Here is an 882194-nt window from a genome sequence, read left to right on the forward strand (position 1 = left end):
CAGCTACATCTAACCAGCAAAAGAAAATAATTTAGGCCTTCTGTTGCAGACAGGTACTGATTTTCTCCATTGTAAACCACATGATTTGCCTGCTTTTCTATTTAAGGAATGATGTTATGTCACGCATAACAACAGTGGTACTACATCAAGGATTCGCTCTCAAACAAGGATCTACAGCAATTCCAGTGCTTGTGTTGGCTTTGGGGCTCTGTTAACACCGGAACTACTTCTGCAAATAATGTGAAATGAGTTCGCCATATACTCTCCAGCATAGGGAATTGCACTCAATAGCGAAGTAGAATCAGAGTGGCAGTAGAAGCGCTATCTGCAAATAAACTTTACAACATTAGAGCGTAAACAGGAGATCGGATGAGTCGTGTGTGCATAGTTGTTCTGGAGGAGGTGGAAGATGATTCTCCCATTGTTGCTTCTAAAAAGCTTCAGGAAAAGTACGAGGATGTGCCACTATCCCTGTCAAAGTCATTTTTACTTCAAGAGGAAAGGGTGAGAACATTTTGGCTTGTCTAAATCTATCTGTATCATTCCTGCAAAAAATATCAATACAATCTGTCCCTGTATTCTGATATTTTGATAGAAAAAGCAAACTTGTTAAGGAAGGTTTTCAAAAACTCATTCATTAATCATTAACATCTTCAGAAATTTCGTTTGAAGATAATAGGCTGGATAAATTATGTGTTTATATTTCTAATTAATTGTTTGTCACCAATATCTAAGTTCATATGCGAAAATCTGCATTGTGTATTACATCTCATTGCCATTTGGGTGTTCAACAATCAAGTATGTAGTCTATTTTAATTTAATCACTCAGATGTCCAACCACATGGCGAGTTATTTCGCATGTGTCTAATTGTGACAAATGTCTTTCAATATTGCAGCCACCACTGGTTCAAGCTATTTTCAATGGAGACCCAGATGAGGTCCGCAGCCTAATTTTCAAAAAAGAGGATGTAAATGTGCAGGTAAGAGATGGTTTTCTCGAAGTAATATTAGTGATTTTTTTTAGTTTGTACATCAATTACACCCAGAATTTATTTTGTGTCCATCAGCAAAATTATGACAATCTACAGCTGATTAACTAAAACAGTCCACTGATTCCAACGGAGATAATGTTTCTCAGCACTTACAGTATTTTATATCTGAAATTGCCACTTTTCACTTCCTGTTTACTTTTTTCATTACATTCATTTGGACTCATCTGGAAAGTTGACAGTGAATATTGTTGATTTCTTTAAGCAGTTTGTGATCTTGATCGAATGTAGCCAGACAACTTATCTTTCTCCCTCAGTTCCCCCTTACCAGATAAGAAAACTTCCATACTAAGTCACATGAAATTGCTCTCAAGAACCTTGCTGTTGCTTGATAAAGAATTATTGCGTTTCCTAAGAATTGGAATATGATATAGTAGGCCACATAACAAAAAAATACGGACGCATGGCTCAAGTAATCTCCATGGTGCCGTAGGGATTCTATGATTTTGATCATGGAAAGCAGTGACATTAAGTGATTTTTTTTTTGTTTTGTATCTTGTGTATATATTTTTGGAAAAATGCATGTAGAAATTCTATATTTTAAAAAAATGTGCAGAAAAAGTGATGAAACTAATCTCCAATTAATTCCAGAGGCCCTGATCCTTCATCCCAGAGTTTTAAAAGAGGTGGCTGTAGAGATGGTGAATCTTTGGTTATCATCTTGCAAAATGTTTTAGATTCTGGAATGGAGTGTGGCAAACTTGATCCCACTATTTGAGAAAAGGAGAGGAAAACAGGGAAATGCAACCTGAAAATAGAAAATGCGGGAAACATTAAGCAGATCAGGCAGACTTTAATATTTTAGGTTGAAGATTTTTTATCAGAACTACTGTCCTGCATATCATATATCATATATATCATATCATATCATCATATATATACAGCCGGAAACAGGCCTTTTCGGCCCACCAAGTCCGTGCCGCCCAGTGATCCCCGCACATTAACACTATCCTACACCCACTAGGGACAATTTTTACAGCCAATTAACCTACATACCTGTACGTCTTTGGAGTGTGGGAGGAAACCGAAGATCTCGGAGAAAACCCACGCAGGTCACGGGGAGAACGTACAAACTCCTTACAGTGCAGCACCCGTAGTCAGGATCGAACCTGAGTAGGGAAAATGCCGGAATGCACAATGAAGCATCTAATTGCAATTTACAAGGGCTGAGCAAAGTCAGCATATCTTTCTGAAAGGGAAGTCATGTTTGGTGGTGTGACCAGTGTATTGGATAAGGGGAAAGTAGTAGGTGTGGTGTATTTTGACTTTCAGCTGGCTATTGATAAGGTTTCTCTCAAGAGGTTTGTCAACAAGGTTTGAGCACATTGCAGATGATATCCTGACGTGGACTGAGAATTAGTTATTAGACAGAAAGCAAAGGATAGAAAGAAATTGACTTTCTCATGTTGTCACACTGTGGGATAATATGGGGTTGGGACCCAGCTATTTATAATCTACATTAAGGATTAAGAGGAGGGACCAAATGTCATATTTCCTAGATAATTAAAAACTAGGTGGGATAGTGCAGGAGGAAAAGATTAGAATCTTCAAGGGGGCATGGACACGCTGGATAGAGTGGGCAGAAAGATACCTGAGGCAATATAATGTGGAAAATGTGAAATGATCCTCCTCGGTGTCCTTTGCGATTGGATACAGTTGATGTCAACATGAAGGTACAAGAAATTTGGAAAACAAAATGAAATTTGTGCACAAGAATGAAAATATTGACAATGGAGTATTGTGTATAGTTTTGATTTCCTTATCTTTTAAAAAAAAAGCACTCACCTTGCCTTGGAGAAAGTATAGTAAAGATTTCTAAGGATGTCAGGTTTTCTGCACGAGAAGTGTGTGTGCGTGTGTGTGTGCGTCCCTTCGTAAATCCATGCTGACTCGGAACGATCCTGTTACTACTATCCAAATGCTCCGCAATTTCGCCTTTTATAATTGACTCCAGCATCTTCCACACCACTGATGTCAGACTAACTGGTCTATAATTTCCCGTTTTCTCTCTCCCTCCTTTCTTAAAAAGTGGGACAACATTAGCTACCCGCCAATCCACAGGAACTGATCCTGAATCTATAGAACATTGGAAAATGATCACCAATGCGTCCATAATTTCTAGCGCCACCTCCTTAAGTACTCTGGGATGCAGACCATCAGGCCCTGGGGATTTATCAGCCTTCAGTCCCATCAGTCTACCCAACACCATTTCCTGCCTAATGTGGATTTCCTTCAGTTCCTCCGTCACCCTAGGATCTCTGACCACTAGAACATCTGGGAGATTGCTTGTATCTTCCTTAGTGAAGACAGATCCAAAGTACCGGTTCAACTCGTCTGCCATTTCCCTTGTTCCCCATAATAAATTCCCCCGCTTCTGTCTTCAAAGGACCCACATTTGCCTTGACTATTTTTTTCCTCTTTACATACCTAAAAAAGCTTTTACTATCCTCCTTTATATTATTGGCTAGTTTACCCTCGTACCTCATCTTTTCTCCCTGTATTGCCTTCTAAGTCATCTTCTGTTGCTCTTTAAAAGAGTCCCAATCCTCTGGCTTCCCACTTTTCTTTGCTTTGTTGTACTTCTTCTCTTTTAATTTTATGCTGTCCTTGACTTCCCTTGTCAGCCACGGGTGCCTCTTACTCCCCTTGGAATCTTTCCTCCTCTTTGGGAGAAATTGATCCTGTAACTTCTGCATTATTCCTAGGAATACCTGCCATTGCTGTTCCACCGTCTTCCCTGCTAGGGCCTCCTTCCAGTCAATTCTGGCCAGCTCCTGCCTCATGCTTCTGTAATCCCCTTTGCTATACTGTAATACTGACACTTCCGATTTTCCCTTCTCCCTCTCAATTTGTAGAGTAAAACTTATCATATTGTGATCACTGCATCCTAATGGCTCTCTTACCGCGAGTCCTCTTATCAGATCAGGTTCATTACACAACACTAAATCCAGAATTGCCTTCTCCCTAGTAGGCGCCAGTCCAAGCTGTTCTAAGAATCCATCTCGGAGACACTCCACAAACTCTCTTTCCTAGGGTCCATTACCAACCTGATTTTCCCAGTCTACCGGCATGTTGAAATCTCCCATAACCACCGTAGCATTACATTTGCGACATGCCAATTTTAGCTCCTGATTCAACTTGCACCCTATGTCGAGGCTACTGTTTGGGGGCCTGTAGATAACTCCGATTAGGGTCTTTTTACCCTTACAATTCCTCATTTTTATCCATACTGATTCTACGTCACCCCTTGCAAGGGAGTGAATATCATTCCTCACCAACAGAGCGACGACCCCACCCCCTCTGCCCACCTGTCTGTCTTTTCTATATGTTGTGTACCCCTGAATATTCAGTTCCCAGCCCTGGTCCTCTTGTAGTCATGTCTCAGTGATTCCCACAACATCATACTTGCCAATGTCTAACTGAGCCTCAAGCTCATCCATTTTATTTCTTATAGTTCGCGCATTTAAATACAATACTTTAATTTCGGTATTCACCTCCCCTCTCACGCCGGTCACAATTGGCCCTGACCTTACTCTCTTATCCCTTCTAGAACTTCCCTCCCCATTCATTCGAGAGTCCTTTGCAATTTCTCCTGTATTCGCTTCCCCTTTAACTCCATCTCCATATTCCCAGTTTGTCAACCCCTCCCCCCCACTACTTAGTTTAAAGCCACACTTGTAGCACTAGCAAACCTACCTGCCAGAATGTTGGTCCCGCTGCTGTTAAGGTGTAACCCGTCCCTTTTGTACAGGTCACCCCTACCCCAGAAGAGATCCCAGTGGTCTAGAAATCTAAATCCCTGCTCCCTGCACCAGCCACACATTCATATTCCCGATCTCTCTATTCCTGCCCTCACCAGCACGAGGTACAGGTAGCAGTCCAGAGACAACCACCTTCGACGTCCTACTTCTCAGTCTTCTTCCTAACTCTCTAAACTTACGTCGCAGTATCTCCTTCCTCTTCCTCCCGACGTCGTTCGTGCCCATGTGCACAACTACTTCATGTTGATCGCCTTCCCTCGCTAGGATGTTCTGAAGCCGCTCTGTGATGTCTTGAACCCTGGCACCAGGGAGGCAACAGACCATCCTCGAGTCCCGCCTGCCGCCACAGAATCTACTGTCCGTACCTTGGACAATGGAGTCACCCACCTCTATGGCTCTTCCTGACTTCGGTCTCCCCTGTCGAGTTTCCTTGACTGGGTTAGATCTGCCAACACGTCCGCCGCTCGGACTGGAAGCGTCTTCTGCCCCGACAGTTCCCAAGAGGGTGTACCTGTTTGCAATAGGCACAGCCACCGGGGTCTCCTGTAGTCCACGTTCGCTCCCCCCTGAAACGGTCTCCCACCTTCGCTTGACCTCGACCCTTGGCGTGACAGCCTCGCAGTAGGTCCTGTCCAGGAAACTCTCGTATTCCCGGATTGCCCTGAGGTCTTCCAGCTGCCTTTCCAACTCCGCCACACGTCCATTCAGGAGCCTCACCTGGACACAGTTCTTGCAGGTGTAGCTCCCAGAAGCTCCAGCGGTGCCCCTATCTTCCCACATCCTGCAGGAAACACACTGCACCAACTTGTCCGCCATTACTTTAGTGAAGTCAAAAACAATTCAGGCGCAAAAACAAGTGTAACCTCCTCACCTTAGCCTCTTCGCCGAAGACTCGCAGCCAAAGACTCGCACTTTACTCACAGGGCGCTTTACTCAACAGGGCGCTGCACCCCTTGTGCAAGTCTTGCTTATATCAGTCACAAAATTACTTAAATGGCCAATTTACCAAACCTCTACTTTAATTGATCAACCAATCCAGGTACTCACTTCTATCCTGCCTTTTTAATTTTTTTTATCAAAAAATACTTTATTCAAGTAATAAATATCATTTACAAAACATCTTTTTAAACAAGCCCATCCGACATTTCCGGAGGTTACACATTCAATACAGGCATTTACTTCCAAATTTACATACATTTTCTTACATTTACAGACATTAACCCAGTATTCCTTATTTGGAGGGGCGTCTCTCTCCACCACACCCTGCCCCCCATGTCCAGCAGCGGTAGGACCCTAGACTGTGGTCCTCCCCCACAGGGCCTTGGCGTTGGCTTCACCAAGCTTCAGTGCGTCCCTCAGCACGTACTCCTGCAGTCTGCAGCGGGCCATTCGGCAACATTCCTTGATGGACATCTCACTCTGCCGGGAGGCCAACAAAGCTCGGGCAGACCAAAGAGCGTCTTTCACCGAGTTGATGACCTTCCAGCAGCACTCGATGTCAGTCTCCGAATGTGTCCCTGGGCTCAGTCCGTAGATCACAGAGTCCTCTGTGACGGAGCTGCTCGGAATGAATCGTGACAGGGACCCCTGCAGACTTCTCCAGACTCTCTTTGCAAATCCACACTCTGTGAAGATGTGGGCCACCGTCTCCTCTCCGTAGCAGCCGTCCCGAAGGCAGCATGCGCCGGTAATAAGGTTCCGGCGGTGCAGGAAGGATCTGACTGAGAGGGCTCCCCTCACCGCCAGCCAAGCCAGGTCTTGGTGCTTGTTGGTGAGTTCTGGCGATGAGGCATTTTGCCAGACAAGCTGGGCAGTCTGCTCTGGGAACCACGCCACAGGATCCATGGAGTCATTCCCCTGCAGTGCCTGCAGGACGTTCCGTGCTGACCACTGCCCGATGGACTTGTGGTCAAAGGTGTTGGTCCGGAAGAACCTTTCCACGAACGACAGATGGTTCGGCAATGTCCAGCTGACTGGCACATTGCGTGGCATCTGCGCCAGGCCCATCCTTCGCAACACCGGGGACAGGTAGAACCTCAGCAGGTAGTGGCACTTGGTGCCCACGTGCCTTGGCTCTATGCTCCGCCTGATGCAGCCACACACGAAAGTGGCCATCAGAATGAGGGCGACGTTGGGCACGCTTTTACCCCCGTTGTCTGGCGAGCTTGGAGTTATGCACTTTTCTGACTGACTACCAACGGCCTCTTGGCGCTCTTTTTAAACTGCCTTTTCACACAGCAATTACCACTTACTTTGCTCCCAGCCAATGGTCGTCCTTGCTCTGTTCCCGACCTTTTCTGACTTTGTAAATGGTGGAGCAGGTGGGAAGGACCAGATGGCCAATTCCTGCTATTTTCATGTGTTCATGTGACTTCCAGTGAAGTACAATAAGACTCCTGTATGTTTGGAACTGTTATCTTTTAATTGGGACACAAGGTCATTAGAGGTAGACAAAAGAGAGATGCAAATTGCTGCAGATGTCGGAATCTGGAGCAAAAAAAAACAGCTAGAAGAACTCAGCAGGTCAAGCAGCAGCTGTGAAGCCAAAGGGATAATCGACATTTTGGGTCGAGACCCTGCATCAGGATTGAGAGTGCAGAGAGAGGGTTGGCAGTTTATAGAAGCAAGAGCAGGATGATTGAGAGGCTGTAAGGCAATAGCTGGAAATGTAAGCGAAGAAGAAGATAAATAAACAGGTGGGAGAGAGGAAGAGGAATATAGAACCAGGGGCTCATGGGTAGTAGGTAGACCCAGATAATGTTCTATAGATTCAGGATCAGTTCCTGTGGATTGGAGGGTAGCTAATGTTATCCCACTTTTTAAGAAAGGAGGGAAAGAGAAAATGGGGAAATTATAGACCAGTTAGCCTGACATCAGTGGTGAGGAAGATGCTGGAGTCAATTATTAAAGAGGAAATTGTGGAATATTTGGATAGCGGTAACAGGATCGTTCTGGATTTACGAAGGGTAAATCATGCTTGACTAATCTTCTGGGATTTTTTAAGGATGTAACTAGGAAAATGGACAAGGGAGAGCCAGTGGATGTAGTGTAACTGGACTTTCTAAAGCCTTTGATAAGGTCCCACATAGGAGATTAGTGGGCAAGATTAGAGCACATGGTATTGGGGGTAGGGTGCTGACATGGATAGAAAATTGGTTGGCAGACAGGAAACAAAGAGTGGGGATAAACGGGTCCCTTTCAGAATGGCAGGCATTGACGAGTGGGGTACCGCAAGGCTCGGTGCTGGGACCGCAACTATTTACAATATACATGAAGGGATTAAAAGTAACATTAGCAAATTTGTGGATGACACAAAGCTGGGTGGCAGTGTGAACTGTGAGGAGGATGCTATGGGGATGCAGGGTGACATAGACATAGAAAAATAGGTGCAGGAGGAGGCCATTCGACCCTTCGAGCCAGCACCACCATTCATTGTGATCATGGCTGATCGTCCCCAATCAATAACCCGTGCCTGCCTTCTCCCCATATCCCTTGATTCCACTAGCCCCTAGAGCTCTATCTAACTCTCTCTTAAATCCATCCAGTGATTTGGCTTCCAATGTCCCCTGTGGCAGAGAATTCCACAAATTCACAACTCTCTGGGTGAAAAAGTTTTTTCTCACCTCAGTTTTAAATGGCCTTCCCTTTATTCCAAGACTGTAGCCCCTGGTTTTGGACTCACCCAACATTGGGAACATTTTTCCTGCATCTAGCTTGTCCAGTCCTTTTATAATTTTATATTTTTCTATAAGATCCCCTCTCATCCTTCTAAACTTGGACAGGTTGTGTGAGTGGGCAGATGCATGGCAGATGCAGTTTAATGTGGATAAATGTGAGGTTATCCACTTTGGTGGAAAGACCAGGAAGGCAGATTATTATCTGAATGGTGTCAAGTTAGGAAATGGGGAAGTACAAAGAGATCTGGGTGTCCTTGTTCATCAGTTACTTAAAGTTAGCATGCAGGTACAGCAGGCAGCGAAAAAAGCTAATGGCATGTTGGCCTTTATGACAAGAGAAGTTGAGTTTAGGAGCAAAGAGGTCCTTCTGCAGTTGTACAGGGCCTTAGTGAGACCGCACCTGGAGTACTGTGTGCAGTTTTGGTCTCCAAATTTAAGGAAGGATATTCTTGCTATTGAGGGCGTGCAGCGTAGGTTCACTAGGTTAATTCCTGGAATGGCGGGACTGTCGTATGTTGAAAGACTGCAGTGACTAGGCTTGTATACGCTGGAATTTAGGATGAGAGGGGATCTTATTGAAACATATAATATTATTAAGGGATTGGACACATTAGAGGCAGGAAACATGTTCCCAATGTTCGGGGACTTCATAACCAGGGTCCTCAGTTTAAGAATAAGGGGTAGGCCATTTAGAACGGAGATGAGGAAAAACCTTTTCAGTCAGAGAGTTGTAAATCTGTGGAATTCTCTGCCTCAGAAGGCAGTGGAGGCCAAATCTCTGGATGCCTTCAAGAGAGAGCTAGATAGGGCTCTTAAAGATAGCGGAATCAGGGGATACGGGGAGAAGGTAGGAACGGGGTACTGATTGTGAATGATCAGCCATGATCACATTAAATGGCGGTGCTGGCTCGAAGGGCCGAATGGCCTCCTCCTGCAACTATTGTCTTTTGTGTATAATGTGGGATGATGTACAGATGGAACCAGATGAGGGAGGGGATAGAAAAAGTGAATCAAGGGAGAAGAAACCCAGATAGATAGTTACGTGGGTGATGGGCAGATAGAACCCGGAGGGGGAGGGGAATGGAGATGAATACAAGGGGGGTGGGGAAAGGAGGGGGGTGGAAGAAAGAGAAAGAGAGCAGAAAACCTGGGAAGATTGGTTGAAGTGGGAAAGGAAAACTGAACAAGTGGGTTCCCTGAAATTGGAAAATTCAACATTTATGTCATTGGGCTATAGGCTAACCAAGCAGAATAAGAGGTGCGTTTGTCTGGTTTCACCGTGGCAGTGGAGAGGGCTATACCAGATAGGTTGGGTTTGAGAATGGGAAAGAGAATACAATACAACTAGTTGGGGACCCACTTAAGTACCCATTCCCACTCCAATCTGTCTGACCTCCAACTTCTGCCCTTCCACAATGAAGCCAAACGCAAACTAGAGGGACTCTTGTTCCGTTTGGGTATCTTACAGCCCGGTGGCATGTTCATGCTTTGTGACTAAATCTGGCAACACATCTTGAGCAAAAACCAGGACTTCCACACACGAATAAACAATGTCCCAACTGGCATCCCATAGTTACTTGCTGAGAATGAGATGTTACCTTGAATATTGCAGAGGCCTTTATAATATAGACATAAGTGTGGCGCGTCGATAAGCCCGAAATGAAGGCGAGGAGCCATGTATTTCGGGAGGGATTTTATTAGCTGTTATTCTCTTGTCCAGTCGGGTCTGCAAGAGAGCGATCGCGCCTAAACTCCTGCCCTTTATCCCTGTAGCTAAGGGCCGCCCCCGGACTGATCCATTCCCGTGCCGAGGGGTTCGATAGTGATATGGCCCGACCCTTGGGAGCCGCCACAGGACCTCCCCCCCCCCCCCCCCCCCAGAACAGGAGGCACGTAAAGCACCGGCGGGTGTACTCCGAAATGTACGCCAACTGGTGCTGCTGTCGTGCGGACCATGGGTCGGAAACCTTTGCCATGGTGAAGGTGAGTGGCGTGTGGTCCGTGTAAGCGGTGGACAGGTGGCCCTCCAGGAAGTGGCGGAAGTGGCGCACCGCCAGGTCCAGAGCAATGAGCTCGCGGTCAAATGCGCTGTACTTCCTCTGGGCGTTGTTGAAGTGCTGGCTGAAGAAGGCCAGGGGCCGCCAAACCCCGTCCGTCAGTCATTCCAGCACGGCACCAACCGCCGACTCCGAGGCGTCCACCGTTAGGGCGGCCGGGGCATCCTCCAGCGGGTGAACCAGCAGCGCAGCCCGAGCAAGGGCCTCCTTCGCGCCGTCAAATGCTGTTACCGCCTCGTCGGTCTACTCGACGTCTTTACGCCTACCCACCAGAAGATGATACAACGGCCGCATAATGTGGGCCGCAAATGGCACAAAACGGTGATAAAAGGCCAACTCCTTCAGGCCACGCATTGATGGACGGTGAACCCGGCGGAAGGCGTCGACCTTGTTCGGCAGGGGAACCGCGCCTTGTGAAGTCACGCGGTGGCCGAGAAAGTCAATTGTGGTCACTCCAAACCGGCACTTGGCGAGGTTGATAGCCAAACCATGCTCGCTGAGCCGCTGACAGAGCTGCCGGAGGTGGGCACAGTGCTCCTGCCGCGTGCAGCTGGCCACCAAGATGTCGTCGAGGTAGATGAACAAAAAATCAAGACTGCGACACACCCTGTCCATTAACCGTTGAAATGTCTGTGCGGCGTTCTTAAGGCCGAACGGCATCCGCACAAACTCGTACAATCCAAACGGCGTAATGATTGCTGTCTTAGGCACATCCTCCTGGTGGACCGGGATCTGGTTATAGCCCCGCACCAAATCCACTTTTGAGAAGATAGTAGCCCCGGCCAAATGGGCGTTGAAGTCCTGGATGTGGGGCATGGGGTATCGGTCTGCGGCGGTAGCGGCATTCAGACGCCGATAATCCCCGCAAGGTCTCCAGCCCCCGCTTGCCTTGGGGACCATGTGGAGTGGGGATGCCCATGGGCTGTTGGAAGGGCGGACGATCCCCAAGGACTCCATTGTGCGGATCTCCTGCCGTGCCAGACGTAGCTTATCAGGCGGCAGTCGACGTACTTGTGCGTGGAGGGGTGGGCCGGTAGTTGATATGTAATGCACCACCCCGTGCCTGGGGGTCGACGACCGGAATTGCGGGGTCAGGATGTCCGGGAACTCGGCCAAGACCCGAGCAAAACAGGAACCCACGGTCGACGTCCACCATGAGGGAGTGAGCCCGGAGGAAGTCGGCTCCAAGCAACGGCTGGGAGACGTCGGCGATGGTAAACTGCCATGAGAAATGACAGGAGCCATAAACGATCTGTACCGTGCGAACCCCATATGTACGGATGGGGCTGCCCTTCGCCGCGGTGAGCACGGGCCCCCACTTACCAGAACGAATGTACGCCAGGGAAGGGGGGTGGGCGCTCAGCTCCGCCCCGGTATCCACAATGAAGCGACTCCCGGAGCGCCGACCCCAGGCAAAGAGGTGGTGAATCTGGCCGGCCGCCGCGGGGACTATTGGCAGCCGGCCCCGGTGCTTCCCGGGAACGGCTGGCGGCATTGTCGGGCTGCAGCACCCCAGCGCTGGTGGTAACAGCACCAGTGCCTCCTGCCGGTGCTGCTTGGAGCCTGCTGGTGCGGGACTGCAGGTGCGGGACCCGCAACGGCCGCGGGGGGGCGTTCGCACCGGCCTCCAGGGCACAGCTGTCGCCCCTTCCACAGCTCCCCCGCCCAACCGGAGGAAATCGAGCGCTGGAATTTAGAAGGATGAGAGGGGATCTTATCGAAACGTATAAGATTATTAAGGGGTTGGACATGTTAGAGGCAGGAAACATGTTCCCAATGTTGGGGGAGTCCAGAACCAGGGGCCACAGTTTAAGAATAAGGGGTAGGCTATTTAGAACAGAGATGAGGAAAAACTTTTTTAGTCAGAGAGTTGTGAATCTGGAATTCTCTGCCTCAGAGGGCAGTGGAGGCCAATTCTCTGAATACATTCAAGAGAGAGCTAGATAGAGCTCTTAAGGATAGCGGAGTCAGGGGGTATGGGGAGAAGGCAGGAACGGGGTACTGATTGAGAATGATCAGCCATGATCACATTGAATGGCGGTGCTGGCTCGAAGGGCCGAATGGCCTACTCCTACACCTATTGTCTATTGTCATCCAGCAGCGCGACCATCTCGTTAAGGAGGCTTGATCGTCGCCGGTCGCCTAGGCCCTCCATATGAAGGAGCCTGGCAGCCTGTAAATTTGGATCAGCAGCTCCTTAAGGTCGAGGCATTTATCGTTGGCCGGGGGGTCTTCGAGGAACTCGGTGACCTCTTCAGCCGTGTCCTGGTCGAGGGCCCCCACCGGGTAGAAATAGCGGGTGTCGTCCACCGTAATGCCCTGCAGCTGAAATTGAGCCTCTGCCTGCTGAAACCAAACGCGAGGGCAGGTGGTCCAGAACGTCGGTAGTTTGACGGAGACCGCGTCGAGAAACAGGGCCTGATCGGCCTGTGAGGTGGACGGACAGGCGGCTCTGTGTTTTGACTCCATGACGACACCAATGGAACGTCAGGGTCACCAATGCGGCGCGTCGATAAGCCCGAAATGAAGGTGAGGAGCCAGGTATTTCGGGAGGGATTTTATTAGCTGTTGTTCTCTTGTCTAGTCGGGTCTGCAAGAGAGCGATCGCGCCTAAACTCCTGCCCTTTATCCCTGTAGCTAAGGGCCGCCCCCGGACTGGTCCATTCCCGTGCCGAGGGGTTCGATAGTGATATGGCCCGACCCTTGGGAGCCGCCACATAAGCATAGTTTTATTTGAGCATTTTCAGTATTTATAGCAGTTTTTTACTTCAAATCTCGTATTCGGAGGATCTTTTGTCAATATGTTGTTTTGAAATGCAAGCTGCTATTCATGATAACCAGATCTAATGATTTGGTTTTGTGACTCAAGTCTTTATATCTACTTTTTCCCATATTTCGAATGAACTTTATTTACAAAAGTCAATTTGGGATAGAAAATGCAGCGGATAACCAGATCTAATGATTTTGAAGTCTTTTTTTTGCTTATTTGTCTGATGGGCTAGTTCAACTGCAAAATTGCTAAAACCATATGCCAGTGAGGGAGACATTCTTTGCAAACATCAGTGCCCATTGGATTTTCTCCAGGCATTTTATGAGTCTGACTCACGCTGTAAAGTTCATGCTTGTATTAATATGTCTCCACGTGGTATTGATTTTCACCTTTTTACTGACTGTACACTCTTACACAGTTTCAAACTGCAAACAACATTACAAACATGTTTGAGATAATTTGTGAATTAGGAAGCTTATTTCCAGTGTTAGATGATTTTTTTAAATTTTGGAATTAATTTACATAGGGGGAGTAGAAGACCATTTCCCTCCTTGAATATGTGATCCCATCTTAAACTGGATCACAGTTTATGACGTTTAAGCTGTGATCCAGTTTAAAATGGGTCACATCTTAGGCTCGATAAATTCTAAGAATGCTGTTAAAAATCCCAGTAATTATCCAATTGAAAGTCCAAATGTCCCATTTTTCCTCGCCACTAGCTTCCTATTACAGTATCCTAGTAAATTGATGTTGTATGAATTTAATGTTTTTTTTGTGATTGGATGCTCAAATTCAAACATGATCCCCAAATGGCCAAATAAATGTATCCAAAGCTTGGTTCTAAACCTCAAAATGCTTGTTTTAATTAGTTGTGCCGTCACTTTGATATAATTATGTATTGATCTAGTTAGTTCTTTCGATTTATTTTCATGTTGTGTTGAATTATCTCTTATGAACTAATAACTTTTTTGTTATTGCAAGAAAGTACATTTTATTTTTGCAGCTGTTTGATTTTTGCAATCTTGTGCACCAGTATTTTGAAAGGTACTTTTGCAAACAATTGCTAATCTAAAATAATTTTGATAGTTGTGCATTGAGTTAGCAAGAGATGGGAATTGATATCTTGAGGAATGTGCCTATATCCAAACAGAATTTTTAAAATAATATTTACATATTTTGCTCTTCAAAAATTGAATTAAAAATTTTAAAATCTGTCTTAATTGATCACTAAGCTCCAACTTCTTCAGCACTTTGCTTAAATCATGTCACTGAACATTAAACATTTTAAAGCAGTCTCAACTTGTGTTGCAAGAGCTAGATTATTTTATATTTATTTTGGAGCTTGTAAAGTAGTTGAAGCAATGAAAAAGGAGGCATATATTAGAGTAGGTAGTCGGGATCAAGCACATCCCTACCAGCATATAAGTAGAGGAGTACACTTTATAAGGCATTCAGAAGGGCAAAAAAAAAGTACATAAAATGGATTTTGCGGGCAAGGTAAAGAAAATCCTAAGAGATTCTACAGGCATATTAAGAATGGAAGAGTGGTTTTAGAAAGAAGGGGTCCCCTTAAATATCAGCATGTCTTTGTAGAGCCAAGACAGATGGGGGAAGATAATAAACAAATAATTCTTATCCAGTTTGACCAAGAAGATGATATTAGAAGTGAATTAATTGAGGTGTACAAGTTGTGATGTCTTGGATCATATACAAATTACTAGAGGAGATATGGTGGATAATCCCCAAGGCCTGCTCCTTGTGGGAAGCTAGGAAGGAAATTGTGGAGGCCCTTGAAGAGATATTTGCATCCTTTTCAGCTTCAGGTAAAGTCCCGGAAGACTAGAGTGTGGCAGATGTACCATTATCTAAAAAGGGCAGCAAGAATGACCTAGGGAACTATAGGCCAGTCAGCTTGACATCAGGTGGTAGGAAAGTTGTTGGAGGAGATTCTGAGAGACTGGATCCATCAGCATTTGGAGAGGCATGGACTGATTAGAGTTAGTCAGCATGGCTTTGGAAAATTTATTCACATCCTTAATCGAGTTTTTTTGAAAGGGTCACCAAGAGGATTAATGAGGCTAGGGCAATGGATCTTGCCTAAATGACATTAGCAAGGTCCCACATGGAAGGATTGTGTGGAAGGCAGGGAGCATGGAATCCAGCGTGAGCTCACAGATTCGATTCAAATTTGGCTTGGAGGAAAGAAGTGAAAGATGGTTGTCAAGCGTTATTTTTCTGATAGGAAGCCTGTGACCAGTAGATTTCTGCAAGAGTCTGTGCTTGGACCACTGTTGTTTGTCATCCAGGTTATTAACTAATATAACAATGTAGTTAACATTGTTACCACACTTGCAGACAACACCAAAATTGATGGTACAATAGGAAGGATATTATGTTTACAACTGGATCTAGATTATTTGGGAAGGTGGACCAAGGAAAGGCAAATGTAATGTAACACTGACAAGGATGAGGTGTTGCGTTTTGGTATGTCAAATCAGGGTAAGACCTAGATCGTATCGTATGGTATCGTAAATTAGGGTAAGACCTACACGTTAAATGGTAGAGCCTTGAGAGTATTACAGGACAGATATATCTTATATGGTTGATATATGGTTCCTAGAAAGTTGGAATTTCAGGGGACAATGTAGTGAAGAAGGCATTTGGCACATTTGCCTTCAATGGGAATGGTATCACATACAAATGTTGGGATATCATGATGTAATTTGTTTGAAGAAGGGTCCTGACTCGAAATGTCACCTGTCTAGGTTTCACCTGATAAGTGAAATGTCACCTGTCACTAGATTTTTCTATAGAGAGGCTGCTTGATCCGTTGAGTTACTCCAGCATCTTTGGTATAAACGAGCATCTGCCCATCTTTGTTTCTGCATGATGCATTGTTTGTAAGTTAATTAACTTTTATTGCCTCTATTATGTCGGAAGTGGATGCAAAAGTGGGACAACGTGGAACAAATTTGAATAGGTAATTGATGGTTGGCATGGACTCAGTGGGCTGAAAGACCTATTTCCCTAAGGTTTCTTTCAATCAGTCTTTCAAATTTTTCAGTCATAGGGTAGTTGGTGCCTGGAAGGAGCTATCAGAGAAAGTTATGGAACCAGATATTATTACGAAAATATATTCGGATACATATATAGATAGGAGGGGTTGAGAGGGCAATGGACCAAGTGCAGGCAAATGGGACTAGCCCAGAACACCAATTTGGTTGGCATGGGCAAGGTCGGATCAAGGACCTGTTCTGTGCTGTATAGCTCAATGACTAGAGATCAGATGACACCAAGCTTGGGTTTTAAAGTCATGAACATGTTTAAATTATTAAGAATCGTTTTTAAAATAAATAGTTTACATTATTTGAATGTCAGAAGGAAAATAGTTAATGAAGGATATTGCAAAGGTAGGGATCAAATAATGGATTCAGAATCAGCTGAGATAACAGGCTTTTTATGATCCCTTCTCAGAATTGCAAGAGAATCCCCCAAGAAATAGAAATATCAATCACTGCATAAGACCATTGAGTTATCAAGAGTTTAACATTGCTTTGGATTGAGTTTGTATGGCCGAGCACTTTGGAGGCAACAAATACAATGTTTTCTTCTTCAGTAACTGACAATGTGCTTGTATCCCTTAAAATGCAGTAACCACTGAATCTAGCTTGTGCAATTGCGTTCAAAATGACTGTGGCAGCATAGGTACTGGACTGGACTGGACATCCTGATTCACTGATACATATCTCAAACCATCATTGATGTTGTACATAGACACAAAATGCTCCAGTAACAGCGAGCCAGGCAGCATCTCTGGAGAGAAGGAATGGGTGACGTTTCGGGTGGAGACCCTTCTTCAGACTGATGTCAGGGAGTGGAAGGGATAAAATGTAGTTGGAGACAGTAAGACTGATAGGAGAACTGGGAAGGGGGAGGGGATGGAGAGAGAGAGAGGGAAAGCAAGCGTTACTTGAAGCTAGAGAAGTCAATGTTCATACCACTGGGGTGTAAGCTACCCAAGCAAAATATGAGGTGCTGTTCCTCCAATTTGCACTGGGCCTCATTCTGACAATGAAGGAGGCCCAGGACAGAAAGGTCAGTGTGGGAATGGGACGGTGAGTTAAAGTGTTGAGCAACCGGGAGATACCTTCTGCCACTCTTTTTTAAATTCCCTCTTTTTAAAATTCCATTTGCTAACCTGTGCCTTGCTCTCCCCCTCTCCCATGTGACATCTACTTAAGGACTACGATGAAACAGTTCCCGTTTACCTCTGCTGCTTTGGCTTGGTTCATGTTATCATATCCTAATGCAGAAAGACAATGTGTCAATCATTTTATATACATCCCGTTTCACAGGACTGGATTATGATGATGATCAAGTCATTTATTTGAACAATGGTGATTGAAGGCCCTGCTGCCAAGATCTCATTTTCCTTTGGATGATGCAGTTGCCTCCATCTCCACTTTAATATCCGAGTTGATAAAATTAAAACAAAGTTGACAATTTGTTCTTTGACTGGAGTGAAAAATCATCTTGTGAATTAAATCTTTGTGTCATACAATTTGAAGATGTAAAAACTGTTGGTTGTGTTTCACAAATGGAGCTAACTGTGCTGTAGACAATGAATGTGGTATTAAATACTTCACCGAAATTGCGCTCTTTTTGTACTGCTTTCTGAAAGACTGTTTTTGTGAGTATGGAAAGTTCTGTGGTAGCAGAACAGTAAGCTGTTTTTTTGGCAAGCAGTATATCTTGAGTTAGTATTGTATGCAAGGCAGGCTATAAACCTAAATTTAGTCACTGATTGTTTTGTAGTGCTTACCTTTCGGTCAGCTGGATGAAGATGCAATTAGCTGCCCTAGTGGGGTTGTGGAGAAATTAGTATATTGGTGATTCTTATTCCGCATTTCATTTTGTAATTGAATAATAATAATTCACAAACAATTGAATTTAAAAATCTAACAGTTTAATCTTATAGGATTTAGGCCAAAACATGGGAGGAATATAATACCGTTGATAAGAAATATATATTAAATTAATAAATATACCTTTGATTTATTCTTCTATAGTCGGTTGAACGGCACAGAAATGGCCTTTATTGTGTATGCAAGCCATTGCACTCATCTATATCAATTCCACTTACCTGCATTTGAATCGTAAGCCTTATAAGCCTGAGTGAATCGTGTGCTTGCCCAGATGCTTCTTAAATGCAGTTGAGAGGACGCTGTGTGTGGTGGCGGGGCAAAATCCCCCTCTGATCTTTTAATTTCCTACTTCTTCCTTTGTACCTATCCTCTCTTTTAGACTACCGCATCAAGGGTAAAAGATTCTCACTGTCTACCGTGTCATTGCCCCACATAATTGTATTATTGATGTATAAGGAAGTGGCGGTGATGCGCAGCAGCTGCGGCTCACCTGCAGTCCGTTTGTCTTTTGTGTTTTTTGTTGGTTTTTGTCTTAATTGTAGTGTTTAGATATGATGTAGTGTTTTTTGTGGTTGTGTGCTATGTGTTGGGGGGGGGGGGAGAATGTAAAAATTGTCTCTTCCGTACGGAGACGCGACTCTTTTTTCTGGGTCGTGTCTCCGTTCCCGCTGCGGCCTACCATCGGCCAAACACCTGGACCTGGCGGCCTCCCACGACCGTCCGGCGCGGCCTGGAATAGGCCACGGGATTTTCTCCTCCCGGCGGGGGCTTCAATGTTGGGAGCCCTGACCGCCCCGACGTGGCAATTTCAACAGCTTGACCGCGGGAGAAGACGACAGGGAAGAGAAAGACATTCTGGCCTTCCATCACAGTGAGGAGGTGACTGGAGGAGACTCACTGTGATGGATATTTTTTTTGGTTTTGTGTTGGTTTTGTGATTGTGTGTGTTATTGCTTTATTTTTATTGCTTCTTATTGTTGGACTGTGGGTAACGGAATTTCGTCCAAAAGACATGTTTTTTGGATGACAATAAAGGCTATTCTGATTCTGATTCTGAAGAATATGGAAAATTAGGTCTCCAACACTGTACTAAGAATATATGGGACACATTATGGGAGGGGCTCAAGGGCATACATCCACTTCTTCAGCTGTGGCTGGAGATGTTCACTGGGATTATTCGGATGCCATCAATAAGTTTATCTCCTCCCGTACTGACTTCAATGGTTTTCCTATTTTTCTATTTAAGTTCCATCGAACATAAATACAAACTCATCAAAAATGATGGCATCGCTTCTGGGTATATGGAATGAGCTGCCTGAGGAGGTATTTGAGGCAGAAACTATTGCAACATTTAAAAGACATTTGGACAAGTACATGGAGAGGAGAGGTGTAGAACGATATGGCCAAACACAGGCAGGTTGGATTAGTGGAGATGGGGCACCTTGGTCAGTATGAGCAAACTGGGCCAAAGAGTGTTTCTGTGTGGTACAACTCCATGACTATCTTGTGTAGGAAAGAACTGCAGATGCTGGTTTAAATCGAAGGTGGACACAAAATGCTGGAGTAACTCAGCAGTACAGGCGGCAGAAGGGGAGAAAGAATGGGTGACATTTCGGGTCGAGACCCTTCTTCAGACTGAAGGGTCTCGACCCGAAAAGTCACCCATTCCTTCTCTTCAGAGATGCTGCCTGACCTGCTGTTACTCCAGCATTTTGTGTCTACCTTCTATGACTATCTTATTATCTCCCCAGTCGGTTGATGTTCAACAAAATTGTCCCTGTTTTTACCACAAATATCTCCATCACGTATTTTTCCCACTTCATCGTCCTCATCTTTGTCATGTCTTGCATTACTGGCCTCCTCATTTATAGACTAATCACAATTAACACTTTATGGCACCGCCCATAAACATACTGGCAGTGCATTATAGAATCAGACAGCACAGAAATAGACCCTGTCAGCCTGTTTCATCCACACTGACCATGTTTGCTTTCTATGCTGATCCCATTTTCCTGTATTAGGCCTGTATCCCTTTTCTTTCCTCCTAGTACCTTTCCAAATGCCTTTTCAATGCTGTAATTGTATCTGCGTCTGCAAACTCCTCTGGCAGCTTGTTCCAGGTAACCGTCCTGTAATTATCATTTCCAAACTCCTGCCTTGCCATAATTTCTAGCGCATATCCTGATTTCATCTGCCTCATGTCAAATGTTTCATCAAATTGCTTTCCTTGTCATCAAAGATCACACCCTCATTTATAATTGGAAGTCACTGCCCAAAAATAGGTTGTTGCCCAATAAATTGAAAGTAAAATCTCTTGCATTCGTGAATATCTCTGGATTAAAATGCTACATCAAAATAGACGCAATATTAAACTACTCTGTTCGTTGTTTTAAATCATTCTGCGCAGTACCCTGCATCATCCTTCTTGGGATTCAGTTATTTTCTGTCTGTGACTCATTATGGTTTTCCTGTGTGCTTTTGTCTTTTGACATCATGAGTCATTTTAGAATCTGCAAAAATCTCCCCTGGAGTGCTGGAAATAATCATTGAATTGAGCATTTTGGCTCCTTGTGAGTGAGCTCTGCCCCACTGCCCCCTCCCTGCGCCCCCCCCCCTCTCATTTGGAGTTGAATAAAAAGCACAATCACAAACAACTTATTAACTATTCAAAATAAACAAGTAACCGCCGATGCTAGTTTACAGAATTTCTGGAGAACATGGATAGGTGACATTTTGGGACCCTTCTGCAGACTGAAATCCAAAATCCATCTGTATATCAATGCTGCTACGGGTCTTGCCATTAACAGTATATTTTTCCCTTGTATTCAATCTCCCAAAGTGCAATCCCTTACATTTCCCCAGATTTAACTTCTGCAAGTGCTGCATACTTTGATAGCCTTCCTCACTGTCTGCAAATCCACTCTCGCACAAGTACTTTCTGTTTTAATTGTAATTTGGTGTCATCTGCAAACTTATTTATCAAAACCCATCTACATTTATGTACAGGTTGTATATATACAAACACCAGCCAGAATAACACCCTTCCCACACACCCCTCACTAAGCCAGCTCTGAATCCAGATGACCCAGTTACCGCAAATCCTATGCATCTTAATCTTTTGGGTCAGTCTATCATGATGGACCTTTTCAAATGAGTAAAATCCATGTAGATAGATATAAAATGTTAGAGTAACACAGTGGGTCAGGTAGCATCTGCTGAGAAAATAGACTGAAACACAGTCCCGACACAAAATGTCTAGTCTATTTTCTCCAGAGATGCTGCCTGACCCGCTGAGTTACTCAAACATTTTGTGTCTATCTTTGGTATAAACTAGCATCAATGGTCCCTTGTTATTACATATCCACTGCTCCAACCACATTGATCACTTTTGTCACCTCCTCAAAAATACTCATTCTTTAGTAAGCCATGACGTACCGTTACAACGCCATGGTGGCTAACCCTAATTCCATTCTCTTCAATATGCTTATACATTCTATCCTGAAAAATGCAAAATCTTCCCTTCCACTGACGCAAGGCTTGCCGGCCTCTAATTTCCTGCATTCTTTATACTTCCGTTTCATTCTTAAACAAAGGGACAACATTGGTCACTCTTCTGTGCTGTGGAACCTCACCTGCAGTGAAAGAAGATAGAAAGATCTTCATCAAGGTCCCTGCATTTTCCTCTCTTGCCTCCCAATAACCTGGGATAGATCCAATCAAACCCTGGAGATTTATCCACCTTAATCCTCTTCAAGAGCCCTTACACTTCCTCCTTCGTTTAGTTTAGAAATACAGCGTGGAAACGAGCCCTTCAGCCAACTGAGTCCTCGCCGACCAGCAATCCCCGTACACTAGCACTATTCTACACACTAAGGCCAATTTACAATTTTTACTGAAGCCAATTAACCTACAAACCTGTATGTCTTTGGAATGTGGGAGGTAACCAGAGCACCCAGAGAAAACCCAGGCGGTCATGAGGAGAACGTACAAACCATACAGACAGCACATGTAGTCTGTTTCGAACCAGGGTCTTTTGCGCTGTGAAGCAGAAACTCTATCACTGTCACCGTGCCGCCCCCTCCTTGATCTCAAACTGCCCTCGCAGTCTGTTTCCCGCAGCTGTCCTTCTCCTTGGTGAATACAGATGCAAAGTACTTGTTTAGTACCTTGTCAACATCCTCTGACTCCAAGCATATATTTCTGCCTTTACTCTTGAGCAGTCCTACCTTCTCCCTTGTTACCCTCTTGTTGTTAACATATGTGTAAAAAGCCCTAGGATTTTCTTTAAACCGACTTGCCAATGACATTTCATGGCCCCTTTAAGTTTTTGCCTGTTTGCTTTATATTCCTCAAAGGTCCAGTCAGATTTAATCTTTCTACACCTTGCATACCCTTCCTTTTAACCATATTTACAACCTCTATGGTCATCAAGATTCCTTTACCTTGACATCCTTATCCTTCCTACTCAGTGGAACATGCCAGTCCTGAACTCTGATCAACTGGCGACTCCCACATGTCTGATGTGGACTTAATCAATAACAATTGCTCCCAAATTAATCTCCCGAGCTCCTGCTTTATAATGTTGTGATCTACCTTACCCCAATTTAGTCTGTGAAGGAGAGATTCAGGAAGTGGTGGCGCTGCGCAGTAGCTGTGGCTCACCTGCAGTCCGTTTGTCTTTTGTGTTTTTTGTTATTTTTCGTCTTAATTGTAGTGTTTAGACGTGATGTAGTGTTTTTTGTGGATGTGTGGGGAGGGGAGGGGGGGGAAACTAAGAATTGTCTCTTCCGAACGGAGACGCGACCTTTTTTCTGGGTTGTGTCTCCGTTCCTGCTGCGGCCAAACACCTGGAGCTGGCGGCCTTCAGCTGGGACCACCTGGGGCTCTGGTTCGCAGAGCCCATGGACCGGACTTACCATCAGCGGAGCTGGCTGCCTTTGGAGGCTGTGGTGGCGCTGCGAGTGCGGCTGCGACTCACCTTCGGCCGTGTGGACGTCGGAAGTTCGTAGGCCCCTGGGTGGGGGCCGTCTTCGGGAGCTCCGGCAGCGGCAGCGTCTTCGCCCGCCGCGGGGCTTGGGTCGGCCCGCTGGGGATCTTTCACTGTCCGGCGCGGCCTGGAATAGGCCGCAGGATTTTCTCCCACCCGGAGGGGGCCTCAATGTCGGGAGCCCCGACCGCCCCGACGTGGCAAGTTCAACAGCCTGACCGCGGGAGAAGACGGCAGGGAAGAGAAAAGACATTCTGGCCTTCCATCACAGTGAGGAGGTGACTGGAGACTCACTGTGATGGATGGTTTTTTTTGTTTTGTGTTGGTTTTATGATTGTGTGTGTTATTGCTTTATTTTTTATTGCTTCTTATAGTTGGACTGTGGGTAATGGAATTTCGTCCAAAATATGTTTTTGGATGACAATAAAGGCTATTCTGATTCTGATTCTGTTTCTTTATTACCTTCCCCCAATGCCCTACACATATTTTTGTTCATAACTTCTTAAAACGTAAGAAGTTGCAATCACTGTTCCCGAAGTACTGTTCCACTGAAACACGAGTCACCTGGGCTGTCTCCGTTCCCAGTACAAGGTCCAGTATAGTCGAGTTGGACTATCCATGTACTATTTCAGGAAACCCACTTGGATACACCTAACAAATTCTGCCCTGTCTAACTAAGCAGCCAGTTTGCATAATGCAAGATCCCCACAAATTGATCAAATAACTTTTATGTATAGAACAATATTAGTCTGAATACCCAGTGAACAAGTTGCAATTTAAAAAAAATACGCAACCTCAGTATCACATCTGCTAAACAATTCCTTCAATGCTGCATCACCTGAATAAAATAAGTGAATGCTCAAGACCCAAGGTGAGGATCTTAATTCTGTTGCTGCCCAGTATATCACGGACAGTTTCGTCTTTATAGGATAGGAACGGTTTAAAGAGATATGGGTTAAATGGGACTAGCCTAGTATGCCAACTTAGTATTTGGCACTGAATCTTTGTTTCTATATGTGGTGTTACAAGGAGAATCTTTATATTTTCCCCACTGCTAGGCAATTTGCCTAAAGTCAGCCAATTGCTGTGATATTAGGTTAATAGATGAGTGCCAACTGTACTGTGGAAAAATTCAAACAGAACCAGCTACAATGAAGTGTTTTGATTGAATAAGTAAAATAAAACTGTTTCCACTGGCAGGAGGAATAAAACCCACAGGAGAAAGACTTATGGCAATTGGCAAAAGCTTCAGGGAAAGTTTGGAAGTTTTTGGAAATGGGAAGGATTGATTTGGAATGCTTGCCTGTATGATTTAGTAATTTTCAAACACACAATTTTGAAATTCAACATTTGCAAGTGTAGGGAAAAAAGAGGAATTTAAAAAACAGGAATTTATTGCATAGTTAGTTCTTCCAGTGCACAGTGGACAAAATGGCCTTTAGCGCTGTAAAAATCTGCAAATCTGCATAGGACTTTGGAATTGGAATAGAATACTGCATACTGCGATTTTGGAAGTCATCAGTGTTTCTCTTAAAACAGTGAATGATGTGGTAAAAATTATTTGGTAACGTCACCAAGATACAATAGACATTTCTTTAAATTATTTTTCCTCTCATTTTAGGATGCAGAGAAGAGAACTCCTTTGCATGCTGCTGCTTATCTAGGAGATGCTGAAATTATTGAACTACTTATTTTATCAGGTATTTTTGGACTTTACCATTTACTCCAGTGTTTTGTTAAGATCTTTTACTGATATTGCAGCAGGAGAACATAAGAGCTTCAGATCACCGTCCCTCTGAGCTTGAAATCTGAAGACCATGGCATCTTAAAAAGTTATCTATGAATTTCATGCCAGGTCTGAGCTGGCTCAAGCCTCATTGAGGCCTTAAAGGACTGTTATGGGCAAAATTCCTAGCTAGACTCAGAACTACACTTCTGCCAATGGAGCAACAAGTGGCAGAAGATGGAGCAATGTGAAGATGGAGCACATGCCAATGGAGCATGTTGGTTGGGGACGCAGATAAATATATGACCTAATTCTAAAGTTTGCTCGAAGCTAGAAAATGGTTCTCTAAACAAGAGGGTAGAATCTTGGGTTCAACCAATTTCTGACTTGTGTATTTGTGCTACATTATGGACTCTAATTGGCACTTGGTACTAAAATATTGCTGACTGGTTACTAAGTGAAACATGTTTTATTTTTGGCCTATTGGTAATTTTTTGTATATGGAAGTTTGCAATACTAAATTTCCTTCAAAGTATTTTTTTTCAACTGTTTATCAAAAGGGGAATGAGGTTTGTAACTTTTAAGTAGGCCTGTCAACAACTGCACTGGCATCCTGCTTTCAGCCATGATCACATTGAATAGTTGAATAGTGGTGCTGGCTCGAAGGGCCGAATGGCCTACTTCTGCACCTATTGTCTATTGTCATGGAGGCCAGGAGAAATATATTTTTAGTTTTTAAAAAAAGAGTAGAGAACAAATCATCTCACTTACTAGACTGCTAACTTGTCAGGTAGCTAGCAAAATGCAAACACATTCTTTAGGTTCATTCAGGCAAAGGGCACATTAGTGCTTCCCCAAGTAAAACACAGTACATAACTACCTCTTTTAGAGCTGATTCACTCAGTACTTTAATTTCCAAGAAAGCATCCTGAGTTCTTGGAGACTCCTCTTCTTGTTAGCTATGTAATTGTTCATTGCTTTTCACAAAAGGGTGTGGCAGGACTGAAGGTACGTCCCCTGGCTTGACATTAGTGGTAGGGTGAGGATTGTGTCAGGCCTCTGGATTAAGGGTTGTCTTGAGATACAGTTTTGCTGTTACTGATGACCCATTCCACACGTATTCCCACTACTAGGCTTGTTCAGAATCTTTCTTAAACACAATGATGATGAATATGATGGGTATCGATGATGAAGGTTGTCCCTTTTTTGAAGATTGAGATTTTGACTCCACAGATACTATGCAGTGGTCGCTTCCACATATGCTGCAGCAGATGAATATTTCTGGAGAGGATAGTATCTTTATCATCGATTCATTTGCCATCTGATGCAAATTCGGAGTCTGGCAGCTATATTCTTAGGCAAATGTTTCACTTGTTTCCCAGGTCAAATGCTGATTTCAAGGTGCAGGCCATCCCCAAGTTATGGACACCCGTACATACAAACAAACTCCCATAATATTATTAAAATTTAGAAGTTCGATTTACACACATACATTCATTCCTGCAAGCGGTAGAACTAGTTTCTTCTCTATCTCTCAACTTTTAGTATTTGTTCTTTCTTGTCAGTTTGTGCATTTGATGCTATTCATTACCATACAATGGAGGAATGGTTATTATATCGACTGATATTAGTGTATTTTCTGATTCGTTGACAAAATCGACTAATGGATGTCTATAAAAATTAAACCCATTAACTACATTGGGAGCGGCCTGTATTCTTGAGGAGAAGCAAGATTTACCCATGAGAGAAACTGGTTTTGATGTGTTCAAATATGGTGTCAGCAGTTTCCATCTTTGAAGGGTAGTAGTAACCCCAGCAGTTTGCAATTTTATTGGCGCCCTGAGAAACTAGCTTTCTTTCAAATTCCAGATCAACCTCTGAGTGGAAAGATGGATTTTGAATGCAGTTCCCAGATTATTTTGTTTACTGCATTTTTATTTCATCGTGGATTATCTGGAGAATTAAATCGTTAGAATACTTGCAGTTATTTAGAATTGCTGGGAAGTTCTCCGCAGACCGTTATTAGTTATTATTTATATAATTTTGTACTTTTAGGCGCTAGAGTTAATGCCAAAGACAACAAATGGTTGACTCCCCTACATCGTGCTGTCGCCTCTTGCAGTGAGGTAAGTTCACATAGCATTTCTCTTATTTGTCAGAATTAGAGATTGTCTTGAGGTGCACTTTTATCAACAAGCCATCAACGTTTTGTATATTTACTCGGGTTACAAGAGCGCAGAAAATAGGAGCAGGATTTGGCCACTTAGCCCCTCAAGACTACCCCACATTTCAATATGTTCATGATTGTTCTTTGCTGGTCTCAACTGCTCTGTATGCCAGTACCCCATGACCCTTTATTCCTTAAGCTTTAAAGTATTTATCCATCTCAGCCGTAAACATATCCAACGGATAAGATATATATGCATTTGGATAGACTGGGGCTGATGAGAGATGGTCAGCATGGTTTTGTATGTGGGAGATCGTTTCTTACGAATTTGATTTTTGAAGAAGTAACCAAGATGGTTGACGAGGGCAAGGCCGAAGGTGTTATCTGTATGGACTTCAGCAGGAATTTGACAAGATGCTGCATGGTAGGCTCCTTTGGAATGTTGGATCGTATGGGATACAAGGAGAGCCAGCTAACTGGATACAGAATTGGCATAATGGAAGGAAGCAGAGGGTGTGGTGGAAGGCTGGTTTTTGCAGTGGAGGCCTGTGGTAATTGGTGTGCCTCAGCGATTACGGCTAGGCCCATTGCTGTTTGTCGATTATATCAATGATTTAGATGAGAAGGCACCAAGCATGATTGGTAAGTTTGCAGATGACACTGAAAGTAGGTGGTATTGGAGATGGTGAAGGTAACAGCAGGATCTTGATCAGCTAGGCAAGTCATCTGAGGAATGGCTAATGGAGTTTAATACAGATAAGTGCGAGGTGTTGTATTTTGGGAAGTCAAACTAAGGTACGACCTTCACAATGAATGGTAGGGCCATGGGGAGTATTGTACAGCAGAGGGATCGAGGAGTACAGATACATATTTCCCTTTAAAGTGGCGTCACTAAAAGATAAGCTGGTAAAGAAGGCTTTTGGTACATTGGGTTTCATCAGTCAGGGCATTGAGTATAGAAATTGGGACGTAATGCTACAGTTGTGCAAGACGTTGGTGAGGCTGTATTTGTAGCATTGTGCTCTCTTTTGGTCACCCTGCTAATGGAAGGATTCCATTAATCTGGAAAGAGTGCAGAGGAGATTTATGAGGTTGTTGCCAGGACTCGAGGGCCTGAGCTATATGGAAAGGTTGGGCATCATAGAACTTTATCCCTATAAGACCAGAAGGTTCAGTGGGGATCTTATGGAGGTATATAAAGTCGAGAGGGGGACAGATAGGATGAATGCTCAGTCTTTTGCCCAAGGTAGGGAATTAAGAACCAGAGGACATGAGTTTAAGGTGAGAAGGGCAAGATTTAATAGGAACCTGATGGGTAACTTGTACAGTAAGAGGGTGATGGGTACTTGGATTGGGCTGCCAGATGAGGTAATTGAGGTGTATGGTATAAACAGCATTTAAAAGACACTTGGACAGGTAAGGTTCAAGGTTTAGAGGGGTATTGGCCAAATTCGGGCAAATGGGACAAGCTTAGATCGGCTTCTTGTTCAGCACTGTTGTATTGGGCCGAATGACCTGTTTCTGTGCTGTATGATTCCATGATTCTGTGACTCTATCCAATGATCTGAACTCCACCACTGAATTCCACAGATTCACTGGCCTCTGAGTGAAAAAATTGCTATGCATCTTAGTTTTGCTATGCATCCCTATTTCGTTGGCAGGTTCCCTTCTTCGTGACTTTCTCACTAGTGTAAACTTCTCAACCTTAACCTTGTCAAGCCCTCTTAGTACATCATATGTTTGAATAATTTATTCACAAAATGCTGGAGTAACTCAGCAGGTCAGGCAGCATCTCAGGAGAGAATGAATGGGTGACGTTTCGGGTTGAGACCCTTCTTCAGACTGACCAGTCTGAAGAAGGGTCTCGACCCGAAATGTCACCCATTCCTCTCCTGAGATGCTGCCTGACCTGCTGAGTTACTCCAGCATTTTGTGAATAAATACCTTCTATTTGTACCAGCATCTGCAGTTATTTTCTTACACTATATGTTTGAATAATGTCACCCCTCATTCTTTTAAACTCCAAGGAATACCAACTCAAACCATTTACCTATGTCCCTTTGCAGATTCACAAAGTGCTCATCACAACACAACATGGCCTTCCACCTATTTTCATATCATTGGCAAACATGGAAACCTTATTTTTCTTCCTTCTCCAGGTCATTGGTCTAAATAATAAATAAACAATGAAGCAATAATGGCATGAACCTATCCGTGTGATACTCAATCTGAAAAGGACCCATTTATTCCAACTATTTTCCATGTGACAGCCAGTTTCTAATTCATTCTAATACCTTTTCTTTAAATACTCTGGACACTAAATTTATGCACCAGCCTCTTTTGTGGCAAATTGTCGAATACATTTCGAACATTGAAAAACACATTATCAATAGTTGCCCCTCCATCAACTCTGTCACATTCATGTATCAGTTGAGTGAATTTATCATACAGGATTCAGCTTTCTTAAAATTATGTTGGCACGGTTTGATTATTTCCAGCTTTTCCAAATGATTAGTATCTTTTGATACCCTACCTGAATTCTGAAACTTTCAATGAGTCCATTATCTCTACAGCCACATCTTTAAAACCCCTTGGTGCAAGCCATCGGATAACAGCAATTTGTCTGCCTTTAACCAAGTAATTTTCTCAAAATCCTTTATCCCTTGTGATTGGAATTTTTACAGGTTCCTTCCTGTTATTTGAAATTCAAGATTCAAGATTCAAGATAGCTTTATTGTCATCCAAATTGGACGAAATTCAGTCACCCACAGTCCAACAACAAAAGCATCAAAATAGGCATTAAAATTACACAACCCCCAAAACTCACAAAAGAAACATCCATCAAGAAAACATCCATCACAGTGAGTCTCCTCCAGTCCTCTCCTCACTGTGATGGAAGGCCACATTGTCTTTTCCCTTCTCCTGCTGTCCTCTCCCGCGGTCAGGTTGTTGTGGTTGCAGGCCCCTCTCTATCTTAGGAATATTTATATGGTGAAGACTGCTGCAATCACTTGATTGAACATATCTGCTTCTGCTTTGTTTCCTTTCAACTAACTCTTGCTGTTTGTTTTGATATTACACACATTATTTCGCTCAAAATCAAATTTCTCCCCTTTTTTATAGTTATTTGCCTTTTAATTCCATTTGAATTGATTTATCATGCTTGGAGTAAAATTTAATTGAAGATTAGCTCAGTGGTTATTGGCGGTGCAGAGTTGTAAGCATGAATCATCTTTGAAGAAAATAAAAGACTCACTTTTATTATGCTAAAGACTTGAGGGCATCACATTAAGGTGAAAGGAGAAAGGTTAAAGGAGATGTGCAAGGAAAGTTTAGTTTTGCAGAGTGATGGATGCTTGGAACATGGTGCCAGGGGTGGTGGTGAAAGCAGATACAATAGTGGTGTTTAAGAAGTTTTTAGCTAGGCGCATGGATACATAGGGACGAGAGCGATATGGATCATGTGCAGGCAGGTGTGATTAGTTTATCCTGACATCGTGTCGGCATAGACATTGTGGACTGAAGGGCCTATTCATGTGCTGCACTTTTCTATGTTCTGTGTTCTAATAGGCCAAGATTTTATGTATTGGACAGCTATTGTGAGTTAGGTGTAAGTTCTTCTATTGATAAATGCACAATTGATGAGAAGCTCTCAGTAGTTACTGCAGCTGAATGGAAACTGTCTTGTTTTACTGTTGCTTTCATTTCTGTGCAATGTCATTTAGTCTATTTTTCACATCAGGTTTCCTCAGCATTTATGTTTTTGGGTTGGCAACCTTAAATTACTTCCAGATCAAACTTAAATAATGATTCATTCCCCAATTGAAGCCATTAAAGATATAATGACATGCATTTGAAATGTTCATATGCATTTCTGTCATTATACGTGGAAGTGCTTAATTAATGCAGGCAAGAAGACGAGCTCTCTTAAAGGTCAAATAGTGTTTGCAAAATGATGTGTCATTTCGAGTTGATTCTTTATGCACCCAGTCTGTCAGCATCTAATTATTGAGACATTAAGCATTGTTTTCAAAGAATTTGTTGATTATTTTATGTATTTGGACATACATAAATGTCTAAATTATAAATCCTTAGTCTGAAATTTCATTTGTAGAACCGACTAATATTACAAAATAGACTGTGAGTAGTGCAAATTACTTAAAAATGAAAATCATTTTCCATTGTTGAATCATGGGGTAGTGCAGAAGGAAGTTTACAAAATAAATTTGTCATATTTTTCTAGCTTATTCACAAAGCATGTAGACCAAAATGCACAAGATATGGCTTTGAGGGGAGCGAGTTTGTGTTTCTCTGCCATCATGAAACATGTTTACCAATCTCTATTTGTGTGCCAGCCTCTATAGTACTGCTTGTGATTTTGTCTTTTGCCTGAAAAAGGCTAAATGAATTGTTTGCTGCACATGTTCTGGGATGGTGAATTTGTAGAAGTGGCAAATTGTTGTACATAATGGAACAGCAGTAAGCCTGATGCTGAGTTGCTATTTGCTTTGCAACTGGGAGCAGTTGATAAATGATATAGCTAGTCTTTACAAATAATGGATTGGGACACCCTATATCAGAACTTCAAGCTTGTAGTAGTAGATTATAACTGACTCGAGTAATATTTCAACAATTTATGTTGAAAAGGGAGGGAAAATGACGTAGCTCTCCACGATTTCATAATTTCCCAACATGTCCTCCTGCTTTGACCTTGTGAAGTGGTCTTCCTGTCTTAGACTCCAGACAGAAGGCAGGAATGACTTAAAACATTCCTGCAATCATGTTCTCAGGGAAGCTCATTCTTCCATTGCTGCATCATCCCCACATAGGATGTACGTCAGTCATATCTATAATCCAGGTTCATGTTTTTGAATTGAAAATGGAATCATTTGAATTTGTATGAAATTCTTGTGGAATTATTGACATTGATTACCGACATTTTCCATTATTATTCAAAGAAACTGAAGGCAGTTTTGGGATCCTCGCACAGTAAGAGTTCAAATGGAGAATTCTAGTGGTTGCTGCCAGGAAATTGGCATGAGTCACTGTGCCAATCTGCAATATTTAACTCAATGCAGAATTTACAAACTTGAACAACTTGCATGAGACTTCAAACAAGAACTCTCACAAAGATCCTGTGCGAAATCTGAGGAGCTGCAAAAATTATTTCCATATTGATTTTAATGGCAGGGAATGGCGACGAGAGGCATGAAATATCAACAAAATCTTTTCAAAGCATATTTTATTTTTATTAGGTTGTTAATTTGGATTTTTGTAAGGAATTTAGATTACAAGTTTTTGCAACTTATTGAAAAATGTTATGTCTGCAATAATGAAAATTGTATGAAATTGAGACTGCATAAAGTTGAAAGGAAGGCATTTGCAGGTGCTATGATCAACCTTATTGTTGGCATTTGGAAAATTTAGCTGATGTGGGAAACAGTTCAGCAGTTTCTTTGTATACAGTTTTGATGCAATTTGCAATAAAAGTAGACAAATTCAAATTTCTGTTATTTCTGAACAACAATGCCCATGTGCAAACCATCTCAACATTGCAAAAATATTTTTTTGTTTCACAGGATCTTTATCAAATTGACTCGATCACGAGGGCACATTAGGACAGACGATCAATAGCTTAGTCCTCTTCAGAGAGGATTTTTTTGAATACCTAAAGGAGTCTCAGCAGCCAAGGAAATCAGTTATCATAGCTATGGTGATTCAATTCAGGAATTAATCCAGAATAGCAGAATTCCCAGAGAGAGATGGGACTAGGAAAGATTATGAAAAGGGAGAGGGGTTATACTCAGGAATGATCTGAGAAGAATTTGAATATTAAAATCGATTTATGGTTTAACTGGAAGCCATTGTCATCAGCAACCATGTAGGTGGTCAGTAAACGGGACTTGGTGAAATGTAGGACAGGTGGCAGAATTTTAGACAATCTCAACTTTATTGAGTGTGCAATGAGAAAGACTAGTGAAAGTTTATTTTAATAATTGTGTCTGAAGGTTATAAAGATGTGGATGCATTTTTCAGTAAGAGATGAACTGAGGTAAAGTTGGAGTCGGGAAATGCCACTGAGATGGATGTGTAGTCTGAAACTAAACCAGGAATCAAATTATCCTGGAATCGAAAAAGATATTGAGCTAGTCAATGGATTGGCTCGGTTTAAGGCAGGTGCTACTGAGGTGGATGGATTTGGTGGTTTGACAAGATGTTTGAGAGAATGATCAAAGAATTTGGCTTTTCTCTTTCTAATATTTAGATAGTCAGGGCACTACAGCACAGAAATAAGCCCTTCCTTCATCCACACATGCATGCTGACCATTTTTCCCATCTATATTAATTCAATTTTTCACCATTCGGTCTGTATTCTTCTATGCTTGTCTATTCAGCTACCAGTCTGAATGCCTATTGAACATTGTCGATTACATCCAATTCCACAACCTCCTCTGGCAGCATGTTTCAGATATCAGTCACTCTATAAAATAAACTTTTTCTCTCAGATCCCCTTTAGAACTCCTTCCTGTCACATTAAACCTGTCCCCTCTTGATTTTGCCACTCCTACCAGAGGGAAAAGATTCTCACTATTCTTTATACGACACATAATTTTATGTACCTCTTTCCAGTCGCCCACTGCTGCAGGGAAAACAAACCCAGTCTATCAATCACTCCCAATACCTAAAGCCCTCCAACCCAGGCAATGTCCTGGTGAATCTCCTCTGTACTCTACAATGCAATAATTTCCAACCAATTTTAGGGCGACTAGAACTGCGCACAATACACCAAGCATGGCCTAACCATTGTTTTGTAAAGTTGTAACATGACATCCTAGCTCTATTCTATGCTCCAGACTATGAAATCAAGAGTTGAGAGTCAAGAGTGTTTTATTGTCAAATATCCCAAAGCAGAACAATAAGATTATAACTTGAAGTAGCACAACAGTTTGTAGACACAGTATTCAGTAGATCGACAATGGAAAGAAGTTTAATAGATTATAAAGTGCAAAACAAAAACAGCTCGAAGTCCCGAGGGCAGCCATGAAAATACATTGTCTGCTACGTCACTGTAAGACAGTGCAGCCAAGACAGACAGAGAAAGCGCCTCCTATAGATCCCTTCGATGGTGGGTCCAGGACAGTTCTTAAGAGAGATGCATGCCCATGAATTGGAAATTGTTGTCTCTTTCCACTGCTGACTTGTTGATGAAGACAGGTTTGTGATTCTAAGCCTTCCTCTTCTAAAGTCAGCAATCAGTTCCTTGGTTTTACTGACATTGAGAGCAACGTTGTTGTTCTTACACCATTCAATCAGATGATTGATCTCTCTCCTATGCTCTGACACATCATTATCTGTAATCCGTCCAACAATGGTGTTGTTAAAGAAGGAGTTGGAACTGTGCCCAGTTACGCAGTCATGGTTATAAAGTGAGTAGACCTGGGGCATTCAGGTACCCCTATGCTGATGGTTATCGAGGAGGAAATATTGTTGCGTATTTGTGCCAATTGTGTTCTGTTGATGAGGAAGTCAAGGAACTAATTGCAAGAGAATTTGCAGAGATCCAGCTCACCTGACTTAGTAACAAGTTTAGGAGGGAATGATGGTGATGAATGTTGAGCTGTAGTCTATGACCAACAACCTGACATATGTGTTTTTATTGTCCAAGAGGTCCAGTGCAGAGTGGAAAGCCAGCGAGCATGCATCCCCTGTTGATCTATTGTGGCAGTAGGCAAATTATAGTGGGTCCTGGATCTTGCTGAGGTCGTAGTTGATTTGCGCCACAACCAACCCCTCAAAACACTTAATCACCACGGACATTTAGGACGGCACGGTGGCGTAACGGTAGAGCCACTGCCTTGCAGCGGCAGAGACCCATGTTCGATCCTGACTACGGGTGCTTGTCTGTATGAAGTTTGTACGTTCTCCACGTGATCTACGTGGATTTTCTTTGAGATCTTCGGTTTCCTCCCACACTCAAAAGATGTAGAGGTTTGTAGGTTAATTGGCTTGGTATAAATGTAAAATTGTGCCTAGTGTGTGTAGGGTAGTGTTTATGTGCGGGGATCGCTGGTCAGTGTGGACTCAGTGGGCCGAAGGGCCTGTTTTCGCGCTGTATCTCTAAACTAAATTAGTGCCTCCGAATGGTAGTCATTGAGGCATGTCACCTTATTCTTCTTGAGCACCAATGTTATTGATGTCATTTTGAAGCTGGTGGGAACCTTAGACCTCAGTAATGAGAGGTTGAAGATGTCTGCAAAAACTCCAGCCAGTTGGTCCATGCAGGTTTTGAGAATGTGACCAAGTACACAGAGACAACAAGCATGCCATATACCTTCTTCATCGCTCTATCTACCTGTGTTGCCATTTTAAGGGAACTATGAATTTGAAACCCAAGTTATCTCTGTTCACTGACATTCCTTGGGGCCTTTACGTTTACTATACACATCCTGCCTTATTTAACTTCCCAAAATGCATGATATCACATTTGTCGGGATTAACTTCCATTGGCCAATGCTCCGCCCAACTTTCCATCCGGTCTATATTCTGCAGTAGCCTTGGTTAACCTTACTCGCTATCCAATCACCTCCAATTTCCATGCCATCCCTGAACTCATTAATTGCACCTCTACTTGAATGTAGAATGCCAATTCAGAGAGACAGATCATCAAGAGATGTAATAGTATGGGTGCAGATGAAAAGCCATTACCAATGATTCTGTGACAGACTAAATGAATAAAAATGGGTTGATAGTTTAGAGATACAGCACGGAAACAGGCTCTTCAGCCCACCGAGTTTGCACCGACCAGCAATCCCCGCACATTAACGCTATCCTACACACACTAGAGACAATTTACATTTATACCAAGCCAATTAACCTACAAACCTGTACGTCTTTGGAATGTGGGAGGAAACCGAAGATCTCTGAGGAAACCGAGAGTACAAACTCCGTACAGGCAGCACCCGTAGTCGGGTTCGAACCCGGGCCTCCAGCTCTGCAAGTGCTGTAGGCATCAGCTCTGCCACTGTGCCACTGTGCTGCCCCAAGTATGCAGAAATTTATGTATCTTTTCACTATATGTCGGTACACATGCCAATAATATGCCAATACCAATGTCAAACTAGTGTTTCAAGTAGTACAAGATAGGTTTAATCTGATTACCCATCAGCTACTATTTATGGGAAACTTCCCTTCCTCTTACTTGAAGTGACTCAATGAATATTTTTAGAAATCTGTTTGTTTCCTGTCTGATCTAGTTGGATTATTAATTTTAAAGCTCCATTCCAGGCTGTTTTAGTCAGCTGGGACATCTGTTCCTGCAAAATAAATTGTATACTTTGCGTACTGGAGAGAAATGAATTATGTTTACGTAAGTTCCTTAAATTCAGTCCAGATGGCCATTGCGTGTTCTATTGTTTATTCAACTTATGACGTATTATAACCTATCCAACTGTTTATTTCAATGTAGGATGCAGTTCAGGTGCTTTTGAAACATTCTGCGGATGTGAATGCTCGTGACAAAAACTGGCAGACTCCATTACATATTGCTGCTGCAAACAAGGCTGTGAAATGTGCAGAAGCTCTCGTTCCTCTTTTAAGTAACGTAAATGTCTCCGACCGAGCTGGGAGAACAGCTTTACACCATGCTGCCTTCAGTGGACATGTAGAGGTATTCTATTTTAAAATCGTCTAACATTGAAGATTTTGGAATACAATGTTTTAATTAAAGACAACTTTCTTTGTATGATTTAGAGAGTGAACAGTTATCATATTTTGCTTTCCTAACTTTTGCACATCTTTTAATGTTTTATAATTTGCATGCAAAAAAATCCCAACTGCTTGGATGAACAAGCATCTGAAGGAATAAATGTTTTGAAAGAGAAAGATCCTATAAATTGGCTCTGCAAGCACAACAACAGAGTTCAAATATGATTTAAAAACTATTCATTTAAATGCAACAATTATAGACTGAAAAGTTTTGCATTCCCAACTATTGAATCTATAACCTGATATATGATTTGATAAAATACTATAATTTTAGTGCCAGTTTTTCCAAAAAATAACTAATCAACTAAATAAATTATACTTGCCTACTTTTAGAAATAAATTCATTCCCCCACCTCCATTAATTTAGAAACTTCTTTGAAATTAACTTCACAACAAAACAAAATTATCACCAAGATGAATTGAGCAGTGCCTTAGCTTTGATGAAATCTCTGGATTCACAACTTTAATTAGGGAATTGCATTCAACTTTTTAGGTCCAATTTAAATTTGAGGACACGGGAAAATGCAGATGCCAGTTTACAAAAAAGACACAAAGTGCTGGAGTAACCCAGTGGGTCAGGCAGCATCGCTGGAGAACATTGATAGGAGACTGAAGAAGGATCCAAATTAGATACATCACCTATCCATGTTATCCAGAGATTCTGCCTGCCCTGCTGAGATATTCCAACACTGCCAATTTCATTTTGGTTGCTTTATACAACATCATAATTGTTTATCCTTTTACTGTGAACATTAACATTTTTCTGGAAGAATCAACAGCCTCTTTACTTACAGAAGTGGTGTTTAATCATGAAATACAAGTACAATGTAATCCTAAACTGAATTTAGTTAAACTATATTTTTTTCCAGATGGTTAGTTTGCTTCTATCCAGAGGTGCTAACATCAATGCCTTTGATAAGAAGGACCGACGAGCTATTCACTGGGCTGCCTACATGGGTATGTTGTTACAAAGATTCTTCAAGTCCTGCGCTTTACATTTTGACAAGAGGTCTTGGGGTGGGTTTAAAAAATATTAAATCAGGCATAAAATGGAATGGTGGGCTGAAAGGTATGCACAGTTTCATTAGGAGTGTGTGCTTTAGTTAATGTAAGGCAACAGGGAAACCAGCTAAGATGGCAATTAAGCCCTTTTGCAGAATATGTTCTATATTAAATGCAATTTTGGGAATCCAAATTGTGTGTTAAGCTTTCAGTTTATTTGCACATTATATGTTTAAAAAAAACAATGGTTTCAGTGTGTTATGATGTAGTTGTTCCTTTGTGTTTTAACTGTAATTACGTAAAAGTCACTGTACAGAAGCAGCCAATTCAGCAGGCTGGACAATGCTGTGTTTTATGTTCTTAATGAATATTCTGCCACTGTCCACTGCAATCCTATTTCATCTTGCTTTTTCAAAACATTTTTTTCCTATCTCATGGATATGTCTGGTTCTGCTAAAGTGCCACTTGTTTGAGCATTTCCTTATGGCAGAGTATTCCAGATGTAATTACTTCAGGGTAACGAGGTTGCACCAGAATTCCTTATTAGATTGACTGATGATGATTTATCATTTGGCCCTTGTTCTGGATTTGTGCAAGTGGAATTCTTTCTGTTTACCCCTTTCAATCTCCTTCATGTAGGACATATGAATTAGGAACAAAAATCAGCCATTTCGTCCTGTTCTGTTGTTTTATGAGATTGGTTGATTTGATTGTAACTTCATCTTTGCATTTTCAACATCTTCACCTTGTTTATCAGAAGTCATCTGCTTCTGGCTTAAACATAGGCAAAGACTTTGAACTGCACTTTAAAGGCTGATGGCTCATGAGAAGGCTACAAAGGCTCCTAAGAACATTTTTAGTTCCCTTATTTCTGTTATAAATGGTCAATCCTTTATGTGGAAACAGTCACTCCTTATTTTTACATTCCCTCATAAGAGGAAGCATTCTCTCCATATCCACCCAGTTAAGAACCCTCGGTCATGTACGTATCAATGAAATTCCCCTTCTCTCTTAACCCCTTCTCCTAGCCTGTCTGACCTTTCCACAAAAGAAAACTTGCCCGTTACTCTATTAGTTTAAATGAATCTGTTGAGTTCCTTCTGACATATTTCCTTACAGGAGAAAAATGCCATAAACTGTACTCAGGAAGTGATTTCACCAATACTCTATATTAATGACGCATAAACTCCTATGTTGAATTCTTCTAGCAATAACAATAATGTTCTGTCAGCATTCCTAACTGCTTTCTGTAACTATATACAATACTTCTGTAAATCATGCACAAGGATAATCAGATCCCTGTGCATTTTAGAGCTCTACAATCTCTCAGCAGTTTCTCAAAAGTTTCTTTTTTTAATTTTGGTTGCTAAATTTTTTTGAAAAAGGAGTTGTATTTGTAATTTTTTAATCTAATGGAACCTTGCCAAAAACTAGGGAATTTTAGAAAACTAAAAGCAATCTATCTGCTATCTCACTAAACACTTTTAAGACAGCTGATGTCCACCAACACTCAGAGATTTGTCTGATTACAGGTGAAATAGTTTGTTCAGTACCAGTTTCCTGGATACTGATTTTTTTTTACTTCCTCCCTCTGAAATCGATAGCTCTGAAATCGATATGCAGCAGGATCTTGATCAATTGGCCAGGTGGGCTGAGGAATGGTTGATGGAATTTAATACAGAGAAATGTGAGGTGTTGGATTTTGGAAAGTCTTAACAAGGGAGAAATATTTTATAGGAGACTGAGGGGTAACTTTTTCATGCAAAGGCTGATGCTGAGCTGCCGGAGTTGGTAGTTGAGGCAGGGACTATTGGAATGTTAAAGAAGCAATTAGAGAGGTACATGGATAGGACAGGTTTAGAGGAATATGGGCAAAACACAGGCTAGTTTAGATGGGACATGTTGGTTGGTGAGGGCAAGTTGGGCCGAAGGGCCTGTTTCTACATTACGAGTCTATGACTAATAGACAATAGGTGCAGGAGTAGGCCATTTGGCCCTTCGAGCCAGCACCGCCATTCACTGTGATCATGGCTGATCGTCCACAATCAGTATCCCGTTCCTGCCTTCTCCCCATATCCCTTGACTCCGTTATCTTTAAGAACTTTTGAAAGCACCCTGAGAATCGGCCTCCAATGCCTTCTGAGGCAGAGAATTCCACAGGTTCGCAACTCTCTGGGTGAAAAAGTTTTTCCTCATCTCCGTTCTAAATGGCCTACCCCTTATTCTTAAACTGTGGCCCGGTTTTGGACTCCCCCAACATCGGGAACATGTTTCCTGCCTCTAGCATGTTCAATCCCTTAATAATCTTATATGTTTCAATAAGATGCCCTTTCATCCTTCTAAATTCCAGTATATACAAGCCCAGTCGCTCCATTCTTTCAACATATGACAGTCCCGCCTCCCGGGAATTAACCTCATGAACCTACGCTGCACTCCCTCAATAACAAGACTGTCCTACCTCAAATTTGGAGATCAAAACTGCACACAATACTCCAGGTGTGGTCTCACCAGGGCCCTGTACAACTGCAGAAGGACCTCTTTGCTCCTATACCCAACTCCTCTTGTTATGAAGGTCAACATGCCATTAGCTTTCTTCACTGACTGCTGTACCTGCATGCTTCTGAAATGTTTCTGAAATGTTGCTCGTGTCTTCTATGGTGCAAAATTGCTGTTTAATTCACTTGCCTTAATTGCTGTTCAATTCACTTACCTAATCATTATTTTTCATTATTAATTCCCCAGACCTGTTTTCTATAGAACTACCATCACTTTGGTAACTCTTTTACAAATGATTTTGTAACTATACTAAATCTTGTATAGGTTGCTTTCTGCTTGACCCCAGAATCTTTACATTTATTTAACATAAACTCCTCATCCAATCTTCCTTTGCTCAACAGATATTTACAGGCTAAATGTAGATTGAAATCTGCCATGATTGTTGGCCTCCTTTGAAGCTTTTCTATATGTTATGTCCTACAATCTGAAAGCTTTGAAGATTATCTGTCGGACAAATAGATAGAAAGAAAGAACAATACTGCACTGGAACAGGCACTTTGGTCCATGATGCCTGTGCCAACCATGATGCCAAATTAAATTTGCGCTGCCCTCGCAGCTGCGGCTTGCCTGCAGTCCGTTTGTCTTTTGTGTTTTTTGTTTTTGTCTTAATTGTAGTTTAAATATGATGTAGTGTTTGTGGTTGTGTGTTATGGGGTGGGGGTGGGAACTGTAAAAGTGTCTCTCCCGAACGGAGACCCGACCGTTGTTTTCTGTGACGTGTCTCCGTTCCCGCTGCGGCCTACCATCGGCCACGCACCTGGAGCTGGCGGCCTCCGGCTGGGACCACCTGGGCTCAGGTTCGCAGAGCCCGCGGCCCGGACTCACCACCTGCGGCGCTGGCTGCCTTCGGATGCTGCGGGAGTGGCTGCGACTCGTCTCCGGAGGCTTCGGCTGGACGTCGGAAGCCCGCAGGCCCCTGGAATGGGGCCGACATCGGGAGCTCCGGCAGCGGCAGCGTCTTCGCCCGCCCCGAATCGCGGGGCTTGGGCGGCCCGCCGCGGACCTTTCACCGTCCGGCACGGCGCTTCAATGTCGGGAGCCCCGACTGCCCCGATGTGGCAACTCCAACAGCCTGACCGTGGGAGAAGACAGCAGGGGAAGAGAAAAAGACATTCTGGCCTTCCATCACAGTGAGGAGGTGACTGGAGGAGACTCACTGTGATGGATATTTCTTTTGTTTGGTGTTGGTTTATGATTGTATGTGTTATTGCATATTTTTATTGCTTATTTTTAATGGTCTTATTGTTGAACTGCGGGTAATTTTTCATTTCACTGCACATTTATGTGTATGTGACAAATAAATTGACTATTGACTATTGACTAATCACTTCAGCATGCATATGATCCATATACGTAAATTTCTTGCATTTCTTACACAAAGGATGGTTGTTATATGGAACGAGCTGCCAGAGGAGGTAGTTGAGGCAGGTACAATCACAATGTTTAAAAGACATTCGACCAAGTGGACCCGTTGGGCCCAAACCTCTCCTGCATTGGTCAGAGGGTAGTTGGTGTCTGGAAGCAGCTACCAGAGAAAGTTATGGAACCAGATACTATTTCGAAAATATATTCGGATACATATATAGATAGGAGGGGTTTAGAGGGCAATGACCAAGTGGACCCGTTGGGCCCAAACCTCTCCTGCCACCTCCTCCCCCCACCTCCTCCCCCCTCCTCCTCCCTCCTCCCCCCTCCTCCCTCCTCCCCCCTCCTCCTCCCCCCCCCTCCTCCCCCCTCCTCCTCCCTCCCCCCTCCTCCTCCCTCCCCCCTCCTCCCTACATGGACAGGATAGATTTAGAAAGATATGGGTCAAAAGCAGGCAGGTGGGACTAGTGCAAATGAGGCAGGTTGGTTGGTGTGGGCAGGTTGGGTGAAGGGCCTGTTTCCACGCGAGATTACTTTATGACTCTCCCCAATCTGCCTCCTCCAATTATATTGATACAGTATATTAATGTTAATACTGCAACACTTGCATCTTCCTTTCACCACTTAGTTTCTTTTTGAATGTTCAAAGAAGCAGTGCAGTGATTTGCTTGTATTAATGGCATATGATAAATCACCTAGAAACTATTGTTACCGAGATTGAGCATAGCCTTTTCAATTTGTATTTTGCACTTGACAGAGTTCGAGTGAAATTTCATTGCCAAATAGCTACTGAGATGAAGCTATAGTTTTAATAGATTAGTTGCATCAAAATGGATTTGGTCGAAATTATGAATATTTTGTAATGTCAATGTCTGCATATCTTTTTTTTCTGCTTTAATAGGTCACATTGAAGTGATTAAGCTGTTGGTAGCACATGGAGCTGAAGTAACATGTAAGGATAAGAAAGCTTATACTCCACTTCATGCTGCAGCTTCCAGTGGAATGCTAAGTGTCGTCAAGTACCTGCTGGACCTTGGAGTTGATGTAAGTCAATATATTTCTACACATTCTATTACATGTGACAATAATTCAGCCACACTTTATTTATGTAACTCATAGGTAATAATTTGTTATGATGGCCAAATGTTACCATATTTTTACCATAGTTTCTTATTCAAGGCACAGATTTTAATTTTTAAAAAGTGACACATGATGCTACTTGCTAACTTTAGTTTGTACCTTTTGCATGTTTTGTAACACAAGTTACAATATATTTGCTATCAATTACTATTTAAATTCTTGCAATGAAACGTGATAATGCATGTCTCATTATATTCTTATTGAAGTTCTACCTCAGTAGTGCCAGCATAATAAATACCAGCAAAATATTAGTTCTAGTTATGTATTTTTGAAATAAAGATGTCGATTTCCACAGCATTCTCTTATCCCATGTGAGCAATGACACAATTGATACTTACTCAAGTACATTAAAAAATCTTGCAAATAGTAACAGCCGAAAATCAAAATTAATTGAATGCTGAAAATAGTACCCAGCAAATTGGGAAGCATCTGTAAAGTTGATAGTTTGGTAATTTTTCTCGCTCTGGAGATTATTCCAAAATCAAGTAATTGTAGATACAAGGACCCTGCGGATACAGTTTTTAGTTTTTATTGTAACAAAATGCTTACTTTTGTCCTGATACTAATAAAATCATATTTGAACCATTACTTTGGATGGCTCCATTTCCGTTGCTATTTAACACAAGAGCAATTTTGCATCTTCAGCCTCTCCTTGCTGAAAAATTTCATCTCTGATACATTCATTTTTTGCTCTTAGTAATTCATAAGATTCTGCACAACCTCCAACAAGTACTACCATCTTATTTGCAATTCATTTCCAATTTTGCTGTCGTAATTTAGTTTAAAATAGTAAACAAAATCATTGATAATGCAACAAAACAAAATGAGAACATTTAAAAAAAGATAAGCATTTCATAACTCAACACATTTGAATTGCGAAGCATCCTTTTGCTGATGACATGGAATGTTGACATTTTAAAACTCGTCATGTTCCTTGGTTTTGAGACTTGTGGAATTCTTAAATTTTGTGAACAATGCAAGGTTTTTTGTGTGAAGTGCTGTGACCATTTACTGTTACATACTTCAACAGATTAATGAACCAAATGCATATGGAAATACCCCTCTTCATGTGGCCTGTTATAATGGCCAGGATGTAGTTGTGAATGAACTCATTGACTGTGGAGCAAATGTCAACCAAGTGAATGAGAAGGGCTTCACCCCATTGCATTTTGCTGCTGCTTCAACACATGGTGCATTGTGTTTAGAACTATTGGTCAGTAATGGGGCAGAAGTGAATATCAAGGTAAGGAATACTACAGGTCTATTGTCGGTACATGGAAATTAAATTCTTCACATTTGCTATGCTTAAGAACTAGGCTGAATGAGAAGTTGAGTGATTTTATTCTTGGTGTCGGTAGCTTCCTATGAAATGTGGGTTTTTCATTTTAATGTAATGGTGATTTCCCTTGCAGATTGTCCAAACTAAATTATTAGCTTCCATAAACCAGAGTAAACACGTGCAGAAATTAACTACATGTTTAGAACTCAGGTTTGGCTAAGATTTTGGCAGTTGAAAGATTATTTCATACAATTGCCATTCAAAAGTAATCTTTACTTTTTTCTGTTCATGATATAAATCATGCTTCATTTGTGCCCTCAGCAGTAGATTACCTTAAAATTGAATAATATTTGCTGGTCTTCTATTTTCTTTACATTCTTTTCTTCCGGCCTGTGCCCCTTTTCCTTTATATACTTGCATCACCCAATTCGAACAACTTGTCCACTTCTATCAAAGGCATGCACTTTAACCGCTCCAAAGTGAGTTTTATCCTACATTCTTGATGGTATTGTCCCTGGCTGCCATTATATCTGCAACAATTGCAGAATATCCTCTCTTCATTCTGATAGCTCTTGGCATAATGGCTACATTCTATCCTGTCCTAACTTTTACTAAAATTGAATCCAACCTATTTGGTAGTTAACTAATCTTGAAAACTCATGTGCCGTCTATCATCTGTTTTCCATTTCTAAGATAATCTAGTTGCATCACAGCCATTGCTGCGTCAAGACGGAAGTTTAGTATCGCAAATTCAAATTTTGTTCTCTCAATTCTGCTGCAGGTCTTGCATCTTAAAGGAAAGTTATTCCATCTGTCCTGCCTATCATTAATTCCACTTCACTATAAATCTACCTGTACAATTGTGTGAGAAGTTTCCAGTTTAGATTGTTTTAGGTAGATTTAGAGATACGGCGCGGAGTCCGCGCCCCCCAGCGATCCCCGCACATTATCACTAGCCTACACACACTAGGGACAATTTTTACATTTACCCAGTCAATTAACCTACATGCCTGTACGTCTTTGGAATGTGGGAGGAAACCGAAGATCTCGGAGAAAACCCACGCAGGTCACGGGGAGAACGTACAAACTCCGTACAGACAGCGCCCGTAGTCAGGATCGAACCTGAGTCTCCGGCGCTGCATTCGCTGTAAGGCAGTAGCTCTACCGCTGCGCCACCGTGCCACCCTGGTTTACTGGTTAAGTTTCAATTTGAAAATGCTGCACATTTGCTAAAGTTGATAGCCATTTCAGTGAAGGCTGTGCATGTTTTAGGAAATGCAGTATTTTATTCAATTTTAGCAATAATGTTGTGCTGAATGTGGTGAAGATGTGATGATGCCAAAAGACGTTTCTGCCATAGCAGTTTCTATACTCAAACCTTGAAAGACACCTTTATGCCATCGGTATAATTTCTGTTTTGCCCATTAGCAAAACCTGCACATAGAGTCATAGAGTCACATCATCGAAACAGGCCCTTCGGCCCAACTTACCCATGCTGACCACCATGCCCCACCTACACTAGTCCCATCTTCCTGTGTTTGACCCATGTCCTTCTAAACCTAATCGATCCATGTACCTGTCCAAATGTTTTTAAATGTTATGATGGTACTTGCCTCAACTATCTCCTCTGGCAGCTCGTTTCACATACCTATCACCCTTTGTGTGTAAAAAAAAAAGTTGGCCCTCGGGTTCTTATTAAATCGTACCCCCTCCTCACCTTAAATCTATGTCGTCTGGTTCTTGATTCCCCTACTTTGGGTAAAAGAAAGCATTTACCCTATCTTTTCCTCTCATGATCTTATACGCCTCCATTAGATCACCCCTTATCCTCCTGCGATCCAAGGAATAAAGTCCTAGCCTGTTCAATCTCTCCCTATAGCTCATATTCTCGAGGTTCTGAGGCACAGCTGAAAAGGGAAAAGTCAGACAGAGCCATAGTGACAGGAGACTTGGTAGCTAGGGGGGACAGACAGGAGAATCTGTGGCAGATGATGTATTACCTCCCTACTTCCAGCATTCAGGGTGTCTCCGCGCGGCTGCAGAACATTCTCAAGGTGGAGGCGAGCAGTCAGAAGTGATTATGTACATTGACACAAATGACATGGGTAGGAAAAGGGATAAGGTCCTGCTAAATGAATATAGGGAGTTAGACAGAAGATTTAAAAGCGGGACCCCGAGGGTAGTAATCTCAGAATTACTCCTGGTGCCACGTGCTAGTGAGGATAGGTAGAGGAAAATAGGACAGATGAATGCGTGGTTCAGGAGTTGGTGCAGGGACAGAGATTCAGATTTTTGGACCATTGGAGCAAGGCGACCAATACAAGAGAGACTGGTTGCATCTGAACTGGCAGGGGACCAATAACCTTGCAAACAGGTTCACTCGTGCTACCTGGGAGGGTTTACACAAGTAAGGGGGTGGGTAAAAGAGTGCTAGGTCAGAAATTGGAAGGAGTGGTGAGAAGGTAGAGGTTAGGACCAGCAAGTCTCAAACTAAGGACAGGCAAGGAGAGGTGAAGGAACAGGGTGATGGACTGAATTGTGTTTATTTCAATGCAAGGAGTATTGTGAAGAAAGCAGATGAATGTAGAGCCTGGATCAGTGTTTGGGACTATGAAGTTGTGGTCATTGCGGAAACTTGGTTGTGAGAGGGACACAACTAGTCGCCTCAATGTTCTGGTGTTTCAGATGTGATCAAGAGAGAGGCAAAAGAGGTGGAAGAATTGCATTACCAATCAGCGAGACTGTCACAGCAGCAATCAGAGGACATTCTGGAGCGTTCGTCCACTGGGACGATATGGGTAGAGCTTAGAAATAAGAAAGTTACAGGCACTCTATTGGAATTGTACCATAGGCCTCTCAATAGCAAGCGGGAGGAATAAATTTGTGGACAGATTTCCAAAGGATGCCGGAGCAATCAGGTTGTCTCAGTGGGTGACTTTAACTTCCCCAATGTTAACTGGGACTGGCTCAGTGCCAAAGGCTGAGACAGGGCAGATTTTGCTAAGTGTATTCATGGGTTTCTTGAAACAGTATGTGGATAGTACTGGACCTTGTGTTGGGAAATGAGCTTGATGAGTGGTGTTTCAGCGGAAGAGCATTTTGGGGATATGATCACATTTCCATATGTTTTAAGATTGTTTTGAATAGGGAGAATGCCGGCCCTTGTGGGATGGTACTAAATTGGAGTAAGGCAGACTGCAATGTTATCAGGCAATAGCTTGAGGCAAGAATTAATAACAGTTGTTATTGGGCAAGTACACATCTGACATATAGGAGTTATTTAAAAGCTTGGTGTTCTATATTCCTATAAGGAGGAGGGATAAGGATGGCAAAATAAAGGAACCTTGGATGACCAAAGAGGTTGTAAATTTGGTCAAAAAGTAAAAGGAAGTGCATGCAAGGTCCAGCCGATTAAGGTGCACAGGATTAACAATGATTTGGTCATATGTATTTAGAACGGCCTTACTGATAGAAGGCAGAGGGTTGTGGCGGAAGGACAATATTCAGTCTGTCACCAGTGATATACAGGACGTGTTCTATCAGTGCTGGGACCGCTGCTGTTCATAAGTTATAGGATCAGAATTAGCTGATTTGCTGCCCATGTCAAAACCCTTTCGTAGCAAACTTCCACAAATGTTCAGCAGGATGGTTCATAAATTCATAGGTCATAGGAGCAGAATTAGGCCATTCGGCCCATTGAGTTTACTCTGCCATTCAATCATGGCTGATCTATCTTTCCCTCTCAACCCCATTCTCCTGCCTTCTCCCCTGACACCTGTACTAATCAAGAATCTATCAATCCCCACAGACACATCCATTGACTTGGCCTCCACAACCTTTGGGGCAATGAATTCCACAGATTCACCACCTGCTGTTTGTGATATATATATAAATTTAAATGACTGGGACGTAAACGTAGACAGGTTGGTTAATAAATTTGCAGATGACACATTGCTGCATTCGCGCACTGTGGGGAAGCCTGTCGAGGTATAAAGCTGGACATAGATCAGCTACTGAAATGGACGGAGAAATGGCAGATGGAATTTAATCTGAGCACGTGTGAGGTATTGCACTTTGGAAGGTCAAATATGTGGGGAAGATATAATGGTATGACCCATAACAGCACAGATGTAGGGGGAGCTTGGGATCTGTCCATCATTGCCTGAAAGTGGCAAAACGAGTAGCGTAGTAAAGAAGTCAAGAGTGTTTTATTGTCATGTGTCCCAGATAGAACAATGACATTCTTACTTGCTGCGGCACAACAGGATATGTAAACATAGTACACTGTAAACAATATTAGTTTTCTTAAACAGTATGTGGAGGCCCCCACACGTGAGAGGGCAACGCTGGATCTAGTATTGGGGAAATTGGGAAGGGCAAGTTAATGAAGTGTGTGTGGAGGAGCCTTTTGGGCCAAGTGTCCACAGTTCGATTAGGTTTAAGATAGTTATGGATCGGGATGGAGTGGGTCCACGTGTTAAAATGCTCAACTGGGGTAAGGCCAACTTTGAGGGTATGGGAGAAGGTTTCGCTCAAGTTGACTGGAGCAGATTATTTGAGGGGAAAGGAACATTGGCGAAGTGGGATGTTTATAAAAGTGTACTGAAGAAAGCTCAGGGTGTGTACGTCACCATTAGAGTGAAAGGCAAAGCAGGCAAACGTAAGGAAGCTTGGCTAAAGAGGGAAATTGAGACGTTGGTCAAAAACAAGAAGGATGCATGGGACAGGTATGGGCAGCTGGGATCAAGTGCATCCCTGGAGGAGTTTCGGGAACTAAGGAGCAAACTAAAAAAGGAGATCAGAAGGGCAAAAAGGGGCCAGGAGATAGCTCTGGCGAGTAGCATAAAAGACAATCCCAAAAGATGTTATAAATACATAAGGGGGAAAGGGGTAACTGGAGAGTGAGTGGGGCTTCTCAGGAATAAAAGCGGTCACCTTTGTGTGGAGCCACAGGAGATGGGCAAGGTCTGAGTATTTCTCTGTATTTACCGAGGAGAAAGATAGTAGGACGGAGGAAATTGGAGCAGTCACTGGAAGTGTCATGAGAGCAGTCAGGGTTACCGTCGAGGAAGTATTGAAGGTACTGTCGTGTTTGAAGGTAGACAAATCTCCGGGGCCTGATCAGATATATCCGAGGACATTGCGGGAAACTAGAGAGGAAATTGCGGGAGCCCTGGTTGAAATTTATGAGTCGTCCTTAAATACAGGAGAGGTGCCAGAGGATCGGAGGGTGGAAAATGTTGTGCCTCTTTTCAAGAGGGGTTGCAGGGAAAATGCTGGGAACTATAGGCCGGTGAGCTTAACATCTGCAGTTGGTAAGTTACTGGAGAATATTTTGAGGGATAGGATATACAGGCTTTTGTATGGGCAAGAGCTGATTAGGGACAGTCAGCATGGTTTTGTACGTGGGAGGTCGTGTCATAAATCTGTTTTTTTTTTTAAAGATGTGAGCAAAAAGGTTGATGAGGGCAGACCTGTGGATGTTGGACTTTAGTAAGGCGTTCGACAAGGTGCCGCATGGTAGGCTGCTTTGGAAGGGTAGATCTCATGGAGTCCAAGGAGAGACAGCTGAATGGATAGCAAATTGGCTCCATGGAAGGAAATAGAGGGTGATGATGGAAGGTTGCTTCTCAGAATGGTGGCCTGTGACTAGTGGTGCTCCTCGGTTCGATGCTGGGCCCATTACTGTTTGTCATCTACATCAATGATTTGGATGAGAACATACAGGGCAAGCTTAGCAAGTTTGCAGATGATAGCAAAGTTAGTGGTTTTGCAGATAGCGAAGATGGTTGTGAACGATTGCAGCAGGATCTGGATCGATTGGCCAGGTGGGCGGAGGAATGGTTGATGGAATTTAATACAGAGACGTGCGAGGTGTTGCAGCTTGGGACGTCGAACAAGGGCAGGACCTACACAGTAAATGGTAGGCCTCTGAGTGGTGCTGTAGAGCAGAGTGATCTACGAGTACCGGTGCATGGTTCCTTGAACGTCAAGTCGCAGGTAGATAAGGTGGTCAAAAAAGTTTTTGGCTCTTTGGCCTTCATCAGTCAGAGTATTGAGTATAGATGTTGGGAGGTCATGTTGCAGTTGTATAAGACGTTGGTGAGACCGCTTTTGGAATATTGTGTTCAGTTCTGGGCACCATGTTATCGGAAAGATATTGTCAAGCTTGAAAAGGTTCAGAAAAGATTCATGGATAGGACAGGTTTGGAGGGTTATGGACCAAGTGCAGGCAAGTGGGACGAGGGTAGCTGGGACATTGTTGGCCGGTGTGGCTGAGTTGGGCCGAAGGGCCTGTTTCCACACTGTATCACTCTATGACTAATATGATAAACGAGAGAGAAACAAAAAGTTCAGTGTGTATATCACTGAGGAAGATACACACAATCTCCCAAATGTTCTAGGGGCTGGAGAACCTAGGGTGATGGAGGAACTGAAGGAAATCCACATTAGGCAGGAAATGGTTTTGGGTAGACTGATGGGACTGAAGGCTGATAAATCCCCAGGGCCTGATGGTCTGCATCCCAGAGTACTTAAGGAGGTGGCTCTAGAAATAGTGGAAGCATTGGAGATCATTTTTCAATGTTCTATAGATTCAGGATCAGTTCCTGTGGATTGGAGAATAGCAAATGTTATCCCACTTTTTAAGAAAGGAGGGAGAGAGAAAACGGGTAATTATAGACCAGTTAGTCTGACATCAGTGGTGGGGAAAATGCTGGAGTCAATTATAAAAGACGAAATTGCTGAGCATTTGGATAGCAGTAACGGGATCATTCCGAGTCAGCATGGATTTACGAAGGGGAAATCATGCTTGACAAATCTACTGGAATTTTTTGAGGATGTAACTAGGAAAATTGACAAGGGAGAGTCAGTGGATGTGGTGTACCTCGACTTTCAGAAAGCCTTCGACAAGGTCCCACATAGGAGATTAGTGGGCAAAATTAGGGCACATGGTATTGGGGGTAGGGTACTGACATGGATAGAAAATTGGTTAACAGACAGAAAGCAAAGAGTGGGGATAAATGGGTCCCTTTCGGAATGGCAGGCAGTGACCAGTGGGGTACCGCAAGGTTCGGTGCTGGGACCCCAGCTATTTACGATATACATTAATGACTTAGACGAAGGGATTAAAAGTACCATTAGCAAATTTGCAGATGATACTAAGTTGGGGGGTAGTGTGAATTGTGAGGAAGATGCAATAAGGCTGCAGGGTGACCTGGACAGGTTGTGTGAGTGGGCGGATACATGGCAGATGCAGTTTAATGTAGATAAGTGTGAGGTTATTCACTTTGGAAGTAAGAATAGAAAGGCAGATTATTATCTGAATGGTGTCAAGTTAGGAGGAGGGGGAGTTCAACGAGATCTGGGTGTCCTAGTGCATCAGTCAATGAAAGGAAGCATGCAGGTTCAGCAGGCAGTGAAGAAAGCCAATGGAATGTTGGCCTTCGTAACAAGAGGAGTTGAGTATAGGAGCAAAGAGGTCCTTCTACAGTTGTACCGGGCCCTGGTGAGACCGCACCTGGAGTACTGTGTGCAGTTTTGGTCTCCAAATTTGAGGAAGGATATTCTTGCTATGGAGGGCGTGCAGCGTAGGTTCACTAGATTAATTCCCGGAATGGCGGGACTATCGTATGTTGAAAGGCTGGAGCGATTGGGCTTGTATACACTGGAGTTTAGAAGGATGAGGGGAGATCTTATTGAAACATATAAGATAATTAGGGGATTGGACACATTAGAGGCAGATAACATGTTCCCAATGTTGGGGGAGTCCAGAACAAGGGGCCACAGTTTGAGAATAAGGGGTAGGCCATTTAGAACGGAAATGAGGAAGAACTTTTTCAGTCAGAGGGTGGTGAAGGTGTGGAATTCTCTGCCTCAGAAGGCAGTGGAGGCCAGTTCGTTGGATGCTTTCAAGAGAGAGCTGGATAGAGCTCTTAAGGATAGCGGAGTGAGGGGGTATGGGGAGAAGGCAGGAACGGGGTACTGATTGATAGTGATCAGCCATGATCGCATTGAATGGCGGTGCTGGCTCGAAGGGCTGAATGGCCTACTCCTGCACCTATTGTCTATTGTCTATTGTCTATATATGCACATACCCACAAGTACGTACGCACGCACACACACACACACACACATATATATTGGAGAGAAGGAATGGGTGACGTTTCGGGTCGAGACCCTTCTTCAGACTGATGTCAGGGGGGCGGGACAAAGGAAGGATATAGGTGGAGACAGGAAGATAGAGGGAGATCTGGGAAGGAGGAGGAGAAGGGGGGGACAGAGAAACATCACCCATTCCTTTTATCCCGAGATGCTGCCTGACCTGCTGAGTTACTCCAGCATTTTGTGAATAAATTGATTTTTACCAGCATCTGCAGTTATTTTCTTACACACACATATATATATATATATCCACATACATACAGGTGCAGCAGGCAGTGAAGAAAGCGAATGGTATGTTGGCATTCATAGCAAGAGGATTTGAGTTTAGGAGCAGGGAGGTTCTGCTGCAGTTGTACAGGGCCTTGGTGAGACCGCATCTGGAGTATTGTGTGCAGTTTTGGTCTCCTAACCTGAGGAAAGACGTTCTTGCCTTAGAGGGAGTACAGAGAAAGTTCACCAGATTGATCCCTGGGATGGCGGGACTTACATATGAGGAAAGACTAGATAGACTGGGCTTGTACTCGCTGGAATTTAGAAGACTGAGGGGGGATCTTATAGAAACATATAAAATTCTTAAGGGGTTGGAGAGGCTAGATGCGGGAAAATTGTTCCCGATGTTGGGGGAGTCCAGAACCAGGGGTCACAGCTTAAGGATAAGGGGGAAGTCTTTTAGGACCGAGATGAGAAAACATTTCTTCACACAGAGAGTGGTGAGTCTGTGGAATTCTCTGCCACAGAAGGTAGTTGAGGCCAGTTCATTGGCTATATTTAAGAGGGAGTTAGACGTGGCCCTTTTTGCTAAAGGGATCAGGGGGTATGGAGAGAAGGCAGGTACAGGCTACTGAGCTGAATGATCAGCCATGATCATATTGAATGGCGGTGCAGGCTCGAAGGGCCGAATGGCCTACTCCTGCACCTATTTTCTATGTTTCTATGACCCCTGAAGGTGTCCTGTGGTACCAAAACATGCAGCAGATCGTTGAAGTCCTGTAAGTTGCGAGGTGGAGCCACTGTGGATTGGACTTGTCGATCCAGGACATCCCACAGATGCTCAATCGGATTGAGATCTGGAGAATTTGGAGGCCAGGGCAACACCGTGAACACTTCATCATGTTCCTCAAACCTTTCCTGAACAATGTGTGCAGTGTGGCAGGGCGCATTATCCTGCTGAAAGAGGCCTCTGCCATCAGGGAATACCATTGCCATGAAAGGGTGTACCTGGTCTGCAACGATGTTTATGTAGGTGACACATGTTAAATTGACGTCCACATAAATGGCCGGACCCAGGGTTTCCCAGCAGAACATTGTCCAGAGCATCACACTCCCTGCATCCAAAACATCACCACGAACTGACTGTTCACTTAAAGCCTAATATATCCCAACCCTTGACAGGTGCCATTGTAACAAGATAATCAATGTTGTTCACTTCACCTGTCAGTGGTCATAATGTTTTGGCTCATCGGTGTGTATATATATATATATATATATATATTTATATGTATACACACATACTCAAAAAACAAACAATAGTAGTGCAATAATAATAATAATAGTCTATTGAAGTTCAGAGCTTATTTGAGGTTGTAGTGTTTTATAGCCTGATGGCTGTAGGGGAGAAGCTGTTCCTGAACCTGGACGTTACAGTTTTCAGACTCCTGTACCTTCTTCCCGATAGCAGGCATGGCCAGGATGGTGTGGGTCTCTGATGATGCTGGCTGCCTTTTTGAGGCAGCGACTCTGATAAATCCCTCCGATGGTGGGGTGGTCAGAGCTGATGATGGACTGGGTAGTGTTCACAACTTTTTGCAGGCTTTTCCGCTCCCGGGCGTTCAAGTTGTCGAACCAGGCTATGATGCAACCAGTCAATGTACACCTGTTCAAGAGAATCCTCTCCGACATACTGAATCTCCGTAACCGTCTCAGGAAGTAGAGGTGTTGATGTGCTTTATTTATAATTGCATCAGTGTGCTGGGTCCAGGAAAGGGGGGGGGAGTGGGTCAGGGGAGGGGAGGGGAGTGTGGGTGGGGGGTCGGAGGAAGGGAGTGGGGGTGGGGAGAGGGGAGTGGGGGTCGGAGGAAGGGAGTGGGAGGGGAGGGGGTGGGTGGAGGTGGGAAGAAAGGGGAGGGGAGTAGGGGGGAGGGAAGGGGGAGTGGAGGTGGGGGGAACGGGGAGGGGAGGGGAGGGGAAGGGAGTGGGTCGGGGGGACAGGAAGGGAGGGGGAGGAGGGGAGTGGAGGTGGGGGAAAGGGGAGGGTAGTGGGGAGAGGGTGGGGAGGGGAGGGAGGGGAGTGGGAGGGGGGAGTGGAGGTGGAGGGGGAGGAGTGGGGGGAGAGGGGGGTGGGGGGAGGGGAGTAGGGGTAGAGGGGGGTGGGGGGAGGGGAATGGGGGTGGGTGGATGAAGTGAGAGGGAGGGGAGTGGGAGGGGGGAGTGGAGGTGGAGGGGGAGGAGTGGGGGTAGAAGGGGGTGGGGGGAGGTGAGTAGGGGTAGAGGGGGGGTGGGGGGAGGGGAATGGGGGTGGGTGGGAGGGTAGTGGGGAGGGGGGGTGGGGTGACATGAACCGTTGTGATTTGCTGTTGAAGACCACTGGAGCAAGTATGTCTTCAATGAAATTAGGAATGTGCAGTTTTAAATGAAACTCTTTCTTCATAACTTAGTCATACATTTTATGACCATTGTTCTTTTCAATACTGAGAATTGGGATGGGTAAGGAAAAAGTGAATAGAAAAAACAAAACAAAACAAAAAAATGTGTTGTAAAAAGTATATCTGTTCAATAACCTTTCTATAAATAGCAGAATATACTCATGATAGGCCTAACATTGTACATGTAGTCCAAGAACTACAAATTGTTGGAAATAATAGTCATTTTTCACACATAAATGTAGCGCAAGGCATATGTATGCATACCTTCTTTTGGTGAAAAGTTGCATTACGTGCCATATTAAGAATTTTGATGTAAAATTCTGAATTTTGGACATCAAAATTCTGAATTTTGGACATCAAAATTCTGAATTTGTAAAATCAAATGTTGGGAGGTCTGCTTGTTGGCTTTACGAAGGCCAGGTGTAGATTTCTTGTATGGCAAGGGATTTGACTTGAATGCTGCAGAATTGGACTTCACCTACCACATCTACACCAAACCCAATCTATCAGGAGCAGACGAGGGCATTCAATTCAATTTGAGATACCAGCTATCAAGACATATAGCAATTCATTCTTCCCTCGCACAATTAAAGCATGGAATAGTCTTCACCCTACTATAGTTATTCAACCAGACGCAACTAAATTTAAGGCAGCTCTTCTCCAAGAAGCCCTTCTTGCTTAAGTCCATACTCCGCCACCTCCAGTTTAAATTCCATTTGAAATATCTTGGAGGACCAAGAACCAAAAACCACCTGGGAGTTCATCCCACAGTTCATCTGTAGGTTCCTAGTTGGGGATTATTTGTATTGTCAGCTTTCCACGCATTGCCCTGAACACTTACCAATGACGTCTGTAATGGCAGTTGCATACTCATTTAGGAAAGCTGCAGAATCCTTGGTAGTACATGTAGTGGAACTTAGTTTCTCACGGACGCCCAGCAACTCCCCTTTAATTATTTTTATCATCAATCTCCACTAGTGATCATTTCCAGCAGACAAGTGAATGGTTTGTACATCTTTGAGATGTAGCAGGAAATAGAGCACTGAGGAAAACCCTATGGTCACGGAGAGAATTTGTCAACTCCACACTACCCAAGGTCAAGATAAAACTTGGATCCCAAGTGCGCTGTGGCAACATTACCAACTATTGTGTAACCATGCTGCCCTACTGATCTTGGACCAAAGAAATTATCCTTTATCTTGGGATTATGACCCAAGGGTTTTGAAGTCTGGCCAAAGAAATAAGCCCCTTGGTCATCTCTGCTATGAATGTTACAATGAGATCACCTCTTAAACGTCCGAGAATGTAGGAAGTCCAATTAATCATTCCTTATTTTAACAATCAAACCAGTGAATTTTAATTGTGCTACCATCAAGGTAGGTTTCTTCATCCGGAAGCAAGGATACCAATTCACATTACTCTAAGCATGATTTCCTCTAATATCGTACACTTCCCTGATCTTGTAGAATAATATCCTTGCATTAAAGGCGAATTTGCAATACCTGCATGCACACTATGCATGAATAATGTTTGAAGATATATAAATACCTCAGAATGCCCTCTCTCTCAGGCTCTCGTGCACTCTCCTTTAACTGATTGCCATTAGGGTTAACTTTGTTACCTAGAATTCTGGACCTCAACGAGACAGTAAAGTGACTATTGTCTTCACTAAGACTATCAAAGCAGCAGGAAAGATGGGAGTGAACACAAGCTTTGATTCAGATAGACAAGGAGTATTCCTGTGGGGGTTCTGACAGCAGAGGTGGATGGAATGTTGTCTGAGAATCTGATACAGTGGTAGTTTGTAGAGTCTCGGCTGTGAGATGGGGTTGCCAGGTTGGCATGATGAATGGAATTTATCGTAAAACTATTTCTGAAAACTTTTGATTTGTATTTTAGCATGCGCACTTAAAAACATAAATCAAGAAAACTGGAAATTCTACAACTGTGTTCAAAGTGTATGATAAACAATTATCTTTGTATATTTAGTCAAATTCCATTCATAAAGTGCATGTTTCTAAAGTGTACCCCTCTCTTCAACAGTAAAGATTTTATCTGTATTTTGTCTTTCTGCATCTCAATTTTATCATTGATTGCATTATTAATTTTATCAAAATCAGTCTGTTCAGTGTACTGTTTTCTTCTGGGTTTACATGAGTGAACATTTTGACTTACAAGAAATCTGGAATATGCTCTGCAAATGGATTGTGAGAGATTCCAACATTGTATTCAAAAGAAAACTGCAGATACAAAGGGGAAATTGTAGAACCACGAGTAAAGGACAAGAGAATGGATTGAATAGAGATCTGTAGTGCAGAGCAGGCATAAGAACAATGAGCAAATGGCCTCCTTCAAGGCAGTATCATTTTAAATCCTGACAGTACTTCTCCAGTTAGGAGCAGATCTGTTTCATCTTAAAATGTTGATATATGATTTGTTCTGAAGTCCAGTTTATTTTTATATATGCATCAAGTGGAAATGAGAATTTGATGAAACCTCTATTACCCACTTTCCAGGTTTGGCTCTAATCACTTCCGTGTTCCATGTTCCCACATTACTTCATACTACAAATCTTAATTTTAGCCAGAAATGATCTGGACAACCTGTTTTCAAATTTGTTTTGAAAATCCATGTAAATAATAACCACAGTATTTCCTGTGAACAGCAAACTCCAGTTTATTTTTTCTTGGTCAATGGATTACCGTTTTAATTCCACATTGACTAATCAAAATTAAATCTCATCTTTCAAAGAGTTTTTTTTTACTGTGATTGGTGGAACCTTGGACACAATTGTGATGGTGAAATAGAGCTATACTATAAGTTGCTAATAACTGTATATGATTTAATCTGTTTTAGAGTAAAGACGGGAAGACTCCATTGCACATGACAGCAATTCATGGAAGATTCTCAAGGTCACAGACCATCATCCAAAATGGTAACTAATATTTTGCTAAAGCAGTTACTAAACTTTTCAATAATTTATTTATGAGTTTAATACTCTTTGTATGGTTTATATCTTATTTTTGAGTAGCTGTAACCATTTGAATGATAAAATTAGGAAATTTAGCTTCTTGATGTACTGGTATGTGATGACAGCACGACAATTTTAGGCCCACTCTACTCACCATTCCCCCGTGGTTTGAATAAACTCACTTTTGTTACTTTTTACAAACAATTTACCTAATAAACTTTACTAAATGTGCTCCCCCCTAACCACCGGGAGGACCGGCGCCTGTCCCGGCGTGCCCCGCGGCTGACCTTCCTCCCGTGGTGCAGCGCGGCGGCAAAGGATCCTGCAGGAGACGCTTCGGCTCCACGCCCGACACGCAGGAGAGGCTCGCGGGAGAAACGGGGCCGAGGTCAGTGCCTTTTCCCTTTCCCTCCTTGCCCGTCCACGGCCACGGGGGCACTCCCTGCCCGGCAAAGGATCCACGGTTGGGCCAAGGAGGGAGAGGGAATGGGGAGGGGGGGAAGGGAAGGGAGGGGGGGAGAGGGGATGGGGGGAGGAGGAAGAGGGGATGGGAGGGATGGGGGGGAGACGGGGGAGGGGTGAAGGGGATGGAGGAGGGTGTAGGGGGAGGGGAGGGGGGAGAGGAATGGAGGGTGTGGGATGGGAAAGGGGTTATGGGGTGGGGGGATGGGAAGGGGAGGGGTGGGGGGATGAGAGGGGAGGAGGGGGTTCTGCACCAATGCAGGAGAGGTTTGGACCCAACGGGTCCACTTGGTCTAGTTAGGTTATAAAAATGTTGCTCCAATTTAACCATTTCAATCACCAGTGCAGAAACTCATTCCTTCTGTATGCAATTTATATGCTGTTTTAAAAAATACTATGTATGACATATCTGAATGAATGGATAATTATTTTAATCCTAAATTACAAATTATGAGCAAAATCTAAATTTTAGTCTGTAAATCTCTCTTGTGTTCCGACTGGTTATTTAAGGCACGATTCATGACCACAAGAAACTGTAGATGCTGGACTCTTGAGCAAATGCAATATTCTGGAGGAGCTCAATGGGTCAGGCAACATTTGTAGGGGGAATGACAGATGAAGCTTCAGGTCAAGACCCTTCAGACTTTTGCTTTATTCTTGGTGGCATTAGTGTGGATGGAGACCAGATAGAGAAGAGACATAAGGTTGATAGGTTAAAAGTGGTAACATTACAAGTTAAGATTGTAGGACTGAGGTGTGATTAAGTTGGAATCAGGACAGGCTACTTGAACATAATATCTGAGTAGACAAACATCTTCTTGAACCTGCTTTGCTATTCATTTTGGATCACAACTGATCTCCTCTTTGGTCTTGATACTTTCCTTCCCAGCAGCACTTTTCCTATAAGTCACCTCTCTGTCTATCTTTACTATACCGATTATATGCAGGTCCACCACTGATTTTTCCAGCAACTTATGGTCCGGCACCTACTTTAATCCGACTAAAATGACGACAGTGCACTTGAAATCACCCCTGTAAGTCCCCCCTGAAAATGTGGTGCCTCGGCAGAGTTTGGTGGCCAATCTCGACCTCATCGGGAGCTTCCACGCCGATCAGTGGCTTGAATTTTCCCCCTTCAGCCGGAGCCAGCAGATCCATTCCCATAGTCGGCTTCCGTGGCCGATCAGAGGATCCAATTTGCACCCTCCAGCGGGGCTCTGGAGCTCTGACCCGGCCGGAGCGTGCAGATCTGTTCCCTCAGCCAATTTCTGAGGTCAACTTTGTGGGCTGATATCTTGGCTGACTCGGCGGACCATTCTGGTACCGTTGGACTCTTCTCAGAGTGCCGTGACGCGGTGACCTCTGCTGGCCCAGAAAAACGGGAAGTCTCTGGAACCATGGATGATAGAAAATCTGTTTTGAGTAGAGAACAAATATTTACAACCCACTGTGGGAAGAATTTCCTTTTCATTTCTGAGAGTACACACTGATTTTAGTTCTCCTACGAGGAGAATCATAGCATGTAGCCCCTCAAACTGTTCGGAATCTGATAATCTAGTTATGTTACTTCTCATTCTTTTCAGCTCCAGTCACTACAGGCCCAGTTTCTTTTTTCTTTTGTTATAATGCAATTCCTCACCCAGAAATATATCTAATGGGCCTTTGCTTCACTACCTTCAAAGCATATATATACTTCCTTTGAATAAAGAGAGCAAATCTGCATAGAGTACTTCAGGTGTAGTACCAAAAGAATTATATAGTCATAGCAAGTCTACCTTGCTCTTCCCTTCCATTTCCTTACATTAGCAGCCAATATTCCATTTGCCTTCCCAATTACTTGCTGTATGTCTGTTAATATTCTCCAACTGTCTTTTACTGGTTCAATTCATGTACCTGTATGTCATGAAGGAGGTGTCTATAATCAGAGGGCTTTTGTGGTAACTAACAGTAGATTTACAGGGGACTTGAAAAACTCTTTCATCCAGAGTGTGGTTGAAATGTAGAACACGTTACCTGAGGAAATGGTGAAGCCAGGAATTCTCACAATATTTTATGAGTAATTGAAGTGCTATGGCATAGTAAGCAATGGGCCAAGTGCTGGAAAATGCATGACCATAATTCTGTTTATTTTAAAGTAATTATTATGGAAAAAGATAGACCACAAGTTGATCATAAATTAGAGTCATGGAATCACACATCGCGGAGCCAGGCCTTTCAGCCCAACTAATTTAAGCTGGCCAGGATGCCCCATCTAAGCTCGTCTTGTTTGCCCCATAGTCTTCTAAATTTTTCCGGTCCATGTATCATCAAATGACTTTTAAATGTTGTTATTGTACCTTCCTCGACTACTTCTGGCTGCTTGTTCCACTTTGGGCAACGTTATTTTTTAAGGCATTAGACAGAAACTTGCAAAGGTTAGTTGAGAGAGGTTATTTTCGGGTAAAGGGATGTTTGGCAAGTGGGAGGCTTTTAAAAATGAGATTGAGAGAGTGCAGTAACAAGATGTTTCTGTCAACAGAAACAGTTAGGGAACCCTGGTTCACAAATAATATTGAAACACTGGTTGGAAAAAGAAGGATATTTATGCCACGTTATAGGCAGCTGGAATCAAGAGAATCATATTTGAAACAACTATTGTTTCAAAACTACTAATTTAAGAAGTTATCAGATAATATTTGTATCACATTCATATTAATATATTAATAATAATAATAATAATCCATTTATTTTATATAGCGCCTTATCACATGCTCAAAGCGCTTTACAAAAACAATTAACATAGAAACAAACAGACAAACTATCCTGACGGAAAAGCGGCGAATAAACAACGCCAGCGTCCTCTCACGTCAGGGTCCGGCAGTAGACATTAAAAAGCACAAGACACGCAGATATAATTTTTTACACAAAACAGCCATCACAGTGATTGCTCTAGCCACACCCTCACTGTGATGGAAGGCAAAGTCTTATCTCCTCCTCATTCTTCTCCCGTGGTGCCACGAGGTGATCGAGGCTCCCAACCTTTTGAAGCCCCCACCGGGCGATGGAAAGTCCCAGGGCCGAGCCGAGCAGGCCGATGAAAGTCCTGAGCCCCCACCGGGCGATGGAAAGTCCCAGGGCCAAGCCGAGCAGGCCGATGAAAGTCCTGAGCCCCCACCGGGCGATGGAAAGTGCTGCGGCCGAGCCACGCAGGGCGATGAAGGGCCTGCGGGCGGGTCGATCGTACCTCGCGCTTCGGGGCGGTCGAAGCTGCTACGGCTGGAGCTCCCAAAAGGCGGTCGCCAACCAGGGACCTGCGAACTCCCGATGTTGCGGTCTGCAGGGCCCACGGCCGAAGCCTCCGAGTTGGTAAGTCCAGGCCCTGCGACCGGAGTCTTTGAGGTCGATCCCAGCTGGAGGCCGCCGACTCCACGATGTTAGGCCGTAGCGCGAACGGAGATACGACACGGTAAAGGTCGCATCTCCGTTGAGGAGGAGATTTGAAAAAAGGTTTCCCCCAACCCCCCCACCACCCCCCTACATACACAGAATTAAAAATAAAACAAAACGTACATTTAACAACGACAATGACAAAAAAACACAAAAAAAAACAGAGAGACTGCCGGTGAGCCGCAGCTGCAGAACACAGCCACGCCCCCCCATAGTAATTCATATTACTATGAATTTTACACTTGTGCCTTTTTGAAAATGTGTGTAATACTGTTTAATACTACATATTCTTTGATGTGTGTTGTGAATTTACAAAATATTAAGGATTCTTTGAACTTCCTGCCCATTTTACCCATAAGGTCATAAGTGATAGGAGCAGAATTAGGCCACTCGGCCCATCAAGTCTGCTCGGCCATTCAATCATAACTGATCTATCTCTCCCTCCTAACCCCATTCTCCTGCCTTCTCCCCATAACTCCTCCTGTACAAATCAAGAATCTGTCCATCCCTGCCGTAAAATATCCATTGACGGCCTCCACAGCCTTCTGTGGCGAAGAATTCCACAGATTCACCACCCTCTGACTAAAGAAATTCCCCATCATCTTCCTAAAGGAATGTCCTTTAATTCTGAGGCTATGACCTCTAGTCCTAGACTCTCCCACTAGTGGAAACATCCTCTCCACACGCACTCGATCCAAGCCTTTCACTTTTCGGTATGTTTCAATGAGGTCCCCCCTATCCTTGTAAACTCCAACGAGTACAGGCCCAGTGCTGTCAAATGCTCATCATATGTGAACCCACACATTTCTGGGATCATTCTTGCAAACCACCTCTGGACCCTCTCCAGAGCCAGAACATTCTTCCTCAGGTATGATGTCCAAATTTGCTCACAATACTCCAACAGTGGCCTGACCAGTGTCTTATAGAGCCTCAGCATTACATCCCTGTTTTTGAATTCTATCCCTCTTGAAATAAATGTGAGCATTACGTTTGCCTTCCTTACTACGATTCGACTTGCAAATTAACTTTTTGGGTATCCTGCACCAGTACTCCCAAGTCTCTTTGCACCTCCCATTTCTGGATTCTCTCCCCATTTAGAAAATAGTCTACGTCTTTTATTCCTACTACCTACTACTCCACACTTTGCTACACTATATTCCATCTGCCACTTCTTTGCCTACTCATCCAACCTGTCCAAGTCCTTTTGCCGAGCCCCTGCTTTCCCTACATTACCTGCCCCTCCACCTAATTTTGTATTATCTGCAAACTTGGCCACAAAGCCTTTAATCCCCTCATCCAAATCATTAATAGACAATAGACAATAGACAATAGACAATAGGTGCAGGAGTAGGCCATTCAGCCCTTCGAGCCAGCACCGCCATTCAATGCGATCATGGCTGATCACTCTCAATCAGTACCCCGTTCCTGCCTTCTCCCCATACCCCCTCACTCCGCTATCCTTAAGAGCTCTATCTAGCTCTCTCTTGAAAGCATCCAACGAACTGGCCTCCACTGCCTTCTGAGGCAGAGAATTCCACACCTTCACCACCCTCTGACTGAAAAAGTTCTTCCTCATCTCCGGTCTAAATGGCCTACCCCTTATTCTCAAACTGTGGCCCCTTGTTCTGGACTCCCCCAACATTGGGAACATGTTATCTGCCTCTAATGTGTCCAATCCCCTAATTATCTTATATGTTTCAATAAGATCCCCCCTCATCCTTCTAAATTCCAGTGTATACAAGCCCAATCGCTCCAGCCTTTCAACATACGACAGTCCCGCCATTCCGGGAATTAACCTAGTGAACCTAGTGAACCTACGCTGCACGCCCTCCATTAATATACGACATGAAGAGTAGCGGCCCTAGCACCAACCCATGTGGAACTCTGCTAGTCACCATGCAATAAAGTTCCATTTATCTTGAAGATAAACAGTTTGATATTCCTAGGTGTGATCATTTCTATCTTGAAATAGAAATTTTACAATGTATAGCAGCATCGATTGGAAACCTTTCATCTGCTTGAATATTTAATTTAACCATTACCTGCATCTCTTGCTTTTGTTCCCGCTCTCTTTTGCCAACAAGCTGTTTAAAAATGAAATGTTTGATCCAGTTTTAGATTTTTAACTGGTAGTCAAACAAGAAATTTGATTAAATGTCTACAAATTATTTGCAAGAAAGAAATTTATTATAGGAATGTGGCCTGGTAGAATGTAGCCCATAGGTGAAGGTTGAGAGAATAGAACAACCTCGTGAGAAATAGAATCCTGACATGTTTTTAACAATGCTAAGAAATGTATGTAACAAAATATATTTGCTTCAATAAATGTATTAATATAATAAAAATGTATTATACTTCATAATATATGCATTCTGCTTTATTTTCTGTAGGTGCAGAAATAGATTGTGAAGATAAGAATGGTAATACTCCATTGCATATAGCTGCTCGATATGGACATGAGCTACTTATAAACACACTAATCACCAGTGGAGCTGACACTGCAAAGTGAGTAACAGCTATTGACAAAAATTAATGCCTTGTTTGGATATTGAGTAGTCTTGGAATATAATTTGACTCTCGAAATCATTGCTGCTGAACTCAAGTCTATTCTCAAGTGATATTTTAATCTGCATATACACGAGGAATAAATAGTTAGATGGTGATGAAGATTAGGGATTATTCTTGCTCTCACTCTCCCTCTCCGACATTTTTTTCTTCTCTCTTATCCAAAGGGGTCACTCATCACTAAATCACATTGGGAGAACTATCAATCATTCACCCCACAACTACAATTGCCATGGTCAACTAACTCAACCCATGCTAAGGATGCCATTTGACCATACAGTCAAATGTATAGTCATTTGATTTGTTCCCCATTAAAAGTGCTAGAATGTAATGTAAGGGTTAAACAGGATTTTCAGCTAAGATGGACATAGAAGAACTAATAAATCATTGGGTCACCTGCAAGGATATTCAGCAAAAGCATGAGATTTTTTTCTTTCTAAGAGACATCGAAAACCTGCCTGTGTGCCTGATGGAATAAATAACCCTTGTTTTCAGAACTAATAAGAACATTTAGGATTAGGATAGCAGTGTGAGCTTATTGATTATATGTGCATACTTCGAGCAAGCTCACAGGACTTCACCTAGGGGGGAAGAGAGAGAGAGAGACTTCATCTTAGACTGTGATCCAGAACGGTGCCAGGACCCTCGAGTTCTCCAGACCAGACATCGCAAACAGGAGTCTCCAATGGGCAGAAGGCAGAGGCTTGTTGCTACCAGTCACCACTCATATTGTGAAGACTTAATGGCAGAACAGTGTGAGATTTATTGCTTATTTAATGCTTTCCCCTGTATTTTGCTATAATAAAGATGGTTGTTTGTAACCCTGATATGTCCTTTCTCCATTCATTGAACCAAATCCTGGAAACCTGCTTTTATATGTCATTACACAGACTCATGCTTTCTCCTGAACATTCCCTCAGAAATGAATTTCAATTAATCTAACTTCAAAACATGAGATTCTAAATCTTGGAATTATTCAATTTTTTTTATTTGCAACTCTTGTTGTATTGATGATCCTGAAAACAGTTGACCAAAATTACGCACACTTTTATTAAACATTCCCTTTAAGGATTAAACAAATGATTAAAAATCCGTGGAAGATGGAATATGCTTGGGCAATGGGAATGTTCTAAACCAAAAATGTGATTGCTACTAATCTACATGAAAATAAAACAATGTTATTTAACATGGTCAACGGCTAAGAGCTCTCTGACATTTAGGAGGTTTCTTAATTAACTTTTACTTATTACACTGAAATTATTTCATATTTTTACATTTCAAATAGGAATACTGGAAAAAAAAAACTTTAGGTCAGCTTTTTTATGCTCAGAACACATAAAAGGAAACAAAGGATAAAGAACAGGAATATTGGGAGAATAAAAGGAAATAATGAGAAACTAGCACAGGGCTAGACTATAGAAAAGCTTTTTCAGAATAGCTTGGGAAAGAGAGCTGAGAGGTTAGGGGAAGGAATCCATGGAAGTGGGAGTGATAGTTGAAAGTTCTGCCAAGCAGCGATGACAGTGCAGACTGCAAAAACACCCATTTCTCAATCTTAATATTTTTAGACTATTGGTTTGTCAAACTGATGCAGTAATCTAAATACTCTTTTTATATTTCTAGCTTTGCATGAATAACTCTTCCCACAGATCAATTTTCACTTTTATTTTTTATCTTCTTAAAATTATTTCCAGTTTACCTTTTTTATTAATAATTCTGCACTGTTACTTTTTCAAGGGATTCCAAATGGAGCTTTTTCTTTATCATATTTCTGGGTATATTTTTCAGTAGCCATAGATCACTCTTCTGCTGATCCATAAACTTCTTTGTATCCATGGACTTTGGGTATAGTACTAAATCTCATTTAGGATATGTTCATGGTTAGGAAACAAAAACTGCAGATGCTGGTTTAAATCAAAGGTAGACACAAAATGCTGGAGTAACTCAGCGGGTCAGGCAGCATCTCGGGAGAGAAGGAATGGGTGATGTTTCGGGTCGAGACCCTTCTTCAGACTGATGTCAGGGGAGGGGACGGAACAAAGATAAAATGTCGTCGGAGACAGAAAGACTAGTGGGAGAACTGGGAAGGGGGAGGGGATAGAGAGGGAAAGCAAGGGCTATCTGGAGTAGGATATGTTAATTATGGCCCCTCCCCAAAATGTAACGGTGAAGGTGTGTTAATTGTGCATGCTTCTTCAGCAGAACATTAATGTTTAGAATGAATTACCACATTACACATTTTGTGGCTGATTGCTCCATCTTCCTATCTAGGTGACCATAAAGTTTGCATGCATCTTTTTGCCTTCAAACCAGGTCTGACCATTTGTGTCAAAAATATTGAGAACATGATATATCAAAATGTTTATTCAATGAAGTATCTGATTCTTGACTGAAAGGATGAATGATATTTTGCATGAATTAATTCTGATTTTTAAATATGCAAACTTAAACGATTAATAATTAATCATATGTGACAATTGTAATGTGCATTAATATACAAAATGTTGTAGGAAGGAACTGTCTGAAGAGGTGTCTCAACCCGAAACGTCACCCATACCTTCTATCCAGAGATGCTGCCTGTCCCACTGAGTTACTCCAGCATTTTGTGTCTATCTTTGTGTATTAATATAATTAGATTCCAATATCCTGAGCAGTATTTTAACACAAGATCTTATATATGTTTATACAATATGGAGGACTGTTCACAGCTATTTCGCTAATGGTGACTTTAGCTTCTTTATGGTAGTTCATTAAAAAACTGAAGCTTGGTAGTAAAGCACATGCCAGCAAATACCATTTTGCAATATTAACTTCCTGCTCTAGAAAACCTGAAGAATGCATAATAAACACATGAAAATAACAAGCTGATCATAAGAAATTGTAGAACCAAAAATATTGTGCAGTCCATCTGGCAAATCCTTTGTAATGAAGAAAGTATCTAGTTTGTTCCTCCTTAGAACATCTAAATTATTCCCTTTTTTATGTGGTGGGGATTCTATTCTACAGGCTTATCGTCACCTTAAGGTGCAGCGTAATGTGAATAGTGGATTTATTACGGTGCTTCCAAATTTTAGTCTGTCCCTGGATTTCTGAAGTTCCTGGCTACCACAACACACAAAGTTAAGTTTAAGACACATAGTGCAGGAGTAACCAGGCAGCACAGTGGCACAGTGGTAGATTTGCTGCCTTACATGGCCAGAGATCCGGATTCGATCCTGCCTAGCTAGTCTGTACGCAGTTTCTCTGTTCTGTGACTGCATGGGTATTCTCCGGGTGCTCCGGTTTCCCCCCACATTCCAAAGACATACAGGTTTGCAGGTTAATTGGCTTTGGTAAAATTGTTATTTGTCCCTAGTGTGTAGGATACTGTTAGTGTACGGGGTGAACACTGGCCGCTGCGGGCTCAGTGAGCCGTGGGGCCTGTTTCAGCGTTGTATCTCTGAAGTGTAAAGTCTGAACTCAGCAGGTCGGGTAGCATCTCTGGAGAATATGGATAGGTGACATTTCGGGTCGAGGCTGAAGAAGGCTCAGGACCTGAAAAATCATTTATCCATGTTCTCCAATGATGCTGCCTGACCTGTTGAGTTTCCCCAGCACTTTGTGTCTTTTTTTCCTAAACCAGCATCTGCAGTTGCTTGTTTCTGCAAGGTTCAGTTTACTCCGTTTTGGGTCTGAATTTTTAAATATACTGAATATTTAAATATATGTCTGAATCATCTTTCCAAAGTAAACAAATTAAGATTCTTTTAACCATTTATCACAGTTCAAATACATTCAATTAATAGTTAGTTTGGTTGCCCTTTTCTTTGTTACCCTCGTTTAAAAAAAATAGTTTCTCCAGCACAACAAGCAGTTTTAAATATTGTGTTCCAAGAGCAGGGGAAATGGTGCTTCGAGTATGCTCATTATTTCCTGAAATTTGTGTTTCATCCTCAACTAATAAGTTTGACGGTATGGTGAATTTTACACACCATCGCCACAAACTGCCGCATCAGTGATTTAACCACATTATTCTGAATCTATTTGTAGACCAGCTTCAGTTTATTTCATAAATAGGCTTTTATTAGTCTACTTATTAAACTTTTTTGCCATGCATATGCCTTTTTTTATATGTGTGTCATTTGTGTAGAAATGTAAATGTGTTAAATTGGCAAATGTATGTGTGTCCTGTTTTAAATAGGCCAGATTATTTATTAATTATTTTTGCTAATGTAAACCTATATTTCATAGGATGAACAATATTTGGAGCAACTGAGGATTGTTTACGAGATGCATAGATAATATATAAATGCATTGTACAAATGCAGTACCAAAACACATTGCTCAAAAAAATCCACATCCTGTCACAATCAAATCTATGAAATACAGTTGCCATGTATCGGGTTCTGAAGATAAAAATCTGAATACAGTATAATGGAATGTTATTATTCATTTATTCACAAGATTGATTTACAATTGATTATTAATGTCCAACTCAGTGCATTGTATTTAATTAGTCTATATCTTGCATTTTAATTGATACAGTTCCTATAATCTCATTAGTGGGGTAGAGTGAAGATTGGTATACAATAAGTTAAATAAGCTGATTGTGATGACCCTTTAATGTTGGAAGTAATTCTGCTTCACAATTGGTTGCAAAAGTTTTTAATTAAGAAAAGGAAATGTTTATGCTATCTAATATTTTGAATATCTTAAAACTTTGTTTCTTCCACTCCAGTCGGGGTATTCATGGAATGTTCCCACTCCATTTAGCCGCCTTAAGTGGTTTTTCCGATTGCTGTCGCAAGCTGTTATCCTCAGGTATTGTAATACACTTAATATCTTGGTTACAGTTTCATGTTTGGATCCCAATCGTCTAAATTTGGTCTTATCAGTGTATTTTTCCAGTTCTTTTAAGGGTGAATTCTAATATATTTTCCACCTAAACTTTGATTAATGGTACATACAGATTCCCTGATGCTGTTTGCTTCATTACTTAGAATTTGAATCCTGGGTGATCAGATGGCTATTTTAACGTTGAATTAGGGAATAACCAAAATAGATCACATCTACTCTTATTATCTAGTTTCCTTTAGTATCGATTGCCACTCCACAAAATCTCTTTCTTTTAATAATATTATCATCAGGTAAGATATAAATATGCTCATATCTGAGGGAAAATATATACATGTGCATACACACAATGCTGGAGTACCTCAACAGGTCAGGTTGTATCTGTGGAGGAAATGAATTGGTGACTTTTTGGGTCGGAACCCTTCCTCAGTCCATTCCCTCCACAGATGCTGCCTGACCTGCTGAGATACTCAAGCACTTTGTATTCTGCTCAAAATTCCAGCATCGGCAGTTTCTTGTGTCTACATGTACATGTCCAGGTTCTATGCAGCATGATTGAAAATATTTAAGGTCAGCTTCTCTGGGCTGTGTTTGTTTTTGCACTGCTGGAACCTTGGCTCTTGTTAACTAAAATAACTTGAAAGGCTGAAAATAATTTTTCACTTTTAACCTTTGAGATTATTATTTACTGATCTCTTTGTCTTCCAAAAGTAAAATAGATGCTGAAATCTCTGCTATTGGCCATCTATTAAAAATGGTTTTAATTTTTTTTACCATATTAAAAATCAGTCTAAAGAAGGGTCTCGACCCAAAACGTCACCCATTCCTTCTCTCCAGAGATGTTGCCTGTCCCACAGAGTTATTCCAGCACTTTGTGTCTATCTTTGATTTAAACCAGCATCTGCAGTTCTTTCCAACACATCTTAAAAATTGCTGTTTTATTTTTAATTCTGTGGCGCAATAGACAGTATGGATGGGAATGTCAGTTAATTATTTTAAATGTGCGATAGTATCTTCATGTATTTTATCTTCTAATTTTTGTAACAAAATAAACCAGATGCTTGTCATTTGTTACTGATTTAATAAAGAAATTACTGCCAATCAGCATTAAAACTTGCTATAGTGATTTTAAATAGCTCTTTTTTGTGAATTTAACTACGATTTCACAAAAAACGTGTTTTATTTTACAGGCTTTGATATAGACACTCCAGATGAATTTGGCAGGACCTGTCTTCATGCGGCTGCTGCTGGAGGGTGAGCAATGACTTTGTACTTCTTTTGAGTGAATATCACCGAGCCATTGAGCAGCAGTGTTGTATTAGTAATTGTATCCCTGTGGCTCACAGAGCAGCAGTTACATCGAGTCAATGACATGCAAATAGCAAATGACAATAGTTGTGTGAACGCTGAACTAATTACAATGTGAATGCAGAGAATTACTGCAGTCAAACGTGACCTTGATTGAGATCCTTTCAGGAGAGTTTAGATTTAGGCATTTTCTGTGACTCTTACTCCTATCTTTTAATGAAAGCATTAGGAGTTTATATTCAGGGTTATACGCCCTATAGAAAGGACAGGCAGGTGGGCAGAGGAGGTGGGGATGGGATGGAATTCAGTCCCTTGGAAGGGGTGACATTGAGACTGACGATGTAGAGTAGTGAGGGATGGAATTCAGTCCCTTGTGAGGGGTGACATTGGGACTGACGATGTCGAGTCACTGTGGATAGAGTTGAGGAATTGTAAAGGTAAGAAGACACTAATGGGAGTTATCTACAGACCCCCAAACAGTAGCCTGGATATAGGGTGTACGTTGCAGCACGAGTTAAAATTGGCATGTAACAAAGGTAATGCCATTGTGGTTATGGGGGATTTCAATATGCAGGTAGACTGGGAAAATCAGGTTGGTTCTGGACCCCAAGAAAGGAAGTTTGTAGAGTGCCTCCGAGATGGATTCTTAGAGCAGCTTGTACTAGAGCCTACCAGAGAGAAGGCAAATCTGGATTTAGTGTTGTCTAATGAACCAGATTTAATAAGGGAACTCAAGGTAAAAGAACCGCTTGGAGGTAGTGACCATAATATGATTATAGTTTTAATCTGCAATTTGAGAGGGAGAAGGTTAAATCAGGAATGTCAGTGTGGCAGTTGAACAAAGGGGACTATGAAGGAATGAGAGAGGAGCTGGCCAAGGTTGAATGGAAAAGGATCCTAGCAGGAATGACGGTGGAACAGCAATGGCAGGAATTTCTGGGCCTAATCCAGAAGATGCAGGATCATTTCATTCCAAAGAAGAAGAAAGATTCTAAGGGGCGTAAAAGGCAACCGAGGCTGACAAGGGAAGTTAGAGATGGAATAAAACTAAAAGAAAAGATATATAAGATAGCAAAGAGTAGCAGGAAGCCAGAGGATTAGGCAACTTTCAAAGGACAACAGAAGATAGCAAAAAGGCCAATATGGGCTGAAAAGATGAGGTACGAAGCGAAGCTGGCCAAGTATATAAAGAAGTATATAGCTTCTTTAGCTATGTTAAGAGAAAAAGATTAGTAAAGACAAATGTGGGTCCCTTGAAGGCAGAAACGGGTGAGATTATTATGGGTAACAAGGAAATAGCAGGAGTTGAACAAGTACTTCGGATCTGTCTTCACTAAGGAAGACACAAACAATCTCCCAGATGTACGAGTGGACAGAGGATCAAACGAGACAGGAACTGAAAGAAATTTGCATTAGGCGACAAATAGTATTGGGTAAACTGATGGGACTGAAGGCTGATAAATCCCCAGGGCCTGATGGTCTGCATCCCAGGGTACTCAAGGAGGTGGCTCAAGAAATCGTGGACGCATTGGTGATAATTTTCCAATGTTCAATAGATTCATGATCAGTTCCTGTGGATTGGAGGATAGCTAATGCTATCATCCTTTTCAAGAAAGGATCGAGAGAGAAAATGGGGAATTATAGACCAGTTAGCCTGGCATCAGTGGTGGGGAAGATGCTGGAGTCAATTATTAAAGCGGTAATAACGGCGCATTTGGATAGCGGTAAAAGGATTAGTCCGAGTCAGCATGGATTTATGAAGGGGAAATCCTGCTTGACTAACCTTTTGGGATTTTTTAGGATGTGACAAGTAAAAAGGATTAAGGAGCGCATGTGGATGTAGTGTAACTAGACTTTCAGAAAGCCTTTGGTAAGGTCCCACATGGGAGGTTGGTGAGCAAAGTTAGAGCACATGGTATTGGGGTAGGGTATTGACATGGATAGAGAATTGGTTGGCAGACAGGAAGCAAAGAGCAGGAATAAACGAGTCATTTTCAGAATGGCAGGCAGTGGAGAGTGGAATGCCGCAAGGTTCGGTGCTGAGGCCGCAACTATTTACAAGATATATTAATGATTTGGATGATGGAATTAGAAATAACACTAGCAGTTTGCAGATGACACAAAGCTGGGTGGCAGTGTGAACTGCGAAGAGGATGTTAGGAGGTTGCAGGGTGACTTGGACAGGTTGAGTGAGTGGGCAGATGCATGGCAGATGCAGCATAATGTAGATAAATGTGAGGTTATCCACTTTGGCGGCAAAAATAAGGAGGCAGATTATTATCTCAGATTAGGTAAAGGGGAAGTGCAACGAGACCTTGCTGTCCTTGTACACCAGTCACTGAAAGTAAGTGTGCAGGTACAGCAGGCAGTGAAGAAAGCTAATGGCATGTTGGCCTTCATAACGAGAGGATTTGAGTACAGAAGCAAAGAAGTTCTTCTGCATGTGTATAGGGCCCTGGTGAGATCACATCTGGAGTATTGTGTGCAGTTTTGGTCTCCTAATTTGAGGAAGGGCGTCCTTGATATTGAGGCAGTGCAGCTTAGGTTCACGAGGTTAATCCCTGGGATGGAGGGACTGTCATATGAGGAAAGATTGGAAAGATTGGGCTTGTATTCACTGGAGTTTAGAAGGATGAGAGGAATCTTATTTATACGTGTAAAATTATAAAAGGACTAGACAAACAAGATACAGGAAAAATGTTCCCAATTTTGGGGGAGTCCAGCACCAGGAGTCACAGTCTAAGAATTAAGGGGAGGTAATTGAAAACTGAGGTGAGAAGAAACTTTTTCACCCAGAGAGTTGTGAATTTGTGGAATTCTCTGCCACAGAAACCAATTTACTGGATGAATTTGAGAGTTAGATAGAGCTTCAGGGGTTTGTGGAGTCAGAGGATATGGAGAGAAGGCAGGCACAGGTTACTGATTGTAGATGATCAGCCATGTTCACAATGAATGGCGGTGCTGGCTTGAAAGGCCAATTGGCTTCCTCCTGCATCTATTTACTATGTTTCTATTAGTGCACAGGCTTAGAATGTCCTGACTTTATTAATGATGTGATTAAAGACATTTGATCAGTTGATTTATTATGGATAACATTTAGATTACCCTTCAGTGGCTGTAATTTTTTTTAAATCTCATGCATTTTCAAGTTACTAATAGTTTGTTGACATTTAAATTAAATGTCAAGAATCTGGTAGAATGTAATGATTACATTGTGAAGATGGTTGGAATACATTGCTAAAAGGTTTGCATGTTTTTGTAAAACAAGAAGGTCCCAGGTCATTTCTTTTTGATTTCAGGCCTGTACTGCATTAGCTTTTCTTAGCAGTGTTGTATTCCTTTTGAGCCTTCTACTTAGTTCCTTGTTTGAAAATATTCCTGATCTAAGTGATTTGATTCCTTGTACTTGTCCAGTCTTAATTAATGTTGTTTAGAGAGAGTGCAAAATAGAATACTGGTGACACATGCAAAGAAAATGATCAAACTCACATGGGTCACTCAACACAGCCACTCCATGACAATATTCATCTTCCATGTGAGCAAACACACTTCTGACCCCTGAAGTGGGCATGTCCCTGTGAACTCAGTTTTTGTTTCCACCATAAGGAATAACAGGCACAGTGTGTGAATTGTATATTGATAACCTAGTACTGGCAACCTTAATAACTAACTCTATAATCGGCAGTAGGGCCTTAGTTTCACTCCTTCACGCGCACATTTTTATCTCTTGACCTATTGCAGTTAATCAGTTAAGGCATTTTCTGTAGAACATGTAGAACATTCTGCAGGATGGTGAACCTGTGGAATTCATTGCCACTGTCGGCTTTGGAGGCTAAGTCATTGGGTATTTTTAAGGCAGAGATTGGCAGATTCTTTATTAGGAAGGGTGTTAAGGGTTATGGGGAGAAGGCAGGAGAATGGGGTTGAGAGGGAAAGATAGATCAGCGATGATTGAATGGCAGAGTGCACTCGATGGGCTGAAAGGCCTAATTCTGCTCCGATGACTGGTGAATTTATAAACCATCCTGCTGCACACTTTGTCGAAGTTTGCTCAGAAAGGGTTTTGACATGGGCAGCGAATCACAAGAGAAATAAAAAAGGATCTCCATTATATAATGCTCTAATGTGTCCAGCAGCATTTCCCAAAGAACCATTTAAAAGCCAATAATTATCTGTGAATTTGTGTTAGACTTTTGTTTTTTAACTTATATATTTGTGCACTTTACACACAAATAAGCATAGTTGTTTCTGACACAGAGGTTGATTTGAATCACTGTATGCAGCAATTTTCTGATGTAGGTATGCGTGCAATGCTAGTGATTCTCTAATCCTATTAAAATTAACAACCTTTTAAAAAAAATGGGCATTCTAAAATTGGATCTTATAGAGATGTATAAAATCATGAGAGGAATAGATAAGATGAATGCACAATCTTTTACCTAGTGTAGGGATATTAAAAACCAGAGCACATAGGTTTAACGTGAGAGGGACAAGATTTACAGTAATAGGAACCTAGTGGCAATTTTTTCACTCAGTGGGTCATAGATATATGGAACAGGCAGCCAGAAAAGGTAGTTGAGCAGGTACTACAGCAGCATTTAAAAGACACTGGGCAGGTACATGGATACGAAAGGTTTAGAGAGATTTAGACTTTAGAGATACAGCCTGGAAACAGGCCCTTCGGCCCATCGGGTCTGCGCCAACCAGTGATCATCCCAAACACTAGTACTATCCTACACACGATGGACAATTTACAAAAGCCATTTAACCTACAAACCTGTACGTCTTTGGAATGTGGGAGGAAACCGGAGCACCTAGAGAAAACCCACATGGTCACAGTGTACAAGCTCTGTGCAGCCAGCACCCAGAGTCAGGTTTGAACCCGGGTCTCTGGTGCTGTAAGACTGCAACTCTATGCTGCTCCACTGTGCCGCCCCGCCCCGCCAAACGTGGGTAAATGGGACTAGCTTAGATGGGGCACCTCAGATTGGTTGTGTTGTGACAAAGAGCCTGTTTCTGTGCTGTATGACTCCGACTCTAAGTGCAGGCGACCCTATCACACAAACATGCGCAATTACTTGCTGATGATTAACTCTTTCTGTCTCCATCTATCCAATCTAATTTTGAAAAAGGTACTGTTTTTGACTCAATTACTAACCCGGGAAGTACGTTTTCTTGTTTTTTTATTCCGGTGTTTCATTTTTTATATATTAATGGTATGTATTAATCTTGTATTCAGCATTGTTGCCAATAATGTGTCCTCCTGACCTATTCGACACTTAAAGCAGAGTTTTCTGTAAATTCGCTTTGTACAGGAAGTACTTTGTACGGGAAGTACGTTTTCTTGTTTTTTTATTCCTATGTTTCATTTTTTATATATTAATGGTATGTGGATGTCACTGAAACAGCCAACATTTTTTTTAAACTCTGAATACATTTGGGAAAGTTGATACCTGCTGTACCAGAAACTAAACATGCAGGTACAGCAGGCAGTGAAGAAAGCTAATGGCATGTTGGCCTTCATAGATATATGGAACAGGCAGCCAGAAGGTGTGGGGAGAAGGCAGGAACGGGGTACTGATTGAGAATGATCAGCCATGATCACATTGAATGGCGGTGCTGGCTCGAAGGGCCGAATGGCCTCCTCCTGCACCTATTGTCTATTGTCATAACGAGAGGATTTGAGTACAGGAGTAAAGAGGTCCTTCAGCAGTTGTACAGGGCCCTGGTGAGACCACGTCTGGAGTATTGTGTGCAGTTTTGGTCTCCTAATTTGAGGAAGGACATCCTTGCTATTGAGGGAGTGCAGCGTAGGTTCACGAGGTTAATCCCCGGAATGGCGGGACTGTCATATGAGAAAAGATTGGAAAGACTGGGCTTGTATTCACTGGAATTTAGAAGGATGAAAGGGGATCTTATAGAAACCTATAAAATTATAAAAGGACAAACTAGATGCAGGAAAAATGGTCCCAATGTTGGGGGAGTCCAGAACCAGGGGCCACAGTGTCAGAATAAAGGGGTGGCCATTTAAAACTGAGATGAGAAAAAACCTTTTTCACCCAGAGAGTTGTGAATTTGTGATTCTCTGCCACAAAGGCAGTAGAGGCCAATTCACTGATGAATTTAAAAGAGAGTTAGATAGAGCTCTTGGGGCTAGTGGAATCAAGGGATATAGGAAGAAGGTAGGCACAGGTTACTGATTGTTGATGATCAGCCATGATCACAATGAATGGTGGTGCTGGCTAGAAGGGCCGAATGGCCGCCTCCTGCACCTATTTTCTATGTATCTATGCGTTGTCCCGCTGCAGCCCATGTGGTTGTATTTGCTTGTGTCTATCTTAGGTACAACCCTCTACAGTAATGCCTACAACCACATGGAGTCTTGTCAATATATTTTGAGAACAGACTGGTGATACTGTTCCCATGTGCCAGCTGTGTTTCTGCTTCCAGGTGGCAGAAGTTACAGGTTTCTTAGAGCTGTTGAGGGAGCCTTGGCAAATTGCTACGGTGTATCTTATTGAGGTCAGCATTGCAACCAAAATGGTGGAGGGAGTAAATGTTAGGTCGATAAGGACCTAGCAAGCTCTTTGCTTTTCCAGCTTGTTTTCAGCTTTTCACTTGTCCAGAGAAATTGTTTTCTCTTGCATATCATTACCCAGAATTGTTTAATTCCCAACCATGTATATACGTCAGACCATCTAAATTTGCTTCATAGGCCTCGAATTAATTGATATTGTTAATGATCTCATCATATACAATTTGCCAAACACACGTAGTTTCCTCACAGCTCTCAAAAATATCCACCATTGACCCCACGTTTGCAAATCCAACCTCGTGGTTCTAGATATTCTGGTAAATATATATTTTTTAAATCAATGCTTCTGCATTGCTCGCTGCAGATTGAAGGGTAGCAAATGTGTCCCGATTAAATAATAAAGGAGGAGGTTTAGAGAACGCATGGAATTACTGGCGTGTTGCAGGAATCATAATAAAGGATGTCTTACTATAATCTATATAGCGTCTTGAGCCTTCTCCAGAAATGGATAGTCTTACTGTAGAGGGTTGTAACTAAGATAGACACAAAATGCTGAAGCAACAGCGGGACAGGCAGCATCTCTGGAGAGAAGGAATGGGTGATGTTTTGGGTCAAGACCCTTCTTCAGACTGATGTCAGGGGAGGGGGTGGTACAGAGAAAAAATGTAGTCAGAGACAGTTAACACTGGTAGGAGAAATGGGAAGGGGAGGGGATGGAGGGAGATGGAAAGCAAGAGCTATTTGAAGTTAGAGAAGTCAATGTTCATGCTGCTGGGGTGTAAACCCAAGCTCTGACAATGGAAGAGGCCCAGGACAGAAAGGTAAGTGTGGGAATAGGTGGGATGTAACTAAGACTCACCAGAAGTGTGGCGACATAAGAAACTGCAGATGCTGGAATCTTGAGCAAAAAACAAAGTGTTGGAGAAGGATTCCAACACGTAATGTTGGCTATCTATCCCCCCCCACAGCTGCTTCCTGACTCGCTGAGTTCATCCGGCACTTGTTTTTTTTTCCTAACCAGGCTGGTCCTTGGTATTGGTAGGTCTGATACCAGGAAAAATTGAGTAGTCTGAACCTTTGCTTTCGAAATTTGAGGAATGAGAGATTAACTTTGTGTAGCAAATTCTTAGAGTAGTTTCCCTGACTAAGAAGTCTAAAGCCAAGGATCAAATGAAAATCAAACATTTGTAGATGCTGGAAATCTAAAATAAAAATAGAAAATGCTGCAAAATCAGTGTTTCAACAGATGGAATGAGGAGAAATTCTGTCGCCTTGAAGATGGTGAATCTTATGAATTCTTTACCCTGGATGGCTGTGGAGACTCAGTTATTGATTGCATTCATTGCTATAGATATCTGCTTTAATAGTTTCTGGATAATTAAGGAACCAGCGATGTGGGGATTGGGAAAGACAATGATCTTTCAGTTGCTTCTCTGGACCACCACATCTCAGATTCATCACAACATTAAGCTGAATCTGTAGAAATTCCCTGCAACTAATGAATGAATGAATAAGTTTATTGGCCAGGTATGTGCATATACAAGGAATGTGCCTTGAATAATTATAGGGACACCTCAAGACATTTCCTTTAGCTTTGTCACAGCCTCTACTCCCTTGCTATCATTATTATCTTAGAAATTTGTCAGAAGTTGAGTCACTTAGTTTGAAATCTCTGTGTTTTTGGGCACAGCAAAGTTTTCATCCATATATCTGTTCTGGTGCAAAATCTCTAAATTCGCCCCTTTCCCTTCTATTTTAGATGATCACTGTTGATACATTCTTTGTTTCCTCCAGATATGATTAATTCAGTGATCTCCAGCAGGCCTCAAATCTTCTACTCATGAACATATTCATCAGCATCATTGCTACCCATATCTGAACTGTTTCATTCTGCAGCCTCTTACAGCCCTGAGTTTTCTAGTTCTCTGGGCTCCATCAGTTCTAGTCTCTTCAACTCTTATTTTAATTGCTTCATTGTTGGTGATAGTACTTTAAGCTGAAAAAAGCCACAACTACTGGCTTTGTCTCCATAAAACTCTGCACTTCTCCTCCGTGCTCTTTCAAAGTGCACTTTTTGGACAATTCCTTTATAATTTGTTTTTGTATCTTTCTATGACTCAATGTATTTTCTTTCTTTGATAATGAAAGTGTTTAGTTGCTTTCAACATGTTGGAAACACTACATAAGTGCATGTTATCTTTGATAATGTTGGGACCGGGAGGTTCTGCAGCATACAGTGAAGTCTCCTATTTCATATTCACTGTTGTGAATCAATTTGACAGACGATTGCGTTCTGTTTTGGTGGAGACCTTGGGATGAAGCCAAGGCTGATCTACTCAGGACGGAAGATGGTTATAAATGCTTCAACTTTGTATTTTTGCATTTGTGCTCAAATCTTCCATCTTTAAGGATGCTGGTGTTCATGAAGCCGCCATTTCATGTGACTGAATTGTCCATCATCATATGTGATAACATTTGTGAGGACCATGACTCCTCGGTCAATTATACCTATGACAGCAGCTTTTTCTGTTTTATTTAATTCATTTATCAGGATCTGGATGATAACAGTGAGGCCAGCATTTATTATGCTCACCTAATTGCTGTTGGGAAGATTGTGGTGAATCACCTCCATGAAAGGGCTACAGACAGGCCTTCTGGTGAAGGTAGTCCTGTCATACAGTTGGGTAATGTGATGCAGGGATTTAGGCTCGACAACAATGAATGAATAGCGATTTCCAAGCCAGGAAGACAGCAACTCAAGAGGGAATATAAAGACTGGTATTCCCATGTGTTATTTTTTCCCCTTGTCCCTCTTAGTTATGATTGTTGCAAATTAGGGAAGTGAGGGGTGAGGGGGAATTAATAATTAGAGTGGTTGACGGGGCACTACCAAAGCTGAAGGATTTGTCCTAGGTGGTACTAAGGTTCTTAGATGGTACTAAGGTTCTTAACCAGGGCAAAACATGCACAGTAAATGGTAGGGCCCAGAAGTGTGTTGTACAGTAAAGAAACTGAGGGGTACAAATGCACAGTTCCCTGAAAGTGTTTGCCAGGGTACAGGAGTCCAGAACTGGAGGACATAGGTTTAAGTTGAGAGGGGAAAGATTTAAAAGAGACCCGAGAGGCAATTTCTTTATGCAGCGATTGGTGTGTGTATATGGAATGAGCTACCAGACAAAGCTGCAGAGGGAAGTGTAATGGTGACATTTAAAAGATGTCATTTAAACAGATAGAGAAGGTTCAGAGTGTTATAGGTGAAATGCAGGCAAATGGGACTAGGTCAGCTATAAAACCAGGTTGGCATTGACTTGTTGGGCCAAAGGGCCTGTTTCTGTGTGGCTTCGCAAGATATTCTGATTTCTCAGAAACATTGGAGGTTACGGGAAGACCTGATAGAAGTATATCAAGATTTGCGAGGCACAGGTAGACAATCAGAAGTCTTGTCCCAGAATGGAAATATCAAAAGCTAGAGGGCATAGCTTTAAGGTGAGAGCGGCAAACTTTACAAAGATGTGCGGGGCAAGTTTTTTTTTACACAGAGGGTGATGTGTGCCTGGAACATATTGCCAGGAATCGTTGTGGAGGAAGATGTTTGGCGCATTGTTGGCTGAAGTGTCTGTTCTTGTGCTGCATTATTTATGTTCTATAGCTAGTATAGCCGTCACAATTTAGATACCAGTCGCAATCCACAAATCTTTGAGGAAGAGTTTATTAGGTTGAGTGGGTTGGGAACATTTTTCTCGCCTCCTTTTTTCTATTCCTGCTTTAATGTAGCGCTTTATGATTTGCCAAGCTATTTCAAGATGTAAGGTCTGGAGTCGCCTATTGGCCAGATAGATTAAGGATGGCAGTGTTCCTCCACTGAAAGGCATTCATGAATCAACTGACCAGTTTTTATGTTAAATTGCCAGACTGTTGATCTGGAATAAATTCCACAGCCTCCACGGTGCAATTTGATTTTGTGTGTCATGATTGTTAGCCCGTTCCTCTGGTCTACTCATCCTGCACCTTACCTGCTACACCACACATTATTATGTTTAGTCTGCATAAATCCAGTGTTGGACCTTCATGTTAAAAGTTCAGATATTGGCACTGCTCATGCATTGTTCGAAATTTCAATATGTGTTATTTGTACCTTGATCAATTATTGAAAACTGCTACTAACTGAATACGGTGGGTGCTTACCCTCTAATTAGCAATAATTATCATGTTTTCCAACATCAATTTATATATAATCATCAATACTTTTCCTTTACTCACCCTATTATATTTTTCCATCAAATCAATATGACCAATTATTTCTATCTTTGTATTCCATCATAGTGACAGCATCCTCTGAATCTGCTCACTGAATCTGCTCACTGAAATTTCAAGAATTATTATCGTGTGGCCCCCAATGTTGCTCACTGTGTACTAACTTATACCGATTTAACATAGGCTTGTCATTGCATCTTGATTTATAATCCATTCTTCCTGTGATTTAAAAATTAATATCTTCTGTAGTTGTTTTTAGTCTTCTTATCCTGATATTGTGATGACCTCTATGCCAACATTTATAATCCTACAGTGGTCTTGCATCACAGATACTATTTCCGTTTGAAAATTGCCAATTATCTTGTGGAGTAATTGAGTTATACTGCACTGAAAAGGCCCTTCGATCCAACTTTTCTATGCAGACCAAGTTGCTGAACTGAGCTGGGACCAGTTAACTGCACCTAGCCCATATTCCTCCAAATCTTCCTACCCATGTAGCTATCCAAGTGTCTTCTAAATGTAGTAATTGTACCCGCCTCTGCAGCTTCCTCTGGCAGTTCCTGCCATATATCTACCACCCTCAGTGTGAGAAAAGTTATCTGTCCGTTCCCTTTTAAAGCTTTCCCTTCTCCAATGGAAAAGACCATAGTTATTCGCTTGATCTATGACCTTCAGCCTCCAATGTTCCAGAGGGAAAATAGTCCTTGCCAATCCAGCCTTCCCTTGTACCTCAAACACTCCAGACCCCATACATACTCATAAATCTTTTTTGCACCCTTTTCCAGTTTATTCACATTCTTCCTGTAGCAGAGTGACTAGAACTCTATGCAGATTCCAAATGTGGTCGTACTGACATCTTGTACAGCCGTAATTAAACATCCCAACTCCTGTATCAAATGTATTCTTCAAGACCCTTTCTACCTGTGTCACCATTTCCATGGAACTATGTATCTGCACCCCTATGTCTCTTTGTTCTGCAACACTTCATAGGGCCCTACCATTTATTGTGCAATTCCTGCCCTGGTTTGCCTAAGCAACACCTTGTATTTATCTGAATTAAATTCATCAGCAACTCCTCTTCCCATTGGCTCAACTGACCAAGATCCCATTGTACTCTTAGATGATCTTCTGTTCACTGTACAAACAATTTTAGTGCCATCTTATTAACCATCCCACCTAAGTCACATCCAAATTGTTAACATAGATAACAAACAATCCCTGTGATATACCACCTGTTGCAGAGCTCCAGTCTAAAAAACAACCATCAACCACCACCCTCCATCTCCTACTTTCAAGCCATTTGGATAGCTTGCTCTGGATTCCATGTGGACTAACCTCCAAGACCAGCCTAGCGCAGCGGTGAAGTTGCTGCCTTACAGTAAATGCAGTGCCAGAGACCCAGGTTTGATCCCGACTACGGGTGCTGTCTACGGAGTTTGTACGTTCTCCCTGTGACCTGCGTGGGTTTTCTTCGAGGTCTTCGGTTTCCTCCCACACTCCAAAGACATACAGGTTAATTGGCTTGGTAAATGTAAAAATTGTCCCTAGTGTGTGTAGGGGATCGCTGGTCAGCGAGGACCCAGTGGGCTGAAGGGCCTGTTTCCGCGCTGTATCTCCAAACTAAACTAACCTGGCATGCAATATCTTACCAGAGGGCTTGCTAAGGGCCAAGTTGATAATGTCTCCCATACTGCACCAGTGGTCTTAGTCACCTCTTCAAAAAAACTCAGTCAAATTCGTGAGACACAATTCCCCACACACAAAGCCATGCTGACTATCTGCAATTTGTCCTTGTCTTTCCAAATGCATGTAGATCCTCTCCCTTCCAGTGATTCCAGTGAATGGGACTAGCATCTATTTGAGTTGCCACTTTTTTTGCTGATGCTGTATCTCTTGAGCTCTTCTTAAGCATAACTGCTCATTTGTTTTCTAACATCTGCAAATTAGAGTAAATGAATGGGGGAACCACAAGAAGGTAAAAATGGATAAAGAAAAATGTACACTGGCATTCTAATTTTTTGAAAAATTGTGTTTCAGTACCAATGTTTTTGCTGAAACTGTTGATCTTGCTACAAATAGTAGCAGTTGTGACATTTTTATCAGCCTAACAAAATACTGTCTGAATCTTTGAATTTCAGTTTTAACTTGTACCTTATAGCTTTGTTGTACATTTTCTTTTTATTTTAGAAATCTTGAATGCTTAAATTTGTTGCTTAACAGCGGAGCTGATTTCAACAAAAAAGATAAATTTGGCAGGTAAGAAATTAAACTGACGTTTTGCAAAATTCACTGCAATGAAGTAAAATTTTGGAATATTCTTCGTATTGGTGAAATTAAATATACACATTATATTGTTCATTCCAGTTTTACTTAATGTGTATCCTACATGCTCATGTTATTCCCTATCAGCATTGTTTCTGCATATCTGCTGTCCATGCTTATGATCTTTTGGCACATTGACTCCTTTGTTTCTGTTTATTTTGCCCGATTAAATAACCTCTTGAGTCAGCTCAAAGCAAAGTACAGAACATTATCTTTTAAACCAGGTTTTTTTGCTCGATTCAGGGCAGTCAAAATTTCCCTAGTATTTAAGTTCAAAGTACGTTGATATTACTTTCAATATCGCAAAGAGAGAGCCTCTGAATTGACATTCTCCAAGAAGCATCGTTGAAGGAAATGTTATGGATTCAGGATGTCAGAACTAATCTCATTAAACCTAAAACATGAGATTCTCTGATCCAATGGAATTTTCCCAGATATCTATTACATCTGCTGTTGGGTAGTTGATCACAAAAACATAATTCTGTCATAATGCAATATGCTGACCCTTCTATTGTTATTGCTTAGTTATTTGAATGCATTCTTTACAAGGATGTCACAGAATGACGTGACAGACATCTACTACAAACCTACTGACTCCCATAGCTGTCTTGACTACACTTCTTCCCACCCTGTTTCTTGTAAAAACTCTATCCCGTACTCCCAATTCCTCTGTCTATGCCGCATCTGCGCCCAGGATGAGGTGTTTCATACCAGGGCATCAAAGATGTCCTCATTCTTTAGGAAACGGGGGTTCCCCTCTTCCATTATAGATGAGGCTCTCACTAGGGTCTCCTCTATATCCTGCAGCTCCGCCTTTGCTTCCCCCTCTCCCCATTCGTAACAAGGATAGAGTCCCCATTGTCCTCACCTTCCACCCCATCAGCCGTCGTATACAACAAATTATCCTCCAACAGTTCCGTCATCTCCAACGGGATCCCACCACTGGCCACATCTTCCCATCTCCACTCCTTTCAGCTTTCCGCAGAGACCGTTCCCTCCGTAACTCCCTGGTCCACTCGTCCCTTCCCACCCAAACCACCCCCTCCCCAGGTACTTTGCCCTGCAACCGCAGGAGATGCAACACCTGTCCCTTTACCTCCCCCCTCGATTCCATCCAAGGACCCAAACAGTCTTTCCAGATGAGGCAGAGGTTCACCTGCACCTCCTCCAACCTCATCTATTGTATCTACTGTTCCAGATGTCAACTTCTCTACATCGGTGAGACCAAACGCAGGCTCGGCGATCGTTTCGCTCAACACCTTCGCGCAGTCCGCCTTAACCAACCAGATCTCCCAGTGGCTCAGCACTCCATCTCCTCCTCCCATACCCAGCCTGACCTTTCTGTCATCGGCCTCCTCCATTGTCATAGTGAGGCCCAGCGCAAATTGGAGGAACAGCAACTCATATTTTGCTTGGGCAGATTACACCCCAGCGGTATGAACATTGACTTCTCTAAATTCAGATAGTTCCTCTGTCCTTCTCTTTCCCCTCTCCCTTCCCAGTTCTCCCACTGTCTTCCTGTCTCCTACTACATCCTATCTTTGTCCCGTCCCCTCCCCTGACATCAGTCTGAAGAAGGGTCTCGACCCAAAACGTCACCCATTCCTTCTCTCCCGAGATGCTGCCTGACCCATTGAGTTACTCCAGCATTTTGTGTCTACCTTCAGATAATGAACCGATAGATTCTGGAAGCAAGTTGAGGTTTGTCCCATCAAGTGGAAGATAAAGGATTATGGCAATATTTGACGAGAATTCTCCCTTTGTCCTGGCTGATATAATTAAAGACTGATTATTTGTTAATTTATTTAATTGCATTTGGTAAATCCAAAAGATCAAGAGGCACAGAATTTTGAAAAAGCCTCCAAATTCAGGAACAGTTTCATCCCAGCTGTTATCAAGCAACTGAAATGGCCTCCTACCCGCTGGAGTGTGGTCCTGACCTCCCATCTACCTCATTGGAGACCTTTGAACTATCTTTATTCAGACTTTATCTTGCACTAAATATTGTACCCTTTATCTGTACACTGGACGACTTGATTGTAATTATGTGTAGTCTTTGACTGGATAGCAGCAAACAAAAGGTTGTCACTGCACCTCGGTACATGTGACAATAATAAACAAAACGAAACTAAATGTCAAATTTATCAACCAGATTGATGAATGCAAGGAGTTATCAGCTACCTTGGACTGTATCTTACTCAATCTGAGGACAGGATTGTTCACCAATTTAAGCCCAGATATCTTGGTGTATTTAAAACATAGCTTAGTTAGTTGAGAATCCCACCTATTATTTATATGAATGATTTTTGCCATAAATATGCGGGTGATACAAATGAGAAAGAACATGACATTACCTGCCTTCCTCTTTCTAATGAACATGGTTATAAACTTAACTAAAATAAAATATATCCTCATTTAATTTGGTTTTGGTGTCTTTTCAAATTATCCAATATTGCTGAAAGTTTAAAAATGTCATTTTTGTGTAAAAGAGGGGCTTGCCTTCTCCCTTCATCTATCTTGTTTCTTGCTTCTTGGCTTGTGGACTGATTTATACATAATCATAGGTTTCCCAATGAAGTTTATAATCAATGACCCAGAGATTGACTCTTTAAATTTATTATTTAATTGCTGACATTGTGCGCTGATGCCCAGCTCCTTCATCCCAGAGTCGAGACTGTTTAATTGTGATATGTCCCAAAGAGGACAATGAAATTCTTGTACTTGTCAGCCGCAAGGGCAGTGTGATATTTGGACCATTTTTGCACTTCTTGTCACTCCAAAGACATAAAGGTTTGAAGGTTAATTGGCTTGGTGTAATTGTAAATTATCCCTCGTGTGTATGATACTGTTAGTGTGCGAGGGTCGCTGGGCCGAAGGGCTTGTTTCCGTGTTGTAGTTCAAAACTAAGGTGCGGCATGGTGGCGTAGCGGTAGAGTTGCTGGCTTGCAGTGACGGAGACCCGGGTTCGATCTCGACTACGGGTGCTGTGTGTACGGTGTTTATACGTTCTCCCCGTGACAGCATGGTTTTCTCCAAGATCTTCGGTTTCCTCCCACACTACAAAGACGTACAAGTATATAGGTTAATTGGCTTGGTGTATGTGTAAATTGTCTCCCGTGTGTGTGTAGGATAGTGTTAATTTGCGGGGATCGATGGTCGGCCTGGACTCGGTGGGCCGAAGGGCCTGTTTCTGTGCTATATTTCTAAACTAAACTAAACTAAAAATTAAATATTCCCATATGATTCCCAGAAGATATTCTTCCTGCTAATTCCCTATTTCCTAGTATGCTGGATGAATTCTTTTGTAAATGAATGATATTATAGTAATGTTTGTGCTGCGCTCACATTTTGTTCACTCTACCAATATAGAATTACATTAATGTGCATTATTTTTTTGCCTTGAGCCTATTTGGAGGAAAAATAATTGGGAAGGATTGAGATGAGGTTTTTCAAAAAAGCATCCCTGATTTATAAAATAATCTCATTAGTTTTTTAGTAACTATTTAGCAACTATTTTCATTTTTTATTTATTATGTTCACTCTCACATTCTTTATGAGCTGCTTTTATGATGGCCAAAGTGAAATTATTAAGAGTTGTGAGATCAGGAATTCAACTGATGATTTAATGGAGTTTAATCTAGTCAGAAAAAGAAGGGTGAACTTAAACATTTTACAGGTGATAGGGAATTATATCCAGGAATTGGATTCTGCTTGGCATAACTTTGATGATTTGTTCTTATCTTTGTTCAAAGTTCCCAGTCATAGAGGACTATATTCCTTCTGTTGGGAAATGTTGGCCTGAGCCACTGAGTCATGTTCCCGCATAAAGTTACAGAAGTTAAAATACAGAAGTTAAAGTGTTGTACTTAAATGCGCGTAGTATAAAAAATAAAGTGGATGAGCTTGAGGCTCAGTTAGTCATGGGCAAGTATGATGTTGTAGGGATCACTGAGACATGGCTACAAGAGGACCAGGGCTGGGAACTGAATATTCAGGGGTACACAACGTATAGAAAAGACAGACAGGTGGGCAGAGGGGGTGGGGTTGCTCTGATGGTAAGGAATTATATTCATTCCCTTGCAAGGGGTGACATAGAATCAGGAGATGTTGAATCAGTATGGATAGAAATGAGAAATTGTAATGGTAAAAAGACCCTAATGGGAGTTATCTATAGGCCCCCAAACAGTAGCCTCGACATAGGGTGCAAGTTGAATCAGGAGATAAAATTGGCGTGTCAAAAATGTAATGCTACGGTGGTTATGGGAGATTTCAACATGCAGGTAGACTGGGAAAATCAGGTTGGAAATGGACCCCAGGAAAGAGATTTTGTAGAGTGCCTTCGAGATGGATTCTTAGAACAGCTTGTACTGGAGCCTACCAGGGAGAAGGCAATTCTGGATTTAGTGTTGTGTAATGATCCTGATCTGATAAGGGGACTAGAGGTAAAGAGCCATTAGGAGGCAGTGATCACAACATGATAAGTTTTACTCTGCAAATGGAAAGGCAGAAGGTAAAATCGGAAGTGTCAGTATTACAGTATAGCAAAGGGGATTACAGAGGCATGAGGCGGGAGCTGGCCAAAATTGACTGGAAGGAGGCCCTAGCAGGGAAGACGGTAGAACAGCAATGGCAGGTATTCCTGGGAATAATGCAGAGGTTGCAGGATCAATTTATTCCAAAGAGGTGGAAAGACTCTAAGGGGAGTAAGAGACACCTGTGGCTGACGAGGGAAGTCAGGGACAGCATAAAAATTAAGGAGAGGAAGTATAACATAGCAAAGAAGAGTGGGAAGACAGAGGATTGGGACTCTTTTAAAGAACAACAAAAGTTAACTAAAAAGGCAATACGGGGAGAAAAGATGAGATACGAGGGTAAACTAGCCAATAATATAAAGGAGGATAGCAAAAGTTTTTTTAGGTACGTGAAGAGGAAAAAAATAGTCAAGGCAAATGTGGGTCCCTTGAAGACAGAAACAGGGGAATTTATTATGGGGAACAAAGAAATGGCAGACGAGTTAAACCGTTACTTTGGATCTGTCTTCACTGAGGAAGATACACACAATCTCCCAAATGTTCTAGGGGCCGGAGAACCTAGGGTGATGGAGGAACTGAAGGAAATCCACATTAGGCAGGAAATGGTTTTGGGTAGACTGATGGGACTGAAGGCTGATAAATCCCCAGGGCCTGATGGTCTGCATCCCAGGGTACTTAAGGAGGTGGCTCTAGAAATAGTGGAAGCATTGGAGATCATTTTTCAATGTTCTATAGATTCAGGATCAGTTCCTGTGGATTGGAGGATAGCAAATGTTATCCCACTTTTTAAGAAAGGAGGGAGAGAGAAAACGGGTAATTATAGACCAGTTAGTCTGACATCAGTGGTGGGGAAGATGCTGGAGTCAATTATAAAAGACGAAATTGCTGAGCATTTGGATAGCAGTAACGGGATCATTCCGAGTCAGCATGGATTTACGAAGGGGAAATCATGCTTGACAAATCTACTGGAATTTTTTGAGGATGTAACTAGGAAAATTGACAGGGGAGAGTCAGTGGATGTGGTGTACCTCGACTTTCAGAAAGCCTTCGACAAGGTCCCACATAGGAGATTAGTGGGCAAAATTAGGACACATGGTACTGGGGGTAGGGTACTGACATGGATAGAAAATTGGTTGACAGACAGAAAGCAAAGAGTGGGGATAAATGGGGCCCTTTCGGAATGGCAGGCAGTGACCAGTGGGGTACCGCAAGGTTCGGTGCTGGGACCCCAGCTATTTACAATATACATTAATGACTTAGACGAAGGGATTAAAAGTACCATTAGCAAATTTGCAGATGATACTAAGCTGGGGGGTAGTGTGAATTGTGAGGAAGATGCAATAAGGCTGCAGGGTGACTTGGACAGGTTGTGTGAGTGGGCGGATACATGGCAGATGCAGTTTAATGTAGATAAGTGTGAGGTTATTCACTTTGGAAGTAAGAATAGAAAGGCAGATTATTATCTGAATGGTGTCAAGTTAGGAGGAGGGGGAGTTCAACGAGATCTGGGTGTCCTAGTGCATCAGTCAATGAAAGGAAGCATGCAGGTACAGCAGGCAGTGAAGAAAGCCAATGGAATGTTGGCCTTCATAACAAGAGGAGTTGAGGATAGGAGCAAAGAGGTCCTTCTACAGTTGTACCGGGCCCTGGTGAGACCGCACCTGGAGTACTGTGTGCAGTTTTGGTCTCCAAATTTGAGGAAGGATATTCTTGCTATGGAGGGCGTGCAACGTAGGTTCACTAGGTTAATTCCCGGAATGGCGGGACTGTCGTATGTTGAAAGGCTGGAGCGATTGGGCTTGTATACACTGGAATTTAGAAGGATGAGGGGGGATCTTATTGAAACATATAAGATAATTAGGGGATTGGACACATTAGAGGCAGGAAACATGTTCCCAATGTTGGGGGAGTCCAGAACAAGGGGCCACAGTTTAAGAATAAGGGGTAGGCCATTTAGAACGGAGATGAGGAAGAAATTTTTCAGTCAGAGAGTGGTGAAGGTGTGGAATTCTCTGCCTCAGAAGGCAGTGGAGGCCAGTTCGTTGGATGCTTTCAAGAGAGAGCTGGATAGAGCTCTTAAGGATAGCGGAGTGAGGGGGTATGGGGAGAAGGCAGGAACGGGGTACTGATTGAGAGTGATCAGCCATGATCGCATTGAATGGCGGTGCTGGCTCGAAGGGCTGAATGGCCTACTCCTGCACCTATTGTCTATTGTCTATTGTCTAAACTGCAATGTTAGCAAGAATTAATGTGCTTGATTGCTGACCACTTCTGTAGGCCGATGTTAACATAAAACTGAGTGAGGATGAAATTGACATTAGATTCCCAGACCTCCCAACTCTTCCGAATTTGGCGGAAAGTTTTCGCTTTCTTATTTCATTTCCGCCACTCCGATTTCACCTCACATTTTACCGCAAAACACATGCTTCGCCGCTCGCCCTGCCTCTTCAGACGCTCGCCTCACGCCACTGGCCTCACCGTTAACCTCGCCTCGCCGCTGACCTCACCTTGCCGCTGGCCTCGCCTCACCTCGCCGCTGGTCTCGCCTCACCTCGCCGCTGGCATCGCCTCACCTCGCCGCTGGCCTCGCCGCTCGCCTCACCTCGCTGCTAGCCTCGCCGCTGACCTCACCTCGCCGTGGCCTCACCTCGCCGCGGGCCACGCCTCACCTCACCGCTGGCCACGCCTCACCTCGCCGCTGGCCATGCCTCACCTTGCCGCTGGCCACGCCTCACCTCGCCGCTGGCCACGCCTCACCTCGCCGCTGGGCTTGTCTGACCGATAAGCTCGCCTCGCCTCGCCGCTGGGCTCGCCTGACCGATAAGCTCGCCTCGCCTCGCCGCTGGGCTCGCCTGACCGATAAGCTCGCCTCGCCTCGCCGCTCGGCTCGGCTCGCCTCACCTTGCCGCTGGGCTCACCTCACTTTACCGCTGACCTCACCTCGCCACTGAGCTCGCCTCGCCTCGCCGCTGGCCTCGCCTCGCCATTCACCTCACTGCGTAGCGCGAGGCCCGTTGATGTTGAGATGGGGTGCGGGGGAGGGGGGCAGGGGAGTGGGGTTCGGGGGGGGTGGGAGGGGGTGGGGGGAGGAGGAAAAAGGTGGAGAGGGGAGGGTGGGAGTGGGGGGAAAGAGGGGAGGGAATAGGGGGGAGGCGGGAATCGGGGGTGGGGGGGACATGGTGATTTGTGTTTTGACATTGTGATTTGCTGTTGATGACCACTGGAGCAAGTATGTCTTCAATGAAATTAGGTATGTGCAGTTTTAAATGAAACTCTTCATAACTTAGTCATACATTTTGTGTAAGGAAAAAGCAAAATAGAGAAAACAAAACAAAACAATTTTTTCTTTGTGTTGTGAAAAGTATTTCTATTCAATAACCTTTCTATAAATAGCAGAATATACTCATGATAGGCCTGACATTGTACATGTAGTCCAAGAACTACAGACTTTTGGAAATAATAGTCGTTTTTCACACATGAATGTAGCACAACGTGTTACGCACCATATTATGAATTTTGATGTACAATTCTGAATTTTGGACATCAAAATTCTGAATTTGTATAATCAAATGTTGGTAGGTCTGGATTCCATGCTCTGTCGCTGATTCTGTCGAGACTATTATACTCTTTTGAGGCTAGTTGTCTAATAGTGTCTGCAGAATGTAATTCTGCAAGAACTACTCTCTTGAGGAGACAGGGTTGATTCATGGTGTGGTTTAGAAAAATTAATTAGCCTGGCGAGTATGATATGCATTGGAGAATGTTTACTCAGCTCACCTTATTCCTTTCAGAACACCACTGCATTACGCTGCAGCCAACTGCAACTATCAGTGCCTGTTTGCTCTTGTGGGATCTGGAGCCAGTGTAAATGATCTGGATGAAAGAGGTTGCACGCCACTTCACTATGCAGCAGCATCAGACACAGATGGAAAGTAAGTGATATATAATTATTTGCAAATAGTCATAGTGATACAGTGTGGAAAGAGGCCCTTCGGCCCAACGCCCACACAGGCCAACAATGTCCCAGCTACCCTAGTCCCACTTGCCTGCGCTTGATCCATAACCCTCCAAACCTGTTCTATCCATGTACCTGTCCAACTGAAATGATGGTAGATTAGTAATGGTGTGGCTCATTATGGTTTGATCTTAATTTAACTGCTATTTTTTTCAGTCAGCAGATATGGGTGTTTATTGCCCGTTCCTCATTACCCATAAACTGGGTGGCATTTCAATACTCAGTTAAGAATTAACCACATTGTGGTGGGTCTTGATTATGCATAAACCTGAACAGATGAGAGCAGCTAATCTCTATATCTAATGGGCATTGATTACTTTGATTGATTTTGTATCAATCTATGTGTTTCACTGCTGATCCAACTTTTGATTGCAGATTTATTTACCCATTGAATTTAAACACCCCAGTTTCCTTGATAGGTTTTGAACATTTCCAATCCTATCCTGAATTGTTGATTTAGTGCTCTGCTCCAATAGAACATTCATTATGCTTCTGTACTCTGCAATAGGATTTATATTTACAAACATGATAAATTAAATCATCTGTAGCTTTTACCCAGAGCAGCAGTTTGAGGATTACTTTACAAGATTGACTGGTTCATAACTTGCTTATTTGTTCTCTCATTGAATCTATTGAAATAGTAAATTTCATTTAAATTACTCTTTCTTATCATTGATTTTTGTCCACCAAAGAGCTTTGAATTTATTCTCTTTATTCAATTTTGGCTTAAAGGTCCATCCATTGTTTTTTGCAGCATTGATATCTGAGAAGCATATAAATTGTTACATTTTTCAACATGTCATTCAGGCATTTTGTGTACAACGGTATACAAAAATGGTGTACAAAAATGTCCTCATCTATGATCTCCATCCCCTTTAATTGTCAGTGTTAGTTACCGTGGAGGTACCGGGTTTTTTTTCTCTTTGTGACTATTATTCCTTCATTTTTTGCCACCTTTGTAAAGGAGCTATCCACTTTCCCACTTTTCATCTACCTCTTCCAGTCAATATTTTACCAACAATATTTACTTGTCACTTTAAACTTCTTCAACCATGGTTTTCAACTGCTGATAATTCCTTAAAACAAACTTCTAATTGCTAATGAAAACAAAATATGCTAGAAATACACACTGGTCAGGCAACATCTGTGAAGAAGGAAACTGTTCACACTTCAGATCAATAATATTTTATCTGATAAAAGGTCAAACACCTGAAATGTTAACTGTTTATGCACACATGCATAGCCTGCTACATATTTCCATCAATAGGCACAAAAAGCTGAATAACAGCGGGACAGACAGCATCTCTGGAGAGAAGGAATGGGTGATGTTTCAGGTCGAGACCCTTCCTACACATTTCCATCATTTTAATTACTATTTTCAATTTACACCATCAATGGCTTTTTGCCTTGCACCTAATGGTCTGTTTTGGTGGCTGACTTATTTCTTTTACTCTATTTTCTGATTAATGGAAATAGTTTTACATTTTCAAAATACCTCACCATATTAAAACAGGTCATCTTCAATCAAGCACAGTATTCCAATTGTTCTAAACCAAGACGTACGAAGATTTAGCATGACCTCTTTGTTCTTGTATTAGGTCCTTTGGTCCTATTAACCTTCCCCCTCTTTTGGATGTTTGTGTATGAGAACTAAATTATCCTTACCTGACATTTTGTTTTAAGTTTTTGCTGTTTACTGCATGTTACTTTTAATCTACCCAGAATGCATTCCCCTCTCTTTTACTGAATCTGATCCCTCCCAAATTTAAGATTTCCATATCTTGTTTTTCTCTACAGTCCTTCTCACAAATAATCACACTCTATTTTTGAGTATTATGCAAATTCAGTTATGCTCCTCACATATGTCTAAAGCCTTTAAGCAGGGCACCTGATCAAAGATAATAGAGCAGAGCAAGATAGACCACTCAACCCTAAAAACCGTAGTATGTCATGGCGCCATTTTAGTAGGCAGAAACTTGCAGAAACATTTAAAAAGAAAAATAACAAAAATCTGTGAATTGATAGATGAGATATATTCTGCATTTTTATGGTATCATCACACATACTGTTCCCCCAAAACACTGATTACACTACGAGAGGCATAGCGAACGGCGGGTTTTGCCTACTAAAATGGCGGACGTTACGCTCCTTTGCATACTGCACTTCAGTATAGGCGATTTCGATAGAGTGGTTCATCTTGCTCCTCTAGTATCTTTGTCTGATAGCAACTGGCCACGGTGACGCAGCGGTAGTGTTGCTGCCTTGAAGTGCCGGAGACCCAGGTTCGATCCCGACTATTGGTGCTGTCCGAACGGAGTTTGTACTTTCCCCCCCGTGACCGCATGGGTTTTCTCCGACATCTTCGGTTTTCTCCCACACTCCAAAGACGTACGGGTATGTAGGTTAATTGGCTTGGTGTATGTGTCAATTGTCCCTAGTGTGTGTAGGATAGTGTTAATGTGCATGGATCGCTGGTCGGTACGGACTTGGTGGGCCAAAGGGCCTGTATCCGCGCTGTATCTCTAAGCTAAAACTAAATTAAATTCTTGGAGCTCACAACATTTTAAATTATTTTAAACATCTAGTATTCACTTTTTTACCTTATCCATAGTGTTTAATAATGTCATTTTAAGTTAATGGAAAATTTTCCCGTAGTAATTTGTCATGCGTGCTAAAAATCCACGTGAACAACCTTTGCGTTTCCTTGATCAGTACACAGCTTCGTAGAAAAATATCCTTTTTGTCAGGCTGAACTGGATTTTGATAATGTGTTAATTCCACTGAATTTAACTAGTTTTCCTCTAAGCGAGTCATTTTGTGCTGCATTTTGGTCTCCCAAAAGACACATACTGTAATAGGCTAAACTTACCTGTCTTATCCCTTGAACAGAAGTAGTAGTTGACAGTTTTCTGGGGCCATGATATAATATTATTACGTCAATTAATATTTAAATATGCTATCTGCACATGCATGAAAAATGTACCTTTGCTTCACTTGTTAACGTCATTGAACCTGAATGAAATATTGTTTACTTGTACTTAATTATTAACTCGTGAGTTTATAATGTGAGGCATAACTTTTAGGTTTACTTATCATACGATGATGTGATAGGAGTGGAATTAGGCCATTCTACCCATCAAGTCTACTCTGCCATTCTATCATAAGGTCTGAAGTAAATAAGGGTAGAATTATGCCATTCGGCTCATCAAGTCCTCTCCACCATTCAATCATGGCTGATTTTTCTTTCCCTCCTAACCCCATTTCCTGCCTTCTCCCCATAATCTCTGACACCTGTATTAATCAAAAATCTATCTATCTGTCTTAAAAATATCCACTGATTTAGCCTCTACAGCCTTCTGTTGCAAAGAATTCCACAGAATCACCACTCTCACTAGACTAAAGAAATTTCTCCTCATCTCTTTCCTAAAAGAGCATCCTTTAATTCTGAGGCTATAACCTCTAGTCCTACAGTTATTTTCTTACACCTCTAGTCCTAGACTCTCCCACTAGTGGAAACATCCTCTCGATGTTCACTCGATCCAAGCCTTTCACTATTCTGTACGTTTCAATGAGGCCCCCCCTCATTCTCCAGCGAGTATAGGCCCAGTGCCGACAAACGCTCATCTTAGGTTAAGCTACTCATTCCTGGGATAATTGTTGAAAACCTCCTCTGGAACCTCTCCAGAGCCAGCATATCCTTCCTCAGATATGGTGCCTAAAATTGCTCACAGTATTCCAAATGCGGTCTCAATCATGACTGATCTATCTCTCCCTCCTAACCCGTTTCTCTTGCCTTCTCTCCATAACCTCTGAAACCTGTACTAATCAAGAATCTTTATCTCTGCCTTAAGTATATCCACAGACTTAGCCTTCTGTGGCAAAGAATTCCACAAATTCACCACCCTCTGACTAAAGAAATATCCTCCTTATCTCCTTCCTAACGGAACGTCCTTTAATTCTGAGGCTATGACTCTAATCCTAGACTCCCCCACTAGTGGAAATCCACATCTACTCTATCCAAGCCTTTCGCTATTAAGGTTTGGTTTTCTGTGTTTTGAAACGTGACCAGCCATACATAAGGTTAATTAATTTAAAACTGGCCAATAAATGAAGATAATATACTACCATGCTCTCACAATCTTTTCTGTTTTTGAGTTTTCTCGCACTTTTAAAGAATTTCTAGTCTGAAGAAGGGTCTTGACCCGAAACGTCACCCATTCCTTCTCTCCTGAGATGCTGCCTGACCTGCTGAGTTACTCCAGCATTTTGTGAAATAAATACCTTCGATTTGTATCAGCATCTGCAGTTATTTTCTTACTCTAAAGAATTTCTAGTATGATTCTCAGAATTTCATTTATGTATGCAGCCTGAACCAAAAAAAAGTTCATAATTTCACAGATTGCTACTGCTTGGTAGCCAAATGCTGTTCTTTTAGCTAACAAATTGTATCTGCGTTAGTTAACACAAAATGGTCAATTGAATATTTCCAAGTCAGCTACTGCTGAAAATGATTAATTTTTTTAAATTGTAAATTAATTTCATTTTATCGTAACACGTGGTCATAAGAATAGAAGAAGGTGTTGCCCCCTTCTGCTTGCTCTGCCTTTCCTTAATTTTGTAGCTGGTCTTTTACATCCTTTTCTTTCCTGGGCTAACCCCCATAAATTGTCTCCCCTTGTATTTAAAAATCTATCAATCACTGTCTTGAATATATTTAATGACTTGGCTTTCATTGCCATCTTGGCGAGAGAATACTAAAGATTCATTGTCTTGTTGAAGAGATTTTCGTCTTTATCTTTGTCCTGAATAGCACATCCTTATTTTGAGATTGTGATCCTAGGTTATGGACACCCCTAACAAGGGAAACATGAACCCCTCTATCCATTCTGTCAGTTTTGTATGTTTAGATATGATTACCACACTTCTTCAGTTTGGAAATAACTTAACGTTTCATTGCTTGACTTGGTATCTTAAAAACTCTTTTACATGATCATTAATTATTTGGGATATGCTATCAATGTAGCATTATATATTTTCATTTTTGTACATTTCCTGTAGATTGGTAAGAAGTTTGATTTGGCTTACTTAATCAATTACTTCCTAACTTAATATCCCTTTTGCATGCAATTTAGTTATGTTTGTAAAAAGCTTTTCAATAATGCATTTTGGTACTTTTACAAATCTTAACTTCAATCTATGGCAGCTCTTGCTTTTCCTTTTCCACAGTAATGTTCAAACTACAAGTTAGAAAAATTGAGTAGACATTTGCTTTAACTTGAAAATAGACACAAAATGCTGGACTAACAGCAGGACAGGCGGCATCTCTGGAGAGAAGGAATGGGTGACTTTTCGGGTCGTGGCCTTTCAGACTGATGTCAGGGGAGAGGGAGATACAGGATGTGTAAGGTGTGAAAATAGGACAATTTAAATTGTTCTCTGATATCAAATTATATTTTGAATTGCTATTTAATTGCTGTATGACAGCTGTAGTCTTGATTCTCAATGACATCTCAAAGGTAAATGTATAAAGTGATGTGAATTACTCAGTAATAGCAAAGAGAATTTTTAGTTTGTGCACTCCTCTTGTTAGTTTGTGCTCCATCCTGTTGCAGTATCTGCAGTTCCTTCCTACAGATTTCCTTTGGTGTGGATGGGGGGGGGGAGGTTACAATTTGAAGATTATTATGGCATAGTAAAGGCAGAGATATATCAGAGATTCTTTGTAATGCTTGCCAAAATGTGGTGCTTATTTATCTTTCAAGAAATCAAGGTTTTAAAACTAGGGAACAAAATGATATTGCATGTTAATATTGAGCTTTCCCTGGTAAATGTGGTGTGTGATGAGCTGCAGATTTAAGTTTCCTGAAACTGCTGCTTCTCATACGACTTCATTATTTTGTAGAAACAAGAAACTGAAGATGCTGGTTTACTAAAGAAGGGACACAGTGCTAGAGTAACTCAGTGGGTCAGGTAGCCTCCCTGGAGAACATGAATAGGTGACGTTTTGGTTGGGACTGTCACTTATTTATATTCTTTAGGGATACTGCCTGACCCACTGATTTACTCCAGCATTTTGTCTCATCTTCATTATTTCCTTTTTGTCAGCTGATAGCCTTTTGGCCTCATGAGTTAATAAGTTCAGAAGTAATAGGAGCAGAATTAGGCCATTCGGCCCATCAGATCACTCCGTCATTCAATCATGGCTGATCTATTCTCCCTCCTAACCCCATTCTCCTGCCTTCTCCCCATAACCCCTGACAGTTGGTCGTACTAATCAAAGCCTAACCTGCTTAGTATTTCTAGTATTTTTTTAATTTTTATTTTAGCTTTTATGCTTCTGTAGTTTTGATTTTCAAATATTTAGCTTTGTTCTTTTCTTCAAATTCATTATCCCAAAACAAATAACTTAATCAAACGTAATGGGTTGCTGATACCAATTTCTGGATGCTCATGTGTTACTGTGGTCTCTCCTACATTTTGTCTTATGGGTTTTGAGGTGCACTACATATCCCATATTGGAAATTTCCATTTGTTACTGACAAATGTTTTGTGGGAAATTTTCAATCTCCATCTCTGGAACACACAAGGATAACTGGTGTAATGCTGAGTTTGATACTATAGCCCCATCGTGTGGAGGTCAAAAGGGATTGCAAATAATGAGTCAGAAGATTTAATGTTCAAGTAAGGTCAAGTCAAGATTATTGTCATATGCATAAGTATGGTGGGTGCAGGTACAATGAAAATCTTGCCTGCAGCAACATCAGTAATAGCAATTATAAGTAATAATAATTACATGTTGTCAGCAAAAAAGTCACAGGGAATATTTTCAGCAAGCAACAAGAATATTATTGAATGGCCTGGCTCATGTCAAGAGTGATGTCACATGGTCAACTGAATAAAACAGGCATTAATCATTCTTACAGAGTCTGTGTGATCTGCATTACATTCATCATTGATTGTAGAATGGATTGACTGTATGGAGAGACATTGCAAATAGATAGTGGCCTGATTTCTAGCTCATATTATGCATTTATTCTAATTGTTGCAGTTGTTCTCCCATCGATATGATCGATGAACAGCACCTGTCGTCATTGCCGTTCATCGTCAAGAGGGTGAATGCATTCTGTGGGGGAAAACATGGTGTAGACATAAAAAGGGAGAGGTTAAAAATATTTGGGACTAACAGAGCTGGTTAAACTTGATCCATCTTTCTATATGGGTATTCTCCCCTTGCCGTTTTGGGATATGGCTTGTTTGGCTTTGCACTGTTTTCTGCATTCTTTCTCATGTTTACCTCCTCCCCTCCCTCTGCCACAGCACATGTTCTCACTCGCTTTGTCCTTCCAAACAATCTCTCATCTTTCTCCCGGCCCTTACACTCTCCGTAGGCTCATACCTCTTATTAATGATTCCATTGTATCTCTTTGAATAAAAAGTTTGCCTTGTGACTTGATGTGCAGCCAGTACATGTAGAGTCTTGTCGGCTGCAAATTGGGTCCCGAGAGGATTAGAGTTGTGCCTCTTCCCCCCCCCCCCCCCCGTCACTGGATCTGCTTTCATGCTGGCGACAGCCCGTCTGCTCTGAGGGCACAGATCTTTTCAAAAGATGCCCGTGGTTAAGAACTTTCAAAACTTCAAAGAAAGAAATGTATCAAACCGCATTTTTAAAGGTAAGTAATGGCTAGGGAGTTAGTCAAACAATATTATATCCTAATCTTTCCTTTGCAGTCAAGATCCTATAGTTTTAAAGAAGTTGGATTATTATTTACTTTATATAAACCATGGGATTGGTGTCTAAGTGAGAAACCTGTCAAACTGATATATAATGCAACGGCAGAATGGGAAATATCTGAAAGTTGTAAAATTTAGTGCAAAAGATAATTATTTTTCACAAAGGAGGAGCAGGAGGCTCCATGTTCCAGCTTTGGTAAGGTAATTTGTATTTGATCAAATGCCACATCTCAATATTCCTGACTGTTTTCAGTAACATCTGACTCCACTTTGTTTTTTTAATTATGAGAGGCATGGATAGGGCAGACAGTCAGAACATTTTTCCCCAGGATGGAAATATCAAATACTAGCTTTACTGGCTTATATAAAATAATAGCTTTATGGTGAGAGGGTCAAAATATAACATATGTGTGAGGGAAGTTTTTTTTACATAGAGGGTGGAAAGTACCTGGATGGTGGTGGAGGCAATTTAAGTAACTTTTGAATAGACATGGATATGCAGGGAATGGAGGGTTATGGATTATGTGCAGGCAGGTAAGAGTTGGCCTGAGCATCATGTGTAGCAAAGAACTCCAGATGCTGGTTTAAATCGAAGGTAGATCCAAAATGCTGGAGTAACTCAGCAGGACAGACAGCATCTCTGGAGAGAAGGAATGGGTGATGTTTCGGGTCGAGACACTTCTTCATCATGTTCGGCGCAGACATTATTGGCCGAAGGGACTGTTCCTGTGCTGGATAATGTTCAATGCAGATATTCATGCAGACTTGTGACCAATACATGTTTACAAATTTATTGGGATATTAGAATTGAAAGCAAAATTACATTCTGAGGTGCAGTTAATGCATTTGGATTTGAAGCAGCTCACTTGAGCTGTTCTCTACAATACACAAGTTCGGCTGTCATTGACAGCAGATTTACAGAATAAATTGGAATCAAACCTGATTCTGTCTTCAGCAGTCAATCATTTGTGCAAATTTCAGTCAATTTCAGAATGGCAGTCAAAATTGACAATTGACTGATTATCACTCCATAAATTAAAGGGATAGACATTGAATCCATCAATGCAGTAATGTAACTTTGAAAATACATTCTGGATGGAGGAAAAGATGACTGTCTAGTATGGCACAAAATATGCAGCTCAAATCTTTTTCTCTCATTTACAGCATTTTATTCCTCAATAATCAAACGTAGTTAAACCATTTTTGCCAGCAGTGGTTATCAGAATGCTTACATGAGCTATTTGTCTGAATTGTATAAATGCTTACGTAAGCATTCTGACTTCTGACATCACTTTCCTAATGCATTTAATATTGTTAATACAAAAATCTACTTAAAGGTTATCAGTCTGAAACTTTATCTGTTTCCACTATTGCCTCAGTATTTTCTGCAATTTCCTATTTCTAGATCTGATTTCCAACACCTGTACTATTTTGCTTTTCAACTAAAAATATACTTGTTTGAATATTCTTGCTGGTCATTCAAAGGTATTTCAAATTGCTGCTGCTCTTAACTATCTGCAGGTGCTTGGAATATCTACTTCGAAATGATGCCAATCCTGGAATTCGAGATAAACAGGGCTACAATGCGGTCCATTATGCTGCTGCCTATGGACATCGATTATGTCTTGAACTTGTAAGTACATTTAATTTTATATATTTTTGTGCCTTGTTAAATGATTTTAATAGTTGTAATAGAAGCAATAATAAATTAATTTTGAACTCCATTTATTGGGTTAGATTCCATAAAAGCATAGGCTACAGCAGTGGAGAGATTCTTCAGCCGAGATTTAATGGGGACCATTACTCTCTTCCCTTTCTGTAGAAATCCTTCCTGGTTTTCAATACCTCAATCATACCCTCTCTAGGCCTGTTCTGAATAGATCGGCCGATCCTCTCTGGTCTATACACATAACAAGGTCACTCATTTCTGGAATTATTCTAGAAACGCTTGGAACAACCATTGAAGCTTTATATCTTCCCTAAAGAATGCTGAGAATTGAACATAATACTTTTAAGTATAACTGACAGCTTCATCATGACTACTTTGTTCTCGTACTCTTTGCCTCGATTTATAATGCCCAGGAACTCTTGTGCTTTTTAAAAACTGCCTTTGCAATCTGCCTTGTCAATTGTGATGATATATGTAAATATCTTTTTGATCCCTCTGCTCTGCATCAGTGTGCTCTGTAGTTTATACTGCTACTTCTTGTTCTTCCCACTGGAATGTGATAATTTGTAACTTAGAGATCTTAAAGATATGTAACTTCTGATTTATATTTTGCCTGTCTGTTTACCTTCTCACCAGACTGTTTAAATTCTTACGCTATACTATGCGTAAATGTTTACTATACTGTGTGTTGCTATGCTTGAGGATTTTGCGTGATTTATAAATTTGGAAATTTGTACTTATTTATTCAAGTTATTGATATACGTTAAGAAATACTGTGATTCCCACTCGATCCCTGGGGTACATCACTGCAGAATTCACTTCTAAAAAAACTGCTTTCAGTACTGCTTTGTTTTCTATCACTTTACCAGTTTTCTACCACTGCTTCTAATGCTATTCCAGTTCCCCAGTATATTTGATAAGCTGATTATGCAGTATTGAATGTCTTTTGAAAATCGATATACATCATGTCAACCTCATTGACCTCTCTGTTACTTCATTTAAAAATTTGGTCAAGTTTGTCAAACATGATTTACCTTTAACAAATCTGTGCTAATTTTCCCTAGTCAAACTACAATTGACCAATTATATTACTTTGTTTTGATGTTAAACTGATCTACAGTTGTTGAGTTTATTCTTTCAATCTTGTTTACAATATACATTAATGACATGGATGAAGGGATTAAAAGTAACATTAGCAAATTTGCAGATGACACAAAGCTGGGTGGCAGTGTGAACTGTGAGGAAGATGCTATGAGGTTGCAGGGTGACTTGGGCAGGCTGTGTGAGTGGGCGGATGCAGTTTAATGTGGATAAGTGTGAGGTTATCCACTTTGGTGGCAAGAATAGGAAGGCAGATTATTATCTGAATGGTGTCAAGTTAGGAAAAGGGGACGTACAACGAGATCTGGGTGTCCTAGTGCATCAGGCACTGAAAGGAAGCATGCAGGTACAGCAGGCAGTGAAGAAAGCCAATGGAATGTTGGCCTTCATAACAAGAGGAGTTTGAGTATAGGAGCAAAGAGGTCCTTCTGCAGTTGTACAGGGCCCTAGTGAGACCGCACCAGGAGTACTGTATGCAGTTTTGGTCTCCAAATTTGAGGAAGGATATTCTTGCTATTGAGGGCGTGCAACGTAGGTTTACTAGGTTAATTCCCGGAATGGCAGGACTGTCATATGTTGAAAGACTGGAGCGACTAGGCTTGTATACACTGGAATTTAGAAGGATGAGAGGGGATCTTATTGAAACACATGATTATTATGGGGTTGGACATGTTAGAGGCAGGAAACATGCTCCCAATGTTGAGGGAGTCCAGAACCAGGGGCCACAGTTTAAGAATAAGGGGTAGGCCATTTAGAACAGAGACGAGAAAAAACTTTTTCAGTCAGTGAATTGTAAATCTGTGGAATTCTCTGCCTCAGAAGGCAGTGGAGGCCAGATCTCTAAATGCTTTCAAGAGAGAGCTAGATAGAGCTCTTACGGGTAGTGGAGTCAGGGGGTATGGGGAGAAGGCAGGAATCTGATTGAGAATGATCAGCCATGATCACATTGAATGGTGGTGCTGGCTCGAAGGGCCGAATGGCCTACTCCTGCACCTATTGTCTATTGTCTATTAATATTGGATGTAACATTTTAAATTTTCTGACCCTTGTGCGTCACCTCCTTTTTACAGATGTTTGAAAAATTATGACTTGATTAGTCAATTTCTTTTTGATTTTGCAAGTTGAGTATGGAACAGTGGCCAAGAGGTCAGAAGAATTCTTGCCAATAATCACCAGGACCTTTTTTAACATCTATTTGCAAGTTGGGGTTTTGGCTTAAAGATTCATCCAGTAATATTCTGCACCGCAGGCAGTAAAGGCCTTTCCAGATTATGCTTTTGAATCTTTAATAGTGCAAGAAGCCATATTCTTGTTACCCAATAATGGGAGAGAGACCAAGCTGTGGCCACATTCACAACAAAGTTTATAATCAAATGATCTGGAGCTTGGGCAATTAATTTGTCATTCTATTTATTTTAAATGTCTTGTAAATAATTAAGGGCCTAACAGATTAGTAGTGTTTTCAAACAATTCCATGAAAGCAGATTTTGCAGTAGGATTGATGAATAAATTACTGGAAGCTTGATATTTCTATATTATCTGCATGTGGGAAGTTGCATCCCAGTGAATTGAACAGTATAGCATAGGAGAAGGCATTTCGGCCTACTGTCTGTGCCGACCATGATGTCAAGCTAAACTAAATTAATCCCATCTGCCTACATGGTCTGTTGCCCTCTATCCCTTTCCTACCTGTTCATGTGTCCATCTAAATGCCCTTTAAATATTGATTACTGTTGAACAAGTTATGTTGTCCTGAAAACTCTTTTGTCTGCATTGATATTCGAATTCATTTTTAAAGTGCAAAGAATTGATTTGAGTCGATATTTGAGCTGCGCTGTATTATACATTTGATTTCCTTTTAAATTTTTCCAGATTGCAAATGAAACTCCTTTGGATGTGGTATGTTATTCATTTTGCACTTTGTATTGTAATAATATCAATTTATATGCTATACCTTTTAAAACTTAGCAAAATTAAATGTACAAGTCTCCACTGGGCAGCAAACCTTCACTCAACCTTTCATTGTAGCAAAGATTTGTTATTTAATTTGACATTTAACAACGGTGTTATGCATCACATTGAAGGATAGGAAGATATTTGGAGCCTGCTTTTCAAATGCAAGTCAAAGAAAATCAGTAATATTTTGTAAAAAAACTTTTGATCATGTTAATAAGATGGAGTCTGTGAAGTAAAGTTATTTAAAATGTGGGGTGGAGGGGTGGGGTGAGGGGACTTGGAGTCACCTGCACTCAACCACCTGCCAACAATGGCCAGTGGATCATGACTGAAAATTCTGGCTTGAATTCCGGCAGTTTGAGTTGGATTTGCTGCATCTTTACTGGGAGGAGATTCAGTAGTTTACTGAATGGTAACCGGTCAATGGCAATCGGTATGCATTCATGAAAGCTATGGGTTTACTATACCTCTTTCTATGTGAATTTTTGCATAGTGAAGAGGAGCCTAATCCCTTCAATACCTGAGGAAGATCTATATTATTTTCTTTTAAAATCTGCTGTCAATAGTTTACTGAGTTAGTTATTCTTGTTAATACATTAAATTTCTGTTGGTCCGTCCATTCCTTTTTATTTATAGAATGATAAAGGCAACATATTTATCTTGCATTTTTCACCAAATGTTGTAATACATACTTTACATTGGTACCTCCATTCAGCCAAGAGGTAGAATAGAATGGAAAGGCATTGTTTTCAAAAATAGTTTATTATAAGCATTATTGTTCTGCTTTGCCATATATAAACTACTTCAGTGGTCTGTGTGAACAGCAGTGTGTTCACAGCAGCTACCAGTAGAGTAGATAGTAATCTTTATTGATTGATGTTCTTACTTATTAAAAATATATTTTTTAACTTTATCTCTGCCCTTTAACATTAGGAATTGTTCATTACAGTAAAATTATTGGTATATGTAGAATGTGTGCCCCAATTGCATTGTAATGGAAACTTGTAAATTGAACATTAATAAATTGAACATTAATAAATCGCAGGACAAGTATAAGCTTGGACATTTTTATGTCTGACTACACCAAGTGGACCTGTTGGGTCTCCTGCATTCGTGCAGCACCCTCTCCTCCCCCACTCCTCCCCCTGCCCCCCTCCCTCCACCCCCCTTCCCCACCCCCTATCTCCCACCCACCCCATCCACCACTCTCTCCCCCCCAACCTCAACAGCCCCACCCCACTCACCGCTGCAGATCCGTGGAAACGTTGGTGGCAAAAGCCACTCACCCGTGCCCCATCCATTTAGTGCTGATGGACGGCGAGTGGCCATCTTGTTAAACCGAGAGGGGAGTGCCCCCGTAGCCGTGGGCGGGCAAGCACTGACCTCGGCCCCGTTTCTCCTGCGGATCCAAAGCGTCTCTTGCAGCTCGGCTCCAATCTGCGGCGGGGAACGGTGGCGATGGCATGGACCCGTTGCTGGGCAGGGAGCGTCTCCCGGGGCCGTGGGTGGGCGAGACTGGACAGGGAGAAGGCACTGACCTTGGCCCTATTTCTCGTGCGGTCCGGGCGTGAAGCCGAAGCATCTCCTGCAGCTTGGCTGCGAGCGGCGGGAGACGGCCATCTTGTTATCTTGTTGGACCCTCTGCCACAGCCTCTGCCGCGCGCTGCTCCATGGGAGGAAGGTCAGGCGCGGGGCACGCCGGGACGGGCTCCAGTCCTCCCGCTGGTCCTTCGGGTGGAGCGTATTTATTAAAGTTTATAAAGTAAATCGTTTTTAAAAAATAACAAAAGTGTGTTTATTCCATCCACGGGGAATGGTGAGTAAGGTGGGCCGAAAATTGTCACACTTTAGTGTACCATTTTGGCTGTGTCAAGCCCCAAACTATTTTCATGCACAAATGACCAGAGCGTTTTAGTTATATAATATATATATATAGATATTAAAAATGTTATTCGAGCTTGCGTCAGCCGCATTAATGCTATAATTTTCTGAAGTATCTTTCCTATTTTGTCAGTTGATGGAAACTTCAGGTACAGATATGCTAAATGATTCTGATAACAGAGCGCCGATCAGTCCATTACATTTGGCAGTAAGTAGGAAATATTTATGAATGTATCTGGATCTTATATACAGTGCCCTCCATAATGTTTGGGACAAAGACCCATCATTTATTTATTTGCCTCTGTACTCCACAACTTGAGATTTGTAATAGAAAAAAATCACATGTAGCTAAAGTGAACATTGTCAGATTTTAATAAAAGCCATTTTTATATATTTTGGTTTCATCATGTAGTGTTTATACATAGTCCCCCCCATTTCAGGGCACCATAATATTTGGGACACAGCAATATTATGTCAATGAAAGTAGTCATGTTTAGTATTTTGTTGTATATCCTTTGCATGCAATGACTGCTTGAAGTCTGCGATTCATGGACATCACCAGTTGCTGAGTGTCTTCTCTGGTGATGCTCTGCCAGGCCCGTATTGCAGCCATCTTTGGCTTATTCTTGTTTTGGGGCCTAATCTCCTTCAGTTTTCTCTTCAGCATATAAAAGGCACGTGCAATTAGGTTCAGATCGGGTGATTGACTTGGCCATTCAAGAATTGACCATTTTTTAGCTTTGAAAAACTCCTTTGTTGCTTTAGCAGTATGTTTGGGATCATTCTCTTGCTGTAGAATGAACCGCCGGCCAATGAGTTTTGAGGCATTTGTTTGAACTTGAGCAGATAGGATGTGTCTAACACGTCAGAATTCATTATGCTACTACCTTCAGGGGTTGTACCATCAATGAAGACAAGGGAGCCAGTTCCTTCAGCAGCCATAACCTGCCCAGGCCATAACACCCCCACCACCGTGTTTCACAGATGAGGTGGTATGCTTTGGATCTTCGGCAGTTCCTTCTCTCCTCCATTCTCTCCTCCATCATTCTGATATAAGTTAATCTTCGGTCTCATCTGTCCACAAAACCTTTTTCCAGAATTGTGGTTGCTCTTTTAAGTACTTCTTGGCAAACTGTAACCCGGTCATCCTATTTTTGCAGCTAACCAGTGGTTTGCATCTTGCAGTGAAGCCTCTGTATTTCTGTTCATGAAGTCTTCTGCAGATAGTGGTCATTGACAAATCCACACCTGACTCCTGAAGAGTGTTTCTGATCTGTCGGACAGGTGTCTGGGGATTTTTCTTTATTATAGAGAGAATTCTTCTGTCATCAGCTGTGGAGGTCTTCCTTGGCCTGCCAGTCCCTTTATGATTAGTAAGCTCACCAGTGCTCTCTTCTTAATGATTTTGGTATGCCTGAGGATTGACTGATATCTCTAACAGTTTTATTCTTAGTTTCTTAGTCTCATACTGGCTTCTTTGACTTTCATTGGCACAACTTTGGTCCTCATGTTGATAAACAGCAATAAAAGTTTCCAAAGGTGATGGAAAGACCAGGTGCTGAGAGCTCTCTTATACCTGCATTAAGGAGGCAATTAAACACACCTGAGCAATGACAAACACCTGTGAAGCCATGTGTCCCAAACATTATGGTGCCCTGAAATGGGGGGACGATGTATAAACACAGCTGTAATTTCTACAAGGTGAAACCAAAATATATAAAAATGGCCTTTATTAAAATCTGACAATGTGCACTTTAACCACATGTGATTTTTTTCTATTACAAATCTCAAATTGTGGAAGTACAAAGGCAAATAAATCAATGATGGGTCTTTGTCCCAAGCATTATGGAGGGCACTGTAAATACTCTTAACTTAAATCATCGTAACTACTGATGCTCAGTGGCTACAAATCTGTGCTGCACCTAATCTAAGTTTATAATATTGCTTTCAGAATACACCTTCACACTTTGTGAGCTGTAATTGCTTTCATCACCCTGAGTTTTTGTTATATTGGATGTGAAAAGTGCTGTCAATGTGTATTACTCTCTAATTCAGAGTAATTATAAAACCACCTTTCGTATGTCATAAGTAAATTAAAATTGATCTGCTACTGTGTAGGAATGTAGTAAGAATCAACTATTATATTGTTTGAAGAAGCTTTACTGTTTTTTAGCTGCAAAATATCTATGCAATTGTAATAATTTTTCATCTTTGATTTGTTATATAATGTTTTTAGGTGCAGGTTTGATATTGAAGATTTTTAAAAATCTGTCGAAAATTTACTTTTTACCAAAAAACAACTATTATACGGTTTGCAGGCTTATCATGGTCACCATCAAGCTTTAGAGGTACTGGTACAGTCCCTCTTAGATTTGGATGTGAGAAATAATAACGGACGGACACCATTGGACCTAGCAGCTTTCAAAGGACATGTGGAGTGTGTGGATGTATTGATCAATCAGGGAGCATCTATTCTTGTTAAAGATTTTGTGACAAAAAGAACTCCAATTCATGCTGCAGGTTTGTTATTATTTAATGATCGATGTATTTATATTGAGTAAAGTCAACGTCCTAGATTTTTAATCATTCATGCAAAGTCGACACTTGTGGGATAATATTGCAAGTTCCCAGTAAATAGGACATGAAAGAGATGTTTATATCATATAAAGTAAATTTCATATAGATCTGCTGCATCATCTAAATATAACAGGTCATCGGGGTTGAGAGCTTCCTCACCAACCACAGCCTTCATTGCATGGACATCTTTGCCAATAGCATAGCAAGCAATATAGCTGATTAGACAGTTATGAGACTGAGGGGTGATGCTATAGAGGTTTATAAAATCATGAGGGGCATAGGTAAGTTAAATGTTTACAGACCAAGGGTATGGAAGTCAAAAGGGAATGTTTTAAAAGCAGCCCAAGGGGCATGTTTTTCCAAACAAAGGGTGGTGGGTATATGGAACGAGATGCCAGAGGAAGTAGTTAAGGAAGTACAATAACAGCATTTAAAAGACATTTGGGCACGTTCATGGATAGAAAGGAATTAGATGAGTATGGGCCAAAAAGGGCCAGTTCTTGTAGACACCGAGTCGGCATGAACGAGTTGGGCGGAAGGGACTGCTTCAGAGGGTCTTGATCCACAACATCACCTATCCACGTTCTCCAAAGATGCTGCCTGACCTGCTGAGTTACTCCAGCATTTTGTGTCCTTTTGTATATTAACCAGCATCTGCAATTTTTTGTTTCTACTCAACACTCTTTTCTGAGGCTTAGGTTTATTATTGTCATGTTACCGAAGTACAATGAAAAGTTTTGTTTTTGTAAGCTATCCGTTCAGATCAGGTAAATCTATACTTAAATACAATCAAATCAAACTCAAGTACAATAGGCAGAGCAAAGTGGAAGATACAGAATGCAGAATATAGTTCTCAGCATTGTAGCACAGAAGTTCCATAGACAAAGTTCAATGTCTACAATGGACAGTGCCGTAGCTTATGGAAGGACCGTTCAGAAGGCTCATAACAGAGGGGATGAAGCAGTTCCTGAGATTGGTGGTATGCTTTCAGCCCTGCACCTTTTGCCCAATGAGTGCAAAGCGAAGGAATAATCAGGGTTGGATCATTTGATTATGTTAGCTGCTGCTTTTTCAAGGCAGCATGAAGTGTAGACAGAGTCAGTGGTGGGGAGTCTGGTCTTTGTGATTGGCTGGGCTACATCTGCAACTTTTTTTGCAATTTCTTGTGGTCGTGGGCAGAGCTGTTCCCAAACCAAACTCTGGTGCAACACGACAGTATAAAGCTCTAGGGGCTAACAAAATCAAGGGATATGGGGAGAAAGCAGGCACGGGTTACTGATTGTGGATGATCAGCCATGATCACAATGAATGGCGCTGCTGACTTGAAGGGCCAAATGGCCTCCTCCTGCACCTATTTTCTATGTTTCTATGTAAGTATGCTTTCTATGGTGCATCTGTCAGAAGTTTGTAAGAGTCACTGAAGACATGTCAAATTTCCTCAGTCTCCTAAAGAAGTAGAGACACTGGTGCATCTTCTTGGTTGGTCCATGAAAGAGCATTGGAAATATTACAGCCAAGGAAGTTGAAGCTCTTGGCCATTACTACCACGGCACCATTGAAGCTCATTGGGAGTGAGCTGAAACGCCACCACACTTCCTGAAGTCGGTATTAGCTCCTTGGTCTGAAATTGAGGGAGAGGTTGTTCTCCTAACACCACATTACTAATTGTCTGTCACATTCATGTACTCCACCTCTTGTAGATGGAGTTAAAGCAGAATTTGGCCACATAATCGTGAGTGTATAGGGAGTATAGTAGGGGACTGAGTATGCATCCTCTGTGTTGAAAATTATTGTGGAAGAGGTATTGTCATCTATCCTCACTGATTGTTTAAAATCTAGTTTAAGAGGCAAAGTGTAATTTTTTTGTTGGAATAGAGATACAAAACAATTAAGTTCTTTAATTGGTCTATTTGAGGAAACCATTGACCTTTCTATTTTGGGCAATTCAATATAATTGCCATTGTGAATGGTAATATATAATTGACAAATCTCCATCATTATTTTAGGGGGGTTTCTGTAGCTGTTTTCATCACAGAACTTTTAAATGAGGATTGGGGGGTTTTCAGAAAATAGCAACTTGTATGACTTCCCTACAATTTGATTAAGGAGATTTGAATTCTTACCAATGTAATCAGAAACCTGTTTTATTTAAATGAAGCAACCTTTTAAGATGGGAGTGAGGGTGCTCGGAGTATTATTTCAGAATGTTCCCTTTTTTTCATGTAGCAGATTAGCTCAGTTAGAATTAACAGGGCTGGTAATTGTGGCAATATACCACAATACTACAGATAATGTGCTCCAGCCAGATTGTGATGGCGATGCTTGAAAATCCGGTCAAGCTAGTCTTGTACTTGGTGCTGGTAAGCTGCTTCTGCTTGCAGCTTTGCTCATCAAGGCAAGTGGCAAATGGACCAGAATCTTTATGTTACCCATTGAGCCACCTGATATAGATTACAAGCCACTGCTTCTGCTCAGTGTTTAGATGGTTGTCGACCTCGGGATAATATTTGTTGGCCATCAAAGGTTTCGGGAAATAATTGGACCTTTTTCTGTTATTGCCTCTGGCCACTGCCAGTGAGGGACATGGCTCAAGCCAAGATAATACTCTAGTTTTATTATACCATATTTCATTAACAGAGTTGTGAAATTAGTTGGGCATTATTGAAAATAATGTGATATTTTGTGCATTTGGTATTCTGTTGAGCTTTTTGTTTTGATTATTTTTCAGCAACAAATGGCCACTCAGAGTGCCTACGGCTCCTAATAGGTAATACTGATCTCTACACCGCAGTGGATATCCAAGATGGAAATGGACAGTGAGTAAAATACGTTAGTTAAAAGGGTACATTTTTGTACATCTAAATATAAAATTACTTTGTTGAAGTGAATTGTAGGCAGAATGTTATATAAAGAGATTGCTATTGTGGTAGTGAAAGGGAGAAACTGATACCTTTAATATAAATTACTTTCTCTTCATCACTATTAATTAGACAATAGACAATAGGTGCAGGAGTAAGCCATTCGGCCCTTCGAGCCAGCACCGCCATTCAATGTGATCATGGCTGATCATTCACAATCAGTACCCCGTTCCTGCCTTCTCCCCACTCCGCTATCTTTAAGAGCTCTATTTAGCTCTCTCTTGAAAGCATCCAGAGAATTGGCCTCCACTGCCTTCTGAGGCAGATAATTCCACAGTATTGTTCCAATTGTATTTATCTGGTGCACGTTTGCTTTGTACACTGGTGGCAGAACATGATTGTCATCAATGTCCTTTAGTGAATAGCCAAGCAACGATCATAGTCTGAAGAAGGGTCTCGACCCGAAACGTCACCCATTCCTTCTCACCAGAGATGCTGCTTGCCTCGCTGAGTTACTCCAGCATTTTGTGTCTATCTTCGGTTTAAACAAGCATCTGCAGTTCCTTCCTATACATCACAGTTATAAATTGTATCTAAGCTATGGTCCATGTTGAGATCCCATGGGGTGAGTACAGGGAATATTATAATCCCAATGAAAGAAAGTAAAACATCATTAAGTCCTATTGGAACTACTTCTACTTGGATAATGAGAGGGTGATTTTTATATTCAATTACATCCTCCGCAATGTTTCTCTATTTTGACTCTGGCGTAAGGAATGACCATTTGGACATAATGCTATGTGGACATAATGCTAAGCTGGTGCTCTGTGCTGAATTGTGCTAAATTAACAAACTGAGGTGGATGATAAGAATAAAAAGAAAAATAAGTAGCAGTAAATTGTAGATAGGAATGTATAGAAACAAGAAACTGCAGAGTCTGGCTGACAAAAAAAAAAGGCTGGAGTAACTCAGCGGATAAGGTAGCATCTCTGCAGAAAATGGATAGGCGACATTTTGGGTTGGGACCCTTTTTCAGACTGATTGCGGTTGGGGGAGGGGGAAGAAAGCTGGAAGAGTGGAGGGACGGGGTAAGCCTGGCAAGTGATAGGTGCATACAGGGTAGGAGGATTTTGGACAGGAAGAAGGTTGGACAAAGACGAGATGGAAAGACTAATGGTGTGAGGTAAGGATAGAAGAGTTCTAAAGAAGGGGATGGGGTGGTAAATTACTTGAAATTACAGAATTGAGTGTTCATGCCATGAGATTGTAAACTGCACATGCAAAATATGAGTTGATGTTCCTCCGGTTTACGTGTGGCCTAACTGACAATGGAGGAGGTCGAGGATGGAGAGGTCAGTGTGGAAAGGAGAAGAGGAGTTAAATTGGTTAGCAATTGAGAGATTTAGTAGGCTTTGACAGACCGAGTGCAAGAGTTCAGTGAAACAGTCACCGAGACTACCCTTGGTCTCATAAGGAGGTAACATCAGGAACACGGGATGCCGTCTATAAGGACTGAGAAGGGGCATGTGAACCTCTGTCTCACGTGCAAGGACTGCTGGGGTTTCCTGGATGGATGTGAGGGAGGAGGTATAGTGACAGGTGTTAAATCTCCTGTGGTTGCAGAGGAAAGTACCTGGCTTCCTGTTCACTTTCTGACATTTCTGGCCTGGGCTGCCTGCATTGCCAGAGTAACATAAACTGGTGGAACAGCACCTCGTATTCCGCGAGTATTTTATAACCCAACTGTATAAACATGGAATTCTGAAATTGTAGGAAATACCTAAAATTTTAGATCCCCCCCCCCCCCCCCCCCTCCCTTCCCTGGACTTGCATCCATTTCTACCCTCCATCTCCTTTTCCATCTACATTCCTTCCTTTGGCTTCACAATTTGAAACTCTTCTCGCTTTATCACACACCTGTCTTTTCATCTTTAGGCCTTTTTCCAACCGTTCCCCTATCCAATCCCCCCCCCCCCCCCTCCCCTTACCTGTATCCACTTATTACTTTCCAGGCTTAGTCCTGCCCCTCCTCTTTTCATGCTTTCTCTATTGACTTGAAAACTGCTTAATTTGTCGATGGCAGAGGAATACTTGAAAATTGACACTGGCAACACATTACAACGTAGTAACTTCTTAAATTTTATTTTTGGAGATGAGAGTGTATTTTGGGGGGGGGGGGGCATTTAATGGCCATTGCTAATGATCTGCATTGTATGTAGTGATGAACAACCTTCTTCTTTTTCCAAAGTCCTTCTATGAAAATGCTCCAACAATGTGGTTGGACAGGAAGTTCCAATATATAGATTTGGTGACGTTGAAAGAATAGGGATGTATTCCCCATGTCAGGATGATCTGTGACTTGGAGGGGAAAAATGGTAGCATTCCCATGCACCAGATGCCCTTGATCTTCGTTGTGACGAAGGTCATATTTTTGGGAGGTAATGTTGGTGTAACTTGAGTAACTGCAGTTCATTTTGTGACTGATATGTATTGTAGCCACAGTGCACCAGTGTGGAGAGAGTAAGGTGGTGGATGTGGTTTGAATCAAGCAGGCTGCTACCTCCTGGATGATATTCAACCTCTTGAATGTTTATGGAGCTGCATTCATGCAGGCAAGTGAAGAGTATTCCATCACACTCTTTGTTCAATGTCAGCCTTGGTAAGGCTTTGTGGATAGAGCAGCATGTCCAGCCTCTGATCTGCTTTCATAGCTACAATATTTGTATGTCTAGTTCATTTATGGTTCTGGTCAAGGATGGCACCAAGGATATGGTAGCCTGGGGATGGTAATGAATTTAAATTTAATGGTAGGTGGTTAGATTTGCTGCTTTAATAAATGGTCAGTACCTGGCTCTGTTATATTGTGAATGTTAAGTGCCACTTATCAGCCATGCCTGATGGTTGTAGAAACAAGGAACGGCAGATGCTGGTTTACATAAAAAGACACAAGTGCTGGTGTAAGTCAGTGGGTCAGAGAGCATCCCTGGAGTTGTCTGGCGTTTGTCTTGGTCTTGCTGCATACAAACGTGGGCTGCTTCATTTGCTGAACCATTACATATGGAACTGAATATTGTGCAATTGTAAATAAATATCCTCACTCCCAATCTTGTGATCGAAGGAAGGTCATTGATGAATCAACCCATTACAGAGACGTAATTGGAATGCAACTAAAATTAAAATTACAGGACTTTTTTGGGAAGAGAGACAAAAAGGAAAGCAAGGGGCCTTAGCCCTGCTAAAAGAATGGGATAGAGACAATAGAGAAAAAGGATCATTGCTAAAATCAACCAGTTTACTTTACATTCTGAATATATATTCAGAATATATGACTGAATTTAATGGAGGACAATCAGATGTTTTTAATTTTAGTGTTAATGTAATGTAAATATTGGTTGTATTGTTTTCTGTTGCAGAACTCCTTTAATGCTGTCAGTTTTGAATGGACATACAGATTGTGTGTACTCACTTCTTAATAAGGGAGCAAACGTAGATGCCAAAGACAAATGGGCCCGAACCGCATTACACAGAGGGGTGAGACGTTATATTTCTGCTCTGTTTATTGAGTCTAAGATAATCTGTAAAGAACAATTGCTATTGCATTCTACATGCAGATAGTAATAGTATCCAGGCTGTTAGTTCAAACTAGATTTTAGATGTTGACAGGTTTATATAAATTAAGAGTAATAATGTAGACAAATATACATTGTAAAGTAAATAGTTTTAGTGTATTAGCATTGCAAATAGCTGTTTATGAATTATGATTAATTATATAATTAAGTTATGGAAGTTTAGAAAAGACTATCACCCCTTTGGAGGAAATGTGTGCCATATGATTTTTGAGAAAATCTAAATTATTTTGGATAAGAAAAGCACAGAAAACATTTTATCTTATCTCAAACAAAGGTCCACCAGAAAGTGGGCAGACTTTAAGTTGTCAGATTTGAGAAAAAATTCAGATTATATTTTGCTAAGTATTTTATTTTCAGTTAAGAAGACATCATCAGTTTAAAGTGGTAGGAGTTGGCTGCGCCTAACGGCTGCGGCTCTCTGGCAGTCTGTTTGTCTTTTTTTCTTTTTTTTGTTTGTGTCGGTGTTGGGATGGTTTTTGTTTCTGTTTTTGGCTGTCTGTGTATGTGTGGTGGGGGGGGTGTGGGGGTGTGGGGTGGGGTGGGGCGGGGGAAACCTTTCTTTTATTAGGTCTCGCCTGCGGGGCCTTCCATCGCCCGGCGCGGCTCGGCCGCTGGACTTAACATCGTCGGCGCGGCTCGGCCGCAGGACCTAACAGTGCCCGGCGCGGCTCGGCCGCGGGACCTTCCACCGCCCGATACGGCCGCGGGACGGTTCAGCGCTCGGTGCGGCTCAGCCGCGGGGCCTTCCATCGCCCGGTGCGGCTCGACCGCGGAACGGTTCAGAGCCCTGCGCGGCCGCGGGGCCTTCCATCGCCCGGCACGGCTCGGCTGCGGGACTTAACATCGCCAGCGCGGCTCGGCCGCGGGAAGTTTCAGTGCCTGGTGCAGCTCGGCCGCGGGACGTTTCAGTGCGCAGCTCGGCCGCGGGACGTTTCAGTGCCCGGTGCGGCTCGGCCGCGGGACGTTTCAGTGCCCGGTGCGGCTCGGCCGCGGGACTTAGCAGCGGCCGCGGGGCCTTCCATCGCCCGGCGCGGCTTGGCCGCTGGACTTAACATCGCCAGCGCAGCTCGGCTGCGGGACGTTTCGGTGCCCGGTGCGGCTCGGCCGCGGGGCCTTCCATCCTCTTGCGGGGGCTGTGCGTGTCGTTTGCCTCGGTAGGGGTCGAGCTGCCTGTCCGTGGGTGCGGGAGGAAGAGAGTGGAAGTTTTGTTGCCTCCAACACAGTGAGGGGGTGTTTGGAGTCACTGTGATGGATGTTTGTGTTGGGATCGTGTGTCCTGTGTTCTTTTCTTTTTTGCTGTGTCTTGTGACTGCTGAAATTTCGTTCGGTATTTATACCGAATGACAATAAAGTTTTGTTATACTGTTATAAAAGTAACACTGAAAATGTAAATTCAGGATGCTGAGAAACTTAGCACAGCTAATGAGTTTCATAAACTCTGTTTAATATTGTTTTCAGCTGCGCATTTAATCACAACGCAGGCATATTGTAAGGTTATCACTTGTTCTTGGCTTCAGAAGCAACACTATTTAAACTATTTTGCATGTAGCAATTCTTTCTAATGGGAAATTCTTTAAAAAATTTCGTTTTGTAGGCAGTTACCGGTCATGAAGAGTGCGTCGAAACTTTACTTCAACACAATGCTAACTTTTTAATTCGGGACTGTAAAGGCCGCACTTCTCTGCACTTGGCAGCAGCCTGTGGACATGTAGGAGTACTTGGAGCCCTCCTTCAAGCTGCATCCTCCATGGATATTATTCCTACGGTTTCAGACAATCATGGGTACACACCTCTGCACTGGGCTTGTTATAATGGTAAATAAGTTTAACTTGTATCTATGCAGCAAAATAAATGTTTTATTAAACAAATTACATTCAAACCCAATAAATAAAAATGTTCCTTATTTGCTGCATCACACATTTCTGATGACTGAATGAATAGTACTGAAATTATCCAGAAAATAATAGAAAATAATGTGTTTTTGTGATATCTCATTTAAGGTTTGTCCTTTTTGGTGACGAGAAATGAAATACTCAAGCACTTACTGTTCTTAGAGCAAAGATTCTTCATTAGAAGTGGGTATGGAAGAAAAACAAATTAGTTTTAAGTTGCAGAGAAGATAGAGGAGGAATCTATGGGACAAATGGAAACACCTGTGGCAAAGTGAGGCCAGGATTGCCGTGGGGATAAAATCCTTCATTCAAAGGGGTTAATGGGGGTGTTGGTGGGAGGGGCATGGGATGTGGAGAATAGTTAGAGGTTGATAATACAAAGTATAACATGTTGCAAGTATCAGCGTTGCGAGTCATGCCCAACAGGTCTGACTGTATTACTGAATCAAGGAAAACTAGCCAAGATCACCAATTGATAACTTGCTTGACAGTAAGTGGAAAATGGCAAAAAAAAAACTATTTTCAAATTCTGCAGAAGTGCATGAAACTGCACCAATGCCGTAATTGACCCTGTCTCGCCTTCGTCTCTGACTCTTCCCTTAACTTTCTTCATCTCTATCTCCACAGACAGGCTAGCTACCCCACCCACGTCATCCCAGTAGTTCCACTGTTCGCATCCCGATATCCTTTTGTTATCACCTCTTCCCTAGCCAACAATGGGCCATTCTGGGCTCTACCCTTCCTTGGTCATCTGTTGCCAGCACTGATTTGTTGTGGCCTTTTCCGACATCCAGTTCCCCCCCTCCCTACTTTCAGTCTGAACAAGGGTTCCAACCCAAAAATCACCCATCCTTTTTCTCCAGAGATGCTGCCTGACCTGCTGAGTTACTCCAGCACTTTGTATCTATCTTCAGTATTAATCAGCATCTGTAATTCCTTCCTACACATTTTGGCTAGCTATAAAATCTATTACAAGCCGATTGACCCCCACGTATATCTTGACTCTACTTCCACCTACCCTGAGACTTATGAGAACTCTGTTCCATTCTCTCAATTCCTTTGGCTCTGTTGTATTTGCTCTGATGGTGAGACATCAAGTAGTGTCCCGCAAATGTCTGTCTTCCTGAAGCACAGCTTCCCCTCTATTATAATAGACAGCACCCATGATAACATCACATTATGTTCCGCACCTCTGCTCTTATCCCCTCCCCTAGTTGACCAAACATAGAGTTTTCCTTGATCTCACTTTCCGCTTCATCAGCCTTTCCTCCAACTCCAATACTGGATGCATCTTCTTCTTCGTTCCATTACATCCTTTCAAAGGGACTGTCCCTTCCTGCATTATAATTATATAACTAGAAGAATAGCTTGTCTTAACCTGGAAATTGCCCCAGGTCTTTTTTGGCACATATTTTCTTTTTGGTGTGTTTGTACCTTAAATGTACAAGTTCAAACTGTTGAATCTTTTTTTAATGTCCTCAGGTCATGATACCTGTGTAGAACTTCTGCTGGAACAGGAGGTTTTTCAAAAACTGGAAGGCAATTCTTTTAGTCCTTTGCACTGTGCTGTGTGAGTATATTTTCATACCTATTAAAATCTCAGTAACTGTATCTGAGTTTAAATTAGCTTTTAAATAGAACTTTTTATTTCCATTCAGGATAAATGACAATGAAGGTTCAGCAGAAATGTTAATAGATGTTCTGGGTGCTGGCATTGTAAATTCTGCAGATGGAAAAGGAAGGTAATCAAATTATAACTTTTTTTGTCACTTTTAATCTATATTGTTTCAATGGAAGTTGTGAATTTTTCTATTTATCATGTAGGATAACACGTCATCTACTTGTTAAGGCTTGAAATTCTCTTGCTTTTTTAATATTTAGTTACATAGAACATAGAGCAATAAAGCACAGGAACAGACTGTAATCCTTGCACTTCTCTAGCATGACTATTTTTGTGATTAAACCAGTGGAATCTGAAAAAAATGAATTGCCTCTCCCCTACCTCTGTCTGAAGAAGGATCTAGACCCGAAACATCACCCATTCCTTCTCTCTGGAGATGCTGCTTGTCTCGCTGAGTTACTCTAGCATTTAGTGTCTATCTTTGGTGTAAACCAGCATCTGCAGTTCCTTCCTGCACATCATATATCTTATGCTTGGAATAAGGTAGCTTCTAAAGGCAGTGGATGCATGGAACATGCTGCCAAAGGATGTGGAAGCGGCTGGTACATTTAGAAGGTTTAAGAAATTTGGATAAGTACATGGCAAGGGTCCCTTTGATAACTGGTAGTTAAATGGGACTAGCTCAGGAAGACTGCTTGGTTGGCATGGACAATTAAGGCCGAGGGCCTCTGTCAATGCTGTATGTCTATCAATGATTGGGGAGCACTTTGAGACCAGTGACCAATATTCTGTTCATTTTAACATGGTTATGGAGAAGGATTGGTGTGGCTTACAGGTTAAGGTCCAGACCACAATCAGTGAGGATAGGGGACAAATTATATTCTATGATAATCCTCAACACTGGTGCACCACAAGGATGCATTCTCAGCCCCGTTCCTTACTCCTTATACACCCACCACTGTGCAGCTAAGTACAAATCCAACTCAATTTACATATTCGTGGACAACACCATCGTTGTGGGCTGGATATCAAATAATGATGAGACGGAGTACTCAAGACAACAACCTTTCTCTCATTGTCAGCAAGACAAAGGAGATAATGATCTACTTCAGGAAGCGAAGTGGTACACATATCCCAGTATGCATTGACGACCCCACGGTAAAAATGAAACGGTCGCCAAGAAGATTGGCAACATGGTCCATTTGATAAGGTCCCACATGGTAGATTTGTCTGAAAGGTTAGATCCTAAGAATTCAAATTGGTTTGGAGGAAGGATTCAAAGGGTAGTTGTCGAAGTCTGCATTTCAGTTGGAGGTCTGTGACCAGTGGCGTGCCACAGGAGTTAGTACTGGGTCTACTGCTGTATGTTATATACATTAACAATTTAGATGACAATTTAGTTAACATTATTAGTAAATTTGAAGATGACACTAAAATTGGTGGTATGGTAGATAGTGAGGAAGGGTTTCTAACTACAAGATGATTTAGATCAGTTTAGAAAGTTGGCCAAGGAATGGCAAATGGAATTTAACTCTGTCAAGTGTGAGGTATTGCACTTTGGTATTTCAAGCCAGGGCAGGAGATACACAGTAAATTATAGAGTCTTGGATGGTGTTACGGAACAGGGAGGTCTGGGAATGCAGGTGCATGATTTTGTATAAATGGCGTCAGGTGGAGAATGTGGTGAAGAAGGCCTTTGGCATGTTTGCCTTCATTGGGAAGGGTATTGAATTCAAAAGTTGTAAAATCATGATGCAGTTGTGCAAGTCGTTGGTGGGACCACACTTGCACAGTTCTGGTTGCACAGCAAAGAAAGAATATCATTAAGTTGGAAAGAGTGCAGAAGGGATTCACCAAGATGTTAGCCAAGTTTGTGTTCTTGAGCTGTAAGAAGTTAAATAGGCTGGGACTTTTCTCTTAGGAACATAAGAGGCTGAGGGGTGTCCTTATTGAGGTGTATAAGGTCATGAACGCTCTGTGTTATTCTCCAGAGGATGTGAGATGGAAGATATTTAAGAGTGACCACAGGACAACCTATTAATTCGGAGAGTATCCTGTATCTGGAATCGCCTGCTAGGAGAAGCTGTAGAAGTGGATACAACTATGACTTTTTAAAACCCATTTGGACAGATATATGGATAGGAAGGGTTTTTAAAAGGCAACGGTTCAAATGCTGGCAAATGGGACTAACCCAATATATCAATTTGGTTGGCATGGACAAGGTGGGCTGAAGGGTCTGTTTCCTTGCTGTACAACTCTATGGCTAGCTCTGCAAGTAGTCTATCCTTTGTAAAGTTGAAGGACATAGTAAGCAAGCACCATTCAACAACTGTAACTTAATATATTTACCACAGATCCCCACTTCATGCTGCAGCTTTTACAGATCACGTTGAATGTTTACAGCTTCTTCTCAGCCATAATGCCCAAGTAAATACTGCAGATTCAACTGGAAAAACATCAATAATGATGGCCGCAGAGAATGGGCAGACTAATGCAGTTGGTAAATATATTACTTGTCCTTTACTGCTTTTACTGAACAAATAAAGCATTAAATGCTGAGTCGTAAGGTTGTGTGGTTTATACATATTAACATTATGTTTCATGGTTATTGAAGTGGTAGTGTGTTATTGAATATGTAACGTTTTTGGCCAGAGAGGATAAAAATGTGTTTAATAAATCAAACATTTTAGTTAATAGATTGTTTATTTTAATGCAAACCTTCTGCTGAAATTTTAAATGTCTCTGCACATATTTGTTTATTTTAGAGGTGTTAGTTAGCAGCGCAAAGGCAAATCTTACCCTGCAGGATGTGAGTAAGAATACAGCCCTCCATTTGGCCTGTAGTAAGGTGAGTGCCAAACTTTTAAAAATTCATAAATGTAATAAAATGTTAGTTTTACAGTGTATATTGGCAGCTGTTTAGCATTTCCTTATACTAATGCAACAACCGGAAGACTGCAGTATATCTCAACTCCAGAATATTTGCAATATTGGCATTCTGCTTCCTATGTCCTCTCCCTAAAGGTTGGCTTCTTGTATCTCTACCATTTATTTATTCTCGCGTTAATTACTTGTTGCTGAAAGGCAAAGAGCTTGGATGCAGATTAAATTTACACTGGTGAGTAGTGGCTTGCAGTTACGACATCAGAGTACTGAATTCCCTCATGGTTCACTTGCTCAACTGGAATCAATTCAACTTAAAATTGAGCGATTGTCTTAAAATTGCTAGGTTGATGCAGAAGTACAGATGACAGTCCAATTAAATAGCATCTTTCACAATTACGGATTCAGTGCTTTCATACCAGTTGTTATAGTGCAGGATGTCATTGTCGTGCTGAACCTTTGGTTGATTGCTGAATGTTGTTCAAAGGACAGCAAAAACCCGTCATCTCTTCAAAATGGTACCCTGGGATCCTTTGTGCCCACTCGAGAGAGAGAGAGAGTTGGCTTTGTTCTCATCCAATGTTAGCTCAGATAGTCTAATGCTGCATAGGAATGGAACCTGTAGAATACTAGTCTATTTTGATACAGTCACTGAAGAGCAAGATAGAAAACCTGAGAGCAAGACTCTTACATCAGGGGGACATGAGGGACTGCTGTGTACTCACATAGCAGATTTTGTATTATTCTTGTGTTATTCTTGTAGTGTATATTCTTGGAAAATGCTGTTGTCTGTGCAGAAGGAACAAGATTTTTGCATTTTGATACATAGAAACATAGAAAATAGGTTCTTCGAGCCTGCACCACCATTCAATATGATCATGGCTGATCATCCAGCTCAGTAACCTGTACCTGCCTTCTCTCCATACCCCCTGATCCCTTTAGCCACAAGGGCCACATCTTACTCCCTCTTAAATATAGCCAATGAACTGGCCTCAACTACCTTCTGTGGCAGAGAATTCCACAGACTCACCACTCTCTGTGTGAAGAAATGTTTTCTCATCTCGGTCCTAAAAGACTTCCCCCTTATCCTTAAGCTGTGACCCCTGGTTCTGGACTTCCCCAACATCGGGAACAATCTTCCCGCATCTAGCCTCTCCAACCCCTTAAGAATTTTATATGTTTCAATAAGATCCCCCCTCAGTCTTCTAAATTCCAGCGAGTATAAGCCTAGTCTATCCAGTCTTTCTTCATATGAAAGTCCTGCCATCCCAGCGATCAATCTGGTGAACCTTCTCTGTACTCCCTCTAAGGCTAGAATGTCTTTCCTCAGATTAGGAGACCAAAACTGTACACAATACTCCAGGTGCGGTCTCACCAAGGCCCTGTACAACTGCAGCAGAACCTCCCTGCTCCTATACTCAAATCCTCTTGCTATGAATGCTAACATACCATTCGCTTTCTTCACTGCCTGCTGCACCTGCATGCCTTCTTTCAATGACTGGTGCACCATGACACCCAGGTCACGTTGCATCTCCCCTTTTCCTAATTGGCCACCATTCAGGTAATACTCTGCTTTCCTGTTCTTGCCGCCAAAGTGGATAACCTCATATTTATCCACATTATATTGCATCTGCCATGCATTTGCCCACCCTCCTAATCTATCCAAGTCACTCTGCAGCCTCCTAGCATCCTCCTCGCAGCTAACACTGCCACCCAGCTTCGTGTCATCTGCAAACTTTTGTACTCTGGAAGATGTTGTGACCAAAGCCTGTTATACATCATTGCAGCTTTGTAGGGGTGTATTTTTTTCACCCTTCTCGTTCTTCTCACTCTCCCTTCTCTGAGACAACCGGTATTTTTCGGTTATAGAAGTTGAACAACTTTTTTTTAAATTTAGATCCAGTAACCACATTAACAGTTAACCATAAATGACTCTAAACTGTGCATGAAATTCCATGATTTTTAATTGTTTCTTGGGTGTGTTGAGCATTGGATTTCTTTTTAACTTCTGATGAATTGATCTTTCCACTTTTAGGAGTAGGCAATGCAAATACGGAAAGTAGAACTTTTTTAGCAACAAAAAATAGACAATTCGGCCCTTCGAGCCAGCACCGCCATTCAATGTGATCATGGCTGATCATTCTCAATCAGTACCCTGTTCCTGCCTTCTCCCCATACCCCCTGACTCCGCTATCTTTAAGAGCTCTATTTAGCTCTTATTCCCAATTTTGATCCTATCCCCAATGTTTTTGCAGTTTAGTATTGGAATGGAAGTAATTAATTAAGCACAAGGAACTACAGATGCTGGTTTACAAAACAAAGCATAAAGTATGAGCATAACTCAGCTGGTCGGGCAGCATTTCTGGAAGACATGGATGGGTGACTTTTTGGCTTGGGCCCCTCAGATTTAATTAGTTAATGAATTAGCCTTGTTCAGAATTGGAAAATAATGGAATTTAACACAAATGAACAAATAAATTGCAGAACCAATGACCACAACTGATGGAATAAAGTTATAAACAGAATTGTGGAGAACCTATGACACAGGAGGCCATTCGGCACTTCATGCCTGTGCCTGTTGAAAAACAGCTAACCCATCTAATCTCAGTTTCCTATATTTGATCCGTAGCCATACCAGTCACTGCTCTTCAAGTACACATTTAAGTAATTTTTGTATGAGATAAGGGTTAAATTTTGGGCCTGCCATTTTTAATGAATTTGCTTAGCAATGCTGAGTAACATCAGTTATTTTCAACAATGTGGGTTGAATTATGTGACAATGTGAATGAAACAGTTAGTGCTTGGCGGGCCAGCATATGTTTTTTTTTTAAACGGGACTCTGATTGCAAAGTCCTATCACACACATAATCCAAGGCTAGGAACTGGTGTGAGCTGGGAGATCAGGATCTCGAGGATTAGATTGGACTAGGCCAAGAAGTAAGTGTCTCCAACAGGTGTTGTGGAGTTGAGGCGATAAGAATAGGCCTTGGAAGCACAGTTAGGGTTAGGTGTTTAAGTTAAGCCCCCCCCCCCAGCATAAACTGGAATCTGCTCAGGTGGATTTACTTAGGTCGAGGATATAGGACAAAGCGGGCCGTGTTTTGTAAAGGATTGCTCCTGCATGAATCATTTGTAAGGTAGACATGTGAATGAAAATTATAGAAGCAATATCTGCACATGGCTCGATATACTGGGTGAATACCAATACATGTTGGCGTAACCTCTGTGCATTGGCACATCAGCTAAATGGGACACCTGCACCTGAAGGAAAATAGCAGACTTTCAGCTACACAACGCGAGTCTCAATGTTATTTAATTTGCAGGTGGCACAGCAATTAGTGCTGCTGACTCAGCTCCAGAAACCTGGATTTGGCATAAAGATCAAATTTTGTACAATTGGTGAGAAAGGATTCCAATTTTAAAAGCAACGTTATAAGTAAATTCTTTGTATGTCTTTTAATGTAACACCTGGGCAATTGAATAGAGTCCAAAGAGAAGTTTATATTTAAGATGAAGATCGACACAAAATGCTGGAGTAACTCAGCGGGACAGGCAGCATCTCTGGAAAGAATTATTCCTTCTCTCTAGAGACGCTGCCTGTCCCGCTGAGTTACTCCAGCATTTTGTGCCTATCTTCGGTTTAAACCAGCATCTGCAGTTCCTTCCTACAGAAGTTTATATTTGTCAGTTTCTTTTGTTTTTGCAAGTAAGATTTACAATGTTAAAATCAATATTTATTTTGCACTTTAGGGCCACGAAACTAGTGCCTTGTTAATATTAGAGAAGATCAGTGACAGAAGCCTCATAAACTCTACAAATACTTCATTACAAACGTATGTACTCTTGATTGTTTTTCTAAGAGAAATTTGATGTACATTTGCAGGGCCTTATGTTGAAATATTCTGTTGTCTTTTTAAAGCTTTGTACCCTCAATGAATATTCCAAATCTATTAATGTCAGTTTGAAAAACAGAAATCTAGTATTATCCAATGATGGTGGTCAGAGAGCAGTTAGTTTTGGTATTTTGGATGTAAACAGATTTCTCAAACTAAGGAAAAGTATTTGCATTGATGAGCTGGTTTATTAGAATTGTTAATTATCTACTACCTCACATAACTTAATGATTTTTTTTAGCTGGGACAGCACAGAAGCACAGCAGGTAGAGCAGCCGTCTCATAGCACCAGAAACCCGGGTTCCATCCTGACCTCGGGTGCTGTCTGTGTGGAGTTTGCACATTCTCACAATGACCACGTGGGTTTCCTCAGTGTGCTCCAGTTTCCTCCCACATCCCAAAGTTATACAAGGTTGTAGATTAGTTGACCTTTATAAATTGTCCCTAGTGTGCAGGGAGTGGGGTAACAGAGAACTAATGTGTATTGATGGTCGGTGTGGACTCCGTGGGGCAAAGGGTCTGTTTCCATGCTGTGTCTCTAAATTAAACTAAACTGAATATAGTCATTGCAAAATAACAGGATTAGATAGATAGCAAGTACTGCTTAATCTTCAAATATTGAGGTTTTTAGGTCAATATGAACAGAATATGGTGAAAATGTATGTGGAAAACTATTAAAAGAATGAAATGCTCATGTAAACTTTCTGTCAGTTTCTTAAATCATAAATTCTACATTGGCCCATTCTGGTTGTCGTTCTAATTGGCAAAAATGTTGGAGAAAATAATCGAAGCAACACAATTTTTGAACTGGTCATTCCTCTTTCTCCATGCTCCCATCGGGCAGAAGATACAGCCTCAGGAACAGTTTCTTCCACTCTGTTATCAAGCTTCTGAGTAGTCCTTCCATTAGCTAGAATACTGTCTGATTCACCACTACCCCAGACATTGGACTTTGTTTATGGAACTGTTCCACTACAATGCTGAGATCAACACTGCATTTTCCCCTTTGTTCTGCCTATTTTAATTGAGTTTCACTCGATTGTGTTTATGTAAAGTATTAACTGATCCGATTATGCATCAACTTTATGTTCATCAGTTATAGGAACGGAATTAGTCCATTTGGCCCATCATATCATCATATCATATCATATATATACAGCCGGAAACAGGCCTTTTCGGCCCTCCAAGTCCGTGCCGCCCAGCGATCCCCGTACATTAACACTATCCTACACCCACTAGGGACAATTTTTACATTTACCCAGCCAATTAACCTACATACCTGTACGTCTTTGGAGTGTGGGAGGAAACCGAAGATCTCGGAGAAAACCCACGCAGGTCACGGGGAGAACGTACAAACTCCTTACAGTGCAGCACCCGTAGTCAGGATCGAACCTGAGTCTCCGGCGCTGCCTTCGTTGTAAAGCAGCAACTCTACCGCTGCGCTACCGTGCTGGCATTCTTTCTGTCACTCATTTCGCTTTTCCGCTACCCTTCTTTCTCCTCGTCCTTCTTATTACAGCTTCTGGAAAAAAAATCAAGTGTACCTGTATCCTTCAAGGTGCTGCTTATAAGGAATTGCAAAGAAGTTTTTCATTGAAAGGGCAACTATCTTTCCCTCTTAACCTAATTCTCCTGCCTTCTCTCCATAACCCCTGACATCTTGGCCTGATCTCAACTGGTATACCACGTGCAGTTCTGGTCACCATGCTGCAGGAAGGTTGTGATAGCACTGGAGTAAATACAGAGGAAATTCACCAAGATGTTTCCTGGGATGGAGTAGTTCATGAGGAGAGTGGGGAGAAGCTAGGACTGCTCACCCTGGAGCAGAGAAGTTAAGATGACATGATTGAGGTATATAAAGTTATGGATAGGGAAGGCTGCAGGAAACCTTCCACATATCCGTAGGTGGATAAAATTTGAGGACATGTTTAGGTTAAAGGGGAAATCATTCAGAGAGGATATGAGGGGGGGGACTTTTCCCAGAGAGTGGTAAACAATTGGAGTGCACTGCCTGAGAGAGGGTTGTAGCTAATCACTGACAGCATTTAAAACGTGTGCAGGTTAATACTTGTATTGCTTGCACATAGAAGGCTATTAATCAAGGGTTGGGAGATGGGATTCATACAAAATGGTGCCCATTGTTTGGTGTGTAAGAGTTGAGCCAACTGGCTGTTTCCATGCTTTACAATTCTCCAATAAATGCAAATGTTCTGTATCCACAGACCACTACACGTTGCAGCACGCAATGGACTTACTGTGGTTGTGCAAGAGCTTCTTAGCAAAGGAGCCAGTGTACTAGCTGTAGACGAAAATGGTAAGCTTGCATTATAAATTTGTCCTTCAGAAACTTTAGGTGGTGTTAATACCTGATGATAAATGAATTTAATAAACTTTGGAAGCTACTGCCTCAGGTCAGTTAGTGATGCTGTGGATATTTATGGGGAAATTTTTAATTATATGCTCAATTATTCTAATTTAGTGTTTACTAAAATTAATTTAGCATTAATTCATAATACTCGACCTTATAGACAATAGATAATAGGTGCAGGAGTAGGCCATTCGGCCCCTTGAGCCAGCACCTCCATTCACCGTGATCATGGCTGATCATCCAAATCAGTACCCCGTTCCTGCCTTCTCCCCATATCCCTTGACACTTTAAGAGCTCTTTAAGAGTTCTATCTAACTCTCTCTTGAAAGCATCCAGAGAATTGGCCTCCACGTCCTTCTGAGGCAGAGAATTCCACAGATTCACAACACACTGGGTGAAAAAGATTTTCCTCATTTCCGTTCTAAATGGCCAACCACTTAATCTTAAACTTTGGCGCCTGGTTCTGGACTCCCCCAACATCGGGATCATGTTTCCTGCCTTTCGCATGTCCAATTCCTTAATAATCTTATACGTTTCAATAAGATCCCCTCTCATCCTTCTAAATTCCAGTATATAAGCCCAGTCGCTCCATTCTTTTAACATGTGACATCCCGCCATCCGCGGAATTAACCTCATGAACCTACGCTGCACTCCCTCAATAGCAAGAATGTCCTTCCTCATATTTGGAGACCAAAACTGCACACAATACTCCAGGTGTGGTCTCCAGAGCTCTGTACAACTGCAGAAGGACCTCTTTGCTCCTACACTCAACTCCTCTTGTTATGAAGGCCAACATGCCATGAGCTTTCTTCACTGCCTGCTGTAGAGAATGGTCATTACTGCCTTTAAACTCATTACTGTTCATTACTGCCTTTAAACTTTTTCAACAACTTTCTTGATCTTGTCGAAGACACTGGATCAACATCAGTGTTCAGCACATGATATAACTTAAATTGAGATATTAAATATTGCAAATAACCTTTAGTTGATTAAATCCATAAAACTGCAACAATATTCAAATGTGGCTCCAAGGAGATGACTTCTTGAAATATAGATGACTGCTCCCACATACTAAAATCAATTTTCTTGCCATATTAAAAGAAGTGAGGACGATCTTAATTGCACATTAGACTTTTTCATTTGGAACTGTAGCTGCCCATTATTGAAATTATTTGCTTTAATCTTGCTTTAATCTTGTTTGCTGGCAAAAATCACCCTTAACAATTTGCACAATGATCATCCAAGATCTTAATTGTCCCTTTTGCTATATTTGCACTAATCTTTAATGAGTTGTAATGAAATGTCATATATTTTGCATATACTAATTAAAAAAATGAAGAATGTTTTGGACTCAAAATGGATTGAATTGTTTGTTGGTAAATGGATAGCGTAAGCTTTTACAGTTTCTCTTTTAAAATTTTCTGTTTTAGGTTACACGCCTGCATTGGCCTGTGCTCCAAATAAAGATGTGGCAGACTGTTTAGCCCTCATTCTAGCCACCATGATGCCTGTTTCATCCGGTAGCACTTTACCTACTCTAAGTTTTAATACCATTAATCACTACAGCAATCCTTCAAAGACTGTGTCCTTTGATTCTCTACCAATAATGAGAAGCGATCATAGTTCTTTCTGCAGTTTGAACAGTATAGGCAGAGAAGATGGCTATCCTTATGCTGAAGATGATGAACTAAATGATTCTGATTCAGAGACCTACTGAATGCACTGATTTCAGTTTTCACAATGAAAGTCCTAGAGCATGCCCATAAATGGATGGGTATTTTTAAAACGAGCGCCTTCTAAACTCTGTCAGCCAAGTGGAAAAATAACATTATAGGTTTAAAGTTGAATTTATCAGAAAACACAGAAGACTGCAGGTCCACGGAACAAAAAAAGCAAGTGGCTCAAAGTGTGTAAACAATATAAGAAACTACAGGCTCTTTCGATAAATGCCAATGTTATGTTATTTTAATGCTTTTTATTTCTAGTGCCAGGATCCATTTCAACAGTCTACACTGGTTAATGGTTTGAAGAAGAAGATTTTATAAGCTGGGTGGAATAGCACTATCTAAATTTGGGCAATCAAATATTCCTGAATCCAGGGCATTACTGTATTTAGTGAAGAAAATGGCATTTAAAGAATAAAGCTGGTATACATCACATTATTCATTTGCATGGTGATTTGCCAAAGGGACCAAATAAACTGATTTTTCAAAATATATTATGTAAAAAAATTTAAAGATTTATCTGTATCTGAAGAACTCTCAAGCTGCAACTTTTAGAACTTTGCTTTGACAGTATTAAAGTGAAAGTGTTCAGGATTTTGATGTACATTTGTTGAGCAGTTCTAGATCTTGCTGGTTTTGCATGTCTGTGGTAGAGGCGTTGTGAGAGGGAGGGAAGAGAAAATTGAAAACTGTTGTTAGCCAACACGTCTTTTTCCGACTATCCTAGTTTGACTTAAGACCAATGAATGTGGTGCAGCCAGAGGAATGGATAATTTAATGTAGAAATCTGCTATATTTATTGCAGAAGCCTGTCCATTCTATTTCACTTCTTAATTCTTAATTTTACAGGTGTATTTTAAGTATAATTGGTATTTTAAAATTCAGATTTGTTGATACTGGAGGTCAAATATGCCACAAGATGTTGGAGTCTTGGAAAGGAAGATTGCCTGGAATTGCAGAGTAGAACATTTTAGTTTTGACTGCTCTTCACCTTTTAGATAATAAACTATTTTGCAGTTATTGAAGTCATGTTTGTACAACTGTGTTTGATTTCCACTTACTTCAGTGCCTTCATTATTGTCTGTTTTTATTGTTCTAGCATCTGAACATTAAGGGAGAGTGAATGTATGAAAATGGACCATTTTCTCTGAGATATTTCTTCTTCCCAACACCCCATGTGAAATAGGCAACAATTAGTTGCCTGTTGATGATTTACTTCTATTTGGGAAGAATTAATCTAGAATGTAATGACTGGCAGTGAGGCAGGCAACATTTCCATCCAGTTAGCGCAGCTTTAGCATAATAGTACTGCTTTTACTTCAGTTCTGACTGAAAAGACTGTGTGAAGGACATTTACCAGTTAGCTGCCCAATGGATATATTAATATAAAAATACTACTTGGTACAAATTAGTTTAATTAAAATAGTGCTCCTGAAGTGTATTGTATGTAGTTCATTCCATTCCAAACAGCAGGCCTGGAGAGCACAATTAATGACTGGATTCAGTTCAGTTTAATCCTTTTAAATCACTACATTCTTAAAAGTTTACTGTTGCATTTCATTCAGCAGTTCTTTATTTGGTTGTCAACCACAATATGAATTTTATTTGTTATTCCACTTTTTTTTAGTTTTGGCGTGACTTTTCAGCAGTCTTGGGCAATAGCCCTTAAAAATCTTCCATCAAACCATGGTATTTTAATAACTGGAAACCTGTAAAGTATAAACTAATTTCTCAATGATAAAGTGTGAAACAGGATAAAATTTATGATTTAATGTACTTCTGGTTTGTTTTATTTCCTTGAAGTTAAGAATATAGCATGTATATAGATATTGAGACTGCTTGGTTATCTACCTGCATTCTTTAAATACATTGCTGAGATTACTGTATATTTTATGGATAATAAAACAAATGTGAGTTGTATGTAATTAAGCATGTGGTTTAGTGTATATTTTACAAGTATTTTGGAATTGCACTAGAATTGCGTTCTAAAGTTCTCAATGCTCCATCTAAGCTTATAATATCCCCTGACAACTTTGACTGAATGCCGGTAGCTATGCTACACAATTTTCTTTTTGATATCGTTATGCACTTTCACTTTCTCAGAACAATTCAGCAGCTCCCCATAAGTTTAACCCATATCCCAGCCTTTTCAAGTTACGGGGTCCTGAATAATAGAAAATGTAACCTGTTCTAAGTTGATGTGTGCGTGCTTTCAAGCTCATCTACCTTCTGCCAGATGGGAGTAACAGAAAGAGGAATGAAACAAGTTTTTGATTATGTTGGCTGTGGTAGAAATCTGGTCTGTGTGATGTAGGCTACATCTCCAATTCCTCGTGGTTTTGAGCTGTTCACAAACCAAGTTTTGATGCAATCTAATAGTATGCTTTCTAGGTTGCATCTGTAGACGAAAGACTCTAACAGAGTCATTGGAGACCTGCCAAATTTCCTCAGTCTAGTCACGAAGCAGAGGCTTCGGTGTGCCTTCTTGGCTGTTGCATCAATGTGGTTGAGAGATCGTTGGTGATATTATTGGCAATAAATTTGAAGCACTCAACCATTTCCACAACGGCACAATTGATGCTGATTGGGACAGGTACCCCATCATACTTCCTCAAGTTGATAACTAGGTCCTTCATTTTGCTGACATTGAGGGGGAGGTTGTTATCCTGACACCATGTTACTAATTTCTCTATCTCCTTCATGTACTTTGTATTGCCATTGTTTGTGATTTGGCCCACCACAGTGGTGTTATCTGAAAACTCCAGTGATTGATGGGATTTAATACAGAGAAATGTGAGGGGTTGCATTTTGGGATGTCTACATGGGCAGGACCTACACATTGAATGGTAGGGAAGTGGGAAGTGTTATAAAGCAGAGGGGTTTAGGTGTGCGGATTCTTGAAGGAGGAGTCGCAGGTAGACTGGGTGGTCAAAAAGGCTTTTGGCATATTGGCCTTCATCAGTCAAAGTATTGAGTATAGAAGTTTGGAGGTCGTTGCAGTTCTATGACATTGGTGAGGCAGCATTTAGAGTATTGTAGACACAAAATGCTGGAGTAACTCAGTGGGACAGGCAGCATCTCTGGAAAGAAGGAATGAAAAGATAAAGAAGTCTGAAGAAGGGTCTCGACCCGAAACGTCACCCATTCCTTCTGTCCAGAGATGCTGCCTGTCCCACTGAGTTACTCCAACATTTTGTGTCTTACGTTCGATTTAAACCAGCATCTGCAGTTCTTTCCTACACATTTAGAGTATTGTGTTCAGTTCTGTGCATCATGTTATAGGAAAGATGTTGTAAAGCTAGAAAGGGTACAGTGAAAATTTATGGGGATGTTGCCAGGACTCAAGGGTGTGAGCTACAGGGCGAGGTTGAGTAGGCTACGACTCTATTCCTTGGAGCACAGGAGGATGAGGGGTTATCTTATAAAGGTGTATAAAATCATGGGAGGAATAGATTGGGTAGACGCACAGAATCTCTTGTTCAGATTAGGGGAATCGAGGACCAGAGGACATAGGTTTGAGGTGAAGGGGAAAAATTTAATAGGAATCTGAGGTTTAACTTTTTCACACAAAGGATAGTGGGTGTAGGGAAAGAGCTGCCAGAGGAGGTAGTTGAGGCAGGGACAGTTGCAAAGGTTAAGAAACAATTAGACAGATGGATAGGACAGGTTTAGAGGGATATTGGCCAAATACAAGGTAGACACAAAATGCTGGAGTAACTCAGCGGGTCAGGCAGCATCTCGGGAGAGAAAGAATGGGTGACGTTTCGGATCGAGACCCTTCTTCAGACTGACAGGCATGTGGGGCTAGTTATGCTGGGACATGTTGGCCAGTGTGGGCAAGTTGGGCGGAAGGGCCTGTTTCCATGTTGTATGACTGTAGACAGAATTGAATTAGAACAGAATTTGTCCATAGTCATGAGTGTATAGGGAGTTTAGTAGGAGATTGAGAATACTTCCTTGTGGAGTATCAGTGTTGAGAATTATTGTGAGTCAAAGTCGAGGATCCAGTGGCAGAGGTTTGCTGATTCCTATGTCCCCGGAGTTTGCAACTGAGTAAAGTGCAGTGGCTCAAGGCTGGCTGGGAGGGTGGAGTTAATGTGTACCATCACTAGTCTCTAAAAGCACTTAATGATGGTAAATGACAGAACCACTGGACAGTAGTAATTCAGATGCGCTACCTTGCTTTTCTTTGGCACTGGGATGATAGTGGTCTTGAAGCAGGTGGCATCCTCAAAATGGAGTATTGAGAAGATAAAGATGTCTGTGAATATCTCTGCTGGCTGAATTGCACAAGTCCTGAGGACTTGTGTCCCGCGACTCCATCTAGACCAGTTGCTTTCTGTGGATTTGCGCTCAGGAAGGCAATCTTTGCGACTGTAACCATTGCACCCGAGACTGGCGGGGCGAGTGATGTTCCTCCACCGATATTCAATTCAAGGCAGGCATAAAATGCATTGAGTTCATCGGGAAGGGGCTCATTGCTGTTAGTGATTCTGCCCGCTTTTGCCCATTATAATGTGCAAGCCTTAACACAATCTACAGGTGTCATTGTCTTGGAACTCCAACTTGGTCTGGAATTCCCTCTTGGTATTATTAACGATTCTGCGAAGGTTAAAGATAGATTTCTTGTACTGTTCAGGATTGTTTGACTTAAATGCCGCAGACCTGGACTTATGAATTCACTCATGAATTCTCTTTGGTGCACAGGCCTCCGCACATTTGCTGAACTCTGTGACAGCAGTGACATATTCGTTTAGGTTGGCTGTAGATTCCTTGAATATGGACCAGTTCACCGACTCAAAGCAGTCGCGAAGTACCTCATCTGTGTCCTCAGACCCACTGATGTATTGGTGGAATAGGCTGCTGGACACTGCAGCAGCCCGAGTCTCGATTGGATGGCGTGCAGCTCCAAGAGGCGTGCAACAGTGGAGGACATCGCCCCACGAGGCTGACCCCTGCAACTCCAACCTAGTGCTACTGCCAGGACATTGGGCCTTCAAGGCCAAGTTAAGACTCTATATTTTTAAGAACTTTGAAAGATCAAGATGGTGCCAGAAACGTGGCAACTCTTGTGTGCTGCTTCAGTATAATCTTACACTCTTGTACTTAAGTATGATTATGCTTGCAAAAATTGAATTTCATTGCACCTAGATACATGTGACAACAAAGTACTGTTGAACATCTATTCACAGATGTGCTATCTTTTGGATGAGACTTTCAAAAAATATCAAGTAAGCATTAAAGATTTCAAAGCACTCTTGAAACACAAAGCAAGAGATCTTCTCCGGGTGCCCAGCTAACCATTTATCCCTCAATCTTTTTTTAAATCTCTTTGCTGTTTATGTGATGATTATGTGGAAATTGACTGCAGCTATTTCAATGTTACAAGTGACCACGTTTCAAATAGGTTTTTTTGTTGGTAAGTGCTTAAGGATATCCTAAGCCATGAAGGAAACTCCTTTTGCTTCACACTTCTTATTCTGCTAAAACATTATAAGATTGATTAGTAGACTGGATGTTACAATCCCTAAGGTATGCACTACAATTGTGTTTCAATGCATTACAATTTGTGTGTTAATCAATGAGGAACACGACTTACAAGATGCGTTCCTCACGGTAGCTTACATGGAGATTAACTGCAGAAAGTTATGTTACATGTTGGTTTGTCAAATTAAAATAAAAGAATTCCTTCCTCAATGTGAAGCTCTAGAAATCTAATTACGTATTAGTTTAAAATATAGTTGCCATTGTCAAAAACTAAAGAATGGGAAATATTTCTGTTGCATGAATAAATGTGTTTAGATGTTGCCCAAACTTGAACATTCCCCATACCACCTGATATTGGCAATTCATGCCTTTAATTTCATACACCATTAATATTATTGGAGTTTTATAATTGAACCATTAAGCGTTGCTTGTGTTTCAAATTATTCTTTCAAAAGCAAACAAAAAACAGATGAAGTAAATATGAAATTTAAACATAAAATGCGGGCAAAATTCAGGAGGTCGGGCAGCATATATGATGAGAGAAAGAGTTAATTTGTCAGGTCAACGATCTTTCATTGTTGAACATTGCTCCTTTTCTGACTCGTTCCTACTAAATAAATCCTGTATGTTTCCCCACTAGGAAAATTGAAAATCTGTCAGATTAAAAATGTATATTTGGGTAAATGTTTCTGCCAGATCATGGAATTATCTTGAAATTGTAGGAAAAAAAGACACGTGCTGAAGTAACTCATCGGGTCAGGCAGCATCGCTGGAAAACATGGATAGGTGACATTTCGGGTCAGGACACTTCTTCAAACTACTGGTGGAATTTGTTTACTCTCTAGAAGTGGAATGCAGGAGGAGGAAATCGAGAACAATTATTTAATATGTTGATGCTTTGTTCTGGTGTGACTCAAAATAATGCATTTAAATTTCATTTCTTTGAACTGTAAGCTCTGAATTGAAGACTTCTGCTTTTCATAAGTGGGAGGACAGGAAGTTTAAATAATCGTACAAAGGCAGAGATTGCTATAATAGACAATTAAGGGCCATAACATAGAAGAGGATTGTTTGCCCTATTCTGTCAGTGAAATACTGCACCCATTCATATGCAATCAAGCCGTTAAACTTTTATGTAACAAGAGCTGTGATGTTGTATTTGAAAACCAAGTAATCCACATTAATCAATGGCTAAGATAGTTAATGTTTGATGCCTCTCAGATGTTTTTTGAACAATTTTGCTTTGGTTTTTTCCTGGCTGCAGGTGCTGCTTCACATTTTAGCTTTGTCTCATGTTTACTCTACCTTTCCCTCGGCAAAGAATTACTTTTAAAAATCGGGCTCGGTGGGCCGAAGGGCATGTTTCTGCGCTGTACCTCTAAACTCAACTAAACTAAAGCTAAAAATTGATTACAAATCCATGTTTACTAAGCTCATTATATTTCCTTATCCATTACTGGAGATGCTGCCTGCCCGTCACCAGTGTCAGGAAAGTAAGGCAGATTCCAGATGTTTTTTAGTGCACCCTTTGGACTGTTCATAAAAAAAGTAATTCCTCCAAAATACATTTCCTCTACCATTTATAACTGTAGTTTTGCTCTCTGTAGTGCCAGTCCACATGATTTCAAAATTAACAGCATTTTCTCATAAATTATTAATCATAGGCTAAATTTAAAATGTTTCTGCACTATTTTTAACATTCTGCTGCCATTTTTACAAACTTTGTTTTTATCAGTGGGTATCATTATGTTACACCAGAGACTTGGGGACCAAAGTACAAATTCCACCAACACTGCTGAAGATTTTGAATTTAATTAATTAATGTGGAAGTAGAAGGGTTGTACCAGTATGCTAATCATTATTAACAGTGAAATGTTATAAAATGCAGCCTTGTTCTCTAAAATCTTTGACATTATGATGTTGTCCTCATAGATTGTGACCTATATTAGAGTACAGATTCTAGCAATCCAATTGAAGTGCTTATTGAAATGTCCCAGAAAACTGCTCAAGGGAATTAAAGCACTGATGAAGACCAAAATTAAATGGATCACTTGATATGAACTCAGACATAGATATGGATGGAACAAAGATATACCTAATCCAATTGATCCTTGTGGTTCTCTTCACAAACTCCTGAAAACTTGGGGAAAAATTGAAGGAGCACTCCTGCAAAGTAGCCAAGTCGATAACGGGAGAAGCTGACCAAGGAACAATAGCTGCTAGATTCCTTTCCCACTGATCTTTTTTGCAAATACATTTTCCTTACAGAGGAGACGCAAGGAACTGCAGATGTTAGTTTACCAGTAAAAACAAAGTAACTCAGCAGGTCAGGCAGCATTTCCAGAGAACATGGATAGGCAATGTTTCAGGTCGGCACTTCTTACAAGCCTTCCTTTTCAGATCCAGCAAAAAGCTGTGCTAATCCATCAGGACAGTATCCCTAACAATCATTTACTGTGAGCTTTTCAGAATGTTTGCTAATGATTGTACAATGATCAGATCCATTTACCACTCGGGTAGTGAAGCAGTCTGTGTCAAGACCTAGACTGATCAGTGACAGATTTATTTTCATAGCATTTTACTTTCAAGGCTGTCTCCTACAAGATGAAACCTAACCAATTACCCTTGAAATATTTTTAGAATTGCCATAATCAAATGCGTCCCAGCATAAATACTGCACCTCCAATTCTGGGTTCAAAGTTGGGTGTTTTGCAGTGACCTGACTCCTGATTTCTCAAAGCCATTTCATCATCTACAAGTATCTCAACTTAGTCATACATCATCATGAAAAAATATCAGAAGGCAGTTCTCATGAAAAGATTGACATCTATTATAAACCTACTGACTCCCACAGCTTTCTAGAATACACATCTTCCCACCTTGCCTCCGGCAAAGACTCTATCCCCCTACTCCCAACTCCTCTGTCTATGCCACATCTGCGCCCGAGATGAGGTATTGCATACCAGGACATCTGAAACATCTGACTCTTTAAGGAACAGGGGTTCCCCACTTCCATCATAGATGAGGCCCTTGCAAAGGTCTCCTCTGTATCTTGCAGCTCCGCTCTTGCACCCCCAGTCCTGGCCTTTCACCCTATCAGCCATCGCATGCAACATGTAATCCCCTGAAATTTTCGCCACCCCCAATGGGATTCAACCACCAGCCACATCTTCCCATCTCCACCCCTTATCACTTTCCGTGGAGACAGTTCCCTCTATAATTCCCCGGTTAACTCATCTCTTCCCATCTAAACTACCCCCTTACCAGGTACTTTTCCCTGCAACTGCAGGAGATGCAACACCTGTCCCTATACCTCCTCCCTCAACTCCGTTCAAGGACCCTGAAAGTCCTCTCTATCTAGCTCTCTCTTGAATGCATTCAGAGAATTGGCCTCCACTGCCTTCTGAGGCAGTGCCTTCAGTCAGAGAGTAACTTTTTCAGTCAGAGAGTTGTAAATCTGTGGAATTCTCTGCCTCTGAATGCTTTCAAGAGAGAGCTAGATAGAGCTCTTAAGGATAGCGGAGTCAGGGGGTATGGGGGGAAGGCAGGAACAGGGTACTGATTGAGAATGATCAGCCATGATCACATTGAACGGTGGTGCTGGCTCGAAGGGCCGAATGGCCTACTCCTGCACCTATTTATTGTCTATAATATTTTATGTGCCGTAGTAAAGTTATAAGATTCTGTAGTCTGTGTATTTCCCTAACTGCATTAACTTCTCTTTAAAATTTACAGGTGATTTATTTGAAAATGTTAAGAACATCTTCCAGTGTTTGTACTGATTGTCATTTCATTTTGTCAGCATATCTTCCCGTATTTTGTTCCATGAAATATAGGCAGCTCAATCCTTTTCAAACTGAACTAAACGTCAACCAGTTAAATGTTCATCATTCCAAGTTTTCATATCTCAATTGACCTTGGCATGAGTTTCAGATTTCCAATCCCGTTTGTGAAGAATAGTGCTTCACATCATAATCATCGTTTTATTTTTAAGCTTATATCAAATTGTGCTTGACTCCCCCACAAGAATAGCTTCTCTTTCAACTCCTTTATTCAGCTAAATTAAATCGCAGTAAATCTACTTTACATAAGGGAATACAAACCAGTCCATGCAAACTTTGTACGTCCATAGTTTTAATCATTTACCTTTGGAGCCCCCCTTCAAATAAAATCTGAAGTTTGATGGCCTCCACTGCGAGATTCCTGAATGGGTTGAACCTTAAAAGTCTAAAGAGTCAAGAGTGTTTAATTGTCATATGTATCAGCAATGAAACCCTTACTTGCTGCAGCTTAACAAGCCCATAAAAACAATAACACAAAGATATTATAATCCAAAATACAATAAATGAAAAACTAGGTTACCATAATAATGCAAATACGAATGTCCATAGTGCAGCCAAATGCACAGTCCTGAACTGGACTTTGCAGATGAGTTTGTTTTCCAAGACCAATTACAACATATCCCTTCTCAATACATTCAGCTGTAAAATCAGACCTCGAGAATTAATGGCTGCAAAACAGATATTAACACTCCCTCCCCATTGGCAGTGGAGGATCACATTCTCACCTATGAAGGAATAGTCAGTACTGGAACTAAATTTGCATAATGTGATTGTTTCCCTTCAGTTTGACTCTCAAATCTACAACTGATGGGCTCCCAGTCAACCAAAGACCACCCACTCCCAGTCCATGAACCAACATCACCCCTTCTCCCCTTTTCTGAGCACACCCACCCTTGTCACCCCCAAACACCTTCCATTACCCCCTTCTCCCCCCTCTGACTCCAAACCTTGCCCGTGTTCCCACTGGGTCTTCAATATCCACATCTCCCAACCCCCTCCTCTCTGACGCTGAGCGGTCAGTCCACAGCAGAGAGCTTGCCTTTGTACCTCAGCACCCATAGCTCAACGAGTTCCAGGCTTGTTGCAATATCGAGCTCCTGTTCATTTGCCTCCACAACCATGCTTATTTATTTGGCAAGGAGTCCTTGTCTCCCACTGATGACCCCTTCTTGTGTCTCCAACACTCCCCTTCCTCTTACACATGGAACATAGAAGAGTACAGCACAGGCAAAGGCCCCTCACCCACAATATGCTGAACATGATGCCAAGTTAAATTAATCTCATCTGCCTGCACGTGATGCATATCCTTCCATTTCCTGCTTATCCAGGTGTTGTTGGACACCCCTTGTGGGCTTTTAGCCTCCAATGACCTTTTCATTTCCAATTGCTGTCACCATCTCCACTCCCCTCAACTGCCTAATCTTCCCCTCCCTCCCTCCCTTCCCCACCCCCCTCCCCCACAATGCACAGCATACATTCACTTCACACCAACCCCAATCACAAGTAGAGTGATGGCATTGTGATCTGCGAGTGACTTCTATCTTACAGATGTCAAATGACAGTCTTGGGTACATCCTCATACCCGCTGTCCTCTCCACAGCCCCTGGTCAGTTGCTGGAATGAGTGTCACAGGAAACTACAGAAGCAAATACAATTACGACTTTCAAAACATTCAAAAAGATATTTGGACAGATATGTGGATAGGAAGGGTTTGAAGGATAAGGGCCAAATGCAGGCAAATGGGACTGGCCCAGAATGCCAACATAGCATGGATAAGCTGGGCTGAAAGACCTGATTCCATGCTCTATGACTATGCACAAGCTGTTTTGCCTCATTTCTGATATGAGCTGCGCTAGCTTTTCACATGTCGCTCTTAATTTCAGAGAAGCAACGCAAAGAGAGTGGTGACTGTACTGCACTTTAAGCAAAATGGGCAGCAAATGACATGAGTAGACAGATGGACGTTCTGTTGGCAAGGACACAATTGTTTCATTCAAGACAGCAGTACCGTGAGAACTTGTGGAGTGAAGTGGCACCATGTCACCATTTACTCATCGGCAAATGACAAATTAATTATCAATACAGATCTAATTGTACAGTCTGGTATGTAGATGGTGACGCGACAAAATAAATGTGTATTGTATCCAACAAGTTGTGTGTTCTATGAAATTGCAGGATTTTCTCATCGCAAGAGGCAGCAAATAAAGTTTTGTCTGGAGTGAAACATAATGAGGATTAGTAGCAGTATAGGGGCTCAAATGTAATGAAAGAATCTATAGAAATGATTTGATAAAATTATAATGGATATTGTTAAGATGCACTTGGAGAGGTAGGAATTGATCAGTATCCTTAAACTAAACTGAAAACTAAACTGATCGGGGATAGTCAGCAATATTTTAAGCGAAGGTCCTGTTTTTTTCAAGGATGTGATTAAGTGTGTCAGTGCAGATACTGCATTTGATGTATTCTGCATGGACCATCAGTAAACCCAATGGCAAGATCGCAGATGGGGATTGTTCCAAAAGATAAGAGCCCATGAGATCCGGAGCAATTTGGAAAGTAGGATCTGTGATTGAAGGCAGAGAGCGACAGTAGAGGTTTGTTTTTGGGGTTGGAAGCTTGAGGCCAGTGCTGTGCCACAGGGAGGCCGGTGCTGGGGGGCTGCTGGTTGTTATGAATGATCTGGATATGTTAGAAATATGACTAGTAAGTTCACAGTGGACACAACATCGGATAGTCTTAGGTTACAAAACAATATTGATGAGTTGGTAAGATGGGCAGAGAAATGACTTATGGAATTTGATCTTGGAAAAACATGAGCTGTTGTATTTTGGAAGAACTAATAAGACGCGATACATACTACGAAGCACCCTGTGGACGGAGGGATCATGGTGCATTTGCCCATGGATCTGTGAAGGCAGCAGCATAGGTAGATAAGGTGATTAAGAATGGTTAGGATATTTGCCATCATTAGCCAGGGCATACAGCACAGTAGCAAGGAGGATATTGTGCAACTGGAGTACAATATGTAGTTCCATTTTTGAAATGTTATAGGAAAGAGGTGATTACATTGAAGAGGGTATTGAGGATATTTACCAAGATATTCATTGACGAGAAGAGACTGACTAGGCAAAATTTGTTTTGCTTGTATAGAGGAAGCTGGCTAGGGGACTAATTGAGGCTTACAAAACAATTAGGTGCACAGATGGGGCCGACAGTGAGAAACCCTTGCCCTTAGCTGAGGTGAATACAACCAGAGGGCATCGTTTAAAGGTAACGGATAGCAGTTTTTGAAGGGATTTGAGGAAGAATAATTTAATAGAGCAAGGAGAAGCAGGCCCTTTGGTACAATGTGTCTGACTGAGATGCCCATCTAAGCTATTCCCATTTGCCTGTGTTTGAGCCATGTTCCTCTAAACCTTTCTGATCCATTCACTATTCCAAATGTCTTTCAAATGTTGTTATCGTATCAGTCTCAACAACTACTTCTAGCAGCACATTCCAAATAGATATGTAGAAAAAGTTGCCCCTCAGGTTCCTGTCAAATCTATCCCCTTTCGCAAGCCTGGGTTCTCCAGCTCTCCCTAACTCTGCGATAAAAGATTTGTGCATTCACCTTATCTTTAGAAACATAGAAAATAGGTGCAGGAGGAGGCCATTTGGCCCTATGAGCCAGCACTGCCATTCATTGTGATCATGGCTGATCATCCACAATCAGTAACCTGTGCCTGGCTTCTCCCCATATCCCTTGATTCCACCAGCCCCGAGAGCTCTATCTAACTTTCTTTTAAATTCATCCAGTGAATTGGCCTCCACTGCCTTCTGTGGCAGAGAATTCCACAAATTCACAACTCTCTGGGTGAAAAGGTTTCTTCTCACCTCAGTTTTCAGGCATGTGAATTTTCCGCGGATTTCCGAGTTTTTAAAATCCATTTTTCGTGCTTTTTCCATGATTTTCACATATACCAGCGGAGAAATCGGATCGGCAAAAAAAAGAAAATAAACGATGTATAGACTTGTAATGAACACTAGGGTTCCACTAGAGATCGTTAGGGGTGCCACGAGAAATCCCCCGCGCCCGGGAAGTCCCTAAAAATGTGGCACCTAGGCTGGGCAAGGCAGCCAATCTCGACCTCATTGGGACTTCCACGGCCGATCGGCGGGTTGAATTTGCAACCTGCGGCCGGGGCTCTGGAACTCCAGCCCAGCTGGAGCCAGCACATCTATCCCCATAGTCGACTTCCTTGGCCAGCTGGATAAACCAGCAAAGCTCTGGAACCAAGAGTGCCAGAAAATCAGAGGTGGAACTAATGAGTAAATATTAAATTTAAGTGCTAGATTATACAACTAAATTAATTAATACGGGGTTAAAATATAAAACACAGTGGAAAAGCCAATTACCACCTTTTTGGGCTGATTACCAATTAATGTGCGAATTTACTTCAATGTTATTAGTATACAGTGACATATTCACATTATTTTGTAATGTCCGTTTTTACTTTGAAATGCACTAAAAGTGGCTTGACACTGGTAATTTTGTGTATACATTTTTTTTTAAATTCAAATATTTTGACCCCCGCTGTACGCCTCACGCAAGCGCTCGGCTCGTTTCCTCTTTTGTACCTCACTCACATGCCTGAGTTTTAAATAGCCTCCCCTTTATTCTTAGACTGGCCTTGTTCTGGGCTCCCCCAACATTGGAAACATTTTTCCTGCAACTAGCTTGTCCAGTCCTTTTACAATTTTATACGTCTCTATAAGATCCCCTCTCATCCTTCTAAACTCCAGTGAATACAAGCCCAGTCTTTCCGATCTTTCCTCATATGATAGTCCCTCCATCCCAGGGATTAACCTTGTGAACCTTTGCTGCACTGCCTCAATAGCAAGGACGTCCTTCCTCAAATTAGGAGACCAAAACTGCACACAATACTCCAGATGTGGTCTCACCAGGGCCCAATACAACTGCAGAAGGACCTCTTTGCTCCTATACTCAAATCCTCTTGTTATGAAGACCAACATGCCATTAGCTTTCTTCACTGCCTGCTGTACCTGCACGCTTACTTTCAGTGACTGGTGTACAAGGACACCAAGGTCTCATTGCACTTCCCCTTTACCTAATCTGACACCATTAAGATAATAATCTGCCTCCTTGTTTTTGCCACCAAAGTGGATAACCTCACATTTAATTACATTATACTGCATCTGCCATGTATCTGCCCAGTCACTCAACCTGTCCAAGTCACCCTGCAACCTCCTAACATCCTCTTCACAGTTCACACTGCCACCCAGCTTTGTGTCATCTGCAAACTTGCTAGTGTTACTTCTAATTCCATCATCCAAATCATTAACATATATTGTAAATAGTTGCGGCCCCAGCACCGAGCCTTGCGGCAATCCACTCTGCACTGCCAGCCGTTCTGAAAAGGACCCGTTTATTCCTACTCTTTGTTTCCTGTCTGCCAACCAATTCTCTATTCATGTCAATACCCTACCCCCAATACCATGTGCTCTAATTTTGCTCACCAGCCAATCTTTGCCCCTCATGATTTTATACCCTCTGTAAAATCACCCCTCAGGCTCCGACACCCTAAGGAATAATCTCACTGCCTGCTCAACTACTCCCTGTAACTCAGTCCTTCGGGTACTTGCAATTGCAACATCCTCGTAAATATTCTCTGCCCCCTTTCCAGCTTAATGACATCTTTCCTATCACAATGTGATCCAAACTGAACACAATACTCCAAGTGCAGCCTCACCAACGTCTTATATACTGCATCATAACATCGCAAAATTCCAGTGTGACCAAGTAGTTGCAGAAGATAATCATCTCTGCAGTGCACAAAAGATCATACTGAAGACCCACAGCTGAATGTTTCAGTAGCCAAAACCTTCTGATGTTACTCAGAGGGTTTTGGATTTATTTATAGTCAAAAGTGTGCTACTTGGGGTGTGCAGTTTCAGGAGAGGGGTGCAGGAAACCTCGGACAGGAAGGGAGAGCTTGTGGCAATAGGTCAAGGATTGAGTCCGAGGTTAGGTAGGGGAAGCAGATGCAATGAGGTAAGTTGTGGTAAGTCACATGGTTGGACAATGGATGTCGTGGCTTCAGTGTGGGTGCAGCCATGAGCTAAGGATTTGACAGATTAGGCTGGGTTTAGGTACCATCAATGGCGGCAGAGTGTTGCAGCTGCTAGAGCTCCACACCCACACTGAGGCCCGGGTTTGATCCTAACCTCGGGTCCTGTCTGTGTGGAGTTTGCATGTTCTCCCTGCATTGGTTTGTTCCAGGTGCTGTGATTTCCTCCCAAGGACCTGCTGTTTGTAGGTTAGAAACATAGTGCTGAAGTATCTCATTGGGTCAGGCACCATCGCTGGAGCACATGGATAGGTGACATTTTGTGTTTGGACTCTGTATGTTAATTGGCCTCTGTTAATTGCCCTTAGCGTGTAGGGAATGGATACATAAATGGGTTAACATGGAACTCGTGTGAAGCTGTGATTGATAGTCAGTGTGGCCTCAAATGTGTGATATCTCCTGCACAATACCACATTACAGGAAGCAGATTTGAAAATGCTGGACAGTATAAAGTGATCCTACTCAGTGTTAAGAATTTTTAACAGAATTATTTCTGATAAGGAATTGCCTGATAAGGAGTGAGTTCAATGCCATATTGGACACTGGACTATTGCAGGCGGCCTCTTGTAGTGTACAGATATCTATCTGCCTGCAGTGGTACACTTGCTGATGCTAAAGCTGATGGCTGTAATGATTAAACGTGAAAAGAGCAGGGTCTAAAGGTTGTCACCAGACTAGTCTCGGCCACATCCAAGACCAGCTTCCATGATGGTCACGCCTTCTGCGTTAGTACTTAATTAGTACAGGTGTCAGAAGTTATGGGGAGAAGGCAGGAGAAATGGGGTTAGGAGGGAGAGATAGATCAGCCATGATTGAAGGCGGAGTAGACTTGATGGGCTGAATAGCCAAATTCAACTCCTCTTCCTCATGACTTGGTTCCAGTCCACATTTCCACATTTATTGTCTTACATTTACGGGGATGGGACCAGGACAGGAAGGCTTGAGTTATAAGGCTTGAGTTATAAGGAGAGAAATGATAGCCTTGGAATTTCTTCTCTGGAGCTTACGAGGCTGAGGGTGGCCTTACATAGGTGTATAAAATCATGAGGGGCATGGATAAGGTGCACACAGATGAGGTACCCCTTACATCCCTCCCAACCCTACCGAATTTGACGGAAAGTTTCCACTTTCTTATTTCATATCCGCCATTCCAATTTCGCCTCACATTTTTCCGCAAAACAGTCAGTAATTTTTGGGCTGATTATCAATTAATGTGCGAATTTACTTCAACAAGTACTTCTGTATGCTTAGTCAAGTCAACTCTTTCTTCATAACTTAGTCATTGTTCTTTTATTCAATACCAAGAGAATTGGGATGTGTAAGGAAAAAGCAAAATAGAAAAAACAAGACAACAATTTCATCTTTGTATTGCATAAAGTATCTCTGTTCAATAACCTTTCTATAAATAGAATATACTCATGATAGGCCTGACATTATACATCTAGTCCAAGAACTACAAACTGTTGGAAATAATAGTCTTTTTTCACAGATGAGTGGAGCACAACGCGTCTGCATTTGGTGTGCATACTTTTGTTTTGCTGAAAAGTTGCATTACGCGCCATATAATGAATTTTGATGTAAAATTCTGAATTTTGGACATCAAAATTATGAATTTGTAAAATTAAATGTTGGGAGGTCTGCCCTCGGGTGCTGTACGATTCTGTGACATGAATAGGAAAGTTTTAGAGGGATCTGGGCCAAATGTGAGCCGGTGGGACGAGCATTGATGGGGCATCTAGATCGGCATAGACATGTTGGGCCGAAGGACCTTTTTTTGCACTGTATAACTCTATGACTGTTTCTTAAAGAGAAGCCTTCTTGGAGAAAACAAGTAGCACATTATCTGTCTTTATTTTCCAAGATATTTCTGATGGCAGTAACTGGCCAAAATTAAGATTTCTACCAAAATATGTGAAATGTTCTCAGTGATGCTGTTTTATTTAAGAACTGTCACACTCAGAAAATAATTTACATTTCATCCAGTTAGTCTCTTTTGTACCATCTTCCATAGAGTGCTGCAGTTACAAGTCCTGATGACATCCCTTGCTTAGTCATGTAAAAATTATCGTCCAGCCATTCGTTGGTATCTGCACGATAAAGTTTCATCTCAGTAGCAAGTATCTCTATGTAAATATGGTAAGTGCTGAAATTTCCCCACAACTTGAAGTCAATGATGTCAGAAGCAATTGTAGTACTTTGTCCACAGGTGTCAAAAGTGGAGCCTGCACATTTCACCAAAGCACACACTTGCAGGTAAAAGGTGCCATGTACTGTGTGAAGACCATCAAAGGCTCCGAATGCATACAGATTACTGGCCTTGTGGCTATGTCGGTAAGCCAAATGGCAGCAAAGCGTGTTGGAACAGACTTGCAAATTACCTTCCTGGCCAGTCATAAGGACAAAGGTATAATTATCGTACATCATTGGTGCATGAAAGGTACCACCAGGACCATCGACTTGGGACAGCATTGTGCTTGATAAAGGCTGTAATTGTTCCATCATTACTTTTCTTTCCTGCAGCTGAGAAACAGAAGGTGCAATATAGTTGTACCTTTCAAGAAGTTCAGATGTCACCTGAGACATGGACAGCTCCCGACTGTGGATTATTGGAACTTCTGCCACCAGGAGTTTCCCCTCACTGCTTTCCACGTTGTAGTAATAGTGAGAAACGGAAGGAGTATAAATCCCACTTCCTGACATTTGCCATTCTGGGTGATGCTGATTAGCTGCAAGAAGATTGATCCTAAATGCTGTTGCAAAAGCTTGCTGGAACTCAATTGCAGATAAGAGTGGAAGTTGGTTCATCCAGGCTGTGGGAAATATAATCTGTTTCACACCATAATTCTCAATTAAACTCACTGCTGGCTCATAAAACAATATGTCAAAACATGTAAAAATACCAAACCTTCCGGCAAAAGAAGTATTAAAGGTGACGTGCTCTACTTTCTTGGGTGTGTTGAAAGCATCTTCGAAGTAAAGGTTCTGTTTATGGTATTTAGCAATTAATGAACCTTCTGCATCAAAAATTACATCAGTGTTAAACTGGTATCTTCCATCTGAGGGGCACCAAGGATCACTGTGTTCGCAGGTCTGCCTTTCTCCCATGTTTGCTACCAAGTACATCTTGTTGTTTCTTGCCAGACAACTCAGTTGATAAAGAACCTAGAAAAAATATATGAATATAGTTATGATATATTTTGTGATTTTTTTTCAGTTGATTAAAGAACAAACACCATTTTTACATTAAACTTTCTAAAGTCTCATCTCCTAAAGTATATTTATTGCAGTTATATGCTTAGCTTACAACTGTGTGGCATACTGCTCAGACATTGATTTGTTGGTCCAACTGGGATTGTTTTCTCTGGAACACTGGGAGTTGAGGGGAGACCTGATAGAAGTATATATATTATGAGATGCATAGATAGGGAAAACAGTTAAACCTTTGTCCTCGGGTGGAAATGTCAAAGATTAGAGGGCATCGGTCTAAGGTGAGTGGGACAAAGTTTAAAGGAGATACCCGAGTCAAGTTTTTAAGCATAGAGTGGTGGGTGCCTAGAGCACGCTGCTAGAGGTGGAGGTGGAGGCAGATAAGACAGTGGCATTTAAGAAACCTTCGGGTCATTATTTGAATATGCAGGGAATGTAGGAATATGGCTTGTGTGCAGGCAGATGAGATTAGTTTGCGGCATCATGTTCGGCACAGACATTGTAAGCTGAAGGGCCTGTTCTTGTGCTGTATTGTTCTAGGTTCCAGCTCAGAAAGCAGATACAGAGTTGTTTCACGAGGAAAGACAGAAAAAAGGTGCAGACATGGTTCCCAGTTTTAACTGATTAATATTGACACTAAGCAAGATTTTTCCAGTTGATAATGTATTGTGGAAGAGTTATGGAAAAAATTCACTCGGGTCATAATTCCACTTCATATTATGTCTAAGTTACCAACATGTTTATGATATTTTGTTCTGCCCATACTCTAAAATTCCGTGGAATGACACTGGACGACAGTAGCCTAGATACAATTGTTTAATTGTATTAAACAAAATTGCATCTGCACCCAGGAAGAAGCTTTCTACCTACTCCAGGAGATCCAAGATGTTTTTTCCTTCAGTAAATGTGGTTTCTCGCTGCTGTTGTGGAAGCAGCCCTCACTTGCGTTCTCTCTGTGTCCCGCAGATCTACTCACACTCTCGCTCCACCAAGATGGAACGGCAATAGTGTTTCCCTGGACTTTATCTTTCACCCCACCCAGCCTCCGCATCCAATACATAATCATATCATATCATATCATATATATACAGCCGGAAACAGGCCTTTTCGGCCCACCAAGTCCGTGCCGCCCAGTGATCCCCACACATTAACACTATCCTACACCCACTAGGGACAATTTTTACATTTACCCAGCCAATTAACCTACATACCTGTACGTCTTTGGACATTTCTGACATTTGGACGTCTGACATTTCTGCCACTTTCAAAGTGATCCTACCATCAGTCACATCTTCCCGTCCCCAGCCCTTTCCGCTTTCCATAGAGATTGCTCCTTTTGCAACTCCCTGGTTTGCTCATCCCTTCCCACCCAAATCACCCCCTCCCCAGGTACTTTCTCCTGCAACTGCATGTAATACCTGTCCATACACCACCCCCCTCATATCCAAACAGAGACACCAGCAGGCCTTCCAGTTGAGACAGAGGTTCGCATACACTTCTGCAAATCTCATCTACTGTACTCAATGCACACGATGTGGCCTCCTATACATAGGTGAGACCAAGCGAAACTTGCGTTCTGTCTGCCAAAACCTGCTGGATCTCCCAGGTGCTATCCATTTTAATTCCTCTTCCCATTCCTATACCAACGCAGATTGGAAAACCACATTGCTGAACACATGGGTTTAGTCTGCAGAGGTGATTTTGAGCTCCCCATTGCTCTGCCACGTATATTCTCCATCCCACTTCCACTCTGACCTATGATACCCACGTATGCTTGAGGAACAACCCTTCGTCTCCCACCTGGCTATGCTGCAGCCCTCAGGATGGCAGCTTCTTAAGATTTCTCTGTCACGATCAGTTACCAATCTTTGGTATTTGCTCAGCTTGTTTTTGATTTTTTGTCCTCTCGTGTCTTCCTGCTCTACTTGCTGCTTGTAACTCTTCTGCCTATATTCTCAGTCCAACTGCTTCCATTCGCTCATTAACCAGATGACCTTGTTTACTGCTGATCCGCACGGTCACCCTATGGGGGCCATCACCCTCCCGCACTATTCCTGCACTTTAGTGAGCTTCTTTTGTCTCCTTCCCAGTTCTGATGGAGTTTTCTTCCTGAAATGTTAACGATAAACCATTGAAAAAGCCTGACCTACTGGGCCTGTCCAGTATTTCCTGCTTTATTTCATATTTTAAGCAATTCTTTCCTAAAAGAGCCAGTTGAATATTTTTTTTCAATTTCTCAGGTCATTACAAGGTTTTACTGTATACAGATACACGTAACAATGATGAACCAATATCAATGCTGGCAAGTTCAGCATTTACTGCTTGTCCCTAATTTCCAGTGAAAGGTGGGGGCAACCTTGAATTGCTGCCGTCCTTCTGGTCATGGTACTCTTGTGATGCTGTTGACGCGGCAGTTCGAGGACTATGCTGGAAAGAGTGCAGAGAAGATTTAGGAGCTTGTTGCCAGGACTCGAGGGCCTAAGGTTTATGGAAAGGTTGGGCAGGCTTGAACTTTATTCCTTAAAGTGCAAAAGGCTGAGGGATGATCTTATAGAGGTATACAAAATCACGAGGGGATTAGATGGTGAATACACAGAGTTGCTACAGAGTCTTCTACCCAGAGTAGAGGAATCAAGAACCAGAGGACATAGGTTTGAGGTGAAAGGGGAAAGATTTAATAGGAACACGAGGGGCAACTTTTTCAGTCAGAGGGTGGCGGATATTATTAACAAATTAAATACAAGGTAATATTTACAAATTTCTACTCGCTGAAAGTTTTAATTGCCAGGAGCATATAGAATGACTTTCTGAAAGTTTGGATGAAAAATTATGTAAAGTGCCCAATTAAATGTCCAACTTCCTTCCCTGTGGTAGTTTTGAATCCAGAAATGCGATTTTCTAAGCTCAAGGAAGTAATTGAGTCGGGAACAATAACACCATTTAAAAGACATTTGGACAGGTACATGGATACGAAATGTTCAGAGGGATGTGGGCCAAGCGCGGGGAAATGGGACTAGCTTAGGTGAGGTATCTTGGTCGGCATGGTCGAGTTGGGCCAAAGGGCTTGTTTCTGTGCTGATTGCTCTATGACCATGATTCAAAGCCACCATATCAAACTCAAAACCAGTTTTTAAATCAAATGGTAGTACTTAACTAATACAATATACACAAAATTTCCAATGCGAACCAAATACGATCATTAAATATTGTGATATCATGAGAGGTAGAGTCATAGAGGGGAGATACATTTCCTCCCGGTGGATGCAACAAGGACTACAAACCATCATGGCTGGCAGCAAAAGACTACAAAAGCCTGCCCTGCTGACACTGATTGCTGCTGACACTGATTGCTGCTGATTGCTGCTGACACTGATTGCTGCCCAGCTGAACCAGATGAGCTGATTGCCTCAGTGAGAGAGCCAAAAGGGAAGGGAAGCAGTATATTTAAAGAGAGAGACAACGACTGGAGCAGAGAGGGAGAGAAGCAGTGTTTGAGTTATATTTTGTAAGAAGGCAGCAAGCTACAGTTTTGATTTAACTACCTGTTTTGGTTTTGTGTACCTGTCTGCAAACAATTAAGTTTACCTGTTTTTGGAAAAGACTAAATATATGGAATTTAAGTTTGAAAACAAGAACTTTTCTGTCTTCATTTCCGGCACCCACACCTTCCAACCTTCAAGAGAAAAGCTCCCGACCTCTCAAGACATCACAATATCTTTCTCCAAATTACTCTGCAAAAGCTTGTGTTAGGTTTGCTGAAGTGCTTATAATTAAGATCACAAAAGAGGTACATTACTTTATTTAGCTTCTACCTCTGTATTACTCATTTTCCTTGGATGCAAACATGGATTCCATATAACAAGCGTAGGATCTGACATGGGCTCCAAATATGGAAAAATAGAATCTCTGGTGAAATTAAATCCATAGAGACCATCCTCTGGAAAGACAATTATCTTAGCTCCCTATAATATGGATTAAACAGAATAAATTGATTCGTTAAACAATTATAAACAAAGTTCAACATTGAAATAGTACCACTATAGAGATAACAAGCAAATATTACTGTAGTGGCAAGATAGTATTAGAGTGCAAATGCTGTATTTACTTAAATGAAATAGTTACTGGTAGAACAGCTCTACTCCACTTTCAAAGGACACGACAAACTACTAATTAACTAACATTTTTGCGGCTTTGACTTATTAAGCTATATGTCAGAATGAGGCAGCTAAGACATAATGCATGCAGATGAGGAATAGATCCATGTTAATTTTAAATTGGAAGTAAGCACAAGAACAGATGAACAGAATGAAAAGGACCAGAAGTAGCTCACAGGGCTCCAGAAACCTGCTCTACCAGTGAATATGGCAGCACTTGTAGACGTCAAGCACTTTATGAGTAAAACAAAAGCTTCAGTGTAGGAAAGAACTGCCGATGCTGGTTTAAATCAAAGGTAGGCACAAAATGCTGGAGTAACTCAGTGGGATAGGCAGCACCTCTGGAGAGAAGGATTGGGTGATGTTTCGGGTCAACACCCTTCTTCAGACTAATGTCAGGGGAGTGGGCGGGACAGAGATAGAATGTAGTAGGAGAAAGTAAGACTGGTGGGAGAACTGGGATGGGGAAGGGGATGGAGAAAGAGGGAAAGCAAGGGCTATTTGAAGTTAGAGAAGTCAATGTTCATACGGCTGGGGTGTAAGCTACCCAAGCGAAATATGAGGTGCTGTTCCTCCAATTTGTGCTGGGCCTCATGCTGACAATGGAGGAGGCCCAGGACAGAAAGGGCAGATTGGGAATGGGAGGGGGAGTTAAAGTGCTGAGCAACCGGGAGATCAGGTAGGTTAAGGCGGACTGAGCGGAGGTGTTCAATGAAATGATCGCCGAGCCTGTGCTTGGTCTTGCCGATATACAGGAGTTGACACCTGGAACAGCAGATACAGTAGATGAGGTTGGAAGAGGTGCAAGTGAACCTCTGTCTCACCTGAAAAGACTGTCGGGGTCCTTGGATCGAGTCGAGGAGGGGGGAGGTAAAGGGACAGGTGTTGCATCTGCTGCAGTTGCAGGGGAAGGTACCTGGGGAGGGGGTGGTTTGGGTGGGAAAGGACGAGTTGACCAGGGAGTTGCGGAGGGAACGGTCTCTGCAGAAAGGGGAGGAGATGGGAGGATGTGGCCAGTAGTGGGATCCCGTTGGAGGTGGCGAAAGTGTTGGAGGATTATATGCTGTAAGCGACGGCTGATGGGGTGGAAGGTGAGGACAAGGAGGACTCTGTCCTTGTTACGAATGGGGGCGAGGGGGAGCAAGAGTGGAGCTGCGGGATATCGAGGAGACCCTAGTGAGAGCCTCATCTATAATGGAAGCGGGGAACCCCCTTTTTCCTAAAGAATGAGAACATCTCCGATGATCTGGTATGGAAAACCTCATCCTGCGCACAGATGCAGCGTAGACGGAGGAATTGGGAGTAGGGAATAGAGTCTTTACAGGAAACAGGGTGGGAAGAAGTGTAGATATGTTTAAAAACCCACTGATTCCCATAGCTATCTAGACTATACTTCCCACCCCTTTCTGCTTTCCGCAGAGACTGTTCCCTCCGCAACTCCCTGGTCAACTCGTCCCTTCCCACCCAAACCACCCCCTCCCCAGGTACTTTCCCCTGCAACCGCAGGAGATGCAACACCTGTCCCTTTACCGCCTCCCTCGACTCCACCCAAGGACACTGACAGTCTTTTCAGGTGAGGCAGAGGTTCACTTGTACCTCCTCCAACCTCATCTACTGTATCCACTGCTCTAGGTGACAACTCCTGTATATCAGCGAGACCAAGCGCAGTCTCGGCGATTGTTTCGCTGAACACCTCCGCTCAGTCCGCCTTAATATACCTGAGCTCCCAATTGCTCAGCACTTTAACTCCCCCTCACATTTCTAATCTGCTCTTTCTGTTCTGGTCCTCTCTGCATTGTCAGATTGAGGCCCAGCGCAAATTGGAGGAACAGCACCTCATATTTCGCTTGGGTAGCTTACACCCCAGCAGTATGAACATTAATTTCAAATATCCCTTGCTTTCCCTTTCTCTCCATCCCCTCCCCCTTCCCAGTTTTCCCACCAGTCTTATTGTCTCCGACGACATTCTATCTCTGTCGTGCCCACTCCCGACATAAATCTGAAGAAGGGTCTCAACCCGATACGTCACCCATTCCTTCTCTCCAGAGATGCTGCCTGTCCCCCTGAGTTACTCCAGCATTTTGTGTCTACCTTCGAACACAAACTTTAGTTTATTATTGCCATATGTGCCGAAGTACAGTGAAAAGCTTTTGTTTGTGTGCTATGCAGTCAAATAAAAGACTATACATTGAATGCAATCAAACTATCTACAGTGCCCAGGTAAAGGATAAAATCTGATAAAAGATGGTTCAAAGGTCTTCAATGAGGTGGATGGGAGGTCAAGACCACACTCCAGCTGATGAGAGGACCATTCAGTTGCCTGATAACTGGGGAAAAAACTGTCCCTGAATCGGGAGGGATTCATTTTTAAACTTCTGTACCTCTTGCATGATGGAAGAGGGGAGAAGAGGGAGTGACTGGTCCTTGATTATGTTGGCATGTGTGAGATGAAATCAACAGAAGGGAGGTTGGTTTGCGTGGTTCACAATTCTCTGCAATTTCAAATGGTAGGAATCTTGTCTCTGTGATGGACTGGGCTACATCTACAATTTCTTGCGGTTTTGGATAAAGCAATTCCCAAACCAGGCTGTGATGCATCCTAATAAATGCTTTCTACAGCACATCTGTAGAAGTTGGTGAAGGTTGTTGTGGACATACCAAACTTCCTCAGCCTTCTTTGGAAGTAGAGATGTTTGTGTGCTTTCTTGGCCATAGCTTCAATGTGGCTGGTCCTGGACAAGTTGCTGGTTATATTTATTTCCAGGAACCTGAAGCTTTCGACCATCTCTACTTTAGTGATGTCAATATATATCACGTATACATATGTGTATACTTATCCCTCAGAACCCCTTTAAAACTCTTTTCTCTCACTTTAAATCAATGGCATCTTGATTTTGATACCCCGACCATGGAAAAAAAGGTTCTGATTATCTACCCTATCATAATCATACAGCATATTCTTCTCTTAGGTCGCCTCCTCAGTTTTAGGGAAAACAAGCCTAGCATGTCTAATCTCTCCCCATATCTAAAATCCTCCAGCTTAGACAGCATCCTGATCTATTCTGCATTTTCTTTCATTTTTCTAAATGAGAGATGCAGTCGAAATCCAACTGACACAACTTTCCTTTTATCCCACGAATCAACCTTCTGTTTTTATATTATTTAATTTACATTTAAGCTCATTATACAAGCAAAGAAAGCTCTGTATGTCATTTCTAAAGTTCTTGCATACATAAAAAAGAAAATCTATGCAGTATGAATATTAACCTTGATTTATTATCAAAAGGTCCAAAAAATGTTCTTTCCTCCACACTAATCTTAGACTCTCCTTCCTGACAGTAATGTATCGCCATTTGTCATTGCTGGTAACCCCCTTATTCTTTCAAATGACCCTTAATGTGTCACTCTTTATGACAAACGTTGTTGCAATGCTCATTCATGGAAGCGGAGAGAACTGTCGTAGTTACAAACAGTGCCGCAGTTGGTCGAGAATCCGCCGTCGAGAATATAGATGGACCCGCCGAGAGAATAAAGGTTCCCGGCGGGGCGTCGAGACCACAGAGGGTTCAATTTGTTTCCGTCCCCCCCGCATGAGGCAACGGCGAGAAGGAAGAGGGATCATCGGGACTCTATAGCGAAGACTTTTAGACAATAGACAATAAACAATAGGTGCAGGAGTAGACCATTCGGCCCTTCGAGCCAGCACCGCCATTCAATGTGATCATGGCTGATCAGTCTCAATCAGTACCCCGTTCCTGCCTTCTCCCCATACCCCCTGACTCCGCTATCCTTAAGAACTCTATTTGGCTCTCTCTTAAATGCATTCAGAGAATTGGCCTCCACTGCCTTCTGAGGCAGAGAATTCCACAGATTTGTAACTTTGTTGGCACTCTAATACATGGCGACTCTGAATACTTGTGTAAAGTATGTAAAACAGGGGATTTCACTGTACCGTACATGATTTGGATGAGGGGATTGAATTCTTTGTGGCCAAGTTTGCAGATGATACGAAAATAGGTAGAAGGACAGCTAGTGCAGAAAGACGGACAGGTTGGGAGAGTGGGCAGAGAAGTGGGAGATGGAATATAGTGTAGCAAAGTGTGGAGTCATGCATTTTGGTAATAGGAATAAAGGATTAGACTATTTCCTAAATTGGGAGAGAATCCAGAAATCAGAAGTGCAAAGGGACTTGGGAGTGGTGGTGCAGGATTTCCAAAAAGTTAATCTGCAAGTCGAATCAGTAGTCAAGAAGGCAAGAGCAATGCTAGCAATAATTTCAAGAGGGCGAGAATCCAAAAACAGGGATGTAATACTGAGGCTCTATTAAGGTGCTGGTTAGGCCGCATTGGGAGTATTGTGAGCAATTTTGGATGCCACATTTGAGGAAGGATGTGCTGGCCCTGGAGAGGGTCTAGAGGAGGTTTACAAGAATGATGCCAGGAATGACTGGGTTAACTTATGATGAGCATTTGATGGCACTAGGCCTGTACTCACTGAAGTTTGGAAGAATGAGAGGGGACCTCGTTGAAACGTACCGAATCGTGAAAGGCTTGGATAGAGTGGATGTGGAGAGGATGTTTCCACTAGTGGGAGAGTCTAGGACTAGAGGTCATAGCCTCAGAATTAAAGGACGTTCCTTTGGGAAGAAGGAAGTTCTTTAGTCAGAGGGTGGTGAATCTGTGGAATTCTTTGCCGTAGAAGGCTGTGAAGGCCATCAATGGATATTTTTAAAGCAGAGATAGATAGCTTCTTGATTAGTACAGGAGTTAGGGGTTAGAAACAGAAAATTGGTGCAGAGGCCATTTGGCCCTTCGAGCCAGCACCGCCATTCAATATGATCATGGCTGATCATCCAGAATCAGTACCCTGTTCCTGCTTTCTCCCCATATCGCTTGATTCCGTTAGCCCAAAGAGCTACATCTAACTCCCTCTTGAATACATCCAGTGAATTGGCCTCCACTGCGTTCTGTGGCAGAGAATTCCACAGAATCACAACTCTCTGGCTAAAAAAGTTTTTCCTCATCTCAGTCCTAATGAAAAAGTTCTTCCTCAACTCAGTCCTAAATGGGATTATGGGGAGAAGGCAGGAGAATGGGGTTAGGAGGGAGATATAGTTTACCTCAGTGAGGTGTTTACCTCAATAATAAATTGGACTGGACCGAAAACACCGATGCGCTATACAAAAAGGGCCAGAGCAGACTTTATCTGCTAAGGTGACTCGGGTCCTTTGGAGTGCAGGGGGCACTCCTAAAGACCTTATACAACATGGTGGTTGCATCAGCCATTTTCTATGGAGTGGTCTGCTGGAGCAGCAGCATCTCAGCGGCGGAAAGGAAGATACTTGACAAGCTGGTCAGGAAGGCCAGCTCTGTCCTGGGTTGCCCCCTTGACTCAGTGCAGGCGGTGGGAGAGAGGAGGATGATGGCAAAGTTAACATTGCTGCTGGACGACTCCCACCCCATGCAGGACACTGTCACTGCACTGAGTAGCTTCTTCAGTGACAGACTCCTTCACCCCAAGTGCGTGAAGGAGAGATATAGGAGGTCCTTCCTTCCCGCTGCTGTGAGACTGCACAACCAGCACTGCTCCCAGCGGACGAGTCAACAGTAACAGCTAAGAAATACAATTTATCCTTGTCTTTACTTTTATTTATAATGAATGATCTCTTGCTATCCACTTTGCTGCTGTAACGCTGTAGATTTCCCCGGTGTGGGACGAATAAAGGAATATATCATATTATTATTATAGATCAGCCATGATTGAATGGTGGAGTAGGCTTGATGGGCTGAATGGCCTAATTCTGCTCCTTTTACTTATGACATGTGACAATAAACTATCAATCAATCAACTCTCTCCAATGCAAGCATATCCTGTTAGAACTGGGCAGACTATTCACGGCGTGACTTCACCTGGTTGCAGCATTTCGCATGCAAACCAATTTCTTCCCCAATCTTCAGCGCTCATAAGCTGCTCCTCTTACTTTTGAGAAAGAGTTTTTCTGCAAACCGCTGAATTTATTTGTCTAGTCCCTGATTTTGCACCAATCGGGCTTTACGCCAGAGGGAGTTTATTGGTGTACTACCTGCTTGCCCGCTTCATGCACTTGCACTTGGTAGATAGCCAGGTTTTTCGTCATGTGCCGGAGAGCCTCCTGACGTGTGGGACGGATCCACGGACTTGAATTCAACACCGACTTGTGTTCGTAGACCGCTGCAATGTAAACATCGAGCCCGCACACAGGTGCACATTGCCACACCAGGAGCAGCCACTTCACTCCATGCATCCCCGTGATTAATGCTAAATGCAGTATTGCACCAACAGAGTAAGTCTTTCCGGGTTTTGCAGGAGCTCCACTTCATTCCCCGGCGTTGGACGTTGTGAATGGTCTTTTCCCGTCTCCCTGGACACGCCTGTTGTTTTCATTGGCTTGCAGTGTTCATGGATTATACTGACCAATCACTGACCTTTTGCAACGTTGCAATTCCACGTGGATTGCAAAGTGTCCAAGTCTCACGCTGGTGAAATTAATGGTGTTTTATTTTCATTGCTCTTTGCACCAAAGATAATAGAGCTCTATTATCTTGCTTTGCACCAATGTTTAGGTCATGCTTAAGTGTACAATACAAATAACACAAAGTGCTGGAATAACTCTGCGGGTCAGGTAACATCTCCGGAGAACATGGATAGCTGACATTTCAGATCGGGCCCTTTCGTCGAATGCTCTGAGTTATACATTGCTCTTTGCACCAACGTTTAGGTCATGGAAATTTTCCAATAAAAACAACACAAAGTGCTGGAGCAGTCTGAAGAAGAGTCTCGACCCAAAACGTCATCTATGCATGTTATCCAGACTTGCTGCCTGGCACGCAGAGTTACTCCAATACTTTGTGGTTTTTGCTCAGGTTTCCACCATCTGCAGTTCCTTGTGCCTATGCAATACAAATAAGCAACACTCACCACATCTCTTAAACCTGCATATTTTTCAGAGCCAAATTACGTTTGCTCCATACCCTTCAACCCCTCCACCCTGCATATTCATGTGTCTGACATCCTCTTAAACGCCACTATCATATCTGCGTATTAAAGCTGATGATCAACACTAAGCCTCCATGCATCCTGATTTTCTTCCTGAAGTATAAAAAAATACAGATGTTGGAAGTCTAAAACTAAAAAACAGAAAATGTTGTAAATACTCAGCAGTTCAGGCTATATTTGTGGGAAGAGAAACAGAGTTCAGGTCAGTGTGTTAGACTCTGGAGAAGTATTTTTGGCCTGAAGCATTGACTTAGGGTCATAGAGTGATACAGTGTGGAAACAGGCCCTTCGGCCCAACTTGCCCACACCGGCCAACATGTTGCACCTGTCAGCATTTCGTCCATATTCCTCCAAACCTGTCCTGACCATGTACCTGTCAAACTGCATATTAAGCGGTGGGATAGTTCCCGCCTCAACTGCCTCCTCTGGCTTGTTCCCTTTGTGTGAAAAAGTAACCCTTCAGATTCCTATTAAATCTTTTTCCCTTCACCTTGAACCTATGTCCTCTGGTCCTCGATTCATCTACTCTGGGCAAGGGACTCTGTGCATCTACCTGATCTATTCCTCTCATGTTCTTATACACCTTATTCTCCTGCACTCCAAGGAATAGAGTCCCAGCCTATTCAACCTCTGCCTATAGCTCAGACCCTCTAGTCCTGGCAACATCCTCGTAAATCTTCTCTGTACCCTTTCCAGCTTGCCTTATTTAGGTTTTGGTTGTTTTAGGTTTATTATTCTCAGGTGTCATGAGATACAGTGGAAAACTTTGTTTTGCATTCTATCCAAACAGATCAGATAATACCATACATAAATACAATCAAGTCAAACTAAAGTACAATAGATAGAGCAAAGGGGGAGATGCTGAGTTTAGAATATAGTTCTCAGCATTGCAGTGCATCAGTTCCATAGACAAAGTCCAATGTCACTTTCACTTCACACAGATGCAGCCTGACCTGCTGATAATTTTCCAACTTTTTCTAACATTCTAGCTCATGTTTCTCAACTAGTCTGTTTTAATTGGAATATCCTGATCTCAAATTGTACAGCTGAAGCTCCCAAGTTATTATTGTTTTGACTGAAAATTTCCAGCTTGAATTCTAACCTAGTGACATATTAAAGGGCGTGAAGTATGCTTTCATATTTTGATCCACTGTTTGAAGTGGCAGCTATAAATCTACTTCCCATCGAACCAGATTGTATTTGTTGCTTCAAAGGAAATAAGACAGAATTGCATAAAATAAAGCATATGCCTTATGTTTAATAAAAAATATATTGTAGATGCACACTTTTAAAAATTATTAATTTTTTTGCTGAATTTAAGGGATCTCATTCTTTTTCAAAAGATTTGCGAACAAATTTGTAACCCGTAACTTGACTATAAATTAAAAAATTCTTAAAGATTTATTTCAATCGTGCAGTATAAAAGATGTTCCAAGCTTTATTATGATGTTTTCATAGGAAAGATATAAAATGAGCTAGCTTGAATTTCATTATTTTAATGTAGTTCCAAATCCATAAATTATCCTTTCAGTTAACCACAGTTTTCCATAAAATCATTATGTTCCAGATACAATACTTGTCTAAAAAAGGCAGGTAGAATAAATTATTTTCAAAATCTTACTTTGTTGTCTGGTCTGGGCTTCTGAAAATGTCATATTATTTATGCTCAGTGAGTCATGCATTTGTCAGTGAATTTCTGAGTGGGCTGGAGAGATCGAATAAATTGTAGTATTTTGACAGATTGGAGATCTGAGGCAGAAGCAGGGCCCTTGCTGATGCTCGACTTTCAATCTCCGAGATAGGTAAGAACAAAGGGTGTAAATCCACTACGTCTATTTTTTTTTCTCTTTCATTCATTAATTATTCTGCTGCATTTTACTTGGTTCAGTTTTATTTGGAGCAAAAAACAGACAATAGTGGAAATCCAAAATGATAAGAGAACATACTGGAGGCACTCAGTAGGCCAGGCAGCGTCAAAGAACCCTCATCAGAACCAGAGAATTGATTAAAGATATCTCCTCTCTTCTCTCCACCTTCTTTTCTCTACAAATCAAAGCACTTTTCCCTGTTCTGATAAAAGGCCCAAATACTCAGCCCGTTTGGCAGCCTCTGTGAAGTCAGCAACAGAGTTAATGTTTTGGGTTAGTGACCTTTCATTGAAAACTTTTTTAGCATACTTCATCAATTGCACTGCTGTTTTAAAATTGTACTTGAAATGTACTTGAAAATGTAATCTCTTTGTTTATGCCTACAGCACAGTTAGTAAGATTAGAGGCAGTGATTGTTGTATATTGTTTTCTTAAGCAGTCCCTCAGGATAGAGGAGAACTTACAAGTTACGAGACAGTCTGCTCCTTCCATCACCCGTGCATTGCCCCAGGACCCTCAATACCACCCTGAAAGTTCCTTCTCCACTGAGTGGTCACCTTGAGAGGTTTCCACAACTCAGTGGAGGTTGTTGTTGCTTCAGAGCCCCTGGTCAAATCATCAACAAAGGGGGGTTTGGCCAATGGTTTTTGTGCTGATCTGTGCAAGTTATTCAGGACTTTTACATTGTCTATCTCAGACTGCTTTATGCCAGTCATCTTCACACTGCTTTATGCCATTCATGGGAAGACGTACAACCTGAAACTCTTTAATTTTCAAGATGTCTTTAAAACTGTGAGGGGATCTGTAATTGTTTATATCTATCCAAAAGGTTTTTCCACCAAAGGTAAGTGCAAAACCAAGGCACCAAAGGAAATCAAGTCAATAACTGGCTTTATCTTGCATTACACGTTATTCCCTTATCATGTATCTGTACACTGTGAATGGCTCGATGGCTAATCGTGTATTGTCTTTCCGCTAACTGGTTAGCACGCAACAAAAGCTTTTCACTGCACCTCGGTACACGTGACAATAAATTAAACTGATCATCCAGTCTCTGAGAGTGGCAAGAATTAAGTTGAAGGAAATTGCAGACCTGCAATTATCAGGAAGTCAGATATGCACATTGCTTAGAAAGGACAAGAATTAGATTCTGTTGGGATGAGGTAAAATTGGTCGTCATTTATATGCTTTGGGATTCCATGTTTTTAACGCTGTAAAAATGTTCGTTATCATATAGGATGAAAAGTATACCACTCTTCTTTACCTTTGCATCCACCTTCCTACTGGTATGTGTAACCTCTGAGCCAATCATCAATGAAGATAAATGGAAATCTTTCAGGAAACAACAAAACAGGGACCTGGTAAGTGGTGGGGGTGTTATGGCCTGGGCATGTATGGCTGCTGAAGGTACTGGCTCACTTATCTTCATTGATGATACGACTTCTGATGGTAGTAGCGTAACGAATTCTGAAGTGTATAGAAACATCCTATCTGCTCAGGTTCAAACAAATGCCTCAAAACACATTGGCCGGTGGTTCATTCAACAGCAAGGCAATAATCCCAACATACTGCTAAAGCAACAAAGGAGTTTTTCAAAGCTAAAAAATGGTAAATTCTTGAGTGGCCAAGTCAATCACCCGATCTGAACCCAATTGAGCATGCCTTTTATATGCTGAAGAGAAAGCTGAAGGGGACTAGCCCCCAAAATAAGCATAATCTAAAAATGACTGTCCTGGCAGAGCATCACCAGAGAAGACACCCAGCAACTGGTGATATCCATGAAACGCAGACTTCAAGCAGTCATTGCATACAAAGGATATGCAGCAAAATATTAAACATGACTACTGTCATTTGCATGTCATTGCTGTGTCCCAAACATTATGGTGCCCTGAAATTGGGGGACTATATATAAACACTGCTGTAATTTCTATATGGTGAAACCAAAATGTATAAAAATGGCCTTTATCAAGATCTGACAATGTGCACTTTAACCACATGTGATTTTTTCTATTACAAATCTCAAATTGTGGAGTACAGAGGCAAATAAATAAATGATGGGTCTTTGTCCCAAACATTATGGAGGGCACTGTATGTTAGTTCACTCATTCCTGGGATCATTCTTGTAAACCTCTTCTGGACCCTCTCCAGCGCCAGCACATCCTTCTTCAGATATGGGGCCCAAAATTCCTCAGAATACTCCAAATGCAGCCTGACCAGCACCTTATAGAGCATCAGCATTACATTCCTGTTTTTGTATTCTAGTCCTCTTGAAATAAATGCGAGCAGTTCGTTTGCCTTCCCTATTACGAATTTGACTTGTGAATCCTGCACAGCACTCCCAAGTCACTTTGTACCTCCGATTTCTGGATTCTCTCCCCCTTCAGAAAATAGTCTATGCATTTTTTCCTACTACCAAAATACATGACTCCACATTTTGCGACACTGTATTCCATCTGCCACTTCTCTGCCCACTCTCCCAACCTGCCAAGTCCTTCGGTAGAGTCCTTGCTTTCTCTACAATACAAGCCCCTTGGTCACCTTGATTCCCATGTGCATGGACCTCTGGACCAGTCTATCAAGCAGGACCTTGTTAAATGCTTTATTAAAGTACATGTAGACAACATCTAACACCCTGTCTTCATCATTCCTCTTTTTAACCTCTTCAGAAAACTCAATCTATTTGATTAGACCATGTTGACCTTACCTAAAGTGCCCCTATCGTGCCTCAGCTGCTCTCCAAAATGGCCAAGCAAATCATTCAGCTGTCAAAAACAACCACAAAGATAATGACATTTAAACTAATCAGATAATATCTGATAACATAATATATTTATGATTTATTCTTGCTGCAGGTAAAAAGCTGAAATTGGTACACTTTGTTGCAATTGAAAACAAAATAAGATTTTACTTATGTGCTGACCCATCTGTTTCTATGTTTCTATGTCTGTGGAGTATAATTCCCTCATTAAATTATTATTTCAAAATTATGTGTTTTAATTTTTATTGCTTTTAATTTTACATTTAAGGTGTGATTTTGATCATTCAGCCTCGACTTTTACTCGCAAATATCAATCTTTAGTACACTCTTTGTAAAATGTTTAAAAGGCATTTAAAATATGTACTTTCTATTTCCCGATTTGCTGCCTGGGTGAAATTCATTAATGCCTTTGCTTCATCTTCCCAATGATATTGTTGTTGGACAAGAGACACTTTGAATCCATGGATTCACCTGCAAGCCATGGATGTCAGGGAAAGGGAAGTCATTGGCATGGCCTTAAAATCAGAGGCACTGAGATTTCTTTTGATATATCTTTTGAGATATCACCGAAATAATGTAGAAAAATTATGTTAAAATTTAGTATCAGCTTCAAGAACAGACAAAATGTAAACAATTTGCTGCTGGTACAACTGATTAGCATCATCTAATTTACTTGTCAACTTTAAGTGAACAAAGAGTTTATTCTAATTTGTGCTGTTAAAATGCAAGTGATTTTTTGACAACTAATTCCTATAAAACACAAACATACTGTGTTATAATTTAAATGTTTAGCTTATTTATTTGTTTAAATATACTATTCTTTTTCTCCTACTGAACAGTTTTTTCCAAACCCTTCAGTCCTTTACACCGATAGAGGGATGAATTTGGGTCGTGGCAGAAAAGAAAAACATCATGGCGGATATGGAAGCAAAATCGGGTCATTTAACAACGATCTGGAAACTAAAGACATGGTGGTTAATTATCTCCACCATGGGTAATTAATAGGCACGCATTAAATAAATGATCAGAATTGCCCGATGTAATCACAGTAGGTGCCAGAGAAGCAACTGCAGCGGTGGAAAACCAATTAATTGTGACTGTATCTGCAAACACTTATGGCGCAGTACATATTGCTTTCTTGTGGAATTGTACAGCAACATTTGCAAAAGACTTTAGTCAAGTAAGTAATTTTCTGTAGCATTTAAACAATCATATGAAATAAATATATATGTCCATTTCAACATGGGACGTATGCTGATGTGTGAAAATTACAATTTGATGCTTTGAATTCAGTTCAACAGGTAAACAGAATATAAAAACATAAAGATAAAAGCACTGGGCTAATCAACCCTTCTGTCTGCAGTACATTACTGTTCACTTGTGCCAGCATCCTCTGATTCTCTACACATATATAAAAATCCATTGATTTCTGTCATGAATATACTCAGTGCCTCAATCTTGGATTGAGAATCTCCTAAAGATTTCCCAGTCTCTTGGAGAAGAAATTTCTTCTCATCTCTTATAAATGGTACAACCCTCATTTCTCAGACTGCGATTACCAGTTCCAGGCACCTCTGCCAGGAGAGATACCAATTCTGCACCCATTCTTTCAAGCCCTGTAAGAAGTTTGCACATTTCCATGAGATCACCTCTCATTCTTCTAAACCTATGCAGCTTACACACAGACTGCTGGCAAACCTGCATTCCGTCTCTCGCAAGATTCTTCTTCTTCAGGTAAGGAGAACAGATCTGTACACAATACCTCAGATTCACTCTCATCAGGCCCTTACATAATTGGAGCAAGTCATCTCTTTTGAATTCAAACCCTCTTGCCATGAAGACCATTGCACCATTTACGTTGCAATCCTTTCAATGACTCATCTACAAGGACCATCCAGGTGCCTCTAAGCACCAACACTTCAATTTCTCACAAGCTGGTAAAGCTGCTGTCTCACAGCACCAGAGACCCAGGTTTGATCCTGGCTTTGGTGTTGTCTCTGTCGACTTTCCACATTTTCCCTAACACCACGTTGATTTTATCTGGGTGCTTTGGTTTCCTCCCACATTCCAATGATGTGTGGGTTGTAGGTTAATTGGTCTCTATGAAATTGCACCTAAATATGTAGAGAGTGGATGAGGAACTGGGACAATATAGAACCAGTGTGAATGGGTGATGGATGGTCAGTGTGGAATCTTTGGACCGGAGAGCCTGTTTTCATGCTATATATTTTAATCAATCATTCAATCAATTTAACAAATACTCTGGCTTTCCATTTTTCTACCAAAGTTAATGATCTCATATTTTATCCCACCTGCCATTGTTAGCCCATTCACTTATTCTCGCCGAAGCCTCTATATCATTCTTACAAATTCACTTTGCCATCTCATCTTGTAGCATCTGCAAACTTGGATACATTATCCCTCATCCATCCATTGATACAGATTGTGAACAACTGCAGCAAAAGCACCAATCCCTACAGTGTTGTGATATTGCAGGGACTACTTTGTTGTATCACAAGGACTACTTTGTTTGCCTGTGTAGTAACGTGTATATTAGAATGAGGTGATTAGGTGGTCACTGGTTCCAGGTGGCCATGGAATAAACAGCCTGGATTTAAGCTCCAGCATTATAACCTTTTAAACACGTGTACTTGTGGTCCGTCCAGAGTCATAACAAAGGTATAACCGATACCGGACCACAAAGTACAACATACAGTTTCTTGGTAGTCACAGCCTTCCAAATCAAAAATCACCATTTTTTCCCCCTATGTTATGTTTTTTTAACTGTTACCTTAAGCCTATTCTTTGTTCCCAGATACAATACAATTCACAGGTTGTCTCGTTTATTCTGAAACTATTGGGATTTTAAAACCTAATTTATCTAACAAGGAAATTATTACAATAATTATAGTTTGTTAGAATGGTTTCTTACACCTGATAACATCCATATCCTGTGACCTTTGATGCAAGTTGATCATTGCCAAATCCCACCTTCAGTCATGACCAAATTGACGCAAGTTTAATGGGGTCCATGAGGAGCCCTAACATTGCAGTAAATACAAACATAAGAATTAGAAACAGAAATAGGCCTTTCAGTGTATTGGTCCTGTTCCATCATTCAATTAGATTGTGAATGATCTTTTACCTCAATGCCATTTTCTCACACTAACCCCATGTCCCTTAATTCCATTAGAATATAAAAATGTATCCTTCTCTGTCTTAACTATACTCAGCAACTGACACCCTATTTGTCATCATGGGAAGCGATCTCAATAAGTTTGCTACCCCAAGTGAAGAAGTGGAAGAAGTTTTAACATGATTGCGAAAATAGTCATGGCCAGATGATGGCAGCTTTGGGATATCTGTGTTCACTTTTGCATGCAAGGAAATTGGGGTATTGCTCCCTGTTACAGCTCTAACGTTGGTAACACCAGCAGTTTTACTGAAGTTTCCCTGCAAAAATCTAGGCCATGTTAACCACAATGTGTGGCTTATATGCAGGTGCTCTCACCGTCATTGAATGACATTTTTTTTTCTACGTCCATTTAATTAAAAGGATTACAATCCCACAGTATGTGGTCGGGTTTCAATTTGCATTCCAGAATTTATATTTTTCCAAGAGGGACACTGTGCAATAAAATCTAAATTACTGCACAAATTACACCTCGCAAAAAAACAAACAAACTTCCAACTCTCACACGTATCGTCAGCTCCCCTTTTCCAGATTGCCTCTGCTCTCTCTCTCTTGTTGGTCCCTTGTCCTGCCAGTCAAGGCGTTTGCTGCTGCAGGCGCCTCCTCCTCCTCCCCTTCCTTGGCTTCCGAGTAGCGATGGAAGAGCCTGGGGTGGACAGTGAACTGCAGGAGCTCAGCGGAGCGGAGGTTATTGCAGCCGCCCTGAAAGAACAGGTGAGTGGCGGCGCCGCCAACGACAAACATATATAATCAGCAAGGACACGAAAGCTGCAAAACCGCTGCAATCTGCCGTATTTTTAAACAATGGACTTTGGAATTAACTTTTGTCAACACCAATGCTCTTGTATTAATCAGGAAAGCGCTGCAGATGTTATCTGCTGCCATCGTTTTGCTTCTTAGCTCAAGTAATCTTTAACACACACTGCTCACCACTGTGTCCTCCATGTAAACACAAAACATGTTATTGCTCTCGTCCAAACAAGGCCCATAGGTGGAATTTAATGGTGTTCTAAAGAATCATAGACATTTGCTACACAGAAGTAAACCAGTGGATCCACACTCCAGAAATAGTTAGCTTACACCTGTTTCTCAGCTGTTGGCTGGTACCTCTGTAGTTCACCCTGGTACCTATTAGGGTACATTGGTTTGTGCGGCTGTATCACTGATCCGGGGTTGCCTCACTCTGAGGGGTTTCAGTGATCTGGCTTCTTTACACCAGGAAGATTAATGGTGTGGGTAAGTAGGAAAAGAAGGCTCAAAGGAGAATTGATGGCCATGTAAGATACACTTGTTGCAAGGCTACGTGAGATACACTTGTTGTAAAAGGGAAGGGGAATAGGACTGATGAGACTGCCCTCCTGGGAGCTGAGGTGTGCCTTCTCCAGCACAGTCATATCCTTCCTATATGTAGTGACCAGAACTGTGCACAACTTCCAAATGTAGTCTAACCATGTTTGGTAAAATTGCAACATCAGATGCCAAATTTTATATCCTGTCTATGAAGGCAAACATACCGTCTTCACCATCCTATTGACCCATATTGCTACTTTCAAGAAATTAAGGACTTGAACCCACAGTCTCCTCAATCCTTTGTGTTCAACAAGTAGTATAAGAAGATAACTGCAGATGCTGGTACAAATCGAAGGTTTTTATTCACAAAATGCTGGAGTAACTCAGCAGGTCAGGCAGCATCTCGGGAGAGAAGGAATGGGTGACGTTTCGGGTCGAGACCATTCTTCAGACTGAAGAAGGGTCTCGACCCGAAACATCACCCATTACTTTGTGTTCAACCATTTATTGTATATGATCCCCCCCCCCAAAAGACTTCTCAAAATGCATCACTGTGCACTTGTTGAGATTCAATTCCATCTTTTAATACTCCACTCAACTTTCCATCTGATCGATATCCTGCTGTAGCATTCCTTGCTATCTCCCCTTGCAATACTAACCATTTTCGTGCCATCAGTGAACATAGAACACAGATCAACACAGCACAGGAACAAGTCCATCATCTGTGTGAAACACGATGCCAAGACCAATTAGCCTCTGTCTTTACATATATTGTATCCATTCCCTGTACATCCTCGTGCCCATCCAAAGTCTCACAAGTGTCACTATTGTATCAGCCTCAACTACCCTCCGGCAGGGCATTCCAAGCACTTGCCACCCTCTGTGTTAAAAATAAAACTCTCCCCTATATCTCCTTCCAACTTTGCTCCTTTCACCTTAAAGTTAAGCCCTCCAATATTTGATGCCCTGGGAAAAAGATCTTGACTGTCTACCCTTTTTATGCCTCTCATGATATTATTTTATCAGGTCTCCCCACAACCTCTGGCATTCCTGAGAAAACAATCCGAGACTGTCCAACCTTTTCCTGTAGCTAATACCCCCCAATCCATCCAGCATTTGGGTAAACCCCCTTTGCACCCTTTCCAAACTCCCCATATCCTTCCAGTAATGGGGCAACCAGACCTGCAAATCATTCTTCTACATTCACATATCATTTTGCAGGCCACAAAGGTCCCAGCACTGATTCTTGGGGTACACCACTGGTCACAGACTTGCATCAAGAAAATCATTCTTCCACCTCCAATCACCAAGCCAATTTGGGTCAATTTAGCCAGCTTGAGTTCATTTAGCCACTCTTTAAATTGTGTGAATATTTTTTGTGGTGATTGTTCTGATTATCCATAACTTTATCTTGATGTTCATCAGAAATTTGAAGATTTTGTGATCAAAACAAAATATTTGATTCTTGAATTCAGGCTGAGAATATTTAATAAGACTTCAGTAATTAGAGGGTCAGGCTTTATTTTTTTCTTTCTGCAGGATGTCCGGTACATGTTTGGTGTTGTTGGTATCCCAGTCATTGAAATCGCAATGGCCGCCCAAGCTGCCGGAATTAAGTACATTGGAATGAGAAATGAGCAAGCTGTAAGTAGAATGGGTTACTTTCTCTTTCCCCCGAATGCAGAATTCTCAAAGCCAGGAATTAGGATGTTTTACTGGCCCTTTGTTTTCTCATCTAACCAGGCTTGTTATGCGGCTTCTGTGGTGGGATATCTAACAGGGAGGTTAGTTTCTTGATGCTTCACTTTTAATTTTGTGGCCGTGTTGCGGTCTGCACATTAATTTACATTTTTTTCTGTGAGTCCCTGCCGTTGAAAGGTGATTGTAATTCATGTTTTGTTTCAGGCCAGGAGTTTGTCTTGCGGTCTCCGGGCCAGGCCTTATTCATGCTCTTGGAGGAATGGCAAATGCAAACGTGAACTGCTGGTAACTTTAGTACATTGTTGTAGCACAAGTGTATATTTCAGTTTGTTCTGCATACCGCGGGAAAGTTTAAAGGATTTATGTGGCAAGTATTTTTACACTGAGAGTACCTGAGTCAGGGGAGGTGGTGGAAGCAGATACGATAGCAGTGTTCAAGAGGCATCTTGACAAATACATGAGTAGGTTGGGAATTGAGGAATTCAGACCATATGCAGGCAGATGTGCAGATCAAATTGGCATCACTCAACACAGTCATGGTGGGACAAAGGGCCAGTTCCTGTGAAAGGACCCTTTCCTGTGCTGCACTGTCCAAAGATCCAAACCACAAAAGTAGGTTGCAAAACGGTCATCTTTAATTTGATTGTGCTTGTATCTTTAGTTGACATTGTTTTTGCTCCGGTAACCCTGCACGGGTTAGAGAATAAACCTGCATTCATTCGGGGGTCTCCATAAATCACCTTCATAGTAGTCGGTTTATTACCGAATGAGCAGTTTTGGAAAAGAATGTTTGATGGAATTATCCTGATTTAGGTCCCTTTTTTGTGTGTTGTTATAATGACCATGAAACACGAAGCTTCAGTTTTTGAGCTGTGATAGACGATGCTTCTGGTTGACCCTCAATACAGTAGAAAATAGTACTTGTGAGTTGTGCTATCATGTAACATTGGCCTGCATGAATAGCTAGTACACTTTTGGTGCTTTCACCATTGTGAGTGTGAAGGAAAATCACAAAGACAGAAAGTCTGTTACCGGAGTAGAATTTAGGAGGAAGTTATTCACCCCATTGTGTGAGTCTGTTTGTTGAACTTCAACTTCGAATCACTTGATTGTGTTTCCAACTATTTTAATTTATTTAAAATAAATTAAAATTAAAATTAATGCCCCCCTAACTTCACTCTCACAAAGTACACCATGCATTAACTCGTGCATAAAACAGGAATGTTAATGTTACGTGGAGTGTCCTGGTACAAAAACACCACTCTTGAAATGGAACGGAAATGGGCTGGAGTTCACCACGTCCTCGGTGAAAGAATGGCAATTCACTGTTATCCTGTCCAGACCTATTTCCTATCCACATACATTCAGTATTGCAATAACATATGTTTCTACCTAGAATGAAAACCTGTTCACCTATGGAATCTGGCATCGTAAATACAGACTGACTTTGTTTCTCTGGCTCTTTGAGTCAGTCATACAACAGGAATAGGTTTTTCAGCCCAAATCATGAAGACCAAGATGCCCCATCTTGCGTTCCATTTTCCTGCGTTTGGCCCATGTCCCTCTAAATCTTTCCAGTCTACTAGTCAGACAGTTCATGTCCAAGTGTCTTTTAAATGCTGTGATAATATCTGCCTCAACTACCTCCTCTGGCAGCTCATTTCATATCCCACCACCCTCAGAGTGTAAAAGTAGTCCCTCAAGTAGGTATTAAATCTTGCCCCTCTCACCTTAAATACATCTCTTCTTTTTGATTCCCCACCCCTGGGTGAAAGACTCTGTCCATTCATCCCATCTATTCCCCTCATGATTTTATACACAATTTCTATAAGATCACCTCTCATATGATCCTGCACTCCATGGCAAAAAGTCCTAGCCTGCTCAACCTCTCCTGATAGCTCATCCTCCTAAATCTTCTCTGCACTCTTTTCAGCTTCAACACTCGTAGTCGGGATTGAACCTGGGTCTCTGGTGCTGTGAGGCTCGAAGTTTCTACACTCTAATTGCTAACTAGAAAATGGTTTATTATCTTTAATTTGTGTCACAGCTTGTACATATTTTAATTTGAAGAAATATCTTAGAAAATGGAGTGATGAATTGAATTGATGTTACCTAAAACCATTACATATTAATTCTTTTGAAGATTACATGATTTGGAAGAGCACTCTGCAGACGGCATGATTAGGTACCAATAGTTGATATCTGGTTATTTTTTAAAACACAATTTAATGTCTTTCAGGCCTGTAATTGTCCTAGCAGGATCATCTGACAAAAATCAGGAAACAATGGGTGCTTTTCAGGAGTTTCCACAGGTTTGTAAAACCTCCCTTCTATTATCAGCTACTGAATGGTCCTTCTGATTCGCTTCTGCCCCACTGAGGACATTGAACATTGTCCATGGAATCGATGCACTACAATGCTGAGAATTATATTCTGTACCCTTTGCTTTATTTTGAGTTTGATTTGATTATATTTATGTATGTTATTATCTGATCTGTTTGGCTAGCATGCAAAACAGATCTCCTTTGGTACATGTGACAATATTAAACTTAAACCGAAACACAAATTCTGAAATCAGATGGAGGTCAATCCCCACAATATATCTGCGTCGCGATGTGTGCTCTTTGGTGACACCTGGTGGCCTACAGAGGAGCTGCAGGTTGTCCAAAAAAATCAAATTACTGCTCAAATAGTGGATAGAGTTAATTATTTTCATTCTGAGTACCACCTGCACATATTTTGGGATAATTAATCCTGCAGGAGCCATTTTGCAAAGTGCCTTTAAGACCATAAGACATAGGAGCAGAATTGGGCCATTCAACCCATTGTGTCTACTCAGCCATTCAATCATGGCTGATATATTGCAAGGCGAGTTTATTGTCATATGTACAAATTAAGGTACAGTGAAGTTCAGATTGCCATACAGTCATACCAATAAAGAGCAACAAGACACACAACTTTTTAACATGAACATCCAAAACAGCGACTCTGCTGAGATTTAAAAAAAGGTTCCCCGATTCTCCCACCCCCCACATAAAACAAACCAAAGAACATTAACACATACTTTTTAAAACATACTAAAAATAACAAAAAAGATAGACTGTAGGCGAGGCTGCCCTGCCATCACTGATGGTGCCTCCCTCAAACCCATTCCTCTGCTTTCTCACCATAACCTTAGTCATTCCTAATCAAGAACCTATCAATCCCTGCATTAAACATACCCAAAGAATTGCTCCCCACAGCCATCTGTGGCAATGAATCCCACAGATTCACCACCCTCTGATGAGTTGACATCCTTCATTCTGGGCCCTCTGGTTCTAAACTACAATTACATGAAACATCCTTTCCATGTCCACTCTAACTAGCCTTTCATTACATGGTAGGTTTCAATGAGATCCTTCCTCATCCTTGTAAACTCCAGTGAGTACAGGCCCAGAGGCTTTAAACGCTCCTCATACGTTAACCAAAATATCCTCGGGATCATTCTCAATGTATTCTGAAATGATCTATTTACAACTTTTAAGATGTGATAGATATTTTGTGAATGTAGGGAGGAGGCATGTAGGTGGTATTGGTTCTTGAAAAGGACATCATTCTATTGGCATTAACCATCCTTAAAGACATCAGCAAATTATTATGAGCACTGTGGACTTGTACATACAGTGCATTCAGAAAGTATTCAGACCCCTTCACTTTTCCACATTTTGTTACGTTACAGCCTTATTTTAAAATGGATTAAATTCTTTTTTTTAAAATCGTCAATCTACACACAATACCCCATAACAAAAAAGCAAAAACAGGCGTTTTGAAATTTTTGCAAAGTAATTAAAAATAAATAACTGAAATATCACATTTACATAAGTATTCACACCGTTTACTTAGTGTTGAGGCACCTTTGGCAGTGATTACAGCCTCAAGTCTTCTTGGGTATGACGCTAGAAGCTTGGCACACCTGTATTTGGGTAATTTCTCCCATTCTTCTCTGCAGATCCTCTCAAGCTCTGTCAGGTTGGATGGGGAGCGTTGATGCACAGCAATTTTCAGGTTCCTCCAGAGATGTTCGATCGGGTTCAAGTCCGGGTTCTGGCTGGGCCACTCAAGGACATTCGCAGACATGACACGAAGCCACTCCTGCGTTGTCTTGACTGTGTGCATAGGGTCGTTGTATTGTTGGAAGGTGAACCTCCGCCCCAGTCTAAGGTCCAGAATGCTCTGTAGCAGGTTTTCATCAAGGATCTCTCTGTACTTTGCTCCGTTCATCTTTCCCTCGATCCTCTCTAGTCTCACAGTTCCTGCCGCTGAAAGACATCCCCACAGCATGATGCTGCCACCAACATGCTTCACCGTAGGTATGGTTTGGCCAGGTGATGAGTGGTGCCGCTTGGCATTTAGGCCAAAGAGTTCAACCTTGGTTTCGTCAGACCACAGAATCTTGTTTCTCATGGTCAGATAGTCCTTTAGGTGCCTTTTGGAAAACTCCAAGCAGGCTGTCATGTGCCTTTTACTGAGGCGTGGCTTCTGTCTGGCCACTCTACCATAAATGCCTGATTGGTGGAATGCTGCAGATACAGTTGTCCTTCTGGAAGGTTCTCCCATCTTCACATCTGGAGCTCTGTCAGAGAGACCATCGGGTTCTTGGTCACCTCCCTGACCAAGGCCCTTCTCAATTGCTCAGTTTGGCTGGGCACCCAGCTCTATGAAGAGTCCCGGTGGTTCCAAAGTTCTTCTATTTAAGAATAACGGAGGCCACTGTGCTCTTCGGGCCCTGCAATGCTGCAGAAATTGTTTTATACCCTTCCCCAGATCTGTGTCTCGACACAATCCTGTCTCGGAGGTCTACAGACAGTTCCTTCGTCTTCATGGCTTGGTTTTTGCTCTGACATGCACTGTCAACTGTGGGACCTAATATAGACAGGTGTATGTCTTTCCAAATCATGTCCAATCAATTTAATTTACCACTGGTGGACTCCAAAAAAGTTGTAGAAACATCTCAACGACAATGGAAGCAGGATGAACATTAGCTCAATTTTGAGTGTCATAGCAAAGGGTCTGAATACTTATGTAAATGTGATATTTCAGTTCTTTTTAATAACTTTGCAAAAATTTCTAAACACCTGTTTTTGCTTTTTTATTATGGGGTACTGTGTGTAGATTGATGAATTAAAGAAATGAATTTAATCCATTTTAAAATAGGGCTGCAATGTTGCAAAATGTGGAAAAAAGTGAAGGGGTCTGAATACCTTCTGAATGCACTGTACTTCCCCCTTTTTCCATGTGTACATTGCAGACTGCAGGATTCAAACCGTTTTGTTGATGTACAGGTCCTGAAAGTCAGGGCATTCTGTAGTCTAAGTAATTGGAGAAAAATCTTCTTCCATGTACCTATGACATGTATTATCTATCTTCAAACTCTGAAACCTGCATCATGACAAGGTTTTGCTCTACCTTTGCAAACCACTCTTTATTAACTGGCTTCACATTTATTTTGGCAGGTTGAGGCATGCAGACTTTACAGCAAATTCTCAGCTAGACCAAGCAGCTTGGAAGTTGTGCCTGTCATTATTGAAAAGGTAATTTGGAATTCAAAGGTGATGGTAGGTAAGATATTCTGTTCATTGAACAATCTGCCGTTTAAAAAAAATTGCAGTAATACCAACAACGGAAGGTATTAGAGGTGAGTGGGAAAACGAACTAAGCATAAAAATTTCCACTGAAAGGTGGAAACAATACTTATTAAATGTGCATAAATGCTCAATTAACGTAAGACATACTTTAATACAATTTAAAATCATACATAGATTACATACATAGATTATACTACTCAAAAACTAAATTAAATAAATTTTTCCCTAACGTTTCACCAATTTGTGATAAATGCCATTGTCAAGAAGCTACTATAGCGCATTCATTCATCTTTTGTACAAAAATTCAAAAGTTTTGGACTGAAATTTTTGAAATTTTCACAAAAGTGTTTAAAATAAAAATGACACCAAAGCCAGAATGGATTATTTTCGGAATGACAGAAGGTAGTTCGGAATTAAATGCGTATCAAAAGAATTTATTTGATTACGGTTTAATAATAGGAAAAAAATTAATCTTAAAATTCTGGAAAAATGCTCCTATACCAACATTAAATATGTGGATTTCAACTATGTTTGAAACACTACATCTGGAAGATATGAGACTCCGCCTGGAAGGAAAATCAGAACGCTTCTATCAGACGTGGTCTGCATTTATAGAATTATTACAAAGATAGGGTGGAGGAGTACCTCGGGCCTTGGTAGGGGGGGGACGGAAAACTATCGAGTTGGTGGATTCCTTTTGCGTGATAAAAATATATATATATTTTTTTTCTTTTTATTTTATTTTTTATTTTATTATTATTTTTTTTTTTTTTTCTCTCTCTTTCTCTCTTTTTTTCTACTATTTTTCTTTAAAAGCCATAAAATTATGGGGTACAATGACTGTAACAAGATATATGTGAAGTACATTGATGTATTTAACCTCTAATAAAAAAATTATTAAAAAAAAAAAAAAAAAAAAAAATTGTTGGAATGGGTGTTCAACCTTCTGTTATGTGTGGAACAGGAAGAAAATTGTTGTGGTAATGTCCATGTTCTCCAGAGATGCTGCCTGACCTGCTGAGTTACTCCAGCATTTTGTGTCTTTGTTTGTCGACCGGCATCTGCAGTTCCTTGTGTCCACTTTTTTACTGTTACTTGTGTAATATTCTACCTTGCATATGAAGCTTGTGAGGGTATGGACACGGGTTTGAGGCCAGCTTTAACAAGCTCTAACCTATATGGGTTGAGGCCAGAGATTTTACTAGTCCCTTTCCCTCCAAGTAGCTGCCACCTTTCATTTTTATTGTTATTCATTGCCTCCACTTCAGACCTGTTTTTCCCATTGTAACGGCAACTTTAGTCTTCCCAATAAAGTCCCATAGCTTACAGTGGACGAAGGAGGTGGAGCGATGGTTCTTGATGCAAATAACAACAACAGAGAGATCTTCACGACGTTGCAGTCTAATTAGTTGTTTATTGAAGTAATAATACAAAACAGATGAATATATCTCCCGTCGTTAACTTGTTTGTTTGTTTATCTGACTGTCATCTATCTGTTTGGTAAGAACTTAATATATCACCGTCACTCCTTCGTATCCTGTTACTGGCTTACTAAAACCCTATTATCTCAGCAAGCTCCTGGTGTTACATGTATGGTCCGCCAAATCCCTTTGTTCAGCAGACTCCTGTTGTCACACTGAAGTATTACGTCAGTGCTGGGCAAATTATACTCATAATTCTGACTCCTACCATGGCTCCTCCCAGTACATATACGTAAGACTCCAACATTCATCTCAGGACAATCCCCCTGGTGTTCAAAAATAATACAACAGGATACAAAGTAATATAATGTGCTAAAATAGCTAATAAACACACATGGCTTCTACACCCATCATTTTCTATCACTCATATGATCATCTTGCTGACCCCTCCGGAACAATATCCTTCCTCAGTCCTGACCATCACGCCCACATCCTCTCTTCACCACGTGATCTTCTCCCTAATGCATTTGTCAGCAGATCACGAAGGAAAGGCATAACTTGCAACAACCTTGGGCCTAGTGTATGGTGGATATTGGAGGTCTTTATATGGACCAGTGAAAGAATAACCATTCTGGCTAGTATTTGAGCATCTGATAGTAATGGACATAATTGAATGAATGCTTGCACAAAAAAAGTTGATACTTTGAGCAGAACGTTATTAATCGTCTAAAGTAAAATTGTCTAAGAAAATATTTCAAATGCTATTCTTAAAGGTCATCTCCTATGATTATTAATCATTTTTATTAAAGTAAGAGGGGGGAAGATGTTCCTTTTCCCACATTTACCAGCGGAGGAATTCCTGCAATTCTTGCTTGCGAACAAGAATTTTGCTTTGTGGTGGATATTTTGATACTGTCCTGAGCAAAAGAAATATGTGTTTATGTGGTCCGAAACAAGCTGGGTATGTATCTCGGTAATGATAAGCAATTTTATCAGGGTTTTTCATTAAACACACACAATGTCTTCAGCTACAGGAAGCAGAATTCATTACGCTTTGAGTCATAGTGTCATACTGCATGGAAACAGGGCTCTCGGCCCAACTTGTCCATGCTGACCAAGATGCTCCATCTAAGATAGTCCCATTTGGCCCATATCCCTCCAAACCTTTCCTATCCACGTACCTGTCCAAATAACATATAAATGTTATTATTGTACCTGCCTCAACTTGTAAAAAAACATGCACAAATTAAACATAACCATCTATGTGCGAAAATGCTGTGCTAATATGTACAATGACTTTAGTGCAGTACTGAGGGAATTCTGTGGCTGAGGGCATAGCACCTTTCAAAAGATGCGCTGTGCCCCTGTCATGTGGGTTTATTAGAAAGACTATATCAAGACCGCATAGTGGAGTTAATGTCCACACGTTAACACATAGACATCCTGACCTAGTCGCCCTCCCCCTTCAATATTTTTTAATCAGCAGATTATCTGCTTCGTGCTGCTTGTGGGAAATTGCTTTATACAAATTAACTACCACATTTTCCACGTTAAAGCAGTGGCTGCAGTTCAGAAGTAATTCATTGTCTGTAAAGTGTTTCATGGCATTCCGTGGTCATGATCTGTGCTATGTATATGCGCATCATTATTTTTTTCTCTTTACCATCAAATGTCATTGCAATTTATTAAAGGCAGTTAGAAGTAGCATATATGGACGTCCTGGAGCTTGTTATGTTGATATCCCTGGAGATATGGTGACTTCAAAAATCCACACTGCATCACTGAGGTAAGTGTGCGTACCAAGATGACTCATCATTGGTCATTGATTTTCGAAATTTAATTTAATCAGTGATTCTGTTTGTTGAACAGAAATTGTTGGAGATACTGAGCAAGTCGGGCAGCCTCTGCATGAAAAGGAAAACAGTTAACAATTCTGGTTGCTAATTTTTTATCACAACTGGAAAAGTAGAAGATCAGTCTGATAAAGGGTCCCGACCCAAAGCTTCACCTATCTATGTTCTCCAGAGATGCTGCTTGACCTGCTGACTTACTCCAGCACTTTGTGTCCTTTCGTATAAGCGAGCATCTGCAGATCCTTGATTCTATAAAGTAGAAAACAAACTTATTTTAATTTGCAGAAGGTAATGCAGACACAATGCATTATGCCCACCTGGAGGAAGATCGATTCTATTAAAATTGATTCTATCTTCTAATGGATGGGGCCAGGGCAGGATGGAACATCAGCAGGACAAAGTGCCGATTTAGGACTGTGCTTTGTAATGTTTGCTCTTGTTAACTGGTTCTCTGGCTGTGATTTTTCATCCAATACAGAGGAAATCGTTGAACATTGATTTGGTTTTCATGATGCAGTGGATTGATAATTTCTGGTCCTGTGGGCAAGGATGCCACGATGAGTCACATTAACACTCGAGGAGATTGCAGAGCCACATCAGCGTCTTTCACTGCAGCAGTTTTTAAAGCTTCTGAGAATCAGAAAAACGGACAGGGCTTGAGTAGCAGCAAAGAACAATCATTTAACGGCCTATCATCTTCTGGGAATTTGCAAATAAAGCTCAACTACTTAAGTCAAAATGAATATCTGCAGATTTCCAGTATAATATTGACTTCAACCTTTTACTCTTCTTCATCATTTTGTTATAGTAAACTTGCCAGCCGTGAGATATCAGGAATTATTAGCTGCTGAAGGTGCAGTTCCCATTGGAGCATGTTTTGCAGTTTTAAAATGTATTTTTCCAAGTTAGAGTTACCTACATTTATTTAATCCACTGTTTTACAAAGCAGTCCTGAACATAAGAAGTTTTATTTTGGCTTTTACGGAAAAGTAGATTGACTCTAGTTAATCACATGGATGTAAATGATTATTAGTTATGTTGGTGAATGTAATTGATTTTACGATAAACCGTGCATCAATGAAACTATTGTATAGTGAATGCAGTATTGATATTGAAGCATATCACATGTTTCCAGATGATCAGAGACAGAATAATCCATCAAATTGTCTTTCTCTCTTAGAACAGTTCCATGTTGTTCCATTCCTCCATTGGGCACAGCGGATCCCTCAGCAGTGACGGAGGCAGCTTTGATCATAAAAAATGCCAAGAGGCCTCTTGTTGTTGTTGGAAAAGGTATGGATGGCTATCAAAGAAGTAGTCTTTAAATGACAAGATTTGGAGTCCTCTAGCTGACATTTCACAATGTTGAAGCATATCACATGAGAGAAATCAGATTTGTTGGTATTTGGGAAGAATTTGTATGAAACTAATACCTTCCTGTTATGAACCTTGAGAAAGTTCAAAACGCCCAGCAAAATTGGTGTAAGGTAACTACCCTTCTGAGCAGTAGGTGGCAGCAGCATTCTGGGTTGTACACTGCAGTGTGCAGAGACTTGCAGCAAGGACTATGAAATCAACAACATTATTTCTGTTGCTCTGTGCATATATGTTTAAAGACATGGGGGATTCCAGGCACGTGCTGGAAGTTAGAGGCATACAGAACACAAACAGGCCCTTCGACCCAACTTGCCCACACCGGCCACCATGTTCCGTCTACACTAATACCACCTATCTGCATTTGGCCCATATTCCCTCTAACCTGGTCTAACCATGTACCTGTCTAATTGTTTCTTCAACACTGCAAGAGTATTTGCCTCAACTACCTCCTCTGGCAGCTTGTTCCTTACACCCACCACCCTTTTTGTGAAAAATCTACCACTCAGATTGATATGTCAAACGATGGCAGAACACGGATAGATCTAGATAAACATATCCATTTTCTTTGATTTGTTGGAATTTGTGGATGATATCAGCATGTTGTAGATGGATGGTGGAGTTGTCTACATGCCTTTTCTGCAATGGCAAGGTGATGACTGAATGTTGCTAGCAACAGCCCAGTCTTGCAGAGCTAAATAATACTTGACCCCATACTAGAAGGTTAGGGCTTACAGAAGCAGATATGTCGGCAAACCACAGATAGGTGTAGGAATATTAGGGTTGTGATAGCAATTGATTTTAATGTCCCCAATATTGTGCTAAGGGATTAGATGGGGCAGAATTTGTTAAATGTGTCCAGGTACGTTTTTGGTATTAGAGAGAGACCTCCTCTTGGGAAATGAGGCAGGGCAAGTGACTGAGGTTTCAGTGGATGAGCACCTTAGGACCAGGAAGTCGACTGGCATAAGGAAAAGACGTTAGGTAAAAAGGTTCCTTGCACCGTTCTCCTTCAAGCTCCTCTAATCCCCACCTTCCTGGTCATGCCTCCCTAGACATCCCACTCCCCATTACATCTCCAGCACGCTACCTCATAATTGTGAGCTAGATGCTCGCCAGTCACTTCCTTAAGCCTGATCCTGGCCCCACCTCACCCATCAAGGGGTTGGTGTAGAACTGCAGATGCAGGTTTAAATCGAAGGTAGACACAACATGCTGGAGTAACTCAGCGGGTCAGGCAGCATCTTGGGAGAGAAGGAATGGGTGACATAGACATAGAAAATAGAAAATAGGTGCAGGAGGAGGCCATTCGGCCCTTCGAGCCAGCACCGCCATTCATTGTGATCATGGCTGATCATCCACAATCAGTAACCTGTGCCCAACTTCTCCCCATATCCCTTGATTCCACAAGCCCTCAGAGCTCTATCTAACTCTCTCTTAAATTCATCCAGTGATTTGGCCTTCACTGCCCTCTGTGGCAGAGAATTCCACAAATTCACAACTCTCTGGGTGAAAAAGAGAGAAGGAATTTCTCACCTCAGTTTTAAATGAGCTCCCCTTTATTCTAAGGCTGTGGCCCCTGGTTCTGGACTCGCCCAACATTGATTGCAGATCTGCTTCTGGGACCAGCACGCAAGGAATCGTCCGGTTTAGGTGCCGTCATTGTTCCCTATCTAACTCCAACATCCCTTCTCACAGACCCTCACGGTTCTCATCCCATGTTCTCATTCCCTGAAACCCCTGAACATGCAAGCTGCCCCACCTTTTCCTGTGTCCTGCAGGGCATGCAAAGGAAAGATTCAGTTTTTGTGCATAAAATCTATGATCTACTGTGAACCATGATTTTGTGCCTAATGCTGTTTTTGCAGCTTTTGATGCACAAACAACAATCTGCACCACCAGTGAGCTATCCACAGCCTTCCAGAGCACAGAAGAATTGCATAGCTCCAGTTTTTCTTACCTTGGTTATATTGGTAGCATTTGCTCACGGATGCAACAATTTCTTTAATTTCTTAAAGGTGCAGCCTACTCTCGTGCTGAGGAATGTATTAGGAAGCTTGTTGATGACTGTGGATTGCCATTTCTGCCCACTCCAATGGGGAAAGGTGTGGTGCCTGATGACCATCTACACTGTGTCTCTGCAGCCAGATCCAGGTCAGTATCTGAAACAAAGCTGATATGTTTATGACTTTCAAAAGCAACTCGAGGCACATTCTGAACATTGAGCAAAGCATAAAACCTCTAATTTAGGCTTCAGTTCAATTTCCATTTGCTGTGCATAGAAGGTCTCATCCAAATTGCACACTTTATACACTAATATTTGCCATCTTGTGCCTTTGCTACCAGGCTCGTTGCCATTAAATTACTTTAGCCTTAATTGATCCATTCATATCACATTCACTGAACATATGCCCTTGCCATATGCCCACACCAAGCATGCCAGACTATTGCTATCTTTTGTAGAGGCTGTGAATTTGAGTCTGCAATTTCCCTCTGCCACATTTCAGAATTACAGTAGGGAGACTTCAGCTGCTCCCAAGGCTTGCTTCTCAGTTAACTTTGCCAGATGGCGGGAATGCAGCAGATAGTTTGCTGTTGCACAAAGTCAAAAGTGCTAATGTTAAGAATAACATCATGGTTCAGCGATTCTTCAAACTTCTCATCGAGTCACAGAGTTACACAGGCACTTCGGCCCAACCCGTCCATGTTGACCAAGTTGTCTAACTTGTCCTGTTCTGAGTATTGATATCTCTATCTTCAATTAACCCTTGCATACCCTCTCTCTCCGTCCCTCCCCCACCCTAGTTACCATACTAGTTTCACTGTCGTCCTGTTGAGTTTCACTGTTTGTATAAGTAGTTAGCATCTATCTCACAGCCAACAATGGACCATTGTGGGGTCCACCTTCCCTTGATCATCGTTGCTTTTTGCATATCTTTCATACATTTGTTCTATTTACCTTCAATATCTCTCGATTCCCATTTCCCTGACTCTCAATCTGAAGAAAGGGTCTCCACCCGAAACATCACCTATTCCTTTTCTCCAGAGATGCTGCCTGACCCGCTGAGTTTTTCTAGCTTTTTGTGTCTTTCTAAGTTCTCTAATAGAGCTGGTTTCACTTGCCTGCATCTCACCCATATTCCTCCAAGCCTTTCCTATCCCTCATTTTCTGTTTTTAAATGTCGTAATTGCCTCTATCACTTCCTCTGTCAGCTTGTTCTAGGGCCCTACCATTTACTGTGCAAGTCCTGCCCTGGTTTGTCTTTCTTAGGGCGGCACAGTGGCGCAGCAGTAGAGTTGCTGCCTTACAGTGCCCGAGATCGAGGTTCAATCCTGACTACGAGTGTTGTCTGTATGGAGTTTGTATGTCCTCCCTGTAACCACATGGGTTTTCTCCAGATGCTCCGATTTCTTCCCACATTCCAAAGACGTGCATGTTTGTAGGTTAGTTGGCTTCTGTAAATTGTCCCTTGTGTGTAGAATTGAATTAGCATACAGGTGATTGTTGGTTGGCGAGGACTCAGTGGGCCGAAGGGCCTGTTTCCACATTGTATCACTAAACTAAAAAAAACTGCAACACCCTGCATTTGTCAGAATTAAACTATTATCTGCCATTTCACGGTCCATTGGCATGCTTAATCAATATTCCATTATAATTGTAGATAACCATCTTCACTGTTCATCATACCACCAATGTTAGTCATCCTGTAACTTGCCAACTATGCCACCTACATTGACATCCAAATTGATAATATAAATTTCCAACCTTCAAGCCAATTTCTACCCAATTGACTTACTCACCCAGGTGGCTAAATGACCTTGTACTGGCTATATCCATTCTATAATTCGCCTCCGTGTGTTTGCTGTTGATAAGTAATAGTTGCTGTAATAATATTCACAATATTCACCTGGTTAGTCAATTTGAATTTTGAATATTGGACTCTTGAAGAGAAAATGTTGCGGTTTTTTGTGGAAATATCAATATTTGAATTTTCTAAAATGGATTTTACAATCTTGAGTTCTCATGGATTTTTATTCATCAAACTTTGATCTTCGGTCAGGCCCCCTGGGCTGATTTTGCTGTAAACTGAAGTTTTCACAAATGTTAAAATGTTTCTAATGTTAAAATGTTGGTTGCTTTATTTTGTGTTAAAAGAAATTTTGAATTTGTAATACATCAGAACCTTAGATTTGATTGTTGGCATTAATAAGGGAAAGTGTAATATTTGTATGGTAACACGACTTGTTCAGAGTAATAATCATTGTTGTACTGAGCAAAGTGCAATGCATGCCTCGCACGCATTCTCACATCCAGAGTATGATCATTACTTAATTTCATAAAAGCACTTTTTAGCGGGGCAGCTCTGCAGTCAAGGTTGTCTTTTGAAAAATATATGCATTGATATTCCTTGGCAATAATTCATTTTAAGTACTGAAGATGTAACTATTTACCATATCACTATCTGTAGACTCTCACATTGATATATGTGTACGGACAGCTATCATCAGGACTAGATGGTGTAGCCTCCTGAGCATTTGCATTAGCTTTTAAAAAAAATGTCTGTTCCCTAATAGTCATTTAGTGGAGAAGATGGCAGTTCTTGATTAACTGCCTGAAGTCAAGGCTACAGCAATTCATCTGATCTAATTATATACTCCCCTGTTTGTCAAACATAGAACATTAAGGCACAAACATAACTCGCATTAGCTTTGCGCATGAGGGAACAGGCTATGTGTGATTTGGTATTGTGAAATAAGAAAGGGTTATTTAACGGTCTGGTAGTTAAGGGGCCTTAAGGAAAGGTGAATCATAGTTTGATAGAATTTCGTATGTCTTGAAAGTGATTTAATCCAATTTGAAACAATTCCCTTAAATCTAAATAAAGAAAACCTCAATGAATGAGGTGCGAACTGCCTCTGGTAGATTGTGAAATTTACTTTGCATTAAGATGTAAATAAACAAGCAATGGGTAAGAGTTAATGTTTTGTATGTAGTTTAGACAAAATATATAACCCTTCTAGGAGAAAACAAACCCAAGCATGAAAACTGTTGTAGCCACAAAAGAACAAGTTTAAAATGTTGCCACAAAAGGTAGCAAGCAAGAGGATTGGGAACATTTCCGAATGTAGAATATGAGGGCGAAGATATTGATTGGAAAAGGAAGTTGTAATGCAAGAATAGGCTTGCAGAAACCATTAAAAACTAATTGCAAGGAGATGTAAGAAGGCAAGATCAGCAAAGGTTAAGATTCTGATAGTTCGGAGTCTGAAGAAGGGTCTCGACCTATCCATGTTATCCATAGATGCTGCCTGACCTGCTGAGTTACTCCAGCACTTTGTGTCTTTCCTTTGCAACTGTTAACATGGGTTCCTTACAGACAGGACAAATTGTATTGGGAAATAAGGAAATAGCAAAGAAATGAAACAAATATTTTAAACAAATCTGTCTTTGCCAAAATTACCCTGAGTATTGTGTTGGTGAAATTAATGGGGCCATTAGGCAATAAATCCCCAGGACCAGTGGTGGCACAGTGGCCATTGAGTCACACAGTGTGGAAACAAGCCCTTTGACCCAACTTGCCCACACTGACCAACATGTCCCATCTACACTGGTCCCACCCTCCTACTTTTAGCCCATATCCTTCCAAACCTATTCTATTCATGCACCTCTCTAATTGTTTCTTAAACATTGCAAATAGTCCCTGTCTCAACAACCTCCTCTGGCAGCTCGTTCCATACACCCGCCACCTTTTGTGTGAAAAAGCTACCCCTCAGATTCTTATTAAATCTTTCTCCCTTCACCTTAAACCTATGTCCTCTGGTTCTTGAATCCCCTACTCTGGGCAAGAGACTGTGTGTCCACCTGATCTAACCCTCTCATGATTTTATACACCTCTATAAGATTTTCCCTCATCCTCCTGCGCTCCAATGAGTCCCAGCCTGCTCAACCTCTCCCTATAGCTAAGACCCTCAAGCTCTGGCAACATCCTCGTAAATTTTCTCTGTACCTTTTCCAACTTAACAACCTCTTTCCTGTAACATGGTGCCCAGAACTGAACACAATACTTTAAATGCGACCTCACCAACATCCTGCAACATGATCTCCCAGCACCTATACACATTCTGATCGATGAAGGCCAATGTGCTAAAAGCCTTTTTAACCACCCTATCTATCTGTGATGCCACCTTCAAGGAACTATGTAACTGCACTCCTAGATCCGTCTGCTTTACAACACTCCGCAGTGCCCCACCATTCACTGTGCAACACTTCACATTTCTCTGTATAAAATTCCATCAACCATTCCAAAGCCCACCTGGCCAACTGATCAAGATCCTGCTGCAATTTTTGACATCCATCTTCACTATCAGCAATAACACCCACTTTTGTATCATCTGCGAACTTGCTAATCTTGCCATGCACGTTCTCATCCAAATCATTGATATAGATGACAAACAGTAATGGACCCAGCACCGAACCCTGAGGTACCTCACTAGTCACATGTCTCCTGTCCCCTTCCACCATCACCCTCTGCTTCCTTCCATGAAGCCAACTTTCTATCTATTCAGCTATCTGTCCTTGGATCCCTTGCGATCCAACCTTCCAGAGCAGCCTACCATGTGGAACCTTGTCAAATGCTTTGCTTGAAGATACAACATCTGTACAAGCTCTGCCCTCATCAATCTTTTTGGTCACATCTTCAAAAAAATCAATCAAGTTTGTGAGACACATTCTCCCATGTACAAAACCATGATGACTATCCCTACTCAGCCCTTGCCCATTTAAATGCATGCATATCTTAACCCTTATCTTCCGATAGCTCAGTCCCTCAAGTCCTGGCAACATCCTTGTAATTCTTCTCTGCACTCTTTCCAGCTTCTTGACATCCTTCCTATAGCAGGGTGACCAAAACTGAGCACAGTACTCTAAATGTGACCTCACCAACATCTTGTACACTGTAACAGCGTGTCCCAACTTCTCTACTCAGTGCACTGAATGATGAAGACCAATGTACCAAAGACCTTTATTACCACCCCATCTACCTGTGACGCAATTTTTGGGGGAACTATGTACTTGTACTCCAAGATCCCCCTGCTCAACAACACTCCTACCATTCACTCTAAAGGTCCTGCCCTGGTTTGAGTTTCCAAAATGCAACACCTCACACTATCTGCATTAAACTCCATTAGCCATTCCTCAGCCCACTTGCTCAACTGATCAAGATCCTGCTGTAATTTTTGTTAACCAGCTTCACTGTCTGTGATACCACCTACTTTAATGCCATCTGCAAACTTACTTATCATGCCTTGCACATTGGACCTCCACCAATCCGTGAGACACACCACTTGGAGGCAGGCCTCCAGTTCGAAAAACACCCTTCCACCATTACCCTCTGCTTTTTATCATGAAGCCAATTCTGTATCCAGCTGGCTAGCTCTCCCTGCATCCCACATGATCGAACCTTCCACAGCATCCTACCCTATGGAAATTTATCAACAGCTGCCATAAGATCTCCCAACATTTTGTGCTCAATGTTTCAAATGATGAAGGCAAATGTGTTGTATGCTCTCTTTATCACCCTCTCCACTTGTGTTACCATTTTCAGGGAGCAATGGACTTGCACTCCAAAATCCCTCTGATGGTATAATGTATTGTCTTTCTGCTGACTGGTTGGCATGCAACAAAAGCTTTTCACTGTACCTCGGTACACTTGACAGTAAACTAAACTAATATATTGTATACTTTGCTTTTGCATTTGAACTTCCCAAATCCAACAACTCACACTTAGATGTGGATAAGACTGGCCCATAAATTAAGGTCCTAATGTGTAGAAAGGAACTGCAGATGCTGGTTTATACTGAAGATAGGCACAAAGTGCTGGAATAACTCAGAAAGTCACGAAACTAAGATAAACAGTAGAGGTTCAAGAGAGTATTCATTGACATACTGAATCTCCTTAATCTTCTAAGGAAGAAAAGGTGTTGATGGGCTTCCTTATGTTTGCATCAATGTGTTAAACCCAGGAGAGATCTTCAAAGATATGCACACCCAAGAACTTGAAGTTATTGATCCTCTCCATTGGCAACTTGTCAATGAAGACAGGTTTGTGGATCCTTGGCTTTACCATTCTAATGTCAACAATCAGCTCCTTGGTCTTGCTAACAATGGGAGCAAGATTGCTGTTCTGGCATCATTCAATTAGATTTGCATTCTTCCTCCTATACTCTAACTCATCATTAACTGTAATTCGTCCAACAATGGTGGTGTCTTCAGCAGAGTTAAAGATGGAGTTGGAACTGCTACACAACCATAGGTATAGAGTGAGTGGTTTAGTTTATTGTCACGTGTACCAAGGTATAATGAAAAGCTTTTTGTTGTATGCTATCCAGACAGTGGAAAGACTGTACATGATAACAATCGAGCCATTCATAGTGTGCAGATATAGGATAAAGGGAATAACGTTTAGTGCAAGATAAAGTCCAGTAAAGTCTGATTAAAAATCATCCAGTCTCCAATGAAATAGATGGACTCAGGACTGCTCTCTAGTTGTTGATAGGGTTTTTCAGTTGCCTGATAACAGCTGGGAAGAAACTGTCCCTGAATCTGAAAGTTTGTGTTTTCACTTCTGTACCTCTTGCCGGATGGGAGAGGAGAGGAGGTAGTGGCCGGGGTGAGACTTGGTCTTGATTATGCTCGTGGCCTTGTCGTGGCAGCATGAAGAGAAAGATGGAGTCAATGGAAGGGACATCGGTTTGTGTGATGGTCTGGGCTGCGTCCACAATTCGTTGCAGTTTTTGGGGGTCTTGGATGGAGCTGTTCCCAAACCATGCTGTGATGCATCCCGATAAAATGCTTTCTACAGTCGAGCAGTACAGTAGAGTAGGGCAGGGGACTGAGCACGCAGCCTTGCTTTGCTGCTGTGCTGATGGTTATCGAGGAGGACTGATGTGCATCTCTAAAGTCTAAACGAGAAGAAATTTCTCCAACAAAAGGGAGGTGAATCTGTGGAATTCTGTACTGAAAAGGGGTGTTGAGTCTCAGTTCATGAATATATTCAGGACCGAGATTGATTAATTTTTAGATATGAAGGCCATCAAAGAATAAAGAAATAATGCCAGGTCGTGAGACTGAGCTAAAAGATCAGTCATAATCTTATCGAACAGCAAAGGAGTCATGAGGCACGGATATACCCAGTAATATGACTTGATCTGCAGCTTGGGCAAAAACACTACCCAAACCACATCATCATTCAGATTTGTTCATTCTTTGAGCAACATTGCAAATTCCAAAGATGGACTGCGGTGATTCCAAGGATATTTAAAAAGACAACATTTCTCAGCACTTAGCTTTTAGTTTGAATGATCACTTGTGTGTGCTGGAATTACAGATGTCAATGCAGAACCTGATTCCGAGACTGGTCTTGATCTCTGTGGCAGTCAGTGAATCAAGATTTATGTCCTGGTCCAGGTTTCTGTTTCCCTCCATGGCCGGAGGTGGTGAGGGTAATTGTATATTCTCATCACTGACTCATTCTGAACAGACCTGAAGCCTTTATATTCTGTGCCACATCATACAATATATTGGGCCACAGAGGGGTCGACTGTTGCTGTGTAGGATTCACTGATCAGACCATGTGCAGCAATTGATTATGGATGAATCGTACTTTCAGCAGCACATCACTGTTCATCTTTTGTTCCCCTATTGAATCCATGTTAAATTAGTTGCTTTATGATGCTGAGCTCAGTTCAGTCCGTCCAAACCATCCTCCTGATGTTAGCAATTATCGGCACAGTTTTTATTTAGAAAGACAATTTAGATTAAATTCTTCAACATTTATAAGATTCTGATGGTGAAATTGCATTTTAAGTAAGGTTATTTTGTGTTTCCAAATGATTATTGTGGCACACCATGTCTTTTTGTATATTATTAATCTGGAAAAATTTGAATTGTTTTGTCCATATATGTTAAATTTAGATCACCATTAACAGCAAGTCTCTGACGTCAGCTTGAGTAATTCCCTCATTCCACTTCCCCTGCCTTCTCTCTGGTGCCCATCCATTTCCTTATTAAAATCCTTCAGTGATTCTGTTGCCACCATCCCTACAGGCAAAGAATTCCAGATCTAAGCAATAAATAAAGTAATGTAATTGATGCTTTGGCCAATATTTAAAATCTATGGCAGCCTTTGTGTTCTTGCTTATCTCCCTTCAGCAGCTGACTGCACCCTCGACCTCTCCTCCCCGCCACCATTTGCCTTTTTTCCTTTGTCTGTCTACATCTATCACCCACCAGCCTCTATCTCCCAACTCCTCCCCTCCCTCCTCCACCTGGCTTCATTGTCCATCAACCTTCACCTCATCCTCGGTCCACCAGTCACCATTGGCTCCTGTCTCACCACACCAATTCTCTTTATACTGGCTATCTCCCTTCTCTCTGTCTTGATGGAGGGTTTCGACTCAAAATATCTTCAATTACTTTTGCCCCCCTCCCCCCCCCCCCCCCACCACAGTTGCTGCTCAACCTGCTGAGTTCCTCCAGCAGATTGTTTGTTGAATCCATGCTCCCTGGTCGCTGAACTGTACACTAATGGGAACATCTTCACTCTCTTTACATTGTTTAAACCACTCAGATCTTGTACACCTCGATTTAAATCTTCTCGAACCTTCTTTGCAATAGAAGAACTACAACTGTTCCAGTCAAACCTTATATCTGAAATTCCACATCCCCAGATCCATTCTAGGGTAAATGGGTCTATAATAAATCTTGTGTATAATTTCTTTTAATTGTTTCCCTTTCTATATTTTATTTATGAGAAAGAAATGATCTAATTTATTAGATGGAAGCGATTGCTGCCTCAGACTGTCATGTAGTGATGGCTTGTTTTTTTTCTTTCATAAATCTGGATCAGGTTGTGTTCGGAAATGTAATTCATACCTCACTTACTGACTCAGCATTTTAAAAACTGGAGTATGGCCAGTTTGTTTGCTTCTCATAGGATGACTGTTCTTTAAAGGAAAACCACATCCAACGTATAACTGCAGTGCTTCTGAACCTTTTCTGAAGCATGACTCCAGTTAAATGTTGGAAATAGTTTGTGACTCCCAAATCATGCTGGTAGTAAAACAGTCATCCTGCTAAGTGGAAAAAAGTCAAATGATGATTAGACTCTCAAAAGTCTCTGAGATCCCATTTTTCAAATCTTTGTGACTCCAGAGTTGGGACCCTTTTGAAGGTTCTCTCTCTGCCTGTTTTCTTTCCCAGAATATAATAATAATTAAGGAAGATATCATAATTTGGTCTACAACCTGAAGTTCTTTACTGAACCTTCCTCAGAGCCTTGTTGAATGCGGATGTGGTTCTGCTGCTGGGTGCCAGGTTAAACTGGATGTTGCATTTTGGCCTCCCACCACGCTTTCGATCGGACGTGAAAATCATACAGGTATTGAGAGATTCGCATGATTTATTTAAGCTGCTATATGTTGAAAAATTGAAAAGCACCAGAAGTAATTGGTCAATGTCAATGTTAATGCTGCTTTTATTTTGCCATCAACTGTATATCTTTGTTGTGTTTGCATCTAGTATGTTTATTTACATTAAGTATTAGGGTAATTATTTCTAAGAGTTTAATTTCACTTTCTGACTGATGTATTCATAGTTTTTTGCTGTTTGAGTGTTGATCTTCAAGTAAGTTCATATAGTAAATATCACAAGCTGTCACTGTGTCATTCATATCATATCATATATATACAGCCGGAAACAGGCCTTTTCGGCCCTCCAAGTCCGTGCCGCCCAGTGATCCCCGTACATTAACACTATCCTACACCCACTAGGGACAAAAAATTTTTTTAACATTTACCCAGCCAATTAACCTACATACCTGTACGTCTTTGGAGTGTGGGAGGAAACCGAAGATCTCGGAGAAAACCCACGCAGGTCACGGGGAAAACGTACAAACTCCTTACAGTGCAGCACCCGTAGTCAGGATCGAACCTGAGTCTCCGGCGCTGCATTCGCTGTAAAGCAGCAACTCTACCGCTGCACTACCGTGTGGAGGAATTTCCCTCCAGGTGGCCATAATGAATCATTGCATATGTGAAATCTTCTCCTTGACAAGATCACTGTCCAACCTTCCCAGTTTCATCTTGCTGGGGCCTTTTGCCAGATTCCTGACTGCTTGTGACCTGATGACCAATGTGAGGACGTGTGGGAATTTGATCCACATGAATGGAAATGGCCCTGAGTACTAAAATATCTCTGGGTCTCAAGCATGATAATTCTTAGCTCACCTTTGTACCTCCAAGCATGGATTCCATTTCCTATTAAAATTTTCTTATTTAGGTCAGCTAGGCTGCTGATGAACAGGAGAAACTCTGTTATTTTATATAATACCGAGCAACAGAGCTGCCAGAGAGAGAGCAAATTGGAGCTTCTTTTCCCTATCATGGTTAAAATACCAGGCGACTGGTAATGCAACATGAGGCAGCCAAAATTATGACTGAGCTGCTACTGTGTGCACCACATTGAGGAGAAACTTAATTTACTGAATGTTTGTGGATAAAGAGAGTGCTTGGCTTTATAGGATGCACAGTTTATGTCATCATATTGCCTCATAGCAGTTCTGATGCCAAGTCCAATTAGAAGAGATGGGAACTGCCAAAGCTAAAATTGGTTATTAAAAACAAAGGAATTAGACTTTAAGTTAACCATCATACTTTGTTTATCGTGGGACAAAAGCTTCAATTTATTTTTGAAGAATTGGAAAATAAGCATCACCGTTTCCAGCAGCTTTATATAATGCTTTGTATCTGACCTTGTTCGCAAGCCTGACTTCCACCCCCCCCCCCCCCCTATTAACTGAAACTTGATGTTGGAATGTTACCATGCGTGTAACTAGGGAATTATGAATCAGCGGGTAATATTGCTATTTTAACTGAAAGCAAAATAATGTTGAAAGTGCAATGCAATTCCCGAGAGAAATAAAAGCCTAACTTTCAAAAGTGTAATCCATCACTTCCTAAAATATTTATTGCTTTTGATTCTTTCAGATATTTATTGACCTGGTGTATATATTTCAAGCAGTTTTTTAGATTTTTAAGATTTGTTTTTTTTCCCTCTCATCTCATGTTTCCAAATACACAGGACAAGATGTTAGAAATCTAAAGTGCCAAATGTCAACTTGCTCCCGGTGGTGATGGGAGGCTTATGCTCTCACCTATGCTCCTCCGTTGTTGAGAAAGGCTAGGCAGACACGTTATTGGGGTTATCAAGTGGGCATCTACTTTCATCGACATCAGATTTCCCTAATGTCTTTTAAATATATATTACACATTATGATGAATCCTGAGTATTTAATCAGTTTTTGCTTTGTTTAGGTTGATATTTGTGCTGAAGAATTGGGAAATAATGTGATGCCTGTTACTGCCTTACTTGGAGATGTGAAAACTGTTGTTCGGCAGGTAATGTGTTTTACCTTTTCATAACTACTTGGGTTTTCCACTTTGAGGTTGTTTTAGCTGTGGGGAATTATGTTTTTAGTCAATTGCCAGATCTGGCTGGGCTGCGTAAAGCATTATAAGCCTGCTGCTCTCTGCCAAACTCCACCTTATTCCAAAATGCTCCGGGATAGCAAGGAAATCTCCGGATTCTTTTCTGCACTGCAAATCATTACCTTCAACCTGTTTCTTGATCCCTCACCTCTCTTAACAAATCCAAAGAACTCATGGACTTTGAGATCATCTAGTTGCTACTGATCCCACCCCCCCCCTTCCTCAGTGTATCAAGCCAGTTGATCATTTTATCCTAGCCTAGAACCTGCATCTGCCATTAATTTCACTTAACTCTTCCCTCGTCTCCTGCGCCCTTAACCTTTTCCCCTTGAAACTGCGGTTTATCCAACTTTCCTTTCTGACTAAAATCTGTAAATGCTGAAAGCACTCATCATGTCCAGGCACCACCCATGGATACTGAAACAGATTTTCTCTTGTGAAAAGACATTAAATCAACACTCCTTATTTATTTTCTACTTGTGTTCCCTGACACAGTGATGTCTCCAACTTTTATTTCAGGTTTCCAGTATCTGCAGTTTTGGCTTCTGATTTTATTGTTAAACAGTTTGTCTTCTTTCCTTTGGTATTGTTTCTTTCTGCTTTAAAATGGCTCTTAAAATGGCTCTTACTAAGCCAGAAATGAAAATTGTGACTCTTCCTCATCCTTTTCAATATATTTGAAACTCTTGACATGTTTGATTATACCATTCTCCTCCAATCTTTCCCCACCACAATTCATGTAGCTGAAATGTCAGTTTTATTTGTTCAGTCATAGCTATAAACTAGCCAATAATAACTTCTCACCAACACCTGTATAATTACCATTTGCTTTCCTTGCATCAAAGCTTGGCCTAAATCTCATTAACATACTATATGTACCATCATCTGGGAAAGTGGCATCAGTTTCATAGTCATAGAGTGATACAGTGTGGAAACAGGCCCAACTCGCTCACACCGCCAACAATGTCCCAGCTACACTAGTAGCCTACACTAGCCTGCACTTGGTCTATTTCCCTCCAAACCTGTCCTTTCCATGTACCTGTCTAACTGTTTCTTAAACGATGGGATAGTCCCAGCCTTAACTACCTCCTCTGGCAGCTTATTCCATACACCCACCACCCTTTGTGTGAAAAAGTTATCCCTTGGATCCCTATTAAATCTTTTCCCCTTCACCTTGAACCCATGTCCTCCGGTCCTCGATTCCTCTACTCTGGGCAAAAGACTGTGCATCTACCCGATCTATTCCTCTCATGATTTTGTATACCTTAATAAGATCTCCCTTCATCCTCCTGCGCTCCATGGAATGGAGACCCAGCCTACTCAACCTCTCCTTATAGCTCACCCCCTCTAGTCCTGGCAACATCCTTGTAAATCTTTTCTGAACCCTTTCAAACTTGACAATATCTTTCCTATAACATGGTGCCCAGAGGTGAACACAATGCGATCTCACCAACGTCTTATACAACTGCAACATGACCTCCCAACGTCTATACTCAATACTCTGTCTGATGAAGGCCAAAGTGCTAAAAGCCTTTTTACCTCCTTATCCACCTGCAATCCGACCTTCAAGGAACCGTGCACCTGTATCCTAGATCCCTCTGCCCAACAACACTACCCAGAGGCCTACCATTTACTGTGTAGGTCCTGCCCTTGTTCGACGTCCCAAAATGCAACACCTCACACTTCTCTATATTAAATTCCATCAGCCATTCTTCCGCCCATCTGGCCAATTGATCCAGATCCTGCTGCAATCTTTCACAACCAACTTCACTATCTGCAAAACCACTAACTTTTGTATCATCAGCAAACTTGCTAATCTTGCCCTGTATGTTCTCATCCAAATCATTGATGTAGATGACAAACAGTAACGGGCCCAGCACCGAACCCTGAGGCACATCACTAGTCCCAGGCCTTGAATCTGAGAAGCACCCTCTGCTTCCTTCCATGGAGCCAATTTGCTATCCATTCAGCTATCTCTCCTTGGATCCCATGCGATCTAACCTTCCAGAGCAGCCTACTATATGGAACCTTGTCGAACGCCTTACTGAAGTCCATCTACACAACATCTACAGCTCTGCCCTCATCAACCTTTTGGTCACGTCTTCAAAAAAATCAATCAGATTTGTGAGACACGACCTTCCACGTAAAAAACCATGCTGACTATCCCTAATCAGCCCTTGCCCATCCAAATGCCTGTATATCCTATCCCTCAGAATACTCTCCAGTAACTTATTAACTACAGATGTTAAGCTCACCGGCCTGTAGTTCCCAGCATTTTCCCTGCAGCCTTTCTTGAAAAGACGCACAATATTTGCCACCAGTCTTCCGGCACCTCTCCTGTATTTAAGGACGACTCGTAAATTTCAACCAGAGCTCCCGCAATTTCCACTCTAGTTTCCCGCAATGTCCTCGGATATATCTGATCGGGTCCTGGATATTTGTCTACCTTCAAACACGACAGTACCTTCAGTACTTCTTTGACGGTAACCCTGACTGCTCTCAAGCCACTTCCAGTGACTGCTCCAATTTCCTCTGTCCTACTGTCTTTCTCCTTGGTAAATACAGAGGAGAAATACTCATTTCGTACCTTGCCCATCTCCTGTAGCTCCACACAGAGGTGACCGCTTTGATTCCTGTTAAAATCCCCTGCTACAACAACCTTATTTGACCTGCAGCTGTCTGCAATCACCTGGCACATTTGTTCTTCTAATTCCCGTTGACTATTCGGGGGTCTGTAGTACACCCCCAACAAGGTGATCATCCCATTCTTGTTCCTCAGCTCCACCCATGTAGCCTCACTAGACGAACCGTCCGTAACGTCCCTGAACACAGCCGTGACATCCTTCTTAACCAACAATGCAACCCCCCCTCCTCTTTTTCTCTCACCCCTGTCTCTCCTGAAGCTCCTGTACCCTGGAACATTGAACTGCCAGTCCTGCCCCTCCCTTAACCAGATTTCAGTCATGGCTACAATATCCCAGTTGCTCATACCTATCCATGCCCTAAGCTCTTCTGCCTTACCCGTCAGGTCCCTTGCATTAAAATAGGTGCAGTTTGAACCAACCCTCCTTTCAAGCTCTCGGCCTTTCACCTGCCTATTCTGTCCACTAACCTATCCCTCACCAACCTCTATACCAACTTCTAGCCTCTCACCTGCCTCTGTCCTGCATGAGATTCCATCCCCCCTGCCAATCTAGTTTAAACCCTCCCGTGTAGCATTAGCAAACCTTCCCGCAAGGATGTTGGTCCCCCTACAGTTTAGGTGCAACTCGTTCCTTTTATACAGGTCACCCCTGCCCCAGAAGAGACCCCAATGATCCAGAAATCTAAATTCCTGCCTCCGTCACCAACTCCTCAGCCACACATTCATTTCCCCTATCTTCCTACTTTTACCTTCACTAGCACAAGGTACTGGAAGCAATCCTGAGATCACTACCCTGCAGGTCCTGCTTTTCAGTTTTCTGCCCAATTCTGTAAATTCTTGTTGCAGAACCTCCTTCCTCTTCCTACCTGTATTATTTGTGCCAACATGCACAACCGTGCACTCTTGAGGATGCCTTGCAGCCGCTCCGAGACGTTCTGGACCCTGGCACCAGGGAGGCAACACACCATCCTGGAGTCTCGCCCGCTGCTACAGAATCTCCTGTCCGCACCTCTGACAATGGAGTCTCCCACCACTATGGCTCTGCCTGACGTCACTCTTCCCCATTGAGCCTCGGCACCAGGGCTGGGATCACAGCCGTGTCTACCACTCAACCTTGTGTCGTCCGCTCCCAAGACGGTGTACCTTTATTCATTAGGTTCAGCCACCGGGGTCTGCTGCACACCACGTTTACTCCGCTTTCTCACAGTCACCCACCTTCGATCTTCCTGTATCCTTGCTCCGACAACCTCACTGTAGACAATAGTCAATAGGTGCAGGAGGAGCCCATTCGGCCCTTCGAGCCAGCACCGCCATTCAATGTGATCATGGCTGATCATTCTCAATTAGTATCCCGTTCCTGCCTTCTCCCCATACCCCCGACTCCGCTATTCTTAAGAGCTCTATCTAACTCTCTCTTGAATGCATTCAGAGAATTGGCCTCCACTTCTGGTCCAGTGGTCCAGTCCAGGAAACTCTCGTTTTCCCGGATGACCCTGAGGTCATCCAACTGCTGCTCCAGTTCCCCAACACGTTAATTCAGGAGCTGCACCTGCACACAATTTCTGCAGGTGTAGTTGTCAGAAGCTCCAGCGTTGTCCCTGACTTCCCACATCCTGCAGGAAACACACCGTACCAACTTGCCTGCCATTTCTTCAGTGGACAAAAAAATCACAAATTTCAAATTGAGTGTATGTGGCCTCCTTGCTGAAAACTCTTGAGCCAAAGACTCGCACTTTATTCACCAAGGCACTTCACCCCAACAGGCCGCTCCCCCTAGAGCAAGCCCTACTTTTATTTGCTGTTCAATTAAATAATTAGCTAATTTACAAATTTAGTTACCGGTTTTTAAATGACCCGCTCTGGAAAAACTCACCAAGGCTTTAACTTCTGCAGCCAATCCCTGCACTCGCTCCTTCACCTGCCGCTCCTCTGCCGATCTTGTGTACATTGATGACACTTAGCCCCGCCTTTCCATTCCTTTCTTGTCCCTTTTGATTGTCTCTTAACTCTTTATCGAATGTCTGATAATGGATTAACAGAACTTTGTTGCAACTAAATATGGTGAAGATCAACATCATTGTCTTTGGCCCCTGCAAAAAAGTTCCAATCCCTAACCTCTGAATTCATCCCTGTTCCTGGCCAAGGTGGGAGGCTGAATCACACTCCACTACATTGATGCTGCATTGACCTCAAGTTGATCTTCCAGCATTACTTCGAAGACTGCCTCATTTCCACCACTGTGATATCACCCAACTCTTCCCAAACGTGGCTCATTACTGCTGAATCTCTAGTTCATGCCTTTTTCATTCTTCATGAATGGTTCTGATAAGGATTTATCAACCTGTTTCTTACTCCACAGATGCCACCTGACCTCTTGGGTATTTAAGTAAATATGTTTTGTATTTGTTACCTTTCATCTGTTTCTTCAGATTGCTTTTGTTACTATCTACCGTGCTTCAAAACTGTACAGTTGCATTCGGAAACTTCTTGAAACTGGTCAATCACATCTGTTAAGGAGACATTTTCTTACCATTTTATGTACTTGATGCACGGAGACATTAAATGATTCTTAAATGAGCTCTAAGTGACCATAAATCATTACTAGCCTGTAAGGCACTTCATATGTTTAGTTGCCTTGCATTTGCAATAGCTTTTAAAAATAACTTTTAGTTTCCTGGACTACTCTGTGGAGACCTAGATGTTCTCTATTTTGTTCAGTAAAGAACAGACTAACTCCACGAGGAATAATGTTAGCCCAGAATAGGCCTGTTTATTTTTAAATGCTGCATTGGATCATGTGTAGTCTGCAATATTTGAGGAAATGGGTCTGACAGTGGGTGAGTTTCTTCAAGTGGCGCAGCTAAGCGAAGAATGTAAATGCATTTTCTCAAAGAAAAGGTCCTAATTCTGGAAACAGTGACCACATCAAGCATTCTGTGAGAGAAGTGGCACATTTTGTACAGAAGATAATGAATGATGGGTGGCTGTTGGAGATTGGTTCATGTCAGAGAATAAGGGGGCATTGTGGAAGGAGGCTGATGGTTGGCAATAACCAGGGGAGGCAGTGAAAATGAAGAGGGGGAACTATATCTGACAGCATGAAGAACATAAGCAGTGAGGAGAGTAGCAATCTGGGAAAGATAGGAGTAGGACTATGTAGAAACAAGGAACTGCAGATGACGGTTTACAAAAACAGGACCCGAAGTGCTAGATTGACTCAGTGGATCAGGCAGCATCCCTGGAGAACATGGAGAGGAGACATTTTGGATTGGGACCCTTCCTCAGACTGATTTTGAGGGGAGGGGGGGAAGAAATACAGCTGGAAGAGAAGAGGGGCAGGACAAAGCTTGGCAGATAACAGGTGAACACAGGCAAGGGGGGGGGGGGGGGTTGATAGGTAGATGTTGGACAAAGGCTAGAGTTGAAAAAAACCTGGTGTGAACCAAAGGATTGAAGAGATGCGAACTGTGAATCCAGAGAAAGGAATAGGTGGAGGGGGGAGGTGGAGTGGAGAAATGGGTATGTCCGGGGGGGAGGTGAGGTGGGGATGGGGGTTAGTAGAGGTTACCTAAAATTGTAGAATTCGGTGTTCATACCGTTGGGTTGTAAGCTACCCAAGCAGAATATGAGGTGCTGGTCCTCCAGTATGTGGCCTCACTCTGGCAATGGAGGAGACACAGGACAGAAAGGTCAGTGTGGAACTGGGATGGCGAGTTACATTGGTTAGCAACGGAAGAATCGGTAGGCCTTGGCAGACCGAACGTAAGTGTTCAGTGAAACGGTCATGAGTCTACACTTAGGACTGTGTAGGTTGGACACACAAATAAAATAGATCCAGACTTGGGGGGGGGGGGGGGGGGGGCGTTGGGAGGAGGGTGGGGAGGGAAAGATCTGGTTTGCATTAAAAGTGCACTTCAGGTAATGCAACAGTGGGTAGACAAGAGGTAGCACAATAAAATCAAATATGCCCAAGGCACAGGAATGTGAGAATACCAGCAGGCCACAATGTTGAAGTAGTGGCAGCTGGGTAAGGGTGGGACCCCAGAGTTAAATCATAGACACTAATACATTTGTACATTTGTTCTGAGCAGAGCTTCAAATCCACTCTGTCATCAACACCCAAAAAGTATCTTCTATCTTCACAACATTTTAAAATTTATTTTGAGCTTTGTTTTGCATGCTATCCTTTCAAATCAAATAATACCATGCATAAATATAATCATGCCAACCAATAGGTAGAGCAAAGGGAAAGATATAGAGTGCAGACTGTAGTTCTCAGCATTGTGGTGTAACAGTTCCAGAGACAAAGTCCAATGTTCATTGTCCAGCTGTACCCGACACTGCAGTCCTGTCTAAGCTCATCTGTTACTGCAGCTCATCTCATCTGTTACTCATCTGTGGTTTTGTTGAATCTGGACCTGCCTCTTCCAATGCTGTCTTGACAGTTAAGCGTCCCATATATCTGAGCTCATCCTAAACTCAGCTACCGTCTCAATGTGCACCAATTTCTCATTTACTCCTTACCCTTGTGCTCCGAGGAAGATTGTCTCTCATTTTGGTAATTCTCGTCTGTTTTTAAATACCTACATGACATTCACTTGGTCTATTTCTGTAACTTCCGGCATCCTCCCAATCGTCTGAGATCAGTCTGATAAAGGATCCTGATCCGAAGCATCGTCTGTTCTTTACCTTCCCCAGTTGTTGCCTTACCTGCTGAGTTCCTCCAGCACTTTGTGTTTTGCTCAGAATTCCAGCAGCTGCAGTTCCTTGTGTTGAAGATCTCCCATTCTGACCTCATGCAGAGTCCTGATTATAATCAGTTGTCGTTGGTCATTCAGCTGCCCTGGGGTTTAAAACTCAGAATTCCCTCCCCCAATCTCACCAATCCTCAAATTATCTTTCCTCCTCTCTAAGGAGAATCTGAAAGCTCAACTCTTTGAGCAAGCTGTTCATCTTTTCTAATATATTTATGTGGCTCAGAGCTGTTGTGTTTGATAACTCATCTATGAAGCACCTTGTGATCTTTTAAAAGAAAAGAAATACTTGTGTTTGTTACATTTCCTTCTGGCATAGAAGGCCCAACAGTGTCTATGCCAACTCTCTGAGTAACCTCAGTAAACATATTTCACCATTCATTCTCCTGTAATCTATTATTAACCCTAATCGCCTTGGACTTTATTACCCATTTTGTTGCTAGGGAAGATGTTGGGTCGACAATGACTACACTGATGCACTCCTGGTAGGATAAACTCACGAGAAGAGGTTTATTTACAGATAAAATGAAGGGATGGTTAGGAAAAGTACTGAATCCATATGGGATGCGGTCTCTCGTCACCTGTCGGCAGGTGAGGGATCACTGGCTGTCTCAAGGTTGTGCTGGTGGCTCAGTCTTGCTTAGTAGGGAGCCCCATCTTCTTTTCCCCCCCTCCAGACTGGAAGGCTGATTTTAAGGAGTAGAGTGGACGAGGTGCAGGTGCTGCTTCTTTAACTGTGGCTTCAGCTCAGTACAGAGCTCTGTCCAGGGTTCTGGTGTTTTCCGTCAGCCAGGCGCTGTTTGTTGTGCTGGTCATTGGGTCACCGTGGCCTGTCTGCTGGTGCCGGGGATTAGGTAGTACATGTTGTCACGCCATCTTCATTCAAGGTGATTCTAGACTCCTCAGTTAATGTATCAGCATGTTCTTGGGAAGCGGGGAAAAAATAACTAACTGGTGGAAAACAACGCAGTCAAATGAAGAAAATGCAAACTGAAACAGATGGTGCTGGGAGTCAGACGTGAACCTGGCTCACTGGAATCAATCAATGAGACGGCCGCACTGCTGCGTTTTTCATAACTTCCATCTTTTAAAATGGTATTTTACCTGTGACATGAGGGAGGAAAACGTGAAAAATTCTATTTGTTTGGCAGAATTTGCAATTAATAAACATGCACACCTGTTACTTGAGAATTTCAAAATAATAGAGTTTGATAACAAGCTCTTCGACCCAACTTCGATCCACGCTGACCAAGGTGCCCATCTAAACTAGTCCCATTTGCCTGTGTTAGGCCCATATCCTTCTTAATCTTTCCTATCCATACCCATTTTTTCTGAAGGCCGTTCTGCTCTCCTCACAGTGCCCTGGTGTTAACGCATGTGATATAACTGTCAATATGGTGCAAAAATGAGTTTGTCTGATAAAGGGTCCTGACCCGAAACTCCACCTTCGAGCAGCTTGTATTGGAGCCTACCAGAGAGAAGGCAATTCTGGATTTAGTGTTGTCTAATGAACCAGATTTAATAAGGGAACTCAAGGTAAAGGAACCGCTAGGAGGTCGTGACCATAATATGATATGTTTTAATCTGCAATTTGAGAGGGAGAAGGTTAAATCAGCAATGTCAGTGTTGCAGTTGAATAAAGGGGACTATGAAGGCATGAGAGAGGAGCTGGCCAAAGTCGACTGGAAAACTATCCTTGCATGAATGATGGTGGAACAGCAATGGCAGGAATTTCTGGGCATAACCCAGAAGATGCAGGATCATTCTATTCCAGAGGAACAAAGATTCTAAGGGGAGTAAGAGGCAACTGTGGCTGACAAGGGAAGTTAGGGACGGTATAAAACTAAAAGAAAAGATGAGCAACATAGCAAAGAGTAGCGGGAAGCCAGAAGATTGGGTAATTTTCAAAGGACATCAGAAGGTAACAAAAAGGGCAATACGGGGTGAAAAGACGAAGTACGAAGGTAAGCTTGCCAAGAATATAAAGAAAGATAGTAAAAGCTTCTTTAGGTATGTTAAGAGAAAAAGGTTAGTAAAGACAAATGAAGGCAGAAACAGGTGAAATTATAATGGGGAACAAGGAAATGGCAGAAGAGTTGAACAGGTACTTTGGTTCTGTCTTCCTCAGTGAAGACAGAACCAATCTCCCAAATGTACTAGAAAACAGACGATCTAGGGAGGCAGAGGAACTGACAGAAATTTGCATTAGGCGAGAAATAGTATTGGGTAGACTGATGGGACTGAAGGCTGATAAATCCCCAGGGCCTGATGGTCTGCATCCCAAGATACTCAAGGAGGTGGCTCGTGGAAGTATTGGTGATCATTTTTCAATGTCTTATAGATTCAGGATCAGTTCCTTTGGATTGGAGGGTAGCTAATATTATCCCACTTTTCAAGAAAGGAGGGGGAGAGAAAATGGGGAATTATAGACCAGTTAGCCTGACATCGGTGGTGGGGAGATGCTGGAGTGAATTATTAAAGAAGTAATAATGGCGCATTTGGAGAGCAGTAGGATTGGTCCAAGTCAGCATGGATTTATGAAGGGAAAATCCTGATTGAATTTTTTTCTGAAATTATTTGAGGATGTGACAAGTAAAATGGATGAAGGAGAGCCAGTGGATGTAGTGTATCTAGAATTTCAGAAAGCCATCGATAAGGTCCCACACGAGAGATTGGTGAGCAAAATTAGAACACATGGTATTGGGGGTAGGGTATTGACATGGATAGAGAATTGGTTGGCAGACAGGAAGCAACGAATAGGAATAAACAGGTCTTGGCACCCTGTAACTATTGATCCCAGACTGATTCGTGGAATAACTGCAGCCTTATAAATGTAGATTAACTGCAAGCCAATAACTGGTTTGGAGCCAATTAAATTCAGTTTTAAGTGATGTATAAATTGCACTTCTTAGTTGTGTCCTGTGATGCTAGCCAGCCTTCAACAATACCTAAAATATAAGCTCTAATTTTCTTGGTGGTAAGCATAGTGATTTTCAGTAAATGGGGTGAACCATCACAATTTTTGTTGGTGTTATTTCTCTTGCAGCCAAATAAAATAACAAATCGAGACTCTAGGCTATGAAAGTGTCGCATGCAGATTATAAAATGGAAACTGAATAGGACATTGGAGAGAGCTGCATAAATAGCGAGCACTGTGACTAAGAATGAGCACTTTAATAAATCATTGGTGGAGGCTTATTATTGCAATGCTTGTATTAAGACTCAACAGATTCTAGACTTGCTTTCAGCACGGATGTTGTTTTACCCAAAACAAATTGAACAAGAGGTATTTAATATATACTAGACCAAGTGGACCCATTGGGCCCAAACCTCTCCTGCATTGGTGCAGCACCCTCTCCTCCCCCTCCCCCCCACCCCTCTCCCCCTCCCTCCCTCCCTCCACTACCCCCTCCCTCCCCCTCCCCATCCCTCCACCCCCCTCCTCCTCCCCTTTCCCCACTCCATCCCCCTCAACCCCCCTTATCCTCCTTCCTCCCCCCTCCCTCCCGAGGAGATAGATTTAAACTTTAAAATGTTAATAACTTTAAAAATATAACACCGATTTCAATGAAACCTCTTCCATTAGCACCAAAGGGACGACGGCGATTAACGTGGGCCTAAAATTGTCACGCTATCGTGTACCGTTTTGGCTGTAGATCAGGAACAAACAAATGAGAGTTTTAGTATATAGATTATAATACTGGTAACACCTTGTCAGCACCCGGAAGGCCCAGCCCGCCCACTGCAGACCGGGGACTCGCCCACCATGGATGGTGGACCGGAACCCGTCCGGAAGGCCCGGCTCACCCGGTGCGGATCGAGGAACCGCGGGAACCGACCTGGAGGGCCGATAAGCAGACCGGCTGCGGGAAGGAGTGCACAGCCTTGATGGGGGACCGGGCCGCTGGAGGCCCTGCAACAGCCTGGGGCTCGGCTTGACCAGGCATCGCTCCCAGAGGCCGAGGATGTGGACCAGACGCAGCCTACAGCGGTGTAGCAGAGACGGAGGACACCACGGCTATGCTTGGCATGGCCAACCCTGCAACGTTGCCAGGACAACGGGTCTTCATGGTCGGATCACGATCTCTGCACATACAACAAATGGGACTTAAAAATGACGCCAAACTGGTGACTGTATATTCTCTCAGCGTACTACTGCTATACACTTTTACTGTATCTGAGATGCTAATCTAATATGTATCCAAGTGCTTATGTATAGTGATACTTGTACTGAATTGTATGCAAAAATGAATTTCACTGTACCTCGGTACATGTGACAAATAAAGTACCATACCATACCGTAATTAGTGGTACCGTAATTAGTGGCGATCTTAATTGGAAGGTTATTAGTTCAAGTCACTCCAGAGAATTGATCTTAAACATGAAAATGTTTAAGATGGATTATACAGGAATAATCAAAAAACGAAGACCAGCAAAGAAGAGCATATACCTTGAAAATTGTGGAGATTTCATGGATGGAGAGGAAAAAGTGGCGATTTGAAAGGAATTTTATAATTGTGTTAAAAGCTGGAGTAACTCAGCGGGACCGGCAGCATCTCTGGAGAGAAGCAATGGGTGACGTTTCGGGTCGAGACCCGTCTACAGACGGGTTAGGGACAAGGGAAACGAGCGATATAGACGATGTAGAGAGATAAAGAACTGTGAATGCAAAAAAACGAGAAGCTGGTGCGACTTGGGTGGGGGATGGAATGTGAGGGGCTACCTAAAGTTAGAGAAATCAATATTCATACCACTGGGTTGTAAGCTGCCCAAGTGAAAGTTCCTCCAATTTTCATTTAGCCTCACTCTGACAATGGAGGAGACCTAGGACAAAAAGGTCTGTGTGAGAATGAGAAGGAGAATTAAAGTGTTTAGCAACCAGGAGATCAGGTGGTATCAGGCGGACCGAGCGAAGGTGTTCAGCGAAACAATCGCCCAGTCTACGATTGGTCTCGCCGATGTACAAGAGTCCACATCTTGAACAACGGGTACAGTTGATGAGGTTGGAGGAGATGCAAGTGAACCTCTGCCTAACATGAAAGGACTGTCTGGGTCCCTGGACAGAGTCGAAGGGGGAGGTATAGGGACAGATGTTGCATCTTCTGCTGTGGAAGGTTGCAGGGGAAGGTACCTGAGTATTGAATTGAATTGAATTTCTTTATTTGTCATTCAAAAACAGGTTTGAACAAAATTTAGTTGCCATGCAGTCACAAGCAACAAAAACACACAACTACATAATTCAACACAAACATTCATCACAGTGACTCTTCTCCAGACACCTCCTCACTGTGATGGAAGGTAAGAAGAAAGTCTTATCTCTTTCTTGCTTCTTCATCCGCGGTCAGGCAGTCAAAACTGCTATGTCGAGGCGATCAAGGCTCCCGACTCTGAAGCCCCCGCCGGGCGATGGAAGATCCTGCGGCCGATTTTAAGCCGCGCCGGACGATGAAAGGTCCTGCAATGGGCCGACCCAAGCCCCACGATTCTGGGTGGATGAGATGCTGTTGCTGAAGCCCCCGAAATCGGTCGCCAACTAGGGATCTGCGAGCTCCCGATGTCACAGTCCACAGAGCCCGCGGCCGAAGCCTCCGAAGTCCAGTCACAGCCGCCATCGCAGCGCCACCACAGCCTCCGAAGTCAGCCAGCTCTGCGATGGTAAATAAGTTCATGGGCTCTGTGACTGGAGCTCTCGAGGTCGATTCCAGTTGGAGACCGCCAGCTCCCTGATGCTAGGCCACAACGTGAACGGAGATACGACCCAAAAAATTTTGCACCTCCATTGATGAAAGAGATAAGAAAAACGTTTCCCCCCCCCCCACATAATACACAACTAAAAGTAAACTATAACATACATTTAACATTTGGAATAAGACAAGAAAGAAAAAGACAAACTGACTGCAGGCGAGCCGCAGCTGCTAGGACAGCGCCGCCAGGGTGTGGTTTGGGTGGGAAGGGATGAGTTAACCAGGGATTTGCGGAGGGAACGGTCTCTGCGGAAGGCGGAAAAGGGTGGAGATGGGAAGATGTGATTCGTGTTGGGATCCAATTGGAGGTGGCAAAAATTATGGAGGATTATGTGTCGACTGTTGCGACTTGGGGGAGGGGGAGCAAGGGCAGAGCTGTGGGGTACTGAGGAGACACGACTGAGGGCCTCATCTATGATGGGAGGGGGGAACCCCTGTTCCCGAAAGAATGAGGATATCTCAGATGTATTGATCATTTTTCAAATACCCCAGTTAAACACTCCTGGATGGCAGTTTTTGGAGTATCTGGTTCCATTTTAAAATAATGACTAGTCTTGTAAAAATATTTTTAATATATAATACAATGATAAGGGAGGCAATGCTATGTTTACATTGGTTGCAGGGCACCTATATACATGAAAAAAACCTCCTTGTAGATATTGGGATTTCCATGAACTATGCTACAGGATCCAAAAAGGAAAGATTTGCATTTGCATGTCACCTATCATGACCTCTGATGTTATAACATTTCTATGATGTACTTTGAAGAGCAGTTACTGTTGCAATGTAAAAACCATAATGGATGATAGTCTAGTTTAATTATTATGATAAGCTGCATCTATTAATATATATTAGTTTTTTTTAAAAAAGTGCCAAACAACAATGGCATAAAATGTTATCCAATTTAATTTTCACATATTATACCATTTACTAATACAGCTTCGAAGAAAATAAAGCTCATGAGATCTGACTGCTGAACCATAGTAGTTTGTATAGAATGTATACAACAAAGTATTATAAGAAAATAACTGCAGATGCTGGTACAAATCGAAGGTATTTAATCACAAAATGCTGGAGTAACTCAGCAGGTCAGTCTGAAGAAGGGTCTCGATCCGAAACGTCACCCATTCCTTCTCTCCTGAGATGCTGCCTGACCTGCTGAGTTACTCCAGCATTTTGTGAATAAATATCTTCAACAGAAAGTATTCAACAGTATGATGGAACTTAATAAGTTACGGAATTTACACGTAACTATCTTGCAATTGGTGTGTATTTTGTGATTTCAGTCTTCCTTGACACAAATTTTGATCAAGCTTTTGCAATCAATATTTACCATTGTTGGGTTGCCATGTGTACATTTCTCATTCACTGTTAGGTTGTCACAGTTGTGATGTTATTGCAGTCTGTGGCAACTCGATGTACTTGTGGAACCAGGTTTTTTACCATCTCACGCATCAGAAAATATATAAGAGATGATGCCATGATCAATTTATTTACCTTGTTTATTTTCCATTCAAGAATGTGATTACGTTTGTTTTTCAGTTACTAGATTTCTTCAGGATTAAACCATGGATTTTCCCGTCCAACTCTGAATGGTGGTTATTCCTGAAGGAGAAAATAAAAGCCAATGAGGAATTATCTCAGGTATTTAATTGAAACCATTGAATAACATTTGAAGGGCATTTCAGTGTCTTAAGTTATTCAGATCTCTGGACTTACATACATCATTTATATCTTTCTTTGGGGGTTAATTTGTTTAAAATGTGACTCATTTATTTTCCATGGCGGTATTGTAGGCCATGATTTGAAGTGTCAGTTTTGACTGACATTTGAGATGTCATTTATTTTGTTCTGCTCGATCATTAGGTGAATTGTTCCAAAGTGTTGCATTTCCCAGAAAAGGAAGATTGATGAGATAATCCTTTCAGAAGATTATGATCAATTGAAATTGGATCCACACTTTAAATTGAGAGCTGCGCTTTGGGTATTTTAGCTATTTTTAATTAGTGTGTTTGATTGACAACTTTTTCATTTGTTGAAGGCAGAATTTAAAAGCAATTGGAAATTTAGCTTATTAGTTTCAGGCAAGGACGTTTGTGATGTTTATGTGTATTTACCAAGAGGAAAATTGGCAGTTTGCATAAATAAATGAAATTCAAAAAACATTTAAAATTATATTTGGAATAGTAATTTCATTTAAACAAATAATTCCATGTTAAAATTCTTATAAACCAACCAGAAAATGTTAAAATTACATTTAATCTGAAAAACATTGTAGGTTTTCTATCATAACAGTTCAGAAATAAGTAATGATATAGGATTAAGTCTGAAGTAATGACCTCCTTTCATTTAATCAGCCTGCTGCATTGTTCTATATAATTCAGTAATCCAGATGGGAGCTGCTTTGTGATAGCTTTTGATTTCCACTGGTGGGTCGTTGGAGCAGTCATCAATCTGAACTGTGTAATGTCCCACGTGGTTACTGTTTATAATAAAACAAAATTATTTGTACTCCTAATTACCAAAGCCAAAATAAGGCATTGTGAATCTATATTCTTTATCATCTCTCTCAGAAATATTTACAAGGTTAACTGTGGCAACCATGATATAGGTTGCAAGGTCACATAATGTGCACTGATTATAGAGCATAGAACAGTACAGCACAGGAACAGACCTACAATGTCCGTGCTGTATATGATGCCATGTTAAACCAATCTCCCTTGCCTTCTTTTGCTCGATATCCCTCCATTCCCTGCATATCCATGTGCCTATTGAAACGTATGAAATGCCACCATTGTATCTGCCTCCACCACCATCTTTGACAGCACGTTCCAGGCATCCACTATTCTCTATGTAGGAAGAAAATAAACTTGCCCCGCACATGTCCTTTTAATTTTGCCCATTTCACCTTAAATGGGTAATTAATACCAAGTTTGGTTCTGTGAATGAAACATAGAAACATAGAAAAAATAAGTGCAGGAGTAGGCCATTCAGCCCTTTGAGCCAGCACCGCCATTCAATATGATCATGGCTGATCATCTAAAATCAGTAAGCCGTTCCTGCTTTTTCCCCATATCCATTGATTCCTTTAGCCCCAAGAGCTAAATCTAACTCTCTCTTGAAAACATCCAATGAATTAGCCTTCACTGCCTTCTGTGGCAGAGAATTCCACAGATTCACAACTCTCTGGGTGAAGAAGTTTTTCCACATCTCAGTCCTAAATGGTTTACCCTTATTCTTCAACTGTGTTCCTTGGCTCTGGACTCCCCCAACATCGGGAACATTTTTCCTGCATCTAGCCTGTCAAATCCTTTAAGAATTTTATATGTTTTTATAAGATCCCCTCTCATCCTTCTAAATTCCTGTGAATACAAGCCCAGTCGACCCATTCTTTCATCAAATGGCAGTCCCGCCATCCCGGGAATTAACCTGGTGAACCTATGCTGCCCTCCCTCAATAGCACTAATGTCCTTCCTCAAATTAGGAGACCAAAATTGCACACAATACTCCAGGTGCGGTCTCAACAGGGCACTGTACAACTGCAGTAGGACATCCTTGCTTCTAAACTCAAATCCTCTCGCAATGAAGACCAACATGCCATTAGCTTTCTTCACTGCCTGCTGTACCTGCATGCTTACTTTCAGTGACTGATATACAAGCACACCCAGGTCTTGTTGCACCTCCCCTTTTCCTAATCTGACACCATTCAATTAATAATCTGCCTTCCTGTTCTTGCCACCAAAGTGGATAACCTCACATTTATCCACATTATACTGCATCTGCCATGCATCTGCCCACTCACACAACCTATCCAAGTCAATGTGCAGCCTCATAGCATCCTCATCGCAGCTCACACTGCCACCCAGCTTTGTCTCATCTGCAAACTTGGAAATGTCACATATAATTCCCTCGTCTAAATCGTTCATAGAAACATAGAAAAATAGGTGCAGGAGTAGGGCCTTCGAGCCAGCACTGCCATTCTATATGATCATGGCTGATCATCTAAAATCAGTACCGCGTTGAGATGCAGCACTCATAAAAATCAAACTTAATGTCATGGAGTTTTAAATGTGTTTTTTACATATTGTTTTGGAATGTGAGGACCCACCAACAAAGTAAGTTGTATTGCCCAATCTAAAGTGATGTCAGGACATTACTGACATTACCTGCCAGAGTTGACAGTGTACAGATCAGGCCCTGTGGCGTTGTCTAACCTTTTACTGAAGGTCATAAATGGACCAATTGCATTTCAACAATATCCATCATTGTCCACGGTCACTCAGTTTTTTTTAGTTCAATTTCACTTGCCATTATGAGACTTAAACTCATAATAGACAATAGGTGCAGGAGGAGGCCATTCGGCCCTTCGAGCCAGCACCGCCATTCAATGTGATCATGGCTGATCATTCTCAATCCGTACCCCGTTCCTGCCTTCTCCCCATACCCCCTGACGCCACTATCCTTAAGAGCTCTATCTAGCTCTCTCTTGAATGAATTCAGAGAATTGGCCTCCACTGCCTTCTGAGGCAGAGAATTCCACAGATTCACAACTCTCTGACTGAAAAAGTTTTTCCTCATCTCAGTTTTAAATGGCCTACCCCTTATTCTTAAACTGTGGCCCCTTGTTCTGGACTCCCCCAACATTGGGAACATGTTTCCTGCCTCTAACGTGTCCAACCCCTTAATAATCTTATACGTTTCGATAAGATCTATAATCTCCCATACTCCCATATAATAGATTCTAGTTTATTTCCTCATTGGGTTTACTCGTCTGTAATCTCTACCTTGTCCACTATTGTGAATGGTAGGAGTTCTAAAACCAACTCCTATGTCACCCCACTATCATTGTAAAAACACCAGTTTCCTATCTGTCAACCAATTCTCAGTCCATACTCAGATTATCCTCATTCGTATGTTCTTAAATTTTGCACACCAATCTCTCGTGTGGGCCCTAATTAAAAGACTTCTTAAAATCAGAATACACCACATCCACTGGCATTCCTTTATCTATTATATTTATTGTATTGTCAAATAAACTCGTGTAGATTTGTTGAGCAAGATTTTCCTTTCATAGACATGCGTGAAAGCTTTCCAATAGTGCGATATGGACACCCTTTACAATATCTTCCTGATAGATCTGCCAATGTGCAATTCACCATACTTTTTCTAGCTCCTTTTTTAAAAATAGCAGCTTTACACTGATCACCTCCAATCAATAGGAAACACATCAGGATTAAAATAGTTTTTTAGGATGACCATCAATGCATCTACTATTTCCAGGGCCATGTCCTTTCATGCTCTGGGATGTAGATTATCAAGGCTTGGGAATTGGTCAGTCAAGAGTGTTTTATTGTCATATGTCCCAGATAGAACAATGACATTCGTACTTGCTGCAGCACAACACAATATGTAAACATCTTTGGCTCCATTAGCTTCTGTAGCACTTTCCGAATACTGATTTCCCTAAATCCTCCCTCAAGATTCCTTGTTCCTTACATATTGGACAGAACCAAAGTGTTTAATTGTTCTGCCACTTGTTTGTTCTCAATCATAAATTCCACCATCTCTGACTGCAGACCATATCATCACTGACCTTCACATATTCAGAGAAGCCCGAACAGTCAGTTTTTATGTTTTGTGCAAGCTTACTCATGTTCCCATTCTCCTCCCTAGTCAAGCTGTTTGTTCCTCTTTGATGAATTATAAACTGCTCCCAATATTCAGGCCTGCTGCTTTTTCTGCCAATTTTCATTACCTGCCCATTGGTTCCGACACTATCCCTAATTTTCTTTATAAGCTACCACAAAGTCTACTTCCCTATACATACTTCCCTATACATTCCCAGATGGGAATGAATAATTGAAAATTGCAAAACTGCAAAAGCTGAAAATCTGAAATAATAACATGTTCTGGTATGCCAGACCATACAAAATTGCACAGACAAAGACGTTCAATCTGATTTTAACGACCCCTTAATTGCCACATTATTTTGCCAGTTCAGTGAAATTCCCATTGTTCCGCCAGGTCTCCACCTTCATTTTAATCAAGTGACCTCTGTGGTAAGATGAAAAGTTACAGCTTCTCCATTCTGAGCATGTAACTCATCCCTGGGATTATTCTAACCAATCCTTCCTGCTTCCTCTCCAAAACACATTTTCTAAATTGCCTTCTCTAGAAATGGACACAATAGTTGTGGTCGAAATCATGGTTTCATAGGCATTCAGGAAACCCTGGAATCTCTTGTGCCTTTTTAAATGTTTCTCTGCCTATTCTTTCATCTTCATAAATTTGTTCACCTATCTGCCTTAAACCCGATTTTAAATTGTATGGGTTTTAACATGTTATCTCTCTTTATTCTGTATCAGTTCATATTTGCCTTTTAACTTTTATCTGCTCATTTTTGCCAATTTATCTATGCTCTCTTGAAATCTATCACTCCCCTTCTCTTTGTTCACCAAACTTTTTTAATGCTTTGATGAAATTTGGCATATTTTTTCAAATCTCACATCTGATGTATTTCTTACTTAATAAATCTGTTTTTTTTTAATTTTCTAGGCAATGGCAGCACAAAAATCTCTGCCCATGAACTACTATACGGTTTTCCACACCATTCAACCACTGCTGCCAAAAGATTGTATTATCGTCAGTGAGGGTGCTAACACCATGGACATTGGCCGTACCATGCTACATAACTACTTGCCGAGACATAGGTAATCATTATAATTTCAAGATTGCAACTAATGGAAGACTTCAGAAGGTTGTAGAATTTTTAATCACTGACTTTTGCACCTCTACAAAACCTGTATTTTGTCTCAATGGTTCATGTTACTTTAGTAAAATGCAACTGACTGTATCAGGGTAAATTGTCTATCTTTCTGTGGTGGTGTATAATATGCAACAACAAAAAAAAAGTAACACAGAATAGTACAAAATAATTTTTTTAATTATATGTTCACTGTATGTGGATTTTGCTGAAAGGCCTGCATTTATTATCCATCCCGAATTACCTTTGAACTGAGGACACCACATCAACTAGGCATGCAGTTACTTGTAGACTGTTTGGGGAAGGATTGAGGATTTTCTTTCTTCAAGAACATTTGTGAAATAACTGGATTTTACAACAATCTGGTAGTATCTTACTTACTGTTATTAAAACTACTGCTTTTTTTAAAGAATCCTCATTTAATTGTTTAGATTTTTTCTCCCGCAAGCTGACACTAATCCAGTGATTTAACCACCACGACCCCATGAACAAGAAGCACAGCACAATTTAAAATACAGTTGCCTCTCACCAATGAAGCCAATCTGTGGAGGTGTGGGGAGTGGAAAATATTGAGGAATATTGCAGTGTAATACAAGATACAGAAGGCATGCAAGCCGGGAATTAGATGCCATTTCATTTGGCAAAGATGATTTAGAGATGATGCATGACAGTTGAAAAAAAGTAAAACCACACTCAGCATCTTGGAAACCGATCAAGGGAGCAAAGCAATGGGATTGTGGGAAATAGATGAACAAATCACAAAAATAAACTCTCAAAAGGTGATAGGAGAACCACAGAAAATGCTAGGGCATAACTCAAACAGCAATTGGAAATTTAAGGTCAACAATTTTTGCTGGGTGTGAAGGTAAACTAATGTGGAACTAAGGCAGGTGGATGGAATAATGATGCAAGGAGTCAATAATCTGATTGAAAAGGAAAAATGATTTGAGATGCTGGTTACAATACTTGTTTCATATCATATCATATCATATATATACAGCCGGAAACAGGCCTTTTCGGCCCTCCAAGTCCGTGCCGCCCAGCGATCCCCGCACATTAACACTATCCTACACCCACTAGGGACAATTTTTACATTTACCCAGCCAATTAACCTACATACCTTTTTCAATTCCACTACTGCTGGACAGTATCTTTGTGAAGTTGATATTTTTTCAACACATTTAATTTGTGTCGCCACTAAAAACTGTAGCAAATTCCATCTGATGTTTTTACTTTTAGATTGGATGCTGGCACCTTTGGCACCATGGGGGTCGGACTGGGCTTTGCCATCGCTGCAGCATTGATTGCCAATGATCAGACCCCGTATCAGCGGGTTATCTGTATTGAAGGAGACAGTGCGTTTGGATTTTCTGGGATGGAAGTGGAGACCATGTGCAGGTGATGTGATTAAATCCCAGTGTATGAAAGAAAGGACATATGTACATATCTGTGCTGAAACTGAGAAAGTGACTGTTTCCATGGAGTCAGACAGTGTGAAAACAGGCCCTTCGGCCCAACTTCCCCGCACCAACGAACAGACCTCATCTACTCTAGTCCCACCTGCCTGCGCTTGGCCCACAACATTCTAACCCTAGCCTATCCATGTACCTGCCTACATATCTCTTAAATGGTATGATAGTACCTGCCTCAACTATGACCTCAGCAAGTTATTCCATATTCCCTCCTCTCTTTGTGAAAAACGTTACCCCTCGGGGTTCCATTAAATCTTTCCCCCCTCATCGTAAAACAATGCCTTCTGGTTCTTGATTCCCCTCGTCTGGGTGAAAGACTCTGTGCCTATCATGATCTTGTACATCTCTATAAGATCACTTCTCATCCTCCTGCGCTCCAAGGAATAAAGTCTTAGGCTGCTCAACCTCTCCCTATAGCTCAGGCCCTCGAGTCCTGGCAACATCCTTGTAAATCATCTATTCACCCTTTCCAGCTTGACAACATCTTTCCTATAACATGGTGACAAAAACTGAACACAATACTCTAAATGTGGCCTCACCAATATCTTATCCAACTGTAACATGACCTCCCACCTTCTATACTCAATACTCTGACTGATGAAGGCCAATGTGGCAAAAGCTGACTTGACTTGAGAGTCTATTCGTGACTCTCTGTGCCTTTTCCACGAACATTGAGAAGATCAGGTTGTGTGAAATTTACTTCACTGGAGGTTCAATTGAATGTCTACTCTATATAGTTTGCACATGTACACGTGATCAGTACAAATGTGAACCAACTAATAAAGAAAAACATTTAATAGTGCCCCCCTCAAAAAATTTCGTAATCAATGAAGTGTTACTGGAGGGAAGGAGCATCAGTGGACTTTATCTTGGTCATGTAGCTGGTCAAACAGAGGGATTAGCTGTGGGTGGTGCATTTTGGAGATAATGAGCATAATTCTGTACATGTCCATGTAGTTATGGAAGAAGATGGGTATAGAAATAGACCAGAAATAAAGGTCTTTAGTTGATGGAAAGTTGTTTTCATGAAAATAAGACAAGACCTGGTGAAGGTAGAGTGCGAGTGTCTATTGACATGTAGGTTTACATCTGCACAGCGGGAAGCATCCCGAGGAGAAATAGCAAACGTTCGGAGCCATCACATTCCCATGAGGATAAAAACCAGGATGGCGAGGGAACCCTTGGTGTCGAGTGATATCACGGATTAGACAAGGTTGGGATAAATGGGTATGTTAAGGGTCGAAGAATAGCCTGGGAAAGAGTAGAGATCATTTGGGACAGATGCAATCTGCGTGAGACGAGAAGGTATTAGGTGAGGTTCAAAATCAATATTTTTCATTGATATTCACAAAGGAAACAGACTTTGAGGATTCAGTGAAGGTGAAATTTTACTGCAAAATTAAGAAAGTCGGGTACTTGATGCCTTAACTGGCTTAAAGTTGGACAACGGTGGACTTTTAAATCTTTGCTGCCCGCTGGTGACTGAAGGATGGCAAATGCGGGCACCGTTTTCAAGAGGGCAGCAGAGCAAAGCCTGGAAATTACATATCTGTCATCGTGACATCAGTCGTGGGGAAGATATGGGAAAAGGAATCTGAGGGGAGGATTAATGAGAATTTGGAAAGACAGGGACTAATCTGAGATGCCAGCATAGCTTTGTCAAGGGCAGATCCCATCTGACCAATTTGACTGAATCACTGAAGATGCAAAAAAGTGACGAGGACAGTGTAGCAGATGTGGTTACATGGACTTCATTGAGACCTTTGCCAAGATTTAAGTCAACAGTGTGTTATTGTCGTGTGTCCCAAAACAGAACAATAAAATTCTTACTGGCAGCAGCTGAATAGATAGGTAAGCATAGTGTTCTGTAAAGATAAAAACAATGCCCCCAAGTCTATGTAGTTGAGAGCTTGTCTGGAGGTTGTAATGTTTAATAGCCTGATGGTAGCCTGATGAACCCTCATGAGCGATTAATCTAAAATGTTACTGCCCATCGGATCCAGAACACATTGATTAACTGGATTTGTAATAGGAGACAGAGGTTAATAGTAGAATGTTGTTTTTATGATTGGGTGTCTGTGACTAGACTACAGGGATCGATGTGGGACTCCTGCTGTTTGTAATTTACTGGAACAATTGGGGTGTGGATATAGGAGACACAATCAGTAACTTTGCAGCTGGCATGAAGATTGGCAGAGGTGTTCATGGTGTCTCCGCACTTGGTGGATAGCCTTGGGCAACAGGATGATGTCAATATGGAGGTGAAATGTATTCAGACATGGCTGATGGAGTTTAATCCTGATAAATGTGAGGTGATGTATTTTTAGAGTATGAATGAGTTGAGGAATGCATCAATAATGGATGGGTTTTGGGTAGTTTTAAGGAACAGAAGGACCTAAGTGTAACAGTGCCAAAGATCCTTGAAGGTGGCAGCACAGGAAGGTAACATGGTAAAGAAGTCACATGTGATACTGGGCTTCATCAGTGGGGGCACAGTTTTCGAGAGCAAGGAGATTAAGCTTCATATTTGGAAAACCTTATCAAAACTCGGCTAGAGTACTGCATGGGGTTCTGGTCACCGAGGGGTAGGTTCCAGATATGTGATGGTAACAGAGAGGGTACAGAGGAAATTCACTAAGTTGTTGTCTGGAATGGACTGTTTCATTTATGAGGAAAAACTAAGTCTGTCTTTCCTGGAGGGAAGGAGGTTAAGAGGGAACAAAATTGACGGATATAAAATCATGCGGGATGTAGATAAGTAGACCACCAGAAATGTTTCCAAATCAGAATATGATAAGACTGGACAACATTTATCTAGGGAAAAGAGAGAAGAGATTTAGAGGCAATCTGAGAGAGTGGTGAGTACCTGGAGTACATTGCTGGAAAGAGTGGTGGAAGCAGAGTCATTGATAACATTTAAGTGACTGGATGAGTGATTGAATCGCCTTGGCATAAAAGGCTATGGGAGACGTGTTGGGTGATTGAATTAAATAAGATAGGTGCCCACTGGTCATTATGACGTTATAAGGTCATTAGTGATAGCAGAATTAGGCCATTCGGCCCATCAAGTCTACTAATCAAGAATCCATCTATCTCTGCCTTAAAAATATCCATTGACTTGGCCTCTGTGGCAAAGAATTCCAGAGATTCATCCTCTCCCCATCTACTCCAACATCCTCTCCACATCTACTCTATCCAAACCTTTCACCATTCGGTAAGTCTCAATGAGGTACTCCCTCATCCTTCTAAACTCCTGCGAGTACAGGCACAGTGCTGTCAAATGCTCATCATATGTTCATCCACTTATTTCTGGGATCATTCTTGTAAACCTTCCTATGGACCCTCTCCAGAGCCAGATCATCCTTCCTCAGATATGGTGGCCAAAATTGCTCACAATACTCCAAATGCGGCCTGACCAGCACCTTAGAGAGCTTCAACATTACATCCCTGTTTTTGTATACAAGCCCACTTGAAATAAATGCTAGCATTTTGTTTGGCATCCTTACTACCGATTCAGCTTGTAAATTAATTCTTTGCGAATACTGCACCAGCACTCCCAAGTCCCTTTGCACCTTTGATTTCTGGATTCTCTCCCCATTTAGAAAATAGTCTACGCCTTTATTCCTACTACCAAAATGCATGACTTCACACTTTACCACACTATATTCAATCTACCACTTCTCTGCCCACTCTCCCAACTCTCCCAAAGTCCTCCTGCAGAGTCCCTGCATTCTCTACACTACCTGACCCTCCACCTATTTTCGTATCATCCGCAAACTTAAAGCCTTCAATCCCTCATCCAAATCATTAATATACAACGTGAAGAGCAGTGGCCCCAGCACCGGCCCCAGCGGAACTCCACTAGTCATTGGCAGCCAACCAGAAAAAGCCCCCATTATTGCCACTCTTTACCTTCTGCCATCAGGTCAACCTGCTATCCATACTAGTATCTGCCCTTTGATATCATTGGCTCTCACCTTCCTTAGCAGCCTCCTGTGTGGCACCTTATCAAAAGCATTCTGAAAATCTAGGTAAACAACATCCACTGACTCCTTTGTCTGTCCTGCTATTTACTTTTTCAAAGAATTTCAACAGATTCATCAGGCAAGATCTCCCCTTCACAAAACCATGCTGACATCGGTCTATTTTTATCATGAACTAAATATTCTGTAACCTCATCCACTCTAAAATCTTACCAACCACTGAAGTCAGGCTAACCGACCTATTGTTTCATTAACTTGCTTTGCTCCCTTCTTGTGCAGCGGGGTAATATTGATAATTTTCCAATCATCTGGAACCATTCCTGACTAGTGATTCCTGAAATATCACTAATGTCTCCACAATCTCTAAAGCCACCTCTTATAGAACCGTAGGGTGCAGTCCACCTGGTCCAGGTGACTTATCCAGCTTCAGCCCTTTCAACTTCTCAAGCACCTTCTCCTTAGTAATACTACTCCACTAACTTCCACCCCCTGACTCTCTTGAATTTCAGGCATGTTGCTGGTGTCTTCCACTTTGAAGACTGATGCAAAAAAGTTATTGAATTCCTCTGCCATTTCTTTATTCCCCATTATCACTTCTCCTGCGTTATTTTCCAGCAGTCCAACATCCATTCTTGCCTCGTTCTTACTCTTTATATATCTGAAGAAATTCTTGCCATCCTCTTTTATATTATTTTCCAGCTTACCTTCATATTTCATTTTTTCTCCCAGTGTTGCCTTTTTAGTTACCCTCTGTTTTTCTTTAAAAGCATCCCACTAATCTTTGCAATGTTATATGCCTTCACTTTTAATTGTATGCTGTCGTGGCTTGCTTTGTCAGCCATGGTCACCTCTTTCTCCCCCTAGAATCTTATTTCCTCTTTGGAATGAAAAGATGCTGCATCTTCCGTATTATTCCTAGAAATTCCTGCCATTGCTGTTCCACCATCATTTCTGCTAGGGTCCCTTTCCAGTCAACTTTAGCCAGCTCCTCCCTCATGCCTCTGTAGTTCCCTTTGCTCAGCTGTGATACCGACATATCCGATTTTACCTTCTCCCTCTCAAATTGCAGGTTAAATCTTATCATACTGTGGTTGCTACCTCCTAATGGTTCCTTTACCTTGAGTATCCTTATCAAATCCGGTTCATTACACAACACTAAATCCAGAATTGCCTTTTCCCTGGTCGGCTCCACTACAAACTGCTCTAAGAAACCATCTCAGAGGCACTCCACAAATTCCTTTTCGTGGGGTCCAGTACCAACCTGAATTTCCCAGTCTACCTGCATATTGAAACCTCCCATGACCACCGTAACATTGCCTTTCTTACATGCTGATTGTACCTCCTGGTGTAACCTATGGGGTGATTGGCCTGTTTCCATGCTGTATGACTGCTTGTCTCTATAAAGTACTTTGTGAGAAACTGTTTTAATATATTGCAGTTTATCGATCGCAGTATAATCCAATAGTTATCAACATTAGGGGAATCGAGGATTATGGGGTTAGTGCTGAAAAGTGATGTTGAGGTAAATGGCCAACTGTGATCTTACTGTGAATATTAGTACTTGCATAATGTATGTGCAAATAATATAGTGCAGACAGACTTGTTGCAAGCTGAATTCATCTTCTTGAACAACTATAGGACAGATTTCTATTTGTAAGAAAGACAACTGAGTTGTCTGGAGGTCAGATGCCATTGTATTTCTCATCTGGAGGCTGTATTTTGACCTATGACAGTTAATCGTTGTAGAGAACTGTAGGCTTTGCTTTTTGTACCCATCCACTCTGCACTAAAAGGCTTGGCGTGGATGCATTCATTTGAATGAGGTCACTGGCCTACATGGTAAGAGTTTATTGTAATGCGTATTTTAATTGTGATTTGGCAGGTCATATAATATCAGACTTCAACTGCAATTGGAGGATTGTCTAACTTACAATCCTTTTCATCTGCTTTTTACTCTGAAGACTTCAATCTTCTCTCGAAGCTGCTACTGAGTCTTAGGACCGTCCACTTTTCATCTCTCCCACCTGCCCATCCAACTATCACCCCACCACCTGGATAGTCTCTGGCCTTAAGGTCCATCTACACAACCTCAGATCATCTGTTCCTGCAGAATAGTTTGCAATGTTTTTTTCCACAATTTTCTCTGTCCCATCTAGAACTGTTTTTTTATAATTTGGGTAGGCCTTTTTAATTATGTCTTTGAATATAGATTTCAAAATAAAATATTTTTAAACACTTTTTAATATTTTAATTGTTCGAATATATTCAACTATTTCTGACCTCTGTGAGAACTCCTATTCCACATTGTCCACATTCTCCTTCCCATTCCTGCACAGACCTTTCTGTCCTCGGTCTGCTCAATTGTCAGAGTGAGGCTAAATGCAAATTAGAGGAACAGCATCTCATATTTTGCTTGGGCAGCTAACAGCCCAGTGGTATGAATATTGATTTCTCAGATAGACATGAAATGCTGGAGTAACTCGGCCTTTTCCACAGGCAGCATCTCCGGAGAGAAGGAATGGGTGACGTTTCGGGTCGAGACCCTTCTTCAGACTGAAAAAGTCTACCTTCGATTTAAACCAGCATCTGCAGTTCTTTCCTACACATACTTGATTTCTCTCACTTCAGGTAGCCCGGGGCATTCCCTCTCTCTCTCTCTCTCTCTCTATCCCTCCCCCACCAAAGTTGCACTCGCTTCTCATTTTCACCCCACAAACAGCTTACAATGGCCTGTTTCCTTTATCATCGTTACTTTTTTGCATATCTTTCATTTCATTGTTCTTTATCTCTCCACATTACCGTCTATATCTCTCGTTTCCCTTATCCCTAACCAGTCTGAAGAAGGGTCTCGATCCAAAACGTCACCCATTCCTTCTCTCCAGAGATGCTCCCTGTTCCGCTGAGTTACTCCAGCTTTTTGTGTCTAAAGCATCTTCTTGTCCACATTGACTATCCCCCAGCATTTTTTGAGCAGAATCATGAGGTATCTTGTTAGTTCAAACTTTCTTGGAAACAGAAACAAAAATGCAGGAGTAGGTTATTCAGCCTTTTGACTTTTATCAGCCATTCAGTACAAACGTGTTTGATCCTCTGTACTCAACACCAATTTCCTGCTCTCTCCAAGTGCCTTGATATGTTTTGTGTCCAAAATCCAATTTCCTGCTCACTCCAATTGCCTTGATATGTTTTGTGTCCATATAAACCCCCTTCTTTTATTTATCTTTCTTTTGTGATGTGGGCTCCACCACTTGATATTGATGGGAGTATTCTACAGGCTTGCTACCGTTAAATGAAGAAACTTCAGTTCTAAATGCCTGACTTAAAATCCTGCCACTGGCCCTGTTTCCAGACCCCAAAATTTTAGCCACAGGAAGCTTCGTCCCTATATCCATTCTATCAATCCCTGACAGAGGTCGATATATTTCAATGAGGTCTCCTCTTGTTTTTTTCTAAATTGCGATGAATGCAGGCCTAGTGAAACTAGTCTCTTTCCATATGACTGTCCTGTATTCCAGGAGTCACATTGATGAAACTTTGTTGCACATCTTGTTGCTTCGTTTCCTTGTCCTAGTGTGCTGGAGCAATTCAAATTCTGCTTCTTGCCTGTTTCCTTTGCAAATCCGTATGAAATGAGCTGCTTCTCGATGTAGCAGGAATTGAACGGAATGGTAATGCGTTATGTAAAATACTAATTCACAGTAAGTTTATGAAGCTTCTTGGAGAAAAAATACAGTGAATTACTTGATTATTTTCTTGTGGATAATTTTAAAGCTAGTGAATGTAAAACCTATTAAGCAGCTGTGATGCATTAGCTGTGTACAAAAAGCAATTTGCTGGAGGAATTTAGAAGGTCAGACAGCATCAGTGGAGGCAGAATTTCATGTTGAGACCCTCCATCTCATTTACTGCATCGCCAGTATGGGAATTGAGCTAGTGCGGGGCCTGTAGCTAGGGTTGCCAACTTCCTCACTCCCAAATACGGAACAAGTTGACGTCACCGCCCCACGTCCAACGTGACCTCACCCAGCCAGTGGCCACGTGACCCACCCCATCTCACCCAGCAACTCTGCGACATACCCTCACCCCCACACACACCCCGCAGCCTGGCAACACTGACCCTCAGCCCCCCCACACACACCCGGCAACACTGACCCTCACACCCCAGCAACACTGCCCCTCACCCCCTCCCCCACACACACACACACATGGCAACACTGACCCTCACCCTCCCCACACACACACACACACGGCAACACTGACCCTCACACCCCGGCAACACTGCCCCTCACCCCTTCACACACACACACGACAACACTGACCCTCTCACCCCGGCAACACTGACCCTCTCACCCCGGCAACACTGACCCTTACCCCCCCCCCCAACCCCGACAACACTGACGCTCACACCCTGGCAACACTGGCCCTCACCCCCCCCCCTCCCCCCTCCCCCCAACAACACTGTCCCTCTGGGTGTGTGTAAGGGGGGGGTGAGGGTCTGGGTCTCGGGGTTGGCGGTTGGGCATTGACGTGCCTGCTGCCCACTGGTCCATGCAGCCCCACCAACACATTCAACCACGGCGGTTGGGAGGCGGCGTGCGCAACACAGCGCCCCCCAGTGGGATGCCGATTTCAAGCATTTAGCTTGCAAGCATTTAGTGCGGGGCCCTAGAAAGTGCGGGGCCCGTAGCAAATGCTACTTTTGCTACTATGTTAATCCGGCACTGGAAATAATTGTAACCCAAAGTACCATTCCGGGTTATGATATCAAGAAATCTTTCAACATGTAACTTTTATCGATGGCGATGTGGTTTGGAATGAACTTTGGAGACATTAGTAGTGAAGTCAAACAGTGTTTCCAAGGCAATTTTATTTCTGAGTTACTGAATATATGTAATATATACAATCCATCTTCAGAAAGTCTTTATCTGGCATGCTGCCAATAAAGAGGCCCTCAGGCAAGCATTAGTAACATTTGGAGTTACCAAGGTTAATTGCTTTCTAAAGTTATACCTTACTGCACTGTTGAAGGGGGAATCCCACGCTTCAGAGAAAGCAGTTTGGAGCAGGGGAAAGTGAGGCAGAAATAGTGCGCTAATGATGAACGGATGTTTGGAAATCTATCAAACAATTGCAAAATATATCCGCATTCTGTGCAGTTATCCAGGGCAATCTCGATATTCAGGAAGTTTATTTACAATATGTATTCGGAGCGGAACAAAATGCAGAACATTGGTGATTTTATGTAAATTGAAGATCCCATGGCACATTTAAAAGAAGTGTAGTCACGTCGAATCAGGTTCATTGTCGTATGCGGAAGCATGGTGGGGTATAGGATAAGAACCATGAAAATCATGCTCGCAGCAGCATTACAGGCACATAGACTCAGTCAGCACGCAAATACATAAATCATACATAAATTACATATAAATTCAGCAAGATAGTAAGGGGTAGGACCAACTTTCCATCCTCCATGCAGTAAATTTTGAATCATCTATTAAAGGCTGAGTGTAGCTTTAAGATGATTACCTCGCTAGATACTGAGTCTGTGGCAGACTGCAGTCTGGGGCACGGCTATTGTCTGCAGGCCTCCTGAGCCATTCAGGAAAGGCCCCTGAAATAAAGAGTTGCTGAAGCACTGAGTCTTCTGTTCAGAATTCTCTCTCTTGAAGTTGCATAGAGAAACCAGGTACTATAGGAATAGGAATTCTTTATTGTCACATGTGACGAGGCAAAATGAGATTCTTTGCTTGCATACACAAATAGCAGCCCCCTACGGCGCTGACAAAGTTACAAAGCACGCTGGCTCCTCCTTTTGCCCCCCCCCCCCAACTGGTCCCCCATGCTGGGTCCCCATTGCCCCCCCCCCCCAACAGTTCCCCCATGCTTGGTCCCCATTGTCCATTGTTCTCCCTCCACCTCCCTCACGGCGGTCCCCCCACGCCGGGTCCTCCATTGTTCTTCCTCTCTCCCCTCATGATCGTCGTCCCACGCCGGGTCCTCCATTGTTCTCCTCCCTCACTCACGGTGGTCCTCCACGCTCTCATCGACTGTCGACCACGGGTCGACCCGCGAGGCATTGCCGCCGCTGCGAGGCTTCACCACTGCCATATGAGTATGATTAATACTCATCAAACCCAAGGGAGGTGCCGTGGTAGTCTGGCTGTGCTGACCTCCACCGCACTGAGGCCAGGCGCCAGCTCCCCTACTTATCCTTGGACCATGATCCAAACCATTTCTGATTTTATCACTTCTGGCTGTCTGCCCTCCACAGCCTCCAACATCGTTTCCCAGCCCTGCAAGGACCGGTTTTACCTTCTCCCCAAAATCCATAACCACAACTGCTCCATTGTTTCTGCCTGCTCCTGTCCCACTGAAATGGTTTCCACGTACCTCGACTCCATCCTGTCCCCCCAGTCCAATCTCTCCTGACCTATGTCCAAGATACCTTACACACACTTCATCTCTTTAATGACTTCCACTTTCCGAGCCCCACTCCCTCATCTTTGCTATGGACATTCAGTCACTCAACACCTCCATCCCCCACCACAAAAGGCTGTTCCTTCCTCGACCGCAGAACTAGCCAATTTGCCTCTACTAACACTCTCTCCACCTAGTGGAGCTGGTCCTCACCCTTGACAACTTCTCCTTCGACTCCTCTCACTTCCTCCAAGTCAAAGGCGCAGCTATGGGCACTTGTATGGGCCCAGCTATGCCTGCCTCTTTGTAGGGTATGTTGTCCAATCCCTGTTCCAGGCGTACACTGGGCCTATCTCTGAGCTCCATCTCCGTTACTTTGACAACTGCATCAGTGTTACCTCCTGCACCCATGCAGAACTCATGGACTTCATTAACTTCACCACCAATTTCCATCCTGCACTCAAATTCACTTGGACCATCTCCGACACCTCCTTCCCCTTTCTTGATCTCACAATCTCCATCACAGGAGATAGGCTATTGACTGACGTCTATTACAAACCCACTGACTCCCACAACTATCTCGACTACACCTTTTCCCACCCTGCTTCCTGCAAAGACTCTATCCCCTACTCCCAATTCCTCTGTCTACGCTGCATCTGCGCCCAAGATGGGGTGTTCCATACCAGGACATCCGAGATGTCCTTCTCCTTTAGGGAATGGGGCTTCCCCTCTTTCATCATAGATTATAAATTATGCACCTCGCAAGTGTCTCCTCGGTACCCTGCAGCTCTGCCCTTGCTCCCCCTCCCCCTAGTCACAACAGGGCCAGAGCCCCCTAGCCCCTACCTTTCACCCCATCAGCCATCACATGCAACACATAATCCTCCGACATTTTCGCCACCATCAACAGGATCCCACCATTAGCCACATCTTCCCATCCCTACCCTTTTCCACCTTCCGCAGACAGTTCCCTCTGCAACATCCTGGTTAACTCATCCCTTCCCACCCCTTCCCCAGGTACTTTCCCCTGCAACCGCAGGAAATGCAACACCTGTTCCTATACGTCGTCCCTCGATTCTGTCTTGAGGTCCTTTCTCGTTAGGCTGAGGTTCATGCACCTCATCCAACCTCATCTACTGTATCCTTTGTTCAAGATGTGGACTCTTATACATCGGCAAGACCAAACGTAGACCGGGCGATTGTTTTGCTGAACATCCTCGCTCAGCCCCCCTGTACCCACCTGATCTCCCAGTTGCCAATCACTTTAATTCCCCTTCCCATTCCCACACTGACCCTTCTGTCCTAGGGCTCCGTCAGTGTCATAATGAGGCTAAACGCAAATTGGAGGAACAGCATCTCATATTTCGCTTGGGCAGCTTACACCCCAGTAGTATCAATTTTGATTTCTCTAACTTCAAGTAACCCCTGCATTCCCTCTCTCTCCATCCCTCCCTCACCCAAGTCGCACCAGCTTCTCGTTCTCACCTAGCAAACAGCTAGCAATGGCCTGTTTCCTTTATAATTGTTACTTCTTTGCATATCTTTCATTCATTTGTTCCTTATCTTTCTACATCGTCATCTATATCTCTCATTTCCCTTTCCCCCGACTCTCAGTCTGAGGAAGGATCTTGACCCGAAATGTCACCCATTCCTTCTCTCCAGAGATGCTGTCTGTCCCACTGAGTTACTCCAGCAATTTGTGTCTATCTTCGGTTTAAACCAGCATTTGCATTTCCCTCCTACACTATAATACTCTGTTAGAATAAAAGAAAAACAATCTGGTGATATAAAATCAAAATAAGTTAGAGACTAGAACTCAGGCAGCATCTGTGAAAAACATGGATAGGCAGATTTCAAACAGAAATGGATGGAAATATATGCAGTAAGTCAGGCTGCATCTGTGGAAAGAGAAACTGGTTTGACATTTATGGTCATTGACTTTTCATCTGCTGCATGGCCACGACCTGAAATGTTAACTCTCCACAGATTCCTCCTGCCCTGTTACGTGTTTCTCGCATCTTCTGATAATTTAAAATAAAAACAGAAAATGTTGGAAATAGTGAGTCAGGCTGCATCTGTGGGAAAAGAGATAAACTGACGTGCCTTCAACTTGAAATGTTAACATGGCCCCTCTCCTCAAACATGCCGTCTGAGCTCCTGAGTATTTCCAGCATCTCCCACCATTTCTTGTTTTTATTTTTTATTTTCAGCTAATTTTGGGGGATTTTTATCTTCTGTTAATTTGTTTTATTGGCGTTTGTGGGCTTTCAGCTTATCCCTTCTTCAGACTGATTGGAGTAGTGGGGAGTGGGACAAAGCCTGACGACTGTGTTCCTGCATTCGACACCAACACCATTGTCAAGTTTGCAGACGACACAACGGTGATCGGGCTTATCACCAACGGGGATGAAACAAACTATAGAGCGGAGGTGCAGAACCTGGCGGACTGGTGCTCGGATAACAACCTGTCCCTAAATACCACCAAGACCAAGGAGTTGATCATCAACTTCCGTAGGTCACATAACGGGGAATATGCCCCGATCTCTATCAACGGGGACAGTGTGGAGAGAGAGTCCAGCTTCAAGTTTCTGGGCACTCACATTTCGGAGGACCTAACATGGTCCAATAACACTGCTGCGCTGGTCAAGAAGGCACAACAAAGACTGTTCTACTTAAAAGCACTGAAAAAGTCTGGTCTACCCCAACAGCTGCTGACGACCTTCTACCGCTGCACCATAGAGAGCATCCTAACACATGGCATCCCTGTGTGGTACCTCAGCTGCACGGAGGCAGAAAGGAAAGCTCTACAGCGGGTAGTCCATAGAGCTCAGAGGGCCATCGGAACACAGCTACCAGACTTGGAGGGCATCTACAACACACGATGCCTCAGAAAAGCCACCAGCATCCACAAAGACTCTTCACACCCCTGCAACAGTCTGTTCGAACTCCTTCCATCGGGCAGACGATACAAGGCCTTCTACGCCCGCACCTCCAGACTCAGGAACAGCTTCATCCCCAGGGCCATAGCTGCTATGAACCGGCCCTGCTGAGCCGGATGGTCACAACGCATAGATCAACTTGCACTTTACCCTGTCTAAAACTGTTACATTTGTTTCGTTGGGTTGCTGTTGTCTAAATTACTTAAATTATTGCATCGTATGGGAGGCGCATTCCCAATCTCGTTGTACCCCTGGGTACAATGACAATAAAGATATATTGTATTGTATTGTATTGTATTGGTAGATGAAGTTAGACACAAAATACTGGAGTAACTCAGCAGGTCAGGCAGCATCTCTAGATGAAAGGAATAGGTAAGGTTTTGGGTCAGACCCTTTTTCAGACTCAGATAGATGATTACAGGGAGAGGGTGGGGAGATGATTGGAAGATGGGTGGCATGTTACAAAGGCTAGAGATGGAAAGGCAGCAAAAGGGTACCAGATATGGAAAGAAGAGGGGTGATATGTAAAGCCTGACAGGGATTGGGATTGGATAAAAGGGAAATGTGTGTGCACCAAGGGATGGTAGATGAGCGTGTAGAGGAGGGGAAAGGAGCAGGGTGAATGTGATGGTGGGGAAAGTCTCTGTGTGTGTGTGTGTGTGTGTGTGTGTGTGTGTGTGTGTGTGTGTGGGGGGGGGGGGGGGGGATGGGGGGTGTAAGGGAGGGATGGTGGGGAGTGGCGGTTTACTTGGAATTGGAGAATTCAATGTTCGTACCGTTGAGCTGTAAGCTTCCCAAGCGATATACGAGGTGCTGTAGCTACTCTAGCAGAATGTCATGTGCCAGTAGTCTCTTCATTTCCGTAGTTAAATACGGAATATAAATAGTCGAGCCCTATTTGCCTCGATCAGTTTTGTAAATTAATAAGCTCCCTGTTGCATTGTTCAATTGTGTTCTTCGTACCTTAATTGTGTTTATTTACTTTTGTGTACATTTACAGCTAACAAAAAACAATTCATCTCGCCATGGACAAACTGGGCAGAAGGGCCTGTTTCGACACTTAAAACTATCGGTTTCGGTCTTAAAACCCCGCCTGTTAATTTTAAATCTTTCTGAACAGTGTTCCCTTTTCCCATTGCCTACTATGTAGTTTCTGATTTAATTCTGGAATCATGATTATTTTTGGTTTCTCCAGTTGAGGAAATAATTTCTCTCCGTCTACATTATTGAATCGAATAGCTCTGTTAAACCTCAGCTTATCTTTTTAAACTCGAGGGTGTGCAAGACATCTTGATGCAATCTGCCACCTTTAAGCCTTGAAGCCCTGCTGTTACTCTGATGAAATTGTGCTATAATTGCAATACCTATCTTGACCATTTAAAAAACTGCTTTGTAGAAACATAGGAGGGTCTGAAGAGTGCCTCGACCTGAAACTTCACGTATCTATGCCCTCAAGTTGTTGCCTGATCTGCTGAGTTACTCCAGCACTTTGTGACCTTTTAAAAACTGCTTTGTTATCTTATGGTTCACATTTACAAGGTTGGGACGCTGTACTAACTATTTGCTTTATTTCAGGTATAATCTGCCAGTAGTGATCATTGTAGTAAACAATAATGGAATTTACAGTGGACTGGATGAGGACTCTTGGAAAACGATGGCAGAATTAGGGGAGCCTTCAATTGTGTGAGTAATGAGGATTTTTTCTGGGTTAATACATTTCTTGCCTCATGTAATAAAGTGTAAAACCTGAGAGCTTCCTTTTGAAAGCATAAAACTATATCTGGAACTGATACATTTCTGCCAATACATACAACTGGCTCCTGCACAAGCCCTTCTCGACACACTTGATTTAATTGACTAGACTGTCAAACTTAATGAAACAGAAGTACATCTGCTTGCTTTATGCTGATTGTAACACATTTCTTAAGTTAATTAGAAACTGGTATCATGTGGATTCTTGGTAATGAAATCTGATCAACCTTGCACAGTTTCACCCAAAGCGCAGGGGGGGCGTTTTAGCCGAGGGGAAGAATTGTTCCCTTCTTTTGATATTTTTCCCCTTATTTTTCCTTATTATTGTATTTTAGTTCCACCCAATACAACAGGGTATGAATGTGGTCCATTTGAAATATTAATCAAACAAGTTAATGTTCTTGGTTTGGGTTTGGATAGCCCCTGCCAGTTGCTTGCATGTTACGATTATACAAACATACTGGCACTGCGGCACAGTGAGCAAAATGCTGCCTCACATCTCCAGCGATCATCCCTTGACATTCACCATCATGAAGTGCTTTGAGAGGCTGGTTATGGAATGCATTAAATGCAGTCTACCAAGCAACTGTGACACATTGTAGTTCACAACAGGTCCATGGCTGATGCCATCTCCCTGGCCCTACATTCATCCCTGGAAGACCTGGATAAGACTTCTACTTCCCCCAGATCCAAGGCGTAGCTTTGGGCACTCGCATGGGCCCCAGCTATGCCTGCCTCTTTGTAGGGTACGTCGAACAATCACTGTTCCAGGCGTACGCTGGCCATATTGCCGAACTCTACCTCCGCTACATTGACGACTGCATTGGTGCTGCCTCCTGCATCCATGCAGAACTCACTGACTTCATCAACTTCACGACTAATTTCCATCCTCCACTCAAATTCACTTGGACCATCTCTGACATCTCCCTATCATTTCTCGATCTCACCATCTCCATCACAGGAATCAGAGTATTGACTGACAACTACTACAAACCTACTGACTCCCATAGCTATCTTGACTACACTTCTTCCCACCCAGCTTCCTGTAAAGACTCTATCCCCTACTCCCAATTCCCCCGTCTACGCTGCATCTGCGCCCAGGATGAGGTTTTTCATACTAGGTCATCGGAGATGTCCTCATTCTTTAGGAAATGGGGGTTCCCCGCTTCCATATTGGATGAGGCTCCCACTAGGGTCTCCTCTATATCCCGCAGCTCCGCTCTTGCTCCCCTCCCCTTATTCGCAACAAGGACAGAGTCCTCCTTGTCCTCACCTTCTGCCTCATCAACTGTCGCATACGGCATATAATCCTCCAACACTTTCGCCACCTCCAACGGGATCCCACTACTGGTCACATCTTCTCATCTCCATCCTTTTCTGCTTTCTGCAGAGACCATTCCCTCCGCAACTCCCTGGTCAACTCGTCCCTTCCCACCCAAACCACTCCCTCCCCAGGTACTTTCCCCTGCAACTGCAGGAGATGCAACACCTGTCCCTTTACCTCCCTCCTTGCCTCCATCCAAGGACCCCAACAGTCTTTCCAGGTGAGGCAGAGGTTCACTTGCACCTCCTCCAACCTCACCTACTGTATCCGCTGTTCCAGGTATCAACTTCTGTACATCGGCGAGACCAAGCACAGGCTCGGCGATCATTTCGCTGAACACCTCCACTCAGTCCGCTTTAACCAATCTGATCTCCCGGTTGCTCCGCACTTCAACTCCCCCTCCCATTCCCAATCTGACCTTTCTGTCCTGGACGTCCTCCACTGTCAGAGTTAGGCCCACCGTAAATTGGAGGAACAGCACCTCATATTTCGCTTGGGTAGCTTACACCCCAGCGGTGTGAACATTGACTTCTCTAACTTCAAATAGCCCTTGCTTTCCCTCTCTCTCCATCCCCTCCCCTTCCCAGTTCTCCTTCCAGTCTTACTGTATCTGACTACATTCTATCTTTGTCCCGTCCACTCCCCTGACATCAGTCTGAGGAAGGGTCTCGACCCAAAATGTTGCCCATTCCTTCTCTCCAGAGATAGAAACATAGAAAATAGGTGCAGGAGGAGGCCATTCGGCCCTTCGAGCCAGCACCACCATTCATTGTGATCATGGCTGATCATTCACAATCAATAACCCGTGCGTGCCTTCTCCCCATATCCCTTAATTCCACTAGCCCCTTAAATCCATCCAGTGATTTGGCCTCCACTGCCCTCTGTGGCAGAGAATTCCACAAATTCACAACTCTCTGGGTGAAAAAGTTCCTTCTCACCTCAGTTTTAAATGGCCTCCCCTTTATTCTAAGTCTGTGGCCCCTGGTTCTGGACTCGCCCAACATTGGGAACATTTTTCCTGCATCTAGTTTGTCCAGTCCTTTTATAATTTTATATATCAGCCTGTCCCGCTGAGTTACTCCAGCATTTTGAGTCTACCTAGAGATGCACCTGCGTCAGACTACAGGTCTGCTTTTAAGACCATTATCCCATCCAAGCTCTTCTCCAAACTTGTGGAACTTGGAGTCAGTACTCATTTCTGCAACTGGATCCATGACTTCCTGACCAACAGACTACAATTAGTGAGGATAAAGAGCAGATCATCCTCTACGATAATCCGCAACACGGGGGCTCCGCAAGGATGCGTTCTCAGCCTCTTTCTTCACTCCTCATACACCCACGACTGCATAGCCAAGTATAAATCCAACTAAATGTACAAATTCACGGACTACACCACCATAGTAGGCCAGAGATCAAATAGTAACGAGACAGAGTACAGGAAGGAGATTGAGAACCTCATAACCTGGTGTCAAGACAACAACCTTTCTCTCAGTGTCAGCAAGACAAAGGAGATAGGATCGACTTCAGGAAAGGAAGCAGAACACGTACCTCGCACACGTACATTGCAGCGCTGAAGTAGATATGGTTGAAAGCTTCAAGTTCCTAGGAGTAAATATCACCAGCAACTTGCAATTGGATCCTCGTCTTCCGCATCAGCAGATCTCTGTCAGTACGAATTGGCAGCACTACTTCTCCCTCGATGGTCAGCACAGGAGCACCTTAAGACTGTGTGCTCAGTCCCTTGCTCTACTTTCTCTATACCTATGACTATGTAGTCAGACATAGCACCAATGCCATCTTTAAATTACTGAACTACTATCTACCTCATTGGTGATCCTTGGACTATCTTTGATCGAACTTTACTGGCTTTACCTTGCACTAAACGTTATTCCCTTATCATATATCTGTGCACTGTGATTGGCTCTATTGTAAGTTCAGACCAACCTGAAGAAGGGTCTCAACCCGAAACGTCACCCATTCCTTCTCTCCAGAAATGCTGAGTTACTCCAGCTATTTGTGTCTATCTTTGGCTCTATTATCATGTACTGTCTTTCTGCTGACTGGTGAGCACACAACAAAAGCTTTGCCCTGTCCCTCGGTAAACGTGACAATAAACTAACAATGAAAGTGCACTGATGATACCACAATTGTTGGATGTATAACACGTAACAATGAGTCACAGGCAGGAGGAAGATTTAAACGATGCCAGAACAGCAACCTTGCTCTCAACATTAGAAAGATCAAGGGGCTTGACTTCAGGAAGGAAAACCCTGGAGCCATGAACCTGTTTTCATTGATGAGACTGAGGTGGAGAGAGTCAGCAGCCTCGAGTTCCTGGCATTCATATTTCTGAAGGTCTATCCTGGGCTCCGTACATTGATGCATTCACATAGAAAGCTCATCAATGCTTCTACTTCCTCAGAAGATTGAAAAGATTTGGTCCGTAGTCAAATAGTTAATCAAATATCTACAGCAGTACGCTAAAGAGTATACTGATTGGTTGCATCATGGCAGAATTCAGTAACTCAAAGGCCCAGTTAGTGACCTCTTCGCCATCAAAGGGATATCAATCAGATGAAAAGTTGAATGGAGAATTGGTGGATGGAATTTAACCCGAACAAGGTGATGCATTTTTTAAAATCAAATAGGTCTAAGACACACAATACTTGGTAGAAAGAATGTTGATGAACAAGGACGACTAGGGAGTTCAAGTCTATGAAAGCATAGAACAGAGATAGGGTTGCGAAGCAGGCATATGGCATGCTTGCCTTTGTAGTTCGGGCATAGAATATAAAAATTGGGTGGCATGTTGCAACTTTACTAAACATTGATTAGACTGTGCTTGTGGTATTGTGTGCAGTTCTGATTGCCACACTGTAGGAAGTATATGGACTTGCTGGAATGAGTACAGAAGCAATTCACTGTGATTTGCTTAGATTGGAAGACTTTAATTATAGGGAGAGATCAGACTTTCCCCAGAGCGAAAGAGGATGAGGGGTGACCTGAAACAGGTGAATTAAATTCGAAGAGACAGAGATAAGATAGATAGTCAGGATCTATTTCCCATGGGAGGGATATCATAAAGTAGAGGCATTGGCTCAGGGGAGAGAAAGGAGGTTTAAAGGGAATTTGAGAGGAGAGATTTTACATACAAAGTGGTTAATAGGGGAATTTTCTGCTATAGGAAGTGGTGGAATCAGATACAGGCACTATTAGTCATTTAGTCAGGCAAATGCAGTAATGTGGGTGGGCAACGGTCAGCATGGACTTGATGGGCCAAAGGGCCCATTTCTGTGCTGTACAACCGAAGCCTAAATATAAAGCTGGCAAAAATCGGAAAAATGCATCTTGTTTGTTCTGTGGATACTCAAAAGACTGTTGATGCAGTTGTTAAGCAAATCTGTCATTGTTCCACACCATAGCTATTTGGGCGGAGAGCTAATTAAATCTGCATGCCAGTGTTTTGTGCCTGAGTAGAAACCTGACTGCCATACTGCAGTTCAAGTGGGGAAACCACATATTGTGGACACATGCCACACATTGCCTTGCCACTCTCCTCAAAAGGACCAATGATGGTTGATTAGAGGCAGCATCTGTTCTTGGAGGTGGGGGTTGTGAGTGAGAATCAAGAACTTTATTCATTTTCACCCCTCCCTATTTGCAAAATCTTCTTCCACACTGCATTCCAATAATAACTGACTTCCTGTGTTGGTCCCTTCCTTGGACCAATATTTTCTTTAGCTCACTGAGTCAGACACCCTATAGTCTACTCCATTAAACTCATTGTCTACCTCTGTCCCCTTAAAAATTGTACTGAAAGCCCCACACTATGACTAAACTTCAACTTGCTCCTTCAAGTATCTCCATACTGTTATCCCACTTTCACATCCACTTCCTACACCCTGAGGACAATTTATTGAGGTCAATTAACCTTTAATTTGCAAGTCCTGGGGTTGTGGGAGGAAACCGGAACACCCAGGGAAAACTCACACAGCAACAGAGAGAACATGCAAACTCTACACCGACAGCACCCGAGATCAGATTCGAAGCCAGGTCTATGACACTGCAATGCAGCAGCTCAACCATTTTAAACCAATCTATGCAAAGATACAATTTTGGTCAATCAAAATGACAGAAGGTAGCAAGGCATGACTTTCACTCGGTAGAAATGGAGCTGCAGCTATGTTACAAAAACAGCAGGTGTTGGAGAAAAGTGAAGGAGTTCACATTGAATGTTGAGTGGCTGAGTGGGTTCTGCAAAAACACCCATGTGATCAAAGGGAGAATGTACAATCTCTGTACAGACAGCACCCGTAGTCAGGATCGAATCCGGGTCACTGGTGCTCTACTGCTGCCCACAGTGCTGCCCAAGATAGAGGAGCAGATATGTAGACAGGTCACAGAGAAATGTGAGACTAACAGAGGATTCACTTAGGGATTCTGCATTCACGAAGGAGGAGGATGTTATAGTTGCTGAATGCAAGCGGACCGCCAGTGAAATTCTAGAGTATGTTGTTGTAAAAAGGAGGAGGCATTAGGGGATTTAAAGGTGGATAAATCCCCAGGTTTCATGAGGTGTTTTCCAGGCTACTATGAGAGGCGATTGTTGGTGCTCTCACAGATTTTTAAATAATTGCTGGTCACGGGTGACATCCCAGATGTCTGGAAGACAGCACGTATGAAGGCTTTAATCAAAATGGGCTGCAGGCATAAACCAGGTAATTACAGGCCTGTGAGTCTAATGTCAGTGGAAGTTATTGGAAAAAACCTGAAGTACAGGATTAACGTACACTTGGAAAGGTAGGAATTAATCAAAGATAATCACCATGACTGTTAGAGATAGGGCATGTCTGAACAATTTGATAGATTTTTTTCAAAGAGTTAACACAATGTATTGATGAAGACAGCATGTTTTATATTGTCTGCATGGACTCAGTATGGTTTTTGACATGGTCCACATGGGGATTTTCTTCAAAAAGTTAGAATCTATGAATCCAAGATAAATTGGTATTTTTTGGATCTAAAGTTGAATAGGAGGCAGAGGGTGATAGTGAAGATTATTCTGTTTTTATTGATCATTACCTGTGATGTATGACAGGGATTGGTACTGGGACCTTTATTGATTGTTATGCACATTAAGAACCTGGATATGAAGTAGACGGAGAAATATCAAGTTTGCAGGTGACTCGAAAATCAGCAGTGTTGTTGAGAGTTAGAATAGCCAAAGTTTTTGGCCCACCATGCCCACGTCGATCTATCTGTATTTATCAGTACTTGGTCCGTAGTCTTCAGCACCTTGGGAATTCAAGTGCTTGCCTCCATACTTGTTAAGTATTAGGTTTCTCCCTCCATCACCTACTCAAGCATTCCATTCCAGATTCCAACTAGCCTTTGGGATGAAAGGTTCAACCTCGGATCCCCTCCTCTTAAGCACCTACTCTTTAGTCTAAGCGCTGGTAAATAACATTACCATTGATGGCCGACATGGACATGATGGTCAAAAAGGCCTCTTTCAGTGCTGTTTGACAATTGTTCTGTGATTATTGATACTTTTCCCCTCCTGTTTATGAATTGTGATTATGCTCAGGTTCCTTCCCCCCTCCCCCTAAAGTGCAGTTGTTTTCCAATTTAAATTGTGGAGCTAATATTACAAGGGTGTAATTTGTAATATTTGTTATTCATCTGCCATTCTTGGTAAAATTTAAACCTAGATAGAAATTAATTTTGGCTGCACATATAATTTCTTCACCTGTGCAATAAATATAAAGTTTGGTAAACCTTCAAGAAGAAATCTGTAACCCAGGTTTAGACCATAGAAAACTACAGCACTGGAACAGGCCCTTCAGCCCACAATGTCTGTGCTGAACATGATGCCAAGATAAACTAACCTGCTGCCTCCACATGATCCATATGCCTCCATTCCATGGATATCCATGTGCCTATCTAAATGCCACTTTCCTGAGACGTGATGTCAGTTTCATGTGTAGATGCAGCATCCACCCTCAAAACCCTCAGGAAATTCAGGACATTTGCTAAAATGTGTGCAAACTCTGTTCTCTCAAACTTCCTGACATCCTTGCCATTATCATTTTGACTGCACTATGGTATTGGTTCCTGCAGGAAGTTGGTATTCCCTGAGTTTTCCAGCAGTTGCACTGGAAAATCTGCTTGCCGAACACTGTTTCAATGACTCCCTTCAATTTCAGGTTGTTTGCATGTTTTTGATTTAAATGAGTTAATTTACATTTGTTTCTTACATTTTTAAGGGTTTTGATTTTATTTAATCAAAAGAGCACATGAATATCTGTGATTAACAGATCACAGAGATCTGTGACATTGACATTCATCTTCACAATTAAATCTGACAGTCTGACGGTTGTTCAGCTCGTGGGCGCAGTTATATCGAGACATGTGACTGCAGATGCTGGTATCTGGAGCAAGTAACAAGAGACTGGAAAACCTCAGCTGGTCAGGCAGCATCTGTGGAGAGAAATGGGCGGTCGAAGTTTTGGGTCAGAACTTTTCATTTGGACAGAAAATGTAGATGGGGATAGCTTGTAGTGAGGAAGTGGGGTGGGCAGGAGGATGGATCTAGTCAAGGAGGGGTTGATTAGCAGATTGAGTCAGATGGGGAGAGAAGGGTTAGTGACAGGCTGTGGGATGCAAAGAGCTGATGGAATCACAGATGAAAGTACTGTGAAGCATGGAACCAAATAAGGGAGGCAGTGGGAGGAGTGTGTGGGTGATTGACAGACGTTTGAGTGGGGAGGGGAGGATAAAGAAACTGGGTGATAGGAGGCTGAGGGAATGTGGAAAAACGGATGTACGTGAGAGGACCTGGGTAGACCAGATGGAGAGAGAAAGGTGGAGAGGAGGTGCAGTTCATCTGAAACTGGAGCATTCAGTATTCATGAACTCAGGGTGTGGATGGGTGTGATTGGGATGTTGTAGCCTTTACAGAAACCTGGCTAAGAAAACAACTGGACTGGCAGCTTAACGTTCCTGAATACAGGTGATACAGGAGATAGAGGTGGGCAAAAAAGAGGAGGGTGTGTTGCTTTGTTGATTAAGGAAAATGTTATGGCAGTAAAATGATATGATGGTTCACCCTGTGAAGTTGTATAGGTGGAGCTAAAAGGAGGATGATCACATTGTTGTTTTGCTTCATAGTGACTATCTCCCCTCTACACTTTCAGTCCAGATGAAGAGTCCCGATGCATAATGGAGACTGTCCATTCCCCTCTACGGATGGTGTCTGACCTGTGTTCCTCAGTAGCTTACTTTTTGGCACAACTGATCACTGTCAAAAGTGTTTCTGGGTGCGCTACTAGACCCATTGTAGCATGGAACTTGACCAATCAAACTAGGACTGGCTAAGTTCAGGCAGTTCTTGTTGGAGGATAGGCTGAAGTTGTGAGTGATGAGGATAACTCGCTGTTCCCATGAATTTTTGGACTGTATTCTTTTACTTGTGCACCCCTTGGGAAAATACAGTGTTATCAGGTCAGCTTTGGACATTATAGCCTTGAGATAGAACATTTGGAACAATTAGGTATTGGTTAGGTCATGCTAGAGTTAGCACATGGATAAGTGACAAATGGTTATATGGTTCCTTGCCTTTTGTTTGACTACTTTAAATATAAAATTGACAGGGCAGAATCTTGTGTTCTGGAAGGAGTGCTGGACCCCCCCGATTTATGTCTAAGTGGTTACTTAAAACACATCACATGATAATCTTAAACCATATTACCGAGTGATGACGTCAAGCTGAAGGACCATCAGTTACCAGTTTCTCCTTTTTAACTCCTTTTTAAAAGAAAAATTGATGCCTTCGCCTCCTGAGACAATGAAAGGTTTTACCCAATTGCGTGAATTTTGAGATTGACTATTTTGCTGGATCCTTCTGTTTAAACATAATTAACCGGCTGTGTTTCTTTGTTGGTAAACACATTAAGTGACCTCCTTCTCTGTCTTCTTCAGGGTTCCTCCCACCACCCTCCTACCTAATGCTCATTATGAGCAAGTCATGACTGCTTTTGGGGGCAAAGGTTACTTTGTACGGACACCAGAAGAACTAAGAAAGGCACTAGTTTCATGTTTGGCTCAGGAGAAAATGCCGTCCCTTATTAATGTGATGATTGATCCATCATCTGGCAGAAAGAAACAAGTAAGTACATCTCGAAGGTATTTATTCACAAAATGCTGGAGTAACTCAGCAGGTCAGGTAGCATCTCAGGAGAGAAGGAATGGGCGACCTTTCGGGTCGAGACCCTTCTTCAGAGTGATGTCAGGGGGGCGGTACAAAGGAAGGATATAGGTGGAGACAGGAAGACAGTGGGAGATCTGGGAAGGGGAGGGGAGGAAAGGAACAGAGGAACTATCTAAAGTTGGAGGTCAATGTTCATACCACTGGGCTGCAAGCTGCCCAGGCGAAATATGAGGTGCTGTTTCTCCAATTTCCGGTGGGACTCACTATGGCACTGGAGGAGGCCCATGGCAGAAAGGTCAGACTGGGAATGGGAGGGGGAGTTGAAGTGCTCAGCCACCGGGAGCATCTGGAGGGGTGCATTTTGTGTCCATTAAGATGGACACAGCAGCAATCCTTGCGAGTGGGAGATGATGATGGAAGAGTTTCTGCCTCAGAGTAGATGCATTTCGCAGAACAGATGTTTTTCCACCTTGAGGAAGTTAACAATCCCGTGAATCATTTGAAACAAGCTGTTGCAAGAGTATTATCATAGTATTGACAGGAACTCAAGAAAGGATTGTCCTTTGACTGTTACCTTTGTCTGTTTGATGAAAGTTGAGGGGGGAAAACAAGAGCAGAGTGAAATGCATAAAATGTAAAAGACATTTGGACATGGATAGGACAGATTTAGAAGGATATTGGGCAAACGCAGGCAGGTGAGACTGGTGAGATGGTGCATCTTGGTTGGCATATGCAAGTTGGGCCGAAGGGGCTGTTTCCATGCTGTATGACTCTGGGCCGATGACTCTAAAGGAATAGGGTGGCACAGCGATAGAGTTGCTGTCTTACAGCGCCGGAGATCCGGGTTCGATCCCGACTACAGGTTCTGTTTGTATGCTCTCCCTATGACTGCGTGGGTTTTCTCTGGGTGCTTCAGTTTACTTCCATATTCCAAAAACTTGCAGGTTAATTGGCTTCTGTAAATTGTCCCTAATGTGCAGGATAGAACTGGTGTTAATGGGTGATCGTTGGTCAGCACGGACTCGGTGGGCCAAAGAGCCTGTTTCCACTCTCTATCTCTAAATTAAACAAGTTAATAATTCAGTGTGTGAACCATTGTTCTATTCAAGTTTGGGGATTTAAACAAACAGGTATTATATGTTCATGAACATGTCTGTGTTTCGTGGTGAAGGAAGTATTGTTCATTTTGTTTAAATGTTATTTCATTTATTTTATGTGCACAAGTGAATATTGGGAGAAGGTCACAGCATTTCAGTTTGGACATGGCCGATTATTTAGATTTTTATTCAAATGCTAAGATTTGCATATGAGCAGTAACAGTGATGGAATACTGCACTTTCATGATTCATTGATAACAGTTAAATAATATCTCACATTTTCATCATTAAGCATTTTGTCTCTCTCCTATTTGGTCTTTCAGACGTAATGTTATTGAATCATACAAAACCGAAATGGGCTGTTTGGCGCAGCTTGTCCATGCTGACCAAGATACTTCGTCTAAGTTAGTCCCATTTGCCCGTGTTTGGTCCTATCCCTCTGTACCTTTTGTATCCATGTACCTCTCAAAGTGCTTTTTAAATATTGTTATTGTACCTGCCTCAACTTCCTTTGGCAGCTTGTTCCATATATTCACCACCCTCTGTGTGAGAATGATGTCCTGCCATCTATCTATCTATATCTAAAACTCAGATCTTGTGTATATATTTTTTTGTGGTTTGGCCTGATATATTCGTAACAGCGATTGCAGCAAAACGGCGGACCGTAGCGCGACGGTTTTCTCACCGCCTCAATCGCCAATCTCGCGCTCGCTCGGCCGTGATATTTTCATTTAATTTGGTCGCGTGTTTTTTAAGTTACAGAGGTTTTAAAGCGCTGCCCCCCCCCTTTTTCAGGGGGGCGCTGCGGTGCAGATTTAGTTTTCAGCTTGTGACGGCTACATTGTTTCGAAAAGTTTCCAGAAAAGCACTGATTGTTTTGTTATTGCAAGTCAAGTCAAGTCAAGTCAAGTCAATTATATTTGTATAGCATATTTAAAGACAACCCATGTTGACCAAAGTGCTGCGCATCTGATTAGGAAAAAAAAAAAAAGAGAGTTATAGTGGTCACTTGACATACACAGATCAGGAGGACGGGCCCAACGGGCACACTTGGAGAGTAAGAGTGGGGCTGGGGGAGGAGAGAATGGGGGGTGTGGGGACGGGCCCAACGGGCCCGCTTTGCTAGTTTCTTATTAAAACTTTCCCCTCTCACCTGACACCTATGCCCTTGATTCCTCTTGATTCTTAATTCCCCTACCCTGGGAAAAATACTCTGTGCATTCTCCCTATCATGATATTGTAAACTTTTGTAAGATCAGCCCTCATCCTCCTGCGCTCCAAAGAATAAAGTCCGCACATGCCCAACATCTCCCTGTAGCTCTGGCCTCGAGTCCTGGCAACATCCTCGTAAATCTTCTCTGCACTCTCCCCAGCCTAATGACATCCTTCATGTAGCAGGGTGACTAACGATCCAAAGACACAATACTCCTAGTGTGGTTTCACCAATGTCTTGCATCTTACTTTGAGTATTTCCAGTATTTTATTAATCATGCATTACTTGAACTTCTACTTCAAAAAAAAGCCCAGTTGGAGGTGTGAAGAGAAATGTGTCTAGAGTTATATTATTTAATGGTCCTTGGATGTGTTGAAATTGATGGGACAAATACTTTTTTATCATTCTCAACTTTCTGTTATTTACTTTCAGGATTTCACCTGGCTGACTCTCTCCAAAATGTGACTGGATTACTTATAAAGAGATGTTGCAAATGTATCGCAAGCAAAATACCCAGATTAAAACAGGCTAACAGTCTTTTTTTGGTGAGGTTCAGCAAATCCAAAGAATTTCATTAAAATAGTATATATTACAAATTTTGAATATGAAACCTTGAGGATATTGAATGCTAATTTTCTTTATTGATTTTAGCTTCAAATTGATTTTTGTGTTCGGTAATTAGGGCTTTATTACTGAGATAAAATTAATTTATTGGTGCTATTTTAAATCTATACCAGTCATGTGAACCAAATTTTGCATTCAGTCTCATTGACCATATGCAAGTATCAGTAATCAATATATCAAGAAATAGAGAGAATACAATTATTAAGTTGTATGAGTAACTAAATATCACTATCACTAACATGAATTACAAATGTTTTACTTTGTTAATCTCCAATACAGAATGAAACATAAATTTATTTCTACTACTTATACAATATCCTGGGATAATTCAGTTGAGAAATTGTATTTCATTGTGGTAAATAAAAATAATTGTTAGCTTTTTTTATTCAGCTTCCTTTGTAATATAATTTGAAATATTTAGAGATAAGTTATCTGATGCCTGCTCAAAATTAAATGTAATAGTTGTGTAAGTAGTGAAGTTATATTAACATATTTTGCAATTGAAAGCTTTTATAATTGTTTAATATTTATTTCATTGTCTAATTTAACCAAGTTTTTCCTCAGCTCATAAGAAGAGGAAAGAATCAAGTTTTGGTTTTCTTAGTTATAGGTATAATGGCTGCATCAGTCATAAGAAAACAAACAATAACAAATCCAAGATAGACACAAAAAGCTGGAGTAACTCAGAGGGTCAGGCAGCATATCTGGAGAAAAGGAATAGGTGCCGTTTCGGGTTGAGGCCCTTCTTCAGACTGAGAGTCAGCGGAAAGGGGAATGTGAGATATAGACAGTACACAGGGCAAATGAATGAAAGATATGCAAAAAAAAAACAATGATCAAGGGAAGGCGGACCCCACAATGGTCCATTGTTGGCTGTGGGGTAGGTGATAACGAGTTATACAGACAGTGAAACTCAACAGGATGACAGTGAAACTAGTACAACTATAGTGGGGAGGGACATAGAGAGAGGGGATGCAAGGGTTATTTGAAGTTTGAGAAATCAATATTCATACCGCTAGGTTATAAGCTGCCAAGCAAAATATGAGTTGGTTCCTCCAATTTGTATTTGGCCTCACTCTGACAATGGAGGAGGTCCAGGACAGAAAGGTCAGTATGGGAATGTAAAGAGGAGTTAAAGTGTTTGGCAACTGGGAGATCACATAGGCCAAGGCGGACTGAGTGAAGGTGTTCAGCGAAACGAACGGCCAGTTTGCGCTTGGTCTCGCCGACATATAGGAGTCCACACCTGGAACAGCGGATACAGCAGATGAGGTTGGAGGAGATGCAAGTGAACCTCTAAGTTTAGAGCAGGTCTGCTTCTCTTTTTTATTACCTCTTTTAAAAAAAAACACTTTTTGAATTGTTTCTGGATGTTATGGACATTAATATGGGTCCTTTAATTAAATTTAAAAGTAGGATTCTAGATGATTGGAGTGAGTAAAAAGAGATGTAAATTACCCAAGAGTGGGGGAAGGTGGTTCACTTGTCACTTTAACATCTTAAACCTTGCTGATGGTGCTGATTAGTGAAATGTAAAGTTAAAATGAGGCTACGCAAGCAGTGAAAAGATATGAGGATAAAAATTAATTATTTGATATTTCGAGTGTATCGCATGCTACACATCAAGTACGCATTGGCGGAGTTAAAGGCTGTTATTTGCATTTCATTTGATCTTTTGTGATTCATTTTGTAGATCAAGTAAAGGAGATTGAAATTGTAACTGGCAGAAATAGCAGAGGCTGGAGCAGAAGTTCTACTAATCCTATTGATATTATTCATTATATGAAGGACAATACCCGGGCACCTTTGGACTGATTAAGTCCTTGAAATTGATTACAAATTAACTAAGATAGAGTTAAGTAATGGCTCTGGAAGTTTATTGAAGTAATTTTCACTTGCTTAAATCCACATATTACTGATATCCCATGAGCACTAAATCACCATTCGTAAGCAAAAACTATGAAGGATTTTTTTAAAGTTTAAAAAAATTAATTGTTCTGAGAAGCTGTGTGATTGCACAGATTAGTGACAGATCTGGTGCATTGTGATGCACAAATAGAACATTAAACTTCAAGCATAGAAAAGTACAGCACAGGAACAGGCCTTTTGGCCAACAATGTCTGTGCTGAACACAAAGCCAAGCTAAACTAATCTCATCTGCCTGCGTGTGATCCATACCCATCCATTCCTGCATATCCATGTGCCTATCTCAAAGCCTCTTAAACGCCACTGTCACATCTGCCTGCGCCACCACCCCTGGCAGCACTATGTATAAACACGAGCTCTCTATTGTTTTGCAGGCCATCGATTTTATGTTCATTGGTTACCATATGACTTGAAATACAAATGTAATTAGTAAGTTAACATGTGAAATTAAGATCCAACCTCCATCAAAGGGGAGCTTGCTGAGTGATGTACATTGGAACACAATATACCTTTGGCAATGCTGCTCTGACATTGGAGCCTGTGTATCTGTTGAAGAAACTACCTAGGTCTTAACTACTGAACGACAATAACATAAGATGAAAGGCCAACCGGTATCTGAGGTCCTTTCAGCTTGACTGCCACTGAGGCCAGCAAAAGCACTGGGGCCACAACAATGAAATTCTTAATGTTCATTGCTTTACAGTCACATGAACACAAAACAAATAATATACTATAAACACCAATGCAAGAAATTAATAATCAGTAATACTAAGTAACGCATAATAATGCAAACCAAAGTATGTAATGCAACCTAAACAAAATCCATTGTAGATAGTTCTGAGGTAGAGTCGATGTTAGGGTTGTGCAGTGTGGTTTAAGAGCCTTATTGATTGTAACCGGACCATAAATAGTACAAGCTAAAGTATGGAATGTAACCTTATACAAAGTCCATACTAGGGCTGAGATAGGGTTGTGCAATGTGCTTCACTTCAGTGTTGTCCCTCAGTGTTTACCTGTCTTATTGGTCCCTGGTTATCCCACGGTTACGTCTAACTATGCATATCACTCACACAATGAAATTCTGCTCTTATGGATTTGATGGTGGAGTCCAATACACAGCTTCATTTTAATGTCATTTCCACAGGCAATGCTTTATCAACATATTCACTTTGAAATCAAAACTACAGACACAATTTCTTGTGGATTTCTGTAACATTAAAAGCCTCACCAGCCGCACTTGTTAGCTGAACTTTTAAACATTTCATTATGATATTTAGACCTGTGAAGTAGTGATGTTAATTAATAATAAAATGAGTAAGTTCTAATAATAAAGTAAATGTTAACTTTAATCGATTAAGTTAAAGCATAATGATGCTTTTCGTTCGAAGCTAGTTTGATGCCTCGGATAGTTTGAATCTTGTATGACCCACATAAATGTTTGTTGGGTGGCAAAATGGCACAGCTGGTAGAACTACTTACATACTGCCAAAGGTCCTTCTGCAGTTGTACAGGGCCCTAGTGAGACTGCATCTGGAGTACCGTGTGCAGTTTTGGTCACCAAATTTGAGGAAGGACATTCTTGCTATTGAGGGAGTGCAGCTTGGGTTCACTAGGTTAATTCCCGGAATGGCGGGATTGTCGTATGTTGAAAGACTGGAGCGACTAGGCTTGTATACACTGGAATTTAGAAGGATGAGAGGGGATCTTATTGAAACATATAAGATTATTAAGGGATTGGACACGCTAGAGGCAGGAAACATGTTCCCTAAATATTGGGGGAGTCCAGAACCAGGGGCCACAGTTTAAGAATAAGGGGTAGGCCATTTAGAATGGAGATGAGGAAAAACTTTTTCACTCAGAGAGTTGTAAATCTGTGGAATTCTCTGCCTCAGAAGGCAGTGGAGGCCAATTCTGTGGATGCTTTCAAGAGAGAATTAGATAGAGCTCTTAATGATAGCGGAGTCAGGAGGTATGGGGAGAGGGCAGGAACAGGGTACTGATTGTGAATGATCAGCCATGATCACATTGAATGACGGTGCTGGGTCGAAGGGCCGAATGGCATACTCCTGCACCTATTGTCTATTGACCCGGGCTCGATCCTGATCTGGGGTGTTGCCTGTGTGGAGTTTGCAAATTCTCCTTGTGATTGCGTGGGTTTCATCCGGGTGCTATAGTTTTCTCTCACATCCCAAAATACTGTATCTTTCAATCAAACTTGGATGTTCCCTCAGATAAATGTAGATTTACAACAGTTCACTATTAAAGATGCAGAATTACTTGGTATTCTGCGGAGGCCATTAAAATAAGATGGTTTTATATCTTGGAAACACTCTGATTGACAATGCACATAAATGGAAAATAATTTCCAGTTGTAAATGGCAATCGTAATGAGCATTAAAATGGCTCATTAGTTGTGGATCAGGTTCTGCTGAGATTCCCATTATGAGACCTAGCAATTGACTAGTTGTATACAGAATGGGCTTTAACAGACTTGCTACTGGTTCTTGCATTTCCAACTTGCTACTGATTAATTTTTTTAAACTTTTTTATAGATTTTGATAAATTCAATTTTTTTAAAATCACAAATGCAATTTAAATCAGTTTGACTCCTGTAAATGAAACATATAGTTGTCCAGCTCATGATGTGGAGCATTGAGTCTGTTTACAGTGGAGAAATGCGAAGAAGATTTGGCAGGTTTGATTTATGAGTTACATTGCAACACTAAACATGCTTGTATTAAATTACCAGAACCACAGGAAAGGCTAAGAATTGTCATCAGGTGTTGGTGAGGCCAAGACTGGGAAGATTGATGCCAAGTCACTGAAAATAGTTTAATGTACTCTTGTATCAGAGAGAAATTTAGAGCTTAATAAAATACAAGTCTCTCTATGGAAAACGAATATGGCTGGTTTAGTAGTTCAAAGAGTCATTAAGCTTTCATAAGGAAATTATTGGAACTCAAAACTGAAGACTAATATAGAAACACAGAAAATAGGTGCTGGAGTAAGCCATTCGGCCCTTTGAGCCAGCACTGCCATTCAATATGATCATGGCTGATCATCCAAAATCAGTGCCTCATTCCTGCTTTCTCCCCATATCCTTTGATTCCGTTAGCCTTAAGAGCTATATCTAACTCTCTCTTGAAAACATTCAGTGAATTGACCTCCACTGCCTTCTGTGGCAGAGAATTCCACAGATTCACAACTCTCCGGGTGAAAAAGTTTATCCTTATCTCAATCCTAAATGCCTACCCTTATTCTTAAACTGTGACCCCTGGTTCTGGACTCTCCCAACATGGGGAACAATTTTCCTGCATCTAGCCTGTCCAATCCCTTAAGAATTTTAAATGTTTCTATAAGATCCCCTCTTATCCTTCTAAATTCCAGTGAATATAAGCCCAGTCGATCCATTCTTTCATCATATGTCAGTCCCGCCATCCCGAGAATTAACCTGGTGACCCTACGTTGCACTCCCTCAAGAGCAAGAATGTCCTTCCTGAAATTAGGAGACCAAAACTGCACACAATACTCCAGACGTGGTCTCACCAGGGCCCTGTACAACTGCAGTAGGACCTCCTTGGTCCTATACGCAAATCCTCTCGCTATGAAGGCCAACATGCCATTATCTTTCTTCACTGCCTGCTGTACCTGCATGCTTACTTTCAGTGACTGATGTACAAGGGCACCTTGGTCTCGTTGCACCTCCCTTTTTCCTAATCTGACACCATTCAGATAATAATCTGCCTTCTTGTGTTTGCCTGATTGTTGTGACTGATTCAAGTGTACCCCCACCCCAACATGTCACCCGTTCTGTGGATTCTGCTTCTGAATATTCGCAGTTTGTTGAAAGACAGTGGAACAAATTGCATTTAGTCTTTACACACTCTTTATCTTCTTCACTTTTCCCTGAAGGTTCTGACCCCCTTGTACTGATTCCTCAGGCACTATTTCATTGAAGTGGAGTCGGTCCAACAATTCAACAGGCACAGAAACAGGCCCTTTGGCCCTTTTTGCAAATACTGACCATCAAGTATCCATCAATATTAACCCCATTTATCAGCACTTGGTCCCTGGCCTTAACTACCCTTGCAGTTTAAGTGTTCATGTGGATTCTTTGTCAATGTCTTTAATCCATCACTCTCAGCCAGTGCATTCCAAACTCCAACCTTCCTCTGGGTGAAAAAAAATCCTCCTTATTCCCCCGTAAACCTCCTACTCCATACCTTAAACCCATGCCTTCAGGTTAAAGATAGTAATGGGGAAACATTTACTATTGTCTACCCTATTAAAAAAACATTTGAACTGGTACATTGATAGGATAGGTTTAGAGGGATGTGGGCCAAACGCAGGTAGGTGGAACTAGTGTAGTTGGGGCATGTTGGTTGGCATGGGCAGGTTGGGCCGAAGGGCCTGTTTCCACGCTGTATGATTGATTCTATAACTATGACTCATCCGTGCCTCTCATAATCTTGTATATCTCTTATCAGATCTCACTTCTCACTAATTTAGCATTCTTGACATTTTCCAGTAATTACCCTAGTTTCCTGTAACCCAGGCTACCTGTTGATGCCAATTACAGTCTGTTAATGAGTTGACTTAGTATGGCTAAAGGGTGAGACACGGGTTCATATGTCTGTGTGGACTTGCTGCTTGTTATATTAATGAATTGAGTTCACTGAATACTGAAATGTATTTTTAAATCGTAATTTCAGTCACAGCAAAGCAGCACCTTAGTGATAGTGAGCAGCACATGGCGTGAAGACCAGAAGACTGACAAGCTTGACTACAATTAATTGGACGAGTTTAATTATGTAGGGTATTGCAGAGATATGCAGATGATAGGGTATGGGTGTACATTTGACCTGATAAGATAATCTAATTATAAAGTCATTAGAAGAGACCTGGATTGGAGCACTGGAGGGTTGGTATAGTGTACAAATCTGATGAGCAACTTTTAAACTTAAAATCAGGAGCAGGATATTGAAGTTAGCTGGCAAACTCAAAATTGGTGGAGTTAGAGGAGCTTAAAATTGACCTATTATCTCTGAGTTTTATATGAAAAAAACAACCAGTTTTCCCAGCCTTGCCTCTGATGTGGATATGTGACAGAGCCAGGTTGTTGCTGTTGGATCACACACCCTGCAGAACTAGCTCCTTTCACACTTTGATTATTTCACGAATAAACGTGATTCAGAATAAAAATTATATACAAAACAAATACCCTGCAAAACTCGTAATAAATTCTTATTGTCCATACATTCAATATTGTTGGTGTTATATGCAGTCGTGTTAGCACCTCCCATTTTTACACATAACACGCCACTTGCATGGCTCCTGGGGTGATATCCCTTCCCTTATTTGAGGGGTGTTCTCACCAGACTCAGCCCTCCGCTCACTGGCCTCTCTTTGCTGTCTCCATTCTTGTTACATTAGGGTGAAGTTCTTCTAAAGGTTGCATTTGACCAACGTTAGATTTCAAGCATGCTGCTTGAAAATCATTAGCCTACTTAAAATAATTCATCTTTGTTGAAGTAATAAGATAGAAACATAGAAAATAGGTGCAGGATGAGGCCATTCGGCCCTTTGAGCCAGCACCGCCATTCATTGTGATCATGGCTGATCATCCACAATCAATAACCCGTGCCTGCCTTCTCCCCTTATCCCTTGATTCCACTAGCCCCTAGAGCTCTATCTAACTCTCTTAAATCCATCCAGTGATTTGGCCTCCACTGCCCTCTGTAGCAGAGAATTCCACAAATTCACAACTCTCTGGGTGAAAAAGTTCCTTCTCACCTCAGTTTAAAATGGCCTCCCCTTTATTCTAAGACTGTGGCCCCTGGTTCTGGACTCGCCCAACATTGGGAACATTTTTCCTGCATCTAGCTTGTCCAGTCCTTTTATAATTTTATATGTCTCTATAAGATCCCCTCTCATCCTTCTAAACTCCAGTGAATACAAGCCTAGTCCATTCAATCTTTCCTCAGATGACAGTCCCGCCATCCCAGGGATCAATCTCGTGAACCTGCACTGCCTCAATTACAAGGATGTCCTTCCTCAAATTAGGAGACCAAAACTGTACACAATACGCCAGATGTGGTCTTACCAGGGCCCTATACAACTGCAGAAGAACCTCTTTACTCCTATACTGAAATCCTCTCGTTATGAAGGCCAACATGCCATTAGCTTTCTTCACTGCCTGCTGTACCTGCACGCCAACTTTCAGTGACTGGTGTACAAGGACACCCAGAACTCGCTGCACTTCCCCCTTACCTAACCTGGCACCATTGTGATGATAATCTGCCTCCTTGTTTTTGCCGACAAAGAGCTGATGACTAGTTATATATAAATAACTAAATAGTTACTTAAAATTAATAGGACTATTATTTCTCATCTGGTCCGGTGATGTTCAATAAGGTTTGCAAATGGCCATGAAAGTGGGCGCACAAAACTCTGAAGTTTGAAGTGTAGTTTATTGTCACGTGTGCCGAGGTATAGTGAAAAGCTTTTGTTGTGTACTAACAAAGTTGTGAGCCGTCCACAGTGTACAGATACATGATAAAGGAAAGAACGTTTTGCAAGAATGCAAGATAAAGTCCAGTAAAGTCAGATTGAAGACAGTCTGAGGGTCTCTACGGAGGTAGCACAGGACACTGATGCAAAGTGCACGTGATGCCACGTTGATCAAGGGTTTCCACATACCTACCCAATGGCTGACAGAAGTACACGGCTGACAGACATAAATGCTGGCACTGGCATTGTGGGGTCCTGTACTGCACCTGCATCTTCTATCTATATACTAAAACTCGTTTGTTCTCTTGTTCCTGAACTACAGCCAAAACGGTACACGATAGCGTGACTCATCGTCGTCCCATAGTCCTATGGAAGACGTTTCATTGAAATCGGTATTATATTTTATAAGATATTCACATTTTAAAGTTGAAAAAACAACGCATGTGCATTTGGGGCTCCCTTGATCTGGTATTTACGTAAGATGGCCGCCGCATCCGCACGTGCGCAGAACAAATGCGTCCGTGCCTGCGCAGTTGGGGCCCGTTGAGCAGGGCTCGGCCGCCTGTCTCTTGGGGGCAGGAGAGCCAGGTCTGGTGCCGGGGGAAGCAGCTGGAGCCTGGGCCTGGACATAACTGGGTAACCGCGGCGGTGAGGCCAGGTGGTGGAGGCCTGGGAGTGGCGCTGGGCCTGCCCTTGGCTCCCCCGTCCCCTCTCCTCTCCCTGGCCCACTCAGGGCCTTCCCTACGCCGCCCGGAGTCCAACGGCTCAGCAACAGTGGGAGAGCTGTCGCTGTCTACCAGTGAACATCCCCGCACCGGGATGGGACAGGACTCTTTCCCCCCCTCCCTCTCCACCAATGGAGGCCGCCCGGGCCAGGAGGCAGGTTGCTACGGCAACCGTGGATTGGGGGAGGGTGGGGGAGGGAAGGGGGGTGGAGGGGGGAAGGGGGAGAGGGGAGGGATGGAGGGGGTAGAGGGGAGGGTGGGAGGAGACGGTGCTGTGCCAATGCAGGAGTGGTTTGGCCCCAACGTGTCCACTTGGTCTAGTCTCTCAATGTTTGACAATTCAATGTGCCATAACCTTAATTGTTATGTAAAATGGATTTGGAACTGCTTGCAGGCTGCTTGCTATAATACTTCTTTTGTCTGTTTTCTTGGCTTGTGTTCAATGTGCTTTTCTATATGTTAATATCTTCAGCACTCTACATGAAGTTCTCTCGTTAGTGCTAAAGCACGTATGTGAAGATTCAAAGCTTGTGAAACTATTTGCTAACAAACCCGGCTGGCTTGGTAGGGCTTCTGCGGGGCATTTAGAACGGCAGAGAGAAAGAGTAAAGTCTGTGCCAAGCTGGATATTCATAGATAGGTTACAACACTGGATTAGTAAATTCGTAGGTGACACTAAAGTGGGTGATACAAAAGTTAATGGTTCTGCAGATAGTGAAGATGGTTGTGAACAATTGCAGCAGGATCTGGATTGATTGGCTAGGTGGGCTGAGGAATGGTTGATGGAATTTAATACAGAGAAGTGTGAGGTGTTGCATTTTTGGACGTCGAACAAGGGCAGGACGTACACGGTAAATAGTAGGCCTCTGGGTAGAGTTGTAGAGCAGAGGGATCTAGGAGTACATGTGCATTGTTCCTTGAAGGTCGAGTTGCAGGTAGATAAGGTGGTCAAAAAGGTTGGCATCCTGGCCTTCATCAGTCAGAGTATTGAGTATAGAAGTTGGGAGCTCATGGGTGCAGTTGTATAGACATTGGTGAGACCGCATTTAGAATATTGTGTTCAGTACTGGGCACCATGTATAGGAAAGATATTGTCAAGCTTGAAAGGGTTCAGAAAAGATTTACGAGGATGTTGCCAGGATTAGAGGTTGTGAGCTGTAGAGAGAGGTTGAGTAGACTGGGTCTCTATTCCATGGAGCACAGAAGGAGACGGGAGATCGTGAAGAGGTATATAAAATCATGAGAGGAATAGATCGGGTAGATGCACAGAGTCTCTTGCCCAGAGTAGGGAAATCGAGGACCAGAGGACATAGATTCAAGGTGAAGGGGAAAAGATTTAATTGGAATCCGAGGGGTAACCATTTCACACAAAGGGTGGTGGGTGTACGGAACAAGCTGCCAGAGGAGGTAGTTGAGGCTGGGACGATCCCATCTTTTAAGAAACAGTTAGACAGGTACATGGATAGAGTGGATATGGAGAGAATGTTTTCACTAGTGGGCGAGACTAGGACAAGAGGTCATAGCTTCAGAATTAAAGGACGTTCTTTTAGGAAGGAGATGAGGAGGAATTTCTTTAGTCAGAGGGTGGTGAATCTGTGGAATTCTTTGCCACAGGCGGGTCTGGAGGCCAAGTCAGTGGATATTTTTAAGGCAGAGGTAGATTCTTGATTAGTATGGGTGTCGGAGATTATGGGGAGAAGGCAGGAGAATAGGGTCAGGAGGGAGATATATATATAATAATAATAATAATGTATTACATTTATATAGCGCTTTTCATACACTCAAAGACGCTTTACAGGGATTTAAAGAACATAGGGAAGTGAATAAATAGATAAATAAGTAAACAAACAGAGAAAGGAGACAGAAGGTGAGGTGACCTTCAGTGGTTGAAGGCAGTACTGAACAGGTGAGACTTCAGTGATGTTTTGAATGTGGTGAGTGAGGAGGAGTCTCTGACGGTTTGGGGTAGTGAGTTCCATAGGGTGGGAGCAGCGATGGAGAAAGCCCTGTCCCCCCAGGATCTGAGTTTGGTCCGGATGGGGGGGGATAGGGGATTGGCAGCAGCAGAGCGGAGGGTGCAGGTGGGAGTGTGCCTGTGGAGGAGGTCAGTCAGGTAGGATGGGGCCAGGTTATGGAGGGCTTTGTAGGTCATGAGGAGGATTTTGTACTGGATTCTCTGGGGGATGGGGAGCCAGTGGAGTTTGTAAAGGACGGGGGTGATATGGTCACGGATCGGGGTGTGGGTGAGTAGACGGGCAGCGGAGTTTTGAATGTATTGAAGTTTACTGATGATTTTTGAGGGTGCGCCATAGAGGAGGCTGTTGCAGTAGTCCAGACTGCATATATCAGCCATGATTGAATGGTGGAGTAGACTTGCTGGGCCGAATGACCTAATTCTGCTCCTATCACTTATGATCTTACAATCGTAAACAGTTTTTTGTAAGCAAAATATATACAGGTTGAATACCGATTTTATGGCAACTGATGGTCCGCCCACCCCTATAACCCAGACAAAATTATGAGAGGGGGCGGCGACCTGAAGAAAGCACTGTCCCCAGGGGCTACAACATGAGCCACAACAAAGCCGTGTCACTGGAATGTGCGGAGAGTGAAGAAAGTCTCGCAGGTGCACTTTGCGAGTCGGGAGTGGGGTCGGAAGCCAAGGTTCAAAACGGCCGAGCGACGGTGGGAGCCGGGGATGGGTTGGCAAATCATTTCATTCACATTCAGTTTACATTTTATATTTGTTTTATTTAAGTATCCAGCATCCATGGTGCTTTAGAGACATTAGACGGGTGCCATTAGTGGGCCAGGCATGTATTAGTTTAGTTTAGTTTAGAGATACAGCGCGGAAACAGGTCCTTTGGCCCTCCGAGTCTGCACCGACCAGCGATCCCCGCACAGTAACACTACCCTACATACACTAGGGTCAATTTACATTTATACCGAGCCAATTAACCTACACACCTGTATGTCTTTGGAGTTACATAGAAACATAGAAAATAGGTGCAGGAGGAGGCCATTCGGCCCTTCGAGCCATCACCGCCATTCAATGTGATCATGGCTGATCATCCACAATCAGTAACCCGTGCCAGCCTTCTCCCCATACCTCTTGATTCCGCTAGCCCCAAGAGCTCTGTCTACCTCTCTTTTAAATTCATCCAGTGAATTGGCCTCCACTGCCTTCTGTGGCAGAGAATTGCACAAATTCACAACTCTGGGTGAAAATGTCTTTTCTCATCTCAGTTTTAAATGGCCTCCCCTTAATTCTTAGACTGTGGCCCCTGGTTCTGGACTTCCCCAACATTGGGTACATTTTTCTGGCATCTAGCTTGTCCAGTCCTTTTATAATTTTATATGTTTCTATAAGATCCACTCTCATCCTTCTAAATTGCCAGAGAATGAAAGCCCAGTCTTTCCAATCTTTCCTCATATGACAGTTCTGCCATCGCAGGGATTAACCTCGTGAACCTACGCTGCACTCCGTCAATAGCAAGGATGTCCTTCGTCAAATTCGGAGACCAAAACTGCACACAATACCTCAGATGTGGTCTCACCAGGGCCCTGTACAAACAACTGCAGAAGGACCTCTTCACTCCTATACTCAAATCCTCTTGTTATGAAGGCAAACATGCCATTAGCTTTTTTCACTGCCAGCTGTACCTGCATGTTTACTTTGTGGGAGGAAACCAAAGATCTCGAAAACCCACGCGGTCACGGGGAAAACGTACAAACTCCGTACAGACAGCACCCATAGTCGGGATCGAACCCGCTCCTCTGGCGCTGAAAGCGCTGTAAGGCAGCGCTGTTAGGGCGGCACGGTAGCGCAGCGGTAGAGTTGCTGCTTTACAGCGAATGCAGCGCCGGAGACTCAGGTTCGATCCTGACTACGGGTGCTGCACTGTAAGGAGTTTGTACGTTCTCCCCGTGACCTGCGTGGGCTTTCTCCGAGATCTTCGGTTTCCTCCCACACTCCAAAGACGTACAGGTATGTAGGTTAATTGGCTGGGTAAATGTAAAAATTGTCCCTAGTGGGTGTAGGATAGTGTTAATGTACGGGGATCACTGGGCGGCACGGACTTGGAGGGCCGAAAAGGCCTGTTTCCGGCTGTAGATATATGATATGATATGATGATAACACTGCCGCTGCCCAACCGTGCCACCCCAGTTTTATTGTTTCATTATCATGTGACCTCTGTTGATAAAACGGATAAACCACAAAGGCTCTGTAACCGAGGGTGCTGGAAAACCGTTCAACCTGTATACAGAATAAAAATGGTTAAAACTCTTCATACATTCATAGTGTGATAACACTACCACCAGTAGTGTTAGCACTCTCTTTATCCTTGCACATAGCACCAGTGCCACTCATGTGGCTCCACGGACTTCCTTAATATCTACCACCATTTCTTCCTTGAAAGTTGAAAAGTGCAGGTGTGTTGTGCCCTCTTTGGTTTGTTCCAACTGCCATTAGTTGTGCAACACTTTGTCCTGAAGGAGAGAGGAGAGTATCATAGTCATAGAACATAGAATCGTACAGCGCAGGAACAGGCCCTTTGGCCCACAATGTCTGTGCCGATATGATGCCAAGACCGTCTCTTATCTGGCTGCACGTGATCCATTTCACTCCATTCCCTGCATATCCATGTCCTTTTCCAAAAGTCTGTTAAATGCCACTCGTAACTAATCAGCCTTCACCACTATCGCCGGCAGTGTGTTCCAGCCACTCACCGCCCTCTGTGTAGAAATAAACTTGCACATTCAGTTTACATTTTCTATTTGTTTTATTTAAGTTTCTGGAATCCATGGGGCTTCAGAGACATAAGAGGGGTGTCATCATCTCCTTTGAACTTTGCTCCTCTCACCTTAAAGCTATATCCTCTGATATTTGATATTTCCACCTTGGGAAATAAGTTCTAACTGTCTACTTTATGAGTGAATTTGCTGCAGTTTGTTGGGATTATGTAGTTGAATAGTTGCAGTGCGTGCAGCCTGTGAGATGAGCGTGTGCGTGATGCATGCAACAGATGTAAAGAGATATGCATTCAATGAAAGTCCTATCTAATTGGGTCCATTTTTAATTGAGTGTTGGGAGTGTGTCGAATTGAGCACTGGCTAAGTTTGTTGATGGCTGTTGGTTGAGATATGGCATTTGAAGATACATCCATTTTCACATGGGTTTATTAAATAAAGACACTGGATCCAGTGTAAGGCATTGCAACCAGATAGAAACATAGACATAGAAAATAGGTGCAGGAGTAGGCCATTCGGCCCTTCGAGCCTGCACCGCCATTCAATATGATCATGGCTGATCATCCAACTCAGTATCCTGTACTTGCCTTCTCTCCATACCCCCTGCTCCCTTTAGCCACAAGGGCCACATCTAACTCCCTCTTAAATATAGCCAATGAACTGGCCTCAACTACCTTCTGTGGCAGAGAATTCCACAGATTCACCACTCTCTATGCGAAAAAAAACTTTCTCATCTCAGTCCTAAAAGACTTCCCCCTTATCCTTAAATTGTGACCCCTTGTTCTGGACTTCCCCAACATCGGGAACAATCTTCCTGCATCTAGCCTGTCCAACCGCTTAAGAATTTTGTAAGTTTCTATAAGATCCCCCCATAATCTTCTAAATTCCAGCGAGTATAAGCCGAGTCTATCCAGTCTTTCTTCATATGAAAGTCCTGCCATCCCAGGAATCATTCTGGTGAACCTTCTCTGTACTCCCTCTATGGCAAGAATGTCTTTCCTCAGATTAGGAGACCAAAACTGTATGCAATACTCCGGGTGTGGTCTCACCAATGCCCTGTACAACTGCAGCAGAACCTCTCTGCTCCTATACTCAAATCCCCTCGCTATGAATGCCAACATACCATTCGCTTTCTTCATTACCTGCTGCACCTGCATGCCTACTTTCAATGACTGGTGCACCACGACACCCAGGTCTCGCTGCATCTCCCCTTCTCCTAATCAGCCACCACTCAGATAATAGTCTGCTTTCCTGTTCTTGCCACCAAAGTGGATAACCTCACATTTATCCACATTATACTGCATCTGCCATGCATTTGCCCACTCACCTAACCTATCCAAGTCATGTTGCAGCCTCCTAGCATCCTCCTCACAGCTAACACTGCCCCCCAGCTTCGTGTCATCCGCAAACTTGGAGATGTTGCATTCAATTCCCTCGTCCAAATCATTAATATATATTGTAAATAGCTGGGGTCCCAGCACTGAGCCTTGCGGTACCCCACTAGTCACTGCCTGCCATTCTGAAAAGGACCCGTTTATTCCTACTCTTTGCTCTCCAACATTAAGTTACCTCTGTTATTCATAAACTGTCTGGAGGGTTGTCTGACCCAGATTTCTCTTCACTACCAAGACGTCTTGTGAAGCATCTGGAAATTGAGGGCTGGAGCTCTTTTACAGTCATGCATTGCAGCTCCTTTCCCAGGTCAGATTTGGGTTCTGCATTCTTATATCTTCTCTTATTTCCAATTGACATAAAAGGCAGCCATTCAGCCTACCCAGTCCATACTGACCGTCGGAGCAATGATTCTTGGCATCTGCTGCAGCTCCAATGTACCTCCCCTTTAAGAAGTGCAGACTCTCTTTAATGATAACACTCGCCCTGATTAATCCATACAGACTTTGGGCAGTCTAGGTAGAATTGGCTGCTCACAGCAATCATTATAATTATCGGGCAGCAAGAAATTAACATGCTGCCTGCTTCCAGCCCCTGGAGTTAGATATGCATTGCAATCCCTCATCTGTTTGAGATCTAATGATGTTATAGTTTGCTCTTCATTTGTTGCTACAGTCGTGACGATTTTAACAGCAGACATATCACTGCTATTTAATAATTTAATAGGTAATATCCTTCACGTTTTGTACTGATTTTTCAGTTTTTAAAAAGTCCCTTTTCAGATACTTCATAAAGTTCACCTCCACCTTACCGCTTGGATGATGTATTTTTTAAAGAATGGTTATTTCTTTCAAATTTTCAATTAAAAGACTCTTGGACAGGTAAACGAATAGGAATAGTTTGGAGAGATATGGGCCAGGCACTGATAATTGGGTCCAGTTTGGATAGATTACTTGGTTGACGTGGATGAGTTGGGCCAAAGGACCTCTTTCTGTGCTGCATAGCTCTGGCTCTTTGACAATCCTATTAAGAAAAATATTTTTTCTACACCTATTTTTTTTTTAAACTTTTTTTCTGAACAATTTTGTCATTTAAGTTTTCTTCTGTTATTTATGATGCTCTTTGTATTGAAATAGGTACTTAAGCACTTTTTCCAACAAGTTCTGATGGTATGGCTGAATGTACTATAAATATTGGTATGGCTCTAACAATAGATCTTTTAAAGATAGGAAATGCACAGATGATGTTTTGGGTCAGGACCCTTCTTCAGTCTGTCTGTCCACTCCCTCCACAGATGCAGTTTCTTATGACTCGATCTTTTGAAACTGGTTTGCTGTGTTGCTAAAATGAGCCATGTATTACAGCACGTACACAGGTTCCTACCTGGATTGGGGTGGAAACTACAAGTGTAGTTGTGAGATTATCATGAGTTGTATCTGATGATCCCTACCTTTGCTGCACCGTTGTAGATGATGAGTGGTGATGGGATTGATCTTGACTCTGACTCTCACTTGATTAATAACCTGCCAGAAAGGTTCGGTGACATGTGGAGGGAAAACCCTATTAGGTAAGTTTCAACACAGATAGAAATGTGTTCCAGCCTTTATCATAATTTAATTGCTTTCTGATTTTCATTATTGAGATGTGTATTTTTTTTACTGATTAAGATTTAAATCTGAAATGTGTCATCTTATCCTTTATGGTCAATTTGTGACACTGATGTAAATATGCAGGTACATTAGAGTATACTGCGTGAGGGGAAAAGGGTATGTAAATATATGTAAATCAAGAGGAATAGTTGCATATTATAAAATATCCACACCACAAACAGCAATTTGACTGGCTAGTGTTGATAAAGCAACTGACCGAAAGATTAGTGGTGAAAATTATTAAAGTATTCATCCTATGTTTTGTTTTCATATGGTTCTTTACAAATTATAAGTAATATCATGGTATTCTTTGATTTAAATGTGAATCATGATGACAGCAGTGATGGGATCCAAGATCTGTCAACATGTATCTACCTGTATAAGCCCAGAACCACATAAAATGGGAGTGTGACTTCACAACTTTAATTAAGCAAATGCTTTGAGCATTGTAAAATGTCAAAGGAGCTCAATCAGTCAAAAAGACAGCAAACTAAGTAAAATTACATCAACTAAATAAAGTGACAAAAGCTTGGTCAGATACATAATCAAATTAGTCCCAGTCTCTACAACCATGTGAATTTTCTCCCTTCATATAAGTATCCATTTCAATTTTGGAAGTTAGTACACTTTCCCTACTGATTCAAGCGGTGCATTCCAGATCATAGACCACTAGATAAAAATCCTTTCCTTGTATTCTCTCTGCGTCTTCTAACAATTACCTGACATTTATGTTCTCTTGCTACTACCCTTCTGCCACTTCCTGAAGCACTCATTAGGCCCGTGCGTGCTGTGCACCGAAAGGTTGCCCCTGTGTGCTGTGACCATGCCAGACCGGGCCTGGCTCTCTCGCCGTGTGGCTGGGAACCCGCTCGGAGAGGGAGGCCGCCGAGCCCGGTCCCTGCTTGCCCCGTGGGAGGGAAGGGAGTTGGACAGAGGACCGGTGGACGGACTGATAAGGGGAGGCTGTGCAGCGCCTCAACGATGGAGGGAGCCATTGTAGGCCCTACAACAGCCTGGGGCTTGACTGGACCGAGCGCTGCACCAAGGACTAACACGTAGACTGGATATGGCCTGCAGCTGCACAGAACGTTGGAGCAGTGGTGGAGGACACAAATGGCCACGCTTAGCCAGGCCGACCCTGGAAAGCTGCCAGGGCAACGGGCCTTCATTAAGGTTTGTTGAGATGTATCCTGCCACATGATTTAGTTTAGTTTAGTTTAGAGATACAGCATGAAAACAGGTCAAATGGCCAACCGAGTCTGCACCAACCAGTGATCACCTGTACGTTAGTTCTTCCCGACAAACTTGGGAAAATTTACAGAAGCCAATTAACCTACAAACCTACACGACTTTGGAATGCGGAAGGATGGTTCAATGGTTCTTTGTTATCACTTGTGCAGACGTACGGTGAAAGTCTTTTTTTGCATACGGTTCAGATCAGTGTTGTCATACCGAAGCACAATCCCCGATAGTACAAAATGCATAGAAATAGTCCACTGAGCCACCATGCAAGAAGCACCACGTTTTGGCGCCATTGTCAAAGTCCAGCACAGTTTGCGCGCACATTTGTCTGGAGCGGCTCCGATCCAAGTGAACCTTAGGCTGCTGCACGGCCTCCAGCCGTCGCCTCCATCCAGATCAACCAGCGAACCCTCATCCCTCTTCTTGCTCGGCCACCTTCGTCCATAGTGCCCTAGGGGTGCTTCCTGCAGCCGATCTTGGGGGCACAAATGGTAAGACCCTGGTTCACTTTTGTCGCCCTCTGTCCCCTCCGTTCCCCTCTCTGATGCTCTAGTCCTCACGGGACGGGCAGGGGCTGGCACACCGGCTTCCTTCTACAGGCCGTGACCCACGGGTCCCTTCTGGCCGCGCAGAGTTCCCAGAGAAAACCCATGAAAAGCATATGAATGATCGAAGTCTATTCAATTAGCAGTTTAAAATGGATGTTACCTGAACAAATTTCCAGGCATTGGTCTTGGCCAACATTCATCAGACTTTCTGATTGAAAAATGCAGCATGGAAACAAACCCTTCGGCATACCGTATCCATGCTGATCATCTGTTCACATTAGTTAGAAACATAGAAAATAGGTGTAGGAGTAGGCCATTCGGCCCTTCGAACCAGCACCGCCATTCAATATCAGGGCTGATCATCCAGAATCAGTACCCTGTTCCTGCTTTCTCCCCATATCCCTTGATTCCATTAGCCCTAAGAGCTACATCTAATATAAGTTCTATATTATCCCACTTTTGTATCTGCTCCCTGCACACTTGGGACAATTTACAGAGGCCAATTAATCTACAAATCTGCGCATCTTCCGGATGTGGGAAGAAACCGGAGCACCCAGATGAAACCCACGTGGTCACAGGGAGAACATGCAAACTCCACACCAACAGTACCAGAGGTCCGGATCAAACATGTGTCTCTGGCTCTGTGAGGCAGCAGCGCTACCAGTTGTCCCACTGTCCTGCCTGGTTAACTCCAGTCATCAAGATAGGAAAGCTGTCAATTACTTGTACGTGTTATTTTTATGTTGGTTCATGGTCAAATCATGCAGATTCTTTTCATTTGAACTTTTCCTGTCTAACCCAATTATTGCATATCTTAGTTGGCTGATTAGCATGACAGTCAAAAGACAGCTCCCCAACTAAGGCGAATGATTGTCACACACTGATCTGTATATTGTTAATGGCACATTGTCATTGCCTCTAATGTCATGCTCCGTAGCATCTTAAAAGTCTGATTTTCCAATAATCACACACATCTTTAATATTTGTCTGGATGGTAGTAATCTGAGTGATGCTAGGAATACTGGTGAGAAGTATAGAAACTACTTTCAACTTTGAGACAAGATCTGGGGAACTAATGAGTTAGTAAAAATGGTAATCTTTGCAAGTTTGCTGCCTATATTTTCGAACAGATCAAGTTATATTAGATTCATGATGTCTAATAAGCACCTCTTGTGATTTGTATGCAAAATGACCAAGTCACTCACTCGGAAGGATTATATCAGAGTGATGTTGGAATTCATCAATTTTGAATATATTATATTCCAGTTTTAAAATCATCTTGATTGAATCTAATGAGACACTACTAAAACTGATATATATGGGATAAAGGATCCAGAAGATTAAGATGCACAGTAGTAACTCGGTTGTATGGATTCGGATCTGGCTTACTGATAGAAGATGGAGTATTGTGATGTTGGGACAATATTCAAGCTGGAGGTCTATGACCAGTGGAGTTCCACAAGGATCTGTGCTGGGAACTCTGTTGTGTGTGTGTATGTATGTTTGCATGTAAGTATGTATGTATGTCAGTATATATATAAACTGTCATGTACAAAATCATGCTGACTGTCCCTAATCAACCCATTCTCGACCAAATGGAAGTATATCCTACCCTGAGAAATCCTCTCCGATAGTTTGGCTACCACTAACAGGAGGCTCAACAGCCTACAATTCCCTGGATGCTCTCAACTTCCCTTTTAAAACAAAGAAACAACATTGGCTACTCTTCTGTCCTCCAGAACCTCCGCTATGGCTATATTTATTTATGTGTATGTATATATATATGACTTGGACAGAAAACAGCTGAGTTGGTTAGTAAGTTTGCAGATGATACCAAGATTACTGGGATCAGTGACTGTGAGGAAGGCAGCCAAAGGATACAGTGGGATATATATCAGCTACACAACTGGGTGGAGAAATGGTAGATGGCGTTTAATCCAAACAAGTGTGAGACGTTGTACAAGGGGAGGTCAGATGTAAGAGGAAAATATACAATTCAGGCATGACCCGTAACATCATTGATATGCAGTGGGATCTTGGGCTCCACGTGCATTATTCCCTGAAAGTGGCAACACTAGTAGATAGAATGGTAAAGAAGGCATATGGTTTGCTTAATTTCGTAGGTTGAGGCATTGAGTATAAGAGTCAGGAAGTCATGATGCAGCTTTATAAGATTTTGGATAGGCTGCATTTGGAGTATTGTGTGCAGTTCTGATTATCCTATTACAGGAAGGATGCAGAGGCTTTGGAAAGGGTGTTGTGGAGGTTTACCAGAATGATAGGTAGACACAAAATGTTGGAGTAACTCAGCGGGTTAGGCAGCATCTCTGGAGAGAAGGAATGATGCCTGGAATTGGGGGTATTAGCTACAGGGAGAGTTTAGACAGACTTAGAATGTTGTCTTTGCAACACTGAAGGTTGCGGGGAGATCTGATTGAAGTACATAAAATAATGAGATATACATTGGGTAGACACAGAATCTTTTTCACAGGATGCAAAAATCGAATACTGCAGGGCATTGCATTGAGATGGGAGGGGCAATTGAGAAGGAGTGAGAAGTGCAGGGCAATTTTTTACACAGAGGGTGGTGAGTGCCTGGAACATGTTGCTGGTGGTGGTGGCTGATGCAGATATGTTAGTGGCATTGAAAAGATTTTTGGATAGGCATTTGGCTATGCAGGGAATGGAGGGATATGGGTTATTTGCAAGTGGATAAGTGATGGACTTGGCAGCATGTTTGACACAGACATTGTGGTGTATTATCCTATGTTTTCCCACATAGATAGATTAACAACATAAGACTGGGCTGTGACTCAGTGGCCCTATATAGAAACCAAATGGAAGCCTCGTGCAAGTTGGCATCAAATTTAGTAAAGAGAAAAAGCTGGTAATAGTTGCTAATATTGTGAATACTTAACCAAATACACCTCAGAATTTTTGAACTGGAGTCATTGTCAGCACTTGGTGTTATATAAAACACATTATCATTAAATGACACTGAAATCAGGAGATAATTAGAGACTATGTATTAGGGTTATGGATAAATGATAATTGTTATGCCGGATACTGAGAGAATTCCACTACTCCTTTATAAATTATATCTGGTATTAGACACAGAAATATTGGACAGGCTAGGCTTAAATCTGCTGGGGTTTAGAGGGATTAGAGGCGATTTGATTGCTACACATAATACCCTAAGGGGTCTTAACAGTGTAGATGTGGAGAGGATCTTTCCTCTTGTGGGAGAGTCGAGAAATAAGAGTCAATATGAGATGATACAATACCACTTTATTTATCCCAGAGGGAAATTGGTCTGCTGCCAATCAAAAGATAGTTACAAAGCATTGAAACTGTCATGTGCATTATAATAATAATGACATTTAAATGACCAGTTATTGCACAGCACATATGTAATATTGCACAAACATGAAATTAAATTATCGAATGGAAAAGTCCAGGATGAGGGATGTGCAAGGATGGGCGGGGCGAGATGGAGGGGTATTCAGTCTTTCAGTCTACCCCAAGACAGAAGTGGGAAGAATTGTACAATCTAATAACCACGGGGAAACAGGATCTCCTGTGGCGTCTGTGCGGCACCTTGGTGGGACCAGTCTGTTGCTGAAGGTACTCCTCAGGTTGATCAGTGTGTCATGGAGGGGGTGAGATTTATTGTCCAAGATGCTCCGCAGTTTGAGGACCATCCTCCTTTCTAAGACCACCTCCAATGAATCCAGGATGGAGCCAGCCTTCCTGATGAGCTTGTTGTTCTGTTGGCGTATGCGGCCTTCGACCTGCTACCCCAGCACACGACTGCATAGAAGATGGCACTGGCCACCACCGATTGATAAAACATCTGCAGCATCTTACTGCAGATGTTGAAAGAGCGAAGCCTCCTCAGAAAGTGCAGACGGCTATGTCCCTTCTTATACAGTGCCTCAGCGTTCCTGGACCAGTCCAGTTTACTGACCAGGTAAAATCCAAGGTACTTGTACTGCTGGGTAACATGCACATCCATACCCTTGATGGAGACAGGGGACAGGGGTGTTCCTCTCCTAAAGTCCACCACGAAATCCTTGGTCTTGTCGGTGTTGAGCTGCAGGTGATTCAGCCAACACCATTCAACAAAGTCGTTGACTACATCTCTGTATTCAGCTTCCCTCCCCTCACTGATGCAGACCACAATTGCAGGGTCATCCGAAAACTTCTGCAGATGGCCGTAGTCCGAGTTATATCTGAAGTCCGAGGTGTAGATGGTGAAGGAAGGGAGAAAAGACGTCCCTTGCGGGGCCCCTGTGTTGCTCACCACCATGTCAGAGACACAGTTCTGTAGCCTGACACACTGCGGCCATCCAGTCAAATTGTTGGTGATCCAGGACACCAGCGGAGCATCCACCAACATCTTTGTTAGTTTGCTCCCTAGCAGTGTAGGCCAGATTGTGTTAAAAGCACAGGAGAAGTAAAAAAAACATGCTTCCCAGCTTATCCAGGTGAGCATAAGGAACGATGGAGCAGGTGGATGATGGCATCCTCCCCCCTCACATCTGTTTGGTAAACAAACTGCAGGGGGTCCAGGAAAGGTTTAACCAGGAGTCACATGTGAGTGAGCACCAGCCTCTCCAGGGACTTCATGACTATGCGAGGTCAGCTCCACTGGTCTGTAGTCATTGGAGGGGCTGGGACACGTCCTCTTTGGTACAGGAACCAAGCAGGATATCTATCGCATCACAGGATCCCTCTCCAGGTTCAGGCTCAGGTTGAAGATATGCTGGAGTACTCCACACAACTGGCTGGCACACGTCTTGAGTACCCGAAGGCTGACATCATTGGGACCCACGGCTTTGCTTGGGCGGTGTCTGCTCAGCTCCTTCCTCACCTGCTCAGATTTGGTGGTCAGGTGCGACACAGGTGAAGTGGACCAGGGGTATTGAGGGGGAGAGTCTGTCGGGGAGCAGGGGGAAGGGTGGGCAGAGGCCCCTCCAACAAATCTGTTAAAACAACGGTTTCATTTGTGAAACCAATCAGCCCATTCCTGATTGCTTTCCCTCCCCTGGCCACTGGTCATCTTGTAGCCTGTAATGTTCTTCATACTGCTCCACAAATCCCTCATGTTGTTTTGCTGAAGTTTCAGCTCCAGCTTCCCCCTGTAGTTGTCCTTGCCCTGCCTCAGTTTCACCTTCAGATCTTTCTGTACCTGTTTCCCCTCCTCCCTGTCAGCATTCCTGAAGGCCCTCTTCTTCTGGTTGAGAAGGGCCTTTATGTCACTGGTGACCCAGGGCTTGTTGTTGGGGAAAATAGTGTACAGTCTCCTCAGGAGCAACGTTATCCACGCAGAAGTTTATGTAGTTACTTTTGCAGTAAGCGAGTCCATCAATGTCATCTCCATGAGGACTACAGAGTGTGTCCCAGTCTATAACATCAAAACAGTCCTGTCGAGTGTCATAAGCCTCCTGTGACCACCTCCTCAATGGCCTTGTGGGCACAGGCAGCTTCTGGATCATTGGCTTATACTTGGGTAGAAGGTGAACCAGATTGTAATCCGATCATCCCAGTGGCACAAGGGCTATGGAGCTGTAAGCCTCTTTAACATTGGCAGGCAGTAGGTCCGATGTTTTCATATCTCTGCAGGTACAGTCAACAAACTGAGTGAAAATGGGTAGGGCCGCGCCCAAAGTCACGTGGTTGAAATCCCGCGAGACAGTGATGAAAACACTCGGGTGTTGCGTCTGAAGTCTCGCGGTGACTTTGTGGATGGTGTCACTCGTGCGCAGTGGTTTGGCGGACGGAGGAATGTAAACAGCAACAACAATAGCGTGTGTAAATTCTCTAGGCGTGTAGTATGGACAGAGACCCACAGCCATCAGTTCAATATCCGGGCTACACACACGCTCCTTTACTGTGATGTGACCAGGGTTGCATCATTTGTTGTTAATGAGAATAGCAAGTCCTCCATCTTTACACTTGCCACTCTCTCTACAGTCCCTGTCCGCCCGAACAGTCTGAAAGCCGTCCACACTCGCGTTGGAGTCAGGGATGGCCTCGTGAAACCATGTCTCCGTGAAACACATCACACTGCTCTCACGGTACTCCCTCTGGGTCCTCACTAGTGCAGCTAGCTCGTCCACCTTGTTAGCCAGCTATCTCACATTCCCCATTGTGATGGAAAGCAAGTATGGCTTGCACCACCTTTTCTCTGCATGTTGTTTTACCCTCCACTGGCATCCCCTGTATTTTCTCCTCAGTTCCGCGGGGATTTCTGATGTGACCCTGGCGGGGTGGTCGGGGCAGTCGGAGCTCCAGCAGTCGATCTCTGGTGTAGACAACAAAGATACCACCAGCTCCTCGTTGTTGAAGCAACAGTGCAGAGACAGAGACACGGTGAGAAATTATCCTAACGACGAGGGAAAAGATAAAAAGTTTCCCCCACCACAACATGCTACGAAAACTAACTAACTAACCTAAAAACAGACAAAAATAGACAAAATAAAAAGGAACTAAATATATAAGGAAAAAGACGAGGAGTGATTGTTGGCTGGATGCCGTGTGCATAGTGCCAGAACTGGAAATTTTTTGTGTTTACACATAAAAGGTCATCCCAGAAGTCGGGGATGCAAATCCTTTAAATATCTTTGTGCAGAGTTGGATTCTTAATAAGCAAGGAGATGTCATATCATGAAGGGTAGGGGGGGGGGATTGTGGAGTTGTTTAAGGTCATACCAGTCATGTTCTTATTGATAAGTGTGACAGCACCCCCTCTCTCGGGTGCCGCTCTGATCACCATCACTGGCTGACGGGCCAGGAGAGGCCAATCAGCAGCATCACTGGCGACAGCTGGGTCCAATTAACTGATACTAGTTTGGCCACCTGAACCTCGTCAGAGTACTCCCGATAAAACCCAGGCATTCCAGCCAGGTGGGGGGGGGGGGGGGGGGGAGAAGGGAGAGTGAGAGGAGAGACAGGTGAGAAAGACGGAAGGAAACTCAAGTCAAGTCAATTTTATTTGTATAGCACATCTAAAAACAACCCACGTTGACCAAAGTGCTGTACATCAGTTCAGGTACTAAGAACGAACATACAATGGCACATAAACATAACAGCACATACATAAACAATAATACAATACACTACAATATATCTTTATTATCATTGTTTAGGAGGACAACGAGATTGGGAATGCGCCTCCCATACGCTGCAATAAATTAATTAGCTAGTCAGTATTAATCTAAACAACCCAATGAAACAAATTAGAACAGTTTTAAAACAGAATAAAGTGCAAGTAGGTCTGTGCCGGTTCACTATGTGATGTGACCATCCGGCTCAGCAGGACCTGTTCATAGCAGCTATGGCCCTGGGGATGAAGCTGTTCCTGAGTCTGGAGGTGTGGGCGTAGAAGGCCTTGTATCGTCTGCCCGATGGTAGAAGTTCGAACAGACTGTTGCAGGGCTGTTGCAGTTCACAGCTCAGAGGGCCTCAAACGCTAGGGAGTAGAAATAGGTTTTAAGCCTGGACTTAAAGGAGTCGATGGAGGGGGCAGTTCTGATGGGGAGAGGGATGCTGTTCCACAGTCTAGGAGCTGCAACCGCAAAAGGGCGGTCACCCTGAGCTTAAGCCTAGACCGCGGGATAGTCAGTAGCCCCAAGTCGGCCAACCTGAGGGACCTGGAGATAGAGTGGTGGGTTAGAAGATTTTTGATATGGGGGGGGCAAGCCCGCCAGGAGTCTCGCTGCGGCGTTTTGGACCAATTGCAGGCGGGACAGAGATGATTGGCTGATCCCAGTGTATAGGGAGTTGCAGTAGTCTGGGTGGGAGGAAATGAATGCGTGGATGATTTTTTCAATGTCAAATTGGAGGAATGTTTGATTTTAGCTATGGTACGAAGCTGGAAGAAGCTGGCTTTTACCACAGCGTTGACTTGCTTGTCAAACTTTAATGCAGAGTCAAATATCACGCCAAGGTTTTTGACATTCGGTTTGACTAGGGAGGATAGGCTTCCAAGGCTGCCTGTTCTCGTTTTGATGGAGTCGGGGAGGCCGAATAGGATGACCTCAGACTTGCTCTCGTTTAGTTGAAGAAAGTTCTGTGCCATCCAACATTTTATGTCCTCAAGGCCGTGCATGAGGCTGATTAAATTTGATTGGTTGTTGGGTTTCAGGGGGAGATAAAGCTGTGTGTCAACCGCATAGCAGTGGAAAGAAATGCCGTGCCTTTGAATGATTTGACCGAGGGGAAGCATGTACAGAGAGAAGAGAATGGGGCCTAGGATGGAGCCTTGTGGAACCCCACAGGAGAGGCTAGATGGGGAAGAGGAGAAATTGCCCATGTTGATGGAGAAACTCCTATTTTTGAGGTAGGAAACGAACCAGCTCAGGGCAGTGCCATCAACGCCAACCCCGTACCGGAGACGGTCAATTAGGATGGTGTAGTCCCCTGTATGGAACGCTGTGCTAAGGTCGAAAAGGAGCAAGATTTCACAGTTGCCTGTGTCAATGGCGAGAAGCAGGTCGTTGTATACCTTCAACAAGGCAGACTCTGTGCTGTGGTGGGCCTTGAAACCTGACTGGAAACTTTCCAGGATGGTATTTTGGTGTAGGTAAGGCAGTAGTTGATTTAGAATTACCTTTTCAAGGACTTTTGACAGGAATGGCAGTTTGGAAATGGGTCTGTAGTTGCTAGGCAAGGTGGGGTCTAGGTTAGGATTTTTCAGGATGGGTTGGACCACCAGGTGCTTGAAGCAGGTTGGAACGGTGCCAGTGGCCAGAGAACTGTTGATAATAGAGAGGATGCTGGGACCGGCTACTGCAATGACATCCTTCAGAAGGGCAGTGGGGACAGTGGCAAAGGGGCAGGTTGCAGGTTTCATAGTGGAGACAAGCTTTGCAAGGGAGGATAGGGTGATGGGTTGAAAGGGGGAAGGGAGGGAGGGAGGGAGGGAGAGAGAGAGGAAGAGAGGAAAGGAAGTGATGAGAAAGTGGTGAACCTCCCTGCTAGTTGTGACAAGTTCCACTGTTGGCAGGTTTGAGGATTACTGAGCCACTGGGACAGACCCGAGATCACTGACGTCACTGTGTGGTCAAGACTGGGCTGCTGGGAAGAACCCTTAGTCAGCCAGTGATTCTACTGAGGCTAAGATTGAGTGGCCAGGGCAAGCCTGAGATGCCAGTGCCTCTTCCTGCCTACGGAAAATGAGAGACAGTGCCTACACACAGAGGCAAACACTGAGTCCCCAAGAAAATCCAGAGACTGCTGACGCAGCCTCTTCAAGTCCCAAAGCTGAGCTGCCAGGATAAGCCTGGGAATGCCAGCGCCTCTTCGAGGCAAGGATGGATGAACTGCAGGGAAAATACTGAGATCACCACACCTTCTCCTGTGACACCACGACTGAACTGCTGGGACAAGCCCGTGATAGCCAGCACCACCGAACACATGCCATGATGACAAGGGGCAGCTTCCCCATGAAGTCCTGGACTTTCTTGTCGCTGTAAATAAAAGGTATCACATGAGTTCACCTTGCTGTGAGTGTCGGTACGGTCACTGCCAAACCCGTATCACCCCCACACCACACAGGCATGTAAACAAAAAAAAGTTAGTGGGAAGTACATGGGGAAATGGAACTTATGTGACTGCTATGAGAACCGGCATAGAGTTGATGGGCTGAATAGCCTCCTTTATGCTACTGTGGAATATGACTGATCGAAAATAGTGTGGACTGAAAGTAATGTCAGTAGAAAGAAACGGAAAGGTGGAGTACTTTTTAAGTGATGAGAGATTGAAAAGTAACTGGTGTCTCTGTGCATGGATCAATTAAAATTAAACTGCAGGTCGAACAGGCAATAAGGAAGGCAAATTCCCTTGAAAACAGGGCCAACAAAATATTTGAATGCAAGAGTAGCAATGTCGTTCCAATTGTGTAATGCTCTGGTGAGATCACATTTGGAATAATGTATAGATTTGGTCTCTCTAATTAAAGAAGCAACTACTTGTGTCAGAGAAAGTGCAGCAATTATTCAACTGATAAACTCCTGGGATGGTGAGTTTGTTCTTATGAGAAGAAATTAAGAATACTGGCCCCATGTTGTCTTGCATTTAAACATGCTAGGGATGATCCCATTAAGACAAAGTCCTTGGAGTCTGTGATAAGGTGGATGTGGGATTGATCTACCCTGAAGCTCCAAAAGGGCCACATGCCGCTGCCATTCCCCGCCCTGGCCCGCCAGCAGCGGAAACGGGAACCTACTGCGAACTGGGGGAGGGGGGTCTTGCCTTCCGCGCCCACAAAGTTGGCTTCGAGAGGCGCCCCTGGAGCACGAAGGCTGAAGGTGGCCCGACGAGGAGAGGGATGACAGTTTGCTAAATGACCCGGATCATGGAGACATCTCAACAGACCTTCATGGCCAGCTGCAGCTGCGACTTTGAAAATGGTGCCAAAACCTGGCGATTCTTGCACATGGACTCAGCGGGTCATTTCTATGCACTCTGTACTTAATCTGGGATTATACCTATGTATGGCAATAATCTTGCTGATCTGAATACAAAAAGCAAATCGCTGTACCTTAATAGACATGATGATAAAGATCCATTGAACCCCCAATGGAGCGCGTGGAAGTCGTGATTACAATATCAAAACAGGTGAGCCATTAGGCAGGTTTTTCCACACAGAGGATGGTACACTTGTGGAACAAGCTACCCAGAGGAGGTGGTAGAGGCAGGTACAATCATCATGTTTCAAACAGCATTTGGAAAGCTGCACGGATGAGAAAGGCACTGTGTGATATGAGTCATATGCAGGAAAATGGGATTGGCATAGATTGGCATCTCAGTCAGCATGGACAAATAGGACCGAAGGACCACAGTTTTTGTGCTATAACTCTCTATGACTGAGATGAGAAGGCATTTCTTCACCACAAGGGCGGGGGAGTCTTTGGACCTCTCCAACCAAGAGGATGTGCTGGCTCAGTTATTGAGTTTGTTTAGGAGAGAGATCAATGAAGCTTTAAATATTAATGAATTTCCATTTCCTTCTGATGCAGATACAATAACAATGCTTAACTGGTATTTAGCCAGATGAACAGGCAGGGAATGAAGAGATAGTGTCCATGTGCAGGCAGATATGATAGCTAAAAATGGCGTAGTTATCGGCACAAACATTGTGGGCTGAGGGCTTATTCTTCAGCTGCACTTTTGCATGTTTCACGTATGTTCAAGGCATTTGGAGTTATTGGAGAAGAGTGGACCTGGAATAAGTCTTGATCAAAGCATGATCTTATTAATGGTGGAAGAAGCACCATTCAATAGTATATTTTTATATATTTGTGAAATTCAACGACTATTTGCTAATGGAATTGCATGCAGTTTCGTCCAATATGCTATTATATTTCTTAAAGTTAACAAATCTGAACTGATAAATCAAATGTTTCCAAATACACAGGACAAGATGTTAGAAATCCAAAGTGCCAAATGTCAACTTGCTCCCTCCCGGTGGTGATGGGAGGCTTATGCACTCACCTATGCTCCTCCGATGTTGAGAAAGGCTGGGCAGACACGTCATTGGGGTTATCAAGTGGGCACCTACTTTCATCGACGTTTCACTGATTGGACCCACGACGTCTCCAGTAGGCTCAGCAGTGCATTCTGGCGTCCCAGAACCACCCCCCTCTGCATCTGCCTAGCCGGCTTATTTGGGAGAAGTATAGAGACTATGAAAGATAAGGTTGATAACTATGGGTTTTATAGAATCACGTTTCATTTTAAAATGGAACAGTAATTGACACTGAAGATAGACACAAAATGCTGGAGGATCTCAATAGGTCAGGCAGCATCTCTGGAGAAAGGAATAGGTGACGTTTTGGGTCGAGACCCTTCCTCAAGCTCAGAGTCAGGTAAAGGGAAACTAGAGGTATAAAAAATAGTACAGAACAAATCAGAGCAGGCACCGATAGCCAAAGAGCCCACAATGGTCCATTGTTGGCTGCAGAGGAGGTGATAACAAGGGGATACGAACAGTAAAACTAGCAGGACGACTAGGGTGGGGGAGAGACAGAGAGAGAGGGAATGCCGGAGTTATTTAAAATTAGAGAACTCAATAATCATACTGCTGGGTTTAAACTGCCCAAGCTAAATATGAGACGCTGTTCCTCCAATTTGCGTGTGGCTTCACTCTGACAGTGGAGGAAGCCTCACTTGACACTGTACTCTTAGTGTCTGAGTAATAAACTTGCATAAACTAGCCTAAATTATTTAATTAAATTCAGATTAAATTTCTTGCAGTATAATCTGCTATGGTTATAAAGGGCAGCACTTGCGAAACAAAGTGGTCTTGGTTGCAAGCTATGTTGAGCAGGGCACTGTATATACATAGGCTGCACATAAATTTAACCCTTGTCCCCAATAGTAATAGTTGGGCGATCATTTGTCTATTTCCATAAATGTAATCCTGGTCTTGAAGTTTTCAAATTAAACAATATCCAGAAAATCAGAAGAACATTTCAGATTATAATATACAGTATTTATGATTTGCATTGTATTTGTGATTTTGTGTGAGTGCAGCTGTACTGATGCTATCAAATCTCTTGATCATTTGAAATGGAAAATGTTTTGGATTCCTTCGGGATGGAGACTGTTGGGCTCAGTTCAGTTTATTGTCAGGTGTGACGCAGGTACAGTGTTATAGGTACAGTGAGGCTTTTGTTGTGTGCTAACCAGTCAGCGGAAAGGCCATACATGATTACAATCGAGCCATTTACAGTGTACAGATACATGATAAGGGAATGATGTTTAGTGCAAGGTAAAGCCAGTAAAGTCTGATCAAAGATAGTCCAAGGGTCCCTGATGAGGTAGATAGTAGTTCAAGACTGCTCTCTGGTTGTGCTAGGATGGTTCGTTGCCTGATAAAGCTGAGAAGAAACAGTCCCTGAATCTGAAGGTGTGCGTTTTCACACTTCTATACCTTTTGCCTGATGGGAGAGGGGAAAAGAGGATTGGCAAGGGTGTGACTCATCCTAGATGATTGCCGAGGCAGCTTGAGGTATAAATGGAGTCAGTGGAAGGGAGGTTGGTTTGTGTGACGGTCTGGGCTGTGTCCACAATTTGCTGCAATTTCTTGCAGTCTTGGATGGAGCTGTTCCCAAACCAGGCTGTGATGCACCCCGATAAAATGCTGTCTACAGAGTATCTTTAGATGCATCTTCCATCATGTGAGAAGGCAATTCATGGCGACATAATTCAGTTATTTGAATGGTTGATTTAAATGCTCTCATTTAACTACATTGGTTGGCCTGTTTTTATTTAAATATTAGACCAAGTGGACCCATTGGGCCCAAACCTCTCCTGCATTGGTGCAGCACCCTCTCCCCCCTCCCCTCTCTCTCTCTCCCTCTCCTCCCTCTCCCCCTCCCCTCTCCCCCCCTCCCACCCCCCTTCCCACCCCCCACACCCTCCCTCCTCCCACCCCCCCACACCCACCCTCCTCCCCTACCCTCCTCCCCTACCCTCTCCCCTCCCCCTCTCCCCTCCCCCTCCCCCTCTCCCCTCCCCCTCTCCCCTCCCCTTCTCCCCCTCCCCTTCCCTTCCTCCCCTTCTCTTCCCCTCCCCCTCTCTTCCCCTCCCCCTCTCTTCCCCTCCCCCTCTCTTCCCCTCCCCCCTCCCATTCCCTCTCCCCACTTCCCCTCCCCACTTCCCCTCCCCACTTCCCCTCCCCACTTCCCCTCCCCCACTTCCCCTCCCCCACTTCCCCTCCCCCACTTCCCCTCCCCCACTTCCCCTCCCCCACTTCCCCTCCCCCACTTCCCCTCCCCCACTTCCCCTCCCCCACTTCCCCTCCCCCACTTCCCCTCCCCCACTTCCCCTCCCCCACTTCCCCTCCCCCACTTCTCCTCCCCCATTTCCCCTCCCCCTCTTCCCCTCCCCCTCTTCCCCTCCCCCTCTTCCCCTCCCCCTCTTCCCCTCCCCCTCTTCCCCCCTCTCCCCTCCCCCTCTTCCCCCCTCTCCCCTCCCCCTCTTCCCCTCCCCCTCTTCCCCTCTTCCCCTCCCCCTCTTCCCCTCTTCCCCTCTTCCCCTCCCCCTCTTCCCCTCCCCCTCTTCCCCTCCCCCTCTTCCCCTCTTCCTCTCCCCCTCTTCCCCTCTTCCCTTCCCCCTCTTCCCCTCCCCCTCTTCCCCTCTTCCCCTCCCCCTCTTCCCCTCTCCCCTCCCCCTCTTCCCCTCCCCCTCTTCCCCTCTTCCCCTCCCCCTCTTCCCCATTTCCCCTTCCCCTCTTCCCCTCCCCCTCTTCCCCTCCCCCTCTTCCCCTCCCCCTCTTCCCCTCCCCCCTTTCCAGACTGAAGGGTCTCGACCCGAAACGTCACCTATTCCCTCTCTCCTAGATGCTGCCTGACCTGCTATTTTACTCCAGCATTTTGTGATACCTTCAATTTGCACCAGCATCTGCAGTTATTTTCCTACAATAAAAAGAACGTGCAATATTTCAAAGAACAAATCCTCGTGATAACCTATTTATCCCTCAATCAGTATTTTGAAACAAAAGACTGAATCACTGAATACAGGTTAACTGCTATGTTTCCTATATTGCATGAGTGGCTGCACTTTAAAAGCTATGAAGTATTATGGAATGTCCCAAATAGAACATGAAAAGCATAATGTTAAATTGGAGTTTTTCTTTGCAATCAAGCAGCTACCATGATAGCCCTGTGAAGAAGTCAAAGTCATATGTCAGTAGTCATATTGGTTTGCAACTGTGTGCTGCATCACAAATAAAAGAAGAGCACATACATCGGTACTGGGTAATAATTGGGCGACCAGTTGATAATGGAATTTTGCATTCAGTGCATTAGTCCATGACTCCCAAGTAAATGCCTAACCTCATAATCCAGAAATTGAGTGATTTTCATCCCAAGAAACAAATTATAGTGATAAACATTTAATTCACGATAATGCATGCTTCATCACTCCTACAGCTTTGTATTTTTAAATGTTGTGGTTACAGATGTTAGAATTGCAGTTTTTCTAAGTCCGTATTGCATTTATTGCAACATTTGATTATGGAAAGGAAACTTGAAATAGGATTCCTTTCTAAAAAAAAATAAAAATGAAACATAATTTTGGGAGGGAATTACTAGCTGGCTTAACATAATGGGATGTGGGCACTCAGATTATATATGCAGTCCGATATTTGGAAGGGCTAACTGAATCGGAATAAATGACACGTATCATGCATTTGCTCAATTGCTTCTGCTTCCTCTGCAGTTTCTGTGAAAGTGTTGCATTCTGGCAGCCACCACATGGAATGCAGAGAACTGTCTTACTAAATGGATTTAACGTTGTACTCTGACAAGACGAGTTAATACAAAAATAATATGCTGCTAAGTGATGCTCCCTCATCAAATTTAGGTGCATTAAAAACAGGTAGGAAATTATCTTTCTTTATGAAATTCAGAATACTTAATCTCAAGTGTATATTTGGACATTTCTAGTCATGTTTTAGTTATTTCTACTTGGATACCTAAAATGCTTACTAATTTATTGTTGTCATTTGAAAAGGCTAATGCAGGATAAATTTCCGAAGCGATGCAGCAAATTGCATCTGCTGCTTATATTTAAATATCACATAACATCAGCATCACATATATAAATGTCAAATGATGCTGTTTCCCAGCCTTGAGGAGACTCAGAGCTGCAGCAATAAGTGCGGAAATCATCAGGCTTGTATAGGGACAGCCCCCTGGGACAGGGAGGTACAGCTGCAGAATTGACAACGCTTTGCTGAGCACTTTGCTTGATATGTGTGGTAGTAGTGTGTTTTGTGTGTACGTGGGGAGGATGGGGAAAGAAAGAGGTTGGGTTAATAGCCCAAGTAGCAGGGAGACTAAAGCTGGTTGGCTGCAGCTGTCTGGTGCCCAGAGAGAGGCAGAGGGTGGAACGGAAATGAAGTGTGCAGTATCTCACTGTAGCAACTGTTGTTTGTGCTGGGATATGGTGAATCAGTGATTGGCTTACGGACTGTTACTACAAACCTAATCATGAGGGGTTTGCACTCGATTTAGTCAGCTTGTGAAGTATGATTCTCGTCCAGACCATTATTGTACAGGTAACGTACTGAGATGCTCTTTCTGTTGCTAAGCAAATAGTGTATCCTTGGTATAATTTATGTTTAAAATTACAATGAAAAACTGATTTTACTGCCTTCTAATACAGCTCCAGGCAATGCATCAGTGTTGACGTTATGCATTGGCAAGCAATAGCTCTTAAACAATGAATAACAGTATGAGATTGGTATATGTTTCGATCTAGGATAGCCAGGACGACTTTGCAGGTGAAAAGCTAGCTGAGCACTTTTGTTCCAGCAATTCCGTGAATGATATGATAAATGCACTAGAAAAACCATTGCACCACGAACAAGAAATTGACACTCGAGTGTAATCTAATTGAAACATGTGTAATGTGGCGATGAAGAGGATTTGTACAAGGAGATGATTACAATATTTTAGAGATGGAAATAATAACAGAAGACCTGGTTTCCTCTTGCCAGTGAGGTATGATCTGCATAAATAACACAACCACTGAACAGAACACTGCCAGGTTATGTTGCGGCAGGTCTATTTTTCCAGACTTGATGGCTTATTGAAAAGGCAAACAATGCTCCCTACAGGCTTTTACATTGTAAATCCTGACAGCATAAGAAAGTAATGGCAGTGTATAATTAGGAGAGACGCAAGTCGCATTTACTACGAGCATTATGTGTGCTACGGATCAGGGTTGATGTAATATGTTTTCTGTAGTGTTCAGCAGAAGTAAGGACTGACAGCAGTATCATTCAGTGACAGGGACTACCAATCCTTCAGTGCAGGGTGGAAACCTCTTTTGTTGTCAACTGCTGTGCTTAATTGGCAAGGTTAGGACACCACGAATACAACCTTAGCTTGAATAGGGTTGTGATTAGCAGGGACCGTCATGCAGTCCCAAAAAAGTCAAAACAGACGTGCAACTATGTTTCTATGATTAATATTGACTGCAGTTAATATAATGGCACACTAAGTAAGATTCTGTTTGTGCCCAATGTTAATTACATTTTATTTGCTTATATTTCAAAGCAATATATGAATCTTGTATGTAAATTTCATTTTTGTTCAGGTGTTTGATAAATATGACATTTGAAAGAACATATATTGATGCATTTTATGCTGGAAAATGTATGCATTCACAAACATTGGAAATTATTACAACGGGATTATGTGAAATACACATTGGCTGTAATTCAAGAACCCATGTTGTTAAACCGGTGCCCGACTCTTCCATATCCTCCGAGTGTCAGTCATTGTGATTGTCTTGGAGTCAGATTAGTCGTCTAAATCTTCTACATGACCGGAAGATAAAGATGATGATCAATGATTTCATGTCACTTGGTCCACATTCAGTAGAATTTCAAATAAAGTAATTGATATTTTTTACAGTGATGATACTTTGTAATTTCTAAGAATTACGATTGCAGGCTGGAAAAATATGTATATTTGAGAACAATTTAAAATTATTCAAAAGAATTTGGATGACTCTTTTTGTACAAGAAACAGAAATGACTTCTGTTAACTTTTAATATTCTGCTTCTCTTTGACATTGTTATTTAATAATCTTCAAAAAAATAAGCACATACTGAAAGTTTTATGTTTAAAAATGTGACAGGCAGTATTACACTTTTTTGTGATACTTTTGAAATGGCAGTGATTTTCCTGTGAGGAAATGGAAAATAATGACAGCTTCTAACTTTTATAAGATTAATTTTGTAAGATTGATTTTACATTTATTCACAATGTTCCTGTGTTGTATCTAACATTGATAGTGTGAAATGGGTATAGGATGTTGCCGGCTTTCTGTTAACTGCAGTATTTTGTGGACCTGTGGAAATAATAGCTTTGGTCTTACTATTTGGAAAGAAGCATGCTGCATGGGACAAAGAACAGCTATACCTCACTATGCAAAGGAAGCCCAAGCAAGCACATTCTCAAATATTCCACGTTAGAATATTAGATGATATCAAATGGCTGCTTATAAAAGCATTACTTTGAGTGGATTAAATGATTGCAATAATGACCAATTTTACTCTTTTACAATGCATGTAGTGTGCATTGTTATATGTAAAATTTGGCAACATCTGTTGTTAAAATGAAAATTGCAATATATGCTTATTATTTGGACTGATAAATTCCTGCTTGTCAAAAGAATAATTCTGAGTGCTGCTTTTTCTTTGTGTTTTAATGGTGCACAAGATGCAATCTAACTTTGTATTCAGACCATGAAGTCTCTCAAATTAAGAATGTAACCTGTGCAGATTTATTTATTGTCATTCAATAGCAGCACTGGGTACATTGTTACCAAGATCCCTTGGTACATCTTGGCCAGTTGTTGGCTAGTTATCTGATTTTACTTATTCCACATTTCTTGAAACAAAATGGAGTAAAAAATAAAATTAGATTCAACATTTCTCTCTCTTTGCTCTTCCCCAATGAAGGTAGGGTTTAAAAACATTATTTTCCATCTCTTTCCCCCCTCTCCCCACTTTTCCCTCCCTTGGTCTGTCTGTGGCAGAGGCAGTTTATAGATATTTCCTATACCTATCACTCATCTACCCATTTGGACATATTCTTCGGCAGGTTGGCAGTTGCTTGCTGGCCACTGGGCTGCATTTGTTCCACACACCAAATCAAAACATCATGGCAAAGTTTGTTCTGTTGGAAAAGCAGTGAAAATATTCCTCTTGCCTGAAATTTAACTGGGATTAATAGCTGAACATGCAACATCTTATTGTTCTAGTTTAGAAATGGTCTCTTTGGCCTTGCATTACAGAATGCAACTAAATGTGCAAGACATCCTTCAGTGCACATCATGTAATGATTGAATGAATAAGAGAGAAATGCTGCCTGTTATGTGCAATTTAGTGGAGTAACCTGATAGAAACTCGTATTAATGAACGTTTCAGGAAAGAATGAATGATATCCTGTGTTATCTAAAATCTGGACTACATTTAACAGCTGGCTTGATTTTTCATTTAGAGGGCAGTGCTTTAAATTTGTACTGTCTAGTCGCTTAGCTACTAGCCATTGGCCTACATGGATGCTTTCAAGAGAGAGCTGGATAGAGCTCTTAAGGATAGCGGAGTGAGGGGGTATGGGGAGAAGGCAGGAACGGGGTACTGATTGAGAGTGATCAGCCATGATCGCATTGAATGGCGGTGCTGGCTCGAAGGGCTGAATGGCCTACTCCTGCACCTATTGTCTATTGTCTATTGTCTATTAAATAGAGTAAACAAAATCAGTGACTCTATAAAATTCAAGGATAATGTGAAAGAATGACTTTCTTGTGAGAGATATTTTTATACATAAAGTATAATGCTGAAGTTTTATCTACATTATGATAAACATGCAATAGAAACAAAATCAAATTATCTGAACATTCAGTGGATCATCCTCCATACATAAAGTTGATGCTACAGTTTGGCACATCTTCCCCTTCCCTTCCCTATTCAGTATTACAAAGGGATTGTTCCCTTCATGACTCCCTAGTTTACTTTTCCATTGCTACCAACAGTCATTCCCTTTCTCATGATACCATCCCAACAACGCTCCTATTTTTTACCTCTTCCCTTCCCACAGGCACAAACTTGGACAACATGCAAAAACATAAATCACATAAATTCTACAAGGCAGTAAAAAGAAAAAGGCTGCAAAAAAAACATGATGTTAATGCAAAGCATAGTTAGAAAACGAGTCCATGTGGTGCAAGAGGTGGTTCATAGTGTTCTGTTGTTGAGGTGGGATTAGGGTGGTGCAAATTGGATATCAGAATCAGATAGTTATAGGGACATAGCTATTCCTAAACCTGGAGTGTGCAGTCTCTGGTTACTGTAACTCCTGCCCTAAGGTAGCAGCGAGAAAAAAGCAAAGCAGGGATGGTGGGGATCCTTGATGATAGATGCTGCTTTCTTGAGGCAACATCTTAAGTACATGGCTTTGATGGTGGGGAGGGCTGTCTCCATGATGGACTGGGCTGCATCCGCCATTCTGTGCAGCCCCTTGCATTCCTGTGTCGTACCAGATCATGATGCCATTTGCCAGGATACTTTCTACAATGGATCTCTGAATATTGCCAGTGATGTACACATCTCATTAAATGCCCAAGAAAGTAAAGATACTAGCACATCTTCTTCATGATAAAATCTATGTGCTTGGCCCAGGACAGGTCGTTGAGATGTCAATGCCTAGGAATTTGAATCTGCTAACTCTCTTCACTGCTGACCCACCTATTTGAAAACTGGCACGTGGTCTCTTGAATTCCTCTTTCTGAAGTCAACAATTAGTTGCTTGGTTTTCTTGACTTTGATGGAGTGGTTATTGTTGTGACACCACTCAGTCAGGTCTTCTATCTCTCTCCTGTTCTCTCCTGTACTCTCCTTCCAGGTGAAGCAGCAATTCATTTTCCATGTCACAACTTGGTGTACTGCATTCACTGATCACGATGTGGTCTTCTCTACAGAAGAAGAACCAAATGCAGATATGGTGACCTTTTTGCAGAACACCTCTACTCAGTCAGCAAGAATAACCTGAAGCTTCCATTTGTTTAACATGTTAATTCCCCATTTCAATCTTATTCTGAACTCTTATTCTGAAGAAGGATCTCAACCCAAAACATCACCCATTCCTTTTCTCCAGAGATGCTGCCTTTCTCACTGAGTTACTCCAGCATTTTGTGTCTACCTTCGATTTAAACCCGCATCTGCAGTTATTTCCTACACACTTATTCTGAACTATGTATGTTTGGCCTCTGACACTTACCTAACCCCAGCCAATGTAGGCTTGATGTACAGTATCTTGTGTTATCACTGGACTGGTCATAGGCCTCAGCACTCAATTTTGAACACATCATTTTCAGATAACCAGCCTTTCCAGTGTTCATCATATTTGATGAAATGCGATTAACGTGACATTAAGTTAGTTCCATACAAACTGCCTGATCTGCTAGGTATCTCTGGCATATCTTAGATTTTCAACAGCTGTAGTGTTCAATGTATCACAGTTCTAACCTTAATTCGTCTGTGTCCTCCTTGCTCTCTTTCTCTTCTCCCCGCTCTCTTTCCTCCCCCCACCCCGCTCTCATTCCTCCCCCCACCCCGCTCTCTTTCCTCCCCCCACCCCGCACTCTTTCCTCCCCCCACCCCGCTCTCTTTCCTCCCCCCACCCCGCTCTCATTCCTCCCCCCACCCCGCTCTCTTTCCTCCCCCCACCCCGCTCTCATTCCTCCCCCCACCCCGCTCTTTCTCTTCTCCCCGCTCTCTTTCCTCCCCCCACCCCGCTCTCATTCCTCCCCCCACCCCGCTCTCTTTCCTCCCCCCACCCCGCTCTCTTTCCTCCCCCCACCCCGCTCTCTTTCCTCCCCCCACCCCGCTCTCTTTCCTCCCCCCACCCCGCTCTCTTTCCTCCCCCCACCCCGCTCTCTTTCCTCCCCCCACCCCGCTCTCTTTCCTCCCCCCACCCCGCTCTCATTCCTCCCCCCACCCCGCTCTCATTCCTCCCCCCACCCCGCTCTCTTTCCTCCCCCCACCCCGCTCTCTTTCCTCCCCCCACCCCGCTCTTTCTCTTCTCCCCGCTCTCATTCCTCCACCACCACACCCTCATTTTCATTTGACTCATTAGATTTCCTCCTGAGAGATTATCTGTAATTCACAAGCTTCTCGACAAACACAATCTTTGCTTCACAGTCTTTCTTGATCTCCAACCTATCAAATTTCCCTTTATTCTTTCCACCACCTCCACCTGTTCCATCTCTGTAACATAAAAATATGGTCTTAACTTTGCCTGATTCTGGAGAAAGGTCATCAAAGTGAAACGATAGCTCTTGTTTCTTTCTCTACAGATGTCTCTGTTTTTATTTCAGGTTTTCAGCATCTAATCTTTTTAGTTAGATTGTTAGCCTGCTGATTTGGGCAGTAAATGGTACATGAAAACATAAATAGAGACACAATTGCATTATTATGACTGATGTTGTTCTAGTGGAATAGTTCATTGGCAGACAATGTGGCAAAGCTCCAGCTGAAATTTTATTTTTCAGTTTGTTTATTCTCCTGACTGCAGGGATAGCTTGCTACTCTGCTTCCCTCTTAATAATTCTAATAGCTATTTGTGATTTTTATTTTACTTATGCAAATGTGACCTGCTTAAAAAATCAGAGGCTTTTGTGTAAGGAACAGGCATGTGAATTTTCCGCGTATTTCCGCGTTTTAAAAATCCATTTTCCGTGCTTTTTGCATGATTTCCGCATTTTTCACTTTGCCAAAATTGCGTTTACCAGTGGAGAAATCGGATCGGAAAAAAAAGAAAATAAACGATGTGTAGACTTGTAATGAACACTAGGGTTCCGCTAGAGGTCGCTAGGGGTTCCGCAAGAAATCCCCCGCGCCCTAGAAGTCTCCCCGAAAATGTAGCACCTAGGCTGGGCAAGGCAGCCAATCTCAACCTCATCGGGACTTCCACGGCCGATCGGTGGGTTGAATTTGCAACCTGCGGCCGGGGCTCTGGAACTCCAGCCCAGCTGGAGCCAGCACATCTATCCCCATAGTCGACTTCCTTGGTCGGCTGGATAAACCAGCAAAGCTCTGGAACCAAGAGTGCCAGAAAATCAGTGGTGGAACTGTAATGAGTAAATATTGAATTTAAATGCAAGAATATATAACTAAATTAATTAAGACGGGATTAATATATAAACACAGCAGAAAAGCCAATTACCGCCTTTTTGGGCTGATTATCAATTAATGTGCGAATTACTTCAAAATGTTATTAGTATACAGTGACATATTCACATTATTTTGTAATGTCCGTTTTTACTTTGAGGCACTAAAAGAGGCTTGAAACTGATAATTTTGTGTGTACATTTTCAAAACATTTCCACATTTTTGACCCCCGTTGTACGCCTCACACAAGCGCTCGGCTCTTTTCCTCTATTTGTGACCTCACATGCCTGAAGGAAGTCCACACTGACATATGATTCTTTAGCTTAGAAGTATGTCCTCTTCACTTTGAACTTAATCTTTGTTACTTAATAATCTAATTTTGAAAGTAAAGATGAAAATAGATATTCCAAATCTATAATTCTTAAAGAAAAGTAAGCTGATACCTTTGGTACATGACGTTGGTTTTCTCGAACTTTGCAGTAACCCTCGGTATTTGGGGAGCTGTATCTCATTCCCAGAGGAAGGATAGAGTTGGGTCCTATGCAACACCAGTTCTCGCCTTTTCTGTGATTTGCAACAAAATCTACAGACATGGATTTATGCTTGTCAGCTGAAACTGCAACAGAATACAAAGGGGAAAAACTGCAGGCTATTTTGATTGTTTAATCTTGAGTTTAATGTTTCAACATTAATAGTGCCAGCTATCTTTCATTCTACTGAGGATATAGTGGCCTGCAGCAATAGGTATTGGCATTGCATTTCCATTCCTGTGTGGTGGCAGTGGGAGAGCAACATTTCATGTAAAGAAAGATATGTCAAGAGAGGGAGATCATTTAAATTGTTGGGGATATTTAGGACGTGTTTGCTTAAAAACAAGGGAGACTCAAAGATTCTTTCCCACTGTGAAAAGGCAACTACCTGTAAATTAATTGCCAGTTAGTAGCACTGCATTGTACCGCTAGTACTGTACAACCCCCTCTTTTCAAAATTCTATACCTCTTTCATTGTTTCCCAAGTTACAGTTTAACAACTGTGCTGCACTTATATTTTCCCGGGAATGCATATATTCATCATTTCCAACACTAATATGGTTGATTACTGATACCTAGGATGCCTGTTCACTAAACATATGATGGTCATCAATGTTCCCTTGTACATTTGGAGAAGCATCAGTATGATTATTGGAAACTGCTGTGATGGGAGGCAAATGCACGCCTGATTTATTCAACACACATGACTGACACATCGACATGGATTTAATTCAATCCCCAATTGCTCTTACGAAGGTGGTGGTGAGGCTCTTCTTGAACTGCTGCAGTCCTTGTGGTGAAGGTGTTCCCACAGTAGTGTTTCAGTAGGGAGATCCAGGACTTTGAGGCAGCGATACTGAAAGATGGGCAAGAAATGTCAAATTCAGGGTGGTGTGTGTCTCGGAGAAGTAATACGTTATAGCATTCCTATTTCTCTGTTGTCTTTGTCCTAGATGTTAGAAGGATCAGGTTTGAGAGATGTTAAAGAATACCTGTGAAATAATTATTGTGCACTTTTTAGAGTGAGCATCAGTGAGAAGGTAAACAGTATGTTCTGGTTTATAGCATTATCATTAACACCTGTGGTAATAATGTTATTCTTAATTGTTAACTGTATGTTTGTGTTGTCATTTGTGAGTGGAGCACCAAGGCACATTCCCTGTATATGCCCATACTTGGCCAATAAACTTATTCATTCATTCATTCATTCATTCATTCATTCATTCATTCATTCATTCATTCGTTCGTAGGATGCTGTCGGGCCAGTTGTTGGTAGAATTGGATTTGTCCTGAATTTTATGGCGTTTGTTTGTAACAAATAGTTTATATGATGTGTACTAACTTTCATAAAAAGTCAGTTCTTCATGTGTACATATCTGTCAACTTGGAGCACTAATGGATGTCATCACTGTCCAGTTGTAATCCTTGATGTACAGCTATGTAGTTGTAGCTGTATGACTAGCACTTAAATCTTTGTCAAGTCAGGTTAAGTTGAGTTGATTGTCATATACACAAACAGTGAGTTATAGGAACAATGAAAATCTTCCTTGCATCATCGTCATAGGCACACAGGCTCAGACAAGTCACAAATGAATACTGCACATAAATTATAGATAAACACAAGGCAGTAAAAAGGATTGTGCAAAAACAGGACATTAGTGCAAAACACAATTAGAAAAGAAGTCCCATGAATGCAAGTGGTGGTGCGCAGTATTCTGTTGCTGAGGTAGGATAAGAATTAGAGTTATGCAGGTTGGTTAAATACCTTGATAGTTGTAGGAAAGCAGTTGCTCCTGAACCTGATGGTGCAGCACTTTAGCCTGCTGTATCTCTTGCCCAATGCTAGCAGCAGGGCGAAGACCTTATCCGGATAGTGGGGATCCTTGATGATAGATGTAATTATTAGTTGTTAGTTTAGTTTATTGTCATGTGTACCGAGGTGCAGTGAAATACGTTTTTGTTGCATGCTTGTTATAATCAGGCTGTCTTCAGTGTGTAAAAATGAACTATAGATGCTGGTTTATACAGAAGATAGACATGAATACTGGAGTAACTACTATCTAGAACCTCAGACTATCTTTGATTGGACTTTATTGGCTTTATCTTGCATTACACGTTATTCACATTATTCCCTTTATCATGTATCTGTACACTGTAGATGGTTCGATTGTAATCATGTATTGCCTTTCCACTGATTAGTTAGCATGCAACAAAAGCTCTTTACTGTACCTTGGTACACATGACAATAAACTAAACTCAACTAATCTCAATGCTGGATCAGGCAGCATCTCTAGAGATAAAGAGGTGACGTTTTGGGGCGGTGTCTGAAGAAGTTGTTCGACCCAAAACATCACCTATTCTTTTTCACCAGAGATGCTGCCTGACCCGCTGAGTGACTTCAACATTGTGCAGCTAAGCTGCCCACAGTGGTGCATTCTTGAAGAATGTTGCATGCATGCATTCTTGATGCAGCACCTCACATGGATGTGCCTATGATGGACCAGACTGAGTATGATGGGAAAATAAGTCAACTTTGTGAATTCTGAGAAGTTAAGTCAACTTTACATGAACTCTCTCACCTAATACGGAGAGTAAATGGATTCAGATAGATGCAGCCAATAGTAAAAGGTTGCTTAACCTCAATGCTAATATTAAAGATGGAGAAAGGAACAATGGAGCAGATGCATCCCAGTTGTCTATCTGGATGATTTTGGAACCATCAGTATTTTGGGTAGAAGTACATCACTGAACCTTCTGGAAGGGCAGAAGAAACCGTATAAAAGAGGGGCATGAGGCGTATAAAAGAGGGCATGAGAGGAATAAATCGGGTAGATGCACAGAATCTCTTGCCCAGAGTAGGGGAATCGAGGACCAGAGGTCTTAGGTTCAAGGTGAAGGGGAAAAGATTTAATAGGAATATGAGGGGTAACATTTTCACACAAATATGGACCAAGCTGCCAGAGGAGGTAGTTGAGGCAGGGACGATCCCAACGTTTAAGAAACCATTAGAAAGGTACATGGATAGGACAAGTTTGGAGGTATATGGATCAAACGCAGGCAGGTGGGATTAGTGTAGGGGGGACATGTTAACCAGTGTGGGCAAGTTGGGCCGAAGGGCCTGCTTCCACAGTGTATCAATCTATGACTCTATGATAGCATCAACCCTGGGGAAAATTGTCACAGAAGAAGAGGATCCATGCTGCAGACTAAGTATATAACCTGTTGGAGTAAACCTGACCTGTTTCACATGCGTAGCATTTAAGTTCAAACAGTGAGTCTTATGATTTAGTATAAGAAATGACAAGTTGGGACAGTAAATCAAATATGAAGTTGTTAGAAGTCAGTGTTACATATTCATGTTTAAGTAACTTCTTTGCTAATAAAGATTAAGTTGTACTAAAGCTTGATTTAGTGTCTCTTGGTTCAGTATGTTAGTTGATATCCTTACAGGTACGGACGGGCTCAACATAGCAAAAATTTATCCAATGTATAAAAATTGTACTAAAGCAAAATCAAGTATTGAATTAGAACCTGCCTGTCATAATTCGGCCTCAGCTTTTATTTTATTTGTATGGGCTAGACTACTGAGCATGTTGTTAACAACCTTGTTATTTTATAAAAAAAACATTACATGGCCAGAGAAGCATATTGTGTTTGTAACTTCCTCCATTAACCCATTTGAAATCTCCTTTCAAGGATAGTTTCTTTTGTTCTACCCATTCCTCCAGCTCTTTCTCTTGTTCTCACAACCAACTTGGTTTTCTTTCTTTAACAGTTTTGACAAGAGGCCCCAGACCTGAAACAATAACTTTTTCACTTTCCACAGATACTCTCTAGCTTGCTGAGTGTTTCCAGTATTCTCTGTTTTTAATTTCAATTTTTTGATTTTCTTTTACTGTTGAATAGAAATCAGTTCAATTTTCAAGAAAAGAGATAATAAAAGAAACAGAAACCAACTTTGCCAAAACAACAAAGGAGATTTAAGAAGGAGATGTATGATGTCTTTGCATTAAACATGAGTACAGTTGAAAATGAAAGTGCAGAAATTATGTTATTTGAAGATTGCTAAAATAACCTTGTACATGTTTTTAATAAGATTCTTCTGCCTTTTTTTAAGCAGGTTAAAAGCCTGCATCAAAATAGCAACACTATGGGAATTTAATTGACCATAGGAAAGGAGGATGCTGCTTGGGTGGAAGTAGTGGGTTCCCTGGTTGAAGACTACTTTTGCTTTCCAAATACATCCTTTATTTGCATTTGAGCATAATAAGGACACAACTCAATCTTTGCTTAGGACACAACGGGATGTGTTTTGATAATCACAGTGGCAGTGCAGTGAAAGAGTTGCTGCCTTATAGCGCCAGAGACCCAGGTTCGATCCTGAGTGCAGGTGCTGTCTGTATGGACCGCATGGGTTTTCTCCGGGTGCTCCAGTTTCCTTCCACATCCTAAAGACGTGCTGGTTTGTTGGTTAATTGTAAATTGTCCCCAGTGACGATCTCGCATCTCCAACATACTCCATTTTTAACTTCCCTCTGTGGCAAACCAATATTTCACCCAGTCCTCTTGAAACCACTAAAAAGCACAACACAGACTGCAGTGGTGTAACAAGTCCCATCATCACCTCCCAAACCATGTTCACCTTCCAAGAATAGGAGTAGGGAAGCTATGTCCAGCATTAATCCAGTTTAGTTTAGGGATACAATGCAGAAACAGACCCTTTGGCCCACCAAGACCACGCCGACCAGCAATCCCCGTGCACTGGCACTAACCTACAACCCTGTACATCTTCGGAATGTGGGAGGAAACCAGAGCACACAGAGAAAAACCCAGGTAGGTCACGGGGAGAACGTACAAACTCCGTACAGACAGCACCCATAGATAGGACTGAACCCGGGTCTCTGGTGATATAAGGTCATGTGATAGGAGTAGAATTAGGCCATTCGGCCCATCAAGTCTACTCCGCCATTCAATCGTGGCTGATTTATCTCTCCCTCCTAACACCATTCTCCTGCCTTCTCCCCATAACCTCTGACACCTGTACTAATCAAGAATCCTTCTATCTCTGCCTTAAAAATATTCACTGACTTGGCCTCCACTGCCTTCTGTGGTAAAGAATTCCACAGATTCACCACCCTCTGGCTAAAGAAGGCAACAACTCTAGCACTGCGCCACCGTGTTGGCCATCTCTGATGCGGAAAAAAAAGGCTAGCACCAAGGTATTGCTTAGGTGACATTGTCAGCGTAGGTAGAAAATTAGTTTGCACTAAAGAACTAAAAAATATCAGATTTTACATAAATAAGCATCTACAAATTCACTTACTCCTCGTAATTTACAAATTTAATGTGGAGCACTTTGAAAACATGAAAATATGACAGAGAATATGTAAAATAATTGCATGATTAGATCCAGCAATGAAAAGCTATGAAGTGTGATTTTAGATCAATTGGCTAATTAACTAGAGTCACTTTGGCCCACCACGTCCATATGGCCCCATTGTACCTACCGAGATTAATCCCATTTGCCCACATTAGGTTCGTATCTTTCAATGCCTTTGGATTTCAAATACTCGTTGAGATGCTTCTTAAATGTTATGAGAGTATCTGGCTTCACCGCCTCTTCAGACAGGACATTCGAGACTCGAATCATCCTTTGAATGAAAAGAATTACCACTCCAGATCCCATCTAAACCTTAAATCTTCACCTTAATCTATGGTCTCTCATCTTTGACACCCCCACGGTGAGAAAAGATTTTACTATCTATCCCCTTCATAATTTTATAGCCGTTTCTCAGATAACTCCTTAATCTCCTCAACACCAGGGAAAACAAAGGCTATCCAGCCTCCCATTATAGGAATGCGCCAATCCAGACAGTGAATGTTTTCATCGGAAGGAACCGTAGATGCTAGCTTACACCACGATTAACGCAAAATGCTGGGGTAACTCAGCGGGACAGGCAGCATCTCTGGATAGAAGGAATGGGTGATGTTTCGGGTCGAGAACCTTCTTCAGATTGAGAGTCAGGGGAGAGGGAGACACAGAGATATGGAAGGGTAAGGTATGAAAATTAGACATAAGAGGACGAGGTTCAAGGAAAATGTAGAATAGATCATTGTTAGCTAGGGGAAGATGACAATGAAGCATACAAAGATAAAAATGTAATCAGGAGGGCAGTCAGACTGGTCAGAGATCTAGAAAGGGGGAGGGATGGAGAGAGAGGGAAAGCAAGGGTTACTTGAAACATAGAAACATAGAAAATAGGTGCAGGAGGAGGCCATTAGGCCCTACGCGCCAGCACCACCATTCATTGTGATCATGGCTGACCATCCACAATCAGTAACCCGTGCTTGCCTTCTCCCCATATCCCTTGATTCCTCCAGAGCTCTATCTGACTCTCTTTTAAATTCATCCAGTGAATTGGCCTCCATTGCCTTCTGTGGCAGAGAATATCACAAATTCACAACTCTATGGGTGAAAAAGTTTCTTGTCACCTCAGTTTTAAATGGCCTCCCCTTTATTCTTAGACTGTGACCCCTGGTTCTGGACCCCCGAACATTGGGAACATTTTTCCTGCATCTAGCTTGTCCAGTCCTTTTATAATTTTATACGTCTCCACACGACCGCCCCGACGTGCAGCAACAGCAACAGCGGCAGCATGTTCGCCCGCCCCGGATCGGACTTATCATCGGCGGAGCCGGTCTTCGGAGGCTGCGGGAGCGGCTGCGTCTCGCCTTAGGCTCGGCCCGCTGCGGACCGTCCGGCGCGGCCTGCAACCACAACAACCTGACCGCGGGAGAAGACAGCAGGAGAAGGGAAAGACATTGTGGCCTTCCATCACAGTGAGGAGAGGACTGGAGGAGACTCACTGTGATGGATGTTTCTTTGATGGATGTTTCTTTTTTTGTGTGTTTGTGGGGTTGTGTAATTTTAATGCCTATTTAATGCTTTTATTGTTGGACTGTGGGTGACTGAATTTCGTCCAATATTGGATGACAAATAAAGCTATCTTGAATCTTAAATCTTGAAGATCCCCTCTCATCCTCCTGAACTCCAGTGAATACAAGCCCAGTCTTTCCAATCTTCCTCATATGACAGTCCTGGCAACCCTGGGATTAACCTCGTGAACCTATGCTGCACTGCCTCAATAGCAAGGGTATCCTTCTTCAAATTAGGAGATTAAAACTGCACCCATTACCAAATGTGGTCTCATCAGGGCCTTATACAACTGCAGAAGGACCTCTTTGTTCCTGTACTCAAATCCTCTCGTTATGAAGGCCTTTAGCTTTCTTCCACTGCCTGCTGCACCTGCACGCTTACTTTCAGTGACTGGTGTACAAGGCCACCCAGGTCTCGTTGCACTTCCCCTTTACCTAATCTGACACCATTGAGATAATAATCTGCCTCTTTGTTTTTGTGGATAACCTCACATTTATCTACATTATACTGCATCTGCCATGCATCTGCCCAGTCACTCAACCTGTCCAAGTCACCCTGCAACCTCCCAACATCCTCTTTGCAGTTCATACTGCCACCCAGCTTTGTGTCATCTGCAAAATTGCTAGTGTTACTTCTAATTCCATCATCCAAATCATTAATATATATTGTAAATAGTTGCGGCCCCAGCACCGAGCCTTGCCGCACTCCACTCGCCACTGCCTGCCATTCTGAAAAGGACCCGTTTATTCCTACTCTTTGCTTCCTGTCTGCCAACCAATTCTCTGTCCATGTCAAATCCCTACCCTATGTGTGCTAATTTTCCTCACCAATCACCCATTTAGGACCTTATCAAAGGCTTTCTGAAAGTTTAGATACACTACATCCACTGGCTCTCCGTCATCCATTTTACTTGTCATATCCTCAAAAAATTGCAGAAAATGAGTCAAGCAGGATTTCCCCTTCATAAATCCATGCTGACTTGGACCAATCCTTTTACTGCTATCCAAATGCGCCGTTATTACCTCTTTAATAATTGACTCCAGCATCTTCCCCACCACCGATGTCAGGCTAACTGGTCTATAATTCCCCGTTTTCTCTCTCGCTCCTTTCTTGAAAAGTGGGATAACATTAGCTACCCTCTAATACACAGGAACTGATCCTGAATCTATTGAACATTGGAAAATGTTCACCAATGCGTCCACGATTTCTAAAGCCACCTCCTTGAGTACCCTGGGATGCAGGCCATTAGGCCCTGGGGATTTATCAGCCTTCAGTCCCATCAGTCTACCCAATACTATTTCTTGCCTAATGCAAATTGCTTTCAGTTCCTCTGTCTCCCTAGATCCTCCGTCCTCTAGTAAATCTGGGAGATTTTTTGTGTCTTCCTTAGTGAAGACAGATCCGAAGTACCTATTCAACTCTTCTGCCATTTCCTTGTTACCCATGATAATTTCACCCCTTTCTGCCTTCAAGGGATCCACATTTGTCTTTACTAATCTTTTTCTCTTAACATACCTAAAGAAACTTTTACTGTCCTTCTTAATATTCTTGGCCAGCTTCCCCTTGTACTTCATCTTTTCAGCCCATATTGCCCATTTTGTTACCTTCTGTTGTCCTTTGAAAGTTACCCAATCCTCTGGCTTCCTGCTACCCTTTGCTATGTTATACATCTTTTCTTTTTGTTTTATTCCATCCCTAACTTCCCTTGTCAGCCACGGTTGGCTCTTACTCCCCTTAGAATCTTTCTTCCTCTTTGGAATGAAATGATCCTGCATCTTCAGGATTATGTTCAGAAATTCCTGCCATTGCTGTTCCACTGTCATTCCTGCTAGGATCCTTTTCCAGTCGACCTTGGCCAGCTCCTCTCTCGTGCCGTCATAGTCCCCTTTGTTCAACTGCAACACTGACACTTCTGATTTAACCTTCTCCCTCTCAAATTGCAGATTAAAACTAATCATATTATGGTCACTACCTCCAAGCGGTTCCTTTACCTTGAGTTCCCTTATTAAATCTGGTTCATTGGATAACACTAAATCCAGAATTGCCTTCTCTCTGGTAAGCTCTAGTACAAGCTGCTCTAAGAATCCATCTCGGAGGCACTCTACAAACTCCCTGTCCTGGGGTCCAGAACCAACCTGATTTTCCCAGTCTACCTGCATATTGAAATCCCCCATAACCACAGTGGCATTAGCTTTGTTACATGCCAGTTTTAACTCCTCCTGTAACTTCCACCCTATATCCGAGCTACTGTTTGGGGGTCTGTAGATAACTCCCATTAGTGTCTTCTTACCTTTACAATTCCTCAACTCTATCCACAGTGACTCTACATCATCAGTCGCTATGTCACCCCTCACAAGGGACTGAATTTCATCCCTCACCAACAGAGCTACCCGACCTCCTCTGCCAACCTGCCTGTCCTTTCTATAGGACATATAACCCTGAATATTCAGATCTCGATCCTCCTGCAGCCACGTCTCTGTAATCCCCACAATGTCATATCTACCAATCTCTAACTGAGCCTCAAGCTCATCCACTTTACTGCTTATACTTCACGCATTCAGAAATAATACTTTTAATCCATTATTCATCTCACCTTTCACATCGATTCCTATTACACTTGGCCATACTCTCCTATCTCTTTGTGAGCTTTCTGTCCCGTTAATTCTGGGGTGTTTCTTAATTATTCCTATACTCTCTATCCCTTTAACTCCATCATTGTCTATCCCATTTGAAACACACCCCCTACTATTTAGTTTAAACCCACCCGTGTAGCAGTGGCAAACCTGCCTGCCAGAATGCTGGTCCCCCGCCTGTTGAGGTGCAACCTGTCCCTTTTGTACAATTCACCCATACCCCAAAACAGATCCCAGTGGTCTAAGAATCTAAATCCCTGCCCCCTGCACCAGCTCCTCAGCCACACATTCAGATCCCCTATCTCCCTGTTCCTGCCCTCACCAGCACGAGGAACTGGAAGCAAACCAGAGATAACCATCCTGGAGGCCCTTTTCAGCCTTCCGAGCTCTCTAAAGTCACGCTGCAGAATCTCTTTCCTCTTCTTCCCGATGTCGTTTGTGCCGACATGCACTACCACTTCCGGCTGCTCACTTTCACCCTTGAAGATGCTCTGCACTCGGTCCGTGACGTCCTGGATCCTGGCACCAGGGAGGCAACACACCATCCTTGAATCCAGCCTGTTGCCACAGAAACCCCTGTCTGTACCTCTCAAGATGGAGTCCCCTACTACCACGGCATTCCACTCTGCCTGACGTCGGTCTCTTCGGTTTTGCCTTAGCGCCATGTTTTGCCTCGCAGACCTGTCCACCGCTCAGACTGGCAGTGTCTTCTGTCCCGACAGCTTCCAAGAGGGTGAACCTGTTTTCAAGAGGTACAACCCCCGGAGTCTCTTGTACTCCAAGGGTTCCTTCCTCACCGTCACCCACTTTCTCTCTTCCGGTACCTTCGGTGTAACAATCTCACTGAAGGTCTTGTCCAGCAACATCTCGTATTCTCTGGTGATCCTGAGGTCATCCAGTTGCCTCTCCAGTTCCCCAACACGGTCCTTCAGACGCTGAACCTGGACACACTTTCCACATTTGTAGCAGCCAGAGGCACCAACGGTGTCCCTGACCTCCCACATCCTGCAAACATCACACTGAGTCAGCTTACCTGTCATTTCCTTACAGCGTCTCACCCTCTCCAACTTTTGGCGTAGTCTCCTCCCTCATCCTTCTCGCTGAAGACCTGCACGCCAAAGACTCGCACTTTTCTCACAAGGCCACTCCCCGACAGGCCGCTCCCCTACTTCCATCCAATACTAGCACTCACTGCTGCTTCTCTCCGACCTTCACGGAAAAGTTACAGAAGTCAATGTTCATACCACTGGGTTGTCAGCTACTCACTCTGACAGTCGAGGAGGCCCAAGACAGAAAGGTCAGTATCAGAATGGGAGGGGGAGTTAAAGTATTTAGCAACTGAGAGATCATGTGGCTTCAGGCGGACTGAGTTGAGGTGTTCAGTGAAATGAGCACCGAGCCTGCACTTGATCTAGGAGTCCAACCTTTGCAGCACCTTCTCCAACACAATCACAACCTTCCTACAGTATGATGACCAGACCGGCACAAAACACTCCAAATGATGCCCAACCAATATTTTACAAATGTAACATTATGTTGTAGGGACATACATTTTGGACTCACTACAATGTCCTGGCTCCTGTGTTCTATGCCACCACTGATGGAGTCAAGCACCCCAGTATCCTCCTCCAGTACTTAATCATGTAGAGCTGCTACTTTCATCGATCTATAATAATAATAATATATTCCTTTATTTGTTCCACACCGGGGAAATTTGCATAATTTGGTTTTGGGTTTGTACTCTCTGTTAATCAGCAGTTCCAAGGTCCCTGTGTACTGTGTACATCCTATCCTTGTTTGTTCTCCCAAACTGCATCACCACACACTTGTCAGGATTGAATTTCATTTGCCATTGCTCTTGCCAAATTTCCAGCATCATTCTGCAGATTTAAACTGTCTTCTTTGCTACTTATGATGTTAACAATTTACATATGATCTTGTGTCTTATTGATCATACCTCCTGCATTCATTTCCAAAGATGAGGAAAAGCAACCTTTCCTAATCCCTTTAGACCAAAAGAAAAAGAGCTCACAGAGTTGCCTGGAAGAATAACGTGTTAAAGACTGAACAGAGGAGGAAAGAAAAATCTATAAATAATGAGTTGAGAAAACAAAACGTAAGAGGAGAAAATTTACGCAGCAGATTATCATTGCTTTGTCAGGTCTTTGTCATTACTTTAGACTTTCACTTACGTCTGTTTAAACTATTTGAGTCCACAAAGTTCCAACAGTGAAAGCTAATAAATGTGCAGCAAAGGATTGAATGTGGTTGCCAACAGAATATCACCTTCACTACAGGGATTTAACAAGTGGGGACTGAGCAGTGGAAAGATTGAGAGGGAGAGTGAAACAATATAATTATATTCAAAGTTAAGTCAGATACTGACAAAGAAACAGACAAAAGGAAATTTGGGAATGAAAAGAAAAGATGACGAAAGTGAGATTTTATTTCCACCAAAACGGAAAAACTCAAGATGGTTGAGATACTTCTTAAATGTTATGAGAGTATCTGCCGTCACCACGTCCGTCTTCAGACAGGACATTCTAGACTCCAACCATCCTTTGAATAATTATTACACTGTTCAAATGGTACTTATGTCGTTAAATTCCAGACTTAAGGATCTGTGCTGGCTTCAAATCAAATGCAAATACATCAAAGTCATGCCATGTACATCAATATTAAGGAAATCAGCAAAAAGCTAATGTTGGAGAAATGCTCGGAGAGCAAATTTGGGATGTTTGCAATTTTCAGCTGAAACTGCAATAGAATTTACTCATTAATACCAAGGAATCACATTAACCTCATAATTATTTTGACTGAAAAGTCTGGGCCAACAGTAATTTATCCAGTGGTTCAACAGCAAGAGGGCAATAGGAATAGAAAAATGATGTATCTATCTGTATGAAACGAAGATAAATATAAAACACTTAATTTTTTTTCCTGTGTTCAAAAGAACCAGAAGTTGAGTCCATTAAATAATGCAAATGAAGGGAATTCTAATCAATGATGTCGGTTAAATTATATTGCAGCTTCAGATGGAAATTGGGCATTTCTTTATCACGCACAGCCAAAAGTTGCTTGTCAGGTTCATACCTCCCCTAGCTTTAACATAGAGACACTGCTGATTTCTTGGCTTTAAGTTTTATTGGGACTTGCAGGTAACACTTAGAAATGTGACACAGCTGGAAGAGCTGCTGCCTGACAGCACCAGAAACCCGGGTTCAATCCTGGCCTTGGGTGCTGTCTGTGTGGCGTTTGCCTGTTCTCCCTGTGAACGTGTGGGTTGCCTGCGGGTGGTTCGGGTTCCATCCACATCACAAAGACATGCGAGTTTGTAGGTTAATTGGCCTCTAAAATTGCCCCAAACGTGTAGGAAGTGGGTGAGAAATAAAATGATATTGAACATGTGAGCTCAATGGGCCGAAGGGCCTATTTCATTTTGTATCAGTCAATGATTCAAATGTGTCCATTCGAATTATAGTATGCAATTTTTAGAAACTTCAATCATGTCAATAAATCTTATAATAGAAACGCATTGCTAGTTTGGGTGCCGCACATTGTTTGCAGTCTCCGATATCTACCTGTTAGAGTTCAAAATTATGTTGTAATTGTTGGAGCATAAATTTTGTTTTGGAGGTTCATAGAACAGTACAAGGACAGGCACTTTGGCCCACAATGTTTGTGCTATACATGATGCCAAAGCTAACTCTTACCTACCTGCACATTATCCATATCCCTCTATTCCTTGCATATCTATTTGCCAATCCAAAAGTTTATTTAATACCATTATCATATTTGCCTTAGCCACCACCACATGGCAGCTCATCCCAGACATACCCCTCTGTGTAAAAAAAAGTTGTCCCGCTTATCTCCTTTAAACTTTGCTCTTCTCACCATAAAGCTATGCCTTCTAGTATTTGATATTTCCATCCTGGACAAAAGGTTCTGACTGCCTACCCTAACTATGCCTCTCATAATTTTAGAAACTTCTACTTGGACTCCCTGAAACCTCCGGTTTTCCAGGGTAAATAGTCAAAGTCTGTCCAAACGCTCCCACATAACTAATACCCCGTAATCCAAGCATCATTCTGATAAACCTCCTCTGCACCTTTTCCCAAGCCTCCTACATTCTTTCTGTAATGGGGTGACCGGAACTGCACTTAATAACCCAAATGTGGCTTAACCAAAGTCTTATAAAGCTTCTTCATGACCGCCTGACTCTTATACTCAATGCTCCAACCAATGAAAGCAGGCATGTCATATGCCATCTTTACCACTCTATCAACTTGTGTGGCACTTTCAGGGAGTTATGGACTCGAACCCTAAGATCCCTCTGTACATCATTTGCTATTAAGGGTCATGATTATATATTTTCCCCTTGCATTTGACATCCCAAAGTGCAAAACCTCACATTTGCTCAGGTTGAACTCCCATCTGCCATTTCTCCACCCATTTCTGTAGCTGATCTATGTCCTTCTGTATATTTTTCAACCTTTCTCATAGTCCACGACCCCGGCAATCAGAGTCATCTGCAAACTTACCAACCAATCCGTCTACATTTACATCCAAGTCATTTATATAAAATGTTATTTGGAAATGGTGCAAAGGCAGTAAATAGAGTCTAAAGAACAGGTGAATCGTAATCCAATTAAATTCTGCATAGGCAACAGGAACTGAACGGCCTACCTTTGTTTCTTTGTTTTGTTTTTATTTAACTTTGGTGTGAGGATTTCACTAGCAAGGGAGCATTTGTTGCCAATATTTATCACACTTGATAATATGGTGGGGATCCAACTTCTTGGGCTATCGGAGGTTTTCTGGTGAAGGTGTTGTGCAGGCAGTTCCAGGATTTAGACCGTGTGATCATAAGGGAGCTCTGGTATATTGCCATGTTGTGATGTTATCCAAATATCTCTTCATTATCATCTCTTTCACAACCAACAATGGACCATTGTGGGCTCCACATTTCTTTAGTCATCGGGGCCAGCTCTGATTTGCCCTGAACCTCTAGTTTCCCTCCCCTCGATTCTTAGTCTGAAGAAAGGTTTCTACCTGAAATGTCACCTATTGCTTTTCTCCAGAGATGCTGCCTGACCTGCTAAGTTACTCCAAGCATTTTGTGTCCGACTTTCCTACAACTATTAGATTCTTGAACCAACTGACACAATCATAATTCTCACTCGACACTGCAGCCCACCTTTTGCACCTGTATGGACTTGATTTCTTTCTAATATGTTTTGCACTAATGCCTTGTGCTTTGCATAATTCTTTCTTTTAGAGTTTTAGGTGTAATTTATGTATAACTTATTTTTCTGTGGTTCTCTGAGTCTTTGTGCCTATGATGCCACTGCAAACAAGACTTTTCATTCTACCTGCACCTCACTGTACTTGTGCATATGATAAAAAACATGAACGTGAAGATTATGGGAAAGCTCAGTGGTGTCAGGAGATGGTGACTCATTACACAATACTTCTCTGTCTCTGGTCTGCTGTTGTAGCCAGAATAATTATATGGCACGTTAAGTTGAATGTCTGGTCAATGTTTATACCAGGAGATCTGCCATTGAAGCTCAAAGGTAGTTGTTTTGATTCCCTCTTTTTGGGGATGATATGGTTTAAATTCTACATGCTCCTATTGGCCCATACCTCAATGTGGACTGGGTCTTGCTGCTGACATGTTTGTATTTATTAGAGTCATAGAGTGATACTGTGTGGAAACAGGCCCTTCGGCCCAACTTGCCCACACCGGCTATCAATGTCCCAGCCACACAAGTCCCACTTGGCTGCACTTGGTCCATATCGCTCAAAACTGGTCCTATCCATGTACCTGTCTAACTGTTTCTTAAACTATGGGATAGTCCCAGCCTCAACTACCTCCTCTGGCAGCTTGTTCCATACACCCACCACCCTTTGTGTGAAAATGTTACCCCTCAGATCCCTGTTAAATCTTTTCCCCTTCATCTTGAACCTATGTCCTCTGGTCCTCGATTCCCCTACTCTGGGCAAGAGACTGTCCATCTACCCGATCTATTTCTCTCATGATTTTGTACACCTCTATAAGATCTCCCCTCATCCTCCTGCGCTCTATGGAATAGAGACCCAGCCTACTCAACCTCTCCCTATAGCTCACACCCTCTAGTCCTGGCAACAGCCTCGAAAATCTTTTCTGAATCCTTTCAAGCTTTCCTATAACATGGTGCCCAGAACTGAACACAATATTCGAAATGCGGTCTCACCAACATCTTATACAACTGCAACATGACCTCCCTACTTCTAAACTCAATACTCTGACTGATGAAGACCAAAATGCCAAAAGCCTTTTTGACCACCTTATCTACCTGCGACTTGATCTTCAAGGAACCATGCACCTGCACTCGTAGATCACTCTGCTCTACAACACTACCAAGAGGCCTATCATTTACTGTGTAGGTCCTGCCCTTGTTCGACGTCCCAAAATGCAACGCCTCACACTTCTCTGTATTAAATTCCATCAACCATTCCTCTGCCCACCTGGTCAATCGATCCAGATCCTGCTGCAATCTTTCACAACCATCTTCACTATCTGCAAAACCACTCACTTTTGTATCATCAGCAAACTTGCTAATCTTGCCCTGTATGTTCTCATCCAAATAATTGATGTAGATAACAAACAGTAATGAGCCCAGCACTGAACCCTGACGCACACCACTAGTCACAGGCATCCAGTCAGAGAAGCAACCTTCCACCATCACCCTCTGCTTCCTTCCATGGAGCCAATTTGCTATCCATTCAGCTACCTCTCCTTGGATCCCATGCGATCTAACCTTCCAGAGCAGCCTACCATGCGGAACCTGGTCAAATGCCTTACCGAAATCCATGTACACAATGTCTACAGCTCAGCCCTCATCGACCTTTTTGGTCATGTCTTCAAAAAAATCAATTAGATTTGTGAGACACGACCTCCCATGTACAAAACCATGCTAACTATCCCTAATCAGCCCTTGCCCATCTGAATGCCTGTAAAACCATTCCTTCAGAATACTCTCTCGTAACTTTACAGATGTTAAGCTCACCGGCCTATAGTTCCCAGCATTTTCTCTGCAGCCCTTCTTGAAAAGAGGCACAACATTTGTCACCGTCCAATCTTCCGACACCTTTCTTGTATTTAAGGATAACTCGTAAATTTCAACCAGGGCTCCCGCAATTTCCTCTAGTTTCCCCGCAATGTCCTTGGATATATCTGATCAGGCCCCGGAGATTTGTCTACCTTCATACACAACAGTACCTTCAGTACTCCTTCGACAGTAACACTGACTGCTCCCAAGCCACTTCCATTGACTGCCCCAAGTTCCTCCATTCTACTGTCTTTCTCCTTGGTAAGTACAGAGGAGAAATAGGCATTGAGGACCTTGCCCATCTCCTGTGGCTCCACACAGAGGAAACCGCTTTGATTCATGAGAGGTCCCACTCTCTCTCTAGTTCCCCTTTTCCCCTTATGTATTTATAAAATCTTTTGGGGTTGTCCTTGATGCTACCCGCCAGAGCTATCTGAGCTATTACTTTCTGAGGAGATGTGAATGGAATTGAACAATGTCCATTCATTAGCAATTGCCCAGGATGGAAAGAAGGCCTTTGATGAAGTAGCTGAAGATGGTCGGGACATGGACTCCACCTCTTCTGTGTTAATCTGATGCTGGGATGTCAGACCTGCACCAATGGCAACCATCTTTGTTTGTGCAAGCAGTAACATCAACTATTGGAGTGTTTCCCCTTTTGTTGCCCATTGACTTCATAGCTCCTTGATTCCACAGTGGATCATATCAAGGGCAGTTCCTTTCACCTCAGCCTTTGCATTTAGCTCTTTGGATCCAGTTTGGCCCAAGAATATAATGTGGGCTGCATGCTCCTGGTGGAACTGAAACTGACGGGATATTGGTGAGTGAGTGCTGCTACATACCACTCACTGTTGATTACATCTGCCATCACTTTTCTTATGATTGAGAGTAGACTGATTGAGTGGTAATGAGCTAGATAGAAATCCCCGTTTTATTTTAACAATATTAAAATGAATTGTTGTGAAAAAATATTTGGAGACTTGCCAAAGTTGCAGTGCAGTACACATTCCCTCAACTGTGTAAAGAAACAAAAGATCAGATTATTTTAATTCTTTTAAAACCTGAGCGAGGCTTTCAGTGGACTGATGCCCTCCTATTGATTGTATTTTAGAGAAAGAAATGTCTTTAGAATTATTTCACAACAGTCTAACCAGTCACTGATTTGGCTCATGTTTTATAGATTTCATCTTTTCTGCATTGTGAACTATTGGTCAGGTTTGCAGAAAATATGCCTTTCCTTTCTCCTGTGATTGAATTTTCTTCACAGGTATTGTTCTTCACCGCAGAGTGAATTCTGGTACAGCTCAAAAGTTAAAGTGGAATCACTGAAGTAACCAAGCCTCAGTATCTGGGTACTTAGGGCTTAGATTTTGGTAGTATAGTCTTCATGTGTCCTTAATCTTGCAGAGCAAATCATCCACACATTGCAGCAGCTGTATGTCTTCTAATTTAGTTTGGGGATTAATGAATTGAGGTATTTGAAAAGGATGGGAGATTTTGCAGAGGTGAAACAGACAAATTGTTCCTGAATCAGTGCAAGAGGACATGATCTTAATGTTTCTTAAAATTGGAGCCAGGCCTTTTAGAAATCAAGAAACATTTCTCCACAGAAGGGTTAGTGACAACTTGCAAATCCTGTCTCAAAAGCCTATGGATGCAGGGTTCTTTAATTTTTTATGACTAAGATGAATACATTTTTAATAAGCAAGGATAGTAATGGTTATGGTGGTTAATTTTAATCAAAGCACGATTTCTCTGCATTCTGAAATCATCTGATGGTGGAAGTATTTTTAAACATTATTTACATTATATTGGTTTCTGCTGAGAGTTTCTCTTTTTTTGTGACAATTTTACAATTCTCATTGCCTTTTTTTTTGTACTTTAGCTGCAATATTAATTCTGAGCCACAGCCTTGGGCACTGCAGGCAGGAATATAATGACGCATACTGCTAGGCAAGGCAGTCTAACATTTCAGGCACTGTGCCAGCTGCAGATGCATTTTATTTCTAAGCTAGGTAATGGATTTTTTGTTTCTCGAGGTATAATATTCATGCTTCCTGTATCCGAAAATCAAAAGTCATATGCAATGGGAAGCAAATTTTCTTTCAAATGTTATGAGTTATAAGCCTAAGATATTCGCTGACTACTGAATTCACCCAGAATTAGGCAAGATTAAATTAATTAATTGAATCTACAAATTAGTTTCAATATATATATATATAATTTGCATTGACCTAATTTTTAAAAAGAAATTATATGCCGTCACTCAAATTCTTTGGCACCCTGGGGTGTTGTATCGTATTAAAAGTAAATTGTTTTTGATTGGGAACAGATTGAGAAGATGACAATTGGACTTGAGAGAAGGGCAATTTTCCACTATGTAAGGCAGATGCGGATTTGACAGCTGTTCTGGACTATGATTTGGCAAGAGAGGTGATATTACATTAGAAAGGTGTATGTACTCTTAACAATCACTCTCTCTAATCAGCCTGCCAGGAATTTATAGGCCATCTTGAAATTCCTAGCACTGTATTCATCCACTATTACTGTACAAAATCAATTTAATACCAGGACTACAATCTATAGCTTCTAAATACTATTCCTCTGGGCCAAACATTTAGTGAATCCACAATACAGGGTGCTTATAAGCCACCCATTTTACTTGAATATCTATGCCAGTGTTCAAAGCCTTAATGGAAGCCAGTAATAAAATCAATATTTTGAAAAACAATATATTCTTAGTCCAATTGCCCTACTTTGCCCTTCATCGGTGTGGATGGAATAAATAGAGATATTGGAAGCTATCACTGTTCTTGAATAAGTATGAAAACTCTACATCGTGCCCAGCAGTGGAACACTACGGACCACTTATTGCATTATGGACTTGGACATATTTTTAAAATTGTGTTTTGTACTAATGCCTTGATTTTGCAGTCTTTTTATGTTCAGTATCTTGTACAATTTATGTGAAATTTTTGTTTATGTGTGTTTAAGTCTGTGTGCGAGCGATGGTGCTGCTGCAAGCAACATTTTTATTGTACCTGTACCTCACCGGACTTATGCATATGATAGTACACACTTGCTCTATAGAGGTAATCATCACAATTTTAACAACATTAGATAACATCTTAGAAACCTATTCTAAATTTGTAGGATAGGACAAAATAATGGATATATAGATCCACCACCGAAATTCCGACAACTGGTGGTCTGACACCTCCTTTAATCTGGACAAAATCTGGACTAGAACGCACTTGAAATTCCCCCCCCAGAAGTCCCCCCGAATAGGTGGCCAGGTGAGACTGCCGATCTCGACCTCACTGGGACTTCCACAGCCGATCGGCGGGTCGAATTTACCCCTGTGGCTCTGGAGATGGCAGATCGGTTCCCATAGCCAACTTCCGTGGCCAACTGGCGGGTTGAATTTGCCCCCTGCGGCCAGGGCTCTGGAACTCCTGCCTAGCCAGAGCCGGCAGATCCGTTCCCATAGCTGACTTCTGAGGCCAATTTTGCGGGCCAGTATCTAGGCAGACCGTTCTTGTTCCGTTCGACGCGTTCGGAGACTGTGACCTCTGCTGATCCAACAAAAATGATAACCCAGCAAGGCTCTTGAAGCAAGGTTGCTGGAAAATTGATGGTGGACCTGTACTTCAGAAATATTCTTTAGGGTTGCTGATAAAAGTCCACATTCCCAGCTTCAGCAGAAAGTAAAGCAATTTGAATTAGCAACAGATTCGATTGTGATGTTGAAGGTGGCCTCAACAGCAGAAATCAGAAAATGACAATAAGTGGACATGGCTCTAGCATTGTAGCATTGGGTGGAGAAATACCAATAGACCTGTCCCCTTGCACCTCATACCATTTATAAACAACAGGATGGAGGATTCCTTTGGCATCATTTGAAGTTCTGTATATGAAAGCCAGTCACATGGGCCGGGAATCAAATTTTGTGGAGATCTGTGTCAGTTAAGGAGATTTGAACAAATTATGAAGGTGAGCTAAGGGAGAATCTTGCTCTGAACTTAGTCTTCACATAACAACTCCAAACCAATGGATGTACTCTCCCAACTCCTCTGGTAAGAACAAGCATTGCAAATAGCTACAACGATGGAAACTTTGAAGAAATCTGCATACAATCTATATGCTAAAACTCTCGTTTGTTTGTTTGTTTGTTCCGAAACTACAACCAAAACGGTACACGGCAGCGTGACAATTTTAGGCCCACCTTACTCACCGTCATCCCTTTGGTGTTAATGGAAGAAGTTTCTTTGAAATCGTTTTTATATATTTATAAGGTTATTCACATTTTAAAGTTTAAATCTATCTCCTAGGGAGGGAGGGAGGAGGGGGAGGGAAGATAAGGGGGTTGAGGGTGATGGAGGGGGGGAGGGCGGTGGGGGGAGGGGTGGGGGAGGGGAGGGGGATGGGGGAGGAGTGGAGGGAGGGGGGAGAGGGAGGTGGGTGGAGGGTGGGGGAGGGGAGGGGGTGGAGGGAGGGGGTGGAGGGAGGGGGAGGGGAGGGGGTGGAGGGAGGGGGTGGGGAGTGGAGGAGGGGAGGAGGAGAGGGTGCTGCACCAATGCAGGAGAGGTTTGGGCCCAACGGGTCCACTTGGTCTTGTAAGCAATAAATTCAAGAATTTTCTAGGCTTTGGACATAAATTTAAGAATATAGAGATTGATGTGGAAATGTTCATTTGCAATAGAAACATTGGAAAAACAAATGGGCTGAATTTACTTGATGATTTCAGTATATTTCTGTTGCTGATAAACACATTTGTGAAACAGAAAATCGGGCAGAGTCCACATCAGCTGATTTTTCAACATTTCTGTTCTCTTTGTCTCTTTGGCAATCAATCCTCTACCAAGTCCTGGGCCCTTTAATTTGAATAGTAAATATGTTAATAAGTGGTGGTGGCCATTTGGCTTCAAATCTATGATTTTCACATTTTCACTGCACTGAGTAATTCAATTTGAGATTTGTAAGTGTGGCATCTATGGGTTTCTTTAGAGTAGCTGCAAGTACGATAACTCAGATGTGGCAGAGTTACCAACAGAATAATCTACATTGAAGGCACCTATTTCAAATTAAACAATAATGTCTAATATAACAATGTATGAGGGTTACGTCTCATTTTATGTTCAGTTCTTAAAGGTACGCACTGATATTGTTACATTGCCCCCTTTTAATAAACATGCAATATCCCCCTTGCAAACAACTATTTCCTCCACCTGCAATCCTGCAGTGTTGGGGCTGCACCACACTGACAGAGCCCATGATCCATTGTTGCCCAGTGTTTGATCTAAACTTTCATGCACTGTCAAAATGTTTTGGACAACATGGTTTCAATCTGAAGTTCCCTGAGCAACACTGATCAAATCTGGGCGACAGTGAGCAAGAATGATGGGAGTCATGCCCCATCTTCTCTTTAACGTTTCTCATTACATGTCTCTTGTTTGCACTAGCATCCACCCTCAAATTCTTTCACATCCTGGCTTTAGAGTTAGTCTTCTCAGTTCTGAGTCTACTGTATTGCTTCCATTCCTGGAGGCACTGCCTCTATTCCTTTAGACTACACACACCTTACTTATATTCCTGACCGGTACTATGTACATTCATATCAATCATCCATTTTATCAGATCTTGCCATCTTCAGTGCAATCGCTATCTTTTAATTTTTGGAACATTCACTTTGGATATGTTGACGTCGAAAACCATGGACCAGCCCTTTATTTCTGTATCTCAGCTTTATTCCAGTGCTGGTGCAGCAGTCACTTCATTGTCAAAAACACAACACTCAGGTTTTTAGCACAACTCAAGAGCCAGCAAATCTAATATCTACGGACATCCTTGAAGGTTTCTTTGAAATCAGCCAACCAGCATCATTTTCTGCGGAAGATTCCTGACAAGCAATGTTCTGCAGCTTATCTCTGTGCCGTCATCCCTGCTCCAGTGTTATCAGTTTCTCTTTGGTTAGCAGGAATTTCCTGAGCAGTTTTTTTTTCACTCCCAATTGTGGTCGTTTTTGAACTCCCCGCTGTGAAGCACTGCTTGTGCTAGTGTCACCTGACTGTGTTGGAAATTCTCTCCTGAAATGTTGGTCAGATGACGACTGCTCTGGCTTTTCTTGGCAATTAGCCACCTGCCTTTGTGAACCCTGCAACTTCACCTGATGATTTAGTTTAATTTTCCCAAGCGGTTCACAGCAGAAAGGCTTTTCTTTTTCCAAAGACATTAAGTTGTCTGTCAGATTTCAAGTAGTTTCCGAAATTTTGCGTCCTTTAATTTTCAATTTGTTTTTGAAATCCTCACTCTTTTCTTTTTTCCTCAGCTAATTTAATAGTAGTCATTGGCTCCCTGCCTCAATCTACATCTACAGTAGGTTGTTCAAGGCTGTAATCCTTGCCAGCAAATAACTGCTGGCTGAAGTTGATTGGAATGCGGGGACAATGAAACGGGATGGGATAGGACTGATGTAAAACCAGTTGCTTGATGATTAGCACAGACTTGTCGGCTGAAGGACTTGTTTCGGTGCTGTTTCCCTTTCTGGCTCTGCAACTCTAACTAATATCTCCCAGTTGTACCATGTAGCACACTCTGTTCTCAAAGATACATTTGCAACTATATATGATGCAAATGGGATCCCGGAATGGTAACAGCCAGGAAAGAAGCTAGACACAAAGTGCTGGAGTAACTCAGTGTGTCAGGCATCATCTCTGGAGGAAAAGAATGGGTGACGTTTTGGGTCGGATCCTTCCTCAGACTCTGCAACTCTGACGCTGTTCATTCTTCTAGTCTACACCAGATTTTTGTGACAGCAATGCATCTAGTCTCATGTTTTGCAGCTGTAACACTATATTCTGCATCCTCTTTCCTTTCTCTCTTTGCACTGCTTGTAGTACTCGCATGTGCTTTGATTGTCATCTGTGGTATGATTTGCCTGAATAGCATGTGAAGCAAAATTTTCACTGCAGCTCTGTTCAAGTGACAATAATAAACCAACCTTAATCAATCATTGGTTACCCAATCTGAAGAAGGGCTCTGACCCGAAACGTCACCCACCCTTTTTCTCCAGAGATGCTGCCCAACCCACAGAGTTACTCCAGCACTCTGTGTCTATCTTAACCATCCATTCTTCTACATTTTTCATGAAGCCTTGCATATTTTCCCTTCAAGTACCTATGCAATTCCCTTTCAAAACCCAAGATAGAAACTTTCTCTAGCACTAATCTTCATTGTATTCCTGATGCTAAACACCCATTACAAAGATGCCAACTTGGGTAATTGGTGAGGATTGTCTTTTCTCTTTCTTCCTGCATATGGGACATACACTTATCACTCCTGAAATGTCAGACCACCGCTACCAATTATTTCAGAATCGGGTATGTTAGCCTGCATCCACTGTCACACAGGAGGGTGGATTTAGGAGGTCAGGCCGCAGGAGACTATCATCATAGACTTGGAGCAATGTATACTTTAGTAGCTGCCAAACGGTTTGGAAAGGCCTTGTAGTTGGTGCAGTGGGGATGATGGGACATAGAAAGCCTGAACAGGAGTTATCATCCAAGTGTCAAACCGCCTTTGCCTTTTTGAGTCTTTTCTGATGCTGCCTCCTTTTACCCACTGGTTTGACCTCATGGGAAGGCCTCCATGCCACAGTCTAAATCATGGTTAGAGCCATTGGGAGCAGACACTGATATTTAAAGAAGGAACAGGTTTTTCTTGAGTAAATTTGGGGACATAAAGACAGAGTTACCAAAATAAGTGAGTGACATAAGTGATCATTAATGCAATGTTGGCTATACAGCTCTCTTGTGATTCAGCTCCTGTCTAAACAATGGGAATGGTGATTCCTAGTTTGGATTTGAATAATGGGTCAAATGACGGCTGGATATCAGCTGCTCAGGCCACTGCATGACTAGACATGAGTGTATGCCAGCCAAGCGCAGAAAGCCCACGAGCTGGAACTCAAATACTGGCGCATCTGACCATCTGCTGCTGGACATTATCCATCAGTTCTTTAATGTGCTTTATTATTATTTTCAGAATTTCAATAACTTGAATAATTTCTGAATGCTTCTGATTGTCAGACAGGTGCCAAGCTGCTAAAAGTGGCCAAGATGTTCCAGGGCATGCCAGAAGACTGGAGGGTGGCTAACTTTGTGCTTTTATGTAAGGACTGCAAGGAAAAGTCTGGGAACTGCAGACCCGTGAACCTAACACCTGTGGCAAGAAAGGCAAGGATAGACAGCATGGCTTTGTGTGTGGGAAATCATGTCGTACTTATTTGATAAAGATTTTGAAGTGATGGTCAAGAAGATGTATTGCAATAGTCATTGTCTACGTAGATAGACACAAAATGCTGGAGTAACTCAGCGGGTCAGGCAGCATCTCTGGAGAGAAGGAATGGGTGATGTTTCGGGTCGAGACCCTTCTTCAGTCTGACCCGCTGAGCTACTCCAGCATTTTGTGTCTACCTTCGATTTAAACCAGCATCTGCAATTAATTTTCCTATTGTCTACATGGACTTTAGCAAGGCCTTTGACAAGGTACCACATGGTTCACCTTCCACCCCACCAGCCAGCGGATCCAACAAATCATCCGCCAACATTTCCGTCACCTACAACGGGACCCCACCACTGGCCATATCTTCCCATCCCCTCCCCTTTCTGCGTTCCGCAGAGACCGTTCCCTCCGTAACTCCCTGTTCCACTCGTCCCTTCTATCCAAACCACCCCATCCCCGGGCACTTTCCCCTGCAACCGCACGAGATGCAACACCTGTCCCTTTACCACCCCCCTCAACTCCATCCAAGGACCCAAACAGTCTTTCCAGGTGAGACAGAGGTTCACCTGCTCCTCCTCCAACCTCATCTATTGCATCCGCTGCTCCAGATGTCAACTTATTAACGTCGGCGAAACCAAGCGCAGGCTCGGCGATCGCTTCGCTCAACACCTGCGCTCGGTCCGCGTTGGCCAAACTGATCTCCCGGTGGCCGAGCACTTCAACTCCCCCTCCCATTCTCAGTCTGACCTTTCTGTCATGTGCCTCCTCCAGTGCCATAGTGAGGCCCACTGGAAATTAGAGGAACAGCACCTCATATTTCGCCTGGGCAGCTTGCAGCCCAGTGGTATGAACATCGACTTCTCCAACTTTAGATAGTTCCTCTGTCCCTCTCTTCCCCCCCCTCCCCCTTCCCAGATCTCCCTCTATCTTCCTGTCTCCACCAATATTCTTCCTTAGTCTGAAGAAGGGTCTTGACCCGAAACGTCACCCATTCCTTCTCTCCTGAGATGCTGCCTGACCTGCTGAGTTACTCCAGCATTTTGTGAATAAATACCTTTGATTTGTACCAGCATCTGCAGTTATTTTCTTATCGGTACCACATGGTAGCCTGGGGAAGGTTAGATCACATTGGATCAGTACTGGGTCCACTGCTGTTTGTTTTTTATATTATCAATTTAGATGCAAATGTAGTTGGTATGGTTCGTACGTTTGTGGATAACACTATAATTGGTGGTATGGTGGGCAGAGAGGAAGGTTATGTAAGATTACAATGGGATCTTAATCAACTGGGCCAATGGAGTGAGGAATGGCAGAGAGAGTTCAATTCAAATAAATGTGAGGTGGTGTATTTTAGTAAGACAAACCAAGACAGGACTTCCACAGTAAATGGTAGGGCCCTGTGGAGTGTTTTTAAACAGAGATTTAGTGGTCTGGGTACATAATTCCTTGAAATTGACAATACAGTAGACTGGGATGAAGAAGGCTTTTGGCTTTCTTGCCTTCATTGGACAGGGCATTCAGTATAGGAATTGTGATGTCATGTTACAGCTGTACAAGACGTAAGAGTGGAGTATGGTGGTGTTATGTTGTTGGAAAAATGTCATTAAACTGGAAAGAGTGCAGAGGAGATTTAAGGCGACAGAATCACATATCCACGTTTTTTCCCGACTTGAATCGTCACGTGTCCATGTTCTCCAGAGATGCTGCCTGACCCATTGAGTTACTCCAGCACTTTGTCTTTTTTTGTAAACCAGCATCTGCAGTTCCTTGTTTCTCCATTTTACTGCTCCTCATTATCAGGGATCTATGGGAGGCACTGTCTCAAAATGTAGGGCGGAACATATATGGAAGGAGCTGCCAGAGGAAGTGGTAGAGACGGGTACAATCACCACATATAAAAGGTACTTGGACAGGTACAGATAGGAAAGATTTGGAAGGATACAGGCAGGTGGGACTAGCTCAGACAGGCTACTTGATCCGCTTGAACAAATTGGGCTGAATGACCCATTTCCGTGCTGCATAGCTCTATGACTCTTATGACCTGAGTCCAACTTACCTCTTGGACCCCACTCTGCCTCTCAAGAGGTGCCTTGGATTCAAGGTTAGAGGAGTCAGTTCATTCATTCTTTTCATCCAAAGAAAGTACGTGCAGGATGTTGGGACCTAAGGGTATTGGGCGTGGACAATGGATGGTCACTGGGTGGCCATTGTGATCTTGACCAGTGTGCTGATATCCTGTCCTGGAGTATTTCTTCAGTGACTTTCAGAAATCAGGAGAGGCTGCCTGGAAATTACTAACATTCATGTTCTCTTTTTAAAAATAATAATTCTGTACTAGGAATTGCAGATAATCTGATAGTGTTATCACGATACAAATTGTAGGTGGTTTGATCGGAGAAACCTGCTCCATCGACTCCTTTGTTTCAGATTGCAGATGACACTAAAATAGTGCATAGACATTGTAGGCAAATAGATATTGTAGACAGTGAAGAGCTGTGCAAGGTTACAACAGGATATAGATCAACTGGAACAGTGGGCAAGGGAATGGCAGATGGAGTTTAACTCGGGCAAGTGGAAAGTGATGTATTTTGGGAAGTTAAACCAGGGCAGTAACACGTGCAAAGTTAGATCACAGTTGGATATAGTGTGCACTTCTAGTAGTCACACAACAGGAAAACTGCGATTAAGCTAGAGAGGGTGCAGACAAGATTCACAAGGATATTGCCTGCATTGAAAGTCTTGATTTAGGAGGAGAGATTGGACAGGCTGGGTCTTTCCCTGAAGTATAGTTCAGTTCAGTTTAGTTCGTCACATGTACCGAGGTACAGTGCAAAGCTTTTGTTGTGTGCTAACCAGTCAGCGGAAAGACAATACATGATTATAATCGAGCCATTTACAGTGTACAGATACATAAGGGAATAACGTTTAATGCAAGGTAAAGCCAGTAAAGTCCGATCAAAGATAATCCTACGGTCACCAATGAGATAGATAGAATAGTTAGATAGATCAGGGACTGCTCTCTGGTTGTGGTAGGATCATTCAGTTGTCTGATAACAGCTGGGAAGAAACTGTCCCTGAGCGAAAGGTTGTTGTCTCGACACCAGGACACGACGTTCTTGATCTTCCTGTACTCCGTCTCATCATTATTTGACATCAGGCCCACAATGGTGGTGTCATCTACAAATTTGAAAATTGTATTAGATTTATACATGGCTGCACAGTCGTGGGTGTCCAAGGAGTAAAGAAGGAAGCTGAGAACGCAGCCTTGCGGGGCATCAATATTGAGGATTATCATAGAGGATGATTTATCCCCTATCCTCACTGATTGGGGTGTGTTGGTCAGGAAGTGGAGGATCCAGTTGCAGAGATGAGTACTCACTCCAATCCTGTGAGTTTGGTGATAAGCTTGGATGGTATAATGGTGTTAAAGGCAGAGCTGTCGTCTATGAATAGGAGTCTGACAAAGGTGTCTCCCTTATCAAGTGTTCCAGGGATGAGTGGCATGATCCCTGGAATGACTGATCCCTGAGTGCCAGGGACAAGAGGTGACATGATAGTGGGATATCAAATCATTGGAGATAGCCAGAGTCCCATGGTAGGCATATCCAAAACTAGGGTGCAAAGGTTTAAGGTGAGTGGAAGGAGATTTAAAAGGGATTTGTGAGTATTTTTTTCACACAAAGAATAGTTGGTATCTAGAACAAGCCACAAAGGTGATGGTGGAGGCAAGAACACTCATAACTTTTAAGATGCATCTGGCTAGATACTTGTATGAGCAAGGCTGGAAGGATATGGAATTAATAAAGACAGGTTGGATTAATGTAAATTGATGTGATGGTTGACTTGGATGTGTTGGGCTGAAGGGCCTGTTTCTTTGTTGTACAATTCTATGACCGTATTTCTTAAGTACAAGTAATGTTCAGTTAAACATTTTAAAAAAAGTTATTTTCTTAATGTGGCATAATCACAATAAAGCCCATCCACCCAAACCCACAGAAAAGTGTGGTATTATCTGAGAGGAGGGTAGTTGGGAAGAGCTGCAGTGGGTACAGTAAAGGGTAATTACATACTAGATGTTCATTGTTCCAAATAAATAACACGTTAAAAATAAATCTGCTTTTGATCAGTTTCTCTTCGGCACCTTCTGACGTACACTGTGCAGTGTGTGCTGAGGAAATAGGGCATGCCGAAGGAATCCCCTTGGAGTGAACAAAATAGCAGAAGAATGAGCACATTGACTCCAGTGACAATCACAGGATTCCCGTGCCTAGTGTCACGTTGCCTTTGCTTTTAACATAGTACGTGGGTAAATCTCCACAAAGTTTTGCCTGAGGTGAAAATTTAAAATATATTTCATTAATAGATTTTATTAAAAGTATTTGATACCAATGGTCCCTAGGTACATCACCCTGGTTATCACTAGATTGTAATGGAAACTGGCACACTGGCCATCATCGTCAGGGAATTGAGTACAGAAGTTGGGACATTTTGTGGTAGGTGTTGTACAGGAGGTTGGTGAGGCCACATTAGGAATAGTGTGTTCAGTGTCGATCACCCTGCTGTGAGACAGATGCTATTGAACTGGAAAGAGAAAAGAGAATATTTACAAGGACTTGAGGGCCTGAGCTGTAGGGATAGGTGGAGCAGGCTTGGACTTTATTCCTTGGAGTGAAGGAGCCTGAGGTGTCATCGTATGGAGGTGTATAAAATAATGTGAGGAATAGTTAGGGTGAATGCACAGTCTTTTTTAGGGGAAATCAAGAGCTACAGGGTATAGGTTTAAGGTGAGAGGTAAAAGATTTTGTAGGAACCGGAAGGGTGACATTTTCACCCAGAGGGTGGTGAATGTATTGAACAAGGTGCCAGAGGAGGTAGTTGAGGCAGATACAATAACAACATTTAAAAGGCATTTCCACAGGACACGGATAGGAAGGTTTTGAGGGATATTGGTCAAATGCAGGCAAATGAGACAAGCTTCAATGGGGCACATTGGTCGGCATGGACAAGATGGGGCAAAGTACCTGTTTCTGTGCTGAATGACTCTTCAAAGGTTTATCATTTAGAACTTCGCTTCCCTAATTGACACAGTGATGCTGGTTATGGTCTAACGAAATAAACTAATATTCTCTGCTATGCTGGATTTCAGATTATAGAAAAGTTTTTGCTTATTGTGTATTCTGGTTCATCCTTTTTAGATTCTCAGGATGTTTGATTTCTACCCCTTTCCAAAACTATTACAAACTCCCATATCGCATTGTTGCTTGTTTATTCTTGGAACTTATCTTGATTGTTTTAGTTTATGTGGCCTCTCGTTTGAACTATTTCTGATTCCCGATGTCACACTCATGTAACTTTAGTAGCAATTCCCCACAGCTGGTTTTATGACCTAGCACTGCACATACAGCAACCTCTGGCAAATATTTCAATGGGTTCTGGGTTTCTTTGATATTTAATGAACCTCCATTAACAAAATTTGTATCTTTGCAGTGCATCTTGCGATTACGTGAAAATTACTATGGCAGTTTAAGCCTGTTGTAAAATAACTATCTATTAAATGTGTACAAACCACAACAGAAAAAACATGGACATGTCTGAGTCTCTTCTGGCTGAATATCTTACCTCAGCAGACATTCTTTGTATTAATAATCATAGAAGCATAGAATGGTTGAAGCATAGAATGGTTGCAGCACAGAATGAGGACTTTCAGGCCATCAAGTTTGCATGTGTTCTCCAATCTCACCAACCTCAGGACATTTTCCATGCAAATTTTGCTCCACCATATAGTTATTCCCTTCTGCAGGCAACACCACATCCGCAAGAGGATTCTAACCACAGGCTGTGAAAGAATAGTCTTTTCTCGTGTTACTCTCAATCCATTCTCTTCAATTCTATACTTAGCCCTCAACACATTCCCCCAATGCTGACAGACTTCCCACAATCCTCTCTCTCCAGACCTTTTACTTCCATTAAACTTCCCTTCAGCATCTCTATTCCAGAGAAAACTGACCCATCTTAATTTACCTGTGCAACTGTGGTCCCTCATCGCTGGAAACATTTGGGTAAATATTTTCTGGATCACTCTACTGCTCCTTTATCATGCCCCCCTTTTGCCCCACTAATACTTTTCTTATGTTTCCTCCTACATCCTCTGTAAACATCAAGTGACCCCTTGGATAACAATCTCCCATACCTACCATACACTTTCTTCTGTACCCTGATCAAACCTTCAATATTTTTTGGTAGCTAGTGTTCTCTAAACATCAATCTTACTTGCAGCAGCATATTCATAGGCCTCTAAATGCAATACACACAGATAAATATAATAATCAAAATTTAAATAAATTAATAACTAATACCAGTGCCAAAAAACCCAAAGTCTATAGTGCAACCAAAGACACAATCCATCGGGGTTCATAGTACCGATTCGTATTATGTATGTTCAAGAGCCTGATGGTTGCTGGGAAGAAGTTATTCTTGAACCCAGTAGCCACAGTTTTCAGACTCCTGTAACTTCTTTCCTATGGAAGGAGTAAATGAGAATGTGGCCAGGGCGGTGGGGTCTTTGATGTCACTGGCTGCCTTTTTGAGGCAACATATTCTTTGGATCCCTTTGATGGTGGGGCAGTCAGGACCTGTGATGGACTAGGCAGTATCTATCACTGCCTATATTCTCCTTCGTTCATTTCTACTATGCAAATGAATATATATTCCAAGGGCTAGTAAAAATATAACCTGACTATTTTCAAATATAGGACATGCTAAAAATCAATGTTAAACAAGAGAAAGTGTACTAATCCATAAGTAATTTTAAAGAGAACAATGTCTTGGTTTATGCTGCCTGGGAAATTTAAAAAAAAGTGTTAAGGGCTTGAAAGCATATATTTGACCTTTCACAAAACTGCATGCTTTTAGTTTTAGCAGAGGTGTGTGAGTGTCTCTTTGCATGGGGTGTGGTACAGACCTACAAATGATCAATGACAGATAGAGGAGCAGATATGTTGGCAAGCGTCAGTAAGTGTAAAAATAACACTACAATGTTAGTGTCTGCTAATCTGACATTAAAAAGTGGAGTGAAGGGTTCCAAGCCTGCCAACTCAGTTGCCTTCTAAGTGGGAACCCAGGGGAAAATATTTTTTATGCCTTAAACTTGTAACTCAGCATTTCACAAGGGAGAGTGCACTGATCATATACTTCTCACCCACACTTTAGATGCATGTACCAACTTGGGGACTGTACTTTCCCTTGGAATTCCTGTACGATTTCTTAAGTAAATATTATTAAATATTTAAGGAATTATTTTAGACATTAAACCTGGTTTAAGGCACTCAATGAATTAGGCAAAAATATGCAGTGCTTCAAAGGTTAATGTGTATGTAACAAATGTAGGAAATAAATGTGACCAACTGTAATTAACTACTTTATCCAAATATCTGGACGTAATGGAAGAAGCACAGATGTAGCTACAAACTGGACAAACGGGAAATGGCTGTGTTGGGATTAAATGGATTTCAAATTCAGTGGAATGAAAACCAAACTAGTGCCACAATGGCTAGCTATTCAATGTGGCAGGTTAGGACAAGTAAAGTTTATTGTTGCTTCAATAAACCTGGAAACATTAGGAAACAAATAAAGGAGATACCATTGGTTTGAAGAAGTGTAATTGTGCCATACAATTGCTTGAGAGAATTATCTTTGAGAGGAATAAGCACGTAATCACTACACTTGGAGCCAGGAAATATAAAAATCTAGATGATATTATAATCTTTCAAATAGTTTAAAGGAAATTGAGGGGACATCTCAGATCTGATCCGAGAATTGATTATCTAATAACATTGATATTGTTCTGGAAGATGTTTCTATTTTTTGGGGGATTATGGTCATTACTGGCATGGCCAGCATTCGTTGCTCATCTGTGATTGAATTTGGTGATCTACCACATAAACTAGAACAACTCATCTGGTGAAATTTGCAAATGCTTTGCTGGCCTTCATTGTGATAGGCGCAGGGATGCCTTGCTGCAATTATACAAGGCCTTGGTGAGACTGCACTGTGAGTATTGTGTGCAGTAAATGCTACGGCACTCAAGAAAGTTGATGAACCGAAGGACCTAAGGGTCTGAGTCCATCGTTCCTTGAAAGTAGCAACACATATCAATAGGGTGGGGAAGAAAACTTATGGCATATTTACCTTCACAGGGCAAAGAATATAAAAGCTGGGAAGTTTGTTGCCACTTTACAAAATACTGATCAGTCCAGTAGTGATGTTCTGGTTGCTATATTATACGAAGTTTGTGAATGTGCAGAGGAGATTCACCAGGATGATGAGCAAAAAAATACCGCTGGAGGAACTCAATGGGTCAGGCAGCAACATTGGAAGAAAATGAACAGACAATGTTTTTCTTTGGTATACTTGTTCAGACCTTGTGCTCAAGATTCCAGCATCTGCAGTCTCTTGCGTCTTCACCAGGATATTCCCTGAATTGGGAAACACTAGTTATGGGGAAAGAGTAGGCAGGGTGGGTTTGCTTTCCCCAGAGCAAGGGAGGCACATACACTTCTCTCAGGTCACACCCCCCCCCCCCCCCCCCAGATCCAGGCAAGAATCAAACTGGACATCAGTGAGGTTGTTATTGGTGAATAACTTCCACTTAAAGGCATATCATGAAACCCTCCATCACTTTACTGATGATAGAGAGTAGGCTGATTGGGTGGTGATTTGCTGGATAGGATTTCTCCTTGAGAAGGTTCTCAGCAGTTTCTTGATAAAATATAGAATGAATCAAATTGGTTGGAAACTGATTTCCAATAAGGTAGGAATCTTGGACAGAATCCTGGGAATGCTGCAGGTGAATTATGCTCTCTGGTCTTGACGTTAAAATTGTCTACACCCACTGTTTTCTCATCCATCTTATTAAAGCGTAATTAACTCCACGGCGAGTGTTGTTTGAGACATTGTTGCTTAATTTCTTGGAATTCCAGAATAGGTCCCCTACACTTCATCGTCTCTTGCAAACATGCTCCATCTTCTCACAACTTTGCATTTTAAATTAAGAATGTGGTTGATGTTACACCTTATATGCATTAAGGAAGTTCCAAATAAAAGATGAAGGTTTAGCAATCAGATCTGTTTGCGCAACAGTTTTTTCAAGTCATTCAGTTGGACAGATTTGTCAGGAATAATGAAAGCCTAATAGAAATTAGTTTGATGAAAGCATTCCCACAGAAGAATCTGAGTTTATTAAGAGAAAGGAATTCTTTCAGCAGCTTGCTTATCAAGAGATAGAAGACTTTTTCTCAATGTCTTGGTCTTGAACAGGTCACGGCGAATGTAGAAACATAGAAACATAGAAAATAGGTGCAGGAGTAGGCCATTTGGCCCTTCGAGCCTGCACCACCATTCAATATGATCATGGCTGATCATCCAGCTCAGTAACCTGTACCTGCCTTCTCTCCATACCCCCTGATCCCTTTAGCCACAAGGGCCACATCTAACTCCCTCTTAAATATAGCCAATGAACTGGCCTCAACTACCTTCTGTGGCAGAGAATTCCACAGACTCACCACTCTCTGTGTGAAGAAATGTTTTCTCATCTAGGTCCTAAAAGACTTCCCCCTTATCCTTAAGCTGTGACCCCTGGTTCTGGACTTCCCCAACATCGGGAACAATCTTCCTGCATCTAGCCTCTCCAACCCCTTAAGAATTTTATATGTTTCAATAAGATCCCCCCTCAGTCTTCTAAATTCCAGCGAATATAAGCCGAGTCTATCCAGTCTTTCTTCATATGAAAGTCCTGCCATCCCAGGGATCAATCTGGTGAACCTTCTCTGTACTCCCTCTAAGGCTAGAATGTGACAATGAGTAGTCTCTAAATTTCTTCCAGCTCCTTAGTCTTCCTATTGTGTGTTGCAGAAGAACTTTGCTAGCATTACATTGTTTAGTCCATGACTGGGAAGTCTTTAAGCAACCAAGAACTCCGAAGGTTGAGCTTTATATTCATGGTACAACACCATTCTAGACACAGCAATGAAAGCAAGTATTCCCCATGAGTGATAGAAATACAATTTCATCTTTCTTGTCCTTGATTTATTGATGTCAGACAGGAAAATCTTAAAACATAAGGAGCACACGCAGGAGGAAGCAAATTGCCCAACCACCCCCTGCACATACTTGATCATTCTACAAGATCATGGCTCCCCCCTCATCACCACTTACCTGTATTATTTCTGTATTCCTTGATTTAATTAATATTTTAAAATCAACCTTCACCTTGATTATACTCTGCAAAGGAACCTCCTTTTTTGAATACAATATCCAAAGATACCACTCCCGAGGTGAAGATATTTCATCTCCTCTGTCTTCTGACTGGGCAATGCCATATTTTGAGACTGCTTTTGGGCACCCCCAGTCAAGGTATGTATCAACCTTGCATACACTCTTTCAAGTCCAGTAAGTATTTATGGTACAACACCATTCTAGACACAGTGCGAATTAGTGATCGGCATGGGCCAAAGAGCCTGTTTCCATGCTGTATCTGTAAAGTAAACTAATTTGTACATTTCAGTGAGATTTCCTCTCATAAGTCCTGCTTCATAATTCTATTTGGTATACATTTGCTGCACACCCTCTTGCAAGTGCATTGTTCCATTGGTTCTCTTGTACTCAAATCCTCTTGCAATAAAGGCCATTATGTTATGGCATCCTAATTGCTTGCCCTAATCCATGTCAAGAACAGTTTACCAGGATGTTGCCAAGACTTGTGCCTGAACTAAAGGGAGAGGTTGAGCAGGCTTGGACTCTATTCTTCGGAGTGCAGGAGGATGAGGGGTGATCTTTTAGAGGTGTTAAAGGTCATGAGAGGAATAGATAGAGTAAATGCACAGAATCTTTTCCCCAGTATAGGGGAATCAAGAACCAGGGGACATAGATTTATGAGGGGGGGAAAGATTCAATAGGAACCCAAGGTGGTAGGTGTATGGAATGACCTGTCAGAGAAGGTAGTTGAGGCAGTTGCCTTCTCAACATTTAAACACATGTGGGCAAGTACATGGATAGGATAGGTTTAGAGAGATATGGCGCTGGTAAGGCCGCATTTGGAGCACTGTGAGCAAATCTGGGCCCCTTATCTGAGGAATGATGTGCTGGGTCTGGAGAGGTCCCAGAAGAGGTTTACACGAAAGATTCCAGGAATGAGTGGGTTAGCATATGATGGGCATTTGACAGCACTGGGCTTCTACTCGTTGGAGTTTAGAAGGTTGAGAGGGGACCTCATTGAAACTTACAGAATAATGAAAGGCATAGATGCAGTGGATGTGGAAAGGATGCTTCCACTGGTGGGAGAGTCTAGGACCAGAGGTCATAGCCTCAGAATTAAAGGGCACTCTTTTGGAAAGGAGGTGAGGAGGAACTTCTTTAGTCAGAGGGTAGTTAATCTGTGGAATTTCTTGCTACAGAGGGCTGTGGAGGCCAAGTCAGTGGATATTTTTAAGACAGAGATAGACAAATTCTTGGTTAGAAAGGGTGTCAAGGGTTATGGGGGGAAGGCAGGAAAATGGGGTTAGGGGGCAGAGATCAGCCATGATTAATGGAGGAATAAAGTCGATGGGCCGAATGGCCTAAGTCTACTCCTATAACTTGTGAACTTGTGAAGTATCACAATGTAACTTGGAATTTATAGAACGTACCAGTGACTTGCCTGTGACATTGTGTTAATTGATGATTAGCGGTTGAATCAGACCTTCGACAGATGGTGCTCTTATCCAAGATGGGTCTTGTGCTCGCCTGATCCCCTATGGTAAAGCTCTGCCCTTCCCTTCAGCCTTCAGTGACATAGTGGTAAATGTGGAGGGGGAAAGGGGGTTGGGCTGCAGAACAAGTTCCATGTACATGAAAGCCCGAAGAAAACTCTTAACAGTTAAATATTTCTGACATTCAATAATATTCAAAAAACATTAAAGGCTGTGAGAACAAATTCTAAACAAATTCAATTTTCAAAAAAAAAGAAATTTAAATACGCCACAACAATTTTAAGTAACATTCAAATGAGGTCATATTTATCCATACACATTTCAGCCCTGTATTAAAGTGAATGGAAAGGCTGATTGTACTCCAGGATCTCTATGCAGATTCCCCACTATAGCTGGTGGGGAATTATTACAACGTCCCACTGGCTCACTAGATTGTAGAGCATGTTCAGGAATACCATCCTGAGGATTGCACCGTGGTAGTGGCAGAGTGATTATATTACTGGACCAACAGTCCCAAAACCAACATACCCTCCAGAGAGGACAAATCTCACGGAAACTGTGGAATTTAAATTTGGCTAATGATTTTTTTTAATTAGTTATTGGTGACTACAAAATTACCAGGTCGTCATAATTAAAATATGGTTCACTCGTGCACTGATAGTGTTAAAGGAGCAGAGTTGCTAAAAGCATTTGGGACCAAGTGCAAAAAGATGGGATTGATATGTATGGATCTTCAATGCATGGATGTGGTGGGCCAAATGCCTGTTCCCATGCTGCATGAATCTTTCACTTTATGACTGTAAATTCTTATTGAGGAGATTATTTGCTGACTTTACTTGGTCTGGCATATTTGTGACTCCAAACTCACAACAATTCTCAGGAGCAATTGGAGATAGGAATAAATGCTGAGCTTGCCAGCATGCCCACTTCCTGAAAGGTAAAAAAGAAAAAGCTGATTGCAGTTTTGGGACTTGTGCATTTGCTTGGAAATTGCAAACTTGCTGAACACTGAATGGAGAAATATCCTCAAAATTTGAGCCTTTGGCTTCAACAGATGAATGCACAGATTGGTATTGTACCAAGTTATTTTTAAGTCAGTTGTAGTGTGGCATTAAACAGATAAGATACCAGAATCATTTTTAGTGAGTGAATGATCCAAATTAAAAAGCGTCTATGTAGGTGCAATGTTTTATTTATCAATGTAATTTAAAATCAAATAATCCACTGAGACTTGATGTTTATGTTGCTTGTATTGAATCAATGAAATGCATGAAAGCTGTAGGTTTCCATGGAATAAATTATGGGTACACAATCAGATTTTGCATGTTGCTAATGAAAGGTATAGGGTGTTAAAGAACATTTGCCAATTTTTGTACAGTACAAGCTTTCCAGGTTTATTTTCAGGTTTTAAAATTTCTCAACCATTTACTGCTGCATATATGGTGTGTTAAAAATATAATTTAGTACTTCAGGATTAAGTTTTAAAATATAACTGATCCCCAGGCATAGAGACTAATGTTAATATGAATATTGCAATGCAAATTTTACAGAGGCATTGGAGTTTTGATTGATGGATGAGAAGTAACACAAAACAGTTGTCAAGGAAAAGATAGATTCTTGACTCTTTTTCCATCAAAATCGTGACACCTCAGTAAATTATCATTCTGGTGGCGATATAATCGGAATTCTTCTCATGTATTTCGATATTTATTCACTTCACTATGTGATCCAAAACCTTTGAGTTGCTTCTTCTGTTATTCCTTCATTGTGACAGAAAATCTTCAAAGAACTAAAAAAAACCTTTGCAGCTACAATTCTTGATTTCAAATGAAAGTAATCGGATTTTGAATTTGGTGCATGCACAAACACGTGACCCAAAATGCTCACAAGAGATATATATATGTAAGCAGGACTGCAACCACTGAACACCTGTCCACCAAGGTGAGCCACTTTGATGCACATTAAAACCAATGTTGGCCCCTTCAGTATTCAGAAAACCAGACAGGTTGCATGAAGACCACAGAGCTCAAAGCATTAGGCTTCAGAGCTCGTCATAAAGATTTGCCTGAACATGACCTTAGTGGAGAGAGAGGGTAATTTCCCACCAAAACCATTAATTCAAAAGTCACCTTAAATTTTCTCTAATTTAAATTTTTACACCATCAACATTGAGTCTGATCTTTAGTCCATAAGTTTTGATGTAATGCAACATTAACTTACAACCGTCTTTGTCATCTTAACATTGATGAAGCTACTATAATATAAAATATTTATATACTTAAAGGTTTTGTGTTGAACATCCCTCAGTCGGGGAGTCTTGCATTCAACTATCATTCTGGCCAATGAATAATTGCTCTCTATTGAGATTAGGTAAATAGAAAACCCACCACCTAAACCTTTAGCCCACTTGATTCTCCTGATTTATTTTGAATATAATTGTGCAAATTAAAGAGATGGAAATAAATACGGTGAAAAGTAATAAAGCACCATGATTATATTTACTGGTATGTTTGAATAAGCTGGTGGGAACAAATTCTTGCATTCCCATTCAATTTATTTATGGTTCTTCACTTGACTTGTATATACAGTACTTGTTCTTTGATTTACTCTCATTTGAATCATTGCTTCGCCACCTAAGAAACAAGGTTGGGTGATGGTACTTGAACTGTGTTTGAAGTGAGTTTTGAATAAAATCTTCACAAGATGACAGACAAAAGACCTTTTGAATGCAGTTTCAAAAGAGCCTTTTAAAGACGGCTTCATAAACCCAAGTTTAGCATGAACATCGCTCCATCTTGGTCTAATGCTGAAACAGAACTTGCCACTCATCCATGCTCTTTATTCTTTTCACGTATCTGCACAGGGGGTTGAAAATCAGGCATAAAACTGGCATTAATTTCTGTGCAGAAATAGCTTTGAGTATTCAATATACTTGCTGAACTTAGGGCAGGCACACTGTGTAAAAGATAGTAATACGCCCTACAGTGAATTTCCTGTAATTTGCACCTTGTTAATACTGGATAAAGGGAAAACTATTTGTTCCTATCGAAAGCACGCCACCCCCAACTTCCTCCACAGCCCCTGGGATTTGTGGCATCATTAACAACGTCGATATTTACTCACTGCCCAATAGTGAAACTAACCTCTATTTCTTACCAGTACGATAATATAAATTTCTTACTACGATACGATACGATAGAACTTTATTTATCCCAGGAAGGAAATTGGTCTGCCAACAGTCATGAAACAAAACAAGATACATGAAATTAAAGTGACGAGTGGAAAGACCAGGATTGGGGACTATTAGTTTGATAGCCACAGGGAAAAGGGATCTCCTGTGGCGTTCTGTACTGCATCTTGGTGAAACCAGTCTGTTGCTGAAAGTGTGTCATGTGTGTCATGGAGGGGGTGAGCTGTATTGTCCAAGATGCTCTGCAGTTTGAGGAGCATCCTCCCCTCCAAGACCATCTCTAGTGAATCCAACTCCACGCCCAGGACAGAGCCAACCTTCCTGACGAGCTTGTTCATTCTGTTGGCATTCGCGCCGCGGCCTTCGCCCTGCTATCCCTGCACAGGACAGCGAAGAAGATGGCACTGGCCACCACTGATTGATAGATCATCTGCAGCATCTTACTGCAGACGTTGAAAGAGCAGAGTCTCCTCAGAAAGTACAGACTGGTCTGTCCCTTCATAGACAATGCCTCAACGTTCCTGGACCAGTCCAGTTTACTGTCCAGGTAAACTCCAAGGTACTTGTACTCTTTGGTAAACTGCACATCTGCACTCTTGATGGAAACAGGGGACAGGGATGCTCTCTCCTCCTAAAGTCCACCACTAACTCCTTAGTCTTGTCCAAAAACCTCTGCAGGAGTCTGACTTATATCTGAAGTCTGAGGTGTAGATGGTGAATAGGAAGGGATAGAAGACCATCTCCTGCGGAGCCCCTGTGTTGCTCACTATCATGTCTGAGACAGTTCTGTAGCCTGACATACTGTGGTCATCCAGTCAGGTGGTTGGTGATCCAGAACACCAATGGAGCATCAACCTGCATCTTCATCAGTTTGCTCCCTAGCAGTGCATGGTGTTAAAAGCACTGGAGAAGTCAAAAATAGGACTTTAGGATCTTATCACAAACATAGGTTCGGCTACTTTCATGCAGATGCTTCATCAGCCTGCTCTTGAGAAGGTGATGGTGGTTGTAAATCAACATCTTGAAGCACTGCAGAGGTTTCTGGTGAAGATAGTCCCACATTGCTGTTGGCAGGGAGTTCCAGGATTTAGACCCAGCGACAATGAAGGAACAATAATATGTTTCTATGTCATGATGGTGTGAAACCTGTAGGAAAACCTGCAGATGGTGATGATTCCATGTCTCTGCTGCTAACCATCTTGGTGTTGTTGGAGTAGCCTAGGTGAGGCACTGTGGGCATTTTGCAGATAGTTTATACTGCAGCCAGCTATGCATCAGCATCACAGAAAATGACACTCTTGAATGTTTGGAGCTGCACCCATCCAGGCAAGTGAAAAACATTCAATCGCACACTTTACCCCGTTGATGTTAGAAAGGCTTGTAGTTGTCCGGAGCAGAATACCCAATCTCTGACCTCCAAAATTCTGACAACAGTACAGCCATTTAATATCAATAGGAGATGGTTAAACTCCCATTCATTAGATCATCATTATTTTGCACATTTGTAGCGTGAATGTTAAGAATCAGCCATCGGCCCATGACTGAACATGGTCCAGACCCAAAATATTAACAGCTTCTCCTTTCAGTGATGCAGATGTAATTTGAAAGCACCGTGGATGACACACTCTGTCACTTTGTTGATTAATGATAGAAAACTGATTGCTTAGTGATTAGCTGGATTCATTTGTTCGGTCTTTTTGTGAAGGGGGGATACCCAGGTATTGTTCTACCCTGTGTGTAGATGCCAGTGTTGGAAGTGTACTGGGGCCGAGAGGTATGGCTTACTCTGGCATATAGTACTACAACTGGGAGGTTGTCTGGTCCATTGCCTTTGATGAATCCAGTGCTCTCAACTGTGTCTTAAATGTTGTGAGTTGACTTCTCCGGTGGTGGAAGCTGAGACAAATCTTCCATTCGATGCTTCTTTTCGTTTATTAATTTAGAGATGCAGCGTGGAAACAGGCCCTTTGGCCCACTGAATCTGCGCCAACCAGCAATCCCTGCACATTAACACCATGCTACACAGACTAGGTACAATTTACATTTATACCAAGCCAATTAGCCTACAAACCTGTACGTCTTTGGAGTGTGGGAGGAAACCGAAGATCTCGGAGAAAACCTACATGGTCAAGGGGAGAACATACAAACTCCGTACAGACAAGCAGCCGTAGTCGGGATCGAACCCGGGTCTCTGGCGCTGTAAACGCCCTAAAGCAGCAACACTACCACTGCGCCAATGTGACGCCCTTGATGAACATGAATGTAAATATTTCAGAGTGTTTTTAATGCTCACAAGCTGGTCCCACCTGCATAATCATCATATTTTCTTACAACGTAGAAGTAGGCCATTCAGCTATAAAGTCTTTGCTGGCTCTCATTTCAATTCCATTCCTCTATTTATTACCCTCCCAGGTGCCATTAACGTTCCTCTGACACTCCCATCTTTCATCTTGTTTTTTAAATATATTGCTGTCGATATTTTTGAAAGAGAATACGAAAGTTGATGGCACAATGTTGATGACATCGCCATTGTTTGATTTATAAATACTAGCTTCAAAACGCCTTTACCGAAATGTTTTATGAGAATTATTCAAGTTTGTGGACAGCGCAAATTGTCCTCAAAATCTACAGAAGAGAAACACAATTGAAAGTTTGCAAGTCAGTTTTCATTGATTTTTATGCACAGTAATTCTGTGTTTCAGGTGCACAAAGAATCTTAATATATATTTGCCGAAGTAACCAATATTAAATTAACAAAGGATGTCAAGTGTGAATGTAATGAGGGGAAGAGTTTCAAAAGAAAACAAAATTAAAAGAAGTAAGATTTCAAATTTGAATAAACTGCAGCATGAGCAGTTAATGGTTTTTTGGTAGTAATACTGTACCTTGCTTCGAGTTTAACAAAGTCCAAATCTTATTCAAGAGTAACCGCTATGATTAATTTGATTTGAAATGTGAAAGAAACCGGAACCTGCCTGGTGTGCTATTCCAGACTATATTGTTATCGTGTCCTTGTAGACTTTTACAAACCCTGTCAGCCTTCTTTGCCACTGCTGATGAAGACCATGATAACATGCATTAGTGCCTGATTCTGAGTGCTGGTGCTATGCAAATTCCCCAGGTTCACTCAGTTTTTAAGTTAAGAGGATCTGGGTAACTGTTAGAAATAATTAATGAAAAACCAAGATGATAACAATAAAGAAGCCCTTTGAAAAATATTTTTAAATGTATCTATTGAGCTGGAGCCTATTTGCAGTGTGTCTGCCTGAATACTTGTAATCAGTACATACAACGGATGGCCATTCATTCCTTTCATTTAATGTAGATGTGAGTTTATTAGCACCTGATTCATAAATTCTGATGGTTCCACGGTAATCTGATTATCATGCCCTTATAATGTAATTTTTCTGCCCTGTCAATAGAAATGTACAATGGTTATTTAATAGAACATGTTTTGAGATTTGTTGGGGCAATTTTCTAAAAACATCAAAAGCGTCCAGAGTTCAAACATAATGAAATGCAATTTCTCTATGCTGTTATTACAACTTTATGTTAAAAAAATAATGAAATAGCTGGGCGGCACAGTGACGCAGCTGGTAGAGCTGCTGCTCCACAGCACCAGAGACCTGGGTTTGATCCTAACCTTGGGTTCTGTCTGTGTTCTCCCTGTGGGATTTCTCCGGGTACTCCAGTTTCCTCCCACATCCGAAAGACATGTGGGTGTGTAGATTGATCGGACTCTGTATATTGCCCCTAGTGTGTAGGTAGAGGATGATAAGTGGGATAACAGAGAGCTAATGTGAATGGGTGATCGATGGTTGGCACGGACTTGTTGAACTGAAGGGCACTTTCCATGCTGTCTCTCTAAATTAAACTAAACAACACTAGGGGCAATTTACAGAAGCTAAATAATCTACCAACCACATCTGAAAGATATGCGGGGAACCTAGTGCACCTGGGAAAACCTACACGATTCCAAGAACACCATGCAAATTCCACACTGACAGCAGAGTAGGTCGGAATCAAACCAGGACATTGGAGTTGTGAGACTGCAGCACTATTTATAGCACCATCATGCTATTCTGATTCCCACCATCATTCATGGATTAGATATGACAGGACTGTCAATATCTCATTCGATTACATGGGATTGTCTAATTTTGTCCATTGCATGTTGTTTTTGTGGTACAGCATATGTGAGCCTGTCTTGTCACTTCACTGGGTTGGCACCTCATCTTTAGATATGCTTGATGTTGTTCCTGGCACGTCCTCACTGAATGAATTGGCTTGATTATACAGGCAGAGTGAGGGATGTTGCAGGCCATGAGGTTACCGATTGTGGTATATATTCTGCTATGCCTCATGATTGTCCAATTTTGAACTGTCAGATCTGTTCTGACTCTGCCCTATTTAACACAATTATGATGCCACACAACATGATGGACAGTGTCCTCAGGATGAAGATAGGATTTTCTCCCCACAAGGATTGTAGAGTGGTGACTTCTACCAATGATATCATGGGCAGATTCACCTGCTGCTTATTGGTTGGTGAATATGAGGTCAAGTAGGTTTATTAAGAGTCAAGAGTGTTAATTGTTTTTTGTACTAAAAACAGAACAATGAAATTCAGCTGGGCAGTGTAAACACAGTACTCATAGAAAACGTATTAAACAAAAGAAAAGTTCCTTTTTAAAAATCATATTATTACAAAATGCCCCCAAGTCCTTACTGCAACCAAGGCAATTCATAGTTTAGTTGGTGTTTGTAGTATTCTCGAGCCTGATTGTTGTTGGGAAGAAGTTGTTCTTGAATCAGGAGGTCACGGTTTTCAGACCACTTCTGGGAGTGAAATGAAAGTGTGGCCAGTGTGGTGTGGGTCTCTGATGAAGCTGGCTGCCTCTTTAAGGCAGGCACCCTGTAGATCCCTTCAATGGTGGGGAGGTCAGTATCCATGACAGACCGGGCAGCGTCCACCACCTTTTGTAATCTCCTCAGTTGCCGGGCGTTCGAAACAGGCCATGCAACCAGTCAATATGCTCTCCACCATACACCTGTAGAAATTAAAGAAAATATTTGTCAACATACCAAATTTTCCCATTATTCTAAGGAAGTAAAGGCGTTGCTGAGCTTTCTTTATAATTGCATCAATGTGCTAGGCTCAGGACAGATCTTCAGAGATATGCGCACCCAGGAATTTGTAGTTGTTGACTCTCTCCACCATTGGCCCGTCAATGAACTCAAGTTCGTGGATCCTCGTCCTCTCTCTCCCAAAGTCAACAATCAGCTCCTTGGTCTTGTTGACATTGAGAACAAGGTTGTGCTGGTATCATTCAATCAGGCTCCTATATTCTGATTCATCATTATCTTTAATTCATCCAACAATAGTGGTGTCGTGGCAGCTACAGGAGGGGTTTTCATCAAGATGGATCACTCATGTCCATAACTTCATACTGACCTCCCCAAATTTGAACTGATCTTTTGCTGCCTCAAAAAGGTAACCAGTTTCATCAAGGACCTACAACACCCAGGCAGAAAAGTCCTTCATGATTTGGTCAGCTTAATCCATAATGGTGCTGCCAACTCCTTTTGGTGATAGAAGTGGAAGTCTCCCAGTGCCACCTCAGGGTCTTGTGCAACATGGATGAGTACTGATTTATTAAATCAGCTGATTGGGGCAATAGTGTTAATGAGAAACATAGAAAATAGTTGCAGGAGTAGGCCATTCGGCAATTCAAGCCAGCACCGCCATTCAATGTGATCATGGCTGATCATCCAAAATCAGTACCTCGTTCCGGCTTTTTCCCCATATCCCTTGATTCCCTTAGCCATAAGAGCTAAATCTAACTCTCTCTTGAAAAGATCCAGTGAATTGGCCTCCACTGCCTTCTGTGGTAGAAAATTTCACAGATTCTCAACTCTCTAGGTGAAAAAGTTTTTCCTCATCTCAGTCCTAAATGGCCTACCCCTTATTCTTAAACTGTGACCCCTGGTTCTGGACTCCCCCAACATCTGGAACATTTTTCCTGCATCTACCCTGTCCAATTCTCTAAGAATTTTACATGTTTCTATAAGATCCCCTTTCATCCTTCTAAATTCCAGTGAATACAAGCCCAGTCAACCCATTCTTTCATCAGTCTGAAGAAGGGTCTCGACCCGAAATGTCACCCATTCCTTCTCTCCTGAGATGCTGCCTGACCCGTTGAGTTACTCCAGCATTTTGTGATATATTCTTTCATCATATGTCAGTCCCGCCATCCCGGGAATTAACCTGGTGAACCTATGCTGCACTCCCTCAATAGCAATAATGTCCTTCCTCAAATTAGGAGACCAAAATTGCACACAATACTCCAGGTGCGGTCTCACCAGGGCCCTGAACAACTGCAGTAGGACCTCCTTGCTCTTAAACTCAAATCCTCTCGCAATGAAGGCCAACATGCCATTAGCTTTCTTCACTGCCTGCTGTACCTGCATGCTCACTTTTAGTGACTGAAGTACAAGCACCCAGGTCTTGTTGCACCTCCCCATCTCCTAATCTGACACTATTCAACAAATAACAATCTATCTTCCCGTTCTTGCCACCAAAGTGAATAACCTCACATTTATCCACATTATACTGCATCTGCCATGCATCAGCCCACTCACCCAGCCTACCAAGTCACCCTGCAGCCTCATAGCATCCTCCTCGCAAAGACGGTTTCCTTTTCCATGTTTGACTTGATGCCATGAAAAATCGTGGAGTCATAAAGCAATACAACATGAAGATAGCTATTCGGTTAATCCAGTCCATGCCAACGATCAAGCACCCATTAACATTAATCGTAACACAGATCTTAATCCACACAGACGGCACTTGGAATCAGGAATGAAGCAGGGACACTGAGCTCCATGAGCTGTGCTTCTGGACAACCCACACTCTGGAAACAGTGTAGAGGACTCCCAGGCATATACTCTCCTATTGGATACCACTGAACTATACTACCACCTCTGGTAGTACAGGATGTATCAGATTGTGACAGAGGAGACTGGCACATTTTGTGTAATGTTAGATTGTGTGAGTAAGACTGGCTGTTATCTGTGGGATACCTTTCCCAATTTAGTCACTAGCCTCCAGATTTTTTTTGGAAAAACTTGATTGCACTGGTGAGAATGCAGAGAAGATTGTGCTTGGGATGGATCGAGGAGCTGAGGGGATAGGGGTACACAAGATTGTGAAAGACATACATGGGGCAAATAAAGGGAAACATTTGACCATAGGCAGAGATATCAAAAAACTAGAGGACAATAGACAATAGACAATAGACAATAGGTGCAGGAGTAGGCCATTCAGCCCTTCGAGCCAGCACCGCCATTCAATGCGATCATGGCTGATCACTCTCAATCAGTACCCCGTTCCTGCCTTCTCCCCATACCCCCTCACTCCGCTATCCTTAAGAGCTCTATCCAGCTCTCTCTTGAAAGCATCCAACGAACTGGCCTCCACTGCCTTCTGAGGCAGAGAATTCCACACCTTCACCACCCTCTGACTGAAAAAGTTCTTCCTCATCTCCGTTCTAAATGGCCTACCCCTTATTCTCAAACTGTGGCCCCTTGTTCTGGACTCCCCCAACATTGGGAACATGTTATCTGCCTCTAATGTGTCCAATCCCCTAATTATCTTATATGTTTCAATAAGATCCCCCCTCATCCTTCTAAATTCCAGTGTATACAAGCCCAATCGCTCCAGCCTTTCAACATACGACAGTCCCGCCATTCCGGGAATTAACCTAGTGAACCTACGCTGCACGCCCTCCATAGCAAGAATATCCTTCCTCAAATTTGGAGACCAAAACTGCACACAGTACTCCAGGACATAGGTTTATGCTAAGGGGAAGACTTCTGGCGGGAATTTGAAGAAATTTCACTCCAGAGAATGGTTGGACTCTGGAAAGCACTGCCTGTGAGTGTTGGAGGCAGGTATTCTCACATCATTTAAAAACTATTTAGACAAATATTTGAATCACCTTGATGTAAAAAGCTGTAGATCAAGTGGTAGTAAATTGAATTGGTGGAGATGGATACGATGCTTGATATAGTCATGATGGGCCAAAAGGCCTGTTTCTATGCTGTATGACTCCTTGATTCTGGTCTGTAGCTTAATGGCCCCATCACCACTATTCATAGTGTGTGTAGAATAGGGTTAATTTTGCAGCTATTTTGTGCATCAGGGAATACTGCAATTATGTTGTCTGCAATAGAACTATGTTACTCAGGAAACATATTTTTTTACCAACAGAATTCTGTAACTGTTATAACTGTGTGGTTGTTATTTGTCTATATCTGTGTCATTTTCTTGACTGCAAGCCAAACTATTTAAAAAAATTGCTAATTGTGTTCTGGGTGACAAATTAATACTGTGGTTATGAAGTAATTGTATAAGACCATCTCCTCGTCTGTAAAGGAGATTCCTTGGTTATGGGAATCATATGAGAGTTTCATGATGATTCATTACTAGGTTGGTTTCATACCATTGTGGTCAATAACTCTTCTGCCAGTTACTGACCATGTTTAGGGATGATGGCCATTTGGGTTAGGTTGTGTTTCCCAGCAGGAGGGTGTTTTCTTCAAGAAAGATGATTGTCTGGTTTAGAGAGGGGAGATAGTGGTGGTGGTGCATAGAAGGAGAGGATGGCTATAGCAGAAAGTAATTAAAAATGTCACACATTATGTACTTGTTAAGGTGAGTAGCAGAGAAGTTTTATAGGCAAAGCTAGGTGGTAGATGAGATGCAAGGATTTTGAAGGATATTTTTGATTGCCCGAGATGGCAAATGGCCTCTTTGGGTGATGCAAAGTCTATACAATGTCATTATTCAGGTCTGATGCATTGCAAAAGTGAAAGAAATGTACAGCTTTGTTTTTAACTTGAGAACCTCTCTCCATGGGAATGTGGGAAAAGAAGCAGCCATTTATCCTCAAGCCTATTCTGCCATTTAGTGAGATTATGAGTGTTAATTCTCATGATTCCATGTACCTATTTTTTTCTCAATATGCTTTGATACCTCTGGTTAACAAAAATATATCAATCTCCAATTTAAAATTTGATCGAGTATCAATTGGATAGCAGTTTTTGGAAATGAATTGAAGCAAAATCTCTTCAAAAATTCAGTGTTACAGAAAATCAGTTACACTTCCAAGTATCACGAATAAGAGAATATAAGATACTTTTACTTCAGAGGTCTGTGGCTCTTCAGGCCAGAATCCTCCACCTCCCTAACAGCATTGATGTAGACAGTGATCTTGGGTTCCAAATCTGTGAAAGTGAATTTGGCTGAATGGTGGGTAGCTCAATGGAAGTGACAATACAAGTCGATAGAGTAGATGGCAATGAAAGCATATGGTCTACTTGCTTTGATTGATCGAGGCATTGAGTGTAAAAGTCAGGAAGTCATATTGCAGCTTTATGATACTTTGGTTAGGCCATTTTGAGGTATTATAGGCAGTCTGGCCACCCCATTACAGGAAGGATGTGGAGGCTTTTGAGACGATTGAGAAAAGGTTTACCAGGATGCTGCCAGAATTCACGGATATTAGCTATAAGGAGAGGTTGGATAATCCTGGATTGTTTTCTCAGAGGGGGGAAAGTTTAAAGGCAATTCGTAGGTGAGGTGAACTGAGGTGAGAAGGAACTTTTTCACCAGGGGGTTATGAATTTGTGGAATTCTCTGCCACAGATAACAGTGGAGACCAAATCACTGGATGGATTTAAGAGAGAGCTAGATAGAGCTCTAGGGGCTAGTGGAATCAAGGGATATGGGGAGAAGGCAGGCACGGTTTATTGATTGTGGATGATCAGCCATGATCACAATGAATTGATTGTGGATGATCAGCCATGATCACTGGAATTTAGAAGGATGAGGCGGGATCTTATTGAAACATATAAGATAATTAGGGGATTGGACACATTAGAGGCAGGAAACATGTTCCCAATGTTGGGGGAGTCCAGAACAAGGGGCCACAGTTTAAGAATAAGGGGTAGGCCATTTAGAACGGAGATGAGGAAGAACTTTTTCAGTCAGAGAGTGGTGAAGGTGTGGCATTCTCTGCCTCAGAAGGCAGTGGAGGCCAGTTCGTTGGATGCTTTCAAGAGAGAGCTGGATAGAGCTCTTAAGGATAGCGGAGTGAGGGGGTATGGGGAGAAGGCAGGAACGGGGTACTGATTGAGAGTGATCAGCCATGATCGCATTGAATGATGGTGCTGGCTCGAAGGGCTGAATGGCCTACTCCTGCACCTATTGTCTATTGCCTATTGTCTATTGAATGGCAGTGCTGGCTCAAAGGGCCGAATGGCCTCCTCCTGCACCTATTTTCTATGTTTCTATGTGGGGCATTTATTTTGTGCAGACAGCAGTGGGTGCTTGAAATACACAGCCAGGGGTGGTGCTGGAAACAGATATGATGGTGCCTTTTAAGAATCTTTTAGACAGAAACATGGATATGTAGGGAATGGGGGAAATGGATCACATGCAGGGAAATGAGATCAGTCTAACTTGGCATCATGTTCAGTACGGAACTGTGGGCCTAAGTGCCCGTTCCCGTGCTGTACTGTTATGACAATGTTCAAAATTCAGGCCATTAACGTTCGTGATTGTTGCATATTTTATGTGCCTTTAAGATTACTCTTTGAATTGCCTGGCTTGTAGCCGTAATACATCGACATTTTGTTGTTTCAGAGCTAGAGAGTCTATTCAGTTCCACACTCACAAGGTTGCATTCTTTGTCTTTGATGATAAGGATATCTGAACTGTTTTTTTAAATTAAGGTTTGCGCAAAGTCCAAGCAATTTCTCAGAAGAAATTAGCTATATATTAGAGGGGAATCCTGAACTACTATTGTGCATTCTCTGGAGCCAATTAATATTTGGCATTAATAGAGAACATATGTAAGAATAAGAATTGCTGTAAAGGAAAATAAAAGCATAAATTGACATACACCAAATTAAGTTATCATTTGTAAATATGCCAACAGAATAATTATTTCAAGCTGATGCAGTATTTTACAACTAATTTGACTTTAATCTACTTTGCACATGTTATTTCAGACACATTTGCATTTATAGTTTATTGCCCAAAGGGGCATTTAGATACAGATATGCTTCAGAGAGACAATCACTTGCACTGAAACATTTTTGTTGCAAGTGCTAAAGTACAGATATAGCCTATTCTTATATATATTAAAGAATGTTGCTAGCTCTTGCAGAATATGAATTCATGAGTCAAGCCCATATATGAGCAGCCTCAGCCCAGTTTATGTTTTTAGCTACTAGGGTCCCTGTACTGAATGATTTTCTTAAATGATTACGACACTCCAAAAACTGCATCCAATTGATGTACAATATTGCAGAGGCCCATTGGGGCTACGAAATCAAACATTTCTATTTGCCATGATGGACTGAAAGTGGCCTTTTCTTGCCTCTTTGGACTGGTGGGGTAAATGCCTCTTTTGAGGATCAGAGCCATCGGCTCTGTTTATCTCAATAGCTGTCTGCGATTTCAAGGTTAGAATAAAGGTTCTTCTGGAGAAGAGTCCCACTCAGCTCCGTTCAGCTTTGCAGACTGGAGATTGCGGACTAATATTGTGATCATTTCTTTCATATTTGTTATCCTTGGGCCTAAAGTGGAAAATTAAAAGCACTTCATTATCCAGCTCCTTCGCACAACTGAGAAACGTTTGCTGCAGATTGCTGTATGTCCTCAAATCTAGATATTTGCGTGGACCAGGGAGCTAAGTAAATCAGACTGATAATCCATGTCTCCTAATATTTCTAACTAGAAGATGTAAAAAACAGTCAAATGTACATTGATCCATTGCTGCATTTTAAACATTATTATATTGCACCAGTTGTTCTGATACTATACAATAAATCTCTCTTTATTATAGTTGTGCTCCATTTATTTCATTACAACTTGCAACAAGAAGATTGTACCACACGGAAATGCTTCAAATTACTAGCCATTTAATTTTCCACACTACCGGCAGGAGATTATATTATCTTTACATACTCAGCCTGCTCAGATTGTATTTATTTTACCAGTAGTGAAATAATTACAATAGCATAGAAGGGGTATTTATCAGACTTGACTGAGAATATTGTAAAGTTGCTGCAAAGTTGTGATGATTTATATGCAGTGCAGATACAGAAAACTGACCTCTAAATCAATGTTGTTTTTTGTTTCTTCATTGGGGATTGTTTAAAATTTTCATCATTTATGTAGTAAGAACGACTATTATTTCACAAGCTGCTGACAGGTAAACACAAGTACAGATGTGACGATCCATTTAGCATAAACAAGTCTCACTTCCATAGAAACCTACAATGCCTTTCCCAAACAATTTGACTGTCTCCTGAATGCTCCAGAGGATCTGCTTCTGCTTCCTGACCTGAAAAACCTTTCTGTGTATTCATCATTCTTTGCCCTGATTTTGCGAGATTTATGAAAGCAGGTGTGACTCCTATTAAAGGCGTGATGGAGCTGTGCTCAGTGTCAGACATAGAATTTCCATGGGGATTGCTGAGTCTTCCAGTGCAACCTTATCAAAAGGTTTGCTGAAAATCCCAAAGTAAAGGTATAAACGACAACCTACTCTGCTTCCTTGGGATTTCTGCTCACTTTCCATTGAATTTATTCTAGGATCTTCAGAGACCCTTCATGATGCACACTGGAAATTACGAGTCTAATTATATGGATATAATTATGGGTGTAATTGCAGGAAAAACTGTGCAATGGAACAATGGAGCACAGGATTGTTGTTGCCTTGGATCCAGTCCAGATCACACCAGGAAGACTGTGCAATCTGTTCATGTATCATATAAAAGATAATTCTGAACTAGCAAGGACACTGAGATGAGCAACAAAATAATTCTGATGATCAAGAAATTAAGGATTCAATTATTTTTAAAATTCAAAATGAAAAGATATAATTAAACTTTACAAAGTCGTGAAAGAAATAATAGCTCAAAAAATATATTTATTCTGGTAAGAGGTTACATATGAAGTGACAATAGACAGGACAGAAACAGGCCATTTTGTGCAATGAATTAATGCTGCTGTGTCTGTTCAACAGAGGACTCCTCCCACACGACATCGATCATAATCTCAATGTTTATTTTCAATTCCTCTTTCTCTCCAGTAATCATTGAGTTTGTTAAATGTCCAAGTTATTTATCTCAACTACATCCCATGGTGGTAAGTTCCTCATTGCAAGCATACTCTGAATAAATAAATATTTCCTGTTGCCCCATTTGCTTCATTAACGGCTAGAGTCAGCAGTTCCAATTCAGCAATGTAGCTGAAATTTACAGAATGCAGACTAACCAAATGTTAGTTTGGTATAGTTGTACTAACAGAATCATTCCCACTGACAATGTTCCAGATCATCCAATGCAATTCCTGGGTACACCTCATACCAGCTCTTTTGAAGTGGTAGTGTAGTGGTATAGCAACAGGAAAGTGGCCCTGGAAATCCTCAGCATCGACTCCAGACACCATGGAGTCTGACAATATCAAACATGAGCAAGAAAACATCCTCCTGATTAGAACCTGTGATTCATTCTCAGATGATGAATCAATGTTCCTCTATATTTAATAACATTTGGATCAACCAGAGAAAGTAGCAAGGATACAAAAGAGTGCAGCATGGAAACAAGTTATTTGGCTGAATTCGTCCATGCCAACTGAGATATTTATCTGGACTAATTCCATTTAACACCATTTGGCCTGTATATCTCTATTCCTTTGCTATCAATTCTCCTATCCACATGTTTTTTTAAATGCTCCGTTTGTACCTGGCTCCACCACTTTGTCTGGCAGCTTGTTCCAAATATTCACCAACCTATGTGTGAACAACTTACCTCTCAGATCTCATTTAAATGTTTGCCCCCTCACCTTCTATAAAACTAGAGGGCATGGATTAAGATGAAAGGGGAAAGATGTAAAGGGAACCTGAGGAGCATGTTTTTCAAACACTGAGTGGTAGGTATATGGAACAGAGTAAGTGATAGGCATGGATATAGTTGCAACCTTTAAAAGACACAACCAGGTAAATGGATGGAATGTTTCAGGGGAATATGGTCCAAATGCAGACAAATGGGGCTGGCATAGGTTGGGCTGAAGGACCTTTATCCTGCTGTATAACTAAAGCCCTCCATTCCAGGCAACGTCCTAGTGAATCACTTCTGTACTCTTTCTGGTACTAACCAATCCTTTCTATAGTATGGTGCCCAAAACTGCACACAATATTTCAAGTGTTGCACAAACAATGTCTTGGGCAGTTGCAACACGTTGTCCCAACTCTTATGGCCCTTATCCCTACCTAGAAAGACAAACAACTAAACACCTTCTTCATTACCCTATCAACCTGTGTTGCCATTTTCATGGAGCAATGGACTTGCGCCATTCCTCTGTGATGATGGGCATAATATTTGGATGTCAAAGATAAGGTTGAAGCATTCACAAGCATATTCATCCTCTGAGAGCCACTTCTTCATGGATACCATTCTTCAGTTATATGATTCATTCCATGTAATGTAAAGAAATGCTGAGAACACTATATGCAAGAACTACGTTTCCAGACAATATCCCGGCTATAATAGAAAACAGGCATGCTCCAGAACTACTGTGTTTCTTTCAAGCATTTGTTCTCATGGAGCCATATTAAAGCCTACTTACCATTTAACGAATGATCTGCAAGTTTTCATGTTCGTAAGTGATAGGAGCAGAATTAGGCCGTTCAGCCCATCACGTCTACTCTGCCATTCAATCATGGCTGATCTATTTTTCCCTCTCAACCCCATTCTGCCTTTTCCCCATAACCCATAACATCCTTACTAATCAAGAACTTATCAAACTGCACCATAAAAATATTTATTGACCTGGCCTCCAAAGCTTTCTGTGGCAATGAATTCCACAATTTTCATTTGAATTCCTCCATTCTGCAACATCTTTCTTAAGTATCAGCTGGAATCTTGAGTTTGTTATTGCCTGCAGATTATGATGCTGAATTTCTTGATGTCCAAATCATTCATGTAAATTATTCATATCAAAGGCATTGAATCTTGTGGATCCCCTTCCTCCAAACTGGTACTGTTTCCTCCAAATCTCTGATTTCTCTTTGTTAAGCAATTTCTCACTATTGAGCCTTCTGCTCAAATAGTCCTTTGCTGTTAATTACTTGAGTCTTGTCTGGATTTTACAGAAGTCTACCTCCAAAGACGCACAGGTATGTAGGTTAATTGGCTGGGTAAATGTGAAAATTGTCCCTAGTGGGTGTAGGATAGTGTTAATGTGCGGGGATCACTGGGCGGCACGGACTTGGAGGGCCGAAAAGGCCTGTTTCCGGCTGTATATATATGATATGATATGATATGATATGATCAAAGGTCTGGTAAAACACTGGTTACATCACTCCTTAATGCATTGTTGCTCTAGAGTCATAGAGTCATAGAATGATATAGTTTGGAAACAGGCCCTTTGGCTCAACTTGCTCAACTTGCTCCCAAATACACTAATCCTACCTGTCTGCATTTGGCCTGTATCCCTCCAAACCTGTCCTATCCATGTATTGATCTAACTGTTTCTTAAATGTTGGGATAGTCCCTGCCTCAACTACCTCCTCTGACAGCTTGTTCCATACCCCCATCACCCTATCTCTTCTCTCCATTCTCTCTTTAAAGAATTCTCAGTTATGAGATATCTGAATTATTATCCGTCGACCCTTAAAGATGTGTGAGAAAATTCCAAGGAAACTTTTAATAAAATACCAGACGACAATTTAAATTAGTTGAAGAGACAAATTAATTTAATTTGAGAAAAAATATTGAGGTGATCTGCAGAGATAATGAGTGAGTGAATCTCTACAATTAGGTCACAATACAATCTTAAAATAAGGGGTGGGCTATTTAGGGCAGACATGAGGAGAAAATGTATTCACTTACTTCTACCAAGAGGACTGTGGAATCTCAGTCATAAATTATATTCAAGGCAGCTATATAGAGATTTTCATATATTAGGGGAATCAAGAAATGTGGGGTTAGTAGGGGAAGTGATTCTGAAGTCGAAGATCAGCCATGATCTTAAAGTCATAGTTATGAAAATACAGCATTATAGGGTCATCCGACATGACAACAGACCCTTCAGCCCAACTTGGCCATGCCAGCCAAGATACCCCATCTTAACTAGTCCTATGTGCCTACATTTGGTCCATATCTTGTTAATTGGTAGAGCAGGAGACTGAATGGCATACTTTGTTTCTGCTTCTTTTGTTCTTGTGCCTTTCCACAGATGTGACTTTCTTACGTCCTAAAAATGCCCTGACCATTCACTCCATTATCACATTGTACATGCTGAGAGTTTCCAGACAGTAAGACTGGATTTGTGATAGGAAACTGTAAGTGTGTAAACGTGCTTCACAATCCTTTCAGCATTACATTTTTGAGCTGAAGCATCTCGTCAGGTACGTGTCCCACTGATGGATCTAGCGGCATTTACATTTGTAATTGGTTTAGGTTGCATATGTCAGGGGAGGACAGCAGTTTCAATTTTCCAGGATGAATAATTATTTGATTTCTCATTTGAAGAAATTAAAATATATTCCTGTCTGCAAATCAGCAAGTCTATTGTTACTATGGATGGGGAAAACAAGCTGGATATGATGTTTCTGTAAAGCTATTGATATGGTGGCATAGCTGGTAGAGCTGTTGTGACCCAGCTCCAGCCATCTGGGCTCAATCCTGACTTCCGATGATGTCTCTGTGGAGTTTGAACATTCTTCCTGTGATACTTTGATGGGAATGTAAGGATTATTAAATGGGCTAGAGTTTGGATTACTGTGGTTTACCACCACTAGTTTTATACCTTTTAGTTTTTCACTGGTGGCTTTTACCACCACCTTTGGCAGCATGTTCCACTCTCCTCCATATAAAGAAACTTACCTTGCACATATTCTTTAAACATCCCCACTCTGACCTTAAACCTATGCCCCCTAGTCTTTGATGTTTCCACTCTAGTAAAAAAAGGTTCTGACTGTCTACCCTTTCTCTGCCTATCACAATTGTAATATACTTCAATCAGGTCGCTCCTCAGCCTCTGACCAACTTCTGCTCATAGCTAATACCCTCTAATTCGGGCAGCTGGCTGGCAGACCTTTTCTGTATCCTCTCCAATGCCCCCACATCCTTCCAGTAATGGGACGACCAGAACTACATGCAATACTCCAGGATGCCGCCTAACCAAAGTTTTATAGAGCTGCATCATGACTTCCTGATTTTTACTCCATGCTCCTACGAATGTAGGCAAGCATACCGTATGCCTTCTTTACCACTTATCTACTTTATTTTGCCACTTTCAGGGAGCTATGGACTGGATCCCAAGATCCCTCTGTGCATCAATGTTGTTCAGGGTCTTGCCATTAATGGTATACTTTCTTCTTACATTCAACCTCACAAACTGTATCACCTCATACTAGCTTGGATTAAATTTCATCTACCATTTCTCCATCTGTAACTGTAACCAATCTATATCCCGCCTTCACTGTCCATAACTTCACCTGCCCACAACTTTTGTGTTGCAAGCTTGGAGGCCTGTTTCAGTGCCAAATCTCTCTATGACTCTATTATATTTTCCATCAAAAGTGCAGACCTCTGAAATATTCCATAATTCGCAGGAGTGGATTATTTCATGCTGTGCCATCCAAAATCAGGCAGGAAGGTTGGACAGGACAGCCCATCGCCTTTCATTTCCGCTAATGATCACACACAAACCCTGCTGACTTCACTTGATGTCCTTGCTTGCTGTGTACAGGGTGATACTGCCCGGAAACCTCACCAGTTCTGTTATCTTCCACTCACAGCTGGTGCCCAGGAACACCACAGATGGGGTGAGTTTTGGAGCAATAATAGAATTATGTTCTTGAAAGGGTTAAACTAACATTGGGTTCCTATCATTCTCCTCTAGCTTCACAATATTTTACAGCCACAGCTCGGTTGAGCCCAAAAATGGAATTAGCTCCTCACAAGGCTGGGCTCGTCTCCACACTGTGTGTGGCTGGCTTTCAGCAGCCACAGCTGGTGCCTCACACCAGCAGTGAATTTCTTTCTCCTAGCAGCAGATCACCTGAAGAGCCCACCATGAAGAGACTTTGATCCTTAATTCAGAAAGCAAGGAGGAGAAAAACTCACCACCTGGCCTTGTGGAATTATGCTTCATTCCCCAGACTGATGCATATCCCCAGTGGTATGAACATTGACATCTCTAACTTCAAATAGCCCTTGCTTTCCCTCTCTATCCCCTCCCCCTTCCCAGTTCTCCCAACAGTCTTACTGTCTCGGACTACATTCTCTTTCTCCCGCCCACTCCCCTGACATCGGTCTGAAGAAGGATCTCGACCCGAAATGTCACCCATTCCTTCTCTCCGGAGATGCTGCCTTAGTTACTCCAGCATTTTGTGTCTACCCCAGACTGATATGTTTGTTTTATAATTTGCTTCTCATGGGTGTATCCTATTAATTCCACATCTCTTTGAAACATTATGTATCATCCCAGATGTGAAATTGGAATAATTAACTTCTGAATCTTTTCCACCTCCAACATTCTGTTTTTCTTTTTTTTTCCTGGTCCTTTATGACATTTTCCCCTCAAAGGAATTTTAAATTATTTTAAAATAATTTGGTCTAAAATAGTGAAGTCTGTCAATGAGGAAGTCAAAAACTTAATTACATGGGAAGGACAAGAAACCCATTTCCTGATTCACTGGGTGATCATTTCACTGAACACCTACGATCAGTCCGCCTTCGCCAACTCGATCTCCTGGTTGCCAAACATTTAAACTCTCCCTCCCATTCCCACACTGACCTTTCTGTCCTGGGCCTCCACTGTCAGAGTGAGGCACATGCAAATTGGAGCAACAGCGCCTCATATTTCCCTTGGGCAGCTTACAACCCATCAGCATGAATATTGATTTCTCTAATTTCAAGTAACCCTTGCATCCCCCTCTCTTCACCCCACCCCCACCCTAGCCATCCTGCTAGTTCCACTGTTTGCACCCATATATCCATTTGTTATCACCTCTACCACAGCCAACAATGGACCATTATTGGCTCCATCTATCCTTGGTCTTCGATGCCGGCTCTGATTTGTTCTGAACCTTTTCACACCTCTAGTTTCCCACTCCTTTGACACTCAATCTGAAGAAGGGTCTCGACCCGAAACGTCACCTATTCCTTTTTCTCCAGAGATGTTGCCTAACCCACTGAGTTACTCCAGCATTTTATGTCTATCACTGATTTTGATGATGAGTTTCAAAGGGATAATGTTGTTGAACAACGTGTTGTCGTTAATGATCAACAGCCTGATGTACGTGTTCCTGTTGTCCAAGTGGTCCAGCACAGAGGAGAAAGCTGGTGGGATCACACTGCAAGGGCACAGGTGTGTCACCCTCAAAGTCATAAGCCTTCTCAACTTGGGAAAAAAAACACCTACGCTGTACCATCAGTTTATCTAAATTCCATCCAGAAGCGTTTCACTGGGACGTCAGGAAAGTGGTTGGAATATCATGTGAAATTTTACTTAAAAGTACCTTTTCAAATAAAAAGAGCAATGAAACTGACGTCAGGTATCATTTTTATAAACAGAGAATTTAATTTTTCTTGTTTGGATTTTTAGCTGCGCAATAGGAAATCCATAGAATAATCAGTGGAAATGAAGACTATTAATTCCTTACCATTTGAGCAGAACAAAAACAAAGATTACGACTCAGCAATCCTTCAAAAACAAAAGCAAAATCAACACCTTAAACCATATTTTGGATGTTTTGTGCAATTAATAAGAGCCAGTAGTCTTAGTCTAGTTTAATCTGACAATCTCTTCAGAGGTAATTCTGCTTATTGCAGCCATTTAAAAAAAAAAATATGGGATGTGCAAAATACTAGCAAGGCAAGCATTTTTTGCCTAATGTTCTTTACTCTTAAGAATATGATGGTGAAAAGCCTTCTGGAACTGCAGCGGTCTACATGATGAACCTACTTCACAGCACTTTCACGTTTATATTTTCTTTTAGAATGGTGTGTAACTTGAAGGAGAACTAGCTGGTGACACATCTTTGCATTCACCGGCAATATCCTGCTAGGCAGTAGACATTATCAGTTTGGGTGGTGTTATTTTAAGAAGAGTGTTGACGTGGTTCATTGGATAGATTGTGCACATTGAAACTATGGTATACTGGATATGGATGATATGAATGTTTAAGTTGAGTACCCATCAAGCAATCTAGTTTGATCTGGGTTCTGCTGATCTTCTTGAGTGTTGTTAGAGTTATAATAATAATAATAATAATAATAATAATAATATAATATAATAATAATAATAATAATAATAATATTCATTTATTGTCATTGCAACGAGTACAACGAAATTAAAAAATAGCCAATCCTGACGGTGCGTACAAACATATATGCAATAAATGCAAAAACAAATAAATACATAAATACAATTAAATACAATTATATTAAGTACAAGATTTTTTAACGGTGTTGCCTAGTGCAAAGGTAGTGTTCAGTTCTCGTATGGCCCTGGGGTAAAAACTGTTCTTAAGTCTGTTTGTTCGGGATTTGATCGACCTGAAACATCGACCAGAGGGCAGATGAACAAACAGATGGTGGCCGGGGTGGGATGGATCTTTTATTATTTTGCCTGCTCTACTGAGGCAGCGTAGGCTGAACAGGTGCTCCAGGGAGGGCAGTGAGCAGCCGATGATCTTCTGGGCCGTCGTGATGACCCTCTGAAGGGCCTTCCTGACCTTTTCTGAGCAGCTGGCATACCATGTGGTTATACAGTATGCCAGCACACTCTCGATGGAGCAGCGATAGAAGGACAACATGAGCTTCTCCTGCAGGTTGGTTTTCCTGAGGATCCTCAGGAAGTGGAGTCTCTGCTGTGCCTTCTTTACTGTGGTGATGGTGTTGGTAGACCAGGTAAAATACATCACTCCCCTTGGGTATTTTAGATGATGGAAAGAGTTCAGGGGATCAGTAGATGGGTCAATTCCTGCAGAAACTCAGCCTTTGATCTGTTCATACAGATATTGTATTTATGCAGCTGGACCATTATCTGATCAATTTTGATCTGCCCAGTCTCAAAATAAAGGATCAATTATTCAGTATGAAGAAGGGAAGAAATTCCTTCACCAAGTAGGCAGTGAAACTTTTGAATTCCCCACCCAACAGTTACGCGAAAGCTAAAGTGCACAGTATATTTAAGATATAGATGCATTTTTACTTATCAAGGGATGTGAGGTCAGTGTAGGAAAGTTTCAATGTGGTGAATGATTTGTCATAATATTACCTACTGCTAGAGCCAGTCCAGAAGGATGTATGGTTTACTTCTTCTATTTCTTATGTTCTCATAGGATGTTGATGGTAGGAGATGGCAATGTCTTGAATGCCAGAAAGAGACTGTTAGACTTCCAATTGTTTGAAGTGGTCAAAGCCAAACAAGCACAATTACACACAGCTTATTGGCCATATTTAAATATTGCCCTGACCTTGTTGCATCTGTTGCACAGCTTGTCTGAATAATTGAGAAATTGCATATGGAATTGAACATTGTGCAGTCATGAGCAAATATCTCTCCTGCAATGTTTTACATCAGAGGGAAGGTTGATAATGGTGACTGCCCTCCTGCATCCAGATGGGGCATTGAATAAATATGTTATAATTCATAATACTTCACAATATTTTTATTTGATATGTATGATGAAACATTTTGGTGAGTCTAAATGCACAAAAAGTGTTACTCAATTATATAATTTTCAGCACCTGCAGGAATAGACTGAGTGATATTTTAATGAAAAATGTAATGGCAGTGTAGAATCTGGAAGCTTAATTTTTATTGTTTATATTCATCGTAAATGTGTTTTATAAACTACAAATCTGAAAGCAATTTTGCTTGAATTATGATCATAAATGTAATAACTACTATTTGTGCTAAGGAATCAATGCTAAGTAATTTCATTAACCTTTTCCCAGGATTTGATGTGCTTGCAGTTAGTGAGTCATTATGCTGCTGCATCTGTGTAGTGTTAAGGTTAGTGTTTTTTCCTGTTTTCGTCATTCGTCACTATCCATTACACATTCACCTTCATCGATAATGGAATGCACTCTACGAATCAGTAGTTAAGAACTTGCTGATAAAGTTTTGTTTGTCATTAAAACATTGATATTTTAAGGTACCTATGTCACAGGTAGGTATATGTAAGAATATTTGTTTCAAGCATGTGTCATGTTTCTGAATGGAAAAACAGGGTGGTCTGAGAATGGCTAGGACTAAGCTGGGCTTCTGTGGTCAATGCATGTAATGCAGTAAAAATAGAAGTGTGAACATTTCAACGGATCAGATATCATGGAAGGTGAGCTCATATGACAGATGCTCTGAGCTATTGCAATCTGAGTTAACAAAATACAAGCTAGGGGTCAATCGATTTAGTCACTCCTGAAAATATCACATTCCTTTGCAAATAAGAGCAACTTTCATTTGGTTAAAAATAGAAAGAAATACTTTTACAAGCTAATAAATGTATTCCACCTTCGCCATTCGGAAAGCATGGAGAATGGAGAAGCGATGGGTTCTTTCTAAGAAATAAATGGACAGAACATTATGTGGAGATAGGTAAATTTTAAAAGATAGGGGAATCGAGGGTTACGGGCATCTGGCGCAGGAAATGAGTTGAGGTCATCATAGGCAACCCATGATCATATTAAATGGAAGGGCAGACTTGAGGGGCTTGGTGCGCCTATTTCCTCGTGTTCTTGATATGTCCTTAATAAAGCCTGATAGAGACTCATTGCCTGGGTGAGATGGACACAATAATGATTGTGAAATGCTGCTCAAATTAATAACATTTTAAATTGGAGAAACTGGGCCAAGCCAAGTTACTTAGTATCATGGAGTTATACAATATAGTGGCAGGCTCTTCAGCCCAACAAGTTTGCGCTGACCATCTGTGACTCTTTTGCTTTATTCCTGCACTGATCCCATTTTTATTCTCCCCATATGTCAATCAACTCACCACAGATTTTATTATTCACATACACACCCGTGGGACAATTTACAATGGCTAATTAACTAGTAACCTGCACACCTTTAGCGTGTGGGAGGAAATCGGAATACCCAAAGGAAACCCATGCAGGCAGAATGTGCTAAATCCACACAGACTGTACCCGACGTCAGGCTTGAACCTGGGTAGACAAAAAAACTGGAGTAACTCAGCGGGTCAGACAGTATCTCAGGAGAAAAGGAATAGGTGACGTTTCAATTCGAGACCTTTCTTCAGACTCAGAATCAGGGGGAAGGGAAATGAGAGATATTGATGGTGATATAGAGAGATACAGAACAAATGAATGAAAGATATGCAAAGAAGTAACGATGATAAAGGAAGCAGGCCATTGTTTGTCTCTGGACTGGGTCATTGGAGCTGTGAATCAGCGGCTCAACTGGTTGTGCTACAGTGTTGCCTAATTTCTTGTTTACGTTTGTTTTATGATCGTGCATTTATAAAGAACCTACATTGCAATTCATTATTTGTGTAGGAATCAGAATATAAATGGCACAATACCTGAGTTTTTCTAAAGAGCAATCCATAAACCTATATAGTGTAATATTATTACAGTAATTGTATCAATTTTGTTGACTTCTGTTTCCATGAAATATCAGTGAAATGTTACCAGTGGTTCAGATTTCAATGCCTAACCTTAAAAGATCACTCTAAACCTAATCTTGAGTGTGTTTAAGGTACCTTATTATGTATGAGAATACAGTAGATGAAAGAATATGCTCTGATCCCCTATACAAGATGCCGCAAAAATATATACAATCTGAAAATCAACAATTTGTAACCTATTGTATCATTCATCTTCCTCGTGACTTTTAACATCTCCAGGCACTTGGCAGTCAAGAAAAATAGAGTCATAGAGTGATACAGCATGGAAACAGGCCCTTTGCCCCAACTTGCCCACACTGGAAACATGTCCCAGCTACACTAGTTCCCACCTGCCCACATTTGGTCCATATCCCCCCAAACCTGTCCTATCCATGTACCTGTACACTGTTTCTTAAATGTTGGGATAATCCCAGCTGCAACTGCCTCCTCTGGCAGCTTGTTCAATACATCCACCACCCTTTGTGTGAAAAATTACCCCTCAGTTTCCTATTAAATCTTTTCCCCTTCACCTTAAACCTATGTCCTCTGGTCCTCGATTCACCTCCTCTGGGCAAGAGACTGTGCATCTACCCGATCTATTCATCTCGTGATTTTACGCGATCTATTCCTCTCGTAATTTTTCTAGCATCACCCCTCATCTTTCTGCGATCCAAGGAGTAGAGTCCCAGCTTACTCAACCTCTCCCTATAGCTCAGACCCCCTAGTCCTGGCAACACCCTTGTAAATCTTCTCTGTACACTTTCCATCTTTCCGTCACCATCTTTCCTATAATTTCCCTGATCAGATATATCCGAGGACATGGCGGGAAACCAGAGAGGAAATTGCGTGAGCCCTGGTTGAAATTTACGAATCGCCTTTAAATACAAGAGAGGTGCCGGAAGACTGGAGGGTGGCAAATGTTGTGCCTCTTTTCAAGAAGGGCTGCAAGGAAAATGCTGGGAACTGTAGGCTAGTGAGCTTAACATCTGCAGTTGGAAAGTTACTAGAGAGTATTCTGAGGGATAGGTTATACAGGCATTTGGATGGGCAAGGATTGATTAGGGGTAGTCAGCATGGTTTTGTACGTGGGAGGTCATGTCTCACAAATCTGATTGATTTTTTTGAAGTCGTGACCAAAAGGGTTGATGAGGGCAGAGCTGTAGATGTTTGTGTACATGGATTTCAGTAAAGCATTCAACAAGGTTCCGCATGGTAGGCTGCTCTGGAAGGTGAGATCGCATGGGATCCAAGGAGAGATAGCTGAATGGATAGCAAATTGGCTCCATGGAAGGAAGCAGAGGGTGATGGTGGAAAGTTGCTTCTCGGACTGGAGGCCTGTGACTTGTGGTGTGCCTCAGGGTTCGGTGCTGGGCCCATTACTGTTTGTCATGTACATCAATGTCATCGAGACATGGCTACAACGTCCCAGTCGCACTTACCTATCCATGCCCTAGGCTCATCTGCCTTACCCGTCAGGCCACTTGCATTAAAATACATGCAGTTTAAACGAACCTTCCTTCCTCGGTCTCCGACCTTTCTCCTAGAAACATAGATAAATAGGTGCAGGAGTAGGCCATTCGGCCCTTCGAGCCATCACGGCCATTCAATGTGATCATGGCTGATCATCCAAAATCAGTACCCCGTTCCTGCTTTCTCCCCATATCCCTTGATTCCTTAGCCCTAAGAGCTATATCTAACACTCTCTTTTACCCAGTAATGTCATGGCTGATCTCACCCATCGCGAAACACAGTCTACAACCAATTTGATTCATTCCATGTGATCCTGTCTATTCTGTCCTCTAAACTTTCTCTCACCACCCTCAATAACAACTAACCTCTCACCTGCCTCTGTTCCATATGAAATCCCACCTGCATGCATCCATCCCAAGCATATGTTAAGAAAAAGGCAGGCTGAATTACCTCACTGTCCAGACCAATAATAGATTAAATTTTCAGTGTGATATTGTACCGACATTTGTTTCCAATTATTATTTCCAGTAGCATGGTATTTATAATTCTCTTTCCTTTCGTCTATTCCTTGATTTTATTTACCACTCGCCCAGTATGCCATGCTGGCCAAGCTCTGTCTCAAGCTTTCCAGCAGCCTCTCATTGACATTCATAAGTCATAGGAACAACCTCTCAACCCCATTCTCCTGCCCTCTCCCCAAAACCCCTGACACCTGCACTAATCATTGTTGTAGTCTTAGAGTCATTAGACATGGAAGTAGGGTCTTGAATGCATCAAATCAATGCCAACCATCAAGCACCCATTTGTACTAATCCAGTAAAATCTACATTTATTCTCTCTACATTGTTGTCAACTCCCCCCAGATTTTATCACGTGCCTGCATATTAGGAGGATCTACAGTGACCAATTAACCTACTCATCCCCACATCTTTGGAATGAAGCAAGCACTCAGAGGAAACCCACATAATCACAGGGAGAATGTGCAAACTGCACAGACAGCATTAGACATCAGGATGAGGCAGTGTTTCTACCAGTCATACTACTGCTGATGCCGCATGTGTACTGCCCTTGCTCAGGACCAGTGTTCCCAAAGCATTTCACACCTAAATTAAATAGCCTGAACTCAGGATAATTAAGCAAAAAATCATTTTTGCAAAATGTTTATGACAGTTTAACGATATAGAATGGAAACAGGCCCTTCAGCCCATCGAGTTCGTGCAGATCACCGATCACTCGTTCATGTTAATTCTATGCCATTCCACTTTCTCAGCCTTACGTCCTAGGGGCAATTTACAGGGGCCAATTAGACAGCATCCAAAGTTAAGATTGAACCTGGGTCTCTGGAGCTGTGAGGCAGTAGCTCTACCAGCTGCACCACTGTGCCACCCTGTTCTCCTCTGTTAATATGTAAATAGGTTAGAAAATGTATTGAAGTGATATCATTGCTGTCATCTGTAGTCCTAATTCTGTTAGACCTCATTGCCCAACAAAAGGTAAAGAGTATTATTTGCTAAAGGTGATGATGTCTGTTAGACTGTAACCTGGTGAGAGTCTTTAGCATCAGAAGAAAAAAGGAGACATTTGAACAGAAATGTCATATGAAGACTGACTGTGTAGGAAGGAACTGCAGATGCTCAGCGGGGCAGGCAGCATCTCGGGAGAGAAGGAATGACTGACATTTCAGGCCGACCCTTCTTCAGACTGAAAGTCACGGGAAAGGGAAACAAGAGATATAGATGATGATGTAGAGAGATATAGAACAATGAATGAAAGATATGCAAAAAAAGTAACAATGATAAAGGAAACAGGCCATTGTTAGTTGTTTCTTGAGTGAAAATAAGAAGCTGGTGCGACTTGGGTGGGGAGGGATGGAGAGAGAGGGAATGTATGGGTTACTTGAAGTTAGAGAAATCAAAATAATACCACTGGGCTGTAAACTGCCCAAGCAAAATATGAGATGCTGTTCCTCCAATTTGCTTTCAGCCTCACTCTGACAAAGGAAGAAACCTAGGACAGAAAGGTCAGTGTGGGAATGGGAAGGAGATCCAGTAGATGAGGTTGGAGGAGGTGCAAGTGAACCTCTGCCTAACCTGACAGAACTGTCGAGGACCCTGGACAGAGTCGAGAGAGGAGGTAGAGGGACACGTGTTACATCTTCTGTGGTTGCAGGCGAAGGTACCTGGGGAGGGGGTGGTTTGGTTGGGAAAGGATGCGTTAACCAGGGAGTTGCAGAGGGAATACAGCAATATTCCATTTGTAAAAAAATTCACTCTCCTGTTATTTCAAATTATTTATTCTTTGAACGAAATTTCTCAAATAAAAGTATATGAATTACCTGTAGCTGGCAGTTTGGTGCACTGGAGAGGTTCCACCCAAAATCACACAAATTCATTGGCAGGATAAGGGAACGAATAGAGTCAGACTGCGTGGAAAGTGGCCCTTTGACTGCTCAGATTAATCGCCCACCCACATTATTTTGCTGATCGGTAGCACATTTCCATCATCTGTCCCTGGATTCTCCCATTCACCTTCATAGACACTTGCTAGCCTGATAGCAGACTCTGCAACAAGCACTCTACTCCGAGCTCAATTAGTTTTAGAGACTGCCAAGAGGACAGAGAAAACACTTCAAGGATGTTCTCAAAGCCTCCTTAATATAACATTCTTACTTATAAAAATCTCTGGCCCGCCACTGCTCGAAATAGTAAAGCACTCAGTAATGTGCTGAGATCCTTGACTCTCTTGTCGGGAGCACACAGAAACCAAGTGAAGCGCTGGAAGGAACAGAGCACCTGGCAAGCTGCCCGCTCACCCTCCCCATTAAGTATCTGCAGCTCCACCTATAGTCCGCAGATCCCACATTGGCCTCTTTGCCACCTGAGTTCATGTAGAACCAGAGTGAAACAAGTGATCCTTGACCCTAAGATTATATAAATACAAGCATGTGACAATCAGTACAATGTATGCAATATAACTCAACAGAAAGCATAATAACATGATCTGCAAAAATAATAAACAATAATAATACAATGAGCAATAACACATGATACACACTAACAAAGTATAACAAAACATATGGCCTTCCATAGTAATAAAGTATATTAGTATTGCAATTTTCAAAGTTATAATAAATAAAATGCTTTCACGAATAAAGGGCTATATATTAATATATTAAATAAGTTTATAAAATGATTGAAGACTAAGTTGTAGGAAAATATAATAGCAGATATATACAATGAAAAGGTTGGATGAAGTCCTTGAGCTAATAAACTTATCAAAAGCAGATGAGAATCCTGAAAGGTTGTGAGGAATATTACAGATGAATTAAACTAAGACTTCTAATCCGGGCACAGTTCGCTGTACCTATCACTAATGTTTTTGGCTTTGTGTTCAAATATCTATGGGGACAACCACCATTAAGTTAGTATTGCCATGTCATACAGTCAGATTATCATACAACATGGAAGCAGGCTATTTGGCCCAACTCGTCCATATTAATCAGTGAGCACCCTTCTGTATTAATCTCATCTCCCAGTACTCAGTCTCTAGCCTTCTTTCCTTAGGCAATTCAAGTGCTCATCTCAACATTTCATAAGACGACATACAAACTGGAAAAATAGCGTCCCATATTCCATTTGGGTAGCCTACAATCCAATGCTATGAACACCAATTTCAGATTACTCCCCACCCTTCTCATCTTTCCATGCACCCCCCCCCCCCCTCCCCCCCATACCCAGTTCCTTTCACTCCTCTGCCTCCTCAATACGCTCATTTCCCAACTCTCCCTATTCAATATACCTCAATTCGCCATTTCCCTCCCCATTCCCTTCCATACACCAACCCTCTCTCTGGTTCATTGATAGCCATTTCATGATCTGGCAGCTGCTGGCAAAAAACTCACTGCTAGATTGAACATTGTTGAATTATTCACCTCATGGTGGTCAGCTGCTTGCTCACTTAACTTTGAAGCAACCTACAAAGCATTCATTAAGTTTATCTGAGACACCTCATACGCACTTCAACTCATCAATAACTTTTAATTTCTGGGCCCTCATTGCCTCATCTTTACCAAGGACGTCCAATCCCTTTACACATCCATCCCCCACCTCGAAGGCCTCAAGGTCCTCCAGTTCTTCCTTGAACAGAAACCCAATCAATTTCCCTTTACCAACACTGTCCTCCACCTGGCGGAAGTTGTCCTCACTTTCAACAACTTCTCCTGTGACTCTCATTTTCGCCAAGTTAAAAGTGTAGCCATGGGCACTTACATGTGCCCAAGCTATGCCTACCTTTTTGTCAGTCATATCGAACAGTCCTTCTTCCAAACATGCCCCAGCTCTTTCTCTGCTACATCGATGACTACATCGGGGCTGCCTCCTGCACCCATGCAGAACTCGTTGATTTCATTAACTTTACCACTAACTTCCACATTGCCCTCAAATTCACTTGGACCATCTCTGACATCTCTCCCCCCTTTCTTGATCTCTCTGTCTCCATCACAGGGGACAGACTATCAATTGACATCTACAACAAACCAACCGACTCCCACAATTATCAGGATTAGTCTTCTGTCCACCGGCCTCTTGCAAAGACGCTACCCCCTACTGTCAATTTCTCCGTCTCCGCCGCATCAACTCCCAAGGCGAAGCTTTCCATTGTAGGACATCTGAAATGTCCTCTTTCATTAGTAAACATGGCTTCCCCCCTGCTGGCATAGATGGATCTCCTCACCCACGTCTCCTCTGTGCACCATAGTTCTGCTTTCACTGCTCCTTTTCCCAGATGGAACAAGGAAAGGGTAGCCATGGTCCTCATCTTTCACCTCACCCCTATGTTTCTATCAGCCTCTCTATCCAACATATCACCCTCCAACATTTCCATCACTTCCAATGTGATCCAACCACCAGTCACATGTTCCCATCCTAACCCCTTCCAGCCTTCCACAGATCTCTCGGTTGCTAACCATTTGACATCTCTTCCAATTCCATATCGATCTATAGGTAACTAACCACCCCTCCTCCCCCTCTTCCCCTTTTATTTCCCCTCCTTTCCCCCCAGTGTCCTAACTGGGCTCGCACCTATTTCTTCCTGCCCCCTCCCATCACACCCAAATTCCATCCTCTCGCTTCACAATTCACAATTCTTCAATATTTTCTTCTTGCACCTTCTGTCTTTTCATCTCTGGCTTTTGTCACAACCATCTGCCTATCAAAAACATCCCTCCCCTGTATCTGCCTATTACCAGCCAGGCATTGTCCTGCTCCTCTTCTCTTGCAGCTTTCTTAACCCCCACCCTCCCCTACAATGAGTTTGAAGAAGGGTCCCAACCCACAATTGACCCCAATACCTTGGACTAATATTTATATGCTACGTGTTGCCAGCAGGTTGTTTCTTTCTGACCTTAAAATACATTATGTCTTATTAGTACAAGTACTGCTTCTGTGGCCAGCTTTGATGAGAATTATTCCATCGTTTATTTGGTTACACACCAATAACCATCACCAATAGATTGCAGATTTCTCAGAAAATCTTTAATGCCTGTATTTTTACAGATCTAACTTTCAATCTATTCCTTACGTTGGCTTATAGCTCATACATTTGAAAATCTCTTTATGTTGTCCAAAATGTCTAATATTTAATTAATAAGAGGGTGATTTTTGCTTCTCCAAATTTGCCTTCTCCTTTTCCTAAACATTTTGCTGGGTTATGGAAAGATGTACTTAATCATCTGGCATTTTGTCAAAGTGGCAATTATTTACACATGAATATTGAGAGTGAATGATGGTGGGCTATTTCACATTCTGTAATGATTGTAAGAAATATTTTTTAAGAACTAGTGCTACGCTAACTAGTTCTTAAAACTCATTCCTGAATACCTACAGTATGGTAAATTCTCAATAAATACATTAATCAAAGGATTTAGGATTTATTTATCTACAATGGGCTTCTTATAAGGTAGTGAAAATCAATATCTGTCATAAAAGCCTAATCAGCCAAACGAAAGTACCTTCGCATTGGTCTGGATGATGAGAGCATTGACATGTCTCTTCCAATAGAGTAACCTTCTCTGCCTTTAGTTCCCCCCTGCTGTCCTAGAATGTAGATTACCATAACCAAAACTTGGGCAGTGACGTGAAAACAACAATCCTTTCCAGTCCAAAAGACAAAATAAAAAAGCAAGGCCTTATGATAATTTTAATCTCCGTAACACCACTAAATCTTCTTGTACTGCAGATGAGGCATAAACATGAAATGCTTAAGCTTCAGCTACATAACAGAAATTGATATTTCCAATACATATTTGAGAAATATAAACACTTTATTAAACAATGTTCAATCTATTAATTTTAATTTGTTACAATTATCCATTTAGTTAACTGAAACATTATGTAGTAATCAGAATATTTTAGTCAGTGTCTCTGATAAAAGCCATATATTTTATGGTGTTCATCTGTTGTGCCAGTCACCTTACCTCCAGAAAATATGAAGTATGAATAGATGATAGGTATTAAGCATTTTTGTACTTTTCGTATATTCAAATTATAGTTCAAGATTAATTTAAAAGTTAGAGTGTTTGTAAGCAAATATCTCACACCATGCCTGAGTCAAGTGATAGACTCTTTTAAAAAATAACATTGTAGTTAAAGAAGGATAGTTCACCCGAGTGAAGCATATTTTCACTTAGGTTATATAAAACCAGTGTCAAATGCACCCACACCAAGTATAGCCAGGATCCGGTACACAATAAGCCCCTCAAGTGAATGCTGAATGAATATGTCTGGAGTGTCAGATCATAAGCAGTTTCATTCTGTAGATTCCTACCTGATATTTTAATCATTTAACGAGAAGACTTTCATTCCTTCAGCCTGAATTGGATGAGCACCTGAATCCCAAAAATGCAACAGCAGTGTTTCAAACCATTCTACCAGTTTCCTACATAGATCCAACATGCACACAAGCACAGACATGTACTCAGACATACACCGACACACACAAATATACAGACACAGGCAATGATAAAACACTGTGTATAATGTGTATAAGTACCCTACTTACCTCTCTCCCTGCTGATTGTATTGGCAGGACTCAGAGTTCTGTTGTGTGAATCGAGTTGATCAACCTGTGGCCTCAAGGTCCAGTTCCACAGTGGAACTTTCGCATCATCAGAGAGTGAGGTAAGAATTCAGCCTGTGAGCAAAGATCAGAAACCTATTCAAAACAAAACTGTAGATGGTGAATGATAGAAAATATGTAGAAGAGAGTGAGAAACGAAGAGAAGTTTTGCTTTAAAGCAGTGGTTCACTCAACAACACAGACCTCATTACGTATTCCACACCATGCAAAAATGAGATGGGTAAAATGAGATTGTTTCAATTAATCTTTTGCCCAGTGAGATAGCTGAATCTCTTCCAGGTTATTTGGACTGGATAGTGTCACTCTGACTTGCTAATTTACTATTTGATGTGTTATGTGGAATACCAAAATGCTGTATTCTGAGAAAGTGTTGCATTTTACATTTCCTGCCGAGTTTTCTTCTTTATCTAAATTCATATCTTTCATTCTTTTTCACTATTTTGCTTTACATTTTAAATTTTCTTTTTGTTTTAAGTTCAAATTTCATATTGGCATATACTGTATACTATTGGAAAGACTTGAAGGCTAGAATCGAGGCAGTATGACATTGGAACAGCTTTTAAAGATTTGATGTTAATCACAAACCATGATTAAGTTTGTTGGTTTTCATGATTTGTTTTCATTCTTATGTGCCATCAGGAATACAAAATTTGGCACATTTCAGGACTGATGGTTGAGACCCACTGAAACATTACTAGTAAAGGGCCTGTCCCAGTTAGGCGATTTTTAAGGCGACTGCCGGCGACTGTCAAAGTCGTAGCAGATCGCCAAAATTTTCTTTTACCCTACGACAATGACCACGACAATGCCGACCGAGTCAGGTCGATACAAGTTACTTTTTTTGTGAAACTAGCACCTGGTTAAGAGATTACACCGTCTTCGGAAACATCGTGAAATTCCCACGCTTACCTGACCATCATACTGTCGCCTCCAATCTACCTGTCAAATGTCCTGACGGCAAATAAATTGGTTAAACAAAACTATCTTCTGGTAACTTCAAATGCCTTTTCTTAATTTAATATTACATGCTTCTAAATGCATCTGTGACAACCTAGCAAACCTGGGGACAGCATGCGACAGCGCCCGCAATAAGCTACGATACCTGGCGACAAGCCAGCTGTCGCCGAGAAATTTCTATCTGGAAATTTTTTCTGCAATGCACCGAGATCCGCTACGATTCATTGAAGACTCCTCACAATCATGCCCGCGACACCCCGGCGAACGTTCGGCGACAGCCTAGTCGCCGGCAGTCGCCTCAAAATCGCCTAAGTGGGACAGGCCCTTAACCTATTTGTTTCTTTTGCTGTATCTGAATGTGTGACAACTTGCTTATACAAGATTGAAGATGGCATAAGAGTTTAAGGCATATGCTTATGGATAGCTCTTTAGTTCAACTATACATCAACTGCCTAGCTGTCACTTGAAAGAAACTCATTAGTGGTCCATTAACAGACCCATGGGCATCAGGAGGTATGTCTCCCATTAAAACTGCCACAGAAACAGCAGAATGCCAGCATGAATTTACAGCATGCAATGCTTTTTCAGCACTGTTTATACAATGCACCAGTTGTTAATCTGTCGCAAAGTCCAATCAGCATTGATCTTAATCAATTATCTGTGCGAATTGACCCATATTTTGAGAGTCACTTCAGAAGAAAATATGATGGAAGTAATGAACAATTTATGAAATGTTCTTATAGACAATTCAATTACATCAATTTTTACTGTATAAAACCATGCGAAATATTAGAAGAAATATATGATTAACATACATATGACAACTAAACCTGAAGCAGAGAGTCTCTTTTAAGATGCCATATGTTACTTTTAGATCAACAGATATATTTGCGTAAGTTTATTCATTATTTCTGGTCAAAGTTATATCATTTTAAACAGATAGCATTGTAAGAAGAAATGGAATGCAAGTTCTGCAACAATAAAGATATCAGAATATATAATAACATGAATTCTTGTAACATGTTGGAGGGTTTTGATACTTAGATATGAATTTCCTTTCTGGGCAAAACAATGCTTTCCAAGCACATGAACAGGAGAAATGAGCATGTTTTAACATTATAGGTCTAAGAGTTTGAAAATGTTCTAACTCATTGCCTTCCTTGAATAACCTACGGTGCCATTATTAATTTGAAGGTATGTCTTTAGTGAGACAAATGCTTAAAGGAGCATGCTACCTAATTCATTAATTCACATGAATGTTGCACTTCCATCCATTTTATAAAGAATAATTATTAACAAAATGTAATACATTTAATACATGGAAACCATAATAACTTTGAAGAATATGTTTCATAAGCACCAATGTCATACGTTTATTCAACCACAAGCTGCGTCATTTGCATGGCAAGTTAACACCAGAAATTTGACGTGAAATTAACATTTTAAAAATGTTATTTCAGAACTTATACCAGAATAGGTTTCTGGGTTTGGCAGCCATGGCCTCGCCTTCCCGCAACTCTCAGAGCCGCCGTCGATGCAAGGATCCCATCAGATACAGCTACAACCCTGAGCAATTCCGTAACCTGGCCGTCACCATCCCACGAGCAAACAGTGACACGAACCTGGTGAACTCGGGCAGTCGTTCCACCCTGATGGTCAGCAGCTCCCGCTACACTATCGGCCAGTCCCAGGACCTGATCATATGTTGGGACATAAAGGAAGAAGTTGACCCAGGAGATTGGATTGGCATGTACCTAGTAGGTAAGGCTGTTTCTAACCATTAATTAAGTAGTTGAAGGATTGGTCTATGAATTTATGTGCTGTCAGTCACATCTACAGTTATTGAGCCTGTGTATTACACACTCCATATTTTCATTCAGGGCGGCACAGAGGCGCAGTGCTGCCTCAGAGGTGCAGTTGCTGCCTCACAGACAAAGAGACCCAGGTTCAATCCCGACTAAGGGTACTGTCTGCAGAGTTTCTTTGTTCTCCCTTTACCGCAAGGGATTTTTCTGGGTGCTCCGGTTTCCTCCCAAAGATGTACAAGTTTGTAGGTTAATTGGCTTCTGTAAATTGTCCCTAGTGTGTGGGATGTGAAAGTGAGATAACGTGGCACTAGTTATAGAGTCATAGAGTGATCCAATGTGGAAACAGGCCCTTCAGCCCAACTTGCCCACACTGGCCAAAATGTCCCAGCTACACTAGTCCCACCTGCCTGCGTTTGGTTCATATCCCCCCAAGTCTGTCCGATCAATGTACCTGTCTAACTGCTTCTTAAACGTTGGGATAGTCTCTGCCTCAACTATCTCCTCTGGCAGCTTGTCCCATAAATCTACCGCCCTTTGTGTGAAAAAGTTACCCCTCAGATTCCTATTAAATCTTTTCCCCTTCACCTTAAACCTATGTCGTCTGGCCCTCAATTCCCCCACTCTGGGCAAAAGACTCTGTGCATCTACCCGATCTATTCCTCTCATGATTTCATACACCTCTATAAGATCACCCCTCATCCTCCTGCGCTCCAGGGAATAGAATCCCTGCCTACTCAACCTTTCCCTATAGCTTCGATCCTCTAATCCCAGCAACATCCTTGTAAATCTTCTCTTTACCCTTTCCAGCTTGACCACATCTAGTGTATGGGTGATCGAGGGTCGGTGTAATCTCAGTGGGATATAGAACATGTTTCCCTGATGTATCTCTGTAAAAAGATTTAACGTATGATTTCCAAATGTCTTGCAATAACATTGTAGTATTAAATTGCAAAAGAAAGTGGTGCCGCGGTAAACAATCTGCCAAGATCTCATTGAATGGCAGAGCAGGTGAGTTGGGCCAAATACCTACACCCATTTTTGTTTCCTATTTTCATGAACAGAAGAAGAAATAATAATTTGAAAATGATAATTATCACCTTATTCCCAACTTATTCTTGCCAGGTTTCCATATGATAAATATTTGGCAAAATTATTGGCAGTGTACAGTTCAAAGAAAACTGATCAAAGAATTTCAAAGGATAATGTACTCTTCCTCAGAAATTAATGCTATCGATTTCCAAGTGAGTTTTCCTAAATGCCTGACAATCAGTGGTAGTCTGGGAGGAATAATATGAGTGGCCGTCAAGAATTAACATAACTTACATTTCCCACCAGATTGGCAGTGTCATGAACATTGCCAATTTAACTCAATTATATTGAGTGCATTGGCCTCCTTCTTATCAGTAGGCTGTACTGGTTTGTACTGGATTACTTTCACCACTATCATTAATGCTGAGCTGCTACAGAAATTAAGGCAGAAGATTAAGAAATCCCCTGCCAAAAGAATCTTGATTCTAGTGACTATAAATACATTGGGTGCTGTTTGTGTGGAGTCTGCATACTCTCCCTGTGACTATTTGGGTTTCCTCCGAGGGCTCCGTTTTTTTTCTTCCTGCATCCCAAAGATGTGCAGGTCTGAAGATTCATTGGCCTCTGTAAATTGGTCCTAATGTGTAGGGGTTGGATGAGTAAATGGGACATCATAGAACTAAGAGCAACCTACCGAGAGGTCCTCGGTCAATGACAGCAATTTCTGGATCTCTATTTTAGACTGCTTGAGTGCAGAAATCACAAAGTTTCTGTCAGTTTCACGGTATAATAATGGCAGACTCCACCAATACTAACACAAAATCTGGGTTCAATGGTGCTTTTGTTGTCAGATGTGCAAACGCACAGTGAAATTATTTTCTTACAAACAGTCCAGTAAAGTATTGCCATACCTAAGCATATCCCCCAATTCGCAAGGATTACAGAAATAGTCTACTGAGCCCACATGCAAGAGGCACCAGGTTTTGGCGCCTTTTCAAAGTCCAGTCAACGGTCTAGTTCTTATGAGTGGTGCCCGATCCAGGCAAGACCCAGGCTGTTGCAGGCCATTGCCTTCCATGGACGTGAGGGTTGACCAGGGAACTGAAGTCCCTCACCTTTCCTGTCCACCTTTGTGCCCTGTGGGTACCACCCTCAGCTGACCTTGAGGGTACAATAGGCCAGACCTTGGTTCCCTCTCCTTTTCTACCAGCCTTTCGCATCGCCAGTCTGTCCTCATGGTCATCACTGGCTCAATCTTCCTGGGCTCTGGTCTTCAGGGACAAGTAGGGGCTGGCTTGGTGGCCTGCCTGCTGCAGGTCTGCCAGGTCCTCTGAGTAGGGACTGGTTCGGCAGCTTCCTGCCTCTTCCATTTTGTGCACATTTACCCCTCAGTTCCTGAACTCCTTTTGGAATAGTTTTCTATGTGGCCTACCCTCATCTTTCGCACCGAATGCATCACCTCACAATTCTTTGCATTATTCACCTCCTGCCTGCACAAGGAACTGCAGATGCTGGTTTAAAAAAAAATATTCTGGAGTAACTCAGAGGCAGGCAGCATCTTGGAGAACATGAATAGGTGACATTTTGGGTCGGGATCCTTCTTCAGCCTGTTAGTATCCTGCTTCAATCTATCACTATCTCACATGGTTCATAATGCTGCCTAGTTCTGTGTCATCTGCAAATTTAGAAATTGTTGCTTGCATCCCCACGCTTAGCTCCCTTGGGATGATCAATGAACACTATCCTTCAGTCTGAAAAATAACCATTCACCACAACTGTCAACTGCCTATTAATTAGTCAGCTTGGTATCCATGCAACGGATGTTCCTTCTCTGCCATGTGCTTCAACTTTGCTGATAATTCAGTGAAGTGACAATATATCAAAAGCCTTCTGCGTGTTCCTGTATGCCACATCAACTGCATTACCCTCATCAATTCTATTGTTGGTTCTTCAAAAAATTCTACCAAATTAATCACACTTGATTTACCTTCAACAACTCAGTGCTGACGTCTTAATTAATCCATTTTCCTCCAGGTGACAACTCATCTTGTCCCAGAGCTATGTTTCCCAAGTTTTTTCTGCACCGAGGTTAAACTGATTCAAATTAGTTTATTGTCATATACACCAGGGTGAAATCAAATTCCTTGTTCACGTGAACCTCATAGAGTGATACAATGAGAAGTGCAAAACAGCAGAGTGGTGCAAGGATTATCGTGCAATATTTTATTAAGATGTAAAGGTTGCAATCTTTTACATGCATTCTTTATGAGGATGTTGCCAGGACTTGAGGGCCTGAGCTGCAGGGTGAGGTTGGGCAAGCTAGGACTATAGCTTAGAGCACAGGAGGAGAAGGGGTGATCTTATAGAGGTGTATAAGACCATGAGTGGCACAGTCTTTTATCCAGAGTAAGGGAATCAAGAACCAGAGGACAAAAATTTAAGGTGAGAGGGAAAGATTTAATAGGGATCTGTGGGGCGTCTTTTTCACATGGTGGTGGATCAGAACCACTTTTATTCCAGTGAAAATAGCTTTACTGCAATTAATTAATTTGACTTTGGATTAATAAGTTGAGCTAAAACATTTGATGTAAGGATTTCAAAACTTCAAGCTTTAATTGTCACACATATAGTCAATTATGATTAGAATTTTTTTAACTCTTTGAAACCGATCTTAAACTCAAATTACTGATCAATGTTCCCCTTTTCAAATTTATTAGTCAACATTAAGACCAAAAAATTTTTTATCCAGGTAAACCTTTGATATTTGGAATCTAGTATTTGGAAATACTCTTATCCATTGACAATGTAAATGTAAAACATTTTCATTAGTATGACCATGATCTAGCATTTAATGATAATAAAGATATATTAAGCCAGGCTATGTGTGTGTTAACACAGAATAATTATATGTACTGTACAAGGAATGAAACTGTTCCAGATTTCCTTTTGTGTATCATTGCCAACTCTTACTTTTTTGAAAGCAAAACACACACATTGTTGATACTGAAGAATCTAAATTACTGTCAGTGACAGGAAACAAATTGCACTACTGTTTACCCTTGTACAATATATTGCCTCTCAAAACAACAGAAATTATTTCAAATAATTATTTGAAAAAAATATAGAGAGATAGATATATGGACAGACAGATAGATAAATAGAGAGAGATATAACAAGTCTGGATGTAAATTGATTAACATTCTGCAGATATAAATCAGTCCCCTGTTTAAAATCATACATTTTTGGCCTATTTTTACAGAACATAGAACAGTGCAGATCAAGAACAGGCCCATTGGCCTGTCAAAGCCAACTCTTATCTGCCTGCAATAATTTATCATATCATATCATCATATACATACAGCCGGAAACAGGCCTTTTCAGCCCTCCAAGTCCGTGCCGCCCAGTGATCCCCGTACATTAACACTATCCTACACCCACTAGGGACAATTTTTACATTTACCCAGCCAATTAACCTACATACCTGTACCTCTTTGGAGTGTGGGAGGAAACCGAAGATCTCGGAGTAAACCCACGCAGGTCACGGGGAGAACATACAAACTCCTTACAGTACAGCACCCGTAGTCAGGATCGAACCTGAGTCTCCGGCGCTGCATTCGCTGTAAAGCAGCAACTCTACCGTGCGCTACCGTACCGTGCTTTCATTACCTGCATATCCATATACCTATACAAAATCTTAAATGCCTCTATCATATCTGCCTCAATTACTATCCCCGGTAGTGTGTTCCAGGCACTCACCACCCTCTGTAAATAAAAACCTGCCCCACATCTCCTTTAAACTTTGTCCCTCTCACCTCTGGTATTTGAATTTTCCATCCTGGGAAAAATGTTCTAACTGTCCATCATTTTTTCTATGCCTCTCTTAATTCTTTTATCAGGTCCCCCTGCATCCTTCAGCATTCTCGAGAAAACTATCCAAGTCTGTCCAACTTCTCCCTGTAGCTAATACCCTCTAATCCAGGCATAATTCTGGTAAACCTCCTCTGTACCCTTTCAAAACCCTCCACACACTTCTTGTAATGGAGTGACCAGAACTGCATGCAACACTGCATGTTATGCCTAACCAAAGTTCTATAAAGCTGCATCATGACTTACTGCCTCTTATACTAAATGCCCCAATCCATGATGAATAGGGCCACACAGTGCACAGTGATAGAGTTGCTGCTTTACAAGGCCAGAGACATGAGTTTGATCCTGACTATGGGTGCTCTCAGTACAGAGTTGTACATTCTCCCTGTGACCACATGGGTTTTCTCTGGGTTCTCTGGTTTGCTTCCACACTCCGAAGACATACAGGTTTGGAGGTTATTTGGCTTCTGTAAATTGTAAATTGTCCCTAGTGTGTAGGATAGTGCTGAAGATAGAAACAAAAAAGCTGGAGTAACTCAGTGGGTTAACTCAGTAAGTCAGCATCTCTGGAGAAAAGGAATAGGTGACATTTCGGGTTGAGACTCTTCTTCAGAATCTTCTCAAAATCTCTAACTTGAAAAATATAAGAGCAATTTGAATGAAACTTGGATGAATGTATCCCCAGGACAATGGTGAGTAAGGTGGGCCTAAAATTGTGCGGGTCGTGTACTGTTTTTTTGTGAATAAAAAGGGCATATAGGAACAACGGGAGAAATAACAGAAACAAACAGGAGGGATGGAGTGGGTGAGTGGGTGAGGGGAGGGGAGGAGAGGGGGATAAGGGGGTTGAGGGGCGATGGAGTGGGGGAATGGGTGAGTGGGAGGAGGGGGAGTACGAGGGGGAAGAGGGAGGGGGAGGGGGAGGGGGAGGGAATGGGGGGGAGGAGAGGGTGCTGGACCAATGCAGGAGAGGTTTGCGAGTGGAACCGTTGGGTGGAAAGCTCTCCTTCGTGCCCAACAATCCTATCGATCCGTGGACCCGTTGCCAGGCGGGGTGTGTCCCCCAGGACTGTGCCGGACCCAGCAACCCTACCGATCCGTGCACCCGTTGGCGGGCGGGGAGCGTCCCCCAAGGCCATGGGCGGGAACCGGCGGCGGGTGGGGAGTGTCCCCTGGGGTCGTGCCGGGCGCAGCAACCCTACCTATCCGAAGTCACGTTGGCGGCGAAAGCTACTTACCTGTGCCCCGTGCGTGGAGCACTGACCGCCTCTGGCGCCGCCCTGCACCACGGGACGAAGGTCAGGCATGAGGCATGCCGGGACGGGCGCCGGTCCTCCCGCTGGTCCTCCTAGAGGGGGTGGTGGGGAGCGTATTTGTTAAAGTCGTTTTGCCCCCCCCCATTGACCGCGACTCCTCGCCCACCCCTCCTCCCTCATTGGTCGTCTCTCGGGCGGGTCCCATTGTGACATCACACTCTGAACATGGCAAGCAATTGGTAATTTTAAAACTTAAAAAAACTTTAGAATTTCTCTAACTTGAAAAATATGAGCAATTGGAATGAAACTTGGATGAATGTGTGCCCAGGACAATGGTGATAAGGTGGGCCTAAAATTGTGCGGGTGGTGTACCGTTTTTTTGTGGATAACTGAGGTGATTTTCAGTTGGACAAGATGAAAGCAGTTAGCATCCATGAGTGACTGCTCCTCAGTGGTTGTATAAAAAGAAAGCAGATACAAGTGCCCCTTCTGACTTCCCTTGCATATTAGTATGCACCATTGTGGTCCATGTCCTTCTCCTCAGTGAAAACAGATGCAAAGTACTCATTTCGTACCTCGCTTTGGACAATAATGGCTTTTAAGAGACTTCTGGATAGACGTATGGATATGCGGGGAATGGAGGGATATGGATTATGTGCAGGCAGATAAGAGTTGGCCTTGGCAATATGTTCGGCACAGACATTGTGGGCCAAAGGGCCTGTTCTTGTGCTGAACTGTTCTATCTTCTATAAAATAATGACAAAATGTGTGATTTTAAACAGAGGACTGAATTATATCCGCAGTATTAATCTAATTATACCCAGCTTAATAGCTAAAGATTGCATTTAAGCCTTACTTTACATTGCAATGCCACAGACATCAGATATAAATGACATTGCATTAAAAAAACTCATATAAATGATTTGTGGTCACACTTTCATGTTAACATCCTGTATAAATGAATAGATTTAACTAAGTAGGAAAGAACTGCAGATGCTGGTTTAAATCAAAGGTAGACACAAAATGCTGGAGTAACTCAGCAGGACAGGAAGCATCTCTGGAGAGAAGGAATGGGTGACGTTTCGGGTCGAATCCCTTCTTCAGTCTGAAGAAGGGTCTCGACCCGAAACGTCACCCTTCCTTCTCTCCAGAGATGCCGCCTGTCCCGCTGAGTTATTCCAGCATTTTGTGTCTACCTCCAATAGATTTAACTACCCTTTTTAATTTTGCATTGTCAGGATTCGCCATCATTGCTTCTCCATAAACCAATTGTACCAGTGAAAACACATTTTCTCAATATGTCTGTGTCATTTATCTCAATAACTGAAATATCTATTAACCAAAATAAGATTTAGACAAATTTAATAATCACATTTGTTATAGTACTATCAAGTAAAATGTTTCAATTTGCAGTTATAAATTACTTACCCTGGTTCCAAAATGTACAGAATGATACCATAAATGTAATTGTCTTTTCATCTATTGTTTTGACCCATGAATGTTGATTAGTTGTTTTCTTTATCAATTCCCTGCTGATCGGTTTCTTATTAAGAGGTTTGCATTTGATTATTTAATTGCTGCTTCTTGGGTTGCAATTTAAGAATACACACGTCTAATTGTCGGGAATCTACATTCATACAAATATGATACCAAATATATAAAGGACCTACCAGATATTATAACATCTGAAATATAAATTTTAGAAATAAACCATGCTTTCATTGATTGTGTAACTAATTGTCTTGATATTCCAATTTGTGTTCTTATTCTTTTGTTTTACGTTGTGCAGTGGGTATTATGAATACAAATGTGTGCAATAATAATGCAGCTCAGAATATTTTCATATCTAAATTATATCCAAGATTTTAAATAATGTAAATATGCATGAAACATTCCTCACTTGTATCTGATTTCACAAGAAAAAATTCCAATGGTCAAAATTTATGGCATGATCAAACAAAATAAATGGAATCCCAACCAAAGTGTGAGAGGAATGTTTTATTGCTGGAAATCTTTGGGCAGGTCTCTTCAAGCAGCTGTGAAAGTCCTGCAGTGTTCATTGCAGCTGTCTCACCTGACTGAAGATAAACATGACAATCAAGAGCACTCTTTTGTTAATGGTATTACTGCATTCTGAGCTCTGTCACAGGAAAGGATTACCAGACAGATTGCTCGGGCAAGATTCAAGGATGTGCTCAAAGGCCTTTGGGAAAAAAATGCAGTATTCCTTGGACTCTCGGGAATCCCTGGCCCATTGCCATTCAAACTAGAGGACCATTCATGATGGTGTTGAAAAGCTTGAATCCATGCATCAGGAACACATAAATTCTGCATAAAGTGCATGAGAAGCGCCTAACTTCATGGAATACCAACCAGCAAACCATCCGGTATCTATTGCCCCAACTACGGAAGAGCCTGCAGTTCCCTTTGGCCTCATCAATCACCTCAAAAGGGAAAAGGGGACGTACAACGAGATCTGGGTGTCCTAGTGCATCAGTCACTGAAAGGAAGCACGCAGGTACAGCAGGCAGTGAAGAAAGCCAATGGAATGTTGGCCTTCATAACAAGAGGAGCTGAATATAGGAGGAAAAAGGTCCTCCTGCAGTTGTACAGGGCCCTAGTGAGACCGCACCTGGAGTACTGTGTGCAGTTTTGGTCTCCAAATTTGAGGAAGGATATTCTTGCTATTGAGGGCGTGCAGCATAGGTTCACTAGGTTAACTCCCGGAATGGCGGGACTGTCGTATGTTGAAAGACTGGAGCGACTAGGCTTGTATACACTGGAATTTAGAAGGATGAGAGGGGATCTTATTGAAACATATAAGATTATTAAGGGATTGGACACGTTAGAGGCAGGAAACATGCTTCCCAATGTTGGGGGAGTCCAGAACCAGGGGCCACAGTTTAAGAATAAGGGGTAGGCCATTTAGAATGGAGATGAGGAAAAACTTTTTCAGTCAGAGAGTTGTAATTCTGTGGAATTCTCTGCCTCAGAAGGCGGTGGGGGCCAATTCTGGATGCTTTCCAGAGAATTACAGATGCTTTCCAGAGAATAGAGCTCTTAAAGATAGTGGAGTCAGGGGGTATGGGGAGAAGGCAGGAACGGGGTACTGATTGGGAATGATCAGCCATGATCACATTGAATGGTGGTGCTGGCACAAAGGGCGGAATGGCCTCCTCCTACACCTATTGTCTATTGTCTATAAAAGCAGAATGGAAGCAAGTCTCAAGTCTCATCCTCAGTCTCAAAGGACTGACAAAGAAGTGAAAAGTGTCATTGAATGTAAAATCCAAACAGATGAAAGCACCATGATATTTAAAGTAGCAGGTTGGTGACATAGCCATGAGGGGTGTGCATAGTTGACAGTAGTGAATGAGTTACCTTCTAAACACTGCCCAATTTTTCTTATGACTGACTTCAAAGGAAGAGAAAATCAAGAAGGATTTATCGGCTTGAAATTTACTCCAGCAAGTTTGAAAGCCTAAATGCCTGGAAATACACTCTCTGTTTACAGCAGTAAACAGCAATTTAGTAGTGTCAACATAGCGCACAGTGTCTCTGAAATTCATTTCATTCTCTTCAATAGTCAATTTTATCTGCCAACTATTGAGGATTAAATATCCTCAGGGTACCGAGAATTTCTCTTGAGTGTTTCTCAGGGAAAAACTGTGAGAATTTTTTTGCATCCATCTAAGAGGGCAGATGGGTTGTGGTTTCAACAGTTCATCGGTTTAAACTGTCTTGTTTTAATGAAAGAGGAATTAGGATATAATTCAGCCACAATCTAATCATAAGATGGAACAGATTTGAGATGTGGAATAATTGTGGAGGGAAATGGACAGATCACATTTCAGGTCAGGACCCTTCTTCAAGGATTCCATTGGCTTCTCTGCTGAGCCAACCAAGCAGGAACTTGGATTCAATGCTGAGCCGACCATTCATTCATGATACGTGGATGATGCTGGCAAAGCTGGCATTTATTATCTATTCCTAATTGCCTCTGAACCAACTGATTGAATTGAATTGAATAAATGTTATTAGCCAAGTATGTATACATACAAGGAATTTGCCTTGGTGCTTTGCTCACAAGTAACAACATGATATACAGTAGACAATTAAAAATAAAACATAATTAAAACATGTGAAGAATGAAATAAAATAGCAGAGCAAAAGGAGGCTACAGACTTTTGGTTGTTGAGTAGAGCTACTGCTCGTGAAAAAAAGCTGTTTTTATGTCTGGCTGTGGCGGCTTTGACAGTCCGGAGTCGCCTTCCAGAGAAAAGTGCTTCAAAGAGTTTGTGGCCAGGGTGAGAGGGGTCAGAGATGATCTTACCCACTCGCTTCCCAGCCTTTGCAGTGTACAGTTTGTCGATGGGGAGAATGTTGCAGCCAACAACCTTCTCGGCTATCGAACGATGCGCTGCAGCCTCCGGACGTCACGCTTGGTGGCTGAGCCAAACCAGACTTGATAGAGAAGGTGAGGACAGACTCTATGATGGCAATATAAAACTGGACCATCATTGCCTGTGGCAGATTGTGTTTTCTCAGCTGCCGCAGGAAGTACATCCTCTGTTGGGCCTTTTTGGCTGTGGGGTCGATGGTGGCCTCCCACTTAAGGTCTCTGGAGATGATTGTTCCAAGGAACTTAAATGACTCCACAGATGTGACTGTGGTGTTGTTGATGGTGAGTGGAGGGAGTGGAGGCAGGGGAGGGGGGCCTCCTAACGTCTACAATCAATTCCACTGTCTTAAGAGCGTTGAGCTCCAGGTAGTTGCGATGGCACCAGGATGCCAGCTGTGTCATTTCCTGTCTGCAAACAGATTCCTCCCCATCCTGGATCAGTCCAATCAGGATTGTGTCGTCCGCAAACTTGAGAAGCTTGACAGAGGAGTCTGTGGAGGTGCAGTTGTTGGTGTAGAGAGAGTAAAGGAGAGGGGAGAGTACGCAGCCCTTTTAATTTCTCAAATTAAATTCCTCCATGACGGGATTTGAACATGTGCTCTTTGACCCACATTATGGGATTCAGTAAAGAGGTTATTACTCCATTTTATCTTGAATTGACTGAAGATGTCTCTTTAAGAATAGTTGCATGGAAGGCCAAAGGTACAGAGATGTTCTACATATAATGTGAATATTTTGACATCTGATTAAAAAGTGAGGCAGGTATTTAGCTTCTACCCCCATCTCAGTCTCATTGAAAATTGCTCCAAGGGTTAGGCGCATGTATGACGTCTTTGGGAAACCGCAGAAAGCATCTCAGTGTATTAGCAGCCTATCATGATGGTCAGAAACTGATCAGAAACTACGAGGGCTAAAATATTATATTAATTGAATAATCACTCTCTGAACCACCTCCAATTAACAACATTCGATACAGTATTACTTGAAAGGTCCAACAAGTATGTACCTTTCCATTGTGGTCAAACCAAATCACTGTATCATGCTAATTTCATATTACATTTTTAAGTGCCCCAGTGGTGCACCCAAATACCAGACTCATTTTTACAAAACCCTGATTATATTTCTCCTCAACAGCACAGCGAATATCACAATCTGCTAATTATCTTTGGCCAATGAACAGCGACACTGAATTACTTCTTTTTGTATTGAAGAGGTTTCTTTAAGAATGGTTGATTCAACTGGTCCACATTCAGATTCACAGTGTACAACTTGCAAATAATGACCTTCGCTCAGGATAACTTAGTAAAGTCTGCCATCATTATATTAATTTTAAATCTTGGTTCCTAAATATTCTTTTGTACCAGCAACAAATTCAAGGATCTAACGATGCTATCATAAAAAACATGGGCAAAATTATTATTTTTTGGTTTAACGCTAATTCAACATAAAAAACGGCAGTTGCTAGAAATCCGAAATATAAACAGAAAATGTCAGCAGGTCAGGCAGCATCTATGGTGAGAGAGATAAAGTTAATATTTCAGATCAAAAACTGAATCAGAAGTGGAGAAATGAGAAAATGGTATGGGAAAATGGAGAGCACATGACCCTTTCCTTCATTTTCTTGACCTTTTTTATCTCCGTCTCAGGGGACAAGTTCGGTTCCAGGAGCCATTTTTATGCCCACCGACACCCACAGCTCTCTGGACTACTGGCGCGGAGGCTTTCCACAGTAAGCTGTTGAGAGGTCTTTAGTCATAGTCATAGAATGATACAGTGTGGAAAAAGGCCCTTCAGCCCAACTTGCCCACACCGGCCAATATGTCCCAGCTACATTAATCCCACCTGCCCGCGTTTGGTCCATATCCCTCCAAACCGGTCCTATCCATGTACCTGTCTAACTGTTTCTTAAATGTTGCGATAGTTCCTGCCTCAACTACCTCCTCTGGCTGCTTGTTCCATGTACCCACTATCCTTTGTGTGAAAAAATTACTCCTCAGATTCCTATTAAATCTTTTCCCCTTCACCTTAAACCTTTGTCCTCTGGTCCTCAATTCACCCACTCTGGGCAAGAGACCTACCCAATCTATTCCTCTCATGATTTTATACACTTCAATAAGATCACCCCTCATCCTCCTGCCCTCCAAGGAATAGAGTCCCAGCCTACTCAACCTCTCCCCATAGCTCAGACACTCGAGCCCTGGTAACATTCTTGTAAATCTTCTCTGTACCCTTTCCAGCTTGACAACATCTTTCCTATAATATGGTGTCCAGAACTGAACACAATACTCTAAATGCGGCCGCACCAACATCTTATACAACTGCAACATGACCTCCCAACTTCAGTACTCAATACTCTGACTGATGAAGGCCAATGTGCCAAATGCCTTTTGGCCACCCTATCGACCTGTGCCTCCACCTTCAAGGAACCATGCACCTGCATGCCAAGATCCCTGTGCTCCATAACACTCCCCAGAGCCCTACCATTCACTGTGTAGGTCCTGCTCATGTTAGACTTCCCAAAATGCAACATCTCACATTTCTCTTTATTCTCTGGCTTTCTTTATTGTTCATTGCAGCTTCCTCTCTTGATTAGTTGGCAGGGCTCTGAATCATATCTCCTTCATTTCCTATACTTGCACATTCAACCATCTCTCCTCTCCTCTCAACAAGACCAAGAATAGATTTCCAATATCTTTGGCTTTCTCTTCAATAGCATCTGCATTTAGCAGATTATTCTCCTTAACATCCACTATTTTCAAGTAGATTTTGTTACTGGACACATCTCTCTTTCTTCTTACAGCAGTCCTAGGAAACATAGAAACATAGAAAATAGATGCAGGAGGAGGCCATTTGGCCCATCGAGCCAGCACCGCCATTCATTGTGATCATGGCTGATCATCCACAGTCAGTAACCCGTGCCTGCCTTCTCTCCATATCCCTTGATTCCGCTAGCCCCTAGAGCTCTATCTAACTCTCTTTTAAATTCATCCAGTGAATTGGCCTCCACTGCCTTCAGTGACAGAGAATTCCACAAATTCACAACTCTGGGTGAAAATGTGTCTTCTCACCTCAGTTTTAAATGGCCTCCCCTTTATTCTTAGACTGTGGTCCCTGGTTCTGGACTCCCCCACATTGGGAACATTTTTCCTGCATCTAGCTTGTCCAGTCCTTTTATAATTTTATACGTCTTTATAAGATATTTACCATCAGGAAGACATTTACCATCATGACTTCCTGGTTTACTCTTCCATCTCCACTAACCACTCCCTTTTGCATGGCATTTGAATCAGGAGATAAAATTGGCGTGTCAAAAATGTAATGCTACGGTGGTTGTGGGAGATTTCAACATGCAGGTAGGCTGGGAAAATCAGGTTGGAAATGGACCCCAGGAAAGAGAGTTTGTAGAGTGCCTTCGAGATGGATTCTTAGAACAGCTTGTACTGGAGCCTACCAGGGAGAAGGCAATTCTGGATTTAGTGTTGTGTAATGATCCTGATCTGATAAGGGGACTAGAGGTAAAAGAGCCATTAGGAGGCAGTGATCACAACATGATAAGTTTTACTCTGCAAATGGAAAGGCAGAAGGGAAAATCGGAAGTGTCAGTATTACAGTATAGCAAAGGGGATTACAGAGGCATGAGGCAGGAGCTGGCCAAAATTGACTGGAAGGAGGCCCTAGCAGGGAAGACGGTAGAACAGCAATGGCAGGTATTCCTGGGAATAATGCAGAGGTTGCAGGATCAATTTATTCCAAAGAGGTGGAAAGACTCTAAGGGGAGTAAGAGACACCTGTGGCTGACAAGGGAAGTCAGGGACAGCATAAAAATTAAGGAGAGGAAGTATAACATAGCAAAGAAGAGTGGGAAGACAGAGGATTGGGACTCTTTTAAAGAGCAACAAAAGTTAACTAAAAAGGCAATACGGGGAGAAAAGATGAGGTACGAGGGTAAACTAGCCAATAATATAAAGGAGGATAGCAAAAGTTTTTTTAGGTACGTGAAGAGGAAAAAAATAGTCAAGGCAAATGTGGGTCCCTTGAAGACAGAAGCAGGGGAATTTATTATGGGGAACAAAGAAATGGCAGACGAGTTAAACCGTTACTTTGGATCTGTCTTCACTGAGGAAGATACACACAATCTCCCAAATGTTCTAGGGGCCGGAGAACCTAGGGTGATGGAGGAACTGAAGGAAATCCACATTAGGCAGGAAATGGATTTGGGTAGACTGATGGGACTGAAGGCTGATAAATCCCCAGGGCCTGATGGTCTGCATCCCAGGGTACTTAAGGAGGTGGCTCTAGAAATAGTGGAAGCATTGGAGATCATTTTTCAATGTTCTATAGATTCAGGATCAGTTCCTGTGGATTGGAGGATAGCAAATGTTATCCCACTTTTTAAGAAAGGAGGGAGAGAGAAAACGGGTAATTATAGACCAGTTAGTCTGACATCAGTGGTGGGGAAGATGCTGGAGTCAATTATAAAAGACGAAATTGCTGAGCATTTGGATAGCAGTAACAGGATCATTCCGAGTCAGCATGGATTTACGAAGGGGAAATCATGCTTGACAAATCTACTGGAATTTTTTGAGGATGTAACTAGGAAAATTGACAGGGGAGAGTCAGTGGATGTGGTGTACCTCGACTTTCAGAAAGTCTTCGACAAGGTCCCACATAGGAGATTAGTGGGCAAAATTAGGGCACATGGTATTGTGGGTAGGGTACTGACATGGATAGAAAATTGGTTGACAGACAGAAAGCAAAGAGTGGGGATAAATGGGTCCCTTTCGGAATGGCAGGCAGTGACCAGTGGGGTACCGCAAGGTTCGGTGCTGGGACCCCAGCTATTTACAATATACATTAATGACTTAGATGAAGGGATTAAAAGTACCATTAGCAAATTTGCAGATGATACTAAGCTGGGGGGTAGTGTGAATTGTGAGGAAGATGCAATAAGGCTGCAGGGTGACTTGGACAGGTTGTGTGAGTGGGCGGATACATGGCAGATGCAGTTTAATGTAGATAAGTGTGAGGTTATTCACTTTGGAAGTAAGAATAGAAAGGCAGATTATTATCTGAATGGTGTCAAGTTAGGAGGAGGGGGAGTTCAATGAGATCTGGGTGTCCTAGTGCATCAGTCAATGAAAGGAAGCATGCAGGTACAGCAGGCAGTGAAGAAAGCCAATGGAATGTTGGCCTTTATAACAAGAGGAGTTGAGTATAGGAGCAAAGAGGTCCTTCTACAGTTGTACCGGGCCCTGGTGAGACCGCACCTGGAGTACTGTGTGCAGTTTTGGTCTCCAAATTTGAGGAAGGATATTCTTGCTATGGAGGGCGTGCAGCGTAGGTTCACTAGGTTAATTCCCGTAATGGCGGGACTGTCGTATGTTGAAAGGCTGGAGCAATTGGGCTTGTATACACTGGAATTTAGAAGGATGAGGGGGGATCTTATTGAAACATATAAGATAATTAGGGGATTGGACACATTAGAGGCAGGAAACATGTTCCCAATGTTGGGGGAGTCCAGAACAAGGGGCCACAGTTTAAGAATAAGGGGTAGGCCATTTAGAACCGAGATGAGGAAGAACTTTTTCAGTCAGAGAGTGGTGAAGGTGTGGAATTCTCTGCCTCAGAAGGCAGTGGAGGCCAGTTTGTTGGATGCTTTCAAGAGAGAGCTGGATAGAGCTCTTAAGGATAGCGGAGTGAGGGGGTATGGGGAGAAGGCAGGAACGGGGTACTGATTGAGAGTGATCAGCCATGATCGCATTGAATGGCGGTGCTGGCTCGAAGGGCTGAATGGCCTACTCCTGCACCTATTGTCTATTGTCTATTGTCTATTGTCTATTTTTCCGTGGAACTGTGAGATTCTTCCAGTTTTAGCCTATTGTATATTTAGTGCTCCCTTCCACATTGGACAAACCAGCAGCCGATGGGTGACTGCTGGGCAGAACACCATTGGGTGCCCCTGATCTTCCAGAGGTTAATTATTCACCTCATCCTCACTCTAACCTCTGTTTTTTGACCTCCTACGCTGTTCCAATGAAGTCAGCATCAACTCAAAGACGGAAGCTCTTTTTTGGCACACAGGCTGTAGTCCTCAGAACTCAATATTGCATTCAATAATTTCAGATAATCAGCTCTTCAACAGTTCAACAGTTCAACAGAGCTTTATTTGTCATTCGGTACCAAGGTACCGAACGAAACTACATAGTAGTCACACAAAAAAGAACACAAGACACATGACCCCAACACAAACGTCCATCACAGTGACTCCAAACACCCCCTCACTGTGATGGAGGCAACAAAACTTCCACTCTCTTCCCCACTCTCTTCCTGCCTGTGTTAGAGCTGGCCAGTTCTAAAGTAAAATGTCCACTCAGTTCTTCCCTCTTGACACACACTGCCCGATCAGACGGGTATATTTGATTGCCATCAACTGCTGTGATCGACCTCTCACAATTCTAGCACAACCATTTTTTTCCCTTTATTCTCTTTCAAACTGCCCTCATTCATCGAATAACAAGGGGGAGGGGGGCTGCAAACATTTTTATCTGCTGGACAATTTTGGTCTCCATCGTATCACATGCAGTCTCTTTGTTCTCTCCACCTTCCCCTTATGCAACTTGAAACACACTGTTTTACTGACTTCCCTAGCTCAAATAAAGAGTCATTGACCTGAAACATTATCTGTTTTCTCTTTCCACAGACTGCTGCTTGACCTGCTGAGTGTTCCCAGCATTTTCTGTTTCTAGACTTCACACTAATACTTGCAGCACACCCGTAGTGAATGTATCCCACACAGAGCCACTGCTATAAATAACTATGCTCTGCCTACGCAAAAGCAACCATTTCACGACCTAGATTAAACACTGAAAATCCAATCTCACATGCTGCAGCCTTATTCAATGGCCTTTTATGCATAATTTTATTGTAAGCTTTCTTAAAATATATGTTCGCAATGTTAGAAAGAATACAATTTTCAGAAAATATGTTAATATTGTTTAATAACCTTGTTCTTTCTAAATAATTATACCTACATATATCTCTAATAATTCCTTTGAATAGTTTCAAACAGTTATTACATGTGTTAGCTTTTTTAATAAGAAATTGCTAATGTAATTATTGGTTTTTGTTTAAGCATATCTTTAGTTTTTGGGTTGTAACAACAGTGTTTCCACACTGAAATTGAACGTTATGGGCACGTGTTCATTATATGACCCTTTCTTATTTAGGAATTCGCTCCAAGTTTGACTCATGCTTGTCAAAATGTTTCCAAGCTTTGAAGAGCTTATTTAATCTTCACATCTCAAAGCAGATCTCATATTGCTTCAAATTGGCATTCCTAAGCCTGGTATTAAAATGGCAGGTTTGGAGCTGGGCCACTGGAATATTTTAAAGTGTGCATTAAACGTTAGTCGGGTAATATATGCACAGATGCTATTCTCAGCAGGACACGGGTTTATAGTGGAGAGGGGTAAGGTCAAAAGATACAGGGGTTGTGAGGAAACACATTCTTAAATTATAAAATTATAAAAGACAAAATTGTGGAGCATTTGGATAGCAGTAACAGGACCGTTCCGAGTCAGCATGGATTTACGAAGGGGAAATCATGCTTGACTAATCTTCTGGAATTTTTTGAAGATGTAACTAGGAAAATGGACAGGGGAGAGCCGGTGGATGTAGTGTACTTTGACTTTCAGAAAGCCTTCGACAAGGTGCCACATAGGAGATTAGTGGGCAAAATTAGAGCACATGGCATTGGGGGTAGGGTACTGACATGGATAGAAAATTGGCTGACAGACAGAAAGCAAAGAGTGGGGATAAATGTGTCCCTTTCAGAATGGCAGGCAGTGACTAGTGGGGTACTGCAAGGCTTGGTGCTGAAACCGCAGCTATTTACAATATACATTAATGACTTGAATGAAGGGATTAAAAGTACCATTAGCAAATTTGCAGATGACACAAAGTTGGGTGGCAGTGTGAACTGTGAGGAAGATGCTATGAGGTTGCAGGGTGACTTGGACAGGTTGTGTGAGTGGGCAGATGCAGTTTAATGTGGATAAATGTGAGGTTATCCACTTTGGTGGTAAGAATAGGAAGGCAGGTTATTATCTGAATGGTGTCAAGTTAGGAAAAGGGGACGTACAAAGAGATCTAGATGTCCTAGTGCATCAGTCACTGAAAGGAAGCATGCGGGTAGAGCAGGCAGTGAAGAAAGCCAATGAAATGTTGGCCTTCATAACAAGAGGAGTTGAGTACATAGAAACATAGAAAATAGGTGCAGGAGTAGGCCATTCGGCCCTTCGAGCCTGCACCGCCATTCAATATGATCATGGCTGATCATCCAGCTCAGTAACCTGTACCTGCCTTCTCTCCATACCCCCTGATCCCTTTAGCCACAAGGGCCACATCTAACTCCCTCTTAAATATAGCCAATGAACTGGCCTCAACTACCTTCTGTGGCAGAGAATTCCACAGACTCACCACTCTCTGTGTGAAGAAATGTTTTCTCATCTCGGTCCTAAAAGACTTCCCCCTTATCCTTAAGCTGTGACCCCTGGTTCTGGACTTCCCCAACATCGGGAACAATCTTCCCGCATCTAGCTTCTCCAACCCCTTAAGAATTTTATATGTTTCAATAAGATCCCCCCTCAGTCTTCTAAATTCCAGTGAGTATAAGCCTAGTCTATCCAGTCTTTCTTCATATGAAAGTCCTGCCATCCCAGGGATCAATCTGGTGAACCTTCTCTGTACTCCCTCTAAGGCTAGAATGTCTTTCCTCAGATTAGGAGACCAAAACTGTACACAATACTCCAGGTGCGGTCTCACCAAGACCCTGTACAACTGCAGCAGAACCTCCCTGCTCCTATACTCAAATCCTCTTGCTATGAATGCCAGGAGTACAGGAGCAAAGAGGTCCTACTGCAGTTGTACAGGGCCCTAGGGAGACGGCACCTGGAGTACTGTGTGCAGTTTTGGTCTCCAAATTTGAGGAAGGATATTCTTGCTATTGAGGGCATGCAGTGTAGGTTCACTAGGTTAATTCCCGGAATGGCAGGACTGTCGTAAGTTGAAAGACTGGAGCGACTAGGCATGTATACACTGGAATTTAGAAGGATGAGAAGGGATCTTATCGAAACGTATAAGATTATTAAGGAATTGGACACGTTAAAGGCAGGAAACATGTTCCTAATGTTGGGGGAGTCCAGAACCAGGGGCCACAGTTTGTCATATGCAACTGCACAGTGAAATTCATTTTGCATATATTACACATGCAGGCACCAACATTATTGACGCCATTATTCAAAGTTCAGTCGGCCCACTCGCTCTGAGTACTGGAACAATTCCCGCAAACTGATGTCCCTCTCCTAGACCGGCATCTTTGTGTCCTAGGGGCGCCTCCTGCAGCCTACCTGATGGTGCTGGAGGCATAACAACGGTTCACCCTCTTTTCGGTTCTTGTCCCTCATGCCCGACCTCTTCAACTTCTTCCCGGTTACGCCGTCTGTTGAGCCTTCTGGCGGGTTCCCGATGCCTGGGCAGTCATGGTAGCGCAGCAGTGGAGTTGCTGCCTTACAGCGAATGCAGCGCCGGAGACCCGGGTTCAATCTCGACTACGGGTGCTGTCTGTACAGAGTTTGGATGTTCTCGCCGTGACTTGCGTGGGTTTTCTCCCACATTCTTCGGTTTCCTCCCACATTCCAAAGACGTACAGGTTTGTAGGTTAATTGGCTTGGTAAATGTAAAAATCGCCCCTAGTGGGTGTAGGACAGTGTTAATGTGTGGGGATCGCTGATCGGCGTGGACCGGTGGGCCGAAGGGCCTGTTTCCCTGCTGCATCTCTAAACTAAACTACCTTAAACAGCTGAGCCTTCGGGTGAGGCCCCACCGATCATGCACCTTCAGCCAAGAACCTGCTGACCGCGAGCATTTGGCCGATGTTCCGCCGACCACGAGGTCCCTCTGACCACGAGGTCCTGCCGACTGCGAGCCTTCCCACGGGTTCCCGGTCCTGCTGGAGATCGCGGCAGCTGAGCCAGGCCTCCCGGAAACATCCACAGAGCATTGAGCTTGGTGCTTTAAAACTGTGCCATCGAGATAATGAAACAATCTTCTGCTATGCTGAATAAAAGTGGTGATGGTGGTATTAAAAGTGCACGAATTCCTGGATTAAAGGAAAAATAAATTAAAGCAGAGCCCTCGCTCTTGATCATAACGTACTGATGAGTGCTGGAAGTGTGAACATAAATGCCTTATAAAAATAGAGCTTCTTCGTTTCTTACGAGAGCGCAATTACTGACATCCTTGGTCAAATATGAAGACTGAGGTAAAACCAAAAAGGTACTCGAAGAAGGATCTCGACACGAAACGTCACCCATTCCTTCTCTCCCGAGATGCTGCCTGACCCGCTGAGTTACTCTAGCATTTTGTCTCTACCTTCAATTTAAACTAGCATCTGCAGTTTTTTTCCCAAATACTTGAAATACTTAGCAGGTCAGGCAGTACTTGTGGAGAAAAAAATCACAGTAAGCCACAAGTGAAGTTGTCTCAGGCCGTTGGATTGGGAAATGTGTTGCTGTTGCCATTGACTATTTTGTGGCATTGGCGCCTGGCCTCCAGGGTCTTGAACCACATGGTGTCATGGTGCTTCATACCAGCCTGGAGATACTTTCTCCACCTTCCCTGGTCCTCAGTGGCCATTTCCCAGTTGTCAGTGTCAGTTAATATTTTTCATATTTCTTTTAACCCTATCCTTGTAGCGAAGGATTGGCCTTCCTCTTGGTCTCCCTATATTGGCAACCACCCCATATAGCATATCTTTGGCGATCCATCCATTTTCCATCCTGTGTTCATGCCCAAGCTAGCAGAGACACTTTTGCTTGAGGATCGCAGGGATGCTAGGCATGTTGGTCAGGGAGAGGGCAGGTTGACTGGTGATTGTTTCCTGCCAAGAAACTCCCAGGATGTGACAAAGACAGCGGAAATGAAAATTATTTAGTTTCCGTTCTTGATGTCAGTAAGTCATCTAAGTTTCACTGCTGTGCTAAAACGTGCTCAAGACTTACGCTTTGTAGACAATTATCTTGGTCTTGATTGTGAGTTTCCTGTTCTTCCATGCCCACTTGGTTAGCCTACCGAAGGTGGTTGATAATGTATAAACACGTTCAAAAGATTGAAGTCTTAAAAAAACTATATTAATTGTACTATTACCTTAGCTTATAAGAAGATAAATGTTCCCAGTTACTTGTGTTTTTAACACTGGACAGTAAATTTCCTAGTGGTTAACTAAACATTATTTTTCAATAAATGTGCAAGAAAAATGTCACATTTATTCATCATCATTCAGCAAGGAAACACATAATATAGTGAGCAGCTGTGCTACCAGCCTGTCATACCTGACTGAAAATACGATAACGTCCTACTGCCACAGGCTATTAATTTGGTGTATCTTATAAATAAAATAGCAAAGCGTAATTTATAGGGCATTTTTTAACCTCAGGGTTCGTATCTGTCAACTACTCAGATTTTATTCTCATGGATTCTGTTGTCATCTCAAGCCCTCAACCAGATTATGGCCTTGCTGTGATTTTACTTATTTTTTGTTCTTTCCTTGAAGTGGCCAAGGTTGCTGCTTGCCTCAAATTCAGCTAGACATGACATACTGCGATTGAGATGTGACATTTATATAATAACACTGCAAGTTTTGTTTCCTTTCAATTACAGATGAGGTTCTCTCTGAAAACTTCCTAGATTACAAAAACCGTGGGGTTAATGGTTCACACCAAGGACAGATCATTTGGAAAATTGAGCCAAGTTCCTATTTTGTGGAGTGTAAGTACAATCACTGACTATGCTAATCACTATTAAAGAACACAGTCTTTATTTTTCACTTGTTTATTGTACACGCTGTGCTTTGACATGGTTTATGTAAAGAAAACATGTTTAGATTGCTTGTGTCCGATGTGCCACATTAAAAATGAAGAGTAGATAAATCTTCTGCCTCAACACTGAAGAGTGGTTTTAAAAAATAAAAATAAAAATTGGAAAAAATTAGCTGCAAAACATTCTTTTGTTCCTAGCAGTCCCAATTTCATGATAATGTATACAGATCAAAGACATTTAGATTGTGTGGTTCACTTCTGGAGAACAGGAATGCATTACAGGTCATATTGATTTCTGCAGGCCATTGGAAACTGGGATTGCAATGTGCAAAGTCGAAAATGATTGCAACAACCACTGTAGTCTTTGGTGGCTTGGTAGTGACCACAAGGTTCAAACTGCAGTCCACTCCTTTAAGTATTCTGCTAACAGTGCTCCTTCTGATGTTGTCAGCCTCCCTCATTCCTTCCTTCAGCAGAATAGGCAGGTTTTTACTGCATACAGCAGGACTGAATGAAATGAGGCACTTGAGGTGCAAAGCGTTTTTTTCTGGAGCAGTAAGTGCTGTGTCAATTTGCTAAATTACAAGCACCAGCTGTCAAGTCACAAATCAAAGAGCATTAGGATGTTGTGAATGCATGAAGTATAACTAAGCAGGTCCAGTTTACTGCAGAGGTTTGGTCTAACTTTGTCATTTTTGCCTACATGTCTTTCTTTATCTGAGTGCTCTTGCTGAATATGCTTCTGCATACACTGGATTTTTTTTAAAGTACATGGCGACAGCAATACCTTGCCATTGGTCATGGTATTTCTGGATCAGTTAGAGATTAATTGCCGATGATTAATTGCTGTGATTAATCAACAACATTTTTGCTGCTTCATACAACCGTCAGAATAGTATCAGGCAAACTAGATGAACTTTCTCTTTTTTTATTCTATCAATTCCTATCTTATGATTGCTGACTGGCCGTATTTAAGTAAAATGGTCACCGCAGCATATAAACACTGCCAAGAAATGTTTAGAAGTTCATTGTGTAAGCTTGGGTTTTCCTATACCTTCCATTTGATATTCATATCGTTTTTGAGTGATGAATGTGGCAAATTGTTTGAGATCTCTACCTGATGGAAATGGACTAGGAGTTCACACACTCAGCATTAGCAGAGATATAAACACTCACCCCAGAAATGGGAATGGGAAAATAACGGTTTGAGCAATGATAGTCCTGATAGTCCTGTATGTCAGTTTTTCCACAGACATCACCTGGACATGTAGCACAGAATCAAACAAATACAAAAAGTCACACATTGTGCTTCTGTAATCTTTTGTGACTTTTCTTATCACTTCCAGCAACATCAAAGGAAAGTTTTCTATTCAGGTTCTTGAGGGCTTTGACCAGCTGTGGTTTCTCAGGAATAGTGCAATAATTGTACTATGAGAGGTTGCAATTGCTGAGTATAATTGTGCTGTGAGAAGCTGCTATATATCGAGAATTTGTTGTTATCCACAGCAGATCAATGGCATATCCTTAAAATAGAATTTTGTATCATTGAACATAATTCATTAAATTATATTTAGCTAGATTTCAGTTTAACAGCCAAAATATTAGAAAGAATAAAGTGACTTTGGAGGACAGCCACATTCTTATCCTCCTCAATGACAAATGGTAAATAAGTCAGGTTTCAAAATAAAAATAGGTATTTAAAAATGCAGCATATATTTAGACAGTTGTGATGAAGTGACAAAATTGTGAGACTATAGATGGAAAATCACCATATTATTTTTTCTTGAAGATACTTAAACAATTATTTTTCAAAACATTTAAAATTCTCAGGAGATGATTCAGTCTGTGTGAGAAAATTAAGTGTCATATGTAATATTGTCAAATTACACTGGATCCCATTTGTTGCCCAGAAGCTCTATCAGTATTATCCCTGTATCTGTATTAACCCAGTACAATGCTTAGATGGAATCTTACTGGGCCAATGGATTCTGGAGTAGTGAGGCAACGTGAGGACTCAGCAGCAACTAGGTCTCCTGGATCAGCTGCTATAACACCTCTGACAGAAGATAAAGAGCATTAAGATGTAGATCCTTCAAGATGAAGCTAAGAAGCATCAAGTAACAACAACAAAAACACACGGGGAGTTATTTGTAGGCCTCCAAAGAGCAACAGTAATGCTATGATATGGTACTTCATTTGTCACGTGTACTGAGGTACGGTGAAATTCATTTTTGTATACAGTTCAGCGCGTATCACTGTATACATACGTGAGTCTGAAGAAGGGTCTCGACCCGAAACGTCACCCATTCCTTCTCTCCCGAGATGCTGCCTGACCTGCTGAGTTACTCCAGCATTTTGTGAATAAATCGATTTGTACCAGCATCTGCAGTTATTTTCTTATATTAGATAAGCTTCTCAGATACAGTGCAAGTGTATAGCAGTAGTACGCTGAGTCAGCATACAGAGTCGCCAGATTGTGCCATTTTCAAGTGCCAGTTGTTGTAAGTGCAGGGATCTTGATCTGACCATGAAGGTCCGTTGTCCTGGCTGTGTTGCAGGGTCGGCTTGGCCAAACGTAGCTGTTGGTGGCCTGGTAATCTGAGGCTTGGTATTAAACAGGAAATCAGAAATGCAAGAAACAAAATTATTACAATAATCATTACTGTAATAATCAATCACAGTAAACATAGACAGGTCAAATCAAATTAACTATAATAATATGGAGGATGAATTCCTGGAGTGCATATAGATTGGCATTTTAGACCGGTATAGTGAAAAACAAATCAGAAAACAGGCTCCCATGGACTGGATACTGTGCAATGGGAAGGAAATTGTTAATAATCTTGTTGTGTGGGGTCCATTCAGTAAGAGTGGCCATAACAGGGTTGAATGTTTCATGAAGAAGGAAAGTGAAGAAATTCAACGTGAAACTGGGATAGTAGCAAGGGATAATATAGGTTTAGGTTTAGTATTGTCACGTGTATCGAGGTACATTGAAAAGCTTTGTTTTGCCTGCTATCAGATCAGATATACCATACATAAATACAATCAGGTTAAACCCAATTACAACAGATAGAGCAGAGGATAAGACACTTAGTGCAGAAGATAATTCTCAGCATCGTAGTGCACTGTAGAATATCAATTCCATTGACAATGTCCTGAAGAGGGTAAATGTGAAGCAGACAGTACCTTAGTTTATGGAAGGACCGTTCAGAAGCCTGATATCAAAGGGGAAGAGCTGCTCCTGAGTCTGGTGGTGCGCACTTTCAAGCTTTTTGTACCTTCTGCCAAACAAGAGCAGGGAGAGGCAATGAACAAGTCTTTGATTATGTTGGAAAGTTATGAGTGAGTTAGCAATGAAATGTTGGGGAACTTTCACGATGGGCACAATTGTGGATAGACAATGGATAACATTTATGGAATAAATGTAGAAACTACACATTTAGCAAATGGAATGTTGGCCTTCATTGCAAGAGGTTTTGTATGCAGGAATAAGATGACTTACTACAGTGATACAGGTTCTTGGTGAGGCTACACCTGGAATTTTACGTGCAGTTTTGGTCTTACCTCAGAAACGATGCACCTCTTAAAATGGAGACACAACAGTAGTTATCCAAGCAAATTCTTCTAGGACTGCATTCACCTTTGATTGGAACAATAAGAGGAGACCTCACTAAAATATACAACATTATGATAGTTTAATAAGTTGGCAGGAGGGGGTGATTTTCCTTGTTGAGAGTGGGGGGAGGAAGTTTTAGATCAAGAGTCATAGTCTCAGGATACCCTTAGGAAGGGTATCATTGAATTGGAAAATGTGTAATAAGATTTACGAGGATGTTACTAAGTAGTGGGGGGGGGAGGGGTTGACAAATTGCGAATATGAAGATGGAGTTAAAGGGGAAGGAAATACAGGAGAAATTGCAAAGGACTCTAGAATAAATGGGAAGGAAAGCTCCCGATGGGATAAGAGAGTAAGGCCAGGGCCAATGGTGACCGGTGTGAGAGAGGGGAGGAGGTGAATGCCGAAGTTAAAGTTTTGTATTTAAATGCGCGAAGTATAAAAAATAAAGTGGATGAGCTTGAGGCACAGTTAGACATTGGCAAGTATGATGTTGTGGGAATTACAGAAACATGGCTACAAGAGGACCAGGGCTGGGAACTGAATATTCAGGGGTATACGACCTATCGAAAAGCCAGACAGGTGGGGTTGCTCTGTTGGTAAGGAATGATATTCACTCACTTGAAGAAAACTAAAAAGGCAATACGGGGAGAAAAGATGAGGTACAAAGGTAAGCTAGCCAATAATATAAAGGAAGATAGTAAAAGTTTATTTAGGTATGTGAACAGGAAAAAAATAGTTAAGGCAAATGTGGGTCCCTTGAAGGCAGAAGCAGGGGAATTTATTATGGGGAACAAGGAAATGGCAGACGAGTTGAACCGGTACTTTGGATCTGTCTTCACTAAGGAAGATACAAACAATCTCCCAGATGTTCTAGTGGCCAGAGATCCTAGGGTGACGGAGGAACTGAAGGAAATTCACATTAGGCAGGAAATGGTGTTGGGTAGACTGATGGGACTGAAGGCTGATAAATCCCCAGGGCCTGATGGTCTGCATCCCAGGGTACTTAAGGAGGTGGCTCTAGAAATCGTGGACGCACTGGTGATCATTTTCCAATATTCTATAGATTCAGGATCAGTTCCTGTGGATTGGAGGGTAGCTAATGTTATCCCATTAGAAAGGAGGGAGAGAGAAAATGGGAAATTACAGACCAGGTAGTCTGACATCAGTGGTGGGGAAGATGCTGGAGTCAATTATAAAATATGAAATTGCAGAGCATTTGGATAGCAGTAACAGGATTGTTCTGAGTCAGCATGGATTTACGAAGGGGAAATCATGCTTGACTAATCTTCTGGAATGTTTTGAGGATGTAACTAGGAAAATGGACAGGGGAGAGCCGGTGGGTGTAGTGTACCTTGACTTTCAGAAAGCCTTCGACAAGGTCCCACAAAGGAGATTAGTGGGCAAAATTAGAGCACATGGTATTGGGGGTAGGGTACTGACATGGATAGAAAATTGGTTGGCAGACAGAAAGTAAAGAGTGGGGATAAATGGGTTTCTTTCAGAATGGCAGGCAGTGACTACTGGGGTACCCCAAGGCTCGGTGCTGGGACCGCAGCTATTTACAATATACATTAATGACTTGGATGAAGGGATTAAAAGTAACATTAGCAAATCTGCAGATGACACAAAGCTGGGTGGCAGTGTGAACTGTGAGGAAGATGCTATGAGGTTGCAGGGTGACTTGGACAGGTTGTGTGAGTGGGCGGATGCATGGCAGATGTAGTTTAATGTGGATAAGTGTGAGGTTATCCACTTTGGAGGTAAGAATAGGAAGGCAGATTATTATCTAAATGGTGTCAAGTTAGGAAAAGGGGACGTACAACGAGATCTGGGTGCCCTAGTGCATCAGTCACTGAAAGAAAGCTTGCAGGTACAGTAGGCAGTGAAGAAAGCCAATGGAATTTTGGCCTTCATAACAAGAGGAGATGAGTATAGGAGCAAAGAGGTCCTTCTGCAGTTGTACGTGGCCCTGGTGAGACCGCACCTGGAGTACTGTGTGCAGTTTTGCTCTCCAAATTTGAGGAAGGATATTCTTGCTATTGAGGGCGTGCAGCGTAGGTTTACTAGGTTAATTCCCAGAATGGCAGGACTGTCGTATGTTGAAAGGCTGGATCGACTAGGCTTGTATACACAGGAATTTAGGATGAGAGGGGATCTTATTTGAACATATAAGATTATTAAGGGGTTGGACACGTTAGAGGCAGGAAACATGTTCCCAATGTTGGGGGAGTCCAGAACCAGGTGCCACAGTTTAAGAATAAGGGGTAGGCCATTTCGAACGGAGATGAGGAAAAATGTTTTCAGTCAGAGAGTTGTAAATCTGTGGAATTCTCTGCCTCAAAAGGCGGTGGAGGCCAATTCTCTGAGTGCTTTCAAGAAAGAGCTAGATAGAGCTCTTAAGGATAGTGGAGTCAGGGGGTATGGGGAGAAGGCAGGAACGGGGTACTGATTAAGAATGATCAGCCATGATCACATTGAATGGTGGTGCTGGCTTGAAGGGCCGAATGGCCTACTCCTGCACCTATTGCCTATTGTCTATTGTCTGTTGTTACTGGTTCTGGAAGGTTTGAGTGAAAGGGAGAGGTTGGATTGGCTAGGTGTTGGAGCAAAGAAGGTTGAGAGGTCACCTTATCGAGATTTATGAAGTCATGAGGGAAATAGATAGTATAAATAGCCAGTCTTTTCCACGAGGTAGGGAAATCTAAAACTAGAGTGCATAGATTTATGAAAAGAGAAAGTTTTAAGAAGGACTATTTACAAGCAGGTAAAATTATGACATTTAAATGACACTTGGACAGGTACATAGATAGGAAAGGTTTTGAGGGATATGAGCCAGATGCAGAGAAGTGGACTATCTTGGATAAACAACTTGCTTGGCATGCACGAGTTGGGCCAAAGGGCCTGTTTCCATGCTGCATAGCTCTACAACTCTATGACTGATGGGAAGAAAGTTGTAGATCCAGTCAATGGTGAATTGGTGGAACTCCCTACCACATAGGGTTGTAGAGCCCAGTCATTGCAATTGTGGATGTAGCCCAGTCCATCACACAGACCAGTGACTCGATCCGCATGTCACACTGCCTCAGAAAAGCAGCGATTATATTCAAAAACTTGTCCCACCCCAGTTATTCCATCTTCTCCCCACTCCTGTCAAGCATAAGATACAGAAGCTTGAAAGCACCTACTACCAGACTCAGGAATAGCTTCTTCCTCTGTTATCAGACTTCTGAATGATCCTTCCGTGAGTTTGGTTATATCCCCAATTATGCAACCGACCTCATGGCAACATATGGGGATTTTGTCTGTAACTGTTATGCGAAAATGCGGGGAAATATATTTTCTGACTTTTGTATCTTTCTCTTCACTCTAACTTTTATACTTCAGTTTGGTTTGATTGTATTCATGGATGGTAATATCTGATTTGATTGGATTGCACACAAACAAACGCTTTTCATTGTACACGTGACAATAATAAACATTAATTCACTTAATATCAACTTTAGACGTGTAAAATTTAAACAAAAAAAACAGCCCTGTTCCACAGCCAACAAATCCCTATTCAAATGAATGCAGTCTTCCTTTCTTCACCAAGAACGTGGCAGGGAATCAGAGAGATGGATTCCCCAGTGTCCTGCAAAGGAATCTCAGCAAGACGAGGCCCTGCCATTGGATTCCAGTGGATGTGTTGCCATCTGTCACTCAATAATTCTTGGATTTACCGTGGGTTTACATAAGGTGAAGATTGATCTCTGTGTAAATGGCTGAACACTGTTGCATTGCTATGGAACTGCCAGCTATATCCAGCATGATTCAGCCCTTTAAAAATTAAAGCATTGGGACCTACAGTATGATTCATACCAAACCAATCAATACTTGTGCAATAATTTTTCACATTGTCAACATCTTTAATTTATTTTAATTTGCTTGTGGATTTGTGAATTTTTGACCTTTTGTTTGGACATATAAAGCCAATAATAACAAGCTAATTTATTTGGCACTCGTAAATTCAGATTAACCAGCACGGCTGCTATTAATTATCAGTTCATAAGCTCGTAAGTGATAGGAGCAGAATTAAGCCATTTGGCCCATCAAGTTTACTCCGCCATTCCGTCGTGGCTGATCTGTCTCTCCCTCCTAACCCCATTCTCCTGCCTTCTCCCCATAACCCCTGACATCCGTATTAATCAAGAATCTATCTCTGCCTTAAAAATATCCATTGACAGCCTTCACAGCATTCTGTGGCAAAGAATTCCACAGATTCACCACCCTCTGATTAAAGAAATTCCTCCTCATTTTCCTAGTGGAAACATCCCACTAGTGGAAACATCCTCTCCACATCCACTCTATCCAGGCCTTTCACGATTCTGTACATTTCAGTGAGGTTCCCCCTCATTCATCTGAACTCCAGCGAGTTCAGGCCCAGTGCCGTCACATGCTCATCATATGTTAACCCACTCATTCATGGAATCATTTGTGTAAACTCCTCTTGACCCTCTCCAGAGCCAGCCCACCATTCCTCAGATATGGTGTCCACAATTGCTCACAATACGTTAACAATACATTGTATTGCTCACAATACAATAAATGCGGCATGTTCTTATCTTTATAAACAGAAAGATAAAAATGTACAAAGAAGGAATTTATTCCTCAGGTTTTGCAAATAATCAGGGTTCCAGCAACAGTTTGCACAGATATCCCAGGAGCTGATTAGCATCCTAAATACGTGACATATTGGGTTATATTTATATTCTCATTGGCAAATAACCTGGCAAATTGGGTTGTCCACTGATGAAGATCCCCACATGATTTTCATTCTATTGATTTCACAATGAATAGACATTTCAGACTCTTGCCCAATGAGGATGAAAGTCTGTTCCGTTTAAATACAATACAATATATCTTTATTGTCATTGTACAGGGGTACAACGAGATTGGGAATGCGCCTCCCATACGATGCAATAATTTAATTAATTTAAACAACAACAACCCAACGAAACAAATTGTAACAGTTTTAAGACAGAATAAAGTGCAAGTAGATCTGTGCCGGATCACTGTGCGTTTTGACCATCCGGCTCAGCAGGACCGGTTCATAGCAGCTATGGCCCTGGGGATGAAGCTGTTCCTGAGTCTGGAGGTGCGGGCGTAGAAGGCCTTGTATCGTCTGCCCGATGGAAGGAGTTCGAACAGACTGTTGCAGGGGTGTGAAGAGTCTTTGTGGATGCTGGTGGCTTTTCTGAGTGTGTTGTAGATGCCCTCCAAGTCTGGTAGCTGTGTTTCGATGGTCCTCTGAGCTCTATGGACTACCCGCTGAAGAGCTTTCCTTTCTGCCTCCGTGCAGCTGAGGTACCACACAGGGATGCCATGTGTTAGGATGCTCTCTATGGTGCAGGGGTAGAAGGTCGTCAGCAGCTGTTGGGATAGACCAGACTTTTTCAGTGTTCTTAGGTAGAACAGTCGTTGCTGTGCCTTCTTGACCAGCGCAGCAGTGTTATTGGACCATGTTAGGTCCTCCGAAATGTGAGTGCCCGGAAACTTGAAGCTGGACACTCTCTCCACACTGTCCCCGTTGATAAAGATCGGGGCGTATTTCCCGTTATGTGACCTATGGAAGTTGATGATTAGCTCCTTGGTCTTGGTGGTATTTAGGGACGTTGTTATCAGAGCACCAGTCTGCCAGGTTCTGCACCTCCGCTCTATATTTTGTTTCATCACCATTGGTGATCAGCCCGATCATCGTTGTGTCGTCTGCAAACTTGACAATGGTGTTGGTGTCGAATGCAGGAACACAGTCATGTGTGAAGAGGGAGTAGAGCATGGGGCTCAGAACACAGCCCTGTGGTGTGCCGGTACTCAGGGTGATAGTGGAGGACAGGTGCGGGCCCATTCTCACTGCCTGCGGTCACTCCAGCAGGAAGTCCAGGATCCAGTCGCACAATGATGAGCTGAGGCCTAGCTGGTGGAGTTTGGTGATGAGCTTGGTGGGGATGACCGTGTTGAAGGCAGAGCTATAATCAATGAATAGCATCCTCACGTACATGCCCTGTCTCTCCAGGTGAGTCAGGACAGTGTGAAGAGCCAGAGAGATGGCGTCCTCTGTGGATCTATTTGCCCTGTATACAAATTGATGTGGGTCCAGTGAGTCAGGGATGCTGGATTTGATGTGTGAGAGGACCAGCCTTAGAAGCACTTCATGACTATAGGAGGTAGGGCAACCGGACGGTAGTCGTTCAGGTTGGTGATCTTTGCTTTTTTCGGCACCGGCACTATGGTAGCCGACTTCAGGCACTTGGGAACCGTAGCCAGAGATAGTGACAGGTTAAAGATCCTGGTGAATACCTCAGCCAACTGTTCAGCACAGTCCTTAAGTACCCTTCCTTGAACTCCATCCGGGCCTGCAGCCTTGCGTGGGTTGACCCTTTGCAGAGCGCGTTGTACTTCCTGTGTGCTCAGTTGCAAGACCAGTCCCTCCGCCTCGGCTGGGGTTCTTCCACTCAAGGTGGTTTTGCCAGTTTCGAAGCGGGCAAAGAAGGTGTTAAGCTCGTTGGTCAGTGTCATATCGCTGTGGGGGCAGGCAGGGCTGCTTTTGTAGCCAGTGATGTCCCTGACACCCTGCCACATGCTTTTGGTGTCCGTGGTGTTGAAGTGGTCTTCCACCCGTTGCCTGTGGGTGTCTGACCCTTTTAATACCTCTGTTCAGGTGTGATCTGGCAACACTGTATGCTGAAGTGTCACCAGATTTAAAGGCATTGTTGTGTGCCCTCAACAGGTTCTGTACCTCCTTATTCATCCAGGGTTTCCGGTTTGGGAACATCTTTATTTCCTTGTCCTCCGTGACATTCTTCACACAGCAGTTGATGTAGGAGAGCACAGTGGATGTCTACTCCTCCAAGTCTACCTCTGAACCGCAGGTCGCCTGCTGTGCAAACAGGTCCCAGTCGGTGCGATCAAAGCAGGCCTGGAGTTGTAGGGTGGCATCCTCGGGCCATATTTTGACCGTCTTTATTGTAGGTTTGGTCTTGTGGATGGGGGGTTTGTATGCGGGCAGTAGAAGCAGTGAGAGGTGATCGGATTGTCCCAGGGGTGGGCAGGGGAGAGCTCTGTAGGCGCCCTTTAGATTGGTGTACACCTTATCCAGCGTGTTTGAGCCCCTGGTAGGGCACTGTACATGCTGGTGGAATTTGTGGAGCGTGGCTCGTAGGTCGTCCTGATTAAAGTCCCCGGCAACTATGAAGGCACCGTTGGGGTGGGCATCCTGCTGCTTACTGATGGCCAAGTGCAGCTGTGCTAGCGCTAGGTTAGCATTAGCCTGTGGGGGAATGTATACGGCCATGATGATGACCACAGTAAACTCCCGCGGCAGATAGAACGGCATACATTTGAGCAGTAGGTACTCCAGGTCTGGGGAACAGTAGCTCTATTGCGGAGTGGTTGTTAACAGTCATTGTTAATGTAGATACAGAGCCCACCGCCCTTGCTTTTACCGGAGTCCTTTGTTCTATCGGCCCACTGTAGTGACCGGTTCGTTAGCTCCACAGCCCCTTCGGGAACCAGCGCGTTGAGCCACGTCTCAATAGACAATAGACAATAGGTGCATAGGCCATTCAGCCCTTCAAGCCAGCACCGCCATTCAATGCGATCATGGCTGATCACTCTCAATCAGTACCCCGTTCCTGCCTTCTCCCCATACCCCCTCACTCCGCTATCCTTAAGAGCTCTATCCAGCTCTCTCTTGAAAGCATCCAACGAACTGGCCTCCACTGCCTTCTGAGGCAGAGAATTCCACACCTTCACCACTCTCTGACTGAAAAAGTTCTTCCTCATCTTCGCTGTGAAGATCAGCGCACAGCAGTCTTTCAGGGATTGCTGGGTGTTGATCCATAGCCTTACCTCATCCAGCTTGTTGGAGAGTGACCGGACATTGGCGAGAAAGATGCTTGGTAGGGATGGTCTTTGTGGGGCCCTCCGTAGCCTGGCCTGCACCCCCGCTCTCCGGCCACGTTTTTGCTTCATTGAGCTTATCTGTTTGAAACATTGAGCTTATCTGTTTGAAATATATTGGGAGATTGGATTTAAAGTGTCCAAATTTCATCAGTTGTTGTCAGTTGAGGGCCAGCGCACTGATATCACCACAGGAAGCAACCAGTAGGCAATAGCTGACATTTTCAATGTTCGTTCATCATTTGGAGAATAGGTTGAAGTAGTGAAAGGATGTGCACTCTGGTTCACTGTGCTGTGCCCATGCTTTCATGATGATAGCTTTACAATAGCTTATAGTATGATTAGATCTGTAGCAGAAGAGAATTTTGAGTACCCATAACATATTCGATGATAATGGGGAGACTTACACACTGCATGGATCCCAGTTCATTACAACCCACAATTTGCAGCCAGAGGTCCTCTCTCTGCTTGTCAATACTTACCCTAAATCGCTGTTGAAATCCTACCTCATTTAACTCAAAGGTAGGAATACTGCCAGCAAGCTAAATGCTTCTGCACTGTAAACAGGGCAACAAGACATAAACAGTGTAGGAAGGAACTGCAAATGCCGGTTTAAACCGGGAAACGCAAATGCTGGTTTAATGCTGGTCAAGTTGGAAATCAAAGTATAACTTCAGATGTTAGAAATCTTAAATAGCACAGAAAATGCTGGAAATACTTATCAGGTCTGGAGAGAGAAGCAGAATAAAATGTTTTAGGTTAAAGATTCTTCGTCAGATCCACTGGTCTGGACATCATGTCATGGATATTTTACAGCTATTATTCTGGAAGATTTTATGGAATACACTTATGTGAATGCTAGCAGGGAAGTAGTGCAAAAGGGCAAGAAGTTTGATAGATGCAGTCATACAGCATGGAAACAGGCCCTTCGGCCCAACTTGCCCACACCGACCAACATGCTCTATCTACACTAGTCCCACTTGTTTGCGTTTGGCCCGTATCCCTCTATCCTATCTAACCTATCCTATTCATGTTGCTGTCCAAATGTTTTTTAAACATTATGATATTTCCTGCCTCAACTACCTCTGGCAGCTTGTTTCATATACCTACAACCCTTTGTGTAAAAATAGTTGCCTCTCAGGTTCCTATTAAATCTTTTCCAATATACCATTTACCTATGTCCTCTGGTTCTTGATTCCCTACTCTACGTGAGGATTGGGACCAGTTTATTGCGACTCTATAGTTCCTGATACCATGGATGCGCGCCACATACAAAATAGACATTTCTCGAAATGGGCACCATGTTTTCAAACTCTTGACACACTTCTCCAGCCCTCAAAACCTTTCAGCCGTTCTCTCCCACATTTTAAGAGCAGTTAGTAAAACTGTACGGCAATCCTCTCCTTAAAATGACCATTGTCCCAGGTGCTGAACTGTTATCTGTTGCAGGTTCAGTGCACTATTAGCCCATCCTCGATCAGTTATTGATGTTCCCCCATCCGCAACACTGAAAGCGAATCTCCAGCGTCTCACTGTTTCACATCCCTGTGAGGTGGTCATCTCTGCAATCAACACGTGGAGCTGAAATGAATTGTTTCAATGAGAAGGTCTTCTTGAATCTGACTTTACTGTCTCACTCAGCAGCCAGTAGATGTTTAGCCAAGGCCAGTGGGAGCTGATGCAAAATCATTGCCTGCCTCACAATCCAAGGTCAGTCCTGTCCTTGGGTGCTGCCTCTGTGAAGTTTACATATTCTCCCTATGGGATTCCTCCAAGTGCTCTGACTTCCTCTTGAATCCCAAAGATGTGCAGGATGGTAGATTAAGTGGCCACTGTAAATTGCTCCATGTAGGTGAGTGGTAAAATCTGGGGGAGTTGATGAGAATGTAAGGCAAATTAAAAATGGGATTAATGTAGAATTGCATCAGGGGCTGAAGGATCTGTTTCCTTGCTGTATCTCTCTGCGACTATAGCTCCTTCAGTATTTGGAGCCTTTTGATATGAGAAACTAAGACAGTGGGTGTTTAATTTTCTGCTGTTCCAACATTATGGGGCTAGATTCACTTTCTCAGCAAGCAGTCTGGTGCACTGCAGGGTCACTCATTAAAACTGAGAACTTTTTTACGAACGAAAGCTTTTATCTGTGCATGCAAGCAACCTGAAAATTCCCAGTTGGTTCACTTTAGAACATTAATAAGCAATTTATGGGGGGAGTTTGCCTCAATGATGACTGGAGAAAAACTGGAGAAGGCTGAATTCTTAGAATTAGTTCAGCTTGCCTCTGCCCAAAGGTTTCATTGTGATTTATTTTAACTCTTTTGTAAATGAGCAACACATGGGAATGTTCTTCTTGCTCGAAAGTATAATCTTTACATTCATATTTAATGCAATGACAATCAATTTTCCCATGCTTAGAACAGAGGTGTAGATGAGGGGAAGGAGAGAAAGAAGCGGGGCAAGGAGAAAGGGAAGTGAGTTTTAGCCAGAAAAGATTTGCATTAAAGCAGAGCATTTCAGAGCATCCAAAAGACAGATTTAATGTTTGGACCTCTGTGACAACTAAATACTCCTCCTTTACCTTTCCCATAGATTCACACAGCGTGGAAACCGCACCTTTGATCCAATTCTTCCATGTTAACCAAGATGTCACATTGTCCCATTTCCCTGTGTCCCTGTGCCCATATCCCTCTAAACCTTTCCTAGCCATGTACCTGTCCAAATGTCTTTTAAATGCTGTTAACCACCTGCCTCAACTACCACCTCTGGCGGCTCATTCCATATACCCACCACGCTCTATGTGAATACGTAGCCCCTCATGTTCCTATTAAATCTTTCCCCTCTCACCTTCAACCTATATCCTCGGCGGCTGTTTTGCCGAATATTTGCATTCGTTCCACTAAGGCCTGCTGGATATCCAGGTTGCCAACCCTTCTAACTCCTTTTCCCATTCCCATACTGACCTTTCTGTCCTGGACCTCCTCCATTGACAGAGTGAGGTAACACGCAAACTGGAAGAACAACACCTCATATTCTGTTTGGGTAGCTTAACACCCAATGGTATGAACACTGAATTCTCCAATTTTAGGTAACTACATAATCCTCCCCTCTCCCTCCTTCCCCCATCTGACCCCCCCCCCCTTTATCTTCACCCCCTTCTCTCCCCTGCACCCCACCTGGACATGCATATTTTCCCCTCCCACCTACATTCCTTTCTCTTGCTTCACAATTCGCAACTGTTCAATTCTTTTGTCTCACACCTATCTTTTTATCTCTACTCTTTGCACAACCATCTGCCTATCAACCCCTCCCCCCCCCCACTTATATTAACCTATTACCTATAGGCTTTGTCCTGCCCCACCTCTCTCCCTGTGCTGCACAATCAGTCTGAAGGGTCTTGACCCAAAACATCATCTATGCGTGTTCTCTAGAAATGCTGCCTGGCCCACTGAGTTACTCTAGCACTTTGTGTCTTATTTTGTAAACCAGCACCTGCATTTCCTGGTTTCAACATTACTCTAGTTCTTGATTCCCCTACCCTGAGAAAAGGTCCCTGTGCATGAATTTATACACCTTATGTTTTCACCTTGTCTCTGTCCACTTTCTGAAGGACTCATTGGGATGCTCGTTCATTCACCACCATTTCCCATTCTTCTTAACTTTTTCCGGTGGCATTGCAGCAGTTGGAGCACCTACCCTGAGAGAGTCCATAGAAGGGTTTCAACCCAAAACCTCACCTATCCATGTTCTCCAGAGATGCTGCCTGACCCACTGAGTTACTCCAGCACTTTGTGTCTTTTTTTTGTAAACCAGCACCTGCATTTCCTTGTTTCAACACCTTCACCAGTCAGTCCATTTAAAAAGGTAATTTATATGTACATACTTACTCCAATCTATTCATTTATCAGGTCATTATCGACCAACATTTAACGTCGTCTCTTGGCTCTCCTATTTCTCAACTCAGTCCATCAAATACTACCTCATCTCAACATCCAGCCGACGGCTGGTCTGCTGCGAGCTGCACGGTGCTCCAGATCGTGCACCAGCAGTGGGCTCTGTGCTCTAGGCTTTGTGCTCTGTGCTCTGGGCCCTGTGCTCTGGGCTCTGGGCCCTGTGCTCTGGGCTCTGTGCTCTGGGCTCTGTGCTCTGGGCTCTGGGCCCTGTGCTCTGGGCTCTGTGCTCTGGGCTCTGGACACCAAGCCTCAGGGTGCTTCGGGCCCCGCACTGTCTTTTTCTCAATTTTTTACTTTGGAAAAATCTCGTCAAGATATGCTTCCCTCTCTTCTAACTTTCATTCCGTAGAAGGATTTCGACCTGGAAAGTCACCCATTCTTTCTCTCCGGAGATTCTGCCTGTCCCCTGAGTCACTCCACCATTTTGTGTCTACCTTTGGTATAAACCAGCCTCTGCATTTACTTCCTATGCCATTTTCACCCTGTCTACCTGTGACACCACTTTCAGGGAACTCTGTTCTACAACACTTCCTAGAGCCCAACAGTTAAGTGTGAAAGTCCTACCCTGGTTTGACTTCCCAAAATACAACTACTTGCATTTATCTGAATTGAATGCCATTTGTCATTCCTCGGAATACCTACCTAGTTGATCAAGATCCCGCTGTATTTGATATCCTTTTTCACTGTCAACTATACTACCTATTTTAATTCTCTCTGCAAACTTACTAATCATGCCGTATACATTTGCATCCAAATCATTGATATAGATGAGGAACTGCAATGGTTCCAACAGTTAATAATTTTGTTTAAAGCTATTCTCTATTTTTAGTCCATTTGTGCTGATTTGTCCTTTCTCTTTTACCTTTTCCTGCCTAGGCAAAAATGCTGTGTGATTTTTAACTCTTCATTATTGATAAAAACACTCTTTAATATCATGGCTACACACTTTAACCATTTATAATGTTTTGTTGATGGAACATCATAAGAAATCTTGTGCATGATCTGGTGGTGAAGTGACGCTGATTGGCCAAATATCTGAATGTTGGAGAATGTTGATTTGACCACTGAATACATTCGGCCAAGCCAAAAATGGAATGGGGTGTTGTAGTAGCCACAGGGAAGTGGAGCCTGCTTCTGGACAGAAAGGAAATATTAGGAGGATTGCCCTGCTCCCAGCTTGCTGCTCAGACTTGCTGTCTGCAGTCTTTGCATGCACATTTCTTCTGGATACAAAGAGCAAAACCACACTGGACATCCAATCCATCTCCTTGTGACTTGTGGGCCTAGGCCAAGGAGCAGAAAGGCTTTTTAACAGTTGTTGAATATCTCCAATAACACTTACATATTATTAACACAGACTTTAATAATTAAAAGCATATTGTTTTAAATAACACATTCAAGAAGGAATCCATTTCACCCGAATTTCTCCATCATCCTCCCTTGTAATATGGGGTTTATGGTTTACGCTAGAATTTCAATGCCCTTGAGGAAAATTTAAACTTTGGCCATAATAGCTTGACTGCCTGTCAAGAGTCCCCAGATTTCATTTTCAACCAAGTTAAAAATAATTAAAATCAGATGTGTTTAACTGCTGGTTATGCAGATGTTGTGTGTTCTATATCAACATCCCAAATTCTCTTTTGAGCTTTTACAAATAATCTGCATGTAAAACATTTACCTACCTTTTGCTTGTGACTGTCCTACCAATCCTTGTTCATATTTGCAGCATATTTCTCATATTTGCAGTTTAAATTTTTGACCATTTTCTTCTGCTGATTAATCTTAAAATAACTAATCATTCATTTTCTCAGATTCTCCCACTGGAGTTTACCTGGAAAGGTGCTTTGATGCGATCACAGAGGCAACTTTCCAACTGTGCAAATTCGAAATCCAACAACCCCACAACCAATTTCTGACCATTAATTTAAAAAGTTGTAAAATCGTTCGATATCCGAACCTAAATTTCTGGTACATGCATCAATCAGGCAGGTGAATATTCCCAGTCAAAAGTCAAAATTATAAGGTTATACCTAATGTGTATCATTAGTGTCAAAAACATCCCCAGCTGAATAATCTAGGGTACTTTCAGATTTCCAAATTATTTCCCAAAGAGCAAATAATGATGTCTCATGGGGAAAATAGCCAGAGCATGTTTTCATCGACAACCTTGACGGCACAAACTTCCACTCAGTTATTTTACTGTGCTATATTTATAGATTTCAGAAAGGATTTTACTCTGGAAAGATTTTAATTGCATGTCAAGCAAAATGACATCAACTCGTGCTGAATGTCACTGCCTTCAACATTACGTGCGAGACAATCAACATGTGGACATCAGTACATTTATTACAATTGTACTAATTGGGGCTTAAAGATTGTAGACAGAAAATTCAAATTATGTTATCCAGTAAATGGCCAAATGTCTTCTCTTAATTAGCAAATATCACTTAGGATTAGTTATTTTGGTGTTAGTATGACATTTCTAATGCACAGCTGTTTTTTTTTAATGGAGTACGTATTGGAGCCTACTAAACCAAAATGTGTGATGCCAACCAGTAGTGTACATAAGGACTTTATCAAAAGCCTTCAATCCCCTTGTCCAAATCATTAATATACATAATTAAGAAAGCAGCGTTCTTTTTGCTCTCCCATCCATATTGTAAGGCAAAGAGTTTTATTTATGGGTCCCCATATGTACACACAGTGTTAAAAGCACTATCACTAAAGATGACATTTTCAATAAAATGAAAGATGTGACTCTTGGCAGACTCTGACATTAAAAAATTGAACTGGCTAAATTTAGAGTGGACTTAAGGCAAAATGCCAGCACTGCTCGACCATTTCTCTCGGCAAGATGAAGTGCCAATCCAAAATTGCTTTTATGCCTTAACATAAAGGTGCACTTTGGGGGAAAAAAATCACAATGCGCAAATCCAGGAGTGGATAAATGCTGTCATGTTTTCTGCAGGTACATAAAAGATTTATGTGTGAATATTATCTTATCAGATTTGAGTGATTGACCCGTACAATGGTTAAAGTGATAGCCTATAATTCCCTTCTAGGGACAAGTCACCAACTCTGTTGATCAACAGTGTGAGGTCACACTTACCTTTTAAAGGAGGTCTTGGAACCAACCTGCTCCAGAATATTGGCCCAGTACTCGGTGGCAAATCCTTGCATCATTACAGAGATTAAACGCGTTATTACTGCCATTTGAGAGGACCAAAACAATACCTCAACCATGAAAACGAAAGAAACTTTGACAGCTGGGTAACCCACACACCCATCTAAGATAAGTGCCTAAGTTGGCAATATTTATAAATATCAATGACTTTTGAAAACATTCAAAAACAACTAAAAATAATTAAAATTAAAATAATGGTTTAAACAAGAATACTTAAGAGTAGTAAAGACATTTAAAAAAGCCATTGCATGAAACAATTAATTTCAGGAAGACTAACTTACATAATACTTACTGTAGATCTACATTGCTATATTACTCAATAGATTTCTTGTGTTTTTTCTAATCCAGCACCGGTTCTTTTGCCCAATTTTCCCAATGTAAAAGCAGGATAATTGCCAAAATTGTCTGCTCCTCGGTTAGAGTGAAAGAGGAGTACAGCATTGCAGTGCATGTGGGGAAAGGGTACTGACATGGATAGAAAATTGGTTGGCAGACAGGAAACAAAGAGTAGGGATTAACGGGTCCCTTGAGGATGCAGGGTGACTTGGACAGGGTTGTGTGAGTGGGCAGATGCATGGCAGATACAGTTTAATGTGGATAAATGTGAGGTTATCCACTTTGGTGGCAAGAACAGGAAGGCAGATTATTATCTGAATGGTGTCAAATTAGGAATAGGGGAAGTACAACAGGATCTGGGTGTCCTTGTTCATCAGTCACTGAAAGTAAGCATGCAGGTACAGCAGGCAGTCAAGAAAGCTAACGGCATGTTGGCCTTCATAACAAGAGTTGAGGAGAGGAGCAAAGAGGTCCTTCTGCAGTTGTATAGGGCCCTAGTGAGACCACACCAGGAGTATTGTGTGTAGTTTTGGTCTCCAAATTTGAGGAAGGACATTCTTGCAATTGAGGGAGCGCAGCATAGGCTCACGAGGTTAATTCCCGGGACATCGGGACTGTCATATGTTGAAAGAATGGAGCGACTAGGCTTGTATACACTGGAATTTAGAAGGATGAGAGGGAATCTTATTGAAACGTATAAGATTATTAAGGGATTGGACACGCGAGAGGCAGGAAACATGTTCCTGATGTTGGGGGAGTCCAGAACCTGGGGCCACAGTTTAAGAATAAAGGGTGGGCCATTTAGAACAGAGATGAGGGAAAACTTTTTCAGCCAGAGAGTTGTGAATCTGTGGAATCCTCTGCCTCAGAAGGTAGGGGAAGCCAATTCTCTGATTCCTTTTAAGAGAGAGTTAGGTAGACCTCTTAAAGATGGCGGAGTCAAGGGATATAGGGAGAAGGCAGGAACGGGGTACTGATTGTGGCTGATCAGCCATGATCACAGTAAATGGCGGTGCTGGCGCGAAGGGCCGAATTGCCTAATCCTGCACCTATTGTCTATTGTCTGTTGTCTATTGAAAGGTGGGCAACCAGCTGCCAGCAAGTTTGGTCCCCCTCTTCCCTGTGTCCCACCGAGGACTCGCTCCCATTTCTCCTCTTCCTCGTCCCCTCCCATCTATATTCCTTCCTCTGACTTCACATTTCACACTTCTTACATCGTTATCTCACAGTTTTTGTCTTTTCATCTCCACCCTATGTCCAACAATCTGCCTATCAAAACTCTCCGTGCCTCTATCCACCTATCGCTCTCCAAGCTTTATCCTGCCCCTCCTCTCTTCCAGTTTTCTTCTTCACCCCCCCCCCACCCCCACCCCCCACCCACCATCACCACAATCAGTCTGAAGAAGGGTTCCAATCTGAAATGTCACTCATGTTTTCCAGAGATGCTGCCTAATCCGTTGAGTCATTCCTGCACTTTGTGTCTTTTTTTTGGGGGGGGGGGGTTATTTATTCCCTGTCTGTCTCCACTTGCACAGGAATCTCAAGCTTATAAATCTTAAGCTAATGAAATGCTAGCAGTTCCACACAAAACCAATGAAATTAATATTGCATGAATTGTATGATAAAGTTTTTGGTTGGAATAAACCAAACCTATCACAAGCAATTTTTCCTCATCTCAAAATCTTCTGTCTAATTGTTCTGCATAGCCATGATGTGACCACCAAATATGGTCAGGTAAAACCACAAAATCCCTATCCATTCCCGTATGTGCAAAGTTTTAACAGCCCATGGCTACACATAGATTCCCTATATGGATGTATTCTAACGCAAAGGGCTTTAATACTAGTCTAATGTTCAAATGACTGCAGTTAGCACTTGCCTTTAATTTTCTGAAGTTTACTCATCACCCTAGTACAGCTTCATGTGCAAATATAGAGGAATATTGGAAGGGATTTAGAATTCAAGGGAATGAATTAGGACAATAATGAAGAGTCATAGATTCATAGAGCTTTACATCATGGAAAGAAGCCCCAATTCATCTACGCTGCCTAAGTTGCCTAACTGTCCCAAACCTTTCCCATCCCAGTCCAAAGCATGTCAAAAAACCTGACAAAGCATCTTTTAAATATCAATTATACCTGCCTCTATCACTTCCTCTGGCAGTATTTTCCACATAAGTACCAGTCGGTGTGTGAAAATGTTGTCCTTCAGGCCGCATTTGGAATATTGTGAGCAATTTTGGGCCCCATATCTGAGGAAGGATGTGCTAGGTCTGGAGAGGGTCCAGAGGAGGTTTACAAGAATGATCCGAGGAATAAGTAAGTTAACCTATGATGAGCATTTGCCTGCTCTGGGCCTGTACTCGCTGGAGTTTAGAAGAATGAGGGGGGACATCATTGAAACATACAGAACAGTGACAGGCTTGGATAGAGTGGATGCGGAGAGGATGTTTCCACTAGTGGGATAGTCTAGGACTAGAGGTCATAGCCTCAGAATTAAAGGATATTCTTTTAGGAGGGAATTTCTTTGGTCAGAGGGTGGCGAATCAGTGAAATTCTTTGCCACAGAAGGCTGTGGAGGCCGTGTCAGTGGATATATTTAAGGCAGAGATAGATAGATTCTTGACTAGTATGGATGTCAGTGGTTATGGGGAGAAGGCAGGAGAATGGGGTTCGGAGGGAGAGTTAGATCAGCCATGATTGAATGGCGGAATAGACTTGATGGGCCGAATGGCCTAATTCTGCTCCTATTACTTATGATCTTCAGGTCCCTTTTAAATCTTTCCCCTCTCACCTTAAATCTATGCCTCTAATTTTTCACATCTCTATCCTGGGGAAAATACTGTACTTATTCACCTTAACTATGCCCCTCATAATTTTATATAGTTCTATAAGGTCACTCTTCAGTCTCCTATGTACAAGGGAAAAAGTCACAGCCTCTCCAGCCTTACTTTGTAACTCAAACTCTCCAGGCCCAATAGTACCCTGAAATCATTTTTGGACATTTTCCATTTGAAGAGGAAAATAGTTGAAGATACAATCTGATGAATTGATTTATTTACTCTTCACAATCAATTCCTGATAGTACTTTTCACATGGATATGACAACTTGATTGGCATTCAGCATGCTTCAACATGCAGAGAAATTCCAAAATGTCAGCAATCCTTCCTATAATTGTCAGGATGTTCTGGATTCCTGCCTGAATACAGATTATGAATATGTCAGGATATGGGGACAATCCAAAAGCCTCTTTTTTTTCAGCTAAGTAGAATGGAATGGAATAAAATATCCAATCATTGTATAACAGTTGCATGAAGATCCTTGTTCTTGCCCACCCACTTGATGGTGTTACATTGTACTGGGACCTGTCCACATGCAGGGTTGCACCATTTTGGATCAGGACAACTTATGCATGTATGCCACAATGGATCCCCAAAGATAAGTGTGCACTGGAGACATATTAGCACAAGCATGGGAAATATTCTATTTGTCAGAGAGAGTCAAAGAATCATACAGTGTGGAAACAGGCCCCTCGGCCCAACTTGCCCACATCGACTAACATGTTCCATCTACATTAGTCCCACCTATCTGTGTTTGACCCATATCCCTCTAAACCTGTCCTCTGTATGTACCTGTCCAAATGCTTCTTAAACATTACGATACTACCTGCCTCAACTACCTCATCCGGTAGTTCGTTCCGTACACCCACCACCCTCTGTAGGAAAAAGTTACCCCTCTGGTTGCTATAAAATCTTTCCCCCCTCACCTTTAACCTGTGTCCTCTGGTTCTTGATTCCTCTTCACTTGGCAAGAGTGTGCTTCTACCCTATCTATTCCTTTCATGATTTTGTACACCTCTATGGTTAGGAGGGAGAGATAGATCAGCCAGGATTGAATGGTGGTGTAGACTTGATGAGCCAAATGGCCTAATTCTACTCCTATTCCTTATGACATAAGATCACCCCTCACCCTCCAAGTATTAGAATCCTAGCCTGCTTAACCTTCCCTGTAACTCAGGCCCTCAAGTCCTGGCAACATCCTCATAAAGCTTCTCTGCACCCTTTCCAGCTAGACCTCTTTCCTATAACATGGTGCCCAGACTGAACACAATACTATAAATGCGGCCTTACCAATGTCATATATAACTGCAACATGACCTCCCAACATCTATACTCAAGACTGACCGATTAAGGCCGATGTGCCAAAAGTCTTTTCAAACACCCGATCTACCTGTGACTCCACGTTCAAGGAACCATGCACCTGCACTCCTAGATTCCTCTGCTCTACAGCACCCACTAGAGCTCTACCATTCACTGTGTAGGTCCTGCCCATGTTAGTTTTCCCAAAATGCAATACCTCACATTTCTTGGTATGAAATTCCATCAATCATTCTTTAGCCAAACTGCCCAACTGATCAAGATCCTGCTGCAATTTTGACAACCATTTTCACTGCCTACAATACCACCCACTTTAGTGCCATCTGCAAACTGGCTAATTATTTCATGTACGTTCTCATCCAAATCATCGATATAGATGACAAATAGCAATGGGCCCAACACCACACTCTGAGGCAAACCACTAGTCATATGTCTCCAGTCCGAAAAAACATCCTTCCACCATCACTCTCTGCTTCCTTCCATGAAGCCAATTTCTTTCCATTCAGCTATGTGTCCTTGGATCCCATGGGATTTAACCTTCTAGAGCAGCCTACCATGCTAAACTTTGTCGAATGGCTTGCTGAAATCCATATATCCATCTACAGCTCTGCCTTAATCAACCTCTTTGGTCACATCATCAAAAAGCTCAATCAGATTTGTGAGGCATGACCTCCCATGCTGACTATCTCCAATCAGCCCTTGTCCATCTAAATGCGTATATATCCCTCAGAATACTCTCTAGTAACTTTACGACCACTGATATTGAGCTCACTAGCCTGTAGTTCCCAGCCTTTTCTTTGCAGCCCTTCTTGAATAGAATATATTTGCCACCCTACAGTCTTCCGGTACCTCGCCTGTATTTAATAATGGTTCGTAAATCTCTGCCAGATTTGCTGATGTTCCTATAATGTTCCTTTGTATACATAGGGCATGGACAAATAGTTTATTCTTGAACTGCTTGATGGAAAAAGCTCAAAAACAGTATTTGACAATTATTTTCAATGATTAGAAATGAAACTTGAATTGGACAGCATGGGGGTACAGTGTTGCCCACATTTATATAAGGTACATTGCTGGGATATTTAGCTACGTACATGCCCACGATCCCCTCACTGTAAACACACTCCTTAAGAGGACACAGGTACATTTAGAAGTCTAGTTACCATAAACCTTTCTCCTGCACTTTCCTATGATTGTCAGCAACAAACATGACAACATTTTGGTTGTTAAAATATTATTTACATATGCATTTGATGTCTTAAACCCCTATTTAAAACATCAAGTACATGTCTGGTTACAAAATGGTTGATTCAGCTACCAATTTGTGAAGAAAGAACCATAATTAATTTGCTTCTTCAATTTGCCAGTGGCTCAGAATTTATTAACTGCTCATAAAATAAAATGCAACATTCAACACACCTACACATTTAGCTTTCTCACATTTTATGTATTAATATGCACTTTGTGATTTGCATAATTGAGCTTTTAAATTTTTTTGATAACCTTCTCAATAGGAAGTTTGGGCTATAGGATATAGAAAACACAGGAACAGCCTCTTCAACCCACATTATTTGTGCTGAACATGATGCCAATCTAAACTAGTCTCATCTGCGTGCACATGATCCATACACCGAAATTCCCTGCACATCCACGTGCCCTTTAAAAAGCCGCTTAAACACCATTATTCTATATGCCTCCATTACCACCCCCCGACAGTGCGTTCCCTCTGTGTAAAAAGAAACTTGCCCCAGACATCTCCTTTATACTTTGACCCATTTCCCTTGAGTTGTGATTCTGGCAAGAAATATTTAACATATTTTAGAGAAATGTTTCACTGATATTAGTACCATATTTTTGAAAAAAGTCAATGCTCATGTGAAATCTGTGTAACAGTGGTAAACAAATGTGTTTCAAATTTATGAAGCTGTATTTTGGAAATCTATCAGTAAGATTGCAAAGCATGTGCTTATTAGTTTAGTTTGGAGATACAGCATGGAAATAGGCCATTCAGCCCATGCTGACCATCGATCACCCATTCACACTAGTTCAATGTTATCCAACTTTCCCATCCACTCTCTGCACACTTGGGGCAATGTACAGATGACAATTAACTTACAAACCCACACATCTTTGGAATGTGGGAGGAAATGGGAGCACCTGGAGCAAACCCACTCTGTCACAGAGAGAACGTGAAAGCTCCACATAGACAGCATCCGAGGTTAGATCGAACCTGGGTCTCGTGCGTCACCATGGTGCCCTTGTGCTATTTTTGCTTTTACTTATTTGTTCATAAAATGGCATAGGCAAAGTCAGCATTTATCATCCATAGGTATTTGTCTCTGAACAAAGGAGACAGTTATGAGTCAATTGAATCAATGGCTTTGTAGTCGCATAGAGCCAGACCATGCAAGAATGGCAAATTTCCCCTCCAAACATAAGTGAATCAAATAGGTTTTTATAATAATCCAGTAGTTTTGTGTTGGAACCTCTGTCGTTTGTGACATATATGACTTGGATGTCAATGTAGATGGGTAAGTTAGTAAGTTTGCAGGTGACATCAAGATTGTTGGAGTTGCAGACAAGGAAGGCTGTCAAAGTAGAAAGCGGTGTATGGATTAACTACAGAAAGGGGCAGAGAAATGTCCAATGGAGTTTAATCTGAGCAATGTGAGGTTTTCTACTTTGGAAGGAAGAATGTAATGGGAAGGTATATGGTTGATGGCAAAACCTTTAACAGCATTCATGTGCAGAGGGGTCTTGAGAATAGTTTAATTTGGCATCATGTTTTCCACAGACATTGCTGGCAGCAGGGCCTGTTACTGTGCGGTTCTTTTCTACATTTTATGTTACCAATACCAAAATTAACCTTTTCTTTAAATTCCAGATTTATTTAAACACTAGAACTCAAATTCCCCAGTTATCATGCAGCAAGGCTTGAGCTTATTTTTTCTGGATCAGTTGTCCAGAATTGATGGTCTAGTAACTTAACAATTTAGCCTTTCTAAATATACCATTGGGTTACTGAATGGAATTGAATCCAGATAGCTTACCCAGGTTTGGGTAAGTATAACACACAATGCTATTCTGGTGAAATGTGTATTATTTTATGTCTGTATGCCTCAGAGATGGTGGAAAGTTGCCCTTGCTCACCTGACGACTCACGGGGCATTTGTGTCCTCTGACATCAGGCCAATTAAAGGTCACACAACAGACGTCTGTAGATCAGCAGTTTCCAGCCAGTCCAGCTGTCTGGCACCATCACATGTAAATGAGCTGACCCTAGAGAAGAATTGGCTATAAAGAAGGCGGTAACAGAAATTCCACAGCACCAATTATATAGGGTAAAGAAGCAGGCAATTCAGTTTAATTTTGTGCAGTTTGGGTTCACCTTGAAGCTTATATTGGATGAGGGACTGGCAATGAAGCAGACAAATTTAGACCAAGAGAGTTTGTGTCTCAGGGCCTGCAGCTTTTCTGGGTTTTGTCCTTTAATCTGCAACAATCTGCAGTGTTGCTCTTATTTCTTGAGTTGAATACTTATTGGTCCAAAATCAAGTCCAATCTCTGTACTGCAATTATCTGATCATTTTGTTGTGAAGACCATGGAGAGGTTTGAAATAGAATTGACCAACCTCATGAACTGAAGATAGACACAAAAAGCTGGAATAATTCAGCGGGACAGGCAGCATCTCTGGAGAGAAGGAATGGGTGACGTTTCGGGTCGAGACCCTTCTTCAGTCTAGTTAGGGAAAAGGGGAATGAGAGATTTAGACAATGATGTAGAGAGATAAAGAACAATAAATGAATGATATGCAAAAAAGTAACGATGATAATGGAAACAGGCCATTGTTAGCTGTTTGTTGGGTGAAAACGAGAAGCTGGTGCGACTTGGGTGGGGGAGGGATAGAGAGAGAGAGAGAGAGAGAGAATGCCGGGGATACTTGAAGTTAGAGAAATCAATACTCGTACCACTGGGCTGTAAGCTGCCCAAGCGAAATATGAGATGCTGTTCCTCCAATTTGCGTTTAGCCTCACTGACAATAGAGGAGACATAGGACAGAAAGGTCAGTGTGGGAATGGGAAGAATTAAAGTGTTTGGCAACCGGGAAATCGAGGCGGACAGAGCGAAGGTGTTCAGCTAAACGATCGTCCAGTCTACATTTGGTCTAGCCGATGTATAAGAGTCCACATCTAGAACAACGGATTCAGTAGATGAGGTTGGAGGAGGTGCAAGTGCCTCTGCCTAACCTGAAAGGGCAGAGTTGAGGGAGGAAGTATAGGGACAGGTGTTGCATCTCCTGTGGTTGCAGGGGAAGGTACCTAGGGAGGGGGTTGTTTGGGTGGGAAGGGATGAGTTAGCCAGGGAGTTGCGGAGGGAACAGTTTCTGTGGAAAGCGGAAAGGGGTGGAGATGGGAAGATGTGACTATTGTTGGGATCCCGATGGAGATGGCGAAAGGTTTGGAGGATTGTGTGTTGTATGCGACGGCTGATGGGATGATAGGTAAGGACAAGGGGAACTCTGTCCCTGTTACAACTAGGAGGAGGGGGAGCAAGGGCACAGCTGCAGGGCAGAGGTTCACTTGCACTTCCTCCAACCTCATCTACTGTATCAAGAACATGCCACTGATTTCCAGAACATGCCTGTTCAATTAATGACACCTCTGCCATCTCTCTCTCCTTTTTCAATCCCTCTGTCTTCATCTCAGGTGACAGACTATCGAGTGACCCTTATGACAAACTCTCTGACTCCCTCAGTTACCTTGACTACAACACCTCCCACGCTGCCAAGTAGGCCATATTACTGTTCTCCATCTCTGCTGCATCTACTCCCAACATGTGGTTTTCCGCTCTGGGACATTCAAGATGTCCTCGTTCATCAGTAAACGTGGTTTTATCCTTGCTGTTAGGGGTAAATCCTTCTTCCATGGCTTCTCTGTGTCCTGCCGTTCTGTTCTTGCTCCTCCTCCACTAGACATAACAAGGACAGAGTCTGAAGAATTATCCCGACCTGAAATGTCACCTATCAAAGTTATCCAGAGATGCTGCCTTACCTGCTGCATTATTCCAGGACTTTGTGTCTTTTTTTGTAAACCAGCATCTGCAGTTCCTTATTTCTAGGATAGAGCTCCCTTGGTCCTTACCTTTCACACCACCAGCCTCCAAATCTACCATTCTCTAACATTTCTGCCACTTTCAATGTGATTCCACGAGTGATCACACCGTCCCTTCCCCTCCACTTTAGCTTTTTCATACCTCCCTCATTCATTCCTTCCCACCCAACCTGCCCCTCCCCAGGTACTTTTCACATCAACCGCAGAAGATGTAATACCAACCCCTACACTTCCACTCTCGCCTCCTACTGGGGACCTCAGCAGCTCTTCCAGGTGAGGCAGATGTTCATATGCACCACTTCAAACCTCATCTACTGCATTCAGTACTCCTAATGTGGCTCCCTTTACATCAGTGAAAGCATAGACTTGGCAACCGTTTCACTGAACATTTGTGCTCAGGTCCGCCAGGGCCTACTGGATCTTCCGGTTGCTAATCAATTAAACTCCCCTTCCAATTCCCACACCGATCTTTCTGAACTTGACTTCTTCCATTGCCAGAGTGAGGTCATGCGCAAATTGGAGAAACAGCACCTCACCTTATTTTCCACTTGGGTCGCTTACAACCCAATGGTATGAACATTGAATTCTCCAATTTCATGTAATATCCCCCACCTCTGTCTCTTTCCTGTCTCCCCCCACCCCCCAGTCGGCACACATTTCTTCCACTCTCCCAATCACCCTGTTTCTTTTCTCCTTTTCACACTCGTCTCCCAACCCCGAGTTCCACATTTCCATTTTATCCACCTTCTTTCCCTTCCACTCTGTCCCCTTCCATCCATATATCTCCCTCTGGGTTTACATTTCACTCCTGTCCTTATCTGACACCCTCTGTCTCCTTCTCACCTCTAGCCTTCATCACTTGCTCCATCCTTCTGCCACGTAACACCCCGTCACCTGCAATAATTTATTACTGCCAGCTTTTGTCCCGCCCCTACCTCTCTTTTCCAGTTTTCTCTTCCTACTTCATTCAATCTGAACCCGAAATGTCGTCTGCCCATTCACTCCACGGAAACTGTGTTCCTCCAGCGCACTGTGTTCTGCTCTAGATTCCAGAATCTGCATTTCCTTGCATTTCCGGTTCATAAGCCGAACATCATTCATACCACTTGAACTATATACCTTTTTGTCTCGCAGAGAGGGGGAGTGTGAGTTTCCACTTACAAAGAAGAGGATAGGAATACTTGTGGCTTTTTCTGGTCGTGGTCGAGAGAGAAGTGTGAAGTTAGCAGGGTGAGGAGTCGTTAATTGGAAAACACATGCCAGATTCTGCAAAAAGTACCAAGTGAAAAGAGGATATAACTTCAGGGACTTTTAAAAAAAACTGATTTTGCAAAATTATTCATCATCTTGTTTACTGAAGGGAGAAAAATCTCGGCATGTATGAAGCCTCTGCTAATTTTACTGAGTCGTGGTATTGAATTTATGGCTTCTTATTGGATTATTTTCAAGAGGTGTGAACAAAATATATTGCCAGAGATATTGTCACCAAGGTCTGTGCAAGTTTAAAATGGCATTTTAATTGGAGTCACTTATTCAGACCAGTTAGATTATTAAGCTGCAGGCAAACAATAACTGATTCCTGAGGACAATTACAGTATGTACCGGAACAACAGAACCAGTCATTAATTAACTCCTACATTATTCCACAATTCAGGTTTTATAAGCATAGCTTTAATATTGTCTTCAACTACCCTACAAAAAGCTCATTAGAATTGCTGGAAACAGTTTTTCTTTATGTTAATAAGGTGTACTTCCTGGCATCTTGTCATGGTTCAAGAATTATGCCAAATGAAGCAGAATTTGGGGTATGTCAGGTTGATTTGAAATATCCTCAAATAAAATGGTCCAAATTGTTTTTTTCTGTTTTTCTCTGAGAAAATGGTTTTCTCTGTTGCATATGATTCTTAGTCTGGTTTGCTATTCATTTTATAGCTGACATTTTTAATGTAGACTTAAATTATTTTGAGAGATTTTCAGCCAGTCACAACAATACTGGCAACATATCATTTTAAGAATGCAAATGAATGCAAAATATACAGAACAAAGCTAATTTTCCTTCTGCTTCATTGCTCAGAGTGACTTTGGCAACGCAGATTGTTTGCAAACTGACCTTTAATGAAACCAATTATTTCTCTGGATTCAGTTTATTTCCATGTATTGTCTGCAGATTGTGAGGAATCAATGATGCTTGCTCTAAATCACTTGGATTCTTCTAATGGCAGCATAAATTACAAGCAATATTTTGGATGAAACATCCAGTCCATGTGGCAGCATCCAAAAGAAAAAACAATTTTATATTCATAATGTGAAAGGAATTTGCTATTTGTTTCATTTAGATTCTCTGATCTGAAAGCACAACTCCATTTGAATTTCGCGGACGATATTCAGGTCTGGCAGCTACCCAGCTGTGTCCCTGTGGGATCACGTTGAAGGTGCAGTGATTCAACTGACTGGCCACTCGAAATGCCCATAATTTGCAAAAGAGTTGAACATGAAAGACACAAAGTACTGGAGTAACTCAGCAAGTCTTACTATGGGTGCTGCTGCCTGTATGTAGTTTGTACATTCTCCCTGTGACCACGTTGGTTTTCTCTGGGTGCTCCAGTTTCCTCCCAAATTCCAAAGACAAGATGCAGGACAGAACGCCACAGAAGATCCTTCTTCCCTGTGGCTATCAAACTGTACAACTCCTCGCGAATGGTATGTTGGCATTCATAGCAAGAGGATTTGAGTATAGGAGCAGGGAGGTTCTGCTGCAGTTGTACAGGGTCTTGGTGAGACCGCACCTGGAGTATTGTGGGCAGTTTTGGTCCCCTAACCTGAGGAAAGACGTTCTTGCCTTAGAGGGAGTACAGAGAAGGTTCACCAGATTGATCCCTGGGATGGCGGGACTTTCATATGAGGAAAGACTGGATAGACTGTGCTTGTACTCGCTGGAATTTAGATGACTGAGGGGGGATCTTATAGAAACATATAAAATTCTTAAGGGGTTGGAGAGGCTAGATGCGGGAAGATTGTTCCCGATGTTGGGGGAGTCCAGAACCAGGGGTCACAGCTTAAGGATAAGGGGGAAGTCTTTTAGGACCGAGATGAGAAAACATTTCTTCACACAGAGAGTGGTGAGTCTGTGGAATTCTCTGCCACAGAAGGTAGTTGAGGCCAGTTCATTGGCTATATTTAAGAGGGAGTTAGATGTGGCCCTTGTGGCTAAAGGGATCAGGGGGTATGGAGAGAAGGCAGGTGCAGGTTACTGAGCTGGATGATCAGCCATGATCATATTGAATGGCGGTGCAGGCTCGAAGGGCCGAATGGCCTACTCCTGCACCTATTTTCTATGTTTCTATGTTTCTCCCCCTTCTGTCATGGGGTAGACTGAGACTGAGACTGATTCCTCCCCCTCTCCCGCCTCCTCAATCTTTGCACATCCCCAAAGCCTCACCACTCGTCACTTTATTTTCATGTTTCATGTATTTTGTGTTTTTTATGATAACTTGACAAATTAATTTCCCTCCTGGAATAAATAAAGTTCTATCGTATCATATCATATCGTAGGTTAATTGGCTTCGGTAAATTGGCTCTTGTCTGTAGGATACAACATGTGAATGGGTGATTGTTGGTCGGCATGGACCGAAGGGCCTGTTTCCACGCTTTATCCCTAAACTAAACTAAACTAAAAGACAGGCAGCATCTCTGGAGAACATGGATAAGTGCCATTTGGGCTCGAGAGAAGGGTCTCGACCCGAAACGTCACCTATCCATGTTCTCTAGAGATGCTGCCTGTATTAACTAGCATCCGCAGTTCTTTGTTTCTACAGTTAAACATCAAGAGTTGAACAACTGTGTTATCTATGACTGGGGTGAAAATGTAACTGGGCTGATCTGGGCAAGTTGCAGTTTGGAAGATCAAAAGTAAGGGGAAACTATATAGTAAATGGCAGGACCTTTCAAGAGCATTGATGTAGGGTCCCAAGTACATAACTCCCAAGAAGTCAGGAACTGTTGCAACTTTACAAAACTTTGGTTAGGCTGCATGGGAGTATTTTGTGCAATGTTGTTTTCCTCGTTACAGGAAGGATGTGGAAGCTTTGGAGAGAGTGCAGAGGAGGATCACCAGGTTGTACCCAGATTGGAGGGTTTAAGATGTGAGGAGAGTTTGTACAATAAAGTTTTATTTGGACGTCAGAGGCTGAGGGGTGACCTGACAGTGTTTATAGAATTATGAGAGGCATACAGTAGATCGGGTAGACAGTCAGAATCATTTTCCAGGGTAGAAATGTCAAATACTGGAGGGCATAACTGTAAGGAGAAAGGGGGAAGTTTAAAGAAAACGTGTGGGACAGGTGTTTAACGCAGAAAGTGGTAAGTGACTAGAACAAACAATAACAAATCAAAGTGATGATATTTAGACCAGAAAATGTATGTAAAATATTAAATGTGAGCGACCTGCACCATGACAAATGGTGGTTCAAAAGAACTGGAATTAACTTTGTCATTCATGTGTAACAGCATATTTTTAATTTGATTTTGATATGTTCTATCTGATTGGGTAGGTACAATACTTCGTAGCCAGATAAATGTTAACGTTTCATTATTACAGTGGAAATTTATCACCTGAAGAATGAAAATGCCTTAGTTTTGAGCAGTAGCAAAATTATGTTTGCCTGATATTAGAAGATGACAGGTTATACAAATGTACAAATGTTTATTCTACAGCAGCATAATTACATTGATTGAAAATTACTAAATGTGTTATGTTCAACAAAATCAGATATCCATTTATGAAAAATAAAAGTTTCTGATTAATGACAACATATCTATGAGTAACCACTGGGCATTTTTCTGACTATTTATGAGCAAGTGTTAACCTCTTTCTCAGTCTGATGGTCAACAAAGGCAACTCCCATGTGAGTGCTTTTTAACCTTTGCAATATCTTTATATTCTCACCTACTTTTCACTACAATTATCAGAGGAACAGAACTCGGTCTAATTAATTTCTCTGTTTGTATATTGTACCTTTGAAAATGATTGCTATCTCACGTGGATGATGCACACCAGACAAAAAGCTAAACCAGTGATAAATGCACAACTTGGGCAGAAAAAGCAGATTTAAATGGATTGTTGCCTGTGCATGACATTTCATGATAAGGAGATGTTCTTGCAAATGCCAAGCTTCAATCATCCAAAGTAGGCCATTTCCCCTGAGCTTACACATGGCGCATGCTCAGTATTTTAATACAGAAAGGATTTCAAGGAAATCCTCTGTAAATATTAAAAAGTGTGACAGTGACTCTAACCTGCAGGCAAGCATTGCCTGAGAAACCCTCCCCAGACCGCACAAGATGATTGGTGGACCTGGTGCCAGCAATGATCTCCACCCATCCCTCTCAGAGATATCCACAAATCCCAGATCAACTTCATTAACTCTCTTCAAACCTCCACTAATCCTCGACACAATACTAAGATTTCAGTTTCCCTGATGTGCCTGGATAAAAATCCATTATGATTCTGCTGGAGGATATTTTTCATAGCTGCCCCAGTCTGCAACATCAAAGTCACTGGAAGTGCAATGAAAATCCTGTTTCTGTGGCAACACTGGAATGATGAAAATGGGAGCACAAGAATTATAGTATTTCATTACTTATCTATAACCAAAGCCACTAGGGATGCAGAAGCTAATAATCTGGTATTAAGGAAGATTAGCTGAAGAGGATACAGTGAGAACATCTTAAATGATTTACTTTATTCAGTCAAATTTGTGCCTGTATTCCTAGTTTTTTTTAAATTCTTTGTTTGTTTGTAAGGAGTGCCATACACACTTGCTGTCAATGATGCTTACATATTCATCAGTCCTAAATTCATGTTAAAAGTAGCATTTGTCAGTTTTCAGTTACATCATGCGTAGAATGAAGAACTACATCATCACTATAATGAGTAAAAGAAGATTAAGAACAGATCTTTCACAGCGAGGAGGATAACCCATTTAATCGCATGTGTTGAAGGACAAAGGGAGACTAAAATAGTGAAGATCAAACTTTTCACTCAAATAATAGAAATCAGTTTATGTTATTTACTGGTAAAAAAATACAGAAATTTCAAGCAATGGACATAGTAATTAGATTACTAACTGCCATTAGATTTGTATCTCAATGTCTGCCTCATCACTTTATGAAAAGCATTAAATGTCAGATGGTTGCTGCATTTATGTGGTAAATACCAACCAACCATCCTCAGAATACTACGTATGGATTGCCTTTCAATAATATTGTAACTATTTTATTACTTCTCATCAACCTCTTTGCCACTGCAAGTATAGAGACTCTAGCTTCAGGTTTCCATTGTTGGTTATTTTAAATATATATAATTTTCTTATCCTGGTCCCTTTTCTCAAAAACCTGTTTTTTTCACTTTTTGTTCTGTATCTTTTATAACATTATTGTATCCTCTGTAATTCATACTTTATTAGTCCTGTCCATACTCATTTCACAATGTTTCAATAATATTACTGAAGAAAATGTATTTTCCTTCCCTGTTCATTTCATCCTTTTTCTCAGATTGCAATGCGATCAGTCAGTACTTGCCATGCACAAAATTTAATGCACAGCTAATTTAATGCTGCAGACATTTATCACTTTTGCTGAAGCCTTGTTTTTTTTTTAATGAATTGAGATAAAACATAAATGTTAAATCATCTGAATGATCAAAATGGGCATCAATTCTGTTAAATCAGTTTCATTAAATGATGACAATTAAATAGAAAAGGAATTCATAGAAATCCAATCCAAAAGCAGTACATCCATAGCTGTCCACGATATTAGAAAGGGAAAACTAGCTTAAATGTGTAGAAACACAGTTTGTAATGTCTTTCTGCAAATAATATTGCTCAAATTTTGACATCTTTTTTAAAGATGCCTGCTAGTCATTTCTATATCTATATAATTGTCGTCAATGTGTCACACAAATTGAATAATAAAAGCTAATATTCAAAATAATAAATTGTATATTAGCAAATGCAGATTTTATTCCACTGGGCTTCAATTGGTGTCAGCAATTTCAATAGAGTATGTACAGTAAACCTTTGTTATAACAGACCATGGGGGGGGGATAGTATCTGTTATTCCCGATTGTCCGATATAACCGAGTAATAGAGTATCATTGTACAAGTAGTAGAAACAAAGAACTGTGGATGCTGGTTAATACACAAAAGGACACAGTGCTGGAGTAACTCAGCATGTCAGGCAGCACCTGGAGAACATGAATAGGTGATCTTTCGGAGTTCTTCAGTCTCCTAGTCTGGAACTGTTCCTGGAATCCAAGTGAGTTGAAGGACTCAGCCTGATGGCAGCCGGAGGTGTGGCGAGGATTGGCGGAGTCATTGGTCATTGCCCACGGGGGGTCTGAGTGCAGATAAGGGTCAGCGGTGGTGATGGCAAGTGCAGCCTGGAAGAGGCCAAGGAAGCTGTGTAGGCCGATAGCGGCAGTGGTTTGGCCTGGAAGCAACCGGGGAGGCGGTGCGAGTCAACGTCGGCCCGGCCTAGAGGTGAAAGTTGATAGATCCGTCTGGAAGCAACCGGGGAGGCAGTGTGGGCCAGGAATAGCATCGGCAGCCTGGCCTGGCGGTGAAGGTCATTGAAGGTGAAGGTGCATACGCTATAACCAAAATTTGTTATAAGGAGGGTTTACTGTAATGCAATATACTGACATTTTATGAAGGACATTGCATAATTTTAAACAAAAATATAACTTCTTAAATAGCCTTCAGACATTATTTGTTTTCAATTAAGCCCACCTCTTGCATAGCTTGAGTTAATTTTTCTATCCTAATCCCTTTTTGAGCTACACTTGAGAGTGTGTTCTTAGTCTTCATGCTATGCTGGTGCACTGGTGAGGTTGGTGAGTTCCATTGTCAATGTTTGACTTTGCTGTGAGGTTCCAAGAAATGACAAAATGATTCCCATTGTTGTTTGTGATGACTCACAAGAATGTGAACCTTTATTGCTGTTGTCGGGATCATCATACAGATGTATAGGTTGGCATGGATATTCCAGATGTTTATCATAAAGCCAGTTCATTTGTGAAGGAGATCACAATGAAGGAGTACATTCTCTGAGTGCACATATGTGCAAGCATCATCTGCATCTTAAAAATTGATAGCTGAGGTTGGACTATTCCTGGTTGTGGAATGGAGATAATTAAGGCTAAAGAATTTCCCTCTTTTTTTTGTACGTTTTTCCCACTGCAGAAGAAAGTTTGGTAAAGATACGGCTCAATATTTCATTGAGGAAGACAATATCCTTGTTATCCTGAACTTGCAGCTGCCAGCTTGGACACTGAGGTAGTACGCTTTGGTGGGTAGTTCAGAGTTGAGATCTACTAGTGGTAAATTGGAGGGCAGGAACATGGTCACCTCATGCACCATTCCCTAAAGGACAACATTGCACATGTGTTCTATTCCAGGGTACTCAGTTGAAGACTGGATGCGCAATATGAGGATGGAGCAAGGATGAGCATTGCCAAGCCTCCCTGAAGCCTGTACGAACTGCACAGACTCTAAACTGTTCCTGGAGTCGATCATTTGAAGCCTGGAAGTGGGGAAGCGCTCTGTATCAATGGAGTTTTAACCACTAAAAACCAATAATCTGAGGTCTTTGCAGCAAAGGTGATTCGGTCTTGCATCTGTTCCACAGCAGTTCAGATCACGTGTTCCTGAGATTGCCAGCTGTGGTCTCGCAGGATGACAGAATTTGTGATCCTACCATTGCCACTCCACCTGTGCCTTTGCTGTGGTGTGTCTGTTAGGTATTCCAGGTTGCTTTCACTCATGGTGCGGTGCAAAAACAAGCCATCTCAACCCAGAACTGCAAAGGTTACAATACCAGGCCCTCTGTAGTCTCATCCACTGTAATGAGGGAAGTAAATGACAACTAGGTTAACTGGAGTCACAGCCTGTCACAACTGGAATGGAAGACATCCTGCCTGGTTCCTGTACCAAAGAGGACACATCCCAGTACCTCCAATGACTACAGACTGATGGTGCTGACTTCACACATCATGAAGTCTCACCTGCGACCCCTGGTTAAACCCTACCTGAACTCCCTGCAGTTCGCTTACCAAACAAAAAAGATAGGGGTTGAGGACGCCATCATCCACCTGCTCCATCGTTCCCATGCTCACCTGGATAAACCAGGAAGCATTGTGAGAGTCATGTTCTTTTACTTCTCCAGTGCTTTTTACACCATCCGGCCTGCACTGCTAGGGAGCAGTGACAAAGATGTGGGTGGATGCTCTATTGGTGTCCTGGATCACCAACTACCTGACTGGATGACCACAATATGTCAGGCTACAGAACTGTGTCTCGGACATAGTGGTGAGCAACACAGGGGCCCCCACAGGGTATGGTCCTCTCTCCCTTCTTGTTTCCTATCTACACCTCGGATTTCAGATGTAACTCCTTCTCCTGCCACCTGCAGAAGTTTTCAGATGACTCTGCAATTGTGGGCTGCATCAGTGAGGGGAGGGAAGCGAAATACAGAGGTGTAGTCAACGACTTTGTTGAGTGGTGTGGGCTGAATCACCTGCAGCTCAACTAAGACTAAGGAGTTGGTGGTGGACCTTAGGAGGAGAGGAACACCCCTGTTCCCTGTCTTCATCAATGGTGTGGATGTGCAGTTTACTAGGCAGTACAATTACCTTCGTGTGTACCTGGACAGTAAACTGTATTGATCCAGGAATGCTGAGGCCACGACTGGTCCAGGAACGCTGAGTACAAGAAGGGACAGAGCCGGCTGTACTTTTTGAGAAGGCTCTGCTCCTTCAACGTCTGCAGCAAGATGCTGCAAATGTTCTACCAATCGGTGGCAGCCAGTGCCATCTTCTTCGCTGCCATGTGCTGGGCCAGCAGGGCAAAGGCTGCGGACGCCAATAGGATCAATAAACTCATCAGAAAGGCTGGGTCCATCCTGGGGGTGGAGTTGGATTCATGGGAAGTGGTCTTGGACGGGAGGATGCTCCTCAAACTGTGGAGCATCCTGGACAATACGGCTCACCCCCACCATGACACACTGGTCAACCTGAGGAGTACCTGCAGCAACGGACTGATTCTACCAAGATGCAGCACAGAAAGTCACAGGAGATCCTTCTTCCCTGTGGCTATGGAACTGGGGATGATTATTTATCATTCTCTGGAGTCAGCTCAGCCCCAATCCAATTAACAAACCCCTGTGCAGGCACTGAGATGGAACATAGAACATAGATCAAAGGAATGGGCCCTTCGGCCCACAATGTTTGTGCCGAGCATGATGCTAAGTTAAACTCATCTTGTGTGCCTGCACAGTATCCATATCCCCCTATTTCCTGCATTTCCATGTGCCTATCTAAAAGCCTCTTTAACACGACTATTGTATCTGTCTCCACCACCACCCCTGGCAAAGCGTTCTAGGCTCCACCGCTCACTGTGTAAAAAAAGCTTGCCCCGCACTTCTCCATTAAACTTTCCCCCTCTCTCCCTATAACTATGCCCTCTAGTGTTGGACATTTCCACCTTGGGAAAATGGTTCTGACTGTCTACCTTATCAATGCCTCTCTAATTTTAGAATTGATAGTTTGAGGATAGTTTCCTTCCTGGAACTCTGACCAACTTCCTACATGTGGCTGACAAATTGCTTCCGGCACATTGAAGCTACTCAGTCTGACAAGTCAAAGAACAAGTCAGCATCACACAAAGATTGATATAATCTACTACCTACTCTGCATTCTTCTGACACGTGAGCTCTGTGCATGTGCAACCACACTGTTCTATTTGATAAGTAGCATAAAGGCCCTGTCCAGTTACGCGATTTTTAAGGCGACTGCCGGCGACTGTCAAAGTCGTAGCAGATCGCTAAAATTTTCTTTTACCCTACGACAATGACCACGACAATGCTGATTCGGTCGATACAAGTTTTTTTTTTGTGAAACTAGCACCTGGCTAAGAGATTACACCGTCTTCGGAAACATCGCGAAATTCCCACGCTTATCTGACTGTCAAACTGTCGCCTCCAATCTACCTGTCAAATGTCCTGACGGTAAATAAATTGTTTAAACAAAACTATCTTCTGGTGTCTTCAGATGCCTTTTCTTAATTTAATATTACGTGCTTCTAAATGCATCTGCGACAACCTAGCAAACCTGGGGACAGCATGCGACAGCGCCCGCAATAAGCTACGATACCTGGCGACAAGCCAGCTGTCGCCGAGAAATTCCTATCTGGAAAATGTTTCCGCGACGCACCGAGATTCGCTACGATTCATTGAAGACTCCTCACGATCATGCCCGCGACACCCCGGCGAACATACGGCGACAGCCTAGTCGCTGGCAGTCGCCTTAAAATCGCCTAAGTGGGACAGGCCCTTAAATTGCCCAGCATTGGATGGTCACAAACTGCAATTGAAATTTGGAATAAATTGGGAACTCTAGGTCTGAGAAAATTGTAAAATGTACATTTTCTAAACAATGTACATGTCTCTCTTTGCGTTAAAATTATTGAATAGCGATAAATCGAATTGTGAAGGGATAAAAAACAAACAGTGATGCACATATGGACTCTGGGGAATGCTACATAGCTAACTTTCACCAAATTCTATTATTGCCTTATAACCTAGTATCTCAAGGCTCTCCAATTTTTAAGTTAAACCAGAGCAGGACGTACACAGTAAAAGACAAGGTCCTGGAGAGTATTGTAGAAAAGAGAGACTTAGGTATAAAAGCACATAGTTCCCTAAAAGTAGAATCATGCACAGACAAAATGGCGACAAAGGTAAATGGATGGGTAACCCATAGTGAATCCATAGTGCAGATGGCACGCTTGCTTTCATTGGACAGGGAATTGATACAAGAGTGCGAACCTTGTTTTATAGCGTCATAGGCCAGACTTTATCTTGAATATTGTATACAGTTCTGGTCTTGGTAAGAAAGGAAAGGATGTTGCCAGGACTGGTGTGCTTGAGTTATGAGGAGAAACTGGATCGGCTGGGATACCTTTCCCCAGAACGAGCGAAGCTGGGGAATGACGTGATAGAGATTTATAAAATCATGAGGAACATGGATAGGTTAGATCTTTCAGGATTTTTCCCAGGGTAGTGGACTCTAAACCTAGAGGGCAAAGGTTTAAACTGAGAGGGGACAGATTTAAAGTGGATCGGAGAGGCACATTTTTCACGGGGTGATGGGTATATGAAACAAGCTGCCAGAGGAAATGGTTGAGGCAGGTATAACTACAATGTTTAAAGGACATTTGGACAGGTATATGGAAAGTAAAGGTTTAGAGGAATATGGGCCAATTGTAAGCAAATGGGACTAACTCAGGAAGGAACATTAGAAAAGCGAAAAAAAGATATGAGGCTGCTTTGGCAAGTAATGTAAAAGTAAACCCCAAGGGGTTCTACAGATATGTCAATAGCAAAAGGATAGTGAGGGATAAAATTGGTCCATTAGAGAGTCAGAGTGGACAGCTATGTGCTGAGCCGGAAGAAATGGGGGAGATATTAAACAATTTCTTTTCTTCGGTATTTACCGAGAGAAGGATATTGAATTATGTGAGGTAAGCGAAACAAGTAGAGTAGTGATGGAAATTAGGAGGATTAAAGAAGAGGAGGTACGGACACTTTTGAAGAATATAAAAGTGGATAAGTCTCCAGGTCCTGATAGGATATTCCCTAGGACATTGAGGGAAGTTAGTGCAGAAATAGCAGGGGCTATGACGGAAATATTTCAAACGTCATTAGAAACAGGGATGGTGCCGGAAGATTGGCGCATTGTGCATGTTGTGCCTTTGTTTAAAAAAGGTTCTAAAAGTAAACCTAGCAATTATAGACCTATTAGTTTGACGTCTGTGGTGGGAAAATTAATGGAAAAGATACTTAGGGACAATATATATAATTATTTGGATAATCAAGGCCTGATTAGAAACAGTCAACATGGATTTGTGCCTGGAAGGTCATGTTTGACTAATCTTCTTGAATTTTTTGAAGAGGTTACCAGGGAAATTGATAAGGGCAAGGCTGTGGATGTTGTCTATATGGACTTCAGTAAGGCATTTGACAAGGTTCCACATGGAAGGTTGATTAAGAAGGTTAAATCGTTGGGTATTAATAGTGAGGTTGCAAGATGGATTCAACAATGGCTGAATGGGAGATACCAGAGGGTAACGGTTGACAATTGTATGTCAGGTTGGAGGCCAGTGTCTAGTGGAGTGCCCCAAGGATCTGTGTTGGGTCCACTGTTGTTTGTCATTTACATTAATGATCTGGATGATGGTGTGGCAAATTGGATTAGTAAATATGCAGATGATACTAAGATAGGTGGAGTAGTTGATAGTGAGGTAGATTTTCAAAGTCTACAGAGAGACTTGGGCCTTTTGGAAGGGTGGGCTGAAAGATGGCAGATGGAGTTTAATGCTGATAAGTGTGAGGTGCTGCATTTTGGTAGGACAAATCAAAATAGGACGTACAGGGTAAATGGTAGGGAATTGAGGAATGCAGTGGAACAGAGGGATCTGGGAATAACTGTGCATTGTTCCCTGAAGGTGGAATCTCATGTGGATAGGGTGGTGAAGAAGGCGTTTGGTATGCTTGCCTTTATAAATCAGAGCATCGAGTATAGAAGTTGGGATGTAATGTTGAAATTGTACAGGGCATTGGTGAGGCCGAATCTGGAGTATGGTGTGCAGTTCTGGTCGCCAAATTATAGGAAGGATGTCGACAAAATGGAGAGGGTACAGAGGAGATTTACTAGAATGTTGCCTGGGTTTCAGCACTTAGGCTACAGAGAGAGGTTGAACAGGTTGGGTCTTTATTCTTTGGAGCGTAGAAGGTTGAGGGGGGACTTGATAGAGGTTTTTAAAATTTTGAGAGGGACGGACAGAGTTGACGTGGGTAGGCTTTTCCCTTTGAGAGTGGGGAAGATTCCAACAAGGGGACATAGCTTCAGAATTGAGGGACAAAGGTTTAGGGGTAACATGAGGGGGAACTTCTTTACTCAGAGGGTTGTGGCTGTATGGAATGGGCTTCCGGTGGAAGTGGTGGAGGCTGGCTCGATTTTATTATTTAAGAGTAAATTGGATAGGTATATGGATAGGAGGGGATTGGAGGCTTATGGTCTGAGTGCAGGTAGATGAGACTAGGTCAGGGAGAATGGTCGGCGTGGACTGGTAGGGCCGGACAGGCCTGTTTCCATGCTGTAGTTGTTATATGTTATATGTTAACATTGGTCACCGTGGAAGAGTTGGGGGAGAAGGTCTTGTTTCCATGTTCAATAACTCTATGGCTTTAAATCTGCCAACCCTGGAAATAATCTGGTGGAATGGAGAAAAATCTGATCACGGCTACAATGATGCTTCATGGATTGGGATTTTCAAAATAGTAGTCAGTAGCATGAGCCTACACTTTATCCATCATATACTGCTACTGATTCCCCTTGGAATCATACAGTCGCTACTTAATTACTCAAAGTGAACAGAGGGATGGGGAGTATTTGGAGAGAGTGCAGATGAAGTTTGCCAGAATGCTGTCTGGATTAGTGGGTATTATCTATAAGGAAAGGTTGGGCAAACTTGGTTTGTTTTCTCTGGAACATCGGAGGTTGAGGGGAGACGTGATAGAAGTATATAAAATTGTGAGAAAGATAGTCAATGTAGACAGTCTGAACGTTTTTCCCAAGGTGGAAATATCAAGGATTAGAAGGAATAGCTTTAAGGTGAAAGGGGCAAAGTTCACAGGAGATGTTTGCAGCCAGTTTTTTTATGCAGAGAATGGTGCTGGTATTCGGAATGCACTACTAGGGGTGGTAGTGGAAGTAGCTATGAGAGTGGCATCTGAGACTTTTGGGCAGCCACATGGATACACAGGGAATATGGATCACATGGAGGCAGAGAAGATTAGTTTAACTTGCTATCATATTCGACACAGACATTACGGGCCAAAGGGCCTGTTCTTGTGCTGTGCTGTTCATAAGTTCATAAGTGATAGGAGCAGAATTGGGCCATTCAGCCCAGCAAGTCTACTCCGCCATTCAATCTATCTATTTTCCCCTCTAAACGCCATTCTCCTGCCTTCTCCCCATACCCCGTACTAATCAAGAATCTATCTATCTATCTCTGCCGCAAAAATTTCCATTGATGGCCTCCACATCCTTCGGTGGTAATGAATTCCACGGATTCACCACCATCTGACTGTTCTATGTTCTATAGAATCCCAGATGTCAGGAAGAAAATAGAATATTACAGGGCAAAAGAGCATTCAAGTTCTGCAGTGCAGCAATGCACATTCTGCTGCACAACACACTGCAGTGGAACAATCCTCGATCCACATTCCAGCTATTCCAAACATTTTTTGTTTATCGGCAATTCCTTTTAGGACTGCTGGTGAGTCAGCATGCAAAACACATTAGTCGAAGGCTGAACTCTTGGCACCAGCTGCATTAAGAGGAACTCAACATCAGGAGTGGTTCTTCAATCATGATTTGGGTTTTGTATTTGAAAGTGGCCAGTTTCAGCTGCAAACCAGGATGACTATACTAAAAAAGACACTACATGCCGGAGTAACTCAGCGGGTCTGGCAGCATCTCTCGAGATAATGGATCAGGTTGGGACTCCTTTTTAGACTGATTGTGATGGGGTGGGGGAGGAAATTGGAAGAGAGGAGGGACTGACAAGTGATAGGTAGATGTTGGTGAGGGGGAAGTTTTGACAGTCAGATCATTTGACAAAGGCCAAAAATGAAAAGACAAAATGTGTGAGATAAGGATAAAGAAGTACAAATTGTGAAGGAATATATGTGGAAAGGGAGGGAAGAAATGTGTGTGTGTGTGTGTATCTAAGTGGCGTACAGGGAGAAGAGGGGGGATGAAGAGGGGGAGAAGGGGCAGGGGACTATACTAAAGCCATTGGTATAATGGGATCACTTGTACTTCCAAGGCAGAATCAGCAGGGTTTGTGTTAGTATAATTTATTTTCAAAAGGCAAGAATATGGTATATTAACACTTGAACCTGTGCAAAGCATTTGTATGCTGCATATTGGAGAAGTGCTTTTGTGTCCAAGCCATGCTGGAAAATAAATAAAACTGCAGAGGCTGAAATCTGAAACAAAGCAAAAATTCTGGAAGAACTTATAAGGTCATAAGTGACCTTATAAGTTCTTCCAGAATTTTTGCTTTGTTTCAGAACGTCATATTGATTTAATTGCTGCCGATTTGATGGGATTGAACATAGAATTAGACAGGAGGGGTTCCATGGCCTAACATTGCATGAACGAAGTTTCATTGGAACAAAATATGATTTAGTGTTGTAGCAAGCCTGAGGCTCCAATGCAGAAATGAGTTACCTCGGGCTAACTTAATGTTGGCACTTGATCAAACCTATTATTATTGTTAACTGTGACTAAAATTATTTGTTTTGAACAAAAATGCTTGATGGTGAAATGTTACACTTTAAAGAAAGAAAGTTACACTTTAAAGAAACTGATTTATGAGACATAATTACACACTCTGCTGGTTGTTGGAGATTTTGTCTCAGGTGCCTACCAATAGTATCAGTTAAAGAAAAATAGGGTTTTCACAAGGTCCTTGTCATTATCAACCAACATGAGCAAAAGCAAATTAACATCAGGTATCTCACTGGTGTTTGTACCACCATCTTACATTAAGATTGCATACTTTATTTGTCATTGTACATGTATTCATATATATATATATATATATATATATATATACAACTGACAATGACGTAAATGTAGATGGGTTGGTGAGTAAGTTTGCTGACAACATCAAAATTGGAGGAATTGCAGACAGTGAGGAATGCATCAGAATATATAGCGGAATATATATCAGTTGCAGAAATGGATGGAGAAATGGCAGATGGGGTTTAACCCGTGCAAATGCGAGGTGTTGTACTTTGGGAGGTTGAATGTAAGGGGAGAGTATACAGTTAATGGCAATACCCTTAACAGCATAGATGTGCAGAGGGATCTTTGAGTCCAAGTTCATAGGTCACTAAAGACAGCAGCATAAGTAGATAGGGTGCAAAGAAAGCGTATGGTATGCATTCCTTCATTGCCTGGGGCATTGATTATAGAAACATAGAAATATAGAAAATAGGTGCAGGAGGAGGCCATTCAGCCCTTCGAGCCAGCACCGCCATTCATTGTGATCATGGCTGAGTCAAGAAGTCATGATTGAGCTCTGCAGGATTTTGGTTAGGCCGCATTTGGAATATTATGTGCAGTTCTGGTCGCCCCATTACGTGAAAGATGTAGATGATTTGGACAGGGTGCAATGGAGGGTTACCAGAATACTGCCGGGATTAGGGGGTTTCAGCAACCAGAAGAGGTTGGATAGACTTGAATTGTTTATGAATGTGGAATGTCGGAGGTTGAGGGGAGACTCGATAGAAGTATGTAAAATTATGAGAGGCATAGATACGGTAGACAGTCCGAACTTTTTCCCAGGGTGGAAATGTCCAACACTAGAGGGCATAGCTATAAGGTGTGAGGAGTAAAGTTTAATGGGAATGTGCGGACAAGTCTTTTTCACAGAGAGTGGTGCAACTTGGAACGTATTGCCTGTGGTGGTGGAGGCAGATATGATAGTGCCATTTAAGAGGCTTTTGGATAGGCACATGGAAGTGCAGGAAATAGAGGGATATGAACACGTACAGGTAGATGAGTTCAGTTTAAGTTGGTTTTCATGTTCGGTACAAATATTGTGGGCCGAAGGGCCCATTCCTCTGCTGTACTGTTCTATATTCTATGTTTTGTGAAATGTTCAGGAAGAATGTGAATGGCAAACATTAAATAAATGCAAACTATCTTTTATCAGTTTATCAGTTTGAAGAAATATGCTTTGTGAATAAATGTCATTAAAAATAGCTATATGTTCTTTAAAAAGTTTGAAAGTGATCCTGTCTGAGATAATCGCTGCAAAAACACAGAAAAACATATTTTATTATATGTTGTTGAAATAGAATGTTTTTCTTACACAGTACAAACCTGCAAGTTGTTTTAATCTTGATTGCAACAGCGATCCATACATAATAGAATTGATCCGCTCGGCACACACACAGTTGTAGTGAAGGGGGTTGAGTAAAGCTCACCAGGGTTTCGGGGATTGAGAGACACACCCTGGGAATGAGGGGATTGTGACCCGGTAAATATGGAAATGCATCATTGAAATGAGTCTTTAATCCTGAGTTTTTACATGTTACATCAGAAGTATTAAGAAACAAATATTTAGGTCATCATTCTCCTGGATGTCCTCATATCCTTGTACCATCATTTCTGTTTATGTTTTCTTTTCTGGGAACTCATTAACTTTATCCCTCGTAAATCCCCCTGGATTTAATATCGCGGCATGTCCTCTTTCTGTCACAAACCCCATAGAATAAAGCTGTGTTCTCCATAGGATTTTGATTAGATTAAATTAGTTTATTGTTATATACACCAGAGTGCAATGAAATTGTGTGGAATTCCTTTTTCACATGAAGCTCACAGCAATGATAAATACATCAATCAATTTACCAACGATTGCAAAGCAGCAGAATGGTGCAAGACTGTGTAGGAAGGAACTGCAGATGCTGGTTTAATCCGAAGATAGACACAAAAAGCTGGAGTAACTCAGCGGGACAGGCAGCATCTCTGGGGAGAAGGAATGGGTGATGTTTCGGGTCCAAACCCTTCCTCAGACTGTTGTGCAAAATCCGAGTAGTGCAAAAGAATATTAAAGTACAATCATGGAATAACTCAACAGAGTGGAGTTAAGCGTGAGAGTACCTTCTGGAATGGGGTTCAGGATGTATATATTAGTGGGATAGAAGTTGTTCTTACATCCAAATGTTCGATCTGCTGTATCAGCTCCCAGGAAGTAGTAGAGGGGAAAAGGAATGTTCAGAGTGACAGGCATTGGTCCAGCCTTCCTGATGCAGCGCACCGTGAAGATGGACTGGATGGAAGGCAGTGGCAAGCCTGTGCTAGGCTGGGCCATGTTCAGCACTCTCTACGGGTTCAGGCGGACAAGAGCCTGTTGGCTGACCAGATTGAGATGTATCCTGTTAGAATACTTTCAACAGCGCACCTGTAGAGAGGTTCAAGAGAATACTCGTGAAAATGTTGAATCTTCTCAGATACCAAGTAAATACCTGATGTGTGCCTTGATCCTCACATCAGCGTGAAGGGACCATATTAGGTTATTGGTGATATGGATGGCTGGAAACTTAAAGCTGTCAATCATCTCTGCAGTAACTCCATTAATGAGGAGAGGGTTGAGTTCACTCCGATTAGCTTCCTTAGGTCAACAACCGCCCCTTCAGTCTAGCTGACATTTACAGCTGGGTTAATGCCCTGGCACCATTTCACAAAGTTCTCGATCTCTTTCCCGTACTTCATTTCATCGTTATTGTAGATCTGGTCATCGACGAAGTTAAAGATTAAGTTGATGTTGTACTTGACCACACAGTCATGCGTGTACACATGCAAGGGACAGAGCACACAACCCTGAGTGGCACCAGTGTTGAGGGTCAGGGTGGAGGGAATGTTATGACCAATTCTAACCAACTGAGGTCTGCTGGTCAAGAAATCCAGAACCCAGTTGCAGATAGAGGTCCCAAGGCCAAGTTTCAAAAGTTTAGGGATGAGCTTATTCAGTATTATGTTGTCCAAGGCCCAATATCCCGACATAGGTGTTCTAATTGCTGTGGTGATCCAGGACTGAATGTATTGCAAGAGATGAAGTCCTCCATAGACCTAGACCCCATTGCATGGGCTCTAGATTGTGTGGGAGACTGGCACAAATGTGGGCATCTATTGGGCAGTAGTTATTGAGACAGTGTAAGAAAACAACTGCAGATGCTGGTTTAAATCGAAGGTAGACACAAAATGCTGGAGTAACTCAGCGGGTCAGGCAGCATCTCTGGAGAGAAGGAATGGGTGAGGTTTCGGGTCGAGACCCTTCTCGACCCGAAACGTCACCCATTCCTTCTCTCCAGAGATGCTGCCTGACCCGCTGAGTTATTGAGATAGGTTACTTTATTTTTCTTGGGACTGGAGTGAAGGAAATTTTCTTGAAGCCGACGGAAGGCTGTTGACGTGACAGGTTGAAAATGTTGGCAAAGACTGTGGCCAGTTGATTGACGCACGATTTCAGAACCCTTCAGGGACTATCCAGGCCAGCTGCTTTCCAAGAATTTATCCTCATGTGAAAACACATGTGACCTCTTTCACCAAGATGTTTGGGGCAGAACCAATGGGGAATGGGGGGATCACGTCTGGGTGAGCTTTGCCTGTTCAAAAAAGCCTTTTAGTGTAATTATTATTTATTTTCTGCCAACCCGCTTAGCTCAGGATTAAGCTGAGATCTGATCTTGAGTGAGCTCATGTATGATGTAAACATGTTGCAGAGTGCTGGTATATTTGAGCTTTCTCTGAATATAGTTCTAATATACATGATACAAAACTAATGAGTTCCATGTAATGTTTGTGCCCATACATTTAAAAACGTTTGAGTCGCTTTGGAATCAAAAGAAGTGGTTGATTTAAACAAAAATATCCACATATGAATTTTGTCCATCCTTTGTGCTTTTTGAATAACTTCACGATGTCATGTGATGAGCTTTTACTGCTTCTTTGAAATGAAAACAAACTCCATGCAGTTTAAAGAAAGGAAGTAAGGGTCTATGTGTCTAATTGCTATCTCATCATCCTTGATGGTGTTGTGCGCAGTCTGAATCTTAACATTGACAATATTAACATTGTGCTTGTCCATGATGTCTATACTTTTGATTATTCCAGTGATACGCGACACTGAAGTTCACACATGAGTGATGTCCACATGAATGAGTTTCAGTTAGGCGACCAATATGTGCAAATATTCTGTGTGGAAATAACATGAATTAAAAAGAGATTGCAGTTGTACTATTGAGAGGACTGGTGAGAAATTGTGTTGAAATCAAAATATTGCTGTAGCTTGGTTATTAGCTGTCGAACAGGAAATTGTGACATTCCATAGAATAATCCTTCAAACTTTAATTTGATCTTAATCTATTTTACAGCTGAAACAAAAATCTGCTTTAAATATTACCATGGCACGAGTGGAGCTCTTCGAGCAACGACTCCAAGCATCAGTGTGAGAAACCCTTCAACTCCTGTAAGTTCCTTACCGTATTGTGCTGGCCTCATAGTTTAAGCATATAAATTCCATTAAGTGATAGTCTGCATAAATCTTACAGCACTGTGCTGACAAGTTTACATCTGACTAAAAGAGAGAAACAAAAATAGAATCTGTCCTCTTTCTTACCATTGTCTGAAATCCATAGCAATCAACATATGGCTTTTTTATTGTTTATAAGGGCACCCTCCTCCCAATCTATTTATTACATGTTGTGTTCTAAGCTCAGCAGTTGAGAGGGTTTTGTGATAACAGAGCTTCCTTCTACGTTTGGCCATAAATTAATGTAAGATTGTCTTTTCAGCACTAAATATTATGTTTTATCTAAATTGCAGCGATGACACATTACTTAACAATGGCCTCATGCAACATTTAGTCCTATCCAGCTTTTATAAAATACTATTGTTGAAAGCATTTATGCATTTTTGTGATTAAATATTTGCAATTAAATATTCATCTTTTCTTACTGGAAAATGCAAATTGGTCCTCATTTGCAAGGAGAGGTTAATCCCCTAGTATTTATTTTCATTAACATCTACTTACATGCAAATATGGTTGGTCTGATTAGTAAATTTGGAGATGACCTGAAGATTGGTGAATTTGTGGATAGTGAGGCAGGTCGTGAAAGGACACAGCAAGGGAAAGATCGATTGCAGATAAGGGTGGGGAAATGGCAGATGAAGGTTTTGTATTCAGAGAGGCCAAATGGAAAAGGAAAGTATATAGTAAATGGCAAGACCCAAGACAGCATTGATATACAAAGGGATCTTGGGTTGCTAGTCCATAGCTCCCTGAAAGAGGCAAAGCAAATAGATAAGGTGATAAAAAAGGCATATGATATACTTGCGTTCATCAGTCGAGTGTCGAATATAAAAGTCAGGAGTCATGTTGCAGCTGTATAAAACTTTAGATAATCCACATTTAGAGTATGCTATGCAGTTCTGGTTGCTACACTGTAGGGATGATGTGAAAGCATTGAAAAGGGTGCAAAGGAGGTTCAACAGGATGCTGCCTGGATTCAAGTGTATTAGCTATAAGGAGAGGTTGAGCGACCCTGACTTATTTTCTCTGGAACATTGGGGATGAGGATTGACCTGAAATTATGAGAGGCATATATAGGGTAGATAGTCACAATCTTTTTTCCCCAGGTTAAAATATCAAATATGACAGGAGATCGCTTTATAGTGAGGGGGGTTGGGGGGGGGGGGGGGGGGGGGGGGGGGGTTGCACAGAGAGTGGTGCATGTCTGGAATACATTGCCAGAGAAGGTGGAAGAGCCAGATAACATAGCAATATTTAAATGGCATTTAGACAGAACAGGCAGTGAATAGAGGGATCCAGACCATGTGCGGGCCAATGGGGGTTGTTAGATTGCATCATTGTTGATGCAGATTCTATGGGCTGAAGGGCTTGTTCCTGTGCTGTAATGTTCTATGAGCAAAACACAAAGTGCTGGAATAACTCGGTGGATCAGGCAGCATCTGTGGAGGGAATAGACATATGACATTTCTGGTTGGGACCATTCCAAAACGTTGACTATCTATTCCCTCTAGAGATGCTGCCCGACCAGCTGAGTTACTCCAGCACTGTGTTTTGCTCAAAATTCCACTATCTGCAGTTTCTTGTGTCTCCACTTACTGTTCCATATTCTGTAAATGTATGGCAGATTCATTATTCAGGTAAAGCATCCTTAACGTTTTTTTAAATTCTGGGAGGACTGCAGTCAAGCACAATTCTGTCCTTAGCTCTTGGGCACATATTTACATTTGTGAGGTTAGTTTCACTGTGGATAATAATTCAAAACAGTGAATTTGCATCCTATTTAACATATCTCCATATTTTTATTTCCATGGAAGTCAGTGGGAATAAAAATCGGAAAAGATGTAAAACGAGCTGCTGATTTGATGCCACTCAATTTATATCACTGTGCAAAATCTGATTCTACTCTAGCAGCAATTCACAGAAAATATTTAATTTGATTCGTCCTCCTCAACATACCAAGTCGGTGTGTCCAATTGTGGTATCTCGACTCCTGCCCAAACAAAGACTAGTGCAAACCAGGAATCAATCTTAAGGCTTCTTGCTCTGTGTGATTAATCTATCTGGCAGATAAACTCAATGAGCCATGCAAAATATTTGGATTAATATTTAAAACAAAATCCTTTAGCAGAATGACTGCATGACTAGATTGAAAATATTATGTTTTGCCTGATGCCAATTCAAAACCCTTATCACAATCCATGCACAGTATTTATATAATAAAATTGAACATTCAGTGCTAAGAATTTACAGATTTTGTCCATAAATATTTGGAGCTGACAATTTCTTGGCAATGACATTTGGTAGAGCTTTCTATATATTTTATTCAACAATTCATCCATAAGCCACTTCAGAAATAAGGAATAATTTTGGTCACAATATGATTCTCTGTGTGGTAGAATTCTCCCTAGCAACATTTTGGCAGCAATAAATCTGGTTTAGACACAGTTTAAGATAATATATAACGAGACCTAAATAATTATTTTTGACATTTTAAATGAAATAGTCCACAAATTCCTGATATGTTATGAGCAAATGTGGAAACTTGCGGTTGGTTTAGAAGCAAAATATAAAAATATATCTCTTAATGTTTCATTGATCTGGAAAAAAGTAAAGTAGATGAATAATCTAATCTTGTGCCGCTGGCTGAATTTGGTTAACATTGCCCACTAAATTTCTTTTTTACTGTTGTATTACACGTCATCACCGTGAACATGTAATTTGGTTCTCTATTGCCTGAGATCTTGCCCAGTCTATGTTGTGTGTTGTTAAACTAAGGGAATTGCCAATTCTGCAAAGAAAATCTGAAAGATTGTGTGTAATATTGATAACAGCAGTAAAGTGTTTGGAGCAGTAGATTGTAACTCCAGGTTAACATGCCAGTTCTACCTTGCACTGTTCATAGTGAGTCAGAGGATGTTTTTTTAAGCGTCAGGAATGCTATATCAGGTGGCACATCCAGTATGATAATCCGCTTCCTATGGCTGTGATAATGCTTCGATTAAGCTCCCTGGTGAATCAATCTCTCTCGCTCCCTCTCTCTCTTTCTCTTTCTCACACACTCATACTTCCAAATAAATACCTTCTCATTCTTACTTGTGGATTCCTGACTTATTTCAGTCTTTTTACAACTCTCCCCTCATCTATCTTATCCAATTTCTGTGTCGTGCTTTTGTTTATTGATGCACTGATGCATTCTCACTTTCTTAAAAAAATAGAGACCGAGGTGGAGAGGAGAATGAGTTGCATTTGTTAGCATAGTTTGACTGTGGATGGTTTGGAGCTGGGCCAGTTTGTTGGAGAAGCTTTAAAATGGAAGTAAGAGTTGATGGAGTTTTGGAATAGAACATGTTGGAAGAATCAAGGGATTGGAATTGAAACATAAAAGAGATTCTGCAGTAGCCTGGGATGAATGAGGTGGAGACATCTAAATCTGAGAATAAGATTAGATGTGAGTATTTATAATAATAATACATTTTTATAATAATAATACATTTTTGTAATAATACATTTTATTTGTCATATGAAGGTTGGCACAGGGTCAATGGTACAATGAAATGTATTTGACAAGACAACGGGTCACCTCAGCAGTAATATTCCAAGGATAAATAAAATAAAAAATGACATTAGTAAGGTAAAAAGACAATATTAAAAATAGTTAAAAAGACAATATTAAAAATAATTAACATATATGATTTGAAATGTGTTTATGAGTTCAGAAGCCTGATTTAAACAGTAGTTTGAGGTCTGTGGACCCTCCTAAGAACTTTGGCTGTGCTTAAGGTTCTTGCATTTTCAGGGGGATATGGGCCAATATGCAGGAAGCCCAGAAATTCGGTGTGACAGGCTTTGTTTGCTTTGATTGTCAACGATAGCTGTGATGCTGGGCTCATGGCAGACACAACACACAGACTGAGCGCAGTAAGAGGGTGGGGGAACTATGCAGGCTCAGCTGGACCATACTGGAAACTGCAAGCAGAACCGCAGGGCACCCAGGCAGGGAAATCTCTTGGTGGAATAAAGGGAGGAGACAGAAAATATGGAGCAGAAAATGCACCCCCCCCCCCCCTCCCCTGGACTTGCACCTATTTCCCCCATCCCCCTCTCCATCCACCTACATTCCTTCCTCTCACTTCACAATTTGCAACTCTTCAATATTTTTGTGCCATATCTTACGTCTTTTCATCTCTTGCCTGTCAACCCCTCCCCCTCACTTGTATCAACCTATTACTTGCCAGGCTTTGTCTTGGCCCATCCTCTCTTCCAGTTTTCTCCCCCCTCCCCCCCCTTACAATCAGTCTAAAAAAAATTCCCGACCCAAAACGCCACCTATCCATGTTCTCCAGATATGCTGCCTGCTGAATTACTCCAGGATTTTGTGTCCTTATTTAGTATAATCTTAATGCTAGGTGGTCAGGAAGCACTTTTTCCACATAGAGCGAGGTAGAAATCTGTTTATTGCACAGTATTTGTGGTGTTGCTGCATTAATGTGTCTATATAGTAGCAACAAGTAAGAATTTCCTTTTTCCTATTCCTGGTTCATAATGATAATTAAACACGTGTCGAGGAACAAAGATGTCTCAGAATACAAATACATTGATTACTGAAAGTTGTAGTACAGATTTGCAAAGCTATTCAAAGAAAGCAAACCATGCACAGAGTTTATTTTCAGACAGATGGAATTGAAAAGCAGGGAAATTATGCAAAGTGTTTACTAAATGTTAACTGGACCACACAGAGTATTATGACCTGTTGTGGTCACTATATTGTAAAAAGGTGTTGCAGAAATGATCTGCCAGGATGATTCCAGAAAGAAGAGGAAATATTTGGCAAGAAAAGATGAATACAGTGGTCTGCTGGAAGAAGGCTGGGAGATTATCTAAAAGAGGTCTTTAAAATTATGAAGAGTTTTGACAGAGTGGATGCAGATTGCTTCCACGTGAGGAACATTAGAATGATAGAATCATAGAACATTTGTGACACGGGATACGGATGGAAGCCACCTGCCCTATTGAGTCTGAATCGTCAAGGTGAGCTAGTCAGCCTAATCTAATCTTCTGCCTCATTTTTCCTTCCAACACATATTCAATGGTTCAATGGTTCAATGATCCTTTATTGTCACGTGTACCAAGGTACAGTGAAATTTGATTTACCATACAGTTATACCAAAAAGCTACATAAACATTTAAACATAAACAGCCACCACAGCGGTGTGTGAGAATCCCTAGTGCACACGGCATAAGCGACCCACAGCCATCAGTTCAATGTCCGGGCCACACACACGCTCCTTCACCATGATGTGACCAGAGTTGTACTGACCGCTGTCACTCTCTCTGCAGTCCCTGTCCGCCCGAACAGTCAGAAAGCCGTCCACACTCGCACCAGACTCCAGGATGTTCTCATGCCGCGATGTCCCTGCAAACACCGAGATCACTGCATTCATGGCACTCCCTCCAAGTCCCAACCAGCGGAGGCAGCACATCCATCTTGTTTTTCGGTGACCTCACATTCCCCACTGTGATGGAAGGCGAATAACTTTTACCTTCTTCCTCCCTTTCCCCTGCGGTCGGGGTGATCGAAACATCCGCAGTCGGGGCGATCGAAGCTCCTGCGGTCGGTGATCGAAGCCCCCGCAACAGGGCGATCGAGGCTCCCGCGATTGGGATGGTCGACGCTCCTGCGGTTGGAGCTCCCAAAGTCGATCCCTAACAAAGGGACCGCCAACTCCACAATGTTAGACCGCAGTGCAGATGGAGATACGATACGGAAAAAGTTGCATCTGCGTCAAGGGAAGAGATAAAAAAGGTTTCCCCACCCCCCCCTCCCCCCCCCCCCCCCCCCTCCCCACACATAATACAAAACTAGATATACACTAAAACATACAAATAAAACAGACTAAAAGCAAACAAAAGAAGAAAGGCACGACACAGGCTGTTGGCGAGGCTGCCACTTACGGCGCCCCCTGACACATCAGCTCATTGAGTCCATACTGGAGCACTCTCCTACTCTCCTATCAGCTGCATTCCTTGCACATGCCCATCAACTCCCCCCCCCCCCCCCTCCTCTCCCCCCCCCCCCCCCTCCCCCATGCCACTAACCTCCACCAGAGACAATTTACAGTGGTCAATAAACCTTACAGTGTTTCTTTGGGACGTGGGAAGAAACCGGTGCAACCTGGCGCAAAGCACATGCAGTCACAGAGAGAACATGCAAACTCCACGCAGACAGAACTCAAATGCTGCCTCACTGTGCTGTCTTCGATCTGCACTCATTGTTTATTGACTAAAGCATTACAATTCCATTATTTAGTACAGTGTTTTTATATACTATGCAACCTTCTTGGAGTTAAAATTGATTGCTGGGAAGGTTTCAGGTCAACCGTTCATCCATTCTGAAGTCATTGACTGATTCGGTAATTCAACTTCTCCTTCACAAAACTGCTGGATTTACGGAATATTCCCAATATTTTTGTGATTCTGAGTCTGATGGCTTATTTGGACAAAAAGTCCAAGTAGAAAAATAAACAATAGACAATAGACAATAGGTGCAGGAGGAGGCCATTCGGCCCTTCGAGCCAGCACCACCATTCAATGTGATCATGGCTGATCATTCTCAATCAGTACCCCGTTCCTGCCTTCTCCCCATACCCCCTGACTCCGCTATCCTTAAGAGCTCTATCTAGCTCTCCTGAATGCATTCAGAGAATTGGCCTCCACTGCCTTCTGAGGCAGAGAATTCCACAGATTTACAACTCTCTGACTGAAAAAGTTTTTCCTCATCTCCGTTCTAAATGGCCTACCCCTTATTCTTAAACTGTGGCCCCTGGTTCTGGACTCCCCCAACATTGGGAACATGTTTCCTGCCTCTAACATGTCCAACCCCTTAATAAACCTATATGTTTCGATAAGATCCCTTCTCATCCTTCTAAATTCCAGTGTATAAAAGCCTAGCCGCTTGATACAAAACACCCGCAAGATGTTGAGAAAGCAAGATGAAGGGAGCAAATTAAATTACATTTGCGTTCGTACCCATTTTGGCTGCTGACAGACTAAAGATTTAGGCTGTTCAACAGTGACACTTACTGGACAGAGCCTCCTACTACATCTAACTCCTCAACACATTTTTACATTAGGTCTCAGGACACCATCTATTGATGTTGGTTTAATAACTAAGGTTTAACTGATGTTAAGAATGATATGTGAAACGATAGATAAAATCTTGATGCCCTTTTAATGGCATTGCCTTCTGACAAAGTGCGAGTCAAAGTTTCATTACGTTTTGAAACAGTATGTTGCGTCCCACACATCTTTTCTCATTTTCCTGAATGTATGTCTCTTTCTTGAATTGTCACTTGTAGTTTGAAAGACAAATAATATTATTTGTTATGAATCATAAGAGTTATGTCAGTGTAATGTTATGGGGTTAAGCTTTGCTTTTGCAGTTGTAAATTAACTAATATAAAATAAAAAGATCATAAAAAAAGAACTGGGGAAAGCCACCGTCAGTCATGAACCTTGCTAAACCCAGACCCCGTTGAAGTGTTCCATCCATTCCTGGAGATGCTCCTTTTGTAACTGGGAATTTTCTTCCCAGATTTCCCATGATAACATTGCTGACTCTCAATCCATATTTTCAATGGATATTGATCTGGCTTAATTTTAAAAATGCCAGGAATACATCAGCCTGGATGGTTTCATTTTAACTGCACTGTAGGGAAATAATATTTTGCATCCTCTTAGCTTGTGTTTATCCTACAGATCCAGGTCATAGTGGCACATTATCTCTGTCCTCAATTAGCTAGACGTGCTCCTTATCCATTAGTGCATCAAATTTAAAAGTGCTGATCCACACCTGAAATTTCTGAATGGTCTCACCAAACCCGTCTCCTTTATCCTTGTATTCCCACTGCCTCACCAGTCCCCCCTCTCTTCATCCTGCATTGGATGCAGAGTCTTCAGTAACCTGGGTTTTATGGCATAGAATTCCTTCCTAAATCATTCCTTTTCAGCAGCTTTCATTTTTTGTCTTGATGTTGAATCACATTTCCTCCTTCCCAACTGTTGCATTGGCTATCTTTGCACAAATTTGTGAACTACATTTGTGGGTGGCATGGTGGCGTAGAGGTAGAGCTACTGCTACTGCCTTACAGTGCCTGAGACCCGGGTTTCATCCTGACTACAGGTGCTGTCTGTACGGATTTTGTATTTTCTATACAGACTAAAAACAAACAAAAGAAGAAAGGGACAAGACAGGCTGTTGGCGAGGCTGCCACTTACAGCGCCACCTAACACATCAGCTCATTGAGTCCATACTGGAGCACTCCCCCATCAGCTGCATTCCTTTCACATGCCCATCAACTCCCCCACCCTCCTCTACCCCCCCCCCCCCCCCCCATGCCACTAACCTCCACCAGAGGCAATTTACAGTGGTCAGTAAACCTTCCAGTGTTTCTTTGGGACATGTGAAGAAACCGGTGCAACCTAGCGCAAAACACATGCAGTCACAGAGAGAACATGCAATCATCCTGGCAGATCATTTCTGCAACACCTTTTTACAATATAGTGATCACAACAGGTCATAATACTCTGTGTGGTCCAGTTAACATTTAGTAAACACTTTGCATAACTTCCCTGCTTTTCAATTCCATCTGTCTGAAAATAAACTCTGTGCATGGTTTGCTTTCTTTGAATAGCTTTGCAAATCTGTGCTACAACTTTCAGTAATCAATGTATTTGTATTCTGAGACATCTTTGTTCCTCGACACGTGTTTAATTATCATTATGAACCAGGAATAGGAAAAATAAAATTCTTACTTGTTGCTACTTTATAGGCACATTAATGCAGCCACACCACAAATCACTGTGCAATAAACAGATTTCTACCTCGCTTTATGTGAAAAAGTGCTTCCTGACCACCTAACATTAAGATTATACTAAATAAGGACACAAAGTCCTGGAGTAATTCAGCAGGCAGCATATCTGGAGAACATGGATAGGTGGCGTTTTGGGTCGGGAATATTTTTTAGACTGATTGTAAGGGGGGGGAGGGGGAGAAAGCTGGAAGAGAGGATGGGCCAAGACAAAGCCTGGCAAGTAATAGGTTGATACAAGTGAGGGGGAGGGGGTTGACAGGCAAGCGATGAAAAGACGTAAGACGTGGCACAAAAATATTGAAGAGTTGCAAATTGTGAAGTGAGAGAATTGTGAAGTGTAGGTGGATGGGGAGGGGGATGGGGACGGGGATGGGGGAAATTGGTGCAAGTCCAGGTGGGGCACAGGGGAGGGGGGGGGGGGGTGCATTTTCTGCTCCATATTTTCTGTCTCCTCCCTTTATTCCACCAAGAGATTTCCCTGCCTGGGTGCCCTGCGGTTCTGCTTGCAGTTTCCAGTATGGTCCAGCTGTGCCAGCATAGTTCCCCCACCCTCTCACTGGCTCAGTCTGTGTGTTGTGTCTGCCATGAGCCCAGCGTCACAGATATCGTTGACAATCAAAGCAAACAACGCCTGTCACAACATATTTCTGGGCTTCCTGCATATTGGCCCATATCCCCCTGAAAATGCAAAAACCTTAAGCACGGGCAAAGTTCTTAGGGTCCACAGACCTCAAACTACTGTTTAAATACTCACATCTTAAATACTCACATCTTATCTTAATCACAAATTTAGATGTGTCCACCTCACTCATCCCAGGCTACTGCAGAATCTCTTTTAATTCCAATCCCTTGATTCTTCTCACATGTTCTATTCCAAAACTCCATCAACTCTTACTTCCCTTTTAAAGCTTCTCCAACAAACTGGCCCAGCTCCCAACCATCCACAGTCAAACTAACCTAACAAATGCAACCCATTCTCCTCTCCACCTTGGTCTCTATTTTTTTAAGAAAGTGAGAATGCATCAGTGCATCAATCAACACAAGCACGACACAGAAATTGGATAAGATAGATGAGGGGAGAGTTGTAAAAAGACTGAAATAAGTCAGGAATCCACAAGTAAGAATGAGAAGGTATTTATTTGCAATTCTAATTTTTTCGACAATTGTTTATCCTTTCCATTAATCCACCAGGACTTAGTGTTATGCATCTTCAGTGCTTGATGACCGAGGATGCCCAACTCAATCTTTCCACTGTTTACTGTCTGGTTTGTGCTTTGGGTTCTTTGAGGAAGAATCTCAATATTGAATATTTTTCTTCTTCCCAACAGATTTTTAAAACTATTTCTACTGAAGGTGTTCAAGGACAGGGAAATCGGAGACTGATTTGTTTTACATTGTCAGGTATGGTGATCTTTTAAAGAGCGACCACTTCAACATTACAGTAATTTTGGAATGACGATCAAAAACTGTTCAAGCATTGGTGAAAGGAGCTTTTAAACAAGGAGAAGAAGGTTCAAAACAATATCAGGTGTTTAGAGGTAGAATTATTGGGAATGGAATCATTACCAATTCTGTATTAAAGATTTGGAGGATGAGTTGCACCAAGATGTCACAATCAGCAGAATAGAAATTTGGGTGGGAGAGTTGGTCAGGGTCAGACCGCAGAGATAACAGGGCGTGAGATCATGTAGAGATTTTTAAATTATGAGAATTTTTAACATTAGATGCGTTTGATGGTTAAGTGGGAAAGAATATAAGTTACAGAGTTTGTGATGAAATGAAGCCTTGCATTTATCATCTGTTGCTGATGATTGCAAATGAGCTGTAAACTGTGCAGTGACCCTCTAAGGTCACATAACGTACATGCAGTTTATAAACCTTAGGAAATCCTGTCATTTGTAAAAACTGTGATGCTCTTTCACTTTGTTGCCAGTTGTCCATTGAGGTGGAGATGAAATGATTGCTCAGGTGTGGGAAGGATTTGGCAACTTGTACTAAGGATCTAATTCCTGCAGATTGCATAATACATGTAACATTGGTGGGATCAGTTGTTAATGAATCTGAGGTGTTGAAATTAAAGACTATTGGGACTTTCACAGTTGAGATGCCGCATCAATTCCCAAATACAGTTTACACAGGTGCATGCATGTATGAAATTATTAGATTTCTGCATGCTAGGAACGTCAATGTGATGTAATTGAGGCAGCACTGATATTAAAAGGAAGCAATCTTTTCTCTTGGGAATAGTCTTACATTGCTTATCAAATCCAGTACTGGAACTTGGTACAATGTATTAAAGAGGCAGTGGTATACTTTCCTTTTTAGCTATTGATTATATTTGCTCTTTTACTCAAGTGAGGTTGATCAGAAAAGCTATTCTAATACCTTACAATTCTTTTTTTAAATTTTGTATCATTACTTGCAAGAATGTACCTGCTGTGGCTATTTGTCAAGGGGAGATGTTAAGCTGATCTCTTCCGTTTAAAACATTGCACAATAGTCGAGCGCTAGAGTTGATGAGTGCCAGAAAGCCCATCCTAAAAGAATGGGTCACTTCACTTTAACGGTAGTCTTTTTCCGGTGAGATCATTAAGACATTTCCAGCATGATATAATAAATAGCATGGTTATAAGTATCAGCATTCAGTACTGTCAGTATTTTACTTGCCAGATATGATTGGTCATGTTTGAAATGAGTAGGTTTATTTTGACCTGCAGAAAACCCATGACTGATTTTTCTTCACAGTTTTGGTGGTAATATTCTTCCAAACACCACAAAGGTGCCATGTAAATGGAGAAACCCTGCTTCAATACTGCTCCTGCTGCTGTATCCTGGTACTACCCTGGACATTCGATGGGTCCAGTTGTAGCCAAGTGCAGAATTGGATTGGCAGGATTTATATGAGGCTTAAACTCAAAAGACTTGGAAGTTTACCCTGAACTGCCAATTAGATGACTAAATATGAAAACAGGGTTACTGCTAGCATAAAGAATACTCAATATTAATTGTAAAATAAACATGGCTGAGCATAGAATAGCTCAAATAAAACTCAAGTAATATTTGATAAAAGTGATTGATTGATTGATGCCACAGTTTAAGAATAAGGGCTAGGCCATTTAGAACGGAGATGAGGAAAACCTTCTTCATTCAGAGAGTTGTGAATCTGTGGAATTCTCTGCCTCAGAAGGCAATGGAGGCCAATTCTCTGAATGCATTCAAGATAGAGCTAGATAGAGCTCTTAAGGATAGCAGAGTCAGGGGGTATGGGGAGAAGGCAGGAACGGGGTACTGATTGAGAATGATCAGCCATGATCACATTGAATGGCGGTGCTGGCTCGAAGGGCCAAATGGCCCACTCCTGCACCTATTGTCTATTGACATTGCCCATTAATAATCCAAAATGTATTAACCTGGATTGTCTACTGTTTCCTCCATTTTGGCACCCTTTAGAGATACATTTCTCCTCAACATGTTTTAATGTAAGAAATAAGCATTGTTAAAGTATTAACAATGCAAATTTATGTGAAACAACTACATCAGTTAACATGAAACTCTTAATAATTTCTGCAGCTCTTAATATTTAATGACAATGAAAGCTATATTTCCTTCTATTTCTGGAACACGCTGCAGTAAAAAGAAGTGAGATGTTCAGCTTACTATTCTGTGCTATATTTCATCAGTCTGAAATCACCATTCAAAACATTATTTAGTCATTATTTTTCCCTTGGGCTTTTTGTCATGTTCCCATGATTGCCAAGTAAGTTGGAAACATTTGAGGCATAGCAATGCACTTAATTATTGCAATTAATATTATTCATCCTAAACACATTTAAAACAATATATAATGGTGCTTTGTTATGAACTTAGTTATTTACTTAGTTATCATATAATGTAATTAGCAATAGTGTGTAGCTATAAATAATGTTCTTGGTAATACTGATAAATTCCACCTTAAGCAAAAGGAGGAGTTTATTCAAACACTGAGTATCTGCTGGCCCTTTGCTGGGATAATTCTAAATTAATCCCCTTAACCTGCTACCTCCCTGCCTTCCTCTAGTCATAGTCACACAATATTGAAGTAGGCCATTCAGCCCAACTCGCTTACGCCAGCCGAGATGCCCTTTTAAGCTATTTTCATTTGCCTGTGATTGATCCATACCCCTCTAACCCTTTCCTCCATGTACCTGTCCATATGTATTTTAAATATTGTTTTTATATCTGCTTCAACCATTTACTCTGGCATCACGTTCCATGCACTTACCATCCTCTGTGTAAAACAGTTTTCCCGCAAATTCCTATTAAAATTTCCCCCTCTTAGCTTAAACCTATGCCCTCTAGATCTTGATTCCCCATCCCTGGGATCTAGATTTCTCTACTCTACTTCATACATGTATTTCTCGTTGAGAATACGTTGAATTCTCTCTGTGGTAGACTATTATGTAACATCTGAACAATTGAAAAAACAATGTGAGGGATTTTCATGATGTTGGCCTGAATTTTAGAAATACATTTTTCTGTGAATGATGAAAGATGTTTAAAGTGCTAGAATGTGCACGCCCATCAAGCAGATGCATGGAGATTGTCTTTCATGGTCAGTTTTGGGAAATGATGTCAGCTGGATGTAGTCTTGCCAGCTGATAATGCACATTCCAGCATTTAAATATGTTTACCTTGCACAGAAAAATTTGTCACTAAAATGTGGTTTGACAATGCCAAAAAAATCAATTAATTAGATTTCCATTTATGTGGTTTCTCTTCATATTTTTGACTTTTAAACAAAAATGAGCAACAATTTCAATGGTGCATTTGTACCCTGTTTATTTCACCTTAATATTTGTTTATAAAGACTAAAAGGGCTTTATGCAAACTTCACAAAGCACTCCTCCATTTCAACATGCTGAAATGATTAAAACATCTGCAATTAATAATCAGTTCAAAATCCCACCACTTTTCTGAACTAACAGTGCTATCATGGTTTCCGTTCTCTGTTGATGCTAATTTGTGAACAAAGTTTGAAGTGAAGATTAAAATGCTTGAAAATTCCCAGAAAGTAAATTAATTGTGATGTGAATCCTTGACATTTCTTGGATGAAAGTCTTGTGTATTCTGATTCAAAAATATTTTTGATTATTTTGATTAGGGTTTCAAGCTATTGGTCTGAAGAAGGGGATGTTCTTTAACCCTGATCCTTACCTGAAGATTTCCATTCAACCAGGCAAACACAGCATATTCCCGGTTTTACCACACCATGGGCAGGAGAAAAGGACTGGCATTATCTTTAACACCATCAACCCTGTCTGGCAGAGAGAGGTAGGAAGAAGAAACTTTAATGCACAAAACAATTGAATGAAGAGCCCTAGCTTTGAAAGAATTTGTTCAATCTTGGTGCACTTGGTGAATTTGATTCACACCTTGTTTCAATTAGGTAGGAAAATAACTGCAGATGCCGGTACAAATCAAAGGTATCACAAAATGCTGGAGTAACAGCAGGTCAGGCAGCATCAAGGAGAGAGGGAATGGGTCGAGACCCTTCTTCAGACTGATATCAGGGGGCGGGACAAAGAAAGGATATAGGTGGAGGCAGGAAGACAGTGGGAGAACTAGGAAGGGGGAGGGGAAGAGAGGGACAGAGGAACTACCTAAAGTTGGAGAAGTCAATGTTCATACCACTGGGCTGTAGGCTGCCCAAGCGAAATATGAGGTGCTGTTCCTCCAATTTCCATTAGGTGTGTTTTTACAATGAGTTTAGTAAATTTGTATGAACACTTTGGTGCTAAAGCTTTGGTTATCACCATGATTAAAATTATGAAAACTGCTAGATTGTTGTACGAGCCTAACTGGCTCATTGGGCTCTGGGGAAGGGAAGAATAAAGAGTGTTTAATTGTCATATGTACCCAAAACAGAACAATGGGATTTTTACTTGCAACAGAATACCAGGTCTGTAAACACAGTACTCATAACACAATAAACAAACAAAAGTTCAATCGATTTAAAAAACAATGTCAGTGCAAACAAAAGCCCACAACCACTCGTGTAGTCAAGACAGTTTGGCAGTTTGGAGTAATCTATCATTTCTACTCTATGTGGCCTACTAATCATACTAGTCCAGCACCACCTGGTGGACTGAAGAAACTGTCTTCAGTTGCATGGGTTATATGTGCAATATAGCAGCTTATGCACGGTAAAAAAGACTTAATTGAAACTATCAGCAGTGGGGTAAAATGGTCATGGACTACTATGTTGCATAATGAGCGTATGCAGCAGAGGTGGAATTTCAGCCCAATGTCAAGATATGGAACAAGCTGCCAGAGGAAGTGGTAGAAGCAGGTACAATTATGCCATTTAAAAGACACTTGGACAGCTACATGGACCGGAAAGGTTTGGAGGGATATGGGCCAAACAGAGGCAAATCCTCATGATCAAGACGGGCAGTAGGGATAAGCCTGGAAACTGCAGGCCAGTGAACCTGACGCCAGTAGCAGGGAAACTGTTGGAGATTCTGAAGGACAGGATTGATATATACTTAGAAAGGCAATGACAGATTAGGAGTTACCATAGGTTTATGCAGGGGAGATCATGTCTCAAACATTTGATTCCGTTTTTGAGGATGTAGCCAAGGAGGTTGATGGAGGCACGGCGGGAGATGTTATCCACATGGACTTTAGTAAATTATTTGACAAAGTCCTGTATGGTTAGCTGGTCTAAGAGGTTAAAGCACAAGATCCAAAGCCCACTTTGGTGAACTCGATCCAAATTTGTCAAGGAGAAAAAAGACATTATTGATTCAAATCGGACTCATTCTCTCGTATATATTTATAAATTAGATTTGTTCTTCAATAATGATTTTTTGAAAAGTTCAAGGAAAAAGTTCTTGGGAGCTGTCGGGGCAGAAGACGCTTCCAGTCCGAGCGGCGGACAGGTCGGCGGCTCTAATCCAGGCAAGGAGACCCGACCGGGGAGACCGAAGTCGGGAAGAGCCATAGTAGTGGGTGACTCCATTGTCCGAGGTACGGACAGTAGATTCTGTGGCCGCAGGCGGGACTTGAGGATGGTCTGTTGCCTCCCTGGTGCCAGGGTTCAAGACATCACGGACCGGCTTCAGAACATCCTAGCGAGGGAAGGCGATCAACCGGAAGTAGTTGTGCACGTGGGCACGAACGACGTCGGGAGGAAGTGGAAGGAGGTATTGCAACTTGAGTTTAGAGAGTTGGGAAGAAGACTGAGAAGTAGGACGTCGAGGGTGGTTGTCTCTGGATTGCTTCCTGTACCTCGTGCTGGTGAGGGCAGGAACAGAGAGATCGGGGATATGAATCTATGGCTGTGGGATTGGTGCAGGGAGCAGGGATTTAGATTTCTAGACCACTAGGATCTCTTCTGGGGTAGGGGTGACCTGTACAAAAGGGACGGGTTACACCTTAACAGCAGGGGGACCAACATTCTGGCAGGCAGGTTTGCTAGTGTTACACGTGTGGGTTTAAACTAAGTAGTGGGGGGGGGAGGGGTTGACAAATTGGGAATATGAAGATGAAGTTAAAGGGGAAGCGAATACAGGAGAAATTGCAAAGGACTCTAGAATAAATGGGAAGGAAAGTTCTAGATGGGATAAAAGAGTAAGGTCAGGGCCAATGGTGTGAGAAGGGAGGTGAATACCGAAGTTAAAGTGTTGTATTTAAATGCGCGAAGTATTAAAAATAAAGTGGATGAGCTTGAGGCTCAGTTAGACATTGGCAAGTATGATGTTGTGGGAATTACAGAAACATGGCTACAAGAGGACCAGGGATGGGAACTGAATATTCATGGGGTATACGACCTATCGAAAAGACAGACAGGTGGGCAGAAAGGGTGGAGTTGCTCTGTTGGTAAGGAATGATATTCACTCCCTTGCAAGGGGTGACATAGAATCAGGAGATATAGAATCAATATGGATAGAAATGAGAAATTGTAAGGGTAAAAAGACCCTAATGGGAGTTATCTACAGTAGCCAAACAGTAGCCTCGACATAGGGTGCAAGTTGAATCAAGAGCTAAAACTGTCATGTCGAAAATGTAATGCTATGGTGGTTATGGGTGATTTCAACATGCAGGTAGACTGGGAAAATCAGGTTGGTACTGGATCCCAGGAAAGGGAGTTTGTGGAGTGCCTCCAAGATGGATTCTTAGAACAGCTTGTACTGGAGCCTACCAGGGAGAAGGCAATTCTGGATTTAGTGTTGAGTAATGAACCTGATTTGATAAGGGAACTCAAGGTAAAAGAGCCATTAGGAGGCAGTGATCATAATATGATAAGTTTTAATCTACAAATTGAGAGGGTGAAGGGAAAATTGGAAGTGTCAGTATTACAATATAGCAAAGGGGATTACAGAGGCATGAGGCAGGAGCTGGCCAGATTTGACTGGAAGGAGACCCTAGCAGGGAAGACGGTGGAACAGCAATGGCAGGTATTCCTGGGAATAATGCAGAAGTTGTAGGATCAATTTATCCCAAAGAGGAGGAAAGATTCTAAGGGGAGTAAGAGGCACCCGTGGCTGACAAGGGAAGTCAAGGACAGCATAAAAATAAAAGGGAATAAGTATAACATAGCAAAGAAGAGCGGGAAGCCAGAGGATTGGGAATCTTTTAAAGAGCAACAGAAGATAACTAAAAAGACAATACGGGGAGAAAAGATGCGGTACAAAGGTAAGCTGGCCAATAATATAAAGGAGGATAGTAAAAGCTTCTTTAGGTATGTGAAGAAGAAAAAAATAGTTGAGGCAAATGTGGGTCCTTTGAAGACAGAAGCAGGGGAATTTATTACGGGGAACAAGGAAATGGCAGACGAGTTGAACCGGTACTTTGGATCTGTCTTCACTAAGGAAGATACAAACAATCTCCCAGATGTTCTAGTGGCCAGAGATCCTAGGGTGACAGAGGAACTGGAGGATATTCACATTAGGCAGGAAATGGTGTTGGGTAGACTGATGGGACTGAAGGCTGATAAATCCCCAGGGCCTGATGGTCTGCAGCCCAGGGTACTTAAGAAGGTGGCTCTAGAAATCATGGACGCATTGGTGATCATTTTCCAATGTTCTATAGATTCAGGATCAGTTCCTGTGGATTGGAGGGTAGCTAATGTTATCCCACTTTTTAAGAAAGGAGGGAGAGAGAAAACAAGAAATTATAGACCAGTTAGTCTGACATCAGTGGTGGGGAAGATGCTGGAGTCAGTTATAAAAGACGAAATTGCGGAGCATTTGGATAGCAATAACAGGATCGTTCCGAGTCAGCATGGATTTACGAAGGGGAAATCATGCTTGACTATTCTTCTGGAATTTTTTGAAGATGTAACTAGGAAAATGGACAGGGGAGAGCCGGTGGATGTAGTGTACCTTGACTTTCAGAAAGCCTTCGACAATGTCCCACATAGGAGATTATTGGGCAAAATTAGAGCACATGGTATTGGGGGTAGGGTACTGACATGGATAGAAAATTGGTTGGCAGACAGAAAGCAAAGAAGGGGTATAAATGGGTCCCTTTCAGAATGGCAGGCAATGACTAGTGGGGTACCCCAAGGCTCGGTGCTGGGACCGCAGCTATTTACAATATACATTAATGACTTGGATGAAGGGATTAAAAGTAACATTAGCAAATTTGCAGATGACACAAAGCTGGGTGGCAGTGTGAACTGTGAGGAAGATGCTATGAGGTTGCAGGGTGACTTGGACAGTCTGTGTGAGTGGGCGGATGCATGGTAGATGCAGTTTAATGTGGATAAGTGTAAGGTTATCCACTTTGGTGGTAAGAATAGGAAGGCAGATTATTATCTGAATGGTGTCAAGTTAGGAAAAGGGGACGTACAACGAGATCTGTGTGTCCTAGTGCATCAGTCACTGAAAGGAAGCATGCAGGTACAGCAGGCAGTGAAGAAAGCCAATGGAATGTTGGCCTTCATAACAAGAGGAGTTGAGTATAGGAGCAAACAGGTCCTTCTACAGTTGGACAGGGGCCTAGTGAGACCGCACCTGGAGTACTGTGTGCAGTTTTGGTCTCCAAATTTGAGGAAGGATATTCTATTGAGGGCTTGCAGCGTAGGTTTACTAGGTTAATTCCTGGAATGGCTGGACTGTCGTATATTGAAAGACTGGAGCGACTAGGCTTGTATACACTGGAATTTAGAAGGATGGGAGGGGATCTTATTGAAACATATAAGATTATTAAAGGGTTGGACACGTTAGAGGCAGGAAACATGTTCCCAATGTTGGAGGAGTCCAGAACCAGGGGCCACAGGTTAAGAATAAGGGGTAGGCCGTTTAGAACAGAGATGAGGAAATACTTTTTCAGTCAGAGAGTTGTAAATCTGTGGAATTCTGCCTCAGAAGGTAGTGGAGGCCAATTCTCTGGATGCTTTCAAGAGAGAGCTAGATAGAGCTCTTAAGGATAGCAGTCAGGGTGTATGGGGAGAAGGCAGGAACGGGGTACTGATTGAGAATGATCAGCCATGATTACATTGAATGGTGGTGCTGGCTCGAAGGGCCGAATGGCCTCCTCCTGCACCTATTGTCTAAAAAAAAAGAAATGGGAGGCAGACCGGGTTAAAATGAAAATATTACTGAAAAACTGTAAAAACTTTATATGGGTAAAATGCACTCATTAACTATGACATTAAAATGCAATGCCTCATCTTAATTTATTATAGAAACATGACTTTTACCAATTTCACTTACTTGATCTCTTGTGGAACGCTGTGGGAGCTTTGCAGATGCACATTCAGTAATGCCTGGAGAGATTTAGTAAATAGCACTGAAACAACACTAAATATTTAATAAAGAATACACTGTACGCTCTGTACTCAAGGTTTAATTATATCTGACATTTTCAATTTTTACACAAGAGATTTTTGGAAAAGAAGACCAAGCTGATTTAATTGGTGATGCATAAACATTTATCAATTATGACAATGTAATAAATACAAAGCACTGAAAGTCTGTCTTTAAATTATTTATTGAACAAGTTCATGAGTCAAAAGACTGCAATTGATTTCATTTAGGGGAGTCTAAAAGTCATTAGGCATAGATTTAAGGTGAAAGGGGAAAAAATTTAAAATTCAGGGGCCGGTCTTGCTACACAGAGGTGACGTGGAACAAACTGTCAGAGGAGGAGGTAGTGGTGGGTATAATTACACTGTTACAAGATATTTCGACAGGTACAAGAATAGGAAAAGTTTAGAGGGATATAGGTTGACAAGTGGGACAATCTCAGGTTGGTCAGAATGGATGAATTGGGCTGAAGGTCCTGCTTGCATGCTGTATGACTTTATATACTGTCTGTCTAAGATTTTAAAATATCCTTATATTTTCCAATAAATCATAAAAGCAAATTTGTAACTGCAGAGAAAGGGTCCATGTAGCCTTTTCAGCTGATACTGGTTGAAGGCAAAGCACTCTTGTCAATTTATTGTTCAGTGAATGAAAATTTAAACCAACTGCTGGAAATTTGAAATAAATACAGAAAATAGCAGAAGCACTCAACAGATCAGTCAATATCTCTGGAAAGAATAATGTTAATGTTTCAGGTCAAAGACTTCTTGTTCAGAACTAGGAACAAGAAAAACTAGGAAAGAAATACTGACCTATCTGTCCTAAACCTCCTACACTGGCAGAGTGAGGCCTCATGCAAATTGGATGAACAGCACCCTGAGATAACAATCAACATCACTGCGGACATTGGACTTTCTCTCTGGATCTTAGTTTAGTTTAGAGATACAGCGCGGAAACAGGCCCTTCGGACCACTGATTCTACGCCGAACAGCGATCCCCACACATTAATACTATGAGGATGTAACTAGTAGAGTGGATAAGGGAGAACCAGTCGATGTGTTATATCTGGACTTTCAGAAGGCCTTCGACAAGGTCCCACATAGGAGATTGGAGTACAAACTTAGAGCACACGGTATTGGGGGTTCAGTGTTGAGGTGGATAGAGAATTGGTTGGCGAACAGGAAGCAAAGAGTAGGAATAAACGGGTCCTTTTCGGAATGGTAGGCAGTGACTAGTGGGGTACCGCAAGGCTCAGTGCTGGGACCCCAGTTATTTACAATATATATTAATGATTTGGACGAAGGAATTGAATGCAATATCTCTAAGTTTGCGGATGACACGAAGCTGGGTGGCAGTGTTAGCTGCGAGGAGGATGCTAGGAGGCTGCAGAGTGACTTGGATAGATTAGGAGAGTGGGCAAATGCATGGCAGATGCAATATAATGTGGATAAATGTGAGGTTATCCACTTTGGCGGCAAGAACAGGAAAGCAGAGTATTACCTGAATGGTGGGCAATTAGGAAAAGGGGAGATGCAACGTGACCTGGGTGTCATGGTGCACCAGTCATTGAAAGCAAGCGTGCAGGTGCAGCAGGCAGTGAAGAAAGCGAATGGTATGTTAGCATTCATAGCAAGAGGATTTGAGTATAGGAGCAGGGAGGTTCTGCTGCAGTTGTACAGGGCCTTGGTGAGACCGCACCTGGAGTATTGTGTACAGTTTTGGTCTCCTAATCTGAGGAAAGACATTCTAGCCTTAGAGGGAGTACAGAGAAGGTTCACCAGATTGATCCCTGGGATGGCAGGACTTTCATATGATGAAAGACTGGATAGACTAGGCTTATACTCGCTGGAATTTAGAAGACTGAGGGGGGATCTTATTGAAACATATAACATTCTTAAGGGGTTGGAGAGGCTAGATGCGGGAAGATTGTTCCCGATGTTGGGGAAGTCCAGAACCAGGGGTCACAGCTTAAGGATAAGGGGGAAGTCTTTTAGGACCGAGATGAGAAAACATTTCTTCACACAGAGAGTGGTGAGTCTGTGGAATTCTCTGCCACAGAAGGTAGTTGAGGCCAGTTCATTGGCTATATTTAAGAGGGAGTTAGATGTGGCCCTTGTGGCTAAAGGGATCAGGGGGTATGGAGAGAAGGCAGGTACAAGTTACTGAGCTGGATGATCAGCCATGATCATATTGAATGGCGGTGCAGGCTCGAAGGGCCGAATGGCCTACTCCTGCACCTATTTTCTATGTTTCTATTTTCTATGTTTCTATCCTACACACACTGTGATACGTTCTACTCAGTATCATTCTCAAAAGCACACATTAAGTTGGAGGCCAAAACGGGACACGTCTGGACACAAGATCACCATTTTAACTCTCTCTGTGTATTTTCGCAATGCGCAGGCAGCTTTACCATATTGTTGCATGTATACATCACATAGCAGCTTTACCATATTGTTGCATGTATACATCACATATCTCCCCCTTTAGAATTGTGATACTTTTCTTCCATCTAAAGCATACTAATACGTATAAAACAATCCAATATTATAATGATCTTTATATCCATTATCTTTCCAAAGTATTTTCCTATAACAAAACCCAATTTAAGTGAGTCCAAAAATATGCATCATTTTGTATCCAATTAAATCCAAATCAAAGTTTACATATCCAATTCTTATTTTGAACGTGAGTATCATCTTCAATGTAATTCTATCAACCAAATAACCTAACCAGCCCAAAATGCCGAATAAGAGTATTCATGCTACAATCCTTTCCATTAATGATAACCAAATTTTCGTGGCGTTTACATTATCCATATAACCGAGTCCGTATAGTCAAGCCCGTTGTCAAAATCGTCCGTTTTCAGAATCCATAGTAATCCGGTCGCTTTCCATTTCGCTTTGGGTACTGCCCTGAATTGCTTTCTGCATTGCGCTCTGATGTCGCGTCCTCGACGGTGTCATCGTGGTTGCTTTCGTCGAAGTTTTCATGTGCAACGCTTCTTTCATTGACGTCTTCATCGCTCACTGTGGGCGTACCCATGTTGAAATTTATCGAATCTCCCAATTCGTTGGTTGTGGGAGCGTCGATTTTGCATTTCAGAATCTGGTCTGCGTGACGTTTCCAGATTTCTACACCATTGACGTGAACCTCGACATGGTACGAGACAGGACCTAGCTTCTTTGCGATGCGTCTTGGTACCCATTTCTCCCCTCTTGCGTAGTTGCGCACTAGCACGTTCTCTACCTCCTCAAATTCTCGAGCTGGGCGCGAATCATGGTGCAACCTTTGCGAGAATTGTTTGTCACCAATGGTCGCTCTTTCATCTGGCACCGCGATGTTGAAACGCGTGCGGATTTTCCTTTTCATCAGCATTTCTGCCGCCGTTTGCATTGTAGAAGTTTGCGGCGTTGAACGATACGAGATGAGGAATCGAGCGACACGGGTTTGCAGCGGTCCCGACATCTTGCGGAGCGCTGCCTTCACCGTCTGCACGGCACGCTCTGCGAGACCATTGGTTGCTGGATGGTATGGCGCACTTTTGACATGATGAATGCCATTCGCTTTCATGAACTTTGCAAACTTTTCGCTAGCGAAACATGGGCCGTTGTCAGAAACCAGTGTATGCGGAAGGCCATGTGTTGCGAACACGAAGCGAAGCTTGTCCGTAGTGACGTCACTGGTTGATTCACTTGTGATATGCACTTCAATCCACTTTGAATATGCGTCGATGAGAACAAGCAACATCTTTCCCTGTAATCAACATGAACTCGCGACTAGGATACTCCCATGAATGCAATGGTGCTTTGGGCGGATCCCACTGATGCATTTGGCATTCTGAACACGCTCGGACTTTGTGCTCTAAGTCCTTATCGATTCCAGCCCACCACACACAACTTCTAGCGATCGCTTTCATCTTCACAATACCCGGATGGGCATCATGCACTTCTTCGATCATTTGCGAACGACATTGGGGTGGTAGTACAACACGACTACCCCCGAGAAGACAACCCTCGTGAATGCTCAGCTCCACTTTGCGACTGAAGTAGGGCTTGAAATCATCATTTGGTGGTTTGTCTGGCCACCCGCTCATGATGTATTCGCGAACACGAGACAGAATCGGATCCCTCTGCGTCATGGTGCGAACACGCGACGGAGTGATGGGTGATTTCTCCAACTCGCTCATCAGAAGGACGATTTCTCCTGGTATTGGCGCTTGCGATACCGTCGCTCGTCGTGGGAGTCGGCTAAGTGCGTCTGCGTTGGCGTTGGCTGATCCCGGTTTGTACGCGATGTCGTAATCGTACGCTGCCAGTGTTAGCGACCAGCGAATCACTCGCGGCGAAGCCATTAACGGAATGGCCTTGTCGTTACTGAACAACCCAAGAAGTGGCTTGTGGTCGGTGTTGTTTACGAATTGTCGTCCGTACAAGTATGTGTGGAACTTCTTGACGCTGAAGACTATGGCTAGACCCTTCTTATCCAGCTGCGAGTAGTTGCGTTTGGCGTTATTCATACTGCATGAAGCGTAGCCTATTGGTATTTCCGTGTCATCTTCCGTGACGTGTGACAGCACTGCCCCTACTCTGTAAGGGCTGGCGTCACAGGAGAGAACGAGCGGCTTGTTGCTGTCGTAGTGCATCAGAACTTTCAGGCTTTGCTTAGCTTGTGCAAACGCCTTCCGCTGAGCTGGTCCCCAGTGCCATCGAACCATTTGGCGCAGCTATTGATGAAGCGGTTCGAGCATGATTGAGAGATAGGCAGAAATTTGCCGTAATAGTTCAGCATCCCAAGGAACGCTTTCAGTTCTCTGACATTCTTCGGTTCAGCCAGCTCATCGATGGCTTTGGCTCGTTCATCTGCTGGCTGCAGCCTTTCAGCGCTCACCTTATGGCCCAGGTATTGGACTTCATTGACGAGAAAGGTGCATTTTTCCCATTTCAGTCGTAGGCCTGCATCTTGGAACCTGCGGAGGACTTGTTCGAGGTTGTCGAAGTGTTCTTCCTCGGAACTACCTGTGACGAGCAGATCGTCCAGATACACAGCAACCCTAGAAATCACCGCCAGAAGATTGTCCATCGTACGCTGAAATACAGCCGGTGCTGTTGAAATGCCAAACGGCACTCTGGTGTATTGGAATAAACCGCGATGGGTATTTATCGTCACCAGTTCACGGGATCCGGACGACAAATCCAACTGCTGGTAAGCGTGCGACAGGTAAGTGTGCGACAGGTCAAGTTTGGTGAACTGCTTCCCCTTCACCAACTTAGTAAACAACTCATCAATCTGAGGTATAGGATACGTATCAGATCGAGCTGCTGTATTCACCGTTAACCTGTAGTCTCCGCAGATTCTCATGCTACCGTCTGCCTTGTCAATGGAGACAATCGGTGCCGCCCATTTCGAGTGTTGGATGGGTTCTATGATTTTCTCCTCCTTTAGGCGATCTAATTCGCGATGAACGCGATCGCGACAGGCCAGAGGCACTGGTTGAGCCTTGATGAATTTCGGTGGTACGGCCGGGTCGATGTAGATGTCGACTTCGACGCCCTTGAGCGCCCCGAGTTCTGCTTTGAAGAGGTCATCGTATTTGGAGAGGAGGCTCTGCAGGCGGTCGTTCACGTTGACCTGGTTCACCTCCTGACAGTTGAGTCGCAGAACTTTCAACTACTCACGGCCAAGTAGGCTTGGTCCCGCCCCCTTTGCTACCAGCAGCTTGAGCGTCGCTGTTTGCTGGTTGTGAGAGACTGGCACCGAACATTCTCCCAACAATTCCACTTTCTCCCCAGTGTAAGTACGGAGAACCGCGGTGCTATCACGAAGGCGTAACCCTTCACCTTTTAGCCACTGGTCCTTCCACGTCTCTTCACTGATAAGCGTAACTCCAGCTCCGGTGTCGATTTGCATGGGGATAGTCTTTCCCCCCACACACATGTCCACAGTGAAAGGAGTAACTTTCTTCTTCTCACTTTTAGTATGATAAAGACCACACACATCACCTTCCTTAGTCAGTTGGTGGTTTTTTGCCGTTTTTCTGGCTGACTGCTTTTTCTGCTGTTTTTTCCTTCCACTTTGAGCATTTTTCCCACTCGACTTGCACACCCGTGAGAAATGCACTTTTTTCCCGCAGTTGAAACAATCCACCTGTTTCGCTGGACAGTTGTTCGGGTCAGCGTGGGGAGAGCCACCACAACGATAACACGAAGATCCTCTTATGGTTCCCCGCTTGGGATGACCGCTGTGAGGCCCCCTTGATTTCGTGATTATATTTATCGCTTCGCTGGGCTTTTGTTTCCCGTCACGGAGATCAGCCGTGTTGCGGTCTGCCGTCTCCATAGCGGTGGCGATACCGAGTGCCTTGTCAAAATCCAACGTGGCTTCTGACAATAATCAACGCTGAATGCGGTCATCATCAATCCCACACACCAAACGATCACGTAATATTTCATTGAGATTCGAACCATAAGCCGAATGTTCAGCGAGGTGACATAACTCGGCCACATAATCAGCGACTGACTCACCCGGTTGATGATGACGAGAGTTGAATTTGTAATGCTGGACGATGACTGATGGTTTCGGGACCTTGTGATTCGTGACAGTTCAACAGTTCAACAGTTCAACAGTTCAACAGTTCAACAGTTCAACAGTTCAGAGCTTTATTTGTCATTCGGTACCAAGGTACCGAACGAAACTACATAGCAGTCACACACAAAAAAGAACACAAGACTCATGACCCCAACACAAACGTCCATCACAGTGACTCCAAACACCCCCTCACTGTGATGGAGGCAACAAAACTTCCACTCTCTTCCCCACGCCCACGGACAGACAGTTCGTCCCCGACCGACCCGCACAGTCCCCGCAAGGGGATGGAAGTCCCCGCGGCCGAGCCGCACCGGGCGCTGAAACGTTTCGCGGCCGAACTGGGCGGTGGAAGGCCCCGTGACCGAGCCGTGCGCAGCTAAGTCCCGCAGCCGAGCCGCGATGTTAGGCCCCGCGGCCGAGCCGCACCGGGCGATGGAAGGCCCCACGGCCAAGCCGCACCGGGCGATGTTAAGTCCAGCGGCCGAGCCGCACCAGCGATGAAAAGTCCCGCGGCCGAGCTGCGCCGGGCGATGTTAGGCCCCGCGGCCCGGGCACTGTTAAGTCCAGCGGCCGAGCCGCACCAGCGATGTTAGGCCCCGCGGCCAAGCCGCACCGGGCACTGTTAAGTCCAGCGGCCGAGCCGCACCAGCGATGTTAGGCCCCGCGGCCGAGCCGCACCGGGCGATGGAAGGCCCCACGGTCAAGCCGCACCGGGCGATGTTAGGCCCCGCGGCTGAGCCGCACCCCGCGCCGTGAGGAAGAGACCTAAAAGAGAAAGGTTTCACCCACCCACACACACCACCACCACCCCCCCCACCCCCCACACATACACAACCAAAAAAAAAACAAACCCATCCCAATACCGACACACAACCAAAAAAAAAAGGAAAAAAGACGAACAGACTGCTAGCGAGCCGCAGCCGTTAGGCGCCGCCACTTCCGCAAAAGAAGTTGACACAATCTCAGAATATTCGACTTGCCCAGGTTTCTGTGGAGCAAGAAAACTCGAGATGAGTCTGTACGTTGGTCCACCACACACGGAAAGCAAGATGGCCCTCTTCTTTCCCGCATCTGTAATGTCGTTGGCTAGGAAGTAATGTTCAATGCGCTCGGCGTACTGCACCCAGTCGCCCTGTGCAACATCAAATTCCCCTATTGAGCCAAAAATAGCCATGGTAGCCACAACAGCAAGTCACCAGGCGAAACTTCAAAACAAGTTTATCCTCGTCGCCAATTAATGATACGTTCTACTCAGTGTCATTCTCAAAAGCACGCATTAAGTTGGAGACCAAAACAGGACACGTCTGGACACGAGATCACCATTTTAACTCTCTCTGTGTATTTTCGCAATGCGCAGGCAGCTTTACCATATTGTTGCATGTATACATCACATAGCAGCTTTACCATATTGTTGCATGTATACATCACACACTGGGAACAATTTATATTTATTGAAAGCCAATTGACCTACAAACCTATGTCTTTGGTGTGTGTGAGGAAACCGAAGAAAACCCATGGGGAGAACGTACAAACTCCGTACCGACTGCACCCGTAGTCAGGATGGAACCCAGGTTTCTGGCTCTGAAAGTGCTGTAAGGCAGCAACTCTACCGCTGCGCCACCACAGTGCCCTTGCACTGTGACAATAATAAATCAATACCAACTTTCTCCATTTTTACAAGGAATTCGAATAAATATATGAAGGAAAATAAATTTGTTCCGCAATCAGGATTGTTCTGCAAATAGCTGTGATGGATACAGTGGACAGAATGGCCTACGCCTCTGTGAAGTGATAATTAATTCTACCTTTGAAACTTAGACAAACCATTAGGAATATGTTCCATGGCCTCCCTCGCTTCTACCTGCTCAGTCCTTTCCCACACATCATGGCAGGAGGGGAATATTGGGGTTTTAGTACCTTTATTCCTGTAAAGAAAGCATTTGGAGCTTCATGTCTATGTTTTTTGAAAGAGCAATCCAGTTTGTTTCATGCATCTGCCCAGAATTGCTCATATTTCAGCTGTTGGTTGACTAATGATCTTAAAATGTTTAGTATAAATTCTTTGGTTTTCTTCTCCATGCTGCACATGTTGCTGTTTTTTTTAACAATATGAGTTGTGTGTCTATTTGCTTTTAACTGTTAATCTTGAGGGAAGTCAAGAGTAAGTGTGTAAATGTTTTACTGCGTATGTGGTCGCACAAGGAATCCAGCAGGAAGATTGCCATTTGTAAGTCTGAGGATAATTCAAAACTCTTTGTCCTCTTGATCCCCGTACACTTACACTATCTTACACACACCAGGGATAATTTACAATTTTACCAAAGCCAATTGACCTAAAAACCTGTACATCTTTGGAGTGTGGGAGGAAACCGGAGCACCCGGAGAAAACCCATGCAGGTCATGGGGAGAACGTACCAACAGCACCCATAGTCAGGATCGAACTCGGGCCTCTGGAGCTGTAAGGCTGTAACTCTACCGCTGAGCCACCGTGCCACCCTAAATACGCCTTGCCATGACCGCCTGTTGATGGTCAATGAAGGGGAGACATTGTTATGATCTGCACTGATTGAGGATTGCCGACGAGGAAGTCAAGGATCACTTCACTGAACATCAGTGAACAAACCACAACTTCACAGAACTTTGTGCATTTCAATGCCAATCCCTAGTAAGATGCTGTTTTAATTAAGTTTCTAGAGGAGCAGGGCAACTCATACAGTAATTGCTGATTTCAGTCTTTAACTGAAAGCAGAAGATGCTGACTGATTTATTCTGTAATTACAATGAGTGCAGTTCTGCTTCATTTAATGTAAGATTCATGTCCACCATGCAACATTTTCATACAGAGGGTGATGGGATGGTGGAACGAGCTGCCCGAGAAAGCTGTAAATGTGTATACTAATACAACATTTAAAGGACATTTAGATAGGTACATGAATTAAATGATTTAGAGGAAGATGGACCAAACACAGCCAAACACAGGCAAAATAGTCATCTCGGTTGGCATGGGTGAGTTGGGCCAGAGGGCCTCTTTACCTGCTGTATAACTATGACTCTATCTGTTGTAGTGTCAGACAGCAACATTTCTAAATCTATTCAAATAATATATCAACAGCATACTACTTTATTACTATATTATCTACATTGAAATTTGGAAGTAAACACTCTAGTTATTGGCATCATAGATTGTCCCTGCACTTGCTGCACCACTGTTTTATACAGGAGAGGAATACTAATATTTATTACTGGTTATCTACATATCTAAATGCTGTAATTAAGTTACACAAAATGCTGGAGTAACAGTGGGTCAAGCAGCATCTCTGGAGAATGTCAATAGGCAAAGTTTTTTCAGACAGATTGTAGTGGGGGGAGAAAGCTGGAAGAGATGGTGGCAAGTAATAGGTGGATATCTCACTTGTCCCACCCCCACTTCTCGTCCACCTTTTTCCTCCCTATTACAACCAATCTAAAGAAGGGTCTCGACCTGAAACGTCACTTATCCATGTTCTCCAGAAATGCTGCCTGATCTACAGAGTTACTCCAGCACTTTGTGTGTTTTTTTGTAAACCAGCACCTGCATTTCCTTGTGTTTGTAATTAATTTACACCTTCCCTGTAAGCTCCAGCTTTGTGACATTCTCCACTATACTTTTTTTAATTCTTTGCAACACTGTGTAACCATTGTTTAATAAATCATCAGCACATTTTTGGTATTGTGTCACAAGAAGAAAAGGTGGGATGGGAACCTAGTTTGGATGCATTTAAAGAGCAGATGCTGTTCGATGAGGTAAACATTATATGATTTGTCGAGTCCAGAGGCATTGTTTATGATGGGCTAAAATCAAAACAGAAAATATGGACAATCTCATCAAACCAGACAGCCTCTAAAGAGAGAGAAATAGTTAACATCTCAGATATAGTATCCTTCATCAAAAGCTGTGTAAGGAGGCACTGCAGATGCTGGTTTAAAATAAAGGCAGACACAAAAGACAGGAGCAACTCAATGGGTCAGGCAGCCATCTTTGTAGAAAAGGAATAAGTGATGTTTCGGGTCGAGACCCTTCCGAAACATCACCTATTCCTTTTCACCAGAAATGCTGCCTGACCCACTGAGATACTCCAGCCTTTTGTGTCTGGCTTCATCAAAAACTGTTTGTCAGATCCTTTATGCAGTTCTGATAGAGTCTTGGACTTGGAACATCAACTGTTTCCCTTTCCACAGATGCTGCTTGACCTGCAGAATGTTTCCAGCATTTTCTGTTTTTATTTGAGATTTCCAGCATCTGCTGGGTTTTTTTAATTTTCATTTGTGCTGGACTACCTGTAGGATTGTAAGTAGTTTGTAGCTTTGATTTTTTTTTTTCACTCCTCGCTCTCTTTCTCTCTGTGCTCTGCAGAAGCACAGTTTTGTTTCACTCCCCACAGATGTTCTTGAAATCGAGGTCAAGGATAAGTTTGCAAAGAGCCGACCCATTATAAAGCGCTTTCTAGGAAAGCTGTCAATGCCCGTACAGAGATTACTGGAAAGGCATGCAATCGGGTAAGTCTTTATAAATTGTCTCCGTGACAATAGAATCGTTTATCTTGACTGGAAGAATATATTGTCATATTACATGTTGAAAGATATTGGTTGTGCATGATACAAAGCTAATTTAATGTGGGCATTTATCTGATTAATTGCTGATTTTAATAAAAGCTGAATCAAGGTCAGAAATAAAACAGGTAATGCTAGAAATGTGTGGTGTAAATCAATATCCTGGTGCTTCAGATGTTAGGCTGATCTGTCTTACTCTTCCAGTTTCATTTTGTTATGTTCTTGGATAAGCACAAGATGCTGATCAAAATACATGCTGTACAATTTTGCCAAAGTCTGGTCAAATCCTACCTTTTCTGTATTCTGATGCTTCTGCAAAATCTTGTATTTTTAACTGGAGAAGTGAAGACTCACACAGCAGCATCTTCAGTCACCCAAAGTCCATGAAACTCTAGGATAGCAGATTCTCTTTGCTGAAAGGCAGAGGTGAACCAATGAGGCTGCTATGAAAAGCCTGTGGATTTTATGGCCATCTTTTTTCTGATATTGGCCCAGAAGCCACCAAGCTCATTTATCTAACTTGGCATACTGAGTTCACCTGCTAAACCTTAGTCACTATAAAATAAACATTGGGATAGCTGTGCCATGGTTTATGTCTCATTCAAAGATGGCACTTACAAGTGTGCAGCAATCCCTCAGCAATCCCTTGGATCATCAGTCCGGATATTTTGTTCAATCTCTTTTGAAGTAATCAAACTCTGTGCTTTCTAATTCAGACAAGGACCCTACCAATTCAATCACAGCTAACACTTGCCACATCCAAGAGGTACATGCCAACTAGAACCCTTGTGTTTTTGACTAATTGACCTTTGTAGAAATGCCTGTAAGAAAAGCAAGTGATGCTCAAAGCCATCAGATGAAGGGCTACCTAGAGACAACACAATACCTAAATAAGCCACATTCATTTGGCTAAATAATCAGTCTTAAATATGCTAATTTCCTGGCGCAGAAAATGAAGTCTGGGGCAGATCATATCGAGCCATGAGGCTGGTTTGAGGGCCTTGAGTGGCCTATCCTGCTCCTATTTTCTTATGTTCTTTAAAAACAATATGTACACAGGTGTTTATTTGAAATTGTAAATTTATGGAGAAGTGAAAGTATTTTGATGATGGTAGTGATTGTTATTCCCCCTGCAGTGGCAGTAGGATTTGGTGATATAATTTACCATTCCTCTGTGAATAATCTCAATAATCACTTGATGTGTTTGGAGCTAACACAGGGCTGACAGTAAGAGATGTCAGCAAATACCTGGGTGGCAGAGTTGATAAAATTACCAACCAAGAGAGTGCAGCCACTTTAGGGTGAAATAGCGTTTCTCTCATTAATTGAAAAGCTTCGGACTGCACTTTGAATATTCAGTCAATGATGATGTATAAATTGGCAGGCAGCCCTCTGGTGGCGAAAGATAGAATTCCATATAAATATTCAGAACTCCAGGGAGGTTGGTTTTTCTTATTGTATTCTTTAAAAAAAAAAAAAAATTAACATTTTTAATTTTATAAATCAATTAATTTATTGTATTAAGTATTGCTTCATTGTCTAACTTTGGATTAAAGAAAGGAAGAAAGCTTATGGACGTTTCACAAAAACTTCATTAAAAATAGGGAAAAAGATTCTTGCATTTGCATAGAGCTGGTCACATCCTCAAAACACTTCATAATCAAATTTTTGTTTGTCCTGCACCTTGTCCAGCAGCAGTGCCCTTTTTAAAAATACCACCTCGGGAATTAGATAAATATCTGGCCAGCTTTGAATTTCTTGCTGGTGTTGTTTGAGGGACAAATGATAGCCAGTGTTTCATAAAATCAACTTGTACCTCAAACACAGAGGTCTTCCACATTATCCTGAGAAGACGCCACAGTGTAACATCTCACCAGACAGATGGCACCCATGTTAATGCAGTACTTCCACAGTACTGCTCTGATATACTCATCCAGACAATATGCTGGTATCCTAGGGGAAGGTTTGCTCCCCAGACATTGACTCTAGCAAATGTGCCAAGTGTGAGTTCTAAGCAAACAATGTACTAGAATCTTTTCTTTATAAAATACTGAACCAGGCAGATGTATTGAAGGTACATTTATCTGAGGAAAGTGACTGGAAATCAGAACTATGCAAAAGTCAAGTATCAGATTCTTGTACGACAATGGCAAGAAATTGCCAATTGAGAAGGAACTAAGGAGATTGGAATAACATTCTGAAAGGATTGCAATAATGAATAAACTAAACCACTTGAACAACAGATTTAACCTGAAACTAGGTGAAACAAACCAACCAATACAAACCAAAATTATAAAAATTAAAGGGGAGATACGAAAAGGGAATCTAAAATGCATTTGATAGATTGGACATAACTTACCATACAGTAATCGTAAATTCATAAGATCATAAGTGATAGGAGATGAATTAGGCCCATCAGGTCTACTCCACCATTCAATAATGGCTGCTCTTTCTCTCCCTCCTAACCCCATTCTCCTGCCTTCTCCCCATAACCTCTGACACCCATACTAATCAAGAATCTATCAATCTCTGCCTTAACTATAATGCATAAATACCACAAAAGTCGCAATGTGGAAACACAAGGCCTATCTAGATTTAAGCTCCATAACACCGTGCTCTGTGTAGAAAACATAGAACATAGAAAAATAGGTCCAGGAGTAGCCAGCACCGCCAATCATGGCTGATCAACTAACATCAGTACCCAGTTCCTGCTTTTCCCCCCATATCCCTTGATTCCTTTAGCCCTAAGAGCTAAATCTAACTCTCTTTTGAAAACATCCAGTGAATTGGCCTCCACTGCCTTCTGTGACAGAGAATTCCCCAAATTCACAACTCTCTGGGTGAAAACGTTTTTCCTTGTAGATCTAATACAATTGTCTAATAATTGTCATAAATTCTGTTTTGCAATTAGGTGAGGATGGAGTTTAGAAATAAAGTATTCGGGAAAGATTGAGTGATGCAATGACCTACTGTGTATTCATTATATATACACCACCGATTGTCTGACACCTCCTTTAATTAGGACACGACCCTGGTTGCCCATGCAAGAAATTCAAGTTTCACTGTAAAATTAATTTACATTTAATATTTGTTTTATTCAAGTTTCTAGTCGTCCATGGTGCTTTACAGACACAGGAGGGGTATAATTAGTGGGTCAGAGGTTTATTATATCATTGTTATGTGACCTCGTTTAGACAAGCAAAACCAATAATCTGGCAAGGATAATCTGGAACCAAGAGTGCCAGAAAATCATTGGTGGATCTGTATTTAAAGTTAATAGACAATAGACAATAGACAATAGGTGCAGGAGGAGGCCATCTAGTAAAAAGTGAACCAATGCCAGGTGTCTACTACAAGTTATTGTTTAATAAGTTGAAAACCTTCCAGTTATTAAATTTAGAGCAATTTGTTTAGTAACTCAAGTAGTCTATCTGTTATATGTAGGGTTGCCCTTTTGCTCTGTAGGGACATGCTCTGCTAATAAACAGAACACTTAAATTATGTTAATATAACTTCTTTGTAAGGAAAATCAGGCAGTACAGGGAATATTTCAGGTCAACTAGCCTGGTAGCCAACACAGCCTGTTGTGTAGTAGAAGCTTTTCCACAGCAATTATGCCACACAGCTTCATTATTCAAATATTAATGACTGCTCATATTTAAAAATCATCTGAATCAAACTCTTTGCATTTGATTCCTTCCCATTATTTACCACCACTGTGCTTCTTTGTTGCTTCATTCCTATGAGCCCTGGTTACAAAGATTGCTTTATAGTCTCATGTCATTAAAACTGCTAAACTTTTACACACAAATTTTGATTTGTGACTAGGCTGTAGATTTTTAAAATCATTTTGAAACGTTACCACACTGTATCTGTAAAGTCTAAAGTAAAGTCTGATCTCCCCACAGCTACAAATAACAGTCAATCAACATGAATGTACTGCATTTTTCTCTGCATTCTTTTGATTGATAATCTCTGTCCTAGTTTCAAACTGCAAATTGTGTTTTATGATTCACGTGGGGAGAGTTCTTTAATCCTGTTTGTTTCCTTTCAGGGACAGGGTGGTGAGCTACACGCTGGGTCGCAGACTGCCGACAGACCATGTCAGTGGACAGCTGCAGTTCCGATTTGAAATAACATCTTCAATCCACCAAGGTTGTTCGCTTTTCAACACATCAAATCCAAAAGCATCTTCTGATGCCAGTGATTTAACTAATTTTCACAGGATATGGTTGAAACTTATGACAAGCAATTCAGTTACTTGCGAAGGAATGAGATTAGATTTAAATTAGTTTAAATTCTATGAAAACAAAAACAGCAGCAGTTTTTGACCAAAGTCTGTGCTAAACACCCCTTCACATCAATTTTCTTATTGAAATAAAATGGAAAAAATTCCAGGACATCTTCTCAGGAATCAGGGAATTAGCTGAGATCATTACAGTGGCCATTTGATAGAATGAGTTGGGTAATCTGTGATACTGCTTGGTGGTGGTGGGGCCTCAGTGCTTTGTCTGTTCGGTGCATTTTTATTACATAAAATAGGACAGAAGTGTTTCTCATTTGCACTAGGGTGATTGCTGAATGACTGATCAATATCTGATGTCCTCTACCTGAATGTAGTAGCTGCTACTGAATGCATCCAGTATTATTTCAAAATATTCAACAGCGCAATATTTTAATTCACAAGTGATCTAATATCAAGTGGCATTTGTATTTGCTCATTTACTGAATGTGGGCGTCAGTGGCAATGGCAGCATTTTTGCCCATTTCTGTTTGCCCCTGAACTGCGCCCAGTTAAAATTCAATCGTGTAAATCAAACTTAATGATAGGTGATTTCCTTTCCTGAAAGAACTTGATAAGCAAGGTGATTTTATGTTAGTTTATGATAGTTTCCTGGTTAAAATCACTGATGCTTTCCTTATTCCAATCTGTCCATTATATACTAAAGGTTGACATATTAATTTTAAAGGTTACTGGGATAACTCTGAAATGATCCAGAACCACATGAGCATAATGGTTCTTGCTCTGCTACCCTCTAAATTGGTATTCATATTGGATTTCAGGAGTTAATGAGCTAGTTAATGACTAATGAGCTAGTGCCACTTTACTACCTTCCTTTAGTGTGCAATATTAGAGCACACGGTACAGTGCATTCAGAAAGTATTCAGACCCCTTCACTTTTTCCACATTTTGCTACGTTACAGCCTTATTTTAAAATGGATTTGATTCTTTTTTTTTTATCATCAATCTCCACACAATACCCCATAATAAAAAAACGAAAACAGGTGTTTAGAAATTTTTGCAACATAATTAAAAAGAAATAACTGAAATATCACATTTACGTAAGTATTCAGACACTTTACTCAGTACTTTGTTAAGGCACCACAGCAATTACAGCCTCAAATCTTCTTGGGTATGCTGCAAAAAGCTTGGCACACCTGCATTTGGGTAATTTCTCCCATTCTTCTCTGCAGATCCTCTCAAGCTCTGTCAGGTTGGATGGGGAGCGTAGATGCACAGCTATTTTCAGGTCCCTCCAGAGATGTTCGATCAGGTTCAAGTTCAGGCTCCAGCTGGGCCACTCAAGGACATTCACAGACTTGTCACGAAGCCACTCCTGCGTTGTCTTGGCTGTGTGCTTAGGGTCGTTGTCCTGTTGGAAGGTGAACCTCCGCCCCAGTCTGAGGTCCAGAATGCTCTGGAGCATGTTTTCATCAAGGATCTCTCTGTACTTTGCTCCGTTCATCTTTCCCTCGATCCTGACTAGCCTCCCAGTTCTTCACCGTAGGTATGGTATTGGCCAGGTGATGAGTGGTGCCGCTTGGCATTCAGGCCAAAGAGTTCAATCTTGGTTTCATCAGACCAGGTCTCATGGTCTGAGAGTCCTTTAGGTGTTTTTTGTCTTTTGATCACAATATGATAAGTTTTACTCTACAAATTGAGAGGGAGAAGGGAAAATCGGAAGTGTCAGTATTATAGTATAGCAAAGGGGATTACAGAGGCATGAGGCAGGAGCTGGCCAGAATTGACTGGAAGGAGGCCCTAGCAGGGAAGACGGTGGAACAGCAATGGCAGGTATTCCTGGGAATAATGCAGAAGTTGCAGGATCAATTTATCGCAAAGAGCAGGAAAGATTCCAAGGGGAGTAAGAGGCACTCATGGCTGACACAGGGAAGTCAAGGACAGCATAAAAATAAAAGAGAAGAAGTACAACAAAGCAAAGAAGAGTGGGAAGCTAGAGGATTGGGACTCTTTTAAAGAGCAACAGAAGATGACTAAGAAGGCAATACGGAGAGAAAAGATGAGGTACGACGGTAAACTAGCCAATAATATAAAGTAGGATATTAAAAGCTTTTTTAAGTATGTAAAGAGGAAAAAAATAGTCAAGGCAAATGTGGGTCCCTTGAAAACAGAAGCGGGGGAATCTATTATGGGGAACAAGGAAATGGCAGACGAGTTGAACCGGTACTTTGGATCTGTCTTCACTAAGGAAGATACAAGCAATCTCCCAGATGTTCTAGTGGCCAGAGATCCTAGGGTGATGGAGGAACTGAAGGAAATCCACATTAGGCAGGAAATGGTGTTGGGTAGACTGATGGGACTGAAGGCTGATAAATCCCCAGGGCCTGATGGTCTGCATCCCAGAGTACTTAAGGAGGTGGCGCAGGAAATTATGGTCGCATTGGTGATCATTTTCCAATGTTCTATAGATTCAGGATCAGTTCCTGTGGATTGGAGGGTAGCTAATGTTGTCACACTTTTTAAGAAAGGAGGGAGAGAGAAAACGGGAAATTATAGACCAGTTAGTCTAACATCAGTGGTGGGGAAGATGCTGGAGTCAATTATAAAAGACGAAATTGCGAAGCATTTGGATAGTAGTAACAGGTTCGTTCCGAGTCAGCATGGATTTACGAAGGGGAAATCATGCTTGACTGTTCTTCTGGAATTCTTTGAGGATGTAACTAGGAAAATTGACTGGGGAAAGACGGTGAATGCGGTGTACCTTAACTTTCAGAAAGCCTTTGAGAAGGTTCCACCTAGGAGATTAGTGGGCAAAATTAGAGCACATGGTATTGGAGGTAGGGTACTGACATGGATAGAAAATTGGTTGGCAGACAGAAAGCAAAGAGTGGGGATAAATGGGTCCCTTTCAGAATGGCAGGCAGTAACTAGCGGGGTACCGCAAGGCTCGGTGCTGGGACCGCAGCTATTTACAATATACATTAATGACAGATGAAGGGATTAAAAGTACCATTAGCAAATTTGCAGATGATACAAAGCTGGGTGGTAGTGTGAACTATGAGGAAGATGCTATGAGGTTGCAGGGTGACTTGGACAGGTTGTGTGAGTGTGCGGATGCATGGCAGATGCAGTTTAATGTGGATTAGTGTGAGGTTATCCACTTTGGTGGTAAGAATAGGAAGGCAGAGTATTATCTGAATGGTGTCAAGTCAGGAAAAGGGGACTTACAACGAGATATGGGTGTCCTAGTGCATCAGTCACTGAAAGGAAGCATGCTGGTCCAGTAAGCAGTGAACAAAGCCAATGGAATGTTGGCCTTCATAACAAGAGGAGTTGAGTTCGGAGCAAAGAGGTCCTTCTGCAGTTGTACAGGGCCCTAGTGAGACCACACCTGGAGTACTGTGTGCAGTTTTGGTCTCCAAATTTGAGGAAGGATATTCTTGCTATTGAGGGCGTGCAGCGTAGGTTTACTAGGTTAATTCCCGGAATGGCGGGACTGTCATATGTTGAAAGACTGGAGCGACTAGGCTTGTATACACTGGAATTTAGAAGGATGAGATCTTATCGAAACGTATAAGATTATTAAGGGGTTGGACACGTTAGAGGCAGGAAACATGTTCCCAATGTTGGGGGTATCCAAAAGAAGGGGTCACAGTTTAAGAATAAGGGGTAGGCCATTTAGAACTGAGATGAGGAAAATCTTTTTCAGTCAGAGAGTTGTGAATCTGTGGAATTCTCTGCCTCAGAAGGCAGTGGAGGCCAATTCTCTGAATGCATTCAAGAGAGAGCTAGATAGAGCTCTTAAGGATAGCGGAGTCAGGGGGTATGGGGAGAAGGCAGGAACGGGGTACTGACTGAGAATGATCAGCCATGATCACATTGAATGGCAGTGCTGGCTCGAAGGGCCGAATGGCCTCCTGCTGCACCTATTGTCTATTGTCAAACTGCAAGCGGGCTGTCATGTGCCTTTTACTGAGGAGTGGCTTCCGTCTGGCCACTCTACCATAAAGGCCTGATTAGTGGAGTGCTGCAGATAAAGTTGTCCTTCTGGAAGGTTCTCCCATCTTCACATTGGAACTCTGGAGCTCTGTCAGAGTGACCATCGGGTTCTTGGTCACCTCCCTGACCAAGGCCCTTCTCCCCCGATTGTTCAGTTTGGCCGGGCGGCCAGCTCTATGAAGAGTCCTGCTGGTCTCAAAGTTCTTCCATTTAAGAATGACAGAGGTCACTGTGCTCTTCGGGCCCTGCAATGCTGCAAAAATTGTTTTATACCCTTCCCCAGATCTGTGTCTCGACACAATCCTGTCTCGGAGGTCTACGGACAATTCCTTTGTTTTCATGGCTTGGTTTTTGCTCTGACATGCACTGTCAACTGTGGGACCTTATATAGACAGGTGTGTGCCTTTCCAAGTCATGTACAATTAATTTAATTTACCACTGGTGGACTCCAGTCAAGTTGTAGAAATATCTCAAGGGTAATCAATGGAAACAGGATGAACATTGCTCGTTATAGCAAAGGGTCTGAATACTTATGTAAATGTGATATTTCAGTTATTTCTTTTTAATTACTTACCAGGGGTCACAGTTTAAGAATAATGGTTAGGCCATTTAGGACTGAGATGAGGAAAAACTTCTTCACTCAGAGAGTTGTGAATCTGTGGAATTCTCTGCCACAGAAGGCAGTGGAGGCCAATTCACTGGATATTTTCAAGAAAGAGTTAGATTTAGCTCTTCGGGCTAAAGGAATCAAGGGATATGGGGAAAAAGCAGGAATGGGGTACTGATTTTAGATGATCACCCATGATTATATTGAATGGTGGTGCTGGCTCGAAGGGCCGAATGGCCTACTCCTGCACCTATTTTTCCATGTTCTATGTTTTCTACACAGAGCACGGTGTTATGGAGCTTAAATCTAGATAGGCCTTGTGTTTCCACATTGCGACTTTTGTGGTATTTATGCATTATAGTTAAGGCAGAGATTGATAGATTCTTGATTAGTATGGGTGTCAGAGGTTATGGGGAGAAGGCAGGAGAATGGGGTTAGGAGGGAGAGAAAGAGCAGCCATTATTGAATGGTGGAGTAGACCTGATGGGCCTAATTCATCTCCTATCACTTATGATCTTATGAATTTTCTATGTTTCTGGGAATAAGAAGCATTTATGTTGATCCGTGTGTCACGACAGGCATATTCATGCCCAAGGAGACACAAGAGATGGCAAGTGCTGGATCCTTAAGCTAAATACAAATGGATGGAGGAACTCCATTGGCCAGACATCATCTGCGGAGGGAAATGGACAATCGCCATTCCGGGTTGGGACTCCTTTACAGGCTTATTTGAAATATCCTGGGCCATTCCCAAAATGGGAACCACATTCCATGCATTTGTAATAGTAATGGACAAACTGAGTGGGCTACAACCAGCAATAGACAACAGACAACAGAAGCCTGTCACCTGAAGTGGACAGGTGATGCTGCCTGTGCAGTAACAGGCCTGCCTAATAGTCATATGAGATGAACTCGAGCTTTCGTGGAGCTACTGAGATTTTTAACTGCTCTCTGGATGTTTTGGGGCAAATAACATGAGAGCAGTTGAAAATTACCTTTCCTCTTTTAAGATTCTTATTAACCTGTATGTATTTCCATCATTTATTGCTTTTAAAAGAAGCTTAAATATATGAGCTTGGTGCAGAACAGACTATAATTGGGTGCTTTCATTTTTCTCTTTTTTAAAAAATGTGAACACATTGTAGATGATGAAGATATCTCAACCAGTACTGAGGCAGGATCAGCTGAACAGGAAAATCCGACGACGGACGTGATGGAGCAGGCCTGCTGTGAGTCCCAGAGTGTTGGGGGTACAGAGGTTGAGCCGTTGAATGTTAGTGAAGAGACTGTGAATGGTGTGGACTTGAGTAGCCCAGCTAACAGTACGAATGCTGTGAGTGTGAGTGAACCGTCATCAGTTGGTGAATTGGAACACCCGGTCATTGAAAACGGGAACGGTGATGATGGCAACAGTAAAGAGAATAATTTACCAGCAAGCGTATCGGATCCCGGGGAGTCCACGCCTGATCCAGCTCAGGAAGCCCTCGCTGATTTACCCCAACCTGAGGTCAGCCCGATCATAGATAGAATCTTAGAGAACGAAGGAACACAGGCGAACGAAGAGGGGCAAGAAGAAGTGTGTTCTGGTCAGTTGATGCCCAAGGTCGAAGACGTCACTGAAGAAATGCGTGAAGTAGATGGGACTGACAACAGTGACGCCTCGTGTCAGCAGGAAGATGGTACATTGAAAGTGAGGAAAGCCGGAAAGAGGAAAGCCAGGCCGTTCTCACTGCCGGTGTCTGAGCTGGAGTCTGTGATCCCCACAGCTTGTGGTTCAGGAGAGCCGGAAACCCCTCGAACCCACTACATTAACCTGCATCGGTTGCTCCACAGTCTGCCATCTGCACAGTTGGATGACGAGGATGCCCAGGGAGAGACCATCCACAGTTTTGTTGCCTTAGAACCACTGGAGAAAGAACCCGAGGAACAAGACATGACATGCAAAATGGATACAGTAGAGCCGGAAACGAGTAGTGACACCAGTGGGCCCAGCAACGCTGGGTGGAGGATGCTGCCTCGCAGTGCCTCCGTTGAACATCTTTCTGAGTTAAATCAAATTCTTGAGAAGGATCAGCAAATAAATCAAAGTGAGACTGCAACAGACACGGCACAGCAGGTCAACAATGAGTGGGACATCTGTGACACACCTTGTTGTAGAACTTCTTGTTATAGCACTTCCTGTTACAGTACATCCTGCTACAGCACTTCCTGCCAAAGTACTTCCTGCTATGACAGTACCCATCACTTTTCCTCCAGCCATACCAGGTTCTCCTCAATTGACAGTGCGCGGCTATCTGAAAGTACAGTTTTCTCTTCACAAGAAGAGGAAGATGAGAGCAGTGCATTTGAGTCAATGCCGGATTCAGGCCATAGCCCTGAGTACTGTGAGAGAATGCAAGCAGACAGCACGGTTCAGTGGCCAGAGGAGCCAGCAGCCCAAGCACTGGAAAGGACGTTGGTCAATGATGAGCCAACTGCGGGACAGAGCAGCAGAATAGAAGGTCAGAGCCATAGACACACATTACTTGTATGTTGGATAGTAGCTTGTAATTTCCTCAACGTTATTATGCCAAATAAATTCACATCTTTAAATAATTAGTTTGCAAATCTTTAAAAATTAGGTATTTTTCATATACTTTCCTCTTCTTTTCATTTTCTTGTCATCAATAATGTAGAAAAAATGTTAGCAGGATGCTGTGTGCTGTGTTTGAAATCTGAGGTAACTGAATGGATTAATTACTGAGCAGTCTGAGCTTGATGTTGTAAATGATAGCTACTTCTGCTCAGAATACAATAAGAAGTGATCCTCTTAATGGTGAATAGAGAAGTGAAGATAAAGCTTGTGATATGAACTCCCTCTACCCTCCTCACACACCCTCCCTAAAGTCCCTGTTCCTCCCCACACATTGTTTTATACTTTGTAATTCTGGCACTATGAATTGGAAAAACCATTATTGATAAATCAAGGATGTTGCATCATTTTCAGCCCATTAAATGAAGAAATATTTTTATTGGACAAAAGTTGATCTCTATTGGGGAATCAGTACCCCGTTCCTGCTTTCGCCCCATACCCCCGTGACTCCGCTATCCTTAAGAGCTCTATCTAGCTCTCTCTTGAATGTATTCAGAGAATTGGCCTCCACTGCCCTCTGAGGCAGAAAATTCCACAGATTCACAACTCTCTGACTGAAAAAGTTTTTCCTCATCTCTGTTCTAAATGGCCCACCCCTTATTCTTAAACTGTGGCCCCTGGTTCTGGACTCCCCCAACATTGGGAACATGTTTCCTGCCTCTAATGTGTCCAACCCCTTAATAATCTTATACGTTTCGATAAGATCCCCTGTCATCCTTCTAAATTCCAGTGTATACAAGCCTAGTCGCTCCAGTCTTTCAACATATGACAGTCCCGCCATTCCGGCCACTGTATCAGGCCCTACAGTGTTTAAAGACTAATAAAGTAGTCCTAGCAAAGTTCTGTACTTTGAGGAGAATTGTGTCCATGTTTTTTCTAGGTTTGAGCAGATATTATACTTCGAGACTGCTCCCAAGCTCTCGAGTGGTAGGGCTGGAAGGGTGGGGGTACAGTTGAGGTGAAGACTTAATGTCTGTGGCTTGAAGAGCCTTCTGCATTAACCTTAATGCACCCTCAATGTCACATTTGGCTTCCTTGAATTCCTCACCCCTTGAGAAAGGTTGTATTCAAGTCTTGGGCTTCCACACAGGTTGTGTATTTTTGAAGAAAATAAAAGCCTAATAAACTCTAACCCACTCTAACTCTAACAAAATGCCACCACAAACTTCCAACATTCAATGCCTTCAAACAAATGCAGATTGTTTCAAAACAGTGCTTCTATACTTATTGATTTGAATGTCATAGAACAGGCTATATTTGCCCTGCATTCTCATGACGTTGAATGTACAAGTAATTTAAATGAAGCTGCAGATTTATACCAACAATATTATTTGGTACCTGATATGTGGAAAATTCTTTGGTTTCTCTTTAGCCACGTCAGAAACTGGAATGTTTGGTATGTCAACCTCGTATCTGATGGAGTACCTAATAAGCAGGATTATCTATGCACCTACGTGTGCCCATTGGTTCCTCAAAGGGTGTTATGTGTCTTATATACCAACTCCCCATGGAATTTTTTTTTAGTTGTCCATGAGAAGTTAACAACATGTCTTTATGGAGGTTCACCTGTAAGATTCAAAGCAGCCTCAGCCCATAATGCAAGATCAGCAATTTTACATTTCTGATCCTCCTGCCATGTGCTTGAACCAGGTGCAAGGCAGCGCTTACAAAGCACAGGTGTGGGACACTCTATGACTCCCTGCATTTACTATTAATCTCAAAGTTCGAAGTCCTTTTGGCAAAATGCATTTTACATCTGAAAATGAAGGACTCACCTTCCAGATTGTGATCTTCACTCACATTCTGAACAGCTCACTTTAAATGGGTTACACTGGCCTGGGTGGGAGTGTGGTGTATATTAACATGTGCAGATGGTTTACAGAAACTTAGAAGTCAGAGGGTTAACCAGCTCATTAATTGAAGCATTTGATTGAAGGGATTAATAGGGACAGCTAAACCAGAGAGTGAGAAAGTATTTCCCCATATTGGGAAATTAAGTCCAGCATTACAATCTAACAAGACCCAGAACTTTCAGGAGTGGCACAGTGTTGCATCAAATTGATCTGCTCCACCAACCTGAGATCAACCCAGACCTCTGGTACTGTCTATGTGCAGTTTACACGTTCTCCCTGTGACCATGGGTTTCCTCCGGATGTTATGGTTTCCTTCCACGTCCCGAAGTCAAGAACTATTTGACCAAAAAGGCCCCTACAGTACGTGGATGATACAATTTGCAGGAATATGGGGAGGATAAGTTAAAGGGAAAATTAATGGGCAAAATGAGATTGCTTTGTGGGCGGCCATTGACTCGATTGTTAAGTGGTCTCCTACTGTGTTCCATGAAAATGTAGTGAAGTTAGGAAATACTTTTACATACAAGATGTTAGGAGAAATTTAGAACTCTTTACAATTAATGCTGGGTCAGATATTTAATGTAAATTTGAGAATGACAGTTTTGGTATATGGAGTTAAGTTGCAGATCATGCTTTGAACTCATTTAATGTTGAATAGGCTTAAAGAGCTGAAGATCCTACTCTTTGTACATTTCAGTTTGGGCCCATAGTGGACCCTTACTTGCAGAGCTTTGCTGACACAGTGAACCAAAGCCACAAGAGAAGCAATCAGAGTTTGGGTTTTGCAGCATGGCACATTCGAGGAGTTGCAGGGGAGAGTGACATCTTTCGCACTTGTGTATGAAATGGAAAGCTTCACTCTTGGATGCCCCGTCTTTCCGTGCAATTAATATTCACTTGAAATGCCAAGTGCAGAAATGAGGTGCCTCCTACAACAGATTTGATGTGCACTTCAGGTCATCTAATGACACTGAATTTTGTAGACATCTACCTGATTCAGTGATGATATGCCTTGGAAGTTAATGGAGTTGCTACAAAGATATTGAAACTCAAGCATCAAACCCCAAAGAAGATTTAAGACTCTGGAAAGGAATATAGCAATGATTTCAAATTTACATCCCTTGAGAAAATGATTTTTACATGATTTATAATATTAGAAATGTAATATAGCTTTGGGTTATTGAGAAATGATCATGGTTGCTGAAAAAATTTCAAGTCTTTCTGTTGGTTGCCTATTTCTGACATGCGTGGTTTATTAGTGTATTTTTTAGGTATGAACTAGTTCTCCTATCGCTTTCAGAAGCTTGTCTATTGCTGGTTTTTGTTTTTCATTTCGTACAATTTCTATTGTTTAGAAAACAGTCATTTATTGCAGCATGTCGGGCAGCATATCTGGAGAAAAGGGATGGGTAAAGGTTTGGGTCTGAACTCTTCTTCAGACTGAAGTTAGAGGGGAGGTAACTGGAGGCAGGAAAAGGACAGAACAAATAAGGCCCGGAAACAAATGAAGAAGTCTAAAGAGGGGTTCCGATCCGAAACGTCACCCAGTTCAGTTCAGTTTAGTTTATTGTCACGTGTACCGAGGTACAGTGAAAAGCTTTTGTTGCAGAAAGACAATACATGATTACAATCGATCCTTGATTATACCCATCCTTTTTCTCCCCCAACCCGCTGAGTTACTCCAGCATTTCGTGTGTATCTTTGGTATAAACCAGCACCTGTCGTTCCTTCCAACACTTATTGTGATCAGTTGTTTTTAATGAAATAAATAGGAAAGACCAGTCACTTTAAATTATCGAGATTGGATGTGTTTGGAACATATCTCATTCTTAGACACAGGAGCTGCAGCAGCTGCTTGAGCATGCTTTTCTGGCTCAGCTGCATATTCTCGGCTTCACAGTTCCCCAACCTTTTCAAACTTACAGCATCAGGATGAAGTTATCTCGTAATATATTATTATCCTGCCTTACTTCCCAATTATTTATCACTGAACATTTTGATTGGGATGAATCGTGTCTAATGTAATAGAAGCACATGGCACACACATCCTCCCCCACCCAACCCTCTGTTCCCCCTGCCACTCGGGAATGATAATAAGATCGGAGACAGAGATAAAGGAAATGGTCTTTAATTGGCAGGATGTAAAATGTGAGTTCCACCGTGGCCTTGGTTTTATATTACTTAAATTATTGATGTGGTTACAGAAAAACATAACAAAAGAAAATCGGCCAAATGTGCCCTCAAGCCTTTCAAATTGATCATGACTGATCTGCCCAAGGCATCAACATCTCTTCTGTGAGAATACCCAATAGCCTTGTATTTCCCCGAGTTTAAAAAATAATTATCTGCCTCCTCTTTAATCTTGCCTCCACAAGAGATTGAGAATTCAAGAGATCCGTCACCTTCTGAGAGAAGAAATTCCCCTGTAACTCAATATTAAATGACCACCTCCTGACCTTATAATCATTTGTGTTGCATACAATTTATGTTAAGGAAACTTGCTTTACAACAGAACTACCTGTACAACACTGGTGATGAACTAGGGAATGCCATTTCCTTTAAGCCTGCAAAATTGGTTATTATATGATTTCAATATAAAAGGAGAGACCACTTAAAAGATACTTTTGACATTGTCAAGCCAAAGCTCTCTTGGATTTAAACAAAATGGGGGAGGGGGGGTATTCGCCTGTTTCCATGTAACCTTTCACATTAATCAGACACCAATAAACCACAGCTGCCACATTAACTGTGCTCATAACATTTGACAAGCAGTTGCTTCTCCTGACACTTGTGCAGTCATAATCTATTAAACAAAGTAACATAAAGCCTTTAGCATTGTCAGCTTGCAGAAACAAAAAGAAACCTAATGTTATTGAAAATACCTCAATTTTTGAAAGAACCGCAGGGGGAAAAAATGGTGTTATTGCAAGTCCAAATCTCTCAAGCCCCTAAATCCCTTTCCCCCCATTATCACAATTGTCTTTATAAGGAAAATTACTGTAACACAAGGTTTCATAAGTGCTAGGAGCAGAATTAGGCCATTCAGCCCATCAAGACTACTCTGCCCATTCAATCATGGCTGATCTATCTTTCCCTCTCAACCCCATTCTCCTGCCTTCTCTTCATTCTCCCTGACACCCTCACTAATCAAGAATTCTTAGAAAGGCAACCAGATTCAGGTTACCTAGATTCAGGTAATTCTACGATAAATACCGTAGAATTTATCTACGATAAAATGAAATCATTTTATCGTAGAATTACCTGAATCTATATTTGCAGGTGACATTAAGTTAGGAGGAATGAAAAGATATGTAGAAAGGAGCATGAAGTCACAGAGGATGTAAATCACATGAGTTGGCAACAGGATGGTAGGTGAGATTTCGAAACGGTGAAGTGTGAGGTGCTCTGATTGGAATATATTCTTTAATAGTAAGAAGGCCAGGAAGTACAGGGGAACAATTAGACAGATATTTCACAGCACAGAAAGACGATTTGACCCATAATGCTCGTGCCAGTTTTATGAAAAGATATTCAGTTTAATCCTTCAATATTTTCCAAAATTATTCCTACCCAAATTTCTATTCTTTTGTGTTTTCAAAATTTGTATGGAATCTATTTTTTTTAATGTCCGTCCACCAAAATCAAAGATCTTTACTATGATGGACACAATCGAAACCTCGTGAATTGCCTTTGGCAAGATCCTTTTCATGCATGGGTCACTCTGGAGCAGCGGCAGACCAAAAGATATTGTATGGCATGGAGGTTTATAACCTTTCAGGTTCATTACTCCTCTACTCCAGCAAGGAGCTGTTCAGATGAGAGGTAAAGCACATGGAACGCATTGTGGTCTTCGCTCGTGGAAGCTGACTTCAATACTCTTTCAGGTCCTGCACACCAAACCTAAGTAGTGTCTCAAAGTGAAGACATTTTCCTGGATGTTATTTCCTCCAATTATTCTCAGCATGTGACATCCAGTTACAGACCTACCCAAACCAATAAGTATGCCCATAATGTGCCATTTTAACCTTTGTTGTTCAAAGATGAACAGTCTTAGTTTTTCTAATCTCCGTACATAACTGAAGTCACTCATCCTCTAGTGATGTCCTGGTAACATCTCTAGGGCCTTAGCTTACTTCTAAAAATATGGTGCTAACAATAGTGCTCAGTACTCCAGCTGGTGCAGTTAGTAACACTGTAGCCTCACAACTCCAGTGCCTTGGGTTCAGTCCTGACCTCCAGTGCTACCTGTGCGGAGTTTGCATATTCTCCTCCATGTGCTCCAGTTTCCTCCCATATTCCGAAAGCATGCAGGTTAATTGGTTTCTGTAAAATATCTCAAGTGTGTAGGTGGAGGGGTTGATAGGAATACAGAGAATAGGTGACAGAAAAATAATTGGAGATTGGGAATGCTCTGATTGTCAGTGTAGATTTGATGGGTCGACACGGCCCACATTTATGTCACAAGGAAATATGAAAAATAAATTAAGATCCAGACATTGATTGTACTGTGGTATTGTTCTAGCCTACTATTCAGAAGCATGTGTGTTAAACACCAACTCCGGTGATTAGGATTTAGAATCTGTAATACTTTTTTCCTGTGAAGGATCGCAAGCATGCCATCTTTTGGAATGCCATCTTTAGGCCAAAATGTTAAACTGAGGTCTCAATTCCCTCATGGTGGCATGTAAATTTTGATATTAAGTCCAGGAAACATCTTATTGAATGAAGGCCCACATTTATCCAACATGAGTAGATGAACTGGTCATGATGTTGGGAGCTTAATGGCAGCCATATTTCCTGCATCAGAACAGAGGCTGGATTTCCCATTGATATCTGTCTGTGGTACATTTTGGGCAATCATATAAAGTGCTACATAAATGCAAGTATTTTCTTAATGGCCATACATACAAAATAATTCTATAACATGTAAAAGTTTTAGGACCCTACACATAACTGTAAATGAGCTAGACTTGGTATTGATTCAGAGTTAATGAAATATTGTCCCAAGAGTGTTGTAGAGCATAAGATAGAAAGGGTTTTAGAAACTATCTGGGTATGTACTATTTTAAGTCACACTGGATTAATTCCCTTGTGCTTCTACACTTTACTCTCCAGACTGTGCAGAATTTTTTAATTGCATATCATGGGCTAGAATTTCTATGTGGGTCCCCCAATCTCCAACACTAATTTTAGTGAAAAGCCTGTGGAAACCCTAAGGAATGATAAAAAATTATAATTCACGGCAACTTTCCTGGCTTCCTTTGATCCCCTGCTGAAAAGTAGGGAAATGCTCAGCAATTTAGGTGCATTTTATCGGATCATAAAATACCTTAATTTAATCTTTCTTTGCAAATAAAACATAATTCCAACATATTTGGCTTAGTAAATTGCAATTCTCACCTATTTGGTCGCACAAGCATTAGATCTTGTCTGCCAAATGCAATGCTCAATCTTTTGTACTTGAGTTTCACTTGATTGTATATATCCGATCTATTTGGATAGCATGCAAAACAAAGCATTTCACTTTACCTTGGTACACGTGACAAAAGTAAAGCCAAGCAATAACTTGGGCGAAGATTACGACTCAATGGGAACCAATTACCTTTGGTATTTCATCTAATTTGCAGTTCCTATTGAGTTAAATGACCAATTTGAGGACTGTCAGCAAGCCATTCAAATCTGAAGGGGATCATTAGTATATTTTAGTATGTTGGTATATACTTTTCTCATTTAGGTTCTTATTCAATGATATATATTATTGGAAGCAAGTGACTAAATAGAGAGCATGTGTAACAGGGGAGACGCAGCGCAGAGACTCGGTTCGATCCTGATCTTGATTGCCGGTTATTTGGAGTTTGCACATTCTCCCTGTGACTGCATGGGTTTTCTCTGGGTGCTCCAGTTTCCACCCACATCCTAGAGGGGCGCAGGTTTGTAGGTTAATTGGCCCCTGTAAATCGCCCAGAGTGTGTAGGAGTGAGAGTGTGTATAAGAGAAATATATTAAATTATATGAGAAGCATTGGGGGGACAATCAGAATCCTTTTTCAAAACCTAGAAGGCATAGGTATGTCAGAGGCTGAAAATGTAAAGGAGATTTATGAGGCAAGTATTTTTACACAGCAAGTGTTATATGCATGGAGCATGCTGCCATGAGAAGTGCTAGAAGCATATATGATAGCAAGGTTTAAGAGGCATTTAGACAAACACACAAATCAGCAGTAAATGGAGGGGCATGGATCATGCCCAGGCAGATGAGATTAGTTTATCCTGGCATCATGTTCAGCACAAACATTGTGGGCCAAAGGGCCTGTACCTGTGCTGTATTGTTCTACGTTCCCTTTCTAAAGAATGGTATAATCTTTACCGTCCTCCAAACTTCTCATTCCAATCCTACAGCCAGAATGTGCTTTCCTATACTATTAATGCCCTAGATTTTCTAGGGAACTCCTGATTGATTAGCATGGAGGCACAAGAGACTCCAGATGCTGGAATCTGTAGAAAGAAAGGGGAGCAGCTGGAGGATCTATCTAGACTCAATGAGGAATCTTGACTTGAGCTGTCTGTTTCCCTCTGCAGATGCTCCCCTACCTGCTGTTTTCCAATAGCTGTTTGCTTTTGCAACTGATTTCAATGAAACTGTTTATGTTCCCCTGTGTAATTGTCAACCAGTTCAGGGTTCTCATGCATGTATACATATATGACCATAGAAATCCCAAATGTACTGAACACAGCTTGGCAGCATTTTCCTGACAACCGTCTGCCACCGGATCTCTTGTGCAGTATAATGCACAGTGTGAAATTGCAGCAATTACCCACTTCCTACTGTAGACTTCCACCCAGTGCCCAGGTAGAAGGGAGACATGAATAGCATCTCAATTCATTTCAATGGAGAGGAATGGTTGCGATATGTTTGGAATTTTGGGGAATTGTTTTGGTTCGTTTAAATATTTTTGATTTGCATTTCAATGCAATTTTTGAAATAAACTTTTGATTTATTTAAATGTTATTAGGTATAGGTTTATTATTGTTACATATACCGAGGTACACTTAAATGCTCTATTTCGCATGCTATCCAAACAGTTTAGATATACCATTGTGATATCATGAGAGGTAGAGTCATAGAGGGGAGATACATTTCCTCCCGGTGGATGCAACAAGGACTACAAACCATCATGGCTGCCAACAAAAGACTACAAAACCCATAGTCAGCAGGGCTGCCTGCCCTGCTGACACTGATTGCTGCTGACACTGATTGCTGCTGACACTGATTGCTGCTGACACTGATTGCTGCTGACACTGATTGCTGCTGATTGCTGCTGACACTGATTGCTGCCCAGCTGAACCAGCTGAGCTGATTGCCTCAGTGAGAGAGCTAAAAGGGAAGGGAAGCAGTATATTTAAAGAGAGAGACAACGACTGAAGCTTAGAGGGAGAGAAGCAGTGTTTGAGTTATATTTTGTAAGAAGGCAGCAAGCTACAGTTTTGATTTAACTACCTGTTTTGGTTTTGTGTACCTGTCTGCAAACAATTAAGTTGACCTGTTTTTGGAAAAGACTAAATATATGGAATTTAAGTTTGAAAACAAGAACTTTTCTGTCTTCATTTCCGGCACCCACACCTCCCAACCTTCAAGAGAAAAGCTCCCGACCTCTCAAGACATCACACCATATATAGATATAATCAATCCAAACCCAAGTACAACTCAAAGTCTATCCCCTAGATAGAGCCAAGGGGAAGTTACAGAGGGCAGAATATAGTTCTCAGCATTGTAGCACATTGTGGCCCATCAGTTCCTTAGACAAAATCCAATGACCTCAAAAGAGATTAATCAAACTGTACCCTAGCTTATGGAAGGATAGCCTGATTCAGAAGTCTAATAATGATGAGGAAAAATCTGTTCTCGAGTCTGGTGGGGTGTACACTTTCAAACTTCTGTACCTTCTGCCAGATGGGAGCAGAGAGAAGAAGGAATGACTGGGATGGGACAAGTCTTTGATTATGTGAACTGCTTGTTTGAGGCAACGTAAAGTATAGATGGAGTCAATGTTGGGAGGTCTGGTCTGTATGATTGATGGGGCTACATCAGCAACTCCCTGTAATTTCTTGCGATCTTGGGCAGAGCTATTCCCAAACCAAGCTGCGATGTAGCCCTACAGTAACGTTTCTGTGTGCATCTGTAGAAATTTGTAAGAGTCATTGGAGACATGTTGAATTTACTCAGGAAATAGAGGCGTGTGTGTGCCTTCTTGAATATCGCATCAATGTGGTTGGTCCAAGGCAGATCATTGGTAATATTAATGCAAAGGAACTAGAAGATCTATTATTACTTAAATTAAATTATTTGAACAGTTTTTACATAATTCTTGAGTATTTCCCTTTGTCAGAAATATTTTGGCAGCTTCAACAGACAGCTAAACCTACCATTGACTTTTACATCGTTTTACTCTTGGGCCCCTCTCCACATGATGTGTGAAAGACCCTGAGGTGTTGCAGGGCGTTTATCACTGTGCTGAGAGTCAGTTTCTTCTAGAAAGTTGCCCTTTTCAATAGTTCAATGCTACTTTACTGTCAATATGTGCGTAGATACCGTGAAATTCTTTTTTTGCAAACAGTTTAGTAAGATCTTACTGTATATAAGTCCAGGAGTGCCACAAATGGAGTGTAAGAATAGATTACACTGAGGCGGTTCACAAAGTTGCCAACTTTCCAGCATTGCTGTGTGTCCTTCAGGCTTCAAATTTCTTAAGGAACTAGAATCATATGTTGACTTTAAAGGCCCGTTGTCCTGGCAACAGCACTGGGTTGGTGTTTCAGGGGTCAGCCACCCTTGGTGATGTTGCTGATGTCCTCCACCACTCCGTGCCGCTGCAGGTCATGTCTGACCTTGTGCGCTCAGCCTCTGTGGGGCCTACAGCGGTGCCTGATCCACGTGATCGCCTGGCTGCTACAGGGCCTCCAGCGGCTCACTGCACCTACACATCAACCCGTGATGGTGCCACACGTCCCTCGCCTCCCTCAGCCACTGCTCAGCCTCCTATGCAAGGTAAGTGTGGTTATTTTGTCATAGGTCAGTTGTGGTCAATGTTATTGCTCCACAAAATCTGAGCCTATGATACTATTCAGTATGAATATACTTTCCAAGCTTTGTATTTGCATCATTTTGTTTAATCATTTTTGGGGCAGAGAAAATGTATTATAAATAAAAATATATATATATTATTATGAGTCTGAAGAAGGGTCCTGACCAAAAACATCGCCTATCCATTCCTTCCACAGATGCTGCCTGATCCGCTGAGTTACTCCAGCACTTTGTGTTTTACTTTAAATATTTAATAGTTTATTGCTATAATGTAAAGCATAATGTTTTTTTAAATACATTTTTCCTCTTGTAGGTGATATCCCTTTACCTCATTGTGCTCAGACAATAAATCAGCTGCCTTCTTTGAGACAAGACAGCAACCGTTACCCCACCATCGATGAGCCCCTACCTCCCAGTAAGCTTTAATTTATTTGTAATCGTTCTGTTGTGTGATCAGTGCAGGAAAACAAAGTGATTTTGTTCATTCTGAATCAACTGAGAAAAGATCATTTGAACGGATCAATTAGATATTGAATAAAACATCTTCCATTCTTCACAATAAATCTACTTGTATAAACAACAAAATATATAGTAAGGAATCTCCAAATCTTTTGTTAAATACGTCAGAATATTTTATATATATCAGACGATGTATGTTATGCACAGATTATCAAATTGTATGTTTGCCAAACAACAGCACAAATTTGTAAACAAAATGAGTACAATTTGCAAAAGTGGCTGTTTGATCTCAAGACTAGGCAATTTGATCAATTATGAAAAAATGCATTACCCAAGATGCACAGTCTGTTTTGGGTTGAATGTTGATCACATTTACATAGGACCTTGGAACTCAACTACGAGTACAATTCATAACTGAGCTCTGCTCCTAAGTAGCGAGTCCTAAGGTTTCAGATGATAATTTATTTTATTCAATGGAGATCTTTGAAATAGATATGATTTCCTTGGATCGCCATGTGGTCCAGGCATGTGAAATATATTTTCATTTCACTGAGTGTTTTACAGTTGTCTAAGGGATACAGTCAAGGAAAACAGCATAATTGAACATTGTTATCCATTAAATCATGGATAAGCTATTGCTGTTGATTAGTAAGTAAACTGGTGAATTTGTCATCGTCTCTCCATTTGGATACTGCCGTTGGTTCAACTCTTAGGAGGATTCTGTGACCATCATGTGTGCTGCCCTATCCTCCACTTCACTTTCCATCTGTGGACAACATGTAACCATCATCCAGCATTCAAAGAGCAATTGAGTGCAGGTGCCATTCAACGTGGAAAGCATGTTTCTTCCATTCCCTTTATGACAGAACCATATCCTATCATGACAATCAGCCAGCTTCAGAAAAGATACCTTTGTAGCAACTATACAAATAGAACAATCAGTCCCACCCACGATCATTCCTTATTCTCCCTGCTCCTGTTGGGCCGAAGGTAACAAAGCTTGAAAGCACAAACCACAAGGCTCAGGAAGGGTCTCGACCCGAAACGTCACCCATTCCTTCTCTCCCGAGATGCTGCCTGACCTGCTGAGTTACTCCAGCATTTTGTGAATAAAAGGCTCAGGAACAGCTTCTTCCCCTCTGTTACCAGGCTTCTGATTGATTCTTCCATAAACTAGCAAGGCAGGGAGTGGAAACCAGAGTAGTGGTCACGGTGCATGGTGGTGCTGGCTCGATGGGCTGAATGGCCTACTCCTGCACCTATTGTCTATTGTCTATTTTCTATTGACCTCATGGAATTTATCCCAGATCATTAAGAGAGGAAATTGCCAGAGCCTTGATGAACAACTTTGCGTCTTCTCTCACCATAGGTGAGGTCCCGGAGCACTGGGGAATAGCTAATATTGTTATTTTGTTTATGAAGGGAAGTAGAGAGAATCCAGGAAATTATAGGGGGTGAGCTTCACGTCAGTGATAGGGAAGCTATTGGGGAGGTTCCTTCAATATTTACTCCCATTTGAATGAGGGGTTATCAGTGACTTGATTGTATGTATTTATAACTGGCTTACTGATAAAGAGGGAGGGGTGTGGTGGAAGGACAACATTCAGGCTGAGGGTCTGTGACCAGTGGAGTTCCGCAGGGATCTGTGCTGTGACTGCTGCTGTCGGTAATATATATATATAAATAGCTTGGATATAAACATAGATGGGTTGGTTAGTAGGTTTTCTGATGGCGCCAAGATTAATGAGGTTGTGGACTGCGAGGAAGGCTGTCAAAGTACGCAGCAAGATTTAGGTCAGCTGCAAAAAACTATCTACAACTTTAGATAGTTCCTCTGTCCCTCTCTTTCCCCTCCCCCTTCCCAGTTCTCCCACTGACTTCCTATCTCCTACTACTTCCTATCTTTGTCCCGCCCCCTCCCCTGACATCAGTCTGAAGAAGAGTCTTGACCCGAAAGTCACCCATTCCTTCTCTCCTGAGATGCTGCCTGACCCGCTGAGTTACTCCAGCATTTTGTGGTCTACCTTCAATTTGAACCAGCATCTGCAGTTATTTTCCTACTTATATGACTGCTACATAACCTCCCAACCTTTATACTGAATAGATTTATTCACAAAATGCTGGAGTAACTCAGCAGGTCAGGCAGCATCTCGGGAGAGGACTTTACATGGTGTCAGAAGTGGAGAAGAATGTCTGGACCACTCTCCCTGCAAGGGAACTTGGCCAAGAATTATAAGGACTGGATAAGGGCATTCCAGCTGTACGAGACAGAGTCAGAGTCAGAGTCAGAGTCAGAGTCAGAGTCAGAGTCAGAGTCAGAGTCAGAGACAGAGACAGAGACAGAGACAGAGACAGAGACAGAGACAGAGACAGAGACAGAGACAGAGACAGAGACAGAGACAGAGACAGAGACAGACACAGAGACAGAGACAGAGACAGAGACAGAGACAGAGACAGAGACAGAGACAGAGACAGAGACAGAGACAGAGACAGAGACAGAGACAGAGACAGAGACAGAGACAGAGACAGAGACAGAGACAGAGACAGAGACAGAGACAGAGTGTCGGGTCCCTGCTGGCAGGACGACTGCGGGGATGAGTTCCAGGAAGAACCTGAGCCGTTTCTGGGAGTGGGAGAGAAAGATCGTGTGCGTGGGCAGGAACTACGCCGAGCACGCCCAGGAGCTGGGGAACCCGGTGCTGGGCAGCGAGCCACTACTCTTCCTCAAGCCTCCCAGCGCCTACCTGCGAGAGGGCTCCCCGCTGCACCTGCTGACTGAATACTCTGACTGATGAAGGTCAATGTGCCAAAAGCCTGTTTGACCACCCTATCTACCTGTGATGCCACTTTCAACAAAGTATACACCTGTACTCCTAGATCCCCCTGCTCTGAAAACACTCCCCAGAGTCCTACCATTCACAATGAGCTATGAGCCTATTCATTTGAATGGGATTTCAGGGCTGTAAGAAAGAAGGTAAAATAAGTAATTAATATATTTTAATAATTCGATTTTTTGTTTAATGTTTTAATTATTCAAAGATGATTTAAAGACCTTTATTTTTTAAATCTCCTTTTTAAATTTTAATAATTTTTTTATGTTTCTGAAAGGTTAGCAAACTCTGTTTTACCCTGTTTCAAAAGCTTTTGGAAGTGAGGGATTTCTACTGTCTTTTGTGTAACAATGTGTTTCCTGACCTTATGCTTGAATGGCCAGCCTTTAATATAATGACCCTTATCACGGGAGCCTCCACCAGAGTAGTGTTTTGCTTTCCAACAACTTTTTAAAAAATCACCAATAATCTCAAACAAATCAGTCATAACACCATTTTAAAATGCCTTCCTACACTGTAAAACTAACTATTGCACTCTACCTGAAATGTTATGGAGTCAGATCTTGCTGCCTGCACCCGCTTTCCCCTTTCCCTTAAACTTCTGGATCAAGGAGATAAATCTCACTGCCACAGAACTTGATATCAGAGCTTTGAACAACATAATAGGGTGATGTGTATGGGCCAGAACAAGCCCCATCAATAAAGCTCTTTTGCAAGCTTCTAATTGGTGATATGTCCTTCATCTTGTCAGCGACCTATACATGGCGACTCTTTGCATATTTTGTGTATGGTATGAAAAACAAAGAATTTCACTGTGACATCACATGTGATAATAAAATATAATTTATCATTTATTCATTCATTCATTCTTCACAGAGAAGTTAGAAGATGTTGAAGAGAAGGTCAAACAAAAAAATATTTAGCAGTTCTGCCAGCTTTCTTGGGCAGAGAAACTGTATTAATGTTTCAAATCAAACACCTTCCTTCAAAACTGAAAGTTAGAGATTTAACATCTGTACCAATAAATAAATAGAACTACCTTGCTCAAAAGTAAAGTCTTCCAAGGTTGTCTGCTGTAATCACCCTTTGGAGATAAGATGCCAACATAATGAAAGACTTCAGGGATGTCCACATTTCTGAAATTGGCTGCCTATTTCATTGTTGCATTATGTCATTGTTGGAGATCAATCTTTTTAACTTGAAGGACCTTATTATCTTTTTTGGTAGAAAATGTATTCTCAAAAAAGAAGGCCCATTTGTTTGGGATAGGGGGCCTGGTAAGGAAGGGAGCTATCTACTTCACCTTTAATTTATGTGGAAAAGCTTTATGGGCTTTCAGAGTCATGTTGTACCCTTGATCCATACCATTTCCAATGTAGCTGCTGCTTTCCCTATGTCTGTTTTAGTGAGGGATGAATACATTTATGGACACAAAGGATCAGGGATTCAGCAATTGAGCAGCAAAGTGGATTTGAGGCATAGGATTAGCTACTATTGTATTCAATGGCAAGGCAAAATTATGGCCAACTCTTGCATCTCTCTCTTATCTGTTACTGGTATTCAATCTTACAGAGGAAATCACTATGAATTATGAACTTTTTCAAATGATTCATTTTTTAATATTGGTCCAAAACAATAAAAAATAATTTAACCTAATTTTAAATTTTAATCACATTTTATTTAAATTTTAAATAATTTAACCGCTTATCAATTCTGCATTTTATTTTGAAGTTGTTTGCACATATCCTTTTGATTCTCATTTGCTGGGATGTCTGAGAACAATACATTCCATAAGCATCTCCATCAGCGATGAGTGGGAGTTCTTTTGAATTTACAACCCACCTGTTTTAATCAGTTCTTTTCATATGGCGGAAACACCATTAAGAAATGATTTTTGAAGTATCAATTGACTGTTGTCAAATGTTCATGTTTGATATCTCTGCCAACTTAAAAGGATTGGCAGTGAGAGCATTATGCTATGCTTTTTGTCCCCATAATTTACAAAGCCATTAATTGCTTGCAATGACTCGAACACAGTGCCTTTTCAGCTAACATTGTTTTGTGGTGGTTTATTGAAGAAGAAAATTAACATTAAGAAAAGATGAATGGTTAAAATTCATGTCAGTGACAACAGTGGAAAACTAAATGTTCTGTAGCTTTCCACAGTGTTTTAGTGCAAACATTGCTCACTGAAACAAGCTTGTGGACTTGAACCAGTAAATCTAATGAGAGTGAGAGATCCAAGGAAATGTGGTGTTATCCACTTTGGAAGGAAGAATGAAAAAGTAAAGTATGTTTTAAACAGAGCAAGTCTACAGCTTGCAGTATTAAGGGATCTGGGTGCCCTGGTACATAAAGCAAAAGGCTACCTGCAGAAACAGGAAGAAATTCAGAAAACTAATGGAATATTGGCCATTGTAACAAGGGGTATTGAGTATGAAGATGAAATAGTTTTGATGTAACTTCACAGAGTGCTGGTGAAACTGCACCTGGAGTATTATGTGCTATTTTAGTCTCCACATTATAAGAAGCATGCATAGAAGGACCACTAGATCAGTGCTTCTTAAACTATTTCAGTGTCATTCACCCTTGAGTTATTCACCCCTCTAGTTTCATTCACCCCAAAATAATTTCATTCACCCTTGGGTGAACCATTCACCAGTTTAAGAAGCACTGCACTAGATGATACAACAGATGAAACGGTTGACATATAAAAAGCAGTGGAACAGGTTAGCTTGTACTCATTGGAGCACAAAAGAATGAAGAATATCAGATTTGGAAGAGTCAGGCAGCATTTCTAGAAACGGAAGCAGAGTTAATGTTCCAAGTCAAGGATGAAGGTTCTTCGATCTGAAACATTAACTGTTTCTCTTTCCACAGATGCCACCTGGCCTGCTGAGTGTTTCCAGCATTTTTTGTTTATTCCAGATTGCCAGCATCTTCAGATTTTGATTCTCAAGGTTCTGAGGAGGTTTGACAGGGTGGATGCTGAGAGAATGATTTCCTCAATGGGATCTCTTGAACCCGTAGGTATAGTATTAGAATAAGTGGATGCAAGTTTCGATGGAGATGATGATGTCCTTTTCTCTCACAGGGTTGTGAATGGAGAGAGAGCAGGAAAGTGATAATAATAATAATAATAATAATAATGCATTTTATTTATATAGCGCTTTTCATATACTCAAAGACGCTTTACAGAGCTTTAATGAGCTTTAATGAGCCAAGATTGTATCTGCCATATTAAAGAAACAGGCTAAAGATGTCAATTGGTCTTCTCCACCTCTTGTAACTTATGTTCTTATATTCCTTTGTTCATTCAATCTAAAACACGGGAATAAAAACAGTAACTTTTAATACTGTTCACTTTTATTTTAAACATCTTTGGTCTTGATTTGTATCTAATTCACAAAATTCATTGACCCGCAGAAATCACATCCTGTTCCTTTATTACCTACACGATGTCAACCAATTATATCTCAATTCTATGTTTAGTTTCATTAAATTCTGTTGGATCGGTGAAGTCAGACATGTTTCCATTTTGAACAGTTTAAAGAGTTTCTATCACTGAAAGTTTTCCCAGCTTTATAAACTGTGAACAATGCCCAAAAACAAGAGTAGTAGTTCAGTGCCAATGTGTTTCCTTGATAGATAGATATTTAGGAGGACTCAAACTTTCACATTTCTATTAGTATCCTAAAGGGAGGAGTTCTATCATCTGTTGCCATGCTGATTTTCCATAGACTAAAAAAGTACAGCAACTCACCATGTTACGCAGAAACACTTTAAGGAGTTTACAATCACTGTTTACATACATGCGACCATTTTGCTTAAATGAAAATCCCACAAAGAGAAATGTGATGAATTCCACATTTATATTCATTGAGGGATGAAGACTGACCAGATCATGTTCTCATGGTGTTGTATGTATCTACTTGAGTGGGTAGCAGGATATTGACTTTAATCTGCCTAGACACAAGCAGCTATGATACCCAACTCTCCACATGTGCTGGCCCTCCACACCCAAGAGGCATCTATCAAGGTGTAGGCAGGCTTCCGTGGTAGGTAGGTCAATGGCCAGAATGCTCAGACAACATTTGACTGGAGGCAAAGGTGAGTTGTAATCTCACATTCTTTTGGTTTTATTAGGTTTTATTATGTTTATACAATTTTTTAATATATGTGCTGGAAAATAATTAAGAAATAATTAAAAATGTCAAAATAAAGCAAACTATGTTTTTTAAAAACGTTTTTATTCATTCAAGGGATGGGGCTTCGCAAGCTGAGCCTGCATTTAATAGCACGCCCCTAATTGCCCTTTGGGAAAGTGGTGGTGAGCTGCCTCCTTGAACCATTGCAATATTTAATGCGTGTGTGTACATATATAATGATGTTAAGGGGGGAGTTCTAGGATTTCAACCCAGAAACAGTGAAGAAAGAGCAATATATTTCCAATTCCTGTTGGTGTGTGGCTTGGACACCAACTTCCAGATGGTTGTGTTCCCGTGCTTTTGCTGCCATTGTCCTTCCAGCTCTGGAAGCTGTGGGTTGAAAGTGCTAATTAAGGAGTCTTGATGAGTTGCTGAAGTGCATCCTATAGAAACATAGAAAATAGAAAGTAGGTTTAGGAGTAGGTCATTCGGCCTTCGAGCCAGAACCACCATTCAATATGATCATGGCTGATCATCCAAAATCAGTACCCCATTCCTGCTTTCTCCCCATACCCCTTGATTCTGTTAGCCCTAAAATCTATATCTAACTCTCTCTTGAATACAACATATAGATGTTAAAACTGCTCCTACTATGTGTTGAGTGGATGGTTGTTGATAGGGTGTAACATCTTGTATGGTGACGAGTTTCTTGAGTGTATTGAACTGTATTCATCAAGGCTAATGAAGTAAATACATAAATAAACTAATCCTACTTGTTTCTTCCCCTCTGAGTTTCAAGGCAGTGAGGGTGAAGAGTTCCTAAAGTGTGTCCCACGATAATTTCTGAGAAATGCCTGCTTCTGGAGCCATTGCTGATTCTGATTCTCAGGAAGGGAGATGTCACATGCACCAAGATTCAGGAGCAAAACATTGAGTTGATAGCGATCATAACCTAACGGGATTTAGGTTAGCTGTAAATATGAAGGAGAAATAGAATCATGGCACAAAAACTGGCCTTTCAGCCCACCATGTCAATGCTGACAATCAAGTGCCCATCCGTACTAATCCCATTCACCACTATTTGGTCCACAGTCTTCTATAGGTTGGCAATTGAATTACTTGTCTAGACACTTCTTAAATGTTCTGAGAGACACTGCCTGTAGCCTTCTTCTTGGATGGTGCATCCAAACTACAGCCAACTTCTGTGTGAAAAAAAATAATTCTTCCTCTGGTTTAGAAATCTCTGTGAGCCAAAGGGGAAAAGATTACTATTGTTTACTCGATCTGTGCCCATCATAATTTTGTTTTGGATTGATTCATTATTCTCACATGTACCTAGATACAGTGGAAAAACTTGTTTTCTGTGCTATCTAGACAAATCATGCCATACAGGAGTACATCAAATAGTACAAAAGAGAATGTAAACAGAGTGCAAAATATTATGCTACAGCTACAGAGAAAGTGCAGATGAAAAAAGTGCAAAGGCTACAACAATAGATTTGAAGATCAGATTTGAAGTTCTTCCTATATGCCTACTCTACCACTCCACCTGTGCTGTTAATTTCAGGGATCTTTGGATTTGTACACCTCTATCACTTTCCCTCAGCCTTCTTTGCTCAATAGAGAATTGTGAATTTGTGGAACACCCAGAGAGTTGTGAATTTGTAGAATTCTCTGCCACGGAGGGCAGTGGAGGCCAAGTCACAGGAAGAATTTAAGAGAGCGTTAGATAGAGCTCTGGGGGCTAGTGGAATCAGGGGATATGGGGAGAAGTTGGGCACAGCTTACTGATTGTGGATGATCAGCCATGATCACAATGAATGGCGGTGCTGGCTCGAAGGGCCGAATGGCCTCCTCCTGCACCTATTTTCTATATTTCTATGTTTCTAATAGAAAATAAACCCAACTCATCCACTTCTCTCCTATCTCTACAACATCATCATGAATCACCTTTGCACCCTCTCCAGAGGAATAACGGTCCGTCAACGGCACAGCCCTCCCTCCATCAAAACATCTACATGAGGCGCAGCAACAAGCAGGTGGTATCTATCATCAAGGATCCCAGGTCATACACTCTACCATTGGGGCAGCAGGTACAGAAGCCTGATGTCCCACACCACCTGGTTCAGGAACACAACTTTCTTATGACTATCAGATTCTTGAACCAACCAGCACAACGCTACTTGACAACAGATCACTACGGTCCATGTCTTACACTTGTTTCTTTTCTAATTTATGTTTTTGCACTAATGTTTTTGCACATCTTCTCTTTTTTAGAAATATTATGTATAATTTATGTATAATTTGTTTTTGTATGTTGTCTGAGTCTATTTGCCGGTGATACTGCTACAAGCAATGGTTGTCATTGTACCTGTACCTCACTGTACTTGCTCGACTTGACTGTCTGTACTGTGTCAACCAACACTACACACATTATTTTAGAGCAACAATGTTTTATAAATCTGTACCATAACTTCCCTGTCCTTATATTCAGTGCACCAGCTAATGAAGTATAGCATCTGGTACCAACTTCTTTTCCACCCTATCCAACAGTGCTGCCACCTTCAGGGATCTTTCAACTTGTACAGTGAAGCAAGAAAAGGCTCTCAGTGTCGGGTTGCACACACCAGCAAGAATTAAGCTAACTATAAAAGAATAGGTGTGGAAGTGAACAGTAAAACAAGACAGAAACACAGAGAAAGTGTGAGAATACTTTAAATACCAACATAAATGGGATCAAAAAATGAAAATAATAGAAAAGCACAGCAGATCAGGTAGCATCTGTGGAAAGAGAAACAGGTAATGTTTAATGGCTGCTGCCAGGGAACTGGAGAAACAGACACTCCCCGACTTTCATAAGGGTTAGGTCCAACAGACGCTTGCCTAAGTCGGATGTTATGTATGTCATGGTGCACACATAAATGTATGATTTGATGCGGAGACCACATGGGAGCTCCAATGCAGAGACCACATGGACATCAGTGGGCTTAAAGAATTGCTTATGTAAGAGTGAGTTTACGTGTTGGGGAGTGCCTGTGTGGTAAATGTCAATTCCTTTTTCAAAAAATTGAATTTTTGGCAGTAAAGAGGATTTTAGAAAGGCGCACAGACATGCAGGGAATGTCGGGATCACATGTAGCTAGAAGTGCTAGTTTATGTAGGATCCGTGTTCACCATATGCAGGGAGGCAGGTGGGACTATTGTAGAGGGGTCATTTTGGTCAGCATGGGCAAATTAGGCCGAAAGGTCTGTTTGTGAGCTGTAAGACTCAATTACTGTAAGAGGGGTTAGATGTAGTGTATAGATGGGCAAAATAGTTTGCATGGATATGGTGGATTGAATGACCCATTTCCACACTGTAAGATCTCAAGATGAGAGTACACAGTGTGTAATTCATTAACAAGTCATTGATAGATCACCTGAGGTGTCAATTTAGGTTTGCAAAAGCCCACACTTTATAGAATCGATATTCTCTCTCATCTTGTTACCTCATAGACATATAGAGTTTCAAACAACTCAGTAACTTTTTAATCATATTACTTAATGCCTTTCCCCTCAATAAAGAACAGACATGTGAACTAGCAATCCAACATCAAGTTGTATTATTGTATTAACCTTACTATTGAACATGTTCAAAGGTGCATTTTTGAGGAGGAAAACAGTAAGCTAGATAAACAGAAAAGACAGCAAGCAATTAAGACAGAGTGGTGAGTGAAATATCAGCCTGATTTTACTGAAATAAAGGTAGGAATTTGACACATTAACTATTTCTCTCTGCACAGATGTTGCCTAATTTGATAAAATAGGAATGTAGATAGGCCATGCAGTTTGATTTTTTAATTAATTTACAGGAATTCAATATGCCGGAAAGGCCAGTATTTATTGCCCATCCCTAATTGCTTCTGAGAAGGTATTACTGAACCAGCCTCTTGAACCGCTGCAATCCTTCTGACGAAAACCAATCTGCTGGGGATGCCAGCTTGTCAAGCAGCATCAGTTGGGGAAAAGGAATGGTTGATATTCCTAGTCAAGACCCGGCATCAGGACTTGAGTGGGGAACGAAGATAACTAGTATAAAGTGGTTATCTTCCTCTCCATTCTTAGGCCGATACAGTGTCTCAAACTGAGATATTGACAATTTATCTCCCACCCCCACCTACAGATGCTATTCAACCTGCTGAGTTCCTCCAGAAGGTATTTTTTTCTGTTCCAGTATCGGCAGTTTCTTGAGTCTCCCTCTAGTGTAGTTACTTCTACATTTAAGTAGTGAGTTCCAGTGTTCAAACCCAGTGACAAAAGGATGAGAATCAAACTGGCTTGGAAATAACTCACAATGAGCGAATTATTTCCAAGTCAGGATACGTGTCTTGGAAGAGAGCCTGCATATGATGATATTCCAACACACCTACCTACTTCCCCCATTAGAAACATAGAAAATAGGTGCAGGAGGAGGCCATTTGGCCCTTCGAGCCATGTCATTGTGATCATGGCTGATCATCCACAATCAGTAACCCGTGCCTGCCTGCCTTCTGCCCATATCCCTTGATTTTGCTAGCCCCTAGAGCTCTATCTTAATGCTGGAGGGTGCAGGTTTGGAAGGGGTTGTCAGAGTAGCTAGGGTAAGTATCTGCAATACTTTTTGTGAATGGTACACATTGTCGTTGCTGCTTTCTGGTGGTGAAGAGATGAATATCTAGTCTGGGTGATGAGGTGGCAGTCAAGCAGACTGCTTTGTCCCGGATAATGCTGTGCTTTTCCAGTGCTGTTGCAGCTCCATTCATCTTGGCAAATGGAAAAATATTGCATCATATGCTTGTATTGTGTCTGGCTGAAAGGCTTTGATGTATGATAATATGAATTACTCATCGCAGCTTTCACAGTCTCTGATCTGCTCTTGTAGCTACATTTTTTTATATAACTGCTCTGGCTGAGTTTCTGATCAATGATGACACCACCCCTCACTGTTCACTCTGACCAAATGGTTGGGGATTTCAGACAGTGATCAGTTTATCATTCAAACCTTTAAAATTTGGTTTGCAGTTCTCTAGTATTAAATGTAACTACAGAAAGCTATGTTGCCTCCTTGCTTCTGCAGCAAGAAAACAGTTCCAAATGCATTCCATGAATGAATTGGCCTCATTATCGAGTATGTTCTGCTATTCCACCCTATGTGAAAATTAAAGTTTCTCATTACCACCAATTGTTATTGCTATATGCATGTCTGGATGTGTGAGTCTGTGTTGTGTGTTTCCAATAGCATACACTAAAAATCCAGATGCTGTCATTATCGTTTTCCATCTCTGCATTCATTGAACCTTTCTAACCCTTTTTGTTGCCAAAAGATCAGTTGTAACTTATTTCTAAGATCATCTTTGCAATTTGTTACAGATTCTTGTATAACTCATGAATCTACAGGTGGAATTACAATTGCTCTGTGTTACCATAAGGAAATAGTTACAGTTCTTCTCATGCCTTAGGTATGCGCAAGGAATCTGCAATCCTTAACACAACATACCACTGAGCCCAGATGAGATCATCATCATAAACCTTCTTTACAGTGCACTTTCATGAAAATCCCTTGGAACCTAATAAATGTACAAGAAGCTTAATTTTATAAAATAAAAAGATGTGAGACATTGCCAAAGGTAATATAATATACCAAAGGCCTGATCTGTAAGACCCCTGTGGGAGATATTCTTAAACTCATGCCTTCTGTTATTACTCCACGCCATGAAATAATACTCCATTTGCCAAATTACTGGTCCATTTCATCTCCAATATTAACTATGTAAGTTCACCTCTGACAGAATTATAAGGTGCTGCAACTTGAACAAAAAATGGAAGTTAGGAGTTTGTGTGAGTGCAATTCATTGCTGGCGCCTGCTTCAATCTTCAACAAACATTTATTTCTTCAATTGCCACCATTTTAAGAGTTTTCTGAGATTGGCATGTGCCGGAGAGATTTCTTCAACATGTACCTATAGTATATGTACTGCAAATAATTCCTCTTCCCAATTTTTACTGCGACACAAAATAAGAGCCCATTTTAATGCCACATTGCATGAAATTTCTTTGTTATCTTTACAATTCCATGATAATATTGTTCATATTGGTATATCACATGGTACCATCCATTTTTCTGCTCAAAAGCAATTGAAGGGAGGAAAATGATCCCCATATAAATTTCGATGATGTACATTTATTATTTTGTTAATTCTAGAATTTAACAGGTACTGTTTAATCTTACAGAATGTGACATATGATTTTCTATACTGTCCGTGTTTAATTTAGTTTAGAGATACAGCATGGATGCAGACCATTCAGCCCACCATGTCAATGCTAACCATCGATCACCCATTCACACCAGTTTTACGTTATTACCACTTTCTCACTCCAGTCTTCTATTTGCTTTGAAATTAATTATGAACATCTGGTTCTTGCGTCAGCATCTGAAAAGAAAGCAGAAACATGTTTATCATCCATTATTGCATTTCACAGCTTTTTGAGCATAGTGAGAATGAGAGCCCAGATCCTTTCAAATTAATCTGTTCTGCTAATCCAGCATGGCCTTCTGCTCTGTTAAATCAGTCATTTGATGGATGATGAAGGTCAGCATAATTTATTCAAAGTTCTCAGAGCTACAAAGTATTTCTTCTCTTCCACTCTTATTGTGGACCCTGTTTCTAAGCACACCCTGTTTCCATTAACATTTTCTGCGTAAACTGAGCATTCACAGTTTAAAGCTGCAAGACTTTTTTAAATCAGTATTTTGATTAGAACCTCACTGTACAATTACATGCGTGTCAGTAATGAACTAAGCATGATTTGCAGGATTTAAAATCTAAACTATCATCACCGGCTCCATTTAATCCTTAGTTCAATTAACTTAAATCCTTTCAATTTACCTTAAATCACAGTATTTTTCCATAATTAGACATTACAAAAATTACAGGGTCCCTGGCAGAGTTATTTATTTAGTTGTTAACCACAGGTGAGTTATTGGAAGACTGGTGGTTGGCTGATAGCAACATAGAGACATAGAAAGTAGGTGCAGGAGTAGGCCATTTGGCCCTTCGAGCCAGCACCGCCATTCAATATGATTATGGCTGATGGCAAAATCAGTACCCTGTTCCGGCTTTTTCCTATTCTGCCTTTATTTGAAAGGGCAGGAAGGAAATGCAGAGAACTACAGGCCGGTGAGTCTAAAATCAATGTTGGATATTTCACTAGAAGGGATTTTGAGAGTCAAGATCTATCTGCATATGGAAAAGCAAGGACTGATTGGGATAGTCAGCATGGCGTTGTGCGTGGGAAATCTTGTCTCACAAATTTGATTGAGTGTTTGAAGAGGTGACCAAGAGGGTTGGTGAAGGCTGGGTGGTGGGCATTGTCCATATGGACTTTAGCAAGGCCTTTGACATGATCCCTCATAGTTAGCTGGCGCAGAAGGTTAGATCTCATTGGATCCAAGGTAAGCTGATCCACTGGCCAAACAATTGCCTTGGTGGTAGGAGTCAGAGGGTGTTAGTGGAGGTTTTCGGAACCAGGGGCCACAGTTTAAGAATAAGGGGTAGGCCATTTAGAACGGAGATGAGGAAAACTTTTTCAGTCAGAGAGTTGTAAATCTGTGGAATTCACTGCCTCAGAAGGCAGTGGAGGCCAAGTCTCTGAATGCATTCAAGAGAGAACTAGATAGAGCTCTTAAGGATAGTGGAGTCAGGGGGTATGGGGAGAAGGCAGGAATGGGGTACTGATTGAGAATGATCAGCCACGATCACATTGAATGGTGGTGCTGGCTCGAAGGGCCGAATGGCCTACTCCTGCACCTATTGTCTATTTTTTTTTAGCGTGGAGGCCTACGACTGGCATGTGCTACAGAAATTGGTGTTGGTTCCACTGTCGTTTGTGAACATTAATTATTTGGATGAGAATGTAATTGGCCTGTTTAGTCAGTTTGCAGATGACAGCAAAATTAGTGAAGAATATTACAAGATTACAACGGGATCTGGAACAACTGGAAAAGTGAAGCAAGGAATGGCAGATAGACTTTAACTTAATGATGTGCGATGTATTGCACTTTGGTAGAGATTAAGGGCAGAAATTAAACAGTAAATAGACCAGAGTGACCAGAGGGTTCTAGTAGATAGTTCCCTGAAAATGGCATCACAGATAAACAGGCTGGTGAAAAAGGCATTTGGCCGCCCGCCTTCAATGGTCATGGCAGGGAGTACAGGAATTGAGATAGACACAAAATGCTGGAGTAACTCAGCGGGACAGGCAGCATCTCTGGAGAGATGGAATGGGTGACATTTTGGGTCGAGACCCTTCTTCAGACCCGAAACATCACCCATTCCTCTCTCCAGAGATGCTGCCTGTCCCGCTGAGTTACTCAAGCATTTTGTGTCTACCTTGCAGTTAAGGTGCATGGTCACATTCCTTTTTCCAAGGTTGGAGACTCTTAAACTAGGGAGCATAGTAGATAGGGAAAGATTTAAAAGGGACATTTTGATGCAGAGTAAGTCAAACATCAAGAGTCAAAAGTGTATTATTGTCATATGTACCAAACGGAAGAATGAAATTCTTACTTGCAACAAGAATTACAGTGAGGTTCAGTGGCTTGCATGTGTACTTTGTTATTCATTTATGGAGATTTGGACCTCATAGGCAAGACCACCATTTAATGCCCATCTTTAATTATCCTTGAGAAGTTCGGTGATCTTCTTGAACCTCTGTATTATGTTCTGATTCTATCAACCTTGGCATTCTGAACAGCCTCTCTCATTATAATGATCAATCCTCCTATGCTACATCTACTACCGTTCAACACCACATAGCAAAGAAAGGGGGCACAGAACTAAATCAACCTAAAGTGCACAGGAGGGCAGATAGAATTATTTTTCTAATGAGTTTCTTGGCCCCATCTTTGGAGTATGGAACTTTATTTAATGGCCTATTTAAAATATTTCTCTATGTACGAAATAGTATTTATTCCTCAGTCCAGGCTGAGATCATTTTTAATCAGTCATATTTTAACGCTGAGAAAGTTCTTTATTGACTTGTGTTAAAATAACAGCAAATGGAATATATTGGCTCATTTGAATTGTATCTCTCCCATTAGAAATGCTCCTTCCCTTGTAGCAGTAAATTGTCTTCTATAAAATGACAGATTTTTATGACATTCTGGTTTTGTTTCTCCATTAAATTTAATTTCTTTGATTTCCAAACTTGGAAGCTAAGAATAAATCTTGTTAAATTCCAGACTGGGAAGCACGAATTGATAGTCACGGGAGAGTTTTTTACGTGGATCATGTGAATCGTACAACAACATGGCAACGACCGACAACAGCCGCGACGCTCGATGGTTTGCGCCGGTCCAATTCCATCCAGCAAATGGAACAACTTAACCGACGGTATGTGATGCAATTAGATGGAGCATCGATCGCTCTTCAACATTTGTCTGAAGAGAGAGAAGGGACTGGAATATACTTTGTTCTTTTTGAGTATTTGTATGTGTGTGTGTGTGTGTGTGTGTGTGTGTATTTGTGCGTGTGTGTGTATTTGTGCGTGTGTTTGTATTTGTGTGTGTGTGTGTGTGTATGTATTTGTGTGTGTGTGTGTTTGTGTGTATATGTATGTGCACACGTGCCGATGTGTAGATAGTTACAGCAGTTGATTTGCAGGCAAAGTAGAGAGATTAACAGTTTAGGTACTGAGTGAAGAGTAATAGTATAGGCACTGAGTAAAGAGTGAAGGGTGGCACAGTGGCGCAGAGAGATCTACTACCGTTCACACCACAACACCACCATAGAGATGCTGCCTTACAGCGCTTACAGCACCAGAGACGTGGGTTCGATCCCGATTACGGATGCTGTCTGTATGGAGTTTGTACGTTCTCCCCGTGACCGTGTGGGCTTTCTCTGAGATCTTCGGTTTTCTCCCACACTCCAAAGACGTAGGTTTATTGGCTTGGTATAAAAAAAGGAAATTAGCCTTAGTGTGTGTAAGATAGTGTTGATGTGCGGGGATCGCTGGTCGGTGCGGACTCGATGGGCCAAAGGGCCTGTTTCCGCGCTGTACCTCTAAACTAAACTTCTTATCGAGTCCACATCACAGGGTTAGAAATTGTTCACTTCTCGGCATCTGCATACAATGGCGTCATGTGCTTCTTGTGCGTGGTGGGGGAAAGATTGGTAGAAACCGGGCGTGAACGCTCTTTCCTTGACCCCTAAACTAAACTAAAACTAATAGTTCTATTGTAGTTGGATAAATACATGGTGAGGGAAAATTTTCAAGGCTATGGCGAAAGGGCTAGTGAGTAGGTATAGAGCCAACCATGCCATGATGGGTTAAGTCACTGTTAATCCTGTACATCCTAATCTGAATCAGCCTACCATGACAGACTTTATCAACATCAACATCCTACCCTCATCGATCAGCTTCATCACCTCCTCAAAACTCGATCAAGTTAGTAAGCCACATACAAAGCCATGCTGACTGTCCCATGTGAATTAACCCATTCTCCTCCAAATGTGAGTAAATCCTATCCCAAGAAATGCTCTCCACTAGCCTCTCTACCACTAACATGAGGCTGACCAGCCAATCTATTTCCTTTCTTAAACAAAGGCACAACATTAGCTGTAGACTCCAGAAACAGCAGATACTGGTTTACCAAAAAAACACGCAAAGTGCTGGATTAACCCAGCTAGTCTGACAGCATCAATCCATGCCAGTACATCAGCCATAATTCCACGTAACTATCTTGATCAACCTCGTGTAGGACCTTATTGAAAGCTTCATGAAAATAAATCACACCCACTGAATTTCCTTTATCTACTCCACTGGTCATATCTTCAAAGAAGTCCAATAAATTAGCCAAACATGATTTCCCTTTTATAAATACATGCTGACTCGTCTCCAGCCTATTATTCTTTAGCAAGTTTGCAGATTATACAAAAATGGGTGGTTTTGCAGATAGTTAAGATGGTTGTGCAAAATTGCAGCAGGATCTTGATCAATTGGCCAAGTGGGTTGAGGAATGGTTGATAGAATTTAATGTAGAGAAATGTGAGGTGTTGCATTTTTGGAAATCTAACATGGGCTGGATTGACACAGTGAATGGTAGGGCTCTGGGGAGTGTTGTAGAGCAGAGGGATCTAGGAGTGCAGGTGCATAGTTCCCTGAAGGTGGAGTCACAGGTAGACCGGGTGGTCAAAAAGGCTTTTGGCACATTGGTCTTCTTCACCCAGAGCAGGGGCCTCCAAACTTTCAGCATGAGGGCCATATTACATTTTGGCACATTTTTGTGGGCCTTAGGAAAAAATAAATTGTGAGTTTTATAAATTTAATGAACTCAAAAAGGTTTAGACTAGGTTACGTTCGATTAGATTAGGAAAGGTTAAACTAGATTAGGTTAGATTAGGTTAGTTGACATTAGGTTTATATGGCAACAAATAAATAATATTCATTTTTTTAAAAGAGCTTGAAATATTGGAATATATATATATACCGTAGGTATACAATTATTTATAAAACAGAAAAAATACAGTGACCACCACTGGGGGAGAGAGTGGGGAGAGGTAGAGGGGGGGAGAGAGTGGGGAGGGAGAGTGTGGGGGGGAGGGGAGAGAGTGGGGGGGGAGAGTCGGGGTAGAGGGAGCAGCGGGTGAGAGCGTGGGGAGGGGGGGGGGTGTCAGAGGGTCCGGTGAAGGAGCGCAGCCTCTTGCGGGGGCTGCTCCATCCATCCCTCTCTCTCTCTCCCTCCCTCTCTCCCTCCCTCTCTCCCTCCCTCCCTCCCTCTCTCCCTACCTCTCTTTCCCCTCCCTCTCTCCCAGAGCCAGCGAGATCTGCGCCGCTGCTCCACTCTCTACCCAGGCCCCGTTTCCCTCTAACGCAGCAAAATAAGAACAAACGCAAGTGTAGTTGTTGTTCAGAAGCCCCGCATCTCCGGGTTGAGCAGCGGCGGCGAGGGGAAGTTTCACTTGTGTTTGTTCGTATTTCGCTGCATTCGAGGGAGACGGGGCCAGAGAGAGAGTGGAGGAGTGGCGCAGATCTCGTTGGCGCTGGGAGAGAGGGAGGGAGAGAGGGTGGGAGCAGCATCCGCTGACACCTTCCCCCTCCCCGCGCTCCCGCTGCTCCCTCTACCCCCCCTCTCTCTCCCTGGGGTGAACGGCGGCGGCAAGGAGAGACGTTTTCTTTGGTTTGGTGTTTGCAAGGGGGCGCTGTGATCTTTCGCCTTGTTCTGGGTCGGTGGTGATCCGCTCTCCGGTGAACCTTCGCCGGCAGCTTCTGCCTCCAGTCCCCGCCCCCTAAGAGCTTGCTGCGGGCCAGATAAAATCTCGTGGCGGGCCGGATGTGGCCCGCGGGCCATAGTTTGGAGACCGCTGACCCAGAGTATTGAGTATAAAAGTTGGGAGGTCATATTGCAGTTGAATAAGACGATGGTGAGGCCACATTTTGATTATTGTGTTCAGTTCAGGGCACCGTGTTATAGGAAAGATGTTGTCAAACTGGAAAGGGTACAGTGAAGATTTACGAGGATGTTGCCAGGACTAGAGGGTCTGAGCAATTGGCAGAGATTGAGTCGGCAGGATTCTATTCCTTGGAGCTCAGGAGGATGAGGGGTGATCTTATAGAGATGTATAAGATCATGAGAGGAATAGATCAGGAAGATGCACAGAGTCTCTTGCCCAGAGTAGGTGAATCTAAGACCAGAGGACATAGGGTTTGTGAAGGGGAAAAGATTTAATAGGAATCTGAGGGATAACTTTTTCACACAAAGGGTGGTGGATGTATGGAACAAGCTGTCAGAGGAGATAGTTGAGGCAGGGACTTTCCCAACATTTAAGAAACAGTTAGACAGGTACATGGATAGGACAGGTTTGGAGGAATGGACCAAATGCTGGCAGGTAGGACTAGTGCAGCTGGGACATGTTGGCCAGTGTGGGCAAGTTGGGCCAAAGGGCCTGTTTCCATACTGCATCACTCTATGACACTATATGTCCATTTTTTTTCTGCATTAACAGAGAACTGACTTGCTGAAGCTGAATTGCTTCTAATCAGTCATGAAGCTTCAAGGTTCGAATATTTTCCACTTCAGAATTCCTTTCTTGAACTGCAGATCATTGTTTAAAATTTGTGGAATTCCTCCCTTCTCGATGAAATTCCACCTTTAATTATTTAATTTGTATCATTGAGCATGCTTTTACATCCCATCAGTGCTTTTTTTGAAAACAAAAAGATGGCAGTACACATGATTCCTTGGGGCGTTTGAAGGAACTGCAGATGCTGGTTTAAACCAAAGATAGACACAAAATCAGTCAAAGTCAAAGTCAAGTCAAAGTCAATTTTATTGTCAATCCTCAGCCAGTTTACACAGACAGAAAATCGAAATACCGTTTCCCACAATCCCGAGGAACAAAGTGCATAAAACAAAAGGCACAGCAAACAACAATCAACATAAAATATAAAATATAAAATATAGTCACTTCAAATCTTTTTTTTTTTTTTTAATTTTTTTAAAATTTTTTTTTTTTTTTTTAAAGTGTCTGGTGCTGGATGTGCGTGTGTGTGGGGTGTTAAAGTCCAGGTCCCATAGGGGCAGGGGAGAGAGGAGGAAGGGAGGGGAGAGAGTTCAGCATCCTGACAGCCTGGTGGAAAAAACTGTTCTTTAGTCGGGTGGTGCTTGACCTCAGGCTGCGAAACCTTCTCCCTGAAGGCAGGAGGGTGAAGAGGCTGTTGGAGGGGTGGGAGGGGTCACCCACAATGCTCAATGCTTTGCGGGTGAGGCGGGTGGTGTAAAGGACCAGGAGTGTTGGGAGTGAGGCGCCAGTGATCCTCTCAGCAGTGTTCACTATGCGCTGCAGGGTCTTACGGCTGGAGGCTGTGCAGCTTCCGAACCACACAGTGATGCAGCTGCTGAGGATGCTCTCGATGGCACCTCGGTAAAAAGTGTACATGATGGGTGTGGGGGCTCCCGCTCTCTTCAGTTTGCGGAGGAAGTAGAGGCGCTGCTGGGCTTTCTTGGCGATGGACGTGATGTTGTTGCTCCAGGAGAGATCCTCGGTGATGTTCACCCCCAGAAATTTGGTGCTGCTCACCTGCTCCACAGCAGCACCATTGATGGTCAGTGGGTGGGGGTGTTGGGTGTGCGTTCTCCTGAAGTCGACAACAATCTCCTTTGTTTTCTCCACATTCAGGAAGAGATTGTTGTCTGTGCACCACGCGGCCAGCTGGTCCACCTCCTTCCTGTAGTGGGTCTCGTCGTTGTTGCTGATGAGACCCACCACTGTTGTGTCATCCGCAAACTTGACGAAGTGGTTGGAGCTGTAGGTGGGTGTGCAGTCGTGGGTCAGCAAGGTGAAGAGCAGGGGGCTTAGCACACATCCTTGTGGGGCACCCGTACTCATGCAGGAGTAACTCAGCGGCACATCAGTCTGAAGAAGAATCTCGACCCGAAATGTCACCCATTCTTTCTCTCCAGAGATGCTGCCTGTCCCGCTAAGTTACTCCAGCATTTTGCGTCTGTCTTTGATTCCTTGGGGCTATTGGCGTGCTGGGCAGATCGTTGTCCGATAAGCTGCACAAACTGTATAAGGGCCTGAACACCTAATTTAATTAATGTTTTTTTTAAATGTTTTAACTTTTTCATTTCGATTTTTTTGTAATATTAAAAACTGTAAAAAAGTGAAAATCTCGCTTTTAATTCTTTAGAGGTGCTGGTATCATACCGTTGTGTACCGACAACAAAAAAAAAGGCACTGCATTCCACAGTTTCTGCTTTGAATTATCTGAAAGTACCGTTAATAACTGCAGTATCTTGATCTCTGTGTATTGTAACTGATCCAGGCTGCTGTTTTGCACTTCTGTCTTAAAATTCCCCAGGAGATTTGTACAACTTCCAGACTACAAATTCATCAGAAACACTGCCATGTCCCGTCCTTGAAACCAACCCAGATGGTTACTTGAAGTCTCAATGATCCAGAATAACACAAAATAACTTGTTTCTTTTCCATGGAATTCATATTTCTAATATTTCAAACAATTTGCTTTTCAAAGACTACTTATGAACAATTAAGTTTATTTGTAACCACTGGTCATATTTGAAACATAAAATTAGCATTAGCAAATAAAATGCTTTTAGTCCCACATCTTTGAATCATATTTTTGGGAAAATCTAGTTAAGGAGAATATTTCATGTTTTATGTCAACAGCATTCAAAAATCACACACTTAATTCACCACATCAGTAAACTCAGTCTCAAAAGAATGTTACAATTTTCTTTTCCCTGCAGATAACAAAGGAAGATTGTGAGACTGGTTTTTATTTAGGGAGTGCAAAGTGAGCTCTCTGAATTTATTGGCATAATGTCAAGGAAGCATTTGTCATGCTACTAAATATTAGACTGGAAAAGTAGACAGATACAGATAAGCAATGGCATAACGTGTGGGGATGTATACTGTGCAATTATATAGAGGCATTCTTTTGTTAAGTCAAAGAAAAGACGGATATATGAAAGAAAATACCTTGCTTCTAACCTTCAATAGCACGTGGTTTATAGGAGGTATGTAAGTGAATGTCACAGATGCACAGTCTATGATTATCTGTCCTTTAATTTTCATTAGGAGAAGCGGAATCATTATTTGTTTTCAATCACAATAAGAAACTGGATAGATGCACAAAGATAACATCTAGCCATATAAAACTCAAAATTAAATTAGCACCATCTCTTTTAGCTACTGTATTTAAAACATAGAACATAGAACAGTACAGCACACAAATGAGCTCTTCGGCCCACAATGTTTGTACTGTCATGATGCCATGCTCAACTGATCTCATTTGCCAGCAGATGATCCGTATCCCTCCATTCTCTGCACTTCTATGTGCCTATTTTTAAAAGTTCTTAAATGCTGCTATCGTATCTGCCTCCACCACCACCACCACTGGCCATGCGTTCCAGGACCCCACTGGCTTCTGTGTGTAAATAAAAAGTTGCCCTGCAATTGTCCATTCAATTTTCCTCTTCTCACCTTATAGCTCTCCCCCCTTGTGATGGGCATTTCCACCCTGGGGAAAAAGGTACTGACTGTCTTCCCTATCTACTGTCTTCCCTTCATCATTTTATATTCTTCTATCTCATCTCCTCTCAACCTCCAAGTTCCCAAGAAAACAATCCAAGTCTATCTAACCTCTTGCTGTAACTGAAACCCTCTAATCCAGGCAGCATTCCAGTAAATCTCCTCTGCACCCTCTCCAAAACCTCCATATCTTTCCTGCAATGGGGCGACTGGAACTGTACACAATACTCCAAATGCAGCCTAACCAGTCCTATAGAGCTGCATCTTGATTTCCTGAACGGAGTTGACTTGATGGACCGAATGGCCTAATTCTACTTCTATCACTTATGACCTCTTATTCAATGCCCCTAGCAATGAAGGCAAGCATACCATAGCCTTCTTTACCACCCTAGCTAGTTGTGTTGTCACCTTGAGTGAGATATGAACTTAGACTCATAGATCCCTCTGCACATCAATGCTGTTAAGGGTCTTGTCATTAACAGTATACTCTCTCTTTATATTCAATCTCCCAAAGTGCAACGCCTCACATTGGCTCAAGTTCAACTGCATCTGCCATTTCTGTGTCCATTTCTGCAGGTGAGGGGGGAGGGAGGGGGAGAGGAGGGGGAGGGGGAGGGGGAGGGGAGGGGAGGGTGGAGTGGGGGGGAGAGGGTGGGGGGAGTGGGGGGGAGAGGGAGGGGGGAGTGGGGGGGAGAGGGAAGGGGGAGTGGGGGGGAGAGGGAAGGGGGAGTGGGGGGGAGAGGGAAGGGGGAGTGGGAGAGGGTGCGGCACCAATGCAGGAGATGCGCCTTCCATACGATGCAATAAATTAATTAGCTAATCAGTATAAATTTATACAACCCAGTGAACCAAAATTAGAAACAGTTTTAAAACAGTATAAAGTTCAAGTAGGTCTGTGCCGGTTCACTGTGCAATGTGACCATCTGGCTCAGCAGGACCGGTTCATAGCAGCTATGGCCCTGGGGATGAAGCTGTTCCTGAGTCTGGAGGTGCGGGCGTAGAAGGCCTTGTAGCGTCTGCCTGATGGTAGAATTTCGAACAGACTATTGCAGGGTTGTGAGGAGTCTTTGTGAATGCTGGTGGCTTTTCTGAGGCATCGTGTGTTGTAGATGTCCTCCAAGGCTGGTAGCTGTGTTATATGTTTTTGCTATTAATATTCAGAATTCTTACTTCACAAAGCTTGCACAAGAAATCACTTACTAAAATAGTGAAAAGATCTTGCAATATATTTGACCTTCTGTGATTTGTTCAGTTTATTTTTTAGTTTATTTTAGTTTAATGTCTTTTGTACCAATGTGTAGTGAAAAGCTTTTTGTTGCGTGCTATCCAGTCAGCAGAAAGACTATACATGATTACAACCAAGCCGTTCACCTTGTACAGATACAAGATGAAGGGAATAACGTTTAATGCAAAATAAAGTCAAGTAAAGTCCAATTAAATATAGTCTAAGGATCTCCAATGAGGTTGATGGTAGGTCTGGACTGCTCTCTAGTCAGTGATAGGTCGGTTCAGTTCCCTGAGAACAGCTGGGAAGAAACTCTCCCTGAATCTGGAGGTTTGCATTTTCAAACTTCTGTACCTCTTGCCAGAGAGAGGGAAGAGAAGGGTACCACTTTGCATCCTGAAGTTGAACATAATCTCCTTTGGCTTGCTGACGTTGAGGGAAAGATTGTTGTCTTGGCACCAGGTTACACTGTTCTCAATCTCCTTCATGTACTCGTCTCATCATTATTTGATATCTGGCCCACTACAGTGGTGTTGTTTGCGAATTTGTAACTTTAGTTGAATTTGTATTTGGCTGCACTGCCGTGGGTGTATAAGGAATAACGAAGGGGGCGGAGAACTCATCCTTGTGGGACAACAGTGTTGAGGATTATTGTAGAGAATGATTTGTCAGGCCGTTATCATCATCTAAAGGCATTGTGAAGAAATGACTATTAAGGAGATCCGCTGTCATTAGTAGAGGCAGGCCAAAGCACATGCTACAAAATTAGGTTTACCCTTTTTGGTGTGCTACAAATCCATCTGTTACCAATATGTGTAGCACCCGCATCCCATCAGGACGAAAATCTAACAATTGCAGAAAAACCCAGTTAAATATCCTTCATGTGCTTTTTTCACTCAGAATTGTGTATGTTCCATGAAGGTATCTACGTGAAGAACTTATGACATGCTTCGTCATTATCACAGAGATACAAGGCAGCAGTTAAAGAATACTGTCTGAAGCAGCCAGGTCACAGGAGTATCACAATCTGCCATGGGGGATTGGCAGCATAGAAGATTGGAGTGGTGGAGTCCCCTGTGGGGAAAAAACAAACTGCTAAAGGAATTTAGCAGGTCAGGCAACAACTGTGGAAGAAAATGGACAGACGATGTTTAGGGTTGCGACCTTTTTTCTCCTATGTAGCTAAATAGCTCACCTGACCATCAGATGATGATCAGACCCAATCAAAGGACAGGCCAGCACTGGTCCCAAACCACATTAAGGAGCCTGTGCTCGCAGCATCTTTCACTAGGATGCTTAATAAAGAGATATAGAAAACATTGTTAGTGATGCATGTGGAAAAATCAGTCTGGTAGAGTCTACGGATCAAACTTTGAGGTTAGTTTGCCAACCTGCTATGGGTTTTCTCTTTGTTTAGTGTGTGCAAAGTGCATGTTCAATGTTAAATTATGATCATGAACCAACTGGGCCACATGGTTGCGTAGAAATTGGTTGTCCTCCTCTTTTGGTAAACATCTTCTGTACAGCATTAATTCTCATTAGATCCACTGCAAAAATTCATGAAATAGAGTAATTGTGGAAAAGAGCACGGCAAACATGATGATATCATTGGACACCTACTTCGTGCCAGACTAGTGTCCAAGGTGCTGAAGTGAGCTGGGGCTGGAAATGTCTCGAGAGTTTTCTCATAGTCGGTAATCGGACTGGAAATTATCGCTAGCATGAATGAAATGAGCGAAATGACTTACATGTACAACACCAGAAAGAGTGGATCCAATTTCTAGACAACAATTCATCACCCAACACATTTCTCATTCCATATTTCAGGGGGGCAAAAGCATTACATATTTTGGTAGTACTGTAATTAATTACTGTTCTTTTAGCGTTAAACAACTTGAAGAAATAACTGATTTCATGAAAAATGTCAGAGGTATAAAGTGCACATGGGTAAGGGTGAGATCTCCACTTTTTGGAAAAATAGCAGATGCCCTTTATGGTCAGGCCCTGTGGTTGACCTAAAAATGAATCTCTGTGGATGAAGGCACTGAAGGCGAAACATCATTTAACCTCTGAATGCTGAAAGAGCGATTTAAACAATTTTTAAGTGAACTTCAAATATCTTCAGTTCTTGAAACTACAAATATTCCAGTATTTAACATGTGCTTGGTGCATAAAGTACTTGGTACATAAAACATACTGTTACACCAAGATCTGTACTTTTGAAATGCAGTACTGAAACAGAGCAAAATAAATCAGTAACCTGGCCAATGCCTCTCTCTCTGTCTACTCAGCCTGAAATCATTCAAGCACAAATTCCTCCAACAAATGAAAGTGGAAGCCCGATATCATGAATGGCACAAATAGGTACATTTATCAAATCTATACTCCAGGCAGAAAGTTGCACTGACAGAGGTCAGGGAATAAATTGTGTTCTGTGGGAGCTCTATCTCCTACTAGTACTCTCTTCAAACTTAACTTCTTGCTAGAAGTGGTGATTGTGTTCCCCCCTACTGTCACTGAAATATGTATTGTACAGTGATCTTCTTGCACAGTTGTTAGGTGCTAAAGCAGAATTTAGTCTAGCTGTTGTGTTAAGTTGCAACCTGATCCTTGAGTGGGTTAAGGCAACAGTTCTTGTTGATGCGGCATTGCGAAGGGTTTGGAATCTGGGGACTGTTTCAGAATGTTTGGTTTTAATGCCATATAATTTCAATGCAATGTCAGACTTGACTTAAAGAATGCTAAATGAATTATTAGAACCTGTTGAGCACACAAGACAAACTTTTTATAGTGCCGATTTCTCCAAGTTCTGGAATTCCTTCTAAATGTCTCTGCTTTTCTATCCTTTTTCTTCTTTAAACAGTTCTTTAAAATGTTGCTATTAAAATTGTGGCAAAATGACAGTATCTAAATATGATTGATTATGCCCCTGTGAAACAATACTGGACATTTTGGTACAATAAAGGTACTAACTAACTGGAAGGTGTTTTTCAGTGTACAAGGTCTTGTAAATGTTTAAAAGTCATTACCCAAGAACAGTGCTTTGCTAATCTGTACAATTTGTGAGTTCAGTGCAGAACTTGGTGATATAACAACAGTTTCATTTAAGAGGCATTAAAACAGGCACATGATTGGATAATAAATGGAGGGATATGCACTATGTGAACAAATGGGTTTAGTTTAACTTAGCATCATGGTCAGTGTGGATATCGTGAGCCCCAGGGCCTATTCCTGTGCTGTACAGGCAAGTTGCATTGCTGTTCAACAAGGCCTATTGTAGCCTTGGCTGTCAACAGCAGCAACATTATAAAAGGAGCAAGATTTGAAGTGCATTGCCCTGAAATTCTTTGCAATGTAATTACAGTGGTTTCACGTTCTTTCATTTGTAAAGGACATATGAGCAAGTATAATTGCAAGCAAATGCCTGCCCAAAATGGTTGTCAACTCAGCATTTGTTAGATTTGTAGGTTTGCCCCAGTTTGCTCTAGGCTACGCCAATACTTTGTGTAACATGGTCTTTTAAAAAATTAATTGATTGATTAAAAGATGCAGCATGGAAACAGGCCCTTCAGCCCACTGAGTCCACATCGACCATTGATCAGCTGTTCACACGAGTTCAATGTTATCCCACATTCGCATTCACTCCCTATACACTAGGAGTAATTTACAAAGGCCAATCAACTACAAACCCAAGAGGACACAAAATGCTGGAGCAACTCAGCAGGTCAGGAAGGATCTCTGGAGAACATGAATAGGTCATGTTTCGACATGACGACGTGCCCTTTTGTGTATTGCCCTGGTGCTGTGAGGCAGCACCTCTACCACTGAGCCGCCCTTTACTTGAACTTACTGGCAAACGGATGTGGGAATTGGGGAATAATTGATATTTGCTACTTTTATGCACCTCTTAATAATTCATTCAAAAGCAGAATTGGAAGAGTTTGGAGAGCATGACCCCTGACTGACAACACTATGTCAAGCGCCCTGACGGCAAAAAGATATTTCCCTGATAGTTACTGCCTCAGGTCACGAGAGCCAACCTTGATTTATAACACAGACCTGGTTGCCATGGCAACGATTTAATTGGTTTTGAACTGTGACTGCAGTAACACTACTTCCCTTCTTACTCCATTATAAACGCCATCATGCAACTATTTCTGCATTCCAATGAAATCATTTCTTATTCTGGTTTGACAACAGGTATCAGAATATCCAGCGGACAATTGCAACAGAAGATGAGACTATAGATGAGATTCCACAACCAAGCGCAGGTTTGTATATTCGTGAACACAGTGGCTTTGGAAACCCTTGACACAATTCCAAGTATAATATCAAGATTTCTTCCTCTCTCGGGCATGATTACTGTATTTAAAATGTCCAGGAAGCATCACTTGGAATATCACAAGACCATCTGCTGTGGTTATTGTGAAATTGCGATTTCATTTGTTCTCTAAAAGTAATTAGCACTATTATTTTTTAAATACTTTTCTCAGTCATCATTACATGAAAGTAGATGAAAGTCCTGTGAAGACATTAGTAATGCCACATAAATTATCAAACGACAATGCTGAATTGCAAAGGCGACTTAGTGCACCTGCAGGCTTTGGAACAGAATTAGCAAATAGATCAAAGCCATCACAAGGAAAATGTGTGCTGCTTGTTCCTCTTAATACCTTGCGTGGGGCAGTGAAAATACTGACAGGCTTCAAACTACAGCAGTTGGAATCAATCACCATCATTGTGCAGATCCCTCTGAGCTGTTTTACATCATGTAACATATGTACTAGTGACTCGCCCGTCTGACTGCTGATTGATGCAAAGGTGTCACGAACAAAGAGCAGAGAAATTGATAATGGAAAAGTGAGAAAATTGATGTATGCTTACAAGACTGCCCCAAGCATCAGATGATGTTGACATCTGCACTAATTCCTTGGCCCATCGAATATTTTATTTGCTAGAATGTGAGTCTTATTCAATTTGTTTTTGGTTTTGATTTTCAGTAAGTGCATGTTGCAGAAAAGCTATCAATTATAGTTTATGTATAAACCAAGGAGCCGTGGTAAAATGCCACAATGCATTTTGTAGACATTGCATTGTGAGCATGGCGTACTGATGTTACAGATTTATGGAATGCACTGTTTTTAACTTAAACAATTAAGTTATTAACTACGGGATGCAGCTGCAGCAGGTAAGAAGACCTTTTATTGCCCACACCCAGCTGTCCTGCAAACAGTGAACCACTTTGAACTGTGCCATCACATGGTTACGATACTTCCTAGGTCCTTTGCAGTAGTGTAGGAATTATTTATTCCTTTCACCTCTAGATATTCGGATGGGGATAGGAAATCAAAATCATTTTTGACAGAAGCACTCTGATACACTCCGTTCTACCGACATGTTCTATAACCACGAACTTGCAGAATACAAACAAAATACCTTGGAATTTTCATGTACCTGGTTTGTCAACAGCCTCTAATCCAGGCAGCATCCTGTTTAATCTCGTCTGCACTCTCCAAAGCTCCACATTCTTACTGTAATGGGATGACCAGAACTGCACGCAGTAAAGTTCAATTGTTGAAGTCAACCGACCCTCAGAGGGTTTCATATTGTGTTCCTATAAAACTGTCTGTATTGTGATTTTCCATAACAATAAGTCAATTCATCTGCGCATGCGTCAAGAAATGCATGTTGAAAAAAGAATTTTGTCTTTTTTTATTGATTTTTTTCAATCAGATCAATTCTAAGAGTGCAATTTATTCCACATCTTAAATTTTTAGGTAGTGATTTGTGAATTCTGTAAGAGTGAATTTCTGTTACCCAAATGGTGTTAACGTGAGGGACGCAGCCTGTCTGTTTCTGACGCTTTCTGTACTTTAGCAATAATATTGTATTTCCATTTTTTGTTGCTAGAACTGAGTCGGGAAGGATCTCTGTCTCCAGTGAATTCTCAGAAAATTAACATGTTATTGCAGTCTCCAACTGTCAAATTTATCACCAATCCCGAGTTTTTCACCGTGCTGCATTCAAACAATGTAAGTACTCTTTATAATCTCTCCAGGTTCTATTATATTGTCTAGTAACATGAAGTTCAGCAAAGTATTCTGTATTGTTTAACATGGCTGTGTTACAACTGCTTCCTCTGACTGGGAATGCTCATTTCCATGTGCAAGCTGACAATCCCTAGCTCTTCCTCACCTCGCTTGATTCTTTCTCTATTTCTAAGTTTCCCGATGGTTTGTACAGGATGAGCAGAAATGTATCTTAGTTTCACCCTAATCGCTATTCTAGAGCCATGGCTTCCACACCAGTTCTCCCATTTCCAGTTCGTTCTGACAACTGACTGAAACTGAGTCAGACCATTCAGAACGTTGATGTTATATTTCACCGCATGATGAGACTATGTCTTTCTTAAGACATTCTCCACCTTTATTACAACATCTGACTGCACTCTTAGCTCATCTGTTGGGAAAGCTCTCACACTCTTTTGTTGCCACAAGAATTAATTATTCCAACGCATTCGTGACTAGTCTATAAACATGATGTCACTACTACCTGACCACACATTCACCTATTCCCCTTTAACCATAAACCTGAAAACCTGATTTGGCTTCCAGTTACACATTTCTCATCTTTGCTTTCAAATCCCTTCTCGATTTTGCCCTCTCTACTTTAAGAAACTCTAGCCAATACAACCTCCTTGACAGTTCTGGCCTGTTGATCTCTCTCCAGTCCTAAACGTGAACCTAAACCAAACCAATTGCCACTTTTCCCTTTGCCTTTCCCTTTCTCTTTCCTACTTAAGACACTCCTTAACGCTTACCTCTTTTCTGGTCATTGATCTAAAAACTAGTTTTTGGCTCAATGTTAAATTTTTGTTCATTAACTGGCCTGTGAAACAATTTGGAACATTTTACAACATTAAGTGCACATTAATCTAAACTTTTAATTTTAGTCTCTGGTTTTCTTTCTTGTCTGATCTAATTTGGAATGATTTTGTGTTCTTTCGTATACAAATTAAATTCATCATCCGATCCATTTCATGGCCAGATTGTATGCATTGTTGTTTCCTCTATTATTGTGCTTGTTATTCTGCTGCTCATATTAGAATCTTCACCCATCTCTCAACAGGTATCTTCAAACCACACAGCAGACCTTGCCAAAACATCACCAAAATTCCCAGTCTCACTCTCGCTCTCTCTCTCTCTCTCCTACACTGTTTCAACAAAGCTCAATGTAAGCTTGAGGAACAGTACCCATCTTCCCATCGGAAAAGTTACAGACTGCAAGCTCTCCATTGGGAGTTCAGCAGTTTCAGTTAATGAAAATTTACAGATTTCTAGTATTCTGTGCAAATTCTTTAAGTAATTTCAGATAATCATACTGCATTTCACCACCACTAAGCTTTTGTTCTCTTGCACCATCACTTTTTTTCATGTAATCTCTCCTGTCTTCTATCATAACACTGCGTTTCCCTTTGGTTCTCCTACACTCCTTTCACTGTAGCTTACAACTGGTATATCTCTGATTGTTGTTTCAATTTCTATGAAAAATCATCTACCTGAACTGTTAATTCATTTCCTTTCCCGCAGATGATGCCTAATACGCTGAGCATTTTCAATATTTTATGATTTTATTTCTGTGCTTCTATGCCGTGCCTCTTGAAAAGTACAATTTTTCTCTCTGATTTCTACTGAATTTGCAGTAGTTAATGGTCTTTGCACAAACTGACTTTTTTTAACATTTCTTTCTATCTTGTGTTTTTCCTTATCTTGCTGCCTTTCTAACCTTTGATACATTGCTTTTATTGATAGCAAGCTATTTCCCATCAAATTGATGTGTTCTGTGATTCAGAGCAACATAAAATAGTTTGACAAAGGACACACAAGAAAACAGTTATTCAAAATGTTTGGTTAATTTTCGACTATAGTAGCTTTGCTCATTGAATCTGCTCCAATAGCAATCTGAATTACATCCATGTGACAAAGTTTGTCAAGTCCAAGTTATGCACAAAAGCATTCTTATCTGGATTAGAACATGTGAGAAAATGCATTTTTTAGGGAAATGGCACGGACATTTGCATCTGCAATTCATATCAGTGCAGTTAATGTTTTCCTAGATTCATTCACCCACCTAACAACAGTACATTCCTTTATTATTGACAGTCGGTGCTTTTGTTTTGTTGACAAAAAGGTGCTGGTGCTCATATAACAGTTCACGAGATGCTACTGGCCGCTGTACGTCAAATTAATTTTCAACATTTTAGAGGTCCCGATACTGTCACAAAGAAAGCACTGCTCATAACCAATTGCTTTAATTAAAGACTTACGTAAAATCTAGTAGTACATTATGCAATGTTTGGCAATTAAAAGGTGTATTGGGACATAAATAGCTTGCGCACAGAACCTACCATCCTCATTGTCGATAGTCAGGATAATGGACACAGCAACAGTGGTAATCTTTTCATTGCTTGCAGCCATTTTGTGTAACTCGCATCAGAGCTGTGTGCTGAAACTTATGTTCCCCTTATCATACCTCACCTTGTTGAGGCATGGGGCCACACGCAGCAGGGATTTGTTTGTGATAGACTATCACCTGAGGTGTCAGGCATACAGGAGATAACCATGCCTTCCTTTCCTTTGTGCTTTCCCTCACCTTCAGGGCATTTTCAACGCTGATTTTCTTTGGCTATCAAGACGAGATTACTTGAAAGTCTTTTATTCGCAAAATGCTGGAGTAACTTAGCAGGTCAGGCAGCATCTCGGGAGAGAAGGAATGGGCGACGTTTCGGGTCGAGACCCTTCTTCAGACTGAAGAAGGGTCTCGACCCGAAACATCACCCATTCCTTCTCTCCTGAGATGCTGCCTGACCTGCTGAGTTATTCCAGCATTTTGTGAATAAATACTTTCGATTTGTACCAGCATCTGCAGTTATTGTCTTATATTACTTGAAAGTCTAACACTCTGCCCAGTGATCAGTGTGGCAATGATGAAGCAGCTGTGATCTTCTCAAGCAGTCTCTCATGGGAACTGCACGGCTCATGTCTTTGTGCATGACACGTTATGTGCACTACCCTAGTGTTGTTTATTAATGTATTTTTGCTCAATTTCATTCATTTTTGCAGTGGATCTAATTGATTATTGGTGTTGTACTCTGTATTTACCGCATCAAACTAGGGTGAAATCCAATTTCTAGGCAATCATGTAGCCCAGTTGGATCATGAACAAGATTCGACAGTAAGCTAACAACAATGGTCTGGTGAAAGACACCGAATGCTGGAGTAACTCAGCAGGTTGGGCAGCATCCCTGAAGGACATGGATAGGTGACATTTCAGGTCTGGACCTTTCTTCAGGAAGCATTTAAAGAAGGGTCCCCACCTGAAATGTCACCCGTCCATATTCTGCAGAGAAGCTGCCTGACCCGCTGAGTTACTCCAGTATATTGTGTCTTGGTTAACCAGCATCTACAGTTCCTTGATTCTAGCAATAATCTGTCATTGGTCTTTGAGAGTAACATGTATGGATTTGCTCAAGCCACTTCTTCCATTTTCAGAGTGCCTATCGCATCTTTACCAACAGTACCTGCTTGAAGCACATGATACTGAAGGTCCGCAGGGATGCCCGGAATTTTGAGCGATACCAGCATAATAGGGACTTGGTGACTTTCCTGAACATGTTTGCAGATACGCAGCTCGAGCTTCCTCGAGGGTGGGAAATAAAGACTGATCAACAGAGCAAGGTAAGGGCAGTTTTCAGTTTCAAGTATCTTGTGCGTTTTTTTTCTGTAATTTATAAAGTATTCTATTTCTAATCATAACAGACATGCTTAAGTCCTAATGGAAATCTTCTCCTTTCTAGTCATTCTTTGTTGATCACAACAGTCGTGCAACAACATTTATTGATCCCAGGCTTCCACTACAAAATGGCCGTTTGCCGAACCATTTAACGCACAGGCAACACTTGCAGCGTCTGCGCAGTTACAGTGCCGGGGAGGTAAGTGACGAACAAATTTACATGTGTTTAGATGTGCTATATTAGGGTGCTGTGAACAACCAGGCTAGAATAATGCTCTGGAGGATAGCTGTGGACGTCAATCTGCTGTCATATGTATTCAACAAGTAGCAAAACAGTATGCAAAGGTTTCCTAACAGTCGAGTCCATGTGTGTTCTGGCATGAATGGAACAAAGCCGTAAACACTAGATGATCCTCCACTCATTGTCCAGTCTGTTGCATTTTTTTATTGTATTGCTTTTTTATATAAACTTACATGCTGAATGTACAAGGATATATAATAAGGAACCAGAGAGGCAATAGGAATGAGATTGTAATGAAAAAGTTATTTTGAAATAAAATTAACCATATGTTTCGTCTCTGTTGAAATGAACTGTAAGTAGCTCTTAATTCGTTGGCATTGCTAATTGGTTTACACTGCCACCGTAGTTCCCGCACGGAGTCAATCCATGCGAATCTGATTAACCTGATCTGAATGGTTAATTGTGTGCTTTGAACAGTAATGTAAATAATTTGTAATATTTATTGGACACACAATATAATTTCCATTTGCTCAATTTCTGCACTTAAATTAGAACATAGAACGGTAAATTATAAGAACAAATAATGTCAGCGTTCACATGATGCCAAGTGCACAACTATTCAAATCTGTGTTGGTAATTCAGCTGAAGGCACAACCATAAAATTTATTTGTTGATGATGCAAAATTTAAATGTGAGTGCCAGTACTGATAAGAATACAAAAAAGCTTCAAGCTGGATGTGAGGAAAGTAACTGATTTGCCAACAATATTGCAGATGGAGTACAATATGGTTCCAGCCTTCAAGAGGAAAACCAGAAATGCTGAGTATTTTTTTTACCTGGTGGGAGACCGAGAGGTGATGATGTTTAAAGGAACCTAGGTATTCTTATACACAGGTCACTGTACAGAAGCAAAGGCAATTGGGAAGACAGGTGTTATATTGGTCTTTCTTGCACTGAGATTTGAGCCCAGTAGTAGAGATATCTATGGACACATTGGTGAAACCACAATTGGTGGGGTGGTGGAGGTTAAAGTGGGAAGACAGGAATGCAGAATTGAACTTAAAATTGGATCAGCAACGATCTTACTAAATAACAAAGCTGTCCTGAGGGATTATTCCTGACCACAATTTGCCTTCATTGCCATTACTGCTTGGGGCCTTGAAAACAACTCTCAGCTATATTTTCTTCCATTTGCAGATTCTTAGCTCCATCCAAACTGCTTCTTCATTTTCTCTATTTTCTTGATTCTGTCCTTAATTATCAGGACTATTCTTTCTCCTTAAGCATCCTGGACTATTTAATTGCCAACCTTTGTCATTTAGAAAGACAGATTGTACTCATTTATTCTTATTTGTTCAATTAATCCACCAGTCTTGTAATGAATCCTTGTGCATTCAGAAAATATGTTATCTTTTTTACCATTTTCTCCTACTCTGACTTGATTTAGAGGAACACTCCTATTTTTGTAAGTGATATCTCTTTCTGACAAACTCTGGTATCATTACCTATTCATTTATTATGCCTCAGCATCTCATTCTTGCTCCTTAACTTAATACATCTCCCCTCACCAGACCCTTTCCTCTCCTGCTTCTTGACTATTTAGTGAAGAATGAATTTTGCATAAAGATTAGAAATATTTTCAGACATTTTGTGTGGTGACTAGAACGTTGTCTTCTAAAATTATGTTATTTGGTTAAAACACGAATGTAGGTCTTATACTTTGAGCTTGTCGTTAATTTCTATTTGACAGCAGTGTTCTCTGTCACAGTAGTCACTCAGTTGCAAGGTGTTGCCAGTCCTGATAATGAAAAAGTATTTCATGTATTGTTGGTGCAGGCTTCTGACGTTTCACGAGTGCGGGGATCTGCTCTGCTAGCCAGACCTTCCAACACTCTGGTGGCTGCCATTCGCAATCCGTACCATCAAGATGCAGTGCCTGTGGGTAAGGAAATGAAGTTTTAAATCCCCATTTTTGGTATTTTAGAGTTCTAGAGTAAAAATCCCATTATCCAGCTTAAACCATATTGTGGAAGAGTACTCTAAATTTCGAAAAGCTAAAATTGTGACCAGTAAACTAAATATATTTCCAGCCTGATGTTAGCAATAATCCCCCACTTCAGTTTCTGGAGTTTCACAATGTCAATTGTGTAGCTTGTTTGGTCAGATAGTAAAGATTTTGGGGTGAAATATTTTTTTAATTTTGATATAGTTGGAAACTGATGAGTGTTCTTAAATAAACCAACCTGGGTGTTTGGAGTTGTGGATGGGGTGGGAGACTTTGAAGTTATTTGTTGATGTGGTTGATGAGGGTAGAATGTATTGGTGGTGATGGCGGAGGAAATGTATGCTCCATACTCTCCAAACTTGGTGTTATGCCAGATCATATATTTTCTTCCTGTTTTTGAGAGGCCAAAAAGTCCTTGGTATTGCCATCATGCGAGCCTTTCATCATCTCATGATTAAAATGTGCAATACAGATCAAGAAAGGTTCAGCTTGAGCAACCAAACTCCGCAGAGTTTGTTCATCTCATTCAAGGAAGGCCAGCACCATCTCAAGAGCACTGCAGTTTAAAAAAAAGAAAGATTGTCAGGCTTTGTGCTCCTGACAGATGTCCAATGAGTTTTGCTGGAAATTCTAACTATGCACAGGTAGTATTTGACTACAAGATCAAATCTGGCTGTAACACCCTCCCACTGCTGAAGAATCAACCATCAATACTTGCTGCTCAGACGTATACACTGTAAAATAGCCACCCGAGCAGGATATGTGTGGGCTGTCAGTACCTGTGAAATCGTGCCCCAACAGGAGTAGGTATTCTTCAGGAAATATGTTGGAGAAATAGCAAACGTATAAACAGATGTACAAAAAATTTGGAATGCTCATTCCTCATTTTCATCCCCAATTACAGCGTACAATGACAAGATTGTGGCTTTCCTCCGTCAGTCAAACATTTTTGAAATGCTTCAAGAGCGGCAGCCCAGCCTCGGCAGAAATCACATGCTCAGGTAAATGCATTTGTCATCAATAGAGTTCATGGGTTGCTTTTGTTTCGGTATGTGGAACTGACCGATGTTTATGCCCAATTTACACAACACAAGCAGCCTTGGTTCTTGGTTCTTGGTCCTCCAAAATATTCCAAATGGAATTTAAATGGAATTTAAACTGGAGGTTTAACTGGTGGTTAAACTTAAACTGGAGCCTTGGTGTGCTCTATAAGACCAGAGGCTGAATTCACTACATAATGTTTAGTTTTATTTTGGTTTTAGAGATACAGCATGGAAACAGGCCCTTCAGCCCACTGAGTCCACGCTGACCAGCAAGAATTGATACACTAGTTCTATCCTGCACACTGGGAACAATTTACAGAAGCCAATTAACCTACAAACCTGTACGTCTTTGGGAGGAAACTAGAGTGGTCAGGGCAGTCGAACTATCCGGCGGGGCGATCGAAGCTCCCGCAGCCGGCGGTCGAAGAGCTCGCGTTGGGGCGGTCAATGCTCCCGTTTCGGGGCAATCGAAGCTCCCGCATCGGGGCAATCGAAGCTCCTGTGGCTTGGAGTTCCTGAAGTCGGTCTCTGACCAGAGACTACGAGCTCCACGATGTTAAGTCTACAAGTACTCATGGTTGGAGCTCCGAGGTTGATCCCTGGCAAAGGGATTGTGGGCTCAGCGATGTTAAAGTCCCACAGGCTCCCTCGTGGTGGAGCTCTCAAAAGTCGGTCTCCAGCAAAGGCTGCCAAACCCACAATGTTCCGCCGCAGTGCGGATGGAGATATGATACGGAAACGAGTAAGAGATTAGAAAAAGTTTTCCACCCCCCCCCCCCCCCATCCCCACATAAAACATGCAAAAGAATACCAAAAATATACATTTAACACATACTATTAAAACACAAAGAAGGAAGGGACAGACAGACTGTTGGCGAGGCAGCCATTGCTGGCGCCACCCAGTGGTTCACTTCTCTGCCAGTATTTAGTAGCCGTTGGTCCGTTGGTCTTAATAGTGCGGCTTACTAAGAAGGTTTTCTTAAGAAAGTTGTTGCCCCTGACCTGCATTGAATGTCAGAGCAGGCTTGTGGGAATGAATGTTCCAAAGCACCAAAGTTATCAATGACATAGAAGTGTATCCCAACATGGTGTGTAGAAGATTAGAATAAAAAATTGTAATTAGAGGATGATGTTTCAGTTTTGAGGCCCTCCACAGAGTTGCTCATCCTGTTCATTCGTAATGAGCCATGTGTAATGCTCATGGTCAGAAATTGTTGGGAGACAAGGTGGCGTAGCGATAGTGCCTTACAGCTCCAGAGACCTGGGTTCGATCCTGACCAGGTGCTTGTCTGTACGGAGTTGTACATTCTCCCTGTGACCTGCGTGGGTTTTCTCCGAGTTCTTCGGTTTCTTCCCACACTCCAAAGGCGCACAGGTTTATATGTTAATTGGCTTGGTATAAATTAAAAATTGTCCCTAGTATGTATAGGGTAGTGTTAATGTGCAGGGATCGTAGGTCAGTACGGACTTGGTGGGCCGAATGGCCTGTTTCCGTGCTACATCGCTAAACTAAACAAAAACTAAACTAATGATCCTGCTTCACTCCTCATCCAGTCAGGGAACAGGAGTCTTGACTTGCTCACCAGCATCAAAACAATTACTTTGTAAAGAGATGGGACTCTCTCATATCTACTGTGAAGTGAATACTTTAAAGCTCAGGAGTAAACCTTCAACAACGGACAACATGTGGTTTTTGCTATTCACGACATTTCATGGGAAGAGAGCAGAAACCTATAATATTTAATGCTTGCTCTCAATGCTTTTTAAACAAAATAATCAAGCAGTGGTATCTGCAATAAAATGGAATAATAGCAGATTTGATCTGAATGTCTGTTTCAGTTTAGGACATTGTTACACATTGAATCAAAGTTCACCAAAGGTTGTGGAAGGAAATCAACAAATGGAAAGCAACCAGTTGGTCTGAATAAAATAATGCTTTTGAAAGGGGATGTCAGTTAAATTGGGAAAGGATGATTTATCAGTTCTTTAGAGAATAAAGCAAAGCCTATATTTGATTTGATTTATTTTCCTCCCCAAATGCTACCCTTTTAATTCACAGACTGACAGTAATATCCAACAACGCCACTGCACTGATTGTTTGCAAGCTCCACATGTTGCATTCATTTTTTAAATAGCACTCTTGAGAAATGGCCAATTCCTATTCCTGCCATCACAGGGTCATCTTCCTACCATTTGCTTTTAGTTTGAAATGTACAGAAAGTCGTAAAGTCTACTTCTGTTCATTTTTGCAGAATAGCAGAAAGGCTACAGGATGGTAGGAGACCATTCAGCCCACTGTGACTGTACTGCCTGTATGCAAGGGTAACTAGCAGTTCCAGTCCCCAAATTGTAACTTACCCAGTCCCTTTTTATATTCCACAATGGAATATTCTCCTCCTGAGAAAGTGTTCGAGATTCTTACTCACTAAATAGTAAGATTTCACTTTTTTTCTTTTAGCCTTCCACCAGTGAAAGCAGCTTCTCTTTATCTATGATATTAAATGTCTCTATTGGACTCCCACATAGCCTCCAAGGAGAACAACATCGTTTTTCCAATTGATTCATGCACACGAAGGTCTCTCATCCCTGGAAGTATTGCATTAAGTATCATTTGCACAATTTCCAAAGCCTTTACATTTGTTTGATGCTGTGCTTTGTGGATATTTTAATTGGTTGAAGATTTTGACTGAAGAATTAATAATGCTAATTTTTCCACCCTCCACCATTATTTCACCTCTGCCCACCCCTCGTCCACCCATCTCACTTATTCAGTGAGAGCCATAGACTGTCGATCATCTTTGGCTCACAACTCCTCACTTAGTAAGCTGACTTAAATTCTATTAGACGCACAGCAGGAATGACTAAAATCTGTCGAGGGCAGATGACTTCTCTGTGTCCAAATTGCCATTTATACCTAGGCATGAGATGAGTACCGTCAGCTTACCTAAGATGCAAAGCAACAAACACAACTAACCTTCACCTCAGCTAAGCTCACACCAGTCAGTTGAGCCCAACAGCTGCAGTGTCTTCAGGACTGACCTCAATGGTGAGTTAGGGTAGGAGGGATTAAGTCATCGATCTTGGTCACTTGTGAACTATGGATGTAAAGCATATTTAAAGCATAACAAGGGATATCTTTTTTTTAAACTTTAATTTGATTAATTTCTATTAAATTTGATAGCCACACCACCGGGCTTTTGGTGAAGGCAGAACCAGAATGCACAAATGATCTTATCATTTAAATTAGAGATTTTAACACTGATATAATTTTACAATGAGCCAATACATTACCTGGTCTAACAGTGAGCTCGGAAAGATGAGGCACAATCTCTTTTACCATGGCATTGGCAGGGAAAGATCTTGGTCCAATCCATGTGCTGATTAAACTTGGTTCACGGGGGGTGCTGTAGATGGCCACAAAATCCTAGAAAAGAAATGGAAAATAAAGAATTGACACTCTCTCCAGCAGGTTTGACTAGATTGGGGTGGGGTGAGGGTAAAGTTTCTGTCTGAATATCAGATAAGACCCACTTGGACTGAATGCCAAGGTCAAAAACATTTCTGCAACAGAATGAGGTTTTGTTAACCCTCGTTATAATGGGACTCTTTATAACAGATTTTGTTTACAGTGGACTGACCAGCCAACAGCTGCCCACACCACCCCCAGCTTGTGCTACTGCCTCGGCTGCCGCTTACAGCGCTGGCTGCCCACATGGCTCCCCCGGTTCGTGCCACTTCCAGGTCGCACCTGCCACCACCACCGCCGACCCTTACCTGCACTCCGGCCACCTGCATGTCGCGACCTTTGACTCCGCCGATCCTCACCTCTCCCCCGGGCTGCCAGCCAGCTGGGACACTCAACTCACATGGATTCCAGGCCCAGGTCTGGACCGAGAGTCTGAAGAAGAGACTCAACCCGAAACGTCACCTATCCATGTTCTCCAGAGATGCTGTCTGACCTGCTAGCATCTGCATTTGTTTGATTTTAGGACATACAATGATAATACCTTACTCAGTTATAGCAGACAATCGGCAATAACAGGCACCATTCCTCCTGGTCCGATGTACCAAGGATTTACTGTCGAGCAGTACAAAAGAATGAGAAGAAACTTGAAGAATATACTACAGCAACATCTCAAACAAGAGGAGGGAACTACTTATTTATTTTGTTTAAAATTTTGTTTCAAATTGAAATACAGAAAATATTGAATTTAGATCACTGATGGCTATATTTTATCAAAATTAGAAAACTCGGGTTATTTATGGGATGAATTTACAATTCTTTTGTCAGGTTTCCTCCCCTTGTAATGCTACTCAGCAGGACAATAGAACACATGACTCTATGAACACATTATTATGACTAATTGCAACCTGGTCCTTTGATAGAATATTGTGCACATTAATATATTTATACATTCACTGCAATCACATAAAAATAGAACGCTTATGTCATTGTGCTTCTTCAGAAAACATGCGCAGTATTTGGATTGTGCACATGTATAGATTTCTGATGAATGCTTCCGAATCTCCAACATAATCTACTTCAGAGTAATAGCTCAAAGGTTTTGAAAATTAGTTTTGATGTATGAGATTTGTTTAGTAAAACTAGATTGCATTTAATGAAACAAAAAGATACACCATTTATGAAAACAAAGGTAGCTGAATAAATCCAGGTCATATTTGCCTTCCTCATTTTAAACTTAATGTTATTGAGATGCTTTTTAAAAAAAATCTGTATTTCTATATTTTTTGATTTCAGGGAGAAAATCAATTACATTCGGACAGAAGGAACGCTTGGTCTTGAAAAGCTGTCATGTGACGCAGATTTTGTTATTTTGTTGAGGTAAAGTAATTTTATTTTAGACTATTTTCCCTGACCCTCCTTAATTGATCACACTTTTGACACAATTCTGTGGATGTATAGTGAACAGAAGTATATTGAATATTATCTGAAAAAAAACAGTGAAATGCACATCATGAAGCTGCTTCCTTTTACAGATAAGAAAAAGTACAAAGCACAAAGTTACAATCAAAGCTTGATTACTTCAGTAAATTTTGAATTCTTCACTATTGCAAACCAAAACAAAAGTGGACTAATATAGTGCTGAGTTGTTGTCTGGTCCAATAACGTTTGATATTGTGTTTGGGCCAAAGGGCCTGTTTCCATGCTGTATGACTCTATAGCTGTCTGTCGTGGTGAGAGAATTAAGGAGGGTTTGGATCTGGGTTATTGAAGCCCTGAAGCCGGATTGGAAAGGTTTAGAGGGGTGTGGAGCAAATGCAGGCAAAAACGATGGCACAATTGCACAGCTGGTAGAGCCACTGCCCCACAGAGCCAGACACCTGAGTTTAATTTTGATCTCGGGCTATTAGACCGTCTATGGGTTGAGTTTGCACGTTCTCCCTGTGACCACGTTGGTTTCATCCGGGTGCTCCGGTTTCCTTCCGGTTTGTAGGTTGCTTGGCCCTCTGCAAATTGCCCTTAGTGTGTAGAGAGTGGATGAGAAAGTGGGATAACATAGAACTAATGCGAGTAGGTGACAAATGGTCAGTGTGGACTCGGTGGGCTGAAGGGCCTGTTTCCATTCTGCGACTCTAAACTAAAGTTCAAATAAAATATTCGAAGTACTCATCCATGTTTGATTTCATATGAAGTGTATTGAAGTGGCTCATTGCTAGCTTCTGTGATGGGAAAGGGTTCAGAAGAAAACCAGAAGGGATCAAGTATTGCCCAAATGCTCAAATTCTCGGCACCACCATTACTGAGGAGGAAGCAAGAGAGAAAGAGTGTGAGTGGCTAGTGCAAGAGAGCTAGATGCAATCAATGTTTTTCATTAATTTTATTTTGTATATTCCTGGGAACCCTTTATGTCTATTTATTGACCAATGACGTGAGATTTTAAATTATTTAGAATATACAATATTATGTATTAATTGCAGATCTTAATAGTGTTACACTGGTCAAGGACTCATGAACTTCCCCCTCCCACTTTAAGATAAAAGCAAGTCTCACCTGTTCATCACTGCCTTCAACCACTGACCGTCACCTCACCTTCTGTCTCCTTTTTCTGTTCGTTTACTTATTTATCTATTTATTTTCTTCTCTATGTTCTAGTAATCCCTGTAAAGCGTCTTTGAGTGTTTGAAAAGCGCTATATAAATGTAATGCATTATTATTATTATTATTATTATTTGAATAAATAAAGATTGCACTTGCTTCAAGCAAATAAAAATATGTTTAATGGCTCCAACATCTCATGGGGATTTTTGAAAGGAGAATTGCTCAGAATTGGTGATAATATCATTGAAACCAAAAGCAACCTGTGTCAAACCGAGTTAAATGCAGAAACTCAATGGTCACTGATATAAATATTCCTCTGCTTCATAGAGATGTTATTGCAATCCTCAAAGATGCGGCCAGTGCAGAATTTGATGATTTGGCATGGTTCATTTAATTGCCTTCTAATCCCATTGTACAATAAAGCAGAAGAAACAAATCGTGCGTTCAGGAAATACTGAACTTTTAATGAAAGCTGTTATTGTTACTGATGAACAATCTCACTGGCCCTTAACAGTCTCATTACCTTGAAAGTAAATTTAAAAATATTAAAGATTAAAATATATTTGGTGCTTTGCTATGGAAGTTTACTTATCATACTACATGAATCTCCCAAACATTTTTCCCATTACATATAGTGATTTAAATATGATGTTTATTGACTGCTTTTTATTTCCTGCTATGCTAGCTGTGACAATTCTTGTGATGATTGGTTAGCTGAGAACAAAGAGGGACCTGGCATGGGGGGGGGGGGGGGGGGGCGGTGGGGGGCGGTGGGGGAACGAAGAAGGGATGAGGACTAGTTGTAACTTTGATGGCACCTTTGTGGTGACTCTTGTGTACTATACAAAAACAAAGAATTTCACTGTACCTAGGTATGTGACAATAAAGTATCATCATCATCCTCATAGCTTGTTTTCTGCCTGCTAGTTTAATGGACAGCACAAATCCCCCAAAGGAAGCAGCAAATTGCAGAGATTGGAGATACAATGTTACAAGATAAGGATCAAGATCACTCCTTTGATGTTGACCATAAGATCCAGCTGGTGTCTTTATTTGTTATTTCTGAGTATGTGTGTTTTTGTACGAGAATTAAGTTTAAAATTCTGGAAAGAAAAAGGTTTTGTCAATAGCAATGGATTGCACTCAAACTTATTGCCAAAGAAATCAAACATGGATTTACATTCTCTGTTTTCTTTTAGCCTCTTTGAAGATGAGATTATGTCCCACATTCCAGCACATGCTTTATTTCATCCAGGATACAGCTACTCCCCTCGCTGCTCCCCTGGATCCTCGCCGCAAAATTCCCCAGGTGAATTGGTTTAAAGCGTGGGTTTAGTATTGGAATTCCATTAAAACATGTACAAATCTGTTGTAACCTAAGGCAAAAAAAATCAGCAGCTCACAATCAAAAATGGAACTCGCATTCAATGTCGTCATTTTCTGCCAAACGAATATAAGCGAATTAAAAGAGAGACGTGACAGCAGATTAACTGGAAATTCACAAGTTCACCTGGTTTCATTCATTAGATGAAACACTTCTGCAGCAGTTGCAATTATTCTGTCTTATTGTCAGATCTCACCTCAGAATGTGATTAGAGGAGGTGAAAGATTCAGTTTAGAGTTGTGATTAGCAAAAATCATTTCTGGTAAATGGATTTCTCTCATTATAACATCCTGAAATATTCACGTAACAGTGCACAATGATGGTTGCTGAGCATTGACATCATATCCCTGGCTATGTTGCCCATCTCCTATTGCCAGCAGGAGCAATTTATGTTTTAAATGTCTTCACGGCCTGCTGTGCCTGCATGCTTCCTTTCAGTGACTGATGCACAAGGACACCCAGATCTCGTTGTACTTCCCCTTTTCCTAACTTGACACCATTCAGATAATAATCTGCCTTCCTGTTCTTACCACCAAAGTGAATAACCTCTTAACCCTTTAAAACCTGTTACATTTCTAGAATTTCCAATTGGAGTTCTGGTTCTAAACCACATGGGGTTTTTTAATCAATTACTTAAGATATTAGAACAAGAAAGACTAAGAACAACGTAAAGAACATATTTTGGATGCAGCCTCAATGTTCTAAATTTATTTTATTCTTATGGTTAATATTTTTACAGTTTTGAGATAGGCTGAGGTGAAAACTCACAGTTTTGACATTTTCTGAGAAATATTCAAAGATAGCTTTTTCAGATATAAAATTAAATCCTGACACGAACATGGTTGGTACTAAGTATTTATAACATTTTTAGGAGCTGATCTAAACCTGAAACACATTATTGGGTCCTGTCAGGCCCAGGTCAGGTGGTTTGGCTCTTAGTGTTGTTCACATCCACCCTCACATAGAAACATAGAAAATAGGTGCAGGAGTAGGCCATTCGGCCCATCGGCCATTCAATATGATCATGGCTGATCATCCAACTCAGTATCCCGTACCTGCCTTCTCTCCATACCCCCTGATCCCTTTAGCCACAAGGGCCACATCTAACTCCCTCTTAAATATAGCCAATGAACTGGCCTCAACTACCTTCTGTGGCAGAGAATTCCACAGATTCACCACTCTCTGTGTGAAAAAAAACTTTCTCATCTCGGTCCTAAAAGACATCCCCCTTATCCTTAAACTGTGACCCCTTGTTCTGGACTTCCCCAACATCGGGAACAATCTTCCTGCATCTAGCCTGTCCAACCCCTTAAGAATTTTGTAAGTTTCTATAAGTTCCCCCCTCAATCTTCTAAATTCCAGCGAGTACAAGCCGAGTCTATCCAGTCTTTCTTCATATGAAAGTCCTGCCATCCCAGGAATCAATCTGGTAAACCTTCTCACAGGTTACACTGACTCACATCAGCAAAAGAGCATTATTCAAACTCACTTAAGAATGGCTGTACCTGTAGGTCAGGCAGATCATGGTATTGTGCATCTATTGCAATCTGTTGTGTATACTGTAGCACTGAGGTTTAAACGGATTGATGTTACAGAAATGAGGAAATTCTGTTTTAAAAAGAACTATTTTTAATTAGTCACACAAACTGGAAATGAATTTAGGAGACATGGTAATTTGTTTAAAAAATTTTGTTTGGCAGGTATGCAGCGTTCGAGTGCAAGGGCTCCTGCACCATACAGGAGAGATTTTGAAGCTAAACTGAGAAATTTCTACAGAAAACTGGAGGCCAAAGGTTATGGGCAAGGACCAGGAAAGATTAAGTAAGGGCACCACATTTTCTTCATGATTTCTTCATGATGTTGCTAATTAAATCTATTTTGTAAATTCATACACCAGCAGCATGGAGCTTTGTGTATCAGAACTACTGTAAATAGAAATTTGGGCATAAGGTTTAATTGGGCTTCATTGAATTTATTATCCCTTGAAATTAATGGACAAAAATGTTCATGGCAGTTTGCTCGCCATTCAGTACTTGACATGCACCTTCCACACAAGCTACACGGCAGGAGCATATATTTGTGGTAACTGTTCAACATGCTGAACACGCAACTAACTATGTAAAACACTTTGGAACTTTCAGAGACTTTTCCCTTGCAAAAATGCACCTTCTTCCAGAAAATGCTCTTTATTTGGAGCAAGAGTAAATGTTTGTGCCAATTTTATTAAAACTCATGACAGATTCTGTTTCAATTGTTCAGCTGTGTTGTGCGGTTTCATTTTGGAAAGTGTCTGGTGAAGAGGAGGCCCATTTAAGAGATGTGTTATTCAGTGAAAAACCCGATTTTAAAAATGTACACACTTTCTCCAAGAAAAATAATTTGGGACTTTCCAAATAGAGAATACATATGTTTTCAATTACAAAAAAATGAAATTCCTTTCAGTAAGAATCCTGTTGGCAACAGTTCTGCATATCCAGCTATTTCGACCGCTTCACTCTAGCTCTGCTCTATCCATTGCAGGTTAATTATACGGCGGGATCACTTGCTGGAAGGTACTTTCAATCAGGTTATGGCCTATTCACGCAAAGATCTCCAGCGGAACAAGCTGTACGTCACCTTTGTGGGAGAGGAAGGGTATGGAGTTTCTTCATCAGCTTATCACTGATTTTGTTCAGTTTATTTTTGTGTTACCAATACTAATGGGAAAACTACTGTAACCTTTTCAACGTAAGTTCATAAAAAAGCTCTCTTTGATCATTAACCCCCTACTCCAATTTAATCCATTTGATTTTGTGGTAAAAGTTCCAGATTTTTAGTGACAACAGAGATGCTGCTAGACCTGCTGAGTAATTCCAACACTGTGTCCTTTTTGAAATACCTCACAATATGTCTAACAGTATCTATACGGTTTATGCAGCTTCACAGTTCAGTATAATTGACGAACAGCCAAATAAAATGAATTCCTGTTAAAAAAACAGTATTCAAGAATTTATATACTTCAGAAATCCATTCCATATAATATAAATCCCAAGCAAATCCACAGACATGCAGTGTCAATCTTTGAATTTTTCCTATAGCAGCATATTTTTGACAGTTTACTCTTCACTCAATAAGAAGTTACAGTCCTGTTTAATAAAATCTGATTCCAGGAGACTTAGTTTTCGATCTTTCTGAACCTCTTTGCATCGTGCTCTTTTACTGGAGTCTTGGGGCGAAGTGTCGTTGGAATTGGCCCAGGAACTTTAACTCAGCAGGGAAATAAGTAGTTGACCACACAGGGAACTGTTGATGGCAGGATTGTATCAGGGCTCTGACATGGGGGGGAATCTATCCAATTTACTCTTTAAAGAATTCGAGCATTGCCCATCCTTTATAAAAAGTATAGAGGCGGAATGGGGAGGGGGGACACTATTCTGAGATTTCTAAATGTATTGGGAACTGGAATATTTCTGAGTGCTACATACTGAATATGTTCAGATGTAATAAATGTCATCTGACCAGCAGCAGGTCCAATGGTGATTTGCAATGAAGTAAATTGATTGTCAAAGAAAAAGCATTTTTTTAACACCAGGGAGGCAGCACAGCTGGTAGAGCTCTCGAAATTGAATGCAGATAATTTCAATGCAGTAGGTAACAATGCAGTAGGTAACAATGCAGTAGGTAACCATAAGAAATGTGCAAAATCCCTAAAATGTGTTAAAATAGCTAAGCACAAGATTTAAAGCAATGGAAGAGATTTAAGAGAATTTGTGTAATTGAGTCCAAACAATGAAGAGTAACACTCAAAATGTTGATACTATATTGAACTCCATAAATAGATGGGTGAGGTGCAAGTATAAACGACAATATTTGAATTTTCTAGCACTCTGGTCATGGCACATTTTGAATGCTGTTGCCTTGATATTCCAGTGCACCCTAATGTGGTGGATCAGTGCAGCAACTGTCATTATTCTTCTGCAGAAATATTTAGCTGTGCCAAAGACATAAGGCCTTGAGTACAACTGATCAGCCCAGACTTATTTTCAGCATTTAAAATATGCCACCTGGTAATACTTTCAAGGGCCAGGATTGGGATTTGTTTGGCATTTGTCATGGCCTGAAAGCTTGACCCTCCCTTTGTCTCTATAATTGCTGTTTGAGTTTCTCCAGCAGTTTGTTTTAGATGGAATGTAAATGTTCTTGGAGGGTGTGCAGCGTAGGTTCACTAGGTTAATTCCCGGAATGGCGGGACTGTCGTATGTTGAAAGGCTGGAGCGATTGGGCTTGTATACACTGGAATTTAGAAGGATGAGGGGGGATCTTATTGAAACATATAAGATAATTAGGGGATTGGACACATTAGAGGCAGGAAACATGTTCCCAATGTTGGGGGAGTCCAGAACAAGGGGCCACAGTTTAAGAATAAGGGGTAGGCCATTTGGAACGGAGATGAGGAAGAACTTTTTCAGTCAGAGAGTGGTGAAGGTGTGGAATTCTCTGCCTCAGAAGGCAGTGGAGGCCAGTTCGTTGGATGCTTTCAAGAGAGAGCTGGATAGAGCTCTTAAGGATAGCGGCGTGAGGGGGTATGGGGAGAAGGCAGGAACGGGGTACTGATTGAGAGTGATCAGCCATGATCGCATTGAATGGCGGTGCTGGCTCGAAGGGCTGAATGGCCTACTCCTGCACCTATTGTCTATTGTCTATTGTCTTCTTATAGTCCCAGAGTTGTATCGCATAGAAACAGCCCGTACAGCCATCCTGTCTGTGATGACCATCAACTATCCATCCATTTATCGGCCCTCAGCTTTTATGCCTGTGTCATGCATATGCGGAACTAGATACTTATTGATTGTTGTGTCTCTGCCTCCAACGCCTTCCTAGGCAGTGCATTCCAACTCCAACCACCCTTTGCGTGAAAAGTTTATTTCTTACATCACCTCGAATCCTTACCTTAAATCTATTCCCTCTGCTTATAGACACTTCTGCTACAGGCAACTCTTCACCCTAACTATGCATTTCATCATTTTATACACCTCTTTTAAATTCCCCCTTTACCTTCCCCTCTTCAAGGAGAACAAATTCAGCCTATCGAGATTCTCCTTACAACTGACAGACTCCATCTCAGGCGACATCTCTTCTTTGTCCCTCCAGAGTAATCAAAGCTTTTCTAACATGTCACAGCTTTAAATTTAGTTTTTTAGTTTAGAGATACAGCAAGGAAACAGGCCCCTCGGCCCACCGAGTCACGCCGAACAGCAATCCCTGCACTTTAACATGGCCCTACGCACACTAGGGACAATTTACATTTATACCGAGCCAATTAACCTACAAACCTGTATGTCTTTGAAGTGTGGGAGGAAACCAAAGATCCCGGAGAAAACCCATGCAGTCACGGGGAGAACATACAAACTCCGTACAGACAGCACCCATAGTCGGGATTGAACCTGCGTCCCTGGCGCTGAAAGTGCTGTAAGGCAGCAACTCTACCGTGTTCCTGCGCCATCGTGCCACCCATGCAATGTGCATAATATATACAAATCTGGCCTCACCAATGTCTCATAAAGTTGTACCATAATTTACTTGCTCCAGTATTCCTTGCACTGCCAAATGAAGATTAGTATTCGGCAGGCCTTCCTTAGCAACCTATCGACCGTGTTGTTACCTTGAGGAATCTTTGTTTCTCATTAATTCCTAGGGCCCTAACATTCATTATGTATGTCCTACCCTTATTTGACCTCCCAAAATGCATCACTTTGCACTTTCACAATATTGTTTCTCTTAATGCAAATTAAGATGTGAATCAAATTAGATCCTCTTTGGGAATAATAAAGAGATTTAGAAACCATGCTGCATGTATTAAACAACTTGTAAAATATAATTGTTTAATAAACTAATATCACTGGGAAGCATTCCAACTGGGAAAAATTGCAGAGCCTTGCCAAAAAGATGAGGAGTGGTATTAGAATAAACGGTAGTGACATTAAAATTGAAAGTGTCTGAATTCATTAGAGACAAACTCTGCTTAAATTTGATTTTGACAACAGACCAGCATTTTCAAAACAGTAGGCTAATGTGGAGCCTTGGTGGGAAATGAAATGCTGCATATTTAGTATGGGTAGATAGCAAGCTGAGCTAGAGACAGAGTATAACACAAATATTGCTGAAAGGTAAAATTTAGCCTCATTCTGGCAAGTTTACAAAAGGGGAATTTCTAATCTTGGGAATCCCATAAGCAGCAGCCAAAGTTAATTACTTTTCCAGAGGAAGGGGTTGCCAAACTGCAAGTCCTCTTATGTGTACATTGGCAAATCCTACAGACAAATCATTTACAATGAAGAGACACCGGGTACTTGGACTTGATCAGTTGATCAAATTGAGTCAACGTGGACTTTTGATCATAAGGTCATAAGGAATAGGAGTAGAATTAGGCCATTCAATCATGGCTGATCTATCTCTCCCTCCTAACCTTATTCTCCTGCCTTCTCTCCATAACCTCTGACACCTGTACTAATCAAGAATATATCTATCTCTGCCTTTAAAATATCCACTGACTTGGCCTCCACAGCCTTCTGTGGCAAAGAATTCCACAGATTCACCACTCTCCGACTAAATAAATTTCTCCTCATCTCCTTCCTAAAATAACGTCCTTTAATTCTGAGGCTATGACCTCTAGTCCAGGACTCTTCCACTGGTGGAAACATCCTCTCCACATCCACTCTATCCAAGCCTTTCACTATTCTGTATTTTTCATTGTGGTCCCCCCCTCATTCTTCTAAACTCCAGCGAGTACAAACCCAGTGCCGACAAACATAGGTTAACCTACTCATTCCTGGGATCATTCTTGTCAACCTCCTCTGGACCCTCTCCCGAGCCAGCACATCCTTCCTCAGATAAAATTGCTCACAATATTCCAAAGAGTAATGATGCCTCGTTTCACCTGATTGGCTTGATTACTGTGTTGTTCCCAAGAAATCTAGACCAGCCCTCGGCTTTTAATCAAATGTGTGAAGTGTTAAAGTGTCTGTGGAGAAGGAGGTGTTGTTGTGTGGATGGGTGGGAGAAGTAACAAAGTGGTTTTGAAGAACAAAATAGTGCAGAAAGAGCTTGGCAAATACAGTTTACCATAGAGAAATATGTGGTGGTCCATATCAGACCCAAAGGTGGCAAATCAGAAAATAATTTTGTAATTCTCCTTACCAAGTTGCATTAGATTTGAGACAAATAGATTTTTGCTTGGCAAAGGTGTTATTTAACACAAGGAATGGCAGGTTTAAAAAGTTGGATTGCAAATATTCTCACTGAACAGTGGAATGCACTTTATAGATAGATGGGTACTAAAGAGCCTTCTCTTGTTCCTGCATCCCTAATATTGCTATCAATAGAGAGAGTCTCAAAGCCAAGCACAGTGCTTTGGTTGTTCTTGTGTATGTAGATCATTAGAACCTAGTGCAAAGGTATAGAAGCTAATAAATAAACGACTAGTGGAAACATAGCTTCAAAACAAATAAATTGTTCCAATGAACAAACGAACAAAACAAATTCCAAAATGAGGAGAACTTACAATGCGTGAGAAAACGCCATCTCGAAAAGGACATTCAGCTTGAGAACTGTTGATTAAAAAAAAGTTGTCCATGTAGCCAAAATATTCTGGGATTTCCTATGAAGTGCTGCCATGCGGACAGCGTGTGGAACTGAGAGTCAGTGGCTGCTGAGAGAGGAGATAAGCTTGACATTGGAGGATGAAGCAACTGAATCACCTAATTAAAATTGTCCTGGTTGAATGACTCTTTTATAAACACCCAGCTTTATTATTAGTATTTAAACTTGTTTAATGTGTGACTATTCCAAGATGTTTTCCCCTTGCTGTTTATTGTAATTGTAACGGTATTGTAATTAATTTATTGGCCAAGTGTGTAAAAACATACAAGGAATTTGGTTTGCCATACAGTCATACCAAAAAAGCAACACGACACACAACCATATAAAAATTGACATAAACATCCACCACAGCGCACTGTGATGGCAGGCAATAACCTATTATATTCTTCCATCCTTTTCTTCTGCGGTCGGGGCAGTTGAACCATCCACAATTGGGGTGATCGAAGCTCCCACTGATGGAGCTACTGAAGTTGAACCCTAACCAAGGGACCACAAGCTCCATGATGTTAAGTCCGCAGGCTCCCACGGTTGGAGCTCCCGAAGTCAATCCCCAGCAAGGGGACTGCCAGCTCCATGATATTAGGCCATGGTGCGGACGGAGATACGATATGGAAAAAGTTGCATCTCCGTCGAGGAAAGATTTAAAAAATTTCCCCTGCCCCCCCCCCCCCCCCCTCCCCACCCCCACATAATACAAAACCAAAGATACACTAAAACATACGTTTAACAACAGACTAAAAACAAGAAAAGGACAAGACAGACTGTTGGTGAGCTGCCATCGTACGGCACCACCCGTATTGTAGTTTAATTTGTTATGTGTTTCCTTTGCAGTCTGGATTACAGTGGACCGTCAAGAGAGTTTTTCTTCCTCCTGTCACAAGAGCTATTCAATCCGTACTATGGTTTGTTTGAATACTCAGCCAATGACACCTACACCGTGCAGATCAGTCCGATGTCAGCATTTGTAGAAAACCATCTGGAATGGTAATGTTTAAACCTTTCTCTACCCATCTCGTTCACAAGAAAAATGTCATTAAAGCCACTTCTTCCATAATCTTTAATGTCAAAAGTACAATGCTCACAGTTACAAATGATAAAATTGTTACAGTACAGAAAGAGGCAACATGGCCCTGAGAATCTGTGCTAGCTCTCGACAGACCACACTCGTCAGTCCCATACCTCCACTCTTCCGTGTAGCCTTGAAATTTATTCTCACTCAAGTGCCTCAAGTGTTGAAAATCTTGAGCAATACTGTTTCCATCTTCCAGTGACTTCCAGATCATAGCTATTCTTTGTGTACTTTTATTGTTGGTTAATTAACTACAGTTAATCGAAGCTACCTTTATCAATCCATTGTGAAAAGTTCCTTTTTTATTTACCCATTTCTTCCTCTGAATAATCTTATTGTTCATACTGTGAGTAACTAGCTTGAATCGTTATTTATCCTTTTGATCATAATTCTTATGTAATGACATTCTGCAAAGACTTTTTCCTTGTTCTTGCTGGTAGCTTTGCTATTCTCATTTGGTATGTACCAGAGAATAAGATGACATTCTGTCTAACTATACCCCCTTGAACAGGTCGCCACACAGGATGGGCAGAATGGTGTGGGGTTCGGTGTTCAGCATTCAGGTTGGGATTGTGAGGCAGAAAGTGTTGAGAAAGGCAACGATGGCTTGTCTTCATCCCTTCGGGAAAATGGCTTGCTATTAAATGTAGCTTTCATTTGGTTTAGATACTCAGCATCTTTTCAATATTAGGACCGACACTTAAATATAAAATATGGATTATGCATCCCTTTAGCAATGCCATTTTGTGAGTGCTGTTATTATTTGGAATAAATTTATGGGTCGAACTTCAAGGGATCTCTTCCACTTGTTTGTTAGAACTTTGGTGGAATATCTGTGGTAAAATGGTGAATGGTGAAAATGTATGCAGTTTGCATGCCATCTTTACCCGCAGCAGATTGTGATAGTTTGAGAGAATAAACTTTTTTGCAAAGACAAAAATCATCAGATGTTCTGACAGTTTAATATATCTCAAAATTACTATTTTATATACTGTGAAAATTCATCACAATGTTCAGTTCCACTATTTGCTGTGCTTAACCTAGAAGATACTTGATAGATAACTAAGTGCATGCATTCAGATTTCCTGATGACTTCAATGATCACTGCATTATTTTGCCCTATGAGTGTGGTAGACTCCATTCCATGCAAACAATGGAGACCTGGGATGGTTCATTATAGTCATTGCAAGAAGCAGATTGAGTTGATATGGAAGTGAAGTTATTATTTCAGAAATAATTTTCTGCTCATATTTAATACGAACTGTTCGAAGATGAGACTTATAGCTTTGTAATAAGCAATGGCATTTAGTGATGAGCCCTCAAAAACACATTTATCACATCACAGCAGATTATACAATTCATTTGAGACACTTCAATGTACAAAGCCAGTTATTTTCCCCCTGTGTGTCTTATTATTGTTGCTCTTGGCTACTAAGAAGAAAATAGAGCAATAGGATTACCAGCTGCTGAGAAACTCACGCTTACTCTAGTGGCCTTGGACAGTGATCGCAGTACACTGCTAGTTTGCTATTATGTCATGGAAGCAACCCTTGACACTTAATTCCCCATATCCTGAGAACAAAATAATTAGCAAATAATCAACTTATTTCTAACAGTTCACAAATCAGATTTACTAGAGATATCAAGTGGACAAATGCTCATTACACTCGGAATAAATAGTTGATCATTATCTGTTGAGTGTAATGTATTGATGCCATTCAGGTACACTAAATATGATGATTACACGGGGTCAAGGAATGGAATTCAGTGACTAATTAGCCAATTTGGAACTGATTACCTGTCTTGGAGTTTTTTGATGTTAGAAGTTCTCTGTTGGGAGTCTGAAAGTTAACAGCCGATTGAGATAATTACGAGAATCGTTTTGTCGGAACTGGCCTGGGTCTGAACTAAAGTGTTGACTCTGTGTCTCTTCTCCACAAATGTGGCCTGACCTGCTGAGTATTTCCTGCTTTTTCTGATTTTCTTCAAGAAAGGCTTTTTCTAATGTTTCACAAGACTGATAGCGATTTAACTACTCCTTTCTAAAAAACAATATTCTACTGACAAAATTAAAGATTAAATTATATCTACATCTTACTTGGCTTTGAGTAGATGATCCTGTTTTTCGTGAGCATTACTTAAATTGGAAAAATAAGTGATAGCTTGAAAATGATTGAGGTAGGCCTTTGGTTGCCACACTCTAGCAAGGATGTGATTGCACTGGACAGATTGCAAAGAAGACTCACCAGAATGTTGCCTGGTATGAAGTGTTTCAACTAAGGGTGGAGAATGAATAGAAGATAGACACAATATGCTGGAGTAACTCAGCTGGACGGGCAGCATCTCTGGAGTGAAGGAATGGTTGATGTTTTGGGGCGAGACCCTTCTTCAGGCTGATGTCAGGGAAGTGGGCGGTGCAGAGATAAAATGTAGTCGGAGACCGTAAGACTGGTAGGAGAACTGGGCAAGGGGGAGGGGATGGAGAGAGAGGGAAAGCAAGGGCAACTTGAAGTTAGAGAAGTCAATGTTCATACCGTTGGGGTGTAACCTATCCAAGCAAATATGAGGTGCTGTTCCACTAATTTGCGCTGGGCCTCAATCTGACAATGAAGGAGGCCCAGGACAGAAAAGTCAGTGTGGGAATGGGAGGGGGAATTAAAGTGTTGAGTAACCGGGAGATCAGAAAGGTTTAGGCGGACTGAGCAGAGTTGTTCAGCAAAACGATCGCCGAGCCTGCGCTTGGACTCACCGATATACAGGAGTCCACACCTGGAACAGTGGATACAGTAGATGAGGTTGGAGGAGGTGCAAGTGAACCTCTACCTCACCTGAAAAGACTGTCGGGGTCCTTGGATGGTGTCGAGGGGGGAGATATAGGGACAGGTGTTGCATCTCCTGCAGTTGCAAGGGAAATTACCTGGGGAGGGGGTGGTTTGGGTGGGAAGGGATGAGTTGACCCAGGAGTTGCGGAGGGAACGGTCTCTATGGAAAGCAGAAAGGGGTGGAGATGGGAAGATGTGTCTAGTAGTGGGATCCTGTTGGAGGTGGCGAAAATGTCGGAATTATGTGCTGTATGCGACAGCTGATGGGGTGGAAGGCGAGGACAAGGGGGACTCTGTCCTTATTACGAATGGGGGGAGCAAGAGCGAAGCTGCGGGATATCGAGAAGACCCTAGAGAGAGCCTCATCTATAACGGAAGTGGAGAACCCCTGTTCCCTAAAGAATAAGGACATAGAGAATGAATAGACTGAGTTTGCTTTTATTGGAGCTGAGAAGACTGAGGGGGTGACCTGACATGTACACACAATTATTTGTGGCATAGAAAGTGTAATTATCGCATACCTTTTCCCCTTAGAAAAGATATCTCTGACTGGAGGGCATATATTTAAGGGAAGGCAGGGGGGATTAAAAGGGGATTTGAGTAAGAATTTCTTTCTCCCAGGGGGGTGATTGGAATCTGGAATGCACTGTCTGACAGACTAATGGAGGTGGGTACTCTAACGTTTACCTCAGAATCACTTTCTTGCAGTAACCCTATATTCGTTGATTCTCTCAATAGACAGAAATCTACTGATATCTGTCTTGAATATACTTATGTACAATACACAGTATGTGGCTGAGCGCAATCTTTCCTGAGCAGAGGATTTCTAAGGTTCATTACCCTCAAAATGAACAAATTTCTTCTTCTGAGTGGTTGACCCCTTATTTTGAGACTGTGATCCTGGTTCCATGCATCCTAGCAGAGGATTTAGCAACTCCACACCCACCCTGTCAGGACAACTATAAATTTTGTTCATTTCAATAAACAACCCTCGTGTTTCTAATCTTGAATTTGTATTGATCCAATTTGTTTAATATCGTACAATTAACGCACCATCATAAAATGAATATGCCGAATTCTCACTGATCCCTCTATTAGAGTATATCCTTGCTTTGGTGGGGAGATGAGACATGTGTACAGTATTCCAAGGGCCTATATAATTGGAGTAGGATGTTTCCAAACAAATCGTTGTCATACAACAGGGAAGCAGGCCATTGGGTGCACCCGGTCCACTCCGACCAGTGAGTACCCATCCGTACGAACCTCATCTTCCAGCATTTGGTCTTCTATGCAACGGCAATTTAAATGCTTGACCAGGCCCTTTTTAAATCCTGTCAGTGTCTCTGCAAAATGCTCTCATCATAAAGGCCAACACGCTGTTTATCTATCGAATTGCCTGCAGTGCCTACACATCAACCTCCAGTGATTCTTGTACAAGGACAGCCAGGGCCTTCTGAACACCCAAACCTTTCAATCACTCACCATTTAAAAAATACTCTGCCATTTATATTTTCTGTCAAAGAGGATGACCATACTCTTTTCCAGTTTATGTTCCACCTGCCAAGTCCATGCTTAATCACTCAACCTGCTTATATCCCCTTAAAACTTCTCTGAATCTGCCACAGAGCCCACACTGCCATCCAGTTTTGTCATGTTAGCAAATCTGTAGATATTGTATTATGCTCTAATCATTGGTGTCTATTATGAATAAGTGGGTCACAGCAACTATCCCTGTGGCACCCCACCAACCAAGACTCCCAACCTAAAAATGACATTAATTCTAATTTCTCAGTCCATTCACCATTTGTCATTCCACATCTGTTTAGCATCACCAAAACCATGCCCTCTAATTTTGTTTGAATAATCACCTACCAAAGGGTTTCTGAAAGTCCAAATACACTGCATCAACTTGGTTGCCTTCTGAGTTATCTAAAAAAAAAACTCCAACAGATTTGACAAAAATGACTTTCTTTTTATAAATCCATGCCGACTCTACCCAGTCTGCAGTTCCCTGTTTACTCGCTTTTCCTAAAGTAGATGGTCTCGGTCTTGGAGATGGCTATTTCTGCATGAGGATCAGCAGGTAGATTTTGCTGGAGGATTGCGACAGGATCAAGTTTGGTGCTGGACTTCCATGGGGAAATCAACACCATGAAGCTGTTTGGAAATCACTGAGGAAAAGCAGTGAACACGTTCAGGATTTCCACATTCACGGAAGTGTATGCAGGAATCCCAGACTTGCTGGCATGTGGAATTGCCAGTAGTTCAGCATAGAAACAAGGGGATTTCCAAGCAAGTTCCATCCTACAATGGCTTTAAACTTCCACCAGATTAACTGGAAGAAATGGTTTATTTAATTTCCAGAACTGAGTCTAGCAACATGATAATATAACGGCAGTGAATGCCAGTAGAGGTGATGGAGAACTGGGTCTGATGAGTTGGATGTGGAGTTGAACACTGTGAAACCCTTTAATTACAGGCCAGTCAGAGAATGAAATTATGGAAGTTATGAAGCCTAAAATGATACTTGCTGGCCTACAAGCAATGATCACAATGAATGGCGATACTGACTCGAAGGGCCTAATGGCCTCCTCCTGCACCTATTTTCTATGTTTCTATGTTTCAATGCCATGAATTCCTTTGCCTTATGCTTTCAGCTATTCACTCTTGTTTTAATGGTTGGCTTTACATAAATCAAGACACACAACTGATTGTAGTAAAAATAAAACCAATGTTAAATGAAGGTATACTGTCTCATTAGCAGACTTAACAACAAACTGATCTGGAAAACTGTTCCTTTTCCCACCCTCACTTAAATTAGGTGGATTTCAGATGTGACTAGATAGAAAATGTAGCCTCCTATCAGTGCAGAAGATAATGCAGCAACTAATTTTTATTCTTTCTCCAGGGAATAGAATATGAGTTCCTTTCCATACAATAGTGCTAAACATGAAAGCAGATTTAATCATTTGTATGGAAATAATGGATTTTTTGGGGCTCTTTTACCTGATTATATCAATTATTAGAGGCATGGCATTCTATGATATGATCTTGTGGATCTGCTGTTTTTTGTTTATGAATCATTAAATTTCCTGTTACTATTTTATCTTTGCTTGAAGTAAATTTTATATTCATTCTCCAACATGAGGTGTACAGAGTGGGACTTAGTTATATGGAACTGGACATTCAAACCAATACCTTAGATTGCAGTGAATTTGCTGAGCTCATTGTTGGCAGTAAGAACTAAAAATAATTGTTTGCAAGTCTATGAAAAGGTACAATTATTGGACATAATCTGGAGGAATGCGATGGTTAAGCACAAGGGAAATTACACTCTGCAGATTGCAGGTGTTGTTCTGGTGTGAAGGGTCTGATAATACAGTGAAGTGGAAGATTCACTCTACATGAAAATATCAGCTTGGGATTTCACACCCCAGATAACTGAAATGTAGCTTAATTTTCATTGCTCAGGGAAGATAGTAAAATGTATCTGGCAATCTCACAAATATAGAGTTGGCCACAATTGACAAGTTATGGAAAAGCAATCCAGAAATTAATTCAGTCAGCAAAAGCAAAAATAGGTCCAAAGTTTCCTAGGCACCTCCAATGTGAATGGTCGTGGCACTCTCTTTAATTCAAGAGAGTGCTCTTAATTCCTTTAAGAATGAACAAAACTATACTCAATGTAGATAGAGTCATAGAGTATTACAGTGTGGAAACAGGCCCTTCAGCCCATCTTGCCTACACTGGCCTACATGTCCCATCTGCACTAGTCCCACCTCCCGGATGAGAACATACACAGCAAGATTGGCAAGTTTGCAGATGATACAAAAGTGGGTGGTTTTGCAGATAGTGAAGATGGTTGTGAAAAATTGCAGCAGGATCTTGATCGATTGGCCAGGTGGGCTAAGGAATGGTTGATGAAATGTAATGCAATGTGAGGTGTTGCATTTTGGGAAGTCTAACATGGGTAGGACCTACACAGTGAATGGTAGGGCTCTGGGAAGTGTTGTAGAGCAGAGGGATCTAGGAGTGCAGGTGCATGGTTCCTTGAAGGTCTAGTCACAGTTAGATTGGGTGATCAGCTTTTGGCACATTGGCTTTAATCAGTCAGAGTATTGAGAATATTAAGGTGGGAGGTCATGTTGCAATTGTATAAGAAGTTGGTGAGGCCGCACTTATAGCTTGGTGCCCAGAACTGAACACAATACTCTATGAAACATTTGTCAAGCTGGAAAGGGTACAGAGAAGATTTACAAGGATGTTGCCAGGACTAGAGCTATAGAGAAGTTGAGTAGGCTGGGACTCTATTCCTTTGAGCACGAGGATGAGGGGTGATCTTATAGAGGTGTAGAAAATCATGAGAGGAATAGATCGGGTAGATGCACAGAGTCTCTTACCCGGAGTAGGTGACTCGAGGACCAGAGGACATAATGTTTAAGGTGAAGAGGAAAAGATTTAATAGGATTCTGAGGGGCAACGTTTTTACACAAAGGATGGTGGGTGTATGGAACAAGCTGCCAGAGAAGGTAGTTGAGGCAGTGTCTATACCAACATTTAAAAAAGTTAGACAGGTACATGGATCGGACAGGATTGGAGCGATGTGGGCCAAACACGGGCAGGTGGGAATAGTGTAGCTGGGACATTGTTGGCCGGTGTGGGCCAAAGGACCTGTTTCCACACTGTATCACTCAATGGCTCTATGACACCACCCTTTGTGTGAAAAAGTTACCCCTCAGGTTCCTGGTAAATCTTTCCCCCCTCACCTTAAACCTTTGTCCTCGGGTTCAAGATATTAGACTTGCACCTGCCAAGACTGACCTTAGCTGAAAGCAAATCCGTGAGCTGCATCTCCCTTGATGAAAGCAACTCCAAGGTGGTCAGAGAAGCCCTGCCTAGTGCCAGCGAGGAAAATAGAGCATCACCTGGTGTGGCCTTGACCGGCCCCACTCATAAAGCAGTGCTTTAAGTCGGGTTGAACCAGCTGTCAAACAAACAAATGTCCTTAACATTTTAAAGATTGAAAAACAAAGAAAAAACCTAATAACATGCTGCCTGACCCGCTGAGTTACTCCAGCATTCGTGTCTTTTATTTGTAAACTAGCAACTGAGTTCCTTGTATCCCTATCCTAATAAAACAAGTTAAACTTATAAAGTAGTTTACAATTATTTTAAATGATTTAAAGATAAATTTAGAACAATTATAATCAATTTTTCAATTTTTCAATTCAATTTTTGGTTTAACTCAGTTCCAAAATTGTAATTTGTGCACAGCCGACCTTTCCTCCTGACAGCCAGGTGACCCCATGAAATGAATGGGGAGCCTGAAGCTGTGCCAGATACAGACAAGCACAGGTTCACAACTGCTGGGAAATTGCATGAAGTTGCAGCTTTGTTGCTGGACTCCAGAAGGAGTCTGGTGTTGGAAAACTCTCAACAAATTGCTAGTAAGCACCTCTTAGTAAGTTTAGTACGTGTGTGGTTTCATGCACGCTGATGCGGGAATCCTGAATTTCCTGACAGTTGCACAGGAAAATGACAGCATTTCCAAGTGGAGCTGGCAACCTTTATTAGGAAAATGCAGGCCCACATTTAAATTGCAACTGTGTGTTTAAGTTTAAAAAAAGAACTTCACAGCATGTTTATTCTCCTTTATGTGTGTTCGTCATCATTTTGTCTTATTACAGTTCAGCGTAAGAAATGTTTCAGTTAATGTGGCTGCGGCATTATCAGAGACCCATGGAATCCACACTGAGCTCATAAAGCATTCATACTTCTTGTGTTTGATGAGGCTTGTACTATGTATATTGAGATAGTTTCCTCCTAACAGTTTGTTGCTGAAAGAATCGCACTTGAACACAAGCACATATATGAAAGTTTAAATGTGTTCAACAACCACTCTTTGTTGCCAATATGGAAACAGCTGTACAGCCAGCACAATATGTCCACTGTTAGAATATGCCTTTCAGCCACAACACTTTTCTAAAAGTAGCTTACAATTAGATTTCAGCTTGATAACATCTAAATTGGGAAGTATATTTTCATTCCTTCTTAAAGGGGCTCAATCTTGAATTAAAAGGAGCGCCAGCCATGAGAGCATTATATTTCACAATCCCGCCTCAACCAACCATTTTGACAGGGAAGTAGTTAATTCTCAATGAATATTCAATAGATACTACTATTTCAGTCTGTTTCTTCTCCCTCCCCATGCTATTCAAAATACAACCGCTTGTCTACACCCACTAAGGATTTCCTCTGGAAACACAGCCAAAAAGCTGACAAAACTTAGTCAGTGAGAGTGACTGAGTTTAATAAATTAACAAGATTGAAATTGGAATTTAGGATCTCCCCTATCTGCTGCCAATTCTGATTAGAGGGAGTGCTGGAAATGATGAGTGGCCAAACTAGAGATATTTACATGGATTTGGCAAGCAACTCAAACTCCTAACCAAATGTTGTACCATGGTGGGTCCAATGGAGAAAGGCCTCAAGCATTGCCAGTGCACAACGTAGACTTGGGTTAATGATCAAATAAGTGGTCAGGATAAATACACAGATTAGAGCTTGGAGACTTGCTGGGTAATGGGAAGCCGATCAATGTGTGGCCTGGTCCGAAGGAGAGTGCTTGGTGTGGATTTGGGGCAGAGTGAGGCTGGGCGTTGGGCTGGGAAAGAGCAGTGCGTGGTAGGGTCAGGCGCTGAATAGAATACAGGAACCTCGTGGATAAGTGGTTGGAGCTATAGATGGATATCAGAAGTTGGACTGATCAGAGAATTGGGAGCAGTAGAGACATGAAGGGTAAGGGGGGCACTGGGGATGGGGTACAGTGGCAGCTAGGATCAATCATAGGATTTGAGAGGAGGAGAGTGGTAGTGGTGATGGAAGGAATTGGAGTCGGGAATGGGGAAGAGTAATCAGGGCATGGTGATACCAGAGTGGTGGAGGTTAAGTGTGGCTTACCTCAGTGGAGGTTCAATTTGGTGCTGTTCCAGGAGTTACTAACAATGGTTGATTCAGAAGAGCCTTGCATTGGTATGATGTATTTTGTTGTGCATCCAAAGAGAAATCAGGTAAAATGTACAAGAGCAACTTACACCAGAAGTGCCCTATAGATTTCTAGGAACATCCAAAATGACTCAGAAATGGCTGTTATCACATCACATGCTGAATATACCAGTATATTTGTTTTTGCCTTAAATGCCTGTGTTGACTCTTCAGAAGAGCTAATTAGTCTCACTCCCTTTTATTCATCGCATAGGAATTGAGGTATAGGGCTCGTGATGTCTTAGATTATATACAAAATACTAAAGAGGAGATATTAGCAGTTATAAAGTTTATTAAGGTGGGTAAATCTTCAGGGCCTGACCAAGTACATCCTTAGTACTTGTGGCAAGCTAGTGAGGAAATTACAAAGGCCCTTGCAGAGATATTTACATCTTTTTGAGCCAGTAGATTAGAGGACGGTTAATGTTGTGCCTTTATTTGAGAAGGGCAATAGGGAAAGGCCAAGGAACTACAGGCCTGTGACTGGGAAGGTTATTGGAGGGGATTCTTGGAGAGAGGATCCACCAGCATGTGTGGAAAATCTTTTCTCGCAAATCTGATTTTTTAAAAAGTATTCACCAAGAGAATTGATGAGGTCAGGGCAGTGGTCATTGTCTATATAGACTTTAGCAAGGCCTTTGACATGTCCTGCATGGTAGGCTTGTCTGAAAGGTTAGATTGCATGGATCCTAGATGAGCTAGCTAACAGGATTCAAAATTGGCTTGAAGGAAGCCGTCAAAGGGTAGTTGTGGAACAATGTTTGTCTGATTGGAGGCTTATGACCAGTGGTGTGCCGCATGGTCCATTGTTGTTTGTTATATACATTAACACTTTTTTGACAATGTAGTTAACGTTGTTCGTAAATTTTTGGTTGACATCAATATTTATGATATAGTAGATGGTGAGGAAGAATATCTAAGTTGACAAAATCTAGATAAGGTGGGCAAGGAATGGCTAATGGAGTTTAACTCTCACATGTGTAAGGTGCTACACTTTGGTATGTTAAACCAGGATAGGACTTGCGCAGTAAATGGTAGAGCCCTGGAGAATATTGTAGAACAGAGAGATCTTAGAATACAGATGTATCGTTCCTTGTAAACAGTGAGTCAGGAGTACAGTGTGGCGATAAAGGCATTTGGCATGCTTGCCTTTACTGGAAAGGGCATTGAGTACAGATGTTGGGACATCATGATGCAGCTATACAAGGCATTGATGAGACCACCCTTCCTATCCATACCTGTCCAGAAACCCAAATAAACCTATGGAAGTGGATACAATTATGCTCTGTATCTAGTCTGTGGCGTCATCTTGGTATTGTGTGCATTTCTGGTTATCCAGCAATAGGAAGGGGGTTCTGTGGATCAAACACTCAGAACAAGAGAGAGTTAGATATAGCTCTTCGGGCTAATGGAATCAAGACATATGGGGAGAAAGCAGGAACGGGGTTCTGATTTTGAATGATCAGCCATGATCATATTGAATGGCGGTGTTCGCTCGAAGGGCCGAATGGCCTACTCCTCAACCTATTTTCTATGTTTCTATGTATCTTAATGTTTCCCCCACTCTTGAAGCTCTGGTAAAACCTCATAAAGTGTGTTCTCTTTCATTTAATTTGCATTGAAAGGTTCTTTGTAGTACAATCTTGGAAAATCTCATGATCCAGATAGTAAAGATTCTTTAGAAGCTCCTAAAATCATTTACAAAGCTGTCTACTGTCTCTTACATTTTTCTGTGCCATAAAGAATTGCTGGATAACCAGAAATGCACACAATACCAATACCAATACAGTGTTGAGTGTTCATTTGAGCTATGTTTTTGGTACACTTATGATTGTGTAACACAATGTTAAATACACTACTGTGGCGGCTCCCAAGGGTCGGGCCATACTACTACCGACCCCTCGGCACGGGAATGGACCAGTCCCGGGAGGCGGTCCTGGACTCAGGTATATAAGGACAAGGTTTGGGCGCCAAGCCATTCCGGCAGACTAGACCCGTCTGAGACCCACGATACAATAAAATATACCTTCCCGAAATACCTGGCTCCTTGCCTTTATCGACGCGCTACATTGGTGACCTCGACGGTCCATTCATTAGGATGGACAGAAAAGCAGAATCCGACCGCCCGTCCGGCTCGCAGGCCGACCAGGCCCCAGCTGTCGACGCGGTAGGAATCAAGCTCCCGACCTTCTGGACCACCCGGGCTCGCGTTTGGTTTTACCAAGCGGAGGCCCAGTTCCAGCTGCGGGGCATCACAGTGGATTTACCAGGTTACAACCAGATCCCGGTCCACCCGGAGGATGTACCCAAGACGGCAATCATTACGCCGTTCGGACTTTACGAGTTCGTACGGATGCCGTTCGGCCTCAAGAATGCCGTGCAGTCATTTCAGCGGTTAATGAACGGCGTGTGTCGCGGGCTGGATTTCCTATTTGTCTACCTTGACGACATGTTGGTAGCCAGCCGCTCGCGACAGGAGCACTGTGCCCACCTCCGGCAGCTTTTCCAGCGGCTCAGCGAACACGGGTTGGACATAAACCTCGCCAAGTGCCGCTTTGGCGTGGCCACAATCGACTTTCTCGGCCACCGTGTGTCCTCGCAAGGAGCGGTTCCCCTGCCGGACAAAGTAGACGCCATCCGCCGGTTTCCCCGTCCGTCCTCGGTGCGTGGCCTGCAGGAGTTCGTCGGCATGGTGGCATTTTATCACCGGTTCCTGCCATCCGCGGCCCACATCATGCGGCCGCTATACGAGCTGCTGGCGGGCAAGCGTAAGACCGTCGTGTGGACCGACGAGGCCGTAACAGCCTTTGACGGCGCGAAGGAGGCCCTGGCTCAGGCTGTGTTGCTTGTTCACCCACGGGAGGATGCCCCGACAGCCCTTACGGTGGACGCCTCAGAGTTGGCGGTTGGTGCCGTACTGGAGCAACTCACGGACGGGGGTTGGCGCCCCCTGGCCTTCTTCAGCCGGCACCTCGACAACGCCCAGAGGAAGTACAGCGCCTTCGACCGCGAGCTCCTCGCCCTGTACCTGGCCGTTCGTCACTTCCGCTATTTTCTGGAGGGCCGCCCGTTCACCGCTTACACGGACCACAAGCCGCTCACTTTCGCCCTGGCAAAGGTCTCCGACCCATGGTCCGCCCGACAGCAGCGCCAGTTGGCCTACATATCAGAATTCACCACCTCCATCCGCTTTATCGAGGGGAAGGAAAACCGGAAGGCCGACGCATTGTCTCGCCCCGCCATCAATGCCGTGTTAGAAGTGGCACCCGGCATTGATTATTCTGCCCTGGCGGAGGCCCAACTAACGGACGGGGAGATGCCCGCCTACCGGACTGCCATCTCTGGCCTCCGCCTTGAGGATGTTCCCCTCGGCCCCGGAGCGACGACGATACTTTGCGATGTGTCGGCAGGTCAGCCGCGCCCATCGTCCCGGCCGCGTGGCGCAGGAGGGTGTTCGACGTGGTCCACGGGCTGGCTCACCCATCCATCCGGGCAACGATCTCATTGGTAGCTGCGCGGTTCATGTGGCATGGTCATGTGGCATCAAAAATTCAACGCCACGTCCGGGCGCCACTCCAAGGGATCGGTCTACCCTGCCGCCGTTTCGACCACCTGCACGTGGACATTGTGGGCCCGCTCCCGCCGTCCCGGGGCATCACCCACCTCTTCACGGTGGTGGACCGCTTCACGCAGTGGCCGGAGGCCATACCACTGGCTGATACGTCTACAGCCACATGCGCTCGTGCGTTGGCCGCGCACTGGATTGCTCGCTTTGGTGTGCCGGTGGTCATCTCATCGGACCGGGGGCCACAGTTCACCTCCGAGCTGTGGTCGGCCATGGCCCACCTGTTGGGCGTGCGGCTGCACCACACCACGGCCTATCACCCGCAGGCAAACGGCTTGGTGGAGAGGTTCCACCGGCAGCTGAAGGCAGCGCTGAAGGCGCGACTCGCCGGCCCCGACTGGATGGACGAGCTACCATGGGTTGTGCTGGGCATCCGGACCGCCCCCAAGGAAGACCTGGCTTCATCCTCAGCGGAGCTCGTCTACGGGTCTCCGCTCACGGTGCCCGGGGAGTTCGTGCCCTCGTTGCCGGGGCGAGAGGAACCGTCCTCATCCACCCTACAGCGCCTCCGAGAGCGAGTTGGCAAGCTCGCACCCGTGCCGACGTCCGGCCATGGGACATTCCGCCCTTGCGTGCCATCGGCCCTCCGGGACTGCGCCTTTGTGTTCCTGCGCCGTGACGCCCACCAGGCGCCACTCCAGAGGCCGTATGAGGGCCCGTACCGGGTGCTGGAGCACGGACAGACAACCTTTGTTTTGGACATGGGGGGCCGGCCGGAGGCCGTGTCAATTGACCGCCTGAAGCCGGCCCACTTAGACATCGACCAACCGGTGCGGGTGGCCCAGCCTCGGCCACGAGGTCGCCCCCCTTTGCGGGTCCCACTGCCTGTCCCTCCAACTGTGCCTCGCCGGCCCCTCTGTCGACCGATTACCATACGCGGTCCGGTCGGGTTGTGCGACCACCAGTGCGTTTTGTGCCTCCGGTTCTGAGGGGGGGTACTGTGGCGGCTCCCAAGGGTCGGGCCATACTACTACCGACCCCTCGGCACGGGAATGGACCAGTCCCGGGAGGCGGTCCTGGACTCAGGTATATAAGGACAAGGTTTGGGCGCCAAGCCATTCCGGCAGACTAGACCCGTCTGAGACCCACGATACAATAAAATATACCTTCCCGAAATACCTGGCTCCTTGCCTTTATCGACGCGCTACACTACTCAGGTTGGGGAACTTGGAACAAATATGAATAATGAACTATTGACATTGCAGAAGGGTGGGTGAGTGCATGAATTAAATCCAAAAGTATTTTGTTCTTCCTTTTCCTTTTATACAGGCGTTGGTGCAACTGTAACATTTTAGTGAAAAAGTAATTACAGGAGCTCATAATAATACAAATAAAAGTAAAGATGCTTTCCTGGAATTTGGGAAGTAAGCCTTCTAGCTATCTGGTAGTCTAGAAGCACAGTACTGTTCAAAATAGTGGAGCAAGCCTTCCTAGCATTGTACTGTTAGTGAATCGAACGATGACACACAGTCTTTTTGCTTATGACTAAGCAATGTGCCAAAACTCAGAATCTAAAAATTTTAATAATGGTTCCAGACATTAAAAAAATTGAATAAGAGTTGCATTATTCATCATGAATTCAAGGAGATACCTAAATTAGATTCTGCCAACCAATCCATTAATCTTTATCTTTGTTCAAGATTCCAGTCTCTGCAGTCTCTTTTGTCTTAATGCAACTAACCATTGCTAGAATGTGAGGTATTGCCCGCTAAAGAGTATTGTCTAACTGGAAAGAGAACAGGGAAGATTTACGAGGATGTTGCCAGGACTCAAAGGCCTGAGTTATATTTATAGGGACTTTATTCCTTGAAGAGAAGGAGGGTGAGGGGTGATCTTATAGATGTGTATAAAGTAATGTGGAGAATTAATAGGGTAAATGCAGTCTATTACCCAGGGTAGGGGAGTCAAGAACCAGAGGCCATTTTTATAAGGTGAGAGGAGAAAGATTTAATAGGAACTTGAGGGGGCAAATGTTTCACTCAGAGGGTAGTGGGTATATGGAATGTGCTGTCAGAGGAGTTAGTCGAGGCAGTTACAATAATGATATTTCAAAGACACTTGGACAGGTATTTGGATAGGAAAGAAGGATATGGACCAAATATGGACAAATGGGACTAGCTTGGAGGGGCATCATGGTCAGCATGGATGAGTTGGACTGCAGAGCCTTTTTCTGTGCTTCTGTCTCTATGTCTCTATGACTCTCCTGGTGCGTTGTCATGTTTTCTCATTACTGTGTAAACATTGATGAAATTTCCTTTCTTTAAATTCTACCAATCATGCTAAAAAAAAATAATGGGGTAACTCAATCTTTAAAAAGTGAAATAATCCAATGAAAAGTGTACTGTTTTTATATATTATTTGCTCCCAATATTTATTTATTTTAATATATTTTAGTATAAATCTGAACATTTTTCTCATTGTATTTCCTTACATTTTATTATCAATTACTGTGTATGATTCATTAATTGCGATATTAATCCTTATTTTTATGAACACAAATACAAAGACTTGCATTTTCTAGAAACTTTCTGAATGTAACATTTTCATTGGTTTTAATACTCCCATTAATGGTAGTCATTAAAACCAGAAGATGGATTATTCTTTTCAATAGTATAATCCATTCATCCCAGATGCACTGTCTGCTTATGTCCAGCTACTTGGCCAGTTCCAGTAACCGAGTGAAAAGTGTGTCAATTATGCTGTCTTTGTTTGGCATAGAGAGAGATCAAAGCAGAACTTCGAATTTGTCCACTTAAGAAATAGTACAAAGTAGTGGAACCACTGCAGTGTTTTCACTTGCCTTCATTACATATCTGAGCAGTAAGGAGACATACATAAGATTAGGTGAGCTTGCAGCCATATATCCACTCCCTCATCATGCCCACCTACCTCCATCTCCATAACATTACCCACCTCTGTCAGTACTTTGGCTCATCCATTTCTTTGTGAAATCTGAATTGGGCCTTTCTAACATTCCTCTGATCAATTTTTCCATTTTTAATCCTCTGTAATAATAAACGAATTAAAACTCTTAAATCTCAAACACCACAACTCCCCTTCAAAAACACTTGGACAGGTACATGGATAGGAATGGTTTCGAAGAATATTAGTCAAATGTGGGCAAATGGGAGTAGCTTATATGGGCAGCATGGTCTGCAGGGACGAGTAGGGCTGAAGGGCCTGTTTTCATGCTCTATGATTTTCCGCAAACCTGGTTCACACAAACACTTGTGCTCAGTTCTAAGACTATGATTGTAACGTTCTCATCCTGGTTTAATTTTCTTGCATGGTTTCACTCTTCCCTCTCTTTGTAGCCTTTGCAAACTCACATTTGTAGTTCATTTCTGGTCTCTCATACATCCACAATTTTAATAATTCTGAATTGGCATTGTGCCTTCAACTTGCTGGATCTTAACCCATGGAACACATTTCCCTCTGGCTCTCTAGTTTCTTCATTCCTCCCATATGTTGTTCCTGAAATCTAACTTTTTTACCCACATGCTTTGATCTCTCTCTATGCCAAACAAAGCCAGCATAATTGGCACCTATTGTCTATTGTCTATTGTTCCTCCATCAGTTTGATGTTTGCTTTCATTTCATCCCATGGTTTATTTTGCATGTTGTGTACCAGCCATTTTCAGGAAAATTAGAGAGAAAACAAATCATCTTTCAAGATATCTTTTTACAGTTTTCTGTTCAAGTGTACCAGTCTTACAAAGGTTAACTTGAAGTCTGGGGCCATTCTGTGTTCATTATTTCACTCTCTTCAGGAAGTTCTGGGCTTCTGTTTTGGGTATTTCACTACCCCGCATCGATGCTAGCCATCTTCAATAACAGGGCTACTTCTTCAATGTAGACACTTTTCAGATTGTGCGTGACAGAAATGAATAATCCATCATTAACACATACAATTTAAATGGATTTCTTAATACGCTCACAGTGATTACTCTTTCCTTTTCAGGTTCAGATTCAGTGGTCGTATACTGGGCCTTGCCCTGATTCACCAATACTTATTGGATGCCTTCTTCACCCGACCCTTCTACAAGGCACTACTGCGGCTGTAAGTGTAGAACTCTTCAAGTCTCCATTATGTTATCATGACTCTGTTCGGATTAAGTTTCAGAATAAATATCATAGTAATATACTTTGGAATGAGGTTCTGTGGACATTTTATAGAAATATTAGCCCTTTATTTTGTTTATTACTTTTAAATTATAAACTTTCCTTTAGTTGAGACTAACCAGACCAAAGATGCCATCTCTGTAATCCCACAGCATGTAGCGTGTAAAGCTAAAATTGCAATCCCTCCTGTTGCCAGTCAATTTTGCTGTTTGGTTTTATTGATGGAGTGCCATAATATTTTTCTGGGCTATATCATTTAATATTGTAATGAATTCCCATGGCTCAAAGGTTTTTATGGAATTGGGTTAAAGAGTGATAACTTTACAAGATTTTGCCATGATGTAATTAGTGTCCCAGTAAAAGATTACTTTAAATTTCAGTCATGATACAGGAATGTTGGACTATTTTAAAATCACTTTTGGAATTGGTTTATTATTGTCACCAATTAGAGTGATGCTTTGTTTGCATGCTGTCCAGTCAAATCATACCATACATTAAGTCAGTCAACCCATACATAATTGCAACAGGTAGTGCAAGAAGAAAAATACCAGTGTAGTTTTTAGAGATACACCATGGAAACAGACCCTTCGGCCTGCCGGGTCCGCGCCGACCAGCGATCCTACACATTAACACTATCCTGCACACACTAGGAATAATTTACATTTACCAAGCCAATTAACCTACAAACCTGTACGTCTTTGGAGTGTGGGAGGAAACCGAAGATCTCGGAGAAAACCCATGCAGGTCACGGGGAGAACGTACAGACTCCGTACAGGCAGCACCCATTGTCAGGATCGAACCAGGGCCTCCAGCGCGCATTCACTCGAAGGCATCAACTCTACCGCTGCGCCACTGTGACCGCCCGTAGTTACAGCATTATTATGTTACATTTACAGAGACAGGCCAGATCAAAAAAGTGCAAAGTCCACAATGAGGAAGGTTGGAAGATCGGGACTGCACCCTAGCTTTAGGGTATGATCATTCAATAGTTTGATAACAGTGTGGAAGAAACTTTACCTAAATCTGGTTGATCGTGCTTTCAAGCATTTGTATCGTCTGCCAGACAAAAGAGCAGCTCTAAAATACTGTGGCCATTTCTGATTCAAATGTTCCAGATATTCAAAGCTATTCAGCAATGTTCAAATTTGTTCAAACCTTGTACTAAATGAGTATTTTGCAGTGGTATTCACTGAGGAGAAGGACATGTAGGATAGTGAGATCAGTATAGGGTAGGCTATTATTCTCGGGCATGCTGATATCAAGAAGGAAGAGGTGTTGGGTCTTGTGAAGAAGAGTAAGATCATAATTCCCCAGACCTTGATGTGATCTATGATAGACACAATGTGCTGGAGTAACAGCGGGTCAGGCAGCATCTCCGGAGAAAAGGAATATCTGACATTTCAAAACCCCTCTTCAGGTTGAAACCCATCTTCAGACTGGATCTGTCCCAGGTTTTTGAGGGAAACAAGGGAGGAGATTGCTGGGGCCTTGATGGAGATCTTTAGGATCTCACTTGTGGCAAGAAAGATATAGAGGGCTGTAATGAAGCATTGTTGTTCCTTTGATTAATATGGGCAATAGAGATAATCCAGCAAATGACAGACCACAAAGCCTTACCTCAGCCGTAGAAAAGCTGTTGGGGAGGATTATTCAGGTAGAATTTTTTGTTATTATTGCAAATTTGTTAAGGTACTTTTGGATATAAATGAATAATTTAATATCAAAAAATTGTGAACATGTTTCCATATAACATTAACAAATAAAACTTAGTTAAATCAGCATACCACACTATATACATCTCCACATCATTCTCTGCCATTTGTGCATTTATCAGCACTAGAAAATCAATGCTGATAGAAACATTTGTTTTACCTATTTACATTTTTTACATTGTTTCCAACAACTGGATATAAAATGCATTACCTTTGCAATAAAATTTAAGACTTGTTGAGCTGTGGCCATAAAATCAAAAAATAAGCACATCACATGCAAGTCCTTTCAGTATACTTTCAGTCACATATTCTTGATAAAGTATTTATCAGAAATTATCAACTGCATTAATTGACATAATCAACTGAGCTCTCAAACGCAGACTTGTACAGTGGTAATATGATCTCCTGTACTCATCGCCCTGACCGATGAAGGCAAGTGTGCCACATGCCTTCTTCGCCGCCTTGTTTACCCGTGTCACAACTTTCAGGCCTCTTGGTTGAGCAAGCTGGGCATTCAAGCCCCAGACATGTTCAAGATCACCCTTTAAGGTTGTCTGTAATCTGGCAGTCTTCCACCATCCGTGCATCAAGCAATGGGCTGACATTGCAAAGAGCATTAGAAATGTCAAAAGCGGTCTGTAAAGGATGCACCAATTGTTGCATTTATGCAGTAGTGCATGCATGCTTTATAAATTTGTTTTGGAAAGTGTGATTTGTGCTGGACTTTTGTCCAATCACTGTGGTCCAAATGGATAGTCTGGTCAACTACAGAGCGAAGATAGGATATGAGTGTTTGGTGAATGGGGAAATGTAGTTGAGTTTACCGGTATGAGAGTTAAATATGTCCGTAAGTAAAGAAGCATTGAAAGGTCGCCTGCTCCCTTCCTTCTGTTTCTTTCTATGAAAGTTTATTTAGCCACTTAAAAATAGTTGATGACCCTTTCAAAATAAAGATGATTGAGATGAAGGTCACTCAGCAAGATTAAGAGGAGGTATTCTCAAAAATATAGTACACATCTCTGGAAAAACCTGCAGAATGCTTTAAACATTTTTCTCCAGGTTTTCTACCCAGCAGTGAGTCTGATTGACAGGTAGGGAGCCTGCTGTTATATTCACCAGAAAAAAAAGAGGAAGATGTTACTGTTGAAGCTCTACTTGTGGAGGATCGTGGTGCTAGACATCACAGGAGGTCCTAGTTGGTTGGACAAGATTATGAGACATTGTGAATATGATTGTCACAAGAATAATTCACAAGTGTAGGGAGACAGCGGTTTAAGTAGAACATGGTCAATTATTTTGAACAAAACGTGGAGCAAAATGTAGAATAAAATCAGGGAGGCAAATTTATTAACTAAAATAAATTGAACCTTGAAAAGATGTTAGAGATTGCTACAACTCAATGTTAGAAGAGTAAGGTACCCAGTCAGTTTGGATGTAACAGTTTTCATGCAACTGGAGATCATGAAGGTAAATGGTGTGGATAAACTGGATAGATGTGTAAAGTGGTCCACAACTGGAAGGTGTCTGCTCCAGGTATCAAGTTGATGAACCACAGAATCTTATCTGGCCCAGCAGTTACCTTTGTTTCTAAACGCAAACTTATAATACGTGAGATAAATCAGTATGAGGATGCCTATTGCAAATTCATGTTAATTGTTTGTATTCACTTTCAGACCATGTGACCTGAGTGATCTGGAATACCTGGATGAAGAGTTCCATCAAAGTCTACAATGGATGAAGGATAATGATATCACAGATATCCTCGACCTCACCTTCACAGTTAACGAGGAGGTGTTTGGGCAGGTTTGTGCATTTTGTCCTATTGCAAAGGCAAGACTAAACGATAACAACACAAAGATTAATATTTAAGAACTGAAGTGATGAAGTTAACATTAAGGATCTCCTTTGGTGCATTATGCAATGATGACTTTGCCAGTGACAAACCAACCAATAAAATGTTCATTGGCTCTCTGCAAACCAACTGTTCAACACCCAGCTGCCTTTCAACTCTTGGCATCTGTGGTTTTCCCTCCAACTTTATTATCAGACATTGTTGAATGAGTATTCCTGCTTCCTATTGAATATTTGGCAGATTTGATGTGAGAAGAATGGAACACAGCCCAGGGAGGACTGCAACTTTACCACTTCCTGGCAAAAACCTCTCATTTCCCTCTCCCTGCTCTTGAAGGAATTTCTCTTCATGTTAGGAAATGCGGTGCAACTGAAGAAACCGACATTTCCTTACATTGAATTATTTTGGCTTATTTTGGCTAACTGGCTTAAATTAAACACACAGTTCATAACCAAATGTGGAGTTTTGAGCAAGAGTGAGTTATGCCCAATATGCCTAAATCCCCTTGATCTATGACTACCATTTATTGATCAATCAATCTGAATGCATTCCCACCCATGTTAATAACCATATTCTTCAGATATTTTCTTAGAGCCCAACATTCCTAAAATATGAGGCTGCTTTAGGTCAGCTCAGGTTTTCAGATACAACTTGAAAAAGTCATAATTGAAGCCTGTGTTGCGAATTGCTGATTTTCTCATGCAGATTTCAGGCATCTGTTTCAGCCACAATAAAAACTAATAAAACTATAATGATTGCATTTTCTTAAATGTCATGCTTCAGTTACAGTCTGTAATCTAGCCACAAATTGACCTAATTTTGGCAAGCTATATTTTCCTTCATTTCTATTCAAGCACCAGATCACTAACTTTAAAAGATACATTGAATAATCAGATTGGGCAGTGACAAAATGTGAAGCCTGTACAATTTTGTTGAAAATTAGTTGGTTGCAAAAGTAACCATTTCAATGAGAGTAATTAGTCCATAACCTCTCAGTAAGTTTACTTTTAATGTCCTTCATCTCCCTGCGTCCCACTCTATCATCGATCTATCTTTCTACATTTCTCCGCATATTAAAATATGTTCATCTCTATCTTTTCCCAGTTCCAATGAAGAATCTCTGACCTGCAATGTTAACTTTAATTCTCTTTAAGTAGATGCTACCTGAGTATTTCAAGCATTTTCTTTTTCTATTTACAACTTACAGTATTCAGTTATTTTGCTTTAGATTATTTTCTAATTGAAAGTAACTTTACAAAAATGGACTGAGCGGGTTCTTATTTTGATGCATTGAGTCAGTTTCTTAGTGAATTTTGTAGAAATTCCATGGTCTTTTGTGTTATTTGCAAGGTCAGGTGAATCATGCTACACGATGCTGTTTTGAAAACTCGTACGGCTTTGTCTATGATTGATGGTTAAATGGTTGAAATTTCCATTTAAATTCTTTAGGAATGGTGTGCGTACGACACTTGTTCACCAAGTATTGATGTCCTGATTTTTATCCCTTTTTTATGTTTGTGTGCATTGCGTTAAGATGTTCAGGACATTAGAGATTCAAATTCAGATTAGAGGCGAAGATTCACATGCACCTTTTCCAACCTCATCTATTGCATTCGGAACTCTTGATATGGCGTACTCTGCATCAGTGAGACCAAATGCAGACTAGGCAAATGCTTTTTCAAGCACCTGCACACTCTCCACTGTGTCTGTCAGGTCCTCCATTTGCCAGCCATTTTAATTATCCTCTGTTTCCCAGACTGATTTGCAAGTCCCTGGCCTCGTCCACTGCCAGGGTGAGGCCAAACACAAAATAGAGGAAGAGTACCTCATATTCTGCTTTCCCATCGACAACTCAACAGCATGAACATTGAATTTTCCAATTTCAGGTACCCCGCACCTTTTTTGTTCCTTTCTCTCTCCTGCTATTTATCCTAGTCTTCTCTCACACCCCCTTCTCCGAAACCCCTTCCCACCAACCCCATCACCCTGTTGCTTCCCACCCCCCCTTCACACAATTCTTCATCTGAATCCCCCCCTCCATTGCCTCCCTCTGATGTTCCCATCTGTTACCACCTCTTATTCAGCTCCATTCTTCATCTTCCTTTCCAATCAGATTCCAAAATCTGCAGCCTTTTTGTTCTTCACATCACCTCCCAGCCTGTGTTGCTATCTCCACCTTTCCCTGGCCCACCTTTTAGTTAACTGCCAATGAACGCCTCACTCTATCCATCTATCACTTGCTAGGTCTTGCCTACTCCTCCTCCCTCTACTCTTACAATCAAGATGAAGACTCAACCCAAAACATAAACTGTATATTTCCCTCCACAGATGCTGCAGCTCCAGATACTGCTGCTGCTCCTGCAGCAAGTCTCTTTTCTTGGTTTCAGATTCAGATTAGTTTATTGTCATATACACCAGGGTAAATAAGGTGATGTGCTTTCATGATCCCTACATCAACATAAAGGAAAAAGGGTAGGTTGCTGGTGATATCAATGCCTAGGTCCCCACTTCAGATTGATGAGGGTCCTGACCCAAAACATCACCTATACGTGTTCTCCAGAGATGCTGCCTGACCTGATGAGTTATGCCAGCACTTTGTGTCTTTGTGAGATTACTGAAGTTGGGATCACTTCTCAATGCTGAGTGGAAGTCCAGCCAAAATGTTAACACTTAGCTTGTAAAATCTGCTGATCATTTGCTTTTTACCTGATAGAATTACTCACGGTTTTGCTGTGCAGCAAACACTTTCATATGGTCTGAAAGGTCGTGTGGAGACTTTCCAAAGTTATAGGGCAGGTAGTTGAAATTCTTTCACTGTAATTGAAGAGGAACGAGAAGCTGATTATCGGAGGACCAATCAGAATATGTAATATGAACCTCATATAATGTAATATGAACCTCATATATTCTATGTAAACCCTTAATGATGCAGGGTCAATAGTTAATGCATTTAGTGTAAATTCAAAAACCTTTAACTCCCTCATAATTTGTACTTCTATGTTTAAATAGTACTTTTACTTGTAGGTCACGGAACGAGAACTCAAGTCAGGAGGGGCCAATATTCAAGTAGCAGAGAAAAACAAAAAGGAATATATTGAACGGATGGTGAAGTGGAGAGTGGAAAGAGGAGTTGTTCAGCAGACTGAGGCCTTGGTTCGAGGTTTCTATGAGGCAAGTTGAAGTCTTCAAACTAGTAACTTTAACAAAGCTTGGAAATTGTGGATGTATAGTTACCCAGGAGCATGTTGACTAGTGTGAACTTTGAGGTGAGAATGTCATTGTTAAAATATGATGCTTGCTCATGTTGCAGTTCCCTGTCATAATTCCCAGATGGATTGCATAGCGATCTTGATAGAAGTTATGACTAATGGAAGATATGAATCACAAATCAATTTCTGACACCAAGTGTACTGATGAATAATTTCACTATCTCTCTTTGACACAATGTCATGCAATTGAAATCTGGGATCAGGAAATATATTGGATCATAACAAGTGTATTAATTGCATTGCAAAATTTCTGCCTTTATATATTTTTTAAGCTGGTGTTGGAACAAGCAACTAATGCTCTCAAAAATAGATGGCTTTCAACATTGCAAAAAGCTCATTTAGATAGATTAAAAAATAACTCAACTCTTTGCCTAAAAAGAAGGGGCAGAATAATGTTAAAAATCAAGGCAAAAGGACTGAAATATAAGCTGAATGCCGGATTGATATCAAAGGGCAGATACTAATATGAATAGCAGGTTGGCTGGATGGCAAAAGGCAAAGAGTGGCAATAAAGGTTTTTTTTCTTCTAGTTGGCTGCCAGTGACCAGCAGAGTTCCGCAAGGGTCGGTGCTAGGACCACTACTCTTCACGTTGTAAAGTAATGATTTGGATGAGGGGCTTTGTGGCCAATTTTGCAGGTGATACAAAGATAGGTGGAGGGGCAGGTAGTGTAGAGAAAGCAGGATCTCTGCAGAAGGACTTGGACAGGTTGGGATAGTGGGCAGAGAAGTGGCAGATGGAATACAGCATAGCAAAGTAGGGACATGCATTTTGGTAGTAGGAATAAAGGTGTAGACTTTATTCTAAATGGGGAGAGAATTCAGAAATCGGAGGTACAAAGGGGCTTGGGAGTGCTGGTGCAGGATTCCCAAAAAGTTAATTTGCAAGTCGAATCAGTAGTAAGGAAGGCAAACTCAATGTTAGCATTTATTTGCTAGAATGCAAAAACAGGGATTTAATGCTGAGGCTTTGTAAGATGCTGGTCAAACCACATTTCAAGTATTATGACCAATTTTGGGCCCCACATCGGAGGAAGGGTGTTCTAGCGTTGGAGATGGTCCAGGGGAGGTTTACGCGAATGATCCCAGGAATGAGTAGGTTAACATATGATGAGCGTTTGACGGCACTGTGCCTCTACTCGCTGGAATTTAAAAGGATGAGGAACGATCTTGTTGAAACTTAACGAATAGTGAAAGGCATGGATAGAGTGGATGTGGAGTGGATGTTTCCACTAGTGGGAGAGCCTAGGATCAGAGGTCATAGCCTCAGAATTTCGATTAAAATATGTATACCAATCAACATAGGTTCAAGCGGTGATCCCAGTGTTGCACCTTTGGTCACAGGCTTCAAATTGCTAAAACTATCCTCAATTACCACCCTCCGCCTCCTATCACCAAGCCACTTTTAGATCCAATTTGATTATTTCCCCTAGATCCCATGAGCTTTTTTTAATTTTGAAGCAGTTTCCCATGTAGGACCTTGTCAAGGGCCTTGCTGAGATTAATGCAGCCTAGTGCAACCACACTATCCTCGTCGAAACACCTAATTAATTCTTCAATAAATGAAATTCAAATAGTCAGGCACGATTTTCCTTAACAACATCATGCTTGATCAAGCGTCTCCAAGTTTGTTCTTGGTGACGGCAGTCTTGAGAGACATCTAGTAACAGAAGGTGATGTTTACACAAAGCAAAGTAAGAATCTTAGGAATTCTTATCTTGTACAGAACTATATTGTAAAAAATAGTTTACTGAGACATGCACAGTTTTAAAACACTAATAAGTTTACTTGAATTACTTAATTCAGTAAGGTACAATAACAACATTTAAATATAATCATAAAAAATTAAAACATTAAAATCTGAAACCTAACTCCCAACCAAAGACATTTGGACAGGGACATGGATACGAAAAATTTAGAGGGATATGGGCCAAATGTGGGCAAATGGGACTGGCTTAGATGGGGCATCTTTGTCAGCATGAATGAGTTGGGCCGAAGGCCCTGTTTCCATGCTCTATGACTCTATGAATGGAGGACATGAAAGAGCACACAGAGTTGGCATTGAGAACAATCAGTTCCTCTACATATTTGAGGCATGTAAAGGCCTAATTCACAAAAATTCTTAAACTACCAATCTGGGACTGCAGCGTATAGTGAGTGAACCCAACATTTTATGAATAAACTTACTTTTAGCAGATGCATCTATCCATGACATTATTAGCAGAAATGTGCATGGTACAGATCTTGTTGAGATGTAATACCATCCGTAATACCATCCTCACACTGATGACACCCTCAAATGTGCTGTGCAGTCCTACAATTATGCCAAATAGGGGGAACATCCCCATCATTAATAAAGCAGAGCTCAGCGTGGGAGTGCTAAAGGGAAGGCTGAAACATTCGCAATCATGATCAACTGGAAGTTCTGTGTGGATCACTTATCCCCACTTCCCTCAGAACTCAGCATCACAGAAGTTGGTCTTCAGCCAGTTTGATGTGCAACGGTGCCCAGATAACTGAAAATGAATAAACAAACATAAATCTCGATCATCATCTGGAGTCACATTTGGCCAGATAGATAGATAAATTCTCTCCTCCAGGGATATTAATGTTTCTAGTGTTTTTTTCAATTTCCAGATTATTAACTGAATGTAAAATTTGCAGCAGCTGTGGTGGAGTTTGAACAGGCCTCTGAACTGCTAGTCCACTATATTATTGCTGTATCATTCTCGTGAAGTGGTTTCAAAGCAAATTGGAGAAGTGTATGAAAAATTTAAAAAATATGGAGTGTGAGCAGATAGATTGCACGTGCAGATTTACTCTTCCAAAGAAATAGCACCAAAGAGATGGCCAGGTGAACTCTGCCTATGCTCTAAGATTCTCTGATTCAGTAAATAAAATTCCAGATATTGCACTTGTAAAACCCATTCCTACTGAGCTGTGCCTTTTAGATATTTTTCAGTTCTATTTTGACTGAGAATGTGAAATCCACTACAGGTGAACTGTTGAAATTGTCAGATTTGTTGCAGTCCTTTTATTGGGCTTCCAAAGAAGTAATAGTTGGCATGTTTTCCAGGTGGTAGATTTAAGGCTGGTTTCAGTGTTTGATGCCCGAGAGCTGGAACTGGTTATCGCAGGAACAGCAGAGATTGATCTGAATGATTGGCGCAACAATACAGAGTACCGAAGTGGTGAGTTAGAAGGCTGCAGAAAGCTGAATCACTTGCTGGTCACATCATTTGTTGTGTTTTCATCCACATCCTCAAATTAAGCTCTTGCCTACAGGATAGTGCAGTAATAGTCTTCTTGTCAAATGCATGGCTAAAGATTCTGGCTCAATGGCTAATTATCAACAAGGACTGAACTGGTGAAACCAATCAGACATCCTGAAGTGTCTTGCTATTCATTGCTCTGAACCTTGGACCATGCTTGGGCTGGGAATGGCTTTCACTATCATGGAGGAATGACATTGTGGATTTTGCTTACATTTTCTCAACAGATTCCAGGACTAGTTAGTTTGCAGTAAACCTTAACGAAACTGAACAGAGTCGTCACGGTACTTATTCCACCCAGGTTATGATGCATTTTGTCCTTGATTAACGCATTTAATAGTTCTAATGATTGGTTCAAGCAAATATCTTGTTGCCAAATTGTTATTTGCCAATCGCCACAAGTCAGCTTCCACTACCACCCAAAACCTACAGATTTCACACGATTCTCCCTAACAAAGAGGTGACAGTCCAATTTATTTTTCAAAAAATGTTATTCAAACAATATGAAAACAGTATAAGTCAGTAGAAAATTCTGAAGCATAAGGAGATGAAAGTCCTACTTTTCCTTTTTCAAAACTTCTGTGGGTACTGAGCAGATATGTATTAATATTTGCAAATATTCCTCACAACCTTCACGTTTTGATTCCCATGCTTTCATCTTTTCTTTTGGGTTCTGATGAAAGGTCTTCATTAAAAAAATATTTTTTTTTCTTCTTGTTAGACCTGCCACCTCAAGTCGTAGAATCATACCTCACGGAAACTTGGTCATTGGTCCACCAAGCCCATGATGACCATCAAGCATCCATTTAAACTAAACCTACATTAATTTCATTTTATTCTCTTTAAATTCACATGAACCCCCCCCCCCCCACTCTCCAAATTCTACCACTCACTTATACACAAGAGGCAATTTGCATACCAACCCATACCTTTTTGGGATGTGAGAGGAAACTGGAATTCACAAGGAGAACATGCAAACTCCGCACAGAGAAACTCCGCACCAGAGGGCAGAATTGAACCCCAGGTTACATATGGGAGCTATGAGGTAGCAGCTCAACTGGCTGTGCCCTGTGGCGCAGCTGATACGAACACTTCATCCACTGAGGCATCGACATTACAACTAGCCTTTGCTATGAGAGGAATTATGAAACTATTTTAACAGATCGCCATCCTTCATGTGCTTTTGCTGAAGCTGTTGCAGCATACTAAAGCTACCTGAATTATTTTAATTACAACCTAAAATGCAGAGGCATTTTGCTAACATGGTTAGATACAAATACTTTTCCTGGTCATTTAATACTGTTTAACATTAATTACATTTATGATATAAAACAATTTGTTTATGCCGACACTTTTGAATTTCCAACCCTGCATGTGTACCAAAGCAGAAAAATTCCAAATGGAAATGTTATTGAAGAGTTTATTAAAGTTCAAATCCTTCAGGCAACCCAACCCATTGAAACAGCAAGATCGTGAAGATGCTTTTGTGTGTAACGTAAGTGTCCCCTTCCTCAGGTTATCATGATGGTCATATCGTAATAAAGTGGTTCTGGACAGCTGTGGAGCATTTCAACAATGAGCAGCGTCTCCGGCTTTTACAGGTACACAGTAGCAGGAATCTTTCTTTAATGCTATCTGGCCCAAAGGCTGGATGTTAGTCCGAACATTTTGGCTCGTTGGATGCTTTTAATAGCTTAGTTTAACATTTCTTGTAACTATTTTTCAGAGCCAAACTGGCTGTGTTAAATTATTTAATATTTCTGTTAAAATAATATATGTGAATATAATTAGAATGTATTCAATGTTTCCCGTTTAAAAAAATATAGCTTAGAAGGTTACAATAGAATAAATTTGCTGATTAAAGAATTTTTAATTATTTTAAATAATTCAAATATTCAAATTATTTCAATCACTTTCAGAACTGAGATCAATTCTGGTTAGTCTAATTCTGCAAGATACTGTCAGACAGCTGAATTCTTCAGGTTTTCGAGTTACAATGAGATTCTTCCTATTATGCTGATTTCTGCTTTATGATCCATGATTGTAATTATAGCACGGTATGTTTATGTGGAAGACAGTTTTCCTTTTTTTCAACAGTTTGTGACAGGGACATCCAGCGTACCTTATGAAGGCTTTACCGCCCTCAGAGGGAGCAATGGACTCAGGCGATTCTGCATCGAGAAATGGGGCAAAGTGACATCACTTCCAAGGTATTTGTGAGGGAATAATAAAAGAAAATAAGTGAACACCAGCTTCCCGATGACCCAGTTGCTTTGTACTTCACAATGCACCTGCAGGAATGAGATGATAAGACCTGCTAATTTCTTGATGACCTGAAGCTGTGTTCCGTGGTATTGATTTGCTTGGAGATATGATTTACATATCACCTAATTTCTTTCCCCTTTTTCTTTATGCCCCAGAAGGGGAAATTGTGCCAAGAACTGATATTAAACACAAATTGGCTTTATAATATTCCTGAAAGAAATAGGCAACAAAACAGCAGAACTTTTTTTTGCAAGTATCCATTTGACAACAGTTTGCAAAAAAAATTGTTGTATGACAATTAATTAGAATAATGCACTGGAAATATACTTTGTTGTCCAGATGAAGGGCTACACCTGAAATGTCGACTCTCCATTTCCCTCCCTGAACTATGTAAGAAAGAACTGCAGATGCTGGTTTAAACCGAAGATACAAAAAGCTGGAATAACTCAGCAGGACAGGCAGCATCTCTGGAGGGAAGGAATGGCTGAAGTGTTGGGTCGAGACCCTTCTTCAGACTGGTTAGGGATAAGGGAAACGAGAGATATAGAAGGTGATGTGGAGAGATAAAGAACAATGAATGAAAGATATGCAAAAAAGTAACAATGATAAAGGAAACAGGCCATTGTTAGCTGTTTGTAGGATGAAAACGAGAAGCTAGTGCGACTTGGGTGGGGGAGGGATGGAGAGAGAGGGAATGCCGGGGCTACCTGAAGTGAGAGAAATCAATATTTATACCACTGGGCTGTAAACTGCCCAAGCGAAATATGAGATGCTGTTCCTCCAATTTGCGTTTAGCCTCACTCTGATAATAGAGTAGACCTAGGACAGAAAGGTCTGTGTAGGAATGGGAAGGAGAATTAAAGTGTCCAGCAACCAGGAGATCAGGTAGGGTCAAGCAGGCTGAGCGAAGGTGTTCTGCGAAATGATCGCCCAGTCTGGATTTGGTCTCGCCGATGTATAAGAGTCCACATCTCGAACAACGGTTACAGTAGATAAGGTTGGAGGAGGTGCAAGTGAACCTCTGCCTAATCTGAAAGGACTGTCAGGGTACCTGGACAGAGTTGAGGGGGGAGGTATCAGGACAATAAATATCAGTTGCATCTTCTGCAGTTGCAGGGGAAGGTACCTGGGGAGGGCATAGTTTGGGTGGGAAGGGATGAGTTAACCAGGAAGTTATGAAGGGAATGGTCACTGCAGAAGGCAGAAAGGGGTGGAGAATGGAAAATGTGGCTAGTGGTGGGATCCTGTTGGAGGTGGCGGAAGTTTTGGAGGATTATGTGTTGCATGCGTTGGCTGATGAGATGGAAGGTAAAGACTAGGGGACTCTGTCTCTGTTGCGACTAGGGGAGGGGGAGCAAGGGCGGAGCTGCGGGGTACCGAGGAGACATGAGTGAGGGCCTGATCTATGATGGGAGAGGGGAACCCCCATTTCCTAAAGAATGAGGACATCTCGGATGTCCCAGTATGGAACACCTCATCTTGGGCGCAGATGCGGCGTAGATGGAGGAGTTGGGAGTAGGGGATAGAGTCTTTGCAAGAAGCAGGGTGGGAAGAAGTGTAGTCGAGATCGTTTTTGGGAATCAGTGGGTTTGTAATAGACGTCAGTCAATAGCCTATTTCCTGTGATGGAGATTGTGAGATCAAGAAAGGGGAGGGAGGTGTCGGAGATGGTCTAAGTAAATTTGTGAGCAGGATGAAAATTGGTGGTGAAGTTGATGAAGTCCATGAGTTCTGCATGGGTGCAGGAGGTTGCATTGATAAAGTCATCAATGTAACGGAAATAGAGTTTGGGGATAGGGCCAGTGTACGCCTGGAACAGGGATTGTTCAACGTACCCTATAAAGAGGCAGGCATAGCTGGGGCCCATGCGCGTGCCCATAGCTACGCCTTGGACTTGGAGTCAAAGGGGAAGTTGTTGAGGTGAAGACCAGCTCTGCTAGGCGGAGTAGAGTTTTAGCAGAGGGAAATTGGATAGTTCTGCAGAGGAATAAACAGAGGGCTTTAGGGCCTTCCTGGTGGGGGATGGAGGTGTAGAGTGACTGAATGTCCATAGTAAAGATGAGGGAGTGGGGGTTCGGAAAGCAGGTCATTAAAGAGACGAAAGGCTTGTGAGGTATCTTGGACATAGGTCAGGAGAGAGTGGACCAGGGGGATAAGATGGAGTCGAGGTACATGAAAATCATTTCCATGGGACAGGAGCAGGCAGAAACAATGGGTCTGCCAGGGCATTTGTGTTTGAAGATTTTGGGGAGAAGGTAAAATTGGGCTGTTCGGGGCTGGGAAACAATAAGTTTGGAAGCTGTGGAGGGCAGACAGCCAGAAGTGATGAAATCAGAAATGGTGTGTGAGATTAAGGCCTGGTGCTCGTCTGTGGGATCATGGTCCAAGGATAACTGCTGAGTTCATCTATCCACACTCTTTTTTGCATTGGAAGTACTGTAATTTTTTCCACAGTCTATTCCTAGTGGACAACTGAACATGTTTACACTGTCGTTTCTTGCATTGAATTTCAAGAGTGTCAGGAACATTTAGTTGTCATGTGCACTGGATATTAACCAGAACAATTCTTACTTGTTGTAGCTTTGCAGACTCGTCAGATGTAACAGAAACAACAACAAAATATATATACAATAAACTGTTAGTTATTCTAACTTGATCATGATAGTGCAAACCAAACTATGTCGAGGAACCATAGTAGAGCAAAGTCCAAAGTGGTTGGTACTGAGATAGGTTTGTGGTTCTGGTTGTGCAAAGAGATTCAAGAACCCAATGGTTGACGAGAGGAACATGGAGGCAACAATTCTCGGACTCCTGTACCTTCTTCCCAATGGTAGGAGTGAGATGAGAGCATGGCCTATATGTTCTGGGTCTTTGATGGCGTGCGAGACAGTGCTTCCTGTAGATCCCTTCAGTGGTGGAGAGGTCGGTGCCTGTAATGGACCAGGCATTGTCCTTCATGGCAATTATTTGAATATACTTTGAATATATTTTGAAGAGACAGCTTAAAAGCTCCAGTACTTGAGTACAGGTAGGACTGTAACACATCCACTAGTGTACTGTAAATGTCCTTAATCCCCAAGAAAGTTTCAGTAATTATTTCCATCAATGTCTGTCTCAGTCCTCAATTAAATCCTCATCGCAAAGAAGAAGTACTTATACAGTCTTCAATAAATGGCCCAAAATTTCATTAAAACGATGTAAATTTTTGCCAGAGCAAGCAATTGAGCAGAATTTACAGATATAAGCCTCCACCTCCTGTCAGATGGGAATCCTATCCTTCAAACTTTTGTGTCAGGGAGGACATGAGTGCTGATGGTCTGGAATCAGCTTTAGTGGTTTCTGGAGGTGCTGAATGTTATTCTTTTCCTTTTGTGTATCGAGAAGCAAGTGTTGGATTATTGATGCCAGTGATGGATTTAGGTAGGTGCTAATTCACAGAAATGACACCCTATTTGAGGTACATTTTAGTGCTTGAGTGGATGTCGAATGGGTGGAGAAGGTGATTCCTATTCACTGTACAAGACAGGTACCTTTCAAACCTTTTTTACAATTGACTATCAATTTACGAGTATAATCTAAAGGAATGTCAATCTTAGTTTTGCATTTACAATGAACTGTATGTCTAAATTGAAGTTTGTTTTTCTGCATGCTGAGCGCACTCATTAATCTGCCTTTGCACCAGGATTAAGTTAATGACTAAATGAGTGAAATGGTTACTGAGAGATGACAGCTAGTTATTCAAATTAACAAGGCAGATCAAATTAAGGAAATTAAATAACAAGACAAGTTTGAAGGAGCAGACCTCACAAGCTGCTGAGTATCATGTTATACTGTAAACAACACTGTACATGCAATGGCCTCATAACTAAATGCTGATCATTATGAAAATCATGGGTTTTATTTTTGAGAACTGACAAGTCCCAATTAAAGCACCAACATTTTTATTGGCTGGGATTTAACAAAATGGCTTAAATGCATGATGTAATCATTAAACATTAAGCGACCACAGTATCATTTCTGAAGCTAAGTGGAAGTGCAACGATATTATTGGTTTATGTCTAATGAAGAGGGCTCACACTTCAGAAACAAATGCTCTCTCTCTCTCTCTCTGTTAATTTATCAAAACTTGCTAGCGCAAATTAGAGGAACAGAACCTCATATTTCATTTGGGCAGCTTACACCCCAGCGGTATGAACATTGACTTCTCTAACTTCAAGTAACCCTTGCTTTCCCTCTCTCCCCATCCCTCCAATTTCCAGTGCTCCGACCAGTCCTACTGTCTCCAACTACAGTTTATCTCTGTTTGCTCTGTTGTACCTTCTCCCAGCTAACAATGATCTATTCTACATTGTCTTTGATCTCTATTCCCTTTGCCCTGTTTTCACACCTTACACTTCCTTATCTATGTAGCTCTCTCTCCCCTTACATCAGTCTGGAGAAGGGTCTCAACCCGAAACATCGCCCATTCCTTCTCTCCAGAGATACTGCCTGTCCCGCTGAGTTACTCCAGCATTTTGTGTCTATTAACAATGGAAATTTCAGGTGATTTTAGAAGAAGGGAAGAGAACACTGGTGTACTATAAACTAAAACAGTTAAGATGATAATCGAGCAATTGTATAGGTGCATCCGAGTTTCCCACCTCTTTGTGCCAGAATTGTGATGAGGCCAAAGACGACTGAAAAATACTTTTGTACAAGTGCCATTATTTTGAAGATAAACAATTACTTTTCTGTCACTGCAGTATTAGAACTTTCTTGAAGCCCATTACAGAACCAATATCAGGCTTGCGACTCCCTGAGAGATATCCTCATGATTCTGCCTTTCAGAAAGCTGGGAGTAGAAATGACTCATATTTAGACCGATTTTTAGATCTGTCGGGAAGCAGAATAACATGTACAGTATCATCAGAATAAAGTAGCGTGGGAAAATTATATATTTTACATTTGGAAACAACAGAATTTTAAACAATCAAACATGACCAAATAATGAAAGGCCTGGATAGAGTGGATGTGGAGAGGATGTTTCCATTAGTGAGAGAGTCTAGAACCAGAATTAAAGGATGTACCTTTTGGAAGGAGATGAGAGGAAATTTCTTTAGTCAGAGGGTGATGAATCTGTGGAATTCATTGCCACAGAAAGCCATCAGTGGATAGATATTTCTAAGGCAGAGATTGATAGATTCTTGGTTAGTAGGGTGTCAGGGATAACAGGGAGAAGGCAGGAGAATGGGGTTGAGAGGGAAGGATAGATCGACCAAGATTGAATGGCGGAGTAGACGATGGGCAAAATGGCCTAATTCTGCTCCTATCACATGAACTAATGAACTTATTTAGATATAAAAGTAGGATCAGTTTCTTAAGGGCCAGAGAAATCAGAACCAATAGAACATAGAAAAAGTACAGTACAAGAACAGGCCATTTGATCCATGATATCTGTGCTGAATATGATGCCAAAATAAACTCATCTCATCTGCTTGCACATAATCCATATTCCTCCATTCCCTGTATATCCATGTGCCTATATAAAAGTCACTTAAACAGAACCATTGTATCTGCCTCCACCACCACCCCTGGCAACGTGTTCCAGGCACCCACAACCCTTTGTGTAAAAAAAAGCGTTGCCCCGCACATCTCCTATAAACTTTACCCCTTTCATCTTAAAGCTGTACCCTTTAGTCTTTGGCATTTTCTACAATGGGAGAAAGGTTCTGACTGTCTACCCTTATCTATGCCTCTCATAATTTTATATACTTCTATCAGATCTCTTCTTAACCACTGACATTCCAAAAGAAAACAGTCCAAGTCTGTGCTCAGAACGAGCGTTCTAGAGAAAATAATCCAAGTCTGTCTAACCTCTCTCCCTGCAGCTAATACCCTTTAATCCAAGCATCATTCAGGTAAACATGTTCCGCATCCTCTCCAAAGCATCCACGTCCTTACCTGTAAAGGGGTGACCAGAACTGAACACACTTTCCAAAATGCAGCCGAATCAAATCCAACTGCAATGCGTCAGTTGTAATTGATTCCACAAGGTGTAACATTTTCATGGTTTTTAACAGGGAAAATACTTTGCAAATAGTTGAAGATTTTGTCAGTTCCCTCATCTATAGATTATCCCACAGAATAATCCAACCTCAGACCCTGCAAAAGAGTACGGAATTATTGACAGCAGCTTCTGGATCTCCTTGTTTATCTGGGTAAATAGTTCAGAAATTGCTGCCAGATTTACTCCATTATAATTGAAAATGCTGGAAGCAACATTATATTTCCCATTGCAAATTCCACACTTTATATTTTCCAAACAATATGACCATTATAAATGGCTTTCAAAGAGACTGGGAACAGAAAAAATATAGCTGAAACATCAGCAGTAATTTCCAACAGTAAAATGTAGGTTGACATAGATTGAAGGAATTAATAAATATGAGAAAAATATGCTGTAAGTCATAGACTGTGCTCAAAGGGGCTTTCACATATTTAGGCCAAGGTCTGTATCACGGATAGACAAGTGTTAATCATCATTTATTCAGTGAACTGATCTGGCCACCATATAATTTGGTCGAAGTAACCTGAGAGTTTGGTTATCATGGTGTTTTCAGCACCAACATGGTGTTTCTGCATGGATTATAAATAATAACATAATCAGCGTTATTATTTTCAGAACAATTTACTTATGCAGATGTACTTAGGCCTTGACACAAATTAACTGCATGATGTAAGCCTACTATTACATGGGATAGGCCCAATGTAATAGTTGACTTGCATCATGCAGCTAATTTGTGTCAACATAAGTACATCAGTGTTGAGCTGAGGCTATATAATAACAACACTGACAGAAGGGAAATCATAGCTATGATCCAGGCGATCAGGCAGGATGGAGGACATTAACTTAATCAAGGAATCAAGGCTAATCAGTACTGTGAACTGCAGAAGACCTGCTTATTAGGAGATACAGTATGTAGCAGCAATAATATAGGTTCCTAAAGTACTTAAAAAATCCTAAATCTTCTTGGTGCTGGAGAAGAGATAACACACATGGATCAATCAGCCTGTCAACTGATCTCCAAACATATTGCACGAAGCTCATGCAGAAGACTGAGAAACCTCTTGTTCAACCAAGAATACTTAGTGATATTTGAGATGTAGGCAAGAGTGAGACAGGAAAGCAAGACAGAACAAGCCAGAAAATGAGACTGTTGGAAGTATTCCCGGTAGGTGGACGATTAGATTGAAGGATTGGAGTTCAAATCTTTCAGAACAAAACCGAAGACTACAGAAGTTTGCACAGTCAATTATTCAGAGAAACTTGGGCATTACTTATCACCTTTTTGATAAATTAGATAATGCACAGAAGTATACATGACAGTATGATGTGCATTGGAATTTATTAAGAAAATACATTGTTAGCTGGAAAACTTATGCTATGTTATTGGTCTCATTGACAAATTTGGGGTGTAATATGGATTAAGGAGATTAAGACTTTGATTAAGACCATGGTCTACCTTTTGCCATTTTCTGTAACTTTCTGCCCATTCAGTTCTGCTTAAATTGATTTGTTCTCAGCAGTGGCCTTGAGCCAATCACTTCACAGTGATATTTTCATCGGAGAAGACATGTCCCAGCAATGGCCACATAATAATGGACCTTTCCCACCAGCTTCATGATCGATGAGACATCAGAATTGGAGCTTAAGGGGAAGGGGGTAATGCAAGGAGTGATAAATGTGGATGCAGGAGGGAGTTATTTATCAAGGTTTGAAAACACATTCTGAATCTCTTCCATATCATTCCATAGTATCCTACTACTCCTACCAGAAAATTAACTACAAATTTTACATTAATGTAAATTTAGTTACTCAACAATGCACATTCAACCTCTCGTTCTTTTTTAATGCTCTTGAGGTGCCTATAAGATCTGAAAATAAAAATAAACATATTTCATTGCATCCATTTGTACCGGCAAATTATTAGCATTCACTCTACCCCTTTCATGAACATACACTGAGATATTTACCTAAGAGGAGGATAAACTAAGGTCAGCACAAATTAAGTTTGGTGAGGCATGGAATGAAGAGGGAGCAAAGGTGGATTGGAAATGTGAATAAAGAAAGGCCTGTCTACTGAATCAGGTAATAGCAAATCCTGACAGAACAATGTGGAGAAAAGCCGAGAAATCGATTCACTCTGCACAATTTTGTTTAAGCCATTTTCCCTGGAGTTAATTGTGTTAATGATAATTTCTGGCAGCTATGGGTTGCACAAGGTACTTCCTTGTGTGATCGACATTAGGGTGACTAACCTTTACCCGGCATCAGCTGCAAACATTATCATAATTTATGTAATGCACATTTTAACCTGTGCCAATATAAATTGGAGTTCAAAGTTTCACACACAGTTATTGTGGAACAATCTCACTTTGCACTATTTTCTTGCTATTTAAACGGATACTCAGCTGGTATAAGGACCTGACAAAGCAACTGCAGAATTGACTACAGTATTTCAGAAGTCCAAAGAGCTTGCTGAAGCTAAGGGAGCTTTTAGACTGCAGGGAGATATGAATGGTCTGCTCAAATGGGCAGCAAAGAGGCAGATGGAATTTAATCCAGAGAAGTGTGTTATAGCACATTTAAGGAGGAACAAAAATACAAAAGAACACATGACAAATGGGAAATTTTGGACGACGTGGAGGAACAGAGAGACCTTTAAATGTAGCTACAAAGTTCCTATAGCTAGTGGGATTAACGAATGAAGTGTTTGAAAGAGCATATAGACAATAGACAATAGATGCAGGAGTAGGCCATTCGGCCCTTCAAGCCAGCACTGCCATTCAATGTAATCATGGCTGATCATCCACAGTCGGTACCCTGTTCCTGCCCTCTCCCCATGACTCCACTATCATTAAGAGCTCTATCTAACTCTCTCTTGAAAACATCAGGAGAATTGGCCTCCACTGCCTTCTGAGGCAGAGAATTCCACAGATTTACAACTCTCTGAAAAAGTTTTTCCTCATCTCCGTTCTAAATGGCCTACCCCTTATTCTTAAACTGTGGCCCCTGGTTCTGGACTCCCCAACATTGGGAACATGTTTCCTGCCTCTAACGTGTCCAATCCCTTAATAATCTTATGTTTCAATAAGATCCCCTCTCATCCTTCTAAATTCCAGTGTATACAAGCCCAGTCGCTCCAGTCTTTCAATAAACGACAATCCCGCCATTCCAGGAATGAACCTTGTGAACCTACGCTGCACTCCCTCAATAGCAAGAATGTCCTTCCTCAAATTTGGATACCAAAACTGCACCTAGTACTCCGTGTGTGGTCTCACTAGGGCCCTGTACAACTGCAGAAGGACCTCTTTGCTTCTATACTCAACTCCTCTTGTTATGAAAGCCAACATGCCATTAGCTTTCTTCACTACCTGCTGTACCTCCATGCTTACTTTCAGTGACTGATGAACAAGGACACCCAGATCTCTTTGTACTTCCTCTTTTCCTAACTTGACACCATTCAGGTAATAATTTGCCTTCCTGTTCTTACCAGCAAAGTGGATAATCTCGCATTTATCCACATTAAACTGCTTCTGCCATGCCACTGCCCACTCACCCAACCTGTCCAAGTCACCCTGCATCCTCATAGCATCCTCCTCACAGTTCATGCTGCCACCCAGCTTTGTGTCATCTGCAAATTTGCTAATGTTACTTTTAATCCCTTCATCTAAGTCATTAATGTATATTGTAAACAGCTGCGGTTCCAGCACCGAGCCTTGCGGTACCCCACTAGTCACCAAAGATAATAGAGCAGAGCAAGATAGACCACTCGACACTAAAATCTGTAGTATGTTATGGCGCCATTTTAGTAGGCAGAAACTTGCAGAAACATTTAAAAAGAAAAATAATAAAAATCTGTGAATTGATAGATGAGATATATTCTGCATTTTAATGGTATTATCACACATACTGTTCCCCCAAAACACTGATTACACTGCGAGAGGCATAGCGAACGGTGGGTTTTGCCTACTAAAATGGCGGACGTTCCGCTCCTTTGCGTACTACATTTCAGTATAGGCGATTTCAACGGAGTGGTTCCTCTTGTTCCTCTAGTATCTTTGCTAGCCACTGCATGCCATTCTGAAAGGGGCCCATTTATCCCAACTCTTTGTTTCCTGTCTGCCAACCAATTTTCTATCCATGTCAGTACCCTACCCCCAATACCATGTGCTCTAATTTTGCCCACTAATCTCCTATGTGGGACCTTATCAAAGGCTTTCTGAAAGTCCAGTTACACTACATCCACTGGCTCTCCCTTGTCCATTTTCCTAGTACATCCTCAAAAAATTCCAGAAGATTAGTCAAGCACGATTTCCCCTTCGTAAATCCATGCTGACTCGGAACAATCCTGTTACTGCTATCCAAATGTTCCGCAATTTCTTCTTTTATAATTAACTCCAGCATTTTCCTCACCACTGATGTCAGGCTAACTGGTCTATAATTTCCCTTTTTCTCTCTCGCTCCTTTCTTAAAAAGTGGGATAACAGTAGCTACCCTCCAATCCATAGAAACTAATCCTGAATCTTTAGAACATTGGAAAATGATCACCAATGCGTCCACGATTTCTAGAGCCACTTCCTTAAGTACCCTAGGATGCAGACCATCAGGCCCTGGGGATTTATCAGCCTTTAGTCCCATCAGTCTATCCATCACCATTTCCTGCCTAATGTGAATTTCCTTCCGTTCTTCTGTTACCCTAGGACCTCTGGCCACTAGTACATCTGGGAGATTGTTTGTGTCTTCCTTAGTGAAGACAGATCCAAAGTACCTGTTCAACGTCTGCCATTTCCTTGTTCCCCATAATAAATTCACCTGCTTCTGTCTTCAAGGGATATATGAAAGGCTTTGCCTTGTTTACCAGGCATAAAATATGAAAGCAGAAATATAATGTATAGAGAGGTTCGTGGGGTCCAAGTTAGAAACATAGAAAATAGGTGCAGGAGTAGGCCATTTGGCCCTTTGAGCCAGTACCGCCATTCAATATGATCATGGCTGATCATCCAAACTCATAGCTCCTGAAAGTTGCAACACAAGTAGATAGAATGGGAAGGAAGGCATTTGGCATGCTTACTTTCATTGATCAGGACATTGAGTATAAGAGTCAGGAGTCATGTTGCAGTTTTATAGGACTTTGGTTAGATCACATGTGGAGTATTATGTGCATTTCTAGTTGCTCTGTTCCTGTAAGAATGTGGAGATTCTGGAGTGGGTGCAGAAGAGGTTTAACATAAGGCTGTCCAGATTATTGGGTATTATCTATTAGGTGAGGATGGACAAATTGAGATTGTTTTCTCTGGAGCATCAGAGGCTGACGACCGTCAGACCTTTTTTCCCAGGGTGGGAAGGTTAAAGACTAGAGGGCGTAACTTTAAGGTGAGAGGGGCAACATTTAAAGGAAATGTATGGAGCACGTTTTTTACATAGAAAAATGGTGGGTGTATCGGCAACTTTAGTCTTCCCAATAAAGTTCCAAAGCTTACCGTTGATGAAGGAGGGGAGCGATGTGTTTTGAGGCAAATAAGAACAACAGAGAGATCTTCACGATGTTGCAGTTTAGTTAGTCGTTTATTGAAGTAGCAATCCAAAACAGATTAGTATTTCTCCCATCGGTAACTTGTTTGGTAAGAACTTAGTATCTCACCGTAACTCCTTCATATCCGGTTATTAACTTGCTAAAACCTTAGCAGGCTCCTAACGTAACTGAAGCATTACCCAGTGAATTCACCCAATTCAGTGCTGGGTGAAATATACTCATAATCTGACTCCTCCCATGGATCCTCCCAGTCCATATACCGTAAACCTAGTATTATCTCATGACAACCCCCCTGGTGTCCAAAAATAATACAGCAGGATACAAAATAATATAATAATATGCTAAGATAGCTAATAAACACAAAATGACCTCTACAGTGGGTGCCCGGAATGCATTGCCAGGGGTGAAGATGGGGACAGATACAATAGTGGCGATTAACAGGCTTTTTAGATCTGCACATGGATAGGCAAGAAATGGAGAGATGTGGGTTACATGAAGGCAGAGGAGATTAGTTTAACTTGGCATTCTGTTTGGCATGGACATTGTAAACTGAAGGGCCTGTTCTTTGGCTGTGCTGTTCTATGTTCCACTGTCTATATCACAAAAAGACCACACAAGAAATTGTCTCCTGATGTCCCACTTTTCTGTCATTCTCGTACACTTCCTCCAACCTTTTCCTGGAATAGTACTCATTCCTGAGTCCATCCACTATTTTCCCCTGATCACTCAACTTCCACAGCTATCTCCTCCTCCCATTGCTCTGTCTTTTCCTCTTCATTGCACATCCCAAAGACCAGTTCATTTTTCCCTGTAGAGACGTAAACATGGGCCCCTGTATTCATGATCCAACCACCTGCAATGGACCACTCCTTTTCAAGATAATCTAAAGCTATCCTCTCCTTCAGCGATAATATACTGGTGATATACTTTATCACCTGCTCGTCCAAACCCTCCTCACCCTTGCCAGCTGTTATCACTCTGCGTGGCTCTTGGCAGTAACTGTATTGGCAATAGCTCAGTAATTGAATCAGAAGTCCTGACTTAGCTTTTCTCGTAAATGACCAAATGAAGAGCGGCTCAGTGGTCCATTTGATGGAGCTGCTTCCTCAGTGCAAGGGTGACCTCGGATGCTGTCTTTGCAGTTTGCATATTCTCCCTGTGACCACCGGATGCTCCGGTTTCCTCCCACATCCCAATGGTGTGTCAGTTTATAAGTTAATTGGCCTTCCTAAATTGCCCCTAGTGTGTAGGGAGTTGATGTGAATGTGGGATAACATAGAACTAGCCAACAGTGATTGATGGTTGGCATGAATTTCATGGGCTGAAGGTCCTGTTTCCATGTTTATTTTTCAATCTTTTTAATTCAATTTAATCAATCAATATTGTTTCATATTTTGCGATGAAATACTTTTCTTGAGGTTCAGAGATTACAATCTTTATAAAGTGAAACCTGAATGCAGAATATCATTCGCTTTATCTCCATCCTTCTATATTCTCAGGTGAAATGTGTGTATCAGCCGTGTGTGGGGAAGGAGTGGGGCGTGGGGGGTGAAATGACCATCCCAGGGGTGAAATTTACCAACTTACAATGATTGACCAAGCCACCTTTGTCTAACTGCAGTGCCTGTGTAGCAGACAGGTCTTACAGGATCTTAGCTACAAACTCTACTAACATAAATAAAATAAACACCACTTTTCTCTCGAAGACTAAGCTTTGCAATGTCCCTCCCCTGTTGCCCAACCCCTCCCCTGTTGCCCAACCCCTCCCCTGTTGCCCAACCCCTCCCCTGTTGCCCAACGTTGCCCAACGCAGAGAGCATCTCAATGCTCAGCTCCTTTTCTGGTTGGTGTCTGTGTCATTGTTTGATAGATTTTAATGTTACATCATTATAATTTTCAACCATCTTTCTCGTGATTAAAGACAATTTCAGGAGTTACAATCGAGTACACTATACTTAAATACTATTTCAGATACAAAGGCAGATCAAGACCAGCCTTTTGTTGTTGAACAAGCTTACCCCATTTTGACATGAAATGCTAATATATAAATCAACAACTCCTGTGTCTAACATGTTTGAAGGCTTCTTGGGATAAAACTCGGACATTGAGCCCTTTATTTTATGATAATACAGTGAATGATTTAGCTCTATTGACATCAAAAGCTACAGAAGATCAAAAACATCTCTCTCTGTCTATCTGTCTCTCTCTCTCTCTCTCTCTCTCTCTCTCCCCTCCCCCCCTCTCTCTCCCCCCCCCCCCTCTCTCTCCCCCCTCTCTCTCCCCCCCCCTCTCTCTCCCCTCCTCTCTCCCCTCCCCCCCTCTCTCTCCCCCCCCCCCTCTCTCTCCCCCCTCTCTCTCCCCCCCCCCTCTCTCTCCCCTCCTCTCTCCCCCCCCCCTCTCTCTCCCCCCCCACCCCTTCTCTCCCTCCTTTTCCATGTCAGCACAAATGAAACGTCCATTGGATCAACTCCCCCCTTTAGGTCTAAACTTTGGTCACAATTTAAATCCTCTGGACTATTGCTCAACTTCAATGATGGCCCTTCAGCATTGTACCCATCACAGCTGGGGGGCATTGCACATAAAGCTCTCTTGACCAGGTGATACGCAATGCATAGGGAGAAGTATCCACCTTAGAAGCACCAAGACTGTAAGGACTGAAGGGTTTACTCCTGCTTTTATACATCCATATCCAATGTAGTAGACAGATATTCTGCAACCTACTAAACCAGATTATAATATTGAGCCATTGAACAGATGTCAGTGTGCCAAAACATGGTTGCCTGGGGTAACAATGAACATAACCTTTGATAATCTCGTTCTTCAAATTATAAAATCATCTAGCCTATGATGATAATAGCCAACAGCTCAAGCCTGAGCCAGTGCCTTCAAAGCATTTAATTATCCACATTACATTAATCTTCTTCACGACCCTCCATCTATTTCTAAGTAGATGTGCATTCCCTATTGGAACACTGTTATTAAAACTGTTTCCATCGTCCTTTTAGGCAAAGCATTGATAATGCAACACTCTGTTGAGTAATAATTTTCTCTTCTGCCAAATCTACCTCACAAGAACTTTCAACTTTTCCAGTGACATCTCCCAATAGTCGTGCCACAGTGTGAATAAGAGGTACATTTGGAATGTTAACTAGGTAATTCCGAAATTAGAGAGGGATAGACGGCAGAAATTCTGCCTCAGTTACTAAATGTATCTCAATTTGGATCCGCAAAAAGAGTTTACAAGTTTGATAACGCATCTCGAACACAGTTTCATGCAAATATTTCATAACAGTTGCTGGCTTGCTCTTTGTGGTCTTCAATGCAAGGCATGATTTCTCTTCTAAATCTGATCTGTCCATATCATGGAATGAGTTGGTGTTTAAGTACCAAATAGTGGGTGGAAAGATAGCAGCAGTGCGAGCGAGGTGTTATCCCCAGGTGATCTGACCTGATCAATCTGACTCCTCCCTTTGCCAGTGCATCCTGCGGTCCTGAATTGTGTTGTACGACTAGTTCTGACCCATTCCTCTAGGCTATGCCTCATTTTTGTGGTTTTTGTCTCAATTCTGAACCATATGTGTCAGTCTCCTGGCATGTGCTTTGTTGGCATGGCAACGTATTGTTTCTCTCTTCCTATTACTGTTTATCTTGCGGTATGAATCTTCAATCACATTCTCTAAGCTGTAGGACGGAGTAGTTTAAGAAAAGGATCCAAAATAAACTTTTTCTAATTTAATTTTTAAAATGCTAGGAAGAGAAGGAGGCCTTTCAGGATTGATTGCTCAACCTTTGTGTGTTTTTTATTATCTTAACTTTTCACGTACTTATTTCATATTTAAATTCTGAATCAGTGATGTTCACCGCGAGATTAACTTTTAGCAAGTTTCCTTCAAATTCAAAGAACTTCTCCTGATTTTCTGGATTTCACTATCAGAGACAAAAGTCTTTACTTGTCCAATCAAATCTATTCTCTGTTTTAAACATTCTATTCAATTTACTCACTCCCTTTCTACATGGAATATAATCAACGAAAATAATTCTCCAATTGTGCTCGGAGACTTCTTACCCACATGAATTTATTTTTTCTGAACTTCTCTTCTTAAAGATGTGTTTGACAGTTGAAATAACTTTGGTAGCATCAATATTTTGGCATAATCTTATATTCCTGTTTGCCACTATTATCTGTGCATTTTAGAAGCAGCAGATTTTTCTTTGAAGGAAACATTTTCCCATAGCGCAGCTGCTGGTAACAGCTGGCTCCTCGGTGCTTCCACTGACCACAGTACTAAGCAAGGACATTCCAATGGACTGGCAAAGGGTATTGTGGATTTGAAGGAGAAAGAGGAATTTAGACAGGCTGGGGGGAAAAGGGATCTGGCATCCATTAAAATTAAGCCCTTTATTCAAGGAATTAGGACCAAGTGCATACCAGCTTTGACATATTGAAGAGAATTGCCAGTGCCATCTGCAGTTCACAAGGGAGGCTATCTCCTGTTGGTATTTAGTTTGTAGACATAATCCCAAATGCTCAGTTCTGTCACTAACTGTGAAAGTTACCAGAGGCACTGTTTGATTTCAATCCACCACTGATGCCATTTGATATGTTGGGAAGAGATGTTGCGTTGATGCATGATATATATTTTTACCCCTGAGGGAATATCATCTTAGTGAGTAGAAAGAAGGGACGCCATTTTATAGGACCTTTCTGGGCGCCAGACTGCCTCCTAGTCAAGTCAAGTCTGGCGCAATGAAATTCCTTGTTCACATGAAGCTCACAGAGTAAATAATATAATACAGTAATGGCAATTCTGTTTAATAGGTCAAAGCTGCTTTGCACTTGGTCCGAATTCTTTGAATGCAGGTTTTAATTTACCAAAATAAATACAATGCCGAGTGCAAAATAACAGGAGGCTAAGGTGTGATCTAATGGTGTGATTATAATGTGTATAAAATCATATGGTGAATTGATAGAGTAAGTGCACAGAGACTTTTACCCCAGAGTAGGGGAATCAAGAACCAGAGGACAAGATTTAATGTTAGTAGGGAAAGATTTAATTATAATCTGAGGGACAATGTTTTCACTTGGAGGGTGGTGGGTATATGGAATGAGCTGCCAGATGTGCATGGACAGGAAAGGTTCAGCAGGTACAGCAGGCAGTGAAGAAAGCCAATGGAATGTTGGCCTTCGTAACAAGAGGAGTTGAGTATAGGAGCAAAGAGGTCCTTCTACAGTTGTACTGGGCCCTGGTGAGACCGCACCTGGAGTACTGTGTGCAGTTTTGGTCTCCAAATTTGAGGAAGGATATTCTTGCTATGGAGGGCGTGCAGCGTAGGTTCACTAGGTTAATTCCCGGAATGGCGGGACTGTCGTATGTTGAAAGGCTGGAGCGATTGGGCTTGTATACACTGGAATTTAGAAGGATGAGGGGGGATCTTATTGAAACATATAAGATAATTAGGGGATTGGACACATTAGAGGCAGGAAACATGTTCCCAATGTTGGGGGAGTCCAGCACAAGGGGCCACAGTTTAAGAATAAGGGGTAGGCCATTTAGAACGGAGATGAGGAAGAACTTTTTCAGTCAGAGAGTGGTGAAGGTGTGGAATTCTCTGCCTCAGAAGGCAGTGGAGGCCAGTTTGTTGGATGCTTTCAAGAGAGAGCTGGATAGAGCTCTTAAGGATAGCGGAGTGAGGGGGTATGGGGAGAAGGCAGGAACGGGGTACTGATTGAGAGTGATCAGCCATGATCGCATTGAATGGCGGTGCTGGCTCGAAGGGCTGAATGGCCTACTCCTGCACCTATTGTCTATTGTCTATTGTCTATTGTTTAGAGGGATATGGGCCAAATGTGAACAGGTGGGACGTATAGATGGGGCATCTTGGTTGCCATGGACAAGTTGGGCTGAAGGACCTGCTTCTGTGCTGTATGATTCTATAACCAACTTTTTCTTCTTGTCCAGCACCATGGTTCACGATTCCTGATCTCTTTCTGTACTTCATCTCACCTTGTTATGGAGCCGGCTGCCAAAAGTGGTGTCATCAGCAAACATAAATATTGAATTATACTTGACCACACAATTATGCAGGAGATTAGGCAAACAACTCTGAGGAACACCATTGTTGAGAGTCAGGGTGGAGGAAATCTTATTACCAATTCGAATCAACTGAGGTTCTGTCGGTCAGGAAGCCCAGATACCATTTGCAGATGCTGGCTCCAAGTCAAATTCCTGAAGCTTAGTGCTTAGCTTATTTGGTATTATGGTGTTGAAGGCTGAGCTATAGTCAGTGAATAGCATCCTGACATAGGTGTTCATTTAGAGTCATTGAGTCATAAAGTCTTACTGCACGGAAACAGGCCTTCAGCACAACTTGCCCACACTGGTCAACATCTCTCATCTACATGAGTCCCTCTTGCCTGCATTTGGCTCATATCCTAAACTGTCTTATCCATGAACCTATTTAAATGTTGCTTAAACATTGCGATGGTACCTGCCTCAACTACCTCCATCAGCTCGTTCCATACACCTATCACCCTTTGTGTGAAAAAGTTACCCCTCAGGTTCCTATTAAATCTTTCCCCCCTCATCTTAAACCTACATCCTTTGGTTCTCGATTCCCCTACGGTGGGCAAGAGACACTGTGTGTCTACCCAATCTATTCCTCTCATGATTTTGTACACCTCGCTAAGATCACCCCTCATCCTCCTGTGCTCCAAGGAATAGTCCTAGCCTGCTTAACCTCTCCCTATAGCTCAGGCCCTCGAGTCCTGGCAACATCCTCGTAAATCTTCTCTGTACACTTTCCAGCTTGACAACATCCTTCCTATAACATGGTGCCCAGAACTGAACACAATACTCTAGATGTGGCCTCACCAACGTCTTATATAACTGTAACATGACCACCCAAATACTCAATACTCTGACTGATGAAAAACAATGTGCCAAAATTTTAACCACCCTATTTACCTGTGATGCCATTTTCAACGAACAATGTACCTGCACTCCTAAATCCCTCTGCTCTACAACCTGTACAACACTCCCCAGAGCCCTACCATTCACTGTGTAGGCCCTGCCCATGTAAGTCTTCCCATAATGCAACACCTCTCATTTGAACTCCATCAACCATTCCGCAGCCCACCTGCCCAACCGATTCAGATCCTGTTGTAATTTTGATAACCATCTTCACTATCTGCAATACCATCCATTTTTGTGTTATCTGCAAACTTGCTAATCATGCCATGTACATTATCATATAAATCATTGAAATAGATGACAAACAGCAATGGGCTGAACACTGAAGCACACCACTAGTCACAGGCCTCCAGTCCGAAAAGCAACCTTCCAACATCATCCTTTGCTTTCTTCCATAAAGCCAATTTTCCATCCATTCGGCTCCCTCCATGGATCTCATGGGATCTAACCTTCCAGAGAAGCCAACTTGTCTTCTTAATTACCTGCTGTAACAATTCTACATTTCATTCAACACTGCGCCAATCTCCTGTGGCTCCACACGTTGACTCTTAGTTACTGCACCTATTTCCTGTGACTCGACATGTTGGCCCTATTCTCTCCCTCTTTATTCTTTTGCCCTTAATATACTTGTAGAATCTCTTTTCCTTATTTGTCAAAGCTATCTCATGTCCCCTTTTTGCACTTCTGATTTATCTCTTACTGTCAGTGTACTATCACGCCCCCTACACTCCTGAAAGGATTAATTTGACCCTAGCTGCCTAGACCTGATAAATGCCTCGTTTTTTTCTTGAAGAGAGCCTTTATTCCTCTTGTCATCCCAGGTCCCATATACCTGCCAGCCATGCTCTTTACTCTGACATGGAGGATGCTGGCCCAGAACTCTCCCTACCTCACGTTTTAAAAGCCTTCCACTTACTAGATGTCCTTTTACGTGCAAACAGGAAGTGAATCTTTATTATTCTCTACCTCAAAGTCATTACATATATATTCAAGGCCAATGTAGATATTTTGGATCATCGGGGAATAAAGGTTTCTGGAGATCAGATAAGAAAATATAATTGAGCTCAAAGATCAGAGCCATCAAAATTTTATCGAATGGTGTTAAGAGGCACGTGGTCATTTTAAAATTTCTTATGTTATGTAACCCAGAAATGTAATCATTGTGTCAATAGCTTAAAGTATGAAACAAAATTGGCAATTTTCACACACCCACAAACAAGATGTTATCACAACCAGTCATTTTGCTATTTGCAGTAACGTTGTATGAGGAATAGATATTAACCACAAAATTGTACCACCAAAACAAAATGCACTGGATAAGGTAGCACTGTTAAAACATTGTAAGGTAATTGGTAACTTTTATGAAACGATTATAGCCCAAACAATTCCTCCCTGACTTATCTAAATTGGTATGCTTTATATTCCATCTACATACAGAAGCTGCCTGACTAAACAAGCCAAATAATGTAGATCCATGTGTGATACCTGGGCTAAAGTTTACAATACCTTTGCACTGGTCTTAACTTCAAGGGAGGAAGCAGACAGAACAATATTTCTTGGATTTTCACGAATAAAATAGAGGCTGAATAGATATAAGGAAAGATTCATGTTTCACCTTACTCTTAGTGAAATAATAAGTGAAACACAGAAATTACTTTACAGTTGTGTGCTGATCAAAATTATCTATATCCTGCATGATTTATCGAACTCTGGGAAAAAGCTTTTATCCCGAAACTATGAGAAGGTACAAAAAGGCAAACCCAAGATGTTTGAGATTTTAGTGCAGTCAGAAGGAGTGGTGTGCTAATTAGTCTTCAAGGTTTTCTCTTCAAATTTTAAATTCTGATCTCATTTGATGCCTCCGTTTATATCTTAATTTCAATGAATCCTTCCTATTTGCTAGACTCTGGGCTTCTTTGTGGTATAATAGTTCCATTTCCCACTGCGAAATAAATCAAAATAACTTGTGTAGCCAAGAATTCAGAACTGGACTGGTGTATCAATCTGGATTATTGTGCAGATCTTTTATCCCTGCAGTGGGATTTGAAAACTGATGTCTGACTCAGATGCAAGAATATTACCGCCTGAGCCATAACTGGCAATGTCATGAGGCACTGAGTGGCTAAACGGGGACCGTTATGCCTGGGCTCTGTTAGTTGAATGCTGAGGTCGTAGTCAGATGAAGGTCTCATTTGTCAGCTTGGTCTGCAGCTGTTAGTTAATGGAGCTACTGTTTTGGGAATGGCAGCCCCCTGAGTATTTCATGGATGTCATGAAGTATCTGTAGACAGTGAGGCATGAGTTTCTATAAGCATTTGATTAAAGGTTACCTGCAGTGACTGTTTAGCATACCCTTCTTCCCAAAGCTACATAATGCGCGGAAACCAAAGTGGAAACTCAGTGGCTAGTCTGCAAAAGTAAACTTAATAAGGAATGTTAAACAAAACTAAAAGATTCTAACACAAAAACAGGGTCTTTGACCCCACCAGGCTTTTTGTGGCAAGTCTAATCACAACGTGAGCCAATAGTTCCATTTTTTGGTGTATCAACATTTTAAAACTTTCCTTCAGGATTTTGTTATTCTCTTCAGGCCTTTGGTGATGGTACCCACTGCCAGAAGGTGCTCATTTCTTTGTAGATTATCTTTTTTGTCATCACCCACAAGATGAAATGTGAAGAAAATGCCTCTCACTAAAATATCAATTTTCTGTCATATTGGAATGTGACTGGGCAAAGATACAAGTCGATTCTCAGTGAAAGAGAAAGATAATCCCTGTTATATGTGAATTTAGCAATAGGCACAAGGTAGACATCAAATACTGGAGTAACACGGTGGGATAGTTAATAGGCATCTCTGTCTCATTTTTCTCCTGGTATTTCTTCGGGCAGATTCCTGGAGAAAAATTATCGCCTTTGTCTTCCACAGTAAATCAGCTTTGCACCCTTTCTGGTTTACGTCACTTCAATGTTAGCTGAGAAGTCTGCCATGCTTCTGTTTCCTCAGACACACTCACAAACACACACACACATATTCAGGTTTGCCTTCACCCCTACAACAAACGTCAACCAGTTCTACCTTTCTATTGATTGTCTCAATGCTTCCATTGTTCTTTGTTCTGTGACTGCTTGCCCGATATTTAGTCTCAGATTAATCTCATTTCCCACAATTATACACTGAACAACAAAAGACATTGCCATCAGTCCTCATCATAAATCTGCTGATGTGCCATTGATTACAATCAATGAAATTGAATTTTTGAAGCAGAGTGCAATGTGCATACATTGCTGCTTCGTGCATTCAGGACACGAGCCAAGGACAAATGTTCCAACCCTGCTTGAGATAGCTTATATGAAACAAAGTTTACTTGGATGGTACCCAGAAAGTATGGATTGGAACCTCCAGCAAGAAGTAAAGCTTAAAGGTGTGGGAAAAAAACAAGTGTAGAACAATAACAGCAAATGATTGAAGCCATAAACAAGGACAAAAACTGTGATCATTTTCAAAACATTGTATTCACCAATAACGCCAAAGTGCCATAATTGCGTTGGGGTGAAAAACTTAGGGAACTGTATTTCACAAAAAAGCTCAAAGATCCATAGGCTGAAATTCTGGAGTCATGACACTAAGATTGTGTCTGAGTGTGCCCTCTTTGTCAGACCTTGCTGAAAATGTTTGAATCAACGGGAGGCTAGATGGTTTATAAGGAACAAATTGATGTCAGTGTAGGAAGGAACTGCAGATGCTGGTTTAAACCAAAGATAGGCACACATTGCTGGAGTAAATCAGCAGGACAGGCAGCATCTCTGGACAGAAGGAATGGGTGACTTTTCGGGTCTGAAAGAGGGTCTTGACCCGAAATGTCACCCATTCCTTCTCTCCAGAGAAGCTGCCTGTCCTGCTGAGTTACTCCAGCATTTTAGGTCTATCTTCAAATTGACGTCAGTCAAGATTGGTCATCTGTAATGCCTATCTGCCGTATATGGTTGTAAAGTCACTCCACAAGCAATAGATGTAGTCAAATATTCTTCCTGAAACTACACCCCTAAACCCTGGCATAGTAGAGAACATTTTAAAATATTCCTCACTTCGACTATAGCATCCATCCCGACATTACATGCCTTACATTTCTTTGTAGGGGCCACAGTTTAAGAATAAGGGGTAGGCCATTTAGAACGGAGATGAGGAAGAACTTTTTCAGTCAGAGAGTGGTGAAGGTGTGGAATTCTCTGCCTCAGAAGGCAGTGGAGGCCAGTTCGTTGGATGCTTTCAAGAGAGAGCTGGATAGAGCTCTTAAGGATAGCGGAGTGAGGGGGTATGGGGAGAAGGCAGGAACGGGGTACTGATTGAGAGTGATCAGCCATGATCGCATTGAATGGCAGTGCTGGCTCGAAGGGCTGAATGGCCTACTCCTGCACCTATTGTCTATTGTCTATTGTCTTACAAACTGTGGACAGGGTCTTTGTTCTTCTGTCCTGGGTTTCCTCAGCTAAGTGACACAACACATCTAATCACATCACAGAATAAAAGGATGTATCTTTAGAAAGATGATGAGGAGGAATTTCTTTAGTGAGATGGTAGTGAATCTGTGGAATTCATTGCCACAGACGGCTGTGAAGGCCAAGTCAATGGAGATTTTTAAGGTGGAGATTGACAGATTCTTGATTAGTAAAGGGTCAGGGTTATGGTGACAAGGCAGGAGATTGGGGTTGAGAGAGAAAGATAGATCAGCCATAATTGAATGGCAGAGTAGCCGTGATACCTAATTCTGCACCTAGAACTTATGAACACGTAGTTCAGTACCTGGCAATGATATCACAACACAACTGGGAGAAACAGGACCCGGCTTCCATTGTCCCTGGAACTTACTGCTAGCAGAAAAGTAAGATTATGTTAGTATTGTTAATTTTTCTTCTGTGCTTTTGCAGGGCACACACATGTTTCAACCGCTTGGATCTCCCTCCTTACCCATCATATTCTATGCTGTATGAAAAGCTGCTCACAGCTGTGGAAGAAACCAGCACCTTTGGTCTTGAGTAACAGAAGTGCTCACTTCTCATGACGGGTCGCACTACTGCAGTGAACAAGAGCATCTTTGTTTTACAACATGAGAAGCACAACATGAGCATGTGCGAAGAAGATGCCTCAAATGTACAGTATTACGGACATCTCTTGATCTCTGAACTGATCAAGAAAGGAACAAGACATTGATGTTGAACCATTGTAACTACTTTCCTGCTTGGATTCATTTTTTGTTAATTTTTGTAAATAAACATTTCTCCTAAACAAATGGACTATAGACAATCTCATGCAATTAAAGCCATTTTTTTTTTCTTGGAAGGGCCACTTATGTTAAAGGCAACTAATATAACCTCATCAACACATCTTCACAAATTGACGTGTAAGAATCATTGATTGTAATCACATTCAATTGCAAATTCACAGAGGATCAATCTTTGATTTGTGGAATATTTTAAGGAACTTCACTGTCAGACAAGTACATATTAATTAGCTGATTGGCTGGTTTGAAAGTCACATGATACTCAGGCTGCACTTCCTGTACAATCATGCTGCTGTATAAGAATGTCAATAAAACTAATTTGTTATGCCACAATATTTATGGTCTTCTTGTTATGCAGTTCCTCCATAAATTGTCCTAATCGTAGCCTGAAAGACGGCAGTTGTCAATGTTAGATATCGACATGCAAGGGTGATTAAGGACCATTGCACATTTAACTTGAAAATTGTTGTTTTAGAACTAGAGTTATGCTGTAATGTTTCTGAAAAATGATGTGTGTTTTTATAAATTAGCTGCAGTAGGAAGGCCACATGTTTAATATTGTTATTGCACCAAGATAAACGGTCCTGTTTTCTGATGAAGAGAATTAGAGATGCTGTGAGGGAAAAATAATCTCCTAGAGGGTAATTTGTTTGTGGAACACATTACCTGAGTATGTGGTGAAGATAGGTACTCCCACAACATTAATAAAGTATCTGGGTGAGCACTTTAATTGCCAGGGCATAGAATGCACCAGATCAAGTGCTGGTAAATGGGATTAATGTGGATGACCACCCAATGATCGGCATGGACATGGTGTTCCCTCGGGCCTGTCTCTCTGTTATATGACTTTGTTTCAACGTGCAGTGGTCTATCCTAAGCTTTGATGGTACTCATTTCCTGGCATAAATGTTATCAGTTCAGAGCAAGGATGTGCTCTGGAACGTCAGATGTGGAAGGGGACCTGATAGAAGTATTTAAAATTTTTGAGTGCATAGATCAGGTAGACAGTCAGAACTTTTTCCCCAGGATAGAAAAATCAACTACCAGATGGCAGAGCTTTAAGGTGAAAGGGCAATGTTTAAAGGAGATGTGTGGGGCAATATCTGTACACAAATGTGCCTGGAATGCTTTGCAGGGGATGGTGGCTGAGCCGAAAAGATAGTGGCATTTAAGAGATTTTTAGACAGGCATATAGATGTGCAGGGGATGGAAGGATATAGATTATGTGCAGGCAGATAAGATTTGGTCTTGGCATCATGTTTGACGTAGGCATTGTGGGCTGAAGGGCCTGCTCCTGTGCCGTACCATTCTATCTAATATTTTCTTGTTCTTTCTTCCAACAATTCATTCTGAAACAAATAGTTTAAACCAGGATCTGAAGAATCAATTTATTATTTTTATACAGGAACACAGAGAATTAAGAAAATAGGAAAAGCTATTAATAGTGATATCTAAAATTGATCAGATTTTTTTAGATCACCTCAATCTTGATATTCTTATTTTTTTAATCTTTCCACACTGTACATTTTTTTGTAAATTTAAGAATTTATTTTCTGCAGATGAGATCAGAAAAAAGAACATAAGAATGAGTGATGTGTCAATGTTCTTCTATGAAGTTATGATATCCAAATTTAATGATTTACATAATACAGGAAAGTATCTTTCTTATGTTTCAAACAAGTCGTCTTCAGTAATTACAAAACCAAACAAAATGCATTCAATTGCATTCTGCCCATTACAAAAAAAAAATCAACTGGTTGCAAAGGTCAATAAATGATAGTTGAGTCATAGCGTGATACAGTGTGGAAACAGGCCCTTCGGCCCAACTTGCCCACACCGGCCAACATGTCCCAGCTACACTAGTCCCACCTGCCTGCGTTCTTGGTCCATATCCCTCCAAATCTGTCCTATCCGTGTATCTGTCTAACTTGTTTCTTAAACTTTGGAATAGACCCAGCCTCAACTGCCTCCTCTGGCAGGTTGTTCCATACACCCACCACACTTTGTGTGAAAAAGTTACCCATCAGATTCCTGTTAAATCTTTTCCCCTTCATTAAACCTATGTTCTCTGATCCTCGATTCACCTACTCTGGGTAAGAGACTCTGTACATCTACCTGATCTATTCCTCTCATGATTTTATACGTGACTATACAGTCTAGCAAAGTGCATTGTCGTGTTGGTAAACACCACGTTCTTAATCTAGAGTCACCTCAGCAAAAAAAATTGATTTGCCAAGGCTTCCATTGTGATCCCTATCAAGGCTATTATGTTATTAGTCAGCACATGCCAGTTACAAGCACACATTCATAACTTCAATAGCACTGCATTCATAAATCCTTTACTTCAAAGAATTTAATACAATTATACAAACATAATTTGTCTTTTACAAATTCATGATGGCTCTAATTTATTGTACCATACTTTTCCAAGAACCAGCTAATTTTAAGCCAATTATTGTCTCCAAATGTTTCTCCACCAGTAATATTAGACTGACAGACTTAGTGGGGTTATTTTCCTTTTTGCTCATCGACTGCAAACAGGCTGTTATCCCAATCTTTTTTATTGAGAAAATAATCCCAGCCTATTCAGGTTATTTTAATATTTTTACATTTAAAAAACATTTGAACAAGTACATGGATATGATAGGTTTGGAGGGATATGCACAAACGCAGGCAGGTGAGAAAAGTGTACTGGAAATGTGTAGGAAGAAACTGCAGATGCTGATTTACATCGAAGATAGCAGAAAATGCTGGAGTAATTCAGCGTGTCAGGCAGCATTTCTGGAGAAACAAATCGGTGATGTTTCGGGTTGAGACCCTTTTGGGTGTGAAGAAGGGTCTCGACCCGAAACGCCACCGATTTCTTTTCTACAGAGATGCTGCCTAACCCGCTGAATTACTCCAGCATTTTGTGTCTATCTTCGATGAGAATAGTATAGCTTTGGCATGTTGGTCGGCGTGGACAAGATGGCCAATGGGCCTGTTTCCACGCTGCATGACTCTATGATTCTAAGTATAAACTAATAGTTCTGAAATCAACTTTGTAAGAGTTTTGCCAACTCTAGAGAAGAGAGCATAAAGAATTTAGGGTGATGTTTCAGTTATAGTACTGAGGCTGTGTTGCAGTGTTGTAGGAGACATTTCTCACGCCTTTTAAACCCCTTAATGACTTGTCCTGTTTTCTTTACAGATCTGTGAACAAACACTGAGAGGAATGCAAAAGATCCTGCGGTGCTACCTTGGAGAAAAAACTCAACTGTCTCTTCTGTTTACTAACTTCTTCCTGCCCTTCAATCCACAGATACAAAACAGAACTGGTCTTTAGTACATTAGAATTAGATGATGAGACAAAACATACAACTTCAAAGCAGACCATTCAACCCCATTGGGTCTATGCCAGTCAAAAAATAACTCTCCACTCTAATCTCACCATCCAATGATTGGTTCAAAGCAAGAACACATCCAAGTACATGTATAAACATGACAATTTCTGCCTCTAGATATCATGTCCTTGCAACAATTGCAGGTGTCTTGCACTCTCATTTCTGTTCATTCATTAATAATATCAGCTGTTCACACTTATCTCCCTCTCACTGTCATGCCTCCTCACTTGCTTTCTCCCTTGCGCTGGGATGTGTGTGTGGGGGATGATTCCTGACTGAAACTTCTATCTCCATTCCCCCCACAGATGCTGCTTGGCCCACAAAGTTCTCCAGCCTTTTTGTTTTTGGCTCAAAATTCCAGCACCTGCAATTTCCAGTGTATTTGGGGCTCAATCTTTTGGTTTACCCCTGCATTTTGGGGGGAAAAGCTCAATGTCAGCAGCTTTCATCTGGGCCTAATGATTTATCTATTTTCAAGAAAGATAAATCTCTTAACACATCTCTTTTTACTGGTGTATATTTTTAGTGACGGTACACGCCGGTACGTCGTACAGGGACCTGTAAAAAGTTAAACATCATTGTTTCGTTTTCTAGCCACATGTTTATTAATCGATTGCACCGGCTCCTTCTTATGTACGAAAAAAAAACCTGTTTTAGCATGTGTATCTCAGCTAATGTTTCATACTGAACTACAATGTCAGTATCATCCTCGTCCTTGTGAAGGCAATTGCAAAATACTAATTAGACATCTTCGTCTGTGAACGTAATATTTAAGGCCCTATTGTATCCTTTTTTAGTGAGAACGGACTGCATTATTTAGATGTTGCATTGTAACAATGTCTCCATTAGCAAACAAAATTGGCTGAAACACATTTCGAATGCTGAACTGTGAAAGTCTCTACAGAAATACGTTTTCTCTGCAATTGTTGTCTCCCTGTCCTATTTTCATGTCTCCTCCTTCATGCATGCCCGTATATTTTTTTATTGGTGTAATAGAATTATTTCCAAAAAGCTGGTAGAAATTATAAAAGGGTAAAATTAAACCGCATGAATTAGTGGTCTTCATGCGAAAGGCTCCCGCATTGCCTCTTTAATAGCGTTGTGTCATTGCCGTTTTAAGTGGCAGCATTGGGCCGCGTTGTCTCTAGGGCGACGGTAGCTGGGGGAGGGTTTGTACTGGGGCTGCAGGGGAGAGCCGGCGGTGGAGGAGGCAGAGGGGTGTATGTGTGTCTGTGGGCAGAGCGGTGCATGTGAGTGTGTGTGCTGCTGCGGAGAGACGGTGGAGTGCTGTTCGTGTCTGTGCTACTGGGGAGAGTGGGCAGTACAGGAGGCAGAGCACTACTTGTGTCTGTGTAGAGGCAGTGCAGAGCGCTACTTGTGTCTGTGCTGAGGGGAGCCGGCAGTGGAGCGGAGGCAGTGCAGAGCGCTACTTGTGTCTGTGTTGAGGAGAGCTGGCAGTGGAGGGGAGGCAGTGGAGGGGAGGGAGTGGAGGCAGTGGAGTGTGTTACTTGTGTCTGTGCTGAGGAGAGCTGGCAGTGGAGGGGAGGCAGTGGAGTGGAGGCAGTGCCGTGTGTTACTTGTGTCTGTGCTTAGGCTAAGGGGAGCCGGCAGTGGAGGGGAGGCAGTGCAGAGCGCTACTTGTGTCTGCTGAGGGGAGCCGGCAGTGGAGGGGAGGCAGTGGAGGGGAGGCAGTGGAGGGGAGGCAGTGGAGGGGAGGCAGTGCAGTGTATTACTTGTGTCTGTGCTGAGGAGAGCTGGCAGTGGAGGGGAGGCAGTGGAGTGGAGGCAGTGGAGTGTGTTACTTGTGTCTGTGCTGAGGAGAGCTGGCAGTGGAGGGGAGGCAGTGGAGTGGAGGCAGTGGAGTGTGTTACTTGTGTCTGTGCTGAGGAGAGCTGACAGTGGAGGGGAGGCAGTGGAGTGGAGGCAGTGGAGTGGAGTGGAGGCAGTGCAGTGTGTTACTTGTGTCTGTGCTTAGGCTAAGGGGAGCCGGCAGTGGAGGGGAGGCAGTGCAGAGCGCTACTTGTGTCCGCCGTCTCTCGACTCGCTCACCTTGGCTCGGTCACCGCAGCCACCATGACCCAGCCACGGAGTGGGCTGGTGTCTGACATCCAGACCAGAATCTGCCACGACAGCTTCAGCAACTACTACGCGCTGGTGGGCAAAGTGCTCGGCAGGTAAGCGGGAGTGAGGGAGGCTCAGACACGGGGAGGGAGGAGAGACCGCGTGTGGAGGCTTCAGAGAGAGACACGACCAGTCATGATCACAGTGAACGGGCCAAATGGCCTCCTCCTGCACCTATTGTCTATGTTTCTATCTTTTAAAAAGTGCAAGTTGTTGTCCAGAGAGTGACCGAGCAAGGACGTGCGTTGTGAAGAAGGGTCTCGAACCGAAACGTCACCTATTTCTTTTCTCCAGAGGTGCTGCCTGACCCGCTGAGTTACTCCAGCTTTTTGTGTCTATCCAAATTGACATTCAAATCAATGCATGGTGTCCTTTCACTGTCTCGGAGCTAGTTACCCCACAGCCACATATGATATAATAAGGGGTTGTTTTTTTCAGATGGGCGGAGGAAGAGGTTCAGTTGCATCCTTTGAAAGTTGACAGTCTTTAATAATGAGCAATACAGCTGAAGGCTAGGGAGCTAGCTGGGCTGGTTAACATTTATCCTTCTAATGTTTGAGGAAGTTGGTGAGAAAGAATGTGTCTGGAGCAGATACTCAACGTATTCTGGAGACCTGTTGCGATTTTAGGAGTCACTGCCTTTCATTGCATATGGACCAGAATCCGGAGTATCATTATTCTATTGCCTTTAGGTTTTGGAAGACGATATATTGAGGGCATTGGTATTCTATTATAAAAACGTTGTGAGATTGTCTTTGTATTTCTTTAAAATATTTAGAGAGCTGTACTTTATTTCAAATGTAACCCGATTCATTAGAAATGCTAAAGGAGACAAGTGTTGCTGGCTGCAGTAATGTTTCACAAGGTTTATGAAAAATTCTGTGTTTGTAAATTGCAGTGAATTCTGTGATGAGATTTCCTTGCCAAGTTCTATTTTATTTCAGATTGGTTCATTGTGAAATAATTACGTTCAGGGAATGATCTGGCAATCCTATTGCACAATGGAGGCTTTAAAAGTACATTTTGGGATTAGCTACTTTCATCTATATATAAACGTTGCTTGTTAAATGGAAAATGGAATTGTACAAGTTGATACATTCTGGTACATGAGGTGCAGTGTTTCATAAGTACATAGCTCCTAAAATAAACTACTCGTCAAATTAAATCCAGATGGAATAAGGGAAAATTACCAAAAGTCTGATATTTTTATCTCATGGTTGTAAATATATAATTATTCTGAAACTGCTGTATTCATCTTTTTAAAATGGAGTAAATCTGATGCCTACTATTCACTAATTTTGTTTTGTCATCTGAAATATTGTTGCCATCAACTTCCCTTTCAAAGAGCTCAAAGGTTAATCCGTTCAAATTAACTGTTTTTTACAAAAGGCTTTAATAAAATTATTGAGTAATTATTTTTATTTAAATTGGCAATTATCCAAAACAATATTTATGTGGAATGGGAAGTCTGAAGGACTTCATTATTTGTTAAACGTGTGCCAATAAGTTTATATTATGATTGTGATATGATTCTAAAAGTGCATTTTTGCATTTTGACATTAGTGTAAAATGAGCCTCTTGAGACTGGTTATTGTTAAATATTTTTTTATGACTGGTAACATCTTTGCTCAATTGCACAGGATAAATTTAATAGAAATCCTCACCCTGGGGGGGCATCCTCTTCCAAGTGTAACTCTAGGTTTATGTGTATTTACATTGTATTTTGGATAATTGGTGTACAGTGAGTCCACTTGGGGCAGCAAAGTCACTGTTTCGGATTCCAACCAGGCATTAATTACTATTCAACCATGTTTTGCCATGGTACAGCATTTTAACTGCAGATTGCCTGTTAAAACGAATTATAAAGATTTGTGAGGACAAAATGTATGTGGTATATTAGTCATTCTCATTTTTTGAATATTTTGGAGATCTATTCAAGAATCTGATAACAGCAGGGAAGAAGCTGTTCCTGAATTTGGTGGTACATGTTTTCAATCTTTTGTATCTTGTGCCTGATGGGAGAAGGGAGAAATGGGATTGACAGGGGTGTGAGTGGTCTTTGATTATGTTGCCTGCTTTCCTGAGGCAGGGAGTAGTGTAGATGGAGTCGATTGTTGGAGGTGGGAGAGGCTGGTTTGTGTGTTGGACTGGGCTGCATCCACAATTCTCTAAAATTTCTTGCAGTTTTGGGCAGAGAAAGTTTCCAAACCAGGTTGTAAAGATTTCTATAGTGCAAGTGCAGAAATTGATGGGAGCCATTGGAGACATGCTGAATTACCACAGATTTCTGCAGAAGTAGAGGTTTAGGGCGGCATGGTAGCACAGCGGTAGAGTTGCTGCCTTATAGTACCAGAGACCCAGGGTCGATCCTGATTATGGATGCTGTCTGTACGGAGTGTGTTCTTTCTCCCCATGACCGTGTGGATTTCTCCGGGTCCCCCAGTTTCCTCCCACACTCCAAAGACGTACATGTCTGTTGGTTGGAACTGCAGGTGCTGGTTTAATCCGAAGATAGACACAAAATGCTGGAGTAACTCAGCAGGACAGGCAGCATCTGTGGTGAGGAGGAATGGGTGATGTTTTGGGCCAAGATCTGAAGAAGGATCTCAACCCGAAACATCACCCATCCCTTCTCTCCAGAGGTGTTGCCTGTCCCGCTGAGTTACTCCAGCATTTGTGTCTATCCCAGGTTTGTAGGTTAATTGGCTTCTGTAAAAATTGTAAATTGTCCCTAGTGTGTAGGATAGTGCTGATATTCGGGATTATTGGTCGGCGTGGACTCGGTGATACGAAGGGCCTGTTTCCAGGCTGTATCTCTAAACTGAACAAAAAATAAATGTTGGTGTCCTTTCTTGGCCATAGCATCAATATAGTTGGTCAACAACAAATGTGTTGGTGATATTCACTCTCACCTCCAGGACATGAATATATATATCTATCTCGGCACATGATAGTGCAACAATTTTAGGCCCACCCTACTCACCATTCCCCCGCGGTCTGAATAAATCAAGTTTTGTTACTTTTAAAAACAATTAACTTAGTAAACTTTAATAAATGCGCTCCCCCCCACCGGAAGGACCGCCGCCCGTCCCCGAGTGTCCCGCACCTGACTCTCCCGTGGTGCAGCGCGGCGGCAGAGGGTCAAACAAGATGGCCGAATGGGGCTGAGGTGAGTGGATCCCTCTCCCCTTCCCTGTCCCCGCCCACGGCCCCAGGGCACAGTCCCTGGCTGGCAATAGCTCCAAGGGTTGTCAGTTGTGGGAGGGTTGCCGGGCCCGCAGGAGAAGTTTGCACCCAATGGGGGTTGCCACGCCTGCACGAGCACCCACAGGAGAAATTGAGACCCACGCTCGTCTTATGTAGAACTAAAATGAAGTGGGATGTCATAGAAACATAGAAACATAGAAAATAGGTGCAGGAGTAGGCCATTCGGCCCTTCGAGCCTGCACCGCCATTCAATATGATCATGGCTGATCATCCAGCTCAGTAGCCTGTACCTGCCTTCTCTCCATACCCCCTGATCCCTTTAGCAAAAAGGGCCACATCTAACTCCCTCTTAAATATAGCCAATGAACTGGCCTCAGCTACCTTCTGTGGCAGAGAATTCCACAGACTCACCACTCTCTGTGTGAAGAAATGTTTTCTCATCTCGGTCCTAAAAGACTTCCCCCTTATCCTTAAGCTGTGACCCCTGGTTCTGGACTCCCCCAACATCGGGAACAATCTTCCCGCATCTAGCCTCTCCAACCCCTTAAGAATTTTATATGTTTCTATAAGATCCCCCCTCAGTCTTCTAAATTCCAGCGAGTACAAGCCCAGTCTATCCAGTCTTTCCTCGTATGCAAGTCCTGCCATCCCAGGGATCAATCTGGGATGTCTTAACTAATACTATTAAAGGATGGTGAATCTTTTGTAGTTTAGAGTATGTATGTTTAGAGTTTGTATTCTCACGTAAAATACGTACTTTAATGTACTGATGTGAAGAAACTCAAACCGCAAAGTTTATCTGTCTCTGGAAGTTTCCATTAGCATTGTTTTGCAGCCTAAAAAAACAATTGGTCACTAGACAGTCCTAAAGGAAATGGTGACCTTACAGGAACAATTTTTGGCTTGAGCCATATTATGCTTACTGTGCCGATTTTGTTTGAAAAGCTCCAGCAAATTACTTTCATATGTAAGAAAAAAACCTACAAACTTAGTTTAGGCAGATTATTTTTGCCTTCTCTGTAATCTTTACAGCAGCGCTGGTGTTACTTGAGTTGAACTTGCATATTCACTAGCTGTTGGTGGATATCCATCGTTCCATCTCCGTGAAGTTGACTCATCCTGATTATCATTGGGAATATTACATTTTGTTGTTTCTTGTACAATTGTGGTGTGCACCTCGGGGGCATCTTTTGTAGTGCAGACTTCACTATTCTGCAATGAATTATGCCCACGAAGCACGTGACCCATGAGGACATTTCAGAATTCCTCACCAATCTTCACCAGATAATTCCTAACATCCAATACACTTATCTCCAATCTGCATGGTAGTCTTAGTTTTAATCATGCAGATTGAAATATTTCCTTTTTGAATTGCCTTTCCTCCACATTACATAAGACACAGAAGCTAAGCGCTTCTCTTGATTGCAGCCCTTGGGGCTAATCAGTGCCTGATCTTCATGTTTAAAAATGCTGCAAGTTAAGTTTTAACACATGGTTGGTGTCATAATGCACCAAAAGTAACACTGTGATGTGGCTGTATTTGCTAGAGTATGGGCCTTTCTCAGATTTCCACTTATCCCACCATTATGGTTTGTCTGTTCTTAATTAACGGTGGAATCATTAGATGGCTAGAATTGTTGCAAAGTTACAAAACTGACGTAGGAGTGGATCATTACCTCAATTCCCTTGGAGCTCGGGCACATTTTGCAGTGTTCTGTCTGCGATGCTCGGTCTAAACCTTTTCTTTAACTGACTCTGGACTTGTGGACCTAATGTGGAGTTGTCTGCTTTTCTTGAAAATTCAAGGGACTACAGCAGCTGGAATCTTGCATTGACCACAGTGCTGGAGTCACTCTGTTACCTGACTCACTGAGTTTTTTTTGTGTTCATTGCCCTTCTTGAGCTTAGCATTACATTGGTGAGGTCTTCTGAACAATTCATTAAATGTTTACTTCCCCCCCCCCCCCCCCCCCCAGGAGGCAGAGATCAGCCATGATTGAATGGTGGAGTGGGCTCGATGGGCCGAATGGCCTAATTCTACTCCTATAACTTGTGAACGTGAACTCCCTGCTCTCAACTGCCACACAAGGGAAGATGACCTCCACCTTAAAAGGCAGCAGAGTTTCCCACCAGACCCGATTCTTCATCCACTTGCATTTCGCATCGAGCTTCTGTCGCTCTTGGCATTGGTCCACGTTCACACAACCACTTTGTGCAGTCTGGAATGCCTTCAGTGTTATTTTTAAGAGGCCATTTCAGTTGAAGTAGCTATCAGTTCTGCCACATTTGAAAGGTAGGGATTAGGTTTGGTTTATTACTGTCGCATGTACCTAGGTAGTGAAAACCTTTGTTTTGCATGCTATCCAATTAAATCAGATAATACTATACATATACAATGAAGCCAAATTCAAGTAGAATAGTCAGAGAAATGGTGGTTAATTTGCGGCTATAAATTGCCCCCTCCCCAAGTGAAGGTGAGTGTCTCAAGAATCAAAGGGAATTGATGACCATGTGAGAGGGAGAATAGGTCGCAGGGGTACAACTAAACTAGAAGAGGAATGGGACTGATGGGATTGCACTGTTGAGACCTGGTTGGAATAGAAGTGATGGGTGGAATGGCCTCTCTTCAGTGCTGTAACAAGCAAGCAATAGAGTACTCACCTTTGTGAGGGAACAAGCTCAAAAGTGTAATTAATTCAAAGGTTCTTCATAGATTGCTTCTTAAACTTTCTATAAACATTGGAGTCGTCTAAAGAGCAGTTAGTGATGTAACACGATCCTTGGAGGGGGACAATCTTCAAGCAACAATTATTTTGCATTGCTGCCTAATACTGCATGCAGTACCTCCTTTCTTCTCCTATCTCCTGGTCTGCATAGGAATGAAGATAGCTTCTCGGAGAGCTACTTGTGGCTGTTTATGTCTGTTTTATTTACTGTGGCTTGTTGTTGCAGGGATGTAGATATATGTCCCCTGACTCATGTTCTGAGTTTGTCCTGAACCTGTTCAATTGTGGTATAAAACCTGTCACTGTGCGGAACAACCCAGTGTTCTTTTAAAAGTTCATTTGATGCTTGGTTGCCTCAGTCCCCAGCCTTGATTATGTTGCTGACACCTTCACTTGCAAATCTTTGACAGTTACCTGAGAGAAATCTGCAAGTGTTTGTATCAAGACGTACTTCCCCTCCGCTCGCAGGCTGTTCAAAAGGTTCATTGCTGAGCCCCTTGGTTTGTCGGGGCCTGCTGGAATAGAGATTTTGGTCACATTTTTGTCCGTGGGTTAATTTGTGTTAATACAGGTTTTGGCTACAGGGGTTGCGAGCTTTAGCAAGCTTCTGCTATTTCTCATCCAGGTGCAAGAGCTCTGACCACAAATGTACATGAGAACAGACCTGTGCAATCCCTCATTTGCAAGGCACTGGGAGACTTGTCTCTTGTTCCAGATTTTGGAGTCCAGCGGATGTGAGAACACTGCTGGGAGAAGCTCCAGCTGTATACATTGCTTGCATGTCCTCGGTCTCCTTTGCCCTATCTTGGTGCATGCCACCAAATTGCATTCATTGAGCAGAACGCCCAGGCTGCGAGGCTTTGTTAATCTGATTTTAATTCTATCCTTCATTTCACTGCGAGTTGAATAAGCAGTGGCGATGACTTTCAACTTTAGTACCGCAAAACCTCCCAGGAATGTGATCAAACAAAAAAGGTGCCAAGATAGTTATCAGATTTTGACAACAACAGCAATCATTTAATACCTGCGTATTATATATATAATTTAATACCTGCTGCTGCTTTGCTGCCAAGCCACAAATAACAATGTGGAAGATTGCATAAATTTGGTCAAAGAAAGATTTTGATGGCACAAAATACTTCAGGAGGTAATTCCAAAGATTATTTTTGTTTTGATCCGTATCTTGTCTTGAAATGAAAGTGATTGATACTGCTAAGGCTGTATTAGGCAGCAGTCATCATTCATTAGCCTCTCTCCCAAACATTTTGATATCAATGTACTGAACCATACCGTGTGCTGTGATAATCCCTTCGTCTCAGTTTGAAGCTTGTGCGTTCAAGATTTTGAGCAGAGATAGATCGATTCTTGATTAGTACCAGAGATTGATGGATTCTTGATTAGTACAGGTGTCAGAGGTTATGGGGAGAAGGCAGGAGAATGAGTTTAGGAGGGCGAGATAGATCAGCCCTGATTGAATGGTGGAGTAGACTTGATGGGCTGAAAGGCCTAATTCTACTATTCCTTGTGACCTTATGATCCAGGCTGTCATTTTAATGAAGTGCTTGGGGGGGGGGGGCTGTATTGCTTATTTTAGATGAAACTTTTAAATTAAGATACTCTATTTACCTATTGTGGTCTGTTGGGTGAGTGATAATTGCCACGGTGTTATTGTGAACAAGAGCTGAGAGATTTCTTGGTGTTCCAGCCAGCAATCTTCCTTCTGCCAAAAGCAGACAAATTAATTGTATTTCATCATTGGCTTTGACAGATTACTAGGCGCTAGATGTGTTTGCCCAAGCAAGTAACTGCACCTAAAATATTTTTGGCAGATTTTTGGTAACAATGTTGCCAACTACAGGTAGTCCATTCCCCCCCACCCCATGTATCAGTAAAACCTTCCTAATTTATGTATCTGGATTGGTGCCACTTCAAGCAGTTTTACTCCTGATGGTTGTAATGAGCTGCAGCAAGCTTCTTTGGGTTCTGACATACGACTGACAAGATGTTTCTTTATTCATTTTCTGCCCCCTGTGGCTGTTCAAATCATACACCGTGCATTTGTACACAGTGTTTGGTTGATTGCATCTACTGAAATACAATTCTGAAGCCAGATATATGAAATTCTAGTTACTCATGGAACTGCAGATGCTTGAATCTTGAGCAAAACGCAGTTCTGGAGTTGTGGGTCAGGCAGTTTCTGAGGAGGTAATGGATGGATGTTGTTTGGTTTCGGGTTGGGGGGCCCTTCGTCAGATTGACCCAAAATGTTGTATATCCATTCGTTGAGTTCCTCTGACATTTTGTGTTTTCTTATGAAATTTTAGTTCTTGTTGAGACTTGGTTGACGTATTAATTTCTGCCCAGTGGTTACTGAGTAACTGAGATATTTACTTCAATTGATGCCTGTTGCAGGGAATTCATTCATAGAATGGCAAAGGCTGCATTTGTTATCAGTGCCTAATTGCCAATGAGAAGGGGTTGGTGAACTGGGTCTCATTAGTGAAGACACACTCGTTTTGGAACTGGACTGCAGGTTCCAGGGTTTTGAATTGTAGATGATGAATGAATTGTGATTATTATTTAAAAGCCAGAATGGTGAATTACTTGAATGTTTTGATGTTACTGTAATGCTGTTGCCTTTGACTCTTTTTGATGTGTGTGTGGGGGTTTGGGGGGAGATGAAATTGAGATTATGTTTAGCGCTGCTGTCAAACCAGCCTTATTGCGTTGATGCATTGTGTTTTATATTTCACTCAGCTGTGATATGCTGGTCCTGAAGTCAACAAATGTCTAGATAGCTAATGGGGTGCTATTCAAGTGATGCTGAAGCTACAAAAATTGCAAATGGAGAGTATTCCATCATGTCTCTAATTGCTCTACTTGGCTGTGTTCTGTATCTTATTCAATGCAGTCACTGCTGCTCTTTCCCCATTATATTGTGTGTATTCTTGTATAATATGGCGAGTCCGGAAACTTGTTCTTTGTTGAAGAAGTTTATTGCGACAGCAATATTCGATTACAAAGGTTTCTCAACAAGATAACGGACAACCATCAAAACAGTCTTCTTCGAAGACGTCTCCGAACTAACTCTTTTCGGACGCCAAAAGCGCACATGACAACGCTGTCCAATCAGCGATGTCGCTCTCTGGACCAATCCCTACGGTCGCGCCCACACGTGACCTTGCTGGCCAATCTGAGGGTTCGACGACCAGGACCACTCTCTATGGTCGCTACATGACCCCCCCCCAGAACCCGAGGTACGGAACCTAGCAGGGAGCCGGATTTCGCGACCAGAACGAGTAAGGAGAGGGGCAGCCTGAACCACAGGAGCCGGGGATTCCGGACTTGGTGGAACAGCCGGAGCAGGGGTTCCTGGACTGATCGGAACTGCCGGAGGCCGGCCTCTCCTAGGTGGTTGGCCGACCAGGACTGGTTGGTTCGGATCCAAGTGCGCAGGTTTAAGCCTGGACACCGAGACGAGCTCACTCCTGCCGCCCACGTCTAAGGTGAAGGTAACCGTCCCCTTACGCAAAACCCGGAACGGCCCTTCATAGACCCTCTGCAACGGGGCACGATGGGAATCCTTTCGCAAAAATACAAACTCACAGTCCTTCAGGGAAGGCGGTTCGTGTACCATGGGACACCCATGACGTGAAGTCGGAACTGGGGCCAGGGAACCCACCCGTGCCCGGAGCGATGCTAAGACTGATGGGACTGGAGGCAGCTGATCGGAGGGGTCCGGAAGCAAATCCCCGGGTACTCTAAGTGGCGAGCCATATACTAGCTCCGCGGACGAAGCACCGAGATCTTGCTTAGGAGCAGTCCGGATGCCCAGAAGGACCCAGGGGAGTTGGTCTACCCAGTCCGGGCCTTCAAGCCTCGCACTGAGGGCCGCCTTGAGTTGACGGTGGAACCTCTCTACAAGCCCATTTGCCTGGGGGTGGTATGCTGTAGTGTGTTGTAACTGGGAACCGTACAGCTCTGCTAGCGTGGCCCAGAGGGACGAAGTGAACTGCGGCCCCCTGTCGGTGGTAATAACCGCCGGAACCCCGAAACGTGCTACCCAATGGAGGGCCAAAGTCCTGGCACAAGAGGCTGCCGAGATATCGGACAATGGAAAAGCCTCTGGCCACCGGGTGAACCGATCCACCACCGTGAGGAGATGGGTGTAGCCCCGGGAGGAAGGCAAGGGCCCGACTAAATCCACGTGAATGTGGAAAAAACGGACCGCTGGGACCTCAAACTCCTGTACGGGGGGCTAGACATGGCGCTGGACTTTAGCGGTCTGGCAGGGTACGCAGGAACGGGCCCAACCAGCTACCTGTTTACGCAGGCCATGCCAGACAAACCGAGCGGCTACTAACGCAGAGGTGGAGCGGATGGACGGGTGCGCCAGCCCGTGAATGGCATCGAAAACCCGGCGCTGAAGGGAGGGCGGTACTACCGGCCTGGGACGGGGAAGGGAAACATCACACCAGACTTTTGTGCCTTCCGACCAGCATGCTACCTGAGCCAACTTCAACCCCGAAGTGGTGGACTGGTATGCCGAGGCGGTATCCGCCAGAAGCTGTGCCTCCGCAAGCTCCTGGGGATCCACCTCGCAGTCCACCGCCGAAATGGGGGAACAAGCAGGCCTAGACAGGGCGTCAGCAACGGCATTAAGCTTACCCGCGACATGACGGACATCGGTGGTAAATTCGGAGATGGCAGTCAGGTGCCGCTGCTGGCGGGCCGACCATGGGTCAGACAATTTGAAAAATGCAAAAGTTAACGGTTTATGGTCCGTAAAGGCCACAAATGGGCGGCCTTCAAGGAAATACCTGAAATGACGAACCGCTAAATAGAGGGCCAGAAGCTCTCGGTCAAATGCGCTATACTTCAGCTCAGCCGAACTCAGTTGCCGGCTGAAAAACGCCAAGGGCTGCCAAAGGCCACCGACCTGCTGCTCCAAAACCCCACCCACCGCCACGTCAGACGCATCAACCGTCAGGGCCGTGGGGGCGGAGGGGCTCGGGTGGACCAACATGGTGGCGTCTGCTAATGCTGCCTTAGCTGCTGTAAAAGCCGACTCAGCGGCCGGGGACCATATCAACTCTACCGGTTTACCCGCAAGGCACTCGAAGAGCGGGCGCATGACCCGCGCAGCTGCCGGAACGAACCTATGGTAGAAGTTAACCATACCTACGAACTCCTGCAGCCCTTTCACTGTGGTGGGCCTGGGAAATGCCCGGATAGCCTCCACCTTCTCGGGCAAAGGGGTGGCGCCGGCAGGGGTGATTCTGTGCCCTAAAAAATCGAGAGAAGGGAGGCCGAATTGACACTTGGAGGGTTGGATAATGAGCCCGTGGTCTTGGAGCCGCTGGAATACAGTCCGCAAGTGGACCTGGTGTTCCTGCACTGAGGGGCTGGTGACCAGGATGTCGTCTAAATAAATAAACACAAAGGGTAAACCCCGACCCACCCGGTCCATCAGTCGCTGGAAAGCCTGTGCCGCGTTCTTTAAACCGAAAGGCATGCGCAACCATTCGAACAACCCGAACGGAGTGATCGTGGCAGTTTTTGGTATGTCCTCCGGCCGCACAGGAATCTGGTGGTATCCTCGTACCAAGTCGATCTTGGAGAACACCACCGCCCCTTCCAGCCCAGATGAAAAGTCCTGCAGGTGCGGTATGGGGTAGCGATCAGCCGTGGTGACAGCATTGAGACGCCGATAATCGCCACATGGTCTCCACCCCCCAGATGCCTTGGAGACCATATGCAACGGCGAGGCCCACGGGCTGTCGGACTGACGGACAATGCCCATTTCCTCCATCTTCCTAAATTCCGCCCGCGCCACCACCAGTTTGTCGGGCGGTAGTCTCCTGGCCCGAGCGAAAACGGGAGGGCCCTCGGTGCGAATGTGGTGGACCACGCCATGCTTGGCCGAAGGGGCGTCAAAACGCTGGATGAGCAGCTCTGGAAACTCCGCCAGGACCTCAGCATACGAGTCAGGAGCCGCGACGACGGCCTGGACAGTAGGGCTGGGTGGGGAGGCGATTGTCGGAGCGACGGGCTCCTCGCTGGCGGAGGGTCGGAGGTCGTTACCGCGGACATCAGTGACCAGTGAAAAGGCCCAGAGAAAATCTGCGCCTAGGATTGCTTGTCTGACGTCTGCTATAATGAATGGCCATTCGTACGTGCGGAGGCCTAACACAAGGGACATCTTCCGCGTACCGAACGTGCGGATGGGGCTGCCATTAACCGCGATGAGGGTAGGACCTGTCTTACCCGATCTGGTCTCAAGGTCGGTCGGCGGCACTATACTGACAATGGCTCCCGTGTCCACCAAAAATTCTGTGTCCGTGAATCGATCTCGGACGTAGAGGCGTCGGTTCTGGCCAATCGCAACTGCCCCTATGTACGATCGGCCGAGGCATTTCCCGCGAAAGTACAAGGTGAGCGGCAGTTGCGGGATTCTCCACCCCATCGTAGATGATAATAGCACCAGCCGCGCTTGTGCGGATCTTTTTGGCGGGCTTTTGGAGGACTGGCGGGAGACGCGGCGCCATCTTGATGTCGCTGTGGTGTGGTCACTGATGTCGAGACCTTGTTGATCGAACCGCTTCCTTTCGATTTGGCCGCCATGAGCGCATCAGCTTTTTCTGCATATGCCTCGGGGTCCTTAAAAGAACAATCCGTGAGCAGAAGTCTGACATCTTCGGGAAGCTTCTCTCGGAATGCCTGCTCGAACATGAGGCAATCCGTATGTTCACCGGCTAGCATCATCATCTCGGCCATGAGAACGGACGGCAGCCGATCTCCGAGATCCGGTAGGTGCAGAAGTTTTTTAGCGCGGTCATGCCTATGGAACCCGAAAGTTCGTAGTAACAGTGCCTTCATGGCCTCGTACTTGCTTTCCGCAGGAGGATTGACGATGAACCGCATCACGCGTATGGTCGTCTCCGGCGATAGAGCGCTGACAAGGTAGTAATATTTCGTCGCGTCTGTCGATATGTTTCTTAAATGAAACTGGGCTTCGGTGTGGACAAACCAAGATTGTGGTTGATGTGTCCAAAACGACGGAAGGTGAACGCTTACTGCGCTTAACTCCGGTGTGCCAGGCGCAGCAGTCAACAACGGGGCGTCGCGTTCGCTCATGGTCGGTGATCACCCAGATCACGTCGGGGTCACCAATATGGCGAGTCCGGAAACTTGTTCTTTGTTGAAGAAGTTTATTGCGACAGCAATATTCGATTACAAAGGTTTCTCAACAAGATAACGGACAACCATCAAAACTCACAGTCTTCTTCGAAGACGTCTCCGAACTAACTCTTTTCGGGCGCCAAAAGCGCACATGACAACGCTGTCCAATCAGCGATGTCGCTCTCTGGACCAATCCCTATGGTCGCGCCCACACGTGACCTTGCTGGCCAATCTGAGGGTTCGACGACCAGGACCACTCTCTATGGTCGCTACAATAACATCAATAATTTCTGTCAGCATTCAGGATGCCAGGATATTGTAATCAATGTTGACACTGGATTCAACCATTGTGTTTTTGTCAGTGATTTTGTATAATATGTGGTTCACTACCCCAGGCCTGTGGGTAGGGGATGGGGATCCATTTTTTAAATAGGATGAATATAATTGCTCTAAGCATTTACTCGAATGCCACATTTGTCAGTCATTTTTGCTTTGCAGCACAATGCTTCAGTTGACGTTTTTAGGGCAGTCTTTTTTTTAAGAACAGACACAGTTTCTCTAACATTTTCATAAATGAACCACTCCATCCTGGTAAATGTCCCCTGCACCCTCTTCAAAGTTAATATATCCATCCTATACCTTGGCGACCAGAACTGCAATCAGCACTGAAGCTAAGGTTTCTGAGAACATAACCTTTCCATCTCCTTACTGGGGGCCAAACTAATGAAGGCCAGTGTTGCATATGACTTCATACCCATTTTGTCTGCCTGCATTGGATCTGTGAACTTGTATTCTGATGTCCTTTTGTTCCTCAGTACACCCAAAGACCCTACCATTTGTTGTCTACGTCGGAGTCTCGTTTGTGCCCCAAAAATGCATCGCTGCACATTTGTCTTGAATGAACTCAATTTCCATTTTTACCCATTTTAAAAAAAATTAACATTTCTCTGCATCCTAAGACTGCTTTCTATACTAAGAAAACAACTCGGCCAATCTTATTGTCATCTATGATCATGCTGATCTTGGTTTCACATCCACATTCAAGACTTTCATGTGTATTATATACAAGGATCCCAGTTCCAATCCTTGTGAGACGCCACTAACCGCTAGCATCAAATTGCAAAAAACAACTCTCTACCTTCGCCATCTATCTCCTATTACCACGCTAATTTTGGATCCAATTTGCCAATCTGTATGGAGTTTGTACATTCTCCCTGTGACCCCATGGATTTTCTCTGGGTGTTTGGGTTTCCTCCCACACTCCAAAGATGTATCTGTTTGTAGGTCAATTGGCTTTGGTTGCGTTATAAATTGTCCCTCGTGTGTAGGATAGTGCTATTGCGTGGGGTTATTGCTAGACAGCATGGACTCGGTGAGTTGGAGGGCCTGTTTCTGTGCTGCGTCTTTAAAGTCTATGAAAATCACATCTACTGCCCTGCCCATGTTGATACACTTTGTAAACTCTCCAAAGAATTCAATGAAATAAGTCAGACAAAGCCCTTGACAAAGCTCTGTCTTTGAGTTGTCCCTGTCTTTCCAAGTGATCATTAATTCTCTCCCTCAGAATTTGTTATTGATATCTTCCTTGGCACTGATGTCAAGATCTGAATGTTAGATGTTAGATTTGAAGCTGTTGATCAGTATGAATGGAATAAACTAATGATCGAAATAATTGGTGACTGAGTGTCTTGCCAAGCTGTTTTAGTCTATTTACAGACCTGGCACCTATCTTGTTGTGTGGTAAATTGCCCAGTTATGCCCTGTTCATATAAAGCAGGACAAATCCAAACTTGCTAATTGTTGCCAAATTAGTTTACTCTGGTCAGCTAATTGATGGAAGCTGTCTGACACAGTGCTATTGAGTGGACCTTAATCACCAATGACCTTCTTGCTATTTAACAGAACCACTGAACTAGACGTTATCAGAGTCCTGGTCCAAATTTTAAACCTAAATGACTGCCCATGAATATTTTGGTAGCATTTAACCAGTGTGGCAGTAAAATAAGTTCTATGGTCTAGAGACATGAGACATCCTGAGACATGCCAAAGTGGCCGGAGATTATTAATTTTTCTCTTTTGATCTTCTGCTTTGCATGAAAGCATCTGTGTGCATTTCACCACAAATACCTGGGTGCAGGTTGGGACTTTAACAGGAGTTAGATACTCTATCTCGTCACCCCTTAATACCATACTGCTGAGCAACTGTGCCCTCCAAATATGACTTAATTTGTCAAATTAAGGTGTGATAAACTTCAACTGAACCAAATGGAATAGGTGACATAATATTTAATAGCTTTCAAAGATAAACTTACCCTATATTGATTTTCTGCTCGGTTTTATTAATGTGCACAGATATTAATTATTAGTGGCAAAGTCTTAAAGATATTGCTTTTTTATTGTTGGGAGACGTGTATTATTGGTAGTATAATTGGATTGTTGATAGATTTTGTTTCTTTGGGCCTGGGAGGTAAGCATGGTGTTGAAAAAGTAAATGATACAAATACTAATGTTCTTATGATTTTGAACATTTTAATATTCTACATTTTAACCTTAAAGCATGTAATATAATGTATAAAATCTTAAAACGGACAATGAAAGCTATTCTCATTTATTTTAGAATTTATTTATTGACCTGCTTTTAGACAGAAGCCCATTAAATGGCTTATCCTGCTGCATCAAGACACAGCCAAAGGAATTATTGGAGGCTATTGTTTGTCAGCATCTATTAAATCTCTGCATTTCTCAAAAAGAAATCAGACGGGTCTCGACCCAAAACGTCACCCATTTCTTCTCTCCAGAGATGCTGCCTGATCCGCTGAGTTACTCCAGCATTTTGTGATACCTTTCTCAAAAAGAAGATAGACACAAGGAACTGCAGATACTGGATTCTTAAACAATATACAAAGTGCCGGATTAACTCAGTGGGCCAGGCAACATTTGTAGAGGATATGGATGGGTGTGTTTTGGGTCGGGTCTGAAGAAGGGTCCTGACCTGAAATGTTGCCTATCCATGCCCTCCACATGTGTTGCCTAACCCACTGATATGCATTTTTAATCTTTGTCCTCTGTCTTCTATTCCTTTGCTCAGGTACAGAAAAAAATCTCCTGCATTTGTTTTCATTTTAACAATTTGTATTGTGTTTCTATTCTCAATTTTATTTGTTTATCTTCATAACTTATTCCACACCTTGTAAATCTCTTCCCTTAAACTTTTCAATCTTTTGCAATACATTGCGGAAGGTTGCCCTGTAATGCGCACAAAATGCATTTTGTAATATTTTGCACCTCTGACAAGTAATTTTGTATTTTGGGAAATTGCAGTGTGCTGCCTGTAAATTTTCCATTGACTTTTGTGTGAGGTCTCAGCAGTAATCATTTTATCTTGCAAACTTGATCATAAGCATGCAGGTACAGCAGGCCGTGAAGAAAGCTAATGGCATGTTGGCCTTCATTGCGATGGGTTTGGGAGCTCGGAGATCCTACTGCAATTGTACAGGGCCCTGGTGAGACCGCACCTGGAGTATTGTGTGCAGACAATATCTCTCCTATAACACGGTGCCCAGAACTGAACACAATATTCTAAATGCGGTCTCACCAATGTCTTAAACAACTGAGTTTAAGATGTGGAGAGGATGTTTCCACTAGTGGGAGAGTCTAGGACTAGAGGTCATAGCCTTAGAATTAAAGGACTTTCTTTTAAGAAGGAGATGAGGAGAAAATTCTTTAGTCAGAGGGTGGTGAATCTGTGGAATTCTTTGCCACAGAAGACTGTGGAGGCCAAGTCAGTGGATATTTTTAAGGGAGAGCTAGATTCTTGATTAGTCCAGGTGTCAGAAGTTATGGGGAGAAGGCAGCAGAATGAGGTTAGGAGGGAAAAATGGATCAGCCATGTTTGAATGGCGGAGTAGACTGAATGGGCCAAATGGCCTAATTCTATTATCATTTATGATCTGATGATGCATGCAGATAGGATGCTTTCTGTGGTGCATCTGCAGCAGTTGGTAAGAGTTGTTGGAGACATATCATATCATATCATATATTTACAGCCGGAAACAGGCCTTTTCGGCCCTCCAAGTCCGTGCCGCCCAGCGATCCCCGTACATTAACACTATTCTACACCCACTAGGGACAATTTTTCACATTTACCCAGCCAATTAACCTACATACCTGTACGTCTTTGGAGTGTGGGAGGAAACCGAAGATCTCGGAGAAAACCCACGCAGGTCACGGGGAGAACGTACAAACTCCTTACAGTGCAGCACCCGTAGTCAGGATCGAACCTGAGTCTCCGGCGCTGCATTCGCTGTAAAGCAGCAACTCTACCGCTGCGCTACCGTGCCGCCCATGTTGAACAACTTGAGGAAGTATAGGCACCTGTATGCTTTCTTGGCTGTAACCTCAATGTGGCAGATCCATGCTAAATAGTTTAAAGAGAATTGAAGACATTGAACCAGGCGAGGCAGTTGTTGAACCTGCAAGGCTTCCAAATAATCAGATAAAGGACTATCAAAATTAGACTATGTTTGATGTTTTTGCTGTATTTGATTGATAATTTTATGTCTGTTTCAAACACATTCATTATGCATGCCTTTTATGCTCCCTTGTCCAAAATGCAATATTCTAAATTGACCTATGCTTAAATACATTTCATTCTGTTTGCTTTCAATCTGCAATCTACAATAGGTCATTGCATTTTGTGATTCTTTTTATATTTGACAAACATTACTTAATGAAGTTTACTGGAACCAATGTCTTTTGAAATTTAGAGCTATTTTAATAAACAATAGGTGCAGGAGTAGGCCATTCGGCCCATCGAGCCAGCACCATCATTCAATGTGATCATGGCTGATCATTCACAATCAGTACCCCGTTCCTGCCTTCTCCCCATAACCCCTGACTCCGCTATCTTTAACATATCTCTCTCTCTCTCTCTCTCTCTCTCTCTCTCTCTCTCTCTCTCTCTCTCTCTCTCTCCCTCCCTCCCTCCCTCCCTCCCTCCCTCCCTCCCTCCCTCCCTCCCTCCCTCCCTCCCTCCCTCCCTCCCTCCCTCCCTCTCTCCCTCTCTCCCTCTCTCCCTCTCTCCCTCTCTCCCTCTCTCCCTCTCTCCCTCTCTCCCTCTCTCCCTCTCTCCCTCTCTCCCTCTCTCCCTCTCTCCCTCTCTCCCTCTCTCTCTCTCTCCCTCTCTCTCTCCCCCTCTCTCTCTCTCTCTCTCTCTCTCTTATAAATCTGAAATTCTCTTAAGCATCAGGATAATGGTATTTCAATGACCTTTGGAAAATGCAAACAGCTCTGCATGAGAGATATTCGCTTACCTCTGGGGTTGGGGGCTGGGATGAAACCAGCGTTTAATGAAGCATGATCTGAAGTTTCTTAATCCTTGCTAATTATTCTTTACAATGTTTTGTCCTTTGAATGAGCAGTGGTTTATGTACAACATATTTGGTGTCCCAGTGGAGAACTTTCTATAAAGATTAAAAATAAATAAAAATGGCAACTTCAAGGATGTGGAGTTTGTCTTTCTTTTGTTTTAGTCTCTTAATTGGCTCAGCAACGGAGCTTGTAAAATAAGAACTTGGCAACCTACACTCCCATCTCACTAATTGCTTATCCTGGGTTGGAAATGTGGTGAACTCGTGCTGAACATAGCCCATTAATGCTGTTTACTTTTGCTGATCACGGTTTTCAATCGTTCCATGAAAGGGGTAGAGGATGAATTTATAATGTTGCAATTCTGCTGCTCCTTTGCAAGCATTTACAAAGCAGAACTTGTTTAGAACAGTGGCCTGGAAAATACACAGAAAAATAGACCTGACAGCTCAATATTTGCTATGCAAGATGCATGTTTGGGGACTTCACCAGTAGTGCTGAACATGTAATTTACCCTTGTGCATTTTATGTGCATTTAAAATATTCCTTTTAGTGACATAACTGACTAAATTAATGCTTGCGAGTATAATTTATGTGCTATTAGATTCTGAATAAATGTAACAAGACGTGAATTAAGTGCAAGCTAAATTTCCAACATCTGCATTATAATTTGATTAACTGGCGTGTTCGATTTTTCTGGGGTATATCACATCTGGTGCAAACCAGATGACAGAATATGCCAATTGTGATTAGCATGATGAGGACATAATCGACTCAGTTGCTTGTGTTCAACTCCAGAAGCCAAATTGGGTTGAACAAGCTCAAGTATGTTCTGTCATCATTGAATTATGCAGCTGAAATAACCCGAGCAGCGAATGGCCTAGTTCTTCACTTCAGCAAGAGATTGGCCAAGCTATATTTCGTGCTGAGTTTTGAATATCTCTGCAACATTTATTTCTCGGACCTTCTCAGCAGATGTCTGTTTGACATCATGTGTTTCATAAATTTTGAACAGGATAGATCAAAACTGAAGACCGATGCCAGAGTAAAGAGAGTATATTTAGCAGTGGTACATGTACCTATGTGTTTCACTTTTGGTTCACTTCAAGAGACTGTAAGCAAGGGTGTCAAAGGTTATAGGAGGAAGGCAGGAGAATAGGATTGAGGGGGGAAAATAGATTGGTCATGATCGAAGGGTGGAACAGACTCGATGGGCCGAATGGCCTAATTCTGCTTCTGTGTTTTGTGATATTGACCAGTACCAGAAAATTGCTGTGGCCTATTGGATTTCCCGGTTGCTAACCATTTTAACTCTTCCCATTCTCGTACTGACTTTCCCTCCTGCGACTCCACCATTGCCAGAGTGAGGCTACAAGCAAGCTGGAGGAACAGCACCTCTTATTCTGCTTGGGTAGTTTGCAAGCTAGCTGTTTGACCAGTGAGTTCTCAAATCTTAGTTAACTAACCTACAAACATTTTTTTCCTGCTTCCTCCCCCCTCTTTTTTTATCCCCCCCCCCCTCCCACCTACATTCCTCCTTCACAATGCCCAACTATTCAATCCTTTTGTCCCACACTTTGTTTTTTCATCTCTGGCCATTGTCCAACCATCAGCCTTTCAAATCCCCTTCACCTGTATTTACCATTTTAGTTACCATGCTTTGTCCTGCACCTCCCTTTCCCCTCCCCCACCCCCCCCCCCCCCTCCTCCCCACTACAATCAGTCTGAAGAAGAATCTCAACCCGAAACATCACCTATTCATGTTCTCCAGAGAAACTGCCTGAACTGCTGAGTTACTCCAGCACTTTAATTTTTTTTGTAAACCAGCATCTGCAATTCCTTGTTTCTACTGGAAAACTGGTATTCCCTTTTTCACAAGTCTGCATTATTCGCCTTGTAAAAATATCTCGTTAGCCATGATCATCACCACCAATGCTTTTGGTAGTGTTTTCTGCAACTTCAGCAAAAGCTGCATTGCTGTCCAATGATTTGAAGTTAAGATAGACACAAAGTTGGAACAGGTAAGGGTAACTTTTCGGGCCGAGACCCTTCTTCAGACTCCTTCTCGACCTGAAATGTGACCCAGAGCTGCTGCCTGTCCCGCTGAGTTACTCCATCTTTATGTGTCTATCTTCGGTTTAAACCAGCATCTGCAGTTCCTTCCTACACAATGATTTGAAGTTGTTGTCCAAACAAATAAGATAAAGCTACTTGCAATAGGTTTCATACTGGCCATACCTTTATGTTGCCACCTGATGATCTGTTGCATTTCCAATTTGGTGTAAAATTAATGAACTGTTTCAGTTCTTAATGTGTGTGCTGGTCAAACTCTGCCTTTTCGTTTCAACATCTTTTCATGGACCCTTTTCAACACTGAATCTTTTTGGACCTTCTCTGTGATTTTGTGATGCAGTTGTTGTAATTGTCAATTATTAAAGTGAGGACCACATTTTTACCTCTGCCATCAATCAGATTTTCCATGTGGTAGCTGTGAATGAACATCTGCGGTGAAGTTCTGTTTGAAACTCCTGTACTTTGTGATAGGACTGCCTACTTTTGCATCCTAGATTTGGGATTGCCTGTTGCCTATAGTGTCTTAAGAGCTATTATTGGAAAAAACAAATTGGCTGGTTAAAAGTGATTGTAATTTCTTGATTCCAAAACACTATTCTCAATTTATACAGAATTGAACTCTATTCTTTGTGCGAATGTGTGAATTGAAAGTGATGGGTTTCTTTCACCTTTCATCCATTATGTCACTTCTTTCCATTTATGTCAAAACCTGAAGTCGTTAACTTGCATTTAATATTGCAATGAGCAGGGAAATCTTCACTTGCAAAGCTTTTTTCATTTTGTTTTCATGTATGCATATTTATTGTCCTTTGGACCATTTTGTATTTTTCAAGGTCTAGCAATGTTGTGCGCAAGTTTGAGTGCCAAACTTGGCTCCACTATTTTTAGGTTTTGTTGTGTTGGTTCTGGTCTCCAATACAATAGCCTGCAACTAATGAGAGAGAAAAATGAAGTGTTTCCAGTTTCAGCACAATGCTTTAAAGCTAGACATGTGATTTATCTTGTGCCTCAGGTTCATTCTTCTTGGGAACTATTGCTTTTTTCCATTTGCACATTGCATCATTGTGGGCCCTCATGCGAGTGCTCTCTCCTTCAACTTCCAGGGTGGTTTTAGCTTTAAACAGCATATCCATTTATCCAATTAATACACTTAGTTATTCTTGCACTTGATCTTATGTACCAAGGTATGATTACCTTCCTCGGACAGGGCTTTGAGTATAAGAGTCAGGAAATCATGTTGCAGTTTTATAATTTTTTGTATTTGGGCCCAATTTGGAGTATCATCTGCAGGGAGGATATGGAGGCTGCAGAAGAGGTTATCCAGGATGTTGCCTGAATTGGAAAATATTAGCAAAAAGAGGTTGGACAAGCTTGGATTGTTTCTTCTGGAGTATCAGAAGTTGAGGGGAGACCTGATAGGAGTATAAAAAATTAGGAGGAGCATAGATACAAAAAGCTGGAGTAACTCAGCGGGACAGGCAGCATCTCTGGAGAGAAAGAATGGGTGACGTTTCGTGGTCGAGACCCTTCTTCAGACTGGTTAGGGATAAGGGAAACGAGAGAGAGACGATGATGTGGGGCGATAAAGAGCAATGAATAAAAGATATGCAAAAAAGTAATGATGATAAAGGAAACAGGCCATTGTTAGCTGTTTGTAGTGTGAAAACGAGAAGCTCGTGTGACTTGGGTGAGGGATAGAGAGAGAGAGAGAGGGAATGCTTGGGCTACCTGAAGGGAGAGAAATCAATAATCATACCACTGGGCTGTAAACTGCCCAAGTGAAATATCAGATGCTGTTCCTCCAATTTGCATTTAGCCTCACTCTGACAATGGGGGAGACCTAGGACTGAAAGGTCTGTGTAGGAATGAGAAGGAGAATTAAAGTGTCTATCAACCGGGAGATTAGGTAGGTTCAGGCGGGCTGAGCGAAGGTGTTCAGTGAAACGATCGCCCAGTTTGGTCTCGCTGATAAATAAGAGTCCACATCTTGAACAACGAATACATAGATGAGGTTGGTGGAGGTGCAAGTGAACCTCTGCCTAATCTGAAAGGACTTTCGGGGTCCCTGGACAGAGTCGAGGGGGAGGAGGTATAGGGACAGGTGTTGCATCTTCTGCAGTTGCTGGGGAAAGTACCCGAGGAGGGGGTGGTTTGGGTGGGAAGCGATGAGTTAACCAGGGAGTTGCAGAGGATATGGTCTCTGCGGAAGGCGCAAAGGGGTGGAGATGGGTAAATGTGGCTAGTGGTGGGATCCCATTGGAGGTGGAGGAAATTCCGGAGGATTATGTGTTGTACGCGATGGCTGATGTGATGGAAGGTAAGGACTAGGGGAAGGGGGAACAAGGGCGGAGCTACGGGGTACCGAGGAGACACGAGTGAGGGCCTCACCGGTGATGGGAGAGGGGAAACCCCGTTCCCTAAAGAATGAGGACATCTCGGATGTCATAGATAGGGTAGACAGTCAGAATCATTTTTCCCCAGGTGGAAATATCTAATACCAAATGACATAACTTAAAGCGAGAGGGAAATGGCGTACTGGAGATGTGTGGGGAAAGTTGTTTTTCCGCATAGCGGTAGGTGCCTGCAACGAGCTGCCAGGGGTGGTAGTGGAAACAGAAAAGATGGTAGCATTCAACAGGCTTTTAGATGGGCTCGTGAATATGCAGAAAATGGAGGGATATGGATCACATGCAGTCAGCTGTAATTAATGTGTTATGATCAGCACAGACATTGTGGACCAAAGAGCCTGTTGCTGTGCTGCACTCTTCCATGTAATAACAAGAAACTGCAGATGCTGCTTTATACCACTGAAAGACACAAAATGTTGGAGTAACTCAGCGGGTCAGGCAGCGTCTCTGGAGAAAATGGATAGGTGACATTTCAGTTTGGGACCCTTCTCCGGGCTGAATGAAGAAATGCCACCTATCCATTTTCTCCAGACATCCTTGTTGACCCCCTGAGTTACTCCAGCATTTTGTGTGTGTGTGTGTGTGTGTGTGTACTGTTCCATGTTCAACCTCGTGCTTTGACGTGATTACATTTGCAGCAAACTGGGCGTACCACATGATTCTCTTGTTCATCAGTACCGACTTGTGCAGCTACACAGAGAAGGTCATGTACACGTTTAAAGAGGCAGCACATATTCATTAAGTTACACTGCTGAGTTGTATAATAAAATTACTGCATAACCATTTTAAGTTCAGATTCTGGGACTACCATGCAGTTTGTTCTGCAGCAAAATTCAATTTAATTTTAACAGCAGACTTGCAGTCCTTCAAAAAGCTGAAGTATGAACATTCTCATCACGTTGTTAGATTACAGCTTTTAATTCCTTGTGAGAACACATTAGACGCAAACTATACTGTGTTGATAATTGTCTACTGACAAGTAATCTGTGCAGTGAAACCTGATGTTCTAATTTTTTTTGGTTTCTCTTTATTAGACATTCGTAATAGGTGTTTTCTTTTCTCTTTCTATTCCTCAATCTCTACAAATCGTGTGTAAAAGAGAGAACTCAAAGAATGACTTCATCAGTTAGCCACGCAGTCACACAAAAGAATTGATTTGGGCTCTTTTTGGGAGGGTGAGTGTTCAGATTAGATTGGGGCAGCAACATGTTACACACCAGCGGATGGCTTCCAGCACCAGCAAGGCAGGACACTGTTTGTGATTCACATCAGGGGACTTTTGGATCATGTACGAACAATGAAAAGATTTTAAATGTCTACTCTGCCACTTGCTGCCAAATGGGCAAACCTCTACTGTTTACTTGACAGTGGAATAAATAACTTGCCAGCAGGGATTTTACTTTACATAATCCATTAAAATGGATTATATTCATGCACTGTAGTGTTATGAGGCTTATGTAACGGTTAAATAACAGCTCGTTGTTCATTCAGACATTTGAATTGAGATATTGGTGCACTCTACTGTTCCCACCACGTTTCTATAGAATCACTGGACCCATTATAGACTATTGCTACAGTTTAAAATGAGAAATAAATTGGGTTGGGTGGTGCAGGGAGGGTGGTGAGAATGTGACAGGAGTGCTCACATTTGGCATAAACGCAGCTCTTATTGCCTCACTGAATTGCAGCCTTTCATTTATTTGTAATCTGGAATTTGCTTCATTTGAAGTTCATTTGGGGTTTTTAATGTCGCTGCCATCATTTGGATGAGAACCTACATGGCAAGAATAGCAAGTTTGCAGATGATACAAAAGTGGGTGGTATTGCAGGTAGTGATGATGGTTGTGAAAAATTGCAGCAGGTTCTTGATCGGTTGGCCAGGTGGGCTGAGGAATGGTTGATGGAGTTTAATACAGAGAAATGTGAGGTGTTGCAAAGTCTTACATGGGCAGGACCTACACAGTGAATAGTTGGGCTCTGGGGAGTGTTGCAGAGTAGGGATCTAGAAGTGCAGGTTGCATAGTTCCTTGATGGTGGAGTCACACGTAGGTCAAAAAAGCTTTTGGCACGTTGACTTTCATCAGTCAGAGTATTGAGTGTAAAAGTTGAAAGGTCATGTTGCCGTTAAATAAGACGTTGGTGAGGCCGTGTTTAGAGTATTGTGTTCAGTTCTGGGCACCATATTATAGGAAAGCTGTTACCAAGCTGGAAAGGGTACAGAGATGATTTATGAAGATTTTGTTAGGACTCGAGGGTCTGAGCTATTGGGAGAGGTTGAGAACTGTGCAAAATCAAGAGAATAGATTGGGTAGATGCACAGAGTCTCTTGCCCAGAGTATGGTTCCCCTTTCCCATGGTGCTGAGAAACCATGGGACACTCTGCTCTAAGCAATGTAAAATGAAGCTCTAGGATTTCATAAGTTTTTGAACATTTCTATTGGGCAGCTTTGTTCTCCCTTCAAGCAGGGAGAAAATTAAATTAAGGGGGGTTAAAATCAGGAAGGATTTTGTCAAGCTATCTAAATTTCCTATAGCAGAGTTCTTCAACTCTTTAACCAAAGAACTCAGTTTTAAGGTAGTTGGTGAACAGAGGGTACTTGGACAATATTTCTTGTGCAGGAGGATGTAGATGTACTGCATGACAGGGTGGTGGAAGGGATACATTTATATGACTAGGGAGAGAGAGTAGGAGTACTGTGATTGATTAAGTAGAATTCAAAGGGATGTTGCAGATATATTATTTCCGGGATTCTTTGTAATTTTCGTGGTTTTGAGACTTTCGTCCAATTTCTGTTTCGTAGCAGAGAAAAATCAAAATACTTGAAATGTGTATCTATTCCACTGAGTGCCATTTAAAAAAAAAAAAAAGAATACTTGTAAATCTCGAACCTCAAACTCAAATTAAAATATATATAAAGAACACAGGCATTTAGTTACGTAGTAAACATATCTAGCAAGACACTGCAAGCAGTACCATGGGAGACCTATACTTGCAGTCTAACATTTTACAGATTTGATTGGCTTTCTTTTCACTGAAGAATCATTTGAATCATTCAGGCCAAAAAGAATGATTCAATCCCTAGTTTTCTGTCAGCACATGTCTGCCAACAATATTACTACAGTGGTGAAAAGACTATTGTACCATTTGAGGGACTCTGCTCTCAAGGCAATTTAGTTACGGTCCTTATGATTGACAGTGTAAAATGACATTGCAGTCAAACCAGTATCTAAAATAAGCCAACTTCATATTGTCAATAGTGTTCTCAGCTTGGAAGTCAATTTCCTTTTGATAAATTGCCAAGATAGCAAATTACTTCATAATTGAAAAGAGAGCACCATCCAGCATTTTAATTTCCAACAATTGTGTTGTTTGTTCCATATCCCATAACTGGATTTAGAGAGTACAACAGTGCAATAAACATTCAGGGAACTGAAACTTGAAAAATGCAGCCTATCCATGCATCAATCTTTTGCATTTGTAAGTGAAACCCAGTTATTTCTGATTTAAGCAATACAGAAACTATTCAGATGTGGTCAAAAACTATTTGTCAAAGAATAAGTCTTAGTGGCAGAAAAACCAAACTAAATTGTTTGCAGCTGTGATACCTAGGCCATAATTAACCTTGAGCTCATCCTCCAGAAGATAGTCGATTGAATGTTTGGAATTATATTTGCAGAGATGAAGTTGTGGGGCATAATACAGATTTTAACTTTTCTTGTAAGCTTTTTTGTGGTAGTTAGGAAGGTGGAGCAGTATAGCATTCCTGAGTGACCAACACTTTATGAAAATTTGCAGATATTTGTCTATCTGAGCAGGCATGGGAGATTTATCTGCCTTCATCCGCTTTAAGGCATCGACTGTAACACGGACAGGCTTCAAGACATTGTCATTAAGTTTCCCTAAGTTCCCGAGACTTCGCGTCATCTGAATGATTCATCAGGTGCCAGAAGTGCATGCACCAAGCATGTAAATGGCTACTTTTTGTATTGTGCCTGGTGAGCCTTCATTTCTGGTTCCAGCAAGTTGTAATCCATGATGGCTTGAATTAATTTAAAATAGTTATGTACTATTTAGTACAGCTTTTAAATTGGAAAAGGTTTTAAAATCTAAACGTTATCAAATTATACGTAAAGTGCAACCCAAATTCCGAACAAGTCATCTTGTTTGTTTTTCTCCCAAATTGTTTTCCAAGTAGTTTCTTAAAATGTAAAATGATGCTACTACAGTATTGTTTGGAGTTTTTAAAACTATATAGGAGCCTTAAATGTGCTGTCAATTTTAAATATGGAAACCTATTTTGTTCCTGGCAGAGGCAAATTTGCAGTCGTTAAAAAATGCACTGAAAAAGCTACAGGAAAGGACTATGCTGCCAAATTTATGAGAAAAAGGAGGAAGGGTCAAGATTGCCGAACGGAAATTATTCACGAGATTGCTGTATTAGAATTGGCCAAATCCAATCCTTGGGTCATCAACCTGTATGAGGTGTATGAGACAGCGTCAGAAATGATCCTGATTTTGGAATAGTGAGTATATATTTTAATTCTTCCCCCTCTTCTCTTATTTATTTAAATGTTAGTAATGTTAAAGCGTCACTAGGTAAGTTACTGATCATATGTAGAAAATGAGTTCATTACAAATGTGAAGCCTGTTTGATCAATGATGTGAGAACTAAATATATATTGTAATTTTCATTTTACTTGGGATATTAAAGTTCTTTTTCCGCAAAAACAATTTGTGCTGTTTAAACGGATAAGTGCCATTAGTGGGCAATCAAATATTCCACAACTTTTTTTAATTAGCCTTTGCATTGAATCCTTTTAGCCTCTTGATAGAGAAGATATGTTTTTTTTTAAATGAACACCGTTGTTCAAAAACATGCTGTCTTTTGCACTGTTGTATTATTTGTTTCAACTCTCAACCTCTGCTAATCCTTATTCCAAATAAATGTTCTTCTGTGAGATGCCATAGTCCTGTCATTGATGCAACACAAAGATGACAGAAACCAGAATCATTTGGAGTATTTAGTTCTCTGTTTTGGGTGGTGAACTATGTAACATAATTTGGAGTATTGTGTGCAATTATGATTGCCCCATTACAGGAAGGATGTAGAAGGTTGGAATGGGTGCAGAGGAGTTTACCAGATGATGCCAGGATTAGAGACTTGGTGACAGGGGGAGATTGGACAGACTTGGATTGGGTTTATTTTCTTGAATGCTGGAGGTTGTGGGGAGACTTGACAGAAAAATATAATTTTGAGAGAGGCATAAATAGGGTAAACAGTCAACCTTTTTTCACGGAATAGATGGTGTTCATAAGGTCATAAGGAATAGGAATAGAATTAGGCCATTCGGCCCATCAAGTCTACTCTGCCATTCAATCATGGCTGATCTATCTCTCCCTCCTAAACCCGTTTTCCTGCTTTCTCCCCATAACCTCTGACACCTGTACTAATAAGAACCTATCTCAGCCTTAAAAATATCCACTGACTTGGCCTCTACAGTCTTCTGTGGCAAAGAATTCCACAGATTCACCACCCTCGGACTAAAGACATTTCCCCTCATCTCCTTCTTAAAAGAACGTCCTGTGGTGTGTCGAAAGAGGCCCGAAATAAAGGCGAGGAGCCCGGTATTTCGGGAGGTTTGGTTTTATTACAGTTATCAGACCGGTCAAGTCTGCTGGAATGACTTAAAGTCCAAAACCTCGTCCTTTATATCCATAGCAAAGGGCCGCCCCCCTGGACCGGTCCATTCCCGTGCCGAGGGGTCGGTAGTAGTATGGCCCGACCCTTGGGAGCCGCCACAGGACCCCCCCCCCCAGAACCGGAGGCACGAAACGCACTGGTGGTCGCACAACCCGACCGGACCGCGTACGGTAATCGGTCGACAGAGGGGCCGGCGGAGGCACAGTTGGAGGGACAGGTGGTGAGACCCGCAAAGGGGCGCGACCTCGTGGCCGAGGCTGGGCAACCCGCACCGGTTGGTCAATGTCCAAGTGGGCCGGCTTCAAGTGGTCAATTGACACGGCCTCTGGCCGGCCCCCCATGTCCAAGACAAAGATTGTCTGTCCGTGCTCCAGCACCCGGTACGGGCCCTCATACGGCCTCTGGAGTGGCGTCCGGTGGGCTTCAAGGCGCAGGAACGCAAAGCCGCAGTCCCAGAGGGCCGATGGCACGTAAGGGCGGAATGACTTAAGGTAGTGCCTTAACCCTGGGCAAGTATACTTTTATGGCCTGACAAAATAAATTGAGCAGAAGTTTACAGGATGACTTAATGAAATCCATTCAAGATAGTTTTGCAGACCAAGCAGAGACGAGTCAATTTTAGCTCTGGTCATGTATGATGTGACAGGATTAATTTATAATCTGAAAGTTTATTTTGAGTTACTGTGATCATAATGTTAAATACTGCAGATGCAGGAAATCTGAGCAAAACTGCAGGAGGGGGAAAGATTTAATGTTTCAGGTCATTGACCATTCATTGGATGAGAAATCATTGACCTGAAAGTGCATTAAGTGCTTTTGGTTCATAGATTTCTTAACCTGAATGATAACAATAACATAAAATCTGTACTGGTTGAGCTGCAACTTCATGCAGGGAGCTTATTTGGAACTGGAAACTAATTTACTGCAAGGAGAATAGTAACCAATGTGCAAAAGTCCACTATAACTTAAAGCTTTTCCCCCCATTACATTACACTCATTGAGTTACCGAATCATTAGTATTCAGCAAGATTTCATAATTTGAATATAGCGTGCCAAAAAAATTAAAACCTTAACTTGATTGTGCGTTTTTTTAAAAAAGCTGAAGATTTATGCAAGCAATTGCTGAAATATTGAACAGAAATTATTTGAGGAAACAAGTCCTGAGTTTTGTCCAATTGTTTCCTATGTAAAGATGATCCATTTATTTTTAAATGCTTTAATCAAAATGGGTTGCAGATTTACTTCTGTTGTCTTTCTTGTGCATGGTGACATGATTATTACCCCATCTCCATGGAGATTAAATTGATAAATGCTGAAAGGGTTCATTGTTTGAGGGCTGTGGCAGGGGTTGATTTCTTCAGTGTCCCACATATGTCATAGCTATAATAGTGCCGCTTATTTCTTTGAATGGAAGATGTACAAGAAATTAATGTCATCCTATATTTAACTGTTGTCTAAGGCTAAACAGTGTTTGCATAGGCATCTATTTGTATCCTTTGACTAAAGAGGCTTTGTCAAAAGCTTTCTTGTAGGTGAAACAAATCTTGTCATCGAGTCAACAAACTTTGCAGACAAATTAGAGTTGTAGAATCTTGCAGTGTGGAAACAGGCCCTTCGGCCCATCTTGCACACAGCGGACAACATGGCCCATCTAAACTAGTCCGACCTGTCGGTATTTGGTCCATATCCCTCTAAACCTGTCCTATCCTTGTGCCTGTCTAAATGTTTCTTAAACGTTGTGATAGTACCTGCCTCAACTACCTCTTCCAGCAGCTCGTATCATGCACCCACTGCCCATTTTGTGTTGGAAAAAAAAGTTCCCCCTCGGGTTCCGACTAAATCTTTTCCCTCTCTCCTTAAACCCATGTCCTCTAGTTCTTGATTCCCCAACTCAAACCTCTCGTGAATTTGTACACTTCTAAGTTCAGCCTCATTCTCCTGTGTTCTAAGGGATGGAATCCTAGCCTGCTCAACCTCTCCCTGTAGATCTGGCCTTCGAGTCCTGGCATCATCCTCGTAAATCTTCTCTGCACCCTTTCTAGCTTGACAACATGTTTCCGATGACATGGTGCCCGAAACTGAACACGATACTCTAAATGCGGCCTCACCAATGCCTTGAACAACTGCAACATGACCCCTCAATTTCTATACTCTGACTAAAGGCCAATGTGCCAAAAGCCTTTTTGATCACCCTATCTACCTGTGATGCCACTTTCATCGAACTATGTACCTGTACTCCTAGATCCCTCTGCTTTACAACACTCCCCAGAGCCTTACCATTCACTGTGTAGGTTCTGCCCATGTTAGTGCTCCCAAAATGCCACGCCTCACATCTCTGTATTAAATTCCGTCAACCATTCCTCAGTACACCTGCCCAACCGATCAAGATCCTGCTGCAACTTTTGACAACCATCTTCACTATTTACAATGCCACTCACTTTTGTGTCATCTGCAAACTTGCTAACCATGCCATGTACGTTCTCATCCAAATCATTGATATAGATGACAAACAGCAAAGGGCCCAGCACTGAACCCTGAGGCACACCACTACTAGTCACAGGCTTCCAGTCCGAGAAGGAACCTTCTACCATCACCCTCTGCTTCCTTCCATGAAGCCAATTTTCTATCCATTCAGCTATCTCTCCTTGAATCCCATGGGATCTAACCCTCCAGAGCAGTCTACCATGCAGAAACTTGTCGAATCCATGTATACAATGTGTACGGCTCTGCCTTCATCGACCTTGCTGGTCACATCTTCAAAAAACTCATCAGATTCGCGAGCCAGGACCTCCCACATACAAAACCATGTTGACTATCCCTAATCAGCCCTTGTCCTTCGAAATGCATGTATGTCTTATCCCTCAGAATACCCTCTAGTAACTTTCTACACTCTAGTAACTGGTGTGCAATACCATCATTGTTGTCTCCATTATATCCTCCACATTCATTGGAAGAATAAACAATGTTGTTGCCCTCTCAATATCCCTGATTTTGAGGCCTGAGTACTTGAAGTCCATAATATGGGGAAAGTTATGTTTTGTGGTCCAAAACTCCAAATAAAAGGAATGGAAAAAAGCACCCTGTGTTGTGGTTCACATTTAATAGTATCTGCTCTGTCACATGTCAAGTCAAGTCAAGTCAATTTTATTTGTATAGCACATTTAAAAACAACCCATGTTGACTAAAGTGCTATACATCAGTGCAGATACTAAAAAAGAACATACAATGGTACACAGACCTAACAGCACATACATAAACAGTTCACAGCGCCCCCTCAGAGGGCCTCAAAACGCCAGGGAGTAAAAATAGGTTTTGACCTGGACTTAAAGGAGTCGATGGAGGGGGCAGTTCTGATGGGGAGAGGGATGCTGTTCCACAGTCTAGGAGCTGCAACCGCAAATGCGCGGTCACCCCTGAGCTTAAGCCTAGACAGCGGGATAGTCAGTAACCCCAAGTCGGCCGACCTGAGGGACCTGGAGGTAGAATGGTGGGTTAGAAGATTTTTGATAGGGGGGGGGGGGGCAATCCTGATAAGGGCTTTATATGCGAATAGGAGGAGCTTGACTGTGCGGGTCGGTCGGGGACGAGCTGTCTGTCCGTGGGCGTGGGGAAGAGAGTGGAAGTTTTGTTGCCTCCATCACAGTGAGGGGGTGTTTGGAGTCACTGTGATGGACGTTTGTGTTGGGGTCATGTGTCTTGTGTTCTTTTTTGTGTATGACTGCTATGTAATTTCGTTCGGTACCTTGGTACCGAATGACAAATAAAGCTCTGTTGAACTGTTGAACTGTTGATTCTGTACTGTACTGGGAGCCAGTGGAGATAGGCCAGAATCGGGGTGATGTGGTCCCTTTTACGGGTACATGTCAGGAGTCTCGCTGCGGCATTTTGGACCAATTGCAGGCGGGACAGGGATGATTGGCTGATCCCAGTGTATAGGGAGTTGCAGTAGTCGAGGCGGGAGGAAATGAATGCGTGGATGATTTTTTCAAGGTCGTCAAATTGGAGGAATGGTTTGATTTTAGTTGTGGTCCGAAGCTGGAAGAAACTGGCTTTTACCACAGAGTTGACTTGCTTGTCAAACTTTAATGTTACGCCAAGAGTGTAACATTTTAAATGGCAGGTCATGACAACATAGTTTCAAAATGTGATAATAAACAAGGAAAGCCATGTCATTCCCAAAGTGTGCACATTATTCCGAGCTCTTATGGGATTACCAGGTGCATGGAGAAAAATAGATCTGAGGACATTCTCAAAATTTACTTGATAATGTGCAATGCCGCCACTATTCTGAGGAGCCTTTGGTCCAGAACTGCTCAAAATGGAGCAGGAGCATTTGGGTTGATATTGAGAACCTTGGTCATGCATTGAGAGCGCACAGAAGCCATACGTAGTTGGGCCCATTCCCACACCCCCCATTCTCTCCTCCCCCAACCCCAATCTTACTCTCCCCACACCCCCCCTTTCCCCACAACCTCCCCTTTTCCCAGTACCCCTATTTCCCCCACCACCAAGCCCCCTCTGGACGACCCCTGTTGCCCCCCTCCCCAGTCCCCATTCTCAGACCCCGCCACCATTCTCTCTCCCCCAGACACACTCTTATTATCCCCCACCCCCCCCTTTCCCCAGCACACCCCTTTCCCCTACTCTCTCTTGCCCCCAGCACCAACAGGTCCGGGGGGGGGCAGAGCGCATCAGTGAAAGGTCCGGGGGGGGGGGGGGGGGGGGAGCGCATTAGTGAAATGTCCGGGGTGGGTGGGAGGCCGGGGTGCGCATCAGTGAAAGGTCCGGGGGGGGGGATAGCGGGGAGAGGGTCTCCCGGGTGTGGGAGAGAGGAGAGAAGCAAGGGGAGAGGGGAGCCCATACGCACAGACGCACCACGCTGAAAGCCTTCAATAAATCAGTAGGAGGGGGGTTGCGCGAGCTCTTCTCACATGGGCATTTTGACGTCACACGCTGAAGGCCATTGAAAAAACGGCTGAATTTTTTTAATTTTTACTAAAACCTCTGTAACTTAAAAAATACACGACCGAATCAAATAAAAATATCATTTTCCAGCAGCGTTCAGCGTGGTGATTAAGGCGGTGCAAAAATCGTGGTGCTACGGTTCACCGTTTTATCCGAAATCAGCCGAAATAACTGAGAAAAAAAGTCTTGACCTCCTACCGCATCTGTGAAAGATGTTTCCTCATCGGACTCGATAGCTACTTCAGAATCGTCAAAACTACACTGGAAGCGGGTCGCTCTGTGCCGAGGGACTGCCTAAGAAAAAAATACAATGTATAGAATTATTACTCCTTGTCGTGACTAGTGCAAGTTTTGCACTGAGGTGGAGGGCTTCATAAATATATCCAAAAGCTTGCAAAATATTTCTAGTTTAAGCCACTGAGTGCACTCGACTAGTGATGGATTTTATAGAGGACAGCACGGCCATGTAGTTTAATGCCTGTTTCGAGATCAAAAGTAGCAATACATCTGGCACATAAACTTGGCCTCATTGCTCACTCGTTTCCTGCTGTGAATTCATTTGTGTCATTGTGCTTTCAGTTGCACGTGACAGTCCTTGTTCATGGCCCGAAGCAGCTTTGAGTAAAGAGGGCCCTTCAGTTACCAGGGGCTCACTGTTTTGTTAGGGCAGGATGCTATTCATAGCAAACTTTCACTTGAGTGCAAATTGTTTTCATAAGGGGAAGTTGGATTTTATTTTTCCACAGTGAGTTTGTGAGGGCAACTTTTGTATAAAGAGTTCAATTCTTGATCCATGCCAAAATGAGCAAAACCTTCTTTGTTTTGGAATCTGTGTAGATTATTCTAAAAGTCTGGACAATGAAACCCTTAGAAGTAAATCTCAATAGGTTTGTGTATTCCTTTTTGCTATGGATTATTGTTCGCATTTAAGTGTTCTGTAAATTTAATGAAGGCAAATAGATACATGATGATAAAATGGAGTATGATTTAGTGAAAATGGGCAACTTTAATATTTGATCCAGTATTATCAGACTATAAGCTTACTAGTTTTAGAACTCATTTGATACACTATTCCCAGAATATTCCTATAAAACTGCATCTTGCTTAATTAGTCTTAATTTTTTCTTTAAAATCAGTTTATACCTCCTGCAAAGTCATTCATTGGTTAATAGCATTCCTTGTTCTAGTGGCAATGGGGATAACCTCAGCTGGACTGAAGGAGTTAAATTGAATTTTAAGTTGCTCATCAGGTGCTTTATTTTCCAATCCACCACCTTTTTAAAACTACTTGGTTTAGTTTCAGTTTTAGTTTATTGTCACGTCTACCGAGGTACAAAGAAAAGCTTTTGTTGCGTGCTAACCAGACAGTGGAAAGACAATACACGATTACAATCAAGCCATTCACAGTGTACAGATACATAAGGGAATAACGTTTAGTGCCAGGTAAAGCCAGTAAAGTCCGATTAAAGATAGTCTGAGGGTCCCCAGTGAGGTAGATAGTAGTTCAGGACTGCTCTCTAGTTGCGGTAGGATGGTTCAGTTGTCTGCTTCGGGTGCCTGGGAGTCGGAGAATGGACAGATTTGAGAGGAGATGAAGAAGATCATAGTTAAAGTAAGAAATGTTGCTGTAGGAGTAGAGAATTAAGTAGGAGTGGAGATCTGCTTCTGTGACTAACACACACATAGTCGCCAGGGTTGGGCGCCATCTTGTTTTAGCATTCTGCCTGAATAATCGTGCATGACATCAGCAGTGTCTTTCATATGTTTTACTTTGGTTGTATTGTTATCGGGAATCTCTATGAACTTCTATGTGCTTTCTTTGGTTGAACTACAGACTTTTTTTGCACTAAAATCATGGTTATTAATTTAGTGAATTTATGTGTTTACAGGCCTGTTAAGCTGCTGCAAGTAAGAATTTCAATATTCCGTTATCAGACAATTAAACACTTGCTATTGAGGGTGTGCAGCGTAGGTTTACTAGGTTAATTCCCGGAATGGCGGGACTATCATATGTTGAAAGACTGGAGCGACTAGGCTTGTATACACTGGAATTTAGAAGGATGAGAGGAGATCTTATCGAAACGTATAAGATTATTAAGGGGTTGGACACGTTAGAGGCAGGAAACATGTTCCCAATGTTGGGGGAGTCCAGAACAAGGGGCCACATTTTAAGAATAAGGGGTAGGCCATTTAGAACTGAGGTGAAGAAAAACTTTTTCAGTCAGAGAGTTGTGAATCTGTGGAATTCGCTGCCTCAGAAGGCAGTGGAGGCCAATTCTCTGAATGCATTCAAGAGAGAGCTAGATAGAGCTCTTAAGGATAGCGGAGTCAGGGGGTATGGGGAGAAGGCAGGAACGGGGTACTGATTGAGAATGATCAACCATGATCACATTGAATGGCAGTGCTGGCTTGAAGGGATTTAATGAGCATGAGAGTAATTATGGCAGAAATTATAAAACTAATGTGTGGGAATGAATCATTTCCTGTTTAGACTTTTAGACTTTAGATTTTAGAGATACATCGTGGAAATGTACCCTTTGGCCCACCATGTCCACGCCGACCAGCGATCCTCGTATACCAGCACTATCCTACACTATAATTTGCAGAAGACAATTAACCTAAAACCTGTATGTCGGGAATGTGGAAGAATCTGTAACACCCTATAGTCACAGGAAGAACGTTCAAACGCCGAACCAACAACTACCGTAGTCGGGATCAAACCCGGGTCTCTGATGCTGATGAATCCACCTGGGTGATTTGAAAGACTTCAGAAAAACATTGGAACATTTTGTAGTACTCCTTCGAAAGAAATACTGAGATGTTTTGCAACTGAAAATCCTTATTTCCCCTCCATGGCCCAAGTAATTATTAGGACCGATGGCTTTTATTTTGACCGTTGCTTTTTCCCCTAAACCTTTTTTCCTTTCATTAAACTAAATTTCTTTTGTCTTTGCATCAATGTAAGCAATGAAAATTACCCAAAGCCTTCCAAAAACCCTGGAAATCATATCGCAATATTTTTTTCTTAAATTAAAGGTTTGGTGTAACACCATTTTCTTCTAGCCTTTGCGCCTGGGGTGTTCACAGAGACAAAGTCTTTTATGTGGATTAGAAATCTGCAGAGATGAGAAAAGAGGTGGAATGAAGCAAAACTTCCATAAATTCCTAGAAGGCTTGCTACAAGATTTGATTTGGCATGAAAGTTAGGAGCATTTCCGGGAAAGATTCCTTTTTGGCTACATAGACTTTTCATTGAAGCAGATAGCGTGAACTTTGATGATTGTTTGAAATTGTGCCAAACAAATTAAAATCTGCATGGACATTAATAAATTATTAATGACTTAAATGTTCAAGTAATATTTTGAAAAAATGAACCAAATAAAGTAATGCAGGTAGTTTGAGACATTTGTGTTGATATCTGAATATTTCAAAAGGGTCTTGGATTATATTCATCATCATAATAGAGGTGAAAGTGTTGGAGCTATTCAAAACACAATTTGTAGCTTGCAGGGTGAACTTGGGGAAGAATAACATTTGTCATTCCATATTTAACTTGTTATTTAAGGGAATGATTGTTATTTTTCCTCATTGAATTTGAAATACAGGAAGTCTGTTTCTGCTGTTTCAATATTTTTCCTGCTCCCAAGCTCTTTTCCTGGAAACATTAACCTCCTGTTGGTTTTAGATCCATGCAGGAACCCTTGCAGCTTTGCAGAAACTGCAAGTAATCGAGTGACAGTGGTACAGGTTCAATCCCGATCTCCAGTGCTGTCTGTGTGGAGTGTGCATGTTCTCCCAGTGACTGTGTGGGTTTTGTCCATGCTCCTGTTTACTCCCACATCCAAAAGAAATACTGGTATGTAGGCCAATTGGGCATTTTAAATTGCCCCTAATGTGTAGATGAGTGGTCGAATCTGGGTGATAGATGAGAATAAATTGGAATTGGTGTACGATTAGTTTCAATGAGTGTGTGAAGATCAGCACGGCCTCCTTAACAGCATTGAACTACAGAGGGATCTTAGATTCCAAATCCTGAACTCTTCTGAATGTGGCAACACAAGTAGATAAAGTGGTAAACCAAGCATATGGTGTGCTTGCCTTCATTCGCTGGGGCACTGACTAGAGAAGACAAGATGCAGCTTTGTATGACTTTTCTTAGGCCACTTTTGAAATATTGCATATAATTCTGATCCCTCCAATACAGAAAAGATTTGGAGAGGGTGCAGAGGAGGTTTAATGCAATGATGCCTGGTTTAGGGAGTATTATCTACAAGGAGAGGTTGGTCACACTTAGATTGTTTTATCCTGGCATAGTAGATTGAGGGGAGACCTGATAGAAATGTATAATATTGTGAGGGGCATAGTGAAGGCAGTCAGAACCTTTTTTGTAGGGTGGAAGACGAAAGGCGAGATGTGTGAAACAAGTTATTTATGAGTGCCTGGAATGCACTGCTCGAGGTGGCAATGGAGACGGATGCGATCGTGGCATTTAAGAGACTTTTGGATAAGCACGTGGATTATGCTTGGGCAGATAAGAGTTGGCCTTGGCATTGTGTTCAGCACAGACATTGTGGGCCAATAACCCTGTACCAGTGCTGTATTGTTCTCGGTTATAAATAATGCAGATTATGCTGGAATATTTTAAATGTGTTTTGTGTCACCTACTATGTTGCTCTATATCCAATACAACTCTCATGTCATCGAATTCTGCAGCATAGAAATAGGCTCTTCGGCTCACTGCATCCATACTGATCCTTTTTGCCCGCCTATGCTAATCCATTTGTAAGCATTAGGCTTGCATATTTCTGTGCCTTGCTATTTACATACCTGTCTAGAAGTCGTGTGAACATTGTGTGAACATCTAATTCCAACACTTCCTCTGTGTTGGAAGAGGATGTTCCAGATGTCAATCAGTGGGTGCATAAATAAATCCTTTTTCAAAACTCCTTCCTTTCACCTTTAATCCATGCTCTCCCGTACCTTGTGGGAGAGGGGGAATTCTGTCTACCTATGCCTTACCTTACCTATGCATCTAATAATTTTATATACCTCCTATCAGGTCATCAATCAGCATCCGTCGCTTCAGGGAAAACAGACCCAGCCTATCCAATCTCTCCTCATAACTAAAGTCCTCCGGTCCAGACAATATCCTGGTTAAATCACCTGCACTCTAGTGTCACTGTGTCTGTGGTGACCAGAATGGCACACAGTACTCGATGTGCTGGAAGGAACTGCAGATGCTGGTTTACACCGACGATGGACACAAAGTGCTGGAGTAACTCAGCGGGGTCAGGCAGCATCTCTGGAGAAAAGGAATAGGTGACGTTTCTGGTCGAGACCATTGAATCTGAAGAAAGATCTTGACCCAAAACATCACCAATTCCTTTTTCTCCAGAGATGCTGCTTGGCCAGCTGAGTTATTCCAGCATTTTGTGTCTAACGCCACAATACTCAGTGTTTTGTTCAAAAAAGTGCTTTCAAAAGTTGCACATAGCCTCTCAACTTTTATATTCTATTCATGGCTTATTGGCTGCCTTCTCCATCCTATCAAACGTATTGCTACCTTTGGGGATATTATGAAGTTGAACCTGAAGGTCCCCCTCTTCATCATTTTTCGTACATGTGGCATTTTCTGTACCTACAACTGCCCCATAGATAATTGGGTCCATAGACTACTTCATATTGTTTCACTATTTGATAGTTTCATAACTTCTTTGCAAAGTACCCAATACAAATCTGTCAATTTTCAGATCAAACTAATTTTAATTGGGTAGGCAAATTCCTACAATATCACAGGGTGCAGTGCAGCTTTTCATTCAGTGGGTTCAGATTTACTGTACTAAAACATAGCAAAAACCTATTAAAAGGTGAAATCTACTGGATTAAACATAGTAAATCATTTAATATGGCACTAAAATTCTTCAACTGTGAGCATTACTTTAAAAAAAATCTATAGTTTTTTAGATGTACCTTTTAATTTTCACTGATCTATACCAGTTAAGAGGTTTTTTTGACATCAGTTTTGGCTCAAACATAACCTTTTCAACTCGGTTGCAGTTTTCTATCCAAAAATGTTAGTCTTCAGTGATTTGACTTCAGGATGTAGCACTACGAATGAAAACTTGTCTGTTCTTGAACTTGCCATCACTTTGCAATTTCATTACATGGAATAAAAAGACACCAGGATGGGTGTGGGTGTGGTGGGGGGGTCATGAATTGATCACTCTACTATGAGGCACAATCCATGCAAATCTGCCATTGGATGTGCTTGTTGAAGGGGTTGTTCCCGCCTGCTGATTGTAATGCAGCCTTCTGCTCGGCAGTACATGCTGGCCACGCACACCTGTGCTGTACAGGTGGACTCAAGTCCAACAGGACAACGTGACTTTGTGCAGCTCACCAACTCTGAACCTGTGCCAGATTAACTTGCACAGGTCCTGTTAAATGAATGGGAGAAAATTATTTGTCTGCAAAAGTGAAGTTTCGCTCTGATTTAGTTTTAACGTTTAAATTGTTTTGTGTGTGTGTGTGTGTATTGCCTTTTGACAGACTCTGGGTGACTTTAAATATCCTTAACATTTACAGGCGTTCGGTGACTATGAAGGTGGAATCTGAAAGAAAAAAAGAGTGTGGGAATCGAAAATAGCCAGTGCAGATATAAACAGAAAGAAAAAAAAGTTATTGAAATTTAGAAAGGTTGATTTTGAGTTCCAGAGGCTGCAATGTAGAGAAACTACACAGTGGTGTTACTCGAGCTTGTGTTGGGCCTAATATTATTTACCCTTCACTGTTTTGGCTAAACAGTGTAATATCTGTGTATTGTATTGTTTCAAAATTTGGTTCCACTGAAATCGGTGAAATTCAATTCAACTGATCTGCAGTTGTGACAATTTTGAAAGTTTATTTTTGGGATGAATTTCTATCTCAATGTAAATTTATTTTATCTACATTTGGGTTAATGTGGGGAGATGTTTTGCCAGATTTCAAGCCAGTCACTAGTTGTACACAATTGAGTGTGCTCATTATATGACTCCTGTAAATGGAAAGAAAGCTAGAGGGCCGAGGGCTTTATTCAGAGGAAGTGCAAAACAACCTTTATAAACCATTTACTGTCTCTGCTGCCACGTGTTACATTAACATCCACCCTTTCATCCACAGTGCTGCAGGCGGTGAGATTTTCAACCAATGTATAGCTGAGCGAGAAGAGGCCTTCAAAGAAAAAGATGTCCAACGACTCATGAGACAGATTTTGGAAGGTGTTGTTTTTCTGCACATAAATAACGTAGTGCACCTTGATTTAAAAGTAAGTCTCACTTTATTCTAAAAAAAATCTTAAAGTTGAAAGGAAATGGTGTCACAAGGTTGGACGCAAGCTGGCAGCTATTCCCATATCAAATCACATGGCCAATGGTCAGGAATGTGTGCATGCTTCTATCAGTTTGTGTACATTTTAACTCCTTTGATTAATAGATCAAAGCACCAACTACTGTTGTGTAAATATGGGCATGGGCAAGATACAGTTCTGGAGCTCTGTTTCATTTTACACCATTGTCCTTGAGTGATTTAAATGGTGCATTTCTTTGGATGTTAAACAGCTGGTGAATATATTGTGGAAATTGGGAGAATATAAAGATTCAAGGATAGGAAAATAAGTGTGCAGGTCCTGGGGAGAAGATTGTTCTAATTTCTTCATGGGTTAAGGAATGTGCTATTGGGAATGCCCACAAAAAGAAAAATGAGATTATGCATTTTGCATAATGACAAAGTGATATTTAAGATTAGAGTTTAGAGTATTATATGTACAGTGAAAAGCTTTTGTCGCTTGATAGCTAGCTTTTGTTGTGTGCAAACAAGGTGAGATTTAACTGGAACCTGGGACGGTGTAGTGGGTATTTGAAAAGAGCTGTCAAAGGAAGTAGTTGTGGCAGGTCGAGTAAAAACTTTTGACAGGTATATTTTGATAGGTATATGGCTAGTCAAGGTTGAGATGGATGTGGGCCAAATACAGGTAAATGGGACAAGCCCAGATGAGCATCTTGGTTGGCATCGATGAGTTGAAGAGCCTGTTTCCGTGCTGCATAAATCTATAAGAGAATTATTGGTGCTGAAAGAGAACCTGTAGTGGCCTGGAAGTGGCCAGAAATAGGCTGGACACCAGGCAGGCTTTGAAAGTTTAATGCAGGTTGTGAGCATCCACTCACAACGAGTTCCACCGAAGGGATGAACACTCCCCAAAAAGCCATGTGTAGAAATCCCGTAGTCTGTGGGCAGTCCCTCGTCCCTGTCCGTCAAGTGCCGAGGGGACTGACCCTAGGAGTGGCCTAATATCCAGGGACCGCCACAGGACCCCCTCCCCTCAAGAACCGGAGGTACGAAACAGACTGGAGGGCGCACGAGGCGACCAGCCCGGGTGCGCAGCATGCCCGGCGCAGGAACCGGCGGCCGACCGACGGGGACGGGGGGACGGAGCAGACACTGGAGGAGGTAACCTAGACGGAGGGCGACCTCGCAGGTGGGGCCGCACCACCAGCACCGGCTGATCAATGTCAACATGCGCTGGCTTCAGCCGCGCAACTGAAACGGTCTCACTCCAACCCCCCATGTCCAGGACGAATGTGGACCAGTTATGTTGCAGGACCCGGAAGGGGCCCTCATACGGCTGCTGGAGAGGTGTCCGATGAGCGTCCCTGCACAGGAAAACAAACTGGCAATCCTCCAGAGCAGGAGGAACGTGCGGTTGGAAGGACCCATGACGAGACGTGGGCACCGGCGCCAGCCTGCCCACCGTCTGCCGAAGACGTTGCAGGGCGGCCGAAGGCTTCTCTACCTGACCCTGTGCCGGTGGGATGAACTCCCTGGGAACCGTCAACGTGGCCCCGTACACCAACTCGGCGGAGGAGGAGGCCAAGTCTTCTTTGGGTGCGGTGCGGTGCGGATCCCAAGCAAAACCCACGGCAGGGCGTCCAACCAGTCTGGGTCAGTGAGCCATGCCTTCAGGGCAGCCTTCAGCTGGCGGTGAAACCATTCCACCGGGCCATTCGCCTGTGGATGATAGGCCATAGTGTGGTGTAGGCGAACTCCAGGAGGCGTGCCATGGCCGACCACAGTTCCGACGTAAACTGAGGCCGCCGGTCGGATGTTATGTCCAGCGGCACCCCAAACCGGGCGATCCAGTGCGCCGCCAAGGCCCGAGCGCAGGTTGCAGTCGAGGTGTCCGCCAGTGGAATAGCCTCAGGCCACTGCGTGAAGCGGTCGACCACGGTGAACAGGTGGGTCATGCCCTGGGATGGTGGCAGCGACCCCACGATGTCCACGTGAATGTGGTCGAACCGCTGCCGAGGGACGCCGAACCCCTGCAGCGGCGCACGCACGTGTCGCTGGACCTTGACGGTCTGGCACGGGATGCAGGTGCGTGCCCAATGTGCAACCTGCTTGCGCAGACCATGCCACATGAAGCGGGCGGCTACGAGGGCCGTCGTGGCCCGAATGGAGGGATGGGCAAGCTCGTGGAGCATCCAGGGACCACCACAAGCCATTGATTCCCTTTGCACGCAATGATTTAATTCAGAAGTGTTTGGGTTTAGCAGAGGGCGGGAGGGCGGCAGTGCAGCTGCACCTGGGCAGTAGATGGCAATACAATATGTCTAGAACAGACTGCATTCTGAGATAAGGTAACTCTCTCTCTCTCTCGGGAAATCAACCTGGGCTATTTTAAACCATCAAAGGTTCATTGCTGGCTGCTTGCCATCAGATGAGAAATCTAATGTTAAGTAATAATGCATTATTGGAATGTGAATTTGGTTTGGGGGTGGGGGGGGATGGGATTTGTTACAACAATCTGACGGGGTATGTTGGTCTTTTCAATAAAAAAGACAAGTTGGATTTATGGTTACAGTTGCCCAAGACTATGGATAGAATTTGGGAAAATTCATTTTGCAGCAAGCTAATCTATTTTGATAATTAATACCACAAATCCTTCACATTACGTTAATTGTTATATGCACTATGGGGAGATTTAGCTACAAAGAAAAAATCTTGCTTGCAGCAGCATCACAGGCACATGCACACAGATAACACATAAACAAATTATACCTTATTCTGAAAGAAAGATGGCTCTGCTAAAATTAGTACAAAAATATAATTAGAATATTAAAATGAGTGCAAGCGGTGGTCTATAGTCTTCCATTGTCAAGGTAGGATTATGGTTGTGCAGGTTGGTTCAAGAACCTGATGTTTGCAACAAAATAGCTATTCCTAAACCTTGGTGGTGTGGGACTTCAGGTTCCTGTAAGTCGATCAATGGTAGCAGTGATAATTGGACATGACCTAGTTGGTGGGGTTCATTGATGATGAATGCACTCCTTGAGTAAAAAGGTGCTGGTAAATCCGTTGTGGAATCTACAGACCATCATCGTGGGGCTGCAGGAGCTTAATAGGTTGGGTGAGCGAGTGCCTTCAGATGTTGAGCATTCCCTACACAGTTTGTGTTTGGTTTCCGTTTGAGGTAGGTTGAAAGACCAGGACTACACTTTAGCATATGGGAGTCTGAGTTCAGTAGTCTGGTAAGAACAGGGAAGAATCTGATCTTGAATCTGGTGGTGTGCTTTCAAGCTGTTGTATCTTCTGCCTGCAAGGAGAGGGGAGAAGAAGAAATGCCCAAAGTGAAAAATGTCCTTAATTATGTTGGCTGCCTTCCCAAGGCAGCGTGAAGTGTAGATGAAGTCAATGGTGGGGAGTCTGGCCTGTGTTATGGACAGCTACATCCACAGTTCTCTACAATTTCTTGTGGTCTTCGGTGAGCCCTTCTTGGGGATCAAGTTGTGATACATCTTGATAAGATGCTTTCTGTGGTGCACCTGTAGAATTTGGAGATATGCTGAACACCCTTCATTTTCTGAGGAAGTAGAGGCATTGGTATGCTGCCATGGCCGTAGTTGTCCAGAACAAATTGTTGGTGACATGAGATAATTATCTACAACCTTGCAAAGAATGTACTTAATCCTCTGCAGAGCCTTGCCCTTGTATTGAAATGTTTACGTTGTGCAAAACCATTGTTCCAACCATATCTTGGAGGTTACAGTTATGCCTTGGAGTCAGAAGCTTGTAGGTTCAAGCATGACTGTAGACGCAAGCACACATCACAGTTCTATACATCGGTGTAATACTGAGTTAGGTTTGTGGCCATCGAGGTGCCGCCTTTTAAATTAAACATTAGACATATCTATTCCAGGGTTCTCTGAAGTAGAGTAGTTTCCCCATGTGTTTGTTAAACTTGGCAACTCCTGCTCCCTTTTAAGCCACATCTTGATTTTGAGGGTTTTGTCATTTGTTTTCCAAACACTGTGCTGTTTTGTCCTTCCTATTTCTGAAATCTCCACCACTTCTATAAACCTTGATTATTTCTGTATTCCAATTTCCCTCGCCTTGAGTGTCCAGAATCTTTAATCATAGACCGCTGTGCCTTCAGTATTTGGCCATACAGATAACTGCAGTGTTCCAATGAAGAACTGTGGATCTGTACATCATGGCAAAGGTGCAACATGTCACTGCTGCAGTTGTCATCCTTCCTCCCCTCCCTCATTTCCTTCACCAGCATCATCATCATCGTCCTGCTCTCTACCTGGTCCCAGGTAGCAGATGTGGATATAAAATTAGTGCAGTAGTTAAATTAGAAGATCTGCATTAACAATCCAGGAATTGAGTTAAAATCCCCAACATGCTAGCAATTTTATTGCAATTGATAATTTGGATTTTTTTTAAATGACTCTCCATTAATAATAGTGAACACAAAATACTTCCGAGTCTGAAGAAGGGTTTCGACCCAAAACATCACCCATTCCTTCTTTCCAGAGATGCTGCTTAACCTGCTGAGCTACTCCAGCAAATGTGTCTACCTTCGATTTAAACCAGCATCTGCAATTCTTTCCTACACATACTTCCGAGATTACTGTGTGCTCGTCTGGTTCACTAATCCCATTGAAATCTATTGTGCTTCCTGATTGTGTCTCGAGGCCCAAAACACACACTGTTTGCTCAGCCCTTTAATTGTATCCTTACTGCCATTGGATCTGTCTTCACTGAGGAAGATACACACAATCTCCCAAATGTTCTAAGGGCCGGAGAACCTAGGGTGATGGAGGAACTGAAGGAAATCCACATTAGGCAGGAAATGGTTTTGGGTAGACTGATGGGACTGAAGGCTGATAAATCCCCAGGGCCTGATGGTCTGCATCCCAGAGTACTTAAGGAGGTGGCTCTAGAAATAGTGGAAGCATTGGAGATCATTTTTCAATGTTCTATAGATTCAGGATCAGTTCCTGTGGATTGGAGGATAGCAAATGTTATCCCACTTTTTAAGAAAGGAGGGAGAGAGAAAACGGGGAATTATAGACCAGTTAGTCTGACATCAGTGGTGGGGAAGATGCTGGAGTCAATTATAAAAGACGAAATTGCTGAGCATTTGGATAGCAGTAACGGGATCATTCCGAGTCAGCATGGATTTACGAAGGGGAAATCATGCTTGACAAATCTACTGGAATTTTTTGAGGATGTAACTAGGAAAATTGACAAGGGAGAGTCAGTGGATGTGGTGTACCTCGACTTTCAGAAAGCCTTCGACAAGGTCCCACATAGGAGATTAGTGGGCAAAATTAGGGCACATGGTATTGGGGGTAGGGTACTGACATGGATAGAAAATTGGTTGACAGACAGAAAGCAAAGAGTGGGGATAAATGGGTCCCTTTCGGAATGGCAGGCAGTGACCAGTGGGGTACCGCAAGGTTCGGTGCTGGGACCCCAGCTATTTACGATATACATTAATGACTTGGACGAAGGGATTAAAAGTACCATTAGCAAATTTGCAGATGATACTAAGTTGGGGGGTAGTGTGAATTGTGAGGAAGATGCAATAAGGCTGCAGGGTGACTTGGACAGGTTGTGTGAGTGGGCGGATACATGGCAGATGCAGTTTAATGTAGATAAGTGTGAGGTTATTCACTTTGGAAGTAAGAATAGAAAGGCAGATTATTATCTGAATGGTGTCAAGTTAGGAGGAGGGGGAGTTCAACGAGATCTGGGTGTCCTAGTGCATCAGTCAATGAAAGGAAGCATGCAGGTACAGCAGGCAGTGAAGAAAGCCAATGGAATGTTGGCCTTCGTAACAAGAGGAGTTGAGTATAGGAGCAAAGAGGTCCTTCTACAGTTGTACCGGGCCCTGGTGAGACCGCACCTGGAGTACTGTGTGCAGTTTTGGTCTCCAAATTTGAGGAAGGATATTCTTGCTATGGAGGGCGTGCAGCGTAGGTTCACTAGGTTAATTCCCGGAATGGCGGGACTGTCGTATGTTGAAAGGCTGGAGCGATTGGGCTTGTATACACTGGAATTTAGAAGGATGAGGGGGGATCTTATTGAAACATATAAGATAATTAGGGGATTGGACACATTAGAGGCAGATAACATGTTCCCAATGTTAGGGGAGTCCAGAACAAGGGGCCACAGTTTGAGAATAAGGGGTAGGCCATTTAGAACGGAGATGAGGAAGAACTTTTTCAGTCAGAGGGTGGTGAAGGTGTGGAATTCTCTGCCTCAGAAGGCAGTGGAGGCCAGTTCGTTGGATGCTTTCAAGAGAGAGCTGGATAGAGCTCTTGAGGATAGCGGAGTGAGGGGGTATGGGGAGAAGGCAGGAACGGGGTACTGATTGAGTGATCAGCCATGATCGCATTGAATGGCGGTGCTGGCTCGAAGGGCTGAATGGCCTACTCCTGCACCTATTGTCTATTGTCTATTGTCTATTGCCATATTTAAAAAAAGATAAACTAAATGGGCCATTGAACCTTACAAAGACTCGCTCACAGATATGGGAGCTTGTATCTGAATTGGGAGATTCATGGCCAGCAACCTGACATAGTCTTACTCAATGAATTCTACGTTGCATAGTGTCCCACGTTCCTCTAGCACAATCACTGCAGAGAATGGCAGGCAGTGGAGAGTGGAGTGCGGCAAGGCTCGGTACTGTGGCCACAACTATTTACAATATATATTAATGATTTGGATGATGGAATTAGAAGTAACACTAGTAAGTTTACGGATGACACAAAGCTGGGTGGCAGTGTGAACTGCGAAGAGGATGTTAGGAGGTTGCAGGGTGACTTGGACAGGTTGAGTGAGTGGGCAGATGCATGGCAGATGCAGTATAATGTAGATAAATGTGAGGTTATCCACTTTGGTGGCAAAAATAAGGAGGCAGATTATTATCTCAATGGTGGTAGATTAGGTGAAGGGGAAGTGCAATGAGACCTTGGTGTCCTTGTACACCAGTCACTGAAAGTAAGCATGCAGGTACAGCAGGCAGTGAAAAATGCTAATGGCATGTTGGCCTTCATAACGAGAGGATTTGAGTTCAGGAGCAAATAAGTCCTTCTGCAGTTGTATAGGGCTTTGGTGAGAACACATCTGGAGTATTGTGTGCAGTTTTGGTCTCCTAATTTGAGGAAGTACGTCCTTGCTATTGAGGAAGTACGTCCTTGCTATTGAGGCAGTGCAGCGTAGGTTCACGATGTTAATCCCTGGGATGGCGGGACTGTCATACGAGGAAAGATTGGAAAGACTAGGCTTGTATTCACTGGAGTTTAGATGAGAGGGGATCTTATAGAGACGTATAAAATCAAAAAAGGGCTAGACAAGCTAGATGCAGGAAAAATGTTCCCAATGTTGGGGGAGTCCAGAACCAGGGGACACAGTGTAAGGATAAAGGGGAGGCCATTTACAACTGAGGTGAGAAGAAACCTTTTCACCCAGAGAATTGTGAATTTGTGGAATTCTCTGCCACAGAAGGCAGTGGAGGCCAATTCTGAATGAATTTAAAAGAGGGTTAGATAGAGCTCTAGGGGTTAGTGGAATCAAGGGATATGCGGAGAAGGCAGGCACGGGTTACTGATTGTGGATGATCAGCCATGATCACAATGAATAGCGGTGCTGGCTCGAAGGGCCAAATGGCCTCCTCCTGCACCTATTTTCTATGTTTCTAGTCCATGCCAACATGAAAGAAACCTGGACAGCATCCAGTAGCAATTAATAATCATGTTACAAAATGCCAGGCCATGACCATCTCCAACAAGGGAGAGTCTGAAAGCCAACCTTTGACAGTATCAACATTTTGGAGGTCACCAGTGACCAGAAACTCAACTGGATCAGCTGCACAAATACTTTGGTTACAAGAGCAGGTATAAGTCAGGTATTCACAGGTTCACAAGTTATAGGAGTAGAATTAGACCATCTGGCCCATCGAGTCTACACTGCTATTCAATCATGGCTGATCTCTGCCTCCTAATCTCATTTTCCTGCATTCTCCCCATAACCCTTGGCACCCGTTCTAATCAAGAATATGTCTATCTCTGCCTTAAAAATATCCACTAATTTGGCCTCCACAGCTCTCTGCGGCAATGAGTTCCACAGATTAACTACCCTCTGACTAAAGAAGTTCCTCCTCACCTTTCTAAAAGAGCGCTGTTTAATTCTGAGGCTACGACCTTTGGTCCTCGTCTCTCCTTCCAGTGAAAACATCCTTTCCACATCCACTCTATTTATGCCTTTCATTATTCTGTAAGTTTCAATGGTCCCCCCCTCCACCTTCTAAACTCCAGCGAGTAGAGGCCCAGTGCTGTCAAACGCTCATCATCTGCTAACCCACTCATTCCTGGAATCATTCTTGTAAACGTAAAGTTGAGTATAGGAGCAAAGAGGTCCTTCTGCAGTTGTACAGGGCCCTAGTGAGACCGCACCTGGAGTACTGTGTGCAGTTTTGGTCTCCAAATTTGAGGAAGGATATTCTTGCTATTGAGGGTGTGCAGCGTAGGTTTACTAGGTTAATTCCCGGAATGGCGGGACTGTCATATGTTGAAAGACTGGAGCGACTAGGCTTGTATACACTGGAATTTAGAAGGATGAGAGGAGATCTTATCGAAACGTATAAGATTATTAAGGGGTTGGACACGTTAGAGGCAGGAAACATGTTCCCAATGTTGGGGGAGTCCAGAACAAGGGGCCACAGTTTAAGAATAAGGGGTAGGCCATTTAGAACTGAGATGAGGAAACACTGTTTCAGTCAGAGTTGTGAATCTGTGGAATTCTCTGCCTCAGAAGGCACTGGAGGCCAATTCTCTGAATGCATTCAAGAGAGAGCTGGATAGAGCTCTTAAGGATAGCGGAGTCAGGGGGTATGGGGAGAAGGCAGGAACAGGGTACTGATTGAGAATGATCAGCCATGATCACATTGAATGGCGGTGCTGGCTCGAAGGGCCGAATGGCCTCCTCCTGCTCCTATTGTCTATTGTCTAAACCTCCTCTGGATCCTCTCCAGTGCCAGCACATCCTTCCTCAGATATGGGGCCCAAATTGGGTGGTGCCACCAGTGGCTGCCTCGCCAGCAGTTTGTCTGTCCTTTCCACTGTATTTTATTATTTTAAGTATGTGTTAATGTTTTAGTGTTTCTTGGTTTGTTTTATGTGGGGGGGGGGGGGGCGGGAGAAATTTGGGGAAACTTATTTTTCCAATCTCTTACCTCGACGGAGATGCGATTTTTCTCCGTATCGTATCTCCGTCCCCTCTGCGGCCTAACATCGTGGAGTGGTGCCGCCTTTCCTGGAGACCAGCCTGGCGTTTCAACCTGCGGGCGCGACGCGGACTTTAACATCGGGAGCTGCGATCCTTTGCTGAGGAGAGCTCCAACCGCAGGGCCTGTAGACTTTAACACCATGAAGCCTGCGGTCTCTAGTAAGAAGAGGCCGACTCGGGAGCTCCAATGCCGCGGAGAGTGTTCCAATCCGTCCCGACGCCGGAGTTTCGGTCATCCTGACGCGAGGGCCTCGGACAGTCGGCAGCGGCGACTGCGGATGGTTCAACAGCCCCGACCGCGGGTAAACAAAGAGGAAGAGGATTGAACTTTATTACCTTCCATCACAGTGAGGAATGTGGAATCAGCTGTGGTGGATGTTTATGTTAAACTTTATCTTATGTGGCTGTGTATCTTGTTGCTTTTTACTTAGTATGGCTGTATGGTAACTCAAATTTCACTACCTTAATTGGAACATGTGACAATTAAATTGAATCTTGAATCAAATCTGCTCACAGTACTGTATTCTGTAATGATGCTTGCCTTCCCAACATCTACAAGGTACATTATGAGCATGATGAAATACTCTCCATTTGCCTGTATGGTCTAACTCTTGAAGCTTAACCCATTTGAGACCAAGCAGCTTCTAATTATCTACCACTTTAAACATTTATTCCTCCTCCCTCCATAGCTTATGGTTGACTGGTTCTATAAGATGCATGGTACTTTTTCAACTAGACTATTCCGATAGCATTTCCCAAAATCGCATCCACTCCCACCAAAATGGACGAGGGAAGCAGGCACATAGGAACATCACCACCTCCAATGACTCCTCTGATTTGCACACCACCCTGACTTGGAATTGTAACAGCATTTCTCTGTTGTTCCTAGATCGAAGTCCTTGCAGGAACTTGCTACCCAACAAGACTGATAATACTTCTCCCAGAAAGATTACAATCAAGAAGGTGCTCACTGCCTCTTTTATTGAGGCAATTTAAAGATATGGAATGAATATTGGGTTTGGTAGCAAGGTGTACATCCAAAAAATAAGCTGTTGTTTTGTGAATTCTATCAGAATTCACAAAAAGGAAACAACATAGTGGAAAGATGCAGCACTAATTCACTAATAGCAATTATACCAAATGCTGAGAAACGATGGATTTTCTTTTTGCTTGATTTTTAAATTGAGATACAGCGCGGAAACAGGCCCTTCGGCCCACCGAGTCCGCGCTGCACAGCGATCCCCGCACATTAACACTATCCTACACACACTAGAGACAATTATTTTTACATTTTACCCAGTCAATTAACCTACATACCTGTACGTCTTTGGAGTGTGGGAGGAAACCGAAGATCTCAGAGAAAACCCACGCAGGTCACGGGGAGAACGTACAAACTCCGTACAGATGGCGCCCGTAGTCAGGATCGAACCTGAGTCTCAGGCGCTGCATTCACTGTAAGGCAGCAACTCTACCGCTGCGCCACCGTGCCTTTGATCTTAGGTTAAGGAGAGAAATGATGAAAATCTTTGTGATTGGGGAATGTAATGATGGATTACTTTCACTGGAACAAAATGGGAACCGGCAGATACCTATCCAAAGTTGCAATTTACATTGTCGTTGGAACATTAGCAGACTATCTTTGATTAGACTTTACTGGCTTTACCTTGCACTAAATGTTCTTCCCTTATATATCTATATGCTGTAAATGGTTCGATTGTCATCATGTATTGTCTTTCCGCTGACTGGTTAGCACACAACAAAAGTTTTCAATGTACCTCTCTATACACGTGACAATAAACGAAACTGAACTGAAATACTTTGCCACAATAAAATGGATATAATTTCTTGTTTGAAAACTATACTTGTAGGGAAAACATTGAGGGGGAGAGAGTGTGCAGGGGATAGTTGAAGTGGCTCAAACAGAACAAAACATCAGACCTGATGGATTATATGCCTGGTTTCTCATAAATAACAATTATTCTATAATTACTTTGTGTTAAAGCCCCTGATGGCGACGAAAAGAGTGTGTACAATATTCATGCAGTACAAGAAGGGGGAAACCAAACACGTAATTTTACTTCTCAGGTGCTCTGGGTCAATAAGTGATTTCTATAGTTTGCAATATTCATATTTATCCCTGTATTTATGTTATATGCCACTGAAAAAAATTAGTTATCTTGTCGCACCAAATTAAATATCCAAAATCATTGATGAAACAAATTGTTTTCTGTTTCAAAGATAGACACAAAATGCGGGTGTAACTGAGTGGGTCAGGCAGCATCTCTGGAGGAAATATATAGGTAATGTTTCGGGTCTGGACTCCAGCCATTTTTTAGTTTCAGGCAATTGTAAAGCTGACCGGCTGAATGTAACATTTGCACATTTTAAACGTAGAAGAAAAAAAAAGAATTAAAAGACCCTAATATATGTAGTATGTATTTCCATAGGTTACTATGAATTTGAAGGCAGAACTAGGTAAAATAAAAATACCTTTTGTACAATCTGTGGAAGACAACACAGACTGAGATTGCAGGATATAAACAGCATAGTGAGTGGATGATTATTACTTGTATTTGACCAATCGACTGTAACTGCTGTTTATTTGTAACCTTGTTAGGGCAAACAAATATATGGGAACAGGCCTGGGGCATTGCAATGCTTGAAGTTGTTTTTCCATTAAGTTTCTGACTGACACCTAACCTAATTCTGGGCCTGCCATATTCATCGAGAAAAGAAAAACAATTCATCTCGTATTTAAAATGACTAAATGAACAGATACCTGCTCTTTGTAGGAGGGAGCAGCATACTGCTATCGCCCTTTGCACGAAGAAGTATTTTTAAACTTTTCCAGTGACCTGTCTTTTTTTTAAGTTGCCTTTCCCCCCCCCCTTCCCCCCTCCCCCAAGACTTCCCCACCAGCTGAAAGACTTTCAGCTCTGACACAGATTCTTTCAAAAATTCCAATTAAATTGCCCTTTAACCTTATGGTTATTATTCTAGGGAAGTTGATTGCATTTTACATTTTTTGTAATGTAACCCCTGGAGTTCTGGTCCATCTTTGCTGCATTTCCAAGACAAACATAAATATTTCATAGTTCAGTCTGAGACTTAAGACTTAAAAGACTTAAAAACTGAGAAAAAGGTATTCCGGTTAGATAATCATTGATTCTATTTATCTGGGCGATATGGCACTTGGCATAGTATCCAGAGCAAAGTGTTTATTTAAAAATCCTAACAATAAGTGAGTTCGGTAGCTCGACTGCACATGCGCAGGTCATAGGTCACAAGAGCTATACATTCTCACCGGCTGATAACAGCGGGGAAGAAACGGCTCTTGAATCTGGTGATAAGTGATTGCAAGCTTTTATATCTTGTGCCCAAATAGAAAAAAAGATAATGAGGAAGGAGTGTGATTGTTGCCCTTGTTTTCCAGGCGTTGTGGTGAGGAAGAGGGAGTCCACTGGAGTTTTAGCCTGGCTTGTCCGCCGTCCCGGGCAATGGGGAAAAAGCCATATGGTTGCGGGCTGTGCGGTTGGACTTTCGCCCAGCTACTGGGCCACCTGCGCATGTAAACGGTCGTGCTGTTGTTGCCCGAAAGGGCTTCGGGCACTCCTTGAATTTGGCGAGGCACCGACACTGGCGACCGGCCCTTCCAATGCAAGGCATGCAGCCTCGGCACTGCTGCAACACTGGTGCTTGCACACCGCCGAGCAAGAATTCCGCTGCAGGCTCTGCGGCGAGTTCTTCCCCGTGCGGCCATAGTTGGCGCATAACACCGTCGCATCCACTGGCAACTGGGTTTTCACAACCCAATCGGGACTGTCGCGGTACAGATGCGCGGCCCGGAGCGGGCGGCTCCCGTTCCACTCTGACGCCTGCAGGAAGGATTTCCACAGCGCTGGCTACCTGGATTTTGCACAGCGGCGAGACCCCGTTCGCCTGCGAGGTCTCACGGCTGAGCTTTCGGCAGCCCATTGCAGCTGAGAGCCACGGGCGGCAGCGGCCGTTTGGCTGCCAGGTTTGCGGCAAAGTGTTCTGCAACCCATCTTACTTGCAGAAGCAATGGCCAAGTGGCTCTTCAGGTGCAAAGCGTGCGGCAGGGATTACTACAGCGCCTCGTAACTGCTGATCCATCAGCGCTTCCACAGCGGCGAGTGCCCCTTCAGGTGCGAGACCTGCAACAAGAGCTTCCTCAGCTCTTCCTCCTTCCTCCGATCTGCCACAGCACTAGCCGACCAACAGGTGCTATCGGTGTGAGTGGCGCGCACCTGGAGTATTGTGTCACACAATACTCCAGGTGCGGCCCACAATACTCCAGATGCGGCACACAATACTGGCACACAATACTCCAGGTGCGGCCTCCCCAAAGCCCTGTGCAGCTACAGTAGGACCTCCTTACCTTCTCCCCTCTGTGAGTCCCCCTGTGGATCTCCAGAGAGGAGGAGTAGATGAAACGGCGGTGGCAGAAGTCGGTCGGATAGTGCTGCGGCAGATCATTGGAAGGACCGGTCGGTGCCTCACCAAATTCAAGGAATGCCCGAAGCCCTTTCTGCACACCTCGCATCTGAACAATGCCCGGTGGCCCGGCAGCTGGGCGAAAGTCCAACCACACAGCCCGCAACCGTGTGGCTTTTTCCCCGTTGCCTGGTACGGCGGCCAGGCTACAACTCCAGTGGGCTCCCTCTTCCCTGCCGCGATGCCTGGAAAACAAGGGCAAACATCACACTTCTTCCTCATATTTTTTACTATTTGGGCACAAGAAATAAAAGCTTGCAATCACTTATCACCAGATTCAAGAGCTTCTTCCCCGCTGTTATCAGCCAGCGAGAATGTTCAGCTCTTGTGACCCATGAGCTAAGCATGCGCGGTCGAGATACCGAACTCGCTTATTGTCTCACTATTAGATGGTCTCCAGTCAGTGGGGAAACAAGCTCTAATAACTTAAACAGATTATCTTGAGATGCAAGATACTGCAAATGCTGTAATCTTGTTCAAAACAACAAAGTGCTGGAGGAACTCAGTGGTCAGGCAGTATCTGTGGAGGGAATGGAGTCCAGGGTCAAAAGTTCAATTGTCATATGTACTGAAATGAAAAAATGAAATTCTTTCGTGCAGCTCTGCAACAGGTTTGTAAATGCAGTACTCAATAGATAACATAATAAACAAGAAAAAACAATCCAGTGCAAAACTAAAGCTCAAAGTCCCTACAGCAACCAAGGCAATTTGTAGTTTGATGCTTAGTTGGTGTTTGTAATGTTCTATAGCCTGATGATTATTAGGAAGAAGCGATTCCTGCACCAAGCGGTCCTGATGGCAGGAGTGAAATTGGAGAGTTGCCAGGGTGGTGTGGGTCCATGATAGTGGTGGCTGCCTTTCTGAGGCCATGCCTCATAGATCCCTTCGATAGTGGGGAGGTCGGTACCTGTTTTTGTATTCTCCTTCATTCCTGGACATTCAATGTGCTGTAATGCAGATAGCCAATATGCTCTATACCATACATATGGTATGGGTTCAAGGGAGTATTTGTCGGCACACCAAATCTCATGAATCTTAAAAGGAAGTAGAGGCATTGATGTACTTTATGATTGCATCAATATGCTGGGTCTAGGACGGGTCTTCAGAGATGTGCAGGTCCTGAAATTTGAAGTTGTTGACTGTCTTCATCGCTGACCCGCCGCTGAGGGCGGCTTTGTGGATCCTTGGCCACTGCCTTCTAAAGTCAGCCATCAGATCCTTGGTTTTACTGACATTGAAAGCAACGTTGTTGTTCTGGCACCATTCAATCAGATAATCGACATGACCCATCATTAGCCGGAAGGAATTTGTCCAACGACAATGATGTTGGCTAATTTAAAGATGGCATTGTAACTGTATCTGGCTACAGTCATGAGTATAGAGTGAGTAAAACAGGGGACTGAGCAGTCTTGAGGTACCCCTGTGTTGATGGCTGTCGAGGAATTGCCAATTCGTACCTATACTGTTCTGTTGATGAGAAGTTGAGGATCCAGTTGCAAAGGGATGTGCAGGGACCAAGTTCTCCGAGCTTGATAATACCTTTGAAGGGGACGATGGTCTTGAACGCCAAGCTGCAGTGGATGAATAACAACCTGACGTATGTTTTATTGTCCAAGTGGTCCAGTGAAGTACCAACGAGACAATAGACTGACAATGTTCAGGTTGGCACCTTTCTTCGGATTGATAAATAGGTTGGAAAAAGATGGAAAGGAGAGGGTATTATGGGACAAGTCCTTGCAAGTGATAGGTGGATGCAGGTGAATGGATTTTGACTGGCAGATGGGTGAAAAAAGTGAAAAAGGCTAAAGATGAAATGGAGACAAAGAGGTATCAGATGAGGAAAAGAGTGAAATGTAAAGCCAGAGGGAGGGATATGAATGTATGGAGACAAAGGGAGGTTTAAAGAAAAATAAAGGACGCGAATGGGAGCTGTGGGAGATGCGTGTATGGAGAAATGTGCGCTCTGGGTGATGTGGGGAGAGGGCAAAGGGGGTTTTATATAAAATTGTAAAATTCAATGTTCATACCGTTGGGTTATAGGCTACCCAAGCAGAATATGAGATGACATTCTTCGTGTGACCTCTCTGACAATGGAGGAGGCCAAGGCCAGAATGGGAAGGAGAGTTTAAAGGGTTAGCAACTGTAAGCTCCAGCAGGCCTTAGCACAGACAGTACAAGTGTTCAAACAACATAGTTGCAGTACAGTGCACTAAATATGTTATGTACATCCATTGTTAGAAGGAAGCACTTGTCGGTATCTTCAGTCTGCGTTCTGCGAATCTTTTCAGTTCAGTATACTAATGTATTTACATTAAGTTACTGTTGAATTATTGTACCAGAGCATATGACTAAGTATGGGGAAAAATTGAGAAAATCATATGCATTTGTGAAAATAAAGGCAGCAAATATGTTAATTCAGCGAGTGATACAATAACACTTCCATATCTTCCTGAAAAAGGTGCACGTGCAACGTTTGAGCAAGCACCTTGTTTGTTTGTCTATTGAAAAATTGGTGTAGCAAGGCCTTTTGGACTTGCAACTGACTAACAAATCCTAAATTTTAAGGTTGTGCAATGTTACCAAGTTAAACTTGTGTTCAAATTGCAATTACTTTAAGTTTGTGCTCTACAATAGTAATGCATGTATAGAATTGTACATTTAAAATGTGACTGTAAATTAAAGCTGCTGTTTTTATTAGTACTGTATTTATTAGTCCAGTTATTCCTTTCCCAATTGCTACCTAATAGTCTATGCTGTGCTTCCATTTCAGCCTCAAAATATTCTTCTGACAAGTGAAACACCCCTGGGAGATATTAAAATAGTTGATTTTGGCCTTTCTAGAAGAATCAGTAATAATGAAGAGCTAAGGGAAATCATGGGAACACCTGAATATGTAGGTAGGTAATCCGCGTTCACACTTACTGGAGCAACGGCTGCATACCTTGAAGAATCTATGAACCCTCCAAAACCATGTCATGTCTTTCATTGTGTCCGCCTTAACCTACCTGATCTCCCGGTTGCTCAGCACTTTAACTCTCCCTCCTATTCCCAATCTGACCTCTCTGTCCTGGGCCTTCTCCATTGTCAGAGTGAGGCCCAGCGCAAATTGGAGGAACAGCACCTCAAATTTTGCTTGGGTAGCTTACACCCCAGCGGTATGAACATTGAGTATAAGAAAATAACTGCAGATGCTGGTACAAATCGATTTATTCGCAAAATGCTGGAGTAACTCAGCAGGTCAGGCAGCATCTCGGGAGAGTAGGAATGGGTGACGTTTCGGGTTGAGACCCTTCTTCAGACTGATGTCAGGGGGGCGGGACAAAGGAAGGATATAGGTGGAGACAGGAAGATAGAGGATCTGGGAATCTGGGATATAGGTGGAGACAGGAAGATAGAGATCTGGGAAGGAGGAGGGGAAGGGAGGGACAGAGGAACTATCTAAAGTTGGAGAAGTCGATGTTCATACCACTGGGCTGCAAACTGCCCAGGCGAAATATGAGGTGCTGTTCCTCCAATTTCCGGTGGACCTCACTATGGCACTGGAGGAGGCCCATGACAGAAAGGTCAGACTGGGAATGGGAGGGGTATGAACATTGACTTCTCTAACTTCAAATAGCCCTTGCCTTCCCTCTCTCCCCATCCCCTCCCCCTTCCCAGTTCTCCCACCAGTCTTACTGTCTCTGACTACATTCTATCTCTGCCTCACACACTCCCCTGACATCAGTCTGAAGAAGGATCTCAACCCAAAACGCCCCACATTCCTTCTCTCCAGAGATGCTTCCTGTCCCGCTGAGTTACTCCAACATTTTGTGTCTACCTTCCTTTTAATTTACTGAGTTCATATTATAATTTTTTTTTAAAATACAACCCTGGAGAATTTTTCCTCAGCAGGTGTACTATAGAGAGGAACAACACTTGGCCCATTGTGTGTATACTATCTCCTCAGTTGACCAATACAATTTATCCCATTCCTTTCTCCATAGCACTGCATGAATACTTGATTAAGTGTCTTTTCTGAATGCTGCAGTTGGATTGATTTCACCATCCTCTATTGTTACTTTGTTGTTAAACAAATTGCCATGCTTTTTAAAAAGACACATTTGTTACTTCTATGTGTTTTGGGGGTTTTTGGTTTATTATTGTCTTGTGTACAGTGAAAAACTTTGTTTTGCATGCCATCCAAAGAATTCAGCTATACCATCATAAATACAATCAAGTCAATTCATGTTAGATAGAGCATCGGGCACGATACTGAGTGCAGGATATAGTTCTCTGCGTTGGAGTCAGTTCCATGACAAAGTCTAATGTCCACAATGGGGTAGAGGTGAATTGGACAGTTCCAAGGCCTAGAAATGATGAAACTGTTCCACAAAGCGTGGGTGTGTGCAAGAGGAACTGTTACAGGTTGCCAGTGGTTGAGGCAGGTACAATAATAATGCTTAATAGATACTTGGGTAGGAAAGGTTTGGAAGGATATGGACAAAATGTGGGCCAATAGAACGAGCTTCGATGGGGCATATTGGCATGGAGGAGTTGGGCCTGTTTCCTTAATGTATACTCTGAAGTTAAGTTTAGCTGTAAAAATGGACACATGATGATTAACACTTCTGGTGCCTATGTTAACACTTCAGTTGACATAACATTATTAGAAAATTCAGAATGTTTTCTCCCTTCTTTCTCAAAGTGGGGATCACATTTGCTGTCATTTGATCCATGGGAACTATTCTAAATCTGTAGCATCATGAAAGATAACAGTGCCTCCACGCTTTGATTTTCAATAAATTAATCCTTAAATCCGTTATTTTCCTACATTTACAGCTCCTGAGATTTTAAATTTTGAACCGATTAGCACTGCAACAGATATGTGGTAAGTAAAATTCTAAGCGTAACCTTAAATCTTGAGGCAATTAAATTGGCCAAACTGTTGCTGATAGTTTTTCTCTCCAGGAGTATAGGTGTTCTTGCATATGTCATGCTGACAGGGATCTCGCCTTTCTTGGGAGATGACAAGCAAGGAACTTTCCTCAACATTTCTCAGATAAATCTCAGTTTTACAGATGAAGATTTTGAGCATGTCTCCAAACAGGCCATAGACTTCATTAAGTCACTTCTTGTAAAGGAACCTGAGTAAGTTGTTATTTTCATTGTGTTTTCTACATTTTACTGATGCCATTGTCAAACCTTTTGAAGCCATCCTCGATGACAGCAGCTTCTGTTGTTTGGAGCTGCAGCGCGGAAACAGGCCCACCGGGTCCATGCTGACAAGCAATTCCAGCACACTAACACTATCCTACACGCACCACAGACAATTTACAATTTTACCGAAGCTAATTAACCTACAAACCTGTACATCTTTGGAATGTGGGAGAAAACGGGAGCACCCAGAGAAAACCCACGCAGGTCATGGAGAATGTACAAACTCCATACAGACAACACCCATAGTCAGTATTGAACCCAGGTCTCTGGTGCTGTAAGCCAGCAACTCTACCGCTGCACCACCGTGTCGCTCTTGGTTTATATTTTGTATCTCCAGGTCAGTAGTACTTAGTTGCACTGACATAACCGTTATCTTTTGTCTTTAGATGTTGAGCCTTTGGTTCAAATTGTATTGGTGATTTTTATGGTTGATAACTGAAGCTAATTTTTAATTTAGTACCAATGAGCTACAATGAGTTCCTAAGGACCCCATTTTCATAATTATTTTTTCAAACGTGCATGGAATAAAAAGGGATCCATGCGAAAGTAGAGGTTAATTACAGATGCTCCCCGATTTACGATGCTTCGACTTCCAATATTTCGACTTTGCGATGGTGCAAACGGCAGCGAGCCACAGCTCGTTTCCGGCCACATGATCAAGTGTATTAAATGCATTTTGACTTACGATATTTTCGATTTGCGATGGGTTTCTCGAAAGGTAACTCCATCGTAAGTTGAGGAGCACCTGTATATTGCTAGTTTGTGCTGCTCTTGTACAATCAGATTGGCATATTGACAGTTTACAAGTCTGTGCTACTCAAAACTCCAAAACTAATTGCACTCTGCTTCTTTCTCAATCTTCTGTCTTCATTTGCTTCAAACATTCTTTAAAGCTGCTGACATATTTGCCTTGGATCTCTTTGTTGCAAAACATTTTGTTCACAAACAAATCTGTGAAAGTAATTTACTTTGAATACAACCTTTTCTGTCTCCACTGCTCTAGTGGAATTAGGGTTGAAAACATCTACCCTCAGCCATTGTTTGCCATTCTTGTCTTCATAGAATCATAGAGCCATTCAGCACCAAACAGGCCCAATGGGCCACTATGTACATGCTGGTCAAGTTGGCTTTCTGGGCTTGTTTTCCTCCATTTGGCCCATAGTCCTCTAAATCCTTCCTATCAACATCTCTCCAAATCTCTTTCATCCTAATTTATGTATGCTATATGCCTCAAAAGATTTAATGTTCTTTATCTAACACTTTTTAAATTCTGTACTTTTTTAATTGTACTTTTCTGTACTTTTATATAATTTATATTAATTTATAAAACGTGTTATTTTTCTACTCATAAAACATAATATAATACAAACTAGTATTTTGGCCAAAGTTTGTTGCCAAAATATCATGGTCTCTACTAATCCACACCCTTTTATTTAATGGAATTAGGGTTGAAACTATCTATCCTCATCCATTCTTACCATCATAGAATTATAGAGCAATACAGCATGAAACGGACCCTATTCACTCATTCCCTCATTTATCTCTAAAATTGCATCACCTTGCCTAATTTGTGTCCATAATTACAAAGTGAATCCAGCTGTTTCTCCTTTCCACTAACTAGTCTTTATCTTCAGGAAGTCTTCATAGATTACTAAACCTCTATTTTTGTTTTATTAACAAATATTGTGATTGAGTTTTTAATGCTCAAAAACAAGTTATCTTCTTACAACCTGGTAAGGACTCTTGAGGAACACCTCAACCTTCCTCCACTTCCAGCTGTGTGTGTGTGTGTGTGGTGACATGCCCCATTGCCTGTTATTTAATTTTGTGCATTTTTGCAGAGATGTTTAACTTATTTCTGCTTTATCTATTTTCTTTGTCAGAGAACGAGCTTTAGCTGAGGAGTGTCTTGAGCACCCATGGTTGGCACACGAATGCGATGAAACTGGATTTGTCACTGAAAGCTCAGTCGGCCCCCTCGAATCCAGTGTTTCAGAAGAATCAGAAAGGCAAAGTCAAGAAACTGAGGAGCTTATTGTCATGGCATCATACACACTGGGACAGTGTAGACAGTCTGAGAAAGAAAACGGACTAAAAACAGACCAAAAGGCCATTTCCAAACGCTTCAAGTTTGAAGAGCCCTTCAACACCTTACAGGAGATTTCGGGAGAGTTTATCTATTGAGTAATGAGATGAAGCACTCTATATTTGACAGTACTTTTTATTTTAATAACAAACTCTATCACAAAAGACTTCAGTTTCCTCTGCGGATATTCAAGTTTTAATGTCTTTAATGTCCAAACACCAAAAATTAATGTGCCTATCTTATGGATTTAATATGCGTGAAATGCTCAGACTAAAGCCAAACAGAGAGCTGTAAAGGGTAGTATATAATTGATGAACATTTTGAGGTGCACAGTCCGTGTTGGTTTCACAAAGGGCGGCTAGCTGTGTATTGTGGGGGAATTATTGGTTCTATTTGCACAGTGGGTGGTGAGTGATTGTGGAGGCTGGTGAATAAAAATTCTGAATAGATCCTTCAAGCCATTGTAGTTAGCAATATATTTTAAACATGCAATACTTGTGAATAATGCACTTGATACTTCGTAGGGAATCTGAAAATATCTGTTTTCTGCAAAAAATGTTCACAAATAATGCACGTTTGACTTTGTTACAAACTAGAACTATTCGCAACATTCCTTAATTTTTTTATGTATACATGATTTGTATAACTAGACTTGGTTTTCTTGATGGCTTTTGTCATACTTGAATTATCTATCTTTTGAATAATATTGTTTGTATATGTATTTTTGTTCAAATGGTTTTTATGATATTTTGCTCAAGATTCCAATGATAGGTGTAGCTGTTTGTGCCTTGCAGATTAGAAATTAATATAGTATTCATTGTGCAAATGACTGCAAAATAGTTTAGTTAAATGTACAGCGATTTGTTTATTATTGGTAACCTGGATAACGTTTTGGAACAATGAACAAATTTTATTGGTTTTGATTAGTTGGAAAGCTTTTAAGAAATCACTTTTCTAAATACATTTATTTAACCTGCATAAAATGAAATGCCCATACTACTCTCTGCAGGCAATTGAATAGAGTACAATACTTTATTGTACTGTGCAATAGTCATTACAGGAGGCTTGTCTCGAGAGGTTCACGCTAATGGATTAAGTAAAAAGTTCTGTTCAGCAGCTGGTGTTCATGCCAAGTTGTATTCCAATTCCTAATTGTATAGCACTAATGTATTAATCTTTTGCTACACTCTCCGTCTTTTTTAAAAATTAACTCAGGGATCCTTGACCACAGTCACATTTTAATTATGTTTTTACAAAGTAAAGATTTTTTTGTAAGGTGATCTTAGTCTTGAATCTTAAGTTCTGTTTTTGTTCATTTCCCCACATCTCCTTACCCAATACCCATTCACAATAAAACGCTGCTCATTCTTATGCAAATGTTAACGTGAAAATGAGCAGCTAGATTGAATATTTGGCTCTCTTCAGACCCTGAAGTATCTAATCTGGAACTTCCAGTCTGCAGAATTCATCTGCAAGTGGTGCTCAATGCATCCTTAGCTGAACGAACAGTTCATTGTGCTACTGAAAATGTTTGTTTCTGTATTTAAAAAGTTAGCCAGTGTTCCTGATGTAAATTTCCCTCTGAGTTTAAGATAGCAATATTTTCTTGATTATCTTGTTATTTTCTGAACAATGTTGTGTTGAACTTTGCCTTTATTTTCAGAACAATACTGTAACATTAATCAACTGCTAGTCAGTGCTTGTACCTATGATATTGTGAAAACATATTCCACGAGGGAAATACAGCAGTTTCTGTATTCTTATCAAAGATGTGTATAATTCCTTTAATAAACATATCTGGATGCTTATTGATTTTTTTTGTGTCGTGTGGTTTACTACCATTGTTGAGAACATGACAATTTTTAAAGAGTTTGGGACATGGGGCTGAATCATGCTGGACCAAGACTTGTGTTTTTCTGGAAGAGGTGTACTACAGCTGAGGGGAGTTGTAGCAGGGTGCCTCGGGCAGCAAAATGCCAAACTCCTGTCCTGAGAATGCACTCTTGCGTTGCTGCTGTCAAAGACATCTGAAGTATTTAAAAAGATATCTGACATTTAAAACCTATTCATATATATATATATATATATATATATTTAAAACACTAATCACAAAGAATAAAAAGTGTAATAACCTGTGCATTTTTATCCTCAGGATTACAAATTGTGCTTAATGATGAGTCCGTACCTGGTTTCCAGCTGATCTTGGACCTCTGCATTTCAACACGCATGCATGGAAATCCAAGATGTTCTGGACATCATGGAACTGCAAGCCGCAGGTAAGCACTGTTTTGACCAATACAAATCTGCAGCTGTCTTGTCTATCTACTAACCAGGATGTTTGATTGGTACCTTAGCACTGTAAATAATATCGGGGCTAATTCTTGACTGAAGGATCTCTGTCATGTACTTTTGTGCCTCACCTGAGTCCACTGCCAGAGAATGGAACTGCATGGGAGTGATTCAAGCTAATGTGGATAATTGTCTAAATCTGTTAAAAAAATTCTCAACAGGCAGCAAAACTGGACTATTGATTTTCAATATTTATGGTAGCAAGTACTGTACTGATAACCAAGTGAAAACTTCCAGATGGAAATGGCAGACACACATGGTTAACTAATGCTAGGCACATCACCTTCAAGTTTGTAGCCTCATTTAAATTTTTTTTAAACAAGCTATGGACACTAAACATGAAATTTGCTGATTTTTCCACATCAGAATCAGAATTACCTTTATTGTCATCCAAAAAAAACAAGTCTTTTGGACGAGATTTCGTCACCCACAAGATTGTGCAAAGTTCTGCACCAAACTTGGGCAGGGAATAATAATGGTCCCCTCTTTATGGTTCTGCTTAAATGACTGTATAATAGCCACACTTGACCATGCTCAACTGCTCACCCATTTAGCAGATAAATGGGTAACCTCTCCATCAATGTCAACAAGGTGAATAAGCTGGTTATCAACTTTGGGAAACATGGTGGAGTACATGCCCCAATCAGCATCAATGGTGCCAAAATAGAATGGTTGAGAGCTTCAACTTCCCTGGCGATAATATTACAAACGATCGGTTGTGGACCAACCACTGGTCCAACGGCCAAGACGGCACAACACCTCTACTTCATTAGGAGTGAGGAAATTTGCCATGTCTCTAATGACTATTACAAACTACGGATGCACTATTGACAGCATACTGTCAGATTGCATCAGATTGGTGTGGGAGTAGCTCTGCCCAAGATTGCAAGAAGTTGTCGATGTAGTCCAGTCCACCATATGGATCGGACTCCTCACCATTGACTCTATCTACACCTAACACTGCATTAGAATAGCAGCCAACATTATCAAAGACTGTCCCACCCCGCTTATTCCCTCTCCTTGCTCCTGTTGGGCAGAGGGTACAGAGGCTTTAAAGCGTGCACCACCAAATTCTGAAACGGCTTTTTCCCTTGTAATCAGGCTTTTAAATGATCTTTCCATGAGCTAGGAAACTGTCCAATTCATCGTTTATCCCCTTGAGGACATTTGACTTTGTCTATGGAATTGATGCACTACAATGCTGAGAACTGTATTCCGCACTCTATCTTCCCCTTTGTCGATTTGACGATTGTATTTATGCAGAGTACTATCTGCATATGATGAAAGAGTGGGTCGACTGGGCTTGTATTCACTGGAATTTAGAAGGATGAGAGGAGATCTTCTAGAAACATATAAAATTCTTAAAGGATTGGACAGGCTAGATGCAGGAAAAATGTTCCTGATGTGGGGGGAGATCTTATTGAGCAGTATTAAAATATGAAGGGTCTGGGGAAAGTAGAAAGGTAGAAAAGTTCCTTTGGCATACAGGTTAGAAACCTAGGGATGTAGATTGAAAGTAATTGGTAGATGGATGAGGGAAGATACCTTGGTCGATAGAGGTCCAGCACTCATTGCCCAAAACAGTGGTGGTAGGAGAAACCTTCATCGCATTTAAACAGTACCGGAATGTATATTTGAAGAGTAACGACGAGCATATGTAACTAGTGTTGGAAGATGGAAGTAGCCTAGGTAACACTTTATCAAATACAACAGATTGTAAATTTTCCATAATTCTAAACATTCATTCCCTCCACCACTCTCACACTGAGAGTGTCATCTATAAAACACATTTACTCGCCTAATAAGACGTCTCCGAATCTGCTTGTATAGTTTTCCCAGATAATCGTCACAATCTTTTGGTGCACTTTATTTGATGCTGGAGTTGAATGAATGCACACCATATAAATTTCCCTTTAGCAGTATACTTTCAAATGGTGATCAAGCTTTCTTTTGAATTTATTTCCCAAAACTTGGCTGTTATTGCTTGGCTATCCCTCCAAATTATTCTAGAATATTTCATGAAATTATTTCTTGTTTGAGACTGAAAGATGAAAACCATTTAATATTTGCAAATTGGACAAGGAAGTATAATAAATGAGTATAAGTAATATCCTTTCCACTCCTGAGCACTGTAACAAAGTACTTTCTCTTTTCCACAATTTTGAGTTTGTTATAGTTGGGTTCATTAATTAAGGTAACCAGTATTTTATAGAATTGTCATTTATTGCTAGAAGAATGTGTCTTGCTGGAAATCACAGGACAAGAAATATCTTTGCATTAAACTGAAATTGAAAACCCAGTCATCTTAGAATGTTACGGTAATTTCTGGATGAACTAGTGCTCAATCTTCACCAATCATTTTTAAAGTATTTTTTACATATCAGAAGGTGAGCACATTTTGAAATTTATAGATATACGAAATGGGCATCCTGTTACCTCCAGGACTCTGTTCATTTGATAAAGTCCAATAAGCACTTTTGAAAGTCATTGCACATGCATTAGCTTTGGTCTTCAGCCTTGGTCACGGAGAAAACTGAAAAGTGTTGGCCATCGAGCAATTGTAAAATGGCCTCTTGTAGGAACCATCTGCCAAAAGAAAAGAATATGGATAAAGTTATAACTAATAATTCTTCAACAAAATGATGTTCCTTCATTAAAGAATGTTTGTTGAGTTACGGTTAGGTGCTATGTAAATGAAAGTCATAAGTTGTCAGATACTGGAAATGTGAAATGAAAATAGAAAATGTTGGAAACACTCGGGTCATCTGTGGAAAGATAAATTGTTAATGTTGAGTTCAAGCCTTCATCAGAACTGCTAAGTGCTACATTGTACCTGTAATTGCCACTCACAATCACAGTACTTTCTCCAAATACTTTGCAGTCTTTTCTCTTCTCAAAATAATTCAAGCAGAAAAAAAGCAGAGGGCAAAGGAAGCAGCCCATGGATAAATTGAAACAGATCTCAGTTTGAGCCACAGAATCATACAGCACAGAAACAGGCTCTTCGGGTCCTTGGCAAACATCGAGTACCCATCAATATTAATCCCATTTCTTAACAATTGGTTCATACCCTTCCATGCATTTCCAATTCAAATGTTCATCTGATAATTAAATGTGAGAAAACTTTTCTCCATAAACTCCTATGGCAATGCATTACAAACCATGGCAGGGCTCTGGGAAGTGTTGTAGAGCAGAGGGATCTAAGGGTGCAGGTACATTGTTCCTTGAAAGAGGCATCACTGGTAGATAGGGTGGTCAATAAGGTTTTTGGTACATTGGCCTTCATCAATGAGAGTATTGAGTATAGAAGTTGGTGTGTTGTATTTAGTTTTGGTCACCCTGTTATAGGGAAGATGATGTTAAGCTGAAAAGTGTGCAGAGATTTAGGAGGGCCTGAGCTACAGGGAGAAGTGGGGCAGGATATGACTTTATTCCTTGAAGCACAAGAGGATGAGAAGTGATCTCGAGAGGAATAATAGGATAAATGCATAGTCTTTTACCCAGAGTAGGGGAATCAAGAACCATAGGTTTAAGGGGTGGGGGGGAATAGGAACTTGAAGGGAAACCTATGCACGGAAAGGGTGGTAGGTGTATGAAACGAGCTGCCGGAGGAGGTCGTTTACGCACGTACTATCACAATATTTAAAAAGCATTTGGACAGGTGTATGGATTTGATGGGTTTGGAGGTTTTTGGACCAAAGGAAGGCAGGTAGGACATGTAGATAGGGGAAAGTTGGGCTGAGGGGCCTGTTTCCACACTGTATCACTCTAAATTACAACTATCCTATGGATAAAAGGTTGTTCTTCAGATCCCATCTGAATATCCCTTTACCCTATATGCACTTTAAAAAAAAAAAGTTTTTTCAGTTGAACTCCATCACACCTTCCCTTCTCATGGCGGTGTAAAGACCAAACTTAGATGAACGCCTTTCTACTTGTTCTTCAAAATCAAGGATGACTTGTTTGCGCTGCAGGTTTGTAGGCAACTATGAGGTTAATATACTACCCTCAGGCTCTGCCACAGATGGGGCAGAAGTAGCTTGATGGTACCAATAAACGGGTGGCATATGAAAGGATGTGTCATTCTGCCACACACACTGGGTTTCTGTGTGCTCTTGATCATCACTCTGCCAAAGATAATACAACAGGGTGGCACAACTGCTCAAGCTGTTGCTTTGCAGTGCCAGAGACCTCTGTTTGATCCTGACCTCAGGTGCTCTCTATGTGGAGTTTGCATGTTCTCCCTGTGATGTGCATAGGTTTCCTCCATGTGCATAGGTTTCCTCCCATATCACAAAGTCATGCGGGTTTCTGGGTTAATTGGCTTCTGTAAAGCAATTTTTTTTAAATATAATTTATTTCCTAGGCTTAAATCTCTTGCATCCTGTTTTAGCCATGTTAAACCAGTCTGTAATTCCCATCCTTGATCCTACTTGGCTGAACAATTTTTTAAAAAGAAGCTATTTACACTTGCATTTGTTTAAACTCGTCACCACATATAAAAATATTTTTTTGTTTATGATGAATAAAAATGCCATTGCAAACAGCATCTAGTCTTGAACCTAACCATTTATATCTCCCTGGACAATTTAAGGAACCTTGGATTAACACAATTTCTGCCTACATAAAGATTGAAGCCGTTCTCTTAAAATATTAATCTTCAATGTTTTTCATTCTTTGTAACATTACGAATGGGACAAAAACAAACACAACGTATAAACTTTTCAAAAGAACATTTTAGCATTCAATTTGTTAGATAAACGCTAAATATTACCTTTTCTGTACAGTGTCTCTAATACAATAGGCGTGGAGATAACCAGCTGATTTACTTCCACATACTGGAATTATAATCTGTAAACAAGAGGCGTAATCATTAGGAAATTAATATTTTTGCAAAAGATCATATGGCAAATTAACTGTATAGATTATGTTCGGTTATTTTAATTGTCCAGGCCCCACTTCCAACTATTGTTCATCAAATAGTCTGTTTACTGTAGCATAGCATCCCAAATAAAACTAAAACTGAGAAGCTGAATATTTAAATCTAGAAGTATGAACACTACCATGTATTAACATGGCAGATGAAAACCACTTAGTGGAAATGCTGCTTTATGTCGAAGGAACCGACAATTCACATGCATAGACATAGAGTGAAAAAATATATAGTCGGGCGGCACGGTAGCGCAGCGGTAGAGTTGCTGCTTTACAGCAAATGCAGCGCCGGAGACTCAGGTTCGATCCTGACTACGGGTGCTGCACTGTAAGGAGTTTGTACGTTCTCCCCGTGACCTGCGTGGGTTTTCTCCGAGATCTTCGGTTTCCTCCCACACTCCAAAGACGTACAGGTATGAGGGTTAATTGACTGGGTAAAATGTAAAAAATTGTCCCTAGTGTGTGTAGGATAGTGTTAATGTGCGGGGATCGCTGGGCGGCGCGGACTTGGTGGGCCGAAAAGGCCTGTTTCCGCGCTGTATATATATGATATGATATGATAACACTGTACCCTTGCACTTATTCCATCCACGCGGTTGTTTCTGTTGGTAAGTTTGATATTTCTGATCTGGAGAGGAGGGGCTCCCAAGGCATCCAGTGCTATGTCATTTTTCTTGAGCTCTTCAATTGCCAACTTGTAATATTCTGACTTGGCAAAATTTTCTATGCAATCACAGAATCATAAGCAAGATCTACAAGCATGAACACTGTACAGGTGGCCCCCATGTTATGTCAATCATGATACTGAAATTCACAAATCATTACCCAAAAACCCAAGACACAAAATAAAATTTACCATTGCTGAACGTATGAGATGGACAAAAATAAGAACAATTAACTTAAAATAACCACAATGTGAAAGAAACCACGTTTTTGCTTTTTCCTCTTGCATCTCTGGATGAGATGCAAATAATGTGGCTATTTTAAGCAATGTTTCTCCTCAAACAAGGAGACCAAAAGTGTCCTCAGTTTGCAGCACATTGTACAGCTGCAGCAGGATTTCCCTGTTTGCGCAGTAATCAACCAGAACCAGAATCTCACTTGCAATAAAAAGTAACATTCCATTTGCATTCCTAACAACTTGATATACCTGCAAAGTAACTTAGTGGTATGCTGCCAAATTTCCCCCCAAAGCTGCATATAAACATTATTCTGATCCTTTATTTCTACTGCTAAAGTATCTCCTACCACTGCACTTTTTTTTAGGCACATATGCATAATTTTGGCCCACTCACTTAAGTTACCACTTTGCAGACTTTATGTTCTCCTCCCACCTTGTTTTCATGCTTTGCATGAAACAAATTCGACCCCATTATTTATGGTTTGTCAACCATTACCCATAAATAGCAACAATTGCAGTCCGTAGACATTCCAAGCAAGCCATCATTTGCCAATTTCTGGAGGGAGAAATTCCAGATCTCCACCAACTATTGATTAAAATTATGCTTCCTAGCATCATCCCTCAGCTTTAATTTTACCTTTATAATGTTACTTTGGGCTCACCTGTCAATTTGCAAGTGAGCAGATATTTCATGGACATTGTAGATAATTGTCGATAAGCTTACGCAGTTGAGTGAAATGGCTGAGGGACTGGTAAATGGTGTGAGAAGAACTGATTATTAGGATTGTACTATCCTATAGTATAAAAATCCAGTCTAAATCATATTAGCCCATGACTGCCAACAATGGGGAGTATCTGTTCAGCCAATTGAGTACTTGAGAAACCATAAATTGGTAGTCTTGTACTTTGTCGAAGAGTCAGAGTGATACAGAGTGGCAACAGGCCCTCCAGCCCAACTCGCCCACACAGCCAACAATGTCCCAGCTACACTGGTCCCACTTGCCTGCGCTTGGTCCATATCCCTCCAAGCCTGTCCTACATGTACAAGTACATGTCTAACTGTTTCTTAAACGATGGGATGGTCCCAGCCTCAACTACCTCCTCTGGCAGCTTGTTCCATACACCCACCACCCTTTGTGTGAAATCCTAGGATGCACTCAAAAGCATTAATTTCCCATCTAATTTACTCTGTTGGCAAGTCTCCAATATTTACTATGGCAACAAGACGGAATCAGTAATTAAACATTGAGCAAATCGCGACTATGAACTTGCATTTTATCACTGCACAGTACACCATTTAGCAGTCAAACATGCTTTTGCATGATATTTGCAAAACAATGTGATAGCAAAGATTCTGAGCTTTAATAAAGAAGTAACAATTCTCAATGTCACTACAAACACCCATGTTTGCAGTACGAATATTTCAAAATCTGAAGTGACATGAGCCCTTACATGAATAAGCTCAGTTCATAGCCAGTCTAAAATTTTTCAATCTTTATATTAAAAAAATTGTGACTATTTTCAGATAGGAGGCAGTATTCATGCTATCAAATCTATTAACAGTATAGTATAGTATTTGTTAACGTGCTTAGAACAGGTGATTGCATTTTTAAAAATGGCACTGGATTTGAAAATAGATTTAACATGTCATGTTTGTACTTGCGTTGCATAAGGTAGTACATTACTGCACATCCTCCTCCAGAGACTATTCCCAAATAGATTGCCATCTGTTGTAAAGCACGTATTGAAATGGGCATCGTGAAAACTTCAGAGACTAAAAGGAGGAAAATAGGATTTTAATGAAGTGTGGTTTTAATATCACATACATGTTAATTAACAGAGATACCATATTTTTAAAAAAGCATACCTAGATATTTGACAACTCTGCACTTATAAAGCCTATTGCAAATACGAAAGAAACAGCTGGTTAATCTTTCATTCAACATCTTACGTTGAAGTGGATTCTCCAGAAAGATCATATGAAAAAGCATATATCTATCTTTCTCTTTTTTGATAACAAACAGCTATGTGATTTCAGAACTTTGGTATTTTAACATTTTGAGTGCAACAGCAGACTTTCCGTGCTGCCATGAGTTTGGAGATAATAAGATGGTACATTCCCAGTCATAACTAAAACTGGAATAAATTTATGGAGAGCATCCATTTTGTCTGTGTCAAAAATTCTTTTTACTGATTTTTGTGGTGAAAATTCTGGATATGAATAGTTCAAACATGAAAAGGATACTGTGTGGGAGGGAGGGCCCAACATATGGTCACACATGCAATTTAAGCCTTTATTTATCATTCAAACAAAATGTATATGTTAAGTGCCTCCTCCACAGTAAAAGGCAGTCAAACATTTGCCATCACCAAAACAGGTAAATCTTAAAAAGCTGCAAAATGCATTATGAAAATGTAAAACGCTCCATTCTAACTCTCCACTGTAATTAACAGAATACTAACTCGATTGGATGGATGTGTCTTCAGCTGTGACGGACAAGATTTTTCTACAATTAACAGAATAGACTCAAGCCTATAATAGATTAACACTGATCTCCCATGTAAAGTGAACATAAAAATAATACCGTATATTGGAATCTATCATTTATTCTGTTTATTGTGTTCCTTTCTCTCTCCTTCTCATCCACCCATTCTGTCCTGCCCCATACCCCACCCCATTACCAAGTCTCTTCCCCATTCCCTAACTAGCTGCATTTGTCTATCATTTCTCCTTATTTGTTTGATGTATCGTCTTCCTTACTTATCCAAATTCAGCATTTACAGCATTGTGTCTCTACTATTAACCTTTTCTGTATCTATTTCCACTCTCCCCTCTCCTCGACCACAATCAGCTTCATTTGCCCCCCATTTTTTCCTCTTTCCCTATCTGTCTCATCCTATCACCCACCAGCTGCCAATACCCCTCCCTATCCCAACACCATCTGCCCATCATCTCACCTGGTTCCACCTTTCGCCTACTACTCTATCTCACATCTCCCTCTCACTTTATACTGGCTATCTCCCCTTTCCACATTCAGTCCTGATGCAGGGTCTCAGCCGGAATTGCCAACTATTCCTCTGCCTCTGCTAAGTGTTCCAGTAGTTTGGTTTTTGCTCCAGACTCCAGCATCCACAGTCTCTTGTGTCTCCACTTGTTTCTTTTAACCAGCTGTGTGTGTGGGGCCTTGTTACAGACAAATTAATTAGAAAATAGTCTATGCCTTTATTCCTGCTATCAACATGCATGACTCCACACTTTGCTACACTATATTCCATCTGCCACTTCTATGCCCACTATCCCAACCTGTCCAAGTCCTTCTGCAGAGTCCCTGCTTTCTCTACACTACCTGCCCCTCCATCTATTTTTGTATCATCCACAAATTTGGCCAAAAAACCTTCAATCCCCTCATCTAAATCATTAATATATAACATGACGAGTAGTGGTCTCAGCACCGACCCATATACCCACCACCGGTTTTCTCCCACATCACAAAGATGTGAGGGTTTATAGGTTAATTGATCTCTAAAAATTGCCGCTCATGTTTAGGGCGTGGAGGAGAAAGTGGAATAACATAGAACTTGTGTGAACAGCTGATCGATGGTCGGTGTGGACTCGGTGGGCCGAACAACCTGTTCCAATGCTGTACCATGAAACTAGATGGCTTCATATTTATCCACATTACCCACACCGGGGTCTCTCAGCATCCTCATCACAGCCCACACTCCCACACAACTTAGTGTCATCCACAAATGTAAAGCTAGCATTGTACATTTAATTTTATCATCCAAATCATGAATGCATATTGTAATTAGCTGCAGCCCAAGCACAGAACTTTGCAGTTCCCATCAATCACCACCACTCAAAGGAGACCTGTTTATTTTTGGTCTGTTTTCTGACTGCCAACTAGTTCTCAATCCATGCCAGTATACTAACCTCATCCCATGTGGAAAAGTCTGGCTGCTGCAATGGTCTTGGCAGAAAGTTCTTTAAACAATGTTCTTCCTATGGATACCTTCCACCAATGTCCCCATTTGAACCCAGCACAACAGGTCCTGATGCGCCATCAGAGGGACAGTCATCTTTGTGCTCAGACATTTGTGGTGGCCTGACTTTATTTAATGTGCAGACTTTTCCACAGTCCCAAAAATTTGGTAGTTTAAAAAACTCTTAGCGGGCTGAAGCATTTAAAGTGAATAGTTGTATAAAATATAGACAGTCCTCCTCAACCCTATAATTTAACAGGAAAATGCATTTTATAGGCAAACATTCCAGCAGGGAAAATTAACAAGCTGCTTTTCTTTATTCCACACCATCACCATAATTTCCAAACAGTTCAACAATAATATGAGTGCTTTTAGAGAACTTTAAAATTTATTTTGGATAGAGGCAAATGACTAATAAAAAAAATCACTAAACCTATCTACCTTGTCTTTTCACTCGATGATTAAAGTGCTTTTTGTTCATTATTCTGGGAAAAAGATCTTTACCTTATCTCTGTCCCTCGTGATTTTATAATCACCTCCGATGCTTCTGAGAAAAAAGACCCAACCCATCCATCCAGCTTCTCCTATTCACACAAACCCTCCAGATCAGGCAATGTCCTCAACAATATTTGTTGTGCCCTTTCCAGTTTAATGGCATCCTTCCTATTGCACAGCAACCAGAACTAAACAGACTGCTAAATGTGGTCTTCCTATCAACTTTCATGGAACTATGTACCTGCATCCCTTGTTTTCTCTGTTCTACAACTCTCTCCATTTACTGTTGTGCAAGTCTTACCCTGGTTTGGCTTGTCAAAGGCCTTGCTAAAGTTCATGTAGACAATGTTTACCGCACCACCCTCATCAATCATCTTGGTTACCTCTTCAAAAAAAAAATCAAATTAGTGAGATAGGATTCCCCACACTCAAAGCCATGGTGACCCTATTTTTACCCTAGTTACACTTTTGTTCTTCATATGCTTTTACAATCACTTTAGATTCTCCTTTGCTTTATCTTCCACAGTTATCTCATGTCCCCTTTATTCCCTCCTGATTTCATGATTATCCTTACATCCACTTTACTCCTCCAGGAATATAGAATCATAGGGCCATACAGCGTGGAGACAGGCCCTTTGGCCCACACCAACCAACATGTCCCATCCATCTGCCTGCATTTGCCCCGTATCCCTCTAAATTTGTCCTATCCATGTACCTGTCTAATTGTTTCTTGTGTTGCAATAGTCCCTGCCTCAACTACCTCTTATGGCAGCTCTTCTATTCACCCACCACCCTTTGTATGAAAAGGTTACCCCTCAGGTTCCCCCTTCACCTCTATAAGATTACTCTTCATCCTCCTGTGCTCCAAGGAATAGAGTCCCAGCCTGCTTAACCTCTCCCTATAGTTCAGACCCTTGTGTCCTGACAACATCCTCATAAATCTTCTCTGTACCCTTTACAACTTGACAACATCTTTCCTGTGACAAATATGCTTTCAGTGGAGGTTATAAGTGAGGCAAATTGAAGGTAATTGAATCAGCCAAGTTCAATCCACTTCCACATATTTAAAAGAACTGTAGTCTATTCATGCGTTATATTGCAGACATAACAGGAGTGGCACCTGTGTAATGCTAGTATTAGTTCTAGTTAAATATACTAACATTATTTAAAGATAGCAACCTGTTACTTTTGTAACATTAATGTTACAAACATCAAAAGTCCTCCTAACCCTTTCTTTTAAAATACTCTACTGTTATTAATTTCCCTGACATATGCTTTGAAGTAAAAAGCCTATGTTTTCTAACCACCTTGCAAGGCACACAACCACTAATTTAGATTCGGGATCATCACATTAGTTTTTGGTAATAAAACAAACTGAAACGGCAAATAGTCTGCTCAAACCCATAAGTAATAACACTAAAGCACCCCATAACTCGTATTAACAAAAAGCACAATATATTGGGCTAGAATTTAGAAGTAAAAACGATGAATCCTAATGGTGCCTGCTGTTATTTCTGTACTGAGCTCACAGGTGAGTCCAAATATGACTTGGTTGTATGGTGGAAGAACAATATTCAGGCTGGAGGTCTGTGACCAGTGGAGTTCCGCAGGGATCTGTGATGAGGTCAGTTGAACTGCCCACTACTGCAGGAGCATCAGCGGATGCTACCAGCTAGCTGCACAGTAGAGTGTGCACAACAGCAGAAAGTATAGGGTTCTACACCTGGTTCCCAGCACAGCAGTGCTGACAGTGAAGCAATGCTCTATGTATAATGATATAATTATCCCTTTTAGTGCTGATTGATATCGATCTTGGGAATGCACACCAAGCTCAAAGTACTTTATTGGTGCAGTACAATTATCCTGCACTGTGTCGATGTGTGCTACTCTGCTCTTCACTTGCATAGATATTCTATGACAAGTATTCATTTTTGCACATAGCTGCAATATGCTTCAAGTGGGAAATATCCATAAATTCAGATGACACAAGATGTAAAAGTTTGAGAGAGAACATTAGACACAAAGCAATCAGAGTCAAAAATTGTTTCCCAGAAACTAGAATTGCTGTCTTTGTGGTGAAAGTGTAAGCTTATAATAATAGCCAGCTGGGCAAAGTATGCAGGAACAGATATAGATCTTACATGTGGATCAGAAGTTTCCATTAACTTTGTGAAATCTAGACAGCAGGTTAAAGCCAAACCCTCATTTCCTCTGAAACCACACTTTTATTGCATGTGTGACATGAGAACTGCTTTGAAATCCTCCCATTTTTCATCGAAGCATGGCTGGACAAGTTACAAAATGAGTAGTAGATGATGAGTTGTTTGTAGTCACCAGAGTAAACTGAAATCCCCTGCAAATGCAGCAGAAGTAGGTGATCCATGAGTCACTTGAACATCCTTGTTCAAATTTTTAATATTTTCGATAATGTATGCAAAATAAACTGTTAATCATTTCAATCTTTTTGGCAGAACTCTGACTCAACATCGCCTCTCTCACGATCCACACAGAATGCAGGAGTAACTCAGTGGTTCAGGCAGCATCTCTGGAGGAAAGGAATAGGTGACGTTTCGGGTCGAGACCCTTCAGTCCCTGAAGATGGTGTCTGAAGAATGGTATCGACCCAAAACATCACCTGTTCCTTTTCTCCAGAGATGCTGCCTGACCCGCTGAGTTACTCCTGCATTTTGTGTCTATCTTCGGTGTAAACCACCATCTGCAGTTCCTTCTTACGCACATTGTCTCTCTCAACATGTCCAATGCATTTCTGCTGACAATCTTTCAGAATCAGGTATAGAACTCAGCACTTGTTTGTTTCCTTAGAGGGATGTCGAACATCGCACCATACTAGTTAAATAGCAGCAGCCAAGTTCTGTGATAAAGCCAGCATATTTCCTTCACAGCTCAGCCAATCATTTACGTCAATGCACTGAGTGAGCGCTTTCTACATGAAAATTATATGTTACAACACTGGCCAAACTTCAGATGTACCTCTTTGTCTGTGAAGCCCACCCAGAAATCTGATGTCACCCCTCCTACTCCCTCCCCACACCCTCTCCCTTCCTCTCTAGCTTCCAATTGTGCCCTTGAAAAAGAGGCGTTCCTATCTGGCGGCCAGCTGGCTTCATTGTCTGGCTGGTTGCCACGCAGGAAGCTCAGCACAAAAATTCAAATCAGATCTTGTTATTAAATTTGACAGGACTTTCCCATGTATCTACATCTTGGTTGTTGGTAATTTCTCCCTTCCCCCATCATTTGGATGTGGGTATCAAGCCAAGATGTCAGGGCTGCCAATTCAATTTTATAATCACTACCTTACCACATCCTCATGTACTACCCAACATAGATTTTGAAATTAAGAAGTTTGGAAAAATTATTTTGACCAAGGCTGCAAGCGTTGTTTTAAAAAGACCACAGATAAAGAAAGAGAACAAGAAAAAAAAACATATATTTAAGGGAATATCGTCCAATAAAGGCAGACGTGGAAAAAAATGCTCTTAACACATGGTGCATGGTAAACATATGGACATTCAAAAAGAGAAATATATATAGAAGTAAAGAAGAATTGTGTGTACACAGAAGAATAGAAGGAAACAACAGAAGTAGGCAAGAAATATAGATGGAGAAGAGAATAATGACCAGGCATAGAGAAAAATACTGTATATGCATAGAAAATTCAGATAGAGAATGATGACTAAAAGAGAAAAACATAGATTCCTCAACAGCAAATCAAGTGAACACGCCAAGTTTGGAAAGAAATTTAAAGTTAAAAGGATTTTTGGTTCAGTAACATTCCCAATCTATGTAAGATAATGACAGCTAAAAATGATAACTCCCTCTTCACTGGTAAAGTTGTTACATTTGCTTGTTTAGTAGTAACATCAGCAGGGAACTTAGAACGCAGCAAAACCTTACCACCAAACTTTCAGGGCTTTTTCGGAACATGCATATGCTAGGTCTATTTTACATTCAACTACCAATGTTGTCTATAATGACTTCCAGCCAGCAGAATCAAGCAGATTCTGGAATCAATATCACAGACGAGCACCAGACCTTAATCTCAAACACCATTACTGATCATCACTTCCAGCTCTCTGCCCTCTAAAGCTTCCGACCTTATCGTTCTCCAGCCTCGCATGGCCCGATTTTATCTTCTCCTCATAATCCACAAACAGAACTGTCCTGGCAGACCCATTGTTTCTGCCTGTTCATATCCCACCGAATTAATTTCCACCTACTTCGCCTCCATCCTATCCCCCCTGGTCCAGTCCCTTCCTACCTATGTCCAAGACACCTCACATGCTCTCCGCTCCTCAATAACTTCCGGTTTCCAGGCCCCCACTCCCTCATCTTTACTATGGATATCCTGTCACTCTACACCTCCATCCCCCACAAGGATGGTCTTGAAGCCCTCCATTTCTTCCTCAACTGCAGAACCAGCCAATACTCTCCTCTGCCTAGCATAGCTGGTCCTTACCCTCAACAACTTCTCCTTCGACTCCTCCCACTTCCTCCAAATCCAAGGTGTAGCTATGGGCACTCGCATGGGCCCTAGCTATGCCCGCCTCTTTGTAAGGTACGTCGAACAATCGCTGTTCCAGAGCTGGCCCTATCCCCGAACTCTACCTCCGCTACATTGACGACTGCATTGGTGTTACCTCCTGCACCCATGCAGAACCCACTAACTTCACCAATTTCACCACTAATTTCCATCCTGCTGTACACCTCCGCTCAGTCTGTCTTAACCAACCTGATTTTCCGGTGGCTCAGCACTTTAACTCCCCCTTCCATTCCCAATCTGACCTTTCTCTCCTGGGCCTCCTCCATTGCCAGAGTAAGGCCCAGCGCAAATTGGAGGAACAGCACCTCATATTTCGCTTGGGTAGTTTACACCCCAGTGGTATCAACATTGACTTCTCTAACTTCAGATAGTCTCTGCTTTCCCTCTCCATCCCCTCCCCCTTCCCAGTTTTCCCACCAGTCTTCCTGTCTCCTACTACATCTTATCTTTGTCCCGCCCCATCCCCTGACATCAGTCTGAAGAAGGGACTCGACCCTAAACGTTATCCTTTCCTTCTCTCCAGAGATGCTGCCTGACCCACTGAGTTATTCCAGCATTTTGTGTCTACCTTCAATGTCATACCGCTGAGTTGTAAGGCCCCTGGGAAAATATGAGGGGGAGGGGGGGGGAACTAGTGCAAAGTCAGCCAAAGTTCAGGTGATAGGAGTGGGCAAGGGGAGGGGGGAAGGAAGAAGTGGACAAGTGTACCTCATTGAAACTTACCAAATAGTGAAAGGCCTGGATAGAGAGATGAGGAGGGATTTCATTAGTCAGAGGGTGATGAATCTGTGGAATTCATTACCACAGATGGCTGTGGAGGCCGTCAATACACATTTTTAAGGTGGATTGATAGGCTCTTAATTAAAGGTATCAAGAGTTATGGGGAGAAGACAGGAGAATGGGGTTGAGTGGGAAAGATAGATCAGTCATGATTGAATGGAAGTGTAGTCTTGATGGGCCGAATGGCCTAATTATGCTCCTCCAACTTACGAACTTATGAATAAGTTAGTTCAAAAGTCCCCCGAATCCCCAGCCTGTTTTGTGTCCTCTATCTGGCCCGACCCTCTCTGAATGCACTCTTTTGAGTGTTATGGCCACCACCTCGCACACACGACACACTCAGCTTCGAAGATGGGCTGCAGTGACGTCAGTTGCTCTTTAAGCTTAAAACCCCAGAGCCTGAGTCCCTCCAGCTAATATTTGCTGTGCCTTTGGTTATCCATGGCATGTTATGTATCTGGAGTTTTCATATGACATGGGACAAGCATTCCACCAATCCACTTGTCCTGTCATGCCTCATCTTGTTTAAATTAGCTAACTAAGCAGAAGCTAAAAATGTTAATAATATCATTTAGTTTTAAACATGGTAGTGCCACATACTATTGGGTCTTGCCTCACCAAAGTCCCTTACTCACCATTGTCCACATTCGATGAGCACATTGAACTTGAAAAGCAATGCACATTGAGGCTTAATGGTAGGAATTTTCATGGATCACATAAAATAAATGCTCGTCTCAATTTTTCCATGCAACAACCAGCAGTCCACTAAGGAGCAATGTAGACTATTCAGAAGAGGGCCGTTTGTCTCAGGATGCCTGCTGCCAGCTCTGTTTTTGTTGCACCTTTCCCTCCCAGTTCCTTGCACAGCCTGGCCAATTTTCCACATTCCGTCACCACAAGATGCAGCAGATGCTCGTTTGGCATCCAAAACTGTAAGAAATTAAATAAGACTACAAACTTGAAAATAGCTCACTTAGCATAGTTAATCACATGAGCCCTGTGTCTCCACCACTTCCAGCTAGAATTTATCACTCCGTTATCAATACAGAAGAATCAATTCTCCTAGCCAGCTACGATTAAACTGCCAGTTAAGCTATTTTTGTTACCGCACATCAAATTAAAATCAAAAGCTTATACTTCCCTTTTGCCGCATGCTTTAGCAACAGATTGAGACAATTATTGGTGTTAACATGAATCACTCCAATGCATACCATGCAATTCAGTGCAACCCCCTTAGGTCAAGATGGATTTAGGCAAGGGATTAAATGAACTTGACATAGCTCCTTCTGTAAGGGATTAGCTCTATTGTTCATGGTACTAAGATACAAGCCAGATCTCCACTTTGATGGAAACCCTAACTACACATTATGGCAATTATTGATGTTAATGTGAATCACTCCAACACAGTGCAATTGCCCAGCTGCAGACATTTGCAAAACATTTAATGGACAAAACACATCTCCTTCTGACAGGGACTTAAACAATGGGGTCAAAGTTAACCTTCAAGACCAGGATAATTGTGGTTGGGTGAGTTTTTAAAGATTTTAAATGTGACTCGAAGCTGATTCAAGTAATTGACTTCCATTCATTTGGTCTCTTTTAGAAAACGACGTGCTTTCCGCCTAAATGCCAACAGTCTCTTTAATAAGCAACAACAGACATTTTAATTAAAAACTCTTAATGATCCACCAAAAGCTCATGTTACCACATATTTATTTCTTTACCCTGATGGCATATTGCTGTGAATGTAAGTGACACCAGTGTTGCTGCTGAAGCTCTACCCTAGCTTTTTGAGCAACATTGGGAGCTTGTTCACAAAATGCTGGAGTAACTCAGCAGGTCAGGCAGCATCTCGGGAGAGAAGGAATGGGTGACGTTTCGGGTCGAGACCCTTCTTCAGACTGAAACGTCACCCATTCCTTCTCTCCCGAGATGCTGCCTGACCTGCTGAGTTACTCCAGCATTTTGTGAATAAATCGATTTGTACCAGCATCTGCAGTTATTTTCTTATACTATTGGGAGCTTGTTGTTGTACGTCCAAGGTCATAGGGTCATAAGTGATAGGAGCAGAATTAGGCCATTCGACCCATATCCTCCACCATTCAATCATGGCTGATCTATCTCTCCCTCCTAACCCCATTCTCCTGCCTTCTCCCCATATCCCTTGACACCCATACTAATCAAGAATCTATTTATCTCTGCCTTAAAAATATCCATTGACTTGGGTTCTACAGCCTACTGTGGCAAAGAATTCCACAGATTCACCACCCTCTGACTAAAGAAATTCCTTCTCGTCTCAATAGACAATAGGTGCCGGAGTAGGCCATTCGGCCCTTCGAGCCAGCACCACCATTCAATGTGATCATGGCTGATCATTCTCAATCAGTACCCCGTTCCTGCCTTCTCCCCATATCTCCTTCCTAAAGGAAAGTCCTTTAATTCTGAGGATATGACCTCTAGTCTTAGACTCACTAGTGGAACCATCCCCTCCACTCTATCCAAGCCTTTAACTATTGGGTACGTTTCAATGAGGCCCCCCCCTCATTCATGTAAACTCCAGCAAGTACAGGCCCAGTGCCGTCAAACGCTCATCATATGTTAACCCACTCATTCCTGGAATAATTCTGAATGCTCACAATACTCCAAATGCAGCCTGACCAGCGCCTTATAGAGCCTCAGCACATCCTGTTTTTGTATTCTAGCCCCCTTGAGATAAATGCTAGCATTGTGTTTGCCTTATTTACTACCGATTCGACTTGCATATCAACATGCACCAGCACCAAGTCCCTTTGCACCTCCAATTTCTGGATTCTTTCCCCATTTAGAAAATAGTCTATGCCTTTATTCCTACTACCAAAACGCATGACTCCACACTTTGTTACACTATAGGATCCATGAAGACAGCATTAAGGTAAGGTAGCGAAGAAAGCCACAAATAAATTTGCCTTCATTAGCCAGTTATGGCTGCCACACTGTAGGAAAGAGGTGATTGCACTGGAGAGGGTGTCAAAGAGACTCACCAGGAAGTCACTAGGTATGAAGCGTTTGAGTTATGAGGAGAGATTGAATAAACAAACTTTTCTTGGATTGGAGAAGGCTGCAAGGGGCCCTGATTGAGGTACACATATTATGAAGGACATGGACAAGGTGAACAATCATAAACTTTATCCCAAGCTGCAGGTATGAAAATAAAAGTTTACAGTAATGTGGAAGATGCTGAGAGAATCCAAAAATTGTTTTTTTTACTTGGTAGTGGAGTCCAAAATGCACTTGCCTGAGTGGCTAGTGGAAATGGGTATTTTCACAATGTTAAGAAGTATTTTGAATCAACAAAGCAGAGAAAGTAGTGGATCAAGCACTGGTAAATGGGAATAGTGTAGATAGGTAATTGATGGTCAGCATGGACTTGGTGGACTGAATGGCCTGTTTCGTGCCATATGACTCTCTCTAAAATTAAGATATTTTAGCATCTACCATAACAGATGTAAATTGTCCCATAATGTTAGGATCTCATTGTCCTTTTCTACTTATGACATTTATTTCTTCTTTGCAAATTCTACTGTAAATTATTCTTGATTAATTCTATTACTTAACTGTAAAAATATAACTACATTGTGAATAATCTCATCTGAAAACTTGATTCTGCAAGTCTCTCATTGGAAGCAGGCTTAGGAAGAAATATTTTTGATTTGGTCAACCACTTTAATTCAAAAATAGACACAAAGTGCTGGGGTAACTCAACAGCTCAGGCAGCATCCCTGGAGAACATGGATAGATAACCAACCCCTAGTCTATCATTTTCATCCCTGACTGTTGACCTCCTCCTTCTCCACAGCTCCCTTTATTTGCTCTGGCACTCCTGCGACCTTCTCCCAACTGCTAACCACTAATAAAAATACAAAGTGCTGGAGTAACTCAGCGGGTCAGGTAGCATCCCTGGAGAACATGGATAGGTTATGTGTTGTAGGAAAATAATTGCAGATGCTGGTACAAATCGAAGGTATCACAAAATGCTGGAGTAACTCAGCAGGTCAGGCAGGATCTAGGAGAGAGGGAATGGGGTAACAATAACACTGCTGCGCTGGTCAAGAAGGCACAGCAATGACTGTTCTACCTAAGAACACTGAAAAAGTCTGGTCTACCCCAACAGCTGCTGATGACATTCTACTGCTGCACCATAGAGAGCATCCTAACGCATGGCATCCCTGTGTGGTACCTCAGCTGCACGGAGGCAGAAAGGAAAGCTCTTCAGCGGGTAGTCCATAGAGCTCAGAGGACCATCGGAACACAGCTACCAGACTTGGAGGGCGTCTACAACACACGATGCCTCAGAAAAGCCACCAGCATCCACAAAGACTCTTCACACCCCTGCAACAGTCTGTTCGAACTCCTTCCATCGGGCAGACGATACAAGGCCTTCTAAGCCCGCACCTCCAGACTCAGGAACAGCTTCATCCCCAGGGCCATAGCTGCTATGAACCGGTCCTGCTGAGCCGGATGGTCACATCGCACAGTGATCCGGCACTTGCACTTTATTCTGTCTTAAAACTGTTACAATTTGTTTCGTTGGGTTGCTGTTGTTTAAACTAACTAAATTATTGCATCGTATGGGAGGCGCATTCCCAATCTCGTTGTACAATGACAATAAAGATGTATTGTATTGTATTGTGACGTTGGTCTGAAGAAGGGTCTCGACCCGAAACGTCACTCTCTCCTAGATGCTGCCTGACCTGCTGAGTTACTTCAGCATTTTGTGATACCTTAGGTTATGTTTTGGGTCGGGACCCTTCTTCATCCACTTTAGTTCCGTTCAGTTTCAGGTTTTCTTTCAAATTCAGAATGGTCAGGCGTACTCACGTTTAAACGCAGAAACTGGGGAAAATATACATTGTATAACAAATTTTCACTTGGTAGAAACAGTTAATGTTAATGGAAGTGGTCAGCAGCAGAGGTCGAACATTTATTGCAACAATTGTGCCAAAGATCCAGCATTACACAATTGATTTGGTTAGGCAAAAGATCGTTGTTCTTGGTTTCACATATATTTAAGGATCCCATAGCTACAAATTAATAAAACACTGCTGAAGAGAGATGAACAGAATTTGTTTTTGTGCAGAACATTTTTACGATATGGTGGAAAAACTGAAATTTGCAGGATAATGAAATAAGGGAGAGAATGGGTCTAACTAGACAACTCCTTCCAAAAACCAGCACTCATATAATGGTTACATGACCTCCTTCAGTGGCACAGGGGTCTATGATTTCCATATCCAGATACTCTTGTGTAAATCAAGAGGAGGTTATGGAGTCCCCAGCAACGTCAGTTATCCAACAAAACCAGGGGTTATCTGTAATTGGCACTTCTGACAGAAGTGTGAAAAATGAATGAACACTTCATACAATGAAGACATAAGAAATTGAAAGTGTTCGAATCCTGATCAAAACATGAAGAAGTGAGGAACACAGCGGGTCAGGCAACATCTGTGGAGGGAATGGACACGTTTGTTTTGGGTTGGGACCCTTCTTCAAACTGATTTGGAGTCAGGTGGAGAAAGCTGGAAAAGAGACATGGGGGCAGGATAAACTCTGGCAATTGATAGGCTGGGGTGATTGGCAGATGGGTGGAGTAAATGAGTAAGTAAGGAACGGGTGCAGAGAAGATTTATGAAGATGTTGCCGGGACTCGAGGGCCTGAGCTATAGGGAGAGGTTGAGCAGGCTAGGACTTTATTCCTTGCAGTGCAGGAGAACAAGGGGGTGATCTTGTACATAATCTTATAGACAATAGACAATAGGTGCAGGAGTAGGCCATTCGGCCCTTCGAGCCAGCACCGCCATTCAATGTGATCATGGCTGATCATTCTCAATCAGTACCCCGTTCCTGCCTTCTCCCCATACCCCCTGACGCCGCTATCCTTAAGAGCTCTATCTAGCTCTCTCTTGAATGTATTCAGAGAATTGGCCTCCACTGCCCTCTGAGGCAGAGAATTCCACAGATTCACAACTCTCTGACTAAAAAAGTTTTTCCTCATCTCTGTTCTAAATGGCCTACCCCTTATTCTTAAACTGTGGCCCCTGGTTCTGGACTCCCCCAACATTGGGAACATGTTTCCTGCCTCTAACGTGTCCAACCCATTAATAATCTTATACGTTTCGATAAGATCCCCTCTCATCCTTCTAAATTCCAGTGTATACAAACCTAGTCGCTCCAGTCTTTCAGCATATGACAGTCCCGCCATTCCGGGAATTAACCTAGTAAACCTACGCTGCAAGCCCTCAATAGCAATCTTGAGAGGAATAGATTGGATTGACACACAGTTTCTTTTCCAGAGTAGGGGAATCGAGCACCAGAGGACATAGGTTTAAGGTGAGGGGGGAAAGATTTAATAGGAATCTGAGGCGTAACTTTTTCACACAAAGGGTGGTGGGTTTATGGAACAAGGTGCCAGAGGAGGTAGTTGAGGCAGGTACTAGCGCAACATTTAAGAAATATTTGGACAGGTACATGGATAGGACAGGTTTAGAAGGATATGGGCCAAACACAGGCAGGTGGGATTAGTGTAGATGGGACATGCTGGTCCGCGCTGTAAGGCTCTTTGACTCTTTGACCAGAGAGAGCGCAGACGTTGTTTTAAAGTTTCATCCAAATGAGAACAACTCTAATAAGGGCATGACTCCCTTAGTACTAGACTGGTGGATCAGCCAAGGATTCTGTACTCAGGGCTCTGGATTTTATTTGAACGCAGAACATCCTGACTCAGAGGTGAATGTGCTGCTAACTGACCCCTGGACAGTTATCTGGGCACATGGAGGTCACGTGTTTCAGTTCCACCAAGAAGTTTTTAATGATGTTGACTGCAACGTAAAATGGCTGAGACTGTGCTCATCGTGTCCTCAGAAATGAAATGCATCACCCAGATGATTATTAGCAAAGCGTAACTGCAGAAATACAAAATGTACCTCAAACAAGTGTTTCAAATTGAACCAATTAGGTCTAACTTGCAGCCACTTACTTTCTTAAGACTTTCTTCGGAGATGGTTTCTTCAAACTCTGAGTCATTGCAATCTTTACCTCTGTCCAACAGATGTGGTAATTTATCAAATGGATAAACATCCAGAGCAGCTGAATTGCATAATGTTACGCTTTTAATGTACCCCCTACAGGCCTCAATTAGAGTTGAGCTTCTTCTGTGGCTGCAACAGGTGCTCACGTTTAAAGCAACTTCTGAGAATCAACTATATAAACCTATGATTAGCAGTTACCCCATTTTTGGAAAACCATAGCCTTAAATCTGACAGATGCTTACTTCTAATCTCCCATAAATAGCCTGTAACTATTGGCAGAAGATTATATTGTAGCTTACAGCTTAGCAAACTGTATGTGCTATTTAGTGAAGTAGAAACCCTGCAATTTTAGCCACTTCAAACGGGTGCAAAACTTGATACTTTCTTTCAGAAAATACTTAAAAATCTCAGACACCCTGCAAAACTGACGCATTACAACACTGACTCACGTTATAATTCAAATAAAGTCAGCCTTGATTAGTCAGAGGTTATGGGGAGAAGGCAGCAGAATGGGGATAAGAGGGATAGATAGATCGGCCATGATTGAATGGCGGAGTAAACTTGATGGGCCGAATTGCCTAATTCTGCTCCTAGCACTTATGATCTTATGAACAAGTTGTAGTTTACTGTCCAATGTATCTGTTACTGAACCATTGAGTCTCTTAAACTGGGTGAAAATTACTTGGATTTTACCATACAATATGGTTAACAATTTGGCTGTAATGTACTATGGGTCACATGCCACAAGAACTAAGTGCAATAAGAGATTAGGAGATGCCGTGCAAAGGTACAGTATTACTTTGAATGTAATCCATGATGAATGTTATCACAATGACTCACAGTCTTATACTGCTGGCCAGTTTCACTCGGGCTCCAGAAAAAAAAATTTGCTTTCAATTAAATACAACAAACACAAGAGAGGCACGGTGGTAGAGTTGCTGCCTTTTAACGCCAGAGACCTATGTTTGATCCAGTGCTTGGCCGTACAGAGTTTGTACTTTCTCCCTGTGACCTGCATGGGTTTTCTCCGGTTTCCTCCCACACTCTAAAGACATACAGGTTTGTAGGCCAATTGGCTTGGTATAATTGTATATTCTCCCTAGTGTGTGGAGGATAGCGTAAGTGTGCAGGGATCGATGGTCGGCATGAACGTGGTGGGCTAATGGGCCTGTCTCTGCGCTGTATCTCTAAACTAAACTAAACCTCATTCAAAGACAACAATTACATCTGGTGTTGAAAATATAAATTGTCTGTGCCAAACAATGATGCCAAGATAAATTCTTATTTTCCTGCATATAATTCATATCACCCTATTCCCGGGGCATATCACCCTATTCCCGTCCAAAAGTTTCTTAATTGCCACTGTCGTGGGCAGCAAGGTCTCCCAAGATGGGATACATGAGCAGGGGAAAACCTATGTCCATTGAAGCAAAGGCTAAATTGAAGGTATTAAGATAAGACGTGTAAATGTGGTTCTGAGACATCCGGGTCCGGGTCCTAGTGGGAATGCAACTGTCCTCACAAAAGCTGACATATGATGTCACAGTGTCTGTATACTCATCGAAGCTTGTGGTTGCTTACCTGAACACATTCCAATCAGTGCAGTCAGGACTGTAGGTTTTCAATGCCCTCGCTTGTCCACCTTTTCATATAGTGTTACAACCACAACTAGTTACAGTATCGTACGGGACACTGAGTTGGATGATCAGCCATGATCATATTGAATGGCGGTGCAGGCTCGAAGGGCCGAATGGCCTACTCCTGCACCTATTTTCTATGTTTTCTATTAGCTAGTGCAAACAGGCCATGAGAAGTGAATGATATGATTAACAGTACAAATCAGAATTACCAATCAGAAATTGTATGATTTACAGTATAAATCAGTATTTAAGGTAAAAAATATATAATGTATCACCAATGCACATTTGAAATGGCTATAGTGATAATAAAACAGTTTCCAAACTATGTTTAACTAAAAGTCACAATGTACAAAAGCAGACACTTGAAATCCCTACTATTTTGTCACTAAAATATTTAGAATATATTTCCCTGCATAAAACAATAGTTAGACAGCACTTAGAGTGTGTGTACAGTTCTGGTCGCCACCCTACAGGAAGCATGTAGTAGCAATGGAGAGAGTGCAAAAGGGATTTACCAGGGAGTTGCCTGGATTGGAGGGCTGTAGTTATAAGCAGAGGTTGGATAGGCTGGGCTTATTCTCACTTGAATGTAGGAGGCCGAAGGTTGACCTCATAGAGCTTTATAAAATTATGAGGGGCATAGGTAGGAGAGATAATCAAGCATTGTCCCAGGCCTGAGTGAGAGGAGAAAAATTCAAAGGAGATGTGAGAGTTAAGTTTTCATGCAGAGGGCAGTAAATATCTGGAACGAGCTACCAGAGGAGCTATTGGTAGCAGATATAATTACAGTTTAAAAGACATTTGGACGGCTAATTGTACAAAAAAGGCTTAGAAGGGCACAGGCCTTATGCAAGCAAATGTGATTAGCAAAGATATGCTTCACAGTCAGCATGGATAAAGTGGGCCGAAAGGGCTGTGTGTACGCTTGTGTGCTGTACAACTGCTGTAAATTACTGCATATTTGCAAATGGAACCATTTTTACTGGTTAAATAACAACTCACCGGTTGAGTAATTGCCGGTGGAAATATAGGAGTGAGAAAGCTAAGGGTAGTCACTTGGTCAAGGCACCAGAAGATTAGCAGAAGCCCTGGAAACGCAACACAAAAGATCAAAAAGGTAGGTAGACAGGCATTTACAGATTGTGTGGTGCAGAAACATATCATGGGAAGAAAGAGACAGCTGTGAGTCATTCAACCTCACCTCTTGCTAAGCCTCATCTGCCTTTCAATTATATCAAAGCTGATCTGCATCTTGCTGCTAACTATGTGGTTGGATTTCATTTCCTTAAAATATACTCCATCAATTGGCTTTTTTAATAATTGCTTTTATTTGGTCTGACCTCAAGGAGGACTGTATATTTCTGTGTAGGAAAGAACTGCAGATGCTGGTTTAAATTGAAGGTAGACGCAAAATGCTGGAGTAACTCAGCAGGACAGGCAGCTTCTCTGGAGAGAAGGAGTGGGTGACGTTTTGGGTCGAGACCCTTCTTCAGACTGATGTCAGGGGAGTGGGTGGGACAGAGATAGAATGTAGTCCGAGACAGTAAGACTGGTGGGAGAACTGGGAAGGGGATGGAGAGAGAGGGGAAAGCAAGGGCTATTTGAAGTTAGAGAAGTCAATGTTCATACCGTTGGGGTGTAAGCTACCCAAGCGAAATATACAAGAAATATATTTCTGCTGTCTTTGTCTGAACTGCTTTCTGCCATCGTCCCCCAAAGGGTCTGGCAGATTTACACATATGCTGCCCCCCCCACCACACCCACAACTCCCACACACACTCCCCGCCCCCCCACAACCCCCACCCCAGCCACCAACCCCGACCTCCATCCCAACCTACCATACTTCTGGACTTCCACCAAAGGAAATAGGACAGAATAAACAAACTATCACCTCCTTTAATCATCTTAAACGTTTCAATTGGTTAAGGAAGTTATTGGAAGAGATCTGAAAGGCTGGAAAATAGGAATTAATCAAAGGTAGGTTTTATTTGGTTCAAGAATGTAGCATCTGCAGTCTCTTGTTTTTTCAGCATGGTTAAGTTTGGGGAAGATTATGGTTGATAGATTTGATTGTTTCTATTGAACATACAACAAAGTGCATGATGAGAGCAGTGCGGTTGATCATTTCCCCTCCCCAGTATTTAACTGGAAGCACTGATTACAGCCAGAAAACGTCCAACACATTGAGCTGCAAAACCCAGGCATTTTCACATGAGCAAAACCCGGGCATTTTCCCAACAAAGGATAACAAAGTTAAAATTATTCGCATTCAAGGTTTCAAGGTCAGTTTATTGTCACATGTACCAGTTAAGGTACAGTGATATTTGAGTTACCATACAGCCATACTAAGTGAAAAACAACAAGACACACAACCACATAAAAATTAACATGGATTCCACCACAGTGGATTCCATGTTCCTCACTGTGATGGAAGAGAATAAAGTTTAATCTTCTTCCTCTATTACATCTTATAGGATTTCAGAATTCCTAATTAATTTTACTGCCAATGAAGTTATCACTGGAAAGTAGTGATGACTGTAATGTTGGAAATGCAAACATAAAGGAATAGTTAGCCAGGTGAAAATGATTGTATAATTAATTTTGATGCTGGCTGATTCAACATCTTATCATGAACTCTAAGAAGATCAGAGATGTAGCTAAAGTCACTCCTTCAAAAGTCTAATTGAATCCATTGGAAGATTGCTTATTGATTAGCGGGTCTGCTTTTAATCATAGTGCTGGAGGAGAGTAATAAATAAAACCAGGATCTAAAAGCATCCATTGTCAGACATGATCCCTCCAATCCCACAAGCCCGTGCTATTCCAAGAATGGCAATGTGTCCCTTGGAGAGACTGAGGTTTGGAGTTTCATCGGAAACATTGGTTAATGTTTATTTTAAATATACTGTTCTGGAACTTCCAAGCACAACAGCACTGGTAATCCGATTTCCAAACATGCTTGAGGTTAAACCTCTAATGGTGAGTTCCCATTACACAGGATTTTAAAAAAAAGGAAGTTTCCAAAATTAGGACCAGGCTAAAGCCAGATAGTCCAACAGAAACCATGCCCTTCAGAGTTAATTAGTGACATCCTGAGAAAAATTTGATTTGGTTATATCCTTCAAAGTGTATATAAACGAGTGGCTAATACAGTAAATACAGGGGGGAGGGGGGGGGGGGGAAGAACAATGGAGGACCCGGACCGGGATGGGGGGGAAACAAAGGAGGAGCTGGAAGGGGTACTTTGTAACCTTGTAAGAAACTATGCAAGCAAAGAATTTCACTGTGCCTTGTCACATGTGACAATAAAGTATTCCATCCATTCCGTTCCGTAAATCCTTCTTTTAACGGACCACTTTATAATGGATTTTGGTTATCGTGGACAAACCTGCCGACACTACTACAGCTCGCACCGCCTCCTCAGCCCCGGTTTCCGACGCCAACCCCGGCTCGCAAGGTGCACAAGAGAACCCTTGTTCACCCGCTGCATGTCCAGTTGATGTGGCTCACATTATAGCCCCCGGGGTTGAACCTTCTTCAGGCCACTGCCACGGACAGGACCCGCACGGTCACCGTGCGGCTCCATCCCCTCTCACCCACTGCTGCTGCTTTCTGTTGCCATCGCTCTGTCCACTCGGCCTCTCCCCCCTTCACTGTCACCTCCTTCTCCGGAGTCGCCAACATAGTCTGCCTTGGAAGATGTCGGCGAATGCGGGGAAGAAGGAGGAGGGAGCAGCGGGGGAGCAGACAAAGTGATGGGTGAGAGGGGTTGCTTGTCAGGTAGCGGCATCCTGAAGAAAGCACGTCCTGTTGTGGGTTACAACGCGAGCCTCAACGACAGCCACGTGGACAGGTGAAGAAGGGCTCGCTGGTGCAGACCAGCAGCATCGGCGCCTAGTTTTAAGTGAAACGACACGTTACAGGAGTAACTCAGCAGACTGAATCAGTCTGAAGGAGGATCCAAAGTAACGTATTCATGTTCTCCAGAGATGCTACCTGACCCGCTGAGTTACTCCAGTACTTTGTGCCTCTATTGTGTACTATCCATCATCTGCAGTACTATGTTTCAACTACATACAATGATAATACCATACTCAGTTATAATGGCCAATCAGCAATAACAGGCGTCTCCCCCCCTCCCTCCCGCTGTTATAACGAGGGTTTTACTGTATTGATATAAACTGGCTTGGAATTAGACCTATTAAAATTAAAATACTGCATTAAATATTTTATATCACCGGGGGAGTGGAATGTGAAGTCGTAACTTCACAGGGAAATGGAACAGAATAGTACAGCAGAAGAACAGGCCTTTGACAACATCTGTGCCAAACATGATGCCAACACCAAAACGTAGGGTGTTGACATGGATAGAGAATTGGTTGGCAGACAGGAAGCAAAGAGTAGGAGTAAACGGGTCCTTTTCAGAATGGCAAGCAGTGGCGAGTGGAGTGCCGCAAGGCTCGGTGTTGGGGCCACAACTATCTGCAATATATATTAATGATTTGGATGAAGGAATTAGAAGTAACACTAGCAAGTTTGCAGATGACACAAAGCTGGGGGGCAGTGTGAACTGCGAAGAGGATGTTAGGAGGTTGCAGGGTAACCTAGACAAGTTGAGTGAGTGGGCAGATGCATGGCAGATGCAGTATAATGTAGATAAATGTGAGGTTATCCACTTCGGCGGCAAAAACAAGGAGGCAGATTATTATCTCAATGGTGTCAGGTTAGGTAAGGGGGAAGTGCAGCGGGACCTGGGTGTCCTTGTGCACCAGTCACTGAAAGTTGGCGTGCAGGTAGAGCAGGCAGTGAAGAAAGCTAATGGCATGTTGGCCTTCATAACGAGAGGATTTGAGTATAGGAGTAAAGAGGTTCTTCTGCAGTTGTATGGGGCTCTGGTGAGACCACATCTGGAGCATTGTGTAGTTTTGGTCTCTTAATTTGAGGAAGGACATCCTTGTAATTATAGACAATAGACAATAGGTGCAGGAGTAGGCCATTTGGCCCTTCAGCGAGGCAGTGCAGCGTAGGTTCACGGGATGGATCCCTGGGATGGCGGGACTGTCATATGACGAAAGATTGAAAAGACTAGGCTTGTATTCACTGGAGTTTAGAAGGATGAGAGGGGATCTTATAGAGACATAAAATTATAAAAGGACTGGACAAGCTACATGCAGGAAAAATGTTCCCATTGTTGGGGGAGTCCAGAACCAGTAGACACAGTCTTAGAATAAAGGGGAGGCCATTTAAAACTGAGGTGAGAAGGAACTTTTTCACCCAGAGAGTAGTGAATTTGTGGAATTCTCTGCCACAGTGGGTAGTGAAGGCCAAATCACTGGATGAATTTAAGAGACAGTTAGATAGAGCTCTGGGGGCTAGTGAAATCAAGGGATATGGGGAGATGTTGGGCACAAGTTACTGGTTGTGGATGATCAGCCATGATCACAGTGAATGGCGGTGCTGGCTTGAAGGACTGAATGGCCTCCTCCTGCACCTATTTTTTTATGTTTCTATGTATTGGTGCCATTCCAGGCACTCATCATCTATCCTCTGTGTAAAAAAACTTGCCCCTCTCATCTCCTTTACACTTTGCCCTTCTCACCTTAAAGTTATTATTTTATTGCACTATATTATTTGATTTTTTCCTCCCAGGAAAAATGATCTGACTGTCTAATAAAGATATAATTCCTCTTTGGATAAATTCCACTTCTGATTCCATATCCATCTTCTAACATCGACTCCAGAAGATGCTACTGGTTCTTTTGAGTTTTATTATGCAGTTTTTGTTCATATCTTATAAAATGAATCAAACAGAAATCAAGGCAGACAGCTGGGGCGGAGTTCAGACATTTTATACTGAGGAGGAGTACATGAGGTAACCAATAGGACATATATTTCATGTCACTGTTCAGCAATCTACACTCTAGAACTGCTTCCTCTAACAACTACCAAACCCTAATTTGAATTACTTTAAAACATTTCATTTAAGTTCTGTTGATTCACATGAGTGAAGTCATAGCCACAACTCTTGGATTAATCAACAGCATTAATTTTGTGTGGTCAATAGGAAACAATTGCTCTGTGCAACCTCTGACCAAAGGCACTCCCAGAAGGTTCAGTGCACAAAATTCAAAATGGAATCCACAGATGTTAAAACTGCAATTTTAGTGTTTGATAAATGCATCTTTAACAGGTGATGCTTTCTGATTGCCATGGAAGGAACAACATATAATCTAAAGTGACAACCAAGCCCTTTCCTGTTTCCTGGTAATTTTAAAGTTATGTGTTAACCAGCCATGCTGTGCAGAAGAAGGAAGCAATTAGGGTACTACTGGGATTCACTATAATCTATGTTGCTGCAAAGTGGAGGGGGGGGGGGGGGGGTGTAGAGTGGGGAAGGAAGGTTAACTGATGCGGCTAATTAAAACAGGCAGCCCAAACCTCAGACACACCTCTTAAGAAGTCAGCAAAGAAGTGCCATTGATGGAAGCAGCTGTGCCAATCCCCAGAGGTTAGAACACACAATCCACCCAGCAGGATAAGAAGCCCTTAATTTACAAAGGAATAAAAAGGATGAAATCAAATCCCAGTGAAATACAAATTAAATTGTAAAGCAATGTTAATTCCATTCCAATCTTCCCCTCTTTACAGGTCCTCCCCAGGTTACGGCAGAGTTCTGTTCCTGAAAAGTGTTCATAACCAACTGTTACGAACAGTTTGTAAGTCCGTGGCTGTCCAGCAATAAATTTAAATGAATACATTGGCCAACCAAGGGCAACGCGTAGGTAAGCCATGGCATCTACCTCAACTATTCCGATTTCTCTGTGAGATATTGACATTGCGGAAGACTATTATCCATACTCAAAGTTACATCTTTGCTCTGCACAGAATAAAGAACTGGTTTGTATCATTCAGAGTTTTGAAGACAGAAATGTACTGTGATCCCAACTTTACACCAGTGCCACAGAGTTCTCACAAGATGGAAGATACCCGCAGCAGCTGTGCTGGTCTGCCAAACACTCATTCATATGTTGAGGCTGTGTTTGAGTCAGTGTTTATAACCTGGGGAGGAACGAGAGAGTCTATCCCATCAAAGAGCCAGTAACACACCTAGGTTGTGGAACAGGCCACTCCACGCAAACTATTGAAATAGGTGTCTCTCAGCTGTCGGCTTAAACACCGCAGATATCCTACTTATGCATCACAAACCTTTGCAGTGAGATTTTGTCACAATCATAGACAGAATTGGAGAAAAAACTCAGAGTGTGACACAAGGAACTGCAGCCAGTGGAATCCTGCATAGGACGTAAAGTGCTGGAGTAACTCAGCAGGTCAGTCTATGGAGATAAAACTCACTGTGTGTACATCCAACAGTCACTGAAGGAGTCAATAACAAGGAACCAAAGTTCAGATGAATAAAGTGACATTTTCAGTAAGCATGGTGGAGTACATACCCCTATCATCATCAATGGCGTCGAAGTATCAAGAGCTTCAGGTTCCTTGGTGTTAATATTATCTACGATCTGTCATGGACCAACCACATTGATGCAACAGCCACAAAAGCACACCAACACCTCCACTTTCTGAGGAGACTGGGGAAATTTGGCATGTCCCTAGTGACTTTTATAAACCTCTACAAATACACCGTGGAAAGCATATTGTCGGGTTACAACACGACTTGGTTTGGGAGCAGCTCTGTCCAAGACTGCGTGCAATTGCAGAGAGTTGTAGATACACCTCTACCACATTGTGGACATTGGACTTTATCTATGGAACTGATGCACTACAATTCTGAGAACTATATTCTGCACTCTGTATCTTCCCCTTTGCTCTATTGTACTCGAGTTTGATGATTGTATTTATGATCTGTTGGATAGGATGCAAAGCAAAAAAATTCACATCAGTGGTACTTCAGTCCATGTAACAATAAATCTAAACCCAAATCTTTTTTAAAATATTATGACAAAGAGCAATCCTATTAGTGCCTTTTTCCCCACAATTTAATCTTTTTCACATGCCATTAACTTCCCTTTCATTTATTTTGCAACTTCCTTATAATAATGGGTAATTTACAGTAGCCAATTAAACAATAAGCACATCTCTGGGATAGAAACATAGAGATATAGGTGCAGGAGTAGGCCATTCGGCCCTTCGAGCCATTCAATATGATCATGGCTGATCATCTAAATTCAGTACCCCGTTCCTGCTTTTTCCCCATATCCCTTAATTCCTTTAGCGGCTAAAGTTTAGCCCCAAGAGCTAAATCTAACTCTCTCTTGAAAACATCCAGTGAATTGGCCTCCACTGCCTTCTGTGGCAGAGAATTCCACAGATTCACACTCTCTGGGTGAAGAAGTTTTCCCTCATCTCAGTCTTAAATGGCCTACCCCTTATTCTTAAACTGTAGCCCCCGGTTCTGGACTCCCCTAACATCGGGACCATTTTTCCTGCATCTAGCCTGTCCAATCCTTTAAGAATTTCATATGTTTCTATAAGATCCCTCTCATCATTCTAAATTTCAGTGAATACAAGCCCAGTTGACCCATTCTTTCATCATGTCAGTCCCGCCATCCCGGGAATTAACCTGGTGAACCTACGCTGCACTCCCTCAATAGTAATAATGTCCTTCCTCAAATTAGGAGCCCAAACGTGGGATGTGGGAGGAACATAAAACATATAATAATAGAGTACAGGAACATGCTCTTTGGCCCGCAGTGTCCATGCCGAACATGATTTCAGATTAAACTAATGTCCTCTGGCTGCATGTGATCCATCTATCATATCTGCCTCCGCCATTTCCCCTGACAGCACATCCAAACACCCATCACTCCATGTAAACAACTTGCCCCGCATGTCTCATTGAAATTTTGCCCCTCTCACTTTAAAGTTACACCTTCGAGTCTTTGTTATTTCCATGCTGAGAAAAAGGTCCTAAGTGTGTACCAGAACATCTTAAGGAAACCCATGTGGCCACAGGAAGAACATGCAAACTCTTCAAGGTCAGTATTAAATTTGAGTCCCTGGAAATACTTCCAACATTTATTCTTTCATAAATGTGAAAATATAAAAGAAACAATCCAGCCTATTCTGCACCATTCTCTCATCACATGTCTCACACGCAAGTCAGTTGTTCTGATGAATGGTATTCTGTACTAGGTTAAGCACTTTGACATACACAGAATTTCATGATTGCAGTTTGCATAACATGACCAGATCTCCTCTGGCTACTGACTACCAGCCAGTGACCTCTGACAAAAGCAGACTTGGGCACATCACTAGGAATTCAGTGGTGCCTGAGGATTCCCACTTTATGGTGTCATAGATCAAACAAGTGTAAACCTGAAGAGTGAGTTGTTGCTTGGGGACAGGATGGAGTAGGTCAGGAGAGGGAGTCAACAGCTTCAACCCCTAGTGTTAAGAAAAGGGAATCGGAAATAGAAGGGGAAAAAAACAGGCAAATACACATTAGTGGAGAATACCATTATAGATGAGCATGGTGGAAGGCGTCAAAAGATCACATGCGAATAATTTACGATTTCTATGCTGCATCATTTGGTAAGAATTTACATTTTGTTTTCAACTATGCCTCCATTTATTCAGAGTTTGCTTTTCCACTCTTTAGTAGGGGAACTGTAGAATTAGAAGGATGTCTGCCAAGAGAATACTAATTTTGAATGTTCAGTTATAGAGTGATGTAGTCACTTTACAGTCAACCAGTGCCCTCTGCAGATAACATCTGGTAATAAGTCAATTCAAGTCGAGTTTATTACTCATATGTACAAGTACGATGAGGTACAGGGATAATGAAAGCTCTTGCCTGCAGCTGCATCATAGGCACATAGACTCAGACAAAAACAAATTATCCATAACTTACATATAACATTTTGAAAAGAAATAGAATTATGCAAAAACACATTAGTGCAAAAACATAGTTAGAAAAAAAGAATCCATGGTACTGTAAGAGATAGACCGTGGTGCTCTATATTCGGGATAGGATTTTGGTTGTGTAGGTTAGTTCAAGAACCGGATGAGAAATATTCATTGAAAATTACACCCATCTCTTGTGGCTTCACACAGACAGCATTGCTGATCTTTATGGGAACTTATTCCCTCCCTCACTACACTTGTACTCTTAATATACCTGTAGAATCTCATGGGATTAACCTTTACCTTGCTTGCCACGTCCACCTCTGGCCCTCTTTATGTCCTCCTGATTTCCTTCCAAAGTGCACTCCGACACTTCTCATACTCATCAAAGGTTTCCGTTAATCGCCACTGCTTAAACATGATGTATGCCTCTGTTTTCCTGACCAGAGCCTGGATGTTTCCCGTACCCAGGATCCCTTAAACCTACTAGCTTTGCCCCTCTCTCTAACAAGAGCATGCTATGCTTGAACTTTTGCAATCACCCTTTAAAAAAGCTCCCGCTTGCCAGATGTCCCTTTATCTTCACCCAAACCACCTCTGCTAGTCCCTGCCTAATGCCTACAAAATCGGCCTTGGCCCAATTTAGGATATCAATTTATGGACCAGTCCTATCTGCATGTATCTCCATAACTATTTTAACATTAATAGAATTACAGTCACTGGTTCCCGAAGTGCTCCCTCCTGACTCTGCAGGCACTTGCCCCACCTCGTTCTTCAAGACAAGGTCCAGAGTTGCCCCCTCTCTGAAACTTTAAATTGTAGGATGTAAAAATGCACTTTACAGATAACTAGAAACTCACTCTGAAATTACATCACCGAATGAGATGGAAACATACTGAGAGCAAAGATTTCTAAAAAAAGAACATTAGTAAATGTGGAAATCTTGGAGGCACAGAGATTATTTTTATGTTTTATGGGAATGCAGGCAAAGCCATCATTTACTGCCCTTCCGAACTGCCCTTGAGAAGGCAGTCTTAATTCACTGCATTTCATGTGGTGAGGATACTAACACAATGTTGTTCGGTACAAAGATGCAGAACTTTAATCCAATGAGGTTGGAGCATATTTCCAAGTCATCTACTGTTCTTGTGTAATTGACGCAGGATTTCTGCAGTAAATCAGTTATGATCATATTGAATTTGTGGGGAGGTGGGTGAGGCTTGAGGGGCCAGGTCTAATCTTGCTCATGTATTGCTGTGTTTATTGCCCTTCTTGTGATCAGGGTTGTGGTTCCAAGTTATTGTAAAATAATTTGTTGCAGAGGAGCTACCACAATCCCATCCAAATGGGCCAACTGAATTACAGCAAGTATTGCAAACATTATATTGAAACAAACTAACCAAGCCCATAAATCTCAGCACAGGAAAAGAGATTTATGAGTCATTCTTGCGACATTTGGGATGTTTGAGCACAAGGTGCTTCATCGGAGACGTGTTCATTAAAAGTATCAATGATTCACACTGCTCAATTTCAGAGCTCAGAACAGGATAAAAAGTGTTAGTGTACATGTAGTTTAGTTTACAGATACAGCGTGGAAACAGGCCCTTCGGCCCACCGAGTCTGTGCCAACCAGCGATCACCCCGTACACTAGCACTATCCTACACACTAGGGACAATTTTACAATTTTACCTAAGCCAATTACAAGCCTGTACAAGCCAATTACAAGCCTGTACGTCTTCGGAGTTTAGGAGAAAACTGGAGCACCCGGAGAAAACCCATGCGTTCACAGGGAGAACGAACAAACTCCGTACTGATAGCACCAGTTAGTTAGGATCGAACCTGGGTCTCTGGCACTGTAAGGCAGTAACTCTACTGCTGCGCCACGATGCCGCCCCTGCAAAAGGTCTGCACATGTCTACAACATTTGACTTGGTAGCCCTCTGTGTTGATTCACCCTCTTGAAGGATGCTTTGATGTTTGCCTCACACACAGAGTTCACAAGGTTGTCAGAGGCTGTGGGGGGGGGGGGGGGGGGGTCATGTAGGTGTGTCATAAACGGCATTCAGCTTATCCGAGTGATTTGTGCTCATGCTACCTTTATGCTACATTTGTGTGTGCTGTAATGATTACCGTCAAATGGCACGGACATCCACCACCATGAACTGCTTCGAGAGACCGGTAAAGGTGCACATTAACTCTAGCCACCCAGCCACTGTCGCAACAGGTCCACAGCAGACACCATGTCTCTGGCCCTACTCATCTCTATAATACCTAGTCAACAAGGACTCATACTTTAGACTCCAATTATCAACTATACCTACGCCTTTAACACCACAATCCCATCCAAACTTAACTCTAAACTCCTGGACTCTCCACTGCCACTGGATCCTCGACTTTCTGACCGACAAACCACAATCAGTGAGCATAGGTGACAACACTTCCTCCACAATAATTCTCAACAGAGGGTGCCACGCAAGGATGTGTTCTCAGTCCCCTATGATGCGACTGTACATCCAAATTTGGTGCTAATTCCATCTATACGTTTGCACAACACCGCTGTGATATGCCAGATCATGAACAATGACAAGATGGAGTACTGGAAGGAGATTGCTAACTTAGTAATATGGCAATAACCTCTCCCTCAATGTCTGTAGGATGAAGGAGATGGTTATCGACTTTAGGAAGCATGGTGGACTACATGCACCCATCAGCATCAATGGCACCGAAGAGGGAATGGTGAGAGATTTAAGTTCCTTGACGTTAATATTACCAACAATCTATCGCGCACCAACCACAATGATGCGACGGCCAAGGAGTGTCTCTACTTCCTGAGGAAATTTGACATGTCTCCAATGAATTACAAACTTCTACAGATGCACCATAGAAAGCATACTGCTGGGTTGCATCACAGCTTGGTTTGGGAACAGCTCTAAGACCACAAGAGATTGCAGAAAATTGTATATGCAGCCAGTGCATCACACAGACCAGATTTCCTACCACTGACTCCATCTGCACTTCACACTACCTTGGAAAAGTCGGCAACATAATCAAACCCACCTCGGTCATTCCTTCTTCTCCCTGCTCCCGTCCAGCACAAGGAAAAGAAGCTTAAAATTGTGCACCGACAGTCAGGAACAGCTTCTTCCCCTCTGATAGCAGGCTTCTGATCGGTCCTGCCACAAGCTAGGTCTGATTCTCCACTATCACATTGCAGACATTGGACTTTGTCAATGGAACTGATACACTACAATGCTGAGAACTATATTCTGCACTCCGTGTCTTAACTTTTTCTCTATCTAATGTACTTGACTTTGACTTGATTGTATTTATGCATAGTATTATCTGATGTGATCTGATTGGATAGCATGAAATATTTCACTGTACCTTGATACACGTGACAATAATAATAAACCTAGATCTAAACTACATTTCCCCCTGCTGGAAATTATTATGTGCAAGCCCTGCTGCGGCTGTCAAGCATCCATTCATATTTGTCTTTTTGTGCTCATATTGGCCTTTTGAAGGTCATATCTGGAATTCTTGTATGACTTCAGATCCCCGGTCCAAAAATCCACTGATCTAGCTTTCCGCAGATTACGATCCCCCTGCCTCGTCCTTGGCGTCTGGTTGGGGAGGACGTGGAATGTTTTGGAGTTACACAGTTGCCCATGCATTCCTTTATGAAGGTGGTGACGACTGTGAATTATTCATTCAGGTTCGCGGACAGATGCTTAAATATGGCCCATTCCACCATACAAAGCAATCCCATAACTACTCATGAGTCTTCCATGAACAGCTCTTCTTCAACGACTTTGCCGGTAACACACTCTTCAGACTTTGCCTGTCAGTTTTTCCAACATGCAGTGAGGGATGGAGTTCCAGGTGTTGGTACAGTAATGGTAATGTGTGTTGGATTCTCTGATGTTGTAGGTGATGTGTTGATGGTAGACTGGCAGAGGCTTCTTCAAGCTAGTCTGGATGAAGTCCCCAGCGATGATTAGGAAGGCGCTGGGGTATGCCGTTTCATGCTGTTGATCACAGCGCTCAATTCCCTTAGCACTAGCTTCACATCTGCCTAAGGTGGGATGTAGTCTTCAGTCAAGATGCAGTCAGGACTCCCACAGAACTATTGGACTATACCAATGACTATATAGCACCAACAATATATTTTCAAATAAAGATACTGTGCAACTTGAAGGGGAAACAGCCCATGTTCCAATAGCGGAGTCAGGGGGTATTGTGAATTTGTGGAATTCTCTGCCTCAGAAAGCAGTGGAGGCCGATTCACTGGATGCATTCAAAAGAGAGTTAGAGCTCTTAAGGCTAGCATAATCAAGGGGTATGGGGAGAAGGCAGGAACGGGATACTGATTGAGAATGATCAGCCATGCTCACATTGAATGGTGGTGCTGGCTCGAAGTGCCGAATGGCCTACTCCTGCGTCTATTGTCTATTGCCCCATTCTCCACACTGATCATCTTCCACCCATTTACACTTTCTTCTCTTATTTATTCTTCATACATTCTACCATTCACCTACATACCAGGGGGAATGTACAGTGGCCAATTAACTTATCAATTGCACATCTTTGGGGTCTGGGAGGAAACCAAAGTACCAGATGCCATCAAGAGGTGAGTTGGAGGTTATCTCTCAGGACAACACACGACTGCGTTATTCTGGATCCAACCTGCCCCTCAATCTCTACGGCCAACAATGGTACATAGATACATAGACAATACATGCAGTAGGCCATTCGACCCTTCGAGCCAGCACCGCCATTCTATGTGATCATGGCCGATCATCCACAATCAGTACCCTGTTCCTGCCTTCTCCCCATACCCCTTGATTATGCTAGCCTTAAGAGCTCAAACTCTCTTTTGAATGCATCCAGTGAATCGGCCTCCACTGCTTTCTGAGGCAGAGAATTCCACAAATTCACAACTCTGTGTGAAAAAGTTTTTCCTCATCTCAGTTCTAAATAGCCTACCCCTTATTCTTAAACTGTGGCCCCTGGTTCTGCACTCCCCCCAAGGGAGCCATTTGTGTTGGTGTTGGCTGCTTTAGCATATTATATTATTTTATCCAGATATATCTTGCTGTATTATTTTGGACACTTGGGGGCTGTCGTTAGATGAATACATTTTTGGGCATAACGGACAGGGAAGAGCCAGAACTAGGCAGTATATCTGGAGCCATAGGGACTGGGAGGAGTGAGACACGGGGAGCTTGGAGAGGTACAATTCTTATTAGACCTGCAACAGACCTGCAACGAGAACGGTGGGCAGACGGGGAGATCAATGCAGCCAGCTATGACTTGAATGCGAAATAAGTAAAGCCACTGGTATGTTCATTTTCTTGTTTGTACAACTACTTCAATAAACAACTAATTAAATTGAAAATACGTATTGAAGATCTCTCTGTTGCTTTGTGTCAAGATCACTTCCACTCCCTGTGTAGTAATGGCAATCGGAAAGGAATTTATTGCAAAAGACTGAAATTGCCATTACATTTAAAGTAAGAATTGCCTCTAAAGAGCCATTTTAAGTAAGAACTGGCTCTATGAGTGAGACTGGAGCTTGTGAATCAACTGGACGGAACAAGGATTGTTTTACTTCAAAGCCTGACGCTGAAGCCCACAGACTGGAAAGGGTCGCTACCTGCACTAATCTGACTAACAGAGATTGTAAACTTCAAAAGCCATCACGCAGGAAAAGTGAGCACAGCATTAAGCTTTATTGTAAAAGCTATATGTCAGAAGCTGTGTTGGAAAACGGCTTCTGTTATGGAATGCTGAGAACAAAGAAGTGACCGTGAGCATCGCAGGATATCAGTTGTTTTGAATTCTTGTGCAAGATATGAATTTACGCCAACACGTCTTAAAGAGATAGCAATGAACAAGTATGTCTGTGATTAGATCTGATGTGCAGCCACAAGGTGGCGATATCAGAAAGGACTCCATCAAGGAAAAATGTTTTTCTTCATCATGTGCAACTGCAACGTTCTCTGTTGTCATGAAATGGGTTGCCGCCCTAAAAGGCAACCAGAGATTGAGGAAGAGAAGAACAGAAGAGAAGACAGTTGAAAATAAAAGTGAGAAGAAAGAAAGAACAGAAGAGACCAGAACAATTGAAAGGCTTGGAATTGTTCCTCTAAAAGATCTGGGGACAAGTGAAGATACCATCAGATCCACTTTTTGGAACTATCCAGGGTGTTACGCCAGGTGCAACTGCCAAAAGCTCTACCTTTGCTAAGGCAAGAGAAAGGCAGCAACTACGAGGAAGCAATTTTCCAACAACTGCAAAACCTGTAGAAGCACAGGTGCAAGAAAATCTGACAAAGACCAAAATTCTCTTGCGTACCATGAACCAATCCAAGCCTGTGATCAGTCGTCATATCTCAGGTTTGGAAATATCTAGTCTGTACAACGACGATTTTATTCAACTATCGGATGTGTTCGCACATAAGACCACGCCCCTTTCTCAGCTAAACATTCCCAGACATGAAGACAGACAAAATGGCCTTACTTGAAGGATGTCAAGATTCTTGAAATAGACTCTGACATTGACCTACTCATCGGGACAAATGCTTCAAAGGTTTTGGAACCTTGAGACCATGACAGCAGAGATGTAAATGGCTGCCCTGCTGCTGATGTCAATCGAATATCCATTGTAAACCAAGAGGAGCTACTGGTCAAACAAGACAATCACGACTTCAGTGGAAGAACCAGCAAGGAAACAGAAGAAATGTCTAGAGAAGAGGTAAAGTTCTTGGATATTATTAATCGCTCAGCAAGGATGACAGATGGACACTATTGTCTAGACTTACCTTTCAAGCAAGAAGATGCCAGCATGCCAAATAACCTTTGCATTGCAGAGCAACGCATCCAGAGCTTGAAACGCGTTTGGCAAGAATGAGAAGTTTTATGGTGAATATATATCTATCCTCACAGAAATGATTGACAATGGTTATGCTGAAAGGGTACCAGTGGACCAGCTGAATCGAAGTGAGGGAGAACTCTGGTACATCCCTCATCACAGGGTGTATCACTCAAAGAAAGGAACATTAAGGGTGGTCTTTGACTGTGGTGCAGTCTTCAAAGGAACATCACTTAACTGCCAACTGCTGCAGGGTCCAGACCTAACCAACTCACTCATTGGAGTTCTCATCAGATTCAGACAAGAACAGTCTGGCTCCCTGTGGAGTAATGGCAATTAAAAGAAACTTTATTGGAAAAGACTGAAGTTGCCATTACAATCGGGAACATGTTTCCTGCAACTAGCGTGTCCAATCCCTTAATAATTTTACATGTTTCTATAAGATCACCTCTCATCTAAATTCCAGTGAATACAAGCTCAGTCGCTCCATTCATTCATCATATGACAGTCCCGCCATCCCGGGAATTAACCTCGTGAACCTGTGCTGCACACCCTCAATAGCAAGAATGTTTTTCCTCAAATTAGACCAAAACTGCACACAACAGTACAACTGCAGAAAGACCTCTTTGCTCCTGTACTCAACTCCTCTGGTTATGAAGGCCAACATGCCATTAGCTTTCTTCACTGCCTGTTGTACCTGTATGCTTACTTTCATGTACTAGGACACCCAGGTCTCGTTGTACTTCCCCTTTTCCTAACCTGACACCATTTTGATAATAATCTGCCTTCCCGTTCTTGCCACCAAAATGGATAACCTCACATTTATTCACATTATACTGCATCTGCCTTGCTTCTGCCCTCTCACCCAACCTGTCCAAGTCACTCTGCATCCTCATAGCATCTGCACATCAGTCACTATGTTCCTGATCCATGTCGGGTATTTGTTTAGACAGTTCCTGGAGTATTTAGATATAGATTTTTAGAGATACAGCGCGGAAACAGGCCCTTCGGCCCACCGGGTCCACGCCGCCCAGCGATCCCCGCACATTAACACTATCCTACACACCCTAGGGACAATTTTTACATTTGCCCAGCCAATTAACCTACATACCTGTACGTCTTTGGAGTGTGGGAGGAAACCGAAGATCTCGGAGTAAACCCACGCCGATCACGGGGAGAACGTACAAACTCCGTACAGACGGCGCCCGTAGTCAGGATCGAACCTGAGTCTCCGGCGCTGCATTCGCTGTAAGGCAGCAACTCTACCGTTGCGCCACCGTACCGCCCTTATCTTATCTAGCGCATGCATGCTATCCAGGGTCAGTCAGACAGGGAGTGATCCAAAGGAATGTAGAGGCTTTTGTCTATGGTCTGCAGCCTCGTGGTTAATAAAACTTATTAAGAAGTTAAACAACTTGTCGTTATTCACTCACTTCATACATGGTGTCAAAGGTTTTAGTCCGGAACTTCATCGGCTTGGGATTCATGGGTTTTTCCTCTCGTTTTTTATCTACAAGAGAGATCGAAAAGTTTGTTTGCCAAACGAACATGGCGATGGATTCCGGAGACCGGACCCGCTCGTCTTCGACAGCAACATCGGCGAGAGATGGCGCATCTTCGAGGAAGAATATGACATTTTCGTCGCAGCCGCATATTCCGAAAAGCCATCCTGCACTCAAGCGTATATTCTTCTCAACCTTGCGGGACAGGAGGCAATCGAACATGCAAAATCGTTTGTGTACACGGAGGAGGTGAGGCAGCCTGCCGTGGGAGGAGAAGAGGTTGTCACCCCTGCTGAATCGAAAGAGGATCCTCAATGTCTCGAGGAAATTTCGAGAGTTATGCAGCCCTCAAATTAATCTCACCATGGAACGGCACAAGTTCAACACACAGAATCAGAAGGCTGGTGAGACAATTGAATCATATGTAAATGCTTTAAAGTTACAAGCAAGGAGCTGCAGGTTTGGAGGGCTCTGTGATGAACTTATTAAATATAGATTGGTATGCGGTATTAGTGATGATAAACTAAGGAAGGTACTTCTGTGTGATAGTGACTTGACATTGGTTCCAGACTCAGGAACAGCTTCATCCCCAGGGCCATAGCTGCTATGAACCGGTCCTGCTGAGCCGGATGGCCACAGCGCATAGATCAACTTGCACTTTACCCTGTCCAAAACTGTTACATCTGTTTCGTTTCGTTGGGTTGCTGCTGTCTAAATTACCTAAATTATTGCATCGTATGGGAGGCGCATTCCCAATCTCGTTGTACCCCTGGGTATAATGACAATAAAGATATATTGTATTGTATTGTATTGTATTGTTAAGGCTATTTCTACCTGTCAAGTTCACGAGATGACCAAAGCGCATAATGAAAGGCTAACTATTGCGCAGCGATCTGCCACAAGTATCGATGCTGTTCAGGCTGGGTTCCGGAAAGCACGGAAGCCTGAGATAACGATGAAAATCCGGTCAGAAAAGGCTGGGACACGATTTATTGCCGTCTGCAACAATTGTGGAAGTAATCATGCAACTAAAAGGGAAAAATGTCCAGCTTTTGGTCATCTGTAAAAACCGCAATCATTTCAAGAGATGTTGCAAATCCACACAACAAACTTACTGCAGGGATACACCCAAACAGCTTGTTCATCAGTTGCAGTCAGATCAAACCGACAGCAGTGCCGATGAGACAGTCGGTGTTGATGGAATCACACTACAAATTAATTCATTTGATGCACAAAGATTTAGTAATGACGAAGCTATGGTCACCATACAAGTTAATGGTGTCTCAGTAGAAATGAAGGTAGACACTGGTGCTAAGTGCAACGTGATGTCGAGAAAGTCAGTTATGCGTCTGCGGGATTGTGAACAATTAAAATTGTGCAGTAAAGCCACCACCCTAATTGCATATGGTGGCACCAAAATCAAACCGGTTGGAATGGTGAAGTTGCAGTGACACCTAGAGGGACTGTTATACACACTTCCATTTTATGTTGTCCAGGAAGGTGCTGTGCCACCGCTAGGACTTCGTGCATGCCAGGAAATGGGGCTGGTCCTGTTCAGCGAGGATGTTCACCAATTGACCCCTGTTAAAGATGATATATCACACCAAATTCTTACGGAGTATAGCGACCTCTTTACTGACGAGCTTGGAAAGCTACCAGTGACCTATTCAATGACACTGGACCCGGATGTGAGACCTGTTGTTCGTCCTGCACATCGCATTCCTGTGGCTATGCAGGACCGGGTCAAAGCTGAACTAAACAGAATGCAGGCATTGGGTGTCATCACGCCGGTGACGGAGCCGACCGATAGGGTGTCATCTATGGTTGCTGCCAACAAAAAGAACAAACAAGAAATCCGTATATGCATCAATCCGAGGGACCTGAATGCTGCTCTGAAAAGGCCACACCACCCCATGAGCACGGTGGAAGAAGTGGTTGCACACATAGCAAACGCAACGATATTTTCTGTGTTGGATGCCTAGAGCTCCTTCTGGTGAACGAGCTAATGGCTATTAACTTTGCATGATGGTACACGTGACCATTGTCTGCAAACCTGCTTGTATGCTTTTGTAGCGTCTATATTGTTGAAAGTGGAGAAATACTAATGCTCATATGGATGTGACTGATAAATGTAACTGAAACTTCAATTCTTGGAAAAACCACAGAAAATAACAATTATTGGAATAAGTTAAGGACTGACAGAGGATGATGTTAAACGACAAGGGAAAGCACGAAGATAAGAGAATAGGGGATTGATAAGAGGACAGGGAACTTTTATCAAGTAACACCGCAAAGACAAGTTCACATATGTTCAGGTTAAAGTTGAGTAATGATGACTTTGCTTAACTCGTAAGGCTGTTTGTGTTGTATAAAGATGCAGCCAGAATGCTGTATCTTTGAGTGGATCCACGAGGGACTGCTAGTACACAAGCGTACTGGCTGTAACTCTCCCACTCCCGTCTGACGAAAAATTAAAGCTTGGCTTGGTTTACCTTTAACCCTTTGTGTTGTCTGTTTTAAGTAGCGAACTTTAACACTGGTAGATTCCGCTCAACTATAAATCTTCATTGCTAACCACTTTCAGCACTCCTTTTGGCCGCTACAGGTTTTTACGGATGCCGTTCGGACTCAACTCTGCCAGTGAGGTGTTCCAGAGTACCATAGAACAGATTTTCGAAGGGTGTCCCTGCGCGATCATCGTTGACGACATCATCATTGCAGGTAAAAACGTCGAAGAACACGATGCAAATTTGAGACAAGAGCTTAACCGTGCCAGAGAGGTGCATTTGAAGCTTAATCCTCTCAAGTGCAAGTTCCGGGTGAATCAGGTCAGCTATGTTGGGCACATTTTTACAAGCGAAGGCCTTAAAGCTGACCTTTCCAAAACATCGGTTATTGGTGAGATGACAGCGCCAGCAGATGTCCCCACTTTGCAAAGGTTTTTGCGGATGGTCAACTACCTCTGCAAATTTATTCCCAATTTCAGCCAGCTATCGGCTCCCCTGCGACAGCTCACTCATAAAGATACTGCCTGGATGTGGCATGAGCAGCAGCAACATGCCTTTTGACGCACTGAAGTGGCATATGTCTTGCCCACCTGTTCTGTCTTACTATGATGTCAATGAGGCAGTCACACTTACCTGTGATGCTTCACAGTATGGCCTTGGTGCAGCATGTTTGCAGGAAGGCTTGTTGCGTATGCTTCACGGACTATGACGGACACTGAAACTAGGTATGTTCAGATTGAGAAAGAGTTGCTGGCGGTGGTTTTTGCATGTGCTAAGTTCTACGACTACATCTATGGCAAGCCAGTGACCATAGAAACGGACCACCAGCCACTGGTCACTATTCTGAACAAACCCATACATGCGGCACCAGCAAGAATTCAAAGGATGATGCTAAGACTTCAGAAGTACAGCATCACCTTTGTTTGCAAATGTGGAAAATTTATGTACCTGGCAGACACTCTTTGTCTCGGGCTCCCAGGAAATCTTCAGCCCAGCATGCAGCCGAGAAGGACAGCTTCAATGTTATGGTGGTCAATCACATTTCTTCTTCTCGCCTAGAGGAATTGAGGTTGCACACAGATACCACCATCATCAAACATGGATGGCCCAGCAAACAACGCATGCTTCTGCATGCTATTCGGCCATAGTTTCCTTTCAGGGATGAATTAACCCTTGAAGATGGAGTCGTCACGAAGGGCCACAAAGCGGTTATCCCAGGCTCACTACAAAAAGAGTATGTCGGCATCATGCACAAGGGGCATCCTGGGGCAGAAGCCACAGTAAGAAGAGCAAGGGACATGGTCTTCTGGCCTGCAATGACGGATTAGGTCAATCAGGAGGTACAATCATGTGCTGTGTGCAACAGTATAAAACCACATCAACAGAGGGAACCACTTCTGCTGCATCCAGTTCCAGAATTGCCCTGGTCCATGGTGCCAACTGATATCTTTGAGTGGCACAATCAACAATACCTGGTGCTAGTGGACTCGTATTCCGGCTAGTATGAGATTGACCTGCTTTGCACCACTACTTCAACAGCGGTTTTTATAAAGCTAAAGAGACACTTTTCAGTCCATGGAGCACCCCATACTCTCATGTCAGACAATGCTGGGCAGTTTACAAGCCAGCGATTTAAAGACTTCCCTAAACAGTGGGACTTTACTCATGTCACCAGCAGCCCGGAGTATCCCCAATCGAATGGGTTAGCTGAACGGGCAGTCCGCATTGCGAAACAAGTCATGGAAAAATCTTACAGAGACCGATCGGACATCTCCTTAATCTCAGAAATATGCCAAATGATGCAATGCTTGGATCTCCAGCACAAAGACTGATGTCAAGGCAAACGCGCGCTACCCTTCCAGTCTCAAAGAAACCGCTGGAACCACACATGTGTAAGCCTCAATAGGTCCAGGCTCAACTTCTCAATAAAAGGCTGGCACAGAAGGTGTGTTATGATCAATCAAGTCAACCACTCCAGCCTTTGGTGGAAGGGCAGGTTGTTCGATTACAGACCCCAGATGGCTACAATCGTATGGGCGTAGTAAAGGAGATAGGCCAAGAGCCCAGATCTTACATTGTACAATCAGAAGGAGGGTGCTACAGGAGGAATCGAAGACATCTTTTGCCCTTGGACAAGCCTGTGCCAACACAGCAAAGTCCATTCGATGTTACTACTGATTACCCGGATAACGGAATGGGGTCAGAAGATGAGAATGTTCTCATGGGTGATGGACAAGTAACCATGGACTCTGAGCAGCCTCAGGTTCAGGTGCCTGTGTCTGTGCCTATGGTCAAATCACCTGCGAAGGATACTGCGGAGGGATTTTACAGGACACGCGCAGGACGTGTCTGCAAACCTAATCCTAATATACAAAGACTGATCGTTTTTTTCATATCAGTTATTAATTGCTGTTGCTTTGCTGTAGTTATTGATTAGTATGACAATTTATTCATTTTGTATAAGCTTTGCCATAGTTTAGAGTATGCATGCTTGCTTTTATTTCATGGGGCTAAAGAAAGAGGTGTAGATCAGTCACTATATTTTTTGATCCATGTCGGGTATTCGTTTAGACTGTTCCTGGGGTATCTTATCTAGCGCATGCGTGCTATCCAGGGTCAGTCAGACAGGGAGTGATACGGAGGAATGTAGTCTTTTGTCAATGGTCTGCAGCCTCGTGGTTACTAAAACATATTATGAAGTTAAACAACTTGTCGTTATTCACACAACTTCATACAACATCCTCTTCACAGTTCACTCTGCCACCCAGCTTTGTGTCATCTGCAAATTTGCTAATGTTACTTTTAATTCCTTCACCTAAATCATTAATGTATATTGTAAATAGCTGCGGTCCCAGCACCGAGGCTTGCCGGCACCCTAGTTGTCACTGCCTGCCATTCTGAAAGGGACCTATTAATCCCTTCTCTTTGTTTGCTGTCTGCCAACCAATTTTCTATCCATGTCAATACCATGTGCTCTAATTTTGTCTACTAATCTCCTGTGTGGGACCTTATCAAAGGCTTTCCGAAAGTCCAGGTACACTACATCCACTGGCTCTCCCTTGTTCCAGAAGATTTGTCAAGCATGATTTCCCCTTCGTAAATCCATGCTGACTTGAACCGATCCTGTTACTGCTATCCAACTGCAGTTTACATCTTTGATAATAGACTCCAACATCTTCCCCACCACTGATGGCAGGCTAACTGGTCTATAATTCCCTGCTTTCTCTCTCCCTCCTTTCTCTCTTCCTCCTTTCAGAAACTATATAAAATGCAGTTATTTGAACTGCTCGTTTAAATTTGACATGCAAAAACGAACCCTAACCGACCACACCAAGTCCTGACCCGCTGAGTTACTTCAGCACCTTGTCTCTATCTTTGATATAAACCAGCGTCTGCAGTTCCTTGTTATTACAGACAGTGATTGTGTTGGAATAGCCAATTGCTACGGAGCAAATTGTTGACGTTCAACTTGTATCAACTTCTGCTTCCTCAGGCTGTTTCAAGAATATGTCAGCAACAAAACAGAATCAAATTTCCACATTTACTCACTTTTACTTCTCAGCGACTTGACAATGAGGGAACCGCCATTTTGCCAACCTCACAAATAACTTTATTGACAATATCACCAGAAGCTGCTGGATCAAAGATACTGGAGGAGCAAGATGGACCACTCCGTCGAAATCGCGTAGACTGAACGCAACGGAGCAGAGGCCGCCATTTTAGTAAGCAAAGTCCGCCGTCCGTTATGCCTCTGGCAGTGTAATCAGTGTTGTGGGGAAACAGTATGTGTGATGATACCATTAAAATGCAGAAAATATCTCATCTATCAGCTCACATTTTTTTGTTATTTTTATGAATGTGTATGTGTTTGTGTGTGAGAGGCAAGATAGAGATAAATAGATCTCAAAGTTCGTTCTCATGGATCAGAAGCAACTTTAATTTAAAGCAACGCTCTATTTGTCTCCATCTTATTTTTCACATGATGTACATAAACCATAAAGGCGATTCGAACTTTATGGTTTATGTACATGCATATATATATATATATGTGTGTGTGTGTGTGTATATATATGTGTGTGTATATATATACGTGTGTGTGTGTATATGTGTATATGTGTATATGTGTGTGTGTGTGTGTGTGTATATATACGTGTGTGTGTATATATGTGTGTGTGTATATATGTGGTAGTGTGTGTATATATGTGTGTGTAAATATATGTGTGTATATATGTGTGTGTGGATATGTGTGTGTGTATATATGTGTGTGTATGTGTGTGTATATATACGTGTGTGTGTATATATATGTGTGTATATATATGTGTGTGTATATGTGGTAGTGTGTGTATATATGTGTGTGTAAATATGTGTGTGTATCTATGTGTGTGTGGATATGTGTGTGTGTATATATATGTGTGTGCGTGTGTGTATATATATATATGTGTGTGTATATATATATGTGTGTGTGCATATGTGTGTATGTATGAATTAATGAAATATATATAAGCTAAATTTGTGCAAAGTGTGTGTTTGAGCAATGCAAGGAAAACTGCACAAAAGAGGGGGCTGGGGAGGAAGGGTGGGAGGGAAATGGGCAGAAACAGTAAGAAATAATACAATCAAAGAAATTAAGCTGGGGGAAAACATTTCAAAATAAAAATAACAAAAAAAGTGTGAGTTGATAGATGAGATATTTTCTGCATTTTAATGGTATCATCACATATACTGTTTTCCCCCCACAACACTGATTACACTGCCAGAGGCATAACGGACGGCGGGTTTTGCTTACTAAAATGGCGGCCTCTCCGCTCCGTTGCGTTGCGTGCTACACTTCAGTCTACGCGGTTTGGACGGAGTGGTCCATCTTGCTCCTCCAATATCTGCTGTTGGCTGAACCACGTGTGGCGGGCGGACTCGGACCGCCACAGACAGCTTTTTAGACACAAAACTCTGGAATAACTCAGCAGGCCAGGCAGCATCTCTGGAGATAAAAAGGTATGTTTATGTAACTTGGGTTTTGAGCATTGCTAGTTGAGTTTATTATTAACTCCGTATTTGTGCTCATTATAGATGTGTATTTATTAATTCCTGCTGAATGTATTTTTTAGCTTTGCATTTTAATTCCTAAATAAATGTCATCGTTTCTGGTATATATATATTTTTTAATGAAATACCATTAGCCAACGAGTCGCATTCATCAGTATATTCAATTGTAACATAAATAAAGCTACTTTGGGGCAAGAGGTTATGGATTTAAACCAAAACATTATGTAAACCTTCGTGCCATTGAAATTATTCCCCCGTGGTTGACACTGTCAGCATTAATTGCTCGTATCTATTTGTCCTGGGGAAGGTGTTGGCAGCTGTCTTTTTTTTAAATTGTTACAATTCTTCTGCTGAAAGTACCCCGGGCCCGGCTATGCTGCCGGGCAGTGAGTTCCAGTTTAACCCAAGGGCGTGGTGATTAAAGAAAGTTCCTGCGTTACATTAGGGTCCCGTTCAGGAAGCCGATAAATCACAAATGAACTATTTCAATTAACATGAACTTTTTATTGTTTCCCCCAGTGTAGTTAAATTGGTACCGGGTCGGATTGTCCTCCACCCACCCAATGGCCGCAAAGTATCATTTGAGGAAAGAACGTTACAAGAGACGATAAAGAAGTTTGCCTTCCTCATTTTCTAAAGCGAATCTCTTAAGTAACCTCCCACTGCGTGCCGGCATGTCAGCCTGTACTCCTTGTAGAAAATGATTGATGCCTGTGGGGTGTAAACAGGTTTTCTTTGAAGACTCTACCTACTTTGAAGGTAGAACTAGTACCTAATTCTACTAGGTAGTAGAATTAACCAGCTACCTCCTACCCATAACTCATGAAAATGATTGCATTGTCATACCAAATGGAAACTTTGGCCCAACTGTTCCATACTGACCAAGATACCCCATCTAGGCTGGTCAGATTTGATTAATCCATACCCCTCTAATGCACCTGACCAAATGTCTTTTAAATGTTATTGTACCTGGCTTCATTTCCTTTCTGGAATTCAACTGTTGTTTATGTTCAGAGGACCATTGTAAAGAGTGCATGCATATTTATGAGCCTGGTCTTCCTTGGTCTTACTACACTTTGTAGATTGTACTCCCTTATGCCGTAGTGCAACAGTAGTTTAGGATCGTCAACTCGAGTACTCCATTGTCCTGGATTCCGTTCAGTTGGAACCACAGTTGTCCAGGCAAGAGGACATTCCATCATGCTCCTGATTTGTAGTTTGTAGCTGGTAGAAATGCTTTGGGTTGTCTGAAGATTGCACACTTGCTGCGTGATACCCAGTCTTGTAGCCATAGAATTTCTGTAGTTGGACTACTTCAGCTTCCTTTCAAAGATGTTGAAAATGGAAGGTGTGGCTATGGGAATGCTACTGAATGTAAACGGTCAATGGTTAGCCCTTCTCTTGTCAAAGGTCATTTTCTAGCAATTCTATGGCACAAATGTTGCTTGCCACTTCTTAGCCCTGCCTGAATATTTCCATGGTCGTATCCCATGCAGTCATTTGAATGAATGAAAATAATTTTATTGGCCAAATATGTACACATACAAGGAATGTGCCTTGGTGCTCCGCTCACAAGTAACAACACAAACATACAGTAAACAATTTAGAATAAAGCATAAAACATTAAAACATAAAGAATACAACATTACGGTTTAAACATGTGAGTGAAATAAACCAGAGCAAAAAGGGACTACAGACTTTTAGTTATTGAGTAGAGATACTACTCTAGGGGAAAAAGCTGTTTTTATGTCTGGCTGCGGCTGCTTTGACAGTCCGGAGTCGCCTTCCAGAGGGAAGTGCTTCAAAGAGTTTGTGACCAGGGTGAGAGGGCTCAGAGATGATCTTACCCGCTCGCTTCCTGGCCCTTGTAGTGTACAGTTCGTCAATGGGGGGGAAGGTTGCAGCCAACAACCTTCTCGAGTGATTTGTTGCAGCCTCCGGATGTCATGCTTGGTGGCTGAGCTAAACCAGACCATGATTGGGAAGGTGAGGACGGACTCTACGATTGGAGTCGATGGTGGCCAAAGATACTAGAGGAGCAAGATGAACCACTCCTAAAGTCTACAATCAGTTCCACTGTCTTAAGAGCATTGAGCTCCAGGTTGTTGCGATGGCACCAGGACGCCAGCGGTGTCACTTCCTGTCTGTAGGCAGATTCCTCCCTATCCTGGGTCAGTCCAATCAGGGTTGTGTCATCCGCAAACTTGAGAAGCTTGACAGAGGAGTCTGTGGAGGTGCAGTTATTGGTGTAGAGAAAGTACAGGAGAGGGAAGAGTACGCAGCCTTGTGATGCTCCTATGCTGCAGGTCCGAGATGTGCTTTCCCAGCCTCACATGCTGCTTCCTGTCTGTCAGGGAGTTGATGATCCACTGACAGAAGGGTTCAGGCACAGTCAACTGGGAGAGTTTGGAGTGTAATAGCTCTGGCACAATGGTGTTAAATGCAGAGCTAAAGTCCACAAACAAAATCCTGGCATAGGTTCCCTTGCGGTCTAGGTGCTGGAGGATGAAGGCCTAGGTTGATTGCGTCATACACCGATCAATTGGCCCGGTATGCAAACTGCAGAGGATGTACTTCTTGCGGCAGCTGAGGAAACACAATCTGCCACAGGCAATGATGGTCCAATTTCTGTCCTGCCATCGCTGAATCCATCCTCACTTTCTCCATCATGGTCTGGTTTGGCTCAGCCACCAAGCATGACATCCGGAGGCTGCAATGAATCATTCGATCAGCTGAGAAGGTTGTTGGCTGCAACCTCCCCCCCCCCCCCTCCCATTGACAAACTGTACACTGCAAGGGCCAAGAAGCGAGTGGATAAGATCATCTCTCACCCCACTGGTTTATTTCACTCACATGTTTAAACCGTAATGATGTATTTTTAATGTTTTATGCTTATTCTTAATTGTTTACTGTATGTTCATGTTGTTACTTGCACCTAGGCACATTCCTTGTATGTGTACATACTTGGCCAATAAACATATTCATTCATTCAGCTTCAATTTATGATAGAAGGAAGGTTACTGATGATGCATTTGCACTTTGTTGGGCCCAGGAAACACCCCTAACATGCCCGTGCAATGAAGACCTGGGCCTGGAATGACTGACCTTCAACATCATTCTTGGTGTGAAGTATGAATCTAAGCACTGGAGCATTTCCCCTCAATCCCCTTTGACTTAGAAACATAAAAAATAGGTCATTTGGCCCTTCGAGCCAGCACCGCCATTCAATATTATTTTGGCTGATCATCCAAAATCATTACTGCTTTTTCCCCCATATCCCTTGATTCTGTTAGCCACTAACAGCTATATCTAACTCTTTGTTGAAAACATCGAGTGAATTGGCCTCCACTGCCTTCTGTGGCTGAGAATTCCACAGATTCACAACTCTCTGAAAAAGTTTTTCTCATCTCAGTCCAAATTGCCTACCCCTTATTCTTAAACTGTGACCCCTGGTTCTGGACTCCCCCAACATCGGGAACATCTTTCCTGCATCTCGCCTGTCCAATCCCTTAATAATTTTGTATGTTTCTATAAGATCCCCTCTCATCCTTCTAATTTCCAGTGAATATAAGCCGAGTCGTTCCATACTTTGAGTCATACTTCAAGGTTCCTTGATATCGCTTTCATGTCACCTCTAGAATTCATCCTTTTTGTGCTGGTATGAGGCAAATGTGGTCTGGAACAAATTGTCCTGCCAAACCCAAAACAGGTGAGTGTTTATTACTGAAAAGTGCTATTTCATAGTACTGTCAGTTTGCTGATAACTGAAGGTAGACTGTTTGGAAATTAGTTGGATTGGATTTCTCTTGTTTTTGAACACAACTTTCAACTCTCGTCTGTGAAAGTCCAATCTTGACTGAATAATTTATTATTTAATTGACATAGGTGTTGGCTTGGCCCAGTACAATGTCATTGGCTCCTTCCACCACCTCTTGCGGCACCTCCACCAACACCATGACCATGGAGTTATAACTAGCAGAATCGATAAGGGGAACCATCAGAGATGGTGTATTTGAACTTTCAAAGGCTTTTGAAAAATAACATTACGAGAGGTGGTTAAATAAAATTGGAGATAATCTTCTGATGTGAATTGAGAATCAACTAATGGACATAAAATAGAGGATAGGATAATTGGGTGATTTTCAGGTTGGTATTTTATGACAAGAGGGTGCTAGACGAATTGTCAAGCTCTCAGGTGATGAAACATAGATAATAGGTAGACACAAAATGCTGGAGTAACTCAGCGGGACAGGCAGCATCTCTGGAAAGAAGGAATGGGTGATGTTTCGGGTCCAGACTCTTCTTCAGACTGATGTCCTGAAACATAGATAAGATATGGGCCAGCAATGAACTATCTGAATGGTGGACAGGTGGAAGGGACTGAAAGGCCAAATACATTGGAGGAAATTCAGAGAGCGGGCAAGAAGCAACATTTTATGAAATGAAAGAGTCATAGAGTCTTACAGTGTGGAAACAGCCTCTCAGTCCAACTTGCTGACATGTCCCATCTACACTAGTCCCACCTGCCTGCGTTTGGCCCATACTCCTCTACACCTGTCCTATCCATGCACCTGTCTAAATGATTCTTAAAAGTTGCGATAGTACCTGCCTCATCTATCTCCTCCACTCTTTGTGTGAAAAAGCTGCCCCTTAGATTCCTATTAGATCTTTTCCTCCTCGCCATAAACCTATGTCCTACGGTTCTTGAGCAAGAGGCTCTGTGCATCTACACGGTCTTGTACACTTCTATAAGATACCCCTCATCCTCCTGCGCTCCAAAGAATAGAGTTCCAGCCTGCTCAACCTCTCCCTATAGCTCAGACCCTCTAGTCTTGGCAACATCCCCGTAAATCTTCTCTGCACCCTTTCCAGCTTGACAACATCTTTCCGACAACATCTTTCCTACAACATGGTGTCCAGAACTGAACTCAATACTCTAAATGTGGCCTCACCAACGTCTTGTACAACTGCAACATGACCCCTCAATTTTTATACTCGATACGCTGACTGATGAAGGCCAATAAGCCAGAAGCCTTTTTAATCACCCTATCTACCTGTGATTAACTATGAACCTCTACCCCTATGTACCTGTACTCCTAGATCTCTGCCCTACAACACTGCCCAGAGTCCTACCGGTCACGGTGTAATTCCTGCCCATGCCATTGCTCCCAAAAGGCAACGCGTCACATTTCTCTGTATTAAATTCCATCAATCATTCCTCGGCCCACCTGCCCAACTGATCAAGATACTGCTGCAACTTTTTGACAACCATCTTCACAATCTATAATACCACCTACTTATGTGTCCTCTGCAAACTTATCTCATTTGGAGACAACTTTTGAGGAAGAGTCTTATTTTGAATTGAGGAACAGGCTATTTCTGGAGTTGAGAAATAGTTTTGATCTGGATACCATCGAACATAACAGAATATAGGATAATTAATTCAAAGTAATTTTAAAAAATAAGATTATAGAAAGGGACAGCCTTTCTAACACTGTAAATATCTGTTCATAGTGTTTGCCCTTCTAAGCACCCAGTTTATATGAATCAAATTTAAAATTAAAATTTGGTTCTTGTCAGTAAAATTATTGTTTAATCGAACTTTCTGCAGTGCTTGTATACTATACTAATAAAGGACTCTTGAGAAATGGTTGGCCATTTGATACCAAAGTTTTTTTTATTTCAATCAGACAAAAATGTTGAAAAAAAACTGTAATGGCAACTTCCAGACTTTTCCAATAAATTATTTTCTAATTGCCATTACTACACAGGGAGTCGGGGTGAACTTATGCAAACCCAACAGAACAGATCTTTCAGTCCTTTTTTCCAGTTTAATTAGTTGTTTATTGAAGTAGTTGTACAAACACGGAGATGAACACACCAGGTTTTACTTATTTTGCATACAAGTCGTAGCTGGCTGCTCTGTTCCTGGTCTGGTCCCAGGTCTCCAGGCCTATCCCAAGTCTGGTCGCAGGTCTGGTAAGAAGTGTATGCTCCCCCTCCCTGTATCTGACCACTCCCAGTCCCTTGCTCACATATATACACCATCCTGTTCATATATACACCATCCTAAACATAAATAGCTCCTACACACCAGCCCCTAATTGTTCTACGTATATAATGGAACAATTACCAATAAACATTAAAAGGAGCGATAAAAACTTCACACATTATCAAAAAAAAGGTATGTACTATGTGTTGGCATCTATTCTACTTTAGTGATTCTTCAATCTTCTGGGCCACCAGTCTTTGCCGTACTGGCCTCAGCTTCTTGGAGCAGACATATCTTTGTTATTGGTCTTTCCAAGATGTTGTTCTTAGTCTGAAGTCCAACTGTGTGTGCAAGATTTTGTGCATCTGATATGGTCTCCAATATTCTGCCCGTTAGCCAGGGGCCTCATGGTGCAGTGGAATCAGCCACCACAACAATGTCACCTGGAGCAAAGCTTCTTTTTACCTTTGACCACCATTGTCGTTCTTGGATTAGAGGCAAGTATTCTTGTGTCCACCATTTCCAAAATAATTTTGCCATATATTGCTCCTGTCTCCATCTGCGTTTTAATGTATGTCTTCTCAAAGAGACCAGGTGGTATTATTGGCTTAGTTTTCAACAGAAGAAGATGGTTTGGTGTGAGTGCTTCCAGGTCCATTGGATCCAGTTTGTACAAATGACTGCTTCTTTTGATACACTACGGGTGTTGCACTTGTTGCAAAACTGTTTCCTCTTAGTTGCTGCCTTTCTTTTGCCTTAGCAATAGTAGAACTTTTGACAGGAGCAACTGGCCTAGCATCCTGGATGTTTCCAAAAAATGGATCTAATAGTATCGTCACTTGTTTCTCTATGAAGTCTACCAGGTCAGAAAATCTAGCTCAATATCCATGCTTTTGAGCAGTTATTTTTCTCAAATAAGAGTTTAGCCCATCAGATACTCTAGAGCTGCTTCTTGATCCCATGGCCTGAAGTACATTGATTCTTGCATTGGTTGCTGCCATTTCAGCATTTAGTTCCAGTTGTTCTTTCTTCTCAGTTGTTCTTCTTTTATTTTTAATTGCTTCACTTCTGTTCTTCTCTTTTAAATTGTTCTTCTTGTCTCTTCTGTTCTTTTTCCAATTGTTCTTCTTGTGCTTCAATCTCATGCTTGTCGTTCAGGGCGGCAACCCGTTACATGAGAGCAGCCTTATCTGCCTGAACTTTCATGCAAGCAGAGAATGTTGAAGCTGCACGTGATGAAGAAAAACTTTTTTCCTTTACGGAATCCTTTCTGATATTGCCATCTTGTGACTGAACATCAGATCTAACCACAGACATGTACACTATCCCTTTAAGACACCTTGACGGAAAATCGTAGCAGCACAAATATTCCAAACAACTGATATTGTGTGATTCTCAACGTCACTTCTTTGTTCTCAATTCTCTATTACAGTAGCCGTTTTCCAATGCAGCTTATCACATATAGCTTCTCCAATAAAGTTTAATGCTGTACGTACTCACTTTCCCTGGAGCATCCAGAAAAATCCTACACGGTCACAGGGAGAACATACAAATTCCGTACAGACAGCACCTGTAGTTAGGATCGAACTCTGTTCTTTGGCGCTGTAAGGCAGCAGCACTACCGCTGCACCACTGTGTCTCCCTTAAATTTAATCTAAATGAATGCAAGTATCAATCAATTCAAATACAGCACGAAATAGTCAGCATGACATCGGGATGTTTTTTGTTTTTAACGATAAATCATAGTAAATTTATTACACTCCCAACTGCAACAATAAATTGTACCCTTGTTTCACTGAATTTAAAACCCACAGCTCTAGGTCTGGTATGTTACCAATTAATATGAAAGAATAACCTTTAGTTTTCAAAAAAGTATCTTACTGCTTGACCATTTTGTTAAATGCATACACCCTGACACAATTAGACAAAATAGAATTCAGGGAACCTTCTGTGCCTGACAATGGATACATAGTTATTTTCAGTGGACTGCAGGTTTGGTCAGAGCTATTCTTAATGTAACATAGAACTGTACAGCATAGGAACAGGCCTTTTGGCTCACAATATCTGTTCTGCACTCGATGCCAGGTTAAATTAATCTCCTCTGCCTGCATGTGATCCATATCACTTCATTCCCTGCATATCAATGTACCAAACTGAAAATCTCTTCAATGTCACCATTGTATCTGCTGCCACCACCACTCCTGGCAGCACGTTCCAGGCATCCGCCAACCACCGTGTAAAAAAAAAACTTGCTCTCTTTTAAACTGTGATCCTCTCACTTTCAAGCTGTTCTCTAACCCTTGACGTTTCTGTTGTTTCATTGATGGGAATGTCCAAAATTCAAGATTATTCGCATTATCAGCAAACTTTTTCAGTCAGAGAGTTGTAAATCTGTGGAATTCACTGCCTCAGAAGGCAGTGGAGGCCAAGTCTCTGAATGCATTCAAGAGAGAGCTAGATAGAGCCCTTAAGGATAGCGGAGTCAGCACGACTCGTCCTCCCCACACCCCCCCCCCCCCCCCCATCCCATCCTAAGTCCCCAGTGTCTTCAGTGGTGAGTAGCCAGTGGCTTCCGCCACTCCCTCCAATCCCGATCCCTCCCCACTAACCATCACTCACCAACCCTAACCACTTGATAACGAGTGTGGTCAACAAAGTCCTGATTTTAACTTCAGGATTAAGTGCTACATTTAAGGCTACAAAGATCAGAGTCGCCTGAATAGTGTCATTTACTATGAGTACTCCACCATAAAGCCATTCTACCACACTCCAGTGGGTCTTCGATGTCTTTGCTTCATTCTATGCTGTTGAGTGGTAGGTTGGATAAAACTAGAAAGTTGTGCCAGTTCATTTTAATAAGAGACCATCACATCTCCCAATTTGTGAAATAAAGCGACTGAAATAAGGATTAAGATCTAGGTGTCAGCAGATATAACAGATTGCCCTTTTGCATGTGAAAATCAAAAAATGCTGAACTCCGATATCAGGCAGAAAATGTTGGAAAAATGCAGCTAGTCAGGCAGCATCGGTGGAGAAAGAAACAGAATTTTCTCCACATTTTCTCCACAAGGTCACAGCCCTTCTGTCAGAATGGTTGTGCCTTTGTGAAATGTACAAAGTGATAATTATAAAAATTAGCAGTTGCAGTGAATCAAATTTGCAATCCTCTACTGTTGAACAACAGGTAACTGAACATAACAAATGTATCATGTTATATATTTTCTCCCTTGAGAGTCAAGTGCTTGATGTAACAAGGACACAAAAGTAATCTTGCTTTATGATTTTGTGCTTAGTTTTAGGACATCAAAATGTTGGGTGTTGTTGTAGTTGGGATTGGGATCGCTGGCAGAGTTCGGATCCGTGACCTCCTGAACCCATTGCCTAACAGTCCTACGGAAAATCTGAAACTCATTGGCTTTGTCTCCAGGTAAGAACTATTAACCACAATATTAACCACAGCCAAAGCATAAAATTGTGGTATGCTCTGGCTAAATTTGAACTACGTTTGCCAGTTATGGTTCCAATCAGTGACTTTGGCTTAAATTGTGGGTTAAAATTCTTCAGCCATTCATTCCAGCGATCTACTGGCACAATTATGACAGGCAAATGGTGGAACCCACTGCCTTTCCTTCCTTGGGTCCATCACCATGGACTAGCAAACACCTGGGTGCAGAAGAACAACTTTGGACAACTGACATGATCAATGAGTGCAATTCTGACACTTAATGTGCCCATGGCTTTTAAGAGAGCAGCATAAATCTAGAGGCTAGCACTTCAAGGAAGACCATAAGAAATAGGAGGAGGAATTTGAGCCTTCTCTATCATTCATCAAGAATATCAATAATCCTCTACCTCTGCCATTTTTCTGCATTGTTCCCACATCCCTTAATGTCCAGAAATCTGTCAGTCCTTCACAGTCTTTCATTGTGTGGAATTCCAGAGATTCATCATTCTCTGAGTGGAAAAAAAAATCACCTCGCCCTAGTCCACAATTTCTATTTTTTATTCTCATACTGTAAGCCCGGTTCTAGTCTTCTTAATAAAAGGATCATTCTGAAGAAGGGTCTCGACCAGAAACTTCACCCATTCCTTCTCTCCTGAGATGCTGCCTGACCTGCTGAGTTACTCTAGCATTTTGTGAAATAAATACCTTCGATTTGTACCAGCATCTGCAGTTATTTTCTTACACTATTCTCCCTCTGTGTAGTCTATCAGGCCCTTTAGTAGGTTTTAGTGAGATCTCCTCCCTTTCTTCTTATCTTTTGAGAATATAGGCCTATTCTATTCAATCAGGGGCTACTCAATCCTTGCTACATGTCCACAATAGCAAATACAGGTATGTCATTTTTTAGGTATGTAAACCAAAACTGTAGAAAGGCCACATATAATTTTGATAAGAAGACATCTTTACTCTTGTCTAAACCTCTTGTTAAAAGGGTTTACATAGGTAAAAAGGATGTAAAACGGCAAACATGACATTTGCATTCCAAATCACTTGCCTCATCTGCATGTTGGTTTTCAGTGACGTGCACAAGGACATCAATGTCCTGACTGACGAGTCTAGAACCGGGCTTCCAGTCTGAGAATAAAATTACCTCTAACACTACCCATTCTTTCACCATGCTCTGCTTTTCTACCTTGTGCATCAGAAGAGCACTTGAAGCGAGTAACGACATTTCAGGCTCTGCTTACAAAGTAAATAGAAACTGCTGGGCTGCAGTTGTGGCCGAGATTCTTGAAAGATAGAGTTGTCTATTTTGAAAATGGAAACGATCCTTCTCAAAGAAAGGTCAATGTACCTAGGATCATTGCTTTGTTTTGGGGTGGTCAGGCTTCTGTTGCTTCGCCTATATTTTGCAGCCCCTTCTGCCTAGATATGCTTCAAAACCTGCTTACATGTCCCTATTTATAACAGAAAATGTTTCTTGCCTTTTTTGGAGGAGTTCCAGGATTTAGTCTTAGTGATGACAAAGGACTGCCAATATTTCTTCAAGATAAGATGATGTCTAAATTGAGGGGGACAAGTCTTGTTTGCATGCACTTGCTTTCCTTGTCCTTCTGAAAAGTTACACGTTTTAAGAGGCATTGTCACAGGGCGCTGGCCAAATAATTGCTGTGCATTTTGTAAAGATGAATACTGTAGCCACTATGTGGCAATGCTGTATGGAATGAATGTTTAAGCTGATTGATTGGGTGCCAGCCAAATGGGTCCTGGATGATGTTGAGTTTCTTGAAAGTGTCTGGTTCTGCACTCCTCTGCAAGTGGAGAGTATTCAAACGTATTCCAGATCTATGCCTTGTAGATGGTAGAAAGGCTTTGAGAGTCAACGAGTGAGTCACCCACTGTAGTGTGTCCAACCACCTCTCCTTTTTATACCCACAATATTTATATGGCTGGTCTAGTTAAGTTTCTGCTCAATTGTGAGTTGGAAGATTTGCTGAAGAGGTTCTTGCATTTAGTACCAAATTTCCTTAAACACAACAACTTGCCTTCCTATTTTCAGAATGTTTTTTTGGAAACATTCTCTGGGCCTCCATTTTAAAGGAGCTGACCTCACAACTCGCATTCTGCAATACTGTATTGAAAGCCCTAATTGCAATGCATTCTATAAATCATTCTAAGCATTCTGAAAATAATGATCAAATGAAGCCTACTGGCTGGTACTGCAGCAGATGCCCAACTGAGAGGGAGAAGAGACTTAATTAAACACATTCCTGTACCCATGTTTGAGTATCATTCTGCAGAGGGAATGAGAACTATAGGAGACAGAGATCAAAAGTTCTAGTCCTGTTGATTTCAGTTTAGTTATTGCAGAGAACATTCTGACTCTGACCTATTTAGTTGTGATTTTGTTATGTTGTCTTTTGAATCAAGTTGTCTAAAGTGTAATCTTCATAAATTATAGGAGCAGAATTAGGCCATTTGGCCCATCATGTCTACTCCGCTATTCAATTATGGCTGATCTATCTTTCCCTCTCAACCACAGTCTCATGTCTTGTCCCCATAACCCCGACACTCTTACTAATCAAGAATCTGTCAGTTTCTTCCATAGAAATATCCATTGACGGCCTCCACAGCTGTCTGTGACAATAAATTCCTCAGATTCACCAATTAATCTTCCTAGAGAACAAGGATAACCTTTTTCTGCTCCAGCCGGTGGGTTCTGAGCTGCCCTTATGGAACCAGCAATGCTGCTACAGGTGGGGCAGATTTTGTTTGATGGAGTGTGTGGATGGGGTGTTTAGGATATTGTGTGCTCCTACAATTGTTTGTGAAAGGCTCCCCATACTCCCACCCTAAAAATTCCAAGGCTCAATGCTTAGTTGGATGTTCCTTTCCCATATTGAGATTCACTTGAATCAACAAGAATGTTTCAATTTTTTACAAGGATATTGTGAGAACGTCCTTGAATTTATTTTGGCTTTCCTCCAGGTAAACTCTAGCTGTAAAGTACATCTGGTGATGGACTTGCAGACAAGGTTGCCTGCACAAACGTACAATCTTCTTTCCATTGTAATGAGCATTGCTATTTTGCACTGTTAATCATTGGTGGGTTATATAGATTTATTGAAAGTTCCCGTCACTCAGTCCTAGTGGAAAGAGTTGTGGAACATTCTCTCATTTCTTGAGAGTATGATCAAAGCCTTGATGCTGAAATGTTGCCCTGGATGAGGACACCCCAAGGTTGGGGCGAGATGGCACAGTGGCATATCAGCTGGCTCTACCTCCTGGTAGCTCCAGTGACACCGATATAGTCCTGACGTGTGAAGTTTATATATTTTCCCTATACCTACGTGCTTTTACCCTGGGAGCTCTTGTTCCTCCTACATTCCAAAGACAATCAGATTGTCAGGTTCATTGGCTACTGTAAATTACCCCTTGTGTTGGTGGGTTTTGGGAGAATCTGAAGGGAGTTAATGGGTTACTGAGAATAGATTATAAGGAAATAAATAGGTGAATGAAATTGTTGGAGGTGCTGTAAGAGCCAGTCAGAGTTGTGAATCTGTGGAATTCTCTGCCTCAGAAGGCAGTGGAGGCCAATTCTCTGAATGCATTCAAGAGAGAGCTAGATAGAGCTCTTAAGGATAGCGGAGTCAGGGGGTATGGGGAGAAGGCAGGAACGGGGTACTGATTGAAAATGATCAGCCATGATCACATTGAATGGCGGTGCTGGCTCAAAGGGCCGAATGGCCTACCCCTGTGCCTATTGTCTATTGAGCCAATATAGCCTTGCTGGTCCAAATAGCTTCTTTGTAAGTTGTGAGGAAATGTAAATATGGTTTCCTTAGTTTTGCTGATTAGGATATTTGGATAGGTTCATGGTTAGGAATGGTTTAGAGGGATATGGGACAAACCCATTGACAAGTTGAGCCAAATAGCCTAATTCTGTGTTACATAACTCTGTTTTGGGAGTGATTTTGTGTTGATGGTGTTGATGGTACCTCTCCATTACTTTGCCTGCCCTTGTTTGTCTATATTTCCCGATATTGCTGGAGGGTAAGGATCACTGCTGCTTGAAAGAAGATGGGCTTGTTGATGGATCTGAAGTCTTGATCTCCTTGCCTCCATCACCCAAATTCTTTGCTGAAAGCAGAGGTGAATGGGTGATCATGTGGGTGACCATTGGCCGGCATGTATTCAATAGGCCAGAGAGCCTGTGACCATGCTGTATCTCTAAGCTAGGATTAAAGTCATTGCTGTGCTTCTTCCTTCAACTCTGTAGGCGGACATTGGGCAAGATAGAGAACGTGGATCAGATCACCTTGGATGAAGCCCTGCACAATGATCAAGTACAGGCTGCCATCATCTGTCTGGAGAATCCGTTCCACGAAGAATACATCAGGTATGAAGAAGAAGGTAGCTGGCGAAGTTGTGTCTCAGTTAATCACAAGTTAGTAAGACAGGAATCCATTTTAGTGCTCTGTACTAACTAGCTTGATGGAGGCAGCAGGCCAGAAAATATTCTGCAATTAATCTGATTGCTTCAAAATAAGTAAAATCTCTTACCCTCTCCCTCAAATTTTTTTTTTCCATTTATTCACACATTATAATTCCACCTGTTCATCCTTCTACATTGAGTGCTTAAATCCTAAAAGACAGAAAGGATTAATTTAATTTGGCATCATGTTTGACACAGAGATTGTGGGCCTGTTCCAATGCTATACTGTTCTATATTCCAGTTTGATCCAATCTAATCCATTGACTAGCTTTTGTTCAGTGGCCTACCGTTACAATATATAAAGTGCTCATCCAAGTATTTTCAAAAGATTTTCTTCTTCTCACACCCAGACAATGAATTACAGATTTCACCACCTTTTGTTGATTTTTGTTATATCTTAGTTCCCCTCTCGTTCTTAATTCCATTATGGAACCCATTCTAGTCAGGTAATGGAAATTCACCTTTTCAAAATTTGCAACTTACTACCCAAAAAGTTGAGATACTGAATAAAATAACAGAATTTATATGAAAAAAATAAACTTTTTTTTTAACTTGTGGTGTTGATGTATGTGCAGAAGATACGGCTATGCGTTATGGAAAATTGTGATACGGATCATTATCTTGAAAGGCAAACCAGCCCGCACTGTCAGGGGATTGCCTGTACCGTAAATTTATAACAAAAATAGGCAATACAAAGAACATACAACTGTACAGCACAGGAACAGGCCCTTCAGCCCACAATGTCCATGGTGAACATGATGCCAAGTTAGTCTCCTCACATGATCTCTATCCCTCCATTCTCTACATATCCATCAGCATATCTAAAAGTCTTTTAAATGCCACAATTGTATTTGTTTCCACCACCAACTCTGGCAGTGCATTCCAGACACCCATTTGTTAAATAAATTGTCGTCATCTGACTTTAAAGCTATGCCCTCTAGTCTTTGACATTCCCATCCTGTGAAAAAGGTTCTGATTGTTCACTCTATCTACGTCTCTCATAATTCTATATATTTCTATCCGGCTTCCCTTAATCTACCCAAAATACCGAGTCACCATGGATTCCACACATCTTAATGCTCTGCACCAACCGAAATGAAGGACTTTATCAAATCTATGTAGAAAACATCCACTGCCTTATCCTCACCAATCACCTCCTCAAAAAACCACCATCAAGTTAGTAAGACATGACCTGCCACATAACACAGCATACTCGCTGTTCATAATTATCCCATTCACTTACAAATGTGAATTAATCCTATCCCCAAGAATCTTCTTCAATAACCTCCCTTCTGCTGATATGAGACTCACTAACCTATAATTTCCTGCATTATCTCAATTTTCCTTCTTTAACAAAGGAACACTAGCTATTCCTCAGTTATCTGGGACCTTGCCTATGACTAGACAGGATACAAAGATCTTGGTTGAGCCCCTTGCGTTCTCCTCTGTTGTCTCTCTCAATAACCTGGAATAGAACCTTTCAGACCCTGGGTATTTATCCACCTTAATACTCTTCAAGATGCCCAACCCCACCTCCTAGATCTCAAACTGCCATAGCACTCAGAAGGTCAGGCATCTTCAGTGGGGAGAGAAACAGAGCATATTTGCCAGGTCAATGATCCTTCAGAAATGGAAAAATGAATTAGATAAGTTAGTTTACATTGCCGAGGGGAGAGGAATGGGGAACACCAAAGGAATGTCTTTGATAGGGCATAGGCCAAAGTTGTGAAGGTAACACTTTAAAAACTTGGAATAAAAATAAACAACTTAAAATATAACAGAATAAAACAATAGTACAGCCATAACTGTGGAAAAGGGCATTTAATTGAAAGTGATAAACTCTAAAGTAAAGTGCTGAGGGTTGGAATGCACCCAGATAGAGGAGGTGCTATTCCTTGACCTTCCCTTGGGCATCATTGAAGCAATATTGAAGGTCAGAGACAGAGAGGTCTGAGACAGAATGGGATGAAGAATTAAAGAGACGTGACTGCAAGGTCAGGGTCACTACTATAGATTGAGCAGAAACATCTCCATATCACTTTGTTCCATTTGCCTATTTTAAAAATAAATGTTACCTTGACAGCAATGGACTGCACACTATCACGGACATTACCTCTTTTTTTTCTCACACTTGTCCCAATAGACAATAGACAATAGGTGCAGGAGTAGGCCATTCAGCCCTTCGAGCCAGCACCGCCATTCAATGCGATCATGGCTGATCACTCTCAATCAGTACCCCGTTCCTGCCTTCTCCCCATACCCCCTCACTCCGCTATCCTTAAGAGCTCTATCCAGCTCTCTCTTGAAAGCATCCAACGAACTGGCCTCCACTGCATTCTGAGGCAGAGAATTCCACACCTTCACCACTCTCTGACTGAAAAAGTTCTTCCTCATCTCCGTTCTAAATGGCCTACCCCTTATTCTTAAACTGTGGCCCCTTGTTCTGGACTCCCCCAACATTGGGGAGGAGCCGTCGCAGCTGCGGCTTGCCTGCAGTCCGTCTGTCTTTTGTGTTTTTTGTTGTTTTTGTCTGAATTGTAGTTTTAATATGATGTAGTGTTGTATGTTATGTTTTGGGGGGGGGGGGGGGTGGGAGGGAACGGGAACTGTAACATTCTCTCTCCAGAACGGAGACGCGACCTTTGTTCTGTGTCGTGTCTCCGTTCCCGTTGCGGCCTACCACCGGCCATGCACCTGGGACCACCTGGGGCTCTGGTTCGCAGAGCCCGCGGTCCGGACTCACCACCTGCGGCGCTGGCTGCCTGCGAATGCTGCGGGAACGGCTGCGACTCGTCTCCGGAGGCTCCGGCGTGGGCCGCGTGGACGTCGGAAGCCCGCAGGCCCCTGGGTGGGGGCCGACATCGGGAGCTCCGGCAGCGGCAGCGTGTTCGCCCGCCCCGAATCGCGGGGCTTGGGTCGGCCCGCCGCGGACCTTTCACCATCCGGCGCGGCCTGAAATAGGCCGCGGGATTTTTCACCGCCCAGCGGGGGCTTCAATATCGGGAGCCCCGACCGCCCCGACGTGGCAACTCCAACAGCCTGACCACGGGACAAGACGGCAGGGGAAGAGAAAAAGACATTCTGGCCTTCCATCACAGTGAGGAGGGACTGGAGGAGACTCACTGTGATGGATGTTTCTTTTTGTTTGGTGTTAGTTGTGATTGTATGTGTTATTGCATTTTTATTGATTAATCTTATTGGTCTTATTGTTCAACTGCGGGTAATGTTTCATTTTACTACACATCTATGTGTATGTAACAAATAAACGACTATTGACTATTGATTGACTATTGACATTGGGAACATGTTTCCTGCCTCTAATGAGTCCAATCCCCTAATTATCTTATATGTTTCAATAAGATCCCCCCTCATCCTTCTAAATTCCAGTGTGCTCCCCTTTGCAACATAAACACTTTTCACATGTCCAGTTCCAATGATGGGTTCTTTGCGTTGAACACACCCCACCGACCTTGATTCAGTGCATTCCCGGGTATTAGAACAGAAAAATGTACAGCAGTAGGAACAGGCCCTTTGACCCACAACGTCTGTGCCAAACATGTTACCAAGATAAACTAATTTAATCTGTCTGCATGTAATCCATTTCCCTCCATTGCTTGCATATTCATGTGTCTCATACACCACTATCAAAACTGCCTCCACCACCACCCCTGGCTGAGCATTCCAGGTATCCACCACCCTCTGTAAAGAAAACTTGCTCTGCACATCTCCTTTACACTTTGCCCATATCACTTTAAAGCAATGCTCAAGTCTGACATTTCCACCCTGGGAAAAAGGTTCTGACTGTCTACCCTGTCTCGTAATTTTATATACCTGCTGGTTGCTTTCAGCATTTACTGTTTTTGCTTCAGATTTTCAGCATCTGTGATGGTTTGCTCCATTTACCTTAAATCTATGTTCCCTATGACCACTTCACTGTTGGAAATTGTTTTCACATTGTTTTCACATCTATTCAATCAAAGAACCTAAACCTAATCTCATTGATGTTTTTTTTAAAACAGGGAGTTCACAATGAGTGATAATTGAATCTGAATGAGAATATTATTATTGAAAATCAATCTGTCAATTTTCAGTGTTTAATTTAGAGAGGACTTGCCTAAGTCCAGTTCAAGATAATTGTTTTTGTTTGTGTGTGCGTGTGCGCGCGCTGGTTTTTATTTATTTATATTTTTATTTATATATATTTTATATTTATTGTATGTATAAAATTAATAAACTGAACTTTTGTAAATTTATTATGGTGTCTACAGAGTACTATGTTTGCATGTCTGTAGTACTGCTGCAAGTACGAATTTCATTGTTCTGTTTCGGAACATGTGACAACAAAACACTCTTGATTTGTGAGCTTACAACCTTTACCATGCAGATTTTATGAGGGGAATGGTTATCCTCAGTGACAATAGACAATAGGTGCAGGAGTAGGCCATTCAGCCCTTCGAGCCAGCACCGCCATTCAATGCGATCATGGCTGATCACTCTCAATCAGTACCCCGTTCCTGCCTTCTCCCCATACCCCCTCACTCCGCTATCCTTAAGAGCTCTATCCAGCTCTCTCTTGAAAGCATCCAACGAACTGGCCTCCACTGCCTTCTGAGGCAGAGAATTCCACACCTTCACCACTCTCTGACTGAAAAAGTTCTTCCTCATCTCCGTTCTGAATGGCCTACCCCTTATTCTTAAACTGTGGCCCCTTGTTCTGGACTCCCCCAACATTGGGAACATGTTTCCTGCCTCTAATGTGTCCAATCCCCTAATTATCTTATATGTTTCAATAAGATCCCCCCTCATCCTTCTAAATTCCAGTGTATACAAGCCCAATCGCTCCAGCCTTTCAACATACGACAGTCCCGCCATTCCGGGAATTAACCTAGTGAACCTACGCTGCACGCCCTCCATAGCAAGAATATCCTTCCTCAAATTTGGAGACCAAAACTGCACACAGTACTCCAGGTGTGGTCTCACCAGGGCCCGGTACAACTGTAGAAGGACTTCTTTGCTCCTATACTCAACTCCTCTTGTTACGAAGGCCAACATTCCATTGGCTTTCTTCACTGCCTGCTGTACCTGCATGCTTCCTTTCATTGACTGATGCACTAGGACACCCAGATCTCGTTGAACTCCCCCTCCTCCTAACTTGACACCATTCAGATAATAATCTGCCTTTCTATTCTTACTTCCAAAGTGAATAACGTCACACTTATCAACATTAAACTGCATCTGCCATGTATCCGCCCACTCACACAACCTGTCCAAGTCACCCTGCAGCCTTATTGCATCTTCCTCACAATTCACACTACCCCCCAGCTTAGTATCATCTGCAAATTTGCTAATGGTACTTTTAATCCCTTCGTCTAAGTCATTAATGTATATCGTAAATAGCTGGGGTCCCAGCACCGAACCTTGCGGTACCCCACTGGTCACTGCCTGCCATTCCGAAAGGGCCCCATTTATCCCCACTCTTTGCTTTCTGTCTGTCAACCAATTTTCTATCCATGTCAGTACCCTACCCCCAATACCATGTGCCCTAATTTTGCCCACTAATCTCCTATGTGGGACCTTGTCGAAGGCTTTCTGAAAGTCGAGGTACACCACATCCACTGACTCTCCCCTGTCAATTTTCCTAGTTGCATCCTCAAAAAATTCCAGTAGATTTGTCAAGCATGATTTCCCCTTCGTAAATCCATGCTGACTCGGAATGATCCCATTACTGCTATCCAAATGCTCAGCAATTTCGTCTTTTATAATTGACTCCAGCATCTTCCCCACCACTGATGACAGACTAACTGGTCTATAATTACCCGTTTTCTCTCTCCCTCCTTTCTTAAAAAGTGGGATAACATTTGCTATCCTCCAATCCACAGGAACTGATCCTGAATCTATAGAACATTGAAAAATGATCTCCAATGCTTCCACTATTTCTAGAGCCACCTCCTTAAGTACCCTGGGATGCAGACCATCAGGCCCTGGGGATTTATCAGCCTTCAGTCCCATCAGTCTACCCAAAACCATTTCCTGCCTAATGTGGATTTCCTTCAGTTCCTCCATCACCCTAGGTTCTCCGGCCCCTAGAACATTTGGGAGATTGTGTGTATCTTCCTCAGTGAAGACAGATCCAAAGTAACGGTTTAACTCGTCTGCCATTTCTTTGTTCCCCATAATAAATTCCCCTGTTTCTGTCTTCAAGGGACCCACATTTGCCTTGACTATTTTTTTCCTCTTCACGTACCTAAAAAAAACTTTTGCTATCCTCCTTTATATTATTGGCTAGTTTACCCTCGTACCTCATCTTTTCTCCCCGTATTGCCTTTTTAATTAACTTTTGTTGCTCTTTAAAAGAGTCCCAATCCTCTGTCTTCCCACTCTTCTTTGCTATGTTATACTTCCTCTCCTTAATTTTTATGCTGTCCCTGACTTCCCTTGGCGTTAAGTAATGTGGTACAGAAATCTGACCAGTTTTAATACGTGCATGATAATTCAAAGTCTCTGGCCATTGGCACAGCTGGGCACATATCTTGCCTGTGACTGAAATATTGAATCAGGCACCCTCAGGATTCTGCAGACATGCTGTTTTTCTCTTCTTGTTCCTGAAGGTTTTAAGCCTTTATACAGAGCTCGTTGGAAACTCACTGCTATAGTACCTGTAAATTCAGCTGGGATTTTGATGTGTTTGATGTCCTACAAACATCTGCGTCATCCACCTGACTTTAATTTAAAACTTCATAGGAAATAGTACTGATTCTCAACAGAGCTAGGTTGCAGTCTACATTTCTATCCCTTTTTCTTACCCTCCCAAGGCAAAATTAGATTTATGCCTTGTATCTACATAGCCTGCCAGTCCAGCAGATTGGCAACCTAAGTTCCTCTCAGGTTTTACTAAACCTTTAATCGTTTTTTATTCACATAGGAGGCATAATTAGGGAGTTTACAGATGACATGAAAGTTGGGTATTGTTGTGGATCACGAGGAAGGGAGTTAAATAAGGTACAACATTTACAATAAATGGTATGACTCTTGAGAATGTTGATGAACAGAGGGGTCTTGTGATTTCAAGTCTGTGGTTCTCTGAAAGTGGTAACACATATGGATAGGATAGTTCAGAAAGCATGCTTACCTTCTCAGGGCAGGGCATAGAATGAAAAATTTGTGAGGTACTGCTGCAACTTTTTAACAATGGTTAAACTGAACTTGGACTATTATGTGCCGTTCTGGTCACCACACAAAAGGAAATTTGTGGTTGTGTTGCAGAGAGTACATAGGAGATGTACCAAGATGTTGCCTAGACTGGAGAGATCTGATCAGCAGAGCTGTTTTCCTCAGAGTAAAGGAGGCTGTGGACTGAACCAACTGAGGTATATTAAATTATATGAGGCATCGATAGTCAATTTTATATGGTGGGGCATCAAAAACAGGAGGGCATGGGTTTAAGGTGAAATGAAGGAGATTAAAAGTTCATAACTTCAGGGAGCAGAATTAGGCAATTTTGCCCATCAAGTCCCCTCCGCCATTCAATCATGGCCAATCTATCTTTCCCTCTCAACCCCATTCTCCTGCCTTCTCCCCATAACCCCTAATATCCTTACTAATCAACAATCTGATTATTGCTTCTGAAGTATCTGGATTCTAAAGTCACTTGATTCTAATGCCTCTATAGGCATCCGTTTCCGTTATAGAATCCGTTTCCTGCGGCAAAAAGGTCAAATACTAGTCAATATTGAATCTACTAAAGGTGATTTAATGGGTCAGGGTTTGTTTACACAGAGATTGGTTGATATCTGGAACTGCCAGAAGATGTGGTGGAATCAGATTAAATCACTTTGTTAAGGAGATATCATAATTATAATCATAATAGTAATTTATTAACCAAGTATGTTTTGCAACATACGAGGAATTTGATTTGCTATACAGTCATACCAATAAAGAGCAACAAGACACCCAAATAAATTTTTAATATGAACATCCTCAACAATGACTCCCCCACATTCCTCACTGTGATGGAAGGCAAAATATTGAGACAGGAACAAGAAAGCAAGACATAGAAGGATACAGACCTAATTCGGGCAACTAGGAATAATGTAGGTGAACAAAAGGTTGGTATAGATGTTGTGTTCTAAAGGACCCATAACGACCCATAAAGGAACATACAACTCTGACTCGGGGGATGAAACCTGTAGATCAATTAGAATACAAAGGACTACAGATGCTAGAATCTTGAGCAAAAAAACAAACTGCTGGTCAGGCAGCATCGAGAGAGAAATGACAAATATTGATTTGGGTCGGTGACCTTTTCAGTTTGAAGATATATGAGTGGAGCAGATTCATGAATAACAAAAAGCAGGCCAGTCTGAACTACTGAAGGTCCTCGAATGGCCCATCATCCTCTTCTGTTCTCATTTTCTCCTCATGTAGCTGAATCCCTTCTCTGTTGCTCTACGCTTTGTTTGATCACAAGCTGATCATTGACTTGAGAAAGGGAGAAAATCATCATTATCTTTCTCTTCAAGAAGACATGACTCATGCTAGATTCAGTTTGTTCCCCAAATAATCATACAATTTGGTTTATTTGATGTTCATTTTTTTCAAAAAGGAAATTTCTGAATGCAGGAAAGCATGTCTGTGTGGAATACCCAATGGCACTCTCGGTGGCTGCTGCCTGTGAACTATGGGAACTTGCTGATGCCAAAGGTAATTTAATGAAATAGTTGTAGTGAAATTGTGTTAGAAGTGACTGGATTGCAGTGACTAACAATTGGAAATATGTTAGTGCCAGGGATTGAACATTGTGACTTTGGGATCAGATCCAGGTCAATTCTAAACCTGCACCTTTAACCAATCCTTCTAATATTGATATCTACAAACTCTAAATACTTAATTAAGAAATCTCATGCACCATTTTAACAATTTGTTAGGAAAGGGAGTTTATCTTTGTTTCTTGGTTTTTATTTTATTCTGCAAATGTTCATTTCATTTTATTTCATCTGTTCCATAATAAAGTTAAGAACGGCAGAAGAAATGAAAGTTAGCTGCTCACAACTTACTTTCATTGCTAACTTATTCCTCCACGCCTATACAAACTCTGAGGGTATTGCAAGAATACTGCCTTCGTTCATTTTGGCTAAAAACTTGTTTAGTACCTGTATTATTGAGAAGCTCAAAGTCGTCATTCAAAGCCTTAACCTTTGAGTTCATGAACAAGAACAGAGAAACTCTATACCCTGCAGATAAAAAGTCCCTAATTGAGGCATTTTCTTTGTGCACTTAATCATTAATTCAGCAGAAGTACACACAGTTAGTATTATAAATGTGCCTGTAAAGTTGAAGCTAGTAAGAATTTCATTGGCCCGTTTCATATCTGGTGTATGTGACAAATAAACACTCTTGCTTTGTCTCTTAAGTTAAAAATAAAGGGAAAGCATATTTTGAAATTCGACTTTTTCATTAGAAAATTTCAATTTTTTTACACGTGGAAATGTCAACTCTTAAATCACATTTTAAGCATTGCGCAATGGGGAACTGCATTCTCTCCTCAGTCTGGATCAAACGATATGGTCGAAGTGAAGCAGCCACAGTGGGAGTGGACAGAGTAAAAGTCGGACATTGAGGCTTGGGTCCAAGAGAATTGGTCAAAGTAAGAGCGGATTATGGGGGCTTGGGCTCAAGAGCCGAGACAAAGTAGGAGCGGAATATGGAGGCTTGGGTTCTAGAGGCTTTGAGAGTAAGAGTGGGACATTGAAGCTTGAACTGGATTTGGTTTGTCACGTTTTGTTGGTTTCAGAGTGCAGCTTGGTTTTGGTGTAGGAGAATTGGAAGTGACCACCAGGAAAGGGAGTAGGCAGCGTGTTCAGGAATCCCCCATGGCCATTCCCCTGCAAAACAGATATACACTGTTGAGGGGGATGACCATTCAAGGGACAGCAGCAGCCAGGTCTGTGGCACTGGGCCTGGCTCTGAGGCACAGTGGAATAGGGTGAAGTCAGGCACAGTGATAGTGATAGTTCAGTGACAGTCCATGCCCCTAACTCATTTGTAGGGGGATAAACAGGAGATTCTGTGGTAGAGAACGGGACTCCAGGATGGTGTGTTGCCTAACTTGTCCGAGGGTCCAGGATGTCTCGGAGCAGCAGCAGAACATTCTCAAGGGGAAGGATGAGCAGCCAGAAATCATTGTGCACGTGGGCAAAACAACATGGGTAGGGAAAGGGATGAGGTCCTGCGCAGTGCATATCAGGAATTGGGTGAAAGGTTAAAATACTCAGGGAGGGTTTAAACCAAAATGGCAGGGGGGTGGGAGCCAGAGCCAGAGCCAGAGCAGCAGGTCAGTAAATGGAAGGGCTGATGAGAAAGTGAAGGTTATGACAAGCAAGTCACAAAGGAAGGACAGACAGGGAGAGGTTCAGGAATATGGGGATAAGGATGGGCTGAAGTGTGTTTACTTCAATGTAAGGAGTATTGTGAGTAAAGCTGATGAATTTAGTGTCTGGATCAGTGCTTGGAATTATGTTGTGGCCATTACAGAAACGGTTGCCAGAGCGATGCGTCTGGCAGCTCAACATCCCTGGGTTTCGATATTTGACACGTGATAGAGAGGGAGGTAAGAAGTGGAGGAGTTGTTTATTAAACAGGAGAATGTCACTGCAGTTCTTAGAGAGGACATTCTGGAGGGTACGTCTAAAGCTAAAAAATAAGAAGGGCGTAATTACTCTAATGGGATTTAGGCCACCCAGTAGTGGCGGTACATGTGACAATAATAAACCAAACTACCTAAAATAGAGGATAAGATATGTAACTGGATTACAGAAGGATGCAAGAACCACAATGTTGTGGTGGATGACTAACTTCCCCAGGATTGAGTGGGACTTGGGGCAAATGGATTGGGCAGGGCAGAATTTGTGAGGTGTATCCAAGATGGTTCCCTTAAACAGTATGTGGATAGTCTGATGCGAGGAGGAACCTTACTGTAACTTTTACTGGGAAATGAGCCTGGGCAGGTGACTGGTGTTACAATGGAAGAGCATTTTGGAGATAGCGATCACAACTCCATAAATTTTAAGATTGTTTTGAATAGGGATAGGTATGAATGTTGGAAGGAGGTATTTAATTGGAGCAAGCAGATTACAATGTCATTAGACAGGAGCTAGGGAGGGTAGACTGGGAGGAGTTGTTATTGGGAGTTGTTTAAAGGACAGAGCGGCACAGTGGAGCAGCTGTAGAGTTGCTGCCCGACAGCGCCAGAGACCAGGGTTGGATCGTGACTATGGGTGCTGTCTGTACGGAGTTTGTACGTTCTCCATGTGACTACGTGGGACTTTTCGGGATCAGCATGTTCCAGTAAGGAGGAGGGATAAAGATGGCATGGTAAGGCAATCGTGGATGACTAAGGAGGTTGTAGACTTGGTCAGGAAGAAAAAGGAAGTGTATGTCAAGTTTAAGAAGGTGACATCAGATGGGGCTTATAAGGAATATAAAGAGAGTAGTAAAAAACTCAAGTAGATGATTAGAGGGCTAAATGGGGCCATGAAATATCATTGGTGGGTCGGATTGAGGAAAATCCCAAGGATAAAGGAGGGCATCTATGCTTGGAGTCAGAGGATATAAATGAAATAGTAAATTATTACTTTACATCTCTCTTCACCGAGAAGGAGGACAACAAGATCAGTGTGATGGACACAAATATGCCAGGTCAGTTTGACATCGGAAAAGAGCATTAAGGTGGATGTCCCCAGTGCCTGGTAGGATCTATCTCGGGTTTTTGAGGGAGGCAAGAGAGGAGATTGCAGGGGCCCTGATGAGGATCTTTGTTTCTTCTCTCACAACAAGTGAGGTTCCAGACGACTGGAGAGTGGGCAATGTTGTTCCTTTGTTTAAGATGGGAATTAGAGAGATTACAGGGAACTATAGGCCAATGAGCCTCACATCAGTGGTACGGAAACTATTGGAGAGAATTCTTTGGGGTAGGTTTACTGCCATTTGGAATAGAATGGGTCAATTAGGGATAGCATAGCTTTGTACACAGCTGGTTGTGTCTTACTAGTAAGCCTGAGTTTTTTGAGGTGACGAAGGAGATTGAAGAAGGTAGATGATGGATGGTGTATACATGGATTTTAGTAAGGCTTTTGATAAAACCCTCATGGTAGGCTATTCGCGACGATTAAGAGGCACGGGATTCAGAATGGCTTATTCATAGAAGAGGGTTGTGGAAGGAAGATACTCAGGTTGGAGGTCTGTTACCAGTGAAGTGCCACAGGCTGTCAGAAGATCATCTGCGGAAATGGGATTAGTAGTGACAGATGAAGTTTAATCCACAAAATGCTGGAGTAACTCAGCAGGTCAGGCAGCATCTCAGGAGAGAAGGAATGGGTGACGTTTCGGGTCGAGACCCTTCTTCAGTTTAATCCGAGCTGGTGTGAGGGACGTTAGACATAAGGAGAATGTCTACGGTTAATACCAAGAACTGGCTTATTCATAGAAAACAGAGGGTTGTGATGGAAGGAAGATATTCTGGTTGGAAGTCTGTGACCAGTGGAGTTCCGCAGGATCTGTGCTGGGACCTCTGCTGTTTGTGAATTTCGTGGATGTAAATGTACATGAGTTGGTGAGTAGGTTTGCTGACAACACCAAACCTGGAGTAGTTGCAGACAGTGACGAAGGCTGTCAGAAGATACAATAGGATATAGAACATTTGCAGAAATGGGTGGAGAAATGGTAGATGGGGTTTAACTCGAGAAAGTGTGAGGTGTTGCACTTTGAGAGGCACAATAGACAATAGATGCAGGAGTAGGCCATTCGGCTCTTCACGCCAGCACCGCCATTCACTGTGATCATGGCTGGTCATCCACAATCAGTACCCCATTCCTGCTTTCTCCCCATTTCCCTTGACTCCGCTATCTTTAAGAGGTTTATCTAACTCTTTCTTGAAAGCATCCAGAGAATCGGCCACCACTGCGTTCTGAGGCAGAGAATTCCACAGATTCACAACTCTTTGGGTGAAAAAGTATTTCCTCATCTCTGTTCTAAATGGCCTACCCCTTATTCTTAAACTGTGGCTCCTGGTTCTGGACTTCCCCAACATTTGGAACATGTTTCCAACCTCTAGCATGTCCAATCCCTTAATAATCTTATATGTTTCAATAAGATCCCCTCTCATCCTTCTAAATTCCAGTGTATACTAGCCCAGTCGCTCCATTCTTTCAACATATGACAGTCCCGCCATCCTGGGAATTAATCTCGTGAACCTACGCTGCACTCCCTCAATAGCAAGAATGTCCTTCCCCAAATTTGGAGACCAAAACTGCACACAATATTCCAGGTGTGGTCTCACTAGGGCCCTGTACAACTGCAGAAGGACCTCTTTGCTCCTGTACTCAACTTATCTTGTTATGAAGGCCAACATGCCATTAGCTTTCTTCACTGCCTGCTGTACCTGCATGCTTACTTTTAGTGACTGATGAACAAGGACACCCAGATCTTGTTGTACTTCCCCTTTTCCCAATTTGACATCATTCAGATTATAATCTGCCTTCCTGTTCTTGCCACCAAAGTGAATAACCTCACATTTATCCACATTAAACTGCATCTGCCATGCATCTGCCCACTCACCCAACCTGTCCAAGTCACCCTGCACCCTCATAGCATCCTCCTCACACTTCACACTGCCACCCAGCTTTGTGTCATCTACAAATTTGCTAATGGTACTTTTAATCCCTTCATCTAAGTCATTAATGTATATTGTAAATAGCTGCAATCCCAGCGTTGAACCTTGCGATACCCCACTAGTCACTGCCTGCCATTCTGAAAGGGACCCATTTATCCCTACTCTTTGTTTCCTGTCCGCCAACCAATTTCTATCTATGTCAGTACCCTGCTCCCAATACCATGTGCTCTAATTTTGCCCATTGATCTCCTATGTGGGACCATATCAAAGGCTTTCTGAAAGTCCAGGTACACTACATCCACTGGCTCTCCTTTGTCCATTTTCCTAGTTACATCCTCAAAAAATTCCAGAAGATTAGTCAAGCATGATTTCCCCTTCGTAAATCCATGCTGACGCGGACCAATCCTGTTGCTGCTATCCAAATGTGCCGCTATTTCATTTTTAAATTTAAGTTTGAACAGAACTCATACATTTTACATTTCATAGTAAGCAATAATAACTACATTATAAATTCGATTATACACGTATTGTTCTGTATTATCTCCCCTCCCACACCCCCCCTTCCCCCCACCCCCCAGTTAAAAAGAAGGAAAAAGAAAAAGAAAAAGAAAGAGAGAAAGAAAGAAACCTGGAGTCCAGAAGGAGACACTTCCGGGTAATTTCTTATTAAATTCTTATTAAAGGTATCAAAACAATCCTGAATTTAAATATTTCCAATTCTTAATCCTAGCTTTAAAATGAATGGGTTCCACACCTTCAAGAAGAAGTCATATCCATTTCTCAGATTATACGTTGCTTTTTCTAATGGGATACAACTACGCATTTCTGCATACCATCTTTCAAATCTTTTATAATTTACTCCAGCATCTTCCCCACCACCGATGTCAGGCTAACTGGTGTATAATTCCCTGTTTTCTCTCTCCCTCCTTTCTTAAAAAGTGGGATAACATTAGCTACCCTCCAATCCACAGGAACTGATCCTGAATCTATAGAACATTGGGAAATGATCACCAATGCGTCCACGATTTCTGGAGCCACTTCCTTAAGTACCCTGGGATGCAGACCATCAGGCCCTGGGGATTTATCAGCCTTCAGTCCCATCAGTCTACCCAACACAATTTCCTGCCTAATGTGAATTTCCTTCAGTTCCTCCGTCACCCTAGGTCCTCTGGCCACTAGTACATCTGGGAGATTGTTTGTGTTTTCCTTAGTAAAGACAGATCCAAAGTACCTGTTCAACTCGTCTGCCATTTCCTTGTTCCCCATACTAAATTCGCCTGTTTCTGTCTTCAAGGGACGCTCATTTGTCTTAACTATTTTTTTCCTCTTCGCATACCTAAAGAAGCTTTTACTATCCTCCTTTATATTCTTGACTAGTTTTCCTTTGTACCTCATCTTTTCTCCCCGTATTGCTTTTTAAGTTATCGTCTGTTGCTCTTTAAAAGTGACCCAATCCTCTGGCTTCCCGCTCATCTTTGTTTTGTTATACTTCTCTTTTATTTTTATACTGTCCTTGTCTGCCCTTGTCAGCCACAGTCGCCTCTAACTCCCCTTAGATTCTTTCTTCCTCTTTGGAATGAACTGATAATATATTACTTTATTCGTCCCACACCAGGGAAATCCTGCATCTTCTGTATTATTCCCAGAAATACCTGCCATTGTTGTTCCGCTGTCATCCCTGCTAGGGTCTCTTTCCAGTCAACTTTGGCCAGCTCCTTCCTCATGCCTCCATAGTCCCCTTTGCTCAACTGTATTACTGACACTTCTGATTTTCCTTTCTCCCTCTCAGATTGTAGATTAAAACTTATCCTATTATGGTCACTATCTCCTAATGGCTCCTTTACCTTGAGTTCCCTTATCAAATCTGGTTCATTACACAATACTAAATCCAGAATTGCCTTCTCCCTGGTATGCTCCAGTGCAAGCTGCTCTAAGAATCCATCTCGGAGGCACTCGACAAATTCCCTTTCTTGGGGTCCAGTACCAACCTGATTTTCCCAGTCTACCTGCATGATGAAATCCCACATAACCACTGTGGCATTACCTTTGCGACATGCCAATTTTAACTCTTGATTTAACTTGCACCCTAGATCCAGGCTACTGTTTAGGGGCCTGTAGATAACTCCCATTAGGGTCTTTTTACCCGTACAATTCCTCAGTTCTATCCATACTGACTCTACATCTCCCGATTCTGCGTCACCCCTCACAAGGGACTGAATTTAATTCCTTACCAACAGAGCTACTCCATCCCCTCTGCCCACTTGTCTGTCTTTTCGATAGGACGTATACCCCTGAATATTCAATTCCCAGCCCTGGTCCTCTTGCAGCCATGTCTAATTCCCACAACATCATACTTGCCAATATCTAACTGAGCCTCAAGCTCATCCACTTTATTTTTTTATACTTCGCGCATTCCTATACAACACTTTAACTTCGGTATTCACATCCCCTCTCACATTATCCATGTGGAAGGTTTGGAGAGGTTTACCAGAATGCTGCCTGGATTAAAGGGAGAGGTTGGATAGACTTGGATTATTTTCTCTGGAATGCCAGAGGTTGAGGGGAGTTTGACAGAAGCATATAAAATTGAGAGGGGTAGACAGTTAGAACCTTTTTTTCCCCAGAGTGGAAATGTCCACAATTAGAGGGCATAGCTATAATGTGAAAGGGGAAAGTTTAATGGAGATATGTGAGTTTAATGGAGATAAGGGGAAGAGGGGGTGGGGAAGGGGGAAGGGAAGGGGAGCGGAGGGGGGGGGGGGGAGGAGAGGGTGCTGCACCAATGAAGCTTTGGACCCAACGGGTCCACTTGGTCTAGTTCTTCATTAAAAACCCCCACAAACAGAAGCAGTTTGCTAGACTGGTTTGATTGGTAGTGGATTAGTCAGGGAAAAAGGGGGGGGGAAGGATGGGGGTAGGGGAAATGATGGAAATGGGATGCAGGAAGTGGAGCAATAGATATGGAAGAGAGTAACGGGACATTGGTCTCCTGGGGAACTGCCTTCCTCCCCACAACTATGGAGAGGAACCTATGATTCAGGCCACACCCAATCGCTCGTAATCAATAGATGTAGTGGGCACACAAATTGAGGTGCACATTGCATCTGATTTTTCCAATTAAAGCATTTCTCCCATGAATATATTTTGACCAAAGCAAAGATAATAATGGGGGAGTGGATCAAGGAAGATTTTAAAACACATACAATCTATTACTTTCATATTGATGCACTCCTCATTTTATTGTGAGGTGTAATTATGAAACCCATGGGTTATGACCTCTTCACCCAATTTCTGTAGTTGTACAGATTTAACTCAGAGTATTGAACCATTGCAAAATTTAACTTTATGTTTATTGCTTTGTATCATCTAAAGAATGAATTTCCCATAAAATTTTGAATACAATATAATATGACATATAAATTTATTGCATTCAATGTACATTTATCATTTTTACATAACTTAAACTATTGACTTCCAACTGGAGATCAGCTCAAAGAACATTACAATGTCTCCGTATTTAATGCCATGTGGGATTAACTGGTAGAAAATCAAAAGTGATTTGTATGTCTTTAAATTGCAAACATGGACACTGAAACGTAGTGTTGATTGAAAGCTTTTCTACAATACTGGCTGAAAAATTGAGAGGAGTAAACCAAGATATTGTGGTATTACCTGGACTAAAGGGTATAATTACACCGTCATAAGCTTTCAATCACAACTTCCAGCACAATATAAATGTTGATATTTTATAACAGAGGGAAACATGACAAGAGGTACATGCAGAATTAATCATTTCAATCTGTTCTAGAATATGAAATGTTATTATCTACTGTTTATACGCTGATGTTATGCATTTTTTTCTGATATGCAGGAAAGATTTTACATGTGGAGCACATAGAACTACTGACAGCAGAGTACAATCTGTTGAAACAAAAAGTGACCAGAAAAGAACTGATGGAGGGTACTCTACATTTCACAGGTAGCCATAATAACCAAATACCTGCACCTGAAAAGCAGCATAAATTAACATTATGATATGAAAAAGTGAAAACTTGTTTCCACAAATTTTGCTATTAACATGTCTGTTTAATTTACCAAAGTGATAGCTGATGTAAGGAGTTTCCTCCGTCTACAACAGATTACTCTGCCACATTGTGACAATAGGTGAGGAAACGTTGTAAAGCAGGGGGGTGCTTACAAATGCAAATTATTTTATTATTTTCAACCAAAATAATGAAGGGACTTGCATTTGTACATATTCAAACCATTCCACTGTTTTACCACACTTTAGAATGTTCTAAGATCACAAAAGGAATCTTATAAGAGTATATATTTTGCATTTTTCCTTTTCTACCATTTGAGGATTCTCAACTCTTCACTAATCTACATGTTGGCCATACTTTTTTTTTGTGTGTGACTGGTGAGGAAAATAAAACAACTAAGGACTATTGCGGTTGCACTGTCCTAGTATTCATAACACTAGTGAATGCCCTATATTTAAATTGAGACAGCATCAGTTAACAGCCTTTTATGCAAGATCAATAACTATACTTTAATGAATTTTATTTTTTGACTGTAAAATACTTTAGCACGAAAGTCATATAATAAATGGAAGGTTTTTTACTGAACCAAACCTGTAAGCTGTAGTGGAGAAAAAAAATGCTGGAGGAACTCATTGCGGATCCTGATGCAGGGACTCGACCCGAAATGCCAACTATCCTTTTTGCTCTTCACCCACTAGGGATGCTGCTTCACCCATTGAGTTCATCCAACAGTTAATTACTAGCTCCAAACTGCAGTTGTCGGGGCCATTTATGTTTAGACTAGCTACTGTTGGCATATTATATTATTTTGTCTAGATATATCTTGCTGTATTATTTTGGACACTTGGGGGCGGTCATTAGATGTACAGGGTGGTGTATATATGTGGGCATTAGGGACAGCGAGTGGCAGACACAGGGAGGGAGAGCATACAGATCTCACCGGAACTGGACAGACCGGAGACCTGGGACTGAGCAGCCAGCCACAACTTGTATGCGGAATAAAGTAAGCCTGGTATGTCCATCTCCTCGTTTGTACAACTACTTCAATAATCAACCAATTAAACTGGAAATAACGACTGGAAGATCTGTTCTATTAGGTCTGCGTAAGATCACTCCTACTTCCTGTGTAGTAATGGCAAGTGGAAAAGAAGTCGCTGGAAAAGTCGGAAAGTTGCCATTACATTTTAAGTGAGAACTGGCTCTATGAGTGAGACTGGAGCTTGTGAATCAACTGGACGGAACAAGGATTGTTTTATTTCACAAGCCTGACGCCGCTATGCCCAATCAACTGGACAGGGTCGCCACCTGCGCTTATCTGACTAACGGAGATTGGAAACCCCGAAAGCCAACACGCAGGGAAAGTGGGTACGTACAGCATTAAGTGTTATTGGAGAAGCTAGATATGATAGGCTGTATTGGAAAACGGCTGCTGTAATGGAGAATTGAGAACAAAGAAGTGACCTTGAGAATCGCAATAATATCAGTTGTTTGAAATTTTTGTGCTGCCACAGCTTAAAGGGATAATGTACAATTTTGTCTGTGGTCAGATCTGATGCTCAGTCACAAGATGGCGATATCGGAAAGGATTCTGAAAAGGAAAAAAGGGTTATTAAATACACTGGCAAAGGCTTGGAATTGTTCATTCAAGCTATGGTTAATGGAAATGCTGAAAGAGCTCATGAAATCAAATGAAAATGTAAATGAAGTACAATCTAACCTGATTCAATTAATCAAGCTCTGTGATGAAATCAAAGAAAACTACAAGTCATTGGTGAATTTACCACTGCCTGAAGATGGAACTCGAAAGGTAAAATCAATGGGTTCAACAAACAATGGAAGCCATGGAAGCATTTAACGGCTTTATACAAGATGCAAAGGTGTGGTTATCTGATGTTGGTCAGCAAACTACACACTCCATTGCTGGAGGTGCCACACAACAGAGTGTTGTAAACTCAAATGACATTGGACCTGATGACAGTGTTTCAAATGTCGTAAAACCTAAATTAAGCCACAAATCTAGTTCTTCATCATGTGCATCTTCAACATCCTCTGCTCGCATTAAAGCTCAGGCAGAAAAGGCTGCTCTCATGGAACGGGTTGCCGCCCTGAAAGACAAGCATGAGATTGAGGCACAAGAAGAACAATTGAAAAGAGAGGAAGAACAATTGAGAGGACAATTGAAAATAAAAGAACAACTGAGAAGAAAGAAAGATCAACTGGAACTAGATACTGAACTGGCAGCAACCAATGCAAGAATCAATGTACTTTGAGGCCATGGGATCAAGAAGCAGCTCTAGAGTATCTGATGGGATGAATTCTTGCATGCGAAAAGGAACTGTTCATCTATTCATTTCCCTCTACAGATGCTGCCTGACCCACTGAGTTCCTCCAACAGTTCTCTGCTCAAGATTCTAACATTTGCTGTCTCGTGTCGCCAATTATTTTAAAGATATTTATCATAATTGTATTGTGTAGGATATCTCATCAAATTATTTTTATCTGCTTACATTTGAAGAGTATTGTTGCTGCAAAGCAAAGGCATTAAAAATCCTTATTATCTTCTAGGTGGACCTTTGAATAGGCAACACAACGGATTCCCTGCCTTTAGTGGGATATCCCGTCTGACTTGGCTCGTAGATTTGTTTGGTGAACTCACATTCAAATCTGCTACACTCAGTGAGGATCTAAAGCAACAACACTGGAATATGACAGCACACTTGCACACAAAGGATAACAGGTTAGAAATTCAGATATCAGTCGTGTGTCAATCTAGTTCTACTAACACCAAGTAGTAGAAATTAGATATTTGTCAAGGCAAGTTTATTGTCATGTGCACAAGTACGGTGAGGTACAGGTATAACTGGCACTTAGGCGGGTAACATACAAACCATAAAGTATACATGTATTACACAAATTCTGCAAGAAAGTGAAAAGAACATGACTACAACAAAAACAAGATATTAGGGCAAAATACAATCAGCAAAACATAACTGAAGAACAGATATCACAAAGTACTGGAGTAACTTAGCCGGTCAGGCAGCATCTATGGAGTACATGGATAGGGATTGTTTCGGATTGGGACCCTTCATCAGCCTAATTGTAGAGGATGGGGAAAGAAAGCTGGAAGAGAGGATGGGCAGGACAAAGCCTGGCAAATAGAAAGTGGAAACAGGTGAGGGGAGGTTTTCATAGGCAGATGGACAAAGGCCAAAGATGAAAATACAGAAGGAATGAGACAAAAGGATCGAAGAATTACGTATTGAAAAGCAAGAGGAAGGAATGTAGGTGGGAGGGGGAGGTGAGAAATAAGTGTGAGTCCAGGTGGGGCACGGGGGGGGGGGAATAAAGGGAGATGGGGAAGAAGAGGGAGGAGATGTGGTTTAGTTACCTAAAAATTGAGAATTCATTGTTCATACCATTGGGTTGTAAGCTACCCAAGTAGAATATGAGGTGCTGTTCCTACAGTTTGCACGTGGCCTCACTGTTTCAATGGAGGAGGCCCTTAACAGAAATATCAGTATGGAAAGCATTGCCCAATTTCCTCTAGAGAGGCAAAATAAGAACTAATAACACCTGTAAAAGGGTATGCCTCTGTCACATTATAGCTGAAAGTCAATGGGAGTATTCAAGGACCAACAGTGAAAGATGGAAATCAGAAATTTAAAGTCATGCTACCTCTTAGTGCAGTAGAGTGCCATACTATCTTTTGATTCAGAGACTAAGTTTCAAAGTTATACAGATTAAAATGTTTGATTAAAGATTGTGTAATCTTAATTTACCACTGATCCTGCACTACAGTTGTTTGCTTTTCGATATCTAGAAATTGTACTGTACTTTAAAAAGATGCATTAAAGCAGTACTTAAAGAAAAACTTACCACCAAGAAGATGGGCGGCACAGTTGTACAGTTAATAGAACCGGTAGCTTGCTATATCAGAAACCAAGGTTCAATCCTGACCTTCGGTTCTGTTTGCACCAAGTTTGCACGGTCTCCCCATGACTGCCTGGGTTTATTTTGGGTGCTTTGGTTGCTGCCCACATCCCTAAAATCTGGATTGGTAGATTAATTGAGCACTGTAAATTCTGCAAGAGAGTGAAAAGAACCTGTGTAGGTAAGCAGTAGAATATGAGGACAGTTGATGAGAATGTATAGAGAATTTAAAAATAGGATTAATGTAGGATTATTGTAAATGGGTAGTTGATAGTCAGTGTGGACTCGGTGGGCCAAAGGGCCTGTTTCTATGCCGAGTCTCTATGGCATGATTAAAGGATGCTTGGACTCTCCAAGTGAAGTAGGAAGGCTTGGAAATGCTTAAATTAAAACCAAAGTTATCCTCAATCCACTGTAAGGGATTCTGCAGTGTGTGAACATGGCTAATCATGGGCTTTGTACGTGCACAACACTGTCGCACAATTGATGTCAAAATATGTATTGCACGCTGCTTGATGTCTCCAGAAATGGCCACTGGCCTCCTCATGCATGTAGCCACATGACCACTGGCCTCTGTGAGAATGTGTAAAATTTCTAGCTTGTTTTCTTTTTTGGCATAATGAGGATTTTGTGGTCATTGAACTGCCTCATTCATTTGTCGAATACTTTTGTGAACTAATTTAGCAGCATGAATGTAAAAGTGTGTCACAGAAAATGTTACTCTCAATGACATTCTTAGACGAACATGGAGAAAACCTCAATTAAATTTTGTAATTAAATTATCATTATATTAGATCAATAGTTGAGTCTACTTTCTGTGACAATTTATAGCTTGCATGTTTTTTTTTGGGGGGTATTAAAAGTGATAATGGGCTTGAGTAGGGATCCATGCAGCCTGGCAGAGTCTATGAGGGTCCAATAGTTAATAACTTGATGTCTAAAGCATTGCATACAACAGTATATCAATCCTGAACTCGGGAACCTGATATCATGGTACAGCATGGAAAGGATTGAGGGAGTAATCAGCAATAGAGAAAAGATCAGGGACATGGAGTAAGTTCAATTGAGGGTGGAGACACCAGGGGGTCAGGGAATGGGGAAATCAGGGTGAATGGTGGGTGGAGATGATTGGGAAGAAAAGTACAGAAGTTGTGTTAATTGTTAATTCTTTAAGTTTCTAGCAGTCCATAGACTCACGGGAGGGATATAATTAGTGGATCAGAGGTGTATTCTAGAATTATTATTACGTGACCTCTGTTGGATAGATGGACAAATGGATAATCCAGCAAGGCTCTAGGACCAAGGGTGCCGGAAAATCGATGGTGTACCTGTACTTGATCCAGTGCTTATGCTACTCAGAATGACTGCAAAAGGATGTACAAAGGATTCCAGTTTTTCTTCTCGTATGTCTGCGGTAATCGGCAGGGATATTGAAATATTCCTGCTTCTGGGGTATTTTATTTCATAATTTAGGAACAGATATTATTTACAATGTTATAAATTTATATCATCCTTGCAGTACTCACCACATGTCCAATCAGATCCACTGGGAGAATAAATGTTATAAACATCTTTCGTAATCTTTAACCTGTTCAATGCCATGGGTTTTTTTTCACTATTGGCCATGACCCGAGTATACTCGGGGGTGGCACTGAACAGGTTAATTATGTTGATTTTGGGTCCTGCAAGTTGAATGGCCATGTTGGGAGAGGCTGTGTTGAAGCTAAGTGCTTTGTTGTGGATTAGTTCTGAGGCTGTGGCTTGTGCAGCTTCGGCCAGGAGGTCGATCGGAGGAAGATGCAGGATAAGGTAATGTCTGGTTTTTTTGTGTAATGAGGCGCAGCAAAGTCGGGTCAAGTCAGACAGAACTATAGTGACAGGAGACTCGTTTGTTAGGAGGACAGACAAAAGATTCTGTGACAGCAAATGAGACTCCATCATGGTGTGCTGCCAGGGTGCAGGATATCTCAGAGTGGCTGCAGGCCATTCTCAAGGTGGAGGATGAGCAACCAGAGGTCATTGTACACATTGGTGCAAATTACATAGGGGATAAATAAAAGGGATAGGGTCCGGCGGAGTGAATATTGGGATTTAGATAAAAGATGAAAAAGCAGAGACCTCAGGGGTAGTGATCTCCAGATTACTCCTAGTGCCACATGATAGGCAGATAGGCAGGTGGCTGAGTATTTTGTGCAGGGGGCAGGGATTCTGATTTTTTTACCATTGGGATCTCCTCTGGGGCAGAGGTGACCAGAGGGACGGGTTGCATCTGAATTGCATGTGGGCCAATATCCTAGTGGGCAGATTTGTTAGTGCTATTGGGATGGTTTAGAGTAGATTGGGAGGGGACAGGATCCAATGCAGTATTGAGGCAGGTGGGAGGCTAGACGTCGGTACAAAAGTCAATTACAGCAACTTCAGTAGACAGGATTGGCAGGAACATAGCAGGAAGCAAGGAAAGACGTTTGGATTAAATAGCATTTATTTCAATGCTAAAGACCTGACAGGTAAAACAGATTTACTAAGGGTGTGGATAGGTACATGCGACTGGGACATTTTAGCCATTACAGAAACCTGGCGATGGAAGGGACAGGACTGGCAGCTTAATGTTCCAGGATACAGGTGCGACAGGTGAGATAGAAGTGAGGGTAAATGAGGCGGGGGAGTTGTTTTATTTATTAAGGAGAGTATCACAGCAGATATCAAAGCTGACATTAATGGGGCTAAATGGATGGAGTTATGAAATTAAAAGGAGATGATCACCCCACCCACACTCTCCCTACGTACTTTCTCCTACAACTGCAAAAGGTGTATCACCTTTCCCTCTACCTCCTCCCGCACCTCCATTCAAGGACCCCAGTAGCCTTTCCAGGTGAGGCAGAGGTTTACATACACCTCTTCAAATCTCATCTACAACATTTGGTGCTCCAGACATGTCCCCCCTCATATCGGCGAGACCAGGTATAGATTTGGCAACTGTTTCGCTGAACACTTGCGTTCTGTCCACCAAAACCTGCTGGATTGCCAACTATTTTAACTTCCCTTCCCATTCTCATACTGACATTTCTGTCCTTGGCCTCTTCCAATGCCAGACTGAGGCCACGTGCAAACTGGAACAGGATCTTGTGAGTAGCTTACAAGCCAACAATATGAACATTGAATTTTAGTAATACCCCCATCATCCCTCTTTCTTTGCTGTGTCCCACCCTGCACAGGCCTGATGCTCACCCATTTCTCCCAGGATTCTGCCTTTTCCCACCCTCCATTCCCATTCACCTATTCCTTCCCTCTGGCTTTACATGTTGCTACACATCTCTCCTTATTAGACATCCCTTTGTCTCCTTTTCACCTCTTGTCTTTGTCACAAACTCCACACATCAGCCAACCCCCACCCCCCGTCCAACCTGTATCCACCTATCAATTGACAGGCTTTGTCCCATATCCACTTTTTTTTCCAGCCCTCTCCCCCCCCCCCCCCCCCCACTACAATCAGTCTGAAGAAGGGTCCTGACCCAAAATATCATCTTATGGCGAGTCGTAGGCGAAGTACGTTGAGGTAGACGTTTGTTGTAATATTAACAACCGTGACAACCAACGCACCAAACGACAGACAACCATAATTCTTACTGTCTCTCTCGGAGTTCTAAACCAGACTGCCTTGCACCTTTACCTGCGCACCACCTGACCTCTTCTATGAATCAGAGGGTTCGATGGTCTGGACCAATCCCTGTGCCCCTACATGACCCCCCCCCAGAACCCTCGGCGCGGTACCGGGCAGGTGCCCGGACCACCCGACCGGAGCGGGTGCGGAGAGGAGAGGGAGGCCCCGCCGGGGGTGGGGACGGGGAAACCGGCACCGCGGGAGGAGGGGGAACTGACGGAGCCGGAGGCGGCAGTGGCAAGGCGACCGGGGGAAGAGGAGTCCCGAACGGGGGCAGCGAGGGGGAAAACTGCTGTACGGGAGCTGCGGCCGGAGGTCGGCCCCGGCGAGGAGGTTGAGCCGCTGTGACGGGCTGGTCTGGGTCCAAAGGCTGGACTTTCAGAAGGCCTTCGACAAGGTCCCACATAAGAGATTGGTGTACAAACTTAAAGCACACGGTATTGAGGGTTCAGTGTTGAGGTGGATAGAAAATTGGTTGGCGGACAGGAAGCAAAGAGTAGGAATAAACGGGTCCTTTTCAGAATGGCAGGCAGTGACTAGTGGGGTACAGCAAGGCTCAGTGCTGGGACCCCAGTTATTTACAGTGTATATTAATGATTTGGACGAGGGAATTGAATGCAACATCTCTAAGTTTGCGGATGACACGAAGCTCGGTGGCAGTGTTAGCTGCGAGGAGGATGCTAGGAGGCTGCAGAGTGACTTGGATAGATTAGGCGAGTGGGCAAATGCATGGCAGATGCAATATAATGTGGATAAATGTGAGGTTATCCACTTTGGCGGCAAGAACAGGAAAGCAGAGTATTACCTGAATGGTGACCGATTGGGAGAAGGGGAGATGCAATGTGACCTGGCGCTGAGCCTCCGCGAGCTCCTGGAAATCCACCCCGGAACTTACCTCGGCAACCGGGGAAACCGCCGGTCTGGACAGGGCATCCGCCACGGCGTTTAGTTTTCCCGCAATGTGCCGAACGTCGGTGGTAAATTCCGAAACGAAAGTGAGGTGTCTCTGCTGGCGGGCCGACCACGGATCGGAAACCTTCAAAAAAGCAAACGTCAGTGGCTTGTGGTCAGTGAAAGCCACGAAAAAGCGACCCTCTAAAAAATAGCGAAAATGACGGATCGCCAGGTAGAGGGCCAGGAGTTCCCGATCGAAGGCACTGTAAGCTATTTCGGGGCGAGTGAGCTGGCGGCTGAAAAACGCCAAAGGGTGCCAGAGGCCGTTAACCTGCTGTTCTAAGACGCCCCCCACCGCCACGCCGGAGGCATCGACGGTGAGGGCGGTGGGGGCAGAGGGGGCAGAGGAGCGCGGGTGGACGAGCATGATGGCGTTCGCGAGGGCCAGCTTGGCTGCCGCGAAAGCCGCGTCGGCAGCAGGGGACCACACGAGCTCGGTGGGGTTACCCGCGAGGCATTGGAAAAGGGGGCGCATGATCCGAGCTGCCGCCGGGACGAATCGGTGGTAAAAATTCACCATGCCTACAAACTCTTGTAACCCTTTGATAGTGTCGGGGCGGGGGAAAGAGCGGATAGCAGCCACCTTCTCGGGCAAGGGAACGGCACCGGCCTGTGTGATCCGATGACCCAGGAAATCGACTGAGGATAGTCCGAATTGGCATTTGGACGGGTATAGGATCAGACTGTGGTCCTGCAACCTTTGGAATATGGAGCGCAGGTGGGACCGGTGTTCGTGAGCCGATCGACTTGCCACGAGAATATCGTCCAGATATATGAACACAAAAGGCATACCCCGACCCACATGATCCATGAGGCGTTGAAACGCTTGGGCGGCGTTTTTGAGGCCGAAAGGCATCCGCAGCCACTCAAAAAGCCCGAACGGGGTGATCGTGGCGGTCTTAGGGATGTCTGCAGGGCGAACCGGGATCTGGTGATACCCTTGGACTAAGTCCAGTTTTGAGAATACCGTGGCACCCTCTAGGCTGGCAGAAAAATCCTGAATATGCAGGATCGGGTATCGGTCAGCCGTGGTGATGGCGTTCAGACGTCGGTAATCGCCACATGGTCTCCACCCCCCAGATGCTTTTGGGATCATGTGTTCGGTGAGGCCCACGGGCTGTCTGACGGGCGTATGATCCCCAGCCGTTCCAAAGTGAGGAACTCTTCGCGAGCGACTGCCAGCTTATCAGGGGGTAGGCGTCGGGCTCGGGCGAAAACAGGCGGTCCCTCCGTAGGGATGAAGTGCACGACTCCGTGCTTGGCGGCAGGTGTGTCGAATCGCTGGACTAGGAGCTCCGGGAATTCAGCGAGTATCGCAGCAAACGGGTCGGAGGTCGTGGTGACGGCCTGGACGGTCGGGCTGGATGACACGGAAACCGAAGGAGCGGGGGGGTCAACGCTACTGGATGACGGCTGCAGGCTCTTCCCGCGGACGTCAGGGATCAATGAAAAAGCCCAAAGGAAATCCGCTCCCAGGATTGCCTGGCCTACATCTGCGATGATGAAAGTCCAGTTGTTGGTCCTGGAACCAAAGGACAGGGACATGTCCCGTGTTCCGTAGGTACGGACAGGGCTGCCGTTGACCGCAATGAGTGGGGGGCCAGTCTTACCTGATCACGCAAGGTAGAGGCGATGGTTCTGGCCGATCGAGATTGCCTCTACATTTGATCGGCCGAGGCATTTCCCGAGAATGTGCAGGGGCTTCTACAGTTGCGTGCCGCTGCTCCCCACCGCCTATGAAAGAAACACCAGCCGCGCTGGTGTGTTTCTATGTCGCGGGCCTGTTTCCAAAATGGCCGCCGTCTACGTAGCACCTTGGCGGGTTTTTTGAAAAGTGGCGGGCGGATGGGCGCCATCTTGGCCGCGCGGTCGGTCGCTCACCGGTGTGGAAACCCGATTTACTGAGCCAGGGCGCCTCGCCTTTGCCGCGACCAGTGCGTCCGCCTTTTCTGCGAAATCCATCGGGTCCCCGAAAGTAACGTCTGCTAGGACTACGCGAACGTCCTCTGGCAGCTTCTCGCGGAATGCCTCCTCGAACATGAGGCATTTGGTGTGCTCTCCCGCTAGAGTCATCATCTCCGTCATGAGGACCGACGGCGGTCGGTCCCCGAGCTCAGGTAAGTGCAGGAGTGTGCTGGCCTGCTGTTGTTGGCTGCGCCCAAAGGTTTTCAGCAGCAGCGACTTGAGGCCCGCATACTTGTCGGTTTCTGGCGGGTCGGTGACGTACTGTGCGACCCGTGCGGACGTCTCCGGCGGCAGGACGCTCAGTAGATGGTAGAACCTGGTCTCGTCCTCCTGTATTCCCCGGAGGTGGAACTGTGCCTCCGCTTGGGCGAACCACAGGCGTGGTTGGTGAGCCCAGAACGGGGGCAGATGAACGCCGACTGCGTTCGGCGTCGATGCCTCCCGATGGGACATCTTGGTGATCTGTGATCACGTCGGGGTCACCACTATGGCGAGTCGTAGGCGAAGTACGTTGAGGTAGACGTTTATTGTAGTATTAACAACCGTGACAACCAACGCACCAAACGACAGACAACCATAAATCTTACTGTCTCTCTCGGAGTTCTAAACCAGACTGCCTTGCACCTTTACCTGCGCACCACCTGACCTCTTCTACCAATCAGAGGGTTCGATGGTCTGGACCAATCCCTGTGCCCCTACAATCTATCAATTAGCTGCACAGATGCTGCCTGACATGCTGAGTTACTCCAGTATCTTGTGTTTTGCTCAGGATTCTGGCATCTGCAATTCCTTGTATCCCCAAATTCATGAGAAGTATTTGGCACATTTTTGCTTTCAAGAATCATTATTGTAGCTTATTTCCCTTTAACTGCTTTAAGACCCTCCCTGCCTGTGTCACAGACAGTAGCAGCTTGCTAGACTGGTTAGATTGGAAGGGGATCAAGCACAGAAAAGAGGGGGTGTAAGAAAATAACTGCAGATGCTGGTACAAATCGAAGGTATTTATTCACAAAATGCTGGAGTAACTCAGCAGGTCAGGCAGCATCTCGGGAGAGAAGGAATGGGGGACGTTTCGGTCAAACGTCACTCATTCCTTCTCTCCTGAGATGCTGCGTGACCTGCTGAGTTACTCCAGCATTTTGTGAACAGAAAAGAGGGGGAAGGGTGGAGGTTGGGGAAATGTTGGAAATGGGATTCAGGAAGGGATTCAGGAAGGGGATCAACAGGGATTGAATTGAGTAACAGGACTTTGGTCTCCTGGGGAACTGCCCATGGAGAAGAACCTGGGTGTGGCTCCAAGCCTCTGCAATCAACAGAATCTGGGCTCACAGATTGAGTTGATTATTAGTTGACCCAAATTATTTTTTCCAATTAAAGAAGCATGGGAGGATATTTTAAACAAAGGAAAGATAATCATAGGGGAGTGGATCGGGGACGTTTGAAAGTACACACACAGTTCTTTACTTTCACATCAAGAAACTCCTCACTTTACTGTGAGGTAACTATGCACGCCCTGGGTCACAACCGATCCTATTACTGTTGTTAAATACTTGAACTGAGCTGTGCATGTTGATGATATCATCACATGCAGGAAATATGACAAGTAAATGAAACCTGCGTTAGAGGGATTGATGTCCAAAAGTTCCTGTTCCCATTTCCTTACTGGCAGTGCCAGAAAAAGGCACAAATATTTCAAAACAGGCAAATGTTTTTTTGTGCCCTGTAATGGCTAATAAACAGGTGCAAGAGGATCCAAGTTCAATGCACTCGAAAATTTATCCCATGCCATTAATTAAAAACCTTCTCCACAAGGAAATCTTTCTTATATCATAAATGAATGTTTACCTGATCATCCTACAAAAATTATTGTAATGATGACAGAAATAGTGAAAATATTTCATTTCTTTTATAAGAGACTAGAACAGGGTGGGCCCAAAGCTTCACTGCATTGGTCTAGCACCCTCCCCTCCCCCACTTCCCTCCTCCACTCCCCTCCCCCTCCACTCACCCACTCCATCCCCCCTCAACCTCCTTATCCCCCCCTTCCTCACCCCTGCACCCAATCCATTCCCCCTCAACCCAGGCATCAGTCAGACCCCCCCACATCCCCCTCCCCTGCAAGAGATTAATATATATTAATTGATATATAATATAACATTTTATATTCTTATAATTTTCTTAATATTATTATTATATTACATCATTATTATTTTTATTATTATCCTGGAGGTGTGTGTGTGGTGTGCCGCGCTGCCCGCTGGGGATTGTAGTCCAGTGATTGTCCGGGGGGGGGGGGCGGGAGCGTGGACTACACCTCCCAACGGGCAGCGCGGCGGCGGGAGGCGTGCACAAGATGGCAGAGCGGGAGGAGAAGAAGGAGAGCGGCCGCCATTGTTGTTGGAGTCGTCGACACCGCTGTTGGTTGAAGCGGGCACTGGAGGAGACGTGGGAGGAGGTGGAGAAGAAGCTGCCCGCTGGGGTTTGTAATCCGGTGATGGTCCGGGGCGCTGGGACCGCCGGGAGTGGGGACTTGACGACGCTGTTGGTTGAAGCGGGCGCTGGAGGAGACAGAGGGGAACTCGGGCGGGTCCCGCCTCCCTTCGAGCTCCCATTGGCCAGATCACATCCCGCCCTTGACCCTCATTGGCCGGGCAGCTGTTGGGCTCCCATTGTGACGTCGAATGCGGCTGACGGCCAGGACAAATGGAAAAGTGATTTTTAAAACTTTAAAAAGCCAATAACAAGGGAAGCTGGTTTTGACATGGCCGAGTGAGGACGTGCTCCGAGCTTCTCCACTGAACCTTCACATATTTATCTACAAATATAGCCATTTGACTCTTTTAAAAAAAAAGAACACAGTGTCGTGGTAAACTACAATCAACTCATTCTCGATGCCCAGAAGGATTAAGACACGCGGGGAGAGCAGTAAATTAACTAAACAGATCGATAAGTATCTGTTGGCCGCCAGCCAAACAGCAGATAAGATGGCGGAGGGTGCGGAGCTAAGTGCAGGGTACGAAATGATTAACACTATCCGCACCGAAGTGAAAGCCCTACAAGCGGAGATAATGGCTGAGTTTCGTGCAACAGCTCTAACTATGCGGGAAGAAGTAGTTAAAGAACTTTGCTCCACATTGACCTCACTACAAACAACAATAGCCGACCATGCTAACAAAATCTCTGCACTGGAAGACTCACAGAACGATGTTACGGATAGGCTAGCAGAGCTTGAGACCCGGTGCGCTTCCCTAGCGTCAGATAACATTAAGCTCAAGGCTGCGGTGGATAACCAAGAAAATCGCTCGCGTCGTCAGAACTTACGCATTGTAGGCCTACCTGAGGGCGAGGAGGGCAACAATCCTACAGCATTCATGGGTCCTTTTCTGAGGGAACTCCTGGGTGAGGGAGCTTTGACCACCACACCGGTTGTTGATAGAGCGCACCGCACCTTCCTGGCCAAGCCACCTCCGGGCCAGCCTCCGAGAGTGATGCTGGTGCGGTTGCACTACTACCAGACGAAGGAGAGGATTCTCCGCGCATTGCGTGAATGTAGTCAGCTGTCCTATCATGGGAAAAGGATCCACATATTTCTGGACTATTCTGCCGCACTTGCACGACGCAGAGCGGAGTTTAAGGTCGTGAAAGCACAACTCCACCAGGCGGGTGTGAAGTTCGGTCTGATTTACCCTGCTAAGTTACGGCTAACTTTCCAGGAGTCCACCCACACGTTCGACAGTCCCGAGGCTGCGCTCCTCTTCTGCCGGACTTCTATACAACCTGCGACGGAGCGACCGGGCGACAGAGAATGTAGTATCCTTTTCAAACACTGATCACTGTATCTGGACTGTTTAATTTCAGGGAAACAGAACTCTAAGAGAAGCTTTTTCTTTACTGACTCTCAGGGCTAGATAATTTTTTAAGTTCTGCAGTAATTTGTTGCAAACAGCTCAGTTGGTTGTCTCTATTTTACTCAGACTCAGTGACATGTTTATGATTTACCTCTGACCAACTGTTGTACCTGACTATGTTTACTGTCTATTAGAGTTATGGTTAGATGCTAAGTTTATTTTTGTTAATGGTTCAGTGGAGTTACTCTGTTTGTTTTATGACAGAGAACGTCTGTGTTTCTTTACACAAGCGTTTGTTGTGACAGGGGTTTGGGTTCAAGGTGCCTTAGTAGGGAAGGTGCCAAGGGGTGGGGATAGGTGGGACGTAGGGCGGTGGATGGGATGGGGGGGGGGGGTTAGACTGGGAGCAGAGATATGGTTTTTCTTTTTGTTTTATGGGGGGTGTTTTTTGTTTTTTGTTGGTTTTTTTTGTTCCTCCCCCCACGTGTGTGTGTATACCTAGGCTACTTTATGGCGGCGGACACGGTTAAGTATTGTCTCCTATATTTCAAATGGCTGACTTAACTACGACTCAGAATAGTGTTCATTTTGTTTCCTGGAACGTCAAAGGTTTAAACAAGGCTACTAAACTAAACCGAATAATGTCTCGTGTGCAACATTTAAAAGTAGATATATGTTTTCTACAAGAGACACACTTATGTGCCTCAGATATCTCAAAACTCAAAAGGGGATGGGTTGGACATTTATTTCATTCTAAGTTTAATTACAAAGCCAGGGGCACTGCAATTTTAATTAATAAAAATATTACTTTTGAACTATTGAGCTCTATTACTGATCCCAATGGACGTTATGTTATTGTATCAGGTGTCATCCAAAACACTCCCGTAGTCCTTCCTTGCGTGTACGCACAAAATTGGGATGATAGTTTATCTCTAAGTTATTTTCTACATTACCCGTTCTTGACAACAGTTTTTTAATTATAGGGGGGGACTTTAATATGGTTCAAGATACAGCTCTTGATAGATCATCCACCAAGGACTATGTCCCTTCCAACTCTGCCAGGGTTTTGGCCTCTCATGCTGAACAGCTCGGCCTAACTGACCCCTGGAGGTTCTTCTTTCCATCAGACAAAGCATTTTTTTTTTCTCATCCCCACCATACATACTCTCGGATAGATTTCTTTCTTGTGGACGACAGACTTTTATCAAACCTTAAGTCATCTGAGTACCACAGCATTGTTATATCCGACCACGCCCCCACTTCTATGGAGATCAATTTATTAAAAAGCTATGTTCCAACGAGGCAGTGGCGCTTTAATTCCCCAATGCTGTCTGATAAGATATTCAAGGACTATCTTACCTCTCAAATTGGATTTTATTTTGAAATTAACAAAACTCCTGATGTCTCCCAATCAATTCTATGGGAAGCTTTTAAGGCTTATTTAAGGGGTCAGATAATATCTTTTGTTTCATATGCCAAAAAGTCAGAGGCAAAGAAACTGTCTCAAATCTCTGAGGAAATTTTAAAATTAGACAATCAGTATGCGATATCCCCATCTCCTGCTCTGTACAATAGGCGCCTGCATCTCCAGACTGAGTTTGACATGTTATCAACAACCAAGGCTGAAACACTTTTGCTTAAGTCTAGGCAACGTGTTTTTGAGATGGGGGACAAAGCAAGTAAACTTCTAGCCTATCAAGCTCGTTCAGTTGCTGCCTCCAGGCTGATTACTAAAATTAAATCACCCACTGGTGCTATTCTGTCTGATACAAGAGATATAAACAAAGCCTTTGCAAACTATTATTCCGATCTTTACTCGTCTGAAAGCCCCCCAGATATCTGGGACCAGGATCACCCACTTAACAGTATACGCTATCCTGTACTTGATGAAATGGTTTCCAGCAACCTCGGAAGACCGATTTCACTTCTTGAAATCCAAGAAGCCATTAAAGCCATGCAAAATGGTAAATCCCCAGGGCCTGACGGATATACAGTGGAGTTTTACAAGACATTTTTTCATCTTCTAGGCCCCGAACTACAAATTATGTACGATGAGTCGTTCCAGAAAGGCCAGTTGCCAGAGACATTGTCTCAAGCCTTGTTGCTTAAGAAAGATAAGGACCCGCTTCTGTGTAGTAGCAGAAGACCAATTTCTCTTCTCAATGTGGACCAAAAGATCTTGGCCAAAGTCCTTTATAACCGTCTTCGACATGTGGTCCCAGATTTAATATCAACGGACCAAACAGGCTTTATCCAGGGGAGGCACTCCTTTTTTAATACAAGGCGCCTGTTGGACATAGTTCATGCTCCAATTTCTGAACTCCCTGAATTTGTCCTCTCGTTGGACGCTGAGAAGGCCTTCGACAGGGTAGAGTGGACCTATCTTTTTTTTGTTCTTCAGAAAATGGGGATTAATGAAGATTTTATTTCATGGATGAAACTTTTATATTCAGCCCCTGTAGCTTCCGTTATCACTAATGACTTACACTCACCTTTCTTTCCCCTCAAACGAGGTACTAAACAAGGTTGTCCTCTATCACCATTGTTATTCGCAATCGCCATAGAACCTCTGGCTATCTGGCTCCGTAGCGAGGTTAGGTTCGAAGGCATTGTCAGAGGGGGGGTCACCCACAAAGTGTCTTTGTACGCGGATGATCTACTTTTATTTATATCGAACCCCAACTCTTCCGTTTCAGTTATTATATCTATGCTTGAGCAGTTTGGTAGATTCTCCGGGTACAAACTGAACATTCAGAAAAGTGAGCTTTTTCCGATAAACCCCACAGCCACAAGAATGCCTCATTCACATTTCCCTTTTAAGCGCATAGATAGTGGGTTTAAATACCTTGGCATTGTCGTCACTAAATCCTTCTCCCATATTTTTAATGCAAAATTTCTCCCCTTACTAGAACGTTGTAAACAAGATTTTAACCGTTGGTCTACTCTGCCCTTATCACTGGCCGGTCGCATTAACCTAATTAAAATGGTTACTTTACCAAAATTTTTATACCTTTTTCGACATATACCAATATTTATTAGGGGAAGCTTTTTTGTAAAATTGGACCAGACCATATCTTCCTTTTTATGGGGAAACAATCCACGGCGCATCAGGAAAGAGTATCTCCAGCGGTCCAAGTCAATGGGGGGGATGGGCCTTCCAAATTTCCTTAAGTATTATTGGTCTAATCTGGAAAACACTCCTCTTTGGGCACAAATGGAGCTGTCCTCGTGCCAGTACTCTCTTTGCTCTTTAGTTTGTTCAGGTTTACCGCTTACCTCTATTGCCTGTTCTATGCCCACCGTTACGCACACTTTAAAGGTCTGGATGCAATTCAGGAGACACTTTGGTCTTACAAGGCCATCCCTGTATTCTCCAATACATCGCAATTATTTGTTTAAACCATCATGTACTGATTTTACTTTTCAAACCTGATTTGATAAGGGTATCAGAACTGTTAATGATCTGTATGGTGATGGGACCTTCTTGTCATTTCCAGACCTGTCTGAACGGTTCAACTTGCCCCGATCACATCTATTTTGCTATTTTCAGGTCAGGCACTTCTTACAAAGGCAATTTCCAGAATTTCCAAGTCAGCCCACTTACTCTGAAATTGATTCTATTCTTCTTTTGAATCCCATTGCGCAGAGGCTGATTTCAATTATACACACTGAAATAGACTCCATTAAGCCTGAATCTCTCCATAATCTTAAGGTAGCTTGGGAACAGGATTTGGGGTTTGGCATGACGGATCGGACATGGGAAACTGTGCTGGGACTTGTTCACACTTCCTCAATTTGTGCTAGACATAGTCTTATACAATGTAAAATTTTGCATCGCACGCATTACACTAACGCTAGACTAGCAAGAATATTTCCCGGCACGAGTGACGCATGTAACCGTTGTCGACAAACACCTGCCGACTTGATTCACATGTTTTGGACGGCGATTTTTAAATCCCTTACGGATATATCCGGTATAGATATTCTACCTAATCCTCTTACAGCTCTTTTTGGTGCCCGATATCTAAAAGTAATTATGTCTTTTACTTCTCTTTTGGCTAGACGTCTTATACTTCTTAATTGGAAGCATGTATTGCCACCCACTCATAATAGATGGATCAAGGATGTGTTATATCACTTAAAGCTAGAGAAGATTAGATTCTCTCTCAAAGGTTTACAGGAAAGCTTTAAAGAAATATGGCTACCGTTTCTAAATTATGCAAAAACTTTAATGATTGTTTTAGAGAATGGGGATAAACCAAAGTGCTGACTGCTTATATGTCTGCCTACACTCTTCCTCCCTTGTCTGTAATCAAAATTTTGATTTTTTTTTGAATTTTTTGATTTTTTAAAACTTTGTATTTGTTTTACTAATGTCAATGTTTATCTCTGCGTCTGGGATGGGGCGGGGGGTGGGGGTGTATCTTTACGCGTATTGTTTGTTCATTGTTGAAATAATTGTAAAAACTAATAAACAGATTTTTTTTAAAATAAAAAGCCAATTACTTTTAAAATATATCACAAATTTGAACGAAACTTCCTGCAGCCCACCCAAGACAATGGTGAGTAAGGTGGGCCTAAAATTGTTGTGCTATCGTGTACCGTTTTGACTGTATTTCCAGAACGGATAAACAAACAATCAAACAAGATGAGAGTTTTGGTAATATATAGATATCAATTTCCTGATGACTTTAGTTGTGATTTTGAGTTTGCTTTTCCGGTCTCTCTGAAGTTAAAAGATTTGGGCTGATCGACCTGCTGAAACACCAGGTTGTACTGATGTATCAAGGAAACATGTGATATGGAATTTCAATTTACTATACCTTATCAATTGTCTGCTTTTTATTAACTCTGTTTTAGAGCCTTAACCTGGATTGAAGAAAGAGGACCAGGATTAAGACGTGGAAAGCAGATCAATTTCCAATTTAAATCGGACATTTTGGATCATCTTCCAGAAGTGCCCAATAACCATGGTGGACTATTCATGAAAGACCTCAATATGTTTGTCCAGAAGGTAGTAGGGAAAAATCTCACTGAATCCCCTGAAAGGAAACGCATCCTGCACTGCCTGGGCCTGGCAGATGAGATAAGGGCTTTCTGTGAGCAGTCTCCATCAAGTTGTCATGATTATTAAACTTTTACTTTTGCACGTATAATTGGCTATCTGTTAGATTGTTGGAATTTGTTGTGAGGATTAATATGTGTGCCTGTTTTAAAAAAAAATTCCAATGGATATAATTTCATTTGATCTCTTCAGAGCTTATGTTAAAACCAGAAAGTGATATATTTCATAATTATACAAAGTGGTTACTTACCAGCAGTTGGATAAATACCGATTTCATGGAATCTTTGTTTTGTTCTTTTATGATAGTGTTTGTTAAAACATCACATGTCTAGAAATACTATGATTTATTTTGGACATACCCTTTGTCTGAAGCAATAACTGGGGCAGGAGTTCGTAGTCATTAGTCTTTTGCTGTTAATTTTTTCCTGCTTGCTTACTAAAACTTGATACGTGTGATATTTGAGCCTTGAATATTACTTGTTTCCATAGCAACGCAGAATTATAAGACAGACATTTTCCTGTTCTCTTCTTTAGCAATGTTATATGTATGCAGGGAGATAATAAATTAAAAGATTACTACGTAAATATTTGTTAATCCATAAATTCTCATTATAGTAAGGTTAAAAATACACATTAATTCTTATTCCAACCACAATAATTTCAGCTATGTTTAGGTAAAATTGTAGCACACTCCACATCTTAATTTGTGATCTCCACAAGTTTGATTAGAGTAGTCCCTATGTGGCAACATATTTGATTATTATGCAAAACACAAAATGCTGGAGTAACTCACGCGTTAAGCAGCATCTGGAGAGGAAATGGATAGGTTACATTTTGTAGTACGGAGGAGAATGCTGGAAAAGAGGAGGGGGCGGGACAAAGCCTGACAAGTTTAGGTGGATACAGATGAGTGGGCTGATTGGCAGATAGATGGAGTAAGTGACAAAGGCTAGAGTTGAACAGGAGACAAAAGGGTGTCAGATAAGGAGAGAAGAGGAGTGAAATGTAAAACCAGAGGGAGGGTTATATGTGGAAGAGAACAGGGGCGAGGTGAAAGGGTGGTAGAGTGGGAGAAATAGGTGCACGCCGGCATGGTGTGGGAAGGGGGGTGGGGGCGGGTGGGTAGGAACACAGGAAAGAGAAAGGAGGAATTTCTCCCACTCCCCCCCCCCCCCCCCCCCCCACATCACCCATCTGTCTATATGCTTTGGCTTTACATTTAGTTCAGCACATTCTTAACTTTTACTAAAGCAATAAATAAGTGAAGCAAGACTTAGCATGTCTTCCTCCTTTTCCTTTGTCATGGAATTTGATGAATTTAGAAAATTACATGTGATGTGTCTTTAAATAATGACGCTGAAATTGAGCTGTCGATATTACAGATCCACTACTGATTTTCTGGCACTCTTGGTTCCAGAGTCTTGTTGGATTTTCTGTTTTGCTGAACCAACCAAGGTCACGGCTTCCAAAAGGAGTCGAACGGTACCAGAACGGTCTGCCTAGCCGCCGCAGAGCCGAAATACTGGCCCACAAAGTCAGCCTCTGGGAAAGGGCACAGGAGACAAATGTCACCTGCCAAAGTCCCAATGAGGTCAGCCACCTCACCCAGCCAAGTTGCCACATTTCCAAGGTGACTTCGGGGGGGGGATTCAAGTACGCTCTTGTAATTTTGTCTGGATTAAAGGAGATGCCAGATCTCCAGTTGCTGGAAAATTGGTGGTGGACCTGTATCATTATGCCTGTACACCCTAAGGATTGGAAAACTCTGGTTCCAAGAGGCACACTGTTGCAGTGTCAAGAATTTAATATATTCATTCACATCATTTGTTATTGTTTTATCATATGCAGAGGTCAGCAAAATTAATTAAAATATATTCATATGTATATTCATCTATATATCTGTATATTCAAACTCGGCAAGGCCAGCAGCATAATCAAGGACGAGTTGTACCTTCTCCCATCCCCCATCAGGCAAAAGGTATAGGAGTGTGAAAACGCACACCTCCAGATTCAGGGACTGTTTCTTCCCAGCTGTTATCAGGCAACTGAATCATCCTACCACAACCAGAAAGCAGTACTGAACTACTATCCACCTCTTTGGTGACCCTTGGACTATCCTTTATTGGACCTTGCTGGCCTTACCTTGTACTAAATGTTATTTCTCTTATCATGTATCTATACACTGTAAATGGCTCGATTGTAATCATGTATTGTCTTTCTGCTGACTGGATAGTACGAATCAAAAACTTTTCGCTGTACCTCAGTGCATGTGACAATAAACTAAACTGAACTGTATCAATTACCAGTTTACTACTTCAACAGAAAATTAACTAATGTTTCTAATAATACAAAAAATTTGGATATTATTAACAAAAGATTGTTTTAACAATCCTTGTGGTTCAGAAATGTAAACTCAGAGTAAAAATAGATCAGGATGCTAGTTTAATTGGTGGTATCACCATCATTGCAGGTTTGTGATATTCGTATATTCTCCAGTCTTGAAGATTACTTCAAATACACCATATCTGACGCTACCATGAAGATTCGATGTCCTATTACAATTCATGTTAACCATCACATTGCCTTGTCATCTAATAAAGTGAAACTGATTTACACTCTTATTCATTACTTATGAATTTTGTTCTTTTAAAAGATTATAATGCATGTAAGAACTAAATTACACAGTTAGACAAGTTTTAAAATAAGTTTACTGCAAGTATAGGGCACGCTGAAAATAGCAATAGAAAACCCACTAAATACACTTACACAAGTTTGTCCTCCCCACCCAAGATCATGAATCATGCATAAGTATATTTAACCGTCACCAGCATTATCTGCACTTCAATCATTATTATTTGACTGCTGTGAAATAGGAGAAGCATCCCACCTGTGCCATTACCAACCTTCACCTAATATTCAGCAGGAGTATTAGATATCATTGTAAACTAGAAACCCGGCTGATATTTTTCCACTTACTTTGCCCAGAGACATTGAAACCAATCACAGAGTAACAACATGTTACTGAGACCAACAAACAAAATAGAGATCGAACCTCAAGCTCTCCTGATCTCTACGACTCTTTTCTATATTAGATATTGCAACTTCACACTGGGCCATTGATTTATATTAAATGGAGAGATACAGCAGACACATGCAGATGCTGCTTTACCACATAAAGACACAGAGTGTTGGAGTAACTCAGCATGTCAGGCAGCATCTCAAGAATATAGATACCTGATGTTTCGGGTTGGGATCCTTTAGACTGAATGTAGGGGGAGAAAGCTGGAAGGAGGAAAGAGGTAGGATAAAGGCTGGCGAGTGATAGGTGGGTAAGGGTGAGGGAGGTTGGTTTTAGATAGGCAGATATTTAAACAAAGGCCAGAGGTGTAAAGACAAAAGGTGTGAGATAAGGATCGAAGACATGTAAATTGTCAAGCCTGAGAAATAAATATAGGTGGAAGGGGAAGTGGAGAATGGGTGCGAGTCCTGGCACAGGAAGACGAGAGGGAGAAAAAGAAGATTGTAGGTTAGTTACCTAAAATTGGAGATGTCAATGGTTATACCATCAGGTTGCAAGCTACCCTAGCGGAATATGAGGTGCCATTCCTGCTGTTTGTGTGGAGCGTCACTCTGGCAATGGAGGAGGCTCAGGACAGAAAGGTCAGTATGGGAATGGGAAGAGGAGTTAAAATGGTTAGCAACCGGGAGATCCAGCAGGCCTTGGAGGACCGAGCACTTTGTTCGGTAAAATGGTAGCTGGGTCTATGCTTGGTCTCACCAATGTAAAGGAGGCCACATCGGGAACACCAAACCCTGTTGGAAGAGGTCCATGTAAACCTCTGTCTCCTCTTGAAGGACTGCTGGGGTCCCTGGATAGATGTGAGGGAGGAGGTATAGAGTCAGGTGTTATATCTCCTGCAGTTGCAGGGGAAAGTACCTGGGGAGAGGGTATTTTGGGTGGGTGAGTAAATCAAGGAGTTGAGGAGGGAGCAGTCTCTGCAGAAGGCAAATAGGGGTGGGTTTGGGAAGATGTAACCATTGATCACGTTGAAGCAAGTAGAAATGTCGGAGAATGATGTGGAGGCTGGCGTGATGAATGATAAGGATCGGGAACCCCTTGTTTCGTCTGGGGGAAGGGGAAGCAAGAGCAGAACTCGGAGACAGAGGAATGCAGGTGAGGGATCCATCTATGAAAGCAGGGGGAAGTCACATATACTAATGGGAGAGAGTAGGGGATAGTGTCTTTGCAAGAGGCAGGGTGGGAAGAGTTGTAGTCCAGATAACTGGAAGTTGATGCGTTTTTAGCAGACGTCAATCGATAAGTCTGTCCCCTGTGATGAAGACGAGAGATCAAGAAAGTGCAGAGAGATGTCAGATATGTTTGTCTTTTTGAAAATGGAAACCGTAATTTTCAGAGTTAAAGGGAGTCTAATAGAAATCACTGCATACAATGAACACTCAACACCAGAGATTTTATTTTTCACTTGGTGTATGTGATGTTGTTAATTGAGGAGTGTCGATTCATGATGCTAAGTGGGACCTAACCCCTGCCAAATTTTAAAATAATTTTCTACATTTCTTCTGTTTTAATGCCACGGTTATGCTGATGCACCAAGGCGAAGGACAAACCAAAAACATTAGATTTTCAAGAGTAAATTTTATAAACCTCTCAATCCCGTTACTTCCACAATTGTTGGGAAAGATGGGGGAATGAAGTATAATTGGAGCAATTAATCTTCTGGTTTGGTACACTGTTCTATTTCAAATTAGCACAATGCCAGAACTGACATGGATAGAAAATTGGTTGACAGACAGAAAGCAAAGAGTGGGGATAAATGGGTCCCTTTTGGAATGGCAGGCAGTGACCAGTGGGGTACCGCAAGGTTCGGTGCTGGGACCCCAGCTATTTACAATATACATTAATGACTTAGATGAAGGGATTAAAAGTACCATTAGCAAATTTGCAGATGATACTAAGCTGGGGGGTAGTGTGAATTGTGAGGAAGATGCAATAAGGCTGCAGGGTGACTTGGACAGGTTGTGTGAGTGGGCGGATACATGGCAGATGCAGTTTAATGTAGATAAGTGTGAGGTTATTCACTTTGGAAGTAAGAATAGAAAGGCAGATTATTATCTGAATGGTGTCAAGTTAGGAAGAGGGGATATTCAACGAGATCTGGGTGTCCTAGTGCATCAGTCACTGAAAGGAAGCATGCAGGTACAGCAGGCAGTGAAGAAAGCCAATGGAATGTTGGCCTTCGTAACAAGAGGAGTTGAGTATAGGAGCAAAGAGGTCCTTCTACAGTTGTACCGGGCCCTGGTGAGACCGCACCTGGAGTACTGTGTGCAGTTTTGGTCTCCAAATTTGAGGAAGGATATTCTTGCTATTGAGGGCGTGCAGCGTAGGTTCACTAGGTTGATTCCCGGAATGGCGGGACTGTCGTATGTTGAAAGGCTGGAGCAATTAGGCTTGTATACACTGGAATTTAGAAGGATGAGGGGGGATCTTATTGAAACATATAAGATAATTAGGGGATTGGACACATTAGAGGCAGGAAACATGTTCCCAATGTTGGGGGAGTCCAGAACAAGGGGCCACAGTTTAAGAATAAGGGGTAGGCCATTTAGAACGGAGATGAGGAAGAACTTTTTCAGTCAGAGAGTGGTGAAGGTGTGGAATTCTCTGCCTCAGAAGGCAGTGGAGGCCAGTTCGTTGGATGCTTTCAAGAGAGAGCTGGATAGAGCTCTTAAGGATAGCGGAGTGAGGGGGTATGGGGAGAAGGCAGGAACGGGGTACTGATTGAGAGTGATCAGCCATGATCGCATTGAATGGCGGTGCTGGCTCGAAGGGCTGAATGGCCTACTCCTGCACCTATTGTCTATTGTCTATAATAATATGGTTGAGATTGCTGCCATTCAGGCTTGCAGGGAACTGAACCAGTTACAAAACTCTTCCAGGTTATTGTTATTTGCCTGGTTACAGCATTTTCTAGAAACAAAACCACTGTAAAGTCAGCACAGTGGCGCATCTGGTAGAACTGCTGCCTCAAAACCTAGTATTCTATCCGATTTTGGTTGCTGTATGGAGTTTCTATGTTCTGCTTGTGGATATACTCAGGTTGCTCTGTGTTCTGCCTATGACCCATGTTCTGCCTATGACCACATCGATAGTCCCTGCTCTGGTTTCCTTCTTCACCCTAAAGTTGCATTGTTTGTAGGCTAAATGGGCACAACAACTAATCACGGTAGTGATTGGAATTTGGGGCATGTTCATGAGAACGTGAAGGGAATTGATTACAGGAATAATTAGTGGGGGAATGTGAGTTGCCATAGAAGATAGGCTAAAATGGCTTCCTTCCATGTTAGTAAGAAACAAGAAATGGTTATTTCAGTTAAGAATAGGTTTGCAATTAAACATGGAAATTAAGATCTTAATAGACAAATGCTGCTCCACTATTAGCTTTGACAAAAAACATCTTGATGCTCGCTTCTCATTCCAAGGAGTGAGTAGCATGAGGTTTTTATAGTTAAGTAACTTCTGATACTTTAAGTTTGGTTCTTTGATTTTAAATCACTTGTTAATCACCTCCAATCAATCTCCCTAGCACTGATAATGAATTTTAAGTAGAAATCTCATTCTTTCAGGTTTTAATTGTGGTTGATATGTTAAACATAATTGTTTTCTTACGTGTGTGAGTCTTCTCCCTCCCTCTTAATTTAGTCCTTCTTTCCTTTGATTTCTCTTTCTGTGCCTGATCTGACAGTAAATTCATCAATTTTAAATCATTCGTCTTTATTCAGGGCCTGCATTGAATATTTACGAGTTCTTTAATTTGCTTAGTCTGGTCACTCAGGTTCGACGTGCACTTTATGGATATGACATACCATTTGCATTCACAATTACCAAATACAGGACGAGAAAAATGAGATGGCTATTAAAGGAGCAAGGACAAGTTTAAATTAGTGGTTGACAGGAATTTTTGTGCCCTTACAAGAAGTAACTGTGAGGTGCTTCAGAATATACAGAAAATTAAGTGTCATAAAAACCTAAGGGAAATAATCTGCTTTTCATGCCAAACAATTCACATGAAGCCAGACATAAGGAGAAGTGAGATATTATGTAAGCTATGTTCTTGCCAGCTAGATCTCATTTGTTTTTTAACATCAAAATGTAAGAAGGCCACACGGTAGGAGAACAGATTTCCATAAGTCATTTACATTTCCTCTTCGGCATAAATGCCATGACTTGACCTTTAAGAATGCAAAGCATTAATTTACGAAAATGAAATGGTAATACTTTATCAATGGCCCAATAACAAGTTAATCGGGGACTCCAAGGCTCACACAGAAATTATCGCTATTATAGTAAACTGCAATACAAGTTCGTTGTCTCAATCACTTTTATCGACACATTCATGGTCACTGTACATGAACCCGAGTGACCATTCAATTGTTAGTATTTTGGGGTGCAATGAAACTGACAACTGCCACTGTCCATGAAGGATACGATTAAGATAATTTTAATTGTAGCAAGGTATGTAGAATGTTGAAGCAGCCATCTCAGACTGAAGAAGGGTCTCGACCCGAAACGTCACCCATTCCTTCTCTCCTGAGAATCTGCCTGACCCGCTGAGTTACTCCAGCATTTTGTGTCTACCTTCAATTTAAACCAGCATCTGCAGTTTTTTTTCCTGCACATCTCAATTCGACTGTTAGCCTGAACATTTTAGGTTAACGTGGGAGTCACAACCAACCATAATTCTAATTTACAGTTGCAGACCGTGGCTTTGTAGGCCTACCACCAATAGCTCTTGTGAATTAAAACAGCTTAATGCCTGCTCTTTACTCCAGAGATGGTCCACCACTTGCAATAGGTACACTTCAATGTATCTTGGTTTACATTCATGTATTTTTCTTGACCTCGTACAAAAGAAGTAAGATTCACAAAATAACTATGAATGGGGAGGCAGATTTTGTACAGTTGAGTGACTGAATGAATTGTGTCCGCTCTCTTAATTCTATCCATTTTATAATGTGCCGAACTGTCATTTGTAGTTATTGTCATTGTTTTGGGATTCATATCAACTGTCATGAAGCCTAGTTTGAGGAAAATAAAAAATGCATGTAGTTCAATGCAAATATTCACAGGAGTGATCTTTCAGTGTAAAAACACAACAGTACAGCTCGTTCTGCCCTTGACAAAGAAAAACATCCCAAGGCATTTCAATGAAATATTAACAAAGAAAATTCGGCAAGCCACAAATTAGTGTGGTTGACCAAAAACGTTCAAAGGCAGATTTTTAAAGAGGATCTTAAGGGAAGAAAGAGACATTTCAAAGCTTCAGGGTTGGCAGCTGAAATCATTGAGTTTATTGTCATTTGCACAAGTATGGTGAGGTACAGTTACAATGACAATCTTACTTGCATCAACATCACAGGCACATAGACACAGAACGAAAGTGGCTGTGTCTGAACCTGGTGGTGTAGGACTTCAGGTTGCTCAAAGGGAGTAGTGAGAAGAGGACAAAGCCTGGATGGTGAGGATCCTTGATGATAAATTCTGCCTCCTTGAGGCAGCACCTAATGTAGATGGTTTTGACAGTGGGGTGGGGGGGGGGGGGGGGGTTGCCTGAGATGCACTTGCCTCAGTTCACCACTCTCAGCAGCCTCTGTGCATTGGTATTACCCTACCAGGCCAGGATGCAACCAGTCAGGATTCTTTCTCCACAGCATCTGTAAAGGTTTGTTAAAGAAGTCATTGACATGCCAAATTTCTTTAAATTCCTAAGAAAATTGAGATTTTGGCATACCTTCTTTATAATCACATCTCTGTGCTGGGCTCAGGTCAAGTCATCTGAGATGTTTATACCCAGGAATTTGAAATTGCTAACTTTCCCTACTGTCGACCCACCAATGAAAACTGGCATGTGGTCTCCCGACTTGCCACTTCTGAGGACAACGATTAGTTCCTTGATTTTCTTGGCATCAGTGTCAAAGTTACCATAATCAGAAATGTTTTAAGTGGCCAGAATTTGATGAACACATATGTGTTTATGGATAGAAGGAATGGCTGACGTTTCGGGTCGAGAGCCTTCTTCAGACTGAATTGCTGTCTGAAGAAATCTGAAGGGTCTCGTCCCAAAACGTCACCCATTCCTTCTATCCAGAGATGCTGCCTGTCCCGCTGCGTTACTGCAGCATTTTGTGTCTATCTTTGGTTTAAACCAGCATCTGTAGTTCCTTCCTACAACAAATGTATTTATTTTGAAAACCATAGAAAATGCAGCAAACCTGCTAGCAAAATATCAGTAACATGCAGAAAATATAAGGCTTATAGGGGATTAAACCTGTTCCCTGGTTACAGTATTTCACTGAAATAAAAGTGTTGTTATAGCAGTACAGTGCTACGGTGAGTAGAGCTGCTGTCTCGCTGCTCCCATGATTCAGGTTCAATTTTGACCTGTGGTGCTGCTAGTATTGCGATTTTGTGTTCTCACAATGACTATGGGTTTCTCTGAGTGCTGCCATTCCCTTGAACATCTCAACGACATGTTGTAGGTTGGCTAATTGGCCTCTATAAATTACTGTAGGTGGCTGGTGGGAGAATCAGCGAGGAGTTAATGACCATGCAAATAGTTTACAGGAAAATAAGTGAGGGAATGGGAGTGGTGGAATTGCTCCAAGAGCCATTTCAGATTCAACGGGCTGAATAACCTACTTTTATGTCATGGTAAAATATCAAATACAGTAAACCCTCATTTTTACAGACTTTACAACGGATTTCAGTTACAGTGGATAGACCTGCCGAACTTCACTGTTGGACTGCTGCGCCACCCCAAATGGATTCCTCAGCCGCACCTGCCAATGCCAGCCTCTGACCAGTTCTTCGGCCGTGCCTGCTGACGCCACCCCCAACACCCAGCCACTTCCTCGGTTGTGTCTGCCGACGCCGGCCGTAGTAAAAGCTCTGAAAATGCCACAAAGACACAGCATGTATCTGAGTGTTGAACTTCAATACCTCACACTGATTGATCATGCTTACTGAATCCTGAAGTATTTAGCTGCCTGTATACACCTGAAGCAGATAGTGATTGAACCAACATGAGGGATTCTGCCTACTGTGCCCATACTGGCTCTATTAATCCCATTAATCCTATTCTTGTGTGCCCATTAACCACCACTGTAATGAGTGGAGTCGTACACACGTCAAAATGCAACACACATTTATTAAAGTCCACTTACAGCATAGATCTGCAAGACTTCACAGCGAATAACAGCTACTCCAATTGCCCTACGTAAGCAAGCTCTTGATAATATATATCACATATTAGGCGGAGCAAGTGCTACAATTGGCTAGTGGGAAATAACCAATCTACATCTTTCCTTGTAGAAACAAATAAAGCATAGATACGTGGAAACATGGTGGCTAAACACTATAGTAGCCGAAACGTTAATATCGCATATGGGGAAGTATAAATGGTTACACAAAATCGCCGTATCTAATGGGTGACCTGCTGACCCCTCCCCATCTCCTCATTTTCCACTAATATTTCCACAAACATGTTTTCTGTAAAGCAACGTTCATTTTTTTAACTCTTCTTTTTCATGCATCTCGAGAAACACATGAACTTGTTGATTGATTTTATCTCATATAATGGGGAAAGAATGGGAATATGGACAGAGGATAAGTCATGATCGTATTAAATGATAGAACAGACTCAAAGAACCATATGGTGAAAACCTGCTCTGACTTTCTATGCCTCTATTTCTCAAATTTTTCCTTTCTTGTATATCTTTTAGTCGTGCTTTTTAAAATATTCTGACAAAACTTCTGACCTGCTACTTTTCTGTGCCCAACTACATGTTTTGTTTTAGGTTTGATGCTATCTTTAATTTTTTTAGTTAATGATCGATGGTGGGGTCTTCCCTTGGAATTTTTTTATCTTACTGGAATGCAAATACAAGCAGTCACAGCTGATGTAAAGGTTCCATTCTTGAGAACTGTCCGTAAATTAAATTCTCTATATATCAGAGACATCCATTTTCTCCAGTAATCCATCTTATATCAACTGACAAACACTTGCTATACTTACTTCCTTTTTTTTGAATAATTATCCAAACACCACTCATAATTGAACTAATAGAATATATGCTATATCTGGTCATTAATGAATATTATGAAACATGTTATTATTATTACTAGCTTGAAAAATGCTTTAAAAATGTTTGGGATAATTTGCATAAAGCCAGATCTCGATAAGTAGGGCATTCATAACCCGGAGAGCCCCAGTATTCTATATATTCTGAAAGATATCCTTAAATGAGTGCTACTGCATTTTATCCGACTGATCTCTTGACCTAAATTTCCAGCTGGCTTTAACTTGCTCTGCTTTCAGATTCTAAAACATTCCCCTGAATTGCTCCTCTTTTCCTCAAACTCGATGTAAAATTCAAGCATGTTGTGAGGTACGTGTTTCCCCAAAATGAGATAATTAATTAACCCTATCTCATTGCTTAATACAAATTGGGTATAGCCTGCTCTCTGGTAGGTTTCTGAAAGTGCTGTTCTGAAAGATTATTTTGAGAATACTCTTTGAATTCATCTTGGTGACCTTTGCTTATCTGATTTTTCCAGTGTGTATCTAGATTACAATCTCACATAATGATCGCCATACCTGACAACTTTTTTGCTTCTTCTTTCATGCTCGGTCCAGATGTGGTATCTGCAAATGATTTGTTGCCTGCTCCCAAACTGCTCCCGCATTCTTCTTTTCTGAACATAGGTCATTTCTCTCGATTGTTAAGTAACAGAGCCACTTTTCCTACCTTCCTCCCCTTTCCAAATGTTGCATAATCAGGTTACAGTCTGTGTTGTTCTGCAGCCACGTTGCTGTAATAGTCATTGGAATGGACTTAACAATTTCTATTTGCAGGTTAATTGGCTTCCGTAAAGAAAAAGTCCCTGGTGTGTAGGATAGAACTAGTGTATGGGTGATTGTGGTCGGCATGGACTTGATGGGCACGCTGTATCTCTAAACTAAACTACACCTATCTTGTTTCAAACGCAAAATGCATTCAGATTTAAAAATTTTGGTTTTGTCCTTGGATTGGTTTTGTAATCTCTAGCCTCGTTTATTAATTTACTTAATGATTTTTACTTTCTATTCATTTCTGTTGATAAACTGTTTATCATTTTGCAGTCATTGAGCCTCATGGGTAGAACACTTCAATGGTTGGAGTCACATTTTGCACAAGAAAATGTGCTTGTGTGGGTCCATCACCTGTGGCAAATTAACTTTGCAGGAATTCCAAGGTACAACCATTTTTAGCTCCATCATCAATTATCATTCTTTCTTCATAAGATCAGATGCAGGGTAATTATTGCACAAAGTTCAATTCCAATCCAACAAATAAAATAGTCATGTATGCAAGAGCTAGCCAATATTCAGGAATGGGTAGTTAGGTGGCACCATAAAATGTCCATCTCCAACCGGTGAGAGTTTAATCAATTGTCCAGGACATTCAATGGCATTACCAATCACCAGATTCCCCACTATCCCTCCTCATTGCCTAGTTCCATCCACAAACTGCCCATATGTTGTACCCACTGGATCCCCTAATCCATCTGCTTCCTCTGGCCTTCATCTCTCCCCTCATGGTTCCCATTATCACCTTCCTTACATATCAGTTTCCAGTACAGGTAGTCCTTGTGTTCCCACATATCACCCTCCAATAGCGGTCTTCACCTTCCCCTCCCTTCCCTCACACCCCTCCCCCCACTTGGACACATCTGATCTTTTATTTTGTTTCTGTCTGATTCCATCAATCACCCACCTGCCCCTGTCTCCCATTTCCATCCCTCCCGCTCCTGGCTCCATCTGTCCGCCATCCTTCACCTCTTCTCAATCCACCTATCATCAACTGGCTCCTGTCTCACCCCTTCCCTCGCCTCTTTACACTGGGTATTTTCCCTTTTTTTTAGTCCTGATGCAGGGTCTCACCTTAAAACGTCAGCAATTCATTTCATCCCACAGATGATTCCTCTAACATATTATTTTTCTGCTCCATTATCAACATCCTGGAGGTTACAAGCGATTAAAATCACAACTGCACCAGCCACACAAACACCTTGGCTACATGAACAGATCAGATACATATTGTGTGTAGGAAAGAACTGCAGATCCTGGTTTAAATCAAAGGTAGACACAAAATGCAGGACAGGCAGCATCTCTGGAGAGAAGGAATGGGTGACATTTCGGGTCGAGACCCTTCTTCAGACTATCCCATTGCAAGTGACTCACCTCATGACACCCAAAGCCTTTCCACCACCTACAGGATTCAAGTGAGTAGCGTGGAATCACTTTGCCTCCACAGACGCTGCCTGAACCGCTGAGTTACTCCATCTGTTTGGGTTTTTTTTGCTCCAGATTCCAGCATTTGCAGTCTCTTGTGTCTGCATGGAAGAATTTCCATTCGGTTGGATGAGTGCAATGCCAGTAATACTGATCAATCTCGAGATCTTGCAGGTCAGTGAAGCCCACTAGATTGGTGTCCCCAAAAAACGTCAATTGCTCCACAGAGCCTGCTGAGTGCACTATCCACAAAATGCTTTGCAATTACTTGCCAAAGCTATTAGAACCATATTTTCTGAATGTCTACCACTACTAACACAGGCAGCAAGCGTATTGGTATGCCAGCACAACATATTCCCCTCCAACACCACCCTAGTTACCAAATACAGTGCATTCAGAAAGTATTCAAACTTTCATTAAATTCATTTTTTTATCATCAATCTACACATAATACCCCATAATAAAAAAGCAAAAAAGAGGTGTTTAGAAATTTTTGCTAAGTAATTAAAAAGTAATAACTGAAATATCACATTTACACAAGTATTCAGACCCTTTCCTATGACACTCAAAATTGAGCTTAGGTTCATCCTGTTTCCATTGATTATCCTTGAGATGTTTCTACAACTTGAATGGAGTCGACCAATGGTAAATTAAATTGACTGGACATGATTTGGAAAGGCACACACCTGTCTATATAAGGTCCCACAGTTGACAGTGCATGTCGGAGCAAAAACCAAGCCATGAAGACGAAGGGATTGTCCGTAGACCTCTGAGACAAGATTGTGTCGAGACACAGATCTGGGGAAAGGTATAAAATAATTTCTGCAGCATTGCAGGTCCCGAAGAGCACAGTGGCCTCCGTCATTCTTAAATGAAAAACTTTGGAACCACCAGGACTCTTCAGATAGCAGGCCGCCCGGCCAAACTGAGCAATCGGGGAAGAGGGCCTTGGCCAGGGAGCTGACCAAGAACCCGACGGTCACTCTGACAGAGCTCCAGAGGACAACTATATCTGCAGCACTCCACCAATCAGGCCTTTATGGTAGAGTGGCCATATGGAAGCCACTCCTCAGTAAAAGACACATGACAGCCCGCTTGGAATTTGCCAAAAGGCACCTAATCAAGATTCTCTGGTCTGATAAAACCAAGATTGAACTCTTTGGCCTGAATGCCAAGCGTCACGTATGGAGGAAACCAGGCACCGCTCATCACCTGGTCAATACCATACGATGGAGCGTGGTGGTGGCAGCATCATGCCGTGGGGATGTTTTTCAGCGGCAGGAACTGGGAGACTAGTCAGGATCGAGGGATAGGTGAACGGAGCAAAGTACAGAGAGATCCTTGATGAAAACCTGCTCCAGAGCGTTCTGGACCTCAGACTGGGTTGGAGGTTCACCTTCCAACAGGACAACGATCCGAAGCACACAGCCTAGACAATGCAGGAGTGGCTTTGTGACAAGTCTGTGAATGTCCTTGAGTGGCCCAGCCAGAGGCTGGACTTGAACCCGACTGAACATCTCTGGAGGGACCTGAAAATAGCTGTGCATCGACACTCCCCATCCAACCTGACAGAGCTTGAGAGGATCTGCAGAGAAGAATGGGAGAAATTACCCAAATACAGGTGTGCCAAGCTTCTAGCGTCATACCCAGGAAGACATGAGGCTGTAATCGCTGCCAAAGGTGCCTCAACAAAGTACTGAGTAAAGGGTCTGAATACTTATGTAAATGTGATATTTCAGTTATTTCTTTTTAATTACTTTGCAAAAATTTCTAAACACCTGTTTTTGCTTTTTTATTGTGGGGTATTATGTGCAGATTGATGATTAAAAAAATGAATTTAATCCATTTTAAAATAAGGTTGTAACGTAACAAAATGTGGAAAAAGTGAACGGGCCTAATACTTTCTGAATGCACTGTATCTGGTGTTCCTTCGTCATCATTGCATTTAAATCCTGCAACTTCATGTCCTACCAGAAGAACAGTAGCAATTCAAGAATGTGCTAACTGTGACCTTCTCACAGGCACTCAGGGAAGGGCAATAAGTGGATAGTGTTAATGTACGGGGATCGCTGGGCGGCACGGACTTGGTGGGCCGAAAAGGCCTGTTTCCGGCTGTATATATATGATATGATATGATATGATATGATAAGTGCTGAATTGTCAATGATGCCCTTATTCTGAAAAATAAATAAAGAGAAAATACACACCACCATTCGTGTCATTCGGGTTCTTCCAGTTTCTGCAGTTACAGACTTTTATTGTTTGTTCTCCATCTCTTTCCACTTTCTTTTGCCAATAAAGCTTGATTCATTCCTCACCTTTAACAGTGTTGATTTAATACATATTATGCATGTAAACGATAGTCCTGGATAAATATCAGCATTTATAGTTAATGGGATCTATCCCAGGTTATTGAGGGAGGTAAGAGAGGAGATTGCAGTGGCCTTGACAAGGATCATTGTTGCTTCTCTACAAGCAAGGAACTGGAGGACTGGAGAGTGGCCAATGTTGCTCCTTTGTTTAAGAAAGGAAGTAGAGAGAATCCAGGGAACTACTGTGTAGGCCGGAGACCCTGGCTTCCCCCCCCCTATATCAAAAATCTTCTAACCCAGCACTCTATCTCCAGGTCCCTCCAGGTCTAGGCTTAAGCTCAGGGGTGACCGTGCTTTTGCGGTTGCAGCTCCTAGACTGTGGAACAGCATCCCTCTCCCCATCAGAACTTCCCCTTCCATCGACTCCTTTTAAGTCCAGGCTCAAAACCTATTTCTACTCCCTTGCGTTTGAGGCCGTCTGAGGGGGCACTGTGAACAGTATATGTATGTGCTGTTATGTTTGTGTGCCATTGTATGTTTGTTTCTTAGTACCTGAACTGATGTACAGCACTTTGGTCAACGTGGGTTGTTTTTAAATGTGCTATACAAATAAAATTGACGTCACTTGACTTGGTGTCAGTGGTAGGGAAAATATTAGAGAGTATTCTTCGAGATAGGATTTACTCCCATTTGGAATAGAATGTGCTACGTAGGGGTAGCCGGCATGGCTTTGTAAGCGGCAGCTCGTGTCGCACTAACTTGAGTTTTTTGAGAAGCTTTAGGAGTGACACAATTGTACAGAGGGGCAGCACAGTGGCACAATGGTAGAGCTGCTGCCTTACAACACCAGAGACTTGGGTTTGATCTAGACTATGGGTCCTGTGTGTATGGAGTTTGTACATTCTCCTTGTGACCATGTGGATTTTCTCCAGATTCCGGTTTCCTCCAACATTCTAAAGACGTGCAGGTTTGTAGGTTACTTGGGTTCTATGTGTTGTTCCTAGTGTGCAGGATAGAACTAGTGTATGGGTGATTGCTGGATTGCTGTAGAGATACAGCATGGTACAACAGTGATTGCTGTAGAGATACAGCATGGAAATTGTCCCTTCGACCCACCAAGTCAGCTGACAGTTTCCATGCTGTATCTCTAAACTAAATTAAAGATGACACAGGGGATTGATGTAGGTAGGGCGGTAGATGTTGTAACATGGATGTTAGTAAAGCTTTTGAAAAGGTCCCTTATGGTAGGCTGATCCAGATGGCATTCGTTGTTTGTAGACTGCCTTCGTTGTTTGTAGACTGCCTTCGTTGTTTGTAGATTGCGTTCGTTGTTTGTTTGTTCGTTCCGGTTAAGGTGCTGTGCACACGGCAGCCAGCCAACAGTCGCTTGTCCTTTTCTTCCTTTTTTCTCACTTTTAATTTAATTTTAATCTCAAGTTTTCATGTACCTTGTTGTGTGTTGTGCCTGTTGGCAGACCAATTTCCCTCTGAGGATGAATAAAGTTTTATTGTATCGTATCGTATCGTTAAGATGTATGGGACTCATGATGATTTTGGCCTTTTGAATTTGGAACTGACTTATTCTTAGAAGACATAGGGTTATGATGGAAGGTAGATATTCTGACTGGAGATCTGTGACCAGTGGAGTTCCGCAGGGATATGTGAAAAAGTCGCCCCGCGTGTTCCGATTAAATCTTTCCCCTCACACTTTAAACCTATAACACCTGGTTCTTGATTCCCCTACTCTGGGTAAAAGATTCTGTGTATTCACCCTATCTATTCCCCATGTGATTTAGTAGACCTCTATAAGATCACCCCTCAGCCTCCTGTACTTCAAGGAATAAAACATTTCCCTATAGCTCAGGCCTTTGAGGCCTGGCAACATCTTCGTAAATGCACCTTAGTAATTATGAAGCTCTGTGCAATAATGCACGTTCAAAATTGCTGAAGAAGGATTTTGTGTTGCTTTTGAAAACATGTAATTTAGATAAACTAATAGCATTCTTACACTTAACTGATCTGCCTTTAGATTCACTACCTCTGAACTAGACTTTTAGACCCCTTGGGCCTAAACCTCTCCTGCATTGGTGCAGCACCCTCACCTCCCCTCTCTCTCCCACCCCCTCCTCCCTCCCTCCCTCCCTCCCTCCTCCCCCTCACTCCTCCTCCCCTCCCTCCACCCCCTCCCCCTCCCCTCCCCCTCTCCTCCCCTCCCCTCCCCCCCTTCCCCCCTATCCCCCTCAACCCCCCTTATCCTCCTCCCTCCCTCTCCGTCCCTCCCTCCCTAGGAGATAGTTTTAAACTTTAAAAGGTGAATAACTTTAAATATATAACATCGATTTCAATAAAACTACTTGCTTTACCATTAAAGCGATGACGGTGAGTAAGGTGGGCCTAAAATTGTTGCACTATCGTGTACCGTTTTGGCTGTAGTTCGATCACAAATAAACAAACAAATTAGAGTTTTAGTATATAGATGGTATTCAAATATTATGAGTACTGGACATTGAACTTGAATAGAATAGTCTGTAGTTTAAAATATTTAGAATAGCCTTATTACTCCATAGACCTAAAAGGGTGTCACTAGTAATTATGTTGATAATTCCCGCTCAGCCTAGTCCTCATTGGAGAAATGGTAACTATAAACTCTAAAAGGGACACACCTCGGCAAATAAACTTTTTGTTGCTTTTTCTAAAAATCTAACACTTCAATCGCAAATGTTTAACCAATGGTTTTATTTTACTTTCAAAACAATCAAATGTGTTTTTTTCACCTTTGTTTAGTACCTCTGAGATTCCTTTCCTAAAATAATTTATTCCTGCAGATGTACAAAGGCACCCGGTGGTTTCCCATATCTTACTTAACCAAAGTATTCTCAAGCATGCCTAGAAAATGAATATTGACAGGCTTTTCAACAATGGAGATCATTACAGCTGACCCCAGAGATGCATTTGCAGAAAAAAAATTCTGGATAACAAATACGAGAGGAATGTATAGACATTTTTTTTATCAAGGTAGTTTGTTTAACTACAGCATTACCCTCTGTCACCTTGAATGAAAGCAAACAAAATCAACCTTGAATTCTCTTGTTTGTCCCGCCATATGTCGGTGGGTGATCGTGAAGGCATTGGTACATTCAGTACATTTGTCTTCATTAGTCAGAGTATTAAGTATTGAAGTATGGGGGCGTGGCTGCGTTCTGCAGCTGCAGCTCACCGGCAGTCTCTCTGTCTTTTTTTTTGTTTTTGTCTTTGTTATCGTTTAAATGTTTCTTTTGATTTATTTTTAACTCTGTATATGTGCGGGGTGGTGGGGGGGTGGGGGAAACCTTTTTTTCCAATCTCCTCCTCAACGGAGATGCGACCTTTACCGTGTTGTGTCTCCGTTTGCGCTACGGCCTAACACCGTGGAGTCGGCGGCCTCCAGCTGGGATCGACCTTGAAGACTCCAGTCGCAGGGCCTGGACTTACCATCTCGGAGGCTTCGGCCGTGGGCCCTGCAGACCGCAACATCGGGAGTTCGCAGGTCCCTGGCTGGCGACCAGCTTTCGGGAGCTCCAGCCGTAGCAGCTTCGACCGCCCCGAAATGCGAGGTTTGATTGACCCGCTCGCAGGCCCCTCATCGCCCTGCGTGGCCTGGCCGCGGCACTTTCCATCGCCCGGTGGGGACTCAGGACCTTCATCGGCCTGCTCGGCTCGGCCCTGGGACTTTCCATCGCCCGGTGGGGGCTTCAAAAGTCGGGAGCCTCGATCGCCTCGTGGCACCACGGGAGAAGAATGAGGAGGAGATAAGACTTTTCTTTGCCTTCCATCACAGTGAGGGTGTGCTTGGAGCAATCACTGTGATGGCTGTTTGTGTTAAAAATTGTAATTTGTGTGTCTTGTATCCTTCATTGTCTACTGCCGGACCCTGACGTGAGAGGACGCTGGCGCTATTTGTTCGCCGCTTCTCCGTCAGGACAGTTCGTTTGTTTGTTTTTATGTCTTGACTGTTTTTGTAACGCGTCTTTGAGCATTTGGAAAAGCGCTATATAAAATAAATGTTTATTATTATTATTATATTACTGTTTACATGGCTGAGGCGGCATTTGGAGTGTTCATTTCTGGTCACCCTACTGTAGGAAGGACTAGACCAAGTGGACCTGTTGGGCCCAAACCTCTCCTGCATTGGTGCAGCATCCTCTCCTCCCCACCTTCCCCCTCCCATCTCCACCCCCCCCCCCCTCCCCTCCTCCCTCCCCCATCCCCTCCCCACCCTCCCTAGGAGATAGATTTAAACTTTAGAATGTGAATAACTTCAAAAACATAACACCAATTTCAATGAAACTTCTTCCTTTAGCACCAAAGGGACGACGGTGAGTAAGATGGGCCTAAAATTGTCGTGATATCGTGTACCGTTTTGGCTGTAGTTCAGGAACAAACAAACAAACAAACGAGAGTATATAGATGTAATTAAGCTGGAAAGAGTGCAGAGAAGATTTACAAAGATGTTACCAGCAGGCCAGGACTTTATTCCTCGGAGCACAGGAGGTTGAGGGATGCTCATATAGTGGTGTTTAAGATCGTGAGGGTAAATGATAGGAAGAATGCACAGTCTTTTACCCAGAGTAGTGGGATCAAGAACCAGAGGATATAGGTTTAAGGTGAGAAGAGATTTAATTTGGATCCGAAAGACAACTTTCACACAGAGAGTGATGGGTTTATGGACGAGCTGCCAAAGGAAGTCATTAAGGCAGGTAATGTAACAACATTTAAAGCGACTGGGCTTGTATACACTGGAATTTAGAAGGATGAGAGGGGATCTTATTGAAACATATAAGATTATTAAGGGATTGGACACTCTAGAGGCAGGAAACATGTTCCCAATGTTGGGGGTCCAGAACCAGGGGCCATAGTTTAAGAATAAGAGGTAGGCCATTTAGAACGGAGATGAGGAAAAACTTTTTCACTCAGAGAGAGTTGTAAATCTGTGGAACTCTCTGCCTCAGCAGGCAGTGGAGGCCAATTATCTGGATGCTTTCAAGAAAGAGTTAGATAGAGCTCTTAATGATAGCGGAGTCAGGGGATATGGGGAGAGGGCAGGAGCGGAGTACTGATTGTGTGGATGATCAGCCATGATCAAATTGAAAGGTAGTGCTGGCTCGAAGGGCCGAATGGCATACTCCTGCACCTATTGTCTATTGTCTATTAAAAGACATTTGGACAGGTGCATGGATAGGAAGGGTTTAGAAAGATATGGGCCAAACACAGGCAGGTGGGACTAGTGTAGATGTCGGCGCGGGCAAGTTGGTCCGTAGTGCCGGTTTCAATACTGTATGGCTCTGACATCAGTGGTGGGGAAGATGCTGGAGTCAATTATAAAAGACGAAATTGCTGAGCATTTGGATAGCAGTAACAGGATCATTCCGAGTCAGCATGGATTTACGAAGGGGAAATCATGCTTGACAAATCTACTGGAATTTTTTGAGGATGTAACTAGGAAAATTGAAAGGGGAGAGTCAGTGGATGTGGTGTACCTCGACTTTCAGAAAGCCTTCGACAAGGTCCCACATAGGAGATTAGTGGGCAAAATTAGAGCACATGGTATTGGGGGAAGGGTACTGACATGGATAGAAAATTGGTTGACAGACAGAAAGCAAAGAGTGGGGATAAATGGGTCCCTTTCGGAATGGCAGGCAGTGACCAGTGGGGTACCGCAAGGTTCGGTGCTGGGACCCCAGCTATTTACGATATACATTAATGATTTAGACGAAGGGATTAAAAGTACCATTAGCAAATTTGCAGATGATACTAAGCTGGGGGGTAGTGTGAATTGTGAGGAAGATGCAATAAGGCTGCAGGGTGACTTGGACAGGTTGTGTGAGTGGGCGGATACATGGCAGATGCAGTTTAATGTAGATAAGTGTGAGGTTATTCACTTTGGAAGTAAGAATAGAAAGGCAGATTATTATCTGAATGGTGTCAAGTTAGGAAGAGGGGATGTTCAATGAGATCTGGGTGTCCTAGTGCATCAGTCACTGAAAGGAAGCATGCAGGTACAGCAGGCAGTGAAGAAAGCCAATGGAATGTTGGCCTTCGTAACAAGAGGAGTTGAGTATAGGAGCAAAAAGGTCCTTCTACAGTTGTACCGGGCCCTGGTGAGACTGCACCTGGAGTACTGTGTGCAGTTTTGGTCTCCAAATTTGAGGAAGGATATTCTTGCTATTGAGGGCGTGCAGCGTAGGTTCACTAGGTTGATTCCCGAAATGGCGGGACTGTCGTATGTTGAAAGGCTGGAGCAATTAGGCTTGTACACACTGGAATTTAGAAGGATGAGGGGGGATCTTATTGAAACATATAAGATAATTAGGGGATTGGACACATTAGAGGCAGGAAACATGTTCCCAATGTTGGGGGAGTCCAGAACAAGGGGCCACAGTTTAAGAATAAGGGGTAGGCCATTTAGAACGGAGATGAGGAAGAACTTTTTCAGTCAGAGAGTGGTGAAGGTGTGGAATTCTCTGCCTCAGAAGGCAGTGGAGGCCAGTTCGTTGGATGCTTTCAAGAGAGAGCTGGATAGAGCTCTTAAGGATAGCGGAGTGAGGGGGTATGGGGAGAAGGCAGGAACGGGGTACTGATTGAGAGTGATCAGCCATGATCGCATTGAATGGCGGTGCTGGCTCGAAGGGCTGAATGGCCTACTCCTGCACCTATTGTCTATTGTCTATTGTCTAAGTTTGTCATTATATCATAGGCTCGCTAAAATTTATATTTTCACAAAAAGCCTTACCCAATAGCCAAGGTATAGTCGTACTGATTTCACTGTCATCCCGATGAGTTTCATTGTCTGTATAATTCATTTTCACCTAGCTCACAGCTAACAATAGGCCGTTTCCTTTATCATCGTTACTTTTTTACATATCTTTCATTCATTTATCTCTCTCCATCTCTCGTTTCCCTTTCCCCTGACTCTTAGTCTGAAGAAGGGTCTCAACCCGAAACATCACCTATTCCTTTTCTCCAGAGCTGCTGTCTGTCCCGCTGAGTTATTCCAGCTTTTTGTGTCCAGCCGGGGTTCTGTTATTTATTGACTTAATAGTTGTGATTTAATTGGACCAGAATGTCCTTTTGGTGTTGATGGCTCTAAAGGTAAACAGATATCAGCTCTTCAATCTCTCACAGCTAAGTATGCCACAGACATCTGCTGGCCTTCCATAAGTCTGGGACTAACTGGGAATGTAATAGGTGGTGGTTACAACAAGATATTAATATAACAATCAAACGTTTATAAAACGTGTTGGAATAATGTTCGATAGTTTGTTAAAGCTGCTATTCCAGTAACTGCCGGATTAGCGGAGTGCCACAGTCTGACTGTCCAGAGGCTTTCCCTCGGGTGATCCAAGCGCTCGTGCGCTGCGCTGCGCTGCGCTGCTGCGCGGGCGGGCAGGGCCGGCGCGGGGCTGCGCTGCTGCGCGGGGCGGGGGGGGCGGGGCTGCGCGGGGCGAGGGGGGCGGGGCTGCGCGGGGCGAGGGGGGCGGGGCGGCGCGGGGCGGGCCGTTACCTCAGCACCGTCGGCCGCCGCTCAAAATCGTTGGAAGACATGAGACTCGCTTGAATCGTCTTGGCCCCGCTCTGGGAGTAGGAGCGGATCCGGATCCGCAATGGCCGTGAGCCCCAGGCCGAGCTCGGCGATCGCTTGCCTGCTTCTGCTGCTGTTGGAGGTAAGGCGCTGCGTTGCGTTGCGCCGCGCCCGGGGTCTTTAGACAGCGGGGTCGAGGATGGAGCGACCGTTAACCCGGAGCTGGACCCGGTCCGGCTGCCTTGGGGAGACTGGCGAAGGTCTCCGCGCAACTTGAGCTGTCTGAGCGAGGGAGCCCTGCTGTCTGTGTCTCAATCAAACCGGAGGCCCCGGGATAAGACGCGGTACTCGGCTTGCAACTGCCTCTCAGCAACCATCTCGTTCCCTGCCCACTGGAGAAGCGGATTTGTTCATGCGAAAGCAGGGTTGGAGACGTGAATATGTACATTTCATCAGTTTGGTGTACATTGGAGTCAATATTGCCTTATTTTAAATTTAAAAAAGGGGAACGTTGCCATATTTCTAATATGTGTTGTGGTCAATAAGTGGACGTGGACCAGAGTTTAAGGGACAAGCTGCTCCAGATCTTTCGCATAAATCCAGATCTTTTTGAAAACCTCGTTACAGCTACAAATCATTAACCCACTGCAATCTTAATGTCTGGGATCATCAGCTCACCCAAATTAATTAGTTTCTCCTTTATGTAAATAGATACGGTACGGTAGCGGCACGGTAGCGCAGCGGTAGAGTTGCTGCTTTACAGCGAATGCAGCGCCGGAGACTCAGGTTCGATCCTGACTACGGGTGCTGCACTGTAAGGAGTTTGTACGTTCTCCCCGTGACCTGCGTGGGTTTTCTCCGAGATCTTCGGTTTCCTCCCACACTCCAAAGACGTACAGGTATGTAGGTTAATTGGCTGGGTAAAATGTAAAAATTGTCCCTAGTGGGTGTAGGATAGTGTTAATGTACGGGGATCGCTGGGCGGCACGGACTTGGTGGGCCGAAAAGGCCTGTTTCCGGCTGTATATATATGATATGATATGATACAAACTGACTATAGGTTGAGTTGGACGAGGTTATCTATGAATTGTTTTTTTGTCATAGTTGTGACTTGTGTAGGATTGAAAATACATGTTTTATATATTCCATTTGCTGGCTCTTAATCTCTTTGTTTTGGGATTTTTTTTGATGTGTGTAAAGTTGAAAAAATGTTTTAAAAGCTTTTGCCTCGTTTGCCTCGTTTGCCTCTGGGATGGCAGGACTTTCATATGAAGAAAGACTGGATAGACTCGGCTTGTACTCGCTGGAATTTAGAAGATTGAGGGGGGATCTTATAGAAACTTACAAAATTCTTAAGGAGTTGGACAGGCTAGATGCAGGAAGATTGTTCCCGATGTTGGGGAAGTCCAGAACAAGGGGTCACAGTTTAAGGATAAGGGGGAAGTCTTTTAGGACCGAGATAAGAACGTTTTTTTTCACACAGAGAGTGGTGAATCTGTGGAATTCTCTGCCACAGAAGGTAGTTGAGGCCAGTTCATTGGCTATAGTTAAGAGGGAGTTAGATGTGGCCCTTGTGGCTAAAGGGACCAGGGGGTATGGAGAGAAGGCAGGTACGGGATACTGAGTTGGATGATCAGCCATGATCATATTAGACAATAGACAATAGACAATATTGAATGGCGATGCAGGCTCGAAGGGCCGAATGGCCTACTCCTGCACCTATTTTCTATGTTTCTATGTTTAGTAAATCAAAAACTGGAAATTGAACATGAGACGCACTTAAAAACATTAAAAAAATTCTCAAAGGACAAATTATGCTGAACAATTCAGTTTTAGCTGGTGTTGAGAAATTCCCTGTGGTTTCAAAAGAGTTGTGATTATTAGTGAATGGTAGTTGTTGAAAATGTGGAGGATCAAACTTGAAGTAGGTGTCTGAATTCTTGTGAAAAATGGCTGTTTGAATCTGATATCTAGAGTGACTCAAGCATAAATATCTATCAATTTCCTAAGCATGTTATGACCTAGTACAAAATGCAACAATATCAAGTTCTTGACTGCAATCTTATTTTAAGCTGGGAGGGGGTGGGATGGGATGGTGGAGGGGGGCAGAGATTCTTGGAATTTAGCTGTTGGTTTTGTGTATTGAACTGTTGCAGCAGTAGTAACTGAATAAAACCAGGAAAAATGATTTGCTAGCAATTGTGAGATAAGCTGCACTCCTGATATATCTGTTTAAACAGATATGGCTTTGATGTGTATGCAGTAGAGAACGCTCAGCTGCCCCTGACTCAGTCGGAATGACTATATTTGGTTTTGACACTTCCTAGATTAGGGAGAAAATAACTGGCCAATTTCCTTCATTGATGGCTATTTAGTAACTCCAGATGAAAGAGTGTATGATGACATTCATGGTTTGTTAACGTATTACAATGAATTCTGTAGACTCTAATAGAACAAATAGTCAATTGAGGAAGAGTACCAACAAAGAATCATCAGGGGCAGAATGGATAACATTGAAGTAATTTGGGATTTTCAACCAGTTTTACTTCAATAATCCAGTTTTAGATTAAATATTCACTAAAGCAACTTCATTAGTGCTTTTGGAAGAATTGAGGAAAAATGAAAGACACCATTGATTTATTAATGGTAGATTGTCTGAGTATATTGATTTCTTTGATATGATACATAATTGCTGAAGGTGGTGCAGAAGGTGGTACATAAGGATATTAAAATTTTTTATTTTATCAGAATTTCATTCCTTATAGTTAAGGAGGTGACAGTAAATTAATGAAGGACACAAATTCTTCTAGTTGATGTTTATTTGTGTGCAATGTTTTATTACGTGAATTGATGTTAGGACTGCAGTTCTTTTTAATGCATATTCATCGCATGGCTTGAAGGTTCATGGAATGGATCCAAAGTTTTTTTTGAGAATGTGAAACTTAACTAGTGTAAGCAGTCAGGGAAATAGTAATGCGACATGAGGATGTAGACATTCAATTGGAATAACATACCTGGCGTTCATATTTGATCATCAATTGTGATTCCAGTGACTATTGGTTACACAGAACCTTTTGGAGCCCTGGTGTGTGTGAGGGACATTATGTACTTGTCATTTTAATCAAGGGAGATTTTCAATTATTTATTCACTTATTATTACATTGTTATCACTCGTAAACAGTTTGGGCAGCAATGAAATGGCACCTGGGAATTTGGCAGCCTTTTTATTGCATCCTGTCTAATTAAATTCAGCCTGAAGCTGCAAGGGTTCAATTAAAAATAAGATCTCTTGGCATTTGGTAACTTGACTTTCACCTTTCAAACTGTCAATACATCTCATACATAATCTGGAAGCAAATTACGTTTCAAATGATCAAAAACACTGCATTAAAGTACAGTATTTTCAATTTATTTGAACCAGCCTATTTTTTTTTAAATGGTAAGGACTGAATGGGTAACATATTTTAAGTACAGCCAAGGATCAATATTTCCTTAATCAAAGCACACTAATGGATTCTGTGAAATAACCAAAAAATTATTATTTGGCTATATTGAATGCCATCTGATATTCCAATCTAAATATACTCGGTGTAAGTAGTTTGTCTGTTGCACTGATATACAATTATGTTATTTATTTGAAAACGCTCCCTTTTTCAGTCCTAAAAGTATTTTACTATGGAAAGGCCACGTTTTTGCAGAATCTATTAGGACCTCAGGATATGGCAATGGTTTGAACCCATTGGATTGCAAGCACATTTTATATGGGTAGCTATGACAGTTATAAGTACAAACGGAAAATGCTGGAAATATTCAGCAGGTCAGGCGGCAGTTGTGAAGTGGCAAAGCTGTTGTTTCAGGTCAATGGTCTTTTGTCAAAATTCAGTCAGAAATTGAATGTTTTAAATTGCAGAGAAATAGGAGCAGTGAGGATGTCTAGGATTCGATGATAACTGAGAGAATGGATAACACCAAATGGCTGAAAGTAGGTTTTAATGGTAGTTGGAGATGGTTTAAATAGAATGAGACATAGAAAGTGCAGGATGTGAGTTACAGAATATAGCTCACAATCTGAAACAAAGGAGGAAGCTGGGAAAACTTGGATAATGTGGAGTGAGAATGAAAAATTGAGTTAAATCTGAACCGATGGGGAATGAAAAGCAAACTGGAGGCTAGAAATCTGAACTACAAAATGCTGGATCCACTCAGCAGGCCAGGTTGCAGATATCAAGAGAGAAACACTAAGTTACAAGAAAAACACACATGAAACACTGCTGCTTCTGATCAGTGTTTTGATCTCCAGATGGTGGCAAGTTGTCTTAAATTTGAATGGTGAAGGTGTGGAATTCTCTGCCTCAGAAGGCAGTGGAGGCCAGTTCGTTGGATGCTTTCAAGAGAGAGCTGGATAGAGCTCTTAAGGACAGCGGAGTGAGGGGGTATGGGGAGAAGGCAGGAACGGGGTACTGATTGAGAGTGATCAGCCATGATCGCATTGAATGGCGGTGCTGGCTCGAAGGGCTGAATGGCCTACTCCTGCATCTATTGTCTATTGTCTAAATGATGATAAAGGGAGTCCAATCCTTCTCAAAGGTAGAAGGAGAACGGCAGCAGAAGTGCAGAAAATGAATGAATGGGCGGCACGGTAGCGCAGCGGTAGAGTTGCTGCTTTACAGCGAATGCAGCGCCGGAGACTCAGGTTCGATCCTGACTACGGGTGCTGCACTGTAAGGAGTTTGTACGTTCTCCCCGTGACCTGCGTGGGTTTTCTCCGAGATCTTCGGTTTCCTCCCACATCTTCGGTTTCCTCCCACACTCCAAAGACGTACAGGTATGTAGGTTAATTGGCTGGGTAAATGTAAAAAAAAATAAAAAAATTGTCCCTAGTGGGTGTAGGATTGTGTTAATGTACGGGGATCGCTGGGCGGCACGGACTTGGTGGGCCGAAAAGGCCTGTTTCCGGCTGTATATATATGATATGATATGATATGATGCAGATATTACATACCTTATCTTATCCCTTTTTTGCTCTCTATTTACTCCAGAAAGGTTAGCTATCAATAATAAATATTAATGTAAAGGTGCCCTTTTCTCCTTATTGTCTCTTCTGTATCCCTTACTTACATATGCACATGCACATCTTTGCTTTAAGTTATCAGGCCGTTTGATCAGAAAGGAACTAGTGACAGCATTGAGATACCCTTTTGGGGGCAGAGCAGCCCATGCTTTAATGTTTCTTCAAATGACTACTTTAAACCATGCAATATTTCCACTATACTCAACTGAAATGCAAATCTGAATTGAATTTTGGTGTTAATTAATCCATCTTTTTAATCAAATTGTTACTATGAACAGGACATTTTGAAATCTTAAACATAAATTATCAACCTATATCTTTCAGTGTAATTGCCTGAAAGTTTGATTTGCTAATCATAACAGTACTTTATTAACCAAGTATATTTTGCAACATACGAGGAATTTGATTTGCCACACAGTCATACCAATAAAGAGCAACAAGACACCCAAATCAATTTTTAACCACCACAAACCACAGCAACTCCCCCACATTCTTCACTGTGATGGAAGGCAAAAAAAGTTCAATTAACTTCCCTTCTTTGTTCTCCCGCGGTCGGGGCACTTGAACCTTCCGTTGTCGGGGCGATCTTGGCTCCCGCATGCAGTGGTCGAGCCTTCCACATCAGGGCGATCAGGCTCGTGCATCGGGGGGGGGGGGGGATCTCAGCTCTCCCACCCCGGGGTGGGGCTAGTCGAACCTCTTGCGACTTTGGAGCTTCCCGACATCAGTGTCTACCCGAGACTGCAAGCTCCTTGATGTTGAAATCCGCAGGCTGCGGTTGGAGTGTCGATCCCAAGGGATCGCAGGCTCCAATGGTAAGTCCACGGGCCCGCTGTGGGGCTCAGTCAGTCTCGAGCAAGGCCGCCAGCTCTATGATGTTAGGCCGCAGAGTGACCGGAGATACGATCCAGAAAACAATCGCATCTCCGGCAAGGTCAGAGATTGAAAAAAGTTTCCCCCGACCCACACCCCCACATAAAACAAACCAGAGCAAAATTCTGGGAACATTCAGTAGGTCAGGCAGCACGTGTTATAAGAAAAAGTGCTACAGATTGAAGAGTGTTTGTCAAAGTTGAGATTGAGAGAAAACAAATTGTGGAGCAAATAGGACTTAAGGGTATGTCTCTAAGGGGAGGGTAGGGTTGCTTTTGGTGTTAAGCATTTAAGAGATCATGTAATAAATAGAGAGTCTGAAAAAAGGAACACAAATCTATGAAAGAAGAGGATTTAGAGTGTGAAAACACAAAGGAATGTAAAAGTTGGCAAAAGCAGAACTGGAAAACATGCCCAGAATATCAGGGTATAATAATGAAACAAAAAAAAGTTTGACCTAGTATCATCTAGGTTGACAGTTCTGGTATCAACAGAAAGCTGGTTACCAGAAATCTCAGTCTTCTGGATTTTACCCAATTCTGCAATGTGTTCGGGCAGTAGATGAGATGCTGTTTTCTAAGCTTGCATTTAGTCGTGTTATTACGTTGCAGGACACCACAGATAACTCATGGTGGGAGTGGGTTAGTGAATTAAAGTGGTAGGAATTTCATTGTTATGCCTGCAGTCTGAATGCAACACTCTGCAAAATGGTCCCCCAATCCTGTTGGTTTCTCCAAAGTAGTTTTGCTAGAATTTTACTTAATATAAAAAAATGAATGTTGTTAATGGTGAAGCATAAGATTTAATAAATGAGTCACTGTTGCCTGTATGGCCGTGAGTAGTCTCCAAAGAATCGTAGCGTCTTTCTGGTCTCCGGTGGATTTTCAGAATGTTGAAACATTTTCGGCGACAGTGGGTTTGGTGCCAATGAGCGTAGCTTGATGTATCTTGATGTAGGTGCTGTAGTAGGTTGTCGACAGGTGACGTAGGTTTTTGCCGGTGCTGATTTCGGTGAATTCCATTGGCGACTACCTACGTCAACGTCGACAGGTACCAGCGTCAAAACCAGAGGCGAAAATGATGTGAATTGTCTTCAGTTGTCGCCGACAGGGTCGTAGCTTGTGGTGGATTGTCGCGGGCAGTCGTAGGTTGTCGCCTGTGTGGTCGTAGGTGGACGTCCTACTCGCGACGATTGGGTTGTCGGTAGCTTGACGTCAACTAGGTGGTAGGTTGTTGTAGCTTGTCGTAGATGTTGTCGTAGGGGAGGGGTCCAGTTGCCGTTTTTTCGGCAACCTGCTACGACTATGACAGTCACCGGCAGTCGCCTAAAAGCTGCCTAAGTGGGACACGCCCTTTAGAAGGGACCTGAGGGACAATGTCTTCACAGAGAGGATGGTGCATATGTGGAATGAAAGTTTAGAGGGATATAAGCCAAACTTGAGAAAATAGGGCTAGCATACATGAGTATCGTAGATGAGTTGAGCAGACTGGCCTGCTACCATGATATATTTACTCTAACTCTGTCGTTGGCTTATTGTCGTCCTGCTACATTGCTGATTTTGTTTGTTGAATTTTTTCATATCACCTTATTGCAATTGTAACTGTTCCATGTCACGTTTGGCAAGAGTTCTCCATAATTTTTTAATGCATGTTATGAATTGTTAAATAATCGTGATTTTCATACAGTATAGCCGTTGTTGCCATGTGACAACAGGTGTTGACGATCCATTCAGATTTCCAACCCTTTTAAATGAGGTGCTTATTCCTATTGTTATTTGGGCCTGATCCAATTAAATTAGATTACAAAGGAAGAAAAAGCTATGACTTTGCTTTGTGAAATGGTATATTTTTTTCAACAATATTAAGTTCTTCCATAGCTACCAACCTGGAATGTTAAATCTAAATGAAGCAAACTGCAAGGAAAGGAGGAATAAAACTTTGTATAAAACTTTAGTTAGGCCACATTTGGAATATTGTATGCAGTTCAGATTGCCACATTACAGGAATGATAGGGAGTCTTTGGAGAAGGGTTTGAAGTGGTTCACCGGGATGTCAACTGGATTGGAGAGTATTAACTATAAGGGGTGTTGGCGGTTAAAGAGAACCTGATAGAAGAATGTAACATTATGAAAGACATAGATACAGTAGATACCCAGAGTTTTTTTTTCCCAGGGTGTAAATGTCAAAGACTGGAGAGCATAGCTTTAAGGTGAGAGAAGGAACATTTTAAAGGACATTTCTAAGGCTTTTTTTGCAGTGTGGTAGGTGCCTGGAACATGCTGACAGGACAAGTGGTGTAAACAGAATCGATAGCAAAGTTTAAGAAGCATTTAGACTGCCACATGAACAGGCAGGGAATGGAGGGATATAGGTCATGTGCAGGCAGATGGGATTAGTTTGGATTGGCACCATGATTGGTGCACACATTGAGGGGCCTGTTTCTGTGCTGCACTGTTTATGTTCGGAGTATGATTGAGAGCAAGATTAAAGTATGTGAGTAAAAACAACAGTAAAAGCTTCTGCAAAGAAATAAAAAGATTGGAAAAGGCAAATGAAGCCCCTCCGGTCAGAAATGGGACTGTGTAGAAGGCAGAGTATTTAAATAATACTATGATTTTTGTCATTTTGAAAGAGGATAAAAATATCTTCTCGTACTAAGGTGTAATGGAAAAAAAGGGCTGATGAAATTGATGCTACTGAAAGCTGTTAATCTACATCTCAATTTATTAACACGCAGCCACTAAAAAATGGTTGTATTGGTTGTATCTTTCAAACTTCAGATTATGGAATGAAGGTTGGCAAATGAGAGAAGGGAGAAGGAAATTGGAAACGGTCAGCTTGGCTTGATGCCAATGGTATATAATACGCCTTTGTCTTTTATTGCATCCTTTATACAGGGCACTTGGAAATTTTCAGTGAGATTAGAGAGAGTAAAAATTCCTGGAAAGAGAATAGTTTGTTAAACCAACTGGAATCCTTTGAGAATGCAGTAGAAAATAGAGAGAATAAATCATTTTCAGAATTGAAGACTGTGACTAGTGAAGTGTCATGGTGATCAGTTTAATACCTCAGTAATTCATAATATAAATTCAGTAATTTTATTAAAGGGACCAAATGTAATTGTTATCAATTTCCTGATGGCATGAAACTAGGTGGGTTTGTGAATTGAGGGTGATGCCAAGAGGCTTGAGAGTGATTTGGTTAAGTTCATTCAAATATATGGCAGATGCATTATAATGTGACAAATGTGAATTTATTCACTTTAGTAGGAAAATAAAGGCAGAGTAATAGTGATAGATTAAGAAACATTGATATAAAAAGGGATCTGGGTGTCCTTGTACATCATTCGCTAAAAACAAGCATGCAGCTAGAGCAAGTAATTAAGGCAGCAAATGGTATTTGGCCTTCATTGCAAGAGACTGAGTAGAAAAGCAAGAATGTCTTGCTATAATTATACAGACCCTGATGAGACCACATCAGGGGTATTGCATAGTTTTGATTTCCTTTTGTCAGAAATCGTATACCTACGCTGGAGGGAGTGCAAAAAAAAAGTCTCAAGGCTGATTGCTGGGATGGTTGGACTATTGTAGAAGGAAAGATTGGGGCAACCAGGCTTCTGGTGGGTAAGAGTTCAGATAAATACGAGGAAATCTTTTGAAACTTACAAAAGACTGACAGGGTTTGATAGGCTGCAGGGAATTATTTCCTCTGACGAGGGAGGATCAAAATGAGGGATCATATTCTCAAATTGTAGCGAAAGGCATTAAAGACTGAGATGAGAATTTTCCACACCCGAATGGTGACGTCCCTATGCTATTCTCTACACTAAATATAGATAGATTTTGAGATGCTAAAATGCCTCTTGGAGCATGAGGAGAGAAGGGAAAGGATCAGTCCAGATTGTATGGAGTGGCAGAGCAGGCTCAAGGAGCCAAATGATCTGTTGCTGCTTTTTTCCTTTATAGACTAATGTGAGACTACATTGTATGACAGCTGGGAAGTTAAGCTATTTAATGTTGAAATCTATGAACAAATTCACTGCACAGTAAGTCAATAATCCTATAGAATTGCATTAACTGACCTCGAAAGCAAATTATATTTTGAGATATTTCCAACTACAGTGATCAATATGATGATGCTGACTGTGCACCTTTATAATGTCTGTTATGTTTCATTTGAAATCTCAAAACCTTTAACGCTGAAGCTGTCAACGTTCTATTGAAAATTGTAGTGTTATTGTTGCACATGAATGATTCATTATTAATGCTAGTAAAATCCAGAGTCATACAGCGTGGAAAAAAGCCCTACAGCCCAACTTGCCCACGCCGACCAACATGCCCCAGCTACACTAATCTCACATGCCTCCAAACCTATCCTATTCATGTATCTATCCAAATGTTTTTTAAACATTGTAATAGTGCCTGCCTCAGCTATCTTCTCTGGGAGCTCATCCTATATACTTACAACCCTTTGTGTTAACAAAAAAATAAAAAATAATATATAAGCCAATTTATACCCTTGTGCACGCTTAAGGTCTGTAATTTCGTGACACATCAACTACCAGTTTTATTTTCATTGAAAATTGTGTTAAATTGTGGTCTGTTATGCTAACTTATTTGGTAGATCACCTTTTAACTATTACAATTGGTAACTCCAGACTGTCAAAGCTGCCACAGCCAAACATAAAAACAGCTTTTTTTCCACGAGCAGTAGCTCTACTCAACAACCAAAAGTCTCTAGCCACTTTTTACTCTGGTATTTTATTTCATTTTTCACATGTTTGAATTATAATGTTTTATTCTTAATTGTTTACTGTATATCGTGTTGTTACTTGCGAGCAAAGCACCAAGGCAAATTCCTTGTATGTATATATACTTGGCTAATAAAATTTATTCAATTCAATGGTGTCAGAACTGTATGTAAGGGGCAAAAAATTCTCTTTGGCAGCAAGCTGCATTTTGAGCTGACATGGGCTCAATTCTCTTCATTGTGCAGCTGCTTATTCTAAAGTAAATTTAACTCTGCAGGCTCTTGTAGAAATAGGGTTTTATGTAAATTCACAAGGTTTCCTTATCCGCCATTTCAAGATGTAATTAAATGGTCAAGATTTCTGTCGTATTAAAGTAAAAAAGCTACAGATAGTGAAAATCTGAATCACTCCTTTTCTTGCAGCATTTTCTAAAGCAACCGGGTTAGATACAACAATTGTCATAGAACTCAAAACAGCCAGCACAGGAACTGAACAGAAATGGGTTACGGTGTCTGAAACTAATCCTTTCCTCGTGTGATCTATATCCGTTCTTTCCCCTGCTTGTTTATGTGTTGATTAAAAAGCCTCTTGAACTCCATTATCATGTGCCAAATCATTATAGTACACTCGACCAAGTGGTCCCGTTGGGCCCAAACCTCTTCTGCATTGGTGCAGTACCCTCTCCTCCCCCATTCCCCCCCCCCCCCCCCCCCACGGTTGTCGCGCTATTGTGTACCGTTTTGGCTGTAGTTCAGGAACGAACAAACAAACAAGAGTTTTAGTATACAGACTAGACCAAGTGGACTCGTTGGGGCCCATTCCTCGTAGAGGGGGCACAGGGAAGGGGAGAGGGTGCCAGTGACCTCGGCCCCGTGGCACCAGTGGCTACAGCCGGAGCGAGCCGTGGACCCAAAGCCTCCTGTATTGGTGTAGGACCCTCACCCCTCCACTCAATCCCCCTTTTCTCCCCACTCCCCTCCCCTCACCCCCACTCCCTCTCCCTCCCACTACCACTCCCCTCCCTCCCACTCCCCGCCCCCCCCACCCTCCTCCACTCCCCTCCTCCACATTGTTTTATCTCTCTTTCTAAAGCGCCCCATTCAGTCTAGCTTGCCACTTTTCTCCATAACCGTGTAAACGTTTTTATCTTTGGATATTTATTGATTTTGTTTTTGAAATTGAATCTGCATTTACTGTACTTTCTGAATGCCTGGTGATCTTCGCTAGGCAGCACAGAGGCCCAGTGGTACAGTTGCTGCCTCACAGCACCAAAACCCGGGTTTGATCCTGTCTATGGGTGCGCAGACCTCCCAACCTTTCCGAATTTGGCGGAAAGTTTCCGCTTTCTTATTTCATTTCCGCCATTCTGGTTTTGCCTCATATTTTTCCGCAAAACACACGCCCCGCCGCTAGCCTCGCCCCGCCTCGCTGCTGTACTCGCCTCACCCCGCTCCGCCGCTGTACTTGCCTCGCCTCACCTCGCCGCTGGCCCGGCATCACCTCGCCGCTCGCCCGGCCTCGCCTTGTCGCTGGCCCAGTCTCGCCTTGCGTCGCCTCGCATCGTAGCTTATTGCGGTCGCTGTCACATGCTGTCCCCCAGGTTTGATAGGTTCTCTTAAGATGCATTTAGAAGCACACAATATTAAAATAAGTAAAGTCATTTCAAAATACCATAAAATGCATGTGTTTAACCAATTTATTTACCGTCAGGACATTTTACAGGTAGATTGGAGGCGACAGTTTGACGGTCAGGTAAGCGTAGGAATTTTCGTGATGTTTTTGGCCTCAGCCATTACATTTAAATCGTCCCTACCCTGTAGGATAGAACTAGTGTGCACGGGATCGTTGGTTGGTGTGGACGGTGGGTCGAAGGGCCTGTTTCCACGCTATATCGTCAAATTATACGTAACTGAAATCTCATATCCCCCTCATACCATTCTAGTAAATCTCTTCTGTATCCTCCTCAGGACCTTGTGTTCTTGCAGAATTGGGCACATTTGTTTAGTTGTGGTTTATTGGTGTTTTATGAAGGTTTGACATGGCCCTCTTTCTTTCACTCCATGGCTCTCTTTATGAAACCCATGTTCCCATGTGCTGCTTTAACTGCTTTCTTGAGCTATCAGTAGTATAAGAAAATAACTGCAGATACTGGTACAAATCGATTTATTCACAAAATGCTGGAGTAACACAGCAGGTCAGGCAGCATCTCGGGAGAGAAGGAATGGGTGACGTTTCGGGTCGAGACCCTTCTTCTTGAGCTATCCTGATGCCTTCAAAGAGTTATTCAAATGTTTATCCAAGTATTTGTTTCTGGTTCGCTTTGGAATTACACATTATTATTTCTCCTGTACCTTCCTGTTAAGATGTATCTTTTTGTGCCAGTTGAAAATGTAATGCTTATTTGTTGGTGTGTTTCACCGGCCTGTTTCTTCCTGCAAGGTCTCTACAGTTGTTCTTACTCCTTAATACATATTGAAGTTTCTTTGCTTTTGCAAGTCTGAGTCATTAATTTGTACAACTGAAAAAATATAGTTGCCATAGTACTGAAACCTCCTTCTGGGTGTGTGGGTAGCTGTGAGGGGAAGAATACTGTTCTGCTTCTGTAGTCCTCAAGATAAAACTTTGGGTTTCTATTTTATCCTTATTATAAATATTTTTATCTTTGACCCTTTTGACCTTGGACCAAGAGCTTTTTTTTGCTAGTTAACCTTTTGCTAGTTATTAAATCCCATCTGAAAATTTATTTGTGCAGCATCTACAATACCCTCAAATTCTGTAACACAATGGAAAAATTGAAATTGTTAGTAAGTTATATTTTGGCTTTGAACAAGCCTTTATTTATGTGTGTCTTCTAGTGACAATTATGTCCTGATTCTCATTCTTGGAAGCTTCCCCGGCAATATTAAACCAGTAGATCTGTCTTGCATCCAATTTTTTTTTTAACAATGGCAGTCCAACATCAATCCTGAGAATATGAATGATTGTAAGATATAGTTGTAAATATCAGTTAATTATGACCTTCTCTTCCCATCCACATGCCCTCACCTTTATTTCACCTCCCTCCTCCATCTCTCACCCTTTGCATACTGTCACATTTGCCCCATCCCTACTTTTTTTTAACACTTTGATAACCGTTGCTAGTCATATACTATTTCTGCAGCTTAGTTAATTACAACTCATTCTTTCATTCTCTTAATTTATCAGAATTTTTCTCTTTACAAACTCCCTCTTGTTTCCCAGAAGCTCTTTTATTTTTAATAACGGTTTCTCTCTTTACCACTTGTTTTTTAAATTGTTTTTTAAAGGTTCTGGTTTACAAATTTAGTTTACAACTTTATCATCTGTCAGCAAAGGCATTGGCAATCTGCAGAGTATTCCAGCTGTTTGCATGCTTGTTTCACCACCAATTAGCAAGCTCACCCAAAGAGCAAACAGTACTTATGCTGATTTCAAAATAGTACTAATCATTGATGCAATTATGGTAATCACTGTTAAATATATTGTTTTAAACCTACAAATTCATTTGTGTAGGAAGGAACAACAGATGCTGGTTTAAACCGAAGATAGACACAAAATGCTGAAGTAACTCAGTAGGTCAGGCAGCATCTCTGGAGAACATGGATAGATGACGTTTTGGGATTCTTCAGACTGATTGTGGGTGGGGAGAGGAATCTGGGAAAGAAGAGAGGCAGGACAAGATGTACGGGCAAACGTTTTTTTTGATAGGCAGATGGAACAAAAGACATGGATTAAAACAGGTGTGGGACAAATGATTGAAGAGTTGCGAATTGTGAAGCTAGATAAAGAAACGTAGGGGGAGTGGAGAAATGGGTGAGTCCAGGTGGGGCACAAAGGGGGCAGAGCTTTTTTTGCTCGTTAACCTTTTGCTAGTTATCAAATCCCATCTGAAAATTTATTTGGATGGGGTCAAAGGGGTGTGTTTGTGGGAGAAAGGAGAGAGCGGTGGAGAAGGGAGGCGGTTAGAGATACCTAAAATTGCAATTTGGGCTTGTAAAGAATTTGCGTTACCTATCTAGAGTCATTTTCATTGTATGCAACTAGTGGAAAAAGCTCAGACTCCTTTTAATACCCTTGCTGACATGCAACCAGGACTAAGCTGTGTCAACTGCAAAATTTAAGCACCTGTGAAACCATTTTGGGGATATTTGCATTTCCCAGAATAAAACCACACAGCAGCTTTGTTCAGTAAATGGTTTTTGCTTAGCTGATGATGGTTTGGATTGAAAGGTTTGTCTTTTTTTCCTGAATGCCTTGGTGCTTGTTGGTGCTACTTTTCTTATCATTGCAAACAAAGTAGTTGTTATTTGATCCTCTAAGCCTTATGCATAGTTATTATTTCAGTCCTGGCATATTTTCAGTGCTTTATTTGAATTAATTAATTTAAAAATTATTTCAGCATGTATCTGTTGAATTGCAATGTTTCTGGAATTTTTATCAGTGATTGTGCTAGAAATTTGTTCATATTATGAGGTTGTTCTTCTTTTTGCGCTTGAGGCAGCAGAAATTATGTAACGCCCTCCAGGCGCTGTAGCCAGTGCAATGTGCTGTTGTCAAGGGCTGTGAGGTCTACCCCTCCACCAGGGGGACGGAGGACAGAGCAGTCGAGGTTTAACATTATGAGGTTAAACATTTTTAATCTTAATATAACTTTAGATGAACTACCAATATGGATCTGATATTTGAAGCACTTCTTTGCTATTTTTTCAAATCAACTGTTTTCACTACTTGTGGTCCCTGTATCAGTATTTTGAAATAACTAAAACTTGCTGTTCAAATCCTTGCGTGAAGAAGTCACTTTAGAAGTCACTGAGAACTTATGTAACATGCATTATTCCTGCCTCTTTCCCTCCCATCAACAATCCGTTTCTATCAAGAGAACGAAGAAAGTTGGTAAACTCTAACTAATAGTGTTTTTAAGTTTGCACTGTTAGAATTGCGTTTATCTTTTCTGTAAAGTGTTCTCCAGGCTATGGAAATGCTATTGTATCTCTTTTGATGGGCTAGTGCATGTTTCGAAATGAATCGCCTGCTACTTATTAAATGATGTATAACCATTAGTATTGTGGGCTCTGAAACTACAGTACTTGTTCCATCAATGTGCCTGGAACCAAATCAAATTTCCTTGTTCCTCTGTTACAAGGATAAGGATGCACATAAGTAGGAGTACTGTAATTGATTAAACAGCAAAACATCTATTGTGTCAGATCAGCCAGCCTGCATGCAAATAGAAATTGTGGGGTTCTTTGTCCACAATAGAAAATGTGTTAATAGTCCAACAAAGCCAGGCTTGGATCGGTCAGATAATTAATTTACTGTGATAAATCACAATTAATGCTGATTTCTGTTGATTGTTAAAAAGCAAAATTTGGGGAATTGAATAGCATTTGTTTATGCTGAGGATGTGGGGGAATAGAATTGCTGGATTTGTGAGTTCTGCTTTGGAAGCTCTGCTTTTAGTTAATGGACTTGCGGCAGGAAACTTGTGAATGCCACTCTGTTTTCTTGGTTGTTGGTCTGGCAGGGTTTGAGTTCACCGTCAAAGGTACCCCAGCTAAAGTTAATAGCACCTGAGAAAACCCAGAGGTGACTGGGGGAGAAAAATTGTTAGAACCTTAAGTGAGCTCCACACTGCACTGCGGGGGTTTAGTCTGTGGTATTGATTTATTATTATTATGTGTACTAAGGTACAATGGGGAAGACCTTGTTTTACATATTATCAAGGCAGATAGAGTCATAGAGTGATACAGTGTGAAAACAGGCCCCTCGGCCCAACTCGCCCACACCGGCCAATAATGTCCCAGCTACACTAGACCCCCACTTGCCTGCGCTTGGTCCATATCCCTCCAAATCTGTCCTATCCATGTACCTGTCTAACTGTTTCTTAAACGATGGGATAGTCCCAGCCTCAACTACCTCCTCTGGCAGCTTGTTCCATACACCCGCCACTTTTTGTGTGAAAGAATTATCCCTTGGATTCCGGTTAAATCTTTTCCCATTCACCAAGAACCTATGTCCTCTGGTCCTCGATTCCCCTACTCTGGGCGAAGAACTGTGCATCTACCTGATCTATTCCTCTCATGATTTTGTATACCTCTAAGATCTCCCCTAATCCTCCTGCGCTCCATGGAATAGAGACCCAGCCTACCTCTCCTATAGCTCACACCCTCTAGTCCTGGCAACATCCTCATAAATCTTTTCTGAACCCTTTCAAGCTTGACAATATCTTTCCTATAACATAGTGCCCAGAACCGAACACAATATTCTAAATGAGGTCTCACCTATGTCTTATACAACTGCAACATGACCTCCCAACTCTGACTGATACTCAATACTCTGACTGTTGAAGGCCAAAGTGCCAAAAGCCTTTTTGACCACCTTATCTACCTGCGACTCAAACTTCAAGGAACCATGCACCTGTACTCCTAGGATGTTCTACAACACTACCCAGAGGCCTACCATTTACTGTGTAGGTCCTGCCCTTGTTCGACGTCCCAAAATGCAACACCTCACACTTCTCTGTATTGAATTCCATCAACCATTCCTGAGCCCACCTGGCCAATCGATCTGGATCCTGCTGCAATCGTTCGCAACCATCTTCACTATCTGCAAAACCACTAACTTTTGTATCATCAGCAAACTTGCTAATCTTGCCCTGTATGTTCTCATCATACTGTATGCGAGTACAATCATACCATACATGTGTACAACAGAATTGTGCCAAAAGCACAAGCCACCCACATTCTAGAACAGCTGCTTCCCTGCTATTAACAGATACTTGATCACAAACTCTCATAAGTCAAGGATGAAATCCTGATCTCTCAGTCTTATCTCATTGCAGCCCTTGCACTATTTTTATTTGCACTTTCTCTGTAGCTGTAACACTATATTCTGCACAATTTATTTTATCTTTTTTGCCCTACCTGTTGTACTTGTGATGGTATGATTTGCGTAGTAAGCACACAAAATATGTTTTTCACTGTATTTCAGAACGTAACAATCAGAATAAACCAACCGAGGTGGGTAGTCTAACATGGTGCATCATTCCCACTGCTTGCACTTGGTCTCTGTGTGCTCATGTTTAACCTCAGTTCTCACTACCATCCTGAATTCTCCTTTTACTTTGAGCAGTCATTAGCTAGTAGGGATGTTGCATTTCTCCAAAGAGGCTTTGAAGATGTACTGAATCTTTTCCAGTTGGATAATTACTTCCTCTGAACAAAAATAGACTGTGCTGGAATATCTCAGCGGATCAGGTAGCATCTCTGGAAAATGTGGATGGATGATGTTTCTGCTCGTGAGAACCTTCAGACTCATTGTAATAGAGGGGTGAAAGCGGGAAGAGAGGTGGGGACAGGACAAAACCTGGCGAATGATAGGTGAATATAGGTGAGGGGGGGGCTTGGATTGGCAAATGATTGGACAAAGGCCAGAGATGAAAAGATAAAGTGTGCAATTAAGGATAGAAGAGTTGTGAAACCACATAAAGGAATATAGGTGGAAGGGGACGAGCTGGGGTGTGCGGAATGCGGAATGCGGGAAATGGGTGAGCATGTAGGTGGGGCACAGGGAAGAGAGGGGTTAAAGGGGGGGGGCATGGGAAGGTGTTTGGAGGTAATTTACCTAAAATCAATGTTCATACTACTAAGTTGCGGAATATTAGGTGCTTTTCATCCATTTTATGCGAGGCCTCGCCTAGGCAATGGGGGTGGTCCAGAACAGTAAGGTTAGTATGGGAATAGGAAGGGAAGTCAAAATGGTTGGCAACTAGAGATCCAGTAGGCCTTGGTGAACCAGTTGCCTAGTCTAGGCTTGGTCTCGCCAATGTAAAGAAGGTCATATCGGGAGCACCAAATGGAGCAGATGAGGTTAGAAGTGGTGTGTGTGAACCTCTGTCTCACCTGGAAGGGCTGCATGGGTCCCTGCATGGATGTGAGGGAGGAGACGGGGGGGACAGGTGTTGCATCTCCTTAGGTTGCACGGAAAAGTACTTGGGGCGGGAGTGGTTTGGGTGGGAAGGGATGAATGAACTAAGGAGTTGCGGAGGGAGCAATCTCCACAGAAAGGGGTGGGGATGGAAAGATGTGACTGGTGGTGGGATCACATTGAAGACCGTGGAAATGTCAGCGATGATGTGTTAGATGTGGAGGCTGGTAAGGTGAAAGGTGAGGACCAGGGGGACTCTATCCTTGTGCTGTCTGGATGGGAGAGCTGAATCGCGGGTGCAGAGGAGACGCGGGCAAGTGTTCCATATACTATAGTGGAGGGAAATTCCACTGAAGAATGGAAGACATCTCTGATGTCCAAGAATAGAAAGCCTCATCTCAGCAGCACACATAGTGGAGACGAAGAAATTGGGAGGCAGGGTGGGAGGATGTGTAGTCTGGATAGTTGTGAGAGTCGGTGGGTTTATAGTTGACATCAGTGGATAGTCTGTCCTCTGTGATAGAGAGAGATCAAGGGGAGAAAATGTAATCCAGCATTTTGTGAATAAATACCTTCGATTTGTACCAGCATCTGCAGTTATTTTCTTATACTAAATGGAATCCAGCGATTATTTTGTTGAACACTTGCACTTGATCCTCCAATGACTGCTGGATATCTGTTACTCACCATTTTAATTCCCCTTCCCATATTGTCCTGTGCCTCCTCCATTGCCGCCTCACAGAATGTCTCATGACTGTCAAGGGTGTTTTGTTTAAAGATAGGTGTGAACACTACTGAGCATGACAGCATTCAATGTATAAATGACGAGAAAGGTTTTACACTTTTTGTTTTGTATGTATTTTTTATTCTTGGTGGTGGTGTGAGATGGGGGTGGGAGGGGAGGATAAAAATATGTTCCCTAGAGATGCTGCTTGACCCACTGAGTTCCTCCAGCAATTTCTCTTGTTGTAAACTGGCATCTGCAGTTCCTTGTACCTACCTTTCCATGAACAACTTGTTTTGAGAGACTGGGATTAAACATGTGATCCATGTGGCCTACCCAAGAGAGCTTCTAACTTCTACGTATTGTGTTTTGATTGACTCTCGCGTTATTTTGTAGTTATGTCCCCTTGTTTGAAATCTGCATCAGATTAGTAGGTGTTTTAAAACAAGAACGATGATAAATTGTACTGTAATTATTCTGATTCTGCTTGGGTTAATATTTCAAACAAAACAATTCTGATATTTCCCACCCTAAAAAAGTTGTGAATATTTATTGATGAAAATTCCCTTGTAAATCTCTCACTCCATCTTTTTTCCACTCATTCCCTTTTCAAACTTATTGCTTATTTTTGCTTATGTATGTGAAGTAGAAAGAAAATAAATAGATTCAGAAAATAGCCTGGAAATATTGGATTGTATTATAACACCTTTTTACGGTTGAAGAAAATCTTGTTTAAATAAACTGATGTTACTGCACTTCTAAACCTGTGTACTGAGCACTGAGCAAGTCATAATATTAGACTTGGTTTATGTGCTTAAGTAAATATTTTGTGTCTACTGATTGTGCAAAATGTAATCTGTTGGTACAAATTAAGTGTTTCATTTTTTCCAGAGTACAGCAGCCAAGAAGTACTGCTGGTATGTGGATGCAGGACAACCCACTTATTTTATGTGAGTATTTTTATTGAATAGCTTAATGTATGCTTTTAGTTTTGTTTTATGCTGTTAATGCTCTTTGGATACACTGGTCATAAATCTCGATCGGTGGAGAAATGGAGCAAACATTTGAGGACTATAATGTAGTTGGCAAAATGTACCCTGTGGTTTTTAATTTGTCATATCTCTGTTTGCATGGATCAATGTAGGAATCATTTTCTTTCTAGACCTGTTATTGTTTATGCTCCCTATTTGCTCTTGCATAATTGCCCCTTAAATACAAATGTTAGCCACTTCAACTATGTAACAAGGTGGAAAATTCTGCAGTCAAGCTGCTCTCACTCGGGATGAGTATTTAATAAAAATTGGATCTACTGAGATTGTCTTGTGTTTATGGCTTTAGTTTCGCATTTCCCCCATACAAGTGGAATCATCGTCCCTTGTCCTCTTTGATGTTGACAATCTCCAATCGGCACACTTCGGAGATTTATTGAACACATGACCTCATTTATCCATTGATACAACTAGATGATTGATCTGGGCTCCATGGCTTTTTGATTATTTAGAAAACCACTACTGTGCAACTGATAAACCACTGCTATCAATATTGCCCATTTTCGGTAAAAAGTGCAAATGATAACATGCCCTATTAAAATACAAAAACTTGGCAGTTAAAATACAATAAACAACTTACCTTTTCCAAGTTTTGTTCAAAGTGTATCTTGCAACTCTTTTTGGGAAATGTTGGGTAAGGGGAGTATCATGAAGCAATTGTATTTGTAACTGTCAGGGTTTCTGTTTAATGTCTTCCACTAAAAGATTGAACCTGCAAGCACTTTGAACATTTCAGTGCTGCACTCGTTACTATTTACTTGCAGTAACTTTCTATACTCTAAAGGATTGAGCTCACAGCTTTCTAATGTGGGGCCTCTAACAATTGGAAAAGCATTGATACTTGCAGCAAATGATAAAATAATATGTTTTGGACCAAAACATTATAAAATTGATCTGCATAAAACATGTGCTATTGTGTTGACTAGTTTATCTAACATTTTCATAGATGCCGTGCATATGAAGATTGTTGTGGCACAAGATGCTGCATGCGAGCATTCTCCATTCAACGATTATGGTATTTTTGGTAAGTTTTTGATGTGACATTTTATACATGGACGTAGATTTGGTGTGGGGGAGAAAGAAAACTATAGATCTTCAAATCTTGTTTGTCATCACTTTCCTGCTGCAATATGAAAATATCTAAATATTTTGTTTAATCTTGGAATTCAGCTTTGTAGATGGAAGACACTCCATTACAAGTTGACTTTTGGGTTGGCTATAATGCATAGTATTTAATGTTTTGCTGAATTGTTAAAACTGTACTCCAGAATTGTACTTCCTGGCTGACTACCTATTAGCTTAGTATAAGTGTGAAGTCGTGCATAGGTTTTGAGCAAATAAAATCTAGATTTGTGAGAACGTAGATGTGAGGACATAATGTTTTGGGATAATTAAAAATTTAGGTGTTTAGTTTATTGTCACATGTACGGAGGTGCAGTGAAAAGCTTTTTTATTGCGTGGTAACCAGTCTGCAGAAAGGATATACATGATTACAATCAAGCCATCTACGGTGTACAGGTATGATACTGTCTTGATGGCGCAGTCCAGTCGCCGTCCTGGTAGCTCTGCGGGAACTGTGCGTTTTAAACTGGTACGATCATTTTAAAATTATCTCTAAGTGCTAACGCGCTAACACTAGCATTAAACAATGTACGACTGGGAAACGCTCGTAAAATTAAACTCGAGCGCTACCAGAGGACTATTAAACAGTATACTGACCGATTCAACGTGGCCGATAGAGACCATCAAAGGAGCGCACCGCGGCAGCTTCTATACCTTTTTCCTGATAGGAGAGGGGAGAAGAGGGAGCGGCCAGGGAGTGACTTGTCCTTGATTATGCTGCTGGCCTTGCCAAGGCAGCATGAGGTATAAATGGAGTCAACAGAATCACCACTTCCGACGGGATCCCACCACTAGTCGCGTCTTCCCATCTACTCCCCTTTCCATCTTCTGCAGAGACCGTTCCCTTCACAACTCCCTGGTTAACTGATCCCTTCCTACTCAAACCACCCCCTCCTCAGGTACCTTATCTTGCAACTGCAGGAGATGCAACACCTGTCCTTCCTTGACTGTCCAGAGGCCCTGACAGTGTTTTCAGGTTAGGCAGAGGTTCACTTGCACCTTCTCAAACCTCTTCGATTGTATCCGTTGTTCAAGATGTGGACTCGTACAGCGGTGAGACCAAACGTAGACTAGGCAATCATTTCGCTGAACACCTTCGCTCAGTCCCCCAGGACCTTCCTGATCTCCCGATTACTAATCACTTTAATTCCCCTTCTCATTCCCACACTGACCTTTCTGTCCTAGGCTTCCTCCATTGTCAGGGTGAGGCCATATGCAAATTGGAGGAAGAGCATCTCATATTTTGCTTGGGCAGCTTACAATTCAGGGGCATGATTATTGATTTCTATAACTTCAAGTAACCCCTGCATTCCCTCTCTCTCCATCCTTCCCCCACCCAAGTCACACCAGCTTTTCGTTCTCACCTAGCAAACAGCTAACAATAGCCTGTTTCCCTTATTTTTGCTACTTTTTTTGCATAGCTTTCATTAATTTGTTCTCTATCTCTCTCCATCATTGTCTATATCTCTTGTTTCCCTTTCCTGTGACTTTCAGTCTGAAGAAGGGTCTCGACCCGAAACATCACCTATTCCTTCTCTCCAGAGATGCTCCCTGTCCCGCTGAGTTATTCTAGCTTTGTGTCTATCGTCAATAGAAGGGAGGTTGGTTTATCTGATGGTCCGCTGCGTCCACAATTTGCTGTAATTTCTTGCGGTTTGGGATGGAGCTGTTCCCAAACCAAGCTCTGATGCATCCTGATGAAATCCTTTCTATGGTGCATCTGTAGAAGTTTGTGAGAGTTGTTGGGGACATGCTGAACTGTCTAAGCTTTCTAAGGAAGTAGAGGCATTGGTATGCTTTCTTGGTCGTTGCTTCAATATGCGTGGTCCAAGAGACATTGGTGATGTTGACTCCTTGGAATTTGAAGTTTTCAATCATCTCTACTTTGATGCCGTCAATGCAAACTGGGGTATGTGTACCGCTTCACTTCTGAAGTCTATCACTATCTTCTTGTCTTGCTGACATTGAGAGAAACGTTGTTGGCTCGACACCAGGACATGATGTTCGCAATCTCCTTGCTGTACTCAGTCTCATTACTATTTGATATCTGGCCCATAATGGTGGTGTTGTCTGCAAATTTGAAAATTGAATTAGATTTATACATGGCTGCACAGCTGTAGGTGTAGAAAGAGTAAAGAAGGGGCAGAGAACACATCCTTGCGGAGCACCAGGGTCGAGGATTATTGTACAGAATGAATTGTCCCCTAACCTCACTAATTGGGGTCAGTTGGTCAGGAAATTGAGGATCCAGTTGTATAGATGAGTGCAGACATCAAGTCCCGTGAGTTTGGTGATAAGCTTAAATGGTTAAAGGCAGAGCTGTAGTCTATGAATAGGAGTCTGACGTAGGTGTCTCTCTTATCCTGGTGTTCGGTGCTGGGCACACTTGTGCTCGATCTGCCAAGGCCTAGGGGATCTTCCGTTGTTAACCATTTTAAATCCCTTTCACCTTTCCACACTGACCTTTCAACCCTGGGCTTCCTCTATTGCCCAGAGGCCACACGCAAACTGGAGGAACAACTCCTCATATTCCGCCTGTGTAGCTCACAACCCAACGGTATGATTGTTAAATTCTTCAATTGGTTCAATTGTTCTTTATCATATGCACAGACGTGCAGTGAAATTATGTTTTTGCATACAGTTCAGTAAAATATTACTGTACATAAACACAATTCCTGATAGTACAAAAAGGATAGGAATAGCCATAAAAACAGAAAATAGGTGCAGGAGGAGGCCATTTGGCCCTTCGAGCCAGCACCGCCATTCATTGTGATCATGGCTGATCATCCACAATCTGTGCCTGCCTTCTCCCCATATCCCTTCATTCCACTAGGCCTAGAGCTCTATCTAGCTCTTTTAAATTTGTCCAGTGAATTGGCCTCCACTGCTTTCTGTGGCAGAGAATTCCACAAATTCACAACTCTCTGGGTGAAAAAGTTTCTTCTCACCTCAGTTTTAAATGGCCTCCCTTTTATTCTTAGACTGTGTCCCCTGGTTCTGGACTCCCCCAACATTGGGAACATTTTTCTTGCATCTAGTTTGTCTAGTCCTTTTATGATTTTATACATCTCTATAAGATTCCCTCTCATCCTTCTAAACAAGCCTAGTCTTTCCAGTCTTTCCTCATATGACAGTCCCTCCATCCCAGGGATTAACAATATAGCCGACTGCGACGCCAAAGAAACTGAGTCCCCCAAGGCTCGGTACTGGCCCCCATGCTCTTCAATCTCTATATTAGCGATCTGCCTCGCACGACCTCGTGCCAGTATGGATACGCAGATAACTTGGCCCTACTGCACTCGGACAAGAGTTGGTCAAATGTGGAGGATGTGCCCTCGGCGGATATGGAACTTGTTGCGGGCTACCTTAAGACCTGGAGACTAAAACTGAGTATAGCAAAAAACACCACAACGGCCTTTCACCTGAACAACAAGGAAGTTCAATGCCCGCTAATCGTCACCCTCAATGGGTCACCCCTACTCTACAACCCATTTCCTACATATCTCGGGGTGAAACTAGATCAGCAGCTGACCAACAAACAACACCTTGAAGCTCTCCGTGCTAAAGTCTCGGCACGGAACAACCTCCTGCGTTGCTTGGCTGGATCGTCATGGGGCGCCAGGACATCTACTCTCCGAACCAGTGCTCTTGCATTCGTGTACAGCGCCACCAAGTACGCCGCCCCAGCATGGTGCCGCAGTGCTCATACTAGCAAACTGGACGCCACCCTCAACGACACCATGCGGATCATCACTGGCTGCCTACGCCCTACTCCGACGGATCTCCTGCCGGTGCTCGCAGGTATCGCACCCGCCAAGCTTCGCAGAGAGTTCTTCACTCATAGGCTGGTGTGCAAGGCCCCATCGGATGCCAATCATCCTTTGCACCACCTCGCCCAGGATTCACAGCAACTGGGACCTCAATGCCTGTCATCTCGTCACCCTTTCTCCCGTCACGCTGCGACCCTCTGTGGCTCCAGTTTCAACATACTAGGAGCATGGAGAACCAGCTGGGAACAGACATCGCGACCTCCTCAATTCACAGTCGCACCGAACACCACAGCCCCACCAGGCTCGGACATGCCCCCAAAGAGTGGGTCACCCTGAACTGGCTCCGTACTGGGGTCAGCCGGCTCAATGCCAACATGCATCGTTGGGGGTTGCGTTAATCAGCAGCCTGCGTGTGTGGAGCAGACCAGCAAACAGCGCAGCACGTCATTTTGGACTGCGCCGGTCCTCTGTCCCCCTGGTGGAGGGGTAGACCTCACGGCCCTTGACAACAGCACATTTTACTGGCTACAGCGCCTGGAGGGCGTTACATAATTTCTGCTGCCTCAAACGCAAGAAGAAGACCTTGTGAACCTACGCTGCACTGCCTCAATAGCAAGGACGTCCTTCCTCAAATTAGGAGACCAAAACTGCACACAATACTCCAGATGTGGTCTCACCAAGGCCCTATACAACTGCAGAAGGACTTCTTTGCTCCTACACTCAAATCCTCTCGTTATGAAGGCCAACATGTCATTAGATTTCTTCACTGCCTGCTGTACCTGCACGCTTACTTTCAGTGACTGGTGTACAAGGACACCAAGTCTCGTTGCATTTCCCTTTTACCTAATCTGACACCATTGAGATAATAATCTGCCTCCTTATTTTTGCCGCCAAATTAGATAACCTCACATTTATCTACATTATACTGCATCTGCCATGCATCTGCTCACTCACTCAACCTGTCCAAGTCACCCTGCAATCTCCTAACATCCTCTTCACAGTTCACACTACCACCCAGCTTAGTGTCATCTGCAAACTTGCTAGTGTTATCTCTAATTCTATTATCCAGACATGCACTACCACTTCCGGCTGCTCACCTTCACCCTTGAGGATGCTCTGCAATCGGTCCGTGACGTCCTGGATCCTGGCATCAGGGAGGCAACACACCATCCCTGAATCCTGCTTGTTGCTGCAGAAACCCCTGTCCATACCTCTCACGATGGAATCCCCTACTACCACGGCTCTGCCAGACGTCGGTCTCTTCTGCTTTGGATCAGTGCCACGTTTTGCCTCGCAGAGTTGTTCGCCGCTCAGACTGGCAGTGTCCTGTCCTGACCGCTTCCAAGAGGGTGAACCTGTTTTCCAGAGATACAACTGCTAGGGTCTCTTGTACAAGCTTCCTTCCCTTCCTCACCGTCACCCACCTTCTCTCTTCCTGTACCTTCGGTGTAACAATCTCACTGAAGGTCTTGTCCAGGAACGACTCATTTTCTTGGATGATCCTGAGGTCATCCAGTTGGCTCTCCAATTCCCCAACATGGTCCTTCAGGAGCTGAACCTGGACACACTTGCCACATTCATAGCAGCCAGAGGCACCAACGGTGTTCCTGACCTCCCACATCCTGCAAACATCACACTGAATCAGCTTACCTGTCATTTCCTTGTATCGTCTCCAACTTTCGGCGTGGCCCCCTCCTTCAGCCTCCTTGCCAAAGACTCACACTTTTCTTGACAGGCTGCTCCCCTCGAGCAAGCCGTGCTTATATTAAGTTAAATTGATTAATTGATTAATTAGCTAACTTACCAATTTGCTAAATTTAATTGCTCAGCGAATCCCTGCACTCCTTCAGCTGTCCTCCTCTGACCAACTTCAAGGTAACTGTTAGAAACGAGCCCCCACTAGATTTTAAAAGGCCTGCTCCTGTAAAAAAAAAACTCAAACTCCGAGAGCGATTACCTGCTCAGCGAATCCCTGCACTCCTTCAGCTGTGCTCCTCTGACCAACTTCAAGATAACTGTTGGAAAGGAGCCCCAACTGGTTTTCAAACTCCGAGAGCAATTACCTGCTCAGCAAATCCCCGCACTCCTTCAGCTGTGCTCCTCTGACCAACTTCAAGGTCCACTGAGACCATTGCAAGTCTTCAGGGTTTGGTGCCAATTTTTAGTCCAGTCTGCTCCATGCACTTAGTTTTCATCTAATTCTAGGTAACCTCTAACGACCCCTCCACCTTTTCTCCCCCATACGTCCCTCCCTCTCTTCCCCTCACCCCTTCCCTCCCCTGTACTCCGCCTGGACTCTCACTTATCTCCCCCCCTCTCCCTGGGTTCACAATCCGCAACTCTTTGAACCTGCCTTACACCTTCTGCCCCCACCCCACACGCACACGATCAGTTTGAAGAAGGGCTGAGTTACTCCAGCACTATGTTCTTCCAAGAAAGGACCATAATTATCTTGCAAGTGATTCATCACTGATCACCATTGAACATTCCAAAACCCGTTCAGCATCTACAAGGCACAAGTCTTGGGGTGACTGCAACCATTGAAGACAAAGTGGCTCACAGGTTCTCCCGAGTTAGCACTTTGTCATTCTAGCAGCATTATCCAAAACCTCCTTTACGAAAGTGGAGAAGACTCTTGGCATAACTACAAAAGGTATTGGACCACAGCTTGAAAAAAGACTGGAAAGTGCTGGAACAACTCAACAAGTCAGGGAGCATCTCTGGAGAACATGGGTGACGTTTTGGGTCAGGACCTTTCTTCAGAGACACTGTCTTTTTTTGTAAACCAGCATCTGCAGTCCCTTGGGAAAGACATTGTGGCCTTCCATCACAGTGAGGAGAGAGAAGACTGGAGGAGACTCACTGTGATGGATGTTTCTTTGATGGATGTTTCTTTTTTGTGTGTTTTTGGGGTTGGGTGGTTTGATGCTTTTATGTTTGATGTTTGATGTTTGATGCTTTTATTGTTGGACTGTGTTTTTGGGGGTTTTGGGGTGTGTGATTTGAATGCCTATTTAATGCTTCTATTGTTGGACTGTGTTTTGGGGGGTTTTTGGGGTTGGGTAATTTGGGTGCCTGTTTAGTGCTTTTATTGTTGGACTGTGGGTGATTGAATTAACATTTTGTTCAAGATGGCCGCGCCATTGTGTTTGGCTGCCTGCCACTGTATGTTTCTTTTTTTTTCCTAGTCAGATGTGCAGCACTTTGGTCAACGTGGGTTGTTTTTAAATGTGCTATACAAATAAATTGACTTGACTTGACTTGACTTGTGTCTCCATTTTAACGTGCCACTGTAACGTTTCACCTCAAGGTATGCTTACTTTGAAGTTCTCTACTCTCCAATAGGAGTTCTGTGAGACCTTCTCTCACTGCTCCTCGTCTGTGATTCCTGCTGCTCCCTTGCTCTTCCATCATGTTCTTTCCTGAACTTGTTAGCACAGTCATATGTGTTTCCTCGGCACTTGCCTGCAGTGCCATCTTGTGCTACGTGGCTTCCAGCTTAGTTTCCAGGCCACCATGTTCTGGCCCAACCAGGTTCTCTGGTACCTACTCTCAATCCACTGCTTCTCGCTACAGTTCTCCTTTCGTGCTCTGCATTCTACACTCTTTGCCATGCGCTGATACCTTATCTCTTCCGCAGCTCTGGGCCACAGTTATGCAGGCATGCAATGGACCTCAACTTTACTTTATTCTCCGCCGGATCGATGTTCATAAGATATAGGAGCAGAATTAGGCCATTCGGCCTATTGAGTCTACTCTGCCATTCATTCATGGCTGATCTATCTTCCCTTCTCAATCGCATTCTCCTGCCTACTCCCTGTAACCTTTGTCGCCCGTACTAATTGAGAACTTATCAATCTCCATTTTAAAAATATCCTAAGACTTGGCCTCCACAGCTGTATGTGGCAATGAATTCCACAGATTCACCACACTGGCTAAATAAATGTCTCCTCCCTTCCTTTCTAAAGGTATCTCCTTTTCTTATGAGACTGTTCCCACTGGTCCTAGACTCTTTCACGAGTGGAAACACCCTGTCCACATCCACTTTATCTCGGCTTTCATTATTCAGTAAGTTTCAATGAGATCCTCCATCATTCTTCTAAACTCTAGTGAGTAGGAGCCCAGTGCCATCAAACACTCATCATACATTAACCTTGCCCCTAATCATCTCCGGGATCATTCCTGTAAATGTCCTCTGGACCCTCTCCAATGCCAGCACACGCCTCCTGGGGTAAGGGGCCCAAAACTGCTCTCAATACTCCAAATGCAGACTGCCTCATAAAACCTCACCCTGCCCTACAAAACCTCACCTCCAATTTCTGAATCCTCTCCTCATTTAGAGAATAGTCTATGCCTTTATTTCTACGTCCAATTGCATGACCACTCACATTGGTATGCTGTATTCCATCTGTCACTTCTTTGTCCACTCTCCCAACCTGTCCAACTCCTTTTGCAAACTCCCTGCTTCCTCTACACGACCTTCCCCTCCACCTATCGTCCGCAAACTTAGCCACAAAGCCAATTCCATCATCCAAGTCATTAATGTGCAATGTGAAAAGTAGCGGACCCAATATCGACCCCTGCGGAACACCATTAGTCACCAGCAGCCAACCGGAAAATAACCCTTTTATTCCCATTCATCCACAACATGGTAAACAATATTCAATAGACAATAGACAATAGACAATAGACAATAGGTGCAGGAGTAGGCCATTCAGCCCTTCGAGCCAGCACCGCCATTCAATGCGATCATGGCTGATCACTCTCAATCAGTACCCCGTTCCTGCCTTCTCCCCATACCCCCTCACTCCGCTATCCTTAAGAGCTCTATCCAGCTCTCTCTTGAAAGCATCCAACGAACTGGCCTCCACTGCCTTCTGAGGCAGAGAATTCCACACCTTCACCACCCTCTGACTGAAAAAGTTCTTCCTCATCTCCGTTCTAAATGGCCTACCCCTTATTCTCAAACTGTGGCCCCTTGTTCTGGACTCCCCCAACATTGGGAACATGTTATCTGCCTCTAATGTGTCCAATCCCCTAATTATCTTATATGTTTCAATAAGATCCCCCCTCATCCTTCTAAATTCCAGTGTATACAAGCCCAATCGCTCCAGCCTTTCAACATACGACAGTCCCGCCATTCCGGGAATTAACCTAGTGAACCTACGCTGCACGCCCTCCATAGCAAGAATATCCTTCCTCAAATTTGGAGACCAAAACTGCACACAGTACTCCAGGTGCGGTCTCACCAGGGCCCGGTACAACTGTAGAAGGACCTCTTTGCTCCTATACTCAACTCCTCTTGTTACGAAGGCCAACATTCCATTGGCTTTCTTCACTGCCTGCTGAACCTGCATGCTTCCTTTCATTGACTGATGCACTAGGACACCCAGATCTCGTTGAACTCCCCCTCCTCCTAACTTGACACCATTCAGATAATAATCTGCCTTTCTATTCTTACTTCCAAAGTGAATAACCTCACACTTACCTACATTAAACTGCATCTGCCATGTATCCGCCCACTCACACAACCTGTCCAAGTCACCCTGCAGCCTTATTGCATCTTCCTCACAATTCACACTACCCCCCAACTTAGTATCATCTGCAAATTTGCTAATGGTACTTTTAATCCCTTCGTCTAAGTCATTCACTGACTCTCCTGTATCTACCTGCTATTTACTTCCTCAAAGGATCCACTGCTTCATCAATGTTTCTTTACTTGCCTGAACCTCTACTAAGGATCACAAGATTACCACCTCCAGACTCGGCCCTCCATCGAATCTCCTCGACCCAACTGCGCTCCTGACTGTCAGCTTCACCGCAGGATCGCGCCGCGCACCTGACTGCCATGAGGCCAAGACCTGCACGCCATCCTGCTGGAAGACTCAGTGCCAACACTCACTGCCACCCCAAACACTCCGGCTATCCTACAACTTCAATGCCACCACTCCAGAGCCTTACTGGCCCTCAGACTACCCGACTGCTCCTAGGCTGGGCCCACCAAGCAGCCCATAGACTGGGGCACTGACTCCATCAATCCTCTACTCCACATCCCACCTGCAGGCTGGGGCTGCTGACTTAACTGAGTTCCAGGGCCACTTCCAGGATGAGGTCCTCCACACTGCTGGCTCCAACTGCTTCTTGATTGACTCTCCTGGGTCCTAATGCCCTCTCATTCCAACAGGGGACCTCTATACTAATACCACTGTGCCCTGCTGCCCTATGTTAACTATCCCTATATCACCCCACACACCCCATCCCCTCTGAGCCCCCATCATTCCAGCCTGCAAAATTTGTTACGAGTTGATTACATTGAAGTAGTCTTTGCAACTAAGGAGATGCAGGAGAGATGTAACTGGGCAGTTTTGTTTTTATGATTGTGCCGTGAGCAGGGAGAGAGCGGGTGGGAATTTTTCTTTAACAAATTGATCCCTTAATCTAAGCAGCAGGAAAAATTGGAGAAATATATCACTTAGGTTGGGGTCTGTAACTGAACAAAAGCCCTCACCAAAATTTAAGGACTACTCGAATGAACATTGGGAAGAATATAATCAAGAACCAGAGAAAGGGATTAACCTAAAGTTCACTTTAGGTTGGCATTGACATAAGCCAGCTAGTGGTGTACAGAGATATATATTTTTATGAAATCCTCAGTGTGAAGGACGAGGGAAGTAGGCATAATGGAACAACGGCCTAGTGTTTTTAGTTATCATAAACAGTCTTGGATATGTATGACTGTTCCTTCGTCATTGGATTTTCGAGGGGTGGGCAATAACAAATGGTGGCCCTGCCTTGACATCCCACAAAACAAATAAAAATTGAAAAAGCATGTGCATATGATTCCTTATGATATTTATCTCGTTCACAGGTTTCTTTTAATGATGGGGGTCCTATTTTGTTGTGGAGCTGGTTTCTTTATCCGGAGGCGATTGCATCCTCTGCAAATGACTGATGATCCTCCCTTTACAGTGGGTTTCACTAGGCAGCCCGTTAACACAACTGGATGTCAGACCACTGCAAGTAAGTATTAAACCAAGTCAAATTCTAGGAGTAGATTGTGCCCTGAATGATTGAGCACATTTCTGTTGAATGCTGTCAAATTTCCAAAATGAAGTGATTTGTATAAAGCAATTAAGTAATTATCTAAAATCTGGTTAATCTTTTTGGGCCAAGCAGTTCTCTAAATTGACATCAAATGTGATTCATAAACTACAACTATATTTGGCTTGTTCAAAGTTGACATGAAAAGATGGCAAGCAGGAAGCTACAGGCCAGTTAGCTTGATATCTGTTATAGGCAAAATGAAACTATTATTAAAGACATTATAGTTAACGTAGTTCTAAAAGATTGTTCTAACATAAATCATTTTTGACAGTTTATTGAACATCTTTGAAGACATTTATTTATTATCCTTAACTTGTTGCTTGTTATGTAAATTACTTGCATGAAGACACTGAAGTTAATGGATGGTAATTTTGCTGTTGACACAAAAAGGGTAGGAAGATAAGCTGTGAAGAGGACATAAAACTTTGAAGGGACAAAGATAACATGAGTGACTGGATAAAGACCTGGTAAATGAAACAATATGAAATTTTCCATTTTGGTTGGGGGAAAAAAAACATACACTACTCCCAACCCGAATTTGGCGGAAAGTTTCTGCTTTCTTATTTCATTTCCGCCATTCCAATTTCGCCTCACATTTTTCGGCAAAACAGTCGGTAATTGCAATTTGTCAATTCGGCCACTAGAGGTCGCTAGGGGTTCCACGAGAAATCCCCCGCACCTTGGAAGACTCTCTGAAAATGTGGCAAACAGGCTGGGCAAGGCAGCCAATCTTGACCTCATCGGGACTTCCATGGCCGATCGGTGGGTTGAATTTGCAACCTGCGGCCGGGGCTCTGGAACTCCTGTCCAGCTGGAGCCAGCACATCTATCCCCTTGGCCGGCTGCAGAAACCAGCAAAGCTCTTGAACCAAGAGTGCCAGAAAATCAGTGGTGGAACTATAATGAGTAAATATTAAATTTAAGTGCAAGATTATATAACTATATTAATTCATTAAGAGGGGGTTAAAATATAAAACACAGCAGAAAAGCCAATTACCACCATTTTGGACTGATTATCAATTAATGTGTGAATTTACTTCAACAAGTACTTCTGTATGCTTAGTCGAGTCGCATATATCAACTCTTTCTTCATAACTTAGTCATACATTTTATGACCATTGTTCTTTTATTCAATACCAAGAGAATTGGGATGTGTAAGGAAAAAGCCAAATAGAAACGACAATTTTTTCTTTGTTGCAAAAAGTATCTCTGTTCAATAACCTTTCTATAAATAGCAGAATATATTCATGATAGTAACATCTATGGAGGGGAATGGATAGACTATGTTTCAGGTCGGGACCTTTCAGCGATATGATCACCCTGTCTACGTTTGGTCTCGCCGATGTATGAGTCCGCATCTTGAACAAAGGATACAGTAGATGAGGTTGGAGGAGGTGCAAGTGAACCTCTGCCTAACCTAAAAGGACTGTTGGGATCCCTGGACAGTTGAGGGAAGAGGTATAGGGACAGGTGTTGCATCTTCTGCAGTTGCTGGGGAAGGTACCTGGGGAGGGGGTGGTTTGGGTAGAATTTGCAACCTGCAAAGGGATGTTAACCAGGGAGTTGCGTCGGGAACAGTCTGCACAAGGCGGAAATTGGTGAAGATGGGAAAATGTGGTGAGATCCCGTTGGAGGTGGCGGAAATTTTGGAGGATTATGTGTTGTATGCTGATGAGGAAGTGGAAGGAGTCGACGGAGAAGTTTTTAAGGGTGAGGACCAGCTCCACTAGGCGGAGTAGAGTGTTAGTAGAGGGAAATTGGATAGTTCTGCGGTCGAGGAAGAAATGGAGGGCTTTAAGGCCTTTGTGGTGGGGGGTGGAGGTGTAGAATGACTGAATGTCCATAGTAAACATGAGGGAATGGGGGCTCGGAAAGCGGAAGTCATTAAAGAGACTAAGGGCATGTGAGGTATCTTGGGCATAGGTCGGGAGAGTCTGGACCAGGGGGGATAGGATGGAGTCGAGGTATGTGGAAATAATTTCAGTGGGACAGGAGCAGGCAGAAACAATGGGTCTGCCAGGGCAGTTTTCATGGATTTTGGGGAGAAGGTAAAACCGGGCTGTGCGGGGCTGGGAAATGATAAGGTTGGAGGCTGTGGAAGGCAGACAAATAGAAGAGATGAAATCAGTAATGGTGTGTGAGATTATGGCCTGGTGCTCATCTGTGGGATCATGGTCCAAGGATAAGTAGGAGGAGGTGTCTGAGAGTTGTCGCCTGGCCTCAGCCTGGTAGAGGCCAGCGGCCAGACTACCATGACACTTCCCTTGTCGGCGGGTTTGATTATAACGTCGGGGTTGCTGCAGAGTGAGCGGAGGGCTGTATGTTCAGAGGGGGTGAGGTTGGAGTAAGTAAGGGGAGTGGTAAAGTTGACAGTTGATGTCACGCCTGCAGTTAGAAATAAAAAGGTCTAGAGATGGTAGAAGGCCGTTCTGGGGAGTCCAAAAGGAGTGGGACCGGTGGAGATGGGAGAAGGGGTCATCACTGGGTGGTGAGGACTCCTTCCCATAGAAAAAGGCGCGGAGGCGACGAAAGACAAGGGGAAGACCCATCATTACAAGTTCATTTGACATAGATTTTTCAGCAGACAGATTTTTCTTTTTAGAGACAGACTGGAGAGCTGCAAATCTTCAGCGATATTTCCCTTGACCTGTGTATATCTGAGGAATTGTATTTAGCTCTGATGCTTTTGTATAGCACATTTAAAAACAACCCACGTTGAGCAAAGTGCTGTACATCATTTACTGAGGTTCCCTGTAGGAGGGGAGGAGCAGTAGGTCCCAGGAGGGTCAGACCACGTGGTGTTGGAGTCTGCAGCAAGGAAGCTATGGGCCTGGTGCTGAGCCTGGAACTCTGGTGAGGCGACTGCGACGGCTCCGGCCCACTGGTGGGCGGTGGAGAGGTGAGGGTCGGCGGAGTCGCTGGTGGAGGCCCGCGGGGGGCTGGAGTAAAGATACGTGTTGGCGATAGCTGCATCGGTAGTCCCGGGGCAACTGTGAAGGTCGGAGGCAGCGGCCCCAAGGAGTCGGCAGCAGCGGCAGTTTCAGTGGTCCGGGCCTGGGATTGGCCAGGAAGGCGGTGAGGGTCGGAGAGGCAGTGGATGTTGGCGCTCCTGGTGGCAATGGTGTCACTGGTGTCGGCCCCGTGGTGGTCAGGCAGGTGGCGTGGCCCAGCGGTGGAGCCACAGGCCTGCAGGCGGTCGAGTCGAGGAGTGTCGGTGGAGGGACTGGTCTGGAGGTGGGCAAGCTTGTGATCCTCGGTAGAGTCCAGGTAGGCGAGGAAGCATTTGTTGAGGGCGTGGATCTGGCATAGAATGAAGTACAGTTGGGGTCCATTGCAGGCCTGGGTGAGTGAGGCCCGGGGCTGCAGGAGATTACTGCCTATTTCCAGGAATCGGGTCTGTTGAAAATTTGCTTAAATCAAGTGCATCTATCGGTAAGGAGATCAGAGCTTTGCAGTTAGAGGTGTGGTCCCACCAGAGCAGTGCATGGATGTGACAAGACTTGCTTAATTTTGTACTCTATTTTCCATACCGTAAAGCCTAATTTTTTTTTTCCACCTTGATTGCTGTATCTCTTTGCTAACTTTGTAAGTGGACAACTTGAAGATTCATATTTAAGTCAGGTTATTTGCAGTCAATTGTTTTTCTGAGGGTGCATTTTCATTTGATGCACTTTCATTATTTTATGTGCTGTTCTATTCAAATCTTGGGCAACTGACTGAGTAATGTCAATTTGACATTTAAGGTCAAATCAAAATGTGTGCAGATTAATTCCCACAGAGTTTGGTGTACTAGTGTTCATGTTGATTACTCATCTCCCCATTTGAAGTCGCCCTCCATACAAATATTATTAACTTGCTGCAAGAAAAAGTAGGTTCACATTATTTCAACGGGAAGCTGGACGATATGAGAATCTGTTGTGATCAGTGATGCACCAGCTGTGACATTTTTATTTTTATTTCATTTTTTTTTTTAAAGCTGAAATGGAGGATCTAGCTTGTTTGCTATACAGATACCTTTACTTGTCTGAAATGTAGTTTTATGTTGAAGGAAAGGTAATTTTCCCAAAAAGTTATTTTTCTATTAAACTGAAAATGCATCTGCTTTGTGGTCTGTAACTTCTGGCCACCAGTGTTGCTGGCCAAATAGAGCACAAAAGTCAACATACTATTTACAGGAAATTAAGTGGCATAAAAGTTAGTATTATATGTACAAAATTGATAGACTGAATCAGAGAAATGATGGGTGTCCTGCTGGAAGCTTTCTATATCAAAAGATCAGATTCTATATCAAAAGACCAAATGGCCTCCTCCTGCACCTATTGTCTATTGTCTATTATAAATTGACTCGAGGCCTAGATTATAAATTAATTGATGATTGCCTGCGTTATGCAAATCTACCTATGGCAAGATAACTCAAACAAAACAATTGCCAATATCATTGGGATTTCTTGCTGTCGAGACTTAAAGGCTTTGACTATTTTATTTTTTAAATAATTTTTGGTGCAATGCAATGAAAAATAAAATCCTGAAATGTTTTTGCAGGCAAAGCTGGATTTTCCCCCCAAGATTTAAACTTTGAAAACATTGCCTTCAAGGGCAGTTTGTCAGATACCTAATTGCACATTTCTTTTCTGGCGAATTAATACAATAGTTTTGTTTCATTCTGGAGACCACCAAATATTTTCCATTAAATAAAACCAAAGATCATTTGGCCAGTTTTATTGTCATAGAGCATGGAACCAGGCTCTTCGGTTCAACTTGTTGACCAACATGTTGACCAACATGACCCATCTATGCTAGTCCCACTTGCCTGTGTTTGGTCCATATCCCTCCAAACCTTTCCCATCCATGTACTTATCCAAATATCTTTTAAATGTTGTTATAAGTATCTGTGTCAACTACCTCCTGACAGCTCCTCTAGCAACCCATTCTATATACCCACCACCCTCTGTATGGAAAAGGTTGCGGCCCAGATTTGTCTTTCCTAAATGCAACACCTGGCACTTATCTTCATTGAACTCCATTAGTCATTCTTCAGCCACTAGCCCAGCTGATCAAGATCCAGTTGTAATTTTTGTCTGAAGAAGGTTCTCGACCCAAAATGTCGCACATTCCTTCTCTCCATAGATGCTGCCTGTCCTGCTGAGTTAATCCAGCTTTTTGTGTCTATCTTCTGTAATTTTTGATATCTGTCTTCACTATCTATAATACCACCCACTTTATTGTCATCGGCAAACTTGCCAATCATGCCTAGTACATTCTCATCCAAATTGTGGATATAAACCGGAAACAGCTGTGAACCCAGCACCAATTTCTGAGGCACACCACAATCAAAAGCCCCCAGTCTGAAAAATCTGTCAATAGACAATAGACGCAGGAGTAGGCCATTCGGCCCTTCGAGCCAGCAATGCCATTCAATGTGATCATGGCTGATCATTCTCAATCAGTACCCCGTTCCTGCCTTCTCCCCATACCCCCTGACTCCGCTATCCTTTAAGAGCACTATCTAGTTCTCTCTTTAATGCATTCAGAGAATTGGCCTCCATTGCCTTCTGAGGCAGAGAATTCCACAGATTCACAACTATCTGACTGAAAAGGTTTTCCTCATCTCTGTTCTAAATGGCCTACCCCTTATTCTTAAACAGTGGCCCCTTGTTCTGGACTCCCCCAACATTGGGAACATCTAACCATCAACCTCTTCTTCCTTCCAAGAAGCCAATTCTCTATGCAGTTGACTAGATTTCCCTGGTTCCCATGCGATCTAACCTTCCTGAGCAGCCTACCATGAGGAACCTTGTTGAATGCCTTGAAGACCATATAGATAATGTCTATTAGCTTTGCCCTCGTCAACCCTTTTGTTTACAGCCTAAACTAATTTGTACGACAATCTTGATTTGTAAAACATGATTTTTAAGTTTGTTACTTTCATATTGGGTTAATGGTACAATGACCACTTGGCAGGTGGCAATATTAAAGTATAAGCTGTGTTGAATGTTTTTTAGTGAGTGTTACCTTTATTGTTCTATCTTTTTCTATTTGTTTACAGATACTCAGAGTGGAATGCAATATTACACAGAACCTGGAGCACCTGTTGTTAATCCCATTGCATCAACTTTTCAAATCCAGCCAAACTTTCCTCTTCTCAACTCAGCCTATCCACCCCCACCAGCATACTGCAATCAGCCGCCCCCTCCCTATGAGCAAGTTGTAAAAACCGCAAATAAGGAAGCAGAAAGATAAATGTTGGATTTCAGCAGACATAGATTTTTCAGCAGACACAGATTTTTCTTTTTAGAGACAGACTGGAGAGCTGCAAATCTTCAGTGAAATTTCCCTTGACCTGTGTATATCTGAGGAATTGTATTTAGCTCTGATGCTTTTGATAGTTTAATGAACTTAAGCATGTGTGATCAGGCTTTGTAGGAAATTACATGTTTTATTTAATATCTAAAAATTTAAGTTGGAAGATCTGTGTAAAGCAATTACACAAGATTCTGAAGAGATTGCATAAAAAGCTGTTCGCTATGATCATGGTTATAAGTAAATTGTCTTTGTCTTAAACCTTTGACCATTTTGGTCAGATTAAAATGGAAAAATCCTTCAGTTAATTGGACTGCTGTTAATGTCACAATTAGCTAATATGAAGACATTTAATTTTTATGACAAATGGTGATAACCAAATAATGTCCTATAAAGTAATTGAAAATAGTTTTAAAAGTTTCATTTTAGTCTTATTTTCATTAGCACCTTGGAGGTTTTGAAATAAAATTTTGTATAGATGTTTGGATGTCGTGTCGAATACAAGTTTACAGTATCTAGCCAGATGTTTTCTTAGAATATTCCATAAAATGGATCATATTTAATGGTGAATGGAGAATTTAGTGCTTTGTAAATTTATTTAGAACAATAGGAAATTTAAATGGTATGATTGAGCAGACTTCAGTGATATTTCAATGCTCATTGTGTTTTCTGTTTATCAATGAGGTTAAATCTGTCATGTCAATTAAAAAATTCTTTAAATAATTTCTCAACACAGCAAAATTGTGTTCAGAAAGATACATGACTGCATTTGGTTATTTTTAAAATATAAACCATTGAATCATTTTTCATTATACAGTTCTAAAATTTTTGGCGAAAATGAGTTGCTTTTCATTTACTGGTAGTTCTGCTCTAACACGTGTTCCTGGATTTAATACGATTGAATTGGGAAACACCTTTTTATTAACGTGGGTTGCATTAGATCGGGATTTAAAGGACCACTTAAATGTAACTTTGGAAGTTGGCAGTGGAAAAAAAACTCCATTGTCCCTTAAGAATCCAGTTTGTCAATTTCACTGCAGGTAGGCACTGAAATTAACAAGAATCTCATCTATTAACTTGTGCAATGCTACTCTATTAAGCAATGTAACATGCAGCCTCTACCTGCCCCAAACCTGCTTTTCTCCATTGACCCAATTGTTATCATGCATCCTTCTCTCATGCAAGATTTATTGGGAACACATAATAGCAGAACTACCTGTATGGTATTCACTTCCATTGTATTAAAGAAGCAGTTTCTATAATTTTCATTCTGGGCACCTTTCTGTATTATCTTTCAATTAATAGAGTAGAACTATTGATGCTAAAGATCAGTGTAAAATAAAATTTAGTTCTGCAATATGCTAATAAGAAACAATTGTGATGTATGTTTTCGAAAGCAATTTTTAAAAAATAGCACATTACCATTTCTCATTTCCTCCATACTAAATAAGTGGAATTGGGTCAATTCGGACGGTGTGAAATTGTTCTTGAGCATGTTTGTTTTATTAGATTTTAGCCAAAAAAAATACTGATTAGATACTGGATGATCATTGGGATTTAAAACTACAGGATTGTTTGCTTGTGCACAACAATAAAATATCCTTTCTTAAAAAACTTAGTTATAAGCGATGATGTGAACTTTAAATATTTAAGTGGAATTAAAGTTTCTCGGGGCCCAGGTATCTGATCTCTAAAATTAAGGTTGAATGTGAAAATAACCTCCGAATACAATATCCAGAAAGTCTTGATTTTTAGAATCATAGGATTATAAAGCATGGAAATAGGCCCCACGGCCCAACTCATCCATGCCAACCAAGTTGCCTAACTGATTTAGTCCCACTTGCCTATGCCTAACCAATATCCCTCCAAATCTTTCTGATCCTTGTACCTGTCTGTGTCTTTTAAATGTTGTCTTCGTACCTGCTACTTCCTTGAGCAGCTCATACTACATATCCACTACCTTCTGAAAAAGCCATTCCTTTGGTCCAAAGTAGGCCCTTCCTGATTTTATACACATCTACGTTCACCCTATGTTCTACTTTGTCAAAGGCCTTGCTGCAGTCCACATATACATTTACTGCACTGCCTTCAGTCACCTCTGCAAAAGAAAAACAATCAAATTGGAGTGATGTGCATCCTCATCTACAAAGCCATGCTGACTATCCATAATCAGTCCTTGCCTTTACAAATACATATAGATCATGTCTCTCAAAAACCCCTCCAATAAGTTACTCATTGGTCTTTAGTTCCCAGGCTTTTCCTTGCAGCCCTTCTTAAATATGAACAACATTCTTCCAGCACCGTGGCTATAGTTTAGACAAATCTGATAAAGACGTTTCTAAGCAACACATGAAGATTAATTTGATTATAATCATAGTGTGAATTTTTCTCTGCCCGGCGGGGCTTCAATGTCGGGAGCCACGACCACCCCAACGTGCAGCGGCAGCGTCTTCGCCCGCCCCGAATCGCGGGGCTTGGGTTGGCCCGCTGTGGACCTTTCACCGTCCGGCGCGGCCTGGAACATGGCAACTTCAACAGCCTGACCGTGGGATAAGACGGCAGGGGAAGAGAAAAGACATTCTAGCCTTCCATCACAGTAAGGTGACTGGAGGAGACTCACTGTGATGGATGTTTCTTTTTTTTGTTTTGTGTTGGTTTGTGATTGTGTGTGTTATTGCTTATTTTTATTGCTCTTATTGTTGGACTGTGGATAACAGAATTTCGTCCAAGACATTTTTTGGATGACAATAAAGGTTATTCTGATTCTGATTCTGAAGGGTTTAGATGGGGTGCAATTCCTCAAGTGTTCAGGAGAGTTTTATTAAGCAGTATATGTAGAGGCCCCCACACGTGAGAGGGCAACGCTGGATCTTGTATTGGGAAATTGGGAAGGGCAAGTTAATGAAGTGTGTGTGAAGAAGCCTTTTGGGACCAGTGACCACAGTTCGATTAGGTTTAAGATACTTATGGATAGGGACGGAGAGGGTCCATGTGTTAAAATGCTCACCTGGGGTAAGGCCAACTCTGAGGGTATGAGAGAAGGTCTCACTCAAGTTGACTGGAGCAGGGTATTTGAGGGGAAAGGAACATCGGCCAAGTGGGATGTTTTTAAAAGTGTACTGAAGAAAGCTCAAGATGTGTACGTCCCCGTTAGAGTGAAGGGCAAAGCAGGCAAAAGTAAGGAAACTTGGCTGACGAGGGAAATGAGACATTAGTCAAAAACAAGAAGGATGCATGGGACAGGAATAGGCAGCTGGGATCAAGTGCATCCCTGGAGGGATTTTGGGAACTAAGGAGTAAACTAAAAAAGGAAATCAGAAGGGCAAAAAGGGGCCAGGAGATAGCTCTGGCAGGTAGCATTAAGGACAATCCCAAAAGATTTTATAACTACATATGGGGGAAAAGGGTAACGAGAGAGAGAGAGTGGGACCTCTCAGGAATTAAAGCGGTCACCTCTGTGTGGAGCCACAGGAGATGGGCAAGGTACTAAGTATTTCTCCTCTTTAATTACCGAGGAGAAAGGCAGTAGGATGGAGGAAATTGGAGCAGTCACTGGAAGTGTCTTGAGAGCAGTCAGGGTTACCGTCGAAAAAGTACTGTCGTGTTTAAAGGTAGACAAATTTCCAGGGCCTGATCAGATATATCCGAGGACATTGCAGGAAACTAGAGAGGAAATTGTGGGAGCCCTGGTTGAAATTTACGAGGCATCTTTAAATACAAGAGAGGTGCCAGAAGACTGGAGGGTGGCAAATGTGCCTCTTCAAGACGGGCTGCAGGAAAAATGCTGGGAACTACAGGCCGGTGAGCTTAACATCTGTAGTTGGTAAGTTACTGGAGACTATCATGAGGAATAGGTTATACAGGCATTTGGATGGGCAAGGGCAGATTAGGGATAGTCAGCATGATTTCGTACATGGAAGGTCATGTCTCACAAATATGATTTTTTTTTAAGACATAACCAAAAAAATTGATGAGTGCAGAGCTGTAGATGTTGTGTACATGGACTTAAGTAAGGCATTTGGCAAGGTTCCGCATGGTAGGCTACTCTGGAAGGTTAGATCGCATGGGATCCAAGGAGAGATAGCTGAATGGATAGCAAATTGGTTCCATGGAAGGAAGCAGAGGGTGATGGTGGAAGGTTGCTTCTCAGACTGGGGGGCTGTGACTAGTGGTGTGCCTCAGGGTTCGGTGCTAGGCCCGTTACTGTTTGTCATCTACATCAATGATTTGGATGAGAATATACAGGGTAAGATTAGAAAGTTTGCTGATGATACAAAAGTGAATGGTTTTGCAGATAGTGAAGATGGTTGTGAAAAATTGGATCTGGATCGATTGGCCAGGTGGACGGAGGAATGGTTGATGGAATTTAATATAGAGAAGTGTGAGGTGAGGTGTTGCATTTTGGGACATCAAACAAGGGCAGGACCTACACAGTAAATGGTAGGCTTCTGGGTAGTGTAGAGCAAAAGGATCCAGTAGTACAGGTGCATGATTCCTTGAAGTTTGAGTCGCAGGTAGATAAGGTGGTCAAAAAGACTTTTGGCACTTTGGCCTTCATCAGTCAGAGTATTGAGTATAGGATTTGGGAGGTCATGTTGCAGTTGTATAAGACGTTGGTGAGACCGCATTTAGAATATTGTGTTCAGTTCTGGGTACCATGTTATAGGAAAGATACTGTCAAGCATGAAAGGGTTCAGAAAAGATTTACAAGGATGTTGCCAGGACTAGAGGATGTGAGCTATTGGGAGAAATTGAGTAGGCTGGGTCTCTATTCCATGGAGCGCATGAGGATGTGGGGAGATCTTATAGAGGTATACAAAATCATGAGAGGAATAGATTGGGTAGATACAGAGTCCTTTGCCCAGAGTAGGGGAATCGAGGACTAGAGAACATAAGTTCAAGGTGAAGGGGAAAAGATTTAATGGGAATCTGAGGGGTAACTTTTTCACACAAAGGGTGGTGGGTGTATGGAACAAGCTGCCAGAGGAGGTAGTTGAGGCTGGGACTATCCCATCGTTTAATAAAGAATTAGGTACATGGATAGGACAGGTTTGGAGGGTTGTAGACCAAGCGCAGACAGGTTGGGACATTGTTGGTGGTGTGGACGAGTTGGGCCAAGGGGCCTGTTTTCACACTATGACTATTTGTCCTTGGGTGAGCAGGCAATGGGCAATTAGTTTGTTACAAATTCACATGTAGTTTGATATATTTAAGTCTCTACAATCTTGGATTTGTGGATGATTACGTTTGTTAAGCCAATAAATCCGAAATTCAAGCCACAGTCTATCTGGGGTACATCTGCAATTTTGCATCTTTGAACCATTTTCATTTTCAAACATTTAAAGGGGAGTTGAGGTCAAGGCTTTTGGTTAAGTGAAGCAGATCAAGCTGAATCTTGTCAGCAAGGAAGAGGGATACAAGAAGTTTGAAGTGGAAATCAATGGCTTGGTGAGACTGTTTGCTTATACCTAAATGAATGGAAAATGTACCATTTTTAAGAGTTTAGTGATAAGGGAATATGAACATAACACAAAGTGGAAGGACTTACTCCCCACTAACCTTCCTCAGTGTTCCATAAAATAAACGCTGCTGCTGTACAAATACAGATCTTGGTTATAGGTGCAATTGGGCTCAGCTCTATTACTCTCCAGAACTTTACATTCAATTCATAAGCTCAAACATTAAACAAAACCAAGGAAAGATCTTGAGAGGAGCACCACTGATTAATAATGTTATTTTGTAGAAAATCCGGTAGGGCCACTGACCACTTTGTGCTTCAGGTGTTGTGTACTGAAATTGCAGGTGCGAATAGCTAGCTGTTGGTTAAGATTGTGTGTTTATAAAAACTTCTGAACGCTGTTGGTGCTGCAGTTATCACCCCAATGGAAGGACTTCAGGAGCTGATGGACAGATTGTCTCATGAATGAACGCTTGCAATGAATACTGGTTGACCATCAGTGTTAAGACTGTTACTATGGGTCAGAGCACTCCACTCACCCATAAATACAACTCTGTTGGAAACTATCAACAAATTCACCCACCTAGGATCTATGGTGGCTGATGGCCTCTCTAGCGAAGAAATTAATTTGCGTACAAGAAAGGCAACAACCACCTTCGGGAGGCTATCAAGCAGGCGTGGAAGAACAGGAAACTCTCAATCAAGACCAAGATAATCGTTCACAAATCATGTGTCTTGAGCACATTACTGTACAGCAGTGAAACTTAGACAAATTGCTTATATCAAGAACAAAAATTGAATAAAATCATTACCGCCGCCTTTGGATTCTGGGAGTTTCTTGGCAGAAAATCAATGAAACTGTCTTCTCGCGGACCATCATGCCCAGAATCCCTACGATCCTCAAGTAAAAGCATCTCTGCTAGCTTGGACATGAACACGGGATGAAAAATGGATGCATTGCCAAAGATGTACTGTACAGGGAGGTCACCTATACGAGGTCAAGAGGAAGACCAAAGCTTAGCTCCAAGGATATGATTAAGTAATAACAAATTTTAACATTGGCATCAACAACTGGGAAGCAGTTGCTGAGGACCGGGGGATATGGAGAAAGAACATCCAGGCAGGTATAAAGCACTACGACAGCATGTGGTTCAAGACCCTGGAGACCAGGTGCCACCACCACAAAATAGTAAATGGCAAAACACTCCCCAATCCAACGGCCAGAGACTTCACCTGTGAAAGGGTGTGCCGGTCAGGATAGGCCTAGTCAGCCACAGCAGGAAATTCAACTAGATGTAACTTTCTCCTCCAAGCAGGACAAAGTCAAATCCGTACCATCATCACTCGCAGATGGATGGATGCCAACCACCACAATTTGGTCAGGCCACATTTGGTGTATTGTGTGCAGTTTTGGTTGCCCCATTTGAGAACGAGTTGGAGTGGTTTATCAGAATGCTGCCTACATTGGAGGGTATAAGCTTTTAGAGGAGTATGGACAAACTTGAATTATTTTCTCTGCAATAGAGGTTGTGGGGAGACCTGATAGAAGTACAGGTATATAAAATTGAGAAGTATAGATATGGTAGACAGTCAGAACCCTTTTCCTAGGGTGGGAATGTCAAAGACCAGAGCATAGCTTTAAGATCCGAGGGGGGAGTATAAAGATGATGTGCACAGCAAGTTCTTTTTTAAAACACGGAACATGCTGCTAGGGTGGTGCTGGAAGCAGATACAATTGTGGCTGTTAAGCTTTCAGATGGGCACATTGATAGGCAGGGAATTAATGGATATGGATCATGTGCAGGCAGAGGAGATTAATTTAGCATTATGTTCAGTACACATCATGGACCAAAGGGCCTGTTTCTGTAGTATACTGTACTTGAAGTCAAATTTACAATTTTGTGCATTTATATTCAACAGATGTTTGAAATCATAGATCTGGAAGATAAATTGTTTATGCAGTCATTCACTACGAAACAGGCCCTTTGCTGAACTTTGACCGTGAAGTACCTATCTATGCACTTGGCCCATAGTCTTATATAGACAGTGCTGGAGTAACTCGGCAGGTTGGGCAGCATCTGTGGAGAACAGGATTAGGTGAAATTTCAGGTCAGGACCCTTATTCAGAAAGGTCCCATTGCAAAATGTCACCTATCCATTTTCTCCAGAGATGCTACCTGACTTGGTGGGCTACTCCAGCACTTTCTTTTCTTGTAAACCAGCAACTGCAGTTCCTTGTTTCTCCATAGTTTTAGAAACATAGAAAGCAGGTGCAGGAGTAGGACATTCGGCCCTTTGAGCCAACACCATCATTCAATATGATCATGGCTGATCATCCAGAATCAGTACCCTGTTCCTGCTTTTTCCATATCCCTCGATTCCGTTAGCCCTAATTGCTATATCTAACACTCTTTTGAATACATCCAGTGAATTGGCCTCCACTGCCTGTGGCAGAGAATTCAACAGATTCACATCTCTGCCTGAAAGGTTTTTTCTCATCTCAGTCCTAAATGACCTACCCCTTATTCTTAATCTGTGATCCCGGTTCTGGACTTCCCCAACATCGGGAATTTTTTTCCTGCATCTAGCCTGTCCAATCCCTTAAGAACTGTATATGTTTCTATAAGATCCCCTCTCATCCTTCTAAATTTCAGTGAATATAAGCTCAGTCGATCCATTCTTTCATCATATGTCAGTCCCGCCATCCCGGGAATTAACCTGGTGAACCTATGCAGCACTCCCTCAATAGCAAGTATGCCCTTCCTCAAATTAGACCAAAGCTGTACACAATACTCCATGTGCGGTCTCACCAAGGCCCTATACAACTGCAGTAGGACCCCCTTGCTCCTATACTCAAATTCTCTCGCAATGAAGGACAACATGCCATTTGCTTTCTTCACTGCCTGCTCTACCTGCATGCTTACTTTCAGTGACTGATGTACAAGGACACCTAGGTCTCGTTGCACCTCCCCTTTTCCTAATCTGACACCATTCAGATAATAATCTGCTTTTTTGTTGTTGCCCCAAAGTGGATAACCTCACATTTATCCACATTATACTACATCTGCCCACCCAACCTATCCAAGTCACTGCAGCCTCAGCATCCTCCTTGCAGCTCACACTGCCACCCAGCTTTGTGTCATCTACAAACTTGTAGATGCTACATTTAATTCCTTTGTCTAAATTGTTAATATTGTAAATAACTGGGGTCCCAGAACTGAGCCTTGCGGCACCCCACAGTCACTGCCTGCCATTCTGAAAAGGACCAATTAATTCCTACTCCTTGCTTCCTGTCTACCAACCAGTTCTCTATCCATGTCACTAGTCCACCCCCAATACCATGTGCTCTAATTTTGCACACTAGTCTCTTGTGTGGGACCTTGTCAAAGGCTTTTTGAAAGTTCAGATACACCACATCCACTGGCTCTCCCTTTTCCATTCTACTTGTTATATCCTCAAAATTCCAGAAGATTATTCAACCATGATTTCCTCATCATAAATCCATGCTGACTTTAACCGATCCTGTCACTGCTATCCAAATGCTCTGCTATTACATCTTTAATAATCGACTCCAGCATCCTCCCCACATCAGGCCAACTGGTTTTCTATGCCTTGTGATTCTATTATTTGTCAATATATTTAAATGCCTGGGCCAGCCCTCTGCCAACACATTGTCTGGATGTGTCTGGGAACTAGCAGATCCTGGTGGTCACAGGGAAAAGCATACAAACTCCACTCAGACATGACATAAGGTCAGGATTAATCAGCTGCACCACTGTCTCCTAGCCAGATTTTATACTTGCAGAGAATAAAAAGCCAGCATGTTGCTATGCCAACTTAATTTAAATAAAGTTTGTCTAAAGAGTGGATTCTTCTTTATTCGCACAACCAGCTCAAGACAGTATCAGCATAGGCAAATCCACGTTTTCATCTAAAACATGTTTAAAATCCTGTATCCAGCAGCATTCACATTTATCCGTGTTATCTCCTCAGTCATGATTTGTTTTAAATTAATGCCAGGCAGTCTCTTATTTTCATTGTGTTTGTATTTTCTGTGTAGGTTTAAAAACAAAATTTGAGGCAATTATTTAAAATAGATCTTTGAACAGCAGATGGCACTGCTGCTCTTCTAAGATGCATTGCCAGGAATCATTCCTCCACAAGGCACTAGTTTACATCAGTGAATTTAACATAGAAACATAGAAAATAGGTGCAGGAGGAGGCCATTTGGCCCTTCGAGCCAGCACCGCCATTCATTGTGATCATGACTGATCATCCACAATCAGTAACCCGTGCATGCCTTCTCCCCATATCCCTTGATTCCACTAGCCCTTAGAGCTCTATCTAACTCTCTTAAATCTATCCAGTGATTTGGCCTCCACTGCCCTCTGTGGCAGAGAATTCCATAAATTCACAACTCTCTGGGTGAAAAACGTCCTTCTCACCTGAGTTTCAAATGGCCTCCCCTTTATTCTAAGGCTGTGGCCCCTGGTTCTGGACTCGCCCAACATTGGGAACATTTTTCCTGCACATAGCTTGTCCAGTCCTTTTATAATTTTATATGTCTCTATAAGATCCCCTCTCATCCTTCTAAACTCCAGTGAACAAGTCAAGATCTTAAAACATATTTTATATACTGACCTTTTGCTGCTTCTAGGGGTCTGTCTGTCTAGTCTTGTATGCTCATGACTAACAAATTCAGGCAGAAGCCATTTTTCTTCAAAAGAGATAATATAATAACAAACAGTAACAATAATCTAACTACACAGCTGTGACAAGCTGTTTGAAATAATCCATTCATATGTTAACCATACTTTATAATGGATAGAGAATCTAAAAATACAAGTTTCCATGATAAGTACCATTAGATTTGTCATTTTACATTTAAAGCCAGTCAATAGGGAACAGTGTTACCATGTACACCTAATATATTTGATTTTTGTATGTTACCTTAGCACAGAGATGGGTGCAGGTTGAAATTAGGAGTGAAGGGCAGTAGAGGTACAGAACTCCCCAACAATCATTAAGGGCATACACACATATGTGCATTAAGTCTGTGGACGTTTAAGATGTCCCATCAAAAGTATTCAAATTTAAAACCCCTACCTTAAGAATATCTTTTAACATTAAAAATCCATTTCAACATGTTATTCTCCTCTAAAAAAGGCTGCAAATAAAAAAAAGCCCAGTTTGCATTTATATTACTTCCAAATAAATGTTATTCAGGAGGCAGAGCATGGAACTGCTCATAGTTAATACTTTGAGGTTACTTTTACATTATCATTTTTCTGCAACAACCTTTCCTTATCAATAGTAAAACCAACATTAAAACTGTATTTGTATTATAAGCAGTGTTGCAAGATTGTAACACAACAGACTAGAGATAATGCAAGAGTGGGAAAGAAATGAAACGTGCAAGATGTTATTTGGTGCGAATTCTTTTTTTTTCCTCAGCACAAACCAACTGCTAGATTTAGCAAATGCATACTTTATTTTCTGCCTTGTTGCAAATTTAAAAAAAATCAAAACATGACCAGCAACCCTGATTACGTATGACAATTATTCCAAGCGTATTTTCAAGCAGAATTAGCACCAGTGGGTCAATGGTTGGCTTCTTCACATGCACGAAAAGTACAATGATGGAAATTTTGCAGACTGCATGGATTCTAAATAAACAGGACAAAGACAACCTAAGAGGCTAGGATATTACAGGAGCACACAATCAAACACTGAAGTAAGCACGTGTCAATTTTAGGTATTTAATTTTGTTGAAACTGAAATGCAATAAATTGCTAGACAAAAGATTTTGCTCCGATTGTTGCCTTCAATTTTTTAAGCTCTTGAAATAGCATTAAATTTAGGCTGTGTAGGTATTCAGAAAAGAGGTACCAAGAAGTCCTATTCTTCACAGAAACAATGTGGTCCTACACCATATCCAAAATCATTCAATCTTCAAGTAGCGCAACTTTGTTATACTTTAGAGTTCCAAGGCTGGAAATCGGGCTGCCTCTGGATTCAAAATGTCAGTCAAGAAGTGAATAGCTCCGGCCATCCCTGTAAAAAAAATATCCATGTTACTTTGAGATCAGCACAATTGTTCCCTGTCATTTTAAATTTATTTTGTCAGCTTGGTGACAAAATCCATAGAAACCAGTAATTCTGTTAACTCAAGATCACGGACATTGAGAGATAAAAGCTCCCTCTCCGTAGGCATACAGTAACTGGAGGCCTGAAAAATCGGAATCCAATTAACCATCTGGAACTCCAACCTGAAATGCTGCTGAACCTTAACCTCCAGAGATGCTAAGTTTCTCCAGCACTTTGTGTTCCACACAAGATTCCAGCATCTGCAGTTCCTCATGACTAAACCATCTGGAACCATTGATCAACTGGAGAAACAAGAATAGCTCTTCCAGGTTCTCTTCTGCTATTCAATGAGGGAACAGCTATTCTGCTAACTTCTAAGTAGTTTTTATATGAAAAAAACTGTTAGCTTCAAGGTTTTCAATTGATCCAGATACAGTAATCCCATTTTTTATTTACCTCACATACTAATCAGGGAGAATGTAAGACGGTACTCGGAGCACATACTGGATGGTGTGTCAACTGAGACACTACGGTTTGAGCTCAAAAATAAGAAAGGAGCAATCACTAACAGGATTATATTATAGGTCACCCAATAGCCAGTGAGAGATAGGTCAGATATGTAGACAGATTATGGAGGAATACAAGAACCACAGGGCTGTTGTGGAGAGTGACTTTAACCTCCCCAAAATTGACTGTGACTTACTCAGTGCAAGTGAATTAGATGGGGCATAATTTGTTAGGTTGGTAACCAAGGTTTCCATTCACAATATGTGGATAGTCCGACTGGAGGAGGGAACATACTGGACCTTGTATTTGGAAATAAGCCTGGCGAGGTGACATGTTACAGTGGAAGGGCATCTTGAAGAAAGCTTTCACAACATTTAAGATTGTTTTGAATAGGCCTTGATGTTGGAAGAAGGTACTTAATTGGCACAAAATATATTACAATGTTAAGAAGGCAGGAGCTAGGGAGGGTAGATTGGGAGCAGCTGTTATGGGCCAAATCTTTTAAAGACCAGCTGATCAAAGTGCAACATCAGCATGTTCCAGTAAGGAGGATAAGGATCGCAAGGTAAAGGAACCATGGACGACCAAGATTGTAAAATTGGTTAGGAAAAAAATTAAGCATACATGAAGTTTAAGAAGGTGACATCAAACAGGGCTTATGGGGAATATAAAGCAAGTAGGAAAGAACTTAAGCAGGTGATTAGAAGGGACAAAGGGGCCATGGAATGTCATTGGCGAGTCAGATTAAGGAAAATCGCGTCTTTTTATATGTACATTAAAAACAGGGAAAAGTTAGGACCGGTCAAGAATAAAGGAGGGTACCTGTGGTTGGAGTCGAAGGATGGAGGCGATGTGCTAAATTAGTATTTTGCACCTATATTCACAGAGGAAAAGGACTTGGAGGACAGCAAGATCAGAATGGAGAACACAAATATGATAGGGCATTTTGAGATTGAGGAGGTGGTGCTGAGATTCTTGAAGAGCATTAAGGTAGACAAGTCCCCGACCTTGATGGGATCTATCCCAGGTTATTGAGGGAGGCGAGAGGAGATTGCAGAGGCCTTGAATATCCTTTTTTTTTTCTAGCCACAGGCAAGATCCTGAAGGACTCGCTAATATTGTTCCTTTATTTAAGAAGGGAAGTAGGGAGAATCCAACGAACTATAGGCCGGTGAACTTCACATCAGTGGTAGGGAAACTATTGGAGAGAATTCTTCAAGATACGATTTACTCCCATTTGAAAGAGGTCTAATTAAGGATAGCCAGCATGGCTTTGTACACAGCATGCCGTGTCTTACTAACTTGACTGAGTTTTTGCATACTTGAATTTTAATAAAGCTTTTGATAAAATTTAATCCAGAAGGTTAAAATGCACAGGATTAACGGTGACTTAGTCACATGGATTCAGAACTGATTTATTCGTACAAGACAGAGGGTTCTAGTGGAAGGAAGATATTTTGGTTAATGGTCTGTGACCAGTGGAGTTCCACAGGGATCTACGCTGGGACATCTGCAGTTTGTGATGCATTTAAATAACTTGGACGTAAATGTATAGGAAGGAACTGCAGATGCTTGTTTAAACCGATGATAGACACAAAAAGCTGGAGTAACTCAGCAGCAGCATCTCTGGAGAGAAGGAATGGGTAACGTTTCGGATCGAGACCTTTCTTTAGACTGGTTAGGGATAAGGGAAATGAGAGATATAGACGATGATATGGAGAGATAAAGAGCAATGAATCAAAGATATGCAAAAAAGAATGGCCAAGTGTAATAGGAATCGATGTGGAAGCTGAGATGAGCAAAGGATTAAAAGTACTATATATGAATGCATAAAGTATAAGAAGTAAAGTGGATGAGCTTGAGGATCAGTTAGAGATTGGCAGGTATGACATTGTGGGGATTATAGCGGCGTGGCTGCAGAAGGATCAGGACTGGGAACTGAATATTCAGGGTTATACGTCCTATTGAAAGAACAGGCGCAGAGAAGGTGGGGTAGCTCTGTTGGTGAGGGATGGAATTCAGTCCCTTGCAAGGGGTGACATTGGGACTCACGATGTAGTCACTGTGGTAGAGTTGAGGAATTGTAAAGGTAAGAAGACACTAATGGGAGTTATCTACAGGCCCCCAAACAGTAGCCTGGATAGAAGGTGAAAGTTGTAGCAGGAGTTAAAATTGGCATGTAACAAAGGTAATGCCACTGTAGTTATGGGGGATTTCAATATGCAGGTAGACTGAGAAAATCAGGTTGGTTCTGGACCCCCAAGAAAGGGAGTTTGTAGAGTGCCTCCAAGATGGATTCTTAGAGCAGCTTGTACTGGAGCCTACCAGAGAGAAGGCAATTCAGTGTTGTCCAATTGTACTGGAGCCTACCAGAGAGAAGGCAATTCAGTGTTGTCCAATGAACCAGATTTAATAAGGGAACTCAAGGTAAAGGAACTGCTTGGAGGTAGTGACCATAATATGACTAGTTTTAATCTGCAATTTGAGAGGGACAAGGTTAAACAAGGAATGTCAGTGTTGCAGTTGATCAAAGGGGACTATGAAGGCATGAGAGAGGAGCTGGCCAAGGTCGAATGGAAAGGGATTCTAGCAAGAATGACGGTGGAACAGCAATGGCAGGAATTTCTAGGCATAATCCAGAAGATGCAGGATCATTTCATTCCAAAGCGGAAGAAAGATTCTCAGGGGAGTAAGAGGCAACCGTGGCTGACAAGGGAAGTTAGAGATGGAATAAAACTAAAAGAAAAGATCTATAAGATTGCAAAGAGTAGCGGAAAGCCAGAGGAGTGGGCAACTTTCAAAGAACAACAGAAGATAGCAAAAAGGGCAATACGGGCTGAAAAGATGAGATACGAAGCAAAGCTGGCCAAGAATATAATGAAGGAAAGTAATAGGTTCTTTAGGTACGTTGAGAGAAAAAGATTAGTAATGACAAATGTAGGTCCCTTGAAGGCAGAAACGGGTGAAATTATTATGGGTAACAAGGAAATGGCGGAAGAGTTGAACAGGTACTTAAGATCTGTCTTCACTAAGGAAGACACAATCTCCCAGATGAACTGAAGGTTCCCAGAGGAACTGAAAGAAATTTGCATTAGGCGAGAAATAGCATTGGGTAGACTGATGGGACTGAAGGCTGATAAATCCCCAGGGCCTGATGGTCTGCATCCCAGAGTACTCAAGGAGGTGGCTCTAGAAATCGTGGACACATTGGTGATCATTTTCCAATGTTCAATAGATTCAGGATCAGTTCCTGTGTATTAGAGGGTAGCTAATGTTATCCCACTTTTCAAGAAAGGAGCGAGAGAGAAAACAGGGAATTATGGACGTTAGCCTGACATCGGTGGTGGGGAAGATGAGTAGTCAATTATTAAAGAGGTAATAACGGCACATTTGGATAGAGGTAAAAGAGTTGGTCCAAGTCAGCATGGATTTATGAAGGGGAAATCTTGCTTGACTAATCTTCTGGAATGTTTTGGGGATGTGACAAGTAAAATGGATGAAGGAGAACCAGTGGATGTAGTGTATCTAGACTTTCAGAAAGTCTTTGATAAGGTACCACACAGGAGGTTGGTGAGCAAAATTAGAGCACATGGTATTGGGGGTAGGGATTTGATATGGATAGAGAATTGGTTGGCAAACCAGAAGCAAAGAGTAAAAATAAACGGGTCCTTTTCAGAATGGCAGGCAGTGGAGAATGGAGTGGCGCAATTTCCTGTTATAGGAAATATGTTATTAAACAGGAAAAAGTACAGAAAAGATTTACAAGAATGTTGCCAGGAGTCGAGGGTCTGAGCTATAGGGAGAGGCTGAGCAGGCTAAGACTATTCCTTGGAGTACAGGAGGATGAGAGTGATCTTATAGAGGTGTATAAGATCATGAGAGGATTAGATAAGGAATATGCAGTTTTTTACCCGGAGAAGGGAAATCAAGAACTAGCAGAACTAGCAGGTTTAAGGTGAGGGGAGAAAGATTTAATAGGAACCAGAGGGACAACTTTTCTTTTAAACACACACAGGTTGCTAGATAAATGGAACGAGGAGGTAGTCGAGGCAGGTACTATCACAACTTTTAAGGAACATTTGGACAGGTACGTGGAAAGATAAGTTTTGGAGGGATATGGGCCAAACACAGGCAGGTTGTACTAGTGTAGATGGGCATGTTAGTCAGAGTGGGCAAGTTGGCCGAAAGGCCCATTTCCGCGCTATATGACTAACGCATTGCCTGGGGTGGTCGTGGAAGCTGCTATGATAGTGGTATTTAAGAGACTTTTAGATGGGTACATGAAAGACCAAGGTAGAGGGATAATGGATCATGTACACAGGTGAGATTAGTTTAACTCGGCGTCATATTTGGCTGAAGGGGTCGTTCCGGTGCTGTACTGTTCTATGTTCTATACCAATCAACTCCACCCTTCCCAACATGCACAGATTCTATAATCAGCTACACTCAATGGCCAATTTACCTGCTACTCTGCATGTCTTTAGTATGTTGGAGAAAACTGAAGGACCTGGAAGAAATCCACGCAGTCACAGGGAGAACGGGCAAACTCCATACAGAGCGTACAGAATACTTTCAGCATTTTCTTTTCATAACAGTAATGATCTATTCCATTTAGTTTGGCAAATCCATGATTTGTTCAATCTCAAAATATTATTAAAATACCAACATATTTAATGTTTTACCTTCAAACAAAGAATATGGTCTATCAGGGATACGACATCCATGAGTTCCGTAATCCAAACACCATTCTGCAAACTGTAAATGAGAAATTGTAAAAGATGTGATAGGTTTTTTACTTGACAGATTTGTACACATAACTTCCACCCTGTACTTTGAGGTGTGAATAAATTAATTCAAAGCTTGTTTCTGAAATATGGGACAAATTCCCCTTCTTTGAATAAGTAGGGTAAAAGATGTAATTGTATAGAAGTTCCTAATTTTCTTGCTTTTTTTTCCCCTTGTCTGTTTTCAAAAAATTCAGCTTTGAGAACTTGGATCAATAAGGAAAATTGCTTGAATTAAACAAAACACTTTAAGGCCATTTAGGTTTAGGGGAATGGTTTCCAAATCAATTTTTACTGGAGGATTAAACGGAAACAACCAATTGATGGTAATAATAATAATAATAATAATAAACTGAACTCTCAGAACTGCAAGCATAATATTTTGGAGAACAAATAGCACTAGTTAGTAGTCGAATGCTGCCTAAATGGAAATTAATATTTGATTTTGAATAATTTATATTATGGATAGAGAAATTTGATAACTACAAAAGAATAGAAAAAGGTTGTTAGAAAGTACATGATTTGTATTGTCAAGAACAACGAGTCATTGATACAAATTTATTAAGGAGAGGGAAGGACAATTTGTTCAGCGTTGAAGCTGCAAAACTCATTGGTCGGATTTGGGGTAGAAGTAAATCTTAACGTGCAATGCTCGATTGCTTTGGTGATTGAAGGAAGGAAGCGGGGTATGCTATAAGGGAAAGCAAATCTAGGTAGAATGATATACTCAAATGAGGGATAAAATTGGTTGACAGGAATTCTGTAATGTAATTGCTGTTTATAGCCAATCTGCACCAGCAAGAAAGTATGAATACACTCAAACAAGCAAACCATGGTCAAGAATTTCTTTTCCATACAAACTCTTTCTATTACATCTGTATGTTCTAGTAATCCAAAATCAAGATAACAATATGAATAATAAATAGTAAATGGTTTACTATTCAAATAGCCATCTTAAAAAATTCCATTAGCTCCTCATGCTGTCACAATGCTTGTCAGTCAACCAATTTTGATTAAACGTCTACATTATACAGTGAAATCTATATAAAAAAAGAATGTTAGTTTAGTTTAGAGATACAGCATGGAAAAGGGCCCTTTGACCCACCGAGTCTGCACCGACTAGCGATCCCCACACACTATCCTACACACACTAGCGATCCCCACACACTATCCTACATACACTAGCGATCCCCACACACTATCCTACATACACTAAGAACAATTTTACATTTATACCAAGCCAATTAACCCACAAACCTGTATGTCTTTGGAGTGTGGGAGGAAACCGAAAATCTCGGAGAAAACCCACGCAGGTCACGGGAAGAACGTACAAATTCCGTACAGACAAGCACCCGTAGGATCAAACCTGGGTCTCTGGCGCAGTAGGGCAGTAGCTCTACCCCTACGCCACCGTGCCTCCCTTAACTCAATTTTGATGAGTCAAATGTTGTTGGCCCAGGCCCAGAAATATCACCAGTGGTCTCACTCACCATGACTACACTTTGACACAGGCAGGCTTACCTTGCTTGCATTTAGCTATTAAAGAAAAGTCAAACATACAAAGTAAAATTAGCTAAAAACCTTTAAAATCAATGTTCTTCAATCTTACCCATTGCATTGGGGTGGGGGGAATTCTCCAGCCTAGGAAATCTCAGACACCCAAAGTTGAACTCCATGTCAGTCAATTCAGAATTAACATTTGCAGCATTTATCCTTTTCAACCTAGAGCAGAAGTCCAGACCCTTTACAGTTGAAGAATATTTCAATCTTCAAACATCACACACCTTCCCAGCTCACTTTGTGCTGAAACTATCTTTAATTTTTAGCTGCACTCAACTATTCCAACATCTTCTGCCCAAACTTTTAGTCTGTACATTTTGCTACCTAGTTCATTAAGGCTCAGTTTGTCACACAGTATGCCATTTACCCATTAAGCATTTAATTCTAATGATCCAATGCTGCTGGAGTTCACATTCAAATCAGTTCATTGCATTATTAATCCATCTGTCAACCACAATGCCCTATAACCTACCTTACTGGAAACACCCACATCACTAACTTCTTTTATATCCCTTTTATTAAAACTAGTTTTATTCTAGTTTTAATACCCATCCTTTCTGCTGGGAAGGGCCCAAATCTCATGGTTCCTTCTGCAACTCCCACCCCATCCCCATGCATTTTTTTTCTTTTTCTCAAAGTAAAGTTTTCTCTTTACTTTACTTTTGACAAACTATTTGCATACCCATTAACTTACCCAATGTTCTAAGACATTTCAAAGATTATACCTCTGAATGTTTTTGGAAAGTCGGGTAAGTTGATGTTCTATAAAGGGGAATCTAATGAAGAATCTGATTTTTTGGCTTTAATGCACACTCTCAATTTCTTTAGATAATATGAAAAAAAATGTTCACCAAATGCTCACATCAGCATTTGCGTCTCTCGTGCATTAGATCTACCAGTAGGTAACGGCTTAAAAATGAGTGAGCAAGTATATAAAATGAAATATCTACAATTAAATTATGCAAGCATGGGACGTTACAGTCGCTACACCACATCATTTAATTTGATATAAAATCCAGGGATTTATTATTCCATCCATATCTCAACTTACTTTGCAAGCTCTATAGAGATATTTTCTGTCCTGAGTTAACTTGTACAGACAGAGGAAAGAGTATCCATTTCCTGCAGTTCCATGGCAGATTCCATAACCCTTTCGCAGCAGCCCTCGCTGCCAGATAACATCACTGCACTCAGTTGCATCTCTCAGGTATTTATCTTCTTTGAAAGTCTTGATAGAAAAAGATACATTATTTTTTAATATGGAATAATAAAACAGCTTGTGTACTGAAGGTCAAATGGGTATTGCGTTAGCATGCTGGAAATCTTCAAGAAATCTTGCTTTTGATGACATACAATTCATATCTTCATCTGCAAACTTTGTACTGCGTTATACATATCATATTCACAACAAGAATTCAAAATTGCTGCTTCCGACTTCCAAATTCTGAATGGATTTACCAAACATTAGATTTTTTTTAAAGTAATATTTACTGTTAATCCTCTTATATGCCTTGTTCTCTGAGCATCAACTGGCTAGAGAAATCTGTAAAGGGGGGATTGAGAATAAATATTGCAACATCAATTGGGATAAGAATATGTTGACTTAAGGTATTTCAAATCAACACTTGAAAACAAAGCATGGTATGAGAATATGAAACCCATGGGAATACGACTATTTTATAGCAATTATAGGGCTCTAAATTGATCTTCACATTTGGGTTTAAATTGAAAAAGAATGTCATGTCCCTCTTCATTTCATTTCCAGCTACTTTAATTGAATTAGACTATGAAAAAAGAATTTTAGAACAAAAGCATATCCAATGACAGAAAATTCATCAAGCAGCCTTTAAAAATACTGACCTTGTATGACTGTATCAACATGTGTATAACACCAGGAGCACCGTGGCACCAATGAACCAGTCTGTCAGTTTCATTGCTTAATGATGAAGGATAATTTCCAGACTTGAACTTTTTATGTCGCACATAGTCCACGCTGGGTTTTACCAATTCAATCAAAGTCTCTTGCTCCACTTTTGAACCTGGCTGGAACAGAATATTTTTAAAAACCTAACAGCATTAAAAAATCATTAGAATAAACATTTATATATGGAAGGGTGGTAAAAGAGGGGGGGGGGGGGGAAAGAGGGAGGGGGGAAAGAGGGAGGGGGAAAGAGGGAGGGGGGAAAGAGGGAGGGGGGGAAGAGGGAGGGGGGGAAGAGGGAGGGGGGGAAGAGGGAGGGGGGGAAGAGGGAGGGGGGGAAGAGGGAGGGGGGGAAGAGGGAGGGGGGGAAGAGGGAGGGGGGGAAGAGGGAGGGGGGGAAGAGGGAGGGGGGGAAGAGGGAGGGGGGGAAGAGGGAGGGGGGGAAGAGGGAGGGGGGGAAGAGGGAGGGGGGGAAGAGGGAGGGGGGGAAGAGGGAGGGGGAAGAGGGAGGGGGGGAAGAGGGAGGGGGGGAAGAGGGAGGGGGGGAAGAGGGAGGGGGAAGAGGGAGGGGGAAAGAGGGAGGGGGGGGAAGAGGGAGGGGGGGGAAGAGGGAGGGGGGGGAAGGGGGAGGGGGGGAAGAGGGAGGGGGGGAAGGGGGAGGGGGGGAAGAGGGAGGGGGGGAAGAGGGAGGGGGGGAAGAGGGAGGGGGGGAAGAGGGAGGGGGGGAAGAGGGAGGGGGAGAAGAGGGAGGGGGGAAGAGGGAGGGGGGAAGAGGGAGGGGGGAAGAGGGAGGGGGGAAGAGGGAGGGGGAAGAGGGAGGGGGGAAGAGGGAGGGGGGAAGAGGGAGGGGGGAAGAGGGAGGGGGGAAGAGGGAGGGGGGAAGAGGGAGGGGGGAAGAGGGAGGGGGGAAGAGGGAGGGGGAAGAGGGAGGGGGGAAGAGGGAGGGGGGAAGAGGGAGGGGGGAAGAGGGAGGGGGGAAGAGGGAGGGGGGAAGAGGGAGGGGGGAAGAGGGAGGGGGGAAGAGGGAGGGGGGAAGAGGGAGGGGGGAAGAGGGAGGGGGGAAGAGGGAGGGGGGAAGAGGGAGGGGGGAAGAGGGAGGGGGGAAGAGGGAGGGGGGAAGAGGGAGGGGGGAAGAGGGAGGGGGGAAGAGGGAGGGGGGAAGAGGGAGGGGGGAAGAGGGAGGGGGGAAGAGGGAGGGGGGAAGAGGGAGGGGGGAAGAGGGAGGGGGGAAGAGGGAGGGGGGAAGAGGGAGGGGGGAAGAGGGAGGGGGGAAGAGGGAGGGGGGGAAGAGGGAGGGGGGGAAGAGGGAGGGGGGAAGAGGGAGGGGGGAAGAGGGAGGGGGGAAGAGGGAGGGGGGAAGAGGGAGGGGGGAAGAGGGAGGGGGGAAGAGGGAGGGGGGGAAGAGGGAGGGGGGGAAGAGGGAGGGGGGGAAGAGGGAGGGGGGGAAGAGGGAGGGGGGGAAGAGGGAGGGGGGGAAGAGGGAGGGGGGGAAGAGGGAGGGGGGGAAGAGGGAGGGGGGGAAGAGGGAGGGGGGGAAGAGGGAGGGGGGGAAGAGGGAGGGGGGGAAGAGGGAGGGGGGGAAGAGGGAGGGGGGAAGAGGGAGGGGGGAAGAGGGAGGGGGGAAGAGGGAGGGGGGAAGAGGGAGGGGGGAAGAGGGAGGGGGGAAGAGGGAGGGGGGAAGAGGGAGGGGGGAAGAGGGAGGGGGGAAGAGGGAGGGGGGAAGAGGGAGGGGGGAAGAGGGAGGGGGGAAGAGGGAGGGGGGAAGAGGGAGGGGGGAAGAGGGAGGGGGGAAGAGGGAGGGGGGAAGAGGGAGGGGGGAAGAGGGAGGGGGGAAGAGGGAGGGGGGAAGAGGGAGGGGGGAAGAGGGAGGGGGGAAGAGGGAGGGGGGAAGAGGGAGGGGGGAAGAGGGAGGGGGAAGAGGGAGGGGGGGAAGAGGGAGGGGGGGAAGAGGGAGGGGGGAAGAGGGAGGGGGGAAGAGGGAGGGGGGAAGAGGGAGGGGGGAAGAGGGAGGGGGGAAGAGGGAGGGGGGGAAGAGGGAGGGGGGGAAGAGGGAGGGGGGAAGAGGGAGGGGGGGAAGAGGGAGGGGGGGAAGAGGGAGGGGGGGAAGAGGGAGGGGGGGAAGAGGGAGGGGGGGAAGAGGGAGGGGGGAAGAGGGAGGGGGGGAAGAGGGAGGGGGGGAAGAGGGAGGGGGGGAAGAGGGAGGGGGGAGAGGGAGAGGGAGGGGGGAGAGGGAGGGGGGAGAGGGAGGGGGGAGAGGGAGAGGGAGGGGGGAGAGGGAGGGGGGAGAGGGAGGGGGGAGAGGGAGGGGGAGAGGGAGGGGGAGAGGGAGGGGGGAGAGGGAGGGGGGAGAGGGAGGGGGGAGAGGGAGGGGGGAGAGGGAGGGGGGAGAGGGAGGGGGGAGAGGGAGGGGGGAGAGGGAGGGGGGAGAGGGAGGGGGAGAGGGAGGGGGGAGAGGGAGGGGGGAGAGGGAGGGGGGAAGGGGGGAAAGAGGGAGTAGGGGGAAAGAGGGAGTAGGGGGAAAGAGGGAGTAGGGGGGAAAGAGGGAGTAGGGGGAAAGAGGGAGTAGGGGGAAAGAGGGAGGGGGGGAAGAGGGAGGGGGGGAAGAGGGAGGGGGGGAAGAGGGAGGGGGGGAAGAGGGAGGGGGGAAGAGGGAGGGGGGAAGAGGGAGGGGGGAGAGGGAGAGGGAGGGGGGAGAGGGAGAGGGAGGGGGGAGAGGGAGGGGGGAGAGGGAGGGGGAGAGGGAGGGGGAGAGGGAGAGGGAGGGGGGAGAGGGAGGGGGGAGAGGGAGGGGGGAGAGGGAGGGGGGAGAGGGAGGGGGGAGAGGGAGGGGGGAGAGGGAGGGGGGAGAGGGAGGGGGGAGAGGGAGGGGGGAGAGGGAGGGGGGAGAGGGAGGGGGGAGAGGGAGGGGGGAGAGGGAGGGGGGAGAGGGAGGGGGGAGAGGGAGGGGGGAAGGGGGGAAAGAGGGAGTAGGGGGAAAGAGGGAGTAGGGGGAAAGAGGGAGTAGGGGGGAAAGAGGGAGTAGGGGGAAAGAGGGAGTAGGGGGAAAGAGGGAGTAGGGGGGAAAGAGGGAGTAGGGGGAAAGAGGGAGTAGGGGGAAAGAGGGAGTAGGGGGAAAGAGGGAGTAGGGGGAAAGAGGGAGTAGGGGGAAAGAGGGAGTAGGGGGAAAGAGGGAGTAGGGGGGAAAGAGGGAGTAGGGGGGAAAGAGGGAGTAGGGGGAAAGAGGGAGTAGGGGGAAAGAGGGAGTAGGGGGAAAGAGGGAGTAGGGGGAAAGAGGGAGTAGGGGGAAAGAGGGAGTAGGGGGAAAGAGGGAGTAGGGGGAAAGAGGGAGTAGGGGGAAAGAGGGAGTAGGGGGAAAGAGGGAGTAGGGGGAAAGAGGGAGTAGGGGGGAAAGAGTGTTTTGTATTGGTCGATCTGATGAACTTCATCCCACTTCAAAAAAATATTTCTGATAAGCAGATGCGCTTTTTAAGGGCAAATTTCAGCAAGAAATAGAAGACCCAGGAACATTAAACCTCATCCTCTCCATCAGTGCCCATGCACACAATTCAAATTCAAACACACAATTCAATTCAATTCAAATTCAAATACAAATACTATTTCCTCTCACGCAAGGTGTCCACTTGACATTTTAAACACATTAAGCTCTGCAAAAATATTTCTGGCATTTACTTATTACATTCATTTTGAGTTCCTTTATACTATTATTATAGCCTCATTCAAATTTGAAAGTACAGAGCAAAGTCCAGATTAAAATAAATTTTAAAATTTAATGTATTCTGTTCCACAACAAAAATATTAGATCTAGAATTTTGAAAATACTAATGGATCCCGGTACAATTTCAGCATTTGAAATTTAGCAAGTTCTACAAAGCAATCATTAACACATCTTCAGATCACATTAGTTTATTGTCATATAACCAGGATGCAATGAGAATCCTGGTTCACATAAAGCTCAGAACAAACAGTATACCTATGATAATGATAAATACAATAATAAATATCACGACAAATGCAAAACAGCAGAATGATGCACAGAAAAATTAAAGTACAATAATGGAATAATCAAATGAGAGTCATAAAGTCATGGAGTGATACAGTGTGGAAACAGGCCCTTCGGCCCAACTTTCCCACACCGGCCAACAATCTCCCAGCTACACTAATCCCACTTGCCTGTGCTTAGTCCATATCCCTGCAAACATGTCCTATCCATGTACCGGTCTAACTGTTTCTTAAACGATGGGATAGTCCCAGCCTCAACTACCTCCTCTGGCAGCTTGTTCCATACACCCACCACCCTTTGTGTGGAAAAAGGTACCCCTCGGATTCCTATTAAATCTTTTCCCCTTCACCTTGAACCCATGTCCTCTGGTCCTCGATTCCCCTACTGTGGGCAAGAGACTCTGTGCATCTACCTGACCTATCCCTCTCATGATTTTGTATACCTCTATAAGATCACCCCTCATCCTCCTGCACTCCATGGAATAGAGACCCAGCCTATTCAACCTCTCTCTACAGCTCACACTCTCTAGTCCTAGCAACATCCTCGTAAATCTTTTCTGAACCCTTTCAAGCTTGACAATATCTTTCCTATAACATGGTGCCCAGAACTGAACACAATATTCTAAATACAGTCTCACCAGCGTCTTATACAACTGCAAAATGACCTCCCAACTTCTATACTCAATACTCTGACTGATGATGGCCAAAGTGCCAAAAGCCTTTTTGGCCACCTTATCTACCTGCGACTTGACTTTCAAGGAACTATGCACCTGTACTCCGAGATCCCTTTGCTCTACAATACCACCCAGAGGCCTACCATTTACAGTGTAGGTCCTGCCGTTATTCGATGTCCCAAAATGCAACAACTCATGCTTCTCTATATTAAATTCCATCAACCTGGCCACCCACCTGGCCAATCGATCCAGATCCTGCTGCAATCTTTCACAACCATCTTCACTATCTGCAAAACCACTCACTTTGTATCATCAGCAAACTTGCTATTCTTGCCCTGTATGTTCTCATCCAAATTATTGATGTCGATGACAAACAGTAATGAGCCCAGCACCGAACCCTGAGGCATACCACTAGTCACAGGCCTCCAGTCCGAGAAGCACATCAATTTGAGAAAGGACATTCTTGCTATTGAGGGAGTGCAGCGTAGGTTCACATCCTATCGAAAGGACAGACGGGTTTGCAGAGGGGGTGTGGTCACTCTGTTGGTAAGGAATGATATTCAGTCCCTTGCAAGGGGCGACATAGAATCAGAAGTTGTAGAGTATGGACAGAACTGAGGAATTGTAAGGGTAAAAAGACCCTAATGGGAGTTATCTACAGGCCCCCAAACAGTAGCCTGGACATAGGGTGCAAGTTGAATCAAGAGTTAAAATTGGCATGTCGCAAATGTAACTCTATGGTGGTTATGGGAGATTTCAACATGCAGGTAGACTGGGAAAATCAGGTTGGTACTGGACCCCAGGAAAGAGTTTGTGGAGAACCTTTGAGATGGATTCTTAGAACAGCTTGTACTGGAGCCTACCAGAGAGAAGGCAATTCTGGATTTAGTGTTGTGTAATAGAAACATAGAAAATAGGTGCAGGAGTTTCTATGTTTCTATTACACAACACTAAATCCAGAATTGCCTCGGTTAATGAACTGGATTTGATAAGGGAACTCAAGGTAAAAGAGCCATAAGGTGGCAGTGATCATAATATGATAAGTTTTAATCTACAGTTTGAGAGGGAGAAGGGAAAATCGGAAGTGTCAGTAATAAAGTTGAGCAAAGGGAACTATAGAGGCATGAGGGAGGAGCTGGCCAGAGTTGACTGGAAAGAGACCCTAGCAGGGAAGACGGTGGAACAGCAATGGCAGGTATTTCTGGGAATAATACAGAAGGTGCAGGATCAGTTCATCCCAAAGAGGAGGAAAGATTCTAAGGGGAGTAAGAGGCGACCGTGGCTGAAAACAGAAGTCAAGGAAAGTATAAAAATAAAAGAGAAGAAGTATAACATAGCAAAGATGAGCAGGAAGCCAGAGGATTGGGACTCTTTTAAAGAGCAACAGAAGATAACTAAAAAGGCAATACGGAGGGAAAAGATGAGGTACAAAGGTAAGCTGGCCAAGAATATAAAGGAGGATAGTAAAAGCTTCTTTAGGTACGTGAAGAGAAAAAAAATAGTTAAGGCAAATGTGGGTCCCTTGAAGGCAGAAGTAGGTGAATTTATTATGGGGAACAAGGAAATGGCAGACAACTTTAACGGGTACTTTCGATCTGCCTTCATTAAGGAAGACACAAACAATCTCCCAGATGTTCTAATGGCCAGAGATCCTAGGTGACAGATAAACTGAAGGAAATTCACATTAGACAGGAAATGGTGTTGGGTAGACTGATGGCTGATAAATCCCCAGGGCCTGATGGTCTGCATCCCAGGGTACTTAAGGAGGTGGCTCTGGAAATCGTGGACGCATTGGTGATCATTTTCCAATGTTCTATAGATTCAGGATCAGTTCCTGTGGATTGGAGGGTAGCTAATGTTTTCCCACTTTTTAAGAGAGGGAGAGAGAAAACAGGAAATTATAGACCAGTTAGTCTGACATCATTGGTGGGGAAGATGCTGGAGTCAATTATAGAAGAAATTGTGGAGCATTTGGATGGCAGTAACAGGATCGTTCCGAGTCAGCATGGATTTACAAAGGGGAATCATGCTTGACTAATCTTCCTCATTCTTTTGAGGATGTAACTAGGAAAATGGACAGGGGAGAGCCGGTGGATGTAGTGTACCTCGACTTTCAGAAAGCCTTCGACAAGGTCCCACATAGGAGATTAGTGGGCAAAATTAGAGAACATGGTATTGGGGGTAGGGTACTGACATGGATAGAAAATTGGTTGGCAGACAGGAAACAAAGAGTAGGGATAAATGGGTCCCTTTCAGAATGGCAAGCAGTGATTAGTGGGGTACCGCAAGGCTCAGTGCTGGGACCGCAGCTATTTACAATATACATTAATAACTTGGATGAAGGGATAAAAAGTAACATTAGCAAATTTGCCGATGACACAAAGCTGGGTGGCAGTGTGAACTGTGAGGAGGATGCTATGCGGTTGCAGGGTGCCTTGGACAGGTTGTGTGAGTGGGCAGATGCATGGCAGATGCAGTTTAATGTGGATAAATGTGAGATTATCCACTTTGGTGGTAAGAACAGGAAGGCAGATTATAATCTGAATGGTGTCAAGTTAAGAAAAGGGGAAGTACAACGAGATCTGGGTGTCCTAGTTCATCAGTCACTGAAAAGAAGCATGCAGGTACAGCAAGCAGTGAAGAAAGCCAATGGAATGTTGGCCTTCATAACAAGAGGAGTTGAGTATAGGAGCAAAGAGGTCCTTCTGTAGTTGTACAGGGCCCTAGTGAGACCACACCTGGAGTATTGTGTGCAGTTTTGGTCTCCATATTTGAAGAAGGACATTCTTGCTTTTGAGGGAGTGCAGTGTAGGTTCACGAGGTTAATTCCCGGAATGGCGGGACTGTCGTATGCTGAAAGACTGGAGCGACTGGGCTTGTATACTGGACTTTAGAAGGATGAGAGGGGAACTTATTGAAACATATAAGATTATTAAGGGATTGGACACGCTAGAGGCAGGAAACATGTTCCCTATGTTGGGGGAGTCCCGAACCAGGGGCCACAGTTTAAGAATAAGGGGTAGGCCACTTAGAACGGAGATGAAGAAAAACGTTTTCACTCAGAGTTGTGAAGCTGTGGAATTCTTTGCCTCAGAAGGCAGTGGACGCCAATTCTCTGGATGCTTTCAAGAGAGAGTTAGATAGAGCTCTTAATGATAGCGGAGTCAAGAGATATAGGGAGAAGGCAGGAACGGGGTACTGATTGTGGATGATCAGCCATGATCACATTGAATGGTGGTGCTGGCTCGAAGGGCCGAATAGCCTACTCCTGCACCTATTGTCTATGTGTCTATGCAACCTTCCACCATCACCCTCTGCTTCCTTCCATGGAGCCAATTTGCTATCTATTCAGCTATCTCTCCTTGATAACTAACCTTCCAGACCAGCCTAGCTTGCGGAACCTTGTTGAATGCCTTACTGAAATACATGTAAACAACATCTACAGCTCTGCCCTCATCGACCTTTTTGGTCACATCCTCAAAAAAAAAAAAAAAGATTTGTGTGACACGACCCCCCACGAATAAAACCATGCTGACTATCCCTATTCAGTCCTTACTCATCCAAATGCCCGTATAACCTTTCCCTCAGAATACTCTCTAGTAACTTTCCAACTACAGATGTTAAGCTCAGTTTCCATATCATCAGAATACTTTCTATTGCAGATCTGTAGAAGTACGAGAGAATCCTTATGGGCATGCCAAATCTTCTTAGATGGCCAAGATGTGCTTTCTTGATCACCACATCAGTGTGAAGGTTAGGTTGTGGGTGATATGGATGTCTACAAACTTCAAGCTATCGACTGCCTCTATGTCAGCTCCGCTGATGAGGGCAGGATGATGTACACCTACCTCCCATCCTCACAAAAAAAAACGCTTCCTTAAATGAACCACCAACTCTTGGTGACATTAAGGGCCCGGTTGTTATTCTGACACCATGACATAACATTCTCCATCCCTTTCCTCTAGTTCGTCTCATTGTTGTTGATCCGGCCGCCAACAGTGGTATCATCGGCAAACTTAAAGATTGAGTTGGTCTTACATCTGGTCACAGCCATGGGTGTACAGGGTGCAGAGAAAAGGACTGAGCACATAACCCTGAGGGGCACCAGTGAGGTAGGGTCAAGGTGGAGGAAATTACATGATGATTTTAATTAGTATAAGAAAATAACTGCAGATGCTAGTTCAAATCGAAGGTATTTATTCACAAAATGCTGGAGTAACTCAGCAGGTCAGGCAGCATCTCAGGGGAGAAGGAATGGGTAACGTTTCGGGTCGAGACCCGAAACGTCACCCATTCCTTCTCTCCTGAGATTCCGCCTGACCTGCTGAGTTACTCCAGCATTTTGTGAATAAATACCTTTGATGATTTTGTGAATAAATACCTTTGATGATTTTAATTGATTATAGTCTGACAGTCAAGATGCGCAGAAGCCAGTTGCAAATGGATGTCCCGAAGCCAACGTCCATATGTTTGAAGAAGGGTCTCGACCCAAAACGCCACCCATTCCTTCTCACTAGAGATGCTGCCTGTCCCGCTGAGTTACTGTTGGTAAGGAATGACCCAGCATTTTGGGTCTATCTTCCAAATGTTTAGAGACTAGTTTATTTTGTATAATGGTGTTGAGGCCTAAGCTATAGTCAATGAATAGCACCTTGACATCAGTGTTCTTATTGTCAGGGTGATCCAGAGCTGAATGTAGTGAATGAGATGGTGTCTTGTTAGAACTATCTTTCTTATATATAAATTGCATGGGGTCTAGATTGTCCCAGAAGACTGGTGCAGAAGTGGGCCATTACTAATGTTTAAGCACTTTAATGTTGTTAATGTTAGAGCAACTGAGCAATAGTCATTCGAGACCTTTCCGTTTATTTTTCTTGGGAAATGGAATGGTTCCTTGAAGAAGTGTGGAGAGAAAACTGTTGAAGTGAGAGGTTGAAGATGTTGGCGAAGAGTGGCCAGTTGATTGGCGCATGATTACAGAACCTGTTCAGGGACTTCACTCGAGTTAGTCACTTTCCAAGAGTTTAGCCTCATGAAAGCAGATGTGAGCATTACTCTGAGAAGTATGTGAGAGTCAGCAGAACTTAAAATTTTGTTTGCCTGTTCAAAACAAATGCAAAAGGCTATGAGGTCATCTAGAAGAGTCATATTATTGCCACAGATTGCCACAGATTGCCCCTGACTTCACCCGTGGTAGTATTCTGACCCTGCCACTGTTGCCTTGCATCTGCTCAATTTAATTGAGCTTCCAGCTTTAGTTTAATTTAATGGTACAGTGTGGAAACAGGCCCATTGGCCCCCGAGTCTGCCGAACATCGATCACCTGTACACTAATTTTGTTATCCCACCTTCGCATTCTACACATTAGGACAATTTACAGAAGCCAATTTACCTACAAACCTGCACATCTTTGGAATGTGGGAGGAAACCCGAGCACCTGGAGAAAACCCTTGCGGTCACATGGAGAACCTACAAACTCCACACAGACAGCACCCGTGGTCAGGATCGAATTCGGGTCTTTGCCGTTCGTTTTGGAATCTTCTTGGCATCCCCGTTAGCCTTGCAGATATCATACTCGGCCTTAAAGATAGACACAAAATGCTGGAGTAACAGGTAGACGCCCAAGAATCTGTTGCCCAGAGTAGGGGAATCAAGAACCAGAGGACATAGATTTAAGGTGGGGAGAAGGAAGATTTAATAGGAACCTGAGGGGTAACCTTTCAAAGGGTAGTGGGTGCATAGAATGAGCTGCTGGAGGAGGTAGTTGAGGCAAGAACTATCGCAATGTTTAAGAAACATTTAGATAGGTACATGGATAGGAGAGATTTAGAGGGATATGCGCCAAACGCAGGCAGGTCGGACTAGTGTAGATGGGACATGTCGGTGTGGGCAGGTTGGGCTGAAGGGCCTGTTTCCATGCTGTATAACTATGACTTTATGACTATAACTCAACAGGTCAAGTAGCATCTCTGGAGAAAGGGAATAGGTCATGTTTGGGTCAGAACCCTTCTTCAGAGTGGGTCTGCAGTGCATTTCTCAATGAATGCTGGAGTAATACAGCAGATTGAATCACTCTGAAGGGTTCCGACATCACCTATCCATGTTCTCCAGAGATGCTGCCTTATTCCAGCCCATTGTGTCCTTTTGTTTATTAATCAGTGCCTGCAGTTCTTTGTTTCAACTGCATCCAATGATAATACCATACTTGGTCATAGCAGACAATTGGCAATAACAGACATCACTTCCCCACCCCTCCTATGGTCCGTTATAACAAGGGTTTACTGTATACTCATTCAGGTTGGATGAAGTGAAGTGGTCCTGAACATTTTCCAGTCTACAAACTACTTTATTTCTCCCTTCGTCGGTGCATTGGGTTTCAATTCATTTGTAGCAGCGACAGATGATCAGACTGGTAGAAATGAATAACTGAGTTAAGGTTTATCCTTTACATCCAAGGAGCAACCATTCCATTTTCAGGTAGAATGCTTGAAAATATCTAAAGTGCAAAACCATGACTTAATAAGCCACATTTGTTGAGCATGTGCTTATGAATAGGAGGTTCATACTTAATGGCACAGAATTTATGGACCTCTTGGTATAATGCTTTTTATTTTCCTAAGAATTCCCTACAGATTTAGATTTCGCTAATTTATTTTAAACTCTTAACATTAAATATGAGGATGCCAGATACTTTTAAATATATATCTTAGTGCTAGAGATTGTTTGACAGTAATTAAATCTTATTATTAAAAATTCATATAAATAGAAAAGCACCACCCATTTCTGCACATTTAGTGTAATTCCAGTGTCACACATTCCACATACTTCAATATTGAGCCTCTCAACAAAAGATTTAAAAAATTCAGGACCACCATGGAAACTTCAATTCCCCACATTAAATCTATGAATGTGCAGACACCTGACACCCCTGTCATTTTGTTCTCTAATAAGTGCCAATGCACCAATGTTGATTGTATTAATTAACATGGACTTGTATATTTGATGTAATACTTGGTTGGTATCGTCAACCTATTCTTTCACTGGCTAGTGTTATTACTATTCTTCGTATCAAAGGCAACTTTAAATCACTTGCAATTTTCATTTTTTTCTCTCTATGGTGTTATTGAATTCTGTTATTTAAAAGTCTGATAAAAATGCCACATGCAGTTCTGAGTTTGTATGAAGACTGCATTGAAATAATTCCAATGAAGTTTCAAAATAGAAACCAACCTGCATTAGCATGTAGTAGATCCCAGAAAGACCATGTGCTGCTCCAACATATAGTTTTCTGTGCCATTGATACAAAAGTGGACAGCGTTCTGTTTTGCGCTCTTCCTTAGATAAGTTCTTGCCAGATTCAATTATGGCACCAACCACCTGTTTGCGAGAGTGAGAGAGAGAGAGATTGTGGTGAGGAAGGACGAAGAACAATTTATTTAAAAAACAGCAATTGAGTGCCCAATTACCTTTAAAATATAGTCTTACTGTCAAGTTTAGTAAAAATGTGGTTTTAAATATTAAGCATATATTTATTTGTTTATTTGAACAAAAAAATAATCATGCACTTTGCCTCTTTCCTAGACTATCAGAACTGCACACAGTGCTATACTGTTCTGCTGCCAATGTTGCTCCTTTGTTTAAGAAGGGCAATAGGGAGAACATGGTTGGAGAGATCAGGCATAGACTAGGCGACTGTTTCGGTGACCACATGCTCTGCCCATCAGGGACAGCTGGAGATCCTCCCTCTCCAGCGCTCATCTCTCCATTCCCCACTACCCAATTCCTTTCCCCTTCTTCACTATCTATTCATCACCCATCCATCCCTATTCTGGTTCTGTCATTTGTCTTTGCCAGTGTCACTAACCCCTCCCTCCATTCCTATCAATCCACCATCCCTTCCTCTGGTTCCACATTTCGGTCCTAACTTTCTGTTCTTATAAGATTCCACAATTTGTACTTTTTTCGTTTTCTCCATTTATCACTTCCATCCTTGGTTTCCATCACCACCCTTCTCTACCCCACCTCCATCTGCTAAATAACCCTTCCTTACTTGGATTCACCTTTCACTTGCCAGTTCTTGCCCCATTCCTCCCATCTTTCTACCAGCTATCTCTCTTCTGAAACGGCAGTTGAAATAGTTCAAGAATGTAAAAATAGTGCATTTTGTCGATGATAGACTTCAGTTTGAAGAAGGGTCCCTACCCAAAACCTCGTTGATCTATTTTCCTCCAAAGATGCTGCCTGGCCTGTGAAATTCCTCCAACAGTTTTTTGGATAATTATCAGTATGACTTTAAATCCATGGAGGTGATGCAGATGGTGCTTTTGTCAGGGGAGGTTTTTACTTAATTTAGTATGTTTTCCTTTCATTAGAAATATTTTAAAACTAATTTTCTACAATACATCAATCATATCAGGTGACAAATATAAATTGAAGATAGACACAAAAAGCTGGAGTAACTCAGCAGGACAGGCAGCATCTCTGGAGAGAAGGAATAGGTGACGTTCCGGGTCAAGACCCTTCTTGCTCCTTATGAAAGAAAGCATTACAAGCAATAGCATGTAACAACAGTAATTAATTATTTTCACTATCCATAGGCCAAAACACATTTAACTCTCTACTCCAAGTAATGCCACAAGATCTTTTACATCTTCCTGGAGTATTCAGGACCACACCACATCTAAAGAATAGCTTTCCAATTATATAGCAATCGATCACAGCATTCAAACAATATCACCAAAAGGTAGTTTTCTTACCTCCTGAATAACAGAACAAGGAACAGTATCTTGTCCAATCTCTGTGTTTACATATAGTAAAGCGTATAGGTATCCAGCTCGGCCATAAAGAAGCTCATCTGGGAGATCAGAGTCCAAACATACTACCGTTCTCTGCAATTGTAACAATCTAAAAGAAAGACAAATAGAAAGCATATATGTACCTAAAGCAATCTCTCAGTGGTCATTACAAAATATTAAAGCATTCTTGCTAGAAAATAATTAATGGGGGGGGGGGGGGGCTCGCTCGGACGTAGGTCCCTGCCATTGGTTGTAGTTTGAAGTTGGGAGCGGCGCTATTGGCAAGGACTTACGGTGGTTATTTCAATGGCTGATTTCCGCCTGTATAAAGGCAGGCCAGCCGGTAAGCCATAAGGTAGTTCTTGACGAGTGGGGTTTACTGGGTCACGATCAGAGCCGCGGACAGAGGCAGAGAGAGAGAGAGAGAGAGAGAGAGAGAGAGAGGTGTGCTGCTGTAAGACAGGCCCCACACACACCGAGATAAGTATCGTTTTGTTCTCTCTCTTGCCAATAAATCCGATTTGTAACTTAACGGATGGGTGTGCCTTTTTAGACAGATCCTTGAACCTGTTCCCTTGTAACATTTGGGGTAGTCTGCAGGATTTGATGAATAGAAAAATGATTGTAAAATAAATCAAACAGTCCAGAGGAGTACCACATTCCGGGGTGGACCGACTATACAGAGGGATTTGGGGCTGTGGCGTGGGGCGCTGGCTGATCTCCTGGCGGCTCACAGGACACCGGTCGACTGGTCAAACAAGACCGACCCCCAACATGTTACATAGGAAATAAAACTGCAGATGCTGGTTTAAATCGATGATAGACACAGAATGCTGGAGTAACTCAGCGGGTCAGGAGAGACATCTCTGGAGAGAAGGAATGGGAGACGTTTTGGGTCCACCCGAAATGTCACCCATTCCTTCTCTCCAGAGATGCTGCCTGACCTGCTGAGTTACATAGAAAATAGGTGCTGGAGGAGGCCATTTTGCCCTTCGAGCCAGCACCGTCATTTATTGTGATAATGGCTGATCATCTACAATCAGTAACCTGTGCCTGCCTTCTCCCCATATCCCTTGATTCCATTAGCCCCTAGAGCTCTATCAAACACTCTTACCCCATGTTACCCCAACATGTTACATTGGGTTACCATCTTGTTTCGGTGCTGCGGGATAGTGGATTTCCCCCAAAAAAGGGGGAGTCAACGGGGGGGCTTTCTGGTTCCTAGCCACCATAATTAGGAACCAACATGAGGCCATGGGGTGGAAAGAGTAAAGAATAATCGAATTAGAACAAAATTTAGAGCAATTGAATCAACGTTGCTTAACCATGGCCGAATCGGTTCGCTGGGCACAAACTCGAGCCCAAGAAATGGAGGACAAAAATGTTGATATGGCCTATAAATTTCGCGTTTTTTAAATCCATTTTCCGCACTTCTTGCATGGTTTCTGCGTTTTTCACTTTGCCAAATAAAAGGAGAAAAGAAAAAAAAGACGATGTGTAGACCTGTAATGAACACTAGGGTTCCGCTAGAGGTCGCTAGGGGTTCCGCGGGAACCCCCCCCGTGCGCCCTGGAAGTCTCTCTGAAAATGTGGTATCTAGGCTGGGCAAGGCAGCCAATCTCGACCTCATCAGGACTTCCAAGGCCAATTTGTCAATTCGGCCGCTAGAGGTTCCGCGAGAAATCCCCTGGCGCCCTGGAATACTCCCCGGAAATGTGGCACCTAGTCTGGGCAAGGCAGCCAATCTCTACCTCATCGGGACTTCCACGGCCGATCGGCGGGCTGAATTTGCAACCTGCGGCCGGGGCTCTGGAACTCCAGCCCAGCTGGAGCCAGCACATCTATCCCCATACCCGACTTCCTTGGCCTGCAGGATAAACCAGCAAAGCTCTGGAACCAAGAGTGCCAGAAAATCAGTGGTGGAACTGTAATGAGTACACATTAAATTTAAATGCAAGATTATGTAACTAAATTAATTAAGACGGGATTAATATATAAACACAGCAGAAAAGCCAATTACCACCTTTGAGCTGATTATCAATTAATGTGCGAATTTACTTCAAAATGTTATTAGTGTACAGTGACATATTCACATTATTTTGTAATGTCTGTTTTTACTTTGAAATGCACTAAAAGAGACTTGAAACTGCTAATTTTGTGTGTAAATTTTCAAAATAAAATCCAATTTTTGACCCCCGTTGTACGCCTCGCACAAGCGCTCGGCTCTTTTCCCCTTTTTTTTTGAACCTCACTCACATGCCTGCACTAGCACAGTGACTCTGGCAACGCCAAAGGTGAACGCTCCCCTGCTGGTTTGTAAGGACTGGCCTCGCAACACCTTCATTCCCAATATGCACTCAGACTGTTAGCGCTTTGTTTCCAAAAGCGGGGGAGGGTTTCGCTCAGATGCAGGCCCTTGCCATTGGTTGTAATTTGAATTTGGGAGCGGTACCTATTGGCCAGGACTTACCGGCGATTATTTCAATGGCTGATTTCTGCTTGTTTTAAGGCAGGCCCCGGTAAGCCATAAGGTAGTTCTTGACGAGAGGAGTTCACCAACAGACTGGGTTGTGATCAGCTCTGCGGTGGGAGGCAGAGCGAGCGAGAGAGAGGTGTGCTGCTGTAAGATGGGGCCCGCGCATACTGAGATAAGTATTGTTTTTGTTCTCTCTCTCTTGCCAATAAATCTGATTTGTAACTTAACGGACGAATGTGACGTTTTTCTGTTCTACTAGTCAGACCCTTGAACATGTTCCCTTGTAATACCTCGGATTCCTATGAAATCTTTTCCCTTTCATCTTAAACCTATGTCCTCTGGTCCTCGATTCACCAACTCTGTGCAAGAGACTGTGCATCTACCTGATTTATTCCTCTCATGATTTTATACACAAGTTATGCAGATGCCACTCTCAAAATGATGCTGGAGCACTTGGCTAGATGCATGGATGACTCTACACTGCAAGACCACTACTGGGATGTTGTCTGCTCCTTTGTTAATGCTACATCTAGTGCTCTTTGCTGTTTCTTGATATCCCTGTTGCAGATCAAATTCACTGAAGTCTAGCTTCCATGATAGTGGGGTTCACAGGAGGAAGACAAAATTAATCATCCACTCAACTATTTGGTTGAATGTGATTGCGAATGCTTCAAATCTGTCACATGCTGGGACCTTCCATTTTTGATGGAGCTGTTTTAGAAGCAGAAATGTAAAAAGAATAATTATCCATCACCATTCATGACTACATCGGGCAGAATTACAAACAAAAAGATCTAATGTTGCGAGATCATTTAATTCTTTATTGCATGCTAAATAAGGTCATAAGGAATAGGAGTAGAATTAGGCCATTCGGCCCATCAAGTCTGCCATTCAATCGTGGCTGTTCTATCTCTCCCTCCTAACCCCATTCTCCTGCCTTCTCTCCATAACCTGATACCCGTACTAATCAAGAATCTTTCTATCTCTGCCTTAAATATATCCTGTGACTTGGCCTTCACAGCCCTCTGTGGCAAAGAATTCCACAGATTCACCACCCTCTGACTAAAGAAATTTCACCTCATCGCCTTCCAAAAAGAATGTCCTTTAATTCTGAGGCTATGACCTCTAGTCCTAGACTCTCCCACTAGTGGAAACATCCTCTCCACATGCACTCTATCCAAGCCTTGCACTGTTCTGTATGTTTCAATGAGGTCCCCCTTCATTTTTCTAAACTTCAGTGAGTAAAGGCTCAGGGCCGTCAAACGCTGTGTTTTGCATGCTATCCAAACATAAGACTATAAGACATAGGAGCAGACGATATACTATACACAGATACAATCAATTCAAACTTAAGTAAAATAGATGGACCGAAGGGGAAGATACAGAGTGTAGAATATAATTCTCAGCATTGTAGCTCATCAGTTCCATAGACATTATTCCCAGTCTTCACTAGGTTTATGCAGCAAGTGCTCCAACCAGTTTTGTTGAGTATAGGTAGAAAGGTGAAAAGAAGGACAATTTTATAATTTGGGATTTGTAAAATGTTTTGTGCTTTTTGAAGAAAATAAAATGTCCTTACTACTGTTTGTTAAAGTTATATATTAGTCAAATTAAAAACAAGTACAACCTAACTCATCTTATCTAACAGAACAAAATACAATAATTTAGTGAACATTAACGTTGGATAAACAATTAGAGCAAATTGGAAATAAAACTTAGAAATTAATTTATTGAATGTAACCAAAAATTATCGTCTTACTTTGAAATGCATTCCTGTGATTCACATTCGTTCTTGAGCTTGTGGTGTACAACAGCACTAACAGCCAAAGGACCTGCATCACCACAAAGAAAGGTGACTCTTCGACCATTCAGATTACGTAGAGTTCTCTTCACATAATGCAGAGCTCGCTGAAGATATGCTGTGTCCTGGGTTGCACGGAAACATTGTAGATAAAGAAGAGCAATCCCTAGTACCAAAAAGGGAATATATTAGCTTTCTAATTAAATTGAAACCACCTATAATTTATAGAAATGGCATATTGATTTTTTAACCACTCAATCTTCTGAAATACATTCACTTTTGCGATCAGCAACTTAGGCAACATACTCACCAACATTTTTCAAATTTGATCAAGAAAATTTGAACAACATGAATATGAAACAGCAGCATTCTGTCTTCTGACAAAAAAAATCATTTAATTCAAAATAAAGACCTGGCGTTCTTCCAACCTGATATTTCTTGTCACTTAAATTTTATTGACAGATTTTAAATAATTTGTTCCTTCAAAAGTAGAAATGTCACAAAGGTGATGACTAGAGTTTGTAATCAAGTCAAATGGATCTGGTATTAACTGGTAACTAGGAAACCAAACACACAATGAAGACACAAGAGACTGCAGAAAAGGGTGCCACATAAAGGAAGAGGAGAAAATGCAAAGCTAGAAGGTGGATGGAAAGGGACAGAGGAGGGGAAATAGGGGGAATGAAAAGGAAATTCAGGACTGGGAGATGAGATAATGGAAGAGGGAAAATAGTACAAGATGACTTCACTGATGGGAGAAATTTGAGCGCACCATTGCTTGAAATGGGAGAATTCACTGTTCATACCTTTGGGTTGAAAGCTACTTAAGCAGAATATTCCCCCACTTTAAAATTATTCTATTCCAGAATGTCTTTTACTCTCTTTACCATTTTTGCATTCTCTTAAAATGTTGCATAAATTCAGTGTTATTAGATTATGCGCCACAACAGGCTTTGGCGACCCAAGAGAAAATGAAAAAAAAACCTCAAAACTAGCATAAAGCTCACAATCTACAAGGCAGCATTGATCTCTGCCCTCATGTACTATTCAGGTGTAATCTATCTGCAGCAGCAGTGGAGAGCTTCAAACATCACTGTATGCAAAATCCTCCATTCACTTGCAGAAGTGAACCAACGATAATTTCTCCCCTGCCAACAGAGTTTCTAATTACACTCAGCAGGCACGTATGGGCAGACAACATTTTGTTCACATGTCCAACACCAGATTCTCAGAACAGACACTAGTTCAAAATGGAGAAGGGCAGAGAGAATCATGAACTTCTTCGTCAGGAGTTTGCAGAAGTTCAGCAACAGCAATAGATGGAGCCAACCACCTCATACACTACTTATTCACCTGCCGAGCAAGCATTTCCTGTATTACTTGTAGTAGACTCTTTCCCCCAAACTGACATAATCTTAGATTCCATAAAGTTATAGTGGAACCAAGTCATCTTTAATCCACAGGGGCCACGAAATAAGTCATTACATAGATTATTAGTTGGAAATGGTTTGAAATTCCATCATCAGTTCTGGACATAAACCTTGGAAATAAACAAGAAGCCCTGGAGCAATTCACTACAATATCAGGGATAGAAAGAAACATCTATATAAACTTTAATCATATTCCTGATGCTGCATGGGCACAAATGATCTTATGAAGGGTATAAAATAAGTGACAGTTTTTATTGATGAAAGAAAAATACTCATATTTATGTGGTGCTTTTCCATATCTCCCCTATAATCCAAGGCTCAAGAGCAATGCAAAATACGATGAACTACTCTTCTGAAGTACATGAACCTGCAGTCTCATCTGATGAAATACAAAAATACTATGATATAGTTCAAAGAACAAGGAAATTTTCCCAATGGCCAAGTTTCTCTATTAGGGCTATTAGTCACGTGTGTGACCAAAAATGTGAAAAATTGTGGAATACATCTCTTCTAATTCTGAAAGCATTACAGGTATATTGTTTTGTACTGTATATATGACATATATGTTGAAGTTTATCAAGTGAAATTTTTATATGTTATGCTGACAATGTTTGTTTAGGATCAGTCAAATATGACTGGTCACGTGTCAGAAGATTAAAGAAGTTACAGATATGCAAGTTTTTCCAGGGATCAAGGGTGGGGCATGAGATGGTGAACTTTAACCCCAGATCAGGCATAGTTACTAGAACTGTTGTTAAAGTTATAGGGAACCATGCATGCTTAATTTTGATTGAGAGATTCATCACTTTCAAATGAAAGACACGTACCGTCCTCCTAAAAAACGGAAAGGCACCAATTCATCTGTCCAGTTAACAAAAGGAAAGGTCAAAGGTGATCCTCAAGAGACGACCACATGCAATAAAATGTAAGTTTTTGATTCACCCAAGATCAATTTTGTACTTTGAGTTCCGTTGTAAATAATCAGAACAATTGAAGTAACAACTCAACTGATATCTGAAGAAGGGTCTCGACCCGAAACGTCGCCCATTCCTTCTCTCCCGAGATGCTGCCTGACCTGCTGAGTTACTCCAGCATTTTGTGAATAAATACCTTCGATTTGTACCAGCATCTGCAGTTATTTTCTTATACTGAACTTTACAAGTTCAATTGCTTTGGATTACTCAAGCTTTTACTTTCTTTGCCCCTCCCCCATATTCAATATTTAAATACCAGCAACCATGATCTTGCAACAATAACCAATTGTTAGTTTACAACAGATATTAAGTCTGGTAATTGGATAAGCAGTTTCATTGTAACACAATGACTATTAATGCAAATTACAATTTGGCAACTATACTTCAGCTTAATTCACTCTGCTGTTGAAACTGGATGTCAAACTCTGACAAAGTATTTCTTGAAATCTTAGAATGAAGAGTTATAGAAACATAGAAAATAGGTGCAGGAGTAGGCCATTCGGCCCTTCGAGCCTGCACCGCCATTCAATATGATCATGGCTGATCATCCAACTCAGTATCCTGTACCTGCCTTCTCTCCATACCTCCTGATCCCTTTAGCCACAAGGGCCACATCTAACTCCCTCTTAAATATAGCCAATGAACTGGCCTCAGCTACCTTCTGTGGCAGAGAATTCCACAGATTCACCACTCTCTGTGTGAAAAAAAACTTTCTCATCTAGGTCCTAAAAGACTTCCCCCTTATCCTTAAACTGTGACCCCTTGTTCTGGACTTCCCCAACATCGGGAACAATCTTCCTGCATCTAGCCTGTCCAACCCCTTAAGAATTTTGTAAGTTTCTATAAGATCCCCCCTCAATCTTCTAAATTCCAGCGAGTATGAGTCTATTCAGTCTTTCTTCATATGAAAGTCCTGCCATCACAGGAATCAATCTGGTGAACCTTCTCTGTACTCCCTCTATGGCAAGAATGTCTTTCCTCAGATTAGGAGACCAATAGATAATAATAAATAAAGTGGAGTATAATAGATAAAGTGGAGTATAAAAATCCTAAAATGATTAAAGCAACGGAATGTTCACCTGTCCAGCCGGTGTAAGTACAACAGTCATGAGGATCTGCAGTCTTCAGACCTTCTTCCATCTGGATCAGGAGGTCTTTGATTTTAGATTGAATCCGTTTTATGAAGGCAGGACAGATCTGCAACAAAATATAACATTTTCCAATATGACAAATCTCACACGGTTTTAAAAATTTAGAAGCTATTCCATTTATGAAAAGCCATTAAGCATAAATGGAGTTTTAAAATATACTACTGACGTGGACCCATTGGGTCCAAATCTCTCCTGCGGGCCTCCCTCCCCCCACTCACCCATTTCATCCCCCCTGAACCCCCCTCCACCCCCCCCCACTAAGTCGGGGAGCATCTGTATTAGATCAACGGGCCCCAACTGCGCACGCGCAGACTGATGTCGAAAACGCAGCTTGTTCCCCCGGCCGGGTGGGGGGGGGAGAAGCGTATCCGTTGCCGGGCGGGGAGTATCCCCCGGGGCCGTGGGTGGGCAAGGAGGGACAGGGAAGGGGAGAGGGAGCCACTCACCTCGGCCCCGTGCAGCCAGAGCAGCGTTCCCCCCCCCCTCATTGGCCGTCACTCCCCTCACTCGGGCAGGTCCCATTGTGACGTCAACACTGACCACGGGCAAGGTAAGTGAAAAAGTGAATTTTTCCACTTTATTTTTAAACTTTAAAATGTCAATATCTTCAAAAATGTAAGACCAATTTAAATGAAAATTGGGTTAAACACATCCCTGGACAATGGCGAGTAAGGTGGGCCTAAAATTGTGGCCCTATCGTGTACCGTTTTTTCACGGAAGAAAACCGCACAATAAATATGGGACAAACATACAGGAAGTGGGGAACAAACAAGGTGGATGGATGGATGGAAAGATGGATGGATGGACGGACAGATAAATGGACGGATAAATGGACAGATGGATGGACGGATGTGGCCTTGTGGAAATAGTACGTAATTGAAGGTGTTTGTTGCACATTGAAAGACCATCTATCTCATTGGGAGTATACAAGGTCTCCACGATGCTACCACTTAGGAGATAGTCAATAAAATGGGAGCGCTACTAACATTTATACCTCAACCTGGAATTACACAAGCAGACTATCCAATAAATAATCGTTACTACTGCTTCTCGGACAATGCTGTGTGCAAACTAAATTATGCTGAACCTTGAAATTGTACACTCAAAAGGATGGTCAAAGAATGTCAGGGTAAAATATTTTTGTGGAAATGAACTCTCTAGAACCAGAGGTACATGCTCAAGGCACGGAAAATCAAAAATCAAAAGAAACAGAATTTCATGAGTAAATTATACTGAATACAAGGAAGAAGATACTTAACTTAGTTAATTGAATCCAAAAGATTGGATAAAATATTAGTAAGCCCACTAGGCTCTTAAACGTTGAGTGGCTTCTTGGGTCATCATAGAGGTAAAGAAATTTTAATCAGATAATGTAAATTTACTAACTACAAAGTATTGATCCAGACTTCTGGATCACTTATCCAGAAACAATATTACCATGACATGTGCATTTACTAACATATTCTGAGGATTGTAGCCACCTAGTAAAATGTGCAGTAGTACAGTATTTTTGTTGTCTTCACCCATTTGTTCCTCTTCACTCAGTGACATACAGCACGCAGAACTCAAAACTCCATTGATACAGAAAAGGCATTTTATGCTCATAAATTAAGATTATATATTCAGAGCTCAAAATTAAAAATGAAAATAGAATCACTGGGCAAATGTACAGATTTAACCACCAGGGGCACGGCACAATGGCTGCCTCACCTACAGTCTATCTGTCCTTTTCAAACTTTTTTTGTTATTTTTGGTAAGTTTTAAAAGTTTGTGTAAATGTTCGCTGGTTTGTTTTATGTGGGGGTTGGGGGAGGGGGTCGGAGGAAATCTTTTTTCAATCTCTTACCTTGCCGGAGATGCGATTGTTTTCCGGATCGTATCTCCGGTCGCTCTGCGGCTTTACATCGTGATGCTGGAGGCCTTGCCTGGGACTGATTTTGAGCCCCCCCCGCGGGGCATGGACTTACCATCAGAGTCGTTCATTTGCCTGGGATCGATGCTTCGGAAACAGTCGCCGAGTCTATGTTTGGTCTTACCAATGTACAGGAGCCCACTTTGGGAACACCAGATGTGGTATACGAGGTTAGAGAAGGTACATATGTATCTGTCTCATCTGAAAGGACTGTTGAGGTTCCTGGATGGAGTCGAGGGAGGAGGTTTGCATCTCCTGCGGTTGCATGGGAAAGTACCCGAGGAGGTGCTGGTTTGGGTGGGAAGGGATGCATCTCCTGCAGACACAGGGGAAAGTAACTGGGAAGGGGTAGTTTGGGTAGGAAGGGATATGTCCTTGCACTTCCTCCATCTTGACTCCATCCAGGTACCCTGACAGTTCTTTCGGGTGAGACAGAGACATGTACCTCCTCTAACCGTATCTGCTGCATCTGGTGTTCCCAATGTGGGCTCCTGTACGTCGGCTAGACCAAACAGAGATGGCGACTGTTTCGCTGATCACCTACACTCGGTTTGCCGAGGCCCACAAAATCCCCCAGTTGCTAAACATTTCAACTTCCCTTCTGATAATGACCTTTCCGTCCTAGGCATCCTCCATTGCTAGAGTGGGGCCACACACATATTGGAGGAACAGTACCTCATTTTGCTTGGGTAGTTTACAACCTTGCGGTATGAACATTGAATTTTCTCATTTTAAATAACTTCTACTTCTAATCCCCTCCCATGCCCCCCTTCCTCCACCCTAGTTGTTTAACCAGGTCACCACTTTGTATCCCTCTGAAGATCGCACCTTCCCATGCCAACAATTGGCCTGCCTGAGGCACCACCCTGTCTGAGGTCATTTATTGCCGGCCCTGATTTGGCCTGGTCTTTTCTCCCCTCCCCTACTTTCAGTCTGAAGTAGGGTCCTGTCCTGAAATGTTACCCATCTTTGTTCCCCCCCCCCCACCCCAAAGATGCTGCCAGTCGAATCACATGGAGTACAACTGTATCACATCATCTGATTTTTTAAATGAGTATGTGGCTTGTTATTAGTGTGGTCATTAAGAGTAATCTAACCACAGGGCACATTCCAAAGCTACACATAACAAGTATTTGTGCAATGGATTGCTTTAACAAGAACAGTGAAATATTGCATTTAATTACTTAATTGTTTAAATAACAGTCGTACTTGTCTTATCAATGTGACCAATATTTTACGAGAATGAATTTCCGTGGAACGAGTAACAATACATTTGTGAAGATAACACCAAATTGCAGCTTTTTCCAAAGACAAAGAAAACTAAATAAATTGACAACTACAAAAAAAAACACTGGACACCAATCCATTATTCAACTGTTTTGGCCATAATCTTTAGTTATAGATAAAACCAATAATCCCATTTAACTAACTTCCACTGCCTGCATTTCTGGTGAATAACTTATTCAAGTTTGATTTATACAACTCATGGACCTGGGAGTCAGCACCCTTCTCTGCCTCTGGATCTTTGACAATGACCCATAGACCACAATTAGCATGGATATGCGACAAAACATACTCCACGGTAATTCTTAACACTAGTGCCCTGTAAGGATGCTTTCTCAGTGCCTCACTATACTCCCTATATGCTCAGGATTGTGCAGCCAAATTCTGCTCCAAATGCATTTCCAAGTTTGCAGATAACACTGCTGTAGTGGGCTAGATCTTGAACAATGATGAGGTGGAGTACAGGAAGGAGAGAGTCAGCAAGACAAAAGGAGCTAGTTATAGAGTTCAGGAAGCAAGGTGGAGTACGTGGCCCAATCAGTAGTGCCGAGGTCGGGGTGGTTCAGAGATTCAAGTTCTAAGGCATCAATATCATGAGCAACTTATCCTTTGAATACAATGCCCAACCACTTTGAAGCTATGAGGGGGTGAGGGGAAGGGGGAAGATAGAGAAAAACAATCTAAAGTAGGGGACCCAGAGCAGGAGGGGTGTAGATGGAGTAGGGGAAAGGAACCAGGTGACAGAAGTCGTAAGAGATTGGAAGAAAAGGTGTACATGGGTGGGAGTGGCAACGTAACCTGGAAATGGAGAAAACAATGTTAATGCGTTGTGTTGTGTTGTAGGATACCCGAGAACGAAACAAGACACTTATTATTGCAATTTCTTCGTGGCTCTACGCTTCGTCGCACCAATATGAAAGAGACCACATCAACGCACTGAAAGCAAAAGAGGAGGTACATGCAAATCTCAGTCTTAACTGGAAGGGCTATTGGAGTCCACAAATGGAGGCGAGGGAGGAGTGTTGCGACAGATGTTACACCTCCTGCGGTTTAAGGGGAAAGTACCTGAGGAGGAAGGAGAGACGAGCGAACCAAGTATTCACATAGTGGTCTTTGAGGAAAGCAGAAAGGGCGGGGATAGAAAAATGCGATTAGTGGTCAGATTGAGATGAAACTGACGGAAATGGAAAATAGTGTGGATGCACAGCAGATGGGGAAAAAGGAGCCCACCTTTTTTGCTTTCCAGAGACCACTCACTCTGTCACTCCTTGTTTTGCTCGTCCCTCCTAACACCCCCTTCCCCAGGTACTTTCCCCTACAACTGCAGGCGGTGCAACATCTGTCCCCACACCTCCTCTCCACCTCCATTCAGCGACCACAACTGCCCTCCAGATGAGACAGAGGTTCATATGCACCTCTTTCAACCTTGTTTATTGCATTCAGTGCTCTCGATGTGGCCTCATCTACATCAATGAAACTAAATATGGAAAAGGCAATACTTTGCCAAACTCTTGTGCTCTATCTGCCAGGGCCAGCTGAAGCTCCTGTTTGCTGACTATTTTAAATGCCCTTCAAAACAACCTGTCTATTCTCTGCCTCTCCCACTGCCAGAGTGAGTCAACATGACTCCTCCCACTTCCTCCAAACCAGAGGCGTAGCTATGGGCACTCGCATGGGCCCTAGCTACGCCTGCCTCTTTGTCGGGTACGTCGAACAATCCCTGTTCCGGGCGTACACCGGCCCCATCCCCGAACTCTACCTCCGCTACATTGACGACTGCATTGGTGCTACCTCTTGTACCCATGCAGAACTCACTGACTTCATACACTTCACTTCCAATTTCCATCCTGCCCTTAAATATACCTGGACTATCTCCGACATCTCCCTCCCGTTTCAGGACCTCACCATCTCCATTACAGGAGACAGACTAGTGACGGACATTTACTATAAACCCACTGACTCGCACAGCTATCTGGACTACACTTCTTCCCACCCGGTCCCCTGCAAAAAGTCTATCCCCTACTCCCAAATCCTCCGTCTACGCCGCATCTGCGCCCGGGATGAGGTGTTTCGCACTAGGGCGTCAGAGATGTCCTCGTTCTTCAGGAAACGAGGTAGTTCCTCTGTCCATCTCTTCCCCTCCTCCTTCCCAGATCTCCCTCTATCTTCCTGTCTCCACCTATATCCTTCCTTTGTCGCGCCCCCCTGACATCAGTCTGAAGAAGGGTCTCGACCCAAAACGTCACCCATTCCTTCTCTCCTGAGATGCTGCCTGATCTGCTGAGTTACTCCAGCATTTTGTGAATACCTTCGATTTGTACCAGCATCTGCAGTTATTTTCTTATACAAACTGGAAGAACAGCACCTCATTCTGCCTGAATAGTCTACAACCCAACATGAACACTGAATTCTTTAATTTCAGGAAACCCACACCCTCAACATTCTTTATCTACCCAGCTACCACCCCCATCGCCTAGTTCGTTTTCCTCCTCCATCTGCTCATCACGGCGGCACGGTAGCGCAGCGGTAGAGTTGCTGCTTTACAGCGAATGCAGTGCCAGAGACTCAGGTTCGATCCTGACTACGGGTGCTGCACTGTAAGGAGTTTGTACGTTCTCCCCGTGACCTGCGTGGGTTTTCTCCGAGATCTTCGGTTTCCTCCCACACTCCAAAGACGTACAGGTATGTAGGTTAATTGGCTGGGTAAATGTAAAAATTGTCCCTAGTGGGTGTAGGATAGTTAATGTGCGGGGATCGCTGGGCGGCACGGACTTGGAGGGCCGAAAAGGCCTGTTTCCGGCTGTATATATATGAAAATAAATCACCCAAACCTCTCTTTTATAGGTCCCCCATTTTTCACCCGCTAGTTGCTATCTATCCACCATTCCTCCCTCGCATTCAACATTTCACTCCTTACCTTTCTCATCATTTTTAGCTTTTTTTGTCTTCTCCACTTATTGTCTTCTGACTTGGTTACTCTCTCAGCCCTTCTCTCCCGGAGTTATCTGCCAATCAACTCCTCCTTACCTGGATCCACCTATCACTTGCAATTTCTGCTCCACCTCTTTCCCTCACCTCATTTTACCACCCAAAGAGTGGGGATAAATGGGTCCCTTTCAGAATGGCAGGCAGTGACTAGTGGGGTACCGCAAGGCTCGGTGTTGGGACCGCAGCTATTTACAATATACATCAATGACTTGGATGAAGGGATTAAAAGTACTATTAGCAAATTTGCAGATGATACAAAGCTGGGTGGCAGTGTGAACTGTGAGGAAGATGCTATGAGGTTGCAGGGTGACTTGGACAGGTTGTGTGAGTGGGCGGATGCTTGGCAGATGCAGTTTAATGTGGATAAGTGTGAGGTTATCCACTTTGGTGGTAAGAATAGGAAGGCAGATTATTATCGGAATGGTGTCAAGTTAGGAAAAGGGGACGTACAACGTGATCTGGGTGTCCTAGTGCATCAGTCACTGAAAGGAAGCATGCAGGTACAGCAGGCAGTGAAGAAAGCCAATGGAATGTTGGCCTTCATAACAAGAGGAGTTGAGTATAGGAGCAAAGAGGTCCTTCTGCAGTTGTACAGGGCCCTAGTGAGACCACACCTGGAGTACTGTGTGCAGTTTTGGTCTCCAAATTTGAGGAAGGATATTCTTGCTATTGAGGGCGTGCAGCGTAGGTTTACAAGGTTAATTCCCGGAATGGCGGGACTGTCATATGTTGAAAGACTGGAGCGACTAGGCTTGTATACACTGGAATTTAGAAGGATGAGAGGGGATCTTATCGGAACGTATAAGATTATTAAGGGGTTGGACACATTAGAGGCAGGAAACATGTTCCCAATGTTGGGGGAGTCCAGAACCAGGGGCCAGTTTAAGAATAAGGGGAAGGCCATTTAGAACAGAGATGAGGAAAAACTTTTTCAGTCTGTGAGTTGTGAATCTGTGGAATTCTCTGCCTCAGAGGGCAGTGGAGGCCAATTCTCTGAATACATTCAAGAGAGAGCTAGATAGAGCTCTTAAAGATGGGGAGAAAGCAGGAAATGGGTACTGATTGAGAATGATCAGCCATGATCACATTGAATGGCGGTGCTGGCTCGAAGGGCCGAATTACCTACTCCTGCACCTATTGTCTACCACCATGCCTCTGCCATCATTCTTGGTAACACATGCCAAGAGCCAACCTCTCTGTAAATAAAATGTGTGCCACACAGATTCCTCCCCATCCTGGACAGATCCAGGATGGGGAGGAATCTGCATACAGGCAGGAAGTGACACAGCTGGCGTCCTGGTGCTTTCGGAACTACCTGGAGTTCAATATTTTTCAGACAGTGGAATTGATTGTAGACTTTAGGAAAGCTCCCCCTTCCGTCCCCCTATTCACCATCAACAACTCCACAATCACATCTGTGGAGTCATTTAAGTTCCTTGGAACGATCATCTCCAAGGACCTTAAATGGGGGGCCACTATCGACTCCACACTCAAAAAGGCCCAACAGGGGATGTACTTCCTGCGGCAGCTGAGAAAACACAATCTGCCACAGTCAATGATGGTCCAATTCTATACTGCCATCGTAGTCTGTCCTCACCTTTTCCATCATGGTCTGGTTTGGCTCAGCCACCAAACACGACATTGGGAGGCTGCAACGAATTGTTTGATCAGCTGAGAAGGTTGTTGGCTGCAACCTTCCCCCCATTGACGAACTGTACACTGCAAGGGCCAGGAAGCTAGCGGGTAAGATCATCTCTGACCCCTCTCACCCTGGCCACAAAGTCTTTGAAGCATTTCCCTCTGGAAGGCGACTCCAGACTGTCAAAGCCTCCACAGCCAGACATAAAACAGCTTTTTACCCGTGAGTAGTAGCGCTACTCAATAACCACAAGTCTGTAGTCTCTTTAGGAAAGCTCCCCCTACCCTCCCCCTCCCCTCCCCTCCCCCTCCCCTCCCCTCCCCCTCCCCTCCCCTCCCCCTCCCACCAAAACTCTGGTTTATTTCACTCACATGTTTAAACTGTCATGTTGTATTCTTAATGTTTTAATGTTTTATGCTTTATTCTTAATTGTTTACTGTATGTTCGTGTTGTTACTTGCGAGCAGAGCACCAAGGCACATTCCTTGTATGTGTACATACTTGGCCAATAAACTTATTCATTCATACTCAACTCCTCTCGTTATGAAGGTCAACTGCTTGCTTCACTGCCTGCTGTACCTGCATGCTTACTTTCAGTGACTGATGTACAAGGACACCCAGGACTCATTGTTCTTTCCCTTTTCCTAACCTGACACCATTCAGATAATAATCTGCCTTCCTGTTCTTCCCACCAGTAAATAACCTCACATTTAACCACATTATACTGCGTCGGCCATGTATCTGCCCACTCACACAGCCTGTCCAAGTCACCCTGCATCCTATCCTCATAGCATCTTCTTCACAGTTCACACTGCCACCTAGCTTACTGTCATCTGCAAATTTGCTAATGTTACTTTTCATTCCTTCATCTAAATCATTAATGTACATTGTAAATAACTGCGGTCCCAGTACCGAGCCTTGCAGCACCCAATTAGTCACTCACTGCCTGCCATTCTGAAAGGGACCCGTTAATCTCTATTCTTGGTTTCCTGTCTGCCAACCAATTTTCTATCCATGTCAATACCCTACCCCCAATACCATGTCAGTGCTCCACTTTCCCCCCCCCACTAATCTCCTGTGTGGGACCTCATCAAAGGCTTTCTGAAAGTCCAGGTACACTACATCCACTGGCTCTCCCTTGTCCATTTTACTTGAGACATCTTCAAAAAATTCCAAAAGATTAGTCAAGCTTGATTTCCCCAGAGATGCGGCCTGACCCGCTGAGTTACTCTTTTTATTTGTATAAACCGGCATCTGCAGTTCCTCGTGTCACCTATGCAATGACCGGCCCGGGAGCCGGGCTGCTCCGCAGACTGGGGTGGAGAGCGGCCACGCCCCGGGGCGGGTTCACTTGGCTGCGCTTCTGTTCATCTTCGCCTCTCCTCGGTGCTGCCGCCGCCGCCGCCGCTTGTGCGGAGAGTAGAGGAACCGCCTCCCCCGGACCCGGACCACTTTCCTCCGCCCGGGCAGCACGCAGACAGCTGCCCGTCCCGGCGCCTCCCACCCATCGGCTCACCATGAACCCGTTTCAACACGTCTGTTGCCTCCATTACCTTTCCCTGCGCGTCGAAGCAGTCCGCCCCGTCCTGCTCTTCGGGCGAGCCGGCTCCTCCGCCAGCCGCGTCGCCCCGGTCGGGGTACGGGTTGACGAACGAGCGCTCCTCCATCTCCAGCTCCGACCTCAGCCGCTTTGACATCGATTCTCCCATCACACCCCGGGACTACGGGGCACCGCGCGGGACACACACCGACGGCGGCTGCGACGCGAGGTTCCGCCACCAAACGCCACACACACACACACCCCGCCGGTCGGCCGCTGGCGGCACGAGGCGCCCACCACCAACCACACACACGCGCGCACAGGCAGAGAGACCCCGGCGGCACGAGCGTCCACCACCAACCGCCACACACACGGCGATCCCGCCGATCGGCAGCGCGAGCCGCGGACACACTTGACAACAATGAAGGTGGGAGGAGGCTGACCAGCGGCGCTGCGCAGTCTGCCGATCTTTTGCTCGCTACAAGTGCAGCAGTCGCTCCCCTTTGATTCGGTTACTATTGTACCATTCATCAAAGCTTTAACAAGCACAAAAGCTCCATCTAGCACTCACGTTGCAAGCAGTCAAGATCACCACCTCACATTAATTTGTCTACACGGCACCAACTCCTAACCTGTAAATTACACTCCAATTCACTTGACAAAATTTGTATCCACATTCTTTAACCAAAAGGCACAGCGTACCAGCAAATTAATTAAAACCTCAAAATTGTGCTGTACCGCCGTATGCCCTTCAACTATGTGTACGTGAGCTATTCATGCCGAATATATGACACACCTGCTGTGTCTTCCCGTCTAATTAAACATTGCTAAATTGTTATATACCATTAACTAAATTTACTCAATATATATCATATTTCCCCTTCAGACAGCAATTTCACATAACCGTAGTAATAAAACTATTTTTTCTACCATTAAAGCCACCTGCATGAAAATAATGTTATAAACGGTGTATTAAACAATTGAGATCTATGATTGAAAAACAATTACTGGTTTCCTCAAAATACAATTGTACTAATCTGCTCTTTCTATTGCTGACAGAGCACATCCAGTCTGCTTTCTTGCGCCAGAAGCTCGTCCGTTTCATTTCTATTTATTCCCACACCAGCCACTCTGTGAATCACTTCAAAATGACAGGTTGTTCCGGTTTAGGAAACTAATCGAGATCTGCGATTTGCAGCAAGGAACTTGCACAAATTACTTTTATATCTCTTTTTTTTTCCTGCAGTAAAGGCGGGAATATGAAGGGGATTGGGCAGATTTACAGGAGCATTAAGCTTTCTAATTTTGTGCAGCCTCCGTTATTGCTCGACCGCTGAATCACTACGATGGACAGATGGTGCCTTTCTAATTTCGATGCAATTTCTTTCGATATATTCATTTTACTATCTCTATTCTATAGAGTAATTTTCAATTTCATCGGAATATCACAATTTTGTGTCTATCTTGGGTGTAAATCAGCAGCACCTGCCGTTCCTTCCTACACATCTCAATTTTCATTATCTGTTTTGAGGAAGGAGGCAAAGTTTAACGGGTAATAAACAGTGGCCATCCTTTGCTTCGTTCAGAAGTGAGTAGGAACGGATAGGTTGTGCGGAAGGGTGTACGTAAATTAGTGGGACCAATTGTAACTGACTTATGAGAGTATGTATCACTGTCAGAACTTCGCAATTTCGGAAGAGGTGGCTGAAAAAAATATGATGTTCAGGAGATTGCAGGGAAGATTGATCAATACTATGTTGCCAGGGCTGGGAATTGTTAGCTGTGATGAAAGATTGGAAAGCCTAGCTAAAGTCATTTCCGTGAAGTCGAGGACAGACTTAATTGCGTTGCCTAACATTTTATTGCCTGGAGAGAGCAAAAGTAAGAATAGCTACATAACCAAGCAAACGGAAGAAAATATTTTCCTTAGTTTGGTTTCTTGTTGTCACGTGTGCCGAGGTACAGATTTTGTTTGCGCGCTGCCCATTCAAATAATAGACTGTACACGTTTTAGCTGAGGGTTTCACCATCAGAGAGGAATGGATTTAATGTAATTGCCAGAAGAATTAGAGGGCAGGTGAGGAAAATATTTATTTTCAATATCTGTGTGAAAGATGTTTGTAACTCACTGCCTGAGAGGGTGGTAGATGCAGAAACCATTGGCACATTTAAAAAGTCCCTGGGTGTGCAATTGATGAATCATGACCCGGAGGGCAATGCACCAAATGCTGGGAAGTGGGATTAAAGTGGGTAGAACGTTTGGACCATGGGCCAAATGGAATGGTCTGTGTGGTAAAGTTCCTATGATTCTCAGCTTCTTATCTCCTCAACAGCGGTTAACTGTAGTATCCAATTTTAACTCATTTAATTTAACTCATTAATTATGAAAAATGGACCATTACATACTGGTATGACCAGTATTTTATTAGTAGTTTATTTAGCTATTTAATTATTGGAGGTATCCAAGTGATTTAAACCCAAACAATTAGTCATATTTAATGATGTATACCATTATAATGGTTAAATATAAGATTGTATTTATTCAATTGGATTCAGTCTCAAAGCAACAATTAAACCTTTGAGTCTACTTTCATGTGTTGGTTAAGTGTAGCAATGTAAATAACCACAAGTTATTCTTCCTTTTTCTTCTTAGGCAATCCCTTGGAATTCGGGATGACTATTTCCTCTCCAGTCTTGTGGGTTCTCTGATGGCTAATTAAATCAACATGAGAACCACAAAATGCTGGAGTAACTCAGTGGGTCAGGCAGCGTCTCTGGAGAGAAGGAATGGGTGACGTTTCGGGTCGAGACCCTTCTTCAGACTCACTCAGACTCCAGCATTTTGTGATACCTTCGATTTGTACCAGCATCTGCAGTTATTTTCCTACACAACATGAGAATCACAGGTACTTTGACAAATGGGAACAGGTGGGTCATTTTTGAAGATGTCCACTCTTTCAGTTAATAGGATAGAAAATGGTTGAAATACTCAATAGATCAGATAACTCAATTAAATAAATGATGAAATTAAAGTCATGTGAAACAATAACCCTGTTCCTTGGATACTTTAGGTGAATTATATTGAATTTATTTCCATTTACTTTTGGAGAAAAGGTATCTTGTTAGTTGAAATCTCTACTATTATAGGGTTTTAAGGGTGCTCTGGTGTTTGATTTCAATCCTCTAGGTTCTTAATCCACAGATTTTGCACTGTTATGGTCTTGTTACCCAGTTTTTGCTTTATGGTCTGGTTACCTATTTTGCACCGTTATGATTTGGTTACTTAGTATTATTGCTTATTGATTTGTGTATTATTTATAATTATATATTTATTTGAATGTTACAACAAGTAGGAATTTCATTGTTCCATTGCCTTACATCTGACAATTAAATACTCATGAGCTATTATAAATGAATTATTATGTGGTTTGGGTTCTACTGACTGGAAACCTTGTTCTTATTTTCCTGAGCAATTAATTTTCCACATGTGGTAATGAAAGAAATGAACTGAGACTACAATGTTAATAGTCTTTGGGTGTAGGGATTGCAAACCACTGATTAAGGTGCAGGGAGTCTGGTGTTAATACAGAACGTTGATCCTAATTGCTTCCAATAAATTTAATTTGCCCGGGGGCTTTAATATTAAAAAACCTTTAGGTTTGACACTGAAAAAAAACCTAGTTGATACAATTTTTGCAAGTATTTCCTTCTATCACGGGTTATTACATGAGTGTTCCTGTCAAGAAAGCAAAAATTTAATTGTTCCATTCTAGAGGTGAGGAATGTACACTGGCTTAGGGACAGATTGTGAGTGTCTTCCAGACTGTCAAATGTTGTATTTGAGATCCTGGAGTGGGTACCTGTCGATAGTGTTCTATCTCAATTCCATTCATCCTGAAGCTGAAGTCGTCTCCCAACAAAATGTCTGTCACTTTTTTTTTCCCCTTGGTGATGGTATCCAATAAGGTATCCAATATGATATCTCACTACCCACACATTTAAGGTGGTGTCTTTAGACAAATTCCTGATGGAGTCTTGGTGGTTTTGGCAAAGTATTCCAGAAAGTCTCCAGTGGATTTAAAAGCCCTCTTCCAAACTCCAGTAGCAAATGAACAATACAAATTTGATACACTTGTGAAGCTTGTGAAATTCTGTGCAAAATGTATTTATTCTTTATCATCTAATTGCCATTGTTGGGTATCATATTGAATGCTATCCACCAAAGTGCCCTGCAGTTGCCGTGATAAATGCTAGCAGATAATTTAAGTTGCATTCAGCCCCAGATCAATCTTATGGGTGACTATTCCTATTGCACAGTGGCACAGCTGAGAGAGCAGCTGCCTTGCAACTCCAGCGACCTGAATTTAATCCTGTCCTCCCATTCTGTCTGTGTGGAGTTAGCGCTTGGGTTTTCTCCGGGTATGTCTGCCTCCTCCCACAGGCTAACTGGCCACTGTAAATCACCTCTAGTTTATCTCTAGTTTATGGGTGAGTTGAAGAATTGGGGCAAGGATATGCAGTTGAGTGGAATGTGGGGAGAAGAAAAGAAAAGATAATGCTTGATGGTCAATGCAGATTTAATGGGCAATAGAGCCTGTTTCTACGCCGCATATCTCTATGATCACAACATTGGTCACTTGGGCTCTTTAATTGCTTAAATATTTTCAGAAAATTTACCCCATTATATCCTTTTTAGTGTTGTGCTGGTTAAAATTTTGGATACAATCTGTATTTGGAGTCCTATTAATGTATTATCATTGCTGATCACAATATATACATAAGGTTGAATT

General features: G+C 42.4%; 9 protein-coding genes across 19 annotated transcripts in view; 6 read left to right on the forward strand and 3 right to left on the reverse strand.

Annotated features, from left to right (window-relative positions):
- LOC144604070 (serine/threonine-protein phosphatase 6 regulatory ankyrin repeat subunit A-like) overlaps nucleotides 1-131915 on the forward strand; it is a 181662-nt gene extending 49747 nt beyond the window's left edge. Inside the window, exons 1-28 of one of the 3 annotated variants that reach the window (XM_078418148.1) lie at nucleotides 13-504; nucleotides 897-980; nucleotides 24848-24926; nucleotides 27008-27078; nucleotides 36586-36786; nucleotides 37754-37841; nucleotides 42709-42851; nucleotides 43978-44190; nucleotides 57888-57966; nucleotides 64281-64395; nucleotides 69173-69255; nucleotides 70479-70542; nucleotides 83573-83641; nucleotides 92031-92171; nucleotides 101507-101618; nucleotides 104628-104654; nucleotides 106726-106800; nucleotides 108911-109112; nucleotides 111898-111985; nucleotides 115441-115558; nucleotides 117251-117470; nucleotides 119031-119118; nucleotides 119207-119290; nucleotides 121524-121669; nucleotides 121935-122017; nucleotides 125803-125885; nucleotides 128168-128259; nucleotides 129744-131915. In XM_078418148.1, the coding sequence (XP_078274274.1) occupies nucleotides 370-504; nucleotides 897-980; nucleotides 24848-24926; nucleotides 27008-27078; nucleotides 36586-36786; nucleotides 37754-37841; nucleotides 42709-42851; nucleotides 43978-44190; nucleotides 57888-57966; nucleotides 64281-64395; nucleotides 69173-69255; nucleotides 70479-70542; nucleotides 83573-83641; nucleotides 92031-92171; nucleotides 101507-101618; nucleotides 104628-104654; nucleotides 106726-106800; nucleotides 108911-109112; nucleotides 111898-111985; nucleotides 115441-115558; nucleotides 117251-117470; nucleotides 119031-119118; nucleotides 119207-119290; nucleotides 121524-121669; nucleotides 121935-122017; nucleotides 125803-125885; nucleotides 128168-128259; nucleotides 129744-130030 (3270 nt within the window). In that variant the 5' untranslated portion in view covers nucleotides 13-369 and the 3' untranslated portion in view covers nucleotides 130031-131915. Of the gene's footprint in view, nucleotides 1-12; nucleotides 505-896; nucleotides 981-24847; nucleotides 24927-27007; nucleotides 27079-36585; nucleotides 36787-37753; nucleotides 37842-42708; nucleotides 42852-43977; nucleotides 44191-57887; nucleotides 57967-64280; nucleotides 64396-69172; nucleotides 69256-70478; nucleotides 70543-83572; nucleotides 83642-92030; nucleotides 92172-101506; nucleotides 101619-104627; nucleotides 104655-106725; nucleotides 106801-108910; nucleotides 109113-111897; nucleotides 111986-115440; nucleotides 115559-117250; nucleotides 117471-119030; nucleotides 119119-119206; nucleotides 119291-121523; nucleotides 121670-121934; nucleotides 122018-125802; nucleotides 125886-128167; nucleotides 128260-129743 lie in introns of those variants that run through there. The other 2 variants (XM_078418157.1, XM_078418164.1) reach the window with 2 other exon arrangements.
- Nucleotides 131916-146875: 14960 nt separating this feature from the next.
- On the reverse strand, nucleotides 146876-159223 carry btd (biotinidase). Its single transcript, XM_078427901.1, has 3 exons — nucleotides 158944-159223; nucleotides 152520-152669; nucleotides 146876-148662 (listed from the first exon to the last, which is right to left on the reverse strand). Exons 1-3 carry the CDS (start codon nucleotides 159142-159144, stop codon nucleotides 147484-147486), a joined length of 1530 nt encoding a protein of 509 aa, XP_078284027.1. The 5' UTR covers nucleotides 159145-159223; the 3' UTR covers nucleotides 146876-147483.
- A 9111-nt stretch (nucleotides 159224-168334) lies between these two features.
- hacl1 (2-hydroxyacyl-CoA lyase 1) lies at nucleotides 168335-243808 on the forward strand. Of its 2 annotated transcripts, XM_078427912.1 has the most exons (17): nucleotides 168335-168429; nucleotides 170545-170649; nucleotides 170749-170789; nucleotides 170911-170991; nucleotides 172946-173018; nucleotides 176199-176276; nucleotides 179443-179537; nucleotides 180785-180897; nucleotides 182997-183132; nucleotides 192311-192416; nucleotides 194350-194433; nucleotides 209208-209309; nucleotides 214221-214375; nucleotides 215668-215826; nucleotides 230815-230922; nucleotides 240296-240482; nucleotides 243267-243808. In XM_078427912.1, the coding sequence occupies exons 1-17, from the start codon at nucleotides 168352-168354 to the stop codon at nucleotides 243297-243299; spliced, it is 1734 nt and encodes a 577-aa protein (XP_078284038.1). In that variant the 5' UTR covers nucleotides 168335-168351; the 3' UTR covers nucleotides 243300-243808. The 2 variants fall into 2 exon arrangements, with proteins under 2 accessions (XP_078284038.1, XP_078284044.1); XM_078427918.1 differs by lacking the exons at nucleotides 170749-170789; nucleotides 170911-170991 and having other exon boundaries at nucleotides 168389-168429.
- Nucleotides 243809-277479: 33671 nt separating this feature from the next.
- On the forward strand, nucleotides 277480-593719 carry LOC144604083 (E3 ubiquitin-protein ligase HECW1-like). Of its 6 annotated transcripts, none has more exons than XM_078418197.1 (30): nucleotides 277480-277592; nucleotides 347366-347423; nucleotides 360057-360357; nucleotides 382677-382784; nucleotides 432203-432297; nucleotides 442559-442631; nucleotides 446371-446540; nucleotides 463005-463147; nucleotides 467256-467356; nucleotides 473196-474551; nucleotides 485930-486031; nucleotides 502314-502464; nucleotides 514553-514623; nucleotides 516263-516384; nucleotides 519904-520089; nucleotides 520209-520343; nucleotides 522222-522327; nucleotides 523295-523391; nucleotides 528193-528276; nucleotides 530694-530803; nucleotides 532579-532699; nucleotides 533399-533512; nucleotides 539348-539500; nucleotides 557038-557136; nucleotides 560584-560713; nucleotides 563787-563933; nucleotides 567107-567221; nucleotides 568818-568903; nucleotides 569400-569512; nucleotides 593041-593719. In XM_078418197.1, exons 2-30 carry the CDS (start codon nucleotides 347397-347399, stop codon nucleotides 593150-593152), a joined length of 4728 nt encoding a protein of 1575 aa, XP_078274323.1. In that variant the 5' UTR covers nucleotides 277480-277592; nucleotides 347366-347396; the 3' UTR covers nucleotides 593153-593719. The 6 variants fall into 6 exon arrangements, with proteins under 6 accessions (XP_078274323.1, XP_078274341.1, XP_078274312.1 ...); XM_078418186.1 differs by lacking the exon at nucleotides 277480-277592 and adding an exon at nucleotides 278113-278274; XM_078418215.1 differs by lacking the exon at nucleotides 347366-347423 and having other exon boundaries at nucleotides 277527-277592.
- A 4763-nt stretch (nucleotides 593720-598482) lies between these two features.
- Nucleotides 598483-662732, forward strand: stk17a (serine/threonine kinase 17a). The gene is made up of 7 exons (XM_078418238.1): nucleotides 598483-598950; nucleotides 626172-626384; nucleotides 639686-639830; nucleotides 656424-656550; nucleotides 658472-658520; nucleotides 658601-658780; nucleotides 660733-662732. Exons 1-7 carry the CDS (start codon nucleotides 598850-598852, stop codon nucleotides 661031-661033), a joined length of 1116 nt encoding a protein of 371 aa, XP_078274364.1. The 5' UTR covers nucleotides 598483-598849; the 3' UTR covers nucleotides 661034-662732.
- On the reverse strand, nucleotides 661119-712068 carry coa1 (cytochrome C oxidase assembly factor 1). 3 transcript variants are annotated; one of them, XM_078418261.1, is made up of 6 exons: nucleotides 711939-711976; nucleotides 709338-709444; nucleotides 670781-670891; nucleotides 668788-668939; nucleotides 668059-668135; nucleotides 661119-665870 (listed from the first exon to the last, which is right to left on the reverse strand). In XM_078418261.1, exons 3-6 carry the CDS (start codon nucleotides 670872-670874, stop codon nucleotides 665783-665785), a joined length of 411 nt encoding a protein of 136 aa, XP_078274387.1. In that variant the 5' UTR covers nucleotides 670875-670891; nucleotides 709338-709444; nucleotides 711939-711976; the 3' UTR covers nucleotides 661119-665782. The 3 variants fall into 3 exon arrangements, with proteins under 3 accessions (XP_078274387.1, XP_078274378.1, XP_078274395.1); XM_078418252.1 differs by lacking the exon at nucleotides 709338-709444 and having other exon boundaries at nucleotides 711939-712068; XM_078418269.1 differs by lacking the exons at nucleotides 709338-709444; nucleotides 711939-711976 and adding an exon at nucleotides 688644-688717.
- A 1115-nt stretch (nucleotides 712069-713183) lies between these two features.
- On the forward strand, nucleotides 713184-767105 carry blvra (biliverdin reductase A). Its single transcript, XM_078418284.1, has 7 exons — nucleotides 713184-713381; nucleotides 722718-722851; nucleotides 727149-727268; nucleotides 735967-736064; nucleotides 744902-745009; nucleotides 747639-747810; nucleotides 764292-767105. The coding sequence occupies exons 2-7, from the start codon at nucleotides 722733-722735 to the stop codon at nucleotides 764563-764565; spliced, it is 891 nt and encodes a 296-aa protein (XP_078274410.1). The 5' UTR covers nucleotides 713184-713381; nucleotides 722718-722732; the 3' UTR covers nucleotides 764566-767105.
- Nucleotides 767106-787687: 20582 nt separating this feature from the next.
- vopp1b (VOPP1 WW domain binding protein b) lies at nucleotides 787688-826733 on the forward strand. The gene is made up of 5 exons (XM_078418299.1): nucleotides 787688-787860; nucleotides 807972-808030; nucleotides 809076-809153; nucleotides 819890-820041; nucleotides 826172-826733. The coding sequence occupies exons 1-5, from the start codon at nucleotides 787801-787803 to the stop codon at nucleotides 826363-826365; spliced, it is 543 nt and encodes a 180-aa protein (XP_078274425.1). The 5' UTR covers nucleotides 787688-787800; the 3' UTR covers nucleotides 826366-826733.
- Nucleotides 826734-837355: 10622 nt separating this feature from the next.
- lancl2 (LanC lantibiotic synthetase component C-like 2 (bacterial)) lies at nucleotides 837356-878492 on the reverse strand. Its single transcript, XM_078427929.1, has 9 exons — nucleotides 877418-878492; nucleotides 867971-868088; nucleotides 864446-864653; nucleotides 860172-860319; nucleotides 858646-858792; nucleotides 846682-846864; nucleotides 845873-846049; nucleotides 843160-843232; nucleotides 837356-837937 (listed from the first exon to the last, which is right to left on the reverse strand). The coding sequence occupies exons 1-9, from the start codon at nucleotides 877571-877573 to the stop codon at nucleotides 837861-837863; spliced, it is 1287 nt and encodes a 428-aa protein (XP_078284055.1). The 5' UTR covers nucleotides 877574-878492; the 3' UTR covers nucleotides 837356-837860.
- Between the last annotated feature and the right edge of the window lie 3702 nt (nucleotides 878493-882194).

Source organism: Rhinoraja longicauda, chromosome 2, assembly GCF_053455715.1.
Source record: "Rhinoraja longicauda isolate Sanriku21f chromosome 2, sRhiLon1.1, whole genome shotgun sequence".
NCBI classification, from domain to species: Eukaryota; Metazoa; Chordata; class Chondrichthyes; order Rajiformes; family Arhynchobatidae; genus Rhinoraja; species Rhinoraja longicauda.

What these genes read in the sequence shown, in the direction of transcription:
- vopp1b (XM_078418299.1), top strand. Translation starts at nt 787,801, where the DNA reads ATGGCCGTGAGCCCCAGGCCGAGCTCGGCGATCGCTTGCCTGCTTCTG. An exon ending in GGACAACCCACTTATTTTAT is followed by an intron (nt 808,031 to 809,075) that starts GTGAGTATTTTT and finishes ACATTTTCATAG; the next exon opens with ATGCCGTGCATATGAAGATT. An exon ending in CAACGATTATGGTATTTTTG is followed by an intron (nt 809,154 to 819,889) that starts GTAAGTTTTTGA and finishes TCTCGTTCACAG; the next exon opens with GTTTCTTTTAATGATGGGGG.
- blvra (XM_078418284.1), top strand. Translation starts at nt 722,733, where the DNA reads ATGTTGGGTGTTGTTGTAGTTGGGATTGGGATCGCTGGCAGAGTTCGG. An exon ending in GGGTACTCTACATTTCACAG is followed by an intron (nt 745,010 to 747,638) that starts GTAGCCATAATA and finishes ATTATCTTCTAG; the next exon opens with GTGGACCTTTGAATAGGCAA. An exon ending in TTGCACACAAAGGATAACAG is followed by an intron (nt 747,811 to 764,291) that starts GTTAGAAATTCA and finishes ACTCTGTTTTAG; the next exon opens with AGCCTTAACCTGGATTGAAG.
- btd (XM_078427901.1), bottom strand. Translation starts at nt 159,144, where the DNA reads ATGCATGGAGTGAAGTGGCTGCTCCTGGTGTGGCAATGTGCACCTGTG. An exon ending in TGCATGAAGCGGGCAAGCAG is followed by an intron (nt 152,670 to 158,943) that starts GTAGTACACCAA and finishes TCCATATTATAG; the next exon opens with GGAGCTAAGATAATTGTCTT. An exon ending in GGAAAATGAGTAATACAGAG is followed by an intron (nt 148,663 to 152,519) that starts GTAGAAGCTAAA and finishes TATTTTTTCTAG; the next exon opens with GTTCTTTATCAACTGAGTTG.
- hacl1 (XM_078427912.1), top strand. Translation starts at nt 168,352, where the DNA reads ATGGAAGAGCCTGGGGTGGACAGTGAACTGCAGGAGCTCAGCGGAGCG. An exon ending in ATCCACACTGCATCACTGAG is followed by an intron (nt 179,538 to 180,784) that starts GTAAGTGTGCGT and finishes TTTCTCTCTTAG; the next exon opens with AACAGTTCCATGTTGTTCCA. An exon ending in TGAAAACTGTTGTTCGGCAG is followed by an intron (nt 194,434 to 209,207) that starts GTAATGTGTTTT and finishes TTTGTTTTTCAG; the next exon opens with TTACTAGATTTCTTCAGGAT.
- LOC144604083 (XM_078418177.1), top strand. Translation starts at nt 278,245, where the DNA reads ATGATTCTCGTCCAGACCATTATTGTACAG. An exon ending in TCAAGATGCAGTGCCTGTGG is followed by an intron (nt 522,328 to 523,294) that starts GTAAGGAAATGA and finishes CCCCAATTACAG; the next exon opens with CGTACAATGACAAGATTGTG. An exon ending in ACGAGGAGGTGTTTGGGCAG is followed by an intron (nt 560,714 to 563,786) that starts GTTTGTGCATTT and finishes TTTTACTTGTAG; the next exon opens with GTCACGGAACGAGAACTCAA.
- stk17a (XM_078418238.1), top strand. Translation starts at nt 598,850, where the DNA reads ATGACCCAGCCACGGAGTGGGCTGGTGTCTGACATCCAGACCAGAATC. An exon ending in ATGATCCTGATTTTGGAATA is followed by an intron (nt 626,385 to 639,685) that starts GTGAGTATATAT and finishes TTTCATCCACAG; the next exon opens with TGCTGCAGGCGGTGAGATTT. An exon ending in GGGAACACCTGAATATGTAG is followed by an intron (nt 656,551 to 658,471) that starts GTAGGTAATCCG and finishes CTACATTTACAG; the next exon opens with CTCCTGAGATTTTAAATTTT.
- lancl2 (XM_078427929.1), bottom strand. Translation starts at nt 877,573, where the DNA reads ATGGGAGAATCGATGTCAAAGCGGCTGAGGTCGGAGCTGGAGATGGAG. An exon ending in TGTTGATACAGTCATACAAG is followed by an intron (nt 846,050 to 846,681) that starts GTCAGTATTTTT and finishes TTTTCTATCAAG; the next exon opens with ACTTTCAAAGAAGATAAATA. An exon ending in ACCATATTCTTTGTTTGAAG is followed by an intron (nt 837,938 to 843,159) that starts GTAAAACATTAA and finishes TTTTTTTTACAG; the next exon opens with GGATGGCCGGAGCTATTCAC.
- coa1 (XM_078418252.1), bottom strand. Translation starts at nt 670,874, where the DNA reads ATGCCCATTTCAATACGTGCTTTACAACAGATGGCAATCTATTTGGGA. An exon ending in AATGTACTACCTTATGCAAC is followed by an intron (nt 668,940 to 670,780) that starts GCAAGTACAAAC and finishes GTGATTGCATAG; the next exon opens with AAAATTTTGCCAAGTCAGAA. An exon ending in TGGATGGAATAAGTGCAAGG is followed by an intron (nt 668,136 to 668,787) that starts GTACAGTGTTAT and finishes TCTTGTTTACAG; the next exon opens with ATTATAATTCCAGTATGTGG.